Source organism: Ursus arctos, unplaced genomic scaffold (genome assembly GCF_023065955.2).
Source record: "Ursus arctos isolate Adak ecotype North America unplaced genomic scaffold, UrsArc2.0 scaffold_6, whole genome shotgun sequence".
Lineage (NCBI taxonomy): Eukaryota > Metazoa > Chordata > Mammalia > Carnivora > Ursidae > Ursus > Ursus arctos.
Window position 1 is genome coordinate 66,199,773 of NW_026623078.1, and position 1,153,433 is coordinate 67,353,205.

Here is a 1,153,433-nt window from a genome sequence, read left to right on the forward strand (position 1 = left end):
ATGATACTTTCTCTCATGCAGCAACATATTAGAGACAGAAGTTCAAGTGGACCTGCAAATTCGAAGTGGAAAACAATTTGCACTGGCAAAGTGGAATAATGAACTTGTCTTAACTTATGCTTGGTTATTTCTTGACACTGGGTGGAGTGACTTCTTGTGTCTTCCATGAAGTCTAAGCATTTGTAACCGCAGGAAACCCTGCATGACCAACGGCAATGATGTTTGTGGGAAGAAGAGTAGCAGCTTTGAAATACTCACAACCAACACAATTTTGATTAAAGAAAGAACTCTGGTTTTTAATAGTTTTGATCATTAAAAAAGTTTAAACCTGCATAGCAATCATTTCAAAAATAATTATTTAATGTTCCATAATTAAACTGTACACAACCTAGTCTTGGGACAGAGAAGCCAGTGAGGTGAGTTTGGAGCAGTCCTGTGCAGTCCCAGGAGCCAGGAGTCGAGTTTTCATTGGCCTTTTTTTTTCCTTTTTTCCTTTTTTTGTCATTCTGTTCATCTAAGATTATTTGGATGCTTGGCACAATCTGGCTCCGCTGCTGAGCAGATCTGCACTGGGAAGAGAGAGCAGCTTGACCCCGTCCCTTCTCGCTTCCCCTCCCCCACTTGGCTGGATTCCTCAAAGTCGCTCAATGTCTCGGTATTTCTTCCTCAGAATAGAGACCTGGTCTTTAAAGAGGACAGGGTCGAGCCTCATCTGCGAGTGGATCAGCGGCATGTAGCCAAACCAGCTGGCAAACGTATTCATGCAGCTCTGTCGCTGGGCAAAGTGGTCAGGGTCAGCCCAGCGGGAAGCCCGAGAAGTCTGGGGAAAGGGAGACAAACCAGGAAGACAGTGAGAGACGTGCAAGGTACGATGGGAACACTGCAGAAAACCAGAGTCAGGTTCAAGGGCAAGCAGCAGAGCTTGGGGTCTGGACGGGCCACCACACCTCCCCTGCGCCTGGGGAAGACGCAAGCACCAGTCCTGGCTTTCAGCTTTGCCAGAAGGTTATCCCCCCAAAACGCCGTGTTCCTTGATGTTAAAAACATACAAACAAAGCTCCACGTTGACTGATTCTCTGGTCTGGGAATGATTTATCAGTTGAGCCTCAACTAGTACGGTCAGTAAACATAAAACTTCTCTTTGTACTTGTGAACAAATACTAATGACTCACAATGTGTTTATGGTTTCGAAGACAGTTTTCTAAAACCTTCTGGTTGACTTGGTTGATTCTGGGTAAGCAGAAAAGACGGCTACCATCTCTTTAGCCCTCTGTGTTTGCCTGAAGGCTGGTTAAATATTTTTAGACCACGCAGAGGACACTGAATAAAAAGCAAGCCTTAAATGATGTAAGTGCTGAAATTTCAATAAGCACCATGTCATTAAAACCACATTTTTATGAAACAAAGAAAAAGGGAGCTACCGGATTATGGGGGAACCACTCCCCCCATTCATCCACAGGCAACCGAACAACGACGTATATACGCAAACATGTGTGTTCAATGTGTTTTTATGCTCATGCATTGTTGGAAAATGCTTTCACAGGAAGGTACATTTTACTGTGAGAGTCACTCAGAGTCACTTAAAAACCATAAGCGTCAACGTGCTTGAAAGGAACCACTGAAGGTCAATACAGATGTCAAGTTACCTCTGAGCAACAGAATAACAAACACAACACTACTTCTGAAGTGTTTCCATGAAGCTCATTGAGCCTCATCACTACAACCTGGTCAAGTTACCTCCCCAGTGGGGTGATACCAACCCCACTGGAGGAAGCAGGTTCCGGGAAGTTACACTTACTTGCTCAAGGCTAGAAAGGGGCAGAGCTCAGGTGCCACCCTTTACCATGTATACTATGAGAACTCGACTTGGTAAGCCAGAGAAAGTTTCTAATGAAGCTTACCAGATGAGTTCGTATCAGAGCACACGGTCCCAAAGGGACCTCATTTTGTTCCCAAGATGGCATGGGGCCAGGCTGCCTACCCCCGGGCAACTGCACGCATATGCAAATGGACTAGTGTTAAGAGCTCAAGCTTATTCTTTCTCTTTTTTTCACAAGTGCAAAAAAAAAAAAGGAATTCAGAATCATCCAAATATCATTTTTGCCTGTAGATTTTACCATTTATTTTGGGTCAACCAACATATTAGAGAAGATATATTTCCTGTGTAATAAAAACATAATCTTATTAGCACATAATATCCTTTTACTAGTCATGCATTCAATAAACTAAAATGCATGATGGGGGGGCATATACAGTACATGTCTAACTAGACACATCGAGTTATATCTAATGCTGAATTGACATTTGTCCCAAAATATGTGTAACATCATTTGAAATACTGGTTTGGTAGAATTAGGCAAACCTATGAAAAGAATATAAAACGAACTCCTAAGGAACCATGTGTTATCAGAGTTGCACTCCTAATGAGCGTATAACCTCAGGGAAGTTCACAGAACTCTCTGAGCAAACAATAGTAAAGGAATGTTGTGTCCTTAAATGACAAAGATAAAAATGCCTGGGCCCACAGTAGCCACTCAATACGTCTTGCTTGAATTGGAATAGTCTGTTAGTCTTAAAGATGAGAAATTCTTGCAAATCCTCTTGCTTGTTCTTTAGTAGTTAGAGGGAAATAAAATTTTCCACTAGACTCACTGCTCATTAAGGACAGCAGCTCTGCCATAACCAGTATCCAGACCAGTGCCCGATAATCTGTACATGTTCGTAAATACTGAATTATGAAATTCTATAAACTTAAGATCCTGCATGATTTTTGCTCTTACTAAATTTAGTGAACGAATCCATCACTTGTGTTAACATGAGGTCTGGTTAAGTTTTCCTTTGCAAAAGCTAGATCTGTATAGAATTTTCAATAATGACTGGAACAAGGCACATGGAAAACCCCGAACAACCGAACCGACGAACCCTCAAGTACGTCGTTCCGGGTTGACCAAATGCTGTTGGATTCTCCGTGATTTATCTTGGGTGGATCTAAATGGTCTATGGGTTTTTGATTTCTTCTGTATGGTTTTGGGCTCCGTCCAAGATGAATAAAGGTGGATGAGCCTCGGCATTTCCAGATCAGCCCGACACAGGAGCTGGAGGTATAAAATAAGGAGCAGCAGAAGGAACAGAGCCTGGGATTCAACTCCCACTTCTGCCTTTAACACTAGGTGACTTGTGGCAAAATGTTTAAATTCTCTGGGTCCTCATTTTCTTACTTGTAAAAAGAGAAAGTTGGATTGGATTTTCTTGCAAGTATCTTTAGTACTAAACGTGTGTGACTCAACAATACTTTACTTTCATAAAAGTTTTCATACATGTTACCTCAACCCTGTGAGGTCGATTTTTACCATTTCCATTTTAGAGATGAGCCGACTGAGTCTCAGAAGGTAACGGACTTGTGTAGAGCTTCTGGGTGCTAGTTCCAGGTGAAAATCAAGGACTGTGATTCCTGGTCTGTCACCACGATGCCCACCCAACTCAAGAGCCATCACCAGAAGGCTGTGCTGAGGACAATATCACTAGCTATTCACCAAACAAAGCACCTACAATAAACTTACATAAATTCTCTGTAGGTCTTTAACTCTGGAGAAGGTTGCTATTTCTCATGCCCAGTTTGTAGGTTATATGAGAGCTTTTACATTCTCGACAGAAAGATACCCTTGACTTACGTCTTCCCAATCATCCATGTACCAACCCTATACCCCCTTGGGGCTTTTAGATATTTTTTAAAAATTTCCTCATTATCCCTCCTAGAGGAACGATGAGTCCTCATTATCCCTCCTAGAGGAACGATGAGTCCTCGTTACCCCCAGGTGAACCACCAGCGAGCAAAGCAGAAGCGGAGAGTTCTAGTCTTACCTGCCCCATCATTGTCTCCTTATACTGCTTCTTCTGGGTGACTTTGATTGGAGGCAATTTTGTCACAGCAGACACCAGGAAATTCATGAGAATGTCCTCACAGTTGGCCAGTTGGTCCACCATGTTCTTCAGGCTGGCTGGCAGGTAATGGGTGTACAGGTAGTGATAATATCTGTAAAAGCCAGATAGGTTTCATTGGTGGCCGTCATTCTATAATCACAGGCGGTCTTCTTTGACAGGAAACCGATACTTTTGGTTGAATCCCTAACCATATCATGGATGATGATGATGATAGCCACCACTTATATGGTGCTTATTATATGCCAGATGATGTCCTAAAGTGCTTTATAACAAATTCCCCATATAATCCTCTTAAGGAGCCTATGATGCAGGTACTATTATTATCCTTGCTCTACAGATAAGGAAATAAGGTCCAAGAGATACACATAGATGCAGATATTGCTTGGTCCACCTGACTTTAATATCAGGGTGGTTGGTTAGAAACTGAATACTTGGATGGTAAGAGAAGTTACTTACACATAATCTGTATAGCCTTACAAACTGCTTTACAATTTTAATGACTGGCTTAATCAGAACTGTATTCAATGCTATTCTATAACTCTGAGTCCAACAATATACTATTCCATCTTTGTGGTCTATAAACCATTTATTTTGACACTGTTAGAGCAAAACCCTAATTAATCTGGTGGTCAATCATTATGGAGGACCCACAATTAAGTTGAATTCTTTCTCACTCTACTATTTTTTTTTAAGAGGGACAAAACAGCATATACTTATAGGAAAAATAACTTGAATGCATCAGATTCACTGAGTGTTAGTGGCAGGGAAGAAAGGGGAACAATGAACTTTTAAGAGGTAGGGTCTTAAGATAAAAATTCAGCCCACCTAAATGCTTATTCCTTATGCACTTCCAACTCTGTCCCTGAGATAGCAAGATTCTCTATTCTTTACTAAAAGAGCCGAGGCAGAAGAATGGATGAAAATGACTGAGTCAGTAACGTTAACCATCTACACTCACTGATTTGGCAATCTTACCCAAGTTCCCTGGCTTTAAAGACCAAATATATTCAAACAACTCCCAAATGTGTTATCTCCATCCCTGCTGTTTTTCCAACATACCCTTTTGGATGTCTTAACATGCCCAAGACTGAACTCCTTTATTTTCCCTAATACCTAATCCACCTATAAGAGCTCTCCCCATCTCTTGATGGCTTCTCTATCCTTCCAGTCCCTTAGATAAAAAAACGAAACGTAATCATCAAACCCTATATTCACTCTGTCTAGACATCATGCTAGAGCATCTTCAAAATATGCCCATAATCTGATCACTACTCACCACTTCTGGCTCCCAGGCTCTATCATCTTTTGCCTAGATGTCAGTCACCTCCTAATAGGTCTCCCTGCTTCTACCCTGGCTCCCATGGAGTCTGCTCTCAACACAGCACCCAGAGTGGATGCCTAAAATACAAAAAAGATGCCTCTTCTCTGCTCAAAGCCCTGCACTGGCTCCCATGTCAGTCAAAGGAGAGTGAAGTCCTCATGATGGGCAGCAAGTCCTGCATCTGAGCCCTCATGACCTCTCTCTCCTGCTTTCCACTCTGTCTACTCTCAGCACACTGGTCTTCCTGATATTCCTCCAACATTCTGGCTCAGCTGTTCCCTATACCAGAGCACTCTTCCTACAAAAATCCTCTTGGATGATTTCCTCTCCTTCTTTCAAGTCTTGGCTCTGATCTCACCTCTTCAATGGGGATCACTGGCCACCCTCGAACCTCCCCTCTACCTTCAGCATTCATGATCCTTGACCTGCTTGACTTTGCCTTTTTGCTGTATAACTCACCCCCTCAACCTATTATAGAATTATTATGAATACCGTGTCCTCCCTGTGTTGGAATAGAAAACCTACTTAGACAAGAAAAATTTTTTTTAACTCTATGGTAAATCCCAAGCACTTAGAACGATGCCTGAGGATGCACGATTGAGTACGTACTCTTGCTGCTGTTATTCTAAATGTCTGGCTACTCAAAACACGTGAGTGTGTCCTCCAACTCCAGACGACGTGAAGAGGTCACTCTACCACTATTTCTGGAAATGCAGTAAGCCAGGGGGTTGTACTGGTTTCAAAGACACATGCCGGCCACACTGACAGAACTTAAACAGCAATGCAAACTAATTTTTGTTAATGTTGTTAACGAGATTTGGCCCAAGTTCCTCTTTACGCAACAGCCGGTACCCACGATAGAAGGAGTTATGTAAAAATCTATACGTGAGATATCGAAATTCCTCACTTGTGGTAAATAGCAGCTCCTGTCAACACCATGGAGTAGTCGTTTGTCCACTTGGACGTGTACCCCCACCGCTCCTTAGAGTTATCCCAGAAATGGCTGCGCGCCGGGTACCCCACAATCCTCTCGGGGAAGCTCTGCCACACGGTGAAGGCAAAATCCACCTGCAGGCAGAACACAAGCCAAACAAGCAATCAAGAGTGTTAACAAATGTCAACAAAACGTTACCTCCCCCGCTAACTCACGACGCTAAATCCCAGGACTGTGGCGCAACATTAATTCCATGTATTCATCAGCAAATTAAACTGACTGCTTGACATTTTGCCCCGTAATTATGCACATTTTAATGTTTTCTGTTGAAGAAACTTCAGATTAGTGCCGAAATGAATGAAGAAGAGAAAATGCTGATATGTCCTTTAGAATCCCGTTTGTTCAAGCAAAAACACAAGTCAAAAAAGCAGTTGCGGTCTGCCCCTCCTCCCTCCCCGGTGCACGCGACCACTGATTCATGCGAGGCACAAATACATCTGTTTTTATAAACGGGAGATTTCCTACATACATCCAGAGTCTGAATATACAGCATGCATCACGACTAGCATAGAGCAAAGCCAAAGCGACTAAAATAAAAGCATCCTCTTAAGAGCCAGAGAAAAGATGTTTAAAAACCACACAAGTTCTAACAGGAATTCAGAGCAGGTATCACAGAGAAATGTAAGTCAGGCCTCTCAGGTTTGAAGAAGCTCAGTGAAAAGGAAATCTAGAAAAGGCATCCACAACGAGAAATCACTAAGAGTAAGTGGGGAAGAGGCCAAGCGAAGCCACACGATTATTTTAAAGAAAATGCAGGTAAACGACTGTCCGGTGCTTATCATAACCCAAAGCAGGTACTTCTCAACCTGCTAAAACCCGACATTTATAATTAGCAAATGGTCTATTTTCAAATGTGTGAGCTAACTTCTGACTTGCTATGATTGTTTGACAAACGATAAAGAAGTACACAAAGCAAAAAAAAATTAAAACAGTAACAGCAAATAATCACATAATGCTTCTTGTAATCATGTAATGCTTTGGTGAGAGTACTTACACATTTTCACTCATGGAATCCTCACAATATAACCCTGTGAAGTAGGTAATTTTAGAGTCTCAATTTACAGAGAGGGAAGCTAAGGTTTATGGAGGTGCAAGTCGTTTTCCTGAGCTAGTAAGTGGCAGAGTCAAGAGTTAAACCCAGCCATCTGGTTTTGAATTTGGTATGTACTGTTACCATAGCCTCCTTTTTATCTCTGTTGCTACAGTACTGAGACAATTTAACTCTTACACAGGTTACACATTCAGTCTACAACCTTTCTTTTTTTTTTTTTTTAAAGATTTTATTTATTTATTTGACAGAGAGAGACAGCCAGCAACAGAGGGAACACAGCAGGCAGAGTGGGAGAGGAAGAAGCAGGCTCATAGCAGAGGAGCCTGATGTGGGGCTCGATCCCATAACGCCGGGATCATGCCCTGAGCCAAAGGCAGACGCTTAACGACTGTGCCACCCAGGCGCCCCAGTCTACAACCTTTCTTATCTCTTCTCCATAAGCCATGCAAATGGAAGTTCTGTTGATTCCACAAATATTTCTGGTCACAGTGCTGGGATGGTGGCTGGGAACGGAGTGATGTTGCCAAGTCCAGTTCCTACGTCCCAAAGGTTGAAAAGCAATAACTATTTGCAACAGCCAACAGTGGAAACAACCCAGGTTCTATCAACTGACAACTACATAAACCAACCATGGTATATCCATACAACGGAATATTACTCAGTTCTAAGAAGCGACGAAATACTGCGAATACGGATGAGCCCTGCACACAGTGTGCTGAGTGAAAGAAGCCACCCACAAAAGGCCACATATTGTATGAAATGCCCAGAAGCAGTGAATCCACAGAGACAAAAAACAGGTGTGTGGTTCAAAAAGCTAGGGAGTGACAGATGAGTGGACACGGGGTCTCCTTTTCGGGTGATGTACATGTTTCTGAATAAGGCAGAACTGATGACTAACCAGAATCGTGAATGTAGTAAATGCCACTCAATTATTTGCTTTAAAATGGTTAACTTCATGTTGTGAATGTTACCTCCATTAAAAGAACAAAGCAAATCAGTCTAGATCAGTAGTTCCCAAGATTTTACCATATGCACAACATCATTCCCTTTTTGCCACATAACCACACGATACAAACACTTCTTTCCTATTGTTCTTTAAACTACCCATGCTTGCTTTTTCCTCCCCATTAGCCTCGTCCGAGGTAAACCTGTCAGTGAAACCCTAGGTTTGCTTGCTGGCTATATTGTTTTCTAACAAACAGTAAATATAATTGCTGAAATACACCTGCCATGAACCATGCAAAACTAAGTGCACATACCATCTTTCGAGAACACTGGCCTGAGGAATCTATGAGGGTCCTTTTATCTCTGAATCCTTTGGGCCTAGAAGTCACTATTTTTGTGAACAGCCGTATATTCAAATTTTTACGAAAATCTAGTTTGGCCCCCTAACTCAAGATAAGACAGCCTTAAGAATATAGCTTGCCCCCACCCCCTCCAAAATGAAAACATCCAGAAAAAAGGTAGGGTGTTGGAAAATACATTAAGAAAGTCTATTGGGACAGGGGGCATCTCAAAGCCAGTAGCAGGGGAGTGGACAGTATTTGCCCAAAGATGGCAATCGGGTTGTGATAACCGGCACGCCATCACTGGCGCTCGACACTAATGGTGACAATTGATGGGACTGTGTATTATGCAGCCCATCGTCAAAGATTCATGCCTGGCTGTCAGCGCTCTTTGGGGTTTTCCATTATTCTTTGAAAAGGAAACACACACCCTGGCAACTCCTACAGAACCCGATGGGGTTTTTTCATCACATGAATTTCTTACTATCTCAAAGCTGTTTCAAGTCATTTCAAAGGAACTCAAAAGTAAATTCAGATAAAACTATGATTCTTGTGATAGTTCTGCTTTCCGAAGATCATTAACACATCAAAGGAGGCAAAGGTCAGCATACGGCTTTTTCTCTTAAAAACCAACATCTGTTTTCTTTTGAGAATTTGCAGCAACTCAGATAAATGTAAATAACTGTAAACCAACTATATCTAATACCCTTTACAGAATGCTGTTTAAAAATCTAGCCTTAATACTACAGAGAGGCATTTACACAGGCGAAGACTCCTTAGAGAGGAAATAAAATGAACCACCATCTCTTCACTTAAAAAAAGAGAAGTCCTTTGTCCCTGACCATCTTGGGTGACAATCACTCCACGATCAGCAGGCAAAAGCAGACCAGACCACCGGTCTCTTACATTTACATATCACTTTCTATCCACACTGACTTCTAATTACTCCATGTAGGTCACACGTTCCTCCCCGCATGGACTGAGCGGCAAGAATTGCTGGTCTTTGAAAAGAAATTCACCAGCCCATGCAAACATCACAGAAGCTGAAAGAGATCTGACCATGGGACAGCAAAAAACAACACTAGAGTAGGACTGACTGCCTTCTTTCTGCCCAGGCGAAGGAAGACGTAAGCTGCATGAGTACTGCAGGTCAAAGGACAAGGATTTAAATATACGCCATCGCTGTCTTGACCACATGTTCTGGCGATGTGCCGTCTCCCTGTGTCTGCCCTCCAAGGTCCACTTTGGAGCGCTACGGATGGCACAGCCGGGTCTTCCTGACAGGCTGGTGGCCGACGGGGTTAGGTCAGTGGGAGTGGCCCGCAGGAAAACGGAGGTGGGACAGAGAGCGAGAGGTCAGAGTATTTCTTCCTGGCTCCCGCCTAGGTCTGGCATCAGAGCTTCGGGCAGTTGCCTCACCCCTCCGTGGTCAGAGCTCCCGTTGGGCAGGTCCTCTCCCCAGTTCCATCTCTCAGAGACTCTGAAACACTACCTCCTTCAGACCTGGGTTGGAGGGGCTGCTACTTATTCTTGCCACCCTCCAGGTACTCAGCGTCCTTAACCCCACCCACCTACGTCATCCCAGAGTCCTTCGCTGGAATCACCTGACTTGAACTCTGTTTGCTGCCCACACTCGGAGGGCTATAGGCAGGAACTGTGTGACCCAAGTACCCGGCACCAGAGGAGATCCCTCGATCGATCCTTGCGCAGTGAATGTGCGCCTCGGATGCCAGCTTCCCTTGCAGGAAGCAGCAGAAACGGTGAGCTCGAGCGTCGCATACCCTGTAGTCCATAGCTGCCGTTCCCCTTGAACATTAAACATACTTTCTCCTCCCCCACACTCCGTTTCTCCTGCTGACTTGCACAGGACACAGTTGGCTGTGTGTTCACACTTTAATCCCCTCAGCATGCACCCCTGCAATCATTCATTCACCGAGTATTTATAGAGCCCGGGCTGCAGAGAAGCATTTTACCAAGGTGAGGCCCAGGGCATTTTGTCCTGGGGTTGGTTTAGGCTGCACATAATGTCTGTTCAACTCCATCTGATGGCAATTGGAGGCATCCATGGAATTTCGAGAAGGAGACAGTGGGACTCCTAGCCTAGGTTAACCCAAGTGCCAGCGACGTGGGTGGCAGGCCATTAGAATCAGACTGGCGTCCAGGACCGTGCATGCTGGTAAGCGTCGATGTTTAAATTGCAAAGAAAATGATTATGAATAAGAGGGGAAAAGAAAGGGAAAGGTATCAGTAGCTCAGCCTCCACACTTTTTAGCAGCTTCCATTAATAATGCATTTCCGATACATGACATTTTTATAGAACTGTCTTTGGTCCCCTCGATGGTTGAAAGTAAGGTTTCTGGGATCAATACTCACTCGAGTTGTAAAAATTGGTTTTCTATCATATCTATCTCTCCTCCTCTCTCTCTCTTGCTCACACGTTCTTTGGGCAATCTTATTTTTGGCACAAATACCTGAACATCTGAAATAGCAAGGATCTCCCGTCTCAGTCTTAAAGTGAAACCGTTTGCTCTTGTGTGGGTGAGAGAAAATGAGCGCTTTAAACCGAGACAGAGAGGCCGCCTTCGGAACCCAGAACAGTGCTCCCTAACAAATGCAACACAGGCATTCGGATCGCTGGGGAAGGATGGGCTGTTTGCTCCGGACCGTGTGCTCTCACGATGGTGTTCAAGAGAAGCAGGTGCCCCCCCACCCCTTCTGGGTTCCGCACACCTGCCCTTAGCTGTGCTGTCAAAAACAAACGCAGGGCAGGCAGGAGGGGAGACGTGAGGCCCAGACGTGCAAATGAGGAGCCAATTAGCAGAGAAAACAAAGGGGAAAATGTCCTCTTCCTCTTCCTGGCGCCAAGTGGGGGCAAGGTGCTCACAGGAACTGGGCCGATTAAAACTGACGCTGCAGGAAGTTTTGAAAAAGGTTTCAAGTTGGCCACGGCAGCGTTGGGTTTGGGGCAACTGCCTGAAGAGCCCGCCGCCCGCTCCTCGGGTGGGGGTGCTTACCTCCGTGGTTGAAAGCACAGTGTCCTCATCGAGGCTGAGCACGGCGTCTGTGACGATGTTGTCATAGGGCAGAAAACGGCTGCTCATAACCTGGGAGTGGGTGGGAAGCAGACAGGAGGGAAGGAACGAAGGAAAAGAGAGGTAAATTTAGAGACCTGTTTTCAGGAAAATTCCCCCATCCTCACCTTCAAAAAGAATGTTCTGCCACCATGTCACCCCTCAACATTGAAGACTTCCATTTCCCATCAGTGTAGAGTGATTTGTTCAACAGTTATTGGGCGCCTGCTGTGTACCGACACCTCGCTGGTCAAAGGGAGTACACAAAGGTAAATAAGACATATTCTCTTGTCTCGGAGGAGTTCACAGTCCGCAGAGACATCAAGACGCACACGATCCGTCCTCGCCTGCTGTGGACAATGCCAGGAGAGCGGAGGATGCAGCCACCAGCCGCTCGGAAGGAAGGATGAAGGCCTCGTAGAGAAAGTGACACTGAAGTCGACTTGATGGATAGGAATTCACCAGGTATACACAGACGGGAGGCAGAACCAGGGCTCCGCGCAGGTGGAGGCACAGAGGAGAGAGCCAGCACCCTGAAGCCTGGCGAGAGTGGACGGATGGAGCTGTGACTCCAAGCGTGGGGTACACACCCCTGGAAGGCCACGCCGTTTTAGCAGGTGCACGGAAAAACATTTAAAAATTCTCCTCTTTACTGATGTTAGCATCGATTAGAAAAAAATACACACACCTGTATCAGCAACTACAGCAATAACAGGTAGTAGTAAAGTTACTTAAAGATCATCTCACTGACACGAAAAGTAAGCTGATTTACAGACAAATGTTAAATAAAAAATAGCACATGTGGCCTACGGACGTAGGCGAATTGTGAAAGTACTATATGAATAAAGTTTGGGCAGCTCCAGGATAAGGCACGGTGCAGCGTGTGCAGGTGTGTCTGGGGTGAGGGCTTTGGGGATGAGAGGACCAGCTGGAAAAATTAAGACTAGAAAGACTTAGGGGCGCCTGGATGGCGCAGTTGGTTAAGCGTCCAACTCTTGGTTTCGGCTCAGGTCATGATCTCGAGGTCTTGAGATCGAGCCCTGCCTCAGGCTCTGCACTCAGTGCAGAATTTGCTTCAGATGCTCTCTCTCTTCCTCAGCCCTTCCCCCTGCTCGTGCTCTCTCTCTCTCAAATAAATAAATCTTTAAAAAAAAAGAGAGATTTCTCTGTGACAGTCATACCTTAAACCTCTGTGTTGAATGTACCACAGAATAACTAACCATGAGAATGATAAGAATAACTAACATTGTAAGAATATTTACTATGTGCCAGAAAGGTTCCAAGTTCTTAATACACATCATCACGTTTCTTCTTTGTAATAACCCCATTTTATGGCCGAGAAAGCTAAGGCATGGGAAGATTAGGTGTCTTGCTCAGGATGGACCCACCAGCATTTCATCCCCCACGATGGGATTCTATAGGGCACCTCAGCCACTGTGCGACACTTGCCTCAGGTTTGAGAAGGACCTCAAAAGTGAATTGGGGGGCACATAAGGCAACCTCATATCCACCACCTTCCTCTGGAAGTTATAGCAACAGTTACGACATCCTCTCTAAATTCACACTTGGAGGCCAAGAGAAAAGACACACTTGCCATCAACTCTCAAGGCACAAAGGCCAGGGAATGCAACAGTTGGACATTGGAGATAAAGGGACAAGGGAGATCCTTAACCTGGCTGCCAAGGGTGTGCTCTCCACAAATCCGAGGACCCCCACCCTCAAGAAGCTCGAGCTTGTATTTACAACAAGAAGCCAGCTGATCTGTGAGATATGGTTTCCACACCTGTGAAGTTACTGGAGGGCTTCTGACATTAAAGGATGGGAAGTGCCCATTATTTTCCATCTCTGGGAGCTCAAGGGATGTATCTACAGCATAAATGGCTCCAGGGTCTGCTCCTATACATCTGTCAACTGGGTCAAGTTTTCTTTTTCTTTCTCAGGCTTTCAAAATAAAATAAAATATAAAGCGATCAGCAACCCCATATACACGGTGCTCAGAAATCTCAGCCTGAAGCAATTCTCCTGATACTGTTTACATGTCTACCGACTAACACAGAAACCATTAGCTGCCAGCTTAGCGATGCCCTGACCTTTCCCTTGTTAAGTCTATAGGGGAGAGCTGCACAGACAAGGCCTATAAATTCAAAATAGAATTTTGCAGCCAAAGCAGAGAACACATCAACTCTAAACTCAAGGCTAGATATGGAAATGTACAATGGGGAATGAGCAGGACCTATGACTTCCCCCCCATTACGTTCCCAGCCACTGGTTTTATAAAAGGATCCATTTCCTTTTTCTGAACTTGTTCATCTACAGAGGTTATGAGCCCGTCATCCAGCCACTTCGAATTCCAGTGTAGAAACTAGACTCTCTCTTCCAAATACCTTGCCTCAGCCACATTCCAAAATTTGAATGGTTTAACATGAAAGGGACTGGTGTACTTAGAAAGTCAATCCTGACTGAAATGGGTTCTTGCTTCTTAGTTCATGTAGGAAATATTTAGCTACCGTATACCAGCCCAACCCCTTCTGGAATTAGCAATCATGGATAGGAAATGACCAAGACTCAAGTTTATTGTCTAATAAGAAGATAAGGAATATCCCTAAGTAATTATACAAAGCTCAGTCCGAGTTAACATCTATCGAGCACCCACCACGTGCATCCACACTTCTGGGTGCATTTACAAGTCTAGGATTGTGCCATTTGATCTTCCAGCAACCCTGTCTTTAGGTATTATGATTGCTTCCATTTACTGGAGGAGGAATCGAGGCACAGAGACTTAAATAACTTGCTTTAAAACCCATAATACAAACTGTAACGTTCCAATGCCTCCCAGAAGAGTAGCTGACATTTAGTGGACCCTGGGTGCATCACAGGCCCAGGGCTAAGCACCTGTAATGCACTATCTCACTGACTCCTCCAAATGGGCCCAAGTCTTGGCTGAGGTTCCCCAGAATACAGAGCCTGAAGTGATACTTAATTAAGTAGAAATGCTTTACGAGGTGGTGCAATCCCAGGGCAGTGAGAGTGAGGGAAAAGGAACGGCCCACTGCAATCAGTGGCCGAGGTGGAGGCTAGGACTCAACAAATGGCCAGAAGCCCAGACACAGAAATGGCTGGGAGAATGTACGACACTCGATCTTAGCCAAAAGGCCAAGAAGCAACTGATACAGCTGGGAGAATGTGAAATATCTTATAAGCTACATCTGATCGAGCCACCATCTTGTACATAAAGAAACTGGGACTACTCACAGAGTGAAAATAAAAAAAATCAATCAATGAATCTACGTGTGGAATGCAATACTAGCCATAGAAGCCAGAATGGCTCCCAGTCAGTCCGAGTGGATCCTGTTTGAATATCCTGACACAGTCAAAGGAAGACTTATCTACCAGAAGGAGATCCGGACACCCATGGAAGCACAAACAATGAATTCCCAAGTCCAAAGCTGACAGCACCCACCTGAGCAGTGTTCAGGACCTTGGGCACTGGCACTGGGGAGACAGACATATGGGATCGTAGGCAGGAAATTTCTGTGCGCCAAGCCTTTTGTGAAACCACAGCTATGGTGAGATGGACTTCATAAGGGTAAGTAAGACCCATGCTGAGAGGCAGGTGATTTCCTAATTCCCCCCTTTACTCATTAAATGCTTACAAAGCAGCTCTTGGATAACCATGTTGCTTGACTCCAGCCCTGTGAATGCTGGGACTTTATCTGTCATACCGCGTCCTGTGTTCCAACATACTGCGTGACGCCCAGCACAGAGCAAGAGGTCATGTGCTGGAAATGAATAGATAATGCACTAATCATTGTGACCACGTGACAGCTGTAATTCTCACTGTATCACGTGGAATTACATGAAACTGCCACTTTGAGCAAGCCAAATGATGATTTTCAAATGGTTTGACCTAACTGATATCTTTTATCCTGGCTCAAAGATCTTTTACTTAGTATGAGACAATCTCCCGAGATCCGCCTTCTCGGGGACTGACAAAGATGTCTCCTTGATGACATGCTTCACCAATCTGTTCCGTTCAGTAGCAACTAATTTCTTCACAATGGATATGATCTACAAGGGAGCAACAAGCAGAAAAAAGAACTCACCCCTGGCTGCCAACAGCAGAAGAAACTCCAAAGAGGAGATAGCATGGGAACAGGGGCTTGAAGAATGCATGGAAATTTTGATAACAGAGATAAAGCACTGAGAAGGGATGGTCAAGACTTAGAGCAAAAGGGAAAGACAAGAATTAGAGGCAGGAGGGGACACAGTGCAATTTAGATAACCGTGAATGATCAAATTTGGTGAGAGGACAGGGCCTGGGTGGGGGAAGCAAAGAGAGAGAAGGCCGGCAAGGCTGGCCAAGGCCAGATTACACATGGCCTCAAATGTTAATTTCAAGCATTAGCAAACAGAGTCCCTTAAGGCTGAGAGATGATTAGAAGATCATTCAGTTCTAGGCAAAATGAATTGGAGAACGGAAGCAAGGGGCCAGCTAGGCAGCACGCGTGGGTCTCCAATGGAGACGCCCAAACGGAATTAAAATGCAAATGTCCTTTTCAAGATAAATGTGAGGACGAGCCACTATTCTGGAAGACACAACTGATCCAGATGAACCAGCTAAGCAAACCCCACGCGTGGCCACCATCAGCGTCGTCTTGACCCACATCATTTCCACGAGGGTCACTACCGCCAGGCCCCGCAGTCATTGTATCCTCATAGCCACCCTAGGAATGTGTGTTATTACTTCCAGTTTGTAGACGGGGAGGAAACTGATGGTCAGAGAAGGAAAGTTGATGCGGGGCCACAAATCTCCTAAAAGGTGGTGTTGGGTCCCGTGATTCCCCAGTTCAAGAACCGACAGCTCTCAAAGCTGAGGATATTCAGGGACAGGGATAATTTTAGAAGAAAGAGTCCAGAGCCAGAAGCTCCCCGGGGCAGGAAGAAGACGTCTAGGGCCAACGCCCACAGTGCCCCACGGAGAAACAAACACTCCACGGGGGTTCCCCGCTCAGGGTCCCTCCCCATCCTACCTTGCTTTCTCCTTCAATGACGATGACAGGCACAGCCGTGGCAGGCCAGCGGTGTTTGGCTGGTAGGGGCTTGTCACAATTCCATAGAACTATGATCTGAAAGGGACGGGGGGCATGAGACGGCTTGGTAAGGCTGGCTTTAGTGAGGTTTCCACCCCAGTTTCTTCTCAGAGACAGACAGAGGGGGAGGATGCAGAGGCCTAAGCGAGGCAGACAGGCTGACATCAAACTTGAATTCTGAAGGGTCTCCCTTCCCTCCCACATAATCTCCAGAACCTGGTCACCTCAACAACTAGAGACAGAGGACAAGAAGAGTAACCTAAAAAAATCTGAAAAAAAACTGCATCAAGGGGGCAGGAGAAAGCTGGGGAGAAAAGAAGTAAATTTCAGGGTTGCAGAATCTTAATAAAGCGGTTTCTTAAATTCTAATATTGTTCAATGAACGAGATAACAACACTGACCAAATGAAACCAAAATGGGTAGCGGGCTCCGGAACACTGGCTAGCAAGCAGTGCTACTCCAGACAGCGTGGGAGCGAGATGGAGCTGGCAGGGCGAGCTCATGATCTGGATTCTCCAGAATGGCTGCTGATTTATGTGACTTTATTATTTCCAATAAATGTGTTCGGTTCAGAAAGGCATACTTCAACATGATTTAATTCTTTCCAAGTTTGTAAGCCTCCTTGTACAACCTCATTTACAAATCAGAAAAGCCACTGTGAAAAGAGTACGGGAGTGACACTGATTTGGAAAATTTTGTTATCACAGATACAATCTCCTGCTCCCAGTTTTATAATGAAGTCATGGGTGCTCTGAAAGAAAAGCGGACACCTCCTGACACCAACAAGCGGGTTTCTTCTGTTGAAACTTCGTCTTCTGGGCCCTCCCATGGCATTTCTGAGGTTACTTTTACCCCTTTGACGTTTAAAAACAAAATAATGTCCTTACACGTTCTTTCAAGAATGTGTTGGTATATGTTCTAACCTTACCCCAGCGAAACATCTTTTTGTAACTCATCCCTTACCTGTGCTAAATTTCACTTCCAAGAACCGTTAGCTAAGCTGGTGAAAAGGGAGTAACAAGGCGTGACAAATGGAAGGGGAGTAACAGGGCATGACGTTGATGAGTCCAGGGAGCAGAGCACGGAGCAGGTAAGAGCACGGGTGGGGGTGAGGGGGTCTCCGGTCCTCGGAGCTGGAGGAGGCAGGTGCTGCGGTCCGCCCCCCACTCACCTGGGCACAGTACTGGGATTTGGCTGCAGCCACGACAAGCTTCAACACTGGCTGGGACTGAGAGACCAGGGGGGTCACTGCATGGATGACTGCAGTGAATTTGGAAGGGGGCTTTAAACCTGAAATAGAAACGGGAGAGGAGCCCAATGAAACACTGGAAAACAACACTTAGAAAATCATTCCTCCTCACTCCATTGCCTCGCCCTGAAGCTAATGTTCCCTCCTCGCATATTTTTCCTTTGCTCTTATGTCCTGACAGAACAGAAACAAGGTGAAAAGCTGCTAGTTAACTGCTGCCTGAGACCTTGATAATTTACAGCACCACGTCCACCTGTAGGTTCTTCCTCTGATAACCTCTTCCTCCCCCGCACCTTTGATCTCCCTTCGGCTTTTTAGGGACCCAAAGTCTGAACACACACCCCACCACTCACCACTCTCTACTCCAAGAAGAGTCCACGCCAGCCACTTATAACTTAACGTGCATTTAAGAAAACGTGCTCTCTCCCTGGGTATTTGAATAGCTCTTATTCTTCATAATGGACGTAAGGTGGGCTTTACTATTATTTTTTTTTTGGACCGATTAGTACTATTTCCAATAATGACCAGGAAGTGGTAAAGGTTCAAAGAACAGCATCCAGAGCCTCACTGTCCAGGTTTGAATTCCTGTGCTACCGGCATTGGTGGTGGGATCTTCCCCTCGGTGTTTCCGCAGCTGTGAAATGGGGCTGAGAGTCAGAGCATCAAACCTATGGGGCTGTGAGGAGCATGGAATGTAAGGACTGAAGGCATACGAAGCAGTTAGAACAGGCCTCGGCACACAGTAAGTGCTCAGTATGTGTTCATGGGGATCCCTCACCACCATCATCATTTCAGAGCAGAAGCCTCCATGCTCTCGAGAAGCTCTTTTTGTGCAGCACTGACATAAACTGAGGGAAAAAGTACGTGACCCAGACCTCTGCCGCTGTGTGCTCTGAAGCCTGGGGTGGAAATATAGAAAACAAGCAGGAGCCACCGAAGAGAAAGCAGCGAGATGGCTTCTCCCTTGGAAGGAAGTTTTCTGGAAGAATTCACTAAGAAACCGGAGACATGTTTACAACCTTTTAAAACGTCACTAGTTTAGACCCAGGAATTTCTCATTTTGGTAGCTTCAATGCAAACAAGACTGTGCAGTGACATTCAAGTTAAGCTTTGATGTTGATAGAATAAAGGTAGGAATCAGACAACATCTACTAAAGGATTCTGCGAGTGTTTTGTAGAGCAAATTAGATCATCCCATTGGTACTTTAATTGCATGTTAGAAAGAAGCTGACTTCTCCACTTTCTAGAGACACATGCAAAACTTTGCTGAGGAAGAAGAAGAAATAGGGAGGAGGGGTTTTCTTTCTCCTGGTGAGGACAAGTCCTTGCTTTTACATGTTCCTGTGCTAGTTTAGGAAGCATCACGTACACACTTCTAACGTGCTCACTCCACATGAAGATCTCTGCTCTGCTGGAAATAATGGAGGCCTTTTGCTGACTGTGGCCTTATTTCGAAAATTACCAAATTCTAAATACATTATCCATGTGGGCCATTCACTGACTTTAATACAGTCCCCGTAACACGTTTGGTTTGGCTTAAAGGGTTCTTTGTCACTGGTTGATAGTTCACGCCACAACTTCTTTTTAAGTTTCTTTTTATCAGTTTCAAATTAAACACACACAACTCAAAACGAAAGGTGAGACTGTTATGGAGAATGTCGGGACGGGGTGGAAAATCTAGAGTCTTTATCCCACATCGACTTGAAAGATGCTTCACTATGTCAGAGTTTCTCCATTCGGAACTGTGAATAAGGGGAATGCGTAAGATGTCACTAATGCTCGCACGAGTGGGGCTCCATGTACAGAACGTCGACAGCAGTAACAGGAGCCTTTTGGAGAGCTTTATCCCTCTGTCCTTTCCCTTTCCCCCACTATGATTAGACGAAAAGCTGCTTGAGAGCACAGATTGTATCTCAACCGACTTTCTGTTTCTACCACCAAGCATTGCATTAACGGAGCACCTAAGACTGAGCACAATAAATGTTAAGTGGGTGGACAGATTTGTCTCTTGTCTTCCATTCTTAAATCTGTCTTCTTCCCCTTTATTAATTCAATTTTTCTTTGGTAAGAGAGAGAGAAGTTGAGATTGCAGGAAAAAAAAGAAACTAGGGAGAGCTCTCCTGGTTCCATTTTATAAACGAGGAGACGTAAAATTATAGCAAACCCATTGTCATGTTCAAAATGATCTGTAATTTGGGGAGCCTATTTCTCAAAAAGGAATGAATCTACTGTATGTGAAGTCCAGCCGCTCAGACAAGAAAGGAGTTTTTCCATTTTGCAATGCACTGCTGGATTTACAATCCTTGATCCTGATACATCAGTCAGGACAGAGCTCTAGAAAGCCATCTCCAATGAAGGCTGGTAGGAAGACCCCTGCTCCCTGCTACAGAATGCAGAAATCAAGGGACTTTAAGTCTGGACAACATCTGGAGGGCAAACAAGGGGACAGCGCTCTGGAAGGAAATCACTTACCTAAATTAGCATAGTAGTAAGGAAAGTCTCCCAGGTAAGATGAATACTGTGGTAGTACGAACAATCCTCCAGGATGTTTGTTCCATATTAAACTGTTACGTGATATGTGCTTGAATATTCTGTCCTGAATAATCTAGAAGATAAAAACACAGTATATGGTGAGGCTGAGACCTTGACAGTATCTGATAAGGAGCATGTTCAAACCAAATGTGAGGAATGATGACCCTCAAAGTAGTGACTCTATCCCCAAATTCTCCACTGATAAAAGTGTCTGGGACACAGACAGTGTGACAGAGCAGTGGAAGAGTGGGAGAGAGAAAGAGATGAATTGTGGCTAATCCAATTTCCTAATTAAACTTCAGCTTTACCATAAATTAGACCTTGTCTTTCTATGATAGTAAGTATGTTCTCATTTCACAGCAGGGTGCATGGAACAGCTTCCTTGATGGCTGAGCATCTAACTGTGGTTCTAGATCCACACCAGGAAGATCTGAGATGTGCATGTGGAGACCGGGTTGGGAGTGTACAGAAGGCACGGAACATTCTAGAAACTGTTGACGTTCCAATCTGTTCTTTTCATTGAGGAAGCAGATTTAGCTGTCATATTTCGTTTTCCTTTCAAAGTCAATGGTAGGACTTTGGGGCACTGGTTAGCTGAAGTTTTTCTATATTTTATGTCAAAAAGCAGTGAGTTAACAATTGCTCAAAACATCCCACATAATAGGACAAGAACCATGGCATATGAAGACTAATAGCCACGCTAGTTCATTAGTTTCTTTGGACTTTGGGACCTCGCAGATCATTAAATGCTACATTTAGAGTCAACATTCTCCCATCCTGAATCATTTGTCAGATGAACGTGATTAGTCCACTTTACAGATTTCTCTCTGTGACTTTCAAACTCTTGTAATTATAGCATCCACTCATTAAGATATGATTTGACAAATAATTAACTTGATACAGGATTTCATGTTTGCAGCAATTTTTTTCTGTACTTAAAAAAAAAGAATAAGCCTGCCATGTCTCTCAAGAGATTTAAGACCTAAATCATTATTTTCCAGGCCCCCATTTAATGCAATGTGACTTTAAGTAAAGACCATTTTCAATGGAGCTTTACTACTGAAGGTTATTAACACAATCGTCTCATCCCACATAGTGATAGAGAAGTAATAAAGTGAGCTACATTTATTTCTGCAAACCTTATCATGTTTACATTCCTTAATGAGAGAGAAGAAAGGAAGCAAGGAGGCAATTTGGAAGAACTCAAATATTTTAGTTCAATGATTTCTGCATTTCTCCCTTTCCCCCAGATCAAAACTGCTAATTTTATATGGCTAGGTAGAAGTTTCCAATTTGGTGGAGAGTTTAGGAATCTAGCTAAAATATTAACATTTCCTTGTGGTGGTACAACAGAGATGTGTTAAAAGGCTGTTGTCTAGGTATTAATTATGAGAAACTTCTTATGGCTGTGAAGGGTTTTCACATGGAGAGCAATTTCACTTCATATACCATTTATCCTAGTTTTATATTATTTATATCTTCCAAATCTACTGTCTATTTTCCCTTACAGCTTTTCATTTAGATCCTCTTTTTTTTTTGCTTTCCGAATTTACGTACTTTTCAGCATGTGGTCACTTAAATGAACTCGGGTATCAAGACACAGAATAAATTGGAAGTAGACAGGATCATAAATCTGACACATATACAAATGACATGTATCTAAAGGATGCCACAAACGGGTCATCATCTTTCGGCAGTATGCTTTTCATCATCATACTCTTTCTGGTTCAGTATCACAACAGTGTTATTGTCTTGAATTCAAGGATACAAGAAGTTACAGTATTCTTCTGAGATGCCAATGAGCATGTCATACTCTCTTCAACTAAATCTTAATAGGAAGATATCAGCAAAGGTACAAGAGCAATAGCAAATATTTACTTTAACCTGGGTCAAGCAATTTGCTACTTTTATGTCTCCCTTTTCTCCTTTGTAAGAAAACAATAAAATACCACACAAATTATAATAACCTCTTAGAATTTGTTAGGAATAGCTAAGTTTTTACACTTAAGACTTGCCTTTTTTGCCTGCATTCATTTTCGAGGCATAGATTTTTCCATTTTTACACTGCGATACTATTTTTCCATATTATTAGTAGTATTAATGGGTTACTTAACCTAAATGGCCAACAATAGTGTAATTTTTTCATGCAAAGCAATGAATATATTTATGAATTAAAATTTTCCACATCTAGAACTGATTCTTGAGGAGTTTGTCAATGGGCATAAATACTTTTAAGACTGTTCGCACATATCGACAAACATTTTCTAAAGGGTTTGTAACAACTTGCCTTCTCAAAAGTCTGAAAGAGTATGGATCTCATTTCACCAAATAGAAAAGTCATTCTGTCCCTCTCCTAATGTTCAATTCTCCCTATTGCTACACTGGACAGCTCCCAGGATCCTTTCAGAGTGCTAGAGCTCACTCTTTATTGTTGTGGAAGAAGACATCACACTTAGAAGTTGGACATCTCTTCGGCTATGAAGAAAATCAACAACAAATACAGACAGACACATATACACACGTGACACAAAAGCTTTTCATGTAGGCGTAACTGGCACCCTTGAAAAGGATAATATTTCTCATTAATATGAATTCAAAGGTAAGAATGACAGGCTCCTTATTTTTCTTTTTTATGTGCCATCTGTTTTATGAATAATGGACTATTGGTTACAGGTTACTGTCATTCTGTGTGGCCCTGACTTGGTCTTTTGACCAATGCAAGACTGCCTCACACACGCGGTGCCTCCATATGCCACCTCACTTTGAGCCAAAGCATTCTATTTCCATTATCTCGCGGATTTTAATATTCCACTACACAACAGCATCAGCAAGACCATGGTTGGAGTGCGCATTGTTAGGTAACTGGAGAGAAAAAATGGAGCATACTTCGTAAAACTCCATTAAAAATGTGCTCTCCAAACTACCATTAGTTCTTTTCACACATTAGTACAATCTTGCGCACTTTTCCTTCACTCACCTTGATTCTGACTGAGCTCCCAAGGTTCAATCATTAGTGCCAGGTTACCGCTGTGTCATATTCTGACAAATAATGGGATCTATGAAGGAACACTGTCTTTGCAATATTTTATCCCTGTCCCTGTCATTATTCTCAATTGGCATACACGCACCAAAACTGAGCTCCAAAGAGCCTAGCTCTGATTCAATAGCTCCTAAATTCCAAGATGCAGAATTAGGAAGCTTCTATCAGACCAAGTCCAAGTATGACAGAGTGCAGGGCACTGTAAAGCACTAACAACTCGACCCTGGCATTGGAGAGAGGGGGTCCTGCTTCCAGTTGTGCCCAGGCATCACCTACAACATGAAGCTTACACTCAGCAAACACCGAGTCATCCCCCTTCCCATGGCCTACAGTACAGCAAGCAAGGAAGACAGACCCAGAGTTTTAGTCTTGAGTGTAGAACATCCTGAAAGCAAAAGATCCTCAAATCTATGTTGCCTAAGGGTAACGCCGAATTATCCTCCTCACTGAGGAGCTCCGCACAGACTGACTTACATCGTCTAAGTTCTAAGCCAAGTAGGCATTTTTGATATGTGGTACTTAAGTCGTTCTCAAAAACACGTTGGCTTTGTTGGTGTATGTGGATGGCATTTTCTGCCATGTTTTCTGCTTTTCTATTTACACTGAATTCTGGGGTAATCTGAGTTCTGAATTAAAAAGAGAAATTGGATGGTATCTTTCATGCAATTCGGTTGAGGGGTCAAACTGTGACACTCCAATCTTGGAACGATATAAGGAGATTTGACAGTTGCTATAAATTTGAATGAAGTCTATGGTTCGTAGTGTTTGCAAAACAACTGTGTCGCTAAAGAACTGCATGGCTTAAATCCAAGGGGAAGAAGGCCTTTCCAGCACACCGATGACAACAGCTTGACTTGAGATTCTATTCTGACGACTACAACACACCCACCTGTTCCTGCAGGATCACTGAGCACTGCTAACTGAAGAAGCAAGAGACCGGTTCTGTGCAATAAACCATACTCAAAAGAAATGTAATTAATGAGATACCATCTTTCATCTGGCAAATTTGCACACTTGTGTGTGTGTGTGTGTGTGTGTTTTAATGATGATCCTTAAGGCTAACAAGAGGGCCGCTAGAGAAGGTCTCCCCCCAGTCAGCTTATGAGAGTCCAGACTGATGCATTCTTCTTGAAGAGAAATTTGGCAAAGCAGATCACGAACCTAGACTCTCGCTTAGTAATAATCCCACTTTAAGGACTCCATGCTAGAGAAATAGAAATGTAGCCTAAGATACATGTAGAAACCCAATGCTTGGATAAAGACGTCTGTATCTAGAGCTATACAAAACAATTCGAAACAACATTAATAGCCAACAATTGTAGATTAGTTAAATAAATGGAGGTCTACCAAAGGAGGGCAAAAGGTAGGAAAAATGAAAATATGTGGCCTTTGTGTTTTAGAGTGGACAACTAATAGGGCAGAATCAAAAGGCCAGGAGCAGACCCCGAGGTGCATCAATGGGGCATGTGACAATATTGAGGCAAGGAAACTTTGTATGTTGGGACAAGCTACACAACAATCTGTCAAAAAAGAAAAAAAGTAGACTTTTCAATACAGATCATATACATAAAAGGAAACTGGGTTAAATAGCTAAATGTAAAAAGTTAACCACGGAAGTACCAGAAAAATATAAGGGAGTGTGTGCAGGTAAATTAAATTATGTGTCAAAAGGTCCTTTCTGAACAGTAGCAAATGGAAAAGCCACAGAAGAAAAGGTTGCCTCATTACAAACAAAATAGAAAGGGATGCCACAAGTTGGGGGAAATATTTGCAACAAAAGAGTCAAAGGGTTAATATTTTTAATATAATAAGCTCTTAAAAACTTATGAGAAAAAATGGGAAAAACGCTGTGGCCATTTCGATTTCTTCCTTTGTGAGTTGCCTAAGAAATATGAAAAAATTCATTCTTACTAATATCCTAAGAAATATAAATTAAGAAAATAATGATTTATCATTTTGAAAGATACAATGTCCAATATTGGTGAAAGTGAAAAATACCAGAACTAATAAAAACAGGTCCTCTCATATAAGCTGGAGGGAATATAAATTAATTTTATTCTACTGCAGGAAAATTGACAATTTATTAGAAATCTTAGCCTTTGACATATTCTTTGAACCAGGACTTTGACTTCAAGGAATTAATCGTAAGGAAGTAATCTTGGACCTGCACAACAATTCAGTGCTGAGGCTATTTGCTTCAACGATGTGTATAGTAATGAAAAAGCAGAAACAATGGCAATGGCTTCAAATTGAGGATAATGAAAGAAACTGATATCATGAATAGAATATGATATAGTCATTAAAATAATTGCAGAAAAATCTAACAGCATGAGAAAATGTTAACAATACATTATTAAAAGGAGAAAAAAACATATTATAAACTAAGTTTAGAAAGACTCCTCTTTATTGATTGATTTATTTTTAAGTAGGCTTCACACCCAACGTGGGGCTTGAACTCACTACCCTGAGGTTAAGAGTGGCATGCTCTGCTGACCCAGCCACCTAGATGCCCCTGAAAGATCCTCTTAAAAATGACAACATGTGCATAAATTGGCCTAGAAAAAACAAATATATATGTGTTTGTGTGTATATATATGTCAATAGTGATTTTATATGGGTAGATTATTTTGTTTTTATGCTTAAGTATTTTCCATTATTTTCTAAAACGAACACATACTCTTTTCATAAAAAGCACTCATTCCACAAAGAAAATAAATATTGACATTCAACTTTCCTTAAGAAGGGCCTAGGAAGGGTCTTGGATGGAAGACAGAAGAGAAGAGTAAAATCTATTACATATTCAAACCTGCTGCTATGAACAGATGAAAAAAATAACATCAATTTTAAGGAATCCTAGGTTTGCTTACAAGAAGGAAGCCCCTGGAGGCCATTCTGACCTTGTCCCCTTCATGGCGTGAGCCTGGCTCCTAAAGACCCCTTTTCACCCAGTTCCAGGATTAAAAAAAAATGTGCCCCATTCCTGAGAAGATGCTTGGACCAGAGCAGGAGCCCAGGCTCGGCTTGGGGTAGGGAAATGCGCCACTGTGCCCGGGGCATGACCAGCACGGGCTCTGCTACCCAGGACGGCAAGAGAAACAGTTGTGTGGACGAAACAGGGTGATTGTCAGTTTTCTTGGTATCACTCAGACACCTCCGTGTATGCTGCAAATTACATCAGCTTTCGGAGCAGTAAACACTTTTCCAAAGCAAATACTCCAAAGTGAGGCCACAGACGCCCCCGCTGCGTTATGCGAACACCTGAGAATCACCCCAATGGTGTGTCTTATCAGAGGATCTCTGCTCTCCTTCCTGCGAGGCTGTAACTCACGAGTGTGCAGTTCCCTAACTCTTTTCTCAGCTCTTTGTGCTACTGCGGTGTAGCCTCAGGCCATCACTATCTGTTCCACTTCCAAAGGTTTTAATCATCCGCATGCTTCCCTCTCCTTTTCCCCTCCTGCCTTAAAAAAAAAAAAAAAAAAAAGCAACTTACAAGGGACACCCATATGCCTAGAAGATTTTCTGCTTTCATAAAGTTTAACACTCTCTGCACCAGATAAGCGTAATCCTGATTTTCCTCGTAACGCATCCTTGCCACATTGACGCTGGTGCAACCGGTTGCACGTCTTGAGAACCGATTTTGTGGTACCCCAATGCCACTGGTGCCCAGTAAACTGTTCAGATTTTTAGAATGGTAGATTTTCCCCTACTCGGTCACTATCTGGTTTCTAAATGGGCTCCAGAAACAGGTCTTCAAAGGATGCCACTGAGTGTGAAGGACGGGAAGACAGTCCTTTGCTACGTATTGCTGAAACGATGGAAGACAGGCTGCTCTCTGTGTCAAGAAGTATAATTCCTCCTCGTGTCAGTTTCCCTCTGTGGAGTTTTGTTAGGACTGGAGGGATTTGCTTGGGCATGGCAGAGCAGGTAAACGAGGGTTCACTGACATATCCGAGTACAAAAAATTTGGTTTTGTCCCATTTGACCAATTACGCCTCACCAATAACAGAAGAGAAGGCCAATAGAAGTGTATGAAGACAGGACCATTATTCAAGACGAAGAGCCAAGGAGTCTCACTTACCTCTAGTGTAGTTAATACAATCTTCTCAACTGAAGAAAAATAAGCCTCCCACAAGAATTGCGTCTGCTGTCTAAGTGCTAGGATTTTATCCTGATGAATAGACCTGATTGTAGAAGGAATCTGTAACACAAGGTGAGCACATAATAACTATAACGGTAAAACAACGAGATGCCATTTGATTGAAATAACCCGCCTGGGTTAGGCTTTTATATTTCTTAGCATTCAGATTTTAGTGTACTGATCGGCTAAAAATCACCAACCCCTAAGTTGAAATGCCCTTAAGAGATGTCAGGTACAAACAATACTTACCGGGGATCAGCTCTAACGACCTTCAATTCATGGAAGTTAAAGTCCCCTCTAAGATTTGGTAACAGCTTATCGCTTAGGGTCCCCAAAATCCTCAATCTTGCACATGGACAATCACATTCTACATAGACAGGAGCTATCAGCTTTGGGGAAAGGCTGAAAGACATCATCCCCCAAACACTTCCAAGACATGCCATGCCAGGGCCTCCAAATGATCTATAAGGAGTTTTTAAGGGAACGTCTCTGAGCCTCTCCATTTAATTTGTATCTGGACAGTCATTTCTATATGCACACACCTGTGACCTTAGCTCTCCTGCTCCCTGACCTCTCTTTTTGGCTCCAGCACTTACCCAATCTACCACGATCTGTCAAACATCATACACGTCCAGCCATCACTATTCTCTACAGGCTACATGATTTTAAAGGAGAGATCTAAGTCCTGTCCATCCTGCCACCCGTTTAAAGGCTATAAGAATGGCTTTTATATAGTAGTTATTCAAGAAATAAGAGTTGAATTGAACATGGCCAGTTGCACCCACCATAGGGATATCATTATTTTTACCAGCAATATAACTTAATGGTTAAGCACAGGGACACAGGAATCAGACCAAGGTGGGAATTCTTGGTTCTACCATTTACTAGCTGTGCTTTCGTGGAGAAGTTCCTTGATCTCTCAAAGATTCCATCTCTTCATGGGGATACAGTACTAACATCAGAGGGTTGTAATGGAGATCATATAAGTGCTTAGCACAGTGCCTAGAACGTGGGAAACTTAATTAACACAGCAAATTATTACTACCACTATTATTATTATTGACACAAGGGTGATGATATTCAACATTGGACCAATTGCTTAATGTCTGCACATGAACTTGTCTGGATCTGGAGCTCTGACACGTACTTCCTGGGTTTCTGGTGAGTTTGCTGGGCTTGCTCCCTATCTTCACCTATGGTTCAAGGTCTATTTCATTTATGGAGTCTATACTCTTAGAGGACATTCCCTGTGATTAGCAACCGCCCCCTTGTGCTCACCTCTTTCTGCATGCTTGCTTCGCTAACGCGTAACTAATCAGACAGACATGGGGGCCTGGGCTGAAGCAGGAATGCTCTGTTAGCTGCTTCAGTAAGAAAGTTACTTATGGCATTGTGACTAAGACTATATCTGAATTTCCACTGGAGGGAAGGAGGTGGTAGCACATTTTTTTGACTCAAGACTATTCCGCAGAGGAGCAAGGAAATAGCTTTACAGTAAGAACGAAAGGACAAGCTCACTTGTTTTGGTAATATCCTAAAACAGATCCTAAATCTGTGGCCCAAAGTGTGTAGCTGGATGCCCAACACTGAAGAAGCATGGAGGCCACGGGTAAAGGAGAAGCACTGGCAGGCAAATGGTAGCCTGAAATTAGAACTCAAGGTCAACTGGAAGTAATATATCCTTGGGGAAGGTAGAGAAACTATCCGCGTCATGGATCCTTGGTAAGTCAAGGCCAATGTATTTTTATTTACTGCGAAAATTACCTAGATTGACAAAACAGACTAGAAAAACTTTGCTCAATTTTCATGATCATGCCTTCTTCTAAATGTCAGTGGCATATTCTAAGAGTCATATAGGTTGACTTCACTGTTTTGTCATCATCACAAGAAACTAGTCCATTAGAAAAATGCCAAAAGCTACTGTCACTACATAGTCTCCAGAAAACTAGGTAGGCTATGGTTATGAATGAATACAGGGAATATCACATATTTTCTAAAAAAGATTTTATTTATTTATTCTAGAGAGAGAGAGAGAGACAGAGAGAGAGCACGTGGGGGGAAGGGGCAGAGGGAGAAGAGAATCTCAAGCAGACTCCATGCTGCGCATGACCTGAGGCAAAACCAAGAGTGGGATGCCCATCTGACTGAGCCACCCAGGCGCCCCAAGGGAATATCACATATTAACCTACCAATACATTCCCCTTTTTATATAAGCCACAATTTGACGTGAGGACATCAAGTGAACTATATGCGGCCCATTTGTACGTACAATATAAATGAGAGCTCTTTGCCAAGTGCTCTGGAAGAGAATTCCAACTGACTGAAAAGACAGAGTTGCAGATTTTCATGGCATTTGGCTATTGGTTATTAATCTGCTTGTCCTGAGAGACAGGTATGCGAGAGTGATAAATTAATTCCAATTTGGTTGGATTGTTCAGCCTTGCAGAACTCAATGGAGTCTTAACAAAAGGTCATGTATGGTAACAAAACTAATGGAATCTACCAAAATAGATACAGGAAAGCAACATTCAGCTCTCTTGGTGACATAATGACAAGAATATATGCAAATAAAAACATCCGAGCTGTTCTAAAACAGGAAACGAAAAAATTGTAACAACAACAACATCTCCCAGAGCAGACATTTGGGCTCGGTGCCAGCTCTTTCCAGCGACTGTCAACGACAGTGCGGTCGCTGCTCAACAGGGAGGCAGCCGTGCAAAGACAGACCGCATACCAGAGGGGAAAACACGAGCAAGTTTGGGTGGGGGCAGAACCGAAAACAAAATCTTCAGACTCAAGCAACAACTGCTTCAGAAGGTGAAATCCACACCAGCTTTGGTGAAATGGCAGAAAGTGGACAAACACAATTAAGTATCCTGGAATGCTCTCCTCTCCAAGACAAACTCCCAAGTTATTCACATCAAATTCACAGGAGCGTTGGTGTATAACTGGAGAAATTATGGCTATTTTTTATTCCTTTTATTTCCCACGTTTCCTTTGATGATCATGCAATGTGTAAAAAAACTCGTAAAAGGAAGGAAAAAGGTAATATGGAAAAAGAACTATACCTAGCGCTTTTGTCTGGCCTTTCGTGAGTCAATGTTTTCGACATACACCATTTGGCCCAGGGAGGATCTTGCTAGGTCACGGATTCCTCTTTTGTTTTGGAGGTTCCCAGGGGCCACGGAGATCACATACCTGAGTACCAGAGGGAAGGAATGTTCTGGGGGCTGTGTTCAGCTTGGCGTGCCTAATTCATAGTTCTCTTACCTACAGGTATCTCACCCATTACTTTAGGAAGAGAACTGGGTTACTTCATCAGCCAGCTAGCAGACTGGCCGGCAGTACAAGCAGAATCAACAAGAGTTAGGAACTCGATTTTCTTGATATTAAAAAAAAAAAAAAAAAAAAAAGCCAGGACATTAAAAAAAAAAAAATCATTCTGCAATACTTGTGATAGTTCAAGATAAAGTATATAATGCCATCAAAGAAAAACATTAAAATATTCCATAATTTTAGAGAAAGGAGTATGGCAATTTATGTGGAACCTAAAACATTACTGCACAAAAGGGCTTTAGAAATCCTTAGTGGGGGCGCCTGGGTGGCTCGGCTGGTTAAGTGTCCGACTCTTGATTTTGGCTCAGGTCATGATCCCAGGGTTGTGAGCTCAAGTCCTGCATTGGGCCCCGGGCAAGTTGTACAGCTTGCTAAAGAATCTCTCCGTCCTTCTCCCTCTGCTCCCTACCCCACCTCACCCTCCCACCCATGCTCTCGTTCTCTAAACAAGAAACAAAAAACAAAACAAAAAGGAAAGAAAAACACAGAAAGAAAAGAAAAAAGAAATCTAGCGACTGACCATTGCTGCCCTTAGATTTCTCTGTACCACATTCCTCTTCCCAGGCAGCTCTTGAGAAGTTCGAACTGTTCTTAGGCATCCTCTTTGAAGATCAGTTGACCGTATATGGGTAGATTTATTTCTGGGCTTTTTATTTTGTTCTATTGGTCTGTCTGTCTCTATGGCGGTACAGTGTCATTCTGATGACTGTAGCTTTGTAATATATTCTGAAATCAGGAAACAATGCCTCCAGCTTTGTTCTTTCTCAAGACTGATTTGGCTATTTGGGGTCTTTTGTGGTTCTATATGAATTTTAGAATTATTTTTCTACTTCTGTAAACAATGCAATTAGGATTTTAATAGGGATTGCATTGACTCTAAGGATCAATTTGGGTAATATGGTCATTTTAATCATATTAAGTCTGACTTCTGCAATATAGGACAACAGGGATGAACCCTGAGGACATTACGCTAAGGGACACAAACCGTCACAGAAAGACAAATACTGCATGATTCCACGTACATGAGGTATCTAAAATAGTCAAATTCACAGAATTAAAGAGTTAGAGTTGAAAGAGAGTTGCAAGGGTTGGGGGTGGGGAAGAGATGGGGAGTCACTACATCAGTGGGCATAGAGTTTTAGTTAAATAAGATGAATAAGCTCCAGAGATGTCTAATACATTGAATCCACAGTCAACAATAATAATCCCACATTTAAAAATAAGAAGGTAAATCCCATGCTAAGTGTTCTTGATACAATAAAACAAAATAAAATAAAGAGATCCAAATGGCAAAAAGTACATTTAAAAAATCATTTTTATTAGAGCCTGCTCTTTTAAATATACACGTTACAGATATCACTGCTCAGTCTCCCAGATTGGATCATTTGAGCAATGATAACACGAATTATAAGAATCAACCCTAGAGACCTCCCTCTTTCTGAAAATTAATCTGAAGGCAATTACGGCAAGAGGGGATAGGAATATGAAGTGGCAGGATGGTACAAAAACTCTCTGGTACAATTTCTAAAAATTCTGGATACGGAAGAGGATGGATATACGCTTCTTCTCACCATCCAAGTTCATGTCCTTTACCTGCCACTCCTCCTTTGCCAGATACCTTCCCCGCACCGGGTGGGTTTTGTGTGGGAAAGTGAACAATGTCATATTAAATGACTTCATATTCACCATGACACAGGCAATTTTCTCCTGATAAAATTTCTTTTATAGAGCTGACCTTTTGGATTCGTCTTCTCTGAAAGTTTGGACGGGGGCAGCAATAAGCCGCTGATGTGCTGAAGGCCGGGGCCCCTTCCTTACCTGTAATAACAATCTCTCATCGCCTATGACGGCGGCTTGGTTCCAATTAATCACTTCAGAGAATGGCAACTCCCATCCGTTGCTAAGCATCACAGGGACACAGGCAGCCTGGGGGAAGAAGGGGGCTTCATGAATGGGAGGCAAGCGGCAGGGGGAGCCTTTCCAACGGGAGGTCACATCAGGACGAGCTCAACTACGGGCGTATCTTGCTCGGATCACTGCATGGATCCGGGCCGCTCAGCAGAAGAGTAAGCTCGGGTGAGTTACCAAGTCACGTGAAGGCTGTACGTATCCAGCCGAGATCTGAATGTTTGCAAGTCTTGCCCTCCAAGGCTAAAACCCCATTTCTATTCTAGTACATGGTTTGGCTTACCTTACTGCCACAGAGACGACCGGCCTCATTCGAGAAGTTTTATTGATGTAACAAAATCGTCCACCAACAACATCCTAGCATAAAACCAACCTTGAATATAAACGGTTTTGTCAATGTAACTGCCACACGTCTGCTCCTGGAGTGGTTTACCCCACCGTTAGGAGCAACAAAGGGCAGAATGGGGCTTGGCACTCCTGACGAAGCACGTTGCGGACTGAACTCTTACAGGGTGTTCACCTCTCCCTTGCAGTGCCAACATCTGAGCCGGAACCCCGCTCTGTTCACTGTGGAGGGATCCAAACCACTGTGGACCAAGGTACTGCCTGCACAGTGATCTGTCAGCCAAGAAACGCCAGGCAAAGGACCCAATTCTGGGTCTAAATAACTCATAATCCAAAGCGGAGAACTATTTGCTTCATGCTACATCCCACAGAGGCGACAAGAACATTAGTGACTGTATGCTTCGCAGAACACAGTGGAAAGGGCCTTAAGGAGAAGGAAGCTCTTCCTTTGGAGGACACGACAGAAGGACGTATGTTAGGAAGCACTGTGCATAAAAGCAGACTCTGGCAAGGGGCAGAACATAGAAGGGGAAAGAACAGAGGAGCCAGAGGCAAGAAGTGGAGGAGGAGAGAGTCTCAGCTGAGTACACTTCTCAGGATCACGGAGGGCTGAGCGCAACCCCCAGGTGCAGGAAATATGCACAAGTGTTTCAGCAGGTGAGGCCCCTCTGCAGAGTAAGGCTAATGAGCGGACCCCCCGCCCCCCAAGAGGCCCCAGAGCTGCAGAGCCTCGGGACAGGCGGGCCAAAGTGTGTAGCGTGACCCCCTGGGCATCAGTCTCAGAATTTAGAGGCACCAAGAGACAACTTAGTGGGGTGGGCAGAAAAGACAATTTGCTTCGGGGAAGCACCACCAAGAAGCCATTTTCTTAAGCCAGCGAGTGCTCCTGAGACCGGCTTCCAGGCAAGACAGCGTCTCTGCAGGAGCCCAGCGAGGCTGCTGCTGGGCAGTCAGATCTACCCTCCGTTTGCAAACATGTCCCTGAAGAACCCATCCTCCCTGGTGCTGAAACCATTTAATCTTCCCACTCCGAAAACGGAGTGAATCCTCTTCCTGCCAACCCCGCCCCCCGACTTATAAAAAGTGTTGCAGACTTTCTTGGGAACACAGACTTGAGGTGTTCAAGGCAAACTACGCATTCTGTTTAGATCCCAGCAGAAGGGCTAAGGTTCAACCCACCCCGTCTGACTTCAGTCCTCAGCCCTAGTTGGGGGAGGTTTCCGAGTCTCTTACCTGCAGAGCCTCCAGGAACCTGAAGGACCCAAGCCTGCGACCACGAGGAACCAGACAGAAAGTGGCATTGTGCAGCATTTCCCGATAATCATACCTAGAAGGAGAGGAGGAGCAATGAGCAAATGAGGCCCCGTGAGGAGTGGGGGAGTGGGGGATGAATGAACATCTGTGGGTGCACACCTGCATGAAATTACCCAGAACAACTCAAGAAACACGCTGGCTGGCGGGCAGTTCTCACTTTCCCTTTGTGGAGGTGGGGGTGTTGCGTGAGGGAGAACAAAGGTGAACTTTCATGGGGGACAAAGCAATTAGGGTCTTTTGCAAGCAGTACACAAAAGACAAGCCTGATGGTCCCAGGAACTATTTGGCTTGCCTAGGTTTGGCTTCCAAAAATCAGATTTTTGTGTCTTGATGAAATGTCTTGTTCCCATAAGCTTAAGAAAAAAAAGATCACAACACGTCGGGCTTGTTTAATGCCATGTCATTCAGCAAAACTAAGACGGTCCTTGTTCCCCACCCCACGCTATTAAAACCTACTCAGGAAACCTCCATCACAAGCACAAAACAACATTCACTTTCTCCCTCACACTGGAGTTTCTACATTTAACCAAGAATATTCAGCTACACCAGATAAATGCTGCTGTTATAAGAACGGTTGACACGACTTACAGGGGAAAGACAAAGGATACGGAAGGAGGTGGCCTAAGAAATGGGGAAATAAGAATAACAAGAGAAAAAAAACAGCAGGGGGTGCAGAAAACCGGGGTGCAGAAGAGAGGATTGTGGCTTTTACTCAAATACCACTTGGCGGTATCACATGGTTTTTGCACTTGAAAAAAGGCAAAATATAACATGAGCGTCAGCTGCTCTTTCTGCTGGTGAAGTGCAGGAAAAGCAAGGAGCATTTCATTTTGTTGAGGGCTATCACTTTAAAAGTGATATCCACAAACACATTCCTAAACACGCAGTTTCAGGTTCATTATGAGTTTAAGCAAACTTGGGAAGCCAGAAATGGCTCCTGTCCTGTGAAAGCGTGGATTCTGAGAGCTAAGATGAAATCACTCTCATTTTTCAAGAGCTTCCAGTGCTCGGCAGACAGGTGTGACTTTGACAGTAGCATATGTCACCAGCATTTTCTGACTCTAATAGTCTAATTTAATCATAGCCTCAAGGCATCGGATTGTTCCCTCCTCGTTTTGGGATACTGATATATACATTTATATTTTTAAAGTCCACATCTATTTTTATATTCTCATACAAACTAGGCATATGGGAGTAAGCCAATTTTCAATTATAAACCCGTCATTAAGAAGAGACATCATGCAAAGGACCATTTGCTTAAACAAGCTTGTACAACTAATTTGCACAAGAAAAGGTCACCGTGAATGGATTAAGATTATCTCCATTGAGAGTAAAATAAAAACCCTTGCTGCATTAATTAAACTGCAAAACAGACTTGAAAGTAGAAAAGATTTTTAAGAGGGCTCAAATTTGGCTAAATAAGAAATATTAAATTATGATGGTAATGGCTTCTTCTTTGCTCACCAAACATAGGGAAATAATTGATAAGTATCTTCAAATTCAACTGTTAAAAATGTTGGGATCTCTACGTAATGAATGAAGAGGGAAATATGTATACACACACACACACACACACATAAACTTTAAACTCAAATTGTTTTAATATAAAAAGGTCAAACATACTTCAGACTACAGGGAAGTTTAATAAATGCCCAGAATAGAAACCCCTGAGGGACTAGCACAGAAGGTCCTACATCCTCATCATTAGGCGGCTAAAAATGTAAAACCCTATTAATGTTCTGGATGGTAACAAGTTTCAAAGTTGCCAGTTGCAGAATTTACTTTAGGGAAGGAGTGGAGGTAGAGGGAAGGCAGAAAACTTACAGCAAAAATTCAAATGACAGTTATTCTAGGGTGTTGGTGGTAGAGAAGAAGGATTTGCTGATGCAGGGGATAAAGCTTACATGATTGAAGCTTGTGTTCATTCACGCAACAGGTAACGGGAGACGTGGGATGAACATTCTTGCCCCTAGGTAGCTGTGACATTGTGAATGAAACACATGAGCTCTCTGGGACTCAGTTTCCTCATCAGCAAAATGATGAGAGATTGTTTGAACATCCCATTATTCTTTATGTTACTTTTAGGTAAGAAAGAAGAATGTCCTTTTGGAATATCCCACTGCTCCAAAGGTTTCCATAACCCTTGTATAAATAAGGGTATGTGTATGTATACATAGGTCTCTGCTCATGTGTGTACAATGTATGTTTAACGTGTGTGTATCCCTACAGACACATAAAGACAAATACAGGACATGTACACATGAAACTTAAAACAATGATTTTCAGATTTCTAACCATGCTTAGCCCATGAACCCGCAAGGGGTCAGTCTTTCTAGGTGGGCCACACATGTATTTGGTACCCTTCCACTCAGCCCTTCTATGGACCCACCTCTCCACTTAAATGTGCTCACATACCCCACAACCACCTCTTTCTAGATGCTTAAATTCAGTCATTTTTTTTTCAGTCATTCTCTCCAGAAACACAATGTTCCAGACCCCGTTCTAGTCCTGCAGATGTTGTGCTGAGAAGACCCTCCTCTAGCTGCTAGACCTACCAGAGAATCGTCTTATGATAATTCAGAAAGAGGGTGTAAAATCTCCTGGGGGTGTCTGCATCATAAAGTACATTCGAGAAGGCTGGCCTTGCCCAGTGAGGCACTAAGGAACTCTGTGCACACTCTCCCTAGCAAAACAACAGTTTAACTGGTAAAAATTATAAAAACATTCATTTAAAGTTTCTGGAAATTGTCCTAAGGATATAATGACAAATGGAAAAACATTTGTTCAAGAAAACCTACCAGATCTTGGCAAGAACAGTGAGCGTCTGTGGCATTTGAGCCATGACCTGGTCCATTACCAACCCCTCCCAGCTCCACCTTCTAGAAGCTCCATGTCAGGCAAGTTCAGTCAAGAAGACGGGGCTCCCTCTCCTCCCAGTTGCCATCAAGAAAGTAAAAAGACAACCCACAGAAAAAAGAAAATATTTGCAAATCATCGACCTGATAAGAGACTTTTGTCCAGAATATGTAAAGAATTCTGCCATTCAACAATCAAAAGACAATCCAACTTGAACACACGCCACTGATGGACTAGATATTGTTCCAAAGAAATGATACCTAGTGCCAATAAGCACGTAAAAAGATACTCAACGTGATGAACCGTGAGGGAAGTGCAAATGTAGATCAGCCACAAGGACGGCTGCCCTCAGGAGGACAGGTGCTGGTGAGGCGGGAGAGAAACTGAAACCCTTGCATGCTGCTGGTACGAAGGTAAAACGGCGCGGTCACATTGGAAAAAAGTTTGGCAGTTTCCTTTTAAAACTAAAAATGGGATTAGCATATGACCCAACAATTGCACTCTTGGGCATTTATCCCAGAGAAAATGAAAACTTATTTTCACGCAGAAACTTGTCCATGAACATTCACAGCAGTTTTATCCTTAATAGCCCCAAACGGGAAACTATCCAAATGTCCTTCAATGGGTGAATGATTCAACAAACTGTGGCACATCTACAGCCTTGAATACTCGGCAATAAAATGAAATGAACTATTGATACACACAACATCCTCAAGGAAATTATGCTAAGTGAAAAAGCCAATCTCAAAAGGATATACACTGCATTATTTATTTATATAGATGCATGAAGTAACAATTTTAGGGATAGATAACAGATTAGTGGTTACCAGTGGTTAGAGATGCGGGAAGAAATACAGGGAGAAGACGGGTCAAGTGAGGGGGAGAGCCTTCTTAAAGGGACTCATTCTCCACGATTAAGTTTAGAAACGTAAATCACATCAAAATCATAAACTTCTTCAAAATACGAGGTAATTAACACATGATATCCTAAGCAAGAACATAAGTAGATAAGGCAGGCAACTCATCCCAGAGAACTTTCAGCTTTAATTAATAAATGGTTTTGTTACCCTTTTCAGATGGGCATTAAGCTCCCCATTGTGTAGGTGGCGATACAGAAGTTAGAACAGTTTTCATAAATGACTGCAAAGAAAAATGCAATAAAATGACATGACCTGAATTTAACCTAGAAACCAGGAACTACTCTATGGCCATAATAATCTTATCCTTAAAGTTGTACTGAATAATGGATGGGGTACACCCCATTTAAAATGGGCCACGTAATAATGCATAATTGAAGTCCTTACCCTCCAGATGAAACACATTTTTGCTGGCAGCGTTTCAGTGCACCTGGGGGGGGGGGAGTGTGGCAAGCGCAGGGGTTCTCCAAACGTGTTCTCCCAACCAGGAGCATCATCTGCCCCACCTGGGAACTTGGCAGAAATGGGAATTCCCAGTCTCACCAAGGCCCACTGAGGTAGAAACTCCAGGGGAAGGGCCCAGAATTCTGTTTCAACAAGGCCTGCTGGGTAATTAGGATGCATCCTAAATTTTGCACTAAGAGCTCAAAAAAAAATTTCAGCTAAGAGGTTAGGAATACAAAGCTTAGTGAAGAAGCAGATTTAGACAGAGTCAAAGCTGGGTTCAAATTTCATCTTTGCTATTTACAAGCCGAGTGATCTTGGGAAAGGTATTTGTCTAAATCTTGGCTTCCTGGTCGGCAAAATGGAGATACTTCTACTATGAGGCTTAGATGATACCACTTAACTCAAACATGGGCATATCATCAACAATCCATAAATGGTAGCTATTATCATTATGGCTCAAGGAAGGCAACAGAATATAATGGAAAACAGAGCCAACTTGCAAAGTTAGAAGACGTGGCTTGAGGACTTTGGGTTCTGGATCTACCACTTTCTATGGGGTCCTATGCAAATGGAGTTCTCTATGTGTCAAAGTCATGAAGGTCAAATGAGATCATGCCCTATAAACTGCCATGCACCGTGTAACTGCAAGTTATTGTAGTAAATGACATCAGGATGAGAGGAATAAAAACATTTAAAAAAAAGTAACAATGAAAAAAGAAAGAAAAGAAAGAACAAATCCCCAAAGACAGAGCCAGAGAGAAATGCGAAACAGACCCTTTAAAATAAAATGTAAACAGCAGCTGGGAATCACAACAGAACAGCAGCTTCTAATTGAAAGGATTTTGCCTTCTTATCAAAAGCTGCATAGACAAGGATGCTGCTGGTGCAGGGTGCCCACTGGTCTTCCTGTGCGGCCCACGATTCCTCAGTAGCGTGCACGGTTTCCATGAGAGCCTGCTTTTTGCTAATCAAAGAGGGTAGGCACGAAGCAAGTGATCCAGCCTCTCATCTCTGTAGTCATACAATTCTAGTCTCCCTGTGATGTTGCTATAGTTTGTCTCAAGTATTTACTTGTAAAGTATGTGCACATCTATGCTATCTGTTCCCTCCAGTCTCCAGCCTCATAAGTACTTAATCTTCTTTGCTTACACCCAGGTTTGAATCACGTCCCTTAAGAGAAAAAGAAAGAAAACAAAAACAATTTATGACTGCTGTAGTTCCATAAAGTACACGGGGAGAAGAGAATTAAAATAACTTCCTCAGCACCTCCTTTGTGCTCTTTTATTCAATCAACAAACATTAATTAGTTGAACGCTTACCACGCATCAAACACTACTCAAGAAACTGATGGACCAGTGAAAAGGCAGATGTGTTATTGTTATTCAGTGAGGGAATATGATGATCAATGATCGTTACTTAGCGGTAGGATGGAGGCATGAGGCGGATTATTCGAAGAGAAACAAGAGTGACAACCTGGCTCTGGTGGGGAGACTGAGAAGCAGGGGTGCCTCCAGGAGGAAGGGAAACTGAGCTAATTATTAAGTGAAGAGCAAGGATCATCTTGACAAGGCTGAGAGGAGACAGTGGGCATGGGGGAGCGTAGAAAGAGCACAGCAGGAACAAACACCAAGACAATAGAACCCACCACCGCTTGGGGGAGGGTGGGGCGATGGGGGGGGAGGGAAATAAACTGCTGCTAGAGGCGGGGTCCCACTGGGAGGACTATGTGTGGTATCTCCTGGAGATCAGACACAATCCCCTGCAGTGGTCCTGAGTCACCGAAGGGCCTAGCAAAAGAATGACTCGTCCCAGTGGCATTCTTCGGACTTGATAACCTTGCCAACAATGCAGATCACAGCTATGGAGCCATTAGGGCTCCAATTCTAGGCTTTCTGATTGTAAACGGCATCTGCCTTCCACCACGGTATGCTGCCTCTTTGGTCAGCTCGCACAGAAACTCGCAACCCCGAGATCAAGAGTTGCACGCCCCAGCGACTGAGCCAGCCAGTTGCCCCTGAAAATACACTTCTTATGGAGCAAAGTCCTAAGCAAGCAGTTCACCTAGTTTCCTGCGCTAGCCACAAACGGCTACCACTAGGAGGGCCTTTTCTCCCCGACTCATGTCACACCAGCTGTTCAGTCCAAGATGGTGCTCTGTTTTTTATTAACCATGTTGCCACAGACCCTTTCTTGGGCTTGAGCGACTTAACACATAAAATTTCAATTATTTTTGAGAAAGTCCAAAGTCCATAACATGTAATAACATGAAATTAGCCCAAGACATAAATGTGAACGGAGAAACATACCTTTTAGTTAGAAAATGGGTCCAGCTGGCTGCCACAGTATGGCTGCGTGATGTCTTTTAAGCATAGCTACAAAGAAGTACCTACAGAGAGGCACAGACCCCTGCAGTCTCTGAGAATTCATGGCACACACTAAGCCTCAGTTCCTTCACCACCTACTCACACAGCTTTTGTGCACACGGACGCGCTCCAGGTGCTCCGGGGTCGAGTAAATGCCGAGAGCTACACTCACGCGCAGTGCTGGACCTGGCTGACCGGACGGGCGGCAGTGGCGGGGACACTCAGTGGCCTGTGGTCAGAAGGCACTTGCTCTTTGGAGGTGATGTGATTTCTCACACCGGCAATGCTTGCCTTGAGCACTACCTGTGCTAGACCCTCCAGGGCACCCAGTCATGCCCCAGGTGAGGACTTTCTTTCTTTCTTTTTTTTTTTAAGATTTTATTTATTTGACAGAGACAGAGACAGCCAGCGAGAGAGGGAACACAAGCAGGGGGAGTGGGAGAGGAAGAAGCAGGCTTCCAGCGGAGGAGCCTGATGGGGGGCTCGATCCCAGAACACGGGATCACGCCCTGAGCCGAAGGCGGACGCTTAAGGACTGAGCCACCCAGGCGCCCCACGGACTTTCTTTCTTTATAATGCTCCTCAGAAGGCTGCCGCCGCTCCCGAGCTGTGTGCTGCAGAGAGCAGTGGCTGGCTATGATGAGGGACGGGTACCTACGCTCATCCTTTCACATTTCTTGGCTATCCACAGAAAACCATCTCCTTTTATTGCCCATTTAAAATCCACTTCAGTGTAGGGAAGGGAGGGAGGTAACCTTCTGCAGGCTCTGGCTGGGGCATGAGGCCCTATGGGAGGCGTGGACTCTTGCACACACATGATCTCACGGAAGCCTCGCAGCCACGCCGGGAGGTAGGTATGGTTATGCCAGCCTCCCACGGGGAAGAACAGAGAGTCAGAAGACACTTGGAAGCAAACACCCTATCGGAATACACTGGATCATGACCCCATAACAATTCCCCCACCCCATCTCTACCCTAAACATCTACCGACAGCCCAGAACTTGAAACTTGGGACTGCGTGGGAATCACCACCTATGTAAACTAACGAATCCAACCTGTACCAGGGGCACCTCTTCCTTCAACATGGGTAGAAGGCCATCTTGGTTCCCTCTCATTAAATAGCAGCTCAATGGTGAATATGTAAAATCAAGTGATAAAATATGACAGCCATTAAAGGTAACAATTATTTTTTTTAAAGATTTACTTTTTTATTTGGGGGGGGCAAAGGAGGAGGAGAGGGAGAGAGAATCCTAAGCAGACTCCCTGCCGAGCATGGAGCCTGATGTGGGGCTTGATCCCATGACCCTCAGATCATGACCTGAGCCGAGATCAAGACCATCCGACTTCACCAATGGGGCCACCCAGGTGCCCCTAAAGGTAACAGTTATAATGATACCCCTACCCCCCCACACTGATTACACGTTTCCTGTGGGCACGGCAACCACCTGTACTCATTACTGCACTTTATCTCTACAACCACATGGGAAACGGCCCCATTTTACAGATGAAGAAGCAGGGCAACAAAGGTTTTACGGGGCTCACACGAAAGTGCATAGTGTACAGAAGCCACAACGCACTCTCTCATCTCTCAGAGCTGCTGAGGAGGAAGGGGTGACATGGTGACAAAGGTGAAAACGAAAGATTTCCACCGCACTGGGCCAGCTGACGTTGACCTCAGAATGCGTCTGACGGAGGTGACCGGAGCCCCAGCTTCTGTGCTCAGCAACACCAGATTTCAAACTGCCCCCAGAGAGATGCAACTCCAGGACACGTGGGTCTCAACAATTCTCTGGTTGGAAAGAAAGCATTTCTGGAAATGCTACGTAAAGCGTTACCTGGGTACAGGAGGACAGGGTACTGGTTCACTGTCCTCCTCCCTAAATATCATACCTATACCATGAAAAAAGGAGCTTACCTGCTCTTATTCACCACTGTGACCTCAGGGAGGGACAATAAAAAAGCCAGCAGCAGCAATGACCTCAGGTGGATAACGTGGGTCTGTCAGAGGTGCACCAAGGTCTTGGCTGCGGGAGCTGAGTGTCTGTGACAGGCCCGAGGGCAAGCGGGAAGCCCGAGGTCATTATCTCACCATTAACTTTCACCAGGCTCTGCGCCAAGGAGCCTGGCCAAGGGGCGCGGGGCCAGGGAGTGTGGCCCAAAGCTGAGAACACCAGCACGGAGCATCTGTCCTACATGGCAGCTCCTCCTCAGGGACAGGACGAGCCTCAGGGAGCAGGGGCTCCTTTCCCCAACACACCCTCTTTCCTTCCTCTGCCTTCCCTGCACTCCTGGAGGAAGGCTCTTCAGATCCCTGAGTCTTGGCCAGAGACCCTCTCGCCACTCACACGGCGCCCCGGGACTGACCTGTCTATTGCTCATACTGTAGTAAGTCGCCCATTTTCCTGTTTTCTTTCCCTGGACTCCAGGAGACAGGGCCACGGTCCTACTTTCTGTTGAACCAGCCCCTCGAAAGATAGTTGGTAAATGGATGGCAAACACTCAGGTGCTCAGCGTCCACTGGTTCGCACTGAGAAGCGCACGGGCTGTGAGAGCAAGAGGAAGACCAAGAACGCACGCCCTCCTTCACGACATCGCCTCTATTTTGCCACAGCAACGTGTCCAGCTCCTGGTTACGCCTGACCTTCCTAGGATGCGCTTCACTTCTGTGCTTACGCTGGGCCCAGGTTAGAGAATGGAAAGCAGTGTCTTTCGTTTATTCATTTTTGTCTTCCTTTTGTACATTTTCTATCCCCTCTTCTCTGTCTTTAGTTGTAAAGGCCTGGCAGCTTGTTAAAAATTTCATTTTCTTTCTGCACACTGGTGAGGGTGGGAAATGTGCTTCACCGGCACATTATAGCATTATTTGCAAATCGAGTCAAATGTATGTGCAGTGCTATTCAGAGTGAACCCTCTCCTGGCTCTCCTCCACGTCTGAGCTGAAGAAAAGCAAACAAACGGTAGGACCTCCTCCTGGCTTCCTAAGGATAAACACTGCTTTGGTCCAAAGGCAATGGCTCCCCATCCCCCAAAGAAAACTGGGCTCAACCCAGTGTTCTGACCGCTTCCCCTCTTGAGCCAAGACATTCTTTCCTGCCCGGCCAGACTTGGTCAGCCCTGGGATTAGGAGGATGTCTGGAATTCCTGCTGGGCTGTTCTTGTCACCAAAGCAGGCACTACCCAGTGGTGAATCGGACATGCCCTGCATTCTTTGTCAGCGCGTAAGCCTTGCGTCTGGTCCTTGCACTTAAGTGATTAGAAAATACCTTGAGAATCCAATTAGAGTTAATGAAGTGACAGCTGGCTCGGCTAACCTCACCTTCCTAAGTCTGCTCCTACTTTTGCCATTCCTGAGGTCTACCTTCTGACTTGGACAATCTGGGACAGCTCACTTCTGGGCCCTTCGTGCTGACTCAGCAAATGAGGCCTCAGAAGTCTGCGGAGCTGAAGATGGTGTGTCCCCAAGAAATGATGGGCCACCAACATAATATGAAAGCTTCGTGAAGCTGGTTGACTATGAAAAGTTTATTCCTTCCCTTCCGGGTATGCGAATGTATAAATGCACAGGTGCGTATGTGTCCTTGGGACACAAAAATCTGTGTCATGGTTAACGACCTGATGGCACACATTGTTTATTTACCAGATCGCCCTCCCATAAGGGTTTGCTCAGTGGAGCTTGGAATGGCCCATAAATCCAGATTCTGCCATTTCCTTTGGCAGAAGGACCATAGTACCCTGGGGGAGAGAGTCTGAGCTCAGTGTCACCCTTCCCTCCTCCTCCAGCTGCCTCTGCTCAGCCCAGCTCCCCCTGAGAAGCAGCTAAGGAGCTAGCCAACTCCTAGGTGACCTCATTTTGGGAAGGGCCTAAGGGACAGAGAAAATTTAAGTACTTAATAGGGGAGGGGTAGAGCAGGTGGCCCTTAAGATGCCTTCTTGCTCTCGTATTCGTTCATTGGACAGGTAGCAAACTGAGCAGAGGGGAAACAAAGATGCAAACACCCAATGGTTTTTGTAATTACACTGGAACCCCAATCTCATCACGCCCCTCTTTCCTAGATCTCCTTAATTCTACTCCTTTGGGTCTCTAGGCAAAGAGAACAACGAGAAGTATACTCTGGTTCATATTAGTTTCAGGTCAGAGTAAGTTCAGTTTTATAGGTTCAATCCATTTTTCTCAAAGCAACCAGAGATACCCTTAAAATGTGAACTCCAAGGCTGAAAACCCCCCAGTGGCTCCTCATGGCACTTAGAATAATAGTCACACCCCTTGCCCTGGCCAGCAGGACTCCATGAGAACTGGCCTCTGCCCACAGCTCAGAATGCCTCTCTCCTCACTCACCGTCTACAGCTAGCAGCTTCTCTACACAGAACTGGCTCATTACCATCTCCCGGACTTGTACTTGCTATGCCCTCTGCCTGGAACATTCTCCCCAATCTGCCCCAAGATGCAAATTAGCATTCAGAGAAACAGGCCCTCCTCAGAGAGGCCCCCAAAGAGCAGGCTGTGTGCCCAGCACTCATTGTCCCATTGCCCTGTTTCCTGTCTGTCCGAGGATTTACCACTGTCTGAATTCACCCACCTCCTTAAATATCATACGTATACCATGAAAAAAGGAGCTTACCTGCTCTTATTCACCACTGTGACCTCAGCCCCTAGACCTGTGCCTGGACTGTGGTAATCTTAAGAAATACTTATTGTTGAATGCATATCAGATCTCCTCTCATTCCTCAGGGAATGATACCTATGACGTCACAAAGTGTCCAAGTTGCCGGCCATGTATGCCAGGGTAATTCGTAGGACTACTTTCTAAAAGAACACAGAAGAACACAAGAGAAATTCTCTTCTGTCTTTTTTTGTGTGTGTGTGCAATACCAGCCTCATTTCTCTGGTTAATGTTAAGATTCATCAAATGCGCTAAATGCCATCTGCTATGAAAGCAAAATCTCATTAAAAATGCCTTTGGAGAAAAAAAATGTAAAAAAGAATGCCTTTAAGAGAGGTTTATGTAGAGGATAGGATAAAACCTGCATGAACAAACATTAGAAACTATAGTTTCTGGTCTTGACTTCGTCATTAACGGTTTGATTTTAAGTAAGGTGTTTTGGTTCTAAATCCATCTCGTTTATAACATGGACCAATCATGCTAGTCTTGCCTACCCAACAAGGTCTACTGAGGATCTAAGGGACAGAGTACATGAGAACTTCATGTAAACAAAAGTACCCCTGAGAACTTTATATAAATGGAAGTGTGTAGGAATATCAGGGAGCACAAGGCAAGCGCTTTCGCGGAACAGTCTTTGTATATGAGGAGGTCATAATGTAGACAATGTCAAACGCTTGGCATTGCTTTGCTTCTTGTCCTTTTTTTTTTTTTTTTTAAGATTTTATTTATTTATTTGACAGACAGAGAGAGAACATAAGCTGGGAGAGCAGCAGAGGGAGAAGGAGAAGCAGGCTCTCTGCTTAGCAGGGAGCCCAGCACAGGGCTCTATCCCAGGACCCTGGGATTATGACCTGAGCCGAAGGAAGACACTTAACCGACTGAGCCACCCAGGTGCCCCTCTTGTCTTCTTTTTTGAGTCCCAAATTATTATGGCCTATACCCCAAACCCATCCAATGCTTCAGAAGTGCGGATCATTTTCCGAAAGAAGCATCTGGAATAGCTAATTTGTTACCAAAGCCAATGATGAAACACACGCAATCCTGGAAGGGTCTGGAAAGCCAGCCACGATTCCCAGGGCTCCACTGTGCTAGTTCTCAGCTATTAGCCCATTGGTCCGTTTTCAGGGTATGCATCTGTAATGAAGATGGCTCAGAGCTCTTGGCTACAGGGCCCATAAAGAGAGAGCAATTCTGTCACATGGAACGTCTTGTTGCTTAGTTTCCACTAAGGTATTCTGGCTTTTAAATAAACCGTCAAGTAAAACTTGGCATCAAAACACAAAGTGAGTAACTTCCTTTGTCGAGGAGCTGACAGCTCGGCTGTGTGTCAGATAGACAGCTGCTGAGAGTCAGCTCCAAAGGCGACCGCGTCCTCTCTGGAAGGGAGCTGGTACCACAGACCGCCTTCCTCGGGGTTAAGTCAAAGCGACATTAAGGGATGGTCTTTCAGGAAAGTTAACCCTGCAACGCCCATCGACCACATCCCTCTCCACGAGTGTTGGTTTTGGAATTATAAAAGTTTTGGAGGTGTGAAAACATAATTGGAAAACTTTTTTTTCCTGCTTAAAGGGCTAATTGATTTCACAGGTGTTTAATTATCATTTGCTGTGAGATAATACCTTGTAGCGCCATAAAAAATGGATTTAATTTTCGAGTGCTTGCAAAACCACTGCCAAAGCCAAGTGAGAGCTAAAGCTAGATAATTATTCTATAAATCAAATACACTGCCTCCTTTCTTTGAAATTTTTAATACTTGGAGATAATGATATCTGACAACCTTGAAACTAACATGAAAAGGATTTTCTTGCCAAGTGCCAAAAGGCAACCACTGGAGCATTTTAGGCAGTTTGGTTCATTAATAGTGACTCTGGCAGCCTTGAGGTCCTGCCTGTGGGCTCCCAAAACATGCCAAGGGTAAGGGCAGTGGTGTATGTCAAGACAGAGTATTCTCTACCAAGATCAAATGGCCACACATCCAATAAGGTCCACAGAAAAACAGGAATGAAACCCAAACTACCCTTAGCCCCAAACCTGCCCGAAAACAACTGTAACTCTCTGAGCCCACACTCAGAGTCCTGGAACGTGGAAAGTGGAGGTTTTTTCAACTTGATCAATGCTTCCTATCTCATGCTTACGGCACAACGCTCGTGCTTTCTGTAATAGCGAGAGTGAAATCATGAAATTAAAAAAAAAAATGTTAACAGCTAGAAGGCACTGCAAAGATCGTCCACTCCAAACATTCCAGATGAAAAAAGCAAAGCCAGGAGAGGTCAAGTAACTTGCCCAAGATACCACCACCAGGGGCAGAAGCAAGATAAAAAAGGTGAGTTCGGAGCAAGCAGAGAAAGAAAGAGACAGCTTGAAAATAGATTTGCAGTCCCAATCTCATCCAAACTCTAAAAATAAAAGAAGGAATTTTTTAAAGGAAAAAAAAATCATTCCGTAAAAGGAGTGGCTATTTCTTCAACAGAGCCCAGTTTCCGAGGAAGTGCTAGAAGCTGCCTTAAATAACCATAAGCGGGTTTTAGTTGGTGCCACGTTTAAGATTTTTTTCCTCCAACTTCTATTCAGAAGCTGCCGAAGTCATAATACGTTCCATTAGATTAAGTGTGCTTACGTGATTTCAGAAAGCAGGGCGATCCGGCGGGGCACACACTGTCAGCGCTATTTAATCTAATGCCTGTGCGGAGTGTGCAACACCCCACGAATTGCTAGATGGCATGGATTTTCACGTGGTTTGAGTTGGCCTTCACAGTCATGGTTAAGGTGTTAGAAGGCAAAATGCAGTATAAATGGCGCCATTCCTGGACACCATGCTTGGGTCCTCACAGTCAAAGTCCGAGCCCAACATGTGTGGGCAGAGCAGGCAGGGGTAAATGTGGGTCCCTGTGTAGACTAAAAGGGGTAGGATGGACTGGCATTCTCAGAGACTGGCTTGGAATTGCAATGGAAACTCTTGCTATCAGAAAGAATGATGATAATAGTTAGAACTAACATTTCTTGTGAGCTTATTCCCCGTCCAACCTCCTGCAAAGCATGTTCTAGCTGGCCATTTGATCCTCCAACAAGCCCGTGAGGTAGGTAACATTATGTCTCCTACTTTACAGAAGAAGAAATTGAGGATTCTATCTAAGTTGTCTACATTTGTTTACTAAGCAGGCAGGTGGGATCTGAACTCAGGCATTCTGAGTGTAGGGCCCTATTTATCATATAGCAGCACAATGCCTTGCTTCTAGAATGCTTCTTGGAGATGTCCCATGGACTAGCTAAGTGAGCTCTGTCTTGAGGGACACCATGGGAAGCCCTATAGAATCTCCTGGACTGATTCACGGTCTTTGGGCTGAAGATAGGCCTGGAATTGCGCCAGCTCTTTTCTCTGGCTCTGAATTAGAGAAGATGTCCTTCCGGGGGTCACCTCGCATCTCGAGTATTACTCCTAGATCCTGGGGAGTAGACAGAGCAGGTAAGAAACAAATGGCTGCTCATTTGCCATATTTTATCCCAGGCAGGGCCTCTTTTAAAACATAGAAACCTCAAGGCCTCTTTCTAAGAATTTATATAATTTTACATTCCCCATCCACCACAATGATTTAGTACTAAGACCTACAACCCACCTTTTTAGTTACCTAGAAAACCATGTGGCACCCCTCCTATGTGTGCAGATCCCTAAGCCATATGAACATGCCAGCAAAGAGACATAAAATAAACACTGCAGGAGACACTGATATCTCATTCATGCACTCACTGACTCATCCATCCACCCATCTACCAAGAACACTCATTGTGGGGGCGCCTGGATGGCTCAGTCGGTTAAGCGTCCGATTTATGATTTCAGCTCAGGTCATGATCTCAGGGTGGTGAGATCGAGCCCAGCATCGGGCTCCTTGCTGGGCGTGTAGCCTGCTTAAGGTTTTCTCTCCCTCCCCCCTGCTCCGCCCCCTTCCTTCTCTCCCTCTAAAAAAAAAATTAAAATTAAAAAAAAAAATGAATACTTATTATGAAGCTACCTAAGAACCAGGCATGCGGTTGTTAGGAGCAGGAAATACATGGCGAGCAAAAATGCACCATGGTCATCATCTCATTTCTTTACCTTATGGAATTTCCAGTCTTGTTGGGGAGAGTGATATTAAATAATTTTTAATGAGTGTTCGGAGGAGAGACTAATGGTACTCCAAGAGCACACAGAAGACAGTGACCTTGTCAGCACAACGGAATTGAGCTGAGACCTAAGGGAGACCTAAGGGTCAAGCAGGCCTGGGGTTGAGAGGAAGCACTGTGAGCAGCATTGACAGCAAACTGTCCAAAGCCACCAAGATGGCCTGGGTGCAAAGATCGTGGAGAACTTTAAAATACTTTTGGGCAAGTGAAATACATATACGACAACCAGTCATCTCAACAAGTCAAAAACATCTTGTGACAAAGACTAACTCTTAGGATGCTTATACAAAACAAAGGTTGGGGCTTCTCATTGCCTGGAACAGAAGTGTGGTGAAAGTTGGCCTGTCTGGATGGATAAGCACTTTCTGTTACACCTGTTGATTGCACAGAACATTCTAGATTTCACACACCTGTGAAGCAATAGCACCAGGTAGCAGGTCAGAACCCACGTTACAGACAGGAAAGCCGTGGCAGGAAAGAGCCTTCACATCTTGATGAGAGAGAATGAAAGCTCGTTTGACTGCTCCGTTCATTTCCCCTGCTCTCCCCCCCCAGGACCAGCCAATGTACCTACTGTAGCACTTATCTATGAGCCCCTTTTCCTGCTGCCACAAACTTCTACAAGCTCTGTAGGGATTGTGCTGAGTCCCTAAATAATCATATTTTCACAGTAATTAAAAGCCAAATTCCCCAACTCCCTAAATGCTACGAGCAGCTTGAATGCTTGTATTTTGCCCTAACATGGAACATCTCTAGGGTGAAGGAAATCATGAGAGAAAAGGCAGAGATGACATAATCCCGGAAAGAGGCGGCCCACAGGGCAGTGGAAGTGGGCCGAGAGGAGAAGCAAGCCAGGGCTCCCGCTGGGAGGGCACACTCGGGAGCAGCCCCTGGGCTGGCGTCTGCCCGGCCTCGAGTGCCGGCTGCTGTGGGGCCTGGCCCAGGGCCCGCAGCCGGGAGAGGTCCCTGCGAAGGCATCTCTCTGCCACCGTGAGGTGTCCTTCCTGCTGATTTAATAGTCCTTCAGGTGAGAAGGTGAAAGAGGGAATATCAGTTATTAAGGCATTAGTTTAGGTTGGAGGCGGGAACAAAAGAAAAGCCACAACTGGGCTTCACCCAACAAAGACATGGCTTTCATGCATCTGCCTCCTGGACTAATTTAGGGATTAAAGGACCTACCCGAGAACCTCCGACACAGCAAAATAAAGATCGTATTGTGAGGCCAGACCAGAGCAAACCACTGCCACTTGTATCTTTAAGGCTGCTAATCCCTTAGGGGGAAAAAAAAAGAACTGGAAGAAAAGATTGGGGGACAATCTATATATGTATTCCAGCATCACAAAACAAGCAAAGGCTCGCAGGAAGAACGAATGAATGAACAAATAAATAAATAAAATTCCCATGCAGGGACAACAATAATGCTCAGAGCAGAGCAGCTACCAGAACCCACAGCAGAGAGTATGCCGAGCACTGTGCGAAGGGCTCTCTGCACAGCGTATGACAACCTGTAGTACGATTATCCCCACCCTGCGACTGAGCACGGAGGCTGACCTAGGTTCAAAAATCTGCCCAGAATTATACAGGCAGTAGATAAAGACAACTGGAAATCAAATGTGGTCCGTCCAAAACTGAAGTATGAGAACCCGCTGGAACGTCAGCTGTATTTTGGACTGACAGTACCTGATGTCTTAAGAAGAAAGAGGCACCGGTGAGATCTTTCAAAGCATTAGCACTGAAAATATTTTGATGCTTGCTGCAACAGGTAATTCAAATGAAGTATTACCAAACCTTAACATACAGACCTGACGTGTATGCTGACATTAAAATGGCTTATTTCTAGGTTTTTCCCGATGGCTGCATTCTGGGTAAGTTAATGCATTTGTTGTCTGGCTTTCTCTCTCTCTCCCATCTCTGCTCTGATAGGGTGCTAGGCACTCTCTCACGTGTCTGAAATCATCCTGAACCGAGAAAAACCAAAGTAAGCTATTGGTCTGTAGGGTACTTGACATCATGAAATCCTTCTGTGCTAAATAACTCAGTGAGGAAACACATGGGCACAAAACCCAGCTAGCCTTCAAAACCTTCCCGTTTGTGGGCTCAGTGGAGACTACAGAATCATAGTGAGGAACAGGAAGTTAACAACTACTTTATAATTTTTGAAAGAAGAGAAAAAAACCCTATAATTGAGAGTAAGTAACCTTGAAACTTAAAATTAAGATGGCTTCATGTTTTTGCTACTTCTGAGGTGGAAATCTGGAGGCGGATGGTGTGAGGTATTCTGGATGGAGATGTTAGATAAATCCTCGTAATGGAGCATGAGTTATAAAAAGCTATAAAATACCCACCTGAGTTCACATACCTGCATGCCCAGCACAACAGCAGTGGAGAATCAGAAATGCTCCCCACTTCGCCCTCAGCCCACAGCCCCGCTGGGCATCCTTCCCTATGTCTACTTATGAGCTAATTCATAATTTACACATGGTATCCAGGCATGCAAGCTGCGACATAAAACATTTATTGACAAAGGGACCAGTTTGTCATTTTAAAATAATTATGTTTTTTTTAGCAAACCAGCAAATTCCACCTTCTCCAATTTATGTATTGAGCCTTATAAGCAGTTTAAGTCCTTCTGTGTGTGTGTGTGTGTGTGTGTGTGTGAGAGAGAGAGAGAGAGAGAGAGAGAGAGAGAGAAAGAAGAGCAAGGAGATTCTATTTTCTCCCTGCAACTTTTATCTTGTGAACTCATGAAGACGGAAAAAAGTGTGGTGACCCTGTCTCCTTGAGCTACCCTGCAGAGAAGGTACTCCGGAAACACTGCAGATCCGGTCAACATAAAGCCCGCAGGGAACGATGCAATGGTGCACATGGGGTGTTCAAGAACAGATGTTACCCTGTGGACACAAGCGGGAAACTCCAACCTCAACAGTGCAAACGCCACACAACAGAATGTGTGTGATTCTGATGAAAATCTAGGCACGAGAGATGCCAAAATGTGTGCTCCGTGAGCAAACCATGCTTTACCTTTCACTTTGCTGCCAGCAGGATAATGCATGGTCGAAACCCCAGCAGCGTCTCAGCAGCGTTTAAAGACGTGGACGGCCAGCATCATGAACACAGGGTAATGCCATCTGTGAAGGATGTAGCCGCCTGATTCTACCAGTAGATGGGGCACAGCCACACGCAAGTGTCCCCACTGCACTCGCCTGGTGAGAAAGGAGAACAGGGCCTGCTTCCTCCTCCCTAGCTCCCAAGAGTCAAGAGCAAACAGAGGGAGGGGGAGGACAGAGCTCATCTCTAGAAGAGGCATTCGATTATTTCCCAGACATCTCTTTCCCTCCTATTGCCGTGTACATAGAAAGGGGTAAAGCAGGACTGAGGGGAATGAGAATTGGCCAGCTTCGAAAGGAAGAAATGCTCTGCCCACACCGCTGTGAATGTATTCTAGGAAGCACACTGGTTACTCAGTCACTAACTTATTCTAACTTTGGACTAGTATTTTCTGAATGCCCACGATATGCTGGCACTGTACTGGATTGGAGGCTCAACCTACAGCAGGGACTCAAAAAGAAACGGGGCGTGCTCCGTCCTCTCCTGCAGGATACCAACCAACCCTGCTCAAATGCACACGCAGGTCATGGGTAGCTACGAATCCCAAAGATGCTCAAGACCGGGTGGGCATCAAAGCAGTTATGGCTGGGAGAGGGCACAGAAGTGGAGATGAGCTGATGGGGGAAGCCCTTTCCGAAGAAGCAACACTGGAACCAGGAGTAATGGTGCAAAGACAAGCCAGCGTTCCAGAAGGCATGTGGAAAGAACAGTTCAGCAAGTGGGAGCTGTTTGTACAGAGCCCTGCTTCGAACATTCCTGACACACTCAAGGAACAAGGGAGAGAGACCAAACCAGTCCGGGTGGTGGTGGAGGAGGTGAGGGCAGAAGGAGGACGGTCAGTCTGGCATCTGTCTGACAAGGCAGTGGGTGTCCCACACTTTGATGAACACTCATGCCCTCCAGGGAAAAAATTATATAGAGCTTTATTTGCCAGGTTTATTTCCAGCTTTATTGTAAATTCCTTACATATATAAACTTCATTTATTTCTCTAAAGAACCCTAAAAGGTAACTATTACTATCATTCCCGTTTTACAGGTGAGGAAACTAGAGCACAGAGAGGCTAAGTGACCTCCCCACAGTCACACAGCTCTATGTACAGCCTGCATTGGAACCCCTGTGGTCTGACTCCAAAGGACATGCTTTTAACTTCTACATTCTAAAGACTGTGAGAAGCATCAGTGTATTTCAACAATGCTGTGTATATTCTGATGTATGTCTGGGCCTTATTTTTCTTTGCATTTTTGTTTTTGTTTTTTGTTTTTTGGTGGCACAGATGACCGATGTGGCCCCAAATAAGAAATCTACAATTTGGGATTGAATACAAGACTAGACAGACTCATCACATGTCCTGATAATCAAGCACGATTGTGTACCCCGACTCTTGCCAGACGCCAGCTTCCTCCTGAGTCTGGGTTCTGTACACAGGCTCCCCAAAGGACTGTAAATCAGTGTGCTACACATCTCCACAAAGTCTCAAACAGATGTTCATCCTGTGCTTACTCTCCCAGGCTCCAGATGGCTCCAGATCCTGGCTCTTTGCTCCTGCAGACCCTCAAATCACACTTCAGACATGTCAGCAACGCAGGTTGAGGAAGAAGGCTGCAACGAGGAGCTCCAGTGCAGTTCTGGAAGCAACCCCGTGGAGCATGTATTTCATACATGCATACAAGAAGCAGAGAGCCGAGTCAGCATAAATCACTGTCAGCCTTTCCTACTTGGATACAATTTTCCAAAAGATGAAGTTGTTCAACATGTTGGGAAAACTTTTCTGCAGTCAGTTACTCTGGGTCAGCTACAATGTATTCCAACCTCTTACCTGGGCAACAAGTTGCATAGAATTTTACTACACTGACATGATAGCAAGACAATTCCACACCTACCCCATCCTCTCCAAAGGGTGAAGAATAATGCTGAAAAACAGATTACAGCAACATGTTTTTAAAAAGTTCTCAAGTACAGGTTCCAAACCAATTGCAAAAACACAAAGATCTGAAATTAAAAAAAAAAAAGCCATTCTTTCCCAAACCAAGGAACAGGTTCACCTGCTTTTCTTTCACCCTAAATTATAAGTATCTTTGTATCTAGTGATTTATGCACATGGGTGATAAGAAACCCCAGAGGCAGAGCTTGGTTACCAAGCCTTGCATGTTTTCTTTAGGGAAGTCTAGAGATTCCCTCCCTTACTCCCTTTTCTCCACAGATACACAGACTTAAAAAAAATAATAATAAAGCAGAAGCTGGGGTTTCTTTATGCATTCTTGCCTCTAGTATTCATTCATCTGCATAAGAGATGAATTGCCATGACAGAAGCCCAAAGAAGGTCTGCAGGCCAGAAGGAGCATTTGAGCTGTGCTGTGAACCCCATGCAAACATTTGTTGATTTTGTTAGCATTCATTGTAAATTTCACCTCCTATTTGACTTTTCAAGGAGGACTGGAGGCTGAGCCTATCAGGTCATCTTCCATTCAGTTGTATGTAGACCTTCAGATTATAGAGCGAGAAAGCATCAAATGGGCTTACTCTGAAATGACTTCCTTTTGTCTTATACTTCATGAAAACTTTGTTTCCTTCATCCCTCTTGGACCCTAGGGGGCTGGAGTGCTTCATACCCAGTCCCCCTATCTGCCACACTCCACAGACAGAGATAATTATGGGTAAGGTTATGTATTTCTGACTGTCAAAACTCACAGCAAGGCTTACTAGGAGCAGGTATTCGATAGATACTCATTCTACCTAGAGATGATGGCACTCACTGTATAAACTGTGTAAATAACCAGGTGTCTGTACACACTGACTCTCTAGAAAGGCATCTGGGCTGACAAATGTTTGCACTGAGTTATGCTGCTTTAATTTACCCTCAGCTGGGGGGAGAAAGGTGCGGGCAGTATCGCATTAATAAAGGAAGAAAGTATTACTGCTTATCATTACACGGAGGTTTACCTTCTTTAGGTAAAACCCAAATGTATAAAAAGTTAAGCCATTTAAAACTGAAGATTATTAAAAAGATGTTATTTAATTATAAGATAATTTCAATTAAGCAGAGACCTTATCTCAAGAATAGTTGATAAAAAAAAAACAACACAAAACCTGAAAACACAGGGAGGTTAAGTGGTTGCCCAAGGTCACACAGCTGGTAAGGAGCACCCCCAGGATTTAGCCCAGCTCCAGAGCTCCAATTTAGCTGCTACAAAGTACCATTGCTTTCCCAGCTAACCCACTGAACAGATCCTTTAACAAAATGGTGGGAACGTAATCAATCCCAGAATGCTATCAAACCCATAAATGCCCAGGCAATCAAATGAGCCCAGAGGTAGGCAGTGCTTTATAAAGCCAACTTTCAGGTGTAAAGGGTGATTATTTATTGAGGATTCAGCTATCAAAATTATATAAACCTACATGTTTATACTTTGGTGGTGGTGGGGTGTCTCTCAATAGTACATGATGAGCCATCCTTGGAGATGATTCTGTGGACTGGTAGTTTTTGTGGGTTGGTAGATCTTTCTGCAACTATTACTAGCATGCATGAATCTTTGTCTAGGAATTTGTTTCCTTGGCCGTCCAAACATGAAGTGCATTTTGCTTTGTTCACAGATAACGTCCCTTCTACTACCCTTGGCAATGAAACCAACACTGACGATACAAATGACCCTGAAAAGGTCTCAAGGACAGTCAGTCTACTTTCCTTCCTCTAATCCACTCCCTCCTTTAGAAAGAAAGCTTGGGGAAATTTACAGCCCAGGAAGATGGGTGGAAAAATGATGCTATTTAAATGCAAAAGCACTCTAGCAGATTGTGTATGTGTGTGTGCGTGCGTGTGTGTGTGTGTGTGGTGGGTGGTGCAGGTCAGCGAGAGGAGGAGAGTTGAAAGAAGGGAGTGGGTGGAAGGAGATGTCCATCTCCACAGGCAAGTCAATTTTGGCTGCTCCATGGAGACAAACCAATTAGTATGGATTGTCAAGGTGTTTTGTATGAATTGGCTACCTGCCCATTATGAATTGGAATGGGATTAACTAGCTATTCCAAACACCCCAACAAACAGCAAATGGTCATAAAATAATGATTTTCAGTCACCAACGCCCTGGCTGGATTGGAGGCTTCAAGGTAAAAAGGCTGGATGTAACAATCTTCAGAGAGACTTTGATTCCTTCAAACCTACTTTGTCTAAACATATCCTTTTCTTTTCCTTTCTTTTTTTTCTCTTTTCTCTACTAGCTTTTATTTTTTAAGAAGCTCTCCTGCTAACTGGGAGACTTTATATTCTTCTGAACATAACCATACCTAGCACCTATCAGACCCACAATAATCAATTTGTGTGCTCTAGCATCTAAGTTTGCTGGCCCCCTATCCTTGTAGTCTTCAGAACCCCACAGTGAAACACATGGCCACCAAATTTGCAATTTAATTCAACCCAAGGCTCTAGAACTAGTCCTTCCTCTGAGAGAGAAGCCCTGAGAAACCTGAGTTCAAGTTGAGGGATTCAGGACACAACCAGTGCATTAGCTCTTCTTAATCATTTGTCTCAACTACTTATAACTGGACTTTTCCTCCTTGTTCCAGACTCCAGGTCCATATTTTATATTCCAGGCTCAAGAAATTGGCTCCAGGAACCACCCATCACTAGCCAACAGCATCTTTGTCCACACCTCTGGTCCAGGGAGACAGAGCCTTCCACCAGGGTGAACAACCTTATGTGATCTAAGTATAAGCCACCAGCACAAAACCACATTCCCCAGGCCACGGTTTTCCAGGAATGGCGCTAGGAATCCTTCATGCCAGTACAGCTGCTTTCTCTGGTCGGGGTCTTCTAGTCAATATTGGTAGCATCCGCAATAGTGTAGGAATAAAATATCCTTCCACACATCCTCACTAACAAGTGGTATGTTACAATGAAAACACATCTCAGAACAAATTCTGGAGCCCTGCCAAAATCCTAGCCCAGGAAGTAGGGCCTGATACCGATGTCACACCACATTAAAGCTGACGGAAAGTAGCCAAGCGTTCTCTCCATACATCTGCTCCCAGACTTCCTCCACGCACCTGGAGCTCTCAGGACCTCCCCACTGCCAGGTGCCTGCCAAAAATCTCACCTTCCGCACAACTCTACGTTACCTGCTATGCACGTGCGCCAGCACCAGCAGATTCCCATTCTGCGTCTGCCCCACTCCGGTAGATAAGGCTTCCCTCCAAGTGCAGGTCTTCTGGTCTGCTCTGTGACCCTCCGCTAATCTGTCCACACCTGTTTTTACATCCAGAATGCGGTCCGTGCCTGCCTCCACATCCAGAATGGGAAACAACTTAATGAAAGAAACCCAATTTGCCAATCCATGGTATTCAAATGGAAATTCCAATAGGAAAAGAAGCTCCAGCTTGCCCATAAACAGCAGTCTATCTCTTCAACCCACTCAGGATTGGCTAAAAGGCAATTCTCGTTCCAGAGTTCAGGGTGCATGGGAATGTTGTGGTCTCAAGTGAATTCAATTACCAGAAATTTTTGAAATCTTCCGAAACATCTATCTCCCTCCCTCATAAACCGTGACTGGAAATTAAATAAAATAAAACATCTCAGTAAATTTCCTTTCTTTCTGGCCATGTTGTCTCTTGCTGAAGGATGGCATAGCAGGAACAAAGTCCATTTTCAATATAATATTTCATTTTTTGGTATTCCTATCTTAATGTCAAGTATAAAAACCACCAGCATATAGGTTTCTGATTTTAAAATAATCTTATTTGGTTAAACTACATTTTAATGGATTGTGTTTGGAAAAGGAAGAATGGAGTTTAAATTCTTTTGCCATAAATATTTATTGTCCCTCACATTTAAAAAAATATAGAGTATATAAATGTTGAAATTTTCTCCTTGAAATAAGTTTATGCTAGGTACTATTAATAATACAGCTCTGAGAAAATAAAATCATATATAACAGTACTTCTGGGTGCCTGGCTGGCTTATTCGGTGGAGTGTGTGACTCGATCTCAGGGTCATGAGTTCGAGCCCCACGTTGGGTACAGTGATAACTTAAATTTTTTTTAAATTAAAAAAATAAATACAATGGTACTTTAGACTATGAATTAATTTTCTATGGTTTAGGAACAAAATTAGTTACCATGGGACATAATGCAAGAAAATAGTAGGAGGTGACGTTACTCTGCCTATTGCAAGAAGCGATGGCTCCCAAAGCTTAAAGCATGACTGATTTCAAATGAGTATCATTTTTGTGTTTTCTTAAAGACTTATTTACTTAGAGAGAGAGAGAGAGCAAGGGAGAGAGAGGCAGAAAGGGAGGGAGGGAGGGAGGGAGAGAATCCCAAGCAGACCCCTTCTGAGTGCAGAGCCCAACATGGGGCTCAATCTCACGACCCTGAGATCATCACCTGCATTGAAGAGTCAGACATTTAAGTGACTGAACCACCCAGGTGCCCCCATTTTTGTGTTTTCAAGGCTATGCTTCTTAAAAAAATAAAAATCAGATTAAGGAAATGGAAAACTTCATTTAAAGATGACCCAATTATTTGTAAATTATTTCCACAATGACTCATTTTTTCTTAACACGTAAGCAAAACTAAAATTGAAGCAATTAACTATGACAATATGACATATCTCTAAAATCTTGGTAAAACTAGGGATGCGCGGTCCCATTAAAAATCCATCTTCGGTCCCTAATTTTCCCCTATGATTTTCCAGGTGTGGGTCTCCTTTATTCAAACGTCTGAGAATTGCTATGCCTGGGCATCTGTTCATATTCAATATTTGCTGCCAGTCTGTTCTTTGCTAGGGACTTTTCTAGGCACAGGTGACACAAAGTTGTCCTCTGGGAGCTGACACTCCATGTAACAAGTAGGCACCAAACAGAAAGAGGAAGGAAAGGCCCGACGTTGATGTCTGTATCTTGGATACACTATTTGTTGCCAATTTCTAGCACACTGCCCAACAGTCTATACTAGCTTCCATAGAGTGGCTCTGCTAACATTGAGTTCCAAATTGTGGACATGTGGCTCATTTATAAGCAATCTTTAGCTCTGCATTTTTTTCCCTGTTATGCAGCCTGCTCCAGTGGCTGCCTCTTCCCCCTGCAAGTGCTAGAAAATATAAACCAATTTTACCCTTCCAGGAAGCATCAAGAGATCAGAAGCCCATTGAAAGTAGGGACTGTGTCATTCTGTTTTGTGCCCAGCATCCCTCTCAGCACCCAGTAGGTGCCCCATAAATGCTTCACGAGAAAAAATAAAATAAAATGAAATTTACTCTAATGATTCACTTAGGAAAATCACATATTATAAACAGTACTCACAGGAATGTCAACTGAGTTTCCGATCTATAGTAAAGCAGTAGAGAAGAAAAAGAAAGTTAAAGGACAAATACTAGCTGATTTCTAGCTCCCAGGCCTGAGCTCAAGCTTTTGCTTTTTAATTGTATTTTCATAGGCATCGCCTATGTCTTACAGAATTACTTAAAAGCATCCTTCTTTAGTTGTAACGGGATCCCCATATGGTTTCCTGTCATAATCAAGAAAGAATCGACTCTACCAGTACGTTATTTCATAGTACAGTCGTTTGAAGAGTATGGTACCTTCTGAGCGTGTCCCTATAGCAATGAACTCCAGGGCAGAACTGTAGTCCCACTGCTATATGCATAAATGCAGATATTGGAATACTCTGGCACCAACAATGGGATCAAGTGATAGGAGAACTCTTCCTTCAGAAAGCTCGGCTAGAAGCCCTCATCCCCTGCTCTGTGAGGGGCTTTTGCGCACATCTGTTTCAGCTCTGTCCCCCAGAGATGTCTAAAATCTAATTAACCAATTAATTTGCAAATATATTCTAATTTATTCAAGGGAGATTTTCTTGGGTGTTAAATTATCTGACAGTGAACCATATGCAGTACACCAGAGCAGGACCTCGCTGAAATCTGCAGGTTACCCCAATGAAAAGAATGACTGTGCATACTCGGGTCCATGAAAATGTCTATCCCCTAATGAGAAAACGAGCTGGCACTTCTTCCATCCTGATGAAGCTGCGTATGCTTTGGTGAAGCACTGCTAAATGCAATGAGAGAGCAGAGGGGTGACCAAGCACGCCCACGCCTGTTTCCTAACAGTGCTTCCACAGTCTCCCCCAGGGTAGTGCCGGGATGGGCATGCTTGCCTGTGGCCAAGAAACTGGAGAAGAAGGATAATATGATGATGTGTTCGTCTGAACCCGTTTCCCTGGGGTGGGAGAAGAGAAATTTAAGGTATAGAGAAAGTATGCTCTGTCATCCTGGGAATTACTAACTGCTGTTAATTTGCATGCAGAACTCTGTTCTACAACAAAGCAGCCACAGCGGGCAACATTGTTTACTCAGACAATCAAGTCATAATTTACTGAACTTGTGGATTAAAGAAAAAATAAAAGATAGGATGTTCTTAATTGCTACATTGCAACACTTTATTCAGCTCAATGACTGTACAGCTACAGATAAGAATTGAGAATAACACCATCAAATGTTAAGGGGATTACCTAATTTACAAAATGAAGAGTATCTCAATGCACATTTAGTTACCTAAAAATACTGAGTGCGGATTTTAATATGTTTATCATGAGATGTTTGGATAGCTACTAATTGTGTAGCATTAAGAAAAAAATGTTGACTTTTTTCAACTTAATGGTATTTTATTCAAAAGATAAATTATTGTTTTTAATTATAAGCAATATGGAAAAGAAAGAAATGACAACATCATATGATGCAATTTGGTATCTAATTTCTGTAATATACATTCTTCTCCTATTCACTCAGTTTCCAAGACTTCTAAGCCCTTAAAATCAAACACTGAGGTAGAGAAAAAACAAAGGAAATACCCAGTTTAAGGCTGAGGAAGCCAAGATGAAATTTTACATAATAGGTTATGAATTTTGTACAAGGACTAGGGAGAAGCTAAAGAAAGAGGGTTTTAGAATTTTTACAGTAAATACTTGCGTTGGTCAGTTCAAAATAGTTCTCTAAAAGAGAAATCTCTGAACACAAAACTCCTTTTGAAGGTAATTATAATTTCCGCTGAAACTAGGAGAGGTTAAGGAACTGGAGAAAATTAGCAAGCACAGTTAAGACCAACACGGACCTCTCTCTCACTCGTAAAAAGAGAACCAAAGAGGTATCCATAGATGTGCATGCCCATAGGATCAGAGTGATTTTTGAGATCCATATACAGATAATAGTTCATCGGTACTTGAAAGGGATTCATTTGGCACTTCTGGTTTGCATTTCTGGTTTGTTTGTTTAGAATGCCAAGATAATACAACACCCTAAGCCTATCTCCCTCCATCCTGAAACACAGGTGGGAGCAAATGTGAGGTTACCAGTGGCCTGGGTGAGTCGAGTACCTCCTTTGCTCCAGACACTTCAGTCCTCTTCACCCTTGTTAACCTCAGCATTAATTGACGTGTTAATCGGTGGCTGAGTAAATCTGGAGTTGGTCCAATTTATTCTCTGAGAAATTCCCACATTTTAAATAATCATTATTTTCTAAAAGAAATGAATACAGAGGTGCAAAATGGTTTGGGTCGACTATTTCATAATGCATAATTATGAGTGGACACATACTGACAAGTTTGACAATTTTTCCAACTACATCTTTAAAATAAAAACCCTATCCCTTTCCCCCAATTATCCTGGGTCATTAGCTGAACGAGCTAGCATACATTCCCACCAACTTATCTTCTAACTCTCACTCATGTGTCCATAAAAATGGAGGTAACGCTTCACTGACAACACAAACCTCAAAAGGTCTCTCATCCAAACGGATTCCAATACTAATGATCACAGAAACTAGTAGATAATTCCTTTTCCATCTTCCTTAGTGTCCAGTCACAGATACAGGTGACTGACTGCATCTTAGAAATTACTTTATCCAGCTTCTAACACTGCTTTGTTTACTGAATTTCTTCTCTCCAGTGGTCCATTAGGAGATTCGACAATGGGGTTAGCCTTCTTTCTACATATAGAAGCTGCAAGAGGGAAAGATTTTAAACTGCAGCTTGCAGAAGAAATATTAAGACGTTGGTCAGGTTTTCCACAGATGAGACATCTAAGCAGACTATAAACAGAAATGGTGGTACTCCTCGCCACGCTTCGATATCTAGGCTGAGAATCACCTGCGTAGAATGGTCAGCTAAAGGTAAAGGACAAAGAAGGAAAAAGCCTCTGTCTGGGTCCCTTTCAGCCTCTTGTTTCTAAAGCAACAGCTGGGATTTCAGAGCCCTGGCTGCTAATTCCACATGCAAAACTGTTTTAGGCAACGTTCCAACTGTGTTTAGTGACTGGTCAGGGTCACTCTTTTATTTGCTGTATTTCCGTGACATTTAAGGGAGCAAAATAATCAGTTGTCAAGCCCCACCTTTAGGGGAGAGGAGTGGAGGGGAGGAGGAAAAACAAGGACAGGGAAGAATATAGTAGGAAACCGAGCAAACATGCTTCAGGACCCAGGATGTCAGGTTCCAAGTTCAGCAGATGTCTGCTTGGCCCTTCTTCCCACACAAGAAGTAGACAGGGGCTGTGGGCTCTGCAGCAGCAGTCAAGCCCCAAATTCAACCCCCCAGGCAGTGAGGAAGGCAGATGTTACAGATGATAAGCACCCAACTGAGGCTTTCTTCAGAAAATAAACAATTCAATTCATGCAACAAGTATTCTGAGCACCAAGAGGCACCAGGTACAATGCTAGATGCCCACCATCCGGAGATGAGTAATATTCAGGCCTTGACCTAGAGGAGCTAAGAGTCTAACCATCTAACTGTTAATCAAACAGCAACAATAAAAGGCGATAAATACTATATGCTGGAAGTGTACTCACAGTGTCTATCGGGGTACATTGAGAGTGAGAAGCCTCTAATTCCCAGGGGGCCGGATCCAGAGGAAGTGACACTTGAAATGAATCTTAAAAGGATAGGAATCTTAAAGGGATAGGACGATCAGGACCAGGAAAGGAGGAAATGCACTTGTGCAGTAGAGAGAATGCAAAAGAACACAAGAGAAGTGAGAACTCTGCAACAGAAACAGGCAGAAGCAGAGAGCGATTTATTTCAGAAACATTCAAATTCATTTTAAAAGACACTACACTCAAGACCCAGAGGCTGAAGAAGGATTCTTATAAAATCGCTTTTTAAAAATGCCCCACACGTGTGGTCCAGTGGGAGTTAAGAGAAATGTGTTCCATTCCTTGTCACTAAGGCAGAGCTCGGATCATTTGCCATTTTTTAAAAAGGATTTTCTACCTGCTGGTAGAGGTAGGGCATGGGGTAAATAATTACAGATGATGAGGATGATGATGAATGGGGATCATGGTGAAGCATCTCATTGCAAAAGATCTGAACAGTCGGAAATTTCTGTATGAGTCCCTTCCTGATACAGTCAGGAAACAGACTCAATAGCAAAATACTGAACACAGACCTAGAATTAAAACAATGACTGATCCCCACTAGTTGGAGATTCATTTATCTGTCTGCCATTCATTCTTCATTCAACACCTATTTATTGAGCATGTAATAAGTCCCAGGTACTGCTCTAAGGTAGCAGACCTGCGGCAAAAACACAAGGAAAACTGTAAGGCATAGACACTGGGCTCCTAGGCTGTGGTTAATGGGATGACATTAAAATAAGAAAACGATATGGCTGGTCACAGAGAGGCCCTGCAGGTGTCTCAAACTAACCAAGTCACGGAGGCTTGATTTAACCAGCCCTAGCGACTGAGCATACATACGTAGGATCCCGTATCTTAATTACAGTCTCTTCTGCACCCTATTCTCCTTTCAGTCCTTCAACTTTGCCCAGTGCTGATGTCAACGTCTGCAATAACCGGAGGCCAGTGTAGCCGACGTGGCGAGGTCTTCGCTGGCCTCATACGGGGAGGTCAGTGAATTAATGAGGAACTCGATGTAGGGCTTCAAAGTTGGACCCACTGCTCCAAGAAAAGCCCCAGGGAGAGGAGGGGAGGCAAGCCATGGCCAACTCAATACAAAACCACAGGAAGTAGAGAGCCTCGCTGGCCAGATTCTAGAAAATTGAGACTTGTTGTTCCCACTGCAGCGCAACTACAGCTAAGCTGAGGTGAGAAAAAATAATTAGGTCCCAAATCTGCATTAAAACATTTTTGCAGGATTTTGTTCTTGAAGTGGAAAACTGTTCCCACAAGGTCTATTTTTAACCATTTTATTTTAAAGAGATCAGAAAACCTCTTCGTGTTGAAATTTCTCAGTGGGAAATTTTACAGTAACGCTACTTAAAACCAGCCTTAACGATGACAAAGCAGAGGAAATGAGTGAATGCGCTAAGTCTGCAGAAATACACCCGCCCCTCACCCTTAGATGGGAGGCATGGCCTAGAGAGGCCATGAATACAGTATAAAGTATATTTCATTTCGGATCCAGTTCAGTTATCGGAATACCAAAGTCAAACAGAATCTCCTATTTTGGAAACGTACTCATTCAGAATCAACTTTTCCTTTAAGCTACCAGTTTTGTGTTTTTTTTTTTTTTTAACTTTTTCACCAAAATAAGGCAAAGGCAACATTTGAAGCAACTGATGATACCTTGGTTATCATAAACTAAGGTTTATGAATCTTGGTGAGTTAACCTTGTGGTGTCTATTAATTGACTGAGAAAAATGAATATTCAAGTTATTAACCAGAATCTGATTTGCTACTAGAGGCATAGTTAAGGAATGTGATTATTCTGGCTATATACTGCACTAAAACAAAAGAGAAACCCAAGGAAAGTAAATGACATAGTTCATTAATTCACCAAATGTTTGGTCAGCATCTACTGTATGCCAGGTACTTGAGATCCATCATTGAAAATAAACTCTTGGGCGCCTGGGTGGCTCAATCGGTTAAGCATCTGCCTTTGGCTCAGGTCATGATTTCAGGATCCTGGGATTGAGCCCCGCATCGGGCTCCCTGCTTGCCAGGGAGCCTGCTTCTCCCTCTCCCTCTACCTGCCACCCCCCTCTGCTTGTTCTCGCTCTCTGTCAAATAAATAAATAAAATCTTTTAAAAGAAAAAAAAAGAGAAGAAAGGCAACTCTTGCCCCCAGGGCGTTTTTATTCTCATCGTTACATATACAAAGAATCCTCTAGAAATCAGGTATCCTAGCACAAAGATGGCCAAGTTGCTTGTGATGCAGTTCAAACTCTTTCAAGGGCGAATTTAAGGAGAATCACGGAAAGGGAAAGAGGATTATAAAACCACCAATCACTGCACACAGAAACATCCACTGTTCTAAAGGCCATTGGCTCAAAGCCCTCCCTTGGTCCCACAATCACACAAGCCCAGGTTTATAATCTTTCCATGACTCCATTCTGGAACCGGATAAGTATGAACAGGCTCGACTGTGTGAGCGGGGCCAGCCAGGCAGCCTCGGTGGGGCTCCGCAGCTGCAGGGACAAATGACCTCGGCACCCAGATAACAGTTTTCTACAACGCGTCCCACACGGGTCAGCCGTGGGCTAGACCCCACATCTGCACCATGGGACCCAGGCTGGAGGCAGCCTGCCTCGAGGACATGACTGCCTCCTGGGAGAAGGAGCACAGAGACCAGCAGAGCCATTCGATGGCTCTTAAGCTTTTCCTCGTACGTGGGACAGGTGCCATTTCATTGGCCAAAGCAGCTAACACAGTATGAAGTCAACGGGGCAAGAACAGATTATTATCCCGGAGGCAGGAGTGGCAAAGGAAACAATCCATGATGGGTAGGTTGCAGCATTTATCGGAGTGAAGCCAACTACCAAAAAAGATGTAGAAAACATTTCCAACCCTTCAATTTTCCCAAACTTGTGATTACTATTAAATTGTGACCAAATCTTCTGAAGGGAAATAACTCCCTTTCACATCATAATTCCTCACCAGACCAGAGGCACACAGGATGGAGAATGAAACAAAAACAGAGCCCGGAGAAGTTTGAGGAGACTAATTTTTCCTTCTGTGGTTAGATGTCAAACAGTTTCTTTCCCCCCTCAATCATTCCCTTCCACATGAGGGAAGAGAGACTCAAGAAATTACAGTGTGGAAGACTGCGTTTTACTTTGCAGCTAGTAAATCCTTCCTGAGACCCACGTGACCCTTTACACCGCCAGGCGGAAGGAGCCGGGGCTGGCGTAACGAAAACCTCTTGAAGTTTCCTGCTGCAGTAATTAAATGGAGTTGTATTAGGGGAAAGACAGACGTTCACAATTCAAAAGGCCACCCTAGCCCTTCTGGTTTCTTTCTTTTCTTTTTTTTTTTAAGATTTTTTTTATTTATTTGACAGAGATAGAGACAGCCAGCGAGAGAGGGAACACAAGCAGGGGGAGTGGGAGAGGAAGAAGCAGGCTCATAGCGGAGGGGCCTGATGTGGGGCTCGATCCCAGAACGCCGGGATCACGCCCTGAGCTGAAGGCAGACGCTTAACCGCTGTGCCACCCAGGCGCCCCTAGCCCTTCTGGTTTCTTAGCAACGTGCTGAGGAATAAACTTCAGTATTCAGCCACACGGGCTCATACCCGGCATTAAAACTTTTGGTGATTTCAGTTACCGTAAGGCTTGGCAATGGTGATTCTGTGACACTTAAAGAAACCTAGCAGACACGACGTTTTCTAAAACTCTTTGAAAGTGACGGTGACCAAGTGCAACCTAAGGTGAAGGAATATTTCATGGTTTTTCCCAAGAAACACAAAGGAGAACCAGACATTGTTCAGGTCAGTCTCTGGTCCCTCCTGAAAAGATGTGGTCCTAAAAGATCTGCCCTGGTATTCTTTCAGCCACTTTGGAAATGGAGAGCCTATCACTTAGGATTAAAAATTCATGGGCGCCTGGCTGGCTCCGTCAGTAGAGCATGTGACTCTCGGTCTTGGGGTTGGGAGTTTGAGCCCCACGGTGGGTGTACAGATTACTTAAAAATAAGATCTCTAAAAATAAAAAAAATAAAAATTCATACCCATCCTTTCAATTTTTCTACATGTTTGAGAATTTGTAAATGTTAAATTTATAAAGAAAATGTTAGGGGGAAAATTTTAAGAAGCCCAGAACTGAATCAGCCTTTGAACTCCAGAAGCAAGCGCTTCCTGTACACAATGACGAATGAAATTTCCTTGTCATACAGGAATTTCTGATAAGCCCTATAACCTAAACAACGAATACCATGCTACTAGCAAGTCTGGTCCCATGCTGGTATTCATAATGGATTCATAAAGCCAAAGAGCATTTTAAGTCACATGTACCTAGAACTATGCTTATCTCTTCCAGGTTCACTTGCCAAAATCTACTTGCCAAAAGTCAACATGCCAAGCTACCAAATCAATGAATGGCCATTTCACCAAACAGCATGCTGAAGAACCAATGTGCTGAATTCACCAAATCTGTGAACATCTTGTTTCTTTAAACTACTTATGGAGTTTAGATGGAGTAGTCTTAAAAACTTCAGACGTCTGATGTTAATGATGAGTTTCCATCTTGTCTTCATAGCATTGAAGGAATGGCCAATTCATACAAAACTACAGATGACTTAGTCTTATGAATGTTTAATATCTAGGAAATATATTCCATAATTATTCATCATAATTAGTAATGAGTCAGCAGGATTTTTAAAAAAGATAATCGCTTTGTTTTGACTCTTCTGTGAGTCATTTTATTGGTTGGTTTTATTGACATTGTAATCTTTTCAGGAATCCTTTACCTTGTGAACCTAAGGTTTCAAGTTTTGAATTTTTCATCTTTTGAATTATGTGAGGTGTTTAGGAACAGATCTTCCCTATAAAATATAACCACCTAGTAGAAATCAAATGCAGGTTACTAGAATGTATGCTCATCAAGGGCAAAAATATTATGGTCTAGTTCAGAGGTGGGAAACTATGGGCCATGCACTGCCTGTTTTTATAAATCAAGTTTCATTAGAACACAAAGCCAATACTTGCTTGTACACTGCTATAGCTCTTATTGTGCAAGACATAGCAGAAATGCATGGCTGTAACAGAAACGGGAAAGCCTAAAGTACCGACCATCTGACACTTCTAAGAAAGAAAAAGTCTGCAACTGCTGGTCCAGTTCATTACTGTATCCACAGCTCCCCAAGCCATGCCTGGCTGATCTGGGGGGCTCCATATTAGTTGAATGGATGAATGAATGAATGAATGACTCTTGAATTTTAACCCAGGCTGGCCAACACTGTCCACTCTTTCAGTGTTCACTTTACAACTGCATGAGCTGGTAAGTGGTGCTGGTTTTTTATGGTGACACTGGAGTTAGGCGGCATGAGTCAACTGGTAGAGCAAACCACTTCTGTGGTTCCAGGACAGAGGCCAACCTTAGCGCCGACGACTGGTTTGTAGCAACGTGGAAACTAAGCCACATTTCTGCAAAGACTATATTGAGGAACTCCAAAGACAACTAAGCTGGCTGGTCTCTAAACACCCAAGTCACTGCTTGTCCTTAAAAAAAGGAAAGAAAATGTAGGTTGGCCAATATTTCTTTCCCCTTTTGAAGGTTGGCAGTGATTTTGCGGTTGAAGTGATGAGCTGCCCTGAAAAGAAGGAAACCACAAAACCACGCCCACCCCTCCTCCCAAACTAGAGTTGCCGAAGCATACAACAAAATACACGTCTTCTTCCAGAGAGTCTCTGGGATTGTCCTGGCATAGAGTAGCTTCCCCAAACATTATTCTCTTGAGAAATACGATTAAGAAAGGCAAACAGTGATAAACCTAACGGGAATTTTTTTGTCATTTAATAACTACCTCAAGACTGAAGCCTATAAGGAAACTATAACCGGAAAAAACCAAGTGAGTTGGATATTTATTACTGTTAGTTTATTTTAAGTAGGAAGTGGCAGGTTTGTTTCTTTGTTGGGCAGGGGGAGAGATGTTAGCAACCTGCCTTAATTTCCTATTGTCTATTAATGTCACTGCTATTAAGATCCTCCACCCCAGGGGCACTTGGGTGGCTCAGTCCCTTAAGTGTCTGCCTTTGGCTCAGATCATGATCCCAGGGTCCTGGGATTGCCTGTGTGGGAGCTCCCTGCTCAGTGGGGAGACTGCTTCTCCCTCTCCCCCACTGTTTGTGCTCTCTCTCTCTCTCTCTCTGAAATAAATAAATATAAAATTAAAAAAAAAAAAGATCCTCTACCCCAATCAATACTCGGTTCTACCAATTCCCAGTTAGCCTGTACAGTCTCCAGGACAGAATAAGGACAGCAATCATTACTTTGCAGCTTTAGAAATGCTGTAAGTCAACTCATTTCCTCTAAGGCAGGGTCACGCAATCAGTCCTTTGTGTTTGTCACCGTGCTAGGTGCTCTGGGTATAAAAATATGATATAGCATTATACTTTTGTTTAAAATGTTTTTTTCTGTCTGGGAGAAAGAGAGGCCTAAGCCCATGATATATCAGGGACTAAAAAGGAAAAAGAAAAAAAAGCAATGAAAACTAAATACTACAACACTCCATTTTCAGTGAAGGCTTCTAATCCAGTTAGCCTACCCTGGAGGTATGCATGTTGTCCTTGATCACACCTAAGAAATGGTCTCGAATTGCCTTTTAAATACTAGAACATTTAAAAAATGGTCCTGGGCTCCCAGCATTTGAAAAAAAAAAATCAGCTTTTAAGGTTCCATTTGTTTGGCATCATCTGGTCAACATCTACTTCCTTTATAAACTTCTTTCTGGACTCTGTGCTACCATTCCTGAGATTACAACCCACTTTCCAATAATTTCAGGAACTACAGTTCACCAGACAGAGCTTATATTCTTATTGCCTTCGGATGGCGCTGTCAGTGAAAGCAACAACGACACCCCATCAGAATAATCACAGCTATGAAACACCCACTGGTATGAAAGCCTCGAGCTAACTCTTGAGTCAACTCAGGCTCTCTTCCAAAGGCACTTCTCTCCATGCCACTTCTCTCTCTGGCTTTCTTAGATCCCTGCTACCTTCACAGCATACAACTAGACAAATCCGAACCAGAGCTATCCTTAGGAAAGTCCCCTGGCGAAGCACTGGCTACCACGGAGTGCACACCCTGAAGAAGTCTTTAGGAGGGCTAGGCTTTATGTGGCTGTCTTTCTGGGGACCACAGATCAGCTGGTTGAGGCCAGACATCACTGGGACAGCATTAGCAGGTAAACTGCAGTCAGTCTTGAACGTACATTTAAAATTTTGGATTACACGCGATAATTTCTCTGTAAGAAGACATCAAAGCGTTCATGCCATGAAGGTGCAAATCTGCTTCTGCCTTCATAACTCTGAGCTTTTAACCCTCTCAACCAGCTCTTAGTAGCACTGGTGATTTGGAGAAGGTTGGAGGGGTGGTAAATTTTTTCTCTGCGTGTTCAAAGAGACTCCAGAGCTTCTGTTTATGAAAGTGGAGGTTAATAAGTGACTCTAATTGAAAAAAAGACCACACACTTGAAACAAGATTCTGCTCTGAAAATTCCTTAAATCTGTTAAAGCATGAAAAGAATAAAAGTGAATATTATCATATGCCCGTCTCACTTCTCCACCCCATTCCCGGGCATCAGGTGCTCCATACTAGACAGCAGGAAGACAGGTGTCTGGCATTCCCAAGAGTCACCCTCCCCCGAAATTAAGGAAGAAAGGGATTAACAAGTATCTCCTTGGTGTCACTACTTGGTGAAGCGTGACATTAGCCACATGTTTACCACCCCCGCTCCCTCACCTCCACCTGTCCAGCTATTGGCATTTGCACCCACTTGGAGGTGGCAGAGGCAGACCAGTGATTTTCCTAGATGTGATCATCAATGCCAAATGCATGAGGTGGGCCATCCGTTTCACACCACCTGTATTAAACAAGTTGTTTTATTCCAATGCTTTTGACATCTGAGGTCTTACAGATACTAGAAGGAATGCCCCTTCCTATTGTCTGCCCCCTGCTAATTCCTAGAGATAGGAAATAGTTTGAGGGTGTCTTTCATATGCAAAGCAACCAGTCCAGAGCCCATACCCCCAAACACCTCCTCTATCAGGCTCCTATCCCTCATGCCTGCCACTATTCCCTTGACGTGATCACCTCAGGGTGGGATACCAGACAACTAGAGGTAGCCCTGTGTTCCAGAGTTTGCTGAAGTTATTCAAATTAGCCAATCCTAAACCTATTTAGTCTGCCTCACCCTTTCCTTCCAACAGAAACCACAAGAAAGGCTCTTGTCCAGGTTTTCCCCTCATTCCCTCTACCTCCTGCCCAAGTCCGGTGCTTCCCCAGGGGCCCTAGTGGCAGGGCGTGCCCCCTCCCCTTGGGAATGGTCAGTAACCAACTATCTTTTCAACAGCAACTGCAATCATCAGTAGGCCCCACCATACCTGAATAATAATGAAAGCTGCATTTTAAAACAGCACCTAAGGATGAACAGCTACTAATGACAGTAAACATAAGCACCAAATTCACAAACACATCATGCTTCAAATTACCATTGCGTCCTTAATATATAATGGTCCGCACACTTTCCTTAACAGCATGCTGGAAATGGCCCTTGCCTCCATTCTTTTCTATTCTCCCTGTTGTACTGAAATTAAACTACCTGAATCCCCACTAACACCTAAATATTCACCTGCTGGGTTACTTTATTAAACAAGCACTTAGGAGAGGGGTTTGTTGGGGAAGGGAGTGGGGCGCAGAACCATGCTGTATGTGCTTGATTAATAAAAAAGAAACTTACCACATTACATCCGTTCTTCTCTCTGGCTTTCCAAAGTAACAACATGGCTCAATTTCCCTTGATTAGCACAAGGATTTAGATTCACTTTTCAAAAAGTGCTAATCAGCTTTAGCTTAAATGGATCGAAATGCAACACAAAAGTGGCTTCCCAGTTAATACAGGTCTCCTGAGGGTTGTTTTTTTTTTTTTTTTTTTTTTTACCTCTGAGTGCTACATTAGAGATGAATCTAAAAAACCAGCTACAAATAATTTTTTATTTTGACAACATCCAGCTACCATACACTTTCAAAGTACAGAAAATGGTGTCAAGGCATGGCATCAATATACTCTTTGGGATGAAGAGTGAGCTGATATAATGACCCCCTTCTAACTCATTCCGATACAGACAGCATTATCTACTAAAGAACAAACCAAATAAATCAATACTCATCTTAAATGCATTCCTACCAAGTGTCGTGTATACGTATAAAAGCAAATATTTTAAGTAAATATTAAATGATGAGAACTTGCCTTAGAGATTTACATGTAAATTAAATAGTAAAATCAAATTGTTATATTAACTCAATGCCTCTTAATATCTATCATCTAAAGTTGTTCTAGCAATATTGACATGACTATTGGTGGAGGAGAGGAAAGGAACACCGCAATATTTTTTTTTCTGAAAATGAAAAACAGAAGAAAAAAATCTAGACTATCAACTCACACAGTGAGGAAGATGCACGTCAGTGCCTCCTACAGGTTTCAAAGGATGACACACCAGGAAGAGAGCAAACAATACATCTCCTGGCTCAAAAGTAGTGTTGGGATTCTCGACAGGACACTTTCCCAACTAACTGGTACCATCAAGACTTTCCTTCTCGTCTTGACTTTGTGTTTTTGATAACCATTCACATATTCAAAGAAATTCAGGCTTTTCTTTAGTGACTAAAATATGAACGAATTCACTCTTTTCTTTTTTTTTTTTTTACCCAGCTTCACACTTCACTCTAATCCCGTGTATATTTGGGGACTCCCAATTCCACAACCTCCCTAAAAGATGCAATTTCTACAGTCTTCTCAGGACACCGGCCTTCTGGTCCTCAATCTACCATTGGTAGGAGATGCCAAGGGAATGGTGGAATGAATTTAAAATGATGAGCCCATTGGACCCAGTTTCAAACACCAGTTCAAGATTGTGTAACTGTGTACAAATTCAACCGTGTGACCTCTGAGTCTCAATTTTCATGTTTATATGATGGATCTAATAATACACACCTCATAAGGTTGTTATTAGCCATGAATGAGATGATATATTTGTTAAATACCTGGCACATAATATAGAGAAGAAAAAAAATGGCAACTCCATTAAATGTAAAGCTACACCTTGTAAGTGAGCCTGCCTCCGAATGAAGTTCTCTCCGTGTTTCAGCAGTTGAATCCTCTTGGGTGTAGTGCACAACGTACCACCTTTACTACATTGCCATCACTAGGCGTTCTTCGGTGCTCGGTTCTCCCCAGAACCTATTAATGAGCTCCAACAGAAATGCCACCCAAGCGACCTGTCAATCTGATTCCACAAATATTTGGTAGCTACCTGTTGTGTGCTCCATACAAAAAGGAGTGTGAACATTCCTCCCCTCAAAGACAAAGTAGCTGGGTTGTTGACTCAGTAAACATTTACTAACCGGAACTGTCAGTGCTACTCAGCACAGGTGACTGATTCACCCGCAGACTGGCTGAGCAAAAAAATGTGACATTCCAAGGGAAAGTTACACCTCGGAGCTAGAAACCAGACGTTTCCCCAGTCACTGGGCAAGACCCTGCAGAAACGCCTAGGTCTCTGTTTTTCCCTCCGTCTTCTCTTTCCATGCTCAGGCTAACTGAGCCGATTATGTTCATCTCACTTAACGAAGTTTCAGAAAGTGAACTTACCTGCTCTGAGGTGGTGCTTAAATGGGCAAGATTATTCAAGGGCTTCCATCTGCCTAGTTGGAAAAAGTACTGGTTTGCAACTTACTAGTTTGTGACTTTGGGCGTGTTGATGAATCTCTCTGTGCCTCAACCACACGCCTGCTAAACAGGCATGAAGTAAATCATGGGAAGCATGCCATTGATAACACCACCTTCGCTCTACCGTTCCACCAAGAAAGCTTGCCTTTCATGACAAGTGGTCTCCCTTGTCTTACTTTTGTGAGGTGTAACAAATACTGTTATATTTTCCAGGCCAGACCTTAACATTCTAAGACAGCTACTGGCCAGCAATTCATTAGACAGAACTATGGGTTCATTCAGAAATGATACATATTTATATGACTCAGATGTTTCTCATTCTTCCTCTAACACAGACTATGCCATGGTCAATCTGCCAGAAATACTGTAAGGACTCAGCACCAAATGGAACATGTTTTCAGGATGTCACCAAACCCTTCCCTGTTCTTTTCATTCAACAATCTCTCTCTCACTGCTTATCTGACTTCTCTTTTTTATCAAAAATCCACAGTTTGAAGGACTATATTGTTCAAAAATGGGTAACAATAAGACTTTTATCTTTAAATACGATGCCACTCCTCTGAATACTTTTAAGAACGCATTAAAAGCAAACATTCTGCAGACTTGTGGTACCTGGACACACATGTGAAGTTAGTAGAAATACATGTCAAGCCATTTGCACGGAGGTTCTCATTTTATGCTGTAATGAACTGTCTTGAGATTATGGTGATAATAAAAATAATAGATAATATAATAATAGATTAAATAATATAGTTACATTCATATAGATTCATGATCCTTGTAGATGGAAACAGCATGAGTCTCAGACCTTCTAAATTGGTTGCTTAACAGCTTGGGAAATAGGCTGAATCAAGTAAAATGATATTTCTCATTCTGCAAATCCTGAAGGCCATCACCACATACAGTCTCTCTCTCTCTATAGAAAGAGCAATATGGGTTAGATAAGGGTCTTGTAAATGGTCTAGAAAAAAACAAATACTTGCTGGACCTCCAGGTACCTGCCCATTTTATATTCTTGGGTCTTAGCTAAATGCCCTTAAACTATGCTTCTAAAGAAACCAGAAGCTGGTATATGTCTTTTTAGTGTACTCTGTCTGGGTTCCCTCTTGGTCTGCTTATCCAAGCCCTGTCTTTCTATCAAGACCTGTTCAAGTCCCACCTCCTTGCCTTTGCCTTCCCTGACTGCCAAGGCCCTTGATCTCACACTTTGTTTAAATTCTGGTAACATCTGTTGTCAATCAGCACTTATTCTCTGTTCCCTTAACTAGTAAGTAATACAGACTACATTCAAATTTCAGCCTGCCCAAACCCATTCTCTTTCTACTATTAAAGAACCAATCTTCTTCCCTGAGGCAAAAACCTAATCTGATGATGTTTACTGGGTCAATCCAAACACATTACTAGCCTGGGTGGCTTGCCGGGAAGCCAGCTCCTATAGGCCCAAGGGAGACAGAACATGTTATTTCCTGGAAATGTTAAGGGAGGGGCCCTTCTCAATCCCTTTCCTTCTTTTCCAAGAGACGGAATACAGCTGTGATAGCTGGAGCTGGGGCAGCCATCTTGGATTGCAAGGTGAAAGCTATGTGTTTAATGAATAAGGTACAGAAACAAAACAGGAGCTTGGGTCCCTACTGATAATGCAGCCTGCTTACCGGTCCTGAGCTGCCTACATTTAGGTGATTGAGAGTCAAACATCTATCTTGCTTGAGGCACTGCTTCCTTGAGTTTTCTGTCATTCATAGCTATTTATCACCCTAATTAATACTGCAGCTGTCAAGCAGAACAGTGGGGTGGTTTGAACTTTCCTATGCAGTTTGACCGAAGGATGATTTCATATCTTTGGCACACTGAGTTCCTTCCATAATGAAGGACCACTGAATGCACAGTAATTTCCGCATACTTTTTTCTGGGGATAGATGGGGAGGTGGAACACATCTAATATGTCAGCAACACCAAAACAGGTCTACAGAGCACCTTTCCTATTTACAGCTATGGAGTTAGGGATTCAAAGTGGTTGCTGTCTTTTAGGAACTTGCATATCATCATGGAGATCAAAGACACATCCTTTGACATTCATCAAAGACTTATGGGGCTTTCCTGAGTCAGGCTCTGTATAAGCCCTCCAGGGATGTGAAATCATGTAAGAAAAACCCCAGCTTTTAAGCAAATTATGATCTAGTAGGTTATGGATTAAAATATGCAAATACCAGTACAGGCGACAGAACAGAGTGTCCCTGGGCCAAATCTATTGTACACATGTTTTTTCTACCTCACAGCGTATATTTTGAGTCTTTCGATTATTCAGCTAATAACAGTTCCTCATGTCCACGAGCAGAAGCTGAAGGTGGGAACAAGTTGAAAGTAACAGGTCCTCCAATATCTCATCTTGTCGCCTAAGATCCAAAGATTCTATCTGAGCATTCTTTTTACTTTTTTTTCTTTTTACAGACATTTTCTTGTTTCATTACAGCCCCTACTACAAAAACTGTCGCCTGTAACTTGAAAGAGAACCCAACATGAGAGGGCAGTTATTTTTCCTCTGTTACCCACAGCTCGCCTTCCTCCCAAGTAACTTCCAACCTCACACTGCAGACCCGTCCGACCTCCCGGCCCAACCCCTTCGATTCCCACAGGGTCAATCAAGTTTCTCAGGGGGACCGAGTTACCTGGAGCATATTTGTATGCAGCTTATTTAAAAGCAAAGTAAAACATTTCAATCACGTCCATCTTTCCTGAGCTCTGTGCACCAAGAACACCAAAAAGCCCTATACTTTCTTTGGAAAGTAGGCTGCCTCTCCTAATTAGAGGCAGCTTTGCTAATAAAGATTACAACAAGGCGTTACGAGCAACACTAAAGGCAGCTCTCAGGCGGGTCAGTGGCGGTTTTCCTCAACATTTTGATTACAACTTTAACTGCTCTAAAACACATGTGAAAGTCTTATCATTAAATTTAAACAGCCTGATGATATGCTGAACAAGACTATGAGAACGGCAAATAAATTGCTATAATCTGCCAGACTGTCACTTTCCCTGCTCTTCAGCAGCTGTAATTGACTAATAGGATAATAAGGTGGCAGTTTACAAATCTGAAAGCTATACTCCTTTGTTGGAAATGCCCTTGAGGAAAAAAAAAAAAAAAGGCTCCAAGTCAGGAAGACAGAGTGGGTGTGATCAACATTATGGCCCTGGATTCAATATATTTAAATATGCTTCTCATAGGAAGTCAAAAGAAGTCACCGAGCGCTCCTGGATGCAGAAGCAGCACCAAATGTCACAGTGTTTATTTTGCTTTTTATTACTCCAGACACAGAAAGTATTCAGAAGGGCTTTCCCCATCCTGGGGACATGGGCTGACAGTGCTGTCCTAAGCAGGAAATGCCTTCTTAGCACAAGTCTGCTGATGGCAGAGGCTGACCCCTGACAGTGGCTTCTGGTTCCAATTTAACCATCCCCTGAGCTTTGCACAAAGAAAGATTCCAGCTACCCCAAACTACATAGTCCACGCTAGGTGCTGCCTCAGGACTGGTCAGCAAGGTGTCAAATGCACCCACCTGGGGAAATGCCCAAAATGAATGATCTTACAAGGCTATTTTTGATGTGAGGATTCTAGCCAGCAAGAGTCAGCTTAAATCTGGTAAAAAAAAAAAATTACTCCCACTGCTACTATTACTACTAGTACTACTGTTTGAAGAACACCCATAAACTGGGAGACCGGTGAGGAAGAGAAGTGTCAGAAGATGACATCGAACTATAGCACCTTGCAGATCACAGGGAGACAGATCCCACTGTGAGATGGGAAGCCACTGAGGAGTGTGAGCAGAGGAGGGGTAAGAACCGACTTTGAAAAAAAGATTTATTTTAGAGAGAGAGCGTGTGAGCAGGGGTGGGGGGCTAGGGGGGTAGGGGCAGAAAGAGAGAATCTCAAGCAGAATCCCAAGCAGATTCCCCACTGAGCGTGGAGCCCGCCGCAAGGCTCCATCTTACCACCCTGAGATCACGACCTGAGCTGAAATCAAGAGCTGCTCAAGAGATTCTTAACTGACTGAGCCACACAGGCGCCCCACAACTCTCTGGTGGCTGCTGTGTGGAGAAGAATTTGTAGTGGGGCAAAGGTGGGAGGCAGGAGCACGGAAGGCCATTAGGGAGCTGCTATGGTCTGAATGTCTGTGTTCTCCTAAAACTCTTGTTGAAATGCTAATGCCCATTGTGATGGTATTAGGAGGTGGGGTCTTTGGGAGGTGAGTAGGTCCTGAATGAAATTCATGTTCTTACAAAAGACGCCCCTGAGAGATCCACAGCCCCCTCGACCATGTGAGGGCACAGTGAGAAGTCTGGGACCCACAAGAGGGCTCCTGCCTGACCATGCTGGCACCCTGATCTCAGGCTTCTGGCTTCCAGAACCGTGAGGAATAACTGTTGATAAACCATCCCATGCGTCGTGTTTTCTAGAGCAGCCTGAATGGACTCAAACGCTATTGCAATGATCAGGTGAGTGGTGACCACAGCGTCTGCATGGGAGAGAGCCACGGAGACAGTGAGTTGTTAATTCTACAACAAACAGGATGTTCCGGCGAGTTGGACATGGTTTATGAGGAAGGGAAGGAGGTCAAGGACAACACCAAGGCCTTAGACTGAGCAACCGAGAGAGAAAGGGCTTGCTTTTCACTGAGATGGGGTGACTACAGATACAGCACATTCAGGAGGGTGAACAGGGAGGAATTAAGAACTTGGTTTTGGACATATTATTCCAAAATGTATTACAATCTTCCACGTTTAAAACTGTGTTTGATGTTTCATTTCTGGACATTCTAACAACACTGTAACCACATTTATACACACACATGTATATACACGTATGTATGTGTAAACATATGTACACATATGTATGTATATATTTATATGTATGTCTATATGCATACATACATGTAGGTATATTGAAAATAAGAATGGACTGTGGATGGACGACACGCTCTCCTTTCCTCTTTTCTCGAGCTGGTCATTTCTTTCAGAACGAAAATGGCTGAAACGCTACCTTTCTTGTCTAAGTGAACCGTCTGCTAAATAAATAATTAAGAGTGTATGTATAATGAAGTCAAAGGAAAACTATTAGCATTTTCTAATCTTTCAAGAGGTGAGACACAGAAAAGCCATTTGGATCGAACCAAAGGTCTCTGAGAATAGCCAAAGCCATGCTGTGAATACCACAGGGTTAGATCAACCTGTCCCATGCCAAGGCCATATGGGAGGCTTACCGGGAGAATGGCACAAAGAAACAAAAGGTCTCTGGAATCCTCTGAGGATTGCCGGGTGAAAATGGAATTTGGGCAGTGAGGCAAGAAGTATCCAGGCTGACCTCTGTGGGGTATCGCACATAAATTCGAGATATTTGCACTCAAGCAGGAGGGTAAACCCCAAGCGGTGCCTAACAGCTGAGCCCGTCCCCAATCCCCGGTGCCTTCTGCTCTCACCCTGCATGGACCTCACTGCGCTTTGAACAGGTGGAACACGTGCCCCCTTGCGGCACTTCTGGTTGCTTGCAGAAACAAGACAGTGACCTGAGGTGCCGACACCCCCTGGGGTATTTCCCTCCATGCAGCCCTGGGGGAAGTATGAGTGAGGCTGGCGATAAGTTGAGCGAGGGGACTGGTCCCTGCACAAGGGTCCTGGTTCCATCTTTATCGCACAATGCTGTTAAAATGAACCGAATCAGTCCAGAGAGAAAACAAAGACAAGAGCCCCTTCCGTACTTATGTTCCTAAGATGGCTTGCTCCCTTCATCCCCACCTTGAACTCCTTTTTAAGTAATACAGGAAAAACATGTCCCTGCTGGCACTGAATTTAAAGTGACTATGAATTACTTACGCTACATCCTTCCCACCTCGTCCAGGGCCCTGTTTCAAAGCAGAGAATGGACCGTATCTGTGTCTCTACCCAGGACCACCACCTCTGTCCCCTGCAGTTAGAGACACCTCGGCTGATCATTGACAGTGGCAAACTGAATACAGAGTAAGAAACAGGCCCCCAGTGATGCTGCCTCCTTCATCAGGATCGTCCAGTTGAATCCTGGCACCGCATCTGGGGACGGGAGAGGACAGCAGAGAAAAATGAAAGGAAGCGATAAAGGAGCTAAAAATAAACGTGGGAGAGTGTGTAGATGTGAGTTTAACTGACTATAACCAGGCTGATTGGATCAGGCATCAACCGGTGAACACAAGGTTTGTAAGCTCCGTGCGCTTGCTGTATCAAACTGGCAAAACCTCTGGATGGGTGAACTAATCCACTGTCAATGGGAAATCTTAGATGACATGACGAGAATGGCTGTAAACCAAGGAAGGCCGTGAAGTTACAGAGAGGGATTTCATAACATCCCGGCTTGCTTGGGCTCAGCTCTAATAGAGTCTACATGGGGGTTTATCTGTGATTTGGGAAAAGCACTCTACAGTCTAAAAATATCACAAGGTGTCCACAGACACAAACCAGTCATGATGACAAGAGTTATAAAGATACTCCCATGTTTTGGTTAACAAATACAGTAAGAACTGCTATCATTTACCGAGCGCCCACCTTGGCCAGACTTTAGGCCAGTGCAGAAAGAATGGAGACAATCCGACTGGCAAGGCAAATGCAGTTTGTAAAATACAGCAGGTCCAGCAGAGTCCACTCTCAGCCAGAATCATGAGTAGTTTCAAGCACTTAAAAATCAAACAGTAAACAACTTCACGCAAGACTGAAGGGAAGTCATTAAGACCCATCCAGGTCTAAGTGTTATATGAACATGTTCATGTCGTTAATTACCTTCCAATCATAATGCAAATTATGGAAAATAATGAGAATGTTTACCCACCAAACTATCGGACTGGTATTTCAAAGTCTACCGGAATTAAGCCAGGTGACAAGAAATGTTCTTCTTCTCTGACATCTGACTGGCTTTGCTTTTCCTTCCTTTCCTGCTGACCCACTTCAAAGGTTTCAAGCTGGAAACACTAATCACATTCTTGTTGGCTGGAGTGAGTTCCACTCCTTTTGCTTCCTGTCTAGTGTCTCCATTCACACCCAGAGTAATGCTCATTACCTGGACACTCAGGTCTTCAGGAGCGCACAGCACACATCTCAGAACAGAGCCGTTTGCTTCTACGCTGGCCTCCCTGCCTTAAAGATGGAGTGGGTTTCCAGAAGACATATAAATGGGCACTCGAGTTAAGTAGTAAGATTTTTAAAATGTGAAGGAAGTTATGTTTATATTTTATCTGGAACACTGCCATACTTGATGACATTTGCTGGGTTTTATTTCGACTTACACAGAAAATACAAGATTTCAAGGGTATAAATGTAGAAACTCCCGTTCGTCGGTACATATGCATGAATGTATGTGCATGTGAGCACAATCAGTAAGAGTTTGTATTTTTTAAAACTTGTATCCCCGCACCCCCGAGATTACTTTATAATGCAAATAATCATCTCATTTTTTTATACAAGTCTTCGTGTTAGTGTATTAACTTCTAAGCATCTTTCGTGCAAATGATCATATACGAACAACTTTCTCTCATACATGCTTTGGCGCTAAAATTCACATAGAGAGAGGAGTTAAAAATCGCCAAAAAGAACATTAAAAAGAAGAAGAAGTAAAACACGGGGGATGGGGAGGGAGTGTACGTGGAGCGAAAGGACAGAGCCAGCTGGATAGCTGGCCTTTTAAAAGGTATCTGGGAATTAGGCTCAAGGCCATTAATCCTACAGTTTTCGCTCCTCTGCCAACTCACTGCTTACATTACCAAGCCATCATCCAGATTAAAAACGGGTTTCCACCAGGGTTTCTGCTTCCCCAGGAACCCTCCTCTTTACCCTCCCCACCTGCTGCCCCCTCAACACAGCAGCAAAGTGGAATCTAAAAGAACAATATTAAAATAAAACGAGGCTTTAGGGATTTGGGGAAGTGGACAGAGAGCGGGTTCTTATCTCGGCTTTAGCACAATATTGCTTCTTCAAAGTCTTCTTAATTACATTTAGAGAGAACAGGGGACAGACGAGCTGCCTCCAAAATTCACTGCCCTTAAACAAAGGGTTCGCTTTCACAGGTTTTATCCCCAAGGGAGAGCAGTGAACTTCTGTGCTGAACTTCTCTCCACTGGCCTCGACCCACCACCTCCTGTCCCCACCACCACTTTAAAGGACAGCATTCGGCATCCTCCCCACACCCGAGGGCCCCTACTCGCCAGCTCTCCATCCACAGAATTTCTCTGCTGGGCAACTGCATGATATTTTTCAACTGGAAAGAATATGTGGCTAATAAGGCTGTGTTTCAACGCTGCCAAAGCAGCAGCTAGTTAAAAACTGAATAATTCAACCAGAGCTCCTTCTCTTCATGCAGGACCAAGCCAGCTGTACGTGGCTTCTTCACCTGGCACGTGCGGCCTGTTGACAACCCCCCTAATATATACATGAGAATATTAAACTGTAGGCAGCAGGGCATAGACCATACACATTACCCACCTGAGTGGAGGTGATTTTTCAAAAGCCACTTTTGAAAAAGTGGCTGGTTGTCTCATCACAGAGGATGGCGATCTTAACTCTCAGGGGCAAACTAAGCGCCTGACTACTTTCCCCAAGGAGTGGAAGCTCCAGGTTCACCTCTACTGTGGGCCTACCAAGTGCCAGAATCCAATGCCGGGCACTGTTCAAACATTATGTCAATGAACACTTGTAACAATCTGGAAGGTCGTATTGGTTACGAACCTGAGCTCAGGAGGGGCGCCCGCGTGGCTCAGCTGGTTGAGCGTCTGACCCTGGATTTCGGCTCAGGTCATGATCTCAGGGTCGTGAGATGGAGCCCCCGCATCGGGCTCCGAGTGCTGGGCATGGAGCCTGTTTAAGATTCTCTCTCCCCCTCTCCCTTTCCTCCTCCCCCTGCACCCTCTCTCCCTCAAAAAAATAATAATAATAATAACAAAATGAAAGAAAGAAAGAACATGAGCTCTGGATCTGAAGCACACCTTGGTTTCAATCCCACATCCAACGCTTTCTAACAGTGTCATCTTGGCTGATCACCTGGCATTTTTAAGCCTCTAAGTTTGCTCCTTTTGAATGTAAGGTGGTTATAAGACTATCTATCTCATGAGGTGGTTATAAGACTAATATGGAGGTAACAGCCACTTTGGAGAACAGTGTGGAGGTCCCTTAAAAAGTTAAAAATTGAGCTACCCTATGATCCAGCCATTGCACTACTGGGTATTTACCCCAAAGATACAGACGTGGTGAAGAGAAGGGCCATATGCACCCCAATGCTCATAGCAGCATTGTCCACAATAGCTAAATTGTGGAAGGAACCGAGATGCCCTTCAACAGATGACTGGATTAAGAAGATGTGGTCCATATATACAATGGAATATTACTCAGCCATCAGAAAGAACGATTACCCAACATTTGCGGCAACATGGACAGGACTGGACGAGATTATGCTAAGTGAAATAAGTCAAACAGAGAAAGACAATTATCATATGGTTTCTCTCATTTGTGGAACATAAGAAATAGCAGGAAGATCGGTAGGAGAAGGAAGGGAAGAATGAAGGGGGGGTAAACAGAAGTGGAAAAGAACCATGAGAGACTATGGACTCTGGGAAACAAACTCAGGGCTTCAGAGGGGAGGGGGGTGGGGGACTGGGATAGGCCGGTGATGGGTATTAAGGAGGGCATGTATTGCATGATGCACTGGGTGTTATATGCAAGTAATGAATCATGGAACTTTACATCAAAAACTTGGGATGTACTGTATGGTAACTAACATAACATAATAAAAAATTATTATAAAAAAAATCAAGAGGTATGCGGGCCTTGGTCCAAGTCACACTACTGTTTTCCGCTCTCCCATCCATGGATGATGGCAGGCTAGGATATGAGAGGCTCACAGGTTGTTCTATAATAATAATTATTATTTTTAAGTAGGCTCCACATCCAGCGTGGAGGCTAACGTGAGGCTTGAACTCATGACCCTGAGATCAAGACCTGAGCTGAGATCAAGAGTTGGATAATTAACCTGAGCCACCCAGGCATCCCCTATAATTATTTTCAGAGGGGAGGGGGGTGGGGGATTGGGGTAGGCCGGTGATGGGTATTAAGGGGCACATATTGCATGGTGCACTGGGTGTTATATGCAAACAATAAATCATGGAACACTACATCAAAAACTAAGGATGTACTGTATGGTGACTAACATAACAGAACAAAAATATATTATTAAAAAAAAAAAGACTAATACGGAGCACACAGCTTGGCACATAGGAGGTGCTTCCTAGGTGGCTCTGGTTATTATAATACCCATTTTACATAGAGGCAAATCCAGGAATGGGTTCCTATTTTGCCTTGACTCGAAAGTGTGTGCTCTTTCTTTCTTTCTTTCTTTTTTTAAAGATTTTATTTATTTATCTGACAGAGAGATAGCCAGTGAACGAGGGAACACAAACAGGGGGAGTAGGAGAGGAAGAAGCAGGCTCCCAGCAGAGGAGCCCAATGCGGGGCTCGATCCCAGGACCCTGGGATCAGGCCCCAGCCGAAGGCACACACTTAACGACTGAGCCACCCAGGCGCCCCGTGTGTGTTCTTTCTACAACACCTTAGTATCTCCTCATGAATCCATACCATATGGCAAGACACCGAGATGTGGAGGTAGCCAGGCTCTTTTACAACCAAACCTTCAAATCAGCCATGCATGCTCTCGGGTCTTCCCTAATCCCACACTGGGGTCCCTGCACTGATTTCCTTTATCTCAGAGGTAACGTGTGGGGAGCCAGTTCTTCAGGGGAAAAGCCTCCCAGTGGGCTCCCAGGCGCAAGGTCCCAGACATGGCCATATTGGAGATGTTCCGAATATTCACTCTTTCCTAGTTTCAATCTTGCATGTTTGGTGGATATACGAGGTTGGGACCTTTCGCCACGGTAATGCTGAATGAGACAGAGGCAGCTCAGAAACGTGGCCTGTTTAACAGCATCGTGGTGTCCACACATTTTCAAGTGTGATTTTAATCACATCTTTTTCATTCCGCTATTGTTAACTTATACCTCCGAGACAAGCTGACTTCTAACCTTGTCCCCCACTGCCACCGCTGCGGGTGCCATGAAACGTGTGAACAGCTTAGGGCCACGTGAAGCTTCATAAGTTATAATGGTGAACATCCCAAAAGCACACTAATGGCCTTTCTAGGCAGAGCTGGGTAGAAGGGAGGAAAAGAAACAAACAAAAGCAAACCAGACAGACACATGCAAGCACTGATTCCAATTCTGTTTGTTATCTTGCAGCAATTTATTTATGGTAGACGGTTGCAACATTAGCTACTAAACTCAGTCTGCAGAAGGAAAATAAAAATGAATGAACACGGCTCTCCCAAGCTCAGAAAATGATACCAATCAGGTCAGTAAATAGGAGACTACGGTGCTGCCGATTCCTGATTTCTTTTGATTCAAAAAAAAAAAAAAACAAACAAAAAAAAAACCTGGCCCCCCAATGCTTTCTTTCTCTAACCTCCAAATCTGTAGGTGGAGAAAAAAATGAAGTGATTGATAATAAAGTGTTCACTATTTTAAAAAGATATATATGCAATTTGAGTAAAAGGCCATTTACTCTATTTGTTGAGTGCATTTGTTCCATACTGATAAATATGCATTTACACTAGAGAGAAGACTGTCTTTGGAATAGGCATCTACTAGGATTAAATTTACATTCTCTGTCTAAATACACACACACACACACACACACAAATACACATACTTTAAACTGCAGTGGAGCACATTGCTCTCACATTTGCAAACACAAGAAAGGAAAGTCTTTTAAAGAACAGTTTTACAACTTTAGAAGCTGGTAGAAATACAATTTTCTAACAGCAGATTTAAGATTTTGGAAAACGTAAGAGAAAAGTGACCTATTTTAATGACAAAGCATTCACAACGTGTCTTCCCGCCCTTAGGAGCCAGCTCAGTCTCAGCCTACCACTGGAAAGGAGAGAGATCTGGGTGTATAAATAATTAGGCAATCTCCAAATGAGTCTGCAGCTGCTCTGAGATGAGCCCGCTGACAAAGTCACAACGACAGCTTGCTAACGTGTTCACAGGACATCGGTTTCTCTTAAAAGTTGCTTTTGAAAGGATCAGCTGGGCTCCTACTGGGTTAAAACACCAGCGTTCTGAGACAGCTTGTGTTCAACAGCCACATAAATCTATTAATCCAATCTAGAGGGATGGGGGAGACCAAAGATTATGTCTCAAAGGCAACACAGGCCCGTGTTTCGAAGGCGCAGCGAGATAAACGCAACCAACGTAAAATCAACGCTTATCAGCTGCCCGGGTTTTGTACTCGATGCCACCTTTTGGGGCTAGAGAATCAGCAAAGTATATATGTCTGAGGAAAATGGCTCTTTATATGTGGCAATTTGAGCGAGGAACGCTCTAGGTCAAATTATCTTCCCTTGGACTCGACGCGTGCTCGTAAGTGTTGGTCTAAATTCAAACTGGAGTTAGGAGGGGAACAGAGCCCTCTGATGCATGGCAGGAGCTTTAGGCCAACCGCAGCAAAAACAGATCCAGCTCCCACTTCGTACGAGGTGTTGGGCTGAGAGACAGATTCACCACCGTGACTACAAGGAAGATCCTTGCCTTCACGGGGCTCGAGCCTTCTGGGCTAAGCCAACAGCTAAACAGTTCATTTCTACACATGTGGTGGGTGCTTTGAGAGAAGTGTTCCATGGGAGCACGAGGAGGACGAAGACCTACCTGGAAGTGAGGAAAGAGGGCCGGAGGGGACCTCTGAGTTGAGTGCGGTCTTGAGGCACTCAGCTAAGCAGAACCAGGCTAAGGCAGCAGGGGCACTGCCACTCTTCAAAGACGTGCGATTTTATAAATGTTACAGACTTTTTACATATAAAAAAACATGAGGAAGCTCATGTCTCTGTTTTTAAAAGCAAGCTGAAAACAACTGTACTGAACTCTTTAGTTCAAGATCTAGAATGTCTGGATAGCGGGCGGACGCCACGGAACTCACTGTTGGAGGCCGGCGTGCACCACAAGTCTAGTTTTGGAGCACAAACCCAGGCTACGCCGAATCACTGCGGTGACTGACAACTGGAAAAGCTACCACAGACGGCTGAGCGTCAGCCACCCCGGAGAGCGGACGCAACTCCTCTGGCTTGGAATCAGCAGGAGCCTAGAATGAGCCGGAGACCCAACCTCCAAAACACGGTCTACTGTCTCCAAACTCGGGATCCCACAACCCTCATGTGATTCACTTTCGGCAGTAAGAGATTCGATGGTTCCTGGAACTAGGGGAAATTTCGAGAAAGCAGAGGAAAAGGGAAAGTTGGTACCATTACTGGTAGTTACTTTTCCTCAAGTCATCATTACTTTTGGATGTAGGTGATACCATTCCTGGATCTACTGATGAAGTTCAGAGGTTAAGGAACATGCCCAGGGACAGAGAGTTAATGAGCGGAACACCCATGGTTCAGCACAGGGCTGCCTGACCCGAAAGCCCATGATACCGTTAAAAGAGTTCTCTGAATCCTACTGAAGTAGACACTGTGTAAACTCTGCAAAGACTCAGGCCTATGGAAGTAAAGGCCCCTGTAAGAAGTCCCAGTGAAGCCACAATTCTGATCTGCCAGAAAGGTCGAGTCCAGCAGTTTCCAAGGCACTACATGGCAAGATCAGAGCATTTTACAGTACTTGGCCAAGCATTGTTATGATAATGACCCCCCCAGCATTTACAGGGGAAACAAGGTGCCAAAGCAGGTGCATGGCAAAACATATGACGAAAACAACACAACGCCCTGCTCCAGCCTCCAGTCACTCTGTGCAAAGCCGGGCAACAGAGGGGGCTCCTGAGGGTGAACCAATCTATTCCCTGTCTTCTCCTGCTCATTTCTTCCTTTCTCCTCTATTAAGGCCAAGGAGCAGCTCGGGTGCTTGAGTTAGCTCACATCCCCATAAACAGACTCCCTGTCATCGTCAGACATGGGGAGGGATATCACAAATACATTCAACAATCCGGGAGCAAGAAATTTCTTTTTCTCGTCACTAAGGTGTTCCTTGATTTTCCTAGCAAATCTCTAACTTTATAAAGGGAAAAGTTTGTTTTTACTCCACAAATGAGGGAGAGAAAGCAGGATCTGTGTACATCACCACCGAACTACGCGATCTTTAGTATCGTCTGTCAGTCACTCACGCCACTAAGGGGATTCGTTGAACTCTTAATACGCACACGGCACAGTGTTTGTCTACAGCTATGCCTAGCACAAAGGAAGCATAGACCATGTGTTTTCCTTGTGGTATTCACCTATTTGAGGGGTGTTTTATTAAGTTTGGCTATATTCGAAGGCTCAAATTAAGAAGAGGAAGTAGGAAGCTGTCAAGGCAAAAACTCCAATACTCCCAGAAGATACTAAGGAAAGGAACAGGGGACGGAGACGGGTTCATTTAGTTACATGGATTCCCTAGACATCCACAGAACACACTCCACTGATGAGCCAAGACTCCCTGATGAGTGATGCGAGGGAAGAAAATACTCATTTTCCACTTTAAAAACCCTATGTTTATTATGAATCTATTGCAGCGTTTTAAAATTTCCCCAAGTGACGGATCACCCAAGTTAGAACTGACTCTTAAAAAACACAAATGTGTAGGGGCACCTGGATGGCATAGTAGGCTAACCATTTGACTTGCTTTTGGCTCAGGTCGTGATCTCAGGGTTGTGAGATGGAGCCCCGAGTCGGGCTCTGTGCTCAGCATGGAGTCTGTTTAAGACTCTCTCTCCCTCTGCCCCTTCCACCTGCTCTCTCTCTCTCAAAATGAATAAACCTTAAAAAAAAAACCCCACAAATGTGTAAAGATTTATCATGGATTCAACTGAACATGAATCAAAATGGTGTTCCTGAAAGGACAGTGTTAAAAATTATCGTCAATCTTTGATGACCTGTACTGAATCTCCCATTTCTTCCTCCTTGCACAGACAAATTAGTCTTACAGCTTGAGACAGTCTCTATCAAAACACCAAATGGAGGGCGCCTGGGTGGCTCAGTTGGTTAAGCAACTGCCTTCGGCTAGAGTCATGACCCAGCCCTGCATTGGACTCCCTGCCCAGCGGGGAGCCTGCTTCTCCCTCTTCTGCTCCCCCTGCTTGTGCTCACTCTCTCTCTCTCCATAGAATAAATAAATAAAATCTTAGGGGGAAAAAAAACCCATCCAATGGTACTTATAATCAGGAATCTAAGGACGACAGGCTTAGCCTCAACAGGTTGTTATTCCTGCATTTGCAATGACATGAGAAAGAACGAGAAATAATAAAGGTCACTCTCAGCCCACAAAACTCAATCTAATGATGGAAGATGGAAGGTGGAAACAATCACGTTCTCAGGTGTCCTTCTTTGGAACTTCATGTGTATCAATTCAAAGGGCGTGTAAAATATTTCCTCGGTTACTCAAGGGACAGTAATTGAACTTGAGTTCTTAAAATTTGTTTTTTTTCATTAACTACAAGGCAAAGAGATTGGATTTATCTCTTGTTGGCATCTCTTCAGGAACTTCTGGTCCTGCTAAGAAAATCAGTTGCAACAGCTTTAAAATAACAATGCTAGTAAACAAGGCTGCAAAGACCTGCTCTTACAGAGATCTGGAAATGTGAGAACAGCTCCTTAAAATATGGGACTTAGTCCTATTTCCAGGACTGCAATTATCTGGAATCAGAGTTCTTATTCTAAAAAAGAAAGAGAAGGAAAAAAAAGCAGGTCCTATAACGAACCTGGTGTCGATGTTCTTTGTTAATTCAGTTTTATTTTTAAGCATGCAAACTTATGTTTAGCAATGAGTGAAGGTAAAAGCAGGCAGCTATGGTGTATTTTAAGGAAAAATGGAGGCGTGTAAAGAAATTTCCCATTTACAAGGTAGTGTATAACTTTGCATAAGTCACTTAAGCTCTTTGAACTTCAGTTTCTTTGTATGAGTCTACTTGTGAAGAGTGAAATGAGTATACTCTTTAATATATTGCAGGTATTATGACAGAAGTAGAATGTGACTTCAAGTAGAATTAAATCAGCACTCACGATTCCTGTTACTTCTCATATTCATTCTCTAATAACTGATTCCCAGACAAGGGGCACCTCAGGGCACTGTCCCCTCTTCTCTCTCAGGTGGCTTCATGGAAGTCCTTGGGACAAAGTTCTGTGATCAAGAAGCCCAAGGGATTACACTTCAGCCTGGAGGAACCAGCGGGGGAGGGGGGGACTAGGAAAAAGAGAAAGAAGGGAGGAAGACGGAGAAAGAGAAAGGAAGTATGCAGAAAAAAAATCACTCTATGGATAATTTCCACTCCAAGTGAAATCAAAGCACATTCTTCCAGGTAGTGGTTACGAAGGGTGCGTTCACTTTGTGAAAACTGGTCAAGCTGTCGACTTACGATTTGTGGACTTTTTTTGTACATATATTATTCTTCAATAAAAATGCTTCCTTTCAATGTCTTTCAGAAAGAACTACAAGAACATTCTATCTCTAGCTCTGAGCAAAGGAGAATTTAAATCAAGGAGGCTCATAAATATACCACCTAATCCAAGTGTCCTTGTAAGAACTCCTGTGAAAAGAAGCCAGTATTCAAGTTCAAGAGATCTAGATTCAAATCTAGCTCTGCAGGCTGGCCATAGGCAAGTTAACATTGTGGGGCCCTGGTTTTCCCTTCTTTATAATGGTACTAACACTAAGTTCCTTGAAGAGACACATAGGTATGAATGGGTAGTAATTTCCTTCCTGATTCCTACTCTAATCTAAAAAGTTCTCAAGGTCAGTGTCTATACCAGGTAGTCCTGCCATCTTAATATGGTGCCTAGCATATGGTGAGCAGCTCAATAAATCTTTGCTGAATGAAAGAAGCTGACTGACAGCCAGGTTTGTTTGTTTGTTTGCTTGTTTACCTTCTAGGGACCTATAATCTAGAACAGAACAGCAAGAATAAGTCCATAAAAACCGTTCATTTCCAAGGCTCTCTACCAGCTTGGGGCTCCCATTTTCTCCCAATCACAGTTAATTTCTCCAAAGAGGCCCACGTCTTCACATTCCTCTGAAAAGATTATACTTCTTGCTAGTTGCCTTTGCTTACCTAAAACCGTCCCTCCCTGCAGGAGTGGCTTCCCCTTTGCCATTCCTTGGTGTCCCGAATTCCATGATTGTCCTGACTCTGGCCTGGTATTTGCTCCTTTCCAATTCCCACAGCAGTTGCTTTCAGACCGTTGCCCACCATTAGCTTACTTAATGCTTCGACCCTAAACTTTGCATATTTGTTTTCTTCACAGCAAGCAGCCCATGGTAAAGAGCTCAACAAATAATAGGTTTTCACTAACTAAATTCTTGGGACACTGGTACAGAACCCAGCTAAATACTGGTTTAGACAAGGTCACTGCTCGATCGGTCGATTGATGCCCTTAAGTAATGGATTTCTTTCCCATTGAATTCAGGAGCCCTCAGAATCCTTCTCAACACAGTAGTCCAGGAAGCCACTGCCAATTGTTCTGAGCTGCCATCAGTTGAAATCTATCAACTTACCCCATAAATAAATATCCTCCCAAATGACATCTCTCCAAGACCTTATAACCTCAGAGCGCATTTCCAGAATCTGCCCTAACACATGCACTAGTTCCTACGGAAGTCCTTAGAGCACAAAACATTCATGCTTTGTATGTTAAACTTCTTATACAGAACTGGTATACCTCAAAACCAAAACAACAAAAAGGTGGTGTACCATGGGCACCTGAAAAACTAATGAATGAAAAATATTCTACAGGGAAAACACTTGTCTCCTTGGGAAAGTATAGTGGATGTTTTACATCTATTTTAAGGAGAATGATGCTCACATGAACAGGTATGAGCTCTATGAGATCAAAAGGCAGAGGTCACGTCATACAGGTCTTATCCCATTCCATAAACCTATTCTTTGTTATTTGGCCGATATGGAACTATTATTTTTCAAAATTTGAAGAATTCCAAGTGCAGAAAACTAACAAGACAAGACAGATTGCTTGTTTTAACACATCTCCGGCAAACCTTGGTAATTAGGATGGCCCAGTCCATGTCTGACTCTACATATTCACCCCAAAACAGCCCCGAATTCTAGTAAAAGACAGCATTCTCCACAGAATTCCTTCTTGACACCCTCCTCCTCACACCCGTCCCAAATAATTCTCAGATCAAACAAGGCTACCTCAGCAAAGCAAATGTTTTCACGTAGGCAAGTCCACCAATAAATACCCAGATTCTTGCCCAAACACAAACAGGTGACAATGAATTGCCAGCACTTTCATAGTTACGACCATCAGCCCATCTAAGGGTCTAGCAATTTTCACCATTAACAAATCTGTTCCACCCTTACCCCCATTTTTCAGAGATTTTAAACACCGTAAAATGCTTATTAGTCTAGGTACCTACCAACAGAGTCCTGTGCAAAGGGTGGGGGAACAAATCCACAAAGCCTCTGTTTCAGGATGATGCATAAGTCACTTAAGCCCTGTTTCAGGATGATGCCCCTTTCTGATAGTGAGTGTGTTTCCTGCCCATCCTCAGACTTTTGTTGTTAGTGGAACACCATTACCTTAAAATAACACTCTGAAATTGCTTACTGCTGAGCACACCGGTGCTTTCAGTACTGACACTTAAAAATGAAAAGCTCTATTAATTATTAATTATGGAAAATGAGATACTCTGAATGAGAAATGTCCTCTTGCTTTGCTGTTTTTAGAAGCGACTAGTTCTGCCATACTACGTATGAATTAATAAAACGTGCTGTGAGGCTTACTGTCACCCACGCTTAGCTTGGTCTTCCTGATTAAATTGACATTTTTAAACAAAGGGACTGGTTGGTATTTATCCACGATTAGGAAGTTCTCACTTTTTTTTTTTTGATGGAAGTTTTCACTTTTTAGAGTAACCTATAAAGTTTGCTGATCAGCCTGTTAGTCAATTCAGGTATTTATATGCCTATAAAACACACCCAGCCACAAAGGGGGTTTGTTTGTTTGTTTTGAAACACACTCAGATAGTAAGATAGAGCATTATAAAACATTCTGGAAGAAGTCAAACACCGACTTCCTCATCATTTGTAACATCAAGGGACAATCTGTCAAAATGGACTGCATTTCTCTTTCTCAAATAAAGTATAAACTTCAAAGAAACACATTTCTGGCTCATTTTAGCCAGTATTACTTTTCCACTAATTTAGGCAATGTTTTTTTGTGATATCCACAAATAAGCCTAAATACCGTGTGCAGACAAAGTCTTTTTACACAGAGCAATGTTATCAAAAATATAGAATTATGGGTATTGGTATTTTTCCTCTAAGAGAACTCGGCTCCAAAACTGGGGTAAAATAAATGACCCGTAACACTGCTATATATCTCATACAAATCGGTTTCTAAAAAATTCATTTTACAATAGGCTCAGACAATGATTAAAAACTGAGGACCAGGGCGCCTGGGTGGCTCAGTCAGTTAAGCAAACTGCCTTTGGCTCAGGTCATGATCCTAGAGTCCTGGGATTGAGTCCCCCACAACGGGCTCCCTGCTCAGCGGGGAGGCTGCTTCTCCCTCTGCCCCTTCCCCCTCTCCGGCATGCACACGCGCTCTCTCTTTCACAGTCTCTCTCTCTCAAATAAATAAATAAAATCTTTTAAAAAAGTAAAAATAAAAATAAAAAAAACTGAGAAGCAGCTGTGGCCGAAGAGACACTTCCTGCCCTCCATTGACAAATGGCTTAGTTGGTGACAGTAAGGGAAGCAGGCACTACCCCTCGCTTCCTGGGTCCATAGCTGGTCCTTCTTCTCAAGGAGCTCGTGCTCAGCCTAAGTGTGGTGGTTTTGTGCACTTGAAACAAATACGAAACAAAATGGGAACAAAAACTGAAAACCTTTTTTAGAACTTATTCATCGTTCATACCGTTCAGCAAATAAACAAGGATAATGCCTGCTGGTCCATGAACATGATAGAATACGTACGTTTCTAATTTTTTAAAAGGGGCTTGGCTGGCTGGCTCAGTCAGAGGGGTATTAGACTCTTGATCTCAGGATTGTGAGTTCAAGTCCCACATTGGGCACAGAGATTACTTAAAAATAAAATCTTAAAAAAAATTTAAAAAGACAGGTTCATGTTTCATTGCCCACTATTGTCTGATCTCTTTGAACTCCAGTGTCCTCATCCATAAAATGGACTGGTAACATTAGCTAGAAATAAATTTTTTCCCTTGTAAGTGAAAAGGGTAGTCTCGCATTTCTAATCGCATCTCAATGGCCTCATTTGGCATTTCTTAATGCCTTCGTTGAGAATAGCTCACCATTACCTATGTTTTGTTCATTTCCAGCCTTGGCAGCAGGGTTATCTGCAGCAGCCCCAGTAAATCATGCCAAATGAGTTGGCGAAGTAAACTTCGTTAGAAGGGGAAAACATTAAATAATAAAAGCCTGCCCAGCTCTCAAATAAAACAGGTCTCCATCTAGATGTAACAATACAAAGTGTGGAGGTGGGGTGCGGGGGGGGGGGGGGGGGCTGCGGTACAGGCCTGAGGGAGGGAAGAGCTGCCCTTTTGTTTCAGGCTGTGAATCCCCAAGGAAGGCACTTCCGTTCTTTTGATCTGCTGCTAAAGGCCCTTTCAAGGCTCCTGGATTGCCACTCCTATGACAATGCAGTAATAATCCAGATGTCAAAAGTAATAGAAACGTGTTTAAACCATGGCATTTTATTATCCTTTAAAGATGCTAATTCTACTCCAAATGTTTGGGAAAGAGGTGTCCTAAAACACCTTTAAGGGAAGGGAAGGCTTCTCCATGAAAAGAACACACCAAAGGCCCAGGGCAGTGCTGACATTAATTTAAATGCCTTTGAAATGCTCATCATTTTTGCTGTCTATTCAAGTTAAACAGAAAAAAAAACAGAGGATGGGCAGCTTTAACAAAAGCGCTATTATGCTGCTAAGTACAGAGACCTCCAATAAATTCTTGGTGACTAGGACCCAGGAAACACTTCTCAAAGGCTCCAGAAGAGAGGTAAGGACAGAGCTCCTCTTCTTGTAACCGTTGCTCTCAGAAAATGTACTCACTTGATCGACTTACTTATTGAGCTACTTCTTAGATGCCCAGAGATGGGTTCTGCTTCCAGGGGTACAGTCTGGAGCATGAGAAGGTTCCTACTCTCATGGAGCTCCTGTTCTACTGGGGGACAGAGACAATAAACAAGCAAGAGGTCATCTGCAACAGTGAAAGGGGAAGGAAAGAAAGTAGTCAGGGGATAGCAAGTGAAAGTGACATGGGGGCACCCCCTATTAAAAAGGATGGCCAACAGAAGGCCTCTCTGAAGAGACGGTCTTTGAATATTGGAGAGGCCAAAATGGGCAGAAGGATGGAAGTAGCCCTGTGATGATTAGGCAGAAAGCTATGCTGGTCGAGGGAATGGTAAGTGCAAGGGCCCTGTGGTGGGAGGTAAGAATAAGCTTGGAATGTCTGAGGAAGAGAAACGGCCCCTGTGGCTAGAAACTCATGAGGGAGGTGAGGAAATAGTACTGATGTGGTAAGGAGGCAAGACAAGCCTAGGTCTCTGAGAACTTTGTAGATAAAAGGACTGGATTTAATTCCAAGTACAATGGGAAAACTTTGCAGGTCTTAAGGAAGGTTTTTAATAGAAGGACAATGTCATGCCTTCCTTCCCTTTAGAGCCCATCTCCAGCTTTGCGGATGGGAGCCATGCTTGTGATCACGCCGAGACAGACAAAGAAGGTCCCCACATACCAACGAACGGGGGCTGGGGGTCTCCATTAACCATCCAAGTCTGTGTGTATCCCTGGCATGTCCCCTCACTCCACCACCCTCCGTTTCTTTGCGGGCAAGACAGGGTGGAGAAGAAAACTACCAGTCCTGTTGCTCTCTCATTCTGTGATTATTAGGTTGTAAGAACTGAATCGCATTGACTGCAGATAGCAATTCTAGCCACTTACCATCCCACCCACTGGAAGTTTCTTACACTGGGATGTTAAATGGAAAAACAGAACTACAGTACAATAATGTTGACTAGAAAACAAATTAGAGAGAAGGACTGAAAAGGAGCATTAAAATGAATGAATGTCAATGCCATGAGAGCTACGACTGGGGACAGTCACAGACTTGGAGGAGTTGAAGGGGACATGAGGACTAACTGCAGTGTGGGATCTTGGATTGGATCCTGGAACAGAAAGAGAAGCAAGGAAAAATCTGATAGAATCCAAATAAAGTCTGTAGCTTAATTCATGGTATTGTACCAATGCTAATTTCTTAGTTTGGTTAGGGAAAGATGGGTGAAGGATAGGAAGGACTCTCTATACTACTTTCAGAACTTTCCTGCAAGTATAGCCTTACTTCAAAATAAAAAGTTAAAAACAGGAAAGGCTGATTTGTAGCATATAATTGCTGGTGATATATATCTCCTAAAAACTTACTATTTTTATTTCTTATGTCTATAACTTTATGCTATTAATAATTCCAAAAGGAAAAAAATCACAGTAGGAGGTTATATTCACTGTCACCATTTCTCAGTTCATTTTCCTTTCCTGGAAACTCCTGCTGGAGAAAATGTATAAATGAATTCATTCACAGGATGTCCAGGATGGGGCCTCATATGTTTTCCCTCGGACGAGTGCAATCTGCCTTCCAATTCCTCTTAGGAGGCTGTCTCCATAGTGGGTTAAATGGCTCGGCCAGACTGGCAACAGAAGGGCCCACACTTTCACAAGCCCCCGTTAGACTGCACGAGTCAAGCCTTGGGAGGTCAGGACGGACTGCTGAAGATGAAAGGCACACCCCGAACGGAGTGAGATCGGAACTGGAGTGTGTTCCAGCAGCAGGCTACCTCTTCCTGTGATGGCTGTGTCTGCCTGCAGGCTTGGCCTCTCCAGAGCTCTGGGACAGCCCGGCCGCCTGGTGCAGGGTCTGACCACGGCTAACCCACGCCTCCGACTCTCTCCCTGAGAGCTCAAGGCTGCTGGAGACACAGCCGGCTCAGCTTTCCTGTGACTAGATGCACTGAGCTGTTGTGACAGCAGGAGAGAACATCAGGCCACAGAGGCAGGAAGGAAGAAGAACCTATGGGGAAAGGAAAGGAAATGAACCAAGAACCAGTGACATGGGAGCCCGTCTCTGCTTCTCGTTCTAGAGCTTCAACCACCACCACGACCCCATCAGAGTGTCAGAGTCCTCATTTTACAGAGGAGTTGACCAAGGCTTAGAAAAGTCTAGCAATGCGACTGTTTTGACTCTACCTTGAGAACCCTTTCTACAAGATTGTGGCAAGATCCGTAAGGTCCTGGACAAGTGAAACAATACAATTAGTGCTCTGTGTGTGTGTGTGTGTGTGTGTGTGTGTGTGTGTCTGAGCAAGAGCTCTGCTGTTAGGTGCCACTGGTAGGTAGTGAACCACAGACACGCCCATGAGGTGTACATCTGAGATGTCAGGCTCCAGGGATGGATGACGCTTGCAAGGCATCTGGCAAAGAGCTTGGACTTGGGAGTCAAATACCCAAGGCTGATTTCTGGCTCCAAGGCTCGCTAGCTGAGTGACTCTGGCAAGTCACTTGTCCCCTCCAAACTTCATCTTCCTCATCTCTACAATGGGCATGATAGTACTTGTCTCGGGTACAAGCAGGTACTTAGTGCGGAGCCCGGCACACTGTGCGTTCTTTAGAATTACTAAGTAAGTTCTTCCGTGATGAATTTTCCCCAGTTATGTAATCAAACCAACGGCAGGAGAGGATCACAGATTAGATGATCCCCAAACAGGCCGCAGAGGCCAAGGCTTCCTCTCTCCTGGTATCTGGTGGGGCAGCCGGAAAACACATTCCACCAACCATCAGAAGAGAGCAGAGGCCCTGAAATGTGATTACTCCAACTGTAATCACCCTAGAGATGAAATCCACTCAGTCCGAATGGCCTGCTCACACTCCCCACCCAATGAGTAACTGAGTCTAAATACCATGAATGAGACGAGGCAAAAGCCTGCAACTGACAGTCAACAAAAAGCAACACACACTCAACAGCCAAACAGAAAGCAAATTGAGAGCCAAGAGCAAATGGGGAACCCTCTCAGGGAATCAGCCTTGGGAGAAGGCAAATGGTGGATCCAAATTTTACATTTCTCATATGCTTTTGGAGGAACTTGTAAAAAAGCATCATCGTTAACATCTGTCTCCTCTTTTCAACTCAGCAAAGAATGCCAGCTTTCAGGATACCCAGAACCTTCCCTCAGCTTTCATTTCCCTCTGAGCTGGCCAGCCACAGATTTGAGTTTAATACCACATAATCCCACCATTCTCTAGGACTCAGTTTGACATCTTATACAGAGCGAGCACTTTGTGGACTGGACCCATGGGATTAGTTTATTTTTTTAAAAAACACCAATAGTCTACAACACCAGCATTGTCTTTCACAGGGAGCTACCAACAAGTATTTAGTTATTTCTAGGACACCCTTTTAGAAATGCAGAAGAGGAAAGAAAAATGAAAGAGGGGAAGAAGAATGAGGGGAGCAGGAAGGAGGAAGAAGAGAAAGAAGATAAGAGAGGTACTTTTTAAACGTAAGAAGAAGAAACAAAGACTACTGGAGACAAGATGTCAGAAACAGAGACACGCCGGTCACTGGCCGTCCGTGGCACTAGTTGCAATGGTGAGACAAAGACAGAATGAGGAGCCCTTCCCTGGGAATGGTTCTGCCTGTGGTACCGCATGTTACAGGATACCTTAGAAAACCTGACAGGACTACACAACGCCATCTTTAGAGATGACCTCAAGAACTTTCAAGTCCAGCGATTTCCCCTTTTACACTTTGGGACCTAAGGAGGGGGTGCAACTTCTATTTTTCATTTGTTTCCTTTTGTACTCTTTTATTTCATTTATTTCTTTTAATGAGCAAGTACTAGTTTTGTGTTTAAAAAAATAATGAGAAAGAAAAAATAATCTTCCTTCGGGCCAAGAAGAGGTCTTGAAAACGATTAATTTCATTGGCCTCATTTACCGAGGAGAAAACTGGGGGCATAAGCAAGAGCACTTCAGGGCCAGGACACAGGCCTGCTAAGCCTAGCCTCAGGGTTCTTTGAGCTTCCTCCATGGACCATGTTGACACTCAGAGCCCTGGGTTGGAGAAGCCAAGTTGAGGCAGCAAAGTGTGTTAAGTTTATCCTGCTGAGACTGGACCCTGACCCCAACTAGTAAAATGTCCACCACTAAACAACATGGCCACCAGAAAGCATATAAATATAATGTCTCAAAGTCAAGACCAATGTTAAGAAAAATTCCCTCCCAGAATTTATATAAATATCTAGAAACCAGGATCTCTCTTGGTAGTAACAGTGGACAGGCTATCATGTGAAAACTGTGACAGGTTCCAGATTATTACAGCCCAATTCAGAGAGATCCTCATGGGGGTGGTAGAGCTCAAGATGATAATGGGACAACAGAGCATCTGTTAGAAGCTGTCAGGCAGTCCAAGGGAACCCCTGCCTATGTAAGGGTTTCAGACCCCCTTGTTTGCCTGTCCCCTCACCAGGAGTTACCCTCAAACCACAGGAATGACTCAGTAACGGTGACTGGGCTCACTTCCAGTCTTGGGGCCCCAACACAGGACGGCAGTTCAGGATCCCTCTTAGATGTTTTGACCATTCCAGGGACTCTGGGTACAATTTCCCCTTCATAAGCCACATGGAAGATCCTTCCAACTGTGACCATGAGTTGGGTATAAAATCAAGAGGGGAGACTTTCTTCACTCAACACGGCCCCTTTTCCAGAGAACACCCAGGAGATCTTATACCTGGTCTGGCCCTAAACTGGTTCCTAGCTAATTTACGTATCAAAGCCAAGAACACAGCAAATCACTATTTGAGATAAGACCTGAAATATTCCTTTGATGCTGAACGCAAAAACCTAAAACTATAGAGCAAGCAGCTGTGGGCTGTGTCAAAGCCAGTTTTATAGCAGGAAACCATTGTCTTCTGTGGATTTCTTTGACAGAATAGGCTTTTTTTAGCATTTCACTTTTTTCATGGAAGAGACATTATTCTGGAGGGACTGAATGATACTACGTCTTGACAAAGAAAAGTTATTTATACATAAATTACAGTAACTTTACCCATGTTAACGAGGTGTCATCCCCTCGTGTGATTTACTGCAATCTTGTAATAGAAAAGCTTCATTTCTTTGACACCTGGGTGGTAATGGGACCGATAATTCCACGCAGCAAATGTTTTCTACTCTCTTCTACTAGAGGTGTGTTAAAATCTAGAGTGCATTTTTAGGTCAACGTCATTCTGATACCAGTGTCCAGGGCATGAGCACGCATGCACACATGCACACGCCTGTGTGAACACGTGAACACACAGACAAACACACAAACACAGCCACAGCAATTTCTTGGAAACCCAGCTAGACATCTTCTTTTTCTTTCTTTAAGAGATTTAGTTATCAGGATGGAGGCCTTCATGTGTCCTGAAACTTCGTTTTCGGAATGACAATGTGTTCGTAATTAAAACGGCATGAGAAGGTAGAAAAGTTAAAAGTGACTGAGAATTAAAGTAGAAAATTATCACTTTTAACAAAGAATTCCAATTTCTGTCCAAATGTTATTAACGATACTAAGAGAAAGGATATCTCAGAGTATCATGAATAAGAGGGAATACACACATAATTCAAGAACACCTGTCAAAATCGATTACCTTCTCTCTGGACAATACCAAAATAGTAACCTTAGTAATAGTATCAATGGGAAGAAACACGAGGAGAGGAGGAAAAGGATTTTCAGAGGCTACAACAACGTAAAAGACATCTTTTCATCAGTAGCTACAGTCCTTTTTAAAAACCTTCATCCTAATGCTCACAGGAAAATCTAAGAACCCATTTACACTTCTCTAAGATTTCATTGTTAATCCGCTTCCATCAAATCCTCACCTGAATGTTTTGAGACGGATGGTCTAATACTCTTTTAACAGAGTGGATGGTACAGGAAGCAAGTGCTCCTCGGGCCTCACGGGATTAGCTCGGGAGCACAGCCGCAGATGTCCCCTCTATGTGTCCAGCAGAAGGGTCTCGGTCGGTAGGGGAGACAGACCAGAACACGAGGGTGTGCCAGGACAAGCAATCACACACTCCATCCCAGAAGTCTTCCTTGGTGCCAGGACTGGTACACAGGACCTACGTTCCCTCTTTTCTTTTCACTCACTCACCAACTTAGCGCGTATCGAGTGCCTAGCATGCGTCCTGTGCCTTTTTGGAGAGACGCAGATGACCAAGGCTTGGGCAGTCCCCTGTTGGGGGGCTGGCAGCAAGGATCCCCCCATAGAAGATGTTCATGTGGGGAGTCCTCTGTTCTTTCCAGGGATGCTACCGAAACCAACAGTTAGCACTGCTATCTGCCAAATGACTTCATTTCTGGGCTTCAAAGACTCCTGCAATGCAGCTTGCAGCAGCATGGGGGGACGGGGGACAAGAGACATCACTACACTAAGCGTTAACTTGGTACTTCCTATTCCTCAGCAATGGGACTTCTTAGCATTGATATCATACTCAACTTTCTAAAACTTCACGGCGTGTTCTTTCATTCAACAAGAGGGAGCTTTTGCCCTGCATGAGGCACACTGCCAGGTCCTGTGAGTGACACGGAGACTACTCTGGTTCCTGCTCCAGAGGAACTCCATCTATCAGTGGCACCCGGAAAGAGGGTCTGGTGTACATAGCAATGACCATGCCATCCGGTAGAATGCATGCACGCGCTCGTCGCCACTGATGGCCTCCATCCATTCCTCCCTTCCCTGAATGTGTTTGCTGCTTCTCCCATTGAGAAATGAAATCTCTTTCCTCTCTTCCAGAGTCTGGGCTGGTCCTGTGACTTGCTCCAAACAGCAGCACTGCCGCAGATGGGACACTATTTTGAGTGCAGCCCTTAAGCGGCCTCGCATTTCTGCTTTTGCTCTCTAGGAATCTGCTCTTGGGAGCTGCTATAGGGAAGTCCAAGTTCTCCTGCTGGGGAGAGGTTGCACGGAGGTGAACCACGGTGCCCCAGCTGAGCCACCCGCTGAACGCAGCTGCACGAATGACCCCAGCTGACACCCCATAGAGTGAACCAAAACCCCAGTCAATGTACGCGAGTCTGAGAAACTATAAATTGTCGTTTTAAGTTCCCGTGTTCGGGAGTATCTTATTACTCACGTGAATACTCACTGCCATAATGCATTAGACCCATTGCAGAATATGAGAACAATACCCATGCATCAGTGCCCCTAAATGAACGCTCTAAAATTCCTGAGAATAAAAAACCTACAGGTTTGCCACATTCAATACCCCTTTCTTCCACTGTGGAGGGACACTCTCGTGTTTGCCCCACAGCTCCTTGAAGAACCGAGAATGCCACTTTATAGAAAACTAATAAAAGAATTTCTCTTTACGTTCATGCTCATTAAAGTGAAAATTAAGGGGCACCTGGGTGGCTCAGTCTGTTAAACGTCTGCCTTCGACTCAGGTCATGATCCCAGAGTCCTGGGATTAAGCCTTGCATCAGGCTCCTTACTCAGTAGGGACCCTGCTTCTCCTTCTCCCTCTGCCTACTGCTCCCCCTTCTTTTGCTCTTTCTCTCTGTCAAATAAATAAACAAAATCTTTAAAAAAATAAAGTCTTTTTGACTTTTTGAAATAACTACTCTGTATTTCAAGTCCAAATTCAAAATCATGGCAAAATGACTTAGTCTATGTTATTTAGGTCAGCTAATATTTTATTTTACAAACAATGAATGTTGTAAAAAAATTGATTTACTGTGTGTCAAGAGTTTTTACAGTCTGGTTCGTTTTTCTCAGATTCCTATGGGGCAAGAGTGCTCCACAGTGTGGACGGCTGATGTGGTGGTGGTGATGAGGGAGAGAAAGAAGATGGGAGCGGCAGGAACAGAAGAGGGAAAAATCGAATTTTTATTTTTTAACAGCATCAGTGAGATTTTTTAACAGCAGAATTATTTACCAATTAGTAACACATTCCTGGACCCAGTCTAGAGTGTTTTTTCCCTGCATTATCTCCTAGGCAGGGGCAGCATTTTCACTTAGCAAAGAAAACACGAGGGAAAATCATCATCATACAACATCCCCTGGGAAGTAAGAGGGACTGCTGCTTTCTTATTAGTTAGTGCAGTTAGTGTTTACAGCATGCCTTTGTACATCCGAAATGCCTTTACAACCATTCCCTAGTTCCTCTTTCCAAGCACCTGGGGAAGTAGGTCAGCATTATCATCTTAGGGATTACTTGAGGGAGGATGAAACAGGCCTATGGCCTTAAGTAACTTATCCACGGCTGTCCTGTGATAATAGGAGTGGCTGGTGCACAACAGAGCCCAGTGTGCTACCAGTTTGCACCCCCCGAAATTTAGCATGACCCCACCCACAGCATGGGTCCATCGGTACCTCCTGGCCCTAAAGCCCGGGAGATACAAAATTCGGAACAAGCCTAGATCTTCAAATTCGTGGAATACAGGATCACAGTCACAGGCTGTCCTGCATCATTCTACATCAAAAAGATGATTTCTATTTTCCTTTCTCTGTTTTAAAAATGTACTTACAGCATATAAAGTAACATCCCGGTAGGGGTGCGTTTCCTGACAGTAATGACTAGTAAGGACTCCAGGCAAAGCCCAGGAACCGGCTGCTCCTCTGGCCAGCGTCATTAACGAGGCAGCGGCTCCTCGAGGGGCTCTGCTCTTCCCTAATAAATACTAACACGGGCTCCTCTTATCTGAGGATCCGGACGCACCTTGCAGATACTACTCATTAAGTCTCATGAGGCCGCTCGAGACAGACCCAACCGGAACATAAAAGGCCACCCGCTCACCAGAGGGAGAAAACAGCAAGCAGTTCATATTCTAGGAGTAACAACAGTGCTACTGGAGGCCGTCATTATAAACACTACCAACAAATCTCTCATCTGGATGCTTTCTTCTGAGCCTCCTTCCCTCCTTGGCAAAATGAGAATAATAACGTCGGATCGGCCGACTCCGCGGGGTTAGTGTGAAGATCACATCAAGGAACAGATATGTACAGGTGCTGAGTAAACTCTGAGGCCCTATGAAGAAAAGGCCTTAGTTCTGTGATCTAAGCCAAAACCTAGATTTGAAGCAGAAAATGCCAGCTCTAAACATTTTGCCCTAGACAGGGAGCCTGTCCTCCAAACAGCTTGGGCATTATTTATATAAATGCAAATTCTATTTCTATGTCTGTGATCATATCCCTATAGGGTACAGGAGATGAAAAAGAGAAAGCGAAATCAGAGTCAGAGCATACAGACACAACAATTATCCTTGATTGTAATGTTTGCATATATTCAACATTCAAAAAATTTTTTCCCCTCTGCCTGGAAAACATTCAGGATAGAAGGAATAGGACTGTACACGCCAACTCTGCATAGGATTATCTTGCCTTATTCAGATTTGTTTTCTTTTCCTCACCCCAGTTATAAAAATTGCAGCTTTAAAATTGCACTTAAATCCCTGTAAGAACTGCAAATGTTCAATCGCCAATTGGATTTGCTGCTGGAGGAAATAATCCACTTTGGTTCAGAGGCGGCGGCTCTTGGAAAGGAGACCTGTCTTCTCAACACTGTCGTGGGCTACCTGAACTACACAGCCCTTAGCACTTAGCCCAAAACGCCTTCCTCCAATTCCCACAGGTCTCCCTTCCTCAAGAAGAAAGGGACATGCCTCCATCCATTTGAAGAGGTCAATTGATTTTATCTCACAAGGTCTAATGCAAAAGAAACCTGGCAATTTGCTCTAACACACATACAGTGTTTTCCCAAGGGGTTGACAGCGTAGTGAGAAACTATCAGCAGCAGTCAGAATTCAAAAGAACAGAGGGCCAGGGTGCTGTGCCACTTGAGCTGGCTGGTGGCCAACTTAAGCTTCACTGAGAAACTTTTTGCTAAGTAACTGTCCATGAGCATAAAAGTGATGGGGGACATGTGGCATCTTTCTGACTTCCTAATAACCGATCCTGTCTTCTGTGATTGAGGAATTCTCCATGGGGAGAGGCTCTGGGAGGGGGCAGAGTTTGCTTGTCATTATGGAAGCAGGAAAAGGCCAGCTTCTCTCTCTCCTTGCCCAGGTGGGGTCAGACAAGGGGCTTCAGGGAGCCAGCCAGAGGCAGCATTTAGCAGTCAGCTGTGGCACCGACCAGGCTCTGCTGCATCTGGGATTTGCTGGGAAGGACCCAGTCAGGGCTCTCATCAGTAGTGCTAGCTTAGTCCTCACCATCCTGTCGATGCTATGAACTCGTCCAATATTTCTCACTAATTCCTTTTCCTGGTGAATTCGGCCAGAGTCAGTTTCTATTCTTTGTTGCAAGGAACCTTCAGTGGACTCATCATAGGCCAGAGGCAACACTGCCTAACACTAATGCTGGATGGGGCTGTGTAGTATCGATAAGTTTAACGGACCAACAGAAGAACCAGGGGGTACAGGATGATGTTCTTTGCCACCTCCCCCAAGTATGATCTGGAACAAAGCTCTACTCAACTGGTAGTTGGGGCATGAAGCACCCCATTCAGAATGATTATGACACTGCATTGTGGGGACTCAGTAGGAATGAGCTCACCAATCGACCAGGGTTAAGGGCTATTTGAGAGGGAGAAGGAAAACACAGGGGCATGCATTCACCATCGCTGACACAGGGGAAAGGACTCCCAGACGGGAAGTTGAAACAGCTGGGTTCTGGTCCCAGCGCTGCCCCGCTCGTACTCAAGGAGGCCCTTGGAGCAGAGGAACTGACACCACATGGTAGCAGGTAGGACATGTGGAATTTTAGCCTCTACCTTCCATCTACTGAATCACAACCTGCATTTTAAGAAATTAAATAGGTGATTCATGTAGCCAACGCTAAAACTGCCTGATTTGGAAACAATTCTTTTCTCTTTTTCTACTTTATTAGTGACATAGTTATTAAATGCCCTCTGTGTGCATGGCACTGGGTTAAAGCTATCGGAATTATTTACAAGGAACCGACTGATCTGATCCATAGCCCACATATTATTAAGAAATTTACTTTATATGTCATCAGCTACCCTCCAGAACAGTGCTGGGGGGCGGGAGGAGGAGAAGGGGAAGTATTTTTGGCTGCTATGAAAGCCAACGGTAGCAATGCTCACTGAGTGGAATCCCTTTAGGTTGTATTGCTAACAGAAGCTAAAAGAAAATGATCTGTTTACACCTTCATGCAGCATCTTTCCAAATCTGAGCACAAACGCAATCAACGACTGCCAGTAGTAATTACTGTGCGGTGTGGATACTACTGACCTCACACTGGCCTCCCCGGTCACATCAAACGTTTTAGAGAAAAACAATCATCACTACAGGCCAAAACAGGTAGAGCAAGTGGAAATCCAGGGAAACACTGCCTCCTACAGAACAGACTTAGAGAGAAGGGCAGGGGGAGGGCCTGGAAGGGGGTTGGCGGGTGGGGGACGGAATCTGGTCCAGTAAGGTTTAGAAAGACCGGGGAAAAATAACATCCCCTTATTCTGCATGTTGGCGTCTGCTGATTTAAACGCGACTTTATATCAGAGATAGAAGTTATTAATAAAGCATTTAAGTAAATGGCCCTTGAAATATGTATCATTTTTGATACACAATGGGCTTACTATAAGATGCCCCAAAGTGCAACCTATTTCCCTAATAATCTAAAAACTCCTAAGTATGTGTTCTGTTAATTTTGTCTCCTACATGATTTTTATTATAAATAGAGACATGTCTCCATGGAGGAAAATATCCCAAAAGATAGATCTGAAATCTTTTAGGTAGTTAGGGACTATATTAAAGCCACTTCAATTCTACAGTAGATATCTTTAGACTAGAAATAAGAATGTTTTTAAACTGTTTTTTTTTTTTAAGATTTTATTTATTTATTCGACAGAGAGAGACAGCCAGCGAGAGAGGGAACACAAGCAGGGGGAGTGGGAGAGGAAGAAGCAGGCTCACAGCGGAAGAACCTGATGTGGGACTCGATCCCGTAACGCCAGGATCACGCCCTGAGCGGAAGGCAGACGATTAACCGCTCTGCCACCCAGGTGCCCCTGTTTTTAAACTGTTTTATAAAAACAGTAGCTCCCCCTACCCCCACAACCTTATCCACAGGGGATACACTCCAAGACCCCCACTGGATACCTGAAACCACAGATAGTATATATAGGGTTTGGTAGTATGTTTTTTCCTCCACATACATACCTATGATAAAGTTTAATTTATAAATTAAGCACAGTAAGAGATTAACAATAACAAATAACAGAATTCTAACACTATACTGTCATAAAAGTTAAATGAATAGTCTCCCTTTCAAAATGTCCTTCTGTCCTGTACTCACCCTTTGTCTTGTGACAATGGGAGATGATGAAATGTCTCTGTGAGGGTTGACGTGAGGGGAATGGCGTAGGCATGTGACGTAGCCTTAAGCCGCTCCTGACCTTCTGACAGTGCGTCAGAAGGAGAATCATCAGCTTCTGGACCCCAGTCGGCCACAGGTCACTGAACCCGTGGCAATGGAAACCACGGAGAAGGGGAGCCTACCGTACCTGTCATGCTCCCTTACCCACGCTGTGTTCTAGAGCTTTCCTCACGTGATAGGGCAAGGCTGTAAGGGCCATCTGGACCAGAGCTGCGTGCGTCTCATTGGTCAGTTTTGCCACAGCACTGAATAGAGTCTTTGGCACAGAAGTGTTGAAAGAAGGAACGGATCAATTAAACAAAACAACAGCAGCAACCACAACAAGACTTATTATTACAGGGCTAAACATGGCAGCGTATTCCAGAGTCAGAATGGAAGTCTGCAGAGAGAAGTGTGTTGCTCTCAAAAAGCCTGCAGACAAATGGTACCGTGACCTCACAGCATGGCCTAAGCCTTCTCCAGTTACGGAAGGCACAGGAGTCCAGGTGTATGAGACTATATTGGGGTAGTTTGGGCGTAAAAACAAAAAATTGCTGGGGCACCTGGCTGGCTCAGTCAGTAGGACATGCAACACCTGATCTCAGGGTCTTGAGTTCAAGCCCCATGTTGGGTGGACAGATTACTTTAAAAAAAAAAAAAAAAAAACAACAACGAATAACTAACTGCTTTTATCGCTAGTCTCTTGCAATAGACATTTCACATGAGGTCTCTTTGAGTGGCTTCCTTTGCTTCCTTTCAAAGTTCGGAAAGCCCAGACGCTGAGGGTTAAGCACTCTACCTCAGGTGTGCACGAAGAGCCTGCACTAGATCCCAGGCGGGCCAGCTCCCGGCTCAGTCCAGCCTTCTCTTCCCTGGGGCCCACTGCTGCTCCTGCACTAAGGCGATCGGGGAGCCTCCCACAGGAACACAGGTCTGTAACCTCAGAACGGTCCCAGGGCAAGGGGCAGGTCACGGCAGACTTTGACCCTGTTCTTTAGATGGCTCACGTGGTAGAACTTCTCTGTTTCTCCAACTTTTGCCTTCTCTATAGTCACAATATTTCAGAAAGATTTACTGGTCCCCAAGTGGACCTAAAACGACCGCTGCTTCATGGCCTGTAATCCTCGGGGTGAGGGCTCAAGTGAGTTCCTTTTAAAATAGACCAGGTAAGAGGTAGGGCACCTGCTGGTTTAGTCGGTAGAGCATGGGACTCTTGATCTCGGGGTTGTAAATTAAAGCCCCACACTGGTGTAGAGATTACTTAAAAATAAAAATCTTTTTTTTTAAAGATTGTATTTATTTATTTGACAGAGACAGAGACAGCCAGAGAGAGAGGGAACACAAGCAGGGGGAGTGGGAGAGGAAGCAGCAGGCTCACAGCGGAGGAGCCTGATGTGGGGCTCGATCCCATAACACCAGGATCACGCCCTGAGCCGAAGGCAGACGCTTAACGACTGCGCCACCCAGGCGCCCCTAAAAATAAAAATCTTAAAAAAAAAAAAAAAAGTCACAGACTAGGTAAAACCTTAAATTAGGCGTCCTCATCAAACACTACTCTTTAGACATGGTCCCCTACTATCTTGTATATGCTGTTTCCTCCTCCAGGCTTCGTCATTGATGTGCATTGTCACTAGGCTAGGTGCAGGGACGCAGTGCTGGGGCCTGGTTACGGAACCCATAAAAAATCACTAATTGCCAAAATCCCTCAGTAAATCCAAAGGACCTAAATGCATTAGCTCCTAATGACAACCTGCTTCTAGGAAATTGGGGGGAGGCGTCACTGAAGCCAAAGCCACAACATAGGAGGCCAAATAGAACAAAGAAAACAGGGGGGACGGTTCAACTCTGTCTGTGTAGAAGATCCACACCCGACAAAAATGCTTTACAGAAAAGGCTTTGCCTATAAACGTCTTTATTTACCTTCTATTTGGACGGATTTCTAAATTTTCCTGGAGAGTCCAGGTTATTGAAAATAACTGCACTGCTGATGTCTCCTGGTTAAAGACCTGCCAAAAATTCTAAAAGAAAACTAGCAACTAAAGCCCCAAATGTCACAATGTATTTCATCAATCTCCGCTCAGAGGCTTTACCAACACTCAAAAGTCCAGCCGTTTCCATGTGCAATTTATAGCTCCTTCAGTGAGCCTTCTTTTGGGTTCTCTGCTATGTGGGATATACACGGTAATAACGATCCCCTACATAAGAAAACCATTTATTTAAAATAGCACGCAGAATAAATGCAGAATTACGAGCACTGCAAGCCTGTAAATTTCATTCGATGATTTTCTTAGCTCTGCCCCAGTGGGCTGCCATCTTTCACAAAGTCCCTACTAGCAACAAAAATACTGATTTGTATTGCACTGAAAGGGTTTTTTAAAAACACAGTGGAACAACTCACTGTGATAGGTCTCTTCCCTGTTACACTGCACTGGCCTGGTTTGATTTCAGAGCACTTCACCCAACAGCCCATCTCAGTTCCTACAAACACCTAACTCAACGTTACTCTGACTTCTTTCAACTGGATTTTTCAAACCCATTTCCCTGGGGGAAAAAAAAGGAGTCTCTGGCGGGGGGGGGGGGGGATCACAATTTCTCCTTACAACAAATGAACACTTCCCTCACTGCATTCCACACACACATCGCACTTGTCATCTGGCTGGAGGAAATCATAAATTACGTAGACTGCAGACCCTGTCTCAAGGAGTTTCTACTCTTGTAAGAGAAGATAGGCATGGGGGTGGTGCCATTTAAAATAATCCTAGTAAGAATAAAAAGAATAACACGTTGTAAAACAGTAACGTACCCACTTAGCCTGCTTCCAAAGTAATTAGAGCCTCCTGTCTCTAATTAGATTCCTGTGCAGGGAGGGCTGGCTTCACCAGTGTGCAGCCGAAGCAGGGACACAGGAACTCCGCATTTCCAGAACAATCCCGTGCTTGGTTTAATGCTCTGTGGGGTCTCAACATTCTTAACGATTTTTGAACAAGGGGCCCACGCTTTTCTTTTGTGTGAGACCCTGTAAATTGTGTAGCTGGTCCTGCTTGCAGGCTAAGACCTGCAAACATGAGTCTTGCTGGTTTATGAACAGCTTCCTTTCATATTAGCCACCGTGGTCAGAGGCGAAACCCCACCCCAGACAGAACAGGGAGTGTTATTTGTTCAGGAGAGAACTCCAGCTGCCCCGGGCAGCTTCCCCGTTGCACATGCCTGATACGAATGATGCCTGCTGATCTTCACTGGGTGGGCACATGCCTCCTCATAAATCCCTCAGACCTTGGAGCTGACAGAGAACATTGAGGCCAACAGCCTCATTGTGCAGGTGAAGAGCCTGGACATTTGGGTGACTCACCAAAGAAGAAACAGTTCATGGAAGATAGCATAAAACCAAGGCCACTGCTCTTTTGACTACCTGAAGCTCTATTTCATGAGCCCAGGGAGCCACGGCAGGAGTCTGTCTGTCTGGCTGGCTTGTGATTGTAAATCAGCACCTTGCACGGTGCCTGGCCCACGGTCGCTATGCAGTAAATAACCTGCTTGAATACACACGTGCATGTACGTACACATGAACAAACAAAAAAGGGTAATAAAATAAACTGTATCCCACGAGGCACAGGATCTAAAAATTCCCATGTTTTGTTTACTGAAATGTATCAAAACCTTCACTTTTTGTTTTGTTTTTTTGTTTTTGTTTATTTATTTGTTTTTATCTTCAAGGATGGAATGCCTCTCCAGAAAAATATCAAACAGGGCTCACAAAATAATAGTGATGATAATTACAGCAATAACATTTATTTAGAACACAGCAGAGAGGGAGGCCGAGACACCTCGCTGGCAACTGGCTCAGGCCTCACATCCAACAGAAATTAGCTATACCAACCCTCCCCACCTGGTAACCCTCGAATGTATGAAACCTCGGGCCAGGGCCTGAGTGTCTAGCACTGGAGATGAGCGCGCTCAGAGCCCACGGGGTCTTCTGGCGCATCAGTCCATATTCAGCCACACAAAGATTAGGCCTATGCATTACACAGTAGGAATTTTTTATTTTAAAGACTAAAGTAAAAGGGAGACTATTTCTTTATGGAGCAAGTACGTGTGACACATATTAAAGTGGGTGTGAAAAAGGCAAAGACTTTGAGTTACACTCCCATGAAAACAACCCAAAAGCCCAAGGCCAAAACAAACACGGAGATAACTGAGCCACTGGTTGATTAATTAAGCCTCCTTTATTTCAGCGGGTCACGTGAGCTAGGTCTGACTCCTTTCTGCTTGGCTTTGCCAGTTGGGGCGCTAACGGAGGCATATACCTCCTCAGTCACTGAGAGGAGGGAATGAGTGCAGACATATATATGCAGTGCACGGAAGCGTGCTGGGTATACAGTAAGTGCTCGATAAGTGTTGTCTGTTTATGGGTTAAGCCTGACCAGGTAGTGTTCTGTACTGTAGTGTGTGCGAGGCGAGGCTCAAGAGAGACCTATGCAAGGAAGGTGAAGTGAAGACACCGACATACCCTCAAAAAAGATGTTCTGCAGGCACGTACCCTAAATATAGGGAGCATCGCATTCTCTGAGCACTTCCCCAATGGCTCCACGCACAGATAGCAATATGAGCACCTACTTCATGCTATGTGATGTGAAAGACACAGGGGACACAATAGCAAGCAATGTACATTGCCCTCCTGTTGTCATGCTCACAGACCAGCCGGAAAAGCAATTAGTAGACATGGAGTCAGAGCTCAGTATTAGTTGAAGAAATGAACCGATGAAAACTAATGACAATAAATAAATAAATAAATAAATCAATCAATCAATCAATCAGAAGTAGGCTCAACAGATTTTTCTGGTAGGTCAGCATGTCAGAGTCCCTGGAACTGCTCCTATTAGGGTCACAGGGATGAGGTCAAAGCAATGCACCAAAGACGGAGATTTTCCCAGCAATTCCTAACTTCAAGGCTTGCACAGCCATTAATATGCTTCTCTCAATACGTGTTTGATAGGAACTTGGAGGAGCTGGGCAAATGGGCGATTTTTGTCATTAATCAAGAGGTGCGAGACTACCTGTCACTCACTGTCACCCTCACCAGTGGGTCCGTCGACATTTTTCTTGAGATGCGCACCCACTGCGAGGAAGAGATGAAGCACCAAATGAAACTGGGGGGGGGGGGGGAGAGTGACACCAAGTGACAAACTATCATTTCTCCCCAGGCTATGAAGACAGATTTAGGCAATTAAATGCAAATTAATTCTTTTATCCATACATCCAAAAGAGTAGAACGGTGACACACACAATCCAGGTGTCAAAGACCACAAAGACTTCTTCATTCGGAAAACTGGGAGATGTATCTCTGAATATCCACATCTGGTCTTTCCTCCACCCCCAAAAATCATTTCTAAAAATGGACCGGGCTAGAGGATGTGGGAGAGAGTAAGAGAATGTGATGGCAAAATGTCTATTGAGTTTTAAATATATATCTTCTATATTTATATAAGCAACATGACAAGTTGATAAAAGTTTTCTCCAACAGCCAAGCAGACTGATACATGGATATGTTTCCTGTACGTGAGCCGCAGAGGAGACATGCTTAGGAACAAGGTGGACAGACGTATTAGAAATGGATAAATCTTTATAAATTACAAACTACATTGATGTGTGCGTGTGTCAAGGAGGGAGGGAAGGAGAAACAGAAGAAGAGGAGGGTGGGAAGGGGAGAGGGAAAACCAAATACTCAGAGGAGTGGTTATTAGCTACATACTAAGATGACCGTTTCACCAAGTTTATCAGTCTTTCAGAAACCAAGTTAAGAGGCGCGGAGAGACTGAACACGGTGATTTTCAAAAACATGCTTCCAAAGGGGCCTAATTCCAGATACACCCGTGAACAGCAGCTGCATGCTGCAAAATCCCATTCCTCAATCACACCCATGCCTTTACTGGGACATCAGAGCAATAAAGCCTTGCATTCATCCCACTTGGGTCTTGGATTTTTGACCACCCAAAATGCTCTGCAGCTCGTCTGTAAACTGGGGCAGTGACTCTCAAGTAACTGCGGACCCCACTTGAGGAGGAAAATGCCCACATGGAGAATGCATTAAGTAAACGCATTTACTTAAATTATTTTTATTGAGACGTTCCTTCTTTCACACAAATACAAAATTTTAAAAACCAGAGAAATTTAAATTATTTTCATTGAAATCATGTTGTTTTGCTAAAACCCGCCGGTCCATATTGAGTTTTACCATAGAAAAATAGAGCTCTGGTTGGGTTCCGTACTTCAGGGTTGTTTTTGTTTGTTTTGTTTTGTTTTGGTGTTTTAACTTCCTTTTACAGAAGCAGATTGAACAAAAGGTTATTAGGAACTTCAAAGTTTTGTTTGCAGGTTTTCAAGATAATCAGACTTCATCTTAATGTAGACAAGACAGCAATCCTTTCATGCTGATTTTATTGAGCAGTCAAGAGGGTAAATTTGAAAAGTTGTTTTGTTCAAATGAAGATAAGGCTAATTTTGAGGCACTGAAAGCTGCGTTAAATGGTATCTAATCCAATTACAGACCCAGAGAGTGGGGGTGGGGGGGACGCTATGGCATGCAACTGCTAAGCCTGCTTCCAACTCCCGTGGCCAGCTCAGGTATGGAAGGGGAGTCCCACTCACCAGCACGCGCGTACTGACCACCCGGCCCGGGGTCTTCCGTGCGGCGTGCACACGCCTTGGTTTGTAGGATGGCTCACTTGCCCTGCCCCTTTTTTCTATTCAAACTACTGAGAAAATCTTCCTGCAGGAAGCATGCCCCAACTTCCTGGGCCTTCATTTGGCACAAGCCAACTGTGAAAACAAACACAAACAGTTGTGAAATCCACAACTTTGCTCACACCTGGGATCATCAAGATGACCCAAAAACCTCTTTTATGACTGTTCTTAAGATTATGATCAAAATGAACAACGAAAAGTGAAAGAGAACTTGGATTCCCATGTGTAGACACCCAAAATCTAGTCTTGAAGCCCCGAGTTGGCAGCAAGGGCACAGCAGCTAGGGAGGCCGAGTAATTTGCTCACCTAGGGTCTAAAACGAACACTCCGAACACTCTTTCCCTTGCTCTTCCCTGAACATACTACTCTTTCATCTACCTCAGGGCCTTTGCTCTGGCTTGTCTCACTCACTGATATGTTCTTCCTCAACCTTCGCAAAACTGACGTCATCCTATACTCACGTCTTACCTCAAAGTCCCCCTCAGACAGGCCTCCTGGTCTTAGTAGATCAGTCATTTCCTAGCATTACCATAAACCTATTTTAATTTTCTACGTAGCTTTCACCACTTGGGGATATTGTATTCTGAGCATTGTTTAATTTGGTTATTCTCAGTCTACCAGAACAGAAGTCCCATGAGAACTGGGTCCTTCTTGGTCTTATTTACAGCTGTGTCCCATGTGCCTGGACCATGTTTCCATTACAAGTTATTAATAATCACCTTTGAATGAACAAAAGAAGAAAGGAGGAAATGCATGGCCCAGGGCACAGAAAGAGGACATTGCTGCCCCTCTCTTTGACTCTGTCCACACCTGCCCATTCTCAGTGTTGTCACATCACACTCCTCTGCTTGCTTTATTTTCAAATGACCAAGTTCAGACTTGCTCCAGGCCTTGCTCACGAGGCCACCCCCTCCCCGTCCTTGCCCCACCTGAGCTGCCCTCTTTGTGGTGCCCTGACCCTCCCCCTCCGGGCCCAGCTCTGAGAACCTCTGCCATAGTCCTGCTGGCAGGACTTCCTCTCCCGTCGCAGACTCTGGACAAAGGTTATCTTCCCACCCAGAACAGCCTGTGCCTTCTCCAGCAGGCATGGCGACGGCGCCATGTTTCGCAACCCTTTCAGTCTGGGACACACCTGTAAATTTTCATTAACATCCTCCAAACGCACACGTACACACACACACGCACACACACGCACACACACGGGAGAGGCAGGGTCCAGAGAGCTTGTTTTGTTCTCTTCCATCCATTTCCCCACAGAGCTTACTGTCCTCCGTGGCAGACAAGGCCTGCTCCCTGCCTTCAGGAAGAGCACAGAGGGAGACAGAGCGGGCTGGGTAAGAGAACAGGGAGGCAGCAAACTTCTGGGTCTCTCTAGTGAGGAGAGACGGAGTCTGGGGAGTCAGCAGGGTGTGCGAAGAGGCCCCCAGGGCATCCGCAGACACTTCCCATTAAGCTTCAGTATGGAAGCTTTGGAGGCAATGCCCTCTGGGGAAATTCCCTCAGAGGAATGTCACACTCCATTTCTCTTCCTTCTCATCTTGATGGCCCTCTTTGCTTTCCTGGATCTCTTCAAAGGGCCCCTTCCTTTCAGCTTCCTACCGAAAACCAAGCTGGAAGGCAGTGACCTCACAGGGAGCCACCCAGCTGGGCTCCAGGAAAGCCAGGACCCCTCCATAACCACTGGGCAGCTGTTATAAGCCCCCTGACTGAGGACAGCCCGGCGGGAGCTCCCTTCCTTCCTTCTGTATCAAAGCACAGAATCTCTCCCTCCACAGAAGTGGGTATGTTGAAATTCAAGATATAAACCGATTATGAGCAGAGGTTGGGAGTCTCCGAGCCACTCCCGCCCCTTCACCCTGAATTGATTCTAGACATGCATCTGTCCTAGACCGTCTCTAGAATTCAGCAGAACACGGCCTGAAGAGCACCCTCAGGGAGAAAGCCCAGGAGCTTCGTTATCAAAACAGACCTGGGCTTGCAAATCCACTACTGCTTACTAAACTCAGCCTCAATTTATCTCTGACATGAGGACCCAAGAACTGCTCAGGATTGTGGTGATAATGAAGTGATAAGGGGGTAAGGAAGTGGGCTCTCAAGTGGGCAGGGGACACAGCCATTGCCACGGACAGGCTGCCCATTTCTACTCACCTGCTCAAACCTAGATCTGTTTTCTGCATAATACCATTTCGTCACCTATCACAATTACAAGCCTGCGCCATCCAAACTATTTTCCTATTTCCCAATGCAAATATGTAATTCTATAACTCATAGCCTTATTATTTTTTAAAATTTTTGGACCTCTGAATTAGTCTCAACACAGAAACTCAGTACAAAGAGAGCCAGGATTGTCAAAACACCTTACAGTCAGGTATGATATTTAATAAAAACCATCCTCTACGGTTCAGTGCTATGTTCTAAGTTCTCTGCTTCTGGTTTTCAGGAGAATACCAGGAAGAGGGGAATGAGCGAAGATGCTTTTATAAAATCTTGCCTGGGTCAACAGAAGGGCTAAGGAAAGAGTGGGGTTGTTCCTTTTTCAATTCAGCCCAACACCGCACAAAACTTTATTTGGAAAACCAGGCACCATATTTATTTAAGTCGAATGGCGGTCTGACTTGGCAACCTAATTCCACTGCGACTTATGTTAAGAAAACAAAACAGGTGGGTGGTGGGGGGAAAGGGGTTACCTCCATATCCATGTTCTCCTCAAACAAAAACCTCTGAGACTGGAATTTCCCTGCCTGGCATCTGGCAAGGTGAGGGCTGGAGCCTGGTCTTCCTCAGTGCCTCCAACGGGGGGTGTGGCTCTAGGATCTCCAAATCCCCGGGTCCCACACGCCTCACCGGATCTCTATGTGGGGTTTTTCACACCCTAGGCACCTCACTGGTCAATGAAATGTGCACGGGGCAAGAAGGACGGAGGCAGCTGCTATTTTTACTTCTCAACTTCAATGTCACCACATAGGACCCATGTAGAGAAAACCAAGAGAATCACAGAGATGCCAACTTGGAACCCTGATATTCGGGACTGCTGATTTACACAGAGAACTTTAGAACTGTCTAATGTTCTCAATTCTTTTTAGGTGAGATAATAAATTTCCTATTTTTAAACTACTTGGACTTGGACAGTCTCTTACGTGTGGCCCAAAGCATTCTGATACACTCACTCAATCCAACGGCTGCCATATGGGAGATCAATAAGCAGGGCCATTACTGGAGCTTTTCTTACTGTCTCCCTCCATCTCCTCATCCACCCCTTCCCCATTACAACCCGCACCCCCCTAATCCCCCCCCAACCCCATTTAGGTAATTCAAAAAACTTTTTTTTAACTTTATGCTTATTTGGCATTTTTTTCCAGAGCGGCTGTGTGTATTTAATATGATTAACAGCTTTAGTCATTAAACAGTGCTTTCTTTAAGAGGATTGCACGAGATTACCCTTAGGGTCTTGGGCTGAAGTCATTGCACAGACGACTCGAACACAGCCGAGGTAGGTAATGGAAGTTCATCATAATGTAACAACTTCACCCAGTACTTAATATAATCGACGACACAACCCATAAAAATATTCTTCCTAAACTAATCAAATCATTAAAATGTCAGCTTCCATGCAGACACTCCATGGCACTCCTGCCCCTGGCCCAGATTCAATTCAAATGGAATCTTGCTGAATCGTCCTGATTTATGAAGTCTGTGTTTCTTCATGCTGCCCCCTCCCCGTTGCTCAACTCTGCCTGCCTGAATATAGTCGTCCCAGCAAGCAAATAAACTGGCAGGAGGCCAGAAGCCAGGACACAAAGCACGCTCTTGTCAAACGCTTTCCTCATTAACTGTTCACGCACAATAAAGGCTGTAAGGTTTTCCCTGGTACTCAATGCGTTTCCGAGCATTTTCCCATTTGTTTAAAAGCTGCGGCTGGGTAGAAAAATAACTCTTGTGCCCTATGTGGCAGCGTGAGCACTGGATTGAGAGGGAGAGGAGAGGAGAGGATAGGAGAGGATAGGAGAGGAGAGGAGAGGAGAGGGGAGGGGAGGGGAGGGGAGAGGACGGGAGGGGAGGGGAAGGAAGGGGAGGGGAAGGGAGGGGAGGGGAAGGGAGGGGAGGAGAGAGAGAAAGAGGGAGAAAGAGAGGAGGGGTTGGGGGGAGAGAACACACATTGGCTTGTGGTCTGTAGTTTATTAACAGAGCCTGATTATGACAATTGCTTCCTGCAGCTCCCTAATCAGCCTGGTATTTCTCAAGGCACTCTGCTGAGCACTGCTTACCCTAGTCACAGATTGCAGGAATATTCTCCAGAACAATACGGATCAAAATAAACAGCCAGTTTTTGTGGCCTTTCCCTCTTAGAATGACAGCAGCAGAAGCCTCTACAGGAAACCTCTCCTTCTCCCACACCAATCCAAAACCAATGCTTCACGTCTGCCCATTCCCTCTATGGCTACCCTAAATAATTGTTACATGAGGTGCTGCGCATTACGGTAGCCCTTAGCCACGTGGGGCTACTTAAATTTAACTTCGTTAAAATTAAACAAAATTTAAAATCCAGTTTCTTTGTCATATGAGTCACACTTTGAGCGCTTACTAGCCCGATGTGACTTAGGGCTGGGGCACTGGACCGCCCAGATTAAGAAGCCTGCCAATCTCTGAAGATTCCCCACCTGTTGAAGGAGGTGTGCTCATAATTATTTTCATTTTGTAATAAGATAAATTTGGACCCAGTGCCCACTAGCATTCTTTAACATAAATGAATGTTAACACATGAACCAAAAAAAAGTAATTCAAGGTTCACAGATCAAAGAAATTGAGGAAGTATATATTGAGTATTCACCGTCTGGAGGGTACTGGACCCCAGCCTATCTTTACAGCCTCAGCACGCAGAGAAACCCACCAAACATTCATCAGTATATCCCAGATAGTCCAGACCACTTGCTAATTCCCTAATAAAGTACCCCCTCACTTTTTTTTTTTTTCCAGGCTGTTTCTTCTCCTTGGAAACCTCTCTTGCCTGTGCAAATTCAAGACTTCAAACGCCACTATTCTGTGGACCCCTCCCCTCTGTGAGAATTGGCCCATCGATAACATTCTTAATAATAGCTAACATTTATCAATTGTGCCGAGCTAAATACTTGACACAGATAATCTCATTTAATTCTCACAAACCCTGTGAGGTGGATACTACTGTTATTTCCATTTGACGGATGAAAAAAGTGAAGCCTCGAAAAATTACTTGCCCAAAGTCCCACAGCTAATAAATAACAGAGCTGGGATTTGACCTTGGGGCCCCCCAGCTTCAGAGACTAAATTCTTAACCAATGCCTTAGATGTTTCTTTTCTTGTGGTGCAGATCCTATTATTCCTTTGATTATTGTGAGTTATGTACCCATCTGTCTCAATCCCATCTCCTTCCTTGGATTAGAAATTCCTTGATTGCAGAGATCACACTTTATTCATTTCTCCCTCACCCAGCACACAATAAAAGCCAAGGAATAAAAGATAGAGTAAATGAGTGAACAAACGTTTCCATTTGACCCCCTTTCAGAATCTAGCTCTGCACCAAACTACAAAGTGGGAGCCCTTTTCAATCGCCAGAAATGGTGACTGCCAAAGGGGTATGCCAAGGAGGTCTCAACTGTCCTCTGAATGATTTTCACAGTTACACCAATAAGCCATGACATTCAATGACACAAGCCAGGATTTACCAACTGCCAGATTCTGAGTGGCAGCCAGTGTCATCCAAGAAGTGATGCTTGTTTCAACTCATCTCCCTTGGGGCCCAGCCCCTGCAGCCAGTAGACGACAGGAAGCTACTGGCCTGGGCTGATGGGTGATGAAGTAGGGCAACATGCAGGGACGCAGGTGGAAGAAAATGCTGGCCCAGAAAGAAAACGTAGATAGGGTGGAATTCTGCAGAGAAAAGAGCAGTGAGCTGAGCTAGCATTACTGGAAAAAACCCACGGACCCTAAACCGGACGGGCTTGGAGGAAGACTCCCTTGGAGACAAAGCCCTAGGCAGCCTGGAAGAATGTTCTAGCTCATTTAAATTCAAAGGACCTTTACTAAACAGCTACACAGGAACAGTCCTGGGGTCTGGAGAGCATCTATTTAAAGGTGAATTAAAACATGCTGTGCCCTCAAGAAATTCATTAGCCTAGCAGGGAATCGGACATTAAGCCAACCCACAGTGACACACAGGGGAAGGCTTGATGAGCAAAGGCAGAGACAAAAACATCATTAATTCAGGATGAGGATTTCCGGGCTGGGGCAAACTTTACACAGGTGGAATCTGTCTGGGTCTTGATGGATCAGTAGGAGTTTGAATGGTGAGTAGAGTGGAAGCTGCTGGCATCTTACCCAGATCCCCTTTATTTGACCAGTACAGTCTTCCCTATGCCATGTGTGTTGGCTCTTCAGAGAGCTGTCCTGGTAGCTGGCCTTGTCACCTCTAGTGGAAAGGGCTGGGTATTTACCTCCTCAGCCCGGAGGACAGCCTGAGCCAGTGACTGATTGATGTGGGCACTGAAAGGCTGTACAGCTCCCCAGGATGCAGTCAGACGAGAGCTGAGCCCACATCTTTGCCTCCCTTCTCGTCCTGCCCTATCCTGCTTCCCTCATGCCTTTACCGGTTTCCATAAAGAACACTATCTCAGGGGCGCCTGGGTGCCTCAGTTGGTTGAGCGACCAACTCTTGATTTTGGTTCAGGTCCTAGACTCGGGGTTGTGAGATCGAGCCCCGAGTCAGGCTCTGCGTGCGCTCAGTACGGAGTCTGCTTGAGACTTTCTCTCTCCCTCTGCCTTTGCCCCTCTCCCTGCTTGCTCGCAGGTGCTCTCTCTCAAAATAAATAGGTGAAAAATTAAAAAAAAAAACAAAAGAATACTATCTCAATCTTGATCACTTTGCAGGATAATCCCCATCTCAGGCCCTGCCTCTAAGGAACCCTACCCATGACAGTGGGCAAGAGGAGAAACAGCAGCCGAAAGAGAAGCTGTCGTGGGCAGGGGTGCAGGCGGGGGGGTGGCCAACTGATGAACACAGCCAGCCTATCGAACGCCATGGTAAGAAGCTTGGCATTTTGTTATGAAAGCCATACAAAGCCACTGGACAGTTTTAGAGGTGGAAAGGGCCATCAGGGTCTCTAAAGTGCAAAATCTGAAAGCTGCAACTTGGCTACTCTGATCTATGGAGGGAAGAAATCCCTTGGCCTAGGCTTGTCATTTAAAAAACTGGTGGTCTGGGCAAACTCCAGGGGGGCTGGATCTAGGGCTGTGGCAATGGGACTGAGAAGGGGGGTGGATGCAGCTGGGGCAGCTTGAGAAATAGCAGCCAACAAGCTTTGCCGACTAGCCAGCCGCTGGAGCAGCAAGCCTGGGCCTTCACCACGCGCCGTGTAGGAAGGGCTGGTCGTAAATGAACCTTGTGCAGCCAAACCCCACGCAGGCCTCCTAAAAGGGCTGGCACAGAAGGGCTCTGTTCTGACACATTTCACACCCTCGGACTAAACCCTCCGTTATTCCACAGCAGGTCCTTCAGAAAGCTGCAAACACAAAACTCACTGTCCCTTCTATTGAAACCACCAGTCATTCTGTCATGAAAGCACAGGGTAGACACCGCAACCATCCAATGCAGGACACAGTAAGAAACGTGAGAGACAGAGCACTCCGCGCCCCTCTCCTGCTGGGTCACTCCATATTGTTGATGCCACCACCATCACCCCTGCCATTTCTGCTTGCCATTTACTCTGCCAGGTACAGGGCTAATCCCACATCTGATTTCTACATGTTCAGTACATATTCTCATCCTATTTCCAGATGGGACAATTGAGGCTCAGAGAAAAGATAAACTGTTTAAGGCGCCAGACCTAACTGTTCATGTATTTAGGTCTGTCTCCAAAGCTCACAACCTCATTAATGTCCAAACTCATTAATTTTAACATGAAGGACACACTGATCGATTAAATCCCAATTCCTCATCCCCTTAAACTCAGCTTATGGTTTATGCCTAGTACTTTACCCCAAATGAACTACATCTTCCTCTGCATCCTCTCTGTACCCCTGTGCACAGACCATAATTATATGATCTGTACACTTGAGGTATTTATTTATTTACCACAGCTCTTCCGGATCTTTCCCCTAGGAGACTACAATGGCACAGGGCAGAGTCAGACCCAGCCCATGTCTTTTATATCCCCAGAGCCCAGCACAGTAGCTGGTATGAATACATGGTAAGAAAACTTCTAATCTCAGGGTGCCTGGGTGGCTCAGTCGGTTAGGCATCCAACTCTTGATTTTGGCTCAGGTCATGATCTCAGGGTAGTGAGATCGAGCCCTACATCAGGCTCCACACTCAGCATGGAGTCTGCTTGAAATTCTCCTTCTCCTTCTCCCTCTGCCCCTCCCCCAACTCATACTCTTTCTCTCTTTCAAATAAATCTTTTTAAAAAAAAAAGAAAGAAAAAAGAAAACTTCTAATCTCAAGAATCCACCAAGTTCTGCCGAACAATCTCATATAACAAGAATTACATATGATAAAGTCAGATGGTCTAGGGGTCTAACTTCTAGCGAGGAACATAGTAATCAAGTGACGGTGGGAAAATACGCAGTTTCCCCAGGCCCGTGGATCACAGGAACATGAGGCCACTGGGTTAGAAACTCTCCAGTGATTACACAGATCTTTTCCAATTTAATCGATATACACATTTATGCTAAAACAAGACAGTCCATATCTAATTTTCTAGCAGCTCTCTTAAGTGTGTATTTATGGAAAATACTCATGTGGAAGCTCTAAGCCATTTAACCAAAAGCCTAACTGACTTTCTCCTTTGCAGAGTATTTAAGGAAACATTTATTTAGGCAAATTTTAAAAGTGATTTTATAAAATCTTTACTGTAAACGTGTTATTTTGCCCTGAACCATCCAGATTTAAACTAAGAGTATCTCGACACTACCCCGTAACTGCTTTTGCAGGTGCAGTTTTGCTGACTCTGTCTTTAGTAAGAGGGAGAGGTAGAGAATCACTAGCTGCTCTTAATGGTCTAATACTAAAGTAGTCACTGGCCGTTTGTCTCAAGTACATACACCTCCTTCTTGTAGAAGCCTATCCCCTTTATGTAAAGCACCCAACCCCTACACAGTGTCCAAACTATGGCTTCCTATCTGTGAAGAACCAAGGACTCTGCTGTGCTTGGGTTTTCTTTTTCTTCTGCTTCCAGAGGATCCTACTGTCCCCAGGATATTCCCTTTCCTGGAAGATCATCTTCTTGTCATGAGAAAATTCTGCCAGGATTTATGATCAACAATGAGATGATAGCTTAAATATGTAAAGAGTTCTTACAAAATAAGAAAAAGAGAGCCATCATAATAGACAATTAGGAAGGGGCATCAGCAGGCACCTCACAAAAGAAAAAAAAATGCATATGGTCAATAAATACATGAAGAGATTTGCAAGCTGACCAGTAATCACAAACACAGAAATGAAAGCAAGGTACTGTTTTTCAGTCTAACAGACTGGCAAGGATTTTTTTTTTCCTTCAAGATAATTACCTGATGCCAGCAAGGGTGAGAATAAATAGACCCTTATAAGCTACTGGTAAAAAAGTGAACTGGGGGGTCTTTTGTGGAGGGCAACTTGACTATTTATCCTACAGAAATACCTAAGGAGGTATGTAAAAAAAAAAAAAAAAAGGTCTATGTTTATGATAATCACAGCACCAATTACAACAATGCATATGGCAAACAACCAAAGGACCAACAATAAGTATTTTGATAAATAAATTACAGTCCATCTATGCCAAGGAACACTACATGGCCACATACAAAAAAACTGTTTACAGAGGAATATTTGCTAGAGAGGAAAACTGCCTCTAGTGGACTGCTGGATGAAAAAAACATGTTAAGAAGCAACGGCGGTATTCTTGCAAAATAAAGTATGTATGTATGTATATATGCGCACACGTATGCACTGTAGATACTAACGTGGGCGCACAGGGCACAATGCACAGGAATATCTGAGGTGAGAATGATGAATAACCCTTAACACTGACATTTATTACAAGTGTACTGCTGTGCGGATTTGGTTTCTATTTTGCTGTGGGAAATAACCTCCAGATCTTGGGCCAGTGATGGGTGGCTCGGGCACGATAGTCCCATCACCTATGCTCCTCACCTGCTTCCTTACACCTCCTACTCCTGGTGTCATCCCTGCTCTTGTTTCCAGCACCCCCAGCAAACCTCACTGAACTACCGTGTATGACTTCATCCCCCGCCCCCACCCCACTCTCTGTTCCTTCCATGACTGTACCCTTCTCTACTGGCTGTTCAGTTCTAATTTCTCAGAAATGTTCTTCATTTCTGTGTAATGGGTATAAAGGAGATCAGGAAGGTGTGGTGGTTTTTAATCTGTTGACCTTTCCCCAATTCTACCTTTAACTATAGGAAAGGAAACGGGTATAGGGAGTATGATGCCCCAAAGGCTGTATGTGAACCCAGGGCTCAGTTACTTTTAACTGTTCTTTGCTACTCTTTAGAGCTATTGATTTGGTATTTCTTCCCCATGTGACGAATGTGAAGAAGGAAAATTTATCAGATAACAGCTTTGCCCTGCTACAACTAAACTGTGAACATAGGCTCCACTTAGACATCCATGATAGGTTTTAAGACAGAGAACCACTTCTTGACTTTTCAACTGGAAAAACGCGTATCATGGTTGGAATGCCTACTAAGAATACACCTATTACAAGAACAGGCAATGTTTATGACTGCTACCGTTTCTGTTTTCAAACCTACTCTTCCAAATTCAAAGTACAACTATTGATTTTTCATAAAAACAGATACACAATTGCCATAACTCCCTGAGCACTGCTATGGACCAGGCCTCTGTGCAGGGCTGTAAGACACAGGAGCCCACTGACTAGCCCCACTTTTTGATGAAGAAACTGAGACTTGAACAGGTTAAGGAACTAAGGGCACACAGTCAGCACGTTGGCACAGCTGGGAACTGATGTCCAAGGTCCCAGTCCCTGTGTGTTACCTTTCCCCAGTCATGTCGTAAGGCTCCACGAGGCTCCACTTCAGCACTCACACAGGCCCTAAGCTTTGACCACGTTGTCCTCCAGGGAGTCCCCTCAGAGGCCATTTGGACAGAGGGGGCTGAGTTTAATGGATCTGGGAGACCACCACTCTCCTGTTTTAGGTACTGGACTTTACCATGAGATTCTAGAATTGCGGAATATTTGACAAGTGTCGATATCTAAGATTCCTATGCTGGGCTCTATTTGAGGAAATGAATCGAATGTAAAAAAGTAGGACTGGGGTTTTGAGGGTGCCCATTTTAACCAGGACTTGTTTGTGGGGCACATTGGACTTGCCTATCTCAGTTTCCCCTTTGGCGTTAAAGCCTCAGTAATGATTTTTCACTTTACATCAATGCTCTTGAGTGAGAACCAATAAAAGGGAATGCAGAGCATTTAGCACAGAGGCAAGCCCCACGTTTAAGTGCTGCGTGGTGCTTCATCCTGGCCCCCTCCGGGGCCTGTTCCTGAAGCCAGTCACACAGAAGGAAGGTACCGACAGGCCAAGGCCTGCTGAGACACAACCAGGGAGTTGAACAACCCACAGGAGCCAGCACGTAGACTGGGATCATAAGAAAGCAGACAAAAGGCTTCATCAACAACGGGGCTTTGGCATGTGGACCAGGAGCAGGCTTGCAGCTAGCTTCAGCAAACAACAGGCCCTGATCCAGGTGGGAGGCCCATGGCTTCGTAATTATTAACGTCTCGAGCTCCCATGTGGACTTCACCACTGGCCCTCATGCCACCGGGAACTGTCCTGAGGGAGTTTCCACCCACCTCTTTGGGGAAAGTGAAACTTACATTGGGGAACAGAAAAGAAACTGACTTCTGGCTCCTCCTCGAGAATGCTTCTTCCTTCCTTCTTCCGCAACCGCTTCATCAGCATTTCACGGAGGAAACCATAGAGGACTCTGCAGCCAATTTCGTAACATTTATAGGACGTATTTGGGAGAAGTATATGGGTTACCTGAGCCAGGAACTGTTATAAAGGAACCTCCTAAGCTTTAAGCAGAGATCTGTTCTATCTTGTTGAAAAGGACCATAATAAGTTATTAATTCCACTTAGGATTTGAGGGAGAGGAAAAGGGCAGACATGATGATACACAGATGTGCTTAATCCACATAAACTAGGAAAAGAAGCCACTTTTCTGGGTAAATACACTTGCATCCCAGTTGCAGGGGGTAGAATGTTCTGTATTTCAGTGGCCTCAAGATCTAGCCTTTAGTTCAGGGCTCAAACACGTAAGTTATACTTGACATTTTTCTAAATTCACCCTTTTCTTTGAGATAATGTTTTCATGGAAAATACACAACTGCATCTTCTAATTTTCAGGGATCAGCTACTATGAGTTAAACTTGATCACCCCTATTTCAAAAGGAACGTTTCTCAGGGGCTGGCACAGTAAACTGTCCGGAGAAAGCACAGATCTTCACGACGTTCCGAAACTTTTGGGCAAGCTGATGACACTTTAACCACAAACAAGTCAAGGGGGCTCAAGTTAGGACCCTCCACAAAGCAGACAATGTTAGGCTCCGAGATAGGGAAGTCAAAGTTGATAACTCACATCGGTGAGAGATTAGCGTCTTGATCATTAACTTACATCACATTCTTGCCTACTTTGTGGAAAACAACTGATAAACAGGCAGGATAACCCTCATTGTTACGGAGCTCAAAGTCTACTGGGGGACACAAGGTCAACCAGCAACAGAAGGACACAGCCCCTGGGGAAGGCATAAAAAAAGTATAAGTAAGCGCATTTGAATAATTAGCCTACAGTAGTACTAGGAAGGCAGAAATTATCGTAGTTTCACTTCAAAGGTCAGCCAAAGTCCTAGTTCCTCCCTTCCGGGGCCTCTCATTTGAAGGGAACTTTTCCCAATTGCCATCAGGACAATCAGAGGATGTAGGTATTCCCTCAACCATCAAGAGGGACAGAAAAACAGCCTCCACCCTCCCTACTCCGTACTCAATCAAGCAGCACGCTGAGATCTTGGGGAGGCCTATCTGTTATTTACATTCACCTACTCCCAGAAAAGATTTACAGGGGCTTACAGTAAACACACATATGTCCAAAGCAATTAAAAAATAATAATAAAGTGAAATACCTAAATATGTATATGGTAAGAAGAGAGAGAGAAAGATGCTCTGAACTAGTAACAACTAGCCAGTCTTGCTAGAAAGCACCAAATTTGGTTGAAATCTTTCTAGCCCTCACAACAGGGTTGGGGGCCGGCAGGGAGCAGAAGAGTCATTTAACTCTGCTTGACTGAAAAAAAGAAGCTACAAGTTTATGAGAAGTCAACTTTCAGTTAATTTAAGTGACAGAGAACAAAGTTAACAGATGGCTGTACTGCTCATCAGCAGTTTTGACTCTTAATGTTTTAGAAGCATGGATTCCAGGGAGAATCTAAGGAAAGTTCTAGACCCTGTCCCCACATCAGCTTATAATCATATAGTTTTGCATAAACTCTCAGGGTTTATAGGCCGAGGCTGTATACTTGCATTGGGAATGCTCTGTGAAGTTTAAAATCACCTAGGAAATCCTCAATATTTATTCTTCACTGAACGCATACGAGGCCACTTACTGAAGCCAGATACCTTGGAGTAACCCTATGAATATGGTTTTTTCCACCTGCCATGTACAGCCAACAATGGCTTGTAATCATAAATCAGAATTGTTCCGCTTGAAAGGAGCTTTAGTAAAACCCTAGTAATTTGTCTTGACCTTGGTTTTTTTTTTTTTTTTTTTCTTTATCTTGGGACCTGCTTGCACTCGTATACGGAGATATTTTCCCTGTTTATCTACTTATGTTTTTGAGTTGTTGGTTTTGAATTCTTGGCTTTCACATATTCTGCATCTTAAATTCCCCTAATTTACTGTGTAATTAAAACACCCATGCACATTTGTTCTCAATTAATGGAGACAAATTATTCCCCAGTGGAAGACAACTCTATTCCAACTTGGAACTGGAAGGGCGGAGAGGACTGAATTTTAAATGTTGTCTAATGACGCTAATATTCTTTGTTGAGTGTGTTTAAGAGATAGGTTAATGGATCCTTAGGAGACAAATAACCCAAACACTCATTCTCACCCTCAGAGCCAGATGATTCTGCAAATTCCCATTCAATTTTCTAATCCTTATTATCTTAAATATGTCAACAATTTGTTAAGATCATTTTCAGAAGAAAAGATTAAGTCGGATAAGAGAAAAAGCAGTTGAACTGGCTGAATTGCATTTAGACCGAATAACAAATAGCCACTCGAAGTCAATGGATCCATTATAAGCCTACACATTTTTGCTTTGGAAATATATGAGAGCATGAGACAAAAATCACAGTGGACTGGAGAGAGAGCTTACATTTATCATCTGCAGGTCAAACTAATGAAAATACCTGTATTTTTAATATCATTATCTGTACTCCTATTATGAATATAAGTATATAGATATATGTATATATATATATGAATGACACAAATATCAAGGCAGAAAACACCAAACATCTGAAAGTTATTTCCTTGGGCTTCCTTGTGAGTTAATTGTGAAAAATAACAAAATAAATGAATTGAAATGAGAACTCAGCTCTTTTATACATAAGTAAAAATATGATAGAAAGTCCCCAACAATATAAAACAGGAACTGGGTTATATGGTAAAGATTTCAATGTGGTAAAAAAGAGATCTTTTACTAATTAAGACTTTTTTGGGGGAGTGTTCAGAAAAGGAAAGAGAGCAGTAGGTAACAGTCACTAAGTCTTGAGGACATGCTAATCTGAGAAACTGTGCTAAATACTTAAAAACACTTCTTTTAAGCCCAACTTCAATCCCATATGGGAAATGAAATTAAGTCTATTTTGTAGACAAGGTAACTGGGGCTCAGAGAAGGGAGACTAGGGGGCATCTGAGTGCTCTTCTAAAATTACTACCAAGGAAATCTCTAGTAGGCTGGCCATCATCAAATCTACAACATGACCTTGGAGAGGCCACAGACCTTTCAAGCAGCAGATAATTCATATCACTGATTCTAAGTCAGCGGGCTCTAAGGGCCAAATGGGGATTTATGCTGGGTACTTTGTTCAGGGTTCAACACACTTTAATTGCATCAGATAATGCTTGCTGTTCCCATTTTTTCCTGGAAATGGGGTATGAGTCCAATTCTTATTTAAGCTCCTGCCACAATGAATCTTTACTTTGTCAAAATAGGATAACACGACAGCTAAATGAAAGTAATCACACAAGGAAGAGATGCTATCTTGGGCTAGCATCATGGGCAGGTCCGAATCTTCCGTTTGGGGCTTACATAATCCTGACGTGAAAGAACAAGGATGAGCACATCAGGGCAAGAAACAGGCTGAAAAGATAGGCATTGAAAGAGGTTAAAAAAATCTGTGTACTGGACCATTACATGGATGCCCTATGAATTGTGCTCAAAGATAATATTCAAACTCACCTTGATCGTTTTAGTGGAAACCAGCCCAGAGCTTTAACTACACTGAGTATAACCCCTTATATGTTTAATAGGAGGATTTTACTGGCTGTCTACACTCTATCGACAAAGGAACAAAAATGTAAAAAGAAAAAAAATGTGGATTTTTTGACTTCAAACAAAAGGGGGCAATGTATATTTAGGGGGAGTGTTATTGAACTTTGGGCCTTAAGATAAGGGTTAAGTCACTGTCAGAAACTAAGAGTATCGGGGCGTCTGGGTGGCACAGCGGTTAAGCGTCTGCCTTTGGCTCAGGGCGTGATCCCAGCGTTATGGGATCGAGCCCCACATCAGGCTCCTCCGCTATGAGCCTGCTTCTTCCTCTCCCACTCCCCCTGCTTGTGTTCCCTCTCTCGCTGGCTGTCTCTCTCTCTGTTGAATAAATTAAAAAATCTTTAAAAAGAAAAAAAAGAAACTAAGAGTATCAATACATATAAAAAGATGGTTCCTAGTTAAAAAATTTAATCCTATTTGAGATCATTTGCTAATGCAAACCTTCCCTGAGGATTGCTTAATTAGTCCCTCCGTTTAAGTGGAAAGCTGGAGAAAAGGAAACATTTTAGAGTATCATTAATGACAGATCATTTTAGGGCAAGAACCGAAATACCTTAACAACCCTGAGTCAGTAGGAATGGAAATCTATTTAAAATGATTTGCATTTTTCCCAATTTATGCATCTCCCTTCACTGGTCACTCCTCCAGAGGTCCTACAAAGCCTATGTACGAAGGCGCAAAGTCTTCAGGCAAAAGGACAGCAATGCAGTGGGTCTCCTGTTTCTGTTTTTCCTCCAAAGAAATTTCATTCTTGGTAATTCAGGAATCAAAAGCACTCTTGTATATGTAAATCTGATTCTTTGATTCTTTTGCTCGTTCACTCATAAGCACTAGACCCTTGGACTACAGGGAAGAAAGAACCAGGACTGTTGGCCTCCCTGGGGATATCTGCTGCCTAAGGAAAAAGACAGATAGTAACAACCAGTGGAATTAGGACTGTGCTAGGGGCAGATGCAAATGGCTACATACAAGCCATTCTTCTGTCTACTCCCGATTTTTTTAATTAGGGCTTTGTTTTTGTTTTTTAATTTGAGAGAGAGAGGGGGGAGAGAGAATGAGCAGGGGGAAAGGAAGATGGAGAGGGAGAAGCAGACTCCCCACTGAGCAGGGAGCCCGATTTAGGGCTTGATCCCACGATCCCAGGATCATGACCTGAAACGAAGGCAGACACTCCACCATCTGAGCCACCCAGGGGCCCCACATTAGGTTTTTTTATACAGACTGCTTCCTCTGCTGACGGCACACTTAGTAAGTAGATGACTTCAGTCTACATCAGGGGTCTGCAAACTACAGCCCATGGCCAAATCTGATCTGTGGCCTGTTTTGGTATAGCCTGCAAACTCAGAATGATTTTCACATTTTTTTTTTTAAGTGGTTAGGAATAAAAAAAAAAGACAAGAAAGTCGAATATGTGAAATTCAAATTTCAATGTTCATAAATGGTTTTACTAGAACACCGCCATGCTCTCTCATTTAAGTATCATCTACGGCTATTTTCACGCTACAATGGCAGAAGTGAACAGTTACGATAGAGTCCAGATGGCTCACAAAACCAGAAGTATTTACTATTTGGCTTATCAAAGAAAAAAGTTTGCTGACCCCTGGTCTGGAAGGTTTGGACCTTATCAAAGGGTAAATGAAATCACTATCAGAAATTTTTAGTATCGGAAAACACAAAAACATGGCTCCTAAGTGGCTTCCGAAGCTCTTTTTGTGATCATCTGAGGACAATCCTAGGACCCACCCCAAGTCAGTCACAAAGAATCCTTTTTCTTTTTTAATACACATCACCACATTCTGTCTTTATTAAATACCATGTGCATTAGTAGTATATATAAGAAAGAGTGAAATATTAAAATGTTATCTGAATACAAAATTAGTGTCATATTTAAAAGATAGTTGGTTCACATGTTCAATGCCTCCTTGGCCAACACTGGCAGACTAAGGACTTCATTCCAGGTACTCTGCTCATGGAGACAAAAATTTGAGGATGGCACAGTTCCTTAAAGGAATCTGACATTTAGGGGCGCCTGGGTGGCACAGTCGTTAAGCGTCTGTCTTCAGCTCAGGGCGTGATCCCGGCGTTGTGGGATCGAGCCCCACATCAGGCTCCTCCACTAGGAGCCTGCTTCTTCCTCTCCCACTCCCCCTGCTTGTGTTCCCTCTCTCACTGCCTGTCTCTGTCTAATAAATAAATAAATATATTTTTTTAAAAAAGGAATCTGACATGTAGCAGGAAAACAAAATCAACTCTCAAAAATGTGGGTGAGAAGACATTTTCCAATGAAGCCTCAGGATCCTCCACATCCCCCCCCCCCCCGCCCCATTCAGTCTGCATTGGCTTAAATGAGGTTCAGCCTTGGAAGAACGGAATATGGATTCGTGTGCGTTGAAGGGGTTTGTCAACTTTATAGCAATATGTTATTAATTGACTGACCTATTTCCAAGCCATACTTGGTACAGGACTGAATAAGATAGTTAGAAAACCCAATATGTAATACCTTTTCATACTGGCAAGGATGTGTGCATTTTAATTAATTTGCTTTTCTTCTTTTTTACCCACTTCCCCACTGTGCCCCAAATAACAATTCCCTCGTTTGTTTCTTAAGCCTTCCAGGGATTTGTAGATTATTATCTTATTTTGAGCTTGAACCCAGCTGGCCCCTCAGCTGTCACTTAGCCAAGCTACACAAATATATGTATTGCTGCTTTAATCTTTCCTCATAAAACCATCCGGTCAGCGTAACTGTGCTTGGGTCCCCAGATTACGGGAGGAGTAGTCATTGTGCTCCCATGATTCTGAGAAGGGCTTTTCTACTCCCAGTACTGGAAACCCCAATAAAGCTTGCAGCCTAAATACTGGCCTGAGCTCCCGCTCGGCTGCTGTGCTCGGCTTCTGCGGCTCCTGTCCACCCGCCGGGCCACGCTTCTTCCAACAATGCCTTCCTGAAAGCCCCACACACCTGCGGCTCAATATGCCAAATGATGAGCGCCAAATTCTCAAGACCGAAGGATGCCTGTGCTTCTGGTCCACGCCGCAGTCCATTACGCAGCCTTGGAGTTGGGCCATCCCCACAACGGGTTCGTGCCTCTCCCATTTTTTAACTCCACGTTTATTAGGAGACCAAGGGATTATAAGGCTTTCAATACTGCAATAATCACAGCTACCATTTCCTGAATGTTCCTAAATGCACCTGGCACTCCCCCAGGTGCCTTACACGCACCAACTCACTGGATTCTCACAAGGGTCCGACTAAGCACTATTGTTATCCTTCTTTTGCCACTGAAGACACTGAGGCTGTGGTCAGCATCCTGATTATCACTCCCACAGCCACTTCTGTCCCGGACCCTCCTTTCTAGAACAATCCCCATTGCGTCTCTACTCCCTTCCAGGGCTATCTGCGTGGGGGAAGGCTAACCCCAGCTCCGGATGATTCAGACTAGGTCAGCCTGTCATGGGGCTGCGCGTCAGCTCCCCAGTGATGAAGTGGAGAGGGAGTCTGCTAAGGGGTTCCAGGAAAGGTCTCCTTACTCCCAAGAGGAGACTAAGGAGGAGACTGCCACTAGAAGTTGCCACGTCCTGAGGAGAGGAGAAAAATCCGCTTGTGACCCAAACTGGAGTGCTGACCTGGCAAAGAGGAAAGGTACAAAGTACCTGGAATCCCACGGATGTGGCCGAGCCGTGGGATGAACCAGTTCTGGGGCTCCCCACCCACCTCTGTGCTCCTCGTCAGGTACATTCACCCATAGCCTTGCTAAACGATGCAGTGAACGGAGTGGAGGTTCAAACACTGGCCGGAATCTGCAGCCTTACTTGAAATCCCGCCAGTGCCCAGCAGGCTTATAATTTAAAACTCCATTCTGCAAACTCTTTGCATCTGTGAATTATTTAAAACAAATGTGCTACCAAAAGCATACCACCACCCAACCCAGCCTCGCCTAGAACAATGTTCCATCCCAAGTGTACCCTAGGGCATGACTAGTTCTCTCATTATAAAAAAAACAATATTCAAAGAAGATGGAATCTTAAAGTAACAACAAAAGCAGCTCATTTAAAATGTATATCAGGGGCTCCTGGGCGGCTCAGTCCGTTAAGCGTCTGCCTTCAGCTCAGGTCATGATTCTGGGGTCCTAGGGATCGAGGCCCACATCCAGCTCCCTGCTCAGCAGGGAGTCTGCATCTCTCTCTCCTACTTTCCTGCTTGTGCTCTCTCTCTCTCTCTGTCAAATAAATTAAAAAAAAATAAAAGGTACATCAAAATGATTTTAGAACATCTGCTCTTTACAGATAATCTGAACCTCCTGCATCTCTTCTAAGTGTGGTTTTTAATAAATCATGACACCATTAGAAAAAGGTCCTGAAGTTGTAAGCATGGATTTTTTTTTTTTTCAAAAAGCAAAATGGAAAGTAAAACTAGTATTTCCTTACTACTTTTGGAAGACCCTAACTACCGCCCTAGGAGCAGGCACAAATGATTTCGAGAAAGTATTTTAAAACAGAGAAAAGAACCACCTTTGCTTTCTCAGCTTAAGATTCTCCCCTGTGGGGCCAAGGGCAGACCAGGCTAGGTTCCTCACCAATGCGCATATGTTCCCCATGGGGAAAGAGGAGAGTCTGGGGGTATGAATACACGGGAGAGCGGGCTCAGGACACCTGCCTCCGTGGGGAAGGCACCGCCGGCTGGGAAGTGGAAAGTGTTCTGCAGAATTCAATCCTACTATGACTGAGGCAATTTCTACCCTGATAGATGAAGTGGCAAGTCTGAAACATGCCGTTTTACTTTTCCCAGGCTGTAACAACACAGTCATGATTTCCTGTGTAACTTGAACCATCTGACAGTTCCAGAAGAGTGGCTCTCCTTGCTTTGTGTCTCGGCGACAACAGTGTGTTAGCAGTCACAAAGAGTTACACACACACCGAGGGCGAGAGGCTTGTAAGCGCCAAAGAACCGTAGCAGATATGAGAAGCAGAAAATCGCAAGCGTGAGTGTTTTAAGAGTATTCTGCATCACCTCGTTATAGCTGACGTTCTTCGAAGACTGCTAAGACACCAAGATAAAAGCAGGAAATTGGTTAAATCCATTACTTTTGACAAAGTTGCAAACTATTCAACCAGCAACACAGTGCCACTACATTAAATTGTCTAAAGAGACGCTGATAAACAGCCAATAATTCCTTGAATGCCAATGAGTCCGTGCTGCCCCTGCTCCGAACAGGACTGCTCTTGTCAGCTGCAGGTCTGACCAAGGTGGCTTGGAACAGTAGACAGACCCTGAGCTTGGAACCGAGAAAGCTCGGGCGCAATCCTGGCCCTGCCCTGAAGAAGTCCCTGCCACTCCCTGCCCAGAAGATCAGAAATCCAATACACTTTTCACCCATCCATGACTCTAGGATGGACTATAACCAAGGCTGTAGGCTAGAAAATCCACACTTTCATTGAAAGAAGAAAGGAGGCAAGTTCTTACTTGGTACCATGCATAAAACGTTTTAATCAGGAGGACTGTGTCTTACTGTAAAATTGGGCCTGTAAATCCTAATCTCGTCTGAAAGGATTAGGGATTTGAACGAGACAGTTTTCCGTGTGTGTGTGTGTGTGTGTGTGTGTGTGTGTGTGTGTGTGTAGGCAGGTGGTTATAGAAATGCAAACTCCTCAAGGTCCCCCTAGGTAAGTTTTCAAAACAACTACACCCTGTCCTGCGTATTATACACTCAGAGCAAACGTGTGAGACCTATTAATGGCTCACCGCAGACTTTCAAGGATGTGGACATATTTGTACTTGCTTTTTATTTTTTAATGGAGGGTCTGGAGTGGAAGGAGTGTAAAAAGTTCATTCTTTTCCTTCGCTCTTTGCCCAGTCTCTAAAGAAGATAAAAATGCTCATTCCCAGCTTAAAGTTGAAATCATATCTGCAGTTCAAGATACTTAACTATGTTTCTGTTGAAATGGGCTTCCGTAGAATATCACCACCAGGTATCAAAATGATCTTATCTTTACAGCCATTACAATCAGCTCATTCTAAAACTGAGACTAGTCAAAGCAGAACTCTGGTTACTCTGGAAAGGGAGGGAACAGGACGGCCTGTGATTCCTATGACAAAACCAAACACCACCTCAAGAGCTCCTGCTAACAAGTCTTCTGAATCGGTCTACTTTATTTTCAAAGGTTTAGAGGTTTATTGAAATGGGGACTCAGTTAAAGCAGAAGAGGGATCCTTCAAGGCTTTTCTCAAGTGCAGGGTGCTTTTGTGAACAAGATTCCAACCCCCCAGGAAAGCATCCAGACGCTAAAGCACACAGGAGGACAGAAGTTGAGGCGAAGTGAGAAACAGCGTCAGAGTGTGGACAGGGCCCAGAAAACGAAACCTACAGACACAGACGGTCACAGTTCCACAGATGACCCTAAATCTTCTAAAAAGATCGTGACTCCCAAAAAGAACCAACCCTGTGTCCAAAGTGTGTGCCTCACACTTGAGTTCAACACAAATCACTCCCCCTCCCGCCCCACTGTTCAGTAACGGAGAGACAGATGCAGAATGCACACAAAGTATGACAAAACCTGGTCATCAAAATATTCTCTGAATCAGATCTGGACTAAAAGCTCACCTTGCCTTCTACTGAAATTGCTACTTCTAACATAATTATTCGGCTGTTTATTTGCTTTCCAAATTAAAACAGCAACAATAAACTATACTCTAAAAATTTTATATCAGAGCAACACAATCATCTTTGATCCATGGGTTGGCAAATATTTATTGAGCGTTTAACGATGCCCCACAGGCACCAGTTTTAGTCCCTGCTAGTAGAACTGGACCCTTTCCTCAATTCACCCAGAAAAAGTAAGTGATCTACTAAAGTTTAAATTATTTAGTTAAATATAGATTCAAAGATCTTCCCCCCCTCCCAAACACACCATTTCCATCTAGAAGTCTTGCACTTCCCGTCTCTGGCTTCTCTATTAAGTGTCCCCATGTTATTCCACACGGAAGTCTCTTCACTGAAGCCACCGAGAGAACCAGCAGTAGGACAGATTTATCTGCGCTGTTTGATTTCCCATTACTGCCCTTTATCAAAGGGTCTGGTTCTTGCTAAAATCAGCTGGGGTCTATCAGCTGAAGAGAACCAGGGATGAACTCTGGGGTCTAATGTTCGACACCTCCTCCAACTAGCATCACTTCGCACCTGGGAAAATTGCAACACGTTGGTGCCTGGAGTGAGGGAAGGAGAACAGCTTGCGAAGGGCTAGTTTGGGGGGGAGCTGCACTCACTGGGGAAGCTGGCCTAGGGACAGGCCATCTTCCTGCAGGAGACACAGGACTCTCACAGCTGGCACACAGGGCCCTCCCTGCCTGCCTCGTGCCTCCCTCCCTGGGCTTGCTGCTGCCCATCACTGCCTTGTTACTGGTGTTTCCATCTCGCTGCTCTGCTTCCGGTTCCCCACACACCAAAGAGGTTTCACCCTTCTGTGTCAGAAGTGCCCTCAAGCTCTAAGCATGGTGGTGGGGGGCACTACCTCAGGAGGGGGACATGTCACTGAGGAAGTTACCTACCCCCCCATCACCTTTACCATGTCATTGTCATTGCCTGCTTGATGCAGGTACTGCTTGAACACCTTCGACTATCTTACTTAACCTCCCAACCCCTCTCCATGGAAACTATCCATTGTCCCCATTTCACAGATGCGAACACTAGAGGTCACAGAGAGTAGAAAAGAATGAGACCGAGCCCATGTTTGTCTGATGCCAGAGTCCAGGCTCATATGAATGCATTGCAATGTCTCCTCAAGATACAGCTGTCCAAGCCACATCGAACCAGACACTGGAGCCCGGGGTTAGAGGTTAGGAACCCAGGCTGAAGGAGGCTGGATGTTTAAGGGTATACCCTGCCTCTGCTCTAGATGCCCAATTTTGCCACTTTCTCTATAACCATGGTAAAGTTACTTAGAATCTCAAGGCTTCGATGTGACCTCATTGGGCTATGATGACAACTGACTAGAACACAAGATTTAGCACCGTGAGTACACATACCCAACACAATATAAAATGTAAGTTATGGACTTAACTGCAAATTGAATAAAATTTGCATTTTCCATGGTAAAACGTAATACTAGTTTGTATAAATAATCTAAATGCATCCCCCCACACATATCTTACCCCACTACACCTTTGCTTTCTTCAAAAACTTACAGAAAGCTCCAAACCTAATGGACTCTTCTGGTTTTTATTCACCTCAGTGAAAAATCATTCACCACCCCCTCATCTTAGAGGTACTCAACTGAGATTACTTAGAAAAGGAAGTCAGGGAAATGAATGTATCTTAGAAAACAGTTTCATTTCTTTCATACATAATTTTAAGTACCAGATCTGTGCAACGGGGAATTTTCACCACGCATAACAAATGGAGAAAATTGTGAAGGCAGGTGTGTAAAACTAAAAGGTTTTGTTGTTGTTGTTGTTAAAGATTTATTTATGAGAGAGAGCGAGCATGAGTGTGGGGAGGAACAGAGGGAACAGAGGGACAGAATCTCAAGCAGACTCCCCGCTGAGTGTGCAGCCCCATGTGGGGCTCGATGCCACGATCCTGAGATCATGACCTGAGCTGAAATAAAGAGTTGGACGCTCAACCACCTGAGCCACCCAGGCGCCTCAAAACTACAACAGTTTAATTACAATTTGGTTTTGACTGAGTCGACTGCCTAAGGCAGCCATCTTGGGGAAGTGATAATGAGCATCCTGGATACTGTGCCGACAAAGGATGTTTAAGAAGTGAAATTAGACATTTAATTTTGGCTACTGCTACTTATGAGAAGCCTGGGGCAAATCATGCAAGTGTTAGTGCACTGAAGGGCTACAAGGAATCCTTTGTTTTTCAAATAATAACGAGGAAGAATTCCACAGTGGTGAAATATGCTCGAGATGTTCTATGCTACGCCCTTACCCCGCGATTCTAGCGGCAAGAAAAGGAAACCAAATGAGGTACAATATGCTACTTAATGATCACAAACTTCTTTCTTTTTTTTTTTTTAAATGGGGGAATAATCTCAATACTATTTGCTTTGGTATTGAGAAGGCTCTAACCTGATGAAATTTCAGGGCATTTGCTAGTCCAAAGCATTTCTTGAGTTTGAAGATGTCAAAGGAGGAGCATATGGAAGGGGGGGGGATCCTCGATATAGGCCTGAGCATAAATAGGTATCTTTGACATTAATCATGACTTGAATATTCTTTGCAATTAAAATTTATAGTGAATTTAAGCAAACCCAGCATACAGAAATCTGGATGTACCAAAAGAATCATTATGAGGTGAGCTGACATTTTATGCCTCTATACAAGTGAATTTCTAAAAGCTCTTAAGTTTTTCAAATTGGATGCTATTTGCAAACGTGCAACTTACATGCACTTCATTTCAGAATTCACATATAAAGTGAGATTCAGCTGTATTCCGCTGAGGACAAATATTCTCGTAGAAAATAAGCATTGGCTTTGCACCTGAAAGACAGGTCTTTCTCAGGAGAGCATCCAAGAGAAACCGCAGGTCCTTACAACAAGATGCACCTGGGAAATGGCCCCTTACACAGCAGGCTGAGCTGCTGGGGCCCTGAAACATGGCCTTGAACAACTCTTTCCCCTGTGGTTGCCTTGCACAGAACTACAGATCTCACAGTTGAAAGGGTCTTAGAGGGGTGCTCGGCTGGCTCAGTTGGTAGCACGTGCAGTGCTTGATCTAAGGGTCATGAGTTTGAGCCCCACGTTGGGTGTAGAGCCTATTTTAAAAATGGGGGGGCCTTAGAGATCCCCCAACTGAGTGAACTATGAAGTCTTCACTCAGTATCCTCCATAAATTAGTGATTCAAAATCTGTTTTGTATGTGAGACCTCAGATTGTAATTAAGAGTGATCGATGCAGGGGGAAAAAGCCAACAAGGCAATTAATTCCTTCTTTCAGTTGCCTCAAATTTTGTGCATTTATACAGTGCTCATTTGTCGGTTCTGGTCACTGGTTTCTCCCTCATTCAGTTACCAGGTAATCTCAATCTTGGTCAGGGGCTCGGCCTCCTGAATTCAAAGCACCGCCACCTCCTGGTAGAAGAATGTACTGCAGGCTACACAACGGCTACAGAAAGCCGTTATCCATGTGGAATACTCTTCTTTCTAGGAATCTATGCCTTGAAAAGCAGAAACTGCTTATGTTGCAGCTACAAATGTGGCAAATCAAATTTAGGCCACTGCTAACTACTTTATTCCTGAGAGTATAACTTGTGTGGCTGTTTACCCCAAATATAAATTGATTTTATTACACGCAACCCACCTCCTCCTCCTACCCCTGAGGAGTCAGGTTCATTTGATGAAAGTCCCAATAATTCTGACTAAATGGTTATGCTGATTAAAGCTGGTGAAAGCTATAAAATATGGAATATTAATTTTAAGTACAAAACCATTGTGCATTCTCAAAGAAACTGCTTTGGGGAATTACAGTGCTTTTTATCATTTGTTTACTTATATACTTTAAATATTTCCCCCTCTATCCTCTTAATTTACATTATCTTTGAAGATAGCAATGTAAAGCAAAGATAAGCTTCAGTCTAGACAACCCTTCCAGTTGATCCCAACTCCAGAATTAGTAGAATTCCAATGAAGTGCTTACAATTCTTGTCTGCTGAGTTTTTATAAGGATCCCCTGAGGTCGGCCATCACATTGGCTTGTAGAGAACTTACTGCACGTGAAAGAGAAAGAAATAAAAACTGCCATAATCATAAATTTATGGAGAAGGTAGCTCTTTTGGTACCAGGAAACTGAGTAACTGTCTACTAAGGGCAACAAGGAGTGAGTCAATGCTGATTGTATAAAATACCAATTACTGAGACTAGAGACTGAGTTACATAGACCTTTGGTATAATCACAGCAAACACTGCCATGTACAGTGTACTTTAGCCTCCTCCCACCGTGTGTGTGTGTGTGTGTGTGTGTGTGTGTGTGTGTGTGTAAAAGTGTGGTAGTGGTGGGGGGGTTGTGGAAACAGAGGTTTGTTTACCAAAATATGATTTGTAGTGTATTTTGCCTTCTTGTCTAATTCTTCATTCCAAATACAACCACAGGAGGCAAAGGACACCTTGAAGAATCCCGACAACTTGCATTCAGGAGGAATGTGAATTTCACACAAACGGAAATCTTTGTTTTACTCACTGTTGCATTCCAGATGCCTGGAAGAGGAGGGCAAATTCAGTAAGTGTGTGTTGGCTTGACTAATGAAGCAAAAGGGAGAGTCAGAAAGGAATGACTTCACCATAATTTACTCTCCTTACCCTTCAGGTTGTGCTTGAAATAATGGAGTACTTGAGAATTAACCTGACCATGGAAAGATACAACCAGTATATGCCCTGGAAGTTGAGGACAGGGATAAAACACAGTCTAAATTATGTGTTGTTTTCTTCAGTTTTGAGTACAGAATGATTTCGTATTCAATTACCAAACGTCTGGTGTCCTGGGCATCAGTCAGCAGCATTAGAATATTAAAGATAACAAGGGCTGATTGCTCCTGTTCAATTAACAACCTGGAACGAAATCAGTCCTGCCAAGTGAGGACTCCCCCAGCGGCACAGCACCAAATATCTCCATTTCGTTTTTCAATGGTTACATGGAAAGCAAGGGGAAATTAGCTCCAAAGTCCACCAAAGATGACGCTGGCATTTTGGGGACAGAAGCCTCTGGTTACATAGTTTCAATCAATACGGTGCCTTTGAAAAGACCATTTATAAACCTCAGAACTTAAAGGGTACTTCCTGATACATACAGAGTAAGAATCTTTCTCTTCCTCTTCCCTTCTAGTTGTTCCTAAGTTAGAAGCTGTGAAAGCACTAGCCCACCGCCAGCTATGTAATAGCCTCAATAACTCTTAATCTCTTGAACTGTTCCCCTAATGATCAAAAAGAAGGAATACTTTCAGAAAAGAAAAAAAAAAAGACTTTCTGTAATTAGTTAATTTTTAACCCTAAGTATGTGTTAACTATTCACACAGGTGGTTCAGACCTGGGGAGTAAATAGAAACTCCTCCCACCATGAACAGCGGGACAATGTCCAAATTTCCCACTGGAAGGATAACCAAGAAAAGTATTTTTTCTTATTACAGGCAGGTCCATGACAAAAACAAAACAAACTTCACAGAAACCACCTATTTTGCTAGCCAAGTTATCGTGAATAGGTTGATTTCATAATTTAATTCTCCTTAAAAGGTAAAAAATCCAATTATCTAATGGGTGCAGAGTTGTAAACTCTGTATCGTCCTCCTCATGACCGGTCCACAAAGCAGCATCCAATTCCAACAGATAATGATAGTTCTACCTCCTGTGTACTGTATGACTGTTTAGGGTTCCAAGGTTCAAACTTTTTCCTCTTGCTCTCAGTCTACTTTTAATCAGCCACAGCCCTAGCTGACATGATATCAACATCTAATAGTAATTTATCACTACTATACAATGAACGTGTCTAAGTGCTTTATATACCTTGTCTCATTTAATCTTTCCAGCAAGGTCTGTTGTACTGACGCCCTCAGTTTGCCGATAAAGAAACTGAAGGACAGAGGTTAAGTAACATGGAGGAAGGAGGTCATGGAGCTAGTAAATCCGGGAGCGAGGCTTCGACTTTGGGATTTGTTTGAAGTCTGGCTTTTTACTCTTTCATACTAAGGCTAACAGGCCTTTCCTTTCTTACATGAGACATTTATTCCTTCCTGGATTTAATCAAATCTGAAATATACCAACTTCACTGCTATCTAAATGCAAACAAATCATTCTCCATTTTGATCAAGGGAAAGACTAAAACAATAATTTTTCCTTAACACAGAGGAGAAGATCCACGGATAATTTACATGAAAAAATTTTTTTCTTCTTTTCCCTATCTCTTTTCATTTTTCAATCTAATACAGTTCACTTTGTCCCTTAAATAAGGTGCTCTACTGCTATTGGGAAACCAATTTTCTCTCAAGACTTTATTGCAATATTATCAGGAAACTGGCTACTTAAACAGCAGGTAATCTTTTATTTCATGCATAATTACCATGCACTATATTTTGATTTGATCCTAATGGCCCTAAGTACATTTTAAACAAACCCTCAACCTGCCCAAATGAAAAACATTTTGCTTCCTCTGTTGCACTTGTGTGGCGATGATAATTAACACATCTTGGGAAATTCGAGCTACATCTGATTAAATCATAACACACCATAAAGGTCTTTACAAATAATCCTTTGAAGAATCCAGCTGAGAAAATCATGAAAAGAAGAATTATGAGAAAGGAAGCTCATTATAGTTTTGCGCCTGGCACTTAAAGGTGACCCTGCCAAGGTGAGTGTTTTGAATTCAGTTAACTTTCCCAGAATGCACCTGAATGTCTGAAGGAAGAGAGCCATTGAGATGACCAACTCTTCACTTGCAGACTACCCATCTCTATTCAGTTATTAGTTCCTATTATTATGTCTTTGTTTGGGCCCAAAGCCAAGGAAATGCTGCCCTTTCCTCAGACCGAAAACTTGAGAAGAAACAGTCATCAAACAACAACAAAAAATTCTTTCAGAGTAGCAGACATCCAGACTTCTATGCTTAGAAGTTCAGCTTGGTTAACTTGGGAGAGTATCTTTAAAATGGAAACATCATAAAATATGGATAAGAACTGAATACACCAAATTTTGAAGAAAAAAACAAAAACCCAAACCCAGAAATTAAATCTAGCTGTTCCTTCCAAAGGTCAAAAGTCAAATAAAATGAGCACCTAGATAATTCGGCGCCACCACTCCCTTCAAAAACGGGACCTGCTGGGGCACCAGGAGGGCTCAGTCGGAAAAGCATGTGACTCGGGGAAGTGCATTGATCTCGGGGTTGCGAGTTCAAAACCCATATTAGGCGTAGAGATTACTTACATAGATAAAACTTTAAAAAATATATTTAAATGACGAAACAAAAATGGACCTACTGCCATTGTTATTGTTCTTGCTAAAAACAATAATACTAGCCATTGCATTTATCATTTATTGAGTGCTTACTCATGCATTGTGCTCCTTAATTCTCATAACACCTCCGAGTTACTATTAACTCATGGAAAACGAAGGCAAAGTGGTGTTCAGCAACTTGCCCAAGATCATACAAGGGGCAGTAGGAATCATTGCTGGGGATCAGAAAGCTTGCCTCACCCCAAAGCGCATGTCTTAATTAAACCCTACCCATTCATTCCACCTTATGCAAAGCAATAAATATTTGACTATAAACTACCTATTGTAAACAGCTGTGTTCAGTAACCTGGATGGAGTGTAACTAAGGAAGGCACTCAAAAGTACCATGTTGAAAGAAAAAACAAATAGGTACCTCCTTTTGTGCCCCAAACTATTCAGCAAAAATAGGTTCTATGATGGCGTATAAATGAACAAACAAAAAAAATGCAAAAAGCAAACCTAGTCCAAAGGAGTTTATCACCTCCAATGGAAAGATCAGACTTACAAATGAAGGAAACAAAACGTAGCACCCATATGAATTACTGAAGGCCTGGGGGCAGGGTCCTAGCCTTCTCTGAGAAACCCCCCTTCCTGAATCCAAAGTGAAAATGCAAACAAACGAGACCTGGTGTCTTCCCCACAGCCTCCCACCCAACAAGTATCTTTCACACTAGTCATTCAATGAGAAATCATCAATAATACATATATTGTACTCAGGAATTTGTTTCTTAACTGAATTGAACAGTTTTGCAAAGCAATCTCTTTCTCATTTTGTTTCTCCAGGACTATACAGCAATCTATGTGTTCGGCCCTGTAAACTAAAATTGTCAACCACAGCATGAGACCCTCCGTGCAACAAAAAGTGAAATGCCTACGTTAAAATACACACGTGGATCCCAGAGATGCAAATTCTCTTACTTCTGAGGCCATGGTGAAATTCCAGCTTCATCTTTGTGGAACTGTTTCAAAGTATAGTTTAAGAAGTCATCTCCAAATACTGAAAAGTCCATGAAAATCTTGCATAAATTATGCACGTGTGCCAGTCCCTTCCCTCATGTTGTGACAGAACCAGCTGTGTGGTTGTGTGCACGCGTGCATGCGCCTGGGTCCGATGGAACCCCTTTTAGCTAGCTTATTGAATCTTTCCACCTCCTACAGAGAACTCTGAAGAAATGCACTTTTTTTTTTTTTTCCAACATTCAAATGAGTGTGAATCAGCACGGTGGTTCTCACAGGACTCATCTTTTATGTGGAGTGGAGGGTCACTGACAGGATTGAAATGGATCCAAGTTTCCTCGATTAGCTGATTTTTAAAAGGCTGGAGGCACAGAATTTCAGCGAGGAGAAAGGAAAACTGGTTCTAGTCCCCACTCTACCACAAATAAGCCATGAGAATTTTAACAAGTTACTTAAACCCTGTAAACCACAGCTTCCTTTTGTGTAAAAGGAGGAGATAAAACCAGATGCTCTTCAGGCAGACTTCACATCCTGGCAGCTTGCGGACATCCTCGGTTAGCCATCCCTATCCCCAAAGCCTTTGTGGGGGGTTGTGCGGGGGGGGAACGACACGACTCTATAAAAATGGTTGCATCGCACAGCTCTCACATGATAGTGCACACGCGAATCTCCCAGAGTGCTTATACCTGGGCCCCACCCCAGAACTTCTGATTTAGTTGGTCAGAGGCAGGGCCCAGGAATCAGCATTTTCAACACGCCCCTCCCCTCCTTCTTCCCAGGCCCCCCAAGTGATTTCAAGGTAAGTGGTCCACAACCACACTTGAGAAACTGGTTTAGATGAAATTCTTGGTGATCTGGACGTTCACATCATGACTTAGCAGTTATAAACTTGACTGAGACGGATCCAAAATTCCTTGCAAATCTGATTTAAATGAACTGAGAAGACATATGAAAGAGAATGTACATAGCGGATTCTACTTGAAAAACGAGGTTTCTAATTCAGCCACCTTCTGCTACTTCTAGGCAGAGTAATCACCGGTTATCTCAGTTTTTCCAGGAGGAAAAATAAAGGCTATAAGAATTACCTCACAGGATTATAGGAAGGATAGGGACCTTGAGGGATCGCCTAGTGTGGTCCTTCATACAGAGAAGGTCTTCAAACGCTGTGACGTCCTCTCCTGGCCCCAGGCCCAGCCCCCAGGTGTCCTCCCCCCAAGCAGGCTTGCCTTCGGCTTCCTGAAAGAGCAAAATGACCTTCATTTGTCTTGTTTGGAAAGGGAGTGGCCTTAACCACCTGCACTTATTTCAAACCAAACCGCTTCACTTGCTATAGAAAGTCAAAGGGAAATGTCTCTCTTGCACCCCCTTCCCCAATACTACTCCATTTCCCCCCATCCCCCGGAGCCCGAGTAATGGGCAGATTCCTGGAGTGGAAATTATGTGACAAACTCTGGCCAACCCACAAAACATAGCTGGAGCTAAAAGTCACAAAATAGTTATAGACACATGCTCCCTGATCAAAATCATTCCATGGCACTTCTTGGAGTTAAGGGGACCACTGAAACCTGAAGGGAGAAAGGCAGTTTGAAGGATAAATTAGAGAAACAGTCTCTAGTCAAAGGCTATTACTCTTTGAGTTCCACTTTTTAGTGAAGGTTGAATCCAAAGTTTATAGACTCTTCATGATTCTTAATGATCTAACTGCAAGGAAGAAAAGAAGCCATTGAAATTAATATCATGCTCAGCATCCCTCCTCTGCCCCGCAAAAACCCACTGAACGACAGGGCATGTAAATTCTAGATGCCTGATGATCATCTGGGTTGAGTCTTTCTGCAAATGCTACCCCATCTTGATTTTTTTCCAAAAAGACATTCTTGAGGTCTCTGCCAAGATGCTCAGGACCAAGAGGACCATTCATAACACAGGACAACCTGAGCAACAGAAAAAGTAAATCAAGTTTGGCATTAGAAGGGGCTGCTGGATTTCCAGAGAGCGGTTGAAGAATCTAGTGTGCGGTACACAATATTTTATAACCTCTGCCGATTTATTTTGGAGAGCAATAGAACACTGTAGAGGAATATTTACTGTTTTCTACTTGAAATGCAAATTTGTGGCAAGGGTGCTGGACACAAAATTAGTAACAGGCAGACCTAGGAAAGGTCAATTGCTGGAAGAGAGTATGAAACCACTCTCACTCAGATGGTAGGAAGAGGTGAAGAGCTGTCAGGGGACTCCAAGCACCTTCTTTCTGTTCCAGGGGAGAAAGGAGGCACGTGCGCACACAACACAACATGCGTGAGTACATGCTGGCAAACGCAAAGTCGAATACCAATGACTTTTCTTCGCTAGTTTTCAAGCATTTCACCAGAAGCCAAAGAAAGATCCCCAAAACCAAGAAAAGACCTGGTTTGACGCTGCCTTAGGGCTTAACGACATTTTTAGACACAAATTGTGGGGTGGTGGTGGTAGGAGAACTTGCATGAACCACTGGAAATACCCCATTTTTACAAGAAATTAAGTGTTGGTGCTCCTCCTTGATCTGATGTGGACATTCTCATGCCACAATGAATTGAAGGCCACGCATGATGCAAGGACAGGAGACAAAATGACAGGAGAGTAGAGATCGCCAGTAAGTCCCTCCCCTTCCACTACATCTGTTCTACTGGAAACCGTCTTGGCTCAGATGCCTTGGTTCATCATCAGGGTCATTCTAGAACCAAACTGTGTGAGAACGTGTAATGTGCGTGAAGAATAGATGAAAATTCTGGCAGCCCTCAGGATCTCCATCCCCAAATGTGTTGCTGGCTATTTGCAAATTAACAGTTGTTACGCTAGTTTAATATGCGGCCTTGACACCTTATAGAAAAAGTCTGTAAATACAGCTGAAAGAGAGATGCTAGCAAAAACTGATTTGGGAACCTAATTACTTGGAAGTACATGGTGTATATGTGTTTTTGTTTAAGCCACGTTAACGATAACAGCTCGAGTAAACTTCTGAATTAGTGGAAACAAGTAAGTGACAAACAGGACTCTACATAAGCTTGTAGACCAGTGTAGAGCAGCCCCGATGTTTAGTCCCTCATTGAATAAAGTCTTTACATAAGGTGAAAAATTTATCATTCTTCCCATCCCCTTTCACCTCACTGGGCCATAAAACAATCCCCATCTTCAAAAATAATTCAGGTTGATTAAAAACATGGAAAAATAACAGGTAAGACCTACATTGACAGTAGGAAGGCTTTTGGTTTATTTTTGTTTACATGTCATAGGAGCCAGTGAACTAAGACAAAGGCAACTCAAAATAATACGGCTAGAGGCAAGGCATTTAACTGCTGCTGCTGAGTGGGCCAGCTTCCATGACTCACCAGGCTCCCGGGCCCTCTGCTCTGCTCTATTACGCTCCTTCATCCTTCCCATGCTGTTCCATGGCCTCATGGATCTGCCTGCAGGCCTAAATCAGGCTGATACTCCCGATGGCCATCACCTGCAGTTTGCCTTTCTGCTTCTCAGTGTTGTCTCCCAGATGACCCGTGTTTCCATGGGTTACAAGCCAGTTTCACCAAGTTTAGGGCTAGTTATAATGTTACAAGAATAAAGTTCTTCTTCAAAAGGCACTTGGGCTTACGATAAGGCTCATCCACCACCTCTCGCCATATAAAATGATCCAATTTGACCAAGAAAAATCTCTAAAATAGAAACTTGGCTGGAAGCCAAGTCTTTGGGAAACCGAACCTCAACCTGAGGAGGTTATAGACTTATTCCAGTGATAAGTGTTTTTTGCACACAGGTGGCGCTTTGGAATTGATTCCTGAGTCCTGAGACACACAAGCTTTTGAATGTTCTTAATAGTGGTAAGTCTTAATACCTTCTTTAGACAGATGATATTTCTTTGGAATGAGCTGAAAGTGTTCAGGAGACAACTCCGGTGAGTATCCAGCTGGGGCATACCATTTGGGTCAAAGCTATAAAGTATCAACAATGATTTTCTGGTGTGGTTTGAAAATTAGCTCTGAAAGTCATTCCAAAAGAGGTATTTCAAAAACATATGTAGCAATAACACCATCAATGGAAGGAGAACTGTTTTTAAAAATGGCTACCAGATGGATAATACTATTTCATGCCTCCATTCCTTTAAATATGCTGTTTGGACCCTTTGCCTGGAGTACCAGTCCCTCATCCCCACCCTGTCTCCCAAAATATCTAAATTCTTCTCCTCCTTAAAAATCTCCTCCAGGAAGCCTTCCCTGAGTCCCTGGGCTGATGTGGATGGCTTCGATGCATGCTCCACACCCCCACCCTCCCCTCTCATGTGCACAGCAGTATGTAAAGGACATTAAAAACACTGGTTTCCTTTTCTGCACGCCCCCTCACCTCCCACTACCAAACTGTCAGCTCCTTACAAATAATGGCTATATTTTCTGGTCCTTGCAGAGTGATGGCTTCATATAATGCTCCATAAATGCTTGTTGCCCAAATAAATCCATTTGAAAAATTAACCTCCTCACTTTAGTTTTAGTTTGGCTTCATATAATTTGGCAAACTTGTCATCTGTAGTTCAATGTCAAACCAGGAGTAATTTTACACGAAAGACTCTGGCAGTGTTGACCCTGGCCCCATATGTTATTATTTTTTCAAAAAGACTCTGAATCCTGGAAGAGAAAGGAGGCTAATAGAGAAAAGAGTAACGTGAGCTAAAAGAAGTGAGCTAAGACTTACAGAAAACAAACAGACCTGAAATCGGGTTCAAAATGGCACTGGTAACGTGGAGAAATAGTTTCTCCAAAGGATCAAGCAAAAGGTTTTCAGACCTCGATTAGAACTATTTCCCAACTCATGGAAAAATAGACCCGACCAAGTTTACTATGAAGGATAATTCTCAATATCAAATTCCATTTCTCCCATGAAAAATCTTATATGAATGACCTTCTACTTAGCAATTCCACTCGGGCTATACAGTCAACATGTTTGATGTTTCCATCAAAAGATAATGTATAATAATGTTTATACAAGCTATATTCATAACGAGCCCCAAACTGGAAAAAAGTGGTATGTTCATCCTTAACAGTAATGGGTAAACACACTGTGGCATATTTGTACAATGGAATACTGCAAGAACAAAGAATGAACTGAGATAAACATAACCTCATGGATGAATCTCACAGACATAACGCCAAATTACAAAATTTAGAGTGAAAAGAGTCCATACGGTATGGTTCCATTTGTATGAAATCTAAAAATCATGCAAAAGAAAGTATCAACAGAATGCATGAGGGATGTACCATGTGCTGGAATGTTCTATATATTGAACCTGGTGATAATTACATGGGTACATACATGCACAACATTTCATAAGGTTTATACTTCAACGAAAGTTTAAATCAGTATATGTTTGTTTAACAACTCAACTGGGAGATTTAATCCTGAAATAGCACAGTAGGAGCAGAAGGGCTGGTGGTGGAGAGGGAGTTGATGTGGGGGAGAGAGGGATAGGGACTTTCTTGGATGAAATGAGGACTGATAACAAAAAAGCTGTCAGGGAATTCGTATCCCAGGTGAGACCCCTGGAGGAAGTGGTCCTGGATATTAAGGTTCTAGTATCTGCATCCCTGGATAGAGTGAGCAGTATCTTTTGGAACTGATCTCTCAGGGAACCCACTGTTACACAGTGCATTAAGGTTTATAAGGACCCTTAATCCTGAGATTTTTCACACACCCAGTGCCTCTTCAGTAGGGACATGACACAGTATGTCAAAGTAGTAAGAGAAAGTACTTGCAGGAAAAGAAATTGCCTGATGCCAGGATGAAATCAGAATGAGTTGATAAATTTGAGAGGCAAAGATGATGTGGGGCTCACAGTGGACCACAAGCTATTCTAAATCTGTAAACCTACGAAGAACACGTATAAAAGGAGCAAGGAACACAGATGGTAGAAGAGGTAGAGAAATTCTTTCATGAAATGAAGTACAGGTTAGTCCCTCAGTTGGGTTTTTGGGTCCTATCCAGCACAGCCTGGCCTCGGTCATAGGAAGGATCAGGTGAGAGAGTATGAGATCCATGTAAACATCTCTGTACTCAGTATCCAAGATTGGTGGCCTGGTAGGTATACAATAAAGGACTCAAATGTAAAACCCCAAACTCTGAAGTTAGCCACTAAGTTTTCTTTCCCTGCTGAGAGCTCCTGAAGACGAAGGATGCACAACCCAGGCATCTAACAAAAGAGTCAATGAGGAAACAGGCAGAGTGATGGGAGTTTCATTTCCAGGAAAAGACTTCCTGACCACAATAATTAACAGTGAAGTTGCTTTAACTCACTGTCTAGGACCTTATCTGTTTGGAAAAAGGTGGCGGAATGCATGCCCTCTCAATATCCACTTGGTCCCATGACGCGTGGGCACCTCTTTGCTGATGAAAGGTGTAGGTGCTACGGGATAAATGGAAATATTATCCCTCGCTTCAAGGGCAGTGCTGCCAGATTTAGTAAACAACAACAACAACGCAGGAAGCCGGTGAGATGGGAATGTCTGGCAACCCTTTGCTTCCTTATTTCTGAACAACCACATCTGGCCCTAACTAAAACCACATCATTACGCTCCTATTTTATACAGAGACTTACTCTAAGTGGTTACAAAATAAAAACTGAGTAATGAGTTAATGACTTGTTCCCATCCCCTCTGTGTCAGCTTCCTCAGCCAGCAGATCACCCCTTTGGAATTTTAATGCAAAGGCGAGGAGACATAAAAGAATCTGGAGGTCACATTCAACTACGTAAAAGTACTTCTTATCTGAAATGCTCTCCCTAAAAAAAAAATCACAATTTATCTAAACTAGCGAGGGGAAAAAAAAAGTCCGGTGACGTTTCTATAGGAGGCTGTGGTAGGGTGGAGTGGGGGGAGATCTCGAGAGGAACGAGTAACCAAACATTCCCATGGCAGTCCAGAGAGGTTTCTCTTTCTTCAAATGTGCTATATATTCACTCCCACTTTCAGTTTTGGCCCTAGGGGCTTGTTTGAAAGTGGTGATTACCACTAGAAGAAAGAGACTCTGGAAAGAGTGGGTTTGGTTTGGGGTACACCTAATATTCCCGCAACTAGTGGAGAGAGGGCACCAAGCACCACAGATGCTAAGAGTCTGTACAACCGACCAAGCCAACTCCCATGTTTGACTTTTCCCTCCCACTTGACTTTCACGCCAACCCTGTGATGGAGGCAGGACAGGAGTTATTACTACGTTACACATGAGGCAACAGAGCAGAGCTACAGGGTCATTTAAGCTCAGGTCCCACTGCTCGTGACCAGCACAGCTCAGCATGGACTCTGTGGAAAGGGCTCCAAGAGACACGCTTTCCCACCATCTCAGGCTGAGTCCCCCAGGCCCTGGTCCCAAGAGGGAGAGATTACTATGATGGGTTAAAAGACAAAGGGGATCACTTAGTCTCCAATCCCTGTCCGCCATTTACTTCTGCTTCATTACTGATTCCAAGGGCATATTTTGATGATAATTTGGGAGCTGGGAGGGCAGTCGTGGTAAAGCAGATAGCAAAAGTTCTAAAACTGAGTCCAATGCCTGAAAATATCAAAAGAGAAAAAAATGGGGGTGCCTGCATGGCTCAGTTGGTTAAGCGTCTGATTCTTAATTGATTTTGGCTCAGGTCATGATCTCAGCGTTGTGAGATCGAGCCCCACAGGCATGGAGCCTGCTTAAGAGTCTCTCTCCCACTCTGTCCCTCCCCCAATCCCCTCCCTGCCGCCAGCGCTCGTGCACACTCGCTCTCTTAAAAAAAAAAAAAAAAAGTGAGAGAGAGAAATGTACTCTAGACAATGGAAGACACCAGAGTATTATGGCAGACAGACAATGAAAAAGGGAATAACACAAAAACATGACAAAGACAGTTCCCCTCCACACTTTAGTAACTAGACCAGGCAACACGTAGTTAACAGTAAATGCATCATCTCCGCAACAAAATGTTCCCAATTTCCACCCCTAATTTCTACCTTTGAATGAGTAAAGTGACTCTTTTCATCTTTCCAAAGCTCTGTAATAAAAGAGAGTACCATGGGGAAACATACATACAAAACAACCTTTATTTGGACCACTGTACCTTTACTGAGTGACATACAAAAGCTAGAAAAATAAATTCCCACTTAACTAAATTGTTTCATTATATGTCTGCATCCCACTATTTCCCCCCAGAGTCCCACGGGTTACTGCAGGTGTTTTCAGTGATGCATTGGGACCAAAGTCTTTAATGTGAAGCTTGTAGACATGATGGACAAGGTAGCAAAGCAGTAATGACGAAGTGACTGTGGTTGCCTGTCTACGATAGCACGGATATGTTATTAATTCACATTGGTCAGTGCTCTCTATCAATGTCTAGAGGCCTTAGAAAGCCCTGCAGAGAATTCTAGATCACTGGATTCTGGCACTGACTGATCAACGCAATGATCTCATAAGCTCATTCTTATTTTTCCTGAGATGATAATAGATAGGAGAGGGGCAAGGTGAAAGGGAAAATAAATGGCCTGGGTGTCGTCATCCTGGCTCTTCCCCCCTTCATCCTCCATTCCCCACCTCCCGCACGTTATCCATCACCAAGTCCTGCTGAGCCTTCTGCCAGAGGATTGCTCCAATTCATCCCTTACCTGCCTCCACCGTCACCTCACTTCTCGCCTCTCTGCTTCCCCTCTATAGTCCCTTCTTCATAAAAGTAGGCAGAAAGGTTTTAAATGCACAGCACAACAGGGCACTCCCCTACTATATAACCTTCAATGACTCCCCTGCACTCTGACGCTAAAGCAAAACTTCCTTGAGGACCATGTGCGAGGAACCGCACCTTAACCTCTCCATCTCCATCTGGTGACTTCCTCCTGGTGATCAATGTTCCAGCCACACTGGCCCCTTTGGAGTTCTCTAACTATACCAAACTCCTTCCTGAGTCAGGCTCTGACTGTGGTTTTCCCCCCATCTGGAGGATTCTTCCCTAAGTCTTCAAGGGCTGATTCATCCCAAAATCCTGTCTGTGCTTAAATGCCACCTCCTTAAAGAGGCCTTCTCTGATGGCTGTGTCTTCCTGTCACTGTGTTCCCCACGGCCCGCCCCAGCACACTGTGTATCACTACATTCTGTGAGTTTCTTCCATTTCACAGCAAAATTTCTAATGATAAGGTTACACTGTACAATTATTATCTCTACATTCCAATTTAAAGTAATTGGTATTTTCTATCTCCCCCAGGAGAGCACACGCTCCAAGAAAGCAGAGATCGTGGTATATTTTCACCAGTCCTCCCCGGAGAACCTAAGCCTGATTCTGGAAACACAATGACTCCCCCTCTTCCCACCCCCCCCAAGTTAGAGGCCATACTCAGCCAGACACCCAGCGCCTACTTCACTTTGGGGAGACCGTCAGAGGTGGGGCTTCTTGAACCAGCAAGCACCATGAATCCCACTGCTAAAATCTTCACTACAAACCACATTTCAGTCAGTTTCCGGTTTCTCACCAATGGGCCCTCTGCCAACTTAATATATGGAAACCCCACTTGGAAAGTTTACTAAGGCACAGCTATTCTCATGACGTTTTCCTGTCACCTGGGTTCGAACCCGGAGGGCTTCTGAACGCAGATGGTCTTTCATTAAGAAAGGTTTGTTTGTTCGGGCAGGTTTTTTTCCAGGGTAATAAGTTCTTGAGTGGAAACTTCGCTCTGGTTTTCCAACCCTGTTTTTACAGCAGCTGGAGGACACAGGCTGCTGTCCTCTCTCTTGTAAACAAAAAGGCCAAACCACAGTCCCCAGCCAGCAGGACAAACACACACTCCTGCTGGGAGGGCAGCCCCGCACGGCGTGTACTCGGTGGCCGCTCGGTGGCCGCAGCGGCTCAGGGAGCAGCTGTGGGCCTTCCTGTTACTGCTCTGTCATTCATGAAAAGCCAGCCCACGAGCGCATCCGCGGCTTCCTTTCAAAAGGACTATTGGCATGAGTTTTTTGCCCACATGTATACAGCATCTTGTGCAAAGATGCTTTACCCAAGTCTTGGGAAGGGGCCTCATTTACTCAAACCCATCTGAAAACGTGCCCTGTGGCAAAATGCCTTTGAACATCACGATAGTCATCAAAGGCTATCTCTCTACGGGAAACCAGCAGCACTGGGAAGTTTATATGCTTTATTACCTTTTTTTTTTTTCTTCGAGACAATCAATTCCATCCCTACTAATTCAGGAACTACAGTATTCAGACGGGAGGAGAGCTGAAACGAATCTCTTACTGTCTCCGAAGAGAGACCTGCTAAATTATAATGCATGAATAAGGCTGTTCCAAGAATGGATAAACCACTTGGCTGAAACTATTTGAGGTCTTCTCTAGTACTTTGTAGCTACCCATTAGTTTATAAACAGTTGATCTACTAACTACAAAAACGTTTTATCTATTCATTCAACCAGGAACAAGGCAACTGACATGAACTTGATGCCACCCGCTGTGTGTGCTGGCTACCTGTACCTGAGAGAAGGACTTTCCTTCAGAAAGCAAAGAGCATTCTGTTTCTAAAAGTTTAGGGTTGGGTTTTTTTTTTTCAGATTTAATATGAATGAGATCTCCCTCCGTATTAGTTTTCTACTGTTGTTGTAATAAATTACTATCAACACAGTGGCTTAAAATAACACCAAGTCATTAGTGCACAGGTCTGTAGGTCAGAAGTCCCAGCACCGCAGGACTGGTTTCTCTCTGCTTGGGGGTCCCACAGAGTGTCAGACCTACATTCGGCTCTGGAGCCTGGGGTCTTCTTCCAAGCACAGATGGCTGTGGTGAAATTCAGTTCCTTGTGGTTGTAGGACTGAGGTCCACATCTCTTTGCGGGACATCTGTGGGGGGGAGGGGGCACTCCAGGGCCACAGCATGTTTTGCCCCACCCCCCACACCTCATGCCCCCCAATCTTCAAAGCCAGTGAAGGAGAAGCTCCCTCAGGAAGAATCCCTCTCACAGCCTGCATCTTATCTTAAGGAAGCGTCCAGTCCCTTTTTAAAGGCTCATCTGATTAGGTCAGATCCACTTAAGATAATTTCCTATCTTAAGGTCGACTACTTAGGGCCTTAATTACGTCTGCAATCATCTTTTCAGGGTGACACCCACATTAACATTTGATTAGACAGCTAGGATACGATGTGTGGACGGCAGGGCCTGGAAATCTTGCAGGTCATTTTAGTTTTCGGCCTACTCCCAGTCATTCAAAAATTAATGATGTTTTCATGAGACAAAAAAACAAATTTAAATGTGCTTCCCAGCCAGCAGCAGTCTCCTGCTCTTGACTTAATATGTTCTCGACACTTCATCAAGGCCCATATAAAATAGTTCTACTTTAAGACACCTCCCATCACGCAAGATTTGTAGTTTCCTTGAAGGCAGCTAATAATGCCTGTCTTTCTTTTCTTTTCTCCCACATAAGTTAACACCAGGCAGGGTAGGGGAGAAGGAGTAATGAATATCCGCCTTCAATATTACAATAAAAAAAATATCAGAAAACTGCAAATATCAACATGCAAAACTCAGTAATGGTAGCCCCCACTTCACTTGCATGTTCTAAACATCTACCAGCAGGTACAATACCCTCCCTTGCCCTCAAAAGACTAGAGGCAGTCCTACTTCAAACAAGGTCAACATTACAGACATTAAAAAAAAAATGTAATACCATTTTAATAGGGCCTTTTAGGGGAATCTAACGATTTAATATATGTGTGTTTATTGCAAAGGGCTACACAAAGAGATGTATTATTGTTTTTAGACCTAGCAATAATATTTAAGCAGAGGTATTTTTCTTAGTTATGATTACACATCCTGCCTGGTCCTCCATACTCCAAATTTATCTATCTTGCCTTCTTTTGTTTATGGTATCTGTCTTCTCTGGCTCCCCCTCCTATTGTAATTTTCAGAGAGTATGTAATTGAGAAATGGAGAACAAAACAAACAAAATACTATTCACCATGCAATAAATACTTCCTGAGCCCCTACAATGTGCCAGGCACTGTTCCTGGTGCTAAGGAGAGATTAATTAACAAAATAGAGAACTACCCTATGTTTATGGCACCCTACTTTATTCCAGGGGGAAAGACAAATAAGCAAGTGGTAATTAGGAAAAATAAGGTAGGGTGGTGGCAGCAGGGGCTGCAGACACTTTTAGATAGGGCAGTCAAGGAATGCCCCTGGATGACTTAGCACAAAGGGAAGGTGCAAAGAAGGATGTAGATGTCCTGGGGAAGAACGGTCCAGGAGGGAGTCCTGAAGCTGGGGTGTTGGAAGTGCGTCTGCAGAAAGTGTGCTGAGCAAACAGCACGGTGAGGAGGGAGGCCTCAGGGGCGGGAACCATATCTCCCAGATGAGAAGCCATTGACAGGTTTTAAACAGATGAACGCCATGATCTGGCTTAACACACAAAAAAGAACATTCTGATGTGATGCAGGGAGAGGCCAGACGGGATCTGAAAGAGGGTCTTGGTAAGAATCTGAAGGAGACATGGAGCTGATTAGAAACTGGCTGAGTAACTCTCTTCTGCAATCAAAAAAGAAAAAAAAAGTTTGTTTTAACTCCTTCCACCACCTCAAAAATGCCCTGAGAACCAGAAAAGCCTGGAACAGGTGGCGAAAAGCTACCAGAGAAGTTGTAAGACACTGAGGACACTAGGAGTGGGCGAGTCCCCACAACTCTGACTCCCCACTTGTGATTTCGGAGAAAGGTCCTCAAGATGGTTGCTTAAGAGAAAGAGGTGCCTTCTTGCCGGGCTACCCAAGAATCAAGAAGAAACTCTGAACCACTCTTGGGAACTCTGGAGCACTGAACCACTGAATGAAGGAATTAATAAAAAGAACCCATGTGTATCCAGTCAAAACCTCTGGGGGACAAGGAGTGGTCTGGTAATTTTGGAATATTCACCAAGCTTGTGCTTACTCATCCTGTCAGCTCTCAGAGACAAGCCATGTATCGCTCTGCATAACTTCTCTCAGGCTTTGCACGCAGCTGCCCTTTCGGTCCCCATGCCCTCCCCGCCAGGATAGCAGGGAGAAAGCCGCTAGGAAGCACTGACCCTGTAACCCAGTCCCTCAGTTAGGGAGACGTAGGTACGGAACAATGTTTGCAGATTTCTCTGTTCGTGGAGAGCTTTAGAATGGACCTCTGGGAGTAGAGAGTCTTCCCCATAAGGGAAAACAGGCTTTGAGTGTGCACCTTCAGGGTTCTCTCCGTACAAAGAGATCAGATCCTATGCCTTTGATGCAATGAGGAAACGGGACATAAATTAAGAGGTCATTTGAAGAAAAATACTAGAAGTACTTCAGCTGAAAATTTAAAGAAATAAACCGTCCATTTGAGCTACGTTTTCTAACTTTATAAACTATATATAGATGAAGTGATGGGATGGAGAGGGAACCACACCTTAATTACATCTGTATTATTTTAGTCAAAATTTATGCAAACGTGAGATGATGTCAATGGTTGGCTCCTTGGCTAATTTATCATTTTTATGATTTAAACAATTCTAAAATGTTACAGTCAGACCCCTTTTCTGTAATACTGCAATAAAGGACAGCTCTGGGTGTTTTCCTGCCGAGGCTTCCTCAGTTTGAACAACATAATGTGATGTTGTGTCCTCGTTTCAGTGATCTGGAGTGTACATTTCGTCTTCAACAGAAACCTACACTCTTATCTTGTTGAAAAAGGAAAGTGGTGGCTCCTGAGTGTTAGGCTATCCCTTTCATACGAGGTACTAAATATTTTATTGCCATTTGTGACCCTAAGTATTCTGAGTTAAAATAAAAAGGAACCAATTCACAGTCAATACCCCACAACCAGTTCAGGGGAAAAAAAGGGTATCAAGGTCTTTCTGTGATGTCTAAGATGAATCCTGCAATCAGGTATGTATGTACACACGTGCGTACACACACACACACACACACACACACACACAGACTCATGCTTTGCTCAAAGCCCCTCCTCTTTCTGCTCTTGATAGAACGCTAGAAACTGGTCTATCTCTTTGGCCTGCGCTACTCCTCTACGAAGTTCAAACTTTCTGCTGTCCCTGTCTCACCTCAAAAATGCCTTTATTTACCTCTTCCTTTCATAGAGAATAACTTTAAGACTAAAATTAAGACCCAAGCCCATTAATCCAGAACATAATGGAAATAAAGTCTCCACATGGCACTTCTCTGCAATACGCAGCCCTTTCAACAGAGGGAGGAAACTCAAAATAACAATGAGATACAAGCTCTAGAGAAGACTGTACATTGATCACAGGTTCATTTTCCAAAAACACGCCAGAAAATCTGAAGAGTTCTTATTATAAACAACTTGTAAAATGCATAGCAAGACACGGGGAACATCTGGCAAGTGGTTAACGGAGTGTTAAATCTTCACGTTGCCACAAAGAAACCTAACTTGCAAATGTTTAGGGTGAAAGACCATTCATTTAAAAATTCTTCTTATTTATTTTGACAGAGAGAGGGAGAGAGAGAGCATGTGCATGTGGCAGGTGGGGGTGCTGGTAAGGCAGAAGGAGAGAGAGAGAATCTTAAGCAGGTTCCATGCCCAGCTTGGGCTTGATTTCACGACCCTGAAATCATGACCTGAGCCGACTGAGCCCCTGACATTACTGTTAAATAAAGATCAGGCTTTGGATTTTCAGTGTGGTCACAGTGCTAGTGAAATTAAAGCCAACAAAACTTCTTTGTGAGAAATGTGATTGTGAGTCAGTGTGAGGCCCAAGTAGTACTTTTTTGGTGAAGGTTCAGAACCTGACATGCAAGGAGAACACGTTGGTAGAAACCTCCACCCACCCATCCTATCCTATCCTAAATAATATTCTCTAACAGACCTCAGGTCCACACATATTGAAAATCTCTCTCCACCTTAAGTTACGTGTGCGGTCGTTTATTTAGCGAATTCCTCCCTGGAGTTGGAAGCAACAAGAATCTGAAGAAAGTACTATGAATGGAATGATTGATTTTTATCTTCAAACCTGCTTGGGCTGGTCCTATTCTGATGCCCAACTTTTCTCAGACACTAACCTGGAATCATGAAGAAGAAAAATAAATACTTTCAGCGACCTCCAGACATTGGGGAAAACCCCAGATTCTCTGTCTCTTCGAACAGCCTCCCAGGAAGCAGAACAGGGGTCGGGGGGTGGGGAGGAGTGGGGCATTCAACCTGCACAGGTGCTGGCCCCTTAGCAGAGAACGCTCCAGGTGCTGGCCCGGGACGGCGAGAGCGTCTCAGGGCACACAAAGTAGCACAGCAGAGAAAGTTTACGAGAGAAGCAGAGCCACACAACAGGGTATGATTTACCAAAGTGAACGAGGGAGAATATCCCTTAAAGATAACCTATTCAGGATGGACACTGATGTCAAAACTCCAGCCAAATGCCAGGCTTTACTGTAAAGCTGAAGCTCGATTTTAAAATATTCTATGTTTAATTTGTTAGCTTTTACATAACAGGAGATCACCTTGCACTCAATTTAAACTTGGAAGATTCATTCATGCAATCTCACTACAGAAGAGAGGCAGAAGAGAAAGGGGGAAGGACAAGGGCTGGGGATCTGGGTTTAAATCCTGCCTCTTTAATCTGTGTTTGAGCAACTTGTTGAGATCCTTTATGCCTCAGTTTACCCACCGATAAGTATATTATGAGGATCTGTCCTACACGGTTATGACACGCAGAACACTGAGCAGGAACATATAATAAACCTACAACAAATGTGAGAGACTGTTCTTCCTCTAAAAACAAAATCAAATTTCCTGAAATGGAGAGGTTCCCAAAATTTAGAGTGCACAAGATTTGCACAGATAGCTCACCCAAACCTCAATTCTTGGGTCCAGCCTCAATGTTGCCAATTCAGGAGGTCAGGGGTGAGGCCGAGAGTTGCAGGTTTAACAATTACGTCAGGCGGTTCTGCTGCACCGGAAACACCAACCAAACGGCGAAAACCACAGCTCTAAGAGGTAAGCACTGTGTTATCAGGGAAGACCGTGGCAGCTGCTGGGAACTGAAAGAATATAGGGCTGACCACAAAGACGGACAAAGACAGCGCAGGGGGGCGGCTGCCCACCTCCCAACACCCAACCGCTCCACCCCCAACCCCCGACCGTGTCAGAAGCAGCCCTTTGGTAGGCCAGGCAATGGGAGGAGCTCCTGGCTGGTAAGGCCAAAGGCCAACCTGCTCGCTGTGGACAGAGCAGTCCGCATTCCTGCTGCTCCGACTCAGAGCCAGGCTAGTGGCCATGCGGAGAGAGGACACGGGCTGTCCCCTGAAAATCAGCTTGTTCTCATATCACTACTTAAAATAACAAGTAAAACACAGGTGCATTTTAAACTCTGTCTTCGCTGCCCACAATCTGGTTTCCTCGAGACTTCCAAAGCCGTGGGCATGTTCTCGTGCTTCATCACCTTACTTGCATGAGGCAGAACCTGTCCGATTTTCATCTCTTCTTTTGCAGGGAGCTGGGACTCCTGAGTAACTGTCCAGTTTGTGTTGTGCTGGGCACCATGAACATGGTGCATGGAGACAAAACTCTGAAAATCATATCAGAAGCCCTTTTCATTCAATCTGCAAAATGAGGGGGGTGGCCCCGCGGGTGTCAAAAGGCTTTTTAAGGTGATGACAGAAACAAAAACCACCGCTCCAGCACAAAGGTCCATCCCAGGCTAGGTGCTCGGCTTGAACTTTTTCTGATCTCCAGATCAAACATGTGCAAATGGTGTCTATTGTGCCTATGCCACAGATGGGAAAACTGAGGTACCAAGAAGTTCAACAACCTTCCCAAGTTCCATACACGGGATGGAAGGTTTCAAATTCAGTTCTTCCAGACCCACATGTCTCCAACATAGTTCTTCAAATATCATCTTATTCAAACTCACTAAATCTTGAGAATAACAAAGAGATGGGTGAGGCTTGTCACAGAGGAGGGACACAGCCAGAAGACCACCATCAAGGTCAATAGCCCCGTCTGACCCTGGCATGGGACTCTCGTCATTCAGAGTGGGAGGCACCTCTAATCCCTAGCTTGTCTGTGACTCCTCCTCAGAAATAAAAGTTTGTGACTGGCACAAAACTTCTGGCAAAGACAAGTGTCTTACCACCTATAAAACATGCTGGCAGCTGCCCAGAGGGGTTCTTCCCTTCTCTGGGGTTCCCTATTTCACTTCTTCTTTTTTTTTTTTTTTTTAAAGATTTTATGTATTTGTTTGACAGAGATAGAGACAGCCAGCGAGAGAGGGAACAGAAGCAGGCGGAGTGGGAGAGGAAGAAGCAGGCTCACAGTGGAGGAGCCTGATGTGGGGCTCGATCCCAGAACGCCTGGATCAGGCCCTGAGCCGAAGGCAGACACTTAACCGCTGTGCCACCCAGGCGCCCCTCCCTACTTCACTTCTGTGAACAGTGGCTAAAGTAAATCTGGCAGAGGTCTCTTAGGAAGAAAAGTCTTATATAAGTGCAAAGAAGAATTATTGCCCCGACTTCAGAAGCCTCCCAAACACATTATAAACTCTTCCTTATGCTATTGTAAATATTAAGGTTTGCATTAAACATTCAGGAGAGCTGCTCTGGGTACATAATTAGGGAGAGCAAATATTTGTTCAAATAAGCCTCAATGGGACCTCTCCTTTTCGACTAGGTATAAAAAAATTTTTTAAGCAGACGGACACAGGATACGAAGACTTGGCCCAAAATCTTCCCCTTGCCCTGATTACTCCACTCCTCAGAGACCCATGAATCTTCTTAACAAAGAAGAAGCTTCCAGGCCTCATGCATTACCCCCGCATTTCTCCCCAGGCCTTCCGAGTTCCTGCTCCCCACAGAGCCACTGTTGACACTCCTCGCAGGCACCTACTTTGCACAGCCTCTGTCTCCTGACAAGATAATCAGCGCTAGCCAGATAAGCACCCAGGCAGAGCGAGGAGCGAGGGCTCCTGCTCCACGGGGCAGTGTGCCCGTAGGAACCAAGACGTGGGGATGGACAGCTGTAGACCCCATGTCTTCGAGTCTCTTCTTTCCAGATTGCTTTCTTACCGGCGATGGTGACACTGTCAAGCAGAAAACCACCACTTTTTGCCACTTTATTGTCATCTCATCAGGCTCAATATTTCAGCTTCCCCGACAGCATCTGGCTGATTTCACTTGTGTCTCATGGCAGAAATTCTTCCTTCCAACCAGAGGGGGACATGCTGAGTTCAGAAATCAAATTAAATGGATTCTTTGGGAGACAGATGTTTTCTGCAGATAACTTGTTGAACAATTTTTAAAGAGAGTGGGGGAGAAAAGAAAGAGCAGAATGAGGGGAAAATAGTTCTCTTCCAGTTTTGCATTTCTTTCTTTTCCCCACCTTTAGTGATTTACTTGATTAAATGAACAGGGAGCTAGGCTCTACTGTGTTTGTCTCCTGCTGGCTCATCAAGTTTAAAAAAAAAAGGTGGAGAAGAAAGCATGCATTCCTACACATGTCTATATGAAGATCAAGAAAAAAGAGGGTGAGTGAGTAATTATGGATGGAGGAGATACCATCATCTCTCCAGTCCAAGAACGAAACCATTCAGAAAGGCAACAGCGAAGGCACAGAAGTGGCAGAGGCATAAAGTCCCACACTTTCCTACGTAGGGGCCAAAGGCAGGCCATCCCAAGATGGGCCACTTGGGCATGAAGACGATTTTGAGTTAAAAAGCAATCAAAACCCAGCAGATTCAGGAAAAGTTCTGTACTCCTCTCCCCACCCCCATCCAATTGCCTAAAAAGAATGTAGATGGAAGACATGCGCCAGGAAGCAAGCCATTACCATAGATAACCACATTATCCTATGAACTAGGTAGGGCAGACAGGAAGAAACTTAGCAAGGCCTGTTTGATCAAAGTCCTCTATGGCCCATTGTTTCTGAGTGGACCAGCAAACGTTTGTTTACCAAACGTCTACTCTTTTTGATCCTCCTGTGAATTACATTCCCAAACCCCTGACCCTTCTTGAGTTCAGAATGATATATATATCTCATTTTGCCTCACTATCATTGGAATGTGTATGTCTTGTGGATTCCCTGTGTGGATACCCTGTACCTACAAAATTAAATGTGATTTTTTTTTTCCTGTTAATCTGTCTCATGTCAGTTTGACTCTTAGTCCAGCTGGAAGGACTTTGAGGGAGCGGGATAGCCTTGCTTCCAGACACCTACAGGAAGGCCTTTTGTGCCAACACTGGTTGTTTCAGCCCTGGGTTGAAGGGAGAAGGCTGCTGTACAAAGAATATCTTTGTGTCCGGGGCCTTGCAGGGTATGCAACCGAGCCATGTCAGCCTGGATATTTATGGACTGGAAGAGTTAACCAACAATGCAAACACAGCGAAGGAATGATCAGACTGAAAACACAAAAGCTGATTTTAAACTCTGCAGAAATCCAGAAGAGGACAGATTGATTGCCTGTAACACACCTTAAGTTTATCATCTATTGTGGCAGTCATTGCTCAAATCCGTTTTCCCAAAGCAGGTTTCATAGAATCACACAAGAGAAAAGGGGTCTGTTCTGATCAAATATATTTGGTACTGATACATTTGGTACCCTCTGGAGATTCACAAGACATATTAGCATATTTAAGGTTGAGAAAAAGCTTCAGAAAGGAAACCTTTACATAACTGCAATTAACCAGGCCTTCCTCAAACTTTTTTGGCTATTGAACCCACTAGTAATACCCTGGTTATCTTGCAGAGAACGCTATAGCAAAAAAAGCATATCATGGCTGGCCTGGTGGTCCTTTCTCAATCCTGTTCCATTGCACCCCCGTCCCAGCCCTTGTCTAGCAATAACATCCCCAGCCATGCTTCTTCCAGAGACGGCTGCTGCAGGAAAGAAGTGACTCCTGAATTAAGACACCGCTAAGCAGTTGGAGAGTTGGCCAGTTGGAAGAGGGCACAACTCTTGATCTTGGGGTCATAAGTTTAAGACCCATGTTGGGTGTAGAGATTACTAAAAATAAATTTTAAAATGAATAAATAAATAAACTAAAAAAAAATGTTCTTATGCTCACCTCAGTATAAATACCAATTCTAAAAACAGATCCTAGAACTGTGTTGCCCAATGGGATAGTCCCAAGAGCCATATTGCTAAAATTAAACTAAATTTTATTTTTATTTTATTTTTATTTTTTTATTAAAGATTTTATTTATTTGACAGAGAGAGACACAGCCAGCGAGAGAGGGAACACAAGCAGGGGGAGTGGGAGAGGAAGAAGCAGGCTCCCAGCAGAGCAGGGAGCCTGATGCCGGGCTCGATCCCAGGACCCTGGGATCACGCCCTGGGCCGAAGGCAGATGCTTAACGACTGAGCCACCCAGGTGCCCCTAAATTAAATTAAATTTTAAACTTGAACTCCTCAGTTGTGCTAGCCACATTTCAAGTACTCAGTATCCACATGCAGTTAATGATTATCCTGAACGTTTAGAATATTTCATCACTGCAGAAAGTTCTATTGAGAATACAGCTCTAGAAAGGCAAACAAATCACAGGTTTCAAAGCAAAGAAAATCTTCATTGAAAGGACTCTAGATCAGACTTCTAAAGTCCTGTATTTAAAAGAAATGACTGAACCAAATCCAGACTTATCCTTTGAATAACAAGCTGTTTCCGTCAATCTAGATCCACGGAGCTAGCAAGTCTAATTTGCTAGAGAAAATGGTCCTTTTACAGTATCTTGTACATCTGGCAGTGAAGGAGATATTTCTAACTCAGTTGACAGTCAGATGTAATCAGATAGAGCCAGAGCATTTTTCTACCAGTTTATTAAGAACCCAGCAGACAGTCTGAATCCTAAATCTGAACACCACCGAACATCAGCTGTCTGGACGTTCTCGTTCAATTAAGTGGATTTCGCACAGCATTAAGAAATAGTGAGAGGTCCAGGAAAATGCTATGCAGAATAGGAGATAGAGAAGTGTGGTCCAAGTCCAGTGGCCAGGGTAACAGAGGCCAACAGGGAGAGAGGGCCTTTGGCCAGCTGTGGGCTCTCACCGTCACTTCTGCCCCTCTGCTCGTTTAAATATTTCACCCTCATTTTTGAGATCTTAAAAATAGACGGAGCTTTTCTTCTGGTCAATCAGCACAGTTAATGGTTTTCCACACCCCAGCACTTTTTGACATCAGACTTCTAACCCACTCTCGCTCAGCTCCCCAGCAGGGGCCAATCGATATTTGTTTTCAATGCTGACCATGTGTGTTCAGGCATCTTTGTTCCTCTCCCAGAGCCAGACCTTCTTTAGAAAAGCCAGCATGGTATGAGGATTCTCTAATCCAATCCATGTTTCCTGCTGACAGGCAACTTGTCTGTAATTCATCAATGATATCCCCTTGGGCTATGGATTTTTCTGGATTGGCAACCCGCTAGGGTTGTGGCTGGTTCTCAATATGCATGGTGTGGGTGGGCACACACGCGCAAAATGAGGGATGCGGTTGGCAGGCTAACTGTACAGGCTTATTTCTTGAACAAGCACTGTAGAATTGAGGCCTCCCCAGGAAAAGCTGTAGCTTTGCGCCTTTCCTCCTCTGGAATATGTTCAACCTTTTGCCTAAATTACTCATCTCTCTCTGGAAAACTTTTCAGTCAGCCTAGTCTGACTTTAAGATCCAGTTTTCATGTTGCTTCAAAGAGATTCCTATGCATCTGAGCGACTCATCTCTTCTCCACTTTCTACATGTTATCACAGCATGTACCGCACTACCTTGGAAATACTTCTATGGGCCCTCCCCACCCACCCCTTCTACTTCATGCTTTATCACTCTCAACTGCCATCCCCTAAATAACTTGATGCCGGCCACAGAGTAGGCTCTCTGTATCTGCTGAATGAATAAATGAATGAATGAACTGGTTACCTGAACAACTGGGGCAGATTGTATTTGCCAGAAATCACTAGAGCAGTATTTCTAGTGCTAATGCTCTTCCAGAACCTTGCCACTTGTCATCAGGAAATGGAGTCTATTGCCCCTCCTCTTAAACCTGGATGGGACTTTATAATTGCTTTGATGAATATAATATGGCGGAAGTAATATTATCTATTCCAATGCTAGATTCCTCAGCTCCTTCTCTCAAGAAGCTCACCCTGAGAACCCAACTACTGTATGATGAGGAAGAGCAGGCTACGTGGAGAGGTCACATAGAGGTGTTCCAATGAAGAGAGCCCAAACTAAATTCTCAACTAGTAGCTACTAGTTACCATCCTAGACAGTGCAAATCTATATTTAGCTAAGTGAATAAGGCTTCAGATTTGTACGTTCCAATATGGTAGTCACTAGTGGCTATTTATATTTGAAGTAATTAAAGTAAAAATTCAATTCCATAACTATAATAGCCATACTTCAATTGCTTCGTAGCCATGTGTGATTAGTGGCTGCCATATTGGACAGTGCAGATATAGAATATTTTCATCATCACAGAAAGTTTTATTAGACAACACAGTTTCAGATGATTCCAACCCCAGCCTTTGAGCTCTTCAGCTGAGGCCCCATTCATCACGGAGCAAAGACAAGTCATCTCTGCTCTGCCCTGTCTTAATGCTTGACCCACAGAATCCGTCAACATAATAAACGGCTGTTTATGCCAGTAAATTTCGGAGTAATTTGTGATACAGTCCCAGTAACTGGAAAAACGATCTTTCGCATTACAATTTCCAAGACCCTTTGCAAAACTACATTCTTCCTACATTCCTTAAAGCAGGACTGGAAAAAGGGGAGAGAAAAACAATAGGCAGAGGGCAGTCATTGTTAAAATAGCTTATTGTAACAACTGAACACTCAGTATCTGTCACTAATTGCTCTACCCAGAATGGGCTGAGAGTCATCATTTTAAAGGAGATGCAGCTAAAATTTCTACCAGTACTTTTTCGGAGTGCAGGCCAGTGGAACACCTCTTTCACTCTGGAACATGTCTCTATGGTCTTATTGTGCCCTTGCACACACCGAGAGGGAAGATGCCAAAATGCTGTCGGATCCCTCTCCATGTTCCTACTCACATTGCCTTTTGCAGTGGCAGTCTTGAAAGAGGGAAGGCCATCTGGAGCACATGGTGCCCGTCTCAGAATCCTCCACTGCGATGCAACTCAGTAGTTAGGAGAAGGGAGAGTTTCCTAGGAGAAGGGAGAGTTTCCTTCTGCTTGTCTGTGCGAGTTAAGTGGTGAACCTAGAAGTTAGGCATTGGCCTTCTCCATGTTTTGGTGGTCATTTTGTGTTCGTTTTTTCCAAATCGCCATTAACACACTGGGAAGGGATAATTGCTTTGGGAAAGAGATCAAGAAAAATTAAACCTTGAACTGGCTGAACTGACATACACATTGGGTATGTATGCATTGCTCACATTAGGCAATAATAAACAGCCCACTCTGGCCCTGGCCTGAAAGCATGAGCTCAGATGCAACTTACTCTGATTATTTGTTACAAGTTAATAAGCACAACGTCCGTTCCATTAATAGCCCAATACACATAAAGCCATAAAATTATAAAACCTTTTCCCCTCGTATGGCAAGTATCTACAAAGGGAAATTGTTTGTTTGGATGGTTCCTGGATTAATCAACTGTCCGGACCGCTCTCTTCTTATTGAGACAAAGGCAACAGATCATACAACCTTAGGTTTGGGTGAGCATTTCGACACTTTCCATCCCCACTTTACAGATGACAAAACCAGGAACACATGGTTTGTACCCCAAGGTACACACTGGCCAATCTGTGAACAGTGCCATCCCAGCCTGGTGCCGTTTCCATGACATCACAGTGTCCAAAGCAAATGAAGCAACATGAGCAACAAGTCCCAAAGCAAATGAGCAACAAGTACCAGGTAGCTCATATGCTTTTCCAGTTATTTCCCACAGTAAAGTTCATGCCCTCCACAGATGACTTTGGTCTCAAGACCCCAAATTTACATTTAAAAAACAAAAATTCAGGAACGGTGGTTCTCCTCCTTCCTCCTAAGAAACTCCACAAAATGTAGGCTCTCCTCAGTGACTATTCCCACATGGCATGGAATCTAACCTCTCAGGCCAGTTTTCCCTACCAAGCCTTCCACAGGCCATCTACATGCTGCCAAGGGAGAGCTCTTCCAGAAGACTCTTCAAATGACACATACATGCAGTCCTGAGATGTCCTCCTTGGTAAAGCATGCCCTTTATTTTACTGCAATTGGCCTCCTCAAATATCTCTTAACAAGAGCTAATAAGCAAGTCTCTTAGCAAGCTAATGAGCGTCTGTCACCCAGGATGCTTGCTTTCCACTCCCTCCTCATCTCCCATCCCCGTGCCCTATGGCTTTGGCTGCTTCACCTGGGGTTACCCCTGCTCCCCAAGGAGCTCCCATGACCGCCTGTCCCCAGGGCAGTCATGCTGACCATGCAGCCCTTCCCTGCAGTATTCTCTGTGACCGGCAGGGTGACGTTTTGCAAAGCATCTTCTTTGAAAGAGGGAACCTACTATCATTGATGCCCATGGGTAAATTCTGCATTTTGAGGGAGGGAGTTTGTTTCTGTTGGTAGGATATTGCTGATCTTGCAAACAAGAAAGCATGCATTTATATAAAAGTGGTCTGTGCCAATCACAGAGATACAAGAGAGCTGGAACACCAGTGAAGGCTCCTAGGCCCCTGGGACCAAACACTAACTGGTGAAACCCCTGGTGAGTCCAAATGAGCCCATTTTCATGAAAGTCAAACGATTCCAGGCACTGAAGTCAGGCACTGCCTTCCAATCCCAGCATGACTACGCCCTAACTAGGTGACCCGGCCCTAATGAAACTAATCTTGCTTCACTTGGGAAAGGAAGGGGATATCGCTAACACCCCAGGGTTCTGAGAAAGGAGAGAACGTATGTCTTGGATAACAATGCCTGGACCAACCAGGCCCTGGGTAAATGCTAATTCACCTTCTCCTCATCCTCTCAGAAATTCTGGAATAAGAGGCCAGCACACAGAAGATCAGTTAAATTTAAAGGAGAATGTGGAAAACCAACAGTAACTGAACAGCACCATCATCTATAAAGCTGGTTGCTCTAATTTAGTGTTTGACAGAATTATTTATAACTAACAGAATGCCTAACTATAGGGTTAAGAACAACCAGATTCTGCCCCCCACCCCCATTACCTGAAACAATGAAAAATTGACCAAAGAATGTCCAACTAACAAGTCAATATCTGATTCCAATTTTAAAGGAGGATGGCTCTGGTTAAATTGATAGGAAATGCTCCACAATTTAACTCCTATACTTCAATCGTGTAGAGACTAGCATTGTACAAAGAATGGGGTGGTCACAAAGATTATGTCCCCACCCTGACCCCCCCCCCCCCGCTTCCTAACTCAGACATACACCGTTCATCATCTTTGTAGATTCGTTAAATGTGATTAAACAAAGGAATAAAAAATGTATCTGTGCTTTAATTTCGGATACACTTTTTTCACTCCTAAAGCCAAGCTCATTGATCCCCCCCTAACACAGAGCCCCTAACGTGCTAAAAATTTCCACTGTAAGGCAATTGGTTAAAAAACCCCATGAATCGCAAACTTTTGCATAGCTTACACAAACCTAATCCTCGATGCTATTTCAATTCTAGGAACCAGAGTGAAATTATTATCTTACTTTGGGGTTGGGGGGATGAGTTGAGAAACACTAGTTGGGGCCTTGGAGTCTGGATCCTATTGTTTTCCCTGCTCTAGCTTCTCCTTCCTCCTTTGATAATTCACAAAATTAGTACTTCTTTTCATTTAAGAAAAAAAGAAGAAATATTCTTTTAAAACTTCATAAAAATTTTTTTATTTTTTCACAGCCAGAACATAAACCTGAAGAGCTGGGCTTCAGAACAGAACATAAAGTGAAAAGGAGATTTTCACTAAATATTTCTTTAGAAAATAGATACATATATATTTTTTATGTCATATATTATAATGTTATAATAATCATATATAATTATAGGTTAAATATACCATGCTATATTAAAAATATATAAATATATAGAGAATATAACATGGTATATTTAACCTATAATTATATATGATTATTGTTATACAATATATATTTTATTATTATAGCTTGATTTTTTTCCTGATTAATGCACCTCTGAGAGTCTTTATTCCTTGAGGCACAGGCAAAGTGTGCTTGGATTTCAGTAAATGTTATCCAAATCTCTTCTGTCCCTCCCTCATTTAATGCTGACTCATACTTTCAAAGGAAAGAAGATTACAAATAGGTTTGTGTGTTTAAAGAAGATAGTAGATAGAAGATAGGCAGGTAGTAGACAGATGGATCCATCAGCCTTAGGAAACATGAACCAGTACATCTCACCCAAGCAAAACCTTGCCGTGAACTTGTGTGTCACTACAGAGGTTTCAAAATGAACAATCCCTGTCAACCTTGAGGAAGGCTGAGTCAAAAAATGCATAGCATCATAGACATGTCTGCAAACCTTTCCACCATGACCCAATAAGCTGCAATTCTGACAGACACATGGGATGCCGAAAGCTGCAAGCCCTGTTTCCATTTGCACACCTGTTCATGTAAACGGAAGTGGCCTGAGGTGATCTCTTGTCTTTCTGGCTCCGAAGCAATGTCTTTGCTGCTGTTAGAAGGCACTGTTTAACTTCTTATTGGTCAATAACATGCCCCAGCAAGCAATAAATATGCCGTGACCCTGCAGCTGCCCTTTGGCACTGCACGCATCATTGATCTTATGGGTCCTTGGCAAGGAGCCAATCTGAATAAAGCTAAGCAGAGGCCAAGTGCCACTTCCCAAAGCCTTCTTAAAATTCCTTAGGAACCGTAACTAGGAACAGAGCACTTGGAAATCATCCTATCATGGATATTGGAGTTACATTATTATTTCTATGAAAGGGAGGGAGAGAGGGAGGAGACCATGGGAGGGGGAAGGAGGGAGGGAGGGAAGGCGATGCTACATGCTCTAAGAAGAAGGTAATCTGATCCATATATAGCAAAATCTCCCCATCTACGTAATTAAAACTGGGAGTTCCGCATATCCTAGAGAAGGGGATCTGAAAAGATGGATTAAGAAGGGAGAAATCTTTCCCCATTATCATGTATGTTTTTCTTCACTCGATAATAAAAATGCATGTCATTCATAAAATATCTACAATAAAACATACAATGAGCCTGTTCCTGGGAGGTCCTTGCCAGGTGAGTAACATACGAGACAGTTAAGTATTATTAACCCTTTGGCATTTATAGGATATCATTTCATATACTAGTTTTCTTAATTCCCTACTGTATACGCAGTGCTTCATTTAAAAAAAAAAAATCAAGCACGCAGCCCCTATAGACTGGTTTATTTTTAGGTAATATATGTGTTCTACTCTACCAATAAGAATACATATCATGAAATGAACAAAAATTAAAAGAACAAAATTAAGATACAATAATATTTTAAAATAAATTTTATTTTATTTATCAATAGTAAGAGCAAATTAAGTGAAAACTACAAGTGATAGAATATGCTTCATTATTTTTATACTGCTTATATTTTACAAGCCAATCATTCAAAGATCAGGTTTGAAATAAAGTTTTTCCCCAACACTTGGAATTAACGAGATTATCACTGCAATAAGAAAGCTCCCAAAGAGGGGTGCCTGGGTGGCTCAGTCAGTTAAGCATCTGACTCTGGATTTCAGCTCAGGTCATGATCTCAGAGTTGTGAGATTGAGCCCCTGCGCTGGGCTCTGCCTTCAGCGGCCAGTCTGCTTGAGATTCTCTCTCTCCCTCTCCCTCTGCCCTTCTGCCAGCTCTCCTACTCTCTCTCTTAAAAAACAAAACAAAACAAAACAAAAATCTATCAAAGAAATATAAATCTAAAGAGAAGAAGTGCATCTGGGGCTACATTTAAATAACCATGACTGAGATGATAAATCCTACCCAGCAAGTTAAAAGGGTCTACTGAAATTCACTATTATACTATTACTTTCCTAATGCTCTTGAAAACTTATCAAAAGAAATTGGATTTTTATATTTAAAAAAAAATGAATTTTAAAAAGAAAACCACTGAGATTCTTGCTGGAAGATTTTTAGACAAAGTAAAATAGTCATTTTCTAATGTTTTAAAATGAGAAGATAGGAAAGCTTTGGGGGGGGAACCTCCACTCTTTATAGCAACGAAATCAAACAATGGAAATACATCCATAAACTATTTTCAAAATCATTTTTTCCTTAGCATGAGTTCCATTCAAAAAGATGTCATTTTGACACACTGTTATCTTCGCATTAAAGAAACTTAAGTAAAAACTGTTTGTATGTTTTCTAAAATTCCAACCAGCCACTAAGGAATGAGATTTTTCTAATTCCCAGGCACCATTAGACCTTTATGCACAATGTTTATGGGAATCTGGACTCCTCAACTCCAGAGTCAAAAGCTAGAAACAAAGAAATGGAAAAGAAACCATTAGTTCCCTTATGGGCGAGCCAGATGAACGGTAAGCTCAGAGATTTTGCTGATTTTATCTAGAAGCTCAAATTGAAGTTTAATTTCATTGTCAGCAAATTTTACTTCCCTATAATCAGACACACATGTTTTGGTCACAATATAGATTTATTCTACTCTGATTTCAATTTAAATATTGCTCAACATATCAACCCACTAGTTATTAACTTTCTGAAGAAAAATCCCACAGAAAAACAGAATACATTGAAATTGACCTCCAGCATAGCTTAATAATATACTTCATTTCATATTTACTGACTTCACACAGGTATATTTTCATGTTTTGTGCGCTTATCTATACTTTTGCTTTTAGCACAACAACCAGAAAAGCAAGACTACCACCACATTCTAATATGTTAACAAAATTTTTGAATGAATTGTGGATCAAACCTTGCTTCCTGAAATCCTTTAGGGCTCTATAAGGAACAGTGGGAAGAGGTTTTGTGAACTTTGCACAGACTAGAAGTCCTTCAAAAAAGAGAAGTAGATGGGGCGCCTGGGTGGCACAGCGGTTGAGCGTCTGCCTTTGGCTCAGGGCGTGATCCCAGCGTTGTGGGATCGAGCCCCACATCGGGCTCCTCCGCTGTGGGCCTGCTTCTTCCTCTCCCACTCCCCCTGCTTGTGTTCCCTCTCTCGCTGGCTGTCTCTATCCTGTCGAATAAATAAATAAAAAATCTTAAAAAAAAAAAAAAAAAAAGAGAGAAGTAGAACACACAACCTCCCAAATAACAAAGGAAAAAAAAGTGCAGAGAAACCCACAACCACCCTGAGAAGAACAAACTGTATGTATCACCAAATTCTTGGGGCGGGGAAACTTTCTGTCCTCCTCAACTAGAATGGAAACTCTATAAAGGGAGGGATTCATGTGTGCACGTGTGTACGTGTACATATGTGCATATATGTACATGTATGTGTAAGCGTGTGTGTACATGTGCATGTGTGTACATATATGTAAGCGTGTGTGTTTTACTGTTGCACCTCATGACCTGGCACATAGTAGAAGCCAAATATTTATTTATTTATTTATTTATTTATTTATTTATATTTTTAAGGATTTTATTTTTAAGTAATCTCTACACCCAATGTGGGGCTCGAACCTACAACCCCAAGATCAAGAGTCGCATGCTCTTGAGCTAGCCGGGAGCTCCTGAAGCTCAACACTTACTGAATGAATCAGCAAACGCAGGCAAGAGAGTGTGGATGAAATACAGGAAAAAAATGAAACTGCTTTTGTCTGGGGAGGAAGGGTGCGGATACTTCCAATCTTTAAGCCACTGAAGGGAAGAAACTGGACCAGAGCACAGGGTAGATGTCCAAATGAACTCAGTCCATCGCTCAGTCTGTTACTTCTGCAACTGCTTGCGAGCATTAGCCTTGGTTTTGCTCACGGGGTTTCAGTTCGTCCGTATTCTAACCACCACTGTCACTGAGAACGTCCCTCACTTCACAGACCCAGCAAACTCTTTCTGATGTAATCTTAAGCACGTCACCCCTTGCCTGGCTGCAATTCGTTTACCCACATTCTTCAAGTAATACACAATCTGTATAATTTTAGGCAAAAAAATACTGCCTAAGGAGGTGGGTTAAAGTATTTTTGATTTCTGGGATCTGAGAGCAGAATTTTTCATTGATAGTAACACTGAGAGCCGCTGTCACTTACTGAGCATCTCCAAGGCCGCCGCACTCCCTGGGCATTTACCAAACATTATCTATTTATTCCCTACACGGACCCTGAAAGATGATACTTTTATCCCACTCTCAGATGAGGGTGAGGGAGACCAAGCCCTGAAATAAAAGTGAGTTGCAGGCGATCCTAGAGCTGGGGAGTGGGAGGGTCAGAACTCAAGGTCAAGTCTCATGCTCCTCCCAAGGTCAAGGGTCTTTTGACAGCCAGGGGTTTGTATGCAAGAGGCTGTCCCAGCTTCACAGATCATCGAGCACTTAATAATGTTTCTAGTGATAGAAGGGTATCCCAGACTTGTTTGCAGCTAGACAGACTACAGGGGATTCGTCTAACGTCCTCACATGAAGGCTCAGGGGAGGAAGCCCCAGTCGGGGCTCATTTACAGTGTCCGTGCCCGCCACTTTCCTGGCTCTAGATCCCAAGCTCTGTCTGCTACAACAGAGCAATTCAGAAGCAGGCATGTCTACAATGATCAAAAACAAAAACAAAAACAAACAAACAAAACCCAGCAGCAGCAGAATACCTATGTGCCATTCAGCGTGCGCCAGCCTCTGTCCTCAGTATTTTTCACGTGTAACTCGTTGAATTTCACAACTCTATGGCCCATGAATTTTTTATTTTCTCAGTTTTACAGAGGAGAAATAGGAGGTAACGAACGGTCAGATAAATGAATGATCTAAGGTCATACAACTGGTAAGTGACTGAGCCAGGATTTAAACCTGGCAGGCTGGTTCTGAGTCCAAGAGCTTCAGCGCGGTACCTACTGTCTTTGTGACACTGGGTCCCCTCTCTGCACCTTTTCTTCCCCATCACGTGTAAGTGAAGACTGTAGGCTGCCTGCCAACTCTTCATCAGGAAACCTCATCCAGGTAAATAGCACCCCCCATGTTTCTTCATTCCTGGCAGAGAACCTCCACCTTACAAATTTAGTGGCTGATACAGGCATTAATTAATGTGATCCAAATATCACTACACAGGGGTTTATAAGAGCTCTCCATCAAGCAGCCATCTCTAACTGATAACATATGGCACAACACTCCTTTCACTCTGGAAGTAAGAACATAGTTAAAATAACGTTAACATGTACTTCTTGAGGTGTAGTCTTTATAAGTCCTTCCAGGTGGATACACCTAGGTCCCCGTCAAAGTTTATAGGGCTCTAGAAAGCAATCTGTTATCCTTGTTCACATCTGACCCCAGGAACTTTCCACTCGTTCTAAAATAGCATCAACAATGAGGCTCCCTCCACCTTTCCTGGTTCTGTTTGGAATCGAGTATGTTAGAATCATTAACATCTCGGCTGCGACGAAGCTCGGAATTCATACAGATCTATGCAGTTTGTGGGTACCACTAAAAGGGTATGGTGCCTGGATTCAGAACACCTGGGACTGGATGCCAGCTCTGCCCTGTTGGCATGCCACCTTCCTTTTTCAGAGCAGAACCGAGTTTTGGTTTGGTCATCTGAAAAATGCAGAGAATACTTTACGTATCTCCACTAATGCTAGGAAGGTCAAATAAAAACATAATGGGAGACAACTGTGGTTTGGTGGAGAAAATATTTAAAGTCAGATGACCTGAGTTCAAGTTTCATATTATTCTAACCCACTTCACTGTGCAACATGGGCTGATGTCATTTAATATTTCAGAGTCTCTTTTCCATCTTCAGCAAAAAAAACGATGTGCATCATTGTAAGAGTTGCTTTAGGGAGAAAAGAAACCAGACCCCACTTCTCCTCAGGCCAAGCTGACGCCATTTAGACTGGAGCTGGGCTTGACTCACATGGAGTGTGATCCGACGCAAACTTGAGAACACAACCCCCACGTGGCTCTGGCGGGCTGGTGCCAAGTGCAAATGCAAGTCTAGCGCTGTCAGGCCTTCTGATTTTTCTTCCTAAGCACTGAATCCAGACATTTCTGTGAAACTTCCCAGTCGGTGGAGTTGGTAATGAATGCCATTTTTTTAACCATTTGATGGCCACAGAAAACACACCTGCAGACCTGTCACGTAAGAATCACTACACCCTCTGAGGGTAAATGAAGTTATAGCAGCCCTAACCAACTTGAGGGGAACCTAAACATCTGTTAACTTAGAACGAAACTACCTTTCATCCCCCCAAAATGCCCCCATACAAATCAATACACACAAAAGTCTGCCAATAGTTTCATGAAGGGGCACAAATCCTTGAAAGCCCATCCATTTCCCGCCCCCCCCCCACCCCCAGGATATCATTTTTCCCAGGATTCTGAATCTTGCCAAAACAATCCGGAGCAGAAAAAAGGACTCCCCAGTCTTATTCTTAAAAATAAGATCTCAAAGGAATAAAGAATAAAATAATTACAAAGAAGCACTCATTTTAGAAAAACATTATCAAGGGTCTCACATTCTGAGATTGACATTTTGAAGCACAACCAACTCATCACGGAGCCCTCAAATTAACCTAGTAAAACGTGGTTTTGTAATTTGATCAAATTAGTTGAACTTACTTTGTCCAGGTGCACTTTCAAATAGATGCAAAGGATCCACAAAGATGGAATAATCAAACCGCACTGGGCTTCAGAATTAGCCAGGCCTCCTGACAGAGGTGGGGCCTTTACCCGTCGGTTTCCTGTGAGCCTCACTGACCGGCCTGTGAACAGTGCTAATAACACGTATCATGCAAGGGGTGTTGGAATTAAACCGTGTATCGAAAATGCCTGGGTCAATAAACATTTGTGATAGCTGTCATTTTGTTGTTGTTTTAACTACAAAGTTAACTAGTTCATTTATGTTTTGTCCGTAATAGTTAGTGAGGCAGAGGTTTTTATTGTTATTATTTTACATTTATTTAGGTAATCATGGAGAGATAATATATTCACGTAGTTAAAAAAAATATATCAAAGTATGGTGAAAAAATTTCCTTTCTTCCCATGTCTCTGCCAATCCAGCCCCTTCCTACCAAAATCATTAGCATTTGTCTCATGGATATTATTTTTTTAAAAAAGTATCATCTTCCTTCCGACCAAACCCCCTAGACAATTATAGCACATTATATTCTATATAGAGACTCACTTGTTTTCATTTACTATATCATGGAGATTTTTACATATTAACACATGAAGATATTTAATACCATTCTTCTTTGGCTAAACAGTATTCCATGGCACGAATGAAGCATCTTATATTTAATTAGACATACACTGAATAGGTTGGTTACAATTTCCTGTTATTAAAAACAAAAGAGTAGTAAAAAAAAAAAATGTTAGTCAAGTTACTTAACTTCTTCCTGCTTCGATTACCTTATCTACAAGTAAAGACACGATTAGTCCTATCTCTCAGAGTTGTGAAATCCTTAGTTCCTGAAACCAGGTAAGTGCTTAGTAAGTGTTAGGTGTGATTATTAATTACACAGGTCATCTTTTATCCAGGTAAGTATATCTGTAGGATAAATTCCTAGTGGTAGAACTGCCAGGACATTTAAGAAGAAGTGGGGTTTATTGGTGGAAAGCCCATAGGGCTGGGGAAGCCAAATTGTGAAATGAGGTGTCCACTGGCTTCAGCCGAGGGGGATAGAAGCCGCAGAAGCCCCAAACCCACAGCGCAATGGCAACCTCAGAAGCTTGCAAGTCCTTTCTGGTGAAAGTGGCTTCTGAGCTGCTTTTAGGAAAATAACCACACCTCTCAGATTCTAATACTCTCCTCTGTTACTCTAAGGAACCACCAAAGTGTCCTGGAAATGCCAAATTCTTGGCAGCCAAACTACATTTCCCAGATTACCTCTCCAATCCAGGAAGAAACATCAAAAACTTGGCCAAGATCCCGTGTCCCTATTTTCAGTACTAGCGAATGAGGTCTTCAGTGATTCATGGCTCTGGTCCACAAGGGGCAGCTTGAGAAAAGGGTGTGGAGAAAGAGACTAGGTCAAAATGACCAGATACCAGCCAACGTTTGCAAGCTCCGGGATGGCAAGGAGTATCACGCACACACCAACAGCGGGGTCACCTCTGCTGCACCAGACGCACTTCCAGCACAAAACAAAGAGTGGAAGAGGCTGTGAAGTGTATCGAGAGGTAGCAGGTGGTCAAGAGCTAGGGATGGGCTTAAGAACCGGTGAGGGCAAATCCGCAGCGGGCACTGTATCACGTACGAGAGGGATGGGAAGTTAGAGTAGACTTTACCCCTTGGTGTCTTTATCTTCCTATAAAAAGATGGGTGTCGGGACTCTGAGTCGGCAGGATCCATGTATATTTCCACACTCATTGGCTTATTCACCCCCCACCCCCACCTCTACTTCTCCCCAGATCTGAGCAAAATCACAAGAAGAAAACAGCACTTTGACCACCAGCTGGGGAGACGTCCCACTGTGGCTGTTTACAAAGAAAACCAACATAAATTTTACTTGCATGTGTTCCACTGACCTCCTGGAATCCATCACACCTATATAAAAGGAGCAGCTTTAGAGCAGTTAGTGCTATTAGCTTTCAGGACCATCCAGGAGCGTATTTATAGAGCACCGCAGTTCGCAGAGAGCCCTCCATTAGCTTGGCTGAGGGATCAATTCTCTCGAGCAACACAGTGGGCCCCCAAGTGTTGTCACGGGTCTACAGAACCTCATGAAAGTTTTAAGCACTCTGTGAGCTCGCATCTCTCTTTTTCTCACTCTATCCCATCTCAGGCTTCAGGGTCTCCTTTTGCTAGAAGCTACTGTGGTGGTAGGCTCTCCGGGTGCTGTGGTTTCTGGTAACACTCCGACGCAAGAGCAACATTAACGAAAGCTTTCTGTGGGTAATTCTATTCTCTCCGGTAATGCAACGCTGGGAGGGCAACCGTAAACACAAGGGGTAAGAAAGACGCACGAAAGAAAAGTCAGTCTGCAGGAGGGATAGGTGTGTCTGAAAGCCATGGCTAGTGGTCAGCTCTAGCAAAGCAGCCACCTCCTCGGGGAAGCCCTCCCTGCCACCACAGCTAAATCCCCTCGTGCCCCTTTCCCTCACAATGATACCGGCCATGAAAAGCACACTCCATCCCTGATTTGTCTGTTAACCATCTCCCTACCTAGAATGGAGGCTGGAATCATGCCTGCCCCATTAATATTCTATCCCCAAGTGGCTTGAGGAGCACCTGGAATACAGGGAGGCTTTGACAAAATATTTCCATTATGAACACCAATGAGTGAATGCCTGGAATTATGCAATAGCTATTTTTTAAATTAAAAAGTGCCTATAAAATGAGATTTCTATAAATCAAAATCCATTTCCCACTACCATCTTATGATGCGGAGAAGGAAAAATATATTGAGCGAATCCTGGGTCTGAGTCCCTGTGACTGGTATTTTGTATATAATATTCAGCTGAATTCTTACGACTCTAAGAGGTTTGCATTCCCAGTGTTATTTCAGATTAGAAGACACGAGGTCCTGAGAAGCTAAGACAACTTACCCCAAATCACAGATGTGGAAGGTGGTCATTTCTGGTTTGTCTGACTCCAAAATTCCCTCGCCTTTTCTGATTCGGAAGTCTTTTGTAGTTGATTTTCATGCACCAGGTTTCGCTTGGCCCTGCCTCTGACACACAGTTAATATTACCTCCAAGACAAATCCCCAACTGCATCTTTGATCTATTTCAAGGAAGACTTTTAATTGCTTAGAACCAGGAAGAGCCTGTTTTTATCAATGGCTCTAGAAGGGAGGACATCTGCTGCCGTCAGAGGACCAGAGAGGACCAGAGAATGTCAGAAGCAGCTGGACCCAGGTGCAAAGGGAGAGATTCACACCTTCAGGGCAGGAGCACAAGGCCAGGGAACGTCTCAGTCCTACTCTCGGTCTTCACGCTTTTTCTTCACAACAGCACGCACTACTACCATGCATGTGTTTCTCTTCTTCAAAGTGCTTCGTTATCCTTTACTAATAAATGAAAACTCATAAATGTAGACTTTCAAAAGCTCTCGCCAAAAGCAGGGAAGCTTTGTTTCCCTATGTGCCAGAAGCCAATTTTAAGTCCAAAGCAAGTCTGCAATCATCCAGAGTAAAGAAACTTGCTGGAAGGTTCCGCTGAACACGGGACACATCTGACAGCACCCCCTAAATCCTGAGGAAGCCACACGGCCTCTCCGTTTGCCACAGCTGTCACAAGGCACTTCTGACGTGGCTCTCTTGCTGGGAAGCTGCTACGGCTAAGACTCCAGGAGCGAATGGCTGGTGGCCGCGTGCACGCCTCGCTTTCGTCACGAGCACGCTGGGCGGGGCTCCCCAAACCCTCCCGGGCTGCGGGTCTCTGGCGCCAGAGCACAGGTTACCACAAGGCCACGTGACAGCACAGGCTACCGTCAGGGGACTGCGCCCGGCAAGCGGGCTTCGTAGCACGGATGGTGGCACAGGACCGTGAAGACGGGGCTGCGGGCAGAGACACCGGGTTGACACCCCAGTCCTGCGCGTCGCTGCCATTACACCCGGCGCCTCGCACGTCACCTCTGACTATCAGCTTCCACATCTTCAAAAATGGGGCTGCTCCTAACGACCGCCTCACAGGGCAGCCCGTGAGAATGAGGTATGTAAACTGCCTGGCCCATAATAGGCACTCCTATTCCAGTAACGTTAACTGGAAAATAATGATTATCGGGCATTGGATCTAACGTTAACCAAAAAAAATTATTATTTTCCCTACAAAAATTTTATTGCAGGAAGTTTTTTTTTTTTCTAACTCACTTTATGGCTCTGACTCTAACCATACCCCAAATAAAAGCCTTTTCCTGTATGTGTTGTGGCTGAGTGGTGGCCTGACTCTTCCTATCATCGCTAAGAAAGTACCTGACTCTTGCTCTTATCTCTAAAATTAAGCAATGAAAATACCCTTGGTCATGGGTGAAGACGGTGTGAGCTATGTCCAGGTGTTCTGACTTGGGACAGAGCCTTCTGTTCTGACGTGAGACAGATGCTATTGTCCTGACTTGAGATGGATCCTATTCTTAGCTAAGCTATGATTTACCTACCTATGCCTAGAGGACCAAAGCAGACAGACCATTCATTTTAGCCCCAAAGAGGAGAAGGAAGAACATAAGATACTAGGGCAGAAGGCAGCACTTAGAAAGAAGGAGGGAATGGACTTGGAGTCAGAAGTCAGGAGGATCAACCTTATAAGGTGAAACCCACTAGCCAAATACAGGGTGACCAGACTTAACAAGTAAAACTAGAGGATACCCAGTTAAATGTGAATTTCAGATAAACAATGAATTTTTAAGTATAAGTATACCCCACTAATTCTGAAAAGTATAAGTATATCCCAAAAAGTTTTAGTAGCAGTATGTCCCAAATACTTGCTGGGCCATACTAAAAATATTCATTATTCATCTGAAATTCAGTTTAAACTGGGCATCCTGTATTTCATCTGACAATGATAGCCATGGAAAGATCTTAAATCTACCTACTGTCATAAAAAGACAACGGGGTTTTGGGAGTCAAATAGAGCTGTGTGTGAACCCCAACTCGACCACAAACTAAATGTATAATCCTTGCAAGTTACTTGAGCGACCTCTCTCTTTCCATACCTGTAAGCGGCATCTCACAGGGCTGTTCTACAGGGTGAATGAAATAAAGATAATGATAATAACAGTGAATATTGCTGCTGCTTCATTTCTAAGTGATCAACAAATGTTAGTTTTCATTGCTCTTTGAGCCTCGAGTATTTCCCATCTACAAAATGGGATTAAAGGGATTGATGATAGAATTCTAATGTATTTGTTGGTAAGAATGACACTTTAGCCTTCCTCCCACAGATCTCTGGGGAAATCTCCAGAATTTATTTCCTCTGGGGGCTGGGAAAATACCTCCTTCAACTCAAAAAAAAAAAAAAAAAAAAAAAAAGGCAATATTTGATCCATCTAGTTGTGATTAGTATATTTAAAGGGAAATCATCTTGAGTTCCCCCTCAAGAGTTCACATACTCTTCCTCTCACCTCCCCTAAACCAGTATGTCTTTTACATGTGGTCTAAGGACGTCAGCACTTTGCAACCAGTGGTTGCAAAGGACTTTCCTGGACCCAACCCCAGTCCTGCTGAATCAGAGTTTCTGGAGTGGGGCACAGAAAGTGTCTTCCTAACAAACTCCCTGGGTGACTTGTCAGCACACTGACGTCTGGACACCGTCACCCCAAACTCTCAACGCCAGGCCCACGAGCCACATTGGCAGACTCACCTTTCCTAAAGTTAACCTCCTCGAGGAGAATGAATGGGCCCTAACTATGCTGTGAGGGAGGGGAATGGCAAGTTCTACAGTGATACAGGAATGGAAGTTTCAAAGCGTTTATATGAAGAACAGTTCAGCTCATCTAATACTCTGTTTTGAAGCATTTGTGTCAAATTGACATTCCAATTTCAAGACCGTACATAAAACCCCATTCAATTATTTAGCACTGTACAGATTTTACATAACTCTTGAAGTTACTGACTCAATTCATTTTCCTTCGAACTACAAGACAGATTAATCTAAAATGAATTAAGACAGGCAACCAGAAGTAATGTTACCATGGCCAGTAAACGGTCTTTAAACGGCTGGATCAGTAAGCTGCTTACTCCAGAGTGCCTCCACATCTGTTCCACAACGTATGATCTCAAGCCAAGGATTTAGAAACTGCATTTGTCCACACTGACAAAAACTCAGGAGAGGGGTTAATGTTTCACTCGTGGTTTTGCTTTTACTGGTAAGTATCGCTTCTTTCCCCAAAAGAGACGATAAAGATGACTCTGTTACCAGTATCTTCAGTTACATCAAAATGCATCAAGTTCTCCACACTTTCAAGAATTCGAAAAAATATTTCTAAAATAATCCTAAATTATCTCTGACATCAGGGTGCTCAGGGTCTAACGGAGAGTAAAAACACAGAATCAATTAGGAGATATGCTAAAAAGTATTACAGCGAGGAAGTTCTGGTGTCAAAAGGGACATCAAAGGGAGAACTTGGAGAAACGAGTATCACAGACATGTAAACTAAGAATGACAGAAAACTAGATGTTCTGGCTTGACCTGTGTCCCCAAAACCTATGCGGACGCCACAGCCCCAGTACTTCAGAATGTGATCTTTTTTCAAATTAGGCTTGTGGGAAACAGAATGCATTAAGAGGAGATCATACTAGAGCAGGTTAGGTCCTCCCTCCAATATGACTGGAATCCTTCTAAGAAAAGGAAAGAGACAGAGAGAAGAACGCTTTGTGAAGAGGGAGACACACACAGACACAGGGAAGTGGGAGCAGAGACCGGAGCTATCCTGCCACAAACCAGGGGACATCTGCGGCTACCCAGAAGCTGGAAGAGGCATGGAAAAAAGTCTGGGGTCTGGAGAGAGAACACGGCCCTGGCAACACCTTAATTTGGGGCTTCTAGCCTCCAGATCTGTGAGAGAAGAAATTTCTGTCATTTAAAGCCACCCAGTTTGTGGGACTTGGTGACAGAAGCCTGGAACTAACAAACACAACAGCAGTGAGGCGAAGGGGACGAGATCCTGGCATGGGTGCACAAGCAGCCAAGAGGACCCCGTCCCTGCCGCCATCTTCATTTCTGTGTCCTGCCGGCCAGAAGCCACAACTCTAAGGGGTAAAACCCAACCTCCAGCAGGGTGGATGAGACGCAGGAAAACGTTCCCAGTCAAAATTAACCCACAACTGAACACCACGATGGAAGCAATGTTCTCAAAAACCATCAGTATTTCCTGCCAGTAGAAAACAAATCACGTTTTCAACACAATGGGAGCTCGGAGTTAGCGACCAGAAGCAGGGCAGGTCAACTCTGTGAAAAATCATCCAGCTGAGTCCCGGAACTTGTGAACTTGTCTGTCTGTGTGGGATGTTTATAAAACTTGCAAGGAAGGAGGTAAAAAGACGCAACATTTAGCATCTTGTTACCCCACCTGCACTGGCACCATCATATTTCTAAGGAGAAGATGTCCATCACCTTGACTTTAAAATACTTCTTTCTGTTGGTCTGCCTGGATCCGAATCTGATCACCTTAGGATGAATTTTAAAACTCCAACATCACTAAGTAAAATCTACCTCATTCTCCCCATGCATTCTCCTCTCTTTTGTATGCTAATGAAAGAGCAGGTCTTGGCTGGCCTGGGTTAATAATAGAATACTACTTCCATATTTAAACAACAGATCTCACTTTTGAAAGGTTTTGTCTATTGCGAAACCTCAGGTTTTATATGCAACAGAAGAGTTATCTGACGCTTGTTTTTACCCGAGTTGCTAAAGTAAGCAATAATAAAGGCACAATTGGGTCCTCAAAAAATCCGGGGTTGGGGACCAGACACAGAATCAGGATTCTGCCTCTGTATCCCCAACTCCCCTGGTTGGCATGCAAACACTCCTGCCGTTGGTTTTGAAAAAACACTTAAAATGGGCCTGCAGTCTCATGAACAAAACAGGTACTGACAGAAAACCTCCTAATTGGAAGATTATATTTCTAGTTATAACCCCAAAATGGCTTTTGCAAATTACCAAAGCATCTCAAATCTGCATGCTCTTAATGTGAAGCAGTGTAATTCGAGACTGTGAGGAACCTAACTGCCGGCTAAGCAGCTGTTTCCAACCGTAACTGGCTTCGCACAACCCTGCACACAGTCGTGTACACACATGCCTAAACCACTGGACGTGGAAGGCATCTGGACTGAACGCCCGGCTGCCAAAAGAAGCTTTGGAAGAATGCAACAAAAGGAATGAGCTCTCGCACAGGATTCTCCATGCATCGGCTCAGAGCAGTTTCACTTTCCAGAATGTTTCTCTGAAATGTCAAGAAGGAAATTAGTGCTGTTCATTGCACAGAATTTTTTTTTTCTTGCAGCTAATTCCCACGCTTCTTAGGAATTCTCAACAACCGATAGCAGAACATTGTGATACATATATATATATATATACACACACATACATATATATGCACACGCACCCAATAAAAACAAATCTACAGGTGTATGTTATTGGTTGAATTAATTCATATTTTGAAGCTCCGACCCTAGTACCTCAGAACGGGATCTTATTTGAAAACAGGGTTACTGCAGATATAATTAGTTAAGATGTGGTCATTGTGGAGTAGGATGGGCCCCTAATCCAATGAAGGGTATCCTTATAAAAAGGGGAAATTTGGAGGGATACACACACACACACACACACACACACAGTGAGAGAGAGAGAGAGAGAGAGAGAGAGAGGAGAGGGAGAGAGAGAGAGGAGAGGGAGAGAGAGGAGGAAAGAGGGAGGCCCATGTGAAGATAAAGGTAGAGTTTGGGGCCTTCTTTCTATAAGCCAAAATACACCAAAGACTGCCAGTAAACCACCAGTCGCTAGGGGAGGGGCATGGAACTGTCTCTAACAGCCCACAGAAGGAAGCCTGCCGACACCCGGATCGTGGGCTTCTAGCCTCCACAACTGTGAGGTTTGTGTTGCTGAAGCCATCAGTCTATAAACTGTGCTACGGCAGCCCTAGCAAACGAATACAGTGTAGACACACAAAATTTTTAACTAAGAACTTGTGTGCACGGTGTCCTATTTGTATAGAGTCAGTCTTCCAGCAGTGAATAACCTTAGATCACTAACCTCTTGGTCCTTAGATTTGCAATAGTTGTATGTATGTGAGGTTAATCACAGGACTGGGGAAGTGCTGACTCACAATCCCAAAAGGCTGGAGTTCCAAATTTTGTCATGCAGCCCTGAATTCACTTCAGCTCTGGGAAACCTCAAATCCCAGAGAGAAACATGATCTGGTTTTCTCTCTCTTCCTTCCAATACAGATGCAGGTATAATTTAATAATAGCGCCCCGCTTCCCAAGTGCAATTAAAAATGGCCTTCATTACTCCTCTGAATGAGTGTGTTTTATAATGCTGCAATCTATGGTTCAATAAAAAAGCAACTACTGCACCTATCATGGAAAAGCTGTAAAAAGTGATCAATGTGCTTTCGGGAGCTCCAGAGGCAGAGAGGGGGGGAAAGAACTTAAAGAAATATACACAAAATAACTTGGTACAATATGAGTGGCTTTAGAAATTCACAGTTCTTCATTTCTGAAACCTTTGATTGCTCTCCCTTTAATTGGTTCCTCTCCCCTTCACTTAGGAAACAGTTATGGTGAGGCAGTACAAAAAAAGAGGGGGACAGGAAAGGAAAGGGACTCAAAAAAGGGGGTGGACAAGAAAGGAAAGACTCAAACTTCCATACAGAGGAAGACTCAAGTCTTGAGCACATATAACCCTAAGTAGTCCTCTGAACTGCTACACTCTAAAAGAGGCTGTGTGTGTGCACTCGTGTGCGTGGAGAGAGAAAGAGAGAGACAGTGTGAGCGTGTGAATCAGACACCTGCTTGTCAGCACAGGAATAATGATTAATAATGAGTAGCCCAGCATTAAACTGCCAGCAAAGCCTCAGGTAAATGGTGGGTTCCGGCTCCGCTGCAGGAAAGATTCATTTCGCATGACTGTTCATCCCACCTCATCTGGACCCAGAAAGCAACCCCTAAATCTTCCATAGGAATGGTCTGCTACCATGCCTTAAAGGGGCCAGCGTGTTTATCTCGCTTTCCCCACCATGCCCAACCAGATCTGGTGATCTGAACAGAATGAGGATTCTTGTGGGCCACAAACTACTTTCAATATTGATTTAGATTATTGTCAGCATCGCTTTTTATAGTTGCAGAGGTTCAACAACTGCCCAAGTTACTCACTCCACTGGTTAAGTAGCAGAGTCAGGATTTGAACCCACCGGAGATCTGGACTCCAGGTCCCAGATTCTGCTTTGTTTGCCCCCACCCCCACCACTGCTTTCTAAGAAATGGTGGTTAAGTAACCAGAAGCAATACATCCAATGCATGAGGAATGCTTCTTCGGAGTCTCATGTCCAGAACCCTGATCACTGCAACGTTGGAAGCACACACCCAGCAACGTCGGCCGCTCAGTCAGCCCTGGTTACCGATTTGGGGGATTATTCACGGTCTCTGCTTCTCTCCCAGCTCTACTGGCAGTTATCATTCTGATCTTCTTCCAACAGCTTTGGGGGAAAAAAACAACTTGGTTTTGTTTTCATAAAAGAAGGGAACCTGAAATCTGTATTTTAGGTTTTATTAGTAATCCTTATAAAAACACTTGTCTGGAGAGAATTTTAATAAAATTTCATTTGGAAATGACTGACGGATGCAATCGACCCATCTGGTCTCAGTTCCTACAGCAACATAAAATGTAAACAGTCCACTCTGACACTCTTAAGAGTTCACTCTGACATTAGAGATTCTATTTATAAATCTCCCCCCTTGATAGAATGAAAGACAGCTCGTGGTCTGTCCTCTACACACCTTTGCCTGTAACGCTGGAGCCACGTTTCAATCCAGATCTAGCCATTGATGTATGTGTCCAAGGTGAGAGGTGGTTTTAGAGGCATCCCATAAAACCAGAGCTATTTTAATTGTGTTACCTAAAACACGCTACAGATGCTATGGTAATCCTCCATAAAACAATGCTTAGTGTATTATCTGATCAAAGATGCAAATATAGAGCTTTTTCAAACATGCAGCTACCCAGCATTAGACACAGGGACAAGGCAGCTAATCCTTGCTGTCATAGTCTTCTTTGATTAAAACACAGCATATGCCCTTCAGCATTAAGTACTGTCTGAGGTTATTTCAGGACTGTGCCTGATCAAATGGTATCGTATCATGGGTTCGCATGGCTGAAGGGAAAGAGGCCTGGATTTGTGAGTCACGGAGTCTGTGTGTGCTTCAGCCCTCACTTAGCTACTCGGTGACCTTCCAACAAGTTACTTAGCCTCTCGTGACCACAGCTCCCTTGGCTATAAAACCAGGATGGTAAGACCTACCCCTCCTGACTTTACAGGGTTGGTTACACAGATCAAATACAATGATATACATAAAAGGTAACTTGCGGACTGTTCGGCATCATACAAAGTTACTGCTAAGCCATGTGGGGAAGACAGAGTTAAACCAAATCTACATCCTTTAATGTGGCTTAACTTTTCGGTGATAAACTGTTGTACATTTTACGGCTTCCAGTATATTTTGTATGTTACAGCAATATTTACGAGTTCATTTCAAAGCTTTCTAATTTCAGTTAGACTCAGTGGAAAGCTTACACATTAAAATTTCTCTATAAATCATTTATTGTGCAAATATGAACTTTTATTAAAAAAAATTTTTTTAAAGAGGGAAGCTTTAATTGGTAAGAACTGCCTAACTATATACACTTTGGGTTGCTCTATGAACATATTTTTCATATGGCAGGCAGCTGATAATGTATTACACAGGTTGTGTTATGACCACTAAAATATGAGATCTTAAGGTATCTCTCCCCAAAGTCTTATGACACTACTTCTAACCTGAAAATCCTCACTCGGCTAAGTCATTTGGTAGCTAAGTTATAAGATATATGTATTTAATCTCTCTTTTGGACTAAACATTTAGCTAATAATTGTCAGAAAGGTTTTGACATTAAAAATTTATGACTCAAATAAAATTCTCTGCAGAAGTTCAGGTACTGAGATATAAGCACTGTAAAATGGAGACTTCTGGAAGATGGCCAATTTTAAGAACATAAAAACTGTCACCCTGGGTTGGACCAGAAGTTGACTTTCCACCAGACTTGATGTCTGACAAGGGCATCCAAACATAATCTGTGTAACAGACTCATCTGGCTCTGGATGGTGCACTCAGAGGTTAGAGGTGTGGTCGGGAGGCTGCCTGGACGTCGAGAAGCCATCATTGCACTTTGCCTAAATCATTCTCGAATACACGGCCCTGGCGTGCCAGACTACACAGGTGCTTGGGATAATGAGCTCGATATGTTTGCTATCCCCTAAGCAAAGACCTTCCATTTCCCTTTATTTGAACTAAAACTACCTCCTTTTAGCTCAGAGAGGTGCCCTTCTGTGCCAGCACTCTGAGGTTTGGTGAACTGCTCCAGGTTCCATCTGCCCAGACCCTACATGTCTTCCTTCATCTGCCAACTCTGGAGTCCTAATCTTTTTGCTCTTTGCTTTCTGGAACCCACACTATCCTCTTGATCATTTGAGTGGCCCCGATCAACCTATTTTAGTGAATGTGGAGCCAGATCCAGGTTTTCTACCTGCAGTGAAATAGAAAGTTGGCTGAAAACCAAGAATTTCAGTAAGCCTCCCGACTCATAAAATTCCAGGGAAACTGATCCATCCATGAAACCTCAGGTACAGCTTTCCTATTAGTTACAGATTATGTTACTGAAGAGCAGTAACTTGTTTGGTTATCTGTGAAGTTGACATATATGAATCTATAATAAGGGAAACAACAACAACAACAACACAAATAGAAGAATAGGGCGGGGAGTATATAAAAAAGGATAAATTCTCAGGATCCCCTAGGATTAGTTCCCAAGGTCAACCCAGCAACATCTATAATTGTTGCTCATTATTTCAATAATTTCAAAGATTTATTCCTTTCTGGAATGCAGCTGAGCAGATTAAAAGAAACAACCAATTACTTTTTATGACAATAAGAAAGTGTGTCCTATCACTGGCGGAGGTAAAAAAAAAAAAAAAAAAAAAAAAGCCTGGGGAAACCAGTGAGGGTCAAATATTTTGAAACCCGGCAACGTTCACAAGCAGGCTTGGCACCCAGGCATATTTTCATGTGTGAGAACTTTATCAAAAGTCAAAAGCCAAACGAATGAAGGGTAGGAAAGAAAGCCAAGTGGCTAGAGGATTTAAGTAAGTCAGCTGCTTCCCTCAGCTATGAGAAAGAACGAGTTCTCAACATTTGCTGCAACATGGACAGCACTGGAGGAGATAATGCTAAGTGAAATAAGTCAAGCAGAGAAAGACAATTATCATAGGATTTCTCTCATCTATGGAACATAAGAACTAGGAAGATCGGTAGGGGAAGAAAGGGATAAAGAAAGGGGGGGTAATCAGAAGGGGGAATGAAGCATGAGAGACTATGGTCTCTGAGAACCAAACTACGGGCTTCAGAGGGGAGGGGGTGGGGGACTGGGATAGACCGGTGATGGGTAGTAAGGAGGGCACGTATTGCATGGTGCACTGGGTGTTATACGCAACTAATGGATCATCGAACTTTATATCAGAAACCAGGGATGTACTGTATGGTGACTAACATAATATAATAAAAAAACATTAAAATAAAAAAAAAAATAAAGAGAGCAGTTGTTGTGACGAGCACTGAGTACTGTATGTAAAGTGATGAATCACTGAATTCTACTCCAGAAATCAATATTACACTGTATGTTAACTAACAAAATTTAAATTAAAAAAACTTTTAGCTCTTGAAAAAAAAAAAGTCAGCTGCTTCCGCCTAGTGACATAAACCAAGTCACAAAGCACACAAAATTTCAAGGTAAGGTCCCATCATTTCCTAGAAAATCACCCAGTGTGATACACGTACTCAAAATGTTCCATAAAAGAGCAAAAGTTTCATGACTTGGGATGAATTAGGGTAAAGTTAACTTTCCTGTTGGCTGAGAAAAGAGAAGTCTGCAGAGAATCAGGTAAACAAGGAGAAATCATTGCCTTCAGAGAGATTAAACTATTTTCAAGCCCTTGAAATACAGTAACATTACTGGTATACAAACAATGGGCTAATTATAAAAAAAGTCAAGAATTCTGATTAAGAAGGAATGTCCCTGACCATCAGCATTTAAACCTGGTGCGGCCCCACTCAACACAAAGGGAGAGAGAGCAGCAAATTCTCCTGCCTGGGCTCTGCTGGGAAGAAAGCTCACTCAACAGAGGTGGTAGCTTCAAAGCAGGAAGGGCTCCCCCGCACCCCACCCCCACTTTAGATGCATGAAGTGGATGGATGGAAATGTAAACTGACTCCCGGCTACAAGAAAAATGCGGTGATCATCAGCTAATCCTCAGCCTTCAAAACCGAATGAACACCAAGTCCAGACGCAGAGCTATTCCTATTCAGTGTCCTGCCCCAGCCCCAAACTCTCCCTGTATTCTCTTTCTTTTTTACAAAGATGAACACTGAGGAGTTAGATGAAAACACCAAACAGGAAAGAAGCGAAGGTCAATTTGGAAGGAAAAGTGACCACGGCACAGTAAGTAATGCAAAGCTCTAGAAGCTTATTAGGAGCAAGACTTGAGCAAAGAAACAGGGCTGCTCATTAATGTAACGTCAGTTCCAGAATTAGCAGTCCCATTTCTTTTTTTCTTCCAGCATATTTGTTCATTGTCACGCTTCTGCTCCACACCTCGCAGTAAGCACTTAATTTGTGCCAGATGCTGGGAACGCAGATCTGACGTGGCTCTTGCCTTCAGCAGACTGTAAGTCTAGCTGGCAGTCACTCGCTTTCCCCTTCTTCTTATCTCTGATCTTCCCCTTTTCAGATCCTAGATGCCTCCCTGAGAGATGCCAATGTGGGAGAAATTGCAAAATAAAAATAGGGGGTATTCATGTTTGAAAAAATAAACCACAGTTGAAACAAAATAGATCAAGAAAGGTGAGAGAGTGTAAGCACTGTGAGTTAATACCCAATATAACTGCCAAGGTTTTTCCTGACAGTGCTTTATGATCAAGCTTTCCAGGATGGCTGACTTCTTAGGAATTGGTTAAAAACAACAACAAGAAATGTCTAGAACCTAAAGATAAAAAATGTGTTTGGATACTGAAGCACAACTATTTCCCAAAAGACAGCATTTCCTTCCTACCCAATGGAAGCTTCTACATCATGTATTCATCCATCTATCCAGCTCCCCATTTGTTTTTTAGTCACTCATCCATCACTCAACTGTTATCTATGGAGAACCTGCTATATTCCAGGCAATGTACAGGCTCTAGGGATAAAAGGGCAAGAAAGAAAAGGAAGGGAAAGGAAAGAAAAGGTTTCTGTCTTCATGGAACTTGTAGTTTAATACAACGGAGGAAGTGCTATCGGAATTGCAGAAATATAGAATTTACAAACTGATAAGTGCTATAAACGAACAGTCCAGGAAACTATGCAGCACACAGCAGGGTAACTGGTATACTATGAGGAACCAAGGAAGACTTCTGTTTGGGAAACTAACAGAAGAGGGGACAGGCAAGGGAACTCAGAAAGAGAGGGAAAATAGAACTCGATGAGGCTAGAGAGTCAGAGACGAACCAGATCACATGAGGTCATCAGCACTGCAGGACTTACTGAGATTGTCTTTCATCCAAACAGCAGGAAAGAGATCCTAGATGTTGATGTAGATTTTTTAAAGATTTTATTTATTTGAGAGAGAGAGAGCACATGAGCTGGAGGTGGGAGCAGAGGGAGAGGGAGAAGCAGATTCCCCGCTGAGCAGGGAGCCTGATGTGGGCTCTATCCCAGGACCCCAGGATCACGACCTGAGCCAAAGGCAGACACTTAACCAACTGAGCCACCCAGGTGCCCCTAGACATTAAAAGTATTTTAAACAGTAGAATCAGAAGTCCAGATTTATGAGTTCAAGTCCTATCTTGAGTATTGTATGCATGTGTGTTTCTGTGTATGTGTGCGAGTGAATCTTTACATTCATGAAGTATTTCTAGAAGGATACAAAAAGAACTGATATTGGTTGCTTCTGGGGGAGGAAACCAAGAAACTACAAGTTAGAAGTAGAATCCAGACTTCATTATCACTGTACCCTGGGGAAAGAGGGGGAAGGAAAAGGAGTCAGTTGCTGTTAAAAAAACAAAAAACAAAAAACAAAACAACAACAACAACAAAAAACTGTCACTGAATTAGGAAGAACTGAGGTGAGCAAAATTAGAACAAATGCAACAACAACAAATCACTCTACCTATTAAAAAACCAGATCCATTCCGGACTGATCTTCACTGGCTTAACCGTGGGGAGAACTCCAAAGAGCAGGAACAGTTTTCTAGGTTATAAAAGCAGCCAAAGACCTGGAGAGTCTGCATTCCAGCCAAAGAATGTTGGCTTATGGAATAAAAACAAAAACAAAACAAACCACACCAGGTTTAAGATAACGGAAAGAGCTTGATACTATCAGGCAGGCCCCACTCAGATGTACATTAAAAGGCTCTTTTTCTTTTTTTTTTTTTTTACCTTGAAAGACTCTTAAAGAAGGCTTCATAACTTTCTCCAAAGTGCCACTTTCAACAGCTTTTACCATCTGGACTAGAAAAGGCCCCAACAAGCAAAATACAAGGCCCAGCAAATGTAGGCGCAAGACTGTAAAAGGAGAGTGAGGAGTCGTTTGCAAGGTCAGCAAGTCGCTGAGCGGCTAAATGATGGGGCCGGGAACCTCAGGCGAAGCAGTTTTGGGGACAGGGTTAAAAATGTGGTGAAGGAGCTTTATTGTTGTTGTTGTTTTTTTCCCTTCCATATTTTTTTTTCAGAACTACCACTTCAATCAAAGTTTTGACAATTATGAAACATGTCAGCTGATGGTGAGAATTCATCAAATGTGCCATAAATGACAAGAAATGAGAACCTGAATCTCGAAATTGGATGGGCTTCAAAAGTCCCTGACAATCACTGCCATAAATCACCCAGGCACATCAATCTTTGGCTGGAGGAGGGTTTGCAGACAGCAAAACTGCGAGACAAAGGCTCATGCAGAAAAGGGGTGCTGCATGTCAGGTGGCAAAGGATGGCTCTCTTTTGTCGGGACTGTCTCTTGAATTACAGGGGTTGGGGGTCAGTTATGCAGAGGTTATGATAAGAGATACTACCCACCAGCATCACCATAATGAAAATACATGGAGGTTTCCACCTGCACAACAAGAGACCAAGGGGCCAATGCCAAGCCCTACCACCTTGTTGGGATCCATATTGGCTCTAAGAGAATTCCAGCATCTAGCTTATACAGATAACATTCACCCACCCTGTCCACAACACCCTCAGGTGAGACGAGGACTGGGAGAGAAAACAATGCACCCACGGCGTTTATCTCATCAGAATCTCAAGATGAAAAGTTTGGGTTATTATTTTTTATTTACTCAGAGTCTGTGGCATAATCTTGATAATGATCTAAAAAGGTAACAACCTCTAGACTCTTTTCTCTTTCAGCTCCTCTACTTTTATTTCTTTTATTTTAATGGAACACAACAAACCTGCCTTCTACTTAACAGGTTTTTAATGTAAACCGTCAAGTTTTCAAAAGAATAAAACAAACTTCCCGCTCTCTCCTTGCGACCCTCAATATATTCAGCATCCTCCTCCTCTTGAGTATGACCCACGTTAAGCCACTAGGGAAAAAACCCCTGAAGCTGAGCAGTTAAGCTGATTTTCACTTGACTTCCAGCTCTGCCACAAATGCTGTTACAGTCAACTTCATTAGTTCTTGGGTCCTTTATCTTTGAAACAAACCTGGCGCTGGCTACTGAAGACAACAGTCACTGATTCACTGGATAGTTTGGGCCACGTCTAACACCTTCGGTGATCCATTAGTCACACACTCTGGACAGTGCTGTCTTTAAACCCAAGAGGGTTCACCGCGAACACAGAGAACAGGATCTTCTCGGGCATCAGACTGTCCAAACTAATGACTCAATGCACAGCCACAGGAATCAGGGTTACCGAAAAAGGTACTCCCAGCCCCAGGGAATGAGTCATGAACTGACTTTTTTAACAACAACAACAAAAAAAAAATCTTTTTTTTTCAAAGAGACTAACTACAAGCACTACTCAGCGTTGGTGTTTTAAAAGAAGCTCCAGTACAGAGAATGGTTTTCCAGTGATGCTTCCCCTGGGCCCATTTGTCTCGTCAGGAAATGAAGAAAGGGCAGGTGTCCAGGTTCCTCATGTTTAAAGAGTGCTTTCAAGTTTGCAAAGGCGTTTCCCATATATACGTTATCTCAGTTAACGCTCACCATAGCCCTAAAGCAAGAGCTACATTCTACACAGGTGCAAGACACTGAGGTCACTCAATCGAAGGGCTGTGGCTCAGGGGCATTCAGCTAAGGGACAGAGCCAGACTCCAGCCCCCTCCTTCAGATTATCCTCATCCCCTTCTCTCTCCGAGCGCTTGCTCAGAGTATCAGCTTACATGACATGTGGATCCAAGAGGCGAGCAGATCCCTTTCTGACCATACAAGGTCTATGCTGAGCAGCCATCTTCTGGAAGCACTATCCACTCACTCTGAGCTCTTAGCGATGATCTCAAGAAACCATCTGCCTCATCAGCGGTCACATCTCATGTCCCCACATGGACACAAAGTCTTCAATCTCCAATCACCCTTATTTAGTACCCCCCCCCCCAACTTCCCAACGCATTACCAGCACTCTGATCAGTTCCCACTAATTTAAATATAGCTAAGCGGGGCCCCTGGGTGACTCAGTCAGTTCAGTGTCTGCCTTTGGCTCAGGTCATGATCCCGGGATCCTGAAATGGAGCCCCGTCGGACTCCCTGCTCAGCGGGAAGTCTGCTTCTCCCTCTCCCACTGTCCCTCCTCCCCGCACTCGTGCTCTCCCTCTCTCTCTCAAATACATAAAATCAAATCTTAAAAAAAAGAAACAAAAACCGAAGCTAATCAAATGGCAAAAGGGCAAGGGCTGAATTTGCATCCACTCTCTAGTGCCCTTCCTGGTTGTCTTGGGAATTATTACCTTTTATGAGTGTAATCCAGGAGTTTATGGTTATCAACAATATGCAATTATCAACACATATGAGCCAGGCGGTTTGATGCGGGAGCTTACTTTTCCATTAATAAAAATGCTGCAGTTTTTAAATGAATTACAGTGGGAATTAATGGCTGCCAAAATGAGTTTTCACCTCCAGTGAAAGTTTTACAACCAATTATGCAGCTATAACTGAAGAGTCAGAGGGAGAGCTGTGGCCCCAACCCTCAAAGGCCCTTGTAGTGAGGACACCATCTAAAGCCATGAAAGCCTCTGACACTGGACAGATGGTGAAGGCCCCACGGCTTGGGCCCCTGAAGCAGTCACTCTCTTTCCAGAGCTACCCCCACTCCACTGGTGGCCCGGAGCCATGTCAGAGAAAGGGCAAGGACACATCTGGCCTCAAGGAAAAAGAAATGCTTTAGAAAAGCACACTTCCGGGTCAGCTGGGAGAGCACCGGATATCACCAGAAAACGGACGCACGCGAGAATTCTCAGTGGAAATTCCAACATGCTCCATTCACCAGACGCTGTGCTTTTTTACAGAATATTAAAATCTGCCTACTTTATTTAGGTGGGTGTATGAAAACCTGGTGTTTCCCAACTTTACTAAATGAAAGAAAGGAGATTAAAATATCTATTTCTTTATATATATAGGGCTGGCTAGTGGCTAAATTCACTACAAGAAGAAAAAAAAAGAAAAAGAAAGGTAAGGCATAAAGCAATGTGTTACGCAGTAAGATGTACTCATCATCATACATACATACATATGTAAATAAATATTCATTAAAAATCAAAATCTGTTCAGACACATCAAAAGACACCCAACATCGCTAATCATCGGGGGAAATGCAAATCAAAACCACAATGAGATTATTACCTCACAGGGTCAAAGTGGCGAGTATCCTTCAAAACTGTGATCCAGCCACACTGAACTACTACTTTTACTTCTAAAAGGTACCAAGTATTTTAGCCCTGGAATAATTTTCTTTTTTGTTACTCCTCCTGGCTATACGTCCGTCCTAGGTGCTCCATACATAACATCTTGGCCATCTCCTATCCCACAGAGAATCTTGTGGCGTAACTGCCTCTTTCCTGATCTGTACTCTCCTCCATCTCCCACTCTTAGTGTTTGTCAGCTTCAGGAAGGGAGAGACAGTTTGTCTCTGTTTTATGCCCTTTTCACCAAGACCCAGCAGTAGACTTTTGAATGAATGAACTGTGCCTTAAAGTCTTCTGCTTCATAATATGGTTAATTATGAAGTCTAGTAATTCTATTAGAAGGTCTCCTACATCCACCTCTTCCTTTCCATTTTCACGACAATGCCCAGGGCTGCCCTCCTGTTCAGGGTCTGTCTCAGAGTGGACTGGTTTTAAGAATTTCTTTGCTGCCTGGCTTCCTTAAGGTCTGTCCCTTCCATTCTATACTTCACACTTTTGTGATGTTCAGCTTTCTGAAGCACTATGAACACAAGCCTTTCATCCTTTCAACAGCTTTTCAAGGAATATGACCTATATATGTTGAAGATATTAATACCTTAATGATCATTAAATCCCCCCTAGCTATACACGAGAAATCTTGTAAATGTACTTCAGAAGATGGGTACAAGCTGACATGTAAAAGTTCTTAGGAGCACTGTTTGGAAGAACAAAACACTGCAAACAACCCAAAAGTCAGTCAACAGAAAAGTAAATAAATAATGTATTCATACAAAACAATTAAAACAAAGACAAAGTAGCTAGTATCAAAGAGACAGAAATAATATGTTTTAGAGAGAATGTGGAGAAAAGAGAACTCTAGGCACTGTTGGTGGGAAACTGGTGCAACCACTGTAGAAAACAGTATGGCGGTTGCTCAAAAAATAAAAACAGAAACACCATATGATCCAGAGACTCCACTATTGAGCACTTACCCAAAGAAAACAAAAACACTAATTCAGAAAGATATATGCACCCCTATGTTTACTGCAGCATTGTTCAGAATAACCAAGATCTCAAAGCAACCAAAGTGTCCATCAATAAATGAATGGACAAAAAAGATGGGGTATACATACAAGGGAATATTATTTGGCCAGAAAAAAGAATAAGATCTTGCCATTTGCAACAACATGGATGGAATTAGAGGGTATTACACTAAGTGAAATAAGTCAGACAGAGAAAAACAAATACCATATGATTTCACTGAAATGACAAATCTAAAAAACAAAATGAACAAACAAACAAAACAAAACAAACAGACTCTTTAACACAGAGAACTGGTGTTTGAAAGAGGGGTTGTGGGTGGGAAGATGGGCAAAATAGGTAAAGGGGATTAAGAAATATAAACTACCAGTCATAAAATAAGTAAGTCATGGAGAAGAAAGTACAGCATAGGCAATATAATCAAAACTACTGTAATAATGGTGTATAGTGACAGATGGTGACCTCACTTACCATGGTGAGCAATGAGTAATGCACAGATTTGTCAAATCACTATGTGGTACACCTGAAATATAACACTGATGTCAATGACACTTCAATAATAAATTTAAAAATTAAAAATAAAAATATGTTCAGGGCACTTGGGTGGCACAATCTGTTAAGCATCGGCTCTTGGTTTCGACTCAGGTCATGATCTCAAGGTCATAGGATCACGCTCTGTGTCAGGCTCTGTGCTCAACAGGGAGTCTGTTGAGACTCTCCCTCTGCCCCTCCCCCCAAACACACACATGCATGCATTCTCTCTGTCTCTCTTTATCTCTCAAATAAATTAATATATCTTTAAGAAAAAATAAAATTAAAATATGTTCATGCCTGGTTGGATAGAATGTGTATGCTAAGCAATATACAAAGAACTATATGGATCCAGTTTAAAATAACACAGAGATGGGGGCGCCTGGGTGGCACAGCAGTTAAGCGTCTGCCTTCGGCTCAGGGCGTGATCCCGGCGTTATGGGATCGAGCCCCACATCAGGCTCCTCTGCTATGAGCCTGCTTCTTCCTCTCCCACTCCCCCTGCTTGTGTTCCCTCTCTCGCTGGCTGTCTCTATCTCTGTCAAATAAAAATAATAATAATAATAACACAGAGATGAATTTATAGATTCAACATTTATGAATATAAAAAATAAAACTGTCAAGGAATCCTCTTCTAAGGACTATGACATGTACACATAATATGTGATTCAAAATGTGGAGTCAGACAGAGCTGGATTCAAACCCTAGCTCCTTTACACACATGTATGAGACCACTATAGAGTAACCAATTCTCAGTTTCCCTAGTTCCCCCATCTCAGAAGTGAGGATCTTGACAGTGTGATGGTGCTAAACTCCTGTGTTGTACCATGTGGCACAAAGAAAATGCTTAATGAATCTTACTGATCATTCATCTGTGACAAAACTTGATTTGTATGGGATAAGCCAAGCAGCCAGCAGCAGTGTTTCTCAGCAAGTCAATGTGCCTAACCAAGAGTCAACATCTTTGCTCTTCTCTGCTTGCTATTGATGAATGCCATCCATCACCAATCTCAACTGCAAACCAGTATTCCCAGAGTGCAGGCAACTTACTTGCACATTCCTTATTGATTCTGAGCACAAATATTTTCCCACAAGTATTTGTTTGCTCCCCCCCAGGTTAAATTACAAGTTCAACCAAACTCTTGAAACACATCATTTAGACTTCGCTGAACAGTTCTATGCCCCGTACAATGTGGGTGGCCTAAATTCTGCATGCTGTCAAAACTTAAGAATGATATTTATCCAGAAAATTCCCAGGCATATTTCCTCATGAAAGTTGCCAAAATATTTAGCTCTCAATCTGATAATGATCAGATTTAAATCCGTGGTTTTCTCTCTGAGAATCTTCCACCATCTCCCTCATTGCACCACACTCAAATAAAATAACCACAGAGTGGTTCAGGCAGGTAAAAGACTTTGTGAGAATTTTCTTTTGACCTGGGTTTTCCCATACTAACAAAAGCTAAGGATATAAAAGCCAACTTGGGCAGGGCAGACTCAAGATGCTGAGAGAAAAATGGGAAAAGAAACACTGGAATGACAAATAAATAACAGGATTCTGAAAAGTGTTTATACTACATAAACAATAATTAAACCACCTGGGAGCATGTGTTCTCTTATCAGGAATATCCTCATCTAGATTCCAGGTCTATATAGAAAGGGAAATAAGAGAGTTCTCTGGGTCTTGGCTTCTGTTTCTAGAAAGGGTAATTCCTCGTTCTTTCTTTCCCACTCCCAAAGTAAAAGGGGGGTGGGGATGGCATGGTGACATCACTGAAGAAGGAACAAAAAGAAATACCTTTCATTGTTAAATTTTTAAAGGTCCTCCAAGGTAATCAAATGCTTCCCTCCCTCCCCCCACTGGAATTTGCACCCAGAAAGAGCAATGCATATTTTCTTCAAATGATGCAGATGGCCAAGAGCAAGTACCAGTCAGTAGAGCTAGCTAAATGAAAGAAGTGGGTCCCACACAACGCCTAGCTGAGGGCCTGAGCAAAACCTGGGAAGCACCTGCCCAGTCTGAACCAGGTGCAGGGGGAGGAGGAAGCAGGTGCTACTCAGCTCCAACCAATGGTTGTTGAGAAAGAATCTGGGCCTTGAGTTGCCAAAACTTCTAATGTTTCAATCAACAAAAGATAGAAATTTAGGGTATTTTTTTGTAATGCAAAAAAATCTCAAAGTCAGCAACTAATTCAAAATGAAAAAGCCTCAGAGCCAATAAAATGCTTCTTTGGGCAGCCAGTCTTTGAGTTTTGAACTGCAATGTCTACTGTGTCTTGAGTATACTCAACTCCATCTAACACCCCAGGTGTAAACAAAGGTTTATTTTTCAGCCTTCTCCATACCTCACCCTCAAAGAGATGGTAAGACTCTGTCTCACAAGATTAAAGTAGTTTTCTTTCTTCACATAGTTACTTTTTTTTTTTTTGGTGGTGGTGGTGGTGGTGGTAAAAACACTTGAGATCTAGTCTCTTAGTAAATTCCAAATATGTAATAGAGTATTATTAATCACAGTCACCATGCTATACATGAGATCCCCAGGACTTATTCATCTTATAACTGAAAGTTTATACTCTTTGACTGACATCTCCCCTTTTCCCTATCCCCCAGCCCAGTCCTACTTTCTGTCTCTAGGAGTATGACTGTTTAAACTGAGATTTGAAGCTGACTGGATGTAACGACCACAAAGAAGGAAGAAGCAGAGGAATGAATAAGTGATACAGATGATAAAATTATGGAAAATAATAGAGCTGCACAAAAGAGGGAAAGTATGACTTTTCAGATACTGTATATAAGTGATTTTGTACAGTATTTGTCTTTCTCTGTCTGGTTCATTTCACTTAGCATAATAGCCTGAAGTTTCATCCATGCACCTGCAAATTACAGGATTTCCTCCTTTCTATGGCTGAAAAATATTCCATTATATATACATAACACATTTTCTTTGTCCTTTTATCTACTGACAGACACTGAGGTTATTTCTGTATCTTGGCTATTATGATTAATGATTCATTAAACATAAGAATGCAGATATCTCTTTGAGAAACTGATTTCATTTCCTATGGATATGTACCAAGAAGTGGGATTGTTGGATTATGTGCTATTTCTATTTTTCATTTTTTTAGGACCCTCTGTACTATTTTCCATAATGGCTGCACCAACTTACATTCCCATCAACAGTGCACATTCCTACCAACAGTGCACAAGGTTTCCCTTTTCTTAAGGTTACATTTCAGTGTGACCTTTGATACTTTCTGTGATTCGGTGGTGTGAAGACAGATAATGATTAAATTTCAGGAATTTTACACAAACTGGTGGATATGATGTCCAGTAGCTTTAAATGGGCCAAGATGGGAGTATTTACACCACAGAAACCAGCAACACTAAAATTATGTCTCCTCCTCAAACATAAAGCCGACTGTTAAATATTTACCAGCACGCTACTGCTTAATGATGTTCTAGCTGAGGTGCAAAGGCCTGCAGGTGACTGGGTAAGCAACTAGGTTGAGAATAAAAAGTGTCAAATTAAATAGAACACTTCTGGTACAAATGCTGATACATAACAAGTGTTCAATAAATGTTAGCTCTAAACAAACAAACCAACAAATAAATGGAACAGTCCTATTATATTAAGTAAATAGCTGGGTTTCCTTTAATTCAGTGGTCCTCACAGTGCTGTTCCTGGAATGGCGGCAGCAGCAGCAACATCTCCTGGGAACTCGTTAGAAAGGCAAATTCTCAGGCCCCATCCCAGACTCACTGAATCAGAAATTTGGGGGTGAAGGCCAGCAACCTGCAGTAGGGAGCCCTCCAGGTGATACTGGTGTGCACTGCACTCTGAGAACCAGTGCTTTAGGACAACATAGATTTGTTTCAAGAATTTTCATGCCTCTAATAATCTGGAATCTAAAATCCCTTCAAGGCTCTATGGTGTCTTTCACAGAGAGGGAGAATGTAAACCAAAATTTTAATCCCAGGAATATAACTTAACGAATAACCAGGCATCAGGTTTACAATGTGCTTTCAAGTGAAAATTCTACGTGCACTTTTTCTCATTTCAACCTCCTTAATTGTGAAACATATTCCTTAGAAAAATGCAGCACGATTTCAGTTTACAGCTTACTGCGAGGAAGTCTAAGGCAGGGGTTGCTACCCATCTGGCTGTCAAGGGTCCTTCCAGAGATTAAGTAACTTTAGGTACTTGTGCCCATTGCAATTCACCAAATACCTGCCCACTCACTGTCCTCTAACACCAGACCAGTCCGCAGCACTGTAAAGTCTGACCACTGTGGCCAGGATGCTGAGACCCTCGCATTCAGAAGAACTATCCTCCTCATCCTTTTGCAGTTTGTGAATTCTGTATTTCTTTCCTGCTGTCCAGTGCTCAGAAGTCTTTTAACATAAAGAAATGTTGAAATGGTGTCGGTAATCATACGATACAATCCATACCAATGCTCAGAGGTCTTTGTCAAGAACGTTACCAAAATTTATATTCAGATTCAAGGCACAGCCTCTGCCTCTAAGTAACTCTTCCTAAAGATTCAGTTTCTCATCTATTGAAAGAAAAGTTTGTATATGATTATCTTCTAAATCAACTCCAATTTCTAGGATTCTACACAAGATGCATGTATTAGCAAAATCCATATGCAAGCTGGGAAGCTGTTGAGCTGAACCATCACTATATAATTTTAATCACGGACTGTTACAAAAGGGGTAGGGAGAATCTAACGATCAATTGGGAATAGGAGGCAAACTAAGAATAACAATAATAATAATAATAATAATAATAATACAAATAATAAGGCAAGAGCAGAGGAAAGTTTTATTCAACATCCATTACAGTGGATGCAAGATTCGGATTATTCAGATGGTAGGGTATTATAACCACAATGCATTGGATCACTCTTGTGAACAGCGCATTTTTAAAGAGACGGTTCCTCATGTACTTTGTTAATTCTTAAGACAGTGGAAGTGACCCAGTTTAATTTCAAATCCCCTTAGAATCTTGTGGGTGAGTCCGAGACAATCCCCAAAAGGTACTATCTTTTTTTTTTCTAAAGGCAGCTTTGGATCGGGGGCACGTTTCCTTGGTTCCCAGAATCCCAAGCACGTGTGCCATTTCAAACACTTCCTTCCAGCTATCTTAAGACAACATTTCTGAAACAGGAGCAGAGCCTACCTTCTCCTCACAGAGAAAAGTGATACAGGCTGATAACATCTCTCAGAGTTGTGGACTATGGGCTGTGTGAGGTTACATTTTTAGACCCAGAAACAACAGCAGCCCTGACAATGATGGAAAAGCAAAATGACATTAGATCACACAGATAGTCACGTGACGGTGCCTCAGCCTCATGCACACGTGCAAAGTCACAGAGCTTCCGATGACCTACAGCACCTCTGAAAGGAGGAGCCCTGGAGAAGATTCGTGCTTGCTGCTTTCCTGATGTGGTCTATGTGTCCAGGCTGCTGTGATACTCAGAAGGACTACCAGTTCGAAGAGGGGCCTCTCTGATTCTACCCTTTCACATGCTGCAGAGGCAGGAGAAACCATTCCATCTGTGGCTGAAACATGGCACTCATCATGTTCTATCTGGACACAGGGGCTCAACTTGTTACTGGACAGCAGGGACTCAGTTGCCCCCAGGAAAGCAGACATAGAAATCCCCTGCCAGGTGTCAGCAGCAAAAAAAAAATGAGTTGATGAAACTAAAAAGCTTTAAATTTTTAATGAAAAATCCAAATTAGAAATTATAAAGTGCACTAGATGCATTGGGAAGCATGGTTTCTGACAACATAAGTACCGTGTTAAAATAGTGTTACAAAAGAGTCTTAACAGATGCAGCATGATTTTTTTTCAGAAAGGAGAGAATGGTGGGGCGCCTGAGTAGCTCAGTCAGTTAAGCTTTTGACTCTTGATTTCAGCTCAGGTCAGGATCTCAGGGTCCTGAGATGAAGCCCCGTGTCAGGCTCTGCAACTGGGCACAGAGTCTGCTTGAGATTCTCTCTCTCCCTCTCTCTCTGCCCTTCCCCCTCTCTCCCTCTGAAAGAAAGACAGAAAGGCAGGAAGGCAGGAAGGCAGGAAGGCAGAAAGGAAGGAAGGAAGGAAGGGAAAAAAGAGAAGAGAAGAGAAAGAAAAGAGAAAGAAAAGAGAAAGAAAAGAAAGGCAATGGACATTTTTTGAATACCGACCCCGGGCAGGTTTCAACTGCTCTTGAGCTTTTCATCCAGAGAGTAACCTCAAACTATCCTGAGCAATGCTGGTCTCTATCCTCATAAGCAAACAGGAGGCTGAAGCTCGGAGGCACCGAGTCACCTCCAGGGCAGTAAGGGGCAGTATCTGAAGCCACGGGAGGTCAGCATACTTTCCAAACCTGCATTTTTAGAATCCACCACAAATTCACGTACATGTAACACCATTATTTTAAATTTTAAAAATACATTTATGTATCTGCCCTTTTTTAAGTTCAAACTTTTTAAACTAAGATACAATCCTTGTTAATTCTTCCTAATCTAGAATAGTTAGAAAAGTAAACAGAAAAATAGTTTACAGAATTATTAAATAATGTCAACAAAATTTACCCCAGAAGACGAATGATTTCAAATGTAACTTCTGTGAACTCCATTCAAACACACACACACACACACACACACACACACACACACATCCAATATCAAAAATCCAAAGCTCACCACAGTCACGGTTTTCAGTGGTACATTTAAAAATGCATCCTCAAGAAACACGATTTCCCCCACCACATAGCACTGGAAATGACAACACTCAGAATCTAAATTGAACGTTTCTCTAAATTTGTAAATATTCTGTATTTGGACTTCTCCCAAGTTAAAAAACACGACATGCTGGCTCCTTTGGGACTTTTCAGCGTGAGAAATTACATTCGGTGAGTTTGTCTGGGAACGGCCTCTATCCCCTCTGACCTGTGCAGACACCCCACTCACCTCACTTCTGTGACCGCACTCTACGGGCGGGCCCTTCATCTCACGAAGCCTCGCAAACACAAATACTTCAGCAGTTATGCCCATTTTACTATTGTTTCTGCTGCCTCCACTGCTCTCTCTGTCATTTTTTCCCCCATGTATCTGTGTCTTCCCATTCCATACCTCTAAATAACTCACTCCTAAGTTGCACTTCGGTATTTCCAATGGGCTAACAGACATCTTCACACACACACCCCTGGACACCTCAAAGGTGACATGTCCCCAACCATATATTTCCCACTACATGCCCAAGTGTGCTCAATGACTCCTTCCATCTTTTCCGCTCCCCGATGCACCAACATCCCCCAGCTGCCTCCCCTGCCTCTGTTCAGAGCCTCATCTACCTCCTGCCTGGGACACTGAAGTTGTGTAATATCTCTCTTCCCCACTACATTCCATTTCGCCCACGACCAGAGCTATGATCCTAAATCACTCATCATGTGATTCACCAGACACTTCATGGTGGTAACTGCATTTGAGTTGGGCAGGGTAGAATGATGGGAAACTGTCTCCTTAGCGGGCAACTTAATTCCATAATGTTTCAATTTAATAAACAAACATCACTTCTGTGATCATCCATAAGGACAAAAAATATACACGGTGAATAAGGTCACAGTGCTGGGCCCACAATGAAGGTAAAACTCTTTAGCCTTGAATGCAAGGTCCTTCATCAAGTGCGTCAAGGCCTTCATAGGCTTCATCTTCCTCCCTCCACCACCCATACCCACAGGCACCCAGGACCACTTCCCTTTCTTCCGTACTCTGAACCTGCAAGACTTTGCCAGCTCTGTCCCTTATTCCTGCAGTATCCTTCCAAGTGAACTTGTATCTTATTCCCCTTTTCTCAGCTTCCTGTGTGTTCCAAATCTGCCTCATCACAAAAGTCACCAGAGGTCAGTGGTACACACCAGACCAAGTCAGTCAGCATCTCTAAGGCGAAAACCTTACAAACCAAATTTTGCTCCCCAGGTGCTGCTCGTATCCAAGCAAGAGCAGGAAACACTGGCCTCAAAAATGCTCAAGGGAAAAGGGCAAAGGGAATGTAAATTCCTATGCTGGCATCCTTCTACAAGTCACATCTTCTAATTTCATAATCAATGCATATGACTCTTCAGGATTTTCTCCAGGATAACCTGAGTAAAATAAAATGTCCACATGAAATAAACTAGCCCCCACTGACCTTGGAAAGTTAGGGGTGTGCAGTAGGTAAAGGCGGGACATGAGCTTGCACAGGCTTGCACACGTGAGCACATGCGTATCTGAAGACCCTGACGGCTGCCCTCAAGCACCTTACAGTTTTCAGATGAGGACTCTCTTGAAAGCATTCCCCTCTAAGGACAAACCATAAAAGAGAAATGCATGTTTCTTCTCTCTTACACACACACACACACACACACACACACACACACACTTCATGATTTGACGGCTTCTAGGCAGCGCGCACATACATTACTGACTGCGCTCTATCAGCTTTAGGCATTAGTTCAAGTCAAACAGGAGTTCTCCACTGAAAACGGAAAACATTCAAAATCTCTTCTTTTCTCTATTCCCAAACGGATAAGTATCATTGAATGAGTTAGTTTTCGGTCTTAAAATTTTCCTCCTACAAAACAATTCTAGATCTCTCCTTGCTTCAGGAAGAGATTTTGAAGGAAGTAAAAATAAGCCGGAGAAGAAGAATTTGAGTGCCAGGTCCCAGAAGTATTTTGTTCCGAAGCTGGAGAGGGAGAGACATCCTAACAGTATTTAAACATGCAACATGTGAAAAGAGAACATGTGGAATTAGAACAAATTCTAAAAACAGCAACTTCCACTGGAAGCTTATTTGCCCCCTGAATGGATTAAATATAATTCAATGGAAGTCAACAGCGGTTTGCAGACTGTAAGGGGCTGTGCTTGCTGTGTGCCAGGGATGTCGCAGGACAGCCTGGCCAGGGCCGAATAGGCATATCAGACAGGAGGGATGGAATTTCAAGGTCACTGCGTTCAGCCACCTTCTCTGCGTTTGGCCTTTGCTGACCGCCAAAAAAATCCGGAGGGTTTGATTTTAATTTAAAAACAGTTTCGATCAGCCACGTCCCCTTCTTTCAAAGCTGTAACTCACAGAGGACCTGTAAATAGGACATCCAGCGCTCATAACAGCCCTTCCTGTTTACTGAGCACGGACTGTGCCCTGGGACGCCGTGTTTGTCTTTGGTCCCTTTAACAGCCCTGCAGACAACTACTTCTCCTGTTTGCTGAGAGGAAATGCAAGAAGGTAAAGCTGAGACTTAGAGTCAGTACTGTCTCACTGTAGGTCATTAATTACTCTTTGACTTCATCCATCCGGGCCGCTCTAACAGAATGCCATAGGTTGGGTGGCTTCTAACACCTGAAATGTGGTTCCCACAGTCCTAGAGCCTGGAGAGTCCAAAGGCAAAGTTCTGGCAGGGTTCAGTGTCTGGTTCACTTCGTGGTTCATAGATGTTCCTTCTCGCTGTGTCCTCATGTGGTGGAAAGGGGCAAGGGAACTCTCTAGGGTCTCTTTTATAAGGGCACGAATCCCATTCATAAGGGCTTCACCCTCATGACCTAAGCACCTTGCAAAGGCCCCACCTCCAAGTACCAGCCCACTGAGGATCATCTTTCAACACGAATGGGGGGAGGGGCAGGACACAAATATTCATCCATCCGTATCCCTCACTAAACTATACCAAAAAGATCCTAATAAACCTGCCCCACTCACTGCTTCCATCTATTCAGAAAAGGATCCTTTGAACACTGACCATGAGCTTTCTCCTTCTCCTCCTCCTCCCTTTGGCATGGACCATTTACTTCTTTCACAGAACTTACTATATTCTCAAACAATCTTGTTAATTTATTAGATTATCTATCTTCTCTCTACACACGCACTCCAACAAGAAGAATGTAGGCCCCTTTAGGGCAGTGATTTTGAATTTCCCGTTCACTCCCCTGTAGCTAGCCATCTGGAACACTGAGCTCAATAAATATTTGTAGGGATGAATGAATAACTCAACAGCTTTTGTGCCATCTTCTAATTCCACATAGCAGAAGTTCATTTAAAAAAAAAAAAAGTATGTTGGGCTAGATAGGCCCAGATCATTTATTTGCTAATTTGTTCTTTTACACCAAGGTTAAGTCTATATTCGGCTTGAACATTAAGAACCAGGAAGCACACTGGGAAGATCGCCATCTGGTAAAATCAAGTCAAAATGATAGAAAAATGAGAATTTTTGAAGACAATGCTGATGAATTGTTTTCCTGGAACACCCAAGCAGGTACCAAAAGTTTACATAAATTATGAGTGAGGATGAAAGAGTCTGAAAGGGTCTGCCTTCGTTGGACTGGTGAGATCAGGGACTGAGCAGGCTGATGGGTTTTTTCCCAACACTAAATGAACACACAAACAAAACCAATCCACTAAGGCAGGAAGGCGGATAAAAGCACATCTACTGTGTCCACGTTGGCATTTTCACTTTGCATTTTCACCCTGAAGCGTGGCTACATTTCAAAAATTCTGTGAAAGCACAACAGCCCCCAAAACATATAGCCCTGCAATGTTGAAATTGCTGTTTAATGAAGAAGCTTTCTGGCTCATAAACATTTCAAATGAGAACTAGAAAAAGCCAATGTTTGACCTCTTGTACCTTCTTTCTCATTATGGTGAGAAACAAGATTTTGATGTATTTTTTTAAACATTATTTTTAACAAATTGCTCTATAGTTCAAAAAAAAAAAAAAAACCCAAAGAAACAAAAAAAACTGCTGGCCTAATTCCCAGTCCTCAAACCATAGATTCACGCTAACCCCACGTAGTGACTCTTCCCGAGACAGTCTTTGTTCCCCAGAGACAGGAATCCCAAGTGTCGTCAAAGTGTGGGAAGATTGTGGGGAACTCTCTTTATGAAACTATCTTGTGGTTACCTTGGGAGATGAGGGTGGGAGGAGATGCCAGACATCGTTGTTTGGGTTCCCGATGAGTTCAAACACCCTTCCCTTCATTTCCTCCTTCCCCTTTGTCTATCTTTTTGCTTTGCTTCCATAAGCTGGAGAGCAAGCCTACTGAATCAGTGCCATGTTCAGCTCTATTAATGGAAGTTTCCTTTATGCTTCCTTCAGGAACGCATGCTACAACTAGAACAAGACAGAAAATCGTGGCATTCATCCAGATCCAAGGACCACAGAGAAACCTGTGAGACAGTCTCCAATGTTCTTCTCTCCTCGTTTCTCCTGCCACAGTCAGCCCCATTTCCATTTTTATCTCCTCCAGCAGACTACAAGCTCCCTGGGGCAGAGAACTTTCCTACTTCTCCCCATGGGGAAGATGAGGCCTTAGAAAAGGTCTGTGAAGGGAATGAACTCCTTGTTTGAAAAGGGCCAGCAGCTAATTGTGCACAGGGGCTCTGTCAGCTGAGCCACTAAATTTCCAGCTCTGGGGTCAGCCCAGACTTAGGCCCAACCCAGATGCCAGGAGCAGAGTTCATGCCCTAAGCCACAAATTTCCCAATCTGTCAGTTTTGGAGGTGGGTTATTGCAGGGGACCCAGTTCTTGTACAAAGCAAGCATTGTCGGACGATGGGATTAGGACGCGTACACACACACACACGTGTTGTTGCTAATATATGAAATACAAAGCTGTTTCTAAACATCACCTCATTTATTGTAAATTTTTTATCCGTAACAAATTAGAGATTGACCAGAAGTATCCATGTGGGGCATTCCACAACTGGAACATTAAAAAGGAGTCCTCACAGGCACCTGGGTGGCTCAGTCGTTAAGGGTCTGCCTTCGGCTCAGGTCATGATCTCACAGTCCTGGGATCGAGCCCCGCATCAGTCTCCCTGCTCAGTGGGGAGCCTGCTTCTCCCTCTCCCACCCCCCACCCCCCGCTTGTGTTCCCTCTCTCATGGTCTCTCTCTCTCTCTGCCAAATAAATAAATAAAAATCTTTAAAAAAATTAAAAGGAGTCCTCAGGTCCAAAAAACAGGGGATCTCCTCCTATAAGCGCCAAGGAGGTGATACTGTAGGCAGAGAAGAATCCGTACTTCAAAATCATACATTTCTATCTCCAAATGCCACATGGAACCAGTCTAGCTTGATGAGATCATGTCTGCAGTTCACCAAACCTTTCAAAATCCAGCACCTACTATGTGCCAGGCACCTTTCCAGGCACGGGAGATACGGCAAGGAACAGCACAGATGTCTGCCTCAAAGCCACAGCAGCAGGGCTAACGGTACCAATCTCACAGGGATATTACGGAATTCCAAAACAAGGATTAGAGGTGAAGCCATTCGAACTGTATCCGGCACATGAATCACGCTCCTCAAGAAATTTTAACTGTTATTTAAAGGAGGAAATGTCACTTCCTTCCACTCCCTACCTACCATTCGTACCAAAAAGCAGCATGCAGGATACATTGGCTGACTACCACCTTTGTCCCCACCCCAGGCCCAGGGCTAGGTGAGGTGACCTGGCCAACTGCATGGATGAGGCACCCCTTCTCTCCTCGCTCCTGTGTTTGCTCTGCTGAAGAAGGTCCTTTCCACTTTCAGGGTGGGAACACCCATAAGGTCTTTGATACTCAGAATGCAAAGAAGGACCCCAAGAAATCTAACTGTTGTCCCTGCATCAAAGAACGTCAAGAAGTCAGCCGCAGTGGGGCTCCAGGTATGCGTATCAGTGACCCTTCTCATGAGCCTTTCCCCCCCAGGCATGGAGGGCTTGTGAGGACTCCCCGGATCTGTCTTGTCTTGAATTCCACCATGTCTCTGCCCAGCGATTCCCCTGCCAGGCAGGCCCTTCCCTGTCCTCCTTGCCCCGGTTCGCCTGGGATCATTCTACCCATCCTTAAAGGTCAAGTTCCTACAATACCACGACTGAAGCCTTCCTGAACTCTGAGAGGGACACCTGGCCCTCTCACCTCTGGCCACCCGAACACTTATCATAGCCCCCATCTGTGGAATAATTCTCCCTTGTTTTATGTCCATTCTGTCACTAGACCCCTCTGCTTGTAGGCCCCACACCAAATTTAGGGCAATATCGGATCTCAAGTATTTCTTTTGCTCACTTATTCAGAAAATATCAAGCACCAACTCTCGGGCACACTCCGTTTCAATACGCTGGGTTTATGGCAGTGAACCCAACAGCCCCAAATGCCTGCGCTAGGCAGCTGCCATCCCCACCTCTCCTCCCACCATCGTTCTCAGCAGATCAGCCTGGCCACCCACAACAAGACTTCAGGTGCAAGGAGCAGTTGTGTGCGGCATGTTTTCATGAATAAATAAATCACCCTTACTTTGGGGTTCTTTGAAGTGTGAAGGAAAACTACACGCCTAAAGCCATTACTGTCCCCATGGGCTGTCACCACGAAGTTCCACCCTCTATGTCACTGCACTGGTGATTCTGTGCCATTTTTAAAATGAGGAGACACGTTATCCACAAAAATCAACCTTGATTTCTGTGGGGAACAGGACTGAATTGTTTCCTAGGAATGTTATCTATGCAGCACTCACAAGGCCCCAAGAAATGTCCACCTGGGGTTAACACCATCTGATTGCACTCTTTTCCTCAGGCTGAATCTCCTCAGCATCCTTACACACACACACGCACACGTCACATGAGCCCTCACTTATTTATATACTATTACATATATTCACATTGTGCCTGGCTCTTTTGTGTATATATATACGTATTTCTCTTCCAACTCCACTACAAGCTCCAGGGTAACTGAAAACACCACACTCAATGTGAACATACAGCAGGCGCCCAATAAGTGCTTATTATGTTTCACTTCCAGAAATTATTCCTTATACCTGTGCTGTTGTGGGGGAGGAAAGGGGAGCCCGAATCTACCCCAAAAATTAGGTCAAAGTCTAACTCACTTCCAGAAAGAGAATGACACAGAATTTCCAAGAAGAAAAACCATCCGAAGAATAAACAGTACCGGCCATGTGGCACTTCCATGATCTCATCGACTTTTTCTGGTCTGTTAAGAGCCAATATATAACTAGCTTATAGCTGTTCACCGGGCAGAGCTGGGATCTTAAATGGTCCTTCAAAAATTTTGCTTCATGTTCTGTCTTACCTGAAAATGACTGCAATCAAACATCAGGGTTGTGTATAATGCAGACCAAAATGGAACATCAGTGTTTTGTTTTGTTTTTTTCCTTTAGCTAACCTTTCTATGCCCTTCCTACATTCTGGCCACTATGCAAACCGCCTTGTGTGATTTCATTTAATATCATAATAACCACTCTGAGGTTGGTTCTTCTCCTGATCCCATTTTACAGCTGATAAAATGGAGGGTCTGTCACACAGCTAAGAACTTGTATATCAGGGGCCCCTGGGTAGCGCAGTCGTTAAAGCGTCTGCCTTCGGCTCAGGGCGTGATCCCGGCGTTCCGGGATCGAGTCCCACATCGGGCTCCTCCGCTGGGAGACTGCTTCTTCCTCTCTCACTCGCCTGCTGTGTTCCCTCTCTCGCTGGCTGTCTCTCTGTCACATAAATAAATAAAATCTTAAAAAAAAAAAAAAAAAGAACTTGTATATCAAATCAAAAGCTCTGCCCCCACGGCCCATACACTATCCCAGGAGTCAGAAATGTGCAGCCCGAGGGCCGAGTCCGGTCTACCACATGTTTTCGTAAACAAAGTTTTACTGAAACACAGCAAAGCTCATTTGTTTGCATATTGTCTATGGCTGCACTCATGTTACCACAGCAGAGCTGAGTAGTCTCCTCAGAGACTGTGGGGCCCACAAAGCCTAAAATATTTACTGTCTGGCACTTTACAGAAAAAGTTTGCCAACCCCTGGTCCAGGCTATACTGGCAAAGATAAAATGTTTAAGTGTTAGCAATCGTTTAAAAGGCTCAACATATCATACACAAAGTACAGAGCTTGCAACAAAAACGGAAGCTTTCCAATGACCTTAAAAATCGTGAGTGGGAGCAGTCTTCCCGAGTCATCTGCCTTCTGTTTCTGAATTATAAGTTGAGCCTGGCATTAGGAAATGTCTCATTACTCTAACTCGCCTTTAGAAGTAAGTATACTCAGGATACCAGAAGTATTTACTGCTTGCAGAACTGTCTGGTAATAAAGAAAGTGCCCCATTGGTCAAACACCAATAGAAGATTTATCAATTTCCTGTGCCAAGTATCACACTTGCACCTAAACAGACAAGGGCAAGAAAGCCCAAGTTCAACATAAAGGACAGATAGGACAGTAATCGTGGCGTGGACCCTTCTTCATTCAAGCTCTGAAACCAGCAGAAGTTACAGAGACGCTACCTTATCCCCAAATGTGCAACCACGGCTTGTACATCGTAAGGCACTGCTTGGCTTGTGATGAAGGTTACAACAGAACTTTGCCCAGAACCTAATTCATCATCCTTTTCCCTTTAAGACTCAGCCTCTCCTCCCGTGTTGTCCGTCTGTGAATGTCACCATCAAGGCTGAAAGCTGTCACCCTCTCTCCCCCACTCACCATATGTAATATGCTTCTGTGTCCTTGTACCAAAAGCCTTCTCCCTTCCTACTTCTGCTGTGTTCAAGCTAGTGAAGGCCCCTATTCACTCTGGCTTAGAAATCCTTTTTTTTTTTTTTTTTTTTTTTAAGCCAACCTAGGGTCTCGGGGTGCCCTCCCACCGCACTCCAGTTCCTACTGGGAAGGAACTTATCTTCCAGTTGTATGTCTAGTTTCCCATTCATGCACCTTCCTGACTCCTCACCGCTACCAAATTCAGGAAAATTCTTGGCCCTGTGAATTCAAGGAACAATAGATAAATCTTAGTAACCTACTATTCATGCTTTAGCTGGGCAGTGTAAGCTAGGGCCTGCTGGAAAGCTTACAGCACGGAAGCTGGCAGCTGTATGGCCTGCGCCTTCCCCCTCCCCCGGGGCCCACGATGGCAGCGGCAGTGGTGTGCGCTCCACAGGTGTTGACTGACTCCGGCTCCCCATCAAAGGACCCGCATAGCCCCTGTGCCAAGGAGGGCATGGAGACGGAAAGGGCACAGGCTAAGTAGCAGAACAGGCATTCGAACCGGAGCTGCAGACAGCAGGGACCACTCTCCACACCACCTCTGAATTCCCTCATACTCTGTACTCCTCTGAAGTGACTTTAAGAAAATTAAACCTAGAATTACACTTATATACTTCCCTTCCAAAATTGAAAACTCCTGGAGGGTAGTGGTCTAGTTTTATTAATCTGTAAACCTCCTCAAATACCCAGCCTGGTACCCAGCTGGAGCTAAATGAAGAACAAAGGGATATTCCCTCCTCCAGGAAGTATAATGGGGGAATGAAAAAAGAAAAGATTGCTCAGAAAATCCATCAACAGAACACCCCCGAGAGGTCTTTCTTTGTGGTTTGTTTATACCCCAACATATATTCACCAGGACTTCCTGAAAATAATTTTGAGGAAACAAAGACCATGAAAAATTAGCTGCCAGATTTGGAATGGTGAGTTTCTGTGGAGGAGGGGTAGGAGCTAAAGGAATGGCCACATAGAGCGACTAGATTTCCTAAGGAGAGTAATTCATTTTACTCCAAAAATGGGGTAAAGCAGCTGGTCTCAACCCTGGCTGCACATTAAAATCGCCTGGGGAAGTTTTGAAAATCCTGAGAGCCAGGCCAATCTCAGACCAAGTAAATACAGCTCTCTGAGGGGGGGTGGGCCCAGGTATCTGTGACTTCTGATGCCCCCTCCCCACCCTCGGGGGAGTCCAATGTGCAGCCAAAGTAAAACTATGGGAAGGAAGGGTCCTGCATTGGAATCCTGGCTCCACTAATTCCTAACTATGCGACCCTGAGCAAGATACCCCTCATGCATCCTTTTTCTTCAACTCCAAACATTCCCTTACTAGTCACAAGACCTCAGCTCAGCTTCCTCTTTGTCCAGTGGGAATTCTAATAGTGCTCAACCCTCACAGGGTTATTTTCAGCACGGAATGAGGATACACTGAAGTTCCGTGAAGGCACTCAATACATGTTAGCTATTGTCATCCTCAAAGGTATAAAGGGTTTTTAACACCCATCTCACAAGCTGAGGACTAACTGCACAGGATTTAATATAAAAAATGCCTAATAAATGGTACTCTCTTTTCCCATTTTTTTAAGTTTTATTTTAAGTAATCTCTATACCGAACGTGGGGCGCGAACTTCCCGACCCCAAGATCAAGAGTCACACGCTCCTCTGACTGAGCCAGCTAGGTGCCCCTCTTCTCCCATTCTTACATCCCACTCACAATTATCTCTGTCTACCTGATCTAACTTGAGGGCCCTCAGGAAACCTAGCACCCTAACACTCCCTTAGAGCTGCCATATAAATACAGGGGCATATTCAGTATTAAAAAGTTATTCACTGTGCCTCTGAAATTCAAATTTATCCAGCCACCCTGTATGTTTATGAGTTAGATCTTGCAACCTTACATTCCCCTGTCCTTTAAGCTTAGGCTGAAATTGAACTAGGGAAACAGTCTGGTCCATGGAGGCATCAAAAAAAGAAAAAAGAAAAGAAAAACAAATCAGAACTGGGACCTTTACCACTTCACTCCCTGGTAGCCAGAAGACATGTTACTACAATTATAAGCAACTAGGCAGCTCCCCTACACAGGGCAAGTCAGCGCAGTGTTCAGATGAACAAAACGCATGGGGAAACCATTCAAAGGCAAAGGAGAGCAGAAAGAAGAAAGCTTTCCTAAACTGACCCCTCTATTTTCCAGTCACTCATCTGATACATAAATCAAGTGAACTGTAAATTTGAACAGAAACCCTTGCCTCCTGGTGTAACATGCTACAACCATCCCACAGGGCAAAGGCTTAACTATAAATTATTTAGCCCTATAAATGATGCACGACTAAAACCCAAAGCCAGGTTATGGGCTTTGAGAGTTCTATGCCATATAGGTCTCTCAGGTGTCACATGCTTTATGTTTTATTTTGTTTTAATCCTCCCTTTACAAAAAAAAAAAAAAAAAACTAAGTTTATTTTACTTTTTCAAAGCCATTTTTTTTTTCCATTAGAAGACAGACAGAAAAAACAGACCCATCAGAAAAACAATTTTCTTGATACCCACTCACAAGGTATTTATTTTGAATTCTCAGAGCAAAGGTCCCTGGGGAAATGTTAAGTTCTGAACTATGTCCACTATAATATTGGTGCATGTGTAAGAAACTGAAGATTAAAACACTGCCCAAGAAGTTAAGAAGCATTAAGAGCCAATGAGTCAGCTAGTCCTCTAAGAATTGAATTAAATCAGCCACTAGATTGTTCATTGAGTATCACAAACAGCAAAAGCTCTCCTGCAAAGGCATGTTTTCCAGTTCACTTGGCTAATCCCTTCTGAACAAGGATCCAAGGAATGAATATTATTTATCCAATGGCAAGCTGCACAAATTAATCACGCCCAAGCACCATGCAGGCAGCCAAACACAATCTATAAAATAATTCCAGACTATCAGCATAAGCCAATGACAAGAGCTAAAGCACCTCTGTTATTTACCTCCCCCCACCAGAAAACTCCCCAGTTATAAAAGATTTGAAATGACACTCTCCCACCCTGCATTACAGACAACTAATTGGGGCTGGTGGGTCACGTGAACATATTTTTTAAAAGAGGAGAAAGAGAGGAAGGTCAAAGTTATTATTATTTTTTTTAACAGCAAGAGAAGTAAAAGGTCAAATGGGCACACCATTCATCAATCTGGGCAAAATTCACATTAAAACCCAAACCGTAATGAGCACCTGGCATCAGCATTACGTCTAGCTTACTTAGGTGACTTAGCACATATACTAATAACCTAAAGGAGTGTGAGAAAATCCGATCAGATTTTTTTTTTCTACAAACGGTAGAAACGAACTCATCTTGCTGGACAAGCAGCAGATTTAGACTGCGACCCACGGCATCCAGAAACCAGTTGTTGGCAAAGTTCCGACTTCGCAAGGTGGCTAATAATACATGGTAGAGAGGGCACAAAGGGACAGGGGGCCAGGAGGACAAGAAATGCTCCTTTCATGACGCCCCGCATCCTTGGCTCAGTCTGCTTGAATACTGCTCTTATGAGGCTGCCAGCTTTGAAAGCAAAAAAGAGGGAAAAAATATGTGTAACTTAAGTCAGAAAGAAGGGAGTTCTCTGTTTGCTGCGCTCACGAAGCGACAGAGGAAGATACTGCCAAAGAACCTTCATCTTCACGCCGAGAAGCTTTTTATTTCTTTTTGGCCTGTGGATATGCAGTTTAGAAAGCAACCACGTGGGCTTAACGAGAAGCGTGGTAACAGAAAGAACGAGGTTGTGGAGGTGGAGGCGGCCACGTGACCGCAGCCCCCCTCCCCCCCCCCTCGGCCGGGGGCGCAGCGTCACGTGTGAAACTCTCCCCCCGAGGTCGATGCCCCCCGTTCCTCTCACCCAGCGGCTCCTCTGAAGTTCCACTGACTGGATGCTGCTTGACGGCGTTCTCTCCTGCAAGGTCACGACCCGTTCTATATACCCGTTCACCTCAAGGTAACACGACATTTCGCTGTCCTCTCGGGGCTGAGTGCTGGCAGTTTTGTGGAGGAAAGAAAGCCACTGAATAAAGGAAACAGGAGCGTGGGAGGGAAAGAGGAGTTCCTAACTCTTCAGCTACTTGGGAAAGGTATTTTCTGCTTTACTCTGAACAGGTGACGGAAGGTAAGGAAACGAACACTGAAAAGGAAAGACACAAACATTCAGTGCCCATGAGGTGTGTGTGTGTGTGTGTGTGTTATAGATACAATTATAGATTTTTCCGCTTCACATATATATATACACACACATATATATAAAATAAATCCATATAAAGTATGTATGTGTAGACACACGCGGGCACACACACACACACACACACACACACACACAGTTGACCCTTGAATGTTACGAGGGTTGGGTCACCCGACTCAGTTGAAAATCCATGTATAACTTTTGACTCCCCAGCAACTTAACTTCTAAAGCCTCCTGTTAACCTTACCAATACATAAACTATCCATTAACACCTATTTTGTGTATGTATTACATACTGAATCCTTACAATAAAGTCAGCTAGAGAAAATAAACTATTACTAAGGAAATCATAAGGAAGGGAAAACTATTACTAAGGAAATCATAAGGAAGGGAAAAAAATTGGTGTAAGTGCATCCACACACTTCAAACCCATGCTGTTCAAGAGCCAACTGTGTGTTTGTGTGTGTGTGTGTGTGTTCATACGTATATATATGTGTGTGTTCATACGTATATATGTGTGTGTATAAATATATATATATTTACATTACATTCACTATCTCATAATATCCTCACCAAAATCTTCGGAAGGAGAACAATCTGTAGCCATTTTACCTTTGAGGAAACCAAGGCATGGGCTCCAAGCACCCGATTCTAAAGCCTGTGCTCTTTTTCTTGCTGATGGCTCTCCATTTTCCAGCTGCGTCCATACCCGGGGTGGGCAGACTTTTCTTGAAGAGCCAGAGAGTAAACTCAGCTCTGCGGGCTGTAAGGTCTCTGCTACAGTGACTCAACTCTTCCACGACTGGGGAAACTCAGCCAGAGACAGTAAGTAATTGAATGAGCAAGACTCGTTTTTAATAAAACTTTATTTATGGATGCTGGCATTTGAATTTCATATAATTTTCACATCACAAAACATTTTTCTTCTCTTGATTATTTTAACCATTTAAAAATCTGAGAACCATTTTTAGCCCACAGGCCACAGTTTGCCAGCCCTGCACTACAGCATTCATAGATAAGATCCTGATTAATCTGGGGGTGGGGTGGGGGGCAGAAGGGAGATTATACTGTCCAAAGAATTAGATGGGAGAATCGGAGAAAGGTGTCCGTGTTGTTTAATGTCTAAGACCTCATTCCCACTTCATGAAAGGCCAAGTGTCTTCTCCATCACACCATACAGAATGTAAAAAAAAATCCCTGCTGTTGACACTAGCAGAGAAAGAAGAATCCATACATACAGATTCGGTGATGTTTCATTAAAATGAACTCAGTTCGCACATGAGCATACACTTCTGAAATTCGTCCTTTAAAAAAAAAAAATCACTAAAGCATCAGTTTGCTTCCTGGCAAAATTGCGCCTCAGGTATCCTGGAGGGAAAAGAAGTCTAAATAAAAGCAGTTGAAAATCAAAGAAGTGGAGATGATCTGATTGGACAAGCAAATTAGAGAGAAGGCGACCCTGGCCAGAGATTAGTAAGACACCGGATACTTGGAACATCTTTCCAAGTTAGCAATGACAGGCTGATTTCCTAACATTAGCGTGGAGTTAACTTAGCATCTAATCAATGTGTTTTCTCCCAGGATTTTCCCCAAACACCGAGTGCTGGCCGGTTGGGTAAACCCAGTCAGCTATAACCACTACACCAGCAGTAGCAATAAGATCAATCATGCACTAAATTGCTCCTGAAAATATACTGTCTCTTCTGGCTTTGTTTCTCCACATGGCTGGCCGGCTATTTTCTGCTATGCATTCCCAACATAAGTAACCACCTTTGAGAGTAGAAATGGCCTGGCCGTTGGCCTTTGGGAAGGGGGTTACCATACCACATGCTTCTGGGAAAGTAAATGTATGCCAGGGGTTTGGGAGCGTTGCTAAGTGTCAGAAACAGCGTTGAGGGGAATAAGCAGACTAGACTTAGAAGCTGGGAGTCTTTGCTCTCAATGTCCTTCTGCATCAAAGTCATATGTGAATCACGTCGACTAACCCTTACCATTGTCCAACCTTGAGCAATGGTAAAGAGACCTACAAGTGAACATGATTAGGGCGACTCCCTAAACTTCAGAGACTAAGGTACCACAAAACACTGGCCAGTGGATAATAGGATGGGTTCTTATCCTTTGTCAATCAGCTTGAAATGTTTAGGAAAGGCTGTCCAAAAAATAATCTTCAGAACATTTCCTCCTGATATTTGCATTCTAAGTTTTTAAATCTGTGCGCTTTCTTTTTTCGCAATCAATGGGTCTGAATGATAGGACATGGATAGACATTTTGCTTTTATTTCACTGTCTGCTTTACTAGTTTTTTTGTTTTGGGCTATTTGTATTTCTATTGTTTTTCACATCTGAATCAGCTCTAACCCTAATAAAGTTAAGCATGTCAAATGAATCTAAATTATTGGGAGGATTTTACATACTTTTAAGACAACTGGGCTAATGTAAACATTGTACTCACAGAATAATACATGTTAGGCCACAGAACAAGCTTCAGCTCTTTAAGGTGGAAAAAAAAATCTTTAAACCCTTTAACAGTCACCTTCTGCAAAGGAAGTACGGGGCCAAATGATTCTCAGTTTGTTTTGGAACATTTCAAATGATGTTCCAAAGCAGCTTAGATTCATGAAATTAGGCGAGTAAAGAAAGCCTGTGGTAAGAAGCAAGTATTGTTAAATACCCTTTATTTAGGATAGATGAAGCCCATCTTTCTGTAGCAAAAGCAACACAAGGGCTTAAAATAATCTGCCTTCCCCGGGCTGATTGCACTAGGGCACCTCCTTTGTGTGTGTGGGATCTGAGGAATGTGGGTGAGAATCCCGGCGTGTTGCAGTGTTGGGGAATCCTTCTTTGAATGTGGGACAATGGGGCCAGCTGCCACTCCTGACCTTGATAAGCCACTGCATCCGTCATTCTGCCAGGCTCTCCGCTGCTCCCGCCGGAGCTGGGGTGGCGGGGAGGAAATTCTCATTTGTTGAAGCCTGACATATCCCTAATAGCATTTCCTGAGCAGCCTCTAAAACGACCGTGTTGTAAAAGCAACAGAAGGCTTCAGTTGGAAATGGTCACAGAAGACAATCTGGCTACCACACGAGGTCTCCAGTGTCGCTGAAAAGTCCCATTGGAATGAAAGGCCCTTTCATGGTCTGCTTTTTGAGTCGGGGATGGTCTTCCTTCAGTGCCGAGAAGATGGAGATTTCTCTGGGGCCGAGGCTACCCTCAGAAGTTCCTTTACGGCACACAGCCACTCACTTCAATGACAGCCACTCACTTCAATGACAGCGACTTCATGCCCTATATATCATTTTCTGCTCTGCTCAAGGATACCTGGCTCTTACATAATCACACAAGGACCTCTCAGTGGGTCCACAGAAGAAGAATCAGCTTGGAGACAAAGTACCATTTTCCACACTTATCTTTCAATACCTTCATTTCAGGCTAATTTTTTAACAGGTCTTTTCAAGAGACGGGCATTTTAAAAATCAACTGAAGACTGCCAGAGACAGAAAGACTGCCTTTGTCTTCCCAGATGTGGCTTTCAAAGTCTTTTGAATAAAGGGACACATGGTAGGCTGCTTTCTTTAAGTAAATAATTAATGGTTTCGGTCACAATGTATTTATTCTTACAACAACCCTATTGGTAGGTACTATAATTGTCCCCCATTTCACAGATAAGTGAACTGAAGTACAAAGAGGTTGTTTAGCAAAGGCCATGTTTGTAATCGGCAGGACCGGGATCTCAACCAGTTTTGACTCTTGATCAATGCTGAAAACCACGCTACTTCTGCTAAACCTCTCCAACCAGAATGGTTTACTCCATTATTGTACGAGCTCCAACGTAGAAAAGAAAGTATTATCTTCAGTGAAGCCAGGTCTAAACGCCAGAGCATAGGCCCCTCAGTGGCTCCCCCAGGGGTCAGCTGGCAGTCTGGAAAGATTTTTGATTGACTGGCTAGGGCCGGGGGGTGCTGCCGTCATCTAATGGGTAGATGCCGGGGATGCCGCTGAACATCCTACAATATAAGGGAGCCCCCACAATAAAGAGCTGTCCAGAACAAAATGTCAATAATGACAATCAGTTAAGTCCTCCCAGCACGAAGATCTTCCCTCCATTCCTTTTCTCCACCACTGCCTTCAAGTCTATTGACTCTTTGCACCCAAAACTATTGAGGAGACCAACTTCCTTAAAGTTGGCTTCTTGTACTTCCCCGACGTGACCTCCTCCCTGCACCCCCCCAAAACTAACTGAGTTATGCAGTCTTATCTCTACACTTGTACTCAGCTCATTCTACTTCATCTAACTGCTGCCCAGGCCCCAGAAGCTATTTCAAGTGAAGTGCTGCCTGAGAAGACCAGCCAACAGTAAGGATTTCCTCCCTCTAGAACGTGTGTCTCCAGTCGCCAGTTAAAATGCACCACCGGCTTGCGCATTTGGCATGCGTGGTCACTGCCACTGTATTCCCACCGTGTGCTCCAGACTTTGGCCAAGCATTTGATATTTACTGATATCCTCCAGACAACCTCAAATAAAGACACTGTTCGCTCCATTTGCCCCCACGACAAATCTGAAGCTGAGAGAAATTAAAGGAATTCAATGGCTTCAGCCTGAGACGTGGGAGAGCCAGGGTTCAAGTCTGCATCCAGCTGACTACAAAGCTCAGGCTCCTTCTGAATGGGTCCCAATGCCAGGCACAGGCAAGCTCGTGTCTCACCCAAACCTCCAATTCTCTCAAAGTACCTTGGTAGGGTGTTCAATAAACACCCACTGGTAAGACTGATCTCACGGTAACAACCTCTCGGGGGTTCAGAGGTCACTCTGTGAATGAGGTTCCCACTGTACAAATTTCCCTTTATTACCCCCACACATAAACACATCCCTCTCCTTGCTTGCCCCCACTGCATACATAATTTAACAGCTTTATGAAGGTAAAATTGACATACCATAAACCGCACATATTTAAAATGTGCACTTTGGTAAGTCCAACATATATACATGATCGTGAAACCATCTCCAAAATCAAGTTAATGATATACCCATCACCCTGAAAAATTTCTTCATGGTCCTCTCCTTACCACCACCCCTATCTACCCTAATTATACCCAGCCAACGGCTGATCTGCTTTTTGTCACTATAAATTAATTTGCATCTCCCAGAATTTTACATAAATGGCATCATATAGCACATATACTCTTTTTTTCCTTTGGGTTCTTTCATTCAGCATAATTGTCTGAGACTCATCCCTGTTAGGGTGCTTCAACAGTTCATTCCCTCTTACTGCTGGATTTACTCTCTTGTATGGCTATGTCACAGTCTAGCCATCCAAATGGTGAGGGACATGTGTGTTGTGTCTAGTTGAGGGGGATTACAAGTTGCTATGAACATTCCTGTACAAGTCACCGTTCTCTTTTAAATACGGCCGCATCCAAAGAAAAATTCTGCCAGATCATAAAACTGAGTTAAATTCGAACCCTTCTTCTAGCACCGAGCATGCTCTCCTATCGAGCGCACGTGGCAGAAATGGCTAGGAGCACATTCTTCCAGGACAGATGGCTTGTCTTGTCATTTGGACTCTTCCCTTAGTAATAATTTAACCTTATTTCACTTTCCTTATGCGTAAAATCAAGATACCAGAACCTCCTTCACAGGGCTGCTGTAAAGTTTAAACGATGATGATAATCCATATACGATCATAACCCACCGCCCAACGTTTGGTAAGTGTTCAGTAACTATGCGATATGACTACTGTTAATATGAATATCTACTGCGAAAAATGACTAAGCTTCATTATGCCTTCAAACAGAAATTCCTATTATTTCTGCCAAATTCTTCTATAGTGATTTTTACCTAAAAGTAAACACACTACCACTTCGAAATCAGACAGCAAACAAAAGACGATCTAACACAGTGCTTCTTAAACTTTTTTAAAAACATGCCTCCTTTGGGAGAAAAAAAGCTTTTAATAAAAGTCCTAGAAGAACTGACACATTGTGCCTAAAAAACACATCAAATATAAGCTTTTCCCCCAGGTCTAAAAGGACAGAACTAGTGAGGACATGTTGCAACCTTCTAACCAGCAGCTCACTGTGAGTCACCTGATTATTCATTCATCAGAGAGAAGGAAATGAATGGATTCGGTGAAACCCGACTAGTTTCCAGGAAGAATGTGATAAATAATTCTTGCACATGGGTTTACTTACCCCCCGCCCCCCCCATCAGCCTGGCCCCTAACATCCACCCCTTGTACCTCCCTGCACGTGCGCAGGCAAGTCTGAAAAGGGAGTGTTCGGAAGGCAAGTAATCGGCCCCAGGTGGAGAAGAAACGTGCTCTGTAAGTTCAGCCTGGGGTGACATCTGTGAGGACGGCCAGGAAGGGATCCTGCACTGGGCGGCCTGACCTAGAACAGTAAACTCCCCGCAAAGAGATGATGGGAACAACCACATAGACACTGATGTAATTGGAAGACCGGTAGGACAGGGCCAAGTGTCAAGGAATTCTAGAGGAGGGAGCCTGGAGGGGAACTTCGTGTGTTTCCGACCCTGGCTGGGAATGAAGTGCCCAGTGGGTTTGGCAGGTGTAGCTGGAGAGCTCTGGAGGCGACTCGGTCAGCCTGGAGAATAGTTCCTCAGGGACAGAGCAGCTATGCCCTGCTACCAAAGAGCCCTGGGGGTGGGACTTAGGTTCCCAACACTGACCATGCAGAACAGGAACACCGTCATGGATGCTCTGCTTTCTAATGACAGTACGCAGAGTGCTGTAGGATAGCTCCATGCAGACATGGCGGGAAGGCCAGTCTCTCTTCTCACTGCACCTACTCCGCAAATCCCCGCCTTCTCTCGACAGCCTTTCCCAACACCCCCAGGACTAGGTTCCCAATGCATGTTCCCATCACACCTGTTAGGTCCCCTCAGACATTTACCACAGTAAATACACTTAGTTGTATGATCATCTGATTGTCTGTTCCCCAGCTACACCACAAGCTCTAACAGGGCTGCAATTTTGCTCACCACTCATAACCTTGGCACTGGGTCCAATGCCTAAGGCACATATTAGGTGCTCAATAAATGCATGCTAAATTAATGAATATAATGGGTTGAGTTCACGGATGTCTCATTTCCATTCTTTTGTTCTGCACCTGGGCATGACCAGTAGGCAATCCTCCTACTGAGTACCTACGATGGCCAAGCATCCAGGGCAGTGCCTGGCATGTGCAAGAACTCAGTAAATTCCTGTTCTCTTAAAAAATCTAAAACGATCTGCACCTGAGTAAAAGCAATCTCTACCCAGAATGTTTAGCTGCTTCAGGAGAACATTCCTTGAGGACCATATCTCCCTCAAAACTTCCATACCACGTAACTCCCCCACCCACACACATGTAGACATAAATACATACCAGAAACCTACAACATGAGGAAGAAACATGGAGTTTGGTCATTTGTGTGGCAGGGAAAACTTAACAAAGAAACATCTACCAAATTGGGAGTCAGGTGATAAGAAAGAGTTCAGTTGCTGCAATAGGAAATAAGAGGGGGAAACCAGATTCTGTGCTCGAGGACATCCAAAGCCATGTTCTGAAGCTTGAAAGTCATCTACCTTCTCTTGCTCAGCAGTCATACTACCTACCAGTCAGGAGGTACAAATATCCAGAATTTCAATAAAAAGTTGAAGTATCACTGAAGAGCAGCTCATACTTTGGCAAAAATTGCCAACTTCAGCCATAAACTTACAAAGATGTTTCCCTTCATATACTCTGGTTTCTCTTCAGATCGTATAAATCTTTCGCCTTTTACAAAGATGTTTCCCTTCAGCACCAAGATTTAACTAAGAACAACTGTGGAGTCAGGCAGAGGGTAGACCAAGTGGGGAGCAGGAGTTCTTATTTACCCTAGCATCTCTTCTTATGGAGAGAAACCAATGATCTCACTATATGGTTGAAAAGAGCAGACACCTAAGACTGCTTTATTTTGTGTGAGAATTTCTAGAATTAAAATTTCTTTCTAAAGAGGGTCATTATATTTACCTGATTCAGAATACTTTTAACATAAAAGTCAAAACCCATAAAATTTTCCATTGTAAAGCTTCTCATCTATGTGCATATAGCATGATATAGATTAGATAAAAATATGGTAGATAAATATGTGGATAGATAAATGTGTATGGATTGATAGGAATAGATACACATATATATGACTGATGGATGAATGGACTGACTGATAGATAAGCGGATGCACGAAATGATAAGATAGGAGATTTACATAGGCAAAACTGAATTTAGCTCCCCGCAACCCAGTCTCCAAAGTTTCTGTCTTCCTCCACTTTGCTTCTCTGCAGAGTGGTTCCCAATACCCCTCTTTCCTTCAACCCATCAGACCTAAATTTTCCAGGAAGAAAGACCTGATAAAATAATTACCCTTAATGTGCATGTAAATGGCTAATTCGGTGCAGAGGATTCTAAACAGAAAAACAACTACATTGGCTTGACCACGGCTGAGGTCCTAAACCCCATTATCCAAGTCCTGTGTTTCAGAGTGGAAAGAAGACTTTCAAGAGCAGGGGAGAGAATCCAGCAGCTCTCAGTACACGGTTCTAAGGATGTAATCATTCTTATTCATAGAGTACACTGATGATACTACTGTCAACTTGGTTAGCTGGGAACTCCACTTAACAGAATCCCCTTCCCCCCATGGTCTGGCCACAGCTAGCCACGTGAGGAGCTTGTGTGAGATTTCAAAGTAGAAGTGAAGTCCAGTCTATTACTCTCAGACAGCTGGTAAACAGGTGGAAGGTGCCTATGGGTCCCCTCTGCTCTCATCCCCTTGTCTTCTCAGTAAGGGCCCTGCCGACCAGCAGTGGCCTCAGCTTACCACCAGACACCTGGCTATACATGGCAGAGGTAGGAATGCCACAGACACAGAGGCAATGGCCTCAGACACCTCTCATGTGCTTCCCTTCGTGGTCCCTTTTGGATAGCCTCCAGATGGAACTTTCTTTCACCCTCTGACACCCCCCACTCCATCAAGACTTTCATTTCCCCAGCTCCTCTCATATTTGGGGAAGGGCCCATTTCTATAAATCTCTTAATCCTGTAACACTCACCATGGCTCTGCTTCTTTGAAACCTGGCCAATAAATAGGATAATACAGAGAAAAGACCTCATTCCCTATCCCCTGTGCATACTACCCATCCACCTGTGAATCACTTGGAATCTCATGCAACTAGACCCAAGGACCAGAAAACTGCCTGCCAACGGACTCGCATCTACAGTCCCACACATATGACCCACCTGCACACCAGAACCACATTGAACCCCTGCAGGTCTCGCGTCAAGTCTGACTATCACGGCACATAGCTCTCTACTGTGCACCAAGGGCCCCAAATGGCTAAGTTTCCAATATTCTGCTAGTTGAACAAACAACTCTTGAGTAATGATGAATAAGTGACTTCCTTCCTGTGAGTTTTGTTCTTACCCAAAAGATAAATCTTCCCAGATTCCATTTAGCCGAGTACCAATAAATTCATTTATCAACATGCATTAAACCAGTGGTCACCAACTGGGTTCCTGAAAGCTGATTCTGCCCACAGGCATGTTTGGTTTGGCCCTCAAACTTCTGCAAAGGTTTTAACCAGTTCCAGTGTTCGAAACACTGGGAGATTTCCCCTAAGATTCCACATTTCCACCTTCTCCTGAAAGATGGGCCAATCTTGCCCCCTTCCCTCTCCAGCCCCTGTCCCACGTGGCAACCATTTCCGTGTCCACCGCACACTCCATGCACTACCTGCTTAGGCCCTGAGAACATTCGAGGTTGCAACCACCAACTTGTATTCATTCTTAGGAAGTCTGTACTCGGGGGGCTCCAAGGCTCGAAGACATAGCCTTTGTGTGATGTCTCCATTCCCTCAACTATTTTAACATCCTGGGATGTTTCTCAGCTGGTAACTTGTGGTTTTCAGTAGTCCCTCCTGGTGAGGGCCACTGACGCCTGGGGTTGCCAGAAATGCCTACGTTTTCCAGGTCACAGTGTAGCACAGCTTGTATGTTCAAGCAGAGGTGATTAAGAAGAGGCACATACCTTAAGCAATTAAGGGGCTGTATCAACACGTCCAAGAGCAGGCTCTAACACCACCCAGCTCGGCAGCTCCAGGTAAAAATCACCCTGTCAGAGCCTGCGGAGCACGTCTTGTTACTCTCCCCGGAGGAGAGCAGTTTAAGCAAGATATATATATATCTGCTTTCTATTATTAAAAATACTGGCCAGTATTGTTTTCTCTTTCTTTACATCATGAGACAGCGAAAGGAAAAGCAGAAACAGCTCCACAAGGGATGTTCTTAACCGAAAGTGCTTTGTAGGCCAGATGCCCAAGCCTGAAAGAAGAAAGCAGGAGCGTCAGAAAGACACGCAGAAACTCCACGGAAAGTCCATTTCTGCAAACCGTGGCCGGGCACCTTGGTGAGCGACTTCTCTCCTCACTGCCCTGGTTTTCTGATCAAAAATCAGTCACCAGAAGGGCACTGCTGGGAGAAAGAAGTAGGCACTGCATGCAAAGCGCTCCGTAGAGGGGCTGGCACACACGTTCGATGAAGGCTCAAATTACCGTTATTGTTGTATTATTATCAGCAAAGACAATTCATGCCAAATTAAAAGCACATTCAACCCGAACAGGGAAAGGGATGCCTTTGGCAGCCACTGCAGGGGCTGTAAATCAAGACATTTGTAAATCAAGAGTCTTTAAGTTGGGGCTACTTGGGATGCAGTTTGGAGACTGTTTGTGTTTGGTTTGGTTCAAGAGTAACCAGCAAATACATTTGCTAGAAAATGTGGTAATAAAACTGTTCATCTGTGTAGAAACACGGTGTGGCTCATTAGACACCTAAAACCATTTCATAACCCACAAGGTTTAATACCCTAAACTTTCTACCCAAATGTTCAAACAGAAAATAAGATAAATTCCCCCATGACTTGCTTGGCATACCCTGGGATCAGGGGTAGGATTGGCTAGGTCTCTGGGGAAGTCTGAAAAGCGCTTTGTTCAACTTAAACCTCAAGATTCAACCACAAGTCATCTGAAATGGGGCAAGCTAAGTGAAATACTCATACGTTTAGTTGGTCAGCCAAGTAGGATTCCAAGATTTTAAAAGCACAGGCTGGTTTCTGGTACAGAGACCAATAAACTAAGAGTTGTTCCCCTCCAAAGATTTGCATTTCCATTCTGTACCCCTCAGGATAAATTAATAGCAAGGACACTATGCCCACTTTATAAAACAAGAATCCAAGTAACTAGGAAAATGAGAAAATGCTTTGATTGGATTTATAAATTTCAAAACTCCAAGGTATTATTACCTTCATAAGGAAAGAAATTCCACAAGAAACTTGGAGAGGGGGAAATGGTTTGTAATGGTAGAGCTTCAGTAACACAAATTTTTGTAAAAACGACACCCATAGTCAAGTAGCATACATTTGTTTTTAGAGGGTAACTGAAGGGACATCACACATTCAATGACTTTTTTCTAGCTTCTTGATCGTTATGAGCTCTGCGGCTCAACAATCCTTCCCCAATTAACACAGATTCTATGAAAAGATCATTTGGTGCCTGGTAACCTACAATGAAGGCTCATTCATTGACTTGCTCAATATTTAGGCAGAGGCCTGCGACATGTCAAGCCCTTGTTAGTCTAGAGGTCCAAAGACGAATAAGCCATAGCCCAGTGAGGGAGACAGAAGTGTAGACACAGACTTCTCAAGGCAGGGCACCGAAGCGCTACACGGAAGGATCGCTCAAGGGCGCAGGAAGCAGAGGAGGCACTGACCAGGCCAGCCTTCCCTGGGGCATTTAGCAAGACTCAACAAAGTGAGGGCATTCGATCTAAGTCTGTATAAATCAAGGACATGTTACCAGCTGGTAGAAGGAGGGGGTTTTCCAGGTAGTCAAAGCGGAAGCAGCATGTCATCAGCCCAGGGATGTGAGACTTTCATGAATAACAGAAGTGAGGATGAGCTGGGAAGAATGATGAGGGCCAGTTTAGGAAGAACTGTGTCTCGAAGCTTGACTGTTTTGCCCACAGCAAAGGGGCAGATATAAAAACCTTTTAAACAAGAAACGGGCCTAACTGGATCAGTGTTTCAGAAAGAGAAGTTCTAAATGTGGATTAAAGAAAGCAGGGAGCTGCATGCTCGAGTCTTCACCAAAGATAAGACCATACAATTTATTCCGCTTAACATTCTTCTGTTACTCACCCATGTCCTTCACCCCAACCACCTCGTAAGTATTACTAGGGTCATTATAAACTCAAAAGCTCAAAGTAACAGGGATGCCAAGCTTTCTGGAAACTCAAAGGTGCAAATGTGGAAAACGGAAGCAAAAATATGTCTCTCCTCTCCACCTGAAAGGAAAAATGAAATGCAAACTTTCTGACAGATGATGTCTTCTACAGAGCTCTTTTTAAAAAAAAAAAAACAAAAAACTTGAGTTACTTTTAAAACCTGACATCACTGACAAGCACAGATGAGGTGGGGAAAATTTTTTTGGAACATATTAAAGATGGTAGAGATGAAGCAACCGGCAGTTATAGTAAAAAAAAAAAATAAATAAATTCAAGTTCCCTTTTAAAACAAAGAAGCGCATATCTGCTTAGTAACTATAGTGCTAATCAAGGCAATCACACATCATTCAAAATGCTCACAAACCCGCAGTCCCCACTGCGGTTCATCTAGACGTGTTTGTATGAAAGGTGTACACTCGCACAAGGCCGGCACTGCTCACTGAAAGCAGCCACCGCGCCGTTTTTCTACCTCTCACAGAAGCCGATGAGGCATTTTCCTCAGCTTTCTGGCAGCCCTCATCACACGATCAGCGTGGACAGAGTTGAAACACGGCAACTGATGTGACCACCAAGTTTGCTCTGTTTGCGGGTATTCCCACCACGTGCAGATGTTTTGCTCTCTGGAGTCCTGGAAACAAACTGCTTTACTTCTCGGTGGGAAAATGGAGGAGTCTGTTGAACGGGGACAGACCAGATACCCTCTCCCAAACACCACTGCAGCATTCCTTGTGAGTGCTGGCCTGCAGTTTGCAAGCGGACCCACCTGGCCCATCACAAGCCCGATTCAGGAGACCGAAGGTTTTACCTGAAGTATTAACTTCTCAGGTCTTATGTTACTATTATTTACACGGAGACAAACATCACACACTTAGTAAGATTGGAGATACGTGCTTTTAAATATGCCTCCAGATGGAGTCTTTGAAAAGACTCAATTCCCCAGAAGCCAATGGATTACATTCCAGAAGCTCTCTAAAGTAAACACGAGGACAGATCAAGTGGTGAACAAAATGGTAGCAACAGACAGACCAGAAAGGCCAGGAACACCACGATTTCACAAAGCTACGTGAAAAAAAAGAATGTGTCAATTCTCTATTTCTTCTCCAGCTTCAAATCAGAAAAATGTTGAAGGTTTTAAATCAGAGGCTTCACCAAATCAATCTAAGAATCTCGTACGTGTTATAAAACTAAATACTAAAGCATTCCGGGAAAACAAACAAACAAACTAAAACCAAACAACTTTACATTTGAACTCACACCTTGGGAATTCGCTAAAGAAAGGGTGGTTCTAATCTCTCATTCTGCAAACCAAGTACAATCAAAGATGAGTTTTTAAGAATTTGAGCATATTTGGGGGGGTTAGAAAGATAAAATGTAGTACCTCAGCGTGCTTTCAATCTCCTCTTGTCCCGGTTCTTTTTTTTTTTTTTTTTTTTTTTAAGATTTTTTATTTATTTGACAGGCAGACAGCCAGCCAGAGAGGGAACACAAGCAGGGGGAGTGGGAGAGGAAGAAACAGGCTCCCAGCGGAGGAGCCTGATGCGGGGCTCGATCCCATAACGCCGGGATCACGCCCTGAGCCAAAGGCAGATGCTTAACGACTGAGCCACCCAGGCGCCCCCTCTTGTCCTGGTTCTTACAATGGGGCAGTGGGGCTGCAGAAAGGGGCTGCAGCCCTTGCTCTGTAGCTAAATACCTGCCTGACCTTGGACCTGGGTCTGCAATTGCTCTTGGTCTCAGCTGTCACATTTGGTGAAAAAGAGAGCTCATGAGAAGGGGCTGAGAAGAAACTGAACTCAAGAGTCTAAAGACCATTCTAGTTCTAATAAGGCTACTGTCCTGAACAGTCTTAGAAGTTCTTGCTTTGTCACCACACCTGTTTGAAATTTAGGGTTTCTAGATGTGCTAAACAATCAACTCCTTGCAGATGGAGTTCAACTTTCTGAAGAAAAAATTAAAAAACAAATCACTTAAAACCTAATACCAAGACACTCTGCCATCCAGTATTTGTGTGACAAATGTTTGCTCCTAAGTGATGAAGCTAAATGGGAAAAAGGTGCCATCTCTACGTCTCTGGTAGATTGTCTGCAACATGGCCACGGTAGTCCTCTCCCTATATGCCTGACATGACCAGCCCCCTCCCTCATGGACTCTGGGTTTAGTCAGGTGGCCTGCTTTGACCAAAAGAATGTGGTGGAAATGACAAGGCAAGGCTTTCAAAGCCTAACCTGTGAGAAGCCTGGCTGTTTCCACTTAGGCCTTCTTGGGACACTGCTGTCACATGAACAGGTCTGAGCTAACCCACCAGAGAGGCTTTCCCCCTGGCGTAGCTACCCTCTCCCCTACCCCCACAGAGTGTCTGGCTCCTAGCAACTGTTCACTACGTGGCAGTTCTTACTTGGACAAGCATAGCGTGCACCGACAGGAAGAGGCAAGCAGTGTGAAGTAACACAAAAGAATGAGAAAGGACACACGAACAAGATGGACGTGAGCTCTGCAGTGTTCACTGGCTGATGACTGTCTGGCTTGGGAGACCCGCTGGTTCTCTGTTCCTTGCCCAGTTCTCTCCAGTTTGAAGGCAGCACAAAACTGAACCCGTTTTAGGTGTGGACAATGCACACCACAGCTGAGGACATCAGACCGACACAAAGGGGCTTCATCCCAAAGCAGCAGTCAGATCAATACTAATTGGAAATTATGGGAATTATCCTCCCCCAATTACTAAAATTGCAAAGTAACTATCCAGAGATCTTATCTCAGCAGGGATAAGGCCAGTTAAATGCTGGCTGGTTTTTAGAAATTGCGTATTAAGTCAGAGACCTTATCTTGAGACGCGCCTACTTCTGCTAAACTCTCTCCCAGCTTGCTAACATTTGTGCTGATCTATGATTCACAGGCCCCATGCTGTCAGTATTGCAAGGCTGGAGCAACCGAGTGATCACTACGGAAGGGAAGGAAGTCATTTATTTCTTCACTGTGGAAGGTGAGCTTGTGTCACCATCTATAAGAAGTAGCCACCGACGCCTGGTGTCAGAGCATTTGCTGTAACACTAACCACTTACAACTATAATTTCTGACTACCTGAAATAGCCCCTCACTGCAATGTCTTCAGATGTTTAGAAATACACTTTCATTTCATTTTCGTATGGAGATATTACTATTCTCGTTTTGTCACTCAGTAAATCGGTTCAGCAAGGTGATGTGGCCACACAACTTATATATGCCACGGCTGGGCCAGGACCACAGGTCTGGTGGACTCCAAAGTCTGAGTTCTTAATAATTCCTAAAACAAAGTGGTCAGCCTCTTCTTGGCATCTTGAAAGAGAACTCAAAAATGTAGATAACACTTTCAAAATTTTGTCTTGAAGAAAAAGCACATTGTTTTTTGTATCCACACAGCTAATGCGGTAACATGATTGGCTCATGCAACAACATTACAGATAAAGAAACACTAAAAGTGATAAACTTGGGTAACACCTGTGTCTGAATAAATACTGCCTCTTTTTAGGTGGCAGAACATGTTACAAAAACACATTATTCCAGGTGCACGTGCCTGATGAACAACAAACGCTCGATTTTTAAAATAATCTTTAAGGGTGAATATTTCTGATGTTCAATGAACAAGAGATCTGTCTCCAATTTCCTAGGAGAGCTGTTTAGATTATTATTATTCCTGTTGTTGCTTTGCTGCTGTTGTGATTTGTTCAGAAGCCCTGTGGCTTCCGTTTCTGCCACGCTGGAACACTGGGCCACATGAGGGAGGTCAAGCTAACCTGCTGGAGAGGTCTTCCCCCTGAACACCCACCCTCCCCCACAGCACAATGCCTGGCTCATAGCAAGTGGTTGTTCAATGCCAGGTCCTGCTTGGATAAACACAGCTTGGACCGGCTGGAAGAAGCAAGTAGTGTGAGGTAACCCAAGACGATCAGAAAGGACACAGGAGGCTGAAAATAAGCCACTTAGATCTTTCTACTTGCCCATAACTTGTCTTTGTCGGTACTAAAAGGCAGAGTTCAGCTTCCCACCTGCAATACTTTGCACAAAGGGAGGCAACAACCTGTCATTTTTAGCTTAAGGTTTCTTCACATAGAACCAAAGGGTAGCCTCATAGCTGGCACTCTGGTGGTGGCAATCACAAATGGCTGCCTGCCCACGTGATCTATGACCCCGGCCCTGGCTGCTCCTGTTTTGTCGTTCTGATTCCATTTCCTCCTCTCTAGGCTGGTTGTCTCAGAACTCCTGCTGGAGGCCAATATTGCAGACCCAGCATTCTCTCCCTCTTGCAAATCACAGAATTCTCCCGTTTGGCTGAAAATAAAGCAAAAGGTGTTTTGGCAAGTGGCCAAGTGTGTATTTGGCAGGAGGAACAGATTTAGAGTTAGTGGAGATGGACAGGCTGAGAGGTGCTGCAGAAATCAAGTGAACACCAAGACAGGTCATCCGGGTGGCCAACTTTACCTCCAGGAAATAGCTTTCCGAGAAGAGTTGAAAAATACTTTGTAGGGATATCATGGGTATTTGCAAGGGTTTTTTTGTTTTGTTTTCATTTTTTTTAATCTGCCACTCTGTACCATGCACAGTACTATAAAATGATTCATGATAAGAGCCAGCATGAAGCCTACCTCTAGTAATGTAATAATTAATGATCCTTCTGCACAGGCTACCTGTCATCCAGACCCGCTAGAAAGGTTTGTGCTATATTAGCTTATTAATTCTGACAGGAACCTCATGAACAGGATGCTATCCTCACATACCCGTTTCACCCACGGGAATGAGATTTTAAGCAAAAAAAATGTGACCACTTTTATACTGTTACTATTATCAACAGATGTATCTGGTTATGTCCAAGTTTAAAGTAACCATAAAAAAATGTGGATTGTTTTTAAATTCCAGTAAATTTAATTTATATAGAAATGTAACACTGATGATATACTTTTACTCCAGGAATATATTTTCGAAAACTTTTATTTTACTCACGTTACTTTTGTCTGACAGACCCAAGATTCTAAAAGCACATCATAAATTTCCGTCTATGTGTTTGTGTGTATCATAAATGAATGCATGCACACACCTCCGATAAGCATGATGGCGATTTCAAAAAATCCCTCTAAAACACTGGAAGTTCTTTCTCTCTCGTAGGATATTTGTTTATGTAGTCAATCCACTCAAATCAATTAGAGTTTGGCATAAGGATCTTTTAAATTAATGTAAATTAAAGTGACTTTTCTTTCAAAATCTCAGAAGGAGGGATTAACTGGGGATTACCCAAGAGTTGAAAAATCAAAACTGAAAATAACTGATTTAAGAAAAATTGAAACTGATCTCTGAAGAAAGCCATACCATCTGGGAAAAGGTTCAATTTTTGGATTCCAGTATCAATATAAATATAAATAATCTCTGAAACTTCAGAGTCAAGTCCAAACTAATGCTTTTATAACTGCTATGTGCAAATTCTTACGAATTCTATTTTATCACATACAAATAACATACTAGAATAACCAGAACCGCACCTATCAATACAGTTAAGTGGAAAAGAAAGAGACAAGGATCAGAACTTTCTGGTAATCTCCCCTGCAGAAACTGAATTGAAATTACTTACTACAAATGGAGCCTAGTGTAACTTTCTCTCTGACCCAGCTAGAAAAGGGATCTCAAGAGGTGCGAGCACTAAAAAGGGAAAAAAGACTTTACATAAAATTTCCAATCTAAATACAAAACCATATAAAATATTAAGACTGTGATTTAGAATGTTCCTGAGACTGTTTTAAAGCCTCCATTTATGATCTGACCCTTTCAGCCTAAATGCTAATTTATTTGTTTTGAAGTAGCTTTTATGAACAAAACAGGCTCTCATTTTGGTCGTCTAAGTGGGTGTAGTAAACAGAGTTAGGCTGTGAAGGTAAGAATTTAAGTAAATAAAAATAGTGTCAGTAAAAAGCTACTTCAGTCTGCAAATGATTCCGTCATTCAATTATTGTAAATTGGTAGGTAGTGCATTTTGCAGTGTTTGTCAGCATTCCCTGCCTTCGGACTGAATAAATGATTGAAGAATAAGTAATTTTGCCTGCGCCTGGTCTCAGGAGCCATTTTTATAGATTGCTAATGATCGTACCTGCTATCGACAATGTATTAATATGGGGTGAAATTACATAGTTCTTTGTTTGTGTTGACACCGTGATGGTACAACATCCTTTACTATTCTCTGGAATACAAGGCAGGAGTAATGATGCAGTGGGTATTTACTATTCAAATCTCCATGACAGAAAGACACAGCTTTGTTTGCTTGCGTTTCCCAAAGAAAGTAAGTCAGGTGGTGACCATTACCATCACAAAATGGTGGAGGGTAAGGCTAAGAAAGGGACTGTTTCAATTAATAAATGACGAGTCAGGAGAAGAATAACCTACCTGGAAAATGATGGTACTTCTGCTTGCTCCAGGAACTCTCCTGGTCCCTGTCCTATTCTGTCTTTCCACCCATCCATTCCACAAATGTTCCACAAAGGACTAATGCTGCACTTGGTCCCGGGGTTTAAAAACTTGTCAAGACCGACAGGTTCCTTTTCTGTACAATTCCAACAGGTCTCTTTGGGTGGAGAATGTGATAATGATATTCTTATCATTACTTTTAATCAACAACGGTTCCCACTCCCTGAGCACCCATTGCACAGGAGGCACTTAAATCCTTACAACAATCCTGCTCCGTTTTACAGCTGAAAAGCTCTGACAGGTTAAGCAACTTGCCCAAGGTCCTGCCTACAGAGGGAAGTAGGTAAAAAGCCAGGACTCAAATCCAGGCTCTCTTCACAGAACGCAACTCTGGCTCTCCCTGGTTCTCCTCACTGCAGGCCCACCACAGCAAAAAGAAAAAGGAATTCACCCGAGCTCACTTTGAGGAAGGATGAGCCATCCCCACCTTAATTTCCTCATCTGCAAAATGGGGGGAAAATCACATCCACCTCACGGGTGTGCGGTGAGGGTCAAATAGTTCATATCAGGACAATTCTTAGTCCCCTGACATATTGTAGGTGCTCAGAATATATTAACAATTGTCGTTGCTTCAAGAAAGGGAAGTCTCAATGATAGTGAATAGCCTCAGAATAGAAAAGAGGGATTTGCATGAAACAATTTTGAAACTCGTTCAAGAGGCAAGAAATAGAAGTCATTTTTCCCATTCCATAATACCTATAATCTGTTCCACATAATTTAGCATTTCATTATACATTACCTTACATTGTTACCTAATTGTCTGACCCAGCAAGGCTCTGGCTTACCCCCGGGGACAGCCCCCTTTTGTTTCTCTCTGTCTTTCCTAATTCCCTGTGACCAGACCCTCAGCACTTGTTGACTTAACATCAATTAATATTTGCACTGAAAGTCTTACTTACAGGAAACATAATGGGATGAGATCAAAAGCAATGCAGAAATTGGTTTATTCGAGAAACGGATCTGGCTATCCGTGTTTTCTGTTCATCCAGCCTAATCATACCAACATCTGTTTACAAGTATGTCAGGATTTTTGTAAAACATTTAACAAGATCTTTCCAGTCAGCCTCATAGCATGATAAAGAAATGGAGAGGAAAATACTGTCAGTGGGAACTCTGACCCAAAGGGACCTACTAATGGGTCTAAGTCAACTCAAGGCAAGCAGGTCCACAGAGATGCACCAAAGGGTTCTTCCTGCTACTGGTATGTCAACAAAGCCATCACAGACACGGGGGGGGGGGGGGGGGGGCATGCTTACCAAGCCTGAAGCTGAGAAAGAATGATCTGACAGACTTCTGGGGGCAGAATGCAAAGCTATCTCATCAGCTGGAATTTGGGGCCAAATCCATTAACAAGAAATTTAATACAGGGGCGCCTGGGTGGCTCAGTCCCTTAAGGGTCTGCCTTTGGCTCACGTCCAGCCCCTCCTCAGCCTCCCTGCTCAGTGGGGAGTCTGCTTCCCCTCTCCTTCTGACCCTTCCAGCCCGGCTTGTGTGCGCTCTCTCTCTCAAATAAATAAATAAAATCTAAAAAAAAAAAAAGGAAAAGAAAAGAAAAAGAAAAGAAAAGAAATTTAACCTAGAAAGATGTAAAAGAAGTTGTGGTTAAGTCTACCAAAGAGGATAGAGGAGGAGATGTTTAATTTGTAGCCCATGTAGAAATCTTTCAGAGCTTTTCATTGATTGTAACTACACTATGAATTACTGAGATAAGGTTACCCACACGCTAACTAATTAATTTTAGGTAACCCAAAGAGAAATGAAACAACACTCCCATCAATTAAGCACACAGCAGTAGGCGTTCATCAGAGATAGATAAGCACTTAAGGATCTAGTAAAAATAATTCGTTCAGAGAGAGGGACCCACTCACTTCCAAGGCCTGTCATATGTTTTTATGGATTTGCAGATGAATAGGCTCCCAGAAGATAAATCTTACTCACATTCCCATTCAGTTCCTTCAACAGCCCTGTGCATTCCTATGGTTAGTGCACTGAACTCACCAGGTTAACAATTACTACTGGTATCCTCACTGGCAGGCAAACAGAGTGATTCTACTCTAGAAGCCTAAGGGTAGGCTAGCGCAGACTCCTATAAAATTTGTTTGGTGATTTTCCCCAAGCTGCAGCAATTTTTTTTCACTCTTTCCTATAAGAAATAGCCATTTGATATCCCAAAATAAACCTTAACACACAGGTCCGGTTCACTACTAGATTTACAGTACGATTCCCTGGGAAGTGTAATAGGGTTAGATATCACTTGGGACATGGTGTTTGCTGTGATGTTACAACATCTTTTAATAGCGTCTGCAATTAAAGGTAGGAGGAGACACAGTGCATTTTTACTGTTTTAAGCAGAGGAAGTGGGAGAGGGATGGAGACGGGCGGAAGTGCCAACACAACACCTTGCATTCTGGATCAGGAAGAGATATTACTTTTGAGGTTTTAGAAAATGTGCTTAGTGGGTAAAATCACACCAAAAGAAACTAAGATTAAAGTCCGATCCAACAGATAGAAGGAAGTAAAAGAGAGGCCCAGGATACATGGAAAAAGGGAAAATCTGAAGCCAATAAAGAAAAATACATGTTCATGTTCCTTAGCTGTGCATTTAACTGTGCAAAAAAGAAAGCTCCATTTGTACACATATAAAATTAAACAACAGAATCCAGCTCAGTTGCTCTGACATGTATTTAATGGGGGAGATTTAGAACTCTTATGAATTTCTGAGACCACAGTGAAGAATTTCAGAAAAAGGAGTAAATGTGTATAATATTAATTATAACCTACACACAACATTTAATGAGCAATTACTATAGCCAAATACTGGGCTAAACATTTTGTTTGGATTTCCTTGCCTCCTCTTTCAAGGAATCCCTCAGGGCAGGTACCTGGGGATCAGGCATTCAAACAAGCTTGACTTCAAAGGGGGAGGAGGCTTTCCTGTTCCCCTTCAGCTAAGGATTAGGCTCCTCAGGCCCCTCCCATCCCCACCTGTAGAATCCTCTAGCTCCCCGGGCCCAGGAGTACACCAGGCTCAAAGGAGAAAGGGAGAGCCCGGATGGGGGGTGAAGAGAGGTGGGACAGAGGTGGAGAAATTCCACAGTAAAGGCAGGGAGGGGGTGAGGGAGGAGGGAAAGGGGGGATCTAAGCTACCAATGGGAAAAGTGCATTTTTCTGAAATAACCACAAAAGTTCAGAGGTTGCTCTAGACACGGTAAATCTTTCAGTGTCTTCAAAAGTCATTTTCCGCCCCAGACATTCACCCTTCTTGCTGTTGCAAAGAGAAAGGGAGCAGCGACCCGTGAAGTGTCAGGAATGCATCTGAGGGAGCCCCGGCGAAGCTGCAGCGCCGCTATTGTGCTTCAGCGAAGTTCAAAGGAAAGGACGGTCCGGGGCTGCGTGGGGTGGCGGGGCTGCAGCTCGGGCGCTGGGCTCAGGAGACCCGGCGGAGGCAGGGCCTCCAGCAAGACTGTCCCCGCGCCACTGTGGGCCACCGCACCAGGGAACACCCAACTCCTGCAGGAAGAGGAACTGAAAGACAGGGAGGAGGGGAAACCGTGCAGAGAAAGGAAAAAAGAAAAAAAACCAACCTTGCCTCACGGGGTCAAGTCTTTGAATTGAGAGAGCCCAGCGCTGCTTTGGGACGCGGCCAGGGGTGCGGGCCTGAGATATTTACATTTCTCCTAGCTGCCTAAGGGGGGGGTGAGGGTGGGGGACCAGGCTGGGAAAGAAAGAAAAAAAAAACAAACTGCGCTCACCATTAAATATTCATGACAGCAGCTTTGCTAAGGCTAATGGAAAGCATATAAATCCCTTTGCAACTTTGTTAAATGCAAAAAAGATGGATGAGGGTCACAGCACGCTCTGGGGCAAATTGAGAAGAATATGAAAATCTGGACCACAGGAGGTTGGGATCCAGGAGAGCAGAGCTCGCCACGGATTTTATTTAGACCCATTCCAGTAGGTGTGGATACCAGTCCTATTCACTTCCAATAACGACAGAAAGTGGGTTTTCAATGACCCCACACTCTCAAAGCACATTTTTCTCATAAAAAATTTTTCCCCTCACATATTATGCCATGGCCAACATTTGACAGATGTTACTGTTTTAAAGTCATACTTAAACATAGGTCCTAATTCTTGACACAGATCATCTATCTTGACGAAGAAAATGGGAGGTCCAATTATCTTTGATCTGAGACATCTTTAAAGTGGTATCTGCAAGAGGATCTTTCAGAAAGCACCCAAAGTCTTAGGCTCTGAGAGGCCAGCTGGGTAATATTTGCCCCTGAAAAAGGACAGAGGCAGGGAATTCTAAGGTCAAGGCCTGGCTTGACCCAAGTCTCTGTACGTTTAGGAATCTTGGTTGTGCAGTGTCTCCACATCTCCTACTCCAGCTGTACAAATGGAAGAAGAGCTAATTTATTCATCTTAAGGAAGGGTCGGGAGGACAGTGGGAGGCACGGAAATGTTTGTAATAAGGGGACAATGTATACTAAATAATGTTACTAAGGACACAAGTTGCTCATTATTTAAACAAAGAAATAAGTGCCTTTGGAAGGAGGAGTTATTTGTACTGTGGGGGGGGGGGGACTTATACTGTTTTCTTTTACATTTTATATACTGAAAAGAGAAAATAAATACAACCAAGTTTATGCTTTCAGCTGGGGCAAGATCTAAATGTTCCCATTATTATAATTTAGGGGAGAGGGAAGCAAATCCCTGAAATGAAACATAAAGTAATTCTAAAAAAATCTTCAGAGAAAAGTCACCAGTTGATAATACAAGGATTATATGACCTCAAAGTCCATTAAACAGAAACTTGGCTACTTTTAAGTGTAAAAGCTATCCTGTCTGATAAGGTTTCCAGAACAAATTTCACTTTCCTTTTTACTTTCCCATTCTACAAGGGAAAGGGAATGGTGTCAACTGCGGAGTTTTGAACACTGTCCATTATAATCCTTGTGTACTTTCATTCCTGAGGATGTAGATACCACTGGCTGCTTTCCATGAGTTTTAACAACAAATGTAAACACTACAAAGTTTTCAGAATGTCTCTATGTCTCTGTTGTTCTCACCATCTCTGTGTGCACTTCCATTAACACTCAGTAAGTACTCCTTCCTTGCACCTGTCTGCCTTGGTCCCTCCCCCGCAATCACGCATCCTCCATCTCGGAGCTGTTGGAGGCCACGGGCTTTACTTAATTAACTACCCTGCTCAAGAACAGCGTGGGTACCTTGTAGATTCCTCAGGAGGCCCAATGCGTGGCAAAGAGCGAATGTTCAATAAACGTGAGCTGCTATTATACAAAAGTGTCTGCTGAATGAACACTTGATAGAACTTTTGGAGATAGAGATACTTCTTTTAGAAAAATCAGTTATTTCCTGAAATTATTTTTATCTTGTATTCAGATTCCAAAATTGTGTAACCTCACAGAAATTACACGCTAGTTTTTGTTTGACTTCATATAGGTAGTAAATAAAAAAATTATTAATAGGAAAATAAAAATAGAATAATAATAAAAATAATAAAAGACTACACAGATTTTACATTGGGGGGGGGGAATTGTGTCTGTTAAAATATTTAGAAAGCAATGTTCTAACAAAAACTAGAGAGAAGGGAAGGAGAACAAAAACCAGCTTCCAGATAGTATTTTCGATTAAGGAACCAACACATGGAAAAGTCCAAGCTGCTGCAGTGAAATAAATAGGTTCATTTTTCTTCCAAAAAGTGCGTTTTAGGTTTTATTTTGAAAAAGAACATCTTGCTCACAAAAATAAATAAATAAAATCTTTTTTAAAAAATAAATTAAAAAATTTAAAAAAGAAAAATAATGGACACAAATGATTCCCACGATGTCCAGAATTCCTAGGAGGCAGTGAACCGTCTTTCAGGGGCATACACCAGGAATGCCCAGGCTTCTGCAGTACATGGAAAACGTCACTGATGAGCAGTGAGCTTCTGGTTGCATGCATTCTCATGCCTTCCAGACCACCACGAGGCTTTGGACAACCCCCTAGGACCCAGCTCAGAAGCCTCCCTAATGATGATTCAAGGGACACCACCGTGAGCAAATAAATTCCCACAAAACAGGGTAAAATGTGTATTTTAACCCAAAAAGAAAAGCCATATACCCCAGTAATGAATGGCATTGTAGGATGGATCCCGACAAACTTTTTAGAGCAAAAATAATGAATCCTACTATTCAAGGCCCCATACTGGGAGATCCTTAAAAGCAGGGTTACCCTATGGTATTTACTCACTGTAGCCCCAGCACAACGCAAGGCAGAGTGAAAGTCACCAATAATATTTGTAGGATGAATGAACAAAGCAACAGAAGTCAGAAAATCAAGCAGAAGTCAGCAGATGATTTAGATCTTAATTATTCTGAAAAGCAATAAAACCAGAATTAACATAGGGACTCCAGTAACAAATATCAAATACAATGATAATAAATTTACTTCACAGTTAAAAAAAAAAAAAAAGAGCCACCTTTCTACTTAGTATTCCTGCTAGGCCCATACTTCAGAGACTATTCCTTATATTTTTATTAATAACTCAGAACTTCCACATTAGCTACAATTAACACCTGTGCCTATAGCCTATCATCTGATTTCATTTGTTGTTTCTTTAAAAATTAAAGAACACTTCCAAATACCAAAATGCTTCTGTCATAAATTACATGATCATTCTGTATACTACTGGCAACATATTTACAGACTTTTTTTTTTTTTTTTAAGATTTTATTTATTTATGTGACAGAGAGACAGCCAGCGAGAGAGGGAACACAAGCAGGGGGAGCGGGAGAGGAAGAAGCAGGCTCCCAGTGGAGGAGCCTGATGTGGGACTCGATCCCAGAACGCTGGGATCATGCCCTGAGCCGAAGGCAGATGCTTAAGGACTGCGCTACTCAGGCGCCCCTACAGACTACTTTTAATAATAATGTTTTGCATCTCTATTTAGTTTTATCACCCAGTGTGCCTCCCTAGACACTATGATTTAGTCTTGTCCATTTTTAAAACAAAATTTGTTCCCTTTCCAACCCTTTCTCTACAAAACTTACTATTTGTCTGTTAAAGAATGAGGGGCATTTGACTAGATTTTTAATTTTAAAATTTTAATCATCAGCCTTCCTAGATCAAGACCATTTTAGGGGGAAAAAAAAAAAGAAACAAAGAAATCTCAGTCCCAAAGGTCATTCTGAAAGACATATGTAAGTCATCTTTCTAAAAATGAAAGGTGAATGAAGAAATAAAGGAAAACAAATGGTGGCCTCCCGTTACAATACACATCACATAACACCATGCTGGCAAGATTTAAATCACTCTTATTCATAAATAGGGAAACACTGAGTAATGGATGTATTTAGTTAAAAAAAAATTAAGAATAGGAAGAAAACCAAACACGATACATCTACGTGTGCACAGAAAAAAGAAAACAAACAAAAACAAACAAACCCCACAACTCTCAGTGAAAAACTAAATGAAACACACTAGACCTTGAGAATACAAGGAATAGGAGATTCAGTTCAATATTAAGAACCTACTACGTGCAAAAATTTGCTACCAAGATGAGTTAAGATTTTAAATTCCATTAAAAGCACACACTTACGGATTCATGTTTTTACTATTAAGGGTGTCGTATACTATAAAAATGTTACTAAAAACATGCCCCTCATGAGCAAGCTTTTTCATGAGTAAAATTAACATAATGAGAGGTACTGGAGAATCACGGGAATGTTCAAGTCACCAAAAACAAAACAAAAAAAACCTCCCATCAAATTCAATTTTGCATAAGAAAAATTGGGTATTAAAGGGTATTAAAAACAACATACTGAAGGACTAGAGAAATGTGACCTTCCCATCTTAAAAAACAACAACAACAACAACAACTCTAGTCCAAATAAATTGAGCAAATGAAAGATACTAGTTTTTCCACCATCGCTCCACAAGTCTGCTGCTAACTTCTCTCTGTACCTTAAGAGTATTAATTCCTTGCATAAAAGGTTTTTGGTACAGCACAGAATTCTTTTTGATGTCAAAAACACAGAAAGTTCAAAGGTTAGCCTGCCACTCAACATTATGACTCATCAAAAACCTGAACAGGAAACCCAATTCTAAACTTACCCATACAAGGCACTGCCATCCCAAAGGGAGCACGGCCAGCCATTGTCTCGCCTGCTGGTGTTTTTGTACTTTGCTTAAGATTTATTCAGAAGGGTGACAATGCCTACCTCATCACCAAGGAGAAACATTCTTTCCCATACAAAGAACTGCAGCCATCTCTTCTAACACTTTCCTTCCCACTAATTACTTTTTCAACATTCTGGAAGGCTAAGGGTCTAGTCAAGTTGAATAGCCCTGGATTTAGCCCACATTATATATATTCTATCTTGTACTTCACACCTCTTCAAACATTTTTTTTTTTTTTAAAGAAAGGAAAAAGCATGAGCCACACTGGGCATAGGGGGTGGGGAGTGGGCACAACAAGATTTACGTGGAAAATAAAAAATTACTTCAGGAGAAAAGAAGAGCAGAAATGGCTAATTATACAGAAATGGTTTCACTTACAGAAGGTTACAGGGCATATAAACTCAGGGAAGCCAGGTTTTGGCACAAAGTGATTCATTCATTCACTCAATGAACATTCACTTCTGCCTCCAGGCACCCTGCTGGGCACTGGAGGAAAAGACAAAAGTGGTCCTTGTCCCCACAGAGCTCACAGAATAGCGGGAAAGAGAGACCAGTAAACAGAGGAGGACAATGCCCCTGTAATACCACACCACGAGGACCGGGAGAAACAGCAAAAGCAGGGTGCCACGGAATCCCCACGAGAGGGGCCCCTGGCCCGGGATGGACAGGAAGGCAAGAAGGTGCTGCAGCTGACTCTTCCAAGAGATGAAAGTGAGCAAGGAAGTCAGGCGAGGTGAGGCCAGAGGGAGCCAACGCACCAGGAAAAAGCAAATGCTGGAATTCGAGCTGGAAATATGGATGTCTGTGTCTATTCGGTAGAGAACTCTGATCATCACAAAAGCAGTGCAGAAAATCGTACGGGAGATGTGTCTCCAGCAGCTGGAATCATCTGTCTTCCTGAGTTGCTCAGCTGATAAATGCCACTTGCCTGTTATCAATGAGAACTTCATACCATACCGAAATCTGATCACACAGCTGCTTCCTGCAAGTATGAGCCGTGTCAGACATTTTTTAAGCACCTAAACTTCTTCTATTATCTAATGCCATTTTTTAGATTCACTCTATCAAGTCTGGAAGCTAATAAATGAATTAAGAAAATGATTGCCTTTTCTTTCACTTCCCGATAAATTGGACCTGACCATCAGCAGACACCGAAGTTCCCTTGAAGAAGGTCGGACGGAGACTGAGACATTAGTCTTTAAGGGAGATTGGTTTTAATCAAATACTTGCCCTTCTTTATCACTCATAGTTCAAATGGTGTGCTGCAGTCCTCAGACATAATCAAAAACTGTGAATTTTTCTCTGAAGGTAGTTCTTTGAAACTCAGACAATGATAATGCCTTCAAAAGTGCAGAAATTTTTGCCCGCCAAAAGAACCAGGGCAATGGGGGTTCTTCAATATATAAAAATTCACTCTTACATATATAAAAATCATACCTCATATGTAATAATAGGGGTGGAGAAGGTATTGAGGCCAAATGGGAAGGTTCATAGGACCCTACGAGCTGTGTGATGTCCAGGAAAACCAGGCAGAATCCTGAGGGGCTCACCCTCCTCTATGCAATGCAAACAGCCCCCCACTACGGGAAGCTCCATGCTCCAGGGAAAAGTCAGAAGATGTGGACCCTAATTCCGGCTCCACCACTAATTAACATATCACCTCTCTGGGCCTCAGCTTCCTTCATAGGCTTACCCTCCGGACACATAAGATTGCTTTTTTTTTTGGTTTGGTGGGGGAGTCATAGGCTTACCCTTCAACGGACAGATAAGATTGCTTTCTTTGGGTCTTGTGGGGGGGTTTTGGTCCTAAAATTAATTTGATAATAAAGCTAGTTAACATTTAGGGGGCACGTCCGTTGTGCCAAGCACGGTACTAAACGCTTTTCATCCGGTATCTCATCTAATCTCGCCGAGCAACGAGAATTAGACACAGACTCGAATCCTCATTTTCCTGATGAGGAAGTGAGGGCTTACACAGTTAAGTGACAGGGACAGAGATGCCAGGGCAGACTCCCCACCACACGGTCTGACATCAAACACGCTTACCCACTCAACTCAAGCCTTGAAGTTCTCACTCACTAAACGGGGCAGGCAGGTTCCAACTGATCTTGAAAACACCTTGTTTTCCTAAATGGAAACATTTTTTCAGTTTTTTACACAAACCTGCCAAATGTGAATTCGGTATTCTTGCAGAATAAAAAGTTTCTCATCCAAAATTTCCCACAAGACTCACTTGGTCCTACCCTCAAGCAGATTTCTCCTACCCTCGCACTTGCTTACAAGGTCATGAGTGTTTGTGAACACATTTGTGTTCCCAATGCCTACAGACGCAAATGGGTACTTGGGGGTCTTCCATAAAATCTTTTCATCAGAGAATCAGCCCCCAAAGAAGGGCTAACAGAGGGGGCATCTAAGTAACTGTGGCACCTCTGTGCTCCCTGAAAATACAGAGTCACAAGAGGACAAAGACCAAAGGGGCTCATAAAAGAATTGCCATTGTGACTTAATGAATTGACGCTGACATGCTTTTAATAGCCCCATTTAATTGTACCATCATATTTTCCGGAGAAGCCCTCCTACCACTAATGTATTAACAATCTCCTACCCTGTCCCTGGGGGGGTTACAACTGCTCCATTTTCTCCTCTTTCAACCCAGTCCCTCCACTACTTGCCTTCCTCTTAACACCATCACAAAAGCTGAGGACAAAACAAAATATCACAGGATTTGAGCCAGGCATTACTTAGGTCTATTAAGTGATGACATGTAACTTCTGGGGGAGGGGGGAGGGACAGGAGTTCTCGTAAAAGAGGAGTGTGCTTAATAGCATAAAAATGATAGAAGGCTGCAACCACTATTGTGTGGACAAGAAATGTTAATTTTCAGTTATTTTAAACCCATAACATCATCGAGTCCATTACAGAGAACTGACGGCTGCATATGACCTCAGACCAAGGCAAGTGGATGGTTTTTCTCACCCTAAGATAACACACCAGGCCAAAAATAGCAAAATGTATTAAAAATAGTAGATGTCTTAACTAAGACACTGTTGTGTCCAGGGGCGTGTTTATTTCTAAACCTTAACATCATGCGCCATTACACAAGGCGAGAAGGACAATTCTCGTGTAGGGACTCTTCCCGTTGTCCTAAGCAGCATTGTTACTCACACCTGGGGACAAAATGTGTTTCCGAAACTAGGTGCCAAGAGAGAGCATCTGAAGACTGCAACTGGAAACCTTCTGACTTCATCATTTGGCAAGTCCTACGTTCATTTTCCCATAAGATCTACCTGTGATTTCTCAATCATACCAATGTGAATAAGGCTCTCCAGAAATGAAACCATTATAAAGTCACAGTAAGAGCAACTATACTAAAATGAGGATCTTTTATCAGATGCCCGCAGTTTCTTTTAGCAAGAAAAGGATGAGCTAATTTAAGAAAATGTAGGGTACCAGTGTTCTCTACCAAAAAAAAAGTTCTGGACACAGATAACGTGACCCCAAACACCATCTCTGGCTAGAAGTCATTACATACTGAGCTGACCACATTTTTTAAAAAATTCAACTTCAAATAACTTTGTCACAAGTCACCCCATTCACACCACCAGTGACATCTTTGCTGGTCTTCCCAACTTCCTTTTAATTTCCCTCACTCATTCTAAAGTTCTTCTGAAAATGAAAACAGATGAAAGAATTAAGTCTGTGGTAAGAGAAAGAAACCTGAAATCTCAGAACAGTGAGGCCGACAGTAATGATTAAACTTCTCTTCTAATCGGCTTCTCAATCTCTGTTACCAGGAGATGCTGTGGAGTGTGGTACTTCTGGCTCAAGAAATTTTTATACCTCCTAAAACTGTTTGACAAGACCAATCAATAGCAGAACTGGGCGGGGGCGGGGGGATTAGGGGAATGGAGAGACAGAGTTTCCCCCTCATTTTAAGCATAATTTCATAAAATTCTTTTTTGAGATATAACAATATTTTTCACTAAGCCCTAAACTTAAGGGATCAAAGAACCACGTTCAAATTCAGACTTCGGAATGAGTCTGACATACAAAAAGCACTTAAAAAATGCATCCTCAATGCATGAATGAATATATCTACACAACAGTCCTCTTCACAATTAAAGAAAACTGATGGAGAACACCATATTATTTAATACCCTCCGTTGGGTCCCTACTGCTCCTATTAGCTGTTAGGAATATATCTTCTTATAAAGTGGCTGATCACGCAACAGTCACCGTAAGTGTTGAATGATCCTGACTGTCAAAGCCAGCCTGACCTTAATTCATATTCTGAATATAAAGAACTCAAGAACTAAATCCCAGTATCATTACATAGACAGGTCTTCTGCCTATGCCCTAGCTGATATCTCGACCCCAGTCTTCCTAACCCAGCCAAGTTTACTGGACTCCTCCAGAACCACTCTCTCACTGGTGTCCTCACTGCCCAGAGCAGAAGCAAGGAGCTCAACAGAGGTTTTCTAAACTCAGGAATCCAGCATTAGCTTTTGCTCAATGGGTCTCAAGAAGAAAAGGGTGAAAGAGAACACCATTACAGCCAAGACAGCTTAATCCGAGCTGACGCTTTACCCCTGCCCTGAGCACCCTATGAAGGTGACCCTAAGGAATCTACCCATTCGTGTGAGGAGAAAACTGAAGAAATAGACAAAGGAACGCTCTCATCACCCAAGCTGTCCCAGACAAACTGAATGCAGAAGATTCAAGATCCCTAACTGGGACCTTCACAAGAACCCGGACCAAGGCTCTCTGGGAATTCACTGTAGGGTTTACAGAGGAAAGATGCAACACCTCTTTGGAGCCGGAGTGAACAGCTCTTGCTGAAGTGACGAAGTTCTAGATGCTGCCTCGTCCGTCATAAGCCCTCTCATCAGAATTATTACAGAGCACAGTCTCCATTTCCTGCTATGGTCTGAATGTTCAACATATAACTCATATGCTGAAAGCTAACTCCCAAGATGATGCAATTAGGAGGTGGGGACCTTTGGGGAGTGATGAAAGCCTGGAGATAGAACCCGCTCGATGGGATCAGTGACTTTATAACAGAGGCTCCCCCTTCTGCTATGTGAGAACATGGGGAGAAGTAAGCAGGCTGCAGCCCCAAAGCAGCCCTTCACCAGAACCCGATCATGCTGGCACCCCGATCTTAGACACCCAGCCTCCAGCACTGTGAGAAAGTCATTTCTGGTGTTTATAAGCCACTGGTCTGCGGCATTGTCACAGCAGCCGGAGCAGATGAAGACAGCACCGCAGCACCCGTCCTAGGGCGTCTTGCTCAGGACTGGCTGTGTCCACAGGCATCTCCCTCACTGGCATGCGGCCTCGAAGACGGCGAGGACCAGACTGTTCAGCGGCTCAGCAACCCAGCAAGAAATGGAGCCGGGCATGTGACAGAGTTCAGCCACTGTCCAGCCTGCCTGACGGAGCATCGGGGTCACTTGCAAAACCTTCAAGACACAGATGCCCAGGGCCCAGCTCCTCAAGATGCTGAGTCTGTACTCATCAGTGTTTTGAAAAGTCCCAGATGACTCTGAAAACACAGCTCCCGCGGGGACCACGGCATTAGGGACGTGTCCGGGTTGCAGAGCCCAATCTGGCTCTGTCTCTTACTGTCTGAGTGACTGTAGGCACGTCATCTCGCAAGTCTGAGCCTCACTGTCCAATCTGGAAAATGGACACATGGAGCTTTTGAAAGGATGAGAAGACAGAGCTTGTGTTACGCACAGCACCTCAGACAATCCACATCGCCTCACAATAGCTGATAACTGGAAGAACTGGGAAAAGACTTCCTTGCTAAAGGGGTGTGGGTGTTTCCATTGTTGAGCATTAAATATCACAGCGAACGCTCCTCTTGCAAAGATACCGTAACAAATTGATGAAGAGTTAGGACAAAATGTTTAGAAAGAGGTTATTTTCAGCTTACATATTTAAGTTGACAAAACAAAACCTGGATGTCAGGTTTATACGGTATGGGGACAGGATGCTGAGACGATCACAATAACCTAACTTGGGAAAACCTTGCTGACTGTTCTCTCTCCCATGGGAACAACGGGAAGAAGGGTGAGGGAAGTGAGTACCACTTTCAGAGCTGTGATACTACTGCGTATTTGCCATTTTGTTACTAAAGTCATACACCCTAGCTTAACTACCACAGGCAATATTTGGGGTGTCATGAGAAGCTTTATCAGAAACTTAGTGTTTTCTTTATACTTATGGTATTTAAAGGGTTTTTCCTTCCTACTCCTTTTTCTTGGTAGTCTAACATGAGAACATACTACATTCACAGCCTAGTGGAAGATGGCGCTATTTTTACAGAAGTCACTAGGGAAAAATAATTCACTTAATAGACATTCACTTTATTAATGGAATGCATCTATTATCTAATTGGGAATTAAGAGCCCCACAGTCACGTACACTCACCAATCCTATGTTAGGTGCGCGTGTGCGTGAGTGACTTCACTTAGACAAAAAGCAGTGTTTCTACTTAAATAAAATGGACCTTTTTTGGGTTGTTGCAAAGCACTAAGAAAGGAAAGCTTTATCCATTCTGCATTTTCATAGCCAACAAATCTTGTGTCACTGTGTATCCTCCCCAATAATCTATTTTAAAGGAGCATTTCAAGCACCAGAAAAATAAAAGAATAGTACCCCTTAGAAGAATCTGACTTGTAAATAAGGAAAGCTGTTAAGTGCTTAGTGTTTTTGGTCTTTCTATCATAAACACTATAAATAATCTCAGAATATACAGCTCACCTGGCTCTACTCAGGAAGGCTTCGATTTTTAGTGAGGAACAGCACAATGTCTGGCAAATCCTCCGGCACCCAACCCTCATCTCTTGAAAAACATGAAATAAGATAAAAGGTGGGAGGAGGTTGCCAATGAAAAAAAACAGAGTCCGTGAACAGAAGCACTCTTGTATAATAAAGATGACCCGTCACCGATGTGGCTAGTTGTAGTTATCAATCACTGAAAATTTTATGAAAGCACACAACCGAATTTTTTTCACACCACCAGTACTTTTATGGAGTTGGGAGTCTCTTTAGGTAAACCATTTTAGGAGCAAGAGTACAGAAAGAATCCATCCTGAAAATGCCTTCTATTCTAAGCGCCTGGCATAAAGCTATTGTGCCCAGTGATTTCGGATTACAGCCGTCCACACGTTACAGAAACGCTCTGAATCCCAAGTACTAGCTGTACGTCCACAGACTTCCTCTTTCTACAGTGCTTTTTAATTGGGCACTTTAAGTGGCCAAGTATGTTCAAAAATGGTATTTCAAATAAAGCATGCAAAGTGACTACTGATCTAGAATTGGAATATTCAGCCTCCCTTTGGATGAGGAACCGATGCTCTTATTTTAAGTTATTCATTCTCCAAGGGATGACAACATGAAGGGAGAAATCAAGTAGCTATGTCTATTTAATTCAGCATGCATTCATAATAATACGAACATTTCGGTGTGATTTCAATGCAAAAGGATCATGTAAAAAAGGGTTAGAAATCTAAAATTAGAAATCACTAGTCAAACTGGATAGAAATATTACATATATGTACTTTCACTTCCTGTAAGCAGTTAGTATAATAGTAGACAGAATGGGGTAACTATGCAGGGGCTTAATTTTGTGTTCGGCTCCGTTATTTCTGAAGCCTCCCTTCTCCAGGAAAACTCTGTTCTTTGATTCAAAAGAAGGGGGTTGATATCACATACGAGACTCTGCAACATCGCACAACCACATAAAACCGTCATCGTGAAATACTGCGCTGCACGATTTTGTTACTGCTTCTTTTATTCCTGCAGCAACGGACACACAACCTTAGAGGATGAATTTGCCACTTCGAGGCTCGTGCCTGGTGCTGGAGAGAAACAATAAGAACAGTCTTGGGAACAGGAGCCCCCAGGGATGGAGGCACTGGCATCTAATCCGACAGCACATCCACCGCAGAATTAATAATTTTTATACTTCCCACATTCTGAATTATTTTTTTTCTCAGATGAGAAGATTCCTCCACTCCTAGAAAGGAGCCCGACCCTGAAATTAGATCCCATGTTACAAAACCAGATTTCTTTCATCAGATATTCATACACGAAAGCGAAAATCTTAGCTTCAGATGATAAGTACACTTTTAAAAATAATTAGCAGGTCCTTTAACCAAGGATCAGAATGCCTACAAACTTTATAAAAACATATGCAAAACTTGGATGGGTACTCTTCCGAAAGGTTTTAGAATCCACACTATGGTCTGAGACCTAAAGAATTCAATAAGGGGCTACAAAATTATTTAATTATAGGGAAAAATCAGAAGTAAAGCTATACCCATTGAACAGAATACAGAACCTTCCTTCGATCTAATGTGTTTGTGTAGAAGAAATGCGGTGACAAACTTTTACTGTGCACACTGTAACGGAAAAAAAAAACACCCTATTTGTTTAATAAAAGATAAGTTGAATTCACACATGTAATTGGGAAGCTTTTGTTGTTATTGCTGTCATGGATTAATGTACAAAGAGAGTCTTTATCGTATGAGTAGAATTTAAAAACCTGGTAGAAACAAGCCCATTCTCAGGCTTATAAAACAAGCCTTTACAGATAATTATGTTTTATTACTCTTCATTTTATGGGGATTGTGTTATACAAAACAAATACCAGATGCCTATTTGTTTTATTCATTTCAGGGGGAAAAAAACCCTACAAGTACCTCTGCGAATAGAACTGCTTTTAATTAAACACAATGCACAATGAGCACATAAAAATTAATACTGTTTGAAGCCAGCAGGTAGAAAGTAAATGTATTGAACACAATTGTGGAATACCCCTTCTTCTCCTGCTGAGCTGAGAAAGAGGACATTCCTGGGCTTATTACTTGGGAGTTGAAATCAGCAAGGGATACTCAAGGTCATCACAGACTTGTTTGGGGGGAAAATTAAGGCCAATGTTCATGGAAATATAAAACCTGGAGGTGAGGGGGAAAAAAAGCCCTACATGTCTTAATGGCACCATACTGAACCAGATCCCACATTAGCCCTCCTTTATGAAACCAGTCTGGTCCATTCTGAGCCCTTTGGGTAAAGCTGCTGGGATGGAATGAACCGGCTTCATTTCTGCTCCATCAGAAAAATGCAAAGTGATTTCTGGCATGGTGATCTCTGGCAGACTAGATCTGCAAACATTTTCCACAGAAGGATATGTCAGACAGTAGCCACCACCTGATTAATACAGCCATGCTTAAGAAAGAAAGAAAGAAAGAAAGAAAGAAAGAAAGAAAGAAAGAAAGAAAGAAAGAAAGAAGAAAGCAAGCGTGGGAGGAGACAGAGAAAAGAACAAACTACAATTTGACAGTTTCTTCCTGTATTATTCTTGCAGCAATGGACACACAACCTCAGAAATAAATCATATCTGTTCAACTGTCAGTTCTAATCGGAAAGTGAAAATTCAGCACCCAGCATTTGGGTCCCCAAATGAGGAAACCGTGGTCCTTCTTTTACTGTTCTCTCCCCTTTGCTTTTGTTTTCTTGTTGGCTTTGATGAAATCGGAGCGAGACCCACTGCCTGCCCCGGTGCTAGTCTCGATCTCGTCCCGCCAGTCCTGATTTGCACGCACTAGTGCCAAGAGAGACGATAAACAGACACTTTGAGAGCACTATAGCAAGTAATGCGAAACGGCTTGCAATGGTATCTCGCTACCAACTTTCCATGAAGAGTATCGACAAACCTTTTCCCAACCACGCTTACGGAAGGGGTCGCACCCCAACTTCCACGACCTGTGATTCGAATCTCCGAGTTGTCCTGATTGAGGAAAAGTTTTCGACTCTTCCTCTACAGGACGCTAAGTCTTTACTATTAGTGGACTTTGGTCTCTTGGTTAACTGGAAAAAAATAAACGGTATATGATTTTTATATTTAAAAAAGCAATTAAAATCCTAAGTCTTTTTGAGCCCTTAAAATAGATTTTTAAACAGGTATGAGAAACTGAGAAATGAAAGCACTTAAACTAGTTATCCCTCAAAAAAATTCATTTTGCTGAAAAGAAACAAACAAAAAACAACTTGGACTACCCCTCATTCTGACCAAGAATTGGGGGGTGAATATACAGGAAAACAGATTGTGGTCAGGAGTCAAATCCGTTTTACACTCTATTATAATCTAATCAAAGGATTATTTTCACCAGAGACTACTTTCAGCTGTTAAAGTGAGAGATCTATTATGTACAGACATGGATGCTTGATATATAGTGAATAAGAAATTAGAGAAGAGAATTATATATATGAATATAAAGGCAATAAATCGGGGACATACTATCGGGAACTTTCACTTTCTGTAATATTTGAACTTGGAACAATCCTCAAGTAGTACTGCTACAACCTGCAACCTGAATTCTGAGAGAAACTTTTTTCAAAACATCACCAGATTGTGGCTTATGCTGTAACCCTTGGGTGGCTCTATCTTCAAAGTTAAATGTAAAATTGAGTTTCCAAGATGAGAACTCTTAGAAGCTAGAACAGCTTGACTCGAATGGCAGGAGGAGGACTGAGGTAAGATAAGGGGAAGACGGGACAGGAAGAGAGAGAGAGAGAGAGCGTTGTGTGTGTGTGTGTGTGTGTGTGTGTGTGTGCACGCACAAGCGTTTGGGCATGCATGTAAGCACAAACCCTCACGGGAGGGAGGAAGAGTTTGTTATTGAAAAAAAAGTAACGAAAAGAAAGAAGCACAACATAGGTGGTGTGACTCCGGCTAGGGGGAGGGCTTTCAGAACAGCCACAAAGTGCCTCTGATGTTCCCTGATAACAGCCAGAGAGCAGCTAAGGGAAAAGAAAATTGGTAAAAAGAAAAAATCCCTCCTTGTGAGTGGCAGTGGGAGATGGCAGGTGCCGCTCCGCAGAGGAGTGTCATCTGAAGGCCTGTAGAGAAGAAGAATGAAGCGCCTAGGGATGAACTGTGAAAGCTCAAGCCAGCTTGTAGGAAGCCGTGCTGGATGGCTGTGGACAGTGGGTGAGGCCACAGAATTGCATCCCTGGGCCTCCTCGGTCAGGTTTATGCTACGGGATTAGAGTCCAGGAAAGACGATCGCACCACACATGGTTGGCTGCGCAAGGCAGGCTGGTGTGCCATTCAGCAGCGGCTGGTCCCTTCCTTGGAGGCGGCAGTCAGAGCACCAATGGCCGGTCCTTTCACGGTGGAGTCGCCCGGACCCACCACAATTCTCTGCAGTGACTTCACTCTCTCAGCCTGCTCCCCAAAAGGAAGAAGCTTCGAAGCAACAGAAACAATACCCGGCCAAGAACTGAGGCCTGTCCTAGACAATATAATGCACTTCAAGCTCCATAAAGCAGGCTTTGAGGGGTACTACAGAATTATGATCAGGGACCCACTCACAGCTCAAATGACAATCAAAAACATGGCTTATTTCAAAGCTGCAAATCATCATCTGATGTTCGTGAGTCTCTAATTTCACTCCTACTAGGTTGAACCTCAAGGTGGGGGGCGGAAAGGGCAAATGCTTCTAAACGTATTTTCCTATTTGACATCCCCTTTGAGTTGTTGATTCCAAACAAAATTAAAGAATTCGAAAAATTCAGTTCCAAAAGTCTTTTATTCTGCACTAACAGGCCACCATGACCAAAAGACACTCAGTCGACAAGTATTTCCTGAGGGTCGACTACATGCTCGGCATGGCGCTGATGCCAGGGAAGCAGATTAAAAAGAAATACACACCATCTCTGCTCTCCTGGAGCCGACTGGCATTCAGGATGATGACCTGATTTACAACTACTACCAACTTATTACTTACAGTGGACTTACAACTCGATTCGAACTGGCATTCAGGATGATGACCTGATTTACAACTACTACCAACTTATTACTTACAGTGGACTTACAACTCGATTCGAAGTAGAATATAAAGTGTGAGACACCCCAATATCTTTGTGATTAACAAACTGAGGGCTTCAGAGGGGAGGGGGGTGGGAGAATGGGATAGGCTGGTGATGGGTAGTGAGGAGGGCACGTATTGCATGGTGCACTGGGTGTTATACGCAACTAATGAATCATCGAGCCTTACATCAGAAACCAGGGATGTGCTGTATGGTGACTAACATAATACAATAAAAAAAATTAAAAAAAAAAGCTATTTAAAGGCAAATGGTAGAGAGAAAGAGCCTATCGGCTGCATTTTTCCACCACAAAAGGAGGTGCTGTACACTTTGATCCCAATTTTTTTGGGGGGGGGGGTCTAGCCCTCTTGATCTGTGTTTGAAAAAGACATATGCTAAAGAAAATGTTAAATGAAGATGAAGAATTCCAGGTTATAATGTTTCCTCCACCTGTTTTGGTTCAGTAATTTCTAGACTTAAAGGAGGATGACAAGCTAATCAAACACAGTGACATTTCCTAGGCACTGTCAAGCAAACCGCTACCATGGGGGGGACCTCTAGGGTACAGAGGAGAATGAGCCAGCGTTACCCTGGAAGGTACATAAAACTAGAGAGATAAAAACTAAGTAATTATAATGCAAGGGAGAATGACCTAAGGTTTAAAACTGCCCCAGTCTAAATTCTAGAATTTCTCCAGGCCCTGTCATGACAGGACAGAAGAAGGACCCTCAAAGCCTGCATGTCCAGACCCCTAAAATTATAAAGGGTGAGAGAATGGGGACGGGGGGAGGAGGACTTGAGAGAGTCCCTTAGATGGCCATCTCACCTGCCCCGTGTGGACAGAGAAATGCTTAATCGAGCCTTCTGCTGATGAGGTTGGGGACAACCAGAGAAAGCCCTGGACTGCAGGGCAGGCCAAATAGCCTGCTGATTTATGCTCTGCTATCTGAAAAATCACTAGACCATTTTTATACCCCCAAGGGGAACTCAAATGACAGCCTTCAAATGATAGGTCTTACACCAGGTCGTGCATAGGAGCGAAGTGACAAAGTGCCCAAGCCACCCTACCTGGGAAATCCAAAAGCAAGTATTTTAGACTTTCAGACATGTCAAAAAAACCCAATTAATTCACCTCATCTAATTAAATGAGTTAATTGGAAATACAATAGAGTATTTTTTATCTCTCTGCTACCTGCATCTACAAGCCAGCTTACTGGGAGAAAGAAAGGCAGTTTTTATTTTGTAGAGAAGAGATAAGAAGACACTGGAACAAGGAACGGGGGCACGAAAGAAGTAGTATTTTTAAAAATAGCACCGTGATTCTTGGCAGAAAATAATATTCAACACCTGACTCAAATGTTTCCAGGAAAAAAAATTTGGATTTTAAATATTTCTTCCATATACAAATACAGGCCTATGGTTACCATTGTGCATAAAACATATGCCTGCTCCTTGTCTGGGACTAAGCAATATCAAATTTGGGATGAGGGCAGGAAGGTCTTACTTTTACTTACACTTAGTGAACCATTTGCCAGAGCCCCTTTTTCAAAAGTTGCTGCTGGAGAACTCTCTATGTGATTCTGTGATTTTCAACAAGGATATAATACCATTCTAACAGGTTTGTTTGTTTGTTTGTTTTGATATGATGAAGTTCCGAGGGACAGGATGACACCCATGGTATATCCCAATCACAGCAAGGGCTGCTACCGTGCGGCGTCAGCAGGGATCAGATCCCGTCTGGATTTGGTGGCAAAAACGGTATCAATGGAAAAGCTCTTAGGATGTGTCTGCGCATCAACTACAGCTGTGTCCCCTGGCAGAAAGGATGAAAATAGAAGTTACACTGTGTCTGAACCCTCCCAGATCTTCAAAACATAGGCTACAGTTTCCTCCCTGACGTTCCCCCGGACCTCCGTGAGAAGTTTCTCATCAAAGATAGGCATTTCTGCTGCTGGTAATGCCGTCCTCGAGGAAGAGTCATCAACTGTTAATAGCCATGCAAACTGCGGGAAGTAGAAAGTTATTCACTGCTATCGTTTCCTGACTCGCGAGGTACCCCATCATGATGGGATCACTCCTCTGGCGACTTGAATTGCTGGAGAAGAAAAACCAGTTTTATCTTCTCTACCTCGCACAGGTTTATCTCAGAAAGCCATTTCAGGTGATCCCACTGGCACGTCTGCCACTGTTTTAATGCATTTTCAAGAGGCAGGGACAAGAAGACCCACGTGATCACTCAGCTCCACAGCACTAGTGGGAACAGAATACTTCTGTAAAAGGAGAAAGAATTTTTTTAAAGACACAAAGTCATACTAATGACTTGGACTCTTGGCTGAACACCTTCCCAGGAATGAAAATCTACAGTATGTTGGCAACAGTTACAACAGGTGGCTGGAGTTCTGGGCACTTGCCAAACCACCGTGAGCATCTCTGTGACTGGCAAGCTACTGTATCATATGCACTCTACCATTATAATGAGCTGTAAACAGGTCAAATAAAAGAAGTGAAATGCAAACAATGACAAACACACACAAATGCTAAGTCTGAAATGATACAAGTCTAACGTGTTTTAATGGATCAGATTAATGACAATGGTTAACAGTGGTTATTGATGGAGCACTTACTATGCACCAAGCACCATTCTGAACCCATTATGTATAATGTTACTCATGTAATCCTCACAGGAACAACACTATGAGGTGGGAATTATTACTATTCCCATTTTACCAGTGCAAAGACTGAGGCAGAGAAGAAAGTCACCCAAGGTTTCATAGTTAAGTGGCAGAGCCAACGATTGGAGATCAAGCCACTACTCTCCAGAGCCCACATGTAGAATCTCCATGTGATACTTGGCTGGAAGTCAAGAGATGTATGTTCCATCCCTGATTCTGTCACAACCGTCTACATGACCTTGGGCAAATTGCCCAAGTTCCGTGGATCTCTATTTCCTTATCTATATAATGCAAGAGTTACGCTCAATCTTTAAGGTCATTTCCATGATCTTATTGCTCCACCCTCCAGACAAAACTATCTGATACCATGACTGAACACCAAACTCGTCTCCTCAGACAAACATATGACAAACATGCAGACATAAACGTACGTGCCCAGTAGTCACAATCAGCAATGAGCTCACCTGCCTCTGTGCATGAAAACCGGATGAGGGAAACTGATGCCCAAGGAGGCTGAAACAATCACCAGTGCCCCCACAGAATATCTACTTCATACTTCAGATTTAAGGATGCTCATTTCTTAGCTTATTTTTATAGAAACTTAAGATTTATTCTGATAGCCTTATTTACAATAGTCAGGACATGGAAACAACCTAAGTGTCCATTGACACATGAATGGATAAAGAAAATGTGGCATAGATATACGAAGAATATCATTCAGCCTTAAAAAAGAAGACAATCTTGCCATTTGCAACAACACAGAAGGACCTTGAGAGCATTATGCTAAGAAGTGAGACAGAGAAAGACAAATACTGTATTATCTCACTTATATGTGGAATCTAAAAAAATAACAAACACAGATACAGAGAACAGATTGGTGGTCACCACAAACGGGGTGGGGGATGGGCAAAATGGGTGAAGGTGGTCTAAGGTAAAAACTTCCAGTTATAAGACCAATAAGTCCCGAGGATGCAATACACAGTATGTTGACTATCATTAACGATACCATATTATATTACTGTATCCTGGAAAGCTGCTGAGAAAGATCTTAAAAATTCTTATCACGAGGGGTGCCTGGGTGGCACAGTGGTTAGACGTCTGCCTTCGGCTCAGGGCGTGATCCTGGTGTTATGGGATCAAGCCCCACATCAGGCTCCTCCACTAGGAGCCTGCTTCTTCCTCTCCCACTCCCCCTGCTTGTGTTCCCTCTCTCGCTGGCTGTCTCTATCTCTGTCAAATAAATAAATAAAATCTTTAAAAAAAAATTCTTCTCATGAGAAAAAAAAAATTGCTAAATCATTATGCTGTACACCTAAAACTAATACAATGTTAAATGTCAATTATATCTCAACTTAAAAAAGGGATTTCTTTTGATATTTAATCCTTTTGGCCTCTTTTATCCCACTTGGGTTGCGTTTACATCTGGCTAGATCTAAAGTAAGTACAAGGAAATACTACTGTCTTTTAACTACACTAAACATTGAGGTACTTAAGTTTTATCTTAACATAAAATACTGTTCTTCGAAAAAAAAAAAAGTAATAGAACTCTACAACCTTAATACAGAAAATACTATACATCTCCACTCTTTGAATCAATAAAAGACTGCCCTTCATTCACCTGTATGCAACATTACACTTGCATACTTAAAAGTGCAGTTACCATGAAAGGTGTTGCTTAAAGGGAGCTTTTTTAATGCAATGTGAATTTTAAAGGAGCATGTAGCATATAAGGAATGGTGTTCTCAAGAAAAATGTACTCTCTGCCTCCCGGTAAAGCCAAAGCATTTCGGTTATCAGATTCCCTGTGATTAGATTTTCAGACTGGCGTACATATACAGACCTAGAAATAATTTTGGAGAATGACCTCACCGAGCTTTGCAAAAACATAAAACATAATTCATATTTAATCAAGTGCTGTATGATTGCCACCAAATCTGAATCAATTTTTAAGACCTATTAGAAGTACTTGTGATACAGTGTATCCTCCATTCTACTCATACACCTTGAGCACCTGTATGCGATCTCCCGAAGACAAGCTAACACAAACAAACCAGGAGATTTTAAACGCAGGAAATGGAGGCCAGTGGGAGAAACAATTGTACACCTTCCCTTTGCTTTTTTCCCCTTTGCTCTTTAATTAAATGATAAAGCTCGGTATGAATTCATTAGGAGACTGATAGCTCAATTAAGCACGATGTTATTATATACTCTGGGGCAACGCTTCAATAGCAGTTAACAGAATTTGATGTAACCTGAGCAAAAAAATGCAAGCCACAAGTTGTATTCGACTGACTACTTGGGAGAAAAATTGCAATGAAGGAGGGACAGAAAGTCCCAATATTCACAGACTGTTAAAATTAAATAATAAAAAGACCATTATGGTTTCTCCTATAGCAATAAAGTCTTTGGGTTCATATTATGCAGCAAACCCCCTCAGTTCATTTTAATTTGGTTTCACTGATGCTTTGATATCCAACAGAACAGTAAAAAGAAAGAAGAAAGGAAAAGAAAGGAAAAGAAAGAAAACGAAAGGAAGAGGAAAAGAGAACAAACTACCTTGGGGGGTTAAAAAGTTTATTGGAAGAAAATGAAAATGAAAGCAGCACCTGGCTCATTTGGCTGAGTGTGTGACTCTTGATCTCCGGGTCAGGAGTTTGAGCCCCACGTGGGGTGTAGAGATTACTTAAAAGAAAATATTTGTTTTTCTAAAAATTAAAAAAAACAAAAAAAGAAAACAAAAATTAAAAGAAACTCTGGATGAATCAGCAAATGACCCAAGGGCGCATGGGGAGGCCCGTGCTGTGCACCAGAGCGTTTCAGCTAGAGAATCCGTACTGTGAATACAGTCGGCTCTGGTAATATTTCTATCGGTTAAATAAATAGAAGTTGTTTTCACATACCCAGCAAAATCTGAGTGCCTGGTATGGGTGGGTCAGGCATGGTGCTCGGCTGTGAAGACACAAGAGCCACTGAGCTCAATGTCACTTTCCCAATGAGGCTTTCCTTCCCCTCCATATTTAACTCTCAAAACCCTCCCTCACCCCCACTCTCACAGTGCCCCCAAATCACCTGGTGAGCTTTTTAAAAACCTGGAACTTCAACTCTAGAGGGTCTGCCTGGCCACAAGAAGGGTCCAGGCCCCATTTCCAGAAACTCCCCAGGCTGAGATCCACTGCCTTACCCCTTTCCATGTGCTGCTTTTCTCCGCAGCATCTAGCACCTTCTAGCTCATGCCATTGCTGGTGGCACGAGACGGCGGGCATCTAGAGGGCAGGGATGATTTGTTCGCTGTTGAATCCCCCGCGCCTGCACACAGTAGGTGGTCAGTACGTAGTGGCTGAGGAAAGTAATGAAAAACCAACATGAATCCTCCCCTCAGGGCCTATACAATCTGCTAAGGAAAGAGAAAAATAAATAGTTGAATATAAAACCACAGCTGCAACCGAGGATCACGTGTTCTATTGGAACGCACTATCGGGAGAATCTGACCAAGACTGAGGCACTGGGAAGTAACTTTGGAAGAGGAAAAATGGAGCAGGGGGGTGGTTTTCCAAGACAGGCAGAAGAAGGTATGTGGGGAGAGGAAGGAGGAGGAATGGGGCCCTGCCAGGGGGCTGGGGATGGACAGGCAGGCGGACCTGGACCAATCCCACCTTGATCATCCAGTGAGTGAACGATGAGAAGCCTCGGAGGCGAGCTCGGCTAGGGTGGCGGCACGGTCACACTGTTTTGTCACTGGTGCCGTGGGTGATTTCCACCCATCTATCAGGATGCTAGACTGTATGAAGGAGCTGTGAAATCCACTTCATACCTCCCCCCATCAGTTCCCATCCTGGGCACCCCCAGAAGTGTGGAAAAAAGCAAAGCAAGCTAAGGTGAGATGCTCCAACATGTCTGCCAGGACGACCCCTAAACAACACCTTGATGCCCCCTCCCCTCTCCCGGGCCCCTCGCTTCTCCAGTCTCCACCCTCTGTGTGCCATGCCCAGGGCAAGCTGGCCAGCCCTGGCCCAGGGCCACCATCTCACCTGAGCCCACGGCCCAAGTCATTCTGGGTCTTAGTCAATCAGGAATAGCTTGCGTCACAGGCCCACACCACAATACCAGGAAACTTTTCATTTCTCATAACTTTGAAGTATTGATATGTGTCATGAAACCCAAGAAATCTGAGTTAGCAACAAACACCAGAAATCCCATGCTAACTCAGTGGACGCCCCGTGTATCTAGCACCCTTGGGGAACTTGCTGGGCATGGGAGACAAGTTTTCAAATGGAGAACTTATTCTTAGGAGCAGCAAACTATTTTTATTTTAACCATCAGGGTTAAAAAAAAAGTTCTAAAACACATTCCTCGTTCCTCTACTTTCTTTAACAAAGGGCAGGGCACACAAACGATGGCTCACGGTCAAGGCTGGACTGTGGTGCAGTTCATCAAATATTTACGGAAGCTCCGTGCCATCACAGGCAAGGCTCTAGGTGGTGGGGCTCACAGGCACACTCCCGAGGACTCTGTGGGACACACTCCCGGGCACTGGGCCAGCTGCTTGCAAACTGGAGTGCTTCTTTACTTCTTCTGGGCATTACACGTTATCATTTCCTGGCCTACTGCCTCCCATTCAGGTTGCCAGCTGTCCCTTCTTCCTAGATCTGTCTGCAGGAATCCCTCTCTTTTTAGATTTACTGCTGCTGATTTGCTGTGGGCTGAGAAACCAGATCACCAAACTGGGTGAACTGTCCCTCTACACATGGGACGCAATGAGCACTGGGTCTTCTACCCGACTGATACATCATGGAACGCTACATCTGAAACTACTGATGTACTCTAGCTTGGCTCATTGAAATGAAATTAAAAAAAAAAAAAAAAAAAGGATTGTCCCTCTACAGTGAGATTAAATAAAATCGAGGGGAGAAGTCCAAGTGCTCTTCAGTCAATCACACTACTGTCCGTGAGTGTGGGGTCGTCAGGACATCCGGTCCCGCTGCGCAGAGGTAGTTAGGGTGCCTGCCGTGGGGAAGAATGCAGGGCCAGCAGCCAGGTGGCCTGGTTCACATCCCAGCTGTGTGTGCTTACGTAAGTCACTTGCAAAGATCCTCTGTCTCGCTTACGCATCTGAAATGCGCATCTTCCCACTAGCGTGGACAGAAAGGAGGAGATCCTGCCCATTACCAGGCACACAGAACGCTCTTAAGAAATATTAGTTGCTTTTGCTATTATCGTCATCATCAACCGGGCTCAAATATGTCGTGCCAACAGGATATGGCTTCAACAGTGCCTGCCACAGCCAACTTCCCCTAACCACAGTCCCCTGTTCCAGGAAACAACTTTAGGCTGTTCTTTGCAAAAGGATGGCCAATTAAATCAAGAGTGGCAATGGGGCAGGGCAGTCTTTAAACTGATGAGATCACCACCATACCCAAGATGTGGTCTCCTATGAATGGCTCTCCCCAGAGGTGGTAACGACGGCCAGTAAGGTCAGTCAGGCTGGGTTCCTCCGGGGCCTGGACAGGAGTTTTCAGAAAAGATTGGGCAGTAGCTGCCAGACACCCATCGGCACAGTGGTACTAGCCAAGGGAGATAGGAAGGCCCAGAGTGGGAAGAAAGGTATTGTGCTGAGTTCTCAGAACCTACTGAAGCGGTTCCAGATTGGTGTCTGTTCCACGTCCCCTCAGATAAATCCTGTGACTTAAAATGACCTGAGTCATTTTCTGCTTTTTGCCACCTAAGGGCCTGCCGAACAGCCCAGGGAGGCTACCGAGGAGCTGAGCTCCATTCACATGACAGCCAAGTCCCTCCCAATGTCCCCCTCAACCATTGAGGGTGCACAAGTCCACTGCAAAAAAGGTAACCCGGATTCTTAGAGCAGCCAACCAGGGCTCATGGGGGATACGGAGTCAAGGAAGGAAGAACTGCCCCAGAGGCCACCCTCTCCCTGCCCCAGGCCACCTGCGAGCTCCAGCCCGAAGGCCCCTTGTAGGTCTCTCCGTGGCCCACGGACACCAGAGCCCTGCTTCCCGGGCACCGACCACAATGTCCGGGGATTAGGCACCAAGAAAGAGAGGAACAGCATTATTTCTGTGGCTTAGTTAAAAAGAGCCAAGTTATGAAACTAAGCAAACCACTGTGGTTGATTAGAAAAAAGCAGGAAGGCGGTTTTTAATAACACCACCACCCTGCAGAACACACTGGCATTTACAAGGAATTTCATACATGCCACCTCATCGCAACCCCTTCACGACCCTGTGAGGCGAGTGTCAGGATCTCCACTTGCGGATGTGGAAACTGAGGCGCAGGTTAAGCCCCTCGTCCAGGAATCTGTGGGGGTCACAGGCTGTCTTCTAATGTTTTTCCAAGAAGACTAGAGGGCACACAAAGTGAGGACGTGTATCCGCACACACGACCTAACTGCTCAAAGCAATGAGAGGTGAAGCAAGCCCTGAACGTAACGAGGCATAAACTGCTTGCTGTGGTTTCAGTCTCGGTTTGCAAATCCCTCAGAAGAGAGCCTCGTTTGCACTTGGAGTCCGGACCTTAACCGCGTGGCCAGAGCTAAAGTGACCTGGCCCAACTCACCTGCATGCGCCATGGAGTCCACAACCACAGGGAAAACAGAAGCAGGGCTTTGACGAACAGTTGGCTGAGGGAATGACGTCCACTCAGGGTCGGCCTGACTGAGGGAATGACACCTACCCAGGGTCGGCCTGCAGATTCCGAGGGGAAGGCTGCACGGTGTGAGGAGAAAGAAGGCTGAGGGGGCCTGCTCCAAAGGGACTCACCCACGTTTTTGGCTCCCGCAAAAACAAAACTTCAAAGGGAACAGAAGCTGTGGGAGCTTCAAAGACCCCCTGCAGGACCAATTAACACCTACAAATGTTTATCTAAGCAGTCATTTAATGATGGCTACTTCACTAAAGGGGTGCTCAGCCTCACCTCAAAAATAGCTGTTCCTCTCAGAAAGGCTGGGCTGGGGGGGCGGTGGGGGGAGTTCCACGTTGTTCTCTGAGAGACTCAACTCAGGGCCAAAGACAAACCCCCAATACTCAAGTGAGACTCATCACAGACTTACTTATAATAATTTAAAAAACAATAAAGAATTAGAATAAGAACACTAAATAAATCTTATTTATATAATAACAAAAATGAAAAATAAGAAACAAATCTCTTAAGAAAACGTAAATGGTTAAATAAACTATGGTACAAACTATGGGTTTGTAAAAAAAAAAACCTTGCAGCCATTAAAATCCTATTTTAATATTTTATTTTTTTTAAATCCCGTTTTAATATTTTAATAGGATTTTCCTATTTAGTATTAGTGGAAAATGTTCTCGGATAATGTTAAGAAAAAAGCAACGTGCAAAAATACGTTTGAAGTTTGACTTCAAACCCGACAGACGAGAATGGTAAGAAGGGTCAAGGGTGTGTTGTTCACTGCTACAGCCCCGGGTCCAATGCCCGCGTGTCTGACACAAACAAGGCACTTAAGGAAAATGTGTTGAATTCATTATTTACTTACTATTAATTAAATGATAATTATCATATCCATACAAGGTACTTGGATATGCAGAGATAGAATGATAAAGGCATGTATGTACGCTCTAACAGGCCAACGACACTGAAGCTTAATCATAGTGGTTAGTTCTTACAACAGGGAGCTTTTACCAAGGGGATTAGAGAAAAAATTTATTTTCACATTTGTACCTTCTCTATTTTCCCAATTTTCCACAGAGGCACTGTCTCTCTTCTACAATTTTCTAAGCACTGTTTTTCTTTAGGGAGCTGAAGATCTGGGAGCAGGGGTGTGGCACCTTCCATGAAACCTGGCCCATTCTGTCAGAAATGGAATCTTCCACGGGGTCTCCCATTTCTACTGGAACATGTTATTCACCTGTTTACGGGGGGCCAACAGTCACTCCTGTCCTGTCTCACAGTTCACTTGCAACCAGAGGGGGAAACCCTGCACACGAACCCATGACTGGGGAGGGTAGAGGTCACACACAGTCCTTTTCCTTGCTTGGCTCAGAAGAGCTCTCGGAAAGAATTAAAAGCTGAACCTGCACAAAGTTACGATGGGAAGAGTTTAAGTTCAGTGCATAAATGTCAAAATTAGGGGCCACCTTGATCACATCTCTGAGCTAAATTTTTTCCTTGGCAAACACGTTATTTAAAAAAGCAGTGGGAAAAAAATATGATCTACAAACACCTGAAATGCACTAAACTCACTAATAAATAACCTAAGAGCAGGTGGAAATGTCATTCGATGCTTTAAGGCAGTAACGTTTTGTAGAGGGAAAAAGAACGGACTCGGGCATCCAAGATCCCGTTAGGACGCCGCCATTTATTCGCCGGACACACGACCCTGCGCTCCCTACCTTACCCTCTCCAGGCTGCACTCTCATCCGTCAAAGTAACGGGCACTCAACAGATCTTCCAGTTTTGAGCGAGCCCCTGGTCAGTAAACGAACTTGGTGACAACGGGAAGAGCTTCTAAGTAAAGCGATTAGTACGGAGCTCACAGCAGCCTGAGCCCGCTCTTCCACGGCTGAACACGGACACGCTCGGGAGACTGCCGAAGCCAGGGACCACTTAGCCTGACCTGGTTCACTCTGGGGGTGGCAGGTCTCCGTGAGAACAAGAGAACTGGAGCCAAAAACCTTGGCTTGTGGCCTCAGTTCCGCCCCTTCCGAAGCTGCGCCGCCTTAGACACACCGCCTCGCCGCTGCTGGTCTCGGGGTCGACACCTGAACGGTGGCCTCGCAGGACAATCTTGCGGGATGGCTGTGAGCAAAGCAGTCTGGACGGATCATGTGCAAGCTTTGGGTGTGATATTCGTGCACTCAAGGTCATTTTCTAGCAGCGTTCCGGGGAGGCGGAGCTACAGGCCTTTGGACAAAGACAACAATCGCCACCTGAGGGGGACAGCTCCCCTCTGCGGAGAGTGTACCACCTAAAGCTGCCGGCACAGTCAGGGACACCGACGGTGGCCTCCCCGGGCAGCGCCTGCCTAAGCCTTATCAGCAAGCCGCTCGCTGCATGCCGAAATCCCAGCTCAGGTCAGGTTCCGCTCTAAACCAAGGCGTTTGTTGACCTGGACGCAACCAGTACATAAACGTCCCCAGAAGTAGCCCCCAGCACCCCTACCCTTATCTGGGGGATTCCTTGTAAATGAGGCCTCCAGGTCCTCCCCTGAAAGCAAGTTCAGATGGAGGTTAAGAAAGGGGTAGCAGAGAGAACTAGAACCTGGGTGCAAGAAGACACTCTTGCCAATTTCATAATTCTGCCTAATGTTCCCTATCTTTATTTTTAAACTGTGCTTGTATGGTTTATTTTAGAAATGCTTTTGTGCTATCATACAACTGTGGGGGGAGGGGCACTCATATTTTACAATTAAAACCTAAGAAGCACAATTTCCACCTTCCATTTTAGAGGAGGAAAACATTCACCTTAAGGTTCCCTGCTGGATCATGAACTTGCTCAAGGGGTCTGTTAATATAATTTGGGATGGTGGGAAATAAATAATCATTTATAATTACTCCTTGGGCGCGTTTTCTTTTTCTATGAACATATCTGTATTCAACTTATCATTCAGTTAATTCACAGTCTATTCCCTAAATCCCTCAGGGCCAAATTGAAAGGTCCAAAAACCTCCTACCTTGACTAAACAGCTCCAGGGACCAACAGCTTAGTTAGCAGTGAAAAGCAGAAGGTAGGCCCTTGAGCAAGAATTTGAAAGTCTGAGGATGGGACTGTGTATCAGCCCCCAAAATTCTATGACAAATGCTGCATGTATGTCTTTTGTTTTTGTTTTTTTTCTTTCAAAGTTTGTCCAAGGTCTTCCGCAGCTCCCCAGAGGATTCCAAGAGAAATCCCCCAAGAAACAGCATCAGTAAGGGTCTCCTAGTCGCTGGAGAGCTTTCAAGTGTATCTGTAATTGAAGATGAACACTGTATGTCAAGGGGGAAAATTCAGAGGGCCTGCATCCTCGGGCTACCCACCCTGCCACTAACCAGGTTTTCAACCTTAAGCAAGTCCCTAACACAGTCTATCCCTCCGTTTCCACATCTGTAAAATGAAGATCCCGGAAGCTGAATAATCACTTAGCTTCAGGACCCTTAAAAATCCCAAGACTGTGAGGTACGGCTTCAGCAAACACAGGAAAAGATATTAAAAAGGCCTGCACAAAATCCTGCCTTTTCCCAGAAGAGCTGCTTAAAATATTCACCGTTGCTTTCCTTGGAGGGGTCAAAGATAGAAGCCACCTCTCATTTCCTTCTCATTCTTCTATTTCAGAAAGCCAAATTTGAAGCTTCACAATAATGCCCCTTGAAGGGATTTGAGCTATGGAGTTCATGCAAAAAAAAATATATAGTTCTGTAAGGGTGCATAAGAAGCTCAAAGGGGTAAAACAGAATTTCTCTAAAGCCTCATTCCAAATCATGTCATCACTGCAGCAACTTATTTTAGCCAGTATCACCTGCATCTGTCAATATATGTAACTGATGAAAATTAATTATGGGTATCATGAAAATGGATGTTTCCATATAATCCTGGAAGTCTGGCTCAAAACTATTGCTGTTACAAGAGAAAAGTATTTCCCCTCATTCCATGCGGCTCTTTTATACTTTCAGTAATAAATGCCTGATTTTCACAAAAGTACAGGTGAAACGAAGTCCTCAAACCACTTAGCACCACATCTTCCTCACCACATAGGGCTAATTTCACAAAGGGCAGCTGTCTTTTTCCAGTTGGTCCACTTGTGTATATTCTGCAGTACCCCACCTAGGCCGTGGTACCATGAATCGTCGGACCTCCTAAGTCCAAAGCAAACTCATACGTGGGCTGCTGGCGGCAACAAACTAAAGTGAAGACAAGAAGAGAAGTGGACGAAAACTGATCGTGTTTTTACAAGCCATTACCAAATGGACGTGTACAGCGCCCTGAAGGACTCGAAACCCAGTCCACAAAAGGGTAAGCTGATGTCCAAGGTAACAAATTAAGTCACACGATGAGTCAGACATAGAGGTCAGACCTACATGACTTGTACAGACCTAACTTCAATATCACTTCCTTCTCGAAGACCCTGAAGAGAGAGACTGGTGCAGGACTGGAGTTGTGCATCTCATGGACTCAAGACTCACTCACAGAACACGACAAACAGGGTGAAAGGAGCTGCTGTTGGTTCTGAGCACAGGACGCAGTCGCTCGCTACGCGTGAGCATCGTCCTGTATCTCCAGGTTCAGCCTTCATCTTCACACGCTTCAAAGTCAACAGTACAAGGCCACCATGTTTGCAAGCACCGTTTCTCAAGGATCACGGGTTCTGATAACCCAATGAGAGGAACGGGTTACGACTCCAGGTAGACCAGGCTAATGAACGCAAACCTCCTACAGCACCATCCCATCCCATGGAACAAGGCTGGAGTCAGAAAGCATGCAAAGGGGGAACATGAAAAACATCCAGGAGTGACCCTGCTGAAGAAATCCCTGCTTGGGAGAAAGACCAAACTTGCTTTCCTAACTAAATGCCACTTTTCAGATAAGACCCAATCCTGAGGGCCTGACCCCTTGTGGTCTTTAAACCCAAGACAAGAGCGTGGGTGTCAGATCTCCTGGCCCAATCCCAAAGAGGTCAAAAATTAGTTAGATTTAATTGGTAAAATTAGAGGTTCTACGAAACCAGCCCCTCCTTCCTTCATTGCCAAGCTCTAGAAAGCGATTCAGCAGGGAATGTGGAGATTAAATATTTATTTGGGGAATAAGAGGGTAAAAAAAAAAAAAGATTGTTTTATGGGATCAAGGGTGGTTCCCAAATGTATCATTCAGATTTCCTAAGCTAAGAACTCAGCTCCAGCTCCTTTAGAAGAATGAGGACCACCGTGATTCTTCTACAAAATGAGGTGAGACTGCTTTAGAAGACACCAAAAGGTTAGACTTTATCTTCTCAAGTTACTCCAGCATAAGCCAGACAAAGGAATTCCTGAAAGGCTATAAGCATTTTTTTTCTTACAAGCACCCACAGGACTAGGTCAATGTAAATGCCATGTAAACAAAGCAGTTTATTACTAACCATAGTTTGTTTCCCTTGTGAGAAAATTTTAATCCATTACAACTGCACCCAACATTCACACATAACTGCCCCCGAAAAAGAGTAAAATATGGATTCATAATTGACCCTCGCCTCGGGTTTTCTTACGCTTGGAAGACAAGAGGTGTTGGGGGTTGGGGAATCCGAGTGTTTGATACTTTCTCCTTCAGTGTCTATGATCCAGTATAGGAGGACTTTAATTTCCCTTCTAATCACTCCTACACAGGCCTGAGTGTCTGAGGAAATCCACAGACAACAATCAAACCTTTCATTTTCAGGGTTGCCTTCCCACTACAGCCCTTCCTGTGCCAATCAGGTTTGCAAAGCATTTCCCCTATTCTGCATTTCATGAATCAATTGCAAAATCTGCCAACCTCTGCCAGTTCCTCTTGTACTCAGCTGAGAGGTTCTCCCTTCTTTCCCTGGGTAGCACAAGGCTGCTCTGGTTTTTAACTGGCGTAACGTGGAAATGCACTGTAGGAGCTCACTAACTCTTTCACAGCCAGATGTAAGTGAGAGCCTGGGGCTCCCACCCCATCTACTCAGAAACTGACCCGCCCAGCTCAGGTTAAAGCAGATCTGTAGAAGCTAGCTTTGACCCCAAATCCCCGTGTGTCAGTTACTGTCACTGGAAGGGAAAAGAAGAGAAAGAAAGGCTACAAAGTATCCGACTCAGTTACTTAGCAACTGGACAAAACTAGCCTCACTACAGAGGGTAAGGAGGCATCCCATGCCCATTCAAGGAGTAACAGTCTCCGATTGACATGCAAATAATAAAGACAAAAGGGAAAGGGAAATCTAAATTAGCAACTGGAGTTTACAGCAAGTGGGGCTGAGGCCCAGATTTTAAAAACAGCTTCTCCCTAGGAAGGAGATGAGATACAAACATACAAACACATACATATATATAAATGAATGAATGAATGAACGAACGAACGATCCATAGCCCTGGATCAGCTTAAGGTCTCCCTTCGCAAACGTCAATGCAATGGAGGGCAGGAGAAGACAGGCACTGAAAGTTTAGTAGCTTAAATTAAAACACTTCCACCGCTAACATAAATTTAAGGCTTACGGAAGTCTGACAATTGGAGGCTGGGAAATTCCCGGGAAAGCAGTACCCCTGCTCGTGAGAAAAGCAAATAAAGCATCAATCTTGGGGGGAAGGTCTCCAGACTGTGGGTGGATTCAGAGCCTCTTCGGGGTCCCTAGACCTCCTCACAGACACCCTCCTGTACCCACTGATGAAGCACGGTTTCTGAACTTGGCTCAAACCCACACCTTTCACAGAAGACACATGGCCCTGAAGGGTTTCCAAGCAAGAGGGAGAGACACTGTCGCCTATTTGGCCCAGGAAAGTGCTCCGGGCTTCTCTGTCCGCCCGAGGAGCTCAAACTCCCGGTCCCCAGCTCCTAGCCACACGCCTGAACCAGGCTGCTCAGTCCCAGGCTCCAAACCAGAGGGGAGAGGCCAGAGGGCCCCTGCGCCCCACCCCATCCCCCAACCTCACACCTGGCTGAGGTGGGCAGGGCCCAGGGCTGACCAGCAGAGGACTGACAGCGGAGCCACTTACTTCTCATACTCGGTGTTGTCTCGGTCACAGCGAGAATCCTTGTGCTTTTGCCAGTCTTTGCCATGCTTGCAGGTGGTGAGGAGCACCACGTCCTCTCCGTTATGGACGTGATATAAGGCATTCCTGGTGTCTGACCCTATCCCTGTCAGGTACCTCTTCCCCTTGAATACCAGCATATACTTCCTGAGAGGAGGGATGGTGTTAAACTTCAAAAACCCCCTCTCCCCTCCTGTCCTGGGATGATCCTTAGAAAAGAGGGGAATGGAAACATCAAAGTTGGGTCGGAAGTTTTCAGTACTGATGCTGGCTTTGGCCAGCATCGCCTGGCCGATGTCAAACCCCACGTCCTCGGTGTAGTCAGGCCAAGTGCCAGAATATAAATTAAAAATTAAATGATTCCTACCATTGTTCCACAAGTGGAGACTCTGCACTTTGGATCTCAAATTGTGCACATACTGAGGTGACAACTGGTCTCTGTCTAAAGTATCCAGACTCAGGACAAAGAGGCACGCCTGGCTTGGGTCCGAGGTGTAGAACCTGGAGCCCTCGATGGCCGCTAGAATGTTTTGGTAACTTTCGGCGATTTTCTCCCCTTTTTGCTGCGGGTACACGTAGACTTTGAAGCCGTTTTTCTTGCAAAGGGTGAAATCGAAGCAGGACTCCATGCGGCACTTCTTGCCTTTGTAGATGCTCGAGTTGGCGTCTCGCTTCTGCCGGGGGGATATGTGCACGCTGGAATCCTCGTTTTCCAATTGATCCCAAGGAACGAAGGGGCGCAGAGCGTCCGGGAAGCGGGGCCAGAAATGATCCGGACTTGGGTGGTGCAAGCCATTCCGACCGCTGTGCTCTTCTCTCCGGCTGTGGCTCCTTGATGCCCTAAACTGCAAGCCTCCGAAATAAAACAAAAGGGCGAGACAAGAGCCAGCTGAGAGCAGGATGAAATAGCGTTTTTTGGCCTGCATGTGTCCTGCCTGGGTCAAGAGGGTTGTAAATAAACACGAGGATCACCCAAGTTTCCCAATCAACACTTTCAGCTCCAGTCCGCCATCTTCCCGCCTGTAAAGACTTCAAACTCTCCGCTCCCACCTTCTCTGGATGCCTTTCCCCAAGCCGTGGACTGATCCAGCGCATGTGGGCGATTTCTTTAACTTTCTCCCCTTCGGTCTTTCATCTTTGGCTTGCACAATGGACGGGAGAAAGCGGGGCTGAATATTTCTCACCCAGGGCGGGCGAGCAGCGGACTGTAATTTTCTTGCATGCAACAAGACGGAGGAAAAGAAAGAGGGGGAGAAAAAAAAGCTCCCGATGCCCAATCAATGGCAAGGCGAAGTGATTTCCTTGCCTCTCGGCAGCGTGGAAAACGAGCCCCGGGAAAGCAACTTCAACTCATCCACACTCCCGTGCAGAGCACTCCGGTTCCAACAAGTCAGCCGATCCCCGGGTTCAGCCGGCTAGTGCATCTTGCAGCTGGGGCGCCGTAACCTCACAAATCCCTGCATCTCTCTTTATTCCCTTCTGCAGCGGCTCCAAGACTCTGGCGGTGTTTACTCCTGCGCTCGCGGGGCCGGCCCCCGGGACGCGCGGCGGCCCGGCTGGAGGCGGCGGCGGCGGCGGCGCTGGGTGACGGCGGCGGCGCGTCCTCCCCGCGGGCAGTGCCGGCCCCGAGCGGCGCTTCGCAGGCCCCCGCGCGATCGCCGCCGACCGCCGCGTTCGGTCGCCGAATGTTACCCGGTTCTGAATGTTACACTTACACATTCCATTCCCGACACGACAGCGCTGACCTCATCCATCCACGCAGCCCGCGCTGCCATTGGCCGAGCGTCACGTCCGGGGGGGGCGGTGCTTCCGCTGCGCCCATTCATAACCCCCGGCCGCCGGCTGAGGCGCCGGCGCGGCGCGGGGGCGCGAGGGCGCGGGGAGCCCGGGGCGTCTCAGCCGCGGCCGGCGGGCGGAGCGCGGGGTGGCTCGGTGCGAGCCCCCGCGGCCCAGAGGCTCGCCCGTACCCGGGCCTGGGCCGCACCGCCTGCAGCCGCTACGCCGGGAGCCAGCGCCGCCCAGAGGCGCCCGCGGGCGCGGGGCGGCCGGGGAAGCAGGGACCGGCTGGCGCGCCCCCGAGAATCCCGTCTTCGCCGCCGCCTGCCGGGAACGCCTCCCCGAGCAAGCGGCAGAGAGTGTGAGGGTTCTTGGGGAAAGATGCTCGAAAATGGAACGGAGTGGTGAGCCCGAGGGGTGGGGGAGAAAAGACTTCATAGAATGCGACCGCCGACCAGAAGGAAGCCTCTCCCCGCCCACCTTCGACCCTCTGAGGACCAGTATTTTAATTTCCTATCAAGCATTTAAAAAGGTCCTTTATTCCCTACAAAGGCAGTTTTGCTTTTTCTGCCCCCAAGGACACGCCCCAATCCCCCCAAATAAAGAGGAAATATTACAATCAAGAGGAATCGTTGCAATTCTTCGTGTCTCTGTGCTGAGAGAAGACATCTATTCTAAATCATTATCTACGTGCACATCCTTTCCTCGCTTCCTGAAGCCCCTTCGTCTATTCTGTAGAAATCTTCCAAGAGATCCAATCACAGCGAAAAAAAGATTTTCTAATGACTGGAGAGAAACAGGTTAATTTAAGCTGGTCCCAGTCCCTAAAGTGATGTTCTTCTCTTTTTGTAGTGGTGGGGTGGTGGTTTCTAAGGAGATGTCTCTTAGGAATGGATGACTAGTAGAACTGCCAACTGTCCCAGCTGTAGAAGGGAAACTTGAGGCAGGAAATGACCTTATTTCCAGTTAGTGCAAGACGGTTGGTCCTTCTTGCAACTGCCCTCCCACACTGCAGCCCCAAGCACCAGCTGCCCCCAGGGAACTTCATTAGACAGCTCTGATAAAGACCTGCAATCTCCCTAAAGGTGTCCTCCAGGCCCACAAAGATGTGCCAGCTTCCAAACAAGGTTCCTGGTCAAAGCCAAGCTCCCTGGCCTCAGAGCCTGTATTTTGCCTTACAGAGAACATCTCCCACCCTCTTCCCTAGCTGAAGTCCACAGGGTCTGGCCAAGCTGGACAAACAGTTGCCTAGGGCAGCAAGCTGTTTAGTGATTGTTTATTATGGGAGTGACTGAGACCTAGGGACAGACACTTCCCAGCTTCCCTCAGGCTGCAAAAAACTCCAGCAGGGCGTGGACGAAGGGCATGGTTATAACAAGGCAGGATGAAATGATCCAGTGGAAAATTTTAGACAATTGTTGTTTCAGATTTGTTTTAATAAAGGGGGGAAGGGGCACGGGTGAGACATTACTGTACATTCCTGAAGCCTCTCCCTATTTCTGAACTGCCAAAGATGAGGTAGCTTTTCCAGGTTTGATTTGTACCCCATGCACAATTTGGAGAGGCCTGGGACAGAAAGGAGGTTTCAGTCGTCTTCCAAATATGATGACAGTGCTGCAGATAAATGCAGTGATTGAAACCACATGTGACCCTGGGCTCTCCCCAGCCTGGGTTGCTGAGAGCAGGCAGCCAAGGCAGGGATCCTTCTGTTGAGATCAGGATGCTGATTGTCTGGGTCCTCTGGGAAGTTGGGCACGTGGGGAATGTTAGCCCCTCTACTTCCTATCAGTTGTCCTATGTGACCTTAGGGGGAGCCAGCTACCATCCTTATTCTTTCGCATTCTCTTCCCGCTTTGGCGCGTGTTTGTCTTGCCTACCATTGCGCATTCATTCCCTCATCCCAGGGCCCAGGGTTACCTGGCCCTACTGTCCGTTTCGTAATGGTCCACACTGTGAGAAAATGTTTTGGTACTGAAAATTAGAGAACAATCAGACTCAGATCCCAAATCTGCCATTTATTAGTGCCTTGGGCATGTGGCCTAATCTCACTGAACCTCAGCTTCTCATTTAAAAAGTCAGAATAATTAACACTTTTTTTTTTTGCCAGCCTCCTTGAATTTGTAAACTGTAAATTGTTCCACACGTGTTAACATTTTTTTGCCTAAGTTCCACATTTCAAAATCCAACTGATATCTAAAGTAGCCCCTATAACTGCATCATCGTTACATCTCCCTCTGTTTTATTTTCTTCCTAGCCCTTTTCATTAGCTGAAATCTTTTATTTGTTTGCCTGCTTACTGTCTGTATTTCCTCACTGTAGGAGAAGCTCCCTGAGAGCAGGGGCCCTGTCTGTCTGTCTCCGTCTTGAAGCCCCAAAGCCCAGGGTAGCTCCTGGCACTTAGGAGAAGCTCAATCACTGATCTGAATGATGAATGAATTACTAATATTCAACTTCACCACAGCACTTGAGCAGGACTGAGTCTCTTGTTCAAGGTAGAAATATTACTAACCAGGAATATCTTAACAGAGGGCCAATCAATGCATCATAAATCCTCCAAGATTGTGTGTCTAATCGCTGGTCAAAGTCCTTAAGGCATCCCTGTCTCTCTTAGAATAAGAACCAAAGCCCCCACAATGACCTGTAAGATCCTTCAGGATCTTTCCTTTCTTCCCTCTCCTTTCCGGATGCCTCTCACCTTATTTCCTGCCAATAACTCCCCCTCCATCCCAATCTACTCTTTCTTTTCCAGCCAGCTTGGTTTCCTTGCTGTTTCTCAGATGTACCAAACATGTTGCTGCCTCAAGGCCTTTGCACATCCTCATCTCTGCCAGCGTGCCCCCGGTATTCACAAGACACGCTCCCTCACTTCTTTTAAGTCTCTTTTCAAATGCCACTTTATAGTTGAGGCCACCTTTAACCTCCCTAAATAAAATAGCAATCGCTCTCCCATTTTCCCACCCCCTCCCCCTGCTTTAGTTTTTTTTTCCTTAACAGTAATCAACATCCACCATATATGTTGATTGGGAATTTATCATTTATCTGTTGTAAATGAGCTCCATGAGTCAAGGATGTGGGTTTTTTTGTTATCTGCTATATCCCCAGCACCCACAATAGTGCCCATCACTAAATAAGTATGTGTTGAACTGAATAATAAATTCGATCCCATTGTCTGTAGACCAAATAGAGAATGTTCAAGGCTTGAGTTCTATTATAAGACGTGCACGCACACGCACACACCCCTAAAGCTATCCCAATGCTCAAGTCTTGCTTAATTTCCTTTTCCAGGAATAATTCTTTCCCACAGCCGACTAAAGACCTGAAAACAGCATGGCACACAAGAAATCCAGATGTGGATTCTCATCTTGGCTCTGCCACTTACTCTATAACCTTGAATGAGTCCTTACAGTTCCCTAAGCTTTGGATTCTCCTTGGTAAAATCAGGAGTAACTGTAACATATGTCATGCTCAGTTCATTGGACCACTGTGGGGATCAAATGAGAACAAATGGATAATGTGTGAGCAAGCCCTTTGCAGTCCACAGTGCACGTAGCAAATGTGAGGTCTGGTCATCGCACTCTTAGACAAACATGGATACACGATCATGTTGCCAAGTTGACAGCATTAAATACATGAACTATCACCCACCAAACACACAACAGTTTCCAGATGCTTTATAGGAATGGTCACTGACTGTTGTAAGCAAACAGGGAAAGGGAAGAAGGAAAACCCACCAATGGACAAAAAGCAAAGAAGACTTTTTTAATGTTTAAAGCACCAAAGACACAAATGCTTGTCAAGGGCCTACAATTATATTTGCTATCAGAGAAAATAATTGACTCCAAAATGGGAAAACAAACCCAAATACTGAAATTAATACGTGTTTAAATTTTCTAAAACGTAACTTTAGGTTGACTGGTAAGGCAATCCAATCTTCATAAAGTTATATGCTTTATTTTTTTTATTTGATGTCAGCACATTTTCATGTTTTGGTGATGTGCAGTGGGGTCTCTGACAGTAAGTATTCCCGGCTCCTGAAAAGGCTAGAAACCCTGCTGGGTATATGCTGACTGCTTGTAGAAGGTGAGACAAGACAAGTAGGCCAAAAAGATTTGGGGCATCACGGAGGAGTGAAGAGATTCCCAACCAGGAATCAGGTGCCGGAACGTGGGCAAAGCTGGAGCATACTGTTTCTGAACACCAGGCCTTCAGGGTTCCATCCAGGAAACACAGGGTAGGACTTCAAGATACCTTTCCACCTGAAACGGTCAAAGATGCCCCGTGTAGATCAATACACAGTGTCTCTGCGATCCTCACAAGGTTCCCAGAGCACAAGTACTATCCTTCCTCTGTCACAAATGAGAAAACAAAAGCTCGATCTTGGGGAGGGGCTCCTGGCAATTCGTTCATTCATTCATTGAACAAATGCTTTCTGAGCATCTATTTTGAGTGCCAGACACTGAGGGTATTTGTCTACAGTCCTTTGTCATTTATAAAACACTTTCATGAGAAGAGTTTTCCTCAAGCATCATGAGCACCCCGTGGATTAGACAGAGAATAGGATCTCTGTTTTACTGATGAGAAGGGTGCAATGTAAGGCTCTCGTTCAGTCTTGCTTAGCCTGGGCACGGCTGGCGCTGTGCTCAGCGTAGTTCTTGGTTGCAGGGGGAGGCCTGTGCACTGTAGGATGCTTAGCCACACCCCCGGCCTCTACCCATCAGGGGCCACAGTGCACCGCACTCCACCTGCATCTCCAGTTGATACCGAAAACATCTCTAGACATCCCTAAATGTCCGTAGGAGGCAAGAACACCTCATCTAGTTCAATGACTTACCCAAGGTCAGCTGATTTTCAAGTGGAGAATTCAGAATTTGATTTTCATCTTCTGACTCCATCCCTGGGCTTTGCCACAACACTGCAGCTTCCTTTAGAGAATTTAATTTATCTCCCTTCTTCGAGACAGCCTGATCAAAAAAATCTCATAGACATTCATTTAAGAAACTTTTATTGAGAACTATGTCTGTGCAGGGCACGCTTCGAGACACTGGGGATCCAGGGGATAAAAGTAGATAAGGTGTCTGCTCTCCTTCTAATGGGGGAGATAATAAAATAGCAAATAAATAAATAGGCAAGATAATTTCAGAGAGTTCTAATTAAAGGATTATGGCATAGGGTGGGATGAGGAAGGGCAGGGAGGCGCACGTTGACTAGGTGGCTAGGGAGAGTCTCTCTGAGGAGCTAACATTTCAGCTGCTGTCTCAATGACGACGCAAGAGCCCTGGGAAGGGTGAGCCAGGTAAAGGGGCTCGCCAATACAAAGGTCTGGAGGCAGAAGTGAGTTTGAAAAATCAGAGGTGGTTTTCAAACCTCAGCAGTCATCAGAATCACAGATGGCTGGGGCCCGCCCCCAGAGTTTCTGATTCAGTAGATCTGCGGTATGACCCAGAATTTGCATTCCCAACCGCTTCCCAGGTGATGCTGATGCTGCAGACCCAGGGACCCCACTTTGAGAATCCCTGTGAGTTAGAGCATCAGCAGAAAAGGCTACCGTTTCTGGGCTGTGCTGAGTGCGGGTGGAAAGGGTCAGGAGACGAGATCAAGAAGTTGCAGAAAATTGAGCATGCCTTGGCCCTGCAGGTGGATGAAGTGTTGGGATTTTATTTTCTTCAGAGTGAGTAGGCCTTGGAGGATTTGAAGCAGGGGAAGAATATGATGTGATTTCCATTTTTCACAGCTCCCTCTAGCTGACAGGAAGGCGAAAGCAGAAGCAGGGAGTCAAGTTGATGTGTCTAGTACATATTTTTGAAAGTCTTTACTCTTTACAATAACTACTGTAAGCCAGGATAACGAGCCAGGAAGGGAAGAAACTACAACAGTCAGAGTCAAGCCTATAAGCCCTAGTTACTGGACAATTAGCCTGTGAGTGCTCATTAGGCAAGAGAGCTGTCTTAGTTAAATTTATCAAAACAGCACATTTAAATGGAGAGTTCTCTTTATGATGTTAACTCCAGTGCTTGATATAGTCCGACACATAGATATGTATGTTTAGCTGTGCCTTTTGTATGTGTTTAACAATTTGGAACTAACTGCTATTCCCAGTGATAGGACACCCTCTTGTTGGTGAATGTTTTCGGAGGGACAAAGAGTGACCAAGAGGTTGCCCTATGGAGGTTTGGATGCCATCCTAGGAGTCGTATGAAAGTTTTACTGACCCCTGGTGGAAGACACAGACATTCGGCCCTGCCCGCTGGTCTTGGTAGCTTCTGTTTCCTCCAAAGACTTCGATCCCTTTAGCAATCCATGTGCCACACAGCCCCTGCCCACTACAGACTCAAACTTCAGGGGGAGAAACAGACATGGACAGAAATGATCACACTAGAACTGGCCCCGTGGTGTCATTAACTAGAGGAAGAAGTGGCTAAATTTGTGTGGGTTCCTATTAACTGATCCGTTTATGGATGAGTAACCAAGAGAAAATGAGAAATGGAAATGTCAACCATGGAAGGTGATGAAATCAGGAAGTCACCCACGATTCCAGCCAATTTTTCCCATTAGACTGTAACGCGTTTTATTACGCAATAGACTGTCAGTACTCCCTTGACTCCTTTTTTTTTTTCTTTTTTAACTTCTGATACTCAGTAGCATCAAGTTTGTCTTACATTCTGTAGGCAGAATTTTTCTTTGTTAAATCATCTGGCGCTTCTAGGTTACTATGGAACGATAATTACTGATGCTCACAGTGATAACTGTGAGACCCTGTAGGATCTTAAGGTAACTGCCAACTCGCTGGAGGGAGGTTAAAGCATGTCCAGCCCTATTTCAGTGACTGAAGTGCATCTCGTGATTGTCAAAAATCGTTTAACGTTGGTGACCCATGTATAGTACATGGGGTAACTTGTTATTAGCACGGTGATAGGATGAGCTCTAAATGGTCCTTGCATACTCCAAGGTTGTCTGATCAAATTTCTTCTGTATCTATGAACCCTAGCTTCTTGAGGTCTTAAGGGGAAGTCTCCAGGCCAATTCCAGGGTGACTGTAGCCTTTCTAAATAAGTAAAAATGCACACATCTACAAAATTCTGCACGACTGGGGACTCTTTCTGAAAACTTGCAGATTGAACAAACAAAACCATTCCTTGAATTATAAACTCTACATAACTTTAGGTCCACCCTAAGACATCAACTTCCCAGCAATTCCGCTTCAACTTCTGTCTCTTTACACTCTTGTATTCTTCATTTCCCAGAGACTGATCGCGTTGTGGAAGTGCAGAGAGCTCAGGACCTATCAGAAAATGGTATGAAGAAGACTAGTATTTAAATATATTTTGATATATTTATATGGAAATTTCAGTGTAAGCTTTGTCTCTCTGAAAATCTGAATACTTAAATGTCACAAAAGCAGACTAAAAATATACATTCTGGCTTTGAGTAAGCTTTGAGAAGGGACTTGCCCACAGAAGCATAATTCACGATTTCTCTAATTATTCTCCCCTACTGGGGATTTTAGCCTGGGTTAGCCTACCTTAGCCGCTGGCCCAATAATTCCTTATCACGTGGGCAAAACGCAGACTTGAGTCCCATTTAAGCCTGGAGAAGCCTGGTTGCTTTCTTGTTCTTTTAGGCCTGTGGGGACTTGTTAATGGGAACCCCCAGCCAAAGACTGCTCCAGGCGCATTGCAGATGGGCCTCACTGCTTTGTAAATCTTCCTCTCCCGCTACCTCTTGTCCCCCGCCCCACCCCCAACAACCTCTCCATCTAAGCTCAGATCTGACCGGTCACCCCCCTTGGCTTGTCTGCTCTTGGAATTCCTAGCAACAGGAACTGCCAATTGCTATAAATTACATGCTGCTTTGACAAGGAGACTGCTAATCCCTTGGAGTCTAAGAAGAGACCACCAAACCTGTTTTTGAGGGTGAGGTCCCTCTCATCAGTTGGAGGTGGTGCAACCCTCTACTGCAGTCCTGACCCCTGGAGGGGGGAAGGGGCCACTGAGAGTGAGCTACTGCTTGGTCATAGCCCAGTTCCCATGCTCGTGGATACCGTCTCCTGGCTGTGACCTTGAGAATCTTTCTGATGTTTCCCCGTCTGGTCCCATGTTATAGTGTCAGTCTTACAGTTGTTCAACTGTATATACTTCTATTTGTGCAGAATATTTACTTAATAAGTTCCATTGGACGCAGGACAGTAGAGAAGTTGAACAAAAGAGCTTTGGAGTCTGACCACCTGGATTCAATCACGGTTCTACACCAGACTGGCTGTGACTCTAGGCAACTTAATTAAGGGCTCTAAGCCTCAGTTTCCCCATCCACCCCCCATGATAACTACTTCAGATATATACGAAATAATTTATATAAAACAATTCAGTGCCCAGCACCAAGGAGGAAGGACTTAGTGAATGTTAAATAGTATAATGGCCTCCCCTCCCCCCATCCCTTCCCAGTTCCCTAGCAGCCCCTTAGAGTAAGAGTGACTTGGTTTCACATTTTGTTTTTTTCAGCAGTTTTGTCTCCCAGAATTTGAATTAATGTCCTTCATGATTAAGATTGACATTTCAGCAAATCATGCTGAAGTGTTCCAGTGGCTGGGAAAGGACATGTTCATTCATTCATTTATCCACTCAGTAAATATTTATTGAATGCCTACTATGTCCCAGGGAGGGCGCTGGGCACGGGCACGCACCATGTGAGGAAAACAGACCATGCATTAGCCCTTCGAGTAAAGTCTACTAGGGGAGAGGATGGTGAACAGGAAAAGAAACAGACTGAGTAAGTGCCAAATTCTCATGCTGACCAGGAAATGAAAGGTGCCCTGAAATGGAGGCATTATTTAAACAGCGTCACCAGGAAGACTTCCTTGAGGAGGATTTAAGCAGATACATGAAGGACTTGCAAGCACTGGAGGGTGCAGAGGGAGGGGGTGGGGGGAGCAGCTTTCAGAGAGACGAAGAGCAGATGCCAACATCTGAAGGCCAGATCAACTAGGCTGCCTGATCCAGGCACAGGAAACAGGACGGAGGGGCTGTAACTGGTTAAGACTCCCAGGTCCTGCATTCAAGCAGCCCCTGTCGAAGGAAGCTGTTTGGGATGATAGCTTTGTCAGTTTTCCATATGAAAAGGAAGCTATGGAGACTCCGAAGAACGAAGGCGAGGTGTTGCAGGGAATGAAGCCTGCATCCTCGATTCTTTTCCGACCCTCCAAGCACTGCATTTAGTAAGTCTCTCCTTAATGCCTTCATCCACGATAGAATGGACATCTTCTGGGCTCCAGAAGTCAATCCCAGCATCTTTAAGCCATTATTGTGTTTATTCTTCTATATGCCTATCTCCCTTCTAGGACAAGGGTCCAGGAGAAGCAGACCATGTCTTATTACCTTTGTAACTCCAGCGTTTAGAATTATACCTGACCCTTAGTTGATGCCTTTACATGTTTGTTGAATGAATCTTCCTTAAGGTTATTGTTGCCAGGCAATATGCTAAGTGCCTTAAATATATTAACTCAACTAATCCTCTTTGTATTACCTAAAGATACGTACTATGGTTAACAACATTCTGCAGCAGAAATGGAGGCACGGAGAGGTTACGTAACCCACGTGAGCTCTTACAGCTGGAAGTAGTCAAGCTCGGATTTGAACCCAGGCAGGACAGTGCCAAAGCCCCGGCTCCTCACTGAGTCACAGCAGTGCTTCTCAGACCGCGGGGCATGAAAATCAACTGAAGAACGTGTCAAAATACGCATTCCAGGGCCCCCCTTACAGAGTCTCTGATTCGGTAGTTGTGCTGGTATCTATTGCTGCCTAACGAATTAGCCCAAAATAGAGGCTTAAAACAGCCCGTGTTTCTCATCTCCTGGTTTCTGTGAAGCGGTCGTCCAGGCACAGCTTAGCTGGGTTCTCTGGCTCAGAGCCTTTCACAAGGCTGCTGCTGTCGTTTCATGGTTTGACTGGGGAGGGTTCAATGCCACGAGCACTCACGTGGCTGTTGGTGGACCTCAGGTCTTCACAGGCTGTTGGCCGAAGATAGCAGTTGCTTGCCACATGGGCCTCCCCAAAGGGCTGTTCGCAACACGACAGCTGGCTTCTCTCAAAGTGAGTGAGTGAGAGAGTGCATCCAGGACCGTAGCCAAGTCTTCCTGTAATCTCCTCTAGGAAGTGACATCCCATCACTTTTGCCTCTCACAGTAGTATGGGGTGGGACCCAAGAATTGGTATTTCTACCAAGCTCCTAAGAGATGACGACACAGCCCATAGAGGACCACGCTTTGAGTCGTACCGGTAGCTATATGGGAAGGGAGGAAGGGAGGAGGGAATGAGCAAACCAAGGAATACCCATCCCTGATATTGCACCTGCATAAGGCCTCTCTCCACCCTGGCCAGTGCTCATTGCCACCTACACCCTCCTCACGGCCACCTGTACCCCCTAGGCTCTGTCAAAAAGCATCAAGACGTTGACTATGAACCTAGGAAACCAGGTGTCCAGGATGTCACTCTCACTCCTTGGTTAAGGATGGCCTGACCTGGAGTGGAGACATCCTGCCTTCCGCGTCCCATGGTCTTACTGCCAAGGAATAGAAAACATTTCCCCGGCAGCCAAATACCCGGCCTAGTGAGGTACAGTCTCACAGAGCAAGGAGCGGTGATTTTTCAGAGATTCTCCTTCCTGATCCCCGCTTTTAAGAAAGTGCAGCGAGAGGAGTGCCCTTTAACACCACGAGGGTTTTTAAGAGCCTGAACAAAGAGCGACCGCCAAATTGAAGCGGCCTTGCTCTTCCTGCCGAAGTGAAACTGGGCTCTTCAGTGGGTCCTTCCCTTGGAACAACTTCTCTCGCTTCTCACCCCAAGGCTGTGTTTGACCCCCTGCTGCCTGGAAGAGGCATGGCCTCGGCCTCAAGGTCTCCCACAACTCCAGAAACTTCATGCAGCACACTTCCCCTTCCCAGCCTGGAAGGAGGAGTGTTTGCTGGAGCTGAACAGCTGCTCGGGGTGCAGGGAGGCGAATGTTACTAAATATATGTTCTTATTGTACACTGGTGTGTCAAGAAAAATTATATCTCCTTGTTCTCCACTTGGGTGTTCCTTAAAAAAAATTCCTCACACAAGCACAGTGCACCTCTCAACTCCTGCCCCTGACTGAAGAATCCAATTGCAGCCTAATTTATTTTACTCCCCACACCCTTAAAATAAATGCCCTCTTGTCACATTCCGACAGCTTCTGGTGCATTCTACCACTCCCACCACGTACACGGCTTGGTCTCGGAGTCTCTTAGCCTTCCAGGCTTGTTTTCGACATCAGCCTTTCTCAGGGTGGCAGTTGGGGTAACGTGCCTGAGACTACCGGCCAGGGAGGGAGTCTGTTTAAAATGCAAGCAAGCTATCCCCAAGTTAGTGCCTTCTGTCATTTCTGCCTAAACCATAAATCCATTTCCAGAAAACTATAGAAATATTACATGTATTATATGTGTATGACATGTGTGTGTGTGCAGAAGTAGGGCCTTAAATCAGATCATCAACATGATGATGATTGGGATGTTTCTGTCAGGAAGCTCAGTTACTCGGTTCATTCCGCGGCCAAGATTGTGTAGGAATGCTGCTCCCATCTTATTTCAATTATTGATTTACACACCAGAAGCCTCAGAAGGCTGTTAACCTCATAAGGACAAGGATGATCTACTTTTCACCTCTGTCTCCTGGACACCCAGCACGGTGCCTGACACACTGTTCGGTGCTCCTTAAATTTTTGTTGAATGAATAAATGGAGTGAATCCCTAATTTAATGTAATGCCAATATACTAAGAGGTTTAGAAAGAGAAAACAACTTTTTTTAAAGATTTTATTTTTAAGTAATCTCTACGCCCAACGAGGGGCTCGAACCCACAACCCCAAGACCAAGAGTCACATGCTCTACCCACAGAGCCGGCCAGATATCCCAAGAAAAGACAATTTTTAAGTGAAGTTTTCAGAGGGTTGGAAACAAATAGCACATGAAAATTGATTCATCTGATAAGTCATCTTTGAAATGATACTCGCCAATAGAATGGGTTTTTCTTTATAGTAAGTTGATTTTTGCTCATTTTTCAGGGTTGCTTAGAATCAGTGGAAGGCGGCACACATTTAGAATTACTACATTATTTCTATTGTAAGCCCATTTACCTTATTCTCCCTAGGTTTACTACTGGCTAGGCCTTATTTTCAAGACTAAATCCTTCATCCCAGTGTTCAATTTATTTGGCTCTAAGGAGAGGTCATTAACAGTCCCAGAATGAGTGTGCCTACAGTAACAAAGTGGCCTCCTGGCCACGAAGTTCTGCATCCTGCCACCTTCTCGGCCCTGTTCCAGGTCTCCAGGGTGGCTGGGCTCAGAGGCAAGCTGCCAAGGCCCAAAGCTGTGTGTGCACGTGTGTCTCCTCTGGCTTCATGGCCAATATCATCAATAAACTGCTTTCTACTTTCAACCTTTTAAAGTAAAGGTTTCTCTTATTGGACAAGAAAAGATGAAATTTACTATGAAACTATACCGCCAAAGAAAACCAGCTTTACCCTTTAGAAGCTGAAATGATTTTTCCTCCAATAACTCTGACGTCTGAGAGTACTTTGGCAGCATTGACAGCCCCATGGTCAACAGAAAAGAGGGAGTCTTCTCCCACCCCCGGCCCCAGGCCCCCTCACAACTACAGGGGTGTCTAGCCAACCACAACATGAACACATCTTCACTGGTGGAAGGGATCTACATTTCTATATATTTCTTGTCCTCCGCAGAGACTACTTTCAGTGTCTTGCAAACAAACAATAAATGATATATTTTTTAAAGTTTGTAATTTCGTAGCTGAAATGATTTATAAAGAGCAAACTTTAAACAGACTAGGGGCGCCTCGGTGGCTCAGTAGTTAAGCATCTGCCTTCGGCTCAAGGTGTGATCCCAGCGTTCTGGGATCAAGCCCCACATCAGGCTCCTCCACTGGGAGCCTGCTTCTTCCTCTCCCACTCCCCCTGCTTGTGTTCCCTCTCTCACTGGCTGTCTCTCTGTCAAATAAATAAATAAAATCTTTTAAAAAAAAACAGACTAACAAAATATGATAGTAGTAGAGAATTACACTTTTTCATTCTCTGGCTAGTTTCTGATTCAAGTAACAGCACACTCAAACTCAAAGGGGCTTAAATGGAAGTCTTATCACTAGCTTCTCACTTAACAGGTGGTCTAGAAATTGGCATTGGTGGATGAAGCAGGGCAGCAGTACCAGTAAGAATCCAGGGGTTTTCCGGGTTCTCATTGTGCCATTTATTTTTTATTTTATTTTTTTTTAGGTAAACGCTACACCCAATGAGGGGCTCGAACTCACAACCCTGAGATCAAGAGTCACATGCTCTACCGACTGAGCCAGCCAGACACCGCCCTACTCACCCCCTCACCCCGCAGTCATTTTGCCATTTTTAATGTGTCAGTGAAATCTGCAATAATGCTACAGTATCTACACCAGCTCCAGGCATTTGGTCTTCACATAACCCCAACCAAAAGCAGGAAGCAAGGGGAACCACAGCAGCTTCCGTCTGTGCTGCTCTCTTTCTTAGTAAAGAGGAAAATTGTCCCAGAACATCCCACCCTTCCCAGCATTCGCTTTATATTTCATTGAGCAGAAACAGGTTACATGGTAACCAGTCACCAGCAAAACAGAATACCATGACCATGACTGGCTGTATTCATCCAAGTTCTGCAGAGAAACAGAACCAATAGAAGATATCTATAGATATAGATATATAGTTAATATTTAATATATATAATATACATAAATATATATTCTATAAATATATAAAAACAGATATAATATATACAAATAAATATATAAAAATATGTACATATATATTTATATTTTAAAATATGTATATATATTTACTTATAAAGCGATTTATTCTTACGTGATTATCGAGGCTGACAAGTCCCAAGCTCTGCAGTCAGCAAGCTGGAGACTCAGGAGAGCCAGTGGTGTATTTGTTCCAGTCACAGTCCAAGCCCGATTCTGAAGGCAAGGGAAGACAGTCAGGGAGAGAGAATTTGCTTTTACTGTGCCTCTGTGTTCTAGTCAGTCCTTCGATGGATTGGGTGAGGCCCACCCACACCAGGAAGACCAATGTGCTCTATTAAGTCAACTGATTCAAATGTTAATCTCATTCACAGACCCACCAAGTTTAGTCAACTATCTGGGCACCCCACAGCCCAGTCAAACTGACGCACACTTAACCATCACACTGACTCGGACTAAGAATAGCCCATCAGAGCTGAGCCTACTTTCCCTAGCATGTTACTGCTCAGTACCCAGACAAGATACGGACTGTTCGCAGGAAGAAGAAGGGATAAGGAACAGGCCGCAGATAGTTTCTTCTGTGGTTATTTATGTGTTTATGAAAAATTAAGGCCTTAAAGGTGGGTTAACAAAAAACCCAAAAGAAATGTGGGTCTACTGCCATCTCCCTGGGGCATCCTAGAATGAGAGTAAATGGTATTTGGGGGGGGAGGGGGGGTCACTTGGGTATGGACATGCTTGAGGTCTCCTGGAAGATCTGTTGGTTTGGGGACTAGTTGCTTTTCAGGGCTACTGTGTGTCTAGCTTTTTGAGTATACCCTATTCCACCCCATTTGTATATTTAAACTAAAATAGAGGTCTTTCTTTGCGAGCAATTTTAGTATTATCTGTATAATCTTCCATTTGCCTTCACTTAGAAAAAGCTGTTTGGCTGCAATAACTTGGACTCTGTGACCGGTATAAGCATATGCTTGTATCTATGTCTACAGTCACCACCTTTTTGATACCAGCATCCTCCTCGACCAATCTTCTTCCTAATTTTATTGCCTGTTTCCAAAATGGAGGCTCTGGGTGGAAGTCAGGAGGAGTTGAATTTCCAGATGACTGAGGCATGGTAGAAGAAACGTGATTCTACAATTAACAGCGATCCATTTGCTTTGTTGGGGGAACACCTCTTCTCATTAAAGAATGCCCTCAGAATGCCACTCTGAGGAGCAAATGACCTAACAAGAATAAAGCACTATGTACAATACTAAGCTTCTGAAAAATGTTATTTATTATTATCCTGATGCCAAGAAAAATAATACTTGTTCAGAAAAAACTTTATTTTTACATGTTATGTAAGATAGGAAATTCGGGAAATTAGATTAGCAAAGAGATGACCCAAATGGCCTGCAATTCCATCATCAAACACCCTTCCATTCATATTTATGCATTTTTGAATAGGAGTGAGATGATATTGAATAGTGCTACTTTGCAACAGAAATCCTCTCTTACAATAGATTTCACACATTACTTCATATTGATGCACACAGTTTTACTGCATGATTTTTTCTGTTCATATGGTTGCTCCACATTTTGCTCAAGCAATCCCCTATTGGACATTTAAGCTATGAAAATCTTTCTACATAAAAAGGAATCCTATGGTTCAGAACTTTGCAATATTCAGTTTCTCATACTCCAGTAAGCGCTCCCACTTACAGCAGTGTCCACAATTCCAGCAACTGAGGGATACACAGTCCTAGCGTGCTCTTTCGATTTCTTCCAATCCCTTCTTCCTTAGTGCTGAGTACTACTAATAGGGTGTTGAATTGCTCTTACCCTCAAATACGTTTCCAGAGCATTCAGAGGACTGGAAGACCTATTCCCACCACAGCTCCATAGTAACTCTGGAAGCTACTGCGGGGGGATCCTGGCAAAATGCCAACACTATTAGCGGTGTTTATAGGGAGTTTCTAGAACAAGTACTTCTAGAAACCTGGAGAGAGTCCCCCAGGCACAAAATTACAAATGGCTAGTCCAAAGTCAAAATAACGCTTGCTGCATTCAACAGCACTTAGGAGCCACTTCCTGGAGCCACCTTAGTCTCCCCTCCATCGCAACTACTGGAGCCAAACGTAGGTTTTAATCCAAGGAACCTCAGCACACAGATCTACCAGGTGTATTTTCAATACCAAGACTACAGCATATGTTTGGGTGATTTCAGAATGTGACCACTTATTAATCAACAAGTATTTACTGTGTCTTTTGGGGTGAGAGAGGATACCTCTAGCGCGTATCCCATTAATTAGCCCGAGTCATACAATTTATCTGGATAATTTCCTCACTGACGAAACTGGCATTTTTGTTACCCATTTATTGGTGTCTCTTTTTGAGTGTTTTTATTTTTCTTTCTAAGATTTCTTATGAATATGAAAATATGATTATATAGATCAAGCACCTGGCTCAGTGCCCCACGTAGAAGGAACTCAATAAATGGTATTTCTCTTCCCTTTTATGCTCTCGCGGCTTACAAGGCATTTTGATGTCCCTCACTCATTTGGTCTTCTCAAGCCTGCGAGGGAGGTGGCATGCTCTCTACCCATGCGACGTAGGCGCAAGTATTTAAATCTAGCTGTGTTAATCCTACGTCCTGTTTCAGATTATGAATTATTTCAAGACAAATGCCTTCCCTATGTTTGTCTGTATCAGATAGCTCAGCGTGTCAGAGTTCAATAAATAATACCCAGCAACAGTGAGCATTTTTTTCCTATTGAAATCCGCCTTAACTGGGGGTGGTGGTTGTTTTTTGCCTCCAGAAGTTTTGCTGCTGATAGAAAAAGACAAAGTACCCTTTCTAATGTGAATTTATGGAATGATTGTCTGCCCATAAAAAATTATTCTCCAGCTTGGAGCAATTAAAGTGGTCTCTCTCCTCTCCAAATTAATGCAATTAATACTATAGTCTTGGTTGTTTATCATGTCTTGATAATATCACAAGGGAATGAAAATATTGGCTCTTTTATCCCTTTAAATAGCTGAGATGGAACTGTTCGAGCTCTAATGTTACAACAGCTGTTTCTCATGTCCCAGAATATAATTGGTTGGTACTGAGGTTACTAAATTGTAAGAAATTGACTTTGGTTTTATATGCTTGCCTACTTTTGGTGGAAGGAAAGATGGGAAATGTTAGCTTTCTCTTGTAATGAAAAGGCAAAACCTTCCCCAATGAAATGGCAGCTTCCGGGTCGCATCTGTGTAATTTTCTTTACCAACCCACTGTCTCTGGGTTTGCTGGATAACACGGCTGGGAAAGCAGGACCATTCTAGCTAGCTTCCCTCCTAATTAGCTCTCAACCCAACACAGCTGGTCGAAATGCATCAGGGCTTTCCCACGAGGGCCTCTTTCTGGAAGTCATTGTAAAGTGGTCTGGTCTCCAATGGCAAATTCAATAGGGCATTTGAGACCAGAATTATCCCAAATAATTTGTAGAAGGGAGGTTCTTTTATCTGAGTATCTTTCTGGCTTAGGACACTTGTTCGGCAGGTGTTATCCCTGATCAGCACCATCGGCATCACCTAGGAATGGGCTAAACGTTCAGATTCTCAGGCCCACCCTTGAACGATTGAATCAGAAATGCTGGAAGAGGGAAGGAGGAACTAGCGATCTATGTTTTCACGAGCTCTCCATGTGATTCTGAGGCACACTGAACTTTCAGACCCACGGGCTTAGGCTCTTACCCGGTTTTCCCGGTTCGTGATGGACTGCCGCCTGCCCGTCTACCGCCGAGCCTCCGTTAGGCTCTCAAAGAGTAGAGCCTATGGCAAGTGCACAGTCCGTTATAGCAGCCTCCTGCTCCCAAACTCACTCTCTTTCCCTCATTCAGTTCTGGGCTTGCAGGCCACCGCCTCAATCTTTAATGCCCTTGAGAATCATATGGCAATCTGGTTACCATCGGGGTTCTGAGTTAGCGCGGCCAGAGTGGGGCCTGACAGTCTGCCTCTCTACCACGCTCCTAGGGGCTGCTGCTGGTCCAGAGACCACACAGAGACCAGAGGAGCTGGCATCTAATTGTGAAACCAAGGAGGCACAGGAAAAATACAAACAGTGCGAAAGGACTTGCCCGTTGGTCAGTGCAAAAATGAGAGACCTAAGTAATGAACAGGATAAGTGTTCATCAGGTCAGGATTTGAAGGGGCTTGGACAGGACCTTTCCACTGCAGAGATGTTCTTTATGTCTGCTTTCCTCCTCCCTGTGCTTCCTGGGACCCTCACTCTTCCTTCCCTCCCTCCTCCCACACAACCCCCTCTCCCTCCCTTCCTTCCACTCCCCACCCACACTTTGTTCACCTGCCTGCTTTTAGTCTGACGCTGGCTTCTTTGTTGATCCTCACACCAGTCCTCATGAACTGAAAAGCCGGACCCAATGCCCACACTCGGGAATGGATCTAGTGGGAAAACCATAAGATGGAAGTTAAGGAGACCGAACTTTGCACCCAAGAGAAGCTTTTCCAGTTGCAAACCCAGTTGCTCAGACTGAGTTCTGATTTCCCTGGTGTTCTCCATCCAGTGAACTACAGCTTCTCCATCCTTTAAGTCTCTCCCCTTAGATTGGAAAGAAATTAGGTGTAATGTTGGATTTTTCCAGCAGCTTCCAGATTGCCAAGTTTCCTTTAAAATTTGAAAACTTCGAAGCTTTCCGTTAAGGAAAACTGGTGGTATGCACAACTGATATCTTTGCTCCTGGATCACACTCCCCTAGCCTAGCTGCAGGTGTGTAAATTGTGGGGTGGGGGTGGGGGGCTCATTTTGATGTCTGCAGTGGAACAATGGCAGGAGACTTTAGAGACATGGAAAAATAAAGCAAAGGGGTGGGGCCCCTGGGTGGTGCAGTCAGTTGAACGTCTGACTCTTGGTTTCCGCTCAGGTCCTGATCTCAGGATCTCAGAATCTCAGAATCTCAGGATGGAGCCCCTGCAATTCTCTCTCCCTCCTGCTCGTGCACTCTCTCTCTCTAATTAAAAAAAAAAAAAAAAAAGCAAAGGGGTGATCTTTGCAAAGGTCAACGAGGAAGAAAACCCAGGGCTTGCTGTATGGGTAAATTCTTACATGGTTTCCTCCTGCCTCCTCTTCCTCCCTCATTTCTTTGGTGGTTCTTCTTCCACCAGAAACGTGCAACCCGTCTCCCATGAGTACTCATAATAATTACCCAAAAGTCTAATTGAATTATGAGGGTGTGAGAAGAAGCATCAGCTTAAATTTAGGAACAAAGGTTTCCCTTCTTTACTGTGATCTTATATTCTATAGGTTAACACAGTGCCACCCAACAAGTACGAAGAATACATATGAGCAGTGGTTGCAAAAGTACAGAAAGCATTTCTCTCAACCATAAAAGCTGACTTCTTTCTTCTCTTCTTGTGGACATAAGGTTAGAGGGGAAACGTAAATATCGATATTAGACAGAAGAAGCCAACAGGAAGAGGTATGGGATGGACATCTGCTTGGGATGCAGGAATCGGGGACAGACTGAATGGAAGGAACTTGATTTGGAACATAAACATTAAGGAAGGAGGTGGCATGGAGTAGTGGTGAGAGCCTGGGTCTTGGAATATGTACTGTGATCACCTGCGGGTGAGTGAGGGACTCCGGGCGGGCTGTCGTCGGTGCATATGCAAGTGAGAGAGGGTATAAAAGCAGGATAGGTTAGGAAATAAGCGCAGGCAGTAGAAACCACTCCAGGTATTTTAAGCAGAATAGGATTTAAAATAGGGAAATAAATGGTTACAAAGCTGTTGGAAGGCAGGCAGGAACTGAAAACTGGGGCCATTGCTAGGCTTCCCGGCTCCTCTGTAGCTGCCGCCCCCCCACCCCACCCCCCAGTCGAGGAAGCTGCAGGAAAACCACTTCACCAACACCACCGCTCCGCAGCGTCACATCTGGCTCCCAGACCAGCTGTCCTGGCCACTGGGAACGGTCCCACTCGATGAGACTGTGCCTCAGCCAACACCCACACCGAAGAGGACTGGTCCTCCTCCTTTCCACTGACCGGTCTCAGGAGAGTACATCTCATTGGCCAACCCTAAACTGCACCTCGATTTAACAGCGAGGACAGGCTAGGGGCTGAAGTTTTCGGCGGTCTGGTCCTCGAGGTTTAAGGAAAATGGGAGATGGAGGTGTGGCGATGGGCACTCTCGGTACCTAGCAGAGTACCAAGTGCAGAGCAGGGACTCGAGAAACCTCGTCCGCATGGGAGGAGCAAGTCATGGTGGGTGAGGTCAGCTTGGAGACTGGCATCAGAGTTCTGGCAGATAACTAAAAATATACATTTCCTTTAAGCTGAAGAGAACTCGAGTGAGAGAAAGAAAGGACTGTCACAAGGAACGGGCAGAGAAGGAAACGTAAGGGTGTGCCTCTCCCACTCACCCGAGGGAACTACCAACAGCTTCCGTCCTGCCCGCTCGGGGAGAGAAGACGCGACCCCAGCCCGCTCACACCCTGAAGCCAGACCCCCACGTCTTCCTCCTGCTTATCCACCAAAAGGGTGAGGCTCCTATTCCACTAGCTCTCATTCAGACTCTATCAGCTGGGACCGTCCCCTTCCTGCCCAGCCCCCTGGGGGGATAAGCACATTTTCCAGCAGCTCTGGAGTCACGGCCGCTTACAGAGACCGTGCCAATCCAAACAAGTCCAGCTGGAAGGCGCTGCCTCCCAGCCTTCCTTCCCTCTCTCCTCCTCCCCACTGAAACCACAGAGGCTTCTGAACCTCATGACAGACATGAGCTCAAGCAAGAGAAGCCGGTCCCTCTTCCCAGGGACGAGCGCCGATCTATGAGAATGGGCCCAGTCCCGTTCTCTTAAAAACTTGGACACTCTCGAACACAGCACAACTGAAGTAGAAGAATGGACAACTGGGGAGGAGGAATAGCTAGTACATGTTGCTGGAATACGAGAGCACAGCCAACGTGTTTCCACACTCCCATACTCCCAGCTCAGTATCCCCTCCACAGAATCTGGGAGTCTCTCTGCCTCGTGTATTGCGGTTTCCCTGTGCCGAGAACAGGATCTGGGATGGAGCAGGCAATGACTCATTGTGATGAGGGCACTGTGTCACAGAGAAGTCGGCACTCAGCATTTGCTCCCCTACATTCTGTAGCCTCTTCTGCAGTGTGGGTCCATCTGTATGATTAGTTCTGGCCAACAGGCTATGAGTGGAAATGCCACATGTCACTTCTAGGACAGGGCGGTGAAGAGCTCTGAGCTTTCTCCATCTTTCTCTTCCTTCCCTGCAGGAAACCTTGGAAACCACGTTTCAATTCACATACGGAAGGACTCTGGACCTCTGAGTCATCAGAGGCCTCGTCTTGCCCCACTGATCTGCATCCGCTTTCACAGGAGCTTTGCTGAGCTACCTCAGTGAGATGTCAGGGCTTAGCTGTCACTGCAGCACAGCCTAGACTCTCCTGACTAACAGACGCAGAGCCATTCATACATTAATTCAAGGGATGTTTATCAAGTTCTCCGGAGTGTTGGTCACAGGGGCAAGAATAAATTTAGAGACTGGCCTAAAAGATAAGAAGTTGTAGAATTCTAAGAGATTGTGAAACTCAAGAGATACTGTCAATATTTTCCTGATTCAGGTTTTATGAAAGTCTTGGGATTTCAGTAGCTATTTGTATAATGGAACAGAAATACTTAATAAATTGAGAGTGCCATAGTTTAGAGAAGACTCAAAAATGAAAACATCCTTAAATCTCATGTGTCTTAGATTTTGCAAAGGCTGTCAGGTATATGGTCTCATTAGATTCTTCTTCATAACTCTGTGAGGATGACAGGTCAGGTATTATTATTCCTGTATTACCAGGGTGGAAAATGAAGCCTAGGCAGGAGAGGGCCAGATAGCTCGTCAGTAACGGCATTAGTCTCAAACCAAGGTCTTCAGTTTTGAGCCAATGTCCTGTACACCAAGCTGCCTTCCAACAGATAACCTGATGTTTAACTTCCTATGAGGCAAAAATACAAGCACAGAAGCTGAGATGTAGGTTAAGGGGACAGGAATGAGATAGGCAAGAACTCTGGTAGTTTGGGCATGAGGAGTAAGAATGTTGGTTCCAATTCAGTGAGTAACAGAAGCCATATGGATCTCAGATGCAACATCATCATACCTAATTTATCTTTGTGATTCCACTTGACTCCATGAAAATTATTAGGATGTTAGCAAAGAAGAAACACCATATTTGGGCATTCAGATCTAGGGAACCATATCCAAGGAGAAGAATAAAGGAGGGCTAGGAAGAGTCATGGTCTTGAACATGGTACCTGTCATCCCTTACAACTATTGCTCGAAAACTTTGGAAAAAAGCCTCTCTTTGGGACAGTTCTCAATGGTGTATGTTCTAGAATGACAACCTCAGCTCATTGTACCACGGAACAAGACATTTTTAGGGGCAGCAGCAGAGAGCCATACCAATCTTGTCACCCAACTAAAGATTTTCACTATATATTCAGAGATTGTATGCATAAAAACCTTGGCACTTGATTAAGACAACTTTTGCAAGTCAGTCACGGTGGGAGGCCATGCATCTCTCCTAGGTCCTTGAACCTCCTGTTTCCACCACCCAAATTAACAAATGTTAGATGCAGACTCTGATAGAAGTCGTGAACTGAAATGACGCCAACCTTTGAAGGACGGATCTCAGCATTAACTCTGCAGCCAAATCCTACTGTTAGCTCTATGCAGGGTCTGCAACTTCGTTTCCATTCCTCTAGACGATCCCTCTTGCCTTATGTCATCTAACATCTCTTGAAGCTTCAAACCCTAACTCATTATTTTGGAATATTTCCCTGACCATCCCTACCCACTTCAGACCATACATTTACCATTCAATTCGCATCTATTGAGTGCTTACTTTATTGGGCAAACTGGGCTAGGCGCTAGGAACACAATGGTAAATTGGACAGCTTAGATCCATGGACTAGATTCCAGCGTAACAGAACAGAGTATTTGTTTCCTGTTTTCTGCTTCTACAACAAATTCAAGCACCCCTAGATTGGCCTTTACAATACAATGCTTGGCTACCTTTGCATAAGTAAACTCTCTGACGGCAAGGACCATACTTGCCTTGTACATTTCTGATCCCTGCAGAGTCAGGCAAAGAAGAGAACTGCTTGATGAATATCTATTGATATATGTAAGTGACTAATACTATCCTGTGTCATATACATTGTGTGTGGGGTGCAGAGAGGGAGTAGAGTGAGGGAAGAAGAGGCATGTTCAGACTTGGTGTGCCTAGAGCACAGACACAGAGATTTGTCGGAATGATGAATAATCCATAGCAGGCATGGACTAGGACCTGTTCATTACCAGTATCATTTAAGAAGTGTGATAAGGAATCTCTTCTGGTTGAATAACTTAGCTCATACTACTTGTTTTAGCTTACCCATGGGTACTACACAAGGAAACTCATGACATTAGGAACAAAAACCAGTGAATTCCCTAAGGTTGACTTTGAGTTATGTGTTTTGAGGGGACAGCCAAGACCTGTGATTACCTGTACATCTGATATTGGGAATCATTTGGGCTGGCTGAAACCAACAGACACCCAGTACCTTTCCTCTTGCTTTTAGATAATCTGTTTTACAGATTTTTCTTTCTTTCTTTCTTTCTTTCTTTCTTTCTTTCTTTCTTTCTTTCTTTCTTTCTTTCTTTCTTTCTTTTTCTTTCTTTCTTCTTTTTCTTTCTTTCTTTCTTTCTTTCCCTTTCTTTCTCTCTCTCTCTCCCCCTCCCTTTCTTTCTTTCTTTCTTTCTTTCTTTCTTTCTTTCTTTCTTTCTTTATCTCTCTTTCTCTTTCTTTCTTTCTTTCTTTCTCTTTCTTTCTTTCTTTCTTTCTTTCTTTCTTTCTTTCCCTTTCTTTCTCTCTCTCTCTCCCCCTCCCTCCTTCTTTCTTTCTTTTCTTTCTTTCTCTTTCTTTCTTTCTTTCTTTCTTTCTTTCTTTCTTTCTTTCTTTTTCTCTTCCTTCCTTCCTTCCTTCCTTTCTTTCTTTCTTTCTTTCTTTCTTTCTTTCTTTCTTTCTTTTTCTTTCTTTCTTTCTTTCCCTCCCTTCCTTCCTTCCTTCCTTCCTTCCTTCCTTCCTTCCTTCCTTCCTTCCTTCCTTCCTTTGAGAGAGAGCACCAGTGGGGGATGGGCAGGGGCAGAGAGAGAGAATATTAAGCAGGCTCCATGCTCAGCTGCAGAGCCCGACTCGGGGCTTGGTTTCAGGACCCTGGGATCATGAGCTGAGCTGAAATCAAGAGTTGAATGCTTAACTGACTGAGCCACCCTGGTGCCCCTTTGTAGACTTCTCATATACAGAATTAGTTTTGTAGGACTCCTAAGTCAATTTATTTTATTTTATTTTTTTTCCCCTAAGTCAATTAACATCATTTTTTCACAACTGTAAAAAGATCTGACTATGGAATTATGATTATTTTTAAAGCCAGAAGAGAAGTTTAGGGTTAAACCTCTCCCAAGCCCTCGTTTCACACACTGAAGCCTAAATAACCTGTCTCACCATACATCATACGATCAACTGGCATCAGAAGCTGAATTAAGATGTAGACCTCATGATGCATACCTGTGCCCCTTGCACCACATCACGGTGTGCCGAGTTGGGGAATAGCACCTGCTGGCAAAGCATACCATAGCAACTTCTGTCTGTGTGTGTTATAAATACCCAGGCTGAAGCAGTTCGGTGGTAATTTTCTAGAAACGTGGAGTACAGACCTCAGAGAATCTATTGCAAAGGTGGTTCAAATCAAACCTATAAGAATTAACCTCCAACTTTCTGGGCAAGAGAAAGTTGGGAGTGTGCCAACCAGAGAGGAAAGAACATCGATTCCAGAAAATGAGACTATATTCTAAAGCCCCTGCATTCTATGGAATGCAGAAGGCAGGAAGACATGAGCAGGACAAGGTCTATGCACAGTCTTTTCCTGAGCCCCCCAGCCTAGAGTAGAGCACTGTGGTTACGCATCCCCTGGTGTTTGTTTCCTGTGGCTGCCATAACAAATGATGACCAACTTACGGGCTTAAAACAATAGCAGGGAGTTTGCTCCCAGTTCTGGAGGGCGGACATCCAAAATCGAAATGTTGGCAGGGCCCCGTTTAGGGCTCACCCAGATAACCCAGTGTTGTCTCTCTCTCTCTCCCTCTCTCTCTCCCTTTTTTTTTTTTTCCAGTGTTGTCTCTTTATCTCAAGATCCTTAACTTAATCAAATCTGCAACGACCCCTTTTTCCAAATAAGGTCACATGCATAGGCTCCAGGGACGTACACGGATATCACTTGGGAGGGAGGCATCTTTTTGGCCCATTACACCCCTTCACTTCTAACTTTATTGCACATATTCGTTCTTTGGGTTATTATTTTTGATAGCCCCCTCCCTTACTGTGAGGGTCCAGGAGGACATAAGCCTCGTCTGCTTTATTCACTGCTGCTTCCAAAGTGCCTAGCATGGTGCCTGGGACATAGCAGTCATTTAAGAAATGCTTGAGGATTAAAAGGAGGGAGGGAGGGAAGGAAGGAAGGAAGGAAGGAAGGAAGGAAGGAAGGAAGGAAGGAAGGAAGGAAGGAAAACCAGGAAAAGAAGGGGTGAGCAAGGAAGGGAGGAGGGGAAGAAGGAAGGTGGGGGGAGAGAAGGAGGGACCGAGATGAGAGCAAAGACAGAGAACAGAGAGGAAAAATCTCCACATCTCACTACTAGTTCTTATGAGGGGGTAAAGGTGGGAGAAACAAGGATGAGTTTTAGAAGCTGAAGGTCACAATCAGCAAGTGATGGAGCTTGTATCTGAAATCCACTGCTATTCAGGACAAGCAGCTCTTGCAGATGCTGGGAGCTAGGTGAGGGTGGGAGGAGTGGGGTACAGAGAAGTGCACAGTATGCTTGCCCTCAAGGAGTTCACCATCTACTGGGGGAGCTAGCTAGCTACACGCTGCATACAGATGGTACTGTGACAAGTACCAAACGAATAGGGCCCAGATTTTGAAAGATTTTAATGCCTTTGGATTTTACTCCATACAACAACATTTAGATGAGATTTCCAGGCATAAGCAGTAATATTTAAATTTTGCTATTTTGATAGTAAATAACAATTTTATAGCTATTGTGTAATTTTAAGTACAAATATCTATTATGACTCATACTCTGCTACATTAGCCCATGGGATTATCCTAAAGGGTAAATTACATATTTGGCATAAATCCAACCAGTGGAAAATACCTACTTGAAAATGCACAATTATATCATTCCTGCAATGCATTTCATATATGAATCTGAGTCTTCAAATCAGAATATTCTTTTTTTGTTTGTTTGCGAGATTTTTTGTTTTGAGAGAGAGAGAGAGAGAAAGAGATTATGGGGGGCAGGGGGGGCAGGCGGGGCAGAGGGAGAGAGGAAGAGAGAATTTTAAGCAGGCTCCACACCCAGAGCAGAGCTGGATGCAGGGCTTGATCTCATGACCCTGAGATCATGACCTGAGCTGAAATCAAGAGTCGGACGCTTAACCAACTGAGCCACTCAGGCGCCCCTAAATCAGAATATTCTTGACTGTTGACTAGCATCTGTGAACTATACAGGATTAAGACATTCCTTTGTGTTGAACACTATCTTCAGCGTTCATTCAGTCATTCATTCGGTCATAGTTATTTATTGAGATCCTATTGTGTGTTGTTCTGGGAGCTGAAGATACAATTTGCATAAGAACATGGCCCTCACGTTCAGAGACCTTATGGTCTATGTTAATTGGATTAACCAGAGAGCAGATGCAGTGACAAAGTTAGGAGAGCAAGAGGTATTGGAGAGTAACGCCCTGGAACTGCAAGGGTGAGGAAACCCTTTCCCCCCAGATAGGACACCATGCAAGGAGAGAGGAGGGAGGAAGTACACGGAGGCAAATCCTCTCTGGCCAGTGGAAAATCTGCTTGCTGTATTATGAGTAAAGAGAACAGAGGGGCGCCTGGGTGGCTCAGTCAGTTAAGCGTCTGCCTTTGGCTCAGGTCATGATCCCAGGGTCCTGGGACGGAGCCCCAGGTCAGGCTCTCTGCTCAGCGGGGAGCCTGCTTCTTCCTCTCTCTCTGCCTGCTGCTCCCCCTGCTTGTGCTCTCTCTCACTCTCTTTCTGTCAACTGAATAAATAAAACTTTAAAAAAGAGAGAGAGAGAGAACAGATGAGACTCAAATTCGGGGTTTTTCTACCCCGTGAATGGGGAGAAGAAAGTTCAGAGAGTCTCGTACGATCGGTGCCTTTGAGCACAGGCTGAGAGAGAGAGCCTCAGACCACAATGCAGAGCTGACGAAGTCTCAGGCAGCCCACAGATTTCCCACCAGAAGCCCTGCGTTAGCCCCAGTACCCCCTTATGCTCAGTCATTGGCTGGGGCTGCCCCAAACGACCAAGGTCTCCACTTGAAAGTCGAGGTACAGCTCGAAGCATTAACAGCAGGAGGCTGTCCGCTAACTGCACTCCTCGCAGTTAAATAGCAAGTTCGTTCTTGAAGGGAGATCAAAGCGAGGCAACCCCACGGCTGCCACGTGATGTGATCAGGAAGAAGGCAAATAAACAGGCAATTTAAATCCAGTAAGGGTAATGACAGGGTGCCGCGGGAGCTTCAAGGTGGAGCACCAAACACAGACTTGGGGACAGGGAAACTTCCAAGACGACGGAGTATTTAGGATGGAGCCAGGATTACGAGGAGGAGTCAGTCGAACGAAGGGGGCAGGGATGACTAGCGAGGGCTCAGGACAAGGAAACACCATGAGCAAAGCCTGTGGGAGAGGAAACAGCACGTGTTGGGGCATGGCAGGGCCTATGGCTGGATTTTAGTATTCGGCGGGAGGGAGGTGGCAGCAAGAGACAGAGCTGGAGAAGTAAATAAGGGGTAAAGGATGAAAAGTCTTGTACACCACCCTAAGGAATTCGGGCCACATAACCACATGCAAAATAGTCTGTGACTGCAACATACAACGACCAGCCCTTCCTCCCAAGCAGTAGAGAATCCTAAGACCCCATGTTCCAAGTCTCTGTACTAATGAGACGCTAGTGATCCTTATGAAAAGGAGACTATGGTGCCTACGAGGAAGAATATAATTTATTATTGTCATTTGTCCAATATTTTTATCCGAGGTCACCAGTTTACCCCCACCAGGAGAGAAATCACAGGACTGATGGGTTTTGGTTGGAGAGACGGGGATGCTTGGAATCATGAACTCTCAGAAGCCTCACAGCAAGAATCTGAGGCACTCTTCATGGTTTCCAGTAACCCGGAGAAAGGGGCAGAGACAAGAATGTACTTGCCTACTTCTAATTTAGAGAGCGGTGCTTTTATTTATTTTAAAGATTTTTCTATTTTAGAGAGAAAGGGAGAGAAACAACACATGGGAGGGAGGGGCACGGGAGAGAGACAGAATCCTGAGCAGACTCGCACTGAGTGCAGAACCAGATGTGGGGCTCGAGCCGGGGCTCGATCTCAGGACCCTGAGATCACAACCTGAGCCAAAATCAAGAGGTGGACGCTTAACCAACAGTGCCACCAGGCGCCCCAAGGATAGTGCTTTTAAAAATGACCCCTGAGATTTCACTTCTATGATTCTATTCTGAAGAATAATCATAAATTTCAGGTTTTATGATTGCTAATGACAGTAATGATGGCTAACTTCTAGTTGGTGTTTGCCATTATCATGCTAAGTGCTTCATACCTGATTTTATACAATGTTTAGAATGACCATATTGTACCTAAGAAGTAGGAATAGTATTAATTATGCCCATTTTCCTATCAGAAAATTAAAGTTGAGAGAGGTTAACATATTTGAGGTCACACAGTTAATATGCACAAAGAAAATAAACAAAATATTACTTTAAAAAAGTATTAATAATTTAAAGGGAAAGTATTACATAAATTTTGGGTATGTGTATTAAAAATGGTGAGTAATTATTAGAAAGATAGTTCAAGAAATTGTCTTTAAATGGCATTAACAAATATTTATGGTATGGTTTTTAGTGAAAAGAATGGAATGCAAAGTTATATATACAATATCTTTTTTAAAGATAAATAGCTTCACTAATGTATAATTTACATACCATAAAATGTACCAATGTTAAATGTACAGTTCAATGATTTTTGGAAAATCTATGCAACCATTACCACAATCCAATTTTAGAATATTTCCATCATCCCCCTCCCACCAAAAAAAATCTCTCATGCCTGTTTGTGGTTAATTCCTATTCCAACTCCCAGCCATAGTCGACGCAAACAGATTTTTTTCTCTATAGATTTGCCTTTTCTGTACATTTTATATAGATGGAATCATGTGACCATTTGCGTATGGCTTCTTTCAATTAGTATAACATAATGTTTTTTGAAATTTGTCCGTGCTATAGCATATATCATAGTTTGTTGCTTTTATGTGCTGAAGAGTATTCCATTATATGGTTTTAACACATCTTGTTTACCTATTCATCAGTTGGTAGACATTTGGATTGTTTCTACTTTTTGGCTCTTATGAATGATGCTGCTGTGAACATTTGTGTGCAAATCTTTGTGTGGACATGTTTCTTTCCTTCCTTCCTTCCTTCCTTCCTTCCTTCCTTCCTTCCCCCTTCCCTCCTTTCTCTTCCTTCCTTCATTCCTTCCTGTCCTTCTCTCTCTCTCTGTTTCTTTTTTAGATGTCCCAGTGTGGAATTGCTGGGTAACATGGTAAATGTATGCTTAATTTTTCAAGAAATCACAAAACAGTTTAAAAAGTGGATGTCCCATTTTACATTCCCACCAGTAATTCACGAGAATTACCCTTTCTCCACATTCTCACCAACACCAGTGATTATGTGTATTTTATTATAGCCATTCTAGTAGACGTGAAGTGATAGCTCCTTGTGGTTTTAATTTGCATTTACCTGAAGACTAATGATCTTGAACATTTATCTGCCATCCATATGTCTTCAAATCTTCAAATTTCTACCGGGTTGTTTGTTTTCTTATAACTGAATGTTGAGAGTTCTTTATGTCTTGTGAGTACAAATCCTTTATCAGATATGTGATTTACAAATATTTTCTCTTGAGTTTCTGGCTTGATTTTTCCTTTTAGCAGAATCTTTCAAAGAGCAGAAGTTCTTAATTTCGATGAAGTACAATATAACAATATTTTCTTCTATGGATTGTGTTTTTGGTGCTTGTCTAAGGAAGCTCTGGCCAATCCAGGTTTCCAAAGATTATCTCCTGTTTTCTTTAAGAAGTTTCATAGTTTTCAGTTTTTCATTTAAGCCCACAATTCATTTTTAGTTATTTTTGTGTACAATGTAAAGTATGTATTGAAGTTCCTTATTTTTCATTTTTTTTTTTTTGCATATCGACAGCCACTTGTTTCAGCATCATTTGTTAAGTAGACTATCATTCTTTTTTTTTTATAAAGACTATTTATTTATTTGACAGAGAGAGAGACAGCCAGTGAGAGAGGAAACACAAGCAGGGGGAGTGGGAGAGGAAGAAGCAGGCTTCCAGCGGAGGAGCCCGACGTGGGGCTCGATACCAGAATACTGGGATCCCGCCCTGAGCCGAAGGCAGACGCTTAACGACTGAGCCACCCAGGTGCCCCTAGACTATCATTCTTAACTGAATCACCTTTGCCCCTTTGTTGAACATCGATTGGCCATCTGTGTATATATTTCTGGATTCTTTATTCTTTACCACTGATCTATTTGTCCATTTTGACACCAATACCACACCATCCTGATGACTTTATACCAGCAATTCTCAACTACAAGTGGTTTTGCTCCACAGTGGGATTTGCCTGAAATGGCATACTTACTTGACTTTTCTTCTCCGTCCTGCTGTCTTCTCTCCCTTCCTGCTTTGTCCAGGGAACATTAATCATTCACAGGAACTCCTTGTCTAGGAGTCTCGTTGTAGGAAACCGAACCTAAGATATGAAAACAATATAGTGCCTGGAACATTATTTGTAATTGATACCATGTTAGCTGTTTTTCTTATATACTATTGTTGCTATTACTTTTCCTCACCTCATTTTTTGGAGGGGCTCCCATTACAAAAGTGACCAATTATGTCAGTTTGCAGTTTTCCTCTGGGCAGGCTATGAAGTTATGGTAGTATTGAACTATCTTAGTATAATATTTCTACTTAGTACCTACCTTAATATTTATTCTTATGTATCTTAGTTACTTACACTTTGTGCTTACCTAGATATCTTTTAGTATTACAAGAATGGTGTGTGTTCATTCTAATTATTTAATGTGACTCTCTTTCTTTAACTTTTGAAATCCCAAATCTCGATTATGGATCCCGGTCTCAGCAGAAGGAATAAAAAATAAAAAAGAGCAATCATTAACAACTTGGAGTGATTATGGCAAGGACCAAATACAGATTAAGATTTTGAGGTATCAAACATCATTGCCAAAGGTACAAGTTGGGGACCACGAGGCGTGGCTGGAAAATGCATGGAGAGCGCAGACCCCCTACTACAACGCGGTGAGAGGGCGAGTTCCTGACATCTCTGACCTGGCACTGCCTCAAAGACCCCGGCGTAGACGTATTGTACTAAGCACTAATTCAGATGTAAAGACCGTGTCCAATTTTGGTCTTTATAACTTAGAAGAGATATAACGAAGTAGAAAAGGTTCAGAAAAGAGCAGAGAAACAGTCAAATAATCGGCAAATTGAACCTCTGAGGAAAGGTTAAATGAGTTTGGCCTGTTTACCCAGAGAAAGAAAGGCCAAAAGTTTACTTAATACTTCTCTTCAAGAACTTAAAGTTGGCATCTGACCAGATATTCTACATTTCTGGAAAACAAAACTAACCAAGCCCATGCTCCACCTCCCTACCCACCCCCTCCCCCACAAAATTACAGAATTTAAGGCTTGGAAGAGAATAAGAAGGTGAGAGTCAAACAAGGAAGAATTTCTTGATTGCAGGAGTAAGGTATGGAAAAGTCTAGTACTGGTGATGGAAGTTCTGTTCCTAGTGATCTGTGATATGCAAGCACAGTGCCATTCATTAGTAGAAGTGGACGCTCTTTAAATGGCTGAAAATCCATGAAAGGTCACAAAATCAATGTGAATAGATCTAACTTCAGTTGTCACCACTGCAGCTGCTGTTCAACCGTCTGACGTGCCAGGGGCTCTGCCAGACTCTCAACACAGCTGGCTGAAGAGTTGGGACAGGAGCTGAGAGGATCACCGCCCATAACCATATAGTTCACCCAATGGCTGTATCAGTTAGTTTTCACTGTGTAACAAAACACACCAAAACTCAGTGGCATAACATAATTTTTATGCGGGCTTAGGTGGTTTGGCTTCAAGCTGTGGCTGCTGGATTGGCTCTGTTTCTTGAATGTTTCTTGTAGAATCTGGGTAAAGGGGCAATATCTACCCAGGCGAAAGTGTTCCTAATGGTGAAAAGTAAAATGCAAAAGAGCGAGCAAGTCCCCCTTGCACAAGCACATTTCAGGTCTTTGCTTGGGTCCTATCTACTAACATCTCATTGATCAAACTCGAAGTCATGAGACAGGAAAGTACACTGAGTCTTCTGTAGGAGGCACTGCAAAGATACATGACAAAGGGTATGGAGACAGAAATGAGTGAAGAATTGGGGCCAGTATCTCCCTCCTTACGAGCGAAGAAAGGTCAATCTACTCAGGTAGCTGAGACCTGAAAGACCCCGTACTAAGGTGTTGCTTGTTACCAGATCGGTTCGTGCAGGCTTGCTTTGGCTGAACTATGCTTGATTCCCCATGTTGGCCATAGAAATGACCTTGCCTCTTGATACTGCTTTAGGAGGGTGATGCCCAAAGGCCAGCCATGAGCCAAGGATTATTCTAGCCAAGAGTGGCATCTCTACCTTTCCACTTCCTCCATATCCCCCCAAAGCAAAAATGTATGCACCCCCTATATTTTTAATATGAATTAATGATACAACAACCTACATAGTTATCTGATTCAGAAACCTGAACTTCACCCTTGGTTCTTCTTTTTTCTTTATCCCCTTATCCCATTTGTTGGAAATCTCTGCGATCTACACCTGAAATGACATACTCTTTCACTCTCTCTGCTACATTCTTCTTTGAGATCCTTCTTATTTCTCACATGGATTACTGCAGTGACCCTACCTGGTCTGCCTGCCACTGTCCCTCACCTCCCCAGTCCATCCACTACACTGCAGTCAATTTCCTCTGGAAAAAGCAAATTAGATTATGTCCAAACCCGCTTATGCAAAAGTCAAAGGGGAGGTGTTCATTTTGTTTTGTTTTGAGGACAAATCTCAAAATCTTTATCATGGCATTCAAGGACCTCTGAAGTCCTGCTCCCTTTTCAGCTTCATCTCATCTCAAATCCCCTGTACACCAACCAATCACACGGGGCTACACATTCTTTATACATTCCACTCACTTCAGTAAATGAATATATTTGTCCCTGCTATTCCATACATTTGGAATGCCCTTTCATATGTCCTCTGCCAGACCAAAATTTCTAATCGTTGTCCTCAAACATCACCATCCTTTCAGAATTAATCATTCTCTCCTCCGTGTTTCCATGGTGCTTTGTTTATCATGTTATCACAGTGCAGGCCTCACAATAATGTGCATGTATTGATTACTCACAGAAACCCCAGGAAGAAAAAAGAGCATCAATAAGTCCTGCACAATGCAGAAAACTCTTCAGAAAGCACTTAGCCTGGAAGCTGTTCTTTCCCTTCTTGAGGTCCAGGGTGTTCTCTAGAATCCTTCACACCACTACATTTCAGTAGGGGCAAGGAATCTATATGGCTGTAACAGACAGCAGTGCAGAGCGGGCATCAGAGGTTAGTGAGCATCCTACGGTCCAGCACTGCACACACGCGTGCAGTAGCAAATCAGGAACAGTAATAGCTTGGGGTATAGTGAACTATCTAGTGACGACTTAAAACATGAACCTTGAGAACAATGACAGAAAAAGACAATGGCAATTCTGTGTAATAATATGTCAGCCTTGGAATAAAAAAGTAAGCAAATGGTCTAGCATGGGACCAGTTCCAGTCACTAAAGGGACTGAGAAGCAGACCTAGAACCTGGAGATAAGCTGAGAAGAGCTAGACCCCACCATGATGGTGACGTCCCACTGGGTGACACCATTAGCAAGACTGCTCACACTATAAGTTTTAGTTAACTCTGTGTATTTGTTATGGCTTAGTTACTAAACTTTAATACTGTATATACATATATAACCAGCATGCATATATTTACTTATTAGTATTTATTTAGTGTATTATATCTAATCTATTTTTTAAAGATTTATTAATTTATTTGAGAGAGAGAGAATGTGTCCATGAGCAGGGGGTGTGCAGAGGGAGAGAGAGAGGGGAAGCCGACTCCCTGCTGAGAAGGGAGCCTGATGCAGGCTTGATCTCAGGACCCTGAGATCATGACCTGAACTGAAACTAAGAGTCAGATGCTTAACCAGCTGAGCCACCGAGGTTCCCCCTACACCTGATCTATTTTAAGGTATGGGTTCAATCAGGCTATTTAATTCTTTTCATTGTTTTCATCAAGTCCCGTGTAGAAAACACTATTGCATTTTACCGAAGTTAGAATGGACCCATCTTGGGACGCCTGGGTGGCTCAGTCGGTTAAGCATCTGCCTTCAGCTCAGGTCATGATCCCGGGGTCCTGGAATCGAGCCCCATGTTGGGTATCCTCCTCAGCGCAGAGTCTGCTTCTCCCTCTCCCTCTAACTCTCTCCACTGCTCATGCTCTCATTTTCTCTCTCTCAAATGAATTAAAAAAAAAAAGTATGGACCCAACTCTGAATTCAAATAACAATCGAATGGTCAGAACACAAGGTCCAGACACATCATTTCAGAACAGGGTGGCTGAAACAATTTTTCCTTCTTTGGGTGGGCCATGTGTAATGACAGTTCCCTCACAGATTATCTTGAAGTTCTTTATGGTTCTATTCAGTTGCGAAGGCTGCCAAAGCAGACATCATATTGTATTCACCGTAGAGCCCAGCACAGTAGGCTCCAGCACACCGTGGGTCTTCAGCCAGTGCTCACCGGTCTACACTGCCCTGGCACCAGGAGGATGCCGCCAATGCCCCCCAGTCTGGACTGAAAATGGATGTGCTTCCCGGAGCGTGAAGCTAGGCTATTCCTCGGACAAGGGCCTCAAGGCGGCTACCCCCAGTCAGTAGAGCACGGGATGGGCAGAGTGTCTATGGCAGAGAGTTCACTACTTTTTCACAACACGCCTTAGCACATTTCTAGTCCGTCCAGCTTCTAGGAGGATGAATAATGAAGAGGAAATGGTACATGTCCGAATCGGCAGTGTCCATGCACACAGAGTTGAATAAGGGGAAGTGATCTGGAATTTTTACTCTGGTTTTAGGTATTTGTTTCCTCCTCATTCTTTACTTGATCCACCTAGCTGAGTAAAATTACGTGTCACAAGCACAGAAGTAAATCCAAGCATTTCTTTCCAGCACCAAATTCTTTTTGTATCAAACAGCATCCTTTTCTCCCCATAATATGTAACATTTAATACAAGACTTATTTTCTGTCTTCTGTAATGAATAATCTCAAAGCCACTATCCCGTTTTGGTTGAAGGCAGGGGAACTATACAATGGGAATACACGTGCACGGAATTAGCTCGGGAATCCACTGTATCTGTTATTCCGGCTCAAACAGGTTTGCTCCACAGCTCGGTAAACATAAAAAGACCCATTGATGGCAACCCCTTTCATTTCAGTGGCCCTTTCCGTGGCAATGATGTTAACAACGTGCAGTCACTCAGGCCAGCTCAGAACAAAACACCTGTGGTATAAGATAACATCGCATCATACCAGTGTGGAAGTTTGGCTGGATCACTTGCTTGGATCCAAATGTCTTTGAGCCAACTTGCTTTAAGATGTTCATGCCATTTTCTGCGGGTGGAAGGACAGAGCTGGGATTTCCTTTTGTGTGTCAGAGGTTTTTTGCAGAAACACTGGATTCAAGGCTCCATGTGGGCCCAAACATTGGACGTTTAGAAAGGGTTCTGTGTACGTACCCACGTAAGAAAACTCTTGTACTATTTTTTTAAAGGTGAAAGTAAATTAAAAACATACGACTATATTTATCAATTCCTATATTTCCCAGGATATCCAGATTTTGAGTGTATAATTCAATTTAATAATTGGGCCCCTACTATGTACAGTGAGGCTCTATGATAGACATTCATGGTAATACAGAGATAAAGTTACAACATACAACAGGGAAGGGCATGTATACAAAATACTAACAGATATGGCAAAATGCTAGGGAAGAGATGAAAAATGCTTTGCTATAAGGTTCTCAATGGCGAAATACCCAGGTGAAGGGAAGGAGCAAAGACTCAAACAGCCACTGGTCATCTGCTCTCTGCAGTCATCGATATTGGATATGAATAAATGACTGGATCAATGTTTTTTGGTCAGATAAACTGTGAAGAAATCTGCATGGTTTTTGACCTTTGGAAATGGGGAGAGGAGAACATTCCAGGTGGAGGGGAAAAAATACAGATGACGATACAAGAAAATCCACTGTACTACTGGGGAAAATCAAATGGTTTTGTATGATTTGAAGAGGTTTACATGGAATCGGGGTGTTTCAGGGACAGGCGAGTCATGGCTTGTCAGGACTGTAAAGTCAAGATGAGAAACTTCTATTTAATGCAGGGATAGCAATCAAAATTGGGAACCGTTATGATTCAATAGGGCCTCAGGAAGATGAATGCACACCTGTGGGGAAGTACGTGGCTTTGGGCCAGAGTGACTTGAGCTCCAATATTAGCTCCTCCAGTTATACACTGAATGACCCTGTTCTTGTCCCTTAACCTCTCCACGCCTCAGATTCCTCAGCAGTGAATGGACATAGTAAGCCCACCTTGGATGTACAAATCCACGGACAGGAAGAATACGACTCCAGAACAGCGGCTACTTCAAAGGAGAGAAGGTCGGGAGTGGGTCAGGGAACAGGTCACAAAGGACACTTCACTTTTGCTGAAGCAAATACTGCAAAAGGTTAGCATTGTCACTTCTAGGGGGTGAGAGTATTCTTATCACTTCCAACTTTTCTAAATGTTTGGAATATTTTGTAAATAAAAAAAATAAGCCCAATGTGCAGTCATGGTTGCTGGGTATAATGTTTATCAAGTGTGTGATACAGGCCCTGGCACATAGCAGGTTTTCATAAAGGAAAGCTATTTCATTGTTGTTTTTACAATATAACAATGGGGGCAGTGGAATAGAAAATACAGGATAAAAGAGAAACACAATAAAATTAAAGGGCATAGAGGACTTCCACTTAGAGCCAAGATGGAATAACAGGGACTAGTTTGGTCTTCCCACTTAAAACAACTGAAAAAATGGACAAATATATGAAACAGTTTTTTAAGACAGTCGACATCAGACAATGAAGGGAAGTATTCTCAGAAAGCTGGAAAACAAATGAGGTGAGCTCTCTGATGGCCCCAAGTTATTGATCGGAAAGAGCCTCCAGGCCTTGGGGTAGGGAAGGGAACTCTGGTGGATCACAGTGGTCTCTGGGACTTGACGAGACAAAGACGGCAGTAAGGGGGCCAGTCTCCCAAGCCCCTAGAGTTGCATGGGAGAACAGAAAAGAAGAGCAGGCTGGATGGAGAGGACTCTACGTTCATAGAGGACCCCCCTCTTGTGTATCAAGCTGAGTAATGCCAGCACTTACATGTGAGGACGCTCCCTGCGGACAGGAAAAAACCATCTGGAAGGATTAGAAGAAACAGCTCTTAGGATCTCACTTAGGGCCAGGAAGATTGTGTGCTCACACGAGCAGGAATAGAAAATGTCATCATTCATAAGGCATAGAGTACTCAGAAGGGTTTTACTTCGCTGGTAGGGAAAAAATTGAATCTTGGACCGAGTGCTGCCCTGGTTCAGCTTAACAAAGCTTTATGGCAAACTCCAAAGGAATCAAACCATTTCCAATTTCCAAGTAACCTAACTATATTCCAGAACAAAGGTCCTAAATATTTATAGGAATATAAAAATATACAGAACCCAACGAGGTAAAATTTACAATGTTTAAGGATTAATCTAACAAAAGAGGAATAATACTTGTACACTGAAAACCACAAAATGTTGCCGAAGTCAATTTAAGCAGACTTGAAGAAGGGAGAGCTATGCTATGCCCGTGGATCTGAAGACTTGGTATTTTAATACACCGATTTTCTCCAAGTTGATTTATATATTCCGTGCAATCCCAGTCAAAAACCATACGATTTGTTTGGAAATACGATGGACCTAGAATAGCCAATCCAACTTTCAAAATGAAGAACATTACACTTCTTGATCTCAAGACTTACCATGAAGTCACAATGACATCAGTGTAGACGAATTGGTCAATGTTCCAAAACAGAGAGTCCAGACACCAAACAATGACACACACACACGTGGCCAAATGATAACAACAAAGACGAGAAAGATTTTCATTAGTTTCTAATAAATGGTGTGGAACAATTTGTTATCCATATGCCAAAGGAAAAAAATGGAATTTCAATCTATACCTTAAGCCATATACAAAAATTGACGGAAAATGAATCAGAGACCTAAATGTGAAGCCTGAAACTGTATAACTTCTGGAAGGAAACATCGGAGAAAATTTTGCTCATCTTTGATTAGGCAAAAAAATTTCAGATACACCAAAATCACGATCTATTAAAAAAATAAATTGGACTTCATCAAATTTTGAGCTTCTCCTCAAAAGACACTGTGAAGAGAATGAAAAGACAAGCACAAACTGAGGGGAAATATTTGCAGATCATGTATCTGGCCTACGGCTTGTATCCAGGATATATATAAAGAGGACTTAAAATTCCGTAACAACAATAATAAATTATTAATAATGATTATTGTCATTGATTCATTTAATACATTGTACTTTAGCAAAAGATTTAAACAAATGCTTCATAAAAGAACATAAATGGCAATAATCATAAGGTCAGTGTCACTCTAAAAAGTACAAAATAACCTTGTGATAGAAAGCAGATAGTGGTTCCCTGGGATGGGAAGGACAGGGACCGTTGAGAAAGGCAAGCCTGAGGCAACTTTTAGGACTTTTAAGGGTTGTGGTGATTTTCACTATCTAGGGTGTTCCATGGAGATACATACGTGTGTGTGTGTGTGTGTGTGTGTGTGTGCTAAAAATTTATCGAAGTACACACGTTAGGTGCCCTTATTGTTCGTCAACTGTACCTCAATAAAGGAGTTAGCATAGTCATAGGGAATGTGCTCTTACTGGCAGGAATGAAAGATATCAAGATATCAAGGTGACTTCCAACTTTGGGTGACTGATGACTATGTTGGCTCTACAGAAGGGGAGAGAGAGGAGGAACAGGCCTAGGAAACAAATGTCCCTCTTCTCCTGAGGATGGGGTAAGGGGGGAGGGAAGAACCCCTGCCCCCCTTCTTTGGTGTTTGTTATGGTCAGGAAACATTTTCTAGGGCTCTTACCCCCTCAGCTTCCACTTACCATTATCATTTGGGGTAAAGGTAAATGGGGGAAATGTGAGCCCTTCAAAGAGAAAATATAATTTTGAAGCATGTCGTCTTGTCCCTTCTCTGGACTTGGAAGGTCACGCCAGTCAGTTTCTGCTTCAGCTGTGACGCAGTGAGAGCAGTGAGGGAGGCCCAGCTACGTGCACCGCTGTCAAGGGTCACTCTAAGCAATAAAGCTGGGCCGCTCAACACCAGTCCCTTGTCTCCAGCCTGAAGAGGGGCAGGCTGGGTTGTCTTGTCTCAAAGACCCCAGGCTGCCGTGCATTTTGTGATCTTCCACGTGGCTTTGGCTGCTTTTCAAGCTCCTCTAATACTGAAAGCTGGTACTTTTTTGCTGTTAGCAGGTGTCTGCAGAGAGATGCAGAATGCGCTGGCAGAAACAACGCGGGCTGCGATTGAGACAGACCAGGGTTCAAGTCTGTATTCTGCCCCTTACATGCATGCCTATTCTTTATGTTTGCATAGACATAAAAATTAGAGACTTTCCCTTGGTCTCTGTCTTATCTATCATCTACCTACCTACCTATCTATCTACCTATCTATCATCTATCACCAGGAAGATCTGAAGCATGGTGGTATTGTGGGTACAGAGTAAACGCTAGCTGTTATCAGTATCCTCTTTCATGCTTTTAAATTTACTTACTATCTTTTAGACCAGTAAGTCTCAAAATGTGCTCCCCGTATCAGAAGGAGTGTATCACCTGGGAATATGCGACGAATGCAAATTATCCTGCCCAGACCTACTGGGTCAGAAACTCTGTGGGTGGGACCCATTGATCTGTGTTTTACCGAATTCTCCAGGTAATTCTGATGCACACTGAAGTACGAGAACCGCTGTTCTAGATTGTTAGGCTTGCTAAAGTAAATGGGTAATGAGGGAGACTTTTTCGTATGCTCTGTAATTGTCAGCTGTGTTTGAGACAGCTAAGGTTTCTGCCTTAGAGAACCAGCAATACAGCACACAATTCTTTGCTGTTTGAGTGCTTGTTTTAGGCCAGGCATAGGTTTTAACCAAATGTTTTTAATGCCTGTATTATTCTCTGACCATTTCATTTGCATCACCTGTATTTCTAAACCAGCTTCTATGCTCTCAGAGGGCAGGCACACAGGGTCTCACAGAGCCTTTGCATATGCCATTGTGCCAAATACATTACTGTCCCCGCTAAATCACTGATAGGGGCTGAAAGACTTTTCTTCTTTTTTAGAAACGGGAAAGTCCCAAAAAATGTTTTTTCCACTTTATATTTATGGTTTGAAACATGATAACAAGTGACAGAATCGAGTCCATTTTTATTTTAAACCTTTTATCCTACCTTCCCCTAAATCCTTGCTTTTTATTTACCTCTGGATTTGTCCTTGAAATATGTCCTCTTGTGCAGTATCCTGGCTTCTGAGTTTGTACGCTGGGTTTCTCAACTTCATCCGATTTCAGTTCCGTGCAATAAATAATAGCCATTTTAGCTAGAGTTTTAACTATGAATAGCTTCTCTCCTCCTAACTTCATCTTATATTTATTGCCTAAAATGATAGATTGAAAGTCATCACCTAGCAACTGGCACATTTTTCTCTTGTGGTCTAGTTACTTGTAATGATTGACTATGGCTGCGGCTTCACTTGCTCGTCCTGGTCAAAAATGGATATAACAAGTCTATAAATAGATGTCCATTTACATACTCTTAAGAGTATCGGTGCAACTTAACTGAAATGAGTTCATTTGTACAAAATACCTTGTCTATCAATTTATTTCTCACATTCTCAAAAGGAGTAGCCAATTCAAGCCTATCTAGGATTTTATACTTATAGTACTTTATTAGCTCTGCTATCTCAAACGCCAGATCTCCTGTTGGAGACTGGCTTTTGTGTCCCTATGAAGAAAGCAACTAAAAACTTAAAGCAAGAAAGAACACAAAATTTTTATATTGCTTCATGTTCGTTTCTTGTAGAGTGCTCTGTCACAAAAAATTAATGCTTTGTACTTTAAAAGAGCCTTTCATCCAAAAACCTCAAAGAACTTTATAAATAAGTAAGCAAGATTATTCACATTTACAGGTTGGGAATGATGCACAAAGCTGTTAAAAGTGCATTCTGCATCATTGCCAAACTCAAGAAGCAGCTCATTTTAATTAAATGCATATAAAATTAGTTTGCTTGGTGCTTAAAAATACGTATACGAGGCCCCTCTAGGCCTCACAAGCCCGTGGATACTAGCAGAGTTACGATAATGGTGAGTCTAGAATCCTCGGGTTCTGCCCTCCTACATAATTCCAGACCTTGGCTTCCTGCAAAGCCCCCCGTTTGCATCTGGGTGTCCCCAGGGGGTATTTCTTCTGCGCCTGTCGACCATCCATCCCTGTGGGCCTCCTCGGCTTCACTGAGCTTCCGTTTCCAATCATGTGCTGGAAAGCAGTTTCCCCTATTGCTCTGCGAGACACCTTCACAAAGGTACCTGTACCCTCCAAGTGCCTGGTTGCACCGTGCCCGGGGACCTGCAGGGGTGTGGGGGGAGGCCCTCTTCCCTTTGTGTCATGTTCTGACAGAAGACAATCCGAGGCAAACATTTGAAGCTCTAGTGTTCTGTAAGTGGCTTTTCTTTTCAAAAGTTTATCCCTTTGTACTTTTCCCCATGGAGAGCTGGGCTCAGAGATGTGTGCTGATGCCAAGTGCCACGGTGGACCCAGAAGTCTGCATCTTCAGTGGTCTTGACTGATGCCGAGGTCCTGTGCAAGTTTTGTGTTCAACAGGAGAACGCCAAGGCCAAGCCGATTGTATCAGGCCAGATCTTGGAGAACAGGGGCTGCCTGACTTGCTCACAAATTGGTCTCCCAGAGTACACAGCAGGGTGGATGCGGAGAGGCTGACTGTGGAACCCAGCATAGGACCCAACATCAGACAAGGCCACTCTGGGACCAGGATCCATCAAGACAGTGAGTCCACTCCGCAATCACATGGGAAAACAGACAAAAACTGAATATTGTGTAAGCCACAAAAATGGCCCACCATTTTAGTTAGAAGAGGGGGATACTGTCAGGAAGTGGGGATAACTCTATCATTGGGTATCTGAATAAATCTTATCTACAATTAGGAAGCAATGAGGGGAGGACAAAACTATAATTGGTAAATAAGTTGCTTTTGCCTTACTTTGCATCTAGCCCAGAGTAATGCCTCTTCCTTCTCCAGCCTTTTCCCAAATTACTATCAGCTGCTCCAATTCTAGAAATAAGTTCTAACATCCCATTACCAAGACTCAGCCGTGTCCTCCATGGTGTACATTCTTGTCCACTATAATAAGCAATAAACCCAATTAATTGCTCAACTGCAGATGTGTTCCTGGAAGTCTCTGGCTGGAGGGCGTCGACATCTAAGCGGACACAACAATGGGCTCCCTGGCCGTCTGGTATTTTGTTGGATTTGGCCAATGGGAAGAACCTGGAGAAGATGGAGGCTGAGAGGAGAATGAGGTCAGAGTATTTTTTCTCCCATCACTCCCCCACAACAATCCATGTCCTTTCTTTCCACATTCCAGTGACCGCACAGGCTCCCCTGTGCTGTTAGCCCTGAGACGCTGCACCGGGCCTTGTTGTTTTCCCTACATGCCGACGACACCTTTGTTAACAGTCACGTTATTAAAAGCTCTTCTACTCTCTAATTTGCCAGTACTGTCGGTTTATGGCTGGGCCCAGACTTTCTTACTGGATTCTCCTTATTACACTCTGACTCTTTCCTCTTAGGCTGTGTTCCTCCTAAGACACATTTCCGTCGTCTTCCAAATAGACTGTGGGCCTGTTTGCTTCACCAGCTTGCCAGCCGCATCCGAGGTCGGGGGGGGGGGGGCGGAATCCTGCTTCGACAAGTTATCCCTGTCGCTGCCCTATCAAGCTTAATTCATAGGTTTAGGAAAGACCTTCAGAAATTATTAAATTTCAAGATCAGCTGACTGGCAAGTCTTTCCTTTCCTCTTCTATGTCAGAAAAATGCATACCAGTTGTGGAAATGAAGTCCCAGAAAAAAGAATTTGGATTACGCAGACATATGTATGCAGAATAAACCCATTTTCACTATAGAGAAAATACACGGAATATTAAACGAACACATCAATGGCTCTAACCACGGATTATCTAAGGGGTCACTCTTAATTAATACATTCAAAAATGTTAAGCATTTTAACACCTTTTTTTTTTAAACCTTTTAAAACTAGTAACCGATTGATTAAACGCCCAATGAACAGAGCAGACAAATTTCCTTTTGTGGAAGCTACTCCAGGAGGAAATGCAGATGTTGGCCAGGAGTTTAAGTCTGAGCACACATTCGTTCTCCTTGAGACTTAGTTTGGCTTTATTATTATTTTTCAAAAATTATACGCTTTAAAAAAATATGTGATTTTGGAAAGCTTTTCTTGCAGATGCAATTGTTTCAGAATTACATGTTGCGGCTACATTTCTTTGTTCCTGTGGGAATACATCTTCACTGGTATAATGTAAGGCAGTATGAAAATAAGATTTGCGTAAAGGAAATTGTTTCATAGACATGCTTCAGGATGTCCGTCAGTCACAGCAGAAGACTGTGACCCTAAGGGCTCTTTCAGGGAGACCTAAGGATAGTTCTAGAGAGTTTCCGAAGATGGAATATGTACAGTCCCTGAAATATTTTGATTGTGATTAAAAAAAAAGGATGGGGCACCGACACAGGAATTCCCTACTTCTATATACTACCTTCAGGAGCCAGATTTATTCTAAATAAACACATATGTTATGTAGTCTAAATAAAAACACATATCATGGAGATGGAAAATGTAGCATGACTTTCAAGATTAAACAGAGGACCTTCAAGACATTTCAGGGCCGTAGTTAGCCGCTTTGGGTCTTTGCCCTAGACGCTGAGGGAACACTGAGACTTTTATTTCTGTCATTAGGCAATATTTACAAGTTATACCCATTATACAGAGGGTGGTCCGCTCACGTGAGATTTGGAAATGCAGAAGCAACTTCTTCGCTGTGTGAGGCAAAAACCCCGCAAGACCCCTTGAAGCCTCAGTTTTCTTGTCTGAGGAAATGAGCGTGCACTGGACTTGTAATCTTCTTAGGAAGATTAAACGCCAGAGATACTCAAAGAGCTCAGCACAATCCCAGGCCCAACATAGGCTGACTCTTATTATCTTGATAATTACCGCAGACATAGTCATTTAATATCCTGATAATTACTGCAGACATAGTAGTTTAATATCCTGATAATTACTGCAGACATAGTAGTTTAATATTGGGATTTGAAAATTAATATCCCCTATAAAATATGGAAGGGGTTTAAAGGGGTTTAAAGTCATCTTTAAGATATCATACTCTCTGGGTCAATGTATACTTTGCAAATTCTCCTTTCTAGAAACACATCAGATATTTCCCAGACGATAAAACCAGTTTAGTTGACTGGAACTTTTAGGGGAGTATGTAAGACACACTGATGTAAAAATAAACCCAGCCTTTACATTTCTGGTTAATTGATTTCAACACAGATGTCAAGACAATTCAATGGGAGAAAGTAATCTTTTCAGCAACTGGTTCTGAGACAACCAAATATCCACATGCAAGACAATGAAGTTGGACTCCTACCTCATATCATACACAAAGATGAACTAAAAACAGATCGGAGACCTGAGTTTAAGTGCTAAAACTATAAAATAACATAGGAGTAAATCTTCATGACCTTGGGTTAGGCAACATTTTCTTGTACGGGACAGCTATGAAAAAATAGGAAAAATATATATTGGTCTCTGCCTCCTATTCCTGGCACAGAGCTTCTAACACTTCTTGTAATTTGCTAAGTGATAAGAACACTAGGAGTATCTTCGGTTCTAATGTTTGGTCTCTGACCCTGGCTCCACACACAGAGCTCTTAAATCCCTTGGAATCTCCTGGGTGACAGGCGCATCTTTTGTTCTAATGAAGGAATGCTCGGTGGGCCCCTGGATGAGAGCTGGTCATCAGAGAAACCAAACCATGATTAGAAGCTTGGAACTTTCAGCCCCATCCCCTTTTCTCCGGGAAGAGGAGAGGGGGTGGGAATCGAATTAATGATCAGTCATGCCAACGTTAGGAAGCCTCCAGAAAAATCCCCAAAGCACAGGGTTTGGAGAGCTTCCAGGCTGGTTGGTGGACACACAGGTTGGTGGATACATCCATGTACCAGGAGTGTGACGCACTCCAACTCCACAGGACAGAAGCTCTCGCACTTGGGGTTCTCACAGACCTCACTTTATGCATCTCTTCATCTGGCTGTTGACCTGTATCCTTTATCATAATTTTTTTTTATAAAAGATTTTTAAAATTTATTTGAGAGAGAGACAGAGAAAGCACAAGCAGTGGGAGGGGCAGAGGGAGAGGGAAAGGGAGACGCAGACTCCCTTTTATCTCTAAAAAAGATAAATTAGACTACACCAAAATTTAAAACTTTTGTGCAGTTAACAACACCATCAAGAAAGTGTAAAGGCAACAGAGAGAATGAAAGAAAATATCTGCAAATCATATTTCTGATAAGGGACTTATATCCAAGATATATAAAGAACTCTTATAATTCAATGAGAAGACAAATAACCAAATTTAAAAAGTGGTCAGAGGATATGAAGAGACATTTCTCCAAAGAAGACATATGGGTGACCAACAGGCCCATGAAAAAATGCTTAGCATTATCAGTCACTAGGAAATGCAAATCAAAACCACACGAAGATACCGCTTCACACTGCCTAGGATGGCTGCAATCAGAAGTCACACAGCGACAAGTATGGATGAGGATGTGGGGAGATTGCAACTTTCATGCCCTGCAAATGGGGATGTAAAAAGCTTTAGCCACTTTGGAAAACAGTGTGGCAGGTCCTGAAAAAGTGGAACATACAGTTACCATACCAGCCAGCAATTTCAGTCCTTGGTGTATGCCCAGGAGAAGCAAAAGCATATGGCTGCACAACAACTTGTAGATGAATTCTTATAGCAGCGTTATTCTTAATGGTCAAAAGTGGAAATAACCTGTCTATCCCCTGGTGAATGGCTAGACACAATGTTCCATACCCTTACACTGGCATGGTGGCTGAGACTGAAAAAAGGAATGAAGTACTGAGACCCACTACAATATGGATGAGCCTTTAAAGCTTTATGTTAAGTGAAAGAAGCCAGTTACAAATGTCGCACATTGTGTAATTTCATACATACGAAGAGTCCAGAATAGGCAAACCTATAGAGTTAGAAAGTAGTGGTTACCAGAGCCTGGAGGAAGGGGAAGGCTAGGAGGGAATGGGGAGTGACAGAGCTCCTTTCTTGGTGATAAAACAAGTTCTAAAATGACACTGTGGTAGATGGTTGAACAGTCCAGTGAATGTATTCAAACAATACTGAATTGTGGACTTCAAATGGGTGAATGATGGTATATTAATTATATCTCAGTAAGGTTGCTTTAAACAAGAGAAAGAAAAACACCCCAAACAGATCTTAAATATAGACTTTATAATAAGTCAGTTTCCTCCACATAGGTTTCTAAAATATAAAATATGTATTTGATCACTGCATTGATTAAGCTTAACACTATTTTATAGCAAATTCTGCAAGTCTGTTTGAACTAATTGGAGACCCATGGAAATTTGGATGGGAATGTAATTACCTGAGTTGAACCATGATCAAAAGGCATTCTAGTCTAACTAGAACGTGCTACTGGATTTTTAATAAGTCCCGGCTCCTAGGAGTCAGGCTTTCCATTCCTTGAATAAGACAGAACAATGCTTTTAAGCAGCGCCCCCTCCCCCTTCCTATCAGGTAAGTGGGATAGACTGACTCACAGTTAAGAGTGCAACCTTCTCTCATGGTTCATCCCCCTTCTGTTTCTTCTCCTACTGACCTTCCTACTTCTTATGTTCCATAAATGAGTGAAACCATATGATAATTGTCTTTCTCTGTTAGACTTATTTCACTTAGCATTATCTCCTCCAGTGCCGTCCATGTTGCAGCAAATGTTGAGAAATCGTTCTTTTTGATGGATGAGTAATATTCCATTGTATATATGGACCACAACTTCTTAATCCAGTCATCTGTTGAAGGGCATCTTGGTTCCTTCCACGATTTAGCTATTGTGGACAATGCTGCTATGAACATTGGGGTGCATATGGCCCTTCTCTTCACTACGTCTGTATCTTTGGGGTAAATACCCAGTAGTGCAATGGCTGGGTCATAGGGTGGCTCAATTTTTAACTTTTTAAGGGACCTCCACACTGTTTTCCAAAGTGGCTGTACCAACTTGCATTCCCACCAACAACGTAAGAGGGATCCCCTTTCTCCACATTCTCTCCAACATTTGTTGTTTCCTGCCTTGTCCATTTTTGTCATTCTAACTGGCGTAAGGTGGTATCTCAGTGTGGTTTTGCTTTGAATTTCCCTGATGGCTAACGATTTTGAACATTTTTTCATGTGTCTGTTAGCCATTTGTATGTCTTCATTGGAAAAGTGTCTGTTCATATCTTCTGCCCATTTTTTGATTTGATTATTTATTTCTCGTGTATTGAGTTTGAGTAGTTCTTTGTAGATCTTGGATACCAGTCTTTTATCTGTACTGTCATTTGCAAATATCTTCTCCCATTCCGTGGGCTGCCTCTTAGTTTTTTTGACTGTTTCCTTGTCTGTGCAGAAGCTTTTTATCTTTCTATGGATTCTGGGAAACAAACTGAGGGCTTCAGAGGGGAAGGGGGTGGGGGAATGGGATAGGCCAGTGATGGGTATTAAGGAGGGCACGTATTGCATGGTGCACTGGGTGTTATACGCAACTAATGAATCATTGAACTTTACATCCAAAACTAGGGATGTACTGTATGGTGACTAACATAATATAATAAAAATTATTATAAAAAATATATATCTAAAAAAAAAGAGTGCAACCTTCTGAGTGAGCAGCACTATTCCTTGCAAAGCTTGAATTTTCTTTTCAGTATCTGCTTTCCATTCAAGTATTGATTGAGACAGAGCTCTGCGTAGCTTACAAGGCGTTAGGTGTTGTCCAGGTGTGATGTTAGAGCTCTGAGGCCACTACTGTAAAGGGCTGGCTGTCTTTATGGAGTTGAGAGTGCAGAAGGGCACGCTGGTGGATTAAGGAACTTAAGCACTTGCCTTAAAGGATGCAGGCTGAGCTCAAAACCAGGGCCCCTGTGCCCCGGAACCTCTGTGTCAATGACAAAATAAGCAGCTGTCATTGTACAGTGCGAGGGTCTACCTTTAAGACAAGCAATCTCTGTTTTCTTTTATGTGATAAACTCTTTTGGGATGTGCTTTTGACGTGTGTGTGTGTGTGTGTGTGTGTGTGTGCGCATGTATGTGACTCATTTGGCAATTAGAAATGCTACCTCTCAGTAACTGTAATATTTTCAGATGGTCTGACATATAGTGAAAAGGGCTAACTATTCTGAGTCAGGAGAGCAGGGTTCAAATCTTAGCTCTGCCAATGAAAACTGTCGGACCTTCAGCAAGTCATGAAAGCCCTTCTGTGCTCTGGTTCCCTATGAATGTCATGTGTCTTGTAGGATTTACCTGAGGGCTCAGTGGGGCAATGCTGTTAAAGTGCACTTGTGAAGTGAAAAGGGCCCTCTCGGTCATCTTTGTTGCATGTGGGCCTGTGTGATGTTCCCACTGGGACTGAAATCTCCCTGTTCTTGTAGCTCCACAGGTCAGATCTGCTGATGGCTTGGCTGTTTATGGGGGTCCTTGGGCTGTTGGGAGGCTGGAGGTGTTTAAGATACTTTCCCCTGACTCGTCCTCAAGGAGGTTGGGATATGGCACCGGTCAAGGGTATCTGGATGGGTCATTCATTCACTGATTTAACAACTATTAATTGAGCACTACTCTGGTCTAGGTGCTTGGAATAAACTGGGTTATCAGACTGACAAAAATCTGCCCCCAGAGGTTTACATTCTAGCGGAAGAAAAAGATCCAATAATTAATGAAATAAATAAGTACATAATTTCAGAGAGTCAGAGGTGCTCTGCAGAAAATACAGCGACAAAGGATAGAAAGTGGGAGTGGAGACTCTTGTTTTTTTCTTTTTCTTTTGAACAATTTCAGGTCTACAGAGAAGTTGAAACAACAATATGCAATGAACACCTTTTTTTTTTCATTGCCTAAGTCCACACTGTTAGGCCACATTTGCCTTCTTTCCCTCCTCTAGGTGTGTGCATGTCTTTATGTTTGCATACGCGTGTGTTTGTTCTTGTTGAAACCCTTAAAGTAAATTAAGATATCATGAAACTTTAGCTCTAGCTAGTCCAGCTAATACGTTCCAAGAACAGGATATTCACCTGCAGAACCACAATGCCATGATGACTGAAAAAATGTAATAATATACACTAACATTATTTAATATGGTGTGAAATTTGCCTCAATTGTCCCCCCTGAAATCCTATATAGCTGTTTTATTCTCGTTGTTGTTTGTGTGGGAGAGCAGTTACCTGGGTGATGAAAAAAGACTTCTCTACATATGTGACATTTCAGGAAAGAAAACGAATGTTGAGAAAGAGATACTTAGGTGATGATGTGGTACGAGAGCCTGCTAGGCGTGGGGAACAGCAAGGCAGGAAGGGCCCCCGCAGAAGCCCAGGTGGCAGATCCTCACAGGTTTACGTGCTCCCATCTGGTGTAACCACACTGCCAGACACTCTTCTCCAAACCCCTCAAGCCCTGGACCCATGCTGAATTGAAACTTTCAAACAAATCTGAAAACATAAAGCCATTGCATGGGGGCCCTTCTTGTTGACCAACAGTTTCGTTTGGGACAGGCAGGTACGTTCAGGAAATCCTACGCATATTTTATTTTTATCTTATTATTTTATACAAGTAAGTGGCAAGTGAACCAGCAAGTGTGCTGAGACGAGAGTGAAGATGTGTAAGCACTGTAAGTGTAATGTAGTTAATATCAGAACTGACATTATCATCAATGTCAAAAGAGGTACTTCTTCTTTTAAGCCAAATGACGCTGTGTTCCCTGGAGAAGGAAAAGAAGAAAACTGAAGTTCACATACACAGTGCTGGAAATAGGTAACAGAAGATTCCTGAGAAAGTGAGGGACAGGTAAGAATTACATACGAAGCATTAGCTCTTTCAGAACAAAGTACCTTCCAAAAGAGCTTACTGGATGGTTTTTTAAACATGAAGACTTTTTACGCATTTCTCCTATTGCATCAGGATAATGAATGCTAACTGCCACAGCAGACACAGCCTGGAATCTCAGCTTGCACAATCGGATTTTATTTCTTGCACGTGTAAAGGCTGATCACGTGGGGCATCTCTCCCCATCTGGCATATGCAGCCTCTGGAGGGTCCTCAGATGCCGGGAAGAGAAGGATGGAAGAAGACACTTGTTGTTCTTTGCTGTTCCCCAGGGGCCTAGGGAGTATCGTCACTTCTGTGGACACTTCATAGGTGCCAGCCGGTCTCACCGCTGCACAATGTCCGGGAGTGTTTGGGATAATCGGTGAGAGTCAGTAGTCTCTCCACAGGTACTGTATGTGAAAGTAGGAGGCACTCAATAATGAAGCCTCCGGGGACATTTCAGGTGGTGACCACGGGACTGGGGGTGGTGTTCACAGTAGGAGAAGCAAAGAAGTTAAAAGCATTGTTTTTTCTTAACACTGTCTTCTGGAACGCTTCCTTTTCTCTTTCCTCTTGACCTCAGCTTTCCTCCTGAACCTTCTGAAGACAAGTCCTTCCTAGGTGGGGTCTAGGTGAAAGAGGCCTCAGACCACCCAAACTCTTCAGTCAGATTCTGCTTGAGGCCAGAAGAGGCAAAGTGGGTGTTCATGGTTCACAGTCTGGCTCTCACAGATACGGGATTAAGTAGGTATTTCAGATCAAAACAGTGGGTACCAATAAGGCAAGGATTTATCTAGATTATTCCAGATTAATCCAGATGCCCTTGGATTCCTGCATCCACCACCACAGCCTGCTGTTGTCACTAAAGACAAGAATTCAAATCATGTAAAGAGCTAAATTCAGAAACACAACTGCAGCTTCAAAGCACAATGGCTTTGGAGGTTCGGGCCAGTACCTGGCAGCCTGAAGGAGGCTCTCTTGGCTGGACTGGCTCTGGGGAGTCCGGCAGAGCAATCACTTGCCACGCGAGCCTCTTCTCTGTGGCTCCTGAAGGAAAGGCAGGAGGTGAGCAGCCTTCAGAAGCCTGCTGTGTTCTCCATCCTTTCTCCTATGATCACATGAGGGTCTAGCATATCCATCCCTTTCTCATTCATGGCTGCCAGGGTGAGAGGCTGCCCAGAAATTCTTACTGCTCCCATTTGCTTCTGTGGCACTTGAGGAATATGTGAATGAGGTACAATAAGTGAGAGACAAAGGTTTGGAGTCAGACAGACCTAAATGGCAGAGACACTTACTTACTACTCACAAATACCCATGCACATACCGCCAGCCTTCCCATCCCCCCAGTTATTCCCTAACCATCTTGCTGTTAGGCAGAAGCATGTGGCTCCTTCTGGCAAGTGAGCAATGGATGTGAGTGTTTCATGCTTCTCTTTTCCTTTGCTGTATGAGCCTGGAATCCAGGTCTTCCAGATGCTAGAATCTTCACAGTTGTCTGGGTCCTTGAATACTGTGGGGAGCAGAGCCTCCCCCAAACTTCAATCTGAGTCAGGCCTGTATGCAGAGTAAGAACTCATGTTTTGATGCACTAGGCCATTAAATTTGGGGTTTTATTTCTGGTTACCACACCATAACCTGACCAATTATGCCTAAGGCAGGATTTATAATCTCATCTGGGCTCTGCCATTTGATGTTGGCCCCCCATTTTCTCATCTGTAAAGTGGGGATAATAACACCCACTGCAAAGTCTGTCTGGTATTTTTGTCTGCCCTGCATCCATTCTTTCTGGGCAATTCTCCTTCTCTACCTCTAGGAGATTCTTGTGGTGTTGTCAATGTAGGGACTCACCTTCCCTCCCACGGGCCAGTCAGAGGGCCACATCCTCGTGGACATGCTGACTGAGCCAAGGGACGGGCAAGAGAGCCCAAAACAGCGAATCAGAGTCTCCTTTCTAGACCAGCGTCGATGTTGTGTAAGAGAAACCTGGATCTGTGAGATGCCATTTTCCGCACTCAGACAAGAAAGCAGCACCTATGAATGCTGAGAGATTCACAGGCTGCACTAGCCCGGGGCTTTTAGGTATACCCTCTAATAAATCTCTCTCTCTCTTTTTCCTTAAGGTAGTTTGAGTTGGGCTTTAGTCACTTGCAACCCAAAGAGTCGTGACCACTGCCCATACCTTGGAGACTTACTGTAAAAATTACGTAAAACAATTCATTAAAGTGCCTGCCCCATGATAAGCATTCCAAACACGATGCTGTCATGACGGAGGCTGGTTGCTAGGGGCTCTAGCTTATTCCTTATTTTCAATCCTTTAGGTAGTCTTAAGATATCATGAGCTCATAAACGGAAACCACAGGATTTTGGGCCACAGAATTTTTTCCACCGGGTTGCACACAGTTGCTGTGTCCTTTGTTGACTTTGAGGGGCGTCCTAAGAAGCAACTATTTGAAAACCTTTATCGCATATGCTATAGGGACATCGTCTACTGCTTCACTCAGGGTACCAACTAGAAAAATACATTAAGAAATTTTTCTCAGACTTACGTGGGAAAGAAAATTTGACTTCCCCCAAGGTGGTACTTGACCAACTTTTTTCACCCTCATCATCAGAAAAGACTGCACTCATACTCCCAGGGGTTGGAGGCACAGCCCTAAGCAGTGAGTACAATTTCTTCTGTTTTATTTTAAAAATTCATGTACCTTTTGCATTCTTCTCCGCTCGACATCCATGTTTATTTTTATGGATGTTGTAAATCCTGCAACAGATCTCTTTGATTGCCTCCAAGGTTGACGTGAAATTTATGATTCCTCTTTAATAATGATGACAAGTATATAGACTACAGCCTACACCCTTGTCCTGATATTCTAATTGCTCCACAATGTCTCTGATCCTGATTGTAGTTTATCTATAGCTTTCTATTTTATGGTATATTTTCTTGTGAATTGCTTCAACTACTTTGTGGAAGCAAATGGGTCATGAATAAGTAAAAGCATTCATATAAACATAAAAAAAAGAATTGACAAGCTTGAAATGATACCATATGAGGACACAGGATGTGTACTTGGTTTCCTACTAATAGACATCTTACCCCCCAACCTCAGCTGAATCGAACAACACACTGAACGAAAAGGTGTTTAAAATTTTAACAGAAATGGCATGAAAAAGGCATAGCTAATATTCTTGTTATCCACAGAAAATAAAAAAAATCCTAATTTGAAGAGAATACATTAATACTGATTTTGGAGGACAGATGTTGGAATCAGCATTTGAAAGAGTGGGTCTATTTGCTTCCTTTTTTACCAAGAGCAATAATGAAAAATATTTTTGTTAACAGACGTGCTTATTACATTTTCAACTTCACACATTGGGACAGAAACTGGGCAATAGCAGTACCTTTCCTATGTACATCCAGAAGGGAGCTAGCTGGTCTTTTGGACACACGTGGAAGCATTGAGAAGCTTGAAAATGCAAAATGAGGGCCACGCATCTAATGTCTATTTACTCACGTGTCTCCCCTTCTGAACAACATTCTTCAAGGAAGGCAGTTCTTACAATGGGATGGGGTCCAGAAGATCCTTGAACCTACTGAAAATGAACGTACAGATTTGTGTGTTGGGTACATTTTTTGATGAGAGCCTCCATAGTTCTCAGCAGATTTTCGAAAACACTTGTGATCTTGAAGAGGTCAAGGACCACTGGCGCAAGGGACTGCCTACCATAGTGCCTTGTGTATACTACATGCTCAATACATGGGTGTATGTCTAACAGTTGGGACTCTGTGCTTCCCAGTCAGAAATAGCTAAGTTAGCTCTAGGGTCAGGTCTGAGAATTTAATCCCTTTAAACTTTAATTTCTTCACTGTTAAATTAAAAGGTCATAATAATAATACCTAACAGAATGTAGTAAGGATTAAATGAGGTAAACCAAAGAATGCCTGACCTATAGTGAGCACTCAGTCAATGCAGCTATTGTTTTTGTTATTGTCAATTAAACTGTATTTCAGACGCAATTATCACTTACTCGTCAGGACCTATTCTCATGATAACAATTTTTGTTTTTCAAAATAAAATATATTTAAAAACTTAAAAGATTAATCGAATGATTTTTGGAATGTAACAGAGACAAATGCGAAGGAAAAATAAAGGCAGGAATTTACCTGACTTGCCCAGGATTAGAGAGGAAGTCAATCTGACATAAGTAGAATCAGGCCTTCGTTGGAAACTCTCCTGACCTCTTCCTCCTTCCCGCCTCCTTCCCGCCTCCTTCCCACTGCCTGTCTACATCACGGACTACGTGGACACGCACACGTGCACGTGCGCACGTGCACGCGTATGCACGTGTACGCGCCCGCACGCACACGTCGGCACATACACGGAAGCGTTCAGAAATCTCCCTTGAGAGTTAGCGGGAGTCTTTCTGAATCCATCTTTAAAACAGAGTTCTGAATTCAGTCTCTCACTCCCCTAATTCAATTTCTGAATGGAGTGTCATAAGAGGAAGAATAACAAAAGGTGCCAAATTTGATACCATTTATTCTGTTTTCAAGTTCTTTGAAAGACTTTTTCCCCTCTAGTTCCATTGTGTCCAAGAATAATTTTAAAAGATTTTTTGCTTAACCAATCAAAATCAATACCTTTTTCGTGCTGGTGAAGTTGCCAACTGTGGGTCTGTGTGCTTGCCCAGTCGCTCAAATTGTGTTCCAAGCTTGTTTCCTTTGAAAATCTTGTATAATGCTTGTGAGACAAAACTATATAAAATAAAAAGTCTTTTTTAAAAATAGTTTTTCTTTTAATTTTATTTTTAAGTAATCCCTACACCCAACGTGGGGCTCAAACTCACAACCCTGAGATCAGGAGTCATAAGTTCCACTCACTGAACCAGCCGGGAGCCCCCTCTCCCAGCTGCAAAAAAGAAGTCTTTCTCAATCTTGAGAAGGAAAGTAAGCAAGAGTGGACTGGAGTGTCTAGATTTTTAAATGTATACTTACTTCTCTTTAAAAGAAAATTGGAGATAAGGTAGGGCAGAGTTATAGTTAGGCTTAAAATTTTGTGGTGTAGAAGTGACATTGGAGTCCACCTATTCCGAAACCCTAGTATTCCAAAACAGAATATTAAAATCAAGAGGTATGCGGGCCTTGGTCCAAGTCACACTACTGTTTTCCGCTCTCCCGTCCATGGACGATGGCAGGCTAGGATATGAGAGGCTCACAGGTTGTTCTATAATAATAATTATTATTTTTAAGTAGGCTCCACATCCAGCGTGGAGGCTAACATGAGGCTTGAACTCACAACCCTGAGATCAGGACCTGAGCTGAGATCAAGAGTTGGATAATTAACCTGAGCCACCAGGCATCCCCTATAATTATTTTTATTAATACACATTAGCAAGTTCGTTTTTAGGCCACTTTCTGGCCCTTTCACCACTCTCTTGGGACCCCATCTCTTGCACCATTTAGCTTTTGAGGGCCTTCACGCTCACCTGGTTGAAATAGCATATTGCCGTCAAGCTAATGATTGGCACAGATCAGCATTTCCAAAAGTGCTTATTCTATGGGTTGTTAGTATTCTCTGAGGGAAAATGTTGTTGCTTGAATGAATTTGGAAGATACTGCATTGAACAAAGGTATATGATTATTTCCTGCAAGACTTCTCAGAGCCTTTAATATGCTAATGTGTATCATATGTCTTTAGGAATGAAGTACATAAATCATGTTTTCGGAGCTTACTTGACTGGGGAACTTTCCATCTCTCCCCAATCCCAGCATCTGAGAATGAGTGGAGCTTAAGTTATCCTTCCAGAGATATTCGCATTTTAATAAGGGATTCTTGAAGAAGAAATTATATGTTGAGTTCCTTATTTCTCTTAGGATGTACAATCTTTAAGGGCAGGAAAAAATATCACTTATCTCTGAGTCACCAACACTTAGCCCAGCACCATGCACAGTTCCTGGCACATAGGACAAATAGCACAGGATCCATCTACATTTGTTAAAGGAATAAACAAAAAAAGACTTTAAGGATCATAGACTTACTTTCGGGAGGTAGAAATTGAGCCATCAATGGCAACTGCATGAACCTTCTGTTATCCTTCGTTTTCTGATCTAGTCTACAGTTCTGGGGCAAGACTTATTTTTAAAAACTGATAAAGAAAATTATGAAGAAAAAATACTGTATTATCACATTTTTCCCTCCCCTGCTTACTTAAAAAAAAAAAATCCAATGCTTACTAGCTTTTGTGAGGTGGAATCAGGGTAGTAGGTAGAGAAGAGCAGAGCTGGAGAGGCAAAAATGGGGAAATCACATGGAAAAGTCCTGCTATTTAGAAGAGAAGTATGGAAATAGAAGGAAAGAGGGTGTGGAAGGAGGTGAGAACCAGAAACGGCTGGTGGCTGGGAGAGTTCTTGGTTGGGAGTTGAGAGTGGCAATGAGAGAAAGATTTGGGGTAAGGAAGGGAAGCACTGCCTTTGGATGGATGATGAGGGCTGCATAGATGGGGAGAAGGACTTCTAAAAGCTTTTCTGTGTAACATACCTATACCAACACCCACACATTTCACTTTGCAAGTTTCACGAGGGACCAAGTAAAATCTGGAAATGCTTTCAGACATATTTGTATTCCCCTCTTGGAATTCCCAGCAGAAACTGGGCAGTGGGGGGCCTAAGAATATTCAGATTCCACTCTCAAAGGACAGAGATGCAAGAGAAAAATAGGAGCCCAGCAAGTTTTCCACGTCTCATGAGAGTATGGGGCGTGTTCGTTTGTGAAGCAGCGTACGCAGTTTTCGTCACCCACTCCCACCTTACATCTCCCCGGTGCCACACAAGGACGGACAATGTGCTTGCCTTTCTTAAAGCTTAGTTTTAGTTGATTTTTCAATATATGTACAAAATCGGGCAAGGTAATGGAAGGCTATTTTTCAGTGTACATATATCTACATGCCATAAAAATAGATCTATGTGAAGGGGAAAGTGCTAATAATCCTTGTGATTGCGTAGTCAGCATAAGAAACCACCTCAGCCGGGGACAACTTTCTCTGACACAGAGCATCTGGCTCTGCAGCACACATGTACTAGGTCTCATGGAGGGATTTTATAACATTCTGAATAATCGGGGCAATAAATAATTTGGGGGGCTTCAACTGAGCTTCTCATGACATCAGTGTACTTGATCCACATATGGCCACCATGTTTGCCCAGGCAAGTCATGAGTTCCCAGAACACTGAGGTGGCAGGAGAACTTTTCTTTGTACTGGCAAAATGGTATCTAGGGGAGTCTGCCTACGCCAGCTTGGGCTACTGAAAGCTGCCTAGGTGATCTGCTACCTAAAGCTTTCTCCCACCTCAGAAAAGCCACCTGGCTTTAGTCTTTATTACGCGGAGTTAAGTTGTTTTTTGGAGTGTTAGCACGGCTTGCTGGGCTCAGTAGGAAGGAGGGAAATAAGCTCGGAAGAACACGACACCAAGTTTAATTCACCGAAACCTAACCTTTGTGGAGCAAGTAGTATGTACCGAGAGATGGGGATACAAATATCAAGTAGAGGGATGCCCTACTTACAGGAAGAAAAAGAAGAAGGGTAAAATGGGCTGGAGGAGAGAGATGGCGATGGGATCGAAAAAGGGAACGAGAAGGAGATAAGAGGAAGGTAAAGCAGAAGAAAGACTCAAGGCAAGCACAAGGAAAGAGGGCAGGAAGTTACAGGCAGAGAAAAAGGACGGCAGTGGGAAGAGAGACAAATAGAAGAGAGGGAATGGTGAGCCAAGAGAGGTCAAGACAAAGAGAACATTCGGTTTGGAGGCTCTAGTTCTCCATCTTCTCAAGATGTTTAATGGCAAAAGGTTGCCCCATTTTCCATATTCTTCATCTGTGTGAATTAAGAGTGGCAGAAGATAGTGCTTTTAGAATTAGAGGGTTGGGAGATTAGAGGGTTGACACATTGAGTCACTAAGCCAACCTAAAAGGTTATCACAGGGTTTGCTTTTGGAAAACTTTTCTGGGGTGGGGTGGGGGGATGAAAACCCCCCAAACTAAATTCACAGTAAACATGTAATAAAAAGAGGCAATGGGTATTTCCTTTCTATTTCATGCAATTTAGAAGAAAGAAGTGTTTCCATAGTACAAGTTGAAGCAATTCATCATATTCAGTAAAGTCGCAGTGGCTATAAGTACTCATTAAGATGTCTCCTTGAGAAAAGGAAGGGTGAAAATGGTAGTTTAGAGCAGGTAAAACAGTCTGTTGTTTTTATTTGGTACATTGTATTATTTAGCGAATTTTTTTAATTTGAGAAAAAATGTTTGGCCTCCTTTCAATATGCTATCGAGACTGGAGTGTATCCAGATGTGAGTTGAAGTGGAGAACTGGTGTGCCACATCTGTCTTGGACCCCAGATCTCTTGGGCAGGTGTTATTTGAAGGTCAGTATCTCTACTGATAAAATACAGAGAGCTTCTAGTTGGTCACTCCCTGAGACAGAGCGCACCGGAGGTGCTGGGGAGCGCCATCAATCATGCCATTATGAGCACTTAAGACTCTCTGGGGTGAGAGCAAATTGGTGGGCCAAGATCTGTTGTCCCATCTCTTTCCAGGGTGTTACCATATCTGGAGATGAAGAGGATTGTGTCTCTTGCCTGGCTGTGCTCAACACTAAAGCCTTCAACAGTAACAGCAATCACGCTCGTGGGATTTGTTGCTGGGGGAATTCTGTGTGCTGGGAGCTGGAGGGAGGCCACCAATTCATTTCACATATATTATTTCTCCAGGAAACACAGCATAATTGAGGACAATTTTCCACCATGAATTGCATCATTAGCTAACACAGGGAAAGTGAAATGCTGTTAACTTTTCTTTTCCTTCTGCAAAGCTGATGAGCTGAAGAAAACAGAAATAAAAAGTTTAATGTAATTTTTTTCTAAGGATATATGTTGAAAATCAGAATCAAAACACTTTTACACGGTAATAGAAATCCCACATTTTAATACATTGCCATGCACATAAGGAATCAAGTAATGCTGAATACAAAATAGTCAAATATACAAAATGATAAAGCAGATTTTCAAGCCCGAAAGAGATCATGCTCACACATACAAGGGGGCAAAATTCTGTACAGTTTCATTTCTATCAATTTAAAAAGAAGCATGCCCCCAACTCTTTTTGACGACAACCCAAAACAGAAAGAAACATTATAAGAAAATATAAAGGAGACCCGGAGGGAATTGGCAAGTTGATAGCTGCTTAAGATATGGAAATCGTTGGTTCAAGATTGTGGTCCACAATAATTCTTATGTTTAGAGAAAAAAGTTTCTAAACATTGTATGCCCTGGGAACCCAGGGAACCGAAGAGAACATCCAACAGAAAAGGCACTCTAATTTTACCACGTAACTTACTTGAATCCTCCTAAGCCTAGTCCTGGGAGTTATTCTAGGGTGCATAGAGAAAAAAAAACCACAGATGTGGGCAATGGATAAGGAAAATACTTAATTAACCACTCTTAGGGGACTAAGAGAATTCAGACTGCTGGTTTAACTACTCAAGGAAGCTATAAAACTTCTACCCTCTATGTGGGCTTTTGTATTATGAAATGTGCTTTTATAGCCACGTTTGTTAGTGTTTGTAAAACTGTGAACCGGAATCGTGGTAACAGAGCCCTGGTCTTCCATTCAGTTCACATCGTGTGATTTTTTCCCCCTCTTTCTTGCCTAGGACAAATACTAAAATACAGGAGCTCGTCAACGAAGTTTGTTGTGGCTGCTTCCCGTGACCTTCAGTTTGTCAACTCACACTTTCACTGGTCTTCCCTGAGATTGGTGATTTTCCCCTGCACTAAGCCAAACCTGAGGCTCTCTCCCCTGGCTAGGTCAAAGGTAAGCCTTTTGGAGGCAGAGAAGTGGAGATACATGGGCGCTTAGGCCATGGGCCCTCAGACTAGTCCCCTGTATTAGAAAAAGCTTGTGTGTGTATATGCAAGATGCTGATTGTTACTTTCTTATCATTCTTTCTTTTCTTTTCTAATCCCAGGATGGACTCTCAGGAATACCAGGTACGAGGAGAAAACAAAAAGAGAAAGGGCTCACAGTGAAAGCCCAGGTCATTGTGCTTTAGATTAGTGGTTCGGGACACCTCCCCTTAGCTCATTTTAGCCTGCAACCACCCGGTCTGCTGAGGTGGGACAGAGGAGCAGAAGCCCGGGAGATGGGCAATTTCTATTGAATCCAAGTATTCCTGAATTCAAAACCCCTTCTTCCCCTTTCTCAGAGCAGTGCCAGATCCACAAAGGCCTAAGAATAACTCAAGTAAAGAGCACAACAGATCAATATTTTCTTTTCTCAGGTACATTTTACTGCTAATATGTAATTTTGTTACAATATTGATCTTTTCTAAAGTTTTGGGTACAGCTATTTAATTTAGTGGCTAATGATATTAAAGAGTTGGATTAATTGGAACTACAGTAATATGGTTTAATGGCACCAATTTTAGTGAAATTAGTTTCAAAACATTTGTGCTGGCTTGGCTTTTCAGCAGACTAGTTGCTTCTGTGCCAATCATGACTGAGACTTACAGTGCAAAGTCCAGAGCCTAACATGATTCAGCTCAATGCAATGTGAACTTGACTAGCCAAGCCACAGTCTCCTCAAACATGGCCTTGTAGGGATAGCATTTTTCTATTGGCGGAGGAAAGGTCATGGTGGACAAACCATTCTGAGCCCCAGAGAGCCTTCAAATTCCCTACATGTGAGTTTAAGCAAGTGGAACCCCAATGACCCCCCGAGGGACCAAACACTCACTGACAAGGCTAATGCTTCTCTTTCTGGTGACTGGAGGTAAGAGTTGCATTACAATGGACAAGACAAAGGTTCCAGTGTTCAAACATCACTATGTGCCCCCCCCCCAGGACCTCCCCACCTCCCAACCCGACCCAATTCTCTTTAAGTTTACCTCCTATAAACAGGGGCCTGTTGATGTGAAAAAGAACCTGGTCACACACTTCCAAACTTCTGCAGCTGGTGTGTGGGAGAACGTTCTCGGTCCTCTCCTGTATGGGAAATAGGTATGGGAACCGTTCAAAGCTGCCACAGTGTCAGTGGGCAGCTCCCAATGCAAACGTACTAAATGCAGTTGACGGTGGTCAGTAATAAACACTGGAGAGAGAGATACACATAGAATTCGAACTGATTTAGGGGTCACACATTCAAAGACCACGGCAGGGCTCAATCCAAATCATATGCTTGAATTATGCATGAATATGGAGGCTGCCCAGAGTTTCGAAAGTTGTCTTCATGATCATTGTGCTATTTTAGGGGGAGGCCAGGCCAACTGCCTCTGTGGAATGGGAGAAGGCCACCAGCAGCTTGTGGAACAGAGCAAACACCAGACGCTCGCATTTAATGGCAAGCAAGTATTTCTTCAAAGTTATGTCACAAAAATCAGTTTCCCCACCGCAGGAGAAATAATGACCTAAAAAGAATCTCGTTTTAAATTTTTTTTTTTTTTTTTTACATTGTAAAGCTCTTGAATACGTTTTTATAGAGTTTGGGGAGGATGGTATTTAAATACAATCACACAAAACAGACCTGTGAGCTCTTGCATATCAACCCAGCTTAGAATTATACACTTGATCGCCGTGTGTGTGTGTGTGTGTGTGTGTGTGTGTGTGTGTGTGTGCGCGCGCGCGCGCTAACGGGGCAAAGCCTCGTGGAGAACAGCCCTGTTCATTTTCCTTTGATCCAAACAACTGAAATTTCAAAGGTTCAAAGCAACACAGAAAGCAACCAGCAGAGTCTTCCGCGTCTTCACTGTTTTGGGTGTTAGCATCTCCAACTGGATTCACGTTGCATTCACGTCATTAGGGCTGTTTCTATCACTCTACACTGGAGGCAAAAAGGCCTGGGTGTAAGAGCCTTTCTAAGGCTCCTGGAAATGTGGGAGGTTTGGAACAACAACAACAAAACAAGCCATTAAAGAAATGAAATCCCTGAACCATTGGCTCCGAAATATGAAAAGAATATTGTATAATCACAAAGAATGCATCTACAATACTTAACATTATGTCAACCAGTCCACTGCGATTCGGTGCAAGTCATAGGGTTACTTTGAAATTTTATTAGGTGTATGTTGTTGGTGCCTTTTAGTGCTTGCTGTAATTGGAGAAGGGAGGTTCTGAAGTAAGAATGCTTGGGGCTCTTTGAGATTGTAAAATTGCCCTCCCTGGTGCTCAAAACTCCAATTTTACAAAGCCTTTTACACCCATTTTCTGCTGTTCTGGGGAAGTCATTTGTCAGTCTTTGTGCTGTTGGGCAGGAGTCTAAAACTGGTCCCATACTCACGGGCACTTCCCCTTTACGTTTCCCTTATGGGAGAACTTCATCTTCAAATTTTTAGATCTTAGCAATGGTGTTCTGCACCCCACGCACCCACCCAGAATTTTCCCTGCAGGGCCAAGATGATGGCCAGAAGAAAACCAGCACTGATACTGTCCTCCTAGCCACCTTCCCACACGAGAATCTCCAGGGAAGGATCTGTTTTGTTCTTTTTATCAAGGTGTGGCAGAACCTCCGTGTGCACAGGGCCAACTTTTCCTCAAGCTTCCCACAGCTGATTCGCTGTCAAAAGAATGTCCCTGACTCCCCATAGAGTAAGTCACCAGAGCAAAATAATGGAAATGGGGTTCTGTTTGACTTGAAGCTGGGCAGTGGTGCCAGGAATCATGCACATTGATAAAGCAGAATTCACGAGACAGTTCTCTGGCTACAGGCTGAGATGCAGATCTAAGGAAACAAAGGTGCAGGACCTTCTTGTCTTTGAGACAGAGCCCCCACTGCGCCCCGAGCGGGAGCATCTCCTGCTCTGTCCTCCCTCATAACCTCATGGGTTCTGTTTTGACTAGCAGCTTTGACCGGTCACTCCCTAGAGATGGGCATCCACATCCCACTGCTGTTTGGGCAGCAAGCCTTCACCAAGATCAAGCAGAAGAAGGAATTATTAGTCAGTATGGGGGAAAAAGGGGATGGCTAAGTTTTTCTGTTTGAGTTCTTTACAGAATACTCAAAATCTACCCAAGGAATTATGTTAAAAGAAGAGATTAAAAGGAAAAAAAACCCAACAAAGCAAAAGAGTGGGGTGGAGGGGGTTGTGGGAGAGGTGAATAAAAACAGCCTTTAAGGCATAAAAGAATTTATGTCATTTTCAAAGATTAGATTTTTAAAAAGAGTCTACCGCAATCTTAAGTCTAGTTGTCAAGTAACAAAATTACTCTAAAGAATGTAGAGGAAAACATCACAAAGAATGAAGCTACTAATGGCACAGGGAAGAGGAGGTTTGGGTAAAGCTAAAGTGCTAAGGGGGTCTTGAAAACTTTTCTTCTGAGAGACTTTTATTGTTCCTATCCAAAATCAATCACTTGACATTTGCAGACAAAGCCTTCGCAAGTAACACTGGGATAAATCCATTAGAGGATTCTATCCTTAGTTTATATTCTTCAGTACGGTTGATATTCCTTTTCTCCTTGAGTGTTAAACAATGGCAGAATTCCCTCAGAATAAGGACTGTTAACCTCTGAGCAACTGAGAAGTGACTTTGGAGAGAACTCGGGGTTGCTTCCCCTCTTCTGGAGGTAGAAGTCAAATGTGCAGTTACACAGCTCATAGAGCCCGAGCAGGGGGCTGAAGGGATGCCATTACCCGTAAGAAAGTTTATAGGATCTCTATCCCCTAGGTATGTCTTAAACTACTGAAGTGATTTGCTTTTCACCCTAGCAGAACCACCGATGCTCTGCATTTTAAATTCAGTTCTGAAGCTGGAACAAGCTAATCCCCTTGGCACCCCAGAGAGTCTGATAATTATTCATTTCTGTTCATTCCCAGGAGTGTCTTTCCTGCGCAAGTGTGGGTGTCAGCCTTTCAATAAAAGGTGTAGCAGAGGTTTAAGTAAAAGGAAAAGTTAAGCATCAACAGTTTCTAGCCCTTAGACATCAAAATATTTATCCCTTACCTCCTGGTCTCCTGCTGCCTCCTTAAACAAAACTCCCCACAGCCATTCCTGAACTTCTGGGAGGTAAAATTTCCTCCATACATCCTGGGAAGAAGGTACAGCACAGCAGGCAGTCATGATGGGGAAATTGTGGATCAACAGGAACGAAGAACCCAGAGGCTGCGAAGGAAGTCATTTCTCCATTTTGCTGGGTTAGGAAGTGACTGCTCAGATTTTTATGCCACCATGTTTCCAAAACCATACCCCCAAATGATTTCAAAACAAGGTGGACAGTTTGGAAAACAGTCGCAGCTCATACACAAATACCTGGTGTGCCAGGAATTAAGGCATTTATGGAGATGCCATCTTCAACGGGGCTCTTTCATGGTCTTCAAGTTTGCCTTTTCCCATCTCCACCCTTACCCATCACCTTTTAATAATCTGTCAGCACACTTTTGACTTAAAAAAAAATGCTAGGAAACTCTACTTATTTAATTGTTCAGAACATATTTTGCAAAAGCCAAAGGAAGGAAGGACAAACCACCATCATCTCATGACCATCCGTACCATAAGGCATGTCCAGTCTTCCAAGGTTGTTAGCCATAGTCTCAGAATGACCCTGAATTCACAAACCAATTAATTCCCACCTACAGTATCTCAGCACCTGACACTAGTTCTTTCGAACTCCAGAGGCCCTATTCTGGGTCCCCAGGACTTCGCTGAGAACTGGAGCTTCAGAGAATCTAGCATAATGACCAGCGGTTGTGCCTGCGTAAAAGAGGGCGACCAGATGACCAGGGTGAATATCCAGGAAAGCAACTGAAAGCTGTTTCGGGAGGCTCTTACCAGCTAAGTCTGGGCCCAGGAAGGGTTGGCTGTACACAAGGATGCAAATATGTGGCCTGATGCTACTACATCTTCCACCACTGTCTCCTTCCTCAGGCAAGGGAACTGCCTGCTGCCATGTGCATTTTGCGAGGTTACTCTGGCTGGGGGTGAATGCTGTCTGAATTCTGTTTTCATTGTGAAAAAGCTGGGATGGGGGGAGTGTTTGAGGGGAGGCAATATTTTTCCAGACGGGCATGGAGAGTTGGCCTTGTACTCTGCTGTTACCCCAACACAATGCTTGGCACATAGTAGGTGCAACAAATCCTTGCTAAATAAAAATAAAGAATGAAAGAGGAAGGAAGCCTCGCTGTCGGGATTGAAACTCAGGAGGTGGGCAGGAGAGACTGGAGTGTTATCTCCAGGGGCACTGGTGGCCAGGGTCTGGCTGCCTAATTCTGGATTTGTAAAGAATTATGGTCTGTGAGAGCCTGATGGTCCTGGTGCTGACCTGTCCAAAGGCCAGATCTTGGTGGTGACTGAACTCCTGAGCTCCCTCTTGGAAGCCCCCTTCTTTGGCAACACAGCCTGACAGGTTTGTGGTGAGTCACGAGGTGACTCACCCGCATCGCATTTGGATCTCTTTCCCTTCCCCTGTCAGCTTTCCAAATCTCAGGTGAGGGCATTTTCCGATGTGCTGTGCATTTCCTGAGACCCCCCTCCCCTGCTCGGCCAGGGGAGAGCAGACCATGAGTGCGTGTATGGAGACCCCATCTAAAATGTCAAACTTCCTTGTGCTGGCAGGGTCCCAGGATTGCTATGCATACGTAAAGAAGAGCCTCTGATACCTGTCAATCCCACATTGGGATTGCGGGTACACAGAACATATTTGCTGAATTTTTGATTCAGCCAAGTTCATATGTCCAGGGGGGAGAAAAAGCTAAAGCATTACGTAGGGTCAGTCAATATGGACATCTCTCTAATGCCCAAAGACAAGCAATAACTGGGTTGACCAGTTTCTCAGGACTGTGCTTTGTTTTAAGACATAGTAAAAAAAAAAAAAAAAAAAATTGTGGATATAATCCCAGAAAGGATTAAAGGGGACTAGTAGGTTCTCTACTGAGGTAGGAACCTAGTGTGGGTTGGGCCCTTTTCCTTCTTCAGGCATGCAGGGGGACCCTTGCTCTTTCTCCTCTTCAGAGAGCTGTGATTTCAACTTGACCTAGAAAGTTTTCTAAAATTGTAAAGTCAGACCACACAGGAAACCTGCATTCTGCTGCCCTTACCCTCAGCCCACCATAGTCTTTGATTAAAAAGCCACCCCCCTTTTGCTCTTTGAAAACACTCTTCTATAGAAGGAGAGAATATGTGCACTGGCCACCTAGAAGCCTCCTGTGTTTGTCTGTGTGTGGATGTGCTAAGTTGTGCCCCAGTACCAGGAACCAAGAGCTAAGACATTCCCACCACCAGCTCACCCCTCCTCCCCTTTGGCACTGCAAGAGATCCAGTTGGTTAAGTCTAACAGTACTGGGGCCATGTTTACATCAATCTACCACAGATGACTGGGGATATGCCGGGAGTGGAGTTTGTCTTGGACAGTCTGAGCCAGAAAGAGGACAAGATTTATAAAAGAAAAAAAAAAGAGAGAGAGAATACTTGTTTTCCCACGCGTACTTAACGTGCTGATTGGTTTTGGTGTCGTGTTCTCATGTAAAGTGCTTAAGAGCTGGACAGAATACCTTTGGACATCATAACTAACACAATCAAGGCATGTTTACATTCCTACCAGGGCAGAATATTGTGAACACTTCCACTGAGACTGCAGAACTGCTGTGGTTTTTTTTTTTCTTACACATCATGCCATCTGCACACATAATAAAATAATCCAGTAGTTGCCATGCTAAAATAGGACTTCTAGTGAAGGGCACAGACAGCTCCCCTAAGGGAGCTTGAGTTATGCACAGTGATGAAAACTGGAAGCAATTTTCCAGCTAATGGTCTGCCAACGACCACTTGGAACAACTTGGCACTGTATATTATGCACCTCATTTTAAAATCCACAGCAAACTAAGATTTTCCAAAGCCCATGATCTTGACTGAATGGGTGTTTTTTCAGTTAATCTGGTTAATCTGTCAATGCTCCATGGAGATCTTCTGGCATTGCCATGAGTTAATCTTTCTGTGAGGAACAGGCCACGTTCATATCAACTGGCAGGACAGCAGCTTGGAAGGCTAACCACGTTTATGGAGAACCCTCGGTTGAGGCTGTAGGAGGAAAAGGGAAAAGCACAGTGAGTCATTTCTTTATGTTCCCAGATACTGGTATGTAGCAATTACCCTACTCAACTCTAACATTCTCAGGTCAAAGAGAAATCTCTAACCGAGATAGTAGTTACTCAACTCCAGGACAAATTTATGGTGGTTTGTATTCTTGGAATGTCCTTCTACCATTTGGCAGAGCATGGAAGACATCCATCTCGGGGACTGTGCAGTTACCTGGAATTCCAGTGGGGCAAAATCAGATCTCTGGAACTAGCATTCATCCCTCACTGGTCTGTGATTTGGGAAACCATTTCATACATTATGAAGTTTCATGTATTTACCTGATCTGAAACAGGATCAGACTGGGAGTGGTGTGAAGGCTTTTGCTGTGTGTGTATGTGTGTGTGTGTTGGGGGTGGGTGGGTGGATGATAATGGTGGTTTCCTTTATCAGGCAGCTTTCCTGGGACAAAACTTAGAAGGAAATGTTGGAAGCAGTATGGCTGGAGCTCCTGAGTTTGCTCATTGAAAACTGAGAACGTGTGAGCAGCAGGTCAGGGGCAGAGAAAGTCATCAAAGTCTGACCAGAGATTGAACCACCTGCACTGCAACCTTACTTTTGACTTTGGGAATCTGCTGGTGCAGATATGTCTTCCTGGGTTTTGTAACTCTTTATTTTTTTAATTTTCCTGTTATTTTATCTGAGTCCTCCCTACAGTTCCTTATATATAGGTCCTCATTTATTAGTTAATATGGGAGTGCCACTGAATGTTTTGTTAGAAAAATATCAACATTAGCTTTATTTAATACACAAAATTATCAGGCAATGGGAGAGAAAGACAGCCAAGAGTTCTTGATGTTAAAAAAGGAAAAAAACCCTACCTAGCTTTTCAAAATATGAGAGAATGCAAAATTTATAAGTGACTGTTTGATTAAAACTTGCTATTTTTGAGAAAATGCAAAAACAAAGGTAAGGTGCTATTTAAGCATACTAAATATAAAATAATATTACTACTGATAAGGTTGTAATGAAAGTAGAATACTAATATATTGCTGATGGCATTGTATACTGGAAAAATAATGTCAATTTATTTAAAAACTATTAAAAATTCACATTCCTTGACTCACTGTTCCCATTCAAGGAGTGTATCCTAAGGAAATAATCTAAAAAAATGAGAGAAAATATATGCACAAATATATAACCTAGAGGTTATTTGTAATAGTGGAAAAATCGGAAAATGAGTCTCCTATTGTTGAACATGTAGGTTAAGTAAATGATGGCGCATTAACAAGATGGATGCCTGTGTGGCTATCAAAGTAATTATTATGATGATTATGTAGCTACGTGTAGCTACGTGGTAAATAGTTATGATACACTACAATGTAAAACTTACACATATGCATAGAAAAGTACTCTAAGTGAAATGATGAAGATGCTAGGATTTTTATTATCGTTGCCTTAAATATTCTGCAACACCACAAAAATCAGGTTCATAAGAATGCAGATGTGACCAATGAGTACTGACTAACCGAAGCATCCATACTAGTACTAATTCTACCTCAAAAATAACTACTTTGCGGTTCCATTAAGAGATAACACTCCAGTAATACTGAAGGGGGAATAGAAACCAAAGTGAATATAAATCTTCTATCCAGGTCAACCTGCAAGGGAACAGTGCAGCCTAGAAGAACCATAGGGGTTTCCGGGAACCAGACACAGTACAGCATTCTTTTGGGACTTTTGCTAAAATCAGTCCTGGAGTAGAGAACCCAGAAGTGGACCCACACTCTATGGTCAACTAATTTTCAACAAAGCAGGAAAGAATATCCAATGGAAAAAAGACAGTCTCTACAACAAATGGTGTTGGGAAAATTGGACAGTGACAGGCAAAAATAAACTCAAAATGGATGAAAGACCTAAATGTGAGACAAGAAACCATCAAAATCATCATAGAGGAGAACACAGTTAGCAACCTCTCTGACCTCGGCTGCAGCAACTTCTTGCTAGACACGTTTTCAAAAGCAAGGGAAACAAAAGCAAAAATGAACTATTGGGACTTCATCAAGATAAAAAGCTTTTGCACAGCAAAGGAAACAGTCGACAAAACTAAAAGACAACCTACAGAATGGGAGAAGATATTTGTAAATGTCTTATCAGAAAAAGGGCTAGTATTCAAGATCCATAAAGAATTTATCAAACTCAACACCCAAAGAACAAATAATCCAGTCAAAAAATGGGCAGAAGACATGAACAGACATTTCTCCAAAGAAGACATACAAATGGCCAACAGACATGTGAAAAAATGCTCAACGTCACTTGGCATTAGGGAAATACAAATAAAAACCACAGTGAGATACTAACTCATACAGGCAGAATGGCTAAAATTAACAACTCAGGAAACACCAGATGTTGGCGAGGACGTGGAGAAAGGGGAACCCTCTTACACTGTTGGTGGGACTGCAAACTGGTACAGCCACTCTGGAAAACAGAATGGAGGTTCCTAAAAAATAGAGCTACCCTATGACCCAGCAACTGCACTACTGGGTATTTACCCAAAGGATACGAACATAGTGATTCAAAAGGGCACCTGCATCCCAATGTTTATAGTAGCAATGTCCACAATAGCCAAATTATGGAAAGAGCCCAAGATGTCCATTGACAGATGAATGGTTAAAGAAGCTGTGGTGTGTATATATACACATATGTATATGTACACACACACACACACACACACACACACACTGGAATATTAGTCAGCCATCAAAAAGAATGAAATCTTGCCATTTGCAAAGATGTGGATGGAAATAGAGGGTATTATGTTGAGCAAAATAAGTCAGAGAAAGACAAATATCATATGATTTCACTCATATGTGGAATTTAAGAAACAAAACAGATGAACATAGGGGAAGGGATGGAAAAAAAAATAGGACAAAATCAGAGAGGGAGACAAACCATAAGAGACTCTTAATTCTAGGAAACAAACTGAGGGTTGCTGGAGGGGAGGCAAGTGGGGGGATGGGGCAACTGGGTGATGGACATTAAGGAGGGCACGTGATGTGATAAGCACTGGGTATTATATGTAACTGATGAATCACTGAACTCTACCTCTGAAACTAATTAGAAAAAAATCAGCTCTGGTAAAATGTGTGATCTTAGAAAAGTATTTTTAAGAATTACCATAAAATAAAATTTAAAAGTGAATAATGATAATAGTAAGCTCTAATTAATTATATTGGATCCCTATACATTGGATCCTGAATCAGGAGTTGATAACCAGGCCTATAGTTGTTGCTTTTTCAAATAACCATGTTTTTCACATGAACCTCTGATAGCTGATGGAAAGCAGATGTGTCTAGTTTTAGGGTATAATAACCTTACATGAACATAAGATGAGCCCACTGTATTTCAGAGCTCTTTCATCTGTGGTTCCCCCATACACTTCTTAGGATAGATAGGAATAGTCCCATTTTATGGAAAAGGAAATTGAGGCCCAGAGGTATTACTCACCCAAGATCACACAGCTTGTGAGGATGAAATCTGTACTCAGACTTAGCTATGTCCCATTCTAGTGACATGCAGGAGTGTCAGGGACACATATGTAAAGTATACATATTCAGAGCCTTTCCCATTCTCCTCTCTTCAAGTAGGAAGCTGTGTTTATCCATAAGCCCATTCAGCACAATAAAGGGCCCTGTTGGGCACGGAAGAAAATTGAAGACTTAATTTATATGACAAAGACAGAGATGATAGGAAGAACAGAGGCCTACTCCTACAAGACATTGATACACGCAGTAGCAGAAGCCACAGAGAGACAAACCGGGGGATTCAGGAGTGACACAGGGGACTCAGTGACGACTGCAGTGTGAGTCAGGCCTATGGAAAGGGGCCGGCCAACGAGAAGAGCGTGCTATGGCATAATGCCCCCTTGACCATCTTTCCATGGAACCAGTAAAGAATTCATTGCTCTTTGACGCTGCTATGGTTAGTTGTCTTTCATTTGAATGTGTCACACATAAAGTTGGGCTTTATGTGGGAGCAAGAGGCCTCTGTTTCTTCAGGTTGTATGTGTAAGGTGTTTGCTAGGGTAGGGCTTGAACCACTGTCTTCCTATCACAGGTACAGTGATGGGTTCTGCTGTCCTCCCTTTGCTTAAGAGTTCTGTTACCTGCAATTGGAATCATGTCTTCAGGTATAGGAAAGCTACCTGAGGTCAACATGCAAAGTGGCAGATTGCATTTGATGGTTCTGGCTCTTTAAAGGGAGAAATGGGTGCACTTTTTGGGTTCCATCCCCTGGGCTTCGGCCATCCCAGATTCCTTCCAGCTCCTTATATACACTGAGTTGTTCACAGCCTTTGCTCAACCTTTCCACCTGCCTAGAACGTCTCCTTTGCACACCCTCTAACACTAGTGAACGCCTACCCCTCCATTTTCCGAGACCACCTTACATGTCGCATTCTTTACCAAGCCTTCTTTCCCCTAGATGTAGCCGCCAACACCCCCCTATCAGCCAGCACGACATCTGAAACCTTTACCACCAAACCCACCAGGAACACTTTATTTTAATGTATCCATCCTTCCTAAATTTTTTGAGGTTGGTGCCATGTTTTTTGAGTGTGTGTCTTCCTAGTGCAAAGTGGCAGATGTACAGAAAGTGCTTAATGAATAGTGAAATTAATAAAGAAAGGAATGATGTTGGAGAAGAAGAGGTTTTTTTTTTTTTTCTTTTCTTTTTGTTCTTTTTGGCTTAATTCAATACCTAATTTTACAGGAGATTTAATCTTGTAGCTCAGGTCTGCATAATGGAAAGAGGGATCGCTTCAATTCCTTTCTTGCCATCTAAGGACTAAAGACACGTGTGCATGTCGGTACTGGCTATATATGGATTTGCAGCTAACACATAGTAAAGGGCTCTCTCTCAGATCTCTGTTTGATGGGTCAACATTACTATTCAGGCATTCTGGGAACTAATCACCTCCTAAATCCAATGGCTCCAGAGTCTGGGATGAGTAGAGAAGCATTTGAGTTCAGTGATTAAGGGCATGGGCTCTGGAATCAGGCAGATCTGGGATGACACCCCAGGCTCACCACTTACCAGCCATAAGATGTTGAAAACACGAATTCGTCCAACCCTCAATTTCTTCACCTTTAAAATGGTGATCAGAATCCCCACCTTACTGGGTTGCTGGAATGATAAAATGGGCTGATAGAAAAAACACTTTGCATGGTGTTTGGCAAATAGCAAATATCTGCTGAGTGATGGCTCCTATTTATTATAATTACCTTATTATTATTATTATATTATTATCAAAATTCCTTAGAGAAACAAGAAATACAAATAGGGCAATGTTCCAATGCCACGGCTGGGGGCCAGGACAAAGAAACACCATGATCAGGGGTGAAGTCTTTGTACCCTCCAGGAGAAGGATAATGCTCTTCTCGCCTGCCAAGACTGTAGTCAACACTCCCTGGCTTCCACTCTCCCCTAAATTAGTGCAGATGTTGACAGACAGTTCCACGATAAGGAGATTCACTTCAAAGGCAGGAAGGGGCCCAGGAGGCAACCGCCAGCCTGGCAGGGGATTCAAGAACAGATCTAGGACTGAGTGTATCCAGCCCCAGCTCTCCCTACTCCAGCAGCAAGAGGCTGATGGGATTAGTTTCTTCAGGGAGGAAGAAAAGATACTGTGTACAGGCAGCCTTACCTCTCAAGGGCTGAAGGAAAGAAATAAGACCATTTCTTAAAAGGTTGTTTAGTCATGAGAGACTATGGACTATGAGAAACAAACTGAGGCCCTCAGAGGGGAGGGGGGTGGGGGAATGGGATAGGCCGGTGATGGGTAGTAAGGAGGGCACGTATTGCATGGTGCACTGGGTGTTATACGCAACTAATGAATCATCGAGCCTTACATCGGAAACCGGGGATGTACTGTATGGTGACTAACATAATATAATTAAAAATCATTAAAAAAAAAAAGGTTGTTTAGTGTCTTCCGTTCAAAAAGAGGAGCCATGAAATAGGCAAACAAACAAAGAAAGAAAAGGGCCATATCCTCTACCTGAAAGTGTCTTTTATGTGACTCAAGTTAGAGGACTTTGGGAGTGGACCTGAATTGCATTTTGATGGGTGTCAGGTGTGAGAGGAACATTCCAAAGGACTGAGATCCACAGACACCCCTAGATAATGGCCAATAATTAGCAGAACTGACATTTGTTGAGCAGCTACAACGGGCCAACTAAAGTTCTACAGGCAGTCACTCATGGGATCTTCACCACCATCTTTGAGGCCTGAGTTACAAGATCTTTTTAACACACCTGGAAAAAATGAGGCCAGGTTCATTAACTCCTCACAGTCATAACGCGAGAAGCCTAGGGCTGAGACTAGAACTCAAATCTATTCTCACCACAATGCTTTCCTGACTCAATAAGAGACATGCATTAGGAAAGCAAATGCCTTCACTCCCAACAGGAGTGGAGGAGAGAAAGCAAGTAGCTGTGTTTGTATAAAATAATGCTCATCAAAAGTGAATCCTATACAGAAAGTGCCATAAATAAGAGGTTTGACCTAGGGAAAGCTAGTGCATTCCTATTCAACAGTCTGAAATCTTTCCTAGGTTTAGAGCAGTAATTCTCAACTGGGTGCAATCCCTCCTAACCCCCCAAAGGGAGATCTGCACTGTCAAGAGACACTTTTGGTTGTCACAACTAGGGGGGGTAACTACTGCATCTGGTGGGTAGAGGCCAGAGACCCTACTAAACATCCTAGAATTTGCCTTAAGACATACCTCCCCCGACCTGCCCACCCCCATCAAAGAATTATCCTGCTCAAAATGTCAATAGTGCTGAGGTTGGTTTAGAGGATACAGGTCCTTGTTTATCTTCTCTTCCTGGTTGTGAGCCAAATATATCACTCCCAAAATAGGCCAAGATAAAAACGAACTTAAGTGTGCCTGCTGTGTGTACAGGATGGAAGTCTGAGTTCAAACCTCACTCCTTCTATTCATCATTTGCTCATTTTATTTAATTTTATATTCAATGTAATCAAAACCTCTAATACTAAATCATTTCTAACTTTTAGAACCCTCACAGGCATACCATTATAAGAATCAAGATTGGATGATTTAAACAGGTATGCTCAATTAATTAGTAAGCAAGTAGGGGAGAAGTTAGGAGAGGAAAGGACAAAAGGGGGATTTATGTGGTGGTAAAGCTCAGCTCTGCCAGCAGTCCTTTGGTGGGAAAGCTCATATGCCTTCTCTGTTGCACTGGTTTCTTTCTGCCACTGCCTGCCCCACCCCCACCTCCAATACTTTGGGGGGGTGTTTGCCCCCTGAGAATATGATCAAGAAATTAACTCTACCCGCCTGACTGCATGAAGATTGAGGTCCGAATCTTGGGCAAAATGAGTTATCAGGCTGGCAGAGGGCTTTGGTTACGGGTGAGAAAACAGATGATGCATACAAACTAGCCTGTAACTTCTCAGAAACCCTAGTAACCTGGAAACTACAGGGATGCTGTAGGTGTCAGCCCCATGGTGCCACAGGGTGCCCTGATATCTGGTTAAAACATTATTCTGGCTGGGTTCTGCTGAGGGTGTTTCAGGATGAGATTAACATATGAATCAGTCAACGAAGCCCATAGACTGGTCTCCCTAATATGTGGGTGGTCCCCACCCAATCAATTCAAGGCCTGAGGAGAACAAAAGGCTGAGTAAAGCTCAGTGGTGAAAAAGAACGAGATCTTGCCATTTGCAGCAACATGGATGGATCTAGAGAGGATAATGCTAAGTGAATAAGACAAACACCATATGATTTCACTCATATGTGGAATTTTAGAAACAAAACAAATTAACAAATAAAAAAGAGACAAACCAAAAAACAGACTCTAAACTAGAGAGAACAGATGATTACCAGGGGTGGGGGGCGGGGAATGGGTGAAATAGGTGAAGGGGATTAAGAGCGCACATATCCTGAGGAGTACCAAGTCCTGTATAGAACTGCTCATCACTCTATCGTACACCTGAAACTAATATAACACTGTTAACTATACTGGAATTAAAAAAAATTCTTTTTTCTTTTAAAGATTTTATTTATTTGAGAGAAAGAGCACAAGAGCGAGAGAGATTGAGAGAACAAGTAGGGGGAGAGGCAGAGGGAGAAGCAGACTCCCTGCAGAGCAGGGAGTCCTATGTGGGACTCGATCCCAGGACCCTGGGATCATGACCTGAGCCAAAGGCAGACGCTTAACTGACTGAGCCATCCAGGTACCCGGAAAAAGAAAATCTTAAAAAAAAAAAAAAAAAAAAAAAAAGGCCAAGTAAGAGAGAATTCACCCTTTATGCCTTTCTGTCTTTGAGTTGGGACACTGGCCTTCTGACTTTGAACTCAGAGTCAGACGTAGACTGTAACTTACACCATCAGCTCTCCTGGGTGTCCAGCTTGCAGATCGTGGGTCTTCTCAGCCTCCATAATTGTGTGATTGTGGGAGCCAGTTCCTTACAACTCCTTTATCTATCTTTCTTTCTTTCTTTCTATCTACCTACACACCCACCTATCCATCCAACATATCTCTCCCCCACGTGCACTTTCTCTCTCTCTCTCTAGAGAGATTTATCTGTCTCTCAATAACTAGAGGGATAGATAGATTCAGATAGATTGATATATCTCTTGTTGAAGAACCAAGATCTCTTACTGGTTTGACTTCTCTGGAGAACACTAACACAGAGTCTGTAGACAACAGCGACCATAATAGGAAGCACTGTTGTTAACCAGCTACTCAGCACATGCCTAGCACCACGCTAAGAACCTGCGTCCACGGTGTAGCAGCTCAGCAGGTGGATACCGTGACGTCACTCCACAGATGAAGGAAGTTCGGCTTGGAGAGATGAATGAGCGAACACAGGCTGTGTGTTAGGTCAGGCTATGACCCTTGATCTGTTTATGACACGTCAGGGGCCTGTTGATTCTGGAAGTGCTAAGCAGAAAATGTGCAGTCGCAAGGCCCCAGGGGAACATTTTCAGGTAAGCATTTATACCTAGATGGGGTAGCAAGGCCTTGGTTTCCAACCCCCACCTTCTCAGCCCTTGGTTTTATTGTTTCAATTAGAATGTGATTGGCTCCAGATACTAAAAGAGGAGTCTTTCTGCAGTTGGCTTTGCAGTCCTCACTGGCTTGGACTGTCACCTCTCTCTGGGGTTTTAGAAGGCCCAAGAGATGAAGCTGGATCACTACACACACACACACACACACACACACACACACACACACACACACACACACGGTGAGTGAGAGAAAGAATGTACTTGGCTACAAGCTGTCCCTCTCCTTTTCCTCAGCCAAGGAAAGAAAACAAAGACACCGTATTTGTGTTCTGCTATAAGTAAAACTGCGAGTCTGCATTACAAGGCTCAAAACCTTACAGAAGTCAACTATGGTTCCTGTGGGTTAAATTGAGTCTCTGGATTCCAGGGTTTAGGAACTCTGGCATTTTGGCCATGGGTTCTCAAACTTGACTGCATTGGATTCATCTTAAGGAGCTTCTTAAAATTTTAATTTTGTCCAGCCTTTCCCCATTTCCATGGATTCAGAATGTCCAGGGGGAGGACTGCAAATCTCTATGTGATTCTAGTAAGGCCAGCTGTGCACAAGCCCATGGAAGCACTGCTGTCCTTTCCCCGGCACTTAAAGAGTAGTTACTTGTCCTTCAGACAGAGAAAAGTGTGTAGACTGTGGGGAAATTTGGTTTACAGTCTTGTTCAGTTCACATAATAAAATACCAAGCATCCTGGATAGAATCCAGTGCAGTGATCCAAATATTGGATTTTAGAATGGGACAAGACAAGAGCCGTGAGGCCTGAGCAAGCCATCCAGCCCACTCAAAGTCCCAGAACCTTAGGCATCCTCCACCATCCCAGTATTGTTTCGTTTGTACAGGTTGATTCATGCATCAATCAAGCAAGCAAGCAACATTTATTCCATTGAGTATTTACTAAAATGCCCAAACTGCCTTGGGGGCTTCAGGGCTGGCGGAGTTTCATATCTGTATCATTGTACTTAACATATTGTATTAGAATCACCTGATGATGTATCTGTCTATAAACTAATGCTTGCCACACTTTACTCTGCCTAAAAATCCCCTGGAGAGCTTGGTAAGGCAGAGATTTTGAGCCCCACATGGGAAGAATCTGATTCAGTAGGTCTGCAGTGTATCTGTGAATGTGCATTTCTAACAAGCTTGCAGGGACACCGATGTTGCTAGGACCACTCTCTAAGCACCCCTGTTCCTGACCCCAAGCTTCTTCAGGCAAAGAATATGTCTTCTTCTCCTTCTGCAGTGTGTGGAAGAATGCTTAGAATATCAAGGGCCTCCTGAAATGTTTGTTGAATGAATGTAATGTCTAAGCTACATGAGTAAGGTTAGTAGTTACTTAGAGTAGGGGCAGAATTTGTTTGGGGGCCATAGTACTGTTCTCTAATAAGAGATGGTTTAGAAATTTCAGTATAGGGGCGCCTGGGTGACTCAGTTAAGTGTAGGCTTTTGCCTCAGGTCATGATCCCAGGATCCAGGGATTGAGCCCCAAGTGGAGCTCCATGCTTGGTGGGGAGCCTGCTTCTCCCTCTCCTTCTGCCCCTCCCTTTGCTTGTGTTTTCTCTCCCTTTCTCTCTGTCAAATAAATAAATAAAATCTTAAAAAAAAAAGAAAAGAAATTTCAGTTTATATAAGCATCTGAGCTCCGGAAATTCTCTGTGATAATCCAGGACACCTATAACTTCAGTCTCAGGGCATGATTTCCCCAGGAAAATGGCAAAACCTCACCCAGACTTATGGCCATTTGGAAATAGAACTGCTGACACCAGTGGCTGCCATCTTGCACCACAGGGATACGATTTGATGCCTTTCTGGGAGAAAGTATCATCAGGCCAGATGCTCTCAGCAGGGGTGCGTTTGTACAGCCAATTAGTAGGAGGTAACCCAGTGCTTCCATTCTTTGCACCGGACAGAGGTAAGCATTTCAAGTTATTAAATTCCAACAGCACTCTAAAAGCCCACAGAACCTTCCAGAAGAAAGCTCTGTCCCCTGGCACAAACAAAAATGCATCTCATGCGAGAGCATGAAAATATGCCTTGAAGTTCAATCCAAGTTGCCACTGAAATTCCCCTCCATCTCCACAATGGCAGGACTGGCTGGCAGATTATATCCTGAGGGACTGTTTCCTAATTTCACCCATTGCTTCTGCTTCCCACCTCACTCACTCCCGGAGCAGGGTGTCCTTTGTGTTTGTCAACTGAGTAAGTCAAGTTCCTTTTCCTTCTTTTTTTTTGAAGTTCATCTATTTCCCTCTTTGTCTATTTAATCTTATTTTATTTATTTATTTATTTATTTATTTATTTATTTTTTAAAGATTTTATTTATTTATTCGACAGAGACAGAGACAGCCAGCGAGAGAGGAAACACAAGCAGGGGGATGGGAGAGGGAGAAGCAGGCTCCCAGCAGAGGAGCCTGATGTGGGGCTCGATCCCATAATGCCGGGATCACGCCCTGAGCCGAAGGCAGACGCTTAACCGCTGTGCCACCCAGGCGCCCCTAATCTTATTTTAATCTCAGAGGCTTCTCTGTTGACGAATCCAATAGCTTCTTCATTGGAAAAATGCTAAGATTCACTTCTTCAGAAAAAACATTCAAAAAAATTCTCCAGATCCTGCAGCTTTTCCAAGAGAAAGAGAAGAGCACACTCTAAAGGAGTATGCAAAGTATATTTAGTGTTTCTCCTTTTGCATGCCAAGTCTCAAGGGGCAAAAGTGTCTTTTTGAATTAAGGCCAGACAAGCTAAATAAATATTAACATGTAATGCTGATAACGATGATGGATTTCACCATACTGAATCTTAGCGTGGAAGGGTATTTTACAACAGTACGTCTCAAATTTTAATGTGCATATGAGTCACCTGGGTATCTTGTTAAAATGCCCATCATGCAGGTCTAACAAGCTCTCAGGTGATACCGGTGCTGCTGGTCTGTGGGCCACACTGTGAGTAGCAAGGCTACAGAGTTCTTAATGTGGAGCAGCACAGCCCAGTGGAGCTTTCTGCAACGATGGGGATGTTCTATGCCTGTTTTGTCCAATATGGCAGCCATTAGCCACATGTGGCTCTTGAGCACTTGACATGTGGCTAGTGCCTGGAGGAAACTAATTTTAAATTTTATTTCATTTTAATTCATTTAAATTTAAATGATCACATATGCCTATTGGCTACCATATTGGAAAGCAGCTTTGTAGCCTAGAAAACAGACTGAGAGATTTAGTAAAAATTCCAGAAAGAAAAAAACCTAAAAACCCAGGTGAAACCACAGATCCCCTCACCCATATGCTAAATTTATTCTGAACCTCACCTCCCCTTCCTGCTTTCTGTAGCAAGGGCTCAAGGCTTCCCCTCTGTTCTCCATCATTTTCCCAGAATCATTCTATAAACAAAATAGTGTAATTAGGAAAGACTTTATAAACATTCTGAAGTGCAGAAGATTACCTCGTTTACATAAACCCTTTTGAGTTGGCAAAACCAAGCAACAAGTCTTATAAGAAATAATTCTTTTGTTATAGGCCCTTTCACCTTGGGTATGCCTGGTAGGATTCTGAATATAGGCTCCCAGGTTATTTCTTTATTGTGGGTTTTGGACCTTTGGCCTGGAACACCAGAGTACATGCAAACAGTCCATATAGTCTAGAAAAGTTCAAGAGGAAAAAGAGCTCAGTTCAAGTTGAGTTCCCCCAAATGAGAAAATGCTGAGGGTGGGGAAACAGTAGGGTTTAGTTTTGTCTAAACTGGATTTGTCAGCTCTCAGCAGGTTACAGCCTATATTATAGCTAACGAGGTTGGAGGATCTTCCCTGGGCTAGTGAGTACTAATTTCCATTGAGGAAAAAGTTATGAGGCTTGGATGTCTTAATGATAACAGATAATTTCTCTGTGTTGGCAGAGCTACAAAGCACGTTGCTATGGAACTGCATGGATTGGGCTATTTCTTTTGTGTACACAGTTTCCACTTAAAGAATCCACTTGGCATGAGTTGCAAACCTGCTTGGGGACCCTTGTGATTAATTGCTTGAACTGGCTGGTGGCCATCAGCAGGATCTTGCAATTTACCAGGTTCTACACAGAATTATGAAACTGGAGGTTTAATGGGATTTCAGGTAATAGAGCCCAGATGTCCAAGACTATGGTGTTTGAAATTACACTGCTTGCAAGGCTTCGGGGCTTAAACCTTATTTATTTCTTGCTTAGTAAATTTTCCTGTTCCCATCTTTATGTCCTCTTGGACCAGTGAAATGCTCAGGCCTTCATGTTGGCATACTGCACCTGGAGAAGCCATTCACAAATACACACCTGTAGCCGACAGCCTGGGGAGACACGACCTGCCTACCTTCCTGCCCCTGGGATTACCTTTCAGCCAAGGCTGCGGTAATTAACAGCCCTTCCGCCACCTCGCCGCTACACAGCACTTAACTTCCAAGTTGCTTTCACACATTTAGTTGCATTTTATTCTAACAGGGTCTAGAAGAAATGGGCTGGGACAGGTATAATGATCTCCATTTGGATGAGGAAACCAAGGTACACAGAAAAGAAGGAACAGTAATATCTAACAGTTGTGGAACCCTTATGTGCCAAGAACTACCGTTCCCATGGGGTTTCTATGCCTCATTTCCTTTAAGCCTTCTAACAGCTTTGAGATAGATAGGATTATCAGCTACACTTCCAAACCCAGAAAACTAAGGCCCCCAGAGTTCGGGTCACCCTGCTAATAACTGATGGAGCCAAGCTGGAAGTACTCTGGCTCCCAGTTACAAGATGGTGTCGCCTCCTTAAGGAAGTGTCAGTTCGGTGGGGGGTGCCTGGGTGGCTCAGACTGCTAAGCAGCTGCCTTCAGCTCAGGTCACGATCCCAGGGTCCTGGGATCAAGCTCCGCATCGGGCTCCCTGCTCGGCGGGGACTCTGCTTCTCCCTCTCCCTCTACTGTTCCCCCTGCTTGTGCTCTTTCCCTCTGTCAAATAAATAAACCTTAAAAAACAAAAAGAAAGAGGAAGTTTCGGTGGCATCATGGAGGAGACTAGAGTCTGTTGTCGCTAAGGCAGCATTCATGGTACATCATGTGCAAGACAGAAGAGGAATCCCGGGCACATTTTGCTAACTCTGTACTCGTCCCTGGTCTCCTCCAGAGCAATGCCGCCTATGGCATCCCGTCTGAAAACAATACTGGGCCTGGTCTTCTGAGTCCTGTAGATCACCCTTCAGCCTATCCTTCCAGCCTTGTTCACTCTGCACTCCAGGCGCACGATTGGTGGGATTTGTCCCACACTGCCTGTCCTTTGTTTATACGGTCCCTCCTTCCTTCCTCATCCTCCTGCTCAAATTCTCCCCTTCCCACAAGGCCAGCTCACAGGCCACTTCAGGAAGGCTTCGCATATTCTCACAAAGCCTCTCTCTCTCTCTGTTCTGAACCTCTATATGATTTTGTCGAGTGAATGGATGGACAAACGGGAGACATAACATCACTTCCTGACCGCTGTACTTGGCACAATACGAAACTGCGGGTATACGCACACAGGCAAACCACGACCATAGGATGTCCTGCATGCTACCATAGATGGGCAAGATTCCAGGGCAGTAGGAAGGGGGGGTGTTCACTGCTGTTTGCAGATGTGGCTGGAAAATCTGCCCGAGCCTCATCTCCCCTCGTAGTTAGGGACACTTCATGTTCACAGGGCTTCTATTTTATGCATCTGTGTAAAGTGTCGAGCATTCAGCCGGAACCTGAGCAAATATATGACGAACAACGAAGGACTGGAGTAGAAGTGAGGGGGTTTCTGTCACTATGGTGGGGGCATAGCCTCCCCACCCCCGTCTCTCCAGCGGAAGTGCAAAAGAGGCAGGCAGGCCTTTGCGGCTGCCCACAGTGGCCCAGAGGGAGGGGAGAGGGTCAGTGGGCAGCAGCGGCCCAAACTGTAGTGCTCTTCACTAAGGGGTCCAGGGATGTTTAATGTACTGCCTGAACACCAGTGTTTGGGCAAGTCTTCCCGAAACCTACTCCTGTCTTCAAAGTTGGGAAATAGTTCTTGTTTTAAGTTGTTCTCATGTTAGAGCAGTTTCTCTCATTATTTAGCATTCTTTGGCCTCATAAAATTCTCTGTACAAATAAGCTATTTTTATTACTCACTCTTCTCAACAGGAGTGTGAGGGAATCCTGGGCAGTGGCCCAGCCCCACGAAAGCCCTCTCTCTAGAGAGTTCAAGTTTGGTTTTGAGGGACTGCAAATAGCATTTCATTCATATTTTGGAAGTTTGTTGGAGACAGGAGGTGGGATGGCTGTCACGGCCCAACATACCTATCTTTTCAGAATCACCAGCCTGTGTTGCCCAACAATTTTAAGGAGTCAGTGGAGGATAGCAAAAATAATGGTCTCTTCCACTTGCTAGTTTTGAGACGGGTCAAGTTACTGAACCTCTCCAAGCCACAGCTTTGGTTACCGAACCAAGCCACAGCCGCTTCATCTGTAAAGGAAGAGAATTCATGTGTTCCTCACGTGAGGAGTGAACTGCAGACTTTTTTTTGTGAGAACTACTACTTTTCACTGAATCCAAGATGCGTTTTTTTAAAGATTTATTTATTTGAGAGAGAGAGAGAGCGAGAGAGCGCGTGCACTCAAGCCAGCAAGGCTGCGTGCGGGTGTGTGAGGGGAGGGGCAGAGGGAGAGAATCCTCAAGCAGACTCCCCACTGAGCCCAATGTGGGGCTCCATCTCATGACCCATGAGATCATCACCTGAGCCCACACCAAGAGCTGGACACCCAATGAACTGAGCCATCCAGGTGCCCCAAGATGCAACCATTTTTAAAGCTTATTTATTTTTTTAGTCATCTCTGCACCTAATGTGGGCCTCAAACTCACAACTCCAACATCAAGAGTCACACGCTTTACTGACTGAGCCAGCCAGGCACCCTACAAAATGCAAATTTTTTTTTTTTTTTAAGATTTTATTTACTTGTCAGAGCGAGAGAGGGAAAAAGAATAAGCAGGCGGAGTGGCAGGCAGAGGGAAAAGCAGGCTCCCCGCTGAGCTAGGTGCCTGATGAGGGGCTCCATCCTAGGACCCTGGGATCAGGACCTGAGTCGAAGGCAGACACTTAACTGACTGAGCCACCCAGGCGTCCCAAGATGCAATTTTTAATGTACCACTAAGAAAGGACAAAACAAACAAACAAACAAAAAACCCACCCCCTGCTAATTAAATTATGACATAATGATTTTTTATAGTCCTGGACAAGGGACAATATTAGCCTTTTGCTGCTTTGAAATTCTTTCATTTATTCTGAAGAACCTGGTAATTTCTCTGCCTTCGGTTAGGAGCTTTGTGTATTGTAGGCAACCCTTCTGCATACATTCCGGTGATAAAACACAACACGCCTTCATCTGCTCGTGATACGCTCCGATCTCAGGTGGTTGTGTAAAGCGCACAATTGCTGCTTTGCAGAAATATATGAAATTGAGGCCATTTCTCTGATGTCAAACATTTGCCTCACTAATGGTACCCCATTTCAGTGACTTTCGGCATACAAGATAAATTTTCACTTCAGTGCCAAATTGTAGTGTAATATTTCCAAAGACATTTTCAAATAGCAATTAAACTCAACAGGTGAAGTACTAACGGTATATATAACTTGAGTGAAGTGATGAAAATGCGAACAATCAGAGCCAAATTCATGCATGTAAGACTGCCATTTGACCTATAATGATTATACGACTGCCTAGATTGTAAAATGTACAATTCAGAAATGTTAACATATGGAAAAAAAGTGCATTTCAGATGCAGCGAAACATGGTAAATGCAAGAGCATAGGGGTCTTGCGCCCAGTAGATGCCCAACAAATCTCAAATCCCTTCCCTTTTAAATAAAGAAGGAGAATGCGGTGAATCTCAAAGGTGCTGGGAGGCTGGACCTCATTTTGGGGGGGGGGGCAAAAAAATAAGATACTGGATTTAAATCTGATTCCTGTTAGATACAATTTACATTTCAGAAACACAAACTCATGAATGATCTCCAGAGAAATCGAAGTATTTTTCCTAAAACTAGGTGAGTGATGGCTGCAAATTCTTTGTTGCAGCCCTTCCTCCTACCTCCTCTTGAGAGGTGGGGTCTTTTTTCCTACTCTCTTGAATCTTGTCCAGGCCTATGACTGCTTTGTCCAATAGAATAGGACAGAAATGGCACTGGGCCCGTTAGGTGTAATATTTAGGACTGGAAACTTTTTTCCTCCTCCTTAAGACCTGCCACCATGCTATATGTAAGTCAAGGAGCTACATGGAGAGGCCCACAGGGAGGAGAATTGGGGCTCTCAGCTGACACTGCAGCTGTGCAACCAGCCAACTGCCTGGACTAACTTGCCAGCCATCTGAGTGCACCATCTTGGATGTGGATCTTCCGGCCCCAGCTGATAGCATGTGGGTGAAAACGGGGGGTCCCTGCTGAGTCTTGCCCAAATTGTGAAATCATAGCCAAATGATGACTATTAAGTTTTGAGCCTCTAAAATATGGAGAAGTTTGTTATAGAGCAATAGATAACTGAAATTCACTACCTTGTTAATTTTCACAGATGCTCTGAGCAAGACCTGTTTTAGAACCTCAAAGAGTAGGACATGGAAGTGAACCTAGATCTTCTGATCCTTGGTCTGAGGCCCTTGTATAATTATTCTGCACATTGAAGTTACTAGCGGCTAAACAGGGCTCATAAGGCTCTTACTGTCTTACTCCTTAACTCTCATCTGACTATATGATGAGAGCCAACTGGTTTAGGCCAATTCTGGTGGGTTCAAGAGAGATATAAAAATAAAGAATACTCAAGAGTGGAAAAGTTTCAATCTTTCAATCTCTTTCTCTCTGTCACACACACACACACACACACACACACACACACACACACACGATCTTAAAGCTTAGCTGGAATTTGAGAGTGGACTTTATGAATTAGATGCAAGTGTGCTTGTGATACTCCCAAGCTTTTTGACACATCTGGTGGTGACTTCAAGGAATAATATCCCAGTGGAAACAAGCTAGAGTCTCAGGGGATTCATTCATATCAGTCACAGATTATTCAGAATGGAATCCCAACTAGACATAGACTACCTTGTTGACAGGCTAAAACACAGGGAGTAGAATCAGTCATGTTCTTATGACAGAAAGGCTACACATAGGGATAGACATCTGGTTGACCACAACGTCACTTTAGACAGGAACTAACTGTATTTCACCCTGTTGCTCCCTTTTTCTTTAAATAATATTTTTTTATTATATTATGTTAGTCACCATACAGTACATCCCTAGTTTTTGATGTAAAGTTCCATGATTCATTACTTGTGTATAACACCCAGTGCACCATCCAATACGTGCGCTCCTTAATACCCATCACCGGCCTATCCCATTCCCCCACCCCCCTCCCTTCTGAAGCCCTCAGTTTGTTTCCCAGCTCCCTTTCTAAGCCAGGATATCAAGATCTTTTTTTTTTTTTTCCCCATCACTTGGTTCACGTAATTTTAAGTGTTCATCTTTTATTTATTTATTTTTTTTTTATGGTAAAATCTTTTTTTTTTTCTTTTAATAATTTTTTATTATATTATGTTAGTCACCATACAGTACATCCCCGGTAGGATATCAAGATCTTTTGCTTCCACATCCAGCAGCCTGTGTGGCGAGGCTACGGCTTGTGCAGCACATGAGAGCTCACGGTAAGAGTGCGTACAGCCCCTGGTGGAGACATCTACGTCTGAACAGGCCATGCTGTCAAGTATTTCATCTTGCAGTGCAACGTTCAGCTAAAGAGGCTTAAGAAGACAGATCTTCTTTGTGTCAGAGAAACTCCGAATATCACTGAAGCAGGAAGCCTTTTAATAGGCATGCATGTAGGATGCTATCTACCATGGGTTTGGATGTTAGAAACTTGGTGTTTCATTTATTTTGGAAATCAAGAGGGGAAGGGAACATAAACTTAGTGTTGAATTCAATACAAAGAGCTGTTGCTTATCTTTGCTTTAAAGCTAGAGCACTTCTGCAATTGTAATTCTTTCCCATGGCTCGCTGGCTGATGGCAAAGCTCCCATTTCTTAACAAAATCAGTGGCATAGGAGACAGCGCCCTGCGGCACATGGACATAATAGAGAGGGTGGAAAGTGCAGTGGAGCAATGGCGGAGGTGGAGGCAGAGGCTGGAGAGAACCACTATTCAGATGAGAGGTTAAACAGGGGGGGTCTGCGTGTTGCTGCACTTGTTCGATGTAAGGAGAATTTATTTGAGGCATTTAAACAATTCTGAGTAAAAACGATCAAGCTAGAAGAATAGAACTTCTCTACCCAGGAAAAGTTCTATTTCTGTCATTAAAAAAAAAAAAAAAAGACCAAGTTATAGCCAAGCTCCTCTATTTCAAAAGTTAAGCTCTGGCAATTTCAGTAATCTAGAACAAGGGCTGGCAAACTATAGCACCCACTCCCTGTTTTTGTAAATAAAGTTTTACTGAAACCAGCCACACCCATTCATGTATGTATTGTCTATAACTGCTTTCCAGTTGCAATGGAAGAGTTGAGTGGTTGCTCCTGAGAATATGATCTCAGACTCACAAGGTCTAAAATATTTACTGTGTAGTTCTTCATATAACTAACCAAACAAACTGATGTGCACAATGAGAGATTTAAAAATACATTTAGATGCTTGAAAGAGTAAACTTTGATAATCTGGAAAACTTTTAAGTATTGGAGCATATTCTAAATGTTTCTCAATGAAGTATCAGATGCACATGCATGTGGTGTGAGACTTCAGGACACCAATGCTATGGCTTCGTGTGCATTGCATGTATATATTCCTTCACTACCCACATCCCTACATTAGTTTGTCCTTTCTAGTTCCTGGCCTCAGCATTCCTCTTACGCCCCTGCAACAGTTTCTAATCTGGTTTCTAACTCTTTACTCTTCTGCACTAATCTATTCAAGACACTCTCCCCAGAAAAACTACCCATCTTGTTCATCAGCACATACCACACAAATATATCCGCTATGGGCAAGAGATTTTGCTAGATTCTGAAGGAGACTCTGAGCGGGGTAAGGGAGTTTTTGTTTCTAAAGTGCTTAAAATGTAAGGAAGGAAACATAATCTACTTACAGAAGGATAATTTATAGCATACAGTATTAAATAATGCAAAAAAGAAGGTTTATTGGATTTCATGTAAAGAAGTGTTGGCTGCTTCGTGGATTGGTCCTGGAGAGGGTAGAATTGGAGAGGAAATGGCACTCTAGGAAGTTAGTGCCTGACTCCGTTCAAAGCCACCTGTATTCCTCATCTGAAATGCTCTGTAGTCACTACCCATCCATCCCACCTTCCCCAACAACCCTCACAAATAACCTCTCCCCTGAAGACCATGGTACTTTCTGGACTCTGATTTTTGGGCATGCTATTATGCTATTTCTAACATCTAGAAAAGCTGTCTGTACCCTCGAGCTTATCCCAACTTGACCCATTATTTGAGGGCCAACTTCTCCTTCCATACAGGGGTCCGTTCCAGTGTGTGGTCCCCTGCGGTCCTACTGTGCATGCCTAGCACACAGCTCGCACCAAACACGGCTCGCAGCCCAAGATCTATAAGACCAGAGCTGGCCTGTGCCCAAGACAAGTGCCCCAACGACAGGCTTGGATGTTAAATTGCTCTGAGAGCCTAAATGCTTTTTCTCAACTTATTCCATTGTGGATCAGTGATAAACAGTCCACAGCCAGCCACGGGTCTGCAACCCACAGTAAACAGCCCTGCTCCAGTCTAACCTCATCTCTTATCTCAGCAAGTCGTCAAAGCACGTACTGTCCATTGCAGAGGCTAAAAACTGGTGGTACATAGGCCGAATCTGAATTAATTGCCAACAGGTAAAAATTGGGAGAGTTATACGTCCTTGAAAAATTGGCAGTTGTGGCCTCATAGTTCCATATTCTCAAATGACAGTCACTGGCTGGAGCTGAGCAGACCTGCCTCTTTAGATATAGCAAGAACTCTCCAGTTCTCTCCAGTTCCCATTACACCTCTTAGTATTCTCAGGACAGCTCACCTCTCTCTTTTTTGTGCTTACCTGAGCCCTGTAGGCATTTGTGTTGGCCACATTGTGCATTCTATGATGTGCCTTCTGCCACTTTAATTATATTATCATATCTCTAATTGCTTGCTGGGTGCTTGTTTTATGTTCCCATCGAGATGCTAAGTCCTAGAGGGAAGAGACTTCTCTGTCTTTCTTCTCAATCTCTCTCAGTAGATAGCACGGTGCTAAGCACATTAACAAGTGCTTAATACATTTTTAAAAAATATTTTGTTTATTTGAGAGAGAGAGCAAGAGTGAGAGAGCAAGGGAGTGAGAGAGCCAGCATGAGCAGGGGGAGGGGCAGAGGAAGATGGAGAGGGAGAAGAAAAGCAGGGAGCCACACGGGGCTCCATTCCAGGATCCTGAGATCATGACCGACTGAGCCACCCAGGTGCCCCAGTGCTTAATACTTCTTAAATAACCAAATGAACAGGGGCGTCTGGGAGGCTCAGTCGGTTAAGCATCTGCCTTTGGGTGAGGTCATGATCTCAGGGTCCTGGGATCGAGCCCCACATCAGGCTCTCCACTGAGCGGGGAGCCTGCTTCTCCCTCTGACTGCTGCTCCCGCTGCTTGTGCTCTCTCTCTCTCTGTCAAATAAATAAATAAAATCTTAAAAAAAGAAAAAAACGTTTAAAAAAAATAACTGAATGAACAAATGATCAATTTTGTTTAGGTTATAAATCTAAAGTATAAACCGTATGTCAAACACACACAGTAATTTCGTTAATACTGTCTGGTGGACTAGAGGCAGCTACAAATTCCCTGATGCTTCCTCCCAGCGACGGACGGGGGTCTATTTCCCCTCCCCTTGAATCTAGGTTGGCCCCTGACTGCCAGTTCTAGGACCAGCCTGAAAGAGGATGGGCAGCTTCTATGGGGTCTCTTGTGAAGTTTGACTACTCTCTGAAGAGACCATGTCGAAAACCTTGAGACTCTGTGGGGAGGGGGAGGGCCCAGGGAGCCAGGCTGTCCAGCCTTCCCCGCCAAAGCACCAGGAAAAGCGAGTAAAGCTGTCATGGACCAGCCCTGCCACCAGCAGCATATCACATAGGAACCACGTTCAAGGCCATGCGAGGCTGAAGAGCTGCCCAGCTGGGCCCTGAGCTGATCCCCAACGTTCCAAATTGTGAAATACAATAAAATGGTTGTTGGCTTAAGCTACTAAGTTGTGGATGCAGTTTGTTACTACACAGCGATGGATACATGAAACAGAGTATAGCCCGAGTTTCCACTGCTTACCAGAATAGCATCCTTATTAGCAACATGCAAGTCCTTACTTATCTTTTTAGTTATGGCATCCAATGAAAATGATACTGCTTGCCTGGTGTTCTAGGGAAGTGGCTGCGGCTGCTCAAGGGGGGAAGGGCTGAGCTGGGAGTTTCGCCGCTGAGAGAATTAGTGTCTCCGGGCATGCACACCGGAGCGCGGGAGCGCTTGCTGGGGCATAATTCCACCGTCACATCCTTCAGTAACGGAAAGATAAGTCACATCTTGGTCTCCACAGCAATTCTGCTGGGCTATTAATTTTTTTTTATTTTATATATTACAAAGATATCCATCCACGATTTTGATCTACATAAATAATCTGGCCATAATTCTGTATCTTATGATGTGTTTCTGTGACTGTTAGGTTGTGGAATATGAAGTTTTATAGTCTTTCAGAAATGGTTCATTTCAGTTGCCAGATGCTACAAATTTTTAGGTCTTTAAGAGAAGTGTACAGTTTTAATAAAGCTTACCTCCTTTCCAACAGTCTGTTTTTAGTTAATCACTACATTTTTCTTCTACCATTCTTATCACGTTGTAAAATCAGTTTCTCAAAGAACTGTTTTCAACTATTCTCACGTATTTCTCAATTTCCTGTTGCAAACCCTGGGAACCAAATGGCAACAATGGTGAGTCAAGCACAGAGAGACAAGATCTAGACTAGGTTAAGGTTGGAAAGGTAATGGAAACAGAGTTGACAGTTACTTCATCCATTCCTGATAATTTGCCCCCACGAAACAAAGAGCTCACAGTGTTCCCAAAGAACACTTTTTCAATATTTGGATATGGCCGCTTCGTAATCATGTAACCGATGATTATGAAAATCCTGCCCTTGCAATGCAAAACCTGTCCTTGGGCCAGAGGTTTAAAAAGCAGGAGGGGTAGGAGACTCACTGTGCATAGAGAAAACAGTAGAATATGATGATGTAAAAACCTCTGGAATTGGGGCGCCTGGGTGGCTAAGTTGGTTGAGCGGCCAACTTTTGATTTTGGCTTGGATAGTGATCTTGGGGTCGGGAGATGGAGCCCCACCACAGGGTCCGCACTTAGCATGGAGTCTGCTTGGGATTTCCTCTCTCTCGGCCTCTACCCCTCCCCCCTCTTGCACATACACTCTCTCGCTCACTCGCACTCTCTCTCTCTCAAATGAATAAAATCAATAAAAAAACCCTCTGGAATTATTTGCACATCATTTCTAAAAAAATCACCACATACACACAGTAATAAATAACAGGAGAGAAAACTTTTCAAAACTAAATTGGAGACAAAGGAGTGCTCAAGAGAAATTACAGACCCATAGTGAAGAGAGATAACAAATGAACAAAATATTTTTGTCTCCCCTATTATGTGTTTATGGTCTGGTTCACACAGTCACATAAACATAAATTCAAACGTACATTAATTAAAACAATCTCTGCCCACAAGTGGTTCACCATTTGGTGAGATGGGAGGTAGAGAGAGAAAGTAACTAACTATATTCCAATGGGCTAAGTGCTATATGAGTGGTATGGAAAATGTGCTAGAAGCATAAGCAATAATTAATTACATTGAGGGAGTGGGAAGGGGCATTTAAGCTGAGTCTGAAGGGTGAGTATGATATCTCTTTATATAGCTAGAGGAACAGCATTTCTGGAAGAGAGTTTTGCTTAAGACACGATGTGGAAGAATGAAGGAACAGAGTTGTTTCTGGAATGGCAAGATGCGAAAAAATATCAGATATGGCTTGATCACAGGATGAGTTAATTGAGTGAGGGGTGGGGGAGAAATGAGGGGGCAGTGGCTTGCAACCTAATCTAGAGTTCGGAGCCAGATCATGAAGAGACATGTAAACCTGGCTAATGTGTTTGGATTTTATCACATAGACAATGGGTAGTCAGGAACGTCTCAGAGCAGAGGGCATGCCGTGATCATGTGGATGGTTTAGAAAGATCACTTTGTCCTGGCACTGCCTGTAGCAGGATCACGGATTTGTCTGTGGAGCAATTGCCACAGTTGCCCTTTTATATATGTTGGAGTGATTATTTAATTACTACTAATTAGAGAACAGAACACCATGTAAACAAGGTTTATGTGTGCTCAGAACAGTTTCCCCATCACCAAGCATCGCGCCTGGTACACAGCACAGCCTCAGTGATGAGTCATTGAATGAATCAAACCATTCGATATTGGTGTAGGCCAACCAAGAGATGATGAAGGCCTGAATCAAGGCAAGGCCAGTGACAACAGGGAGGAGAGAAGAACTTTGATTAACATGTCTAAAATGAAAGTCCTGGGTTAACTCTAAAAGGTTAGGAGAAAGGATGGATATGAAAGGGGGACTCCAATGTTTCTAGGGTAAGTGAGTGAGGGAAGGGCAGTTGTTAAAGAATCAGGAGGAAGAAAAGTGGGTGTTGTTGAGAGGAGAAGAATTTGGTGGTTTCCACATATACCTGAGAAGCCTATAGGACATCCAGCTAAAAGTGTGATGTGGGGAGCAGGCAGAATGTCTTGGTAGAAAGAACTGAGAAGACAGCCTGGATTTGGACCCTGGATTTGGGCTTTGTCATTTACCAGCTCTGTGACCCAGGGCATGTTATTAGCCTAATTAACTTTAACTCAGATTTCTAACTTGTAAAATGGAAATAAGAATCTCTAGTATAACTAACTTAGGATGATTTTATCATAATCTGAACTTTAAAAACATTGCAGAAAGTGATTTCTGAAGTGTACAGAACTTTACGAGGACTCGTACTTACTATTATCATTACCCTAAAAGACTGCAGTGCGTCCCTGAATAGAGCGTGGTACTAATCAGTTCAAGGTCATAAATTTAATGCGCCTCAGCCCCCTGACTTGGTAAAAGTTCAGAGAAGTCCCTCCCTTCTGGCCAGCAGCCTTGTGAATGGGTATGACAGCAGAGAAGTCCAAGCACATCATAAGTAGAAAAATATCTCTACATATGTCTTCTATTGAGAGTGACATATTCCAGTTTTAACAGAACGAGGAGATACTAATATGAGGATTAGGATATATGGTGTCTTGCTGGTGATGAGAAAACAACTCATGCTCAAATGAATATATCCTCTGCTCAGGCTCTGGAGCCTCTCCTCTTTTCAGAAAGCCAAACACAAGTCTCTTTATTTTAACACACCCTTACTTCTAAAATTGTCACTTCCTTCTTCAGCTATCATCCAGGACCTCCCCGCTACTAGGCCCATAGACTCAATGCCTGACTCAGGTAAGGATGAGTCAGTCACTCCCATGTTACTTCTTCCAGCATCTGGATTTTCCCCAGAGGGCACCAATCTGCTCAGGATCCAAGAGCTGAAAACATCTCAGCATTGTGACTTGAGGTCTGTCCTAAGGTTCCATGGCTGGCAGATATGAACAGAAAAGGGCCCTCAATTCAGATGGCAGATTTCAAGATTCCTAAAGCCAAACTCGACAGCAACCCTGGCCTGACATGGAGGTGGAGGCGTTGGAGACAGTCTTCTGTGAGCGACTGGCTCCTGTCCTCAAAATGGGCCTCGAGCATGGATGCCGAGGAGGAAGGAAAAGTGAAGTTTCTGTGAAAAATCGATAGGGCTCTATCTTTTGCCTGTCTCAAGTTCTTTGATGTGATATAAAAGCAATAATGTGCCTGGGAATGAACTCATAAACAGTTATTCATTTTATAGCATAATAAAAGTGTGGCAAGATTGAATTGGGGTTTAGACAAAGCACTGGGCAGGCGGTAAGGAGACCTGGTCTTTCCTGACAATGTGCACACCATGTCCATCTTTAGTAAATCACACCGTGGCTCTGGACCTCAGTTTTTCCGTCAGTGAGACATGGGTAGGAGGCTTACTGTGTGCTAGGCTCTATTCTTGATCTTGGGGTACATCAATGAACAGAAGAGAAAAAAAAGATTTCTTTCATTCATAAAACTCACATTCTAGTGAGAGAAGAGACAATAAAAAATATACATCATAGGTACGTTATTTTATATTTCAGAAGTTGATAGGTGATGACACCCCTCATCCCTACCATGTAAATAATAATGTACACAGGTTATAGGCTGTAATGACTCAACAAAGTAGAAGAAGAAAAAGCATCTAGCACTCAAATGTGACTATTATTATATCTTCTAATTAAAATTTCTAATAATTACTATTATTATATTTTCTTTAAAATTTTTTTAGTACTCTCTACACCCAACATGGGGCTCGAACTCACAACCCAGAGACCAAGAGTCGCATGCTCTTCTGACTGAGTCAGCCAGGTGCCCCTTTTTAAAATGTTTTTATTATTATACTTGCTGATCTCAAATACTTTGACTCCAAAATCACGATTCTCAGCTAACAGGTGCTATGATGACAAAGGACAATATTTGAAAATCACAAAGAAAGCCAAAGATATAGTTTAGGATATAGGCCAGGTGGTTTGCTTCAAGACATGATCAATTACCGCAACAATGATGGATGCTTGCGGAAAGAGGAGTGCCTCTAAGGTTCACACAGGATGGACATCTGCAGGCTATGTCTTTAGTTCCAGGAGTTAAAAAAAAAAAAAGATTTATAAATTTTAAAACAAAGCTTTTTAATTTTATAACAGGCCTAATAAGGCTCCAGAGGCTGGCTCTTTGGAGAATGACACACCTGAACAATAATCAGGAAAGGCAAAATCACCTCCTCTGGGAATTGACGTTAACAGCTTTGACTTTTTCTTTTTCATGCCAGACACAGCGCCCGTCTGGCAGAGGTATGAATTTCAGGGCCTCGCTTACAGAAATGCTGACCTCTGTGGGAAATGTTTAAATCCTTTGATGTAACTTATTGTTGAGCAAACAGTATTTCTGGCACTAAAGACATTTTGGGTTTATATCTGTTTCCATCAATCTTTATGCAATGACATTATCATTGCTCACCTATTACAGATATTTCTCAACTGAGACTTCTTGAAAGGGCAGAGGGTTGGAGACAGTATATATTGAAATGACCAACAGATTTTGTTGCTCCCCTCCCCTGCCCTTTGCTTATAGAAGTCATAAAATCACTCATGGGACAAGACATTTTTTATTAGAAAACAGTAAAAGAAGCAGCTCTGGCTGGTCTTCTTCCTGTATTAGGTAAATGCTACACATTTTGAGGCTGATATTATCAAAAAACGATGCTTCATTCATTCATTCATTCATTCATTCATTCATTGTATGTGGAACATTTGTTATGTTCCGGGTGCTGTGCTAGGTAGGCATAGACATAAAAACTAAAGAGCTCACAACTCCAGGGAGAGCATTCTGTCTATGAACATGAGGCTGGATTGCCCAGAACCTAAAAGAAGGTCATTTCATTAACTTCAGAGAGAACTTGGCCTCACTTCCCAAATGTTGCTGGGAAAGCTGTGTTGCCAGGGCTTTCGGAGGCCGCTGGCTCCCAGAGAGATTCTGGGAGCGATCGGGGAGGGAGTGGGCTTGGTGCCATGCCGGGGGCAGTAGGATCATTAAGTTCATTAACTGCTTGCAGGGGAATAGGGGTAATGGGCCAGAACCTTTCTGGAGCTTGGTGTTCAGGAGTTTGATTAAGTCCCCAAAAGAGCATGTTAAGCGATTTAGGCAAGTTTCCTTCAACTAAGCAAAACTTTACGAAGGGACTCCAGGGGAGCAAGTTAGGCCCGGATGTGCAAGCATGAGGATTAAGCAGTCCCTGCCTTTAGGGGGCTTACAGTTCAAGTCATATCTCAGGATGGGCTAAGGGCAGGGGGAAGCTTGATCCGGAGCTCATGACAACATGGGAGCAACTCTGCAAGAACAGATGAAGGGACTGAGGTGCAGAGAAGGGCAGTAAATTGGATAAGGGTGCCATGAATTATAGATGGTGCAGTCCCCAAAGTAGCTTCAATCACCCCTTCAGGTCTTCTGGGTCTGCAGATATGGTCTTGACCCAGCCAACTTTCTGGGTCACAGGATCCGTATGCATGCAGCAGGAAAATAGAAGAGCTTGCACATACTGAGTGCTTACTCTGTGTCAGGTGCTGTCCAAAGTGCTGGTGCATATCAAGTATTTTATATTTATTATCTCATTTAATTCTCACAAGCTATTTGTACAGGTCAGGATGAGGGGGACCATGGCTGTCTCCATTTAACACAAGAGGCAACAGAGGTATAAGGAGGCTAAGTTACTAGCAAGAATCCATATACTCATTCAGGTCTCACCAGAGTCACACACACACACAAAAAAAATCCGTATACTCTATAACTTGATGAATCTGGATTCAAATTCTCGTTATCTAAAGACTCCTATTCCTACTACACTGTTGCCTGGAACAAGCTCTTTCCCTTTTGGGCATATTGAAGGCTAACATCAAATAAGTATTTTAGCAATGGGAATTTTGGCAGAATATGGATAAATAATTATGGTAGCAGATTCAAACCAAGAACATCAGAAGGATTCTATCTTTATCAGAAGGTCAAGAAAGCCTTCTGTGGACAGAAAGCTGGCTTCTCATATAGTTCTTTAAATTTCAACCTTGAAGGACCTTCTCTCCATCCATCTGTTAATCTACTCATCAAACATTAGGCAAACATTTGTGGACGGTCCACTATATGCTATGCATGTGTAAGATGCAGGGGATACAAAGGTAAGTATATACACTGTTCCTGCCCTCAAGAAAGTCATCATTGTGTGGTGTGGGGGGTCTTGCAAAAAAAAAAGATCCAATGATATCCATGTTCCATCTTAGGAAGAAGCAAATTTCTGGGTACACAAAGGAAGAAGCAAGTAGACCAGCTTGCAGGAGTCAAGAACTTCCAGAGGGGGCTGACATGTAAGCTGAGGATGAGAGCTGCTTAGAAAAACATGGCAGCTTTGAATGTGTGTGGAAAAATTGGGGAACAGTGAGAGGGTGAATGAGTGGAACATTCCAGAAGCCACTGGCAGCATTTGGAATGAAGGACACTGGAGTAGGAATTAGAAGACATGTGTTTTCTCCTCCTGGGCCTGGCACTAACATATGTACGACACTGGGTTAGTCACTTGCCTTTCTGAGACTTGCTTTTCTCTTTTATTAGACAAAGATATTGATATTTAGTTGACCTCTTATAGGGATGTAAGTGAACACTTCTGTACTTTACAAAGAACATTTTATTAATGCAAATTATTATGATTATAAATGAATTTCTCCTTTCCATTCCCCAACTGTATAAGGACAAGTTTATTATTATCATTATTATTATGTTCAGTTAGCCACTGTAAGGACAGGTTTTAACCACAAGAGGGAAAAAAAAAAAAAAGGAAAAAAAAATCCTCTACAATGTCCAGATTTTTTTCTCTCTGACTTCTGTCTTCCCAACGTCCACACCACACCTTGTCACCAACTAGTGGTCATTTTTGCTTTTTACATTTGGCCTGTTCTCCCCCTTGTTTCTAACTTCACACTGGACTTTTAGACCTGCCCTTCCCACTTTCCCAGGCACCATTTTCATACTTTGTTCCTGTGGTGTTGACTATGATGACTAATGTCTAAAAATCCACAACAAACTCTGGGAACTTCATGAGTTAACTTGGGCTAGGCTCTGACTCTCAACTAAGCACATCAGATGAAAGCATTCAGAAAACGAGCTCCCATTTCCTCTCTCTGGTTTCCCCCTTCATTACAGATGCTTGCCCATCTCGGGTTCCCCTATGGGAAGACTTCCCTGGAAGAAGAAAGAACGGACGGCTGCTTTATTATGACCAGTGGCGACTGCCATTTGAAGTTCGGAGCTGAAGCCCAATTATCACATTTATTGCATAAGATGCTTCAATCTCTGCTAATTCTGGGCTGCAGAAATACCACACTTCCTCCTGGGATGTAATCTGTCTGTGACAGAAGAGACATGGATCTGTCATGTGGGAAGGGATGAAAAAAAAAAAAAAAAGAAAAAAGAAAACGGAGGGTTAGTGGCCTGGAGAAGAAGTGTTCTGTACTGGTTACTTTGACAACCCTAAGAAGTTGCTAAGGAGGCAGAGCAGAAGTACAAGAAGCAGGAGGGGACAATCATAACGGGCATCTACGTCTAATGAGGGCCTACTATGGTCCAGGCACGATACTAATGGCTGTATTGGGAATGCTCATACGGTCCTCCCAACAACCCTGTAACACAGATACAATTCTTATCACAGTTTTAGGAAGGACAAATACAGAGGCTAAAAGATTTGTCCAAGGGACTACAGCTAGTCAGAGATGGAAGCAGGATTCTATCACAGAGAGAAACATCAGACACATGGTCTCCTAGACTGGCTACCCGTCAGGGTCATTTGGGGGAGTTACGCAGATTATTGATTCCTGAACAACACGGATGATGTACTGAATCAGAAATTCTAGGGATGTCATCTGGGACAATGTAGGTTCCTATAAGCTTCCCTGGTAGTTTTGATGTTCATCCAGGTTTGAGCACTTTGGAGGACACAGGCTTTGTATGATCTGAAGGGACAGATCCAGTGCCAACGTGGGGATAGTGCAGGGAGACAGGTTTCAGCTCAGTGAAGGAGAGAAGTTTCTAACAGTGAGTGATGACCTGAGGTGGTAGGTGCTGCTTTGGGAGCGAGAGGGCTTCCTATGCTGTGGGGCCTGGGAGCCAGTACAATATAGACATGGTGATACTTAAGTCACTTCTAATCTCAATAGTCTTTGAGTCCCAATCATTAATTCACTCAACTGGTGTTCACTGAGCATAAATTATATGCTGGGTACCGTACCCGTCACTTTTATTCTCCTAGTGAACATGGAACACCGCTAAGGCAATCGTAATTTCCACCGGCCTTCCTGACCAACGGTAGCGTGCGGTTTTTTTCATTTGAAGTAGCCATGACAGTGTGGTCCAAACCATAGCTCAGAATACGTGAGGGGTGTCTTTTGCCCTAGTGTTTTCACTCATTGGTTGGTTGATTTAGAAACTCTCTGTTGATTGGCTACTGTGTGTTAGATGACTACCTAATCACTAACACTTGTGCTCTGCCTTCCATATACCTTTCACAGGTGTCAAAGGTCCCTGCCTAGGGACGATATGTCCTAGCACCCTTTGCAATTAGGTGCCTCCATGTGACTGGGTTCTTGCCAACAGAATGTGAACAGTGATGTACATACTTCTAGACCTGGTCCATAAAAGCCTCCCATGAGGCACTTCTTCACACTCTTTTTCTTTTTGGCTGGATTAAACAGAGAAAACCTCTAGGGAGACTTTGAGAGCCACTTGTTGATGGTGGCAGAGCCTCTGCTGGCCTGGGTAGCTGAATGATTGCACAGAGGAGGGCCATCCTGGCCATATGTCAAACTGGCCGAACACCATGATCCATGCAAAAATAAGTCTATCACATTGGAGCTTTTATATGTGACATTGCGTGTTAAGGCAGTTAGCCTACTTTCATATAGGTCTACGAACAAGACAGACCTTGTCGGTGTCTCAGAGCTTAAAGCTGCACTGGAGAGAAAAATTACAATCAAGGTTGTGACAAGATGAACTTGCCATAGTAGCACACGACAGGGGCATCTAAACCATCACCCTAGGGGATCGCAGAAATGCCATCCAAGTTGAGACCTACAGGATAACTGGAATTCCTCAGAAGGGGAGAGAGGAAGGACATTTCCATCAGAGCACAGCCCGGAGCAAGAAAGTACATTGGGTGTTTGAGGGAATGAAACCAGTTCAGTAGGGCCAGAGTGAGGTCAGGGACAAAGTTGGGTTCGGATCATCTGCCAGATCAGCAGAAGGGAAAAAAGGGTCTCAAGTCCCTTATAGATTACTGGGCTCAGAGCCCCAACTTCATTGAGGAATACTTTTCAAGTCAGACTGTTCTATATAGTTCCCGTTCTCATTCAGGCCCAGTGTGACAGCACAAAGTGTAGGTGTGTATGTACGTGTGCCTGTGCATACACGTTGGTAAAAAAAGGGAGGGCAAAAAAAAAAAAAAGGAGGGAAGGAAGAAAGTTGATTTAGTCATTTTGAACTGAGTCATATCAGAGAGGCAACAGAGGGTGTTGGTTCCGGGGCGGGGGGGCGGTCGCCAGCCTATCCTGGATGAAGGCCACGGCCCCAGGAGATTTGTGTGGCGGGATCACCAGGCCCGGCAAGCTTAACAGAAATGAAGAGTACCAGCCCAATTCTAGTTTAAACAGACCATATTGAGACCCTGCCAGGAAGAATCTGAGCAATATTTTGCAAACTTTAATAACAGCTCAAGAGAAACCGATCAGAGCATTTGGCTTCGCCCTGCATTATTGCTTAGCTGGACCCATGTAATAGCAGAGAGAAATGAATCTATTTTTTTTTCCATTTGCAGAGAATAATATTTTTCTTCCTCCCAAATGGAAAGGAATTCGGTAAAGTCTAAATGTATTTGTTTTGTTCCTTATTTCAACTTCTCTATAAATCGTCCATAGGGTTTGGGCGCCCACTGTTAAGGCAGTTGGTTCACTGCTTGAAATATCTTCTTATTGGAAATTGTATTCCAGAAACTGGAATTTTATTTAGTTGAAACCTTAATTTGTAGCTTTGATATCCCACTTGCCAGGCAGTGGCTATGAGAATTAGGCAGCAGGCTTTTGGATAAGCCGAGTGGTGGGAGAGTTCCATACATCGTTTTCCTCTGGGACAAGGAAAATTGACAGCCTTTGGATCCACACAGTAGAAAGAACATGAGATGGTTTTGGAACCTGAAATGGGATCAAATCCCAGATCTACCCCTTATGACCTGGGTGACTTTGAAGACAGGGTTCAAGCACTCTGGGGTCCTCATGCTCCTAGGTAAGTTGGAAAGATAAGGTAAGTTTCATCAAAAGTCTGGGATAGTGGCTGCCTTTTAGGAGAATCCTATCAAATGGCATTTCCCTTCCTCTTCCTTTTCTTCCTTAAGGTGGAGAGAAGGGTCGTGAAGCCCTGGATAGCAGCACAAATACTGTTTCCACGTTGGCACGTGGATTCTTTACTCCCAGCCCCGTGAATGGGAAAGCTCCACAGATCATTATCAGTCCTGGCAAAATAGGCAGATAGGGGAGAATGTGGGCTGGTTAAATGGGAAGGTGCTTCCCACAAGGAGAAAGGTATCTGAAGAGTCCAAAGGACGAGGTGGACCCACCATGTAAGGGCCTTTAAAACAGGCTGCCACCTAGTTCTTAGAACTGGCTCCCTCAGCCGAGCTGCTCAGATTTGGCTCAGCTGCAGGACAAGTGAAATGCTCTGGCCTCACTTTGGGAAATAATGTAAGGAAAGATGAACTGAGATCTTTCCATCTTAGACAGATGAATATTTTCTGAAGAAAACAGAGTTAGAAGAAAAAAAAATGTCAGGGAAGAAGGTAGGAGAGATTGATTTTTCTTTAGGTAGGACTGGTGGTTCTCCAATTGTTTTTGGTGAGAAATCTGTACACGAAAGGGGTTGGAACATTCTTTCTCATTCATTAGTCTCTGCTGGCATGTTATCTCCATAAAAGGCTTTCCCTGGCTACCCCACTCCCCAAAGAAGGCACCTCCTTCCCTTGCGTTATGTTCATGACAATATTTATCATCATCCGAAATGACACATATTGATTTGGTTTTCTGTTCATAATTTGTCTTCCCCAGTGGAATGCACCTGTGATGGCAGGTTCTCATCCAGCGTGCCTACTGTATCCCTAGCGCATGATGCCTGATACAGAAATATGTATTGGAGGAAGCAATGAACAAAATAATATATATTGTGCATAGGGATTGCTGTTTTTAGTTTTAGAGGTTAGGGGGACAATGAAGTAAAAATAAAACTATTGCCACAAAATAAGACATTATAAATAGATACTTCTCCAGAAAATATAGCCAATTTTTTCTTGATAAATGCAGAATTGATTTTTATCCACTTTTTGTTACAGAAGTATCATCAAAAAGTTCAATGTTTGGCCAATGAATTCCAAGTTACGTTTAGATAAATATGCTTACATTTTAGAATTTCATCCCAGTTCTTGGTAATCAGAAGGTATTATCCAAATAAGCTGTCATTTGTACCATCATTCATCTTAGAATCGGCTCCATTGTCTCGAATGCATAAGCCTTATATTTTAGGGTCAGTATTATGTCACTCTCAGTCTATTAGCAGAAAACCGTACATATTATAAACATTTTAAATGAACACAATTACCAAAAATCTATTTTTTCACATGTGTGCTGGTGTCCACACAGTTTAAACATTTTGATAAAGGGAGAATGGGTTTTCATCAGGCAATCGAATGTGAGTCTCACTACAATGTGAAAGGGATCTAGGCAGCTGGAATTGATATTTCATAAAACACTTCACACTTCAGGGTAAAATTCATTCTGCTCTTGGATGTTGGGGTCATATTTAAAAAGTAGACTGGAGGCGGGGCACCTGGGTGGCTCAGTCAGTTGAGTGTCTGACTCTTGATTTCGGCTCGGGTCACGATCTCAGGGTCTTGGGATGGAGTGCTACGTGGGGCTCCATGCTCAGCGAGGGGTCTTCTTGAGATTCTCTCTCCCTCTGCCCCTCCCACCACACTGTGAATGCTCTGTCTCTCTCTCTCAAACAAATAAATCTTTTTTAAAAAAAAGTAGATTAGAGGGGACACACAGAAGTAAGGACAACCCTGATTGGCAGTTAGTGCTGCGAGAGCCCACCTAGAGAACCGGCAAATGAACGACTCACATTCACAACTCACAAGGGACCCTCCATTCCTCCTAAGGCATTATGGGTTGAGTTTTCCATCTCTGACCCTCTTTCCCTCCTCAAGTTCTGCAAAAAGAACAAAGTAGCATAGGCTGGGAAGACAACATAGCAGGAACTGTACACTTTGACTCTGGAGCAGATGTTGTTCCGGCCACAGATGATGTGACCAACTAGAAAGAATCCCTTCAAGCCTCTGTACCTGTGACAGGAATAGCATCTACCTTGTGGGCTTGCTGTGGCTTGAATCAGCTGATGGTACAGGGCTTACACTTAGTAAGTCCTCGACCAGTGAAAAGCTGTTTGGTGACTACTTCATGCCCTTCACTGGTCCACCCACAAATCCCGCACTGCAATGATATTTGTTTTATTAAAATATTGAAGCAGAAAAGCCCCATTGAGCAGCAGCAGCCCATGTGCAAGAGAGTCCTAGCAAAGACTAGGGAAGTCAGGCGGCCTTGTGCCTTCACAGCATTACAGCAATTATACCCTGCGTTATTAAACTCTGTGGTATCCAGTTCAACTTGCAAAATAATAAGAATTAAATGCAGCCCAAATAGTACCACTTTCCTTCATCCGTGAAAGACTGGTACTCAACAGTGAAGCTCTCTAGCTAAATTACCAAGTTCAGGGCCTAAATTTAGGATGGGACAATTTTGAAACAGTTGATTACTGCATCTAAGATTATGGGTGTTCTTGTGAACTGTGGAAACTGATGAAATAAATATAAAATGGTGGATTATTATGGGCACAATTATGGGAAAAACCTTGCCTGGGCTGCCTGGAGTGGTTCTGCATTACTATACGGAAAGATTATTGAAAAGCGATCACAACTCATGCCTATGAAAGTCACCACAAACAATATCTATCTTCTATGAGAAATTTGACAGAGCGACTGGATTAGAACAGTTTATTTCATTATCAAATCTGACCCTTAAGATGAAAAGACATGTCTTTGGAGATTGGAACCCTCCCCTATGCTTCACTTCGATGAACAATCAAAACTAAAAAGCATTGGTTCACAGCACAGAAAGCAGGCAAAGTGATATCACACAACACAGTCAGAAATTCACCTTCTTGGTTTCTAATCAGTGCCCAAGAAGGCCAGAGGACAGAATTTGCATTTGTGCTCTGCCATAAGGCAGACCCCCACTTTTGAGCCATGTATTTTCAGCCAGTTTCTTGCTTTCCATATTTCCCAATTGGTAATTGGATGGTAGACATAGGACCTTCTTCCTAGGGTTGCTGTAAGGCTCTGGGTGAAATGTTTACATGAATTATTCAACTACACTGTAAATGCTCCTTAAATGGTAGCCGCTCTCTGTAATTCCATTCTGCCTCTGCAACTTAGAAACTTTGTGACCTTGGGCAAATTATTTAATTTCTACATGCAGCTGTTTCCTCATATTTAAGATGCTGATTAATGATTATACCTACCTGACCGATTTGTTGGGAGGAATGAATGAGCTAGGTAATGTGCTTATCATGAGACATATGATAAACCTTCTATGTGTTAGCTGCTATTATTATTATTATTATTATTATTATTATTATTATTATTATGACTACTACAACTTATTAATTATTTTAATATTGCAGCTATTTTAAGAATCAATCAAGTCCACGGCAGGGGACTAGGGGGGAGCGACCCTTCCGGGGATGTGGTCCTGCTAGCTCTGTTTTGTCAAACTAATGATATGATGAATGCCTTTGACTTGCTGTTCCTCTCCAGCTGTGGGGTCCTAGAAGCCCCATCTCTAATCTATGGGTATGCCAAGATGAGCCCCCAGAAGCTACATCACAATGCCACTCAGAGCCTCTCTCCACAAGAAGAACTGGAGAGTGGGAAGAAAGAGTCAGGGGCTGGAAACTGCTCGGCCCTCCCAAATTCGTGGGGCCTAGATTGGGACTTCAGACACCATTGCTCAAAAAACTATGTTTGTTATCATTAGAATCATTCAAATATAACAGTTAAATGTCAACATTAAAAAAACAGAAAAATACTGGTAACTGTGCCTTCATTTAGTTTTTTCTTCTGATTCTTCCTTTTCCTCATTCCCTCCTCACCCTCTCTTCCAATATACTAGAGCTTCAAAGAAGAGAAGTAGCCAAGGCCTTTCTCAAACTCTGACATGGCTCGGTACTACCTTCTCTATTAAAGTTCTCCTTACCAGCATCTGAGCTGCCTGCATCTGTGATTGGTTCAAACCCCATTTCTGGAAACACTAGCTTGAGCTTGTGCTTTCCCATCTGTAAGATGGGGGTAATAATTCTACCTCGCTCACAGGACCACTCAAAGGGTTACATGAGATCATGCTTTTGACATTTGGGCAGCGCTAGGCACATAGGAAAGGATCATATATGCTAGCCAATACTATTGGTCTCAAGCTTTGGCTTGCCAATTTCAGAAAGTTAATACTCTAGCCAGCTAGGATTTCCCTCTTTTTTCTCTTTTTTTCATTTTATTATAAAATATACATAACATAAAATTTACCATCTTAACTGTTTTTAAATGTGTAGGTCAGGGGCATTAATAAGCACATTCACATTCAGCGCGGCCATCAATTCCTCCTGTTTTGTGGGTAAGTTCCATGAGATTCTGAATCAGACCTATGACTTGCCCAAAGTTACACTGAGTCCTGGGACCTGAATGTTCTGCTCCATCAGAATTCCCCAGAATTTGGTAGGATCTCTTCTTTCTCTCATGTAGACTCAAGTTTTGGAATAAGTAGTGAGGTTGGGAATAACATTACAGCATTCATTTAGTCAACACATTTATTCCATAAATACTTATTGGGCATCTACCTGTCATGGAAAGGATGCATGCAAGAAATCTGACAAAGAGAATCTCAGTTATTCCTCACAACAGCCATACTGGTATCTGGTTGGTTTTATCTTTTCATGTTATAAATGAGTCCGTGGAGGGCCAGAGAAGGTTGGTAACTTACCCAAGGCCACAGAGTAAACAGTGGAGACCAGATCCAATACCAGGGGAATATAACTCCAACATATGATGATAAATCTGGTGACAGGGCTTATTAAGGTTTCCTAGGGATTTGTTTTTTCTTTTGTTCTTGTTTTGCCTCGAGCCATAACAACATAATACCAATATGGCAGAGTACCTTTTTTGTTACCATGGGAAAAAGACACAGACTCCTCTGTGAATGAAGTGTCCCTGAAGCAAAAAGGAATTAAGTCTCATGTTCACAGACTGAGAACATTACTGAATTATCTTATGTCTTGGGGATGGGAGTGCTGACGGTGGTGATGATTATGATGGTATTGATGATGCTGCTGGTGATGATGAAAATGCTAATAACTATCAACCATGGAGTGCCTCCTACATGACAGGTTTGTGTTGGGTCCATGCATAGATGCTGGGAATACACTAGTAAGACAGACACACAAGATACACAAGATAGCTACTCTCATGGAGCTTATAATCTAATAAGCAATAGGATTTTTTTTTTTTACGATTTTATTTATTTATTTGAGAGAGATAGAGACAGCCAGTGAGAGAGGGAACACAAGCAGGGGGAGTGGGAGAGGAAGAAGCAGGCTCATAGCGGAGGAGCCTGATGTGGGGCTCGATCCCAGAACACCCGGATCATGCCCTGAGCCGAAGGCAGATGCTTAACGACTGCACCACCCAGGCGCCCCAGCAATAGGATATGTTATCTTGATCCTCAAAACAACCATATGAGATTAGGATGATAACAGTCATAATGAAAACTACCCCAACCCTCTTTTTAGAGCACACCCTATGTGCCAGCTGGTCTTCTAGGTGCTTTACTCACAAAGTATGTCATTCTGCAGATTACAGAACTTGAATGAGCATCAGTTTCCCCGTAACAGAAATGGGCACAAATGGGTCTGTCTTACACCAAAGACTTTCTACCACATTCTCCTCTGTTAGGCTAAGCTCTGGCTTCATTTTCTATCCAAACCATTTGTTACTTCCATCCTGGGTTTAAATCCAAATATCTTGGGCTAGAAAGCAAAAAAGGGTTCAGTGCTTACTGTCTAGCAGCTACCAGGTCTCTGTAATGAGAACACATTTTCCCCCCCCTTCTGTCCCTTATAAGGGAAAGCAGGGAATTCCAGCCAGACCACTGACTGTTAACTGCCTCATGGGGGCTTGTGTGCAGAAGCTTGACTTCCTTGTCTTCTTCACTCTAAAGTGTCCTGGATGAGATGTCCCCTTCATAGGGGCTGGGGTTTTTTTCCTAGGGCATGGAGTGAATTAGCCATGGTCTTGGTCATTCTTCTGCAGGAGTCAGGGATATCTCCACTTCCCTGGATACCCTATGCAAGATGGTGATAAATTCATATAATATTATTGCTGTTTCAGCTTCCTTAGCACTTTCTCATAGGTTGTCTCAGTTGATCCTCATAAAAACCCTGAGGATATCTTTATTTTATGGAGGAGACTCAGGTAGCTCTCCAGAGAGGCCCACATGGGGAGGAACTGGTTGACACCTTTACTGCAACCTCATGAGCAATTCTGAGCCGGAAATGCCCAACCAAGCCACTCTTAAATTTGTAACCCTCCTAAGAGATCATAACATTTGCTGTTTTAACAGCTAAATTTGGGGGGAAGATTGTTATGCAGAAATAATGAATACAAAATTTGAGAGCAAAGAAATTCATCTTCATGCAGTTCTAGATTTGCATTCCAGTTATTAGCTTTGTGACCTTGGGCTACTCATTCCATCTCCCTAAGCCTCAGTTTCCTCATCTGCAAAAGGGGGAAAGTAATAGTACTTATGCCCAAGTTCTTTCCCCCTAGAGTAAATAAAACGATGCTTCTTCAACACAGTGCTTGGTACACAGTAAGCAGTCAGTATTTGGAAATTATAATTATTATTGCTATTACAATCTTTTAGCTCATTTTGGCAAATATTTGAAATACTCATTCTTCTTAAAGTACCAACTAAAGTGCCAACTTAGCTTTGCTTAGCTGGATTATACAGAAGGAATCTTTTTATGAGGAAGACATGCTCAGTCAGAGAACATAGGTTTTGCCTGCTATTGCCTGTGGTGCTGAAGGACACGCCAAGATTAAAAAGCTCTAACCAACCAGCAGCCAACTCTTTCTTCTCCTTGTCCACAGAACGCTGATGAGCAGCATTTTGTAATATAATTAAGATCACACTGAAGAATGAGTCCTCCATCACCCCATCATTCAATCACCTTTTCCTTCACCGGCAGGAGCCCAGAGCTAGACTTTCTCTTCCCCTACGAACAATCACCTGATCTCCAGCTCATCAGTCCCATCCCTGGGACAGTATTCATTGATTTTAGGGGCCAGAGTCCAACATTTCTCTTGAATCTGTCTTTTTACGGTTTGCACTGAGGTCAAAATGAACTACATACTCATTTTCAGGGATGATAGTTTTTGATGTGACAGTGATTAGAAACTCTCCCTGCTTCCCATCTGCATATCCATGTTTAATGCTCTTCTTGCCCCTGTGATTCATTCCATCTCTAAGTTGAAGGCAGGTGTGGAAGACAGTTTCCCTTGAAAATCATGCTTTATCTGCAGTCGCCATCTTCAGAACAGGACTCAATAAGGCAACTTCTCTCCCACAACAGTGTTCAAAGAGATGAGTGATCCCTTCCTACACTGACACTTCTACTTTTTTTGAGAAGACCATTTTGCTAATTTTCTTAGACCAAAATGATAGGTCAATCCAGATTTATTAAAACATATGTTTTGATGTGACTATCTCATCAGGCAATGAATGACTTTCTCATGGAGAAGTTTAAGATGATTGTGCTTTGTTGGACACAATCCTAACTCTTAATAAGCTGCACAGGGATATTGCTCAGGGACCAGAGGTTTGACGATTGATCTTGGCTTGCTCACCAACTAGCTATGCGAACTTGGGCAGGTAACTACCTGTCTCTGAGTCAAATCAGTTTCCTCGTTCATGAAATGGGGAGAATAATATCTGTTTCACCTAGTTTTCAGGGTTTTTAGAAAGATCAAATTAGGTGATACCAATAAAAGTACTGTGAAAATAATAATTTAAATGCCTTCAATTTATATAAAAATTCCAGTTGTAACAAGGAACTCTACAATAAATTAACCAGGTTAAACAGCATCCTCCCAACCAACACAAAACAAGACATTTGAAAGATATGTGCCATATGTATAAATCAAGCTATATGGACAAAAAAGTAAGAATTTATGTTTGGCAAAAAACACTACAGAAAAAAACACAAAAATGACCGATTGTCAAATATAAGCAATGTCAAAAACCTTGGTACGTATTATCTTTTTAAAAAAGATTTATTTATTTGAGAGAGAGAAAGAGAGAGAACACACAAGAGTTGGGGGAGAGGCAGAGCATAAGGGAAAGAATCTCAAGCAGACCTCCCTCTGAGTGCAGAGCCCCACGCAGGGCTTGATCCCAAGACCCTGAGATCATGACCTGAGCCGAAATCAAGAGTCAGATGCTTAACTGACTGAGCCACCCAGGTGCCCCAAAGTAGGTATTATCTTAAATCTGCAAGAAAGTCAGGCAAGTAAACAGAACAAGAGGCAGGAAACCTCCCATCCTAAATAATCGAAGGCTTCAAACTCTAATCTTAGAATGGGGAAGTCTAACTGGTTAAGAAGTATGTTAGGCTATGCTCAAATTCCTTGATTATCAGAGAATGTAAGTTAAAACAGCCAGATACCAGTTTACACCCATCAGATTGGCCAAAATTAGAAGTCTGGATAATGACAACCACTCCAGAGTGAATACACACTGGTTCACCCTTAGGACCTGTAATCTGACACCACTTGGTGAAATCAGACACAAAGGTACCTTATGACTCAGGAATCTCCATCCCTGGTCCAGAGCAGATAAATTTTTCCCAGGTCTTTATATGAGGCAACCCAAGCATATGTAGGGTTGTGGCTAAATAAAACGTGATGGAATGCTAGGCAGCATTTAGGACTATGGAAGAGATATACATAAAACAACATGCAGAGATTTCAAAAATAGTATTGAATGGAAAAAAAAAAGAAACTAGGAGGTCTATAATGCAATATCATTTGTATGGATTATAAAGATTCACACAAAACAACAGTATATATCAATAATATGTCAAACACACTGGAGTTTTTGCTTAAGTAGGAGGGGCTAGGATTGGAAATGAAATTTGGAAAAACGGAGAGGTAAACCCCACAAGGGTCCCTTGAAAGACCTGAAAAAATTGTATGCCACGAACCAAGTAGGATGGTTAAATAATATAAAAATTATATACCCAGGTGAACACATACACCTGCAAAGTGAAAAGCATTTGCAACGAAATAATAACAGTGGTTATTTCTGTATACTTCTGGAATGGGATTCAACTATTATTTTCTTCTTTTGTGTATCTGCATATTCTACACTTTCCATAATGGACATACGTTCCTTTTTTTAAAGTTTCTATTTAAATCCCAGTTAACATACAGCATACTATTAGTTTCAGGTGTATAATATAGTGATTCAACACTTCCATACCACACCTGGTGCTCATCATGACAAGGATGATGACAAGGATGCCCATCATGCATTCCTTAATCTCCATCACCTATTTAACCCATCCCTCCACCCACCTCCCCTCTGGTGACCATCAGTTTATTCTCTATAGTCAAGAGTCTGTTTCTTGGTTTGCCTCCATCTCTCTCTCTCTCTTTTTCCCTATGCTCACTTTTGCTTTGTTTCTTAAATTCCACATATAAGTGAAACCATATGGTATATCTTTCTCTTATTTCACTTAGCATAATACTCTCTGTCTCCATCCATGTCATTGCAAATGGTAAGATTTTATTCTTTTTTAGGACTAATATTTCATTATATATAATGAAATACATATGTAATGAAATATATATATAATAAAAATAATATACACACACACACACACACCCCACATCTTCTTTATCCATTCATCAGTCTATGGATATTTATGCTGTTTCCATAATTTGGCCATTGTAGATAATGTTGTTATAAACATTGGGGTGCATGTATCCCTTTGAATAAGTATTTTTGTATTCTTTGGGTAAATACCTAGTAATGCAATTGCTAGATAGTAGGGTAGTCCTGTTCTTTAACTTTTGAGGGTGGACATACATTCCTTTTGTACAAAGGCAAATGACTTTACTTAAGAATCCTGAAGATAGGCGGGGGTGCCTGGCTGGCTCACTAGGTGGAGCATATTGACTCTTGATCTTGGGCTTGTGTATTTGAGCCCCATGCTGGATGTAGAGATTACCTAAAATTGTAAAAAGTTCTCATTTCTGGTTGTCCTCATAAAAATGGAGAGAGTGCAAAACTTCAAAGAGTTGAGCCTTGGCACTTATATTTACCAAAAGAAAGAATTCTGCAGGAAGAGAGAGAAAATGGCGCACTTGGGTAATGATTTTTTTTTTTATTGGCTCCCCCAAGAAACCCAAGTGTTAAAAGATATTGTCTTAGTCTAAGAGCTGCCAAGTCTTTTCTCCCTGTTAGAAGTCCATTGGCAAGTAACACATAAAATATCTGCCCTTCTCCTATTTGGGTGTCAAATAAAGCCATTGGCTTCTGTTTTGTAGTCACTGGAACTTTAGAACATTTGCAGTCCTTTCCATGGGGTGGCTCCTTCTGCATATTTTGCAGGAAAAAGAATCCACTCACATTTATATATGAGATGAATATGTTATTAATAATGACTATTAATAGCTGACATTAGAATTCTTCTGAGGAAGGGAACGATCCTTGTTCGATAAAATTTTTTGATGAGCTCTACAGGGAATGAGATTAGTAGTCAAAACCACAAAAATTGATGATAAAACACCCTGAACGAGATTTTGTTTTGTTCCCCAAAGGAAAGCGGAGAAAACACTGGGAAGAGATTATCTAGACAGGAACCAAGAGGTGGTAAGAAGGTCTGAAGGAATAACCAGGTAACAGCCCTGTGTGGGGTTCTAGAAACGGGATCTCTAACGATAAGTCTGATGTTGTCTGAGGTCGATAAAGAACTTCCCTGCCACAATTTAAATAAAGTTTATTTTTGGCACTAGGAGATGACGCTGAGTTTTATGTCAGGGAGACAGCATACGTAGGAGCCGGAGCCCAGAGATGGAGGAACTGTGGGGACACTTACAGCCCCACAGACTCCTGGGTGGTCCTGACTTTCACGCCATCCTATTTCTTCAGAGTGACCACAGCTGGCAAGCTCTTTTCTGCTTCACCAGGAAAACAAAACCAGGGTGTGCCAAAGTGGGCAGACACCAGCCTTTGGAGGGGGAACTGGAAAAGTTCTCAAAGTTTGCTATGGAGTCTCAAGTTCCCATGCTTAGACACCGGAAGAACAGACTAACCTTCAGTAACGATGAGCTTCTTCAATAGCCTGGATCACATGAGACTTGGAAAGAATTGGGGAACTGAAATTAGACGTACCAATACTACACTCTGGATGGCACAGAGAGAGGAGGGAAGTGACATCGACTGACCGTGTACTGTCCCAGCGACATGACACAGCTCCTCGGATTTAACCCTTATTACAATCCTGGGAGCTGAGTATTACTATCCCACTTTACACAGGAGGGGGCTGCGCTCAGGAAGATTAAATCACTTGCCCAACATTTCACAGAGTTAAGAAGTGATGGTACCAGCATTTGACCCAGGCCTGTTTGCAAACTCTAGTCTCTTTGTACTCTGTTATACTCTCTCTTTTGAAGAAACAATCAAAAGGTATATAGCAGCTACCTTCAGGGAATATTAAATAAAAAAGGACTGGCTGACAAATCATTCTCTTTTGATATTTCCATCCTTTGGGGTGATATGTTTGTGCATTTATCACAGAATCTTCAATTTGTAAGGGAAACTTTAGAGAGCCTCTAAACAGGAAGATCTTTTTGGAATTGGGATGGGTGTGGGTGCAGTTAAAGGTGATTTTGATTGAGAAAAAATAACCAGGATAAGAGAAGTGGGGACTCATTTTGAGCAGACTTTATATAGTGGAAGGGTGAGAAGTAGCTGCAGGAAGTAATCTGCACAGAGGTGGAATCTGCAGGGCTAAAGTGGGGAGCACGGATAAGGTGGGCATGGACACAGATGTGTTTTTCACCTCCAGGGAGGCTCAGTTTCCTTCAGCTAAGCAAATATGGATTGATGACCTACTCTGCTTAGAGCAAGCATTGTGCTACATATGGGGAACCCAAAGATGACTGTGGCAGGGAATGCAAGACCATTAGGAGCCTGGTCTAATTAGAAAACATAGTGAATATTGTTGATGGCCTCCAAAGTATCCTTTACCCCTTACCCTTTCCTACAAGCACCCGAACTTTTCAGCCACAGAGTCCTGGCCTGTGAGCAGACTCCCGTCTCTTTTTACCCATGATTGGTTGAAGGATGGGCACCAGTCTTTTCACTCACTCAGTGAAATCTCAGCTTTCATTGGCTGGTGAGGAGAAGAGAAACTCTTTCTTCTCATCTGGATATCAGTGAAAACATTGGCAATCACTTTGATACCATGAGGGACTAGCCTGAGGGTAAAGCCAGGAAGACAGGGCCAAAAGAGATACATAAAAATGAAGCCCAGTGACTCTACGAATCTCTGGATTCATTTATGTAGACCGATATATTCTAGTTTGAGCTGGATACTCTGTATCATGCAGCAAAACCACTATCATTTAAGGAAATATAAAAACAGATCATAAGGTGAATGCTATAATAGAAATATGAACAAAGTGACATGGGATTTTAGAGGAGAGGTGCTGACCCCAACTCTGGGATACAGGGAAGCATTTCTTTTTTAAAAAAGATTTATTTATTTACTCTATGCAGAGAAAAAGGGGAGGAAGGAAGGAGGGAAAGACAGAGAGAGAGAGAGAGTGCTGGGGGGGGAGGGGATGAGGGAGAGAAGCAGACTCCCTGCTGAGTGGGGCACCCTACATGGGGCTCTATCTCACGACCCTGAGATCATGACCTCAGCCAAAATCAAGAGTGGCTGGTGATGGGTAGTAAGGAGGGCACGTATTGCATGATGTACTGGGTGTTATATGCAACTAATGAATCAGCAAACTTTACATCAGAAACCAGGGATATACTGTATGGTGACTAACATAATATAATAAAAAAAACATTTAAAAAAAACGACATGTTACATCTATAATAGTTATCTAAAAAAAAAAAAAAGTTGGATATTCAACCGACTGAGCCACCCAGGCATCCCAAGGGAAGCATTTCTAAGGAAATGATGATTTAACTGAGCTTTGAAGGGTGAACTAGAGTTAGATGGGGAAGTAGTTTCAGGCAGAGGGAACCACAGGAGAAAAGACACAAAGGCATGAACTATATGATCTTTGCTGGGAACCTTAAAGTTTAGTCTTACCAAGATGATCGAGGACAATGCTTGGCTGGTTAGCAATGTGGCTGGACAGCAGTTTGGGTTTCACTCAGTGGGTGAAAATGAAATAAAGTTTTAGGCAGGAGAGTGATGTATCTAGATTTACATATAGCTGTAAGGTGGAGGATAAAATTAGAGGAGGCAGGGAGCTCAGTTGGGGGGATGAAATCATTCACACTCACTCACAATGCCAAATGGTGTTAGGCACTCACTACAATGAATGACAAGGCAAACAGACATGGTCCCTGCCCTTGACAAGCTTACTGTTGGCTGGGATTATTATAGAAGTTAAGGTAAGAGATGGTAAGTGGCAGACTGGGACAGGGTCTCTGCAGGTAGATGGTTAAGGACATTTCAACAGTGGAAGACATGAGGTCTATATACGGCAGGAACTGTGATTCCTTACCCTACCCTGACTCCAAACCATCAATTGTTTTCCTACACTGAAAGCTACTCTCCCACTTCTGATAATACAGGGATCACATGGTGTGATTTCCACAGTGACTATTTCAATCTTTATTATTCTACATGGAATCCTGTTCTTACTCTTGGCTACTCTTGTACGAACATTGGCTCCAACTACGGAAAGACAAAAGGACCGTTAGTCCAGGTTCAGACTGGTGGCCAACTACAATGGGTTGGTGGCTTTATGGGAGTGGTGTTGAGAAGAATGTTAAGATTGCTCAGATTGATTTTTTTAAACATTTTATTTATTGAGAGATAGAGCATGAGAGAGCATGAGAGAGGGGAAGGGCAGAGCGAGAGGGAGAAGCAGACTCTCCCACTGAGCAGGGAGCCCAAGTTGGGGCTCAATCCCAGGACCCTGGGATCATGACTTGAGCCAAAGGCAGACACTTAACTGACTGAGCCACCCAGGTGCCCGTTAGATTGCTCAGACTGATTTTTGATGTCTGCCATGGGCACAGGCAGGATGTGATGGCAATCAGACTGCATAATGGCCAACCTGGTCTTAGCCCACTGTTTTGACCACTATCTGATGAACCTATTAGTAAGTAGGTGACTTTGCTTTTTTAAACATCAGACGATATACACCTTCTTCTGAAATGTAAGTACAACAAATGGAAGCCAATTAAAATATGATCAGTACTAACAAAAAGCCCCCAGAAATCTTTCTTATTAAAACACTCTTTTAAGTTCTTAACATACACTTCTCCTTAAATTACGCAACTCACTAAAACAAATCCATTGTAAGATAAATACAGCTCTGAGCAACTCTTTATTCACGAGAATCTGTTCATGCTCAAGGACCATCCGTTGAATGGAACTGCTCTTATTGTCAAAATACTACTTGAACTGACAGTTATTTCATTTTATTAAAAAGAAATATACATATATATCCATACACACATATTTTTCTTCACCAGCAGTTTTCTGTTCTCATCAATCATTTTAGAAATCTTATACAACAGTAACTCCTAAAAGATTTTGTATTTTAGAAAGCAAGAAAGATCATTCTGATGGCAGCTAGCTTCTCCCTAGTAAAAGGCGTGCAGGAATTCCAGGATTTCTGTGCTGCCTATCCACTAGCAGGCCCCCTTCGCTCTTGCTTGAAGCAGCAGCTACAGTCCCTGAGAGTGATCACAGATGAAATGTAAACTTTAAATAGGATTATTTTTCAAGCACACTATGAACTTCTGATGGAGTCATGGGTGGAAGGCGTTTGAGGCCCAGCGTGCTGTTGGCCTCATCACTAATTGGGTGACCCAGAGGCTCTAAGCAAAGAGGCAATTCCACGCTCCAGGTGCTGGGGTGGGAGGCCTGATGGGAGGCTGCAGGATAAGCTCAGCAAATCTCCCCTGTGTCTTAATTTAAGTGGCGTGTCTGGCCTTTGGGGCAGGAGGGACAGGCAGTTAGGCTGACTAGGAATCTTCTCGATCACACAGGAGAGTGGTCTGCGTCAGCAGGCAGGGCATGCCAGGATGCCAGCGTGCCATGTGAGCAGCCAAGGCCTGGTCCGTGCAGGAGGCCGGGGAAGTGGGAATAGCGTGGAGCTGGAGTGCTCTGTTAGCTTCCTGGCTCATTATATACCTGCTAATCACCTTAAGCCTGCTGTTTGAACTCTGAATCTCACTTTCTTAATATTTAGATTGGGAAAAATAAGAGGGCTATGTAAGGATGAAGTAGAATATTTTATATCAAGGACCTGGAACAGCATGTGTTAGGCACACGATAAAAGGGAACAACTAAACTTGCTCAGTTTGCCGAGTGCCCCTCAACCGCCCCAGAACTTGAAGTGTGCATTGCTCGGCAGGTAAAACATTGAGATCAAAAGTCAGTCAATCAACTGTCTTTCCTGCTAAGCTGCGCTAAGCTCTAGAGTCAAAGGCAGGGTCTATCCTCCACAGCCCCGTGCTATTTACCTATGAGAGTTACTGCGTCTGCTAAGTACTGGTTTAAGTACTTCGCCCTCTATCCTCCTGACCCTATTATTATTATTATTATTATTATTATTATTTCCACTTAAAATACATAAAACTTAAGACACACAGAGGTTAAGTAACTTGTCTGAGGTTGCAGGGCTTAGGTGCGAGGCAACACCACCTCACATTCCGGCCGCTGTCACAGAGATGAGCATAGGGCCCGACTCAGGGCATCACAGGCTGGAACGGTCAGCTGGTGGTCGGCGAGTAGGAGAAACTAGGAAAGCCTTTATGGGGAAAGCGCTCTAGGATTAGTCTTTAAAACCTTTGAGTTCGGCCTTAAAATTACACCTTAAGGATGCAGGGCCGTCACATATAACATAGAGGGGCACCAGGTGTCTCAGATGACAACAGGGCCCCTGCTGCTGCAAGCAGGTTATCAACGCCAGCCCTGCTTTGGTTCTAGATAGGTAATTATCTGGTTTGAAAGGAGATGGCAGGGGTAATCTTGCACCTGAAGGTGTCTCCTCTGTCTAGTGCTCCCTAGATCTTTCTACACCCCCACCTTCTCTGTGAGCACCGAAAACCTTGGCTCTTTTGGTTACTCCTGCTTTAAAAGTTCTATCCGCAACTACTTCTTTTGTGGAATGGAAATTTAATCTTCAAAACTGTTCTGCACTGCTGGCCCCAGAATTAAAAGCAAGCACCTTCAATGGGGAAATTAAATTTATTTGATATACCTGTACATGTATAAAATTGGATCCAGCGTCCATCTGGTTTGCAGGCTCACACGAAATGCTTTTATCTATATTCTGTACCTAATACCTAATTCGAAGCTCAAAAGGGGCCGACCTCAAAGACCTTGTCTTGTACTGATCCTGAGCAAGGTGATCATTAGCCATGAGCAGGTGTCATTTTCTGTTAGAGTGTGTCCCCATGCGCACGATGTAATCGACAGCTGGGTCTTCCCTGGGGAACTAAATATTCAGTTGACTGAATTTTCATTAAAAAAGAGAGAGAGAGAGAGAGAGAGAGAGAGAGACAGAGAGATACCCAGGGGGAGAGATACTTCAATTATAAATATCTATATTTCATTTTACATTCTCCTTTCTGAAGCTTCTGAGTCGGGCTCTGCCTGGGTGACGCAGAGGGCGGGACCTGAGGTTTGCATTTGCATATATCTTGGCTTTAAAGAAGAGGCTAAAGTAAGATTTGTCCTCAAATTCTCTCCATGTGCTGCAGTTCAGCTCCTACGGAAACCGCAGTCGTGTTTCCTTCCCCATGTCGTTTATTTAGGGCACTTCTGCACCTAGTAAGAGATAAAGACTGGGGAGGATGAACAGAGAATGGGGCTGGATCAGAGCCCTGACTGCCAGGCAGCTTTTGCTGATCCATGGAGGACTAGCGTGGAGGCAGGGGTGCTCATGTAGAGAGGGGCTCTGGGATCTGGCCTGATCCCCTCCTGTCACACATTAAAGCCTTCCTCCATGGTCCACAAAGGCTGGTGACTTGTCCAAGGTCATTTCCCTTGGGCTCGGGCGTGCTCCTCTATCTGGATTAGCCTCTCACACCCTCCCTGTCCAGCCCCATAGCGCCCCCTTTTGCCACCTTGCTTGCTCTTTGGCCTCTTTCTCTTCTCTCCCCTCTGACTTTTCTCATTTCTCTATCTCCTTCCCTCTTCTTTCTCTTATCCATTCTCTTTTCCTTCACTTTTTCTACTCCCTTTTCTTTGTTTTTCTCCCTCTTGCACAATCTCTCCTTCCCCACGCCATCCTGCCTTCTCTTCCCCTCATCTAGCAAATATTGATCACCTAATAAGGGCTAGCAACTGTACCAGGCACTAGGAACACACAGGCGGCCCAAGCTGTCCCATCCCCACGCTGAGCTGGAAGCTGTGCCAAGCCTTCAGAGATAAGACAAGTCCCACCCTTTGTCCTCTGTGGGACCCCAGCTGCACTGCGAGTCCCAGGCCTGTGGGAACTGCTGCGGAATGTGGCCATGGGGTATGCAGACTGTGGTAGCACAGAGAAAGGAAGAGGGGCTCCATGCATTGAGAAGCTGAGCTGAGCGCAGGCACATCATGGGCAGCTCTGATGGGAGAGAGCTGGAAGCTCCCATCAGGGAGGTGCAAGAGCCCCTTAGCCAACGTAGCTGCTTTGGTGAGAGATGGGACCCTGGCTGGATATCTCTTTGTGAGCCAACTATAGATAATGCATATCCAAACATAGCCAGTCTTTTGTGTGTGCTTGGGAATGGTTGGTATTTCAATGAGAAACCTTGTGGAAGGGCAGTGTGATATTAGCACTCCGTCTTCATGGGAGTGCAATCTCGGGTAAGTCCCATACGATGGTTAATTTTACAAGTCAACTTGACTGGGCCGCAGGACCCTCAGATGTTTGGTTCAACATTCTTTCTGGGTATGTCAGTGAAGGTGTTCCTGGATGAGATTAACATTTGAATCAGTATGCTGAGTAAAGGAGACTGCCCTCCCCAGTGTGGGTGGGCCTCGTCCAATCCACTGAAAACCTAAGTAGAATATAAGGCTGAGTGGGAAAGATTCTCTCTTCCTAACTGTCTTTGAGTTGGGACATCAGTCTTCTCCTGCCTTCAGACTCTGTACTCGGACTAGAATTTATGCCATTGGACCTCCAGGGCTTCCAGCCGGCCCATGGCAGATTTTGGACTTCTCAGCTTTCATAATAGTGTGAGTTGATTTCTTATAGCAAATCAACTCCCCCCCTTCTCTCTCCTATAGGTTCTATTTCTCTGGACAAGCCAGACTAACACATCATGTTTCCAAGTTCTGAGTTACAGAACTCGGTTTTCTCAGTGCCAAAATGTGAATAATGACAGGACATATTTTGTAGCACTTTAGTGCAAATGGTTCAATAAATTATCTGTAGTAAAATATAATAAAGTTCTGTGCTATGTATTCTTATTTTAAAATAAAATGTCTTACATTCTTCTTGTACTTATGAGGATATCCTACATAGTCTTTGTATCTCATGGCCTAGCAAGTTGTCTTGCAAACAGTAGGTCCCCAGTTAGTCTTGGTGGTGACAGCAGGAGTTTGGGGATGTTTATGTTCCTGATGATGTTGCTGGCGCTGAGATGTGTGCACAGAGGGGTGATGCATTCTCCGTGCCCCACATAATCTCTGATGCTTAGCATGTGTTCAGTTAGTTGAATTAACAAATGAATGAACCAACTAACCTATCCCCCAACCAAGGCCAGGCCCCAGAAAAGGAAAAAAAATCTGACGAATGGATAGGGCACTAATAGGCAACAGAGAGGTGTATTATGTGAAATCAAAACCCACTATTCTTAATTCTAAAATATTTACCAAGTACCTGCTATGCACCAAGAAGGAAATACCCAGAATGGAAAATATAACACTTGGGCTTACAGTTTATAACTACCCCTTCTATTAAAAAGTTCTTACATTTCAATCTTGTTGAAAGATGCTATTGTATCCAAGAAAATTGTCTCACTTTCTAGAAATAGGTGAAGTTGAAATGACAATGACAACTACCACCATAACAATAACAAAGCTTAAACCATATTCTCTTGCAAGGAAAATAGATTCCATCTATGTGAAAATTGGCCACATCTGTTGTGGGCAAAAGATAAAAGATGTAGAGGAGGATGGTGGGAACAGGGGCCAGGAACCACTCATTTCAGAATATAACTTAAGTTTCGAAAAATCATTCAAGTCAATCCCCTATCTACCAAGTATTAGGTTGCAGCGAATGCCTCCACCCTGGGGTCCTTCAGGCTGGAGTTGACAGGAAGGTGAAGAACAGTTGCAAAAATGGCAGTGATGTAACACTCAATCTCCCCAATAGCCTTTATCAGTGCTGCATCCTCCTTGTTGGAAACAAGAAAGTTCCAGAGATGATGATTCATGCCACATGGAAAGAGACAGTGAGCTATGCTGGAAGGGATTTAAGTAATACCCTCTATGTCATCATCTGTCTCACCACACCAGGCTCTTTGGAGACAATAATTAATAACACGTATCTAAATTGTTTCCATTCCCTCTGTCCTGGGGGCCTTGCTCCTTCCTCCTACACAACCCCCCCCTCGCCCACCCCTTTTCTTCCCACGACAAATGAGTCATGAGAGTCCCTCTGCTTCCTACATGATCACACCACATGACGAGCCTTTCAAACACACCAGTGCCCAGTACATGTAGGTACCGTTCCTCAAACTTTCCACCACGCAGCTCGGGACTTGTCTTTTATTAGTCTCCTTGGCCTATGTTTTTCTATCTTTCTAGGGCCATTCTCTGAGATTTGCCCTTTGTTCCTCTCCCAGACTGACTTCAGAGGCTGTGACCGACAATTCTGGTGTTAGTTTCCCCTTGCTCATCCCCTCCCCCAAAATGATGCCTCTCGGTGAGGGTCTTATAGATCAGGCATTTCTATTCCTTCCCTTTGGTTTCTCATATTTCCCCTGCAGTGACTTCCCTGAATGTTTTTCAATCCTAATTATCACAATGGGCCCCAGTTATATTGAGTTGATGCTTTGGTAATCTTGATACCTGCTCAAACTTTAATAGAATCCCCTTCAAATTGATCACTTCTGCTCATCGTTGTGATGAAACCCATACTGATGGAGGAACAAACTACAGGAGGGAAAATCAAATACCTCTGAATGTAAAACGAGCCAGGTGTGTGCCTTCTTTATTTCTGGGCTCTAAGAAATATATTTTGTTCTCCACTCCCGTTACAGGAAAAAAATTTAGATTAGGAATAAACAAACACATAAATAAATAAAATGAAGTGACCCTAAATCCTATTTTCTGGAGACAGCTACTGTTAATGTTTTAATATCTATTCTTTCAGAATTTTTCTGGGTGTAGTGGGTACAGGATACATACATAAATAGGTAATTACATACATAAACACGTACACATGTATTTACTTACTATATACAGAGCTTATTCTTTATAAGGAGTGCAAACAAATGTGGTTAGCCTACAAGTCACAAATGGGCTACATGTTAACAACTTCCTTTTACATTTACTATGAGAAGACTTTTTTCCCCCCTCATTGAAACAGGGCTCTTCCTGGTGGTTAGTTTCCTAGACCAGAACTCAAAAACTAATTTAACCTACACAGGCTAAGAAGAACTTCGTCTAGTAGAAAATGGACAAAACAGAATCAGAAAACCACTTTTGCAATTTTAGTTCCACGCCTTCCAAATAAACCCTACTACACGTCAAGTTTCAGTCCAAAGCGTGTAAGACCAATGGGGAGGAAGCCCTCATCTATCCATCTTTAAAATAAAGATAATAATTCACATCTCAAAAGCTTGTAGAAATTCTCTGAAATCACAGATGGGAAATGGCGAGCACCCAGCAAGGACTCAATAAATGGTTACAAACTGGGCAGCAGGGTCTCTTCAACATCTCTGCATTTCTTTTGAGCCACAGACTCATTGTTCAAGTTTTTTTCAGGATAGTTTGGATTGGAGCAGATTGCAAGAATTCAACCTAGAATTTATCAACTGCACTGGTCCCACCTTTGCCTAAGCATCTCCCCTCAGCCCTCATTTCCTGATAGTTTACTAATCCTGAGCCCTGCCTCAGCTGCGAAATAAGTCTTTCACACCGCTCCCGTTTGCTCCCACTCTAGACACACTGGCCTCAAGACACCGCCACAGATTCAGTGTAATCCTTTCCTTAGAAAAGGCACTCAGAACCACTGACTGCTGCTCTTTGTTGTGAATGTAGACAAACAAAGCTAAGTTCCCACCATGTTCCAAAGTCACTCTGTGTAACCCCCCCCTCCCCCAGCCCGTAGTCTCTGGGGAGGCTAAATGCCACAGAAGCAGTATCTTTCACCCACAGCAGCCCATGATTTAATCAGGCCCCTTCTGCCAGAAAGATGGTCAGAAGTCACCATAATGAAAAGAACCATTAACCCAGCCCAATTAATCAGTGACCTATCTGAAATGTCGAGACTGCAGAACCCAAGGCACAGAGAGAGAGATGTTTGCTGACTACTGTTGCCTTTCTGAAAATGTAGATAGATGGTTACTCGGTTCTAAGAATTTATATTTTGAGGCCGGGCTATTTTCCTGACTTTGGCCGGGTCAGATCGTCTTGATGGCTTCAGTGGAACTCCTTACTGAAGTGATGGATACAATCTGCAAGTCACAGCATCCCTGGGTTCACTCATTCAGGAGGTGAGATACACTGGGGTTAGCACGGACTCTGGGACATGCTCTGAGGGTGATCTTGCTACCAGCGTGATATCAGGTTTCAAATTCCCCGGTGGAAACTGGGCAGTCTTGGCTTTCTTTCTCAAGGGTCTAGCTGGTCCAGAATCACCATCTGGAAACCTGTCACCCACGGGGACTGTTAAGATCAGTCATGACCTTGAGAAAATGCAGCAAATCGAATGCCATTCCTCCGCCAGTGTTTAGAGTCTTCTGGACAGCGATCCCTTTCTTGTTATGTACAGAACCATTTTTAAACAGGATGCTTTCCTCTGACCTTCCACAGCATTCAGGTACAAGTTCCCCCACAGCTTGCTTTATTCCGGCGTGAAGGATCATTCCTTGCTACAGGAGACAGAAATAGTCTAACAACGTGCACAAGTGCGCTGTGAGAGATAGCTGAGGTCCTACCCACGGGTGTCAGACAGACAGTGAGAGCCTTAACCTTTCCTCCTGCCCAGTGAAGAACACCAGCATCCACCACGGAGGAAATAAAGGGAGGCGGGTTGGTGCTGCAAGCTGGAATCTGCGGGGCCATCCCTGATCAGCACACTTTAAAGAGAGCTGCAGCAGAAGAGGAACCAGGCTGACGTTTAGTCATTTTATTTTCCCGTCCCTGGGCCTATTACAGCTCCCTCTTTATCTGTGACATGAGAGATTAGCCTGTGCTTTCGCGACAAACCACTTGCTTCATCTGGAGTTTTGAAGTCCTTATCTTCGGCTTGCCACACCTCACACGAGTTTTTTTTCCACTGACAACTGCAAAGTGAGGTTCTGTTCTTGTTCTTCACACATGTGGTTCCTCCACAAACAGGGCCTACTATGTGCCCGGCACCACCCCAGGAGACCAGGTGCTCAGATACTAGACTGACTTTGTTTCCGATATCACAGATGTCTTATTGGCTTATGTTATACCAGGCTCTGTGCAGCCTCAAAGATAACATGAATGATGTATTGCCCCTCCTAACAATTCTAGATGGAAGCAGGAGTGAGGAAGGTGGTGGGAAAAAAATCAAAGACTCATTGTTCTCCAAAGTGCTCATTTGCAACTGGCAGGAAGGTTTGAACTGTTATCAGACACCCACCCCCTTATTTCATCCTAAATCCAGGCTATGGGAAAGCTGATGTTCGAAACATCCTCCAGTCATATTCTAATCAGCAAGATGACACCGCGCTTACCTGGCAGATGTCCCTGACAGCAGAGGAGCTGGGAAGTGAGAACAGGAAGGCCTCTGCAAGGCTCCCACAGACCAAGTCCATCTGCCAGGCTCCTGCACACCCAAACTCAGGGACTGTTGATTCTCATTTTAGATGCGTTCTAGGAAAGCTGGCTCACTGCTTTTTAAATCCCAAGCAGATTAGAAATAGCAAATTAGTACACTTCGATGCTTACGGGAAAATGACAGCTGTCAGCCTCACGGGGAGAGAGGGAGGGAAGATAAAACGCATGAAATGCAGGCACAAGGTCTACAACATAGCAGACCAGGGGCGCGGGCAAATAATGCCGAGGCGTCTTAAAGATGTTATGATGGTGCAGCCAGTATTCTCACGTAGCAACTCAGGAGCCCACGTTTCATGGGCAGGGGTGTGATTAACATATTTTAGAAAGGTTTCCATCTAGAATGGTTAAGACCGAATAGGAATGTTCAATGCAGTGGTTCGCAACCAGGGAACAATTTTGCCCTCTAGGGGACATCTGGTAGTCTGGAGACATTTTTTGGTTATCACACCTGGTTGTGGGGGTGGAGGGCAGAGGTGGGTGCTGATGGCCAATGGGCAGAAGCCAGGGCTGCTGCCAGATACCCTGCGATGTGTAGGACAGCCCCCCCCCCCCCCCGGCCCAGAGGTATTCTGGCCCCAAATGCACACAGTGCTGAGAATGAGAAATTCTTGTTAACGGAACAACATTGCATTATTTGAAAAATTACCTTCTGTGGCTCATCTCAGAAGCTACGGATGCAGGAGGAGGAGGGATCACTGCATCTGATCTGTCAAGTTCTTTATACCTGTCAAGGCACCTTTGATCTATTTGATCTCCACGATAATCTTACGAGACAGCTGAGGCAGTGAGCACAACTTTCACTTTATAGACAGGACTGCTAAGGCACAGAAGGCTAAATGATGTTTCTAGTGAATAACAGATGTCCTCACTCCTCATCCCGTGCCTGCTCCAAAGCCACTGTTCTTTAGATCTACTTACTTCCAGAACGAAAAGGTAAGAGTCAATATAGTACTCACTTCCAATCAATATCGAATTTAATTGTAATAAATGAAAATGCAGTCCTGGGACTTAGGCTCACTTGTTCCTTCATTTTCTGAAGAGCTCGTGAGCAGGGGACGTGTGCCAAGTGCTCTCCTAGGCACTACATGCACCGACACCTCCTCTCTCAAAGCCTGCAGGTCCAAAGTCTCATCCTTGACATGTTGCAGGGATTCTGGATAAACTTCTCCACCGATCCAAACAAAGCCTTGCAGAATCTCAAATCCTTTCCCTGTGTCTCATACACCTCACGCTGGAGTCATGCTTGATTTCTAAACAGGCTTTGCACATTCGTGTGATTTACAGACTTGCCTTTCCCTCTGCCCCTTGTGCTATTCGTCCTTCTTCCTCTGTCATCTGGCAAACTTGTACTCATTTTTTGAGATCTGAATAAATGTGCCCTAGGACCAGAACTGGTAGCTTTGTCATCTGGGCTCTCTTATTATTCTGCAAATAGCAGTACCATGTTAATTACTATGGGTATTAAATTTATCTGCTTGTGCCTCAGTCTTCTACCGTTACACTGAGTCTCGATTGTGTCAATTTTTCCCTTTGCCCTTTCCAGATCCTTCTCCATTCTGTTCTGTGCTCTGGGAGGCTGACCTCTCTGAACTGCACCAGTGCGCTCCTTTCCCTCTGGCTACCAGGGGGCATCTGCCAACAGCCAGCACCGGCAGGAGCTTCAGGAGGCAGGAGAGGACTAATGGTGGAGTTTATTGCCTTCAGCTTCCTCCGGGGCAGGCCATTCGGGATTGCCTGCCATAGAGCTCCCTGCATGAGGCCTATGCATGTCCCAGAGGTGGCCAACTCCTACCGGCCTCTCTCCAGGCTCCAGGACTTACTCCTTCCCCTTGTTCACTGAGGTCAAGGGGTGGTCATGGCTCCCCACTATCATGATGCTTGGGATACAGCACCATCCTTTGTGACTTTATCTAAACCCAGTCCCTACATTTACAATGAGCTCCTTTTCAAAACTCTCCTAAAATTATAGAATTTAACTAAGCCACTTCTCTTCTTTTATAATAGTTTTAATTATTTTAACATCCCAGTATCTAACAATATACCTGGCCCACAGAAGATGTTCAATAAATGTTTGCTTAAAATGCAAATGCATGAATACAGATGGTACCAAAAAAATTTTTTATTGTCAGTCTTAGGATTTTTCATTTGTCAAAAGAGCTCCTCTCACCAAAGGCTTCGATTTCCTCAGAAGTAGTGAATTACATTTTTGAACTGGACTAGACACAGTACCACTTAGTAGCATTGCTGTTCTTTGTCATTTTCCACTTTCCGGAAACAGAAATACAGTGACGTCCGCGCCTTCCCTAGAGCATCTAACAATTCTCCTTCTGAATTCTTCATCACGAACCTCAAACACAAAACAAAATCAAAGCACGAAACTCCTGTCCTAACCAAGCCCTGGTCAGAAGACTTCCACCTCTGAGGATACACATAATGACAGCTGGGTAGACAAGAAAGGAAAAAAATAAATCCAATAAGCCTCTCACATTTCAGCAGAAGTTTTCACCCAAAGCGAATATGACACATTAAATGAGCATCAGCCTCGAAGACCTTCTTTTGGAGCCTCGTTGGTAGCTGTGTTTTCTAAGTTAGCGAATGCCTGCTGTTAATGTGAAAATTGGTTTCAACTTAATTTGGCAACCAAGAAAACACATTATTTTTTTTGTAGCTATTATGGTCCATAGTTAGCACTTTCCCATGCTGTCAGTGACTTGTAGAATTAATAGTAATTATAGCTACTGACCATTTCTGAAGTTTTTGCAATAGATGACGGGTCCTGTGCTGCGAACTTTTTAAAGCTGATCTTCATGACAATACTAAAGGGGGTATCATCACCCTGCTGCTCTACAGAGGACCAGCTAAGCCAGGGGAAGGCTACTTGCCGAGGTGGGATTTCGATCCAAGTATGCTGACTCAGAAGCCAAAAATTGGAAACTGCCCTTTCCTGATCGAGAGCTGCTCACCCGAGTATCAAATAGAGACATGTAGACCCATGGGGACCCTTGGATTTTCAGTCCATTATATACCAGTCCTTTTGGTGTGGAAGTGTTTGACTTTCAATCTGCCCAGGAAGACCAAGTTACTTAGTTCTGAGAGTGGGTTTGGGAAGAAGATAAAGAGAACAAGAATTTGGAAAGAATGAGAGAGAGAGAGAAAGAATTTTTAAAAAGCAGTTTCACAAAGTTTCAAAGGTAAAGTCATTTCCACCTGGTGGCAAAACACCATTTTTATTTCTGTTAAAATAGAAGAGACAGAGAGATGGAGAGAGAGAGAAAGCTCAAGGCTCATGCTCACTTGACTGTCTCTTTAAATGTTACCCAGCACCTAATATATTACAAAGAAACTACAATGTAGAACAGATGGAACAGCATAAAGCAGATGCAGATCTGAAGTCTAAATAGAGATGAACAATTCTTCAGTTAACAACAAGAAAATGAGGTGGCAGCACAGACTACATGGAAAAGGAGCAGTTTACACTGGAGAGAAGCTACAGGGAAATGTACACATTAGCACAACCGAACAGTGCAGAAACATTACTTCATGGCATTTGAAATGACATCCCCTCATGTCTTCCTGGGGTACAATACAGGCTTCCATGGAACACTTGGGAGGAAAGCTAAAGGAAATCTGAACAATTCAAGGCCATGGGCAGGTAATGATGGTTGGAAAAGAACGACCCAGGGTTTCAATGGACTTCTAGCAGAGAGCTCGACTATTACGAGTGTTTACCATAGCGTGGGGAGGGGGCACCCAAATCAACTTAACCATAGGTTAGATAAAGAAGAGATGTTTTTTTCCCCAAGGTTTAAATTTAATTAGTTGTATTTTTATAATTCTAACACTTTTACTTTACGGACCTTTCCAAACATATACAAAAGTAGCGAGCAGAGTGTTTTGAAACCACATTATAATCACAACCCCGTTTCCACAACCGTCACCGTCTGCTGCTCGTTTCATTTCTTTACTCTCTCTCTAGTTATTTTTCTTGGTAATTTTAAACGGGTCTGGATAAAATGCTTTGTCTTAGTTTCCCTGTTTGTACAATGTACCTACTTCCTCTAGTTGATGTTGGGGAAAAAGGCTGTAAGGTGTTACGCACAAAATCCTGCCAAAGGGAGGTATTCGATAAATGTTCATTTTAATTCTTATGTGTGGACACGTAAAAACAATGGCAGAGGGTATAGAAAGATGAGACTTTCATTGTCAAGTGTGGGGACAGAATAAAACAGGACAGGAATATTAGGTGCTTTTATGTTCTGGCATCATTTTAAGTGTTGGCTCTTGGAAAGTGTGAAACTCTTCAGACAAACGTTTCAGTGAAGTAACAGAATTCTGTTCCAAGGTGCAGAGACCTGTACCTCAGAAAAAAATCTATTAGTGGGTCAGTCCACACGTTTAAGGGCTGGCTTTTTATTTGTAGTATTGTCCTAAATGCCACCAAAAGATGGGGGGAAAATGGCTGCTAGCTTTGAGGAGGTAGGATGATGATGAAGCCAGAGCTGGAGCACTTCAGGAGAAAGGCCCCAGCAAAGAGAAAGGGGAACACATGTGAAAAGACACCAGAAGAATCTTCTGTGTAAATGCTTAGGCGATGCTGAGCAACGGGTCCCGCTCGGAGGCAGTGCTGGCAAGCGGAGAGCAGTTGGCCCAGCCTGTGAGGCGGTGGGGATGGAGGTGGTGTGCTCAGCAAGGCGCTGACAGTCAACGCATAAACACTCCTTAAAAGGCTTGCATAAAACGGCAATACACCGACCACTCCTCTCCTAATCCTCGAGAAGATGGTTTTAATCATGTAATTTGAGACTTCCTTTATTTTGTGAAAGCTAAAGCCAGATTCCGTGGCAATTGAAATAGTGCTACATTCTGTTGTTTCTTAACATAAGTTTCAGTTTTATTTTCGGGTTAAGTCCAATTTTCTTACTCCGTTTCTTAAGAACACCTGCAGAAATCAACACCATCTCCTAGTTAACTCGCTATCCGTAAGGCAAGTGGTTCCCAGGTGACCACCTCGGTGGCTTTTGTCCCATTGGCGCCTTCCCCACCCTCGGAGGGGTCTTGGTAATATCAGCACTGACACCACCTCGTCCACCTTCTGTCCCTCCTGAGATCCACTAAAGGATATGCTCACACCTGGGATTTCTGGCAATTTTTACAAAATTTTCCACCCTAAAACATGTCCTCATGTTTCAATTTTATGACATCAGTAATCATGTTTTGGAGTAGTCTTTTGGTTTTTATAACCAGAAAGGGAAGGCAAAATTGTTATTATAGAAAACATTCCAGTGCAGAGGACCATAAGGGAAGGGGGGGGAAAACTGAATGGGCAGAAATCAGAGAGGGAGACAAACCATGAGAAACTCTTACTTCTGGGAAACAAACTGAGGGTGGTTGGAGGGGAGGTGGGTGGGGGTACGGGGTAACTGGGTGATGGGCATTAAGGAGGACACATGATGTGACGAGCGCTGGGTGGTACACGCAACTGATGAAGTGCTGAACACTACAGCCGGCACTAATGGTGCACTGTGCATTGGCTAATTGAATTTAAATTAAAAAAAAAAAGAAGAAAACATTCTGCAAGCCTTGGTGACCCATCACAAAGTCTTCGGATACTCATAGCTGATTGTTTAGGATGACCACTAGCGTGAAAATAAGATTCTGGCCCTGTGCGCAGGGGGGAAACAGGGTGAAGGCAGAGGCCAGGGGAAGGAAATGAGCTGAATGGACTTGGAGTGGTCACGGGAATCTCTGGCAGTGTGACATGGGCGTCTGCCTGGGGTTCCATGTCTTCTCAAATCCAAGGCACACACAATTTACATTCCCCGCAGCTGCTCTTCCCTGGTTGGAGAACTAACTGATGGAGAAGGGAATGATGATGACATTTTGTGGAGCTGTCAGCACTGCAAGGTGAGGACTTAAATGGAGACACAACTGCCTTTTGGAGAACAGGAAGGACCACCAGCAGAATAAGGTTAATTCCTCAAGTACCTTCCTATGACCTCTACTATATTGCTCTTCACATGGCTATGGAAAGTTTTATTACCCCGCGCAGGGCAGGGCTCAGGTAATGCTGCCGTTCCTTCCAATGGTGATTACCTGAGGGAGTGGAAATGGACTGCAACGAGGCATTTTCCTAATGAGAACATCCGGAGCCCAGTTATCCCAGCACTATCATCACTACTCAACTTGCTAAGTATTCTCAACTCTCCTTAGGACTTGTACATCTTCAAAATGTCCACAATTGCCTAATTGATTAGGACTTGGCCAGACAGCTCCAGGTGGCTAATTGGTAAAGCAATGTCTCAAAGAGGATTTGTCTTTAATTATGGGCATTTGACATCTTTATGTAGGTTTTATGAGATATTAAATACATTTTCACTAGACATCCATTGGAGCCATATGGCAGCCTTGAATATGTGGAACAAATTGAGTATAATGCAGCTTTATTTATTGATTTACTTATTTATTTTAGAATAGCAACATGTACTGTTGAGGGTACTTTTTATAAGTTGAGGCTAGAAATTCAGGAGTCTAGGTAGTAGGCAGTGAAGACATTCTTTCTGTACTGCTTCAGGATAAATGGAGGAGGATACAAGGACCGACAGAGTCCAAAGAGCAAGGAGACAAAGAGATTCAAAACCATTTTTCCATATTCCAAGAGGAAAATCAAAGACATAAAATAAAACAGTGCATTGATTGTGTGTCCTTGTTTTCACCTAATAAGTCAGCTGGAACTAGAGTCCCTCTCTTTGGGTCCATTCATTCAATTTAACACTTATTTATAACCTATTAGTATAGCAAGTGATATGGATCAGACTCATAACAAGTTCATGAACACTGAAGTGATCCATGAATGGGCGTCGGGGGCTCTGTAATTCTCTGAAAGTGTATGTAAAATACGTCTACAGGAGTTTGTCTCAAGAGCCAGCCCACAGCTTTAATGAGATTAAAAGCCTCACAACTGAAAAAAGGTTAAGAGCCACAAAGCTCCACATCCAAGACTGTAAGACACACCAGGGTAAGTGAGCAGTGGCTGCTCCCTTCCCCACCCAGCCTTTTTAAGTAAAAGGCCTCTGTCCAGTTTATTCTGAAGGAAGTAGGTAAGTAGAATCCATAAGCCCCAGAGACTGTTTCAAGTCTAACGATGTTATGATTCTCAGAAAATAATTCTTACTATCTGTATGATCCAAAAATGTCCTAAAGAAATACAACCCAAAGTGGAAGAGAAATAAAAGCAGTTACAAATGAGATGTTTTGAGAAGGCTGAGGCCATCTGGTTCCCATTATCCTTAAGCTAGGGTACATCATATCATCCCCCCCAGACCAAGGCATCACTTGAATAGCACATGGACAGAGTGGGTTTGCTAGGAAAGACGTGAAGATGGAGAGAGTTCTCTGCTCCTCCTCACCTCTGGCTGTTGGAACAAACACTAAGCCGACTTTTCAGCACATACTTCCATCTAATTTTTATTAATTGGTTTGAAATCAGTAAATAATATATGGATTTGAAATCAAAGATATCTACTCCTAATTTTAAAGAACTGAATTGTTCTACAAGATTTGCCATAAAAGACACCCTATGGTGTTTTAAACATCCTCCCTCTCCCTAGCTCCCTCCTCCCACATCTGATTATTTTGCTATTTACTTTATCTCTAAAGAAACATACTTATATTGCTATTTTAAAAAAAAGTGTCCAACCTTAAGGGATGCCTGGCTGGCTTAGTCAGTAGGGCATGCGACTCTTGATCTCAGGGTCATGAGCTCAAGCCCCACACTGGGTGTGGAGCCTACTTAAAAAAAAAAAAAAGGATTGACTCATACGTGGAATTTAAGAAACAAAACAGATGAACATAGGGGAAGGGAAGGAAACATAAAATAAGATAAAAACAGAGAGAGAGAGAGGCAAACCATGAGACTCTTAACTATAGGGAGCAAACTGAGGGTTGCTGGAGGGGAGGTGGTGGGGGGATGGGGTAATTGGGTGATGGGCATCAAGGAGGGCACGTGATGTAATGAGCACTGGGTGTGATATGAAACTGATGAATCATTCAATTCCACCCCTGAAACTAATAATGCACTATATGTAAAATAAATTGAATTTAAATAAGAAATTAATAAGTGTCCTACTTTAAAAAAAATGATTTCACACTATGAACAGAGGACTTACCTCTCTCTCTTCCCTCCACTTCTACAGCACATGGTCTTCCCATCCCCTTTTCACCCCAATACAGTCATTTTCATTAAATCAAGATGCACTGTTTACATTATTATAGCATTCAGATGCTACCCAAAACTGAGCCATCACAATTCCTCCCCTGCATGACTACTCTTTTCCCGGGAGGTAAAATTATCTTGTTTCTTAATTTGTTTGGTTTTCTAAATACTTACGGCTCCCTCAGCCCCCAACTCCCACCACTTATGTAAATATCCTGTTAGGATGTCTCATACCAGGTATTCCATCAATTTCATCTTCCCGGAGAATCCTCTTCCAGAGCCTTGTGCTCATCTGTGCCTGGCGCACTCCATTCCCAGAGACTATTTTACCCTCTCCTGGAAATAAAGCTTCAGCCTTTGGCTGGGCTGGGAGCATGGCAGTCTCCTGAACTGAATATAAGGAGTAGGAGAGGAGGTCTGGGGATCTGGTTGTTTCTCAAACTTTTCAATGATCTTGATTTTAGCTCAGCTACTAATATCTTGGGTCTGCCAATGCATTTACCTTGGCCCGTCTGCTTTCCAGCCTCCAAAATATGCGTGCTGCCACCTTCCCATGTTTTGATAGATTTATGTCCTTAATGTTTTTCTTTGTTGTTGTTTTTCTGCGTTTTCTTTTTTTTAAGTAGACAACAAATGTAGAAGTGTGTATTCAATCTGCTGTCATTGTTTTTGACACTGTTTTAGAAATCAATATTAGCAAAAACCCAGGCACATACTTTACATAGGTATTTCATCAACAGCTCTTTATAAGACAATAACCAACACATGCTTATCTGTTAACTTCTAGGTAAAGAAAATGAAGCACATTCTGCTTCAAATATGTCACTTGATAGATTGATACAAATACAGAACACCTTATGCCCAAGTCCCCTTTTCGCTTCACTTTCCTAATTGTAGCCTTCTGTAGAGCATTGCCTTCCTGAGAGTCTATGGCTCCTTCAGGTCCCAAATACCTGAGAATTGCTTCAGTCAATCAATACTGCTGTCATGCTCTATTACAGCTGATCAATATGGACAAGGATGCAATGAGCTGGAAGCAAGATGTTTTATTCAATCAAGTTTTTGGTCTCTTTTATTGACCCTAATATAAAACTTCTCTGTTTACAAAACTTCTATACTCCTCTCATTTTATTCCAGCTAACAAAAATTGTTTGCATAAAAACACAGGCACATGCCTCCTTCCTCATGGTTTCAAACTGAGTCCATCATGTTGAACAGCTCTGGATCCTAGACTCACCTGTGCTCTTTGTGTGATTTGGGGTAAATCACTACCACTAGAGGTATCTCCCACCTGTGCCACGGGAGTTGTTAAAGCTCACAAACTGGTATTCCATGGGTCAGTTGGAGGCAGCAGACATGTTTAGTGTGGAGAGCACAATAAAGGAAGTTTTCGGATGTGACTGCCTTTAGCGAGAGTGGGGGAGGGGAAAGCACTCCAAAATTCTCTGCGGTAATAACTACTTCCTACTCTGGTAACATCACCAGGTTGCCTCGCAAAATCCTATGACTTTACCATTTCTTAAACATATTTGAGGTTTTTTTGCACAATGACTGTTCTGTCATATCCCCGTTAGCACTAACCTCCTTTGAGTTGATGGGCACTGCACACAGCGTTAGCCAAAATACCCCAGAACCCCGGGGGGGCAGCGGAGGTAGACCAGCTATGTAACCACCTAAAGTCAGAAGGAGAATTTTATAAAGTAAAGTGACCTTCCTCTCTTTCTATATGTGTTTTCTTTGATCAATGCCCAAGAACTAGCTGACTCTTCTTTCTATATATTTCCATTTCCTGAATAGACATTAGTGTCAGCAATATCATTACCACCCACTTTCTTTTCTCCTATCTCACTCTGTATGTATGTCATATTTAGATCGTGAATTCCCAGAGGGTAGAATGGTCTTGAGTTTTCATCTTTCTTTTCTAAATGTTTATTTGGATTACAATTTTTGCATTGTACACACAGCACACCGAATGGAAACATTCCTCATTTTTATTTGGTCTTTTTTTTTTGAGAGGTTAGGGAGTCACGGAACACACTGTGTGCTGAATTTTACTCCTTTTTGGAGCTTGGCTATTAAAAGGAAAATAAATGATACAGATATAAGGTAGTCTTTCCTAGCAATCTCCTCTGTACATCCTTGGCCATTCTCTAGATCATACACTTGGTCTTATAACCCAAAAGACAACAACAGTGACCTAAGTCCTGAATTATAGACAGAAAGGACACATAGCAAAAAAAGAAAAAAGAAAAAAACCGAGAAAACAAACAAGGATAAAGAAGAGATATTTATACCATGAGCAGGCCAACGAGTAACTGCATCAGTTGAATGTGATTACTGGGTAAGTGAGGGGGGTGTCACAGGTGTTGCAAGTCGAAGCCAAATGGAGCAGGGTTAAGTTATCACATCTCTCTTATTAGTCTGGGAAGCCATGATTCATTGTTGGAATCAACAACGCATCTATTACCAGCTCAAGATATGGAAAATTATCACGAGCCCTTCCTGGATCCTCTCCACCTTGTTCCCCGCCAATGTAATCAAGATTCTGAATTTTGTGTTAATCATTCCCTTATTTTTCTTTACAGTTTACATATATATTTTAAGACATACACTGAAATCTGCCTGCTTATGAACTTTATGTAAACTTCATGTAACTGGAATGATACTATATACATATTTTGTGATTGGCTTTTTTGCTCAATATTATTCATTCATGTGGACACACATAGATATGGTCCATTTGTTTTCCTGCTGTATAGAAGGCCATTGTATGAAGATGCCACAATTGATTTATCCATTCTAAGTCAAAGGATAATTGGGTAATTTCCAGTTTTCTGCTATTAAATTCAAAGCTGCTATGAACATGCTGGCTGCCTGTCTCCTCACATACAAAGTTATTCTCTAGGTCATGTGTCTTTAGAACTTCCAAAATTATGTGGAATAGAAGTCATGAGCTAGCATCCTCATTTTGATCCTGATTTTAAAGGGACTTTAAAAAATATTTCACCATCGAATATGATATTTGCCATAAGTCTTTTGTGGGTATCCTTTATCAGGTTAAGAAAGTGCCATTCTATTCCTAGTTTGCTAAGAATTTTTATCATGGATAAATTTATTGAATGATCATTTACTGAATGGTTCTCTTTTTGAGTATATACTGAGATGACAAATGGCTTCTTCCTCTAATTAGTTGATATGATGAGTTACATTAAATAATTTTCTAATAATGAACGAACCTTGCTTCCAGGGATAAACCCAAATTAATGGTATATCATTTTAAAACCCATTGCTTAATTTGGCTTGCTAATGTTCTTTTTACTTGTTGATGTTCTAGATATTTGAATGGTGTGTACTTTTATTTTCTTATACGCTGTCAAGTTTTGGATCCAAGGTTAATATTGGCCTTGTAGAGTAAGTTTGGGAATATTCCCACTTTTTCTGTTGTCTAAAAGACTTTATGTATTTTGGATTGAATATCTGGCATAACTCATATGCAAGACCTTCTGCTCTAGTGTTTTCCAGTAGGAAAAAAATTACCAATTTCATTTCTTTCATGGTTAAAGGATCATTCAGTTTTCTTCTCAAATTAGTTTTGATAATGAATATGTATTTTTAGAATGTCCACTGTGCACAAATATTCAAATTTATCTGTCTAGTTTATAATTTTGCCTTATTATCTAATTACCGTCATGTGCATGTGTAATTAAAGACCCGTGTACATCCTTAACGTTATTTGTGCAATTTCATTTTTTTCAATCTTTTTGATTCATTATTCTTTTCACAGAATGGACTTTTGATGTTGGCCATCCTCTATTTTTGTGTTCTACCTCATCGGTTTTTGTTATCTTAATTTTTCCTCCATTATCTTTGGGTTTACTCTGCTCTTTTTCTAAATTTTTCAGTTGATAGCTAATTTTTTTTCTAATATAAGCATTCAAGGCTATAAATTTCTCGTCATTACTTTAGCTTCATCTCACATATTTTGTTAAGTAGTACTTATCATTTGCATAGTTTCTATTACAATTTATTATTTGACCCATGGGTTATTTAAAAGTGGATTTTAAAATTTCCCTATGTATACATTTATCTTTTTATAACTGATTTGTTTATATTCTTATGATAAAATGGATTCCTTACCATTTGTTGAGACATGCTTTATGCCTTACAACATGATTAATTTTTATAAATTTTCTGTGTCTCCCTCAAAGGGATTTCCACTCCCTAAGTGTTGGAACAGTGTTTTACATATGTCCTTGAGGTCAAGCTTATTTTTTGTGCTGTTCTAGTTTTCTACATTTCACTGAAAACCGTTAAGTAAAAATGTCCTACTATGATGTGGAGTTGTTTTTTTTTTTCACTGTAATTCTGTTTATTTTTATTATTTGAAGCTATACTACTCATTACATATAAACTCAACACATTATATATTTCCTGAGAAGTGTTAACTTCCGAGAAAATTCACCTCTTTATCTCCAGTGCATTATTTTTTGCCTTTAATACTACATTTGTTTGATATTATTATTTTAACGAAGGCTTCCTTTAGGTTAATGGTTGCTTGGAAGACCTTTTTCAAACCTTTATTTTAACCATCCTATGCCTCTTATAAACAACACGTAGCTGGATTTTGTGTGACGGTGAGAGAGAGAGAGTGTGTGTGTGTGTTTTAATCTAGTTTGATAATCTTTGTCTTTTAACAGGGAAGGATAATAGAGTAGCATTGATTTTTGGTTACTGAAATATCTGGATTCATTTTTACAACTTTATTTTGTGGTATCTGCTCCACTTTTCGATATTTCTTTTCTTACCACTTTTCTTTCTTGACTTATTGAGGTTTTTTGTATTTGAAGTTTTTCTCTCTGTTTGTAGTTTTTCTTCTCCAAGCTTAGAAATTATAGACTACATGTACCCTCTATCACTTGGAGTCATGAACAGCAACTCTTCTGTGGTGTGGGTCCCCCCCCCCCCCCGCCAATTCACCTACTAAGAATGTCACCTTTTGGGGTCCTGGCTTTTTGTAAAGATGCAATCTCCCATTCTGCTCAGGGTCTGCTTTAACTCCTGCCCAACTCTCCCCCACACTGGTCATAGCTCTAACACCTAGACCACAAGATGACAGCTGCAGGACTTGCTAACCTCTATGAACTAGAGCTTTTTGGATGTTTCTTGACTTTGACTGTTCTCCTCTCAATCTCTGTATCTGTCCACTTATTTATCTATCATCTAGTGTATTTAAGTGCAAACTGAGAGAGTTTTCTTTCAACATTTGGTCAACCATCTTGCTAGAAATGGAAGACCACACTTTGGTTCTGATGCAATCATTTCCTTATGTAGTTTTGACAGGTTTGTGCAAGCCTGGGACAAAGGGGAAAAAGTACTATATTTGATTTGTATGTCTCCTGCAAATTTGCAGAAATAAACTCTCAGAGGATATTCTTTAGGGAATTAAGGAAACAAAAGGGATGAACCCTTTTAAAATGATTTCCTTCCACTACGCATATTATGTTCATATACTTACTTTATTTAATCCTTAGAACGACTTCATGTGATAGTTATTATTACCCTCATTTTATGGATGAGGTACCTGAGACCACATTTTAAGGTTATTAAATTACTGAATTGAGATTCAAACTCTTGCCTATCTAATTCCACAGTCTGTACCCTTTCCTGAATTATGCTGCCTTTCCCTGGAAGGCTCTGAGGGATTCTTTTTGGAGCTGGTAAAAACAATCCTGGTTAGTCTTTCCCTGGTAATTTTCATGGCAAACAATGCAGCTATTTACCCGGCATCGCTTAGAACTCTGCTAATTGCTAGCGCTCATTCTGTTAGCAAACATGGTATTTATGGACTCCTGAAAGAGTCCAGATTGTGGGAAAATGTAAACAGTGATAACACAAACAAATGCTTTCAAAGCAAGCCTTTGTTTGCGTCCTAGTGTCAAGCAATTTTTACTTTTAATTGTCATTTTTACTTTTGACCAAATATCTCCCATTTAACACTCTTTAAACCTCTGAGAGTAATTAAGCCCTCCATAAAATCTCCTGATGTCAGTTCATATACTCAATCTCATAAAAAATATATATCTGTTTATGCAAGAGACTATGCAGCCCTGCAGGCTAAGCCTAAACTGTTATTGAATGCCATGCTGCCAAGTCTAATGGATGACCCAAGAGTGCCATAGATAAGCTAATCTTATTTTATCTCTCTGCTTTATCACTGTGGAACTTACCACAGGCAAAGGGTTGAGGAAAAGGCTCTCTCTCCCTGTCTTTCTACACGTCGCCCTTTCTCTAGCTGAACTTGAAATGTCTAAAGTGGATCTAAGACAGCTCCAGCATTTGCGCAGCTTAGAGAAGAAACCATAAAGATGGCACATGGGCCCATTTCCACTGGTCACGTCACCAGACCATTCACTGGTCATGGGCTGCCTCGCCAGTGGCACATAACCATTTCTGCTCAAAACCAGGTTGGAAGCAACATACTCAGGCAAATCATGCTCAAGCCGTATGGGAAGGGGTTAGAGTTTGGATCACAATAATTTAGAGGTCAGTGGTCACAAATGCAAACCAAGCCAGGCAAGTTTTTTATTTCAAGGCTTCATACATGATCAAAGAGACCAACATGGCAGTGTAAAGTGAAGAGAAGTGAAGGTGCATTGTTTCCATTACATGTAGCCATATGTATCTGCAAAGTGGCTCATAAGATGTTGTCATTCCCTGGGTTATAAAAGGCTCTAAATCCTTCTTGTGCAAGGTTTGCCCCAAAATACAATTTCAAGGGGAAAAAAGTATTAGCATGCTCTCCCAGTGCATGTCCCTAGTTCTGTTATTAAAATGAAATGGGTGTGTTTACATAATCTGGGCATTCAGGGAAAAAATTACGCACTTCTGTGTAATTTTCCCTAGAGTTGAAATTGAACAAAAATCAATTGCACATCTGGGTCTGGGGCTGCTTCAGCCTCTGATGTAAAAATGAAGATGAATTCCAAGTGATCAAAATGTGCAGAAGTGCTCACCCCTGACAATTTTTTCCCTCCCTGGAATGGAAAGTATAACAACTGTTTTTCTGAAAGATAAATTACAATCAGCTGGTGTTAGTTTTATTATTTTTAAGACTTTTTACTGATCAGACTGATAGTCTTTTATTTTTGAGTACACATGAAAAGAAAAACATCCTAACACTTTCCCATGATTTTAACTGGAAGGAAATCTAGATCAAATTGGGTGTGCCTTGTGTATTTTAATATTAGGCAAGAATCATACACTATGTTTGTGATTAACATTAATTGGGAATGGTTACAGGAGAAGTGATGCAAACGCTATCTTTTTTTTTTTTTAACATTTAAGCAAATTTCCTCTTCGTATCCAGGTATTTTAAAGTACATAATTTCCAACTGAAGGTCACAAAACAGCTCAGAGAAAGAAGACAATTTAAAGACAGAAGACATTTCCATGGGCTAGAAAGACTTGGGAAAACCTTAAAGAAAAATCAAACACTGTTATCTTTTTAAGCTTGATTTTAATCACCCATTGCCACATTTGAATTATGCTTTGAACTATAGCAAAGACTACAGCTGTTAGATGCAGAACTGAAATAGTTAATTCCCCCACCATATCCTCATTCTGATAGTGTGGGGTGTATTGTCAGTGTTTTATATACATAAGAAGGAATACGTAAAGTCTATTTTAACATTGTAATCAAGACATGCATATTGCTAATTTCCATGTAGCACAACCCTGTTCCCTGTGTGTCTGAGATGTCTATGTTTCTTTGTGGGTCAGCTAAGGGGAGATGTACTGCTTGGCCCTGTGGGAATTCACTTTATCAAAGAGATAGTTGTGTAAGCAGACAACTTGAACCCAGATAGCAACACACATTCCAGCACATGGACACATGACTTACCCTGGCAAATTTCCCATCTGCAAATAATTCCCTTCTAAAGGATACTACTGAGATTCAGAGCTGACCCTTACACTTTCTCTCCACTCGCACACGGGACTGGGCCATTTTGCCATTTTAGTTGTGGTGATGGGGGGAGCACAATAAATGCTTGTAGGCTTTATTCTGTTGCAAGTGCAGAGATAAACCACAAAATCAACAGTCATAACATTTTCTTTAGCTCAACAAGGAATTCCAAAAACAAATCCCTGTGTAAATGATAGCACGATGTCTTCATTCTTAGTCAAAATACACTTTTGAGTCCAGTTGTTATGGTGTCAGAGCAAATGCAAAGCATTCTCCTAGTGCTGTCTTGTAGCCAAGCAACTCAGACAGGGGCATGGCCACTCAGAGAACATACGGCTTATCTTCAATCAGCTGCATTGCCCACTCTATGCTACAAGGGCAGGGTAAACTGGAGTTTGAAACAGAATCAAGGTCAAAATTATCATCATTGATACCTCTGGGGTGATTCTGTAATACAGTCCTCAATAGAAATATGGCAAAGGTGGCTTGAATGCTGTTGATGGTACTTAGTGACCTGGTAGGGGGAGGGCTATGCTTCTGGACTATCAAGCTTAGGAAAAATAAAGAAGTTGTAGGTTAGCTTTGAAAAAGCAAGCTCCAAACAGCAGCGAATGGAAGGAAAAGGTTCAAGGGTTCTTCAGGAATGAGAAGAAACTGGTTTGAGCCTAGCTTCTAAGGAACACACAGAAATGGTGGCAGGAGGTTATTTTCTCATTAGGCAAGAGACTTCTCTCAATTGTATTACTATAGAGGTACCGCGCCTCAAGCACTCTAAGTCCTCTGGATAAAAAGAAGAGCTTCTAATAACTGCAGGCTATGTCAGCCACCTGTACAGGGCAGGTATCTCCATGCTTTTAGTTTAAGTGGCAGATGTGTACCCTCTGGATTCCCAAGAAGAAATCACAAGGCTGCCCTTCTTCCTAGGTTAGTGATCTCATCCTAATAACAGTCTTCATAGCACCTTACATTTACCCACACACAGTTCAAACTCATTCACGTATTACCTAAATTCAGTTTCAGAAACAGCTAGGAGTTACAGTAGGGAGAATGTCAAAATTTCTCTTTAAGAAATACGGAAAACGGAGTACAGATTTTCCTAAGGTCAAACAATTAGCTTATTCTAGAACTGAAAGGGTCCTAAGAGAACTCATTTTGGCCTCCAGTTTCACAGACGAGGAAGTAGAGGATGAGAAAGAAAGGTCCCAATTAGTAAGAGAGAAAGAACTGACAGTCCATAAAGACTCGGAATCCAGTGCTCTTTTAAAACGTAGCATCACACATGTCTAGATGGGAGGCCCCTCTCATTCAAGGGCTTTGCTGTGTGCAGTGGATGTGAGTCTAGGAATGCAAATGCTGTGAGCCAGGGGCTCTTTCTATCTTGCTCACCATTTTATTCTTAATTCCTAGCACAGAAACCATCCTGTGATGTTAGGTGAATGAACAGATGTCTTCTAGTAGATACGAGGCATTTTAAAGAACAGATTGCTGACGTTTGGCACAAAGTAACAATCTCTTGACCAGAGATGATATGCCATCTATATGCCAATCATCTCTGTAAATGACACGAAACATCTAGAAGTACCTTAGAAATCTGCCTTGGATGGGGGAGGGGTTCTGAATCAGGCCCTGAGACAAGCTGGTGGAGTGCTCAGTATGACTCTCTTAGTATGACTCAGGAGACCCCCTACTGAGTAGGATTCCAGGGATGGTTAGAAATGGGTCCCAATTTCTAAACCCATATCTCCTCTACCCTCCCTAAAGTTTGCTCAGCATCCATTTTTCTACATTAAAGGCTATGATTCTCACCCAGGAGTCCTGTTATACTATATCTCCTATTCCACAATCTAGGTACAGAAAGCCACTGTTTCATACAGGAGTTGTATCCTTCAGTGCTTTCGGTAGAAATGAGGTCCATACACCCCTGAAGAAAGAGTTTAATGGTCTCTGTTTGAAGGCAAGTTATTTGGAGAAAGGGCTGAGCAACTAGGCTTGAGTGACACTGGGTGGTAATAGATTAATTTGCTGTGGTTATCGTTTGTCAAGTCCTCTGGCTTCCATTTTCTTATCTGGCCATCATGACCCTGTAGTGTAAGTAAAAATGACTATTCCCTTTTTTTCAGAGGGGAAATCAAGGTTTGGAGTGGCTCTGTCACATGCGCAAGATCAAACATCTGGGAGAAATTGAACTTAGGTCTTCTCATTCCAAGTCCATTGTCGTTTCCATTTTCCTAAGGACGTGCAGTCCAAGCCAGGTATAGGCTCCCCCTGCCTCTGCTCTCCCCAGAACGGCTGGTGCCAGCTATCCGCTCAGCAGTTGAAAGCTGGGCTCCGGCAGCTGCCCATTTCTCGTGTGATCTAAAGAACGTGACACTTCTGTGTAAACCCAACCTGTCCATCTTCTGCAATTTGTTTCTCTTGTTTTTCAAACATACATTTTGCTCTAAGCTTCCAGAAATCATTGAAGTTGAAATTCCAATTAACCCTGGCAGTAACTACTGTAACTATAGGGTTGTTTTTGTTTTTTATGAAATGAGAATGAACCTCAAATGTTACTGGAATTTGCTAAAAATGGACAGAGATCAGGATTCAGATGCTTCAGTGGACACCACCCAGTTGTTGCCTCTAGAAACTCAGGAAGAGGTGCAGGTTTTCAAAGCAAATATGACTATTTTTATCAGGCAGTCTGTTTTCATTAGCTCTGGTTCCTCGCCATATTTTCATTTTATTTTTTTCATCAGTCAGATATATTTTGTGTTTTTTTTCTCTTTTCCCTTGAAGCATATCATTTAAGTCCAAATCAAGCATCAGTTAGAAGGAGCTGGACAACTACTACCATGGATTAAATACACAAAATTAAAAATTCCAATGAGCCTAGACCTATTACAAATAAATCTAGTTCTAAGTGTGGTTGCATGTGGAGTTTCACTTTATATTTGGCTAGGACTCATGGAGAAAAATATCTAGTACTCCTTCTCTGGCACTTTACTTTTAGGGCAAGTGTTGTCTCTTGGTAAAAACAAGATATTGCTTTCCAGACTCATTTAGAACTTATTCCCTACTGTGTTGATGACAACTTTTGGGACATCGATCAACAAATACCATTTCAGTCCCTACCATGATGTCAGAACCACACTAGGCATGCAAAGGATATAAGCCAGAGTGAGAGATTCTTATTCCGTAGGTATTTATGGGCTAGTTTTGGAAGGGGAGATACATGACCCAAATGTTCTATTCCTCACTTGTATACCCAAGAAAGACGCTGTTAATCCACCACAGTATCCTTAGCCCAGATTTGGTAAACTGCCTTGGAATACTGATCTAATTAGCCATATCCAATCTGAATTGGCACAAGAACGAGAAGAAAAGCGTGCTGGCCATACCTGAGTGAGTCTGTGAGTAAAGCTAAAGACAAGAGTAAGAGAAACTAAGCACTGAATCCTAGGGAAGGCAGGTACATCCTAGACTCTGGTGATGAGCCTTCTGTAAAGACAGAGGGTTTCCATTGGGTCTTGTCAATATGGCTAGAACTTAGAGAGATGAAGGGGAACAGAAGTAACAGACTCCAAAGAGCAAATGTGTGGATAGAGGAGATGAATATATAATATGAATATGGAATAGGGGTTGCCTTGGGGTTGCAGAGCTGCATTCTGTTCTCATTATCCTGGAGTTTAATTCAGAAACTTCTCCTATTGTGGTTATGTTCCGATTCATAAATTCTAAGCATGGAGACATAGTGGTTGCTGATCTACAGATGCCCAGTGGCATCTGAAAGTATTATGTATCATATTCTGGAAGGTGTATTAGCTCATTTTCAAAGAACAAAGATGACTCTGAGTCATAGCTTTCATGTCAATAAAATGGGTAAAATAAAGGTGACTTTAAAAGTTTGCCAAATCTTCCATCTACCAATCTCTTTATTTTTTTCTACCAAGCTCTTTCAATGAAGCCTTTCCAAACATATATGCATTATAGTCAACCTCGATAGTCACTTTTTGCCCCCTTTATGATAAAATGAAGAAAGCACCAGCTTTCTTGCGCTGTTTAAAGGTAGATGAAACAACAAGCCAATCCCTCTGTCTTCTGCAGTTTGGGCGTGTACCTTGCTTGAGGCAGAACTGGCTAGGATGACCTCATAACTTCCCTTCAAGTGATAGAGTTCTATAAATTTTCCCACTGAATTGGACAAGAATCCGCATATCCTGTTTGGAACATCTGCACAATTAGATTGACAAGTGAATGATTGTGATTGCCCGACGTATCCGTGTTCCTTCCAACCTTCATCCATAAGAAGTGTATAATGGTTCCTCTTACCCTTTCTATCTAGACAAAAAAGAAATACCAAGACTGACTGGAAATGGTGGTGTAAAGTTCATTAAGTTCTCTTGCAATTATCAGAGGTGATGTATTGTATACTCAGCATCACTGTTTTCTAGAAAATGGGCATTAGCAGAATCTTGGAGAAGTAGTAGATAAAAATTCATCTGATGCTGAAACTACATGATTCCAGACTGATACATGACCTGGCTAAAGTTCCTTCTAATTTCCATGTGGGTTCAGAAGTCTGGGTTATGTGCTGCCTTATCCTCTTATACTCAGGTAGTATCCTCCTGCTTTCCTATTTGATTTCTCTGCTCTCAGTCATGTCCGTTCAGAAATGGTTGCAAGAAAGAGCCTGGACTGTTAGTTGCATGGGTAGACTTCTGGACTGCATCTCACAATTCTGAGTGGTTTCTAATCCATTTTGCCCAAATTGCACAGTGGGCATTCATGAGTCTTGAACCTTTCCATGGGAAATCTGATAGCACCCATGTAATAATGATCATATACACTTTGGGAGAACATAGGAATTTTTAAAAAGAAGTAGGTAAGCAGACAAAGCCAAACAATCCAAATAGCAGCTTGAAGTTTGTTGTATTTAATGAACTATGAATGCTGCCATTAAAAAATAAGAAACCAATGCTATTTTCTCAGGTTGCTGTGGCATCAACAAACTTCCCTAAAACCCTTTCCCTTTTCTACTTCTATCCTTCCAAAGGACCTACTAATCTAGAACGGCATGTTTGAAAATCTATCCTGCCATAGGTAATGTGGCATAGTGGAAGTGGACACAGGCTTTGGAGACAACATGGTGTCATTTCAACACCAGATCTGTTCCTTCCTAATTGTGTGATGGCAGGCAATTTGCTTACATTTGTTCAGCCTTGGATTTCTTGTCTGTAATCTGGGAACAATAATTCACCAATCTCACAGAGTTATTGCAGAGACTGAATGGGACCTAGTCCAGTACCTGGCATAGGGTGGGTGTACGATAATTGCTAGCAATTACTATTGTAAAAGTCTGACCCTGTGAGAACCCTTGTCTGACACTTGGATAAAGACACAGAATGGGTGGTTGTATAACAGTGATGCTTGAGTTTGGTGGGTGGGGACAAGCATATGTTAGAAAGATGTGTTGGGCTCTTCTGTCCAAGATGCAGTTAGGGATGGCAATTTTCTTGTCTTTGTTGGGGCCTGTTCATGTCTGAACAGGGTTTCCTGTTTCTCATCAATGTCTCTTCCTTCCCTCTTCTGAAAACCATCCAACCTTTTCCTTCCAGTATCTTTAAGAAAACTAATAAAGGCTAACACCACCACTCCCTTACTCTACAGAGATGAGAACATTTTCTTCTGTTACCCCTGAGGCGATGTGTCATAAGCTGGCAGGGTTCTCCTGCTCCATTTAACAAGGAATCCAGGGTGGTGGGACCAGGAGGCTGTGAGTAGGAAGGGGATGGATAAAGGGAGGAAAGGAAGAAAGCCTGAGTGTCAGCTGGATTTGTGACTCTTGATCAACCTACACACTAGAAGACCTGGGAAGATTCCAGTGAGAATGGTAAGAGAGGTTTGGATAAGTCAGATTAAGAATCCACAGTCTCAGGGTCCATCATAGCATCTACATTCAGAATCAAAATTTGGTTTCTCTGGTGGGTATTCCGTCTGAAATCACCAATCTGTGCCCACTACCATTCAGATTCCTGAATATGGCCAGGTGGGTAGCCTGGTTTCATGAATCTGAAATAACTCACTGAAACCATTGCTCTATCATTTACTATCTCTATGATCCTACATTTTCTTTTCTCAGCTTTAACATAGAGTTGTTTTAAAGACTAATTAAGATAATATATATGAAGCACCTTGTGCCTAGAATATAAGAAACAACCAGTAAACTCAGTACCTGCAACCAAGAAACGAAGGAAGAATGTTCTCTAAACTAACAACAAAATAAAAAATGAGCAGCCAGAGAAAAGAGCTAAGGACAGTACAAAGAAACAGTTTATCAATGAAAAGAGTTGGGATAATGCAGGGAGAGTCAGAGGGAAACCCTGACATTGACATTCATCATGCCCACCTCCCAAGAGAAACAGTTGATGCCCAGTTTTTACTCATCATATAACTCGTGATATTAGTTTGTAATAAATAAGAAAAAGGGGACTGGGGAAAAGGGTCACATATGAGGCATATCTGTAGGGGTTTTTCTTGTTGTTGTTCAATGTTCTGATTTACTATTACTGTTGTTTACCTTATATTTTCCTTGTTGTCCTAGGGAGATATTGGCAAAATGTGGACCTTCATGAAATTATGAATGGGTGGGGTTTTAAGAACTTGTTGGCTCATGGGAAAGCCCCTAATAGATTCACAGCCTGTACAGTCACACTTTCTACCCATGCTTATCCTGGCCTTGGATCACAAGGATAGGAAAATAACATGGAAAAATTCTGCTTTTCTGGATTGTTGAACTTAAATCCCTTGTTCTTGGTAGATCCAAGCTTGCCATTGAAAACAACACTGTCACAGGACGTCATGAACTGACTGTCCTGAAGACCAAGCTCTGGCCTCTGAGCAGTAGTACATTTTCCTTTCACAAAAATAACAATGGAAATGATGGTAAGCAATGATAGCAACAGTTACCATGGTGCCAACTTCTGTGCTAAAAATTTTATAGATTCTATCTTTAATCCTGAACACAAGGCTGCAAAGTAGATATTATCATTGCATTATTACAAATGCAAAAGTTGAGGGTTAGAGACATTAACTAACATGCCAGAGATCAGTTAGGTTCTAGTAGTGCTGGAATGAAATTCAGGTCCATGTGACAGGAAAGATATTTTAGGCCTTCACCCTGCACAGCTGTCCATAATGACCTTCAGAAAGTCATATATTTTCAAAGTTATGAAAATTCAGATTTTGATGGTCTTCGACCTTCTTTCCCATCATTTGCTTTTCCTTCGGAATTCAACTTGCAACTAGCGGGGACTGGGGCTCTAGGGCAGTGATTTCAGATTTCTTGTAGACTATCCTAAACTACAATTAGTTCGTAATAATTAGCAAGAAAGAAATGCTTCTTAAAAAAAATCCATTCACTTAAAATGATTTTTAATTTTATAATGACGAGTATATAATTATAGCAGAACAGAGCTATTTAGTTAGGAAAAAAAGAACTTCAAAGATGAGAGCTCATCTAGTGTTTATTTGTTCTTGGGTTCTAATTACTCTGAAAACTACCAAAACTTCGTATATGATTACTAACAGCATTCAATAGCAGCTTTGAGGGAAGCTGAACCAATCTTTTTCTTTCTTTCTTTCTTTCTTTCTTTCTTTCTTTCTTTCTTTCTTTCTCTTTTCTTTTCTTTTCTTTTCTTTTTTCTTTCTCTCTCTCTCCCTCTCTCTCTCTCTCTCTCTCTCTCCATTAACATGGTGGGAGTAAATGTCAAGTGCTAAATACCAGCCGTATGTATTCACTACGTCATGATTACTCTCCTGCTCTGTTGCCACTTCAGGTCTCCTGTGTTAAAAAAATAAAAAATAAAACCAAACACGTCTTCCTGGTCATTTTCAAGAGGAGACCAACCAAAGAAGACCAGCGAAGAACACTAAACATGATATTGTTTTTCTGTAATATATTAGCAAATCCTGGTAGGTTCAATTTGGCTTCATTACATTTCCAATATATGCATGCATCGATTCATCTTCTTTTTTCCCATAGTTAAGATTTATGCACTTTATTAATCACCTCGAGACAGCCATCTCAGCAGTTTCATTTAGCAGAGTACACCAGTCAAACCTCATCAGACTTCTGGGGATGTCACATGGCAAACTCTGGATTCCTGGCAACTTGAATTACTCTTGCCAATATGAGATTTTTCAGAGCGATCCATCTTAGGGCCATCTAATATATCACATCTGACTCTGCTCTTTTCCTAATTGATAGGCTGAGAGAGACACCCGCTAGATCTCGCAATTGTCCCCCTGAAGCCGCCTAGGGATAGAGATGCCTTGGCGGTAGCAGCTCAAAATGGCAGGCAGTTAAACATTCTATTTTCCAAATGTAACTTGACTGATGTGGGGGGCCTATGTGACATTCAGTGAGCCCACATCTTCCAAAGGGCTTTAATAAGCAATGGCAGTCTTCCACGCATTCACTGCATGCTCAGGTGGTCTAAAAATAGGATGTCACCAGGTGTGATGGACCAGCCATTCATTACGGCGTCCTAGCCTACAGTAGTGCTAACCAGATTCAGGGGCTGTGGATACTTCCCTAAGTTGCTGTCACCAATTTTAAGTCTTGGCTACATGGTATTTTTTTTTTTTTTAATGTGTTACGACTTTTCCAATGTCAACTCTACTCTCCCTAAAGTTCTAAAAGGACACAGTTCTAAACATCTTTAGTATGACTCAAATAATTTTCACATCATCTTTATTAAGTCCCCAACAGCACATGTGAGTTACTGGACAGCTTGCTTTGCGATACAGAGAGTATGGAATTGGATTCCAAATGTGGTTATAATCAGAAAGGAGCAATCTGAACACAATTAGTCACTTAAGAGAGAGGTCTTCCAAGCCCTTCCAGGTCTTACTTGATTATATGATCAAACGGAAGGGTTTGAGGGTGGCACTTTTTATACTGAAGGACTCAAATAAGGAAGATTCAATGATTTGCAAACTCTTACAGTGGATCAGCTGAGTAGAAATGATGACCCTTATGTAACAGTATGGCACATGAGACCAAAAATTACAAAAAAAAAAAAAAAAGGCCAATTTGATATTAAGAAAATCTAATGAGAAATCCCAAGAAGGAAATGGGTTAACACGGGGCTATTTCTATGGTCTTTCAAATGCAGTTGCACTTCTAAAATTGGAATTAACAGGACTCAAAACTCCTCAGCCTCACAAGTTTATAAAATGGCGATGTGGTTTAGCAAAGAAAGGGCTAGATGAAAAATTGGGAGCCCTGTATTTTCGCCTTGACCTTGTACAAAACTGCATGGTTTGAGGCTGAGCCATTAAACCCACGATGCAATAAAGGGGCTGGAAGACACAGTGGCTTCCAACCAGTCTCCCTCAAAGGTGGCAGTGGGCCTTCTTGCCCTATTTTTGCTTTTCAGAAAAAAGACTCACAGAAATCACACATATACCCATAATAAGATTACACGGGATAATCAAAATGTCACATTTATTTGCTTTTTGCTTAAATTATATTAACTGAAAGAGGTGACACTAGTTATTTCGTGCTAATCCATACTCTAATTGGAGGATCATGTTTTTACTTAGTGGGAAATCAAGTTAATTGGCACTTAATAAGTGCAAATTGTAAAGGGAATCTTTCAAAAAGTAAAACTCACAGGCAAAAGGAAGTTTTAAATGGGAACTTGGTGGTGGCCAGTTTAGAAATGGTTTCACAAAAATCCCTTTCAGCTCAGGATTTCTATTACTATGAATCTCTCTCTATATATATGTATATGTATATGTATATGTATATGTATATGTATATGTATATGTATATATATGTATATATATAATTATTTGGTCCTTTTCTGGTTGTCTTTTGACTTTTTGTGTAGGACAGTTTTTATCTATTAAACCCATGGCCTTACAACTTTTTCATTCAATTCTGTGTATACCTGCAGTGAGAGCGTTTTAACCAAACCTCACAATTTCCTTGGCTTACATGCTCCTCGCTTCACTGGCCTAATTATTTTAATAAGCAGCTTAACTGAAATGCTGGCTTATATTTATATTTCAATTTAATCGTGCACAGTTCCTCATATAATGAAAACCTTGAAAGTCTTTCCCCATTTGTGACAGTGTTTCACTGCATCTCTTTGTTAGAGATACTAACAAATTAAGTAACTTCAACTTTATCTCTAAACATACATCTTTTATTTCTTTTTCTTCCCCATCCTTTTTTCTTTTTTCAGATTAACGATGCAAAGAAAAGTTCCCCAAGTTCTACCCTTTTGGCTGCCTAGATGAAGAGAAAAGAGAGTCCCCATCCAGGCGTGCAGGAGAGCCTAGGTGTGCTGGATTGAAATGAAAAACCGGCAGCACAACCCTGGGTCAGCTGTCCAGCCCAGGGTACTTGGGTATTCCCACTCTACTCACTGCCATCATGAACAAACAATATTCTCAAAGGGGGAAAAAAAACCAGGAAGTGGAAAAAAGAATGACCTGGAAAGTCACCTACTAATCATAGTCTCTGGGGAATGGAAAACAGAATTCCCTTATGGTCTAATTATTCTTTGGTATCTTTAATGAAACCAAATCATGAGAGTTTCCAGTGTCCGGACGATGTTTCAGAGGCCTGATTTATTTTCACGTGTCCTGGGCTCAGAGAAAATAGTCACTAACTTCCTGAAGTTTCCTTATTATCCTCTATTTCCATTTAGTTCCCAGAAAAATGTTGGTCACTTTTCTCTAACGCAGAAGGAAAGAGCTGGAGGAACATAAAAGATGTTATGTCAACTGTCATGTGTTTCGCTTCTTGAAACCGCAACACTGTGACTTCAGAATTTGTCAACGGGGAGCAGGCAACACGGTCAGGCTGACACAGAGCACCTGACTCTCTGATGACAACTCCTTAGGCACATGTCAATGGACCCTAAGCATGCCCCTGCTTTACCAGGCAAAAGCGAGCATGCGCATCTCTATTCATCTCTGCTCCTGCACGTGGGCCTATAAAAAAAGAAAAATGCTACCGAGTGATGCTTTAGAAACCCAATTCTATTGCCTACTATAAACTGCGGCATGCCAGAATCAGGGGATTTTGGTAAATCTAATAAAACACATTCTGGAATCCTTGGATCAAAAGCAGTATTTACAGATTCACAGAAACAACAGCAACAGCACAATAATAGCTACCTCTGTTCTGCAATGCTGTTAGGCCAGGCTGGACTTTAATCTTCATTCCATTAAGAAACACAAAAACATAAACCCTTGCAAATTGGGCAATAGTTTGTTTTGTTTATGCAGGGTTCATGACTCAGAAATGTGAAGGGGCCTCAAGAACACACAGGTGCTAGTGGCCGAGGGCAGCAGAAGGTTTTCCACATACTTAAAGGGTTACCCAGACCCAATCCCCTGGTTTGACACACAAGACGCTGAAATTTAGAGCCAGAAGGTAATGAGACGAGGTAAAATAGTGGGTTTGAAGTTAAGGCTATGGATTTACACAGTCAACTCTGATGATTCACGGTAACTGAATGGAATGTTACTTTGACGGTGAGCTTCTTGTGGGCCAGAACAATGTCTGCTTTGCTCACCATTAGTGGTAGCACGCTCCAGGCATTTCATCAATATTTGTGAATGAAAAGCCAATATATAAAACTGAAAACAGAAAACATGGAAGTCAATTTACATCTGGTTTCCGAAATACGTGTTCTCTTCAGCAGATTTATCTTAGGAAATTATAGCCTTTTTAGGATTACCACAGCCAGTTTGCTTTTTTTTTTTTTTTTTTTTTAACACTTTGGTGAAAATCGGAGCCAGATGTGTGCTGCTAGAAACCAGCTGAAGATGTGAAATGCAAAACACCCCCAATATGCAGTCAGATCATAGGTGCCAGTTGATGCTTAGTTCCGACCCATGGGGCTCAGAGCCCGTTCCTTCAGGCAGTCCCAACTCCTGCTACCAACACCTGACCGGCACACTCAGGTCCCCAGCCACGTGTGAGGTGTAGCAGGGACAGGTGAGGGCTCGTGGGGTGAAAGGGCCGGCCCCTCCCTAGGTCTTCGGGCACAAGCCAGCTCTCTCCAAACACTCTCACCCTTGATTTCTTTGGCACTGAAGGCACCTCTCAAAGCTGGTCATAAACCCCACACCCAAGTAAGATTCAGCGCAACCTCCCCAGTTGAACAGAACTGGCCCCAGATTTGGGGCAGCCTAGCTTCCCAACCGGAGGGTAGCCTGCTTTTATGTCAGACACGTCTGCCTGTCAGGTTAGGTGGGGAAAATGCTCACTCAGCAATGAGGCGTGAGCTGACATTCGGGGACATGTGCAGGGCCTGCTGTGCAACGTTGGAGAGAAAAGCTCTTCCTTCCAGACTGACAGCCAGGAATGCCATTTTCTTGTTCGATGAGTGCAAATCTTTTCATTTCTACCCCAAATCTCTGGCGCCCAGCTACACATCTTGACTCTCCCCCTGAGCTGAGCAGGCTGAACGGACTGACACAGGCTTAACAAACATGCCCGACCTACGTGAGTGCCATTGTGGGCAAATGGAACATAAAGTTACTTGTTTCACTAGCAGAAAGAGCTTCATAGCCTTGCTTCACTGGGGGGCTGGGCGTGCTTCCGGTAGCCCGAAGCTCAGCTCAAATTACCAGTAGCTACATGTCGGGACGGCCTGTTTCAGAATGGTGTCTTACACTGTAAGATTAATAATTTACAAATAGTCCAGGACACAAATCTGTACTTGTATGAGGGACCAAGAGGTGGGGTAAACAGGAACTTCTTAATAAAGGAGGAAGGATGAAAAAGACAGCAACATAAGCCCTTGTAGGTAATATGGGAAGTAGAAATATTATCTTGTTTCTTCCATCAATAATTGGGGGGAACAAAGAAAAGACCCCAGTAGGCTCATGTAACAAAAGGTGACACTTTGTACCTTTCCCTCGGATCTGCTCTCTGAGCAACTGGGTTGGGTCTAAGTGCATGCATCTGATTCAAGGTAGTTTTTACATTTGTTCAGGTTCATGCACTTAAGGAAGACAGGGGTACATTCTATCCTGTCTTGTGTATTGTCACTAGAATTGTCAGCAAAGTGTGGAGGGAAGGAACTTTATTATGTGCTTATGGGAGAGAGAAAGAAGAACCAGCTTTACTTTGCAGTTTTGGCAGTTATAAAAAAGAAAATCTTGCCCCCCCCCCCACTTGAAAATTGGGAAAACAGGGCATACAAGTCATCTAGACACAAAAGAAATGGAGTCTGTCCAGGTCAATTTTTGGCATATCGATCCACTTAGACTTCTCCATCAATTAGATACAATATAACATGAAATAAAAAGAGAATTATATTCCTCTAATCAGCTGAATTACAAGGTCAGAGATCTAAATTATCGCTTTGTTGTTTGAGAGGCAAATTATTGATGAAAGGATATTTTTATTTTATGCATTCATTTAATCTCTGTATTTATACACTTTTCTAATAGCTATCAGAAAATGCTATGATGCAAATACATGTTGCAATTCAATATATATAGATTACATTTTTCATCATCCTAAATCTTACAGATGCTTTGAGGCTCTGAAATAACCAATACTCCACTTATTGGAAAATAAAACCATGTCCAAACCACACAAACCCCCAATATCAGTGGATAACAAAGATGCATAATTCCACATAGGAAAGTAGCAGATGCTAGAAACTCAATTTATTCCTATAAGTCCAAAGTAATTTTTATTAAGTAAAAACCCACGTAAGAAAATATATGTAAAATGCTGGCATACAAAGGACTGCTTAGCAATAATAATGGTAACCCAGCTGTCATGTACCGAGCATTTACCAAGCAGTTCACAGCCAGGACGGGCGCTAAGGGGATCCCCTGAAATATAAGACCAAATTCTTGCTCTTAATGAACTCAAGATACAGGTAATAAAAGGAAAGAATGAAAAAAAAGTGACCCTAACGGAGCATTTCCTAGGGTCAGACATTAAGCCAAGAGGTACACATACGTTTTATAGTCACAACAGACCTATCAGGCAGGTGCTACTAGGCCCATGCTGCTGGCAAAGGTCAGTGTATCTCTCCCTCATCACAGCAAAGGGCAGTAAAAATCTTCTCTCCAGCTTCATTGTTCAAAGCTCTCCACCCTCTCGCAGTGCTTCCCTATAATCATTTTTCCTCCGTTTCTCCAATGCACAGGGCTCTTATTTTTTGTCTTTGAACTTGTGTTTAAAATGTTCCCCCTGCCTCAGTATCTAGTTCAAATATCCCTTCCCCAGAGAAGGCAGCCTTCCCTGAGCTCTCGGTCCTGGCAAGCCTGTTCTATGCCAGGCACTTAACAGGGTCCGTTATTCCCTGCTTATCTAGGAACACTTGGGCTGTCCGTCTCTCGGTAGACGGTAAATTCCCTGGGGGCAGGGCCTGCGGGTCCCACTCCTGCTTCTCCAGCGGTCAGCCAGGCGCTCGGCAAGGCTGACATTAGCAAGATGGTGGACCAGCAGGCTCCAAGGTGCATCTCCCCAGCGAAAACAATAAACAAACAACTTCAAACGGATGAAAACAGCTCTGGGAGAGCAAAGGACTACAACGCAGAAGCAGCCAAAGGCCTGCGGAGCTCACTCACTGAAGGTGAGGACGGAGCCGTGTGCAGGAAGGACTTCACCCGTGTCACCCCATTCCCAGAACCAGAGCGGCTGCGCACCGGGAAGGAGTCCCTGGGGCAGGGAGGGGGATCGCACCCCACGAGGGCCAGGAGAAACCAGCTGATGGCGCTGCCTGGAGTCCTCCCCAGGCTGCAGCTGTCACTGAGGAGAGCCCTGCCTTCTGGGGCCCAAGTCGCCACTGTGCCCTGCTTTCAAGGACCGGGACGCTGTAGAACTTTGCCATCTATAGAGACCAGAGCTGTTGCTGCACCGCACCCCACCCCCTCAGTCTGGGTCCAGGGCTTTGAGCTGCCATCACCTGGCTGTGCGGCTGTTGCTCTGAGCCCCACTCCCTGGGTCCGGAGTCTGAGCTCTGATCCACCAGCACTGGCGTTGAGCTGCTGCCGCTGCTCTGCCGCCCGCAGCCCGGGTCCCGATTCGAGGCTTTGACATTCCATCACTGGGCCATTCTGCGGCCGCGTGCTGCTCTCTGGTTCCTGAGTCACAGATACCACTCACGATCACCAGAGCTGAGCTGCTACTGCTCTGCACCTCGTCCCCTGAAGCCTGAGGTCAGGACTCGGACTGCCATCCCGGGGTGCACTGTGGCTGTCCCCTGCCCCCGCAGCTTCCGGCCTCTGGTGGCCCCTGAGACCTCAAGAGCCCTACCTGCCGCTCCGACCATAGACACCTTGAGGATGCCTGCAGCTTTGGCCACTGAGTACCCCCCCCCCCAGTCTTTGCCAAAATTAACCTCAACTGATGGAGCTTCGTGGAGACTATGCCTCCGTGCTCTTCCTGACAGCAGAGACGCTATACCCCACCACAGCGGAGCACTGTTGGCAGGAATGTATTTAGTACAGTGATTATGGGAAAAAGTATGGCGGTTCCTCAAAAAAATCTAAAATAGAACTGCCATAGGATCCAGCATCCCTGCTCCTGGGAATATATCTGAAGGAAATGAAATCGGTATCTTAAAGAGATACCTGCACCCCATGCTCATTCCAGCACCATTCACAATCACTAAGATATAGAAAGGACCAAGTCTCTGCTGATGGATGAATGGATAAAGAAAGCATGGTATATAGACACAGTGGAATACTATTCAGCAGTAAAAAGAAGGAAATTTTGCTATTTGTGACAACACGGATGGATCGGTAGGGCACTGTGCTAAGTGAAATGAGCCAGCCAGAGAAAGACAAAAACGCACGGCATCACTTATGTGGATTCTAAACAAAAGCCCAACTCGTCTCATATATATAGTATAAGAGTGGATGCCAGTGACGAGGGGTGTGGAAATGGGAAGATGTAGATCAAAGGGTACAAACTTTCAATTACAAAAGGAATAATTTCTGAGGATTTAACGTACACCATGGTGATTATAGCTAATAATACTGTATTGTGCACTTGAAATTTGCTGAGAGGAGATCTTAAGAGTTGTCCCCCCGCCCCGCCGCTGCCCCAGAGAGTTACCTAGTGAAATGATGGATATGTTAATTATCCTCCTTTTGGCAATGTCTATCAAATTATCAGGTACAACTTTAAGTATAGGCAGTTATACCTGTCAGTTATTCCTCAATAAAGCTGAAGGAAAATAGTGCAGAGCACATAGTAGGTACTCAATAAACACTGATGGAGTGAGTGACTTAACAGCTACTCCCTGACAGGGCCAAGGTTAGAACTGAAGCTTGTCATCTTTCAGTACCGTTCAGCTTTCATCGTGTATTTCTCACCAGTATTATTCAGAAGAATTTGCCATCATGTGTTATCTTACAAAAGAAGGTAAACAAAGCTTGGATCTTGATGTCCAATTGTTGAGTGCTAGTTTGTTCATTCATCCATTTATACTTTCATCATGTATTCATTTATTCAAGAAATACTGGTTGTGGGGGGGTGCCTGAGTGGCTCAGTCGGTTGAGCGTCTGACTCAGTTTTGGCTCAGGTCATGATTTCACGGTCGTGAGCTCAAGCCCCGCATTAGGATCTGCGCTGAGCAGGGAATCTGTTTGAGAGTCTCTCTGTTTCTCTCTCTCCCTCTGCCCCTCCCCCACTCTCTGAGAGAGTGCACAGAGGGAGAGGGAGAGGGAGAAGCAGACGCCCCGCTGAGCAGAGAGCCAGATGCGGGGCTCAATCCCAGGACCCTGAGATCATGATCTGAGTTGAAGACAGACACTTAATCGACTGAGCCACCCAGGTGCCCCTAAAATAAATAAATCTTAAAAAAAAAAAGAAAAAGAAATACTGGTTGATCACCTGGTGTGTGCTAGGAACTCTCCTAGCTGTCTGGGATAGAACAGTGAATAAACCAGACAAAAGTTATTAGGACGAATGACATTCTAGTAAAAAATATGCTCAGTCCACAATCTTGATCCAATTTTTAAGTGTCTGCCATATATCAGGCTATGTGTATAAGGCTGCATGACACACTGACATACAGACTAACGGACAACTTTTGATTAATATATTAAATATGAAGTCTATGAAATGAGGTGGAGGTAGACAGTAGCCTTCAATAATAGACACTTCCAAATGACTGTGGCGCTTTACAAGAGCCAGGAGTTTATTCTGCTCATGTTCTCATGGCTCTAAGGACAGTTGTTTTCATGGATGGTTTAGCAGCACAAGGAAAACTGAGGTTATCATCACACAGTGGCTCTGCCATTTGTGGATAAAGGAACCTGACGATGTAACTGATCCTAAGGATATCCAGAAAAAGGTCACTCCGACTTTGATGGTCATTCAGTCAAAGAATTATCCAAATGTTGAAGCCATGGCCATGTCACTGGTACAAGGATACTGTGTTCTCAAGTGACTAATTTCACCGGGACAGCATACGTCGAATGCATGGGCTTTGGTATGTCCATTTTAAAGCCAAAAGAAGAAATCTAAACGGCCAGTAAATCAGATAGGAAAGCAATTCAACCTTATCAGTAAAATAAATGCAAATTTAAATTGCATGTCATTTAAAACCTAATTAGGAAATACTTAAATGGAAAAAGAAATATCTAGTTGTAGAGGCTTTTATAGGAAAGGAACTGTTTCACATTCTCGATGGGAGGGTAAATTGTTATAAATTTTCAGAAGGGCAGCCTGTTCATATGGGGATATTATATGAATTCTTTAAAATAGCCATACCCTTTTTTGAGGGTATAATTGTGCTTTACTTGGGAAGAAAAAATTTCATAATATGATATTTATTTTTAGTCATAATACAAAAGTAGAAAGAGTAAAATACAGTACTTATAATGGAAAACAGCATTAATCCGCCCATGTCCGCCCATCCTGGTAAACTTCTTGCCAAACATAATCACTTTTAACCATTTTAGCTCTTTCTTGTAGTATTTACCCCAACTGTTCATACACTTCTACCAAGGGCTTACTTTGCAGAGAATCTACCCTAGAGATACTGCCAGGAACGGCTACAAGATTTAGGTACAGGGATGTTCATACTCTTATTATTTATAATAAGAAAATCAGAAGAAACATTTGTTTGGATTATTTGAATAAATCATAGCCTAAACATACAACTGAATATTCAGTAGCCACTTATCTATAAATAGCATGGCAATAAATAAAAACACTTATAAATTACATAAATATATAACAGATTACTTTTGGGTAGAGGCTGAAATCAAAGATGAATTTTTTTGTGTGTACTTAATTTCTTTTCAATTCAAAATTCTCTTCAATAAATATGTGCTTTCTTATAATCAGAAAAATGGACACTGTTTTACTTTCTCTTAATTTTTTTAATATAAATTCAGTTAGCCAACATATAGTACATTGCTTTAAAATGTGAATCTTCTTTGTAATCCTGAGACTGATTTCATATCATGTAGTGTGGGGACAGTTTGTGAAAAAAGGGTTTGAAGGAAGTGCATGTTTTCATAAGACATATTTGGGAAAAATCATTGCTTTTGGTCCAATTCTCTGTGTGGGAAACATATTAACAAGGGCGATGACACAGCATCTGTATAACAGAAGGAAAAGAGTTTGATACAGTCTACTTTAGTCATGTAATGCTATGTATGTAGAGGTCTACACAGGAGAACTGACAGATGAACAGGGTACCAATGGCCAGCAGAAACCCAAGTAGGCAAGTGGTCAAATTCAGCAAGACTGGCAGGTGGAGGAAGGGCGACATGCACATCTAGGCAGGGTCCAAAGAAAGGGGGTGGGTCACATTCACCAAAAGTAGTACTAGCAATAGAATTAAGGAATAGGATTTTTTCTGGAGGGTCTCATGGTTTAGGGCTGTGGGTCCATGAAAGATGTGGGTCATTTGGGGCCCACTGGCCTGACTCTAAAGATGCCTAAGGGGAAAATCTGCTCCAATTAAGTTTGAGTTAGAAATTCTGAGATGATCTCCTTGGCAGAACTAGGTAGGGGAGGATGGAGGACAGAGTAAGGCAGAGCTGTCCTGTAATGGACTTTGAGTCTGCAATGGTCTCATCCAACCTGACGCAAAGGATTTTGGGGAGTATAACCATTTTGAGAAAGCAAGACTACAGGGGTTCCAGAAGCGGCAGGTAAAAAATTTCAGATGAAAGCTCACCCAAAATGTACTAAGGTAGATTTAGGAGATGTTCTGAAGGATTGGCAAAAATCTGTGGCCTACTGACATGTGGCTTTAGGTTAAGTATGTATAAACAAATTTAAACACATGTATTTTTTGGATGGGGAGAGTATGCGGTAGATTAATTTAATCTCCGCTCAAATTTACATAATAAAATTGTCCTCAGAGTTGGGCATCGTTCATCTCCTGATCACATGAAAGTCATGTATATTAGGGTAAATGAGGCAGTGCTGCCCCCCACCTCAGTGACTTACACAAAGGTGTATTCCTCTTTCACATGACACTTTTATGAGATAAGGCAGCTTTCCTCCATGCACAAACTCACAGATCCAGGTTCCTTCTACTTTGAAAGGCTGCCATCTTTAGTACATAGCTTCCACACAGCCTAGGAGAGGGGTGAGAGAGAGTGGAAGACTATGCAGGGGATTTTGTGGCTGGACTTGGAAGTGGTATACGCATGCCTCTGGCCTGGACACAGCCATTTGTTCCCACCTCACTACAGGTGCAGCAGGGAAAGGCAGTGTTTGTGTGTGCTCAGGGAGGGAAATGGGATAGCAATGGTTCTTGACATGCGGGCCTGGATCAACAGAATCAAAATCAACTGGGATCTTGTTAGAAAAGAAAATTCATAAGCCCCACCACAGACTGACTGAATCAGAGGTTCAGCAGTGTTTCCTCAAGCCCTTCAGGTGATTCTGATGCAATTAAAGTTGGAAAAAGCATGGGGGTAGGCATTCTTTTGTTTTTACAGATTACATCTAGATAGTGCATGTTCATAAAACTGTATATGCTTTTGAGCGTTTAGACACTTAGTCTACCGGGAAGTAAACAATGTGCCAACTTAAGCCTATCTTACCAATTATGAAATTAATACAATATACAAAGATATTCATAAGAACTGACTGCATTTTTGAGCATTCATAGATGGAGTCAAGTAATTTTATGCAGTTGGAAGCATTTATTTACTTAAAGGTTAAAAAGTTTAAAGATGTTTAACAACAGTTGAGCCATTTGCAGCAAGTCAAAACAAACAAGCCCGAGTAGAAATGCTAATGACAAATTAGAAGCAGGATCAAATAGACTGGCATGGGAATAAAACCCTGGGACAAAAATGACATAATCTTAAAGAGAAAGAAGAAAATTGGAAATGCAAAGAGTGCAATGTGGTGGGACCACTAGATGTGAATAATTACCAAGTTGTAATCATCATCGAGGACCCATACCATGTGAAATGTGTTACAACTGTGAACACGGCCAAGAGTAAAAACATGAAATAACAATATGAAATGCTTTGATGCAAGTGGTCCTCTTGAACCACTGACTCAAACACCTTCTATATTATTAAAATGCTCACTGGGGGCATGTCATTCAAAAGCTACAGATTCAAAAGCAGCTCAGCCATTGTCCACCCATAAATGGACCCCAGCCTGAAGCATGGGCCAGCACGTAATTACAGACACCTGTGAAATGCTTCAAAAGCTGGACTACTGGCTTAAGTATTGTATCTTAAAACAATGAAGCTCTTCATTTGTTTAAAATAAACATATAAACTGCATCAATATTTCATTAACACTTTTACCATCTGCTAGAATGGCATATGTCACGATGAATGTAGGTATTTTATTTCTAATTGGTTTATAAGTTATAAAAGTAACACAGGCTTGTGGAGAAAAATGATCCATACAGATGGTTACAGAATAAAAAGCAAACACCGTCCTCATCCACATTGCTACACTCCCCACACGTAACCACTGCCACTAGTTCCTTATGTTCTTCTTAGGGAAAACCTATCCAGGTAGACAGTCCCTGACCTGTATTTTAGGAATATCTCATTTAAAATAGGCATCTTAAAAAGCTGTCACAAATAAGGCAAAGACAACACACTTAAAATAACAGTGGAAATTGAGAGAACGAAAGAGCTCAAGCTAAGACCAAGAATAAAGCAAGCATACACACAGATGCTGGAATGTGGGTAACGCTCTTCACTATACTTTCTAGTAACACAGAGTTGAGTGTTTTTGCTGGGGTAGATTAAAAGGGCAAGGGATCAAAGGGAGAGAAATTAAACCTGTACATTATGCACGGAAGCCAGAGGAGGAAAATCTGGATGACTTCCAGGGAAGAATAGGGACTATCCTCACTTTGCACTGTTCTTCAATTTCTTAGGTCACATCTCAAATGTGAATGGTGGCATCTTGAATTCGGAGCCACATCTATTCCTTTGCTTGTTAATTTATTTATGGTATATTTATTGTCTATTGTGGGACATTAGCTCTGATCTCAAAGAGTTTGTAACAGAGATGGAGAAAACAAGATGAGCATACACGAAATATTTGGAGAACAAAGATGGTATATAAAAAGATAAACTGGATATAATTAAGTGCCAGCCTGCATGGTGCCACGAGCAACACTTAATTAAATTCAGGCCATAATCCATGTCCTAGTTCTAAGAAAAGAGCCTCCTACAATTTCATACTTTCCACTGTAACTAATACCTGGAGTTCAGTCCAGTAATGTGATTTAGCAATGACTATATTTCCATTCTCAAAAGGAAAATCTGTTGTTCTCAAAATGCGTATATGTTTATATGTGTGTGCATGTTTAAAAATACCTAGTTTCAGGGGGAGGCAGGGTGGATTTGATTGCATTTAGTGATTGATTGTTCAAATTTAGTACCTCTGGGAAAAGATGTCATAGGATCATAAAATCTAGAGAGAGAAGCCTGAGAAATCAACAAGGTCAATCCCTTGCCTCCAGGTGGGATGGAACTCCTGACTGATTGCCTAACCAAAAAGTTACAGTGACATTCTTTCATATATTTTCTTCTTGCATATATCGAATCAGAGTACAGCAAGGCACCTGGTATTGGAACATTATAAAGCCATATGTGAGGCTTACTAATAAAAAATGCCTGGAAGGAAACTAAGTTAATACATATGGCTTTACATTTACAAATGAAGACTCATCCATCATCAAAGACCCAGAATGATCACTGCTGAGACACACAAAAGAACTTAAGAGAGATATCTGTTTTCATTTGTGTATCATCCCTTCAACACAAGCAACTACGAGAAAGACATGTGTGCCTTTCCTGGACTTGATCTGGGGTATGCAACACATTTTACAAAGGGATTAAAGGGTCTGAAGTCTCTTAGACAAGACTATGTTATGCCAATTTCATATCAGAGGCAAGTGATGTTGTAGAGTCTGCAAAAGAATAATAGTTTTGCATTATGCTAAGGCCATAAACAGTATTGGAGGTGCTTAAAAAATTTTTAAGGGACAAAAGAGCAGACAGCTCTGGACTGGAACCCTGTGGCCACACTCCAAACGCTGCATCGTTTCCCTTTCCAGGAGAAAGAGCATGCAGCTCAGACTCCATCATCTCACATATCTGATCAGAGAAGACATAAACAAGAGAGCTTTTTAAAAATTCTACGATTAACAAAAGTGAAAGAGGAAACAGAACCTTCCCATGTTTTCAATGTTGGCAATATCTTCTTAGGATCTTAAAATCAAAGTTTCTTTCCCTTCTCATTTTGACCTTTTCTATTTGGCAGACGTTGATTTTTTTTTTTTCCAGCCTGTGTTTCTAATGGAGCTTGAAATTAACATGGCTTTTTGTTTACCTCCTAATTTGTGTGCCTCCATCATCAATGTTGTCAGCACAGTTCTGGGAATAGGGTTTGTTTACTGCTTCTGTTGAGCAAGCAAATAGAAAAATACAGAAAAGACTGTACTGCTCATCCCATCCCGGTTCAGATCCCCCTCCATTCACAGAAATGGCCTTCATCAAGCAGCCAATGACCTTCTCGGGTACAAGCGCCAACAACTATCTTCAAGTGCTTGTCCTCAATGACATTTCTGGGCTGTGTTGACATAGCTGAGTATACCCTGACCCCTTCCACCCCTTGGTAACAGGTGACCCAGAAATGGAGCCTTTCCCCAGTTATCTCCATTCTTCAAAGGATCCCTTGCAGGCTTTCTGGGTTCTTGCCTCTTCTCTTACTCTTTTGTGAGGTTACCTCTTTTTGAGTTTTCAGATGCATACTCTCTCTCTCTCTATAGGTGACATCCAATTCTACCTGGATAGATACTGCCTTTGCCATTCCCTTTGGACTTATGTCTGTGCTTCCTGACCACATCAAGTTCAGTTTGGGAAAGGGGGAAGTGATATTTCTCTCCCCTGAAAGTGCTATTAAAACTTCACAATGAATCCTGGAGACAGAGTTTTGGTTTTGTTTTTTAAATTCTTCATGGTCTTTTGATCCCACGCTTTTGTCCATTATTCAGCTTCTATGGCTTTATTGCCAACATTCACCTTTTCAGAAAGGGTTCTGCAATCAGTAAATATATTTGGGAAGCGGAAGGACCCTCTTTATTTTTGCTTTACCTCTGAAAAAGTTTTGCTTTTAAAAACTATTTTTCAGTGTAAAGTACAGTGCCACTAAGTATGTTGACAATATTGTGCAAATATCACCACTATGCATTTCCAGAATTTTTTCATCATCCCAAATAGAAACTCTGTACTCATTGAAAGATAGCCTCCATTGTCTCCAAACCCCCAGCTGCAGGTAACCTCTAGTCCATTTTTTGTCTCTGTGAATTTGCCTATTCAAAGTACCTCATATAAATGGAATCATATAGTATTTGCTCTTTTGCGTCTGGCTTGTTTCTACTGGCATAATGTTTTCAAGGGACATCCATGTTCTAGCCCTTGTCAGAATTACATTCCTTTCGATGGTTGAATAATATTCTATCACATATACATCACATTTTGTTTACCATTCATGTGTTGATACACGTCTGGGTTGTTTCTACCTTTCTGCTATTGTGAATAATGGTGTGAATATAAATGTACAAGCATCAGTGTGAGTCCCTGCTTTCCACAGAAGGACCCTCTTTTGCTTTGCAAACTTCTCAACTTCACCCAGGAATAATACCCAGCAAGGTCTCAATTATTCATTTATCCTGGTTCACAACTTGAGTTTGGGTGTTGCTCCAAGTCACCTGCTGGGATTTCAGATCCATGCTTGACTCTTTGCCTGCTCTGTTTGCATGGAACTACATTCCCCAGACTCTTATGCCCTCTAGCCTCCAGGCAGCCTTAACCAATGAGGCACTAAAAGGAGACGGAGGGACAGAAGAATGGAAAGGCCAGCATATCTCTTCCTCTATCGCTTTACTTCTGGTAGCATCTGGGCAAGGCTGCATCTTCTTCTGGCTCCAGCTCCCACCACAATCGCCTTCTGTTTCCAGCTCCCACCAGAAGAGGCCACTGGGGTTCCAAGTGCTGCCAGGCAACCCTGACTTGTAAGCTCTGCCTCCTCTTTTGTCCCTCCAGCCCCAGGGAAGATAGAAGCTTCCTCCTGTTGCTAATCTTTGTGTTGTCTCACTTTCACACTTGGGCTGCCAATTCCCTTCATGAAGTTCCCTCTTCTAAATATACATGGAGTAGTTTCTGGGTTCCTGAATGGAACTTGACTGATAACCATTCTGTTGGGGAAAGAAGATCTAAAATTTCTCAGGACGCAGAACCTGTAACAGTGACTCCACGCTGTCTTTGTGGTACCATTCCCTTAATAGAAGATTAGCTGCGATTCCATTTCTGTGTGGCCACGTGAGCAAGTTCTGGCCAAAGTGATGTGATCAGGTGTGTTGTGTGGCAAATTCTAAACCTTCTTTGTAAATGAGCGGCTCCATACTCTCGGGCCCATCGTTCTGTGGTTGGAGCATGGATACAACAACCAGAGTTCCATCCCTGGAACAAGAAGGCAGGGGCCCCTTCTGGGGAGAGCAGGACCCAAAGCTGGAAAGAGCCTGAGTCCTTGAGAACCCTGTAGGGTAAAACCACCACCACAGCCCTGCTCTGTCTACCTCTGTAATTTTACATGAGAAGCAAATAAAATTCTCTTTTGTCTCAGCTGCTGCTATTTTGAGTCTCTGTGTGTTTATTGCAGCCGATCTGAATCCTTACAGATTCAGAACCCATATCATGAGCCTGATTTCTGTCCCCCACTGCTGATGAATTTTCTTACTAGATTAAAGCAAGGTCCTTGATCCTTTGATCTTATTCTAAGTTTTAGACACCTCCTGTTTATACTTGGAATTGACCTATTCTAATTTACAAAGCTTTCGAAAAGCTTTATTCCCTTTAACAGCTTCTCCTTTGCTTATGAAATTTTCTCTGAAGGGGGGGGCGTAAACTCTAGCCCTTCACCAAGCTCATATCCAACCTAGAAAATGATTAGGGCCTTGGATGTTAGAGAATTTTTAATTAAAAGCTTGGGAACATTGTTCCTCAAGTATTAATAAAGCCAGTAAAATGGAGAATCAACACAGCCTAACACCACAAGACAGACCGTTAGTGTCCTGGTCTGATGGCCCCTCTTCATAGAGCTGATGGGCTGTAACTGTACCTAATGGCTGCCAAGCACAGATAAATCTCACCTATACTTTACCCAAGTGGGCGTCAATTAGAAATATGGACGTCTAGGATGATGGCTCTCAAACTTTATTGTGCATAAAAATCACTTGGGGAAACTTGTCTGAAATGAGGATCCCCACCCTTCTGCTTGTGATTTAGAGGGTCTGAAGAGGGGGCCACAAACCTTCCTGTTAAAAAGGACCCCAGGTGCCTCTAAAGCACATGGTCTATGGACCACACTATATGAGATGCTGCTCCCGAGGAACTCATGAAGGCTATAAAACAGCCACAAGTGGAGAGAGCTGTCATCAGCTGGGGGAGGGGCTGGAGAATATTAATTGACGTCTACTCTGTTCCAGGGGCTCTGCTAGGCATTTTCCAGACATCACCTTAGTTTATGCTTATGATAACCTGCATAACTATAACTATTAATAATGACTATTATTATTATCCTTGCTTTACAATAAGCAACCTGAGCCTCAGAGAAATTAAGCAACTTGCCTAAAGTTGCAAAGTGGCTTCAAAGCTGGGCATGTGTGTGCCCGGCACATCCTATCCATTCCTCTAGTTTTGCTTGGCATCTCTCCCTATCACACTCTGCACTCCTAGACACTGACCTGTAGTAACTACATCCCAGTGTCCTCTGCCCTCCAGTTGGGCTGGGTCCCGCCAATGGGAGGTGCTGGGAGAAGACTGCAGGGGGTGGGGGGTGTGGGGGGAGGAGACTGAGGTCAGGATATGGATCTCCCAGCCTCCCTCACTGCAGGTCATACCACAGCTCCTACCAGTGGCTCTGGCTACCTGACTGTCTCTTCCTAAGTTCCTGTAGCTGTTGCCTCTTCTTGCCCCTTCAGGTCTAGCACTGATAACTGGTGTCTTTCCTCTTCTAACTAGGATGAAGTAGGATACTGACCTTTCTCTTTCCCCACAGCCTGCCCATGGCTTTGTAAATACAATTATTTCTTTATTAAATTCACTTCCAAATCACCCCATTTGAGTGTTACATCTGTTTCCTGCCAGGAATCTGATATAGTTTGCTTGGCTCCAGAGTCTTCCTCTTTCCCCTGTTCTACATTGCCTACCTCACTCCCCTGGTGACGAGGATGACGATGGCGATGATGATGATGAAGCCGCTGATAATGGCAACAATGACCATAGGGGCTGGTTGCAAACATGCAAATTGTTGTGCTAAGTGCTTCCCATGGACATTCTTATTTAATTTCCACAAGTACCCTAGGTATTAGGTCCTGTTCTGCCTTCTCTGTACAGAGGAGGAAAATGAGGATCAGTATGATTAAGTAGTAGAACCCAGGGAAGCCAGGAAAGGGTGGTGCTGTGGAACATTGGCGGTATTTACTCCTTCTACTGGGTGTCAGAGCCATCGCGTTATCTCCCCAGCTAACTGTGCATGAATAACATTCATAAAAATAAAGCTGTTGAATGAAAAGCCTATGTCACTGATTTTTTAGACTTGAGTTTGAAAAAATGCATTTCACTCCAAAAGGGACTAAGGTGCTACGTGACCGTTTTCTTTCTTCTCTCTGAAGCACAACTCAGTTCAGACCCTTCCGCTGCACGTGTGGTGGGCTGTGATGGCCACCCCAACACCCTCCAGTATCGTACTCCTTGTATTCCTCAGCATCCCGCTTATCACGGCGCTAGATAAATGCACCTACAATTTATTCTGAGTATGGAAATTATCAACATAATTCAAAGATTACTGCTAAAATAAACCAGAATTCTAGGATAAGATCTTTCTTGATTCTGAAATTATTTTTCCAGCCTTAAATGCAACTACTCCCTTACATAACCAGAAGCCTAGAAAATCAAACTGTATTCATGATTAAGCCACACTCTTTGAATATGTCTTATGCTTACAACATACGGGCCTTCGCTTATGGATTTCTCTTTGCTTAGAATTCCACTCCCTCTCAAAAATTCCAGAGAGACATCCCCTATCACCTTTGTTTAGCTCTTGGGTCTCTGATGACATTACTTCCATATTTATTGTCTTGCTTTACTGCACTTTATGCTCATACTTAAACTAATTCTGCTCTTATCTGCAGAGCCCTGTCTCTGCTCCAGACACTCAGTATAGCTGCGCAACCATGGAACAAAACAGACTTACTCCCTGCACTCATAGAATTTACTTTCTGGTGGCAGGGACCACTGAAAGTACTTAAAGAATCATTTTTGAAGGAAAGAAATCTCTGACGCTTCTCCTGCCTTCCCTAAGGAAAAGTGAATCTTCATACTCCAGATGTTTGCTGTCACTTCCAGGGATGGGGATGGGAAGAAGCACTAACATTTTGCCTGGGCTGTTTCTTCTGCTCAGAAGTCTTGTCTTCTATCTATATGCCTCATCAGTTGCTTTTCATCCTTCCTCCCCAGCAACTGCCTCTCTAGTTTGAAAAGAAGCCCTCCCTCCTTTGTGGGCCCATTTCCTTTGTATAGTCTCCTTTAATTCCACTTATGCCTCAGTCCTAAAGATTGCTGGTTTATCTGCTGGTTTCTCCGGTGATGGGTATGAGGTATTCAGTATCTGTTCTACTTTGTTTCTAGCATGCTTCCTCCTACTGCAGAGGCTGTGAAGCTAAAGTACTATATTTTCCAGACTCCCTTGCAGCTAGATTATAAGTTTGACAAATTACTCTTTCACGAGATTTTGATGGAGAAAGTGAGTTGGAGGCTCCCAATGGTGGGGACACTGCATATTTCTGTGGCAGAGCTCCTAGGAACAGCCATTACTCCAAGGGTGTCCCGAAACAATTGCCATGATGGGTCTTCCTTATCCCTGAATAACAGCTAAGGTGATGTGCTCTTAATTTCAGTGATCTCCCTGATACTCTCCTGAATCCCTACCTTCATCACTGAGGCAGAGAGAGTAACTGACCTCATAAGGCCAGATGGGTGGTACTGTCTGGGAGTCATTTCTAGAATTCTCAGTGAACCTGGACCTTCTCTAGTCCATCCAACAATTTTAGAAGTATCTGCTTCCCTACATTAAATACTGTCTGCATAGAACAGTTAGAGCAGTTTTTATTTCCCACATTTGAGCCCTGACTGATATCCCTACCAGGCAGACAGCTGTTGATGGCAGGGTCCATGTCTTATCTTTGTATCTTCCGTGTCTGGAATAGTGCCTGCTGTCTAGTGGAAAGACTTTAAAGCATGTTGATGAGAATAAGCACTTTATGAGTCCAACAATGTGCTAAATATTCTCTAACTATGAACCCATTTAATTCTTATAACTGTTCTAAGGTGGGACTAATTTGTCTCATGTTACAAATAGGCTTAGAGAGATTTAGTAAATTGCTCAAAGACTCTGATACAGGACCTGGTATCTACTGCCAGATTTAAACCCAGCTTTTCAGTTTTTAAAATTCTTGTTCCTTCTACTACGCTGCTGCCTTCTTATAAGATAAAGGTATTTCACATGAAAAAAACAGAAAATATATGACTGATTGCCTTACTGATTCATTGAAAACTATCACAGAGCTGAAAAATTTGACTCTTGAGGGTGACGATTACATTCTTAAAATAGTCTGTTTCCCAATGTGTATATAAGATATTGTAGGAAGTGGTCTATAATGTCCCCTGGAATATTAACTCACCCTCATGCCTTTGCAGTTATAGTCACAAAGTGGTCAATAGAATGTTTGTGGGCAAACTAAGATGTTACTAAAGAAACAGATCTCAAAAGTTTAATTTTCCCTTTATTAAGAACCACTGGTACAAAACCATTCATGGAAGTATTTAAGAGATTCCTTCCTGTCACATGTCTTTTGTGGGATTTAAGGCAGACACTTTGTATCATGAACATTTATGCATCCAAATTAGAAAGCCCATAGAGAACATAAACCACTTTATGCCCCCATATTGACATATTAATTAGTTCCAAACACTGATGGCATGCAGGTGTGAGAACAGCAGGGAGGAAAATCAGATAATCTCCTGGTAATTTGCTAGTTTACAAGTTGAGAGAGGCATTCTGGCTCTTCTTCACTTGTATTTCTCCACTTGGCCAAATATAATACAACGATCGAGATGGTGATCATGGCATTCCTCCAAGATATTAAATGTGAGACCTGGTGATTTATTGGTAACCTGAAAGTGCCAATGTTTATCACGAAGTATGTGGAAATTAATGAAGTCCATCTTTTTCTACAGAAAGAATGTTATATTGAGACCATTTGGGAGAGCAGACAGGACGTATAATAAGTAATTTCTAAGAGCAATATGATTCCTCCACATGGAATGTGGTGCCCAGGGACGGGGTGAAGCAGAGAGGGTTAGCTTACACATCTTCTTCAGGAACATCTCCTGTGACGTCCTTTATTGCATTTTTCCCCCCTCAGTCTGAAAATATTCACTCCCAGTTTATATGATTAGATGGGAAGAACAAATCCTCTAATTTATAAAGCCAAGCCTAGGTGACTGAAAATAAGACATGAACTCCGAGGTTCCTGAGTACTTGGAATCGACGTAGGGGCTGCTCAGCCCTGATGAAGGCTCCCAGAAGACATTCTTCTTTTGGTTTCCTTAGTTGGCTGATCTCTCTTTTCCTCCCTCTGACTAGGACCCTCCCTCTGTGGAACCATGCTTTTCTTAGCTCTTATCTTATCTCTGTCCCTGGGAGAGCCACCTTTTCACCTGACTTCAAACAATCTCCTCCGCATTTTTAATCACAAGGTTTTTTCTCTGGTTCATTCCCTTTGACATCTACAACCAAATGCCCAACAGCGTGTCAGTCGTCTTTGCTTTTATATCTTACACTTAGTTCAAACTTATTATGTCCCAAAGGCAATTAATTATCTGTCTTCTCTTCAGTGTTTTGTCTTTAGTACCATCCTATGATGCTTCTTATATTTCAGCTTGAAATCAAGTGGCCTCCTCAATCTTACTTGTCTTAGAAAGGGCTTGCAATATGCTATTTCTTCTTCATTCTTGAAATCACTACTCCTTTACAAACATTCACCCTCTCATACCTGGATTATTATTATTTTTTAAAGATTTTATGTAGGTATGTATGTATGTATTTATGAGAGAGAGAGAGAGAGCATGCAGAGGGAGAGAGAGAATCCCAGGCAGATTCCACACTGACCATGGAGCCAACGTGGGGCTTGCTCCCATGACTCCAAGATCATGACCTGAGCTGAAACAGAGAGTTGGACGCTTAACTGACTGAGCCACCCAAGAGCCCCTGGATTATTCTTTTTAAGTAATCTCTACACCCAAAGCAGGGCTCGAACTCACAGCACCGAGATCAAGAGTCGCATGCTCTACCAACTAAGCCCAGCCAGGTGCCCCTCCAGATTATTTTAATAACCATTTAGAGTTCTCACAACAGTCCATGTTGTCAAAACTCCTGCTCTTCCCAGACTCCACTCCCAGATGACACACAGAATGAACACAGGGAAACTTAGTTACCTTAGTTTGTTATTAAATAATAATATTTCCATATTACTACTAAGGAATCTTGTCCTTTCTCAAGATGACTGAACAAAACTGAGAAACAACCATGAAATGAAATATTTAGAATTTGCAACTATAAAGAATAGACTATACCACACAGATCTTTACTCCTGGTAGTAATTTAGCAGTTATCTAGGATTCATATGTGGCATATTGTTCTTTGATACACACAGCCCAGCTATGGAGGAGGAGCTGACTAAGGGAGGCTTGCTACAGACCACATGTGAGCAGCCACCCCTGCCGGGACTGTCTGACACCCTTCGGGGGTCAACATCCACTGAGAGGCTCACCCTGAGAGCTGCAGGGCCAACACCAGAATGAAAAGGTCTAACTGCTTAGAGATTTCTGGTACCATCTTCTTTTTTTGTGTAATTTACCCTCAAAATACTGGCATAGGTGTGGAAGAGCCGAATTTCAAAATAAATAATAATAATAATAAAAAAAAAGATACTGGCATTGCCAACTTATTTTTCTGCTTCATGATGTAAAAAAACAAGTAAACAAACATTCTAGAACTAGTTAACATGATATTGGGATGAAATTTTCCATGAACACAACAGATGTCACAAACTTTGCACATATATAACGCAAGGTTTGCAACAGAGCTGTGAAAACCAGTTCCATTACCTTTACCTTTCGGTCAGATCAAGACGGTATAAAGGTTGGGAGCTTGTGTTTGAAAAATCAAGTGTCGGTGAGGATGTGGAACATTCAGAATTCTCGTACGCTCCTGGAGGGAATGTGTATTGGTACAACCACTTTGAGATGATGGAAGAATCAACTAAAGCTGAATATGTATGTACAGATACATACCCCACATTTGTATGTTGGAAGTTCAAACCATCATTACTTCACAATGTGACCATATTTGTTGATATGATCTTAAGGAGGTCACTACGGTAAAATGAAGTCATATGGGTGGGCCTAATCCAATATGACTGTATCCTTGTAAGAAGAGGAAATTTGGACACAGACACATACAGAAAGAAGACCATGTGAAGACACAGGGAGAAGACAGCCATCTACAAGCCAAGGAGAGAGGCTATTGAAGAAATCAACCCTACTGATGCTTTCATCTCAGACTTCCAGCTTCCAGAGCTGTGAGAATACAAGTTTCTGTTGTTTGTGCCAGGCAGTTTGTGGTACGTGGTTATGGCAGCCCTAGCAAACCAATGCATCACACCTCCCCAATGACTCAGCAGATCCACCTCTAGGATGCACCAGCTGACACATATACTTTTATCACTTGAAGCCATGTTTAATAATATTCAGAACATCCCTTTTCACAGAGCGGTCTCAAACTGGAAACTACCCAAATGCCTGTGAACTGCAGAACACATAAATACATTGTGATATGTTCACATGTTGAACAATTTAGAGCAATGAGAATAAACAACGTAAAACTGCAGACAACAATGTGGACAAATTTCAAGGATCATGTTGAATGAAAGAGGTCAGACACAAAGAGTACATAATGCATGATTCTATTTATACAACGAACAAAAACAGATGATGCTATTCTTTACTATCAGTATTTAGAATACTGTTCACCCTCTGGGGGGAAGCCACTGGAAGGAAGCAGCAAGGAGGGCTGCTTCTATTTCTCGGTCTGGGTGCTATTTCATGGGTGTGTTCCATTTGTGAAAATTCAGGGATCTATACAGTGTGTGTGTGTGTGTGTGTGTGTGTGTGTGTGTGTGTGTGTACATACACACACATACATGTAATTCAATGGAAAAGTTTTAGAAAGAGGTTTTCTATTAAGAAAGCTGGGCAGGAGTCCATGACAGCCTAACCTGCCTCTATTTGCTTGGGGGTAGAGGAGAGAGAGAGAGGAAGGGCTGCTTCCTGATCCCAAGTCTCACAAGGAGGTTTCAAAAGAACTCTTAACCTGGAGTGTGCTTCTGGGGGACGAAATGAGACATCCAAAGAGCCAGTGCCTGTGGCTCTGGTGGCAGACCAAACAAGAGATTCTGATGCTAGGGACAGTCTGCCCTTGTTTCTCAAGGCAAGGACTGCATAAGCTTTTCCCAGGGGCCAGATCTGGGCCATTCTGCAGGAGAGAGCTGGTGTGGAGGAGCTAAGACCTCTCCAAAAGGGCACTTAAAAGGAGAAAACACAACTCCAGCTGAAAGGCTGATGCATTGCTGAGATGCTGTTGGTTGAAGAAAAATAAACTTGTGGAAGAACACGGATGCATTTTCTCTTGTCAAGGGAACCACAAGTGAGCCATCCCTAGCAATGCGGATGGTGGGGTGGTGGTAGTGTCTGAAGAACCCATCAAAGACTAAACACCTGTCAGCTCTTAAGAGTGAGAGTTGGCTCACACCAGTATTTGTCAAATAAGAACTATCCTGATCCACATGCCTCCCTCACCTTGCTCTAATCAGGGAAAGGCCAGACACCCCTAGTCAGCAAGGGAAGGGGTTCTATGGGACACCAGGCAGAGGAACGTGACCTGTTTTTCCAACATGATCCACACTGAGAAAAACCACTACAATTTGAATTTTAAGTCATAGGTCAGTCATCAGGCTCCTTTCCAAAGACAGTTAAAATCACAGAGAAATTTTCAAGGGGTTGTACACTGATCTTATACTCATAAAACTTACACTTAGCATGTCTGCTTCTCTCCCAGAACTTAGCCCAGTACATCACTCTTGGGCTAAATCAACCCCACATCCTCAATAGAGTAGACCAGTGTTCAGCAGAGGTAGAAGTGGGGGAACGGACGACAGCCCTGAAGTGCTTCACTTGGGTGATCAGAAGATCTGATGTCAGTAATCAAAACACGGATGCAGGTGAAAAAAGCAGGCTGGGTGGTAGAGGCAATATGTGAGTTCAACTCGGATATGCCGTGTTGGTGATGTCTCTGGGCTATTAAGGTAAAAATTTTCCTTGTATAGCTGGGAATGGAGGAGGGAAGTTTGGAAGAATTAGCTCCGATTAGAATAATTGGTGTAGAGATTCAGTTCATGTCTGCGGGGTAGATGTGGTTTCCCAAGGAGAATATTTGGAACTTTATTGTATAAGGAGTGAAGAGTAGAGCAGCCCGTAAAGACAGAATGAAGTAGGTAAGGAAGGAAGAGTGATTTTCCTGAAGCTGAAGCAAGACAGAGTCCCCTGAAGAAAAACATGATCAACAGTGGCAGAATTCTACAGATGTCAGGGAAGAGAGACTGGGAAGTAGTCACTTAACACCAGAGGACTCCAGTGATCTTAAAGTGATCATCTGTGAAGAGAAGGTGGGGAGCAAGCCAGAAAACAGAGAACTACAGAATCAATGGGACATGAGAAAGTCTACACAATCCACAGACTATTCTAGAAATCTGGTGACACGGGAAAGGAGGGCAAAAGTTTAAACACACAGGGGTGCCTGGGTAGCTCAGTCATTAAGTGTCTGCCTTCGGCTCAGGGCTTGATCCCAGGACTCCAGGATCCCAGAGTCCTGGGATCAAGCCCCACATCAGGCTCCTCCGCTGGGAGCCTACTTCTTCCTCTCCCACTCCCCCTGCCTGTGTTCCCTCTCTCGCTGGCTGTCTCTCTCTCTCTGTCAAATAAATAAATAAAAATCTTAAAAAAAAAAAGTTTAAACACAGAAAAGGTTAAAGGGAAGGGACTCTTTTTGTGTGCTATGCACTTCTTTTCAACATGTTCCACACTAAGAAAGAGAGAAACACCATTAAAATTTGAATTTTAAGTTGTAAGTCAGCCTGATGGCTCTTGGTGGAAGCTGTGGCCTGGGGAAAGAGTTAAAATCACAGAGAAATTTTCAAGGGGTTATAAATTCATATATATTTGGCAGTCTGGGGAAGCCTATGGATTCCTTCTCAAGAATCTATTTAAATGCAAAAAGGAAAATATATAAGATTACAAAATAAACAACTTATATTGAAAACACCTACCAAAATAGTTTTAAAAATTTGTGGGTGGACCAATACACGTGTTTCTTTATCAATGCATTAAAGAATAAGATTTATTGACAAATAATAACTTTTATAATTTGATAGTAGTGATGAGTGCAAATGATGTTTCAAGAATTCTTCAACAAGTGTTATATGATTGAGAATTACTTGGGATTCTAGTGACAAAGTCACATAAACTGCTAAGAGTACTGAGGTTTTGTTGTATTTGTGGTAGAAAGAAATGTTAAATTTCAGTAAAAAGTTGACTAAAGTATGTCCTATATATAATATATATTCCTTACAATATTATCTATACATATATCCAAATTTATCAGTCCCACTAAATTCTGTTCATGGTTCCCTTGGAGGTGGGAGGGATCCAGAAATCTTAGGTTCAGAACATTTAGCCAAGAGAAAGAGGTGGTTTGTTGCTTTCCTTTTCTTTCTTTCTTTTTTTTTTTTTGTAAGATAGATTGATTGGTTGATTGATTTGAAAGAGAGAGAGAAAGAGTGAGCGAACACACGGGTCGGGGAGGGGTAGAGAGAGAGAGAGAAATCCTCAAGCAGATTCCCAGATGAGTGCAGAGCCCCACACAGGGCTCGATCTCATGACCCTGAGATCATGACCTGAGCCGAAATCAAGAGTCAATGCTCCACTGACTGAGCCACCCAGGTGGCTCTCTTTTAATTAAAAGAGAGAAAAACTGTTCATGGAGAGTGAAGCCTCAAAAACTTCCTCTGGCAGTGTGACAGTATGAGGCAATGGTACAGGTGTATACTTTGTAACTAGACTCCTTGAGTTTAAATCTTGGCCCTGTTTAACAGCTGTGTGACATTATGCAAGTGATTTAGCCATTTAACTTTTTTTTCTTTTTTTAAAATTTTATTTATTTATTTGACAGAGAGAGAGAGAGCACAAGTAGGGGGGGCAGCAGGCAGAGGGAGAAGCAGACTCCCTGCTGAGTAGGGAGCCCGATATGGGACTCGATCCCAGAATCCTGGGATCATGACCTGAGCCCAAGGCAGTCACTTAACCAACTAAGCCACCCAGGTGCCCTAGCCATTTAACTTCCTTATGACTCAGTTTCCTTATATGTAAAATGGGGTGACAGCAGTAACCCACCTGACAGGTGGGTTGTGAGGGTGAAATAAGCATACTTCAGCCATGATTATCTTGACCATTTTTTACTCACTCAATATCCCTAGCCGCAAGGGACATCTTCAGTTCTGTGAAGGTGCCACGTTCTTGCTCATACCACTGCTCATACTGTTTTTCTGTCTGAAAGTCTCTTCTCACCTGCTCTTCACATAGCTGACTCCTTCTCATCCTTTAAGACTCAGCTTAAATACTACCTCCTCAGAAATGCTTTCCCAGAAGCCATCTCTGAAAGAGGCCATCCGCCATTATTCTCTATGATGAGCTCCATAATGGCTGGACTTGTGTCTGTCTTGATCCTCTCTGTAGCCCTGTGCCGCCCACATAATTAGCTCTCCATAAATGGTCTTTGAATGAGCCACTGGATAGGGAGCATCTGAAGTGACCGGGCTCTGTTCTCGCCCGTGAACAGTGCTTCAACCTTCGGTGTGATATGGATTTTATTAAGACCGTTCTCAGACTTGTTTTGGAACTGTTGGAAAGCCAAACGCACTGCTTACGTTAAAATGTCTGCAAGGTAGCATTTATCCTTTTTTCAAACATTAGGAGGACTCCTCTTTCTGGTCTCGACTGCATACAGTAAGACAGGAAAGACAAATTCTGGGCTGAGCTATTCACAGTCACGTAGTCTGGAGGCAGTGCAGAGGAAGTCCACAGGTGGTGTGGCTACAAAGCCAGTATTCAGCCATCATTTCATTTCTAGGCAACACAAGTGATGGAAGAGATAGTCATCTAGTATTCAGGAACCTGACGTCTGATTCTGATTTTTCATGTTTAACTGAGTGATCTCAAGCAGGTCAACCTCTTTGAGCCTTAATTTTTTTCATCTTGTAAGTGACAATTTAAAAATATCTACTGTGACAGAGACCGCAGCTACCAAGCAAAATCCATTCTTTCCTCTCTCTGAATATAAGACTAGACTACAATTCCAAATTTCCCTCGAGGCTCCTGTGGTTATGTGATGAAGCTCTCGCCAACAGAAAGTAACCCCAGTGTTGCTTGTAACCTGTCTTTACTTGGTTCAGCCCTTTACTTCCAGGTTGGAATGGCAAGGACCAGAGCAACCTCAAAAATGGCTTATTGAAGGTGGCAGGGCTGCTGTCAGCCTGGGTCCCTAAATGACTGTGTAAAATAGTCATTCCCTGATCTGTAACCTTCGGCTAGGATTGTTACATAAGAGGGAATTAAGCCACTAGCTTTTCAGAATATATTTGTTACAGCAGCTAGTGTATTTGTGACTAATACACATGCCCTATCTACTTTATAAAATTGTGAGAGAGAGTAGTTCTTTTTTTTTTTTTTTTTAAGATTTTATTTATTTATTTGACAGAGATAGAGACAGCCAGCGAGAGAGGGAACACAAGCAGGGGGAGTGGGAGAGGAAGAAGCAGGCTCCTAGCGGAGGAGCCTGACGTGGGGCTCGATCCCAGAACGCCGGGATCACGCCCTGAGCCGAAGGTAGGCGCTTAACTGCTGTGCCACCCAGGCGCCCCGAGAGAGAGTAGTTCTAATGTATGGGAAAGAGCTTTGAGAGGTAGCAAGTACTCTGGAAGTTTGGCATCATTATTATTTTTTCTAGCTTTATTGAGATGTAGCTGACATATAACACTGTACATTTAAGGTATCCAATGTAATGATTTGATGCACGTATATATCGCAAATCATCATTACTGTTCATAGAGAAAGTGCATATTAGTGTGCCTGACACATAGTAGATATTTATTTGTTGAATGAATGAACATCTTGCTGATAAAAAGCCTGAGATGAAAAACAAATTCCATCTGCACAACAGCACTGGCAAAATATTTGTTTGGCCAGGGAAAACCTTTAATTGATTCACCTGAGCTCATACAATAAAGCAAAATTCCTAGATATGAGCTTCTTTCAAGAAGATTCTTGTTTTTCTTTTTAATACTTTTCCCATCACAATAAATTATAAAATGTTAAACATTTTGAAAAAAAGAAAAGAGACCCTTAATCTCACCATCCAAACACACTGTCTTCTAACTACACGCATGTCTATTTTTCACAGACGTAAACCTGTTTCTTATTATTTTTAAAATAAATTTTAATTTGTCCTTGGTAAGGAAAGCACAGACTTGGTAATTCTCCAGAAATGATTCCAACCAAAAAAAAAAAAAAGAAAGAAAGAAAGAAAGAAAGAAAGAAAGAAAGAAAGAAAGAAAGAAAGAAAAAACCCACCTAATATTTCTAACAGTTCCAATTTAATTTTGCCAAGGGGTTCCATTCTTATTAAAAAGTATACCAGGGAGAGGAGGTGATTTTCCTAAGAAAGTACATGGGGGTGTTAATTCTCACTACAATTAGGGTGATCAAGATTACAAATGTCACAATCTCTCCACTTGCAGATTTAAGAGCTATCTTGTGGGTCTTACAAGTTACATGGAGGGCGAATGAGTACATCTGGATCTTTTTCAAGGATATAAATGAATTCAATGATTAATCCAACAAATATTTATTGAGTTCCCACTCTGTGTTAAGCAGAATGTGGACCATAAAACATAGGCTCTTCCCTTGAAAAGGTTAAGGTAGGGATGAAAGACAAGTAAACAATACTGTGGTGAGCTCGGAGGATGGGTGAGGCCAGGGGCAGTAGCTGCAGGAAATGAGACACGACATCTGGCTGGGAGTTAGGGAGGTAAAGGGGCAGAACATGGTCCAGGCTCCCCAAGCACACAGACCAGGATGAATGGAAGCAAGAAAAAGCACGATACTCACAGGAATGCAAGTTATTCTACCTGACAGGATGTTAATAGAGCACACTGGCGGTAAATGGGTAAGAATGGAGACGTAAGCAGAGGTCAGATCAGGAGGCGTGGATAAGCTTCCTCGGGGTAGGGATGGTGTTTGTTCTGTGCCACCTAGGACAGCACCTGGCAAACAGGCACGCCATCTGTATTTGTGGCATGAATTAACCTACATCATGCTACACAGTTGACCCATTAGTGGTCATTGAGATTGGCCTCTGGTTACAAAGGAAGCTATTCCTTTCTCTCTAGAGACTGCATCTATGATGGTGCCTATCACCATGCTGGGTGAGCCACGTGACCACCACTTGCTCCAGGGATGCTGCTTTATTCCTGGTGGTCCTGAACTGCTAAATAGCGGGGTCAGACACACTGAACCCTAATCTGAGGCATGCCCCCTTAGCTCAATTTCATTTTGTAATGGCATCAAGGATGCCACACATGTAGCTTCTCGGGCCATGCTTGCAAAAGCAATATATTAATGCCACTTCCACTTCCTAATCCTAGAGCCAGAGAATTGGGGTGGGTGGGGAGAGATGCAGGGGAGCTGTGGAGGGAAGGGAGCTAAAAGGAAAGGCTGTGCATGCTTCTACTCGTTTCTCCATCCTTGATTCTAGTCTTCTCTATGTTTTGAAACTGCTTTTAGTTGAAACTGAGCATCAATGATGTAGAAGTACCAGAAGTCTTACCTTCTAGGGAGATTAATGGATTAATAAACCAGATCTAGCAATACTGAATAATTTGAAGGCAAAAACAGATTTGACTCACAGCAGCCCAGCAGGGTGGCTTACTTTGGAAACATTTTCCCACCGCTCTGCTGGGCATACTAAAAATGCACAGTGCAGGCTGACTCCATGGGGGTGGTGGTGCATGGATTCAGCTGCTTAAGAGTGATGTGAAATTAAAGAGAGAATGAAATGTGTGATCTTATTTAATCACACCTGGTGCTTCAGTTTCTCAATAACAGCACCCTGCTCCACTGTGTCAAATTGGTGTGTGTGTGTGTGTGTGTGTGTGTGTGTGTGTGTATGAATTACAGCTAGAGCACAGATTTACTCTCTGATGCCTGCCAATCCATTGCAGGGGCTCTAATATGCAAATGACAAATGAGGTTTCCTCATAAAGAATTTGAGAGCAATTATCCTTTGGCCTGGACTGGCATAAAACTACCATAACTGAGGGGTAAGCAGTGAAATGTCATCTCCTAAAAGAGGCTAAAACCTCAGGGTCCCAGGCTCAGGGTGCCTTGGGGAAGACGATGTATTTTAATACCTACAGTGTATTCTAGGTCATACACTTCTTCTGCCCTGATGGCTGAGTGCGTGACTTATGTTGCTTCAGATTTCCAGGAGGATGACAGGCACCAAGAAGAGGGAGAATGAACCATTTCAGCTTATTTAGGAATGTATGTTCATGAGTTTAAAAGTTCATAAATTTGCACTAGAACTGGTATTTAGGGAGATCACCTCTTCTCTGGCCCTTCACTAAGGAACTGCTACTTCATAGCTTTGGTGGGTTTATACTGAGTGTCAAACACAATGTATTTCTGTTGCGACCTGTGCCTGTTTCCCCTGCTAGTCAGATATTTTATGGCAAGGAGGTCCTAAAGGACAGCAATGTGCTTCCTTTACTGTAAAAATGGTTACTGTAATTAAATGTTCCATTTTATGCATTTTCTGCGGTGGGGGGGTTGTCTTCTGCACGATTCCATTTAGCAGCGGAAAATAAGTGCTTACGAATAATTAGCTTAACATTGTCAGCTTTACATCACATTTACGCTGAGGCAAATAAAAAATGACAACTAGACAATAGCTATTTTGACCCCTTCCAGGGAGTAACCACACGGTTGGCCTGCAAACCTGCACATCAGTGATCCCCAAATATTCCATGCTAGTTCAGAGAAGATTTATTTAAAGATCTTGATTCAGTGAAAGGAATTACATAGAGAATACATGAATGGACTGCTCAGAATTCTGACATAATCAATTTTCAGAACCATGGGCTTTCAATATATATTTTTAAAACAACCTTCTAAAAATAATTCTTTACTGCTGGAGACCCAAGTAACTGAAAGTCCCCCTTGTTTCTCTCTTGCTTCTGAAAATCCTGAGGTTGTTAGCCATCTTGATAGCCCTTAGATCACAGTCTGCTGTGATCCTCTGATGTTCTCTGAAACTGGAGGCCTCTTGAAGGTAGAAAACCTGGCTCATTCATCTTTGTCACTCATTTTCCATGTCTATGATTTAGAACCTCCATGCCATACGTATTCAATAAACAGGTGTGAAATGGACCATTCATCACTGTAGGTCACATTATTCTGGAAAGTAATTAGTTATTTCCCAGTATCTGAGGAAACAACGGGTAAATGTCAGAGGAAGTAAGGGTGGGAGGAGGGATGGCAGACAATCAAATGAAGTTATACTGAAATTAATTCTCTGATATTAAAAAAAGATCTACGGAATGGACCCTTTACAGTCACTGAATGAGAATCTATAAAAATAAAATGCTGATTTAGAATAAAGTCCCATCCATTTTGCTATGTGGTATATTTCCTTGGCCTCTTGAAGACCTAAAGCCATTTCCAGTTCATGGCCCCGACCTTTTATTGGCAGGAAGGCAGGCAAGTCTGACCAGCAGGGGTAGGCTGGGGCACTATCCATGGGACTTCACCTATTCAGAAGACACCTCTTCAACTTGAAAAACTGTGAACATGAGGGATATCTTTTAAGGTTGGCCAGATCTACGTTCAATTTTTTCTAAAGATTTTATTTATTTGAGAGAGAGAGAGCACGAGCGAACACAAGCAGGGGGAGCAGCAGAGGGAGAGGGAGAAGCAGGCTCCCTACTGAGCAGGGAGCCCGACGTGGGACTCGATCCCAGGACCCTGGGATCATGACCTGAGCCGAAGGCAGACGTTTAACTGACTAAGCCACCCAGGTGCCCCATGTTCAATTTTTAATATGTAGACCGAGAGTGGCATATTTTCATCCATTTAAAGAGTCTTTTAGATACCATATATTTATAAGCAAATCTACAATAATGTAATAGGTTATTAACCATTCCCAGAGATATTTTGGCTCCGGAATAAGCTGGTCGGATCTTTTCAGCCTCTTTTTAGTAGATAATACAATGGATATGACCATGTCCCCTCTCCACCTTTTAACCCCTGCAGAACTTGCCCTAACTTTAGCGTCACACCCAAACCCTGGTCATCATGGCTTACACAGCTCCGCAAAGTGTGTGGCCCTGTCATCTTTGGCCACCACCCATCTTCCTCACTGTGCCTTTATGCTGATTTCTTTAGTTCGCAAAGTTCTTCCTACTGGCTCTGACTCTATTGTATCGCTGTTCTCCTTGTTTCTTTGTTTAACTTGTTTATCAACTGGGGTTCTTATTATTGGTCACTTAAGAAATCCTTCCCCTGGTGCTAGTCTGGGTTCCCTCCTTTTTACTATTCTATGGTAACTTCTTTCCAACTGTCACTTAATACTTTTCATGCAATTCTTTAATGTCCATGTTCCATTCTATATTTTAAGTGTTATGACAGCAGTGAAAAGATATGTCTTGTTCATTGCTGTGTCTTTAGCACCTGGCCCAGCACATAACAAGTGCTCAATATATATTTGTTGAGTGACTGGACATATCTTTCAGCTTGAGTTGACTGTAGATTGAAGCATCAGGCATTGTGATGTACTGGACAGTGAGCTGACTCTGGACTCTGTTTAAAGTCAGCCTCTGTCTTTAACAGCAAGAGGGATAAGTCACAGTTCACCAAGCCTCACTGTCCTCATCACTGTAAGGGTACTGGCGCTAACGCTACTTCTGAAGAAAATGTATTCATGCACCCAGTGCTGCTTGCAAATGACACCGTCATGCTGCTGGGAATAATGCTCTGTGTACAAATCTAGCCATTCTTTCTGTGTTTCTGCGGAAAGAGTCTCTCATGAAAGCAAGCTCCCTCCCTTCCTCCTTTCAGGAATCCCAAGAGAAGCAGGGATAGGGAACAGCCTCTCCTTAGTCTGAACTAGGTCACCTAACAAAGCCATTGTACAAGCATCTAGAACCCCGCATCTGATACCTTGTAGATGGCCTCCAACTGAAGGAAGACATACAGTGCTCTTGGTGTCTTCCCCTTGACTCTTCGTTCAACTTTGTTTCTGACGTTTGTCTATATGTCAAAATAACACGTGGCTGCTCGAGTTTGCATTCCATGTACAGCTGCACAACTTATCATCCATAACTGCCGATGGCTATTGAGCTTACTTCCACGTTTTGGCTATTACTTGCCTTTTTCTGTGGACTTACTCTGACATCTAGGGGAGAGGTTCTTCCTATGGAGGGTTGAGATCTGAAGCCAACTGCAGTCTAGGAGGTAGAGGGACTCACTGATAAGGAACAACGTGGCACACGCAGTGGGGGCTAGAAACGTACATGGCTCAACCCGCAACTCCAGGGAAGGTGGGGCTTTGTCTCTAGTCCAACTGTCACCAATGTGGCCATTACTAAAAAAATAGGAAAGATACCTGGAGCTAGACGGGATACTGCCTCAACTCATGTAAGTTCTATCCAACTCAGATAGATAGACATTTCACGTGACATAATAGAGGTGGCCCTGCTCAGTGCACAGAATACTGGGCAGGTGAAGGGTACCCAGGATATGAAGAGGTCGGTCTTGATGCAAGAGCTCCCAGATGTGTAGGAAGTGCTGAGTAAGGCAAAATTCTACTGCTGGGTCTCTTCATAAAACTGGCTCCTCTCCGTACTCCTCAGGCTGGATAACAAGACTCATTATATGAAGACGTATCATGCAGCCCTCAAGGGAAGAGGGCCTGGGGATGCAGAGAAGTCACCTGTGGCACCCTGAAGAGTAAGCTACCAAACAGGCCCCAACATGGGATGAAAAATGCTCCACAACACAAATTATAAACATAATATAAACACCAGGAACTAAACATACGCATAAAGGAGAAAAGAATAGCACGCTCTAGAAAAGATGTGCCACGAGACAAAGACAAAAGTTTAATAGTAACTACTTTGTATTCTCGAGGTAATTACTCAACACTCCAAGTTGCTATAAGAGAGGTAATGAGGCAACAAACAGAGATAAAAAAGGGATTTTATGAAAAGAATACAAGCAAGCAGATAATTCCATTGCAGAATTTAAAACTGCATGAAAAACAGTAAAGAGCAGAGTCACTCCTGAATCAAATGGAATTAGATTAGTGAAATAGGACAGTGGTTCTCAAACCCAGCTAAATAAGGGGGGAGGGACACTTAAAATACACATTCCTAGGGTGAAATATAGCAGATTTTGAGTCAGTGGGCCTTGGGTGAAGCTATGAAATCTGTATTTAGAAAAAGCCCCTAAAGTGGATCCAAAACTCAATCTAGTTTAGAAACTATTATGGTGAGTGCAAATTTGAGACAATCACCCAGAGTTCAGAGGGAAAAAAACAACAAAAAAAACCCCCCAAAACCAAGCGGAATGAAGAAGAAGAAATAGACAGACTAGAATCACAGACAGAGGATCTGCAGCAGATGCCTAATGTGAGTAAACGAGGAAACACTCAGAAACAATGCAACAAAACCAATCAAAAATGCATATCGAGGGGTGCCTGCGTGGCTCAGTCGGTTAAGCATCCGACTCTTGATTTTGGCTCAGGTCATGATCTCACGGTTGTGAGACTGAGCCCTGGTGTCAGGCTCTGCACTGGGCGTGCAGTCTGCTTAAGATTCTCCTTTCTCCTCTCCTTCTGCTCCCCCGCCTACCCGCTCCCTTCTCTTAAAAAAAAAAAAAAAAGTATATTGAAGGAAATTTCCCTGAAATGAAAAAAATATCTCCAGTTTAAAAGGTTTTTACTGTGGACTTAATGAAAACTGATAAACATTTGGATCCACTGAATATTAAGTCTAAAAAAGAATCTTGCCCAAATCCAGGAAAAAGAAATAAATCCCCTCTAAAAGAAAAAAATGTCAGTGGAATTTGTCTATGTAGTTTTCAGGGAGAAAACTTAGGCTATGATTCCCTAATTCTATTATCAGCCCAAGCTGCTGTCAGTACTAAGTGAAAGCAACAAGAAGACATTTTCCACTGGGAAAGGGTTCTAGAACACTGATGTTCTCTATGGTAACTGAGATTAACCAGCAGCATGGAAACTGGGCAATGCAGACATTGCTAAATAGCAGCATTCCTATGAAGAATGTAAATACTGTCATTCTTGAAACAAGAGGTCCAATTACATGAGATTCAAGGATTTAGCTACTGCAGACGGGGATAACAATCTCGAAGAATAACACAAACCGGGTGGGAGGGGTATTGTGCGTGGGGAGCTGGAGGAAGGAGCCCATGGCCATCTTCCATTTCTATACAGCGGTGTGCCAACAGACACTGCTTCACTCTTGACATTAATAATTTGAGAAACACAGGTTTAGAACATGGGTGTTAAACATCACTATTATTTAAACATTCAATAGAAACTATCAGAGCGACTTAAGTACCATGCCTTCCAAATTCCTGGAGTGGGATGGGGAAGGGGAAATGAATCAAAGATAAACGCAGATCATACGGCAAAACTGGCCGCCACTTAAAAAAAAAAAAAAAAAGGAGGGGAACAAAAGAAAGAACAACAGAAAGTCCAATGTAAACTAAGACAACAGAAGAAATAACTAAATAATCAGTTTTCATAAATATACATATTTATGAACGTCTGAAAGTATATGCACCAAAATGTTGATGGTCATTTCTGCCTGGTAGGTTTAGAGTAACTTTTTTATTTTTGCATAACTAAATTTTAAAAAAATTTCTGGCAATGATTGCATATTACGTATGTGATTGAAAATAAAACATAAATCTAAAATTCCTCTTCGTTCATCTGAATGAGCACTGATCACGAAGCCACTCATTAAAACTAGAAATGACCGGCATAGCGGCAACGGCTGAGATTGGCATTTGCTGTGATTATGCAACTTGTTTCACTAATTTGACTCATTTCCCCAAACAGGATGCACAGGTGGTGTTCATTTATTTAGTCACAACACTAATTACTCTTTACAACTGTGCTCTTCTCTGGGTTTCTCAACATAACCATCGCAACGGTAGGAAAACGCCCTTGAATGATTGCCTGAGCGTGTGTGTGCAAAAGGTGGGGGACCTTGGCTTCCAGCTAGATGAGTCTGGGTCCTCTGTCCTGTGAGGGCTCGGAGGTGACATTCCGGTCCCTTAGCACCATACACTTTTATCTACACTGTGGTCTCAGCCCCCGCCACAAACAGCAAACTCCAGCCATAGCTGAGCACGTCATTTCTTGAAACTTGCTGCCATGCCTGGAACGCTCTGCCATGTTAGGGGGAGTTAGAGGCCCCTCGAAGGTCACAACATCCTCTGCTTATTGTCCTATTTATCTCATGTTGTATGGTGACTGCTTAGTCAACTGTTTTGCAAAGGAAATGTCTGCCCCAAAAGGAAAACCTGGGATGCCTGCTGGTCAGGAATGCATGGTATTTGCCTTCCAGCATTAGCAGGGTGCCTGAAAAGGAGAAAATACTCAGTAGATGGTCATGCAGGGAGGGCTAGTCTCAGAGCTGATTCACCTCAGCTTCCACCCCCCGCCCCCCCCCCCCCCCCCCCCCCGTTCTTCCCTCGCTCCCATCTCCTTTCTTGGTGGGAGAGATCGGAGGGTCTAAGAGGCAGCATTTTGCAGGAGCGTGTCCCCTGAGCTTCTGAGTTCTGCAGAGCCGCCCTCTTCCTGTGCACAGAGATGTTCCTACAAGAAGTTGGCAAGAGCTAAATGGCAAGTTCTCTGGGCTCTGTGGCTCCAACCTCACCGAGAATCCCAGCTAGCTTGTGCTTTCTTCGCATGTACCTCCTACATGAAGCCCCACCACTCTCTGAAAGAAGCCGATGCCAGGCCTGTTCAGCTCTCTGTACCACGATCACAAAACGTGTCACTACTGAGAAGGAATGTTCACAAATCCCAAGGCTGAGGTCAAATATTCCCAAAACGAAGGCTCACCTCGCTTATGTCTATTTTTAGAATGTGAGCCAGCAACGATTCTTTTGTTTTACAAATTTACAAATGAAGCTCAAAAAGTGCTTTCCTATTTTCAGGACAGGCCAGGAGAGTATTAAATAAGGTAGGACTTGACTTCTAGTAAATAAAGCATGAGAGTCATTAGGAGCTCAAGAGACACTGAAGAAATGGGGTTTGTGTACTTGATTCTACTCCCGCCTCCTCTCTGATGACTGGTCCTCTTGTCTCTACTATGTAACCTCTACTCCAATCACACTGTAACCAGTGTCCAGATAGCCCAGCGTCATGCCTGTGTGCGTCCCAACCTTTCGTGCCCACCTCGCAAACTAACAGTCCTCTTTCAAGATGCTCAAAGGCCAAGTCTTCTGCAAAGCACTACTTACTTTACCCATAGTTAGAAATATAATCTCAGTACTGGGATAGCTGTTAGTACTATGTCATTGTATTAGAATTGATCTATTTATACATCTCCATTTATGTATTTATTCAACAACTAGATACGGAGCGTGAAGCATGAGTCAATGAGCTCTATGAAGACCTGGCCTGTGTCCATCATCCCTATGGCCCTAGACCTCAGTACTACATCTGGCATGGCTTATGCACACAATATCTCTTTGGTGCATGAAAAAATGATGGGATCTTTGAAATCCAGGGATGACTACACTTGTCACAGAGAGACGAGTGTCTTCGTATCTAAGATATGTAGAGAAGATACCTTAATTTCTTTCTTTTTTAAACAGGTTACTTTACTAATGGGAATTTCTTCTCTGATCTGATTCACATCTCCTCTAATTCAAGCCTCCTCCTGATTCCCCCTTGCCTCGAAATTACAAAATGTTGTTCTTCATCCTCTTCATATATGTGAAAATTATTCTAAATGTTTCTCAGCTAGACTCAACTTCCAAAAATGTGGCACTAAGAATCTCAGTTCTCTTTATTCTTTTCATAGAGGCAAGTTTTCAGGCTAGAGTTCTTTTTATTTTTATATACGATTTATTTTTTTGAGAGAGTGTGTGTGCAAGCAGGGGGAGGGGCAGAGGAAGAGGGAGACAAGCAGACCCCCTGCTGATCATGGAGCCCAATTCAGGGCTCAATCTCAAGACCCTGAGATCATGACCTAAGCTGATCATGACCGACTGAGCCATCTAGGTGTTCCAAGTTGGTTTTTTTTTTTTAATTTTTTTAAAGATTTTATTTATTTGAGAGAGCAAGCATGAGCAGGGAGGAGGGGTAGAGGGCAGAGAGAGAAGCAGATGCCCTGCTGAGCAAGGAACCTGATGCGGGGCTCAATCCCAGGACTCTGAGATCATGACCTGAGCCAAAGGCAGATGCTAAACTGACTGAGTCACCCAGGTGCCCCAACCCAAACTCTTTTTAAAATATTTTCTCCTTGGACTGTTGAATGCCTTTGCAGCATGCTGCAGCTGTGGGGCCAAAAGCTTCTCAGCCCTGGTGGGGGCACGGCCCTGGCTAGAGGAAGAGAAACCTCCCAGATCTGAGCAGACTGCACAGCCCTTGCCTCAAAAGCTCTTTATCATGTAACATTCCTGATGAGGCTCAGCCAGGATCTCTATTGCTGTCTCACCCTTCTGCGTCCATGCTTTCTCTCTCCTCCATCTGCACAGGTGACTCTGGGATTCTCCACTAGGACGTTTCCCTGTTCTCCTCGCATGTGAGGGGCTTGAGATTGGTTTTCCAAAGAATGGTCTTCCTGCACTATTTGGGGGGCTGGCTGCAAAGCTACTTTGTCCTAAATACCAAATATAATATCAAATAGAGCCTGACAAAAGATTTTTAAGAACTACTATCTCACAACCTAGTGTGCCAAGTGAACTGTGTACCCCCAAAACCCCCAGTAAATCAGAATGTGATCTTATTTGGTGTTGTAGATGCCATTAGTTAAGATGAGGTCAAACTGGAGTAGTGTGGTCCCCAACTGCATATGACCAGTGTCCTCATAAAAATGGGGGCTCTGGGCACAAGACACACACACACAGGAGAATGATGCATGAAGACTAGAATTATGTAGCCATACAAGAAGCTACCAGAAGCTGGGAGAGGGGCCTGAAACAGACCCTTCCCTGATGCCTTCACATGGAACATGGCCCTGCTGGTATCTTGATCTCACATTACCAGCCTTCTGAACTGTGAGATGACACATTTCTGCTGTTCGAAGGTATCCAATTAGTGGCACTATATTATGGTGGCCCTAGTAAACAAATACATGGCGATACACTAAATGCTTTCTCACTCTATCTTGCTATCCAGAAAGTGGTAGCAAGCCAGCTTCCCTTGAAAGTTTGTGCCGAGTCTCCCGGTTATGTCATGCTATCTACTAGGTTGGGGAATGATTAGACATTTGACATTGTCTCTCCACATGGAACCAGAGGACACTAGGAACGCAACAGGAGTGCAGTTAGGTGAAAGAGGAACAGAGAAGTAACATGTGTTCTCTGTGCTGGGTACTGCATGTAGCTCTTTACTCCTAAAAACCGTCTTGTGATGCAAGTAGACTGTTATTTATTCCATGTTACAAATCAGATTTATCAAGATCAGTAATATGCTGACAGTCATACAGCCAGAGAGTGACAAACAATCCAGACATGTGAATCCAGTTGACTCTGAAGCTATTCCAGGATTTTCCTTCAGGGGAAGGTAATTAAGCGTCTTACCAAAGAAAGCGGACTACTGTCATTTTCCTGAATGCTTAAAAACAGGTGCATTGTTTTCCTTTATGGACAGGTTGTGCTTGGTTTCACCTGCAGTCAGGAGCATGGACAAGTACTCTTTCAAAGTTCCTTTTGGGTCTGTGATTTTTATGATTATAGAATAGTCTTCATGAATTGAGGAAGAACAAGCCTCATGCTTCAGAAATTTTATCCACGTAGTCCTCATTTAAAATGCTCGGCTCACTAGATTAAGGGGACAAGACTACACAACCAAGCAGGTCCCTCATAATTGCTGGCTTTGGGCCGGTAATCCATGTCACCTGCCATTTCTGCTTTTCCACATCAGTGAGCTTCCCTGCCCTGGGTCCCCAGGTACTAAGTGTTTGCAATCCCTTCAAGGCAGGGAGACCAAGCATGCTATCTTCACATTCTTTCTTTAACCTTATTTTACCTTCTAGTCACCTCCTACAGGTTAGGCAATAAAACTTTCATTCACTTAATAACGTACTGCCTATCAAAAGACAGGAATCTTGAGATGTGAGAGTCTAGATTTAAACGTACTGGAATCACCGGGGCTAGCGGGTCACACAGGAGACACCTGAAACAGCTAAGAGCAATGCACAACTGACCTACAGATCAAAGAGAGCGAGTGACACTTCAAAGAATGAAGTCAAAAATTAGCAAGCAAGGTCGGTTTTCAGGAAGATACAAAGTCCTTCCCCCTTTGAGAGTGGATCCCTTCAGGCAGAACTGGGTAAAGCTGACGGTCAGCATCATAGCCTATGTGAGCTAATCGCGACTTCCTGTCGATATTTCCCCCACTTGCTATTTAATTTTAATAATACCTTGATTTGTTTTGATAATTTTACCTAATTCCCAAGACAATGAGTTTATATTGACTCTGGATTACAATACTGAAACGATGAAAAAGCTACTTTTTAAAGAAGAAAATGACCCTTCATAATATTTTCTCCTTAGAATGTTAAGATGTTGACAGTTTTAAAAACTATAAGAAATTGGAGGGAAACCTAGGTCCCATGGTTCTGGCTTTTACCTTTCCTTCGACGATTTCTCCTTGGAGAAGCTCAGAGTCCACTGAACAAACACAGCAAATTAACTACTGGTGAAGTATTTCACCGGGTTCTACTTTACAAACAGAAAGTCACTTCCACCTGCGGGGTCTGGCCTCCCTGGGCGTGAACGTGGCTCTGCCACTTGGAAATCAGTGAGACAGCACCAGCCCTGATGACTTCCTGACATCCTCATGGCTGCTATTTAACATAAACAACAAGAAATCCTCCAAAACCCAAAAACATTTTATTTTCATTTATTTTTAAGATTTTATTCATTTAGACAGATAAAGATAGAGCAGAGGTAAGGGGCAGAGAGAGGCAGATATTCTCAAGCAGACTCCCCTCTGAGCTCAGAGCCCACAGCAGGGCTCAATCTCATGGCCCTGAGATCATGACCTGAGCTGACATCAAGAGCCGGATGCTTAAATGACTGAACCACCCAGGGGCCCCCAAAAAGCATTTTAATCAACACGCCATGCAATGTTGATCATATCAATATATTGACACTGATACTCAATCTCACTGGGAGAATGAAGAATAAGAAGACTTAATCTTTCATCTTTAAACAAATGCTTTTGTTTCCTCTCTGTCCAACTTCATAAAGTCCTCGACTAGAACGAAAGAAAGGGGGAAAATGCACAAGCTGACACTCTGCCCAACATACTTGGGAAGGAAAAAGAGAATTCCTCAAAGTGCATATGGGGCAGGCTGATCAAACCCAAGGCCTTCCTCCATCTCCTTTAAGAAAACAAACCAAAACTTTGGTGTTTGCCCTGAATCTTTCAGCTCACTGCAGCCTTGAGGAGTGGTGTTGGCCGTGCAGCCTCGCTGCTGTTTCTGCAGTCTTTGCAAGCAGAGCCTGATGGAATGACGCGTCAGTGATTCTGTTCTTTTCTGATGGGCCCCTGAGGGTGCTTCTGAGTGATTGTGCCCTGCTTCTCGCAGCTCTGATGGGACTGAGCTCCCTTCCTCCTTAAACTCAGCACGGGGAGGTTGTCTCTTCAGGGGAGGTGGCTTGCAGCCCCCGGGTCTCTTTCAGGGCTCCTCCGCCATATGTGGGTTTTTTTTCCTTTCACTGAGGTATAATTGACATATAACGCATTAGCTTCAGGTGCGCAGAGTAAGGATTTGATACTTGTATATCCTGCCAGACGAGCACCAGCACAAGTCTCCTTACCATCTGTCACCATACAAAGTTATCAATTTTTTTTTTCCACGTAGCTTATTGTTTCATCTGGCTATGGTGTGGACAGCCGAATAGCGGCTAGACACAGATGAAATGGTGTTTTTGAATAAAAGAATGTGCTACCCAGGAGGCATAACTAGTATTTAATTTGCTGCCTGTGTTCGATAGAATGTGAGCTCCTCAAGGGCAGGGACCGTGTCTCATTTCTCTTCGTATTCTTGGTGACTAACACACATTCATTTGTCCATTCATTTATTCAACAAATATTTACTGAGAGCCGGGAGTACGAGATGGGAAAGGCACAGCCTTCAACAAAGAACTAGACATTTCTTTTGCCCCGCAGGCTGGAATGCCATGGAATAAATATACTTTCTGATATATTATAAGATTCACAAATACACACTCAAAATAAATAATACGAAAGCTGAGCTATCCTACTCATTGAATCATCGAACGTCAAAGATGAATGGGACTTGCTTCTAAAGATACGGAAGCCAACTCTAAGAGAGGGCTGACAATCCTTGATCTTGTGCTCTTTTCACCTTGAGCAAGGTGGTTCATTGAAGTTAAATTTCTACTTCAAGTAGAAATTTCCATTTTTCTCTGTATCCCTCCTGCCTTCAGTACATAATTTTTCATATATATTTTTAATATTTTAATTTTCAAAAGTTCAAATAATTCAAGGGTCTCCAGACCATGGTTTAAATAAAGATTATGAACCCAAATTCTGAAGGGGGCCAGGATATACAGTAATTGAAGCAAGTGAAGCCAGGAGAAAGAATGGAGGTCAGAATAGAGCACACAAAACTCAAGCTCTTGTTCAGTTATCTACTCCACATTGATGGCTTAAAGCAATTATTTTATTTAGCTTATGCTTTTATGGGTCAAGAATTCATGAAGGGCTCAGCTGGGTGACTCATCTCTTATCCTCATGCTGGCCCCTCATGGGGGCGGAGGATGTACTTCCAAGGGGGCTGCCTTAGTCGTGTGTCTGGCACTTAGATGCTCTTCTGCCTTTGTCCATATGGTGCCTCTTCTTCCATGGCCTCTTCAAGTGGCTTGGGCTTCTGACAGCATGATGGTCTCAGGGTGGCTGCACTTGACATATGGCGGCTCATTTCCCTGAACCAGTATCTCAAGAGACAGGAAGTAAATGCTGCCAGTTTCTTAAAGCCTGGGTCCAAAAACTGTCCCAGTAGTACCTCTGCATATTTTACTGGTCAGAGCAGTCACCAAGCCTTCCCGGATTCAAGGGGAGGATACCTAGACCACACATCTCAATAGGAAGAGTGTTAAAGATTTTATAACATCTTTAATGCACCACAGTCTGTTACAGAGAGTAGCTACCAAGATACCAGGTTGTTGCTTCTTAGGACTGTAGTCTGGTATGAGAGATTAGGAATACTTAACATGAAGACAGAAATTTAAATTTTAAAAATGTGCAATCCCCTGACTTTTTAAAAAAGATTGTATTTATTTGAGAGAGAGAGAGAGAGAGAGAGACAGAGAGCACAAGCCAGGGGAAGGGCAGAGGGAGAGAGAGAAGCAGACTCCCTGCTGAGCAGGGAGCCCGCTGCGGGGCTCGATCCTTGGGACCCCGAGATCATGACCTGAGCTGATATCAAGAGCCGGATGCTTAACTGACTGAACCACCCAGGCGACCCTGTAATCTCTTGACTTTTCTTTTCTTTTTTTTTCTTTTAATTTAAATTGCAATCTCCTGACTTTTAAATGCTGGCAACAGATTCAAATTTTCTGAGAGACCGTGTCAGGCACACACATTTGCGGACACCACCCATGCCCATCAGCATGTCCCCTTTCCTTCAAGCAATAAACCAAATTCTTATAAAGGAGATTGAAGAAAGTACTGACATGCATTTGGAAATATTTTGCCTACAACTGAAAAATGAAGACCTAAAGAGCTTTTTTACTATCTTTGACAATAGACTTTTATTGAAAAAACACCAGTCGTTAAGTGAGGGATCTTTCTATATAACTACCATACGCCACACGGGAAAATTGAATGTCTCCTATGCTGAGAATTCCCTTCTCCCATTTCCATCTTAGCCAAATCACAGTTTGATGAAAAGTATCGTGACTTTTATTTCTTGAATTTGAGAACTAAAAATACAACATGATAGAGGCACTGACTTCATGCCCCAAAGGAAAGAAAACCGAAGAGGAGCCAAGAAACTAAATAAGAAGTCAAGACAGAAACCGTACAAACTCCACATTAGTGTCTCAACTTTAGTGACCAAACCATGTTCTGACTCAGAATAACCAGGTCATGTCCCAAGCCTCAGCATTACGAGTCAATACTTGAGAGGACCCTGACATGGGTGGTCTGTGAACCACATCGCTGGTACTCATGACAGGGGTGAGTTTTGAGGGAGAGCTACAGTACGAATCATGCCACATGTTGTGAGTTGGGGCTAGCTTTGGTAATAACGGAGCCAAGAGAAGAATGTATACAGTGGGTCCCACTCTCTGAGTCCATCTCAAAAGCATGTTAGGAGTAGGAGACTGGGTTCCTAGCTCTGATCTGCATGAGCTGGCTTATGGAGCTTAGGGAAGTCACTTCCCTTATGGCCTCAGTTTCTTCTTCTGTAAGATAAGGAGGGTTGGCTTGGATTCCAACAGTGGCAAGTACAACTGCCCATATTCTGTGCCTGATGGAGACCCTGTTGTTGGGAGAGGTCATTGAGAAGACATGACTGCTAGTTGACCTGCAAACCGGACCCAGGGAATCCAAGGCTCCGCATCTCCCCCTCCCCCCACCACTGTCCTTGGAATGTGGAATTTATGTTCTGCGCACTGTCTCCACAGTGGGAGCTGTTTCAAAGACCGAGCCTTAACAGAGTAAGGTGTTGTTGAGACCATCTGGATGAATATGACTGAAACCCATGAGGGCCTTTATATAGACTTTAAGAATTGGGAGGGTGGGTGTGGAGATCCACTCATCCTGCAGTTGCCCAACACAAGCCTTGTGTGTAAGTTCCCCTGCTTATTAACACTGCTACCTACCAATCTGGACTGGACTGCCTCTTTCTTTGGTCTCCCCATGCCCCCCTTGAGCAGAAAGGCTGGTTTGCAAACCAACATGCACTCACCCAGAGCACCATGCTCTCTGCAAAGCCCGGACCTGGCCTCACAGGCCTTCTCTCCCAGCCACTTCCAACAGACAGGAGTTAACATGGGAGTAGAAACCCACTCAGTAGCTGTGGTGGGGGATCTCTGAGTTTCTTCTGCTTGTGTGGCGTGTTACAGTTTTGCAGGGAAAGTCAGGCAAAAAGAAGTCACGAAAGGTAGTTTTGAAGGTGGGAAAAGAGTTTTAGGGCAGGAGCGATCCAGAAACAGAAACATGGGATCTGAAAAGGGTAGGAGTGCCGGTATGCCAGCCAATCTCGGCTATCTTGGCGATGGAGGTCTTGGTGTAGTTGCCTCCGGCAAATCCGAGCAGCTACATCCCGGGACAAGCAGTGGGAGGAGCAGGTCTGGGATCTGGCTGAGCAACACCGTGGGTCTGCACGTACACGAACCTGGCAGTGAGTGCCTCCTTACACTAGGCACCAGGCACCTTGCTTGCCTCAACCTGCCCCCAGCCCTGAGGAGGGGTATTACAACGATGGAGTTGGGGGCTTGCTGCGAAGCTGTCCTCTCTCCCACAGACCTGCTGAGCAGAGTGGGAGTGGGATGTGTAGAAGGGCCAGTGCAGATGGACCAGGCCAGATGAGGTCAGGAACCCCTTGGATCGAATTTCCCAAAGGGCATTTGATGGTAAGGGCAGAGGCTTCAGATCTTCGTTGGGTTAGCTGTGCAACTCTGTCAAGTTACTAAACCTCTTTACGTCTCAGTTTTCCAATCTGCGAAATGGAAATTAAGAACAGCTTCTTGCCAGAGATGCTGTGAAGTTGGGATCTGTGAATGGGGCACCTGGCACAGAGCCTTCAGTCACTGCATGACAATTTTTTTTTCTTTCTTTCTTTCCAGCCCCCATTCTGCCTTGAGTGAATGTCAGGAAATGAAGCAAGCTAGGGACAGCAAACTTCATGCCAAAAATGGATGTAGAAATCCACATCCTTGTGTAGAGGGAGCCTGGCGGGTCTTCACAGGCATTGCTGACTTTCTGACTCATAATTGCTTTCTCTTTTAAATCCACCCATTCTGCTTGGATTCGACCTTGTACAGGAAGGCTGTTGCTACAATGCAAGGATCTTGCCTACCAGGAAAAGTCTCCGGTGCTGCTTGGAGGCCAAAGTTCTAGGGGAAAAAAGTGACAAACCTTGTGTCACAGGCTTGCCTAGTAAGAATTATAGCTACCATCCACTTAAGCCATTAGTATGTGGTTGGCCCAGTGCTAGGCACTTACGAACATTATTTAAGTCAGCCCTTCCGGCATTATAAAGAAGTAGATACAACTAGTCCTAGTTTGCAGATGAGGAAATAAAGGCTAATATGGTTCATAAACTGTAGAAATGAATAGAAGCCAGACCTTTTCCTGAGTTCTTACCCACTATTTAGAAATGAACATTTGTCACTCTGGAAATGCAAAAAAAACCACAAGAGGGATTCATTGCTCTCAGAGAGTTTAGAGATGCAGAAAGGAATCAGGACCAGCATATGAGAAAGAACAGTACGGCATGCCACATGGCAGCTTAACCACACTAGGAGCTCTTTGCGGCGGGGCGGGGGGGGGGGGGGGGGCGGCTGTGTTTCATTCTTTTTTTTTTTTCTTTGCCTTTAATACCCCTATTTTCTAGGGCAATGGATGGCCCTTAGTAGGAGCTCAATCATTGGGTGCTAGGTGCATAGGCAAAATAAGGGCTAAGGTGTGTTCTACAGACCTGAAGATTAGTAGGGATTCAAGGTCCAGGGAGGTCCATGGGGGTACAAGGGAGAAGGCCAGCTTCATGGAGAACAGACTGGTGACCTGTGATGGGATTTAGATGGGTTGGAAAGAGCAAAGACAACAGAAGAAACACATGAACAATGGCATGAAGCAGCACAAGCATGGGGTGCTGCGTTGACACAGGAGGGCGAAGTGCTTAGAGAATTATCCGTGTGCTAGTTGCCTTGGCAAAGAGCCAGCCGAGTCATACCTGGCGGGGCCTTGGTGTAAGACTGGCCATTATCTGGAAACGGGTCCACAAGGGCTGAAAGAACAAGGTCAAAGGAAACACAGGGTAGGCCGGTCTAGACATACAAGGTAGGGAAGTAAGCTGGAGCGGGCTGGATTGCAGGAAGCGAGGTTCCCCACCCATGGTAGAGGATATGCAAATATAACTTTTGGCAGCTGTGAAAAGCATAAGAGGAGGACAAGTCAGCCCTGAAGAATGAGAAGGAGGAGGAGTACCAGGAAAGGCCTTGCAGGAACACACGCTGGGGCTGATCGCCCTCTCCAGTTGGATTTTCAGGCACCACAGCAGCCTCCCTGCTCTCTGGGAGACCCTCAGTGTCTCTGTGTATTCTGTAAAATGAACTCCGGGAAATCATGTTTACTAACTTGTAAGTCATGATCCATGGGGTTGAAAAAGCCATAAAATCCTTTTAGTAGGGTGGCCTAGATAAATAAAAAAGTCTCCTATACACATACATAATTTTATATAATTTAATACATTTTCACCTAAATGCTAATATAACTTTATATAAATTTATACAAGTAATTTTATCCTGGGCTAAAGAGCTAAGTCTAAAAATGGAAGAATGTAACAGATGGCTCTATCTCGAGGCTATTGGTTCCATCCTTACCCTTCCCACCCAATTGTTCCAAAAGAATGATGGAATTTTATCAGTCAGTTCTTCTCTGTCAGTACGTATTTAATCCATGTGTCCCAGCCAGGAAGAAAATCGTTATTTGGTAATGACCTCCACGTGGGCCTCAGGAACCCTAAAATTTTTCACCAGGAAGCCCAGGGTGGTGGTGTGGGGCGATCTCTGCCTCCGACTCGTGGGCCTGAGCAGCTCATCACCACCCACACTGTATGCTCTAGAACCCCAATGGCTGTGGGATGTTAAAAAACATCGTGAGCAAAAGGATTTTCTGGTTGTGACAGGGGGTCCCTAAGAACATCCCCAGGATTGCTGATTTGCTGGGAGAACCCACAGGACTCAGCAAATACTTGTACTCACAGCTAGGCTTTATTACAGCGAAAGGATGCAGAGCAGAGGAACAGAGAGAAAGAGAAAGAGAAAGACGCGCAGGGCGAAGCCTGGAGGAGAGCAGGCACGGCTTCTAAGAGTCCCTCCTGGGAGAGTCACACAGGATGCATTTAATTCCTCCAGCAATGAGTTGTGACAGTGTTGTGTGAAATGCTGTCTACCAGGGAAGCTCACGAGAGACTCACTGCCCAGGATTTTTATTGGAGGCTGTTCACATGCACATCCTCTGCGTCCATGTACCCAAACTCCAGACTCCCAGAAGGACAACAGGTGTTCAGCATCAATGAGACTGTTTGTACAGCCAAGTGCAGGCACATGGGCCATTATGATCAGGGACGCCGGGAACCTTCCTGAAATCCCAGTTCCCAGACACCAGCAAGAGCCAACCTTGCAAGCAGGAAAAGTCTCGGGCCTGCTTCATGAACTTTTTCCTCCACGATGGTCTAGTAAGTCCAGAGAACCCTGTATGCTGTGGTCACCTTTTGAAAATAAATAATGCACATTAGTATATTAAAGGATCTGAGAAGTATTGTGGTATAAAAGACTTTTTTTTAAAGGTTTTATTTATTTATTTGACACAGAGAGAGATAGAGCACAAGCAGGGGGAGCGGCAGAGGGAGAGGGAGAAGCAGGTTCCCTGTTAAGCAGGGAGCCCGACATGGGGCTCGATCCCAGAACCCTGGGATCACGATCTGAGCCGAAGGTAGATCTTAACTGAGCCACCCAGGTGCCCCTACAAGACTTTTTTTTACACCAACATTTCTCAAAACTTTTTGATCATTACACCTTTTTTTCTTTTTTTTTAATGGAAAACTTATTACATCCTCCGGACACTACCATTCTATGGAATATGGTTTGGGAAATCCTGGACTAATGTATAGACTTACATCACTTCTATGGCCTCAGCTTTTGCCCTTTATTAAACGTACAAATAACATAGACTGCTCTCAATGTACATTAGCAGCTTTTTAGGTAATAACTCATTTGACCAAGGAAGAGGCTGGCCGAGGTAGCCGGTGAGCCTGGAGAAGCAGCCCAGGAGGGGTTACAGGTGGAAACCCTGACCTAGGCAGCTGTGCTCCTTTCCTGGCTTTGCCAGTTATCGGCTGCAGGACCACTTTCCTAACCTTGGTGTGTCTCGGTTTCCTCATCTGTGAAGGGAGAAGAGGGCTTCATACACAGAAGAAGCTCCAAATGGGCTTGTTCCTTTATTTTTTTTTTAAATAAATGAAGTTCTTTATAGCTTGAGAAGTCTCGATCCTTTGCTCTATGCCATGAATCATGGCAGGTACAGAAACAGACTCCAGGGGCTTCAGAGATGACAGGATGGGATGTCAGGTGAGGGCAGCCTGGGGGACCCAGAGGGGCCCCAGGTGGAGTTTGCTCTGGGTCCCAGGAAGGCTTAACACCCAGGCCAATCAAAACCAGGGCCACTCCCGGGAGTAAATGCAGACTGTCACAGGCCAAGAGGCACTATGGGTTTCCTGGGAGTCTAGGACTGAGGCCAGCAACAGAAGTGATATGCTTTTGACTGTCAATAGAGCAAGACTCGAAACAAACTTCGACCAAACCTGGCAGTTTGATCCACCTGCTTGAAGAAAGGCACCTCGCAAGAAAACCCCCTCCGATTCAAGGCTCACACAGGTCTACATGGTAGAAACAAAGAATAGGGGAAGATGCCAAATTGAAAAATGACAAACTGCCACCAGGAAAAAGCCAGTTTTTAATATGCCTCAACACTGTTTCTTTATCCCTCCTCATGCTATCCGCAGTTAAGGAATGTTCTATGTAACTGAATAATCCTTCACCGAGATATATGAAGAATTAGCAGTGTCATCCTGGAAAACGAAGGACAGTGATATATTCTGTAATGCGCAGGGACAGGTGGGTGTAAAAGTGGGGGTGTGAGGGGAAGACCCCTCAGTGCGCTAGGCTGTGCTAAAGGATTCACTGGAATGAAGAATTTCTTAAGGGTTCCGTGAGAAATTAGTCTGATATCTCCTTGAGACAATCCTAGGCTTCTCATGTCCATAATGCTCTCACAGATGATTCCTTGTGGCCATTTCCCATTTTCATCTCTTTTTTGAAGTCAGGTTCTAGAATATTCCATATACTCTCTTAGCACCATATCTCTCTATCCCAAACTAATACTGAGCTGGGTGCTTGGCACATGTGTAGGCTCAATAAATGTGGGTTGAATAAATAAAGGCCTTTGCTCACAGATCCTTCCACTTTAAATGTGCAACATCTGCCTCCCGACCTGGCAACATCTGATATGTCACAGTCTGTTTCCTCTCTGAATCCTGGCTGACTCCTGCAGGCGGTAGCAATGCTCACAGGACACAGTACTCCGTGGACAGTAATATGAGCTACCATCGTGGGAGCACTTACTTTGCTCCTCCTACTGCTGTAGGACCTTTACATGAATCAGCTCTTGTAGTCCACATAATACCCACAAAGAAGTTCTTTTTACCCCCATCATTTTCATAGGTGCAAGACAGTGAAGCTCAGAGAAAAAAGAACTTGCCCATGGTCCCATAGCTAGCAAATGGCAGATGCCTCCTGTCTCGATGTCTCGGTCACAGTATTTACCACATCACGTTGTGACTTATCATGGTCTAACCATTCACCGGTGCACGTCAGTGCTAGCCTGGGAGCTACCTGTGACAGGGCAGGGGTGTTCCTCACGCCATTCTTCAAATAATCAATAGAACAGATTGAATAACGCCTGACAACACAACTCAAACACTCAGAAACTGAAACCAAGGATCTTGTAGTCAGACAGATCTGGCTTGAGCTCCAGCCTCTCCGAACCCTAACCTTGCGACCTTGACTATATTATTTTAGTCTTTCAGAGTATCAGTTTCCCCTCCATAAAATGGAAATTACAGAACCTACTTCATGGTATTTGTTGCAAGAATTAAATGAGTTAAAGAACACAAAGTGCATACCCCAGTGCCTAGCACACAGTTTATCTAATACTAACACTCGCGGAAAGGTTCGTTTGATAACCATACTGCCTCAGATTTGCCTGAGGCTTAGTGGGTGTTCCACAAACATCTTTCGGATGAACGAATACCTATCTGTCTCAATTTGGGGATGCAATGCAGGAGGATGCACATAGAACAGCTAATTGTATTTTGGTTGCCATAAAACAGATCTTTATTTTTTTCTTTCCAGGATGCAAGCTTCATAAAATATGCGTGGGTTGCTGTCTAGACAGAGCCTAGTGGATTCGTCTATGTGGCACCAAAGCAGCCATCTTCGCTCCGGCAAACCTGCCTGCCTCCTGTGGGACAGCTTTACTTTCCCGGTGTCGTTACTAGTTCTGATACTTTACTTCGGTTCCTTTGATCATATGCCATCATCTCTCTGACATTACTCAGTAACAATCCCTTCAGTTGAAAACACAAAACTGCTCTTTCTTGCTATGTAGGAAAGAAGTCTTGAGAACTCACTTTTTCCACAGCCCCACCTTCGTGAGCTATGTGCTGCTGCTTCTAAGTATGAATGCACACACGTTAATCTGGTAGACTTCTCTCTGTGTCATTAAGTGCAATAAAGGCATCACGTACATGATAACAGATCAACACACTGTAGGGTGCCTGACCGCCTCGCAGCGGCCACAGGGGCTGTCTCTGGGCAGCATTAGTCCCTGCGGCTGGTTGTTGCGGACTGCATCAATGCGGGGCCAGTCAGGGTTCCTCTGTCCAGGGATTAGGGACTTGGGATGAGGGGGGGCAGAAAGTAATTGGGAGCAGAAAGATGAGAGATTGAAAGAGCACTCGAGGGCCTTCTGAGCTCTCTAGCCATAGTCTGTAAACTCGAGAGGGGTAAGAAATCACCCACCATTCTGTGATTTGAGCCATAGAGATAATGTGTTATAAAGAACAAAGTAGGGAATGAGAGTGTCTGTTGTCTGGATTCTTGCTGGCTTTCACAGTTCTCCTTCTTCCTGAGCTGTTGCTGCCTCTTTGCTCTGAACCCTGTCAAAGACTTTTTTTTTTTTTTAAGATTTTATTTATTTATTCGACAGAGAGAGAGACAGCCAGCGAGAGAGGGAACACAAGCAGGGGGAGTGGGAGAGGAAGAAGCAGGCTCATAGTGGAGGAGCCTGATGTGGGGCTCGATCCCAGAACACCGGGATCACGCCCTGAGCCGAAGGCAGACACTTAACCGCTGTGCCACCCAAGCGCCCCTCTGTCAAAGACTTTTGTCTGGGTATTACGAATACCCCACCAAGCCCCATCGTTTGGCTGAAGCCATCTCCAGATTTCTGTTCCTTGCAACCACAAGAATCTCAACTTAGCCAACACAAAACTATGATTACAATTAGGGTTATCAACAATAATCCTTACAAGCATTTAACACCATGCACATTTACTAGCTGCTTATTATTATTAATATCTGCTACAAGCAAGTGCTAGAATAATGCTGCGGAAGCAGCCATCCAAGAAGTAATAATTGGGTAGCAGCTGGAGGTTAAAAAGCAAGCCACGGAGGGGGAGCGGATTTATGGAAATGATAACCAGTATGAGAAGTCATCAAATCACTGGCGACGCTTCTCCTTACAAGAGTCCATCAAGGTTGGATGATTGTAGATCAGTAAGACAGTGGAGGGAAATGTTTTTCTATCAGGAAAGAATGAAACAATGAAACAGATGGATCGCTGTTTTTAAGATGAAAATTACAAGAGCACAAAAAACTGGCTATGCTTACGTGGTTCTGAAAAAAAAAAGCCTGGCCACCGTCACCATGGCCCCAAAGAAATATGCTTCCATCTTACAGATGTCAATAAAGCATTACTCGAGTGTCAATTCAATAATGGAAGTGCCACCAAAGATTCATATTTAACAAAACCAAATGTAATAGATAATGAGGAAAGGTGGTTGGTGGGGATCTGAATTAACTAACCATGTTTGATGGAAGAAATAAATGAATGAAAGGATCAATAGGAAATCAGGCCATTCTGCAGGACGTAAGAGTTTCTTGGTGGAACATTTTAGAAGAAGAGCATTTTATTGAGTCATCCCAGTTTTTATTGCACTAAGAAATGCTCAGGTGCCTGTCATTCCTGCAGAAAGGGGTAGGCGATGAACTTTAAGCTAACTGAATGATAAAAAGGAACTTAGTCACATACCTCTCTCTACTGAGTATAGCCCTGCAGATCTACCCTGCAGATAGATCAAGAACAACAGAAACATTGTTCCAGATCAGAAATAGACAGTAATTATGTTGCTTTAGAAAGTCTGGAAAGCCCAGGAGGATGCAAAGAAGAAAATCCAAACCACCATGCAGATATACCACTGTTAAAATTTGGGTGCATTTCTTTTCAGTTTTTTTTTTCCTCCCATGAGTGTGAATAACATGCACTTGTATTTTACTGTGTAGACACTAAAAGTAACATTTGGGGGGCACCTGGCTAGCTCACACGGTGGAACCTGTGACTTTTGATCTCAGGGTTGTGAGTTCGAGCCCCATATTGGGTGTTGAGATTACTTAAAAAAATAAATAAATAAAATAAAAAAAAATAACATTTGGATCTTCCTGTATATGATCTTTTCATATTTGTCTTTTCACTTAATATCTAGTGAAGATTTTTTCTTGCCATTGTATATAATTTCATTGCTGCACACTTTCAATTGTACAAATTTGTCATAATTTAACCAACATATTAGATATTTATATGGTTTCCCTTTTACTATCAGCTACTGACTACATGTTTGTGTCTTCCCAAAATTCATATGCTGAAGCCCCAATCCCCAGGGTGATGGTATTAGGGGGAGGGGACATCTGGAAGGTAATTAGGTTATGAGGGTGGAGCCCTCAGGAATGAGATTAGAGTCCTTATGAGATGAGATTCAAGAGAGCTTGCTTCTCTCCCTCTGCCCACCATGTGAGGACACAGCAAAGAGGTAATCATCCACACACCCAGAAGAGAGTCCTCACCAGAAACTGAATCATCTGGCATTTTGATCTTAGACTTTCAGCACCCAGAACTGTGAGAAATAAATGGTGTGTTTAAGCCGCCCAGTCTATGGTGTTTTTGTTTTAGCAGCCCAAACTAAGACGCTATTCTTTCAACATCAGGAAAAAAAAAAAAAAAAAAAAAAAGAAGAAGAAAAAAAGAAAAAAAAAAAGAGCTGATTTATTCACACTTCCTTTCCCAGCCTTTTCCCACAATCCATTCTTGCCTTTTCTGTCCATCTGCGCCGTGGGAGGCTGACCCCCGAGGACTGTATCACCTGCGACCCCCTGCCCTCTCGTCTCTGGTTGTGTTTAGCTAGTGAGAGGCACCAGTGGGAGGTAGCAGGCAGGAGGTTTGACTTCCTTCCCTGCTTGGACCTGGTGCTTGTGGCAATGGCTGCACCTCTCCACAAGATTCTCTGGTCAGCTGACCCTCTTCACAGCTCCAGCGCTCTGGCCCCTCCGGCTTCTGCTGTTGCTCGTCCCTTGGTGACTCAACCCTTGAAGGTTCCTTTAAGCTCTGCTACATCAATGCTTTCTTGAATTATCTTTAGATGGCTTTCTCACAGGTATGGAAAGCGTCAACGACCAACTTGTACATTACATGGTATAACTCTGTGGACTTTACTCATTTATCAAAAGTATAACAAAATCAACACTATGTAATCCATCCCAAATAATGGGAGGCTTACCACAGCCAAAAAAACTCATACAAAGCTCATAAAATAGAGACATGGTCTAGATTCTAGAAACATCTTCCCTGACATTTCAGAAAGTCCTTCTCATCAAATTTCCTTCAATTTCCTTGCCTGTGTAATGTTCACAAACCACATGCTTTCCCCTTCCTCGCAGCCTTTGCTCATGCTGGTACTCTCGATGGAGCATCCTCCCTACTTCTAAGCTCTGCCTGAAGCCCTATTTCTTTCCTGAATTTTTGGAGCCCACAACCATCTCGCCTCAGAATTGCTGGAGCTGGGAGTCACAAATGGCTACTTCAATTTAAGTCAATTAAAATTAAATTATAAATTCAGTTCCTTAGCCACACTACCTACATTTCGAGTACTCAATGGCCACATGTGGCTGGTGGCTACTGGACTGAACAGTGCAGATCAAGACATTTCCATTTCAGAAAGTTCTATTGGATGGCATTGTTCTAGAGCACTTACTTATATGCGATTCCAAAGAGTATTGAATCATAAATCTCTGGTAGTGTTCTCTAGTTGTAGAGTCAGTATAAGGAATAACAAGGAAGAGTCTGCCTTCTTCATTCTCAGTCCCAGTAGTGCTGGGCATGTAAGAGATACTTAGTAAATACAGTTGCTGACTTGGGTAATGACCATGACTATTTCTCAGTACAACATTAAAACAATAGTATTAATAATTGAAGCAACAGTATAACATGGGTATCACTGGACGACTTGCAGGTAGTGGTGGTAGGGATTCTTCTAGTCCCATGAAAACACAGGTATCCTAGACAATGTCCTCTATGCACTCGCAAAGAACCTATCTACATTAGGGATGATTCTTCAACAAGCTACGTAGTCTGATCAAATGAAGTCATCAAAAGGACCCAAATGCACAGCTGTACACAGAAACTTCTATACCATCCTCCAGACTTGTTCACAGACAATGAGTAATTGTCTTCAGATATTGGTATACTTTTGACTGTGATTCTGGTTGACAAACTGGCCTCTGTCAAAAGCAATTTAATGGAAGTGATAAAGCTATCTATCCTACACAATGCCCTCTCTCATTTCTCTGCCTTGAGATGATTGCAGAATTTTAACAAAAATTCAGTGTTTGACTTACTGAAATAGCCTTATGAAATCCATATTTCAGCCTTAGCTAATCTCGAACGTCCTCTTAGATATGGATCCACTTCCGATCATTTATTCAGATCTGTGCTAATCATCACTTCACAAAAATCTCTTTTAACCCACATAGGAACTCTGAGCTAGGTATTTTTGTTCTGATTTTACGGTGCAGAAAACTTGCTTGCGGAAAGGATAGGTCATTTGCCTAAAGTTGAGTGGATAATGAGGGACAGAGCTGGGGTAACGACTTAGATTTTTTTCTACAAAGGTCATGCTCTGGGTGACTCTGTCATAGTTCCCCTGGACATCTGCAGAGGCGATGCTGCGAATGGGGAGCCTGGCCCAGGGCCGGGCACGGTGACACGTCACAACACCGTTTTGTGATGGCTCCCCTCGGGACAGCTTCTTGTCCCTCCCAAGGCCTTTTCTGATGTGCATTTGGACAAACCACCAGAAGACACTCAGGAAGTACACAAAAGCTGATGGGCAGCTCAGTGATGGAAGCATACACAGGGCCCTTGAAACTTGCCCCTCTAGCTCTCCTATTTGACATTAAACAAGACCTGCTGTGAATATAGGTCAGAAAGGCTTAGTGGTCAAGCAACTGAACCACCCCCATGGCATCTTTGACACATTTTTTGAGAATTCCTCAATTTCCTGTTCAGGACAGATCCCTCATGAGACTGTCATACCCAGGCATCTAACTGCTTTCTTCAATGTTTCAAAGGACTGCAGATATAACATGTTACAGACCCATCTCCTCATTTCTCTGCCTCACACTCCCCCTTCCAGGTTCCTCCTGAGCACAGACTGTTCTACCCTGTAGCAGTTCAGACCAGGAATCCTGACTGACTCTTGCTTCTCCCTCTCCTGGCTACATCTAATCCATCATCACACCCTGTGGATCCTACCGGCAAACAGATCTGGTCCTGTTCAGCTCAGTGGCCACCACCTTAGTTCTGATCATCACCTGTTCTCACCTGGGCTCTGGCAAAAGTCACTGGTGGGCCTCCCTGGTTCCATCTCTTGTCTAACCCATTCTCTAGACAGCTGCCAACATGATCTTTTAAAAACGTAAGTATGATCTCCTCACTTCTCTGCTTGAAATCCTCTAATGGCCTCTCACTGCACTTCTTGAGACCCTAATTCCAAACCCTCTATGTGACTTTGAGCCCCTATGGATCTGTCCCTTGCTGTATGCAGGCCACAGGGCTCTCTTTGGAGCTCTGAGGTCTCGCCTGTGGTCTGTGTTCAGTTCTTAGATAATGCTGAACTCTCTTGTGCCTCAGGACTTAGCACATACTTTCCCACCTGCCTGCTTGCTCTTCCTCTGTTTTCACCTGGGAACCCTCATTTCTTCTCATTACCATTAAATGTCACTGCTACCCCCAGTCTAAATTAGAGCATCTCCTTGCATTTTATATTCTTCCTTCACTGCCCTTAACACAATTTTGTGGGACACACACACATACACACCCCTCATCTCCTGTGGGTAGAACTCTAGAAAAGGATGTGCTAACTGAACAATTCTGCAGGGGCAGTACGACATAGCTCTCACAGAGTCACCTCCCTGACATCAGACAGTGGTGACAGCTCTTCCCAATGTCATGAGTGCATTCACAGAGTTACAGCAACAAACCTAGCTGGTGTCTAGAACCATGTGCTTTGGAGAAAACTGGGGCTCAAATCCTCACTCCATCACTTCTCAGACTGAGTGACCCTGTTCTAAAGTCACTTCAATTCTCTGTGTATCAGTACTTTGATCCAAACAGGGACACTAACAGCTCCTGTCTCACAGGTTGTTATAAGGATAAAATGACCCGATTACTGCTCTTGTCGCTGTTCACCCTGGCCGCATGTGGGACTAAGTATCCTGGGTCTTAGAACCGATTCTGATCAGATTTTGGTAAAAGTCTAAAGTTTTGGACTAATCATTGGAGTGAAGGCTCCTTGAAGGCAGGGGCTGTCTGGGGTCTTGTACGGTTGCCAGCATATAACAAATGCTTAATAAACATTTATCCAAATAGTCCGTCAGCTGCCCTTTGAGGGTCTGGGACGCGCTGCCATCCTCTCTCTGGAGATACCCATTACCTTATTCTCGCCACCTGGGCAGTGGGGTTTCGGCCAGAATGAACGTGCTCAGCATCCCCATCAAGAGACGAAGAAGTCAACTCTTTTTCAACCTGTTCTTTCTAAGCCCAGGGCTTGAATAGGATAGGTTCCCTGGAGTCTAAGTAATATTTATTTCAACTATCTTTACTGTCACAGCATTTAGAAGCTACCAGGAGCTATTTTAAGGATGAAGAAACTCAAGTACTGGCATTTCCTAACCCCAGTGCCAGGTTAACCCAGGAGACGGACTGACTCCCAGCACAACTGCTTCTCCCCACAGAAACTGCGAAGACATCATAATTTTAGCTCTTATTATGACACAGAGAAGAAAACGAAAGGATGACTTATTTAAAGATTAAAATTGTGCTTATTTTATGGAGTAACTCTTTAAGCTGCTGGAAACTCAACTTTCAAGCCCTTTGAACTCAATTTTGCCTCCAGATTATTTAAGGCAACAAACATACAGACAACCCACCATCACCACAAAACAGATGGAGTTAAAAACCTGCTTGAATCACAGGAGAGACAAGAGCAATGTGTATATGAGGTGCTCAGTTTTTTTATATAGTTTATTTCAGTTTTAAAAAGATTTATTTATTTATTATTTGAGAGAGAGAGAATGAGAGACCATACAAGAGCAGAGGGAGGGGCAGAGGGAGAGAGAGAGAATCAATCTCAAGCAGACTCCCCACTGAGTGTGGAGCCCCATGAGGGGCTGGATCTCACGACCCTGAGATCACGACCTGAGCCGAAACCAAGAGTCGAACACTTAACCACCTGGGTCACCCAGGCTCCCCAGGACCGAGGTTTTTTGGCACAGCACCTTAGAGATGCTCTTTGTACCCACAGGGATTTTGCCACAGGGTGGGTGATTAAAGAGTTCGTATCTGTGGCTGTGTGATCACCAGAAAGTCTAAACCAAAGTCTCCTCATGCCAGGCGGGCATCAGTGCCCATTTCCACCCTTCCACTAAGGTAGAGAATTGCTCTAACGGCCCTTGTTTTTTTCCTGGAAAGAATTCAAGGTAACATTTACACCTTTAAGTATGTGTCTGGAAAAGTGGAGTAGGAAGCCCTAGTGCCAGCCTTCTGGAAGTGGAACATAATTTGCTCGTGCCACAAAGACTTTGGCAGCTAGCCCATTTGTCAAGTTCAAGGATTATACTGTTCATCATAGAGTCCCAATGCCCAGCCTGACACACAGTAGGTACTCAAAAGTTGCTGAATGGGTGAATACGTATGTTTGTTCCATTTTAACATGCTATTACAGTGTTAGCTATGTAGACCATAGTCAATAAGTAATCCTTTAAAAAATATGAAGTGATGGATTAGGTAGCATTTAAACCTTGCACCCCCAATTAGCATTTTGAAAAGGCAAATAAAGACACACAGATGGTTCAAGGATGGCCTTTGACACTTTCTTAAATCAGAAGGGACTGGGGTGCTGGGTACTCCTCACTACCCTACATACATACTCCCCACTACATTCACATATCCTCAACTATGCACCCCTACATGCGCCTAGATAATGTCTACACAAGAAAACAACCATTCGCACATTTGTTAATCACAGTTTTGTTTACACAGTGCTTCTACTTGGAGGAGTAAACATTTGCGAGCTTTTTAAACTGCTGAAAGAGACATTTTTCAGTTCATTGTGTGAACAAATGTGATGAGCCCAAGTCCCTACTAAGAAATTCAAGCCTGGAGAACTGGATAAATAAATATAAATGAATTCATTTGACTGAATGACATTTTCATTTAATTAAAGCAGAAAATCGGCTCTAAAACAAATGATTATCCCTGACAAAGAAGCAGAAACTGGTCCTTAATTAATAAATTTCTAATAATTCTTCTGCGGGCTGAGCAGTCTTTAGTGGAGAAGTACACTGGGGAGAAAAAAAAGAGGGAAGTAGAGAGAGAGAAAACCCAGAAGATAATTCAAGTTTAAAGTTTTAGAAATAGAAAGGACATTAGAGGCCATTTATTTATGCTTGAATACATGTCAAATCCTGCTAGACCAGAAGTATTATTATAGTAAAACTCTTTGTATAACAAAACAAATATTCAAGTCTCAGGAGAGGATCAATGTTTTTAAAAAAAAATACAAATCCAGGTCAATGAAACTTGTTCTGTTACTATTTCATATCTTCCTCTTTTCCATGGCATGATCAAATGACAAAAGAAAAATCAAACTTCCTGATACTTAGATGGATAAATATCTATACCTATATCTATATAGTTTACAGTAGACATGAACCATCACAACCAACCAATGTGATAGAAATGGGATGAGCCAAAACATATACTCAAATGCTTCTTATACATTTTCAGAATCCCCATATACTACCTTCATCAATATTCAAAGTTTAATAGTTTTTAGTGCTCAACAACTGTGTTGTTTCTCTGATACAATATGGACAGAGTAAACCTTCAGATGTATACATCAGAGCCGCATACCCTCTTATATAGCAGACACATGAAACCTTTTAGGTCACTGTTTATAATTTTCTGTGCATTCATTTATGTTGAATCAATATCAATTAAATCAATTAAAATGGCAACTAGCAAAATTTCACATCACTGATCGAACAAGATTCCGACTACTCAGGGTATTTGGGGGCATCAGGAAATGCTAGGCTGGCATCTCTGGTTCATTATGTCGTCAAGTTGGGAGATAAATTTCTTGTGTCCCAATATCTCGGGTATGCAGGAGGGGCTTAGCAAAACCACACACCTACCACCATTCCCAGCAGCCCAGAATAACAGAAAATGGAGGATGGAGAGTGAAAACCACGTGTGAGAAGCAAGGTATTAAGAGAAAGCTTTTATGTAAATAGTCTTAAGCATTACTTTTTTTTTTTTTTTTTAGAGAGAGAAAAAGAGAGCATGTGCGAGTGGTGGAGGGGGGAGTGGCAGAAAGAGAGGAAGAGAGAGAGAATCTTAAGCAGGCTCTGTGTCTAATGGGGAGCCTGATGTAGGGCTCGATCTCACAACCTGGAGATCATGACCTGAGCCAAAACCAAGAGTCAGACTTGCAACTGACTGAGGTACCCAGGTACCCCCTCAAGCATTAATTTTTTAAAAAATACATTGGCGTCTTAACCATTTACGTCGACGTGAATGGAACTGGAGGGAATAATGCTGAGTGAAATAAGTCAATCAGAGAAAGACAATTACCGTATGGTTTCACTCATGTGAGGAATATAAGAAACAGCACAGAGGACCACAGGGGAAGGGAGGGAAAATGGAATGGGAAGAAATCAGAGAGGGAGACAAACCACGAGAGACTCTTCACTATGGGAAAAAAACTGAAGGCTGTTGCAGGGGAGGTGGGTGGGAGGACGTGGTAATTGGGTGATGGGCATTAAAGAGGGTGCTTGATGAGCACTAGGTGTGATATGCAACTGATGAATCACTGAACTCTACCTCTGAAACTAATGATACACTCTATGTTGGCTAACTAAGTTAAAGAAAGTACTTTCATGTCACCGTTTTTATATAAAAAAAAAATGTATCTTTGAAAGAAGAGAGACTTAACAGCAGGCAGGTAGGTCACCAGGAAAGAGCACTGGTTTTGAAGACAACTAGTTACTTGCCCACTGTGATAGTTTTATGTGTCAACTTGACCAGTCCATGGGGTACCCATATATTTGGTCAAACATTATTTTGAGTGTGTCTGTGATGGTGTTTTTGAAGGAGATTAACATTTGAAGGGGTGGCCAGAGAAAGCAGATTGTTCTCTCCAATGTGGGTGGGCCTCATATGATCAGTTGAAGGCCTGAAAAGAACAAAAAGGCTGACCCTCCTTCAAGTTAAAGGGGGATCCTTTCTGCCTGTTTCAAATGAGGGCATTGGTTTTTCCCTGCTTTTGGACTTGAACTTCTTGGGTTTTCGGCCTGCTGGTTTTCAAACTAGCCCACCGCTGGCTCTCCTGTGTCTTCAGCTCGTTGACAACAGATCCTAGGACTTCTCAGCCCCCATAATTGTGAGAGTCAATTCCTTACAATAAGTCTCTCTCTCTGCAAATATATTATAATTAAAATATTAAGTATCTATCCCCTAATGGTTCTGTGTTTCTGGAGAACCCTGATATTTGCACTTTTTTGCTGTGACCCTGAATGAGCACTGCAGTTCTCTGGGCCAAGTTTCTTCATCTATAGAATGGGGCTCATGATATCCATCGTGCAAAATTATTGTGGGAGCTAAATATGGAATTCAAAATGCCAAATGTGCAAATAGGTGTACAATCAACCTTAGCTCCAGGCTGCCCTTTTGTAATAAATTGAAGATTTGGTAACTTGTGCCTTTGTACGGAAATAAATATAGTATCTAATGCTGATGTTAGATATTAATGATTTTGAAATAGCAGCTAAACTTTACAAAACCTCCACAGTTTCAAATATGAATCCCAAACTGCTCCTTTTAGAGCTGAAGCAACCACTGTTCTTTCTCTTCTTCCCCCTTCTATCGTTGGAAGAGGTCCTATCATGACAGCCTCGCCTTTCCCCTGTCTTGCACAGGAAACGGTAGGGTTTCAGTATGAAGTACCTTCTTTATTGCCCTAGAGAACCTATTTCATGTTGCCTGGGGAAAGGGGAGAGGTGGGATTTCAGTGGCGGTCTCCTGGGAACTATGGGGGTAGGCCAATGTCTTGGAGCTTGAGGACATCACCGGCAAGGTAAGGTGAGAGTGTAGGACGGATTCCATTCCAATTTGGGTTTTATATGAGATATTCTCATTCACCACAACGGCTGAAGTCTTTGTCTGAGTTTACCTGGTCATGACAGGCAAACTCATTAAGCCAAGAGAGCCCTACTCACGCTGTGAAGGGGTGGAGTGCCCGGTACACTGTGCGTGTGAGGTCTGTAGAGTGTCAGGCAGTGACACACTTTCATCTGCTTAAGCATTATGTGGGGGTGAAGCTGTGGAAAATACAAATGCCTGGGCTGGAGAGCCTAATTCCATAGGTTCTGGGGTCAGGTCCAGGAATCTAGAGTTGTGAAGAAGCATGAAGAAAATTCTGCTGCAGCAAGCATGGATCTGGGGGAGGAGAATGTGGTATAGAGATGTGAAAGATGATCCTTTACCATCCTCCTCCTGACTGTTCCTCACTCTGTCATCATGGGTTGTCTCGTCTCTGGAGTTGACTTCTCTCCACTCCCACTGGCCACCACCCTCCTTCAGGCTGCCTTCATCTCCTGCACAGATTAATGCAAGAGCTTCCTCACTGGAGTCCTGCCTCCTGTCTTGTCCTTCTTCAATGTATCTGCCCTTCTTTTGTTATACAAAGCTGATCAGGGTGGTCTCTGGTTCAAACTCTTTAGTGGCCCCCCACTGTCTCTAAATTCCTTAGGAAAGCAAACACAGAAGGTGTTCACTTCACCCCTCCCTTACCCTTTCCCTTCTCACTTCCCAGCACTGTCTCCCCTCCCACTCACTCTCTCCACCTTCAACCAGTGAGCCTTCCTTCTGGCTTTCCCCATGTTCCTGGGATGCACCAACCTCCTTCTTCAATGTTGGCCACAGAACAGGCTGTTCCCTCCCTCTTTCCATAGTCCCTAAGCCCCACCTGCCCTACTCCTTGGCTACAGCTCCTGAGGGAGATTTTCCTGATCACTCAGAGTCAGGGGAAGTCCCTCTGCTTACTCACTCCCAAAGCGTCATTAACATCTCCTTTTGGATCATTCACCACGTTACAAAGATTATTTGCTTGGAAGTGTCTTCCCTATGGAAATGTGAAATCCCTATATCTGAGAGCCATGTCTCTCTTACTGAATTTCACCAACACCCAGTAAAGGTCAGGCACTCAGTAAATACAGATTTTTTTTTTTTTTTTTTTTTTTTTAGTAAATAGAAGTTTTACAGCATGGTATATCTCTCTGAAGCTGTGATCATCTTGGCAATTTTATATTTGCTTGATGACTAAATCAAAAATTAACAAACCCTGACTAAATATCTGGCTCAGTTTAGAGGTCACTGCCTCTTGGAACCTTTCCTGATGTATTCTTTCTGGTTTAGATGCACTTCCTAAGTGATCCTTGAATTCTATGTTTACCTCTGTTATGCCTCTTTCACTTGACTTCCACATCAAGGATTGTTATATTCATCCCTGTATCCCTAACACACAGCATCGAGTGCTGGATGCATGGTAGGATTTTAGTAAATGTTTTCTGGATGAATTCCTGAATGAACAGCTGTGTAATTGCTACTATATAAAGTGATCGAAAAAAAAGGGATACTAATAACAAAGGTGTTATTTCAGAGAAGGAGAGATTTTGTCTTGTGGCAGGGGCACATGGTTGGGGCAATCACAGTGTAGACTACGTACGCAATGGCTTCTGGAACTGGTGGGTAGATACATGGCTGCAATGAGAATCTTGAACATCTACCCTTTGTGAAATTTTACTCCAGGCACTGAGAATTGGTGGTCCCAAAGAAAAAGGCCACAGAGAAAGTAAGCAATAAATAATATTAGGGACCAAAATTCTAAAGCGTTCAGATGGTATATTTCTCTGTTTCTTCTTAGAAAAGCCAAAGCAGCTCAGTGCATCCCTGAAAATGGCTTTGATTTTCTCTCATCAGGTCCACATGCCATTGTCCTATTACAACTGCTTTTCTAAATGAAGCCTATAGGAGATTCAAACCAAAATTGCAGGGTCTAGCCTTACCCTGAAGAAAGGAACCCAGTGTCAGTTGTAGAAAACAAACGTCAATACAGTATCCGTCATTCAAGGTCTTTCAAATTCACAGTCAAGCCACAAGGTGAAATAAGAATGCAATCCCACGGCCATCTTGAATTGTCCAAACAACAGATATCAAATATATTTTTAATTTCACCTAGAACACTGAAATGCAAAGAGATGAAAAGTAAAGAATTCTGAGGTTGGTGGTTTCTGCAGAGGCAGACATGAACCATTTGGCGTCCCTAACAGTTACTTTTCAGCATGGAAAAATGCCATTAAGAAACAGAGTCGTGCAGAGGTAAGGACAAGGATAACTCCTGCAAGAACATTTCCAGATTAAAAAAACATTAATGTGTGGATACTTCTCCTTTATGCAGGCTAGAGGGACCACTGGCACAGTCGGAATAGATATATTCCTACCATGAAGAATGCAGCAGATAAGAAGGTCCATTTGAAGCCTCACTGCAAACACCTTCTTGAATGACCCAGCCATAATGGCCTCCCACAATGAAAACAAAATTGGAGTGGGTGCTAACTAGGGTATACGCAGCACAATGCTAACTACTGATATACTGATGTGTGAGCTCAATAATCCCCCAAATAGTCTATGTATTGGCCTTTAAATATAAAACTACACCAAAGAGAATTTCTCTGAAGGCTCAAATACTTGATAAAATTAGAACGATTCCTGGCCACACCACTTGTATAACAGGGTATGGAGATTATGAAACATGCTGGGGAAAAGCTCAAGAAGGTAGCAGATTGAGGAAATGCTATCTTGGATGCAACTTAGAAGTGACATGTGGTTGGCAGCTCCTAGTCAAATAGCACTGGATGCGGAAGTGGTAATGAAAGACCCCAATTATGGAAGAATAATCTCCACAAATTCCTCTAAGATTCCTGATCCAACATTCTCATCTACCATGAGCTACTAGGCAATTCACTGGGTCTTAGGAGAAAAGGCTCAATTTATAGTTGCTTGACAGTATCGCTCAGAACATTTAAAATAGAAAATAGTAGGAAAAACAACGCAATGAAGGAGTGGCTTATATATTTAAGAGCGCTTGTGAGAGGTGCATTTCTTTCAGAGCCAGCACCATCACCTTTACTAGTCAAAATAATACAAAAAGATCACAACAGGATGAAAGAGATTCTGCACAATTTTGCTCAATGGCTCTGTAGCTACTCTTATTTTTATTAGGAATCCAAAAAAATTGATATCGCATTTATTGCTTTGAGAAGATTGAGAATAGTTAGTAAATAAGAAAAAAAGGGAACAATTAATTTTAAATCAGTAAAAAGAAATGGAAGATCCACTCTCTGCTAAATAATATGCTAGGAGGTAGGAGAGCAAAAAAAATAAAAAATAAAAAAAAAATCAGAAGACAATGAGGTGTCCGTGTTCTACAGGGGAGATGGACAGACTTCTTGCTATCATGCCTTTGTATAGGCTCTTCCTTCTGCTTCATGCCAGCCCTTGGCCATCTGTCAAAACTTATATCATTCAAGATGTAGTTCATGTATTATACCTTTGGCAAGTCTTCCTTTATCCCATCGATTCCCAGGTGAGGCTAAGTTCCAGTTCTTTGGCATTACTATACATCCATGTATTTCTATGAGGGCATACACATTCTATCCTCATTGCTAGATTGGGTGTTCCTTCCATCCCTAACACCACAGAAACTGGTGCTCAGTGGATGAAAGAATAAATGGATACTAAAAAGATACTATGTAATCAATACATTATCAGTATGAACAAAGTACTTAGTAATGAAGAAGAGAGAATGATTGGTTCCGCTTGAGAGAGGAGGTAAGTCTTCTCAGAAGAGGTGATATCTCATCAAGCCTAGGTCCTTTCATGAGTTTTATTATACCGTATTCTTAACAACTCTGTGAAATAGGTCTTAGTCCCATTTTTACAACTGAGGAATCTTAATCTCTGACAAGTAACTTGCCCAAAGTTAATACATCTATGAAATGCCCAGAATGGCTTTCTGTGGAATGGTAAAAAGTTTGGGTTTTATTCTGTAGGCAGCTGGGAGCCATCAAAAGTTTCAAGGAGGGATATAATGTCATCAGAAATATATTTAAATTAAGTCTGGCAATAGAAGTAGGAAGTTAATTAAAGGTGAACGAATGCGACAGGGCAGAGATTAGAGATCAAATAACTACTATGTTATTCTTACGGCCTGGGAAGGAGCTTAAGAGGAATGGTTTAACACAGTGATTAGCATGGTCATGAGGCAAGAAAAGACTGGAAACCCATTCTACAAACAGAATTCAAAAGATATGGTCACTGATTACATATGGATGGTAAGGGAGAAGGAGTAACCACAGGTCAGGTGATTCGGAGCCTTCTACATTAGGTGATAAATGAGAAACGGCATTAACCTTGAGAAGAAACACAAGGGGAAGAATAGGCTGGGGAGATGGCGAGAAAGACAATGGAGTTACCTTAGAACATTTTTGAGATAACAGAATATTCAGAGTTCATGCTCTTTAGGGAGATTAAAGTAAAGATCTGAAGCTTCATAGTGATCTAAGATGTATTTAAGAGTCACTATGAAGGAGGGGATGGTTAAAACTATGGCAGTGCATGAGATTCTCCAGGGAGCATGCACAATGAGAAGAGCTAAGAGGACCCATTCCCCAGGTGGCATCAACATTCAGGGAGTGACAGAGGAAGGGGACTTGCTATCAAAGAGAAGGAGCCACTGGAAAAAGAGGAGGAGAACAAGAGGGTCATCACCATGCTCACGCAAACAGATGAGCACCAGGGAGGTAAACTCAATGTCAACCAATGATAAGGCGGAAGAGCTGAGTATGAAGAGAACATACATGTGAACAACAGATCTGTAACACCAGTGGCGCAACTAAATAAAAGACATGGAAAAGCCTGGAAATTCAAAGAGTATAATTTGGAAGATACTAGAAGGGGCCATCAGACATACCTCACGTATGCATAAAAGGGAATCTGATTGGTTCAAGTTTTCTTTCCCAGGAGCTGGAAATATTACTATAATTATCTTCCTCAGAGGAAAGACAAAGAAAGCATTTCTTTTCTTTTCTTTTCCTTTTTCTTTCCTTTTGTTTTTTAAAGATTTTATTTATTTATTTATTTGACAGAGAGGGAGAGAGGGGGAGAGGGGGAGAGAGGGGGAGAGACAGAAAACACAAGCAGGGGGAGTAGCAGGCAGAGGGAGAGGGAGAAGCAGGCCTCCCCACTGAGCAGAGCGCCAAACATGGGGCTTGATCCTAGGACCCCAAGAACATGACCTGAGCCGAAGGCAGATACTTAACCGAATGAGCCGCCCGGGTGCCCTGGCAAAGAAAGCATTTCTTAATGACAACTGAGATGCTAAGAAAATTTTAGTTAAATGAACAAGTGAACCATAAACATTTTTGACCTTGATTTATGTTGAGACAATTCACTAGAAACTCTCAGGAAAACAGGGGCTTCTTAAGATGGTGGTGGCTCAAGAAAGTGCTAGGTAAGACTTCTACGAAGATGGAATGATTTTCAGAAAACTTGTAATATTTTTGCATGTATGAAAGCCAGCCTCTAACACTGTTTTTCTTCTTTTATTATCTTAAGAATACTGGGCCGGCAGTTTCTTAATAATCATATAATTATGATACGACCCAGCAATTTCTAGATATTTAGCTAATGAAATGAAAACTCATGTTTATATGAAAACCAGTACATGAATCTTATAATAGTTTTATTAGTATTTACAAAACTGGAAACAACCCAGATGTCCCTCAGCTGGAGACTGTGGTATATCTAACTGTGGGATATCCACCCAGTGGAATACTAGGCAATTAAAATGAATGAACTGGTGATATACACCACAGCTCTGATAAGTCTCAGTGAATCACAGTTAAGTGAAAGAAGTCAGACTCTCTGATTCCACTTATGACACTCTGGAAAAGGCAAAACTAAAGGTACAGAAAACACAGCAGTGGTTGCCAGAGGGTGGGGGTAATGAGAGGAGCTGACAGCAAAGGGGCACCAGGGAGAATATTTTTTGGACTTACAGAACTTTTATTTAATATCTTGACTGTGGTGGGGGCTACACAACCATACGCATTTGTCAAAAGCTGCAGAGCTGTACACTAAAAATGGTGCATTTTACTGTATATAAATTAAACCTTAATCGAAAACAATAAGGAGAAAAGAACAGTGGTTTGGGAATTAGGAGAACAGGGATCTAGTTTCAGTTATGCTACTAACCAGCTGTGTAACCATGAACTATTCTCTAATCCTCTTTGGGTCTTGGAGCCCAAAACTGTAAAATGAGATTGGAAAAATTTTCTCAAAGAGTCTATTGCTATGTTCTACAAAGACTTCCTTCTTTAAGCAATGTGGTGGACCAGATGGCCTATTTCAGATCAGATGGCCTACTTCAGTTGCTGAAGTATCACTGTGGGGGTGACTGGACTAAAATACCCACTCTGTACACATGGTTCTGAAAAGTCTTCTTGGATTAGAAAGTAGTGTTTCTAATTTGTGTCATTCGAAAAGATGAAGCTCCAGGAAAGTCCTCTGGTCATGCAATTCTTAACTAAAATTTGCCACATATATTTGGACAATGTGGAAGAAGTCCTTCGGGAAACACTAATGTTTAATGAGCTCTAAGTGGCCTTGGTAAACAACCGTGGTCGTCTTTCTTTCACTCTGTAGGCACTCATTAAAAAGGCATTTGGAGATGGTGGCATTTACTGCCTTCATCTGCTTTATCCTCCAGTTTGGATACTGGTTTCTACTGCCCAAAGTAACCCCACCCTCACAGCTGTGATGACATTTTTACACTATCCATGTACTTGTAGCCAAGGAAGACATTGAAAAGGACACCCCAGGAGTGATATATATATACATCGCAAGATGAGGGAAGCATTTACAACTCAAAAGGGAAGATACTAAGAAAAAAATAATATTGATAATGCTATTAAAAGTTTACATTTTTGCCCCTGTAATGCAGGAGTCCACAAACTATGGCCCACCAACTATGTTTGTAAATAAAGTTTCATTGGTATACTGCTATTTTCAATCACTTAAGAGTATCTGTGGTTGCTTTTACATGATGTAGTAGTTACCATAGATACTGCATGGCCCTTAAAGACTAAAATACATACACGTGGCCCTTTCCAGAAAAAAAAAAAAAAAAGTCTGCCAACCCCTTTTCATAGAATATGCCATAAACTATGCTATATGGTTTCCACATAAAACTTCATTTAACCATCACAGCACCACCATGAAACAGGAATTATTACCACCATCTGACAGATCAGAGGTGCTGAAATGTAATGGATAGAAGTTTGCTGTTGAGTCGGACAGACCTGTACTGTGCTCTTTACTAGCTGTCTGACTTTGGGTCTATTACTTAAATTCTTCATCCTCTGTTTCCCCATATGTAAGTTGGGGCTAACAATAGCACGGATCATGGTAGGGTAACTCTCAGGACTGGATGTGACAATTAGTGCAGTGATTTGTATATTAGGCATACGAGAAACAGCTTTCAGTATCCCTGGGGTCTTTTTCTTCCTACAAATATTGTCCATTATTAAAAAAGCTAAAGATGCCCCTCATATATGCTTGGTTATGAATTAATTTGATACTCTGCACCACCGCTGTGTGCTACATAAGGAGCCTTTCTCCCATCTCTCATGAATCAAGCAGGAGAGAATGATGATGTTTCCAGCTCTGTACTGCATTCCCCCAAACAAGTGGAGATGCCGTAACATGGGTGAGTTTTCTGCAGGAATGAGCAAACTAGCAAGCCCACCAAACTGATGTCTTGGCCACCTCATGGACAGGACACACAGGACCAAAAGACCATATGGAGGAAGAAACCACCTCAACGGTCTCCAGGGGAATGCATTCAAAGGGCCAGACGTGGCTTATGTTTCTGGCAAATGTCAGGTAGTTACAGGGCCATGGTGAACAACAGAAGGGAAATCAGAGGCCAGCATTTTAGCTGAGGACAGTTCCAGCTTTAGATGATGAGCTGTTTTCTTTTTGCTTTTTTTTTTAAATAATATTTTTTTATTATGTTATGTTAGTCACCATACAGTACATCCCTAGTTTTTGATGTAAAGTTCCATGATTCATTACTTGATGATGAGCTGTTTTAAAAAATTGTTTGTTACGATTCATTGTTAGTGCCTATAAACTGATGTATTTACTACGACTCCACCATGCACGTTTTTAAAATACCTTATAGTTTCTGTCTCTGGGTCAGCATCCAGAAGGAGGAGGGTAAAAACTTCATGGCTCCTGTGTTCAGATGACCCACAGTAGTCAGCAGGAGCTTCCCCAGTCCTTTTGAGACCATCTTAGTCCTATTACTGTCAGGGGGCTCCTGGCCAACAATGTGAAAATGACTGGTACAGAATCAATAGCTTAAGACCCAGTTTTAAAATAGCCATCAGAAAGTTGGAAAAGTAGGCTTAGCTATTATTTCTTTTAGAAACACGTTCAGGGATTTTCAGAAGCTAAGTAGCATTCTAAAATCTTTGTTTGGACTTACTCAGCGTATTATTTCTACTGATTAATATTTGCAGCGATGGGGAATCAAATATTCAATACTGAACCACATATCAACCCCATGGTGAATTTCCCTATGATATACATGTTACGCCAGTCAGTTACTTGGGTAGAATAGCATTCCAATTTTTATTATAGCAAACCCAGACCCAAAATATTTTAAGCCTACCCCAGCTGTCTTTAGAACTTCTATTATCAGTCATAAAAACAACTTGTCAATTTTTTTGTTTCACTTTTTTTAAAAAAAGAAACCATCACTTTAATAAGGCTATAGATTTTTCTAAAGTCTGCCTGGCATGAAATGAGTTCGAACATTAACATGGAAAGGACAAGCAATAAAAAAGGTAATATGAGTGCAGACAGAATATCCAAGAGCTAGTGAACGTGATCTCTTCTAAAGGGAGTGGAATGAAAGAATGCAAAATGCACAGCTTTTCAAAGCTAAAGAAAGTGACAACAACTGAATTGAAAAGGCTGAACTTAGCATTACCTTCCCAGAACACAAACATATATTTAGCTTAATAGACTTGAGTACTATCTCAGGAAAAATCTTATATATTATGCATCTAGGGCAATGAAAGCTGTAGAAAATGATTTTGCAAAGCAAACACACTGCAGGCTGACAGTGGCGGGGGGCGGGGGGAAGAGTCTAAGGCACACAAGATGAGTTTAGGTCTCATTTTCTATATATCATCATAGGAAGAAAACAAAAGAGCAGAGAAAACCTCAAGACATAACCAGAACCTGGCAGGATGATGCATGTGATTGAAGCTTAAAAAATGTGCATGTATTTTCTGATTATAACCATAATACAGATTTAAACAAGAAAATTTGAAAAATATTAAAAAAAAAAGAAAGAAAACAATTAAAATCACCCCCAATCCCGCCACCTAGAGAGAACCATTATCAAAACATTGGCACATTCATTGGCACCCCTTTTTCTGTGTACATATAAAAACATGTCCTTTTTAAGAAATTTGGTTCATATTGTAAATAAAAATTTTTACATGCTCTTTCCCCCCACCCCCACTTCCTATTTTTTTCTCAAGTACTTCCCCATGTTGTTGTACATTCCTTGAAGATTTAATTTTAATGACAGCATTATATTGTATCTTACGAATATAAGCAGAATTATTTGTTTCTTTCCATATTGCTGAACCTCTAGGTTGTTCATAATTTTTCAGTTTTATAAATAGCACTAGGATGGACTTTCTTATAATAAATCTTTGAATCTCTATTTACTTCTTCAAAGAAACTAAAAAATATATCAGTATGTCAGATTCAAATTTAAATCACTCAGTGTACTTGTACCGATAAATTTACCACTGGAAGCCTCTGGAGACAAATGCAAATAATGCATATCAAATAAGCACACTATTTTCGTATCACTCGAAGTCTGTATACATCCTTATAGAGCAGTCATCTTTAGGCAGTACATCACTTCTCTAGGCAAATGGTCTATTACTGGGTTATAATCTAAATGCAATAACATGAAACTTGGCTGACCCAGATTTCTCCAATATCAGTATGCACGCAGTTACAATATTCTACAGATTGAAAAATACCCCAGGCTCTCAGAAATACGTATTTTATCATCCTTTCACTTAAAAGGGTGTGTAATGGACATTAAAATAAAATAAATAAAGGGTTACAGCCAGTAGAGATTGATAGCAACCAAATCTTATGTAGACACATGAGTTATACATAGTGCAACTTAAAGTTTTCTTCAAATTCCAGCTTTTTTCTGTCACTTCCTGGTATAGGTCCCTTAAGCGCTTCCAACATATCGAATTTATTAATGATTCTTGTTTGGAATTATATGGTCATAATATTCCAGGCTTAAATTCTTTACAATCTATTTTTTTTTAAATGATTCTATTTTCAGGATACTAAATAACGTTCTCAAAAATCTCTCAAGAGCATATGTGTTCATATGCTTATATATACAGACACATACCTTTAAAATGTTTTCCTCCCATTAATCAGTGAAAAGCAAAGTAAAATGAAACACAACACAAATCCCACTTGTATCATGACTGTATGAACTATGGAGTCATGCAAATTCCAAGGCTCCCTCAGAATTGGTGGCCAAACTAAGGCAGCTTGGGCCACACTGTACAACTCTAGGGGTGCAATTGTATCCATATCTCTGGAGTTGTGCAGTGCACAACCTATACAACTCTATGTGAGGTCCTTGATATTAGGTCATCAGATAATTCCATCTGCTCACCCATTACTTATTTGTGCATCCTTCCCCCAGTGACCGATGAAAAAGAGAAGCTTTAGGAGGGAAGTGGCCCTTAAATCTCTATATATATTTTTTTAAATAAAAGAAATTCTGCAAAAACACAGAAATGGTTTCTCCCTGGCTCCCCTTTGTTATGATGGTAAGGGTTTCTTTCTTCCCATCCTCCCCTTCCATCCACCCACTAGGTAGCAGCAGGATACCTTGTGTGAGTAACTGTAGGTTTCTGACTTCTTCGCGCACCTTCAGCTGGAGCACCTGTTGTAAGATATGCTGCCGGAGGTTCTCCTGGGCAATCCCCATTCGCTCGAGCTTTTTGTCAGTCAGTCTCAGCAGGGCTCGCCCTGCAGGGTTTCGAGAAATAAAAGAAAAAGCAAATGAACAATGGCTGGAAAGGATTTCCATCTTCGTTTTGGCTAATCCTGCTGGAACAGTACTTTCCTTCTAAACAGACACTTTAGGAGAGAGGGTCCTCAATTATTCTGACAAGAATATCATCAGGATAAAGAAAATGCACACATTGAGAAAAGAACCCCTCTTTTTAATCTAAATTTGGCCAGCCTCCACTGAAAACACACAGAGTCAAATAGAATAGCAGAATTTTAACCTGGGTATTTTGGACCCAGATTGCAGGTTTCCATAGAAACAATGCACTTTGGCGGGTGATGGGTCCTGAGGCTGGCCCATAGGAACTCATGTACTGACAGCCCAGCAGAAGACCGGAATGTGGTAGCTGTGGTTATAGAGAAGCTCACCAATGTCTAACCCAGGTTACAAGAATGTTTCTGTGAAACACACATGTAAAGTTCCCGTTGTCACCTGCAGGCATTTGCCTGCTGCCCCCTTCGTGCTAGGCTAGACTTCCATTTCCAGCTGGTGGGAGCTAAACCTTGATCCCAATCTCCGGCCTCAGGCAAGGGCTACAGCAGCGCTGTGGGCAAGGGGAGCAGGGTGAATGAGGGCATCTAAAGACTGCAAAACAATGAGTCTCCAGGAGCGAGTGCCTGCGGTGTGCAGACACCCCGGACCCCAGGCAGCCTGGCATGGCTTCCTTTTCCCCAGGACGTCTGCATGACTCCCTTTCTACCGTAGTTTCCATCAAATTCCCAAATTCTCTCCCACTCTGTGCTTGCCCTGAAAGAAGCAGACTTCCATTGCGAGGGCTTAGCACAAGAAATAGAGAGCATGATTGTGGTTAAATGCTGTAGCACCATCCTGTTCTCTCCGCCTAGTACCCCATCATCATACTTGCAGAGCTTTCTCATTTCAACTGATGTAGTCAACTATGTGTGATCAACGGTACACCTTTGGGTTTATTATCACATACACTTCAGAAAGTAAATTCTCTACCTCCTCAGAACAGAAACCCACCAGCCAGGAGATGGGGTTAATGGACATTTTCATCAGAGATATAGGGAAGTGTATGTGGCCTGTGAATAGAGACAGGCAGATAGAAAGGGTCAGGTAGGAGCGATCTCTGCTGTTTGCTCTTCTCTTTTACCTCCTGTTAACCCTTACTAAATGCATTAGTTGGGATAAGTAACATGTTACAGTAACAAATGATCCCCAAGTATCAGTGGCTACAGTAAGGTTTATTTCCTGCTTCCTGTACACATCAAATGTAAGTCCATCCACCTTGAACATTGCTGGAAAAGACAAGGACGTGGATTCTCTCTCCTACTCTCCCATCAGGAAGCATCTCTACCAACACCTTGATTTTCCATAAGACGCATTTTGGAATTCTGACCTCTACAACTATAACACAGTCCATTTGTGTGGTTTTATGCCACTAAGTTTGTGGTCATTTGAGAGAGCTAAGGGGTTGTGAGCCTGAGTTCCGGGCCAGGAATAGTCCTGCTTTCAAATGCTCTCCTCACCATCAGACCTTGGTGATGAAGTTTCATTCGGGAAATACAGAATGGGATCGGGTATCCTTTATGTGGATAATCTGCTTCCAAATAAGACATCCAGCTCATTATACCTGCTCTCAACTTACAAATACTGCATAAAAAACTCCCTAAGTTCAGATGATCTAAATTCCTCTCAACACCAAAATATAGATCACCCATCCTCCTTTCTGTTCCCCACGAATTGAGCTGTGGTTTCATAAGCTGTGACATTAGGGAGGCGGTGCTGCTGAGGTACTGGTAAGACACATGGGAGCTGGGTCATGGTAAGTCGGCTGGTCTGTCTCTAGAGCATGGTGCTAGTAAGTCAGGATGAGGATTTTGTTTGGTGTGCATGGTTCAGCTTTTCTGTTCGTGGCCCCCTGAGAACCTCTAGCCTCAGTCTTCCCAGTAATATACCTGACTGAGCAAAGTGTGGATCCATAAGCCCTATTAGAATGTTATCCCCTACTTGCGTGGGTTAATGGCTTCAGCTCTGAAAATGCAAGTTACAAAATTCTACTAGTTGTAAAAATCTGTGCATTTTAGACTATGCGGTGCAAACACTCGTGCCTATCAAACATTTCACATGCTAAATACTCAGCTGTTCAAAATGTTGTTATCCAAATCCTGAGAAAATAGATAATATTTCCATTTTGAAGAAAGGAAAATTGAGAAGTTGAAAAATACTCAAAACACAAGAGCCTTTCCTAATTCCTACTATACCTTCAGTTGTGCTTTATCTTCCGTGGGAGGAAAAGACAAGGCTCGGACTACAAGAAGAGAGATTATGGGGAAATTGTATAGAACTTCCTGATAAAACAACTTCTCGAAAAGATCATGATCTGCACACTGAGGATGTTATGAAGAAAATCTGATTCACCGTCTTCCTTGGATGGTTTCTACAGAGCCACTCAGGTCCATGGTTCTGAAAAATCTGCCCAATAATTAGATCATTTCCAGCAGCAAATGTCCCATTAATCTCCTGTCCCACCACCTACAGCTGACCACAAAATAGTGTCCAAATTAAGTGTGGTGCTGCTTTTGATGCTGGTGTCAGGGAAGTGGTAAGTAGTCAATCATCAATCACATTTTTTCTTTTTTTTATGTTGTCATTTTTTGTTGCTTAGCATAAAAATGCAATTGTTAATTCGACAAACACTTATTGAGTACCTACTCTGTCCCTGTCACTCTGTTATTCACCTTGAGTATAATGATGAACAGGACAGACAAGGTTCATTTTGGTGCCTTCAGAACGGCAAGGCAGGCAGCTAATGATAAATGTTGATGGGCTTGTGATGAGTGCTCACAAAGGCCAAAGATCGCAGAACTGCGTGACCTCACCTAGGCTGGGTAGCAGGAAACTGTCACTGAGTTAAGAACATTTAACCTAGGACTTCAGGAGTAAGTACGAGGTAGTCAGATCAAGACAACTGGGTAATGCAGAGACTTTTTTGAAAGTCCAGCAACCACGTGGATGAAGAGGGAGACCACTACTGCAGACAGAGACTAGAGGCATGCTCTGATGGCTTTTACACTCCCTGCCTTTTCTCCAGAGAGGGCCTTGGGCGCCTTGCTCTGCGCTCAGTAGTCCTCATAGGGAGAAATCAAGAAGAGAAAAATCAATTCAGTCTCCAAAGAGGAGCACCAACTAAATCTCCTAATACTCCAACCTAGTTATAAATGGCACTTCGTTAATCCAGGCTGCTAGGCCTTCACAGGCTCATAGATTCTTGGAGTTGGAAGAAGCTTAAAGTCCTCCACATTGATCATATGCTGACCTTTGACTTCTTTCCTTTATGAAGCATGTATTGAGCACCACTGTATGCCTGACACTATTCTGGGTACTGAGGCTGTGGAGAGGAGTAGTATTTTCAGTCTTCATGGAGCTTACCATTTAGTGCCAGAGATGGGTAATTTACAAACGAACTGATATGCAGAGGCCGACAGGGACCCCTACCGGAAGGATGACATGTTGTAGTTTGGGTGGTGAGACAAGGCCTCCCTCCACAGGTGACCCTGGAACATTCAGAAGTGTCAAAGCAATGAGGGGAATGGCAGGAAGGCTTGTGTCACAAGGGCGAGAAGACAAGAGAATGATAGGAAATGAGGTCTGAAAGAAGGCAGGTGCCAGACCACGCAGGGCCTGCTAGGCCTTGGTGAGGACTTTGGATTTTATTCTGAACATGGGAAATTTTAAGCAAGGGATGACGTGGGTGTGATCTTATGTATTAAAAGAATCCCTCTGGTCCCTATGCGAACGGTCTGGGGGTGTGGAGGTGGGAGGGTAAGGAGCAGTGGGAAGAGTCAGCACACAGCACGGTAGTCAAAACATGAGGGGCTGGTGCCTCGGACGCAGATGGAGGGGAAGAAGCAAGCAGCAGCTGAATTCTGAACTGCGATACCTCGAAGTGGGGGGGGGGGTGTGAAAAAAAGGCAGACCCCAGAGATGATGGGGTTTCCACCGGAGCCACCAAGGGTTGGGGGACCATTTCAGTGCAGGAAGCTGAGTCCCCATGCCACGTGAGGATGTGTTGGAGGTGGAGGAAATCCTGGCAGTGTGGGTGCTATTTTTTCTCTTGAGGTCACTTGGGATACAGAGAAGTAATGGAAAGAACAGAATTAAACGAAGGAAGATTCAAATATTTTTTTCTTCCCCATAGTGCTTTTAGTTCTTCAACATTCTTCTCAAATCCCAAAGTTCTGAGCTGACTGGGGTAAAGGGAGCACAGGGGCACATCCTGGTGGAATTTGGAGAAATACGCGGGACCAGTTATGACCCAAACTCCACACTGCTTCTCCCCCAACAATGTCCTCAGGGCTAAAAATGCTTTCCCAGGACCCTCTGCAGAAGCTCAAGCCAGGGAACAGGCAATGAGGAAGTTCACCCAGCAGAAACATGGGTCTGATGCTCTGCTAACGGGCCTGGAAAATTAGTACTTTGCTGCAATTTTGTAGACACAAAAGCTTTATCAAGTGTGGTCCTCCACAATGCTAGCTCCGTAAGAATAAGGATCTGTCCTGTCAGCTTCCCTACTGTCACTGTCCCTACGCTTGCACATAATGCTCAAATATTTATTGAATGAATACACTTAGTGATACTAAATGAATGTTCTCTTCTTTACTCACATACTGATGATCTCAAGGTCATTAACTGACTATCTTTCCTGATGCAAGAGACTTGGCTGGAAACCGACTCCCGGGATGAGGAGAAACTGAAAATAGCAGAGGGTGGAGGCTGTATTGTGTTGGTGGCGACCGCAGATGCCAAGTTGAAAGGAACAGAGAACTTGACGCTAAATGAGTACTTTGCCTTCCTGCAGGTTTAAAGAAGGACAAGTGTCTCGTTCTTCTTTTGAACAGGCACCAAGTGAGACTGCCAGGCTCAGTGGGCAGATGGGCAGCAAGAACGGACGAAGGCCCATGGACACAGAGGGCAGCGTATTCGTTTCCTACAGTTGCGGTAACAAACTGCAAACATGGGGACTTAAAACAACAGAAATGTATCCCACATACTTCTGGAAGCCAGAAGCTTCCCTGGGCTGAAATCAAGGTGTCGGCAGGGCCACACTCCCCCTGGAAGCTAAAGGGGAGAATCTGTTCTTGCAACTTGCTGCTTCTGCTGGCTGCCTGCATTCCCTTGCTGGTGGCCGCGTCACTCTACTCTGTGTATCTTTGTTTCACCTCCTCTTCTCTTCTGTGTGTGTACTCTCACTTGGCCTCTCTCTTGGAAGCACGCTTTGATGTGACTTAGGGCCCACTGAAATAATCCTGGATAATGTCTGTCTGTGAAGACCACATCTTTGAAGATCCTTCTTTATAAGGTAAGCATTTACCACTTCCTGTCTCTGGGTGGCCGTCATGCAGTCTACTCCAAGCTGGAAGGAATCTTCGAGATTTCAAGTGAGGCTCAGGTAGGGGAAGCTGACTAAAGCCACACAGGAAAGGGGGGAGGACTTAGGTCTAGACATGTGTTTCTGAGCTTCAGGCCCAATCCAGGCTTTGGATTGAACTACTCTCTAGTTCAGGTGTTCCCTACCTTCTGCTCAGAGAATTATAACAGAAGCCCTGTCACAGCTTCTCAAGATGGGTGACCGTATGCCATAAGGCACAAGGGGAAATTTCTGGCAGGAGTGCCAAGGATGTGGCTTCAGGCCCTACCCTACTGGGAAGTCTTCGTGCCACTCTAAGTGGTTGGGGACTGCCATTCTTCCCAGAGAAGAGGCTGGGCCACAGGGACTCTTTTTTTTTTTTGCTATAAACAGAGGTCACTTACAGTTCCCCCAAGAAAAAAACCATTTGTACCCTGGGCTAGCTCCAAATCTGCTCTTAGGAAAAGGCTTGTGCCATGCACCAGGTAGATGTTCCCGGCTCTACCCTACTCTTGGCTGGTTAAGAGCAACACAGTGATGAGTGCTGGACACACAGCCAGTGTCCCACAGCCTGACCCTGTATTTCCATCTCCTCATCATTCCAAAGTTGGAATATCTGGAGCAAAGAAATAGGGAGAGAGGTAGAATGGCAAAAGCTAAAAGGTTTAGATAAATGCCCAGGAAAGCATACGTGAGACTTAGCTTTCTCATCTCTGCAATGGGGATGAAAAAGACACTACTTCATAGGGTGACTGAGGATCAAATGACATAAAACAAGCACATGCCCTTTGCAAACTGGAACCACTAAGATCATGTAATATGGGTCTTATAGTTCTTTGGCTGGCTGAGAATGCTTCCTCCTCCTCATAGCAAGGATCATGACAGCAAACATTTATCAAACAGTCACTGAGTTAAGCACTGGAGAGTTTGACACGGATAACCTTACTCTCTGTAGATACTATCTATACCTGATGAGAGCGACTATACCCAGCTGAAGGTCACACATCCACTAAGCTTCAGATCTGGGACACCAATATACATAAAGACCATGCTCTTAACCACCCCCTAAACTGCCACCCAAGAATCCTTCTAATAGACTTTATGTGACCCCAAGCCCGTTTCTCCTGATTCCCGTGTAGGGAGCACCAACAGGGCAGGTGAGAGGCGGAGGGTCAGAAAGAGGTCATCATCCTTGACAACTTAAAGGCAAGCAGTGCAAACACTGGCATAGCTTCCTGATACACGAGGCCGGGATGGCCTTCATTCTTTGGTCTTCATCGGTAGAGTATCACAGCGGACTGAGTGGTCTTGGAGAGCAGCCGTTAAACAGATTCATCCTCCCTGCCATACCGATCTCTATGTCTGTACCATGAACTGAACAGACCACTAGGAGCTACAAAGGGAAAGATAAGATGATTTCCCTGCCAGAGAGACAAGCATAGGTTAAGAGCCCACAGGAGGGACACCTAACTTAGCTGGGGTCCTTGAACAGCAACAACAAAAAAAGCCAAGATGGTTTGAGGACGAGGGAGAAGGGCATTCAAGGCACAGGGAACAGCATAAGCTAAGACAGGGATCTGAGAACCAAAAGGTGTATTTAGGGAACTCCAAGAAACTTGACAGTGCTGCTTGTGAAGCAGGAGGCAGGAAGCACATCACGGCAGGGTCATGCCATTTCATGATGTTCGACCCTACAGAGGAGCCAGTCTTACTCTTTCTCTGTCCATCCCAAAGTAGCACATAGGAAACACTAAGGGATGATGTGCACAGTTCAAAACACTCCCATTTACAGGACTAATTTACGAATACCTCATTTTTGCCTACATTGTATCCCTGCCCATTTCTGGTAAAAGAATCTCTCTTGACTTTTGGGAGCTAGTCCTCCTCACCCGGTGGGCCTTTTAATAATAATAATAATAATAATAATAATAATAATAATAATAATAATAATAAAAGAAATTCCCATGGTACCTTTTACTTCTAAAGTACTATATGATGTTCTTGATTATGTTTATTTTTCATTTTCTGATTCCCTTCCACCTCCTCCCATACTGTAAGATCCACAACAGCAGGGTTTCATGGATGTTTCCAAGCACCTAGCTAGAAAGTAACTCAAAGTAGGCACTAAATATATTTTGGTTAGGGGCGCCTGGGTGGCTCAGTCAGTTAAGCGTTTGACTCTTGGTTTTGGCTCAGCTTATGATCTCATGGGTCATGAGTTTGAGTCTTCCATCAAGTCCCTCATTGGGCTCCACACTCAGTGGGGAGTCTGCTTGAAGATTCTTTCCCTCTGTCCTCTCCCCGATTCATGTGCGCGCACTCTCTCTCTCAAATGAATAAATGAAAAAAAATAAATATTGGTTAAATTAATGATGGGTGTTTACTAGAATTCATTAGAATTGCTAAATTTGCTAGAATCGCCATGGTTTCTAAGAGAGAAGTTCTTTTTCTTTCTTAGATCATGTCCCAAGGGACAATATGAGCCTAGACTTGCTGTCAGTCGCTATCTTTGCCAACATATGGAGAGAACTTGCTAGAGAATTAAGCCAACAGAGGGAGCAGAGCTGAGAGAAAAAGAAAAAAGGGGAGTGAGAAAGGAAGATGACAATATGGGATTTCCTGAATACAGCCTTGCCTGAAGTCAGATACCCCTGGGTTTCTCATTTATGTAACACAATATTGGGGGGGGGGGCAGGTTAGCAAGCTGAGCTCATTTACGCCATTTGCATCCAAGGGAATCTTGACTTACAGGTCCAAGCTCATGTGTGATGCTTAGTTAGAGGCACTGCACCATCTCTCTTTTTCCCATTTTCAAGAAAGCCCATCATGGTGTAGGTAAGAATGATATGAACCTATCCTATAATATTTGGCTTTCAATAAGTTAATCATCGGCAAAGTTTGGTATTTTAATTTTTATTCCTTACAAATGGTTTGGAATATATCTTAAATCTGACTGCATATTTCTATTTGATGCACCTGGGGCAAACCCTTACCCAGTTTACAACCGGAGGTCACAAGCTCAAATGCTGTCAAGTGTGTGAAGAGAACACTCTAAGGGACAACAGGGAGTAGGTGGACCACAGTGGATTGGACAGTTTGGTTTTTAAATTTTTCTAAAATGAGCAATTCCAACCCATTTTTGCTATGCTAGAATATAGGCTGAGTGTTGCTACTTCTACTATTTTTAAGTTAAGAACAACTTAATGCAGAAGTTTTATGAAGCCTCCCAATTTAAAATTTGCCCATTTCCCCCCCATACTATGAGAGCCAAGCAATTATTGCATATGGGTCCTATTTGGCTCACAAGTTGCCACTTGCAACATCTGACTTTTAACCTTCCCTCCCCCACGTCCCTCCCACTTGCAATGGAAAGTGATTCAGGAACCTCACCTTCAGCGTTTCCTCAGACTTTAGAAACAGACTCCAAGTTTGGGGATTTCATTCTCTACAGACTATTCCAAATTAACAGCCAACCCAGACCAAGGCGAGCTGAAGACTAGTGAACTGGCCCTCTGTTTTTTATAACTTGGATGTGCCTTGCAAATCCATCTTCTTAAATAACCCTTACCCCAGTGCTAGATTTCCTAAAGGTGACTGCGAACAACCAATACCAGAGTAACAAGGACTCTGAGGTCAGCCAACCTATTACCTCATTTGCTGGCAAGAATGGGTACAAAACCTTCCAAGACCAATAAATCTCTTCTCCCCTCTACCTGAGATCATAGCCCACTGCCACGCCTGGTCACTCACTTGGTTACGTTAAGAATGATTAGCCATTAATTGAAGGCTAAGAGAAGGATTCATGGACATTTATTTGGACTGTAGTTACTGTAAGCAATTTACCATACTGATGGGAACTGGACGCATTGGTTGTTTTGTTTGTTGTTGTTATGTTTTTAACCAGTCTGGGGTAAAAAAACTATTTTAGACAACCTAGTTTTTTTTATTTTTAATTTAACCTTATTTAAATTCAATTAATTAACATATAGTGTATTATTAGTTCCATAGGTAGAGTTCAGCGATTCATCAGTTGTATGTAATACCCAGTGCTCATTGCATTACATGCCCTCCTTAATGCCCATCACCCAGTTACCCCATCCTCCCAAACCCCTCCTGACGATCTAGTTTTTTGGTTGAGTATGTTCAGGTGCTTATGATGTTAGTAGGAAGAAACTGGAATAACGTTATTTCCCATCTGAAATATAAATTTAGAAAGAAATTATAACGCTTTTCCAACAGAGTGAAAAAGTGGCCTTGCACTATTCTTTAGCCCTCCAAGAAGGAATACAGATCTTCAAACAGTAAATTAAAGGTTAAATCCTTTTATGTTGTTGGTAGTACATAGAGTTACCAAATTCCCTCCAAAAATTAATTTAAGAAACCCCTAAAACATTTTGTTTGGGGATTCTGTTTTAGTCCCTGGTAAGACTCGGTAATTACTTCCCTTGTACCTCAGAGCAGATTTTTCAAGCAAAGAAACCTAGTACCAACATAACAGAGACTAGAGCTGAAGATTTATGATATCATAAACAACCTTCAAGGTCTTTTCTGTTTTTGGTAGGTAGACCCAACCTCTTGGTATGTTTGCTTTTATCTATTAGCATTTGTATGCATTGTTTTGGGATTCTCCGTTAATTGAGTGTCACTAGGAGAGCAACCCACCGTGCATTAGGCATCTTTTAAAATTAATTGCCAGGAAGCATGTGAGATGTCTATCGACAAGTGTCCTCCCAGCCCTTGATATTCCGCTGATGGCCATAACAGCCAAACATGTAGTGTTCATATGCTGAAAACAGGCACTAGGCATGCTGGCTTCTCCATGTGAATTAATTTGAACTAGTGACTCATAGCCAAAGTAATGTTTACAAAAAAGTTGTGAAGCTACTTTGACTCTCTCTTCCTGATGCTTAGGGATTTGTTTTTTCTTAAACTTTTAAATGCTTAACTTTATTAGCATCAGGGTTTTTTTTTTAGTAGACATATTAACAAGTGAGTTCTCTCTCCGGTCCAGATACAGTCAACAGAAGACATGGAAACAATACTCTTGCCTTCAGGGAGATGAAAAATTACCTGTGATGTAAGCTCAGCAAACATTAAAGAGCCTTAAAGCAATTATATGACAAAACCTGTAGCAATGACCATGAGGACCATAAGATCTTGAAAGTCAGGGTTGGATTAACCAGTTATTAGCTACCTGGTTATTGCTCTGTGATGATTAACATTTTTAGGCTTCAGTTTCTTTACTGGTACACTGGGGATGATGTAACACCCTCTCTGCCATGTTGTCCTGATGTAAGCAAATAGAAAGTAAGCAAATAGAACATAACGTTGCCACTTATAGAAAGAAAAGTAAGGAGACCACTCAAGATCCTATGGGGAGTGGTGTAGCTCGCTCCAGAACTGACGGGCTCCCTGAAAGGATGGGACCCTGATGGTGAGAGCGAGAATCCTTTACCAGGAATGAGGGGTAACAAGGAAAAGGAAATTCTACTTATGACATGCCTTAGACTATTTTGGCAGTATTGACATTCGAGCCCGGATCATTCTTTGTTGCGGGGGTAGGGGTGTCCTGTGCATTGTAGGATGTTTTGCACAGTCTCTGGCTTCTACTTGCCAGATGCCAGTAGCACCTGCTCCCAGCTGTGCCAATCAAAAATGTCTCTAGAGTTCTGCCAAATGTCTGCTGGAGGGCAAAATCCCCCTGGTTGACAATCATTTATCTGGATGTTTGCATCCAACGGAGTCTCAAAATGCTAATCTCCAAGAGACAGACTACTCCTCAGCATCGAAGGTTCCTGGGACTCAGGTGGTTGAGGAGGCAAATCAACCCAAAACTTACTTTTGGGAAGAGCACCAACTGTGTGTCAGATCTTTTCCCAATCATCGTCCCAGTTAATCCACAAAGCACCCTGGAAAGCATTCTTAACTCTATTTTAAGAAACTAACCCTCATGGAGGTAAAGCACCAAAGCACCCAAATAGCAGAACAGGGATTTCAACTCACTTCTACAAGTAAAAATTTCCATGCATTTGATTCTGAACTGTCTCAAACCCATAACCCTAGCACTTCAAATGAGGTTTGACTTAAGGGGCCTCATTAGTAATAAAAGTTGACTTTAGTTTCCCTGTTTGATAAGTAACCAAAATTTGAGGGAACCAAGACCATAAACATTGACACTGGGATTGCTTCAACACTGAAGAAACAATTAAAATACACATCCACATAATGTTCTCTTTTGTATTCCAAAAGGGAGTAAAAATAAGCTCATCAAGCTTGAAGTCCAAAATTTGAAGTCAACAGGTTACATCACTAAAAGTTATGTTATATCAAGATAAGCAACATGAACAGATTCTCAGTGTCTTGTTTATCCATGTCTCCATACATGCTTCCCCTTCTAATGCCTTCCCTCCCTTCCTTTCTGATGGGCTTCAAGGACTGGCTCAGGTCTGTCTTTCTCAGCAAGTTCCCCCTGATTCCCTCTGCAACCTTACCTGTGGGACAGGTAAGATGTAAGGTGGTAAGTGCTACCGCAAAGGTCCCTTACTTAAAGGTCCTTAAAGCAAAGGTGTATCCTTTCATTTATATATTGCCAACATTCAGGAAACTGCTTAATACTACTGAAATAATATTTGGACAACGTCACAATAAAGTTTGTCAAAGGAAACCCAAGTTAGAGAATGCGGCAGACTGTAAGGATAACAGCTCCATGTTGCATTGTCACATACATTTGAACTAACTGGCTTTACCATGTCTGTAACATCAATACCTTGACTTTGCAAAAAGACCTACAGGCTTGCAAGAGCCATCTAACAGTCCAGGCTGGTGATGGTGCTAAGGATTGTAGGTCTTGAGACAAAATGGATAACAGCTTTCTTCTCTTATTCTTTCATCTCGGAGATTATAATGCTAGAGCAGGAAGAAGATAGAAAGAACAGAATGAGAGAAGGGAGGGAACTCATGCCATGATGAATTTGATCACTCCTGTACAGTGCCAGCACAAGGGGAAGGGGCACTGGATGGCCCCGGCAGCATAGACAAATGGCTTTATGATGCCTAAGGGCATAACCCATGGAGTCAGATGCTTGGGTCCAAATCACATCTCTACCACTTACATGACATGCTACCTTAAGCAAATTACTTAACCTGATTTAAGTGTTCATTTTTCCATCTTATCAGTGATTATGATAAGAGTACCTCTGTCATAGAAATATTTCTAAAGAATAAATGAGATGATACATGAAAGCACTTAGCACAGTACCTGACACATAAGCAGCTTTCAGTAGAAGTTAGCAATGGATGATGATCTAGACTGAGGACTAGCCACAGGTGAGCCAATGATCAGCAGTGTGGCTCCTTTGTTCCCACAGATGAAATGTATGATAACCTCATGCTAATTACAAACACCAATGCTTAAGTAGCACACCTCTTTACTCACTGTTACTCTCAACCTCTGCTTAATGGCTCAGATCACTTAGCTGCCCTCAGTTTCCCTTTCTATAATTCTACTTTATATGATGTGTCTCAGATATTTAAAGTAATTTCAAATTGAAATTTTTTCTAAAGAACTCTAAGTTGCAATGAGACATTTCAAGAATTACTTGGAAAGAAAGCAAAACAAGGTCAACTTGGGTTTTCTCCAACAAGCGTGCTACAGCCAGTGTTCTGGAACCAAATGGCTACATATGAGGGTTCTCCAACCTCAAAAGGTTTCAAATTATCATTGTAAGTAACAGTTTGTTCACTGTGGGTACAAATAAAAACATGCCATAATCAATAATGAACTCTTTACAATCAGTTATAAATGATAATCAAAGAAACCCCGAATAAGTTGGAGAAACAGAGGAAGTTGAAGGAAATAGTGAGATTCTTTGGTATGATTTTTTTCCTTCTGACTTGGATTTGGTTATAAAATCTTCAGTTCATCGTTAAATAATGTAAATAATAACTTATATTTTAATCATGTTAATTTCTGGGGGAAGGGACCTGAACTTGTAGTAAGAACGCTTGGGTTTGAAGCTTGGTGCCTCCATACTGTGGGTGTTATGCACTTGGACAGCTTAATGCCACTTAGTCACAATTTCGTCATCTGTAAAATGGGAATGATGATTTTGGTCACTTGGAGTTTTCTATGTGAAAGCTAAATTAGGTAGTACATGTGCAAGTGCCTGGCACAGTATCTAACTCAACACATTTCTTTCAAATTAAACATATAAATTACATAAAGATGTGCCTCAGGTGGGCTTCTGTCATTACACTTACTATATTATAATATAATCATGAATTTGTTCACACACTTGTCTTCCCTTCTAAACTCTGGGCTCTTTAATGAAGAGAATATGGCTTTCATTTAACTGAGTAACTCCAGCACTCAGAAGTTGGTGATGTTCATTAAAGTGTTGCTAAATGAATGAATGGATTTCTCCTGTGAGAGAGGGAGAGCAATGACATCATCCCCATTTTAAAGAAAACAGGCCCAGAAAAGGGGAGTTGCTCAAGGTCACATGGCTAGTAATCAGCAGAGCAAAAACCAGAACCAAGACACCTGATTCAAATTCATGCTAACTCTATTTAGAAACATTCAGTGTTCATTTAATAGACAATTAGTGATCTTCTAATGTCAGCCATGAGGCTACATGCTGGGTATAAGCCTCGAATCCAGCCCATGTGGTTGCTGTGCTCATAGAATTGCAGTTTAGTGAGGAAGTACACATTAAAAAAAATTAATACCCAAATAAATACTTTCAATAAAGGAAAAGCCCCAAAATGTTCTTCATGAGAGAGACAGTGGAAACCCAAGTGAGACTGAGATATGGGGAAAGCAAATGTGAAGGAATCTTCTGGCTAAGAGATGAAGGATGAGAAAGACAAGAGTAGAAGAGTGAAAACACTCTGTGGTAGAGGAAAAACTATGCAATGTTCTGTGTAGAGTATTACTTCCAGAGAAGACAAGAAGGCCAATGAGGTGGGCTTGTGGGAAGGGTGGAGGCCAGCAGCTAGGGATGAAGACAGAGGGGCAGACAAGAGCAAGATCATTCATGGTCTTGGAGGCAAATCAAGGACCTCATTATTTACTGCAAGTGTGATAGGAAGTCAGCACAGAGTTTCAAGCAGGGCAGTGACATGATGCAATTTATATTTTAAAACTCTCCCTGATTCATTAGTTGCGTATAACAACTAACGAATCATCGAACTTTACATCAAAAACCAGGGATGTACTGTATGGTGACCAACATAATATAATAAAAAAATATTATTATAAAAAAATAAAATAAAATAAATAAAACTCTCCCTGTCTGCCTATAAAAATGGTCTCAGTTAAAGATCTAAGTGACACCTGGAAGTAGAGAAACTGGTCAGGAGACTGGAGCTTTTGTTGAACCCACAGATGGTGGTTACTTCTAGAAAGGCAGTGATGGAAAGATGTGCGTTTTGCATGTAGAATCAGAAGGATTTGGTGGTAGATTAGGTATGCGAGGCAGCAGAGAAGGGACTGTTAAGGATGATCCCAGTATTTCTGGTTTGGGTAATAAAAGAAAGTGCAGTTGCTGACATGGGGAATACTGAGTGAGCAAATTCAAGGGAAAAGATCAATGCCTCTGGTGAGGACATGCAATAAATCTGAACTATGAGATATTCAGTAGAAATGTGAAGTTGGCATGTAGATGTACACAATGGAGCTCCAAACAATACTCAGGTCTGGAGTTGAGCTTGGAGCTGCCATCATAGAGTTGACATGCAAATCCACAGTCAAAGAGAAAGGAAGCATGAACGGGGGAGTGACCCGAACACTGATCTTTTGAGGAACTCTAGCATTGAGTGGGTAAATCAGTGAGATAAGCCAATGGGGATGCTCCTAAGGAGTGGCTGGAGACATGGAAAGAAATGTGGGAGCATGAGGTGTCAGGGAGAGAGTAGTTCAAGAAAGAGAAGGGGCCATTTGTGCTGAATGCTGAGAAGACCAGCAAAGTGCACTCATTAGAACATACCATAGGATCTAAGGTCTTCGATACATACTAACCCTGGGTGTACACACTGTGTGAAAAGTGAAGAGTCTAATACTTCAGGCCGCTCAATAACTTTTCTCCCAGGTTAGATAGCTTTTGTTTGAACAAAAGACAAAGGTAAAGGAGTCACATGGAAATGGATCCATAAACCTCTGACACCATCATCAATAATAAACACACCATTATCAACAGTTTATTGCACAGTTATGATGGGCTGGATGTTAATGAACAATTCTTCATTCTTCAGTTTACTCTTTGGGACAGCCCTCTGGACAGGTTCAATTATTATCCCCACTTTGCCCGAGGTCACACCCCTCTTCCTGAGAGCAGCCTGCATCCAATGCCTGGGGGACAGGGGGTGGAGGGAGAAGGTATAGAGATCCAGGCCCCAAGGTAACTCAGCCCTAGCTTGGGACACCCCCAAAGGCCAATCCCACCTTCAGGGCTGGGGTTGACCGTGGTCTTATCATGACCGAATCACAATCTGACTTCTCCCCCTGCCCAGTCCTGCTTCTTTCACTTCCTCCACAGGTTTTGAACCTGAGGATACCACCCAACACACTTCCAACATACAGATCTCTGAGCCTGCCTTCTGGGGAACTGAAACTCTGACAGGGTTTCATTGGGCAAAGGGGTACCGGATCGATTCTCTGACATAAACATAACATCATGTGTTGCCTGTGGTGATTTTCAAACAGCCCGGGTGGTTTCACTGTACCATCCAGCATGCTTCGAGGTCACCTACCACCACTGTTGGCAGATGTGTGTGCAGGGAATGAAAATGAATTTTAATAGTGGCCTCTGCAATATATAATTAGTAAGACAATCTGCTAAAAATCCTCTGTGCACACCATCTATTGATTTTATAAGTGTGCCTCACTTTCCATAAAACACTAGTAGGGGCGCCTGGGTGGCACAGCGGTTAAGTGTCTGCCTTCGGCTCAGGGCGTGATCCCGGCGTTATGGGATCGAGCCCCACATCAGGCTCTTCTGCTGGGAGCCTGCTTCTTCCTCTCCCATTCCCCCTGCTTGTGTTCTCTCTCTCGCTGGCTGTCTCTGTCAAATAAATAAAATCTTTAAAAAAATAAAAAAATAAAACACTAGTAACACTGTATAATCATAATGTACACTGTATTTGAGCACTCCGTAAATCAAAATACACAGGTGCATGTGCCTACACATGCACTATATTTTCACACGTACATGAAAACCTATGTACAATCCATCTTACTGAGGGCTTGCTATATGCCAACCACTGTGATAAGTGCTGGACATGAATTAACTCACTGTATTTTCACAGGCAAGTACAGTTCTCTCATTTTCCAGATGAGGAAACTAAAGCCCAGAGAGATTAAGAATCCCAACAAAGACTCCCCAGCTCGAAGACCTCATCCCTTGAGTCACTTCTGGAATCACCAGATCTTTTCAAACTCTGTACTTTTTTTTTTTTTTAAAGATTTTTTATTTATTCAACAGAGACAGAGACAGCCAGCGAGAGAGGGAACACAAGCAGGGGGAGTGGGAGAGGAAGAAGCAGGCCCACAGCGGAGGAGCCTGATGTGGGCCTCGATCCCACAACGCCGGGATCACGGCCTGAGCCGAAGGCAGACGCTTAACCGCTGTGCCACCCAGGTGCCCCTCAAACTCTGTACTTTTAATCACTGTACCACACTGAACATTAATTTGAGCAAATTTCTTATAAAAATCTGTGAATGTGATAAAAGGATAACAGAAACAAAGTAAGACTCACTGATCCCTCATTGTGTAAAGCTGGGTTTTGTATGATGGGTTTCCTTAAACCGGGACACACCTAGATATACAAATAAGTCGAAGTCACAAACAACAAAGCCACAGGGAAATGCAGCATTGTCCTTTGCCCCTACATCTTCTCAACAATTGAAGTAAGCTTGCTTTTACAATCGAAATGTTTTCCTTTGCATGCAGAGTAATGGAGCATAGCAGAATACATGCCTTCAGCTACAAAACCCTGTAAATCAACACACACTCCACCATGTTGTGGCTGTGAGAACAGACACCCTCACAAGCCGGGAGACAGCCTCTGTCAAAGGAAGGGCTGACTCCAATGAATACTGAACAGCCACTAAAAACAGAAGTGAGATGGAAAAAACACCTTATAACTGATAAATGTATTGCTATCATAACATCAACAGCTTGAATTCAATGAAAACTATATTGGTTAAATTAAGTCTTCTACATAAACATGTCAAATGTTACAACTTCACTATTACAATGAAGAATAGCTTCAAAATGTGCCTAAACTGAAGAATTAGATGATACCATCCTTAGAAATGACTTTATGGAATTGTTAGGTCTAAAATCATAAATCTGTGCTCAAACATCAAATTTCTCTTGGTTTGGGTTGTATAATCCAAGCCACCCGGACCATTTTCGTATCTTGCTTCTAACAAAAATAACATACATGTTTCCTGAATGTTCCTCAAGTTCTCCCTTAATCACAGAGTGGACACTGGGCACATCTGAAAATTTGAATTTATTACCATTTCTTTCAGATTTTGATAGTGAAGCAATAGTCTTCCAGACTGCTTTTTTCCTAGGTCCCATATGTTTTCTGGATTAATTACAGCTTTGGGCTTTATTTAAAACACCAAAATGGGCACCTGGGTGGTGCAGTCAGTTAAGCATCCAACTCTTGGTTTCAGCTCAGGTCATGATCTCAGGGTCATGTGATTGAGCCCCGTGCTGGGCTCCACACTCAGCACGGAGTCTGCTTGAGATTCTCTCCCTCTCCTTCACCCCTTCCTGCTCATGCTCTCTCTCTAAAATAAATAGGTCTGAAAAAAAAATATAATACCCAAACATTAAAAACTCTTCAAGACACAGAAGTCAGAACCCATGAGAATTCACCTTTTAATGAGTCAGGAGATCCATTGCTGGGATCACAGACGCACACACAGAAGCAAAACTTTTAAAGATATTAGGATTGCTGAAATATATACTAAATATGCTTCCACATTTAACCTTGAGATTTTATTTTCGGAAAGTCTTTTCATCTCTTACAAACGTATCCACATGATTTTTCATTCCAACTTTTGAGATGAAAGTAAGCCTTTCTTGAGCATGATTTACATTTCCTTTATTTGTTCCTTATAAATTATATTTTAAGCTCAATATTCTGATTTATGAAGCTCCACTTCCTTGTCTTTCCATAAGAAAAAAGGCACACGTCTCCAAGATTAGATTCTAAACAATCCTCTGCATGTAATTATGAAAACCTGGGCAACACAGGAAAAAGTTGGAGAAGATAATCGTCTGCTCACAAAAAGAAATAATTCAGTATTACAAAATCACTGAAATTAGAGAGGAAAAAGGCTTATTCGGTCATTTATCAAAGGAGGTATATGCCTTCGACATCCGGATTTAATATGCCAGAGATGTCAGGTCACCCCAAGGTGCCTCCAATCTTTTGATAAAGTGGAGAAACTAAAACAGAACATTTAAGAATCAATCCTTAATCAAAGGCAAGTCCTCACAGATCAAAATATCAGAGAGAAATATGTAAGACGAAGACGAGCGGCAAATGGAGAAGTAACGCTGAAATGTCAAGGAGATGAAACTTTGAGATGCCAGTCCTGTAACATCCATGCTGACAAAGTGTCCAGGGATTGGGGCTTAAAGGGAATTTACAGCCAGAAAAGCCAGAGGGTCAAAGGCTAAAGGATATTATTGTGTCCAAAACCCCAATCTTTCATCTAAGGAATGTACCTTAACCCTCAGAAGTCTGCTCTGTTTTCCTTCTAGCAAAGAGCAAAGGCTAGTCATACACACTCTTCTGAGTGTGTTGGGGAGGGAAGTGATACAGGAGAAGGGGCTCTGGCCGATAAAACAAAAACATTAACAGAGCAGATGCTGGGATTTACCAAGATAATCAGATCAGAATCACCTCAAAATTTTAAGCATCTTCAGATTTCACCATATGACCTCTGATGACACAAATCTTTTGTAAGGTGCTATCTTGTTGATATTTTGTCTCTTCTTCTTTAAATCAAAAAACATATGGCACCACTAACTAGTTGCTGTAAGCCACTTAAAAGAAGTCTACCAGAAAGCGTAGGAAAATGAGGTACGAAGAGCTTGCTGGTGAGCAATCGCTGAAGTTTATCAGAATCTGCATCAAGAGTCCACCCACACACCCTACACCGGGGAGTGGGTACAAAGCTTCTCTCCTGAGGAGTCGCGTCTCTGCGCACAAACACTGAGGCCAGCATCTGCCTGTGTGGGGGGCGCTGCACCTTCATGCCAGCCCACCAATTCTTTTAAGGCAACTCTCAGAACTCAAGAGAGTTTGTTCCTTTCAAGCGGGTTGCTGTTGCAACTGGGCTAATGAAAACAAAGGGAAAGAGAAAAAATGTGCCCTAACCCGTTGAGCAAATTGGGATATAATTCTCAGTGGAAATGGGGAATAGAGTCTGCTCTAATTTTATAAATATTACATATAATATACAATCTCTCTGGTCGTGGTAGTATTTTTAAATTGAGATACAGTTATAGAATGGTTAAAAGTAGGGATTTTTCTTCTTATATCAAAACATGAAGTTATATACCTCGAATATATATAATTTTTATTTGCAATTATACCTCAATAAAGACAGAGGAGAAAGAAAATAGCATTTCTGGAGTCCAACTGCCTGGGTTTCAATACTAGCTGTTTTACTTATTTGCTTGGTAAATTTAAACGATATTTTAAGTTCCTTTATCTTCACTTTCTACATGTATCGAAAAAAAGAATAGTATCTTTTTAATAAGGCTGCCACGAGAATGAGGATACAATGAGATGATACACATATACAGTTAGTACCCGACCCTCAGGAAAGACCTAGCAAGAGACGCTATTATTAAATTAAAAACAACAAACAATAGTTTCTAAAAAATAAGTTGTGAACATTTGGAGAAAATGACCTTAAAGGGTCCACTTTAAAGACTGGCATCTGACAGGCGTATCATGGACGAATACTAAGTGCACCATGAGAAATAAATCCGAGGGAGGGGAAGTTCAGGTGAGGTAGCTGAATGACAGAAGAACCTATAAATGGAATTCGGAGGGCCATGGGGTGATCGATGATAAAAATGCTTCCATGACTTTGGAATACAGACAATATCTCTCATTCGGTCTTTAGCAAAAGGATAGGTCTCTGCATGATGTGCTTGCTTGATTGATTTTTGGTATTTATCTTACTTGGTGTTCTAGGACCTTCTTGGATGTCTGGTTTGGTGCCTGCACTAATTTTGGATAATCTCAGACTCCTGAAAAAAAATTTAAAAACTTCCTCGGCTTCATTCTCTCTTTCTTTTCTTTCTGGAATTCCAACAATTTGTATGTTAGAGCATCTGATACCAAGAGTGGCTGAAATTTTCTGAGACTGTCCTGATTTTAGATAACCTCAATTGTTGGAAGTGCAGTCAACATAGATTAAATTCAATGTTTCTCAGTTGCCTTTTGAGGTTCCTGCCATTCGAGTATATATGTAGTGTTGTACATGCAAACCTTAATGTCCCTAAGAGTTAACAAGGGGGCTTTGCTATACATGGAGAATTCTGGGAAAGGAAATCTGACTCAGTGGACCAGGGTTGAGGCCAGGAGTATGTATACTTACCAAGTGTCCTGAATGAGGCTGAGAAAAGTGATCTGGGTATTATATTTACAGAAATATCAGTTCAACAAATCCTTTGCTATTTCTTACTTGTGGTGCTCTAAGGAGCTCTAGAAGATTAATGGTCCTCTGCTTGAATCTAAACTTTCTTCTACGTACTTTAAAATTGCCTTGAGTTCAAGAATGAACCATTCTTAAAACTCTCCTAGACTGGCTAAAGTTAAAAGCACTAACAATAGCAAGTGTTGACAAGGATGTGGACGATATGAACTATCATGAACTGCTGGTCAAAGTGTAAATTGGAATAATCACTCTTAAAACCTTCATAGTATCTATTAAGCTTAATATACCGAAGACCCAGAAATTCCATTCCTGGGTATGGAAATGAATATTCGTTTCCACCAAGACACGTACATGAATGTTCACAACAGCCTTATTCAAAACAGTTCCAAACTGGAAATCATCTAATGTCTCTTAGCAATGGAATAGAGAAATTAGGAAATATTCACACTATGAAATATCATTCATCAACGAAAAACCAACCACATGCTACAGCTACATTTGACAACACGGATAAATCTCATTGAGAAAATATTAAGTGAAAAAAGCCAGACACAAAGAATTAAAAAAAAAAAACAACAAAGAAAAGAAATCTCATCTATGGCGGTAAATCAGAATTGTGGTTCACTCTGAAGACAGGCAGCTGGCAAGAGGCAAAAGGGACTACAGCAATGATAGAAATATTCCCCGTCGAGCTGAGTGAAGTTTACATGAGGTTACTGAGCTGTACATTTACAATTTGTATTCTTTACTGTATGTAAGTTACACCAGAAAAACAGAAAAGGAAGGAAGAGAGGAAGAAAGAATATAGAAGAGACAAACTGCTTTGTTCTAGAATTTGAAAATCTGGAAAATAAGTCTAGCTTGAAAGCCCTTTGGTCCTTGCCACTAATGACTTCACAGATTTTATGTTCCTTTTTAGCCATCATGTTCCTAGACTATAAAGGAAGTCTGGATGGAGAAAATACCTCTTGTTAATAATATTAACAATCGATGGAAATCATATGGGCACATAGATAACAAGGAAAATCTTGCTGACTTCTTTTTGGTTTTCTCTCCATGGTCAGTCATAAAAAAAAAAAAAAAAAGATTTCCCTGGATAAATACAAGGTTCAATACCTTCAGGAGGCTGGGGAATGTTGATTTAACTAAGTTATTACATAAACTGGATTGAACCAGATTTAAGTATTTCCCTCTGACCAGAAAAGAGTCTTACAGAGGAAAAATACACAAGGCTTTCCCTGAAATTCCTGGCTCCAACATTTCTTATGTGACAATTAGGTTAAAATAAATACTATGCATTCTTAAACTCAGCAGGGAAAATGTGAAGGTAAAAGACAGAGGTCAGTCCTCTATTTCTGCATTCATTAAACTAGAAAGGACAACACATGGATCGAAGTCTCCATTTTATTTTCCAATTTTTATTATTTTTAAAATAATCAACTAGGAACATCCTCCTTCTTGCCTCCTTGACCAATGTCACTGGAGAGGCAGTGAGGTGGGTTCAGGGTGATTGTTGGCAACAGCTTGCTCTTGCTGCTTCTAAATTACTACTAAATTACTACTCTCTTCTTTTAAAAGAGATTTTTTCCCTTTGATGTTTGCGCCATCCTCCAATTGCATTTTTAACTCTCTTGTCATTACCCACCTTCTCGTTCACCCACATCCCTAGAGGACTATGGCACCTGGATCCCAGACTCGGTTTTTACTTCAAACCCTACCCTCCACCATACGAACTAATCCATTATCCAAGTATTACCCTACTTCAGTCACCACCCTCACAGCCACACTCTACACTTTGTCATCACTGATTATTTGAAGAGTTCTTAAAGTTTAAACTTCATCACCAACCTCCTCTTTGCTCAGCTGCTCCCTCACTCCAGCTATTCCTGTCTTCCAACCCTTATGGACACTCAAGTTCTTTGTACCTTCCTTTTCCCCATGCCCATCAATTCCTGTGTCTATTCACTTTCACTCCAATGCTGCAATCAATTGCATACCAGACTCCCTTGACACTATCCTCAAATCCAGTGTCCCTGTACCTATGGTGCAAAAGACTGGCTACACTCAAAATCACACCAACCATCTGCCTTCCCAACTGACACATTACCAGAGAGACGCTGCACCAGTTTGTGGCCTCTTGCCACTACACGCTAAGTCATGTTCTCCATCCTCACCTGGACCCTCAGACCCATCCAACAGTTCTGGGAATCTGTTCTCAACTGTGCACCACTGCTATTCCACATTCTCCAGGATCCCAGCCTCCTATTTGAACAACTACCCAACATCACCATCAGAGGGAAGTTTTGCTTTGCATAGAAACCCGGGAGGGTAGCAGAACACTTTCACTTTTATACTCTAACATCTGCCAACAGATTTATTAAAAATTGAATAAATCTATAGTGGTAGAGGTCAGAAAACTGGGAGGGGGCACAAGAGACTCCACTGGAATGACAGAAATATTCTATGTCATGAGCTGAGTGAGGTTTACATGAATGTAGACAGATATGTAAAAATGTGGGACAGAGGTAGATACATTTTCATCTTCCACCTTCCTCAAAATGATTCTGAAAGCACCAAAACAGTCTGCTATCTTGGTTTTTCCAACTTAATAGGCTTGTCTTTTAGCAACTCCATTCCACAAAATATCATTCATATTGAATGTGCTTTACTAACTGCTTTTAGTTTTGAAAGCTCCATTATTTGCTGGTCTAAAATAAAGTCCACTTATTTAATCATCAAGAATTCCTTTATTTCAAGCAAAGATCAAAAAGCCACAGTGGCTCAGAGGAACCCAGGTAAAGTTTCTGAGCGAGAAACTTAAAAATTTAATCCCAGCATGGTTACTGATGCTCTGTGAGGCCTTCAGCAAGACATTTCAACCCAATATGCCTTAGTTCTTCCATTGTAAAGAAAAGGATATTAATACTAACTCAACTCTGCTAATTGTTGAAGGAAATTAAGTGATTTATGAGCCTGTTAGGAAATGTAAAACCCCAGACATCAAGATGAAGTTACAAATAGGAAGGGTGTGAAGGGGAGGAAAAATTCTTAATCTTCACTGATACAGAAGCTTAATTTTTCAAAGCGGCCTTCAGTGGGAATGTATTTCATAGGAAAATAAGTTCTCATCTTCCACAATGTTTTGACTAGCTCAAGGAGGAGGTGAGTTGTTGAGAACAAGGGAGATTTTTGCAATTTTCTTTTTTTTTCTTTTTGTTGCAGATACAAGACTATCATTCCACACTCAACAAATACTGAGTGCCTACTTCGTGTCAAACATTTTTTAAAATTAGTGCAACATATTTATTAAAGGTCCTCTATGTCAATTGCTTTCATCGTGGCATGTTTGGCTCGATCCCAGAACGCCAGGATCACGCCCTCAGCCAAAGGCAGACGCTTAATGACTGCGCCACCCAGGCGCCCCCAGCTTATAACAATTTTAACTAAACTGCCTTACCTAAAATATAAGACAAAAAGGTTAACATCATTCTGGAAAACCAATAAAACGGTGAAACTGGCACTTTTTACTCCAATGAAAAACATTTAATCAGCTGCACTCTGAGGTAAAAGCCAAAATAATATACCATTTAGACAAGAAAATGGCTCCTGAATTCCAAATTATTGAGAAAGACCAATTCGAATATATATGTATTTATATTCTCTATTGTTAACTATGAATGTCATTTTAAGTATATCTTTCTGCCTTGAAATATAATATGAAGTAATCATAATTAGCAAGATATTTAAGAATATTTTATATTTGACTTTACCAGGTCCATTTTAATTTTCTATTTTATAGTGAACATAATCTTTTTATAAAGTGTATATGTGAGAGTATTTACAAATATTGGGCATACATGTTCCAAAGTGTTTTACATTGGGACATGTGATAAAAAAAATTGGAACTGCAAGAAAGCAAGATTTGGGGAAATGAAGGTTGAAAGAGAGAGAGAGTCATGCTATGTCTAATTGAATACAAAGGAATATAGACAGTCCAAGCTCAAGTTCAAACCCTTCTGCAAGGGATATGAAAAATTTCTCATATGAAATATTACCTGTGTTAATGGTCCCTATGGTAGTTTGAAAAAATATGGACTTGAATCTTTTAACTCTCCTCTCATTGACAGGTAGGGACTATGTCCCTTCCTCTTGGATCTGTGTCTCTTCTGACCAGTAAAAGCCATTAATCATTTTCTTGGCACCTGAAATGCTTGCTCTTCTACAGAGGAAGCTACCTGTCACATAACAAGTTCAACTTCCCTAAGCTAGTCATGTTAGAGAGGCCATGTGTAGGTGAATGGTTCAGGTTGAGCCAAATCTTCTGAGCTGTACATGTAAGGGACACCATCTTGGACCTTCTGAATCAACCTATCTACGAGGTGAATACCAGTGAATGACCTCAACTGATATCACATGGTGCAGAACAATCACCTAGCAGAGCCTTGCCCATGTTCCTTAAACATAAAATCTCTGAGATATAATAAAATGGCTTTTTAAGGCCACAAAATATGGGGGTTGTAATACAGCAATAGATAACTCTAACAGAAACTGTTACCAGAAGTGAGGTGCTAAAGTAACAAAGTAAACAAATGGTCGTGACTTTGAGACTAGGTGGTGGGCAAGATAGAAAGTCCTGAAGGAAGTTCTCAGTGATGTAAGTGAGGAGGATATAGTTGGCAGGTGGAGGAAAGGAAACCATCATTCCACGGTGGTGAAAATCTTACTAACACCGTTGCCTGCAGTATTTTCGAAAACAAACTGTACTAATGAATTGAAGAACCCGGGTAAGGCAATTTCCAGCAGAACATCAAAGTTTCAATTGGTTTCTTTTAACTGTGTTTCAGAAGTTACAAAAATAGGGAGATGAACTAAAAAAGGAAATATGCTGTTTTAAGCAGAATTTAGAGAAAATATAAAGGAGTCAGGACTTGCTTAGTTCAAAAATGAAACTATTTCTCAGCCCCAGTGTCTCTAAGCAGAACGTTATCAAAGTAAGAAGGTAAGGAAAGGTATAAAAGCAAAGACCCAAACCAAAATGCTGTGGGGAAGATGTGGTCTCACGGTAAATATGAACAACAGGTGTGGCTATAAAACCACTTTTTAGCACCTCAAAAGATTTGAGATGCTGTATCCTAAATCATTTTAGTAAAACAAAAGAAGCATAACAACAAAAAAATCCAAGTTTTGGAAAGGTGTGCATTACACACTCTCTTTGATAAAGAAATCTTAAGGGCATTGTCCCTCAGTTGTCTCAGAGGACCCACAGTAGAAAAGGGCATATTTCAAAGACTTTTATGCATGTGACTTTTGTCTAATACAATGAATTCTAGTAAGATTCTAGAAAACCCACAAAGCTTTTAAAAGAATTGTATTGGCAGAATACATTGCCAGCTTGGACCTAAAAAGTCAGATAAAGAGAGTGCCCTGCACTGTCCAGAATTCTATGAGCTGGAAACGCACTGAAATAATTACTCAAATACAAACACAGGCTATTTCCTTTCTGTTGGAAAGGAAAAATGACTCAAGGGTAGAATCGTAAGTATACAGCACGGGTTGGCAAATTATGGCCTACAGGCCTGATTTTATATCTCCAGTTAGCTAAGACTGTTTTAAATTTTTTTTTTTTGAAGATTTGAGGAGGCAGGGAGTGCATGCACACATGTTGGTGGAGGGGCAGAGGGAGAGAGAAAATCTCAAGCAGACTCCCCAGTGAGCATGGAGCCCAATGTGGGGGCTCAATCCCATGATCCTGAGATCATGACCTAATCTGAAATCAAGAGCTGGATGCTTAACCAACTGAGTCACCCAGGCGCCCCAAATGTTTTTATATTTTTAAAGGATTGTTTTAAAAAAATACAATTAAACAAAGGCTATACATGCCAAGTGAAGACTATTTACTATGTGGCCCTTTACAGAAAATGTTTACCAACCTTTACCTAGAATTTGATGCCAAGAAATATGGAGGACCATTCCCAGGAAGCAATAATGGGCCCTGATCACAGAACTGGTAGTATGGTCCTGGCTATATTTTAGAACTGATAGGGATTGTGTTTGTTGAGGTTAACCATTCCTGTTCTACCATTTTACATTGGAGAGCAGATAACTAGCTTCTTGTGTTCACTTATCTTCAGATCAAAACGAATCATACCCAAAGAGTGGCACTTGAGGTAGGAGTTTCATCTGCACCTGATTTAGATAATAAGATTCTGGCTCATGCACCTGAGCCTTATATCATAATGGGTCGTGTCTTTGGGTATGTGGGTCTTATAAGGAGTTGAGTATGATTCACAACATGGTAAAAATGTATATAACTTGTTGCCTGCAGAAAGACCATGTGGTTTTGAAACATATCTGCAAATTCTTTTATATTTCCCATAAAGAGATGGGGTTTGTGTCCCATCTCCTGGAATTGGGGAGGGCTTGTGTCTGTTCAGTCCCACAGAGTAGAACAGTGCTTACTGCGTAAGTTCGAAGATTAAGTCAGAAAACGCCATGTTGTTTCTGCCTTGCTCCTTTGGGAGACTGGCTCTGGGAAAAGCCCCTGCCATGTAAGGACTTTGATTACCCTAAAACCTCACCAAATGGAGTGGAGTTCAGCCACTCTTGACAGTCCAGCTGAGCCTAGACTTCTGGCCAAGATATCAGTCACATAAGTGACGTGTTCTTGGACTGTCCATGTCAGTCCATCTACCAGCTGAGTACCACTAATGTCATGAGGATGAAAAGAGCTAACCTAAGCCCTTCCTGAGCTCCTGACACAGATTCTAGGAAGTATTATAAGTGGCCAATACTTTAAGCAACTAATATTTGGAGTACTTTGTTAAGCAGCGATAAATAACTGAAACAATTCACTATGTGTATGTGGGATCCACTCCACGAGGAAGTGACACTATGGACCCCGCCATGTGACTTGCTTTGGTCAGTGGAATGTTAATAAACGTGACATGAGCAGAAGACTGGAGTTCTCTTCTCTTGCACCTCCACCACTGCTATGAGAAGATATGCCTGGGCCAGTCCACTGGCAGGCAAGAGACATGGCGGCAGAGGTCCCAGTTGCTCCTGTCATCCTGGTCAAGTCTGTCCTACACAAATGAGTAGCCAGCTGGCTCACAGACAAGTGAATGAGCCCAGCCAAGAGCAGAAGGACCACTCATCAAATCTAGCCCAAATCACCAGGCCATAAACTTGTGAGCTAATGTATTGTTCTATGCCATTCATTTGGGGAGTGTGTACGCCTGTTGTTAGGTACCTTTAGTAGCAATAGATGACACAATAAGAATTTTCATTTCAAGGCACTTCTTTATTAAAAACACATTGTTTCTAATCATACACTTTTGTGTACGGTCCCTGAAACACTTGGCATATTCATTCTAGTCTTTTTTTCTTATTACTCTCCTTCCTTCCAGAATGCCTTCTGCCCTCTTTCTGCCTCTCCTAATCCTGCATATTCTTAACAGCCTGGCTTAAATTCTATAACCGTAGACTCAATCTACATCCCTTTATCCCACAATAGCTTTGCTTCTGAATTTGTGTAGAATTCACTTTCTGTACCATCTTTGCTTGACAATTAACTATGTTGCTTTGTGATGCTACTTACCTCATTTCTCCCTACCTATATTTTGAGATCTCTGAAGGAGTGATTATCTTGTGTCCTATTGCTTCTTACCATCCATCTCAACACCCTACACTGCACAGCCTAGTTTCATGCAAATAATAGGTTTTGAGTAGGAAGTAAAGAACACACCATAGATTTTGAAAGGGTCTTGCACAGGCAGAGACAACAGACTACACAGTTTGTAACACAGCTTATAACCATTTCCTACTGCAGGTATTCTCTGGCTTTTCGAAAGTTCCCATTAAACCACTTCACTTTTAAGAAAGACCTATGTTAACGTACCTGGTTTCCCTGACTCAAATCTGGAGAGGGTTTTCGCTTTACAGAAAAGAGGCAAAAAGCGAAAACAGCATTCAGTGTTGGTTTTGCAACAACCATTATAGAGCCCCCCCCCCCCCACCATCAGCTCCTTCCCCGAGACCTACACTCAGCATCTCAGCAACAAGCCGCCAGAGCTTGGATTTGTGTCCGTGAGCATCTGTGCTTTATCTAGATTTATTCTGTGCATCCATTAGGAAGAGGTGTCCTAAGGTATCAGAAAGCGTAAAAGAGATGATTTTTTTGGGTCTGAGAGTGTTCAGAAATTTTTCTGTATGAATTAATGGTACTGCTCTTCATTTTACATCATTTCAGCTTAGGAAAGATTTCTTAGGAACTTTCTACTTTCAGATAACAGGGGGAAACCTATACTTCAAATCTGAAAGAATAATAGAACACTTTATGGGAGATAATTGAGCAATTTGGTGCAGGGTCAGGGGGTGGGAGGGAAATATGCTGAAATCTTGAATGTTTTCAGTGAATCAGAGTCTTTAGGGGTAAAAAGGTATTAAACAATTGTTGTCAGGCTTGACTATCTGCCAAATGACTGATCATAATGGCACAGCCGTATTTCCTAACTTGGAGGTTTTGCAAGTCATTAATAGCCTGTGCAACATTTACCAGGTGTTTGGTTAAAGCATGCTTACATAAAGAGTTTGCAAATATTTATATCCCACAGAAATCCTCCCACTGTATTTAGCGTTAAAACAGAAGAATCATTTTCCTTTAAAAGACTGTATTTCTCATGAAAGAACATTATTTTTCTAAAAATTGTAAAGAGAAGTATTACTCAACTTTTCCCCCAGGGAAATTATCCCCCAGGATAATGGGGAGGCCAAATTAGGACAAAGAATCACCTGCCCAAAACCACATTTTAGTGACAATTTACCATATCTGAATTTTTTTCTTGAAAATAAAGCAATAGGAAATAATCTTTTAGCATTTGTGGGGAAAAACTAAAGTCTTCTTTGTACCGTCATTTCAACTACAATGAGAGGAAGCCCAATTATTATTTTTCCTCTTGGTTTTGCAAAAGAAGGCTTACAATGTCTTTTAATGTCTGTATGTAAGAGTCAGCTAAACAAGTCCTTACATTCAGACATTAAAAATGAGGATAAAGGGGCACCTGCGTGGCTCAGTTAAGCAAGCATCTGCCTTCGGCTCAGGTCATGATCTCAGGGTCCTGGGATCAAGCCCCACATCGGGCTCTCTGCTTGGCAGGGCGTCTACTTCTCCCTCCCTTCTTCTCTCTCTCCTCCTCTTCTCCCTCTCTCTCAAATAAATAAATATTTTTTTAAAAAATGAGGGTAAATAGACACTCTTCACTGAAATAGATTTATGTTCAAGGGACAGGATTTGGAGGTGGGATAGGGAATATCTCTTGAGGTCTATTAGAAGTGAGAGCAATCTCTTTTGTATCAACCATAAACTGGCACTGCTTATGTGGCTATATGAATAACCCTAGCCACAAAGAATGTTCTAATGAAAAGTATATGTCTAAGGCCCAGCTGTCACTGCTTTCATGTCCTAGTGGGGACACTGCCCAGACTGTCCACTCCCCTTACATACAGGACACCTAATAATGAAGCTGATTAATTCATATCCAAGTACAACTTGACATAATTATTTTAAAGATTGTAATTGGCTGGCTGTCATCTCCCTTCATGTCCATTAAGAGGGCAAAACTTGCATATCAAAGGGAGAATCCTTTTCAGACTAAGTGGATGGATAAGGAAGTACCCACTTAAAAGTCCAAGTCAGACCTGAGAGGTGAGTGCACTAATTAGCTTGTGGGAGAGCTCCCCCTTGAGGAGCTCAAAACAACTGCAAAACTCAACTGAGAAATTACATCGCCAGCTCCTGTCCTTCGGAAGAAAAGGCTAATAAGCACTTTAGGACAAAGAAAAAAAAATCCTTCACATATATGTCTGCCAAAGACTATTTTAGTAAAGGTCCCCCTCCCTCCATCCAAGACATTATTTAACTGGTTCCTCTAACATGAAATACGAAACATACAATGAACCATACCGCCATGTTTGTTCTGTCTCCAGCCAGGACTCACCTCCTTCAATAAACTTGGGGAAAAACCATTAAAAAAAAAAAAAAAAAAAAGGTAAAAGACAACCCTGTTCTAAGGTATTATTTTTTGTGTGTGCCGACTGCTACCAGTAATTAGTTGCTTTACGTTCTGAGAATAATGTGAGGGGTAAAAACAAAAAAACAAAACAAAAAAAAAAACCCCAAACACATCTTGACCAGAGATTGTAATTAATTGGAAAAAAAATTTGGCTGGCTGAGTATCTGAAGATTCTGCTTTATGTTCAAGATGAGCATAGCCCAGAGCTGACTCTACTGAGGTTTTGAAAGAGAGAGAAAGAATGAGGTGATGTTATAATGTCTTCAGTAACCAATCTCCTCCAGGGTAAACAGGCTCCTTTTCCAAGTATGTTTTAAGAATGAGCTATCCAATCTACCCACATAAGTCAAATATGCAAACCTCCAGGGCACATTCCACAGGCAGAAGGGGGGACTTACAAGTCCGGATCTGCTCAGTTAGTGCGAGGACTGAGGAGTGGGCTTTATCAGACCAACCTCCCCTGCGGCCTCCGATGACTTGAACAGATCTTCCGTAAAAGCTGTCTCAATATCCCCATTTATCTAGCGTGGCTTTACCCCTTGCCCTTTAAAGTTTCTGGAGACATTCCCCTCAGCACAATGAAGAATAGACACCAGTGCTCAGTGTTATAAAAGGAGAATAGGGTTTTCTCTCTATCAGATCAGGGCAGGTCAGTTCCAATAATAGTTTAAGTGTTCCCACTGAAGCAGAATCGAGGAGGAGTTTGCAATACTGTCCATCTAAGTCCCAGGACGACGGCGTTAAATGCTGGACGTACGGAAAGACAGAAAAATATCGTACAAAGTGAGAGAAGCTTCACAATTATATCAACTACATTAGCTGTTATTAGCTATAATGATAAGTTAATCAGAACAGGGAAAGAATTTAGGACAAGGGGCATTAATTTTTCCTCCCCAGGGCATACTCTTCAAATTCTGGCAAAGGATAATCGATGATACTACACTTCTACTTAGTATACCTCCGAAGTGCCCTCGGGAGTCAGCCGAAATCGAGGAAATCTTTAAACCTGGGCAAAATCAAATAACAAAGACTGGGTCTCATCTCAAATAACATTGAGCTTGTTGAACTGAATGTTGCAGCTGCCAAAATTCCAGATCAAAGGGAACGTCTTGTGTGAAAAATCAAACCATCTAGCGGTATAGAGTTTCATTGGTTTGGGCTTGATTAGCCTGACCCTGTTACTACCCATGATAACAAGCACAAAGATAACACAGGATAACACTTAAACCCCACTTAACTCTTTCAGGCTTGCCCCCCCCCCCATCTCCGTCCATCTCTCTTCCATCCCTCAAATACTTAACATCTATATTTATACTAATATATGTATAGTATTTGTGATAAATCTGATTTTCATGATTCCATTAACTTTGTGCATTTTGACTTTTCAAAGTGTTCCCAGATTATTAAAAGGTTTTTTCATTTGACCAATCTTGGGGGGAAAAATGCATCAAATAAAAGTTTCTAAATTTCACCTGTTTCTTTTCGGATTTTTTTTTTTTTTTATATGGAGCTAAACAGAATTAGGTTAATGAAGAGATGTGAATATATGGGCTTGTACTAAAGAAGATCCAGTTTCTCAGAAGTAACATGTAGTGAATTCCTTCTTTAAAGGAGCCCAGCTTCCTTCTCAAGCTTCTTCGTGTCTCCATTCTGGTAGTGTTGGCCATTTAGTGATTGCTCAGCAAATGTTTATTGAGTAAATTAATGAGCACTAATATAAAGATAATTGAACAATTAGTAGGTAATGAATGATCTGCAAATTGGCAATTTATAATAAATTACAAATTATTTAATCCATAAATAATTAAACTTCAATCGAGATAATGATAAATATTCAGTGAGTAAACAAATTACTGGAATGAAAAAGGAAGATTCTACTAAAAAATCTGAGGCCCAAACTACAGAATACTTGCAATAAAAAAGAAATGCCATTTTTTTTCAGACACTGTCAGCTGTGAATGGGCACTGAGACAAAATGAGATACACTGTGAGCAGGGCAAGTCACTAAGCCATCTTGCATCATCACCTGTTGTTAACAAAGATGTCTTTAATAGTCAACTGCTCAATGCCCAACAGAATCTCACTGCGAAAACATACTTGAGAGGTTTTCTATTCAAACTCCACCATTTTGCAGATGAGAAATCTGAGCCCCATTTTCAGATGTACGACCTGTACTTGGCTAGTACATTGCTGGCCTTCTTTCCAGTTGGTGCTTTTCTTTTCTTCTCTCCTACCTGCCATTAACTCCACCCCTATTTCTCCAGTGACTACCATGTGTCATTTCTCTGAACTAGTCCGACTTTTGAACTGAGAGGTAGTGGGTTGCAAATAAAGGAAGGTATATTTGTCACGCTTATCCTTTTAAACTACGAAGTTTCAAAGACAGGTACTATACTATTGATTACCTTGGTGACCTGGTTTTACCTGTAGTGGTGTATGCAACAGTTGTTTCTATTGCTGCTGCGCCCAGGAAGTGGAGTAGTCCTGCTGCAGATTCAATGTGTTTCTTAGTCTTTTTGAATGTACTAAGAAAATCCAACTCAAGTGTGTGCAGTCAGAGGTGATGAAGAGGGAGGGATACATACGACAAAAACTTCTAAAAGCAAGCCAGCCAGTTTCTTAAATAAAAAGCAGAAAAAACGGAAAAGGATAGTTTTCCAGCCAGGAAACAGGCTTTTGCCATTATAGCATCCAACATATGATCAAAGAGAAAACATCAGTAAAACATATGTTTTTCCATAGCTTCGAGTCCATCTGTCCCTGACATTTTGCTAATTATCTCAAAAATGGGTTTTGGTATAATTTTCCTTTCCCTTCTATTTCTAGTTAAAGGTAACGCTATCTCTTGGTGAATAACAGCTTCAGTATTAAATGATCTTGAACAACCGTGCCTGGCATATACCCACGCCATTCTGGAGTTCCTGATCTCCTAAGACAATCTTCTCCTCGGTGTCCAAATCTTCCCTTACAGTTTGCGTGTTCTGTAGCATAGAACACCACAGCACGTCTTATAATAGAGAAATATGACCGTACTGAGCATGCAACACGGGCAAAATGATGCGTAAAGAAGGCAAAACTTGCCTTGGACGGGAGCAAACACTACAGCCTTAGGTGTCAGGAGCTGAGTACTGCCATCTACTGGCCACGAGGTCTGGGTCGATTTTCCTCACTTCTCTGAGCTTCAGATTCCTCATCTGAAGAGAGACTCACACTTAGATCAACAGGGTTCTGAGGTTAGATAATGTGTTTGAAACATCACTTCATACATTTCAAGTGTGATACAAATGTCAGTGGGAAATTTCTTATGAGTAAAACAGTCTAAGATTCTAGGGACATCCACAGAATGGCTAACCACACACATTCAGGAAACTGCTTAGAGAAACAAAGCGGCTTTTCCCTTTCCCGTTCTACGGCAGTACTTTTTGTCAGCACCCAGCCATCACTGCATCCGTAACCCCGGAGCCGTCTCCATTTGCTGGGAGAGAGGCCAGTCTCTGACCTGAACTTCACGGGAGCATATTTTGCAAAAACAGAGGTAACTCTCTCTTGTCCCCCTTTTTCTATGGGCTCAACTGAACATCACTGTGAATTTACTGCCAAATGGCAGATGTGAGGCTAAGATCCTTCTGGAATGACTAGAGCAATCCCATCTTTCCCCCTCTAGATACACCTCACCGTCCTCTGAAAGATTTATAAAGAAGGACACTGTGGCAACACGCGACCTTTCGAAACTGCTCACACTATGTTCTCTCCCCGGAAGGAATTCTAATGTCCTCTTGTCTTGTGTTGCCTGCCGCGTACCAACCACAGGGGAAAGACACTGAAAATTTAATGAATTTAAGAAAAGCTGTGCAAGCTTCTCTTTTGGAGGAGCCTTGGGGAAGAGGGAAGCAGAAAGAAAGAAAACATTCAAAGAAATTACACTGCCCCCGAGGGCGGCATCTACAGAGGCTAGTGACAGGGATTTGGAGATGTATTATTTTTCTAGTGCCCATTTACCTACAGGGCTGGTTTCACTACCGTTGCTGGCTACCACCAGGGCAAAGGTGAAGGGATAAGATCAATATCAGAGGGAAAAACACTCGAGAAAGAAAACTGTGACTCCAGAGTACAACAAAGACTAGAGGACGGACATAGCCAGGGAGGGGAGGGTGGGTGTTAAAAACAGAAGCATATGGAACTAGATACACAATTTGTCTGAAAAGCATACATACATACAACACCCAGAGAATAACAGCAAAGAAAATGTTTCGCATTTAACTAATATAGAAACATATTTGCCATATATTTTTAAGTGGAAAAGAGAAGGCTATGCCACTCTCCAAGGTATGACACTGTTCTTATAAGTGTGCACGGACAACAACCTGAAAGGATACACATCGAAATCTTTGGGATTATTTCTGAATGTTGGAATCCGAGGGGGATTTTTTACATGTTTTCCTTTTTCATATATGTATACTTTCTTATTTTTTTCAACATTGAATATACAAAAAGGAAAAGTAATACATGCTTTTAAAAAATGAAGACTTCTAAATTTCTTTTATAACCATCACTGAGAAAACATATTTGGGTGTAGGGAGAAAGAGGTTAGAATAGGGATCTACAAACCATAGCCCATGGGCCATATCTGGCCTGCTGCCTATTTTTATAAATAAAGTTTTATTGGAACACAGACACCTCATCCATTTACATACACAGGCAGAGTCCAAGAGTTGGGACAAAGACCATATGGCCTGCAAAGCCAAATTGCTCTACTTGGCTCTTTACAAAAAAAGGTTGCCAACCCCTGGGCTAGAAGAATCCTTTCTCTGCTATTGAATATCCATTGCACACTATTAGCTGTGAGGAAGTCATAACCTCTGTGTCTCAGCTTCCCCATACATAAATAGAAGGATAATACGTCTTACAGTCATCTTGAGAATTAAATGAGTTAATGCATAAAAAGTACTTACTGCTGGGGCGCCTGGGTGGCACAGCGGTTAAGCGTCTGCTTTTGGCTCAGGGCGTGATCCCGGCGTTGTGGGATCGAGCCCCACATCAGGCTCCTCTGCTATGAGCCTGCTTCTTCCTCTCCCACTCCCCCTGCCTGTGTTCCCTCTCTCACTGGCTGTCTCTATCTCTGTCGAATAAATAAATAAAATCTTAAAAAAAAAAAAGGACTTACTGCTGTGCCTGGCCCATTAAGAAACTCTCAAAAACATTATTCTACTTATTACCTACTTCCTTTTTAAACAAGATACATTATTCCACTATTAGGTTAAACCTAATGAAATTGCCATTTTGTTGGTGAAATTGTTCAACATTGGCAATCTTATATGGTTCAATGTAACCATCCTTTCACCACTTGCTGTTCTCATTTCTCCTGTGTAAGTCATAATCTCTGAGACAGTGTCAACCTCATTAAGGCAGTTTGGGGTTAGCTAGTTTGCCATGAAGAACTGAGAATAAAAACCTAGCACTGTACCCAAATCCAGATGTCTGAAACAATAATGCTGCGTTTGTGTTATGCTTTGTTACTTGTGAAACACTGGCAATTGAGCACGAAAGGTATGTATGGTGTGACAGATTCCATGCTCCTGCCCTGCTGCCCTAAACAGAAGCTTTTCAGATAAAGGATAGTCCTCCCATCCTCCAAAATAACACCTGTCTCTTGATTTTCAGCAGGCCCGGGGAAGCTTCCACCACACTGTGACAATCACTCGTGGTGCTGAGCAGAAATCCAGACACATCCTGTTACAACATCCAGGAAGACCTGCCCCTGAAGGGAATAGGGGACTCTGGTTCCCACAAAATTTCAAGAGTCTGTCATTCAAGTGCACTTAAAGATGGCATTTTGGGGCTTGGTACAGATTCAGCATGGGAGTTCTTCAAAAAGAAAAAAAAAAATCAAATGGGGCTTCTCCAAGAATGAGACGGGAAGACAGATTGGAACATCGATGGAAGGGAATTCTCAGAAGCTGCAGATAGAAAAGTACAGGATGAGGTTCCTGAAAAGGAAGCAGATCAGAAAACTGAAGGACTGGGGCGCCTGGGTGGCACAGCGGTTAAGCGCCTGCCTTCGGCTCAGGGCGTGATCCTGGCGTTGTGGGATCGAGCCCCACATCGGGCTCCTCCACTGGGAGCCTGCTTCTTCCTCTCCCACTCCCCCTGCTTGTGTTCCCTCTCTCGCTGGCTGTCTATCTCTGTCAGATAAATAAATAAAATCTTAAAAAAAAAAAAAACAGTAAAAATGATTAATTTAAAAAAAAAAAAAAGAAAACTGAAGGACTAATCAAGTATTCTCGTCAACGTATATGAAGAAGGGCTTTAAGTTCAGTACTAAGCCTATCAAAGGAAGAACAAACTCAATTTAATCCAATCAACATTTATTAACCGCCTATTTTATGCCAGGCACTGAGTTAACGCAGCTAGAGCTAGTAAGATAAACCAGATGCTATTTCTACCCTACAGGAGTTTCTGGGCTGGTGGAAGGAAGATAAACACATAACCAAATAATGTTAATATAATGTGATCAGTGTTCTAACAATAATAGCAGTTATTCATTCACTGAAAAAATTGTGAAGGAAATACAGAATGGAAAAATTAATTTTGCTTGGAAAGGCCCAGGGAGGGTAAGGAAGAGAGAAACAATTGGAGGTGTGCCTCACAAATTACTTAAAGTTCACTAGGTGGACCCCGGGGCAAGAATGAGAGTGGTCTGCTGCAGTCTCAGGATAGGAGGGATACAAGGAATGGATGCAAATGAACCTGGGGAATGTTTATCAAGGGCCTCTTGTGCCAAGCTTAAGAATCTGGACTTGATCCAGTAGGCATTTAGTTTTTTTAAGCAGGAAGAGATCTGGTCAAGTCTGATTTAGAGAGACAAAAGAACAGATGCTTTCCCAGAGAACCATGAAGTAAGATCATAGGAGGCTGTTCAGGCCGAGACTAGGGAAACTTAGACCAGAAGGATTGCAGTAAGAGTAGGAAGGAGGGAACGTACACTGGATACAGCAGGGCTTCAAACTAGTATGCAAAAGTGGAGGCAGAAAGTCTGAAGACCCAGAAGGGAAAGAGACGAAAAGAATTCTGGCGTGGGAGGAGGGAGAGTCATGCAGGCAGGGAGAAGAGCACAGGTTAGGGGACTGGCCTTCGGGGAGATAATCTCTCTTTCTCAGGGACATAAAGGAAACCAATCAGAAGGGGGTAAAAATAGAGGTGATACTGCAGGGAGGAATGTTAAGAAAATTTATCACCATTGGTGCCTCCTCAGAATAATGAAAGGGGAGAGGGATGGGGGCTTGGTGGAAAGGGAGCTAGGAGTAGCACCGCTGTTGGGAGACTGGGAAAAAGGAAAAGCCAGACATCTGTAAAAACAATAATCCAACAGGATCCTGACTCAGGATCCACTTGGGCCAACGACTCACACATTGGTGGCCTCTATCATCCACACACTCCATTTTTTCCAAGACTGTTCTGAGTTTGTCAGTCCACTCACCACTGGTGATGCTATTATCACTGATGGGTGGTGAATGACATCCGAGAGAGGAAAATTAAGTGTCCTTAATCCCAGAGAGGAGAATTTAGTTTCCTTAGCCTGACACTCAAAACCTCTTCTCATGTAGCCCTCAGACTACTCTTCTGATCTATCTTGACCTCCATCACTCATCCCTCCTCAGGTTCAGAAACCCCAATGCTTTCAGGCTCAGGCACGTAATGCCCGTGTGGGAAGAGGCAAGTGTCTGATGCAAGAGGGGTTGGTGAGGCCTATGGCTTAAAAGCTGTAACATTTTCTTGTTCTCTAGGGTCAGACAAAATTCATAAATACAACTTGGTATTTCGGGGACTTTCTCTTTTAAAATCCTACATAGGACAAATCCAGCCTCCTCCAAGCAGACTTCCCAATTGACCAGGCTCCTAGATAGGAGTTCTTTCTCAAGTCTTCTTTGGTGGTTTCCCTCGTGTTTTCTTTCTTTCATCACTTGCTTGTGCTTATAAGATGGTATCTTTCATAGCACAGAGGTCAGAATGTGAGCTTTGGATTCAGATAGCCCTAGGTTAAAACCTTGACTTTGCCATTTTTGGGTTTTTATGACAGAGACAAGAAACCTGTTTTCTGAGAGTCATTTTCTTCATTTGTAAATTGGAAATAATATTACATTATGGGTTATTGTGACAATAAATTAAATAACTATGCAAAGTACTTACTGGAGTGCCTTGCATGCAAACACTAAAATATTTTTTAAAATAGTTTTCTCCAGCCATATATTTTTATTTATATTTAACAATAAAACAAAACTACACATGTGTGTATATATATATATATATAACATACACATTTATTATCTTTATCTTTCTCCCATCCTTAAGAGCCCCAGGGTACATGTGCAGAACCTCTGTCATGACACTCAGTGGGGGGGATTGGGAACCATGCCCTTTAGAGGCAATCCAAGGGGCGTATATTTATGTTTATTAAACAATGAAATAAAACTATACGTGTGTGTATATACATATATACGCATATATATGTACCCACATTTACATAATTCTTCCCCATTTGAAAAGTGATTTCTATACTCTCCTTTGCTTCTGATAAACCCATGTATGGAGTCTATATAATTACAGACCGACCAGTAATAACTAGTAGCAACTTTGTAAGGTACACTTTATAATATTTTTGAGAAAGGGGAAACTGAGGCTCAGGGAGGTGAAACAGACTTTGCCAAGGCCACACACAGTCAATAAGAAGTCTCCACAGTCCAGGCTTTCTCTAATCTTTATAACTATCCAAGACAGGAAGACTGTCAAGAGCAATTAAACACTTAACAGTCACATTACCCCAAAGTTAGTATGGAAATTGAAAAATATATTTAATGAGACTCTGAAGGAGGAACATGAAAGCCCAAACACAATGGCCTAGAATGATATTGGCCAAGACCTCCTGAGGACAATCGTATTTCATCATAACATTGCCATGGAATCTTAAATATAACCAATCCCACATGTGTGGACTGCTATTTCCTCCATCAACAAATATGGCACCACAATCACCATAAGTGATGCCATTTGAAGGAAGGGCCATTGCTCCACAAAGCAGATTGCCTCTAAAGGGCAAGATTCCCAACCCCTTCATTGAGTGTCATGACAGAGGTTCTGCCCATGCACCCCAGGGCTGTTAAGGATGGGAAATTTGACTTGACAGGATGAGTCCACAGTGTATTAATGTTCAAACAGGGATTGGGAGCAAAATCAAGGGAAGGGTATCTCCAATTTTGTAATCTGACTTCAGTACTTCCCCAAACTACATAAAACAAAAAGCAAAACAAAGCAAAACAGAGAGTAAAGTTATCAATAAAAGGGGCGCCTGGGTGGCTCAGTCGATAAGCATCTGCCTTTGGCTCAGGGCATGATCCCAGGGTCCTGGGATCGAGCCCCGCATCGGGCTCCTCTGCTGGGAGCCTGCTTCTTCCTTTCCCACTCCTCCTGCTTGTGTTCCCTCTCTCTCTGGCTGTCTCTCTCTCTGTCAAATAAATAAATAAAATCTTTAGAAAAAAAGTTATCAATAAAAAAAGGAATGAAACAGACACAGAAGCTAAAAAGCAAACAGATTTATCCAAACAAATCATGTTTCATCAACTTCATTTCTGTGACAGAGCAAAAAGCTCAGTGTTCAGAGTAAGCAGCAAAGGAAGCTGGACTTTTGGTCATATTGAGTAAAATGTGACAGTCTCATAGGGGACTAGAAAGGTTGAATTAAGAGGGAGAAAAGGAAGAAAAGATGGATCTGGTTAAAAGAAAGAATGAAATTGAGTTTGTGGCTATAAAACCTTCATTGTGCTTCTGGAATTTGGACTGAGAAAATAAGCTAGAAGGGTGTGTTTTAAAAAAAATAAAAGGGTGTATCTTGCCCATTTTTGGCCTCCCACTTCTATCTGTGAGGCAACCTGCTGGACTTCCCTAAGAACAGTCTCCTGTTCTCCCATAGTAATGTGATAGTGATAGGTAACGGTTACTGAGCCCCTGCCATGTGTCAGGCACCATTTTAAGTATTTTCTAGGTGTTCCCTCCTCTCACCTGCCAACAGCCTGTGTGGTAGGTCCTGCTGATGTGAAGTACTCAGCAACTGTACTGACCCGGACTCATCCAGTACGCTCTGAACCGCGCTTCCTCCTATCTGTAACGGCTTGCAAGAGAAGCCCCATGCAGATAGAAAGCCTCTAAGACACAGCAAGTATGATTAAAACTGTCAGGGGTTTTCTAAAGCAGGAAGGTCCCATAAGTTACAACTTTGATAAGAACACCTGGCTGGCACTGGCATTTCTCAGGTCCCAGAAGCCTTTGGCTTGGGTCTGTTAACAGGTGCTGGCTGGGAGAAGGAGCAGGATATCTGGCAGGCGAGGGGAGTACTGGATAAGGGTGCAGAAAGCTAGCTCCTGACCCCAGCCCTGCTTTCCCTGGCTGTGAGAACCTGGTCAAACCTTTCACGTTTCATTTCCCAAACTACAGAACCTATAATAGTGAGGGGCTGGGGGAGAGGGGGAGATCACCGAATGAAAAACGGAATCAGGTAGCAAGTAAAATCCTCCCCCCTGTAAGAGTAGTCTTAGTTATTTAAGTCTAGGCAATTGGTTAAAAAAAGAAAATCCTCTAGTTCTTTGATGGATGAAACAAATAGTTCATTTGTGACAAACCCCACTCTTATTTTTTCAAGTAGAATATTAAATAAATGCTATATTTAGAATATCAATGTCCCCTTAAGAGCAGTAGTTTCTTTACAAAAGCCAACAAAGTGGCACTGTTCTGTGATGAAAATGGGAGACATGTTTTTCTTAATGTAAAATTTATAGTATTTTTACATGAGATTTTGGGTGTTAAAATTCCTTTGGTTTATAAAGTGTGGCGAGGGTAATTTTTAATTTAAAAGTATGAATGAGTAAAATACGAAGGTGGCAACTAGATGCTACTGCAAAAATATCTTCTGAAATTGAACTCATCTGTGAAACCCAAAAGCCTTGGCTGCATGAGCACAGCTCAGACAAGCAGAATTGCAGTCAGGCAAGAGCTGCTCTTTTGTCAGCTGTCATCTTCCACCAGTTGGTAAAACCATACCTTTCTTTATAAGAATGTTCTGCTCTCTTCAGATTATCCTTTCAGTGAAAAATGCATAAAGTGGATTTTCAAACTCAATTTCTTTAAGTATAACATATACATTTCCTTATATTTATGTTATGCTATATTAGATTGTTATATATTTATACCTATATATTTATAATATAGATGAATATAAAACCTATCTCCTATCCATCACTTTTTAAAAAATTATTTGAGAGAGAGAGTGAGAGAGAGAGAGCATGTGCGTATGGGTGGAGAAGAGGGAGAGGGAGAATCTCAAGCAGACTCCACACTGAGCCCAGAGCCCAACTCAGGCTCCATCTCACGACCCTGAGATCATGACCTGAGCCAAAACCAAGAGTCGGCTGCTTAACCACGCTACCCAGGTGCCCCTCTTCAACATCTTTAATAGAAATGATCCTACAGCCCGTATGGAAAGACACAGGATGACATTTTCATTTTTTCCTTTTAAAAACACTTTGCCATTTTAGAAAATTTGGAAAGCACACAAGTCTCCCCAAACCAACTCTGAGATATAATTTACATACAACACATTTCACACATCTGAGGTGCCAAGTAGAGAACTTCTGACAAAGATATAAAGCATTTTCATAACCAAAGAAAGTTCCTTTGCTTCTTTTTACCATCTCCCCTCCACACTCCAACCCAAGCAACCCCTGACTGGACTGCCATCACTGCCAATTTTGTGTTTTAGAATTTCATATGATGGAGTCACACCATAGGTACTCTTTGTGTCTGACTTCTGTCACTGAGCAAAACGCGAGGTCCTTTCATGTTACATGCACCAGGAGTCGGTTCCTCTCCATTGTCGAGTAGCACTCTTGGTGTGAATACAGCACCGGTTCCTTTCCATTGTCGAGTAGCGCTCTTGGTGTGAATTCAGCACCATCTGTTCAGCCACGCTACTCTGGAGGGACCTGAGGATTGTTTAGAATTTTAACGCTCCTTCGGATATTACCAGACTGGAATTTTTATGAATATATGTTTCCAATTCTCTTGTGTAAATACCCCAGAGTAGAACTGCAGTATCATTGAATAGTTGTGTGATTAACCACATAAAAACTTCACAGTTTCTGAATCGGGTGGCACCACTGCGCCCAATAACAACATATGAGAGATCTCATTGCCGCGCACATTCAGCAACCCTGAGGACTGCCAGTCATTTGAATTTTAGCCATTTTACGGAGTATGAAGTGGTATCTCACTGTGGTTTTACTTGCATTTTCTGGGTGACTTAACGTTGCTTAGCGTCTTTTCACGCACTTATTGTCCATGCTTTTATCTTCCCTGTAAAGTGTCCAAATCTTCCGTCCATTGTTATTGGACACACCTACTCTTCTAGATTTCAGGGTGATGATCTGCCTTGTGAAATCAGTTTTTGGATGGGTCCCAGCAAAATCATTTTTATTTTGTCCAGCTTATTCCTGTTGTAAAGATTGCAGTGATGACGTCATGCTCTTCACCTATCAGAGCTGAAATCCTAAGCTTTCTGCATCTAGGGAGATGATCATACGACTTTCTGCATTTATTCTATTAATGTAGTGAATCAAGCTGAATTTTCAAAAACTTAACCTTGAATTCCTATGCACACATGATCATGATATAGTATCATTTTTGTCTATTGCTAGATTCAATTTATTTGTATTTTGTCAAGGTTGATGAAGGACAATGGTCTATAGTATACCATTCTTGTAGTATCTTTGTCAGGTTTTAATGTTATGGTTATTCTGACCTTACGCTTTGGAAGTGTTCCCCTTTCCCTCTCTTTTCTGAAAGAATCTGCATAGGTTCAGTTATTGATTACTTCAATTTATTATAAAAGCCTTCAGGGCTTAGGTTGTGTGTGTGTGTGTGTGTGTGTGTGTGTGTGTAGTTCTAATTTAAAATTTATTAGGAGATATGTGGCTATTTAAATTTTCTAGCTTTGAGTTGGTGCTAAATTAAGATTTTTAAGGAATTTGTCCATTTAACCTAAGTATATTGTCATAACTCATTCATACTATTTTATTATTTTTTAGTGTACATAGAAAATTTAATGATACCCCCAACTTTCTTTCCTGACATTGTCTATTTTCCTGGTTCAGTCTAGGTAGATGTTTACCAATTTTGTTATCTCTTCAAAGAATCAACTTCATTAGTTTTCTTTATTGCTTGTATGTTTATCTCATCAATTTCAGCTCTTACTTTCAGATTATGTGTTCTTTTCTAATGTCTTAAGGTAAACATTTAATTTACTGATCTCGAGTCTTCTTTTAATAAAGGCATTTAGTGAAACAATTTTCCTCTCAGTTGTACTGTAGCTGCACACCACCAATGTTTGGAATATTCATGTTGCTATTATTATTCCGTTCAAAATATTTTCTCATTTCTGTTGTGATTTTTTTTCTTCACCCATGTGGTTCTCGGTTGTGTGTTAAGTTTCTAAATATTTGGGATTTTCTGGATATCTTGTTAATGATTTCTAATCTAATGCTGTTGTGGTCAGAGAATATGTCCTGTAAGACCTCAGTGTTTTGAAATTTCTTGGATTTATTTATACCCTTACGTGCAGTGTATCACGGCGGATTATTCTCTGGAACTTGAAAAGAGTGTGTGTCCTGAAGGTTTTGGGCGTAGTGTTCTGTTTGGCATGTGGTAGTGGCTATATAAATTTTTTCAAATACATGAATTAACTGTGATTTAACAATTCAGAGAAAGGGACTGGTCTAGAAAGGGACTCTTTAGAGAAAAAGGAGGGAGCCGGTATAGCCAGATTGAAGAGGAGAGGATGGCTGTAACAGGGAGCGAGTACCCAGGCGTAACAAGGGATGACTGGTTCAAGCAGAGGCAGAAAAGGTTATTTGCAGAAGAGAACAGAGGCATGTCTTCTGGAAGAAGAGGAAGCAGCAGATGAAGATGGGGTGGAGGGGAAAAATATTCAGGGAAATCCCATCAGATAGTCTATACCTTCTCAGTGTAGCAGAAGGAGGACATCTACTAAAGATGAAGGAACTTGGCAGCAGACTTTTTGAGGTCTCCAAACAACAGTCTGCTGGGCTGAAGGAAAGGATGGGGGGGCTATGCCAGGGCTCCACTGGGGTCCAGCAGCAACAATCTGTCTTGGGGGCAGCAGCCATCAAGGGCTTTTCTCAGCAAAGGTTTCTAACCTAGGAACCTAAACAGGACCTACGGGTGGGTTTTAGTTAAACCTCAGCAGAACTTCCTAATAATTACATTTTCACCTATCAATGTGAAAAGTCCTATAATAGGGCTTACCATGGGTAGCAAACCAGTTTGTCTGCAGACCTAAATGACATTCTCCAAAAAGCTTTATTAGAAATGAAGCTGACATTCTGGTCTCCATTTACTCTTTTCATTCAAAGGGGTATTCTTTTTATTGACCTCATAAAACCTGGGATGACACTGAAAGCCCTTTCCAACATTTAGAAGTCTATTATCCTGAATCATCAAAGATGATCAAATTCAGCACCCCTGGTTTAAGAAAGCTGAGGAGTGTCAAGGTGATGTTAGTAAGCTTTCCATCAAAAGGGGTTAAAAACAACAAATTCTGTTGTTGGAAAATTAACTTATGGGAAACAGGCCCTGATGATGTCGGAAACTTTACTGTGCACATCTAGGCTGCTAGAGGTTTAATAAAAAATGTAGAGCAGTTCATACAAAAGAGAAATGTAACAAAACACAAAGACATAGAAAAGGAAACCAACATCCAGAGGGAAACCAATAATGACAAGAAAAGGCACAGACGCAGTGCTGTGATTGTTACGTATGCCCAGCTTTATTTGGCTACACTGGATTCTAATAAGTAGCATACTCACAGTAGATCACATAAAGTAACGAGCTATTCCACTTCTTCTGGTAACTTGTTAACTACATACCCCACTGGTCTCTATGGGTAACATAATAAAGACATGGAAGACAATAGCAGAAGGGTAAAGGGGTGGAACAGCTCAGAGATCAGCACTGAAGGGAATAATGTTAGCAAACACACAGATCCTACAATCCAAAGGTCCAAAAGAGAGAGGTTTCCCTTTTATTCAATAACATAAACAGAACTGCCAAATTTCAGGGTGCTACATCTCAGCAGAATATTTTGAAAACGGGAAAGAGGTGGGGGGGGTTGAAGTACAAAAAGAACCAGAAATATATTCATTTATTTTTCAGGAGACCAGTGGGAAATACTACAAATCAATACTGACCATTTGCAGGGGATATTCGTATGATAACTATTTATTCCTGCAGACTTCTGGACATCTGAAGAATTCCCATTGCTGTGCCACAAAGCAAACTACGTGGAAACCTTTTCCACATTCAAAATGGCTTTTAAAAATATTTTATATTCTGGGGAACTCTGAGTGCTTCACCCATAAAAATAAGTCTTTCAAGTTGGCAGGGGAAAGAACCCTTTCCAGATGGAGAACTTGATGCCGAAGGAGGTAAACTCACTTTAGCAGCCACGGAAACAACACAAGGCACAGCCAGGGGCTGAAACTGCCTCCAACCTGAAAATATTCTTAAATGTGCATAAAAGAGAATCTGAAAGTTGCCTGTGAGCTTACACCTGGCCCCAGTAGAGCTTCCTCATCAACATTCCAAGCCGGCCTCAGAAAGCTGAAGAGAATCTTGCAAGCACAGGAAAATAGACAAATTTCTTTCCTTCAAGCCTAATCTGATGATTTAAATCTATCTATCCTAATGCCTCTCAGGTGTTCTAACCATCTTATGCCTTTTAAGAGCCCTTCTGCGGGGAGGTAACACCAGTAGCTTCTCTTCTGATTAAACACATCTGCCACAAAATAGCAGGTGCCGTCTGGACACAATGAAATTCTCAGAAATTCCAACAGGAAACTTGCAAAAGGTTTTGAATGCTTGTATATGGTAACATATCCTAACGTTTCTCAGACTTTGGAGAAAATGGGGGGAATGTTTGTGTAGAATTTTAGTCCTTCAAACAAAGGCATCAAAATGTTAATAGAGCGGACTTGCTGGCCAAAACATTAAAAAAAAAAAAAATTTAAACTACTGAAGTTAAAACAGGGTGATTTTCAAAAAAGGTTAAAATCAGGACTCTCATCAAATACAAAAATGAACATGTTTAAGATTTTTTTTTAACTTGTTAGTGAAGAAACCAGTAAGATGTAACAACCAGGAGAAAAATACTACAAAGGAGAATCCAAAGAGCACACGCCCACAGATCAGGGAGAGTAACATTAATGTAAAAATGTCAGGCAAACCTCACCTTTTCCGCAGTGGCTAGCAAAGCCAACTGAACCTCCATGGGACAGAATTTACACATCCACGCCAGGATTATTTTGTATTGCTTTAAGTTACCTACAACCTACTGAGCTGTAAAAACAGCGCTATGGAATTAGACAGCCCCAAATGGTGTGCTATTGACGATGCATAGTTTCTCACGGAAGCACAGATTTTCCCTGCACAGATCGCTGACCGTCTTATTTATTGCTGTATTCCCAAACCCGGTATAGGGTAGATGCTCCATAAATACTTGCTAAATGCATAAATGTCTACTACGTATCAGGCATTAAGCTAGGCCCTTCATGGGCATCCTTCCATTTAATTCTCCCAACAACACCCTTTAAAATAATTATTCTCATTTCACCGATGAAAAACTAACTTGTGTAATGTTATACAGCTATTACTTGTCAAAGGTTGGAAGTGGAGGATAAGCAGGGAGGATCCGACCCAGGTCTGTGAAAGCCCTATTTCCCTTCTTCTTTCCACTTAATATACGTCCTTTTTATTTGTCATCACTGTATCATCTGCCTCTAAATAAAGGGATTGTTTATAGGTTACACTGGCATAACAAACACACTTGCTTGATGAACACGAATCGGAGATCCACGCATTGAAAAAAATAAATGGACAACAACACTCAAGAGAATCTAAGCATAAGGAAGAGACACATGAACATCTCTGTTGCAGCCTTGCAGGTAAACACAGGATATCTACCAGCCCAGACACCCCCCTGCCCCACTCCACTCCACCTGGGTGCTCATTTCCCAATTTTCAGAATAATAAAGATAGATGAATTCAATACTGTTTATATGTGGTGTTTGTTTTCATAGAGATCAGAACAGCACTTAGGAGATCGGCAGCAGCTCACATTCGATGCATGCTTCCTAGGACCACGGACCACTCTCACAGTAACACTAGGCAGCAGGTACCATCTCCTTTCTGCAGATCAAGCTGAAGGGCATGAAATCACACAGCAAAGTTGAAGCTCTGGGCTTTAGCCTGGCCCTTGTCACCACCCTCAGCACTCCACTGTTTATCAGGGCTGGTGAAGTGGGCTTTGTCACTGCAGGTCTTAATTTTTCACAAACCTCTTTGCCCTGTTTTTCACAGCCTAGCCTCTAAGGGCACGGCAAGCCCCCACCCCAGTTTCCAGCATCCTGGGGCTGGTAACTGCAGGCTGACTGAAGTCCTATTCTCTGGCCACTTGTGACCACCTGGGAATTTCACTTTCACTCTTGGAGAGGCAAGGGCCAGAGAACAGGGGAACAGAGTGGTTTTCTAAGGTCTCAGTGGAAGGTCAAAAAGATGTAGGCCAAATGTTCATGTGAAATCCTCCTCTGTTCCCTAAGCCCCCAATACTTTTCTGATTTCTTTTCTTGCCTGAAAACAGGCTGCCCTTAGAATGAATAATATGTTTTTAGACACCTCCAGATGAGTCTTGACAAGAATAATAGCAAAATGCTGACAGGTAGAAGGGGCCAATAAATGGCTAACTTAACGGGTCACTTAATATTATTTCATTTTAATCTTCACAACAACTCCTGGAGATAGGTAATTATTATCTTTATTTTGGAGATGAAGAGTGAGGTTGAGTAATTCATCTAGCTTAAGCAGCTTGCCCAAGATTCCAAGAAATTTGTGGTTGACCTGAATCAGTGGTGTTGCCTGAAGACCAAATGGGCCACCAAAAGCAATAGGATAGCTGTTCAAAACCTGTTATCTCAGGCCCACGCCCTCTTTCTTCACGTCCCTTGGCAGAAAGCCTTCGTAAGCGGTATACCATGGACTCCAAGCCAGGAAGCATGAGACTTCATCCTCTACAAACCAGTATAAATAAATGCCTACCCTGCCCTCAAGGGCATCTCACAATTCCTGCCCATAATAAAAGATAACACTACTTTCAAGTAAGATCACGAAAAAGCCTTTGCCATTATTCTATCACACAAGCATTAAGAAACATTAAGCACACATTATCAGATGAAGGCGACCATGATCAGCCAAATGGTGACTGACTGACGGATTGCTTTTAGGGCTGGAATAACTGACCCCGTATGGGATTTCCTCATATTCTTAAGGGAGGGGCTAAGAAAAAAAAATTAGACACCTGGAATCTAAACAAAGTTCTGACACTGCCTTCACAACTTTAGGAATTTCATCTAAAAAGCCATTATTCCAGTTGGTGGTGGGGGAAGCAAAGTGCATTAAGGACAATTTTAATAAGTTAGGAGATTTTCATTCCCTGTTAATTCATCTCGAGCTACACTTGTGTTTCTTACATTTTAAAACGTGTAGGATTTGGTCAGCAGGAATCTAGGATAACCTAGCTCCCCATTCGTTTGTATTACAACCCTTTTTTCCAAATGAAGTTTTTTGTACAATTTGAATATGTCAAACAGATATATAGGGAGCTGCTTTACTTGACACACCCATCTCAACCCAAAGCACACCCCTGTCCCTTTGGCAATCTTTAGCGTACCCAAGGGCTCCGAGGAACACACTTGGGAAACGACCCAGTTGGGGAAGAGGCTTGGCATCCACAGAGCTGGGCTACTCAAGCACAAGTCACTTTCCCACTAGAGGAATAGTTTTCTCCTAGAAAAAGGGAAGACTCTGGACTCGAATCAGGACTTCTCAACATGGGTTCCCTCTGGAGCACAGTGCTGCTGTACAGAGCACGTTGTTCAGTCCGGTCGTTCACATGGTGCTTGTGAAGGGGGAGGGGGGCGGGGGAGGTCTGGAGAAGATCTCCTGACTCTGATGGGCTCCCCAGGTGGCCCCATCCGCTCCTTCTCGCCTACCCTGTTCTCCAATGGAGAGACATGATCCTAAGGGCATTTGCAGTTCATTATACTGTCATAGTTTCTGCTTCCAAGTGCTTCTTGACCTCCACATATAATACTCAAAGCCCCTTGCATCTGAATGGAATCCTCATTTTTGTGTTGAAGGTATTCATCTTAGGAGAAGTTAGTATTATCATGCTCACTTCAGAATTTTCCTATTTTGAAATCTTCCCTACTTAGAACATCTAATCCTGATCCTGTAACCCAGCTAATTTGAAAGACTTCCTTCCTTTCTTTTCTCTAGGATTGGTACACACTCATTTTCTCTAGAGTTCCCCCAACCCCTTACCCTGATTCCCACATACTTGTCCTGGATACTTGGAATCCATGCTTCTCTGTTTAGGCTTATTAAGTAGCATAGCTTGCATGGATCTGGAATCCATCCCCCCTTTTAAAGTAAATCCACGCCAGAAAACTTCAGCAGGGAGATGCATTTCATTGTAAGGGTATGGGAAAGGCCACCGTGGTGGGGAGAGGAAGAGGGAATAAAATAGTTTGGATGCCGCATACTTTACCAGTAATGTCATGCTGTTTGAATGACTCACTGTAGATCTGATACTGATTCGGACAATGTTTCTTCAACCACTTGCAGACATCCTGCTGAGTCCACAGAGCCACTGGTTTTGACAGCTTCACCGTAGCCGACTATGAAGCAAGCAGGAAAAGGTCTGTTAATGCCAGCCCCATGTCTAGAAAGGCACTATTGTTAGAAGTCCTAGCGTGTGTGGCAAGGCTGCAGGCTGGAATTCCTGAAGATAAGTCTCTGGCTGTTTTCCTCCTAACCTCTACAGACCTTTCTCCATACCCGTGAAAACCAGAAGAAAAGATTCAGGTGGAAAAGACCATGAAAACTATACTTATTCTCATGTGATCATCTCTACTGGAAAAAAAGTCCCCAGGAAGTAGTGTTTTCTGACAAATACTTCAACAAGACAATGCTATTGCTAAGCAATTAATTAAATTTTAGGGGTTGGATAGCTGCCCCCCAGTGGCCTTTCTCTGTACTCCAAGAAAGTGTCCATTTCTCATTACCCTCTGAGACCTCTAAGCGTCTAGTGCAAATTAGCCCTGGTGGGTGCTAATAATTATTTTTGGAACACACGTTATTGGATTTAGATACCTACATACTAAAGAGTGCAAGTTGGCCTGGGGGTGGTCCCTTAAAGTCTAGGAATTATGCCACAGTGGGGAAGCAAAAAGTCAATTTCGACAGCACGTGGAGAATGGTAAAAAGGAAACGGGGTGGCTACACCTGATGGAGAAGCCAACCCATCAAGGCCTTTTACTGCTTTCTAGATCTTTCAGGGAGGGGTTTATGTAACAACATAAAACAGAGGTGAAGGGGACCCAGCCTTTGACAGATGGCAGGTTACAAATTCATTCATTCATTAACATGCATCAGCTCTGTGCCAGATGCTGGTCTTCCTCACGGATCCCAGCAACTTGGACGATGCAAGATGAAAGCTTAGCTACTTATAATTTTTTTTTTCATTCCGGATCAGTATTTCTCAACAGAATAGGATTATGATATCAAAAACTCTTTAAAGGATGTTAGGCACCACACAGACCTGGCCTTAAATATCACTGACCTTCTCACTAGGGATCATTTGCTTTTATTTCTCTTTCCATCTTTCAGATTAAGGCCAGGGGAGAGCCTCAATTTTGAAGGACTGTGATTTAATATATTTCAAACACCTGCTAACATTTTTGACAAGGAGGGCTTGCTCCAGCCTCACAATCTTCATCGGAAAGCAACATACCTAACAACAACTGTTTGATTTTATTTTGATTACATTTAAGGTTACTTTTGTTTTATGGCAAATAAATTATGGTAAAAAATAAAATTTCCAGTAGTAATGTCTAGTTTGCTTTTAAAACAAATGTGAGTTTAAAAACAGTTGGTCAATTAAAAAAAATGAAGAGAACAGTAATACAGCTGGTAACAGGATAATAAGTGACATGCACAATTCACATGTGTGAAACACTGCTCAGGTGTTTCTTTGCTTTATTAGTAAATTTCCAGTTGTAGGATTCTTTGGGACATAACTTACAGAACCATCACAAACAATATTTTTTCTTCATGCTGTGATAATGTTTTTCACTCTTACTGTGACAGATAATTTTATACATATACATATATACACATTCATATATATATATCTGCTTTTCATTCACTGTGATTGACATTCCTACACTGATATTTGGGGTTGATGTTCCCTCTCCTCGAATTTCGGCAAGGTCTGTGATGGTCCTGGCCAATGGAGCACAGCGGGATCGATGTTATCTATGTGACTTCCAAGGCAAGGTCATGAAGAGACAGCTTCTGCCTGGCTCATACTCTTTGGCACTCAGCTTTGGAACCCAACCACATGCTGTGAGGAAACTCAGACCACATGAAGACACAAATGCAGGAATTTTGGCCCATTCCCCAACTGATGTTTCAGCTGACAGCCACCCCCAACCCTCAGACAAATGAGTAAACAAGTTGCAGATGATTCCAGCCACCAGTCTTTGAATCTTCCAACCGAGGCTCCTAGACACCATGATGCAGAGACAAGCCAACCCTGCTGTCCCGAGTGAATTCCACTGAATGTAATCCACGAGCATCAAAAATTGTTGTCTTTCACCACTAAGTCCAGGATAATTTATTCTTCAACCCTAGTCACAATTGGAACACTAAGTTACATGCTGGTAAGGACGGATCTATTGTAACTGTGGTCCCAGAATGCCTTGCATTTAAGAGGTGCCACAGAGCCACAATGAATAAGTCCACGTATTAATGAAATGAACCCAGCAGGGAATTTCACGTGTAGCCCTTTGCTGCTCTCCACCCACCCTGTTGTGCTCATGTGGCTCCTAGTCGAATGTGTCAGCCTCCTCCTTCCACCTCAAATCCCTGAGTCACAGGCTGCCAGCCACGTCCCCTGTAAACTCTGTATGCAACCATATCAAATCTTTCCTAATTTTGATGAGCGAGGAGGACCTCGGGTGTGGATGGTGCAAATGAGTGAATGTTGTGTTGTTCAGTTTCTTCCTTTTTGCTCATCATTACCTCCTTTCCTTTACATGATTAGGAGACTAGAATTTTGGCTCTTCTAGCTAGAAATGCACTCACCGTCGTGTTTCACAAGTCAGCACCACTGAATCTGGCTCCTTCCTGCTCTAAAAACTTTTCTTCACATTAGCTGAATGAGTTCACAGCTGACACATCATTACCCTGAAACCCTTTACAAGCTTCCTGCAAGTAAAGCTAATCACATCTTTTGAAAACTCCTATAAACCAGTCATAGATGGCTGTAAATTAGGAAGGCAAAGACAAGAGGATGAAGTTGCTTGTATATCAATATACTAAACTTCCTGGAAGATCATCTTTAACGTGTTCATCTCCTAGGAAACAGAGGACCCTCACTCAGCACCAAGTCAAGCCCCCTCAACCGGGCTTCAGGTAGAGATCAACCCATACATGCCAAGTCAACTCGAGGGGCACCCTCATCAGCCCATCAAATATGCTTTTGTTACAGATTTTCCCTTCGTCATAAATTCGGGTGTTCCGAGGCCAATACTCAAGAAGGTGCCTTGCCTTGCCTTCAGAGTATACTCTTGCTAAGCGTAATTCGGTATCACTTGCTTGGACAGCAATTAACTCAAAGCTGTAGGCATAGATTTTTCAGACTGCAGGAACCTACAGGGATCTGCCCCCATGTAAACTGGCATAAATAAAATGGGGAGGGATAAAGAGTCCTATCATTAAGCACTGCTTGTCTCTTCTTAATCAGAGAGTGATAAAAGTACTGGCCCCATTCAGTAGCTGATTCTTAGCCTTGGCTTTATTATGAAATCGTTATTAGTTTGCTACACATTAATTGTTAAGAGCCATACTGACTCCACTTGCCCCAGTCTGCGGCTGCTTATGGATTCTCAGAGCCGACTTTATTTTTTCTGCCTGAACTGCTCTTTGTGTAGCACGCAGGTGAACCTCAGTTACTTCTCCTCTCACGACTGCCCCATCTCCCCCCATCTCCGACAGCAGCCTAATTGGGGGAGTGAGGGCCATAACCTGATCCTTTTAAAGAGCTTACACCTCCATGTGCAGTTTGGAACAACAAGGAGCCTATGCTAAACTCAAGTCAATCCACGCATCATTGTCCCACTGGGAGGGGCAGAACTGTCAAACTCAGAAGCTCCACAGTGTTATTTCAACCACCCTCCCTTCCTCTGCTCTCCTCACAGCTCTCTTTACACACAACTCCAGCTAAAAATTTTCTGATACGCTCTGTTTCCCCCACCCACCCCCAGTGGGAGCCAAACCCGAAACAGTTCACAAAACAAGCAGTATTTCATATTTATTAGTAATAGTAAACTAGTAAAAAACAACAACAAAAAACAAAAACCCACCCTGCCCGCAAGCAAACATTAAAAAATATTTGCCCCAGTTCCCTTTCTCCTGGCTCAGGTCTACCAAACCATTCTCTGGATTTACAACCCTGGAGACAGTTTGAGTTTGTTGCCCTGAAAGAAGCCAGAGGCAGTTTGTTATCTTAACCCCATGCTTTGTGACACCGAACAGAATCCCAGGCATTTCCTCTCTGAACTGGGCCCGGCCTTTCTCCAGACAAGCTGGAAAGGCACCACGGAAGCTTTCAGGGTCTGTTTTACAAGGAGACCTCCCTTGATGTGGAAGACACATCCCTGAGGGAAAGCTTGTTTTTTTTTTTTTTCTCCCCCAAATGATTCCTTACCCTAATTCCACATTTTCAGCCATGTTTTATAGTAATTTTTGATTTGTATTTAAACGGAGAGAACTCTTAAGTTTTGAGTTCTTTGATGTGAACTTGGAGCTTTTCCAAGTTATAAAGTAACTAAATGCTTTAAAGAAGTTTGATAGTGAACGAACATATTACAAAAAATTTTTCAAGTTAAATTTTATCTTGTCAATTATTCCTTATTTGTTTTGCAATATAAAATCTCTTTAATTTACTAGGTTTTGATTTATAAGAGAACACTGCAATTCTAAGCTCCCAGTGCCTTTATCAACTCAACTAGGTAAGCTTACACGAGGCCCAGTGGGCTGACTGGGGAAAAGCAGGGAACTCAGAGATCATTTATTCCACTGGCAGGTCAAAGTGAGCTTTGTGCCCAAATATCAGAAATTGGCAAACACATTTGCAGCCTCTCATTATATGCAGGTGTTTGCAAGCTTTCCCTTACCATCCTGCAATGTATTTCCCGTTAGCTCACAGTCTTCTCTTCCATTGGTTGAACCATTGCGTAATCTTACTCAAGACTTGGGGGGGAGGATGAGGAGAGTGGAGGAGGAGAAGGACAAACATGCATTCATGTCTCCTTTAACAGCTTTTGAAGCTTATTTACTAACACCCCTCCTCCCCCAAATGGAAGGATGGGCTAGTTCATAGAATCTTTGGCTTTGAACTCATTGATTTTCAAGTAGTAACAATGCCCTCTTCTGCCACCTTAACTATTTCAGGAGTTGAGGAGGTGGTTAGAAAATTTTAATGATTATCTCTCCTGTCTTAGTCTGTTCCCAGGGTAGCTTATGAGTTCTACTTGATCATTCTTGGGTTTAAACAAAAATAGGATGAATGAAGCTCTTAAACTTCATGCCTCTCAAAGAGAAGACATCTCACTGGTAGAAAGTTTACAGATAAAAGTAAAATCTCCTCTTAGATGAGTGGAAGATACATATATGTAGTGCTATTTTACATTCTTCTGTCTTTAAGCATTGCTTTAACATGACCAGGGCTCTCCATGCTTCCTCAGTTGCGGTGTTCATCTCTTCTATGCAGTGTAGCAATAATGGGTAAGCAACTTCAGGAATTTTTCCAAGTAAACAGTGTGGCATTACGAGTTTCTTCAACTATTCGTCACATGGCATCTGTTTTAGACCTTTAAATTTCTAGTCTCCTCCACAGGCCGCTATAGCTTGTTAGTATTGACTTTCAAAGGCAGGATCTTGAATGGATGGACTACAAAAAGAAATGTATTCTTGAAACCCAAACCTCCCTTCCTCCCGTTTTTTGTTTTTTTTTTTTTAAAGTCACATCATTGGCTTACACTGAACTTAGAGGAAATCTACAATCATGAGTCTTCTTCAAAGGAACTTCTGTCAAAGTAGGGGGTTCTCTTTTCCTGAAAGTAAATTTTTAAGAACTTCAACTTTAGTTTGCAGGTTTCAGTGCATCATCTGGAATTTTAGTGATGGCCTTTTTTATTCCTAAATGCTCAGAACCACAGTCTCACAGAAACTCAAATTTTAGAGGACTCTAAACAGTCAGTAGGTTCCAGTTTAAACCTAAGGCAAGACTCGAATCCACCTTACGACATCTAAAATAGTGGTAAGCCAGGACGATGACAAATACGTCAAGGTATGTGAGTGTGTGAACTACCTGGATAAAGACCAACGTTAACCCCCTAATGGAAAATAATTACTATTCTTCTCTTTTTGAGCTGTATAAAATTTGGAAAAACAATGATCTAGGTTCAAGATTCTCCCTGAAAATTTGTAGCATCAAAAAATGTATCCCGAGAAATGGGCTATTCCATTGCTAATAAGCTCTAAGAGCTTAAAATGGTATTTTTTGTATTGAAGCCAAAGTCAGACTTCTATCCTCTTTCTCATGGATTCTGAGTCCTGCCTTAGAAGCAATGCAAGACAAAGCTCCTCACCACCCAGTGCACTGATTTCCATTTTACACGTTGTACTGGTGCTCTTCATTGGGTCTCATGCTTTATTTTTTTCTTTAACCGGAGTATTTGTTGATAAATCCCAAATTGTATCTCCAGCCCAGTCTTCTCCCCAAACTAAAGACTCATATACAACTGAGGATTTCACAGTTCCATTTGAAGATCTAGTAAACATTTCAAATTCAACATGTCCAAAACTGACCTTCTATCCTTCCCCTCAAAACAGCTCACCTCATCTAAGGTAAACTCTATACTTTGAGTTGCTGAAGCCGCCAATCTTAAATTCACCATAGACTCTTCTCTTTCTCTTGTATTCCACATCTAAGCTATTGGCAAAACCTGAGGGTGTCTACCTTTAAACACATCCAGACTCCAATCTCTTTTCATCACCAACGTTGCTATAATCCTGATCAAAAACGCTATCACGCCCCACCTACTTCATCTGGAAACCTAATGCACCTAATGGGTCAGTCTGTTTTTCTCTTACTTTAAATCTTTGAAATGGCTTACAAAGCCTCAAGCAGTCTGGTGACCCAGTGTCTCTGATGTCCAGCATTACTACCTTCCCCTAGTCCTTACTGCTCCTTCTACCTCAGCCTTCTTGCTCTTGCTCACGAAGGCCAACTATACCCACGTCCTATCTAGCCTGAGAGGCTCCTCTCCCAGACACCGACAATGCTAATTCCCTCACTTCTCCCACACCTTTGCTCAAGTTCTTCCTCCTCGGTAAATCCTACCCTGATCTCCTTATTTAAAAATGCAACCCTTCTCCCTCTGACACTTCTGATGCTCATTACCTTGCTTCAGTGTTTTCTTCTCGAGAGCAAGTACCCTCTACCATACTATACAGTTCACTTATTTTGTCTATTATCATCCTCATCTGTCTCTTCCCTCTGGCCTGCCATCTCCACAAAGGCAGGGATCTTTCTTACTCCGTGAAGAGTCCCAAACTTTAGAACAGTACCTGGCACATAGCAGGCACTCAATAATTATTTGTTGAACGAATGAAGAACTGTCTGGTCCGTCATCATATATCACAGCTCCTATATCCTTGAGTGTCAGAAAGATGATTCAAGTTCCAGCTGTGCTCTTGACATTCCCAGGTTAGAACTACAACAGCCTTTTCTCCAATTAGATTTCTCTTATACTGAGCCAAATATGCAGAGACATCCTAGCACTATAATTCTTAGCAAGACAGCTCACATTTCTGATCCTCGATTTTTCTTTACCAATTGACACAGAGAGTGATGTAATGAAGCAAGCTTGGCATTTGGAATCATGCAGACCTAGACTGAAAGCTGGCTCTGGCATTCACTAGCACTGTGACCTTGGGCAGGTCACCGAACCTTTCTAAACATGTCCCTCAGCACCCTGAAGATAAAACGAATCTTGTCACTTGTGGAGATTAGAAATGGTTTATCCAGAGCACTTCAAGAGTGCCTGCCACATACTATGTGTTCAGGAAAGTAGATCTTCCTAGCTTGTGAATGTCAGCGATGGGCTCTCCTGCTGGATTCTCAAGCCTGATCTAGGGAAGAGCAGTGTATTACAGCAGACACAGGTGGTCTTTGCAGTCCAGCTGCCTCGAGCTGAGTTGCAGGCCCTGGGAGGTGGTGTTAAGATTAGTGAACTCAAAGACAGACAGCTGAAGGAAAGGGGAGTATTCAAAGGGACTGGTAAAAAAGGCAAGCATAGGAACAAGAAATGAGAAAATATAGGAAAAAAGAAGTATGGAGAGGAAAAGACACCAACCTAGGAGAGTCAAAGGGATGGTCCCGTTACTCGAACCCACTTGGCTGCAACTACACAAATATCACCTTGTGTTCTCGCATGATAGGTCATGCCATTGGTTTCTCTGAGACTCAGAATCAGCTCTTCCCTGTCTTCAGGGACAGTCATGCACAAAGTGTCCCAATCCTATGCCAAAGATACAGCCTGGACTCACCAGGCCCCGGAAGAAACTATAAAGGTGCACCATCCGGATGCATGGACTGGACTCCTACTCACGGGCTGTGGCGGATGCCTGCATGTCATGCTGGTGAGGATCTGCTGGCTTCCAAACGCATGCTGCTGGGCATAAAAGTGTCTCACATTAAAACCTCAAGGAGGGAGTAAACACATGCATCGGCAGGCAACAGAAACACGATGTCTGTGGCATTCTGAATGGCTCTGTTTATCAAGGCCTGCTCCTCCTGTAAGCCCGGATCGTTGTGCTGGTCAAGAGAAATATGGAGGGAGAGGATCACACTACACTTTGTGTCTGCTCCATTTGGGCACAGCAGGAAAGCCCATTACTCATCTGCCCAATAAGCACACCTTATGGGAGGTACTGTGTGGCACAGTACAAAGACACATGGTCTGCGCAAACCCCTGGGTGAACGCTGGATGAGTGAAAACACGCTACAGCAAAAATGAAAACAAATATGAACCAGAAAATGGTTCTGATCATTTCATAGTTCTATGACAATTCCTTTGGAATAACAGTGTGGGAGACCGATAACAAAAATGTCCCAAGTACAAAATGATTCTCTGAATACAGCTGGAGGTCCCTCAGGCACAAGGTGGCGTCTATTTCTCCCTGTCTTGACTCTACGGGATGGGGAGAGAGGGAAAGGGAGCCCTATGATCTGCTTTGACCAGAAGAACAAGGCAGAGGTGATGATGAGCCAGGTCTGAGGGGAGTTCTCAAGAGGCCTTTTGGGCTTGTGCACTTTTGCTTGTTCCTCTGAAATTATTATGAGAACATGCCTGGTCAAGTCTGACCACTGCAGGTTTGGAAACATGGCAGAAGAACTTATTAATGCCATTCCAGACAGAGCATTAGATCCAATTTCATAACACAGCATAGAGGAAGAATTGTTCTAAGCACTTAGATAAATCATCTTTAATCATCCCCACAACCTACAATGCAGTTATTACTTTCAGTTGTCAGAGGAACAGGCATAGGCAGTTGAAGTAACTCATGCAAGGTCACTCTGCTAGTGAATTTCAAAGCTGCATTCAGTCCAGGTCTGCAATAATTCCAAGGTCCATGCTTACACCGTGACATCACTCTAGCTTGATGAACGTGCAAGAAAAAAATGAGGCTCGTGATATCACTCTGGCTTGAGGGCCATGGGGAAAAAAAAAAGACAAGCTATCTTACTGAAGTTCCTCATGCTGGTTTGCTACCTTGACTGAATCAACTGAGATAAATCTGTCAAAAACAACCCTACCTTTGTCCTAACCCGGGCATGCTCAGGGTGGAGCTGAGATCACCACCAGTCACCTGTCCCTTAGACCAGTGCTCTTTCCACTCTCTTCATGATGGGAGGCAGCACATTTTCTGTTCTACACAGAAAGGCAGAACTAACCAGAGTCTTTCAATGACATCACCAACAAAATGTGAGCAGAAACAACTTCTCAGTCCATCTTACAAAGTTGTTGTTAAGGTACAATGAAAATCAAAAGGCTGAGCAGTTGCTTTGGATTATTTTATAGAAAATAGAGGGCAGATGTATCTTGGGAGGTTGGGGCTACCATACTTTTGGCACACAGAGAAAACAAAGGCACTAAGAAAATGTTTTAGTTGTATTTAACAGGTCACGGTGGAGACCCTGGGGTTTGGAGAGCCTAACAACTCTAGACTGTGAGGGTGGGAGTCAGTCTGTCCAAGGCTTCCAATATTAGCATGTTTGCATTTTAAAAAGTTAAACCCATATGAAGGACAGCTACTCTCCCATTTCAGTGACTTTCTGGTGGCAAAATAATGTGTCCCTATATTCAATTCAGCCAAATAACAATTCAATGGGAGTTGTTATACACTGAAAGTTCATAACCCCCAAAATACGTATGTTGAAGCCCTAACCCCCCATGTGACTCTATTTGGGGATAGGGCCTTTATGAAAGTAATTAAGGTTAAATGAGGTCATAAAGGGGGTCTCTCTCTCTCTCCACCACGTGAGCACATGGCAAGAAGGCAGCTATCTGTAAGCCAGGAAAAGAGTGCACACCAGAATTTGACCTTGTTGGCACCCTGATCTTGAGATTCCAGCCTCCAAAACTTTGAGAAAATAAATTTCTGTTAAGACCTCCAGTTTATGTATTTTTTCATGGCAACCCAAGCTAATACAGGACCAAATTCTGGTTCAGATAAACTCGTCAATTTGTAAAACAGTCTGACAATCTATAATTGATAGAACTTGGAAAATCTTACTACATATGTTTAATAAGAAAATAAAATGGAGGGGAGATGAAGTACCAGACAGCAGAAAAAGCAAATTTTTCTTATACATTTTAAAATAGTTTTATGAATTTGAGACAGAGAGAGAGAGCATGTGAACACTGGAGCAGGGGGAGCGGCAGAGGAAGAGGGAGGAGGAGACTCCCCACTAAGCAGGGAGCCTGACAACCAGGACCCCTAAGATCTTGACCTGAGCCAAAGGCAGATGCTTAACTGATGAGCCACTCAGGTGCCCCTACATTTACTTTTGAAATACGGACTTTTATACAATTAAAGAAAATCTTAACCTAGGATTTATCTCATTAACGCAATTACATTTTTTATAAACTGTTTTCCTAGAATCCATGTCCCTGCACATGTCTTTATGGCCACCTGCCCCTTGAAACAAAAAAATTCTATATCCTTATTTAATAATTTAAGTAATTTTTATGCTTCTATAATCATCCTGTCCATCCATAATCATCTTCTTGCTAACAAAGAAAGCATGCACATGGTTTAAAAAAATAATTTAAACAAAAGGGTGTATAGTGAAAAACACTAGTCCCCTGTCCCATGTGTTCCCACTGGAAGCTGTTATTTCTTCAAAGTAGCATGCACATATGAGCGAACTCAAATATCTCCCTTCTCCAACCTGAGTTGCATTCTCCAAGGGCAATCTCATAATGGTTTCTCTTCTCACTCTCTTTAATTGATCAGACTTAGAGGATTAATTATCTTTGGATATTCTTAAGAGAACGATCAGGAGTTAGCACATGCATGCGAGCTTCCTCTTCTCTTTCCCTTGGCTTGCTGTTAGGATTATTGGTTTCCATTCCTAATTGGTTGTTTTTCCAATCTTAAGTAATATATTTAAATCTGTATGACTTTCCAAATAAGGATTCCTCTTTTGTAATCATCCATCTCCTTCCATGCCCCACCTCTGTCACCTGCAGCATTATTTTTATATTGTCAAGGATAACAGCATATATTTTCTCTCCTACATCTCTATCGGATCTATGTTATGTGCACTGATTTGAAGTTAAAAAATCAATAAGCAGTTGGGGTGCCTGAGCGGCTCTTGGTTTCAGCTCAGGTTCTAATCTCAGGATCATGAGATTGAGCCCTATGTTGGGTTATAAGCTAGGCACGGAGCCTAGTTAAGGTTCTCTCTCTCTCTCTCTCCATCTGTCCCTCCCTGTCCCACATGTATGTGCTCTCAAATATATATATATATATCAATAAGTAGCTTTTACTATACTGTGACTGTGTAAAAATACTGTTCAAATGCTGGGCCAGTTACTCTGATTTCCACTATTTTTCTTGTATCACATTCTCAGCTGTCCAATGTCACATCTGCTCAGAATCTCAAAGAAGTTTCCCAAGACAAAAATCAAATAGAATTTTTCTTCTATTCCATCAATTGCATAAACTCATGCCACAATTTAGTTTGCTTTTCCCGCCACGTCATCCATACCTTTCTTCTACATTAGAGGTCAGTAAACCATGGCTCCAAGGACCAAATACAGCCCACTGCATATTCTTTATTTATATATATATATATATGCAAGCTAATTAATAATGGTGTTTATATTTTAAAAGGCTAAAAAAATCCAAAGAACAGTATTTTATAATGTGTAAAAATCATGTGCAACTCAAAGGTCAGTGTTCATAAAGTTTTACTGGGGCACAACCACGCCTACTTGCTTTTATGCTACAGAGCTGGCATGAAGGATTGTGACCGAGACCAAACAGCTTGCAACACTAAAAATATTTACTATCTGGTTCTGTACAGAAAAAGTTTGCTAACCCCTCTTCTGCACGGTGGGAGATTTTTCTCAATTTCATCTGTCAAATCCTCTACTAAATTTTAAAATTTATTTTTCAAAATCACATTTTAATGTCCAAGGGCCATCTTGTTCTCTGATGTGTTCCTTTCTCAAAGCATGTGGGAATTTTTATTTTCAGTGGATACAATATTATTTTGAATTGCTTTGAGGATACTAATTAAAGTTTTTAAGAGGAGGGTTGGTATTTCTCAAATGTTCTCGATGTGCATATTTAATTTTATCTGTAAGTTAAATATTTGGGTTAATAGATTTGTCTATTAAAAACAATTAGGCAATGGAGACTAGACTTGGATTTCTGTGTATTTGCACTGGGCTTGTTGCCTGAGTGGCCCATTACTCAGAAGGTTCCCCAAATGCCACAGTGAAGATGACCTCACTCCAGGGAGCTGATACATCGAATATGCTCAAATTCAATCTAGACACTTAAAAAAAAATACTTTTAAGAAACAGACTTTTTTTGCCTGAAGCATAATCATCTGGCCATTGTTCCTACAGGAGAGAGCAAGGCAAAGACTGTTTAATATTTCTTTACTTGCCCCCTATATTAGATACTGTTTCTCACTCCCATCCCCAAGTCTAGACCCTCTCTGAGATTTTACCTGCAAAGCTACTGATGTCTCCCCTTCTGTTCTCCTTGTTACTCCCATCTTACGTTCATCTTTCTTTACTAATTTGCAAATGACGTTCAGTTGAATGAGGAAATGGATACCCACATTGTTTGTCATCTTGTATGTCTCCACATCTTCAAAATTATCATGATGTATCTCATCCATATGAAAGAATGTATGTCCATATATCTGCACACAAATAGTTGTATTCCACTGAAAAGCTAGTATTTTACTCATTCCCCTCTTAGTAGATGTCTATGTTGTTTCTAGTTTTTTGCCACTATTTATTTTGAAAACCCTAACCTCCTGGTCCCTATTTCTGCCTCCAGGTAGTGTCTCATTTCTCTGTTCTCTTCACAGAAACACATTTTGGAAGAATTGTCTGAGGTAATCTGTTTCAGCACCGTGGGCTGTCACTCTAGCTGGGCTTCCCTCCCTACTCTTCACCCAACATACTCTTGCCACAGCCGTGCTGAAGCATCATGGTGGCTAATTCTGGGATCACTTCTTCCAATAGCACAGCTCCCATCCTATGGCATCTGACACAAGAAGACACACCTTGTTCTTGAAGTTCTTTCTTCTCCTGGCTTCCATATACCTCACTCTGGTGATTTTATTTCTTCCTCATTAGCTACTCCTCTTTGGTGCCAGTTCTCTGCCTCTGGAGACTCTAAACAGGATGCTTTCGGGTTTGGCCCTGGTACCACTACTACTCTCTATATTCCCTCTTGTGGTAATTTCAAGTCCTGTTGGCTTTAGATCTTGTCGATAAGTCAATGATGTTCAAGTTTATACTGTTTCCTTAATATATCTCTGTAACTTAACTCATTTATACAGCTACCTAGACAGAAAATAACTACTCTTTAATGAAGGAACTATAAAGCGAACACAGTAAATCTCCATCGTCTGGACTGATTTCTTGATGATAGGATATATAAATTCTAGAAGATGACAGAATCATTTTTCGCCTTATGCTTTTCCATAGCTTAAAAAAATGTTCTAGGGTCACAGCAACATTCAACGGGAGGTACAGAGATTTATGTACTTCTGCCTCACACATGCATAGTCTCCCTCATTATCAACATCCCCCACCAGAGAGGTACATTTCTTACAAGTGATGAATCTACACTGACGCATCATTATTACCCGAACTTCATGGTTTACAGTAGGGTTCACACTTAGTGTTGCACATTCTAATGATTTGGACAAATGCATATGACAGGTATCCACTATTATAGTATCATAAAGAGTAATTTCACTGCTGTAAAAATCCTCTATGCTCAGGCAATTCATCCCTCCTTCCTTCCTAACCCCTGACAACCACTGATATTTTTACTGTCTGCATAATTTTGCCTTTTCCAGAATGCCATACAGTTAGAATTACACAGTATGGAGCCTTTTCGGATTGGCTTCTTTCCCTTAGTGATATGTATTTAAGTTTCCTCCACGTCTTTTCATGGCTTGATAGCTCATTTCTTTTTAGTGCTGAATCATACTCCATTGCCTGCATGTACCACAGTTTATTATTTTTTTAATTTTTTTCAGTATAGTTGATACGTTACATTAGTTTCAGGTGTACAACATAGTGATTAGACAAGTTTATACATTATGCTGTGCTCACCACAAGGGTAGCTCTGTCCTGATACATTGCTATTATAATATCATTGACTATATTCCTTTTGCTGTGCCTTTTATCCCTGTGACTTACTCATTCCATAACTGGAAGCCTGTATCTCCCTCTCCCCTTCACCCATTTCCCCCCCTCCCTCTGGCAACCATCAGTTTGGTATCCGTATTTATAAGTATAATTCTGTTTTTTGGTTTATTCTTTTTTTTTTTTTTTTAGATTCCACTTATAAGTGAAATCATAGGTATTTGTCTTTCTCAGTCTGACTTATTTCCCTTAGCATAATACCCTCTAGGTCTATCCATGTTCTCACGTTTTCTCAAGTGGAATGAGCTCATCCTTTTTTATGGCTACATAATAGTCCGCCATATATACATACATGTATATATATGTGTGTAGATATATATATACACACACATACACAAATATATATATTTACATACACACATATACATATATATATACATATATATGTATATGGAGGATGTGGTGCATAATATTCCACTGTGTGTGTACATAGACACACACACACACACACACAAACCTTCCTTATCCATTTACCTATGGAACACTTAGGTTGCTTCCATATCTTAGATCTTAGCTATTACAAATAATGCTGTAATAAACATTTAGTTCTCTTTGGATAAAAATGCAATAGTGGAATTATAGGATATGGCATTTCTATTTGCAATTTTTTGAGGAACTTCCATAATGTTTTCCACAGTGACTGTACAAATTTACATTCCCATCAATGTTGCATGATGGTTCCTTTTTCTCCACACCCTTGTTATTTCTTGTCTGATTTTAGCCATTCTGACAGGTGTAAGGTAATATCTCGTCATGGTTTTGATTTGCATTGCCCTAATGATGAGTGATGTTGAGCATCTTTTCATGTGTCTGTGGGCCATCTGTAGATCATTGAAAAAATGTCTATTCAGGTCCCCTACACATTTTTTAACTGCGTGTGTGTGTTGAGTTGTGAAAGTTCTTTATATATTTTGGATAGTACCCCCCTAATTGGATATATCATTTGCAAATATCTTCTCCCACTCATTAGACTTCATTTTTGTTTTGTTGATGGTTTCCTTTGCTGTGCAAAATCTTTTCATTTTGATAGAGTTCCAATAGCTTAATTTTGCTTTTGTTTCCTTTGCTTTAGGAGACATATCTAGAAAATGCTACTATGGTTGATATTGGAGAAATTACTGCCTGTGTTCTCCAGGGTTTTTATGGTACCTCAGTTTTTAAAAATCCATTTACATTCTAAAGGACGTATTGCTTGCTTCCAAATTTTGGCAAGTATTAATAAAGCTGCTAGAAACATCCATGTGGAGGTTTCGGTGTGGACAGAAGTTTCCAACTCTTTTGGGAAAACACCAACAATGGTGATCGCTGAATAACACAGGAGTATTTTTAGTTTTGTAAGAAATTGCCCAACAGTCTTCCACACTAGCTGTACCATTTTGCATTTCCATGAACAATGAATCAGAGTTCCTGTTTCTCCACATTCTCACCAGCATTTGGTGTTATCAGTTCAAAATTTTGCCCATTCTAATGGATACATAGTGGTATCTTGTTTTAATTTTTACTTCTCTGATGGCATAATGTGGAACATCCTTTCATATGCTTATTTGCCATCTGTATATCTGCTTTCCTGAGGTGTCTGTTCACATCTTTGGTCCATTTTTTGATTGGGTTGTTTTCTTATTGTTGAATTTTAACAGTTCTTTGTATATTTTGAATAACTGCATTTTATTAGAAAAGTCTTTCACAAATATTTTTTCCCAGATGGTGGCGTGTTTTCATCCTACTGACAGTGTATTGCACAGAAATTTTTAATGAAATCTAGCTTATCAATTACTGCTCACACGGATCATGCCTTTAGTGTGTCCTACCTAAAAAGCCATGGGCAAACACAAGACCATATAGCTATTCTATTATCTTCTAGGCATTTTATGATTTTGAATTTTATATTTAGGTCTGTGGTCCATTTTGAGTTAATTTTTGTGAAGGATGTAAAGTTGAAGTCTAGGGTTTTTTGGATTTTGTTTTTTTTTTTTTTTTTTGCACGTGGATGCTCAGTTGTTCCAGCACCATTTGTTGAATAGACTACCTTTTCTCCATTGTATTGCCCTTGCCTCTTTATGATCAATTATATTTATGTAGTTCTATTTCTGGGCTCACCATTCTGTTGTATTGATCTATTTGTCTATTCTTTCACCAATACCACTCTGCCTTCATAACTGAAGCTTTACAATAAATCTTGGATTTGGGTAGGGTCTGTTCTCCACCTCTGCTGTTCTTCAATATTGCATTGGCTATTCTGGGTCTTTTGCCTCTCCATATAAACTTTAAAATCTGTTTGTCAATCCACTAAATAACCTGCTGGGATTTTGACTGCCATTACATTGAATATATACATCAAAGTTGGAAAGAACTAACGTCTTGACCATACTGAGTCTTCTTATGCATGAATATGGACTATCTCTCTGCTTGCTTAGTCTTGATTTCATTGAGCAGAGTTTTGTAGTTTTCCTCCTAGAGATTTTGTACATATTTTGTCAGATTTATACCTAAGCATTTCATTTGGGGGGGGGTGCTAAGATAAATAGTATAATGTTTTTTATTTCAAACTCCACTTACTTATTGCTGGTATAAAGGAAATTGATTGACTTTTGTGTATTTACCTTATATCCTGCAACCTTGTTATAATGCCTTACCAGTCCCAGATTTTTTTTTTTGTCAATTATATTAATTTTCTACACACACAATTATGGTATCTGCAAATAAAGACAGTTGTATTTCTTCCTTTCCAATCTGAATCCCTTTTATTTCCTTTTGTCTTATTTCATTAGCTAAGGCTTCCAGCATGATGTTGAAAAATAGTGGTGAAGAAGACATCCTTGTCTTTTTCCTCATCTTAGTGGGAAAGCTTTGAGTTTCTCACTATTAAGTATATTAGATGTAGGGTTGTTTGTTTTTGTTTTTGTTTTTTTTTGTAGATATTCTTTATCAAGTTGAGGCAGTCCCCCTTTTTTGAAAGTTTACTGAGAGGTTTTATCATAAATGGGTGTTGGATTTTGTAAAATGCTTTTTCTACATCTATTGATATGATCATGTGATTTTTTCTTCTTTAGCCTGTGATGTAGATTACAGTCATTGATTTTCAAATGTTGAACCAGCCTTGCATACATGAGATAAATCCCATTTGGTCATGGTGTATAATTCTTTTTACACACTGTTGGATTTGATTTATTTTGTTGAGGCTTTTTGCACCTATGTTTGTGAGTGATATCAGTCTGTAGATTTCTTTCTTTGTAATGTCTATGTGTTTTGTTATTAGGGTAATGCTTGCCTCATAGAATGAGTCAGGAAGTATTCCCTCAGCTTTTATGCTCTGAAAGAGATTGTAGGGAACTAGCATAATTTCTTCTTAAATGTTTGATAGAATTCACAGTGAAACCCTCTGGTCCTTGCGCTTTGTTTTGAAAAGTCACTAATGACTCAATTTTTAAGTAGATATAAGCCTGCTCAGATTACTTATTTCTTATTGTATGAGTTGAGTCTTGGTAGATTGTCTTCTAAGGAATTAGTCCATTTCATCTAGGTTATCAAATTTATGGGCATAGAGTTATTCATAGTAATCCTTTATTATCCTATTAATGTCCAGGGATTTGGTAGCCATGACTGCTTTCATTTCTGATATTAGTAATTTGTGTCCTTTTTTTATTAGCCTGGTTAAATGATTATCGATTTCATTGATCTTTTAAATGAACCAGTATTTGGTGTTCTTGATTTTCTCTCCTGACTTCCTGTTTTCAGTTTCATTGATTACTAATTTTTATTATTTCTTTTCTTCTGCTTACTTTGGATTTAACTTGCTCTTCTTTTCCTAGTTTCCTGAGGTGGTAGTTTAGATGATTGATTTTAGATCTTATTTTCTAATATATGCACATTCAATGTTATCAGTTTTCCTCTAAGAACGATTTTCATTTCATACAAATTTTGTGATAAATTACTTTCACTTTTAGTCCAAAACATTTAGTTTATCTCAAGATTTCTTCCTTGACCCATCTGTTCTTTAGAAGTGTGTCACTTAATGTCCAAATATTTTGTGATTTTACAGATGTTATTAATTCTATATAAATTTAAATTTAATTCCAATAGTTTAATTCTGTGGTGGTCTAAGAGCAGACACTGTATGATTTCTGTTCTTCTAATTTTCTTAAGGTATGTATTATGGACTGTGTGGTCTATCTTGGTGAATGTTCCATGTGAGCTTGAGCAGAGTGTGCGTTCTGCTGTTCTTGAATGAAGTTATCTATAGATGCTCATTATATCTAGTTGATTGACAGCATTGTTGAGTTCAACTCTATCCTTACTGATTTTCTGCCTGATGGATCTGCCCATTTCTGCAGACAGCTGTTGAAGTCTCCAATTCTAATAGTGGATTCATCCATTTCTCCTTGTGGTTCTATCAGTTTTTCCTCATGTTCTGATACTCTGTTCTCAGATGCATACACATTAAGAATTACTATGTTTTCTTAGAAAATTGACTTCTTTTCAGTTACGTAATGTCCGTTTTTTTCTGTTTGCTTTGAAAACTGCTCTGAAATTAACACTACTCCTGCCTTCTTTTAATTAGTGTATGATTTATCTTTCTCTATTCATTTACTTTTAATCTATGTGTCCTTATATATAATGTGGGTTTTCTTGTAAACAACAAATATTAGGGTCTTGTTTATTGATCCACCCTGAGAATCTGTGTTTTAATTGATGCATTTAAACCACTGATATCCAAAATGATTATTGACATAGCTGGATTTATACCATATTTGCTACTGTTTTCTATTTATTGCCCTCGTTCTTTGTTTCTATTTGTCTTCCATTTCTTCTTTTTTGATTTTAATTGAGCATTTTATATGACTTTCTTTTCTCACCTTTATTAGCATATCAGCTATACTTCTTTAAAAAATATTTTTTACTGGTTCTTTTAGAGTTTGCAATATATATTTATAACTAATCCAAGTCCACTTTCAAATAACACTATCCTGGCTCACAGGGAATATAAGTACTTCATCCTAACAAAATAATTCCTCCCTTCCCTCCCTTGTATCACTGCTGTCATTCATTTCCCTTACACATAGGCATATATATGAATAGGTATAATTTTTTAACATATTGTGGCTATTATTTTGAACACATTTGCTAGATTAAGAGTAAGAAAAATGTTTTTCTTTTACCTTCACTTATTAAGTTTCTGAAATTTGTCCTTTCTTTACGTAGATCTGAGTTTCTGATCCATGTCATTTTTCTCCCTAAGGAACTTCTTTTAACATTTCCTACAAGACAGGACTACTGGCAACAAACCCCCTCAGTTTTATTTCTTGTTCACTTTTGAAGGATAATTCTGCAGGGTATGAAATTCTAGCTTGGTGATCCCCCCCCCCCACAATGTTCTAAATATTTCATTCCACTCTCTTGCTTGCATGGTTTCTCAGAAGTCAATGTAATTCTTGTATTTGTTCCTCTACAGGTAAGGTGTTTTTTCCCTGTGGCTTTTCTCAGGATTTTATCTTTGATTTTCTGTAGTTTGAATACAGATATATGCAGGTACATATATTTTTGATATTTATCTTGCTTAGTGTTCCCTGAACTTCCTGGATCTGTGGTTTGGTATATCTGACATTAATTTGGGGAAATGCTCATTCATCACAGTTTCAAATATTTCTTTCTGTTTTTTTCTTCTTTCTTCTTCTGCTATTACATGTATGTTTCATCTTTTATAGTTGTCCCATACTTCCTGGATATCTTCTGTTCCCCCCAGCCCCCCCCCCCTTTTTCTGTTTGCTTTTCACTTTTTAAGATTTCTATTGAGATAGCCTCAAACATAGAGATTCTTTACTCAGGTCTGTCTAGTCTAATAAGTTCATCAAAGGCATCCTTCATTTTTATTGGAATGTTCTTTATCTTTAGCATTTCTTTTTGATTCTTAGAATTCTCATATACTTACATTGCCCATCTATTGCACATTATCTATCCATTAAAGCTCTTAGCATTACAATTATATCAAGTTTAAAATTTTTTTTTTAAGATTTTATTTATTTTTTGACAGAAAGAGAGAGGGGGAACACTAGCAGGGGGAGTGGGAGAGGAAGAAGCAGGCTCCCAGCGGAGCAGGGAGCCCGATGCAGGGCTCGATCCCAGGACCCTGGGATCACGCCCTGAACCAAAGGCAGACGCTTAACAACTGAGCCACCCAGGCACCCCTCAAGTTTTAAATTTCTGATAATTCCAATATTCCTTCCCTGAGTCTGAGTCTGATGGTTTTTCAATCTTTAGTAGGTCTTGTAGTTTTTTCTTGATAGCCAAACATGATGCACCAGGCAAAAGTAACTGTTATAAACAGGTCTTTAGTAATGTGATGGTAAGTTGTGGTGGGAAGATAAAGATTTCTAGAGTTCCCTGATTAGAGCTCAGTGTTTTAGTAAGTCTGTGCCTCTGCACTGTGAATTTTATACATGTTTCTCAGTCCCCCCCCCCTCCCCCTCGCCTTTAGGTAGAACAGGATCATCAGAATGGGCTGGGGTTGAGTATTTCTTCTCCCAGGCCTGTTAGGCCCTGGTTAAACAGTTTTTCATGAGAGCAACACTTATTAAAAACAGAATACTCTCTTGTATTTCAAAATGGATCCTCTTCCCTCCTCTCTGCCAGACGCACAAGGGGATTCATCTCTAATATTCACTGTGAGAGCCTAGTAGAGCTCCAAAAGGTAAAATTCACAAAAGTATAATATCCCCCAATGACTGAGTCCTCCTGGAGTCTCTCTCTCAGAGTTATGCATGCTGCGCTTCCAGCAATTCATCAATTACAGTTCATGTTTTCCCACCCTGGCACTGATCCTATGGAGGTTTCTGCACCAGTAAGTTGTGATTCTCTATACTCACCTGTTGGTCTCTCCAATTTGGGGGACAGCAATTTTCTCTGATACCTCACTTCTCTTATGAATCTAAGAAGAGTTACTGATTTTTCAGTTTCTTCCGTTTTTTTTACTTGTTAGGACAGAGGGGCAACTTCCAAGCTTCTCTAAAACTCGACCAGAAACCAGAAACCCTCCTTGTGTCTTTTCCTGTCCCAGTGGGATAGTAGAGCAAGGCTTTGGGGTAAGACAACGGAAGCAATGAAGCAACCTGCAAAACCTAGGAGCAGTATTGTGCATTTGAATTTGAAGAGTGAGGGTTCTTCCCTTCTCATTCATTCAAATATACTTACTGGATACTTATTTAATGCCTACTATATTACATGTGGGGTATTGAATAACTTTGTGCCCACAAATATAAGCTTGACAAACCAAGAGATTAAATAGGGGAGACTGCATGACATTGTAAATGGGCACTCAGCCTAACTTTGCTAAAATGGAATTCCAGGGATCTAGGTTGTATCTTGATTTTTCTACTGACTAGCCATTTAATTTTAAGTAGGTGACTTGATTTCTCCAAGTCTCTGCTTCACCACGAAGGAAATGGAGAGATAATACATTGTCTCATAGGTTTTCTATGATGATTTGATTAGAAAATAAACACAAAACATGTCATTTAGTCCTTGGCACTAATGATAATTAATAAATGGTAGTCTCTCCTATTGTTATTGTATTATTACTTCAGCTGCTGCTACAGTCACTACTCCCATTACTCCTCCTCCGACTTGTTATTGAAGAAGTGTGGGTCAGGCGGAAATCAGGGTTAAAACATATTTTTGGACATATTCATTGGCAGGTATATAATAAACCACATTAGTTATTTTCCAGTGGCATAATTTATCCAGACCCATAGGACGGCAAAAATGCAAAGGATTTGATGGCTTCCATTTTATTGTTCTTTTCCAGAAAACAGCATGAAAGGAAACATGCCATCATATTCTGGTTATTTCTAAGATCCAGGCATGCAGCTTGCACTTATTATTTGTGAACAAAATCTCTACATTCTCTCTGGCCACAGATACCCAATTGAACATGAATCACAGCTCTCAATCAGTACACACACACCTTGGCCAAGAGAAGCATTTTCATTTGCTCAGTCTTTCTTCCACTATGTCTTGCCTTTTGGGTCTGTGTAGCTTCCGACCTTTTCCAGCGAGGATCACTGGGGGCCATAAACAGACATTTGGATTCTCACTGAGCAATGCCTACTCGGCTCATGAATGTTATTTGTGGAAATGAAATCTGGTTTCCTATGGAAGTGCTGAACAAATCCAAAACCAGAAAAACTCTCCCGCTCAACAAGCATCATCCAGAGTCTGTGGGAATGAATAATGACACTAAACGATATGGCACAAATACAGTTTCCCAACTGAACTAAAACTGCATTTCCCCATAAATCATCATTGAAAATCCTCTTTCAGGTTTCCATTTTTTCCCCTATCTCCTGTTTGTTCCTTTTTAATAAGCTCTCCTTTTCATTTTTCATTCCATTTTTCCTTGAATTTACACAGCTTTTTAAATTAAAAAACTTCATTCTCTGCCTTCGCATGCACAATATTTTCCCATTTCTATTCTGGGGCCTAATTCTGAATGTTTAGCCATTTGGCATTCTCAGCAGGTGCAAAAAGAGGCTGGAGGTTCAAAGGTATCTTCTGCATTTCTTGACCTCTTTGATTCAAAAGCACGTTACCTTAATAATAAAAATATCTGGGTTACACACTTGATATACAGACCAGAGAGAATTGAGTGCAGGACATTTTTATGATCCTTTAAAGAAAAGCCCAGAAGAGGATTCCAAACTAATTTTCCACTGATTCTCTGTTCCTCCATTACATTATTTTTCTGTACCTTTTATACATCAGTGGAGCCCTTCAGAGTCATTTGGGATTATTGATTATGAAGCAGCAGAAATCCTTCATACTGCAAGCAGGGCGATTCCAGCCTCTTTCTCAGCTACCCTTTCAATCATATTATTTCTTCTCATCAAATGTATTTTATTCCATAATTCTTTTTAGAGTCAAACTAGTTTTCAAGTTACTATTACTCATTGAAAAGTGACCATATAAAAAGTTTAAAATCTGTAGATTTAATGTGCCCAACACTTAATTTCATGCTCTGTTTGCCCCATTGTTCAAAGCAAATAGTATTTAAGTCCCCAGCTGTGTGTGTGTGTGTGTGTGTGTGTGTGTGTGTGTGTGTGAGTATTCAGTTCATGGCTCTAGTTTTTACAGTATTAATATATTGCTCTTTAAAAAAATCTGCTACACAGGAAAGGTGTCAAATAATAATTTATAATTTATCCCATTAGCTTTGCAGGTCCTATTTGCAAAGTGTCCTGATTTTTATGGTTAACGTATTTAGTAGCACTTCTACATTTTTCTTTATTTTCCACCTTAAACAAGCCAACTGTACACCCAGATGATGAAGGACTGGACAGAAGGGCAGCACTAAGAGCAGGGAAATGCCTCTGCATATTGTAATTCAAATTATTTAAGAGCCACTTTAAACAAGCAAACAATTATTAATAACTACGGATGACTATTTCATGTCAGGTGCATGCAAAGGTTTTTAAATCTACGGAATAAGTGGCCTCTGCTAAGTCCCAGAAATCTGAAAGAAGAAAACTTAAATATGATGAATTTTTAATATCAGGCAGATGGTTAGATAGCTTTTTCTATAGAATAATTAGAAGAATCATCCATTAGTGAAATATTCGATCAAGTATCCACTACACGCAAGGCACTTTGAGATGTACTGGTAAGGAAGGACGAAAAGACATCTGCGCGCACATGGCTTATGTTCTAGCACAGCAGACAGACACTAAGTAAGTCAACCAATGGTGGCGAGTGCCATGAATAAAGCTGGGCGAGGAGGGCTTGGGACCAGGACAAAGGAGATGGGAACCGTGGGTAGCGCTTTTTCAGATGTGGTAGGCAGGTTTATTTCATATGACAATGAGTCTGTAAAATAACTCTGATACAAGGTGGAGTTTTTTTGTTTTTTTTTGTTTTTTTTTTTTTACAAAATTAACATAAGTGAACCTCAGCATGAGAATATGAAAATTAAAAATTGTTTTACAACATTGATTTTATTGAAAACCTTCCACTTTACAAAAGAAATGTGTTTTCCAGTAATATCATGGCCTCCAATCTGCTTGGAATTCTCAAAAGATATGGTGCCTCCCAAAAGCTCCATCTTCATTACTCTTTTTCTTCCCCGAATTACGATTTACATCATCCTATAACCACGGAATTACACTGTCCAACAAGCACACAGGACATACTGTTTTATAGGCCAGGTATAGAAATACACACTAACCATCAACAACCCACCATTAAATGAAGATTCATTTATTCAACATGTATTAGGCACTTACTATATGCCAGGCACTGAGCTATCTGCTGCAGACAGAAAGATGAAAAATCAGGGCTGAAGCCAAGGGTTTCAAAAGAGAACAGAGAGAAAGAGAATTAGGTCAGAGCAGTTTGTGGTAGAAGCCCAGGACAGACACATGCAGGGGGTGATTCGGGCACCCGCCGGAAGGACCCGGGCGGCTGCCTGCAGGAATGAAGGTGACATGGAGGTAGAGAGGAGGCAGAACCAACAGGGGGCGTTTTTAGGAGAGAACCACATGAAGATATTAATGTGATGAAAAAAAGAAACCAGCCAACTGAGAAATTCTATTGAAAAAGAAATGTACAGGATGGAAGAACAGCTGGGATAGCCTAGGGATTATGATGCCATGAACACTGATGCAGTGCTGTTCCCATACGTAGTAGGGACGCCTGTCTGCACACACTCACGCGGTCTCTCCAACAGCACTAGGCAGGCTGCTGGTGAAGCAAGGGGAAAGAGACCCATTTCTACAGACCCATCTGGCAAACCTGACAGGACTGGTACCCAGCATAGCTTCATCACTCATCATCTCCCCAGAGCTGTCTCTCCAGCCATAGCAATACTTGCCCCTTTCACACTTCTGTGCCCTTGCACATCATGTTATCTTGCTATCTTGCTAGGATGTCACTTCCACTATCTTTACCTGGAGAATTTTTTTTTCCTTTGCAAGCCCCAAATCAAACAAACAAACAAAACCCCAAAACAAACAAACCAACCTCACTGGAGGATTTCCCCAATTTCCTCCTACCTTATTCCTATAGTTCCTGGCAACATCCTCCAATGAGAGTCCCTTTCCCAGTGAGGCTTAATTATCTGTCTAAATATCTGCTCCCACACAGAACTATGAGCATTTCAAGGGTACTGACAGTTCTATCCATCATTTCTACCCTTCACAGCTTCAATACAAGGTCTGCCATATAGTGGGTGTTGATTATATAAATGTTTCCTTTTATATAATTTATTATTCCAGCAGTCACTTAACAAAGGCTCAGATGCTCAGAGACAGAAAATATTATACTATGCATGTCTTAATTTTTAAAAACTATACACAGTAATTCATGAATGCATTCTCACTGTAACAATTCAAACAATACAAATGTATAATAATAAAGAGCCACATATACTCTTTAGTGCTATTTTTCCCAATTTCATTCTCAGCAGGGGTAGAAACTCTCACCACTTTGAGGGACAGCATACTTTGTGCACATTTTCTTTTCAATGTAGTTTACACATGTATATATGTAAAATAGGAATATATAGTTTTCTATGAGCCCCACCCTCTCCTACATATGGGACAGCACCATATGCATTGTTTTTCAACTTGTTTTTACTTAATAGGTTTAGAGATATTTGCCACCCTAAAATATATAAAGTCACCCCATTTTCAACCATTGTATAGTATTCCCTAGGAAAAAGATGTGCAAAGGAAAACCATAATTGAGTTTTCACTCAAGAAATACACAAGCATGGAGAAGACGGATAATATTCAGTGGGAAATTTGCCCTTAGACTAGTTTTGCCTTTTCGAAGTACAAATTAATGTTTTTCTAGAAGTTTATAATGTGTAACTTACTTCAAGGTCTCTATCCTGAAAACACACATCCATATGTATAAGAGAGCATAAACAGGTGTGCACTGCTATGGGATTTGCAATTGTGGACACTTGGAAATATCTTCGGCATCTGTAAGGATTTAAAAAATTGTGGAATACCTGCATTTATTCTGCCAGTTTTGGGTATATGGGATTAAATGAACCCAACTTTACTCCAGCCCCATGTCTGTCCCTTCCTAAGGCTGCTTTATTTCAAGTCTCTCTCATTTTTAATATTTTCAAATACTGCAATTCAGACTATGTGTACATCTGATAATGGGATTCCCTTAGAGACATTACTTATTTTCAGAGATTTTAATAGCCTTGTCTTGCTTCTCTTCCTACACAAAGTGAAGGCTATGGTTATTCTGGTAAACCTGTACAAGGCTCTCCTTCATTCTGACACCAAACCTGAATCTGACAATAGTTTTTGCTTTATTATTAATAATAGGCATGTATTGAATGTTCACCACATTTAAGGGATGGTGGAGGGACAGTGACAAAAGACAAAGACACATCACTCTGTTTCACACGTACCAGATACTGAGTGTGGCAGCCATATGGTATTAAAAAGGAAGTGAGCGGAAAGTTTGCGTGTTTGTTTGTCCATCTACCCATCTGTCCATCTATCCATCTAACTGCTGGCTAGATCGATGCAGTGAAAAGGTAAATCAAACAGAACCCTCCATGAAATCGAATAAGAAAGAAGAACAAAAAGAAACCAAATCTTACACCATGCTGAAAATAAGGAAATGAGAAATGAGGACAATTTACAAAATCAAAAGCAGAGAGGTCTAACGTCACTTGGAAATGCAATAGGCAATTTCTGGCTACCCACAGAGGCCAGAATAAAAGGTTAAGTCCTACAAGAAATAAATGAAAAGTAGAGGAAAGTGCTGAGTCGAAACAGAATCTTCAATCGGTATAGGGAATATATGGCTCCTTTCCAGGCCAAGAAACTGGAACTTCACAGGTGGTGGGATAAGACTGGAACCCTGAACGTAGACAGACGCACAGATCAAGGCAGGGCTAGCTGTAGGCAGTAGGGAGACGCCCAAGGCAGGCAGGGGCAGCACAGATCCTGGCCATACAGTGAGACACACTGGCTCAGGCGGGCAGCATTAACAGACCAGGAGGTCTGGAATAAAGGTAAGGATTTATCCAGGAGTCACAGGGAGGAATGGCACACGTGTATGCCAGGGTCACATGGGAAGGCGAGCAGGTGGTGAGTGGGCAGGAAAAGGCAGGGCTCCCACCTCTTGGCGGAGGCTCACAGGAAGAAGATGGACTATGGGAAGGTAGGCCAGGCTCCCAGACAGGGCATCCTAGTCTTACAGGGATTGAAGGACAAACAGGACAATCCAACCAAGAGGAACAGAACAGGCATCCTATTTATTACCAGGACCAGGTTTCAACATGGGGCTGTGTCACTGCCACAAAGGTCAAGCCCAAAGAAACCCCAGTAGCAAAACCTGACTCCTAAAGAGGGTTCCTCAAATTCCCTCTGATTAACAACCACTAATCATCCTACACCCTTGGCCTGGGGTAGAACCCTTAAATGTGGTTAGATGGCTTCAGCTGTGGCCATCAGAGGGATTCCGGGGCAAGGGGCCAGGCAAGTCATCATACTCAATTACTGGGTTTGGCAGGAGGAGGAGGGAAAAGTGTGGTTTTGGCAACACTGCTGGAATTATAAGGCCTTAATTAGATTACTGGATCAACCTCTGCCTAGCAATGAATGTCCTTGGGGAGGTCGTTTAATCTCTCTAGGAGACTATGTCTGAGTTTCCACATCTAAAAAAAATGAAAATATTTCAGAGGCAGCTTACAGGAGAAGCCCTAAAGAGCAACAGTATTGCTAAAAGGATTAGGATTTCAGCTGATCCTTCAATTATATACTGCCCTTCACCCTCTGGCCTTGCAAAAAAAGTAAAGGAAAGCTGGAAGAAGTGGCCTCAAATAACCATTGCAAAGAATGCACTTGCTTTGTATTTATGACAGATCATGGAGTTAACTTTGCTGAACCTACACTGGTTGTGCTGTAAAATAGTATAATATGACTAGAACCATTTACCTTGAAGAAACCTGCAGATGAAAAAAAGCAAGGACAAAGCGACTTTGTATTTCCACCAGCCCATGAAAGTTGGATCAGAACCACTACAGAGAACACTTCAGAGAAAGGGTATTAGAGGTTGACTGTAGTAAGAACCAGGGAAAGAATCAGATTAAGTAAAGGACTATTTATATTTGGGAAAATGGTACTAATTTGGAGTCTAACCAGGGGAATGTTAACTATTTTGCTAAGAATAAAAGCTTCTCCCAAAAGCTTCCAAAGTCAAGAAGGAACAAAGAAAGTCTTTTGAAAGTGCAGTAAAGGATACACATGAAAAATTTTATTTGGTATTATTTTTGTTTCTTTATTTTGAGTTAATACTGTGCCTCTTAAAGCCTCCCAGTGGGCTGCCCGTCTAAGCTTTGGGGGAAAGATTTGCAAATGGCACTATCTAAAACTGGAGCTAATATTAATCAATTTAAATGGACACTCAAAAATTTATCCCACCATGAGAAATAGTTTGGAAACACCCTCCAGTCCCGTTGAGATAATGTGAAGTCTCCCCTAGGAAATTACAAACAGAAAGTCATGGGTGTTATGGTTTGCTGTGTTGTCTCAACAGAATGGTTTGATCTTTATGGAGTTATAGCAGAGGCCAAGGACATGATTTTCCATGTCTTTGGTACTACCCACTATCGAGAGGGTCCCATATATCGCCTGAGGACAAAGTTCCCTACATCCTTCGTTGCAACCCCAGATAAAAATTAGGATAACCTGGAGAGTTGTTTTGTTTTTGTTTTTTTAAAAGTAATGTCTGAGATCTACTCCAATCAAGTTAAATTGGAATCTTGGAGGGGTGGGGGGCAGACCTAGGAAGTAATTATTATACTTCATAGACAGGGTTGAGAATTGACATATGCTTTCAGATGGGGGAGTGGAACTCATAAAACTTGATGGTTTTCTAATATGATTACTCAACTTCCTTTGTTCTGGTACGATGATTAATAAGCAACCTTCTTACAGTTATTTGATTTTCTAGGCTGACTTTTTTTTTTTTTAATAAGGGCTTCCAAAGGGTGATCAGCTGACCCAAAGAATCTGCCTGCTTGCTAGTTATCGTTCTTACTTTAAATCAATAAGAGACTTCTCATTTATTGTCCTGTTATTCTGACAAGTCTTCCAGAATCTGTTCAACCAGAAAGGAAGAAATATGCATGGCTTCAAATACATACAAAACGGAGGATAAGATCTGTATCTTTCATGACTCTGTCAGGTGCTGCCCTTAGGAGAGGTAGGTAATAAACAGCTTCATCTCTGTGAAAGAACTTGGAAGGCAGTCATTGTATTTCAAAGGGAATAATTCAATTCCAGTTTTAATTATGGCAAAATAATTATATACAAATAAGATGTGAGGTATGCATTCTTGACTGCCTTGGTCTTCCGCACCTAAGGTAAATAACATCTGCTTGCCTGGAACCAAGGAGGTTCCTGGAAGCTGGGATTTTCAGTTTTAAAACTGAGGCCGCCCTGGGGCGCCTGGGTAGCGCAGTCGTTAAGCGTCTGCCTTCGGCTCAGGGCGTGATCCTGGCGTTCCAGGATCGAGTCCCACATCCGGCTCCTCAGCTGGGAGCCTGCTTCTTCCTCTCCCTCTCCCCTGCTGTGTTCCCTCTCTCGCTGGCTGTCTCTCTGTCACATAAATAAATAAAATCTTTAAAAAAATAAAATAAAAAAAATAAAACCGAGGCCGTCCTGGGGGTGGGGGTGGGGGAATAATCCCTTGGGTGGGGTGGGGTGGGTAAGTATTTCCTGGAACTCAAGACTTTCAAAGTTAAATACTGGATGATGAGTTGGTCACCCCCATGCACACCCCTAGTTTCCTAGGATGGATCTACTTTACACAAGAGGTTTCACTGATCACTTAATGATAACTAAAGGGAAACAAGCAGACTGGAGGAGGAATTAAAGAGGTTCCCCATCTCACATCACAATTCTTCAACACTAAGAATGAGAAAGCAGCAAACACTCCAATGCACAGCTCAGAGTTAAGACCTGGCACAGTCACAGTCCAGATATTGGCAACATGAAAAGAGTAGCCAAGAGTCTCAACACAGGTGTGATAGCTCAGCAATCAACGGGAGGTCTCGGACCAGGGCAGTCAGCTGGCCCCAACTCCCAGAATCAAAAGCCAAGACAACCTTGAAGCCTTGTGGTCTTAACTAACATTTGTTGAGTACTTAGACTAAGACATTACAAATATGTAATTTAATCAGACCTCTAGGAAATAAATCTATTGTCTTCTTTTTTATATACAACAAAACTGAAGCTGTATGAATTTTATCACCTTTGTATTTCCAGTCCATAATATACATATAGCAGGTCACACAAAAATACTAGCCACATACACACACGCACACACGCACAGACACTCAGAAACACAATTACAGCGTGGGAAGCATAAATATTTTAAAAGTCAGTTTAATAAAAATCTTGTTTTCAGATATTCTGCAAAATGGCTGACATCCATTTAAGCAGGCCTGTAACTGGTCATCCTTTACAAATTACTTAGAGATAAGAAGGGAGAAGGATCCAGATTAATATTATTAACCCAACACTCAAGTAAAGTGAAACTACAAATGATGTGTTCTGGCTAGCAGTAATAGGGAGAAAGAAAAAAAAAAAAGAATGGAATGTGTGTGTCAGGAAGGAAAATTAAACTGAAAATTAGATTCCCTGCCCACAAATTTTGACAAAACTTAAAGGAAATTAATCAACCACTTTATACTTGCTTTGCTGATCACAGAAGGGCTCTGACTCCACTTGACATAAGCAAATAAAGATGGTAACACTTGACATGTAATTCTTGGCTCACTTAATTGGATTGCTTCACAAACCATTTTCAGTAATCAATGATTCCTAGTAGGAATCACAAAAGAAGACACCAGGCTGCTGGGAACAGACATGACAGGACTGCATTTTCTCCAGTCATCTATTCAGAGACAAAGGGCCAGTCATCACATGCTTCTGTCCCCTGTCTACACTTCTTTGTCCACATGGCTACATCTGGGCCACATTGAACCCTTGTCAATAATTATAGCCTGGGGATCCTAAATTCAGACTGCCTGGGCTCAAATCATCACTCAGCAGCTGGATGACCCAGGGCATCACCTTAGCATGTCTCCGGCTCCCTGTTGGTAAAGTGCAAGTAACTGTACGTACACCTCACAGGACTGTTGAAGGCTTAAGTGGTATAATTCATGTAGAGTGCTTGGAGTAGTGTCTACTCCTTGGAAAAATTTGTATGAAGGTTTATTTCTATTTTCATTCTCATTTTTGTTCTTCTATATTTCAAAAGCTATGCTACCTCTACTTAGGATCTCTGCTCCAAGTTCAGATAGAAAAGTGGGAGAACCACCTGTGTGCTCCCCTGCAGAAGAACATACAGCTGGGATCTTTGCTGCAATGTAGACTCCGGGAAAAAGCAGACAGTATCAGGACATCTAGGCAGCAGCAACTCACCTTAGAGTCTTCTTGGGCATCCAACCTAGGACAGCCCTGGGCTCAAGCAGCTCCTAACCAGTTTGGCATAGGCCAAACATGCTAGTTGGTAAGGATCTGTCTGAGAACCACCTAATCTGCATTTTTGTCTCAGACCATAATTCATGGGGCAGGATTCAATTTATTAATGACAGGGCCAATGTATTTATGACTCACTGTTGCTATTTAGACTAGACATTCAAATCACCAAGACATCTTTTCCAATTCAAAACCCCAAAAGGCTTTGAGAAGATCACAAGACTTGTGGCTTTCTGAGCCCCGCCAGCGTCTGAGGACAGAGGCCAGGGTGACACCATGCTGGTTCAGTAGGAGATTGAGTCCTGCTATAAGGCACCACCTCTTTCTCCTTTGGAAATCCCATTCCCTGTAAGCCTCAGCTCTCACACGATAATGTGTCCATAGTACAAATGTGGCCATCAATGAATGATAACATACAGCAGTGGACCCTAGCCCAGGAAGTGTACACATGCACGCACGCACCCAGCCCCAATTCCAACAGTATGTCATGGTAAGTGACAACAGCCACAGCAAGCAGCCCAAAAAGTACATCATCATGATCTTGGGCAGATTTACCAGGTGGTAACATGAACTACAAGGACGGATACGTTATTGCCAACTACCAACTGCCTCTGAAGACCAACCCATCCTCACATGCCCACAAAAAATCCACTCCTGGTGACAGAAGCATCCTCTTTAAAAATGCTAACATGTGGGGCACCTGGATGGCTCGGCTGGTTGAGTGTCTGACTCTTGGTTTTGGCTCAGGTCATGATCTCAGGGTCATGAGATTGAGCCCCAAGTGTCGGGCTCCGTGCTCTGTGCAGAGACTGTTTAGATTCTTCTTTCCTCCTCCCTCTCCCTCACCTTCTGCTACTCCCCCCACTTGTGTTTTCTCTCTCTTAAATAAAATAAAATCTTTTAAACAAATGCCAACATGTCCTTCAACTACCCTGATATTATTTCCATTGGCTCAGAGATGCCTTCAGAAAATAACCCACTGCAAAGGGAGACCAGGTGAGGTACTTGGTACTTTACAGGGCTTTGTTGATATGAAACAACATTCTCTTTCTAAAATGAAAGCTTTAGTTTCATGGGTTCAGAGTTTCATAACCTTCTCGTCCCCTCTTCTCTCTCTCCTTGCCTCAGAAGTGCCTGGCGGAATGCTAGGCATCGAACAGTTCAGGTGAGTTTGAACTGAAATGTAGCTTCATAATAGCAATAAACAAGATTTTTTTCCTCTAGTTCCGACTCTATCACTAGAATTTTTATGAACACTATTCCCTACTAGAGAAATATGCAGGACTTTTGGTAGCCTACCTGTCGGTGTATAATTCTTGCAACTTTGCAGAGAAGTGGGGTACAAAGTGCAATGGCCAACCTGGGGAGACAAAGCGAAGTGGCTTATCTTGTTGCATGTCCAGTGACACACAAAGCACTAGTTTTAATCTGGCAAGAGGCAGAGACTCCATTCTGCCAGACAGGATTCTTCTGGACTTTGACAATCACCTGCTAACACTCCTCTCCTCTCTCTGCCTCTGTCCACACTGCTCTTTCTGCCCAGAATGCTGCAGTCTGGTGCTTTCTACCCACCCAGCAAGTGGGCTACAACTCACTCTTCTGTCTTCCCACCCCATGGCAGCCAGAAGTCCTCTTGTCTTTCTCTGACCTTTAAAACTGTCCGTGTCATCCAGATGCCCTCAAAATTTACTGTCACCTTGTGTACTTTTCTGTGGATCTATCTTACCCAAGAAAGAGGGTGAAATCCTGCAGGGTGGCTATCATTACTTTGCTCCAACTCTTACTCCATAGGATTTCCAGTAGAACCTATGTGGTTTGTTATTTCCTCCCTTTTGTAAATGAAAAAGAAATAGATAAGTTCATGGAGACTCAGTCTCCTCACTCTGACACACTACTGTTTCAGCTTCCTTTGTGGGCAGTTAGGCAAAATCAACTAAAATATAAGTATCCCCATCGTCTAGCCTTCCATGTAGGGAATTAGCCCACAAGTGCTCACACTTCACAAACTGGTATGTGCTAGGATTATTCTATTTTTATTCTAGCATTAATTGTAATTGAAATCACACCGGAAACAAGTCCAATTGTCTAGAGACAAGGAAATGCTTTAAGAAATTATGGTAAATACATAGAATGGGATGTTCTTTCTCAGTTAAAAAAAAGAAAGAGATACAAGTACATATACTGACATGAGAATTTCTCAGTGCTGAGAACAGTAAATATTTGTTGAATGAATAAATCTCTAAGATGTACTGTAAGAGGGGCGCCTGGGTGGCACAGTGGTTAAGCGTCTGCCTTTGGCTCAGGGCGTGATCTTGGTGTTATGGGATCGAGCCCCACATCAGGCTCTTCTGCTATGAGCCTGCTTCTTCCTCTCCCACTCCCCCTGCTTGTGTTCCCTCTCTCGCTGGCTGTCTCTATCTCTGTCAAATAAATAAATAAAATCTTAAAAAAAAAAAAGATGTACTGTAAGAAAAGAAAATCACAAAACACTACATATAGAACTCCAATTATTCTAAAAAGCTATTTACATACACAGAGTATATGCTAGAAAAGGGACTGTGGTTTGAGGGTACATCACTTTTTACTCCATGTTTTACTTATTTTTTTTAAACAGTGAGTTTATGTTTATGTATTACTTATGCAATTAAGAAGTTAGCACAAGAAAAGAGGTTGCCTAGATGCTGAAACATGAGAGAAAAAAACCCCCAGGTTACCAAGATGTTGGAGTGCAGGGCAGGAGCTAGACACAGGCCTGGCTGCTTCAAAGCCCCTGATCTCAAGGATGGCCTTGGAGTGGAGAGCCCCAGGTTCTGGCTCTGTCAACAGTGACCTAGATAATCTTAGTGGAATCACCCAACCTTTAGAAGATTTGTCGCTGATTCTTTAGCCTGAAAGTAGAAATGATGTCTATCTTCTATGGTAACTCTGAGAATAAATAAGATGATGATTTCAACAGCCCCTTTAAAATTATAAAGCACTATTCAAATGCAGAAGATACTATTTTTCATTGCGATTATTACTACCATGAAGTACCAATGCAGCGTCTCACACAGATTAGGCACATGATATAAATCAGAAAAATGACTATTAGAATCTGTGAATTTAGTCTTTGGCATTAGCCCCTTCTAAAGGGTGTTTTGGTCTTTCAGGGATATCTCATTGAGAAAACAAAAATAAGAAGGTCTGAATCCCTATTTTATTGGATCTAAGATGCCACTGATTTTAAGATGTGCGTTTATTTTATGTACCACTATGACAGAAAAAGAAAGATGCAAAGAAACTATGTCACAAGAGGATGCCAGATTCTGGAAATGTGAAAATGTGCATTTAAGAATCTGTGAAATACAGTATTTAAATGAAAGGCTTCGGGCAAATTAGCTGATCAATTATACATTGTGTCTCTCAAATGAAATTACTAATTTAATAAAGCATGGCTCTCTCATACCAGGGATGTTTTACAGTGCCTTTTCCCCTTTGGATGTGCTGGCCACAGCATTTTTTTCATGTTTTAAAAATTATAGAGAATAGATAATTACTAGTGAATGCTGACCTTTTCCATATTATGAGTAATTATGCTATTAAAAGCATCATTTGGACCTTAATTTGGTATACAAATTATTCAATTACCTAGTCTGCAGTTGTAAGGACTTTTAGCCACCACCATGTTGGATGGGAGCAGAAGGACAGTCCCAAACTCGGAGCAATTTATTCTTACACTATGCTGCACAAATTTTAGCTGCATCAAAATAGTATTAAAGTCATGGCTAAACCAATAATTTCACTAAAACACTTCATGGCACTAAATTATAACCAATATGTCACCACTGAAAGCATTTGCAAGAAAAATCTCATAGAAATCCCGTTACAAAGCCAACATTGAAACAGACAAAAATAACTCTTCCTTAAGATGCTCAGGCTTAGCGTCCATCAAGCTTGTCCCTGGTTCTGCATATCTGTTGCTTCTGTTTTGTTGTTAGTGATGATGATGGCAGAGGCCCAGGTACCCAGTATCTTCTGCAAAGTAGGGCGCTAGATCTGTCTAAAGGACCTCTACTGCCTAAAGACTGGGGGTATAAATTAAAAAAACCCAAATTGCGTTTGAATCCCAAATTCATTACTTACAGCTGTAGTATCATTGGAAAATCACTGCCTCAATTTCCTTATCTGTAAAGTCTGAATAATACAAAGCATCTTCCAGATCGTTGTAAGGATGGGTGATAAGTCTCAAGAGTCTGTTGCACAGATGAGTTCCAATAAATAGAGAGGAGGTGGAATTATTGTACTCATTCTGTGGTTTCCCATTAGAATGCTCTAACAGAAGAAAGTAGCTGATTATAGTTAAAGCCTTGTACGACTTTCTGACTCAGAATAGGAAGGTGGTTTGAAAAATTTCACGAATTCCAATCTTAGGTATCCACAGCTATTGTCTTACAGTGGATTTTGACAGAAGGAAGGAAGGAAGGAAGGAAGGAAGGAAGGAAGGAAGGAAGGAAGGAAGGAAAGAGAGAGAGAGAGAGAGAACGAACGAACAGACTTACTATTGTCTCAAAGGGTCTGTCCTGAGAGGAGTGTTGGTTATTTCCCATTTTCCGGACCTCTACACACCACTCTCTTGCTTCCAGTGGGGGTGAGTGATGGGGGGCCACCAGTAGGAGATGAGTGTGTGGGAAAGGGCATCTTGCTCCCCACCTGTTCCAGAAGTCCTGGCAGTGACTCTGCCCTCCTCTCTGCCCTCTATCAGCAGCCCCTCATCCAGGGCTTCAGCTCTCAACCAGACTCAGTCACACTGTTGCCTCATGTCCCTCAGGCTCTCTTCTATGGCGACCCCTCACCATGCCCTGTTGGTTTGTTAAACTCCACCCATACTTCTAAGTAGCCTTGTCCTTTACATTAATTTTCATATATATTTTCCTACGTGAGCATGCCATCTATTTCCTGCCTTACTGATGGAGAATCCAAAAAGAGAATATTCTGTCCACTCATTCTGTACTGAACACCCAGCAGTCCCACAGTCCCTGATTTTACAGATGAGGAAACTCAAAATGCTTTAAGAGTTCCTGATGTTTTCACCTGTTTTCAATTTCTTCATTTGCTGGCTCTGTCACTCCCCCTGCTTCAGACCTTCCAGATGAAACCCAGTGCCTAGGAGATCCTTTGTGATCTGGCTCCTACTTCTCTCCACTTCAATCTCTCATCCCTCCCACAACTGTACCCTATGTGCTCACTAACCATATCAAACTAGCTGGGATGCTCAAACTTGGTTGCATACGGGTGGTTCTCCCACTGGAAGGCATTGCTCACCTCCTTGCTAACCCCTATTTATTGCTAAAGATGTGGCCGGAACATCGAATTCTCTGGCATTACTTCCATCACCTCATACCAAGTCTCCTCTATGCTTCTATCCAAACACAGCACCAATCTGTGATGAAATTGTTGACTCTCTTGGCTGTACCCCCACCCAAGATCACTAGCCACTCGATAACAGAAATGTGTTTTCACTGTCAGGCTCACAGCAACAGTACCATCACCATCATCACCACCATCATCCAACAAACTCCTGAACAGTGTTTATCACATGCCAAACATTGTTTTTAATGCTTTTGATATATTTACTGCTCCCATCAACCCAATGATACAGATGCTAACTTCACCTACAGCTTCCAGATGTGGATCCTAAGGCAGAGAATGATTAATTGACCACAGCATGTAAGTAGCTCGGTGCAGAGCCAGGTCTGAGACCCAGGCAGCCTAGCTCTGCTCTGTGCTCTTAACCTCTATGCTCTACTACCTCTCAGGGGCACTTCATTAACGTTTGTTGGATTAATTAACGAATGCTAATGGGCTTACTAGATGTCAAACTGGATATCAGGGAAGCAAAAAGAGGAAGACACAGTTAAGTCTGGTTATAGAAGACTTTGGGGAAAATCCCAATTTCTGAGGTCCATTAACATTACCACGTGATTTCCCCTTTTCAGGAGAAGCAGATGTGGTTGACCAATTCATGAGTTATTCAATGCTCTCCAGCAAGGCACTGCTTGGAGCTTCCCTTCCTAGCAGCCTCTTCCCAGAAGATTAACTGAATCTGCAACAAGGTGGGCAGAGACAATATAATGCTTAAAAGTCTACTGTGAAAAGTCCTTCCCCTTTGTAGAAATAATTCAGGTATAAAACATTCACCACCTGATATTCCAGATGGTATGCAAAGGCTCTGCCTTGGTGTCCCATTACACCTGCTCTCAAAGCATCAAGACAACTGTGCTTTGTCACCAGTGGTCCACACTTCCTGACCTGAGGAGAGTGAAAAGTAGACTCAAAACACGTCCCCACACTGGAAGGACCACCCACGGGGGATGGCATGGTCTCAGCTTCATGTTGGAGGTGTGCCCTCTGCCACCCTCCCCAAAGCCTGGGTAAAAAGACCCCATTCTCATGTCCTGGACCATGCAGATAAAGGAAGACTCTCACCTTGACACAGAGGCCAGCAACAATTGGGGTAACTTCTGCGTTTTGCTGGAAACTCTACTTTTTTGGGAAATAAAGGAAGAATGAGTATGTTTTGGATGTTTTCTGTCCCTTGGTGCCTGAATTTTTCATTTTACAGTGATAAAGGATCTAAGTTGAGTCTAGCCCAGAAAGGCAAGAAACCTTTAATTTTGCCAGGCCCTCCAACAATTCCAAAGCTCCCAGACTGCAGTTCAACCCACATGGCTGATATTACCATCACACAAGTGCACAAGGAATGGATGGAAATCACATGGAGGGGTTTCCAAGTGATAGGGAAGGAAACCAAAGAGGCTTGACATTATTTCTCTCCCCATTCACCAAATCTGAACAGGTGGCTCTAGGAACAAGGCAATACTAGGCATGTTCTTAAAATTACTAAAAATAAATACTAAAATTATTTTGTACCCTCATCCCCATTCTGGCAGCATCAAATATCAAAGATTTCTGCCAGGAAACCTTAGTGCTCAGAAATGGCATTTGTTCCTCTAGCTCAAGTGGTTCTCTGCCAGCTCTTGAGCAATGCTCCATTCTTCTGCCCAACTGCTGGCAACAATACGAATGCAAGTCTCCTAGAGACCCTGTCATCAACTGGTTCCCACCTAGACACATCACTTTCTGTACCTGCACACTTCAGCAGGCCTCTCTTCTCACCTGGGTGAGTTCTAGACCCAAGGCGGAACACGGTCTGATTCTGTGGTTTGTCTGATGCCCAGTTCATGACGGCTGCTTCATAATCCTCAAATGGCAACCTCTGCTCCTCCTCTGAGAGGCAGCCATGCAAAGTTAGCAGCTGATAAAAGATTCTTTGTAGAAACATAACCCAGAGATATTTAACTCAAATTATTTATTTTTTCCATTTCTCTATTTTGAGCTAGTGTCTTTGTCATTTCTCTCATCTTTCACCTTTATATGAATGGCTAAGACCTTCACAGGAATGGCTGAGATGATCCTTTGGTTTGAATATCAGTTGAAAGTCTGTAAGTCCCAATGAACACTGGTAACAGGATATACCCAGAGACTTATTTGCAGGGCAGTTCTACAAAGCTGGCTATAGGATCGAACATTCTGATGGGGAAACAATGTTACCAAGATAGAAGAGATCAAGTCCTTTGACTTCTAATGCCCAATAGTGACCTACCAAGGAAGGAAAGAAAGAAGAAAGGAGAGGAGAAGAAAGAATGGGGTCTTGGGAAATAAACAGTTCTGAAAACTGGCTCTGCCACTCGTAGCTGTGAACCTCTTAGCTTTGGTTTTCTCAAATTGTGAGTTAGAGGTGAAACTGCTGACCTCGCCAAATGAGGAGTAAAGGAGATAGATTTTAAAAAGGACCTGGAATAGAACAGTACTCAGTACTTTGTCACATTATCTCTCAATAATTATTTGATTCTAGAGTAAAAAAGAACCAGACACTCTTCTCAGCATGGCATCCATCACATAGTACCAATCCTTCAAAACCCTGAGAACCTAGGAAGAATTAATATATGTTCAATACTATTGCCCGCTGACCCTGTACCCTCTAGTTCTCAATATGCCTTCATTCTTATTCTAGGCACTATCCAATTACTTACATATAAATCCTCTTATATCACATTATTTTAATAAACTATTTTTTTTATAAAGGCAGTAAGCTCCACGACTACCAGAAAATTAATTCCTTTGAGCCTTAGATAATTAGCATGATGACTTGGCCAACATATTTTCTTCTAACAGGGTGTTCGCCTTAAAGGAAGCTTACTGTTCTACTTTCAGTCAGGACTGGAGGAGAGCCCTGAACGATCAGGCTTAACTGCAGAGCTATCAACCTTCGAAAGACAGAGAGGAAAACACAGGAAGCCAGGGAAGAGCTCACAGGGCTTTGCAGAGAGCAATCTCATTTCCTTAAGCCACGAGGTAAGGAAACTGATACCTAAAACCCCCAAGAAAGCAGGAGTCCGCGTGGATTTTACATAGAACACCTACAAAGCACATAGTAACTAGTCCTCATGGTCACTCTAAGAGGTACCACAATCATTGCCGTTTCATGGTTGTGGCAACCGAGGCACAAAGAAGTTAACTTACCTAATATCACACAGCTTGCAAGGGGCAGAACAACTGGATTCCACGCCAGGCAGCCTGGCCCAAGGATCCTGCTGCTAACCCACCCCCCTGGCTGCCCCTCACTTCAGTGATGTGAGAGTCTCTTCCTAATGGCCAGCTGCTCGGGGCCGTATCTGTCACCATCGGTCTCTGCTGCACAGACCTACTCCTCAGGAGCCCGACTGCCTCTCTCTAGAAGGGACTAGGAACGCCAGGACCTCATTAGAGAAGAGCTGACACTCCATTATTTGATATTAAGCTACCCAGGCAATGACAATATGTCATAGTTATTCAAGGCCAGTGTCAGCAAATTCTTCTGCCACACCTGGAACACCAATTTTAAGACAAATGGATGTGGTAGATTGTTTTCTCTCTGTCATTTAATGAGCAGTTAACAGTCAATACACTTGTAATTCCTTTAGTCGAGTCTGTGCCCTGGCTCCCTATTTCCTTCCAAGTAAAAACCAAGTCCTTCTAGTGGCCTTTCCCCAACTGTCTCTCCACTGCATCACATCTACCAATCACCTTAGCTCATGCCTCTCCCTGCCCTTCTAACTTGCCAGGCATACTATATCTCCGGACCTTTGCACTAGCTTCTCTCTTTATCTAGAATGCTCTTCCCTAATATCCTCATGGCTCATTCTTCAAGTATTTGCTCAAATGGCACCTTCTCAATGAAACCTTCCATGACCGTGACCCCAGCCACCGGATTCCTTGCCTTACTACCCCACCCCATCTTAATACTCACCATCTTCTTATACAATTGCTCGTAGAAAATAAGTGCTCTAAGAGCAAGTATTTTTGGCATTTGTGTTCACTGCTTCATCCCAGCACACTATCACAGCACATCTCATTCTGAGGTTGTGCAAATTATCTCCTGAAAGCAGTATAAATGAGAAAGTAGAGAGACCAGAGTCATATTTGTGTTTACTAGGCAAGGTCCTTAAAGAACATGAATCCCGCCAACACTCTAGGTAAGGAGAGGCAAGTGATTTTCTCTCCCAGGCCCACTTCAGTAGCAGGGGATGTTATACTTGATTACTGGTGCCTGTGGAGTCAGGCAGCGCACATGCCACGTGTCCTAAGCAGGAGACAGCAGCGGATGACCACGGCATCGGGAGCACTTTAGACAATCAGACAAGAGAAGAAATTCCCCTGGACTACACGAACGGGGGTTTTTGAATCAGGCATTCATCCCCCCACAACGCTTTCTGACATATCTTACTGTATGTCAGGCAGGACATTAGGACCCTGTGATGCAAACATGAAGAACCACATAAATCAGTCTTTGAAACAACCCAATGGTGTCAAACATGGTAACAGAAGTATGGACTTTGCAATAGCCTCTAGATCCCCTCACATTGCCAAGAGCCCCCTCCAAAGCAAGAGCCACAGTAGCAACCAGAAACATTTTTAAATGGAAATCAGAGAGTGTAACCCTTCAGCCACCCAACTGACTTCCATGACATGTCAGATCTAGACCCCCGGGGCTGGGCTGCAAGGCTCTGTGGGACTGCCACCATCCACCACTGAGGTGTCAGCCTCCAGGCTCGCAGGGCTTCAGCGGCACTGGCCCTCTTCAGTCCCACGGAGGCCTCTTTGTCTCCCTACATACAGTTCTGTTGAGGCTTTCCTCACCTTCTTTCTCCCCATTATCTTAGCACGATGGTTTCGATGGTTTCTTCTCAACTTACACGTCTCAGTTTCAACATCACTTCCTCAGAGTGGCCTCACCCACACAATTTAAAGTAGGTCCCTGTTGTTATTCATTCATAGCATTCCGTTCCCTCCACGCTTTCTAGCCTTTCAAGTAATTTGTAATTAAGTATTCAACTATTTGTTTATAATACACTATAAGTTTCATGAAAACATGGGCTAACTCTAGGTTGGCCATTTGTATACTTAATACCTAGCATTGTTTTTGGCCCATGGCAACAGGTTAAAAACAAAATTGTTGAATAGCTGGCTACGTGGTTGGCTTGGGTGGAAGGAAAGAAGGAAAAGAGGGAAGAAATATATAGGTTTTAGGTGATAAAGAAATGTTAAAAAAAATAAAATAAAAACATAACAAACCCCAAACCAAACTCCACTAATTCTCCATAGGGATGGGAAAATAAGACCCCAACAGCCTTTGCAGAGGAGAGTTATTTTGATTTTCTTTAAATTTTTAATTAATTTTGTTATTATGTTCAGTTAGCCAACATATAGTACATCATTAGTTTTTGATGTAGTGTCCAACGATTCATTAGTTGTGTATAGCACCCAGTGCTGATCACAACATGTGCCCTCCTTAATACTCATCACCCTGTTGGTTTTTTTTTTTTTTTTTTTTTTTTTAAAACAAAGATCTGAAGTCAAAGACTAAGCCAGCCCTGTGCGGGCTAAGGGGCACAGGAGGGATTTAAAAATGTTTGATCACTATCCCTGCCTTTAATAATCTTATAAATGTGTGGGCAAGACTGACAAATGGGGGAAAAATAAAGATCAAGAAACGGTTACATTAAATATCACAAAGCTCCAAAATAAATGGCTCAGACATGAAGTCACACAGGCAGCCAGAAAGAGCCGAGGCACGAGAAGGCTCCGTACAGAACGCAGGATCTGCAGTGTGCCTTGGAAGACACTTAATAGATGTGCTTACACAGAACCAGGCAACGTTCCAAGAGCCTTAGATATATTAACTCATTTAATTCCCCCAACAACCCCATGAGGTAGATTACAGTTATTATATCCATTTTACCAAAGAGGCAAGATCATATAGCTAATTACTGAAAGAGCAGGGGGTCCAGGCAGTCTTGCCCCTCAAAGGATGTCCAATGACATTTGTTAAATGACCATGATTTTTATTCCCTAAAATTGATCATGAGTAGACCTTCTTAATTCAATAGATGAAGGATCCCACAGCTTCAAAGACATGAAATGAACATTTAATACAGCAAGTCAGACCCTTGATAAAAGAGGATACCCACCCTCCAAAAACAAGCACGTCAATCATTTCAATCTTCTCCCTAGACTAATGGAGACTTTTAAAAGCAAAGTACATTTTAACTTGTCACAGCTCACCCCACTTTGTAACACTGCAGCTCCAACTTTTACTGAATGGCTACCAAATGAAAGATAGGTAAAACAGGTATATGTTTTATTATTTGCTTGAAAGCTGTCCAAGGATCAATAATTTAGGACACCCACAGAGATCACCCTATAATAAAGACCTTCTGATACTTTTGCAACAAAACTCTTTTGGAAGGGGTCCAAGAAGGACCCACCTGAAAGCCTGCTCTGTAGTGAACAGGGTTTTCATTGACTTTTTGAGTATTAGTCCCAGGAAAGCCACAATGAAGAGAAAGAAATACATTTCACATTGAATAAAACTGGCTATCAGAGGGCAGTACAGCAAAGTATTTTTTAAAGTATCTGATCTTTGCCATCCATCTCAATCTAAAAAAATTTCAGGTGCAAATATAATCATGCTAGTTTTATGCAGAATATGATGAGTCTCATGAATAAATTATTACAGAGACATGGAAGAGGTATAAGGTCATTAAACAAAATTATTTAATAAAGTAATAATCATGTCAGAAAGCATACCTGCTATTTGTAACAATCAAGACAATAACTAGGAGTGTTTGAGGTTAAAACACAAACCATCAGCCACATCTTAGCAATTCACTGCACTTGACTTTTTAAGGAGACACTATCTTGCATTAACTTATACTTTTTATGGAGAAACATACCCCTTTGATTTGTAAATCGAAAAAGACTGACATTATAAGAACTAGTCTTAAATCACTTTCTACATTTATTGCTCTGCTTGTGTCATCTAATGTGGTCATTTACAATTTGCTTTAACAAATAAGAACTTCTGTCAATCACTCAACTCTTGCCATACCAGCCGGAGATTGCCATCTAGCGAATTTCATTATACTGTTTTATTTAATGGTCAGTGGTCAACTCTGATTTTGTCTCAATGATAAAATTTGATGACTACCACTCATATCTAGATCATTAATATTAACAAGTTTCTTAAATAATATCTATATATAACGAACAGAAATCACTTATACCCCTGAAGAACATACACAATTAAAACAGACAACATTTAAGAAGCTCCCATTTTTTAGGGCTTTTTAAGGGCCAGGTCCTGTGCCAGGATCTATCACACACTATTTTTAAAATAATTCTATCTTGTAATTTTAACCCCCCATTTCTTTTTTTTTTTTTTTTAAAGATTTTATTTATTTATTTGACAGAGACAGCCAGCGAGAGAGGGAACACAAGCAGGGGGAGTGGGAGAGGAAGAAGCAGGCTCTTAGTGGAAAAGCCTGATGTGGGGCTCAATCCCAGGACCCTGGGATCAGGCCCTGAGCCAAAGGCAGACGCTTAACGACTGCGCCACCCAGGTGCCCCACCCCCCACCCCCCATTTCATAACTGGGGAAACTGATGCTCAGGGAGATGGGCCAATGGAAGGTCACCAGATAGAGTCAAAATTAGATTCATGCATTTGGCAAATATACACTGAATGCCAACTCTGTATCAAGTATTGTTCTCAGCACTGGAAAAGGAAACTAAACAGAGTCTAGCTGCATGGAAGTTCACTCTGGTGGGGATAAACAGACAATAAAAAGTTATCATATGATGTCATATTATGATGAGTGCCAGGAGGAAAAACTGATCAAGGTAAGGTGGGAGTGGGGCTGGGAGGACCATATCTGAGAAGGGAACTTGTGACTAGAGACCTCAATGAAGTAAGCCACGTGGACGAAGTAGTTGTGTGAATATCTAAATGGGTTTAGATGTGTTAGCCAAGCAGACTTCCTAACTGATCTAGGATATTCTTTCTATTACAAGTAAATTATATATGTATTATTGATATAGCTTTAAGGTTCAAACACCACTGTGCCCTTATAATGCAGCATAACATCTTAGTTAAAATTCCCTGGCAAAATCAACAGCTAATATCTCCAGAGGAGCCTTGCCTCCCTCTGGCTGTCAACATACATGTCCACCCTTAAGTGTTCTACTCTCAGAGGGGCAAAAGATGGCCGGAGAAAAACAGCCTTTGTCTTTTAAAGGGTGGTTACAAACCCTGAAATGTCACTTCTTTCTCTCCTCTTCCTTGAGTCTTTCATTTAACAAAGATCTATAGAACATTTGCTCTGGGTATTGGGAAAATGGAGAACAAACAATCTAGACAATGCTCCCTAGTCCTAAAAGAATTTCATGCTCATAAATCTACTCAATGATGCTTTTGGTGGCCCTGGCCTCCCTGCCTGGAATCTGCTCTTGGTGTGTCTACAAATGCACCATCACGACCTGTAGACCCAAGCTGTGGCTATTCACTTGTACTGTTCCTCTGCTATACTGTCTTTCACCAGCATGATTTCTATATTACATTGGTTAACCTAGCACATAGGATTAGCAGTAAGAAGATGGAGTTCCTCCCTACCAGATAGGACTGAAAGACTCATGAGCCCAAGATACCTACTAACATTAAAAAAACAGACCAGATGGCTGGGTTTGCAAACACCTCCTTGCCCTGGGATCTCCTCTTTCACATCAATTCTCTTGAGAGGTAACACATTAAACCAATTCACACCAAAGCTGCGATATCTTATTAAACACACTTTTCTCCTGCAAATGGCAGAGGTGAGGTTGGAGGTGGAGAAAGGAGGAAGAAAAAACTAAGTTGACTGACTGGATGCCTTGAGCTAGCCAATTGGAATTATGGAATTTTATGGGCAGTTCTAGCAGCAAGCAGGCATAAATAACTTTGGATTTTCTGATTTTTAAAACTAACCAGTATCATTAAAATTACCTAATACTGGTATAATAAATATGAACACAGTTGGCTGTTTTCCATCTTCAATTTTCTCATCTGTGGAAACAATATCTACATCACAGAGTCTCTATGGAATGGAATTAAACAATGCTTTGTCAGTCACTGTCCTGCCAGGAAGCAGATGACACAAAAAGGTAATTGGAGAGAATTTAACAAAGGTAGTTGTGGTAGGCAGAATGATGACCCACAAGGATGTCCACATTTTAAACACTGGAACCAATGAATGTGTTACTTTACACACCAATAGGAACTTTGCTGTCTTAAGGTTAAGGACTTTGAGATAAAGAAATTATCCTAAATTATCTGAGTGCACCCAATCTTAAAAGTTGAAGAGAGTGGTAGGAGAGGGAGTCAGAAAGAAGTGACATGAGGATTCCACCCCTACTATTGGCTTTGAACAGGGAAGAAGGGGCCATGAGCTAAGGAATGCAGGTGACCTCTGGAAGCTAGAAAAGACAAGTAAACAGTTTTGTTTTAAGATTTTATTTGAGAGAGAGAGAGAGAGAACATAAGCAGGGGAAGCAGCAGAGGGAGAGGGAGAAGCAGACTCCCCGCTGAGCAGGGAGCCCGACCTAGGGCTTGATCCCAGGACCCTGAGTTCATGACCTAAGCCGAAGACAGATGCTTAATCGACTGAATGACCTAGTTGCCCTAAACAGATTCTTTCCTAGGGCTTCCAGAAAGAAATGCAGCCCTGCCAACACCCTGCTGTAAGCCCACTGGCATGTATGTCAGACTTCTAATATACAGAACTGTAATATAATAAATTTGTATTAAGTCCCAGAATCTGTAGTAATTCATTATGGAAGCAACAGAAAATGGACATACTAGTTGTCCTGACAAATGTACAGGAAGGTTTAATGGAACCAAAAGGGAAGGTGAAGCAGCTCTGAGCAGCAATGGTGCAAGGTGAATACCCCTCAAAGCCTGAAGGGGAGGGGGAGAGCTGCAGCCCTAAGAGAGATGCCGCCAGGCAGTGAGCCTTGGCTGCAGGCAGCAGAATGAGCCACTGTCAAACCATCACCAGTAGGGGGAGAGTGGAGAAATACCCATTTCACTTTGTTTTCCTCCTGCTGGCATTTCCTTACTAGAAATCAGAGGGCAAAGGGGCCTGGGTGATGTGGTCCTACCAGGGTCTAAGTAGAACAAAGACGGGCAAAAGTGGATCTACAGGGGCAAACGGAATACCCAGCACAAGTGTATATACAGGATCTGGTACATGGTATGCTTTCCTACCTAGATAACCCATTCCACCATCTTGGGATGTCAGTGGCTCTAGGTTTTTGTTATTGTTGTTTCCCAGCTATTTTATACAGCTGAAGCAGATATTACTGGTTTAAGAGAGAAAAAAAATGAAATGTAGAGATGAAAAATAACTTGGTTGAGCTGTTGGGCAACAGAACTGGGATTTGACCCCAGTCCTTCCTATCCCAAGTCCATCTTCCCGTCCACTGTGACATAGTCTAGCATGGCCCCAAATCCCGGCTTCATGATTTGAGACACAGACCTCTCAAATGCAGCATGGTTTTCTATTCCTGCATCAGATTGATTTCACCAATGGGCTATACTTAATGTAATCCATTTTACCCTGCAACAGCAAGATATTCACTGTGAAGTTAAGTAAGAATGCTTACTTCCATTAATAATCATAGTTAGGGTTGGTGTCTGGCATCAAAGCCATTAAGTCAGCACAGAAATAAAAAATATCAAGATGACTATCAAATGTGGATTCACAATCATTCTCTGTAAAGATGACCCTTATATCAAACACATTTTGTTCCATGGGACACAGTTAACAACACATGCATTGTGTACATGTTCAACTCATTCATCCCACAATTCCCTTTTTATACCATTCCTTTTTTAAAGATTTATTGAGAGAGAGAGAGAGCACGTGCACTCTCGAGCCTGTGAGTGTGGGGTGGGGAGGGGCAGAGGGAGAGGAACGGCAAGGGAGAATCCAAGCAGACCTCCGCACTGAGCGCAACGACGTGGGGCTCAATCTCAGGGGCCTGAGATCACGACCTGAGCCAAAACTAAGTCAGACGCTTAACGGACTGTGTCACCCAGGCGACCCCCACAATTACTTTTTTAAAATGACAGTATAAATGGACTAAAGTGCTTGAAGACAGGTGCTTTACATAATATATCCAATGGAAATACTGGACAACACTCCAACGGGATTCAGAATCACAATACAGAACATATTTTATTATTATTTTTACTTTTTTTATTGAAGTACACAAACAGTAAGCTACACTGATCTCAAGTGTACAACACAGTGATTTTTTACATACGTATATACTATGCAATTACAACCTAGATCAAGACACTGGAAATTTCCATCACAACAGAAGGTTTCTACTCACATTCCTTGCTAACCTGCCACACAATCCCTTGGCCCCAGCCACCAGCCCCCAGGGAGCTGCCGTGCTGGTGTCTCCCTCCATCTCTTAACTTTGCCTTCTTGTAAGCTGCACATGAATGAGATGACCTTATATGCATCCCTTCGTGCCCGGCTTCTTGTGCTCAGTGCTAAGATTTATCTGTATTGCTACGTGTATCTATAGTTCATTCTTCTTCAGTACCATATAGAGACTATACCATCCTTGGTTTTAGTATTTCCCCTCCCTTTTCCTATTGGTGGGCACTTCGTTTCCAGTTTGTAGCTATTCTGAGTAAAGCTGCTATGGCATTTTTGTACAAGTCTTTGTTTGGACATATTTTCATTTTTCTTGAGAAAATACCTAGGACTGGCTCTGCAGAATCACAGGGTATTTAACTTTACCAAAAAAAAATAAAAAACAAAACAAAAAACCGCCTAATAGTTTTCTGAAGAGGTGGTATCAATTTATACGTAGCTACAATATGTCAGCCTTCCAGTTGCTCAACGTCCTGGCCAAACCCTGGCCTTGGCAGGTTCAACTGGCAGACGTTCTGGTGAGGATGCCATGGTATCTCATTTTGTTGTTAATTTGCATTTCTTAGATTAGCAGTGATGCTGAACTGTTTCATGTGTTTATTGCCATTTCGATATCCCTTTCTGCGAAGTGCCCATTCAAATCTTTTGACCATCTGTAATTGGGGTCTTTGTCTCCTTTCTCACTACTTTATAGCACTTCTTTATAGACTCTGGATACAAGCCCTTTGCTGGAATTATGTATTGCAAATATGTTCACCTAATCTGCGGCTTACCTTTTCATTCTACTGTATCTTTTGATGCTCAGAAGTTCTTAATTTTAATGACATCCAGTTTATCATTTTTTTCAGATAGTTAGTGCTTTTTGTGTCTTGTTTCTGAAATCTTTGCCTTCCCCAAGGTCATGAAGACATTCCATCTGCGTAGAATTTTAAAAATACTCTTATAGAAGAGCCCTTCAAATGCCAGCAATTTCAGCCTCTCGCCTCCTACCAAGTTTCCTCTAGACCAACTAAGACAGACGAGCTTCTTCCCCTTTAAAGATCTCTAGAGAAACCACCTTGACAAATCTCCTTCAGTAATCTGTTCCGGTGCTTTAAAACCCTTCCTATCAGGATGTTTTTTTCCTCTATATTGACTGGAAATTACAATCCTGTTCATGTGATGGATTTATAATGCCTTTAATTTTCACATTAAAAACTAATTTAAAACATTTTTAGCCCATACTATCCTTCTGTTCTAAGGATATTCTAAGTACAGTTGTTGTAATGGCTTTTGTTTTATAGTGTTTTTATGTTAGCTTTGCCTTTGATGCACTGAAAGTAATGTGATTTAATTGTTCAAAACAACTATGCAGATTGCTGGTCATTAGGATATTGGGGTCTTGGTGGACACTGGGATACGGGGAGGGGAGGGGAAAAAGGCAGTTCTATTGTCCAGAAGCCTCCTAGAGAACTCAGTTTAAGCCAGAGGAGTGATGGTTTCTACCAGTGCACAGTCCCTATGTTTCCTCCTTGCAGAGAGAGAAAGTCTTTATTGAGTAAAATGCAGTAAGTCCTTATGAGCTGAGCATTTTTAAAATAAGGGGTCTGATACTGTTGATGTAGCAAATTATTATCATATGTTACCATTTTGCAGCTACTCAGATATGAGAGTCATGTAACTTTCCTATTTAAGATGCTAATCAACTTTGCTCAATACAAACTGGAGTGGGGGAACCTATTTACTGAGATTCAGTTCCCATGTTCTTAGCAATTAGTTTATAATTGTGTATTACGTCTATCATTTTCCTATACCTTAAACCAGCCACTCGAAGAAATTAAGAAATTGAAAGCAAAAACCACAAAATGTTACTCATGTTGAGGAAAGACTGCTTCCTTTTCATCATCTTCATCCCTAAGGGACAAGAAAACAAAAGAGAAAGCAAGATATCATAGGAATATGAATGCAACTTTGCGTTTAAGAATCACAATGAAGCCAGGATGATCTTCTAAAAATGTCAAAGAGACTGTGTTAGTTAGGATTAGATTCACCTCACAGGAGCAAAATTCCAAAGATACTTTTCCCTTCTGTCTTCCACACTCACTCCCTGCAAAAAGTCTAGAGGTTTGCAACTAAGGAGAGCTGGGTAAGCTCTTCTCCATGAAGTCCTCAGGATCTGACCCTAGGATGGAGCCAGCATCCTCCAGGTCCTAAGCTATATCTAACTTTCTGGAAGCAGGAAACAGCAGGAAATGAAGGAGGGCATATTCCAGCTCTCTCCCAGAGAAGCCTCCCGGAACTGAAAAAGAACGCTTCCATTTGCATCCCCTTGGCCAGAACTCAGCCACATAACCACAGAGAGCTGCAAGTTAGGCAAGAAAACAAAGCCTTTACTTTGGGCATCCATGCCCAGCTAACATTTTTGTTACTATTAAAGAGAGGGAGAACGAATACAGGGAAAAACCTGGTAGGGTCTGCTATACCAATGATGTCATTCTGCAAAGTAACACCAAACACCACCCTCCCATTACCCCTGGGTAATTATCAAAGCCCTTAATATCATCTGCAAGATAGTATATTGTCCAGCTCCTGGCCACCTCTCCAGTGCCTCATCTTCTGTCACTCCCCTCATCCTTCTCCATGCTCCAGTCCCTTGAGAAACAGTTCTTTTTCACTTTACATGAAGAGGAAACTCTTCATCTTTGCCTCTTTGGCTTCACTCAAGTCATTCTTCCTCATCCTTTAAAAGTGGCTTAAAGGTCATTTCCCTTGGGACATTAGCCTTTCCTGAGTGTCCTCCCTTGCTTTATGCTCCCAGAGCACCATATTATAAGGCTTATCCCGCAAGTAATTTCTTCTTTAATGTTTTTCTCACTCATTTGACTGAAAAACCCATGAAGGTAGGGACCTCATCTATTCTGTTCATCATTGCATTACTGGTACCTAAGCACCGTATTTTCATTTTTTAGGTAAAATTTACATAGAGTAAAATGCATATACCTTAAGCATACAGTTTGAGGAGTTCTGACAAGTGTGTTCACCCATATAACCAATACCTCAATCAAATCTAGAACATTCCCATCCCCCCAAAATCCCTGCATGTTCTCTTCCAATCAATCCCCACCTCTTTAGCAACTTACACTATTTTCTATCATCATAGGTTGGTTTTGCCTGTTTTTGTACTTCATCTGAATGGAATCATACAGAATATATGCTTTTTGGGTATGACTTCTTTTACTTAACATAATGTCTGTAAGATTCAATCATATTGCTGGGTATACAAGTTATTTATTTTATTTTAATGCTGCAGAGAACTCCTTACGTAAGTATACTACAATTTGTTGACCCATTCCTTTGTTGGACATTTGAGTTGTGTACACTATGGGAGTATTATGTATAAAACTGTTATGAATATTCATGTATAAGTATTTGTGTGGCTACATATTTTCATTTCTCTTGGAAATACCTAGGTAGAATTTCTGAGTCACATTCACATGCACACACATGTAACACATTTTCTGTATCCATTCACATCTATCAACAGACACTTAAGTTGTTTCCCTATCTTTGCTACTGTGAATAATGCTGCAATGAACATGGGAATGCAGATGTCTCATTGAGACAATGATTTTATGTCCTTTGGATAAATACTCAGAAGTGGGACTGCTAAATTAAAGGTTACTTTCTTAAACGTGTCAAGAGATGGAAGAAAGAATGATGTGTGTCAAGCCTTAAAATACATTAAAAGCTCCAATCATAGGCTAATTTAGGAAATTATACTAAAATGCAATGTAATGAAGATAAGAGTATACCATCATATTAAAGAACGGGCTAGTAAAGACAAGGAAAGAGGAAAGAATAGGTAAGAAAGAGATAAAAACAGAAGATCTGAATATCTTCAGGTAGAAGCCTAACACCAGTGATTTGTTAAAAGTCAATGCAGCTAATGTTGTACTGCTCTAAATATTTATGCTGACGCTGAATAGTTCAGAAAATATCATTTTAAGAAGAAAATTAAGAACATTTGCTAACCAGCTGACCAAGTGAGAACCTCTGGGTCATCTTTGAATTTTCCCTCTCCTTCATCCACGTATCCAGTTAACCTCCAAGTACCTTGAATATTAAATTTCTCTGAAATTGATTACTCTTTTCCTCTCCCAATGATACTGCCTTACTTCAGACCTCATCAGCTCTCACCAGCAAAAGCTTCTAAATATTTTCCCCTAGCCTCTTTTAGCTCCTATTAAACAAAGCTCAGATCCTAGAATGTCAAATGAGGCTCTTTATCATTTACCTCTACTGCAAAACTATAGGCCCTCAAAGGTGTCCATGTCTTAATCCTTGAAACCTGTGAAGGTTTAACCTTCCATGGCAAAAGGGACTTTGCAAACATTCTGTGATTAAGGGAAGATTAGCCTGGATTATCCAGGTGGGTCTAATGTAATCACAGGGTCCATTTAAGAAGGCAGGAGCATCAGAGTAGGAAAGATTTGAAGATGCTATCCATTGAAAATGGGGAAGGGGTCATGAGTCAAGGAATATAGGTGTCCTTTGGATGCTGAAAAGGCAAGGAAATGGATTCCTCCCTAAGCCTACAGAAAGAACACAGCTTTGGGGAAGTGTACCATCATGACATTCATGTTCTCTCCCAGTCTAAAAAACGGGTCTAAATATACCGACTCTGTGAAGCACTTTTCTTTCAAATTCAGTTGGGTGGGATTTTTAAATGATCACTTCAGCTGATTAATATGTGCATAATGACCAGCTGAAAACTGATTCATCAATTCTGACACTGATAGGAAGATAATTACTCTTCAAAGACATTGCAGGTATTTCTGACCAGTTATTTATCTAATCTCTCCATCTCTCTACAATGGCTAAAAGAATGGGACGTGAATCTAGCTGCCTGGTTGAAACTCAGAATTTCCTCCTCTGTAACATGGGGATAACAAAAGCTCTCACCTCTTAGGGGTTCGGTAAGGATTTTGTGAGATAATATAAAGCATTTAAGGAAAGTGTCTGACACATGCAGGTGCTCATGAAATGTTAGCTATTCCTATTCTGTTTGAAATACAATCTGCAATAGCAAGGGTAGACATCATACGGACCATCTGCTTTGGACTTAATAGAACAATGTTTATAAGAATCATAAGCATTTGGGAATATTTACGCAAAAAAGAGATGATGTTTTCAGGACTGATATATTTAATCAAGGGTTTAAAAGTTGTTAGAGATGTCAAAATGGCTAAACCAAATATAAGAAATCTGATAAGAAATGTTAATGAACTATGAAATGTTAGAGGAGACATCAATTAAACTTAAAGACCAAAATGAAATTTTCAGAGACAGAAACAGATGGAGAATAGGAAAGAAATGAAAAAAAAAAAAAGTCAGAAAGACTGAAGCAACATAGGACTCATCGAACAGAAAAACTGGAAGCCAATAATTAATGAACTGAAATAAGGCGGCGTTAACAGAATAATCACAGATTTGGTTCTCAGGCCTAACCCACTTCTGGTGCCACAAAGGTACTTCGGCTTTTAACGAAAGGTGTTTTGCAATCCCTTGAATGTTTCAATGACCACCAGTTCTGGAAACAGTCTAAAGACCCTGCTTACGCAGCTATATGCTGTTCCTTTGAATACAGGCTCATTAGTACATAAAAGATGAAGAAGATCGTGTTTTCAATGAAACATAAACAAGTAACACCCTGATCTATTTAAGATCTGCTAGACCGGGATGTTATGTCTCTAACCTTTATTACCTCACAACGCTCCTAGAGGTACTTGGATCACTCCAGGCATATAACCAAATCAAGCTGCAGAATTCCTGCTCTGAATTTCTAATAACATCATAACTTCATCCCTTTCTTCTTCCAAAACCTCAGAGGCTAGCAGTTTGGTGGCAATATAGATATCCTACCCAAACTAAATTCCTGGATAAAGGTTGGCATTGGCAACCAGGATTCCCATGGCTTCTGGTGGGTAACATGGAAAATATGAGAACAGGAATGACATTGCTAAGGCATGTCTTGATAGAAAGGACATATCCACAGGGTTTACTTTAAAGTAGAAGTATATGTTTAGTCATTCAACAAATATAGACAGGTCACGAGAGGTATGAGGTACCTAGTAGCAATGATAATACAACTGGGGAGAGGTAGACACAGCATCTCTCTCTGCGAGTATAGTCTTGTACTAGGAAGGATTTGAAGTATAAGCTTTATCACCTTGCTAAGTTCGTTTTATATGCCCTCACTCTCCCATGGATACATGGTTTGATGTCGTGGCTGGACCCATCAGGACAGTCTAAGTTATGCTATAGTAACTCCCAAATCTGAGTGATTCAACAGTGGAAGTTTATTTCCTGCCTACACTACATGCCCAATACAGGAGTGGAAACTGGAAAGTTCACTCTTCCACACGCCCAGAAGGAGAGGAGGACAAATACTATTAACTAGAACCAGTGATGACCATGGTGGTTTATGACAAGGTATAAGGGAAAGTGTGGAAATATAGAATGAACAATCTATTCCCAGCTCCAAGATTTATCAGCCAAATGCCTGCAAAGTCACTTAACCTTCCCAAGTCAAAGTTAGATGGCAAAAATATCTCTCCTGCCCACCTTGGATGGTGGATCTAAAGCTTCAATGATACAACGGCATATGAAGATTCTCTGGAGGCCTAAACATGCTCTAAAAATGTACTGAATATGAGTTGCATGTGTTCAAGGGCACAGTTGGCCGGTGCTAGAGAAAAAGTGACGGACATCAGAAGCTGCCAAAAGATCAGTGTGGATAAAAACACAAATAATTTATGAATCTTGACCACAGGCTCCAAGATGACCCAACTGAAGGCCAAGAACTTCAAGCATTTATTCCCTTAGGTAATGAGAGAGAGAGAGAGAGAGAGGAAAAAAAAAGGGGGGGGGGTTGAACTCCTTGATCTCGGAGTCTCCTTAGAGACTCAATAAGGTTGTAGCCAGCATCCAGAGAAGACTGTCCTTAATATGTCTCCATGGTCCTCCATGTTAGTTCAACCAAGTGCCCTTTTAGGGTGTCTCTTGCCATATGCCCCCTCCTCTCCACCCACATCAGAGTAGATGCTGATCTGGACCCCGGGAGACCTTTTACAACTGCATTTTGTTCTCTCCTTGAATCCCTTCCTCCAGCTTTTCTTTCCATGTCAGTGTTTCTCACATGCGATTAGAATTATGCTTGGAAGTCTCCCTGCAAAAGGTCATTCCTGATTCTTTTAGCTAAAACCGATCGTTCCTTCCTCTATGGTGAGAAGGCAATTATTTCACCTTGTTTTCATATTTCTTCTCGCTTGGATTAGAGTTATTGATATTCTTGTCTCCCCCACTCTATTAGAGAGTGCTAGAGGGCAGAGAGAGTGTCTAATTACTTACCTCACTGTCCATCACTGTCCAGCATGGTGGTCTGCATAAAACAGACACCAACAGGCGTGGGATGGATGGAATGCCTCTCTAGCCACTTTTTCTGTCCTCTCCATCTTCTCGTCCTTCTCAAATGGCCCCTGACTATTTAGGACTTGGCACTTTAGAGCCAATGCGGTATGATCTCTCTCAATGTAAGCATTCCCAATTCGTTCAAATTTAAAAAACTCAGTTTTAAAGCCTATCCTTCAATGCCTTGCTTTCTACAAAACTAGCTGTTTGTCACAATTGGCTGGGAAGATTTCTAAAATATATATAGATTTCTTGTCCCCATGAAACCTATTAAAGCATCATTTTGTGGACGTGGCTTGGGAATCTATCCAGCTTGGACACTGGCTCTCTGAGCGACATCTGGAAAGAACCTTTACAGAAAGTATTCATGGCTGATAACATGTTACTCCCGTGGACAACAAGTTTCTTAGCCGACACATCTGTTGTCTTGTCCAGTGCAATGCTGGCTGACATGCATATGAATCACCTGGGGGTCTCATTAAAGTGAAGACTCTCATTGAGCAGGCCTGGGGTGGGATCCAAGCTTATGCATTTCTAACAAACCCCCAAGCTTTTGGTGTATAGACCACACTTCGAGCAGCAAGACCACATTTTGTTTTGTTAGTTTGATTAGGAAACTTTTTAAAAAAACACCTTCCAAGGAATCTTATAACAGACAAAAGTGATATTCTATTAGCTTCAACATAGAAATTCAAATTTGTAACAACTGTTCTTTTAAAGTCAGTCCATTCGAAAGACCAGTCAGGCTGTTTTGATGAATGCAAAATTTGAAATCATGGGTTACATAAGGCAAATGCACATTAGCATTAGTAGTTTAATTCTGCATGTTGTTTCCTGATAAATGTCCTGATGCACAGAGACAATAATAATAATAATTTATAACTATTTAGCAGCATGTCTTACAATCTCAGGGTAGGTGTTAATGAAACAGAAATGACAGGAAAAGTTGCTAATATCTGTGTAAAAGTCAGGGCAAGTTAAAATACTCATGATTTCTAGTATATTCAAATCTGGAATACTTTAAAGGGTTAATTTTCATTACAATTTTCAGTAAGTAAGAGTGTATGTAAAATTAAATTCAAAGCAAACGTCTGTTCAATTCCTGAGCAACCTCTGCAATTTTGAGGAAGACGTTTTAAAAACCACACCTTGATCCTACTAAGTAGATTTTGTGGGTTTTTCCAGCATTGAGTTATGGCCTATGCAGAGGATGATTTTTGAAAACAGGGGGAGTGCTAAGAATAGCATCACTTAAGGGTCTCTCAAATGATAAAGTACGAGTAGCACCTCTGTCTAATTCTCTAAGGCCAGCCAAGTACAAAGGCTTGGTTTCCAGAAAGCTTCAGGATAAAGGACCCCTACCCTACCCCCACCTCCTACTGAAGTTCACACCAAAACAATACATTTATCAGAATAAACCACTAATGTGACAAGCACTATAAATAACTACGCAGGGCACGGAATGCCTGTGTGTGTGTGTGTGTGTGTGTGTGTGTGTGTGTGAGGCAGAGATATTCAAAGCATCAAGGTAACAATTTTTTAAGTTCAATGGATGGTTCTGCCTCAATATTAAAGAGCTCAGTGGCTTTTAATGATGAAAAAATTATGCAAACATTAAAAAACAATTTTATATAATTATTTGGAGTTTGCTTTCATTTTACAAACAACAATTTAAAATAAATCCATTAATGCTGTCTGTGGGGATTTCTTGCAAGTCAAAGGAAATGTATCATGCACTGTGGTTTGGCTGAATACTAGAAAACAAGCTCTCCTACCAGTAGTGCTTATGAAAGGAAATTAAGAAACTTAAGTGATTATTGCTGTGGCTGGGACTGGGCCTTTAATGGGGAAGGTTCCTTCATGGAAAGGTATTAAAGTCATCTATTCATTTACATGTTTATGAAGAGGGTAACTGCTCAGGGCTCCCTTCCCACTAGCTAAAAGCATTTTGAAGGCTCATCCCACCAAGCCCTCCTTATGACCCTATAGAGAACTTCCAATAAGGCTGAAATTTATCCTCAAGGTAAAAAGAATCCATGAAGAGTCACCTATTTGTTTCAAAATGAAGTTGCCTCACATCATTTCTAAGGAAATTGAGGAGAAAGACAATGTTCTAAGGCTAAACATTCAGAAACCAAGCGCCACCTGGTGGTAGGAAGGGAATCACCACCACCACCACCACCACATCCTACCTCTCGTTCTTTCCTGTCAATCCTCTACAACCACCACCTCTTTCTGTTCCCTGTAAAATCCAATTAAAATAAACACCTAAAGCAGAACTAAAAGAAAAATTAATCTTACCATCAAATGGTTGCTTGAGGTGATTCTGTAGAGTCTGAGAGGGGCAGGGACACTAATTTGGCAAGTTGGCCATGCTGGGTGGAGGGCATACCCAACCTCCTATTGAACTGTCTTTTGTGGTGTCTCAAAGCCTATAGTCTCAAAAACAGTTTCTTAGATTAACCATACCCTAGAAATAACCCACGTCACATGGTTTCCTTGGTTTACGTCCATCCTCGGTTACCATTTAAATCACCGTGGTTCCCCCATCTTTCCGGTCAGCATATTGTGCAATTCATATTCACTGTGCCTTCATCTATATCCTAAGACCATAGCTGAGTGGGAAAGAAAGGTCAGTATCTACAACACAGTTCTGCACCAAGCTCTATAACCCAGAGCAAAACAACATACTCCTGTGATTGGCTTCTCCTAGACATTACAGCAAAGCCCAGATAAAACCAACACAGTAATAATGGATTGATTCTGTTTACTGAATACCATGCCATGTCCATCTAGTCCTCAAGACAACCCTATAAGGTCTACTCATAAGTGGAAGGTGACCTGGCTGTTAATCATTCTCTCTGTTCTCTCTCTATATATACACAGCTGGTGAGATCATACGGTGGATGGGTCTTTGAGTTGCTATTTCTAAAAGGTTTAGGCTGACCTGGGAAAACTCAGGGCTTAGCAGAGGGTGTAGTGGGTTGAACAGTGTCCCCCATGTCCTGATTCCTGGAACCTGTGAATGGGATCTTACTTGGAAAAAAAAAATCTTTGCAGATCTAATTAAGGTTCTTGAGACGATGAGACCATCCTGATCGTCCCGGTGGGCTATGAAGCCAATGGCGAGTTCCCTTAGAGGAGAAAAGCATAGGGAGATTGGAGATAGAAGAGAAGATACAGATTCATGGAAGGCAACATGAAGATGGGGGAGAGAGAGAGAGAGAGAGATGGTCACAAGTCAAGGACTTACAGGTGCCAGAAATTAGAATGAGGAGGAAGAGAATCTTCCCTAGAGCCTTCTGAGGAAATTTAGTTTAAGATTTCAGACTTCTGGCCTCTAGAAATGTGAGAAAGTAAGTTCTCATTGTTATAAGGTACCCAAATTGTGGTAATTTGTTACAGTAGGAACAGGAAATGAATACAGAACATACACATGAGCTTCCTCTTTCTATTTCTGCTTCCAACGCCTGCCCTACCTGGCACTATTAGAACAGAGTGGCATAGCAATGAAATCTGAGATTGGGTTCTGATGAGCAATAACAGGGGCTGAGCAAGTCTCAGAATCCACTTCATTCTCAAGCTTTTCAGACTTAACTGACCTTGGCAATTAGTGCTACGACTGGCTTTTGTAATATTCATTTTCTCCTTTCTTATGAACACAATTCTAATTTTTTTTTTCAGGGCAGCAATGTGTAAACTACACTTCCCAGGATCCTTTGCAGCTAGCCATGTGATTGAGTTCGAGTTTGAGAGATAAATGTCAGTGGTTAGGTTGGCCTCCAGGAAAACCATTTTTAAAGGGGGGTAGACTCTTCTGGCACTCACATTTGGCCCTTGGGTCTTAACCCCCTTCCTTCCTGGCAGGCAAATATAATAATGAAAATGGAAAAGGCTTATGAGAAGAGAACAAGGCAGAAGAGAACAAGCCTGTGACACTGAAGATATTGTACATCTGAAAGCCAGTTATGCATCGCATACTCCGGAGTTCATATCATGTGAGAAATTCAACCATATATTTGAGCTACAGTTTAACTGGGCTTTCTGTAACAGTCAGATCCTGATATGTCCACCAGCTTAAAACAGCAATGTTCTTTGTGAACACACTCAATGACTAGAGCTGTCTACATCAAGATTTAAGGTGAGGTCCGAGCCCAAAATGATGCATTATTTGCCTCCCGTTTTGCAGTCACTGGAATATCTTAGGCCCTCCAACAGTGTTTGAGTATTCTTTGGTGCTTTGGCCACAATACCATCCATTAACACCTCAATCTCATTGTTATCTCTAAAAAGAACATCTCAGTAGATGTTAGCTCTCTTGCTTACGGCACCAGTCACTAATAGAACTCCGTACCCATACCCATGGTCACTCCTACAGCCTAGGTACAGGACACTGCACACCAGAACACTGGTCCCTATAAAGTAGCAGGACAGATCAGAGGTGGCACCAACCCAAGGAAGACCAAGCTCCAGCTTTGAAGGTGAACCCTTTCTTGCCTAGAGTTTTCCTAAACTCGTAATTCTTTATCTACGCCTGATTCCATCTACCCACTAATCAATGGCTCTGCTTTGTTATCTTCAGTTTTTCAGTATCTTGATTATTCATGAAGCTTCATAACTTACTCATTTTCCTATGGCTTAATGTTGAAATCCACCTTGTATTAAATTAAAACCACATGAATATATGTCCCATCTTAACTACCAGATTGTAAACTCCTTAAAGGTATATAAAACACAGACAATGTCTACCCTGAAACACATATTGAGGGCTATTATGTCTGATGCCAAGCATGGTGCCATCATCTTATTTTCTCCCTATTACTCCTATTTTGTAGATGGAAAAACTGAGGCTTAGGGGGCTTGGTGATTTGCTCAAGGCCCAAAACTAACTGGGATTTGAATTCTGAACTCAATACCAATAGTAAGAGTCAATTACACATTATTTTATGGCATATAGAGCTAGACCCAAAAACAAGTGGAAAACAACTCAAACTTCCAATTTATGAGAGAAGGATTCTCCAAGGCCAGATCTTATTTTCCTTGAAAACCAAGATAAGACCTATTTAGTTGAACAAACTCCCAGACAATACAATTTTTAAAAATTAATGAATCAAAGACTAAAGCTTAAAGCTGCCTTCTCAAAGGTTTTTCCCATCTATAAAGTTACCATTTTCACAATAAACTTTAACTCATTAATAACATTTCAATTGAGCTATGATTGCACGTCAAGTAAGATAAAGACTCATATCTCCAAGTCATCTTACATTCTTGCTTCAACATCACTGGTACAATCACCAGTTACCTGTACTTGTTTTTCTTATGTTGGGTAGGGAGTTATTTTCATTATTGTTGAACACGGGGCAGTTCTGGGCACACAGCAAGTGCTCAATCAATTCACACTGTCTTATTTTCAATCAAATTCCTGTGAGCAGTCAAAAAGGTAGGCAGAACATAGCATGACAGAGGTGGAGGTATGAATGAAAAGGATGAATGCGTTTTCTCCAAACTCATTTTATTCAACTTCAAACATAATTCCAGGCCTAGGCAACATTAAAAATGGAACTTTAATGTTATAACATGATTGAAAGTCTGGTATCATACTGAAGAAGTGATGGATCAAATTTCTTATGAAATCTGCTCTGTAATAACATTTCATATTCTTAATAACACTCTGGTCTAAATATTGACAGTGAGTCGCCACTTGGGAAGCAAGTGGATGATAAAAAATATACCAAGAATATTAGCCTTCTTCCCTTAAGGTTCAATTTTTTCTGGCAGAAGAAAAGCATTACTTTCTTGGGTGATTCTGAACTGGTCTTCAATGAAGGCGCAAAAAGATCACAAATCCAGTGAAATGTTCATCTGTGTGTGTTTGTATCCCATAAGTGCCAAATAATTATACTAAAACTTTTTAAAAGTTCTCATGTGAGTGGATTTGGCCAACTATCCAAAGTTTAATAATATTTAACCCCCCAAGCATTGACTGACAGCCAAAAATGCACCTTGTCTATCCTGATTGAACCCATAGGCTAGACCAAGTAGTGGTTGAGCAAAGGATGAGAGTGGGTCTGACTGGCTGGCACTTGAATTGCAGCCAAATAGCCTAAGAGTTTCAGAAAGCACTTCCCCAAAGAACAGAAATGTTATTGTGTCTTCATGAAACTGGCTTGGACTCTGAGGGCAGGAATGAACATATTTGTAGGTTTTCTTTCTGAAATGGTTTTATTTCTGAAACGTACAAGTGCGTGATTTGGGGACAGTGCTAGACACAGGTTCCCCCAAACTCAAAATTGAACATTACATACACACCCATCCCTTCTGAAACCTTTTAAATCATGAAGTCCAGATTATGTTTACTTTTAAATTAATATGTAACAGCTTTAATTTATATGTAATTTAAATATATATATATATATAAATTTCTGTCCTTAATATGTGTCCTAAGTATCCAACAGTGACTACTGTCTATTTAGGTTATAAATCTTGTTGGAAATGTGATGTCTGTATAATAACGCACTACTGTACCCTAAAGTGTAACATTATATGTAGGTAATAGTGCTACAATTACTTTAGTGAATAATATTGATATTTAAAGGTGGTAATATTGAGGGTGAGAGTTACTGTAAGCTAAAGTAGTTACACACACATATAAATACATATAATTCTCTCCTTTTCACGCTCCCTTCATTTTAGCAGGCAAGCCACTCTCCTAGTACTTTACAATCTTTTATAACCAATGGTTCTCATTTTTTATTTTATAGAAGAATCCCCTGGGAAGCTTGGTAATCACTACTCTCCCCACCAAAAAAAATTCTGCCTGAGCAGGCTTAGGGTGGGGCCCAAGAGCCTTTGCCCACAAGCATGTCATGGGATTCTGACGCAGATCACACTACAACAAGGAGATGGCTCACAGAGTTGTTAATACCACAACCATTTTTCTTAAAACAGGAAAGGGAACTACACGTATTCATGAAAATTTATTTTATAATATTCTAGTATTGCCTATAAAATAGAGTGATAATTTCAGTTATATAACTCAATCTTGATATTTGAGGAAAAGGTTTGGCAAGTCAATTCTAGGAAGAGTCATTCATATGGCAAATCAAATGAAAGCACCCCTTCCTCCCCACTCTGCAGTGTGCACTTTGGCTGGCCATAGTCAGTGGACAGGGGACATTATATGCTGGAGAATGGCACCCACTAGTCAAGGTTAGAGATCACAGCCTAGCTCTCGTAGGTACTCAATGCCCAAACCCTCTCCAGCAACCTCTCTCCTCCCCCCCAAAAAAGCACTAGTTATTCATTTTACAATTCTTCAGGGTTCCTCTATCAAAAACTTTAGTTAATAGTTAAAAATGCTAATAACTCACATATTCAGTAGATAGAATACATTTCCTTCAAGCAAAGAAGTGTGAATGTGGTTACTTTTCTACTGATTTTAAAACTATTAAAGCTTGAAGTTCCTCAGGAAATTTAAGTTAAAAGGTATTAACAATACCTCTGTCATTTCAAAAATAAACTGACTGTGACAGTCTGGCATATTATATTTTTCTTCACAAAGAACCTACTAGAATTCAAATATTACTTTGCTTATCATTGACAACTCATCTAGAACGGTAGAAGGAAACTGAACTGTTAACAAAAGGGACGTCTTAGGGCAAAAGATTCACCAAATTAGAAAAGAATAAATAAATAAATACAAAAACTCAAAGCTGCAGAGATTAATTTAATTTGGTTACTTCCCTGGAAAGCATTCAGGATGACGGGGATAGGAAAGAGGGAAAAAAGATCGATTCTTATTTAGAGGAACTGACAGCAATTGAAAACGAAATGTTCATATGAAAGAGGAAACCATTAAAACCATAGGTGATTTCACAATTCTACTTTTTTTTTTAAAACAGTTTATGGCGTTATTTTAGGGAACATAATATGCAATGTCTAGCAGGTCAATTGATAAATTTAGAAATCCCTCGATGCTTTAAACGAAGTGCTTGAATAGACATTTTGTGGATTGGAAAATCTGGGTAGATTTGATAATGCAAACTTCAGAGCAATGTTTGCTGAACCTCTGCTGTGTCAATTATCATGGCGGGGCCCTAGCAACTCTATAGTTCCGGTTGAAAAGGCACTTTCTTTCTTAAAGCCCTACATTCAAGCTTCTATAGCAGCTCTAAAGTAAAGGGGGAAAAAAGACAATTTAAAGTATCTCTCAACACAATGCAACACAAAATCAACAGAATGAAGGTTTGCATTGCACTCTACGATGTCGTGTAGATCAGTTAGTAGAAAATTAAACAGACACAATTTGGTTGCAGTTAAATCATTTCCCATTGTGAGGACTTTAAGAAGTATCCATTTATTTTGTAAAAGCACATAACAAGGACACATCCACAACTGCGCTGAACAAAGCATTGGCCTTTTGCAAGCACTTGTTGCTACTTTTATCAGAACAAATCAAACTTGCCTTTTCTGTTTATCAATGAAACCTGGGCCTCCAATCTGAAAAAGTGAATTAGTAAATGAATAAATCAGTAGTTGGACATGAGAGAAGAGCAGAGCATCGTAGTGGACATTTTCTGCCTTCCCATCTGATCCATTCCCTTTCCTCTGGAAATAGGAGCTACTTTCTTTAGAGCCACTTCTCTAATGTTAGCCCACATTTCAGTTGGGCAAGTGAATACAATCAGAGTGACTCCTTAATTCTGAAGACTCTGGCAGGAACTTGCAATAAAGAGACACTTGTCTACTGGACTTGAGGCTGGGAACTGCTGCATGCAGATACTGTGCCAGACAGATGCCACAGACCTAAAAGATGGGATTCATGATTCTGTGTGAGCCCTGAATCCACCATGCTTGAGCTATGATTGACCTTTCTGGTGTTGTGAGACAATAAATCTTTACCCCATTATCTGACTGATTGCATAAAATAGTTTGCTACTCTTCCATCACCTATAGTTGAACAAATCCTAGAGAATGCAAACATCCATGAGCTTGTGCTGAAACAGGGTCATATCAGATACTCAAACTATATTTTAATGAGCCCACAACAAAGGGAAATAAGATCACTAGCATGTCGTCAGAAACACTGCTTTTCATTTCAGTGCCGAAATCCTTAGCACGGCATTCACAGTTCCTTATGGTCCAGTCCTTATTACTTTTGCAGTGAATCGCCTAGGACACTGTTCCCTGATTTCTAAGATCCATCTATGCTGTTCTACTAATCATAGCCAAACATACCTTACACTTTTGTGCCTTTTTAATATCGCTTATGTCATTCTCTTGGCTTGAATGCACCCCACCAACCTCTTCTCCGTTGTGCAGACTATAGACTATCTTACAAAACCAAGTACAAATATCATCCCCATGAAGCTCCTCCCAAATCGTCCCATCAGTTCTAATTACTCTTTTCTCTGCAAAGCTTTTGCTTCTATCAATACACGTGAAGGACGTTTTGCGCACTAGTGGGAGCTAAACAAAGGTCAGTTATTTATACTACTGAGCACCTGTATCATTTTCTTGTACTTACGTTGTATATGTGCATCACCTTCACTAGACTGAACACCTGGAAGGCAGGGACCAGTTCTTATTTCTCCACAGCCTAGTCAGTTGTCTTGGCGTAATAAATATTAGAATATTCGTGTGTTCCAGACATGCACTAGTCATTTGATTTTTCTCTTGCAAAATCAGAGCCCATAAAAATTTTAAAATCTGCCAATTCCAAATGCAGTTAGCCCAAGGAGAGGGAAATTTAAATACTATTTTACAAATAAAATAAATAACTCAGTAAATATGAACAGAGTTGAAAATCTTAAAGAAAAAGGAATTTGAATATATCTATTAAGAAATACTATAAGTCTGGGGATGCAGGAAAGGCTGTGGGGACAGAGGATGCTTCTCCAAACAGCTGCCCCCTACAAACACACACACACACACACACACACACACACACACACACACACACACCCCAAATCACACTATATAATTATTCCTACACACATGTTAGAATAAAGACCAGGTCCAACAGCAGAGTCAACTGTAAGAAGGAGTCAACTGTTAGAATTTGGTTGCTACAGAGAGAAAAGAAGAAAATGCCTCTAAGGCAAATAATTCAGGTGTAGGGGTGTAGGGAGAAGACGGGGGGGTGTCATATGTAGGGGGTGACAGAGCCTCTTGACAAAGGTCACAAACTTAACAACCTAAGGGGCTAGCTGGTAATGAAAATGAATACAGAAGGTCAAAAGGGAGGGAAAAGAAAGCTCTATTATCAACAGCAAATAACATTTACCTTCAGTTTTGGGGGGAAATGGGCAATACCGGGGATCAGAGCTGACCAAAAAGCAATGGCTCTCCTATAGGGAGCCCCCATTACCCCATTCCCACCCATTCCTTCTATGTGGGAATTCAGGTCCAAAGTTTCCAGAATATCCATTTTTCCAAGGACCTCCTAAAATTCATTTAAGTGTAATTTGCCATTATTAAATGCTGACAACTAATTTGATGAAACTTTTCAAGCCCTGGGCAGACCAGCTAAATGCACGTGTTAGCTGAACTTCAAGTCTGTACCCTCTCTGGCAGAAAATAAGTATGTGAGGCCAGCAAGCTTCCCTGGTCACCCAGCATTTATTTTTTTGCAATCGCATGACACTTTCTAATTTTTGACCATGGAGTACCCTAAAATGAACGATGGGGCCAAAGTAGGAATTCTGAACACATGTTTAGTGCTCTATGTTTACAAAGTGCTTCCTTCCTTAGGCATTCTCCCAATTCATCCTTGGAGCACCTGTGGAGAAAGAGATTATGCCCATTTTCAGACCAATGTGCCAGCAGGCTCTGGAGAAGGCAGAAGGGAGTCCCCTGAGGCATTAGTTTCCTCACTGCCATTTGTTCACGGCACATATTTACTGAGCTCATCGAGGAGCCAGGCATTCCCATTCCATCTCTCTTCACAGCCACAGAATGAGGAAGGCCAACTGTCAGAGATGTATCCATTCTTCCTTGTCTGTCATGTAAAGCGGCTCACAAAGCTTGCAGGTTGTAGACCCTCTGCGAGTCCTTGTGCTCTTTGCACATGAAATACTCATTGAGTCAATGTAATTAAATATGGCAACAGCAGGTTATGAGAACCTCTGGTAGTCACTGTTCTGTTGTTGCTTAGGAATTTGACTTTTTTTTTTTTAAGAATTCTGCATATAAGATCATGTGATATTAGTCTTTCTGGCTTATTTCACTTAGCATAATGTCCCCCAGGTTCATCCATGTTATTTCATACAGCGGGATTTCCTTAAGACTGAATACTCTTCCACCATATGCATATTTTGCCACTAACTTCTCCAACCTTTTCTCATCTCTAATCGCATAGTTAGTTCTCCTCTATCTTATGAGTGTTACTTATGCAGTTTATAACCTAGTATTGTGTACTGGTTTAAATACCACTTTACAATTGCTTCTGAGTTGTTTCATTTAGGGGTTGTTGCAAAGACATCTCAATTCTGTATAAATTGTGGACAGAAGTTTTAGATTTTTTACAACATGCTGCTCATATTAGACACATATAGCTGTTTAGTGTAGGGAACCCTAGGAGTTCTGGGTATATAGAAGGCTATCCTTGGTACAAAAGGGCAGCTTAATTCCTACGAGAGCTCAAAAGTGTCCGTTTCTCCTTTGTTGGACTAAAATGTTCTGGTTCCAATTATCATATCCTGTTGCCTTTTTCCTTATATCTAACCTATAGCTCTCTGCTATTGTTGACATTTTTATTTCAGACAAGCTATTGATATTGTAACATGACTGTGCACAGGCTGTATTTCTAACAAGTTCCATATTTCAGGAACTTTCAAGAAAATCTAGAACCTTCTTTTTAGGCCGACTCTTATTTCCCTTAAATGAGCGAATACCTCTTCCACAAATAATCACCGGAGGAGAAACCATTTTAATTTCTGAATAGTTCCAAGCTCAAAGGTGGTACTAGACATATTAGCCACCTAGGGGAACAATGGAGCTAGGAAGAAAAGGGCAAGATTGTGTAAAGTGAGTTCAAATAAGCATAAACCAAAACCATGTCAGGTGCATAGTACTCTGGAGTCAGGCTCAAAGGTCAATCACAGTTTTAGCACTTACTCACTTGCTTGACTGTTCTATTCCCTAACTGCTCTACACCTTAATTTCCTCATTTGTAAAATGGAAATAGTAATAGTACCATCCCCTCCAGGGTATAGAGTAAAGGTTATAATGCTAATGTCTAACAGTTCTTGCTACATGGTAAGTGACTAAGAAAGGTTTAAAACAAATAGAAGGACGGTATATCATACCGTTAAGGGCAACCTGTAGATATTCCAGACAATGTATTGTCCAGGTGCGTAATTACAGAGTATAGGATTATTAACAAAACTACCAGTAACCATGGTGTCTGCTGGTGCCTGCCCATCACAAGGATGGGGCAAGATCAGAATCAGTCACACACACACATTAGGTGGTTCCCAAAGGCAATATGGCCTCAAGATTGGTAGATCGTAATAAAATTAACCAGCATTTATTGGTTATGTCTTAGTTTTTGAATGTATGAGTTCGTAAGAATAATTTTGGTTGCAACTCAATTAACTCTAAGTTAGCTATATCTGACCACCTGCCTGCAGAATGGGCTGGGAGAAGGGGGTGATTAGCTCGCACACGCAGTTGGGAAAGCCTATCTTCACTCATGATTGAATCTGGGCCTCAGTGCCATTCAGACTGTTTCTCTCCAACACGCAAAGCAGATGGTCAGCAGGAGCCCCAAAGTCACTCCCTACCAGCTTAGCAACCTAAGGAAACAGAAAACTGCTGTCTTTCATTAGCTTTGGCAAAAATGTCCTATATGGATTTCTAAATGACCTAGTTTGGGCATGTCTGCCTCTGAACCAATCACTGTGGCCAAAGAAATGAGGAATGACCAAGCATAAATCGTACACCCACCACTAGGAGTGGGGCAGCTGCTCCACCAAACCTCAGCATTGGGTTTCTTTATAAAACTGAGGGCCTGGTTTAGTACAGGAATGGGAGAAGGGTAAAGCAGAGATAAGACAAGGGAAGTCCCTTCCATGAAAATCTAATCCTGTTAGCTATGGGGTCAATACTTGTACCTTGATAAGATAAAAATAGCCTCTTTGCCCCATCCTTTCCAATACATCCCCAATGCCCCCATGCCCAAAAGATTATAGAATAATCAAGACTACTGGCATTTTGTTTCAAGCACTTAGCATGGTGCTTGCCTGACATTTTCCAAGTTATCCATAAACTTTTGTTGTGCTAAACTGGGATTAAAGGGAAATCACTCGGTACCACAGGAGCCTCAGTCACCCTTCTCAGCCCTTACTACGTAACATATATAGAATGGTCCTTGGAAGGTAATACTTTTCATACCCTACTGTACCACCATCACACTGAGTGCCTCTGACCTCTTGAAGAAAGGCATGAGGAAGTGTATTCCACTCATCATTAAGTACCACCAAGTCTTTGTCAGGCTTCTGAGCTGGAATGCATGTTCCTGGAAAGCACAGCTGTGTTGTTTGATTTCCGTATCCCCAATGTCAGACACAGGGCCTGGTACATAGCATGTGTCCAATTAGTGTTTGTAAACAGAAAAGTATGAGCTCTTAGGGAAGGGGGACATGGAAACCATGGGCATAAGATGACCAGCTTCATCCAATGGAGCCAGATTTAAGAGGTGGGAGATATGGGGGGCGCCTGGGTGGCGCAGTCGTTAAGCCTCTGCCTGCGGCTCAGGGCATGATCCCAGCGTTCTAGGATCGAGCCCCACATCAGGCTCCTCCGCGGGGAGCCTGCTTCTTCCTCTCCCACTCCCCCTGCTTGTGTCCCCTCTCTCGCTGGCTGTCTCTATGTCAAATAAATAAATAAAATCTTAAAAAAAAAAAAAAAGAGGTGGGAGATATGGGAATGCAGAAAACTATCAGCACAGGAGGACAAAAGTCAACAGTTCTTGGGACTAAGGTCCAACCTGATTTAGACTAACAAACAAGTAAGCCCATCACATGTGAATTAAAGAAACCCAAGCTCAGGATAGCACCAGTCTCCTCCTCAGTTAGACTCTCGGCCTTCTCAGAGACCTGTTGTCTGAGAGTTAGGAGAACTGTGTTTCTCTGCAACCCGTAACTTAATTTCTCCATCCCCACCAAACTCTAGGGAACTCCTCCAGCCTTACTCTACACATAATGTGAGCTACCTGTGAACTACTGAGCACCTGCTACATGCCAGGCATTTTGCCAGGCACTCGACATCTTTAGTTTTATTCATCATTAATAAAGAAGGGTCTAAAGCTTAGGAACTAAAGGTTAAGAACAAGCCTCAATTATACCCAAATTTCAGTGCAAGTCTGGCTGACATTCTTTTATTCCCCCTTCAGAGAAATCTAAAGCCCTTTGGGGCTATTTTCCTAATCAGTGTGGTGCAATATATTTGTGTCCATTCTAAAGTGCACGGAGCACAGTTTTATCCCTTTTGGTGATTTACAGAGGTGCAGTGGCTGTACCTTTGCTTTCAAGTGACATACAATGTTTGGTGATTGTATCTCTGAGTTGAGGGTTACTGATGCAAATCGGGTATGCATTTCAGATAATACAATTCTGCCTAAAGATGATCTGATTGTCAGTATTAAGGTATGGCCTTAATGAACACGTTATAATTACAAAAGGAGAAAGAGGTCCACAGATTGTCTAAAGCTGTACACTTTTAAAATTAGGACTTGCCCTCACTGGTCACAACTAAAGTGACTTAACATGTAATCTGTGTATTCTATGTAATTTGACTAATAAAGCCACAGCAACATCGTTTGTGCTCAAGCTATCAGAGTACATTTAAGTTTAGAGCACTGAAAGGATGAAATAATTATGTTGGTGCTTCTATGAGTTATAATTGCCTCTTGTATGATTACTGATAATTTCAGGTAATTGTCAGGAATATGAAAGAGCTTTTTGTGGTCCCACACTAGGCATTACTCTAGGGAAGGCATTACAGAGCTGAGAGGCGAGTTGAGGAAGCGGGGTGGTTTGTGAGTATTCATAGTATAATTTGCTTGGTTTATTCTCTAAAATAAGTACATTGCTAGAATCTAATGATTTAATTACCTTATATGACAACCATATGCTGCAACATAATATCAGCTCTTAGCAAAGACAAACTATATAAAAATATCTTTCCCTCTTCAAATTCCTGACTTTTCAAAAAAGTCAATTTAAATCATTTGGAAGCCTACCTGAAGATTTTTACATCCGAAATATCTGAACTGGCAGGCGTGGTGAGAGATCACACTGCGCGGGTGTGAGATGCTTCAAAACATGGCCGTTATTACCATCACGGAAAGAAAAAGCACCCTAACACAATGCAAGCTGCTTTCCCTCTATGCTGTGAGGAGGAGAGTAAAGGAAATAGAAAAAGATCATTTTAAAATATAAATGCTTGGTGGAATCTATATGCTGACACTTAGTCCAGCATAATTCACTTACGTGAATTCACTGTTTCTGAAAACGTATACCCTACTTGTGAAGATACAGCCTCTCCATGGCAAGATGTGAGGACATAAAGGACCAGATACTAAGGAAAAGTCATCAGAAAACCAGGTGGCTTATGTTTCTCTCCTGGAAGTCTCCTCAAGAAGATGTCTAAAGACAATCACTTACATTTTTGCTTTATCCAAATATCAAAAGGTCAGAGTGGCTCAATTTATTGTTTCTTATACAAACTTTTTTCCATTGATTTAGAAAGAAGAGCAAAAAGATAGTAAAACTCCAATCAGCCTGAGAGAAAGGTTAAAGCCATTCTTTTTTATATCCATTCTGAGTAGTGATCCATAAAAAATAATTAGGACAAGGGTAAACCTATTACGTAGCAGAGATTCACCATCAGTCTCGTCAATCTGTATTTGCTCAGGCACGGAAGGTTTGTGGGACTCCATGTATATGATTAAAATATATATTAAATGCATATGTATAAATTTCTCCTCCTTCATGTCTTCTAGTCCAAGGAAGGATGCTCGATTCTTTCTTTTTAGTCTCAACCAGCATCATTGTGCATACTGATCTAAAAATGGTCACGTCTGCCCCCTCTCCATTTTATTTATTGCATTGTCCAATTTTTCACACATTTCTAAACATCCATCATGCAGCTGTTATCTCTCCCCAGCACTCACTGTCTGTCACATTTCCCTTGATCCTCCCTTTGAGCTAAGCTCCTTTCCCACCGGCTGCCATGTCGATCTCCTTCATCCCTCTGCTGAGCAGAGGTGGTGAGCATGGGGTCCGTAACTCTCGGATGCAGGCTACGTTAGGCGCAGGATTTCGTATTAGAGGCCTGTCAGAGCTGGCCTGAAGGAGGGCACGCTGGAAATCATTTCTCTTATTGAGAGATAAGTGTTCACTGCCATTTATTCCTCCATTCTCGCTTTTACCTTTCACACGGCTTCCATATTTATCCTCCAGCCGCCTGCATATTTGACAATGTTATTGCTGATACTGTTATGCCACGAGATAGGCCCACGTATGGCTGAAGTGACTGATGCGTGACCTTCAGCGTTTGCTCTGCTTAATACCCACATTCGGGCTCCATCCAAGATTGTCTGGGCTCTCCTGATGATCTCCAGCCAGGTCCTTGTTTTCCTTAATGGTAATAACAATGCTAAGTGATAAGGCCACGAATTTATTAGGCTTCTTTCTTCCCAGGTAATTAACTGTCATATCCTTGTGACCACCTCATTTTGTTGGCCTTTGGCCAAAATCAGAAGCTGTAGAACACATGCAGAAGAACAGCTTTCCCCTCCACGGAGTGGGGGGGGGGGGGGCAGGGGGAAGGGGAAGGGGGAGAATTTTGCCTCGTTTTCATTCACTTTGGATTACTCAACAGGGAATCTGGAAGTGATGCATGGCACACCTTTGTCGATAGAAAAAGCACTGTCCCAAGAAGTATTGGTTAGCTGACTACAGGGTAATAAGCATACCACCGGTACTCCCCCAATTGTGAGCTCTCAGGGGTAAGAGTTGTGTCTTCCCGTAACTCTGGCATGTTTACAGAATCCAATACTGTGTTTACTTAGTAAACAACTATTGTCTGAGGGAGGGAGAGGGAGAAGGGGGGAGAGAGAGTGAGCGAGACAGCGAGCACAAGCAAGCCTGTGGGCACACACACAAGTGAGAGCAAGAGGTAGGTGGGAAGCACTAGAGAGAACCCAGCACCTTGCAGGACAATTTCAGTTCACGGTGTAGAAACCATTCCTAACGGCTTGGTGGACGTAGACGTTTCTCACAGTATTTCAGGGAGAAGTCAGCATACTAGTGCTAGGTTTACAGCAACTTAAAAACTCCTGTACCAAACAAGTGAATGCCCACGCCCTGAGACGGGTGCAAAGTTCAGTACTGAATAATCATCTTCCCTTAGCAAACATGAGCTTTATTGAAGTTTCCGTCAAAGAGAAACAATCATTTCAAATGACCCTTTTTCACAAGGCGGCTGTGAACTTTTACTCTATTTGTCACAATTCCAGATTAAAGAATTTAATATCCAGTTTAACTGTAAGCTTTGTCACCAGGGCTCTCGAGTTGTTACATTGAAAAGCGAATGTATCAGACACTGAACAAAACTGGCCCAGCTTAATAGAATGAACACCTTTTAAAGGTTTTTTTTATTTACACGAATTAAACAAAATCAAGATATCATACTGCCCCCAAGGGCATAGGCAAGTAGCCAGGAGGAGGCCATCCTAAGATTATTCTGGTGTAAATACATTTTATACATACCCACACGACAGATTTTGTTTTTATCTCTCTACTTAATAAAATATACAATGTTCCTGGCTGTTTTGGTTCTTGGAAGTCATTCTGATATTTGATATTTCCCTAGCTGAAAATGCAATTTTATCTGGCTTTACAAAATGTACTTTTAGATATGTATCTAACTCATAAACTATATTTTGTACCTGAAAGTAGTTGGCCCAGTTGAGCCAAAAGGGTGGCAACAACACATGTGCACTTTGATGTACAGAAGTTTTAAAGTTAGCTCTGGGAGCCACAAACCTTTTAGAGACTGCTGACTCGGTGCATGGCTTCCTGAAGACTGGGGTGGGGACGAAGAGGGCAGGAGGGGTGCTCCCTCAACTTCCCATGCAAATGGAAGGTATAATAGGATGAAGAGATCCAAGTTTGGACCTGTCTCTAGAATTGTAACAGACCATCAAACTGAAAGCAAGCACCGGTGTTGTCAGGGTGGCCAAAAATGGAATCAATTAAGAATCAACTCTCATCATCTGGAAGAACTATGCAGATTCTCCCCTTTTCATTGCTTTCAGACTTACCCTCGTGAACACGTACGTGATTGTAGAGGACTCCCAGGGCTTTGAAAATAAAACTTCTTACATGGCACATTTTGCCTTTCTTTCATTTGGCCAATACACCTGCCTGGCAAAACTCCACCCTTAGATAAATCCTGCTCTATCTACTTAATAGTGGCACGTGCCCCAGCTGCATAAGGCTAGAGAATAATACACAACCGTCCCTAATCCAACCGCTTGCCCACGCCCTCCAACATACATTCTCTGTCCTCACTGTTGAGTGGAAGCTCCATTCTTATTTCTGAGAAAAGAGGAGCCAGCAGAACAGAGCTCCCCAACCCTCCCCATCATCCTACCGTCCCCCTGTCCTATCTCTGTGCCCCTTCCAGCTCCCTCTCCATTTCTCTTTATGTCTTTTAGAGTAAAAAGCCTTAGAACTGCTGTCCTTGCTCTTGTTCTCCAGATCCTTTGGGCCCATTCTCTCCTGAACCCATGCATCCTGGGCTTTTTGCCCCCACCACTCCACGGAGACAGCTCTTCAGGGTCACTAATGACAGAGTCCACATTGCCAAATCCAGTGGCCAGCTGTCAGCCACCACCCAGATCAGGAACATCTGCTTCTGCCGTGCCCCCCTCCCCCTTTAGAAACAACCTCTTTTTGTAGCGCCCAGGACAAGACTCCCCTCCCCCCTTCCTTCCAACCTCACAGGTTGCTCCTTCTTGGACTCCCTGATTCCTTCTAGTCTCCCCAATGTCTAAATATTGGGTTGCCCAGCATTCAGTCCCTGTAGCTCTTCTCATTCTCCTCTCTTCAAGACCAAGGGAATTTACCCAACCTCAAGACATAAATACCACTATACACTAATGCTTCCCAAATTCCCACCCACAGACAGGACTACTCCCTTGAACTTCAGCTCCTCTACCTAAACATCTCCAACTAAAAATGTCTAGAAAAGATTTCCTGATTTCTGTTCTCACAGTTAAAACTGTCACCTTCCAACTGCTTAGGCCAAAAACCCTGAGTTACTGGTAACTGCTCCCTATCTCTTGGGCAGACACCCACACGTGATCCATCACTGAAACATGTTGGCTGTATCTTCAAATACACCAAGAATCTGACTGCTTGTCACCATTGCCCCTGCTCCCACGCTGGCCCACCACGCTCTTCCCTGATTATGACAGTTTCTTCGTGGTATCCCTGCTTCCCTCTTGTCCCCTACACTCCACTCTCAACACAGAAGCCAGCGTTATGCTTTGTAAATAAGTCAGATGTTCTCAAAACCCAAGGATGCTTTCCTACCTCACTCAGAGTGAAAGTGAAATTGCTCACAATCCCCAATCAACCCTTATGTGAGCTACGACCGCCATCAGGTCCTCTGATCTTGTTTCTTGTCACTCTTCTCATTTTCTGCCTACCCAAGCCACCCAGGCTCCGCGCTGTTTCTCACGCACATCAAGCACACTGTACGCAATGTCCTTGTATCGCGCTCCCCCGTCCGAGGTTTTCCTCCAGATACCCACTTGCTCAGTTCCTGCATCCCCTTCAGGTTCGTTTATTAGAAAGGCCTTACCTGGTCATCCTGTATTATCATCTGCTCCCACCCCCTGTTCACCCACCTGCCCCACATATCCTTTTCCCTCTATCCTGCTTTAATGCTTTTCTATAGCAGTTGTCATCACTTCACATTATATATGCACACTTTTTTGTGCATCAACTAAAACTCTTACTAGAAGATAAGCTCCACCAGCATAATGACTATCTATACTCCTCTGTACCCCCGGCACCCACAGCAGGGCTTGGCCCAGAGCAGAAGTTCAAGAATTAGTTGAGTGAAATAATGGCTGCAGGGTTCATCAGCTGCTCCTAACACTGTGTTCCTGCCATACCCAACTGTGCTTCTCCCAGCGATCCCACACTTTCACACATTCCGTGACCTCCACATGCTAGTCCCCGGAACACTTGCCCTGCTTCCTTGGCCAATGGATGGATAGCTTGACATGTCTGTGACATTTCACAAATGTCTCTGAAACCTGCCCTGCTTCTTCTAACTCCTGTACTCCCCAAACCACTCATTACAAAACATCTCTATGGAATCACGTCCATAAACCCATAACCCTACCCCACAGAAGCAGGACAGAGTATGCAAATATCTGCTCTGGACCACAGCTTCGTGGATATCGGTGAAAGTTCCTAGATTACAAGTTTACAAATATTGAAGCCTCTAATGGTATTTATTTTACTTCTGTGTCATTCACAAGGCTGAACCCAGGGACCAAGTCTTATTTGCCCTCAAACTAGCAAAAGGAGCGTGTGAAGATTAAATAGACCAGCTCTATGGTAACACCAGAAGCTGATTAGTATCCTGCTGCTTTACAGGGATTACCTCATTTAAGCCTCTGAACAGTAAGATGAGGTAGCAACCATGAACTCCCTCACAATCGTGGAATCCAAAGCTTAGACAGATGAAAATGTTGCCCAAGGTCACACAAGGGCAATGGCAGAGACTGGGACTGAATTCTTTAACCTCAACCATCTGGCTCATGATCCTATGCTGTCTTGGAAGGACTGCCAAGAAGACTAGGGAAGGTTCCCTAATCTGGCTATAGATCAGAATCACTTGATAAATTGCAGAGTTTTTGGTTTCACTCCTAGAAACTGTTTTGTGATGGAGTCCAGAGATCCTTATTTTTAACAGGCAGCCCAGCTGATTTTGATGTAGCCAATTCACTGGCCAGGTGCAGTGAGGAAGCAGCAAAAAGCACATCAAATGGGTGGTTAGGGGGAATTTAACGAAGGGACTATTTATAAAGGTGTGGGCAGGGTTAAGGTAGGGTAGAACACCAGCAGAGAGCTGTTCGTTAATAGCTCTAGGCTGAAAGGGACAAGGTAATGGAACAGCTGCCAGAAGGCTGCAGAGCTGCTCCATAGCTCAGGAGAAGACAGCCTGGCAGGGGCTCCAACATTCAGTCAAGACCAAAGGCAATCAGAAGCCAGAGAGCAAGAAAGGCTTGATGCATGATGCAGTCCATACTGCGCAGCCTGCTGAGGTGTGCGGCACAGTGGAGAATTGGACAGGTATAGTGATCTGTGGGGGCTGAAAGGAAAACATTCTGTATGCCATGCGTTTGAGAATCAGTTTCCTATGGAAAGAAACACTGATCTAGTAATCACATCAAGGATATCAGACCAATCTGCTGTTGACACTCAGTGTCTTCCTCGAATGCTTCCTTCACTCTCGGCTCCAAACCCATATAACCACCTGCCTGCTGAAAACTTCTAGAGCCCTCAGCCACAACAGGCCCAAACTAAACATGTCCCTACACCCCCAGCACATGGAACCTGCTCGCCCTCCTGTATTCCTTCTCACTGAACAGCACCCATTCCTTCCCCCAGGCTCCCAGCCAGAATCTAGGGATTCATCTGTAACTCTTCCCTCTCCCCCCCAGTCAGTTGATTGGAAATCTTTATTCTCTCTACTGGATAGCTCAGGTCCTTTCCCTCCTCTTCTCCCTCCCTGCCATTGTCACTGCTTGAGGCCATGTCTTCTCTGCCTGGATCACTGCAGGAACCTCATAATTGGTCTCCCTGCTTCAAACCAGTCTCTTCAGAGCTGAAGCTTTCTTTTCAAAATGCAAGCCTGTTCATACTTCTCCCAGGCTTAGTAGCCCACATAGTTCCCCACAGCACGCAGGTAACTGTAGCACCAACTGTGCATGCAGTATTTTCCTATTTCTATTTCTAGATCATTTTTGCTAATGAAGAAAAAAAAGACACTGACTTTTATACATTTACTATGGCCCAAGTCTTTAATTTTAGTACTTTGTCTGCATATTACATTTTCTAGGCATACTATTTTATAAGCAAAGATGATATAATTGTATTTTCTCTTTTCCCATTTTTTATATTTTCTTTCCTTAGTAGAGTCTTCAAAATGATGAATAATGGCAGCAGTAGCCATCCTTGTCTAGTTCCTGATTTTAACTGAAATTATTCGAATGTTTTGCCATTTAAGATATTAGCCATTGTTTGTTTTTTGGAAACAGACTATTATATTCATGAAGAGCCCCCCTATTCCTACTTAAACCTAAGTTTAAGGAGCTGCCTTTTAATATTTTTTTCTTTGTTATAGGTAACGAATTATACACATAGATTTCCTGACACTGGGTAGCTTTCTATTCCTGAAAAAAAGCCTAGTCATAACACATCGACACAATGTTTATTTGATATAACCATATAATATGGGGCTATAGATTTTGTTCCTTATTTTTTAATCATGTTTTGCTATTAATGTTATGCTGTCTTCCTTTATAGTCTGGAATTCTGTAGTCTTATTAGGATCAAATGATTTCTGATATGTAGAGAACATAGTTGTATAATGGTTTGGTTCTTGTGACTTTTTAAAATGGTACGTCTTTAGTCATGTTTCAAGTATTTTCTATGGTAATTCATGCAAACCTTCTCAAATGAATGAACATATAACTTTTTGGGTTTAAATTTACTTTTGAATTTATACTCGGTATAGTTCATTATTTTTGGCATTCAGATCTATAAATTTGACCACTGCATAGTCATACCAACCATGACAAGAGCTTGTCTTCCCATTTTCTCTAGCTAGAAAGGTAGGGCTGAGTTTTCGACACCCCACTGTCCACACGTATTCACGACTGGAGCTGCACTTGGGCAAAGTGGTCAGAGACAGGAGAAAAATTAATGGGATACCTTCCCGCATCACACTTCGGACCACAGAGTTACCTTTTTTTAAAAATTCTTCTGGCCAGAGACCATTTTCTCTCCAGGTTTTAGATGCCTGCACTTCTACTGTGGTCCACGCAGTGCTGCAGAGAGGCCACCCTTGGGGTGAGGCTGAGACAGAAAAACAAAAAACAGAAGGAAAAAAGATTCCTCCCATACTCTGCAGCTTGCGGTAGGCCCCCTTTCCCTGGTCTTCTGGCCAGAATTAGGAGTTGGTTAACTTGTGGCCGCGGTGGACACCTTCTGCACAGTTCCCTAATAGGGCCACCCTCAGGTTCCAGCCAGGGATGAAAGGGGGAAAAACCAGGAGCCTCACCACTGTATAATTCTTCTGCCTTCCCTCCCAACTGGTCTGTTAGGTTTACTTTCCAGAGGCCACAGGTGGTTGGCTTTTGGTGTTCTGTCCACAATGGAGGCTTCATGGGGCTTTTCCATCTTGGCCCGCACCAGAAAGGACTTTGAATTTGTGTCCTAAATATTTCCTTTGGGCTTTCAAATTTATCTTCACAAGCATTTATGCTGTATTCCTTTAGAAGTCTTTGATTTGTTCCCTATGGCTTTATTTTTGTTTTATTTTTTGATCTTTGTTTTTAATTATATACATTTTTGCTGTCTTATTCTTAACTACAACTGAGAAGAGGTTATCAGTTTTATTGGCCTTTTCAAAGACCCAGATTTTGTCTTATCAAACTTTTCTACATTTTCTACTTCAATAATTTCAGTCTATCTTTAATACCTCTCTTTTTCTACATTTTTTGGGTTTTGTTCTTTTTCTAAATTCTTAAGATATATCTTAAGTTCCTTTATTTTACTTTTCAAATATTGATGTTCAAGACCATATATTTCCTGACTTTAGCTTTTGGTATATCCCATGGATTTTGGTATAAGATTTTCTCCTGTTAATTGCTTTTTAGATAGAAATCAAAATTTGAATTATAAACTGTTTTTGATCTAAAGATAACAGAATTTTATTAACACAAAGACTTTTTTGGTCATCACAGTAGTACTGATTTCTTAAAAAAAATTTTTTTATTAGCTTATGATTAGAAAACATGGCCTATGAAAATCTGAGGCTGAGAACATAACCAATTCTTGGAACTATTTCACAGGCATACAAAAATACACATACCTTTCCCTTCATAAAATCCCAAGTTAAATATATTCAATTTTATTTATTATAACACTTAGTTTGCCTGGATCTGGGTGATCCTGAAAGTTACACAGCAAGGTCACATTCTAGAATTTTACTAATATCAAGTTCCCTCTGCATTTTAATAAGTTTTGCTTTATATTTTAGTCTCACTTGGTACATTTATGCTTATGACTAATGCATCTTCTTTTACATTGTGCCTATTCTAATTAATGTCCTTATTCATCCTGTTCAGTGCTTTTAACTTTATGCTACCGCAAGTTTGAGATTAAAATTATAACCTATTTTTCTTAGTATCTCTTTGCACATTCCTGTAATTTATACCATCTTTCCTCTCTTTGGTTTAAAAGTGCTTCATGTGTCTGGATTTAACTGAATCTGTAGAAAATAAGGGAATTTGTTACATTCATGATAATAAGCAACAGAGTTCATTTTATTTTTTGTATCTTTCATTCTTTCCTATTTAGTTTGTCCCCCCCCCCCCTTTTTCTTTTCCTTGTTTTTCTTGGCTTCATTAAGTTACTGCTCACTGCCTCCCCTCAATTGTGCCCCATTAAGTTCTAAGTTCTGCTTTTCTGGAGACAATTAGGAAAAGCTAAACACAGACATAGTAGTAACTTTAAGGTATTATTAATTATTTTTTAAGGTATTATAATGGTATTGTGGCTATGCATTTAAAAAAAAAAAAAGTCCTCCATTATACCTACTGGAATATCTTCCAGTGAAAAGTCACAATGCCTTTGTTTACAATACCCCAGTATCTGGGAAGAGCTGGGGCCACATGTGAAGCTAGACATCTATTAAAACTGAGTGTTGGGCACCTAGGAATCCATTCCACCACTCTTTTTTGTGTATGTTTGAAAATTTCACATTAAAAAAGTTAAGGGAAAATCATTTATTCACACAAAAGCATTTAATATTGTTACTGAGCTTCCTCAATGTTCATATCATTGTTTTCGTTAATATTACTGGCAGTCTCCTCCTGCTTTCACAGCACCAGTTCAGGGGTGAGCAAGCTGTTTCTGTAGGGAGTCAGACGGTAAGTGTTTCAGGCTTTAAGGGCCAGGAGGCAAAACTGAGGATATTATGTATATACATACCTAACAAGAAGGAATCAATTTCCACAAGCTTCCTCATTGGCTAAATGCAAAATATAATGGCAATAGTTGAGTATAATTTTTGTAATACAAGTCTAAGGTCTGCCAATGAAAAGAATGGAAATTTTTTTTGGATAAGGTTCTTAGTTTTGCCTAACTGGGGTTCAAAGTTAGGGCTCCCCACCATCATGGTAGAAACATGGCCCCATTCTCTTACAGAGCCCTGTTTTTTGGCTTTGTTTTGTTTTTTTGTTTGTTTGTTTGTTTTTGCTTCTGTGAAATAGAGTGATCACCTCTCCTGGGAACTCACCAGAATGTATTACACCTTCATCTTTCCTTCCTTCAAGTGTTAAAGAACTCTTCATTTAGGGAAGCAAATTAAGAGTATCACAGGCTCTGGGATGAAACCTTCTGGATTTGAACTCAGCTGAATGACTCATCAGCTCTACTTGCCTACTTAACCTATCTAGAAACTTCAGTTGCCTCTTCTACAAAATGACTCCAGTACCTTTTCCACAGGATTGGCAGAAAGCTTCACTGAGCTAATAAATGCAAAGATTTTGAAGAGTACACGACACCCTGCAAAATATTTGGTATGTGTTATTTTTCTTTCAATTTTTTCCCGGCCATTTAAAATTGTATGGTCATTCTTAGCTTGCAGACCACACAAAAACAGTCAGGCCAGATTTGGTCCATAGGCTAACGTGTGCCAAGCCCTGCAGGGGTTGCTACCTGTTTTGGGTATTCTACATATCTTCCCACTTTCCAGCTTTTGGGCCTCGTCTACCTTATTTTCCTTTACCCATACATAACTCCATTGACTCCTGAGGCTCAGGTCCAATGGTGGAGACCCTTTAAGCCGTGATCTGGAAAGAGGCAGGAGGCACAATGGGCCCACAGACTAGCAATGGCTAGGTTGGCAGCTGTCATTCCCAAATGCAGCAGGCATTTCTACTGTTCATCAATAGACAGTTTTCTCTATCTCTGGGATAGGAATGATTCCATTCCCCCAACGCCCAAAGTTATGTGTACCTATGACTTGTTTGTCCAATGAATTGGAGAAAAAGTGATATGCGTCCTTCTGGGTGAAAACATTTAAAGGTCAGTATGCAATCACTCATCTTTCCTCCTTCCAGCCATGGTGACCATTGACTTTCCAGATAGTGGAGCTTCAACCAGCCCAGGTTCCAGATGGCAGAGACCTCAGATCATGGACTACTGACATGTAATAGGACAAAGGAAAAAAAATGTTTGCTATATTTTTGTCACTGAAGTTTAGGGGATTTTTGTTTCCACAGATTAAACTGCGCCTACTAGGAGTAATAAGCCATAACAAGTTATTAAATTTCCTCCTTAGATCCTTCAGCTGAAAAAGCTGGCATTCTCCTGCTCACACGGGAAGGAAATATTCAACCTGTGTGTGTTTTCATTCCTTGTCATGGCTCTTTGGGGGTCAGGGCTTCTCTAGAAGCCACTTTCAGGGATGGCACTGCCCTTAATCCCAGGGTCTCCACAGCACTCTGCAGATCAAGCTCTCCAGGAGGGGAGGTGTCCTGATATTCCCGGAAGGCTCCCCACCACTGTACCCCAGGCTTGAGTTGGTTCCCAGCTGGGCCCTCTGGTTCCAGATTCCATCAAATCACCAGGTGCTCCTGCCTAACCCCTAACCGTTCCACTCAGGACAGATGGAAGGCAACTAGGTTGGAATTAGGAAGGAGGGCAGCAGGGACCTGATTCTGTGCCACCATTTTCCCAGGAAAATTCCAAGGGAGAAATTACAAAGTCCTTCTGATCTGGCCGCTGCTGTCTTCTCTCTAGCATCTTCTCTCTCATCGTTTCATTTATTTCACTTCGGGCTTTTGATGCACAGTCTGCTACACATTATCTGTCTTCCTTATGATAGCAAGGCTGTTACTGTACTCTTTGTACCTACTTACCTTCAGTCCCCTGGCACCAGCCCAAAGTATCATTTTCAGTTCCACAACCTTCCTAAGTACTCCTATACCACTGTATACCTTCAACATGTGAGTGTTCATGCTATGCTCTACTCAACTTTTGCTCTTATGCCCCGGACCTGCATGGTGTCTAGCCCATGAAGGAACACACATGGTCTTTCTTCCCTTTGGAACTCTCAGAGCTAGCCATAAAGAACCAGGAAAATGAGACATGCTCTAGCAGATGGATATGCAGAAAGGAAGAACGAGCATGCATGAAAAGATGCATTTGTCCTGCTTGGAAGGGGAGGAATGATAAATGATCAGAAATGAAGCTAACTAAGGGTTCCTCGGTGGCTCAGTTTGTTGAGGGTCGGTCCCTTGATTTCAGCTCAGGTCCTGATCTCAGGGTCATGAGTTCAAGCCCTGAACTGAACTTAAAAAAAAAAAAAATGTAGCTAACTCAAGAAAACAAACAATTTAATTGTAACAAGGGATACAGTGGTGATGGTAGAAGCTTGTGGTAACACAGAGGTAATACATATTTATTGCATGCTTGTCTTCTTAAAAAAAAAGTTAAGGCAGCTTGAAAAAAGAGGCACATGTGCAACAAAACTTAGGGGGTGAAAAGACAAGAGTTAACTCATAAAAGGGAGTGGGGATACTGAGGGGATTGATTATACCAGAAACCTCTGAGTAAGGTATAAGATGTATAAGGTAAGGTATAAGAACACTAACAAAAGTGAGTTGGGTATAAAGAATATCACTTTGCACTGAGTGCTGATATGACAACAGGAAAAGGACACTCGGGTTCTAGTAAGTGGTCCAGAGTCTGGGGATAAACATTACTGGAGTGAAGAAATCAATTCAAATTGCTGTTGGGTGTATCTGTGAACAGGTCTTCTCTTCAAAGGTACATTGGAATGTCCTCACAGATAAATCCTTCCCAGGACATATAATAGGCGCTAATTTAATATTTCTTAATTCATACAATTCCTATTCTTTTCAGGTAAAAGAAAAAAAAACACTAATATGTATCAAGAACCTATTATATGCCAAGCATTGTCTTAAGTATATTTCATTTACTATTTTACCCTTATATTATCACCATTGAAAATATACTTTGTTATTTTGGTTTCAGAAGAAACAAATTAATAAGAGCTTCACCTAAAATAGTTAAATAATATAATAACAAAGTGTGACTATCGTCCTTTACTCCATACATCCCAACATTCTTCCAAGGCCACCAGTGTCCAATTGGATGTGACTCTTCCTGTCTCTTTTCCATATGTTTACATACAAAATGTAAGTACCTTTCATATAGATTGGATTGTACTATACTATTCCATGATTCATTTTCTTCATTTAGCAATAGGTCTTGGAGAGCTATTTTCATATTATTTGCAGATCTACCTCATTCTTTAAAATCTCTGTATAATATTTCACAGAATGAATATACCGAGATTGATTTGGCAACCCCCTTATTGATAGATGGTAATTTGTTTATAGTTTTTCTAATAGGTACACCATAATTTAACTACTCTATTAGTAAAGGTTGTTTCTAAGTTTTTCTCTACAACAAAACATTCTGAAGTAAGAATCCCTGTATATACGTTATTGTGCACAATTTAAGAATTCTTGATAGATTCCTGGAAGTGCAATTGCTGGGTCAAAGGGTATACACATTTCATATCTCACTTAGAAGCTCTGCTAAGAATATTTCCACTAACAGTGTATGTAAGTGCTCATTGTTTCCCATTACTTCCTAGTACCAGACAGTTTAATATGTTTTCATTTGTGCTAATCCTATGCAAAGCAATCTCATTTTTAAAAAGTGATTTTTTTTCACTTATGATGAATTGAGTCTTTACATTTATGGTCATTTAAAAATTTCTTCTCTCAATTGCCTGTTTATTCCTTTAGCCTATTTATTCAATAGCTTTACTGATTTTTTTTTTGTGGATATTTGTTTTACTCAACAAGTATGGATATTAATTCAAGGTCTGCAATATGCATATGTTGCAAATCTCTCCCATGCTGTGTTTAACTGTGTTCACAGTGACTTTGTATTTAGAAATAGGCTTATGATGCTTAAGAAAGCCTTTCTCCTATAACGTCCTCTGAAACTTGGAACCCTTTCTTTTTATCATATTAACTCTTTAACCTACCTGGAATTTATTTTTTTGCACATGGTATAAGGTAAGGTGTCTATTTCTTTCTCTTGAAATGTCAGCATCTCTATTTTCCAAATGACAAAACTAAAACTCAGAAAGGTTAAAGAACTTGCCTGATAATTCCGAGGTAGCAAGTGGCCTAATTGGGATATAAACCTATTTGACCCTTCCTACCAAACCAAGCTGTTTCCTAAGAGTAACACAGGATACATTCCACATTAAAACATTATTACACTCAGAACAAACAACCTAAAAATGTCACTCACGTCTGCTGCACTGCGTTAGCAGCGAGAGGTGCCTTGGCATTCCTGATCATATATAGTTATACCTGCCAAGATCTGCTTTGCATTTGCTCAGAGATGGAATCACGAAGTCCAGGAATAGAACTGCATTATTATTCAACACTAACTAGCTGCGATCATGAAAATGAGGATGCCTCCAATTGACACTTTCTCAAGAGACAATTCTGTGTTCTCTTGTCTGGTATGGACCCTAAGAGATAATAATCATAGAAGAAAAACAGGGGTGGGGCACCTGGGTGGCTCAGTCAGTTGGGTGTCTGACTCTTGATTTCAGTTCAAGTCATGATCTCAGGGTCCCAGGATAGAGTGCTGTGTCGGGCTCCACGCTCACTGGGGAGTCAGCCTGAGATTCTCTCTCTTCCTCTCCCTCTGCCCCTCCCCCTGCTAGTGCACACACTCTCTAATAAATGGATAAATCTTTAAAGAAAAAAAAAAAAAGGCAGGGGTGACATTCTATCCGAGACCAGGAGGCTGAACTATTCTGCCTCCAGCTGCAATCACCAACCCTTAGCAAATCCTGTTCTGCTGTGAGCTGCATGGAAAGTTAGCTTTCGCACTTTTTAACTGATCTATTCAATGGGGCACATAGTAGATATCCCTGGGACTGTTACCAGTCTATCATGAATTTGTGCCTTGGAATGTTTTCCACATCACCCAAACTAGAGCCACAGGATCCTGGAGACAATGCTACTGGCCACCATGTTTATGTCACACTAATTTACCAAGGGTGGACCACTAACTCACACTGGGCCAATCAGATTCCTTGCTACCAGACTAAAGAGCTGGGAATATGGCGCAAGAGTTACCACATGGCTGAAGCTGGACAGCATCAACCCAGGAGAGGTGTGTGGCCATGTGCTGCCACATGCACTGGGAAGTAGAGAAACACGCTGTAGGTGAGAGGAGAATCAGGTATTATGCACCAAGACACAGAGAGAAGACCTGGAGACTGAATACTGTCTGGTTCATTAGAATGATTTACTGGTTGGGATCATTCATCCATTTAAATATTTACTGAGCACTTACTCTATGTCACACATCATTTTAAGTTTTTTTTTTTTTTTAATTTTAGAGAGAGAGAGCATGCACGAGTAGGGGGAGGGGGAGAGAGAGAATCTCAAGCAGACTTCCTGCTGAGCCTGGAGTCCCACACGGGGCTCAATCTCATGACCCTGAGATCATGACCTGAGCTGAAACCAAGAGTTGGACTCTTAACCAACTGAGCCACCCAGGCACCCTATCAGACATCATTTTAAATGATCGAAGACTAGAAGATATATTTCATCGTTACAATAAATTCTCCTTTTTTGTTTAAGCTAATGGCAGGGGATTTATTTTTTATAACCAGAGACCTGTAACTAACACAGGTCCACAAATGCAAAAATCCTTTATCTGTCGGATGTTTCACACCCTCAACTATTCCAGATGCCAGCTCCATTTATTAGGCGCTCAATCTATCTACCTTGTATCATGACTCACTTTATAAGCCATCACCCTAAGGTGACTCCAAGTTCTTCTAGGGTAGTCGTTCTCAACTAGCATGACACAGGTCCCCAGTGCATTGCGATCAGTGATGAGGCTTGTCATTAGTAATTTTTAAAGTATAACGCAGTGCTAGAGCTGCCTAGTGCTTTATGATTGTTTCTCCACCCTCCCAGCAGATCCAAGGTCACCTGTAATAATGTCAGCCTCACTTGCATTGCCATATGCTTTCTTAGTGGAAGAGAAATTTGATATAACCAGCATGCAGAGAATTGCACATAACCCTGGGTGTGTCCTAGGAGCTTCATAAACTGCTGTTGTTGCTACTGCTGATGCTGCAGTAAAGAAGCAGGCTTCGAGAAGCCTGCACCATTGCTATTAGCCACAAAACAAATGCCCACTTGCGCTCTAGGCCTTCATCCTTAAACAGATGATCTCAAGCTGGAATATATGCAAAAGTTGGGTAAAGTCAAATAAGGAGGTCAGCACAGGTAAAGGCAAGTAGTTAACATATTACTTTTAGGTTGCATCCCTTTCTGGTAAGAAATGCTTCTCCTTTAGGCCACAGGATCCTGGTAGCACAATGATTGACCTAGAGGTGGACATGTGACTGGAGTGGACCAATCAGGAACCTTTCTCATAAGTTGAAATTAGAGAACAAGGGAGTCCTCTTAACTGTCAAGTAGCAGAATCCTGTAAGCCTGGAGCCAGGAGGGCCAGTCTTTCCCAGGGAAACTACCACATAACCATGTTAGGTACTATATATGTGTTAGGTCATCAAATTCTTACAACCCAGGAAAGTAGATAGCTACTAAGTCCACTTTTTTTTTTTTTTTTTTTTTTTAAGAGCGAGCATGTGCGCTAGAGGGAGTTGAGGGTAGGGCAGAGGAGAGGGAGAGAGAATCTTAAGCAGGCTCCAGGCTCAGTGTGGAGCCCGACACAGGGGCTTGATCCTAAGACCCTGAGATCATGACCAGAGGACAAAATCAAGAGTTCAATGCTTAACTGAGCCACCCACGTGCCCCCTAAGCCCATTTTTCTGACAAGGAAACTAGGACTCTGGGTTTATGTACCCCTGTCCAAAATCATACACTCAGCCAAGAACACAGGTTTCAGTCTGTGTCTTTCTCTTCCAAGTAGGTATACAATGTTTTATATGAATTTGCAGCCAATCTGAAAATGCCTATCCATGAGACCTTGGGCAAGCCTCTGGGCATCAGTTGACTTACACTTCAGTGCTTTTAAGCTTGGAATCAAGAGAACTTCATCTCGAAAGGACCTAATAAATATTTTAGGCTTTGTGGGCCATATAATCTGTCAAAACCATTCAAATCTGCCACAGTGATTTGAAAGCAATCCTAGATAATATGTAAGCAAATGTGTGTGGCTATGTTCCAATAAAACTTTATTTACAAAAATAGGCAGGAGGAGAGGGTAGGATTTGCCCTATGGGTAATAGTTTGCTATTCTAAGCTATTACTCATCATACAACTAGATTGTAAATTCCTTATAGACAAATTCCATGTATCAAATATTTTTTATGTTGCTTTATAATTTACTCATGACTAAACACACACATACACACTTTAGGAACTGAAAAGCTGCAGACACATACAAAGTACACAAATAAACTAATTAAATTGATAAATGTTATATCATGATTTTAAATATTTTGATTCTTTCTTGTTTGTTTTTTAAGTAAGCGCTATGCCCAACATGGGGCTTAAACTCACAACCTGAGATCAAAAGTCATGTGCTCTACCAACTGAGCCAGCCAGACACCCCCCAGTATTTTGATTCCTAAAGATGAGTGTGCCAAATATCTTACTGGAGATAAACCAAAGAAAAGTCAAGGTGAGAAGGCAATGCTAGGGGGTGCACATAGGTCTTAGAAGACAGCAGTCCATTTACTCCATGCAAAGATGAAGGAACTATTAAGCTAGTGAGAAGTGGGCTACTGTGGCTGCATGGAGAATATGCTTGGGACTTGGAAACAACAGCAAGATAAAGAGTGATATCAAAAAGCTATTCTCTCTGAGATGCGTAACTATGATAGATCATCTCATTCTCAGTGGGAAAGTACATCTATTTCCATTACTTTCCAAACAGCATTTGTTTTTAAAATCAAGTCACTTTGTGAATAATATTTAGATAGAAATTAAAGTATTTAGATATAAATTCAACATCAACATATAAAATTAAGATTATTATATGTATAAAAATTTGGATATAAATTAAAATATCCCTGAGACAATATTTGCTATGAATATAAATTAATACTTAAAACACTGTACCAATGAAACTACAATACAATCTTTGATATATATTTTAAAGTCTGATTTCTATGGGAATACAGTTCTATGCATATTTGGAGGAGGCAGCATTCTGATTTCAACTTCCAATGCCACTATATAGTAATACAAGGGAGCTGTCCCAGGTCTCCCAGAATTAGGAAACCAGAGAACAAAAAAGGCAATTTTATGACAATCACTTTTATGAGGTTGCTTATAACTAGATCCTACTGAAAGTTAATTTCTGAATCTATACACACTGAGGCAATAACAGGCTACCTGTAAATACCGTGTAACATAATGCCTTTTATTTCTATAAAGAGGAATAATTTGCCCTTGAGAGACAAAGTAGTCTTGTAATATGTAAAACAGAACTGTGAACTTCCCAAGACTGTCTACATTTTCCTTTCTGTTTGTACTGCTCTTGCATCCAAGATTGTCCCTAGCCTACCTAAATACTCAGGCATCTTTGCACTACATTAGGGAAATGGGAACCAAAGACTGAAAAAAGTGAAGAAGTGAAGGAGTGAGGGAGGGGCAAAAGAAGGGAAAGGACAGACAAGAGGGAAGGCAATATAAGGGAGAGCCCAGGGACTATAATTTCTGGGGATCTAACGCATAGCATGGTGGTCACAGCGAACCAATACTGTGCAATATACCTAAAAGTTGCCAAGAGAGTGGATCCTAAATGTTGTCACCACAAAAAAGAAATGGTAATTATGTGACATGATGGGAGCGTAGCGTTAGCTAACCCTAAGGTGATAATCAATTTGCAATATATAAATGTATCCAATCAGCACATCGTACACCTTAAACTTCTACAATGACATATGTCAATTACATCTCAAAGTTGGGGAAAAATACTGTATTGCATACTTGAAAGTTGCTAACAGAACAGATCTTAAATGTTATCACCAAACACACAAAAAAATGGTAACCATCTGAGGTAATGGATATGTTAACTAACCTTAGTGTGGTCAAAATTTCACAATGTATATGTATATCAAATCATCACAGTGTACATCTTAAGTTTACAATGTTACATGTAAATTATATATCATTAAAGCTGGAAAGATAAAATGTAAGAAATTCTTTTTTATTTAAATTCAATTAGCCAACATATAGTACATCATTTTTTCAAAAAAAAAAAAAAAAAAAAGGAAGGCAGATCCAAGAGAGAGATGAGAGAAAAAAAGAATTAAAGAGTCTAAGAATGAAGAAAAAAGGGCCATCCTGTAGTCCTAGCACTGCCCCCCTACCCCCTTAAAAAAAAGAAAAAAAGTTGCTGAGAAGACAGAGACTCTGGAACGGACTATTCCATGCATAGGGCCCTGCAGATTTCCTGCTTTGGCCCCTGTCTTCACTTCGGGTCTTACCAGAGTCTGTGCGTTTACAGTCCTCAGCTCGGTTTTCCACACTCATGATGCCAACTGCACCTCTATGTGTACAACTTTCAAATCTCTTATCTCCATCACTGATCCACCTCTGGGTCTGTCTTTGTTAGCTGGACCCCTCCCTTTAGAAGAGCTACCTTCATTTCAAACCCTAATGAAATCAAAGAAAGTAATAGCCTTTTTCTTTTCCTCTAGCTAGCTCCCTTTTCCACACCCTATTTCAGTCTGCAGTGGAAACCCCAGGGATCGTGACCCCACATTCCTCAACACTAAAGATTCTTCCTTCACAACATATTTTTGGAGCCATTCCTTCTGATAACATAAGCCATTCCTTCCGAAGCACACAAGCAAATCGCTGGCACTCAGGAATTTCTAGAATAGTCTTCATCTTCCTGTTCCATCACTTTACCTCCAACATCTCACAGTTCCAAACCACTGGAGCTAAATGAATCTTATCAACATATTTTTACAACATTAGTCTCCTGTTCAGAAAAATTTGGGGGGCCTCTCTGTGTACAGAATAGCCTAAGCTCTTGGGTCTGGGGTCATAGGTCCTTCACCATCTGTTCCTAACCTACCTTTCCCTTCTCCCCAAGACTGAAGACTGAAATTCTCCATGACCTAAGCTGGTCTAGCAGTTGTTCTCAGATGGTAATGCTCATTCCACTTTTTCCCACTTGCATATGCACATTTAATTAGTTATATGTGCTGGATATATAGGGGGCACAGTAGGTCATACTCCACTTTTATAATTATACTACGATACTTCGAGTGGAAGCTATTAGCTATACAAAGTTTACAGGTATTTTTAACCAGAGACAAAGTAGATCTAAAGGTGGGAAGACCTAAGGGGAGCACAGAGACGAAGAGGAATCCATTCGGTCTTTGAGGCCTTGGTTAAGCGGCAGAGTGTTCCATAAAAACCCTCAGGGAAGGGCGCTGGAAGACCCAAGGATGCACTATAGAGCCAAAAGGAGCAGTAGCTTGGAAGTGGGGGAGAACACTTCCAGCAAGAACGGGCAAATCACAAGGCCTTCCTATAGTTTGGGTTTTCTTAGGTACATGTTATTTAGGTTGGTCAGGACTCTAAGTCAGCCAAACAGGGTAGACAGTTCCTCTAGGGATTTCACCCCAGGCCACATGCCATGAAAAACCAAGTAAGAACTAAAGTGTTTGATGTACCAAAGTGACAAGAACAGCGTGATACGGAGAGAGCCCAGAAGCACACAAGCAAGGTGTCTGGCCTTTTCCACATCTCTAATCCTCATTTCCTGTGAACAGCATGGAGAGAGGCTAGTCAGTCAGTAGCTCTCTCCCCTCTACTCCACTGCTTCCTACACACACCCTGCCAACTCTGTCCCCTGCATGTCCTATTCACTCACTGATTCTGAAAATATGAAGGAGAAAGGATGAGGAGAAAAGTTAGATATATTGAGAACATGCTTTGTGCCCAGTGTTGTTCTAGATGCTTCCATATATAAAGAGAGAAGGAAGAAAGCCAATAGAAAAAGGCAGACAGTCGTGCTCAGAAGTAGACTCAGGCCAAGGGGAGATAAATGAGGGCACTGGTTCTCAAACTGGTTCCTGCTAGCTGTGATGAGCCTCCAGGGCAACTGCGGGAATGCAGACGCCCAGGCCTCAGTCATACAAAGCACTAGACCTAGGAGGAGCCCCAAGCTGCATAAATTCATATACGCATTTGTGTGTATGTGCATGGGTGTGTACATCTATAAACGCACATTAAAAAAATAAGGAGCCCAGGCAAGTCTAAATGCCACGCAGGTACTGTATGCTGAAGCAGAGGGGTCAGACGCCTGTTCTTCGCCGAGAGGGAGCTACCATCCTTTATAAATCCCGACGCACCCAAGACTCATCATTATTTTTATGTGTCACTGAGAAAGAAAATACAATGACAATTAAACCAGGATACGCAAGCAATTTTAAGAGGCCTCTTAATTTCAGCAACGTTGACAGGTTTACAAAATGTGTATCTCAGAAATGGCAAAATAAGCTAACATGTGTCCGGTGCCCACTGCAGTCGAGGTCAATCTGTGGTTAGATGCCTGGCAAGTGAAGTGAAGTCCCCCAGTTACACAGCTCATAAGAGACCAAGGTAAGATCATTTCTAACTTGAAAGCCAGGGCACTTGATTATCCGGTCTCCAAACTCAGCTCAAGCGCTGCCTTCTTTCACCAACGCCCCCCCTCCGAGCTTCCATGAGCAGCGCGGCTCCGGGACTAGCACTCAACCTGCACTACAGACCCAGGAAACGTTGAGAAAGGGGACTGCCTGGCATTTGTGCACCATCTTGAGAAATGCCACCTTTCCTGCCTTCCCACAGCTTGTGGTGCAGTGAGGGAATAGCAAAGGAACTGCCACCAGGTGTGTTGAGGGAGAAGCACAGGGTGCTGTCAGAGAATGTAACAAGGGAAAATTCCTGGTCCGAGTGATGTGTAAGACGGGGCTCTACCAGTAATCAGTAGCTTTTAGCTATCAACACAAAGGGGTGGAATGGGGCAAGGTTCCCGTAAACCCCAGCCCTGGTAGGGAAAGAAGTAGCCTGTGCTCCTCTGCTCTCAACCAGAGTAACCCTGCATCAAACCATTCTTCCCAGCAGCCCACACCCATTTTGTCGGTACGATTCGCACCAGCTCCCAAGGTGTCCAGATGAGGCCCACTGGGAGGGAAAGCAAACTTCAAGCCGGCAGGCTGCCAAGAGAACAGATGAACAGATCCGCTCGCAGGGCAGACAGCAATGGAGCAACAAATTAGCCCTGTAAAATACTTCAAATTTAAACGTGTAATTGCTCTTATTTCTACAGAGGACTTTTTTTTTTTTCCTTAAAGAAGGCAAATGAAATTACCATGTTGAGCTAATTGGTAAGCCCCTCTACACCCCCACCTCCATGCCTCCTTGAGGCAGTGCGACTTGTAACACATTTGGGAATGGCTTTATTATCCAAGGTGATGATGTCAGCCTCGGCAGATCTGCAATATGGGGTGGGACAGAAGGAATGCATTACACAGACTCAGTGGGAACCCAGCCCAGCAAGCTCTTGGCACCTGGAACAGAACAGAAGGCCACATCGGTTTGCTTTACAGTAGGCTTCCAGCAAACACAAAACCAAGCTCAGGCATTTCATCAGGGATACAAAGTTTTCCTTCATCCAAGATCACTATCATTTTCCTTCTCTTGCCCCCCTCCTTTTTTTTTTTTAAATGACAGAAACCATATTGAAAAATCATGTTTTATAGGATATGCAGACGTTTCCTTGAGACTTGTTCGGGGGTAAAGAAACAGAAGCCTCAAGTCAGGTAACAGGTAAGCAAGAGACGGCAAATATTCCAGAATCTAATCCACGAATACTGAAAGATTAGCTCAAGCTTGCTGCCTGGAACTAGGGAGCACATTCGAAAAGAACATCTTCTACAGACACTTCCTATCTGAAAATAGGTATCTCAAAACACTGAACAGTCTCCTGAAGGCCTCTGGACACCCCATTCTTTGTACCTAGAGTGCTCATCCCCAATTTGTCAGCCATGTCAAGAATGACTACACTGAGGCTTTACCTGGTTTCCCCAAGGCAGTTACCCCAAAACTGGTCCCTCGTACGTACTTCTATCACTGTGGATATGATCCTGGGTTATAACTAATCATCAACACTCCTGATGCCCCACGAGAGTGTAAGATACTAAGGGCCAAAGTCAACCACATTCCGTTTCCCCAAGGATCCCTGCACCTGGCCAGTACTTGGCACATGGCTGTACTCAATGCAGGTTGAGCAAAATGTTAAATGAACAACTATCTACACCGCTTTCTGCTAAGAGAACAGTAGTCTTCACAGATCTCTTGAAAAGCAGCATGAAAACACATCAAGTGCAGTTAGGTTCAAGGATCAATACAGTATAGAGCCCAAACTTCATTTGTTCGTAATGTTTTTCCGTATCGGCCTAAAACATGTGTTTTCTTAATTTTTTTCTTTAAAACGATCCCCCTTTGTTAGTTTCCACCCTGCCCTAAGCAACAATGCGGAAACCATGATTTTGTGTGCTAGTTTTAGTTCAACTACATAATGAAACATTGGTTAGTAAGCACTGTTCATCTGTATATTACCTCCAACTCTCCCTCATAGAGTAAGAGAGTGGTAACAACTCCACTCTAAGAAATCCTGGATTAATAAAATATTCAAGCTGAAAATGTCATTAGAGATTGCCAAGTCCAAACTGTTAATAAACAGATAAGGAAACCAAGGCTTAGGAGGATTCTCTTTCTCAACTGATGAAATGAGCGAGGGGCAGGGATTGGAGAGGGATGCCGAGCCCCAGCTCCCATTCTAGTGTTTTTGCTCTGACAACTGAAGCAAATACGAGAAAGAAATAAAAGCTTTCAAACATCTAAAATATTTTTGCAAGAATTTTCAAGATACTTTAAAATACACCCTTTTATTAAAAAGACAATGAAAATAAAACAAGATATGGTGGGGTAATGGATATATTACTTTTTCTCCTTCCTAGGTTCCTAATATCTTTTTATAATGCAAAAAATTAAAAATAGACCATATGTGATGATTAATTTTATGTGTCAATGAGGCTATGGTGCCCAATCATTTGGTCAAATACTAGTCTACATGTTCTCGTGAATTTTTCCCTTTTTTTTTAAACAATCAGTTGACTTTAAGTAGATTATCCTCCGTGATGGTTAATTTTATGTGTCAACCTGACTGGGCATGGGTGCTCAGATATTTGGTCAATTATCATTCCAGGTGTTTCCATGAGAGTTTTTTTGTTTTGTTTTGTTTTGTTTGATGAGAGTAACTTTTGAATCCATAGACTGAGTAGAGCAGACTGCCTTCCCTAATGCGGGCGATCAGTTGAAGACCTGAACAAAAAAGCTGATTTCCTCATGAGCAAAAGGGAATCTTTTCCGCTTGACTGCTTTGAGCTGAGACATCAGATTTTTGTTTTGTTTTGTTTTCCTGCCTTTGGACTCAAAGTAAAATACTGGCTCTTCTTGGGTGCTGAGCCTGCTGGCTTTCGGACTGGCACTATACCATCAGCTCTCTGGTCTCCAGTTTGTTGCTGACTACTAATATTTTCAGACTTCTCAGCATCCACAATCTTATTAGTCAATTCCTTATAATAAATCCCACACACACGTGTGTGTGCACACCTTATTGGTTCTGTTTCTTTGGAGAACCCTAATAAAACACCCTCCACAATGCAGGTGGGCCTCGTCCAATCAGTTAAAGGCCTCAGGAGCAAAGACAGACTTCTCAAAGAAGGAATTTTGCCTCAAAACTGCAACCTCTAAAGCCTGAGTTTCCAGCCTGCCCCCTGCCCTGTGGATTTCAAACTTGCCAGCCCCTACAATCACATGAGCTACTTTCTTAACCAGTCAGCCTCTTGACACATAGCCAAGACACAGACACGGATCTGTCTATATATCCTTTTGGCTCTATTGCTCCGGAAAACTCTAACACACCCCATTTTTCCGTGTCTGTGCATGTGCAGGAGCGGGGTGCATACCTTAAGATGACCAATCAGGAATTTGGGAGAAAAATAATTAGTAACACAACCACAAAAGAGCTAACATTCATCCGTTGTCTGTTAACACAGCAAATGTGAGAATAAAGCAAAACAAGCAACACAAAGTAGCTCCACAAATCAAATAATTATAAATTAGTTTCCATTACAACTTTCTCGGGGTACATACTGAAGGATTCCGTTCCTGATGTTGTTTATCTTTACACTTGGTTTCCGTTCTTTGTTTTGTTTAAATCACTGATAAAACAACTAAGATATTCTTACCCAAGTTTCACAGTTTGAGTGGATGCCAGAAGGAATATACTGAATTCATTTCCCCAAAACAGTGCTCCTCCTCTTCCTTCCCTCACCCACAATGAAGCCACCCAGATTTCTTGTCGCTTTGTGTTATTGATATACACACAACAAACTTGTCTTCCTCTACACGATCACAGAGATACTAGATATAAAGCCTTTTGTTAATGAATCAAACAGCTGAATGAATTCTACAGCCCGCGTTGACAACCAAATTAATATTCAAAAATATTAACACCATAAAGTTTAAGTAAGAGGTCTCTTCTACTCTGTAAATCAGCACATTGTACATCTCCCCATTTCCACTAAATAACAGAGTGCCAATGAAGTGCAGACCAGCTCCTGGCTCTGCCATGTGTTTATCACTACTTCTCCTGAACAGAAACAAACCATAAGAAAATGTTAATTCTGCTGTAAGTGACCTAATCACAACCAGTGAAGCTGCTTTCTCACTGCAACATGAAATTGGGTAACAGGCGTGACTAGATCCTGGAGCACTGTGTCAACTCACTATTGTAGCAAGGAGATTTGTAAATGGTTCTGGGGCACAATTACCAATCCTGTATTGGGTGATTTTCAGTGAGTACCCTAGTCATTAGTTATTTTACTACACTGGCTTAGAAGAAAGAAAAGGAAGAAACCACACCCTGAGAATGGGGACCTAGAAAATGTCAGGGTAAAATAATTATGGACAGAGCACTGAGCAAAAGGTACAGAATTTAGATTTGGAGTCCTTGCTGGTGAGGGTATCTGTATCCTCATCTTTAAAATGGGGAGCAGGGTAAAATCACTCTTACAAGGAAAGGTTAAAGATTTAAATGGGAAAGAATTCCAATTGGAGGGTTTTTGGGGGGGGTAATATTCTCAAAGATCCAACATTTGTCCCTTTACATTCTGTAGCTGAAAATGTCACTCCCATGCCCCCAAACATGGTCTTCTAGAATTGCTAATAAGGTCATGATGAGAGTAAAGGAGTTTCAGATGTTACATGACATTCTTCAGGACTCATGGGGCAGAAATGACTAAGACTCCCTAACCAATACTATCCATGTGTCACAGTATTTGGGTATCCCAATAACCTACCTTTGCCAACTGGTGAGGGACATGGATGTGTGGGTCTCTCTGGCTATCACCAAAGATTATAAGAATCTTTGAATTGAAACCGTCAAACTGGTTATTTTCAGAACCTAATAAGTATAAAGATGCTAATAGTTAGGGATAATCTAGACACAAAGTTTGTCCTCAAGAAACTCACAGTCTACTGTCAGAAACACACATGCAACCATGTTAACTATGACATAAGGGATGTAATAGAGGAAGAGCAAAATGCTGAGGGAACACTTAGGAGGGTTAATATTGGGGCAGATCAATCAGAGCAGCTTTCAGGGAGAATATATCAGAGAGAGACAGTATCTGAAATTAGTCTTTATTCAGAAGCACACTACAGTTGGTAGGAAAGGGCACCATAGTCCAAGGACACATGATGATCAAAATTACAGAGTATCTCCACACATAATTGGAGTCCCAATGGCGCACAGACTTTGTCACATAGCTGATTTGTCTATGTGTCTCTTCGTGGTTTCACTTAGATTTGTAAAATCTTGAAATTATGTTTAATTGTACTCCAGAGCTTTTAGAAACAAAACTTCAAACACAGTTAAAGCCCTGTGGTAAAACTTGTTCTCTCGTTTCTCCAAGTTTACCCCATCTGTAAAAATGATATCCTAACATCCTAATACTGTTGTGAAGTGTTAAATCACTATATTGCACATCTGAAACTAATACTACACTGTATGTTAGCTGGAATTTAAATAAAAACTTCATAAAAAATGAACAGGAAAAAATACCCTAATACTTTATAAAATCTAGAATGTTCTATTTTTATTATATATCCATAAACAGGATCTTTTGTCCCACATTTTTAAGCTTCACAAAAATCTCACTATGCCATAGATTATTCTACAATTGTTTAGATTATTCTACAATTTGGTTGTCATTCACCTTTATGAGACCTCCCCATTTTGAGTCAGGTAACTCAAGTCCAGTCATTTTAAGTAATGTTTAGTATTCCTTGTATGAACACAACAAAACTTACCTGGTCTTCTTCTCATGGATATTTAGGTTCTTATTTTTGTGTTATAAACAGTCCTATAACATTTCTGTAAATGTCTTCTTTTGCACATTTGAGACCTTCCCTATGCAAGGATGTAAGACATAATCTCCAGGTTATAGTACATGTACTTTAATTTCCACCTGTAGCTTATTGGCTTGTATGTACCAATAGAACCTGAGTTTTTTGATTATTGGTATAAGTTTCTAACTCGGTCTACAAGAGCAAGATTATTGTGTTGTTTGTGTCCTTTGTAACAGTGGTCCAACTTAGGGTATCAATTACTAAGAAGTGGAAGTTAAAGCTGTCTTCTATGATTGTGAATTTGTCAATTTCCCATGTAATTTTTAAATACATTGAGGCATTTTATCAAATGCATGAAACTTTAGAATGGTTCTATCTTACTAGTGAATTGTCCCTTCTACCATTACACAGTGACACGGATAACTGCTAGGCCATACGCAATCTTTGGGGGATTGATATAAATGGTCTATCCCATGTGGGTGACCTGCAACTGTGAAGTTGAACTCAATGAAGATGCTGATCAGGTCAGACGGTAAAGTACGTACTGTACCTTGTCCAAACAGATTCATAGGAATAGAGGTGAAATTCTAACAGCTGCCTGACTCAATAATTTAGTCAGGTCCCAGTTTAGGAAGAGAAGGAGAGCTATTTATTGATTTCCTAATATCTCAAAAAGACTCCCTTCAGAGTAGATTTTTGTTCTGGGACTTGTCCCAGGGCTATTACTAGCACAAAAACTAATTTGGGAATTAATCTTTCAGCCTTTGGCTCATGGAACGTGGGAATTTTAAGTCCTAAACTCACAGGAAATCAGGCACATGAACTCAAGTTTTAGTTTCTAGGAAGACCTTTTCTCCCCCCTACCTAGAACCCAAATTAAGACAGATACAATTTTCCTTTTGCTTTCTTATACTATTGGGCAGACTCTTTAGACCACTCACTCCCAAAGAACACAAAATACTCCCCTTTTGAAAGTTCTTATTTTATGCAGGGGTGGCCATTCCAACTCTCTCACTTCTAACCCCACATGAATATTAAAACCCTAATGTCAACTGTCTACAAAGGTATTGCAGTGCCCTCCCATATTCTCACCTCCTGGTTTTCAGTCCCCTCATTTTTAGCTAGACTTCCTTTACTGCCTTACAAGTTCTGCCATGCATTTATTAAGATTTTTATTTTATCTAGCATTTCTTGAGATTTGTAATGGGAGGGCTTTTAGTTTCTCCACTGTGCAATTCTGCCAGAACTAGAAATGGTGACATAGGAAATGCACTTGGAGCAGCACCTGCCATGTGACAAGTGCTACACAAGGGTTTGCTGTAATTAAGAACATTCTCTCCTTCAACCTCCTTTGCATAGAAGTAATGCACATAGCAAGTTCAGTGTGTCATGCTTACCGAATGATTACACAAAGCTATGCCCTTTAAGTACATTTCTCTAAGGTAAATCTGGTGGGGGGGGCTGTTTATTCAATTTTAAATTGAGGGAAATGGCTCTCTCCCCATACATCTTTATTTTAAAACACAAATTTAAAAATAAAATCTCAGTAAGTGCCATATCACACACACAGTTAAAGGAGTTAGGATTCAGAAAGCTAATGCTTTTTAGGGATCATCATATACATTTAAGGCTAAATAGGGGTAATATAATAGAACTCAAGCTGGGGAAGCTTCCAGACTCATTTTCTCAGGGCCAGGAAAGGGCCTTACCGACTGAATCACATAATCATCTGTTTTGTTAAAAACTGTGAGATTTGCTAAGATAAGGTATCTCATCCACAGTTACTCAAGGAAACTGTCTCTTTCTAATCTCTGTCACACGTTCTTCATGTTGGATAGGGCTGGAGTACCCACACACATTTCGGGGATCCAGCTATGGAGAAATTTAAGTAGGATCACATTTTGTTTGGGTTTAGCCCGATGTATTTATATAGTCTCTACAGTATCGTATGGTTAATTTACTTCCATGTATAGTTATTAGCTGCCTCACACACCGGCTTCTGAGAATATTTCCAGCTCACTCCAACCTGTGCGGACTCAGTCGTGACACCACAGCATTTGGTACAGGAAGTACCCGTGCAGTGAAGGAAGCGAGCTTTGGGACATAATGAACCACGGCGTTACTCTTTGGAAAGTTCTTGTAATATTTAGATATGGAAACCTGCAAGCTCAGAATCTAGTTCTCATGGACGCCAAGTCAAAAGGTAACTAAGGCATAGACAATATGACAAATACAATTCTAAAAAGAGAAAAAAAATAAGCTGTGTTTATAGGAATTACAGGAAACAGAATTTATCATTATTCTTGTTTTAGGACTCAAACCGATAACATCATTGCAACCAGAAAGTACGTTTGTATGAAAAGTCACATGGTATGAACTCTAATATCAACACCACCAATAAATCTTGGTCAAACACACTACAGGAAAGATGGAATTATCTTCTTAGTCTTGCTACAGAAATTGTTATAAAATCGATGACTTAGGGAAAGGCAATCCTTCAGCAAGCAGTCAAAATATAAAGGTAAGAAAGTATTCTAGAGGTAGATCAGTTAATAAAAATGGGAGTTTGGGGGATTTTGCGATGTTTGTGGTATTTGCCAGCTCCTTCAGATTTGTTATTTTTGTGTTTTTTTTCTCCTAACATTCATACTAATTTTTGTATTTGAAATTTTGTAGCAAAATTACCAAAACTAAGGTTCAGACCCACAAAACCTGTACCTACTGCAGGGACAAAAACAAAAAAAGCATCAACTAGAGTAAAAGTGAAGCAATAAGAACACATTTAGTGTAAAAATGAATAATGAGGCTTTGAGCCCAGTATTTTAAAAATTTAAACTTTGGATAATGCATAGCAAATAAATCCTTTTATTTATCCATTTGGTAAGAAAAAATTTAAGGAAATTTTAAGTTATTTCTGTATTTTAAGTTGTATCTGCATTGTTCCTCTACAGGGTTAATTTAAAATGGGAATTAAAACCACTTATAAACATCCCAAACTTTAACTCAGGGGTTACAATCAAAGTCTTCAAACTGTCTTCTGCAATGTAAGCAGCCAAATGTTAAACTGCAAGTTTCAACCTGACTTGAAGTCAAAGAAGTTAGTGTACTAAAGGTTATGGTTCATGGGATTATCTGATAAATTCTGTTCCGAAAGCTATAAAATATTTATTCCTCCTCAGTCTACAAATACAGAAATTGATACCCATAATTCAGTATGAAAGAAAACAGCTTAGAGAAGCAATGTTAATCAAATAACATAGGTGTACAGCATTTCTAAAAAGAAATAACCTTCCTTGAAAACTATGAAATGAATGAGTAATGGGCTTGACTGCCATCATATATACATTAGGTTTTTCCTCCTGGATTTTTGTGTCAAAGGACTACATGTTCTCAGAAGAGGGATGAACCTTCTGTTCCATCTCTCCCGCTCCGCCCATGCACACTCACTCTCAAATAAACCTTAAGAAAGAAAGAAAGAAAGAAAGAAAGAAAGAAAGAAAGAAAGAAAGAAAGAAAGAAAGAAAGAAAGAAAAAAGAAAAGAAAAAGGTAAGCAGACTTCCCTAAACGTGGTGGTGGGTTCACCAGTGTTATTTTTACCATGAGTCAGACATACATATTTTATATGCTATTGTATGTATCAATTGTTGGTTTTTTTGTTTTGTTTTGTTTCGTTTTTGTTTTTTAAGACTGAGTGGAAAAGATGCATGAACTTGGGAGTCACTCAGCAGTAGCTGGAGATGCGGGTCCTTCCCATTCCCCTCGCAGCAGCAGTCCTCACCATCCATGCCCACAGCACAAAACTCAAGGCAACTGGCTGCTCTAATTGGGTGATGGCTCCGAGGAGAGTATCTCTAGGAGGGAAGGGGGAGCAACCCTTAAAATGCTGGGGGGGGGGGGGGAGGGACCCAAACACAACCTGAATTTCCTTATTTTTCTCCTGAGTGATGACCTATGATGAAGCCATGATCTATGATCCAAGAAAGCTGCTTCTCTGCAAACATCCTGGATAAATATTGAATAAAGTCCCAAGTAAGAAATGCCAGGATGAGAAAAAAAAAATGTGACTCCTTCTCATGTCTCTAACTTATTTCTTGCAGGTGTCTGCAAGTCATTTCACTTCTTCGCCCATCAGTCTCTCATCAGTAAAGTGAGAGGGTGGGATTACAAGATTCCTAATGTCCATTCTAATTGTAACCTTCCCTTTCCCCCAGATCCTCTGACTTTTCATCAAGGCACACAAGTCTTCTACTTCCTGAAAAATAGCTGCTAATCTCAGGGTTCCACAGGGGGCCATCCTCAACAAAATGGTGGAGCTGGCGAGAAACTCCCACGACTCACAAAAGTGCGCTAATAAGCACTGCTGTAAATAACTTCCTCGCGCTAAACCCCAGATGCTGCCGATAAATATTAGCCATGGAAGCCCGAGAGAGAAAGGGGTCATTCAAGGAGAAGCACTTGTGTCTCAGAAAGTCAGTGTGTAAACAGTACGAGATGCACAGATCTGCATTCAGGAGGGAAAAATAGGTCAGCTTTTCCAAAACAGAGTAATTGCTTAAGCAGATTAACCCCCCCACCCCTGCCCCAATGACAAAAGGAAAAAACATTCACCTCTAACTTTCAAGCCCAACAGTTTAGACCCATTACAAGTACTGAGCACTTGGTGGCACATGCCAGAAGAAAGCACAAACCATATGAAAGGAAATCACGGCATCAAAATGAGGAGGACATGGTGGCTAATTGTTGTCAATTACACACAAACACAAAATAGGGCAGTGGGGTTACACATGCAACAGAAGGTCTCAACACTGGTAATTCTCACTGGGACCCAGAAGAAGTGCTTTAAAATCTTCAAATAGTGATTTAATTTTAGTTCAGTAATTGACAGTAAAAACAGCACTGATAATCTCCATCCGTTAAAAAAAAAAAAGTTATGATCGATACTGACTTCTAATTGTTAAATATACCCGTCTTTTGGGGGGTTGTATTTGACCTGAGGTTCAGCAAGACGCCTGCCTGTGAAAAGCTTACTTTTTGAGCTAGCATCACTGCATTGTTTCCAGACATCACCTGGGTTGATCTAGTTAGGTTAGGCTTATGCTGCAGTAACAAACATCCCTCAAACGCTCAGGACACAAGTTTATTTCTTACTTCTACATAAAGTCAGCTACAAGTTAGCATCCTCCATGGAATGACTTGGTGATCAATGTTCCTTTGACTTGGTGCTCTGTGATCTGAACATGTTGCCATCATAATCTCCAAAATGAAAGAGGGAGCTAGAAGTTTGCACCAGGGTTTTGCTGCGGTTAGTACATGCTGCTTTCTCTCAAGAGACCAGTGTCTAGAACTAGTCAGTTTAAGAGACTGGGAAGTGCAGACTTCCATGAGCACAGGAAGAGAGAAGTGGATACTGGTGAACGAGCACAAGTGTCATCTCCCATGAAACGCACTGGTAAAAGCAGATACACACATCCCTATGCAAGGTTAATAAGCCTTAAAGCCTAAAAACTGTATCAGCTGCTCATCCCCAACCACTCTATTCTTCCCCCAAACCTGTTTCAGCTGCTCATCCCCAACAATCCTATTCCTCCCCTTTTCTGAATGCTGATATGCACTGGCCTCTTCACTATAGATGTAAACTCGTTAACAGCAGGCAAGTATGGCTGTGGGTGAGAGAAGTCAAAATTCGACCAGAAAAAGGCAGGATTAGCTATTTCTACCCAAGTGCTTTCATGCTGTTAGCAATATCCTCCAAACTAAACAGCCTAGCTCTTAGGCTCAAAGGCCAATGATGACAAGTCAAGAATAACAAGAATCAAAGAAGCAGCAAGACAGGCAGAGAAACCAAAGGGATACCACCTCTTAGAGGTAAGAACCAATGGAAAACCCCTTGGTTCCTACACACACACACACTCTTACTCATACACAATGTGACAGATATGGCCTTTGGTCTATCTGCAACTAAGACCTCCCTTGTAAACCTAGATTCGCAAGTCTAACAACCTAGTTGATATCTTCTCCTGTACGTAACTCAAATTTTAAAAGTAACATGGTCAAAATGAAACCTCTGATTCCCGCCCCCCCACCCAAAGCTTCCCCTTTAAACACCCTCCCTTGCCAATTTACCTATCTTATTAAATAACACCAATACCTAGTTAACTGCTCCAACCAGTAACATAGGAGTCACCCTTGGTTCCTCCCTTTGCCTCATGGGTTATACCTAATCATGTCTCCCCAATTCTATCTTCAAAATGAACTTAAATTTGCTTACTTCTCCCCATTTCTACTGACTCCACCCTGGACCAACACACCACCATCTCTCAACACCATAAACTCCAATAGTCACTTCCCAGCCTCCCCATTTCTATTCTTGCTTGCTTCTAATCAACTCCCTGAAGAGCAGCTCAAGTCTTCTCTTTTTAAGTCCCTCCCCTATCTAAAGCCCTTCAACGATTTCCATTGAACTAAGTATAAAATTCAGACAAAACCACACGATCTCTCCTCCAGTATCCTCTTGAGCCATTTGTAAACTTGCCACATTGGTCTTCTTTTCTAAGCAGGATATAGTCTTCTGTACTTGAGGGTCTTTGCACAAGCTGACCCAGTTCCACGAAGTGTTCTTGCTTCTTTTGGCACGGCTGTATTTTTAACATTTTTAACAGTTTCTCAGACCTCAGTTGGTTTCCTTCCAAATATATATTAGAATTTGCATCACAGTACATGTTTGAGATCCAGTTTCCACTTCTGTCTTGCTCAATATAGTATCACCAAAAAAGGGGTCTAATAGATACTTTGCATATAGAATGACATGCACATGTTTTAAGGATACAGGAGCCATTCTCATGGAATAAGAGAAGGTTAACTATACCTTTTATACTATGTCAGGGTCCTGTTTGCCAAGGGTCACAAACTAAATGGCCTGTAGGAGCCTAGCTGGAAACACAAGGAGTAAAGCGGGCCAGGCACGGACAGAACCAAACTAAAAGGGGCAACTGGTGACAGCTGCAGCTGGTATAAATTTAGGCTTATCATTTCCAGGTTTTTTAAGTTGATGTGGGAAATCTGGAGCTTTTAAATTAAGAATTTCTGGGTTTTTCCACTGTTGAATCAGTGAACTTTGTGTGGGCAAACAAAACTTGCTGATAAACCCAATATGGCTGTAGGCACCCAATTCGAAACCCACTGCTTAAAAAAAAAAGGGGGGGGGGCACCTGGGTGGCACAGCTGTTAAGCGCCTGCCTTCGGCTCAGGGCGTAATCCCGGCATTATGGGATCGAGCCCCACATCAGGCTCCTCTGCTGGGAGCCTGCTCTTCCTCTCCCACTCCCCCTGCTTGTGTTCCCTCTCTCGCTGGCTGTCTCTATCTCTGTCAAATAAATAAATAAAATCTTAAAAAAAAAAGTATATTCTCTAATCCATCTGGCCAAAATATTTTGAGGATAACGATAATAAGAATAACAATAGTAGCAAACTTACATCATGCTTACAATATGCCAGGAGCTGTTTTAAGCACTGTATGTATAAACTGCAGTGATTCTAACCACCACATAGTGAGGTAAAGACGAGGATAATCCCTACTGGATAGATGAAGACACTGAAGCCAAAAGGAGGTCAAGAAGTTAGCCCCAGGTGGTACAGCTATTAAGTAGCAGGGCAGGGATCAGACCAAGGCCCCAGAGCCTCTGGGTTTTACTATGTAATTTGAAGATAAATCAAAATAGTAAAGTCACATATTCTCTATAAAAATGCCTACATGTAACAAATCCAAGTTTTGATGTCTTCCTCTCTTCTGGCCTGTACTGACCAACTTCCAGTAGTTACTATTTTCTGGGCCTTTGTAGGGTTAACCCTTGTCTATTTACTAGAACATGAGAGAAGGCTAGTATCAGATCTCCCCTCAAAAAACAGGTTACATAGTATGTAAGGTAGACATGTGAACAATTATATTAAGAACGAGGAGATGCCAGAGTCCGGCTTTGGTTGTGGCATTTGGCCAAAAATCTGCTATTAGGATTTGGCTTTGACCTTGGTTCTTGGCAAACCAAGTAGCCGAATGCCATTTCAAGTGTGTTTCTGGCAGCCCCAAACTTGTGTGCAATTAATGATCATTTGATCATACAAGTTATTTACATATCTGATCACCATAGCATCACGAGTAACATAAGTAGGGGTGTGGGGTGCCTGGGTGGCTCAGTAGGTGAAATGTCTGCCTTCGGCTCAGGCCATGATCCCAGGGTCCTGGGACTGAGCCCCACTTTGGGCTCCCTGCTCAGCGGGGAGCCTGCTTCTCCCTCTGCCTGCCGCTCCCCTGCTTGTGTGCTCTGTCAAATAAATAAATAAAATCTTTAAAAAAAATAACAATGGGGTGTATTTCAGGTTTATGGTTGCTATGAGAAAATTCCCTTTCCAGTAAAACAAGGCATGTAACTTAGAGTAAGATTCTCCTGGTTTGCTTCATACAAGATATAAAGTTTATCAGCCAAGTGATAAATGTATACTTCATATGTGATTAAAAAATTCACATAAACAAAAAAAATAGCTGCACCCCTAGGACACACACGAGGCATGGCTCTAAGTCATAGGGATCTATCGCTGAACAAAACAGGTCCCGGCCCTCAGAGTTTACACTCTGGTGGATGAAGTTGTAAGATAAACATGCTCAGAATACGGAAGCGATACATTGTTCTAGCAAGTGATGAGTACACTGGAGCTGGGGAGGGGATCAGGAGCACTGGGGAAGGGGTCACTATAACAGAAGAGCCCATGTCAACCTCACGGAGAAGGTGAAGCAGCGATGGAAAGGAAAAGCGATGGAGCAGCAGAGCGTGCGCATCCCGAGGAAAGGAACTGCGGGTGGAGGGGACCAGCCAGTACAAGGCTCTGAGCTGGGAGACGCCTGGCTTAATCTAGAAGCCGCCTAAGCGAGCAAGAGTGTAGCTGCAGATGACGTGAGTGACTTGCCACAGGACAGGTCACGCAGGGCCCGGGAGGGCATCTACAGGACGCTGGCTTTTGAGGAAAATGGGGCCATTAGATGAACAACAGGATCTGAGTTGAGAATCGTGTTTTACAATGCGTACTGTGAAAACACTGCTTTAAAAAAGGAAAACCACAAGGGATAGCAACAAAATTGAGCTTCATTTTGAGATTTTTTTTTTTAAAGCAACTTTTTCAAATACTAAAAGAACTAAAACTTTAGTTTATGGGATTGTTTCAATGAAGTTGCCTCATGACATTCAACCACGATGGCAAGCCCAAGAGTAGAAGTCTTCAGTAGTCATTGTTGGAGGAGAAAACTTAATGACTGGGGGTGGGGGGAAGGTGGGGGTGCAATATCACCATTAGCATGACCCTGTAAGTGACAGAGTTGGACAAAAATGTAGGTTGCTCCATTACTAACCTCAGCTGAAAGAGAGCACATTTTCAGCATCATAGATGTGCGATGTAAAAACCACAAGAGCTGACAGCTCAGAGAAGTTATTACCACTGCATTACAATGCCAATTTTAAACAAAATCTCCTTGGTATAATTTTTAAGTTGTAATAAATAGACATTCTTATTAATATTTCAGGTTTATTCTTGTATGCCAGACATTCATTCTATGATGGTGAAATTCAACTTCAGCTAAACCATGATTTAACACTCAGCTATTTGGCTTCTGGCCAAAATTCACGTTTGGTATGTTATGGACCAAATGCTTGTGTCCCCTCCCAAATTCCTAACTTGAAGCCCTAACCTTCAGTGTAATGGCATTTGGTAATGGGGGCCTTTAGGAGATAGTTTTGGGTGAGATCGTGAGGGTGGGGCTCCATAGAATTAATGTCCTTTCAGGAAGAGGAAGAAACACAAGAGCTCACTCTCTCCCTACCATGTGAAACCACAGCCAGAAGGTTACCCATCTGCAAGACAGGTAGAAGGCTCTCACCAGGAGTTAATTAGCTGGTACCTTGATCTTGGGACTGCTCAGCCTCCAGAACTGTGAGAGGCATAAGTCTATTGTTTGAGCTACCAAGTCTATAGTATTTCATTACAGCAACCCAAGCCGACTGTGATAGTATAGATCTAAGGTTACCTGCGAAAGCAACATTTGAAAGCTATTTCTGATTCATAAAGAACTGGGAATAATGTTTTAGGTATTGATTGGTACCTGGTGGTCTGATTTTCAATTTAAGTCAGAAGTTCTTAATCATTTAAGGAGAAGCTGTTGCTTTCCATTTCCTTCAAGTTTGACTTCAGGGAAATGGGGTAGCAATCAGGGGAGTCAGGTGATCTTACAATGAGGACCCTGCAGAGAGCTACAGATGGGGGGTGAAGGAAACTTGCCATCTGAAATCTTGGCCAACCCTGGAGGTAGCAGAGATCACTGGGTCCTGACACGGAGGTTGGAGAGTCTTTAAGTTTGGAATGCTTGCCATAGACTGCAAAACAGCTATTTGCCCTGGCATAGGGACAATCTAGACTTTGTGAGGATGAAGGATAATAGATTGGCTATGGAAGTATTCCTTGCTCGCCCTGTGTAGGATGTCTCACTTGCACTCACCATTCAGAAAAGTATTCTCCTGACCTGGTCCACCATTACAGGAAGCAGCAAGATTTATCTTTCTGCTCACTTGTAGAGAAGGTACAGATAATAAAACTACAGGGCAAAAGAGAGGAAGACTCAGCGGCAAGAGACTTCTTTCTCACATCAACTGATTCATTCACCAAAAATGTTCTTTATTATGTTCTGGACACTGTACCTGGTGATGATGTTATAACAGTGAAGAAGACAGACAAGATGACTGCTCTCAAGGAGGTTCAATTTTACTGGAAACACAGAAAATCAACAGATTTCAGACAGGAAGAAGTTCTATGAAGGAAAAACCGTGACGTCAGAATGTGCCTAGGGGACTAATTCAGTTAGGGTGGTCAGGCTTTTCTAGAGGCACATTTGAGCTAGGACCTAAATGACAAGGAATCAGCTGTGCAATGATCAAGCGGGGGGGAAAGGTGGAAGGGATGGCAAGTACCAATGCTCTCAAGACAGAATGACCTTGGTATATTCAAGAAACAAAGACAAGTATGTCTGGAGCTTAGACAACCAGAAGGGAGCCCACTATGTAGTGAAGTTGAGAAGGCAAGTGTGGCCCAAAAGTCTTAGGGTCTTATCACTCACGATAAAGTAAAGATTTAGATTCATTAAGTGCTATGAAAACTATTAAGGATGCCTAGCAGATGCATGGTTTCCTCTGATTCAATACTGCTGTGTGGAGAATGATCGCAGGAGGACGAGTGAAATGGAAGCCAGTTAAGAAGCTACTGATGTGGTCCATGGAAGAAGAGATGGTGAGGTGGATCCATGGGATGGCAGTGCAGATGTGACATGCATGGATTTCAGAATGGATAGTTGGGACAGATGGAATACTCATCGGCATATCACGTTCATTCGTCTCTATACAACAGAAGTGCCTATGCCATTTGCATTTTGTTTCTTTTACATAGTGGAATACATTTTTCCAATTCAATTATTACAAAATCTTTCTCAACATGGGAGTAATATCAGGGCAGTTTTAAGTGATTACTTATTACAATTTTTTTTTCCTTTCCAACTATAAACTTTTGACATTTTTATATCCAAACAGAACATACGCCATGCTCATTTATATGTTTACAGAGAAGAGAAAGTGTTTCTTTAAAATGATTTGAAGTACCCCTTCTACCTCCCACCCACTCCCCACAGTTCGCTATAATATTGGGTGTGCAGCAACAGAAGCTGAGCTATCTAGTGTCCCCTATCGGCTGAGGCACAGCCAAGGTGATATGGAGCAGTGAGGACATGCAGATGTGTATCTAAGCCACAGGTCCACCACTTAGCGAAATGCATCCACTTACTCAAAGTCATGTGGAGATAGCAACACCCCCTCCCCTCCACCCCACGCAGAGCCATTTACCATCTGGCTCTTTATAATAAAGTTTGCAAACCCCTGTTCTAAATGGTCACCTGAGTTCAAATGTTCATAGTTGAACAACTACAGTATAGGCTAACAAGGAAAGCAGACATTTACTTAAAAATCTTCCTAAACATGCATTTTATAAAGAAGGTATTTCAGCATGTGTATGTGTAGAGAGAGAGGGTACGGGCTCAGAGAAGATGTGTGTGTTAATCTATAATGCCCCTCCCTAGGAACTAGCATCAGCCCTCTAGCTATGGGTGTAGGCAAAGGCTAACCCCTGCTTTCTTCTACTACCCTCTGATGTTCATCTTACATTTTCTCACATTTGAATGTGTGGCTCTGCTTTACCTGCTTCTTGAGTTCTTTACTCAGCTGGGTTGACCAGGGCTCTTAGATACGTCTACGCTTTTCCAATCTCACTCATCAAGGACTAGCATCTTCATCACAATTACAGAAGAGGCTCACTGCTGTCCTAAGTCCCACCTACGTTTGTCTCTTTCTCAGGTACAAGATGTACATTTGGCTTTATGTAGAGGCACAGTATTCTGAAGTATCTCAATGCTGACTGTTATGGACTCTAACTGCTCCCTTGGTTGGATATTGATCTTCAGAGTTTCAAAATGGAAAGGAAAAGCATTTGGGCAGAGTGCTTCCAGACAAGCCCTCCCTAGAACTCAAATGCCCTCTCCTCCAGAGGCCTGTCTTTGCTCTGTCAAAACTGTCAATGAAACCGTAACTGGGTTCTGATCCACCTGCTGTCAGGAGCTCTATCTTCCCTGAACATCACCTTTCATTTTGCGGCTTCACACGGCACACACTATAGTCTTAATACACCAGAAAAGTACCATTAACCAAACAGCTCTGAAACTCGTGTCATATAAATTTGTCAGCATACTAGACTGGAAAGCACTGGCCATGGATTAGAACTATGTTTCAGGCTAGACTGGGCCACTACTGGCCTCAAAATTTTGGAGAAGCTCAGAGTCTCAGTTCCCTTACCTATAAATTGGGTGGGGAGATGCTCCCTAAGGTTCCTTCTTTGTTGAGCATACCATGAATCTATGGCTCAAATACATCCTACTTATTACACTTTCCAGAGCTCAACACTTCAGTAATGAATGCTTACCTCTTCAAATAAGGGTTGGCTATAGTTTTTCCTGAGATCTTTCCAAGTGCCCAGTATATATGTGTTGGGGCCCTGGAACTCACACAGCATGAAGTCATTCTGGCTTGTCTCTCTTGTTCTGACCCTTCTGACAATTCTTAAAGTGTGTGCTCATCATGTTTCCCATGCATTATGTCCCTTCATATCATTGATAACATTATATTGGATTGGCCGCTTTTGGAGACATGCTTGCTCCCTGAGCCAAGAAATACAGATAGCCAAGAATTAGATCATTCTATCCCCAAATTGCCATAGACCTTCTCAGAGGCAGCTGAGCAATGTAATTTGATCAAGGTTAAGTACGATCCACCCATCGCCTTTTAACCCAAGTCAAAATTCTTTTAGTTTTCTGTTTTAATCCTAGATGAATGCTTCCTGCTCATAGTTACAAACGTCCACCAGCCACCTCCAATCAACTCTCATTTATCGGCCTGTGGCTTATCCAAAGCACCAGGCTTTCTCCTCTTCCTGCCTCAGCACCAAGTTCTAGGCCAGCTCCTTTAACTCTGTGCCAAAGAAATACAAACTAAATCTAATATTAGCCTAATGAGAAAAGGCTATCTGCTGCCAAAGATTCACAGAATGCATCCCAAAGCCAAATGCAGCCAATTATTCACTGTTTTGGATGCTGGCATTGCTTCTGTCTTATATAAAACAGAGATCAAGATTTTTGGTGTTTCTCTCTGAGGAATACAGATGACATGTAGTGTCTTTTAACCTCTTCTTCTGCCTAGTTGGCCAGATTCTCAGTATAACAGATTCTATTTTCTTTTCAAATAAATAAGTCATTTGTACATTTAGCATCAAGGGAATAAAAAACCCTGGGTTTGCAGTCATTCGACTTACATTTGAATGCCAACTTCCTCTAGTTGTTAGCCAGAAACTAAGTTCTGACAAGTCATTTGAACACTTTGTTTTCTTAGCTACAAAATGGGGATATACATTAAAAAAATATATACGCCGGCCCCTGGGTGGCTCAGTGTCCAATTAAGTGTCCAATTCCTGATTTCAGCTGGCTCAGGTCATGATCTCAGGGTTGTAAGATCTAGTACCACATCTCCACACACACACAATACTGGGTAGTCAAGCATATACAAGGGACATTCAAAAAACTGTCTTCAAAAAGCCACCATGACTCCTGATTATCACTGTGCCTTACCACTTTATAGGTTCTAGTGAATTACCACTGTTGGCCAAAAAAAAAAAAAAAAAAAAAAAAAAAAAGGATTTACTATAGGAAACCCTTATCCTGTAGGCATAAGAACACAAAGGGAGCAGCATTTCCTTGTGAGCACTTAGAAAATCAAGTCTAGAAGGCAAAAGTTTAGGCCACTGGTGAACATACATCCCAGAATTTCAATGGGGAATGGCCAGGATCCTGCCTGCTGATAGGCTGATTCATTCCACAGCCGTAGTTGTCATGGGAACTGAAATCCCAACCATCAGAGCATCTGGGATCATTTTCAAAACAGACCCCTATTTCAAAATTTCTTATGACTGATGCACCTATGCTCCAAGGCCCAAGGACAAGAGTCAGAGAGAATGTTAGTACTACTTTTTTGTCTTATTCCTATAACCCAGAGAACTTCAGTAGTTTTCTATAGATCAGAGCACTGCTGTCCCACAGAACTTTCTGTGATGTTCAAGGTCTGTGCTATCCAAAATAGTTGTCCCTAGATACATGTGGCAGCTGACCATTTGAAATTTGGTCAGTAGGACCAGGGAAGTGAATCTACTGTATTCAATTTTAATAAATTTAAGTAGCCACATATGCCTAGTGGCTACCATTTTGGACAGTGCAGGTAGAAAATAGATCCTTGCTCTTCACTGCAGCACTCACAGCCCATAAACTTGGCTCTGCTATACTGTTCTAACCTGTTTCCAAACCATGAATCTTGACTCCAAGGAGACTGCTGCTGAGCACACCTGAGGACATCTGCTGCCAAACCTTGGCTCAAACCTTGGCTCGAGGTTCTTCAACTTCACTGCTTCCATTCTTACTGCTGCATATTTCCCAACACAGGTCCAGTTTTATTCTGTTGGTGCATACTCTCTGGCTGTCCCATCCCTACTGCTTGTGAGAAAAGGGTTAATGAACCTCAGGGCTGGGCCTGTCCAGGAAGGACCTCAGCCTCTCATAGGACTATTTCCTTGGAAACTGCTCTGTGGAACTACACGTGGTCTGTAGGACTGGGAGTTGGCCTTGGGCCTCCAGGACTGAAATGGTAAAAAGAATAAAAATAAATCAATGGGAAACAGAGGCTGTGCCTCCTCTGTGTTAAGACCACTTTGGTTCTCATCTGTGGTAGTTGTACACGCCCCTCTATGGGGGAGGGGCCCAGAGGCCCTGTACCTTTACAATTTCTGCACCTCCCTAGGAGATGAAAATGCTCTACTTCTTATCTCTTGCTCTGTATCCAACTGTAAAACTAAGTTAACAGTTAACATAGGGTGTGTGTGTGTGTGTGTGTATTTTTTTTCACCTTGAACTTGAACTTGCATGTGTACTCTGAGTCCCAAGTGTCCAGAAATATTTAGAATTTACATTGATAAATATCTTTTGCAGATCCACATTTCAGTTGGCTCCACTTTTTTTTTTCCAACTAGACTCAATGCTGCCCAATCATAAGGCTTAATTAAAAGGGAGTTTGGTTCTCCATTGGTTTCTCTTTGGTCTGTAAGAGCTACAGGCATCTCCTGGCACAGACCCCCTCTTTCTGGAACTAGAGTTCTAGTCTTTTGAGGATTAGAGCCAACGGCTCTAAAATCACATTCTAAGAGAAGCAAAAAAGATAATTTTTCCAAGAATAGAGATGAGAGAGAAAGAGAGGGAGGAAAGAGATATATATTTTTAGATTATGAAAGCAATACAAATTTCAGAGTCAAGATGGTATATTAAAAGCTCATGCTACAATCCCCCCTTCCTCAGGCTCTAGAAACGTAGAGGTACTAGAAAGTACATTTTTAAGTTGATATAAAGCCAAGCTTGAAATCACAGAAAAGAAATCTTTAGGTGTCAGAAAACCACAGCAGAGAGGAGGCATTAAGCTCACTATGCTTGCTGGGGATCTGGAACAGGTGACATGGGGAGGGATTGGTTTCATGGCTGGACTCCAAGTGGCGAGGCCACAGGCATGATGGGGAAATGGAACCAGGTTCCCTGTGTGAAGCCTGCAAACAGGAAAGTGCATATGGGAAGGGGGTGGGGGGGGGCACTTGATTTGCATAATCAGTAGCAAAGGGATAGAAAGTCAAACTGAACTGTACCATAACACTTGGTCAGAGCTGTGACATTCCAAAAAGTTCAAAAAGAGGCAAACACAAAAGCACCTTACAAAATGGTCTCCACAACAGAAGGCATGTGAAGGCAAGGAGTCTCCAAGAGAACTCACTGCCTTGGCAAATAACCTACTAGCAACAATGAGAAGGTGTGGAAGGAAATACAGCACCTTAAAAGGCAGAATATTGACTCAAACAGAAAAAGTCACAGCTGAGCTATTCAAGTTAATGGGGCAATCTGAAAAAGGATTTGAAGTCAATACACTTAAAAACATGCATATCTTTAAAAAAAAAAAAAAACCACAAAAAACCTCAAAACAGAAGAGAACATTTTCCCCAAAAGCTCAACTCCAGATATCGCTGTTCCAATTGTGGAATAAACTTTTCCAGAATCAGCAATGCCCCCCCCCCCCACCTCTCCTTTCTTTTTTTTTTTTTTTCCAGAAAAAGACCTTTTTACACAAATGGGAACATGTTATATACACTGTGCCTTTCTCCTCCTCTCCCTCGCTTTAAAATATTATCACACTAATGTTCCCACATAGACATTCAATCTATAGCAGTGTCTATGTTCTGTTAAAATTCATGGTTGACCCCCAATGTGCTGGTCTTAGTGGAGCCTTTTGTGGGCGCTTAGGTCATGAGAGTGGAGCCCTCATGAATGCAATGAGTGCTCTAAAGGAGGCTCCAGAGAGCACCCTTGTCCCTTTCCAACCTGTCACACAGTGCCAGGATGGCCATCTAGGAACAGGAGGTGGGCCCTCTTCAGACCAAATCTGGTGGCACTTTGATCTTGAACTTCCCAGCCTCCAGAACTGTAAGAAATACATTCCTATGGTTTAGGGGACCTGGGACCTGGGTGGCTTAATCAGTTAAGCGTCTGCCTTTGGCTCAGGTCATGATCCCAGGGTCCTGGAAATAAGCCCCTCATCAGGCTCCCTGCTCAGCAAGGTGTCTACTTCTCCCTCTCCCTCTGCCTCTGCTGCTCCCCTTACCTGTGCTCCCTCATTTTCTATCAAATAAATAAAATCTGAAAAAAAATTTCTATTGTTTATAAGCCACCTAGTCAGTGGTATTTTGTTATAGGAGCCCGAGAAGACGAAGATAAATACATAGGTCTCCTTTACCCTCATACAGGAAGAATTCTAAACCATGGCATGAACAGATGTAGTTCCTTTAGCCAGCATCCTAGGAATGGGCATAGGGGCTGTTTCCAACATTTTCATATTACAAACCACACCAGAGTGATCATTGTCCTGCAGTCATTTTTGCACATCTGGATGATTATTTCTTAGGACAAATTTCTAGAGAGGGAATTATGGACTCAAAAATTACACATATTTAAAATTTTAATAACTACTATCAGACTGTCCTCCAGAAAAACTGTACCAATTTATACTACCGAGTGGCTTTAAATGCATATATTTCTAGCCAGAATTTTTTTTTTTTTTAATTAAGTTTAGAGTAGGTCAAGTTACCCGAGATTCACTTCACTTACAAGGAAAAAAGAAAACTCACAACTCCATAACCCTCTTAAGGCAACAAAAACATTTAAGTGTGTTTGTACACGCACGTAACAAGTTCATACCGTGGCAAAGAAGGTTCGTGTAGGTAAGACTGCAGGTCTGCAGTAATCACACTCTGGTCCTTACTTTTAATTCTGCACCCCACCCCCCATCGCCCCCCAGCAATCACCACTGTCATCAGGTCCTCTGTGAAGAAAAGCAATAAATACTTTGTCTAAGCTCTACTAAAGCTTTCGGTCTGTTCACTCCTAAATATGATGTCAATGTGAAAACACTCAATTTCCTTAACCTCTTCCACTGTCGATGACCTGGATAATTCAAGTGAGTCTGGTTTCTAATACGTGGTCTGCTCTACTCCCGAGGAAAGGCTCATTACAGACTACTACATTCTCAGAGAAGTACGTTTTCAGCAAAGCAACCATAAACTGACCTAGAGGCAAAGGAAAATGCTACCAACATGAAATTCAGAAATTACTACAGTATCACATATTCCAAATAATTCACATCGCATCACAAGTAATCACACCATGTCAGATTTAAATAAAGCTTTGTATTACTGGTCTATTTTCAAATAAGAGATAATCTTAAAATGTTTAAAATTGAATTAAAATCAGACGAATAACAGCTTTTCTTGCATCCTTTTGAAAAGATCCTACTCAAGCTATTTATCTTCCTAGTTAAAGATCCTTAATACTTTTTTCTCCCCCTTGCTCTTTCAAGATGCCCACGTAGCATCAGAGATTGAGGACGTTTAAATCTAACAGGATATAACAGGGTTCACCTATTTCCAACTCTGCTCACAAACCAAACTTCAACCATCAACCAATTTCCTATGAGATGCAATTTCTCTCCACTAAAACACTCAGTGCAAAATATGTGCGATATCCTGGCTAATCATTTCCCATGCTCTACGACACGCACAAGCATACACTTCAGGTCATCAGTTTTAATTACCCACCATCGAGAAAGGAAGTAACAATAGTAATTATTCCAAATTGTGGATAAAGCAGAGAAATTCACATTTAATTTTGGAAGGCATTTGGAGTGTGGAGGGAGTTGGTTATTATAGGACAGTAAAGTGACCTTTCTAACTTCAAGTTTTTCTTGGGTGATCGTAACTTTTGCTTTCCAAGGCTCGCACAGATTCATTCACACACACATCTGAAAGGAAATTCCTTTGCAGAGAACGCATAAGGGAGAAACCAAATACCCTATGAAAAAAAGTTTAATTTCCAAGGGGCAAACTCATAGGAACATCTTCAACTGTGCCCCAAATATGGGCATCTTCACTGATTTCCAACAAAAACCCATCTACTGCCAGTTCCATTATGGAAAACCTTTATTTTTTTTTTATTTTATTAGATTTTATTTATTTATTTGACAGAGAAAGAGACAGCCAGTGAGAGAGGGAACACAGCAGGGGGAGTGGGAGAGGAAGCAGGCTCCCAGCAGAGGAGCCTGATGCGGGGCTCGATCCCAGAACGCTGGGATCACGCCCTAAGTCAAAGGCAGACACTTAACGACTGAGCCACCCAGGAGCCCCCCATTAAGGAAAACCTTTAGAACACGTGGTCCTTACTAAAGAATCATCTACCCTGCCCCGTCCCATCTTATTGGTGTGTTATGTGCCTACATCCAAGACTAAAAAGAACTAAGTATCCAAAAACAAAACAGAAATGGTCATCTCTTTCACTGATTCGAGTCCTGTTTATGATTGTCTACTTCACAGAATTGTTACAGGGACACACTAGGCCATACATGAAGAGTCTTGGAAACAGTACCTGCATCACGGGCATATATTTAATAAAAACACCAGTGATTAACTGTGTGTGTCAGCAAAAGTCCCTCATACATGTGGCACTGGGCCTTTACAAAATCCTTCCAGTGCATGATGGTATTTCATCTCCTCAGCCCAATGGTGAAGGGAGGGAGTTTTTATGATCTCCATAGAAGAAGAATCTGAGGCCTGGAGAGTCACATGACATGCCTAATGTCATAAAACCATAAATCTGAGCCTGGCAAACAAATCTTTCACCTTTAAGTCCAATGCATTCTTCTTGATAGCCCATTCTACACCACACTCAGCCTCACTGACAGGACATGGCTCCCAAATGTGTTTAAGTTTCATTCCAAAAGGGATGCAGTCAACATTTTCATTTATTGTTGCCTAGAACCAAGCAGCAGTCAGTGTTCATTTAACTGAAGATACAACAGTGAGTAGTGAAAAAGCTCCCTCAGTTCTCTGTGGCTGGACCACAAAATATTGAAGCTATAACCTCAGAATCTCTGTAATTTAGTGGATTATGACCTACCTTAGCCGTCTCAGCTTCTGCTGGTAGTCGCTTGGGGGTTCCTTTTTGGTCAAGCACCTTCTGAAAATTTTTGTTTTTAATGGATTGAGATTCAACACCTTCCCCTTCAATCTGCAGCTTGATGCCTTCCGCCCGGGCAGAGTGATCAATACCCCGTGGATTCAAGCCACAGTGGAGAGCTAGGAGAGAGGGAAAAATTTAACTCCAAACAAGTCCGACAAAGAAGGTGCCCACGACAGGCAGTATTTCATCTGACCTAAGCGGGAAGAAACAAGGCAGCAGCAAGTTCAGAGGCAGCGTTATAACTATGGGAAATCCTCTGGGAAGAAGGGAGCGTGGCGTGGGGGGCACCCTGGGCTCTTCAGTCAGAAAGACTTCAGTTCAAACCCAGAAACCATCACTTCCACGTTGTTTGACCTTGAGCAAGTTACTAATCCCCCGTCACAGATGAGAATACTGGATCAGACAACTTCGTTACTGCCTCCCACACACGAGACTCGTTCAACCCCTGCAGTTTAGCTTCTCGTCTCTGCCTCCATCTGGAGGAGCAGGCCTTCCACCACCCGCCCCCCTCCCCCGGACTCTATTCAAGCATCCGCTCCAGTGCACCCTCTTGTGTTCACTGCACAACTATTTGCTGAGCACTTACTATGTGCTATTCCTGGATTAGATCCTGGAAACATGGGAAACATGAAGTTCCCTTCAAAGATGTTACAGTCCAAAAGAAGAGGCAGAAAAAAGACAAAAGGACAAGTCATTTTGAACGAGTTATTACTACATGAAAGAGAAGGAAAGACCGAAGTGGAGGATTCCGGGGAGCTAAGCCTAGAGACTTCTGACTTTTCTTGTCTTACCCTCTCCATATGCTCTAACGTGGATACCCCCACAAATAAAATCTATAGCCAACTTTCTGAGCATGTTTATTCATTTAACAAATACTTACTGAGCCCCTCCAATGTACCTAGGATCCTCAAAGAAATAGCAATGAATGTTATGGGAACCATACAGTTCCCCCCTGATGACCTCCATGAATCACCAGGGGCGTGTGGAGCTGGGTCGGTCACACACACACACACACACACACACACACACACGTGCAGTAAATTATCTCACCTCCCTGGGACCCCACCCCTTCAAATTTAATGTACTTGATCCTTTTGGCCTCAGGGCAAGAACCTTCCCTCCCTCCATCCCCCTTAGGACTCTACCTCACTGATAACCTTTCACTCAATATCTTTGGTACCCCCCCCTTTCTCAGCATTCTTCCCTTTTAGCCAACTGCTGCGATTCTACAATTCTTCCCTTACTCGGCACCCCATTCAGGTCAGGGTTTCCTCCTACCTGGCTTCCGAGAGAGTATGTGACACCCAAGAGATGAGGGTAGGCTTCCCAGAAGCGAAGCAGGGGCTCCCTCCCCACTCTCCATGCTCTCCTTAACAGGAACCATCCATTCCCACACTCCAATGGCATCAACCTGCCGTTGACACCCAAATGTTAACTGCAGCCCAGACAGATCCGTTAGGAGCTTCAGACGTAAGTGAAACTTGGAACTCAAGATCCCAATTCCAGTGTATCAACAATACCTCAAATTTAACATGTTCAAAACTGATTCTTGGCTTTTCTACCACTCCCTCCAAAAATGTCTTTTCCAGTCCTCTCCAGTTACACAGAAACCAAAGAGTCATCCTTGGCAGGGCTCTCTCCACGATTCACCACAGCCTTTCCATCCCTCGCCAGGTCCAGTAAGCTTTACGCCCACAGTGCTGCTCCAATCCCTCCACGTGGTTCCATCTGCACTGCCCTCACCCTGGTCTGAGCCACCCACGTCTCATCCACATGGCTGACTAGCCCAACTGCTCTTCCTCGCTTGAGCCCCCGAAACCCCATCTTTAAAAAAACATACAGGTCAGATCATGAGACCCTTCGCCTTAGAACTTTCTAATGGCTTCATTTTACACTTACATCGTTCAACAAGCTGTAGTATGGCCAACAAGGCCCTGAATTATTTGTCCCTTTTCCACCTTTCCAACTTCATCCCCCACATATCCCGCATTCACTCTACTCTGACCACACACTTCCTTTTCACACTTCCTACTTCTTGAACACATCAAGTTCTTTCACACTTCCAGGTTTTTATACATCATGTTTCTTTGCCTAAAATGTTCTCCCCATTCCTCACCTAACTCCTACTCATCTGTCAGGTTTTGGCTTAAAGAACACTTCTTCAGATAGGCCTTTCCTTAATCCCCTTCCTCATCCACTGCCCCACCCCATGTTGGATCATTGTGCCTAGAACAGTAAGTAACCAAATACTGAATGATCTTAAGCTACTTGTACAAAGGTCCATGTGCATGTGGTTTTATTTATATCCTTCAATATGAAAATCATCTGTGAATTTCTCTTCTAGCTAAGCTTCCTAGAGCCAAGAACCAGCCTATTTCATAGTGCACAGTAGACATTCAACATATATTAGTTCACGCCTCCCCCTTAGGCTTCGTGCTGGATCTCAAATGATTTTAATAAAAACTCGGTGAGATGAATTACATTCCTTTCACAGACAAGGGAAATGAGACTCAAGACGTAGAGTCACAAAAAGTGATGCAGGTATCTTCTGAGGACCACAAAGATCAAGCGTCATTTAGGACATGGATGATTTCAAGTTTTGGATGAGCAAAACCAAAATAGATTAAACAGTAAGGAAAATTATTAGCTTTCAGAACAGGAAGTCCAATAATGGTAAAAGTTCAGTGTTTGTGGATTTACCAGCTCAATAGGGTCATCGAGGATTCTGATTTTTCTTCCTTCATCTCTCCATTTTGCTATCCAGAACATCACCTATGTATGTCCTAAGCCTGGGTCCCCTCATGGCACCTAGAGTTACAAGCTTCTAGTTCTCATCTAGCAACAGTGACAGTGTGGTTGACCTTGTTCTCTTTCCCCTAATCCTCTTCCAAACTTTTGTTTTTTCTTATCAGCCCAAAGTGAATCACATGCCCATTAATGAACTAAAACCCTGGCAGTGAAGATTGGGTTACCCTTAAACCAGCTGACCTTTCAGCTAGAGTCAATTCCTCAAACCACACTGCAGTTATTTAAGAAGGCTGGGACAGTATAGATGTTGGAGAACCAATCACAACACCCAACTGAGGCAGTGGTAGAAAGAATTTAGTAGTGAAAATCTGTAAGAGCAGGAGGCTAATTACTGTTAATATCAAATCAGCTTCTCCATCTCCAAAGAATGGCCTATTTGTAACAAACATTCAATATGTTAAAATCATGATTATATAAAAAAAAAAAACAGTTTGCTTGTGATGGGAGATGAAAGATTAACATGGGATAGATTGGGACATTAAAGGAAGAGCAACATATAGCTTCGATCTTTCTCTCCAGCATGATGCCTGGCTCCTTCCGCCTTGAAATTCACAGCCTCGGAATACCACTGACTTGCTGGTAGCTTCTGGTACCTCCCGTTCTCCTTCCCCACAATATCAGACTCTCCTATTTCCTTCACCTTTGCTCAGGCTGTCCCTCCTCCTAGAGAGAGGTTCTACCCCACCCCAGTCTTACTTGCTCCTTTGGGGGGGCTAAAAGTCCACACACCGCATGTATCTGCTCAGACCCTCCGAAAGCCGCCTAGGGAGTTTCTGGCTACCAGAGCAAAAACCATTGGGCTATGCTTCTTCCCTGCCCACAGTACCCTGGTGCTTCATCTCTCTCACTGATCTGTACACCTCTCCTCCCACAACTACAAGTTCCTCAAGGCAGGCCCCACCCTGGGGTCACCTCCATGACCTCCACTCCCCAGTCTAGAATGTCGCACGTAATAGGCCTTTAAGAAACATTGGTTCAGCTGCTGAATGAACTAGCAATCTCTTCTCTTTCTACAACCATGCCTTAAATCAAAAGGAAACTTCTCTCTGCTGGTAAATTCCTAGCGTTTAAAATGTAAGGTAACTATAAACATGAAGCAGAATACGATGTTTTGACTTTCTACACACGTAGCCACCTTCCTCACACAAATATTTTAATCCTCCATAGCTGTTCCCTCCTTGCCTGCAAACCCAGTAGTTGATTTAGGTTTTGTGCTTGGGTTTATTTATTTAAAACCATTTCTGACAGGCTTTGCTTTGTTTTCCCTGAAATTTCATGTTCCTAATATTTACAAATCAAGCAACTTTCAAATGGCCTCTTTACAAGCTGTGACCTCCATTTCTTTGTTCATCATGTAAAAGGTGCCCCGTCTGAGTTCTCTTTTCTGTCCTCATCATTGCCCTTTCTTGTTTTCACTGAAGTTATTTACTCAATTTGATGGGCTCAGCAGCTCACAGGTCGGCTTTGAGACCCTCTTCATGCTCCCCTGGTCTTCCTGACCCCTCTGTGCTTTCCTGATTTCTAGTTACTGAATGGGCACTGCAAGCTGTCGGTGAGTGGTCTTTCCCTCAAGGGCTGCCCTCATCATTTTCATGTTAAAGTTGCTAATACTAAGCTCTTCAAAATCAAGAATTAAAAACCAAAGTAGATTTCATAAAAATTTCTTTAAAAAATAGGGACTTTTTAAAAATTTTTGATTTTTTTACTGCAAATGTACAAGCTTTTGCATTGTTTTTGAGATGCCACAGCAAAGCTACCATCTCTTTTTCATGTGTACAATCCCATCCCCTTGTGCTCTGCTACTGGGAATGTACAACGGTGCAGCTGCTGTAACAATATATAGTGATTCCTTAAAAAAAAAAAAAAATCAATCATAGAGATGCCTGGGTGGCTCAGTTGGTTAAGTGTCTGCCTTTGGCTCAGGTCATGATCCCAGGGTCCTGGGATCGAGTCCTACATTGGGCTCCCTGGTCAGCAGAGAGCCTGCTTCTCCTTCTGCCTGCTGCTCCCTCTGCTTGTGCTCTGACAAATAAATAAAATCTTTTAAAAAATTAATCATAGAATTACCATCTGATCTGGCAATTCAACCAAAGAATTGGAGGTAGGGACCTGAATAAGTATTTGTATGTTCATGTTCACAGCAGCATTATTCACAATAGCCAATAGGTGGAAACAACCCCAATGTCCCCTAATGAATGGATTAAAAAAACTGTGGTACATACAACAGAATATTCAGTCCTGAGAAGAAATGAAATTCTGATAGATGCTATAGCAGGGATGAACCTTGAAGACATTGTGCTAAGTGAAATAAGCTGGTCACAAAAGGACAAATATTGTATGATTCCACTTACATGAGGTACTTAGAGTAGTCAAATTCACAGAGACCAAGTACAACAGCGGTTACCAGGGGCTGGAGGAGTGGGGGATGGGGAGTTCCTGCTTAGTACAGTTTGCTTGAGATGGAAAAGTCCTGGAGATGGATAGGGGGATAGTTGTACAACAATGTGAACACACCTAATGCTACTAAATCATATGCTTAAAGAGGGTTAAACTGATAAATTTTATATTATGTATAATCTATAGTAAACAGAATTTAAAAACAAAAACAACCCACCCCCTCTCATTTCATCCCCCCATACTGCCTCCATAAGCAGAAAGAGAAGTTCCAAAGATACTTTATTCAAAAGTCTGAGAGTTTTCTTCAACAAGCTCATTGTGATTTTCAAATAGAACATGTTTTCTTTAAAAAAAAAAAAAAAAAAAAAAGAATAGCTCAACCATACCATATTACTTTAGAATTTTCCTGGCTAGGGCATATTTTCCAAAAAGGGGCCCCAGTCTGACTGGCAGAAGAGGTGCTCATTGTTGGAAGTGAGCCCGGATCCTCCTGGACCTGACCTTGGAGAGATCCCATTCCCATGTGCCTGAGCTCACAGTAACAGACTATGAGGAAGTGCCAGGCATTCTGTCTGAAGATGAGGAGAGGACCAGGGGATGTGCTGGCGATGCATCCCACTTGCCAAGAAGCCATCCGGCTTCCAGTTCTTCTAATCCCCACCCACACCATGCTCTCCCTGCAGTGAAACAAGGCACTGAGCCTCATTCAAGCTGGAAGTTCCTTCATTTGGAGCTTTGCTGTTAACAGAGATTCTTTACAAACACTCCCAAGGTCCATTAGGTCGCTCCAGATCCTGCACCAAGAGTTTCTACCATTACACAGAAGCTGCTGGCAGCGGACGGGTTTTTTGTCTATGACTAGGAACCCCTTGAAGCAAGTGACTTCTCATTAAAGCTTTACAAACCTAGTGCCTAGCCAAGTGACTAAACTACTCTAAGTGCTCAATCATTGTTTATAGAATAAGCAGAGGTATGGTGGAAAGATACCAATTCAATCCTACTCACTGCCATTCCCTTCTTAAGAGAACTTACAGCTTTTACTTTTCAAAAAAGCAGATAAAAGTTGTTTCCTATCTAATTGTAGAATTCAAAGATATATTAAGCCATAGAACCACAAAACTGTTCTGAAAGGGAGTTACCTGACTGCCTTCTGCCGAAACCATCTTACTCATCTATGTGCCTTCAGAGACTAAACAGCTGGACATATTTGGCACCCAATAAATGCTGCTAAATAAACACAGGACCTTAGAAACAAAGGTACTTCAATCCTCATCATTATCTATTGAAACTGAGATAGTTTATAATTTTATGTATTGGTCTTGCTTCTAGTTAAAAGTTCCTGGAAAGCACAGCCCTTGTTATATAATATACAAATAGTAGACACTCTCCAGATACCTGCTTAATTAATGGAAGTGCCTTATTATACTCTGGATTCAAATTCAGCAGAATATTACCCTCTAGAAGTAATCTGGGCATCACAAGAGACCTCTCACTGTAGCAGCCACTTGCCAATGCTTTTCTCCTTACCCACAAAGTCACTCACTTTCCCAGCCTCCCTTGCAGCTACATGTGGCTGTGAACAGATCCCTGCCTATGGGACCTAAGCAGAAGGTTGATGTGTAAAGATGCAGTTCTGGAACTGATAGAAGAGAATGGATTTTGGTATCACCCTCCTCACCACCTCACGCCTTGAATGCAGAGGTAATATCCAGAGCTGCTTTAGATCACAAGGCTATAGACATGAAAGCCAAGAGGCTAACAGCCACATTGGCTCTACCATCACCGAGGTACTCAAACTGGTTCTTAATTACCTACATCTGGACCTGATGCTGCACAAGAAAAGAAATCCTTTGCCAATGACGCCACTAAGTCAGGTCTTCTGTGACTTAAGATGAACCATTCCAAACTGACACGATTCCACCTTAACTAACAACATATAATTACTTAGCTCTTCCTTAAGGATAAAAAAACCCTGAAATCCTAGCAAAATATTCTGCTCAGGGTTTCATCACTCCCATTATGACTTAGAAAGCTGAGTAAGTATGGTAATACCTTAGCAAGGAAGCTGTACATTACAAATACATGTTATCACAGGTAGGATCAATCCAGATGATACAGTAAAGACCTGATGGAAAACTTACTCATTGAGGAGACTCTGGTGCCCAGAAAAGTGCCCAGATCACTCATAAAAACTTATGCATGAATGAATGAGGATGTGTCCATGAGCATCATATCACTAATGTTTTAACATGAAAGTATACCTAGTGTTTCAGAAATGTAGGTCTCAGAAACACAAGCTTGGGTTAAGCTAACGGACAGGGCACAAGGTCTCTTTGGGCAAAGAAACCTATCCAGCAGACATCTGCTAAGGCAGAGTCAGCAAACTATGGCCCAGAGGCCAAATCCAGCCCATTGCCCGTTTATGATGACATAAACAGTTTTACATTTTTAAGTGGTTGGGGAGGGGAAAACTAAAAAGATATTTTGTGATCTTCAAAAATAATATGAAATTCACATATCAATGTTTCTAAGTTTTATTGGAACACAGCCATATATGTTGTCTATGGCCACCATTATGCTACAATGGCAGAAGTGAGTAGTTGAGGACGGCAAAAACTAAATATTCACTAGCTGCTCCTTTAAAAAAGGGTTTGCCAAGCCCTGTTCTAGGGCTCCATGTACATCCTTGTCCTGGAGGATACTGGGATCTGAGAACTGTAGCCCCCTTCACCATAACAAGGAAGAACTCCTGCATCTCTGAGGGACTCATCTTCTACTTATTCTACATGCCCCCACTCCCAGGCAATTTAAGTAAGTTCAATTATATTTGATTTTATCATTTGGGTCAGGCTATGAGGAGACCAAATAGGATTTCCAGACCTCTCCTTGGTCAGCTAAATGTGGTATTTTATATATATATATATAAAATATATATATATATAAAATATATATACACACACACACACATCATATATATATATGGTATATATATATAAAATATATATATATAAAATATATATATACACACACACACATCATATATATATATGGTATAATATATTGTATATATAAATATATACACACACACGAATTAAATGTGGTATTCCATATATATGTATATATACACCAGCTAAATATGGTATTCCATATATATATGTGTGTGTATATATATATATATGTATGTATATGGAATACCATAAATATGGTATTCCATATATATATGTATGTATGTATATACATACACACACACCATATATATATGGTATAATATATTGTATATATAAATATATACACACACACACAAGAATTAAATGTGGTATTCCATATATATGTATATATACACCAGCTAAATATGGTATTCCATATATATAATATTATATATTGTCTATATAAATATACATATACACACAAGTTAAATGTGGTATTCCATATATATGTATATATACACCAGCTAAATGTGGTATTATATATATAGAAGCTTAACACTTTCAAATACAGGTTGGAGTCCTTTCCTACTACCAAAAAGAATAGGGGTAACATACAAATTTCCAATAAGTCAGAGGCATTAAAAAAAAGGACATGTCTGTTCTCAACAAGTCTGTAACTGACCAGTAATAGATGGCTCTCCATCTGTCACTAAGAAGGGGGTGGACAGAAAGGCATTCTTATCATGAGGAGAGAAGGAAGCAGATATCATGAGACATGATGGGTTGAACCCCCAAAATACTCTGTCTTCAAGTCTGCCCAGTGGTAACCCTGGTAGCTACTGTGTGGCCACTGGAGCTGGGGCAGGATGACTGTCCATCCCAGCCAGATATTCCCACCACATGCAGCTGTGTCAAGACATTGCTCCCCTTAGCCCCATGAAGCACCTTCACCATGGCTCACTCATCCGGAGATGATTTCAACTTGTAAAACAGTTTGGTATAAGGGAACTTTGCTCCCCAAAGATGAAGAGTGATAACCACAGCAAACATTCACCCTTCCTACTCACGATATAGGGACTAGACAACCTAAATACAGCAGAATTAAAAATAATGCTTAACCTACGTCACCGTCAGAATGGGGAAAGGCTCTGGCCCAGCTCTAAGGCACCAACGTTAACTCCTCTCTTTCATGAGAATACAACCACAGATACAGTCAGAGGTTCTATGAAGCTTTAGACAGAGGATTCAGGTATCAGACAGGGAGAAACAGGTCGTCTACACTGGTGACTCAAACATTTTTAATCACAATACACAAGAAACGGATTCATACTGTGAATCCATGCCCAAACACATCTATGTAAATAGATGAACTGAGCCAAGTTTCATAAAACTTTATTTTTCTTTACTCTATGTGATCTATTCTGATTTTTCCTTAGGTCTTTATATTTTTAAATAAAGTAGTGCCTCTTAGATGTTTCTAAAAGATGGAATAGACATAGTTCTCTTGATTTGTCCCACTAAGAAAAAATAAAAACCCCAGACATTATATAACACAAACATAGGACAGCTTTGAAAGGCAGGGAGAAGGCAGTCCATTGAGGGACTCTAGAACTCAAGGAATGACATGATGTCCGTTCCTTGGATTTTGTTTTCATCTACATTCCAGACTTGGAACTGATGAAGTCTACAACCTAGAAATCTCAAAGGCACAAACAAAAAATAAGACAAAAGTCTGCTTTCTCTAGCCAAATTACCACAATAGGGACAGCCTAGCAAGACAAAGTTTTAGACAATAACTGCTCTACTCAAACATCACATAAAAAAAAAAAAGTAACCCAACCATCCATACCAACAAAGATTGAGTGAGAGCCTAGACTTCCACCCTCACCAGGCTGTACGAAGGTACTCCAAAACCCCCAAGAGGGTGGTGTCATACAAAGTCACATAGGGAGCCCAGACTTTCATATCTGTCAACAATTATCAAGGCCACCTCCTCACCCCTGCAGTGTCAGTCGAGCAGATGTGAGGAGGCTGGACTTCCACCTCCAGCAAGCAATGAGGTGGCCCCTCCTTTTTGGGATGGTGTCAGAGGAAGCCTGGTGGAAACAGGACTTTTCACCACCACCCAATGATAATGAGGAGGCCCTAACTCTCAGGTAACATCTGGCCAAAATGGTCTTAAAGCCAGTTAAAACAAAGTTTAAATATGATTAAGTCTCATAAAATGAAAATGTCCAAATTTTGATTAAAAAAACCACACACACACACACACACACACACAACCTCATAACCAAGAACCAGGAAGATCTCATACTTAATGAGAAGATGCCAACACCAAGGTGACAGAGATCTCAGAACTGTCGACAAAGATTTGAAAGCAGCCATGATAAAAACCTTCAATGAGCAATTACACCTGCCACAAATGAGAAAATAGAAAGCTTCAGCCAAGAAACAAAGTTACATTATTTGCGTCATGGAACATTACATCAAAAACTAAGGATATACTGTATGGTGACTAACATAACATAATAAAAAATTATTAAAAAAAAGAAACAAAGTTGCAAAGACATAGAAGACATAAAGAACCACCAAATGGAAATGTTAGGACTAAAAAATGTAATAACCAAAATGAAAAGCTCAATGGATGGGATCAATAGCCAAATGGAAAAGACAAAGATTTCATTGCAAAAAGTAGAAGGAACTTTATCGTAAGTGGAAATGTTCTGTATCTTGCTTTGGTTACATAATACAAGAATCAAAACTCAGAACTCAACACTTAAGATTATTCAATATAAAATAGCAAGCATGTATCTTAAGAATGTAACAAAACACAATACAAACATTAGATATACTTTACTTTTAGACAGAGTTGAGAAAGGATTTTTGAATCCTGTTTTCATTCATATCCCTCCCTCCCACCCAACACAACTAACCACTGAGTCAAGTCCAAGTTCTACTTTTTTGCTGGATGTTGATTGAAATAACCTATAGAACACCGACCATATGTTCAATGAACATCAATCTCCATTTTTATCTTACTGCCCTCCTCCATCACAATGGAGGAATATTCGGCATTAACATTTTTAACAACTGTTAAGTCAACAAATGGTAGTAATGTAACTTTATTAAAGGACAAACATAGTACAGACTTAAAAAGTGACAATCATGAACGAAAAGGGCAAATTGAAGTGAAATTTGTGGGGGGAAAGTGGATCAGAAGGCAGAGAAGAACAGCTTTTCAAATATACAAACAACCTTGGTGAGAGAGTTAAGGAATGAGGTTATGAATAAAGATAAAAGCCAGTACTTGCAGCTTGTAACACACTTTCTGCTGGTGAGCTGACAGCAATCCCTGTCAAACAATACTAATGGAAAGAAGTAACTAATCATTTAGGAAGTCTACATATTACAGTCTGGTATTTCAGGGACGCCTGGGTGGCTCAGTCAGTTGAGCATCTGCCTTTGGCTGGGGTCATGATCCCAGAGTTCTGGGATGGAGTCCCACACTGAGTTCCTTGCTCAGCAGGGAGCCTGCTTCTCCCTCTGCCTGCCACTCCCCCTGCTTGTGCTCTGACAAAAAAAATCTTTAAAAACCAACCAACCAACCAACCAACCAACCAACAAACAACAAATCTGGTATTTCAGGAAGGGAAGAGGAGGGGATGGTACAAAGTTAACATATGCAGAGGACTTTCCATCCCTTATCACTAAGGTATTAGAAATCAGAAGGGAGGCTTTCACCGGTCTCTGGTTAGTATATCCTTCGCTGTCAGTAACTGCCTAACCATGATGCCTTAACATGTGGAACGTGTGCTGCGGGGACCGTCATAACCTCTAACCCCCCATGTCTGCAGGAGCATGTGTACATACCTGCCCCCATCCGCAATCCCTGTGGCCCAGGGAAGTGTGTGGGCTGTGCCGTTGCTGCGCCCTTGCCTGCCAGGGCCTAGCCAGCCCCCTCTCCCAGCCAGGGCTGTGGGGATGGCTCCAGCGGCTGGGGAAAGCCAAACGGCCAAAACTGAAGTTGCCTCCATTCCCATCTGGGAAGACAGGTGTCCTCACCTCTGGCTTCTTTGTCCGGTGGGCAGTGCTGGAGCCCACAGCCCCAGCAGACAGCCCTTGCCCAACAAAGCTAGAGGCCAAGCCTTGTTTGTCCCATGTGGGCCTGGAGTCGAGTGCCTGGTGTATCAGTATTTATTGCCTCCACATGTGCTGTACTCTGGACCCACTGGCCTACCACTTCTGCGCCTGGGGCTCGATACCACCATCCTCAGCAGGCCCTCCCTGGACCTAGACAGGAGAACAGTGGGACCAAAACACATAGAGCCTTCCCCTGTTAGGCTCTGGCCTAGAATGCTCAGGAACCGGAATCTGACCCTGACTGAGAGGGTGGGAGTGGGGGGAGGCGTGGGGAGGGGGAAAAAAAAAGGAAAGACAGAGATGCTAAGCAACTTGGTTAAGGAAACCAAGAAAATGGAAAAAGGGGAAATGAAAACAAGACCTCTTACATCACACACAACATTGTTCCCACCACAGCATGATATTCTGGGGAATAAGAGCTATTTTTAACCTCCTCTACATCTTAATGATTGCTTAGTTGGTAAAACCATGGGCATTGGAGTTGAATAAATCTGGCTCTATCACTGTCTAGCTGGCCTTGGGCAAATTACTTGAGCTTAGGTTAAGTTTATCTTAACTATAAAATTGGAATAATCCTAATTTTTTTTTCAAAGATTTTATTTATTTATTTGACAGAGAGAGAGAGGCGCAGCGAGAAAGGGAACACAAGCGGGGGGGGTGGAAGAGGGAGAAGTGGGCTCCCTGAGGAGCAGGGAGCCCTATGCAGGGATGGATCCCAGAATGCTGTGATCATGACCTGAGCCAAAGGCAGATGCTTAATGACTGAGCCACCCAGGCGCCCCTAAAGATTTTTTATTTATTTATTTTGACAGAGAGAGAGAGAGCACAAGCAGGGGGAGCAGCAGAGGAAGAGGGAGAAGCAGGCCGAGTACAGAGCCTGATGTAGGACTCGATCCCAGAACCCTGGCATCATGACCTGAGCCGAAGGCAGACGCTTAACCGACTGAGCCACCCAGGCGTCCCTAATCCTAACTTCTTTATGACGTTTTAGAAGAATTAAATGTATGTAAAGTGCTCAATGCTTGGCAAGTTGAGTGCATGCTCAACGAATAACTATTGCTTTAATTATTACTGCCTTTGCTCTTGTTAATATATTAATGATCTTGACTTCATCAGAAGCAACTATCTTTACCCTTCGTATACACATCTGCATGTATACACACACAACAGCTCCACAAAGGAAAAAACAAAGAGGTGAGTGATCAGGAGGACAAGGGGTCATATAAAGACTTCAGAGAAGAGATGCTTACAATTCTCCTGAAAGAGTAATCCTGGCAACTAAGAACAAATGAATATTTCAGGCAAAAATAAGTATGTGTCAAATCACAGAAACATGCAAAAGGCTTGATAGGTTCCAGTAGGACTTGATGAATGGGAGCGCTTCCCTTCCCCGAGGGGCTGGAGTTGAGAGCCGAGGCAACCTTGTTTGCTCACACTTTCTATTTAGAGTAACTTGCAGGAATGCTCAAGCTTAACCAGCCCCACTACTGTTTCACTTCATCTTCATAAATGTTGGTGTGTGTGTGTGTGTGTGTGTGTGTGTGTGTGTGTGAATGCACAGATACGCATAAGTCAAAGATCATAGTAGCTAAAAGGAGAGCCATAATGGAGGAAATAGATGGATCTTTATTTATGAATTGAGAATCCGCGGCTTTCAAACTTGTGACCAGAGGACGAAAAGTAGCTCAAAAGGTCAACAGGCCATTAATACATACATAACCTGCCAAAGATTAATAAAAAATGCTCCTTTGAAGTTTCTCAAGTTTACTAAGAAAACTGATAAAATGCCATCCAAGTTGGCATTACGAATTGCAGCTCAAAATTCTTTAAAAGTCAATCTTTAAAGCCACACTGTCCAATAAGGGAGCTCAATAGTAGCATGTGGTTCTTTTAGTTTAATTGCATTTAGATGGAATTAATTTAGTTCCTCAGTTACACCAGTCACATTTCAATAGGCATTCATGGCTGTGAACACCATATTGGACAGTACAGATTACTGAACATTTCCATCACAAAGTTCTACTGGGTAGTGCAAATTTAGAAGATCAGTGTCTTTGTTCCCAATGTTAAAAATCAATTTGTCCTGTTCTGTAAATGTTACTTGGAAAAAAAAACCAAACTGAGATTGATGAAAATAATTTGACTTTTCTCTATTTTTTAAATTGTTTTTAGTCATTTAAATAACCATATGTACAGTTTGGGCATAAGGAAAAAAGATAAAATGCCATTTTAGGGGTTTTATAAAATTTTTGCTCTTTTAGAATGAACAGCACTTTCAACCTATTGCTCTTTTATGTAAGTAGATCTGAAATGTGTATAGAAGTGACTTCTTGCTTAGTTATTTCAGACAACAGTCAGATCTTTATTACCCAACCTGGTTGCTTCTGTGTTGCAGACCAGTGCTATTTTTGTTATGATTCTAGAGACCCAAGATTTTCATGGAGGGATGGAGAGATAAATCGGGAATCAGAGAAATCAGTTCTGGCAAAGCTCATAGTCTATTCAAAGAATGGCTCCCAAATGTCTACCCAGAGAGGACAGATAGAGGATGAACATTTTATTGGTCCTCAGTGAAATGGAAAACAAAAAACCAGATAGCCTCAGGAGTTTTCCACTGGCCACAGTTTTCAGTATAAAGCCCTGTCCTCTGATACTGTCTTCCCTGTATTTGTGTGTGTGTGTGTGTGTGTGTGTGTGTGTGTGTGTTAAATGCTTATCTTTTATGAAATTAGATAAGATGTATGTGCTTCTGTGCACATGAGTTTTGATGTTAGCAAAAGTTATATAAACTGTGAGCGTCCCCATTTAAAACAAATTTTTTTACTTGTCTATAAAAGCTACAGGTTTGAATACTTCTAGGTTAATGACCAAAAATAAGCAGACCAAGAGTTACATGCAGATGGCATGAGAGCAAAGGAGGCTGGGCGTAAGAGCTGCAGAGAAAGTAATGAGAGGGTTCAAAAATTGAGAAAAGGATTACTTCCAAGGATTAAGGGAAAAAAAACAAAAACCGAATAGGCAAGACTCCACAGAACTTGGTAATTCAGATAAATTCTGAAGAAAAGGCCAGGTTTGTATCCATAGATCAGGGAAGGTAGCCAAGCAGAGGGACCAATTTAAGAGAAGGTACAGATTAGGCAAGTTTGGAGCACTTACAAGGAAGAGTAAGTCATTTGAACAAAATTATGGAGATAAGACAGGAAGATAATCAGGAAGCATATTATGAGTATACGGGTTTTTGGTATTAGGATCAGAAGTCTGGGATTTTCACCGAACAACTGGAAAATGAAGAAATGTTTTGAGCAGAGGGAAACAGCCAGTGTTCTATTTCAGTAATACGGATGAATAAATATGTGACAATATTCATCTGTTGAGGTGAACTGCATCTTAAAAGATGCTCATAAGTCTCATTAAAACCTTCTCCCCATTCCCACACATACTTAATATTCCTTAATCCTAACTCCTAAAGCATTTATCCGCACTACAAAAGGCAGTACGTGGCCACTTCAAGTCACTACTGCAAAATTAGGCATCCGATAAATCATGTGATTGTTAATGATCAACTTCATTACCTGTGTCCTTTTAAATACCGGGCCCATAATGGGGACTAAGTGATGACTGCTGGTACAAGCCAACATATCCCACAGTCCTTATGTTCCCACCCATGAGTCCTACAGTTGAACACTGGTGGGCGGGTGTGCATCCTGTGGACATTTTAATCGTGTATATATATATATATATAAACACTGCCCTAAGAGACAACTAAAGAAACAACAACACAAGTAAATGTCAGAAAGCATGACTGTGTATTTGAGAAAGGATTTATATTCCTACTTAGCTTTGCAAATCAGATGATGCTTCTAAAATATTTTACCAGGTTCCTATTGGTCTAGATCTCCTTGGCTGGTATACAAAAAACAAAAACAATTCTAAAGAATATACTCTGAAAGATTAGCAATTCATTTTATGGTGGTGTAAATTATTTCTAAAGATGCTTCTAGTCAGTTCTCAATATGATAAGACATTAAAACATTGTAAACACCAACTGTTACAATCTAAATCTCTCCTTTAAGATTAAAGAGAAGGGGGAAAAATCAAATACAAAGAGCTCAGATCAGAGAAAAATCTATCAATCCAACCACTTGCCTCCTTGGCTGCTGCTAACAAAAAGCCATGAGGAAGATGGCACCCCACTTCATGTTTCCAAATTTCAGCTGAATCTTCAAGCTCTGCCCTATCTTCCATCTTCAACCCACTCATTCCTCACATAAGGCTATTAACATGCTCAAGTCTTGCCCTACATAATAATCTTCCCCCAACTCCATTGTTTACCTATTAACAAACTATTCCCTTCTTTGTCCCTTCCCCAAAGTAAGACTATTAAAAGTACATTATTGTTTCTACTTTAGGCAGATCTAGATGGGCACTGTTCTAAGCACATTACATGCTACAGTAGATCAACTTACTGCTTGATAAATATTCACCCCTCTTCCTTTAGAACAGACTGTGTATCCCTATCTAATGACTTTGGCCTTGGACATGTCAGTTAACTTGGCCAATGGCTAGAAGTGGACAAGATGTGAGCAGTGGAGTTAAACATGCTTACAGGGGTGCCTGGGTGGCACAGTCGGTTAATCGTCCAACTCTTTTTCAGCTTAGGTCCTGATCTCACAGTTGGGAGATCGAGCCCCTAGTCAGGGTCTACTCTGAGCATGGAGTCTGCTTGAGACTCTCTTTCCCTCTCCTTCTGCCCCTCCCCACTGCATGTGCTCGCTCACATGCTCTCTAAAAAAATCTAAAAAAAAAAAAAAAAAAAAAAAAAAGCTTAAAAAAGAGCATCAAAAACTAATGATGTACTTACTGTATGGTGACTAACATAACATTATAAAAAAAAAAAAAAAAAAGGTATGCCCAAGGGGCTACTGCCCCTTCAACCTGGACCCCAGAATGAGACACAGAGCAGAACTGACCCCAATCTAAAGTAAGGAACCAAGTCCGGCCTCTCTCGGCAGAGAGGTGGAGAGAACTGGAAAGGGTGGCAGGTACCAGACCCACAGGGGCCTACAATTCAACAGGACTTTGCTCTTTATCCTAAGGCCAGTGGAGAACCTTTAGGACACAGCTTCTAGAAGTCTTCTCCATTCCATCCAGATGTTGTTTGGGGTCCCTCTAGAGCCTTCAGAGCCACAGCATACTATTAGAGAAACATGCAGTACAATACAATTATTGTTTATGCATTTACCACATCACTAGTGCTGACTGCTCCTCCCACAATGGTTACTCTATTTCATACTGAAGTCACAACAGTGACTGAACTCTGGTAATGTCAATGAGAATTCACAGGAACAGATGTTTGAATTGACGGGTCCTATCCCTTCAAGTACATGACCTTAACATTTCAGAGATAGGAAAAGAGAAAGACCTCCAAAGGCAGAGGAGCAATCCACGATAGCTATGCCTATCTCAGAGCAGATCCTGAATTCTTGCTCTACAGGCAGAACCCAAGCAGGGGAGCAGCTGCTGAGAGAGGAGGTGGTTCTGCCAGCTGATACTAAAATAAACCAGAGAATAACAGGCACTTCATCAGCCATAAGCCCTTTACTCCCATGTGCATGGGTGACTCCTTGTTGTGCAAGTCTCCACTTAATCATCTCAGTGAAGACAGTCCTAACCACATAATCTAAGTAGCTCCCCAGGCAAACGCCATCCCATCATTTTCGTTTTGATTCTCTACATGGCACTCGGTACTGATACTGAATGGTGTTATGTGTTTACTGCCCGTGTGCAACAAAAGTTTTAAGTGGTAAGAGAAGGAATCTTGCCTGTGTCATTCATTGTTATAACCTTATAACCATGCCTGACACATGCACAGCACTCGGTGAATAGCTGTTAAATGAATGGACTAAGGAGAATGACATGACTTCTTTCATACACATCCTTCTCTCTGGTATGTGTTTTCTTCTGCGAGGCTGTTTCAGACGTTCCTGTTTAACTGGGATCTTTGAAGCCCTATAAACACAGGTAAAGTCTGATGTACATGTGTGTCTGCATTTTTCTGCATAAAGGAACCCTAGCTATCAGAGAATCATAGGACCCATATCTCTTATAGACTGAATTATGTCCCTCCCAAATTCATATGCAGTCTTAATCCCAATGTGACTATATTTGGAGACAGGACATTTAAGGAGGTAATTAAGGTTAAATAGGCCTAATCCAATAGGAGTGGTATCCTTATAAAAAGAGGAAGAGACAGCAGGGATGTGTATGCACAAAAGAAAAAGAAAAGAAAGAAAAGGGAAAAAAAAGAAAAGGCAATTTGCAAGCCTAGGTGAAATGTCTCAAGAGAAACCAAACCTGCCAACACCTTGATCTTGGGCTTCTGGCTTCCAGAAATGGGGGAAACTCTGCTGTTTAATTCACCCAGGCTGTGATATTTTGGACGGCAGTCTTAGGGAACTAATACAGTATCTCTGTAAGGTTAAGAACCACGGATAAGAAACTACCATTTACTTGAGCACCTAAGTAGGCTGTATTCCTTATACACATCAATATACAACAATCCTGCTGGAATAGGATTGTTCCCATTCCACAGACCTAAACCCAGTCAATAGTTCAGTTTGAATCACCTGGAGAACACAAAGTCACTCATACCCAGTAAACCGGAAGAGAATCCAAGTTAATTTGTCCTCAAGGAGCCCAGGAATCAGGTACTTCAAATGACTGGCCGGAATTAAGACCCACTGAGTGAGGCAACCATAATCTCCAAACCTTGGAACACTGATTACTGGCCTCCCCAGGTACGCAAGTGCTTCCGCTTCTAACCGTCAATGCAATCCTGCTCGTGGCATGCTCAGTGAATCTTGGTTATTCTGTCTCAGTTAACCTCCATTCACCCTGTTTCCACCACAGCCCAGTGTTTGCTAGGGAATAATGCCCCCTTCCTTCCCAGTTTTTATGACTCAGGTGGGAATCTTACCCCCCCCCCCAGGGTTTAAATATGTGAACTGGCAGTAAGCCAATCAGCACACACCGTATCTCTGACCACATGACCTATGCCGTCCAATCAGAGAGACTTCTGCAGTGGCACGGGAATTACCTGGAAGAGACTTGTTTTCTGTCCTGCCGGACGCGTAGGATGCGAAGGATCAGAGACAGAAACTGTCACAGCAGTCCTGACCTCTCAAGAAGAAACCCTCTGGGTGAATAGGGCCACACACAAGAGGAGCCAACAGGAAATGCAGTCCAGGTGAAACAACCAGAAATCTGGATTAAACGTTTACCCCAGGCCAGTTCTACAGCCAGGCTCTCAATGAGGTGAGCTAACACAGCCTCTTCTACTTAAGGCTGGTTGGGTTTTCCAATTTCTACAGCGTCGGTCATGTCAAACTACACCTAGTCTCTTGTGACTAGAAAGGCCTTCAGCTGTCAGTAAGGTCCTGTGGCTTTCTAACATTGTGTGCTAGATAAGGAATTTGAATTTTATCCTGAGTTCAGCAGCTTGCCCATGAAGGGTTTTAAGCAAGCTGGTGTTAAGGTTTTGTTTGTTTTAGTTTTTTTTAAATTACACTGTTGCCATACAGTACCTTTGGGATGCTCAAAACTGGGGTCAGAAAAACTCATTTTAGAGGCTCTTGGATTCACTAGGTGAGAAGAGATGAAGACCTAAGTTAGGGCAAAGGTAGTGAGGATGAGAGGTCTGTCAAAGTTTTGATCAGGGGCTGACCAACGTTTTCTATAAGGGCCAGATGGTAAATATTTAAAGCTTTGTGAAACACACAGTGGCAACTACCCCATTCTGCCACTGTAGTTCAAAAGCTGCAAGATATAATACGTCAACTAATGATCATAACTGTGTTCCAATAAAACTTTAAGAAAACAGGTCGTTATTTACCAACCCCGACTTAGAGAATAAAATGGGTCAAACTTGGTAATTTACTGGATATGAGGGAGGAGGGAAATGAGTCAAGGTAGCTGCTAGGTTTTTTGGATCTTTATGTTCTCCGTGTTTGGTCCCAGAATCATAAATTCGTTGAGTCACTGAATGTCAGAGGAGGATAGAAACTCATTAAAATTATATAGCCAACAGCCTCATTTTATTGGTGATAATATTGAAGGCAGGTGCCTCTGAGGTAGCAGCTAGTCAGCAGTGCAAGCAGGACCAACATTTCTAACTCCGGTTTCAGTCGTACCTCTGTTACACGACATTCCTCTCTTCTATGCCTCTAGATAAAGATTTCTATTTTTCTTGAGACTGCAGTGTTGCATGTAATTATTGTATATTTAATAAATATTACTAGACGTCTACGATGACTCTCTCTGTGGTCCTAGGACAGTCTGTCCCTCAGGAGCCTTAGTCTTATCTTTGTTATACATATTTCCCCCAAGCCATTTTTGTGCTTTTGATTTTTTTCGATTTGACATTTTTTAAGTGGTTGTAAAACATACATCATACTTCTTTGCTCTAAGGATTATTCACTTTCTAATCTGAACAATGTTTTATGTTAAAAGCACAGAGAATTTATTCAAGCCAAGAACTGAAGAACTGCTTATTCAGCCTCCTGACAAGAAAAGAATAAATCCCATACATGCATTATCAGAACATAACCACAGTCAACTCCAATTGAAGGCCAAAAAGTCCTCCTAAAAGGCAAGCAAAATGCCTTATGATGGCTATGCAAAACTAAAAACTATACGAAGAGAAAAGGGCTAGAAAAAAATATGCCAAATACTAGCAATACCTGTCTTTTGAAGGTGGGTCTATGGATCATTTTTCTATTTACTTTCCAAAGAGTATATATAATAAGCACATAATCACAATTATTTTAAAAGGTTTATTTAAGAGGTAGGGAAATGTTGCTATGTTGCTTTTTTTTTTTTTTAATTCTTGAATTTCTAATAGCATCTTGCTCTAGGACATTAACAGAATATACTAAATTATGTAAAAATTAAACCTTCAGGTTTACAACAAACTATGCTTTTAGGTCTAAATAGCTGATGCAGCTTTATAACCACATAAGTTATTTTTCTCTTCGAGCCCAGTGCATGACTCTTCCTTAAGGATTTCCAGACACCATAACCTCTTCACTATTATCCAATTTTCCAGTACAGCTCCTTTTTTTCCCTCATCTCCTGACAAATCCAACATGGCTGGCCAACCGAGTATTATAAATTCAAGTATTTTCTGGGCAATTATCTTTAAACAGGTTGCCTCACATTCTTATCAGAAGAGAATTCTTAGTGCTGTGGTCTCACTCTGCTTTCTTCCTTCATGGAATGTGGACTCCACTGTCCCTGCCTGAGACTGGGAGCCCAGATTCAAAATGGAGGACAAGTAGCCATGCCAGTAGCCAAGTCCTTTTGGTTTGACAGCCGGCTCTTCTAAAAAGGGTGGCTCAGCATTATCAAGCCCTCAACCCCATTCCCACTCAAATGAGGAGGGACCAGTGGAGATACTGAGGGAAAGAGAAGAGAAAAAGCTAGCCGGGATGGAAAAAGGCAGGTGTGGGTGGCCCTTGGGGACAGCTCTCTATTCTAAGTTCAAAAAGACCCAGTCAGCAGAAAGCAGATGGGACAGTCTCTAGAAGCCGTCTGCAGAATGCATGCTTAAATTAACGTCTGAAATGCCGTATAACCTGAACGCAGAGGTATTTGCCCAATTACTAAGAGCCCTGTCAGGCCTTTCTTTCTTTCCCCCTTGCCCTTTCCAGGCCAAAACATGACTCATGCCACCACAGTACTAACTTCTGATCCCAAATATAAAGGAACACTCTTGCCCCAAGAACTCCCATGAACAGGACGCCTCTCTTGAGGTTGGATCTATTTGTGTTTGCTTGAGCACCTTTGTCACATCTGAGTATGTGCACATGCACTACAGCGCTAGGGTGGGAGTTAGGGAACTCGGGTTTTTCTACGTCCTATTACATGTTGTCCTGAAGGCCTGATGCACTGAACAAAATATCAATTCATTACACAGTTTTCTGAGCACATACCATGTACCATATTTTTTTTTGTAGTGAAGGGAAATTTCTGGTTAAATCATCTTTAGAAATGATCATGTCTAGGGGTGCCTAGGTGGCTCAGTTGGTTAAGTGTCTGCCTTTGGCTCAGGATCAGGTCATGATCTCAGGATCCTGGGTTGGAGCCCAGATGTCAGGCTCCCTGCTCAGCGGGGAGTCTGCCTCTCCCAGCCCTCTTCCCCTCCCCCTCCCCCTCCCCCAGCTTGTGCACACATGCTCTCAAATAAGTAAAATCTTTAAAAAAAAAAAAAAAGAAAGAAAGAAAGAAAGAAAGAAAGAAAGAAAAAAGAAACCATAACACTTATGAAATCTACATTTAGATTGCTAACTTTCTTAGAAACAAATATACCCAGACATTGAACCTTATTTGGAAATTAAGAAAATAAGTGAATAAGGGCATAGACTTTAGAATCAGATTTTGGAGTTTGAATATTGGGTCTTCTGAGTGATTAAGCACTCCAATAAAAAAGACCTAACATTCTGATAGAAGACAATCTCCTCCTTGGTCCTAAAAATCCAGCCAATACATCTCATAATGAAGACCAGGATTGACAGGTCCCATCCATTGAGAACTTGAAAAAAAGTAAGTGGGTCACTCAAGTATGAGCAGAGAGCCTAATATCCACACACACACACTTAAATATCTAACAAGAAAACAGACCAGAATGGGGGGAAAAAGCAACGTGGAAGAAACATGGAGAGCAAAGTAAACTTCAATTGAACAAAAATGTTAGCATTAATATCCTCAATGAAGTATGGAAAGATACTACATCCACAAAGATTAGAAGGCTATAAAAATTTCAGGAAAAAAATCCTAGAAAAATTAAAAATGATAGATGCTTGAAAGAAAGATAAAAAAGTACAAACAAAAACAACAGATGAGAAATAGGAAACAGACAAACTAAAAACTAGTCCAATAACTTTGTCATCTTAAAGATAGCAGGTAGAGAAATAAAGAACAGAATTGGATAAAAGGAAATGAAATAATTCAAAAGAAATTCCCTGCAATGAATGAGTTTCCACTTTGAAAGGCCACTAAATACACAATATAACAGATAACAATAGACTCACAACAAGGCATAGTCTCATGAAATTTCTCAACATTAGGGAAAAAGATTAGATAATTACAAGAAAAATGTATTATTTCATACAAATGATCAAGAATTAGAATGGCTTCAGATTTCTCAAAATCAAGACTGGAAACCAGATGATATTAGAAGCCTCAAAATTGTAAGGGAAAATAGTTTAACTTTTTAAAATTTAATCAAGTTATCAACTAAGTACAAGGATAGAATATTTTCACATATGCAAATTCTCAAAAGCATGCTTCCTATGTGCTTTTTCTCAGGAGTAACTGTAGGATGTGTCTGTCAAAACCAGGTGAGAACAAGATAGGATGAAGACCCAGGGTCCGAAAAGAGGGAATCTAACACAGATATCAAAAAATGCATCTGAAGGACTGAGGTGAAAGGCAGTCCAAACACAACAGCTCTGAATCAAGTCTAGAGACCTTTTTGAAACAAGTCAGAATTTGGCGGGGGCAGGGGGGAGGAATTGCTTCAGTGAGCGGAAACTGACAGAATAGCTAGTGCATGAATGTACTGAAAAGAGATTTAACAGAGAAACTTCTGGTTCAAATTAGTGGTAAGTTTACAGAACACTAAGCCAACAGTAATAACAATATTATAAAGCAATTTTTTAAAGACATTGATGTTTATATTATGTTCACATAATAAAATCTAAATTTTAAGTTTATAAAGTACTTGTCATATTCCCTGGCATATAGTACAAACTCAATAAATTTAGCCACTATTAGGATAACTTCAACTCTACATATATACACAAGCTCCATTCAACTTCTTTTACTAAGTAGCCTCAGGAGATTTACTGCCCCCAGCCTATTACCTCATATGCAAAATGCGAATAAATACAGTGTAGCAGGCATTACACAGAATGTTTAGAAATAACAGTCCTTGGTATACAGCAAACATTTACTAAATGGTAAAGGATATTTATCTGTCTATGCTAGTGTATACAATATCTGTGTATGTTTTGTCACTGAAAAATGAAACCCTAATTTAAAAATATTAACACGAAGAGGTCAAAAATAAATATTAGCTGAATATAAGAACTGCAGGGTTTCTGAATGTTAACTTAAAGATTTTTAAACACTAATAAAGGTGGCTGAAGACTCCACATACTAATAAGAAAAAGATCAAGGACACAGTACGGAATGACTAGATAGACCAGGAAGCCAAAAAGAAACTCCAAAAAAAAAAAAAAAAGTAGGTAGAAAACCTTGTTAGAATATATTGAAAAATCAGAATAGAAGGTCATAGCAATAATCAAAAGTAGTTCACATGAATAACAATCTGTAATAAAGGTAGAGGAACATAGCTTAAGAAATGTGTGACAGGGGGCGCCTGGGTGGCTCAGTCGTTAAGCGTCTGCCTTCGGCCCAGGGCATGATCCCAGAGTGCTGGGATCGAGCCCCACATCAGGCTCCTCCGCTGGGAGCCTGCTTCTTCCTCTCCCACTCCCCCTGCTTGTGTTCCTTCTCTCGCTGGCTGCCTATCTCTCTGTCAAATAAATAAATAAAATCTTTAAAAAAAAAAAATGTGTGACAGATGTGAGTTCTACAACTAACTTGGATCCTGTCCCCATCTTGCACAGACCTCTCATTCCATTCAACAGACACATCTTTTCTTACAAAAGGTAGGCATTTTCTATGGCTCTAACCTTGACAAAGACCATCAAGTCACAGGGACAGAACGGACAGAAACTCAGTTATTTGTTGCCCTCCCAAGAGCTTCCGTCATGGCCTCATTAAATGCTGTATCTACAGAGAATGAGATTGTTCATTATGCTTACATAGTGACCAAAAACAAAACGAAAACACATTAATATTTTATCAACACCCAATGAGATTTGCTGGAATGACAAGTTACACCAGCTATAATGAGTTGCTTAATATAAAGCCCAGAAGGAAATACGAACTTTCCCTGGGGTGGTCTATGGGTTGACTTTGTTAGTAGAAACAGAGTGGGCACTGAAGTCACCTGAACTTGGGTTTGAATTCTTACTCTATCATTTACCAGCTGGTGACCTTGAGGAAATTATTTAAGCTCTCTGGGTCTCAACTGTTTCATGTAGGAAATGGAGATAATATTAAGAACCATCTCATGGGATTGTGAACAGGTAGGATATTCAAAACAACCAACCAGTATGGTCCGGACCACAACCCATCAAAAGTCATAGGCTATCAACAACCAATGTAGCTGTACCAGGGTATACTGGCTGAAGACCAACCCTGGCTGTTAATATTATTAAGTGCCTAATAAATGTTAGCTATTATTATCCCTAGTTTCTCCCCCCCCCCAATTTTTTTTTTTGTATATGGTGACTATGAAGGATTTTCATACCCAGGAAAAAAAAATGTTTAAATATTACTTGAATATAACTATTTAGAAGATAGAGCTATGGTAAATCAACAAAATAATGGGAGAGGGAAAAAAATGAATTTAACTTCCTACTCTTTGAGCTAAGGATTGGGTGTCTCCAGAGAACTCTAGGACCTCTGGCCCCACTCTGGCTGCTGTCATCTATAATTTCAGAAAAATTCTCGATCCCTTGTAGAACATCCCACTTGCAAACCCCTTCAAAGTAGGCACTGTGCCATCCCTTCCATCATGGCAGCAGTAACAGAAGCCATAAAAGACTCAAGACACCAAGTTCTAAATCTAAGCTTTGCCACTAATATGTTATGTGACCTTGGGTGAGGGAACTTTCACATCCTTATTTATGAAATGGGAACAAGAGCGTCTGTTCCAGCTGCCAATGGGTCAGCTGTGGTTCAGATGAGAAACTGTACTTTGGAAAGCACAGAGTGCTGTGTGAAGCCAAGGCAGTCTGATTTCAATGATGATGGCCTTGGGGTGAGCCCCAGCAAACACGTGGGTGCCAAAAGCTACCAGCTACTGAGTTTCAATTAAGAAACTCTGGCCAGGCAAAGCAGGTCAGAGGGAGGCAGGAGTTTCATGGGGTTGTACAGAGGCACTTAGCAAGCAATAGAACCGAGCATCAGCCAGAAAATCACTCTCCATTACCATTAGAATCAGGGACAATGGCATCAGCACCCTGGAAACCTAAATCTTAAAGCTTTAAAAGCAGGAAGGGGGCAGGAGATAGAAGGAAATAGGGAGCCTGTTCGTATCTGGGCAAAACTGTGAAACTGGCCAAGTTTATTTTCAGTACCTTTTTCACTTTTCCTGACATTACCCGTACTGTTTTCCTGAAACCCCAAACCTAAGTTGTAGGATCAGAGTGCCCTCAGGGGCACCTCCTGGCTGGCCTGCACACCCAACCCCTGCTCCACAGACAAACACCCACCAAGGCCTAACCTTTCCAGAAAATGACTCCTGTTCTGAAAATTATACCCTCCTCTGACATTTCTGAATTCCAAGTCCTATTCCATACGTGTCTGACCTGGAATTATTACAAAGCAAATTCACCAGAAAACGGCAATGACCCATAGGTTCTTAAAGGTCATCCTTTAATGGCCTCATTTTTAAAGAGAATTCTAAGGATAATATCTTAATCCAGTATTCCTCCTAGTTTCCTAACTAGGAAAATAGTTAGACATCTTGTTTTTATCAAATTCCAGCTCCACCACTTACCATCTGAATGACCATGGGCAAGTTACTTAACCTCTCTGTGCCCCTTTCATTATTTATAAATAGAGAGGACACTGGTACCTACCACACAAGACTGATGTGAAGGTGAGTTAGTATAGGATAAGCATTTAGGGCAGTGCCTCGCATATACAATAGGTGTTAGTATTTCTTGATATTTTGATATTTTAGTTATAACCCTCACTTGCCCCAGGCACCACCCATCCCTTCCAGAAAAAGTAATACCTTCCCCAAGAAGTAATACATCTAAACTCTTGATGCTCCTTGCTCTACCAGTTTTCCCTTCTTTGTATCTTCAAATTCTCTCTCTCCACAGGGTCAGTTCACACACATCATCTACAAACTCAAATATCCCTAGCTTTAAAAAAACAAAAAAGAAAAGAAAAAAGCTTCCTTTGAATTTGTTTCCCATCTAAGTCAAGGCCTCCACCTTCCTCCTTACGTCTTCTCACTATGTTGACAACTCCTTTAATCTCGATCGCTCTCTTGATAGAACTATTTCTCCCTTCACTCCACTTCGATAATTTGCATCAAGAATAGTGCCCTCATCACCCATTAAATCCTTGAATCATTATAATATGGATTTGCTTCCCTATTTCATTCGAATAGCTTTCACGACTTGCCAAACCCATGGATACTTTCCAGCGGACACCGTGCAGGCAGTCTTTGACCATCAGGCGATGCTGGCACAGTCCATTCTGACACGGTTTCCTACTACCACTGGCTGCTTCTTCCTGTCTCCTTCAGCCTCCTCGTCCTACCCCTTCAACACTGTAATTGCCTGGCAGACACACTCTTCTCACACAGGGAGATCTCCATCTCTCACCCATCTATCCTCTTGCCGTAGATATGTGCACAGAAGGATGGGAGAAGGACACCACACGAACCCATGGGAGAAAGGCATCTGAGGTGGAAGAAGAACATAATGATGGGGGAGGGGGAGGATTCAAGATGCACAACAGGCCAGCAAACAGCTGATCCCTGGGCTCCAGGGACTAACAAGGCAGATTCCTAAGGGAAAAGGGGAAATCGGCCTGGAGCAGGAAGCCCACAGCAGTCTGGAAAGGGCTCTGGCTGCTAAGGAGTTCGGACTTTATTTTATTGCAGTGGTGAAGAGTCGGGCGCAATTATGTGTCTGCCACACCCTAGTAGGAAACAAACCCAAACCCTATCTTCCTTTCCCCCTGTGAAATATTTCTCACATCTCTTCCTTTTCTCATATTACTTCAGCTTGTTTCTTCAATTTCTCCAGGTGTTGACCAAGCTTTCTGCAGCAGTTCATTCACTCTTTTCTCTAAAACTATGATGACGTCTCCTGGGGAGTCCAGGGCAGTGGCTGGGCCCTTGCTGTGGGTGTGGCAGCTCCCCCGATTAAGAGCTCAGAGCCCCACACAGCCTACCCTGCCCACGTCTGCACCCCTTCTACTGGGATACCTTCAAAATACGGATCTTGAATCTCTGACCTGACTTTAAGTCTCACGATGGGAAGGTTCACAGCCTTAGATTCTTTAATATTGCCCAGTGCCAGTCATAGTGTTGAGCCTATCACAGGAGCACAAGTAGAAATGTATACTAATTTGCATGCAAGTGAACTTGGAAGGCAGCATGGGAAAACAGCAACAATAAAAACCTGAAGACCTGGGGCTCCTTACAAGGAAAGAAGCAAAACTGTGCAGAGCAATAAAGATAAACACCTTATTACTGATTCTAACCCAAAAACCTGAGTTTTCCCTATTGTAGAGCCCAAATAAGCAAAGATTTCTTTTACTACAATGTTGTTTTTCTTAAATTACCAACATTTCATGAGAGAGCTAGTAAACTAGAATGAACCTGCCGAACTAGGACAAAACCAGAAAGCAACATAGTACAGTGAGAAAGGACTCGAATATGGCAAACTTGGTAACAAAGCCTGGTTCTACCCCAAGTTAGCGTGTGGCCTGGGGGAAATCACTTACCTCTCTGGACCTAAATTCCCTCAACTATTGGATGGGAAAACCACCCATCCCACTGCATTATGAAAACCAATGTTTAGAATGGACACCAAGAACCTGGCTCTGAGTAGGCACAAAATAACATTAGTTATCTTGTTTTCTCAATAATTGTGTGCCTTCACTGTGTCAGACACAGCTGTAGGCACTGAAGACGTATCAGAAAAAAGTCAAACGCGTGTTCTCATAGGGCTCATATTACCCATCCCTAGCCTCTGTGAGAACAGAAGCCCCAGTCTTTTTCCTAGTGAAAAATACACATAATGTCCATACACAAATTGTACCTACAGTTGTAAAGGGATTAATAATCTAAGATCCTAAGAGGAAATCAAGAACCCTGCCCTTCCATCAGTGTCTTCCAAATGTGTGTAGTAAGAATGACTCAGGGCACATGTTAGACCCAGGGCCCCACGTCTGTTTTACCAAAACAACAACAATACACCAAGAGAGAGGATTAGGAATGTGGGTGTCATGAAGTGTCCCAGGAAAATGTCATCATTAAAGAAAGACCTAAAAAAAGGTCAAGGTCCAGCATACCTGCTTTTGGTAGGCTTACCCAGCCATATATTAGGACGGTTAAACTCAACTATTAGGAAGCGCTTGATAAATATTTGTGAATGTAGAAAATATTCTAAGCTACTGAAGTAAATACTATACCTACACAAACTTCCTCAATGACTCCAACACAGCTGTCAACCCCAGCTTATCCACAAGGAAGTATTTATTAAGGACCCCGACATAAAAAGCTAACTTTTCTCAGAAAACAGAAAAGAGAAAGAGAAAGCAAGAGCTCGGGCATCACAAGGCCCTGACACATATCTACTGACTCAGCCAAGGCCAAGAGCTGGGCTGCCCTACCTCCACTTCTTGGTGACTGGTTGCTCTCTCCTACACCTATAAATAACTGGTCATCAAGGGGGCACTACAAACTTGAGACAAAAATCAAGTGCGAAGTCCACCTACTGAAGTTGGGTTAATAACATTTTTACCTCCATGTAATGCACACGCCTATAGGGATTCTGTAACAATCCCAGATTCAAGTATTCTACACCATAGTTATACGGATCAGTGGAAAAATCCTAGTGGAAATCCTAGTGCGTTAGCATCCAAATTACCTCCAAAACTGTGCTTGGAAACAATTCTGCCATCAGGACTTATACCCAGTTTGAGGCCAGGTAAAATGGGGTCTTTGCAAGTGAAACAAGCATTGCTCCCACTACAGAAAGGAACAGCTGATGAAAGACCCAATTCTAAATCAGAATGACACACAGCTGCAAAACCAGCCCCTGGCCCCTGCCATCCTCAAAATTTAAATCACACTACAAACAGTCAACTAACCTATGGTTTCACAAAATGGAGTTCATGACCCCCCTGGGCAAATGGCCAACTCCTTTCAGGGACAAGTAAGTTTGTTCCCCACTTAAGTTCAGCTCCTCTTCTGTGGACTCAAACATGGTCTTCCCTTTCCTGTCCTCAGGCTCTCGCCTGTCTTTCTCCAAGGTAAGCCTTTCCTCATCTGGGTTTCTTTCCTTATTTGACAACAATGACTCAAAATCCAGAGCTTGACAAAAGTCCCTTTTATAGTAAGTAACTTAAGAATTTGTTAACAGCTTTCTCTTGGATGCAAACCAGCGGCATTTCTAGGCTATATCCATGCTTGAGATCTGGACCAACGTCGAAACCAAGGGGGTATATTTGCCATAGCCATACTCTATTCTTGTATAATGCAGCACAGAGAGCCCATCTCTGGAAAGCTACTCCCTCCTAATCCTATCCAAATGCCTAAACTCTACCCCTTAATGTAATTCCCTCATTTTTGTGAGATCCTCATTATCAATGATTTGTCAATACAGAGAAAATCCAAACTGAGGAAAATTTGGCACCATATTACATGGAGGCATAGTAACTCTAAAGTACAGTTTGGCAGTTTCTTATAAAGTTAAAACACATTTACTATAGGAGTCAAAAACTTCTTTCCTACCTCTTTATACAAGAGAAACTCATGTTCACACAAAAACTATTTATAGTAGTTATTCACATTTACCAAAAACAGGAAACAACCCAAATGTACTTCAACTGGTGAATGGATAAACAGTGGTATGTCCATTCAGTGGATACTACTCAATAACGAAAAGGACTGAGTGGATACATACAACAACATGGGTGAACCCCAAGTGTATTACACTAAGTGAAAGAAGCCACACTTGAATGGTAACATAGTATATCATTCATATGACACTCTGAAAAAGGCAGGAGTGCAAGGACCAAACTCAGTAGTGGTTGTCAGGCTGTGGGTGAAGGGTAACTACAAAGAGACACAAGGAAACATTTCGGGGTGTAGGTATTAAATTTGAGGGTAGTGGTGATTATAAGACTGAATATATTATATTTGTCAAAACTCAAAGAACTACAGAAGGTGCATTTTATGGTATGTAAATGACCTAAATAACTCAAATTTTAAATTTCTTAACCTACTAATATAGAACAAAGAGAACACAGGAAATAGGGACTCAAGTTTCAAAACCATGAAATAGTTTAAATATTTTATCTCAGGAGAAACTGAAGGTTTTTTAACCTATTTAACCAATTTAGATTATGACTGTAAATGTGTGTTAATTCTTAGATAAAAAGAATCTTTTTGTTATGTAACTTCTACAAGACTTATATCAGGACAAAACATTTTTCATTTTACATTTGACTCTTTATAGCCTATTTATATAGAGCTCCCCTTTTTCCCCCAAAAAAATACATTAGGGCATCAATTTTCACCAAAGACTTCCTAATCCTTAGATGATCCTAATGTTGATCTTTGGTGCCTATCAAGCCACCATCTTAGGTTGACTATGATCTTCTTTAATGGTCTGGCCTAACTCAGCCATATCTTCTCTGGAAAACTAATGGAATTATACAGCTCTGACCTAATGTCAATTTCATAGAGTGCCTGAAATTTCTCTTTTGCAAGATCTGAAATTTTGCTTTGCAATCAATTTACATACTGTATGGCTGGGGAATTATTAGACCATTAGACAGCCCCGTCAATAAAATAGCAGGTATTAAGTGGCAAGTAAATTTTGGGTGGGTTGGGGGAGTGATCATTTAAGTGATGGGCCTTTAGTGAATATACCCCTGTTACAACTTTTACTTCCCTCTTCTGCCTCATAACTGCAGGGAATCAGATAATCAAATAATACATGAAAAGTGAAGATGCCTCATATTTTACCAATCACATTTCCTTGTCTTACCCCAACTCTGAGCACCTACATTCCTTCCCTGAGCACCTACTACTACACCAGACACTACATCAAGAGGCCATAAAAATGGCTCAGATGCTTTCTTAGGTATGGCAGGAAGGAGATGTCATTGCCATCATGTTGCCTAACATTTACTAAGTGTTTATCGAGCAACTACCAGAATCGGCCCTCTAATTTAATGCTATGTGCCTATGAGGTCACTACTATTAATATTCTCATTTGCTAAATAAGTAAAGAAGTGTCAGAGCTGTTCAGTGAGTTACCCAGGCCCACACAGCAGGTCCTCGGCAGAGCTGGGGTTCACACCCGGTCTAGCTGCAGAGCTGATACACTGAAGGACAGCTACAGCCCTCACAGTGAGACACAAGTAGGCTTGAGCACGTTCTGGTCCTAACTCTCCAGGTGAACTATAGCTGTGGTTTCACACCCCGTGATCAGTCCACAAACATCTGTCAAATCACTGAAGACTCGGGAGTTTCCAAGTGGACAGAATACCACCAAACACAGCAGCCAGGGCAGCCGAGGAGCAAAGAGCTGAACTTGGCAGCTGGCTCCTCCCAGCCTCAGTGCCCTTGGAAAAAGTCTGAAGGCAGTGAGGCGGCCGCCCCTGTCACCCAACAGCTGCCACCCCTTCGTGCTCTTCACTCGGGGAGGCAAGCTGTGCCTGCAGCTTCTTGCACCCACACTTTAGAAAAACCAGACTAAATATAGCCAAGTTTGCTCTCATGAGCCAGCTCAGAGCTGGTAGTGCTGCTAGATTCCACTTCAGAAAATTGGGGAGAAATCAGCTTGATTTACAAGAGAGCAGCTTTCGTTGCTTGCTCCTGTGGTTTCAAAAGGACTGTATGCAAGATCCAACTGGGCTGTGGGGAATGCTGAAGGTTTGGCCAAGCAGATAATAGAGCCCACAGGAAAAGGAATGTACCAGACATGACTTAGTAGCATCCTCATTCACTTTCCTGCCCATAAAGGGCTAAACAACCACAACACCAGGACTTTGGGGGGAAAAATCCATTAGGTAAAACATACTCTACATACACCACGGTTTTATGCCCTTTCCACCATTCCCCACCCATCAATATCCTGGTCCAAAGCTCATGTGAATGCTACTCCCTTGGTTAGCCTATCCCATCCAGCTCAGAACTAAATGCTCCATTTGTTCTCAGACCTCCCACATTATGTTGCTTGTACTTTTACTTAGCACTTATATCATTCCATCTAATCTGCCTCTTGGTCTCCTTCAGCAAAGTGATGATGGGGAGGTACAGAACGGGCTAAGCTCCCTTCCTTATTAAACTCCACCACCAAATCTAGTAGAGTTCCCTGCACACAGGCTGTGCTCTATTGCCTATGAACAGAAAATGCAAAACTTGTATGAACGCCAGTAAAAGAGTTTGCAATTCCCTGCCCTTCTCCTAATTAAATGCACAACATGTGACACTCCCTGGAGTTCAAGCAGCAGCTTCAAATCCCGGGCTGCCCCTCCCGTAGGTCATCACAGCATCTACCGTGACTCAGCATACCAGAACACGGTTACAGCTGCAAAGTTCTACGCAATCTCCCCTTAGAAGCACCAGCCCTTGTTTCTTCTGGCTTAAGAGTACATACGGCAAGACAGAAGAAAGAAAGGGCTGGACCAGGCAATACAAGAGGAGGATTAAACTGAAGCCCTGTCTGAACTGGCTGAGAGGTCCCTAAGAAGTGATGGGAGTGGCAGGAATGACTGCCCCAGCAAGCATGGAGGCAGGATTTGAGGCCCTGCTTCTCACACTGGACAGGGATTTTCGATGATGGGTTTCTAGTCACCACACTCAGGTCTTAAAGTGATTCACAGAAGCTGCCGGTACAGGAAACTCAAATCGTATGTGCTAGAGAACAAAATTAAGTTTAGGGGGGGGAAAAGGGGGGGGGGGTAAGACCTCTTGGTGATAAGTGAAGTGGAAGAGCAGGGGGCAGCAGCTAGTTAAACAATAACATAATGCACAGACAAGGTCGCGTTAGGGCAACTGGACTACACTCCCACTGCTTCTATGGCTCCTACTCTATAGGTGAACATAGGTGGGAGTTCTCTCAGGGGTCTAAGGGGCTACTGGAGGAATCAGGAGCATCCATAATCTACCCATGAATTGTCTTGTCATTCATTCAACAAGCTTCATGAAGGGTCTACCACAGGCCTGGCCTAAGACACAGTGGCTACCCGCACACAGCACCACCAAGTGGAAGAGGTGATTACACACAATGTTCTCAAGAATGGAATCTAGTTAGAAGAATGTCGGTGGGCTAGCTCTGAGAGCCCTCCTTGCTTCAGGCTTCATATGAGGGGAAATCCGTGAGGACACTTCCAGTCTCTCTCCATTCTCTCATGGGTAATTAAATTCAGAAGAGGCAACAACTACTGACATGCAAGTCTAGGAAAGGGAACAAAGCACAAGTGTCTCCGGCCTCTCTCCTTCCCTTGGGAGTCTCACCTGCCTGCTGCAGGAGCCCATGTTCTTCCTGATCCCCAGGCTGTTAGAGAAGCAGCAACTCCTAGCAGGGGCAAGTGCTAGGCTTGGGTCCAATATCAGCAAGTCTACCTTATCATCCAACCCAAAGCCAAACAAACAAAAACAAAAACCCATGGAGTCTTGTAATAAAGAGGACACTTTTATCTCCCATCATGAGTCTCTGTGACTCAGTTCTGAATTCAAGTGGAGTAGAGAGCCTTCACTGACAACTCCTTCCCTTTGCTATGCGTCATTTGCCTTTTCCCCCAGTTCCATTATGTATCCTTACAATATCTTGGTGATGGGCAGTTTTTTTTCTCTTTTACAGGAGAAACACCATAAAACCTGAGCCTTGAATGACTTTGAGGCCATTTGATAGTCAATGTGTTCATTTAGGATGCAAAGTTCAGATTCGTTAACACAGATATGTCACAGAACATACTGCCTTCCATTTGAAATCTTCAGGGCGGGGGAGTGCTGAATGTTGGAAATCATTTTTATGCCACATAAGAGAGACTGGTCTATTAGATCTGGAATAAAAACACTTTGCACAAATGTTTCTCCACTCCACTTTGCTTATGCAGCTCTGAGGATGAAGAAGGGAAGGAAATGGGAACAAGGAGTAGGGCATTTATACTCCATTCATGAAACAATTACTGCAGTCCTTTAAGTGCCAAGCACCAATCCTGGAATACAGAGATGAATACAACTGTCCCTGATGAGTTCACTTTTTTTTCCCCTCTTCCTCTATAATGATGCAATCCATTTCTGTTAAATATCACCTCATGGGCACAATCATCTACACAGTCTGTCCGTGGAGAATGGATTACTTTGTGGTTTCTGCATGCTACCTCCTCTCTAGTGGCCCTAATTTTTCCAGCTATTTGGGGTTTAGTAAAATACAATGTTTTTAAAAGGCAATGGATGTAAACGTAATCCCAACCTGAATGCAGACCATGTGCTCTATGGCTGAAAAGCACAACTCTAAGTGCCCAGCTGCCCATCAATGTGAGGCATGGGTCTCCACTATGCTAGGGAATAGAAGGAAGATACTGTAACTAAATTCAGAGAAGAAAACATAACTCAGGCTAGCCATAAAACAAAGTGCACCTCTTTCTCATCTTAGACTCAAGGCTACAGGTTCAGCAACATGAATGAGCTCCCTGTTTGTTCTTAACACTTTTACTACTCTTAACACTTTACACTTAACACGAGGTCAAGCTTACTTAAACAGGTTAAACATGATTTAAAAAAAAAAACCTTCTAATTTGCTACTAATTAGGCTTGTATGAATAACTGAAAATTCAGGATACAAAACATGCCAAAGAGTAAAGTTTTTTTTTTTTTCTTTAACTTTTGTTGAGAAGGATGGGAGTACAAAACATTTACTGAGGATCTATGTTCTAAGCACCGCCCATAAGCCCTCTCCTTTATTACATCCTCCCAACTTTCCTGGGAAGTAAACAGTAGTGTGCCCTTTTCCCCAGATGTAGAAACTAAAGTTCAGACAAGATTGGGCACGTTCAGGGCAGTATGGCCGTAGACGGAAACTAAAGTTCAGATGTTAAGTAACACGTACCTGATTTCCTATTCCAGGCCAAATTCCTTCTCCGAATCAGTGTTTCTTAATGAACTTAGGGACACTGGCTGTTACTTGGTTTTGGGTTGTGAACTTTGTGTGGGATGGCCATGCACTGAGGGACATACAGCGTCCTTGGCCCATGGACAAAAAAATACCAGTAGCAGCCCCAATATATTCTAATCACACACTTGGAGGACTGTTACCCCTCGGATGAGAACCACTGCTCTAAAAGATTCTTCGAGCATCCAGGACAAAAGACTGAAGAGACGGGCACTTCCTTTAAAAATCTCCCCTACCTTCAAATCTCTCAGAAGTCCCTTATTTTATGGCACTTGGGCTCCTAAGAAAGCCCCGTGCACACTTACAGAGTCAATTACAAAAGTGCGCATGAATTTATTTCCCATACATTCCGTAAGCATTTACTGAGAACCTACTATGGGTCAGGTACCGTGCTATGGGCTGGGAATATAAAGTCAAAAACTACAAGGTCCCGACCCTGAAGGGGTTACAATCTAATAGTGTAGTGAGAGATTAAGTACTGAAACGTTACAATAGGTGTAAGCACAGGTACAGGGAAGCTTAGTGCAGAAGGCACCTCCCACAGACCAGGGCAGAGAGCAGGGAAGGCAGAGGAACAAAGGACTGAGACAGATTCCCAGAGGAAGTGAAGATTTCCCTGAGCCTTTTGAAAGATCAGGTGAGAGTAGCCAAGAAGCACCCTAGGCTGAGCAAACTGCCTTTGCAAAAACAGAGCTAGGGAATCCTCTTTGCAGCCAAAGTTCAAATGACTTCCTTCAGTCCTCAAGTTGAGACCTCATTATGATTCAAACTCAGGATCTCCTGTTTACTAGACAAGCACTTGAACCAAAAAATCTCTAGAAAATAAGCCCCTGCAGTCTACGTGTACTTCATTCCAAATCTCTTGTTTTTGTAAGGTCTGCCTTTGCTGGTATAATAACCCATCAGACAAGAAATATGACTAATTTTATACTTCTTACAGTGAACAGGAAATTGTTTTCAAATACACCGCGGACTGGCAAACCAGTGGGAGTGTCCCTCAATTGGGAACACAGAAAAGTGCAGAGAAAAAGAGGATAATCAAGGTCATCTGAAGGGTGAGGCAGAAGGGGTGCCAGCAGGTCAACCTAACCTTGGCCTGAAGCTCAGGATGAGCTTTATCTTTCTGCCTTCATCTGAAGTCTTGTTTCACTTACCATCAACTGTAACGATGCAGAAAGCCAGATTCTCACATTATTACATTTGCACAATAGAGAAAACTTAGAAACATCTTTGGCTATTTTTTTTTTCCAAAGCCATGTATGTTATAAATGTAATATAAAAACCAAAGATGTGAATATAATATAGATAACTAAAAGCAGCCAGATGGGGCACTCTGAACCTCAGCCCAAAGGGAGTAGTTTTTTGAGTTAAGGTACTGAGCAGAAGAACTGGGTTGTTGCTACTTCAGATGGTTAAGTAATTATAATGAGAGCACAAGTCAGAGTAGTTCAGTTGCTCTCTCCTGGGGCAGGGAGGGGAGAGGGAAGCAAGCCCTGTGGTTCCCTCTTGCCTCCAGCCTACAAGGAACAGGCTCATTTCCCCTTGGCAAGGAGCCAGATGCACTGGTAGGCATGCCCTCTTTTTCCTACCCCAGTTCCCCTCTTACTGGAGCCACGCTCAGGAGCCATAACTCTGCGGGGAACTGTAACCTCTCCTTCAGTCCCATGATTATTACATTTTATCATTCAGGCACAGTTTGACCTCTAATTTGACACCGCAAACACATCTGGTCCACATATTTTTCCCTATAAACTACCCTCCAGAAAAAAAAAAAAAAGTCTGTGTTCCAAGGGAAGAGAATCTGAAACGAAAACTCGGGATCCCTCACAAAACTCCTGCCCCTGCTTTCAAACAGGAGGTTCAGAGGAGACAGTATTGTAGAGCCAAAACTGCAAAGCCAGAGGCCAAAATTATACTAGAAAAGAGGAAGGTGGTCTTCGAAGAAAAGGATTCACCCACGTGGAAGAGACTGGTTGTTCTTTTTTATTCCCGGCTGATTCCACTTCTTTTCTGTAAACTTTGCTAACCCCGGGTTGGTCATATAAACAGAGACAGGTGTAGGGACACCTCCACCTCCTGAGTACATCTGCTGCCACTGCTGCCCGGTGCGCACGATAGGGGCCCTGGACCCAATCGAAGACCATGCTTCCCGATGACGCACCTGGCCAGGGTCCTCTCCCACGTGTGGGGGGCAAAACGAGCATCTCCAGCCCCGTGGCCACCCAGCCCGCCCCGGTGAAAGGGGACAGAGAAAGGGGCACCTCGGGGCTGAGATCTCATGCCGGTCTCTCCGGCTTTCCCCCCATTTCCAGTACACCGTGTCGCATTAGGGGTACTCTTCGCCTCCAACCCCAAAGTCCCGCGCACCTACATGTCTTTCCAAAGCAACTGAAGAAAGCGCCTACTGGCCTTCCATGGCTCAGGTGAGTGCCAAGAGGTGTAGGAGGAAAGGGCCCGCTCGCCACCACCCTCTTTCCTCTCCTCCCCACGTTCCCCAAGATTCATCAGGGATGTGTGTATTGGGGTGCGCGGGTTAAGAGGGAGCTTAAAATGCCCAAGCGTCCCTTACCTTCCACAGCCATTCTCTCAGAGCTTCCCTAACGCATGCATAATTTTCTCGGCCGAGATACTCCTCCTGCCCCGCGCGCTCCCCCCTCCTCGCGCTTTCGCCTAAATATTCTGCGCTCATCTGCTCTAGGACCAACCTGCCGCGGTCACGCAAAGCGAGGCTGCCGGCTCCGGCTCCGCGCAGGGCAGCCTGGGAAGTGTAGTTCCCTTACTTCTCTCCGATCGGAGAGGGCACCCCGAATCCTCCTCGGGGGACGGCCCCGCCTCCACACTCGGACCGCAACTCTGGTTGCAGCCGGACCAGGCAGAATAATCTCTCCCGGGGGGGGGGGGGGGTGTCTGGTGAGTGGAGCCGGCGACCCCTGGACGTGGCCGGGACTACATTTCCCAAGATGCTCTGCGCCTGGGTTTCGTTCGGCGCTGAGTAGCGACCCGGGATTGAGCTCTTCGTTGACAATTGGAAGTGGTAAGCACCTGGCAGGGGTCGGGCGGAGGGCTGGAGGCGGCGGGGTCTGTGGTGGGATCTTCTGGGCTTGTTCGCCGGCCTGTTTGGGTAACCATTTAGTGAGGAGAGCAGAGCCACCAGTTGGGCCAGAAAGCCGCTGTACAGGGAGCCGTTGAAAGTTGTTCCTCTGAGCCCTGGGATTCTCGGGGTTCTGGAGAATCCCGCCAGGTGATACAGCTGGTCGTCTGATCCTCCAGGTGGTGCAGGTGGATAAACACTTAACATGAGATGGGGGATGGCTTAAAAATCGCGAACAGGCATCATCCTTAAGGGGTTATTAGGAACCAAATCTAGGAACCAGGAACCCACCTGAGGATGTCTGATGATGGAAGGCTGTCTTGCTTCCCAACTAGGAGGCTTTCAGCCTGCTTGGCCAGGAAGCCTACTAGCGGTCTGTGATAGGGCCTAAAAATTCGTGTTCTTTCAACTTCTGACCCTGTGTCCTGACTCCATGCGTTGGGGGTGCTGTAAGCAGATGGGAGAAAGAATCACGTGGAGGGCGATAGAATTCCAGAGCTGGTAAATACTGATAAAAATGAAGTTCCCAAACCTTTTTTTTTTTTTCCCCTTGCACGTGGAAATGCAGATATAGTTATGGCTAGTAGAGAGGTAAGGGAATGGTCTTGGGGAAACCATTTGACTCAGGACTGTAGTAAGTCTTTTAAAGGCCTTCAGCTTGGAAATTTGAATGGTGCCACTTCCAGTCAGCATCCAGCTCTTCTACCCCCTTGCCTCTGTGTGTGTGTGTGTGTGTGTGTGTGTGTGTGTATTTCTAAAACCTACTCTGGAAAATAAGGAAGTACAAAGATTCAGTTCTTCCCATAAAGATTTCTCAAATTTCTTTGTCTTGGTCATAAAAAAATTTTTTTAAATAATTTTGTTTCTGATGTGTACATGCAGCACTGTTTTTCTGATCACTCAGTATTGCCTAGTCCTACTATTAGGTAATATGGCTGTGTGTGGTACTTGTAAAAATACCTGTGTGTAACTATTAAATGCCATTGGTGATACTTTGTGTGTTCATAGAGCTGTGTGCAAATCAAACCCAAGGCTTCCATCCTTGGTATGGTAGCCAGAGACCTGTTCAGTGAGACACAATGGGTATTTGCCATGGTTAAAATAATTTTTCCAACCTAATTCGTAACCACGCATTTCAAAATCTGGAAGGAACTGAAATCCGGGTGCTTTCTCTCCACTCTCGTGTCTTTCCTTAGGTAGAACGTTTGTAAAAGAAAGCTATGGGACCGGCAGTATCGATGGTTCTCGACCTTGTCAGTGCACTAGCCTTTTATAAACACACATTCTTAAACCTCATCTTAATCTCACAGAATCTGGATTTCTGAGTGTTTGGATAGGGACACCTAAGTTTTAAAAACCCACAGGTGATTCTCATGTGCAATGGCAATGAAAACCATTGGTGTGTTTTCAAACTTTTAAGGATCTGGGGTGATACTAAAATGTAAAAGTCACTGAAATCCATTTTTAATTTAAAAACATTATTTCAGCTCAAATCTTTAAGATCTTTCCCAATTGATGTGCATTCTAGTTTGAGTTTCATTCTTAGTATAAGTAAATAAGATTTGAAGGAAATATTAGTTTAACCATAAGAAATAGCCAATATTGAATTTTCTTAAAACCTGGAAATAGAGCAGTATCACGTGGCTTAACCTAATAAAGGATAAGCAGAAGTTAAGCTGGGGCTTTCAATTCTGGCTGATCACCTGTGGGGATAGGATGAAACAGTTCTCACTAGAATGGCCAAAAGGAAAAGACAGAAAATACCAACTCTTGGCAAGACTGTGGAGCAGTATGGACTCATGAATACTGCTGGTGTTGTGCAAATTGATTCAACCACATTTTGGAAGACCATTTGGCATATTAAGCTATGCTTATCCTGTGACCCAGCAGTTCCCTTGTAAGTGTATAGCAGGCAGATATGCATACACATCTCCAAAAGACATATACAGGAATGTTCATGGCTACATTATTAGTAAGATCTACAAACTGGAAGCAGCCCAAATGTTCATCAACAATAGATTAATGAATTGTGGTATAAACCAACCATCCCATATTGCAGGGGTTAGCAAACTATGGCCTATGGGCCAAAGATGGCCTACTGCCTCTCTCTGTCTTGTTCATGAACTAAATATGGTTTTTAGATGTTTACATGGTTGGGGAATAAAAGAATATGTTATGACGTGAAAATTCTATAGAAGCACCTACATATTACCTTCAGTTTTGCCTTTTGGCCTGGAACACCCAAAATATTTCCTGTCTGTCCCTTACAGAGAAAAGTTTTACCAAATCCTACTATAAAGTAATGAAAATGAATGAATGAACAACTGCATACAACAACACAGATAAACCGTATACATTAGGTATCTATTGATGGTAACAAATCACCCCAAAATTGAGGCTTAAATGAACACCCATTTACTATCTCAACTTCTGTGGGACAGAGATTTGGGCACAGCTTAGCTGGGATTTCTCCTTCATGGTCTTTTACAGGCTGCAGTCAAGGTGTTGGCAGTCATCTGAAGTCTCAACTTGGAAAAGATAAGCTTCAAAGTTCGCGTGGTAGTTGGCAGAATTCACCTCCTCACTGGCTGTTGGACAGAGGGCCTCAGTTCTTTGCTGGCTATTGGCCAGACACCATCCTTAGTACTTTGCCACAAGAACCTCTCCAACATGGCACCCTGCTTCATCAAAGCACACACGCTAAGAAGGCTAAATAGAGTTTGCTAGCAAGATGGAAGTCACAACCTTTTGTTACCTAATCATAGAAGTGCCATCCCTTCAATGTTGTCATATTCTATTAGTTAGATGCAAGTTACTCAAGGGGAGGTCATGACTATCAGGAGGTTGGATCGTTGTACTTCCTACCACAACACACAGGCAGAATGTTGAACAAAAAAGCCAGACAAAAAGAAGTACATATTGTGTGATTCCATTTATATAAAATTCAAAAACCAGGCAAGATGAATCTATGGCATTAGAAGTCAGGATAGGGGTCCCCCTAAGTGTATGAAGAGGGGAATATAAGAGCAAGGAGTGATTAGTAACTGGAAGGAAACCCCATGAGGGCATCTGGGATGCTCGGATGTTGTGATTCTTGAGCTGCATGCTGTTTGCACATATGTATATTGTTTGTGAAAATGTATTGAGCCATATGCATCTGATTGGTGGAAGCGTGTGTTTGTGTGTGTGTGTGTGAGAGAGATACTCCAATAAAAATTTTTAAAAAGTAATGTATGCTTAGATTCAATTAAACATGATATATGACCCATTTATCAGCCACTCTTTGATTATCTATGCCTTCTCTTTCTTTGCCACAGTAAAGTGACAGTTGATAGTTGATTCCATTCCATTTAACAAGTATTCTTTGAAGACCTACCAAGTGCCAAGCACTTATCTAGATGATTGTAATATAGGGTAGGCTGAATTTCTAGAAATGACCCTCAAGATTCCCTACCAGAATCCCCTGAACCTGTGAATGTAATGAGTCATTCCTCCTGTGGTTGTATTATGTTAAAAGGCACGGTTGACCTTAAAAATGGGAGACTATCCAGGTGGGCCCAATATAATCAATCAAGGAATAATTTTCTCCTACTGGTAGTGAAAGGGGAGGGCAGAAGAGGAGTTCAAAGAGATTCTAGGCATGAAGAAGACTCAACACACAGGTTACTCCTTTGAAGAGAGAGGCATGTGAGTAGGGATACAGGTGGCCCCTGGCAGTCAGCCAGCAAGGAAAAGGGGGCCTCAGTCCTATAGCTATAAGGAACTGGATTCTACTAACAACTTGAATGAGCTTGGAAATGGATTCTTCCCCAGAGACTTCAGCTAAGCGTTCAACCCACATGACACCTTGATTTAGGTCTTGTAAAACCTGAAGAGAGAACACAAGTAAGCCCACACATTCCTCTGAGCTACAGAACTGTGAGTTAGTAAATCAATATTGTTTTAAGCTGCTAAATTTGCTCATTTTCTATTTGTTAATTTGTTTCGTTTGTTATGCAGTGATAGAAACCAATACAGGATGTATTAGCCAAATAACAGACAACTGTTCTGGACCTATGTTTGTGGGTGGGGACAGTTAAAAAATAATGATTTTTAATGCTAACAAAGTAGATCAGAATATCTGGAGATATCTGGAGGTAGGACTCCCACCTCTAGCGTTTTTTTTTTTTTTTTCTCTTTTCAAGTTTTTCCAGTACTTCAAGAGATTCTAATCAGAAGTTTCTATTGAGCAATCTTATTAAACGGATAGAGACCAAAATGCCTGGGTGAGAAGAGATTTTTGGCATTCCTCTCTGTTACATGTTCTATTAACCTGTCACTGAGCCTCGTCATGGCTTCTTGCAACATACCCCTTGAATGTGGGCTTCCTCTCCACTCCCTCTGCTACCCTGCCAGAGGACTCAGACCTGGGTTTCATTGAAGTAATGTGAGTGCTTCCACTGGCTCCATGAGGACAGGGTTGGACTCTGGCTTTGCTCACCTTTGATATTTGGGCCACTACTACTGTTTGCCATGTAATAAGTACGTAATACATATATCACGTGTTTATAAATGATGACTCATTGAAGGAGCACATGACTAAACTACCCAGTCATGATTAGGTCTGCATTCTTTCCAATGAAACTTCAAGTTAATATTTTGTTTTTGTTTGTTTTAATGTTCCATGCTGTTAGAGGTAGATATTTCTACACCTAGAATCAATTAAAAAATGACTCAGAGACAAGTTAATCTGAGCCTTCTCATTTCACAGTTGGGGCAGAGAAAAGGCATGCCCAGGTCACAGCATGGCAGAACAATGTCTAGAACCCAGGTCCAGGCCAAGGCTTTTTTTAGGGGGTTGAGGGTGGTGGGATGGGAAGGTTTCTGTTGCTCCAGGCTTGCCTTAGTTTGGTGGCTTAGCTTTAAGTGGAAGAGACTGGGGCAGCTGTACTTGCTTCAGATACGTGGATAGGTTGGGGGTAGCTCTACCTTGGGTCGAAGGGGCAGTGGCTGCGGGAGGGACAGCCATTCTCATGGTGATGGCAGAGGAATAAGAGGGCAAAAGGAAGCATGTGAGACTTTTTTTTAAAGATTTATTTTTATTTTAGACAGCACTCTTGCATAGGAGGGGTGGGGGGAAGGCAGAGAGGGAGAGGGAGAGAGAGAATCGCAGACTCCCCACTGAGCAGGGAGCCTGATGTGGGACCTGATCTCACCACCCTGAGATCATGACCTGAGTCAAAATCAAGAATCAGCCATTTAACCCACTGAGCCACCCAGGCACCCCAGCATGCAACACTTTAAGGCCTGGCTGGGAGTTGGGGCGTGTTCACTTCTTCCCCTTTGTCATTTTTCAATGTAAGTCACATGGCCAATCTAATAGTCAAGGCATGAGGAAATACACTATGCCCATGGAGAAGCCATGGCGAGGATGTGTACAGGGAAGGATGAAAAATTGGGTTAATTACTCAATCTCCACCATGGCTGTGTATTAATCTCCTATGGTTGCCATAGCAAGGTGCCACCAGCTGAGTGGTTTGAAACAACAGAAATTTATCCTTTCACATCCTGGAGGCTGGAAGTCTGACATCAAAGTGTTGGCAAGGCCATACTTCCTCTGAAGTCTGTAGGAAAGAGTCCCCTCTTGCTTCTTCCTGGTTTCTAGTGGTTGCTGGCAGTCTTCAGGGTTCTTTGCTGTGTTGCTCTCTCACTCTGATCTTGGCCTTCATCATCATGTGGTCTTGTTCCTCATGCGATGTCTCAGATTTTCAATCTCTTTTCCTTATAAGAGCACCAGTCATTAGATTCAGGGCTCGCCCTAACCCAGTATTACTTCACCTTAATTGGAAATTTCCAGATAAGGTCACATTCATAAATATGTAGGGTTAGGAATCCTACACATTTATTTTAGGGTCACAACTCAGCCCACAAAGACCAGAATCCTGTACCATCTTTTGTAAACTAGAGCAGTTTTTCCTAAAATCTGGGTCCTGGACCCACAGCATGAGCATCACGTGGGAGCTGGTTAAAAGTTAAAATTCATGGGTCCCAACCAGACCTACTGAATCAGAAGCTAGAGGGGTAGGACCCAGCAATCTGTGGTGTAACAAGTTCTCCAGGTGATTTTCATTCATGCTGGAGTTCGAGAATCACTATCGTAGAAAACAGTAGAAGCTAGGCTTTGCAAAAAGGTAAATTTGGCCATTGTTGTTAAGAAGTGAGGGGTAGGAACCAATTCCATTCGGGTATCTGTGTGTGTGTCATAAGAAGGCAGGTGTTAGAAGTAGAGTGGGTTTAACTAATCACTTGAGTGATAAGAATATTATTCTAAGGAATCCAGGTACCACTTGCCTCATGGATCAGTGGACTTGACAAACCACTGTTCTTATATTCAAAAGTCATCACTGAATTTTCATTTTCTGTGGGTGTGAGAAAGATGGGAGGAGTCATCAGAGCTGGTTCCTGAGTCTGCAGCATGAGCTACACTACGTAGAATCAATGAAGAAAGTAGCCAAGGTCTGGGGCACCTGGATGACTCAGTCGGGTAAGCACTGGAGTCTTGATTTTGGTTCAGGTCATGATCTCAGGGTCATGCGGTTGGACTCCATGCTTGGCGGGGAGTCTGCTTGGGATTCTCTCTCTCCCTCTCCCCCCACCCTCTCTAAAATAAATAAATCTTTTTAAAAAAAATGTAGCCAAGGTGCTTTGCACAGTGTTCAGTGCATTTGTGGAAATGATTATTACCAAAGACCTATTGCTGACTCCACACTTCTGTCTTCAACCAGTTCTGGAAAAGAATGACCCTTGTAACCCCCCCCCCCCCAACACACACACACCCATGGCTGTATATGCAGAGCTAAGAAATAAAACGTGTCAGTTTGTTACAGCCCTTCAGGCATGGGACGTAGGAAGTTAGTTTACTAGTGAAGTCACATCTAACGCACAACTAAATTTAACAAAGGGAGTCAGCACTTAGGGTTAGATTCACAAGTAAAAATATAGAATAAAAATCAGGAATGGGCAGCTTTGTGCTTGAAAATACTTTAGGTTGTTCCTTGAAATACAGGTCATGTGTAAGTCCTGTCAACTAATCCCATGTCAAACCTAGAGAACATAAAGGAAAGACTACAAGGAAGAACTTTATGCAGATGTCTGCATATTCAAAACATTCTGCCTTTAAAACAAATTCCTAGTTCTGAATGTGGGAGTTGGAGAGACTGTTCTAAATGTTTTCTTTTGGACTCTAATACCTTAATATGCTGGGGTTTTGTTTGGTTTTGTTTTTTAATGAGGAAATTAAAACTCCCATCTGAGCATAGAGGTAGATCTCTAAAGAAATGGGAGTTTGTTCAATAGATGTAACCTTCCCTATATGAATCTAACATTATGGAGTGGCTGCGAGTCACCAGAAATTCTTCTAAGTACTTTAAAAATGTGCATTCTGGCTCTGGAGGCCATGTGTTTCACTATTGTACTATGCCACCTTTCTAATATTGCACATATTGTGTTTCCGCTCTACACAGTTTTGGGGGGTGGCAGACCAAAATCAAAACATGGAGCTGGATACATTCATACCAGGTGTGGGCCCAAAGAAGCACCCCCTCCCCATCCTGCCCACGCCCCGTGCCTCTCTCCTTGAAGGGCAGCAAGTAATATGATAAAACTTCTGCAGTCTTTTCTTTTTATGCTTTCTTCTTTTCCCAGGGGGAGAAAAAAATAGCATATTGTGTTGTCGCAAAAGAAAAGAATGGAGTTGAGCCTTCGTGGTTAGAGATGAGAAAAGCCCATCAGTTGTCAGAAAGTAAGAGTCAGGGGAATTTGTGCAGCCAGAGCCCGATAAAAGGCACAGCAGGGGCTGATGACAGATTACTGTCCTCATAAACCCAAAGGCATGATCTAGGGCTCAATCCTAATGTCTGCCAAACTCAAAGAAGTTAAAGAAAAATGGGACAGAGGCGATGATTTAGATTGCACCTGGGAGAGAAGGAATGTAGCACACCCAAGTTGTGCCTTGTGAGATCAGGCAAGCATCCGCAGAGTGCAGCCCCAGATTTGCCTGCCGCTTGCTTTCTCCAGGCTGTGGGAACTGTTAGAGAAAAAGTTGGCATTTAAAAGTTGGTTCTGGGAGGTCTGATTTTGTTCAGGAATCTTAAAAGCTGCAAATGTGGGTCTTATGAGAGCAACGGAGATTATCAGCTCATTTTTGCCCCATGGTTTTAAATGCTAATGGTATAGTATCTGTTGGGTGTTGTAAGTGATACAGTGTGTGTTTGTTAGGGTGATTTCTGCTTTCCTCGTACAACCCTTCTTGGGTTGTATGGACGCTTGGGTTGATGCGTGTGTGTGTGTGTGTGTGTGTGTGTGTGTGTGTGTGTGTTGGGGTGGGGGGGATGGTCCTTCTTTCTCATTCCCCGGGCTGGTCTTAGGAAGAAAACAAACCCAACCACAAAGCCTCCCAGAGGCTCTGGGTCCTTATGGTGCTGCCCTCCATGTGCTGTGTGTATTGTTGACTTTGCCTTTGGAGGCACAGTGATAGAGCGGGAATGCCCTGGACCCTGGAAACTATAGATCTGAGTTTGAAATCTGCCTCTCACCACACACCAGCTGGGTGAATTGAAACAAAGTAACCTCTCTGCCCTTGATTTGCTCATCTATAAAATGGGTAACAATGTATCTGTCTCAGGGGCTTTTTGAGGATCAGTTGTCTAACAAATTAACCCCCCAAATCTAGTGGCTTAAAATTATTTATCATCTCAGAATTTCTATGGTTCAGAGAATCTGAGAGCAGCTTAATCTGGGTGGTTCCAGCTCAGTGTCTCTCATGAGGTTGCCATCAAGATGTGGGCCAGGGCTGCCTTCATCCAAAGGCTTGACTGGGGATGGAGGACTTGCTTCCATGGTGGCTCCCTCACACGACTGGCAAGTTAGAGCTGACTATGGGTGGGAGGCCTCAGAGCCTTGCAACATGGACGTCTTCATGAGACTGCTGGGTTGCTCCTCACAAAATGAGAGCTGGCTTCCCCAGGGAGTGAGTGATCCAGGAAAGTCAGGAAAGGCCACATGCCTTTTGTGTCCTGGTCTCGAAAATCACAGATCATCACTCCTGCCTCTTCTGCTTGTTGAAAGTGAGCTACTTGTCCAGGCTTCCCTCAAGAGGAGGAGAATCAGGCTCTGTTTTTTGAAGAGAATGTCTAAGAATTTATGATCATACTTTATTTTTTTAACCATGATTTACTTTTATTTTATTTAAATTCAATTAATTAACATATAATGTATTATTGGTTTTAGAGGTGGAGGTCAGTGATTCATCAGTCTTATATAATACCCAGTGCTCATTACATCATGTGCCCTCCTTAATCCGTCACCCAATTACCACATCCCCCACTCCCCCCTCCAGCAATCCTCAGTTTGTTTCCTATGATTGAGAGTCTTTTATGATTTGTCTCCCTACCTGATTTTTGTCTGGTTTTATTTTTTCCTCTCTTCCCCTATGATCCTCTGTTTTGTTTCTTAAATTCCACATATGAGTGAGGTCATATGGTAATCGTCTTTCTCTGATCGACTTATTTTACTTAGCATAATACCCTCTAGTTCCATCCATGTCATTGCAAATGGCAAAATTTCATTTTTTTGATGGCTGAGTAGTATTCCATTGTGTGTGTGTGTGTGTGTGTGTGTGTGTGTGTGTGTATCTCACATTTTCTTTATCCATTCATCTGTGATGGACATCTGGGCTCTTTCCATAGATTGGCTATTGTGGACATTGCTGCTATAAACATTGGGGTGCAGGTGCCCCTTTGGATTACTACATTTGTATCTTTGGGGTAAATACCCATTAGTGCAATTGCTGGGTCATAGGTAGCTCTATTTTCTACTTTTTGAGGAAGCTCCATACTGTTTTCCAGAGTGGCTGCACCAACTTTGCATTCCCACCAGCAGTGTATTAGGGTTATCCTTTGTTCTCATCCTTACCAATACCTGTCCTTCCCTGACTTGTTAATTTTAGCCATTCTGACTGATGTGAGGTGGTATCTCATTGTGGTTTTGATTTGTATTTCCCCGATGCTGAGGGATGTTGAGCATTTTTTCATGTGTCTGTTGGCCATTTGGATGTCTTCTTTGGAGAAATGTCTGTTCTTGTCTTCTGCCCATTTCTTGATTGGATTATTTGTTCTTTGGCTGTTGAGTTTGATAAGTTCTTTATAGATTTTGGATATTGTCCCTTTATCTGATATGTCATTTGAAAATATCTTCTCCCATTCTGCCAATTGTCTTTTGGTTTTGTTGACTGTTTCCTTTGCTGTGCAAAAGCTTTTTATCTTGATGAAATCCCATTAGTTCAGTTTTGCCTATGTTTCCATTGCCTTTAGAGACGTGTCTAGCAAGAAGTTGCTGTGGCCAAGATCACAAAGGATGCTGCCTGTGTTCTCCTCTAGGATTTTGATGGATTCCTGTCTCACTTTTAGGTCTTTTATCTGTTTTGAATCTATTTTTGTGTATGGTGTAAGGAAATGGTCCAGTTTCATTCTTCTGCATGTGGCTATCCAGTTAACCCAATACCATTTGTTGAAGTGACTATATTTTTTCCATTGGATATTCTTTTGTGCTTTGTCAAAGATTAGTTGACTATAGAGTTGAGGGTCCATTTCTGGGTTCTCTATTCTGTTTCATTGATCTATGTGTCTGTTTTTGGGCCAGTACCATACTGCCTTGATGATTACAGCTTTGTAATACAGCTTGAAGTCAGGGACTGTGATGCTACCAGTTTTGGTTTTCTTTTTTAGTGTTCCTTTGGCTATTCAGGGTCTTTTTTGGTTCCATACAAATTTTAGGATAATTTGTTCCAGATCTGTGAAAAATGTTGATAGTATTTTGATAGCGATTGCATTGAATATATAGATTGCTCTAGGTAGCATAGACATTTTAACAATATTTGTTCTTCCAATCCATTAGCATGGAAAATTTTTCCATTTCCTTGTGTCTTCCTCAATTTCTTTCATGAGTGTTCTAAGTTTTCTGAGTACAGATCTTTTGCCTCTTTGGTTAGATTTATTCCTAAGTATCTTATGATTTTCGGTACAATTGTAGATGGGATTGACTCCTTAATTTCTCTTTTTTCTGTCTCATTGTTAGTGTATAGAAATGCAACTGATTTCTATGCATTGACTTTATATCCTGCCACTGTGCTGGGTTCCTGTATGAGTTCTAACAATTTTGGAGTGAAGTCTTTTGGGTTTTCCACAGAGTATCATGTCATCTGCAAAGAGTGAGAGTTTGACGTCTTCTTTGCCGATTTGGATGTCTTTTATTTCTTTTTGTTGTCTGATTGCTGAGGCTAGGACTTCTAATACTATGTTGAACAGCAGTCGTGACTGCTGCCCCCAACTCCCTGCCATGTTCCTGACCTTAGGGGAAAAGCTCTAAGTTTTTCACCATTGAGAATGATATTTGCTGTGGGCTTTTTATATATGACTTTTATGATATTGATGTATGTTCCCTCTATTCTTACACTGTGAAGAGTTTTAATCAAGAAAGGATGCTGTACTTTGTCAAATGTGTTTTCTGCATCTATTGAGAGGATCATATGGGTCTTGTCCTTTCATTTATTAATGTAGTGTATCACATTGATTGATTTCAGATATTGAATCACTTTTGCAGCCCAGGAATAAATCCCACTTGGTCATGGTGAATAATCTTGTTAATGTACTGTTGGATCCTATTGGCTAGTATTTTGGTAGAATTTTTATATCCACATGCATCAAAGATATTGGTTGTCTGTAATTCTCCTTTTTGGTGGGGTCTTTGTCTGGTTTGGGGATCAAGGTAATGCTGGCCTCATAGAAAGAGTTTGGAAGTTTTCCTTCCATTTCGATTTTTTGAAACAACTTCAGAAGAATAGGTATTAATTCTTCTTTAAGTGTTTTGTAGAATTCCCCGGGGAAGCCCTCTGGCCCTGGACTCTTGTTTTCTGGGGGATTTTTGATTACTGCTTCAATTTCCTTGCTGGTTATGGGTCTGTTCAGGTTTTCTCTTTCTTCCTGTTTCAATTTTGGCAGTTATGCATCTCTAGGAATGCATCCATTACTTCCATATTGCCTAATTTGTTGGCATATACTTGCTCATAATATGTTCTTAAAATTGTTTGTATTTCTTCCATGTTATTTGTGGGCTCTCCTCTTTCATTCATGATTTTATTTATTTGGATCCTTTCTCTTTTCTTTTTGATAAGTCCAGCCAGGGGTTTATAAATCTTATTGATTCTTTCAAAGAACCAGCTCTTAGTTTTGTTGATCTGTTTTACTGTTCTTTTGGTTTAGAAGTTTAGATATGTATTTGAGACCTTTCTTGTTTCTTGAGAAAGGCTTGTATTGCTATATACTTCCCTTTTAGGACTGCCTTTACTGTATGGCTTTGAACAGTTGTGCTTTCATTTTTATTTGTTTCCATGAATTTTTTAAAGTCTTCTTTAATTTCCTGGTTGACCCATTCATTCTTTAATAGGATGCTCTTTAGCCTCCCTGTGTTTGAGTTCTTTCCAAATTTCCTGTTGTGATTGAGTTCCAGTTTCAAAGCACTGTGGTCTGAAAATATACAGGGAATTCTCCCAGTCTTTTGGTACCAGTTGATACCTGATTTGTGACTGAGTAAGTGATGTATTCTGGAGAGTGTTCCATGTGCACTGCATGTGCAGGAAGAATGTGTATTCTGCTGCTTTAGGATGGAATGCTGTGTATGTATCTGTGAAGTCCATCTGGTCCAGTGTGTCATTCAAAGACCTTATTTCCTTGTTGTTCTTCTTAGATGATCCTTCCATTGTGGTAAGGGGGGGAGGTGTTAAAGTTCCCTACTATTATTGTATTATTATTGATGTGTTTCCTTGATTTTGTAATTAATTGGCTTATATAATTGGCTGCTCCCATGTTAAGGCATAAATATTTACAATTGTTAGATCTTCTTGTTGGATCGACTCTTTAATTATGATATAGTGTCCTTCCTCATCTCTTATTACAGTCTTTGGTTTAAAATCGAATTTGTCTGATATGATTGTCACCCCAGCTTTCTTTTGGTGTCCATTAACATGATAAATGTCTTCCTACCCCCCTCACTTTCAATCTGGAGGTGTCTTTGGGTCTAAAATGAGTCTCTTGCAGACAGCATATCGATAGGTCTTGCTTTTTTACCCAAGCTGATACCCTGTGTCATTGATTGGGGCATTTAGCCCATTTACATTCAGAGTAACTATTGAAAGATATGAATTTAGTGCCATTGTATTACCTGTAAAGTCACTGTTTCTGTATATTGTCTCCATTCCTGTCTGGTCTATATTACTTTTGGGCTCTCTCTTTGTTTAAAGGATCCTTTTTAATAGTTCTTGTAGGGTTGGTTTGGTGATCACAAATTCTTTTAGTTTCTGTTTGTCCTGAAAGCTTTCTATCTCTCCTTCTATTTTGAATGACATCCTAGCTAGATAAAGTATTCTTGGCTGCATATTTTTTCTCATTTAACACCCTGAATATATCATGCCAGTCCTTTCTGACTTGTCAGGTCTCTGTGGATAGGTTTGCTGACAGTCTAATGTTTTTACCCTTGTGGGTTATGGACCTCTCGTCCCACGCTGCTTTCAGGATTTCCTCTTTGTCTCTGAGATTTGCAAGTTTCACTATTATATGTCAGGGTGTTGACCTATTTTTATTGATTTTGAGGGCGTATTCTCTGTCCCTCCTGGACTTGGATGCCTGTTTCCTTCCCCAGATTAGGAAGGTTCTCCAGTATAATTTGCTCTAATATACCTTCTGCCTCCCTTCTCTTTCCTCTTCTTCTGGGATCCCAATTATTCTAATATTGTTTCACTTTATGGTATCATTTATCTCTAGAATTCTCCCCTCATGATCCAGGAGTTGTTTATCTCTTTTTTTTCCAGTTTCTTTATTCTCCATCATATTGTCTTCTATATCACTAATTCTCTCTTCTGCCTTATTTGTCCTAGCAGTTAACGCCTCCATTTTTTATTGCATCTCATTAATAGCCTTTTTTATTTTGACTTAATTAGATTTTAGTTCTTTTATTTCTCCAGAAAGAGCTCCTCTAGTGTCTTCTGTGCTTTTCAAGCCCACCTAGTATCTTTATAATTGCTACTCTGAACTCTATTTCCAACATCTCACTTATGTCCATACCGATTAGGTCCCTGGCAGTCAGTACTTCCTCTTGTTCTCTTTTTTGAGGTGAGTTTTTTTTGTCTTATCCTTCTGTCCAGAGAAGAACAGGTAAACAAGAGACAAAATACTAAAATGGCAACAACGACCCCAGAGAAATATGTACTAAACAAATCAGAAGAGACCCAAATCGGAAAAAAAAAAATTAAAAAGAAAAAGAATATAATCAGACAGGTGAACAGAATAGAGCAATACACTGAATTCTCTGTGTATTTTGCTGTGCTTGTTAGAAAACTAGATCCCAAAATTGTAAAGAAAGAAAAACTTATATATGTACACAAATAAAATTAAATACAATGAAGAATAGAATGTAACTATAAAAATGAAAATTAAAAGACAAAAAAAAGAGAGAGAGAAGCAAAAAGAAGGAACATAAACAGGCAGGTGAACAATGTAGAGCAATACACTATATCCTGGGTGCATTTTGGTCAGTTTGTTAGAAGAAACTGCATCTCAAAATTGTAAAGAAAGAAAAACTTATATATGTAAAAATAAAATTAAATACATTGAAAAGATAGAATGTAACTATAAAGATGAAAATTTAAAAAGATTTTAACAAAATAACAACAAAAAAAGAAGAAAAAAACAGAATATACAGAAAGGTGAAGGGAACAGAGCCACTTAGCACAACACCTGACACAAAGCAAACAAAAAATTCACACAGTTAGTATTTGAAGGCTTTAAAAGAACGTTGTTCCACTCCATCTCTCTAGAACTTAGCGCTGTGCTTGGTGTGCGGCAGCCATCTTAAATAATGATTATGCTAATTTAAAATGAGCTGTATTTGTTGTCATAAATCAAGGCCCCTAAAATTATTTATGTGAAATATTCCTGCCTCTGAAACCTATTATCCTGAAATATTTTGAGAGTGGGAGAAAAGTAATACTTGAATCATGAGGTCTGTATGTTGAGGCACTTCTCTCAGATCTGGAATGTTCAAAAAATTCCCAGCCAAACTTTCACAATGGAAAGCATGGGAATTCCTCGCCCACACTCTTCCTTCCTCCACTATTTTATAAAACACACCCACAGCCTCTCCTTTCTTCTGTTCCGTACTTTAGGTTTCTCCTTGAAACTTGGGTGTTTGGAGGTCCTAAGGCTGAGTACAAGTAGATAAAGGTCATTTCCTGCACTAACATTTTGTGATTACAGGAGTCCTCCTTCTCCCTGCTTCTCATAGAAATTAGCGAACAGGTCTGGTCAATTCGTCCTCAACAATGATGCTCTTGACACTCCCTTTCCTGTCCCTTAGCCACTGTCTTCGTTCTACACCAGGTAAGACTGGGATGGAAACACTGTCACATGGTCTTAACAGGGCCAACATCTCCAGTCATTCTTACATCCCCTGATCACATAACTCTCCAAGAATATCCCTTTTGCTTATACCACACTATTGTTAAAATAAAATCCATGAATTGGCTCTGTAGCAGTCCTCATGTGGGTGCCACGGATTTAGCAGGTATCAATAGATAGTTTTTGGAGAATTCGGTCTTAAAAGAAGTTAGGAAGTTTTCTTTACTAATGGAATTTCCTGAAGAATTTGATATGCTGATGTGTAATGTGAATCTTTCTGAGGGAGAGTTAATGTAATCCAAGAAACTTCCTCTCTTGGGTTTGTTGTGGGCAAGTACAGGTTTCTTGTCATAAACTGTCTTGAATCACTACTTGAGAATATCAAGATGTGTGTATACATGTATAAATATGCATAACCTTTCCTGAAGGACTGGGTAATTCCAAAAAGGAATTGATCCACCGAAGTTTTTAGGGTGTAGAAAGTACCCTGTATGATACTCTAATGGAAGATAAATGTTATTATACATTTGTTCAAACCCATAGAATATACAACACCAAGAATGAACCCAATGTAAACTATGGACTTTGGGTGGTAATAAGGTGTCAAGGTAGGTTCATCAGTCATAACAAATGCACACTCTGGTGGGGGATGTTGCTAATGAGGCTGTGCATGTGTGGGGACAGGAGGTATATGGGGATTCTCTGTACCCTCTGCTCGATTTTGCTGTAAACCTGAAACTGCTCTAAAAAAGTAAAGTCTATTAAAAAGAAAAAAGAAGGGGCGCCTGGGTGGCACAGCGGTTAAGCGTCTGCCTTCAGCTCAGGGCGTGATCCCGGCATTCTGGGATTGAGCCCCACATCAGGCTCCTCCGCTATGAGCCTGCTTCTTCCTCTCCTATTCCCCCTGCTTGTGTTCCTTCTCTCACTGGCTGTCTCTATCTCTGTCGAATAAATAAATAAAATCTTTAAAAAAAAAAAAAAGAAAAAGAAGAAAGAAGAAAAAATAGAGCCAAGTACTAAATATAACTTTCCCAGGGTCCAAATGTGTGTGTGTTGACTAAGAAGTCAACCCTTTCCTAGAAGGGTCCTCTTTAAATACATCCATAGTTTCTATTCTGACTTCCCTATCCCTGGTTTGCCCCTCTATCCTAAAGAGCCTTATCTCCTGGATTTCCCCATTGAAACTCTATTCTGGAAAACCCCAACCCTTATCCGTTGGGTCCTTCCAGGACTCATTGTGATTTCCCTCATTATTTCCCCAAGTACAAGTCCTTGAGTTCAGGGTAGAACCCTGGAGTTTTTATTTGGCAAATCAGTGATTTCTTCTGATAATCCAAAGAGCTGCAAAGTGGTTCCACTCAAGGGGGTCTTGGTGCTTCAAGTCTGACAGCATCATTCAGTTTGGGCATGTACCCTTCAAGGCAGGTCTATTAGGGGATTTTCCTAAAGATATCACTTTTTATTTTATTTTATTTTTTTATTTTATTTATTTTTTTTTTAAAGATTTTTTTTATTTATTTGACAGAGATAGAGACAGCCAGCGAGAGAGGGAACACAAGCAGGGGGAGTGGGAATGGAAGAAGCAGGCTCCCAGCGGCGGAGCCTGATGTGGGGCTCGATCCCAGAACGCCGGGATCACGCCCTGAGCCGAAGGCAGACACTTAACCGCTGTGCCACCCAGGCGCCCCTAGATATCACTTTTTAAAAAGCCCTTTTAGATCTGTTAGAACAGTACATAGCTCACCCTTAAGTTATTTTAATTCTTGGGAAGAACACAGGCCCTCTAAACCCTAATGAAAAACAGTGTTTTCTAACTGCTTTGTAATTGCCATATACCTTTTCTTCCTTCAAAGGCAGTAAATTTCATTATTATGCAGAGTAATGTAATGTTACATTCCTTTGATGCTTTTAGCTTTTATCACTTTGGACCTAATGGATAAAGAAAGGAGCCATATGCCTCCAGAAGACTGCTCCCTTGGTCATAAGAGAGAACATCTGAAGGACCGTCTAAGTAAGTAAGTAGTCAGGCCCTGTGCCGGGCTCTAGAAATGGAAACATACATGATACAAATTTTCTTCTCTGAGACTTGGCATTAAAAAGGCATTTATCCATTTATTAGTCCATACGTCAACTACATTTTGGGCCAGGTACTACATTGGATATAAGGACTATTTTTGACTGGGTTGCCTGGGAATATACTGAATATTGTGAGTTGTGTGCACATGGTTTCCTGGGGAATATCTGGGGAGATACACCTGAACGAAAGTGAGGATGACAGGATGGGGCAGGGAGAGAGGCATGTGCTCCATGTGGTTGCAGCTAAGACCCCGCCCAGTCTTACTGCGAGTGCTGGAGCTAACCCTATAGAGTTGTCCCAAAGAGGAAAGGAGGCCAGGCCTTTGCATGCCAATGTCCCTGGGTCACTGGTGGCCCAGTGTCCCTGAAGAGGGGCTATAACTGTAGGGAAGGCAGTTTTTTTGCAGCCTGGGGCAATGCCCAGCAAAGGACATGGCTTTGAGCCATGAGTTATCAGTATCCCCAGGAGCTAGGAGATGGGAAGAAATCTGCGTGAGAATGCAACACCTGCTATTGGGATATACCAGGAACAAGGATCCGTTCGTGCTCTGGGGGAGTTGATAGTCTAGCTGATGAACCATAGCAGCTAATAGATAAGTAACAGTGGAAAGAGGTAAGTTCAAGGAGATGGTGAGTGCTCTGAAGATGCAGAGCAAGGGCTCTTAGCCCGGTCGTAGGGGTCCGCAGAAGGATTCCCAAAGGAGGTGATGGCAATGAGGAGGTAAGGAATTAGGTGTGTGAAGGCAGAGCCGGGACACCTGGTCCGGCAGCTAGGGGTTTTATCCTGATGACGCTAACGTGCACAGGTTCCAGCCGCAGTGCCATGAGAAAATTTGCACTTCAGGAAGATCCTTCTGGCTGCAGTATGGAGAAAGGAATGGAGATAAAAGAGCAACATGAGGGACCCCTAGGAGTGACCGTGTGGGCTGCGATTTCATTAGTTTCCAATGAGAAATGATAGTGACTTAAAATAGAGGCTTGTCAGGTGGGATGGAGAGAAATGGATGGATTTGAGAGATATTAAGGAGGCAGAATCCCTAAGACTTGACTGATTGGATATGGGTCTTTAGGGAAAAAGAGGAGTCAACCTCAGATTTGTCTTGGAGCCATAGCAGGCTGGCAGTGGTGTGAAGGATGAATCTGGGAGACTGTCAGGCTGAAACAAGGGAACCAATTAGAGCCATGATAAACAATGTCATTTTGTACAGGGACCCATTCAGGGACCAAAACAAACAAACAAAAAAAAGTGTTTATGATCATATTCATTTCAATCAAATGAAAATAATGTTATAGAATTCTATTAAAATAATATGTATAATCTTAAAATTACCTTTCTTAGAAGAATGTCAGTAAGAAAACCGGCCCTGCTTCTAGCCACTTAAATATTAATATCTGGGCCAAGTGTAGACAGCACCATAGAGGCAACCTGTCATTTTTTGGTTCCTATTCATGTGACACTTTGGGCCTCACAGTGAGTCTTCTAGAATATGCTCCTTTTTTATCCTTGATGCGACCTTGCAGGTAGGAATTACTATGTTTCCAACGCGCAGAAGCAGAAACGGAGAAGGAAGTGAAATGGCTTCATTGCCACGTGGCAAAGTTGAGTCTAGAATGTTCATTCCATTCAGTGCCATGTCTCCCAAGGTTGCAGCCACTACATGCTGGGCATCATACAGATGAAATCATTGTGCTGGCTCCCTGCTTCTTTTAACATCCTGGGCCTCTCTGTGCTGGCTGTAGGATTGTCTGTCTGCTTAGGGGCAGAGGCTGAGATGGCAGGGACGGCCCCGTTACCAGGAAGCTGCGACAATGCCTGTTTCTCCTGAGAGGGGCTGGCCACCTGAGCGTTCTGGGGGCCCCTGCCCTGGGTCATCCTGTCAGGCAGGCTTTGACTTTCAGTTACTTGGAGCCCAGGGCTTGGGCAAGGCAGAGGTGGTTTCTCCAGATATGGATCCCATGCTTTATAGAGTCTGAAAACCTTCCCATCAGGTTGAACTTGGTCTCTGAGATGTATGTTGTAGTCAAATGAACTAGATATAGCCAAAAGAACCTCTCTTCCCAGTCAGTGAATTTGTAACCTCCAGGGTCAGATGACTCTGCCCTTAGCTAGAGCAGGGGTGAGGAGAAGAGGCAAGGAGAGGGAAGAGAGAGGAGGGGCAGAGAGGACTCTGTTCTGAACCTGCCCTTTCAGGCTGCAGTTGCTGGCCACACAACAGCCTCCTTTTTCTCAGTATCAATGAGAAGGGAGCTTGTGTTTTAATCTGGCAATTTAGAAATTAAAGATGCAATTAAATGTGATTACGGATAAGCTTGAAATAGATTTTCTGAATATAAACACTCACATGTACAGATGCACGTATTTATTCACTAGTCTCTCCACAAGCACTCTGTAGTCTTTTTTTCCAGCTTTATTGAGCTATAATTGATGGGTAACATTGTATAAATTTGATGTACAATGTGTTGATTTCATACACTTATAAATTGCAGAATGATTACTACCAGAGTGTTAGCTAACACCTCCATCACATTCCAGAGTTACCATTTTTTGTGTGTGAGGTAAGAACATTTAAGATCTGCCCTCTTGGTAACTTTCACGAATATAATACGGCATTATTAAGTATAGTCGCCATGCTATACATTAAATCCCCTGAACTTATTTCTTGTAACTGAAAGTTTGTACCCTTTGACCAAATCTCCTCTCTTTCCCCCTATCTCCCAGCCCCTGATAATGACCACTCCACTCCCTGTTTCTATGAGTTTAGCTTTTTAAGATTCCATATATAAGTGATATCATTCAGTGTTTGTCTTCCTCTGACTTATTTCACTAAGCATAATGCCCTCAGCATCCATCACTGTTGTCACAAATGGCAGGATTTTCTTCTTTTACTTGGCTGAATAATATTCCAGTGTGTGTGTGTGTGTGTGTGTGTGTGTGTGTGTGTGCATATCTCCACACCTATGATGGACACTGAGTTGTTTCCCTATCTTGGCTATCGCAGTGGATATGGGAAAAGCAGTGTGTAGTTTTGATTGCCATGGGTAGTTAGTACAAGGTTTTAGTGTTTTGCATCTTTATTAACCTTTACCTCTGAAGCCCACCTCTATCCTGAACTGCCTTTTCTATTTTCAGGGTCTCATAATAATTATCTTTGAAATGACCATCAGATTGAGCAGGGAACTGCTCTTAGCATTACAAATACTCGTTGTAGACAGTCGTGGAACACCTCTCCTCTGAGTTGCAAAAGTAGTAGTGATAGTATGAACAACTACCATCTATGGAACATTCACTATTAACCAAACTCTGAGCGAAGTGCTTTACACACACTAAATCAATAATATGTTGTAATTCAATTATAGTACAATATTAGGATTTTACGACTTTTATGGCAATAAGTTAGTCATTGCCACACCTCTTTTTTTCACTAACTTTATCCAGTTCTTTGAATTGTATGCTCTGTGCAGGACTCAAAATGCCAATTTTGCCAATTTTATCTATACCCTCTGTGAAGTAGGGAAGATGCCTCTTCTTACCTTTTTATAGTTTTCACATGGACATGTCAAAATACATTGCCTTCTGGTTTGTTTTTTCTCATGCTGCTCCTGCTCTTGAGGACCACGTCTGACTCCCTAGAATCTTCCTTAAGGACATGTCTTGGGCCAAGCAATCCTGCAAAGGCAGCGATTCTCAATGATTTCCCCCCTCTGACACAGCTCTATAGGTATATGCACATTTTGACAAAAACCCCAGCTGAAAGACCATCTCATAAGGCTGTAGAAGAGGTAAGGGAGGCTGCAGATGACCTGTGATTCCCAGCACGGCCCAATGACACCTCTCTCACTCTGCCCTTTAGGCATATGCAACATGATAATATAACTGGAATAATTTTGAGTGCATTCTAATTTGTTTAATTTAAAATCAGGTTGCTTTGAATTTTATTGCTTAAACACACGATGCAAGAAACAACAACAACAGCAACAAAGTCACACTTGTATGTATAAAGTCCTATGGAGACCTCCAGGAAAAATCTACTGGAAATAAGTGAGTTCATCAAGGTCACAGGATATAAGATCGACTTATAAAAATCAATTGTAATTTTATATACTGGCAATGAGCGATCTGAAAATGAGATTTAGAAAACAATTCCATTCACAATAGCACCAAGAAGAATAAAATACTTAGGAATAAATTTAACAAAAGGAGAGTGAGACTTATACACTGAAAATTATAAAACAGTGGTGGCAAAAATTAAAGAGGATCTAAATGAATGGAAAAATATTCCATGATCATGAGCAGGAAGATGTTAATTCTCCTTAGTTGCTGTCAGAATCCTGAGGGATTTTGCTGCATCTGTGCTGCCCCTGTCCTGGGCCATCCTGTTAGCCAGAAGCTGGGCTCGAGTTGGTTTCTCCAGTTGCAGATCTTGGTGCTTTGTAAAGATTGAGAAGTTTCGGTTGAAATTGGTTTCCCAGTCATATGTAGTAGTCAAATGAACTAATTGCAGGTAAGTGAGGCCCCTGTTACCATCCATGGTCATAAGGGCTCAAAAAACATCATTATTTTTTTTTTTTAAAGATTTTATTTATTTGACAGAGATAGAGACAGCCAGCGAGAGAGGGAACGCAAGCAGGAGGAGTGGGAGAGGAAGAAGCAGGCTCATAGCGGAAGAGCCTGATGTGGGGCTCGATCCCATAACGTCAGGATCACGCCCTGAGCCGAAGGCAGACGCTTAACCGCTGTGCCACCCAGGCGCCCCCCAAAAACATCATTAATCTAATGAAAGGACAAGCCACAGGCTAGCTTGAGAAAAATTTTGCAATTCATATATTTCATAAAGGACTTATGTCCAAAATGTACATTGCACCTCAATAATAAGGTAGACAACCCACTTAATACATGGGCGCAGTATTTGAATAGACTTTTTGCTAGAGAAGATATGTAAAGGGCTCACAAGTACATGAAAAGATGCTCAACATCATTAGACATTAGGGATATGAAAATTAAAAGCACAATGAGATACCACTTCCAATACACTGGAATGGCTATAATAAAAAAGAGACAAAAATAAGTGTTGGGGAGGATGTGGAGAAACTGGAACTTTCACACATTGCTGGTGGAAGGTAAAATGGTGCAACCGCTTTGGATGACAGGTTCTCAGGTTCTTAGAAAGCACTGTATGACTCAGCAGTTCCACACTTATGTATCCAGCCAAGAAAAATAAAAATATAATACACAAAATTTTTAAGTGAACGTTCATAGTATTACTATAATGCAAAAACCTCAGACTAGATCCAAATGTCCATCAACATGTAATGCATAAACAAAATGTGTTATCATCATACATTGGAATACTCTCCAGTAATAAAGGGAATGGAACTACTTATATACTCTACAGTATGGAGGAAAGAGCATGATGCTAACTGAAGGAATCCAGAAATAAATATTCTGTATCATGTAATTCTCTCTATATGCTTGAAGTATCTGGAAGAGGCAATCTCTAGAGACTAAAGCAGATCAGCAGTTGCTGGGGCTGGCCTGGGAACTGACTGTAAAAAGGTACGGGAGTCTGAGGGGAGGAGGGAGTCCAGGGGTCATTAGGGTGATAAAAATGTTTTAGAAATAGATTGTGGTGATATTTGCATGTGTATACTTTTACTAGAAATTATTGACTTGTATCTTTATAGTGGGTGAATACTATGAATATTATACCTCTGTATAGCTATTAAAAATTAAATAAAAATAACCAGAATGGAGGGTAGGAGATACACATAAAACAAGTTTAACAATAAATCGATATTTCTTGAGGCTAGATGATAGGTAATGAAGGTTCATTATATATTTCTCCTTTTGGCGCTGTGTGTCCATTTAAAATGTTCATAATAAAAAATTAAAAGGAAATGATGATCAAGGGAAATGTCACACTTCTTTATTTCTTTATGTGAAATGAAGTCTGACTCAGTCTTTACATCACAAGGCTGAAAGAAAATTAAATCTCAGTCGTCACAGAGGTCCCTTGCTAGGATCACTCAGCAATCTGGGAGGCTCATGTGATGCCCCAAATCTTCAGGCTATCGGGGTCATGGTGGTATGACCACTATCTGATATGAATGATTCTTAGAAGTCAATAAAGTGCATTTATGTCAAGGAAGGGGAAGAGTCTCTGTAGTCTGTGGTACCCATGTTTAGAGCCAGACTCCCCAGATCCCTTCTGGTTCAGGATCCCGGGCTGCCCTTCCCTTCTGAGTCTTGATCCATTTGTGCCCAAGTCGGAGCGTGACTTTTTGACAGTGGGGTGAACCATAGACCTACGTCCTCTTTTCAGCTGTGAGAGTAACTTCTCCGGGCTTATTCCAGCCCTTTTACCTTAACCTCTCTCCTGGATTTTGGCTTTCACAACAGCCAGAAAAAAAGTTCACCTTGTAGCTACTTCTGTTTCGGTTGTGCTCAGGCACCTGAAGTATGGGTTCAAAAAAATATTCTTCGACTTTAATATGTGTGTGTGTGTGCACACACGTGTGTGTATGTGTGTAGAATACAAAGAGTATAGTACACCAGTCCCTTCTCTTTTCAAATCCCTCTTCAGCACCTAAGGCTCAGTGCATTCACTTATTTAAGCATTGACAGAACAAATATTTATTGAGCCCCTCCAAGTAGTGCCAGGCAGTGTTTGCATCACTAGAAGTGTAGCGCTGAACAGAGCCAACAAAGGCTCGGCTTCTATGCAGCTTAGACTCTAGGGCTGATGTTTTCAAACTTTAATGTGCCTAAGAATCACGGCAATACTGTTAAGATGCAGTGACTGATTCCCTACGACTGGATGCTGCTCGAGCTCTGCATTTTTCACAAGCTCCCATGCAATGGCAATGCTGCTGGTGTACAGAACACACTCTCAACTGCCAGGTTCTGGGGTGGAATGCAGGGAAGTTTCGGAGAACACAAAAGTTAATCCTTCCGGCGTTTCCATACTGAATTATTTGCAACAGGCTCCTTGTCTGTGGGGAGGGAGGGTCACTGACGGGCTCTGCCCTGAGGGACCCCACACCTGTCACTTGGCCTCCAAGTAAATTATTTCTCTCTTTTGTCATGCACACCACCCTGGAGAAGCGGCCTTCACCCAGACCACACCCTGTTCTGCACCCTACCGGGCACCATTGTCTGTTCACATCCAGAGGCTTCTCTGATTAATTCACAGGTTGGGACTTGTGTGTCAGCCTTCCCTGAGGGAACTGATCCTGTTTTACACTTCAAAGGCCCATCTGGCAGGTATCAAAGGTGTGTGGATCTTTGGAGCTGAGTTTGAACTATTTCTGGTCTAACATTTTAACTCATTCCTGTTCCCCACTTCTGTTTTATAATGTTAATAAGAAGGACAAATAAGAAAAAGGCACCCTTGTTTTTGCTTACTTTTTACAGGCCCTGTTTCCCCTGGAAAACAATCTCTTTGTGTTCGTGTGATTGTTCCGCAGAGTGGGTTAATTCTTTGTAGGCCCTGTGGCTATACTCAACATAGCAGACTTCTAAGCAGCCAGGTTGCTCAGGCATTTACCCAGCCACAGCTGGCCAGGTTGTATGGTGGTGCAAGCTTACTGGAATCCTGCCTCTAGGAAACTATTCTAATGAAATCACTGGAAAGGCAGACTAAAATACCTGTAAAATGAAGTTCTTTACAACATCATGACAGTAATAAATACTTTTTTTTCTCTTAGGGAGAAAAAAAAAAAAACACCTAAATGTCTGTATTTGTTTCCTATTGCTGCTATTACAAATTGCTTTAAAACACATGACCTCTCTGAAAGTTCTGGAGGTCACAAGTCTGCAATTGCTTTTGCTGGGCTAAAGTCAAGGTGTGTGTGGGGTGACTCGATTGGGTGGAGGCCAGTGGCATGGGCGGTGAAAGAATTCACTCAAGGTGGGACAAAGAAGATGGAAGTTTATTGAATACATTGCAAGGGAGCAGTGGGGAGGACAGCAAAGGAGAGACTGCGCAAGGTGGGGGGGCTGCCATGAAAGGGGGAAGGTGAGAAGGTATGCGAATGTATGCAGTTGTCCTTTTTTGGCACCTGTGTCCAGGTGTAAGTAGCCCACGGGTCAGCTAGGGCTTATGGATATTTTGAGATGGGTCACCTGTGGGCCTGCTTGTATTCAGCCAGGGGATAGGGGGTCACCATGGGCCCTTCTGCCTTACTCGGGTTTTCATTGTTCAAGTTGGTTGCTTAAAAGGGGCTTCTGCAGTGTGAAGGCTGGTTCGTTGTGGGGTCTCCAAGGGCATCTTGTTTCCTTGTCTTTTTCAGCTCTATTGGCCCCCCATATTCTTTGGCTTATGACCCCCTCCCTCCCTCCATGTTCAAAGTTCATCATTTCAATCTCTGATTCTGACCACACGTTGCCTTCTCCTCCAACTTTAACTCCTCCTGCATCCCTTTTATGAGGACTGTGGTGATTACATCAGGTCCGTGAAGATCATCCAAGGTAATATCCCTGTTTTTTAAGCTTAATCTCTTAAAATTAAGATCCTTAATTTATTCACATCTGCAAAGTCGGTTTCACCGTATCCGGTAACATTTTCCAGTTCCAGAGATTATGATGTGTACATTTGGGGGACCATTATTGAGTTTACTCTAGTAGCAAACCGTAGGAAGTAGTTAATAGTGTTATATTTGTCCAGTAGAATATTTTACAGCTGTTAAATCTCTTAAATAGCATTTAATGAAAACAGAAAGTATTGTAATGCATTTGGCATTTGTTCACCGAATCTAACACTTCCTGTGTTCTGGACTCTGTTCTGAGCACTGGGGATGCAGTCGGGAGTGAAGGCCTAGCTCTCTTGCATCTTATGTCCTGGTCAAAGAGACAGACAATAAACAAATACATTAATAAACAGAGTAATTTCAACTAACGATAAGTGCTATGAAGTCAGTTGGGTGGGGGGCGATGAGGGGTGACTTTGCACAGGGAATCAAGGAAGACTCCCTGGAGAGATTACGTTTCCACTAAGGCCTGGTGAAGAGAAGGAGCCAGCCACATGCCAACCACTATGCAGAACCTTCTAGGCAGAAGGGAAAGCAAGGCTAATGACCTTTCCTGAGGCAGGCAGGGGTTTGGTGCATACTAAGGACTAAGGCTGGTGTGGCTGGGCATGGTGTCAGGGGGAGAGGTGGGGCAGGTAGGCGTGAGGAAGGATGTTGCAGACTACCAGCTGGCAGATACTGCTGGGTGCTTACCCTAACTTCCCACCTCTCTTCTTTCCTGCAGAGGCAACCAGTTTAGTGTCAAGCATCGATGTGTATAATTAAACTACTGGCTTTCCTGATGTCTCTTGCTCCTGAAGTAGGGATTAGGGGCTTTTTGGCACGTCCCTGCCAATAAAGATGTCCAATGAAATCAGTGTGTGGAAGGAGGACTTTCACTTTTGCTGCCTTACAACCATGAGCCTGAGAGCTTTGGGCCAACAATTTTGGAGCATAAAAGGTGCCTGTGTGCTTGAGGGGGCTGTGTGGCTATTACTCTCATCCCAGAATACCTGCCTGCAGATTCCTGTTTGGTTGGGCTACATGAACCAGGGTTCTAGGACATGATTGGAAATCTGATCCCTCAATGATAAATAGAGTAAGAAATTTATATTTTGTTCTATCTATAACTGGAAATTACTGTTGGAAGGGTTTAAGCAGGAGAGCAATATGGTCTGATTTATATTTGTGACAAATGATCCTATCTACTCTTTGGGGACTAGCTGGTAGGTCCTACTGGGGACATCAAGTAAATGATCATTGCAGTAATTCAAGAGAGGGATGATGCTAGCTTAGACTAGGGTTATAGCAGTGAAGGTGGGGAGACAGTTTGTATTGTATTAAGTTAGAAAATGGGAACCAGTAAGATATCTTTACTGTATATACAATGAGATAATAGTAGCCAACATTTATTGAGAATCCATTATGGCCAGACAAGGTTTTAAACATTTACATAAACTAACTCACTCATTTTATTGTTACACTAGTTGTGTGAAGCAGTCATTATTTTTATCCACAGTTTGTAGATAAGAAAACTAAGAAGCAAAAGGGCTAAATAATTTTCTAGTAAGTGATGGAGGATGCCTTCCTCCCTGTGTGTGTGTGTGTGTGTGTGTGTGTGTGTGTGTGTGTGTCTGTGTCTGTGTTTTGGATGGGGAGGTCCTCTATGTGGCTGTGGGTATGTAGATAGGGAGATACAGATGGGGACACCCTAGAAAAAAAGGCTAAAAGGAAATATTCCAAATATTTTAGAAGTTTCCTGTCTGAGCAAGAGCATATCGTGCAATTTTTCTTCTTTATACTCTTCTTATTTTCCAGCATTTTTACAGTGAACATGTGCTGTTTTTATTTATAGGAGAATAATTAACATGTAAAAGATACCGTAGTTTAGAACTGTGGTGTTAATATATTTTATATCATGTCAGCTGTTTTGAGGCACAGAGAGAAAGGGTCATAGTGTAGTTACCACGGCCAGATAGGAAGCTGAGCTGTGGAAATGAAATCATGGACCAGGTGAATGGAGTTCCTAGATCTTTAGGGCGCAGTGATGGCTTCTTCATCCTAGTCCCATCATCTGTCCACTCACTGGTAATGTCTTCTGGAAATAGTCCTATTCAAACACCCAAACTTTTCAGCTTTTCCACACTCTGGCATTGTAAGTAGAGGGCAGCTTGTCCGCACACGGTCTGCCTAATCAGACGTGCTCCCGATATCTGGACTCTGTATACCAAGCTGGCTTTCTCTGAAGAATTTCGCTTGTCTGACATGGCATCATTTAGTTTATTGATGTTGGAGAACCCTCAGGGAAATACTACACCTGTGTTATATATGTGAATGTGTGGTTAAGAATTGCAGAACAGCAAATCATTAGAAGGTGAATTCACTTATCACCTTCCTAGGAGCTGTTCAAAGGTAAGCCACATAAACTGCTTACTTCTGTGTATCCTTTGCCAGAGCCAGCAAATGAAAAGAGGGAGTCAAAATCCAATTTAGAGGTATGGGACCCCAAAACAACCTTTTAGACTCCAAATCCTGAAATTGTCAGAAAACCTTCTTTAACCTCTCTGCAGACACAGAACATTTATTCCATCTCTTAGAATCCCCCAGTCTCCGTATCCTGAGACTCCTCTGCGTGTCTACTGTTGGCTCAGTTCTTAGCACTAAGCCTGGCACATCAATACTGCGACTGTATTAGAAGAAAAAAAGTGCAGCCCTAAATGTATCAAAAATAGAAAACAAGAGATAGTAAAATAATGGACTCAAAAATCAGAGAATGAACAAAATGCTAATATTTTGCATTAATATGCACATATCTTTTTTCTTAAGGATTTGAGAACATTGGAGTATGTGCTCCTTGTTTTTATATAGACAATCTAAAGGACATAAAATCCATGATGTATTGAAAAGCTTATGCTAAGAACTGAGGACAAAAGTCTAAATATACCACACTTTACTCTTTAAAAATAGCTCTCTGTTTCATTATGTTTTCTGCCACCTCTAAGATTTGACCAATTCATAAGTGAAGGTAGCCTCCAGATTATGTAGTCAAGTTACATGGAATGTCAGTGGGGAAAGAGAATGATGAGGAAGAAACAGTGTTCATTATACAATCAAGAAGTGTGAAAAAGATTAGAATAGAGAGGCTTTAGGAGAAGAATTGTTTTGTTTTGTTTTTTTACTTTAAAATAGATACAGGAGCTTAGTTGAAGCTACCTGACAATACCAGGGTTTGGATAAAATAAAGAGAATGGGTTTCAGTTGAGCAAGGCACTCCTTCCTAAATGGACTAATTCTGATAAATCACCAAGACATGGGGCTGTCAGATTCCAGACAATGAATTTATACAGAAGGAAACAAAGCCCCATAGATGTTTTTATTGTAGATGTTCTTACTATGGCAGTACCAAGCTATAAAACAGGCAAAGAACTGAGCATAATTACAGCCTCTCTCAACAAAGTGAAGAGAACTGGTTTGAGAAAAGCCCCATTGAAGCTCATTGCACCGGGGGGGGGGGGGGGGTGTTCCTCTCAGCAGGACCATAAATCAGGTTCAAGGGCAGGAACTAGATCTGTGCTGTGCAAAGCCATGAGTCCGATTCATAGACAGTAAATTGACTTACCTTATGTAGGCAATGGAAGAATGAGCCTAAGTCCTGAGACCAGGGGTTTGGGACTTGGTCTTAGCCCACATATGATGCAGGGTTGCCTTGGGGAAGGCAGCAGCTTCTCTGAGCCAGTTTTCCCATTCATAATATATAGTGTTGTGACTATGTGAACTGTACGGACTGTTCCAACTTGAGCATTCTTTCTCTATAGAATCTTAGCTTGTTTTCTTTACTCCAAAGACAGGGTAGTATTGTAAAGTTTAATTGCCAACAAATGAAAAGGGAAAAATCCAAATGTCAGAGAAGAGGCTTGCAGCCTGCTGACCCCTGATGTGAAGGATTATATTATTGTATATAAAATATTTCACTTTCCCACTTCTTCCTTGAAGAACCCCTTCTTGTGTGAGGTTTAGGTCTCTGCCCTGTTGAAGTCGGGAATGGCCATGTGAATATGCTTTATTTAATGGAATACAGATGGAAGTCACATGTGTCCCTTCCAAGATGAGCATGTTAGGTTTGTGATGTCTCTTCTCTCTACGATGGCCGTAGATAGATCAGAGATAGAGGATGTTCTCTCAGCCCAAGTCTGGAGTAATGGTCATGCATTGTAAGAAATAAACCTTTATTTTAAGCCACTGAAATGTTGGGGATCATTTGTTATCACAGCAAAATAATATTCTAGGAATGGCCAGCTATGAAAAGCAGTTCTGACTTCTTGACTATGATTCCAACAGAAAATCAGAATTCTAAACATTTTTTAAAGAACTGTCTCTCTTTTTTCTAATCTACATTAAAGTACTATCATATATATGGTATATATATGTGTGTGTGTATATGGATATGTACATATGTATATATGATATATATATATATATACATATATATACACATATATTATATATAATTTAGACATATATAAATTCTCTGCTAATGTCTTTGTCACATACCCCAGTACAGGCACTAGGCTATGGAAGATTTGAGTAATTTTGTTTCCATTTAGTCTATGATGCCTTTAATATTCTTCCATGAACAAGGTTGCCTCTGTGCCTTTTATCTATTTATCCAACAAATAGTTTTTGATCACCTACTAAGTAACCGGTAATCCCTGGAGATGGAAGAGTGAAAAGATAAACCTGGTCCCTTAAGTCGGTTGTATTATATCTTGCAGTAGCCTCAAGGAGACAGGTACCAGACACAGTGATAAATGCTATGCTGGTAATGCATACACTGTTACAGGAGCACCTACAGTAAGCATTTTAAATCAGAGCTTTGGCACCGAGGGAGGCTTTCTGGCGGAAGTGATGTCTAATCCAAGACCTGAAGAGTAAATAGTAATTAGAAAGGAGAAGCACATGCGTGTGTGTGTGTGTGTGTGTGTGTGTGTGTGTGTGTGTAAAGATAGGTTGGGGAATTAAGTGTGGTAACCGTATGCTGGTAAAGAATGTTCCAGGAGAGGAAACCACATATGTGAAAGACCAGTGATGAATCCAGACTGCACATATTAAGGGGGGAGGGGGCATTGTCTGGAAAAGAAGGAGAATCCCTATCATATAGGAACTTCTAAGTCATATTCGGGCCTTGGATTTTATCTTAAGAGTCCATGGGGAGCCCCTGAAGGGTTTTAAGGAAGATGTTTCCTCTGCCTCCAATGCTCTCCCCACCCAATCCCCCCCTCATCTAATCCACTCAAGAACCTCTTCCTCTTCAGAGTCAGATTGAACTCTCAGGAACCTTCCCAGGGAGATACAGCTCCTTCCTCTCTAACATGTCATTTGTGTGTGTGTATATATATATATACACATATATATATTTCCCTGAACACATGTCTATCTACTTTCATCCCTTTCCCACGATTTAAGATCTAAAACTCTTGGGGGCAGGGCCTTGTCTTTTCATCTGTGTATCCTCAGTGACTCTCAGTTCTTGGCTCTTAGCAGACACTCTGTGAATGTGGCAAAAAGAATAAGCAGAAAGAAGAGAGCCTTGGGAGGATCCAACCTGTAAGTAAATGTCACCACTGAGGCAGGGCAGTCAGATGCCTCCCGATGATCCCGGGCCTTTACCACAGAGAATGTTTGTTTTTGAGGAATCTCAGAATGATCTCATTCGGAGGTGACACTTAGCCAGGAAACAGACACTAGATCTTGCCACCACCCTTCCCTCTGAGAATCTCAGGCCAGCTGGGGCTTCACTGGTCTTTTCTAATTCTCTGAGCCAGTTGCCGCCATTGGGAATATCTGTCTAGGCTCCTGCTTCAGCCCAGACTGGCTCAGGCATGTAGGTAGCTCCATGGCTTAGGTGGTGAACAGACATGAAGTCATGCCTTACTTAGGTCTGACATTGACTGGCTTTACATGGCAGGTGGAATTCTAAGGTGACCGTCCGTGTCCCACACCCTGTCCGAGCTCCCCGCCCCTCCACTTGAGTATGGGTGGAAACTGTGAATATGATTGGATAGCATTCCTGTTGTTTGGTCACTAACCAGTTGACTTTGAGTGAATCAAATGGGAAATAATCCTGGGGGCCGGGTGGCGGGGAGCCTGACTGGTCTGGGAGCAAATAGCCAAGTTGTAAACTGCCTAGTGGAGTCATATGCACAGGGGACTATGTGACCTCTACTGCTTGACACAAATTCTGCCAATAAACAGTGAGCTTGGATGAGGGCTGCAAACCTCAGGTAAGCCTCACAGCCCTGGCCCACACCTTGATTTCAGCTTGGAGAAACCTGAGCAGGGGCCCCAGCTAACCTGATACCTGGACTCCTGACCCATGAGAACTACGAGATAATATAGTTGGGTGTGTTTTGTAAGCTGCCAAGATTGTGGTGATGTTTTATGCAGCAAGGACATGTCAACGGAACACTAATACGCTATGTGACTGTGTGACTTTGGGAAAGTTACCTTCCTCCTCTGAACTTCATTTTCATCATCTGTGAAGTGAGCATGATAATCTTACCCCCTCAATGAGGAGTCAGTTGTTGAAACTAATTCAGATAATATATGCAGAGTACCTAGTATCCTCAACATGGATTAAGTACCCCCCCCCCCCCGTTGCCTCCCCCACACTGGCACCACCATCTATGCCTATGACTTTTTTGGAACATTCTGCCCTGGTTGCCCCTTCAAAGAGCCCGTCCAGGGGTTCAGGCTGTGGTAGGTGTCATTTGCCTAGCAGCCCATCCTAGGGCTGGTGTTCTGATGAAAATTCCTATTGTAATGCATAACCATGAGGAGTCCAGAATGAAATTGCTTTGGGAGCCTTTGTGTGATTAACATTTCAGCTGTTTATGGAGTCTTTGCCCTATCATTTCCTGTTTTAAAAAATTAATGTGCTGGTTTATTATTAAAACCCAAGGAGGGGGGAAGTTCAGCTGGTGCACGGAGAAATAGTTCTAGATGATCCAAATAAAAGTGTCTGAGTAGGGAGACTATTTGGAAGACCCCCTTTTTACTTAGATGCTCTTTTAATCCCTATAACTTTTTCTTTTGATGTCACTCCCCCTCTACCCCAGCTCCTTGCCTTCTGTCATCCTGCCGCTAAATTTGAGTGGGATAAAAGACATTTGAGTCAAGAGCATTGTGACTTTTTAATTATGCCAATGGTGGTGTATATGACGATGTTGTGTGTGACCCATTGCGTCAGAGTGTATTTGAGTCAGAAGGGGCTTTGCAGCCCCATTTCACAGATAAGAAAAACTGAGGTATGTAGGTATAATTGTCCAAGGAAACACAGCTAATTAGTGACTCATTTTCTCTGAAGGAAACCAGATCTCCTAACACGCTTTCCTCAAGTAATCTGAATCAATTGCTTTTGTGTGTTTCAAAGTTTAAAGCCTACCATGGTGATCTGAGGACCACATGGTCACTTCTTCCTGATACAACTCAGGGCAAACATCATCGTGGATGCCAGCGATCTGTAAGGCTGCTAACTGCGCCCGCACAGGGAATAGAAGGCTTTCTTAAGCCAGGTAGAAAAACCCAGTTCAATAAGAAGGAAAGATTTAGGTTGGATTCAAGGGGCAGAAATAGCTCAGTTGCCAGTACTAACTCTCAAGTGGTTCTGAGAAATAATGTTCTTTAGGGACCATCAGTGAGACTAGAGATTTATGTATCCATCAGATGGATTTAGTCATTAGCTACTTGGCTTTACTCTGTCCTCTGTCTGCTATCCCAATATATTTCTGATGCCTGGTATTTATTTACTGGAACAGACTGGGCTCCCTTTTTCTAAGAGGAAGAAAGAAATTCTGTTCTAGGGGCGCCTGGGTGGCTCAGTCGTTAAGCATCTGCCTTTGGCTCAAGGTGTAATCCCAGTGTTCTGGGATCGAGCCCCGCATCGGGCTCCTCTGCTTGGAGCCTGCTTCTTCCTCTCCCACTCCCCCTCTTGTGTTCCCTCTCTCGCTGGCTGTCTCTCTCTCTGTCACATAAATAAATAAAATCTTAAAAAAAAAAAAAGAAATTCTGTTCTAGAGCCTAATCAACCTGGGATCGTAGTAAAGATTGACGGAGCATTTACTGTGCGTGCAGGCATGTTAACGTGCAGGCCTGAGACCGCTATCCTTAGGAGGTCTTGCTTGCAACATTGGCCTTGGCTGGCATCTGGGCACGTGAATGGTGAAAAGTTCCTTGCAGTGATCTGAAATGGCCCCTCCCTGATAGGAGTGGCTCAGTGTGCCTAAACCCTTTGTCCAAACAGCATCATTCTTGCTGAATACCTGCTGTCTTTCTAGGATTCTGGAATATTGGTACGTGTCAGGCAGTAGGTGCTTATATGCCCAGTTACCAATAAAAGCTGAGGTCACAGTCTCCAGTGAGCTTCTGGAGGAGACAGTATTTCCGATGTGCTGCAACAGCCCACTGCTGAAGGAACTGAGTGTGTCCTGTGTGACAGCAGCAGGATAGGCCCCTTCGAAGCTTGCATTTGGTTTCCTTTGGGTTTTGTTCTATGAGCCTTTACCTTTTTGATTTTGCTTTATATCCTCTTCACTGCAATAAATCTGAACTGTGAGCACAACTGCATACTAAGTCATGTAATTCCTTGTAGCAAGTCACCAAGCCTGGGGCTGGTCCTCATACTTCTTCACTTCCATAGGGAGAAAATATTTATTTTATTTTGTGGGAAGCTTCCCCAGCACCACAAAAGCAGCAGGCTCTAACTTCAGGGAGCTCAAGTTCAAGAGCCAATATGAAGGGGCACCTGGATGGCCCAGTCTGCTGAGCGTCGGACTCTTGATTTCACCTCAGGTCGTAATCTCAGGAGAGTGATCTCGGGGTCCTGGGATGGAGCCCTGTGTCAGGCTCTGTGCTCAGCATGAAGTCAAGTTGAGATTCTCTCTCTCTTCCTCTGCCCCTCCCCCCACTCTCTCTCTAAATAAATAAATAAAATCTTTTTTAAAAACAAAAAATAGTCAATGTGAAGAAAGACAGTCCGCTCTAAAATACTCAAATATAATGTCATACCTCTTTTATACCCATTTTTTCCCCTTTGGTTTGCCCATCTGCCCCTCTTCACATCCCATGTTTTTATTCTTTTTTATTTTTTTACTTTATTATTTCCTTGCTGTTCATTTGCAGTTCTTCCATCTGTCTTACATCTTGGGCTGTGAATTTCATGATACCAAAGACTCTATAAATAGCAGATTTAGCAGAAAGCAACAAAATATTAATGTGTGGGGACTCCATTTTTATGCTCAAAAATTTTATTGTCTTCTAATTAAAAGAATTCACTTAATATTTTTGTCCCTTTGTTTTCTAACCTGATAAATGGGGCTAGTTTTCTCTGTCAACCTCATGAAGTTACAGAAGGGATCAAATGAGATGATTTTTATGTAAGAATTTCAAAAATCTGAGCCATAGGGAATTGTTGAACCTTACTATTCTCCTGGGACAATCACAAGTGGATTACATGAGAAATGCATGCCCTTGAGATGTAGGCATTCTCTCTCTGTCTGTTCATAAAATGACAAACAAGAGAAAATAAAGATTCTCAGTGAGAAAGGACCATAGAAACAGCCCTGAGTAAAAGAAGATTAAAAGAAGGGTTTGATTACTGACTTCAAGTATGCAAAGGACTGCCATGAAGACAAAACAAGAGAACAATTCTGTTTGACTTCACAAGATAGAATCAAGACTAATGGGGGAAAAAAAAACGGAGGAAGAAGAAGAAAGATCTGGTGGAGGCACAGGGAAAGGAAGAGCGAGAGAAACTGGTGTTTGGAGCTGTTCAAGGTCAGGCTGAACCACAGCATCTTGCATGTTGCACAAGGAATTAAATAGCAGATTTATGAATGAGCTGCTTTTGTGAACCACCCCCACAATTTTTGCTGAAGGGTTCTCTGTGCTATTATTTATTGAATCTTTAAATAATTTATTCTTTTTTTTTTTTTTAGATAAACTTATTTTAAAACTATAGTTTGCACATTTGCTGTTTCGGTTATTTTTTTTATAATGTACATTAAAATGCAAAGGTAACTATAAAAAAACATACATCTGTTAGTAAACCCAAAACTAGATGCCTTCCAAACCTGATACTCCATGGAAATTCTTAAGCTAAATGAAAGATAAGAACAAAAACAAAACTACAACTCCAGGGCCCTGATTTCTACTTCTGAGAACCTCTTGGTCACTTGGCACCAAGGAGTCTTCCTTGAAGAAAAACATGGTGCTTCATTCATGGAGCTGAGCGTATCACTTGGTCTCTCATCATGGTAGATCGATCACAAGGCCCTCCTTCTCCACATCTGCATTGCTAATCCCTCTCTCACAACCCACCAGGACAATGGGTGCAAAGTGCGACTAAAGCAAACTGGGACTTATGCTAGCCTACCTTTCCTCACTCTTGCTGCCCTGGTTTTGCACTTTCCACAGAGAGTACTGGCACTTAATTCTTGACTCCTGCTCCATTATTTAGGGATGCAGGCTAAGACTTTCCCCCCCTTTGTCTCATATGCATACTGGGTCTACATACAGCCCTCCCCCGTGCCCAGAGTTGGTTAGAGCAGAGAAAGGCACCTGGCCCAAGATGGATCAGTTTCTTCTTGCCAGAATTTGGAATATCAGCCTAGAGACAATGTATATTTTGCTAAGGCTGTTTTTAAACAAACTCCCACAAACTGGGTGGCCAGTGAGGAGGAGCAGTGAATAGTTTGTTCCAGGGTCTGAGTAAAAACCAGGTGGAAACTATATATTCAATGGAGACTAAACAATGACTAACGTAAAGGAAACCATACTGCAAACACCCCAAATAATATAGTCAGCTGAAGTGAATGCCTGAAGCAACTGACCTTTATTACAGAGGCTGTAGATGATGTAAAAATTTTATAATACTTGTTGATATCTTAAATATACCTTCGGTATGTTATGGATGTTACTTAATGGGGAAAGGAAAGCCATGCTTAACAGAGGAGTGCTTGAAAACAGCTTGATCAGACAGAAGTACCTCTTCAAACTCAGGATCAATTTAAGATCTTTGTAGGTCATAGGTTCTGTTGTTTTTAGAGGCCCGTATCATTATCAAATATATATTAATAAGGGAAGTGGTACATTTTAACCTATATATAACTGTCTTAAGATTTAATTGTCTTTGGATAGTTAGCAAAATGTTGCATTCTATAGGGACAACAATAGCATTCATTAATTCCTATTTTTCAATTTTCTTATTTTAGAGCTAATACGTGTTGTTGCATTTTGTGTGTGGGTGGGTTTTGAAAATTTTATAGGCTTGGGATGCCTGGGTGGCTCAGTTGGTTAAGTGTCTCCTTTCAGCTGAGGTCATGATCCCAAGGTCCTGGGATCGAATCCTGCATGGGGTTCCTTGCTTAGCAGGGAGCCTGCTTCTCCCTCTGCCTGCCACTCCTCTTGCTTGTTCTCTCTCTCTCTCTCTGACTTTCTCTGACAAATAAATAAATAAAATCTTTAAAAAAAAGAAAAGAACATTTTATAGGCTTTATGCATTGTGTTTTTGGTGCCCAATGGAAGAAATTGAATGTGTTTATATCTTGATGGCTTAAAAACAATTTTTTAAAGATTTTATTTACTTGAAAGAGAGAGAGTGCCTGTGTGCAAGCATGCGCACGAAAGAGCACACATGAAGAGAGGGGAATGACAGAGGGAGAGGGATAAGCAGACTCCCCACTGAGCAGGGAGCCTGATGGGGCTCAATCCCAGGACTCTGGAATCATGACGTGAGCTGAAGGGCAGATGCTTAACCAACCTGAGGCACTCAGGCACCCCTGTTTTAAAACTTTTTAATAAATTTATAATTACATTTTTCTTAACAACTGAAAAACATAATTCTTAGTATAGTATTTAAACTGCTGCTGTATTTGTTTTCAAGAAGTGTCTGGAAGTAAGCCCAGGTTTCCAGAAGCATGAGAAATAGTTCTGTATTTAAGAAGGCACTATTAATAGCCTCTGCAACAAAAAATAAGTCCTCATTTTAAAGAACACGTTATTAAAAGCTAAACGAGACAAGCCACCTTTCATAATTAGGTGACTTACATGTGCATCAGTATATCTGATTCAAACTCAGTCTGTGTTTAGAAGCACAGCGTACAATCAGCCTAGTTATGTAGTTGCTACATTTTTGACATAAAACAAAGCAAAATGAACCACTTCTAGGAAAATGAAATAAAAAGAAAATGACTAGGTATAGTTATAGGTATTACATTTCCTGCTTAAAAATAAAAGGCAATTAAGGGTGCCTGGGTGGCTCAGTTGGTTAAGTGTCCGACTCTTGGTTCCGGCTCAGGTCATGATCTCAGGGTCATGAGATCAACGCTCCTGTCAAGCTCCACGCTCAGCATGGAATCTGCTTGGGATTCTCTCTCTCCCTCTCCCTCTGCTCCTCCCCTCCTTTCTCTCTGTCTCTCAAATAAATCAATAGATAATAAATAAATAAAATCTTAAAATAAAATAAAAGGCAATTAAAAATATTGCCATTTGCATGTGTTGTAATGAGCACTGGGTATTATATAAGACTGATGAATCACAGACCTGTACCCCTTAAACAAATAATACAATACACGTTAATTAATTGAATTTGAATTTAAAAAAATTAAAAAGGAAAATATTGCCATTTGCACACATTTCTACTTTTCCTGAATTAGGTTTCATCTGGAAGAGTGGGCTCACTATTGCTCAAAAAGACGTGCTCAACCAATTCAGCACAATTACAGAAGACAGATGTCACAGCATTTGTTGGGGTTCTAGCCTTTGCAAGTTTTCTCCCCTCTTAGATCTACTCTAACATTTCTGGGTCACTTAACTCGTGCTTGGATACCATCTTGTATCATTTTCCAGCTGCTTTCTGTCTGACCCTTCAGGACTGGTAAGCTTTTCGAAGGGTCATCTATCAGCTTGTGCCTGAGTTGGGAAAGGGACTCCCTGAGTGGAAACATGGAGTTTTCCGTGAGTTTTTTCTGTACACACTAACAGATATTTGCCTTGTCTCTACTAGCTCAGATGACCACACTGTTCTTTCAAGCCTGCTAGCATGTATTCAAGTAGTCCAAATCAGTACTTACTGATAGCAACTTGAATTATCTTTTTTCTCAATCTATCAATTAATCAACAAATATGGCTTGAGCTCCAATTACGTTCAAAGTACTATTTTATCGAAGAGCAAAAATACATATATATTTCAGGGAAAAGGGGACTGAGTTGAATCAATGTGATTTTAAAATCTAAAATTTTGGGACAGACACTAAAAACAATGATACACTGTGTTGGTGGATTTAAGGTGATGTGAGGTGAAGTGTGTGTTCTTAGAGATAACTGCAGTTTATGGCATCTTTGTAAAAATTGACAATATTTATCAAAAGTCTTGCAACTTTTCCCAAAACACATCTGGAAACAGTGTTTAGGAACATTTACCTGCATTCAAAGCTCAGTTCCTCTACAGTGTGACTTTGGGAAATTACTTAATCTTGCTGCCTCAGCTTCCTCATCTGTAAATAAGGATAGTAATAGTACCTGCCCATTATAAGTATGAAATAAGCCAATATTACTAAAATTAAGGACTAGTGTCTAGCAGACAATATATGCCACATAGCCTTCTACAATATCTTTGGACACAACATTTGCACCTGTAGAAACTGAGTAATTAATCAGAGATGAGAGTATGGATATGAGTATAAGTATGAAAATTTAAATACATCTTCAGTGTCCTACTTGATGGAAATGGTTCATTTCATTAAGGCATATCCACATTAGAGTGTATTATACAACTATTAAAAAATTAGGTTCTCAAAGAATATGGAGATGGAGAAATTCTCAGGCATCATGTTACATTTTGAAAGCAATATGTAAAGTTACCTATACATATTATGATCCTAGTGCTGTTAGAAGGTGCATGGGAAAAGTTTTTATAGAAAGAAGTATCAAGATATTAATGGTAATTATCTCAGGGTATTGAAATTAGGAATTTTTAATTATTTTCTTCTTTATCTTTTCTATAATTTCAAATTTTTCCACAAACGTGGAAAAAAGGTAACACAGTGAGAGGAGAGGTGGTGATCAAAGATTTATATTCCCTAACTTTTTCCCCCAGACTGCTAAACAGACATATGTAATAAATCTTGAATATCTTCAAAGAATAGCAATTTTTAAAGCAAGATATTGTTAAAGATCTAATTAACTAGAGAGTATCCTTTTAATAAATAGCAATATCTATATCTACATCTATCTATGCACATATATTTTCTCTTTAAAATATATGCACATACGTTCTCTCTTTAAAAAAAGAAGCTTAAAATGGTGAATCATGCCCTGGCCAAGAGGTGATGAAGCAAAAGCTGATGAGTTTTGGATAAACTCAGCAATAATTCAAGTCAGTAGACTAGTAGGAACCAAAGCCAAGTTTCAAGGGGGAAAAAACTACAGACTGATGATCTTGGGAGTTGGTAAAGTAATTTGTAAAGACTAAATATTATTGCAAATCTGACAACTGGAGGTATCAGAACTCACTCCATCATCCACCAGCTAAGTGAGAGAGTCCCCTTGTAGACCTTAAGGGGGGGGGGAGTCACTTATTCCATCCAACAAATTCCCTTTCCTGAAGGGGTGAGTTATGAGCTCAAATCCCCAAGTTTCTTAATGAAAATGTACCTTCAAATGTTTAAAAAATTTTTCTCTTCTCATTTCCGGGCTTGGAAGAAGTATACCTTCATGGTGGTTGTCCAGCGAATATTTCCTGCCTAGGCAATTCCTACCTGGATTTTCTTAAAATAATAAGAAAGGGGGAAAAAAGTGCTCTGAACATTTGTAAACCTGCTCACTGAATCAAACATGTAGAAGCAGTTTGGTAGCAATCACAGTAATTACCAATTATGATGACTGAGGTGTATTTCATTCTCATTTTTACAGTAGCCGTGTTCTTGCAATCCAGGACCCTGAGAGAAAGTTACATAGGCAAATGTTAAGGTTAAGGATATATCCTTTAAATAGGAGTTAGACACAGGATACATGCTCAGCCACTTTTAAAAAGAAAGTGATAATTGTAATTCATTCTAAAGGAAGCATTCTTAATTTATAACCTTTAAAAGAAACTGTCTTTATTATACTGCAGAGTATTCTAAGTGTGTATCACGGCTAATATTTTATGCATACATTTTTTCAGTCGAAGGCATTTGCCATAATTCAGCTTTAACAAACTCTGTTCTCAGCTGTAACTCAGAGCATGACATATATCTGTTGTCCAGCTATAAATCTGTGGTTGTTATTATACTTTTATGAATCTGATTCATGCAGAAAGCATTATCCCTGCAACTTTAATTAAGGAGTTAGGAATTTCCCCATTTGAATTCCTAACATTCTGTGCACTTTATTGCATCTTCCCCCGTGAGCCTTAAATGAGATATTTGGATTACAGATCCTTAGAAGAATAAAATCCATAAGCTCTAAATCAGGGATGTTGGTAAGTGGATTTGATCCAGCTTTAGAACTGACTTTGATGGCTCAAATTGCACTGAGTCTCTTAAGGATTGGATCAATCATTAATATCTAACTTTTTAAAGCTGTAATTTTTGGTATTTGTTGGTATCAGGATATTAAGATGTGGTCTCTTGTTGTTCAGTTTCTTATTTCTGGGCAGCCCTCCAGTGTCTTACTTGGGTTGTACTAAAGCCAAGATTCTATGACTCAAGATTAATAGGACAAAATCAGGTATGAAGCAGAGAGAAATCTATGTATGACCTATTACATTAGATGTTGTTACTTTAATATAATGAGGGTGTGACTATTTGTGCATAGGTGCAGGTTTGATTTTACACAAATACATAGAAACTATACATCTCTAACTGCCACTGCATCTTTAGGTAGGCTGCATATTTAGACATCTCACATTCCCACCTCGGTTCTGATTTCCCATTCTGATGCTACAAAAACACAGAGCATAATAGTAACTGTACCAGCTCTTAGTTAAATATCAGCTCTGGTGTAAGGGCTTTACGCATTGAATGCCCGTAACTAACCAGTGAGGTCATTACTATAATTATCCGCACTTTACAGATGAGAAAACTGAGGCAATGAGAGGTTAAGTAACTTGCCCAAGATTAAAAAGTCAGTAAATGGAAGAGCTACATGTATGAGCCCAGGCGCCTCTGGCTCTGGAATTCACGATCTGAATGAAGCATTCTGCTATGCTGCCTGGACTAGTATAGCTCTGTCGGCGCACCGACACTGAGCTTTTTAAACCAGCACCATCCTAGCCTATCAGGGTAGAGAAAATGTTTAAGACTACGTCCTTGACCCCAAGAAGCTTGCAATTGGGCAAGAAGACAAGAAGTACACACAGGGCCAATTATGGCGGAGTACATGTCATGATAATAACTCTGTGTCAGCTGCCATGCTAATAACTAAATCTGTGTAACCACCGAAGGGACTATTTTTATCTCAGTTTTATGCGAGAGGAAGCCGAAGGTAAGTAATGAAGTCACAAAGTCAGTGAGTAGCAGAGCTGAGATTTGAGCGTTGGCAGTCTGACCAGCGCCCCAGCTCTTAGCCGTCGTTTTCTACTGGATGTGAACACATTTTCAGATGTGTGTGGCAGATAGCAGAAAAGTGCTATAAGAGCTTAGTGAGGATAGGAAGGGTGGAGAGTCCAGTTAACCAATTAGTTAGCTAATTGGTTAGTAGTATTGGTTATCTTCATTGTCTTGAGCCATACTGAAACGCTTAGGCTCTCTGAACTCAGTATGTTCTCTTTTGTGTCTCGATTACTGCACATTTCCAGCCAAGAATATCCTTCATACCCTGCCTCCCCTAGCACCAACCCACCCACCAAACCTTATCACCTCTACCATCTCCCCGCCACCATTGTGTGACTAATTACTATTCACCCGTCATGTCTCAGCTTGAATCCCATTTCTGCCCCTGCAAGACTTGAGTGGGTCTAGTCACCTGTAATCCCGAACCCCATTATAGCACCTACCACACTGTGGCATGATGACAGCTTTTCTTGTCTATCCATGCCTGCTGTCTGCCACCTTTCCCCAACCAACAGTCCCTCATCCACCCCAATAATAGTCTTGGAGCTTTTTGAATGCTGGAACTGGGTCTTACTTCCTCCATTGAACTGCAAGCTCCCGGTACAATGCCCAACATATATTAAATGTTTTATAAATATTTTTTGATGACTTACTGAGTTCTATGTACCAGACACGGTGCCCATAAAACACTTGTTATGTGATAGCACTGAGTGAACATTTGTTTCCATGATCTCATTGCATTCTTATAATAATCCTCTCAGATACTATTATTTTCACTTTACAGATCAGGGTACTGAGGCTCAAGAACATTAAACAGCATCCTTAAGGTCACATAGTTGTAAATGGGGAGTTGGAAGTAGAAATCAGTTCTGTCTGATCCTAACCTGTCCTGCAGATGAACCAGCAGTGGCAATGCAGATTCTAGAAGGCATGATGCAATTCTAATAAGGCACACAGATGAGGCAGAGGAGTCAGAAATCATCTCTACTTGTGGTTGGTGGGGAGGACAGCAGGCTTTTCACAGGGATGTGATGCACAGGCTGGATCTTGATGGGCAAATCTGAGTTGGTTTGGGTGAAAACAAATAGAAGGATCAGTGGGTGATAGCACAGCCTCTTTCTTCAGGGACGAGTGAGGAGTGTTCTATAACCAGAGCACACGGTGCAGGGGGGAAGCAGTCAAGGGTACTTGGATTGGAGTGTAATGAGTAGAGCCAACCTAGGACAAGGGAGGAACTGGAAGGATTGGAGCCATGACAAAGGGTGTACCGACCTTACTTCTAAGAGGTTGAGCTTCGTAGGGAAAGAGTGGCCTTATCCAACTCTGGGAGCGATGTTAAATTAGTGTGAAGTCAGGTGGGAAATCAGTTGGAAAATAGAGGGAAATGATTCCCCCTCCACACTAGGGAGTCCAAGCCTTCTCTTTTGTTAGCAACTCTTCAAATCCCCTGCCAGGGGTCATTGAGTAGAGACTTGAAAGAATGGAAGAATAACCACAACATCCTTTAGGTACTCCTCTTTCTTCTTGATCTCTTCCTACAATGTCTGCTATTTTATCTATTGTTCCTATTATAAATGTCATTACTACTTATATATTAGATGCTACACTATATGTATTCCCTTATTTGCATATTTCATTTAGTCCTTCCATTTTGAAGGGTGTTATCATGTCCACTTTTGAGATAAGAGCATGAAAGATCCAAGATGCTAAGTAGCTGGTCCAATTCCACAGGGAGTAAGTGGCAGCTAAGAATTAACCCTCGTGGATCTGACATCAAACTCTATGACCATAACCAATATCGCAGAGAATAAAATAATAACTACTAAGTACTCAGTGCCTCCTCTGAGCTTTATGTAGATAATGCGTAAAAAATAGGATAAGATATTTGCTGTGTCTAATCATTTAGTCCATTTATTCTGAAAGAGTGAGATTTGTCTAAAATTCACTTGCTGTATTCTCTGCAGTAATCTCTTCCCTCTGTTTTCTACTGCCACCTTTTCTAATTCCACACTAAGAAGGGATGGGATATTTTGAGGATTTTCTAAGTTATTAGAAATTCTCGTTTAGCATCTTGTATTTCTCCTTCACATCCACAGTGAGTCTATAAGAACAACTTCACAAAAGAGCTTTAGAAATAAATGTGTGGTGCCTGTGCACTCTCAGGCTCCTTTTAATGAGAAATGGATAGGTGATTATGCCATTACGTAGTTCATCCTATTCCTGGAAGCCATCTTAAGCTGTTCAGGATAATGTATCTCTAACACTGCATCAGCCTCTTTGTTCCATAGATGCTATTTTTTAGAGTTTTATGAACAGCAAATGGCTCCTTAGGAGAACATTGTCATCGCTCAATCTGGATTTTCCAGCAGTTTTGGGGTAAGGATGATAAAATGCCCATAGGGCAGTGCCAATTTGAAAAGGATGATTAACTCCAGATTTCCCATCCTTGGGACATTGTGAATGCCTGGATCAAGGTCTGATGTGTTCCAGATGATGTACAAAGATGTACAAACATGGAGGCTTCCATTACAAGGGAGACTAGAAACAAAAGAGTACATTATTCATTCATTTAATCACCCAACAAATACATAGTGAGTGCCTGCTCTGCATCAGGCCCTGTTCAATGCTGAGAATACTGAGTCCCTACCCTCAGGGCATTTATATCCTCCGAGAGAGGACAGGCACTAAATAAATAATGACGTGCTGTTGGGAAAAATAAGGCAGGGTAAGGCATTAAGGAGTGATATGGGTGTGGCATGCTATTTTATATAGAAGAGGTTTCCTTAAGGTTACACTCAGCAGAGACCTACAGGAACTGATGGCTCAAGATTCACAGATGTCAAGGAAGAGTGTTCCAGACAATCATGGCAAAGTCCCAGGAATAGCAGTGTGTTTAGGGTGTAGCAGCATGGATGCCCTTGTGGCTGGAAAAGAGTAGGTAAGGGGGAGAGTGATAGGAGGCATCAGCAGGAAGATGGAGGTGAAGGATAGAGGAAGGTTGAGATGTAGACCAGCTAGCCTTATATAAGCCTTGGTGAAGAGTTTAGATTTTACTCTGTATGGATTGAGAAACCACTGCAAGGGTTTGAGCAGAGGAGTGGGATGATCTGACTTATCCTTTTAAAGGCTTCCTCTGCCTGTTCTGTGTAGGATACATGTAGGAGCAAAAGTGGGAGGACGAAAGCCATAGGTAGGAGGCTGTGTTAGTTCAGGCAAGACATGGTGCTGCCTGGAGCAGAGTTGTTGTGGTAGAGAAGGTGAGTGGGGATCACATTCTGGATATTTAAAAAGTTGAGAGGATTTGCTAATAAATTGAATGTGGGAGAAAGAGAGAAATCAAGATTTATACCTGAAAACCTGGAAGAATGGAGGTGTTATTTAGTGAGAAAGATTTCAGGACCAACAGACTGAGGAAGGGGGAGCATCATCTCCATTTTGGACATGTTCATTGTGAGATGCTTGGTCAACGTCCATGCGGAGTTACAGAGAAGGCAGTTGGGTGGTGAGTCTGGAGGTCAGGGAACAGGTTTGGGCTCAAGGTTTAAATGTTGGAGTCATGAGCTTGTAATTAATCCATGAGATTGGGGCGCCTGGGTGGCTCAGTCATTAAGCGTCTGCCTTCGGCTCAGGGCGTGATCCCAACGTCTTGGGATTGAGCCCCACATCAGGCTCCTCCGCTGGAAGCCTGTTTCTTCCTCTCCCACTCCCCTTGCTTGTGTTCCCTCTCTCACTGGCTGTCTCTATCTCTGTCAAATAAATGAATAAAAACTTAAAAAAAAAATCCATGAGATGAGATAAAATCATCCAGGCAAGAGTTGGCAGGAAAGTAAATTCTCAATTGGTCTTTTCAAGGGGTTCAGTTATGTCATCAACTTGGTATAATAATTCCCCACATGTGTTGCTTTCAGCCCTTCTGAGAGCATGATGCTTCCCTGCTTTTCCTAAAATGACTTGGTTCAAAATAAGCTAGTTCAAGCTAACTCCAAATTTTGTTTCTGAAGTTCTTAGAGACTTAGCAGACAGCAGCAAATCAGGTGGTGTACTTTTGTACATCAACAGAGCAATTCTGAGCAGTTTTCGTGCTCTACCTGTTATGAAATAAATTAGTGTGGCCCAACCACATGATATTGCATGCAAAATAACCATTTCTCCCAAATATCTACCAGTGTCACAAGTGTGTTTCTGGATTCTTCTCAATGGTAATGGTAGCTACTGGTCAACGTCCCAGAGTCATTTTGCCCTTTAGCATATGGCTTCATCCTAAATATTTTTAATAAAGCAGAGACTTGAAAGGAGAGCTATGGATACTCCAGCTAGGGGTACCCACTAGTATCCCATACTGGGAAAGGCCAGTAAGGGAATGCAGAGTAAACCACACTTCTGAAAGCGAATGCTGGCTACATGCCCATTTCACTGTACCTCTTTTACCTGAAGAAAAGATGTTGCAGTGATTGTGAAAGGGAACACGTGAACTCTTTTTACGCCAAGTTCCATGAATGGAATGTCTTGTGGCATGGATGAGATTCAGAGTGTTAGGTTCAATGGGATGGGGAGATAGAAAACCCCAAAAAAGAGTTTCGTGTGTTTGCACATACGTGCATGTACCTCTGCATGTCTGTATTACTTTTCAAATATGTGGGAGCTTCTGTCTTTCTTAAGCACAAGGACAGTGTTGGGTCCCAGCCACAGAACGACTGGCTTCCTGACCTGGTTTTCAAACAAGTGATCAGGTGTAGAAGAACAAGGCAGGAATCATTGGTCAGGACAGAAAGGAAAGATGGGGGTCTTAGTCAAACGGTCGTGTTATCAGAACTGGGCAAAGAACCAAAGTCAGGCCATAGTTAAGTTGACTAAAGTTTATTATTGAGTCCTGAAATGGGACCCTTGAAATGCTCTCTGATGGAGGATCAAATTAGTTACAGGCCCTAGAGAATAGAGCTGCGTCTGTGGGAGGGGACCAACTGGCTCTGAGTATAGGTGAGAGAAAGGATAAGGACTGAAGAATGAAGCAAGTGCTTGCAGAAGCAATTAGTGTCACTACCCTTTTTTTTCCCAAGGGTAGCTGCTTTTAGCTATTTGCTCACCTGTATATATGGTGCTATCCCTGTAGGAAGAGAATCATATTTTTCTTAATGGCACGCTTGTTTACTTGGCCTGATTCCAAAATTGCAATTTCCTAAAACAACAAATTGAATTGCACGCTGAGGAAGTCTGGTGGAAACTAGAAATTTTATTTGAAAGCTGAATCATCCACTACAATGATTTCCAGAAGGTTCAAATAATCTTGAAAGTATGGCTCTTGAATTCCACTGTAAGGCCTTCTGCGATATCTTTAACTTTCCATCACAATATTTAAATGAAGACAGCTGTGATTTTAAATTAGAGTACTTAGATGGTAGGTACACAGCAAATATTATGGATTTTTTCATAAGTTTTCTGGCATGATATTAGCAGGGTGCCCCAGAATAAATCATATTTTTTTTCTCTGAATTTGTACCATGTGGTTATTGCCTTAATTTTTTTTTAAAGATTTTATTTATTTATTTGATAGAGACAGCCAGCGAGAGAGGGAACACAAGTAGGGGGAGTGGGAGAGGAAGAAGCAGGCTCTTAGTGGAGGAGCCTGATGTGGGGCTAGATCCCATAACGCCGGGATCACGCCCTGAGCTGAAGGCAGATGCTTAACCACTGCGCTACCCAGGCGCCCCTTCCTTAATTTTGACGATAAGGCTGTAACTTGGTAAAATGCTTAATTTTACCATAATTAAATCTTGCTACTTTTTCACCCCCGTAATTAGTGTAGCTGTTGGAATTATAACGCTAAATAATGATCAACAATGATTTAATTTTAAACTAAAATACTATAAAATTTAAAATATCCCTTAGTACACAATTGTAAAATATACTAAGACAGTGCTCTCTCACTTTCAGTAAAGTATGTCTAGAATGCTGATTTTATTAATTTGTATCTGCTTTCAGATGATGGAATACATAGGCTGTTTCTGCACTGCAAAATTAAAGGACAAATTTAGATAATTGAATTTAAGTTCTTAAACTTTTTTTTTTTTAACAGAGATTCTAGACAATTAAGGTCAAAGGGAGGCTTTGATGAAGAATTATCTAAGTGTCTCAGTTTTTAACTTTGTTCTGTGAATGTACACATGTAGTTAAAACATACTTATAATATCTTACCGAAGTTTATTATTTCTCAATTAAACATGACCTTTTTAAGAAAACAAATATATTAATGTAAACAAGAAGAAGAAAAAATCATTAAAAATCTAGGGATAGCAACTATAAGCATGTAGGTATCTAACAGTTCATAGTTTTTAGTTTGCAATATCAAAAAAGACCATTCTTGTACAGATTTTCCCCCCAAAGTGACTATATATAGAAAAATGTGACAGTGCTTGTACAGATTTTTAATAGAGGGTGATTTAATTACAAAAATTTGTGTCTCTCAATGTTGCACCTTTGGTTAAAAGTTTCATTTTCGATTGATTTTGATTTCTGGTATTTCAAATGATTCATTTAAATTCCTTGGTTTTTTTAAGATTGTTTTTATTTTTTTATTTATTTGAGAGAGAGAGATAGAGCACGTGAGCACAAGCAGGGGGAGTGGCAGAGGCAGAGGGAGAAGCAGGCTCCCCACTGAACAGGGAGCTGGATGTGGGGCTCCATCCCAGGACTCCGGGATCATGACCTGAGCCCAAGGCAGATGCTTAACTGACTGAGCCACCCAGGTGCCCCTAAATTCCTTGATTTTTAATATTTTCCAATTAACTGTAATTAATCTCAGAAAATTCTAGGACCTCGGGGTAGAACCAAACTTTGAAGGGAATCCTGCTGACTCCTGATACCAGACTTCTTCTTCATTATTTCTGCCTGGGTTTTTCAAGCCTGGACTTGATTGCTTTTATTAATAAAAGACTCACTTCCTTTGGGGGATTTTCCATTCTTGAAGTAATTTCGACTGCTTGGAAAGATTTCCTTGTGTTGTTTTACAGCCTATCTCCATTTGTTCTCTAGCCTTAGACGCTTCAGAGAAAGTCTAGTCCCACTTCTATGTGACAGCAGTCCGACCACAAAATGAAACATGGCCATCCATTCTGGCATCCTCTCAGCTGCTTTCCCAAAGTTCCCTCTTTTTTAGCATAAGTGCTACACACTCCCTGAGGCCCTCTTTATATTTCAGTTTTAAAACACCTAATAAGCAGGGGCCCCCGGGTGGCTCAGGCGATTAAGCAGCCGACTCTTGATTTTGGCTTAGGTAATGATCTCAGGGTCGTGAGATTGAGCCCTCAGCACAGAGTCTGCTTTTCCCTCTCCTTGCCCCTAAGTCTCTTTCTCAAATAAATAAATAAATAAAATCTTTAAAACACCTAATAAGCCGTGTTGAAAACAGCGGATAACTTTACCCCATTATTACAGAAACTCTCAGGTTCACAAAGGAGTATCATTTACATTAGGTACAAATTTGTCATGAAAAATAATGGTAATATTTACTTTTTTGGTAGAGAGATAAAATTCAATGAATTACTGTGTTGAAATTGGGTAACGTAATTTTCAATATTTATCTTTCAGTGATTTTTTATTGGGCTATTAAAACTCATACTTTATTCAATAAATTGGATTTTCTAAAGGCCTACTTAGATTCATTTGGTATATTTATGCCACCAGCTATTGGACGTGAGTTAGTCCTGAAATTTTAGCTCCTTAACTATTCCAGAACGTTACTAATGCAATATAATTTCACAAATTATCTAGTACCAAGATCTGGCTCTTCCAATACACTGCATTTAAAGGCAAAAAGCTCCAAGTCTGCATACTTAATTATACAGCATTATCATTTCTATCCCTAATTCTTTAATCAAAACAGTCATTAGCAATGCAAATAATAAAGGAAATTGGATTATGAGGGAAATAAAGATTAGTGGCTCTAAGATCAGATAGCTGGTTTTAGCAAGTCAGGTTGATATTGGGCTTTATTTTATTATTCAAATAAATAATAGGAACTACCTTGTCATACACCTTTTCAGTTTTCAGGATAAATCGCTAGGTATTTCTGTTTTCTTTGATGCAAATTTTGCACGAAATCCGTGGGAAGGAAGGGAATAAAATATTACACATTTTAACAGAATAACCTGTCACATAACAATCCCTATGGGAAGGGACAAATTGGAGACAGTGCTTTTTGGGGTGTCATTTTTGAAAATGGTTTTTGCTCAGTTCTCTCAAAGGCATATCATTTTAGGTTCCAAGTTTTGTGTGGTTGTTGGTGTGGCTGGAGTCCCTTGAGGTCAAGTATTTTTATTTTAACTTTTCGACTGAAAGCAGCGTCTGACAACTAAACATGCGTTCCAAGTAATTCAATGAGAAGAAGCAGAGCAGTACTTGGTAGAACTATAAATAAAATTCATTAAGGTTCTTACCAAGGCCAAGTTTGGCAAAGAAGCCTGTGTTAGCGCCTACCTCCAAGATAGTCTAACTCTGTGCCCTGGAGGCTGGAGAGATTCACTGGGCCTGTGTCTGCATAATGCAGAAAGCATCTCTGCTATTTAGATTTCTCGATTGTACATATTAGGTATATAAATATTAATAAAAAATTTCTGCCCTTAAATATTACATGTCACAGTTAATATTCTGTACTCTCTGTCTGGATATCAGCTTTTCAATATTTGCTGTTAGAACTTTATTAATAAATTTGAGGCTTGTTTTTTCCCTTTGTGGGAATTTTTTGTGGAACACTATGTTCCAACTACTAAGGGGGAAAAATGGGCCATTCATTTATTGATGGAAGATAGGAATGTAGCACGTGCCCTACAGTTTTAGCAATATAAGGTGTTACTGAGATAAACGTCATCTCAGACACAGCGGGTTTCATCTTGTGTTTGACATAGCGGAGGAATGTTTCGCTGTGTCCTGCGGCCACAGGGGTCCCCCCTATTGAAAAGTTAGCTCACCAAGACATCAAGGATGCTGAAGAAGAGCATCTGCCTTGGTCAGAGACTCGATGGTGGTGGCTCTCAACTTGGCTGCCCGTTGTAACCCCCTCAGAGCTTTCCAGAATACTGATGCCTTGGTCCTAGCCCCAAGGATCCTGATTTGACTGATTCGGATAAGGGTTGGGCATTGGGAATTTTTAAAAGTTTCTCAGGTGGTTTTAATGGGCAGACACAATTGAGAACAGCTGTTCTAAAATCACTCCAGAACTGAGATTAGAGATCTAATCTGATGCTATCATTTTAAAATATAATCTGGTACTATGATTAAATTTTAAAGTATGCTCCCTGAGAAAACCCTAGCCCTGCAAAATAATCTGCATCAAGAGACTGTGTGGTCACATAAACTTGGGGGATGTTACATATCTTATCATCTTCTAAGAGAAACTCAATTCACTGTGACATGTTAAAGACAATGATGAAGAAACTTGTCTGATCTAGTGTTTCCCAGAATTTTTAACTAGGATCCTCATTTTTTATAACAGCTAGTATGATCCCAGGAAAGTAGCATCCTGTGGTCCACACATGGGTTATGCTGCTTTAGGTTTTGAATCATTTCTGAACTCTGTGTTTAAAAAAAAGAAATTTAAAATTTCCCACATTAATTGCTTATTTATACATTTTACCACAAAACACGTTAAGCTCCTATTGGTCACGTGGTCTTCTATTGGTAACGATTTTATCTGTGTGGCTGTTGAATGAAGTGCACGTTGCTATGAACCTCACTGGAGATACTTCTTACCTGGGGCTGTTCCCGTTGGACCTGGTATTTATTAATGCAAAGGGCCTGTATTAAGGTAATTCATCTTTTGTGCCCTGCGTGACAGTAAGCAGAGAAGAGCTACAGGGATCTTGTTTGAAAGTTACCATCTTACCAGTTACTTAATTGTTTGAATTGACCCTCTGTGTAGCTTCAGTCATGAATCCCCTGTCCTAAAATGCTTTTCCCTGTCTTAAAATTAAAAACATTATGAAATGTGTTTCTTGGGCAAGGAAGAGAGCTAAAAGATTTGGGGATGTGGAAAGAGTGGAGAATGGAATGATCAGAGTTGTGGAGCTATAACCAAGGGGTGGGGGATATTTACTGACAAAGTCAGGTGGAGGGGCTGGTAAATTGGCCTTAAGGCTGGAGAAGGCAGTAGACATGTCATTTATCATTTCCCCTTGGGTAGAAATGAAGATGTGACTAGAATACACACCAAGAAGCAAAGCTCCCCATGCTATCTGTTCACTTCACCTCTCAGGTGTTGTCTTATTTGGTTCCTTGGCAGCATGCCAACTTGGCCTCCTCCTTCGCTCATTTTCTTTCCTTGGCTTCTATAACTGTCCACTCGCTGCTTTTTCCTTATGGCTTTACCTCCTCCTTCTGGTCTCCCCCAGATCTCTCCCACTCTTGCTTTTTGCTCCCATGGTGGGGTGGTCTGTGCCCATTTACTCCCATCAGGAAGGTTTCTTTAGTTTTACCCCAACTGTATTATCTTTATATTAAAAACATAACTTTATATTTACCATAATATTTTCTTTAAGATTTTATTTATTTATTTAACAGAGAGAGACAGCCAGCGAGAGAGGGAACACAAGCAGGGGGAGTGGGAGAGGAAGAAGCAGGCTCTTAGCGGAGGAGCCTGATGTGGAGCTTGATCCCAGAACCCTGGGATCATGCCCTGAGCCGAAGGCAGACGCTTAACCACTGCGCTACCCAGGCACCCCAATATTTACCATAATATTTTTAAAAGTAGGAATTGTACTGTCGATTCATGTCTCCCCAGATCATGGAAGACACCTAAAAGAACATCAGCAAATGTTTTTTAAATTCAACTAATTGACTGATCCCATAAGCACTCAAGAGATCCAATAGAGAGAGAGAGAGAGTTAAGGCCAGCAAGAAACACCACCAAAAGGCATGGTGATTTATGTTTCTAGCATACACTTAAAAAGATCACTCTGATTATAGAACTGGTAAATATTTATTGTGGAAGATTTTTGAAATAAAAAATATAACAACGATGTATAAACCCACCACCCCAAAATAACCATTTTAAACAATTCTGAGTATTTCAGATCTTTTTCTATGCATAGGCACTGGTCTGTCTATCTGTCTACCTATCCATCCATCCATCCATCCATCCATCCATCTATCCATCCAAATTATGCTTATAAGAGAATGCGGATTATAGTGAAAAAGTGATTTTGTACCCTCTTCCATTTAATGATATATTCTTTCATTTGACAAATACTTAGCGGGCTTAATATCATGTACCAGGCACTATTTTAAGTTCTAGGGCTATGTTAGTATCTTGAATGTTTTCCTGAAAACTTGATTTTTTAATGACATTAATATTTCATATTTTAGGTTAACTATAATTCATTTGACAAATTCCTGGCTGTTGTAATTACCATTTCACACTGTTAGTAATTCTGCCACAAGTACCTCATTCATGAATCTTTGTGTTCTTCTCTGATCACTCACTTAGGATAGAAGGGAAGTTATATCAGATTATAAAGCATAAACTGTTCACAAAGTTGTTCTGAGATGTTCTACAAAAGCAGATTACACAAATAATAATACACAAGTATTTTATAATAAGAATAATATACAATAATATTTATAATAATTTATAAACCCAGCTCCCCAGTAGTGCTTGAGAGTATCCATCCTGCCACCCCCACCGACATTAACTTGTATTTCGTTGTTAAATATCTTTGTCTGCCTGGGTATTGCCTCATATTAGAATCTGTTTATTCTAGTAGGTCTAATGTTCACACTTGTATTTAATAGGTAATCTTTGTTTTTCCATTAATTTTTGTTGATTTTCACTCACTGTGACCATTCAGAAAATACAGACTTTAAAGGAAACCCCTGAAACCTATTTTCAAGAATTTTCTTTTGAGGATGCAAGTTGTATTGTAGCCTGTTGGCAAAGTCCTCGGGCTTTCAGAATGGTTTCTTGCTCCTTGCTTTCCTTGGTTAACGTATTCAGTTCAGGTGCGCACATTTAGTGGAGGTACATTAAACAAGGCAGATGTTCGGTGAAAGTCAAGTGTCCTTCAAAGAGTAATAACAGCATCCCAGGGGCTCCCTTTGAGTGTGAAACCTTCTCTGAGATTCAGCATAATAATTTGTTGGGAGAATCTCCATGAAAAAAAAAATCCAGCTTAACGTAGATCAGCATATGACAGTACTGTCCATTGTGGAATGCTGTCTCTGTTTTTAGACACATGAATGGAAAAGGTCCAGGTGTTGTCGTAAAAAACAATTTTAATCCCAATCACTAACAAAATGCTCAAATTCGAAGGCAAATTATCAACTTACTGAAAGGAATTCACGTCCAAGGACAAGAAATGCCATTCATCAAGAATTTCTAAGTGTTAATGTGGTCTAAATGGAATGCTATTTAGTTTAATTAAAGGAAACTAAAAAACATAAATAAATAACTGTGTATTCTCCATCTAGGATGGTCACCATGTAGACAATGTAATAAGAAATTAAGGGGAAGTCAGCTGGTCTCAAAAGCAAAGCATTGTTGCTTTTCGTACAAAAGGTGGGGCTAGTGGATGACTGTGTTTGGAGTACTGATGACTCTGAGTCTAGCTTTACAGTTTCTTGTAATTGGCTCCTTTTACCCCATAGTTTGCTTCTTTGCTTCCCATGAACACACGTGCCTTTTAATTTATGTAACTTGTTTTTTCTGTTGCTTCTGTCATGCAATCTGGAAGTCAAAGGGCCGATCTGCGTAGCGTAAATCAGGGTTTCCCAACCTTGGTACCATTGGATGTGTAGTTGTCTGTTGAGAAGGGTGTCCTGTCCATTGTAAGAGGTTTAGCAGCATCCTGGGCTTCTGCCCACTAGCAGCCCTCTTTTCTAGTTGTGACAAATAAGGACATTTCCAGATACTGCCAGATGTCCTTTGGGAGGCAAAATTGCCCCTGGTTGCGAACCATTAGGGTGAAATAGAGTAAATGTAGCCCAATTTTCCTAAGGAATCTTCTGCTTCACCTCTTGGCAGAGCACATTCCATAGTGGTCCTTCCTAAAATAAGATCTTGTCTCCTCCCAATTTACAACATTCTAATGCTTCTTTTGTCATTCTAATAAAATCTCAACTCCTTGCAGCATTTTTAAAGACCTTCCATCATCTTACCCCAGCCTGCTCTCTGACCTCATAGGTTACCCCACTTCCTTCCCTTAGTCTGCTTCAGTTATCCTGGTCAAAGTAACTACCTCAAAGAGGCCTTTTCTGCCCATCTGTGAACATAGCCCCTCCCTCCTTCTAGCCACACTGTTACATCATCTGGTTTATTTTCTCTGTAAGTGCTTATTACAACCTGGGTTTGCTTGGTATCTCTATTTTACTATTATTTTTTCCCAAGTACAGTTGAAGATAAAGTCTGTGGATGCAAAGCGCATTTCTGTTTATTCAGTACTCCTTGCCCAATGCCTAGGATAAGCCCAATACTTTATAGGTGCTCAAAAAAATATACTGTGAAAGAATTAATAAATAAATGGGTGCAAATAGGCAGGGGTAGTAACTCAGTATATATATTTTCTCTTTTTCCATATTCAGATTTGACAATTTAGTAATATTTCTAGTAGTCAAACCAGTACAGAGAACAATGTAAACATCCTCATGTATCTACTATCCAGACAATGTAATCTTGAGATGCAAAGGAGGAAGCGTGCCGTTATGAATTTGATGGAATCAGTGTGCATATGTAAACAATACTTTACAAATTCATCATCAAGACTTTTTCCATCTCCCTAAAGCAACATTGATATGTTAAGTATTCAAGTGTGGAATGCTGAAAAGAATAACATTCATTTCCCACCATCGAGGGGCTCACAGTTTGACGGGTGGGCAGGCACAGAGAAGGAGACCATTAGAGAGAATCTGATGAGTGCTTCAATGTGAAATGAAGCATCAGGGGCTAGGAAAACACTTCAGAGAAACTCTATGGAAGACAGGAGCTGGAGTGTATGTGTTGAAAATTAGGGAAGCCTGACCAGAGTTCTAATTCGCCAAGAGTACTCTGATGTATTTTGGTTAAGAATCCCTCCACATGGTTAGTGAGAGGAGGGTGCCTCATTAAGTCAGGAGTAGCTGTTGGAAATTGGCTATGCTCCGTGGCCCCTGGAGCCTCCAGATTTGGAAGGCTTTCGGTTTCTTCGCCTCTTTTGCTTTCCATTTTGCCTTGAGATATGTGCAACTCCCAGAGTTTCCAACTTCCAAAAAACCTTCTGAACCAGTAAGAAAAGGAATTTGCTTTAGGGAACTTCCAAACATTTGTAGATTGCCTTTTCACTACAACAGCTAGGCAAATCTGTACCACCTCATAGTGATTTACTACTGATACTCTGCCCTCAATGATAGGTCCAGTAGAAATATTGTGCCCACATGTTTCCTCTCATTTTTGAGTATGGTGCTATTTACGTAGGAGCAGTGGTATTTTCAGGTGTTTTCCATAAATTCCAGAAAAAGTAACGAATCATGGAACTTTACATCAAAAACTAGGGATGTACTGTATGGTGACTAACATAATATAATAAAAAAATATTATTTAAAAAAAATAAAATGAAAGGCCTTACAAAAGCAGTAAGGGAAACCACCAAAAAAAAAAAAAAGTTTTGGGGAGACAGTTTATGACATAGTAAGTCCCACTTACTATTAGTTCTGCAGTTGGGTTTGATCAATAGCGTTCTTCACAGAACAGCAACCAGGCCAGTGAAGATTCTTGTAGGTATTACATTGCAATATGACAAAAGAATGCAAAAGGCAAATGCCTCTCAGATTAATGTCATCTATGAGAGGCAGTTCATGCTCTTCTTGATTTTGGGGGTGAGCAGAAGCTATGTAAACTTTCCCCAGTTATGTTTTCCTTGTGCTTTGTGCTTTCAAGTGTGTCAAAGTCATTCAGATATTGTTAATTTGGGAGGACATATACAGAGGGTGTCAAGTGGGAAGCAGTTGAGAATTTTCTGCTCCTTATTTGAAGATGACTGAGTAATCATCCTGAGAATAAGACTCTTTCCTTTCCAATTATTCTGCTTATAGTCTAACGATTCAAAGTTGAGTATGAGAGTGATTTGCTCATTACTCTTGGGTTCCTCTCCCTCCCCGCACTTTTTTTTTTTTTTTTTTTTGGCAACTTCTGTGACTCTAGTTGTGTAATGAGATGGTTTTTTGTGGTCTTCACTTTTGTTGTTGTTAGTTGAATTTATGCAGGGTTTTCTTAAACTGTTTTTATGATACTCTGTCTCCCCCACAAGCAAAATGGCCACATACTCTCAGCAAGGCTCTGGTAGGCAGTCAGCAATAAGGAACTTCTCTTCTTCCTCAAGGATTAACGATACTTACTTTCTAGTCTATTCCTGCCCCTGTGGACACAAATGTCAGAATCCGTATTGCTGGTGGCATTTGAAATGGAGTATGCACAGTTCAAGAAGCATAACTGTTTACCCATTAATCACTCTGGGCCACCAGTCAAAATATTTTCTCTGCAAAAATGCCTTTCCTATTTTGTACCAATTAATACTGGATGGAACTCAAGAGTCACAGTTAATATGTGGCAAAGCTTTTATTTGCTGTCAGGCATGCAGACATGAAAAATGCTCAATGCAATATTTTAATTAATAAAAATATGCTGAGAAGTGTATTTTTCTGAAGTAGATTTTTATTACACTTCATTACATTTCCAAGTTTAATGGACACATATATTATGTCCTGTCACCATGGGAACCGCATCAAGAGAGGCTTTTTATAGGCTATTGGGTGTAGTTATAAAACTCTCACAAAGACAAAATTGTTTCTTGTAACTTTAAAAGAAGTGGTGCTCATTTACAGTATGTATAATTTATTGCAGTGCTTGAGGCAATAGAGAAGGTCTTTATTTGATTTAGAGACTAACTCTTCTTTTTATGAAGCTCTTAAGTTTTCATTATTTCAGGTCTATGTTCATGAAGCTAGAACTTGGCTTGTTATAAAAGTAAATAAAAAACATGCAAACTTTGTAGAACACAAGAAAGATGAAATTATTTCTTTTACAACTGTTTAAAAAGCAAACCATGTCTGAAAACAAAAAATTCCCAAACACACATGAAAGGAGAAACTGCAATGAACCCCAATATCCAGCTTCACCCGCCGCCCATGTTATCTGTCCTCATTCATCCCCTCGCCCCCGCCACTTTTTATGCTTGAGGCTTTTTAAAGAGAATCTCAGACATTGTATCATTTTACTACCCAGTACTTTAGTGTGTGTCTTAAGAAGAGGAGGGGGCAAGAGAAAGGATCACACAGTGAACAACTTTCTTTATTCAACACAAAATATCATAAGACAATATGACAGAACAGCGACCAGACATGTAGATTGTATCAACAAACGTAATGGGCTTCCCTCACTTTTTAAAAAGGGAAAAATGAGTTTTGGACCGTCCATAAAAGCAAAACAGTGCTCTCCACTGTTTAAAAGAGGTGTGCCTAAAATTGAATGTTTTAAAGGTTAAAAATCAAAGAATAGGCAACTGCAATGAAAAAAAAAAAAAAAGCAAAGGTCTTGACATAGGCAAGATAGAATTAAGCCCCCAATAGGTAAATGAGGATATTTTGTAACACTAAAGGCTGAAAATCACAAGAAGATGCAAAAGTCATTATCACCTGTGCCTCCAATAACACAGTAACAATTTTCAAAAAGCAGAAACTACTGGAGATGAGAAATACACACCCTAATAAAAGGAGATTTTAACGTACTTAATTTCAATCCTGGGAAAATCAGAGGGCAAAACACCACTAAGAATAGAGAAACCTCAGCTAACATAATCAATATAGTAGAGCTAATAAATCTGTATTGAAATCTGAACCTGATAATAGAGGTTATGCCTTCCTTTCATGTGAGTCTTTGAAAATACAATTAATGAAAGCTGATGGGGGGGGGGGAAGTCATAGAGTTTGAACCCTGGTTTAACATTCTGTAGCAATTTCAAAGTTAGAAAACGTGTTCACTTTTCTCCTCAAAATTATTTATGCGTTTTCCGTGTTCCGTTCACATGGCCTGCCTCATCCGAAACAGGGATTTATTCCAGCAATTTATGATTTTCCATATTAAAAGTAAGCTCTGGTGCTGATTTTTCCATCAGACAGAACTTGAAATATTTTCCTCAAAGGTTTCCAACTTTAACCTGCAAGGAACTATCCAGTTTAGCCTCCTGTGAGCTTTCTGCCTTTTTAAAAATGCCAGAAGGGCAGCGTGAGATTTTACAAATCTCAGTGTGAAATGGCTCGTCCATCAGTCACAGCCCCTGCCTGACAAGTGCACAGGGCTTCTTAGTTAAACAGACAGGTAAATGCAGATCTGTTTAAACAAAATGAAGGTTTAACCTGTTTCTTCAGGGTACTACTTCCCTGATTTGTCCTAAGACTCTCCCCCTCACTCCACCGCCCCCCCAAGAGAAAAGACATTTAGGATGGACCTTTTGTGGCCTGGTTTTCCTAGGAATACAGCATTGTGAAAAAGTACTACCTTTAGGATTTTTTCTGGTCCCTAAGGTATAGCATTTTCCCCCTTCCCAGTTTTCATGAGCTTAATTGAATGTAAGTAAGTGATAGGAGCCAGTATTGTTTATAATGGGATCAGAACTAGGGACTCACACTCTATAAAATGGTAAAAAGCTGTTGTGGGAAATGCATAAGGAATTCAAAGCCAGTTTACTTGATTGGCTGGCTGCTCTGCTGGCTTGGCATTTACTCATTTGTTTACTCTTGTGCTTTTTTGTTTGTTTTATTTTGTTTTAATACCTGGAGGTTGTGAACTGCTGTAAGTGAAATTTGCAAATATAGCAAAGTAGGTGTGAATGTGGATTTTTGGAGTCCAATTGCTCTGGAAATTAGAACCCCTTACTAGCAACGCGATCACGGCAATTTGCTTAAATCCTCTGAGCTTCATATTTACCACCCATAACACGGGAAACATACTAATACCCACCTAATGGAGTTGGTATAAGAATTCAATTGAAGGATTTTTGTGAAATGCTTAGCACAGTGCCTACGCACAGCAAATATTGTATTGATGCTAGAAGTTACACTAATAATTATAATGTTGCAATAATTAATATGTAATGTTAAAAGCAATTGAAGAGAGTGAGAACTCCTGACTATGTGGCTAAAAGTGAAAATGAATCTTTAAGAATTTTTAAAATTTTTAATTGTGGTGAAAAATGCATAATATAAAATTAACCATCCTAAATATTTTTTTAAAAAGATTTTATTTGAGAGAGAGAGAGGGTGAGAGGAAGAGCAATAAACAGAGCAAGCATAAGGTGGGGGAGGGCAGAGGGAGAGGGAGAAGCAGACTCCCCATAGAGCAGTAGGGAGCCCTACACTGGGCTCTCTCCCAGTATTCTGGGATCATGACCTGAGCCAAAGGCAGATGCTTAACTGACTGAGCCACCCAGGCACCCCCATCCTAAACATTTTTAAGTGTAAAGTGAATTGGGTTAAGTATATTCACATTGTTGTACGACAGAATTCCAGAAATCTTTCATTTGGCAAAAGTGAAACTCATTCCCGTTAAACAAGGCTTTTAAAAATAATAATAATGAAATTGTTTTAAGAACAACTGTAGATTTACAGAAAAATTGCAAAGATGGTACAGGGAACTCCCATATACCCTGTATCCAATTTCAATTGCTATTAACATTAAACATTAATATGGTACATTTCAATTAATTCAATAAATGATATTGAAACATTATTATTAACTGAAGTCCATACTTTACGCAAATTTTTTTTTAGTTTTAACCTAATGTTCCTTTTTCTGTCCCTGGATCCCATCCAAGTTTCAACATTTAGTTGTCATGTCTCCTTAGCTTCTTCTTGGATGTGACAGTTTCTCAGACTTTCCTTGTTTTTGATGACTTTGATAGTTTTCAGGAGTACTCACTGAGCATTTGGTAGAATGTACTTTATTTGAGACTTGGCTGATGTTTTGCTAATGACTAGACTCAGGTGAGAGTACATACTATCAATAACATTCTTGCTAATGTTGACATAGCTCAGCTGGCTAAGATAGTGTTTGCTAGGATTTTCCACTGTAAAGTTACACGTTTTAATTTGCAACCCCCAATGACAAATGATGTTGAGAATCTTTTCTTAAAGATTTTTCTTTTATTTGAGAGAGAGAGAGAGTGAGCACACAAGAAGGGGGAGAGTCAGGGAGAGGGACAAGAAGACTCCACTCTGAGCATGGAGCCCCAAGCCTGGCTCAGTCTCATGTCCCTGAGATCATGACTTGAGGGGAAATCAAGAGTCAGCCACTTTACCAACTGAACCACCCAGGCGCCCAGAGAATCTTTTCACATGCTTATTCATTTTCTGATTATCTTTTTTTGGTGAAATTTCTATTCAGATCTTTTGGTTTTTTTAAGATTTTATTTATTTATTTGAGAGAGAGAGAGAAAGAGAGAGCATGAGCAAGGGAAAGGGCAGAGGAAGAGGGAGAAGCAGACTCCGCACTGATCAGGGAGCCCGACAAGGGGCTCCATCCCAGGGACCCGGGATCATGAACTGAACAGAAGGCAGATGCTTAACCAACTGCGCCACCCAAACACCCTCTATTCAGATCTTTTTTTTTTTTTTTAAGATTTTATTTATTTATCTGACAGAGAGAGAGACAGCCAGCGAGAGAGGGAACACAGGCAGAGGGAGTGGGAGAGGAAGAAGCAGGCTCTCAGCGGAGGAGCCTAATGTGGGGCTCAATCCCAGAACTCCGGGATCATGCCCTGAGCCGAAGGCAGACGCTTAATGACTGAGCCACCCAGGTGCCCCTCAGATCTTTTTTTTTTTTTTTTTCAACATTGGGTTTGTTTTCTTATTGATGAGTTTTAAGAATTCTTTGTATATTTTGGATACAAGTTCTTTATCAGATATGTGTTTTCCAAATATTTTCTCTCAGTATTTAACTTACCTTTTTAGTCTCTTAAGAATGTCTTATACACGGCAGAAGGTTTTAATTTCAGTAAAGTCCAACTTACCAATTTTTTCTTTTATGGATCATGCTTTCAGTGCTGTATCTAAAAACTCCCCACCAAATTGGTTCACATAGATTTTCTGCTTTGCTCCTTTCTAGGAGTTTTACAGTTTTATATTTTATATTTAAGTCTACAATCCATTTTGAGTTAAGTTAATGTGAAAGGTGTAAGGGTGTAGAGGTTCTTTTTTTTTTTTTTTTTGCATATGGACATCGAATTGTTCTAGCACCCTTTTTGAAAAGACTGTCTTTTCTCCATTACATTGACTTTGCTTCTTTTTCAAAGATCAATTGACTATATTCCTGTGAGTCTCCTGAGCTCTTTTATTCTATTGATCTATGAATCTGTTCTTTATTCAATATCACAACTGTCTTGATTACCGTAGCTTTATTTGAAATCAGTAGTGTGAGTCCTTCAACTTTGTTCTTTTTCAGTACTGTGTTGGCTGTTCTAGGGCTTTTGCATTTTCATATACACTTTAGAATCCGGTTGTTAAGGTCTACAAAAAGCTTGCTGGGATTTTGACTAGAATTACATTGAATCTATAAATCAATTTGCGAAATATTGCCATTTTTTAAAGATTTTCTTTATTTATTTGACAGAGAGAGAGAGAGCACAAGCAGGGGGAGCTGCAGGCAGAGGGAGAGGGAGAGGGAGAAGCAGGCTCCCCGCTGAGCAAGGAGCCTGATGTGGGACTCGATCCCGGGATCCTGGGATCCTGACGCTTAACTTACTGAGCCATGCATGTGCCCCAAAGTATTGCCATCTTAATAATACTGAATTTTCCAATCCATGAACCTGGATTTGGTTTCCATTTTCCAAGATCTTCCTTAGATTTATTTCATCAGAATTTTGTACTTTTTTTCATAGAGACCCTGTACCTGTTATATTAAGTTTATACCTAAGTATTTAATTTTTTATGCTATGGTAAATGGTATTGTTTTTTAAAATTCAAATTCCAGTTGTTCAATACTGATACATAGGAAAGCAATTGACCTTTATATATTGACCTTGTGTCCAGTGACCTTGCTAAACTTGCTTATTAGTTCCAAGAGTCTTCTTACTGATACTGTGGCATTTTCTACATAGGCAATCATGTCACTTGAGAATAAGAATTTTAATCCTTTCAAACCTATTTCTAATCTACTGTTTGTCTCTTTTACTTGTCTTATAGCACTAGCTAGGACTTCCAGGATGATGTTAAATAGGATTGGTAAATAGAGGATATCATTACCTTGTTCCCCATCTTAGGGAGAAAGAGTTCAGTATATCACCATTGAGTATGATAATACTGTCAAGGAGCAAGAATGACCTGTTCCCTTCTAGATCCTTCTAGCCAGACTAAGAATCAAATTAATGAGACAGATTAATAGGAGAAAATAAAATTTAATAGTGTACATATGAGAACCCACACAAACATGGAAATTCCAAAGACAGTCAAATAAAATGAGATATATTTGTCATCCTGAACTAAGGAGAAAGGGATAGGAGTCTGGGACTTTCAAGGGAAGGAGTGCAGTCCTTAAAAAGAGTGAAAAAGTAGGGGTGCCTGGGTAGTTCAGACGGTTAAGCATCTGCCTTTGGCTCAGGTCATGATCCCAGCATCCTGGGATGGAGTCCCACATCGGGCTCCTGGCTCAGTGGAGAGTCTGTTTCTCCCTCTCCCTCTGCCTCTCCCCCTGCTCATGCTCTCTCTCTCTCTGTATCTCTGTCTCCAATAAATAAATAAAATCCTTAAATAAAAGAAGTGTGAAAAAGTAAATGTTTGGTAAACAAATGTTTGCTGGGCCACTGAAAAGAATTGGGGGAAAAGAGAAAACTGATTAAACAGGCCTTCCTAGGTTTCTCCCTATCCCCATACCTAGTTCATATCATAATTTAGTACTCTGTGGTGATAGCACTCCTCCTGGAGCAAGTCCTCTATCTAAATTCTTTTTAGGCTGTTTAGGGGGAAGTAAAGAGCTTTTCCTGAATCTGCTGGATTTTGATTGCTTTTTTTTTTTTTAAAGATTTTATTTATTTATTTGACAGAGAGAGAGACAGCCAGCGAGAGAGGGAACACAAGCAGGAGGAGTGGGAGAGGAAGAAGCAGGCTCCCAGCAGAGCAGGGAGCCTGATGTGGGGCTCGATCCCAGGACCCTGGGGTCAGGCCCTGAGCCGAAGGCAGACGCTTAAGGACTGAACCACCCAGGCGCCTGGATTTTGATTGCTTTTTAACTGAAAATAGTCTTCATGCCAAAATGCCCCATCCTGTGGTGGCCTGCTATTGGCTCCTACATTACCTATAGATTTTTTTGGACATTTTCTTCATTTAGATGGGAAAGTTCTTTTCTATTCCTAGTTTGCTGAGGGTTTTAATCGTGAATGAGTGTTGGATTTACCAAATTCTGGGTCTACATATACCCGATATGATCATATTATTTGTTTTACTTTTGCCTGTTGTGTGGATTATATTGATTTTTTTAATATTGAACCAGCTTTGCATATTTGGAATAAATCATGGTGTAATTATTTTTATACATCATCACATATATATTTGCTAATATTTTATGAAAGATTTTACATCTATATTCATGAGAGATAATGGTTTGTAACTTTTCTTTTTTGTAATGCCTTCATCTGGTTTTGGTATTAGGTTAATGCTGATTTCATAGAATAAGTTGGAAAGTATTCCATCTACTTTTATTTTCTGAAAGAGATTGTAGAGAACTCGTGTCATATTTTCATTAAATTTTTGGTAGCATTCACCAGTGAAATTATCAGGATTTTGTGCTGTTTTTATAAAGTTTTTATTTAATAATATAGGGCTATTCAGATTATCTATTTCTCCTTTGTCAGTTTTAGTATTTTGTGTCTTTCAAGGAATTGGTCCATTTCACCTAAGTATTCATGTTAATGGACATCAAGTTGGTCATAATATTCCTTTATTATCCTTTTAATATCCCTGGTATCAGTAGTGGTGACCCTTTTTCCATTTCTGAGATTGATAAATTTGTGCCTTTCTTCCTTTTTTCCTGGTTAACCTTTCTAGAAGCTTATCAATTTTATTGATCTTTTCAAAGAACCAACTTTCGGTTTTGATGATTTTCTCTATTGTTTTCCTGTTTTCAATTTTATTGATTCTTGCTTTTTATTATATCTTCTCTTCTGCTTGCTTTCAGCTTAAATTCTTTTTTCTCTGTTTTCCTAAGGTGGAAGTTTAGGTTACTAATTTTTTACCTTTCTTCAGTTTTAATGTATGCATTCAATGCTGTAAATTTCCTTCTAGGCTGTGTTTTCGCAGAATCCCACAGTTTTTTATTAAGTTGTGTTTTCATTTTTATTTATTTCAAAATACTTTTTCATTTGTCTTAGGCCTTTTTCTTTGATCCATATTATTTGGAAGTGTGTTGTTTAATCTCCAGATATTTGAGGGATTTTCCAGCTATTTTTTGGTTATTGACGTCTCATTTAATTCCATTGTGGGATGAGAACATACCTTAAAAAGTTTCTATTTTTTAAAAAATATTTTAAGATATATTGTGGCCCAGAATCTGGTATATCTTGATGAATATGAAAGTTTTTGATGCTTTTATTTAACTAGTTTGTTGTTTTTTTATCTCCCATTAGAATAATATACTTATAGAGCACTTTTGCTATAGAAACACTTGTTAGGGAAAAAAAAAATCTCTTTATCAGTCTGAAACCTCTGACCAGTGTCTCCCTTCTTCAAATGGAACAACTGGCTTTGTAACATGAGTTTTGAAAGTGGAATTAATAATTTTAGTAGAAGCAGCAGCATTTTTTTGAACATCTGTGTTCCAAGTACTGTACTTTACCTATATAATCTCAGTTCTTTTAACAACCCCCTAGGATGGATGCCAGTAATAGAGACGCCTCAGAGATGAGGAAGTCAAGACTTAGAGAGCCATGTCACTTGCCTGGTTACCCATCAGACAAGTAGCAGAGACAGAATGTGAACCCTGGAAATGATTCATCCTTTTTCTAAACTTTTTGCCTTTAAACACACTTTGATAGATTTCCTTTCTTATCCAAAAAAAGTGTCCTTGGCACATTGCAGAAGTTTTAATTTGGAAATTTTGATGGAGAAAATTTTAGATTTAAATCAATTAGAAAAAATAATACAGAGAGTCCATGTACTCTTTCCTCAGTTTCCCCAATGATGATATTATACAAAACTATAGCACAGTATCAAGACCAAGATATTGACGTTAATACAATCTACTGACCTTATTTCATAGTTCCCCGATTTTACCCGTGTTCACTTGTGTGTGAATGTGTGTGTGTATATTTAGTTCTATAGAATTTTATCACATGTGTAAGTTTATGTATGTACTACTGCAGTCAAGATACTGAACAGTGTCATCAATATAGAGATCCCTCATGCCACCATTTTGTAACAACATCCACCTTTGTCTCTAATTTCTGGAAACCATAACTCTATTCTCTATTTCTAAAATTTCACCATTTCAAATGTTATATAAATGGAATCATACAATGTGTAAGTTTTTCGGATTGACCTTTTTACAGTCACAATTTTCTTGAGATTCGTCCAAATTGTTGTATGTATCAATAGTTTGTTCCTTTGTGGGCATCTGGTTGGCTTAGTCGATTAAGCATCTGACTCTTTGTGTTGGCTTGGGTCATGATCTCAGGGTCATGAGATGGAGCCCAGCAACGGGCTGCATGCTGAGCGTGGAGCCTGCTTAGGATTTTCTCTCTCCCTCTGCCTCCGTGTCCTGCCCCCATTTGTGTGCACGCTCTCTCTCTCTTGAAAAAAAAAAAAAATAATAATATATATGTGTGTGTGTGTATATGTGTATATATATATGTATGTGTGTGTAAGTATATATGTATAGTTCCTTTTTATTAGCAAGTAGTATTTCATGGTGTGGATGTGGATGTGTTGAACCAATCACCTATTGAAGATGGGTAGCCTGTTTCTAGTTTTTGTATATTATGAATAAAACTGGAATAAACATTTATGTACTGGCTTTTGTGTGGACATAATTTTCATTTCTCTGAGATAAGTGCCCAAGAGTGCAATGACTGGATTGTATGGTAATTGCACATTTAGTTTTTTAAGAAACTGCCGTATTAGATTAGCTGTACAATTCTATGTTCCCATCAACAAAGTATGAGTGATTAGTTTCTTGTTATTCTTGCCAGCATTTAATGTATTTTATATTTTCGCCATTCTGATATGTATGTAGTGATAGTTCTCTGTGGTCTTAGTTTGCATGTGCATTTTTCTGATGTCTAATAATGTTGAATGCAATTGGAGTTCAGAAAGTGAGGGTGTGTCAAGAGCTGTGATGGGTTCGAGATTTTACATGTACACAAACAAGTTACCATATCACCATTTTATGGATGTTAGTAAAAGATACAAGGCTCTGTGATCAGAGACAAAAGACTCCATTACTTATGACACAGCAAATAACAAGGACTTCACATTTGCATTATCCACCTCCACCATCCATCCTCCTCCACCACTGCCGCCGCTACTGCCATAGTCTCACTTAGGCAACGTGGAGAGACCAAGGTGGAGCTGAGCACACAGTGAATTTGTCTTACCATTGAGGAATCCTGAGCTTGGGAACCTGAATCTTTTAAAATGGGATGTAGGCCTGTTTGAGCTTTGGTCTGAGGGAGATGTTTTTATCATACTGGACAGTAAGCAAATGGCCTTCTGCTCAAGAGGGAGACACTATCTCTTAATTCCAGGGCAGTTGCCTATATAATCATGCTTGGAAAGATAGTCTGGAACAAAAGGGCAGTTAATACTTCTCCTTGCAAGAAGTGCAGAAACACAAACGACCCATGGAGAATTGTCTCCCAACAGGATACAGCAAGATGAAGCAGCAGAGTTAGATATGGGCCAGATCATGTAGGTCTCAAGGCCATAATAGGGATCTCCTACCCACCTGACTATCCTATGCACAATAGAGCATTACTAAAAGTTTTAAGTGGTGGTGGCATGGTGGCAGGGTGTAGAGTCATTCTAACAACAGATTACCTGCAGCTGCTCTGAATTTCAGAGAATTGCTTCTGTATCTTTGCATGTAAGTTTCTTTCTGCCTGGAACATTCTCTCCCCTGCTTTTCTTTCCTAAATCCCAGATCTCCTGCTTGTCCTTTAACACTCAGTTCAAGCCTTCCTCTCTGCCACTTTGCTTATCCATTTCCATGGTTTTTCCTACCTTCTGTATCAGATTAGGTGATCTAGTTTTTAGGCATCTTACAAAATCCTGTTTGTTCATTGCTTTTGTCCCAGTGACTAAAAGACCCCCATTCACACCCTGAGATCCTGCCAGATAAAATTTGTCCCTTACTGGTTTCCACTTGTCAGGTGAGAGAGGATCAGCAAGTTCTAGGCTCTACTTGTTAGCTGGCTTGTGTGTGCAGGACTCTTACCTTAGTTGTCACACAAAGTATGTCTTTGAGAAGCTTCCTGACAGCTCTTTTTCCATTGACAAGGAGGATTTTTGGGTGGGAGGGTAGGAAGAGTAGCTGGGGGAATCATTCAAGGCTCAAGGATCATCCAAGGATCAAGAAAGGGGATCATTCAATGGTTAAGTTCTTAGTTATACTCCAGCTATTTTTAATCCAGAATGTGTGCAGATGATAACTGAACCAAAGTAAAGCAAAACAACAACAACAACAACAACACACACACACAAAAACACAAAAAACAAAGACAAAAACCCTCCAAACCCCCAAAAAACAAAACCCCCAAAAAAGCCCTACCTCTATTTGTTTACATAGACATGATCAGAAACAGCCAACATTTTGTACTTTATGCCTTTATCAGAAATATTCCATTTTACTCCATTCTTTCATTTCCTTCTACATCTGTGTTCCTCAAATGGATGCACTACCATTTAGCTAGCTAAAAATATAAAAGTTAATGTCTGCATATGGGTAGTGCCTGAATGTGTAACTTCACTCTCATTTTCATCAAGGCCTTGAAAGGAAGAAGGAAAATCTAGGAGCACTGAAAAATATAAATACTCATCCTTGTCAGAGCCTTCTAGGCATATTCCTTCAACGAAGCAACCAATTTTCAGTCCAGATGACTATATTCATCTCTAAGCCAATTCAAATCAATTTAACAAATAGAATTTTATGAGATTTTGTCACAAGCTTCACCAAAGGCCAATTATGAAACATCTACTTCATTTCCTTTGGTCATTGATTTTCTAATTTGTTGGCAAAAATCTATGACTTCAGTCTAACATGATATTTTCTTTGTAAGCCCATCTTATCTTTTGCTTTCAGTCCCATTGTGTTCTAACTGTTTAAAGATTTTTCATCTTATTATATTTGTTCATGATATTGCTAAAGTAGAGTTTCTGAATTATAATAGCGGGCTCAGCCATTCTTACCTGCTCTGTGGAATGATATCACATCTGTTTTCCCCCAATCTTACGGTGTCTTGAGTGCTTTGTTTAAAGACAAGTAGAAGCAATTCAATAGAGGTTTGCTAATTTTCTTATTATGCTAGAATGCATATCATCCAGACCAAATGTTTATGTGCACAGTTACTGTAAATACTCCCCACCTGCATTTTGCTAGAACTTATTCTCTGGTGTCTCCATTATTCTTATTGTGCAAGTTTATTTTTCTAATTTGACTTGGTAAACAGGAATTGAAAAATGACTACAATCATTCAGCTAAGTTTAGAGTCATAATAATTTAGTACTCTATCTTTTTATTAGCCGCCTGTCTTCTGTAGAGTTTATATTTCTCCCCTGGTGTATTTGTTTAATGCTTTTTTTATTCCACCCTTTTCTTTGCCTCTTAGCAGCATTAATTTTATTCTGGGTGTTCACTGACATGATCAATTCTGGCCACACTCTCTAACAGAGCAGGTATTTTCCCTCTTTCTTTTGCTGTCCCTCTCTGTGGGAGCATAAAGCAAATTATAGACATTAATTTTTATGACATGGAGACCGAAGTTAAAGAAAACTGTCAACAAGAATTACACAAATGACTATAATCATTTGCCTTGATAAGAACTTAAGCTTTTAAATGCTGGCACTTTTAAGTCCTGTCTGCAAGTATGAAAAATCTTCACGTGGCACAAATTGGGCATTGTAGGAAATTGCTACGGCATTTATTATGTTAAGGGAAGTGAGAGAAAAATGAAAGGGAGGAAATCCATATGTAGATATCATGACTGACACAGTTAGATCCTACGATCTAAAAGTTAGAAAGTATGCTGCATGAAAAGGGCCCTGAGAATTGGTTTCTAACAAAAATAGTAATTAAGGCAGTCTCAATATATAGAGTGTTTCTCTGAAAAAAAAAATCTCTTTATTTACACACATGAAGTCATGCTTTTCAAAATGAGACTGATAAGGTGGAGATTTATCCAAAGAGAACACACAAATGCCACCATACAAATAAGTTAATCGTGGCTAACAGGGATGATTGGCTAGGGCTTCTCATCTGGTGGTGGTCGGACGTGGCCTTCCTCCCACACCATTGCATTTTGGGTGTGTGAAGACCCCGCCTGTGTCAGAGAGCTTGCCAGCAGTCCAGTGTGGCTTCAGTACAGAGTATAAGTATGGACCTAGGGGCTTTAAACACCTGGATACTTAATAATGAAAGCCATTAAATATATTGAATAGGAGCATTACGTGGTCAGAGATGCCAAACCTTTCTTGAACCATGTTCCCATATCCCAGACAATTAGGATTTGGGTCCCTGTATTGATCACAATTCAATCAGAGAGGCAGAATCACTAATGTGTACACATACACACATGTATTTGTTTCAGGGGTTTGGCCATATGCAATGATGGGAGCTGGTTAAGTATTCTCTCTAAGCTGTCTTTGTACTTACTGCTAGAACTCAAGTCCACACAGTTCAGGCACTTCGGAAGGGAAGATGGATGTAAAGTGGGGGAGACTAAGTACAGGCTGGAACCCACAAGCATGAGGTAGAGCCCACGAGGATACACTGAAACCTGTGTCCCTTCTTATTGCCTCTGATCTTGGTGGTGAGAGTGAGTGCTCTACAAAAGGCAAGGCCCTTACTCAGAGGGTAACACACACACACGTGGTCCAGGAATCCAAGAAGCTTCTATTAAGAGATTGACTCCATTTTTTGTTGTTTGACTGCTAAACAGTGTTTGAACTTTACTACTCTCCCTTCCCCTTCTGTCTTATACCTGGCAGGATGGTAAGAAAGAATGAATACTCCTGCCTTAGGTACATGTGGGAAGTTCAAACCACATGAAAACCGGCACATGCGTGGGAGCTAGCCCCCCAGCCCCACCTTCTGACCACCATAAAACCCCAAGTGAATATCTTTTCTCTGCCCTCTGAAGCCATTTTCCAACCTGCTTGACAGCCTGCCTTGCTCTCCCCAGAAAATCTCATTATGTAAGTAATAGACCTCTTCCTTCTCTCCTGCTGCATGTATAGTCACAGTGTCTGAACCAAATTCGTATGGGAGGATCCATCCCACCACGGGGGGGTGACCACAAGAAAGATGGAGGATTCAGGGAAAGGTGGACTCATTGAAGGCTCAGCCACTGGCTCATACTAACAAGATGACCAGCAACAGTGTATCTGAGTTAAGGAAGTACTGCCCTCCCAATCTCTCACAAGAATCTCCTTGGTTGTCTAACCTAACCTGAAACATACAGGAAAGGGCATTTTGGGAAATGTTCAGCTGAGCCAACTTAACATGTTGCAAAACCCCTATAGCTCCTCTTTGATTTCTTCCTTTTTTTTTTTTTGATACTCTTAATCATTTAATAGCTGTGATAACCCAACACATGATTTAGAATTCTCAGCATCTCTTCTTTCTTTCCCTTAAATGAGATGTTATTAAAGCATTTAGCACAGTGCCTTAAAAGTTAGCGATTGTTATTCTGTTATTACAGGATATGACATGATTTCATTATCATTTTGCAGGATTGACCTTTCCTATCAGTCACTGAAGAGGGCTCTTGACTACTCTGGCTTTGACATCCTCCGAGGGTAGAGCTCAGATAGTGTGGAGGGAACTTGCACCCATGACAAATCTGGTGTGGTCCTGTGATGCTGCCACAGAGGAAAAGTATTCTGATCCCTAACAGAAGCGGATTTCTAGTGCAGGAAGTCCTTGAGACCAGACATCCACTTTCCATTTTAAGTGCGTTTTCCATTGTGTGTGTAAAGCTGTGAGTTTATTACACTCTCCCTCATTCCCCCCTCTCTTTCCCCCTAAAGTTAAAAACAAATTTTATTATATGTATAGGTCTTCTACCTATTTTTCTTAAGTCCTCATTCCTTTTTCGCTCGGACCTTTGTTCTCCTTTTTGCTCTCTACTCTGATTTTCTGGTAGAAGACTTAGTGTGCTTTGGGTTTTATTTTAAAATATCCAGGTCTATTAATGTTCTCAAGTCCATTTCAAGAGTAAAACTAGAAACTTGGGAAGGGAAGCTAATGTGCAGAGAGTTTAATGAAATATTAGCAGGAAAATATAAAGGCACGGTGAACAACATAGAGAAATACAAGTGTTTATTTGTTAGGGGTTCTCTGTGATACAGGTTCCCAGGAAAGCGGACTCTGGAATGGAGACCAGCATTTGGGGGCTTTTATTAGAGAGAGTTATTGGGATCAACCTGTGAAAGGGAAGAGACATAAGCAGGATCGTACAGAGGGAGAAGTCAGGCTGAGATACAGTGTCAGTGGAAGCCTCAGCCATCCCTAGGAGGAGTCCTAAAAATGCATGACCCTTCCAAACTGTCCCTAGTTGGGGTCAGGGGGCTGGTCCTTTATAAGCCTGTGTTAATCAGTCATAGGATGTGAGCTGTTCAGTTACTGGGAAGAGGCACATGGCCTTGGGGAGTGACTGTATTAGGGCTAAGACAATCCCTGGAGGGGACTGACACCTGAGAACTGCCTGTTACTGGCATTTCCAGCACCTGGGGGGTTAAGACCTTCATTCCTGGTGAGGAATCTGGATGGTGCATCACTGTGTCCTACATAATCTAAGGGAGGCTGATGGAGGGAGAATTTTCTAGAAATGCTGTTTTGCTATCCTATTATGAAGTATTCCCTACTAACCCAATATCTAATAGCTACACCAGTGGTGGTTAAGGGACTAAAACCATAATAAAAGGTGCCTTTAATATTTTTATATGCATCTCATGGTCAAGTTCACATTTTTCCTATCACGATTTTATATCATAGTCTTCTAGCCATGTCAGTATGTTACCTTGAAAAGTATTGAAAAAACACTGCTTTTGTATGCTCTGTCCAGTGGTAGTGACCATTTTCTACTCTCTCTTAGCCATACTTCTTTCTGATCTCACTCAGGTTCAAATGAACTAAGTGGATCTCTAGAGACTGAACAGAGGAGGCAATAAAAATAACTAAAATAATCTCCCCTCTGCCCATCACCTCATCTTGTACTTCTCTGCTCTGCACCCTTCAAGTCTGATCCACAGGGACTATGTTTCCCCACCTCCCTTTCTGGTGGCTTCTCATTGGCTTCAGCCAATGGGAACAAGAAGAAGGAAGTGAGTCTGTGAAAGGAGAAAGAGGTTGGGGAATTTTGTGTCTGGTGCCTGTGCAAGTCAGTGCCGCTTTCTTGGCAGTAGCAGTATCCCGTGATAGCAACCCAACCAGGCAGTCCCTTCTTCAAGTTCAAACTCTCCCTACTTTGGACTCTAAACATGGGCCATCATAGTACATGGCTCAAGGAGCAATTATTTTCCTCATTTTTTAAAAAACATCAATAGCTTTGTTATGTATTTCTTAGGAGATCTGTCCCTAGAAGTCTGGTCAATTAGATGTCAATGTCACTTAGGATCAAAACAACACCTGTGAGTTTTTATACTATCCCACACTCATATTTCCTAATTACTATCTGTTGTTTGAGAGTGATAGTGATAAACACATAGGCAGTGCAAAAGGTTGGCTGTGGACCCGGAGGCAACAGTTTATCATCATTAGCAGAGCTGAAAAGGCAGCTACCAAAAAAATTTGGAAGGTCTCCTACAAAATTAGCAAGGATGCTTGCCAAGCTCAGGCACTCTGACTTCTGCACACCTTTTTCAAGGCTGCCTGTGGCCAGTTCTCTCATAGTCTGTACAGATCTTACCCTTCCTCCCTGCCCCCCAACAATTTTTGTCACCACTATTTGTCTCCTTATAACAGCTGTTATTATTTAGTGACAGAGTGAATGATTAAGAAGAACTATACTATATATAGGTGATACTAGTGACTCCTTTATCCTCTCCTAATCTATGACGGAGAAGCCAGGACTATGTTTCTAAATTTCTGAGTTCTTTTAAACTAGAAGAATTAGGAGCTTTTAAGATTTGGGTCTGTTCACAAGGATTACCTTTGAATTCCTTGTGGAGACGGGGCAGGAGGCCAGTGCGTGGATGGGCAGAGTTAGGGTGACCTCTGAGACTGAAGACATTGTCAAGGTCCTGCTGTGTCCCAGTGGGGTGAGTAGGTATAGAAACAGAGTCTGAGGGGACAACTAGGAGATGCACTCCTGAGCTTGTCCAAGTCAGACAAGATGCAACAGCGAATGAGCCAAAAATGCCTGAACAGCAGTGATAATGTAGGAGGATTGTAGGGACGTATTTACTTATTTATTTTAATGCATAGAGGAAAAATATATAATTTGCACATTAAAACTGTGGTTTATGGCCATTAATTTTTTATATACTGAATAGACTGACTTAAAGAACATATCAAGAAAATAATAATATAGGTAGTCCCTGGACCCTCTCCCAGTATTTCTGCCACAAATTCCTAGCATTCTTCTATAATCTCAGGGAGGAGTTGAAAGGGACCTGACATTTACTGAAATGGAATTTCTTTCCCACCAGGTGGATGGAGACTTGGAGCAGATACAGTTTGATTTTAAAAAATTAAGCAGGTGCATTGGGTATTCTACATGTTCTATTTATTTGCTCTGCATTCTCTCAGCCTTGTTCTATGGCCTGCATGGCTGCATCAACAGGCTGTCTTGCTCTCTGGCTTTAATTAGATTCACCCTGGGCTGGATTTAGGGTGAAAGGAGCAATGTCCTTAGAGAATTGTGATGGCCTCCTTACAATGTTGTACCTAGCCCCAGCCCTGTACTCACAAACGGGAGTCAGGAGAGAGGAGAGTGAGGCTGGGGTATTAATTCCCCAGCTCTTGCTGCTGGGTTGCTGAGGGTCGGTTGCACCCCTCCAGTGGGACAACGGTTCCTATCAGGCCGACCCCTCCATGCAGTTCTTCTTCTAGGTGCCCCAAAGCATGGCTCTACTCCTATAAGTGTGTATGTGGGGTTGGGGGTGGGGGGAAAAGAGAAGGACCTGGGGGTAATAGCTGACTCCCTGCCATTGCTAGACCTGGGGCACTATACCATTTCTTGATATTACTCTGGAGGATTCCACTATTCCTTGTTCCTACCCTGAAATACTGTACAATTCCTTTTAGGGACCTGAATTCTGCTCACACCTGTATAAATAGTGCCTTTATTAAAGCCTCCCATTTACCTATGTAAATGTGCCTCTGTGTTTTGCTGGGACCCACAGCAATATAGCATGTAGCTTGTCTTGATTCCTAGAGCTATGATAAAAAAAATTCAAGTCTTTCACATTTACTAAATGAAATAATTTCCTTGGTATTTGTCTTCCCCACTAGTTCTCTGGCTCCCTTAGTAGATGGGGCTGCATTCTGAGTTGTCACCAGTGTGTCTGCAGGGTCCAGCAGTGGGCTCAGCATATAATAGATACTCAATAAATACTTGCCGACTGATTTACTATCTTGACAAAATCTAGGTCACAATTTCCCCATGTAAGAAAACAAATCAAGGATTATTGGATACCTGTCTGTTAGAATAAAAATCTTGCAACAGAGGAATAGACTGAAAAAGGAGAGGTGAGTTTGTCCTCTGTCCCTGCCTCTACAATATATCATAGATTTCCCCGAGCTCTTTAATTTTTTCTTTGTCATTTCTTGGCTGTAAACACCCCTGACCGGTGAATATAGCAAAACAGCTTTCAGTAAGCAAACTTCAGGGGGAAAAAAGCATGGTAAGTACAGCACATGCTCATTTCTCTGTAATTGCTTGATCTTCCAGCTGTTGGTCTGGGATTATATTGATAAAGGAATTAAAGATAGCACACCATCTCCTGAATCAAATGAGAACAGTCATTCTCAAATTACAGAGTATGACATTTTTATGTTTTGCAACATGAAGAGGAAAGAGCATTTAAATTATTTTAATGTGGTTAATTTGCAGCTAGATTAGATCATCTAGTTAACTCATAGGTTCTTGACTTTTAAGACCAAACATTGTGTAGCATCTCATTTTCACAGTGGTGGTTGCTGCTGTTAATATTGGCTTACATCTAATCAACTAGGGAGTTAACCCTGAATACCAAACACAAAATCTATAAACTGAAAGCTAGAACTAACATGATTTGGAGAAAGAGAGTCAATCTTAAATAAGAGGCAGCTTCACATTGCTTCAAAATAAACATAGCTTTGATGTTTGAATATTTTGGTTCATTTTCGTATAAGGAAAATGTTTGTTATTTTAAAACCTAGTCACTTTGTCATAGAGAAGTGTAGATGGGATGATGGAAAAGTTCCAAGTAAAAGCAACCCTAGTGGCCAGTACCTGAGATCATGTCTATGGTGCCTACAGTAATGGAGTTGCCACTCTTAATCACAAGATAAGACAAAGTTTTCATTTGGGCCTGGATGAGTTCTCAGGTAGAATGTCTTGCTTCTCCAGGGAGGGGATTCTCTGAGCCACCAAACCAAATTTTAGCCATAACAAACAATGGCAATTTTCCAGCTTAGTTCAGTCTGTATGACTGGGAATGAAATTGGGCAGGTAAAGTGGCTTAAAATTTTGAGACTCCTGGCGACTTCAGTATTTGAAGATAAGGGTAGTAAGATGTGAAGTTCAGTTGTTTTTTTTTTTTTTTTTTAAGTGGTCATGGGAGCTCTTAAAAAAGATACTTTAGCCAGTCACTGAGTGGACATTTGATTTTAAATGTGCTCACAACAATTCTGTTAACTAAATGCAGGCGTCACTTGAATACTGGCAGATCATTTGCAGAAGGTCCGAGTTCTGAGGTCTACATTCTCTTCCTGGGTAACTTTTATTCCCCCAACCCCATCTTTCCACTCCGCACCACTGCTTTTAATTTTATTTTGAAATTATTCGTTTTCTTCTGAGGACACTAGTGAAGAGTATTATTTAACCGAGTCCAGACTAATCATGGAAGGAGTACTTAGTACATTTTAGTTCATCTTGCCCATCTTCTAGGTACCCTCAGAAGATTATTCTGGACTATTTGTGTTTTCTGTAGGCTAATTTTTCTGTAGACTACTTTTTGCTTATTTTATTATTATTTGATTAGTACTATTATTTTGATTATTTATTAGTATTTTGATTATTGCATGCTTTAAAAATGTGCTGAAATCTTTCCTTTAAAAAAAAAAAACTATTTTAACATACTCTTCATTTTCGAGCCCAATCATTTGAATGCTTTGTGATCCACCTTTTACAGATCAGGAAAAGTGAGATTTTTAAGTTGAATCTGTAAGCCCATCAGTTCTGGGACAGGAACTAGTTAAAGAATTTCAGTGTGAAGAGCTTTTTCAGCTGAGAAGCAGAAATCTGAATGTGAACATCCATATTTCTACTTGAAATATGGCAGATTATAAGGGTTATTTGGCTCTGGAACAGGAGAAAAACTTTAAAAAGATGAATTGGATGAGATAACGCAGAGGACTTTTTTTCTGTAGAAGTATGTGTGTATTACACTTGGCCCAGAAGCTCTTCTTTCTTGCTAAAACCATGGACTCAAAATCAATTGCCACTCCTACTGTTTTCATAAAAGGGACATCTTAAGAGTAAGACAGACCAACACCATCTCTAAGTCCTAAGAGTCACAGCACATTGATAAGATGATGATCAGGGTTATGGTATATTCAATAATATCTTCTGAAAGTCAGCCTGGCTACTCATTAAAGATCCCACAATGGATGAGTAAGCCCATTGAGAAGGAACCAGAGAGATTCTGGGTTGGTGGGTATGTAGTCAAGGGCATGGTTCTATGGAAAAATATGAAACCTAAAACCTGTTCCCAAGGAAAAAATAGCCAAAGAGAAAGCCCTAACTTAAAATATGGAAGGAGATTGATTGACACAAAGGAAAGATACTCAGGTTACGGTGGAGTGAAAGAAATTTAGCCTAGCTGAGATCAATGTATTTCAATGCAAATTAGATAAAAGGAAGGTTTGCAGTGGCTTGTACTACAAAGAAAAGGTAGCCTTCACTTGGCAAAAATACAAGAAGATAGGTATTTGAAAGGTACAAGTAGTGGGCACAGGTTTGGGGTTGGAAATTGCATTTATCTTAACTGTAGTCAAGAGACACAGGGGAAATTTCAGGCAAATAACAACAAACTCTGTAAAGACAATCCTTCAGTAAGAGAAGAGGACAGAAACAGGGAAGATGAGGCTAGAGGTTTCCAGGCTGAAGGGCATTCCTCATCCCTGGCAGGGAGAAATTAAAGAAGAAAATTGTGTGGTTGAAGGACCTGGTGATTTGTATACCTAACTGAAAGATTTCACATAGGTCAAGATTTTTAGATTCTAAAAAATGAGAAGGTCTGGCCAATCGTTACACAAATTTCTGCAGAGCCGCAAGAATGTGCCGCGGAGTAGGCAGCTGCCCTCTAGAGAAAGTAGCCTTCACCAGTTCATCAAATGCCGCACCCCTCACCTGTTTTATTCAGGCTTCTGCCTTAGCTGCTTGGCCTCTTTCGACACTGGAGTTGGTGCAGAACCACTGATTTAAGGATTTAAGAACTTCGAACACGTGGTGGTTAATATAGGAACACCTGATCCTGGGTAAACTCCCCTGGTGCTGTGATCCCCAGGAAAGACCATTCTTGACTGAGTAGGTTTGAAATCTAGTTGCAAAGTGCTTCAGTTGACCCTGACTTCGACATACACATCTGCACACACAATAGTAATGTCACTAGACTTGCTGAGTGGCCGTTACTCTTCTACATCCTTTTAATGAACTGCTTTATAGAGTTTGTTTCACATCCTTTTGCAAGCCAGTAAGAGACTTGCTTTGAGTGGGAGAACGAGCTTCCTTCCTTGATCAAATGTGAGGTCACGTTCTTTACCAATGTTAGCAGTAGTCGAATATATCAATTGTTTTTGCTTTGTCAGTGACAACTAGGGAAAAACCCATGCGACCACAGTAGGTTTGATTCAAAGCCATGCTGAGGTCACTTTCTCTAGTCCCCCTCAGTCTCATCTCTCAACTCAGTATTTTCTTTTGCCCTTCTCTTTTTTCATAATCAGGTGTGGGTTTGAGAGACATGTGATATAGTGAGATAGGTGTTGTGCATAAGCCAGAATCGCAGACAATCCTACTTCCTATCACCGTATTTTAAAATCATTTTGTAGTAACAGGATTGTTTTTCCTGCTTCTGTTTGCATTGGGGCAATTTTAAAATAAGCTCACACTTCAGAACATATCTGAGTTTAGGGAGGGCACATAACAACTCCGCTCCCTTCTCCTCTGCCTGGTAGATGTAGTCACACTGAACCCCCCATTCAGCCTCAGAGCCCCTGAACAGGGCACTTCAGCAACGATCAGAGGGAGCCCCCCCCCCCCCCCACCAGCTCCACATAAAGCTGCTTGTCTTTTCTGATGGAGGGTGATGCAGTCAGGGAGTGGCAGGAACTCTGGGTAGGGTCATTTATTGAATACACCATGTGTCACGCTCTTGCTGGGCATCTCACCCAGATTCTCCCTTAATCCCTTCCCATTATCATTTTTATTTTAGAGATTACACACACTGGTTGCTAAGCCAAGCTGAATGGCTGGAGTCTGGGGGCAGGGAAAAAGATTTATCTCATTCCTCATAGGCATTAACAGAAAATCATTGAACTGCAGAGAGCTCCAAAGCCCCCCTCCCTGCTCCCGCCTTTAACCTCCTCGCTGGGTGTGGGGAACTCCTCTCCATTCCAGCTGCGGTGGCACAGTGCAGTTTTGTCATTTATTTCAGCTGACTCTGAGTCAGGCACTGAGATCAGACCCTGTCTCCCCAGTGTCCACCGAGGTGCCTGACACACAGCAGGTCTTCAGTTGACATCTGTTCCATGGCTTGAGTGAAGTGATGCTTCTCCTCTTTTCATGGCGAGGGGATGTTTGCCGAGAGTCACCCTCTCTCTCTTTCCAATGCGGTGGACTCCTCTCCTGAAAAAAATGTTTATAAATTTTCTGTTCCTAAAAGCAATGTATGCTCATTGTGGAATTATTGAACAGGAAGGAAAGACTGAAATCATGAAAGAATCAAATAAAAAAAAAGGAAACTAAGAAATTTAGCTTGCTATTAAAAAATAACCAAGCATTCCTATAGGCACATTCATGGAAGATATCCATGATATATTTTTGAGTGGTAAAAAGCAAGTTTTAGAACTAAATATGCTCTGAATGTGACTCTAATGTGACTCCATTTTCCTAAAATACAGTAAATACAAATTTGGCTAGGAAACTTCTGAAGGGCACACATCAGTACATTCTTGGGTTGAGTTAGTCTGTGATGAAGAGTGAAGTGTATCAGAGGACTTTCCCTGTTGCTTTATATGCTCCTAGATTGTTTTAATTTTAACTATCACATTCTACTTCTATAGTTACAATTTTATTTTATTTATTATTTATTTATTTATTTTGAGAGAGGAAGAGATGGGGGAGGGCAGAGGGAGAGAGAATTTTTTTTTTAAACATTTATTTATTTATTTATTTATTTATTTATTTATTTGAAAGAGAGAGAGAGAGAAAGAGAGCACACCGGGACAGAGGGGCAGAGGGAGAAGGAGAGAGATTCTTAGCAGACTCTGTGCAGAGCATGGAGCCCGACGTGGGGGTGGGATTCATGGCCCTGAGATGATGACCTGAGCCAAAACCAAGAGTCAGACGGTTAACCGACTGAGCCACCCAGGCACCCCACAAATTTTTTTTTAATTGTAATTTTATAGTTAAACAAAGCAACATAAATCTCTTGTATCAGAGATAACCCATTTTAACATTTTGTTGTCATTTCTTCTGGTCCTTTTTTAAAAATTTGGATCGCACTGTAGAAATATTATTGTTTCAACTTTTTTCACTTACAGTATCTGGAGTTCTTTCACATGCCATTAAATATTCCTTAAAAGCAGTATTTTAAATTATTTAGTGTTTCATTACTTGAGTTTTTCATAATTTATTCTTCAGGTATAGAACATTAAGACTGTTCCCAAGTTTTCTCAATAATAAAAAGTGTCTCCATCAGTATCCCTGGGACAGACTTTTTTGTTTGCGTCTCTGTTTCATTAAGTTAGAGTTCTGAAAGTGGACTTAATAGGTCAACAAACACGAGAACTGTTGATAGGTATTGGTGTAGACCTTGGTGGCTGGGCATACCAAGCTTAATGGCCCAGATACTGTGTCCTAGTAGTATAGGGAAGGACAGAGTTTTCTTCAAATCTCTTAGGGTTCTTGGCTGGATCTGAAAATTAAACTGACAAAGACAGATCAACAGGAGAAAAGCATATAAATTTTATTAAAATTTTAAATGTAAATGAGAGCCTTGACAAGAGGATGAAGACCCAAAGAAATGATCAAAGTAGGGAGCTTTTATACCTTTTGGCAATAAATGTGTGAGGAATTGACAAAACAAAGGGGTTTGGGTTAGGCACACATTTGACCTGTGCACAGTACAGGGGTCAGGGGTGCCAAACCCCTGTGCACTTGAAAAGCCATGCATAACTTTCGATTCCCCCAAAACTTAACTACTAATAGCCTACGGTTGACCAGAAGCCTTAATGATAACAAAACAGTTGATTAACATATTTTGTATGCTATATTTATTATATACTGTATCCTTACAATAAAGTAAACTAGAGAAAAGAAAATGTTATTAAGACTACCATAAGGAAGAAAAAACACGTTTATAGTACCGTGCTGTAGAATGTCCACATGTAAGCGGACCTATGTAGTTAAAACTCACGTTGTTCAAGGGACAACCATAGTAAATGGTGAAGAAGTAACTAAAAAGATAAGGGTCTGTTTAACAAGGTTTGTTTATACAGATTTCTTGGCCCCTGAATTCTCTGTCTTTGGTGATAACAGTGTCTTCCCTTCTCCTGTTATAGGGAGGGCACCTTTCACATGGGAGATGTATCTCCTGCTTTCAAGAGGACAAAGGAGGGTCAGGGTGTCCTTCTTGCACCAGCTGTTTTTTTTTTTTTTTAATGCCTTTAATTCAAAATAATCAATATGCCAAAGTGGCATATTTTGGGGTTACATATTCTGCTACCCTTCAGTAGACATGTGAGATGGTGTGCCTGCAGGCTGGCTCTCATTATATACTTCCCATAGGATGGGGCGTGCGTGAGGTCCAACCACTGCTACATGATCTGGCCCCAAGCAACAATACCACGCTTGTGGTGAAAGGAAAGTTCACATCAGGAACCCAGAAGTCTGTGCTTAATGGCAGCGTGGTCATGATGCTGGAGGTACAAAGACAGAAAGTTTCACCTTTGGTCTTCCCATGACCGGGCGGGGCCCATTTTCCCCAATCTCCCAACTAGTCTTCTGTTAGACTATAAATTCTTCAGGTTTACTTTCCTCCACATTTACTTGTCATTACCTCTTTTTCAAAATCTTCATCAGCATGGAGTTTGTCATTTAAAGAAACAACTTTGCCATCTGGTGAGAATAGTATTTGTTATTTCGATACTTTTCGAAGTATATATGCAATGGATGTTTTGTTCATATGCTTATTGACAATTCGTATTTCTCAGAGTTGACTCTTTAAGTCCTCTGTCTATTTTTTTCACTGGAGGTTTCTCTTATTGAGGTGTAAGAACTAATTATATATCATAAATACTAATCTTTTGTGTATCTTAAGCATTGCAAGTATTTTCTGTTAGTTATCCATGGTTTTATTTACAATGTTTCATAGATATTTATGTGACAAATTCTATTAAAATGCTTCTTTGTACTTTCTGCTTTTATGCTTATAAACTCTTTCTCTACCACTATTCCCTACATGATCTATTTTCTCTGGGTCTTGCTTATTTTTTACATTTCATTCTTTAATTCCACTTGGATTTCATTTTGATGCATGTGTGAGATGAGTATCTAACCTGACGTATTTTCTCCCAAATGATCCATCTTCTAACTTCCAGACCTCTACCCTATTGCCCAGGAAGCTAGATCACAGGTGTAGATAAGTCATTCAAAAGAGGGAAACAATCCAAGAAGACCACCTTTCCTAGTGCCCACCCTGCAAGAGAAGGGGTGCCCACCTCGGTTTTGTCCTTCAGAGAGTCACTTAATATACCATTCAGTTTTCTAAAAAGAAAGTTTTTCAGGTTGCCCTGAGTCCTCATTAATTCTAAACCAAAAGTAGTGGTACTTATCTCCTTTATGCTATTGAATATTATTTTTCCTAGTGTAAGATGTGATTTTTTTCCCTTTTGTTTTAAATCCCGTAGTCACCCATGATACTCTTTTCAAAAGAGTTGGATAAAATTGACTTCTACCTTCCCCTCTGCCCTCGAATAGAAGCCATGCTTTCATGATAAATTGCACAGAAAAAAAAAAAAAAAAGAAAGGAAAGGAAAAGAACAAGGCAGCAGGAGAGTTGCTTGTACCAAAATGAGAGTGGCTTCTGCCTCTGCTTCAGTAACTTTGTTCCACATTTCTTTCTGAACTCTCAGACAAAAGTGATAATGAGAGTTTAATCTCTAGACTTGTGCCCTCAGCTGTTTATTTTCCTTAGACTATTTGAATTCCTACGGGGCCTCAATTTCAGCCACTAGAAACAGGACTTTCATGGTAGTTCTTCCCCTGGGGTGGAAATAATCAGAGGGTAAAAATCGAAGGTTTACCGTGTTTTCCAGCTGTGATCCAATGTATTTTCACCATTTTGAAAAGACTGAGGGTCCAAGGCAAGCTTAATGGGAGTGAGATGAAAGATAGAAAGAAGGTATTCTTCAATTTACGGGAACTCAGCTATCCTTGTGGCATGATATTCAGTATCCTTGTGGATGCTGCTACTCTGATCTTGCTCTGCTCTGGGCTTTCCTCTCTCTTCCATTCTAGAGGCTTGGCATGAGCATCGTGGTATCTGCTGTCAGACGTTAACAAAGTCATGTGTATGTTGCCCAGGTGTGTGAACCCATAAGAACTAAGGATTCTTTCAGTGGAATCCTTCCTTGAAGTAGGTAAAGAGTAGTGTGGTCAGGAGTGGTAAGGCCCAACAATAGTGCTTTTCTAACTTTTTTTTTTAAGCATTAAAATCATTTTTCCAAAGTCTTACGAAAATAGCACTCTTAATTACATGATGCTTAGGATACAGATAATGTCATATTTACATATTTGTTTAAACCAAATCAGATCTTTCTCCCAGGCTCTTCTTGCCAATATTGATAGAAATCTACCCTTTTTCCTGCTTTCTCTGGCTCTCTTGTGTTTGATAAGGCTCTGGGACTAATATGGCCCCAGTCATCCCTCCACAGTGGTTAATGCTGCCCTGGATCCCCACCATGATCCCATCATCCCCACATGGCACCATGATCCATCAGGGGAGGATGGTTTCTACCCACTTCACTTCCTTTTTTTTCCATCTCAACCACAAAGCATCTTTGCTGAGGTTTCTGAGGCCATGTGCTTCACACCAAGCTTGATAAGCACCCACATTGCCATCCCCTGATGAGGACTGGGTTGCCTCAGAGGGACTGTGCTTTGAGAAGCACTTCTACCTTCTTTATTGTATTCAAGTCCAGTAGATTCAATATCTTGCAGGAGCCTGGGAGCTTCGCTTATCAATCTCCAAGACATAAAGCTTCCATCTCTCTCCTTGGTGATTCCACGTAGTTTCAGCATTGCCTAGAATTTTGAACTGTGGATGTCTCTGCAGGAGGTATCATTAGGACAATCTCCTGTTCTTGGATCTTGTTTGGGGGCATGGAGAAAGGGATAGTAAAAGGCCCTTCCCCACCTGTACCCCCAACAATCTGGAGGACTAGGGAGTATAGACCTAGCAAATAGGGCCTGGCCACTCTCCTAAGATATGTGACTAATAAATTTTTGGTTCCTTTATAATAGATTAGCTGAGAAAAAAACACAGCCTAATTTAGTTTTGAAATAGGTAATACTATTATATTAAATTTTCGGCAAATTACCATGCTCAACTATTACGACATGTGGACTGTCAATGTGCAAAACAGACATAATTGTAGATGCTTTGGTGTAAGTGGGATTTGGCTTGAAGCCCTTCCCACTCAGCATCCTCCCAATGTCTCGAGTGTTCCTGAGCTACCTTGAGGAGCCGCGGAAGGTCCATGATCTCAATTTAAAAACCATTACTGTGATTTGAGGATAACCTCTCTTTAAATCCACACACACCTGTTATGACATTTTCACCTCAGGGTGTAAGAATGGCTGAAAAGGGACAGATCCAACCCCAGGCTAACCACCTTGGGTGCCCTTTGTAATGTGGAACTCTGGGACATTCTAGAGAATGGAAAGATGTGTCTGCCTAGGACATGTAGCCTCTATGTGCCTCGGGAAGATGAGGAGAATCAGAAATTAGCTCTGGTGGGGCGCCTGGGTGGCGCAGTCGTTAAGCGTCTGCCTTCGGCTCAGGGCGTGATCTCGGCGTTCCGGGATCGAGTCCCACATCGGGCTCCTCCGCTGGGAGCCTGCTTCTTCCTCTCCCACTCCCCCCTGCTGTGTTCCCTCTCTCGCTGGCTGTCTCTCTGTCAAATAAATAAATAAAATCTTTAAAAAAAAAAAAAAAAAGAAATTAGCTCTGGTAACGTCTCCCACATGGCGGTTCTGCTGTGTGAATGTACTATCATTAATTTAACTAATCCTCTCTTGACAGATGTTTAGGTAGTTACCATTGTTTCTCTATTATAAATAATGCCATGATGAATGGATTTGCATATGCATCATGTAGTCAGATTGATTAATTCAGTATAAATTCCTAGAGGAGGAATCACTGAGTCAATGATGGAAACATCTAAAATATTTAATCATAAATGCTAGATACCACCTATCCTTACCTTTCTAAGTTCAACTATGTAACATAGGGGCTTAAAGCCCAGAAAGCATATTTCCCAGATTCTCTTGGCTTAGGGCTTTGTCTAGAATCTACCAATGAGAGACATTCACATGAAGGAGAAGCCGTTCTCTAAACCAGCAGTGGAGTTTTGCCTATGACTTTCAGACACCCTAAGGGAAGTCGTCAGTCTCAAGGTATCTTCCTGAGAACTACCTATTTCTTTGTTTCAGGGAACTGGGATATCAGTGGTGACTCCTTTATGGTCCTATACTTCTGGTTTCCTGAAAAGAGCCTTTCTGATCTACACTGCCACAGAATCCTAGGTGTGGTCTAAGCCTCAGTACAGGTGCCTTCTCTTCCAATTGCACCCAGAGGAATGCGGCACCTATTGCGAAATTGCTTTTCAGGAAGTGTGTACCAAAGAAACTTCCAGCATCAGCAGTACATCAGAGTGGCATGTCTGCACACTCATGCACTAGCAACTGTCAGTATTTTTCAACGTTGGCAAAGTCATAGGCAACACAAAAAATTAATGGTGGTTTATACTCACATTTCTTGAGTTGAAAATATTATATCTTATTGGCCATTGTTTCTTCCTTTGTGAGTTGTGTGTTATCTTTGGTTGTTCTGCCTCTTCTTTTAATTAACAAACTTTCTTAAAAGCTCTCCTCTTTAACATAATACTTCTATTTGTCACTGCTTTTTTATTTTTACTTCAAGGAGGAATCATTTGTTTCATTATATTAGATTCAGAGAAGAAAGATCATATGCATGTGAGCAAATTACTAAATCTCCAAGTTGGAGAGTTGGCTCGACCTTTCCATCAAAACAAATGGGAGGGCAGGGCGCCTGGGTGGTTCAGTTGGTTAAGCGCCCTACTCTTGCTTTTGGCTCAACTCATGATCCCAGGGTTGTGAGATCGAGCTCTGCATCAGGCTCTACACTGGGTATGGAGCATGTTTAAAATTCTCTCTCTCCCTCTGCCCTTCCCTTCCCTCTCTCTAAAAACAAAAAAACAATGACAAAAACCCCCAAACAAACAAATTTAAAAAAAGACAAAGCGGGGGAACAGAACAACCTGTCAGGGTGGTTCCTTCTTCTGCACCCAGGAAGATAAGCACTATTAAATGTTAAAAGTGTGTTAGAATTGGAGGTATTTTGCATAAAAGTAACTTTTAGAACTTTCTAAGGAATTTGGTTGTCATTTCCCCTTTCTTATCTTCTTTCGCCAACTGCCCTCTTTTGGTCCAGGACTGTGGCACATCACAACCTTGGGAAGGAAAAAAGGAGGGAAAGCCCTGCAGATGAAAGGAGTTAGGGGTGTAGGTTTACACTATACTGCTTCTGAAATACCGAAAGAAAGATGACCATCAGAAAGGGTTATATTTTTCTTTAGATCCTGAGGTGGAGAACAAGCAGCATAATCAAGGTAGACTTTAAGCAAAGGAATTGAGGCGAAACACCAGCTAACTATGGCCAGATGGTCATGATTTGATGAGAATGAAAAACTGGAAGGGACAATACACAGGTTGAGAGAGGTGTCGACCTAGGAATGGAAATGAGGATGCATCTTGTATGATCCATCTGTTTGATTGGGAATGACAGATTCTGAGACAAACACACACTTAATAAGGAGTGGTGTGAGGGGCCCCTGGGGGCTCAGTCGTTTAAGCATCTGCCTTTGGCTCAGTCATGATTCCAGGGTCCTGGGATCGAGCTCCACGTTGAGCTCCCTGCTCAGTGGGGAGCCTGCTTCTCCCTCTTCCTCTGCTGCTCCCCCTGCTTGTGCTTTCTCTCTCTGTGTGTCAAATAAATAAAAATAAAATCTTAAAAAAAAAAAAAAGAAAAAGAAAAGAAAGATTGTGTGATCACTTACGGTGATGACCAAGGTTTTAGAAGGTGAGGGCAGTAAAAATGATGCCACAAACTTGCCATTATCAGGTTTAGGATGTGGCTTCTTATAGGAGCAAGGAAAGGACCTTTTCTGAGATGAGATGGAATAATGATATATTGTCTTAGGGTGGAACACGACTTTTTTTTGTTTTGTTTTGTTTTTGTTTTTAAAGATTTTATTTATTTATTTGAGAGAGAGAAACATAGCCAGCGAGAGAGGGAACACAAGCAGGGGGAGTGGGAGAGGAAGAAGCAGGCTCCCAGTGGAGGAGCTCGATGCGGGGCTCGATCCCAGGAGTCTGGGACCACACCCTGAGCTGAAGGCAAACACTTAATGACTGAGCCACCCAGGCGCCCCCAGAACTTGGCTTTGTAATGCAGGCTCTTCTCACCCTAAATTCCTAACATCTGTCTGGTTGGCAAACAGTAGTTGAAGATGGGAATAAAATTGTTTTAATTTATCTGACATAGAAACTTACTTGGTAGCATTATTTTCAATTATATGAAGTCCATAGGCTGATGTCCTGTGAGTTCACACACACAGAAGCAGAAACACAAGCTCTTCTTGAAGGAGACTTGCTTATTGCTGAAAGATATTGGTGAGTAACGGCTGTAAGTTGCATGGTTCATAAATTACTCTCTGTTTGTAGACAACAGCCTTGGGAAGTTGCATTCATTCTTTCACCTCACTCCTGCACTGTTTATTATTTCTAGATATCTCAATAAAGAGTAACTAACATATTAATTTTTTAAATTAATTTTACATATAATTTTAGTTACTACTATGTGTAAAGAACTGTTGTTTGGTATGTCTGTAAAGCTGTAAGACTTGGTTTACACGTATGAGGAGCTTGCACTCTTGTTGGGGAATCAAGGTTACACAAAATGGAAACCCAAATGATATAAGCAACAATATAAAAAAGTTGCCCTTTAGGTAACTCTCCTGTGGGACTTGGGTGCTCAGGAAATTCTTCACATTGGAGAGATAAATGAAACATGAGTAAGAATGCAATACAGAGAAATAAGGAAAATAAGTTTTGGTTTGAATAGGGGTGGGAAGAGGTGTAACAACTTAAGAATGAGCACATTACAAACCTGCCTCACTAGAGGGGAAGGTTTTATGTTGGGAAATAGTGGAAGAGTTGGAAAGACTCATCTGGTACCTTCCAGTTCTTTTTGGATGCATCCTGGGCTAAGTAGAGTACACAGCTCTGTCGAACTTCCAGCCTTTTCTGATGCCCTTAGGCTAACTTTGGGGATCTTATGTCTGTCCACTGAGGCACATTCTTAATGGATGTTCTGATGGCGGCTCCATTTGGGATTTCCCCAAATCAGCATTTTTCAACCTGTTTTAAAGTATGCTATTACTTTAGAGATAAGCCATATTTTTCTCTTTAATACTCATTATAAATAGGTCAGAAAGAAAATACTGATATATACACACCAGTATATACACACGTGCAGTTTTCATTTTGATGTAACAGTGTGTATTCATACACAGAACGTCAGAGAGTTGAGACAAGACCATCTGATGCGTGAATGCATGATGTTCCATTTTCTTATGGATTGCATTTGCCAATTTGAGAGTTGTGTTGATGAATGTTGTCTGTCTAGTAGTCACTGGACTGGTAGGTATCTTGTCTTAGAATGTAAATACACACTTGTGATAGTTGTTGCTTATTAACTATTAAACATTTACACTGTACAAACTTGTTCCATGCATCTGTTGCTAATAGGTGATTTTATATGAAAGTAAGAATATAATCATTCTCAAACTGTTTTAAATTGGACTAGCAAAACGGCAGAATGCTTCGAAGTGAGCATAGAAATTAGTATCTTCAATTTCTTTAAAAAAAAAAAAAAAAGGAACTGGACTTCCTGAGTCCAGGTTAGCCATTTTGGAGCATTCTTCTTCAAGAATACTAGCATGTGGGGTGCCTGGGTGGCACAGCGGTTAAGCGTTTGCCTTCGGCTCAGGGCGTGATCCCGGCGTTGTGGGATCGAGCCCCACGTCAGGCTCCTCCGCTATGAGCCTGCTTCTTCCCCTCCCACTCCCCCTGCTTGTGTTCCCTTTCTCGCTGGCTGTCTCTGTCGAATAAATGAATAAAAAATCTTTAAGAAAAAAAAAAGAATACTAGCATGTTTTAGAACATACTATTCTTCCCTTTAGAATTCACCGGCACAGAATAAACTTTTCATTCTGTGTGTCAGTAAAAGTAAAATATAGGAATAGACTTGGTGCTACTCCTGATACCAGAATCTGACCTATGAGAAGTTGTCCTCATTTTTAAAAAGTATATCATCTGTAGTGGGTTAAATTGTGCCCCCCTCTACATAAACCTGGAATCTGTGAATTGAACTCAGTTGAAAAAGTATCTTAACTAGGGTGTCTAGATGGCTCAGTCAGTTCAGCATCCAACTCTTGATTTTTAGCTTAAATCATGATCTCCCCATTATGAAATTGAGCCCACCTCCTACTCCCCACTCAGGTGTGAAGTCTGCTTAAGATTATCTCCCTCTCCCTCTGCCCCTCCCTGCCTTCTCACATGCATGCGCACTCTCTTAAAAAAAAAAAAAAAACTTAAAAATTCCATTTATTTATTTATTTTGAGAGGGAGAGAGCACACCTACATGAGCAGGGGGTGGGGCAGAGGCAAAGGGAGAGAGAGAATCTGAAGCAGACTCCACACTGAGCACAGAGCTGGAGGTGGGGCTCAATCTCAAAATGGGGAGATCATGATCTAAGCCAAAACCAAGTCAGAGGCTTAACCAACTGAGCCACCCAGGCGCTGCCCTCCTCCAAAAAAAATCTTAAAAAAAGAAAGAAAAATTATCTTAAGGAGTGTGGCAGACCCAGCGCTCTGTAAAGTGTCGGCCATGTTATGTTGCTGAGGTTGAGGATTGACTTAGGTTCTGAGAGACTCCATATTTCCTGGGATTAGAGCATATATTTATTGACCTGGCTATTGTTTGTCTCCTGACCTAGAATATGGGTTTCAGGAAGAGAGGGACTTCATCTGTTGCATTCCCAGCCCCTGGAGCTGCATCTGGCACATAGTAGGCATTCAGGAAATATTTGCGAAGGAAGGAAGGAAGGAAGGAAGGAAGGAAGGAAGGAAGGAAGGGAGGGAGGGAGGGAGGGAGGAAGAGCAGGCTAATATGATGAAACAATGAAATCCCAGGATACTGGTTGCATAGTTGCATACTTGGTACCATAGTTGCATTGCATCTCCTGGTGACTTGTTCTTAAGGCATATCATAATTAGCATTTACGGTTTGCAAAGCATTTTCAAAAGTCCAAGTATCATATTGCTCAAAACAACCTCCATTTTTATAGCCAAGGAAATTGAGATTCAGTGAGGCCAAGAGACTTAGTAGCTAAGGGCACACAACTTGTTAATGACAGAGCTGGAATTCAACCTTTGGTTTCCAGATTTCAAATCCAGGGCTTTAAAGGCAATAACCACCACAACAGCAAACAACAAAAAGCCTCTACAGTGATAATCTCTCTCGAAGGGAAGAATTTCCTACATTGTGCATGCATATGGGGGTTAGGGGTGGCTTTTCATGTGACAGTGGTCTGCTTGTCACTAAGTCCAACCATATAGGGCATCAGTCATTTATTTCTTCAGGGCTCTAATGATCAGCCAAAAATGTTGTCACTTGCTGGGGTTGATGATGTCACTGCATCTTCCATGAGCATATTTACATCCTGAAGCACCGTGGCACTGTCTTGCTCATGGACTACAGCAGCAATAACATGAATGGTGACAACAGCTAACATCCATTGACCACCTGCCATGGCACGCACTTTACATCCATTACTTCTAATCCTTACAACCACCCTGACATATTACTTTCTGCATCTTATAAGTGAGAAAGAAAGAGCTGGAGAGAGAAGATAATTTTTCCCAAGTCACAGTAACAAAGCAACGTTGCTAATATTTTAATCTTAGGCTGACTCTAAGGCCAGAGTTCCAACCATCATGTTAAAGTTTCAGTCCTTTAGAAATGGACTTAGTGCTGGTCACTGCAGATGCTTGTACAATATAAATATTCATACCAATAATTCCTGATAAACTACAACTTTATAGTCAATGGTAAAATTTTTCACAGTACATAGTGGACATGTATACTTCAAATTTCATGAGTATTTCTTTTTTTTAAGATTTATTTATTTATTTTAGAGAGAGAATGCATGTGCACGCAAGCTGGGGGAGGGACAGAGGGAGAGCATCTTCAAAGCAGACTCCCCACTGAGTGCGGAGTCCAACACGAGGCTCGATCTCACGACCCATGAGATCATGACCCATGAGATCATGAGCTGAGCTGAAACCAAGAGTTGGTCACTCAACCAACTGAGCCACCCAGGCCACCCCTTCATGAGTATTTCTTAAAGTTCTTCTTGTCTTTAAAATTTGAGGAGTTGGGCTGCAAAAAGGCAGAGCATATGTCATTTTCTAAATTAAAATTCTCCTTTTTTTTCCCCAATTGCAAAGAAAGGTGAAATCTTGCTGAATATAAGTAGGTTGCAGAGAATGAATATATCTTGGCCTAAAATACATCATGGTTCAATAAAACTCATCCTGAGAAATGTTTTAATTTTTACTCTTGCTCATACTCTGGCTGTTCAAATCAGATAGGGCACTTAAGCCATTTATAATTAGATCTTCAGTCCTGTTACTTGGCAAACTTAGATGAGGCAGTGAAAAATAGGCTTTCCTTTGTGATGTAACAGTCGCTGTGTAAATGGGGAAGAGGAGCCTGGTTAAACAGAATCTGAGAGCATCATAGAGGGGTTCAACAAAGAGGAGCTGGGGGCGCAGCAAATGCATCTTGTTTATTTGGTAGTATTTATATATTCCATTCCCAAAACAAAGCAACAAGACCTGAAGCCTGACCAGTTGCCAAATCATGTTTTCAGGGGCCATGGTCATCATCATTTTGCTCATCAAATATGCCAGTCTTGAGGAACAATGCACAGATTATGTGACTATCATATGTGAGGAAGAGCAGAATGGGTGCTTCTTCATCATCAACTCTTGGTCCTCACAACCCACACTATCCACCTCTTTATTTTTATTGAGTGGTGTAAAATGTTCTTAATTTCAGGGAAGGAGGCATTTGAGTGAGTCAACAGAAAATCAAAATAAATTATCATGTATTACTTATGATTCTTGACCTAGACTTTCTATAATATTTTCACAGAAAAAAAAACAAAAAATAAAAAAGCCAAGCAAATTTTATACCAATTTCTTTTTTAGGCTAAATTTTATCCTGGAGCTATGAAGTACAGGGATAGTAGAAATGAGACAAGTCAATAGGGTTTCTGATATCCTGCTTTCCTTTTCGGATAATCTTGAATTTGAACTGTTTTTTGTATTGCTGTAGGTACCCTGTGCAACTGAGGTGCAAGGTATATCAAACCAAGGAGAGAAATCAAAGCAAAACCAGCTATTTGTGTTCCAACCCTAGAGACAGACTGTTAGGGCATTCTAGCCAGGACTTTCTATTTATTTCTTTAAGATCTTGGAGGTCGGCTTACTCTTCTGAAAGTATGGCTTTAGGAAATGGGGAGCATTCAGCTATTTCCAGAAACAAAAGACCTGTCCAGTGAAACTTTCTGCAATGATGGAAATGTTCGATATCTGTGCTGTTCCAATACAATAGCCACTAAGTACACATGCCCATCAAGTACTCGAAATGTGGCTAGTATAACTGAGGAACTGAATTTTTAATTTAATGTAATATAATTTTAATTTATTTAAGTGTAAGTGTAGAGTTATATTTGTGGCTACTGGTTAGTGCGGATTTAGATTTTTATCATTTTCATGAGCGCGTATGCTCTAAGACTAATAATTGGAATTCTCATCCCTAAATTAGGTGAAATGGTCAAATCCAGTTTTTGCAAATAAAGACACAGTATCATGGAGGCATATTGTTCAAAACTATAGGTCTGGTTCTTTGCAGGACTCTTAGGTCTGATACTCTGGGTTGTCTTCATTTTCATCTCTGTGGGGGGGGGAGGGTGCGTATGTAAGTGTCCGTGTGAGGGTGCTTTCTAGAATACTATGGCAGTTTCCTATTAGAAACCCTCCTAGACTGAAATTTACTTGCATCTGGGGGTTTTACTCAATATGCTACATACTTACCTGAATTTGAAATCCTTTAACACAGCGTTTATATCCTGTGACTTACGACCAGAACTTTCCACAGGAAGTAAGTAAACAACCTTCTCAAAGTTATGGTTTTTCAAATAAAACTATTGCTGTTTGGAATAAAATAGAATTTCTATGTGTAGTCATCAGGCCCAAGTATTCTCAGTTTATTCCCTTCTAGTTAAGTAGTATTTCCAAGCGCTGTTGTGTTTAGATGGGGCCATGTGACCGTTCTGGCCAGTGAATTCTGAGAAGAAGCCATGCATGCCACTGTGGGCCAGGGGGTCAGGCATTTAACTGCTGAAGCAAAACACTGCAGAGCTCTCTCTCTGCTGGCACAGCATCTAGCAGTAGGCAATATGGCGCCTGCTCTATCGACTTGGGACCCTGAATTCTAGGATGAGCAGAACCCTCCTGGCAACTTGCAATAGACATATACTATGGAAAAGAAATAAATCTTTGATTTTTCAAGTCTAAGTATGGAGCTAAAGCAAGGATGGTGAATAGAGGACAGGAGTCAAGGTAGCAACTGAAATAGGAGAAAGATGAATTATCTGAAGTTGAATTCAAGTGATCTCATGTTTGTCAACAACCTGCATGACACTGAATGAGGACATGGCGGAAGCTTGGAAACCCTCCTGAATTAGGCAATTTGTAGAGCCCTGAATGAAATGCTTTCAAAACAAATATCCGTGCAGCTTTATTTGTAGAGTGAAAAAAAGGTGTTGAGTGTCCATGGTGGGACCCAACAGCTTCAGAATAAATTGTTCCCGCATTAAAGGGCCCTATAGAGAGCGCCTTGAGCTGTGGCCGCATCCGTTGAAGATGTTGGATAGGCAGAGTCTTGTTTTCATGCACATTTCTTAGCTTTGAAGAGGAACCTGAGTGATGGAAAGAAGATAAACAGCTAGAGAAAGGATGTTGGCAAAAATATACACTGAATTTCATACACTTAGCATTTCTCATCCGGAAACCTAGGCTTGAGACTCGTGTAACAATTCTTACATTGGGAAATCTAATGGACTCCAGGGCATATAGTGATAACATCAGGTTCTTTTTATATTAAACCCTAATTTCATTAATATGACCTTTTAAAGGAATCACATGAATTATTATAGGAAAACTTCTAAAAGTTGTTTTGTACCACATTTGGTTCTTCAGGTCCAACATATTCTTAATGATTAATTACTATCAACAATACTAATTAATAATAATTTTATTAGTGTTAATTATTATAACACCCTTACTAATAGTGCCAATCATAACAACAACAATGGTGGTGATTTACGGTTTCTATTTTAGTGCTCTTTCTATTCTCCTGGCGCTGTAGTAAATGTTATATATATCTATATATGAATTATCTCATTTAATCCTAACAACACTCTGATTTATAATGTAAGGAAAAGAAACCATCTCTGTGAGTTTGGGAAACTTGGTGTAGGCCCATTGGCTGGCAAGTGGTAGGGCTTCTACCTGAAGTTGAGACTAAATGAATCCAAAGACTGTGTTCTTAATGTTAGGCACTCTACCGCTTTTCTTAGGGCTGACGTTTAGAATATCAACTTTAATATGACTTGTGTCTTGGTTGTATTTAGCCAAGCCTTTTACACAGGGGCCTCACAAATGAGAAATAATTGAAAAGAAGAACTGAAGAGGTATTAATTGAAGAGGTAATTTTAAAGAAAAATTCAAATGTCTGTACTTGATTGTCAGATGAATTCGCTGATGGCCCATTATCATAAAAGGTATAATGTTTAAAGAAACCGTGAATGCCAAAATAAAAATTACGAACAGAGGTTATGCAATGATTTTTTTTTTTAAATGAGAAAGAATACCGACGTCATAGTTAATTACATGTTCACCCATGCAGCCTTCAAGGCGGCCTGCGTGTGTTAGATTAGGGGCAGGCCCACCTGGGAATTTCTGCAGCTTCCTATGCCTTTCTCGGTTCACATACGATGGATTAGCAGACAGGTAAACCGCTTTCTTGCATTGCCCCTGGGCAAGTTTCTTCTCTCCCTTCGTGGATCTTTCATTTTACTCATTTGTAAAATGGGAGGGTCCTTGGGGATGACTCTCCGCTCATTCCAGTACTGATGTTCTCTTGTGTCTCTCCTTGATATCCTGACACCACAAAACTTCTTCTAACCAGTAGCTGGGTTCATAAATATGCCAGCCAAGAATTTTCCTGGGGTACCAAGTCGTAAGGGTGTCTGGTAGATTTAATGTGTCAGTTTGGCCAATCTGGAGCTAGAACCCCCGCCCTTCCCTTCTGCGCGTAGCTCCAGGCTGAGGTGAGTCACAAAAGACTTCTGCGCAAGATTTGGGAGGTGGAAGCAAAGCAGCAGCAATACCCCTTTCATGCCCAGGAGGTCAGTGCCCGGCATGAAGGGCTGGCACAGCTCATCAGTGTTGTCATCCACCCGTGGACAAACCTTGTTGACATCGGCCAGACTCCCTCTTTCAGTTTTTCTGACCCCTGCGTCAGTTAGTGATTTAGCCCCATGACAGAGGGCACCAGCTTCTCCTTCACCTTATTCCCATCCTCAAGGTTGGAGGCTCAGAGACGGTGAGAGTCTGATACGGATTCTTGTCCATCCTCCTTGGTTCCAGTCCATTCCTACAGGGTTTCTTTTGAGCTTGCTTTACCCACTTCATATCCCTTTCCCATTCCAGACTCCAGACCAGCTGACTTCCCTTGCCAAGAAGTCGTAGCTCAGTAGATGCTTTAACCCACAATCATCTAAGATCAAATCCCTCTAATAAATCCCTTATTATATAAATCTAGTGGCTGCACTTCTCTGATCTAACGGTGACTAATACAGGTTGCTAAAACAGCTCAGGGAAGATAATTACATGGAGAAAATAGAATCTAGCAGAATTCTTGTCAGAGAAATAATGAATGTGATTGGAAGGATTTTTCTTAAGCCATTTGGGGGGGGGGGGCTGTTTAATGGGAGAACCAGGGTAACAATCTGTATTTACTAAGTTGCCTTTGAAGAAGGGGGCTATCTAGTTCAGTTCAAGGCTTTTATGTTTCTTCTGAATGAGGATGCAGCCAGGCAGGTAGGACTAGATGCTTGGAGGCAACAGAGAATGGGGACATTACTTCTGGGATATCCAGTACCCTCCTTCCTCATGCAGAGCTCAGCGCCATCTCTAAACACATATCAAAACCTATTTTCGGTTTTAATGTCAGTTTTAACATTAGCCAGTTATTCTCCCTTCTAAGAGAAAACTCTGTTACAAGCAAGTGTAATGAGATGCATGGTATGTACACACATTCATTCATTCATTTATCAAGTATTCAACGTATGCCAGGTCTGATCTAGGTCCTAGGGATACATGTCAAACAAGATATCAAGGTCCCTGTTTGCCTGGATTTACCTTCCAATAATAGAATCAAAGTGATGATTTTTTCAAAGGAGAAAAAAAAGAACAAGGTAATTGTTGAAAATGGTAAGTGATATGAAGCAGATACAACAAGGGGAGGGTGTGATTTTGACGCGGTGGTCAGGGAAGGAGAGCTGAAATGGGAGACCTGAGTGAAAGGACGGAGCTGACCATGTGGAAATCTGGCACGCTGCAGAAGAAAAGCAAATCCAAACTTTTAAGTGGGAGCAAGTATAGAAAGTTCCAAGAGCAGAAGGAAAGCCAGAATGGCTGGAGTATAGTGAATGGGGCAAGAGAAGAAGACAAAGAGAATAAAGAGTATGTAGAAACAAAGCCATGGAAGGGCTTGTAAATCGTGGTGTGCAGTGTGGGTTTTATTCCTGGGTCACCCCTAGAGGTTTAGATTTCAGAAGAGCATTCTAGCCGCACTGCTGAGAATTGAAGAGCGGAAATAGGGTCCAGTTAGTGTGTGATTGGTGTTGCAGGCTGGACTCAGCTGGGCACTGTGGATATGGAGAAATGTCAACAGACTTGGGTTCTGAGGCAGGGCTGCCAACACCTGGAGATGGATCGGATGTGGGGAGTGAGGGCTCAGAGCTCACAAAGATGGCTCCCTGCATTTGAGGGTCAAGCCGCTAAGCCAATGTTTGGCATTTTCTAAGATGGGGAAGGCTGGGGGGGGGGGGGGGAGAAACAGATTTTGGGGATGGCTAAATCATATTTATATGAGTATAAAAATACACTATTTATTACATCATTCTAGTTTTATAAAATTTGCAATTTGTTTCTGTTCCCATGGCCTTTCCCAAAGAAATAAATATATGCTGATGAGCAGCAGACAGTGCCTTCACTGTTGGTTGTGTTGTTTCTGTGAAGAATAAGGTCCTTTCAAGAAGTTAAGTTTTATTCCACCATCAGGGGTGTTCTCTCCGGGAAGTTCTTCCCTGTGGTTGTCTATTCACAATTGTACAAGTTTCCGTTCTTTGACATGGAAATACGTGGCAACGCCCACTGGAGTCAGCGATAGGAATTTGGCTTTCATTGCCAAATTGTGCACTTTCACAAATCCTGAAGGGCTGGAAAGAAAGAGTCAGGCCTGAGCAAAAGTGGCTGACTCTGATTTCAAGGGTGAGCTTGTGTAAACATTTCTGAAGCATGATTCTTATTCTTAAACATTGGAGAATGGCTTTTAGAATGGGGGGGGGGATTCTCTCCCTCCCCCAAACGCCAGTGCTTATGTTTCACTCATTTGGGTTCTAAGAAACAAAATCTTTTCCTCTAAAGGGCTTCACGGGGGAGGACCTGATTGCCAGAGTCGATGAGGTTTGCCCTCCAGGTTTCGGGGAATGGATTCTACCATGATGAAGAGGTTAGTAGCTGATAACCCCATTTCTTCACTATATTTAGCGCTTGGAAACCTGCCATAAACGAATTTTCTACTGTTCTTCAGCTTTTACAGTGTAAAAATTTATTTTTTGGTGTTGAAGATGGGCAAGGTTTATGAAGAAACTTGTTTTTCATTTCTTCAGAGAAAGCTTTTGTTTTTCAAACAAGTGTTACCTGATTATTTTGCCTTGGAGTGCGCCATGGTCCATATTGTAATGTCAACTCCACGCCAGCAGATGGCAGTCACATTACACTGCACCTTGGCATTAAGCAAAGTTTTAGAACACCAGGAATTTGTCCTGTTCACAGAGGGGGGGTCTCATGAACTCTGTGGACGGGTGGGAGGGGTAACTTGTATGGAGACTAATTCCAGGGAATCCACTACATAAATATATGAATTTGGCCTTGAATCTAGAGATATTTTTAATTGGAAAAAGGACACAAAACTGAGTAAAAAACAAAACAAAGCAAAAAACCAATAAACCCAGGAACAGCAACAACAACAACAAAAAACCCTCCTTAAATAAATCTGTCAAAATGAGGTATGAGGTGAACATCCCAAGGTTGTGGGCTTATTCCGGGCTTTGTTTCACTGATACATGGATCAATATAATCATGGTTGAGGAGCTGGCGTGAAAACATAATGGCTAAGAGAAAAAGGCTGGGCACAATTGCAAAAGTATTTTATTTTCAGGAGGATTAACTGAGCTCTGGGTGGCTAGACAGGGTAGGGGAAAATAGAAGAAACTCAGAAGTGAAATTAGAAATCTTAGAACTTTTCTTTCTTCCATAGACCTGATCCAAAGGAATGCTTTGTAGGAAAAATAAGGATTTTTCTCCAGCAAAAAGGGACATTACATATGTTGCTGTCATTCCAGCTTCTGTTTCGTTATGTTTTCCTGTATTTCTGCCACTGCAACTCAGCTGGGTTTGGCCTCTCTTCTTTACCACTAAAGTTAAGTGGTTGCCTTGCTTTTTGGAGAAGGTGTGCCGGCTTTCAGACAGGTGCAGGGGTTATTTGGCATTAAAAAGACATTCCTATTTCTCCACCCGCAATGTGGTTTCTGTGTCTGAGCAAAAGGCACATTTTATCTGTTGATGCTGGGTTTGGTTTTTTGAGTGCATCTCACTAGAAATGTGTGGGAACAGGGCTCTGTTTAAGGAAATTGCCGCAATCTGTTGTTAGGGAGAAGCCTTGAATCCCGTGGAAATGGACTGCACAGGTCAGGAATTTCTGCAAATGTTTCTTTTCCCCAGAAACTATTGAAACTAGGACTACTGTTTCTCACTCAACTTTTTAAGGAGATCCTGGAATACAGGGTGATAAAACTCTATCCACATCATCATGATGGAAAACTTTACAGATCTAAGCATAAACACATCGAGAGAGGCATTCGCCGCAATCTGATTCTATCGCGCTTGCTGTATCTGACGAGGGTTCGCTTATTTTCCATTCCAGTATGCGGATACTTACATGATCACGCATCTGTATTTGAGCAGGGGTTGGGTGTTCAGTCCACCTGGGGTACGCACAATCAGGGGGTGCATTACTTGTAGAGAATTTAAAGACATAATGAAACTGACAGTTTGGTCTGCTTTTAAATTATCACCATGCCCAGAAATTCTTAAGCACTTCCAGTGGGGAAAAAAAAATCTTTTTCTGGTCTAATTTCTAAATATTTGCCATGCTGGCAGCTGAGTTTCAATAACATATATGTATGCTTTAAATTAGCACAGTTAATTCATCTCTTAAATAAACATTCCAGGGACACCTGGGTGGTTCAGTTGGGTTAAGAGTCTGCCTTGGGCTCAGGCCACATTCCAGGGTCATGGGATCCATCCCTGCTCGGGGCTCCCTGCAGGGAGCTCAGCCAGGAGCTTGCTTCTCCTTCTCCTACCCACTCGTGCCCTCTCTCGCTATCTCTCTCTCAAATAAATAAATAAAATCTTTTAAAAAAATTCTATATGGTAGCGAATTCAGAGAACTCCCAGCTATGCCGTAGGCCTCCAACACACTGTGGACTTGGCTACCAAGTTCATTTCCAGAAGAAGTTCATAATTGTTCAGACTCTTTCCAGCTTGCCTCTGGTGTAGTTTATATTTCCAATTCCTGTGGTATTATATATTCTTACTTTTGAATGGTACATTGGAAATAAAGATATCAGTACGTGATTTTTCTTTTCTGAATATTTTTTTCTGGTGTGTGTGCCAAAGACCTCAAAATATTTGCAAACAGCCAGGATCAGTTTAATGATGTAGTGAAAACAGCAAGCTTCAAACTTGTTTCTTGAAGACTGATGCACAAAAATAGGGGAAAGGCTATTAAATATGCAAAACGTAAGGAATTGAACATTTACATAGGAAAAGGAATCAAATTAGAAGAAAAATACCCAGAAAAATAACACAAGATACTGGTCTTACATTGTTGGAGAAATAACAAGGGAATGTTTGAATATCCTGATCATTTTCATCAAGATCTGGGACTCGTTCTAAATAAGAAGAAAAAACTTAGTTTTTACTAAATGTAACAGAAGTTTAAGATGAATTTCTGGTGAAAGTGTTTTGTGGAACTTTTTTGACTGTGAAAACATGCAGAAGGAACCAGAATTGATATGAAAGAAACAAAGACACGGACAGTATGCCGTTTCTGGAATTTATTATGAAATGAGACTTTTATGGAACTTTGCTAGGCTTACACTTAAAAGATTGTCTTAGCTGTTTGTATATCTATTCTTTCATGTGAAAGTAATGAAGGGTAGTTGGAAGAAAGGCAGGAAGAGACAAGGAGCCCCCATCCTAAAAAGGAAACCACCCTTAAAAGGATTTTACATCACCCTAGAAGGAGCCTTCCACCCTTTCCCACATGATAGATAGATGACAAAAATCTCTTTGGATGACAGGTGCATAGAGGGTTAATCTGATTAAAACAGCCTGCCAACAAGCCCATAAAAACCTCTAGATTTAAATGCCAAATCGGCAACCCTCTTGGGTCCCCTCCCTCTTTGGGAGCTTTGTACTATTACTCAATAAACTTTACTAGCGCTCAATAAACTTGGCTTTGCTGCCCACCACTCTTCCTCTCATCTACCTCTTCATTCTTCCAAGTGGCATGACCAAGAACTGCGGGCACTGAAGGAAAAGAAATTCTGTAATGAAAGAGATTTTATGACATTAAAATTAATGTAAAAGGTATTCTTCCATCAACTGTCCATCAACTAGAGAACACAGATTGACCCAAAAAAAAGTGTATATTGTCTACTGAACAGAAATATGTAAAGAAAATTAATTTTGACAAAATCATGGATAAGTTTGTAGAATGTTAAAGTTAGAAAAACTATAATTTTGTTGTTCATTACTACAATCGATCAATATGTAGGTATAAATTTTCCCCTTTAAAAAATACAGCAATGCAATTAAGTAACCTATTACCTTTTTTCCTTATGTTGTCATATTTAATTTATTTTCTATTAAAAAACTTAAGGGACATCTGAGTGGTGTAGTCAGTTAAGCACCTGACTCTTGGTTTCAGTTCAGGTTGTGATCTGGGGGTCCTGAGATCGAGCCCTGTGTTGGGTTCCAATCTCAGTGCTTGAGATTCTCTCTCCCTCTTCCTCCGCCCCTCCCCCTTGTGCACGCTCGTGCTCGTGCTCTCTCTCTCTCTCTTGAATACATAAGTATATCTTTTTTTAAAAAACTTAAGATATATAAAATTTTTATTAAATAAAAATTCATTGTTTCTATTTTCTGACTTTTTTTCATTTCCTGTGATAAGTATTACTCAATGGTTTTTTAAAAAATTTTTTTGAGAGAGAGAGAGAATGGGAGGGTGAGGGGCAGAGGGAGAGAGAGAATCTTACGCAGGCTCCACACCCAACACAGAGCCCCACTCAGACCTCAATCTCATGACCTGAGCCAAAATCAAGAATAGGGCACTTAACTGACTTAGCCACCCTGGCACCCCATCAAAATGTTAAAAATGATCCTTTGATGCCAAATATGCTAGGCCGAACAGGCTGGTCTTTCACCGAATTTATAGGTCATAGTGGGCTATGTTATAGTAACATTGAGACTGCGCAATCTCTGTGGTTTAGCGCAGTTAACATTTGCAGCTTGCTAGCACAAAGTCCAATATGGAAGTTCCTGACTGATGGCAGCCCTTGGTGGTGGAGACCCTGGGAACCACCATCTTGAGCCTGTATCAGGTTGCTACCTCTGCCAGGTTCAGAGTTGCTCTGGCTACCATTCAGCTAACAGATGGTGAAGGAGATACAGAAGATCAGAGAATGCTGAAGATGAGGCAAAATATTTTATGAACAGGCCTGGAAATAGCACATATCACTTCCATCTGCATCCAGTTGGCCAAGTCCAGCTAAGAGCAGAAAAGGCAGGGTAATAGAGTCTTCCTATGTGACAGGGAGGAGAGAACAGGACTGGTGAGCATCTAGGCAGGTCAGTCACTCCATCTGTGATCAAGTTGCTATTCCTGCACCTTTCCACCATTGCAATTGTTTACTAAATGTCGTCTTTGTGTCTCATTCCCTGTTACTAACATGCAGTAGATAGAGTAGCACTGAACGGTCAATGGTTTCAAACCAAGTAAGTGAATTGCTTTTTGTCCAATGAAACATGCTATGCAAATTTTAATATATTAAAAAGAGACAAATATAGGGACTCCGGGGTGGCTGAGTTGGTGAGGCATCTGCCTTTGGCTCAGGTCATGATCCCAGGGTCCTGGGATTGAGTTCCCCATTGGGTTCCTTGCTCATTGCGGAGCCTGCTTCTCCCTGCTTGGGCTCTCTCTCTTCCTCTCTGACAAATAAATATATAAAATCTTAAAAAAAGAGAGAGAGAGAGAGATGAATATATAGCTGTTCTCTCTGGAGTAGGAATAAACAGTCAGAAATACTATTTCAACAGTCTTGTCATTAACTTACATACGTTCCCTCCCTACCCACCCCAACCATTACTGAGATCCTCAGTCACCTTGTGTAATTCCTGGGTTGTGATTAACAGAAGTTGGAAAGCATTTTCAAGAGGCAACGTGGGACCATTGAAGCTTTTGAACTGGGAGTGTTGTTTTCAGAGATTAAAGTTTAAACTCTGGCATGTAAGCCACCACGCCCTACCCAGTGCTTTTCAACTTTATCTTATTCAACTGGACTTAATGTTCCTTAAGAGTTTTCAACTCATTTCAACCTTGTGTCCATATATTTAAGCTTTTAACATTGTTTTTAATGTTGAACTTGCTTTTATTCAAATGCCAGGCATCAGGAAAACCGTAATAGGACTCTGGCCTCAAGGGAAAGAATTCTCATAATATAAAATTAAACGAAAAAATTCTAAATAAAAGGTTGAATGTACAGTATGGTATTAATAATGTAGAAGAACCCCTTTCTTTATACATAAAGACATATGTTGAGTTTCTTGTTTATTTATCTGACACCCTCAGTGGGGTCAGGGTCCACCAAGAGCAGTTAAGCCAAAAAACTGCCTTACTTTCCAGGAACCCAAGCCAATCTGCAAAAGCCACCATACCCGGGGAAGGAGCTTTCTTCTAGTTTCCGGATTTCCTCCCATGCAAAAAAGGCCACGAGGGATAGCAGCCATGGCAACATGGACGTTAGAATATTTTGTTTCTTTGTGCTGATTAAGGCAGACCTCTATACTGTGCTTCCTTATTTATAACCCGAAACTAAACCTCTGATCTTACATTTGTGAGTTCCTCAACATTTCTCCTGAACCTCTCCACCACCACCACCATTAGGTAGAACCAGACCTAATTTACTATTCTCCTTATTTGCATGGGGCTTTTCTTTTCATGTCACTGACATGGGACAGAGGTTTATAACCACCCTGCTAATTGCAGAGCAGACAAAGTGTCACCTTTTTAGAGACCTTTGCCTCATGTGGCCTGAACCAAAACATTCCTGTCTTATCATATTCTTAGGATTCCAGGAATGTAAGTCTAGCTCCCCAAAGAATTTACACACATCACAGTGAAACTGTGTCCAATTTTGCATTTTTATTTGCTTGAAATTATTTTCTCCTGGAACTAATCTGAAATTGCTAATTTATTTACTGCATATACTTCAGATCACTTTATACACACTAGGAACCAGCCATTCATACTGTGGTCTGTATTAGGTACAGGCAAAACATCCTTGTGCAAACAGGAGTTTCACCACATGCTTTTTTTCTACATGTGATAAAATCATATCATTCTTCCTATTAATGTGTAAGTAACATCATCTGATTCTCAAAATGTTAAACTAACCTCCCGTTGCTACAATAAACCCAGCTTTGTTGTGTTGTATAATCCTTATGGTTCATATTTCTTTTGTACTACTTTAATAAGTAAAGTGACCAGATTTGTTTATTTTTACTGTAATGTTCTCTCTGGTTTGTTATCAAGTTTATGCCGGTTGCATAAAATGAATTGGGAAGTGTTTGCTTGCTTTTCTGTTTTTTGTTAGATTTTTATGTAAGATTGGTGTAATTTCTTGCTTAAATGTTTGATATAATTCTCAATGATTCCAACTAGACCTGGAGTCTTTCTGAGTTGGTGTGGAAACATTTTTAATTATGGTTTCAATTTCTTTAAGGATATAAAATTATTCTGATCTATTTCAGATAAACCATATTTGAAACATGCTTATACTAAAAAACTATCTGTTGTTTATCTGAAATTCAGATTTAACCACATCCTATATTTTTCTGGCAACCCTATAATGTCCTCATTATATTTTGAATGTCTGAACGGGTAATGATTGTCCGCTTTCATCTCTGTGAGTAGTTATTTGTGCCTTTTCTTTCTCTTTTTTCCTTGATTAGTTTCACTAGAGGTTTATCAGTTTAATTAGTCTTTTCAAAGAACTAACCTTTGGGTTGTTTATTGTCTTGACTGTATGTTTTCATTCCCATTAATTTTTACTTGCATTTTTTTTTTCCTTTTTCTTGTTTAGCCTTTATTTGCACCTCTAACTTCTTGGGATGAGTAATTTGATCTTTGAGGGTTATTTTTTTCCTTTTTTATTCTACAAATATAAATTACCCTCTGTTGATGATTTTAACCAGTGCACACAGAGTCATTCTCAGGGGCTTGGATTTTAGTTTGTAGGTGATCAGAAACCCATTAGTTTTATGCACAGGAGCGACCACGTCATATTTGCTCTCTTGATGGATGCCATTTGCCATGTTGTGAAAGAGGCAGTTTAGAAGAGCAAAAGACTAGAAGTGAGAGAGCGCAGGGCTGAGGACAGAATATCGAAGGGCAGCCTTAAGGAAAGGGGCAGTCATAGGATAGTCACCATTATTGGAGAGAAGGGACAGTCAGAAAAGAAAAATCCCCTGGTTCATACTGGATCATAAAGTTGAGGTCACAGAGACTAGGTGAAAAAAACTCCTTGAAGTTGTATATTTTATAGTTGTGTTTCTGCTTAAGATTATCCACTAAGATTTTGCATATTGGAATATGTAATATTCTATTGAAATATAGAGAGTTAAAATATACATAGTTAAAAAATATATATATATATTTTTAAAATACATATATATATATTTTAAAATACATATAAGTATATAGATTGTTAAGAAACAAAATTAAACTGAGTAAATTTCAAGACCTAATTGGCTTTACTACGCAATTCATGAATCAGATAGTATTCCATCCAGCAAGTAGAGGGGAGCTCCAAGGAGTTTTTGTAGGAAGGAGGATGGGGCAAGAAGTTAGTAGCAAAAGAAAAGAAAAGATATTTCTGGAAAGGTCACTTTCCCTGAGGGGGAAGGGCAGGAGGCCTTATCATGCAGATTACTTCATCTCCTTTGGGGGATACAGAGGGCCCCCGTGATAGATTACTTTACTGGTAAAGAAAAATTCCAGACTGATTGCTTTAAAATCCCATTCTTCTCAAGAGATTAAAATTGCAATTAAGTCTTGGTTTGCTGTCCGGAGGGCAACTGACTCCACCTTGGGCCTATGGTTTTCTTTTTAACTCTCTTTCTCTATAGATTTAGGATATATAGCAAACTTATAAAACAAAGAACACATTTAATAACTGTTTATACCTGGTTACACAGCACACCAATACTTTGGTTTCTCAAATATAGCTAAACTCCACCTGCAACCCTCAGGCCAACGATTTCCTTGACCTGGGACTCTCCAGGATAGGGCTTCACACATCGGCCATTCTGAAGTCTTCCTGGGTTGGCCCCCCGCCTAAAGTCATGAACTTGAAACCACTCCACTCCTGGACCTATCACTTTCTTTTTTATTCATCTGACTTAGTGAGGTTGATGCTATCTAAAATGTTCTTGGGAATTTGGTAAAAGATAGATTATAAATAAAAGTTTTCATTTTAGTTGTAGATAATAAAGGATAAACTATCTCTCTATTTTAAGAAAGAATAGTTGAATTGAATTCAGAGCAAGTCAGATTCTATATTGATTTTTTTCATTGAAAGAGAAAAAATTGGCCGGGAATAAAACTTTAGTGGTTTGTTCATGGATAAAGCATTCCATCTTTATTTGGGATAGACCAAAAAAAAATTTTCACGCCAAGTGAATAATGACTAAATGTATTTTTTTTGAATGGCCATCTTTAGAAACCAGCAAAGTTGAAGATAATGGTGCAGGATTTCTTCTCCTTTAGTGCCTATGGTTCTTAGTCACACCGCTTCGAAGAATGAAGGAGTAGACTAGACAGAATGGTGGGCAGCAAAGCAAAGTTTACTGAGTGAAAATACTAGGCTCCCAAAGAGGGAGGGGACGCAAGAGGGTTACTGCTGGCATTTTTTTTTTTTTTAAGATTTTATTTATTTGACAGAGAGAGAGCACAAGTAGGGGGAGCAGCAAGCAGGGGAGAGGAAAAAGCAGGCTCCCTACGGAGCAGGGAGCCCGATGTGGGGATGGAGCAGGGCTCCATCCCAGGACTCTGGGATCATGACCTGAGCTGAAGACAGATGCTTAACGACTGAGCCACCCAGGCACCCACCACTGGCATTTCTAAGTCTAGGAGTTTTTATGGGCTTGTTGGTGGGCTGATTTAATCTGATTAACCCTCCATGCACATGTCATCCAATCAGGTTTTTGTCATCTTTCTATCATGTGGGAAAAGGTAGAGGGATCCTTGTAAAATCCTTTTAAGGATGGTTTCCTCCTAGGACTGTGGCAGGGGGAAGACTCAGGGCTCCTTGTCCCTGCTTGCCTTTCTTCCAACTATCCTTCATCAATATCAAGAGGAGTAGAACCTCGTGATTCTCCAAGAATGAACTGAGATTTATAAATGGGCCATTGTTTTACCAAATTCCAATGTTCTAAAAGTTTTGCCACTGTCTCTCTCCTGGCATGTTGGGAAGCCCATGGTTTGTTCCCTTTTTCCACTGTTTCTCCAGGCTCACCATGTGCAGAGCTGCTCAGCTGACATGTCTGTGGGAAGAAGAAAAAAATGTTCTCTTCAAAGGAATCAATTTTTGTGGTTACACATTTGGGTGTTTGGGTTGACATTGGCCAGTTCCTTCTGAAACCTGAAAACTTCTTTAAGTTCCCCCCATCATGTTAATTCGTAGGAAGTTGACATCTTTAAAAAGCTGTGGGGGGAAAACATCACTTATAAAACCACATAACACTATCCTATGTACACACACTATATGACATCATGGTTTAAGTTCTAAATACAGGGAATAGCTCTTTTAGATTTAATGCTAAGATGTGGGTTTGGGTGTGATTATAGGATAGAGAAATAGATACTTTCCTTGTCCATAATTAGTTGCAATTCCTTATTGTGTTTAAAATCAACACAAACAAACTTATGTTCCATTGACTGCCCTTTTGTGTTAATTGTAAAGTTTCTAGCTGAGGACTTGTAGAAGAAATCAGATGAGGAGTGGTAGAATTACTGAGATGCCTATGATGGTTTCACTGTATTGATTTGCTTTTTCATTTTTCATTGATCCATCTCTCTGTCCATCGGTGGCTGGGATGAAACCTTAGAGATTTGTTCATGAATAAACTATCCTGCTGATGGGGAAGGATTTGCAACTTTCTGTCCATTCATCTAAAATGTATTGACTTTCAGATGGAGGTAGAGATGAATAAGATGAACTGTCTGCTTTTACAAAGCCCCTGACTAGTAACAGTCAGGAAATGATGTCATATGTGCTAATAATAGAGCCATGAATGGAATGTGGTGGGTTCAAGGGAATAGAAAGGGAGGAGATATGTAGCTCAGGTGATATAAAGAGGGTCTGGATCAAGGGAGTAACGGTGATGGAGAAGAAAATCATAGAAGTTAAGTGCCTGGTTTTGAGTCCTGTCTCCTGGCAGCACTTCTTTGTAGCATACTACTTGGGCTGAATCTTGGTTTCTTAATTGGTAAAATGGGATAATAGTACCTACCTCAAATGGTTGTTGTGTGGATTAAATGAGGTAATTTCTGAAAATTTTTTAGTATCCAGTACTTCAAATGCAGTAATTCTGTATATATTGGCTGTAGTACAAGTAGGAGTTCTCCAGAGAAGCAGAATCAGTGGTATATAAGTATGTATTATCCTATTTATTATAAGGAATTGGCTCACACAATTATGGAGGCTGAGTAATCACACGGTCTAATGTCTATAAGCTGGAGACCCAGGGGGAGCTGGTGGTATTATTCCAGTTTGGGTCTGAAGACCTGAGAACCAGGAGAACTCATTGTGTAAATTTCAGTTTGAGTGCAGGAGAAGACCTATGTCCTAACTTGAAAACAGTCAGAGAGAGCAAATTCTCCCTTACCCCATCTTTTTTTTCTATTCAGGTCTCCAATAGATTAGAGGTGCTCCATCCACTTTGGGGAAGACAGTCTGCCTTATTAATGTCAATCTCATCCAGAAACACCTCCACAGACATACCTAGCATAATGTTAAACAAAATATCTGTGTATCCCATGGCCCAGTCAAGTTGGTATATAAAATTAACCATCACAGCTTTATAATTATAATCAGGGCTGGAACTTGAGTGAGATGTCACATAATGTAGCTGAACTTTTTTTAATCCTTTTATTTAAATCCCATCACTGCCTTGTACTATCTGCAAGATGTTGGTCAAGTTGCTTAATATCTCTAAGCCTCAGTTCCATCATCTGTGGAGTTGGGAATATACTAGCTATTTTGTGGGGCCCTTTTCAATGAAATGGATCAATGCATGAAAAGAACATGGCCCCACATCAAAACTCAATAAATGCTTGCTACCATTTTGGGGGGACTTAGAGAGAAGGAGATGTTAGAATGACATCGTTAAATTTTCAAGTGAATACTAGCTGGATAGTCATGATATGCAGAAGATATGGAGGAAGAACAGGCTTATTTAAAGAAAAAAAGGTGAGTTTTATTTTAATCATGGATGAGTATATCTGGTGCCTCTGTTAGGTAGTTGGCTATAAGAATATGGTTCTCAGAAGTGCTCCAGGCCTTGGGATTAACTTTGTGTATTGGCAGCAAATAAATTGTATCTGATTCCATAGATATCCAATCCATGGATTGGATTTTCCAGGAAGGGAGAAAATATGCAAGTTTAGAACCTTTGAGGGCAATGATGGAGAAAAAGAAGTCCATGATTGAGATTGGGCTAAAACAGTGGTGTTAGAGGAAGCCAGGGAAGAGGGTTATCATTCAGAGCAAAATGTGATAATTGTGTTCACAAAGGCATACAGAAACCACATGTCAAAAAGGAGAAAACAGAAAATGGTTCTTGCTGGATTTGGCCACATGGAAGGTACCCAGTGATCGTCACCTTAGCAATTTCTGTGGAGCAATGTGGGCAGGAGGCAGATTGTAGGGGATTGAGAAGAGAATGGGCTGAGGAAGTTAGGATGTAGGCAGTATGGGCCAGGCTCAAACATAACTCCCAACAGTCCCTACCACAGAGGCATTTATATGGTTGGATGGACTGGACATTCTAGGAAGTTTGTGAGTGTTTATAATACAGTGGGTGGTGATATCAAAGGAATTGAACTTAGCACTTAGAAAAGCACCTGGCACACTGCAGGCACTCAATCAATGTTAGCTACTGTTAGCTACCAATGGAAATGACACTGCCATTAGACACACACTCTGCTGCCTCATATGTCTACTCTGAGGCACTGCAGGGAACAATTGGCTGCGCAGCTTGACAACAAATGGGAAAAATGAGGAACTGGCCAAATGATTCATCTACGTACATCAAATCAGAGCAATTTGCTTGAGGGTTGCCTGTCAATAACACCATCCTCCCTCTTTCCACCTCCCCCTGAAAGCTACATTCATTCTTTCTAAAGTGGCCACCTCTACCTTTACACTCTAAAAAGGATTGTTGGTGCTATTTTTTTTTCTTTTAAGTGGGCTCCTCATCCAATGTGAGGAAAAGACCTCAGGACCCTGAAATCAAGAGCTGCACGTTCTACCTATTGAGTCAGCCAGGTGTCCCTATTGTTAGTTTTAAATAATTTTAATCTATGCAAAATCTTGAAAGATGGCCCCTTTCCTTCCGCCTCAGGCCCCTCGTTTTAGAGGTCTCGCTATTTTATTTATTTTTAATTTAATTTATTTATTTGAGAGAGAGACAAAGACAGCATGAGTAGGGGGAGGGGCAAAGGGAGAGTGACAAGCAGATTCCCTGCTGATCGAGGAGCCAGACAGAGGGCTCCATCCCAGGACCCTGAGATCATGACCTGAGCTGAAGTCAGATGCTTAACCAACTGAGCCACCCAGGTGCCACACATCTTACTATTTTAGACAAGCTCACATAAACCTATTGTTTGCTTATAACTCATATAATATTTTTATCAAAAATTATAAATCTGCTAAGGAACAGACATCTCAGACATTGTTCATGGACACGTGAATTGCTCTAATCAATCTTTTCCAGAAAAATAATGTATGTAATTTTTGACCTAGGCAATCCCATTTTGGGAAATATATCCTACAGATAAAAATAGCCACTAAAATGCAAAACTGTGGTCAATGATATTTCCTGTATTATTATTTGTAGTGGAAATAGAACCGGAAACAGCCTGAATATCTTATCGATAGGGGAAAAGTTGACTAAATTATAGTACTCCATAATATAAAGGCCAAGGGGATGTCCATGATATATTATTAAGAATAAAAGCAAGCAGGGAATCCATATGCATAAGATGATCCCATATTTGGAACATAAATAAAACGTTTTATTTATATGTGTTTTTATTTTTGTGTGAACATATGTATTTATTTTGAATATAATTTTTCAAATCATAGAGAAAGGGACAGAAGGATTCACACCAAACTCTTAACATTGGTTACTTTGGAGTTGAGTTGAAACAAAGTAGAGTGAAATTGTTAATGGTTTCCTTCTCTCCCTCCATATTTTTGGACTTGATATCAAAACAAGCTTGCATTACTTTTTCAATTAAAAAATAAACCCTGTAAATGAAAGGGAAAGTAAAGCTTTTACTACTGTCTCATGAAATTATAAACCATCTATTTGGGAACAAGCATCATGGACAAATGAAGAATGAAATGGAAATTAGCAAGACTTGGATGAATAATCTTAACTTTGAAGTTAAAGGATGCTGGCAGTGATTTGTCTTTATAATGTGATTTGAGAAAGTATAGGAGTGCCTGGCTGGCTGAGTTGGTAGACCACACAACTCTTAATCTTGGGGTTGTGAGTTTAAGCCCCACATTGGGTGTAGAGCTTACTTAAAAATAAAAAAACAAGTAAATAAAAAGGGGCACCTGGCTGGCTTAGTCAGAAGAGCATGTGGCTCTTAATCTAAGGTCGTGAGTTCAAGGGCTGCATTAAGTGTGGAGCCTACTTAAAATAAAAATTTTAAAAAATAATGAAAAATAAAAAATAATTAAAAGAAAGAAATCAGTATTGCTACCTGTCTTTAAATGTAGTTACTCCTAGAAGGTCTTTTGTATTCTCTCCTATGCTTTTGAATTCATTACCATGTGAGGTAACATATCAGGAAGTTCACACATTGGCAGAGATTGGTTTATTGATTTTATTTAACCAACATTTATTTAATGAAAATAATAATAAATGTGAATATTAACAAGAGCATTGCTATTAATAGATCATTAATGTTATTAATTATTAACTAATATTAATAGCGACATTAAGAGCTAATTTCATTAACCACCTGAAAGAGTAGAACCTGAAGGAATGGTATTCAGACAGCCGAGTGTTGATAAGGTAGTAGTCATGGAAAACGTGTATTGGAAAGATCCCAGGACTACGGCAATACCCCATTCTGGTGGAGTTCTTCTATAGGGAGTGGGCTGAAGGAGGTATTGGAGGGTCACAAGTGGTCTCAGAATGTAGGAAAAAGGACAGGAGAAAGTGTGGGAATAAAGGATGGAGTTCCTCAAAACCTGAGGAAAATGATCCAGCTTAGGGAAGGAGAGCTGTTGGGGAGAGGAAGAGAGAGGGCGATGGACGTGAGAAAGAAAGAAGTTGGCGCAGGGTGTGCTTGGGCAACCAAAGAGCGGATGATGGATGAGCAGTGAAGAAGATGAATGCTAGGAGGTGAGGGAAGAGTAGAAAGAACATGGGAAGTCATCCAAAACAAATATGCCTAATTTGAAGTTGGCCTAGCTTTGGCCTGACTTGTATTTAGTTTCATGCACCGGCCAAGTGAATTCCTACGGGTAATTTATAAAGTGAGAAAGTGTGAATTAACATCTTCATTTACATAATCATCTTTCATAACCAAGATGTCTTAAGCATCCAAAAGGTTTAATGTATCCAGTCTGTGCATAATAGCGTCAAATGATATATTTGGACAAAGCCCTCTGAGGTGTCTCATTCTCCTTTGCCAAAAACAAAGCTTCTTAAGTGAGGAAAAAGAAATACTGATCATCAGAAAAATCACGGTAAAGATATAAAGGGCACAAGAATCCGGCGTTGTAGCAAGAATAATTGACCAACAGGAAGGCAAGAAAACCTAATTTTGACTTGAGATGGCATGAGGTAGCTTTGACATCTTACGTGAGTCATTTAAATTCTTCAGATCTTCGTTATATCATCAGTAAGATGAGGAAATCTGTGATTTCTGTGGTCTTACATGATACCCAGTTCTCTTAGGCAAGGGATGTTTATGGAACTGATGAACATGGTCAGAATTGGAGGGAGTTACATGTAATGAAGACACACTTGAAGATCAGAGAAGATTAGTAGTGTGAGTTAAAGTGTGGAGTCCCACTGACTTGGGTTCAAATTCTGTCTTTCCATATATTAGCAGATGATGTTGGGAAAGTTTCTCTATGCTTATTTCCCCATAAATAAAACTGAGGATAATAACATGTATCTAGCTACTGGTGTGTTGAATGTAAACAGATATGTGTTAAATGCTTAATGATACCTGATACCATGAAAGTGCTCAAAATGTGGTAGAGAATAAAATGAAACATTTCTGTTAATGTAAAAGCCAGATTCCTTTTTTCCTTTTCTCTTTTCTTTTCTTTCCTCTTCTCTTTCCTCTTCTCTTTTCTTTTCTCTTTTTCTTTCTTTCTTTCTTTCTTTCTTTCTTTCTTTCTTTCTTTCTTTCCATCTTTCTTTTTTAAGTTATGGTTTTTCCTTCCAGATTGGGGGAAAAAAAGCGTTGTGAATGTCTTGGCAATAAAAACACAAGTAAATATGGTAGTGATTTAGCAATACACAGTAAACATACCATTTCACAGCAGGAAGGAAGGAAGGAAGAATCAAGAGTTGAGTAAACAAAAGAGGAATATTATTCAGACAAGGAACTGACCAGCTCAATGGCTAAAAATATTCTGGGATCGTCAAAGAAATTAAGTTGTTCCTTGGGTCAGGAACCCTGTGATTTATAAAACACAGCACATTTCTCTTCATGACTATTCTGTCGTGACCTCATGGTTCCTCCAATTCCAGGACTACCCAGCTTTTCTAGCCTCATAGGGGCCACTGATTGAGCCCTGTGGGTTTTTTTCTATGAGTATCTTGAGTGAGAAATAACCTAGATCATCATTACCACCACATGATGCCTCAAGTTCAAAATCCTGTTAAGTGCTAACCCTGCACCTTCATAGCCCTCTCATGGGCTGATACCAAGAGATAGTTCAATCCCTCTATCTGCAGTATTTAACTTAATGGGAGAAAAATGAAGGTTTCAGAAAAGAGCAACAGTGTTTTTGCATGCAAACTTTGGACATGGCAGTATGTGACCAATGTTTTGGCCAAATTAGACAAGCAAATAATACACATTCATTGACTTCTATGTGTTGAAATAAGCCATGATCCCTGCCCATGATGAGCTTACAGTCCTGCAGTGACGCACAGGAAAGGGTGTTTAGAAGGAGAATGACCTAATTGTGACAGGTTAAGATAACTGGTATAAATTCCTATCCTCCAAAAGTTCACCACAAGAGGGACAGAAGTGGAAGGGGAATGATTCTGTGGTGGAAGAGTTATAAGTATTGGGCAGAATGGAGGAAGTAGATATATAGAAGAAACCTACTAGAAGGTTTGCTGTGTGTCCATGGGAAGCAGGTGGAGAATGCCTGGGCAAGTTTGCAAATTTTACTGGAATATGGGGAGAAGAGATTGGATATCAATCTCTTGGATTGCATATCAAAGAAATCAAAAGTCAGATTTCTTTCTCCTATTTCACCATCCAATTTATATTTTAATTAGAAGATAGGCCATGCTTTTTTTTTTTTTTTTTCTTATTTTGCCTAATTCTCCTGGTAGCATTTTTGGCTAAAATTAGTTAACATGACTGAAATTATGAAGGCATGGAACAAAAGTATCCAAAAGTTGTCTGGGCTTAAAATGTATCTTGGAAAAATTCTATTCAAAATGGTTTTCATGGTCACATTAGTCTATCATCATTAGCTGTCTTAGACTAGCAGGTCTGGCCTTCTACCTTGACCTTGTATCCTCTAATTCTGCATAAAGGATGATAGGCACAGAGTGGAGGTAGCTCCGTGTCAGATCCCCAGGAGTGTCCCTGTGTAAGCATGTGGGTTCACATGAAGGAACAGGGAGGAGAGGAAAGCCGTGCCTTTCGGTAAAAGGCATATTTGATCTTTCCCAACCGCAGCAGAGGACAAGGCAGGTTTCCTGGAAGAAGCTCAGGGGAGGGAAAAGGAAAATTAGAAGGCTTCATCTGAAACGTTGGGGCTAAGCTTGAATTCCTAATCGCCACAGGTCTTTTCCAAGAAGCATGCTCATCTGCGGTGTACCAGCCATCAGCTGGGTGGCTCCCGGATCGTGTCTCCTTAGGCAACTCAGCTGATGGCACCAGTACCATCAGCTCCTTCCAGGAATGCTGTGCCCATCCTCTCTGGTTTTCTGTTGAGTTGGTCTGGCCCTACTTAAGAAGAAAATAATTGGTATTCTTTACGCCTGTGTCGGGCAGTAATTTCCCTTTGAGCCACCCTTCACATCAGAGCCAGCCCTCCGCACAATTATGCAGTAGACAGTTTGTTTTTAAGCATTTTCCTCCCCTCTGGTGCCTATCAGTCACCCTGTCCTATTCTCCTTGGCCCAAATTTTTAGGACTCTTCCATTTTCTTACGACTGTCAGAAATAACTACATCCTCATCACTGTATGATATCTGCACACAGCCAGCAAACACTCCTTCCTTTGGGAATTGTCAACTTGATTTGAAAATGACCAGTCTTTTTGTCTCATTCTACCATGTGGCAGACATGATGTCAAATGTCATGGCTGTCACAGTGAAGAAGACATGGTCCCCATGCTTATGGAGGACACAGTTTCATGAGACATATAGGAAAGAATATCCAGCATTACAACAAAAATGTAAAGGCATGAGATAGCATAAAACACTAGAAGAAATGTCACAGTGGCAGAGCATGTCACTAAAGCCATGCTGGAATTTGTTCTGCAAAGGCTATGAAGCAAGTGTACTGTAAAGATGGAGATGAGAGTGAGCTTTATCCTGAAGGCTGTGGGAGACCCACAGGCAAGTTATGCAAGAAGGTGACAAGATCAGATCTGCAAATTAGAAAGGTCTCCTAAGAAAGTTAGTGAATAGGATCCTAGTTTATAGAGGAAATCCAGATGAGAGATGAGGTGACCTTGACTGAGGTAGTAGCAGTATAGATACAAAGGAAGGGGCAGATTTGAGAGATATGTAGGAAATAGAAATTGCACATTTAATGATTGCTTAGGCCGTTGTTTGGGGGAGATAAAGAATTTTTTAGGATTCTGCTGAAGGCTAGGGCATGATGGTGTCTTCCCAGATATGTGTGAGATGCACAAAGTGGAATTGTTTGAAGACTCTTGTTTTGACGGTGGTGGGTATAGGCTTAACCCAACCTCAGAATCAGCTTGGTACTTTCTTACCAAAATGGTGTCAGATTGGTTTCATTAAGCTAAAATACATATCTCTTTGATTATACCCTTAAAGAATTTTTATAATGCTGGCAGTTTTATCAGAGACCATAGTAAATCAATTGAAGAAATGTCTGTCTTTTGGTTGAATGATGGGGTGGAACATGTTACGGAGCTACTTAGAATCACTTTGTGTGATCTGGACCACTGGTCATTGTGTTTACATGTGATCCTGCCCTCACTGCACATTTGGTTTTTGTGCACTTTTTAAAAAGCTCTTGATTTCTGTCTCCTTTAGCATTTAATTCATTCTTTTATCTGTCGTCATTCCTGCATTGCCCAAACCCTCCCTCTCTGTACAAAGTGAACTGGTGTCAGCACAGAGACCTCCCAGTTCTGTATATTTGTAATCTAAAAGGAAAGGAATGGAGGCTTCTTTCCCATGGACCCAGAATTCAGAGAATCTCTACTGCTGCCATAGAAGACATTTGGGAGAGGTGTGATTACTGAACCAAGTAAGCATTCCCAAATCCTTGCTATTTCCCCAGACTCATAAGCTCAACAGTATTGATAGAGCTTGGGGAAGCCAGATACTGGGGACATGAGAAAAATATTTTGATGTTAAAAAGCTCCATGTCCCTGGTTCCTTTGTTTCTATCAGTGCAGCTCTTAAATATTTATTCTCTTTTTCCTCTGTTTCTTGATCTATGGGTATTAAGTGAAAGCCTTAAATTCCCCATTCCACCCATCCCACAGAGTTTTGTTAGGGTGTAAAGGAAGAGAGAGAGCAATAGACTCTTCTCTGGAATCAAAGAAGGAGTAGCAATGGTTATGAATAGAAAAAATGTTTGATAAATAGCATGGAACCAGAAATCAGTTTTTGTAGCCTAAACCTAATAGACAAATACTTTCACCATTCACATGATTAGGCATCTAGCTACCTAGTGTCCTTCATCATGTGGTGGGAAAGAACATATCCACTTGTTATGCAATGTGGACCTAGGAAGTGGTTTTGGATTGGTTTTGGCTTCTTTGAGATGGTTTTGGACAAGATTTTGTTATGAAAGCTAAGCACAAGTTATGATTGCATGCTACAAGAATGCCCCATAGTCATTGGTTGTTCAGTCTCTTAAACCCACATTGAAATCCTGTAGGGCTATTGATGTCAGAGGCAATTTAGAAAGAAAAGGGTAAGAGTTAGCTACTGAAAAATATGGAAATGGCTTTGGGTCTTGATTCTGTGTATGAGCAATGCAATTACAATGATAATAGACAATGCTCAGTTTCACTTGGCAGAGACACATGCCTTGGATGACTTTATTCAAGTGGTATGCTAGGACCCCAACAAATTAAACAACATAATAGGGGTGAAGCATAGTGAGGGAGAGGTCACAAGACATTCCAGGTGCAGGAGAGAGGTCACATTTTTTAACTCCCATTTTCCATCCTAGACTGAAAAGCAATGAATTACTTAACAGTTATATATATGTAATTACTTAACAGTTATATAGAAATATAAAATTCAGTAACCAATAAAAACTGGAAATTGAGTGGGACAAAGAGGCAGGCGTATTCATTTGAAGGAGAATTTTATAGAAACCCTCCATTCTTCTTAAATTCTACCAGAATTACCACAGCAATAAAATAATAAGACGGTTTTTTGTAAGAGCAAAGGCCATATATTTTCAGCTTTATATCCTCAGTAACCAAGGTAGTTTCTGGTGCTCAATAAATGTGTGTTGCTGAAGGTATATGTAATCAAATGGCTACATTTATATACAGATGTCCATATATCACATTATAATATTTACATTATGATACCTATAGTAATGTAAATTTTGTCTATCCCTTATCTATTATCAAAAGTTAGCAAAGTTTTTCTATAATAAAACTTTTAAACTTTTTAGGCTAAAGATAAAACTGAGACTATTATGTAACATGAGGGAAAACAAATTTCCACTGTATTTCACTGATGAAATTAAAAACATAATGATCATTGAGTACACTTTTTTTGTAATGGAACGAGAAAAATAGAATTCTTTCGAAGGGGATAAATTTGCATTTAATTGAGTTTGATGTTCCCATCATCAAAATATTTTGTAAATGTTCATCTATTAATGATGATATGCAATGAAACTTTAATTATTTCCTTTAGTTTGAGTTTTATATAATTTTTGCATATCACTAAATATTATTTGTCTTTTGATTTTTTTTCCATTTACACATGTAATAGGTGTTCTTAGCTCTCAAGCTGTACACATGTGGTGGACTAGATTTGGCCCATGAGCTGCACTTTGCTGACCCCTGATCTATACTGACTGGTTTTGAAAAGTGTTCAATTTATTTATTTATTACCTGTCATGGAAAATTGAATTTGAAAATGTGTATCTAAATACATAATTTGCAATATCTCACAAAACAGAAAAGTCTCTACATTTGAGAGTTTTCCTCCATTTTTTAAAAACTACTTTCACGTGGGTATTGGTCTGAGAGCCATCCCACTCCCCCTGCCCACCCACACCCCCAAATAAAATTTACTGCAGTATGCTCTTATCAGGTTAAGATAACCTTACTTCCAAACTGAGTATGATTCTTAGCAAGGCTGGGATAGAGGACAAGGACTTCAAAAGAACTTTCTCTCCCTGGGATAAAAATACAATGACAAGGACAGAACCCTAAGGAACTGCCAAGCCCACTGGATGCCCAAATTTGAAGTTGTTTTTTCATGTTGTACTTTTGGTCGGAAATGCTTGAAATGCTTCTATGTCTCGTAAGCCTTACTCCCCGCTGTCACTTCTAGCCTGTCTCTCCTCTTTCCTCTTTCAAAACCCCAGATTCTTTGAGTGCATGTCATTGACTTCATTATCCATGACCCTTCCTTGTGGCTGTCATATCCACCACCAGATTGTGTCCTCACTTCCTGGCCTCATCAATTCCTCTGTAAATCACAACATAGAATGGTGGTAAAGGGCAGAGAATCTGGAATCAGATTGACTTGGTTCAAAGCCTGTCTCTCTCACTTACTTGCTGTTCTCTGTCTCTTAAACTATGAAATGGGTATAAAAATAATACCTCCCTTGTAAGGGCATTGTGAGGACTAAATGAAATTTTTTTTTTTTAAAGAAGTGCTTAGAACAGTACCTGTCATATAGTAAACACTTAATATCTTCAGAGCCTTCACCATCTTTGAAAAATAAGGCAATAAATATGTAATACAAATACAGATAGTACTAACCGCTAATACTACTGTATGCTTACTGTGTGCTAGGCATTGTAGAAAGTACTTTATATATGTGAACCCACTTAGGGTTCACAACAGCTCTGTGAAGTAGTGTATACTCTTGTCTTCTTTTTTTAAATGAAGAAACAGAGGCATATGAATGTAGGGTAGACTGCCTAAGTCACCTGCCAATGATTGCAGGAGCCAAGATGAGGATGGTCCATCCTACACCCTAGTCTCCCAACACCTTGACCCTTTAGCTCCAGCTGTTTTGTTTTCCATTCCAGTTCAGCCATCTTGTCATCCATGATAGTTATACCACTTCCCAGATTTCAATTCCAAACCTCCCCTTCTCTGACCATCTTCTGCTCACCTCCTACATTTTTACTTTACTTCCTGTGTATTCCCACAGCAAACATTTTCTGACCTCATTCAAACTTTGAACATATTGACCCTACTTTCTCAGCCTAGAAAATTCAAGATGTAGTACTGGGATACTCCCTCGAAAACACTCTTTACCCCTTTGCTCCATCCTCCCCTCCACTATCCTACTTATCTGGCAAAATCCCAACCCCAATTAGACCAAATTATCCACTAATTCTATGCCAGCACCGTAACGTAGAAGCGGTGTTAACAATCTGAGCTCTGCTACCTGCCCCATAATATACTTCCTCACTCTCAGAGACCCTTACTTCTTATCCTCTCTCCCCATATTTCAAATATTCCTTCTGTATCTGCCTACTGACTTCATACCAGTGAAGCTTCCTCTATCAAAAAACTAGATACAACTGGTTGTGAACTACCTTGTCTTTTAACAGATCAATCATCCTTTCAGCAATTGTACTCAACTACTGAATTACCCATCCTGTTAAAAGGTTAGGGTTATTTTTGTTACTAAGTCTAAACCTGTTAATGTCTTGGATTCCTTTCCACCTCATTTTCTCAAGGAGTTGGCCCCTGCACATTTCCTACATCAAAATTTTTCCTGTTTTAGGATCATTCATACTGACGTACAAAATGCCACAAAATCACCCGTCCTAAAATAAATCTGAAACCAGCCCCAAACTTCTTTGACCCTATATCCTTCTTTGGAAACTATCACATTTGTCTTCTCCACTGTATAAAAACCTTTTTAAAATATCATCTGTGTTTACTGTTTTTTTTTTTTAAGATTTTATTTATTTGACAGAGAGAGAGACAGCCAGCGAGAGAGGGAACACAAGCAGGGGGAGTGGGAGAGGAAGAAGCAGGCTCCCAGTGGAGCAGGGAGCCCGATGCAGGGCTCGATCCCAGGACTCTGGGATCACGCCCTGAGCCGAAGGCAGACGTTTAATGACTGCGCCACCCAGGTGCCCCTGTGTTTACTGTTTTGTCTTCTTTACCTCCCTTTCTCTCGGCAATTGCTTTATTTATTTTTTATTTTATTTTATATTTAGAGAAAGAGTGAGAGAGAGTGCATAAGTGGAGGAGGGGCAGAGGGAGAGGAAGAGAAAGAATCTTAAGCAGGCTCCACACAAAGTGTGGAGCCCAACACGGGGCTTGATCTCATGACTCTGAGATCATGACCTGAGCTGAAATCAAGAGTCAAACATTTAACTGGCTGAGCCACCCAGGCACCCCTCTGCAATTGCTTTAATAGAACCCTCCACTGAAATTTTCTTTATAAAACTGTAGTACTGGATATTGTTGATTGTATATATCCCAAAGATATTTCCATCCTCCTTTTTTTCTTGTAGTCCACTTCCTCCCCTTCCTTTCTTCCTTCTTCTTTATCTTAACTCCCTCTTTTTTTTTTTTTTTTTTTTGCCTTCATCTTCTTATTTTAGTTAAGTCTTTTATAACATTTGGGGATTTTTCTCATGTGATGAAGAAAGATAACCAGACCCCTTCCCAGTCCTTGAGATGGGACTTATAATTGATCTAAGTAAAAAAGAGTAAGTAATTCTATTTTTCTAGCCAATGGCTGGTGTAGACTTTGACTTAAGACTAACGTAGGCCAGTGAATTTTTAGTAAAAGTGTGGTGGGGTTCTTACTAAAAAGAGAAGGCTAGAAGAAGAAACCGCCTTTCTTGGATGTGGTTATGTCTATAAATTTTTGAAGATGTATAGTCATCTTTCTAGCACATAGGAAGACATTGTCCACACCCTGAGAAAACAAGATGGAGACTATCTGGTTCTTGGTAATGTTGTTGATCCTTTGAATTAAGAAACCCTAGAATAGCCCAAGGTCCAGGCATATTGATATGTGAAATAACTAACCCCATATTGTTTAAGATAATCTGAGCTGGGGCCTTGTAGCTTTCAGCAGAAATAATTCTGATACAGATTTCTCTATCCTCATTAACTTAATCCCTTGCATTTTGTAGCATTTGCCATTGTTGACCTCTCCATCCTTCCTGAAACATGCTCAGTCCCTTTCTTTTTCTTCTACCTGACACACTACACCTTGGGTAACTTGCTAGTCCACAGTTCCACTGGGACTCTAAATTTTGATATGACATAGGGCACTTCCTTATCTCTCTTGGTTTCTTCATCTATAGTATCTCCTTAGGGAATTCACCCATTCCAATAGAATCTATAAACTAAAAACTCTCGTCTACAGCCCCAGTCTCCTTTCTGAATGGCAAACTCATGTACTTAACTACCTACATGACATCTCCACTTGCATGTCCACTAACCATACTAGTTATAACATGGCCAAAATGGAAGTGTCCACCTACTACATCAGCTCTCCTGTAAGGTTTTGCTGTCTCAGTAAATGTCCTTACCACATAACCTGTTGTACAGGTCAAAAATCTAGGATTTGGGGACTTTTATTACTTTATTTTCTTTATACTCTGCACCCAGACATGCAGGCTTTTTCTCCAGAATGTGTCCTGAGTGCAACACTACTCACAAATCTTACTGCTAAAACTTGAGCTCAAGCCTCCAACGTTGCCCGCTCTGCAGTGGCCTCCAGTCTCTCTGATCTCTTGCCTTCACACAATGATGTGCCCTTCCTTCCCACAGTTCCATCTTCAGAGTCATCATTCTAAAATACAAGACAGATTAAATCACTTCTCTCTTAAAACTATTCAATGACTTCCCATTAAAATGTCAAGCTCCTGGCTTTAGCATAGGAAGCCCTACAGGATCCAGGTCTTGCTCCCCTCTCCTTTTTTCCCTTTCTGCTCTGTGAGTGAGTTAAGCTTTTTCCCTTCTCAGGATCTTTGCATGTGATTTTTCTTTTCTTTGGAACAATCTTCCCCATTTCTTTCCCCCCCCCCCTAATCTCCCACTCCACCCAGATTTCTTCACAGCTGTCTTTGTCTTGTAATTCAGGACTAAATACATACATCTAAGAGAGATCTTCTCTGACAACACTAGATAGCCGAGCATCCACATTTACTCACTGTCACATTCCTATTTTAACTTCTTCATAGTGAATATTAATAACATAAGTTATCTGTTTATTTGTTTTCTATAAAATTATGATCTATTTTCCCTATGACAATGTAAGCTCTTCAGGTGGAGAACCCTGTCTTGTTTAAGTGTGTCCCTGATGTCAATTTATATTTGGAGTCTTTCCATCAGATTAAAGACCTCACTCTCAGTTGCCAGAGTTCTAGCTCTGCTGAGACCATAAGTGTCCATTGTACTGTACTCTTTGCCTCCAGGGATCACTCATGTAGTTGAGATCATAGCAAGTACTGGTGCTAATGTACTTAACCGTTTTTATTTGGGAGAATCTTTATACATCCTGTTCTACCTTCTTCTCTTTTAAAGTAGATGTTTGGAAAGCACACAACTTTGAATATATGCTTGAATATCAACTGTGGTGTTAGGTAAAATCTCCACTCCTCATAATCTCAATTTCCTTTATATAAAATAGTGATAATTTTACTTACTTTTTAGTTTTATTTGCTGTGATTAAGAAGCAGATTTCATTGCATGAAGGTAGTGGTCAATCAATATCATTGCTATTATTCTTTATTAATTTGTTGTAACTCTAATTTTCTTAAGAAGGTAGATGCCAGAGGAATTGAGCTTTGATCCAGTCTGTGGACTTCCAGTTCCACTGGCATAAGCTAGTCCTGTGAGATGCCGTGTATGACCCCTTTATCAATACCTTTCTTTGAGCCACTTTTTCTTCTTAGGTTTGGAAGGTAAAAACACAGTGAACTTAGAGAGGCCTGAGTATAGCCCCATCAACTTGTTTATTAGGTTGCGTTGGGCAAGACAGTTAAATTTTAATTTATTCTCATCACTCAGCTTTTATTTTCCTCAACTGCATAGTGAGAATAATTCTTGCAGGCCCTACATCATGGTTTTTGTGGTGAACGTCTCTGACTTTGTATTTTGGGGGTCGTCTCCAGTTCTCCTGGATCTTTCTCCCAATTCTGCTTCATTTCCTTTTTTTAATTTTTTAAAAAAATTTTTTAAAGATTTTATTTATTCATTCGACAGAGACAGCCAGTGAGAGAGGGAACACAAGCAAGGGGAGTGGGAGAGGAAGAAGCAGGCTCCCAGCGGAGGAGCCTGATGTGGGGCTCGATCCCAGAACGCCAGGATCCTGCCCTGAGCTGAAGGCAGACGCGTAAGGACTGAGCCACCCAGGTGCCCCTCTGCTTCCATTTCTTGTCATCCTTATGGTGTGTCTTCAGGAATGGAGAGAGTTCATTAGCCCAGCAGGGGAGGCAGGATCAACAGAACATTTTTTTGTCAGGAGTTTTCGAATTGATAAGTGCAAAGACAGTATCTCTGCAGGGCCAGACATTTTAAGATATAAGTCTTTGGAGCTGTTGGTAGCACAGTTTCCTGCCAAAGGGAGAAAACTTTTTGTCTGCAATGAGAGGAAATAAAAGGCATGTACAGAGAAGGCCAGGGAGAAGGGATACCAAAAGAGAAAGATTTGGTAGACTTTGAGTTGCTGGTTCTAAACATTACTAAGGCCCTGCTATATCTGTGACCCTCGTTTGGTCTGCTTGTTTAAACTTACTTGGAATTTTTTTAGTCATACTTTATCCTTTTTTGCCTAAATGAGTTGGAGTCCTGTTTGGAGTCCTGTTTCTGACAGGGTATCCAGAAACCAGTCCAGCCTTGTGGTCTTTTGTAAGTTATGTACCCTTCCTCTCTGAGCCTTAGTTTCCTTCACTATAAAGGACACAGTACTTACATTTAAACACCTAGATGGTGTCTGATACATGCTTGTGATTCCTAGTAAGTAGCTGTTCTCATCATTAACAACGTAGTCCTGTTAATGATAGACTCTCTTTGACCCACTCACTGTCTGTCCCATTGTGCCTTGTGAACAGACCTGAGGAAAAGCAGAATGAATGGTGTGCCAGAAGTGCTATGAAGCAGGAAGTATTTCTGACAGAGACTTCTGGAAAGCTCTCATCATAGTCAGGCTAAGGCATTAATGGAATTTGGAATTGATGTGTAATGAGTAGAGAGATTAGCAAAGCTGACATGATCAGAATCTCTTCAAGAGTCCTAACATGTCAGTCGCCAGGGTACCAATTTAAATAATCTTGGTCACATTTCAAATAAAACTTTCGATTGCTACCTCCTTTTTCCTTACCTAACATATGCTGTTGGCAGAAGTGATAGGAGACAGAACATGAGGGAAACGATAGAAAATAGAGCAAGAGTTATAAGGCAGACGTTCTAGAGGTGAAGAATATAAACATAGAGCCATTCCTTTTCCCCCTAAATAAGAGGAAGAAAGCAAGGTAGGGTAAAATATTAGTTTCAAAGTAACATAGACAATCAATTTACGCTTTTTATAAACTTCATTTTTTGCAGTGGTTTTATGTTCACAGCAAAATTGAGCAGAAAGTACAGAGTTGCCATATCTTCTCCCATTATCAACATCCAGAGTGGTATATTTATTACAGTATTCCTTCACTTAGTATTATGCCTTTCAGTTTCCTCAGTTTCCTTGCTTGGCTTGATAGCTCATTTCGTTTTAGCAGTGAATCATATTCCACTGTTTGGATATGCCACAGTTTATCTCTTATTGAAGAAAATCTTATTTGTGTTCAAAGTTTCCCACATTTTGCCAATTATGAATAAAACTACTGTAATCATATATGTGTAGGTTTGTGCAGACATAAGTTTTTGATTCATTTGGGTAAATACCAAGAAGCATGATTATTGGATCATATGATAAGAAGGTGTTTAGTTGTTTTTTTTTTAAGATTTATTTATTTATTAGAAAGAGAGAGAGACAGAGAGAGCAAGCAGAGGGAGAGGGAAAGAAGCAGACTCCCCATTGAGTAGAGAGTCTAATGTGGGCTCTATCCCAAAACCCTGAGATCATGACCCAAGCTGAAATCAAGAGTCAGATGCTCAACTGACTGAGCCACCTAGACCCCTGAGGATGTTTAGTTTTGTAAGAAGTTGCCAAAGTATCCCCCAAGGTGATTGTACCATTTTCCACTCCTACCAGCAATGAATGAGAGCTCCTATTGCTCCTCAGCACTACCAGCCTTTTCTGTTGTCAGGGTTTTGGATTTTGGCCATTATAATACGGACTTAGAAGTATCTCATCATAGTTTTGTTCTTTTTTTAAAGATTTTATTTATGTATTTGTCAGAGAGAGAGAAAGCGTACACACAAGCAGGGGAAGCAGCAGGCAGAGGGAGAAGCAGGCTTCCCACCAAGCAGGTAGCCTGATGCAGGATTTGATCCCAGGACCCTGGGATCATGACCTGAGCTGAAAGCAGGTGCTTAACCAGCTCAGACACCCAGGGGTCCCTCATCATAGTTATAATTTGCCTTTTTCTGATGACATATAATGTGGAACATCTTTTCATATACATATTTGTCATCTTCTTTGGTTAAGTGTCTGTTCAGATATTTGGCCCATTTAAAAAATTTCTGTGTAATTAGTTTCAGAAGTAGAATTTAGTGACTCATCAGTTGCATATAACACCAATGCTCATTACATCAAGTGCCCTCCTTAATGCCCATCAGCCAGTAACCCCATCCTCCCACCCCCTCCCTTCTAGCAACCCTTAGTTTGTTTCCTAGAGTTCAGTGTCTCTTATGGTTTGCCTCCCTTTCTATTTTCATCTTGTTTTAGTTTTCCTTCCCTTCCCCTATGTTCATCTGTTTCATTTCTTAAATTCCACATATGAGTGAAATCATATGGTATTTGTCTTTCTCTGACTGACTTATTTCACTTAGTATGATACCTTCTAGTTCCATCTACATCATTGCAGATGGCAAGATTTCATTCTTTTTTATGGCTGAGTAATATTCCATCTTCTTAATCCATTCATCTGTTGATGGACATCTGGGCTCTTTCCATAGTTCAACTATTGTGGAATTGCTACTATAAACATTGGGGTGCATGTGCCCCTTTGAATCACTATGTTTGTACCCTTTAAATGAATACCTAGTAGTGCAATTGCTGGGTCATAGGGTAACTCTATTTTTAACTTTCTGAGGAACCTCCATACTGTTTTCCAGAGTTGGCCCATTTTTTAGTCAGTGTTTGTTTTCTCATTGTTAGGTTTTAAGAGTTCTTTGTATGTTTTGGAGAACAGTCCTTTATCAGATATATCCTATACAAATATTTTCTTCTAGTCTGTGGCTTGTCTTCTTATTTTCTTAAGACTGTCTTTATAATCTCAAGATTTTTTTGAAATTGAAAATAGAACCATTTCTTTTGATGGGCTTGCACTGATATACCTCAGATTTAAGAACACCTCAAGGCCATGTATAAACTTCATCACTTGTCCATCATCCACCTCCGATTCTATGGACAGCAGTTGTCTAAGGGCCAACTCATGCATTCCAGACAGTCACCTCAACTCTTACTGCCTCTTTCATTAAACATATTGCCAAAATTAGCATAAGCAGAGAGAGATGAAATGCAATACAGACTTAAGTGATGTCAAACAAGAGTAAGTTCAGCACTTATTTTTTAAATCTTTATCAAACTAGTACAAGTATGAAATGAATTGACTTTATTTCCTCCTGCTCCAACAAAGAAAAATGCATTGTCCTTCTTTATGCTGATAACCTTGTTGTAGTCTCTAAGAGTGAATTTAAGAAGCAGTGTGAGTCCATTGTCATCTGACTTCCATAAGGAACAACTCAGCATAAAATTCTGCAAAACAACAAGAAAAAAATCATTGTATTTGGTAGGTATTCAATTTTAAATGCCCTCAGGCAACAAGTCAATTTATTATGTCTTTTGTAGGGATTCAGTCACTCTGGCCCCACAAATGGATCTATTCTCTTATTCAGGCATTTTGCTCCTAATTCATTCTGATGGCTCCTGGGGATATCTAGTTCTTAAAATGAGATATTTGCTAGTTTACGTATTGATGTTCTTTTATAGATGAGGCCAATAGCTGGTTATACACACACACACACACACACACACGCAGACGCTGCTATGAGATAAAAGTTAAGCAGGACTAAATCTTTTTATTTGGTAGGTTCTGAACTTTAGAGTTTCAGACAAATACACACGCTAAAAAGCATTAAACCTCTGCTCTGAAAAAAAATATTAACTTTATCTTTAGACGTCCCTGCTGTTCTCCATGAACTATTATAGTTAAATTTTAATGCATTGCATATTTCCATTTTTGCCCCAGCTTCTAGGAAACAGAATATCATTCACTCTCGATGGAAATTGACTGTTTTACTTGGCCCTAGCCTGGTAAGCCTCAATTCTTTTGGAAAATTTTTATTGTTATTTATTGTATTCAGAAGTATGTTTCATTTTTAAGCAATTTAAATGATTTTTGAAGAAATTCCAGTACATTTCAATAACTTCTTTCAGAGATATTTATGGAGTACTATGCCATTAAGTTATTGTCTCTCAGCTCCAAACCTACCCTCTACACTCAGCTTTGTGATGTTGGCTGGGGCTGTCAGGCTTCATTGTGGCTCCATGTTAGACTGGCTTCATGTTGGGCATTGTCAATAGGGGGCCACAGAGGGAGACCTCCAGTCTTGAAGAGGAAGAAGGGATATTCTCCTTCCTCCAGCTTCCCGTGGACTGACTACCTTTCAGCTTTCTGTTCCCAGCATATCACCCAAGCAATACTTCTTTATCCCTTAGCAGTTGTTCTTTCCCATAGTAACTGCTGGATCCAATGTGCAGTTAGTTCTTCCAGTGTGAGCAAAGCCCATTTCATCTCACTTACCATCTTGCCAGCCCGAACCTGTCACAGTTTCTCTTTGAAGATCTGGGTGCCAAGCCCACTATTAGGAGTTAGTTGGACAGTTCCGTAGTCAGGGACAGAAAATATGGAGTCAGGACAGTAAGATAAACAGCACTAACATCCTGTTTTGCAGCTTAGACAGGACCACACTAGCATTCTATTTTGTAGCCTTTGCAGAAATGACTTCTGCAAAACATCCCAAAATAAGACAGTTAACCACAGAGCATCTGTCACTATCATAGGCAAGGGACAGTTAAGACATAAGCCCCCAGATGTCAGCAAAAAGGACCATCAGTATGTAGACATTAACCTAATAGGTAGAAATATGTGTGACCAAAGCCCTGATTGGCACAACTCAGCACACCTGATTGCTTAAGATAGTTCTGTAAAAGGGCTCATAAAAACCCCTAAGCTTAGAAACTCCAAGGGCAACCCTCTTGGATCCCCTAAACTTTGCTTGGCTGCCCACCACCCTTCGTCTGTTCTACCTCTTCATTCTTCGAAGTGGCGTGATCAAGAGGCATGGGCACTAAAGGCTGGGGAATCCTGCAACACCACCCCATTACTCCTCAAAGCTCAGAGACACCAGCCATGGAGAGCTCCCTCCACAGAGCCCAGAGTTTCAACTCTGCAAGGACCCTCTCTAGGTCTCTAGGATTTATTAATTCCAACATCCCCTTTGCACCCCCCCCCCCCAGCCTGAGAGGTGGTAACTGCTCCCTGCAGTTGCCACTTCTGAGATACTTGAGAGTTCTCTTTGTATTCTTTTAGGTACCTAGTTAACTTTATAGTAGTTACTACTTTTTTATATTAAATTCCCTCTCATCAAACTGGTATAATTTCTGATGCCCAGCTGATGCCTCACTAATGCAGGCGCTTAACATGAATTAGGCATAGTTCTAAGGGCCAGGGAATGGTCCTGACCCAGATAAATCCATTGCTTTCATAGAATTGATCTTCTTGTAGGGCTGGACAGGTAACACACATAAATATGAATTGTGATAAATGGTACTTTTCCATTACTAGGAAAAAAAAATAATAAAGCCAGGTAAGGGAGAAGAGAGTGCCCCAAGTGGCAGGAAGAGGCTGCTGTTGCATGGGGATGGTAGAGAGAAGCCCTCTCTGGGCAGGCCTGACATTTCAACATTTTTGAAGGAAGTGTAGGACCAAATTATGTAACTATGTGGAGCAAGAGTGTTTGAGGCAGAGAGAATAACAAATGCAAAGGTCCTGGGGGTAAAGCAGGCTTTTGTGGCCAGGGAATGGAAAGGCCAGTATGTCTCTAGCAAAGGGAGCAAATGGGAAAGTGGTAGGAGATGGAAGCAGAGAGGAAGATGGAAGGCCAGATCCTGTGGCTCTGGGAGCCATAGTAAGAAGTATAACTTTTCTTTTCATTTTTAAAGATTTTATTTATTTATTTGAGAGAGAGAGAGAGAGAGAAAGTGTGTGTGGGGGGGGGGGAGGGGCAGAGGGAGAAGCAGGCTCCCTGCTCAGGGCTCAATCCCAGGACGCTGAGATCATGACCTGAGCCCAAGTCAGATGCTTAACTGAGTGAGCCACCCAGGTGCCCCCCCCCCATTTTTTAAAAAAGATTTTATCTAACTTTTCATCAAAGTGAAATAGTCACAGAAGCCTTACCTGTCTTCTGAAGATGAGGTTATGTGTCTCTCCTATGAGCCTCACCTCAAGGCCGATTTGGTCTTCTATAGCTAATCAGACATCCAGACACCTGCGCACTCTCTTCTTGTAATCACAGTTCTCAGTTTGTTTAGTCACATCATTAACTCTGTTTTGGCTTCAGAGTTCTTGATTGAGGGAAAAGTTGAGGAAGGGTCCCTTTGGACCACAAACACAAAGCTTCAGTAGAGCTGCTTGGTGGTCATCATACCATCCAACGAATACTTGGTGTAGACATTTCTCAATGTGTTCATATTTAGAAACAACTTGATACTAATGAAGAATTGGATGAGTCACTGAAGTTTTTGTTTTGGGACCAATGTTTTGCTGTTGTGGCCTTAAAATAACCTCATTTACTCAAGATTTTAATTTATTATGTTGACTTATTTTAATGCTTTGTTTTTACTTCTTGGTTGTGAACATACAACTGCTTTTAATCACCGACTCACAGCACCCATAGAGTAATGCTTTTTCTATTAAGACTACATGAGCAAAATATATCACATGCTCATTTCCTGAAATATGAAGTGAGTATCTTCAAATCTTGGAAACACTTCAGTTCCATGAAATAAATCTCCCCACACTGGTAAATTCCCAGAGATTATCATAACAGACTTGCTAAGTCGAACTGAGGAGGGATTTCTATTTTGAGAGAATACTTCTTTTGGCAGCCAGGACAGTCTTCTGTAGATATCTTTTGGAGAATGGGATAACTCATCTGAATTCATCATTGCCAGAAATAAATATTCTTGGTGCCTGATGTAGGTGCATTACCGGAAGGATGGTAGTCTGGCTTGGTATCGCTTGCAAAAATTATTCATGGTTGGCACTCTCAGCGTGTTTAAAAAAAAACTCTTTTCACATGTGGTTAAATGTGTCTGTCTTGCTTTTCACTATTTATTTGAAGTCTACCTTCAAAATGTTCAAAATAAGATTGTTGTTGGACAGACCTCTATCTGAAATCCAGGAAATAGTATTCATTTTGGCCCCAGTTAGAGCCCACATCATGTATATTAATGCAATTTTCTCATTTTAAACTACTTTTTGTTTCTCAGTTGCAGCCAGGCTTTATTAACATGCTTAAACCAACAAATCTTCATCTTTACTGGAGTGAGCTAATTGTGTCCTCTAATGAAGAGGTCTGAACTTCGTTTGTCAAATTTGTGTTTATACACAGGCCAGCTCATTGAAAGCAGACCAGCTTAAAGAATGTCTTGTCAGAAAGTACACCGAATGAGTACTTTAAAAAAAAAATCTTTCCTTCTAATGACATTTTAAAAACTTAATTCTAGAGATATTATTTTTGCTGGAAGTATGCAAACTCTTCCTACTAATGTTCACAAATCTACTTCATGATATGCTATTTTCTATTGGTTAGAATGTGCATCTTACCCATAATACTCTTTCTTATATGAAAATATGTAGTCATTAACTTGTTTTATTACTTCCCTTAGAATGACCTCTCTGTTCTTCTCTGCTTAGCTAAATCCTCTGTCCCTTTTAGTCTAGGTGAAATCTCACGTTATAGCTTAACCTAATTTTGGCAGAATATTCTGTAGATCATGGAGATGCCACTAGTAACTGTATTGTGTGTTCTAAGTGGGGTCAGTACCAGCCAATATTTTCTGCATGTCAAAGATTTGCCCACTTACAAAAATTCATGTACTATTATCTTAACAGAAATTAGAGGTACTGGGATAAGTTTTGGTTTTTTTGCTTGCTTTTACAACAACTCTGAGATGCATTATAGGAGACATTGTTTTGGCCTTTCCAGAAGCCAGTTACCTTTATCCAGGTAATAACACTCTAGTATATCTTGGGATTTCTGCCAATGTTACCTACAGTGTGGACCTATAACTATTCAGAGTAAACGAGGTTCAGTACCTGAGAAGTCTTCATTGCCTTGGCCTTGGGCTGTGAGGATATTATCTTGAGTTCTGAGGGCCATTGTGATGGGAAAGCATACTGGAAAATTAAGCCATTTCAGAAGAAAGAAGGCATGTGGGAGAGATCACTTCCTGGGAGTATGGAGCACCTGAATCCAGGTGTGCCAGAAGCTAAAGACTCCTGGGTTTTTCAATTACGTAGTCAATACATTTATTTTATTTTTACATGTATTTTTATTTTTTTGCTTGGGTTGAGTTTTTGATTTCTGCAATTGAAAGAGCTCTGAGTAACTCTATTAGTCCCAGCTCTATAAATGAGGAAATTAAGCTGAGAGAAGTTTAGGACACTGCAGAGCTAGTAACAAATGAAACTGGAATCAGCAGTCAGGTAAATATGCCTCCATGGTCCATTCCCTCTGCTCTATTGTAGTGCATGCAGTTTTCTAGTATGCTTTGCCTGATATGTTTTGGCTCCTTCAAAAATTAATTAATTAGTTAATTAATTATTTTAGGGGGTGGATAAAAGCCTTGCTTTGCGGTGATATCATTTTCTACTTGTATTTTGGAGGAAGAAAATATGAGGGACACAGAAACATTTGTGTTCTGAGTACTTGTATTAGAAGTTCCATTAATACTCATTGAATTTTCCAGGGATTGATATTCAGCACATGTGGTCTTTCCTGGTTTAAAGCACCTTGGTTGAAGTCAACACCATTCTTATTCATAGAGGGACCTGCTCGTCTTTGAGTCCATGTTACTCCAGTGTCTCATGTCCGTAATCCCTATCTCCATCAATTTACATTATTTTCAGAAACACAAACAAGGGTTGAGTGAGATCTTCCCAAGGACATTTGTATTGAGAAATACTGGGAAAATTATGCCTACTCCCTGGCTGGATCAGAGACAGGGTTGCAAGAAACATCTGAGTTTCATTCCTGGAATTGTCACTGCATTTCAGGGTGGCCTTGGACATAGTAGTTTTCCTCTGTTTCTCCTAAGGGAAGATAACAGAAGGGGGAGAGGAATGAACAAACAGCCTGGGATGAATAAATTTATTCTTTGTAGTGCTAAGTATTACATTCCCATTTTCCTGAAATTACTATGAACTCACAGGCCAGATCTCAAAGAGAGCCTTTGAAATTTCAGAAATAGCCCTTTTCATTTATAGCTAGAAGAACAAAAACAAAAACCAAACAAACAGAAAACAAGCTTGGTGCACACACAAAGCTCCAGGCAGGTGGGCCATTCTGGTCAGTTGGTGTCACTAAGACCTAATTAGGTAAGCTGCCTTGGTGGCATTTTCAGAAAGGAAGCTGGACTCCTCTGCCTGTAAATGTCTTTATTAGCTCAGTGTGTATGTTTTCATTGGCCTTTGGAGAAGACTCTCGGTCTATTATGGTTTTGTTGATGGCTAACAGTGTTCTTGGCGCTGAGTGAGATATAGAAGAAGGTGCAGGATCCGCCCAAGGCGCTGCAACCTAAGTTAGTAAAACAAATACCTCGCTATTAGTCTTGACCTTGCTGGAAATTGGGCTTAAATATCAGTGGTGCTAAATTCAGAATAGTTCTATTTGTGCCCCTTTGGGATGGGCAGGAATGACATTGTGGAGCAACCGTATTGCTTGGTATGCTTCGTTTCTTCCATTTTTAGCATGTCGATCTGTCTTCCATACTCCAGGGATTTTTCTGTGCCTGAGTTAACCACATACATAGTGTCTCAGCATCCACTTGTTTTGATGTAATATTTGCCCTCATTTTAGTTCATTATAGTCGAATCTCATTTATCTCCACCCATTGTGGTTGTAGAAAAAAGTGTTGGCTCAGATCAACCCTAAATAATTTCTTGTATGTGTGGGAACAAATTTTTTTCTTATATATAATTGCGTGGATGCCATGGCACTTCAAATAAAATTGTGAATCTGAAGTGTGAAGACCCAGCTGGACAGAGATTGAAAATTAGCCAACCTCCTCTGCCCATGTAGTTTTTTTTCCATATAAGTAAGGAAGGAAAATATTATACTTCAGACTCTCTGATGTTCATACATTTGGGAAGAGTGGGTGAAGTAGGGGAGCTGGTCAGGGGAGGTCAAGGATGACCAGTGGGACAGAACCTGGTAAATGGAGGCAAGAAATACATAATTCGAAAGCCCATTTTTATGGCTGGTGTCAGGCTATTGCCAAATGGAAGCCATTTGAGAAAGGAAAAATAGAGCTGTTTACAAGTTAAGCAAGTTGTTGATCTTACCTCTAATCCATACATAGTTCCTGCTTCTGAGGGCTCAGAAGTGTGCTAGGTTTGAGACAGAAAGCCCTGAAGTCTGTTGGTAAGGTCTGTCAGTATCAATGAAAATGTGATGGATTATTACCACATGCAATAGCATGGATGAACCTTGTGACCATATGTTGAGCAGAAGAAGCCAAGCACAAGAGACTAGGGATTGAGTCACTTCATTTCAATAAAGTTAACGAACAGACAAATTAGTTTATGTTGTTAGAACTCTGCAAAGTGTGACCCTCGGCAGGGGGTGGTGATCAAAAGGAGGGAGACGGGGTGCTCTGGGCTGTTTGAAATGCGGTCTCTTTTTTTTTTTTTCTTTAAGATTTTATTTATTTATTTGACAGAAGGATAGCCAGCGAGAGAGGGAACACAAGCAGGGGGAGTGGGAGAGGAAGAAGCAGGCTTCCCAGTGGAGGAGCCCGATGTGGGGCTCGATCCCAGGACTCCGGGACCACGCCCTGAGCCGAAGGCAGATGCTTAACAACTGAGCCACCCAGGCGCCCCTGAAATGCTGTTTCTTGGTCAGGGTGCTGGCTCTATGGGCATATCCCCTGTGTGAAAAGTATCAAGCTGGATACTAATAATTTGTGTATTATTCTGTAAATTTTTATGTTTAATTTTAAAAGATTATTTATAATTGCTAATGTCTATTAGAGAGATGTTTGCTTGCATATATATCATTATGGAGCTATTAAAAACTAAAGAACTGTATCTAGTTGTTTTTTCAAATTAGTAGATGACTGACATTTGATTTCTGGGAGATACTTGTTGTCAGTAATTTCTGGTTACAAAAAAGGAGCCAGTGTGTCTTGGACAGTAGCCTGATGGATACCTAGGTATTATGGGTTGACATGTGCCCTCATCACAATCAAAGGCAGTTGAGCCAAGAACTGAGTCCTCTTAGTGTACTGACTATGAGCTCCAGAGGAGGGAGGGAGGACTAGATTATGGCAATTCCGTGGTAGATAAAGAAAAATGATATTTACTTCTTTGCTTCTCAGATCCTGAAATGTGTGGCAGCTACTGTCACCAGAGCCTGTCATCCTCCTTCATTCCATGGCTCACTTCTAACCAGCAATATCCAGGAGGAAAACTTGCCTATTCCCTTCTCCAGCAGGAACATTCTCTCTCTCTCTTTCTCGCTCTCTCTCTCTCATACACACACACACACACACACACACACACACACATACATACATACATACATATATACGGTGGGGGGTAGGCATTTGGAAGACTATGGTTGACCTGGTATATAAGAGATCAGAGAAAAGAAATAGGACAGGAATGAGAAGGAGGACAAGGCAGGAAAGAAAAGGGAAAAGTGAGTAGGTCAAGAGAAATGTGTCGAGGTATTTGGAGGTTGTAAACTTCAAGCAAAGACCAACTAATAATGACAAAAGGGTAAGGTCTTCACACTGTCCTATTTTTAAAAAATGTTTAAAATATACTTACTATATGCTAGGAACTGCCTTTGTGCTCTACACCCTGTATCATTCTATTTAATTTGAATCTTACAGATGATAAAAATTGGGGAATCAGAAGGATGAACACAGTATGACTGACTCCAGTCTAATCCCTCCTTATTCACTAAGCTAAACCCTCTTAGTCAGAGCTCACTGACTATTAGGATTTTAATGCCATGTGTTGAATGCCTACGACATCCCAAGCACCACTCTTCCACCTTTTATTTTCTTTTAACTTTATCATGGTAAGAACACTCAACATGAGATCTGCCCTTCCAACAATATTGTAAGTATAGAGCATATTATTACTGACTGTAGGTACAATGTTGTACTGCACGTATCTAGAACTCACTCATTCTGCTTAACTAAAACTTTATGCCCTCTGATGAGTAACTCCCTATTTCCCTCCCCCTTCCAGCCCTTGGTAATCACCAGTCCATACTTTCATTCTATGAATTTGACTATTTTAGTATTTCACATCAATGGAGTGATTCAACTTATCTTTTTGCAACTAGCTTATTTCACTTAGCATAATGTCTTTAAGGTTCATCCATGTTGTCACATACAGCAGAATTTCATTTTTAAAGGATGAATGATATTCCATTGTGTGTAAATACCACATTTTCCTTATCCATTCATCTGTCAAGGGACATTTGGGTTGTTTCCCTATCTTGGTTTTTGTGAACAATGCTGCAATAAACACAGTTGTGCTAAAAGCCTCTTTGAGATCCTGATTTCGGGTTTTTGGGATCAATACCCAGAAGTGATATTGCTGGATCACGTAGTAGCTCTATTTTTAACTTTTTGAGGAGCCACCATACTGTTTTCCATAGTGGCTGCACCATTTTACATTCCTGCAACTGTGCACAAGGGTGCCAGTTTGTCCACCTATACATTTGTTCTCACTCAACATAGTTCACTTAAAATAATTTGTTTTTGCTCATGCTGAGCAACATGTGCATATGGCTAAGTCTGTGCCCATTTGTATTGTGTATCTGTGCCCATTTGTATTGGCTACTTGTTACTGGCTGTGACCTTATCCTTTGGGGTTCCAGCTGGAGCTGGGTGGGACTGCTTGGAGCCACTCCAGGCCACATGGCCCTCTGGTCACTCTGGTCTGGACTCATTCCTCCTTGCCATCCGTCCTTCCCACCAGGGCTTATCTGGAACTTAACCAGCTCCCAAAGGGAAAGATAGGTCACTGGGCAGATGACCATGTGCCTTTAACTGCTGACCCTGATTTGTGTGTACTGGCCTTGAGGGAGGATTCTTGTGGCTTCTTTTCACTCCGAGTTTATATTTAAGCAAAGATTAGATTTGCTACACACTTCTCACTGACACATGAAGGTTTTGGGTGTGCATCATTGGAGAGCATCCCACAAAACCAATGGGCTATAGAAGTCAATTGTGCCATGTATAAGTGATCAACGTGGAAATTCACATTTGAATGACTAAAATGACTCAAAAATGTTGTGGAGATTAGTTACAGAATTATTACAAGTATTTGAGTATCCATGACCTGCAAGTATTAAGCCAGGTAATTGTGTAGATTCAGAGGTGTGATGTCAGAGGCCAGAATGAAGAAACAACTGAGATCGGGCTGCCAAATACTGTAGTAAAAACCAAGCCTGTGCTGAATGAAGGTAATTAGCAATAGCAGTGCAAATGGGCACATGGTAAGATGAGAGAGATGGTCACTTGACAGTGTAGGTAAAATGATCTTTCCTTACATCTAAATAAGTGATCATTTCTATATATTTACAAATTAGATACAGTGATAATTGGTGGTTTGGTAAAATGTGTCTTCAGTGGTCAATAAGTTAGGAAATGCTAGTTATAGAAAATATAAACAGATTTCTCTACAGTAGGATCTTCCCAAGTTTTTTTTTGTGCTAATTTCAAAGCTCCAACAGAGACGTAAATTTTCTGGTACCCCACGTTTTGCACCTTGAGAACATTTTTATATGCAATGTCTTCTGGAACCAGTCTTTAGAAAGGCTAGAAACAGTGCTTTAACCTTTTCCAAATCATCTGCCTGTCATTTCATGTTCTCCTTTCTTTTAGGTCTGGAGGAGAAAATCTAGGCCGCATAAATGTAGTGGAAAATTGATCAGAGAGTAGCCCAAGACCTAGGCTCATGACTCAGGGCTGTTTTGATTTCACCTTCTATGAAAATAAATCTACTGTCCTACTGTCCTCAACAAAGGAGTCTACTTGAGACTCAATGACACAGAGATTTCAGGTTTCCTTAACCAGGGAACACATCCAGCCGTAAACCGTTTAGATGCATTCCCAACAAGCATTTTCCTTTTAGTTTCTAAGTACTCAACTCTGAGCCCTTACCTTGTGGCTTATTTTGTGTTTGCCCAGGGCAACGCCAGGAAATGAAGTAGATTAGAGCTAGAAAGGTCCTAAAGAGGACACATGTGTTCAAATCTCCTAGTTTACAGATGAAGGATGTAAATGTTCTTTGGAGTTTGACTTTCCCTTGGATTATAGTGCTGGTTAGTGTGAGGGACAGTGGGGGATGGATTAAGGTCATCTGATTCGGTCTGTACTGCTTCTTTCCTGTGGTGGCATACAGAGCCTCTGGGATCACCCTGAGGTTTGAGTCCCTTGACACAGGGCTGATGGGTGGGAATGCGCAGGAAAAATGCCTGACTTTCACCCAGATCCTCTTACTCTTGTCAGACATGGTAACACTCAACTGAAATATAGTTGGTTTCATCTCTTGGGGAAAAATATTCAACACAAGCAATTCGGGTTCAAAAACTCCATCAGCCTCTTAGAGATGTATCTAACTCTGTCCCAGAGCTATTTAAAAAAATGCCAAAAACCAAATTTTAACAAAGCCCTCTTAACAGACCCTAGGTGTTGTTACATCAAGGATCTCAGGAAATGATTGAGTTTAACACTCAACGGTTACAGAGTAAGGGCCAGGGAAAATGCTTGGTGTCTCTAAACCTCAGGCAATTTAACTGTGGCTGCTAAGGCATCCACAGAAAGAGTTTGTCAATTGGTATATTTATACTTTCTTTACTTAGTATTGATTCTAAATAAGGATAAAACCCATCCTTGATGGGAAGCCCTATGAGTAAGAACAGATGAATTAAAGTTTGTTTTATCTTCCCACTTTCCTTTCACTGTAGCCAAAAAAAGCCTTCCCTGTAGAGGCATGGGATGTATTCTAGAGGAAGCCACCGCTGCTTTCAGAACAACTAATGATGAAGTGGGGGTGTTGGTTCTGGTGCAGGTCCAGGTCTCCCTAACCTTTTGTTTAGAACGTTGGGGGAAATCAACTAGCTTAAAGGTCCACAGTTCTCCAAACTTCCCCCACCCATCCTGTATATGGATGCCCAGGTCTATCATTCTCCAAACCCCGTATTCCTCTTAAAACACCTGCTTTGAGCCACTTACAAAGCAAGCACTCTCTCTCTTTTAAGTCTCACAACAGATTGATTTCATCATACGTATTTGCTCATTGATTATTTGTGGAACTGAGAAGAATCTCTGGTATTTCGCCTTATGGCAGAAAATGAATAGAGAGAATGATCAAGGTAGGATTATTTAGGCATTGGCTGCTCATCGTGTGTGTGTGTGTGTGTGTGTGTGTGTGTGTGTGTGCGCGCACGCGCGTGTGCATTACGTACAAACATCATTAACTCAGACTTGCTCAAACAGAAATTGCTGTGGTTCTCCAAACCTAAGGTAGGGCCCAGGTTTATCTTTACTTCAGCTATGCAGCAAGGTGTGTGACTATGCAGGGAGATTGTGTCTGTACTTTAAAGAACAATCTTTCCCAACACTCTGGAAATTCCATCCCCACCTACACGTAATCCACCATAACTTGCAGCTGATTTTCTATATCCTGGTACACAGGCTACTCCCCCCTGCAAATGGATACTGCTGGGCTTTGGTTGATACGTTTTCATTTCCTGGAGCCCCTTCTTCCTCTTCTTTCTCCTCTGTTGTCCTGCTTACCTTGTATGGTTCTTGTAAGTGCCCTCATCCTGCACCATCCAAGTTCACTGTTCTCCCGGAGTTCCAGAGTTCCAGAGCGATTTACTCATGCCTCCAACAGAGTGCTTATTTCATTCTGCCTGACATTATAGTGAGATGTTAAAAGAGGGGTAGTGAGAGAGTAGAAAATGAACAGGCTTTGGAAACACAGCGGAGGTTTTAGCTGTAAAACCCGGACAATTTTAGCTGTAAAATGTTAAGCAAGGTTATTGAGTCTGTTTGAATCTTAAGTTTTCTTCTCTCTAAAATGGACATAATAATCACCCTGCCAATTTTTGTCAGCGTAAAATGAGCTAATATATGTAAAGAGCCTAATACAATGCTTATTATGAGGTGGATAATACATCTCAGCTGTTATTATCAGTTACAGTAATTTAGGCATTTTATCTTTGTGTCATTTTCTTAGTGTTTTCACAGTGTCTGGAAAACTATCTGTTTCAAAATTGTTGAATAAAGAGATAACTCCCTTGATATATGTAAGTTCCTTATACCTTTGGAGCTGCTACAAAATTTCATATACTGCTACTAAATAAATAAGGAAAAGACTTGTTTGATAAGGTAAGCAGAGGTGAGAGAATATGATGATACCGTTGTTCTGGACTATTTAATTTATTCACCAAAGTAGCAATTCCATGGGGCAACCTTGGGAATTTATTTACTGAATCATGTCTATCTTGAGGATTTTCAGTGCATCGGGCTCTGTACTTGGAGGACAGAGATGGTCAGCAGTAAGAACTGATAATTATTGATCCTTAGTGATTCTTCCTGTGCATGCGTGTGGTGGTTGAACACAGGCAATACCAACAGTAATTTTTTGAGGCACATAGTCATGTTGTCTTCATTTTACAAAAATGAAGATGAAGCCCACAGAAATGGAATGACCAGTCCAAATTTATTGAGATGTGAGCAGCGGACACTGTACTCAAACCCAGGCACTCGGGCTCGCCACATCCACTGTGACCACCACGCCCTGTGTGATTGCATCCTTGGGCAGTTCACACTCTAATTAAACAGAGTCAGTCAATGCAGAGAGATACATGCTCCAATCCGAGGAACTCGGGCGATTTGAAGCACAGAGAGGGTGCCATCTGAGAAGCAATGATTTGCTAGGCTTTCTTTTTTCCCCAGCTACTTACTCAGTTATACTTTAAAGTTTCTTGACTTGTGATTGATGGGTCTTCCCCTCACTTTCTCATAGAGCTACTATGATTCATTTAGCTGGAGGTTTCAACTGGGAGAGAAAGTAGTAGCCTTTGGTTGTGTTTACTCATTGGCTGTCCATAGGGGTTGCATGTGGTCAAGCAAAGAAGTCAAATACTTGGTTGTATTCAGAACAGTGCTGCAGCTGGCCTCCAACTAGATGGCTCTTCCACTCTCTCCGGGTTCTCCGATAGAGTTCTGCAAACAGTGCAGGGGCTACTCTCACAATACCTTCTCTACGAACTTTGATTCTTTCAAGGCTGACTCTGGAGAGAAGATGGAATTGGTATAGCAGCAGTGGGGCGGCCAGACTTATTCAGATCCTCTAGGTACATTTCTTAGAGCCACTTCAAGAAGCCATTAGACAAAGAAAGGAGAAAGGAAAATCACATAGGTATCTTTCTCTCACTCGTCCAATATAGAACTTGACACTGCGCGATTAACAGTGACCCATATTAGATTCTTTGTAGAGAAGAGCTTTCCCTGAATTAAGGAATTTGGTTTTCTATTACATCGATTTATTAGTACCTTGTTTTAGAGCACTAACACATTCACACTTGATTGCCATTTGGCAGAGAGAGACAGACAGAGAGAGAGAGAGTTTTGATAGAGAGATGGGGGAAGGAATCCAAAGCATGGTGGAGACGAGCTAAGGCATTGTTGAATCAAGGAGAAGAACATCTTTCACAGCTGGGAATGAAGAGATGGGGAAACAAGGTAAATCCTCTTTTATCTTAGGCTGGTCAATTGTCTTGCTTACAAATCTCCCTCCCTCCCTTCCTTTCTTTTCTAGACACAGTACAAGGCAAATCACCAAAAGAAATACAAAGAGAAAGGAAACTTGCTTCCTCCTCCTTCAGGTTCACAGTCTAGCAAAGGACACATGTGTGCACAATTAGGTCTGCAGAGGGCCTGGTTTTAGAAGGAAGGCATACACACAGAGGCATGAAGCCATGGCACTTATTTTCTTTTTATCTGGATCGCGAGAAAGTGAAATAGAACATAGAGAGGCAGGCATGGCTCGTACTCAGGGTGGAACTTCTCCCGTTCACCTTCTTGTTGATGGAGTTGCTGCCAGTGTGGTGTGCATGCCCACAGCCTGGGAAAACTGCAAGCAGTGCCTTGGCCTTGTGGGAATTGGTGTGACCCGTTTTGCTGAGTAAGTCTGACCAAGGCAGGGGTGTGCAGGCTGATAATGAGAATGCCAGCAGTGACAGCTCACTTGCCTTTGCACTTTTATGTGCCAGGCACCATACTAGTCTATTTAATGATCTCGGCAATCCTGCAAGTACTTTTATTATTCCCGTTTTACAGATAAGGAAACTGATGCTAAGGGAAGTTCAGTAATATGCTCAAGGACACACAAGTTAAGTGGCAGAGCTGGGATCGCCTTCAGGAATCCAACTCTACATGCTAAGCCTTAACCATCATGTTCCTGAATATCCACTACTTCATAGCACAAGTAGGTAGAGACACACCCCCTTGCAAGTAACTCAAAGAGCATACCGTGCTAGGGATCCAGAAGGGTCTGCCGGAGTACTAATCATTAGAAAGGGAAGCATGGGAAGTAGTGGCCTTTTGGTTTTAGGGGAGAGGACTATCAGTAGTGGTTGGGAGCAGGTGTGGTCAGAACAACTGGAATGTTGTCTTTCCAGTGGTCCAAGAATATCCTACTTTTTTTGAAGAGGAGATGTGGTGATGTTCTCTGGGCCTAAAATCTCTGTCATCATTTTAATGTTCAGATCCAACATTGGTATCAATTAAATAGGAAAGCAATAGTGATTTTTGTGTTCAATAGGTAAGTTTAAGCAAATATTTTTATTTTGTCTGTGGGAAACGATAATAAAACAGAACTAGCCTTCCAAACACAGGTTGCACTATATAATTAGGGAAATAAACATGGCTGTAGAAGTTGGAACTGCACGAACCTTTAACAAAAATCAGGGAAAAGAATAGTCTAGTCATCTTTTGGTGAGGCTATAAGACCATGGCCAAAGGAACAATGTTTCCTTGATGATAGTTTTATCCCTAAGCTTTAGCAAATATGTGACTTTGTATACTGCCATGAAAGAGTGTTATCAGATGAAGATGGCCAGCATGCATTTGACTTCTGACATTAGTACCAGAAGGCACCGACATAAAACCTCTTACTCATTTAATTTTTCTGAAGTATTGAGCACTGGGTGTTATATCCAACTGATGACTCACTAAATTCTACCCCTGAAACTAATACTATACTATATGTGAACTAACTTGAATTTAAATAAAATCTTGAAAAAATAAAAAGTAAAATTATAATGGTCAAAATATAAAAAATAAAGTATTGCCTTGATTTTAGACAAAAAAGAAACTCAAGTTGGGGTACAAAACGGAAGTCCGATTAAATGTTTTGTACACAGGGTTTGGTCTTTTTTGAAAAGGAGGGATTATCTGAAAAAATACCATTCCTTTTCACGTTGCATCTCCTCCAACCTTTTTAGTGAACTGAGTTGTAGAGAGTCTACTCAAGCCAGGTTTCTCCCTCACGAGCCTTCCAATCATCCTGTCAATTATTTTATGTTGTTACGGAGTTGGTGTGCGCTACACAGGTAACTATGAAAATAATGCTGCAGTAACACCCTTGCCCATATACCTAAGCATCAATGAGTAGTCCTGTGGGAGAGAAACTGAAAAAGTATAATTGCATTTGAATCTGATGAACATTACAAAATTATACCACAAAAAGGCTGTTGTCCTCCTGCATAGGGTGCATGAAAGTGTCCATTTCTTGCCCTTGCACTTTTGCTAACACAGCTACCATCTTTTTAATTTTTATAAATCTTTAATTTTTGTAAATCTGGTGAAAAAGGGCATCTTGGTGTTGTATTAATTATTTCTAGGGTTTGCCTGGGTGGTGCAGTCGGTTAAGCATCCAACTCTTGGTTTTGGCTCAGGTCATGATCTCAGGGTCATGAGATCAAGCCCTATGTTGGGCTCTGCGTTCAGCATGGAGTCTGCTTGAGATTCTCTCTCCCTATTCCTCTGCCGTCCTGCTTGTACTCTCTCTTTCTCTAAAAAAAAAAAAGTCTAAAAAAATTATTTCTAGTTCCTCAATTACCATAAATTATCTTTTAATGTTTATTGGTGATTTGCCCTCTTCTTTTTTGAACTATCTGTTCAGATGTTTTGTGCATTTCCCTAGTGGTCTTGTTACATTATTCTTAGAGCTTTGTAAGAGCTTTTAATATTATGAGTATTGATTTATTTTGAAAATATTTTCTCCCACTGTTTCTTGTTTTCTAAGGATCTTTATGATGTCTTGCAAACTATCTAAGTTGAAAGATTTAGGTAGTAAAGTCTACCAGTATTTGTATTTATGTCCTTTGAGTTTTGTGTGTTGCTTAGAAAGACTTTCCTATGTGTATATAGTAAATATATATATATATACATTAGGTATTTATATATCCTGTAGTTTTTTCTGGTGCTGTATGTTCATAATTCAAGTCACAATTTATTAATTGTCTTATTAGCATGTTTCCTACTAATACTTTTCAAATCTTTCTTTTATACATTTCAGTCTTTCTGTTGTGTATGTAATGAAATATTTAGCTTATTTTTTCCAAATAGAATCTAATTTTTCCAACTACATTTTGAGTAACACATAATTTTACCTCCAAATTGAAGTGTCACCTTTATCACATAATAAAGTCTTATAGATGTTCATTTCCAAACTTTTATATTCTGTTCCAATTTATTTGTCTATTCCTGACACAGTCACCACAGCGTTTTAATAACTATAACTTTATATTTTGATTTGATCCATTGTTTTGTTTTGTTTGTTTCAAAATTTCCTGACTGTTCTTAGATAGGTACTCTTTTGGTTAACTTTATGAATAGCTTATAAATGTCCATTTGAAGAATCTCAATGGAGTTTTGATTGAAACCACATAGTGTATGTAGACCCCCTGGAGAAAAGAGAGTAATCTTGCCAAGCAAGCGTGTCCCCTCACACCGGATGTCTGCCAGAATGTTATCAAGAACTGGTACCTCTAAAATGTTTGAGTTGCTCAACACACTCCCCAAGTCAACACTGAAGAAAAATATTTCTTTTCCCTCTCTTAATGAATGTTAAATCCAGAGCCTGTCTCATTTTATCTATGAAATGAAACTAAGATCCTGCGATGTCTGCCTGGTTAGGTTCTGGGCATATCCTTTCAGAAGCTTTGCTGTCTGGCTGTAGAAGTGGTTCACAATGGGATATCTACATGATGTCAAAGTACGAGAATAATTCTGGAAACCAAGGACTAGATTCATTAGATTAGATTCATCACATTTTCAATGAAGACCAATTCTGTAGTTTTTGTCTAAGGCTATACAAACATGGCTCCCAAGAGTGCCACCCAATCCAGTTAATTCTCATTCGGGAAAATTACCAGTAAGATCAACAACAACAGCAAAAATCTCACAAATATGTTAACATTACACACATCAGATTATTAGATAAAGTAATAAACTTTTCACTTTTTCTTTCCTTCTTTCCAACAATACCTTAATTTATTTTTAAAAGATTGAAGAAAATAGGTACCATTCTCCAAAGTACAGTTTTTACTTACAGTAGCATTGTGATTCTTACAAATTGCAAGCAATCTAAATGTTCAAGCGGCTGGGTAAATACTTTCTGTATATCCATATAGAATTATATTATGCAGCATGTTAAAACAATGAGAGATTGTTTGTGATATGTGATGGCATGAAAGGTGTAGGATATGTTATTGAACAGAGCTGAATCAATCTGTAGGACAGCATATGTGACATGATCCATTTTTGTTTAAAATAATTTGTTTATTAAACACACAGAGACATACCTAAAAACATACAAAAATAATCATTGAATCTTGGAGTTGGAAAGGATAAAATTATAATTCTACCTTATACATATTTATATCATTTAAAAATTTTATAGTGAACATATGTAAGTTTTATAGTGAAAAACAAAGATTTTAATTTTGAAAATGATATTTTAGATTATTTATTAATGATCTTACTCCTACAATAACCTTTTCTCATTATTATAGATTATTGAGAGTTGACTGTGCCTAGAAATCATGTTTTCTTCCATTACAACCCTGTCCGTAGATTCATTTCAGGAGTATTACCTGTATCATAATTCCTTGAACTATCACTAAGTGCCTCTCACAGAACTAGATATATAAATTGCCTCAGTTAATCCTCAGAACTGGGCTGGATATTATAACTATTTTATAGATAAACAAACTGAATTTTAGAGAGATTAAGTTACTTGCCGAAGTCCTTCAACCAATTAATCAGCATAGGAGGGAATCAAACTCTGATTCCAATCACGGCTTTTCCCAGTATCCTACAAAACAATTTCCATATGGAAATTAATAAACACAAACCAGAGATACTTTTTAAAATTCAAGGCCACAACCTTCCCATATTTCTTTTGTAGATACACTTGGTAGGGGCGCCAAAGTATCAGGATGAGTAAAGGGCAGATCCACTGAATGAAAACTTTATGATATGACGTGAGCCCCTTAGAGGATTGTAATTCAAATCCCAGGTTAGGAACGACCACTGTGTCACACCATGCTACCCATGAGAGACAGGGCTACATATTTACATATACACGCACAGGCACACACATATGCCTGTATAATACACTAACTATTGTGCTAGGCTTCTTTTAGTTTCCCCTGCTTTCTTCTCGGGTTTCAGCCTGTAGGCTTATGTCCTACAGATAGAATGTTGTAAAACACAGTCTAGGCCTTATTGAATGTGGCCATGAAATATTGCCAGTAAAAGTTTTATTTCTACTTTCCCACCATTCAACTTCTTAATCCACCGATCATGAGAAGTTACTTTACTTGATCAGAATTTGAGTTGAAATTTTGTCAAAAAAAAAAGAAAATCCCTGAAGGGTAAGCTTTCTATTACTGTCGTGAACCTTCTAAATTATAGAACATTCAGAGAAAGTGTAATAACCTTGTGAAATTGGCTATTAGGCTATGTTTTATTCATCTTTGAATTCTAAATGCTTACATGACATGAACTTGATGCTCAGTATCTCCTTTGAAATGGACTATTTCTGTTTGTCGTGAGGGGATACTTCAGGCGGTCTTTCAAGTAATCTCCCCCACAACCTGCCTCCTCCCCAAATTAAGTGACTTGCACAAGGTCTCTTGCCTTTTTAGTTGGAGAGCTGAAGCTAGAATCAGGGTCTTGCTTCTCCAGAACTTTTATCTTCTTTCAAACTATCACAACCCAGAATTGTTAAAGCAATGTTTTATTTAATTGCAAAAAGTGCTGTCAGATCATGGACATCCCTGATGACAAACCAGATCGTAAGTTTGGAAGTTCATGTGAATAGAAGTTCAAGAACGGAACTATATTTCAGTAGTTTGTGGCTTAGAATTGAGTATTTTTATGTTGACTTCTTTATATTAACTGGATTTCCATGACTCTGTCCCCTTGGATTGCAGTTGTAATTATGTAGCAGTTAACATATTCTCTGGGCCCAGCACATCCCATAATTAGCTGTGTTCTCTCCACAGCATATGACTCAACCCCATGTGGTTCTTCTATATCAAAGGCCGGGTGGCCAGAGTTTTTTAACCACAATACTTGAGCATGTAGTGGCAGATGGCTGCACAACCCAAGTGCATCGGGTCCTTTTGAAGAGCAACCTCACCAAAAACAAGCAAACAAACAAACAAAACCAGACCTTGCGATTTATTTTTGAAAAAAGGAAAGAACCTTCTTAGGGATGTTTCCAAACACTGCATCATTTTAAAAGAAAAGCATGTCTTTTTTTTTTTTTTTTTTTTAAGAACTAAAATAGAAATAAATGAGTTAGAACTTTGAGGTCAGCCTTGATCAGGAAGGAGGGCACTTCCTGGTCTCTAATCAGAGGTCTACAGAGGTTTATTTAGTTGAGCTAAGGCACTGGGTATAATGTAGTATGGAGTGGGAAGACCATATAACTAGGGGTCTGGAGACCCGATTTCTGGTCTTTGCTCTGCTGCTAATTAGGTTTCTAAAGCTTCCTGAGCTTTGGTGAATCCAGCTCCTTCTATCTGAGATCATTAATGAAAACCCCTATTATAAATGCAAGATCTTATATTATGAGACATGATGAAACATTGAGCATGTCAGGCTCCCTCCTACACAAACACATTAATCGAGATCTACTTGTGAAGAACCCCAAAGAAGGAAAAGACTCAGTAGCTGCCCTGGTAAACTTATTATAGGCTTAGCGAAACACACCATCAGGAAGTTCCTTATTATATTAGTGATAACGTATCAGAATGGAGAATGTTTCACCAGAATTCCATTTGTTGGGAAAAGCGCTTAGAATGAAAGGCTGTACCCAGTTGGCGTAAATATGGGCTTTACTGCCTGGTACTGCTTAAGGGAACAGATTTTCTTGCCACTTTCCAGGGTGGAAGAAAATAGGAAAAGGGAGAGAGGAGATGGGACTAGTGTGATGGTAGGAGTGCTACATGGTCTGCAAGGTGACACTGCCCCATGACCCTCAAATACTGAATTTTCTCAAAACGCATAAATGCTGGTGTATGTGTGTGTGAAGATGGGAAGAAGTAGTTAGAGAAGTTATGAAGGGACCCTGTGTTGCACTCATGTTAATTCTGAGTGGCATCAAATTCGTGTACAAGAATGAGGAGGTGGAGAGAGAAAAGAGAAAACCAATCTTGGGGACTGGCAGGAATATAATGAGAGCTCTCAATTTCCAATCTATGGAATTGTACTTCAGATCAAAGTCAAGATCCCAAAAAAGTATTTGCAACATAAACACAGCAGCTGACGCTGATGATTTATGCACTTTCCAGATTCCAGGTACTATGCCAAGTGTTTTACATGCATTTCATATATACATACCTACATGCAAAGAATATTCCTTTTAATCTTTACACGGGGCCTATGAAGTGGATATTATTATCTCAGTTTCACACTTAGAGAAATTAAGACTCAGAGAGATTACGTAAATTGTCCAAGGACATACAGGTATAAACGTAATGCGGATTCCAAATATATTGGAATATTAATTTATTAATTATTCATTTATATAAAAATCTATCAAGTATTACATCTGCTAGACATCAGAGGATGTACGAAGATGCTTCTAAAGTAAATCTTGCCTTGGCATATTTATTTTGTCATCTAACAGGAGCTATAGGATGAGGACAGAGACATGTTATCAAGACAATATAAGGCATGAGGCGCGTGAGAGGTTTAAATGCTATCAACTTCAGAGGAATCAAAAGATCTAATTCTCCCCACCCCGTGGGTATAGTGTGAGTCCTTTTCCCTAGTGGTGTTGGAAATTAGCTAATATATTCTGGATGTAACCCAAAGTCAAATGTTCTCTCGTCCAGTGTCATCAATCATGACAAGGAAGCTACCTCTTCATTAGTTTCAATACTTTTGGCAGCCTCTACTGAAAATCCTAGAGATTATGGGCTGTGGTCGCCTCAGGAAGCACACTGCATTTCATCCTGCACATTCTCCGAATGACATTTTTTTTTCTTCAAGCTCCCTCCCCAGATTCCTGTTTTTCCTCTCATCTACCACATTCTTCCTCCTTATCTCTCCCTCCTTTGGCTACCACTTCTGCACATTCCCTTCCCAATCCTGCCCTGAAGAGACTTTAAGGCAATATTTTCCCAGTGAAGCAGATCTCTTTAAGGGAGGGATTTCTTATTTTGTTGCAAGCAAACAAATTCTTCCTCATGTAGAAATTTCTTCCATGTATATAAAAACCTGCTAGAGCCTTCCCTTTCTCAGTGGTCCCCTGTCTTCTGAGGCTTCTCCAAGATCTCCATTCTCTAACCCTCTTCCTTGACCTCAGCTATTTGATATTTGAAAGCTCACCATTTTCCCTACAGATAAGATAGGGACTTATGGATGGTATGGGAAACTCAAATCAGCCATATGATTTATGTGCAACTTTCATAAAAGATTTGGAGGGAGAAACTACAATGGCAATTAGAGGTGGCCTGGAGGTTGTCATTTATTTGATTTTCCTATTTCATCAATTCTAAAATAAAGTTCACTTCCCAGAGGAAAAGAGGACACTTTCTTAATATATTGGTGTGATATTATAAAAGCAATTTTGTATGCTGGAGTCAGTACTGACCCCGAAGTCACAAAGACTGTATAAATCTCAGCTCTACCAGTTCACACGTTTCTAATCCGGGCAAAATTATACCTAACCCCTCTGAATTTCAGTTTTCTCATCTGTAAATTGGCATGATAAAACTGTACATACTTCATAAAGTTATTATGTATTGAGAATACAGTAGGTGCTTAATAAATGGAGGCAATCAATTACACTAGGGATCTCAAGCATGTCCATTAAGGAAAATGGTTCTTGCAAAAACATAAAACTTCTCCAATTCCCACATTCTCTGTGACCTTCTAATATTAGAAGGTGGTACATGGATTGGCTATCCTTTGATTTAATCCAGTTACAATTCCGTAGATACATAGTAGGAATGTTACAATTGAATTACAAATTCTGCCAATTTAGAGAAGCCTAGGATTGGCATTCACAGTTGGAAAAAAATCCCACCCCTGGGTCTCAGTTTCATATCCTTGCAATTCATTTCCTGAGAAGCTTTCCAACTATGTGATTTTCCATAGCTTCAGGCTTTGTTATTAGTTAAGGGCCCTGTTGGTCTTATCACCAGTTCTAGCAGCTGCTGGCACAGGTGACTGTACAGAGTTAGGGTGGGGACAGAATGTAGGTGGGGGCTTTCCAGTTCCAGGGGAGAAGATTATAAGATGCTTTGTATAAGAGCTCTGTGTGGAAGTAAGTAGGGGTCCACAAAGAAAGTGTGCTGACAAACTAAAGAGTAATGATTGAATTTAATAAAAACTTCCATGTAAAGTGAAACTCCACATTCATCTTTGTGTTTTCCATGGGAGATTACAAGGTAAAAGCCTTTGAACCAACTTTTCTATCTTGTATTGACTGGAGATACCTGGTATCTTATATGAAAAGCGTAAGAAAAAGTGATCAAGGAATAATAAGTAACTGCCATTATTTATTAAACAATTATTATGTTCCTTCTAAATTATATAAAGCAGGTATTCTTAATTTTCATTTTACAGATGAGGGTTATGAGATTTAGTGATATTACATGATTAATCAGCAACTAAGAAGTTATTCCCAAGAATCCTTCACTTCAACAATTTCCTCCCATCTAAAAATATACACTAAGAATTAGTCAGTGATATCACTTGCCTTTATTTTGTCCTAATCATTTCAGAAGACATTTTACCAGTGACTTATAATTAGGACTGCTTACCTAGAGAAGAATCCAGTTTGAAAGGCGTGAAGATTACTTAACTGTTTCTATATAACCAAGTAGCTGGTCAAGACAGCTTCTAATATCCCTTTCTAGGAAAAAACATTCTTTTTTTTTATTCCTCAAAACCCAATACCTCTTAAAAGCATAAAGACAATACTAATGAAATATATTCAGTCCCAGAATACAGGGAAGTCTTAAACAGATTCAAGAAAAAGATAACATCATCCAAAGAAAATGTGATCTGATCCTTTCTAGAATGTAGCTTCCTTTGAGGTGTGAAATCTTGTCTTTGTGTACTTCAAAGCACCCATCACAGTTTTAGCAGAGAGTGTGCCTTTGATGAAGTTTTATTAAATAAATAGCATTTAACCACCTCAACATCTCAGAATGTCTTCATTTCTCCTTGTGTTTGAAGCATTTTGTCCCAAGATAAATAAACAGACATGAGACAGAACATGAATCAACTCCCCTCCAAACATACAACGTAGGTCAGTTAATTAGGGAAAGTGAGATTATGATTGAGATTTTACTCTATTAAAAGATGGGAACTCACATTATTGACTGATGGCCAGTTAGCAAGATTTTCTCTAGGTTAACTCCTTTCCCACAATGGTTATTTCCATTTTATCAGCAAAGAAACAGAGGCTGAGAGACATGTAGGAGAGCACCTAAACATATGTAACAAGTTGAGCAGATAGGCAAGACTTAAATCTTGCTACTTAACCCACTAGAGTGACCCAGAACTCGGTTCCTTCCACTACATCATACTCTCTCCTAGTACTGAAAATCAGTCCTGAAGTTCAGGATAACTTCATCTTACAGATTGCTCATAGATGAAGAATGATCCCCTTGACGTATCTGGACCAGCAGCAGCAGCCGCATACAGGAGCTTTTTAGAATTCAGCGTCTTGGAACTCCCTCCCTTCCTTCTGCATCAGAATCTACTTTAAACATTCTCTGTCTGTGATTTGTACGTAGATTAGTGTTTTAGAAGCACTGTCCTAAAAGTTACGCACCCCCGCCCCAGCATCTCACACGGTGTTTTTTTAGAAGATAAAACAGGATTGCGCTTTTTCAAATAGGTCTTTCCATTCTTGGTCGTGAAAAATAGTTTGACTGTTATGATTTCTGTCAGGAGTATGGCAGAAGATCAAAAATGTGTGCTTTGGAATCATCCACTAATTTATTCTGCCAGATTGCGTTTATGTTATCAGTGCTGAGGAAATTAAGCCTCAACAGGACAGTTTCTCACTGGAGGCACTGACATTCACAATCTTTCCTCTAGAAGGAGAAGCAGATGGGCCTGGACATAGATATTATGCATTCTGTTAGCGAAGAGGCAATCTTTCATGAGCTGCCCTGGAGCAAAGTGGGAAGAGTTCTGTGTTAATTTTTTAATGTCTTTTTAATTAAAAGTGTCAAGCGGTAGTCCCTGAGTTTCACTGAGAGAACTGGATTCTTCTCTGTTATCATCTTTGAAATGAAAGCCAATTCAAGGAGCCATTTATTTTTCTTAGTCTTTGTTTCTGGTTTCCTTGTTTCCGGTCATCCTATTTTTGGTACATTTCAAGGTGAAACTCAGTTTTCATTATCTGCTAACTTTCAAGTTTGCATTTGAAGTTATCTTGAAACAAAAAACAGATGCCCCCTGGTGTCAGTCAACCCTGGCCACAGTATTGCCGCATAATAGCACAAAATGTCCCTGGCTTCCAACAATAAGCATTTATTTCTCACACTGTGTCTGCAGAGGCGGGGGATTTGGCTCACCTAGAAGGAGCCCGGTTAGGACGGCTGCCTGCTGTGGCTGTGATCCACAAGTCTTTCATCTTCCTCCTGGGATCTGCAGGTAGAGCCTGCTTTTCTCATGGAGATGGCAGAGGTCAAGAAAGAAAGCACAACCAAACAAGGCCTCGGATTGCCTCGTCTCGGAACATGACTGTCACCACTGCTTCATCCTGTTGACCAAAGCAAGCCATGAGGCCAAACCCAAAGTCAGAGGGCAAGGAAATGTACTCTACTCCCTTTATGGGTAGAAGTACTAATCACATGTGGGTAGAGGGAGAGGTGAAGAACCGGGGCCATTACTACAATTTTTACAATCTACCACACTGCCTGTTTTTGTTTTCCTGGGATTTCTATTATTCAAAGATTCCTAGCCTTGTATTTCTGATGACAGTAGGCTTTGTGATGTGTGCAACATGATGGATAGTGCGTGGTTTCCTTCCCAGTGCTGGAAAGGGGTCTACTTAACACCTCGAGCTCGATTTATTCCAGTCTTTTTTCATGCTCTCAGTTAATGTGACATTATAGGAAACCATGTCATGCTAATTACAAAATCATTTTTGCTGCCCGATATTATGGATTTTTTTCCTTGCCTGATAATATAGCCTTTCAGAGATGGCCAGATCATACTGGGGAGAATTAATTGCTCAATGTAAATAGTGGTGAATAATTCAAACTCCAGTCATGAATCTGTCGAGAAATAAGTTCAAGATAGGGAATCCAAGACATTTTTCTATGTATTAATAGTATTGAAACATGACTTCCCAACAACTCTTTCCGATTATAAAACAAACTCTCTTAATTTTCTGCCTGAAGTACCACATGAAGAAAACGTTTTCCATAGTTTTGGAAAACGACAGGAAGACTACCTTAAAGGTAAAGCAGGCTGATTGTCGTAGGCACTATGGTTTGAAGATCCCTTACCCCTTACCCCAATAGCTCTGTCCCTGCTCCCTGTGTCTAAAATGTCATCCTTAGAGAGTTACTCTCTGGGCTAAGATTTTATTGATTTTTAAGACATTTACCATATATCCATGTAGTCTGTCCCCCAATTCATGCACAAGAGACCAAAAAAAAAAAATCAGTTATCAAAACATCAGCCTCCAAAGAAGACAACCTTTTACATCATCTTTCACTTTAGCTACCTTTGTTTTATCCTCTTCACTGCAGATTGGGCTGCGGTCTTGTGTTGTATAACCAAAGGCCTCATTAAAAATGACAGCTAAATGAAAGAACAATTGCTCCTTAGGATGATTTGTGTTCTTTTCCTAGAATCATACTTCATGGGATTGCTGTGAGGACTAAGTGAATTAACACATGCAAACCACTTAGGGGAGTGCCAGGCAAAAAGAGTATCGTTACTAATGATATTTTGCCATAGCATCTGCATCACTTTATTGCATTTATTTTTGAGGTTATCTCTCTTTTCGTGTTAAATATGAGTTTTTTGATATACCTGGAAAAATCCATGGCTAAGAGTATGTGCTACATATTTATTAATGGCATGAGTTTGTTGAGTATTCATTATGTGTAAGAACCATGCAAAGCACTGGATATGCAAAAATAACATAGCTAATACCTGCCCTGGAGGAGGGCATAGTCTATGAGAAAAGACACTTATCTATGGATCATAGAATTAATATGAATAGAGGAATATAAAAAATGGTATGGGGGACTAGAAGCAAGAAGGACACTCAGATGACCCAACAGCTTTGTCCTGGTTGGAAGGAATATTGTCTAGGAAATTAAGAAAGTGAGTTAGAGCAGTGCTTTGTCAAGTTTAAGCATGAATACGGATCACCTAGACAGGTTGTTAAAACACAGATTGCTGGGCCCCATGCCCAGAGTTTCATGGGCCTCAGAATTTATATTTCTAGTAAGTTCTCAGATAATGCTGATGATGCTGGTCTAGGGAACACACTTTGAGAAGCATGAAGGAATGGGCAGGTAACACTATAAATAAAGTCAGTTCTTGAAACTCTTGTCATCAAGTAGGGAACAAGGAAGTGCGAACACTGAAAGAGGTAGATAAGGCCCCTCTCATATAAGGTGATTCACATTTATTTTCATATATTCTTCCAGCAAGGTTATGAGGTAGGTTTATTAGGCTGGGTAGTGTCTAAGCAGTGCTGCTATGCCAAATTAGCCATGAAATCTCAGGATTAAACATGCACACACACACGCACTGATTTCTTTTATTTGTATAGTACAGATAGACGGAACTCTACTCTACAAGGTCACTCGGCGTGTAATGGATGCTGTGGACCTCCACCTATAGGGCTTAGATGCTCAATCCTTTCACCTGTTGGGACTTGTTAACAGCTGAAGAAAGATGCCATGCCCAAAGGCACATTCACCCACAGGCAGCAGTTGGGCAATGTGGGCAATACAGATCTGGTCCACTTGCCTTGCCAGAAGGCATGGCAAGGAAGTCACAACTCTGAAGAGCCATTTCAGCTCTAGAACTTGATTGAATTGGACTAATTTAAACCTGGACCCCAGTGGATTCCTGTCTTAGGCCAGATTCCCCGGGAAACAGACTAACATTTTTTGCTCAGGAATTTTACTGGGGGAGTGCTCTAGGTGTCCATATCTGGAGGGAGTGAAGAAAACAGCACTGGGCAGAAGGTGTGATTGGATTTAGATTCTGGAGCTGACATGGGTGCCTACACCCAGCAGGGATGCTTAGCTCAGAAGTGGTGACAGGACTCCAGGGGTAGAGGCTCATTGCTGTCACGCAAGAGCAGCAGTGGGTGAGAATAATGGGCTCTGCTTTGGCTGGCTGAGTCTTAGGAGAGTCATCTTGGCATTCTTCATAGGTTCCACTGTTCTTTTCACTGATCATAAATTAATTAGAGCTTCAGTATCATCTGGGGGAAGTTTTATGAAACACAAAATCTAGACTCTGTCCAATAAATCAATCTATGTCTCGGACTCACCAGACTTGAGTATTGCATTTCATTCTAGGCAACACATGGTTCAGATGACCACTGAGAAATGTAGAAAGAGCCTGACTGGGATAATAAAGAAGTCTGTAAAGCACTGGAAATGAAGATATATAGCCTAGAAAAGAGACACAATTGGAGGGAACCTCATCACCATCTCAAATGTTGCAACTGTCCTGTGGGAGAGGGTATCACTCTGGCTCACTTCAAGAACAGTCCTTAGCTAGATGTTAATCTCCAGTAGATTAGGGATAGCGTCTGCCACAATTGCATTGTATCTCCCTGGCCTGGCATAGTACCTGCCACAAAGTAAGTACTCAAGAAATATTTGATTAGGGGCACCTGGGTGGCACAGTCGTTAAGTGTCTGCCTTCGGCTCAGGGCGTGATCCTGGCGTTCCGGGATTGAGCCCCACATCAGGCTCCTCCGCTGGGAGCCTGCTTCTTCCTCTCTCACTCCCCCTGCTTGTGTTCCCTCTCTCGCTGGCTGTCTCTAATAAATAAATAAATAAATCTTTAAAAAAAAAAAATTTGATTAAATAAAAAAAACCGAATAAATGTTACATGGGTTCAGATTGTAACTCAACAGAATGAAGATCTGCACACTTTGGACTCTCTTTAAAATAATGGAATAGGCTGCCTTAAAAGCCAAGTCAAGACCTTATCACTGAGGGGGCCCAGATGTAGGTGGGATGACCCTACCAGCAAGATTGATCAAATTCCTGATCTGGAGAGGAATTTTGATGTTTAAGGTTTCCTCAATTTTAATATACTTAATATTTTAAGGATAGAAAAATGACTGTTTTGTAGGGGAAAGAACTGCCAGAAGGCATGGTTGCTGCTGTATACAGGAATTTTTAAATTTTCTACTTCTACTGAATTCCCACAGAGATTACAAAAACAAGTTGAAGGAAGTCACATTCACTCAATCACATTCAGCTTAAAACATCAATTATAAATAGGCCTGTTCTCTTCCTGCACTCAGAGATGGCTTCTTGATGAAGACCATGGGCTCTCCAGAACTTTTGGACATGTAGTGATAGAAAGTATAAATCCAAGGACGCTTCCTGTCCTCATTCACCCAGTACCCTGAGCTAGTATTAAGGAGTGAAATCCTTTATACTGTAATTCAGAACAATGGAATAGGAGCAGAAATTATGGGACAAGGTCTGTAGTATAGGAGAGAGTATGATTTCTAAATTCAGGAACCACAGTTACCTTTGAGGATTTGAAGGAAGTTTTCACCAATTCTGTGAAGAAATGCATACTTGTATGAAATTGTACAAACATGGACCTCTTGAAATCCATTAATGAATTAAGAACCTATGGGATAAAGATAGAGATTTTTAGAGACCCCTGTGCCTTCTAGGTATTACCATTTGAGCACAGAAACCACTTTCATCCTTCATGCCCTATAAGAAAATAGTGTATAGAGATTTGACTCATTGCATTTATGAAGTTGAAGGAGAAGAGAGTGACCTGATTCAGAGTCAAACAAGATGAGTGGGGAACTGATGCCCCATTTATGAGCTGGATATATTAAAGAAGGTCAGGCTTTAGCTTATGATTACAATACATTATCATAAATACTATTGATTGGCAGTTGGTCTTAGGAAGACTTGTCTACTTGAATTATGTTTCGAAATCCTTCTAGATATGATACTCTGCATAGGTTGTTGAATGTCATGCCTACTTGACCTGATTAATGACGGACCTGGCCCCTGGAAAATGTGTCAAGGCAAAATGGGTGTATGTCTGTAATTATTACCAATATGATGAGCCCTTCAGGGATTTCTGGATGCATGCACCAGTTCATAGGGAGAAAGCAAAATGTGACCTGGGAAGGTATGTGGTAAAGTGAAAAGAGCATGCATGGCTTTGGGAACAGAAAGATCTGGGTTTGAACTCACATTCACTGCTGGTTAACCATCTGATCTTAGGTAAGTTACTTAGTTGTACGGCGCCTCAGGTACTTCACCATAGAATAAGGCTGAGAGTACCTGTCTCGTTGTATTGTGATAGTACGCATAAGCACTTAGCTTCAGGTTTGGGCAAAAACCTACCCCATCTTGGTTCTTGTCCTCCTTTCACAAGGATGCATTCTGAACAAGTATTATCCAATAGAGGATTGGTTTCCTTGACTGAAAGAGCATTGAGGAGATCGATACTAGGTAGCCTGTGCAAGTGAGATGCTAGGAGGAAGAAGCAGCCAGATAAAAGGAACTTGGGTCAGATGGAGGGGATAGAGACACAAAGTTCACCATTTTCTCTAGGGCCAATCCTGTGTTCTCCCCATATTTATTCAAGACCTATCTAATTCCAACCCTTCATTTTCCCCGCTGGACACTTCACATCAGCCCAGAAGAAACGAAGTTGAAACATGACTGAGTCTCACCACCACCACCCCCACCACCATTTTTCACTTGATTTGCAGTAATCCTTCCCTGAACCAGGAAAAAGAGTGAGAGTACAGAGTTGGTCACACACAGAGGAGAGGTGTGTAAGTCTCTTTTTGGAGGAGTTTTAGAGAATTGGAATATAATTGTGGGAAGGAATACATTTTTCTAGGCTAGGATTGATGGTATAGGTTGGAGAATTCTTTGAGGCTGTCCTGTGCATCCTATGGGAGCATATTTAGTTGCATCACTGTTCTCTACCCACTAGATGCCAGCAGTCCCCCCTGCTCTTGAGTTGTAACAACCAAAACTGTCTCCAGACATTGTCAGATGGTCCCTGGGGAGCAGTATTGCCCCCGTTGTGAATCGCTGTAATAGCCCAACCTTTTATCTGATAAATGGCCAATCCTCTTGTGGCTTTTTACTTTTAAATCAACCCCTGACTCAATATCCAGACATTTTCATCTTTATGTTGCATAGATGTTTAACTAGAAACAGGATGAGGAAATCCACATTTAAATTGTAGTCAACTGGAATTTTAGTGAAGTAAGACTTTGAGCTAGAAGACTTAAGAGAATCCAGTATTTTCTTTTCGTGATGGATTTTGGAGTTAAAATCTGAGTCATTAAGGGAAATTTTGATCTCCTGTTGGCTAAAGATACAAGAAATTAGACAATGAATCTTTGATTCCCCTGCCCCTTTTAATTAGATGTTTGACAAGTTAACTTTGGCCTCTGAGAGTGAGGACAATCTGTGGACAGGCATTTATGAGCTCTGAAAGGTGCCTGAATGCCACTTGATGGAGACTGAGTCACATTGTTTTCTGAATCATGCCTGCAGGAGCATTTCAGACAGGGATTAAATAAGAAAATGCATGCGGAGCATCTTGCACTATGTCTCTCATGATACTTGTTAATGAATATTGTTATCATCATCATTATTGTTATCGCCATCACTATGATGCAGGCGGGTCACATCTGAGTACCCAGAGAGGGTCCTGCAGGACCATTCAAGAGGGTCATTGGCTTCGCCCAGGGTGGAAATCAGATGCAAGCCAGCAGAAAGTGAGAGCAGAGTTTACTGAAGGTATAGGGAGAGAGCAGATATAGACGGAGGATCTGGAAGACTTGGAAAGGAATGGAGCATGAGTCCCATCCTTGCTTGGAGACTGGGGTTTTTATTGTGTCTGGTGCATGTGTCCTATTAGGCATCTAGGAACTGGTCAGAACAAGTTCATAGTCCAGGTGTCATCATAAGTCACTCATTCCCTGGAGCCAGGGAGTCTTGGTGTTGACATGTCTAGTGAGCACCAGTGATCTGGAATATGAACATGTGGCTTTGCCCATTCATTCCCGAGATGAGCTGTGCTGGAAGACTCGAGAGAAATCATTAACTCCTTGTCCTTACAAGGAGGACATACATTAAGGCATGTGTAGGGCAGGGGTGCATGTCCTAGGGAGAATAGAAGCAGGAAAGGGAGCAGAGGAAAAAAACAGCTTTTTCTCTCCTCGGGATCTTTGGTCTCCCTGTCTCAACTGCCCCCGTTAAGCTGCTAACCCACTTATAGTTGAACTGTAAGTCTTTGTTTGCTGGTTTGTTTTGTTTTTTATCTCTTTGAATAAGTTCATACCTTACATCAGGTTATAATGGTGAATTTATTTTGAGTAACTCAGTAATGCAAATGTGAAAGCTTGATGTGGTTCCATCTAGTCACAAAAAGTGCAGGACCACACTGAATAAGCATTTGGAAATGAGATAGTCTGGACCAAAAGGTATTTCTTCTGCCTTGTCAATGGCTTCCAAGGACAAGTAGCAGATTTTAGTGGGGGCAAGGAGATAGAAAATAGAAAGTCATTGTTGCTCATTTGCTGAAATAATCCTGGGTGTCCTTGTGAACATCAGGGCAAAAATAATTTCTTTGAAAGCAGCCCAGAGGGAAGTTCATAGGCTATGATAGCCGGATTTCAACCAAATCCATGTTTTGCTTCTCAAAAATGGTTCTTTCTTTTTTTAAATCCCTGGATTACTCTGTTAGATGCCCAGGCCTTGTTCTGGAGAATTAGGGTGTTGGATGAGAGGTGAGGAAATCTGGATGCTAAGGTCTTTATCTCTGGAGTTGATGAAGCGAAGAAGTGAGTTGTGGATAGGGAAAAGGGAAGGGGGAGGAGATTACATAAAACTGGTCACATACAGTTATCCAGGACTCAAGTAGGATTTGCCTGAGGTGGTAACTGGTGGCAGATTAGCGCTTTAGCTAGGGCAGTGCTGGTGATAAAAAATAACAATAATCATAATTATAGCCAAGTTCCTTAGCAAGTACCAGGCTTGACACAGTGCCCAAGGCTGGACATGCATTCTCTCATTCCACCTTCACAGAAATCCTATGAGGACCATTACTGACTTTCATTTTGCAGGTGAGGAAACAGAAAGATAGGAGCTTGAAGGAGTGCATCCAAGTAATGGCACGGAGTTTCAAATCCAAGAGCAAAGTCATTGCTCTTAACCATTTCTCTCCATTGCATGTCTCAAGATGTGGAGCCTTGTTCAACCTGGTCTAGAATCAGGATGGGGGTCAAAAGGCCAAAATGGCCAGGATCAATACCCACAAATGAGTGTCGTGGAATTGCTCACCAGACACTTGTAGCAAGTTGTTTCTAAGGACACCAGAACAAATAGTGTTTTTATTCTGTTCTGTGGAATAACACAGGAACTCTGTATTCTCAAGAGTAGCAGAATGCATGTGCTGTTGTCCATAGAAACATGTCTAGTAACCTGATATTGTAAGATTTAGCCAGTCTTGTTTATATAGGATACTATTTAACACCAGGTTCAAACCTACCCCTCATGGAAATGTTCCATGGCCCGGTTTCCTCCATACCTAAACACATCTATTTTCCCTCACATCTTCTATCTGGAGCTGTGAGAATGGTTCATGGGATCGTGTCTGTAAGAAATTCTTTGATTTACTTTGGGAAAATTATGCAAATATACAATGTAATAATCTGATTTATACTACCTAGAGAGAGTTAACTGAAGAGGAAAATTAAATGATTATGGGCCTAAGTAGGTGATTTATGAGTAAGGGGTACAAAGTATAAAAGTTCTAACAACAGAAGTCCCTTCGAAGGTTGAGATGGGAGAAAAATGATGTGGGTTGGTACAAAGCCTTCTAGGTAAGATTAACTGGCTGAAATTGAAAAGAAAACAATTTTGTTCCTTATGACAAGTATCAAAACATTCAGATTAATGTTATACTGAGTACTTTTGTAGAGAACCTTATACCCTCCAATCCTAGGGGGCCTGGAAACAAAATATGGCAACATACAATGTATTTGGGAGTGAGGAGACCCAGTGGTGGAATATGATTGATGCTTCGGGGACCTTTAGAGACAAGAACATTGATGGCTAAGGTTACTGGCAAATACAGTTTCTTTGACTCAACTGCTCAGACTTAGAATATACTAAAACATACATTAAGAGTTAGAATGCTTCTTTCCAACCATCTATGATTTATAGACTCACATGTTAACAATATATAATCTTAGACAGATGAGATAAAATATTTCCATAATAAAAATTCTACTGAGTGTTGGACAATTCTGTGCAATTGTTCAGAGAAAGTATAAACTGTGCCACTCTTTTCAGGAAAAATAGTAAAGCAATACTAGGCAGAAACTCTTGAGTTGGGTCATGTTATAGCAAGTAGACAAGATGCCCAGAGTCTTGAATAGTATGTCTGCCCTATATGTGATTTGATGCCAAAACTTACAGGGAATAATGACTTTAGAAAAAAGGTGAATGTTGAATATGGAAGCAATAGGTTGTCATTGTGGCAAGGTGAAAGGGATCGTCATAAAATAAATAAAAACAAGTATCAGCTCTTTGGGGTCATCTTGAGGTGATTCATTTCATTTCAACAACTATCTATTAAGAAGTGACTCTGTACAGTGTACTCTAGAAACTGAAAGGGAGCAGAATGAATATCACCTGGTGCTCACAGTCTAGTGAAAAAGACAGAAATCAACACTGAAAATAATCCTTGAATATAAGAGACTAAAACAGTGGTATAAAGGGGAGATATAAATGGGAGGAGGGAATAAGAAAAAATTCATATGAAAGGAGATAATTCAGGATTAGTCTTCAAATCCCTCAGGTGGTGAGAGACAGCACGCAAAAAGGGATTTATGATAAATTTTTTTCCAAAATTAATTTGCAAGATAAGTAGAGCTGCCTTGTTTTAGCAACTACCATAAGAGAAATATTCTTTTCTTTCTTTCTTTTTTTTTTTTAAGATTTTATTTATTTATTTGACAGGGAGTGAGGCAGCGAGAGAGGGAGCACAAGCAGGGGGAGTGGGAGAGGGAGAAGCAGACTCCCCGCTGAGCAGGGAGCCTGATGCAGGGCTCAATCCCAGAATGCCAGGATCATGACCTGAGCCGAAGGCAAACGCTTAACGACTGAGCCACCCAGGCGCCCCAAAAGAAATATTCTTTTCTAACTTATTTTTGTGTGTGTGTTTCAGCCTAGGTATAAGACACAAATGCACAAGTTTATCTAGATATATGCAATGTTTTTCATACCAGAATAGTGAGTGGTTAAGAACATTTTTGTGTAAATCATGCACACATATGTGTAGACTTGGAGCTAAAAAGCGTTGAGTTTGAGCTTCAGATATGCTACTTTCTAGCTGTATAACTTTGGACGTTTAATGCTTCTAAATATCACTTCTCTTATCTGTGAAATGGAGACAGTCATGAGGTGAGTAGGCACCATGCTAGATGGTGCAGCATGTAAAAGAAATAATTGGGTAAGATTTGGTGTGTAAGGATTACGGTATCAGCAGTGGTATGCTGGTAAAGATTTAACAATTGGCTCTTTGGGGAAAAAAGCGCTGATGTGTAATGTTTGCCAATTCCCATGGTGTAACTACTTCTACCACGATCCATTTCAAACTAATAACATGATGTCAGTGAATATAGAATTGGAAAATGATGTGCATAATTGGCTTTTGTTCACTGGTGCAAACCAGTTTCAACAAACCACTGGATGTCAGTGTTTCAGTGCAATGGAATTTAAAACTAAGTAAGCCTGATGGGAAAAGAAATTGTTGACAGTTGAGATTGCCTTGTCTGGATCATTGTGCCAGAATACACCCTGAAGGAACTGTTAGTTCTCCTGGGAAGAGGTTAATTCAGTAACAGGAAGTAACTTAGGCCAGGTACCATGGGAAGGAAAAACCTCCTCCTCTCTGGGGCTGGTGAGCAGGTAGACTTAGACTCTAAACTGGGATGTGGCAGGGAACATTCCAGATGGTGTGAGTAAGCTAATCTTTGCAGTATGGAGGCAGACTGACAGCAGGCAGGAAATTGTGTCAGTTGATCTCAGGTCTCTGAGACTGTTTAGTGCCTACGAACTTTTAATAAGAGTAGAGATTTCCTAGGATCAGTTGTAAATTATGCAGTTGTATTTCTGTTTTCTGCTCTGCTAAATTGTAGTGTAAAGTTATAGTCGGGTGACGGTTGTGAAATAAGGAACTAGGGAGACTAGGAGCTCCTTTCCTTAGTGGGCGGAGCTCTGGCTCCTGGAAACTTCCAAATCAAATGTTAACACTCATTTCCTGAATCCATCTTATCCCATGTTCAAGATATAAGGGCCACACCATCTTGAATATCAGATTCTCTTAAGCTAGCTCCATGGCTTCCACTTGCCTTTCAAAGGACCCGTAGCCCCAAGAGATTAAGAACCACTTATGCATACATTATATATCTTGTGATTTTTTACTACACTGATTTTTAAAAATAACTGTTATATTGTACATCTCTTTACTCTGAACATCTCAAATTTTCTTTGGCAAGAAGGTTATAAATGATACATGACAGTGGACAAATAGTGCTGAATGATATATTTCATGGACTTAAAATTATATTCTAGTTCCTCAAAAATTAAACATAGTGCTACTCGGTGACCCAGAAATTCCACTAGTCGGTATATGCCCAAGAGAGTACATGTGCACAAAAAAAACCTGCACAAAAATGTTCATAGCAGTGTTTTTCAAAGTAGCTCAAAAGTAGAGATAACATAAATGTCCACTGGAAGCTGAGTGGATAAACAAAATATGATACATCCATACAATAGAATATTACTGAGTCATAAAAAAGAAGGAAGTTCTGATACATGGTACAATATGGGTGAACCTGGAAAACATTATGCTAAGTAAAAGAAGTTAGACACAAAAGGCTACATTTTGTTTGCTTCCATTTATATAAAATTTCCAGAATAGGCAAACCCATAGATTACTGGTTGCCAGGGGCTGGGGGAAGGGAGAATATTGGCTTGTCAATAGTTATGGGATTTATTTTGGGGGCTAATGGAATGTTCTGGAATTAGAGGTGATGGTTGCACAATCGAGTGAATATAGTAAAAACTACTCGTGGTAAATTTTGCTATGTGAATTATATCTCAATAAAAATGCATATGTTAACTCAAAAAAAACTAAAGTAAGCATCTATGGTAGTATTCAAAAGAAGCCTGGGAACCAACTGAATAGCTCCTAATGGCCAAAGCTACAACAATTTGGAAAGAAAAAAAAAAAAAGATAAATAATTTATTTGGATTATAACCCGAAGTAAAAAATAAATATCTGTAAGTCCATGAAGGTATAAAGAAATGATTGAATTAGTAAATAAATGGGGGCAATAAGCACTTTCACACTTTAAAGCATTTTAAATGTACAGCATTTTAAAAATGTAGCTGAATAAAAAATCTTTTAGCTTTATTGCTATTTTTCTAATTATAAAAGTCATACACTTCTTGGTTTCTTGCTCAAATCTATTTTATTGGGCCATTGTACCTACCTTCCAGCTGCTGGGAGTGCTAGTTGCTAATGGCTCCAGCAGCTGCTTATTCCTACCGCAACACTCGGGAGGTTTCTGAGCAATGACTGATACTGCCTCAGACTAAGGGCCCAACTCTCTGGGAAAGTAGGTGTGGCTACGGATACATAACCATGGGGTCTTTGCCTTGGTCCCACCACCTATCTTACGATCTAGTTGCTGTGAGCCTGATAGAGAAGACAGAACAGACCCCTGAAGCAGTGGTTGAGTTGCCAGCTTGGAGATAACACCATTGTTCTGGTACGTTCTTTAAAATAATGGATATTAAAAGATTTTGATAAGTAGTGAGCAGGAAGCAGAAGTATGAAGTAGAAAGAGGAATGTCACTGTCTTTCTCAACGTCCCCCTAGAGCAATCTGCCGCAACTTTAGGCTCTGTAGGTTTGACACTTCCACCAGGGGTACAAGAGTCCCACTAAACTTCAAACTATGGCAGCTGTTGGTCACTTAGGATTTTTATGCCAGCAGGCCAGTAGTCAAAGCAAGTAGTCACCATAAAGGCCAGGCTATTGACTCTGATCGTTTTGGGGAAGTTGGGCTGCTGCTACATAATGGGGGCAAGGAAGGAATATGTTTGGCAGCCAGATGACCCACTGGGCATCAAGTACTCTCAGGGTAGTTTGAGGGGAAGGGAAATAACTTTGTCCTGATAAGGGCATGCTAACCATGGGATCAGGCTCCTTGGAAATAGGTCAGACCAGTAGGCAAGACATCTGCACCACCAGAAATAAGTACTGTCAGAGGAAGAGGAAGATCTAATAAGGATGATGGATGAGGAAGATGAGGAGTCTCAGTTATGGTCTTGGAATCAACTGCAGTGGGGGGGGATGTAGTTCCCACTCATGTGCTCTCGTAACCAATCAGAATTACGGAGAAGCTGTGCCTGGGTGGAGTGGATTTAATACAAGAAAGCAAAAGGTTCTCTGCCGTGCAAAGTATGGACTGCAGAAGATATTGTTGGTGTCCCACCCAGATCTCCTTTTCAGGCTGGTACCTTTCCCCACAGTTGCTGTGAATGTTGGTTTCTCCTGGCACAGCTGCTCCCCTCTCCCGTGAAGTGCCCTCAGCCCAAGGGAGCCCCTCTGCTCAGGAGGTTATTTATCACTCCTAGGAGTGGCTTACGACCAAGGGCTGGCTCTGTCGTGTACAAAGGACTGGCTCCCTGATGTGGAGGTAGGGCTCACTCCGTGTTGCTCCAAATCTTCCCATGCGATGAGGCTGAAGCTAGACATTCTGGCTTGGCTTCTTCCTCTGTGCTATTTTGCTTCCTTTTTCCTTCCAAGTTCTTTCTGAGAGCTCTCCTTCAATAAAGTATTTGCACGCGAATCTCTGCTTCTTGGAAATTCAAAACAAGATACATGTTCACTACAAAAAAGTTAAATGATAGAGAAAAATATTTTTAAGCCACCCATAGCTCTGCTTTATATTTACCATTGATGACAGTATATAGTCTTCCAGATGCTTCCATATTTATTTAAATATTTATGTGGAGTGGAATCATATATGTGGTATATGTTTATGTACATGCATACACATATGTATGTAGTATGTGGGTTTTTTAAAGATTTTATTTATTTATTTGAGAGAGAGGGAGAGAGAGAATGAGCTGGGGGGAGGAGCAGAGGAAGAGGGAGAAGCAGACTCCCTGCTGAGCAGGGAGCCCGATGTGATGCGGGCCTAGCTCAGGACCTGGAGATCATGACCTGACCTGAAGGCAGCCACTTAACCCACTCAGCCCCCCAGGCGTCCCTGCAGTGTGTGTTTTTATGTGGGCATGTACAGATACACACTGTGTGGTGGTTATTTTTTTCAAGTCAGTAAATAGAACTACATCATTCTTCTATACGTACACTCTGGGTGAATATACAATTATTTAACGAATTCCCTATTTGTCCTAATATTTAGCTGTCTAAGTGCTATGATAGAAGTATTTATACATACATTTTTGCACACACTTATGCAATTATTTTTCTGGAATAAATTTTGAAAAGGGTAGCTGTTAGGTTAAAGTACACATAATTTAAGGATTTTATTTCCTTCTGGTAAACTGTCTTTCAGTGAGCTATGTATGAGACCTACAGTTCTCTGCATCTTTGCCAATACCTGATCAATGACAATTTAGTACTTAATCAACCTATATATTAGAACTGACAATTCAGAGCAGAAGTTTTAGAATGGCCAGTTGAATTGAATAGTAAGATTATCAACTAATTTAATATTTTAAATCAATGCTTAAAATACAAAAAAAAGTACTATTAATTTGCTACATACTCAGTGCTTAAGATAACTTCGCAAACCATTTGTGAGAAAGACTATATCGCTTATATTCACACAGCTAGTTAAAGACAACTTGGTCTGCCTGACTCCTAAGCTCTGCTTTTTCTACAGAGCCCACTCTCTCCCATAGGCTGTTGTAAACCTCAAAGTATTATAGTATGAAAATAAAGTCAACACAAGACTTGATGAATGTTAAGTAGGAGGCTGCTGGTATCTGAGATTTCAGTGGAGAATACCTGTATGCCTTCCTTGTATGACCTGCTAACCCTTTCTTCATCTTACTGGTTAGCCCTTTCCCCAGAGGTCATCTCTGCTTTTGCAGACATACACTGTCAAGGACAAAAATGCCAGACCCTAAGTAGATAGGGCCAAAAGGATATCACTCCTAATGTGACATTAGACTAGTATAAAGGGGAAAAAGAGTTGGGTTTTTTTTTGTTTTTTTTTTTTTGCCCTACCCCAGGTGAGATTTAAAAAGAGGTTGCAGCACTCCTTCCTTCCTTCCTTCCTTCCTTCCTTCCTTCCTTCCTTCCTTCCTTTCCTTCCTTTCCTTCCTTTCCTTCCTTTCCTTCCTTTCCTTCTTTCTTTCTAGAGAAGAGCATGCATGTGCATGAGTTGGCAGGGGTACTGGCAGAGGGAGAGGGAGAGAGAGAATCTTAACCAGGTTCCATGCCCAGTGTGGAGTCCTACATGGGGCTCGATCCCAGGGCCCTGAGATCATGACCTGAGCCAAAATCAAGAGTCGGATGCTCAATCGACTGAGCCCCCCAGGTGCCCCATGCTGGGAGTATTTCTTTGACAGGTCTCTCCAAGCAGGGGTTTGGAGGGGTGGCAGCCTGGCCTTTCTTTGCTGGAGTGTACCAGGCTGCTGCCCAGGTGTGCAGTAGGAGGGGAGTGACACAGGAGTAGGAGGTCTCCAGGTAGGACATGACACAGGTTGCCCTCCATTCCCATGGCCTGCACATTGCCATGGAAGAAATCCAGATAAGGGAGCTCAAAATTGGTAACTAGGTTGACTGCAGAGTGTCAGTCTCCCCCAGAAAGTTTGGGGAGGAGCAGTAGCAATAGCAGCAGGGTGGGCAGCCAGGTTGGGAGTCTCCTCCACTGGGGAAAAGGGATCAGTCCACGTGGAATCCAAAGAAAGCATGCATCAATATTAGCATTTTCAAGACCCTCACCTAAGTTGTCTTTTCTATCCCTTCCTGCTCCAGCCAGTCAAAGGGAGGGGCTGAAGAACTGCCCTGCAAACTTAAAGCATTGTCACTCTTCTAAATTGACTGATAAATCACATGACAGCACTGAACTTGATGAAGGGGATGTAGGCGTAGGTGCAGTAATACGGGATGTGTGTGAGTGTAGTAAAGGGGAGTGCACTCAAGAGCAAATGATTTCATTTATAGTAGTTTCACCTCTGTACATTACAACTTGTCTGCTACCCTAACTCTAAAAGATCTGATTGGTTACAGGTGCAGTAGTTACATCTCAATTCTAAATATAGTCAAAGCGAAGCAACCCCATGTTATTTTATGCAGAACATTGAAGTAGGTGGTTGGGGAGTAATTGAAGATATGAGTCGAATCTTGGTTAGGCCACGTGAATTTTCTTTTAGAATTGGCTTTGTGATTCAGATGCTAGCTTGAAAATGTTCTTTTTCCAACAGCTTCATCATTGTAGCAATTGTTGTATTGTAATAGAAGCTTTGCGGGAATAACAGAGGCCCCAAATCGTATAGCAGTGATTGGGATAGAACTTTATTGAACAAGCATCAGCTGAAACCATAACTTTACCCACAATACAATATTTGAAGAATGACAGGAAGTTTCATAATCTTCCACTCCACAGCACACACAAAATTTGAGTCTATTCATAGATGAGGTAGAAAAATAGAGAGGAAGATGTACTATTTATGGAATCCTAACAAGGAGAGGATTCCTGTCTAAAGAGAGGCAGTTTGGTTTAGCAAATTTACAGACAAGCTTCAACATGTAATATTCTCAGGTCATCTAAAGCCTGTGCTACTTGTCCAACTCATCCAATAAGTTATAAGAAAGTGTGTGTATTTCCATGTGTTTTTACAGATATGAGTTCATTGTAACATTTGGGTACGAGAGATGTCCATTTTTTTCTCCAATTGAATTAAACCTAGGTACAAATTCTTGTTCATCAGAGCAAAGGGAAACTCCATTGCATTGTTTTTGCAGGAGGGAGGAGTAGGTGAGATGTGAATAGAGGGTATTTCCTACTTTTGGGTATATAATAGTTCCAGAGAAGTACAACTAGCTCCAGAAGTGGCAGGAAGGCCTGGTCCTTATTTCATGATGCCTGATATAAGGCGATATGGTCACTGTTATCACCTTGCACATAAGGCAGAATGGAGCAAGCACTCTGCTCTTGGCACTTGCGGGGCTTAGAGTCCCACCTAGGAAAGTGAGATTCACATACATGTGGCTAGATAATGTGAAAGTAATTAATTACATAATCCAGAATAGAAGGGCTTTAAGAGTACAAAAGAGAACTGCTTCTAGATGGGCTGTTTAGATTGGATTGGGCAAGAGAGGCTGGGGAAAGTTTAGTGTTAGTTTTGAAGCAGGATAACGTGATATATTACTTGTTCTCCTTAAGTGAATGAGAGGCACCTTTTTTCCCATCCCTATCCCAAGGATGCAAACAGACTTTCCTATTCTGACGGAGGCTGGGCCTCCTTGCCTTGGAAGTTCTCTTGCAGCTTTGGCCTCAAATCATGAAATAGAATTTTCCAGGCCTCCACAAGCAATTAACTCCTCCTTCCTAATCTTCTTTTATTAGGGATGTGGAGACTCATCAAAAGAAAGAGGAGAGAGGCTGGTACTGGGAGTTGAAAAGGTCCAGGGACAGATAGAGTTAGCTTCTCAAGACCAGGAAGATATTAGGGTTTTGAGCTGAAGGCCTGGGCCTGGCTTGTATGCAGTGATCTGCATGGGGGGTACCTGCAGATAAGGCAAAGGGTGGCTCTGCACCCTGAGTCCCTGGAGGCAACAGTAGGGCTGGTGAAGACAACTGCTGTGCAGGGCACTTGGCACCTTTGATCTTGTCTTTCTTCCTCAGTGCCTGTCCCTGACTCGGCACGTGTTGGAAGCAGCCCATCTGAACTTCTGCCTGCACGTATCTGGGTATGCAATGCGTTTCCATTGCAAAATGGGAAGACCAGAGCCCATCATCTCACATGCTTTTGCTGGAGGGCTCTACTATGGAGAGTGGACTATTATTGCTAACAAAGAAGCAAGAAGAAAGTCCTGCCCACATCCCACTTAATCGAAATTTTACCACTTACATCCCAATAGTCTCTCAAAGTCCAAATTTCAAAGAAACTAAAAACTGTTGGGATTCAGATCCGAGACTTCTATGCTGCCAACTAACTGGGCATAGCCAAAGCAGGTAGATCTGGATTTGAAAAAGGTGAGGGGTAGATATAAAAATTCTCAGAACAATAAAACAGGAGTCCGTTTTAAATGGAGCCTCTGGGGATTATGCATAAAAGGCTTTAGAAATCCAGAGGATTTTAGACACAAGTGGAGATGTAAAGGGCATCTGGACTGTCCTCTTTCCATTTTCCTTAACTGCTGCCTCGTTTATAAATGGAAAACTGTAAGGCGGCAGATGTCAGTGAGAGATAGTCAGGCAATAAATAGTGTATTCGCAATTGCAAGGCTCCAAAGAGAATTGTTAAAACCTAAGCCATCCCTTCATTCAGGAAGAACGTTTTCAGGATGAAATGGAAAATCAAAACTCTATTTGAAGAAATTAGCTTTGAGGATTGAAAGTAAAAGTGGACCAGCTGTTTGTTGGAGCTGAAAGAATGGCTTACATTTAGCACCCTGTGACTGAGTCCAGGGCACCACAGTGATATGATCTGATGACCACAGCCCCAAGAGTAGGGACTGGCTTGTACCTCACCTTCTACTTTTATACACGCTAACCTCATTGGGCTCTGAGCTGACAGAAAACTCCAGACTGGATGAAAGAAGCACCTTTAACCATGTCTAATCTTTCCTGGTTTGGTTGATCATAACTCTGTCTCCTTGTTCTTAAATGTTGACGTACTTAGAATCATCTGGACACCTTTCAATTTTGCATTCCAGATCAATCAATCTCTGGTGTTGGGACCTAGGTATCCAGGTTGGGGCACTCCAATGGGAGGCTGAAGTTGAGACCAAATACTACCTTGTCCCATCTTTCTCCAATGTCATCATTTGCACCTTCTAGAATCCCAGCCCAGCATGACTACCAACTATTCAAATGATAATTTTTAGCAGGCATCAACATTATATTTTTACAACCACTTTGGAAAACAGAGTGGAGGTCCCTTAAAAAGTTAAAAATTGAGCTACCCCTATGATCCAGCAATTGCATTACTGGGTATTTACCCCAAAGATACAGACGTAGTGAAGAGAAGGGCCATATGCAACCCAATGTTCATAGCAGCATTGTCCACAATAGCCAAATTGTGGAAGGAGCTGAGATGTCCTTCAACAGATGACTGGATTAAGAAGATGTGGTCCATATATGCAATGGAATATTACTCAGCCATCAAAAAGAACGATTTCACAACATTTGCAGCAACATGGACGAGACTGGAGGAGATAATGCTAAGCGAAATAAGTCAAGCAGAGAAAGACAATTATCATATGGTTTCACTCATTTATGGAACATAAGAAGTAGGAAGATTGGTAGGAGAAGAAAGGGAGGAAGGAAGGGGGGGTAAACAGAAGGGGGAATGAACCATGAGAGACTATGGACTCTGGGAAACAAACTGAGGGCTTCAGAGGGGAGGGGGGTGGGGGATTGGGATAGGCCGGTAATGGGTATGAAGGAGGGCACGTATTGCATGGTGCACTGGGTGTTATATGCAAGTAATGAATCATGGAACATTACATCAAAAACTGGTAATGTACTGTATGGTGACTAATATAACAAAATAAAAATTAAAAAAGGAAAAAAAAATCTTGGAAACTTTGGTAGTCAGTTTGGGCACTATAACAGAAAGACCATAGACACGGTGGATTATAAACAACACAATGTATTTCTCACAATTCTGGAGGCTGGGAGGCCCATCATCAAGGCATTGACAGGTTTGGTGTCTGGTGGGAGCCTGCTACCTGGACAGCCTCCTATCTATGGTAACTTCACACAGCAGAAAGGGTGAAGGATCTCTCTGGGGTCTCTTTTATAAGGACTCCACCCTTGTGACCCTCTCACTTCCCATAGGCCCCACCTCCTAATGCCGTAGGGATTAGGATTTCAATATGTGAATGTTGGGTGAGGGGGGGCATAACTATTCAGTCTGTTGCATTCTACCCCTGGCCCCCCAAATTCATGTTCTCGTCACATGCAAAACACATTCAATAGCTCCTAAATTGCCTTCTGGCATCAACTCTGAAGTCTAAGGTTTAAAGTCTCATCTAAGTATCATCTAAATCAGAGACAGGTGAGACTCCAGGTATGATTCATCCTAATGCAAATTTCCCTCCATCTGTGAGGCTGTGATTTCAAATTACAGTGGTGAGACAGGCACAGGGCACACAATCCCATTCCAAGAGGTACAGTAGAAAAGAAGAAATGAGTGACAGATTCCTAGCCAATCCAAAACCTTAAAGTTCAAGAATAATCTCTGGCTTGATGCTCTGCCTTCCAGGCCAAGCAGATTTGGAAGGCCCCACGGCATAGCTGGGACAGGTGGTTGTCCATGCTTGTGGCTCCCCCAGCTGGCTCTACTTTTCTGGGGTCTAAGAGATGTTTTCTGCCTGTGTGCCATGCTGGTGGCTCTAAGTAGCCCCATCCTTCCAAATCTTGGTAGAGGTAGCCAAGTCCCCAGGTTTCTACACCATGCACACCCACAGACAGAGTGTGAAATGCCAAGGTCTGCTGCCTATGCCCTCCAGAGGGCTGGCTGCCATGGTCCCTGCCTCCCTGCAGCCATGAGAGCCACACCTCTGCCTGGGTGGCCCTGGAGCCGGGCACTAGAGTGTGGGAAGCAGAACCTGAGGTGTGAGGGACACCTACGCAGGGCAAGGTGCATGAAGGTAGCCCAAGGCGCAGGTGGCCCCTCCCTTGAAGTTGTTCTGATGAGCCCTGGATCACCTTGAGGAGAAGGGGGGGCATTCTTCCATTGTTTTGAACCATAGCCCTTGGCCCTGTTGAGAAGGCTGACTAATCTCCTTATCAGATAGTCGTTTGGCTACACCCTGAAAGTCCTCTCTCAAACAGGACTTCTCATTCTTTACAGCGTGGACAGGTTGAAATATTCCATGCCTTCAAGTTTCACTTCCCTCCTGATTAACAATGTCATCTTTCCATCCCGTCTCCTCCCATTTCACTAAAAGCCGACAAGAGGAACCAGGCCGCTCCTTCACACTTTGCTTATATTCTCAGCCAAATACCCAATTTCCTTGCTCACCTGCTTTGATTATGGAAGTTCTGCCTTCCTGGAAACACTAGGACACAAACACCAGTCCCTGGCGGGGGGATGGGGGGGTGGGCAGAGCTTTGCTGCTTTATCATGAGGAACACCTTTCCTCCAGTTTCCAGTAACAGGTTCCTCGTTTCCATCCGAGACCTCCTCAGAACTCCCCTTACCATCCTCCCGCATTTCTACTAACACTCTGTTTGGGATTCCTTAAGTGTTCTCTAAGAGGATGGAGACCTCCTCTCCACTCTCTTTTCTTTCTGGATGCTGACCAGACTCTCCCTTCATGGGCCACGCATGACAATCTCAAAACTCTCCTAGCCTCTCTTCATTACCCACTTCCAAAGCTGTTTCCACATTTTTGGGTATTTGAGATAGCAGTGCCCAACTCTCACCACCAATTTTTGCGTTGGTCAGTTCTGGTGCTAGAAAAGAAATAGCATGGCCACTCTCGTGACCTCATCACCTCCCCATGGCTCTACCTCTTCACACCATCACCTTGTGGGTTGGGATTCAAACTAATATAAATTGTAGGGGGATATAAGCTTTCAGTTCATTGCAGAAACCAATAAAAAGACATAGAAATGAATGGGTTTACTAATGTTAATCTTGCGTCAGCATGTGTTAGCGGCACAGCTCAAGGGAAATCAGCCATGTGTCTGCCAACCGGCTCAGTGGCATCTCTTCATCCATCCTCCTCATTTCACCTCAAGTTTATTTACCAGCCAGCTCACATTAGTTCTGTGTACTGGATGAATAAACTTAGCCTCCCCACAACCTAACTGTTAGCAGCCTGCATGTGCCTTCTCACTTCTGGAAATAGGGTCCTTCTCCCTTTGCAGCATCTGTAATTCTGTCGTGTGCCACCCATTCAGTCCTCCCTCCCAAATAAGCTCCCAGCTTCATTTGCTAAGCTCAGACGCCTTGCTTACCATCAGGCCAGAGGGCCAGCTCACCTTACCAGGACCAGGTTAATAGTTCCACCAACTTCGATGTGCTTAAGTGCTCCAAAACGGTTCATTCCTGTCACCTAACCACAAGCATGAAATATGACCGTTACAGCTGCTCATAAAGTAAGAAATTCTGCCCATGTTTGAGAAATCACTGGGAGCCGGTGTATGGTATATGCTTAGCATATTCAACTCTGTGGCTGCACTGAATGTCAGAATATTTCAATATGGAAGTCTGACTTTTGCTTTTTATTTTTATTTTTTTCCCTCCTTTGCTGTGTTAGAAGGATTTCAGGGAAAGCTTAAACTTGAAGCTCTTCCTGCCTTCAAGGAAAAAAAGGAACCCAGATTTTTCATTTGCTAATGATTCTGACTTTGGGTTTCATGAGCCATGAAGGTTTAATGTGGAAAAAAAAAATGACAACAGAGGAGAATGAGTGGGACAAGAAGAAGAGAGAGAAAAGTGCCTCTTAAGAAACTTAGAAAAAGGGCTTCTCCCTAGATTAAAATATGTGAAAGCACAGAGGGGAAGTAGACAAGGGAATGGAGCCAGGTTAGCTAAGGGGCATCTTGCTAGAGCTTCATGACACCAAGGAGCCCCCACAGTGAAGGGAAGGGCTGAGGGCAGTGGGGTTGGGGAATAAATCCTTGCCAAGTGGAAATATAGCTGACTTAACCCCTGAGCCGGGCCCATTTATGAGAGACACAGTTTGGCATTTCACATTTGTCAGTTCGGTCAACGGTAGCCTTTGGTGATTAAAAGTAAATGGAGACCAGAATCTTCTGTCCCCCGGCTCCCTACTTCTTCCCTATCAGGTGTCATAATGAAAGCAAGACTTAAGAACAATGAACAAGAGCAATCGCTTTGCTGGAGATTTCATCCAAGATGGACAAATGAGGCTCTGATGGCAAAATAAGTGCATCTTTTGGTCCATAATTGGAGAGAGGGTCTTTACAGAGGTAACTAAATTAAATGAGGCCACTAGGGTGGGCCCTAATCCAACCTGATTGATTTCCCTCTAAGAAGAGATTAGGGCATGCAAAGAGACGTTAGCACAGAGAACAAAAGGCCATGTGAGGACTCGGTGAAAAGGCAGCCATCTGCAAGCCAAGGAGAGAGGTCTGGAGAAACCGAACCTGACAATTCTTTAATCTTGGACATCCATGCTCCCTCCAGGACTGTGAGAAAATAAATTTCTGTTGTTTAAATTTCCGTTGTTTACCACATCCAGTCTGCGGTATTTAGTTATGGCAGCCCTAGCAAACTAGTACAATTACAAAATTCTCAGGCAGCTTTTTCAACTTACAATGAGCTCTTTTTCTTGAAGCGCATGTACCCAAGTATGGGGCCTGCGGCACGTACAGTATTACTCAGAACCACCACTCCTCCTCACATTTGCTTGGATACGTCTTGCTGGGGCAGTATCCTTTTCCTTTGCGGTATCGGGGACCCTTGATGGGGGAATATTTCTTCTCTACCCATTCCTTTCTATGAGAAGAGTGTTTTGCTAAAAATTCCTGGTATCTTAGTCTGCCTCATTTCCTTTCTCTCTCCCCCAGAAGTGGAATGAGTTATCGGACTGGTGAGTTTGGGAGGGGTACAGGGTGGGAGATCTCAGCCCCTTCCTTCCTCATTGTCATGGAAGGCAGTCTGCCTTCAGAAGACATGTGTTCTAGTCTACTCCTTTGTACCCTTCATTATATTGGGGCATCCCTGCTTGGAGAGGCTGTGATTATCCATGTTGTCTGTGACAGGAAGAGTAGCAGGATGCTCACTGTTACTACACACCTTTCCCAGTTACCTAGTGCTATATGGCAAACTATCCTAAAACTTAGTGATACAAAACAACAATCATTTTATTAAGTTCATAATTTTGTGGGTCAGAAATTTGGGCAGGATTCAGTCAGGTTGACCTGTATCTGCCCTGTAATGACAAGAGCCTTCAGTTAGGTTGGCTCAAATAGCTAGACTTGGCTCAAATAGCTGGTTTGACTGGAGCCATATATCTTGGGCTTTGATTCTACCCATCAGCTGGATTTCTCATTTTTTCTCCACATCGCATCTACCAAGGCCAGGATGTCCAAGGTTTTCACTAAAATTTCTTTGCCTGGGCAAGGCTGGCTGAAACAATTAGGGCTAGCTGGGCATGTCTGCCTCTCCATATGGACACTCTACGAGGCTAGCATGGGCTTCCTCACATTATGGTGGCTGCAGAGTAGTTGGACTTCTTATATTGTGGCTGGGTTTTCCCAGAATGAACAGGTGACCAAAGTGAAGCTGGAGGCTTCTTCTGACCTAGTCTTGAGAGTGACACAGCAACACTTCTGATGTATTCTATTGATTACAACTGAGTCACAGGGCCAGCCAAGATTTAATAGATTAGGGATGGCAACACAGGGATGTTCATACTAGGCAGGGGTTCAAAGAGGTGTGTGTGGGGAAGTGTCTTTTTAGAAACGAGCTCCCAAAATGTGTAAGGCATGTTCTTAAATCAGTAATTAAGTTGCTACTGGTATCTCCATCTGTCTTACTCTTTTGTTTTACTTTCCATTTGATTCAAAACTGAGGCCAGGAAAAGTGAAATGTTTTTTATTGATCTTCCCATATATCGGCAACAGCTATCATCTGTCCTTGCAATATGGCTTATATCAGAAATATCCTAATTATAGGCAACATTCAAAAATGGTCTGCTTGCATGCAGAAAAGAGGCTGTAAATAGATACTTGGGGGTCGGGATGTTAGACACAGATTAGCATCACAACTTAGTTAAGGAATAAGTTCTAAAGACAGGAAGGAATTCTGAAAACATGATGGCTAAGCCATCTGCTGAATTCCCAAATTCAACTTTAATTCTTTCTCCTCATGAGCCAAATGGCTGTTGGGGCTAGACGGGAGCCAGACCCTGGAGGATGGGAATGAGAGGATTTTGCAGGGCTTGCCATGCGTTGGATGTGACGAGAGCGGGGGACCAGGACAGATGAGCACTGGGGTGAAGATTTGAACCAGGCCCAGATCCTGGGATGGGTCAGTATTGATCCGTCATTTGTGATCACCTGAGGAAAAACTGAGCAAATGAGCTGATCCCACTCCACCTCTGAGACTGGAAAGCTTGAAGAGACCAAGGAGCAGATAGTCTTCCTCAGGTGATCAGACAGGAGTCAGAAAATATGCTTGCTACATCCATGTATAGTCTCAGGGGGAGCAGAAGCCACCATGCTACTTGGGGTCCAGCAGCTGGTCCCAAATAAGCAGACGTGGAACATTCCCAATGCCCAGAGAGAGAAGAGCAAGCACAACAGGAGAAGCAGCCCCGGCCCACGGTAGAGCTGGTAGACGATGTGAGCAGCAACTGAAATAAAACAAGAGCAGATAAGGAGATTCATTATAGCACAGAAGTGACTTGGGGAACTAGGTCACATTATTTTTTAAGTAAAATATCAGCAGATAAATTGAAGGAGAAAACAGTCCTTACTGAGATTCAAATTAGAAGCTGGGAAGATACGTGAAGGAACTCTTCAGAGACTATCTAGTCAAACTGAAAAGAGATTGATGTCAAGAGGGAAAGGTGAGAATTAGAGTCACAGGAGACCTAACATGCAAATAATAATAGTTCCAAAAGGAAAAACAAGGAGATTTGGAAGAAAGGTAAAAATTAAGCAAATAACAGAAGAAAAACTTCCTAAACTGAAGGAAGACCTGAGATACTGAGGCACACTGGAGTGAGTCCTGATAAAATTCCTTAAGTCCAAGGATAAAGAAAAAAAATGTAGAGGCTTCCAGGTAGAAAGAACAGGTTATTTTGAAGGTTAATTAAAAAATTCAGGTTGGCATTGGACTTCTCATCTGTAGAGTGAGGAGTTGCTGAGTACAAAATGATGTCCACAGACTACTTAGAAAGAAGTGCCATGGACCCCATAAGCAGCCGAAATACCATTCCACTAGCGTGATGAAAGAAAAATATCTGTAGATACGAAAGGATTTAAAGCATGCATCATCTGATTATTTTATAAGAGGAAAATTCTGGAGAGTGGACCACAGCTAACAACAAGTAAATCCTAAGAGATGGAAATGAGGTGCTTGAGGGGTGGCAGGGTAGACACAGAATCTGTGAGTGGGGGTAGGAAGAATGGGGAATCTAAAGTCTTATCCTAAGGGATGCATGGGCGATGGAGGGAAGTAGTAGAAGAATAGATCACTTGGTAACGGTTTTTGGAGCTAAAATTAATATTAATAGAGAAATAATGGGCTTGGTTGTAACTGCCAGGATAAAGAAGGGAACCATTAGTACATTAGAAAAGTAGAGTACGGGGGTGCCTGGGTGGCACAGCGGTTAAGCGTCTGCCTTCAGCTCAGGGCGTGATCCCGGCGTTATGGGATCAAGCCCCACATCAGGCTCCTCCGCTATGAGCCTGCTTCTTCCTCTCCCACTCCCCCTGCTTGTGCTCCCTCTCTCTCTGGCTGTCTCTATCTCTGTCAAATAAATAAATAAAATCTTAAAAAAAAAAAAAAAGAAAAAAAGAAAAGTAGAGTACGTGTCCCAAATTAATAAGCAGTTCTACTTGTAAACAAGCTACAAATATAAAAACACCAAATTAAAATGAATTAACATAGAGTAAGATGGAACATATTTTAAAAAGTATATTATATATGTTGTGTTAGTGATCTACAGCTGCATGAAAAGTTAACCCAAAACTTGGGGGCCTAAAACAACAAACATATTATCTCATCGTTTATGTGGGTCAGGAATTTTAGAGAAATTTAGCATGATGGTTAATCCTCAGGGTCTCTCATGACGTAAGGGTATTGTCAGGAACCAGTCATCCGAAGGCTTGAACAGGGCCAGAGGATCCAGTTTCAAATGGTTCGTTCACGTAGCTGTTGGTTGGAGCCTTAGTTCTTCGCCTACCCTCATCAGAGCAGCCCTCTATATTTACAATGCCATCTGAGCCTCTGTTTTCTGCCTAATCTGACTAGAGGATTAGTGGATCCCAACCTTCAGAATATTTGTTCTATTTGTGAAGGGGTAAAGTTTCCAAGCCAAGTATCCTTTGGAGTGCCTACAAGTTGAAGAGCTGCTGGGCTTCACTGAGTTTAGAAATACAGAGTGTGTGACTATTTTGGTTCCTGATTGCTAATAAATGATTGTATAATTATTTTTATTTTAACATACAATCTGTGGCAAAGTAGACTTTCAGTCCTTATTCATCTTTAATTGTCAGAGGTTATTAATATTGATTTTTTAAAAAGGCTTTTTTTTTTTTTTCAGAGAGGGGCAAAAGGAGAAAATCTTCAAGCAGACTCCCCACTGAGCGCTGAGCCCACAACCCATTGAGATCATGACCTGAGCTGAAACCAAGAGTTGGACGGTTAACCGTCTGAACCACCCAGGTGCCCCGAGATTATTAACATTGATTTTTAAAACCCAGATAATTGTAAGTGGTAAAATGAATATGAATGGTAAAAGTGAATATGAAATAATTGTTTACACTCAGCACCCCAAATAATTATAAATATCCTAAATGGTCAAATATGAAAAACAGTTCAATTAAAACAAAACAAGATTTTGTAAAAAAAGTTAATAAACATATTTGTTTTTACTGGTGAAAAACTCTGTAAGTAGAAAAATCAATAAATACATTATATATAGAACATTAATAAGAATTAATAGGAAAATTAGGTCAAAGGAAGTCATTTATATAAGAAAGGTATATATTATCTTATATGTTAATATAAGATAAAGATTACGTAAGATAAAGACATAAAAAGCAGTGGATTTCCTCCATAATAATGGTAACTAAAAATAAAAGTAGAAAAATATTTCATTCTTAATGGTGGCAAAAATGATAAAATACTTAGGAATGAATTTAAGAAGAAAAGCATCAGAATTTAATGGGAAAATTTAATAGTAAACTTATAGAAAAAAATTAAGTTCTTATTGAAAGGCATAAAAGGATATTCATGCAATTAGAAAGACATGCCATGTTTTTACATGATAATTTTAATAAATAAAAATGTCAATTCTAATTGTAAGAAGAATTTTTGGGAATTTCATAAAGGATGTTCTTATGAAGACTAAATAACAAAAACAGCCAAGAGAAGTGTAAAAAAGAAATATCACGATAAGGATATTGCTTTGACAGACATTAAAAGGTGCTATAGAACTCTGGCGTTTAAATGGATAAATAGATCATTGGAACAAAATAGGGAATCAAAAAATAAGTTCTAATATTTATGAATTTTGAAGATATAATAAACTTGGCCCTGAATTTCATTAAGAAAAAAGATAGTTTATTTAAGCACAGGTGACATTTTAGTTCATCTGGAAGAAAACGAAGTAGGAGTCTCATCTTGTACCATATATGAAAATAAATTCCGGCTGGATTAAAGACTTAAATATAAATATTTTTTAAAGGAAGTAAATAAGAATCTTCGAAGAAAATCTAGGAGGTTACATTTGCTACCTATAGATGAGAGAGAACTTTTAAACCTGGACAAGAAATCCAGAGAGTAGGGGGCGGGCCTGTGTAGCTTGGTCGATTAAGCGTCCAACTTTCGATTTCAGTTCAGGTCGTTCATGACCTCAGGGTCATGAGATTGAGCCTCCTAAGATTCTCTCTCTCTCCCTCTCCCTCTGCCCCTACTCCCCACCCCCTCTCCCACCCACTCTCTCTCTCTCTCTAAAAAAAAAAGAAAGAAAAAAGAAAGAAAGGGGAGAAAGAAAGAAAGAAAGAAAGAAAGAAAGAAAGAAAGAAAGAAAGGGAGGGAGGGAGGGAGGGAGGAAGGAAAGAAGGAAGGAAGGAAGGAAGGAAGGAAGGAAGGAAGGAAGGAAGGAAGGAAGAAAGAAAGAAAGAAAGAAAGAAAGAAAGAAAGAAAGAAAGAAAGAAAGGGAGAAAGAAAGAAAGAAATCCGGAAAGTATAAAAGACAGACATTATTTACATATATATATATGACAGAATATACCAAAGTCAATGGATGACAGACCATAGATTTGCAAAATGTATTTGTAACACAAATGTAGACAACATTTTAAAATCTATGGAATACAAAGAATATATAGGCCTCAAACTGACATGAAAACATAGTTCAGAATTGTGAACAAAGGATGTAAATAGGACAGTCTTAGAAACACAAAACCATATGGTAAAATCCTTAAACTTATGACTAGTAGATTGAATATGAAGATAGGAAAGGAGAAGAAAGGTGTGGAGAAATAAAAAATAAAATTAGGAGAAAAAGACAACAAAATGTTTCTTAAAATATTTGATATGAACCTGTGTGTACAAAATACTCAATATATGTGAATGTGTGCATAAAATCTAGAAAATAGGTCAAGTTAGAGCTATATCTACTACTGGGCATTTTTAATCTATATAAGTAAGTGTAAAAAGTCCACATTGCCCAGTAATATGTATACTGTAATTATATTTTGTTAATAGCAACAACATAAATCCTATGAATGTGTACATATGTATGTATAAATTTGATGGAGAGAATGGTTTGAAAGGTTACACAACAAGCTGTGTGTGCATATGTGTGCGGGTGTGTGTGCATGTGGGTTGGTGGGGAGTAGTTGAGAGTGGTGGCAGCCCGCAGATTTGCTTATCTGTTCTTTTATAGTGTTTTTACACATTGTAAGAATATATTACTATGGATATTTAAAAAACATGAAATACTGAAAAGCTAGAATATTTATATTTCAGTTGCTTGTGCTATGTAAAAATAATAGGATAAAGATTTACTAAAAAAATGGAATTCTAAATCATTGTATAAGGTAAATTGAGTACAGTCAGAATTACTCCAAAAATTCCCTTTATAACCCACAGAGTACCTAATACTTGATTTTTGGTGTATAAACCTATAAAATACTTTGCACGTTAAAGTTTACAAAGGAAACTTCCTAAGGAGGAACAAAGGAAAATCCCTTTGCAGACGTCTGGGCATGGAGCCACTGTGCTCTAATATAACCATCTGAACATTGGGGGTGAGGGGGTTTGAATATGCAATTCTAAAGTATTCCTTCTTGCCTGTAGACTATACTCCATTCAGATTTAATGAATCTGAATTAATTTATTAATTCACATTAATTTATTGTGAAGATAAAAATAGTGAATTGCATTTTTAGTATAGTTTAAGTTCTCAGGTTCTCTTCAGTTCTCCAAAAGTTATATGACCTCAATGGGTTTCTGTAATTATATTAAGTGACCGTCTCCAACTTAGCCGGCAATCGAATGAAACCTGCCTGCATATCAGCTCATTGGATTAAAATCTGCATTTTACAGAAGGAAAACCAGTTCAAAGGCTTTAAGTAACTTATACAGGACTCACAGGTATGAGCACAAGGGAGTTTGAACCCATACCTGGCCCAAACCTAAGCCCATTCGGTATGGTTCTCCATCTGCGCCAACCACAGGGGAAAGTTGGGAGAAAAGTAGCAAAGCAACTCACAGTGTCCCACTCCAGCACGTCAAAGAACAGAAGAGCGAGAAGCAGGGAAGGCAGAGGGCTTACGTTTTGTGCTTCTGGGGCTGCGTGTGGATCGGGGGTGGTGTGCTCTTGTAGGATTAGCAGACGGAAGAGGAGGGAGGAAATTGACGTGGCCCAGGGAAATCTAAGTGGCTTGGGAATGAGAATTGTGGGTGACAAAAACTGCAGTGGCTGCCAACCAGTAATTTGCACTTCATGCTACCTTTATTTCTTGTCCAAAGTGAGAAAAAAGGCCTTGAAGCACCAGAGTAGGAGGGAGAAGAAAGGAAGAGCTGGTGGGGGCTGAAGCCAGGTTGGTTTCCTTCCTGACCTCACCCACGCTCTCCCACTCTTCCTGTCTGTGCTCAGCTGCAGCCCAGCCAGAGGCTGCTAAGGAGAGCGAGCTGGCTTCAAGGAGGCTTTATAGCAAACTGGAAGCTGAAGATGGGGTACGAGCTCCTGGGGGACTCTTGAGGAATCGGTGGCTGCGATCCCTGAGAAGCCCGTTGTCCCCTCCTTGGCATCCCATTGAGTTATAGGGGCAGCAACGAGAGACTCTGATGTGGTAGGTGTCCCTTAAAGGGTAAGTGAATGAGTGAGTAGTAATATGGCCATAATCTTCTTATTTGCCCTCAAGGACATACATGTTTGTGACTTTACAGTTTTCCAGTTCTCCAAACATCAGCTGGGTTTCTGACAATTTCACTGGAGCCTGCTAGTGACTACCTGGGGTTAACATCAGGCTCTGCAGGGTTAGAGCTCCGTCCCAAACTGTTCCCGCCTCAGACTCAGTTGCAAATGTCAGGTAGCAGGTTACCCACACTTCTGGCTGACTTGGTACAAAATCAGGGGTTCCGGCAGCTTCCTCCTTAGGTTTGTTAATTCCCTAGAATGTCTCACAGAATCCAGGAAGGCACTTTACATACTATTTTGGGTTTATTATAAAGGATACAGGTTAGGAAGAGCCAAAGGGAAGAGTCTCACAGGGCAAGGTGTGGGGGAAGGGGCATACATCTTCCATGCCCTTCGCCGGCATGCCGCTGTCCTAGCACCTGGATGCTGTTTGAATCCCATTGTTTGGGAGTTTTTATGGAGGTTTCTTTACGTAGGCATGATTGATTAAGTGACTGGCCACTGGTGCTTAAACTCAATCTCTAACCCCTCTTATGTCCCTAGAGGTCAGGAGTGGGGCTGAAAGTCCTGACCCTCTAGTCATGCCTTGTTCTCTTTGAAGAGCAGCCCCCATCCTGATGCTATCTTGGGGTCCGCGAGAGTCACCTTATTAACATAAACTGGGGTATGGTTGAGAGATACTCATTATGAATATCAAAAGGCACTCCTGTTACTCAGGAAATTCCAAGGGTTTCAGGATCCATGTACAGGAACTGGGAACAAAGGCCAAATATGTATTTCCTATTATACTATAAGGACACATTTTGATATTACAAATTGAATTCTTTGGGGGAGGGGCATGACTTTTTTTATTACATTGGAATAAATCATTTGGCTCATTGTAGGGATAATCTTACATTTCCTGCCCCCTCAAAGAAACAGGAATTGTAGTTCTGAATAAAAGCCCTCTCACCCTAAAGGAAAGGCCAGTAGCCTCTGTATTAGTTTTCTAGGGCTGATATAACAAAGTACCACAAACTGGGTATCTTACACAACAAAAAAATTTTTTTTCACAATTCTGGAGGCTGGAAGTTCAAAATCAAGGGAATGGCAGGGTTGGCTCCCTTTGAGGGCTGTGAGGGAGAGATCTGTTCCAGCTTCTCTGAGCGGCTGGTACCTGGCACTGTACTTTGTCTCCTATCTTTGTCTTCCATCCATGCTTATCTCTGTGTCTAAATCTCCCCTTATGATAAGGCCAATAGTCATATTGGACAGCCCACTCTAATAGGACCTCACTTCTACTTGAATAACTCCATAAAGCACCCATCTCCAAATCAGGTTACATTCTGAGATACCACATGTTAGAACTTTAACATATGAACTTTGGGTTCAGCCCACAACACCATCTTTGGTGGTTTGTCTCTAAACGTGAGATGGTCACTTTCTGAATCAGTCACAAAAGACTATTATGGGGGATTTTGGGTGGAGACATAAGTAGGGCTTGTTATGAAGTAAATATTTCTGTGCACATAGAGTGTGGACACTCTAAGGAGAAAGCACCATAAATTATCTCTTTCACTGGAAAGTCCCTACTCGGACACACCAAACTGCCTGGCCGTGTTGTCCTATTCTCAGCACTATGCCCCTTTCATCCAACCTGCAGTTTGAGACTTCATCCTCCCACACCCCCTTTTATTCACAGACATTGATTTGGCCCTAGTGTTTTTCGTCAATCCCACCCACATTTCCAGGACGTATTTCCAGGATGTATTGGAACAGAGGCATTCTCAGAGCTGTATTTCCCAAATTCTAATTTCTTACAGTCTAGAACACAGATATGTCTTATTTCTCTGTTCTGTTTAGAAACAATGGCCTGTTTCTCCCCAGTGCCCAGGCCATATTCCAGCCCAGCCAAATCAGAATTTCTAATTGTGAGACCCGGATTCTACAACACAAAGTTAAGAAGCACTGAACTAGAAAAGCAACGTGGGGAAGGGCAGGAGGGGTGCTGGTGTGAACACCCTGAGTACAAGTTGCACATACATTTCCCAAAAGCAAACACTAAGTCTCAGAGACAGGGCAATCTAAATACATGCCGTGACAAAGAAATATTTTCCTAATTGTAAAATAATTTAAGCAAGTGTCTCTTCCCACAGCGCGTGTAACATCTTCCCTCGTTATGAAAGGAAGTTCTAGTTTCTGTTTGTGAATTGGATGCCTGATTGCAGAGTGTACCTTGGTGGCTTTTGGTACATGAGGGAAAAAAAAAAAAAAAACAAGTTCAAATGTAGCTACCCTTAATTCTACCCTTAGCTGCACAAATGTTTGCTTGAGTTTTAAAATTAAAATCTTTTTACTACTTTCTTTTTTGGCTGTTTAAAGTTTACTTTTGAAATAAATTATACATTTATGTAATTTAAAGGGATAAATCATCCTAGAATTATGTATTAAGAGAACAGCACCTTCATACCCCTCATCTTATTTCCTTCTCTCACAGTAAAACCTTTTTTATCATTTGCTGCCGCCTTATAAACTCCAGCTCCTTATGTCCATCTTGCCCTCCCCTGAGCCCCGGGGTTTCTACATTGGGCTCCGCAGATTTATTACATTGAGTAACTTGGTACCAAATTTTGATCATAGTTTTCATTCTTTGTGATGCATTGTTTTTCTTGTGGGTGTCCTTACATAAACTTTTCCTTTTATCTTCCTATTTTTCCTCCTAATTTCTTTGTCTTGTCCTGCTTCCTTTTTAAAAAATATTTAGGGAAAATTCACAGACACAAAATCAACCACTTTGAAGTTTACAATTCAGTGTCATTTAGTACATTCACAATGTTGTGTCCCCATTACCCCCGGAACATTTTCATCATCCCAAAGGAAACCCCTTACCCACTAAGCAGTCTCATTACTTTTGGTAAGACCAAATACTTATTATATTAGTTATCTATTATGGTGTAGGATATGGCTTTGAAACATAGCAGCTTACACTAGTAGTCATTTATTATCTTATAGTTTCTGGGGATCAGGAATCAAGACACAGCTTAGACTCAAGCTCGGGGTTTCTCGTGGGCTGTAATCAAAGCATTAGGGGCTGTGGTGTTGTCAACACTTGATTGGGGAAGGGTCCATTTCCAAGCTCACTCACATGGCTATTGTTCAGATTCAGTTCCCTCTAGGCTGTTAGACTGAGGGCCTCCGTTACTTGCTGGTTTTAGCTGGAGGTGAGCCTCAGTTACTTGCCACGTGGGCTTCTCCACAGGGAAGTTCACATCATGACAGCTGGCTCCATCGGGGCAAGAATGTGAGAGAGTAATAGAGGACTCAGAGAGGGGGTAAGGAGAGAGAGAAAAACGGAGATCTAGCAAGGTGGAAGTCAGTCTTTGTGTAACCAACCTTGGAAGTGACATCCCATCGCTTGTGCTGTGTTCTAGTTATTAGAAGCAGTCATTAGGTCCAGGCCACAGTCAGGGAAGGTGTTACGTACGCAAAGGCATGAGTTACCACTATGCCAAGAGGTGGGGTTCAGTGAAGGCCATCTCAGAGGCTACCAACCATGCTTGGGTATGGCCTTCTTCAGTTATTTTCTCTCTGAAAATGGTTGTGATTTGAGGATCTTTTATCCAATTTTGAGTCATCTTTAGTAATTAAAGGATGATTTTGCTTTTTCCATCACACATCTAAAAGAATTTACATGAATTTAGAGGAGAGAAAACTTACACAGAATTCATGAAAATTAAGACAGAACAAAATAAAATTTTGAATATATGTGCCTTGCACATGAAAAATACAGGCAGATGGGGTGTCTGGGTGGCTCAGTCAGTTTAAGTGTCAGACTCTTGATCTCAGCTCAGGTCTCAATCTCACAGTCATGAGTTCAAGCACCACATTAAAAAAAAGAAAGAAAGAAAAAGACAGACAGAGAGAATTGAATAATTATTATAATCCTGTGCCCAAATGCCTATATTCATAAATCCATATTCTCCATACTACGTATGGAGAAAAATTATATTGATATAATTTGATATAATTGATAGATGGAAAGAGATTAGTGTTGGCTGAAGCTATTAAGTGGGGGAACAAACTTGAAAAAGACCTTACTTAAAGGGAAATGAACACCATGGTGAGATTTAAAACTATATTATTTAAGCAGTAGGAATTAGACAATATTTACCATGAAGAGGAGAATATTTTGTGAGCTTTGACAGCTGTTGCAAGAACTGCCAAAAGAGGAGTCTGATGTCTTTGTGCTTCCCTGGGGGGCTGAGGTAAGACATCAGGGTGGAAGGAGTTTCTTGAAGCTCTAGGTGTTGTATCCTGAATACCCCCTGTAATGAGCTGTGTAACTTAGAGCAAGTTCTAAGTCTCCACTTCCCTGTCTGTAAAATGGGATAATCATAGTATGTATGTATCCCATAAAGTTGACAGAATAAGCTAAGTAGAAGTTCAAGGATAGATTGTATTATATTTTCTTATACTGAACTAGGACTAAGGGATGGAAACATTGAGGGGGCAGATTTGGGCTTAATACTGAGAAGAATCCATGCTCCCTACTCGGTGGAGTGCCTGCTTCTCTCTCTCCCTGTGCCTCTCCCCCCTAACTTGTGCTCTCTCTCTCACTCTATTTCAAATAAATAAATAACATCTTTAAAAGAAAAAGGGTGGGGGGGTGCCTGGGTGGCTCAATTGGTTAAGTGTCTGCCTTTGGCTCAGGTCATGATCTCAGGGTCCTGGGATTGAGCCCCGCGTTGGGCTCCCTGCTCACTGGAGAGCCTGCTTCTCCCTCTCCCTTTGCCCCTCCCCCCCAACTTGTGCTCTCTCTCTCGCTCTCACTCTATCTCAAATAAATAAATAAAATATTTTTTAAAAAATACTGAGAAGAATCATCACATTTTAGAACAGGAGCTGGCAAACAATGGCAAGTAGGATTTTTGCCCATGGCGTGGTTTTGTTTTTGTTTTGTTTTGTTTTTTCTCCAGATTTATTGAGAAATAATTGACAAAAATCACTATATATGTTTACGGTATACAGCATGATGGTTTGATTTATACATATTGTGAAATGATGACCACAACAGGTTTAGATAACATCCATAATCTCATATAGAGACAATAAAAAGAAGAAAAAAAATCTCCTTGTGATGAGAACTCTTAGATCTACTTTCTTTGTTTTGTGTGTGTGTGTGTGTGTGTGTGTGTGTTTTAGATTGTATTTATTCATTTGCGAGAGAGAGAGAGAGAGAGAGAGCGCACAGAGGCAGAGGGAGAGGGGGAAGCAAGCTCCCCACAGAGCAGGGAGCCAGACCAGGGGCTCAATCCCAGGATCCGAAGATCATGACCTGAGCTGAAGGCAGACACTCAACCGTCTGAGCCACCCAGGCACCCCTCTTAGATCTACTTTCGTTATAATTTTTCCTAGATATCATGCAGGAGCACTAACTAAAATCATCATGTTGTACATTACATCCCTAGTACTTACCTGTAACTGGAAATTTGTACCTTTAGAACACCTTCCTTCAATTCCTCCTCTCCCTACCCCCTGCCTTTGATAACCACAAATCTGATCCTGGTGTGTGTATATGTGTGTGTGTGTGTGTGTGTGTGTGTTTGGATTCCACGTATAAGAGAAATCATACAGTATTTGTCTTCCTCTGCCTGACTTACTTCACTTAGCACAATGCCTTCAAACTTTATCCATATTGTTGCAAATGATAAGATGTTCTTGTTTTTCAATCACTGAATAACATTCCATTCCACATACTTCAACTTCTTTATCCATTCATTCACAGATATAAACTTAAGTTGTTTCCCTTTTGCACAGCAAAGGAAACAGTCAACAAAATCAGAAGACAACTGACAAAATGAGAGAAGATATTTGCAAATGTCTTAGATAAAGGCCGAGTATCCAAAATCTATAAAGAACTTATCAAACACAATACCCAAAGAACAAATAATCTAATCAAGAAATGGGCAGAAGACATGAACAGACATATCTCCAAAGAAGATGTACAAATGGCCAACAGACACATAAAAAAATGTTCAACCTCCCTCAGCATCAGGGAAATACAAATCAAAAACCACAATGAGATACCACCTCACAGTGGTCAGAATGGCTAAAATTAACAAGTCAGGAAACAACAGATGTTGGCAAAGATGAGGAGAAAGGGGAACCCTCATGCACTGTTGGTAGGAATTCGAACTGGTACAGCCACTCTGGAAAACAGTATGGAGCTTCCTCAAAAAGTTGAAAATAGAGCTACCCTATGACTGAGCAATTATACTACTAGGTATTTACCCCAAAGATACAAATGTAGTGATCCGAAGGGGCACCTGCACCCCAATGTTTATAGCAGCAATGTCCACAATAGCAAGACTATGGAAAGAGCCCAGATGTCCATCAACAGATGAATGGATAAAGAAGATGTGATATATATCACACACACACACACACACACACACACACACACACACAATGGGATACCACTGAGCCATCAAAAAAAAAAAATGAAATCTTGCCATTTGCTATGACATGGATGGAACTAGAGGGTATTATGCTAAGCGAAATGAGTCAATCAGAGAGGACGGTTATATGATCTCACTCATATGTGGAATTTAAGAAACAAAGCAGAGGATCATAGGGGTGGGAGGGAAAGATAAAACAGGATGAGATCAGAGAAGGAGATAAACCATAAGAGACTCTTAATCATAGGAAGCAAACTGAGGGTTGCTGGAGGGGAAAGGGTGGGGGATTGGGGTAACTGGGTGATGGACACTGAGGAGGGCACGTAATGAACACTGGGTATTATGTAAGACTGATGAATCACTGACCTCTACCTCTGAAACTAATAATACACTATATGTTAATTAATTGAATTTATTTAAAAAAATATTTCATTAAAAAAAAGACGCTCAAATTGTTTCCATGTCTTGGCTATTGTAAGCAAGGCTGCCATGAACGTGGTGGTGGGATGGGGAAGATATCTTTTCAAGTTAGTGTTTATATATCCTTTGGATATATTCCCAGAGATGGAATTGCTGGATCATATGGTAGTGCTACTCTACCCCCACTTCGGGGCTGGAATAGGGCTCAGATTTTTTTTTTAAGATATTTATTTATTTATTTATTTATTTATTTATTTATTTATTTGACAGAGAGAGAGACAGCCAGCGAGAGAGGGAACACAAGCAGGGGGAGTGGGAGAGGAAGAAGCAGGCTTCCAGGGGAGCAGGGAGCCTGATGCGGGGCTTGATCCCAGGACTTTGGGATCATGCCCTGAGCCGAAGGCAGATGCTTAATGACTGAGCCACCCAGGCGCCCCAGTAGTGCTACTTTTAATATTTTGAGGACACTCCATACTGTTTTCATGGCCTGTTTTTGTATGGGCTGCGTCTTAGTCACTTTGGGCAGCTATGGCAGAAGACCACAGATGGGGCATCTTAAATGATAAACCTTTATTTGTTACAGTTCTGGAGTCTGGAAAGTCCAAAATGAGGGTGCTGACGGACCTGTTGTCTGGTAAGGACCCACTTCCTGGTTTATAGATGGCCGTCTCTCCCCCTCGTCAACTCACATGCCTGAGGGAGAGAGAAGCAGCAAACTTTTTCATGCCTTCTCTTATAAGGGCACTAATCCCATTCACTGGGGCTCCACCCTCACACCCCATCAAATACTGTTGCATTGGAGGTTATGGTTTCAACACATAAATTTTGGGGAGACACAAACTTTCGAGTCATAACTGATTGTGAGTGAAGAATGGTTTTTATACTTTCAAAGGGTTATTGGGGAAGCAGCAGACGCAGCAATGGAGACTATTCATGGCCCACAAAGCCAAAAGTATTTAGTGTCTGCTCCTTTAGTGAAAAAAAAAGTTTGCTGACCCCTGGAAAAGTTTTCTCAAAGTGGGATGTCATTCTTGGGGAGTAAGTGAGTTTCCTGTGCTTAAGCATTTCTCAGAGGTGCTAAAGAAGGAAACATCGAGTATCTCATCAGTGATAGTATAGAAAGAATTCAAACCGAGACAACTGAGAAATAGCCTCTGAAGTCCCTTTAAACCATAAGAATCTATCAGGTTTTGGATGCCCATTCTGTATTTTAGCAGCCTTGGTTGTTAGAAAATTCTTCCTTATATCAAACAAACCGTGTTTTTGTTCTTGTTTTTCATAAATTCTATCCATGCCTGCTGTGTTTTCTGTCCTCCATTCTTTGTTGCTCTGTGTTTTAGAGGAGTCGTCAGAAGGTTGTTTGGAGAATGGAGGCCAAGGCCACTTCTGATGTCTCAATACTAGATTAGTTCATCTTTTATTGCAAAGTGTTGGAAAGCCATAGTATTGATAGAAGGGACAAAGGAAAATAAGAAGCCAATCTTCCTGTTAATGGTAAGAAAAATAACTTAAGAAAGGCAGTATTGGCTTGGAGTTATTTAGATGTTCGACCTGATATACGGCGCCCAAACATATTGTAATCACAGTAACAAATATTTGTTGACCTTGTAGGTACAAGTATATGTATATATTATCTCATTTAATCCTCACAAAAACGCTATGAGGTACCAGTTGTTACCACAACAGTAACTGACTACAACAACCAAAGCAACAAAAAATTCCTCTACAAAGTATTATTATCTCCACTTTACAAAGAGGAAAATGCAGTTTAGAAAGATTAAGAAACTTGTCTGAAGGCAAGTGAATAGGAGGTTCGAGACTCAAACCTGGGTGTGCCCAGCTCCAAAGCCTGTTCTCTTACCTGCCATAGTACCCAACATATGATACCTTCTGTTTGTGGCAATTGTAGGTAATGTGGATACCACTTGTCCAAACCTCGTCCTTCCAGCCCCTAATAATAATAATATAAAATCCAATTGTCTTTTTTTTTTTAATTTATTTTCCCCCTTTTCAGCTGTAGAGTTCCTTACGCATTACCTTTTCTGGGTACCTAAAACATGATGGGTATTTTTTAATGTTTATTTTGGTTATCTAGTATTATGTGCATAGGGAAATGGGTTGTATGAAATCCAACATTCTTCCTCTGATTTGTTTGGCCAAACAACAATGGTTTTTGGTTCTCCAGGCGAGTATAATGAATATTTTTAAAAGAAAATATTATCCTTGAGCTACCTGAATCTATTATTTGTGGTAAGATTCCACATTCCTTCCTGCATGTTTTCCTACTTCTCCAAGAATATGGCTCTTCTGCATTTCTTTGTTCCTCAGAAGAAAGACTAGGTCTTACTTTCTTTGTTTCCTTTATCTTAAAAGTCCACTTAAAAGAAGCTGGGTACCATGTGCTGGGGATGATTGTTAATTCTTTTAAAAAGATGGATGCATCTTTCAGAATCATCGTGCAAAATGACCCCAATGTAGTTGTACATACAACAATGACTTTTCCTTTTTTATTTTTTTTAACCAGTAGATATAAATTTGACTAACGAACAGAGAAATTATTGGTTTCGGTTTAAGGTCATGGAGGGAGGTTGAGATGGAGGTGATTTTTAATTTTTGCAAGAGTTGGTGGTAAAGGTACAGAGGGGTACAGAGTTACTGGGACCTTAGTGGGACCATTTCTCTAGCATTGAATGTAACCCTACATGGTCTCTGTAGGTTTGAATAAACTAGGATATGAATAGTCAAGAGAGGTTGCATGTAATCCCAAGTCAGCCTGTTAACTTAGCCCTCCCCAAAGATTGAGTCCTAAAAGCAAATATAATGATACTGAATCATTCCAAAGATGCCCTGAGAAAGGCAGTCCTTTAGTTCGCAAGAAATTCCTGGATCTGGGTGGCAGAGCCAACTGAGCTCATCTTTGCATGCTTTGGCCTGAGGATGGGGAAAGTCTTGATGGATGGAACAAGCAAAACTATAGGAAATGAAGGGAGTATAGGCAGATTGAAGTTACCAAAGGAAAAGGGTGTGTTGCACAGGCAAGAAGCCACATTAAATCCTGAAACAAGTACTGGTCACACTTGCTTAGTTTTGTTACTAATCGTCATCCTTGCCTAGACTAAGAATTATCACATTATTTACTGTTTTTTTTTATTAAAAGGAAAGATATCTACCTCACCATCTTTCCCATATGCTTGATTTTACTTTGCTTGTGAGAAATAGTGACACTGCATTATGATTCAATGCAATGTCTTCTATGTGCCTCTGCCTTGAAGGAGATAATATCTGCTTGTGGCAGCCAGAAATAAAATGTGAATAAAGAAGATTATGAGCCAGAAAATCCTCAGTATTAAAATGTGTGTGAATTAATAAGAATGACTGAAGATTTTGAGAGAGATGAGATCTGATTTGAGTGAAAGACTGGCCCCAGTGATCATGGCGATGACATGGAGGTTTGCTGTAGTGAATTCTTCCAGTGTTACCATCCCTATTTCTAACCCCGCATGGCCCATGGCCTTGCCTCCGAGTTACTATTCACTTAGTGGCCTGTTAAGCTGCCAATTTGCTTGAAGCATTTCAAGGTGTCTTTTTCAATATATACATATTTTTTCATCTTGCATAGCTTTCCTTTCTTTTCCCTAAGACCACTTTGCTTTATTAACGTTTCTTAATCCATTAATACAGAAACCTGGTATCACCTCTATGAAATGCCTATGAGGCTGCTCATTTGGGATAATTGCATTCCTCCCAAACAATATCTATCATTGCATTTACCATATGTTATTATAATTTCCTATTTGTGTGTTTACCTCTTCCAGCTACTCTGTGTAGAGAAAAATAAATGGTTTTGAAAGGCCACAGACTGAAATAAATCCCTTTTCTGAACAGGACTGGTTTCAGATAAACTAGCAGATGATCACATAACTGACTCATGCTAAATCATCTAAGAAGCCAGACACAGAAGGCCACATATTGTGTGATTGCATTTATATGAAATATCCAGAAAAGGCAAAATCTGTAGAGACAGAAAACAGATTAGTGGTTATGAAAGGCTGAGAGGAGAGGGAAATGGGGAATGATTGCTTCATGAATATGGGGTTTCCATGTAGGGTGATGAAAAATTCTGTTAACTGAGTAGTGGTAAGAGCTGCACAACACTGCAAATACTCTTTTTTATTAATTTTTTAAGTAGGCTCCCCACCCAGCGTGGAGCCCAATGCAGGGCTTGAATTCATGACCCTGAGATGAAAACCTGAGTGGAAATCAAGGGTTGAACACTCAACCAACTGAGCCACCCAGGCAGCCCTATAAATATTCTTAATGCCCATGAATTGCACGCTTAAAAGTGGTTACACTAGTAAATTTTGTTATGTGTATTTTGCCACAATAAGAAATAAAATAAAAAAGAGAAGTAAACAAAAATACAAACAGCCAAAAAGAAAAAAAAAATAGTAAGTCCAGTTCCCATATGTCCCTGTATGTTCCTCGAACTTCTGTCTAGAATGTCCTGATTTCCTTTACCTCCCAGATTTTGAATGCTTGAACTTTAAGATGTTATGGGGTGAATCTATAACCTACAGACACTCCACTGTAATTTCCCTCTCTATCAAAGGCCTCATGATGGAGAAAAAAGAGGATTTTCATACAAGGAAAATGGAATTAAATATTATGAGAACCAGGTAAAATTACTTATCAGGAATGACCAGGGACTCTTTCCCCCACTTTTTTTACATAACTGTTCTAATTTACAAAGTAATAATAGTTATTTGCAAAAAAAATTTTTAAAAATAGGACAAATGTATAAAGAAGAAAAATCTTTTTGGGGGTGATTTTATTTTTATTGTGGTAAAATATACATAATATAAAATTTGCCATCTTAACTATTTTATTTTTTTTTCATCATGATAAGTATACTTTGTAATCCCCATCGCCTATTCCCCCATCCTCCCACCCACCTCTGCTCTGGTGACCATCAGTTTGTTCTTTATAGTTAAGAGTCTGTTTCTTGTTTTATCTCTCTTTTTATTTCCTTTGCTCATTTGTTTTGCTTCTTAAATTCCACCTATGAGTGAGATCATATGGAATTTGTCTTTCTCTAAATGACTTATTTCACTTAGCATTCTACTCTCCAGCTCCATCCATGTTGTTGCAAAAGGCAAGATTTCATTTTTTATGGCTGGGTAATATTCCATCACACACATACACACACGCGTGTGCACGCACACACACACACACACAGAGTCCACATCTTCTTTATAGTACATCTTCTTTATCCATTCATCTATCAGTGGGCACTTTGGCTGCTTCCATAGTTTGGCTCTTATAAATAATGCTGCGATAAACAGGGGTACTTGTATCCCTTTGGATTAATTTTTTTTTTTTTTTTTTGTATTTTTGGGGTAAATACCCAGTAGTGTGATTACTGAATTTTAGGGTAGTTCTACGTTCAGTTTTTTGAAGAACTGCTATACTGTTTTCCACAGTGGTGAAAAATCATTTTTAAAAAGTCCCCTCTGATGGAGACAAAGCTATATATAACCAAACTGGGATTTTGTTTTCCTTTTCTGAGCACACAAACTACCTTCCCCAGCCTCTCTTGCAATTAGGGGAAGGACTGTGTGTTCTGGCCAATGGGGTATTAAAGGAAATAATGTAATCCACTCCCAAGGCTGGTTATGAAATCCCTGTGCATCATCATACTCTCTTTAACTTCTGCAGCAACTTTAGAGGTGATGTGTTTGAGATTAAGTAGGACCACAAGTTAGAAGCAATCTACATCCTTATGTCACTTGGAAAGTGAGTGGCCAAGGAGAGCCAGATGACTTGAACAAGACTGTGACTTGAATGAAAGGAAACCTATAGTGTTATTGCATTAACCTTTTGAAATTCGGGGCCTATCTATTATCACAACATAACCTTTCCTGTTCTGATTCATTTACCTCTCAATCTCACTCAATGGAGGTAACTAACTGTATAAGCAGTTTTTCAGTCAAAGTATAGAATTTCTCCCTGTCATTCTCTGTCCTATTCTTTTAAAGTAGGTCCCAAATGTAGTTTTGGTGACCCACTTACCCACTTAAGAAAGTTGTGTTCTTTCTTAAACCAAGTAAGGGAATCCCATTCTCTTTGCTAGCTAAGCATTTCCTTAGGAATGGATGTATGATATGATTCTGGCCAAAGAGAAATAAGAGGGTGTTTAAACAGAAAGCTTTTTGGAAAGACATTTCCTTTTTTTTTTTTTTTTTAAGATTTTATTTATTAATTTGACACAGAGAGAGACAGCCAGCGAGAGAGGGAACACAGGCAGGGGGAGTGGGAGAGGAAGAAGTAGGCTCCCAGCGGAGGAGCCTGATGTGGGGCTCGATCCCAGGACCCTGGGATCATGCCCTGAGCCAAAGGCAGATGCTTAACTACTGAGCCACCCAGGTGCCCCTGGAAAGACATTTCCATAGATTACAAAAAGATGGCTGTTCATCTTTTGTTCAGTGTTGGTATAAAGCAGGGATTGGTGGTACCATATGTTAGCAAGTGCAGTCATTGTGAGAACAAAGTTTACATGCCAAGCAGAGAAAAAGATGGTGGTAACCATCGTTCTTCATGATATCCCTGAGCCAATAAATTAACCAACACTCAAGATGTCCTTTCATATCTTTTGGCACATGAGTTAATAAAACTTTCTTATTTTTTAGCTGCTTTGAAATTTTTACTGTTACTTGCAGCTGAACACATCCTAAGTATTGATATTTGTTTCCAATGATTTGGATATTTCAAATAATAGTGCAGCAAATACCTTTGTACACTTATCATTGATTATGTCCGTAATTCTTTCTCTAGTTGTATTGCTGGGTCAAAGAGTATAAGCATCTAAATGTTTTATAAGTAATACCATATTTTCCTCCAAAAATATTGCCTTCTCATTGGCTTTTAAATCTGGTTATCTGGATATTATCTATCAATTTATTTAATTTTGCTAATCTGATAAGCAAAATAATAACTCTATGTTTTATTTTGTATTTTTTTCTTATTAAGAGTTGAGAATGTTGGGGGCACCTGGGTGGCACAGCGGTTAAGCGTCTGCCTTCGGCTCAGGGCGTGATCCCGGCGTTCTGGGATCGAGCCCCACGTCAGGCTCCTCCGCTATGAGCCTGCTTCTTCCTCTCCCACTCCCCTGCTTGTGTTCCCTTTCTCTCTGGCTGTCTCTCTCTCTGTCAAATAAATAAATAAAATCTTTAAAAAAAAAAAAAGAGTTGAGAATGTTTTTATATGCCTAATGACAATTTGTAGAGTTTTTGTAAGTTGTCCATTCAAATATTTTGACCATTTTTCCACTGACATTTGTATTTTTAATTAGTAGGAGCTCTTAATAAAAATAGGACTATTAACTCTTGCATTGCAAACATTGTCTTCCGGTCTGTTGTTTATCTTTGACTTTGCTTATAACCCCTATTCCTACTCAGGAATTCAACATTTTTATCTCATCACTTTCATCAATCTTAAATTGAAAGCCTTCCAGTTTTTTCTCTTAAAATCCCAAGTGTTGTTCTTCTCGATGGTATTTTCAAGGACCAAGAAATCTTAAAAATGTAAACAGCCAAAATTTTAAATAATTGACAAGATATTTAGAGGGCTAGGATATATGAACAAATACTTCTTATATTATTTTATATAGATAATTGTTTTTCCTATGAGAGCACCTGAAGGAAAGAGAATATATTTTTGTCAAATGCTTACTTTATGCTGGGCATTATGCTAGGTGCTTCACATGTGATTTTTTTTTTTTTCAATTTCAGTCCTCATGACAATTCTCTTAAGTTGGTTTTTATTATTACTATTTCAAGAGGAGTAAGGTTAATATCTTGCTCATGGTCACATAGTCAGTAAGGACTAGGTCTGTATTGAGTCCAGGTCTTAGCTCCTTAACATTGACCTTAACCAAGGTGCTCTATGATACTAAATAGATACGCAAAACAAGTAAAATTCATAGCTTCTCCTTTCGTATTTCTATTTGATACTCTTTCTTTTATCCTGGAACCAGGAATAAAAAATCATATCTATGCAATTCAAACATTATTTTCTTTTCATTGTACCATGGTGTCTTCCCTTGAGCTGGAAAAAAAAAAAGTAGGACATGTTTTATTTTTTAGGTGTTTTTATCAAGCACTATTTGTGTACAAAATTGAATCAATCACCAACATTATCAGGAAAACATTTCATGATGTTTGTGGGCTAGATCCGTATGTTTTTGGAGACATTGATAAATTGGGTGATGGCTTTGTGTCATTTATCACCAGAGCTTATTTGTTAGGGACTTACCTTGCTGAATCCCTCCCTGTTTGAACAGTCACTTCCTCCTGTCTCAGCTGGCTGTCTTTGATGTCTAGTACTGTCTGGTATTATTTTTAAGATGAGAGTGTGGGAAGAAAAGAGGAAATGTGTCTGCATATTGCACCAACCTGTGATCCAGGAGAACTTTTCTACTTCTGAATTTCGAGATATACTCTACCAAGGATTTAAATTTCTTTGCATGCTAATCCCAGTTTGAGCCCTGTCTAATAGCTTTTTCTTGAATAAACACTCAGAATAGCCAAAATAAAAGAACCTTTAATTCAGAGACTGAAAGCCTTGAAAATAGGATCTGGAAAAACCCTAACCAAAGATCCTAATCTTGAGAGCTACCGATTTTTTTTTTTTTTTTAATTTTAACTTAGCAAAACAGGTGTGGGAGTCAGGAATCTAGATTTCTAATTGTTATTCTGTCACTTAATGAGTGACATTGAGTAACTCAGATGTCCCAGACAGTGTTTTCTCTACACACAAAGTGGAGGAATTGAAACAGGGTATCTCCAAGGTCACTTCTGTTGTTAAGTCTCGTTCTAGAGCACCAGAGCAACCCACACCACATTGGGGAGTTGCCTGAGTTGGTCTTAAGTGCTCTTATCTGCCCTTCATGTTCCTTTTCTCCTCTGAGCTCTGTACCCAGTAGATAGGTGTTTTTATCTTGGTCCGTGAAAGTCTCAGGGTCTCTGATCATGGGTTCCTTTGTTCTAGTTCTCTCAAACATTACTTATTGTTCCAAAACCTTTCATATTTAGAGTCTCCTAAGGCTTTTCTCCTTGGTTTGAAAATGATATATCAATCCATGCTAATCAGTTCCTTGCTTGCATTCTAACAAGGACTTGCAATACACAGAATATATTGATTCTAAAGAAGTGACTCAAAAAGTGGAAATTACAGGCACATAGTGTTGGGCCAGTGGGAAAGGTTAAGGGTGGGGGTGGGTACAGGGGTCTTCTCAGAAATCACCAGAAAACAGCCACTTGGTCTGCCTTGTTGAACAGAACATAAATGCATTATGTTCCTGATCTCCTTGAAAAGACTAGTGACCTTGACATCCTTTTTCTATTTGTAAGGCCAAATATGATTATTTTTTAAAGCAAAGAGTTTATACACCTTGAAGGGGGAAATGAGTACCAAAGCTGCTTATTAATTCAGAGAAGCCTGAAGCCCAATCAGATGTCAACTGATTCCAGTAGCCCCATTAAGGAGTAGAGCCTAAGAGACCTGGCAAAATCCCTCTCTTAATTTTAAGACCCTTAGGCTCTAGTCATTGCTTGCGGAGACTTACTCTTTTCCTGAAGAGAATTTTGAGTTCTCTGTAGTCAGAGCTCAGGCATGTTACTTCTTCTTATGCTCCATGGAGCCTTACACAGGCTGGGAACATACAATTGCTTAATGAATACTTGCTGACATATCATCCTTCTAGAAAAGAGACCAAAATAGCTATACATGTTTTACCTCCTTTTTCTGGGATAAAGCAGCTTTTGAAAATATCAATAGAATTGGAATCTTTATTTTGCAGAGAGAGGAAAACAAAGAAGTTAAAATGACTTGTCTTATGTTACTAGAAAGTGTGACAGAGGTTGGATTAAAATTAAATTTTGACAAGTAGCTGAAGGAGAAAGCACGAGAAGAATCACCTCTTCTGTGACCACTCTCTTGGCCCTTCCGTTCTCATGAGGAGGTTTGAGCAAAAGGAGAGAAAAGAGAAATGTCTGAGAGTGTGAGCTGGTTTCATAGGAGAGTTGAAACCAGAGAGTTTCTAGGTTTGCTGGATGCTGGTGTGGTTGAGGACAAAATGGTGGAGCTTTGTGGTGGTACTTGGAGCTGCCATCCAGGGTCTTATCTGCTTGCCTAGAAAGCCCTTTCTATGTGTCACCGTCTTAGATTTTGAATCAGAAGACTCAAAGTCATGCCTCAGAACTCTACTTAGTAGCTGAGAGCTTTTTGATGATATTCACAGTAAAGATTCCAAGGTTTTTCCCACTGCCTACAAGGCCCTACATTGTAGGGCTCCTGGCTACCTCTGCTCCAGCCCCATGCTCATTCTTGCTATTTCCTCACCACACCAAGCATGCCCATCTTAGGGCCTTTTCACCTGCTAGTCCCTCTCCTTGCAATGCTCTTCTTTTAGAGAGCTGCATGGGTGGTCCCTCACTTCACTTGGGTCTCTGCTCACGCCGCCTCATCAGCGGCATTGCACTTGCCTCGTAATCCAATCTAAAATACTGTCTCTGTGTTATTATATGTAAAACAAGAATGATAACCCTACAACCCTTTTTTCCATTTTCTCTATTAGATAGAGAGTATATTATGAGAGGACTTGGCATACGACCCTTTTTTCCATTTTCTCTATTAGATACTTAGATTAGAAATCAGAAAAATCTTGGTAAACTCTAAAGTACTATAGAGATAAAGAATTTTAGTTGTCTATAGAAATCTAAGACTTGGAAGTAATTTATTAAGGACTTTAAGTATTGATTTAAAAAATTTCTAAATTGGATTGACCTTTTGAAAAGCTTTTAATTTTTTTTCTTCCCATTTTAGGGATTACTGTCATGATATAAATGGGATGACTAATAGTGATGACCAGATTATCTATGTGTATACATGGTTCTGTTTTTCACTTTTCTTAGCCTGTAATTGAATCAAATCAAATTTATGACTCTAGCTATCTTTAAGAACAAAGGGATTTTTCCAGTTTAACAACAGTTGGTGAATTACAAGGACTCTTTTTAGGTGGAAGATGATAAGTCTGACTTCAGACATAGCAACTTTGATGTGCAAGTGTAACTTCCACCTGAAAAATCCCTAATGGGCCGTTGGAAGTTATCAGCTGGTGGTACAGGAAGAAGTTAGCAAAGTCTTATTTATTGGTTTTCACCTAAATGGAGATAGTATGGTTAAATGTGAGAACTGGCCATACCCCAGTACAAGTTCGATATTAAAACAGCAACTTGAATGACACAGTATTGCCAAATGCTTACTATGTGCTACACACCATGCTTTGCATTTTTCATGCATTATTTCATTTAATTCTTATAATTACCTTATAAGTAGGTGCTAACATTATCCCCATTTTTAGTTGAAATGACCAAACTTTAATGAAATAAATTAATTTGCAGAAGCTCTTAGAGCTGGTGAGAGTAGGAGCTAGCATTCAAAGCCTGGTTTATTTAACTTGAAAGTCAAAGCTTTTAATCACTATATTAGATTGTATAGTGTGTAATTTATGTAATACAAATTAAACATATTCTCAGCAGGAAGGTTGTCCCCTTGTAATGCATTACCTAAGAGGCCCACACAGTTCCTGAAATGACTTGTTTTCGAGTTTCTTGGCTGTCTCAGAGTAAAGCCCAATATGAAATACAAAGGGAGATTTCCTATTTCCTACTTATACATTGAATATTTATAACATGTCCTTTAGGAAACCACCATCCCTCTTTTTTTAAAGTGTCAGTGCAATTGCATGTGACATAGGCTTTTGTGTCGAGTTCACTCTTATTTCTGTAAGGATTGAGATATGTATCATATGAGTTTTTGTATCTCCTTGAAATAAATATAATGTGCATATTATAACTAAGCTGAAATAGTTCCTGGCATGAAAGCAAAGAATGATGAATGAAACCTAGTGTGATTTGCCTATAATTGTGCTCCTCTGTGTCTGTCTTACGTCCTTTCTTTCATTTCATTCCAAACAGGTCTAACACAGAACAAACAGCCATGCTAAATCATACTAAATAATTCAATGCAGCACTTGCAGACGTTTGCAAGGTGTGTATATTAAAGATGACGGTAATCTTCCTAGGGAGGAGAAAGACCAGAGAGTTTCCATATATTCAGGAAATGTGTTTAGACATGCATTTATATTCTTTGCTTTGTTTCTTTTAAAGATTTAGTTTCTTTCAAGCTTTTGTGAGTATATTATGGGAGGACTTGGCATACGACCCTTTTTTCCATTTTCTCTGTTACTTAGGGGACAGATACCATACCAAAGAGTTTAGCAATACAGGCAAGTAGTGTGGGTAGGCAGTGGCATTGGGGGGTTTAAAGCAAACACTCACCCTCCCCCCCACCCAGGAAGTGTCCAGAGAACAGAGGAATTCACAGACTGATGCTAGAATCCTTATAGGCCAGCCGCAACAAGCAAGGCAGTCAGCTGGCACTGGGGACCAAGTCTCCAGTTCCTGGCAGCTAGGACTGCTAAGAATAAAGCAGTTTTGAATCAGTGTGTAGATTATCATGGTGGAGATGGAGACCCAGAGAGAAGCAGAAAGAAGTACAGTTTTCAAAACAGGGCAGAAGGGCAGGGCTAGGACCTGGAGGTTCTTCTCAATTCCCAGTATTTAGCAAGAGTGGTTGAAGTATCTCCTGTCCTCTGTTAGGCTGAGTGCAGAAGATCAATGAGGCCATTTCTGTAAGTGGGCTCAAATGATCCAGGCACAAAGCAGGGTCTTTTACTCTGCAGTTTACACTTTACTGCACCTCCGTTGAACAAATCATAGACTATGATACTGATTTGGACTAGCAACACAATTGATGAATACTGGGCAATGGAGCGATTCTGTGTGAGCTGCTGAGTTAATAATATATACAAATGCTCTGAGAAACAAACTGAGGGCCTCAGAGGGGAGGGGGTGGGGGAATGGGATAGGCTAGTGATGGGTAGTAAGGAGGGCACGTATTGCATGGTGCACTGGGTGTTATACGCAACTAATGAATCATCGAACTTCACATCAAAAACCAGGGATGTACTGTATGGTGACTAACATAATATAATAAAAAAATGAAAAAAATAATAATATATACGAATGAATAAATGTTTATCTTTTTTATTTAAATTCAATTAGCCGACATATTAGTTTCAGACGTAGAGTTCAGTAATTCATCAGTTTCATATAACTCCCAGTGCTCATCACATCACATGCCCTTCTTAATGCCCATCAACCAGTTACCCCATCCCCCTACCCATCTCCCCTCCAGCAACCCTCAGTTTGTTTCCTATAGTTAAGAGTCTCTCATGGTTTATCAAAGAAATGTTTATCTAACTCATAATTATCTTTATCAGTTAGGGTCCCAATAGGCAATAGATGGTGCATTCAAATGGGGTAATTGAAAAAAGTTTAATAGATTATTGACAAGGGTGTAGGCAGGAAAGGAAGACCAACCACAAGCTGATGAATGACCCTGTAAGCTACTCAGGGTGGGGAGCTGTTGCCATCCCTAGTCCCAAAAGGATGGGAGCTGAGAACAGAAACCACCTATACCCCCAAGGGTGTCCAGTCTGCACTGACATGACTTTGCTATTTCAGGCAGCTCATGCCCGGGAAGATGACGTTCCAAATAACTTTGTTGCTGTTTCAGGAACTTTCTGAAAGTCCATTCATCTCAACTCTCTACTAATCAACATATCCTCATTTGAGTAAATATCCCCTACTCAGGATAACAGCTCAAACAAGCTTATCAAGCAACTGTTTATTTTTTAACTCACCTGGAAACCCTCTCTTGCTGTATCCACCAGTCCTAAACTATTATATCATGAACTCTGTGCAGTCCTAAGCAAGCACTCCCTTTGAAAAATCTACCTTTAACCAGACTTTCAAAACCACATATATATCCTGACTTTGCTCTTTCTCTTGCAAGTTCCTGCTAAGATTGTCAAGGTGCTGATCTGTCTTCCTGTGATAAGCAGCTTTGCTTTATCAAGAGATAATTTTGGTAATGGTTTTGGGAGCCAGCATTTGACAGAGCTGTGACTAAAAACTAGAGCAAGAGCTGGCCAACGGGGAGCTGTGGCCTCTAGGGGAATGAAGCCTTTATTGGCCGGGTCAGGGGAAGGCCTGGAGATACACACCCCATGTCACTTGGCTCTCACCCTCTGATCTCCTGCCTACATCTCTCCATGTTGACATCCAACTGGAAACCAGAGGGCATGGAAGCTCGGCATGCAGCCCCCTCTCTTCAGAGCAGGTGGCAAAGGGTGAAGTACACATGGGGAGAGGAAAGAATGTCCATCACACTGCAGAAATAAAAATTAACACGAACCCCTAAATGTAGGTATAAACTGCATCTTTAAAAACTGAGACCTGCAAAAATTGACCTAGAAAAAAGTGGACTTTCTAGAAATGTACTGAAGTAACACTTTATAAAAACTGGTTTTAAGTTTTAAAATAAGTTGAAAGTCATGTATAGTAAAAAACGACCCTGGAAAAGCTCTGAATTGCCCATAAATATAGAGTACAAACATTTTTGGTAAATAGCCCTGTACAGTAATATGTATGTATAACTGGATAATATATACAGTATGCAGTGCCATGATGGACTATAATCAACAAGTAAATAATTCAAGTATTTTGCAACACTTCCACAATTTAGTGAAAATTCCAAATTGCCCGCTCTAGCATTATCATTATGCTCTACATTCAATTTTCACAGTCCTCCCAGTTTTGGTCAGTGTCTCTCTAAGGGCTTAAAGTAATTATTTTTAAAAAAGCTTTATTTTGGAATCATTTCCAATTTAAAGAGAAGTCTCATGAAATTATGAAGAATACTTGCACGCCCTTTCTAGAGAGTCACTAGTATTGACTGTTTTGCCACATTTTCTTTTTATTCTCTCACATACACACACATGTTTTTGCAGACCCATTTGAGAGTAGGTTGACTGCATCATGACTTTTTGTCACTTAATACTTCAGGGTGTATTTCCCAAAAACAAGAGTGTTTTCTTCCCTAACCACAGTCTAGTTAGCAAATTCAGGAAATTTAACATGGCTACGCTTAATATTTATATAATAGTCCACTTCCAGTTTTTTTCAATTATCCCAATTATATCATTCATGGTGGTTTTTCTCCAGAATCTAGTCTATGATCGTGCATTACACTCAGTTACCATTCTTACTTAATTTGGAATAATTCCTAGCTTATATTGTCTTTGAAGATTATAGGCCAGTGGTTTTACAGACTTTTTTTTTTAAGATTTTATTTATTTATTAGAGAGAGAGAGTGTGTGTTTGTGTGTGATTGGGGGGAGGAGCAGAGGGAGAGGAAAAAGCAGGGAGCTCGATGTGGGGCTCAGTTCCAAGACCCTGGGATCATGACCTGAGCCGAAGGCAGACGCTTAACTGACTGAGGCACCCAGGCATCTCTACAGATTGTCTTTGAGGGTGGTTTACCTATGTTTCTGCCTCATGTGATTCTGGTTATGTATTTTTTGGCAGGATTGCTAAATTAAGTGATGCTGTGTCCTTCTTAGGCTATCACACCGGTAGGCACATCGTGCCTGTCCTGTATTCATGATGCTAATTTCCATCAGTTGGTTAAGGTGCTGTTTTGTTTCTCCACTGTGTAGCAAATTATAGCTTTTGTAAATTGTAATTTGTAGGGAGATATTTTGAGATTATGTTAATAAGCTGTTTCTCATCAACACCCTCCTCCACCCTCCCCAAGTTAATTCCTTAATTTTTTTTTTTTTGAAGGAATCACTACTCAATTCTGTCCTCACCATGTATGAAACTTTTTAATGTTTGAGAATCCCTTGGGGGTGGATGTGGGAAATCACTGAAACTCTTAGATTTATTTTAATTTTTGGCCAAGCTGATTGAATTCATGTAAATTAAATGTGGGTCTGTTGAAGCTCTATTATAATAACCATAAAAGAAAAGTACTATGAGTAGAAGCTATAATCAGTCACATTTTATATGGACAAAATGACTGGCCAATAAATCAGATGTTCAGTGTACAGTTTACAGAAAAACGATCCTGATGAATATAATTTCAATAAAGTAAACATAAAAATGTTTTAACTGTGCTGAATAGAAAATTCAATAATAAATTAAACTGGCCTAATGATATTTGCTCTGTAAAGTGCTTGCTTGACAAAAATTTGTCAGTGGTGTTATAATTCTAAATTAAATGTTTGTATTCATCAAGATGGACCCCGGATATCCATGGCATCAAAAAATGGGGTAGAAATCACAAGGTGAGGCAGTATAGCTGGGTGCTTTAGCACATGGGTGGGTGCAGGAGCCTTGGCCCCAGGGTTTGAACATCCCTTCTGCCACTTACTAGGTGTGACCATGGGCAAGTTCTTTAATCTTTGCCTCATTTGCTCTTTTTATAAAATGAGAAAATAATGATATATACTATCTGACTGTTATGAGGATTGAAAGATTTAATATGTGTCAAATGCTTAGAATAGTGTGTGCTATCATATTGTTAGTCTCAGTAAGAATGAATCTCAGGAATTAATCTCAGGAAGAGTTACCATCATCCTTCCCAACATCTCTCTCATCTTCCCCTCCGTGCTGTATCTTTTGAGCTTGGAGGAGGGGATATTTCAAGTCTCAAATAACATAAAAGCTATGTTAAAACTGATAAAATAATAACCCAGGATATTGCCTCTTATTCTTTGGTAGCAATAATGCCCCGGCCGTTTGAAAACCGAGTAAAGTAGCACTATGGAATTTCCTTAGCATAGGTCATTAAGAGTCATCTTTAAAGTGTTTAGATTATACCTCTCAGTTGAGTTTTCATCCCTGGAAACATCATTTTAAAACCATTGTTACTATCACAGCCGCCAGGCTATGAGTTTTAATGCCAATGGCAGGCTATGAGTTTAAACCAAATTATCTCATTGAATCTTTGCAACCATTTTATGAGAGAGATATTATTATTAGTCTCATCTTATTAGGAAAGAAACAGGTTTTGAGAAACTGTAAGATTTGTTCATGTTCATGGATCTAACAAGAGGCAGAACCAGATTTTGAACCCTGGTATGAAAAGTCAGGTGCTGCTCCACTGCACCGTACTGCTTTCTGTAAATACTCCCCCTCGTCTGTGCGATTACTGTCATTGCCCTTTGCACTGACTTTGCTTGTAATAGATTGGTGTTTCTTCAGATTTGATGTTGTAGTAAATGATATTTCTTTGCTAACTTTATTAACCAGAGTTCTGGAAGAAAAGGAGATGTTGCACATAGAAGAATAATTTAAGAAAATAAAAGAGTAATTTAAGAGAATGCAATAAAGAGGCTCTGTACCAAGGTGTGGCAGGGTTAAGGGATTCAAAAAGGGATGACAAAGCCCTTTAAGACTAGCAGTGACAGGAAGCTACTCCCACCTTCAGGCCAACACAAACACGGTCAAAGAGACTACCTCCGGAATCTAGAGAGAGCTATAGCCACCTGACAGGGACCATCTGAGATGCTCACTCAAGGGGAACACAGTCCCTACTAAACCACCACCTAGTTGAAAGAGAGTGAGGGTAAAATACCCCAACCTTTCTTTTCTCCCATTATCTGATCTCAGGTCTATACTTCTTACGGGTCAAACCCAACTAGAAGCCAGAGGGCAGGGGAGCTCAGGTAACACAGTTGGGGGAGGTCATTCTCCCTGGGCACAGGTTAAGGCTGAGATAGATGGAAAGTAAACTTGGAGGGGAAAAGGGAGACTTTCTACCACACTAAGACGCCTGATGTATTATTCTAAATCATGATCACTTACTATGATACCAGAAAAGAAAATGGAGCAATTCAAGAAAAAAAGATACAATATACATAAATGACAGAGAGCATATTCTTCTAAGTGTGAGAGGGGGAAAAAGGACATCCTGAAGGTAATGTTCTTGTGTAGTAGATAGAATGTAAAATGTTCACATGTGATCAGGAGTCTTCTCCAGGTTGTTTAGATGTTAAACCTGTCCTTTGATCAGTGGCTCTAATTGTGTTTTTATAGAGTCCAGCAAACTTGCACGTGTGTGTCTTTGCTTTCAAACTGGCCCTCTGTCTTGTGCCAGTAGACTTTACCAGGTAGTATGAGCTCAGTTCTGGTTTCCGAATAGCTCACAGTTCTGTGGTCCCCTCCCGATGTTTCCCAGACACCCTGTGTACTGTTGCTCTATGCGCTCATTGCGAAGAATCACACTGTCATCCATTCTCTTCGTGTCCTGTCCTGTGCTTCTGTGTGAGAAACCCCATGCCCTGAGCCTGCTGGGCAGGCTTTGATTTATGAGTAAGAACAGATGTTGTTCCCTTGCTCATCTAGAAGATAATTCATATGCCTTCAGTTTGGTATGGCATCTGCTACCCTTGGTTTTAGTTTCCTACTCTTTTCTCCAGCTTCTGAATTGAGACTTTTGTGCTCTTGGCTAGCAGCACACAGTGCAACAGATGTAGCCCCTGCCCCACCAGGCCGCTAGGCTGAGCCTCACCCAGAGAAAGTCTCCCTGGTAGAAGAGAGCTGAACACCAAAATCCGTTACTTTATTTTCAAGCCCCGTCTTTTCTCATCCCAGGCAGAGTAGCATAGTTTAGGCACTATTGTAAATCCTTTCCAGGATTGCTCCAACATATGTCATAAGTCCAAGAGGGGAGGAATTCTCGGAGCTAATCAAGAAGAATGGGAATTTATGAATTTAAAAATTAAAAAGATGCTGCTAAATCTGTGTTAAAGAGAGAAAAGGAAAGGCCGGGGGTTTTCTTTCTGTTACAATATACTTTGTCAAAATTTCCCATTTTCAATTCCCCTTAATTCTTCCAATGATTGAAACACTTTGTTTAGGGCAAAGAAATATAAATCGATAGAGAATTACTTAACTAGGAATTACAAATCAATAGCGACTTCCTTATGCAGGAGCTTTTTGGTCTGAAATGTTTAGCAATATGCTATTTGTTCTAAAAAAAGTGACTCTAATAAGCTTGTAATTATGCTATTTACATATCAAAGCACTGTATAATAATCTTTCATTTATCACAGGGCATAACCAATGAGCAATTTTTCATCTATTCTATATCAATAATAAAGTGATAAGTAAACAAATCACATCAGAATGCAGTAAAAAGGAAATTTCTAGTATGAGTTAAAAGATAATACGTGCTTAACCTAAATGTCCTGTTTCCTTAATAAATCTCTAATGAGAATTGATGTATATAATAGTCATTCAGAAGAACTCTAAATTGACTGAAAAAACTAAGATTATTTTGAGTTGGGTCTTGTTTTTGTTTGCATATTCTGATAATTTTCTATGCCAAGAAAACAAAAATTCTGAGCCAGGAAAATTCATTTCTTTAGTATCTTGCTGTAACATTTAGAGAAAAAAATTTGTGCTAAAATGAACCCTTAGTTAATGATTCTGAGTATACCACATATTAGCTGTTCAGTATTGAGCCAATGATTTATGGAGGATTGTTTTGTCTTTCCAGATTCTTCTTGGCACAGATCCTTTTCTATACTGACATGAGCTCATGATTGCCCCCATGTTTTTATAAGACTCAGCACCACTGACAGCAGTTAACTTGGACCCGACTAGATCAACTAAGGTCCTTCCCTAGATTTGGTTTGTCCCAGAGAGCATCTCAGCATCTCAGTGGTTAAACTCTATGATATATAACTTAAGAACTACCAGCAGCCATGTTTTCCTGCTTCTGAAGAGTACTGGTTCACAGTAAGAAGGAATAAAGCCAACCTGCAGAGAGAAACAGAGATGGAAACGATCCGGTGAGGTTCATGTCTCTGGTTCCAGTTGTTCCTGATGCCCCTTGGGATCCCTGCACTTCCAGGGACCGGGTTTTTCAACTTACTTGGCTTTTGCCTTTTCAAGTTGGATTTTACCTCACTCAGTTCTGGTCAGAATTTAAACCCACACTTTCACGAGCCACACCCAGAGTCCTGTATGCGATTTTGTATTTGTAATTTTATTTTTTAAAAATTACTCACAGAATTGTGTCAGTTTAATGCACCCAGAAACCGGAACTCACTTTTGAATTTAATTAATAAAACTTCACTTCTCTGATTTTCAGTTAACTCATTTGTAAAAGATAAGAAATCATTCTTAAATGCTGCTAAAATTCTGTGACTGGACTACAGTATAAAGGGTACATTCCTTTCATGTCCCATTTATTTTTACAACCGTTGGGAAATGGCTCCTTTTGTTCCAACTTTCACTGAGATCGTAAGGAGGTGCCATTGATTAGGAACACAGAAATTTGAGAAGGAAGTGACCAAGAGAACTGGGAACTTGAGGGGATTTCAGGTAAAATTCTACCTGTCATTACCCCTCTGGAACAGACAAAGGGTCTCAATATTGAAGGGACAATTGCTGAAATGAAAATTCTAGGTAGTATACGTTGGGGATTTCTTTCATTAAAATACACACTTCCTCCCTAGTCATTAGATGATACTGGGAGGTTTTGTGGTCTAGTGTTTGATTCCTGCTTGGGCAATTTTTTCCATTTTATTCATTTTTACATCTTAAAAATGTAACAGCTTTCAGATGTATTAAATTTACTGTAAAGAGTTTGCTGTGAGCCAAGCTTCTTATCAAGAGATAAAAATCTTTATCACTGTAGTTTGTTGCTGTGCCCAGCTGTCAGACACTGAATCCTTGTTATGTGCTCTGGTTGCTTCTTATCTTCTTACTCTTCTTAGTGCATAGCACCTCACCATTTTCTGGTTCTAAAGGTTATTGCAGCTTTTCTGTTGGCATGATTACAGTTTCGCTCACTTTTAAGGAAAAACAGGGTTTTGTTAGGTGTGGGATGTTGAACAGGACACTTTAATTCTCTGATTCTCAGTCCCCCAACTGAAAAATAGGAGTAAGAAACTAACCATAAAGGTTTTGTGAAAATTCATTGAAATTAGAAGGTGCAAATGTGACAGCCTGGGCTTCGGCAACGTTCGTCCTCTCCCTGTATGACAAATCCCAATCCTTACTGGCTCTTTTCTGACCTCTCAGAATTCTTTTGAGAAAAAAGGCAGGTTGCAGATAAAAATTCACATCAAAAGTGGTGTACGAAGCAAAAAATTTTAAATACTGAACATCAGCTACTAAGAATGGTGGTATCACCTAGATAATGTCAAACACTGAGTATATTTGAAACATAAGCCATAAGTGTAAACTATCGTGTGTGATTTAAAAGCATGCGACTAACAACTTTAATAACATGGATAAAGTTGTGTGAAGGTACTGAAGGTCTTAAATAGCATTGATTGACCTTTGTTGAGAGTCATGAAAAACTTTACAACAATAGCTTAGTGAAAGGTATTGCCTTTCTTCTGAAAAGTTACAGATGATTTATCCAATTATCTTCCCAATGTTTCCTCACTCTAATAATGTCTCCCTGTGTTTAAGTCAGAGTGTGATCAGAGAAACACAAAATCTCTGGAATATACATTAATATCTAAATAGGGCATCTATAATAGTGGCTTGGCCTCACCCAGTTGCGGGACATGGTTAAACTGTTATGTGAGATGTTTCCTTCTGGATCTGGTGGTGGAGACAGACATCCACAGGGCAGGCAGTTGAAAAGGAGGATGGATATGAGGGGAAGAGAGCACAAACAGGAAGCTGCAATGCTGCCTGGAGCCATGAGGACAGTTTTAAAATCCTTGACAGTCTCTCTCTGCCTTTTCACCTGCCACATGGGAAATGGGGGTATCCTGCAGGGGAAGCTAGTGCCCTTCATCATGGAACTCAATCTGCACCTAGCCCAGGAGCCAGAGAAGCCAAATGAGGATTTGGTAGGAGGTACAGGAACTGGAGGAGAGGATGCTATCCCAAGGTGAGAAGCCAGCAACAACGAACAATGTGTATAAGCTACCAGGAGCCTCATTGCCTGTCTTCACCTTCTGCATGCAAAAGAGTGTGGCTGATACTTCATGGCAACCAGGAGCTGTGCAGGCAAGGGAATTTTTTGAAATTCTGTTCCAGTTGAACTAAATTGACATAATATAAATCTACCGCACTCTGAATAATTGTGTAAAATTCCATCTCTGTACCTTTTACTTTTCGTAACAGAACTTGTTCTCACCAGCATCCTTGGAAGAACATGCTTTCCCCTTTTCATCCTACTCTTCCTGCCAAAATTGAGCTCTATTTGTTGTTCAGTAGGTAATGAATTCAACTCACTTGTATCAATTTTCCAGGGCAATGTTTAAATTTTATTTGTTTCATAACAGGTTCCTAGAACTAGTAATCACGCTCAATCCATACTGTCTAGCAGAAACTAGCTTAAAATGAATTCTGGTTTAATGGCTTTTGCATGTTACTCCAAAATGCAGGCCTAGCTTTTCTCTTCCTTTCTCTTGCAGCTCAGTCTTCTGTTTACAAATGCAGACAGATCCATATTATACTAAAAACCTGAAATGGTGAGGTATCCTGGATAATGCAAAAAACGAATTTGTTGTTTAAAATGAAAATAATTTCCTGGTTCAGCTTTGAAGAAGAGTTCAGAAAGTCATGCCATTAGCAATAATTTACTCATTTGTATACTTTATACAGATTTAATAAGTCTTTGCTTTAAACTTGGCTTTTATATGGAGATTATAAAGTGCTTTGTCAGTTTTGCAAATATAACTTGGAAGCTTAAACTTGGCTAATACACCACATTGCTGTTTCCCCTTCTTCCTACTTTCACTGGTAGAAGCAAGAGCTGAACACACAGGAGCTGGTGCCTTAAGGGAGTGGAGGTCATGAAAAGTTGATGAGATGGAGGGCCAAGGATAAGGTAGATCTCAAGCCCTAAAATCATCACAGTGCAACATCTCTAGCAAGTAAGTACTATAGCATCCTACAGCAGTTAAGAATCTCCAGCAAAGCAGTGTCCTAAAACCGAGGGGCAGCTGTCGGAGAGAAGATGGGACAACTCTCTGGAGCCTTGCTAGAAACACCGCAAAGAAAAGGAGAAAACACAGAGAGAGCACCAAGAAAACTCTGGGAAAAGGGGAAAGGGAATAGGTCAGATGCAGCATCTGAGAAACTCTGGCCCTTAGAGAAGAAAAGTAAGAGTCAGGCCAGCACCTGCCAAGTGGCGAGCTGTGTTCCCAAAGGACGTCAGACTCATCTATATACACTCATTTCGTAGCAGTCATAAGTCCTTTCATCATCACCAAGGCAAAGCCTGGGAAGGTAACCTGTAACCATCTTGTACTGGTAATCATCAGGCTAATCTTTACACCTCTAATTCACCCTTGATACTCATTTTGTCCAGGCCTCAATGGCATGAAGACTCTTCGGTTGGCATTAAGAGGAACTTGAGTGGTAGAGAGATGATATGGCATGAGATGTTGCCAATTTCATTGAAATACTGCAAATAGAATTTTATTTATTTCCAAAATGATATTGTGGATACTGCCATTTATAAAACCAAGTCAAGAATTTCTTCCAAGGTTGCTCATGCCACAAATATTTATTGAGCACGTACTATGTGCAAACACCAAGGAGATACAAGGGAGAAAAATTCCTTGACCTCATGAAGCCTGCATTCTAGTCACCCTATCACCTTTTGGTCCTTTCTCCCATTCCCCAAGACGGAGAATCCAAACCCATTTAACCTCTACTAGTTTCTGTCTCCCCATCTTTGTCTCACATCCTGCACTCACAGTAGATACTTCATATACCACGTCACAAAGAGAAGAGAGGATGGCAGCCCATTTTTCTCCCCACCTTCCTCCAGATGGAACCCGGCCACACTCACTTTCTGACTCAGGAGACTGGGCATCATTTCTGAACTTCCCCTTGGCTTTGGAAGCCATGGAGTCATGAACATGCCTGTGTCTGCTGTGGGCTTTGTCCACAAAATTGAGGGTACCTGGGATCGCCTTCATTTGTCTTCATTTGCTGACAGATTCCAAAGCTAAAACATGCCCTCAAAGCATCCACTGCATTTTACTAACTCATTTTGATAACTTTAAGGAAGATGGCATCCACCCTTCGGGTAGAGAATTGCTTCTTAGAACAAACCATGTATTAGTTGTTAGCTAGTAAGTAATATATCAAAAGGGTAACAGGCTTGTAAATGCTGGTGTCATAAAGAAAGAGAGTGTCCACGGAAGTGTCTTTTTTTTCCCCTGAGTCACAGAGATGCCGATATTTAAGAGCTCAGTGAAAAATAAATCCTTAGTGAATACTAGCTAACCTGATAAAGAGTGTTGAAGTCAAAAGATGATGGGCTGTGGAACAGATAGTCCCTGGTTTGAATTCTGTGCTACTTAGTAGCCATGTGACTTGTAAAAGCTATCTGGTATCTGGAAAGCCAACTGTTATCACTTGTAAAATGAAGATAAAAATCCAGGGTTATAGTAAAGAATAGATGAGATAACACAATGTCTCCAGCCCCACACTTGGGTGAAATGGCAGCCGGTTCAATATTAAAGGCCAGTTTTCTTTAGAATTCCCGGGCCTCTCTCATGCCTCCCCTGCACCACCTCATCTCATTTGTTTTGTCCGCAGCTCTGTAATTGCAATACAGTTGATGGCTGGAGGTTTCCAGAAGAGCTGACCAAATACCAGGGTTCCCAAACAGTGAATCTGCTTAGAGATGGTATTTGAGTAATTTTTTTGTCATTGTGTTAAGAATCAGATCTTGTCTATTTGACGCAAGTTTGAGTAATAGAAACCTAATGAGCCTTTTCTCATCGGAAAGCTATGTCTACCTCAAAACAAAATGTATTTGTGAAGACTCAATTATTTTTATGCTTTCTTGGCCAAACTTTGAGGCAGTCTGTTAGTAACAGGAATTATAATTAGAACGTTGAAAGTATCGTTCTATTTTCTGCCCGCAGAGATCCTATTTTATTAGTAAGACGTAGGCCTGAGCAGCCGCACTGATGGAGAAACTTGTGCCTTCGGATTAATTTAGATATAGGTACATGCTTCTGATTAATGTTGGTGTTCTTGTCCTCTGGATGACCTTAATTCATTTGGTGGAGTCTAATCTGTCTTCCGTAGTGAGGAGAAATAGGATTATTTCCAAGGGCTACAGTAGAGACCAGAGCCCCATATTTGTTCTAATCTCTGCTGTTATACTGTGTTGCGACCGAGAAAACACAACTGAGAAAATCTTTATTTCCTAGAGTTGGCTTAGATATTTACCCACGTAATGCTGATTTAATATGGGAGAAAGATAAAAGTAAGGAATGGAAAAAATATTTTCAGGGGAAGCTAAAAAAGAAAACAAAAGAAAGTCCTGTTTGATATATGGCCATTAGCTACTGATAACGAATCTATTCAATTGACGAGGTACCACTGTTTCATTACCTACATTACTGTAGGATAGAATTGGGGGGAGGGGTGTCTTTACCCCCCTTACTTAGAGTTTACTACTTCTCCCCACAATTCATATTCATTCGGTCTTAGAGAAAGGTTGGTTTGAAATGATAATGGCAATGATAATCCTTAAACCCATGTCTTGCTTTTCCTAGGATTTATCTATTCAGTCTAAGAAGAGAATAAGGAATGAGGTAAATATACTCACATATTAATTCAAATTTACAAACTTTTTTTTTGAATGTTTACTGTCAGGCACTGAATTAGGTACTGGATATGAAGAGATGAATAAGTCATCTTTTCTCTTCTTGTGGATCTCAGAGTTTAATAGGAAAAACAGACCATTTGTCCCAGCAATCAATGCACTTAGAGGTGTCTTAGGTCAGATTCCCTAAAAGCACAGCCCGACGTGGGGGTTTGTGTGTGAGTGATTAGCTGATGGAGTGTTTCCAGGAGAAACCTATAAGGAAATGAAGGAAACATATCTGGGCCGGGGAAGAAGCTAAGCAGAGATGTGAATTCAGCTGAGGGGAGCTGCAGAGCGTGAAGACCACACACTGGTCCCACCTGGAGTCGAGAGGCTGAGCCTGTGTACCCTTCAGTCATCCAGTCATTTGATGAGAGCTCTCCTCGTGGGCATTTCTGGGCTCCTGGTGGTCAAAGAGAATTCTCTGGAGGAGGATTGCTGTGGGCCACCAGCAGCCAAGACTCCTAGCAGCTGAGAGATTAGCGCACTGGCTTGGTGAAGGTGCCTGGTTCAGGCAGTTATCTGCCATTGGATACAAAAATGAGTATAACATGGCTTTTTGCCCAGTAAGGCAGAGTCCCACTGTGCAGACTGGCATCAAACAAACTACATGCAGTGTGACAAGTATAACCACGAGAGTTTGTTCAAGATGGCAGGCACGAGACAGCGATGATCTGATCGTATGTTCACTGGCACGCAACCTCATTGCACAAAATACTGGTGGCATTTTTAAAAATAGTTCTGTCTTTCTGGTGGTAAAGAGTATGGACATGGAAGTCTCTTCAGAGAATCTAATCGAGGTAGATTCACAAGGAATAGGCTTTGTAAATGGGATACTGGTGAATGGGGAATTATTAAGACTGCAAAGTCTAATCCCCGACCCTGAATTAAATCTCAGTGAGAATTCTTTTTCAACTCTATTTCTATCCTATAATGGTATAATTAAGCATGTATATATAGATAATAATATAATATTTAATATATATTTTAATGTATCATAACTATATATTAGGTGAGTAATATAGATTACATTGTTATATTACATTATATATTTCATAAATTATAAATACAAGTATAAATATTATATGTAAATAAATATATAAATAATAGTAAATATAATCTAAATAATAATATAAATATAAACATATTACATTGTGTTTATATATAATATACATAATAGATTATATTTCTATTACATTATATTATACCGAGACTTTAAGAAAGGAATAAGGCTGGATTTTAAGGAAGAAGGCCACTTGTAATACAACGTTAAGAGCCTTTCTGTTATAGTAAGCACATGGTGATAGTATTCTCTTTTGGAACTAGGAAGGATGCTACCAATATGAGTCAAGATTTGTTGAAAGATACAGATACACTTTTAATAATGCAGGTGGCCTGTCAAGTTAAATGATTGAGGTATGTTTTCATAAGATGCTTTTCCCAAGGTAGTCTACACTATCCAGTGATATTTTCATTGAGTGATACCATTGTTCTATTTGATACATCTTGGAAGTGATGTTGGCTGTAGGCTTACAGAACCTCCAGGGAAAACAGGCCCAACCCAGAACTGGGAACATCTCTAATTGGTTCCAGGTCTTCACTTCTTGTGTGATGTACTTCGGCAGAGTTGGTCGTACTACATAAAATGATGTTTCAGTTGTACTTATCTGATGCCCTACCCACACAACTATCCGTGTTTTAAGAACACGATAGAATGCAGTGAGATTTCTTTGTCTGTGTGGCTCAGTATCGGTTTCTATGGTCTTCTCATTCCCTTCAAATCCTGGAATATAATGCTTGGCCTGGAAGTTGACGAACTGGCAGGCCATTTATTTGTGTTCATTATTTATTACTTGAGCTTTTCATATTTCATATCCTTTTTTAATGGCCATCCCAATATTTTCTCAGAATTTTCTTTCAATTTGAAAATGTACATTTCATTTAAAAACAAAAGGAGGGGCACCTGGGTGGCACAGCGGTTAAGCCTCTGCCTTCGGCTCAGGGCGTGATCCCGGCGATCTGGGATCGAGCCCCACATCAGGCTCTTCTGCTGTGAGCCTGCTTCTTCCTCTCCCACTCCCCCTGCTTGTGTTCCCTATCTCGCTGGCTGTCTCTATCTCTGTCGAATAAATAAATAAAATCTTTAAATAAAATAAAATAAAATAAAATAAAAATAAAAACAAAAGGAAAAAAGAAACTTTCTGTGACCTCCATAATTACCCTCTACATTTGCTTGTTTTTCTTTTCATGCGAAAATATTAAAAAATTGCTTGTATATCTGATGAAAGTCCCATTGTTTAGGTATTGTGTTCATTCCTCCATGTTTGATGGCTTGAGTGGTAAGATGACCATTGAGAGGAGAAATTTCTCATGAGGAGAAATGTGAGGGAAGAGAATAAAGGAAACACAAATACAGGTACACTCAAACATACACACATACACCACCACCACTGAAACACACACATGCACACATACACACACCACCAATCACCACTACCACCACCCAGAGGTAAATGACTCTAGGACAAAATGGCCTGATGTAAGTACTATTTGGAACTTGGTGTCAATATGACTTTTACAAAAGTTTCTGGAACAAAAAGCTACATTAGGAAGTATTGGCAATTTATGTCTGAATTTTGTTACTCTAACTTATTCTTTCCTGAGACAAGGGACTACATGTGGTCGTGTTAAGCTATAACAAGGACAGACGTACACAGAGGAAAATCGATTCTTTCATTTGCACAATTCTGTCCTTTTATTTGCCTACTTCCTATTGGGGTAAGTGACTAGCTTGAATTTGGGAAGTTATGCCTTTCATTGGGAGAAAGCAGGCATGTGAAGATGCTTTCATTTCTCTTGGTTAGTAAGATCATCCTACATTGGTTATCCCTGGTTGGTTTAGTCCTGTAGGGATTTCAGAGCAGCTCTTTCTGCTCTGATTTTCCTTTAGTGATTGCCTCCTCTCTCACTCATTCCATGTGGTTTGGGTAAGACAGCACTCCCCCTCCCACCCCTCAACCATGCCAGACCCCAGAGGAGGCCCCAATACCCAGGTCAGCAACCAAAGCACTCACTCTCATTGCCAAGATGGGCACAAGATCTAAAGCTGGGCCAAACCATGGATATTCCTGTCCTTGCAACCAGACTACTCAATGCTTTTTTAGGAGGATAAAGGGGATTTCTCTTTTCTCTTGGTTTCAATCCATAAGTACTTATAAACCAGACAGCCAAATAAAAAATTTCTTACTTGAATTCTACTATTAAAATAATAAGTGTTAGGAGCCATGCTCACTGCATTTGGTCCATCATCTCATGTAATTTCTACAGTAATCCTCTGAGGTAAGTACTTATATTATTCCCATCTATGCACGAGAAGCTGAAACTTAGACATACTGTTTTTTGAAGGTCACGTGCTAATAAATAAATGATAGTTAGGCTTGAAGCTATTTAGTCTGACCTGAAACTCACGCTCTTAACCTCTGCATATTATCTGTAGGCATTCTTCTGAGCAGAAGGAAAGCCTACATTTAACATTTTTGCAAACGTCAAAGCAACACGTATATTTGGAACAGAGGAATGAAGAAGAAGTGGGGGAAAGTATGCCCTAGAGAATCACAGAGTCAGAGTCTCTCAGTGACTGCAGATCAAGATTGGAGCTTCTTGAATGGTGGTGGGACAGAGGTGGGTACCACTCAACTAAGCTGAGTCCTGTACTTGCCAAGCTAAATGTACAACTCAAGGCAGCCTGAAGGCATTACATCACCTTCAGTGTGAGTGCCATATTCTAGACTATTCCAAAGTTTGCTAGAGCTAGGTAATAAGTTTGGCTTTGTACCCTGTTGTTTCATGTCTGTTTATTAATGAATTCATTTGTTTATTCAGTCATTCATTCCCTTAACTTTTATTCAGCATCTGCTAAGTGCCAGTTATTAGATGCCTCGGATATATCACGGTATCTGCCCCCAAGGAGCTCCTACTCTAGAACAGGAGATGGATGAGTTAGAAAACAAATTATAATGAAGCAATAATGTTCAACAATTTTAGTAGGAAGAAAAAAGAAGGAAAAGAAATGATAATAGAGTAGATTTGGTGAACTGTACTGGAGCATACAGTTGAGCCAAGAAAGATGCCTCTAATATTTACTCTTATTAATTTAATTTATTTAATTATAGATGAATTCAATTCTGGAAATGTTCCCAGATGCCTTTCCCTGCTGGGGAACACAACAGTTTTATAAATAGCTACCTTCCTCTCATGAGCTGGAAGCCATCTAAATTCTTCAGTGCTTCTGCTAGCAGCTTTTAAAGAATTTTATGCTGAAGGATTTTGATGTAATTGGGAAAAATACATTGAATCAGATCCACTCAGATTCTAGCTCAACTTAGCTGCTTACTAAGTGTATGATATTGTATAAATTATTGAACAACTCTGAGCCCAAGTTTTTTTAAAACTGTAACATGGTAATGCATATGTAAAATGTAAATGAATGTATAAACATGAAGTGTACCTCATGCTAGTATTCACTTGCTCAACAAATGTTACCTTTCTTTCCATGTTTTCTTAGTTTCTGTGTTCTCATTTATCATATTGGGACAACAGTACTTATTTGTAGAACTGATCGATCAGTGAAAGTATGTACATCAAAAAATGGTTGACACATAGGAGATGCTCAATAAATGTCAAATCCCCTTCCCTTTACTCTTACGTTTTTGAAAAATGTAAATGGCTTCTTACCTTAATTGGCAAAAGGAACTTCTCTGGTAAATTCTAAGAAGAAAAGAAAATCCTACATATCTGAATAATTACATTCTTGACTCAGAGTCAATTACAGTTCTCCACTTTGCCTGGAAAGACACAATAAAAACAAAGACAAAGTAGGAAGCAGATCACAAAGACATATAATGTATAAGGGAACTAGTTCCAACTTCCAGGAAGATTTTCCTTTCTCCCTCTCTCCCTCTCAATCTCTCTCTCTCTCTCTCTCTCCCTCTCTCTTTATATATATATATATATATATATATATATATATATATATATACACACACATATATATATATATATATACACACATATATATATATATATATATATATACACACACACACAGTGGCTTAATAATTAATATTCTAATGTTATAAAAATGAAAGCAGTGCTTTCGAATCATAGACAGTACAAAGAAAAACAGTTGCCTTATTTGTACTATGGAAAAGGTGACTTAAAAAATAACATTTTTATTCATTTGTCAGATATATTTTTGTAATATGGGACCCAAACCTTAATCCTTGTGGTTGATAGTCTGATTATGTAGAAACACTCTCCCTGCTGAAAAGTAGTTTTCTACTCCAAATCCATTCTATGTTCATTTATGCTAGAATGATGAATAATGCAATGTTGAATTTTTTTTTTTTCTGATTTACTACTGGCATAGGAACTCTTCTCTAGAATAATATCAATTAAAATTCTCTGTGGCAGATGTGGGTTGTAGACCTGGTCAAAAGGCATAAACTCCCAACCCACCTTGTGATTGTTTTGGTAGAGGATTTCCAAGCATTACTGCGAATGATCTCAGCCATGCATTGCAGGTAATGAGGGAGACACAATTTCATACCCAGCTTCTTAACTCCTTGGCTGCTGTTGAAGGTAGCTTTATTTTTCATTTGGTGGACTGGAACATCCCCTCAGATTAGAGAGAAGGAAGCCCTTTGAATTTATAAGCACAGCTCTGTCAGGAGTGAGTAATAATAGCATGGACTCCCAGTTTTATAGTCAGTTTTATTTCTGTTTAAGGAACAAGTTCTTCTTCATTACATTTGTAAGGAGAAGCAGAATGTCTCCTGGTAAAAGTTAATGCATGAACAATATCAGGAAAGATAATTGAAATCTATACATTTAAATCTAATTCTATTTGATTTCTTTCCAAATAAGTATTCAGTCCCTACTATTTACAAAAGAGTATGTTCAATGCATATGTGTTGATTTAAGTTTGTCAATATCCATTATCCAGATTGGTCCACAATTATTGAATATACTCTCCCAGTTTTCTGCAATTCAACTAGTCATGAATAACTTCGATTTCCTTCTTGTCTTCTTATTGTTACCCAGAAAGTTTTAGAGCCATCTTACATTCTTAGAATATATTTGCTTAAGGAAAAGCTAATTTCATGAAGGAAATCTCCTGTTAAGATTCCAAGAGTACCTCAAAGAAATGAAAAAGGACTTTTTTTCTGAAAGACCTTGGCTCTTTCCTATCAGAATGATCTAAAATTGACTAGCATAACAGGTATATTGCAATATGACTTCCAAAGGTCCCTGCCTCCTGGCAGTCACACCCTCATTCGATCCCTTCCCATTGAATGTGGGCTCATCCTTTGACTTGCTTCTAACCATTAGAATAAGGGCAAGATGATGGGATGTCACTTCTGTAATTGGGTTACATAAAATTATGACTTCCATCTTGCTAGCAGATTCTCTCTATTGCCTTCTCAATTTGCATGCTGCCATATTAGGAACCAAAAAACACTTTTAGCCAACAGCCAGCTGGAAACAGGCCCTCAGTCCAATAACTGCTGGAAAACTGAATTTTTCTAACAAGCCTGTGTGTATGGAATTGATCCTCTCCTAGCCAAGTCTTCAGATGAGACCACAGCCCTGACCAACACCTTGATTAAAGTCATGTTCCCTGTAGCACTAGTCACAATAGTCAAGATGTGGAAACAACCCAAATGTCTATTGACATATGAATGGGTAAAGAATAAATGGTATATATACAATATATTATTCAGCCTTAAAAAATAAGAAAATCTTGCAATATGGAACAACACAGATGGACCTAGAGGATTGTATGCTAAGTGAAATGAGCCACCCATAGAAGAATAAATACTTCATAATTCTACTTACATGAGATATCTAAAATAGCCAAGCCCATGGAAGCAAAGAGTAGAGTGATGATTGCTAAGGGTTTAGGGAAGGGGGAAATAAGTTGTTCAATGGGTATAAAGTTTCTGTTATACATGATGAATAAATTCTAGAGATCTGCTATACAACATCATGTCTATAGTTAACAATACTGTACTGTACCCTCAAAAAATTCATTGAAAGAGTAGATCTCATGTTAAATGTTCTGACTACAAAAAGTGTATATTGTCAAGGGAATTACTCTGAGGATAAATGGAAATTAATACTGCTGGGGAACAATGGGAAATTGAATAGAACAAGCATATCAGTCATTTTGCCCAGGGGCTGAGGTAGCTCAGTGACTTTCTGTGCACTTCCCAGTTATTCATTGATTAAGGGCTGTTGGAGGAAGGTAGAAGGCATTAATTCCTCCAGAACTTCCAGACTTTCCCACTTATGAATAGAAGGGGTTTCCTGGTCAGAGGAAAACCTCAGGCAACGAATCAGTGGTGCTGGCAGTTGGAAGATGACTAAGCATGTACGGGTGTGGTTAAGTGCTGGAGGATATAGGCAGGGTATCAAAGGTATCTGGCTCATTTTCTGCAAAACTCTTAGGACTCTTATTCCATCTTACGAAACAGGAAATTGAGTGAGGAGGGGTGAAATCCTTGCCAAGTCCCGCAGTTTTTCTGGATCAGAGCTGGGATTAAAAACCCGTGAGACTATGAAATAAAATGTATCATATAGGATTGTTGTAAAGGTTAACTACACATAAATGTACCTAGCGAGTAGTGAGCACACAGGAGTTAACAAGGCATTCCATAATTGTCATACTCTCATACGCCTGGAGTTTCCAGCAAGAGACTGGACAGCATGGCATATAAAGGACCTGGGGTTGTGAAACTGTGTCCTGATCTCAGCAATACCAACAAATAACAATGATCTGAACACTGGAATTAATCTACTCTTTTTTGTGTGTGCAGTAGTGAACAGAAAAATTTACTGTTCTTCCTCTGTAAATACAATTTTAATGATAGTAGAAAATAGTAACCTTACTTAGAAATCTCAAAATTAACAAAAAATTAAGTCACGCAAATTCTTTCGCGTGATTATTAACATTTTTGTACCGTCTCTTTTATTCTCTTTCACACACACACACACACACACACACACACACACAAGCACCTCCTTTTACCTGGTTGTTATCATAGTTTATGTATATTGCTATATGCAGTATTTTAATACAAGTTAGAATGATGTAGGAAAGCATCTGTCTCTATACACGTTTGCCAATCCAGTGTGTTAGCAAATTTTTGAAACCTTTTCTGTCTGACTGATGGAAAGGGTACTTTGGTGTAATTTCTCTTACTCATAAGATTGAATATCTTTGCATATGTTTAGTAGTCATTGCTATTTTCTTTCTTTAATAATATGCATTTTCCATGAGGGAGGCAGAATTCTAAGATGAGAACTCAGCTCACCTGACAATTTGATTTCAACCTTGTGAAGCCCTGAGCAGAGAACCCAGCTTTACCACGTGAGACTTCTGGTCTACACAACTATGAGAGAACAAATGATGTTTTATGCCAATAAGTTTGTATTAATTTATTACACAGTAATAGAAAAGTAGCATATCCATGTTTCTACATAACTTCCATATTTATTCTTCATATCATTGCAGAATATGCCATCAGTGACACTTGATATAATTAACTGTTTCCTTACAGTTGAACATTTGGGTCACTTTTAATTTTTTGCTCTGATAAATATTGCAGCAACAAATAGGTTCACACACATAGCTTTACCCATTTTTTTAATCATTTAATGTTTATCTTATCTGCTTTTATATTGAACAAATAATATATTACTGGTTTCAAATTTCAAATATACAAAATGATAAAAACTGAAGAATTTTCTTCTCTCTTCCATGCCTTGGCTATTCACTTTTCTAAGCTCCAAATGGTCCAAGTATTAAATTATTTTGAATACTTCTAGAGATATTTTATGCCCAAATGATAGCATACAGTGTCCACTGTTCTGTACACTGCTTTTTCACTAAACAATATATTTTAAAGATTGGTGTATATCAGCACCTAAAAAATAGCTTCTCTGTAGCCAAATAGCATTCTATTATATAAATGTACCATTATTTATTTAACGTTTTTGTTATTTTTTTTTTTTAAGATTTTATTTATTTATTCGACAGAGATAGAGACAGCCAGCGAGAGAGGGAACACAAGCAGGGGGAGTGGGAGAGGAAGAAGCAGGCTCATAGCAGAGGAACCTGATGTGGGGCTCGATCCCATAACGCTGGGATCACGCCCTGAGCCGAAGGCAGCCGCTTAACCGCTGTGCCACCCAGGCGCCCCTTAACGTTTTTGTTATTTAACCATAAATACACAATAATTTATTCTGTTGAATAAATGGATCATAATTTATTGATTAATGAACATGTAGGGTTTTTCGGAATTTTGTTCCTGGTCATCACACAAGATAATCTGGGCTAAGTCCCATGAGGACAACCAGAAAAGCTAGATATATACAAACATATCTACCTGAAGGTGGTAGAGGGTTAAACAGAGAGAAGGAATTATTTGGTTAGGAGCTGAGGGGAGTGGAAACCCAGGACTGTGAGCCCAGCCTCTGAGGGTATTTTAGACCTGGGCGAGGAGAATGCTGAGGACTTTGTGACAACCTCATGGGACCACAAGGAGTTATGGACACTCCAAGGTGACCCCTCAACTTTGGGCTGGGGCTCCAAGGGAATAAACCCCAAAATTAAATGAATCCCAAGTGGCAAGCCCTCACAGGCACTGATCACCACCTCTTAATTCCTGAAATTGGATTGAGAGGATTCAAGATTGCTAATAGCTCTGGGCGGAAGGAAAGGTGCATCTCTGTGGAATGTAGCCACTGTCGACTTCACATTATTTTTAGAAACAATTTTACAAATAGAAAGTCCCAGCCACCAAAACCAGCCAACCAAACAATAGGCACAGTAGGGAGTCGTGACAACCTGAAGAAAAATTAACAGAAACAAAAGGAAATAAACACAGATCCACAGGGGTCCCAGGAATTCAGAGACTAACTTGAAACTCAGCATTGTTACTATGCCCAAGGCAATAAAGGAAAACAGTTTCAGTGGCGGGTTGGAAACAATAGTTTGCAATCTTTGCTCTTACAAATAGGGTAGCAGTGAATATACTTGTGCAAGTGTTTTTGTAGAAGGAATATGTAGATGTGGTATTTCTGTGTCAAAAATATTTGCAATTGTAATTTTGATAGCTGCTGATGAATTGTTTTCCCTAGAGGTGCTGCCAATTTACATTCTTACCAGCAGTGCAGGAAAATGGCTGTTTCCCTACCTTCTTGACAACCCGTGTATTAATAGATGTTTAAAGTGTTTCCTAATATGTTGGGGGGGGGTATCTTACCGTAATTTTTATTTTCATTTATCTTCTAAAAAGTTTGATCATAGTTATATATGTTTAAGGGCTATTATTTTTTCTCAAAATACCCCTTTAATTTTTCTGTTGGATTGTTGATCTTTTTCTTAATGTTTATGGAAGTTTTTTATATATCAGGGAGATATGTATAAACAAGATATATCTTGTTTTCTAAGATATAAATTGCAAATCTCTTTCTCATTTTGCCCTTGAGAATTTTGACTTTGGTTACTATGAATTTTGCTATGCTCCAATTTTTTATTGTCAATTTTTCACTTTTTTTTTGTTTCATTACTTCTGGTTTTTATGTCATGTTTACGAAGACCTTTGCCACTTAGAGATTATGTATCAAAAATCACTATAATGTTTTCTTGCACTTTTATGGTTTAATTTTTAAATTATTGATCCAACTGGACTTCTCTTTCAGTGGCCGTCTAGTTATTTTGTACCATTTATTGAATAATCCTTCTATTCCTCACTGATTTGAAATGCCACCTTTATCCTATACTTAATCCCTGTGTACATCTGGGACCATTTTTTGAGTTGTTTTCTGTTTCCTGGGTCTTTCTATTCATCTACCTTTGATATACTTTGCAAATTATTTGGCTTTGTACAATATGTTAACATCTATTAAAGGTTGTCCCTTTTCAATATTCTTCTTTTTTAGAATTGCCCTGGATATCCTTATTTATTCTTTTGTATTGGCTTTGGAATTTGCTCTTTGTTTCCCAAATAAACCTGTTGGTATATTTAGTAAAATGACACTACATTTATAGAGTGAGTTTGAAAGAATTGACATCTATTCTTTCTATTCACAATTATGGTATGCCTTGTCATTTGGTTAAGTCTTCATTTTGTCTCTCAGAAGAATCTTACAGTTTTCTATGGTGCCTAAATGGGGTGTCTCTTGATTGGATGGGGGCCCCCAAGTGTGGGGTGACAATTGGGTAGAAGCTGTGGCATGGGCGGTGAAAGAATTCACCCAAGGCAAGAACAGAGGGGGTAAAAGTTTATTGAATACACCCCAAGGGAGCAGTGGACAGGACAGCAGTGGAGAGGCTGCCTGCCATGACGAGGTGGGTGGGGGCTGTTTTTAAAGGGGGAAGATGAGGAGGTATGGGGACATATGGAATCTTCCCTTTTGGGGGAACTGTGCCTAGTTGTAAGTAGCCCATTGGTTAGTTAGGGCCTGTGGATATTTCGAGGTGGGTCTCCCCATAGGCCTGTGTGTGTTCAGTCAGGTGGTCACTGTGGCCCTTTCTGCATTCTGTTGCTCAAGCCTGTTTGCCTAAATGTGACCTCTATATTTTCATTCTCTAGATCTTAAACACTAATGGTAAATTTGTTTTTGTTGTTGTTCCATTGTGGTTGGAGTCTTTTTTCTTTACACCTACAAACTAGTTTTGATCCTATCTGAAGGGCTACTAATTTGAAAGTTTGAAATGTGTGCCCTGTCTTAGCAAATCTGCTTATTCTTTGTAATATAAAAAATTACAAAAAAAAAAAACCTACAAAAAATTTTAAAAATCTTTTTCAGTTGATTCTCTTTGGTTTTTCAAATATACAGTAAAATAATAAATAGTACTTTTTAAAAATTTTTACACCTTTAATTTTTTTCTTTTGCTTAACTATATTGGATTATACCTATGGAATTAAAGTTAAATAGCAGTGCTGATCATTATTTATTTATCCTGGGTAAATGACAAAAATGGGGTTATTGATTCAAGTAAAATACATCTTTTATTATTTTGGTAAGTGTATGGTTTTAATTTACATTAATTTTATTACTAGCAAGTTTTAACATTTTTTTTTCTTTTCATATAATTTTTTCCTTGGGACCTCCAGTACTGGGCTTGAGTTGATCAGATTGCTTAGTTCATGGAACATTTTCATCTGTGGGCCATATGGCCTCCCTCTTATTTTGAAATTATTTATTCCCAGTTGTCCTATATTCCTAACCCCTTCCCATTATAGATTACCATCATCATGTATTTAAAGTGGGTTGTTTTGTTTTGGGTTGTATATGTTATTGCAAAATATCTTTTGCTTTGTGTATATGTATTATTCATTTACATAAATGGTCTTGTGTCTCAATAAGTACTGTTGCTATGTGAAAATCTGATTTGTAGCTTGTACTGCCATACTAAATTTCCTGGGATGTGTGCATCATATTTTATCTATCATTCTCCAATTGATGGATGCTCAGATTGCCTCTGACTCCTTGTCAAATTCTCTGAGTTGCTCCGATGTTATGTGAGAATTTCTTTGGGGTATTCACTCAGGATCTTGGGTTATGTGCATATAAAGCCAGTAATGCCAGTTGGCTCTTCAGAGTGGTAGCACCAGTCTGTATTCCTATGAGTAGAGCATGATAGCTCTTAGACCCCCCACACTCCCTACCAATATCTGTGGGAAAGATTTTCTATATGCTTATCCCTTGTGTTTTAATTTCTCCTATGTATTGTTGTTCATGTTTTTTCTAAGTATTCGTTTTTTATATAGCATACATAGTCTTATAAAACAGATATACCAATTTCACTTTATTGCTAGGTAGGTTTCAATATATTATTTATGTTTGAAAGATTTCTGATGTTCCTTCAAGCATTACGATTTTGTGATTTAAAAGACATTTAAAAATTATTTCTATCAGGAGTTTCTACTTTTTGTAAGAAGGATTTACTTTTAATTTTCCCACAAGCTGCTTGTCTAAATACAACAGAGAAGTAGCTGAGAATTCTAAAAAAAAACTAGGATAGGGACAAGGAGGGGCCAGGAAGTCAATGTAGGCACAGCAATCATTTTAGAAATATATTTACTCACTCATTTAATAAACAACTACTAAACTTATTATGAGCTGAGCACTGTAATAAATGTGGATGATACAGAGATGAGTAAGACAGTCACCTCCCTTAAAAAACACATGTCCAGTGGAGGAGAGAGGCATGTAAAAACAGATGAATTACAAGTATAACTCCAGAAACATTAGCAAAGCCCTGGGGACACAGGTTTCTTCCATTATGTGACTCAGGTTTTCCAGTGTTAAATTAATGTGTTTATTATATTGATGACACATTTTCAGAGTCATATTAGGGGAAAGAAAAGTAGAAGAAATAGAGATGAATCCATTGATTGTAGGATTTAGTCAACAAATATTTACCGAATGACTCGTTTTGTCACTATGCCGTACGTCAGGGACACAAAAGTGAGCAAATGTTAAATGATAACCTTCAAAGGACAAAAAATTATTGTCTGATTTTAAAGCTCCCAGGAGCAGTCATTCACTATGATTCATATAGCGCGGTGAGCCAGAATATTTAACATATCCCCTAGTCATCTGTGTTGCATGTCGGAGATCATAATATGCGTGTATTCTTGGGAGTAAGCACTTCAGTTTTGTTGGTTGTGGCTATGTAATGCTAATTCCATCTTGTTTTACTGAGGATGAGCAAAAGCATATTCCAAAGAAGAAATGTTTCCATCAGACAGGTGATTCTGCTTGCATGGAGAGTGACCTGATCTCTTCAGGATGTCCTCGGGCAGAGATGTAATGCATAAAGTCAGTCCTCTTCAGTGATTTTCCACCAGTACTCCAGGCAGAGGGACATCTTCCATGTGAGGGAGCTGGGTGCGTGCGGATTTAATGGTATGTGATGGCAGAGGTTGGTAGTGAAAAGTGTGTAAAAGCTAGAGGTGATGGAGATTTTTTAACTAGATACAGTCATTTTATTTCTTTTTTTTTTTTTAAAGATTTTATTTATTTATTTGACAGAGACAGAGACAGCCAGCGAGAGAGGGAACACAAGCAGGGGGAGTGGGAGAGGAAGAAGCAGGCTCATAGCAGAGGAGCCTGATGTGGGGCTCGATCCCGGAACGCCAGGATCACGCCCTGAGCCAAAGGCAGACGCTTAACCGCTGTGCCACCCAGGCGCCCCACAGTCATTTTATTTCTAAGGTGATACTGGGGTCCTTTAAAGCCCAGAGATTCTAGGGAGAGCAATTTTGGACTCTTCTTTAAATCCCCTTGAGGAAATATATTGGACCCTGAGGTTGCCTCCCATCATCCATTCCCTAATTATGGAGCAGCCCAAGGTTTAGATGTGACTGACTCCATCGGTAAATCAACTGCAATAATCCCATCCTCCTTTCCATGTTGCCTGGTTCATTGGCAGCCAGAGAAGCCTTCGTGCAAGAGGGGAATCAGGTTAGACTTTGAAGACAGAGTAGAATTTTGGTAAGTGGAGAGCAAATTATGGGCAAAAGTGAAGAAACAAGAATATGCAAGGTTTGTTCAGGGATGGTGAGCAAACCTTTTTTAACTAGAACAAAATGTTATACTGTCTTTATGTCCCAGAGCTGCCCAGTTGATTAAACTCAATTCTTTCATTTAGCAAGCAATCACTGAAAGGTGCGTAGTGTGGTACTAAGTAATAGGCTTCAAAGGAAGTTGCCTCAAGGTTGAGAAACCCCACAGCAAAGGTAAACCCATTGATTTTAGAACCAAAAAGACTTGAGATGTAATCTAACACAATCCATTCATTTTCAAGTTATGGAAATGGAGGCCCAGATAGCTTAAGTGAATGGAAGCAGCGAAGTATGCAGGGAAAAGAACAAGTTGTCAGAGTCATTTAAACTCTTTTACTTTCTCTCCATCAGCAGAAAGGTGACAGTAATAGCATAAGAAGCTACCACTGCTATCCGGGGAGATAGTGCAAAGCACCAGGCACAAAATATATACTAAGTAAATATTCCCTTTCATTTTCTTTCTTCCCTTTGTTGATAGAAACATAGAAATTCAATGACAGAGTTAGGAATAACTCTACTTGACTCTCAGGACAGCTCCCTCCTGCACAGTACAGCAGTCCACTCTTAGAATCCCATGGAAAGGAACCACAAAGGTCTCCAACTTTCTCCAAAGTGGAGGAGCTATCTTCAAAAACTCATATCTAGTTGTCTTATGCATGTACCAATCTCATTCTCTTCTTAGACCTGTGAACACCTTGATTCTGAATCCCCACTCCTGTAGGAATGTTTTTCTTCCTCCTTTGCATCTATCCAATGCCTCTCATTCACTCATTTATTCATTCAGACATTTGGTCTGAGTGGAGTTAAGGAGTCATCAAACCTTTATTGGGCACTTATTATGTGGCAGGCACTGGGATCTGAGTCGAGATCATGGCACCAAAGAGAATAGCCCTTCCTTCAGGGAGTCTGGCAGGGGCAGTGTAGTTTAAGCACAGATATTCTCACCCCAGGAAAGTTAAGGGATGATGTTGTAGAGGTATGGGCATGATATCTTGGGAATATTGGACAGGGAAGAGGAGGTGTGCCTGAAAGGTCTCTGCCATTATTCTACTGCAATTACACACCCATCATATTCTTCTCTGCCTCCTATTATACATAGAGAACCACACACAACAACTGAGCCCATAAGTACATATACTTCTTACTATCAGTGCATTGATATCAGGATGTGGATAGGTATAAGGTGTGCATCTAGCCAGAAAGGACCAGGGCAATCCAATCAAGGTACCTCAGGTTTATCTAGAAAAGCAGTGGTTTATGCCCAGGTGTAGAGGATGGATAATTCCATCACTAACAAACTTTAGTAAGGGTCTCCTGCAGTGTTTCTAAATCTTGGTTGCAGATCAGAATTATCTGGAGAGCATTTGAAAAATAGAGATACCCGAATGCAGTATTAGGCTTATAGAAGCAGGATCTTTTGGGATGAAGCACAGGAATATGGATTTTCAAGTGACATGTGGTTGATTCTGATGATTAATTAGCAGGGGTTAGGAAACACTGTTCTATTTTCTGCCAGATATGCAGAACCCTAAGAATACGCGAGCAGTCCTATTCGTGCCTTAGGAGATAAGTCTCTGTCCTAGAAAAACTGAGTCAGGTGGGAGAGACAGGCAAGCAAAGATACACAATCAACCAGATAATTTCTCAGATACAAAGTGATGTTGGAACTGGGATGAGAAGGACCAACATACTTCCAGGAAGCAGGGGAAGCTTCCTAGGTAATGTTGTATTTGAGACGAGATGTAAAGGATGAGCAGGAGTGTCCCAAATGCAGGAGGTGTGGAGGGGTATCCCAGGAGGACGGAGCCTCTGGCTCCCTCAGGACTAGCCAGTAGGTCAGATCATCTGCAGGGAAGTCGGGGAGAAGGATCAGGGCACTTTTGTCCTGGGACTGGGCTCTAGGTGTGTTTGAGGTGGAGAGCAATGTGATGGACTGCATTACTGATTTATAGCTGTTTCATAGACCATTTTTACTTCTTTTGACCAGACCTTATACCTAGAAGACAGTCAAAAACAGAACTTGCAATGGGAATGTGTGAAAAGGGCAACAATTCCCTCAAATTTGAAGCCAAAGGAAAGCTTTCTTTGGTACGCCTACAGAATCCAATGGAGGGATCATAAGGACGGGAAGGGCCGGAAGGGGCAGGGTCATGCTGCAAGGGCAACGCATGGAGATGGGAGCAAGGTCTGCACATCCTAGGACCGTCAGGGTCAGTATGGCTGTGGCAAAGCACTGAGGGAAAGGCAGTGGCCATGGATAAGATCGGGGAGGAAGGTGTGCTCCAGGCTCTTGAAAGGCTTCTGATGTTCTGCGGCAGTAGAACGGGACTTCATCCCGTTGGCATCGGCAAATCCTGGTTATTTTATGCAGAGCAGTGACAGGGTCATTCTGAGCATATTTATTTTTTTTCTCCAACAGAACTATAGGCTTGCTGTCGACAGGCATCATATCTTGACTTTTTTTTTGTATCACCAACAGTGCTTAGCCGAGCAAGAGCAAGGGACACATGTTGAGATGTCAGTAGTCAGTGGATTTATTAATTATTTGAGCAGAACAAACCCATACTCAAGTTAATGTTGTAATACAGATATTACATCCCGTGTGGTACCTGATATTTAGAGATCTCAGGCAATCTGAAGCTATGCTTCTTAATGTAACATGCACACAAATCGCCTGGGGGTCTTGTTAAACGAGGATTCGGATTTCTTAAGTCTTTGGTGGGGCCTGAGATCTTGCATTTCTAACAAGCTTCCAGATGCTGCTGCTGTTGATAATGATGACTTCGATTTCTACATTTTGAGTGATAGGAATCTTGGATGCGGCTCCCTTATTTGGAATAGTTCCTGTGGGGGGGTCATCTATGAACTGTGGAACGTTCTGTGGAGGTTATGGAAGTGGAGAGGCTTCACCTTGAGAAGCTAAGACTCCAGACAGCCTCCTGGGGACTGGGTTGGAAGGCAACCACATGTCTTTGAGGCCCTGTGGGTAGATATTAATGTTATTTGCCTTTAAAGATTCTTCTGGTGCTGCGGCCAGTTTCTTCCTTGCACTGCTAGTATTGAGTTCCAAAGAAAATCCATTAGTAACAGTGGAGTTGATAATAGGACAGCAGATTAAGTCAGAGGGCTCTAAAACCAGCACGCTATCAGCGTGTCATTCGTTTAAATCTATGTAGAATTGAGTTTTTCTCAGGAATTTTCAGGTTTGAAATTTGATTATGGGCCACTTTGTAATTTCTTGATATTTTCCTCTTTTCTCCTCTGTGAAAACAATGCTCATGACCATGTGATGGCAAGCTGGAAGTCCTTCAGGCCTCGCCAGCTGGTAGGCATAAAGATGGCCACATTGGGTAGGCTGAAGTCCAGCAGCTTGTTGCCACTCATCACTCTGAACGGGGGCTTAGTCTTCACTTTGAGGTTTCCTGACCTTTCTTCTGGCTCTCAGAGAAGCCCCAGGGCCCATCTCCCACCGTCCCAATGTCACTGTGCATTGTTGCCTGCACTGGCATCTTTCAGCCGTGGACCCCCCAAGGCTGCTCCATCTCAGACAGCTCCCCATGATACTGTCAGGCTCCTTTGTTTCCACTCCATGCATGGCTATGGCCGTTGCTCTCTTGGACCAAAGCTGGGAGAGACAGTCCAGGGTGGCAGCAAGCAGAATTGTCTTTGGAGACAGAATGCTGCATATCAGCCGTGTGATTTGGGCACATTCTCTAACCACTCTAAACCTTAGATTTCTTACCTGCAAAATGAGGTTAACTGCAGTTCTCTAATCTCAAGGTTGTTTAGATAATAAAGTAATCCGCCTAAACTCCTAACTCTATTCCTGCCTCAATAAACATTGACCATTATCCTCACTGCTTTTCTCTATCACTGTGGTTCCGGCCTGGGCCAGCTTCATTCTTCTTTCGGCACAGCTGAGACCAGTTAAGTTTTCATGACAGGACCAATGGCTCTGGGATAAGAGAAGGCTCTTAAATCAGGGGGAAATACAACTGCTATTTGATGTGGAGACACTTAGGCATGAGAGACCCAAGGGCATTCTCCTGGGGTCCCTCTCAGGGGCCTCCTGGCCTGCCTCCAGGGCTATCTTTCTATGTCAGAAGACATTTGTCCTGCAAAAGAACGTCTTTGAACTTATCTAGACACCTTTGAGTCCAGGTTCAGAGATGAGTTTTGTCATCCTGGGCTCCGTTTGTTTTCCAGCATCAGCTCCTTCTCGAGCTTACTGACAGTAGGAATCTCCACTCCCTAGAAAGAGAGCCTTTATCCTACTCTGGGGCATCACCTTACCTTGGAACAAAGGCCAATGTCTCTTCCCCTTCCCAGTCTTGCCCCAGGGTTCACTCTCTTTCCTTCATGCGGAGGATAATTGAACTCTTGACTCAACTCATACTTAATCTCTATTCAGGCTCACATGAGAGATAATCTTTTATAATACTAATAATGATAACAACAACAACTAATTTTTCTCTTGTTTTCCTTGCCCCACTGTCTCTAAAATAATCTTTCTTAAACATGCTTCTTATTATTCCACTCTCTGCTTAAAGCCATTGTGCCTTCACTGGCACTTAGGTGACAGGATTTATGTTAGCATAAGCAGCTCTTTATATGTGCTGGTCTTTGGTCCTGAGATACTCTTTGTTCCTTTGTTTTCTCAGAGAATGCCCATTCAGCCATCATGGCCACCTTAAATCTGACTTCCTCTGTGGATTCTTCCTGGAGCTTGGCTGCATCCCCTATCCCAGACATCAGCCAGGATCCCTCCTCCAGGCCCCCTTGACTCTCTGCACTTTATGCCATCGCATGACAACATACGATAATTCCCTTCAATTCCGCCTCTCCTCTGTCAAAGGGAGCTCCGTGAGACAGTTTGCAGTCATGGGAGTGGCAGTAATGCTTCCCTCACATTTTCCTGGGTTCTTTTTTGTCTCCTCTTGCTTCTGATCCTTACTATAGGTCTGTGAGATAAGTAGGACACATATTACTGTGATCTCTGCTTTATATATGACAAAAGGAGTTTCCAACAAGTAGGTGACTAGTCGCCGGTGACCTCGTCAGCTGAGTAAGGGAAGGGGAAGTAAATAAACCCAGACTGACTTCTTTAGACTGTTATTCCAATTCCCCCTCTCACTACTTTTTATTGCTTTCATTTTGACAGAAACTAAACCCTGGTAGGAAAAGGGTCTCAAGGAAGACAAGGCCTGGGGCCAAGGAAGACTGAGGGAGATGGCGACCAGCTGAGGAACCAGAGCTACAGAGTCACTGGGACTCACGGGTAAGGCAGTTCGGTGCGGTGAGAACCGTGGGGTGTACAGATGGCTGAATTTAGGACTTGGGGGGAAATGCTCTTTGATTAAGACAAGGTAGATGGGAATGGAGATATAGAGAAACACCATGAAGACGAGTTTTATGCAAAACCAGATCACACTCAAAATCCAGTCTCAGGCACCGCCTCGCAGAGGGTCATTCCTTTCCGGCAGCCCTCTGGATGGCTCTAAGCGACCATGGATTAATTTTATGAAAGTCTTGAACTGCTGCTAAGAGTCCTTTTTAAACCTGAAAGCAAAACAAACAAACATGAAGGCCTACAGAGCCGAGAATAAGCTCCAAGAGAGAGTGAGAGCATTGGAAATAGTTACTGGGATGAAGAAGGGGATCAGGGTGTACCTGGTTTCCAACCCCACCAGCACTGTCAGCTCACCCACCTGCAAGTCCTGTGGGCAGTCTGAGCTTGGCTGGGGGGACTAGGGGGCGTTGCAGGGAAGATGCCAGGATGGGAGGGCTCAGAGCTATTTCAGACTCAAGGCTAACATTCACGGAGACCTTGAGTTACGTCATGAAAACTGTCTGGACTTTAGGCCCCCTTATGCCAAATGCGGTTTCCAGAAAAAGGATCTGCCGCATATTTGGAAGCCCATCAACCAAAAGTCATCTCGTCACTTTCGTGCATGAGATCTTTTCATTTGTGAAGAGCATATTATTTTGCTTAATTATGGGCTTAGAGGAGATGGCATAGAGCAGCGGAAAAAGCATGAGCTGGGAGTCAGAGCGACCTGGGTCTGAATCATGGCCCTGCCATCCGCCAGCTGTGGGGCCCTGGCCTGATGGGCCTCAGTCTCTTTGTACATGAATGGAGAATAATCTTGTAATAATGACCTATATAATAGGGCAGTTGTTAGGATTGGATTGTTAATGCATGTCAAGAATCTTGTCTTATTCTTCTATTTAGATATTTAATAATCAGTAACTAGTATCAGTAAAATGTCTGACCTGTAACATAGTAACATTTGGTAAATGAGGTTTCATGATCACTCTGGAAATATATGTGTAGTGGTCTGTTATATATAATCTTCTTTTGCTGGTAAAATACACTGTTTATATTAAATTTCCATTTCCCAGTGGAACTTGCTGTTATTTCATATCAAAACACCTCCCCGGGCTCACCTTTCCTTCTGAGAGGAGCCTCACTGGTGCCCCACTGGTGCTGATTTTCAACACCTTGATAATTGGTTGGTTTTAAATACTTACAGTTTATTTGTAATCATCTATGTCGTGATTAATTATGCTTTCCTTAGGGAAGGATACATCCAGAAAGAAGAGAGGGTTATCTCTATCAGTCACTCACTGCCCAAGAATTGAGTCTTCATCTCCAGTATGGGGATAATATTTAACCCATGTATCTTACAAAGGTGTTTTTCCCCCCTGGGGGGGAAAATCAGATAAGATCATAAGTGCGAAAGAATTTTCTACATGATAATAGATATGTCAATGCAAGTTGTGATACGGTTTTTGCTACAGATCCTTTTGCAGGAGTGAGGAACCTTTTTTGTGCTCTGGCCACCTGCCTGGGAGTCACCTTGAGGTTACTGAGAGCCTCTTGGCACCACCGGATGTTAGGAGATTGGGCAACTTTCTTGAGTAATTGTCTCCTCTGACTCACGTTCCTTGCCGTCCTCATAGTGACCTGTGTACTACCCAGGATGAGCAAGGAATTTCTTCTCTGGGGTTGTTTAAGGAATAGCCCCAAACTTTCAGCTTAAGTCTTTTTTTACACAACTGCCAGCACTACCTATCTCAGTGGCCACAGAACAGATCTGTGCAGCTGTTGGGGTCGGGTTTGCTGAAACAGATTTTGAGTACATTCTGTGGGAAGGACATAGAATCTCCACTCTAATGAGATTCTTTACATGGTTACCCATCTCTCCTGAAGGCCCAGTTGGGGTGGAAGAACATAGTTAATTCGTAGCATGAGTACCAACAAGTCATCAAGAGATAACTTTCAAGTGTACTTGACCATCTTTCTTTCCTTACTTTCTCTGTTTCTGGTCTCTCTCTCCCTCTCCATCTCTCCCTTCCTTCTTCCCTTCCTCTTACTCTTTTTAAATCCCTTCCCTTTCCTACTTCCCTTTTACTACACTCTTTCCCAGTCATTTCCCACACTCTTTCCCAGTCATTTCCCACCATGGCATCCCCAGGGATAAGTCATTACCTTTGTTAGATGTACTCAGAGTGCAACAGTTGTAGACATCTAGTCCAGGTCTGAGATTGGAATCCCTTGCTCTGTATTATAATTACCTGAAGGGTTAAAAGATACTGATGTCTGGGCTCCAGCTGAGTTAATATCTCAGGGAGGAGGGGGGAGCTGGACCCTGACCCTGATACTTTTAAAAGCTTCCAAAAAGATTCTAATGTACATTCAGCTTACACTGGTTGAAGATATTTGGAGAGTAAAGATATGACAAAACTATCCTAAAAATAAACTAAAATAAGATTTATGGCTCAAAGAGCTGCAATCATGTGGTTTGGCCACACTTGCTTGTTTTCTATCCATCAAATAACAAGTATTTTTTGAGAACCACAGAAAGAGCAGTTGGTCATGCCCAGGCAGAGCTTCTAGGTGAGTTTCAAAGATAAGGCATGTGCCCCACTAAACACGTTTATGTACAGTCTGTCATTCAACCTTCTCAACAAAGCTGAGGGGCCTTTTTATCCCTCCCAGTTTGCAAATGAAAAACAGAGGCACCAAGGGATTGCTTAAAGAGCTCAAGGTTTGACCGCTAGTTAAGAGTGGAGCCAAGAGGTATGAATACAGGCATTTTGCAGTCTTCCTTTTAATTATCCTTTGATCCCTCCTCTCTACATTGGCAGATAAGATGAAAACACAGACATTTGCTGGGGCAGTAGTTCTCAACCTTGGCTGCATATTAGAATCACTGAGAGAGCTTTGTAAAAATGTCTTTCACTCAGGTCACACCTGGGACCAATTTAACCCCCCAGTCTCAAGAATGGGAGCCAGACATCAATATTTTTTGAAGTGTCACAGGTGACAAAATTGAAAACTACTGAATTAGAGGAAAGAGAGCAATACAAATGAGAGACATGAGGATAAGCTTCCTAGGTAATATTTCACCTGAACTTGGCATGAGACTTGCCCTCCCTTTGCCAAAGATGCCCATTTCCCAATCTCAGGGATCTCTGTATATGTTGCCTTATTTGATAAAGGGAAAGTAAGGGTGTGGCTATGTTAAGGTTGTTAATTAGCTGATGTTAAAATGGGGAATTAGCCCGGAATATTCAGGTGGACCCAGTATAGTCACGTGGGTCCTTCACGGTGGAAGAAACAGGCAGAGGAAAGAGAAGCAGGGAGATGGTAGCCTGAGAAGGACTTGGCCTGATTTAGCTGGCTTTGAAGATGGAGAACGGATGTAAGGAATGCAGGTAGCCTTGAGCTGGAAACGATAGGGAGACAGGTGCTACCCCAGAGCGTCCAGGATGAACACAGCCTTGCCAACATCTTGCGTTTATTCTGGTGAAACTCGTTCCGGACTTCTGACTTCCAAAACTATAATAAAATTAACTCATATTGTTCAAACCCCTGTTCATGGTAATTTGTTTCAGCAGCAATAGGAAATTAGCATAGTGCCTTAAAAAGGAAGGGTTTAGAGAAATGTGTGGTGAGTGTGAAAAATACCCATTTAGCTGCAGATTCGATTTTCTGTGTATAAGTGTCTATGTACTGCACACCTCACATCTCTGCCCTGTGCAGTGCCTCTACAATGGTAGGCATCTGTAGCCTGCAGTTGAGTTGGATTCAAACCCAAATATTTTGGACTCTAGAATCAGTGCTCATTCCAGTTACCATACTGTGTACTTTTCCTCAAGACTATTTGGCACACTGGTGATTTTCTTGGTCTCCACTTTGAGCAAAAGTCAAGGAAGTGCAGCATAGAGAAAACAGATTCTCATTCAAACTACTTAGAGGAACAAATCACCTCTAATTACTTGGGTGTTTAAGGAAGATTGATCTGATAGTTGTGTGCAAGAAGGATTGAAGTAAATGAAAGTGGGCAGACAAAACAGTCAAGAAGTTCACAACAACTTAGGCTCCTGAGGGTTTGAGTTCTGAATGGCAGTGGTAATGGTGGCAGTAGAAGTTGAGAGGAGAGGATGAATCCAGGAAACTTGGACAACTCCGGGTTTTCAGCTGTGACAGGCTTAAAGGGTGGTTGGCAGTGCGCCTCACAGAACTGAAGGTGCTAGAAAACAGAACAAATTTGGGGAGTGGGATGGAATAGAGCAATGGTGTAGAATAAAGAATTTGATTGGCATTTGTTCCTGGGAGGGAGACTCTAATCCTTGGACTATCCTAAGTGATAAAGAATATCATTTTTATGCTAATGAAATGGCTCAAGGTAGGCCCCTGGATGATTTTAGTGTGGGGGCTGGCACAAGAAAGACCAACCATGGGGTGCTTGGGTGGCTCACTTGGTTAAGTGTCTGCCTTCGGCTCAGGTCGTGATCTCAGGGTCCTGGGATCGAGCCCTGCATCAGACTCTCTGCTCAGCGAAGTCTGCTTCTCCCTCTCCCTCTGTGTTCTCTCTCTCTCTCTCAAACAAATAAACAAAAATCTTGGAAGGAAGGATGGAAAGAAGGAAGGAAGGATGGAAAGAAAGAAAGAAAGAAAGAAAGAAAGAAAGAAAGAAAGAAAGAAAGAAAGAAAGAAAGAAAGAGAAAAGAGGGAGGGAGGAAGAAAGAAGATTAGAGAGTTTGGACTTTGAGCTATCTTGACACCTGTGGCATGGAGGAGGGCTGGAAATTTGAGTTCAATCAATCATGCTCATGTAATGAAACCCCAATAAAAACTCCAGACAGTGGACTTTTCTGGTTAGTAAGCACATTATTGCTGTGCTGGGAGGGTGATGCATCTGGTTGTCCCGGGAAAGGGCATAGAAGCTCCCTATCTGGGACCCTCCTGGATCTTAGCCCTAGGAGTATCCTTTATAAAAAGTATAATCAAAATTATGGTGCTTTCCTGAGTTCTGAGAGTCATTCCAGCAAATCATTGAATCTGGGGGCATAGGGAACCCCTTTTTTATAGCCATTCTGTCAGAAGTTTCCATGGTGTAAAGTCTTGTGGCTGGTGGCTAACCTCTGAAATGGAGGCAGTCTTGTGGAGGACTTTGCCCTTAACCTAGAAGGTCTGTGTCAGAATTGAATTTCTAGTCACCTACTTGGGATGGATAAAGAATAGGTAGCTAGTGCATGAGATCAATGTCTGTGGGCAAAACGCAGAATTGTGTGAAACTAGTTTCCTCTCAACACTTAAGGCCAAAAGGAAATGCTGAGAACATTAAATACAACATAAAAAACACTCCTTGATTCTTCATTGACCATTCTGACTTCCCCAAGGTCTTTGAGCCAGTGTGATAGAATGAAATATCAAGGTTGAAAAGAAAAAATGGAGTTTCTGTGACTCACTTGCAATGAAATGGGGGGCATGTAACGTATTCTCTTTTGGTGATAGTCCTTTATCTTTAAAACGGGAATATTAAGGCCTAATTTGAAAGATGTTAAGAGAATGAGCATGAAAAGGTAAGATCTTGGCACGTGACAGGTGTTCAGTGACTTATTTTCAGCTGTCCTTTAAGATCATTTCCCATTGGAATGGTTCTTTCTGAGCGAGATTTTCTTTTATCCAGTTCATCAAAAGGAAGTCAAAGTGATTGATGTGGCTTCACTGAACACTCAGTGAGCTATCTGACTTTGGGGGGATATGCTGACTCAACCTCTCAAATGTCAGTGACTGGTAGAGAGTTTTGTCTTAAAGAGGGTCTTTACTGTAATTGAAAAATTCACAACATCTGCTTTGCATGTGAAGGGAGGACACCCCTTCAATGCCTGCATCTGCTGTCGCTATGACGCCTGCAACAGCTTGCTGCCACATTTGTCAGAACCCATCTTGCCTGCGGGTGCACCGTGTCTATACTCTGAACAGACCATTGCCATCGGCAGTGACTTGCCCAGGGAGGCCCAGCACGGCTGGGGCCCAAAATGAAAGCCAGGCCTGTGCGTGCCTCCTTGTCCCCTCAGCTGTCTCCTCCTGACTTGCCTCTCTTCCATTTTGTGGTGAAGTGGTTACAGCTCCGAACCAAATAACCAGCATAGTTTCCTGGAGGAACGCCTGTTTATCATTTCCCTCCAATGATCACACAGTGGTTGGGTGTCATCCCTCATGTGAATTTCTGTCTTGTGAAGAATACATTTAAAAAAACACTTGTTTATTATGCCAAGTGCTGGGATAGAAACTTACCTGGGATGTCCAGATAAGCTTCTGAGGTTTTATTCTATCAATTGTGCAGACAGGAAGGCCGAGCTCCAAAGCAATCACACTATTTAGGAGAGGAGACAGGATTTAAAATAAGGTGTGTCTCGCTCCTAATCCTTTTTTCCTTTACTGAAGTTTTATTACCCCACGTGGGCCCGCTTCCGAGAAAGACAGCTGCTTATTTCTAGGTAGAATCTGCTCTTATTTTTCTTTTATTCCCAGACCCCATCACATTTTATTTTTCTAGAAACTTTACTCTGACATTCCCTATTCTTTAAATGTGGCTTAGTCAACAGAGCGTATTTTCAAATAATTAGGGGAAGATACAGCGCCAGCTATACCCAAGTGCCAGTCTGTTGGCTTGAAGTTTTTTTAATACCCCGTCTCGACTCCATGGTTTGGGTTTAAACAGAAATTTATTCTGGAGGCTTTAGCAAAGCTTACTTCTTTTGCCATTCCCTCTTAGTAAGCCAATCCTGGATGCTTTCCTTGCCACGGGTACTTAATGGCAGAGTACATCTTGTCACCATCCAAGGCAGATCCTTTTGAGTGGCATATTCTCGTGGCTGGAGGGAAAAATCTGATTCAGATCCCACAAAAAACAGATGGAGTTTTCCATGCAAAACCCTTACTCTTGTATTCCTGGCTAGTGGATTTCTGTTTTTCAAAATTGTGGGTTTTTTTTTTTCCCTTCTTGACTCTTACTGTCTTTTATCTCAGGAGAAATATTTGATATCTCAAGCTTAAATCCCAAGGTGTAATTGGGATAGATCATTGGAAGGATGTATAAGACTTGAGACAGCTGTGACTAGATCAGGCATATATTATACCCAGTCCAAGTACTATATAAAAGAATGTACCAAATAAAGTACCAAGTACCAAATAAAAGAATGGTGGATGTCAGGGGAAGTAAGCTGAAGGCTATTGGCTTTTAGGAAAATGATGATGATTTGATAACTGGGTTGTTCAGCCTTAATGAGATGATGTCTATAATGGTCTTAAGTGTAGGGCTTTGTTCCTCTCAAGTTCTCAGTAAATGTCCTTTACTGTGAGTGCCAGAGTCAATGTAGAAAAATGGGAAATCAGATGAAATCAGTGATTTCCTAGCTTTTGCCTTTATAGAACATTGTTTTCTAAGAACCTAAATGGACCCAGATCTAACAGGAAAGCATTTAATAAATTATAGTGATTATTATTATTGCTGTTGATATTATTATCATAACATCAGCATCAAGGGAGACAGTTAAACTGTCAGGTGCTAAATGCAATGATTGTTACATGCACAGTGGGATTAAATGCACCCCAAGGGAGAAATCTGGGTGTTTCCCATCTTTGTTAAGAGAAGTACAAAGTTAAACAAGAGTCTTGATAGTACTGAGTATCTCTGAGTTCTGATAGCAGCTGTGCAATTTAATTTCTTGCAGCCTCATTTGGTCCTCAAGGATTAGATATAATAATATTTCCCCAAATTGCCCAATAGGAAGTCTCGCACCTGAGTCCTGACCCATGACTCAAAATCATCCCAGGAGGATGCTAGGAAATGTACAGTTTGAACAAACATCCCAAGTGATACTTATAATTAGGTAAGTTTGGTAAACACTAAGTTGGAACAATCTATAAAGGCCACCTGCTCTAAAATTCCGAGAAAGTAAGAGTTTCTATTAAAGAAACCATTTTTGCCCAATCTCAATGACAGAGTAAGAGCTAGTAAGTCCTGAAATTGGGTTCCATTGGATCTGTGTATGTGTGCATGTATGTATTGTATGTGTTCACATGTGTGCTTTGCTTGTGTACATATATGTGCGCACACGTGCGTGTGTGTGTGTGTGTGTGTGTGTGTGTGTGTTGGGGGCATCACTATAACAATAAGACGCTTTAAAAATGCTTAAATCCGAGGTCATCACTCTCTAGGCTGGTTTAGGAATGGCTGGACCAAGGAAGGAGAGATGAACAGATGACTTCATGTTGTCTCTCAGAAACCTATGATTCCATGAGAACGACACAGGTTTTATGCATGATCTGTCCTGTTTACCTCCTCTTGCCTGAAGTCAGTGAGTCATGAAAAACCAAAATTGCTATTGAAATGTCAATTTGGAAGATGTCTTTGTTTTAGTTAGAAGGATTTTTGTGGAAATATGACTTAAGCTTTTGTGTCTCAAAAGATGAGGTGGATTTCCCTGGGAAAAGACTCAAGAAAACCCAAGGAAATGGGAGACTTATTTTATATTAAATATTTGGAAAAAGACAGGAATCTCAATCCATTAGTCATAACCAAATGCCCAGTGATGGTGCTCCTTCTCTGATGAGTCTCCTGGAAAGATTAATGGTTCTTTACTGTGACCTTTCCTTTCCACTCTGGGCTCCCACCTGCAGTCTGAGTTGCCTATTTACCTCATGGCTGAACTATTCTAGTAGTCAGCTCTTCTGGTTTAATAATCTCTAACCTATTCCCACTCCAATCCATTCTATACGCTCCTGCCAGAATAATCTTGAAATTCTACTTTGCAAACATCAATACCTTTCTTAAAACTTCAATGGTTCCTATTGTGTTTATAGGTAAAGATTATAAAATTAAAGATTCTCAGATGGATAGAACCTCACAATCATCACAGTTAGCTCCTCAAATCCAAACACCTTTGTCCGGCATTCAAGGACCTCTTATTTACTCTATATGTTAGTCAGGACTCCTGTTTATGAATTACAGAAACTGGCTTCGGGGAGAAGGGAAAGTCAATGGTTCACAAAACTAAATAACAGGAACAAAAAATGTGGCTAGAACCAGGGGCTTGAACATTATCAGGATTCCTTGCTTGTCTCTTCTTCCTTGTTCTCTCTGATAGTTCCTTTTCTCTGCAGCCTCTGGCAACTTTAGACTCATACTTTTATACATTTTCATTGGACAGAAAAAATTTTTCTTTGAGTAATTCCAAATACACATTTGGAAGGTCTCTCACTGAATGCCTTGAGGGTAGCTAAAGGAAGAGTTGGGTGTACTGAAAGAGAGGCTGTTATTGTCAGGCCCCATTGGAACTACGTGGTTGAGTTGGGGGCTGGGTGGGAGAGAGTAGTTACCTAAAAGAAGGAAGTGCTGACTAGACTAAACTGAAGTGTTCTGGGTAGAAAAAGCAGTTAGTTTCACAACTCACAATAAACTTCTGTGTTACTAATAAACTTCTTCAAGCTTATTTTATAGTACTCCTTGAATTTTTGTATAAGCTGCATGAGTCTAGAGAGTGCTTCCTCAACATGTTATGCACATTTTAGCCTCTGTGCTTTTCCAATACAATTCCTTATATCTACACCCCACCTCATTCTCTCTGCCTGAATGTGCCTACAAGACCGAGCTGAAGTTACTGCTTCTTGGCTGCGCTGGGCTTCAGAGACGACAGTTGATGAATGCACCATGTTCATGCAATTCAGCTGGTACTAAGTATATACTGTCCACTCTTAGCAATTACTCTGCCATGTGAATATCCTGTCTCTCCAACTCGATTGTAGCCATCTTCAGGACAGATGTATTTAAACTCAGTTGCAGAGATAATTGCTGCTTGTTATTATTACTGTTAAATCCCTGTTTTATAGTTTCCTAGATTTGAGGGGAGAGAAATTTGTAAAACAGCAGCAAGAAAGTCAAAGAATTAGAGCATATAGTTGTATTCAATATCAACAATCATAATTATACTAATTGAACTGATAGCAGCCGCTATTTTGAACTTTGATCAAGAGAAGACAATAATAAAAGTTTGTCCCTCAGATCGAGTTTGGGCGTCAGTTTAGGAAACATCTCCAGAGGTGTTAAGCATTTTGAAAAGGAGCTACTCCTAGGGCTATCGGTCTCTGCATTGGCAAAGAAGAGCGTAGAGTTCTCTTTTCTCAGAGCTCTCCCTTTCTCTCACACCTATTTCTACACCTGAGCATAAACACCTTTGTGTTTGACAGGGATAGTTTCACAAATAGCAGATTAGAGCAACACAAGACTATGCTCCTGGGAGTAGTGGTAGTTTGCCACTGTATCTCTTGCTTAGAACTAGGTGTAAAGTGCACTGTATTTAGTACAATAATTTGGCACTCAAAAGTATTATTTTTGATGGAACAAATTAGATTTTCAATATATGCATAAAATACTGAAGATATCCCATTGAATAAGATACTAAACAAAATAGGTAGAATAGAAAATCATGGTTAATAAGTTAAAACTTATTGGAATATTTCATATGACTGGTCTGGAATAAGGATTTCAAAATTATTTCTTGGTCTGTATTCTTTCATCCATATTCCATCAAAAATACTTCCCAACTTGTGTAAGGTTCTGGATGAACAACAGGACACAGGGGGTCTGGGCTCATGAGGATAGTTTAAACTCCCATCCAGTCTTTCACAATCAAGTTTTTAAACAACAGAATTGACCAGGTTCTAACTTCCTCCTGGGAAGGATGCAGAGAACTGGAATTAGTGATGTTCTCAAACTTATGACAAAAACCAAACGAAATTCACCTTCATGACTTAAAAAAAAAAAAAAAAACCCATTGGATGTACAGCAGCAAGAGTGAACCCCAATGTAAACTGTGGGCTTTGGGTGATAATGGTGTGTCCGTGTAGGTTCATCAGTTGTAACAAATGCACTGTGGGGATGGGGGATGTTGAGAGTAAAGGAGGCTATGCATGTGCAAGGGCAGGAAGTATGTGGGATCTCTCTGTACCTTCCTCTCAATTCTTCTGTGAACCCCAAACTTCTCTTAAAAAATAGTCTTAATTTAAAACAAACAAGCCAAGCAAACACTCATTAGAGACCTGACGTCACAGAATAAATAACTGGCCCAAAATCTAAAAAGAGATAGTGATTCCAGGGAGAGAGTCCCTACCAATACGTGCTTACCTAGGGTAGATGCCACTGGACACAAATAAGAAGAGCTCAGCTAAGATAGCCGAAAAGTTGGTGGAGGCTGTATGCAGGCCGCTGGAATTGTGTGGAACAGGGTGCTGCACACACTGGAGGGGTCCGCTCCCTTTCTGTTGCTTTACAACCTTGGCAGCTTCTCAGGTAAAATCTGAAATTAGTCCGCATATACAGAGGGCAAGGGGAGACTGAAGAAAGACATAGAACACTCTAGGTGGTAGGGAGCAGTCTTAATAAGCAAGGGGATCACATTCAAGGCTTGTCTTGGGCAGCTGCAAGATGAGTAGATCTCTGCACCTGCCTGCCAGATTCTTAAAGTTTAGGAGACCTTAATGGGGTTCTGTCATGTATTCAGTCCATGTGGTCCCAATAACACATTGCTGTCTTGGGGCTACATCCTAGAAATGGCTCCCACTGTGGGAATGTGGAAAGAATTTATGTTCCAAGGACAGGGGACTAGGTAAGGAGTCTCTGATTATGTCCAGTTCTCAGGTCAACCAGTGATCACGTGCACTTGATGACCTCCTCCAACGCTTTTGCAGGTTCTTTGAGTATTCACAGAACAGATCAGAAAGAACCATAAGATCTTGGAGGGAGGAGCAGTAGCCCTGTGTGTGTGTGTGGGGGGGGGTAAGACCCCTCACCCAGGAGAATAAAAACATTAATATAGCAGGGCAAAGGGAAAACCCACTGGCTCTAGAACATTAGTGAACACTCATTACAGCTGAGGAAAGGGAACAGAATGTGGGGAAAAGTCAATTCTTGGGACAAGGGGCAGGATTAACTGCTGAACCCACAACTGGCAGACTTCAAATGACAAGTGACAGCAAAATGCTGCTGGGCAAGGGATGGGAAAGGAACAAGAATGTGTAGACAGAAGCTTTTTGAGAAGCAGCTCAAGGGGAAGATCTAAAACTCAAACAGGCATTGATCTGATACATATCCACCACCCTAGAAACAAGCTATCTATAGGAATTTGAAACCTCTGTTGCACCGAGTATAACCATTGCAAAAAGAAAAGAGAGGTGAGGAGAGGAGAGGAGAGGAGAGGAGAGGAGAGGAGAGGAGAGGAGAGGAGAGGAGATAGATTTATAGATAAATGGAACAGAATAGAGAATCCAGAAACAGACCCACAGAAGTATAACCATATGTAAAGAAGTTGGGGGGCTTCCTTATATATCTCACATCTTATATAGAAATTAACTCAGTTACAAAGGTTAATATCAACAGTAATTAGTCATGCCGATATCACTGGCCCCTGATATGATGTGAGAAGGACCATTACCTACATGATATTCTTCCCCCAGATCCTTAACATCAGTCTATTCATGAAAAATACATCAGAAAGACTGAAACTGAGTCACATTTTACAAAACAGCTCACTAAGGAAACTTTACACTGTCTTTTTAATGATTCCATAAATCTGAAGTTGTTTTAAAATTATAAGTTTAAAAAAAAGAAAGGGACGTGAAGTCACATACCCTATTTTCCTTGGAGGAGAAGGTTGAGGTAGAGTGAACCCAAAGTAGTAACCAGGGAAGCCAATGAAATTGGCATTTTGGTGATTTATACTTGATGCCACTAACTTTCAAATGTTTCTCGAGTCTAGTTGTGAGAGGAGGCCATTTCATTTTCTGTAAATCGGAGCTCTGCTGGAAGAACTAGAGCTTCTGAAAGGGAAGTATGGGCTCCTTGTTAACTCCTGTCTGCCGCTTATGCCCTCTGCACTTAATTCCCACAAAGTTTTTCACTTCAAGTATTGCCATGTTGGGATTCTGATTTTCTGGGTTTGAGCCTCTTGACTTCACCTCTGCTTTTTATTTCCCCAGATTTATGAGTTTGTGAGGCATTTACCTGGATCTGTCCTTCTGTCTAAGTGGCCATAACCGATGTGATTTCATGCAGGCAGGGTTGATCAGCACCAACGTTATACCTTTGTAGCCTACACAACTGGGGGATGGAACAGACCCTGTTCACAATGATATCCCCTTCTTGGTCTTTACACCAGTCCCAGTCTAGGGCAACCAGAGTCTCTATCCCAGGAGTGTGAAATTTTGAACTGAAAGATACAGCAATGAAAGACTGAGGAGAAAGTGTAGGAACTTCTGCCCCCAAGGGCCCCACAGTTATTTTAATTATGTTATTTCTGAGGCTTGGATACAACCAGTATTAGTTTTCTATAGTTGTTTTGGCAAATGACCACACACTGAGTGGCTGAAAACATTCATTCTTTCCTTAATAAACATTAATAAAATACTAATTCTGTCATAGCTCTGGAGGCCAGAAGTCCAAGATCGAGTTGTCAGCAGTGCTGTAGTCACTGCAGAGGCTCTGGGGGAGAATTTGTTCCTTGTCTTCCCTGGTTCCTTGGCTTATGGCCTCATCACTCCCATCTCTGCTTCTGTCTGCACTTCTTCTCTGTCTTTCCAGTTTGTGTGCCTCTTATAAGGACACTTGCCGTTGGATTTAGGGCCCACCAGGATGATTTCCTCATCTCAAGATCCCTAATTACATCTATAAAGACCCTTTTTCTAAATAAGGTGATGTTCACAGGTGATGATTTGAAGATATTTGGGGGGAACAACATCATTCAACCCAATACTGCACCCTTCCAATTATTTTCTTAAACTAAGTAGTACCAGTTTCCATTACTTGCAACCAAAAAAAACCTAGTTTGGTCTCTTGATGCTGGCCATGCAGTTGTAAGTGGTTTGCACTACCCGTATACTAAGCTTGACTTCAGAAATTCTCCAATTTCAATGTAGTAAGAGTTACTTTGGAATTTATTAAAAATGGAAGTTTCTGCCCTCCTCCTAAGTTTCTCAATAAATTGGTCTAGGAATCTGCATTTTTAACAATTTTCAGGTGGTTCTGATGATAAAAGAACAGGAAAAATTGTGAAAGCTCAGACCCATTAACATCCCGTTCAAATAAAAGCAAGAGGAAAAGCAATGAAAAATAATTTGAAAACTTTAATGATGTTGTTTAGATAGTAAAAACATAAAATCTTTTAAATAAAGTACATTCAATTTCTCAGAGCATCTAATATTCAGATAATTTATAGTTCATAACTTTCCAACATTAAACAATTGACTAAATAATGCATTTTCTATAAAATGATATTACAGCTTATACAGGTAAAAGTATATTACAAAAACACTCCACACAGGAAGAATGGCAGTACCTATTAAGAAATGCTATAAACTTTCCATTAAAAAATATATTTTATCTCTCATTTGTCATAATAATAAACAGAATATATATTTTTCTTTCTAAAATTGTCTTACACAATTTCCCTTTAGGATGATAATATGTACAAACCTTATATCTGAATGAATATAAATAGAAATACTGTAATAGTGTTACAGATATATTAGTAACTTTTACAGGAAAAAAATATGGCTTTCTAATAAAAGCCTCTAGCACAGCTGAAATCTCAAAGCTATTTAAGTTAGACATTCCCATATTTAGTAAGGCACAATGGATCTAGTTTCTTATTTCCAGTTGAATTACTGCAAGCAGTAATAAGGGAAAAAACAGTCAGTAGATATGGGACCAGATCTATCAGTTGGATAAACCATTTGGGGTTTGTTGAACTTTTGGGGGAGACGTTAGTTCTTTCTCCACACCATTATTTCTTTTTGTGCCCTGTGACCAAGTCTAGTCCTTGGCGATGAGAAAGAAATCACTGTACCCCCCTCAAGTGCCTGAGAAGCAGTTTACTCATTCATTGGATCTGGTCTGTTGTGAGGAAATAGCCCAGTGACCATTTCCGGTTATAAGCAGCTTATTTTTACTGATTGGACCTGGTTCCCTATCATTTCTAAAAATAGCTTCTGATATAATCTGTACATGGTGAAGCTGTGAAGGAACCTGATGGTCTTCTTCAGGCTCTGAGTGACAGTTTTGGGGAAGTGGTATGTTTTCAAGTGCTTCAGCGCATGCATTAAGCCCTTCAGGGTGTCTTGGTCGCCATTTTTTATTCTCCACAGGCTGAGCAGTTTCAGAATCTGCTCACTTGATTTGCATGCCTTCACCGTCTTCTCAATGTCTTCCGTGGTCACTTTCTTCCCTGGCAAGCTTTCCATCAGGCTGCGGAGCTGCTCAAAGGTGAGGTTTGCGTGTCCAATGTGCCGCTGTACGCTGTTTTCACACAGGTCGATATCTGCATCAAGCAAAAGCCAGAAGACACGGTCACATAACGTATATTCTAAAGCCACCACCACAAAATGACCACTAGGCAGAAGGAGGTTCTCCTAGAATTTCATAAATTTGTTTTAAAGATAACCTTCTCCTTCCTTTTTATGGGGGGGGGGGGCTATGTGATGCTAGTTATTTGTGAGGACTGAGTTGAATATTACTTCGTGTTAGAAAGGGTAATATGCTTTATGTATTCTAGACATCCAACAGAGCTTTATGAAAAGCCCTAATTTTGGAAATGAACAGTAGAAAACTATAGACACATCACTCTCAGTTTTCTAAGAAAAAATGGAAAAATTAAAACCATAACATTTCAGAAAAATAGAAATAAAGTATTCAACTTAGCCATTTTGTAATATAAACTTTCATTAGTGGATATCTGATATATACCCCATTGGAAGAGTTAGGTGTGACAAATGGTCTTTAATAAATAGCACCAGAGGATTACTATGGAGGAGGAGATCTGAAAAACCCAATAGAATGAGGACAAAGAATGGTAGGATTCATATGGCCTAGAGAATATTTCAGTAATGAGCTGGAACATAAACGTAAGAAGGAGTATCTAACATTTCCATTAATGACAGGAGTCATTTACTGTCTGTGAGCCCTCAGGCAAGGCACTTCATCTTTTTGGGCTGAAATGTCCTTGTTTATAAAATAGAGAATTTGGCCCCTTCCAATTCTAACAGTCTCTGATTTTGTATCCCACCCCTTCCCTCCTTTCTTTTCCTGCTTCAGGGCTAATTATAGTTTCAAAGAATACATTTTTCTTTGCCAAAACAGAAGAAAACTTTGCACAAGTGAAAGTCAAAAATCTTAGTCTCCTAAAATAGCAGGCCTCAGTTTCAGATGTTTGAGGCTTTTGGGGAAGTGTAGGGCTCTTTGGTCATCTAACTACAGGTAAAGAGCAGATGGGTTTCTCCCTGACATTGTCTGCATTATGAAAATCTTCCTCCTCCTTTCTGGCAGGTGCTCCCAGTGCCCAGCTGAAGTCAGAACTCTTTGCACTGCATATCCTAAAGCTTATAGTCCACACTGGATGAAGCTTCCTTTTCCCTTTTGGATTCTTTCCCATCATAATACACACACACACACACACACACACACACACACACACACATTTCTAAAGGAGATTTTTTTTTATATATAAAACTCTAAAACATGAGAGTACTTGGTTTTAACTAGCCCTTTTCTCTAAGAGGCTCAAACACTTTACAGACCTCATCTCATTAATCCTCACAACATATGCTATTAAAATGGTAATTTTAAAATAGGCTATGTTGTGAGGATTAATGAGAGGACATCTGTAAGACACTTGGAGGCTCTCTGGAGAGAATTACCAAATAAATACAAATAAATACAACATAGCTTCTTGGAGGAAATGCAAGATAAGATCCCAAAGTATTTAAAGAACATCTAGGTAAGCCAGAGGGGACACTAATAAAACTGCTAAGGGATCCAGAGGTAGAATTGCTGAGGTCCAGCCCTGTAATTGAAATGGATTGCCTCTTGTTTTAGAGTGTTCAATATAGTTTAAAAAGCAGTTGGGATGTGGAGGAGGTGAGAATAAAACCTTGCATGACCGCTCTAGGGGGAGCTTCTACGCGATCACTTGGTGAAAACATTTTAGTCCAATAATAATTCCCAAAGGGAAACATCGTCCATACAACTACACAGGTGCATAGTCTTATTGCTTATGATCAAGGGGTGTCTTTGATTTCTGCTTGATTTGTTTATTTCAGGTTACCATACCTTGGAAGATCTTCTTGACTATATCTTGATCTTTGTTTTGGTGCTTCCATAACTTCAGGAGCTGAAAAGTTTGTTCTTGTGAGCTGTATCTCCGTTTTATCCTCTCTACGCTCTCTGCGTTTACCTTGGTGCCCGGCAAATTGTCAACCAGGACGCTGAGCCAATTAGGGGTAAACTTTGTAGGAACGGCAAACCTGAAGAATGCCTCCTCACACAGGGTGACATCTAAAGGTGGGAAAACCAGAAAGATTTACTTAGCAACTGGATTCCTGGAAGTCTAGTGGGCAATAAATAAATAAGCCAACACAATAGGGTTTTTTCAAAATCGAATGTGTTAAAATGTGAAGTTTGGGTAAAATCAGCCCTCTGTTGGCTAGTTTCACTGGCAGATTGTCCACCCAGCTGGGCATATGTGCTTTCTAATGTTCTTTTAGGGCATTTAGGGGAGAAAATTTAACAAATGTCTAATGAAAATATTGTTATAAATAAATTGCAGCAAAAAATTCTATGACTCGATATACACATTTACGTATTTTAATGTAAATATTAAATATCCATTAAAGGGTTAGCTAGCATCCACAGGTTACTTCAAGATCAATGTCAAAACAAATATAATTACTGTCTTTAGAGGAACATGAAAAGTAATCTGGGGTAGCATACTGGTTTTGGCACACACATAAACACATAGTTTACCTTTGAGAACACGGACGGATATAGACGTATAAGCATACATTAAGTGGGAAAATAATCAACACAAAAAATATGCCATTTAGAAAAGAGGTACAATGGCCTGAGTGTCTGGGTAGAGTCTGTTTATCCCAGGGATTCACAGTTTGTCTTCAGATTCATCAGAACTGGATTTGAATTCTGACTCTGCCCCTTCACCACCTATCCTGAACCTTAGCAAACTTCACAGTGTTTTTGTAAAAGGTTAAATCTCATATAGCAGAAGTTCCTAGCATATAGTAAATGCTCAGTGAATGATAAAAATAAAATTTAAAATGAGTTAAAGAGAATGTTAAAGTTAGAAGTCACTCCTCTTATCACTCCTTCCCTCATTCCATTGTTTGACTAGGACAGCAGAAAGGCTAAATGACTTGTCGAAGATTCAGATTACAGGGTGAAAAAATGTTGGAACTGGGTTTGAATCTTAAATATCTCAGCCCACATTCCTATGTTTCACGTTCTTCTATGTCATATGAAAAGATGCCTGGGGGAGTCAAGCTGGTTAAATGACAAAAGGCAGGTCATCGACAGTGTGATGCATCGTTGATAGAAGGTCTGAGATTAGTCTACTGGTAGGAATGACACCACTTTGGGAGGCGTTCACATAATAAGCGTGGAGCTAGTGACCCTTCCTGAATACAGAGTTGAGGACCACCAGAGGAACTGATTACTTAGAGGCAGTGAGACCATAGGTAACAAAGCAAGTTTTCATTGTCTGATTTGTTACCGGTTTATGTCATGATGCTTCTTAGTTGCCAGTTTTTATTCTTAAAAGTGATAAAAATGTATAATTTACCAAAAACTCTACAACTTGGATTGACAATTTGGCCTTAGACATAATCTTTACACCACCCCTTCCCCATGAGTAAGATTTGATTCAAGTATAAAAGGGAGAAAGTCAAGTTTGGGAGCACGATCATGACAAGGTGAGACCTCCGGAGGGATTTGACTTGTGGCGTTAACAGCCACACAGAGAACAGTCTTAGCTGGTTAACATTTAAGAATGGAAAAACTAGGAGTTTCACTGAGAAGGTAGCCAGAGGGTCTTGCGTTCAATTCAGAGGTGGTACAAAGGCTGACATTTTGAAATATAATTACCTATTCCACATTTTTGAGTCGATTCACTGTTTCCAGAACATACATTGTCATGAGTTGCATTTCCTTTCTGAGTTAGAAGGAGACCAAATGCACTGCAGTTTGTGTGTTTTCTACAGGGTGCTTTAGATGACGTCTCATTCGAGAAGAACCCATCTGGACATCTTTTGCAAACTGTATTTCGCTCTGGGGTTCCTACAGAAAATACCAAGCAATTTAGCACCTTCTTGTCAACCACTTGCACTGCAGACATCCTATTAAGACAGTTTTAGAAAGACTTTTCACTTGGTTTTTACTGCTACTATTACGGTGCACAAAACTTCAGGCATTTTTCACTTCATTAGACCAAGAACGAAACCTCTACGCTTAGTAGCCCCTCAGGCAGTTCTCCCTTCCCTGTAATACAAACACAAACGTGATGCTGTTACCTACAAAACACGAAATGAGAGGGAAAGAAAGAGTAAGGGTGTTCATTTGTCCTGCCTGGGTTCAAGCATCGGTGAGGCCTTGTTGTCAGCCAGATTCTTCACACTTTTTTTTCCTGGAAAATCATGAAGATAACTGCTGTGTGTCTGCTGTAATATCATTCTTTGAAATCAGTCCCCACTGAAGGCTGGGTTGTTCAATTCCAGTTGGTGCCTCCTGAAGTCCTGTCTTTTCCTGAAGCCTAATTGTGAAGCAACTCATAAGTATGCTAACCTTGAGAAGTAAAAATTTACAACATTCTAATAAACTTTTGAAGGTGGCAGTAAAGTTGGTCACTGACTCAGAAGCGTAAGCCTGCAGTTAAGCTACACAGTAAATGGGAGATGATATACCATTTGCTTAAACTATTGAGTTTTAAAAGAGCACAGTCGTTAAAATTTCAGGGAAGGGTGATTGCAAGGGTATTTTATTTTGTGGTGGAAAGATAACTTGGTAAGTTTGGAGAACTCCACTGGTTAGAAACACTTGAACCAGTCAACAACTAAAGATAAACGCCCTCAAACCCTTGACTCTATTATGTGTGGGTTGATTATACATTACAGTGTATTTGCATATGAAAATACCTCCATCTAGTGTAAGCTAGTTGAACAGAGGCCGACTTCAATATTCAAATGTAGCTTTTCCAGGCCAAATCTGGCTCAGGCAAGAGAACAAATGCAAAAGGGACAAATGAAAGCTACAGAAAGTTAATAAACTTCATTTATTAAAAATTCAAACCTCCCACCTCATTGTATCAAGACCAGAAGAGAAAGAAAGAAAGAAAGAAAGAAAGAAAGAAAGAAAGAAAGAAAGAAAGAAAAAGAAAAATGGTTTGGTTCTAGTTTCAGCTCCCGCTTCTTCTAAAGCGATGGATGATGCATTCGTCAGTGACAATGACAAAGGGCTGGCAGAAAAAAAAGAAGGGGCAAACCACGGGCCTGAATCTTTCCCATGCCATTGCCAGCACTGCAGTGACATCGTGTTAGGGAAACTTTACACAGAAGTCTAATTTTTTGTCTTGTTTTGTTTAATACTTTCTTACTACACCTCTCTCCTTAGATGGGATCCGACTCCACACCAGTCCCTGCACTATCATAAGCAGAGTATTTGGCGAGGACTCCATAGTACTCTCTCATTGAGAACACACTGGGCATCAGTGGACTTGGCCATCTGGACCCAAGTCTCCCTCTGCCAACTGCCACATGTTCGGAAAGCCAACGGCACAAAGAAGAATCTTATCATTCTTCAAATACATGCCGAAGGCTCGGGCCTCGCCATGCATCCCGATGAGAAGGTCAACGATACAAGGCATTCTTTCAGGTAATGGAGCTTGTAAAGTTCTTTTACTTTAAGAATAATGGAAGGTAAAGTTTCTTTAAAAATTTGGGAGGCTTTCTACAATGACCTTTTTGAGCAGGACTTCCCTCTTTTAGCATTTTTAGAACTTTCTGTAAAAAAAAGTTTTACCTATCTAAGTAAATGACGTTACCTTATTAATATCAGTGAAAATGTAAATGGCATAACCTGACAGGCAAAATGTGAGATACCATAATGAGGAGAGGCGCTCTGCTTTCCCATTGAGGATGTCATCATGGCAGCCGAACGGAAGGACCTCGGAATCACAGGATGCAGAGACAGAATGGAGTAGGTAAAACATAGAGTGGAGACAATCTGACTTCAAAATGACAGCAGCAAGGAATGGTTAATACTTTCTTGGAATAACACTGCACAGTCCTTCCTTCTCTTTGGACTGGAAACCTCTTATTTTCCATGAGGAACTGCTCTGTGGGTTTTTAGGGAGGGAGAGGTAAGTAAGCCCACGGTGGCAGCACAAAATAAAATGTGTCTCTTTGTCTCAGTCTTCTGGCTGCCTGCTTGCTTCATTCCCCAAACAAATTTTCATGCTGGTGTGAGAAAATTCCTTGCTGTTTCCATTTTTTTCCCCAAATTTTTCTAGTTTCCAAGCTGTAGAGTCTCTGCTTAATTAATTTTTCTGCATATACAACTGAACTGCACTGAATTAAATGGATTTGGTTTTGTTGGGTGAGTTGGACCCCCTACAATTTGGTTTAGCTTTTGAATCCCAAAGCAGCATCCAATAAAAGCTAGGAAGTGTACCCCATTTCTCCCTCAAATACTCACGCTAGAGACATGTTGAGGCATACTCATGCAATTTGCACCTCCTGTAATTTTTATACAATCCGCAACTTAGGAAACTAAATAGATTTCAACTTTTGAATGTTTCCTCGGTATGCCTTTAAACCTAAAGTATTTGTCATCAAATAATTTAGGCTCTGTGTATCACAACTTCTGAACGTTAAAATAATTACAAATAATTAGCATCCTCTAAATCAGTGGTTCTCAACTAGGGGCGATTTTGGCATCCAGGGGACAACTGGCAATGTCTGGAGATGTTTTTGGTCATCACGACTCGGGGAGGAGTGCTCTTGGCATCTAGTGGCTAGAGACCAGGGATGTTGCCCAACATTCTACAATGCACAGGACAGCTGCCCACGAAAAGAATTATCCAGTCCCAAATGTCAGTGGCACTGGGGGTGAGAAACACTGCTTCAGACTGAGTAATCAGAATCTGTACTGATTACCACTTCCTCCAGAAAAGTGACAAAAGAAAATAAAAGGAAAGGGAAAAAAAAAAAAAAAAGGAAAGGAAGGAATATTCTTAATTTTCCCAAGCCACGAGAAGACACAGACTACGTTGAAGCTTCATGAATATGGTAGGAAAAAAATGTGGGTTGCAGCTTTAAAAGATTCAGTGCACACTGGCCTTAACCTATGCTGTTCGAAATGCAAAAAGAGAAAGTACTTTGTAGACAAGTACTGACTCTTGGCTTGACAATCTGTTTTGTCTAAGATAAAGAAAAAGCTCATTTTAGAGATGCTGCCGGTCTTTATCCTCACAGACACTCGACGCCCATGCCAAGGGAAGAACTAGCTTCATTTTTAATAATGAAATGCATTTCCCCTAACCATTCTCATTTTTTACATAATTAATTATAACTGCTCATTGTTAGCACTCCAGAGCCTCATTAATATCAGCCTAATTACTCTCTTGGTATCAATTATCGTTTCTGATGTTTGTCAAAAAGCACTGCAGTTTGAAGCTGTCCGTGCTGAAAGGAAACAGAGAGGTATAGCTCAACTATAAACAGTGCGACTCAGAGTGGGTCCCTTTAAAAAAGAGCACTCCATCACGCATCTCATTAGAGAGCCATTTGCCACATTGGAGATTTGTCACTAAATTGCCCCGGAGTGGCAAAGTATTCCTCTGAGAAATGGCCCTTTGGCAGCAAGCCAGCCACATAGGACGTACCTGGCAGGTTCTATTACCTTTGCAATTTGCTATCCTATAATATCATCAGGACAAAAGCGTTCCCTTAAACTTTCAGTACTACCTGACTCTGTATGATCTCATTAATTTTGCCGCGGGTTGAAAGCCGATGCGTACCAGCGAGGACTACTCCAAACCCGGGGAGACAGCTCCTGTGCTTCAGGCAGAACTCAAGCTCCAGGTAGCGCCCTTCCTCACACTCGCACACACGGTTGTGGGTGCGATTGCACTCCTGCTTGACGTACTGGAGCTCCTTGCACACCGGGGTGCAGTACAGACACTCGTCGCTGGTGTGCCAGCGGTCTGTGTAGTAGTGGTTGGGACAAGGGACGCACACGGTCTTCCGTCTCGCTGTGCAGTGCTGCTTTAGGGAGGTGCCGGGAGGACATTTGTCACACATCAGCTGACGAGAGGTTTCTGGGTCATAATGAAGGTACTTGGGAGGAAAGGTTTCCTGGGTGGTCCATTTAATGGAGATGTCCAGGAACTAGGAGAGACGGAAACGGTGAACACGTTAGCATGGAGGTAGGGTGACTTTTCTGCACAAAAGCATCGTTCGACTCAAAAAGTCCTTTACTACCTGAAGCCTCGTTACCTTCCTGCCTACAGGGCTGCCCCACAGAAGGAAAGTTCAGAGGCCATAATTCTTGCCTCTAGTAGCTTAATCTCAAAGACCAAGATGGGGGTGGCTACACACATTTTATTAAGTAGACCCAGGCTCATAGATGCTTTATTTCCCTAGGTTTCAGGATTATGTCCTGATTAATGAGTTGGGTGAATTAGTGGTTCTCAGAATAGCTATACCAGAATCTCCTAGACTCCCTGATAAAAATGCAGATTCCTGGGATTCAGACCTCTACCCATTCCAATTCCACAGGTGTGGAGCTGGGATTAGGGATTTAAAGAAAACTCCTGCAGTGACTCCAGTGCGTGAAATCCATACTGAGTAACTATTCTTTGGTTCATTCGCTTCACAAATAGCTATTGAGCCCTTAATATGTGCCAAGCTTGTGCTGGGCAATTAGAATGCAGCAGTAAGTAAAGCAGTCAAGAAACCCTGCTCTGCAGGAGTGTACAATCCACTTGGGTGGTGGGTAAGAGAATAAATAACAAATTACAGATAAATTACATGTTAGAAGGTAAGTGTTGTAAAAAAAAAAAAATCAGCAAGTCAAAGAGATTGGAAACCTGGAGGTGGGGGGGACTAACAACATTTAAATGGGGAGGTCACCATAGCTATAGTTAGGACTAGATGATATCTGTCTTTCAATTTTCCCATTCTAAGACTTGATGTATAGTGGGGAAAAAAAGAGCTGGTGACGTGTGAAGACTGCATGATTATAGCAACAGTCATCCTGATCATTGATTCATTCACTCAATCATGCAGCAGCTAGGCACTGAATGCCTACCAGGAATGCACCAGGAATGTACTGGTAAGTGAGACGTATGCCCTGTCCTCATGGAGCCTGCAATTCATGGAAAGATTCCTAGCATTTTAAGACTGATATTTCTTCCAGAACATCATATGGCCCAGCCTTGACTCTTATAGGTAAATGATGTCAAGAAAATTAAAGGACCACCTCTTTCCAGGTTAATTGGGAAAAACCTCAGGGAACAGGCAGGGTTTCAGAAGTTTCTATATATAAAGTCAGGAAGAGGTCCAGCGCAGCAGGAGAGAAAATTTCACGGGTGAGGGTGCTTCTTGGGAGGGCAGCTCCAACTGGGTGCTCTGTCTTGTATTCTAGATCTTCAAGGGAACATGGAATTAGTTCTTCACACTAATTGCAGAAATCACACACTCAGAAGAAACAGTGTTGTTTGTATGTAGGGGGTGGTTTATTTGGTTTTAATTGTTTGCTTATGGTACAGGGATCAACACTGACTATTTTCAGGCTGTGGGGAGGTGGCAGACCAAGCACAATAATTTTTTCCAAACTTCTCTTCTTTATAGAACACAGGAAATCCCACAGAAGCCCCTTGGCCTGGGAAAAGCATGCCGAGCTAGGGAAACAGCACTCCCTTTTGAACTCAAACTGACAAAGGTAAAAAATGGCCCTTTTCATAAGCATTTGGGCATTTTCATCTAATTAACAACACATTCACTTCTTACTGGAACATGGCAAACATCAGGGCTGACTAGACCTTATATGAGCTGATAAACCAGAGGAAAAGAACAAAATATCTCACCTCAGGCCATGGACCTTGGAACCAAGAGCAATTTTCAGAGTCCTGTGAGGTAAAGGACTCCTAACCAACAAAAAGAATACAATGCAAAATCAGGGCTGCTCTGGGGTCTTCTCAAGACACCCTCATGACCTGAGGGTTTCTAGGGAAAATATGTTCTTGAATTTCCCTGGGGCTTTCTATTGGCTGAGACGAAGTTCATCAACATTACGAGAAAGAAGAAAGGAACCAGTAGTGGGTGGAAACTCTGGTTTGCTCTGAATCTTTCAGAAATATGAAATCTATTTATTCATTCAACACACATTTGGTGAGCACCCACTGTGTACCAGGCATCGTAGAAGGAACTTAGCATATAGTGGTGCACAAAGATGGTTGCTGCCTTCAAAGAGCTCACAGTCTAGCGAGGGGTAGATGGCAAAGAAATGAAGATATAAATAACTACAAGTAGCAATCAATGTTTCGAAGGAAAAAGAGCAAGATGGAAAAGTTTTGTGGCTACTTGGTCATTTCAATGGATTATGTGACCTTTCTTAAGGCCCCTTGCATGGATTTGGCTTAAATATTTCTAAAATCTTCAATGCTAAGGAATGAAGCTTTCCCAATGCAACTTGCAGACATACGGAAGCAAGGAGAAATGTTTTTTTCTCTTGCTATTCACCTTTGATTTCCTGAAAGACCATTTTTAAAGGTTATGTCACTTTCAAGAGCCTTGACTCTGAGGTGCAAAGGGACACCTTTGTCCTCTGTGCTACTGCTGAGTGAGCCCCATCTTGGTAGGACTGGAATTCCTAAGACTTCCTCCAGCCTGACTCCCCATCAGTCCCCCTTTCCCATTTCAACGTGGCTCAGTTGTGCCCATTTACTCATCAGCTGACTCTTACCTCCCTTACCAAGAAGTGATGAGGATGGGATGGGAACCACCCACCCCACAGATGGTGCTTGTGTTCCTCAACAGAAGGAGCCACACAAATTGAAGATCTGACCAGGAAAGCTGATGCAATTTATATTTTTCTAGGCAATTGGACATGACACTGTTGGTTTCCAGAAACCATGCTTTGGAAATTAGTTGCCATTTCTTCAAAATACAGGGAAGTTGAGGTGAAAGGAATCCACAGAGAAATAAATAAATAAGGTTGACTTAAGGATTAGAGGGCAATTATATTAGTGAAAGTAATTTCTCCAAGGCCACCGCATGGGATTATCATATATATTTTTAAAAATCAAAAAACCTTGAGGAACTGCAAAATAACTTGTTTTTAGCAACTTCTATTGGGCCTCTGTGTTTTATTTGAAAATTTTCCACTTTGGTAAAAAGACAGAACTGTGTGGCCAAAACTGGATGGTTAGGTCTCAATCTCTGGTTAGCCCCAGTTCCCGCACAGAATTTCTGGAACCAGTTACTGGACAGAGGATGGGCAAGATCAATAGAGCTCTTCATCTCAGTCCTGTCTTTGACTTTCTTCATCATTTCCTGGAAAAGCAATGAAAAAGATGCCATAGGATGACACATCATCTTAACATTGGCTCCATCTCCTTTGTCAGTTGATAGTATTTAAAATCCATGGGAGTTCAAAAATAAATTTCTGCATAACCAGTGATGAACATCTGCAAAAGCTAGGACACATGCACAGGTGTGTCTGCAGAAGCATAAAGTGCTTTTTGTAGAAGAGGCCGCTTTGCTTTGGGTGTTTTATGTTTGGCTTTTAGAGAAAAATGGGATTTTTCTCTTTATTTTTCCTTTCTTCCTCCTCCCATTCCCTGTGTGTCCATCCTTTGGTGTAGACCACTTGTGCTTGAGGGAATCTGGGAGTCCTCCAATCTTGTGCTTCCCCTCTGATTTTCCGGAAGCCCCAGTGCACCTTTCCTTGAAAGTATGCTTAAAGCGCCATTTCTGATGGCTTTGTCCTTCTTCCATTTTTAATGGTGGACAGTGGTTAAAGAATCTTCTATTTCAACCCAACCATCTTTCCTCATCTATCAAATGTTAGTAGAGGATGGTGGTGATTGGATAGAATGAGTTGTTCTCTAAAGTCTTTTCTAGCTACCATTATAATATTCTGTGGTTTGCGGCACCTGGGTAGCTCAGTCCGTTAAGCGTCTGCCTTTATCTCAGGTCATGATCCCGGGGTCCAGGGATCAAGTCTCACATCAGGCTCCCTGCTCAGTGGGGAGTCTGCTTCTCCCTCTGCCCCACCCCCTGCTCCTGCTCTCTTTTTCTCTCTCTCTCTGACAAATAAATAAATAAAATCTTTTAAAAAAAAATTCTGTGATTTGACAGCAGTTGATTAGCTAATAGGCTTGGAAACAAATGTCTTGCTTTAACCCCCTTCCTACTTCTTGCTCCACCGTTTAATTTGTGAAACCACTTTGGGCAGCAGAACCCTCTTTTCCAATCTCCACTTTTCACACTCACCCGTGCCTTCTACTCCCTCTGTAAAACCAACGGATGCCCCAGTGACCTGAATTCCCAGCTACCCCTCCTCCTCTGGCATGCCATCTTTTATCTGCTCTTGCCATGGAGGTGGTCCTTCACGGAAGTCGGTTGTGTTTGTTGCTGAATCTGTTTATCTCATTTGATATATGTATCTGTATATGCTGCAGTCATAACTATCCTTAGGTAATTCTGTTAAACATTATGTAAATTAATCAACATGGGTGTGAAAAAATTATTATTTTTCTAGGAAATTGCTTTGGGAATGACTTGATAAAGATGAGCCACAATGAAACAAAAAAACCAAAAATGTACTATAGAATTTGGAGTAGCTGAGACAACTGTGAAAACAAAATGGGGTAAACATCTAGAATAATCAGTTTGTTTCATAAATGTCTTTAAGTGCCAAAACTGAAATGGATGGGTAATACATTATAGAACAGGGTTTTGTAAGAAAGACAGCAAGGACTTCAGTTAGCAAACACAGATTCCAGGAAAAGTCTTGGCCAACTCTCAAAATACAAGTAAATGGATGTTTATTTAAATGTTTTAGTTTATGATACATGTGTATAATTTTTATTATTAAATGTTTTAATTGATTTTCTTGTTAATCATCTAACTCTTAATCCCAAATATACAAAATTTCTAATTAAAATTCTCAATATGTAAGAGGTGGAGTGGTATGGTAATGGTATGTGCAGGTAACAAAAGACGGACAATATGAAGATGGAATTCTGTTTTGTCTATTCCACTCTAACATACGTGCATCAAATCTCTACTCTGTGATAGGCAGTAGAATTAAAAGTAACCTTTATAATATTTTGGTTTTTACCTACATTAGAATGTTTTATCATTATTATTGTTAAGTTTCTACCAGTTAAAAAATGAGTCTTAGAATGAGTAAATAACTGTCCTAGGCCACAGTCATTAGTGGAAACAGAATTCAAACCCAGAGCATGTGCCATATAATACTGTTTTTTGGTCAAATTGTTTAACATTTACCAAATGCTCTCACTATGCTATAGCTTTCATGCATAGTCTAAAAGTAAGACCTGATGAGCTTGTTTTTCATTTAGACCCAGGAGCATAGAGTTAGGAAATCATGAAAGATCAACCGAAGCCTTCCTGAAGTCCAGAGGAACTGACGTTGACTTTTTTTCTTTGTACTAAGACTAGCACTTACTGGTCCAAAGCTACAGAGATAGAATTTCTCCAATGTTGATTTGACCAGAGCACTCTACTGGTGTATACTTTGTTCTAAAGGGCAAAAGAAGTATACACTTTGTCTAACAAGTTTATTTTTGCATTATGCAATGCAGCCAATTCCGTACTACTGGGCTTTCTCTCTGATATACAGAACCATGAGTGACCCAGTGGGTTTCCGTTTATGGAAAATTCATTAAAAGGAGCCCACGCATAGCTTGAAATAGCTACTTGGTTTGGGAGTTCCTTTTGTGATCTCTCGTCATGATCTTTGCCACAGAGAACTATTTGAGGACTATCCAGAGTTAGCTAAACTTCTGGTCAGTTTAGAAACCATGCCATTTTACGGTTCATCTTAGCCAAGAAGGGAGACATTCAGGATACATATCATGGTGAATTTTTCCTGAAGATCTCTTATAGTATAAACTATAAAGCTTATTTTTAAACTATTTTCCTATGAAGTTAAGTGTATTTGATTTTCTATAGTCTTATAGTGTAGTAGCCCATTCGCTTTTTCCTCCGTTCCTTAAATAATTCATTTATTCATTCAGCAAACACTTCCTGAAACAATTCCTATGCTCCAGAAATACTGCTAAATGATGGAGTTGAGTAAGTTAATGTTCCTGTTTCATAGGAACATTCATCTAAAAGCCCAGCCTGATGTAAAATACTCATAAATCACTGCAAAACAATTGGAAGCAGAAGAGAGGAGAAAGAGGATCAAGAAAAGATGCAGCAGAGAAACAGGTCAGAAATTATGATGGGCTGAAGTTAGGCACTGATGTTGGAGGAGAGGAAGGGATAGATATGATATGTTGGCTGATTGCATGGGGAGGGTGTCCTAGAAAAAGCAACTAAAGAACATTCCCATGAATTTGAACTATTAGGTATGTAGTATTGCCATTAATTACTGACACCAGGAGAAGACAGTTATAGAGAAAGAAAATGAATTTAGCTTGGAACATCTTCCATCCATGAGACTCAAGTGATGTCTACCAGATAACTGGGTATGTGTATTAGGAATTTAGGAAAGAAAGGCAGCTAAAGACACAGGTTTCAGGGTTAAGAGCACATAAATGGCTCTAGAAGCAGAAAGATCAGGTGGCATTACCCAGGGGTATTGCATATAAGCATAAAAGGACAAAAAGTTAACCCTGGAACTCATAAACATATGCAAGATGCAATGAAAAAAGAGAAGGTAAAAAAGGTAGGAATATCACAGTGTTTCAGAAAAAAAATGCTAAATGGATAACTTAATAAATTCTTAAAAGTATCTAGCTTGGCCATTAGATCAATGTTAATTAAGAAGAGCACTTTTAGCTGGAAACTTGCATTTAGACTATGTATACCAGGGTTCCAAACTCAGTTTGATCACAAGGTTTAGTAATCTTGAGCCACTATCTTACCTCTAAAAGGAGAATAATCCTTATTTTAACTATCCCTGTACAGTTGTTTTATTTCAAATGAATAAAAGGAGGGACACAAATAAACTTGGTAAAGAATAAGCTTCCAGACAAGTAGGAGGCATTATTACGTGTGCTAATTATATAGAAGGTGGGCACGTGTTGCATGGTGCACTGGGTGTTATACGCAACTAATGAATCATCGAACTTTACATCGGAAACCGGGGATGTACTGTATGGTGACTAACATAATATAATAAAAAATCAATAAAAAAAAAATAAGGTGGGAAATGGGAGATATTTTGAACCAGACTTATTTCTGAAGACACTTTGAAGTTTCTTGTTCAGTAGGAAGTAACACACCTATGATACGCCAGAAGTTGACTATCTGCCCTATTCTTAATTATCTCTAGAGAAAGTGTCTCTGATTTTTTTTTAATTAGTTTCAGTATCTTCCCAACTTGTATCATTTTCTTGGTCTATATTAAATGTTTCCGAGGCAATTTCATGGGTTTGCTTAGAGGGGCCGGATAGAAAGGTATTTGTCTCCATCCTCCTTATATGCTTAACATGGTATCTTATACATGTCAAGTATTCATTATATCTCATTTAATTTTATTCAACTCAACAGATACATCGAATGCTTACTATGTGTAATTACTGGAGATGATATATGCACACAGACAAATATCCAACATGTAAATTTGCAAGAACAAGCAAAAAAATCTGCAGTTTTCTCATCTGTAAAATGATACTGATGACAGAATGGGCCTCAAGGAAAAAAAAATTTAAAGCACCTTTCATCACACGTGGCATTTTGCAGGTACTGTTTCATTTGCATTTAGTTTCCATCCTCAAGGTGAATGTAGAAACAAAGCAGGTAGTTCACTTGAGAGGTTTATCTGCCGCTGCCAGGTCCCCACCTAAGGGTCTCCCACAGCTTAATAATTTTCACAATAGCTAGTTGTTTGGCTGAGGATGATGTCTCTAAGTAAGAAGTAAGAGCAAAGGCATTAAATCTGTTCAACTCTTCTGCCAACAGCTACTGCAAGGCAAACAGCAAAGGAAACACAAGGAATTATGATTTATTAGCTGAATCGCTGAGCCAGATTCTACACTATTTTGCTTCCCTTGGGGCTGAAGAACTGTCTCAGGTAAACTTCAGCTTTAAATGCAATTTTTTGTTCTTGTCAGAAGTTTCCTTTAGCTGTTTGAAGCCCTTTAAGTTAATTAGCAGTACCTTGTTTATGTTTGGAATCATCCAGAATTACCAGGACAGATTTGCTTATGATGCTTTTGGTGCTTTGGAGTTTTACAGACAACTGAGTTCAATAGATTAACAAATGAAAAGAAAATGAAATGAAAATGAGTAGAAATGAAAAGAACAAAATGAAAAGATAACAAATGAAAAAAAAAAAAACCTCGGAGGAAAAAGAACTAGCAATACAGGTATACGTAAAACTTTCCAAGAAAGATATGTAGAAACCGCACAGGTTTGGGCCACCGGATCTTAATATTTCTTCTCTTGCCCTTCTGTTAATCACCAGATTTGAGATTGACCATTAATTCTGAAAAGCTCAACTCAACAGTTGAGTTGAACTCAACTCAACAGCAGAGCCGGTTGCAATTTTCTCTATAATTATGTCCATTGAGGTCCATTTAATAAGCATCACTTCAGAGAATTCCAACTATAGTCCCTGGCATTTGGGGCTCAGAATTGGCAATACATTTTAGACTGTTGATAATTTTGAACATCAATTTTTTAAATTCCTTTTTATTTCTACAGTGCTTTTCTTTGAAGGTACTATGTTACATCATTTTCTTAATCTCTTTTGGTTGTTAATGATCTGGATTGAGGTCCAATCAACTTATGGTTAAGGGCAGCTGGTGAGAAGAAGTTAGGATTGAGAAGCTGTAGCCATTATAAAATGGAACAGAAGCTACAAGTAGAAATGGAACAAAACAGGGTGTGAGTTAAACATGGAGGGATTTATCATGTGCCTCCAACATGTGAAATTCTAGAAGCCCCAGGTGATACAGGAATAATAATAGCTTAGTGCCTTATATTAGGATATACCAAGCTCTATACTAAGCTCTTTCTTCACGTGCTATTGTCATCCTTCCCCTTCACCAACCTCTGACGAGATAGGATGATCCCTATTTTATAGATGAAGAAATAGAGTCTCAGAGAAGTTTAGTGATGTGTCAGCGGTCACAGAACCAGTACACATGTGAGCTGGGATTTAATCCAATCCTGTCTGAATCTAAGCCTTTAACAACTGACTCTTTCCTCTGGAAACTTGCAGTCTTATGCAGGAGATAGTCATATAAATAATCAACTACAACACAATATAAAGTTCAATAAGATCTATCTTTTACCTATCCATCTTATCTCTGTATCCATCTTGCCTGTCTATCTATCTATCATCTATCTGTCTATCTATCTATCTATCTATCTATCTATCTATCTATCTATCTATCTATCTATCCAGCCATCCCTCTACCTAGCCATCCAGCCATCTATCTATCCTTGTCCCTCCCTTGTCTAGAAATGCAGTAGATCACACGGCCTCTCTGGACAATGGTTCTGTGAAACTGAGCGGTCCTTTACACTAAGCAGTAGCTTCCTGGTAGTGCACCCTCTTGAATGTGCTCTTCGTCCTTTTCTGCCTTACTCTTCTTTCACGCACTCCACCTCCCTAGGATTGCACTTTCTAGTAAGGTACTAAAACATGTGTTTGCCTCATGCTGTGTTTCCTAAGGCATCTGGGCTTTGAACTCACATCCAGTAAGGAGGCCAAGGCATTTAATTTCAAAAGAAAAAGACATGATGTCCTCCCTGGAGCCAAAAGAGGAGCTGAAAGAGGATGAAAAATACATTGAAATCACTTTGCCCAAAGATTTGACCCTCGTGAGCCCCACCTGGGTTCTCTTCACCTCAGCAGAGATCTCTGGGTTTGAAGGCACCCACAGAAGCTTGGCTCTGACTTACGGATATTTTGATTCCCACCGGATTCTGCTACTAGATGTACGTTCCATTAGGACAAAAAAACTCAGCTAGGTCATCTTAGGGGAATTTACTTCACCTCTCTGAACCTCAGTTTCTTTGTCTATAAAATAGAGACTAATCTGGACATCATAGCATTTTTATGAAAATTAAGTGAAATATTGTGTGTGACTTCCATATACTAAACATACCCTAAGAATCATTAGTGTCTTTCTATTTTATGATTTCCTTCTTTGGCTCAGCTTCCATGGGTGGAAGTTTTCTGGATGAAAGATGGCAGTGGACCTCTATGAAGGAAGGGTCAGTTGGAAGCAATGAACAGAAAAAACATGATCCTTGTTTGCTTACTCTCACATAATAGAGTGTCGGGTAAGTTAAGTATCTTTTGACCTTTCCATTTTGCAGCCCAGCTACGCTTTTACGTAAATTTAGATCCCTGAATTTTGAATTTCAGCAACAGAAGAAAGAAGAGGTCCTTCCTCATTAACACTTCTAACAATATCTTTGATAAAGGAGGAGTTTCAACTAATGGTTCCACTAATAATCTAATAGTTTCAACTAAAAGTTTCAACTAATAATCTAAAGTCACAGGTCAGGCACTATGATTAAATGCTCCTACCGCTCAACGATCAAATATACCTGAGGTTTGGCTACTGTGTCATCGGCACTGGCTGGGTTTTATGCTGCTAATAAACAACTTCAAAATCTCAGTGGCTTAAAAATAACAAAGGTTTATTTCTCACTCATGCTATATTCCTAGCAAGTCCACTGAAGCCTAATTAGCATTGCCCTATGTGCAGGACCTAGAATGATAACATAGCTAATATCTAGAACATGGCTGGTTTGCTGTGGAGGAGGAAAAGAGAAAAAAAATAGTTGGGGGAGGGGTCATATGTCCACAGGTAAGTGCTCTAATTTGGAGTGACATATCACGTTTTAACTCATGAGTCAGTGGCCAGAACTATTCATTCATGTCCTCTCCCCACCCCCCACCCTCACCAGGAGACTGAAAAGCAGTCTTACCTTGTTTCTGGAAGGGAGAACTGAGAGCAATTTACAAGCAGCACTAACAACCACATCTTTGCTCAATAAACATCACTCATAGACCTTTATTTTAGCACAGTTCAGTCAATTTTCTCTTGTTTTTCCTCAATATTAAAAGAAGGGACAGGGGGCACCCATCTGGCTCAGCAGGTTAGCACATACAACTCTTGATCTCGGGGCTGTGGGTTCGAGCCCCACTTTGGGTGTAGAGATTACTTAAAAATAAGATCATAAAAATAAAAAAAGGGACAGAAAACAAAGTGTGGGAGCAGAGATTTCTTTCTATCAGCCTGGTGTAGTACTCAAGGGAAGTATTTAACCCATTACCAAGCTTATTCTGCCCGAAGGTTTGACATTTATTCCAAAAAGCCACGTGCAGTTGTCAAGTACTTCCTTATGAAGACAAATGCAAAGAAAATTCTGCAATGAGTCTAGGGAGATTGCTAGCAACCACAATTATACCTCTTTGCTAGTCCTAAGGGAGTGTCTTGGACCCGGCTTCTAACTAAATGGAATATGAAAAATACTCACATTAACAACTTCTATGCACACTAGCTAATGACAAGAAGGACTTGTTTCCAAATGAGAAAATGTTTTATGGTTTAAAAGAATAATCTGTGATCTTAAAACAAATAAGTCTTACTACTTAAAAGTAGATGACATTTCAAAAGCTGCTTCCCCTGGGATCTCACTGACTTAAACAGAATTTCTTATATGGGAAACCACGTGGGCAGAAGAAACTGACAAGTGCAACAAAATAGATTATTAAGAAACACTCGTTTAAGATAATTTTTTTCATAGGGGCGCCTGGGTGGCTCAGCCGGTTAAGGGTCTGCCTCTGGCTCAGGTCATGATCCCAGGGTCCTGGGATGAAGCCCCACATTGAGCCCCCTGCTCAGCGAGGAGCCTGCTTCTCCCTCTCCCTGCGTCCCGCTAGTACTCACTCTCTCTATCTCTCTCTTTCAAATAAAATCTTAAAAAAAAAGATAAATTTTTTTCATAGATAAATAAGTCCTTTTGATTTTTGCATGTTTGGAGTATTAAATCATGTATCATCAATTTGTTACTATTATTTTTTAATGACAAGCTCAAAACTAAAACAGACCTCCCACATATTACCTGGTCCAATACCGCTATTTTATTTATTTTTATGATTATGATTTTTTATTCAAGCATAATTAATATCCAGTGTTATGTTAGTTTCAGGTGTACAGTATAATGATTCAACAATTTTTAGAGATGGGTAAAGTTAAGACCCACAGTGCTGGCGTCACCAACTGGACCTCAGACTGTAACAGAACCTTGCCCTCCTGCCACGGCAGCAATCTCACCGTCACTATGTCCTACTGAATTTCTAAATTACATTTTTGTTGTTGTTGTTGGTGGTGGTGGTGGTAGTGCAAATTGATGGTGGGGGGAACTTTTTAAAGAATAGGTTTCTGATATCCGTATTTTCTACGAATAAAAGAAATCAGTTTTTTGAACAAGAAAGTAACATTACATGGGAAGGTAATTGAGGTTTTTGAGTCAAAGACCAGGGAAGAAAATTGAATTTACCAAAGGCAGTCAGGAGGTTTAGATGAATTACAGCCTTGTTTTAAATCTAAATCCATCTTGACACCCATTTTCCTATTTTATAGTTGATTATTTAAGAAGTTCTTACAGAAAATGCCTCCAAGGTACAGACCAAATTGAAGTGAAAATCCTAAGGCTATTCTTTTTATTTTTATAGAAGATGCTTCAACGAAATTAAACAATGTCTTCACAGTATTAAAACATAATTTTAGAGAGGCATTTTTTTAAAAAAATCCAAATAAAGTAATAAATCAAGGCCATTAGGAGCACATTACTTGGGTTTTTTTGTTTCTTTGGGGGTTTTTTTGGCAGGGCTGTAGGAAAGATACTTCATTTCCTCCTGCATCGCCTACCCATTATGGTCCGGCTGATTCAGGTGTTTCTCAGAAATTGGGGTGAAAACGACCTACCCAGGCCATACCTGGGAAGTTATGTCACCTTGAGTTGGGAGGAACCATTTTAGTGTGTCTGCAGACTGTTCTGGCCTTCGGGACTTTAATTTAGAGAGGCCAGGTAAATGTGAGAGGGAGTGGGGACCACACAGCTTCGTACCTAATGTCTTGTAACACTATTCTTATCCCTTACAACTGTCTAAAAGAATTCTTTTTTTAGACTTTCTATGCTAGTCACCCCAAAATATTCTGTGGTAGTGAGTTCCAAAAACTAATTACATGTCACATAAAAATGCTGTCCTTGTATCTATTTCAAGTTGGCCATACCTCAGTCTTTCTTCTTGCACAGATAGTTTACAGATGTTGCTAGGATTTCCGATTCACTAGTTCCTGCTATTGTGGGTTGCTCAGTTTTATTTTGATTTTTGTTTTCTTTTCTAAACATGGCTGCTATTACTGTTCATATTAGCATTTTGTTTACCGGACTATTGGTATCACAAATGCGCTCTAGGGCTGCCTCCCTCTCTCCTCTCTGGCTGTGTGCAATCAATCACCCTTCCCTGCTGCTTTAAAAACCCGCTGTATGCTGATGACCAGACATTTTTTCTTCAGCCCAGGCTTCTCCTACACTCTGAAATTTTGAATCCAAATGTCTACCTGACTTCTCCATCGGCGCATTTTACAAACACGTAAAATTGATCAAACCAAACATGAATACTGGATGCACGAGCCAACCAGATGTGGAGGTCAGGAAGTGGGTTCAACCGAGCTTGGGTAGCCCCTCCATGGGTTGCTATAAGAATCTAGTTCCTTTCTGTTGCTCACTTAAGAATGAGTCTTCATGAAGATATGGATAAGAACCTTCATAGTAGAAATGCACAAAAGAATATCTAAAAAATTGGTCAGGTAGATAGGGTGTCATATCTGTATTTTGAAAGCGATCTAAGCCAACATTAGAATGTTAAATCTCTGGCAGTAAGGGAACTGTTGGGAGATGATATAACACGCTACCATATCTCACTATAGTTCCTTGGACTCTGCAAACATACTTCAGTGTCAGCCACTGTGGAGACCTGGGTGCCACAAATATGAAGAAAATGGAAATCTGTGTGGTGGTGCTACCCCCTCTAAGTTCTGGAAAAATTTGTGGGGGATTTCTGTTGTCACCATGACTTCGAGATGTCCTGGGCCATTGAGAATAATCTCGTGTCCCACACACTTCAGGATGTCCTCTTGACAAAAAAATCTATTTCTCATTATCCTGGGCTAGATTCAGATTCCATTTTATAGATACACAAAGTGGTTTTTGCATGATTTTTATATATACTGAACTTTCTAGGAATTTAACAACATAAACTTGGATAGAAGGTTGTACTTTGCTTTGTTTAAAACTTTGCAAAGTTTGTTCACCATTTCAGAAAAGCAGTACGCAAAAGCCAACACTGATCACGGTTTTGAACCCCAGCAGATCGCATGGGCTTTGGCCTTTGCTCCTAGTGGTGTGTTCGCGGCAATTTCACATAAAGACGCTAGCATCACTACTTCGTTATGTCTACGGTGGAGTCTTATTTTATTATTAGCTACTTTCCTTTTATTTCTCCTCTATAGTATCGTTATGCTAGTATATTGACTTTAAAAATTATGTATGTAGGTAAAATATAGGTACTCTAAACTTCATTTCAGGGGAGCAAGAGTTGTTAAAAAGGATTTACTTTCAAAGTGCATGGAAGAAGTGATATGATTGAGAATTACTGCCCTACAGGGCACAACATACAAATACACTGATAATTTTGGCACTTTTCCTCCATCGTAGCAACATAAGGGACAGCCTAGCGTCCTTAGTCAAGGCCTTGAATAATGCAAACATAAATTTTTATAAAATTACTCTTTCTCTGCAATCTCCTTCCCAGTCCTCTTTTTCCAGCTGCAAAGGAGAAACTCCAGCTAAAGAAAATGCTACTGGTTAATGAGATGCTGAAGGAAATAATGCACAAAAAGCTTTCAGAATAGGGAACATGCAGGCAGGAGGGCTGAGGGTTGCTCAGGGCAAACCCAGCAGGCAAGTTAGTGGATAAGAGAGCAAGAATAGTTGAGTGTGTATTTAGTGCCCCTCTGACAGACACTGCCATAGCTCTCCTTCTAGAACTAAGAGGAAAAAACCTCTGGCACAGAATGCTTTCTTTCCCCCAGCCCATGGAATTTGATAACTGTGGTTTAAGCCTAAGAAGTAAAATTAAAGATCAGATTAAAATTGGGGCACTGTGCTGAAGGTTGCTAGGGGCAGGGATCAGGACTGTTTGGGACTGAATATATGTCAAATTCTCCTACAAACTTCAGAATGATCATTCTCTTAAAATAAGTAAAGAATCCAACAAATAAAAGCGAGAAAAATACTCTCAATCACTGGGCGAGGGGAAGGAAACCAAAATAAAGAACAAAACAACAGAACAGACCAGAAAAGGCATTATCCTAATGGACAGGGGGTCAAGCAGTGGTCTTGAGGAAAAAAAAAAAATCACCTACTTGCCCCCAGCCCCTTCACCCCCACACTCCACCCCAAGTCTCTGCACCATGACATGCATTAGCTTGGGGGTCAGTGGATGGTTCGGGCACTACATAATGGGAAGTTTCACCCACCAGGTAAAATCTAGGCGTAGGCCAGGATGTTGCCAGAGTATCGGGTGGCCCCTGAGCACCCATTAATGGAGCGGCCTGGGGACACAGCTATCTCACCTTGCATTGCAGGCTTCCCCTTGATACATTCGTGAGCATTCCAGAGAGCCAGTGACTGTGGCCTTAGTCTTGGTGGCCATGCCCCTGCACTGCTTGCCTCCTGTCATATCCTCTGCTCTCCCAGAAAGAATCTAGAATTCTGCTTTGCCACACGATTATACCTTTCTCCTGCTTCTTACGTTTAGGACACCTGGATTTTATCTGCAACAATGAAAACATTCTAGTCCTCCTTCAAGGTAATAGGTAGTGGCCTTCTCTTCGTCCTCTGAGCATCATCAGCATTTCGTTGGCAAAATTCACTTGGGTCTAGATTTACCCATAGTGATCTGGGAACATAATGCTAGAAGCTGCTGTTAATACGGAGCAAGAGATATATGTGGTTATCTTGCATGTCTGCATAACATCTCTATTTTATAGAAGAGGAAACAAAAACTCAAGATGTAAGTTGCCCATGGTCATTTATCAAGTAGGTGGTGCTGCTGGATTTGAATTTTGGTCCAATTGATAATTACTACACTGTGGCTTCCTTTATAAGGACTTGGAAGGCCGAATCTTTCATATGCCTAGATCACCCAGCTCCTGCCCTTTTGTTACTCTCAGTAGACATAGAATTAATAGTCCAGTGTCTATCTTCTCCATTAGACTGTAAGACTCATGGGGGCAGGAATGGGGTCCATCTTGTTTTCTACTCTGTCCCTAGTGCCTAGGGGCATGCCCACCATAGGACAATTTCCTATGATGCTTCTACTTCTTAAAACTGCGCCAAGGTGCTTACAAAAAGACATCTGGACTCCTTGTTGTATAAGTACAAAGTATCCATCTCCAATCATTATCAAAGAAAGTCAATCTCAGAAACTACTGAAAGGGAAAGGGAAGTCTTTCCCATTGAAAGTATTTACTAGGTCCAAAATACATAGAAAGTCTTCTCTTTTGATAATGCTGCATCACCCACAATTAGTTTTATCTCTACACATATCTATCTCCCTAGAGAGACGACATATCAAAACGTTCATTTACTTATTGCTTAGGAGCACTTATTACTAGGTACATACATTATTTAGTGGAAATTCTGAAATTTAAAAGTCATTGGTAATATGCTTATTATTAATTAAATCTTTGGCAGAATACAAAGGCAAGGAAGAATAAAATGTCCCCATATTAGCAGCAGAATTATGTAAACTAGCCAAACCCTAGAATGATTAAATTACTCATGGTACATCCATACAGTGGAATACCACACAGTGGAAATGAATGAACTAGTGTGCATCCAACGGTAAAAAAATGATCTCATGAATGGAACTTTGGTCAAAGTAGCCAGACATAGAAAAGCGATAAAGTTCATTTATAGAAAGTCCAACTACAAACAAAGCTCATCTATGATGTTAGAAGTCAGAATATTGAGGACTCTGGTTATGGACGTAGTATGACAGGGATGGAGCCCAGGGAGTTTCTGAGGTGCTGGTAATGTTGTATTTCTTCATCTGGCTGCTAGCTCACCAGGGGTCACTTTGAGAAACTTTATTACGCACTCACGGGTTGTGCCATTCTCTGTGTGTGTTATGCTATAATAAAGGTTTACCTTATAAAAAGTTCTCCATAGTGACCATGTTCGCGGAGCTATTTCATATGTTCTATCTTACATTATTTAGAGGTACATGAGATTAGCATACTTACCTGTGCACTCCTGTCCAACCTACGTTTTCTTTAGTGACTTTGCTATTTATTTACTTATTTACGCTTTTGTGTCCTGGAGACTAACTGGACTTCCTAGCCTTCTACTCACTATTTGTGGGTTGGATGTTGAAACTCAAGCATTTACTCCAACATGTTCGAAACACATAGGTGGCTTTATGGGTTTTCCTATCCTTTCATGACTGTCTGATTCACATCTTAATGTATTCTACACTCTGGTGACATAAAAGAAATAAGTCATTAGCCATAGAATAATCTATAAAGAAATCTTATTAACTTGATTGGTCAAAATCTAAAAAATAAAAAGAGGTAAGCTAAGTCACAAAGACGCCTTTCTTTCCGAACAGTACATTAAAAATAACTTATAGCCCTATTTAATGCTGAACTTCAATTATTTAAATCTATTTTAGAACATAATTAACATTAGCCCACCAATATCTTCCACATTACATTGAAGATGAGAACTGGATTAAACCATTTTAATAATAAAATCGTATCCGGATGTTAAATTGCACAGTTACGAAATCTGTGTACCTATGTGTGTACATGCATGTGTGTGTATGATCTTTTCTCTGGTGCCAAGTATGCAAAATTTCCTATAACATTTGCTTAAGAGGGGAATGAGCCTCATGATGTATCCTGTCATGTTCACTGCATCCAAATTTTATGCTAGTTGTAATAGTTTTAAGAGGACTGACATCTCCCAACTTAGTCTGCTTCTAAGGGGCCACTTTAAATAATAATAATAGTAATAATATCCATCTAAGCAAAGATTGTATGAACTCCTTGAGGTCGTCAAATAATCTGCAAAGAAGGAAGTAAATAAAATAGATACAAATCATTCAAACGAAAAAGGTTTAAAGCTCCTCTCTCGTTTCCATAAACCCAGCAGGAACTTTCCAGGGCCAAGGGATACCCTAGCAGCGGCGCGATGAGCTCTCGGAAGAGGTCTCCTGTTCCAACCTGCCCCAGCTCTCTCCTGGGACGGGGAGCGCGCTGAGCTCGGTCCCCAGCGGGCCGCGGCCGGGCAGGCTCCCAGGCGCCCGCGTCCCGGGCGGGCACTTACCACGAGCGCGCAGCACAGCAGCTGGTTCATTGCGGTCCCCGGGAAACCTCAGGCGCTGGGCGGCGGCGGCGGCGGCGGCTGGGCGAGCGCTCCGGTGCGTCTCCGCAGCCCGTGCACTCATCACGTTATATATAGCGTCCGGGCGACAGGAAGTATCGGCTTGGCTTTGATCATTCATTCTCTATCTGGACCAAACTTTGCACCTTTCTTTTTTAGGAACTTGGGCGGGAGCGGTGGGGGGGGTGTGCAAAGCTCCGGGGTTAACGCTTTCAGAGCCGTGGCGGAAAGAACCGCCGGGAGAGGTGGGGGCTGGGGGCGGGGCGGGGATGTCTGGCCCTCCCGGCGCGGGGGGTGGGGGGGAGGGTAGAGAAGCCACCAGGCTGCGGAACAAGGAGGCTACTGTCTGTGCGCGGCCCTGAGGTTTCCTGGCCGCTTCCCGCCAGCGGGCGGCCTCCTGGCAGCGGCCGCCGGCGGTGGGAGGGCCGGGCGCACGCTGGGGAGCTGCGGTGCCGGTCTCCTCCGCCCTGCGCGGCCGCTGCAGCCAAGATCGGGGCGCAGCCGGGCGTGCGTCCCACACCCTTTATCCGCTCGTGTCTGACCCCTTCTCGGCGGGTTCTGAGAGCTCCAATAACAAGGCCTCGCCTTTCTGCACCACATTGTCTCGGAGCCCTGTTGGGAGCAATCCCGAATCTCCAAGGTTACGGAGACCGTGCCAAAGGAACTTCTCTCACTTCTGTCTGGTTCCAGAGCCAGGGCTTTCCCCCCATTCACTTCTCCTTGTCTGGGGTGGTGAGAGCCAGAGAGAATCGGCCCAGGAAAAACTTCCTGCCTCGGACAGGAAAAAAAGCTGCAGGCTGTGGGATATCTTGGCCCCTGTTTTCCTCATCGGCGCCCTCATCATCAAAGGGCTCTTGGGAACCTTAGGGCCTTACATCCTGAATGACCTCTTCAAGGTTGGTCATTCCAGGGCCGCGGACTGTTGACTGAAGTTTGGTGGTTGCATAAAGGGCTCTTGTCTTCCTCCCTCATTCCCACAAGCTGCTCCTCTGAAAGTTGGACCCGCGAATTTCTCAAGTGTTCATCTGGTCCTGAGGTCCTGAGAGGTCCTGTGTTCACCTATTAGTTCTCAGATTTTCACCAGATGCTGAAACTGTCACTGCAGAGCTGGCTTCCCCCGCAGGGCCGAGTGTTCAGTTATCATCAGAGTTCAAGGATGGAAGGTGATACATCAGCAGAGGGTCCCCCCCCCGGGGGGGGGGGTATTGCCCACAGGGATCAGAGCATCTACCCCTTCAAATGGACAGGCTTCCACCAGGAGTTCAAAGGGGATCGACAGACAGAGAAGGACATATTTAGAGGAGAAGAATGTCAGCTCTTCTGTTCTGTGAATCACAAAAGACAGAGGGTCTTATTCACTGTTGCCTCCCCGGGGGGCTAGAGCTTAGCAGCATGACGGTTTCTCAAGTGAACTATGAATGAATGAAGGCCAGTGAGTGAGGACAAAGCTGCGGGACTCCAGACCTGCCCCTCGACCTCTGAACTTTGGTGTTAACTTCTACAGCCTGAGCCGCTAACACAGACTTATCCTGGGACTCAAGTCAACTCCAGTGTTAGTAGTAAAGTGCTCTATAAATGACAGTAGTATTGTTTTTATTAGGGTGATGTGTGTCTAGGAGATTATTTGAAGGCACTTTTCTTGGGATGTAATAGAATGCCAAAATGCAGGAGCCAAAGCTTGGAGAAAACAGGCACCGAGTGCTGCAGTGTTCACGGGAAATTCCGTGTCTCTCTAAGCCTCAGTTCCCTCACTTGTAAGAGAAAAATAATACCGATATTACAGAAATGTGAGAGGGAACAAATGAAAGCATTTCACAAGTATTTTACATAAATGCGGGTCATCACAAGTGGTCAGCATTACACAGATTAGCACATGAAGATAACTCAGCAAAATGCCCGGCTTCTAGGAAATACTGACTGCATCGTGGCTATGATTGTTCTAGAGATACCTAGACACTGGTCTTTGCAGCCAGACACCTAGCTTTGAACCCCAGATCTGCTACATCCCGGCTCTGTGACCTCAGGCAAGTTTTCCCTAACCTATTTGCGTTTCTGTTTTGTTTCCTTATCCGTATAATGGGGATAAAAGTTACACCTCCCTCAGCGGATTATAAAGGTTATTAATGAGGGTTAAATTGAATAAAACAGGTAAAGCACCCCAAATGGTGTCTAGCACATAGAAAACGCTCCTTACCTGCTAGCTATTATTATTATTCTTATCTGAGGTTCTCATAGGGACATTTGTATAAGCACAAGGTGAGTCGAGATTATAAACTCCCAAGGACAGAAATCCCGTATCTTCCCGTGGTATTCCTTGAAGCTTTTAGGCTCAGTGTCTGGCTCTCTATAACTATTGGAGTTACTATAAACAGTAATAGGAGTGGTAGTGTGTGGTTGGTCTGTGTGTGGTGGGGGGAGGTGTAATTACCTGTAATCTTGAGAAAAGCCAGGGCAGCATTTTTCTAGAATCACAAGATCGACTGTCTATTGACTGTGTATTTCAGGGCCTGAGTGTGGGTCATTTATTAATCACTGACTGACAGGAAGCAGACAGACACTGTGAGTTATCGGTCACGTCATTTGTTTTATTCCTGGGGCAATCTGGCTGATGCCCCTGGGTCCTCCCATGTGACCCACCACTACGGGCAGCAGGCCCAGCACACTCCGAAGCTTGAATTAGAATGGACCCAGGGATCTGGGACTGAACCCAAAGGGGGTGTTCTAACACTACCTTGGCAGACTCCATTCATCTTCCTGTGACAGAGACCGCTGGTGACATTAAAAGGAGTGTCCCGTAAATTAACCTGTTCCTGGTCACCAGATATGCGTGACGCTGACTTTCTCGGCGACATCTCATCAGATAAGTCTCATCTTCTCTTGCCTGAACCCTTTCGACTTGGGCCCTGTGTCGAATTCACTCCCTGTATTTCTGATCGTCCCTGCCTCCATTTTTGCCCCTCCCAAGGCTGAGAAAAACAGGGCCCGAGTAGTGGGAGCTCCCGTGGGAAAAGCACTCCATCTCTTTAGCACGGCAGCCAAGGCTACTTCAGCCCTCATTGGGATGGACATGCCTGAAACTCAGGACAGGAATAGGTTTAGGTCATTTGGGAGACAAGGCAGGTCCTGGGCTCTGAAGCGACTGATCAAGTGTCTGGATCATCTTGCCCCTAAGTCCTCTCACCTGAAAATTGGAAATTGGAAATACTAGTTCTGAAATTATGTAAATGAAAGGTTCTAACTTGAAGAATAAAAACATACTCCTTGTTATTTCATTGTTATTAAAAGGAAGCCTTTCCTGGGGTACCTGGGTGGCTCAGTCAGTTAAGCGTCTGCCTTCGGCTCAGGTCACGATCCCAGGGTCCTAGGATCGAGCCCTGCATCAGGCTCCCTGCTCGTCAGGGAGCCTGCTTCTCCCTTCCCCCCACCACCCCACTTGTGCTCTCTTACTCTCTAGTTCTCACTCTCTCTCAAATAAATAAATAAAATCTTAAAAAAAAAAAAAAAGGAAGACTTTTCTGATTTCATAGGAGAAAGAACAGAGAAAGGAGAAATACCACGCAGCCAGCCTATTGATTTTCTCTTATTTTATTCATTGTTGCCAATTTCTTCACTAACAAACACGATTTTTTGACAATATCAGTAGTCTAGACAAAAGCTATTTGACTCATACGGTGTTACCGACTACAGGCAGGAGTGGATGTGTCCTGGCTTTACCCCAATAACCTGCAGAAAGGCAAGGTCGTAGAGCTGAAGCACTTTCTGATTAAGTCATCAGTGGCATCAGGGTCTGCTTGACAGTGTCAGACCAGGTGTCAGTGGGCATAGCTACGCCCCCCTCAGTGGTGACACCAGCATCATCACTCATGCAATTATAACAACTGTTTCATTGGCAGCTGGCAATCCAGCAATCACACAACTACGTAAATACAAATAGAACAGGTGCTACGTGGAAAAAAAAAATTAGAGGAGGAGCACCTGACCCCGCGGACTTTCAACAGTGGTGAGAAGGCCGTGTAGGAGGGAGAACATTTGAGCAGGGAGGACAGGCAGGAAGCAAGGTGTGATTGGAATGAACCTGAAGCAGCTGAGGATGGCTGGTGCGTGGAGAGCAGGGCGCCGCGTGGACTGCAAGAGGTTGGAGAGGTGAGTGGACAGTGGTCAGGCTGCAAAGTGTCATCGAGTCTCGTCTTTTTTCCAGAGGACCACAGGAAGCACTGGAGGGTGTTAAGCCCGAGAGTGACTTGATCAGTATGGCTGCCATGAAGTGGGATTCTTTGAACTTCACCCTGCCAGCTTCTTAGGGTTATGGGTCCAAGCCAAGGCATGCAGGGAAAGGCCCTGTGAAACTAAAAATCACAGCATAAATGCAAGAGTGTTTGTATTAGTTTAATGGTAAAAATTCAAATAGTGTGGATACCTATAGAATGAAGGGTCAGTCTGCATTTCACTTCAGACGTCCCCCCCCTTGACAAAAGCTGCTTTCGAGAGGTGCTAAATGATTTCCCAAAGACGTAATTATTCTTAATATTAATCATACCACTTTCGGAGGGGGCGGGGATCAGTAAAACCAGTTAATATTATTCCCTGGAACCCCTGTCTCTGGCATGGGAAAGAGCCCTGCACATTTTAAGTGCGAAGCCTGGTCTTTCAAAATGAGATCTATAAGGAGAGCTGCCTCGTTTACAATGCAGCCCTCAGCAACTTCTATGGGCATATCAAGAAGTGGAGGGGAGAAATATGTCTTAGTCCAGTCCGGCTGCCGCGGTATCAGGACACCATATAGACTGGGGGGCTTCAACAACAGATGTTTATTTTCTTACAGTTCTGGAGGCCAGGAGTCCAAGATCAGGGTGTCAGCCTCCGGTGAGTCCTCGCTTCCTAGCTTGTATGTGGCCACCATCTCCCTGTGTGCTCACATAACCTCTCCTTTGTGCCTTTTGCGAGAGAGAGATCTGTCTTCCTCTTCTTAAAAGGCCACCCATCTTATTGAACTAAGGTTCCACCCTCATGAGCTCTTTTATTCTTAATTTCCTCCTAGAAGCCCTTTCTCCAAATTCAGGCCCATCGGTGGCTAGGGCTTCAACCTATGAACTGTAGCGGGGAGGGAAAGAGGGGTGCAACTCGATCCGATCCTTAGCAGCACAGTTCTACCCTTGTCTCTCTAGACTCATAATCCCGTGCTTAAATTTCCAGGAAAGTTATGCTTTCGCCACATAGAGCTCCCTGAACGTTATAGATGTAAAACTGTAAGGTCAGTCTTTTTCTCTCCCTCCAATTTCTTTTTTCCTCCTTTTTTGTACTTTCTTTCCCCCTCTTCCATCTAATGAATAGCTTCCGTGGTTCTGGCAGTTCTGATTAATGCCTACATCACTTTCTAGAATGCATGACCCACTTACGGATTCTGGTTTCTCTGACTGTATGAGGTCGGGAAGCTACTCACTAGGAGGAAGTCTTGTGCATTCTTTGATAAAGGCTGTTAATAGAAGAGCTCCATATGTCAAGCCTTTCTAGACATGCAACGCGCAAATTTCCTCTTTGAAATTTCTGTCAAAGTTTGTGACAAATTCCTGATACCCTGGGTGGGGAAGTTGGGAAAAAGGAACAAAAGTCTCAACAGACCATAATAGAGTATCTGTGTTCTCAGCAGCCCAAGGAGGGGACATAACCCCCTGCTTATAAACACTTTGACCTTGTCTGCCAATCGCTCTTGTCACTTCAACTAGGGTTTCCTTAAACTCAGATATCAATCTAGTGCCTACCCATTCCCAAGAAATTTGGTTCCTTCACTAAGCAGGGATGCATATCCCAAACCACTACTCACCCAGAGGCTTCTGAGCAAATAAATGTTTATATCCGAAGAGCGTTAGGGAATACTGCATACACACTCAGAGTTCCTCTTCAAAAATCCGCCAGGAAATTTGGTCACCTCTACTGTCAATGCAAAGATTCTCCCCCTTCCCTGGCCCCTCTGTTACTTGTCTGCACCTGGTTCATACAAATACAATAGATAAGAACCCTCAGAACTATTCTCTTGATAGTCAATTAGGTGCTTCTATCTGGGAAACTCCCCTCCTCTAACTAAAACAAACCTTTAGAAACAAAGCTTTTGATGAGATAGTCTTCAGAGAAACTAGCCCTCAAGAGAGAATTGCTTCCTGAAATAGGAGTTTGCCTATAAAAGGCTTAGCCCAATGGAGCCTCTCATGGTGAAGATAAACTAAAGAGGGGAATATAGTTATTTAACATTCAGCTGAAGGAACATCATTAACAAAACCGGGAAAGAAAGTCTGTTTCACTACAAATAAAGTAACGTATCATTCATTTATTCAACAAATATTTACTTAGTACCTAGTAGCTGCCAGACATTGTACCCCTGACACAGGCAGAAATAGTTCCAACACATTTGAAGCTTCTGGTCAGGTTAGGGCAAGAGAGTAATGAGGTAAACCTGGAAATAAACTCTTCAGACGGTGGATAAGTTAACTGCAGATGGTGGTTAAGAGAGTTGAAGTCCATACTAGTTAGTATAATGGTGTATAGCTAAGAAGGAGCCCCTTTAGCTGAGCTTCTCAGGGAAGAGCTCTCTGAAGAAGCAACTTCTGATCGGACAGTGGAATGATGAGGCCTATTGTAGGAGGTGGCGTCAAAGTCTTCCAGATGAAGCCAAGAATAAGTGGGGTACCCCAGATGAGAGATGTCTGTGGGTAGAGCTAAGGGAACAAGAGAGAGATTTAAACCACTGGTGGCCAGAGGGGTGGTCAGGACAAAACCATGCAGTGTCAAGAGGGTCAGAGTAAAGACTGAGCACTCTAGTTGAAGGGCAGGGAAGCCACTGGCCTATCTTAAGATGCGGGTGAAGTGATTTGACGTACATGCAAAAGATGGTGTTTTGATGGTGGTAATGCAGCCTGAACGGTAGCAGGAGGACCACAAGAAGTGGGAAGGTAGTTGTCACCAGGATAATCATCATCAAACCCTTAGGTCTTGAGATGTGTATTTTTTGATAAAGTCTTTTAATAAAAGAGCTCAATTACATTAAATAGTATATCTTGAGCAGAGGAAAACATATGTCAAGCCTTTCTGCACATGCGACACACACTACAATTTCCTCGTTGAAATGTCTGTCAAAGGTTGTGCCAAATTCCTGATGTCTCTGGGTGGGGAAGTTGGGAAAAAGGAACAAAAGTCTCAACAGACCATAACAGAGTGTTGTTCTCAGCAGCCCGAGGAGAGGACATAACTCCTTAGCTCCGCCATTTATATCCAAGTGTTTTTGGTCAAATCACTTAGTTTCTCTGAGCCTATGATTTCATCGCCTATACCATGAATATTCTAGTTACCTAAAGAAGCTGTACATACTTCCTAAGGATACCAGGAGAATCAGATAATGTATGTGAAAGAGCTCATTAGTCCTAAAGTGCTATATAAATTTCCAATACTACTAATAAAGGATCTTTCCTTGGATCCTATGTTTGGAGTGACTAACATGTCAGAAGAGTACAAGCGAGCTAAATGGCAAAATAAGCAAATAGGCAAAAAAGAAGCATTTATGCTAAGAGTACATAAACTTTTACATTTTTTTAAAGTTTCTACATATTTTTCTAGATACTTGAGGTTTAATTGTTCCAAAGTAATGGTAATATAATTAATAAATAATAATAATGACATTTTTGAATGCCTACAATTTCTTTTCTTTTTTTTAATGATTTTTTATTATATTATGTTAGTCACCATACAGTACATCCCCGGTTTCCGATGTAAGGCTCGATGATTCATTAGTTGCGTATAACACCCATTGCACCATGCAATACGTGCCCTCCTTACTACCCATCACCGGTCTATCCCAGTCCCCCACCCCCTCCCCTCTGAAGTCCTCAGTTTGTTTCTCATAGTCCATAGTCTCATGTTTCATTCCCCCTTCTGATTACCCCCCTTTCTTTATCCCTTTCTTCCCCTACCGATCATCCTAGTTCTTATGTTCCATAGATGAGAGAAATCATATGATAGTTGTCTTTCTCTGCTTAACTTATTTCACTTAGCATTATCTCCTCCAGTGCTGACCATGTTGCAGCAAATGTTGAGAACTCGTTCTTTCTGATAGCTGAGTAATATTCCATTGTATATATGGACCATAACGTCTTAATCCAGTCATCTGTTGAAGGGCATCTCGGCTCCTTCCACGATTTAGCTATTGTGGACATTGCTGCTATGAGCATTGGGGTGCATATGGCCCTTCTCTTTACTACGTCTGTATCTTTGGGGTAAACACCCAGTAGTGCAATGGCTGGGTCATAGGGTAGCTCCATTTTTAACTTTTTAAGGGACATCCACACTGTTTTCCAGAGTGGCTGTACCAACTTGCATTCCCACCAACAATTGAATGCCTACAATTTCTAAGACACTGTGCTAAGTGTCTTATATTTATTGGCTTCCATGATATAGAACTATTCTTCCCATTTTACTAAAAGGAGGACTGAGGCTCTGAGAAGTTAAGTAACTTGCACAAGATCAAGAGCTAATGAATGGATTTGAGTCCAGAGAGTCTAATTCCAAAGCCTTAACTACTAGCTCTGCTGCTTATAATAAATTTGAGGATTTTCTGAAGTTGAAAGTAAACTCTGTCCTGCAGAATAATTAGATATTTGGTATATGTTGGGAACAGCCAACAGTTAAAAGTAGATAAAGTTTAGCTTCTCTTCTTAGATCAAAATCTGCTATATGTACAAATATATTTATTAACAAGAAAACCCCCAGTGCTCACACAATATGAATTTATACTTTGACGAAGTCTCAGCTCTCATCAGATTTTTAGTTTTCTTTTTTTTTTTTTTTTAAGATTTTATGTATTTATTTGACAGAGAGATAGACAGCCAGCGAGAGAGGGAACACAAGCAGGGGGAGTGGGAGAGGAAGAAGCAGGCTCATAGCAGAGGAGCCTGATGTGGGGCTCAATCCCAGAACGCCGGGATCACGCCCTGAGCCGAAGGCAGACACCTAACAACTGCGCCACCCAGGTGCCCCAGATTTTTAGTTTTCTAACCACAGTTTGTGTTATAGGTTGACCTGAAACAACTGTGACAATATTCAGTGGGAGGAAGCAGCCACAAGAATACAGCACAGTTCAGGAATCAAACCTAGGGCACATATCCTAAAAATATTTTACTCCTAAATATCTTACTGTTTTGGATACTATCGAAAAGATCGCTATTGTAATTTCTCTTTCAGATAGTTCATTGTTTGTGATAGAAATGCAATTGATTTTCGTATGTTTTTTTTGTACCCTGCACCTTTACTGAATTTGTTCTAATGGATTTTTGGTGGACTCTTTAGGGTTTTCTGTATATAAGACCATAACATCTGTAAACAGAGATCATTTTATTTCTTCCTTTCCAATTTAGAACCAATTTTTTCCTTTTCTTAATTGTTGTAGCTAGAACTTTCAGTACTATGTTGAATAGAAGTGGTGAGACTGAGGATCTCCTTTTCCTGCTCCTACAGAAAAGTCAAACCACTGACTATGATAACTGGTACCAAGGAAACACAAAGGATCATAGGAGTGTACATCCCAACAAACTGGACAACCTAGAAGAAATGGGAAAATTCTTAGAAACATACAACCTGCTAAGACTGAATCAGGAAGAAAATGAAAGTCTAAACATATCAGTTGCTAGTAAGAAGATCAAATCAGTAATAAAAAATCTCCCAACAAATACAAGCCTAGGACCAGATGGCTTCACGGGTAAGTTATATCAAACATGAAAAGAAGAATTAATGCCAATCCTTCTCAAATTCTTCCAAAAAATTTAAGAGAAAGGAACACTTCCAAACTCATTATCTGAGGTCAGCCTGATACCAAAACCAAGCAAGGATGCTACAAGAAAAGAAAGGTACAGGCCAATATCCCAGATAAGAATTGATGCAAAAATCCTCAACAAAATATTAGCAAACTGAATTCAACAGCATATTAAAAGGATCCTACACCATGATCAAGTGGGATTTATCCCTGGGATGCCAGAATGTCTCAACTTAGGCAAATCAATAAGCTACATTAACAGAGAGGAGAATAAAAACCATAATATCATTCAATAGATGCAGAAAAAGCATTTGACAAAATTCAGCATCTTTTCATGATTAAAAAAAAAACACCTCTCCACAAACTGGGTACAGAAGGAAAGGATTTCAGCATAATAAAGGCCATGTATAGACCAGCCCACAGCTGTCATCACACTCGCCAATTCTAAAAAGAAAGGGCAATGAACTGGCTATATTCTGTATTCCTTCAAGGGGAGAGAGGGTGTTAAAATACTTTAGTCCAGTGTTTCTCCACTTATCTTTTCATTATTCCCCCCAAGGAGAAAACTAAGTTAATTTAATTCAATTTAAAGAGAGAAATTACATATTAAAGCATAAGATTTTTTCAAGTAGGGTTGTGCTTTTGAGAAACATAAAACCCTTGCAATAGCTCAGACTTTTTTCACCCCACCCCTTGTAACAAATTGTGCCCCCTGTGGAATATATTGCTCCCACCAAGAATGCATGCGTTAGCCAACCCAGTTCCTCGAATACCTATAATTTCACCATAAATAAGAGCACATTATACCACCATCATGTTAAATAAGAGAGTCTGGTGGTGCCAGGAGATGGATAGGGCTGAATCCTTGGAATATGGACCTTCACATGAAATGCTGATTTACCTCCTGAAAGTGGGGATCCTGGTTAAGTCAACTGTCTATCTGTAGAGACTAGATTAACCTGACTAATGTGTATATAACATCATACTGGGCGGATATATTTTAAAATAAATTACAGACATAACAACAAGAACCCAGAGCAAGGGAGTGGACAGAAGGAAGAGTCATGTGCAAGGAGTAGCTCAGAATACAAGAGAGAACACATAGGATTTGGCTCTGGAGGAATATAAGCAGTGCGTGAACAAAAAATAACCCAAATCCTGTCACTAACGTTTGTCCACAGATTCATGAAATGGACTTTGAAGGTTCCTGTTTCTGTAGGTGCCACATGGCAGTCAGTGAGAATTAGGCAGGTGGGAGCTGTGGAACCCGAGAACAGTTAGGGTCACCCTCAGGGTTCCAGTAGGAAGGACATTATCTGTGCTATGATTTCTTCTCTCAAGAGGCATATTGCTTCTGCTGGGAGGAGTTCCAGTAGAGGCCAAGGCACCCTTGCACTTCGAAACCAGACCAACTGGGAGGACTTTGCACAGTGGGACCAAAGGCCAGACCTAGACATGATGGCTTAGTGGTTCTAACTCCGGTCAGTGCCCAGCAGGGATGCTCTTGTCATGAGCAAGCCTCATGGCTGGGGCTTTCAAATTCATGAAAGCTGTGGGGCTTCTGGCCAAAAAAGTGTACAGCAACTCACATAAATTTTGCATTGAATTTCAGAAGCTTCCTGGCCTCTGACTCTAGGACAGAGTTTGATTGGGAATATGATGAAACTCTTTTCTGCTAAGTTTTAAAGAGATGTTTGTACCTTGGTTACTCATCATATTGTTGTATTATCATTTGTTGTATTTCAATATCTATATTTCCTGGGTTCTTGTCTAAGTACCGATCCTGAATTTTCAACGTTAAATATATGAGGGTTGTTTTCTCCTCCCTGGGGCATCATTTTACTGACCGAGACTATAAATGGGCTCGCCCTTGGAAATTGTGTACACTCAGAACAGCTTGGATCTCAGGGCAGCTGACTCTGCTTGGCAGGTGCGGGATGTGTGGTTGAGTCATCCTAGAATCTCAAAGAGATATTTGTTAGAGGGAGCGGCAAACAGTGACTGATTCAGTAGCCCCTTGGTTTCCAAACAACCTGGTACTTACCACAGTTTACATCTGAAGGAAACTCGGCTGTTCCTTTCGTGGTTGTTAGACGTAGGGGAGAAGAAAGGAACGCGAAAGCAGAAGTCCCAAGGGGCAAGCGCAGTGAGAAGTGTGGAGGAGGGGGTTTTGGTCACCTTTAAAAAAAAACAAAAAAACCCATGTAAGATAAGTTTCGGATAGCATAGGATGAAGATCTGGCAGTTTAGTAGCGAATGTGGTCAAGTCAGCTGGGGCCCTTGGAGATGAAAAGCAATATAGCCAAGTGTCGCTCTGGCTTTGAAACTGGACTGCCTGTGTTTGAGAACCTGCTGCCTTGCTCTTCGTGCTTCCGTTTCTCTGAAATCTCGGTTTCTCTATCTGTATGATGGGGAGGCTAATAACATTATTTATTTCTTAAAATTGTTCCGAGTATTAAGTGGGCAATTATCTGCAAGGTGTTTAGAACAATGCCTGGCAAGCAGGGAGCTCTCCGCAAACATCAGCACTTACCTCTAATCAAATCCATTGATGTATTGCTTTAGAATGATGGTGCCTTAGGCTGGGGGTCATGACTGTCTAGGCCATTGAATGGAGAGATTTTATAGTTTCGAAGACTGTTGGTGCTACCTGTTTAAAAGTATAAATATTCAAAATAGAAAGTCTTATGGCAGCCTCTGGAACACGTGTCCCCAAGTGCCTACGGTGTGTTCAGCCCTGCACGAAGCACGTGAAAACCGACCAGCAGCAGATGTCCATGTGTCTTCCTTGTCTTCCGGGAGTTGATGACTCGGTCTCTTAATCAGAGCTTGGCTACACATGCTCTTTAAAAAGTTACAGGAGGGACATGGTGCCGGAGGTCAGAAGGCATAGTGATATAAACATGGAATGAAGTCTTTAGGGGTTTAGGGCATCTGAAAGATGCACTTGAAATGGGATTGCGTGTGTGTGTTGCAGGGACGCCTGGAACAGCTTCCTGAAAGAGAGGGGCTTTGAAAGATTAGCAGGCCTTTGAGAGGCAGAGGAGAGAAGGAAGTGGATTCCAGGCAGGAAACACCAGGCTCTTGAAGACCCAGGGACAGGCAGGGGTGTTGTGTGGCAGTGGTGGGATGAAGCCGCACCACCTGCTGCTTGGTCCCTGCAGAGGGAGGGCGAGCAGCACCGCTGGGAGAGGACCTTGTCATGGGTGGAGCTGCGGGGAAGGAAGAAGCCGAAGGAGTGCGGAGGATTCTGAATGCCAGCTGCTACTCTTGCTTTATGAGCAGTGGAGGCTCACGTTTTTGAGATACCAGTGAAGACACCATTTGCAAACCACGTCATTCTTTTTAAAGCACTTTACATCATCCTTTATTTCATTTAGTACTTAACGCAAGACAGTGCAGTAGATAAGGGAGCCATTATTTGCCTCGTATCTGCCTACCCATGCCACACACATTGCAAACACAGCAGAAAATCCAGAGATTGTCCTGTTCACACCCAGATAAAAGTTAGGGGGAAGACGACAGGACGATGAGGACCACACGGGACCACTCTGCAAAGTTCCTCGTTTGGGAACAGAGTCTGCTCTTCTTTCAAACTGTGTCAAAAGTTGAAATAGGAATGATGTTCTTATTCATAAAGTATATCTGCATGGGCACAGCACCTTTAAATATACCCTATCGTTTTATCATTTAAGCCAGGAGACCAAATCTGACATGTGCACAGTGTTTTTAAGTAAATAAAATATCAGTAGATCATTTAATCATTTAATCCTCCCAATAACTGACAGGTAGATTGGCTAAAATATGACGGTATTTCTATGATGAGGAAAGTAGCACTGAGAGGACCAGTGACCAGTCCAGGGTGGTACAGTTAGCAAGAAATGGGCTAAAAATTAAATCAAGAGCTCCCCTGCTTGTGCTCTCTCTTGCTCACATGCTCTCACTCTCAAATAAATAAATAAATAAATAAAAATCTTTAAAAAAAAAAAAAGAGTTTGAACTGTTTCAAAACTGTCATACTCCATCATATTTTTATTACTTTTTAATTGAAGAGTAATTGATATGCAATAATGTATTTGTTTCAGGTATACAACATAATGATTTGATATTTATATACATTACATTATTTTTTTAAAGATTTTATTTATTTGAGAGAGACAGAGAGCAAGTGAGCACAAGCAGGGGCAGTGGGCAGAAGGAGAGAGAGAAGCAGACTCCCCACTGAGCAGGGAGCCTGACGCGGGGCTTGGTCCCAGGAACCTGAGATCATGACCTTGAGCCGAAGGCAACCGCTTAACCAACTGAGCCACCCAGGCGCCCCTACATTATGTTCTTTTGCAAGCTGTTTCTGTTTAACTCAATTCCATCATTCGATAGTAATCTTCTGTAGACTAAGGTGATTTTCAACTCTTATTAGAATTCTTTCTTTCCTGTGTTTTTGAGGCCTGTGGGCAGGTGCCAGGATGGAAGACTACAGGTGGCTCATCTGATACGGGGCTGGCTCTCTGCGTGGCGCAAAAACTGGTTAATAGCTAAAGGACTCTGCCCACCGACTTGACTGTGAGACGTGTTGCACTTTGTTGATTCTTTGGCCCACATTCCTCTCCTCCCATCTTCCACTCCTTTCACTCCCAGGCTGGAGCAGCAGACAGAGTCTGACCCTGGAACTCTAACTTCTCTGGCTAAATACCCATCTGCGTCAAAGTGGTGTTGGCTTTGGCGCCTGGGTGGCTGGACTTGAGACTGTCCTCGGGCAGCTGAGATGATTTCTTTCTAATGGTTTCTTGACCTGTGAAACCAAAAGAAAGTTATTTTTGCTTAGAGACCTCAACATGTCAATGGGGAATTTGGTTTTAGACATTTTCTAATGCGCTATTCACTTCTTCAGAAATGAGAAAAGCTAAATCGTTTTCAAAGAAGTGACGTGACAGGTTGGCACATGGGCTTATGGGCCGACAGCTGAGTCCATGCTGTCCAGGGCATAGTTGTCTAAATGACACAGGGAAACCAATCCTCCCCTGGTGTTTTGCATTACCTATAAGGCGAGCCTCCCACGGAGCAGTGGTGGATGTAAATTCTGGCACCCATACAAAAATGTTGAGGAACATTTGCAATCTCTTTAGAACGTTGTAAAGTTAACAGCTTACCTTGGGAAGGAACTGCTAGAAGAGCTCATCCAAATCAAACTGAAAGGAGTAACTGCCTTTGGTAGAGATTAACTAGTGTGGTGGGGAAAGCCGTAGATGGGTACTCACCAAATGGTCCATGAGAGATTCCTATGTAGTCCAAGGAGTAGTATTCTCCTCTGAAACTATTGCTAGTTAGCACTCAAAATTACGTTTTGTTGAGTGATGGATGGGTGCCCATTGCATTCATCACCAGGGCATTATCGAAAACTTTCTTTTTGTGTGGAAGGCCCATTACCCAACGCATTTGTTCCTATGTTCAGTCAAGAAATATTATAAGAACCTTCTAGGTGCCAAGCACTATACTCTAGATATCACAGATATGAATAAGTCAGGGTTCACATGTTCAAGGAATTTATAATCTAGTGGGGAAGACAGATAAGGAACAAGTTGAAACAGAAGGTGTAAAGACAAACACAGTGTTAATAGAGGGGGGAAAGCCCAGACCTGCAAGTCAAGGTGAGGGTCCAACAGTTAAAACAAACAAATAAATAACAAACAAACAGGAAATCAACTAGAATTCAATTCAGGAGTTACTGAATAAAATGATAAAAGTACTAAAAACTACAATCTTTTAAATATCCATGAAGTTCAGGTTCTTTTACATACGTTAGCTCAAATATCACATTTTAAAATACGCATTTTCCAAATTAGGAACCGAGACTCAAAAATGTACTCAAGCCCACAGAACGAACAATTGCCAGGACTCTCGGGTCAAGATATATCTGCCACTGAAGTTACTACCTACCGTGTACCATGTATGAGGTTGGTTCTTCATTAATGTATCAATTCTTTACGACTGCCTGCTCCTCTGATTGCCCACTGTCCCTGTGTCTCTGATTCCAACCTAATTCATGCATCACTTCAGGACACTCGACACATCCTGCATGCCTTTATTTTTTCACTGCGACCCTTGTCATCATCTACCATGCAATATACTCTATTTCATCATTTATAAGATTCCCCTTCATTCATATTTTTATATCTCTGAAGTTATTATACATCAAAATATCAATAGCATGGCAAAGTTTCTGATGTCTTCTTCTTTGTTTAGACATAAAAGTAACAGTGCATCTTCACGTTGATGGCATCTGAAATTCCTTAAATATGCAGTATTGTGCATATGTTATATTGCTTATTTTCTGTCTTCCTCCAGTAGAATATAAGCTCTAAGAGCGCAGGACTTTTGTCTGCCTTTTATATCTTGGTACTCCCATCTCCTGGAATGTTGTTGAATAAATTAATTACCGATTAGATACTGAGTGTCCACCCTGTATCCTGAGCTGTGTGAGGCGCTGGATATAGAGTGGGGAATAAAGTAGACATGGCCCTTACCCTCCTGGAAGAGATTCAAATGAAACAAACATAAATAAATGTGCAGTGTGAAGTGGGGGGTTGACAGAAGTGAAAATGTTGAAAGTGCTTAGAGGGAAAAAATGGGGTGCTTTCCAAATTTAGACTGGGAAGTCAGAGAGGCCCTCTCCAAGTTGATGTCAGAAGGGTGAAGGCAATGAAATCAAGAATCCAGACCACTGTGCTACCTGGCATATATAATAGCCAATCTTGACCAGCCCAGCCCAAAACATTTTCTCCCCTCTTGCAACAATGGATGGCACGCGGTGTATCTGCACGCACTCGTAGTTATATTTTTGCAGGTATCCTTTCTGTTCACCTAGGTTACAAATATATTCATCTTCTAGTTGAATAGAGAGGACACTGGATTAAGAGACAGCAAGCCTTGGTGGTAGTTCTAGCTTTGCTCCTACTTGACCATCAGAGAAGTTACGTAAACTCTCCAGGCTTCAGTACCTTTACCTGTAAAACTAAGAGTTTACATTGGTTTACTAACACTTTAGAGATCCAACTCTAAAGTGCTACTGAGCTGTAACTTCTAAATTGTAGAATTTAATGGACTGTTATCAGTCCATTTTAATAAATAGTTATTGAGGACTTACTATGCTGGGCTGCTAACCTCTCTGCAGGGCACTGGAGGAATTGAGATGAAAAGAAGGGAAAAGGAACAATCCATTCATTTGACGGGTTTATGACCTTGAAGAGACTGATACATTGATGACTTCAGCATAATGTAGCATAGAATTTCCTCAGTTTCTGAACTTTAAACTACTATTCTTGCCTTTCCAGGTGTGAACAAAGTCCCCCTCTTAGTAAAGGCACTTAACTTGTCTGTCACCAACAGATGGGGTAAGTGGTCACATCACCTAGACACTGTTGCATTGGATTTGAGAGCTGTTAGATGAGAGGGAGCTTTGAGAACTCAAATTGTTTGTAGGAAAATAAGTGGCTGTATGCCAGGGTAACATGGGAATTGAAAGTAAAGTTTGCTTTGTTCCACCTGGCAGAGGGTGAGAGTGGGAGTGCTGGTCTGGGGGTTGTCAAAGATGCTATTGAGGGAAGTTTGAAAGAAATTAACGTCTAAGGTTTTGAAGGAAGAATAGTAATTAAGGAGGCATATCAGTTGGCTAATCACCTTATATATTAGCCTTCGGTTGCAAAATAGACTACCCAACTAAAGATGGATTTGATAAGAAGTGCCATCTCTATTCCACATGATATAAAATACAGAGGTAGGGAAATTCCAGGTTTAGTTCAATGGCTTAAAATGTCATTGAAGACTGAAGCTCTTCTATCTTCTGCTCTGTCTTCCTCAGAATGTTAGTTTTTGTTCTTAAGCTTTTCTCCCTCATGATTGCAAGATGGCTGCCAAATCACTAAGCCTATGATTTTAAACGACTGTACAAAAAAGGCTGAAAGGGAAAACTGTACTCCAAATCCTTTTTATTAAAGAGAAGAACCATGTTCTTCTTGCCCTATTTCTCACCCCAGTCTCAGTAGAGTTCCTTCAGGCCCCAGTGACCATGGTGGACCTCGTGTCCATGCACCAAAAGTATATACTTGACATTTGCAGTCTCTATATTGGATGGCAGATTCTGTCTGCTAGGAAGAGGTGTATGTGTGAAGTGGGGAGGTGATAAATGGTGCTGGGTTAGACTCCAACACCATCTTCAAAACAGGAAAAGAAAGAGTGGAAAGTTCACGCTCAGGCCCTGGCACAGTCCTTTGCTTTCTGAATTACAGGCATTCAATTGATATTTGTTGATTGTGGAATCATTGTCATGGGAATGGAAAATCAATGTCAGGTCAAGAAGTGAATAGTAAAATCAGTTTTTCTTTCCAGTCCATACCTGGATGAGGAAATTTTTAATTTTGTCACTTGAATGGGTGACTGTTGATATTTCTCCTGGGTGAATAAACTAAAATATTAATTCAACATCAGGAGAGGTAGTGGTGGTTTTATAAACCATGTCGAATTTGGCAACAGTTATATAATCTAAAAGCAAATCAGGGAAAAGCCTGAGTTAAATGGAAAAAGACCAGATCCTAGGAAATAAAAGTTTACTGAAAACACCATTTGTGAAGTCCTAATGAAAAAAACAGAGTGCGAGATGGCCCCAGGGCTATGGAAAAAAATTCGTACTATCCTAATAAATTACTTAATGTCTATTGATTACACATGGAAACTCACAACAAGGAAGAAGAGGGCACGAAATTAGTCCATTTAAAAAAAATAGACTGTACAAACAAGCAGACATTAACATGTTTTAAAAACTTCCTTTGCCTTTCTCATAAGTACAAACAAAGCAGAAAGCCAAAAAGTTGTCTTCAGACTACAACAACAACAAGAAGGAGTACTACATAGAGACTGGAAGAAGGCATGAGTCATCGTGTTAAAGGAGTGTGAATTATTTTAAATAATTCGTACGAAGACATACAGAGAGACTTCAAAATTAGTATGAGCATGCGACAGCGCACTGATCCTTTGAAATGACTTCTCGCATTTCTTTTTAAGTCGGTTAAACCCTTTTGCAGAATAGTGAGAGCTTGCCTGGAGACTGGAAAGCATTAGAAATGAATAAAAGGTATGGGGTTTTTTCCCATTGCTCTTTCTTGGAAGAGATTGCTCCGTTTTTAAATGACGAAGGCTATTTAACTCTAACCACAGTACATTTTCCGTGTGTTGTTTTGTTATCATCTGGAGTTCTAGTCTTCTCCTCGGCTCCACCCCAGCCTCTCACGAAGCAAAGGCATATCCTAACACAGGGAAAGGGGCCACACGGGACCCCAGGCAGTTGCCTCATCTTCAAATGTTTCTCATTCCCCAGTGTTTGCCATGATATGTCAGGTCGGGTACCACATTTCTGCTGTAACTTTTCTTCCCACCTAGACCGGTTCACAGTCTTCCTGGAGTCGCGCTATGCTGTTTGTTGATCAACTATCTGCCATCACCTGGATTCCCTAGATTCCTCCAGGTCCTTGAAGGGGTGAAGCAATTTCTGCACTTCTTTCAGCATCTAAAAAACCCTGGTGTGGTGTTCTTCCTCAGGAGTCCATGCTAGAGTTACACAGGGAGCTTTTCCCTCCACACAGGTGTCTACTTCCCGGGCACACCGAATCAGAATCTCTAGGGCTGGGCCTCGCAAACATATCTGGAAACAATTCTTTGAGTTATTCTGTTGTACAGGCCTGGCTCAAATCATTAGCAGTTCAAATCATAAATTGACCCCCCAAAAAGAAAGGAAAAGAAACAAAAAGAAAAAACATGGAAGAAATAGAAAGAAAAACGAAGTTTGCATAGCCAGCTCTTGCCTCTGATTACCATGACACCTAACCACTATGGCAGTCGTGGGAGTTCAAGGGCCCAGAGACCAGCTCCCTGGATTCAAATTTCTGCTCTGCTGTGTGACCTGCATCAAATTAAGTAGTCTCTCTATGCCTTCATTCACTCATCTTACAATGAGTCTAATAATGATACTGGCAGTAATTTGGGGTTTAAATTATGTATTACATATAAGATGAAAACTGATAAAGTATTTGCTGATAGGCTGGCATAAAGTGTTTGTTCAAACAATGTCAACTAATATTATCTCAGGCTGCTCAGTGGCTCAGCCTGGAAGTTAAATAGTATGTCTGATCTAAAAAAATGAAAACATGAATGATTATAAATAAAGGTGTTTTGTTTCATAGATAGAACATTAAAAACCTGAGACCCAAAGCGGGATTTTGTTTTAGGACCATGGTATTATAAATGTTGAGCCCATATTTTAATTAAGTAATTATATTAGCATTGAGAATGCCAGAGTCTCTTTTAATGGCATGAATAAAACCCTAAGGTACCATAAAATGACATCCAGAAATTACTGGCTTGGATAATTAAGGATGGTGTTATTTCTTTCAGGCCCAGAGAGCTTGGTCATTCATTTATTCACTGATTCAACAACAATTTGTTGAGTTGCTAACATCTGCCAGACACGGTTAACGGGAAGCATATAATCTACACCATGCCTTTCAGAACCTTTCCCCGGACCCTGGGAATTAGAATGTGCAGTGCAGAGACCACTCCCCCCAACCCCCCAGAAGAAAGATATTTGAAGCTGATGAATTCTGATGTGGTTCACCTGATCCCCAGCGATGTACTGTTTTGATCCTTTCCAGAGGTTTGGTAATTTGCTTTTCTTTTGAATTTTTGAACCACCCTGGTCCTTATGATAAATTCCTTTATTTATGCAAGTTGGCAAGAATGTTCCTCTGGCTATTATGCTCACTCCAGTAAATTATCTAAATAGTCAATTGGTAGTGTCCTCTGATCACATCCAAGTTTTGTGATGGTGTTTTAGACCAACAATTTATTTTTAGCAAGCTCATTTTACTCCACAGAAATAGTCTGCAGGTCATTAGCCAAGTGATGTTTTGTCCCCAACAAGCTAAGTCCACATCCTGATCTCAGCATTCGGGAAATATTTTTCTCTGTCTATGTGGAAAGAAAAATGTGAGCCACAGATTGCATTTGCAATCTTCTGATGTCTGAACTACTAAAATTTGTTATGGAAAGAATAGTTTTGTTATAAATATAAATTTCATAATAATTTCCATGAGTATTATCTACCATAGGCAAATAAGGAAATTTGCCTTTGCTGGTTAGCTTTTAAAAATAGCCACGGACAGGACGGTGACAGCTGTACGATGCCTTGAATCAGTAGCTATCACCCTGCTCAAGGAATAGCAAGTTCTTCCACTAGAGAGAAAGGGTAAACTGGAGAGCAGAAGCACTGCCTGCATGTGCTCAGCTTTATGAGGTTTGCATGATGATTTCAAGCCCAGAATCTGGTCCTAGACACCCTTGTGACTTCACTGTGTCTCCCCTTACAGAACTTACCAGACTCTGACAATAGCAGTATTGAACAGATTGGTCAGGTGACTCGAGTTCAGGCTCTACTGTCTGATTTCCTTGATCAACTCAGTTAATAACAGTAAGCCTCAAGATCTTTTAATGGGATCCCTAAAGTGGGACCAATAGGAATGTCTACGTTCTAGTTGAATAAGGTTTAAATGAACTAACACATGGATGACAGTCATAGAGACATTCAAAATATTGTCATTCTCTTCCCCTTTTAGGTAGGATTTAGGACTGAAATTTCTCACCCCTTTTGGAGTGCAAGTGACTGACTTTGGCCAATGAAATACGAACATGTGTTGCTTCTGGGAGGAAGCCTTAAGAGCTGTTGTCATATTTACCTTCTCGTTGTCTGCTTCAGTAACATCAGTATTCCACATGGTAGCCTCTCTATCCACTGGGGTCCTAAAGTGAGGGTGGTGTGATGCTGAGACCCCCACTCATCTGAAATAAACCTTTGTTGTTTTAAACCACTGATATGTTTGGGGGATTATTTATATCTACTGCATAAGCTGGTCTGGACCTGAATATAAAGCACTTAACACATAGTAAGCTGTCAGTTTGGATGAGAGGTGAAATTACAGGGGCGATTAGTTTACTCATTTAACAAAAGTTTACTGATGACTTTCAATATGCCATACATGGTGAATTCCATGGTGAGGGACAGATAGAGTCCCTACATCCATGAACTTCTCAACTGTGCTGGGCCCATTACCATTCTAAAACTGAGGAAAGCAATTAGAAAATTTCACATCCCTATGGGAGAGGAAAAGCTATGACATTGGGCTGGCCAGAACTCTTCGCACAAGGACATAAGGGCAAATAATAGTTAACCCCGACGAAGATCTGAGGTGTACAATGGAGGTAACCTGGCTGGTACCGATGCTGGGCATGCCTAAAGGTATCATCCTGTCTAGCGATGGTGCCGTTACTGATGCTTCTGCTCTGAGTTCCCTGACCCAACACATCACTACCCAAAATGGCCCTGCTTTAGAGAAGTCATGCCTAGTTCATCCATATAAATTCTCATTCTGCCTAGCCCCTGCTACCCCACCAGACCAAAATAAAACAAAACGTTGACCATCCTGATCTGCCATCCATCGTTAGACCCACATGAGCTAGAGTCTTAGGAAAGCTTTCTGAAGAAGCTAAGAAGCAACAAATCAAAGGGCAATTTACTCCACCCCCTTTCTGGAAACAGTTGGCATTTGGTGAGGCATGGTGATAATCCTTACGGGTTCCTGGGTTCCTCATTGCATTGAGGTGGGAAAGCAGAGATCCATGTTGTACTTTGCCTGCTCCCACATGAGAAGGAGGTTTGAAGCTCAAGGCGGAACACCCTTTCGGATTGAGTCCAGCAGGGAGAAACCTGGGCTAGGCAGAGAAGCCACAGCCCCGGCTGCTACCTAGCGGAGTGCGCTGTGGTTTCCCGGGTTTCTTCTTGGCACCTCACGGAGGACAGGCAGATGGTGATCAGCTTCTTCTTCAAGCCCAGGCGAACTCTGAAATGAGATCTACAGTTTTTCTGTGTTCTTGGTGTAGCTTTAGGTAGGCTTGATGACGTGGAGGAAAAAACAAACATGATACATTGGATTGAGATTCACATTGCTTCAGTATGAATCCCGGCCTTGCTGCTTACAAGATGTGTGATCTAGAACGAACTATTTGATGTCTCTGAGCCTCAGTTTTCTTACCTACAAAAGAGTAACATTAACATCAATTTTATAGCTGGTGTTCAAAGAATTGAGATAATATATTCTAAGCATTTACTAATGTCTGAGGCACAGTAGACTCTATATGTTTGTGCCTTTTCCTTTTTCCTCCTAAAGCAGGTGTAACTAAACACTTTTGATCTTATATCTCTCAGAGCTTATAGAAAGCACTATGGCTCTCTGCATATTATAATGTTCTTTCACATATATATTTTTTCATTCTCCCAATAATTTTATAAGTACTATAATCATTCTAATTTTATAGATAAATGGAGGCAAAGAGATTAAGCAACTTTGTCAATGATCACAAAGATAATATTTGTCACAGGGATGACATACACTTGAGTCATTGGATGTAGACCCCTTCCCTTTATGCTCCTCATTACTTCTTCAGAACTGCATGGAGCCTGACTTTGTAGCAGCCAAAGATCAAGCCAGATTAGCACTGTCTCTGCCTCCTACCTTTCCTGTTTCCGCTGTCATTAGAAATACCTTGATCTAAGGTCAACTCTAGACATATTGGGCCTTCACTGGGGAAGGAAGAGTTCTGTGTTAGGTTGAGTGTGGCCCCTTTATTCTGTAGACTGGAACATACATTTTAATCTTGGTAGGGCCTCAGACAGGCAATCTAAAGGAGGAAAGAAAAAAGATATTTTTGTTATCCCTGACTCCCAAACCCCACCCCAAACCTAGGGATGCCGATCCGCATGGAGTACATCCCTCTTTATGGTTGGATTCCTCTAGACGGTTGGGTTCCTCTCCTGAAGTCACAGCTTGTCTCAAGGTATGACTTTCTTCTTCTGAGTTCCATTAATCATGCCATCTTCTCATTTTAGGGGGCCTGGGAGAGGTAAAAATCTCAGGGTGCTGCACATTAAGGTAAATAATGCCTTACTGAACCTTCCTATATTTAGCCTAATTTCCCGATAGGAACTTGAATGGCACAACAGATAGCTCCAAATAGTATTAGGGAAACGTACCCCAGGTAGATAATGACTGTCAATATCAGTTTCTTTACCCATTACCAAAACGAAGTTTCCTATTGCACAGTGTCCTTTTAGGATTCTTTTTCTCTTTTAAGGGTCTCCTAAGCAGTAATTTTAATTTGGTTTCTCCTATCTATAAAAAAGTGTTGGGATCTGGTGATGTGGACACAGTAATTTATAATAGAGCTTAATCTCAAAAAAACTGCCTAGCCGAACTTCAGAAGTAGTAGAATATAATGGTTTTAGTCTGCTTGGGTATCCAAACAAAATATCATAGACTGGATGGCTTAAACAACCAAGATGGTGCCATCAGGGTTGAGTTCTGGTGAGGTCTCCCTTCCTGTATTATAGATGGTCACTCTATTGCTGTGGCTCTCATAGCAGAGAGAACAAGTTCTGGGGTCTTTTTCCTCTTCTTATAAGGGCACTAATTTCATTATAGAAGGTCCACCTTCATGGCTTTGTCTGAGCCCAATTACCTCCCAAATACCATGATATTTGGGATTAAGGTTTCCACAAAGGAATCTGGGGGTGGGAGAGACACAAACATTCAGTCTATTACAATAATGTAGTGAGAGCAATGGAGTCATATCTCCTGGGTTAAACATTTCGGTAGTAGCACTTGCTAACCATTTGACCCCAGTTTACTTAACCTCTCTGTACCTCAATTTTATCTATTAAAAAATAAATCTTGCTTAGTGGAGTAATAAGAATTAAATGAACTAATATATGCCCATTAGCTATTACTGAAGATGGTTGTGTGTGAGGTGTCTCAGTAATACATGTGAAAGTAAAAAAAAAATTGGAATGCTCTGAGTGATTGGAAGGACCGCACAGCATTCCTGTAAAATGACGTGGAAACTGTAGACGCTTTGTTAATATGCTAAGAATTGTGCGAGATTGCTTCATAAAACAGAGAACATGTTCCATAAATTGTCCTGGAATTATTTCAGGTGTATGTGTCCTTATCTCATTTCCTAGTGACTTCTGCCAGAGAAATGTAACACTCTCCAGGGAAGCTCTTGGTGCTTTATTCAGTAATGTTGGAATGTTACCCATTTGTTACGATAGAAACTCCCAGAGGGGATTGCATCAAAATCTTTCAGATACTTCTGCCTCACACTGCCACCTGAAACCAGACTTCCGACCTCTGTTAACTTAGAATGAATTCCTACTTTACTGCCTCCCACCCCGACTCCCACCTCATCCACTTATTATCTCAAGAACTGGTTAAATTGAATGTATGAATCTTCCTTGACTTATGATGGGATTATGTCCCTATAAACCCAGAGTAAGTTGAAAATATCCTTAAGTCAAAAATGCTTTTCCTTCCTTCCTTCCTTCTTTTTTTTTTTTTTTTTTAAAGTAAGCTCCATACCCATGTGGGGCTTGAACTCATGACCCTGAGAACAAGAGTCACAGGCTCTACTGACTCAGCCAGCCAGGCACCCCTTGAAAATGCGTTTAATACACTTAGCTTACTGAGCATCATAGCTTAGCCTAGCCAACCTTAAACATGCTCATAGACTTACATTAGCCTAGAGTTGAACAAAATCACGTAACATGATACATATTTCATAACAAAGTGTTGAATATCTCATGTAATTTATTAAATATTGTACTGAAAGTGAAAAGCAGAATGGTTGCATGGGTGCAGATAGGTTGTCATTATATTTACCCTCATGATCAGGTGGCTGACCGGGAGCTGCACTCCACTGCTGCTGCCCAGCATCATGGGAGAGGCTCGTACCCCATACTGCTAGCCCAGGAAAAGATCCCCATTCAACATTTGAAGTATGGTTCCTACTGAATGTGTGTCATCTTTGCACCATGGTAATGTTGAAAGACTGCAGGTTGAACCACAGTAACTCAGAAACCACTTGCATTTCTCAATACCATTTGCGTGCCTCTCACCTAATCCCTCCTTACAAAGTGTCACCTGATTGGTGGTTTGAAACTTTTTATTTATCACTTGGTGGCCATATTTTCTTGAGTAGAAAGAATTATTTTGGGCTTATCACCAATTTTTTTTTTTTTACTGTGCTGCTCATTTGTTTATCTCATTTCCCACCCAGGCCCCCACCCGCAAACTGGAAGAAACCAGAGACTCTCAGTGTTGGAATCTGAGGCTTCTCTGTAGCTTCTCCTGATTACACTCAATCCTTGACCCTCAGAGAATCAAGTAAAGAGCTATTTTCATGCTCTACTTTCTTCTGTCCTCTCTGGGGCTTTCTTTCTTTACTGTTTCCCAAGGAAAATGTGAGGGTGATTTGCATGGCTTCCAAATTTGTATACCCCAGCCGGCCTTCCCCTCACTCTACACTTAACATCTACTCAGAAGTGTCTAAGAGACTCTAAAACTCGGCACATCTAAGCTAAAAACCTTTATTTCTAACATGTACCTCTTCACCTCCCCAAAAAAGGTCAAATTTAAGACAGATTTAAAAAAAAAAAAAAACCTTTTCTTCTCATCTTCCTTAGATCAGTGAACAGTAACTTGAATTGCTCTGGCTAAAAAGGTTGGCATTAGCCTGGACTCCTCTCTTTCTCTCATAGTTCACATTTGAAACATCAGCAAAACTATGAGCTCTGCCTTCTAAGTCCCTCTCCTTCCCAGCACAGCCACTATAGTAGCCCTACCCCCGGTCACTGAGGCCTCTCACTTAGCTATTCTCCTAGCTTCCGTATTATCTCCTATATTAGTTAGCTGTTGATGGATAACAAATCTCCACAGTATCTACTGGCTTAAAACCATGTATTATCTAATAGTTTCTGTGGGCCAAGAGTCTGGGCACAGCTTATGTGGGTCCCCTGCTTCAGGGGATCCAACAAAACTGCAGCCAAGCTGTGATCCAGGGCAAAGGTCTCAGCTGAGGATACGACTGGGAAGAGCTCACATGATAAAGTTCAGTTCCTCAGGGGCCGATGGACAGAGGGTCTCAGTTCTTGGTGGTTGCTGGCCAGAGGCCACCCTCATCTGCCCTTCTTTGTCACATGGACTTCTCCAACATGGTTTCCTTCTTCATCAAAGTGTGTAAGTCAAGAAAGCAAGAGAGAATGTGCTAGCCAGATGGAAGTTATAATTTTATCTAATCTAATCTAATCTAGAAGCAATTTCCCCATCATATTTACCGTATTATATTGGCTAATACAAGTCACAGATCCTGCCCACGCTCAAGGGAAGGGGATTATACAGGGCATGAAGGAGGCAGGAATCATTTGGTGTTATCTGAGAAGTTGCTTACTACATTCTTCTGGTGTATTCTTTTAGCAGTGGTCAGAGAGACCCTTTAAGGCATGAATCAGGTTATGTCATATCTCTCTTCCAAACCTTCCAGGTGTTTCCTATTTAACTCATAATAGACTCTAAATTCTTCATCATGACCTTGCCCTATCCACATCTCATCTTAAACCACTCCCTCTGAATTCTCTCTTGTCCAGATGTCCTGACTACCTTCTGGTTCCTCAAACCCAAACAGCACTGTCACATTTTGGGACCTTTGTATTGTAAATCACTCTGTCTGGAGCCTTCTTACCCCAGACACACATATGGCCTGCCCCTCACTTAAGTCAGTCTTTTGTTTCAATGTCATGTTTTTAGAGAGGCCTTTCTAAACCATGCTGTTTAAAACAGTAATCTTTCATTGCTCTGTGCCTCCTTTTCCTTCTTCATTTTTATTCTCAATATTGTTTTTAACCACATAAAATATTATATACCACATTTAAATGTCGGTTTTCACCATTAAAATTAAAGATCCATGGGGGAAAGACTAGTTTGTTCATGCAATATCCATAAGATGACCTATTTGGTGACATAAAGGGGCAGTTTGTTAGGACAAATGCGGGCACTACAGAAGGGAAAAAAGAAAGTACAAATTTCTTCTAATAATTATCCTGTAATCATCCAAAAGAGTAGACCAGCATACTATGTTCTGATCACTAGAGAGAGGTGTATCTTTCTTTAATTAAGATGAGAATTCCTTCAAGGACATTCAGTTCCCTTTACTGCTGTCTCATCAAACAGCCTTCTATCACTAATTCAGTTTCGTAATTGCCTTGTTCCAAGAAAAGACTCTGAATAGAGGTCTAGTTGTTCATTCTTATTGTTCTCAGTAGCTCCCTCAGTAATTAGTAAAGTGACATTCCTGTTTATAAGGTAGTATCCGAGCTAAAATTTAGGTAAACTCACAGAATCAAGTTTATGAGCTCAGAAGCCAAGGACTCAACTCTTCACTGTAATCTTCCTCCAATGGGAGGCAGCCATGACTGAATACATCTGGAAAAGTCATCCAATCTTATCTACTGCTGTTATGTGGTATTCCAGAGAGACATGTACATTTTGAGAATGGTTAGAGTTCATATTTGTCTAGATGCAGCAATTGCAGATCTTCAGAATTAACCTAAACGAGCTGAAGGTTTATGGTTTGTTACTGGGAGAAAAGGGAGACGTTTCTGTGTCATTGACCACAAAGTTTACTTTTAATGGACGGATTTTCATTTAGTGTACTGCAACAAACAAAACAAAAATGCTGCAGACATTTTTCTCTCAGTAGCTACCTAATAAAACCTAAACTGGCCAACTTCCATGCCCTTCAGGGTTCCAGAAATACAAACAGGAAGTTAACATTTCCATAGCAATAACAATTCTGTAATAAAAGCTGAGGAGAAACAATAAAACAGAAGGTCAGGATAAAAGCAATTTACATTTTATTAACATCCTAACACTACATCAAAATAGATTTTACATATTAAAATGGAGTCAGAGTATAATTAGAAAAACATTTGTAATCAAATAACTTTTTTTTTTTTTTCATTTTTAGGCATGACTTTGCTCTGGTCATGCAAAAGTACAAAGGTGCAAAAGTACATAGCATTTCTAGATTCCCCCAACGTGTAAATTCTGCTGTGTCATCTCAAGGATTATTTTGCCGAAGTAAGTTTCTCTATCTCAAATAAAAGCTGTGTGATTCATTGTGTTGTCTGTATTCATTCCATTACTCTGAGACACCCTACACTCTAATAAATGTAATGAAGATAGTGATCTGAAGCAAGTCAATGCATCCTTTCAGACATCCGAGGAAGCCAACAGGGTGACAGATTGTCCTATGGGCACGGACACAACTGGTAACTGGTAAAGTTTCCTCAATTTCCCGGTACTTGGATCTCTCTTTCCCAATTATTAAACATTCTTTTCCTATAACTATGGAAGATGGAGGTGATTTCCTAAGAGAATGAGAAGGTACTTCAGCAATATATAGAAGGATGAACTGAATGCCAAGGAGAGGGAAAAGGGGACATTCCAACCCCCAGCTTGAAATGAGTGACCAGGAAATAATAAGCTTCTGTGTTGAGAACAGAAGAAAGAGAAGAGAGTATTTAGTTCTGTAAACCCTGAGTTTGTTATTGTAACCTTGAGCTCAGCAAGCCTCCATGGCCTTCTGTCCTTGTCAGATGGTGGGCTTATGAGGCAAATAACTAACTACTGGGACGCTGATTCAAAAAATTGGAATCCCTCTCATTGTAAGAGAATCAATCTTTCATCGATGACCTTTTGTTGTCAAATCCTGTATTTTTAGTGTACTGAGCACTTACAGAAAATTGTGTAAGAAATTGTGTAAATGGAATGCTGCCCTCTTATGGTTCCACAAATCCTTCTAGGGCCAAACATAAAATCCTGATCTCTAGTTAGGGCAACTAGTAGAGGGATTTAAGAACTGGAGGGACCTAGAAATTTAGCACATACTTTGATTTTATAAGTTAAAAAGGTGTTGCATGGAGGCCACTCATTTCAAGTTCATGTATCTAGATAGCATAGTGCCAAGGATGGAACATGGTCCATTACTTTTCCCATTCTAATGCATATTTTAATGTAATTTTAATTTCTAGCTTCATAATTCAGATATTTCAAGGGAAATCACAAAACATCAATTTTATCAAAGGAAGCTGTACTAAGATTAATTATACTAAGTCAATATGATGTCAAAACTTCAAATGTTAGAGAACTTCTGCATTTTATCAATTCAGAAAATTTGAAAAGTTCTCAAATAGCAAACTCACAAATTTCTAGTTTTCAGGACATTTTACTTGTATTCCCCCAAGGCAGTTCTTATTCTTATTATCATCTGAGGAGCCACAGAACTAGTTGAATACTTATAAAACACATGTTAGTCTGTCAAACATTACATAAAAGCGAATTTTTTCCTAAAACCTTCTATCTCTTCCAAGATAACCATTTGCATTTTTATTTGTTCCCATGCTGTTGTTTTTATTTAAATCAGCTTTATCGAGGTATAATTTACATACAACAAGATGCATACATTTTAGTGGACAGTTGAATGAGTTTTGATAAATATCTACACTTATATAATCACCATCAAAATCAAGATATAGAACAAATATGTCATGTAAGAAAGTTTCATTGTGCCTGATCTCGGTCAGTCTCTACCCTGGCCCCAGGCAACCATTTGTCTGTTTTCTGTCATGAGGGATTAATTTTGCTTCAATATAAGAAATTAAAAAGGAGACACTCTTTCATGTCTGGCTCCTTTCATTCAGCATAATTATTTTGAGATTCATCATTGTTTTTTTGTATTTGTATCAGTAGCTTGCTCTTGTTTATTTCTGTGTAGGATTCCATAGTATGTACTTACTGCAATATTTATCTTCTCACTAGCTATTGTACGTTGTTCCCAGTTTTTTTATTGTTATGAAAATGCTGCTGTGAAAATTTATGTAAAAGTCATTGTGTGGCCATGTTTTCATCTCCCTTAGGTAAACACCTAGAAATGCAATTGCTGGGCCATATAGTAAGTAGATATTTAACTTTATAAGACATGGTTAGACTGTTGTTGTTTTTTTTAAAGATTTTATTTATTTATTTATTTATTTGACAGAGACAGCCAGCGAGAGAGGGAACACAAGCAGGGGGAGTGGGAGAGGAAGAAGCAGGCTTCCAACAGAGGAGCCTGACGTGGGGCTTGATCCCATAACGCCGGGATCACGCCCTGAGCCGAAGGCAGACGCTTAAGGACTGTGCTACCCAGACGCCCCTAGACTGTCTTTTAAAGCAGCTGTATGTTTTACATTTTCACCAAAAATGTATAGAGTTACTATTGCTTCAAATTCTTGCCACCGCTTGGTTGTCAGTATTTTTTATATAAGCTGTTCTAGTGGTTGGTAAGGACATCTCCTTTAAGTAGGGGTTTTATTTGCATTTATCTGATGATTAATGATATTGAGCCTCTTTTCACATGCCTGTTAACCATTCAAATATCTCTCTTTTTTTTTTAATGATGTGTCTGGCCAAATCTTTTACTCTTTTTAAAAAATCTTGATTTGCAACTTACAGTTGAGTTGGAAGTGTTCTTTATAGATTCTAGATGCCAATTCTTTGCCCACTATAGGTATTGCTAGAGCTAACATTTTCTTTCAGCTCCTAGCTTGTCTTTTCATTTAAATGATGGTTTTGAAGAATGTTTAATTGAATGTTTATGTCTTCTCTCCAATTCATATGTTGAAATCATAACCCACAAGATGATAATATTAATAGGTTGTACCTTTGGGAGCAGAGGGCAGAGCCTTTTATAAGGGATTAGTGCTCTTAAAAAAAGAGGCCCAAGAAAGCTCTCTTGCCCCTTCCAGTATGTAAAGACAGTGAAAAGATGCCATTTACATTCAAGTCCAGGAGTCACAGACAACCCCCTTCGAAATCAATAAAAATAGTGCAACACCTTGACATTAAATAGTGAAGCTTGCAAATCTCAGAGGCAAAGAGAAAATCCTGAAAGCAGCTTGAGACAATAGGTCTGTAACCTATAAGGGTAGAAACATTAGACTGGCAGAAGTCCTATCCACAGAGACCTGACAAGTCAGAAAGGACTGACATGATATATTCAGGGTTCTAAATGAGAAAAATATGCAGCCAAGAATACTTTATCCAGTAAGGTTGTCATTCAAAATAGAATGAGATATAAAAATCTTCCAGGACAAACAGAAACTAAAAGAACTTGTGATTCCTAAACCAGCCCTGCAAGAAATATTAAAGGGGATCCTTTAAGGGAAGAGAGAGCCCAAAAGTAACATAGACCAGAAAGGAACAGAGACAATATAAAGAAACAGTGACTTTACAGGTAGTACAGCAGCACTAAATTCATATCTTTCAATAGTTACTCTGAATGTAAATGGGCTAACTGGCCCAATTAAAAGACACAGGGTATCAGATTGGATAAAAAAGCAAGACCCATCCATGTGCTATCTGCCAGAGACTCATTTTAGACCCAAAGACACCTCCAGATTAAAAGTGAGGGGGTGGAAAACCATTTAACATGCTAATAGACATTGAAAGAAATCTGGGGTAGCAATCCTTGTATCAGACAATTTAGATTTTAAACCAAAGACTGTAATAAGAGATGAGGAAAGACACTGTATCATAATTAAAGGGTCTATCCAGCAAGAAGATCTAACAATTATAAATATTTATGCCCCTAATGTAGGAGCAGCCAATTATATAAACCAATTAATAACAAAATTAAGGAAACACATTGATAATAATACAGAAATAGTAAGGGGTTTTAACACCCCACTTGCTGCAATGCACAGACCCTCTAAGCAGAAGATCAACAAGGAAACAAGGGCTGTGAATGACACACTGGACTAGACGGACTTCACAGATATATTCAGAACATTCCAACCAAAAGCAACAGCATACACATTCTTCTCGAGTGCACGTGGAACTTTCTCCAGAACAGATCACATACTGGGTCACAAATCAGGTCTCAACCAGTACCAACAGATTGGGATCATTCCCTGCATATTTTCAGACCACAATGTTTTGAAACTGGAACTTAATCACAAGAGGAAATTTGGAAAGAACTCAAATACATGGAGGCTAAAGAGCATCCTATTAAAGAATGAATGGGTCAGCCAGGAAATTAAAGAAGAATTTTTAAAATTCATGAAAACAAATGAAAATGAAAATACAACAATTCAAAACCTTTGGGATGCAGCAAAGGCAGTCCTAAGAGGGAAGTACGTAGCAATGCAAGCATTTTCAAGAAACAAGAATGATCTCAAATACACAGCCTAACCTTTCACCTATAGGAGCTGAAGAAAGAACAGCAAATAAAACCTAAACCCAGCAGGAGAAGAGAATTGATAAAGATTAGAGCAGAAATCAATGAAATAGAAACCAAAAGAACAGTAGAATAGATCAATGAAACTAGGAGCTGGTTCTTTGAAAGAATTAGTAAGAACAACAAACCCCTGGCCAGGCATATCAAAAATAAAAGTGAAAGGACCCAAATAAAAAAAATCATGAGTGAAAAAGGAGAGATCACAAATAACACTGAAGAAATACAAACAATTATAAGAACATACTATGAGCAACTATATGCCAACAAATTGGGCAATCTGGAAGAAAAGGATCCATTTCTAGCGATGTATAAACTACCAAAAGTGAAACAGGAAGAAATAGGAAACCTGAGCAGACCCATAACCAGTAAGGAAATTGAAGCAGTCATCAAAAATCTCCCAACAAACAAGAGCCCACGGCTGGAGGGCTTCCCAGGGGAATTCTACTAAACATGTAAAGAATTAATATCTATTCTTCTGAAGCTGGTTCAAAAAATAGAAAACGGAAAGAAAACTTACAAACTCTTTCTGTGAGGCCAGCATTACCTTGATCCCCAAACCAGACAAAGACCCCACCAGAAAGGAGAATTATAGACCAACATTCCTGATGAATATGGATGCAAAAATTCTCACCAAAATACTAGCCAATAGGATCCAACAGTGCATTAAAAGGATTATTCACCCCAACCACGTGGGATTTATTTCTGGGCTGCGAGGGTGGTTCAACATCCATAAATCAATGTGTTACACTGCATTCATAAATGAAAGAACAAGACCCATATGATCCTCTCAACAGATGCAGGAAAAGCATTTGACTAAGTACAGCATCCTTTCTTGATGAAAACTCTTCACAGGGTAGGGATAGAGGGAACATACATCAATATCGTAAAAGCCATATACAAGAAGCCCACAGCAAATATCATCCTCAATGGGGAAAAACTGAGAGCTTTCCCCCTAAGGTCAGGAACACAGTAGGGATGCCCACTCTCAGCACTGTTGTTCAACATAGTACTAGAAGTCCTAGCCTCAACAATCAGACAACAAAAAGAAATAAAAAGCATGCAAATCACCAAAGAAGAGGTCAAACTCTCACTCTTTGCGGATGACATGATACTCTATATGGAAAACCCAAAAGGCTCCACCCCCAAATTGCTAGAGCTCATACAGAAATTCAGCAAAGTGGCAGGAAAAGTTGAAAATAGAGGTGTCCTATGACCCAGCAATTGCACTACTAGGTATCTACCCCAAAGATACAAAAGTAGTAATATGAAGGGGCACCTGAACCCCAATGTTTATAGCAGCAATGTCCACAATAGCCGAACTATGGAAAGAGCCCAGATGTCCATCAGCAATGAAGGGATAAAGACAATGTGGTATATAGACACAATGGAATTCCACTCAGACAACAAAAAAATGAAATCTTGCAAATGGCAAGATTTCTTGCCATTTGCAATAATGTGGGTAGAACTAGAGTGCATTATGTTAAGCAAAATAAGTCAATCAGAGAAAGACAATTATCATATGATCTCACTCATATGTGGAATTTAAGAAACAAAACAGAGGATCATAGAGGAAGGGAAGGAAAAATAAAACAAGATGAAATCAGAGAGAAAAATAAACCAGGAGAGACTCGAAATCATAGGAAACAAACAAGTTTGCTGGAGGGGAGGGAGGTGCGGGTTGGGGTAACTGGGTGATTGACATTAAGGACGGCATGTGATATAATGAAAACTGGGTATTGTATAAGACTGATGAGTCACTGACTTCTACCTCTGAAACTAATAATACACTATATGTTAATTATATGAATTTACATTTTAAAAAAAGTATTGTAAAAAAAAGAAAAAGATGCATCTAGAGGAAGAGGGTCCCCAGTAGACACTACCTCTGACAGTGCCATCATCTTGGACTTCCCAGTCTCCAGAACTGTGAAAAATTAATGTTTGTTGTTTATAAGCCACCCAGGTTATGCTATTTTTGTTACAGCATATCCTGAATGGAGTAAGGCACCATGCTATTGTTTTCAGTACTATTGTGCCCTCCTCTCACATATCAGTAACCTGTTTAAATATCATTTGGTTATTGACCCTTTCAAAATGTGACTCTCATAAGTGACCACAATCCTAGTAGTTATTTCTTTTATTTTTAAGTGCCATAAATATATTACTTCATTATAAAAATATGTACATAAAACTTGAGAATAGAGGCTGACCGCTTAATGAGTATTGGATTTTTTTGACAGTGATGGAAATGTCTGGAACTAACTAGAAGGTGTGGATGCACGATACAGTGAATACACTAAATAGCACTGAATTGTACATTTGGAAGTGGTGACTTTTATGTTATGTAAATTTCACTTTAATTTTCAAATAGAAAATACATAGGGGTGGGGGTGTACCTCATCCTGTGTCTGAGAGAAACATAGGGCGGCTTGTGGAACTGTTCCCAGGGAGTGAGAAAAAAGACCCATACGTCTCTGTATTCTAAGTAGAACTTTAGAACTCATGTATAAGGAGAAACTCTAAAAGCTTCCAGAGAGAAAAACAGGTAACTTACAAAGGAACAAGAAAGATTGGTAAGAGACGCATTTTAAAAACTGGTTCAAGAAAACATATAAGCAACATCTTCAAAATGCTGGGAAAAGTTTATGAGCCTTGAATTTTATGCCCGGACCAACTATCATTCGTGTGAATGGCAAGATAAAGACAGATGTAGACATGCTAAGACGCTTATTACCCCAACCTCTATCTGAAAGGTTTATTAAAGTTATACTTCAATGAAAAGTTTTTTAAACTTAGAAGATGTGTTTTTTTTTTTTTTTAATAGACCACGGCTTGGATCCGACTCTGCAACTCACTAAACGCGGGATGTTGGGAATTTCATTTAACTGCCCTGAATCTGCAAAACAAATGGGAGGACAAGCCCCTGCCTGCGGCGAGAGGATGCTTTCCAGAGCCCCTTGCACAGGACCGGGTGGGTTCTTGGCAGAGGGAATCAGCAATAGAGAGCTCTATTTCTCTCTTTTCTACTTCTTCAAGGGACATCACAGACATCTTAGTGCCAGGAAAGCAAGAAAAAAAGGTGAGAGGAAAAAGGAGGAAATGGGATTCTGAATTTTTTTGGCGATAGATCTTTTAATTAGGTAGGATTTGTCTCTTTATTAGGTAGTAATCTTAGGATTACTAGGCCCAAAACTGTAAGAAGTATTTTCAGAAAGGAGCTAAGTGAAAGTAAAGTTACAAAAACACCTGCTCATCTGATTCCTTTATTTACGGGGAAACCGAACATTTCAGATGTGGTTTCCAGCAGTTTATGGGATGCCTTTATTGATGGCGACTTTGACATTGTTTGAAATTTCTCTATTTGCTGTTGCAGCTGGTGAGTGTTAGGATCACATCTTGCTTGCAGGGTGGTCATTGGTTAATTTTAAGTTAAGGTAGTTAAACATATCACCAGCTCTACAAAGCATTTTATCTTTCCTTGCGTGTTTCCCATCCCTCCAGAGCAGGTCCGTCCTTCTGTGGCTTCCATAGCTAATCCTCACTGAGAAATGACAATGTGTCAGACTCTCTTCAAAACACTTAACACATGTTAGCTCTTTTCATCCTCAAAATATCCCTGGAGGTGAGTGCCATTATTATGCACTCTATAGGTGAGAAAAATGAATGACAGATTCAGTTGTTGGCTTGAAATGCCACAGCTTGTGAGTGGCAGGGTCAAAACCTAGACCCAGGCAACTTTAATCTAGACCTGTGTGATTATACAGTCTCTTCAAGAACTCAAAATAATTTGCAAAACCTAAAACAATACACATCATGATGCCTGGAAACAAGAAAAAAAACAAAAACTGTAAACAGAAGACTATATAGGGAAAGTCAAGTAAAAAGGATAAAGATAAATGGATGGAGGGAAGGTTGAAACTTGACAGTAGAAGATGTGGGCTTAATGCAAGATCCCGAAGTTGAGCCAAAATTGTACTTCTGAATTTCTTGGCAGTCAAGGAGAAAGGAAAGTAAGATAGGCGGCATGGCTCTCATTATATGGCAAAAGGATGACTACAAGTTTTTGAGGAGAAGCAAACTGTGTCAGACTGTATTCCCAGCCCTTCAATTAATTTCCCAGTTTTGAGCTTGAGAAAGTAGAGAGGTCTCATCAATGATTAGTTCCTGAGACTAATTGCTTTAATTTTGCTGCACAGAGATGTAACTCCGACAAATGCCAACATTTCAATATGCCCTTATGCCAATATGCCAATATTTTCTTGAATAAGGTTTTTCTAAAATTCAATTTTTTATAGCTAAAAAAACCCAAAACACTTCACCCAATTTTCTCCACCTTTGTCTCTGGCAAGCACAGACCTGTTCGTCGTATTCATGAAATTGGTGGGTTGTTTTTTTTTTAATATAAGAGAGAGCCACACATAGCAGAGCTCATATACTGTTCGTCTTTCACTTTCTGGCTTATTTCACTTAGCAAAATGCCCTCGATTTCATTCTTTTATGGCCGAGTAATATCCATACACACACACACACGTACACACACACACACGTACACACACACACGTACACACACAAACACATACACACACACGTACACACACACACACGTACACACACACGTACACACACGTACACACACACGTACACACACGTACACACACGTACACACACAAACACGTACACACACACGTACACACACACGTACACACACAAACACGTACACACACACACACACGCGTACACACCCCGCAATTTCCTTATCCATTCATCCACTGATGGACACTCAGGTTGTTTCCACAACTTGGCTAATATAAATAAGGCTTCGACGAACAGGGGGGTGCATATACCTATTTGAATTATTTTAGTTTCCTTCAGATAAATACCCAGAAATATAATTGCTGAATCATAGAGCTCTATTTTGGATTTTTTGAGGAAACTCCATACTGTTTTCCATAAGGGCTGCACCTTTATACACACCAAGAGCACACAAGGATTCCCTTTCTCTCCACATTCTCGCCCACACTTGTTATTTGTGTCTTTTTGGCAATAGTCATTCTAATAGCCATCTCGTGGGTGTGAGAGAGATCTCATTGTGGTTTTGATTTGCATTTCCTTTATAATTAATGATGTAGAGCATCTTTTCATGTACCTGTTGGAGAAATCTCTATTCAGATATGCCTATTTTTAAATCAGGTTATTATTATTATTATTATTATTATTATTATTTTGCTATTGAGCTGTATGAGTTCTTTTTATATTTTGGGGATTAGCTCATCAGATACATAATTTGCACATATTTTCTCCCACTCAGTAAGTTGCCTTTTCATTTTGTTGATCGCTACCTTTGCTGTGCAGAAGCTTCTTAGTGTGATGTAGCCTCACTTGTTTATTTTTGCTTTTGTTGCTTTGCTTTTGGTGTGAGATTCAAAAATCATTACCGAGACCTATGGCAGGGAGCTTGCCACCTGTGTTTTCTTGAAGGGGTCTTATGATTGCAGGTCTTACATTCAAGTGCTTACGCCGTTTTGAGTTAATTTTTGTGCGTGGTGTAAGATAGTGGTTCAATTTCATCCTTTTGCAAGAAGCTGTCTAATTTACCCAACACCATTTTTTGAGACTGTCTTTTCCCATTGCATATTCTTGGCTCCTTTATTATAAACTAGCTGACCATATATGCTTGGATTTCTTTCTGGGCTCTTTATTATATTCCGTTGATCTATGTGTCTATTTTTATGCCAATATGACACTATTTTATTTACTATAGCTTTGTAATATAATTTGGAATCAGGGAGTGTAAAATCTCCAGCTTTGTTCTTTTTAAGATTATTTCAGCTATTTGAAGTATTTTATAGTTCCATACAAATTTTAGGACTGTTCTATTTCTGTGAAATGTCATTGGAATTTCAATAAGGATTGCATTGAATCTGTATATTGCCTTGGGTAGTATGGGCATTTTAATGATACTAATTCATTTAATCCATGAGCATAGAATGGGTTTCAGTTTATTTGTGTCTTCTTCAGTTTCTTTTTTTAATGTCTTAGAGTTTTCAATATAAAAACTACAAGCCTCTCTGAATCAATCCTGTCTTAATATTGAAGAAAGGAGGATGGTCTGAATTTCTCCTTCTTCACTGTAAATTGAAGGCTAAAGTTAACATGGACAAATATGTAAAAATACAAATTATTTCTCTCCACAAAACCTTCAAATGTCATGTTAGGAGATATAGCTTCAAAGGGAAATAATTTGTGCACGGAACACAATTTTTCATTTAAACACAATCTTCATTTTGAAGAGAAAACAAATGGATGTAATATGACCCTGCTGGCCTTATGCCCACTCATGTACCACATATGCCGTATGAAACCATGAAAGGAACCACATCAAGGCAGATTAGACCACGGAGAACTTCAAGGAAATCGTGTCAGCCACACATGATTTATCTGTGGACCTTTGTTAGAGAAAGCAAGCTGAGTGGCCCAGGGCTAATGGGAAAAGTCATCAAGTTAGAAGTCATCTTTTGAAATGATACGAGGAAGCAAAAATCTAAAGAGGCTGGAAATGTCATCAATTTGATATACTTGGGGTTTTCTCTCTTTTAGGCAACAAAACACAGAACGTAATGCTGTTTGGTGTGCTTACAGCGTTATCATCTTCACAGATGGGACAACATTTGATTCCCTCCTTGCAGCTTAAGGAAAAACTTTTTAATTATTGCGCTTTTACTTTTGCACATTGATGATATAATAAATATTCCTTTTTTGCATTTAAATATTTGTGGATCTCACATACATCATTTATAATCTATAAGGCGGTGTTGCATAGTGTGTGAAGAGACTGGGCCATGTAGCCACACTGCCTGGGACAGTATCCCAACTGCACCACTTACTGGCCATGTGACATTTGCCAAATATTTACTTTCCTGTGTCTTGGTGACCTCAACTTGAGAATGGTGGACTAGAACACATTTCATCAAGTCATTGTGAGGACTGAATGAGATATAATACTCTAATTTCTCACAACCCTCCTTGGTACAAATTAACACCAATGAAGAATAGCTATGAAAATCCTCATGTCAACCCCATGAAGTAGAGCCTCATTCTAGGGATAAGGACTTTGAAAGGGAAAGTAACCGGCCCAAGAACTTACAAATGGTGGAAAGAAGTGGTGGAGACAGCAATGCAAATCCAGTGGAGCCTGGCTACAAAATGCCCTCTCCAGGCACTCATTAACATAGATTATTTTGTCCCCTCTCATATCACAGTCTTTTGAATTTACATTTGGATACAAACTCTAGGAAGGCAAGAGCAACTGTGCCTTCGACTTGTTATAGGTTTTCTGGTGTGACCTAGTTTTGTGTCCTGGAAATACATCACAAAAATTGCTGAAAGAGAGGAAATTGACGTTTATAAAGCACTTAAGAAATATCTGCTGAGAACTTTGTCCAGATACTAGGATAAATTACATTTATATTTAATCTTTACAATACTCTCAAGAGGCAGGTGTTAATATCCCTGTTTTACAGATGTTTTACAGATGTTGCCTAGAGGATGATTTTTTTCTTTCCTCAGACTATGTTTTCTCCTTATGGAATGAAAACAGTAATTGAGAGCACGATTTTACAGCCAAATCAAACTTGGTGAAAAATTTGGGTTTGCAAACTGACAGCTGCCAGAGGGGAAAGGGGATGGGGGATGGGCAAAATGGATGAAAGAGAGTGAGAGAGATAGGCTTCCAATTATGGAATAAATAAGTCACAGGGATAAAAGACACAACATAGGACGTATAGTCAGTAGTATGATAACAGCATTGTGTGGTGACAGATGGTAGCTACACTTGTGGTGAGCACAGCATAAAATAAAGGGAACTTGAATCACTGCACCTGAAACTAATGGAACATTGTGTGTCAACTATACTCAAACACAAACATTAAAAAGAAAGAGAAAGAAAGAAAGAAAGAAAGAAAGAAAGAAAGAAAGAAAGAAAAAAGGAAGAAAGAAAGAAAGAAAGAAAGAAGAAAGAAAGAAAGAAAGAAAGAAAGAAAGAAAGAAAGAAAGAAAGAAAGAAAGAAAAGGAAGGAAGGAAGGAAGGAAGGAAGGAAGGAAGGAAGGAAGGAAGGAAGGAAGGAAGAAACTTGGGGCAACGGAGGCCTGGATGGGCTCAGTCGGTTAAGTGTCCAACTCTTGATTTCGGCTCAGGTCATGATCTCAGGGTTGTGAGCTCAAGCCCCACGTCAGGATCCACAGTGGGCATGGAACCTGCTTAAGATTCTCTCTTTCTCCCTCTCCCTCTGCTCCCTCTGCCTCTCCTGCTCCCCCTAAAAAAACAAAAAAAGAAAGAAGCTTGGTTCTGCTACTTACTGAAGTGCGTGATTTTGAATTATTAAACGTCTCTGAGTTTCATCTATAAAATGCACGTAGTAAATAAGCCCTCATCAAAGGGTAATTATATGCAATGAGACAATACATTTGAAGTCCTTTGCTTCAACCACAGTAAGCAGTCAATAAATATTAGTTATTATTGTTGTTCTTATCTTGTTATCACGATTAATATGAGTTTTAATACAGTCAGCTGAAGTGAAAGGAACTTTATTAAATTTTAGCCTGTCAGTGTCTGCCTTAAAATGAAAAATAGCCCCTGTAAAATGGAGAGGTTTTGGGGGTCAATTATACAGGTAATTAGTTTCTACAACTCCACAGGATAGTACCTGTCCAAAATAATCATTGTTTTAGTAAAAAAGTCACTAGAACTGTTTGAAATAAAACAGTAAAAATATAACTTCCTAACAGGAGTGTTGCCTAAGTTTATAGGAATAGGTGGGATATGATGTGAAGATAGAAATCTGTATGCGAGGAATGTTTCTTCTCAAACGAAAAGATCTGACCTCAAAAGGGACTGTGAAGCTAAACCTATGGAGATTTTATCATCATTTGGTGATTACACTTCAGAAGTTCAAAATCCCTAGGGGAAGAAAACTTCACACATAATATTTTAATCTCCTTCTGCTTTAGAAATTATGATAAATCACTTTTTATCCAGAATGATCAGTAAATTGAAAGTGCTACTTATAACCAAATAGTATTTGCCAAATGTCCTAAATTAAAGTCTAGAATATTCATATCAAACATACCGTGAAGAGTATATATAGCATTGGAATTTCACTGAGCCAAATGTTTTCTTTGACCATTCTGAAACCACTTTAGATTCTTAGAGTGTCTCAGTGTTATCATTATGAACCTTAATTATGATAACATAAATTCCAGCATAAAGTAAAGAAGATTTTCACACGGAGAGAGCTGTTCTAATTTGGACTGGGCCATGCTAGAATTTTATGGATTCCCTTCGCAGGGCGATTCAAACAAAGGCTGCAGGATTGCTGGCCTGGAAGGTTGCAAAACAGATGTTAGCATAGGATGAGGAATCCCAGAATTGATGTTTCCCAAAGTTGATTACACGTATTTCCTAGGGCTGCCATAACAAAGACCACAGACTGGGTGGCTTAAAACAACAGAAATGTATTTTCTCCAGTTTCAGGTCAAGATATCGCGAGGGCTGCTTTCTTCGGCAGCCTCTGTCTTTGGCTTGTAGATGGCCCCTTCTCCCCGTGTTTTCATATGGTCTTCCTTCCCTGCGTGTCTGTGTGCTAATCTCCTCTTCTCATAAAGACACCAGTCACATTGAATTAGGGCCCACCCTAATGACTAATTTTAACCTAATAACTTCTTTCAAGATCCTATCTCCACTAGGGACGTACTGTATGGTGACTAACATAATATAATAAAAATATATTATTGTTTTTTAAAAAACATCCTATCTCCAAATATAGTCACATTCTGAGGTACGGGGAGTTAGGACTTCAACATAGGTCCTGGGTTTGGTGGGGGAGGGGCTGGGGGGGATATGGGGCACAATTCCATCCACGACACTGGTTTTGCAGGAGAAGCACTTGGGGCCCTGGTTAAAGACTCAGAATCCCTCAGCTCCATTTCTGAAGAGCGACTCATTAAGTCAAGGGAACTGCAGTGTTTTATAGGAGTTGTCTTTTGCAAATGGCATAAGATCTGTCTCAGGCTGCATCGATCAAAAGAAATAAATGAATATTTGAAGAGTAAAGTTTTAGATTGGACCAAGAGCCTAAAGGATACTATAACATGATTCTATAGTATAAATGGTGCCGTAATAGCCTCGCTTCTCTTTTTACATTTCTTCCATCTGTTTTCTCAGTGTTGCCTCCATTTCTCAGTCCCCTTGTGGTTGGAAGATGGCTTGACTCAGCCCCCTAGATCTTCAGAGTTCATATTTAGTGGGGCTGAAGGTAAATCTGATTAACTTTTTCCCTGTAAAGTGGCAAAAACGGACCCTAAATGCCAAAATAGAGAGGGGATAAGAGTAGGTGATTTTGCATGTTCTGGAAGTGACCTAACACAAAAGATACAAAATATACGATTATACAAAGTGTATTTACAAGTTTACTTTAGCAATAGTTAATCATACTAGTGTTTACTTAACTTAGCTCTTAGTGTGTATTAGCCTCCACCCCGAGTGCTTCACATGTATGTTGACACTCACATTAGGTGAAATTATTAGCAACCTTGTACAGATGGGGAAACTGAGTCTCCCAGAGGCTAGACGTGCCCAAGGTAGCAGAGCTAATAAAGCAAGCAGAATGGGGACTTGTGTCTCAGTACTTTGGGGTTTCGAAGTTCCTGTTTTGAGGGGTCACTTTTTGCTGCCTAATAACATACTAGCTATCAGAGTTAACTCCCTCTCTTTTCAAAAACAACTAATTAAAAAGTCTTTTCCTTGTAATTTTTTTCAGTTTCATTGCGATATCGTTGACATACAGCGCCTGATGTTTAAGATGTGCGGCGTGATGACATGACAAAGGTACCGTGAAAAGATGGCCACAATAAGTGCAGTGACCATCCATCAGCTTCTATAGACACTAGGATAAACGTTTTTTTCCCTTGGGATGAGAACTTTTAGGATCGATTCTCTTAGCAGCTTCCAATATGCCACACAGCAGTGTCCACTGCTGTCGTCCTGTTGTACGTTACGTTGGAGTTAGCTCTCCTGAGCAGGGCTGCACTGCCTCAAATTTCAGTGGTCTTTATATGACAGCAACGTTGGGAAAGAACAGGAAGCACTATTATTTATTCTAATTATCAACATGCACTAGAGAGACCACTTATCTGACTTTACTTTGCCAAGTTGCCTTCTCAACTCAATAAATAATGGTCCTATATCTTGTAAGCACTGGCCACGGGAGTCCCCACAAGGCAACAACTTATTAATTCAATTCAATGTAGGCAAAAGGGGGGGGGGAAGGAGTCCAAAAATGATTCTTCATTCTGTACTAAAGCTATGCGTCCTACCATATGACTAGGTCACTTGATGACCTTGCAGACTAGCAGACGGAGAAACCTACCAGATACGATACAAAGCCAGCATTCAGGGGGTGTTGCTCTTAGTCAGTTAAGCACATTCATTTTACTACTGAATTGCACCAGAGTGTAGGTAGGTCTTTCCCCGGAATTTGAGCAGGAGGTTTGTGTCTTTTTGCTGAGAAAATGCATATAAATGCCTGAACCAGCTTAGTGGTCTTTACCAAAAATAGCTTGGCCTTTTGACTCACCCAGGCTGCCAGTAAACTGTTTTTTTTTTTCCCCTCTCCACAGATAGGCTAAATCTAGTAACATCACGTCAGTGCATTCCGAATCGGCTGCAGCGTCGAATGTGTTTTAGTTTGGGAATCCTTATTATCAATTCATATATTGTATCAGAGAATGTTGGGATAGAAGGGTCTGGCAGATGTTCAATATTCAGCCCGGCCTCGTAGATTTCTAGATAAGGATACAGAAGCCCAGAAAGGTCAAGTGACCCACACAAGGCCACATTGCTGGTAAGTGGCAGCCCCAAAATAGCCCTGGGCTGCTGATGTGTGAAGCAATCTGTTTTTTTGTTCGAGTCTCAGCAGGAGGTCTCCTGGGTGGGATATGACAGGTCCCCCTCCAAAGTCCTTTGAGACAGTGACAGCAAGGTATGAATCCTGGCTGCTGCTGTGTTTACAGAATTTCTAAGAAGTAATGTTTGAGAATCGAATGATACAAAACCCAGGAAAACAAATAGATATTTTAATGCTTGAACTTGGCCGTGGGTGGCCCTCTTAATGGGGCCCGGGGAAGCAGCGAATTCACATCAGCAAGTTACTCTGCGATCTTTCACAGCACCTGAGTCATTCCTGTGGCTTGCTGGCTTGTGGAAGGCCTCACGCCTCCCTCGGTGGCCCGAGCGTACCACTTTGTGCAAGGAAACAGAACCAGCGGCCTGCCCTCCCCCAGCAATCAAAACCTCTGGGTTTCTCCCCTACTTTTACCGCTGGGCCAAGGTTTCATTTGCATACAGATCTTTTCTGTCTCTCGGGTCCTGTCATCGCTTGGGCTTCAGGAGAGGTTTTGTTGCGTTTTGTTTTTATTTTTTATTTTTATTTTTTTAAAAGATTTTATTTATTTATTCGACAGAGATAGAGACAGCCAGCGAGAGAGGGAACACAAGCAGGGGGAGTGGGAGAGGAAGAAGCAGGCTCATAGCGGAGGAGCCTGATGTGGGGCTCGATCCCAGAACGCCGGGATCACGCCCTGAGCCAAAGGCAGACACTTAATGACTGAGCCACCCAGGCGCCCCGCGTTTTGTTTTTAACTGAGAAGGACATAAATTCTTTTTGAATTCAATTTGATATGGCTGTCTATCACGTAAAGATGGAACTTGCAGTTAAAAAATGAAACTTTGTCACACTCAAGAAAGCAAATATGCCTTTGCTGAGTATATATGAAATGTCTCTTTAAACAAATATCCTGAATGGAATGAAAACCTGTGTAGAGTCATTTCAATTTTTTTGAAAAAGGAAACCAGGGACAAGATCCTGGAGCAACATTTACTGTGTGCGCCGATTTTGCAGGTGAGAAAACAGCCTCAGTAAAGAAGGCTCTTGGGTTGGGTTGCCAAGCCAGGAAGGCAAAAGCAGGAGCTTGGACCTAGATCTGAGGCTGCCCAGTGCTCATGCTCTTTCCATTTTGTTAGACAATCAACTTCTCCTGACTGGACTGTCAAAGGTTTGACTTCAGGAAGAGGAAAATAAAAATCTTATGTCCAGTGTCCTCACAGTCACTATATTCTTTGCTCTTTCCAAAACCTTAGGAGGAAACTAGATGTCATTGTCCCTATCTTAAGAAAAGATATCTGAAAAGAAAATAAAAGATATCTGAGCATCAGAGAAGTTAGTTGAAGTTGCCTGCCCAGAAGTAATTGATGTGGGACTCAAATCAAGGTCTTCTACGGTTAAAGGAAGGTGGACTGTGAAAGACATTGGGTATGTGGGTCAAGAGACTCAGGCTCAAGTTCTTGCTATTCATTCCATTTATTTGAAGTGTATCTAGACAGATTAGATTGCTTTTCGAAAGTTCAAGTTACACCACTTTGCTTTTACGAAAGACCTACATTAGTACATACCTGTTTTCACTAACCAAAAGAAGTATGAAGAGTTATAAGGGTGAGTGGCATAAGTCATTAAAGATAGCTATGAACATCATTTCAAAACCCTGGCTTTTGAAATCATCTGAATCTGGCTTCGATTCCCTGCTCTGCCACTTAGTAACTGAGTGAACTTGGCCAAGTTAGGATAGAAAAGTTCTTTACATAATCATATTTATTTAATTCTCTCTTCACTGACTTAGTTCCAATTGAATTTGTACTTTGCAAAGAGAAATACTCTGACTGAATATCATAACTAGTTTCAGGAACTGAAATGTATAGGTAGGGGCGCCTGGGTGGCACAGCGGTTAAGCGTCTGCCTTCGGCTCAGGGCGTGATCCCGGCGTTATGGGATCAAGCCCCACATCAGGCTCCTCTGCTATGAGCCTGCTTCTTCCCCTCCCACTCCCCCTGCTTGTGTTCCCTCTCTCGCTGGCTGTCTCTATCTCTGTCAAATAAATAAATAAAATCTTTGAAATGTATAGGTAAATATTTAGGAAAAACTTGTGTGACCAGTTACAACAGAGAACTCTTAAGTCTTTATCAATTATATTTTTTCAACTACTTTTCGTAAATCTCCCGAGTCGGACGACTTTAAGAGTGGGCTTGACAAGAAAGCTGCAGTTCAATATTACTTGGAGATTCAAAGTCAGGAACCACATAAATGGAAATTGTGTACAGAATAAATTATACTCTGTATCAAGTTCTAGTTCACTGGCTTTAAGGCTCTTCTGAAATATTTCATTGGGCCCCAAATGGCAAAACTGTTTCCAAAAACAACTTCTCTTTTCGATATATTCTTAAAAGGTGACGTTGTAATGTCATCATCACAAACTGATTTCGCCATACAGAGAATGAATGATTGGTATCACTGAGCATAGGCTGAATTAACTGGATGTCCTTTTTATAGAGGATGCTTGGAAAGCAGTGTGGATCATTTAGAGAGATCTGGAAATTTAATCTTCTCTCTTCTTGTTTGATCATGTTGTACCATTTACTCTATCTCCTTATCTCTAGTTGAGATAATAATACCAAGCAAGTTGCCTACATTCTCCATCTTTTCCACATCTTAGCACACACAGGAAATTGTAATATTCGCCTAGCACACTGAAGGAAATGGATGAGGCCAGAGGAAACTTGCTTGAGGTTCTCAACTATGCTAAGTTGGTTAGCCTTCTTGAGGAGATCAAGAATTCATCACATTGATAACTAGGAGAATCATATAATTTATCACACAGATACAGATGCTTCCAAGAGTTGAATTATGCATATTAATAATAACATGAAGGTTGGTGCATTAGGGATTTTACTGCACAAACCGAGGCATGTCTCACCTAACTATAACCCATCTACAGCAAGCAGCATTGTTTTGGGGGAGCGCTAGACTCAAACAATACATGATACATTCTCATGAGGATAAAAGGCACAGCATAGGGAATACAGTCAATAATATTATAATAGTGTCATAGGGTGGTACGCGTGTGGTGAGCATGGCATAACCTATAGACTTGTAGAATCACTATGTTGTTTACCTGAAACTAATGTGACATTGTGGTCAGCTACACTTCAGTTTTTAAAAAGTGGTTAGCCGCTGTTATTTATAGGAAATCTAAGTGGGGAGAATTGTTTTGACCCCTAGGAAAACAATTTCCTCCAAATGAGGTACTCATTCTGCCATAATGCCTACTATCATAGCAACTCCCACCATAGGATCAAGGGAGGAAAACCAACAACTATGATCCCAAGAATCCTAAGTTACCTTTTCTGGTGTTATGGACTTGTTGCTTCAAATTCAGTCTTTCCCCTTTTCCTTATAGCTGCCAAGAGCTACCCTTGAGGGAACCCCATGATGAGTAGTAATCTTTCTGAGGCTGTTGTTTTTAGCCCCCTCAGCATTCTACCTGTATGCTATTAATCCCACTGTAGTCCAGGTCTCTCTGTGGACTTCCATACTCTTATTCCAATTGTCTTTTACATATATACATCTAATTTTCCATCCCACTCTTTAAACTCTACATACCCAAAGGGAACCCTATATTTCCACTTTCACCCATACCAGCCAACCTTTTCCTGGTCTATGTTTCTAACTTGTGTATGACACAATTAATCACCCAATTTCTCACCTAGATTCCTCTCTCTTATACTCTTCTTGGTCAAACTCAGCTCACTGACTCTTCCCCCAGAATAGCTTTCAAGTGGGTATTTCATCTATATTCTTACTGTCCAGATTTTGAGTATCATCATATATCACCTCTTTGCTGAAAAGCCTTATTTGTTGGTCTTTGTACCTCTAGTTCCAACACTGTTCACACTGCCCACACACTTGTTTAAACGTGCAGATATCAGCATATTTTTTTTCATGCTCAAAATCCTCCAGTGATATGGGCCAAAGGGTGAAACGTGAAATAATTTTCATCTCATAGAAATATCCTTGGGATCAGTTCTCTGTCTAAGTGTCAAGCCTAATTTTTCTCAATTTTTTTCACTTTATACTGCATCAGATACTTCTTGTGCACTTTGTCAAAGCTTCTCAATCCTCACCTCTTATTTCAGTCATGGTCATGTTACCATGATTAGTTTTATATGGAACTTGACTAATTTCATTCAGGTGCATTCAGAAAATGTCTCACTTTGTACTCAAGTCACATAGTTCTTCCTTTTCTGAGGCATATCTGTCATCAAAACATGGTGCTCTCTGAGGAAGCCTCCCACTATCAGGGAAAGGCAACCCCAAAGTGTGGGATATTCATACACATGGAGCCACCTTTATGTACAGGGGCTAAAAGCTTGGACCAAAAGTTCAGAGAGAGATTTTTATAAACTTTTTCTACTGCAGGTCATGAAGGCTTGAGCATGTGTCACCTGGGCCAATGGCCAATGTGACAATTGACATTACTTTATTTTTCTCTCTTTTCATTTTTTAGTCCCCCTTTCCATAATTCTTGATGCATAAGATTACTTCCAAATAGATGACCTTGGCGTAAGTCTTCAACTGAGGCTTTATTTTAAAAAAATGTGAAAGACTCTAGTTACTAGGAATGTTCATATAAAAGAAACCCCTGTGATGAGATTCTGAAGCTGGATTACTCATAGATCAGAAATTAATAAAACTCTGATTACTTATGGGAAGTGGGTGGTGATAATCTTTGACATGCAGTAGCATCATAATTATTAAGACTATCACATATAGTCGATTGAGATGAAGTATGGGTAGAAGGAACACTGGGTTACATGGGAGCTTAAACATTTGATTGGCATAGAGCTCTCTAAGTCATAAAGATTTTCATCGTATCAGATGCTTTTGTGCAATTGGACCTTGAGATCATGAAGTTGCCAGAAATAAAACTACTCCTATAGGAGACATTTAAGCCAGAACCACAGGACGAGAAATGAACTCCACAAAGATTCAGAGCACTGCCATATTAATGAATATTTTGGTCTTGGTACATTATATGGACCATAGTTTAAAGAGACTGCTGCCACACCACAGACCCAGTCATGGGTATTCCTAAATGTGACAGGTGGCGGAAAATATTCCTAAGGGTCAGTTTGTGAGTAAAACACTTGGTTTCTTCACTTTGTATGGATGGAGAAGTGGCTTGAGGAATGGATATGTATTAATTCATGGCTATTAGAAAATACCTTGTCTATTGGTCATAAACATAGAATGAGTAAGACAGAAAGAAGGACAAAAAGGGAGTCTGCATAAGATTCATAAGGATAGACCTCTGGTAATAGACACAAGCCCTGGGAAGAACATGAAACAAAGAAGAGACACCCAATAATTGGAGAGGATGACAGCCAGCTCGACTTTCTGCTTGGCACTGGCACAATGAGCTCATGAATTAAGTGGCTGTGACAACAGAGATCGAGTCTGTATGCACAGACTAAGTAACATGAGATGCCTCTCCCCAAGGCTGGTCTAGATACTTCTGTGGCCAAATACCCAATCTGTAAGCATCGGAGACCAATGCTGAGCCCTTGTAGTGGTACTCTTTTTTTTTTTTTTTTAAAGATTTTATTTATTTATTTGACAGAGATAGAGATAGCCAGCGAGAAAGGGAACACAAGCAGGGGGAGTGGGAGAGGAAGAAGCAGGCTCATAGCGGAGGAGCCTGATGTGGGGCTCGATCCCACAAAGCCGGGATCACACCCTGAGCCAAAGGCAGATGCTTAACCGCTGTGCCACCCAGGCGCCTCTGTAGTGGTACTCTTGCTCAGTGAAGCCAGTCAGTGGTTTGGTGATTGGCTGATTACACCAAACCTCATTCTGATGATTTTTCCTTGCTGGAATTGTTATATGGAAACATATGGGTTTGCCTTTTCTGCCTTCAGTGCTATAAACAGCACCACAATTTGGAGGCGTATAGAATGCCTGAAACATCACCATAACTATGAGACCTACTTGACCTATTATATGCCCAGTCATCACGAAGCAATTGTCCTAATAGAATAGTAGAAAGGCCTATTAAAAACTCAAGTAATGTGCCAGATTAGTAATATTAACCTTAGGATTGTACATGTATTGGGTCAATGGTCAGAAGATGATGCTAGGTCCCCAGTAGGTAGAAAACATGGATCCAGGAACCAAGGGGTTCACAGAAAATTAGACACTCTTATCATGATTCTCTGTGACCAACCTATAAAATTTGCGCTTAAGCTCTGCTGGACCGGAGACCCTGTTTTCCTGAAGAGTTTACCTCCCCAAGAAGGGCTGCACTCTATTTGAAGCTATAACTATCACTTTGCCACTCTGGATTCTTCATATTAGTGGACTAGCAAGCAAGGAATGATTGCAGTACTAGTGTGAGTAATTGATCACGATTGCCATGAAGAGCTAAAGTTGCTGTTGTAAGTTGGAGTATAGCCAGGGAATTCGCTTGGAAATGTCTTGCTTGTTCTGTACCCATGAAAATGGTGACTGGGCAAATGCACCAGCAGTGACCTTAGAAGGGCATGAGTCCTAAGCCCTCAGCATGGACGATGTAGACCCTCTCACTAGGTTAGGAGCCTAGACAGCTAGGAAAGACGATGAAACCAGCCAAAGTGCTGGCTAAGGATGAGAAAAGTATAAATAAATAGTGTATTGGTCTTCTCAGGCTGCCATAGCAAAATACCATAGACCGGGTAGCTTAAATAACAGAAGTTTATTTCTCACGGTTCTGGAAACTCGAAGTCCAAGAGGAAGGTGTTGGCCCCTTTGGTCCCTTGTGAGAGCTCTCCTCCTGGCTTGCAGATGGCATCCTTCTTACTGTGTGTTCATGTGGCCTTTCCCTTAATTACTTTCTAAAGGCCTTAACTCCAAATACCATTATACTGGGGCTTAAGGCTTCAATGTGTGGATTTTGGGGGGACCCAAACATTCAGCCTATAACAGATAGTGTAGGAGTCAGAGAATGAACGATGTGCCTCAGGGTGAGTTACAGCAGCAGGGACTGAGGCTGATTCCACTAATCCACTTTCAATCACTGGCTACTACTTTAAAGGGGGCTTTATGATGGATGACTAGTGGAAGGCACAAGTGTAACAGGTGGATGGCACATTGGAAGTGGCCTGGTTCCTGGTTCATCACTTGGAGGAGAGTTGTCTAGACATATTCCCACTCTGTGTTAGACTTTACTTGGGTGAAAAATAAACTTTTGTTATAGTAAGCCACTGAGATGTCAGGCTTTATTTTTCCTTCAGGATAGCCTAACATATCATAACTAACATACCCGAGACAGACATAGAGGATTCCTCTAAATGTATATTAAATACATATTTAATTCTAATCGCTTCATCTCATTTCCATCTATTTGACGTTACCTCTTTGGATTCCCTAAAGCTGGTACTATACAACATACTTACTGGTTGGATGAATGGATGCGGAAGGATGTATAGATTTATTCTGTAGGATTCCGGGAGGAAAATGTTTAGAAATTATTGAGAGACATATTTTGATTGACTAGGAAAAAGAAACTTTCTAAAAACTATAGCCATGGAATAATGGTATAGGGCTGCTGTAGAGGTGATGAGAAATTTATCACCAGAGGGCTTAGTTGGCCTGGAATTTCAAGACCAATTGTCCAAACTGCTCAACTTCTTAGTGAAGTAATTAAGTCAAGGGAAGTCTAAGGACTTGCCCAAAGCATGCTTGTAACAGAACTGGAAGTGAAATTGAATATCCTGTCTCTGATGCCAATATTTTATTAAATCAAAATTCAGAGAGACTGAGTAACTAGAACATCAAATATATACCAGATCTGAGTTCAAATTCTGACAATTTACTAATAATATGTGCCTTTAAGTCAATTACTTATTCTGGCTTAGGAAATTCTCATTTATAAAAATGGGACATGATACCTTGATAGAGTTTTATGAGATTTTTATAGTATAGGTTAAAATGGTTATTATTACATTTATTTTAATTTTAGTAATTACAAAAAAAAATACTTCTTATTCAAATCTATTATTTACATTTTACCAGCATGGTACTAAGTAAACTTCAGTTATATTACAGACCAGAGAATTTTTGGTCACTAAGTTGAGAACATGAATCCTATGGAAAAATGTGGTTCAGGACTCAAACAACTGAATTTGAAGTGAGTTGTGGAACACAATGATTTTTTTCAAACCGGAAACTCTCTGAAAAGACATTATAACATGTGTGACTCCAATTCATTGCAAGCAGTGAGTGGAAGAGGGATAGCAAAAAGTAATCTGGGAACTCAGACCATGGTGAAGGCTGGAAAGTCCCAGAATACCATGCCCCTCCTTACATTCTTAGTTCCCATATTGTGGAGTAATATCATGATTCCCATGAAAATGAGTAATTTTTTTACGTGTAATACTACAGGATCAGGGAAGGACTAACTTAATAAAATCGTTATCCAAAGAGTTGGTTTTTGGGTTTGGTTTTTTTTTTGTTTTGTTTTTTGTTTTTCTGGCATTAGGATTCAGTTTGTGCTTGTTTTGGGTCCATAATAGCTCAAAGGTTTACGTTTATTCAGGGAAATGCTTCTAGAGAATAGTCCGTGGGATGATCAGTCCAGGAAGCTGGCCTCCTAGAGCTGCTCATTACCCTGGTGAGTGTCTGTTGGGAGGCAGTAAGCCGGGTGTGTGATGACCTACGTGCTGGCGCATCTAGATAATGAATCCTGGCTATGCCTCCTAACATCTTCGTAAACTTGAGAAAGTTACTTAAATCTTCAGAGCTTCAGTTTCCTCATGTGTAAAATAGGGATGATGATACCCACCACTGTCAAATTGTTGTCATGATTAAATGGGAATAAATATGCATATATCATCTAGCACTGTACCTGGCACTTAATTGGTACTCAATAACAATTCCTCCCTCCTCCCTCTCTCCTTCCCTTCCTTCATTCCTCTCCTTCCTCCCTTCCTCCCTCCCTTCCTTCCTTTGTTCCTTCCTTCTTTCCTTTCCATTAGAACTCTAATTAAGCAAGAGTAAAAAGAGATGGTCTCAACAAGCAAATCCAATTAAAAGTGCATTGAGTACCAACTTTAAATTCTTGAACACAAAATACATACACTGCTCCAGCTTCCTCCTTTAGGCAGGCAGTGACTTTCATACCCTGCTACATGCTCCTGCCGACATTTACCCATAAAATTCGCCTTTGAGATTCTTTTTGATAAAACCCTACAGATACAGACAGGTGAGTGAGGGAGGACAGGACCACTGACTCAGATCCCCTGCACAAATCCCCTCCCCATGGGGGAGGATTCTGTGGGAAGTTAGAATAAATCCTACAGAAGTGACAGATTCATGTGGCACAGTACAAACTGGGGTCTGGTTTTTCTTTCCTCCTCTAATTCTCTGGGAAGCTGGGTAAATCACCTTTGATCTGCTAATCTGTGGATTAAGGATTAAACTCACTTCAAGAAGACTGCTTGGCTTCTGATGGTTGTAACTGCTTTTCATGCTGTCTTTCTTAAAGTTAATAATGATGACGAGTCCTAGGACACATAGTATGTGCCCAGGAGTTACCTAATCCTCACATCACTTAGGATACAGGCGGACTATCATTCTCTCTTTTACAGATGAAGAAACTGAGGCACAAAAAAGCCTAAGTGACATGTCCAAGATCACACTACTAGGGAGTGGTGGAGTCAGAATCTGAATCCAGGAGAGGTGGCCCCAGCAACTATGAGTGTAGCCATGATGTCCTACTGCTGAGTTCATTTAGCAGCTCTTAATTAAAAGTCAATATCTCTCAAGAAAATGTGTTGCATTCTTTTGAAGAATTCTTGCCACAGATTTTACTTCCAGTGAAGTCCTCTTTGGCTTGACAGAGAGTAAAAGTTGCCAATTATGTCACAAGACGCTGGCTTTATTCTAATAACACATTTCTCTTCAATTTATAGCTAGATATTTTTCTTCTACAGGATTTTTTTTTAAAACCTATATTAATCCCAAAGAAGACGGCCTCTACATGGGGTATGAGAGTCACAGGGGTCTGCACAGGGCAATCCATGAAGAAGAAATACTTGAACACCTGGTCATTCTATCTCATTTGTTTAAATGTTCCAGCGTTGGTGCCTTTTAGTAAATAATGTATTATTTATTGTTACAGTAGCTCTCTGTAATTTATAAACTAATATTCACCTCTATTGGAGATTAATCCTCAAAAATGTTTTTGATAAAGGTGACTATTCAAACAAGTTTGGAGATCACTATTTTAGAGGTCCTAGAATTTAGGAAACTAACCTTTAATGCTTTATTGCAATGAATCGATTTCATCCCTTTCATAGGACAATTTAAGTTGCCTTCTAAAGACTCACTGGATTTATGGGCAATATAAAGCTACATCTATTTCTGAGGGATCCACTGTAACACAAAATTGTGAGATTTCTAGCATAGCATCCAATGCATAATGAACTCTCAAAGAATATCGTTGGAAGGAAGGAGGGAGGGAAGCAGCAGGGAAGGGTGGAAGGAAGGAAGGGAGGAAGGAGAGAAAGAAAGAAGGAAGCTTGACATCTTTTTTACACAGTATTAAGACATCTTTACGATCACAGACTTTGTACACAGTCTGGATCTTTTCCCTAGAGTTGGGAAAATTCCTAGGTAAGAAGCACAGACTGTTCTTGGGTTTAGCATATCAGGGTGCTCGTCCTGAACTGAGCAAATCCAGGGTCTGATGGGGGTCGGGGGAGTTTCACAACACTATTGTGAAACAGATTCTGCTATTAACCTCATTTTACAGACAAGGAAACTGAGGCCAGAGAGATTAAGTAATTTGCCCAAGGTCACAGAACTAGTGACAGATGGAAGATTTAAACCCTCATAATCTGGCCCCCGAGGCCTTGCTCCGACCCACTACGCTATTACACTGGAACTCTCCGTCTCTTCCTTCTTTCACATTTTTAAACTTCTTTTCCCTTTTAAGGATAACTTTGATTTTCATTGGAACACATTTATCCTGGATTTTGCAAGGTGGGGGCTGGGGGGCATGCAAGGGAGAATTCCCAGCATACTATAGAAAGATTAGTTAAAACCATAATACCAAGAGTGTAACAAACATTACAATAACCCACATTTTGTGTTGGTTCAGTTTTCAAAGTACCCGCATATATAACACTTCTATATTTAACACTTCCAGACTCTTCTCGGGGGAGGCAATATTTTCCCATTTCTGATAAGAAAAGAAGTTGGCATATAAAAGGTTTAGTCACAGTCACAAACTAGCTAGAATTTGGATCATCTGATTCCTGGTCCTAAGCCCTTTAAACAATTTGTCCAACTTATACCCTTTGACAATGGGCACTGTAGTGGGCAATTGTTCTTAAAGCTCTCTAATAACAGTTCCTTACATTTGTAGAGGGATCAGCTGGTAGGTTCCGTACCAGCTCTTAGTTATTGGTGGTGATCAGTTGTGTTAAGAAGGATTCTGAGGCTCAAACTCAGCTCTGTGGGAGTGAGTGCAATGAGTCTTGTCTTTCACTGGTACATGTGCTATGATTGAGGGAGCACCTCCAGCATATTCACTGAACCTCTTATTGAGATTTATGTTCCGGAAATTGATGTCTTATATATTGCTTCCTCTGGCTAGAGTTATCCCCTTAGGGACCCTACAGCACTATATTCATACTTCTATGGTTTTATATTAATAACTACATAAATATCTAATGACATTTTTCTCACTCTCACTCTTAAGTCAGAGACCTCATCTATCTGGATATTTCTTCAGCCTGACACGAATCCTGGCATACAGCAGGACTCAATAAGTAGTTGTTGAACATTTTACAGCTAAAAGTAATTTTGTGAGATGAGCATTTTCAGCTGTCAGTTTAAGAAGGCTGAGAATTCTGTGAAAGCCATCTTGAGTTGACACAGAGCTAATGAGCTTTTTCTCTGCACTGGGTCTTATCCCTAAGATGCAAATAGCTTTCCTCATGACCACTGGGACTTTTCAAAACCATTAGTATTCTAGGAGGGGACAAAAGATTTCTAAAGTTGCTCTCTCCAGCTGACCTACTGCACTTTGTTTGAAATTACACTGCCCGTGTTTCCTGTAAACTTCATTGGTTCCCTACAGACATGAAAAGGAATCGTTTCCACTGAGCCATCTTGCTAGGAGACCTTTACTAAAATTGTCCTGAAGAAGAAATTATTCTTCACCCCTGGGGTCACTTGGTAGCTAAAACAGACTCTCCTTTTTCTTCTAATCTCCTCTACTTCACTGCCTCCCTTTACGTGTGTTCTTAAAGGTCTTGCCTTATTTACTTTGATGGTTTCTCAACTAATTGAATACAGCAGTAAGTTCCTTCTTCCTTGACTCCTTTGAATGTTTCTACTACCCCAAGGGGAAGGGTCCCTATCGGACAGCTTGACTTTGAGATACTTGCTTATTGAAATCACATTAAAAACCAACGTTATTTATGATGCTGTTAAAAGTTTGCACATTTGACTAAAACATAGAGAATGCAGTGACACCAGCCTTAGCCTGTGGTGGCAACATTCCTAATTTATGGATAGGGGAGTGACTTCTGAAAACAAAAGGATGGATAAATCTTGTAGCTTGATCTTAGGTCCATGTATATTGCCACCAAAGGGTCCTAAAAGATTAAAAAAAAAACCACACAACTAAGGAATGATCTGTATATGAAGATAAGGAGCACAAACTGTGAAGTCCAAATCACACTGAAACATTACTTAGGAGAAAGAAGGAATTGTTTTATTTTATTTTATTATTTTTTTAAGATTTTATTTATTTATTTGACAGAGAGAGAGGCAGAGAGAGAGGGAACACCAGCAGGGGGAATGGGTGAGGGCAAAGCAGGCTCCCCACTGAGCAGGGAGCCGGATCCGGGGCTCCATCCCAGAACCCTGGGATCATGACCTGAGCCAAAGGCAGACGCTTAATGACTGAGGCACCCAGGCGCCCCAAAGGAATTGTTCTAGAACTGGATCCATCCTTCTGACATGGAGATGACTTCTTTCTGACTTAGCAAATACTTTCTGACTCCCTAACACAGGTGCATACCTGTGCACACAGGCACACACACTCCACAGAAAAGGGAAATATCCCTAACTGGTCACGGTGATACGTATCTTGTCACTTCCTTTCTCCATCCTTTTGAACCAAAACCATGTTATGAAATGCTTTCAAACCCATTTTCACTAAGGTAAGGATTTGATGTGAAAAGCCCTAAAACTCTAAGCAAAGATTCCTACTACCTTCCCCTTCTGCACACTGGCCCATACCCAGCAACTCCGCAGAGCCCAGGATTTTCCAAGCTTCTATCTTTAGTGAGCTGTATGTGTAATGAATCATAGTGTCCACCTGTAAGTGTCATAAACAGATGGTATAAATATGCTTGCATAATGTGACTCAAAACACATCTCCAGTTTTAGCTGGAGTTCAAACAATATTTGCAGTTCCAAGAAACCTGTGGCTTGCAGCTCCAGGGTCAGTGGGAGGAGAATACCGGAAAACTGAAGCCCGTGTCCCCTGCTGCCTGTCAATGCAGGCTCCAGGGCAGGGGCTGAGGAGAAGGCGGAGTGGAGGAGGAGTGACAGGAAAACCTGTTTTCCACTGGCTCTTGAAGCCATTCATTTTAAAGGCTCCCAAGAAATTGGTCTTTGGATCCTATGGGAGTGGGTGTTTCACACACTGGCCTTCCCTCTTCCTGGAATGTCCTTCCCTCCCGAGGACCCCTCCCATTTTCCCTGTTTGTCTCTGCTCTGCTTATCAGATCTCAGCTTCCTTGTGCTTTCCTGTGGGAGAGGAGGCCTTCCCAGCCCCCACCAGGGGAAGGGGCCTGCGCTCTGGGCTCACGACACACCAGAGCAGGAATCCTCTAGAGCAGGGGTTGTGCCACCTCCTACGTGGATAGAGGCCCAACGTGGCGCACAGACAGTGCTGGGCAATGAATACACGTTCATTCGAAGGCCTATCCCAATAAACAATGAATCGAGGGAAACAGCCTAGTTGAAATTTCAGGATGATGTGATCTGGCTTCTTAAAGAATGACGAGGATTGACTTTTAAAGAAAAAGGTAAACAGATTCATCATTCTTGAGGTTTCATTCATTCTTCAGTATGTGTTCCCCAGGAGATCCAGACCAAGCATCCCATCCTCTCGGAGATCCTGTCCGGGCCCTCCAGGCAGGCAGTAGCTTTCTCTTCTGTGACCACACAGTGCTTACTCATAGCCTGCGTTTCTTTTCGTCTCTTTTTGTCCTTCCCTACCAGGTCACCAGCTATTTAAGGCAGTGAACTGGGTCTCTGGTTCTTCTGCCTCAGTCTACTTTTCCTAGCAACCAAGCACACTGCTGGACACTGGATAAACACTCACATTTGCTGAAATGATTGAGGTGCTGGTGAGAACAATAGAACATCTACTCATTTAACCAGCATTCAATAAATATTTATTGAGAGCTCCGCTGTTGGAATATATCAATAAAATATTCCCTGTTCAAATAAGCATTGTGGAAGTGTTAAACTTTTTCCATAAACTAGAGCAAGTGTTTCCAGGTTTGTTCTGTAACTCTGTTTACCTAAGAGAGGCACACGGCTAGTACAAGTTGCTAAGTACGAGGTGTTGAATCCTAAGGCAGTGATTGAGAGTCATGCTTCGTGGTATTTCTTCTTCTTCTTCTTCTTCTTTAAAGATTTTATTTACTTATTTGAGAGAGAAAGAGAGTGAGTGAGAGAGAGAATGCACACGAGCCAAGGCAGGGGCAGTGAAGCAGGCTCCCTGCTCAGGAGCCTGAAGTGGGACTCGATCCCAGGACTCTGGGATCATGACCTGGACCGGAGGCAGATGCTTAGCCGACTGAGCCACCCAGGCACCCATGGTGTATCTTCTTAATGGTCTCCTTACTGGATGAACTTAATACCCTGAAGACATGTAATCAGTAACAGAAATACAAGAAGGAGCTAAGTCAGCAATCATTTCTATGCTTATCAGTGTTACCAACAGGCACAAATACCAGTGTAATGGTGAATTTTCTTTACACTTTTTTCATTATAAGCACCCTAAAATGTCAGAAGGCTAAGAGTATGGCAATCTCGAACCAGTTTCTAAAATTGTACTCAATTAAATTTCATTTTTTAAAAAGTGCCCAGTCCTTCTTCAGTAAATAATCCTCTTTATTGTGTTTGAATTAAATTCACCTAGAAATAGATTTTTCATAGTTTGTTTTAAGCTAACATCATTAAAAGTGCACAAGAATTTCATGCCGTGTGGTCTCTATCTTTTCTAATGATGTTCCTTTAGCTGAAGAGTGTTGAAACAATTAGGACTTCTCACTATCAGTCATTTTGACATTGAAGATGATGTATGGGATAGAGCAATTCATGTCAATTATTATCCACTGGCACACTTCATTTCTGAGCCAGTAAGCAAAATTTGGGGAGCAAACCTTCAATGTTAATTGAAAAATCAATAAACTTCTGATGGAGTGAGTTTTGTGCTTCCTATTTCCCTAATTTAAGAAGCCGCCTCAATTTAAAGCCGTGGTGTTAGCCCCATTAATATTATTTTGTGGAAAGGCAGATGGTGACTTTTCATTCTTCCAGCCCATAATGGAGACATGTATCAAATTATTTCTAGATTTATACTAACAGGATTTAACATTTCTTAAAGGGCTTTGTGGCACTGCAGACTTCATAAACAGGTCCTCTCATTCATCATAGGTCTTTACTCCCCGTGGAAGTACCACAGCAGCAATTATATCTGGGACAGGGACTCTCGCACGCAGTTTAGGGGCAGGGAATAAACGTCTTCTACATTCGAAGCATAGGAGCTGGCAAGAATTATTCTCGCTGGAGTTGGTAGAGGCTGACTGCGTCTGCATCTCAGGTCAAAGCCTCAGGAACCCTAGAAACTTACTGAACATCATCACCTTTTGTTCCTGGAAAGACCAATTCTCAGCAAGACTGTGAAATACAACAACGTTCACTTATGGTCCACCTTCTCTTCACAGAGCCATCAGCTGCAGCTCCTCCTAGGAGGAACATTCCTAGGCCCCAGAGTAGAAATATGACTAGAATTAAATTCTGAACCCAGTGTTGAGCCTGGCTCAGTCATTTCCCAGTGATATGACCTGGGGAAATCAACTCACCTTCTTGAGACAAAAGGCTCCCCTGTATGATGCAGCTGACAACACATATCTCCCAGGTTTCTTTCGAGGATTACATGGGTTAATGTGTGTGAAACAGCTCAGTCAACTGAGAAGCAATCGACACACGTGGTAGGCAAGACCATCGTTACCCATAAAGCTGGCTCTGGCACAGAAATTGGCAAGACCATTTCATGGCTGCTGTTCCTCCCCTGGCATTCAGCTTGTTCAGAGGCCAAGATTCCTCATACCTCTCTCCTGGCAACCTCCAAATATAAGGTCTTGATGTTTCAGAGGAAAAAATAAAAGCTGTAACTGTCAGAACTCTGATGGAATTTTTTTTTTAAGATTTGTTTATTTTAGAGAGTGAGAGAGCAGGCAAGCAGGGGGAGGCACAGAGGGAGAGGGAAACAAGCAGACTCCCTTTGGAGTGGGAGCCCAATGCGAGGCTCGATTCCAGGACCCTGAGATCATGACCTGAGCTGAAATCAAGAGTGGGACACTTAACGGACTGAGCCACCCAGGGACCCCTCTGATGGAATTAAATTAAATCAGTTACATAAATTGTGAAACACGTATGGGTTCTTTTTGCTCTGTGACAGTTTAAACACTGCCAGTTTTTTTAAGGGGAGTAAATGAGAAACAGGCTATGGGCACCCCCTTTTAGAGAGGCAGGCTGCTCCCATTGTCAAGCAGTCGTGTTCCTTAAACCTTTCTTTCCCTGCTAAGTCTGTGATGGATGAAACAGCAAAGATACAAAAATATTGGCAGAACGTTAGCATTACATAAAAAGGATTGCAATATTAAGCAGAAGAAACTGCACAAACTGCGAAAGATAGAAGTGTTCGTCATTCATGCGGCATCACACACTGGGGAAGGCCAGCCGGTTCCTCCCTCACACCCATGTCCAATCGCTCAGGAAATCCTGTTGGCTTTTCCTTCCAAATAGATCTAGAAAGTGCCTTGCCTGGTTCGGTGCAGTAGCCTCCCTACTAGTCTCCCCCAACTGTGTTTGTCTCCTTGTAATCTTTTTAAAAGAAAAAAGGGCGTGTCATTCTTCTGTTAAAAACCCTTCCAGGGCTTACATCTCACTCGCAGTGAATGCCAAAATCCTGAAGATGTCCACAAGGCCCTCCTTACCCCACTCTATCTCTCTGACATCAGCCCTTGTGAGTCTTCTGTTGCTCACTCCGAATGCCTGCATCTTCCTCCTTGTCCACAGGCATCTCCTGCCTGAGGGCCTTTGCACTGGCCACTTGCTCTGCCAGAGGCGGCTGCAGTAATCCATGCTCTTTCCCAAACACCCACCTGGCTGTACTTGCACCTGCTTCAATTCTTTGCCTAAGTAGCACCATCTCAAGTCCACCCTGAACGACAATCCGCCCACCCACTCCCAGCTCCCGATATTGCTGACCCTGCTGTATTTTTTCTATAACACTTGTCACCATGTGATATACCATATAATTTATTTATTATGTTTATTATTGATCGCCATCTTCCATCCATTTCCCCTAATACAATTTCCAAGAACACAAGGATATAAGTCTACATGTTTCATATATGTGCCCAATCTGTGGAAGGAGTAAATGGATGGTATTCCTGACCATATATTTTGAAGAAGGTATTTTTCAAGGGAAACTTTGGAGAGAAACACAGAGCCTGGAGGATAGTACTTTGTCATTGGGGCGGGGGGCCCAACAAAAACAGAGGGCAAGTTATAGAAAGACAAATGATGCAATTGAATTTAAGGAACAGAAGTAAAACTGAGATTATAAAAGTTCCAAAGCCTTGTTTCAAGCCTCCAGTTTCTTTCTTTATTTTTAAAAAATATTTAATTTATTTATTTGGTTTAGAAAGAGAGAGAAAGTGCAGGAGCCAACAGGCCAAGCAAGGGGGGGTAGGGGTAGAGGGAGCGCAAGAGGGATAAGAAGACTGTGCTGGCTGAGCACGAGCCCATCACGGAGCTCAATCTCATGACCCTGAGATCATGACCTGAGCTGAAATCGCTTAACTAACTGAGCCACCCAGGCGCCCCATTAAACCTCCAATTTCTAAACATATTAATTATTCAGCTTAGTTCTCCCTTTGTGCTTTCTATGAAAATTGGGAAACATTCTGGTTTCAAATTTTTATTATGTCGAAAGAGTGGGTAACATCTAGTGAAACAGAACAATGATATTCCTGCTAGAACTTATACCTCAAGCACTATATCCTACCACAAAAGCCCAGCCCATTCCATATGTATCTTCAGTCAATGTACTGGATGTCAATACATTCGAGGAAAGCTGTAATTATGCACCATCATTTGAAATCAGAAGAATAGTTTTTGAATAGGCAGAAATAGGATTTTGTTGCTGCTTTTGTCTTAAGACTGACAGTCCTGCATTCCAGCCAGCTGCTTTCGTCCAGAACGAGGCACAGCAGGTCAAAACCTCACATGAATGCCTCTTCCTTCTGGACAGTCTCATTTGTCAGAAACATGTTCACACGCCAACATGATAAGGGCTGGAAGGTGGAGAGGCTACAGTGCAGTTTCGATATGAAACTCGCTTCATATTCACCATTCTTCCGCACTTCATTCCGAGGAAGTGTTTTAAACTTTGTGTTTCCATGCCTCTGCTTGGGAAGGGGGTGGCTGTATTAGCTGTTGACAAAAGACAAAGTTGATGGGTACCCAGAAGTTATCTGTCACCCATTCCTAGGATATTCCTTGGGACTGTTTGGTCTCACCTTTTATAACGAAAAATTTCAAGGATTGGGAATGTTGGAAGTAAAATGAACTAGGAAAGATATTTTTATTATTTTTAGAGCTTCCCCAGAGATTGGGCCAGATTAAGTTTTCTCATAATGGGACCCCTTGTATGGCCTAGATTGTGTGTGACCTCAAATGGGGACGGCTGCATGGAGCATCTTGGGATGTTGGACACTGATGGCCAAGGCCCAGTCCTCAGGGTAAAAACCCTTCCCCCCCACCCCATGCAAGTACAGACAGACGCACAAGCATACACATGTGCACACACACTGAACACACACACATCTGTGATGATGTGTGGCCACCTGCCTCAGGAATAGCGGGCAGAGGGTCCTTCACTGAATGTTCTAGATAGCATGAGGCCTCAACGCTTCTTATATGACACTGAGGAGAAGGTGTCATATTGAAGCCTGGATACATTTGTTCACTTTTGCCAGAAACGTGAAGGCTCAGAACAGACCATCCAATTTCCTGAAATAAAGTAACATGAAGTTCCTTGCTTCCAAGTTTTGTGGAATAAAAGTTATACCTGGTACAATAGTTCAAAAGGGAAACTGAAGGAGGAGTTATAATTTATGAATTAAGAGTTCTCACACCACTCTTTTTTAAAAACCACAAGAGGTTTGGGCAAGACCATTGACATGTAATGTCTCAACCCAGCTACAGCGAACTGGGAATTTACATGGATTATTATAACAACAGAAAGACCCCGTTTTCTGTGAGATATTTACACAATTGCAATAACACGTTATTGCATCTGCATTGTGCCATTTTTCAGAGCTTGGTCTCCAGCTCAAATCTACGGAGTCTATTCCTTCCAGAATGTGGAAATTGACTGCAAGGTCATGCATTTGATCTCTGCTTTCCAAAGCTAAACGGACTGAAAGTGATACTGAAGTATCTGGCAATTCAGTCCACTGAGTGGAAAATCTGAACTGTTCCAGTCTTCAACATTCACTTTCAAATTTACCACAGAGATTATTTTTTAAAGTTTTCGCTGCTCTTGCCTCTATTACATAATGCTTGGTACTGCACCCTGCTGAGAAGAGACAAGCAGAGAAACACAGGCATTTCAGACACGGATTCTGTGCTCTGTGGGTTCGTGGGAAACACTTTCTGTGGTTAATTCCCCCGGGCCACCCACCCCTGTGGCCTTAGGTCAGGAACTTCTTACCTGAAACAGCGCCCGGCATTCTTCATCGTGTAATGGCAGGGCAAGCCCATAAGGAAAACTCTGGCTTCCAAAAAATCGACAGTGTGGACACCGGGCATGAAGTGACTAAGCACGCGGCTTGACCACATCACAGTGTGGGATTTGAGAATTCACTTTTAGGAACCTCCAGTTCTTGAGAAAGGAGAGGACGTGATGTGAATGGGTGTTCCCAGAGTCTTGGATGTTTGGTCCAGATTTGTTGCAAACCTTACTCCTCTGGATTCCCTGTGCGCGTGCAGCAGTCATGGACCCCACTCACCCTTGACAGAGGGCAATGTTGGAAACATCGAGACTCTGTTCTGGCTTCCTTGAAAGCTGGGCTCCTTGATAGCATGGTTTACAATCATCTTCACATTTCCCCTCTGTTCTCTCTGGAATGTAGCAATATGGGGGTGCCTGCATTATGTCATGCCAACAGAAGTCAGGTCGCTCAAACTTCCATTGCCAAAGCCATTGGACAATTTTTCGCCCTTCTCCCGTTTAATCTTCCCTCAGTATTTGATGCGTTTGACTAGTTCCTTCTTTAAATGTTCTCCTTATTCGATTTTGACAGTGCCTGGTTCAATATCTTCTCAGTTCTCTCCTTTTCATTTCAAGTAAAATTTTATTGAGTGACCGTTCTGCATCATGAACTAATATAAAAAGAAGCCATCATTTGTCCATTTATGAATCATTTTTGCAGTACTGGGCGTTGCCCCTAGGGTCTTTGATTTTGTGAAGCTATATAGGAACGTGTTTAATACCGTGGCTGTCGCAAGCGATCTATTGGAGTTCAAGTGCTAGCTCTGCCACTTGGTGGCTGCTCAGCAGGGAGTCCTCAGAGAGCAGATTCTGAAATGATTAGTTCGTAGGATGTTTATTAAGGCGTGCTCTTGAGACCAGCACTGTGGACAGGAAGCGAGATTGGGCAAAAAGAAAGGTAGAGCTCTGTGTACTCTCTCATCCAAGGTAATCGCATGGGGATCTAAAGCTGGAATAAGCTTCCAGAGTTATCTGAAGCTGGGGAGAAGAGGCTTTGCCTTTGTAACCCCGTATTTGCCAGTCATCGGTTATAGGTTGCCCCCTGGAAGGGGTTTTATGACTTTGGGCAATGTGGCTCTCCTAATGGGGCTGAGAGCTGAGGGCTGCCAGGCAGCACAGCCTGACCATTAGGGGAATTTGCCCTGGTCCTAAAGAGAACCATTACCATTGTTCTATATCCTTAGAAGTCATCTTTCTGTGCTTCACTTCCACAGCTACAAAATAGGAATAATGAGAGGCACCTGGGTAGCTCAGGCTTCAGCTCAGGTCATGATCCTGGGGTCCTAGGATCGAACCCTGCATGTGGCTTTTTGCTCAGTGGGGTGTCTGCTTGTCCCTCTCCCTCTGCCCCTTCTCCCTCTCTGTGTGTCTCTCTCCCTCTTTTTCAAATAAATAAATAAAAATCTTTTAAAAACCCAAAACAGAATAGGAGTAATGATAGTACATAGCACGCGGGTTTGTTGTGATTGCTTAAAATTGTATCTGACGCTTCCTCGTGCCGGCAAAACCAGTTGTTATTTTATTCCATAGCTACTCACGGCAGCATGTAGTAGAGGGCTGAACTCAGCAGACTGCCAAACTATAACCTGGACTCATCCTAGACGCCTGCCCACATTCAGTTCATCAATTCTATTGATTCATCTTTTTTTTTTAAAGACTTTATTTATTTATTTGAGAGAGAGAGAGAGAGAGAGACAGAAAGCACAAGGGGCGAGGGGAGGAGGAAAGGGAGAGGGAGAAGCAGGCTCCATCCCAGGACTCCAGAATCATGACCCGAGCGGAAGGTAGATGCTTAACCAACTGAGCCACCCAAGCGCCCCCTATTGATTCTTTCTTTTAAACATTTTTCTTATTAGTGACCTCTTCTCCAGCTCCAACAATACTTCCCTACTTCAAATCCTTATTAGCTGTTGTGTGGACCATGTCTTTGCTTCCAGTCTTTCTCTCTTCAAATAATCCTTTGTAAATAGCTAATGATCTTTAACACAAATTCAAATCCAACCATCCTTTTCCTACTTAAAATACGATTGCCAGTAAGACAAAGTACAAGTTTCTTAGCAGAGAGACAACCGTTCCATTTCTTGCCACTCCCTTGTATGTAGCGAATTCTCCAGCAACAGCTAATTATTTTTAACTTATACCTTACGAGGCTCTGGCATTGCTCTGCAACCTTAACCAATTTTTTTGTGAGTTTTTCTTTCCACAGCTATCATATCTTTCCTTCTATGAAGCCTTCTTCAACTTGTATATGTGAGTGCACAAATGCACACAGACCTTCCTTTCTCTGCCTGTGGGAAAATTCCTATCTCCTCTCTGTTACCCTGCCTCCTCTGTTCAGGTCTGGATTTAGAGCACCTAACCTATATTATAATGTGATATGCTGAGCTCTGGAATTGAACGGTCCTAGACTTAAATCCTAACTCAGCTCTTATTGGAGTGGCCTTGGACCAATTGCACCCTTGATGTTCTCAATTTACCCTGGGAGGTCCATGTAAGGGTTAAGTGAGGACGTGTATACCAAATGCACAAAGTACTATAGTAGACATAAGTATTATTGTGTTTAGCTGCCTGTCTCCTTTATTCAGTACAAGCTCCTTGCAGAAGAAGCCTTATCTTCTACATCTTGGTTTCTTTGACATCTAGGAGAATGTCTGGCATATTAAATGAATCGTTGCAGGATACATGGCTAAAGAAAGGTTTGATATGTATCATGTATCATATTGAAATTGCACAGTAGTGTCAAGGACAGACTTTTTTGGGGAAAAAAAGTAAAATGTCAAGTGTATGACACAGAAACTTAAGGAGTTATGAGCTCTACCTTAAAATGAGAATGCTTCCTAATCTCCCTTTTGAAAGAGTGAAAGCTGTTCCAAAGGTTAACTCCTGTGTGGTTGTGTCATCTCAGATAGACAAATAGTATTTTCTCCTGCTGACGGGAATCAGAGTCATCCGGGCCAGTTCATGGCAGTGTGGTGTTTGTACAGTCATTCATCCAGCAATTATTTGTTGAGCACCTGCTACATGTTAACCGTACTAGGTGCAAGTCATAAGAAGATGAACAAAGGCCAATATGCTTCCTGCCCTCATGAAGCTTGCAGTCTAGCTGGGGGGGTGGCTGTTAGAGCAGCAAGGAATAGTCAATGTACAAGACGTCTCACATGTACAGAATCCCATGGTACCATGTAACAGACCGCCTAACTCGTCCGGAGGTAGCCGGGGGAGGGAAGAGTGCAGAGCGCAGAGTTCCTAAGGGCCTTTGTAGTCCTTATTAAGCTTTTAGACTTTATGCAAGGGTAGGCTGTGGAATTAAACAAGGGGAAAAATAATCATATTTCTGTTTTATGAAGACCAGTCTGACTTCCATATGGAGATTAGATTGAAAAAGCGAAAATTAAAGCCAGAAAGATCTTCTGGGAGGCCACCAGCCATCTGGACAATCAAGTCTTCAGCCTCAGAATCTGATTGCCATTTACAATTTCTTTGTCTTCCAAGGAATGAGTATTACGGTATTAGGATAATAAAGAGTAGGTACCATAAGTGTAAAGACAATAAGGACTCTGTGATTACACAAGAAAAAATAATACTTCCACGTAAAGGAGCATTTAGAAACCATCTTCTCTATGACTCTATCTTTCAGATGGAGAAATTTTGTCACACGAAGGGAGATATCTCACCTAAGTCCCACTCACCACGTGCAGTCTGTGTGCTTCACATCGTGCCATGTGCTGAAGGCAAGAGAAAAGTAAGAGAAGGCAAGTTCCCTAATTCCAAGGAACTTTTAATCTGGTTGAAGAAAACAAATAGTTCTACTTACGTGAATTGCAAACAAAAATAAAGAATGAATTTGAGGCTAATTTTGTTCCCACTCCTCTAGCTAAGGATTTTCCACATCCTCGATGATGAATGGGAAATCTTTATGGGACCTTCAGCTCTGTACAAACCTATACAAGTTCAGAGCCGGCAGCAGAGTTGCTTCAAAAGGCCTACTACTGCGTTGTCTGAAGGAATTCTAAACTTCCTCTTCTCTATAGGAGTAGTTTGCAGAAATCGGGACAGAGTAGGAATATATCCCCGTCCATCCTCCTTTAACCTATCCCCGCGTGTGTGTCTGGGGCCCCGTTCAGGTGATTGCTGGCTTAGAGCCACATATTTACCTCCTTGTCCCCAGAGTAAACAACGAATATGACCGTGCAAAGGGCTTGAAGACACGTAGTCGGATACTATGGAAATACTGTAATTGCAGAACAAGACTTTGAAGAGTATCAGATATGTAGTCATTGGACATCATGTATTTTTAAAGCTTAGGCAGTTTTGAATTTTTAGCATATCACTAATAATTTAATATTTATAATGCAACTTAAATGTTTCTAGAAAAGAAAATACAGCTTAAAATATAAAAGTGTGTCAGGACTTTACAGTGGTTTGCTCTGGAGTTTGAACCCTGGTTCAACTCTGACTAATCATATGAACATAAACAGAGTACTTAGCACCTATGTCCCCCAATTCCCACCACTAAGGTAGAGGTAATTTGGGGAGTCACCTCACTGATGTTGTCAGGTGGATTAAATGAGTCAGTCCATGTAATGAGCTTAGACTAATGCTTGGCACAGAAACATTATTTATTACTATGTTGTTATTTTGAAGATTTTGGGAACATGTGGTCCTATCCACCAATAAATTTCCATAACGCTATGAACATGTGAATGTTTGCTTGTGGAACTAACCATATTTCATGGTAAAGACAACTACTACCCTACCCCTCACCTACAAGTCTGAGTTATGTGGAAAAGTATTTACAATTATTCATCCTGTATTTTACATGAAGATTTTTTTTTTTTTTAAGATTTCAAAATTCCACTGATGACTCTGGGATGGAGAAATGGAAGTTGAGAGAGCATCACATCATGTTGGGCTCTAATCATCTCACATAGAAACCATATCTAAAGGTCCAACATATTCTTTGAAAAGAAAGATGTAGGGTGGTGCCAGGCCAGATTAAAGGTCTCTGGAGTTGTGGTTGTGCACACCCTGTTTTACGGTTGTGAGAACCCACTTCACAACCAGGGACACATGGAACTTCCTTCAAAGTTCCATCTCTGAAAATTGTAGGCCATATGAAATATCGTGTGGCAGCAAATGATTATCAGTCCTAAGAGTGTGGCAGGTTCTTACTCATTAAAATAAATCTTCTGAGTATCTAGGCTTTGCCAGGTATCTGGATAGACATGAGGCTTCCTAAGGAGAAAACTTTAACCCTCTGGCCAAGAAAGTTCCAATTAATGGAGACAAGAGAAAAGTAAAAATTTCCCATACAGTGTGATAATGGAGGTATGTAAAATTCAAGACAAGGAGACAAGGGGAGTGAGGACAGGGTGCTGTTGGAGGAGGCTGTCCTCAGAGAGGCAGAACCTGAGCTGAATTGTGAAGGACAAATAGAAGTCAGTCATTAAATGAGAAGAGCACTTTAGTTAGAAAGAACAAAGGCCAGAAATGTGGCATGTTTGGGAAACTGCAAGTATCTCAGTATGTCCAGGACACACAACCTGGGGTAAGTATTGGTGGGAGTTGAGGCTGGAGAAGGCTTTTGTCTTGAATATCTTGCCGAGCAGCTTAGACTTTATTCTGTGGATAGTTAGGGCCTCTGAGTGATTTTTTTTTAAAGATTTTATTTATTTATTTGACAGAGAGAGAGACAGCCAGAGAGAGAGGGAACACAAGCAGGGGGAGTGGGAGAGGAAGAAGCAGGCTCCCAGCGGAGCAGGGAGCCCGATGTGGGGCTCAATCCCAGGACTCTGGGATCACGCCCTGAGCCAAAGGCAGACACTTAACGACTGAGCCACCCAGGCGCCCCCTCTGAGTTATTTTTGACAAGATAGTAACACAATCTTATTTTTTGTTTTAGAAAGATTCCTCCAGTTGCAGTGTAGAAAATGGGGTGGGGGTAGGGAGGCCTACGGAGATTCTTGTATAATTAAAATGACAGGTGATGAGGGTTAGCATTTATCACTGTGGGAATGAAGATAAGGGAGAGATCAGACACAGAGTACAGTGATAAAACTTATAGGACCAAGTCACTGATTAGCTAGAAGTGTTGGGAAAAAAGAGAGAAAGTAGGATTCAAAGAAAATCATCATATTCCTCATATAAGTAAGTAAATTAGCAAATAGAGATGTTGATGATTGACATGGGGCACACAATTGAAACAGATGGTAGATCGAGGGATGGGCTAGACCATTGCCAGAGTGCCTTCCCACACCCCTGTGACCTACGGCAAATACTTCTGGCTATCCAGAATTCTTTCTCCTGATCACTTTACACATTAATTCATAAGAAGGGCAAATAAGAGAAAGAATCAAATGTAGATTTCTATTATGTTATATTTGACCTTAATTCACTTGCAATGAAAATTGAACATTTATAGAGAGTAAATGCAATTTTTAAAGCCCATGTATGTCACATCTTGGAGAATAAGACCCTGATTTAGAAAGCATTGCATCAATAACGATAATAATAATAACTGGTGTTAAATTGACAGTTACTATGTATCAAGCACTATGTTAAGCTTTTCACAGGCATCATTTCATTTAAGACTCATAATAAAACCCATGAGGCAAGTACCAGTATTCTTCCCATTTTATAAATGGGGAAATTTGAGGCTTAAGAGTTTGATCACCCACCTTTAAAAAGTTAGCCAGGATTCAAAGTGAAGTCCTCTGATGTTGTGATATGAGAAAAGGACTGGGGATTCAGAAACCAGGTTTATAGTCCTAATATCACCATTTATGGACAAGACAACAGTCACATTGTCCTTCTTCATCTGTAAAATATAAGTCGAAGGTTGAGTTGCTAGGGCAGGGAGATTTGAAAACGTTGGAATCAAGACCTCTGTAGCCCCTTCAAGTGTTGGCATTCTATGATTCTGATGTGCATGATGGAGTGTTCACTCTGATAGTGACTCTGAGTTCCAAGGGATATGGTGACTGGTCCATACCATATGCCGAGGGGACAGGCATGTCATTGAAAGGAAGGCAGAACATTTTCCAAGAAATGTGATCACTGGTTTAATTCCGACATTTATGAAAGCCCCTCTGCATTTCTCCTGGCTATGGTTTTGTACTCAGCCTAAGGAATTGTTTGGATTGTTGCCCTTTCCTTTATAGGAAGAAGAGTGAGAACAGTTTCTCCAGAGGAGAAAAATCTTGTTCTCCCATAAACAAAGATCTCGGTCATTGTCTGTGTTTTAAAACAATTCAGAAAGGGACTTTTTGTGAAGTTCAGTTCTCTTGAATTTTGTCATCTCTCTTTTACCTTGTAGTTATACTGCCCAAATACAGTAGAATAAAAGCCCTTCTCAGTAGAGATTTGGAGAGTATAAATATTTCCAGGAAAACCCACAAAAAGGTTTCAAGCTGCAGATAGGGACAGCAAAGTAATAGATGAAAATATTAGCTGTTTCTAACTTTGGTCTTTTACACTGGGCCTTGAACTGCTGCTTTATTTTGGCCATAGGGAAGTTATTGGGGCTTTTTAGTAATTCTTTTTCTTAGGAGATAAAACTAAATGGCCACTTTGGACATTCAAAGCTCTGTGATGCTAGTCCTACTCTTGGAGTTGAGAAGAAAATATGTAAACACTGAAGTCACAATACTTATTAGCTGCGTGACTCCAGATAATATTCTTAAACCTCAATTTTTCATCTGTAAAATTGAATCAACCTCCTTATTTCAAAGGTTGTCATGCAGTTTAAATGCAATAACATATGTAAAGTACTAAGACCAGTGCCTGGCTGAAGTTCAATAGATGAGAACTAATCGCATTGTTCAAAAAGAGCAGACCAGTACTCTCAGTTCGCAGAAGTAAGACTAATAGCACAGTGTGCCCTATCCATTGGGCATGACCATCGACGAGTCATTCCTCCACCTGGCGTATTGAGCCTCTCTTTAGCACACAGGAGTAACCACAGCCAACAGACGTCGCATCAATAAACACATAGAAAATAATTAGAATAGAAAATAATTAACACAATATCTTGCATGCACAGAAGTTTCTATCAGAAATTACAATGCTTAGGATCTGAATTCTTCTTGACAGCAATTTGATCTCAAAATAACTTTGTATGTGCATGAGCTATTATTTTGTGTACTTTCAGGAATATCTCCTATCTATGGTTGATTGTGATTATATGTGAAAAGCAGACACAGGAAGAAGAGAAATTGTGCTGGATTAATAAGGGTGTCTGAGGCATAGAAAGATTATTAATATACTTTGTGCAAAAATGGGCTGAGCCAGCTGAGCTCGGATATCAAACCTATCTGTGTATATGAGGATGCTAATTTTCAATGAAAAATCCTGGATGAATACCAATACTTTCTGGGAAAAGGAGGTCATATTATACAGATTCCTTCTCAGAGAACTTTGCTGTCCACAAAGAAACCTTTCCTGAAAAGACAATTATTTTCTTCTTTGGCTCATCTTTGAAGATTGCTCGAGGTAGGTCATTTTGCACCCAAAGACCACCACAAAGTTCAGAGAAGGTAGGAGGGGCCTTCCCTTTAAATTCTTGGTCAACCGTTCACATTTTCCAAAAGTTAGTTGACAATTACAAGGTTTGGGGACTTCCAGTTATAATTGTATTGCAAAAATAATAAGAGAGAAAAGAAGCAGAGGTTATGTTAACAGGCCCCCAGTGGCTGTCAAAGACATGTGGTTCAGCCTTTGAAGTCAGTTTCAATAGATTTTCATGAGAAATAAGTAGAGTAATATGCTCTCATTTTAGGTTTTACAAGTCATATTGTTTAATGTCCTGATGTTGTTTCTTGTAAATTTGTTCTAGGGACTTACCTTATTTCCTCTGAATTACTACTATTTTGGAAGTCAGAACTACTGTATTAAGCCAAACAAAATAGGAGGCTGAGGTTTCATCTCTATTCCTATTTTGATGTTGCTTAATAAATTAATTCAAGCACATAGTTTTTAAAAGATAAAAGAGATACTGAAAGCTAAAAGAATGTGAGGTAGCAATTTCCCTTCCTTGGCATTGCTTCCCCAAAGTCTCCCTTTCAAAATTTCTTTTTCTATATGTCCAAAAAAAAAAACAAAAAAACAAAACAAAACAAAACAAAAACGACCCACCCCAAAACCCAACCCGAAAACCAAAGCCAAAAAAAAATTTTACGTGTAGATCTACTCCTATGTATTTTGTTTTCAACAAATAGTATATAACATACTGTCAAGTACTTTGATTTTTCACTTAATATATCTTGGAGACTTTTCAATATTAACACATACAGATCCATTACATTCTTTTTAACATATGCATATCATTCCATTGTTTAGATGTACCATAATGTATCTAACCAGTGATTTCTGTATCTTGTTATTACAAATAATGCTGTAATGAACAGGGTAAATTTTTTTCATGGTATATCTGGGGCAACAGGAAAGTACATTTTAAATTTTGACAAACATATTAATTAAGCTCCTACTAAAAGTATGTGAGAGTGCTTGTTTTAGGCAGGCCTTATTTGTCTCTATCTGTGTGTCCTTCTCTACACCTGGTTGAGGGTGTGGTGTCAATTAATGTTAGCAGAATAGGTAAATGAAAGATAGAAACTTCAGAGACAACAAAGGGGCTATTTTAATCAGGGTCCCAAAGGGGAACAGAAAACACACTCAAATTAGGAAAATTTAAGGATGAGTCATTTACAAAGGGACTATTTACAAAGATGCAGGTGGAAATAGGGGAAACCCATGGAAATGTGCAATAACCTGGAGCTAGTAAATAATGGCTGAGTTGTTACCCCTAAGCCATCATGGAAAGAGCAGGAAGCTGATATTGGATCTTAAAAAGAGTCCTGTACATACATTCACCTTGAAAAGAGCAACAGCCTTACATTAAAAGGTCAAGGCATCATGAGGGTCCCTTTCCCTGCAATGCTGCTGTGGCCTCCCATTGGCTTAGCCAAGAGGAAGCCAAAACACATGCCCTTTAATGGAATCCATACTGGTCAATTTCACAAGGCAAAGAGGAGTGTTGCCAAGGGTGAAGAGTAGATCTGAAGGGGCAAAAAATTCAAGTCACCCAACACAGAGGTGATTTCTACTATCAATGAGCTTAAGAATAACCATCCCAAGTCAGATAAGGACCCATACAACTTTTATAAACATTAAGGAGCAACGTCTGTAAATTTTTTTTTTTTGGTAAAATATTATCCTGCCCATTATCTTCTTATTTTGTTAGTTGTCTGAGGGGAGGGACCATGTCTAACTTATTCATAATACTTTTGTCAGAACCTAGAATAGTGTCTGACACAGATAAAGCTTTTAATAATTAGTTGTTGAATAGACGTGTGAATAAATGCCAGAAAAAATATTTCTTTCTGAACTTCACATTTTATATTGTTATTTAAGCCCATTTCTTCATTGTTAATGAACTTTTTAGTGTTGGTGGTGAATAATCTCCTTGTGGAGAATGGCTGGGCTTCTAAAATCTGAAATTAGTTCTGTTCCTCCAATGTGTTCACCTACATGGCGAGTCCCAGGTGTATGGGATTTTACCCACACAGAGAGTGTAAATGATGGGAATAATTATAGATGTATAAATGGCACTCTAGGTGATGGGAGCTTTCCATTCCTTCTCTCTCCAAAGTGCTTTATTTTCCTCCAGCTTTACTGAGAATTGACAAAGTCGTGTATATTTAGAGTGTATAGTGTGATGATGTTATATGGTTACTACAATCAAGTTAATTAACACAGCCGTCACCTGCCATAGTTACTGTAGTCCAAGCTGTGCATTAGATCCTCAGTCTCCAAAGTTTTCTGAAACTTAAATTAGTCATCTCAAGCACCTGTATATGTTATCTACTTCCTTGGTGGAGACTTTTCTTCTTTTGTTCACAGAAATCTAGACTATTATTCTTGGAAGCTTTCTCTGGACTTGGCTGATACTCATTCCATAATTGTATTTTTTCCTCTAATGGCTGTATTAAATATAAAATGTTGTTGTTTACCTGCCTGAGGGATTGGACTCCATCTTTTTCATGATGGCTCCACAAACATGGAGCTCAACCCGTAATAGAGGCTCAGCAAATAGAACGGCATTTTTCAAGAGTACGATATTCTCCTTCTCTTCTCTAGGCCCTTCCTGACATGTTCCTAGACTTTAGAGATGCAGCAAGAAACTCGATTCTCATTCTTCGCTGCTGCTGAAGAGAAGGCATAAAAATCAACATGCACGATAGAGTAAACTTGGGCTTTGATATGAAACATACCTGGGCTCACATCACAGTTTTGCCATTTCTAGCTTGATAACCTTGAGCATTATTTGACTTCTCCGAGTTGCTGGGGGGATGTAATAGGATTATATACATAGGAAATTCACTGACATGATAAAATATTAGCCGCCCTTCCTCTATCACCTTCCTCTTAAGGATATCAAGAACTGTTCTCTGGTTAAAGTCAAAGGAGGGAACAGCAGATTAAAATAGGGGAAAAAGGTATTTTTAAGTTAGAAAAAGGGCATGACATAATGGGAATTAGCATTCTCTTAAACCTCCTTATCCTTTGGGCTGGGGAAAATTAATGTTAGTATTATTTTATCTAAATAAACCACTTGAAAAAATACCATAGAGGTTTATGTACGTTCACACCCCCTTTTTCTTTATAAGCTGTTATTTAAGCTTGTTTTAGGAATGTATTTGAATCAATGGATGTTGGGGTCGAACAGTGACATAATACCCTCACTCTTATCCATATGTGAATCTTTACGTCCATCATCAGTATTTTATTCTTGAGCTAACCTCTCCACATGACTTACTAAACACCTCCAGGATGTAGAAACAGCTTCCCAACCTTATCAAACTCGGCCTTGTTCAACTCTGCCATCTCACCAGCCCCTCCAAACCCCACCCCCCCGCCCCGTCACCTCCGGCCACATTAGTTTTCTGTGAGTTCTTTGCAATTTTGCATGACCATCTAATTAGTATTATGCACCAAATTACAATATGAATGATCAAATATATGTAATAGCAACCATCTTACTGGTTGTGTTACATTATAAAACCAAAATTCTGTCCCTAAAGGCTCAGGGGTCCGAGAGTGTGGCGTTTGTAGCATGGTCCCTTTGCCCTACTCACACTGACAGCTTCATCTCTCCCCATACTCTCATCAGCCTTAGCCACAGCCACGTAGACCCTGCTTTTGAAGGCACTAAGACCTTCTTTTTTATTCTGGAACAAGCGCTTCCTTCTGCTTGGATCTCTTGTGCCCCAAATCCCAATCCCACTCATGTTCCCAGCGTCAGTTCATTTCTGCTCACCCCGCAGTTTTCAACTTGAAACGGCTGCTTCTACAGAAGATTCAAGGTGGTAAGTTGAAAACCGTGCTTTCTTCCAAACCACGAAAAATTCAGGATATGAGGGAAGAGATGCACCTATCACAAAGGGAAGGGGGAAAGCCCATTCCTTCTGGTGCAGTGGCACACAGGGAGAGAGAGGAATCGAAGGGAAACATGTAGAAAGAGGGGCACGTGGTGGCTCTCCTCTCTGCTGAAATCCACAATGAGAGTAGTCTCTCAGATACGGGATACACTAGTCCGGTCCTTAGCAGGAAGATGTACACTCAAGGCTTTGAGCGAAGAAAAGTTAATAAAAGGACCATTAACAAAGAGGCATGGGTAGCATTCAAGGAATCTGGCGAGGCACCAGGAACTGTCGAAGGAAGAAGAGGACACGGAGGGGAGCTGGGTTATCGGGGTTCCACAACAGTGAGAGCATGCACTATACGTAAGAGGACCATTCAAGAGCAGCTGTGGCCATTGACAGACGACAGGGTCACTGTGGGGCTCTGGCCCTCAGGGAGAGTGTGGCGGGGAGACCTCACCTCCCTCTCTCCCTACCTTGTGATCTCCAACCAGTGCTACTTCCCCATTGAACAAATTCAAATCTGGAAGCCGCAAGGCAAATGAGGCTGTGACATCGCCTAAAAAGTTCAGCCCCTCAGGATAAAAGAACAGAGACAAATGAAGAATCAGTAACCTAGAATGAGTCCCAAACTGACGAAATTACGGTTTGTGTGCCTGGACGTAACTGCAGTGAAACTTCCCATTTAGTTTGGCACGATGCCAGAGGCACACGGATCCCGGTCTAAGGGTCTGCTTGTGGCTAACTTGGCCAGAAACAGAGACGGGGCTGTCTCTCTCTCCGAGCTTTGCTTGCTCCAAGGCCCGTGTTATCCACTGCCTGATGTCGGCTCTTGTCAGATGCTCGGCCGAGAATCTGTTCAAGCAGCATTTTTTTTTTCTCTCCTGGTCTGATCCCTAAATGATTGAGTACCATTTAATTCTGGTAGAAAAACCCGAAGGTCTTTTTTTTTTTTTTAATGGTTTTCAATCTAGTACATCAATTCAGTAGCAAAACACTATGGGAATGCACTTTCAATATTTTTATGAAAAGAATCAGAGGCTAAAAGAATATTCCCCAACAGAATTGCTAAGCGACGATAAGTTAGAAATCTTAATTTTTCTAAACTGTACTAACTGGGTTCAAGTTCTCACCTTGCCTCTTACATGCCTCTTACTGGCAAACTACTTGAATTCTTTGTACTTCATGTTTTGTACCTGTGAGATTGGGGTAAAAGAACATAGCTATTAGGATTAAATATTTTAATACACCTAAAGTACTTACAAAGTTCCTGGCATATATTACTGATTATGGACTTAATAAATGTTATTATTTCATGTCTTAGCAAAAATACCTTCTGCTTTTAGTCAACAAACTTTTAGTGAGCACCCACTCGTTGGAAAGACCTATAAAAAATGATTTCTGTACTCAACACCAGGATTTAGTAGGAAAACCGGACTAGTCAACGTAAGCTGGTATATCATAAGACAGGGAGTCCTAGAGGTTTGGGTTATATTAACCACCATTACTTGGCTTGTCACAAATTCAGACCGGCCAGCCATTGGCTGGGATGTGAACTAGGCAAGAGAGGGGAAAGAAGCATCTGTTAAATGCACCTCCAGGGATGCCTGGGTGGCTCAGTTGGTTAAGCGTCTGCCTTTGGCTCACGTCCTGATCCCTGGAGGGGGGATCTTGGGATCTTGGGATCTTGGGATCGAGTCCCACATTGGGCTCCTTGCTCAGCAGGGAGCCTGCTTCTCCCTCTGCCACTCCCCCTGCTTGTGTGCTCTTTCTCTCTCTCTCTGGCGAATAAATAAAGTATTTTAAAAAATGGTACCTCCAGCATTTGTGATTAATATGACAATTGTTCCTTAATTAAGATTGATTAATTATGCTTTCAGATTTTTGTTTCTTTAAGGTTTTATTTACCCCCCCCCCCTTTTTTTTAGTTTTTTGAGGAAATAACTCTGGTTTTAGGGATTTTGGCACCAGGGAAGCTGCCCAAAGACACAGCCAGGGCTTGCTGGCTTTGGGACACTGGCTCACCCTCTCCGGACACTGATTCCTCATCTATGAAATGAACCCTTTTTGCTGCCCTCATAGAGCATCTTGAGGACCAAATATGCTAAATGGATGTGCCAGTAGGGGTTTTTAAGACTTTGTTCAAATGTAAGGAACAGAGTTGTTACCCTATGGATTCCCGCAGATAACACTCTACAGCAGTTAAGGACACAGGTTTTGGATTTCAGATATGCATGGGTTTGAATCCTGGCTTTGCCACTTACTAACTGTGCGGGCTTGGCTGAGTAATTGACATTCTGAGCCTCGTTTGTTTCATCTGTGTAATGAATGGATCATATTGAGGATTGATTGAGATTATTTGTATATAATGCTTAGTACATTGTCAAGCTCACAGCTTGATAAATTCTTTTTTAAAAAGCTATTCCTTATGCTGCCAGTTGGGTAGGAATGGATTGCAGTAATTGAATGAAGAAGCAATCTTTTTTTTTTAAATAATATTTTTTTATTATATTGTGTTAGTCACCATACAGTACATCCCTGGTTTTTGATGTAAAGTTCCATGATTCATTAGTTGTGTATAACACCCAGTGCACCATGCAATACGTGCCCTCCTTACTACCCATCACCGGTCTATCCCATTCCCCCACGCCCCTCCCCTCTGAAGCCCTCAGTTTGTTTCTCAGAGTCCATAGTCTCTCATGCTTGAATGAAGAAGCAATCTTGCACCTGACCTTTACAACAAAGAGTCATAGCAGGGGCACCTGGCTGGCTCAGTCTGTAGAGTGTGTGACTCTTGATCTCAGCATTTTAAGTTCAAGCCCCATGTTGGGTGTAGAGATCACTTAAAAAAAAAAAAAGGAAAAAAGGATAAAAATCTTAAAAAAAAAAAAAAAGAGTCATAGCCGAAGGGAGAAATCACGCATATTTGCACTTGTCTCCCTGGCTCAGCAAGATTCCTTGAGGAAGTTTTGAAAAGTTAGCATTCAGACAATATGGAAAGACAAAACGCTGCCCTAGATTGTGCCTGTGACATATGTGGAAAGCAGATAAGCCCGATCGCTTATAATTTAAAAGGGGGGATTTATTAAACTGGATAAGGATCTAGAATTTATGATGAATTCTGTTTCTGTTTCTTATCTAACCACGTTTATGTTTTTAATAATTCACACCTCTAAAGTTACATGGGCCATGAAAAAGCTCTTTTATCACCCACCCAGTCTTTCCTTTCAGTAGACACATGAAAGATAGCCAAGGCTTGCAGACACCCAGAAACAAGAGCAGGAAGCTAGAGAATTTGCCTAAAAATTGAAGGTGAGTCAAATAGGAAAAGCCTTCGTAACCAAGAGCAACCAGACAGCGTCTAATGTGACTTTGCCACATAAAAGACTTTGTATAACAAAAAAACCACCTGGATCCCAACCTGTAGAGTCTTGCCAAAAACACACATGAAAAAACATTTCCTGTCTGTCACTGAGCTACCAAGTTGCTATAACATTATGTCTCTAGGTGTGACTTTCAATATAGATAAACAATTTTGCTTTCTTTTCAAAGATACCATTACCAACAGTATACTCCAGACTCAAAGTCTGGTTATTTTCTTATTTAATATTTATTGAAACTTTATATTCTTTTCATAATTGACCTCTATTTTTTGTACATGCATGTGGAACGTGTAGATGTATGCATGTATGTATGCATACACACATAAAAATACATACATGATAAATGGAAATTTGGAGGGCATGAAAATCCTAGACCTTAGGGTTAGAAGAAAAGTTAATGATGACTTAGGCCATCCCTGTCTTTTAATTGAGGCAAATACTGAATCCAAGAGAGAACAATGATTTGCTGAAAGTTTCACAGTTAGAAGTAAGGCTTGGACCACCAGATCTTTTTCTATTTCTTTTTATCTTTCCACGACATAATGCTGCCTTTCAAAATAAAAAAAAACAAAGAAAACCATCAAATACCTACAAAGCAGACAGAGACAAATGTCTGAATGGACGGGGGCTTTTCACTGTTACGGAAGTTGGAATCACTAACCTTAGGGAGATCACATGTCCTAGTTTGCCAAGAATAGTTCAAGTCTGCACGCTTGTCCTTTTGTAATAATGAATAGCACTCCATCCACTCCCTCAAATGTGTGATTTGGAAGATAATTTATATGATCTCCTTAATTAGAACACAATGTAAAGATTCACATTTTACTTGCCAAAAATCTGAAGAGACATTCTAAATCTTGGCTTTCTGTAAAGAAATATACAGAAAACATCAAAAGAGCTTGGGATGTAAAGGGGGGGCAGGGACTACTACGTACTTGAAAATGATCACGATCACATGCCAAGGCCATAGCAGGGTTAACCCTTGCCAGGAAGATCGAAGCGTGTATGTGTGGCTTTGCAAGATGTCTTCAATGAGCATTTTGGTTCTCTTTTTCATTTCTGTTTATCTTTAACAAACAAAATGAAAATACATGAAAGAGTAGTAAAGCCATGTTGTGACCAAAAAAAAACCACAGCTGGGGTTGAGACCCAAATACACGTCTTAGCAAAGTGTGACTTGAGGCTAGTTGCTCTCTGTCTCTGGGTCTTATCATTTCTATCATCTGTGAAATAAGGGGATTTAAGGACACTATCTCTGGTTCTTTCCAGCTCCAATTTTAGACTCCCATAGACTTATTAATTTCCATAATTTTATCCTTTCCCGAGAAAATGTATTATCCATCTCTCCTTCTGCCAACAATTTGCCCCAAGTTCTCTATGATACAAGTTTTTTCCCAGAACTTTCAGAAGGTGAGGAAATTTCTCCTTCTGGAATTTAGCTTAGGCATCAACACAAGCTAAAGACATAAGGTTGATACCACAAGAGCCCATCTCTCCATCCCAGTGTCCGGGCTGGTTCAGATGTTACTTATTTGTCTCACATTTTTGTTCTATTCGCTTCTCGGCAAACCAAGACTCTGTCTGTAGGTGTGGATGGATAAATGTGGCATGGCCAATTGGCTCGACTCTGCTTTTTCCCCTGGTTGGTTCAGACCACGGCCCAGCAACTTGTGTTGACAATAGAGGAAGCTGGAAAAGATAGGATTAGATATGCTATAACCCTATTTGATGGCATGAATAGACCCAGCTTCATTTTTCCGGCCTCAATTGCTGAGTTTTAATGAGAAGTCCAAAGGTCAATTACTTTTTGACCGACTGTATGAAGAGAAAACTGATAGCTGGGGGAAGTTGATTGTATTATTCGCTCTGCGCACACATGGCAAATTGGGTTTCTATTTATGGAGAATGTTTTTAATTAGTGCTCGAATTGTGCATTAAAATTGGGCATCTATAAATAGTTCACAGATGTGATATTTTATACCTTAAAATTCAAAACTTTTTCTTCCCCTCATTTGATGAATTCTAACCCATAGCTCTCTGTTTACATGTTTGCTATTTTGGTTCTGTGTAATTCTAGAAATAACTAGTTTCAGACAGTTATGGTTTAGTGAACGCAGGGAATTGCTTTAGCTAAAATTATTGTTGCTTGTTTCTAAAACTCCTACAGAATAAATCTACGGTCTTCGGAAAAGCAGAAGTTATTTCCAATGACACATAGTATTTGCTGAAAATTTACGGTAGATTGACTCATGCATCTTTGCATTGTACTTAGATTAAAATACTATAGCTTTGGTTGAGGGGTAGATGTGTCAGTGGCCTCGCTGTGGCTTAACAGTTTGTTTTGATAGGACAGAGAAAGTTTACCTAATTATAGGAGGCTCATTATTGGTTCTGAAGGAGGAAAAAAGTCCCCTCAACATTGATTTCTTCTGGAAATGAATCATGCAGTTGTATAACTTTTCGCACCACCGTCTGTCTCCATCTATAAACTTTTTTTTCTCTTTTAGTTAATGTGAAGTTTGTCATTTCAAATAATGTCTGATGTCTGGCCCCAGGCTATTTGTAGATTTATTCTACCCAACATGTGTCACTCATCTCTGTTTAGAATCTGCAACCTTCAGCCTAGCAACCTCTTTTTATTTTATCCTTGCTTCTGCTTCATTGGTGGCTCCGCACAGATGATAATAGGCTCTCCCAGTAAAAGTATGATTAATGGTGGGTATCCTAAGTCCATAGCTGTACAGTAAATTGGAATTCCTGACATGAATTTATCATCCAGATAAATATTGGCTGCATCTTATTTTAGCAGTGGCTTCGCTCGTATTTTATAATGGCCAACCCATCCTTTTAGTGGCGCCTCTTGAAAAACCAATAGAAAGTTCAAACGATTCACCCTACACATCCCATCTCTAAATCGAAGCTGGAGATGTCAGACTTCTTCCAAAAAGGAAAAAAAAAAAAAAAAAAGGCTTGATTTTCAAACCATTGTAATTTTTATCCTCTTCTTTCATGATTTTTACGTGACGTCTGCCTTGTCTCCCTGCTCACAAGCACACAAATACAAAATGGATTTCGGCACGTTGTTGCCTATGTAGGAGTCAAGCTTCTCTTTATTTAAGCCTGATTCTGAGCCATATGCTATCTTCCTATGGCCTCATGTGCTTGTCAGTGGCCCCAAAACACATGGAACCATAGAATTTTCTACTTCATCTTTAGCTTTCAGTGTGCAGGAACTGGCATGAACTTGCACATCCAGAACTCAGCTAAGAATGTGACAAGATGTTGGGAAACCCCTCAAGGGTGATTTAGCTCTCCTAAGTCATCAAGCACTCTGACCTTGGACTTTACTCAAAAATGTATTTTGTTTTTGAAATATATGTTATTCCAAAAAACAACAGATGTTAATGGGTACCATCTCAAAAGAGACAGTACAGCATTTTCACAAAGTAACAACTGCCCTCAGATAAAAGAGTCTATGGATCAGCGTACAAGGTAAACATTTGGGGTACATCTGAGCCTTGGTGAAACTGGTTTACCACTTTGGCTCTCTTGTCACATGGGTAATGGATCAGGCAGCCAGAAAATCATGGACTCATTTCAACTGTGGAAGTTCAGGGCGCAACTCCAAGCCAAAAGCGTGGCCATGGCCAGCCATCTCTAGCCTCTGTGTGTACTCAGTAACCAATAGTATGTTACAACATACGCTGTGTCAAATCCAGCCGCTAGCCTTCTACATCAAGTTAGGGGAGTCTTTCTCGCATTTGGTACACCAGCAGGAAGCTTCAACTGAGTTATAGGGATCAGGAAGTAGAAAGGCAGGGAAACTAAAGATCAAAATGCAATTTGGACTTTTACTTTCTGTAAAAAGACAAAAGCCTATCCATGTTTGTCTTCTTACGGAACTAACCTAGATGTATCACGTAGATGCGGGTTTTCCAACACGTCTCCTATCAGTTGCAATGTTGAAGAGTTTCTTCTCCGAAAAATGTGCAAAAAAACATATATGCACTCTATTAAGCACAAACCCCATTGGCATACGGTTTAGGTTCATTTCTGTACTAACTCTCCAGTTTGCTACATTTTTTTTTCTGTAGGAATATGATTGCCTAATATAAAGAAAACTAATAGGATAAAACAAATGGCTTTGAGTGTCCAATGTCAAAGGTGTCATGCCAATTACAGTAAAAAACCAATTAATAAAAAGCACAGCTCTCAGCAATGATGCAAATAAGCAGGAGGTCTGAATTGCCTTCTTTTATTAAAAAAAAAAAGAGAGAGAAATGTCAGGCAAAAAGTTTATCTTATAGATGTTACAAAAAGATTATTTTTAATGTAAATTCTAGAGTTTGAACAAATCTAATGTTATCTACATACCTAACACTCACCTACTATAGAATAAGGGCCATCATTCTACATGAGAGCCCCCAGTCCTCAGACTCAATCATCAAAGAGAGAAAGTAATTTTTAGCATACTTATTTACCAAGGCACAAGAAGAGCATGCTAGTATTTTCAAAGTTTGGTTTCTTTTTTTAAATTGTTTTTTAACAAAAAGGGATTCTCAAGTTCAAAGACTAAGTCTTACTCATTGTACTATCTCCACTGACTAGGTAAGTACGTGGCAGAAGAGGTACTCGTAAATTTCTGATGAACCAAAGGAATCTTCTTTTAACATCAATTGCAGAAGCTGTATAATTGGCTCTGAAGAAGAAACGAAAAGTCATCTCAGCACCGACTGACCCTGGAAAAGAGCCATGCTATAACTTCCAGCACTCCTGGCTGTCTCCATCAAAGATCTGAGAATTCAATTTTCTAAAAATTAAATTTCATCCATTTTCCAGGAATGCACGATTGGTATGGTTGAACCAGCTTTTGGTAGGCTTTCAAGGCTGAAGCTGATGACTTGGCTTTTTGTGAGAATCTAGTTCATATATGTGAAGAACTTATACAATGGGATGTTTCCCTAGCACTTCATAGGTCTTAGCTATGGTATTCTTGATGAGATTACTAAAAGTAAACATTCAGGGGCGCCTGGGTGGCTCAGTCATTAGGCGTCTGCCTTCGGCTCAGGGCATGATCCCGGTGTTCTGGGATCAAGCCCCACATCAGGCTCCTCCGCTGTGAGCCTGCTTCTTCCTCTCCCACTCCCCCTGCTTGTGTTCCCTCTCTCGCTAGCTGTCTCTCTCTGTCAAATAAATAAATAAAATCTTCTAAAAAAATAAATAAAAGTAAACATTCAATTTAAAGCGCATGTCATTTATAATTTCTAAGAATTTCCACAGTAACCAGAGAATAACTGAGTTTCCTTTTAATATATTCCTGGATGTCAAGGAAAAAAAATAAATAAGAAAGTTCATTTTCTCTTAAAATTTTAGTTATAAACCCATAGTTACCTATGGAAATCATCTTATGGTAGCCTTAAAGTGATATAGTTTCTTGGAAGTTGGTCAGTAAAGAGGTTTTCTATCCAAAAAAATCTTATAAATTATTAGCTAGTATCTGGAAGAAACAGTATAGACACATTTATAGTCTGATTAAATGTCTGGGTGGATATTTTTTTTAGGAAAAAATTTTCATCTTGTTTGGCTTGGTAATTTATTTTACTTTAATAAAGCTACCACCTTTTAAGACAACACAAAATTAAATAAATGACTGCATGATTCTAAGACCCATGTGAAAAAAATATATGTATTTTTGGAGATAAAAAGGTCAATAAACCAGTCCACATTCTGGTCACTAATACAAAGGAATTCTCTGCCACTCTGGAAGCATATTGGAATGGTTCTGTCCTGGGTATACTGACTTGTTTTTAGAACGGAAACAAGGCCAAAGTCGTATTTTTGTTGCGTGTGTTAGGCAGGTTGCTGTTTCGTGCCCATCACTCCTACAGTGCTCCATATGCAATTCAGCCAATTAATTTTTCATACATCTAAAAATTTCTGAGAAGTTTCCTCACCAGCAAGAAAGACCAAAGTATCAATAAATACTTGGGCCAAGGATAAAAGAGAGCAAAAGAGAAAACAAAGTGCTTTTAGAAAAGGAATAAACCCTTACTTCCATGCTTCTTCCCCGAGCCAAGCGTTTAAGGGAAACACATGTGTCTTTCAGAGCTATTGACTAAAGCTCGTTTCCAGGTTGGAAGAGTAAGAGCTGCGCATTTCAAAACATACCTGCATTTACTTATGGACATTAAGAGTCTGTAATAAAATAAAATTTTAAAATGTAACCAATTGTGGGAATCGGAGTATCAGTAAAAGCATGAATTACAAGTAACGTACCCATTCTTGGCTCTTTCCAGATAACTTTGAGGCAGAACTTGGAAGACTACAACTTTTTTCCTTTTTAGGGCTGCAGGGAGATAAGCACAAGATAGCAAAGCAGAAGATCTGGACTCAAGTGCCTACTATTTCCTAACCATCTGGCCAAAGGCAAGTCTCTTGACCTTCCTGAACCTGAGTTATTGTATTTATAAAAGCAGGTTTTTATGAGGAAGGTGGAGATCATGTATCTAAAGAAAACATTACTGGTGTTTGACAATAGCAACAAAAACACTACTCGGGAAGTCTGGGCCTTCATCACAAACGAGAGAGCCTGGCACATAGATGGAACCAAATAAGTGTTCGTTGAACGTCCATCAAGGCGTGAGTGATTGGACGAGTGTACACTAGATAAAGGTTTGTCACGTTGATCTTAGCATGAAGAAACAAGTTAGAAAGGCATCTCATATTAACAGAGGCAGAGACACCCCCCTCATGTGGGGCCGAGAGTCATTATGTAAGTTGTCTGTTTCCCCAGTGCATCACGTGCGCGTTGCTAAGGACGCTGAAGCAATGTGGCACTCCATCACCGCAGAGATTCTGAATCTAGTGGCAGAGCACGGAGATTCTCAGGCTCAGCCCCATCCAGTACAGGCTCAGTCCCCTCTCTGCACCTCAGTTGCTGTGTGATATGAAGCCACTCTCTCTCGCTTTTCTCTCATGTACAATGGAAAAGATAGCAGTTTTATTTATTATAGATTTTTAACATCATAGAGCATCAAAAAAGATAGTTGAGGTACTCAGTACTCAGCAAAATATGACCTTTCCGGGGTCACGTGGTCAGCCCCTGCAGAGCTCATAGAAAACACATCAGGCTGGTAAAGTCGCTGTAATGATCCTCACCTACAAGATTATTGGCGTGTCTCGGGCAGTCATTTGGAGTGGGGATCGCCAAGCATTTTATTCAATATGGTTCCACCAACATCCTGTAGTTTTAGCTAGAGCTTGCAAAACACATGCTTTTTTTTTTTTTTTTTTAAATGGCAGATGCTAGCCAAGTCATGGGGAATAGTAGCAATGCCAAGTCTGTGCAAATACTGATCTCTCACAAAAATCATGCTAACACCACGTAGGCGTAACACTAGGAGCTACTTACAAGTCTTGCCTGCTGGGTAAGTATTCTAAGATAGAAATGACAGCTCCTTCCGTTATCTGTGGCATTGTCTCATTTAATTTTTAAGGCTCCTACAGCTATCATTACTGACCTCAATTTTTTTCTGACATTTTATTTATTTTACTTTATTACTTTTTTAATTGAAGTACAGTTGACATATGTCACGTTAGTTTCAGGTATACGACACAGCGATTCGACAGTTCTGTACATTCTGCAATTCTCACAATAAGTGTACTTATCATTTGTCACCATGCACCATTATTACAATATTATTGACCATATTCCCTGTGCTATACTTTTCATCCCATGACTTATTTATTTTTTAACTGGAAGTTTGTACCTGTTAATCCCCTTTACCTTTTTTGCCCATCTTCCCACTCTCCTCCCCTCTAGCAACCACCAGTTTGTTCTCTGTTTCTATGAGTTGGTTTCTGTTTGTTTGTTTGCTTGTTTGTTCATTCATTTTGTTTTGTTTTGTTTTTAGATTCCACATGAGTGAAACAATATAATATTTGTCTTTTTCTGCCTGACTTTTTACTTAGGTCCCTCCATATTGTTGCGAACGGCAAGATTTTATTCTTTTGTATGGCTGACTGATAGTCCATTATCTATCTATCATCTATCTATGTATCTATGTATCTATCTATCTACCTACATATCTCAATTTCTAAGTTCTGAACTCAAGCTCTGTTTGTGGCACTTATTAATTATACAAATTTATTATGTCCCTTAAAGTCCCTGAATCTCCATTTCTTCACAGTTAATCAGATTCTCAGATTAAAATAATATCTGTGGAAAAAATTATAAATAGTACAGCAAGCCAATGTTCTCTTCCCATTAGCTGGTGGTGTTGCTTTTGTGCCCATTCCATTTTTAGAGGAGAGAAAAATAAGCATTTTCACATTTTAATTGAATTGAGAGAAATGTTGGTGGTGGCCATTCATACCACGAAAAAGGCATTTTATTTTAGAAATTATTGGGCAAATTTCGTGGCAGGCACACAGTGAGAAGGCAAAAGTACCTGCAACATGAAAACAAAACAAACAATGGCTTGGGAGCTTCTTTGGCAGCCCCAGGAAGATGGAAAAGGAGAGTACTGGGAACCAAGGAGAGAGGAACAGGGGTAAAATTGCCAAGAAAAATGTCGAGAAGAAAAGCCAGAGAGAAGATGGCAAAGAGGAAATTCCTAGTGTGTTATTGGCTCCACGACTTTGAAGAAGAGGAACGCCTGCTACTGAGATTTAAGTTGCTTGCTGCTCTCTGAAGTAGTCAGCCCCTGGTATCCCCAGCACTTCAGTAGAAAGACGCCATGTGTAACTACCTTGTGATGGTGACGCTTCAGGAAAATCAAAGAAAAGGATCCACCTACCTGTGCGTGAAACAGGGTGGAGCGCTGAGATGAGTTGCATGTGACAGACGAGGAGCCACTGAGCAGAAACACCATGGATCTGAGACTGAAGAACAGAACACAAAACCCAAATTGAGTAGAGCTCAGTGGTATGACCCCGATAGCCTAACACATGAACCTATACACATGGCCTCATGGCATCCAGAAACATAAGCAAAATTATTTCTGGAAGGCCCTAAATTCTGGCTTGCATTTTCTACAATGTATTCTTGCCTCTTAAGTGAACATGTTTAAAAAATTATTTTTGGTCACAAAATGATCCTTTTTAAGCAAACTTGTCCTTTGGTGTTGCATACATTGTGACATGTCCTTGTGAGCTTTTGGACCCTTTGAATGAAAAAGTATTTACATGAGTAAAAGATTTCAGGATCTCTGCATGTTATCAAATAGACATTTCACAGTAATTTATGGGAATTTAGGAAATGAAGGATAGTTGCCTAATTATTAAGTTCAGATCTTCTCAAAAGTATTTCATGAAAATATGTTTTGAGAATTACATATGATGTCAACGACCAAGATTTGTGATGTGAAATCCTTAAAACATAAACAGGCCATTAAAAAAAAAAAAAAAAAGAGCATGTCATTTATTAGTTACATGCTTCCCAGCACAGCTGAAATAAATATTTATCTCCATAATGCAGGAAATATTTTCCCAGAAATGGGTTATATTCTGCATTTCCTCAGTTCAACAAATGCCTGATAGTATCTTTTAACTTCTCTGTGTTGAATGTCAAACAGATACGGCAGGTCAACCACGTACTCTCTGTCAGTGTGGAAACCCTGCCGCTTCAGGCTTTTCAGAAGCAAGGCGTAGGGCAAGAGAGCTCAGTAGCAATTACCCTGAAGAGTACACATCCCTGACCTCTGTGTACAGGGAGGACAGAGGCAAAGTTGTCCTTTAGTTACTCAATCTCTGTCTGTTTGGTGCCTATCTCCTGGAGCTCAGGTACCGTGAACCTTTATTTGACCCCTCTCCACAAGCAGAGCCCGGATGTGGGTCTCCATATGTGCAAAATAGAGAAGTGAGATGTAGAACAAGTAAATAATCTTCCCAGAGGCAAAATTTGTGATGGAATTGAAAGTTGGGCTCAGGCCTCTTAAATGCCAAGTCATGACTACTGTTTAACAGAGTTCCTACTAAATGTGTTCAGTTTAATCATCTATTTGTCCTGGAGAGCATAAAGCAATTCAGAAGAGATCATGAATTTGAGCTTACTGCAAACAATAAAAATGCCTTGTCAAAAGGAAAAAGAAAAGTGCCATAAAGAATAATTCCCTTTTTGTGCTGCCAAAAGCACCCAAGCATCTCCCAGTTAAAAATGTAAACTTACTTCAACACAGATTTGACAACTTACCAAACTCTATTGATACTTCCTTTAAAATACCATGACAGTCTTGTCTTCTCACTTTTTATTCTCTCAAGATCTCATGCACTCCCATGGCTTTAATTACAGTCCATATGGTGATGACTTTCTAATCTGTACCTCTGGCTGAGATATCTTTTGGGCCATCAGATGTGTCCCCTTGAATATTACAGAAGGATGTTGAACAAATTTAATTCAGCATCTTTTCACCCAAATTTGCATTCCTTGTACCAGTAAATGGCACCACATCCACAACTGTGCAAGTTAGGAACCTGGGAATCCCCCAGACTCCTGTCCTTCTTCTCCCTTCCATTTCTGAAAAATCAGCAAGTCTTGCTATAGCCACTTTGTTTTTAAAATCCATTCGCTTCTCTGTATTCCCATTGCCACTGCTAAAGTTCAGGGCATTCAGAGAGTCAGGCACTACTGGTTACCTACTTAAGATCCATTCTTGCTTCCAAAGTCCTGGTTTACCTACTTGAAGTATTTGATCACTTAGCCTCCTTTGCTGCTACCATAGGACCTAATCCTGGCTGATGAGATGTAAATTAATTTCACCCCAGAAATTTTCCAGGAAGCTTCTTTAAAAACGAGACTAAGTTAGCAGTCTTGTTGTCTTCGCCCTTTGTCACAACCATTCCTTTCATCCTGCATGTAGGTGCAATGTGTGAACGGTAGCAGCCCTTTTGTGACTATGAGGAGAGAAGCCACAAATAAAATGGGAAAGACAGAAAGTAGAAGTGATGGTCCCCGGTGATAGCATGGTAATGCTCGGTTTCTCTGCCTCGAGATTCCTTATTATCTGAAAAACAATAACAAAACCAAACCAAACAAAAGCAAACAATCATGTCTCATTTCACTAAGCCAATAAGTTCCCATTGCTGAGTTTCTATTACAGGAAGCTGCTGAAGTTTTACCTCCGACACATCACTCATATTCTGAGTACCCGTTCCAATAGTGACATCCCCTTTCTTAACATCCTTCATGTGCTCCCACTGCCCCTGGGATATTTTTCAAACTCTTGAGCAGCACCTACAATACCCTGAGGGGGTCTAGTTTTTATTGTTAGCTTGAGCCTTATCTCCCCATCAAGTTCCAAACTCTAGCCCCGGTGAACTACTTTTACTTCCCACAGACTTGCATATGCTAGTCTGTTTACGTGGAATATCTTCTCTTTATTCCTTTTCAAGTTTGTTTGGCTGATTCTGATAGGTTTTCCAAAACCCCGCCTAGGAAACATCCCCTAAAGGAAACCTTTCCTAATCCACCAAGCCCAGGCTAGGCCTCTCTCTTCTAGGTCTCCTTGAAAACCAGATACCTGCCATTTATCTCTATCCAAATGGAAAAAAAAAAAAAAAAGTAATGGCAACTACTTTAAATTTTTCTGTCTTCTCAACAAGACAAAGATAAATTCCATGACAAAGAGACTGTGTCTTATGGACTATCGTAACTCCAGATATTGTACCACAACATCTTTTTTTTATACTAATATTTTTTATTATATTATGTTAGTCACCATACAGTACATCCCTGGTTTTTGATGTAAAGTTCGATGATTCATTAGTTGCGTATAACACCCAGTGCACCATGCAATACGTGCCCTCCTTACTACCCATCACCAGCCTACAATATCTGATAAATAATACATAGTTGTTGAATGAGTAGGTGAATTAATGCACCCTCATCTCATTTCTATCACTCAAACTCCCATCATTATGTGCCTGTATAATTATCCATTCTCATTCATCCAATATTATTCAAGAAATTACTATATATAATTAATCACCGAACAAAAATAATGAAAATCAAGAATTTGCCCCTTGCTCCCTTAGGGCCAGAAGAAGGTATTGATCCCTTCGTAAGTGAAAAAGATTGGGGATACCTGTGCTCTTTAATGTAATTAATTTTTGTAATTAACTTTATACTTAGATGTATTTAAATAATATAATTTAGTTGTGTATCTATAGTTAATATTTTTTCTTTTCTCTGATAATTTTCTATTGATGGTTCAACTGAAAAAAAAAAAGTCTCACATAAAGATACTCTGTAGGTGTGCTAAACCAATATGCACTGGACTGGAAGCAATCTTAAGATTGATGACTTACTGAATCCATAAGGACTGCTTACTAAAGTAGAGCGAAACCAACTTTGTCTCATTCATGATTTCCAGGCTTATAAACACTTTTTGAGCATTAAAACATTCCAAGAGTTTTGAATGCAATTTTATTAATTTTTTACAGTTTTATGGAAGTATACATTGCATACCATACGAGTAACCAGTTGTAGTGAAGAGTGGGATTCTTCAGTGTATTTATATATGTTGCCCTGTAATTCAGTTTTACAACGTAGCTATCACTTGCAGAAGTGCCGTTGTGCCAATATGCGATCGATCCCTGCTTACACCCCCAGTTCTAGGCAATCACTCATCTACTTTCTATCTTTAAAATCTTGCTTTTTTAGGGGTGCTTGGGTGGTGCAGGCAGTTAAATGTCCAACTCAATTTTGGTTCAGGTCATGATCTTAGGGTCGTGAGATTGAGCCCCACGTCAGGAGGGGAGTCTGCTTGAGATTCTCTCTCCCTTTCCCTCTGCCCCTCCCCCTGTGCTCTTTCTCTCTCTTTCTAAAATAAATAAATCCTTAAAAAAAATCTTGCTTTTTTTAGAAATTTCATTTAAAAAGAATTCTATGATGTGCAGTCATTTGTTTCTCATTTCTTTCCCTTAGCATAATTTGGAGAGGAGGTGTCCATGCTGCTATATCTAACAGTAGTGTGATCCTTTACTATTGAATAGTATTCCATTGTATGGACATACTACTTGATAGACAAAGTACATTCACTGCTGGATGGACACTTGTATCATTTCCAATTTTTTACTTTCATGAATAATACTATTATGAACATTCACGTACAAGTGTTTGTGTGGACACGTTTTAATTTCTCTTGGGTAGATATCTAAGAGTTGAATTGCTGAGTTATATTAAAAGTTTATATTTAACTTTTCAAGAAACTTCCAAACTCTTTTCCAAAGTAACTGTACCATTTTACATCAGTACCAACAGTATATCGAGTTCCACTTTATTATATCCCAGTCAACACTTACTCCCGTCACATTTTTTATTATCATGACTAGTCTTGTCTGTGTATAGTGGTATCTCATTGTGATTTAATAAATAATGACATAAGCATCTTTTCATACATATATTAGCTCTTTGTTTTCTTTGTAGATATGTCCGTTCAAGTATTTAGCTCATTTTTTAGTCATTAGTATTCTTATTATTAAATTGGATATAAGTTCTTTATTAGATTTATAATTTATAAATATTTTCTTCCAGTCTGTGACTTGTCTGGTTTTTTGCTTAAAGATGTGTGTGTGGGGGCGCCTGGGTGGCACAGCGGTTGGGCGTCTGCCTTTGGCTCGGGGCGTGATCCCGGCGTTATGGGATCGAGCCCCACATCAGGCTCCTCTGCTATGAGCCTGCTTCTTCCTCTCCCACTCCCCCTGCTTGTGTTCCCTCTCTCGCTGGCTGTCTCTATCTCTGTCAAATAAATAAATAAAATCTTTAAAAAAAAAAAAAGGTGTGTGTGTGTGTGTGTGTGTTTGAAGCACAAATGTTTTAAATTTTGAATTAGTATGGTTTATCAAATTTTCTTATGAACCATGGCTTTGGTGCAATATCCAAGAAATTTTTACCTAATCCAATTTTACAAAGATCTTAAGTTTTCTTCTATAAGTTTTATACTTGTATTTAATTGCTTATGTTAAATACAAGTATATATAAATATATAAAAATAAATATAATATAGACTTACTTATATGTATATAACTTTTGTGCAATTACTTTTTAAAAATACCTACATTAATCTCTTATATTTAAAGCTTTGATCTATTTTGAGTTAATTTTTGCTTACAATGTGAGGTATGGTTCTAAGTTCATTTCTTTTCATGTGGCTATCTAATTTTCCATGTGACATTGTTTGTTGACTATCATTTCCTTCACCAAATTGCCTTGGTCCTTTTGTCAACCAATTAGCCATCAATGTTAGGATTTATTTCTGTACTCACTAGTTGCTTACGTTAACATATAACTGTGTTTTCACACTCCATTCCATATTGAGTCTGCCTGTGGCAGCAAAGTTGCTGGATTTTTTGATTATCCTTGTGCTGATAAAACTGCTATTCTCACCATCAGAGGTGGGGGAAGGATGGAGTTGACTCTGTGCATGAAAGCCTCATACTTCTACTATTTTTATACAACGCTATGGCATCTTTTCAAGAATAAATGTTTCTAAGCTTTGGTCAATTTTCAGAAACCCTAAAGGCTATTTTTTTTAAAATTGTCTAGTTTCATATATGTTATATGAAAAGCATGCTCTGATCTCTTCACGTGATCAAGTTGGAACTCCCTCTCCAAGACTGATTTTTAGGGGGAGGACTATCCTTGTTGAACCTCACCCATAGGAATTGCTTGAAACTGTATTATAAGGTAATTGAAATATCTGAATCTATATAGCATATTGAATTTACATGTTTATGTTCTGCTCCCTACAAAATGTCACCAAAATAGCAGTAACGGAATAAAAAAAATAATAATCTACAATGACAGAGAGAAGAGAAGAAGCAACAGAAAAGTGACTATAGATAACCCAGTGCAGTAAATGCAAAGAGACCCATATTAAGGACATGTTACCAAAATTTCAAAATCTAGCATATAAAGTTTCCAGAGAGAGGGAAAGGGTATTGTGCACAAAGTATAGAGAAATTGAATGACATCAAACTTCTTAACAACAACACAAGAAGCTAGAAGAAAATAGAACACTTTTACACCTCAGGTTGAAAACTACAGTCAACCTGGGATTCTATACCCAGCCAAAATATTACATAATTTGGAGGTAGAATTATTATGTTTTCAGATGTTTAGCATCTCATATCTACAACTCGATGCTCTGTAGGAAATTACTAGAGAACATGCTACAATAAAATGAGAAGTGAAAACCAAGAAAAAAACCAACAATGAAACCAAGAAAAATTAAAAAGATGTGGATACAGAAGAAGGGCTTATAACGCAGATTGCTAGTCAGTGGTGAAGACACATCCCAGTTGAATAGCTCTATCAGAAGCCTAAGGAATATCCAAACCAGATGCAGCAAGAAGCATGAGGGCTCCAGAAGAGATAATTCTCAGAAAAGCAATGAAAACAAATTGAACATTTTACATTTTCCACAGAACTGACAAATCTCAAAGAATTAGTAGTTATTGTAGGATTGGTACATAGAAAACTATGCTAAAGAAAATAACCCAATTACTAAATCTTGTGAAAACAAAATTAGTACAAGCAACAGAACGTAATCATAATGCCACGATTCAGCCGTGAATAACTGTTACAGAGTCATCATGATATAAACATTGAATATTGTATTAAATGATAATATTATTAAATTATAAAGAGAAAGGAAATGTGTGTCAAGCGGGATGTAGGGCTAAGAATGAAAGAGAAAGAAATCTCTGTCTTCCATGTTAAGAAGAAAATGAGTATCCAAACAGAGTCAAATAAAATCAAGAACATTAGCATAAATTTATTTTAAAATACAGAAGAGATAAAAGAAGCAGCACTAAAATTATTAAAATAATTTCCTTCCAGAAGGAAGAATCGGGAATGGGGCAGGAACAACAGGAGGCGCCTATTTAATCTCAGAAGCTTGTTCAAATCATTTTTTTAAAATATGCTTTTATAAATATGAAATTTCAAAAGCAAACAATAATAAAATAATTTTATGAGTGTGTTTGCTAGCATGTTGCTTTCTAACTATATGTCATTTTAAAAGCTGTTCTATTAATTCCCATTTTTTTACAAACTGCATTCAATTAAATTAACTCACAAGAGAGAACTTTAATCCAATAAGATACTTATGCGAATGGACAAATGCAAAACCAAGTCCAAAGCTGAGGTTTATCAATTTGTCAGGAAATTCCTTCAGGAGAGGAGGCTGTCATTTTGTTGCTATCCTGTTTTAACTAGTAAATCACTTCTGCCTTAGGATGTGCTGGTTTCATATCCTGTATTTTATCTCCCTCCAGATATCATGTAAGCTGGATGCATGATAATTGAAAGGCACAAGAACAGATGTTGTTCAGTCTCTGTCAAGCACTGAGTAAATGTTTTGATGTGTCATTCCTTCCAGTAACTGTGGATGAATATCACAAGCCTGGTGCGTTAATTTCCTAGGCTTGCTGTAACAAATTACCACAACGGGGTGGGTTAAAACAAGAAACATTTATTAACACAGTTCTGAAGGCCAGAAGTAGGAAATCAAAGTGGCAGGAGAGCTGAGTTCCTTGTGAAGACTCTAGAGGAGGACCCCCCTTGTCCCTGCTAGTTTCTGGCAGCTCCAGAGGTCCCTTAGCTTGTGGCTCAGAACTTCAACCTCTTCCTGCCTTCACATGGCCTTCACCTTTTGTCCCTGTGTCTCTCCTTTGAGTGTCTGCTAAGGACACTTGTTCCTGTCACCCAGATAATCGAGATTATTTCATCTTGAGATCTTAAGCTTAATTACAACTGCAAAGACTCTTTTGTCAAAGAAGATCACATTTACAGGCTCTGGGGATTAGGATGGGGACCTATCTTTTATGGGCCCACCATTCAGCCCATGAAAAATGGGTAAAAGAATAACAGGGGGGAAATATCATGTATTATTCACTTCAGTGGCATGTCATATTTAGACGAGCACAAAACTGAGCCTGAAATTTCAATGCCTTGGGAAATGGAAGACAAAAACATTCAGGAAAATGTGGAATCACAAAAATAGTTTCATAAGCTAGTCACTGATTTCTGTCTTGTTAGAATTACCATTAACTTCTTCCGATTTTATACCTGATGAAAACTTGATTGGCTCATTGTCTATTTCCAAACCATGTTTTAAAGAAAAAGCAGTGTCACTTGTAGTTCTCAATGACTTTATTTTCTAAATAACTGAGAGTGGGTTGTTTTAAAATCTCAATAGAAATCTTTCAGGGCATTAGATATTACCACACTATAAGAAGAATACACTTAACATAATTCAACCCCTTCCTTCCATTTGTCCAATCATCTGTCCTATTTTAAAACTTATGCCATTATTTACTCTACCACGTATGTATTGGGTTTTCAAGGAACGTGTACAAAGTTCTTAAATAATGGCATCAGGCTCATGATTTTGATCCATATACACCACACCCTCAATGATTCAGATAGGGTTCTACTAATATTTTCTTTACATTTTTTTCCCCTCCATCAGCAAGTTTTGGAAACTTCTCTAGATTCCATTGCCTCACATGCCACACCATTCAATTTTCACTGCATTCTTGTTTAAACATTGTTTAGAACCATGGGACTCTGTCACTCCTTTCCTTTCATCTTTATGAAATCTCTCCACTGAATGATCTCTTTCATTTATAAGGTTCTATTTGTATATTATTGACCCCTAAATCCCGTGCTTTGTTGTCAAACTTCATCTCATGGTTCCATGCATTAATTGCCACCAATTATATGTTTAAAATTTCTTGTCCTTTGGCTTCCATGACATTTTGCTCCCTCTCTGATTTATTTGTTAGCTTCTCCTTCTCCTCTGACCCCTGAATATAGACTCTGACATTTATACTCTTAAACTTCTTTACTCACCCAACATTCTACTTCCATCTATAATCTCCATACCTTGTGACCCTAAAACGGAAATCTCAAATTCTAGATTTTTTCTTAGCATCAAGACCTGCATTCCAAACTGCCTGACTATTATCTCCATCCTGTTATTTTCTTGACCCTTAAACCCACCCAGCTTCATTATTGTCTTCTCGAAACTAGTTCTTATCTTAACCAAGATTTCTTAGTGACAATAGTGTTTTTCCAGTCATCCAGATTGTAGCTGAAAAGAGATTTTTAAGATCACATTTCTTAGGAAATCTTAGCTAAAAGTAGGGCAGTCCTCTCTGGTTTATGAATGTACTTTTCTTTGAATGTCCACCTAGTTATAAGCTCTTAATATTAACAGTCGGAAAAAAGGGAACTATAATTTCTAAGTTAGATAAGAAAAAAATCAACTGTGGGGTCCATAGTCTCCAGAGAAAGGAGAAAAAATATAACTACAATATATGAGTTATTGTTTAAAAGTTTCTCCTTTTATGTTGTTCTCAACATTCAGTGAGTTACGAAGCCATATACATTTGTCTTCTTCAATGTTCAAAAGGAATAGGCACATAGATTGAGCTCTATGGGATGCCTGGGTGGCTCAGTCAGCTAAGTGTCCGACTCTTGATTTGTGTTCAGTTTATGATCTCAGAATCCCGAGACTGAGCCCCACTCAGCACAGAGTCTGCTTGAGATTCCCTCTCCCTCCGCCCTTCTTCCCCCTCACATGCTCTCTCCCTCCCTCTCAGATACATAAATAAAATCTTTAAAGATGTTCCTTACAGTGTTACTTATATTAATAATATTAGAAATGTTAAATTTCCAACAAAAGAGCATTGGTTGAATAAGTAATATTTTACATGCAAAATATGTGATGAATAATCTGTAGAAATTTAAATTGCGGTATAATAGTCTATTCATTCATATAGAAAGATATTTATATGCACTTTTAAAGTTTTTATTTAAATTCCAGTTAGTTGACATATGATGTAATATTAGTTTCAGGTGTACAATATAGTGATTCAACACTTCCATACATCACCTGGTGCTCATCACAACAAGTGCATACCTTAATCCCCATCACCCATTTAACCCATCCCCCTTGCTACCTCCCCTTTTCTTTTCAGTTTGTTCTCTATAATTAAGAGTCTATTTCTTGATTTGCCTCTCTCTCTTTTTTTTCTCCTTTTTGCTCATTTGTTTTGTTTCTTAAATTCCACATATAAGTGAAATCATATGATACTTATCTTTCTCTGACTTATTTCACATAGCATTATATCCTCTCGATCCATGTTGTTGCAAATGGCAAGAGCTCATATATATATAATATATATTATTTTGATGTAGTCTCAATAGTTTATTTTTGCTTTTATTTCCTTTGCCTCAGGAGCTATATCTAGAAAAATGTTGCTATGGCCTATGTCAGAGAAATTATTGCCTGTGTTCTCTTCTAGGATTTTTATGGTTTCAAGTCTCACATGTAGGTCCTTAATCCATTTTGAGTTTATTTTTGTGTATAGCGTAAGAAAGCTGTCCAGTTTCAATCTTTTGCATGTAGCTGTCCAGTGTTCCCAACATCATTTATTGAAGAGATTGTATTTTTCCCATTGCATATTCTTGCCTCCTTTGTCAAAGAGTAATTGACCATGTAACTATGGATTTATTTCTGGGCTCTCATTCTGTTCCATTGATCTATAGGATTATAGTGGGTACCTGGGTGGCTCAGTCGGTGAAGCACCTGCCTTCGGCTCAGGTCATGGTCTCAGGGTCCTGGGATACAGTCCCATGTTGGGCTCTCTACTCAGGAGGGAGTCTGCTTCTCTTTCTCCCTCTGCCCCTCCCCCACACCTGTGGATGCATGTTCTCTCTCTTGCTCACTCTCTCAAATAAATAGATAAAATCTTTTTTTAAAAAAGCAAGCTTTATCTACATGCTGCCTACAAGAAACGCATTTCAGACACAGATTGAAAGTGAAGGGATGGAAAAACATTTATCATACAAATGGAAGTGCAAAGCAGGCTGATGTAGAAATACTTCTATCAGACAAAATAGACTCTAAAATGAAAACTGTAACAAGAGACAAAGAAGGACACTACATAATCATAAAGAGAACAATCCAACAAGAATGTATAACAATTATAAATATTTATGTACCCAACGTGGGAGCACCCAAACAAATAAAACAGCTAATAACAATCATAAAGGAAGTAATTGATAGCAATGCAATAATAGTAGGGGATTGTAACACTCAACTTAATCAATGGATAAATCAAACAGAAAATTAACAAGGAAACAGTAGCTTTGAATTATATATTGAACCAGATGGATCTAAAAGATATATTCAGAATACTCCAGCCTAAAATATTAGGCCACAAAATAAGTCTCAACAAGAGTATAAACCAAGCATCTTTTCCAACCACAATGGTATGAAGTGAAAAATCAACCACAAGAAAAAAATCTGGAAAGAACACAAATACATGGAGGTTAAATAACATGCTCCTAACCAATGGATGGGTCAACCAAGAAATGAGAGAGGAAATCCAAAAATACAGAGAAACATATGAAAATAAAAACACAATAGTGCAAAATCTCTGGGATGCGGCAAAAACTATTCCAAGAGGGAGGTTTATAGCAATACAGACCTACCTCAAGAAGCAAGAAAAATCTCAAATAAACAAACGAAATTTGTTTGTTGAGAACAAACTGAGCCACCCAGGAAAGAAGTTAATAATAAGGTTCAGAGAAGAAATAAATGACACAGAATCTAAAAAACTTAAAATTAAAAAAGCTAAAAAAAAAAATAGGACCAATCAATGAAACCAAGAGCTGGTTCTCTGAAAAGATGAACAAATTAATAAATCTTTACCTGGACTCATCAAAAAAGAGAGAGAGAGAGGACTCAAGGAAAATCAGAAGTGAAAGAGGAGACATAACAACCGATACCACAGAAGTAAAGATTATAAGAGAATATTATGAAAAATTATATGTTGACAAATTGGACAACCTAAATGAAATGGATAAATGCCTAGAAACATATAACCTCCCAAACTGAATCACAAAGAAATAGAAAATTTGAACAGATTGATTACCAGCAATGCAATTGAACCAGTTCTCAAAAAACCCCCACCAAATTCCAGAACCATATGACTTCACAAGTGAATTCTACTAAACACTGCTTTCCATTACTCTGTCCTCCAGGTTGCCAATCTGTTCTTTGTCTTCCTCTAGTCTGCTATTTATTCCATCTGGTGTATTTTTAATTTCAGTTATTGTGTTCTTAATTTCTGATTGGTTCTTTTTCATGTTTTCTATCTGTTAAGGTTCTCACTGAGGTCCTCCACTTTTTTCTTGAGTCCAAAGAGTTTCTTATAACCATTACTTTAAGTTCTCTATCAGGCATATTACTTATCTTCATTTCATTTAGGTCTCTTGCTCTGATTTTGTCCTGTTCTTCATTTGGGACATATTCCTGTCTTCTTATTTTGTTTAACTCTGTGTGTCTATTTCTATGTGTTAAGAAAGTCAGCCACATCTCCTGCTTTTGAAAGCAGCGGCCTTATGAAAAGGAGCTCCTATGGTGCCCTGCACTGCAGTGTGCCCTGTTCTTCAGAACCTGGCACTTCAGGGATGTCTCCTATGTGTGTTGCATGTGCCCTATTATCGTGGCTATGCCATGTTTACCTTCAGTCCTGTCATCTGCAATGGCTCTCTTTGCTGGTTGTGGGCAGGGTTTGGTCCCAGGATTGTTAGCAGGCCAGTCTGGGGCCACCTTGTGCCTGAGTTGAGTTAGACCAGGCATTTGCCAGAGATGTGGTAGCACCAAACTGCTAAGCACTTTCCCTGTGTTTTCCCCTGAGAAGCTCTCATTGTGGGCAGGGCCTGCAGTCAACCAGATGTCTGTCCCCACCCCGTTGCTGGGGCTGCAGTCACACTGGAGTGTGACTGGGGTAGGAGCCACTTTGAAGTGTTACTGGCCCCTGTCAGGGCTGCTTGCACCCTGCCAGGCTTGTGGCACCAATTTGTCTTGGCTCCAGCCAAGGGTACTTGGGAGGGGGCAGGTGCATAGCGTTAGCAAGGTTTGCACAGATTTGCTGTGGGAGGGATCCTGGATCAGAGGCCTGGCTGGAGGGGTTGTGTCTGCAGGAGAACAAGGGGGTGCAGTGGGGACTGTTAGCAAGTTAAGTAAGGAGTGTTTATGCCCTGCTGCTTCCTGCAGGTGTCTGTATCTAGGCAAGGGGGCAGGGGAGGAAAATGGTGCCTACCAGCTCCTTTGTTCTTGGGGAATTCTCCCAAGGATCCCTGCCCCTGCAGCACGTACTCTAAGATTAGTGAACACATCTCCCTCCCGTATAGCCCAGGCATTTTTGAACTGCTGCTTCTATGCTGTATTTCTGTGGGGCTGTTAGTTGTGCTGTCTCCTTAAGGGTAGACAACTCAGTTTCCTCTCACCCTCCTGGCTCTCCCAGAGCCTACACTGCTGATTTTTAAAGTTCCAGATGTTAAACCCTGATGACACTAAGAACTCATGAAATTATGTCCCTCTGGTTTTCATGCCGGTTCCCCATGCCTGGGGTGCCTGGGGTGGGGTCTGGTCCTTTCCTCTCTCCACACCTGCGGTGTCCCTCGCTCCCATGGATAGTTCCAAGGGTCTGTTTGACTCCTGACTACATCTTCTCCCTTCCTACCCTCTTCAATGTGGCCTCTTCTCTACACTTAGCTGGAGAGTCTGTTCTGCTAGTCTTTGGGTCACTTTCTGGGTTATTTTCACTGACGTGTTTTCTAGGTGTATCTGTGGAACAAGTGAGTTTAAAGTCCTCCTACTCTGCTATCTTCCCTGGAAGTCTCCATACTTTGTTGAACTGAAAAAGAAAGAGAGGGAGAGAGAGAGAGGGAGAAGTTGGAAAGAACAGGCATAGCATATGCCAAGGAAAAATACTAAGGACTATTATTTGCTTCAAATTGTTACCAATGTGTTTCTACATATAAATGTAATCAATGTACTTCACTATGTGCCAGGGAATGCTTGTCAAAGAAATGAAAGAAACAAAATAGATTTAGAATGATCTAAACAACTTAAAGAACAGCTATTTTTCAAAGAATCTTAGCATTCAGAAAGTACATTAAACATCTAGTCTAAACTCACTTTAAATGCCTTATGGCAATTGAAGTTGAGTGATTTGCTCTTATGTCATTTATCTAGTAATGATAGATGTAGAATTTGAGTTTCTCACACCATTCTTTGGATTCCCACTATTTTCCTATCCCTGTTAATATGGCAAATGCAACCATTTTGATGTTTTAAGAATGTGTGAAAATTAATGCATCTTCAAAGCTTGAGCCTATTCACCTTTATGGAATACAAGTAGCATTTTAAAGCAGGAATTTAGGAAATAATTTATTTGAATTTTTGGGGGTCCCTTTTTCAATTGGTGACTTTTAATCAGGGTTCTCCTGCAAAACAGATATATCTATATCGATATCGATATCTGGTATTTATATATAGATCTATATCAAGAGAGAGAAAGATTTGTTAGGAGAAATTGGTTCACATGATTATGAGGGCTGAGAAGTCCCATAATCTGCCATCTACAAGCTGGAGGCCGGAAAAAGCTGGTGGCATAGTTTCAGTCCAAGCCCAAAGGCCCAAGAATCAGGGACATAATGGTGTTAAGTTCAGTCCAAGTCCAAAGACCCAAGAACCAGGGAGATGATGCCATAAGCTCCCCAGTCTAAGTGCAGGAAAAGACCAAAATCTCAGCACCACCAAAGAGGCAGAGGCAGAACTCTTCTCTCCTCTACCTCTTTGTTCTAATAAGGCTCTCCATGATTTGGATAGGGCCCACCTAGACTGAGGAGGAAAATCTGCTTTACACAGTCTACAGATTCAAAAGCTAATCTCATCTGGAAACACGCTCATAAGCATGCCCAGAAATAATGTTTGGCCAAATATTTGGAGACCCCATAATCCGGTCAAGTTAATACTTAAAATTAACCTTCACACTGATGTTAAATAAATTACTTAATTTTTCTGAGCCTCAAGTCATTTATCTGCAAAATGGGGGAGTAACTATCCATTTCAAGGGTTATTTTAAGGCTTAGATAAGATACACTTAAGACATCAACCCTATTTTGCTCATAATGACTATTCAATTAATGCCTGTTCCTTTTGCTCCCTCACCCTGTATTGCTAATAAAGAGATCCAGTTACGTCATACTATAAGTCTATTATGGGTTGAATTGTGTCTTCCCAGACCAAAAAAAAAAAAAAAAAAAAATCATATGTTGAAGTCCTAACTCTCAATACCTCATAATGTAACTGTATTTTGAGATAGGTTGTTAGGTTTTCAAGTTAAAATGAGATCGTTGTTGGGGGGGGGGCTAATCCATTATGATGGTATGCTTATAAAAAGGGAAACATTTTGACGCAGAGAGACACACACAGATACACACGGGGAGAATGCTGTGTGAAGATTAGAGCTGTGCTGCCATAAGCCAAGCAAATACCAGAAATTAGGAGAGGGGCCTAGAACAGATCCTTTCCTGGTATCTTCAGAACAAGCATAGCTTTGTACCTTGATCTTAGACTTCCAGCCTCCAGAACTGTGAGACAATACATTTTTGTTATTTAAGCCACTTGATTTGTGGTACTTTATGACAGCGGCCCTAGGAAACTAATGCCCCGTATTTCTTAGATTGACAATTACTTGTCATCTCATAGAAACAATTCTTCATTAGCCCTTATGAGGATATGTAAGGTCCTTCTTTTCCAATTTCAAGGAATGTAGGTCTAAAACCCCTTCTGGCCTAACTCTTAGTTAACATGCTTCTCAAGAGTAGAGAAGGTAAGGCATCTCCCTATTATATGTGATCTTTTTTTAAAGATTTTATTTATTTATTTGAAAAAGAGCGTGAGAAAGAGAGAAAGAGGTCGTGAGCAGGGGGGAGGGGTAGAGGGAGAAGCAAACTCCCTGCTGAGCAGGGAGCCTGATCTGGGACTCAATCCCAGGACCCTGGGATCATGACCTGAGCCAAAGGCAGTCGCTTCACCGAGTGAGCCACCCAGGTGCCCTATAAATGATTCTAATTCTAGTTTTTTAATATCTCACTAAGCCTAGGCTATTCATACAGGCCATGGGTTGATGGAAAGGTAGGTGGATGGAAGGATGGCTGGCTGGATGGTTGGATAGATGGAGAGAGAGAGGTGATAGATAGATGATAGATAGATGATAGATAGATAGATAGATAGATAGATAGATAGATAGATGATAGGATATAGAGAAAGGAAGAACTATCTGTATTTGTCTCTGTATTATGCCTATATCTGTATCTCTATTATCTATATCTATGCTGCTTTTTAAGAAACATAATAATGGCATAAGCTCCCCCCCCCCATTTTATCAAAAACTTGCTACGAACATGTCGTACTCTCTCATACGCTTGTATTTACTATGATCTGCCAGCCATAATGTATTGTTAGGCAACTGGTGCTCCTTCCTCTTTTTGCCCATATTTTCTCAAATAAAACTTTGTCCATATTTCAGAATATTTTCTTAAATAATGTACCAGAAAGACAATTACTAGACCAAGGCTATAAACATTTTTTATATTCTGGATACTTATTGCCAAATTGCTTTGCAGAAAAGTTGGTGTTCTTTCCTCGCGGGTTTAATCCCAAGACAATTCTTTGTAACAAGAGAAGGAAACAAGGTCACGAAGAGCAGTTCAACCGCTAGCATTCAGCTGCCACAAACAGTTAATGACTATTTCCTTACAAAAAAAGCTCAAAGCCCTGCATGGTGTATCCGTCACAGGCAGGTAATTCTAGCAATCTCTGGCTCCATCTTTCTGGAACCCAGCATATAAATGCGAAGTGGGATATTAAGTTGTCAGCTCGTGTACTGAGCGGAAGTCATCTCTAGCCTCTCCATTCTCTGGATTATTTCTTCTCGAGTGTTTAGTTCAGAGATAACTTTCAGTAAACTGTTGTCACTTGAAAATAAACAGTCTGGACAATGTATGCTTCATTTGGAATACTGAGAAAATAAACAACCCAGGATATGCTTCCTTCTTGTCTTTGTAGCCCTTTCTGGAATGTGTACTCCAGATATTTTACTTTCTTCCCTAAAGCAGAAGCTTTTATTTAAAATAAAGCTATTTCTTTGGCACTTCTGGGCAATCCTTTGTTGAAGGACCGCAGCAATGGGCAGCTTTGGAGCCCTGCTTCGAAGAAACCAGTCTGTCCTTCTGGTGCTCTTTCTTTTGCAAATTCAGAGTCTGGGTCTGGACATGGATAGTCGTCCTACCACGGAAGTCTGTGCCACACACACAATTGCACCAGGACCCAAAGGTGAGGAAAGAAAAACAAAATGTTCATATATAATAAGTGAACTCTCTTCCCTCCTCCCTCAACCCTCCTGTAACTCTCAAGGACTTTCTCTTCTCCCTAGCATACTCCTTCTTTTCCTTCTATTTCGGAAAACCAATGGCCTGTTATTTATGTAAAAATCTTCCTTGATGTTAGGTAAGAGAATGTTGGGAGGGGGCAGACCTCACCCAGGGCACGGGAAAATTCCCTCCTCCATGCTGTTCCAGGGGGAAAGTACGCAAGCCAAGATGTTAGTCTTTCAGTAATGCTTTCCTTAAGACCCTCTATTCTTTGGCTGTTTTTATTCCAATGCCTTTCTCAGCACTGATTTTGGTAAAGTTACCAGGCAAAACCTAAGTAAAGAGAAAATGAAATCTTTCATATCTTTCATCAATTAGTGGGCTTCCTATGAAGAGGAAAATTTTTGTCAAGGATTGCAGGTAGTGTATAAATGAAATTTCTTTATTGAAAGTGGAGTCTTTGGGGCCAAGTGCCTTCAGCTGAAGGATGATGGACTATTGCAGAATTTTTTCAAGTAGAGCCAAGGTCTAAATGTGCTTCAAGCAACTGGTTGATAAAAAATGCTGCTGTTTTCCTGGTTTCAGTTCTGACCCTTTTGTTCTGAAAGTGGTCACTGCAGTGCAAATTGATGCTCCCTTATTAGTAATTCATGCTATGTTTCTCCAGGCTATAGGGTGGAAGAATTGCAGCTGCTTAAAATTTTAAGTAGAAAAAAAGGGTCTTTTAGAAAAAGCAGAAATACATCGCCCTATGCTTGTCAGTTATTTAAATGTGTATTGCTTAAAGTGCATTTTTCTTAATCAGTGAATTAATTTCCTCCTAAGATTGCAATCCAAGCTTTAACCTTTGATACCATAAAATAAACGCAGGGAGGAACAATGAGACCTTGGGGCTTCCAAATAATTTCTTGGGTGAATGAATGAATAATGTGAGGGCAAATGTTCAGAAAAGAAAGTTTTGATTAGAAATAAAAGTATTGACTTAAAACTATTACTGGACTTTGCAATATTGTACAGGGAACTTCGTGTTATTCCCGGGGTATCAAGGAAAATGCTGAAAATTAAAGTTTTCCTTGTCCCTGCAAATGGGAGAGTCCATTAACAATTTTCCTTGCAGAGAAACTACAACTTTCAAGCTAGAAGACGAATGGACAAAGTGTTGCCAAAATTACATCCCAAATATCATGCATTCCAATACAACAATTCTGTTTATTCCAATTCAGCCAACTAATATATTAAATACCTATTAAGCACCAAGCATTATTTTGGGCACAAGAGATGCATTAAATCACATATGCTAATGTCATGAGCAATAGCGAGAGAAAACATTTAGGAGGGAGGAGCAGGCAATTAATTTTTTTTGTGTACCAGCAGTCTGTCCACCATGGTCTTCCAGCCTTCATTTCTTAATGCAAAACTCCCCCCTTCCCACTGCAAACCTTACTAAGATCTCAAACAATGTAGATCTTTCACTCTTTTCCTGAGCCCCTGTCCTCTAGAAGCTGGGGGTTCCAGAACGCAGTCTGCTAGGAGCCTGGCATGATTTCTTCCCCTAGAGTCTGAGGACTTTGCATCAAAATGAATTCTAAGTTCCCTTCTTATTAGAGATGCCACAATTCTGGAACGGAATGTCCTGAAAACCTCCTGCATCTCAGGCCCATGTCAGGTGCTAAAGGTTTCAAATTAAAGCCCTTGTCCTAGAATACGTCTGCATTTCCACCTGAGTACTAGATTGCAAACTCTTAGACTCAGGGCTCAGTTAACTCGGTTTTCTCTTTGCAAATTGCCTGTATGCGTGCTTGGAGGCGCATGCGTATGCTCACGACCACCCTGGGCACCGTGCTCGATGCTGTGCTTACAAATGAAAAACAAGGCTTAGTCTTGTCTGCTCTGAAGATATAAACTGCCATCTACCTTACCTCATTTCTTCATGAACATGGTAATAGCTCCTCCCTACCCCCCCCAACAAGGCAGATTTGCATATTTATTTCTATAAAAAAATACTAATAATAAAGAAAAGCTTGATGGCTTAAGAAACATTTTAAACGACGAAATTATCTTCTGTTCAACGTATTTTTCCTAAGAGCAGGCTGGTGTATAATCATCTCAATACCGAAGTTACCAGCACTGTGCTCAGAAACTTCTAGATACTCTGAGAAACAATAAAAGGAGTTTTCCCTAAATTCATTTGGGAGACTGGGAACTAAATAAACTATCTAGAGTTGCAGGTGGAAAACAAGTAATGTTAACCTGTCATATAATATGTTGTCCAAGACAGACTCACCGATTTTTTTACTGCATTATTTCCCAAGCATGACTTGGTAGGAAGAAAGATATTGAATTAATTCTGTTTGATCTTCAGTATGCTATTACATCTATTTATGCTTCGGTTCCTTTATTTGTAAAGTGAGCTTCATTAGAGAACTGTTTTAAGAATAATATAAGCTAACAAATGTAAACTTTAAGCCGTGTAGACATCATAAATAGATAATTAAATTCTATTTATCTTTCCTTCCTCTCCCTATTTATCTAAGTCAGCTAACAATTTTGGGAATAAGCAGTGCTCCAATTATCAAAACTTCTTTGTTGAAAGCCATCTTTATTTTTCTCTCTATGCCTAAAATTTATTATTTTATGTTTGGTAGAAACTGTTTTTTCCCACCTGCATCGTTTCTTGAAACAATTGGTGTAAAATTCTGACCCCTAGTGGTTTTCCTTGAAAACAGCAGTGGCAAGAAATTTTAACAAGAAATGTTAAAAAGAAATGTTAAGAGCAATAAGAAATATTTGAGTGATGATTCACAATTTCCAAAGTATTTGCAAGTAGATTATCTTGTTTAATTTTCACAATTGCCCTATGTGGTAGCAATTACTTTAAACTTAAAAGGTAAGGAAACAATCTCAACAAGGCCAAGGGGAGCTCTCAAGGTCTCTCACATACTTACAGAACAGATATGCACCTTGAACTTTATCCCTGGCTTTCTGGCTGCGGGTCCAGTGCCATTCCATGACATCCACCGGTTTCTCTTAGAATCAGGTTTGAAAATATAGTCCACTGACCCCTATGTGATGAGAAATGCATGCCACAATGTCTAAGAATGTAGCATTCATGCAACCTCACAGCTCAACATTGTACTGGATACTAAAATATGCTGAAAGTAATGATATGCCTCCTCTTTGATAATCAACTCCGTTACTTCATTAGTTTGTTTGGAAATTAAAGCTATTTTGCCTTATTGCTTATGTTGGCTTCCATTAGCTTTTGTGTTTAGGAGCTTTTTATTTTTTTGCAATGACTTCTGTGTGTGTGGCCTAAAAGTTCCTTTGCAATCCATCTGGCTTCTCCCTACTGCTCCCACATCAATCTGCTTTTCCACTTGTAGTCTGATTCAGGATCCTTGCTTTGTCTGTCAATCCTGGCCCAGGATCTCTGTACTTGATGCTCCTTCTGTCTGGCCTAAACTTACCCCAGCCCAGATCTTCCCAAAGGTCGTTCCTTCTCTTCATTTAGGTTTTAGCTCAAATGCCATTTGCACAGTAGGTCCTACCAGATACCCCCTCACTCTCTGGATCCTAGCAATTGGCACAACTCGAGTTATTTCCAGGAATCTTCTCAGCCTCTAGTGCAAAGAAGTCTTCTTGTGACTTTCCCAAACAGATGGCCACATGAGCCCAGGAATGTCTGGATCATTTTCACAGCCAAATTGGAAGTCTCACTACCTGTAATGTAACTGTCAGAGGTAAATTGGTCTAATCCCAGTTATTTTTGCATTTGTTAAAGCTGAAGCAACTTGTTCTAGGTCACGCAGTGATTCACTGGCGGCAGGACTAGAACTGGAACTCCTTTTCCAATGGCCAGGCCAGTCATTGTTCCATTCTGCCATGTTATATCATCATCCTCATGTTTCATCATTCTCATTAAGCATGAAATGATCCTTCCTTTAGTTTTCTAAATTAACGTTAGAAAAGGAGATCTGTGAGGTCAATGCATAAACGTCGTACGGAATTGTTTTAGCTCGGTCACCTTGATATAAATTAAGTTGCTAATTTCTTTTTGGCGGCTTTATCAGAGAGGTTAAGCAAATAGGTATTTTCCCAAAACCTTTATATTAACTGTATTAATTCACTATATTCTTTCATTGAGAGTTTTAATATGTATTTTGTGCATAAAGATGGACCAAAATTTTAAGTGGCTTGGCCAGGGTATTCCGAACCATTTTTTCCTCTCCTTTTCTCTTTGGGTAGATGCCAAGAAAGCATCTGAAGGTTAGACCAGAAAGGGAAGAGTAAAACTCCTGTCAATCAAGGTGTGGGCAAAGATGAGTCAGGAGGTATTGAATGATAATGATAAAAAGAATTAGCGTGTTTCATTGTAATAAGGATGTATCCTTTCCCCAGGCCATCCCTTTCCTCCGCTCCCTTGCCCAATAACTTGGCTATCCATCCATCACTGCTAGGGTAGGTGCTAGTAGTCGTAGGTACTTGGATGTTGGCGAAGATCATGGACTTTGAACTTGAGCTCTGCCACTTACCTGTCTGAGACCTTAAGCCTCAGTGTCTTCATTTTTTGAATGGAGAGAATGTCATTATCCATCTCAAATGCTGAATTTGAAAATTAAAACATGTGTGGCATATACCTTAGCCATCCTTATTTCCCCTGAACTTCCACTGTCCATTACCATAAGCTCCTTCTCTCCCCACATCCCTACTGAAAGGCTCACAAACCGTGAAGTCGGCTCCTCAAATAGAAATCCACCAGGGAAATGACACCACCTTCGGCTCCTGGCTGCCATTTCCTGCCGACTGTGGTCCCACTGCAGTCAACTCTTGTCAGTAGTTCACAAACTTGAGATCACCCTTTCTCTTCACTCACGTTGCCTTCTTCCCCTTGTTCTCCAACTGAGTCTGGGGTTCTTGATCAATTAAATAGGAATAAAAATAGTGTAAATACCCCTAGGGCTGTAATGGGATTGAATGAGTTAAAACCCACAAAACCAAACCTCAGTTGTCTTTTCAGTAAGAAAAGATGGGACGGTAAGTGTGAGTACTTCATAGGGTCGTGGTGAGGAGAAATGAGTTAAGCCACACACAGCACTTAGTACTGTCATATGGCCAAGGACGTTTTAAATATTCAAAAACCATGGATTCGCAAAACTCAAGAGAAAATGAGAATGCTTTTTCCTGCTTTTTGGTCTTTTTTTTCTTCCTTTAAGGAATATTTTCCTCTTATTTCAGGTCTCTTGTGGCCACTTGAGAATACTTGTATCTGTTAAACAGATTATATGAGTATGAGTATGCGTCCTTAAAATTTACAAAGGGTTTATCAATTATTTTTCTCTAGCTCCACTGACATACTATAGGAATCATTATCCTTATTTCAAGAGAGGGATGAATAAAAAAATAAAGTGAAGGAACTAAAGCACATTGCTTCTGAGGGTCATTCATCTGACATCAGCCAGGGATGGGTGTATGTGCAAGACATTACAGTACGGAGCACGGTCAAAAACAGTTTGCACGATGTGGTTCTTCTCGCTTGAGATGAGCAAAAATCTAGAAAAGGCTTATGACATTCAGAGCCCAAGTACTGCGCCCCCTCAGGCTACATGCTGAGTGACCAAAGAGGCCCTTATGGCAGGTAATGTGATGCCACGAGTGTGACAATATGCTGCAGACCAAAGTGAAAGTCCCCAAAGAGACAGAGGGACTTGGATAGATTACAAAAGAAGGTCTCTAGAATAGATTTATCCCAGCACTTGAAGAGCAAGTCTAGACCATGCACCAGTGATCCTGGGGCCAAGCCACTACTGGCCCATAGACACAAACCCAATACACTGACATAATGCTCACATGGAGTGTCCAAAGGTAAGGGATATGACCTTCTTTCCTAGCTTAGAGGACCCCGAAGGGACGCAGTATCATGTTGGGTTTATTCTAAGGTGACCTAACCATGCTAACGTGGAACTTTCTCCTCCTCTCTCTTCCTCTTTTTCTTAACATTTTAGCTCTGCACGGATGAGAATATGCAAAATTAAAATGCTCAGCATTCACTGATGCCAGGGTTTTCCTGCACCTGCCTGCAAGTCTTCACCATTAAGAATTGCATCTCCCCAAACGCATCATTTTACAGCCTGCTTTCCTGTATTCCTTCCTATCTTACTTTTTGGAATTAGAAAAACGAATGGGTGTGGGAGGTTAGGGCACAGTACTCTGCCATGCCAAAATGCATCACTAATGCAACAAAGTTATTGATTTTATTTTCAGGTCTGTGGAGACCTATTCTTGGAACAGGGGTGTCCAATGGAGGAGAAACTAAGTGTTATTCTACCTCCTTTTAGGTAAATAAATCAATCTTTTAATAAGGTGGAGCACAGAATGTTTTCCCTATTCTAGCTCCAATGGCTTCATTGTAAATGGAAACTTACCACACTTTTTAAACCTAATTTTCATTATACCTTGGGTTTTCTTTCTTCTTCTTTTTCTCTTTTTTTGGTTTTCACAGCTATTCTGTAGAAGTTTTAAGATTGTATCAGGTCTGACTAGCCAAATGATAGTTTAAACCAGAAGAGCCAATGGAAATCTGAGTAGTAGAATGAAGCAACTTAGATTTTTTTTTTTTCAGGTAGACAAATCTCTTGGCAGGGCTGAAGATAGCCTGAAGGACTGAAAGGATGTGAGAAGCTCTTGGTGGGACATGAACTAAAACCAAGAGATGAATTAGGGCTGTTGGGATAGGGAGAAAGAGGGGAGATTAGAGAGAGATTTCAGAAGCAAAACTGGCAGATGATAATGAGTTCTAAACAGTTTGAGCTGCCTCTGGACATCCATATGGAAAAGTCCAGTAAGCAGTTGAAAATAGATATCGTAAATAGTTTTTAGGCATTTCTTCTCTACAAAAACAAATCACACTATTTGTCTTGACTCATAGTTTTTGTAACTTGTCTCATTTAGTGGAATCATCAGGGAAGACACTGCTATTCTCACAGATGGGTGGGATGTCCATGGGTTGGGATGTTGGGATATAATCGCATAGCTATTACTTACAATGCTATTCTTTTTCTTTATATTAGCTTCTCCCCCACTTTGTAGTGAAAGGAATTTTAGACAGAATATTGTATGTTACATCTACAGAGTGCTGTAAATGTTTCAATGCCAGAGGCATGAACTCTGGAAGCAAAAATACACATCAACCAGGGAGTTGCAAATCTGCACAGCCAAGGTATGGGCTAAAGAGGCATTGCCTGCCCTTGGCCTCTTCTTTGTATCCCTCTAATTTCTAGTGGCTAGAAATTCTGGGTGGGCTATTGGATGATACTGTCATATCATAAATTTCCTGAGCACTCACTGCATTCCAGGCACCGTTTGACCCTTCATATGCAAGATCACATTTACTCCTCTCAAAAACCCCGTGAGGGAGATATTTCACTATTCTGGTTTACTAATAAGGAGACTTAGACTTATAGAATTTAAGTGGGTTGCCAGTGAGCCAATGATGGAACCAGGACTTGAACTAAGCCCTCAGATCCCGGGTCTTCCACTCTCATCTACTGCATTGTGTTGCAGAAGCACGTCCCTTAGTCCTGGGTGGATGGGGTTCCTCCTTGCATTTGTTTCTACTGACTTGGCTCTGAATGCATTTTAATAATGAAAGATATGGGCAGGAGGAAGAAAACCTGTCCAACAAACCTTAATATTGTATTTTTCATTAAGTACAATGTTAGTTGTTTTCTTTTTTTCTCCCTGTTACTCACACAGGCAATGACTACAAAAGACTTGCAGGTTCCAAGTAATAATTCTTCGTAAACCAAATAAACCTGAAAACAAAGAGGAGGTGATTTATAATGCAAGTAGGAAACATTGCAGGATCCTTGAAATCCTCACTTTTCTTTGCTAGGTTATACAAGAACTAGCTGAAGTGGGAATAAATTTCATGGGTCTCTGACATTGATGGGGCACAAGAGAAGGACTGGTTGACATCATAGTCATGCATATCAACAACTGGGTTGGATCATAAGAAGCACCTAGTAAACATATTTGTTGTCAATATTGTCATCGATATCGTTAATAGATAAATTAATCACAATATACGCACTTACATATTTCCTCACATTGTTTAGCGTATTAATATAGAAAAAGCATTTCCATTCTATTTCCTTATTTGATACATTATCGTATCATCTGAGGAGAGGACATATAGATGAATAAAAGCCAAATCTTCTTCCCAGGGAAAAGAAAAAAGATCATTGATCTTTTAAAAAGCTCACCTTGTTAGATGCCATCAACACACATGACAATTTCTCTTTCATAATACTCATGACATTTATAAGACCTTGTTTGGTGTCTCCTTCCCACCAAACTTTTAGGCTTAGATCATGTCTGGTCTGAGACCGCGCTGTATGCCTGGTACTCAACGCAAGACTTAGTAGCTAGTGGAGACTCAACAAATATTTGTTCAAGGAATGAATGAGCGAGTGAGCAAATTGTGAAGTTTTGAGCAGCTCTTGAGAACAAAGTGTAAAATATCTGCCCTCAAAACAAGGAACTTACACTCTAAGTAGTTGACATTAATACAAAAAGTTAAACAACAGTGCGTTTTAAAATAATACTCTAAGGCAGCAATTAGAGTAGTAACAGGGAACCAGATGGTGAATTACCAAGGAAATAATTCTATCAATAAATTCAGAGAATTTCGAATTTGAGACAAGACTAATGGGTAAAATTTACAAAAGGATAGAAAGTCCGCAGTTTCTTTACATTTTTTATGATTTATTTTTCAAATTGCAAGGGTATTTCATGCTTTTTGAAACATGTAGCATGTATACTACGCTAAGCGAAGTAAGTCATTCAGAGAAAGACAAATGCCTTATGATTTTACTCATATGTGGGATGTAAGAACCAAAACAGATGAACATAGGGGAAGGGAAAGAAAAAATAACATAAGATTAAAATTAAGAGGGAGGTAAACCATAAGAGACGCTGAACTCTAAGAAACAAACTGAGGGTTGCTGGAGGGGAGGTGGGTGGAGGGAAGGGTAACTGGGTGATGGGCATTAAGGAGGGCACTTGATGTAATGAGCACTGGGTGTTGCATGCAACTGATGAATCACTAAATTCTACCCCTGAAACTAATAATACAGTATACGTTAACTAAATTGAATTTAAATAAACAATATAATTTAAAAAACCATACAGCATGTGTAAATACGTGCAGAATAAAGATGTGTAAAGAAAAAGCTAATGCTCTCACTTTTCACTGTTACTCTTCCCTTTCCCAGGATTAATGATGTAACCATCATTAATAGCTTGGTATTAACATGTTTCTCTATATTCTTTCTGCTTATTTATTCTTTCTTCTAAATAGGATCATATGCATGACTCTCCAAGAGACATTCTTTATATAATATAACATGGAGATCATACTTTCTTCAGAGGTCTTTCTTGAACTCATTATTTTTAGCAACTGCGTGATATTTCTCCCGGTATTTTCATCAGTTTCATGATGATACACTTTCAGATTGTTTATGGTTTTTGTTTTTGCCACTACAAACATTCTCATATATATAAATACACACACATGTATATACATTAGTTCTTACAGTTATTCTCATAAAATGGGTTCCCTAAGGTAAAATGGAATGTGTGGATTCTTCATGTTAATCCTTACTGACAGACTAGCTTCCAGAAATGCTGTAGCAATTCATGTTGCCAAAAGCAATGACCGAGTGCTTTCTGCATCCATGGTATCTTTGAGTGCTGTTAGTCTTTTTAGTTTATTACTAAATCTGATGGCAACATATGATAATAGACATTTCCATACATACCTTTCTGACTAATAGTGAGTATGGACATTGTTCATCTATCATTAATATTTATATTTTTAGATCATCTTTTTATTTCACTTACTGTCTTTCTGCAAAAGCTTTCCACATGTTAAGAACATTCATCATCTTGTATGTCTTAGTGCTTGATTTTTTTCCTTGTCTGTTATATATTTGTAAACTCAATATAGTTATGTGACTTCTTTTATCATACAAGAACTTCTAAATTCTGATATGGTCATATATATCTTTCTTCTCTTTTATGACTTCTACTTTTTTCTTCTGGAGAGATCAACTTTAAACAGAGAGAAAAGCCTTTCGATGGGGGCATGAATTGAAAGACCTTTTAATGAAAAATGAATAAACAAGTTGAACAGGCATAGAAGGTTGTGCAAGTCAATGTCAGAAAATAACACCAGAAGGTTCCGTTGATGCCAGTTTGTGAAAATCCAAATACTAGACTAACTAGTTTGGGTTTGGCCTATAAACACAGAGAAACTGCTGAAACGTTTTGAATGGGGCAGTTTTGTAATGAAAATGTGATTTTATAAAGATCCGTCTAAAGAAACCAATATTTCAACAATTATTCATTGAACAGACACTATTCCAGGCACTTGGAGTCACCAGTGAATAAAACACCATGAAGACCAGTTAGGGACCACCTGCAGGGAATGGGGGTTAGAGTATGAGGACAGGGAGAGGTAGACAATGGCAGCAGGGGTGGGAGGAAAAGAAAGGACGCAGGTGAGGAAAAGTAAGAATCAAAGTGGGAGTTTGGAAGGAGGAACAGCCAAAACCAATTCGGGGACTGAGCCTGGGAGATAAGAGCACGGTGGGGACATTGGGAAACAAGGGCAAATAAGAGAAGAAAACAAAAGTATGGGGTGGAGGGAAGAGTACAGCCCGGCCGGCTGCCCTCCTAGGTTACGAGCCATCACACAGACCTCTTGGCCAGCTGGCTCAAGTCCATTCATTAATCAGCCATTTGTGGGAATAACATATTAATCAATGACTCATTTATTTGACTGTATTGTCATCAAGCTCACATTTATCGATCTTTAAGGGTGTTATTCCATTCCTTTTGAACCTTCATCCAGGAAGCACCTGTCGCATCTGAGTGGCTGTGCAAGTGCTAGGGATTCAAAGGCAATAATAGGGCATCCTCCCTGACCTGTCCCATCGTCTGACACGGCGTGGTGGGTGCTATGAAGTACGAGGGCTGTTCCCTTCAGGGAATGAGACTACTCCTGACGGTTGAGGAGGGAGATGGCAGCAGGAAAGCGCACTGAGCGGACTCTCGGGAAGAGGAGGTAACACGTGTGCCAAACCTGGAGGATGCAAGGTTTGGATGGAAGATAAAAATCCACACGAACTTTTATTGATGAGAACGTGTTAGTACCAGCCTGCCCTCATCTAATGACAAATTTGTATTTTAGCTTATTTTCTTTTTCACTTACCTGAAGATATAAATTTCCTCCGGTGGAGCCCAATGCGAAGGATCCCACTGACTTCTTCCTGAGAAAGACCAGGGAAGAGCTGCAGGTGTGAGCAGGTAGAGGCAGGTGTTCCCTCCTTTATGCTCCCAGAACAGCTGCTGTCCCAGCACTTACCACAGTAATTGCACGCTTCCGGCACGCCCGTCCTCTCCTGAGGTTTTGATCCCCTCAGAGGAAGGCCCTTATTTTCCTGATCTGTGTCTAGTAGTTACATTAGTAAGGAAACTTGTGTTTGCAAGTGAAAGAAACCAGATACAAACCAAGCTTAAACTGGTTAAACAAGCAAACCGAGCAGAGAAGGGGGATGTACAGTCTCATAGAGCAGGGAGGGGTTCAAGCTGCGCTACATCCGGTCTGGAGGAAGGTGCTTAGGACAGAGTCTTCGTACCTTGGTTCCGCTTTCCTCGATGATGACTTCATTCTAAAGAAGGTTCTCCCTTCATGGTGGTAAAATAGATTCAGACACTTCAATACTAGTCTGTCCCCTCTGCAACCCCTGCAGAAAAAGCAAGTCTCCATTTTTGAAAGTTGTTACTACTTGAGTTATGAGGACGCTTATCTACAAATTGAGACTCACTGGCTCCTACTGGGTCACGTGCCCACTGCTGAACCAATCACTGTGGGTTAGGTTCAAACCACAGGCACTAAGAATAAACAAGTGTTTCCTATGGAGATTTGCGGGGCTGTTACCAGAAGCACAGATCGAGGGTACCAGGAAGGTGAAACCTGTAGGTTCCCCCTCTGCACTTAATATTTAGTGGATCGATAAGGGCACACTCAATGCACAGGGATCTCTGTGAGCTCTGCCATCCATAATATCATTTAATCTTCAAGCAATCCCATAAGAAAAGTGTAACTACCTCAATTTTCTGGTTCAGGAAATGGAAGCAGAGAGAGTACTTCTGTAGTATAACATTAAAGAGCTGTTCACCGGAGATGTAGGATTTGAGCCCAGGTCTCTGTGACTATGAATTAGTTTGCTGGAGCTGCCGTAACAAAATACCACAACCTGGGTGGCTGCAACAACAGGAAGTGGTTGTCTTCCAGTTCTGGAGGCTGCAAGTCCAAGGTTAAGAAGTAACAGATTTGGTCTCTTTCCGCTAAGCCCTCTCTCCTTGGCTTGCACATGGCTGCCTTCTCACTGTGTCCTCGCGTGGCCTTTTCAGGGATTAGTGCATTCATTCCTTGTGTCTTTTTGTGTGTCCAAATTTCTTCCTCTCATAAGAACACGAGTCAGATTGGATTAGGATTGTCTGAACAGCCAGAATTTAACTTAATCACCTCTTTAAAGGCCTTATGTCTAAATACAGTTACATTCTGAAGTACTGGGAGTAGGGCTTCAACATACCAATTCTGGGGGTGAGGAAACAATCCAGCCCATGACAGACTATAAAACTCCTGTTCTGTCCATAGCACCAGGTTTCCAAAGACCTGGGTTTCCAAAGGCTGAAACCCTTGGCAAATTGCATCATGGTTAAGAGCTGCTTTCTTCCACATAAGATTCTCCCTTGGACAGCTTTTCTCCTTAGAGGCAGGCAGTTGCCTACGGACTAAAATGAACTTAGTTCTTTTGTAACCATATCCCTGCTGTAGGACCAAAATAAACATTTTGCAAACGCTTTAAATGTATCCGGGAAGGTGTTAATTGTTTTATAAGGATCATTTTATTTCATGCACACTCATCGGAACTGGGTGAGGTGGTGTTAGGGAAAAGCCTCAGAAAATCTCTTAGAGGACCCCTGCCCTACTGTCATGGAAAGATTTTTTTCTATTCATAGAACATAGTGTTTGTTATTATCATGTTGTTGTTGTTGTTGTTGTTGTTGTTGTTAAGCCAGGTTAGCCAAGGTCTGTGTCTCCCTTGACCACAGATAAGTCGTTGCATGACAATGAAGATGCGAAGTAATGTCTACAAATCATTCTTCTTTTAGAAACCATGCTTGCTCATGTTTTATGCTTTCATTAAAAGAAATATGAAGAAAAACCCCTTAGTGTCTCGAATGAGGAAAGCGAGCTGTGATGCAATGTCACCGTGGGCCTATAGTCTGTCCACAGTTTATGACCACTGCTCTCTTTGAGGGTCATTGAGCCATGCTTGCAGAGGCCTGGTTTTAAATGACAGATCAGCTTCTCCTGCTGGTTCCTGTTAACCAAAGCTTGGCACCAGTTCTGGGGTATAAGACCTTTGAAGGGCTGAAAAATCCTGCCTTCAGGGAATGGGCAGGAGCAGTCCAGGTAACGCTCCACATTACCTGGCAATGCATTTGATGGGGAGAAAAGGAACTATGAAAGCTTTTTATTGATTTCTTCCTCTACCAGCAATATCCACCACAAAGCTATCAAAATGAATCAAAGTACCACGTGTCTCAGAGTAAGCAAACAGCCCTGAATTTGGGAGACTAAACAGGTAGGTACTCTATTTCCATTTACAGATAAAACAGAGACTTTGGGGTGCCTGGGTGGCTCAGTCGTTAAGCGTCTGCCTCCGGCTCAGGTCATGACCCCAGGGTCCTGGGATCGAGCCCCGCATCGGGCTCCTTGCTCTGCTGGGAGCTGCTTCTTCCTCTCCCACCCCTCCTGTTTGTGTTCCCTCTCTCGCTGGCTGTCTCTCTCTCTGTCAAATAAATTTAAAAAATCTTAAAAAAAAAAAACAGATTACATCGAAAACTGGGGATGTACTGTATGGTGACTAACATAATATAATAAAAAATCATTATAAAAAAAAAAAAACAGAGACTTTGAACGGTTAAATACCACACCTAAGGTCACAAAGCTAGAAGGGATACAATGAGGAATCGAATTCAAGATCTGTAAGAGCGAAGCCCCTGGATTGCACCAATGTCTTACCCCAGTGTCACAGGAACTGCAGTCTTCCGTGAATGACCAATGGGCATGTGTCTTCTTCTAGCCACTCTGGTCAAGGCAGTTTCTTGATTTACTAGTAGTCCTTTCAGAAGAAAGAAAAAATGGAGTTTTTGTCATGATTTGTTTTCACCGAACCCAGGTTTACTCCTCTGAATGTCTGTCTGCTCCTCTTTCTAAGTGCTCACCTCTTTTCTATTGGTTTTTATACAGAACAGGAGTACGGGCTCAAGATGAACAAGGTCACAGATCTCTATAAAAGTGACTTTAGCAAATCCCTGAAGCCAAACCAAACTCAAGATTGACATAACGCTCTTCTGTGTACATAGGAGAATGTTCTTACCTTTCAGAGATTTGCTGAAGTATTTAAGGAAGATATGTCATGAAGTCTGTAATGTACTTTAAAAAAATCAGTAAAAATACATAGATGAAACAATGGTAACATGTTAATTGTTAAATCTCAGTAATGGGTATATATTTATTTCTATGTATCTTTAATTGCGTGAAAATTTACTTAGTATACATGGTCAAGAACAAAAGTAAGTGATGATCGCTGGGTAAGGATGGAGGTGGTGAATGCAAGGGGAGGTTTAAAAGAGATGTGATTTCTAGTGATGATGATGACGATGGTAATCCTTCTTATGCCTCCCCTCTGTTCTCATTCAAAGAAGAACAGATAACCTTACCACGCACCAGGCACTGTGTGGAACACTTTTCATGTATTGTCCCCATTAGGCCACAACAATCCTATGAAGTAATGATTATTTTTCTCAACTTAATGGATGAAATGGAGACTCAGAAAAATGATATAACTTGCTCCAGAGCCTTTTTCACCAAAGGAGAGCACTCCTTTTGCCTTAGGGAGAGCTGTGTGGGAATAACTGAGCTGAAAGAATTCAGGACACATAGGGAGGTAGGTAAAGGCACAGAGGGACAGATAAAGTAGTGAATGGACAGAAGGCAAACATAGTAGGTCCCGAGGATGGCTGAATATTTCAGTGAAAGGATGACGTTGTGATCAAGGAAGTCGAAGCACTGGGAGATAGTCCATTTTATGACCATACTGATATACCTGGTATGTATGAGAGGTGCAGGGAATAATCGATAGGACTACAGAGCTTTCCAAGAGTGAGAATGCATTCAGCAAGAAGGGGTAGCTAGAGATGGGAAGGATTTATCGTAGGGAAGAGTCCTGGCCCCATGAATCAAGCACACCATACCACCTCCACTCAATTCTAAGACTAATCAGGAAAAGGATTGCTAACAACATTCCCGTAGTCCATAAGGTTATTTTGGCAGTGGGTAAAGTACAGCTTCTAGTGAATTTTCTTTAGCATTTCCAAAACCAATTCACTAATTTTTAATAATTGCTTCCTTTGAGCAGGGGGTACTGACCTAGGTTTAGCTATTTCATTTTAAACTAGAATTTAATTGTAAAAGACTTTTTGCTTTTTGGGGAAAAAAAGAAAAAAAAAATTCACCTAAGAAAAATTGGTCAACTGTGTGCTCTGCTGGAATGCTGCTGGAGAGATTATCACAGCAAGGTGGTGGCCTAGGGGGGGGCGAAACAAATCATTTTTGTAAAATTGAGATTAGTTCATTTCAATTGATAACTTTTCATTTAATTTTAAAATGTAAGTAGCTATTTTTAAAAGAAAAAAAAGAAAGTCTAAATTGCACTACTAATCCAATGAAATATTGCCAAGAGGATGAAAGCAGACAACTGTGAGCCATGTGGGGGATCCTTTCCAAAGCTTGCTTTTATACCTCTCTTCTGTTCTCATTAAAGCAAGTCCCAAAGATCAGATGATCCCAGGATACAAGCTGAAGGCAAGGGCACAAGTTGTTTACTTCATCTCTGCCCCCAGCCTGCTCACCACCAGGCTGGGACGCAGGCACCCAGGTCAGAAGAGGGATTTTTCTATTTTCACCCTCCCAGGTCTCCATCAGGAGCCACCAGGGAGCAGTAGATGACTAAGTCACTCATCTGGCTGCTTTTAGTTAAGATACTTTCTTGAAAATGAATGGGAAAGCTCATAGGAGGGGGAGAGGAGAAATAATAACAGCACCAATCGTTCACATCCATGTGGTTTCCTGATTCACAAAGGGCTTCACGCACATGCCTGCGTTTGATCTTGCCTTTTAGTGAGCAGGACATGCATCTTTGGTCCCATCGTACAGAAGAGCAATCCCAAACCCAAAAATGAATGTTCCCAATCCTAGAGTTTGTTCAGAGCATGGGCTTTTGAAGGCAAATGCCCTGGTTTGAATCTTGGCTTTATTACTTGCAAGCTATGTGACCCTGGGAAGTTACTTCACCTTTCTTTTTCCCAGTTCCTCATCTGTAAATGGAGCTAAGAATAATATCCATCTATCCAAAGGTTGCTGTAGAGACCAAATAATAGGATGCATATCAAGGACTAGGAGCCCCTTCGGCACATAGTATTCAATAAACACTACCATCACATTTGTAAAATGTTTTCTAGCTCACAAGATATACCCAGTTGAACTATATTTACTAAGCGTCAGAGCCAAACACTGTGTCAAATGATGGGGATGCCAGAATAAATCAGCCATGACCGCAGCCATCCCACAGGTCACAGATGAGTGTAAGGAACAGCGCAGAAAAATGGGCTCACTCAGGATAAAGTTCATTATTTTCAGCAATGAAGGTAATTAAAGGAGAATTTAGCACAGCCTGAAAGTGTTAGAGAGGGCTTCTTAAGGGGAAATACTTTTCTAATTTTACCTTTCGTAAAGCCCTCTGAAGAAGATAGTGTTTTGTTCATTCTACAAATGAGTGAATCAGGACCTAAGGTCAAGGACTTCCCAAGTTCCCTCAGCGAGTGAGTGGCAAAGCCAGGTCTCAGTGATACCAAACTCTCTCAAGGATACCTTCCCTGTGAATTAAGTCATTGAGATACTAGGCTATTTTTTTTTCTTCTGCATCATTTTTCTTTTTTAAAAAGGAACAAAAGCAATCATTCTTTCTGGATCTCCCTTTTTTCCCCCTGAAAAATGTGGTACAATGTCAAATTATCTAAACTCCAAAATCCGCTAAGGGTCACAAAGTCCTAGATCGGAAGGGACAATTGCTTATTGGTAGGGATCTGGCGGCACAGAGATACACGTGATAAACCCTAGTTCCACCGTCCATAAGCTCTATGACAATAGGCAAGCAATTAATCTAGTTGAGCCTGTTTTTCCATTCACAAAATGGCACAATAATAGTTTCCACCTCCTAGAATTGGTATGATGAGGAACAGTGTTGGCACATGTTATAATTACCCGATAAACATTTGCTACTAACTTTATCTAAAGAAATGCCACTTAATCCGCCCACTTCACCCCTCCGGGCTGATCACACAAATCTTCTGTGTGTTCTTTTTTGAAAGGCTTCCCCAGAAGGAGATTTTAGAGCGTCACATGTGAAGTGTTTTAATGCTTGACCAATCTTGCGACCTGGAAATCCAACTCTTCCACACTTGGCTTATGCTTTCATTTAAAATATTAACATTCTGCTCTCAGAAAAAATAGAGAATGGCTGATTATGCTTTCTTCTGGATGAATAAATGACATCTCCACTTTCTTTCTCCCAAACTGTCTTATTCAAGGAGCTTCACTTTTGTCTTTAGAAGTCTTCTATCTACTTCTTTCCACTGGTGACGGACAGGACTCCTTCATATCCTGAGACTGGTGTGTGGTCATGCAGGTAGCTGGTCAGAATATTGTGCGTGTTGTGCTCTTTGTTTTCGAAGCATGTTCACATACTCACCTTGTTGATCCTAAAACGGCTGAGAGAGGTAGGAGGGCAGGTATGAAGTCCACATTAAGGATGAGGAAACTGAAGTATTAAATAACGAATAACAATAGCCTCCACTGCATGATTACGTTCTGTATCTCTTACGCATTTCATCTTATTAAACTTCTTACAGGGGCCCTCCTTTGGTAGGTGTTATTAGTTCAATTTGCAGGAGGGGAAAATGAGACTCAAAAAGGGATGTCACATATCCAACCTTCTCCAGTTAATGAGTGGTCAAGCTGAGAAAGGCCAGATCTGTCTCACTTCAAAGCCAATAAGCTCTATCACTGACTTTTGAAGGTTCGCTCAACCCATCAGTGACTAATATGAAGTGAGGATCCAGGGCTCCTGATTTACAGTCCAGGACACTTCTCTTTTCTTTTTTTCCTTTTTTAAAGATTTATTTATTTTAGAGAGACAGTGTGAGCCGGGGCAGGGGTGAAGGGAGACGGAGAGAAAAGATCCCAAGCAGACTCGTCGCTGAGAATGGAGCCCACCTTGGGGCTCAGTCTCACAACCTGGAGATCATGACCAGAGCAGAAATCAAGAGTTGGACGCTTAACTGACTGAGCCCCTCAGGCCTCCGCAGGACACTTTTCATTAAGGCGCTCACTCAGTCCTTGATTGGGCAGCGTGACGGTCGCTGCTCACGCAGAACTGCTTTGTATCCCCATTCCTAGTTGTCTTCTGTTCTTAGCTTCCTGGTCTATTCATACCATGTGGGGGCTCCCAAGCATGCAGTCAGAGAGTAGTCACTTACAAAGTACAAATTATCATTTATATATTTTTATGTATTTAGATAATTATATATAATATATATTTATATTATTTACATATGTATCACACATCAATATACACGTTTATACACATACAAGCTTCTAGAACTGGCCAATTTCTCCAGCAAAAATAAAGATTTGTCACACCAGATGTTATACACACACACACACGTATATATATACACACACATAAGGTATATGTATATACACACATATAATGTATATGCATATATATGTATACACACACAATGGAATATTACTCAGCAAAAAAAAAAAAAATTAGATCTCACCATTTGCAACAGCGTGGATGGACCTAGAGTGTATTATGTTAAATAAAATAAGTCAGACAAAGACAAATACCATATGATTTTGCTTGTACGTAGAATCTAAAAAACAAACGAACAAACAAACAAAAAGTAGAAACAGACCCATAAATACAGAGAACTTGCTGGTGGTTGCCAGAGGGGTGGGAGGAGGGGAGATAGGCAAAATAGGTGAAGGGGATTAGGAGGTACAGGCTTCCAGTTATGAAATGAATAAATCACAGAGATGAAAGACACAGCATGGGGAATCTAGTCAATGCTATTGTAATAGTGTTGTATGATGACGGACGGTGACTACACTTGTGGTGAGCATAGCAAATCTATAGACTTGTCAAATCAGTATGTTGTACACCTGCAGCTAATGTAATATTGTCAACTACACTTCAATTAAAAAAAAAACAGACTTGTCAAACCAAGCAAAGTTCTCAGGAAATCACCAGCAAAGATATTTCTTTAAATATGAAGTTAGTAGGTTTGCAAATTTGAGAATTTCTTGCAGAAAATTTGAAACTGCTTCCCCCAACACCCGATACACTGAGGGCAAGGGGAGACCAAAGAAAGAGGCAGACCAATCCAGATTAGTAGGTGGTGGTGTTAACAAGCAAGAGAAGTTGCATATGGGGCTTGTCTTCCGTGGTGGGAAGACAAGATTTCCACACCTGGCTGCCAGAATCTCATAAGTTTATATAGAACTTATTGGGATTCAGTCACATATACTAGCCACATGGTCTCAACAATACCTCACTCTCTCAAGGCTGCACCCTTGAAATGGCTCCCACTATGGGAATGGTGGACACCTCAGACATTTCAAGACAGGGGAAGGGGATGAGGAGATTTGATTGACTGCCCAGGTCTAGTTCACAGGTCAATGGCAGTCACATCCCCTTAATGACCTCCCCCAACAATGTGGAAAAAAGTGAAAGACAAAAGATACTAGAAGTGTCCTCTCTTTCCCTGCGTGTGCAGTCCATGTGAGCCCATACACATAGTCACATCGGAGTTACAAGGCAAGAACTGGGCTGAGGAAGGGATTCCAACCATGTTCACCACCATACCCTGGGGAGGATGTGCTATATTACTATTGAGCTGCTCCACTCTTTCATTTTCCATTTCAAAAGGAGATGATGGTGAAAAGGGAGATCCAGGAGAGGAGGGGAAACATGGCAAAGTGGGACGCATGGGGCCAAAAGGTAAGTGCAATGACATGAATTTGACACTCTGATATTAGAATTGCTTTCCTCTTTCTATTGGCTTCGCCCTGGAAATTGGCAGCTTTCGTAACACTCTCTGCTCCAAAGATGAATGAAATGTATTTCAGACATGAATTTACTCACCACCAGAGAGCTCCTATGACACTGACTGTCCCCAGGACTCGACGCATTTCTCAAGCTGCCTACTTAGGGTGGGCAGGAGTGGGACACTCCAGGAACTCTAGGAGTAGCGGTCTCCAGAAATATCTAAGAAACCGTGAGTTTTAGAAACACGGCTGGGTTGATAGCTGTGTCTCTTCTCAGAAGCCACTACTAAGCAACTCATTTTGGCTTGCCTAGAGTGTAAGGAGAACAATAAGAAGGAACAGAAGGAGTTGTCTGATCCATTGACTTACTCACCTATTTCCAAGATCTGTCAGCAAATGGCGCGGTGTGGGAGGAGCAGAGCAAAAAAGATGAGAATGACAGAAAGGCTATAAGGGAGTGTTTTTACTCCCAAAGCCAAGAGCAACTTCCCCAAAGTATAGCTTTAGATTGTGATGTGTAAGCGTGTGTCTTCTAAGCGCTGGACATATTTCCTGCCAGCTGCTACAAGCCCTAGACCACTGGTTTCAGAATCTTTAGTATGTTAAAGAGAAAAAAAGACTCACAGGCCTTTGAGACCTCAATTTGAGAAGCGCTGACTTAAACTCTTCTTATTCTATAAATATGTACAACATTCTATAATTACATACAATCATTTGTAAAATTATTATCACAGGGATGCAGCTTTATAACTGGTAAATGTCTTTTAGGTCATCATAGAAAAAAACAGAATTGATAACAATTGATTGTTAACAATTTTGGAGGAACTCAGTGATCCCAGACTATATATATTTGTGGATAAAAACTTGGTGGAACAATCTCTGATGTCCCTTTGATCACTAGGTTTTATAATACATCCCCTCCCCTTTTTAAAAATGTCTAATATAGTCAAATCTAGGAAATAGAATCTCAGAGCGAAGCCAAATGGATCTACAGAGGAAGAGAATTAGAATAAAATGCAAGAATTCTTCCACTCAGCCCCTTATTTGACCTTTAGATTAAACATCTTCTGCTATAGACCTTTTAGAAATATTGTGTTGGTAAGCATTCCAACATCACCGGGTCCAGGATTTTCATACTTACCCACATTTAGCTTTAATATATACACTATAAGACTATTAAAGTAAATAAGGAAGGACAGGATATATGTCACATACCACAGAAAGAAGAGTGCACTTTTTGGTACTTCCTTCAAGTGAATATCATGCATTAGCCACATCTTCAAAGGGAATATAAAACCTTAGGATATAAAGATGAAATGCTTTGCTTTTCAGGAATTAAGGGGGAGCTGGGTGATGCAGGAGACCAGGGCAACATTGGCAAGACTGGGCCCATTGGTAAGAAGGGTAAGCTGCATTTTCCTTTTCTCCAGTGGCAATTTGAAGCAAATCGAGCATACCCTTGATATATTCTGAAAGGTTCTGTATCATGAGAATGATCCTTTTTCTTTCTTTTAACATAAGAATTTTCCTCTTTCTTTGTGTCTAAGCTGTTCCTTTCATACATAAACAATGTGTCTAAAAGAATAAATAAAGGCCTTGAACAATATTAAACAGAAATTCAGGGACAGAATCAAACATAAAGTTTTGGTACTTTCTGTACAGAACTATGTCCTACAATCTGCTGGTTGTAATCCTTGATACACTTAAAATGCGTATCATGACCACGAAGCACATTCAGTGGTAGAAAACAATTATTCATAAAACTCAAGGCAGTAAAGGACAGTAGAGTTTTCTTTTCTTTCTTTCTTTCTTTCTTTCTTTCTTTCTTCTTTCTTTCTTTCTTTCATTCAAGATTTTATTTATTTGAGAGAGAGAGACAGAGCAGGAAGGATGGGCAGAAAAGGAGAGGGAGAGAAAGAATCTTAAGCAGATTCCCTGCTGAGCATGGAGCCCAACCTGGGGCTTGATCTTATGACCCTACAACCATGACATGAGTTGAAATCAAGAGCCAGTCACTCAATGGACTGAGCCACTCAGGTACCCCAGTATAATTTTCTTTCTTAAACTGAGTGAAATAGTAATGATTCTGCATCTGGGATTTATTAACAGATGAGAAACTTTAAGTATATATATTCATACTCTTTTGTATTCTGTCCTGTCCGAATCCTGCACAAAATTACTGCTTTCCCATTATAAAACAGAGATGGCCTCTTTATTATCTAAGTATTCCTGCATATCATCTTCTCATAAAAACGCTCAATCATAGCCAGTTCCAACGGCTCCTGATGGTCAGCAGTTCATACTGGCATAGTTCCTCTTGGTTTGAAGATACAAAGCCGAATGAGAATCACAATATTTTTGCAAGGAGCTCATAGACTATTTAGAAGAATTCTGCAGCCTTGATGTGTACCCTGCAGCCTTCCTTCCATGCATGCTGAGCAGCGGCAGGATCAGTCATATGCCTCCCAGTCACCCACAACGTGTGTGGGCAGGTCGATTGGTGCAGTGTAAGCCGACGCTATGGCCCCCCTTTCTTCTCATCCCGTAGCTTGGTACCTCCTCTCTCCCTGTCCTTTTCCAACTCATTCCTTTGAGAATTTTCCTTCTGCCTGCATTTGAGGGCAGGGACAGAGTGTAGTACCACTGAAAAGAAGTTGCTATGCTTATTTCTGATTCAGTGGCCTGTAGCGTACGTTCACCTGGGATTGAAATTCTCACAGCTGGGGAAGAGCCAGACGGACTCCTCCTACGTGACGACTCTTTCCATAGTATGGATTTGGGGTGGTTTTACTATGAAGCTAATGAAGCTTTGGCTTCAGAGCCCCACACTTACTTGGGTCCTTCCCAAGACCCTGAGAGGAGCCTTATCAATGCACATGGCCATATGTCTTGGTAGCGTTTGTAAAGTAAGGCATTTTATCCTCAACTGGTGAAAAGAGTGCCTCTCAACATTAAAAAACAAACAAACAAACAATTTCCTCCTTAAGCAGCCTTTTTAGACATTATTTTTTTCTAATTGTCTTCCCCTATGAAATTTTAATACCATCCATTGACTATATATCTGTTATGTACTGTGTGTATATTTTTGAAATGTATAAAAGAAAGATTTTTCACCCCCTAGAACAGACTTTTATGTCCTTGAGTGGATACTGTCTGCATTGAGAATGCAGGCGTAGCACTACTGTCTCCTTCTGCTCCAGCTTCCCTCCGTCAGACTTCTCTGTGTATCACCTGGTTACGGGAGTGCCACAAGTATTTTGGGAGCTCACTGAAAGGAACTTGAGTGGGAGAAACGTTTAGTTTGGACTTCATGGGATAGGCTTACATAGTTGCAGTTACTTCCATGTACAGTTGTTGCTAGTAATTCCAATCGAGGGATAGCTTCCAAGAATATTCTTACCACTTACTGTGCAGATCTCTCCAAAGTCATGGTTAAAAAGTGCAGGGGCAGAGATCAGATCGTCAAAGGAATGTGTCTTGCAGCATCCAGCACAAGAAATGTGTGAGTTGTGGGAAAGAAACAACATTTGAAATGTACAGGACCAGAGTTAAGCTGCGGGAAATGTTTCCAAATCCAACAGCTCATATATGAAAAAGACATTAGAGAGGTATTCTCAAATTTGACAATATTCTTAATGTGCATAAATCATCAATACTAAGCCGTAGAGGTGAAAGAAATTTCTTACACTATTAATAATGAAACAAAATTCAGATTTCTGCATATAAGCTATGAGAAATTCACTTGTATTACTCCTTCTGCTAAGAATGACTACCCAAGTCAAAAAAAAAAAAAAAAAAAAAAGCAAAGCACAAATACAAATTTGGAGGCCCGGAAGAGCTAGCAAGTTGAATAAGACTCTAGGGGCCTGATCTGGAGGAGAAGAGAACCACACTGAGGCAAGCTATGCATTCTGTACTATTTTGCAAGTCATTCCCCATAAGCGAGGCAGCGCTATGAGACTGAGAAGCTCCAGCAGGAAGTTGCTCAAACTGAACTGGTACTCGAGGCCTGCCCGGGAAGAGTGGCCCGGGAAAATGCCACTCTTTTTCACTTCAAAAATAAACATTTTCTGTTAGGACTCCACAAATTCTGAAAAACATTTAATTAAACATACACCCATTCATGTTTCAAAACATATTAACAAGCTAGACATAGAGGGTACCATATTTAATATGAAAGGGGATATCAGCAACAGCAACAGAAACTTATTAAAAATCATACTCAGTAATGAAACCTTGACCACTTTTCTCCTGAGATTGGGAATGAGATGAGCACAGCCCTCGTCACCAGTTTTAACTAACATCATAGCAGAGGTTCTAGCTAGAGAAAAATTGCAAGAACAGGAGATAAGAATCACAATAATTGGAAACAAAGTAATAAAAGGGACATTGTGTGCAGCTGGTGTGAGTGCATATCCAGAAAATACAAATGAATCTACAGATTAACTATCTGTATTAAGTTTTTTACACTTTAGCCGTACAAAAATCAATTTTGTTTCTATATACCAGAAATCATTGAAAACGAAATTAAAAAGATGCCACTTATTACAGCATCAAAATTATTAAGTATCTAGGAACAAAGCTAAAAAAGAAGATATCTAAGCCTTCTACAACAAACATGACACAATGATGATGAGAGAAATTAAAGAATGTTTAAGAAACATTCATACATTGGGAGGCTCAATATGGTTAAGATGACCACTATGGTTAAGATGGCCCCAAATTTATGTGTAGATCAATGCTATCTCAATCAAAATCCCAGAAGTAGCTCTCTTGGAATTTAATAAGTCAATTCAAAATTTATATGGAAATGAAAGGAACCCAGAATACCCAAAGACAACCTTAAAAAAGAAAAACAAAGCTAGAAGGCTGAATTTAAACATTTGTTTTAAAGCTACAACCATTAAGATAGTGTTAATTTATGCAGAGACAGATAAATACACCAATGAAAGGAAATGGAACATGCAAGAAGACACTTAAATTTGGTTTATGCAAAGTTGATGTTACTTCGCAATGAGAAATGATGTACTTATCAATAAGTAGTGCTAGGTCAATTGCATATTCATGAATGCAGCCAAACATATGCAGCGCATAAGTATGAAAAAAGAACTATAGAGGCACAAATTTATTAATTAAAATGTTATGATTCTTAGTGAATTTTGTAATGTGGTGTCTACTTTTAAAATTTAGTGATTTATTTCTTTTAAGTATTCATTTTTCTATCACTTTTCCATTTGTAATTGGAATACTTTTTCTTAAAGAGGGCTTCTCAAATTGTATAAGTTCAGATAAAATGAATCACGGATCTGCCCCTGTCTGTATCAGCTTCGTGTAACAACTGGTTAAGGGATGGAAAGATGTGGCCGGAAAGTGGGATGCTGGACTTTTAAGATTTCTGAGATGTAGCCATGTTCCATGTAGTTGAGATCCCAAGTATCACCCTGGAGATGAGCAGAGGTAGAGGGGGAAAAGGAGTCACTCTCATGAACATTCCAGAATTCAAGAAGTTCGTTTTCCAATGAGTCATTCTAGATGGTACACTTGCCTGGATTTAGATGTGTCAAATACAGATGAGGCTCCAGCTAAGAGAGTTGGAGGTCATGATCTTGAGTCAAGTCTTAAACCTTTCATAGAATAAGTCAAGGTGTCTTGGGAGGGTGGTAGATGACAGAGACAGGGAGAGTAGAGTTCAGTATGATTTTCTGAGCCTCATAGTGGATGAACTTCCACAAATGTTGAAAAGGTAACAGTCTGGAAATGATAGGGTTAATTAACCGTATCTTTTTCAAGCCAATTCCATATTTGCACACCTCTATCATTTTACTCATTGCCATGGCTTATTAGCTTGTCTTTTTCCCCCTATAGACTGAGAACTTCTGGAGGAATAAATGAATGAAAGATTTATCATGTCTTTTTGCTTAAATAAATAAAAGCTCTATGTGGGGACCCTACTTTTTAATCATTTTACCCTAATGCCTAATATACAGTGGAAACTTTCTAAACGTTTATTGCATGAAGAATGAAAAAGTGAATGATAAAATATTTTATTTCCTATGATGTGGCCCTATTTCTGCCCTTTATTTCTATAAGTACTACTGTCCCTTAACATCAATTTCCACCATTCACTAAGATTTCTTTCTCCTCCGGAGATATGCCATCAAAATTTATGAGCATGTCCTGGAATTTCAAAAAAAATTGAGAGTTAGTGTTCTGGCTCACCTGGATTAATTTCATTTTTAATCTGTACTTTGAAATTTATTGTCCTGGTTTTGTCAGTGGCCCTTCTAAATTTTTCACTGACTCAGATTAATCTCAACTTTCTGGGCTGACCTTAATGTTGTCACTTGCATGGACAAGGTAGCTTTCTGGATGTCAATATTTCATTTTAGGAAGAAGAGAGAATGATTTAGTACAGGCAAATTCAATCTCATAGCAAAATAAATGTTTTTACTTAAGGTCAATAATCCTTTTACAGTGGAAGCGTTGTGATTTTGTTTGTTTGTTTGCTTAAATACAACCTCTAATTCTTCAGCCTTAAGACAGTTATTACTGACATGTTCCCGCTCAAGAGCCAAAATAAGTTTTCGTGTATGACTTTAAACCAGAATTCATTTTTGGGAAATAGTGCCTATTTCACATGCTCCTTAAACCAGCTAAGTACGTGGCATGCTTTCCGGCTAAGTATGTGACAGAAGCTAACATTGGTTGACCATTCTTTATGACTCAAGCACAGAGTTAATCCCATGAGAAGATGACATTATCTAATTTATCTTCTTTAACAATCTTCTGATTCTAGGCGCCATTATTTCCACTGGAAAAAAATGAAGAAATAGAGTCTTAAAGAAATTATGTAACCTGTCCACGTTTAGCAAATAAGTGGCAAAGGCAGGATTCAAGCCGTGGTTTTTCGGACTGCCATGGTTGTTCACTCTACCACAGTGCTTTGACTTTCCCATCTGTTGAAAAAGGAATGAAATTCATGTGAAAATACTGGAAAGTAGTCACAGTGCTTACATCTTGTCAGACAAAAAAAGCCATGTATCCATTCAAAAATCTGTTTTCCACACTATTAAGTTCTAGCTGAAGGCTCTTGCTTCAGTGAATGTCTTCTCTACTCTGTTCCACAGCCATTTTTGCCAAATACCTGGCAGGCACTTCCTTTATTTCACTCTGTGAGTAGGTAAGAGTGAGTGTCCCATTTCCTTGGTCTCTGATGTGTACTTAAAACCCCCATTATTTTTATAAAATAAATACTCCATTTAGGCTTCTTTGATGTCGCCATTGGGTCTAGCCCAGAACTAGGATCATAGCAGGACTAGAATCAACTTTTAGCCCACATGGAATTGAAAGGGATCCACATTTAAAGAAAACACACTATTTTCAAAAGATAAAATATTCAACTATATTCATATGATCTTTTAAGTCCATATTGTTTCTGGCGGTGACAAGGACTTGACATTCCTTTCAACTACTGATAACATTTTTTGAATACTTTGATTTCATTCACTAAATCATTGGTTCACTCATTTGGGAAACACCATGAACTGAGGAGCCAGAAATGGTTGGGTTTCAACACCAACACTGCCACTGAATTGCTAGATGTCCTTGAAGAAGTTATGTTGCCCCCACGATCCTCCATTCTTTCCATTGTAGAATAAAGATAATGATAATACCTAACTCATAGGATTTAATTTGATACTATCTATAAATAATATGATAATATCTATAAAGTATCTGGAACAGTACTTAGGAAATGTATATTCCCTTTCTTCCATTAATATATTCTCAAAATCTATTTTTATCTTTAACAAATTACATATAAGAGAAATTGAGGAATTTGCAGGACACAACTTGGGTGTGAGCAGAACAATCTTCCTCATCATGGTGCATGGCATATTTCCATGCTTTCCCAGTTGTACCTCTGTTGTGCACTGTCCCCTACCTTGCTCCTATCTTCATCTGCTGAAGTTTTTCAGAACTGAGCTCCAGGGCTAGCTTCCCAGGAGAGCCTTCCTTCATCCTTCCAGCTGAAGCACTATGTCATCTACCTCCCTCCCAGAGTGTATTATCTCTGTTCAGTGTCTCTCTTGCAGTATTTACCACATTCTATTGTCATGGATTTCACCATTGTCTTATTTCATTCAAGTGCAAGTTGTGAGACTTCCTCCTACATGTTTAAAATGCATTCTGGATTTCAAGGACCTCTCCTTCTGTTTGGGGAGCTCATGAACGTTCACTAGCACTGTAAAGAGAAGTGTCTACATGGGTCAATTTGGAAAGGCTCAGCAAATTTTTGCGGCCCAGGCAAGCAGGCTTTCCTGAAAGATCTACAGTCAGTATGTACAGGACTCTTAATGAAAAGCACTCAGCAGACACTAATGAAAAGAATAGGTAATGAGCAGGCAACATGGGCTACCTTATGGGTTTTAGAGTGGCTCCCATTTTTTTCCCTTTTGCTGGTAAAGGATGGGGTTAGGCAGAACCTCAATCCTGACTCCGTTTCCCCTCACATTGCCCCCTTGGGGCATATCACTAATTCCCTGGCCTCCCTGAACTCCCACGAAGGTAAGCAAGCCCCTATAGTCTTCTAGCCTGGGTGACCTTCATCCTATATTCATTCCTCCCAAATTCTTTCTTTTTCTTCTTCCAGTTCACCATTGAAGCATAAACTCTATTTTACTTCCATCAGGATCTTCTCTTTTGCTTCTCAAGAACTTCAGCCAAACATTTCCTTTTGGAAATCAAAAGCTTTTGCTTTCAATTATTGTGTCTGATGTAGGCTTCAAGGGCTTATTTTGAAGTCGAAAAAAAAAACACATTTTTTTTCTCTCTGCTTTAATAATCCTGATTCTCTGAGAATTATTTTGTGGATGCCTCTGACTGAATAAGAAAATGGCCACATAAAAAGAAGAGCAGAAGGGAAAATTATCAAGGTTGATATTTCAGCATAATCTGTTTGACACAACTTTATATTACCGATATTTGCATACATCACATCTTTTCAGAAAGTGTAAACCCCTTCAAGTCAGTTTAATCTTGTCTCCCTTTATATCCTCTCAAAGTACCAAACCTTTTGTCTTGCATAGAGTAATAAATAGTAAATATTTGAATTAAATTGAAAAAGCGCAATATATGTTTTTGAAAATCCAAGGGTAAAGCCATATGGAAGAACTTGGGGGCATAATAAATACACAGGCACTGCAATGTGCTAATCAATTAATTCAGATCTACAAAACAGTGGTACTTTGAAAGTTAAAAACATGCAGAGAATTGTATTAGCCTTTCTCAGAAGGCCATGTTAGTAGGACAGGTGATACAAATTTAACTGCTTCTTTGCCCCCCCATCGGAATTCTACATTCGATCTAAATAACGACTTGCTTGATTAGTTGTACTTGTGCAGCCAATTCAAAATCAAATTATTTGTGTAAAACCAAAGAGTATTAGTTGGAGATGTTGCAAATGAAATTTAAAAACTCTTCCCTATGTTTTTAGATACATAAGCTATTGTCTGCCAGAAATCATTCACCATTTTAGTTAATTGTTCTTTTCATGGCTGTTGGTTTTATTCAGGTGACAAAGGGGAAAAGGGTTTGCCCGGGATTCCAGGAGGAAAAGGCAAAGCAGGTACGACACGCTCATTTTTCTCTTGAATTTCTAGCATCATTCCACATGGATTTCATCTTTAAAAATAAATACATTTTTATGAAAAAGCAACAGTCCTCTCAATGCTTAACCTTACTTTACTTGGGCTAGAGGGAAGGAAAGAAGGGAACTTTCCTCTCTATCTGCTGAGTTTCCAAGCCCTGGGGAAGCTAATGATGGCACATTCCATCCTAGTCATGCTTAGGGGGAGGAAGCAGCTCTCATTGTCCTAGAGCAGAGGAAGGTCCACCATGGCCTCAGCAGTAGGACTGCACCACGTTGCCCTACGTTCCACCAGCATCTCGACCAAAATGGAGCCAGCGGCTTGCCCGCAGCAAATTGGCCCGATCCCCAAAGACCCCATGGATACAGAACATGCCTTCAGCGGTCAGGAAGAGTCTCCCTGAGGCCTGAAAGAGTTGTATGTCCAGTGCTATGTGCAGGGAAAGAAAATAGATTGCTCTGGGGGAGGTCACAGAGGTGTAGTGAAGGCTAATTTTAAGAACTGTGTTAAATTCCTGATATTTAACTGTGATTGCAGATAAATAAAGCCACGGAGTTTTTCCTCCTTTGGCTAATAAAATTCTTTTTGCTTTTCAACTGCCAAAGAAGAAAGCAAAAGGGACTGATTAAATGATGCAGCCATTAAATAGAAAAAGGGAATTATTTGAATTTCACATCATTTTCCTTATACTTCTTTCTCTGTCACAGTATCAGCAGGTAGCTGAAAAGGTAAATGAGCAAAGAGGGAATGAATGGCAGAAATTAAAATCAGAGTTAATCCACAAATGGGACAACCGGCTCTTGAAATTATATGTTGAATCTATTCACAAGACTTCAACTTAGTCCTTGAAACATTCGAGGATCATTCAAGTTGTACTTGAAATGGATAATCAGAATTATCATTTGGTTTCATCATGAAAGTTTTCTCCTTTCTTGGGAGAGTTGTGTGAGCCAGGGAGCAATGCAGTTAACAGAAAAGAAGACTGGGCTAGAAATTTGTCTTTAAAAAGCTGTAAAGATTTTATTTTGAGATTGGATGGGCACATTCTGTGTTCAACAAAAATGCCAAACGGTCCACAGTATGTGTTCAGGGGTTGGCCATATTTACTCTTCTCCTTAAAAATCTGGTGTAGAGCTGTGTTTTCACTCATCCAAAATACTTAAAAAGATATTTTGTAAATTCCTGAAGACAATGTAATGTAGAAGCCTTGTTTAAAGTAAAAGACCAAAAGTATAGCCATTCACAGAAAGATATAGCCACTCTAGGAAAAGGGAGTAAAGATTAAGAAGACGGCAATTGCCCTTTCCAACTGATGTAGGCTTCAGGGGCTTATTTTGAGCCCTTGTTTGTGCTCCAACATGAATTCACAGTTTTTGTTATTTAAAAGGCACCGTCTGTGATTGTGGAAGGTACCGGAAAGTTGTTGGACAACTGGATATTAGTGTTGCTCGCCTCAAGACATCTATGAAGTTTGTCAAGAATGGTGAGTCTCTCCTCTTTTGCTTTGTGCTATCTACCGATTTAATCCCTTTCGACGTTACAATTCCAGTATTCCTCGTGGGAAATACTTAGGCTCGGGCAATGGCCTACTGAGATAGTGTCACCACCGTACAGGTCTCTCAAAATGCTAATTATCCGCTCAGACTCTAGGACACTCCGGGACCACTACCTACATATATTCACATGTATTGCATTGTCTGTGGATAGAAAAAGATACTTTCTGGAGAGAGGGGAATGGAGAAAAGGGCAGAGTTTGGTAAGCTACACCTTAAGAATAAAAAGGGACAGGAAGAGTCAAACAGAGCTAGCATCTCAGGAAAGAGAAGTAGTAAAACAATAGCTATTTTCTTGAGTACTTAAAATAACACCTAGGGTGTGGGTATTATGATTACCCTGAAGCTTAGAGAAATTACCTTGCCTGTAGATACAGAGCTAATTAACAGGGGATCAGGGATTCGAATCCTGGTTTCACCGATGCTTCTAGCCTCAATACACATCAACAGAACATTATGTGTTTCTCTGAATTGTGCAACTTCCCACATTAGCCATTTTTGTTACCCCTTGCCATTTCATTGTAGTCAGCAGAGAAGCCCTTAAGGTGGGGCTATGTGTTCTCTTCTGAGACAGCATGAATGAGGAAGCTATTGTAGCTAAGTTGAAATCGGTCTTTTGTTGTACTTTTATTTATTGTAACCCAGCTATGTTTGTTGTGCATTATTAGAAACACACATGCCATCTTGTGTTAATCTTCATTTTGTAATACTCTTAATTATGACGCTGGTTATAATTAGTACTGAGACGCTGTCTCTGACATGACTTGGATTCTCATGAAAAAACCAGACCATAGAGGTTCCACATAGAGCAATAGTTTTTGACATTTATTGGCGTGGTCACAGATTTCTTGGTAAATTTTGAGTTATAGACCCAAAGAAATACACGTAGATGCTCCCAAAGCCTAAAACATCTTTAACATATTATGAGCTTGGGATGATTCGGAGTCCCCAGTTCTGTCCTGAAGCTTACTCAGTAACTCAGTACTTCATGTGCCTGGAGTCAACAGGGACAACTCAGGCTATATACATGTTCATTGCCCAGGAACTCGGCCCAAAGGGGACAAACTTCTATATTATTCTGATGTTCGTTCGATAAGCTTTTACCATCCCATGCACTCTTGTGGGCTCTGAGGCTACAGAGTGGTAAAGACATGGTCACTGTCCTCAAGACATTCAGAATTTAGTACATGAGGCATGCAGACAAACAGACTAGATTGTGTTGAGTGACACAAAAGAAGAAGAGGAAGGAGCTATGGAAACTGGGGGAGTGTGCACAAGAGCCTCATGCCTGTCCAGAGACATTGGAAAGGTTCCTGTAAGAGAAAATACTTCCATTGGCATCTAAATGACAAGTAGGTGTTTTCCAGGTAAAGCAGTGAGAAGACTTTCCAGGCACAAAAGTCATGGAAATGGAAGAGAGAAGGGCATGCTCTTGGGACTCTAAGTATGGCAAAGCATAAAGTAGTCTGAGAGGAGCTGAGTGGCAACTCATTTAACAAACCTTTGTCAAAACAGTCTCTTCTTCACAGTTGTGTGGGGAGTTAAGGAGGAAGGACGGGGAGGACAAATGGTAGGACTTTGTTCTCCATTAGACAACTACAAAGGTGATAAAAATATTTAACCAGTGCCTAACTCATACTAGGGACTTCAAAATAATTGTTGAACATCAAATCAGTGAACTTAAATCCAGCAATACTGTATACTTGCCTTTTCTCCTTTTGAGATGTCTAATCACGAGCATCTTTTCCTCTCTGCAAAGTCATAGCAGGGATTAGGGAAACTGAGGAGAAATTCTACTACCTCGTGCAGGAGGAGAAGAACTATAGGGAATCCCTGACCCACTGCCGGATCCGGGGCGGGATGCTGGCCATGCCAAAGGACGAAGCTGCCAACACACTCATCGCTGACTACGTTGCCAAGAGTGGCTTTTTCCGGGTGTTCATCGGGGTGAATGACCTTGAGAAGGAGGGACAGTATGTGTTCACAGACAACACTCCTCTGCAGAACTATAGCAACTGGAAAGAGGGGGAGCCCAGTGACCCCTACGGGCACGAGGACTGTGTGGAAATGCTGAGCTCAGGCAGATGGAATGACACAGAGTGCCATCTTACCATGTACTTTGTCTGTGAGTTTGTCAAGAAGAAAAAGTAATTCTGCTCACGCCGCACGCACTCGTTACTTCTCTGCGGCTATCACTGCAGTAATTTTTATGCGTCTTTTTCTTTCTAATTACGCCAGATTCATTCTGACTCAAGACAAGTAGAAAATGCTGAACCGAGGTTTGGCATTCCCATTGCCATGATCTTCTTTGATGATTTTGAACATTTTCCTACACAGTAGATATTGGACCCATAGTTCACCAAGTTACATGGATCCTCAGAGAGAGTTTGGATTACTAGTTGTGCAGGATGTGGTTGTCTATGTGTCAAATGAAATGTTCTCTTGGCATTTGCTCTGCTGCCTCTCCCTAGACCCCTAAAGCAGTGTCTATTTAGCCCAGTGGATAATTGGACAGTTGGTTGGTGATGATTAGGCTAACATGCCCTTGCTCAAAGCCAGACTTATGGGAAGGCCTTCTGCGAGGAATGCAGAGATGTTATCTGTCTTTGAGGCCAAGATCCCTTATTCTTTGACTGGTCACTCACCATGGCTATAGCCACACTCGAAAGGTCCTCCTGTCTGTGCAGATATAAAAATACTTCAGCCCCAAACTTCTATATGAGAAACTTCTAGCCTGTGACCTGTTCCAGACCATCTGGAATCACACAGACAACTTCTGTGCTTTGGATTGATGGCCTTCACTGAGGTCTACCAACCAGTGGCCTTGGTCTTTTTCTATAGGCCCACAACTGAATCCCAGGTCTCCAGGTTTTAACTCTGATTTGAGGAAAGGGGAACTTTAGAAATTGAAAAGAAAAGAGAGAGAGAGAGAGAGAGGATTTTTTCCAAAGAATATTAATTGTCCCTTGTTACTAATATGGCCCCATTTTTCCTTGTTTTGGGTTCAGCCATATCAACTTTTCTCCCCTTAGGCATGGGGAATGAAGGAAGGCATTTGTGAAGCTTTCAGAAAACTCCAGAGGCTTCAAGGTGCTACCAATGTCAAGTCGCTAAGCCCTCTGCTCCTTGCCTCTAATATATCACTTATGGGGACATTTCATAAGAGGCCTTTTACTTTCTGTAACCATATGTGGTAACAACCCCATACCAGGGATGTCCTTTGTAGTACTCTGACATCACAGGAATGTGGCAGGTGTGGAGATTGGAACATGCCTATGACTCACATTTTTCGAGCTGGTAACATTCTACTTTGAACTGCCAATCAAAACTCAAAGCGGCTTTCATTTCAAATTTGAAAATAATACAGTTCAACAAAGCTCTAGATTTTCCCCTTATAAACTGCTGCTCCAGTTATAGTTTGTGACATAGGATTAGACTGTTTAAAATGCTGGCAAATGGTTAATGAAATAAGAGAAACTGATCAACAACATATGTTCACCTTAAACCATCTGTCCATGATTTCACCCATGACTAACTGGTTATGAGATAAGATTTAATTAGGTTATTTCTGTGGGTTTACCGAGAGTCACAAACTCAGGTCCTATAGGGGCCACACAAGGTGACATAAATAAATCAAGTGGAATGGGTGGGGCTCCTAGTACTGAACACAACTTGTTCTTCTAACGGAACCAGCTTCCCCCTGCACCGGTGTGTTTGCTGTGGCGGATCCGATATCACTACACGCTCTGATATTTCAAGAGAAGTCAAAAAGCTGGAACTTCATGATATATACTCACATTTTAAAATATTGGCAACCAGTCAATTTTTAGCCCAAGTTTTAAGTTACATAAAACAGTCTGCTAGTCAAAAAAAAAAAAAAAAGTGAACTTTTCACTTCTCATCTCTGGAGAAAATTTCTGAAGGTTCTAACCATGTCAAATGTCATTAGGATACAGTGATATCAAAGTCAAGGTCTCCCATTTATACTTCAGTCAATTCAGTTCAATTACAGGAATTTGTTCAATGTTTGCCATTCATCAGGTTAATAAACTAGTTCCGTATTCCGAGTTTTGAGAATGTGGCATATGATATTTTGAAGGCAGTCGGTTTAATAAAAATTACAAAGCAGGGCATTATATCAAAGCTGGTAACCTTGGGGGGAATGCGAACCAGTCAAGAGCATGAAGAACAAGAACCTAGGAACGTTTGGAGGAAAAGAAAGGGATAAGAGGAAAGGAGAGAGGGGATGGACAGCCAGCATTGCTTAGAGGCAAGTGGCAGTGGGATCCATGTGCTGATTTGTTCTAGGTGGCCAAAGTATGAATATTTATTGTGTGTACTGTAAGTACTATTATTATTATTGTTATTATTATTAAAGCATTTCTTTTACTGACTCATCTTTGCTACCAATGCTTCAGCAGAAGAGAACAGAGTATCTAGGGCATCACACGCCTAATTAGATTTGCTATAAAACGTACTTAAATTTTGTGAAGCCCTTTGTGCTTTAGAAACACCCTCACACGTCATTTCTCCTTTGATCCTGATAAACTTTGTGTGGTAGGGAGGGGAGATGCTTTTACTGCCATTTTCTCAATGAGAATACTGAGGCCTAAGGAAGCTTAGCAATTTACCAAAGTTGACTCATATGGGAGAAAAGTAGATTCCAGCCTGCTGATCAAAACTGCCAAGCCAGTGTTCTTTCCAGCCTGTTTACTGCTCATATTAAGTGGGAGCACATCCACGATTCTCTCATGATAGCAGGAACTCAACTGATCTCCAAAGCTACACATTAGAGTCAATTAGCAGAGATACCGGGGATTTGGAAACTTACCTTACAACTCTGGTGTTCGCTGGCTTATTTTTGAGTTCACGGATGTCTACACCTGGCATGAGTGTTGGGAGGTGACTTAGTAGGGCCTCACTCGAGTTCTCCAGATAGCTACAGGTATAGGGAAAGCCAAACAGATACACGAAAATCAAGATGTGCTCAACAGAAAAACGAGCACATAATTTATTTGCCCCATGAAATTCACGAGAATTCCCTTAAACAATTAGCATTTAAAATCAATTTTATTCTCAAAAAGTTAAATTTATACTCAACTTTTCAGGGATACATCTGTGTACCTCTGAGGGACTACATAAAGTTTCCATGGGAAGAAAATAAAAATATACACTTACAACCTCATAGCCCTGCCTTCCCAAAGCAACACATTCCATAACTAGGTAAGAAGAAATATCTTATGTCCAGAGTTATTGCCCAAACACTCTGAAAAGGTGTATACCTAGTGTTGAGACAGATATAATAGACATCGATTACACTTTGGACAACTCACCCATAAAAACTGTTGGCTCTAAAATTACATATATATGGTGCTGCTTAGATCTATGTTAACCATATGTGGGCTGATTTGTTATTAACCAACTAATTTTCACCTTTCTGGATGGCATAATTTGAGACAAGAAGATATTTATTGACTAGGAAAGATTGATTAAATAGCAGTACCCACTGCGTCGTGAACAGATTGAGACTGAATGTCTGCAGGTATTCTCTCTAATAAGAAAATCATGATAGATTCCATGTAGCGCCCTGCAACTTTAAATGTATCACTTGAAAAATCTAGATCTGGTGTCTTGATGTCATGAATTCCAATGCTAATTGTGCCACTTATTAGCCCTATTAGGGGAAAATTTCCACCCTCTAAACGTTGTTTTCCTAATCTGTATAGTTCCTCCCCACAGAATACAGTGACAATGAAAGAGTTAACGTGTAATGAGGTAAGAAACAGGGTACCAGCGGGACACGTTACATGGGGTACAATAAAACTTAACCATTACCACCAGCTACGTTTTGTAAAGAAACAAGTCATATTGTAAGATACAGGGTTCCCCCTCCCTCCAAAAGTAGAGCGTTCCAATGAAAACTTTCGTAAACTGAAACGGTGTGAAGCAGAGACACGATTACCATTAATTCGTATGGAACATGTTTGAGCGTTCCCCATCCCCACACCCTAAAAACATAATCACCTCTCTTCGGCTTTTCTGACACCTTAGGGCACAGCTTGATAGTGATGCTCAAGGTAAACGGAGGTAACGCACAGATGCTCACAGACACAGGTCGGGGCGGCTCTGGCGGTGGATGCTGGGATGCTGAGCGTAGGTCCTGGGGAAGGAGCTCGGCGGGGCGACTGTCGCTGCTCTGCGTGCGGCCGCTCTATCACGGCTGCTGTGCCACACCGACACTGAACCCTGTGTTCACTTTCGGGCTTTTTTCCCATAAAAGTGAAAATTCTCTTCGGCTGTCTTTCAGTTAGTGAAAGCAAGTACCAAGGCAGGACTTTCGTAAAAGCAAAGTGGCGTGATGCGAATTTCCTGACAGTGGAGGAGACCTATTTACATTTTACATGCTAAAGTGAGAAACTATGCATATCTAGTATATACACTCTATGTATGTATATACGAGTAGACTGTATACGTGTGTGTGTGTGTGTGTGTGTGTGTGTGTATACATAGACAGGTCACTTTTCTTACCCTCCTTTCTAGATAAAATGTTCATCTTCAGGGCAGTGAATAAATCTGCCAAAAGTTGTGCCACTGGTTAGAATTAGCGTTGAGATTGATTCTAAAACCATTTCTATTCCTTTTTTTTTTTTTTAAGATTTTATTTATTTATTTGACAGAGAGACAGCAAGAGAGGGAACACAAGCAGGGGGAGTGGGAGAGGGAGAAGCAGGCTCCCAGCGGAGCAGGGAGCCTGATGCGGGGCTCAATCCCAGAACCCTGGGATCAGGCCCTGAGTTGAAGGCAGACGCTTAATGACTGAGCCACCCAGGCACCCCTAAAACCATTTCTACTTTTTATTGATTCTAAAACCATTCCTACTTTTTCTAAGATGCGGTTCATCTGAACTCATGCTTATCACATAAAAAGTAACTATTTTTTAAACTTAAAAATGAAACCATCAACTTGCACCACCTTGAGGCGGTAAGACCTTCATAATCAAGCCAGTAAAATTTGAGGGCAAAAAAGAAGGAAGATGGAAGGAGAGGAACCATTTGCCACAGATATTGTATACACACATCTTTTTATGAATATAGGAATTTTTTTTCACTGCACTCCTCATAGATAGTCATGCAATTTATATTTGAACGTTTTTGGTAATTTGCTAACCCCCTTAGAGAAATTTTCCTGATGGTGAACTAAAATATGCTTCCCTCTAATTTCCACCCATTGTCCTTGCTCTGCTCTCTGCTGTTTATGACTCTGAGAGCTCTGGCCCGGAGACAAGCTGGAGCAGGCTCTTAATGAAAGTACAGATCAGGGCATGGAGAACTGTCCTCACTATGGCACTGACTACTAAACAGGATATCCAGTTTTGTTTGTTTGTTTTGTTTTGTTTTTTGCTTTTTTAAAAATATTTTATTTATTTATTTGTCAGAGAGAGAGAGCACAAGCAGGGGGAGCAGCAGGCAGAGGGAGAAGCAGGCTCCCCGCTGAGCAAGGAGCCTGATGTGGGACTCAGTCCTGGGACCCTGAGATCATGACCTGAGCTGGAGGCAGATGCTTAACTGAATGAGCACCCAGGCGTCCCAGATATCCAGTTTTATACATTTCTCTAAACCTAGATGGTATGCCCCACATCCAATGAATTCAAGTTTTGTTGGCATGAGAGTCACAGATGTAGAGTATGAATGGTATGCAAAGTCATCTGGGGCATCTCAATAAAAAAAAAAAATCTTCTTATTAGGAAGGTATATGGTGGACAGGGTTCAACCCCCAGAGAGGAGGCTGTTAAAAGGTAGATAGTTTGATAAGGCCTCATTGAGAGAACTCAGGGCAGGTGTCCAGTGTTAGTGGGAGAACAAAGTCAAAATCAGAGTCCAAGTGCATAAAGCCTGCACGACGAGCAGTTGGCTTGGGTGGATAGTAGAGTTCATTCATTTATTAAATACATTTCTGGAGCACTGAGTATGTGTTAAGTGAGACCATGATAAGGGCTGGAGAAACAATGGAAAAGAAGACAAATCAGGTTTCTAGACTCATGGACAGAACTCCCCTCAGTCTCACTGAACATCAAGCCTACCACACTGAGGCCTAGGATTTATTCCATTATCAGGGATGGAATAAATAAACCTGTCCTATTTTTATATGTCCTTCCTCTTCAACATAACACCTCTTCAAAGATATATTAAGATAAGTTGGACAAGGAAAATTTTTTGTAACAGTACCACATTACCCTTTCTCAAAGAGCAACATAGACACATCTCCTTGAATACATTTACACATTGACTCATTTTGATGTGAACAAAATTTCTTATATCAGTGTGTATACTCACCCACACCTCTTTCTAACAAAGATAGACTGTATCCTTGTGGTTGTGCATAAATGAGCATTGACACCTGTTCAATGTTCCCTTGCCTTATTTATTCCTGGCGACCTATATCAGACATTCAGTGAAACCCAGATTTGCCATAGATTGTCACTTTCATAGTAAAATAAGAACAGACAGGAGGAAGGGAGGAGAAGTGAGTCAGCCATTTTACCATTTATTAAAATGTGAGTACAGCAACCCCAAATTAATCACCATGTTGGCCTCTGCATTTGGGAGATAATGGAGATTTATGTGTGCCCATACAATTTTAAAGCTATATAACCCTTTGGCATATGTATTTTTCACTTTATACCCCTTAAGCAGACTAATTTATCAATAGTTAACACTTATTCTTTGTGTAAACCTGGTTGGTGGGCCTTTGGGCGAGGGGAAGGAGGTGAGGACCTGACGACTGTCTACAGTCAACTCCTGCACACTTTGATAGAATGTCGGCCCCAGGGAAGGGTACTCGTAAGCTTTCCCATGATGTGTGAAAAGTCCAGGCAGGCACAGGAAAATTTTCTATGTCTTGAGAAAATAAGGTAAGAAGAGATGTAATTGCAAACACATTTAACTCAAATCCATTAAAGTCTAGATGGATATTTTTACTAAGTACAGTCTGCATAACATAGAATTATGAGAGACTCTTCCCATAGCAGATCACAATCTCACATGGATATTTCCAAAATCAACTTGGAGAAGGTGATCCTGGAGAAGACTATCAGGAGAAATTATGTGTTTTATAAGTGGGTGCTTTCTGGCAATGTTTATGTTTTAAAAACATTTTTCCCCCAATTCCCTGTTTTGTATGATCTTATCTTTGAACTTGTCGATCTTGGTGCTTTTCTGGGACATAACCTCCAGGATGAATGAGGATTTCTGTACCGGCACTTAAAAGCAACATAATTCTCTCTTCCACAGAATAGGGATATTCTCTTTGCCCTAAAGGACCTTAGGACTTAAAGAATAGAGTGAACAAACACAAGAGGCTATTTCCAATTTTGGTCTCTACATCTGAGAAAAAGGAGGTAAGTTGATAAATCCAAAAATACATATTGAGACACTAAAATAAAGGAGCAAAAAGCACAGTTTTTAAAGAAGCTTGAAAATATTCTTTCTGTGTTTCCTAACACCAAACACCTATGCATAGAGAGATTTTATAGAAAGAGTAAGGAAGGAGGTATGTATATATGCTTGAATCCCCACCTTTGAAAGGGCAAAAGAAAAAATAGCTAAGCTCTTCTTTTTTCAGATACTCCCCTATTGGGAACAGGCTGGGACATGATACTACTGCTTCTCTTTCAAAATGTTGTGTTACAAGTTTCCCTCATTCGTACATTTCCAAAAACTCAGTAGCTTGATATGCACTAATGCTCTGCCTCACTGATTCATCCCACTACAAAATATCACGATAATACTTACAGGGTGAAATGATACACAGTAAGGAATGTGGTCCTCTGATCAACACAAAGAAGCCCTCAGATCCATATGGACAAAAATTACATGATATTTGGGTCCTAGTATGCAAACTCCTCATACTAGGAACACTTATTTTTTTTTAAAGATTTTATTTATTTATTTGACAGACAGACAGACAGACAGTGAGAGAGGGAACACAAGCAGGGGGAGTGGGAGAGGGAGAAGCAGTCTCCCAGGGAGGAGCCTGACGTGGGGCTCGATCCCAGGACTCCGGGATCACGCCCTGAGCCGAAGGCAGATACTTAACAACTGAGCCACCCAGGCGCCCCTAGGAACACTTATTTTTAAATTATCTTCAAATTTTCCTAATTTGCTATGGTTGGGATTCTAAAACATCCCTGCATTTACCATAATCCTTATGGCCCATTATTTCCTGGGAATTCTTAGCCATGGTTGTTGGCTTTGCTAAAATATAATGACCACAAAGCTATGGGGATTATAGGTCCTTAGTTCCTTTACGCTTACTATGGTTTCTTCCTTTGGCACCCAATGATGATGAATTGGTCACCATGAAGCCATACAGGAGCTCAGCAGGGGTCTCAGGAGTATGATGGAGGCAGAAGTCAAAGTACAGTTGGGTTGATGGAGAAATGGGCCATTAAGAAGGTAGAGATGGCATATACAGAAAATATCCCAATATACAGAATTCCAGGAAATAGATAATTTTTTGAAGTGCCATGTGAGAGGCATGTTTCCATTTAAAACCATGGGATTTAACAGAAAAGGAAAGTCATACCTTGTGATGGAAAGTATTTTTAGGAAGCTTGCCTGTAAAGGAGAGTTGAAGCAACAAGATCGAGTGGTGGTTGGACATTGTCAATCAAAATAACGGTAATAACTGATATAACTTGAGTGTAATGCTAAGCATTTGGCATGTGGTTTTAATTTAATCCACAGATCAACCCAATATGTGGTACATATTATTATTATTATTATTATCTCTGTTTTGCCTATGAGTGAATTGGGGCACAAAGATTAAGTAACATTCCTCAGTTCATCCTGCTGGGCTTTCCAGGCAGGCAGTCCAGTCCAGTGTTTGCGTTATTAATCACCGCGCTCTTCAGTCTCACGTAGGATAATGGGCATATTTGGAAGGTCCAGAGTTTCTGTCTTGCTACTCAAGTTCTATGTGACTGCTCACAACTCACTCAACTTTTCTGAGCTTGTTATCTCTGTGTACAACGCACATCTTGATGGATGTATGGGAAAGAGGGAAAAGGTACAAACACATAACTGTTTCATAACACCTCCATCCGTCATGAATAGGTAGGAAACTTAGGAACGCTTTATCCATTCTCCAAAAGGAATAAATAGATATTTCAAGAATTCTGAAGACAGCCCTTCTTTATTTTCTGTCCCTTAGAAGGCAAGGAAAAATACCGCCTCACATAAAGGAGGAGATTCTAATGGAGATAGAGTGTTCCAGGGGGATCTGGTTGAAAACACTTGAAGTCAAACATGAAGTTTCTGAAAAGAATCTTGAGATGCAATTGTTCTGACAGAGAGAAGGAAAAATGACATAATTGGGGCCCCCTGGGCTGCAGTGATGTGATCCTGGGACAGAGCATGACAGGAAGATGGAGAGCGCGGGCTCCTCCTACAGGACACCGCCAGTCCCTCTGGAGGCAAGCATGGCCTGTGGGGCCCAGGTGGAAGGACGTCAAGTCCTCTGTTTAGGCCTATGACACGTCAGTTCCCTCTGTGGTAGAGGTCATATTCTAGACTAGACGGACAACTCCCTAGAACTTTTAAATGAGTCTTATTTTCCTCTGTTATTATTGCGAAGTTTGTAACAGGATATGTTGTTTTTATTTAATTTTAGGAATGAAATACCACATTCCATGATCGCAACAATTTTTTACCTTTTTCAGGTATACAGTCACTTAAGTCTTGTGTCCAATCCTATCTCCTACCCTATAGTCCTAGAGAATGGAGCCACAAATTCATAATATAATCTATTATCCAATGTAGATATTTGATGAATGAATATGCACTCTTTGCATTATGACTTCTGCCCACCTTTTTAAACCCTTCCCTTTGTTACCCACTTTGAGGTGCATACCTCCAAATCTACACATGTGCTGGAAGTTTCCACAACAGGTTCCTCTCTCTGATTTGTGTATTTTGCCCATATGTATCATTCCCTGTTGTCTATGCAGCAACCTCTGATTCATCCGATGAAATGCGGTTCACAATCTCAGCTTCCCAGAGGCCCTCAGGACTTCTGCTCTGTTCCGTAGGCACACTCTCCATGTTCCTGTCATGGCATTTTCTGTTGAGGACAGGGATTAAAGGCGAAGGCAAAGTGTCCAGGATATAAGAAGTAACCCGTGCACGCTTGTTCAAAACTACCTTGTAAGTGGTGAATCCGGGAATGGAATTCAAGGTGTCCTGGTGTCCCCTGGTCCCACTATGTTCAGGGCAGCATTCTAGGAACCAGAGGTGTTTTAATCAAGGTCCTTATAGGAGAGAGATGGCCCATAAATGAGGTAATTGAGAAGATTTGAAAGGGAAACCTTATACAAAGGTGTAGGCGGAATTAAGGGAAACCGTCAAGGGGTCATGACACATGTAGGGTAGCAAGTGCAGGGCCTGTAGGGCCGGTGTGAGGGACAGGTGACCAAACCCGGAGAGAGCCACATGTGAGAACTACCTGACAGGACCTGTGGCCTTAGCAGTGAGGGGACAACCTGCTACTGTGACCCCAGGGAAGCCAGGGGGTCGTTAGCTGACTCGTGTCTCCCATCGCTCTCTGTTCTCCTGCAAGTGCTTCCCACTGGCCAATCCCAAATAGAAGCCAGAGGGTAAAGGATCCAGTTGTTGCAAGCTGTAAAATTCAGCCTCCTGAGGCTTCCAACATGGTAGAGCCAGACAGAGATGGAACTGAAGGTCAAACAAAGATATTCAGCACAGAGCGTTGAGTCCAAACTCTCTTCCTCAGCAAGCAGAGTCTGATGATGGCTTCTTACAGATTCTGGGAATGAGGATGAGATGACGAATTTGGAAGAGCTTCAGTCTTAGAAAGGCAACAAACAGCAGACAGCCAGGATTAATATGAGCGGTCCTCATAAAGCATCAGAGTAAAGAGCCAGGCAGAATGGTGGAAACCAGATGTGAGGCAATGGGACAGGAACCCAGAATTGAACAGGAGAGTTTTAATGAGAAATAGAAGGTGTGGCCAGGAGAAATTCTCTAAAACAACACAGTGGGTTGTAGCACCTTTTTTCAAAGTATATACAGATTTTTTCACAGGTGAAGAAGGAGCTGGAAGGTCTGCAGAGCTGGTTTTGGCAGATACAAAGAGGACTAAGACATGACTCCTAAGTTTAGGAATTCTCTGAATTACTAAAGCCTAAGGGGCCAGACATAATCCAAGAGTGCTGTCCACCGCTTGGCATATCCTGGCATCTCAGTCCTATTTGGTCTCTCCTATGACCCAAATCCTTCAGAACTATTTTTGAAGATTTCCACAAGACTCTGAAATTCTTTGACATCAAGCCATCATGCATATAAAATGGAGCTCTATATGGATATGTACATATATAATAAGACATAATATAATATTATAATAAATTATTAATATTGTATATCACTTATTAATCACAACACAATCATTAATTAATATTATTAATTATACATCAATTATAATAATATATGTTTATATGCTATAATTATAAATATAAAATAAGTATAATTATAATTAAATACATGATTAAATATAATTATAACATACATAACTATATTCTTATATACTTCAAAAAAATTACCAGTAAGTTGGGTTTTTTTGAAGTCTATTTGAATTCTAGTAAAATCTCAATACTTAGGACATAACTCAAGATTTTACTTTCAATCACAATCAGCTCAACCAAGAAAAAGGCCATCTGGAAAAGTAATCGTTACTTTAGAACTACCTCTCCCTGTTCCCTTTGCACCACCAGTTCTTGTAGACCCCCTGTTGGGCGGCTTCAGCCCAGAATCTTTTAATGGGAAGAAACAGAAACTCGACTCAGACTAACTGAAGCAGGGAAAGAAAGGGAGAAACTCAGGGCTGCGCTGGACTGTGGCTCGTCTGGATCTGGGCCCTGAAAAGGCTCAGCCTTCCCTGGGTTCTCTTTGCTGGACGTCTTTCTCCAGACTCATCCCAGGATAAGAAAGATGGTCACCCGTAAACTCAGATCCCCATTCTTCCACTTTCCCAACTCCAGAAAAACTCTGGTGTGCCCCGCTGAGGTACAATGTGCTGTTGTTGTCCCCAAGTAGCTCCGTCTTGGTCTGGTACCACCACCTGTGGCAGGAGAAAGGGCACGATGGGCGCAGGTGGAGGGGGAGTAATGATTTCATGAACTCATGGACTCTCTGTGTTCTCTGTGACTCTCTTTTTCTTTCTACCTCTCTATCCATACACCCACCCATTTACCTCCCTGTAAATAAATATACCTTTGTTGGAGTGGTAGCATTTTGAATTATGCTAATTTGAATTGAACTGAAGAGCTTAATGAGAGAAATAAATGAAAAGGGAAAAAGAGCGTAGGCGTGCTGTTTCTCCGCCTTCATTCTGCCAGGAGACATTATACATCATAATTACTTGGAACATTCATCCCTTAGAAATTCTCAGCCTGAAGTTTGCTCTTCTTTCCAGTGGCCTAAGACCACCAGGATTTTAGATCTAAATATCAAGCACCAAAAAACCCATGTTGTTAAATTGCAAGATACCTCCTACACCCCTTCTTCCCTTCTGTTCCCCCTCACCTCCCAGCTTCTCGGCTAACTCAGACTCGCAAACTCGTCCCTGCCAAGTGATTCAGCCCTGGGGAAGTGACGCCTGTCGATGAGGCAAAAATAAATTCATTTGTAGTTCTATATCTTACCTCAAAAATTCATCTAACTGTTACAGTCTAATCCAGAGTACAGTGTGTTGATTTTAATGTGAAACAGTGTATCCACCAGTCATCGAAGTAAAACTGGTAGTAGAGAAATGCTCCCCATATTTCTTGTCCCTGTCCCTGGGACACTGCTCTGAATACCTAAATCCAACCAATCCCGCCCAAAGAAACCAAACTTGGGTAAGCCCATGGGGATATAACTGCCAGTCAGAAATCAATCCTATTGTTGCAGTGTCACTTTCGTATTCACTGAAATTTCAGTTTCCCTAAGTGTTTTGACAATTACTAGAAATTTCCCAAATGAGGAAACAGCGATTACATTTTTTCAAAAAGGAAAGGCTTTTTGAAATTATTGTAATGTCCATGGTGATCTCATTGTCTGTTACTTTTTAAAATCAGGTTGGCATTTTTGAGGTGAAAAGGGCTTTTTAAAAAATGATTTAAAGCGAGATATTGCTGCGAAATTGACACACTGTACCTGGCAATAGGACAGGGCCACCAGCCAATTGAAGGACATGAAGTTGTTCAGGCTGCAAGAGTAAGTGTGTGCTCTTTATTCTGCTAACCCACCACTCTCGTTCTGCTCTTATGAGGAATGGATTTGACCATTGTTCTCTACCACCCCTGCTTCTCTCTGCAGGGAAGTTCCTCCCTGTTCCTTATGCTCCTGGGACACAATCTGATGTGGGTGTTAAGAGACCACGCCTTCTTTTGGGATTTTATAACCTTTGAAGCCTGATTCTTTTCTTGAGCGTCTTCTAAAATCTCATCTTTAATTATTTGGCATCTTCTAACGTAGCAAGACCCCAATTTCCAGAATCTATTCTCTTTCAGTTCTACTTCCATGCTATCCTGTTATTTTCTGACTTTTTTTTTTTTTTTTGGTAATAACCTTGCCAAGGAAGCCAATAATAGCCAGTAGACACTAGTTCTCTTATCCTATCACTCACTTCTAAAAGTACAAGTTTAAGATACTTACTCTGTCTCCCAAGTTACTAAAGGCAACAGTTTTTCCAGCTGCTCTTCCATAGTATAAAACGGATAGCTAGTTTCTTATATATCCTCATCTCTCATATTGACCTTACTGCTGCTTAACAATGAGGCCAATGCCATATATTATTGTTTTACTTTAAAGCAGTCTGACTCAAAAGACCAATTTCTTTGTTAGCACACACTAAACTACATCTGAATAAATGTACCCTTAAATCATAATAGTTTAATGCCATCAAAATTTCTTATTCATATCACAGTTGAAAACAGGTTGGGCAGCGCTTTTGCATCCCATAGTGGTCCCCTGTGGAGCCCCTGGCTTCCTAGGTTGTCAGAGAAGAGCTGGACATAGGGTGATTTCAAAGGCCAAGCCTGGAAGGGGGTTATATCATTACTGCCTACATTCCTCTGGTCGGAACTCAGTTATTGGAACGTATCGAATTGCAGGACAGTCTAGGAAATGCAGGCTTTCTGTGTGATCTGAAAGAGGAATTGTAGTAAACCCATGGCCTTTGCTCTGCTATCGGTGACTACAGGGTCTGCCGTCAACATGTATTGGCCATCGAGCAAGTTACTTAACCTCTGTGTGCTTCAGTTTCCTCCTCTTTAAAATGAGGATAATAAAAGGATAACTACATGAGGGGGGTCATAAGTTTGTATATATATATATATATATCTATATATATATATGTAATCTGAATAAGCCTGGTACATGGTTAGTGCTGTATAAGGTTATATAAGTGTTACATAGCCAGTTGTTAATATCTCAGTACAGACACACCGGGATAATTAGCAAATGTGTCATTTTATAGGAAGTCTGTTTGATTAGCAAGTCAGACATTTTAAAATCCTAGCCGTCGTGGCTCTGAGGCCAAAATAGTGCATACCTTCATGACTCATTTTGTGTCTTTTTACATTTGCTCATTTCAGTTTTGCAGGCTTATTTTAGACTGTGTTCTATACCAATGGGATGACATAATAGTGAAAGTTCTCACTCAAGGGATATTCTTCCTAAACATTCTACGGGAATTACCTGATTAACGACAGCCAAATTTACCAAGAAGTGACTCTGTATGAGAAAAATTGTCTTTCATTCATAAAATAATTTATTCATGTATCAGAACTTAATACACATTCAGTATGTGCCAGACATCGAGTTCAACAAAAAAGCTATAAATAATGGATTCTCGCGATGGCAGAAGAAGGTGATTGTTTGTCTACGGAGTAGCATTTATTACTATCTACATTTTTATAAAGAAGAATGTGGAGTTTGAAAAGGAACCACTGATGCTCTCCATTCTCCACTTACTATAGGAAAAGAGTTAAGATTTGCATCCAGGACTGTCCCAAGTCAGTAGCCATACTCTTATCACTCCTCCAGCATGTCGGCCAGAATGCTAGCAGGGAACAGCCCATACATTCAAAATGGGTAAGTCAAGGTCAGTTCTAAAAAGGGACTACAAGTAAGAATGTGGGCCAAGTATGAAGAGACACCAGGGACAATGTAGTACGATAGGGCTGGTAAGATCTGATGACACTTCCTACCTGGAGGTGTGAAAGGAAAAGAGAAGGAGTAGTTACCAGGAGCCAGAGAGAGAAGGCTACCTGTCAGAAAAAGAGAATTTCAGTCCAGGAGTGTAGCCAACCTAATGTGACCCCACCGGGAAGGAACGAGGGCAAAAAATACTCAATACTTCCCTCTCTTTGAACTCCTGCCAATGTTTCTCACTTACCGAAACAAGCAGAAGTCAGAGATTGGGGGTGGGGGTCCATTGATGAATAAGTCCTTATGGGTCAGCCTCCCAAAGAACCAAAGAAGATGGGAAAAAGAAATAAGAGTGAATTTGGGGGGAGGGCATCAGAAAGTATCACAGGTGAAAAATGGAAGAAAACGAGTGAGTGGAAAACAAGATGGCCATCGTAACCACTTTAAAATCTGTGCACACACTGAATTCTACAGCATTTAAAAAAATTGTATTAGGCAAGATTTTACAATGGATTTAACTTAATTTTCACATCCACAACTCTCCTTTACTATGAATATCACCTCAGTTTATTAATATTTAATTATTTTATTATAGCAATAGATGAACTGGCAAAACCAGGTCCGGGAACAAACACATTACACATTTGACTCTTAGCAAGCACGCATTATCAACGGCTAATAGCTGAAGCATGCAGACATAACACAGAGGCTTAGTCTCTGCAGGAATTCAGTGGCCAGAGGAATGGGGGGTTGTGACTTACCAAGTGAGGAAGTACATCTGTAAAACCAGCCAATCAGAGTTAAACGGCAGAAAAGAGAGCTCCCAGTGAAGTTCTATGCTGAGCATCTATTTTGCTTAGAATCTTAATAGGGAAATATGTGTCCACCTAAAACATTCTAGAAGTCATTTTTCCCAATCTTTTCTTCCTGGTCGTATCAAAGATCTTCAGGTTCTTATTGAAGCTGTTATTGGTAGTTAACATCTGTGCAGTCTTCATGGCTGAAAAGTTCGTGGATCAACATCTCCCTCACTGCATGCACCGTCCATTTTAACAGACCAGTTTTGCAGGCAACATAAATGATTAATGAATCCTGGGTGGTGAACTAGCAGCGTGCTTGGTGTTTCTGACCCAGGTGCTTTAAAACTCATTACTGGTACCTACTGAAGCTTTTCTAATGGATTTAAAATAGATTTCACTACAGTTAACATGATTCTGCTCTTCTGTGATCCTGATTTTCATGTTCCTTGTTTATGTGTTGTTACTTGTCATTGTTAGGCACTATCAACAGGCTTACATTTTTTGAAAAGTCAACCTGCATTCAAGGTGACAATTTACCATGTTCCATTTAGAAAAGAAAAGCATTTACTACGAAGTTGCAGGTCTAAACAATGGACGTTTGACACAAGACAGCACTTTTTAAATGTAGAATTTGCGAGTTTAATATTACAAACAAAGCCAGGCCTATACTAAAATAGTGCCCTGGAATATTCCCGATAATGGACATCAGTAATTTGCTCAACACTTCTATGTGGTTGCGATCCAGAGGGCAAATATTAATCAGCCTCTTTCTCGCCATGGAGGGGCACAGGCGCTAAACCGGTCAATCAGATCAACTTCTTTCTCCAACTACTGTGATTGGTTCAGAAATGGGCATGTGACTCCAGCACAAGGCCAACTAATTTTTTTTTTGAAGGTTTAATATATGGACGATGGGAGAGATTATGCATTTATCTTCTCTGGGATTACAAACAATAAAGGTTATAGAAACAAGAGCTATCACAGAAATCTTTCCTTCTTGCATGAAGGAAGCCATCTGCCCTACGGAAGAACGGGAATAACCCATAAAAGATAATCAACTAATTGGCACATTAAAAAAAAAATTACCAATCCTTTCCCTTGTGGAGAGTATAAAATCTGTATCTTCTGCATTCCTATGTGACTCCTTTATGCAAATTTACATTTCAGTCTTTGAGGTTTCAGACCCCCTCTAAGCTAAGGAAGGCCAAGGAACCCTAATGGACACCCCACCACCGTTGCCCTTACTGCAGGTTGTACTAAGGGCAATTGGGGTTAACAGCAGAAGGAGAAATGGATGTCAATGACCAGGAGAAAAAAAAAAGTAGAAGAAAGGAAAAAAAATTTTTTTGAAGAAATGTAAGCAATAAGCTGTCAAATCTGGATTGAAAATCAAATTATAATCAGATTTGTATAAAGAATTAAAATAAACAAAACAGATAAGAGATAATTTTAAAAAAAAAGATGTATAAAGTCTTGTGCTTTTAAATTTCAGGGTTCCAGAAGGACTGGTGGTATCACTAGCCAAGAAATGTAGTAGTCAGAGAAATTGGATACATTAACAAAAAGCCTCGAGTAACCGGAATTGCACACCACAGATGGAAGATTATATGATCTACTCATATTCTTGACTGTGGAGTAACTTTCAAAATACAATGTGTATGATAAGAACGTCTAAAGACTTTGTTATTGACAAAGTATGGCAAACTTAAAGTGACACCCCCTTGTACAGCAGAGGCAAATCTTTCTGTTTACTGATGCTTAGGACACTGCATTTGTTTAAAGAAATCTCATTACCAAGATCCAGAAAGAAAGAGATGTGTAGGATTAGTGCCCAGGAAAAGTGAGTGACTGTTCTATTTACACAGACATTAGGGAATAAAGTATTTCACAGAAGGGTGTCTAGATTGATAGAACTTCCCTATGCAACAATCAAACTCTTAAACAATGTTAACTATTTTGGAGGACAACTTTATACACTGAATTATTGTAATTGCTTTCTTCTTCAAAAGACCACATGAAATGTAAAAACATTTTTGATAGTTGAAGTGATTATTATGAATATAAATTATGGTAATATTATAAAATAAGAATGTCTTGAGGACTTCTAAAGTATTTGGATCTTTTCCCTAATCCAGATGACTATGCTTTCAGAATTTTTGTATCTGGATATTATTATTATTATTATCGTCATCATCATCACCATAATCCTTAGCCTTCTTCATGTTGAGTTACCAGTTATCCCTTTCTGTTATTGGTTTAGTGACTTTACAACCTCACTGGTTGGTTAGTACACTTTCATGCCCTTATTTTCTAGGGAAGAGGAAGTGTGTGTAAGCTGGAGTTAATGACTGAAAGCTTAAAGCCACCCTGTAGTCAAGCTCATTGGCCTTCTAAATTGTGCTATTCGTCAGCTTAATCTATGTTCTCAGTAAATCTAACTGTCTCTCAGTCTGTCTCTCTCTCTCTCACTTGTTTGCTCGTACTCATTTTCATGCATTTCACTGTGCCCTGTGCATAGAGGCGGCCTCATATCTGATGTGCAAATATATTTGCACCCTGTGTGTGTGTGTGCGCGTGCATGTGCGTGTGTGTGTGTGTACTGCGTGCATACACACCTAGTACAAGGTATAAAGCATATATTAAAAAGAAGGGAAAGGGCAGTATTAATGATTTAATAATAGACAATTATAACTATATTTATATACTTGAACATATAGTAAAGTGAGTGAGATTAAGAAAGAAATCAAGAAAAGACTTTGATAGAGAAATATTAGACTGATAGCAGTACGAAAATTCAAATTCTGATATTTCAACTATAAAAAAATTGCAATGAAGGGGCGCCTGGGTGGCTCAGTCCTTAAGCGTCTGCCTTCGGCTCAGGGCATGATACCAGAGTCCTGGGATCAAGCCCCGCATCGGGCTCCCTGCTCTCCTGGGAGCCTACTTCTCCCTCTCCCACTCCCCCTGCTTGTGTTCCCTCTCTTGCTGGCTGTCTCTCTCTCTGTCAAATAAATAAATAAGTAAATAATCTAAAAAAAATTTGCGATGTAAAAATTGAAAATTATTTGAAGAAATATTTGGCCCACACTATTGTATAGTAGTCTGATTACATGAGTGACATGGTTTCAGCCATGAAAATTTAGTGCCTTCGAACGAACAAATGAGTCACATAATTTATGATATTTAGAGAATGATCTTAATTGTGATAATAATTGATAATAATTGTAAACCGCTTGAAGCCAGGGACCAATCTTGTTCATCGTTGCCTCTCTGTCCACACCTAGCCTAGCACTGCATACAGCTGATGCTCGAAAAGGCCTTCTGAAAGAATGGCTGTCAACTCTGTGTAAACTCCAAACACATGGCTGGCTGGCTGGCTGTCTAGATGAACATATATGCACACATGTATACATAAGTACACGAGGAAAAACTCCTTCAGTAGTTATTTAATTAACTATAAATAAAATCACTTCATTCCTTACAAAGATATTTATTTATTGTCTCTAAGTTAAATGGATCAATAAGACAGTCTCTGCCTTAAAGAGGATTGTAATTCCTTTGAAGAATATAATATATATTACAATATCTAAGGATTGTTTATTTCTGCAATATTTGGCCGCGTAGCTATTTCAAATGTCAAGTAAAACTGAAATTCATAAAATTTCATAATTTTATTTCTCACATTTATTAGCTAATTTCATTCAAAAGAGTTGATGTAGTCTGTAAACTTTAAGTTACACAATTTTACTTCTAATTTTTTCTGTTTTGAAAGAGCAAAATCTTAGTAAAAGAGATAAAATATGACTTGCCAAAGATTATAAAGTCAGTATGTGACAAATCTAAAATTAAAGAATGTATTTCAGGATTGTGCACTCATAATTAAACTTCTCTTCTGCATACTGAATTCATCTATTCGTTCATTAAGTGCACTGATCTCTCCAGAGTATTACTCAGTGGTGAGAAATTTGTGCCTGAATTTTTTTTTTTTTTAGATTTTATTTATTCATTTGAGAGAGAGAGACAGCCAGCGAGAGAGGGAACACAAGCAGGAGGAGTGGGAGAGGAAGAAGCAGGCTCCCAGTGGAAGAGCCTGACGTGGGGCTCGACCCCAGAACTCCAGGATCACGCCCTGAGCCGAAGGCAGACGCTTAACGACTGAGCCACCCAGGCGCCCCTGTGCCTGAATTTCTTGCATTTACTTTGTACATTCTCATTGTGTGAGTAACTTGGTACAAAGCCTTTGTTCTTTTATCCTAAGCTTTTAAATGTCTGATTACCAGGGTAAGCCCACTGCTCAAACGTTTTGTTTTTAAAATAACACAGGCAAAGAGTGCAAAAGTTTCCGTGTTTAGGAGACACGATCTGAGAAACTATTATCAAAATGAATTAAATAACTCCGTTTACGCATTGCCTGGAAACTCATAAACCCAAGGATGACGGCTGCACCTTCCCACAGTAACATTCATTTCCCCAAACATAACATTAATCAAACTTGTAATCTCTTGTTTAATATTTATATTCACAGTTAGACTCTAAACCCCATAAGAGCAGGGATGTGTTAATACCATTTGCCATTTGGTGCCCATTACCACACAAAAGTGTCTGACGCAGAATATCAGTTAAATGGAACAAAACTGAATAGCTGAGGCGGTATGAAAGTCCTTTCAATCAATCATCTACTGGAAATATGAGAAATTCCTTCTGCAAAGGAAATTAAAACCACATCAAAGAAAATCAAAATCATTAATATATGCTTATGTGTTATGTATGGATATATACAGATCTTGCTGTCTAAATGTGTGTGCATGTGTCCATGTTGATGCTATCTCAAGATTGCCATAGAGTTTGAATGAGTTGAGGATGTAATAATAATAAGATAAGGAACAATAAATAATATAGATGAACATTTATTGAGTTCTTACTATGTGCCAGAAACTATGTGCTTTACATGAATCAAATCATTTGATTCTCACAACTGCACTACTAGGTAATTACGGTTTTATCCCTATTTTACAGAGAAAGAAACAGCCTAATTCTATAGGTACCATAAAATAAATGGAAAGCAATGTCACCTTTACTGTCTGATAAGCTTCTTGTATGACTACAGGAAAAAAAAAAGAAGGAAGGAAGGAAAGAAGGAAGGAAGGAAGGAAGGAAGGAAGGAAGGAAGGAAGGAAGGAAGGAAGGAAAGGGAAAGAGAAAATCCTGGCCAGAACTTGTGAAATACACATCGGTACAGATGATTAAGTTAGAGATTACTCAATGCCAACTGTTGCAGAAAGAGAAGAGAGCTATTTGGGTGTGGTTCTGTAGCATATACACGGCAGTACATTTCATTGATCCCGGATTCTTTTTAACTTCAGCCTTGCTTTTTATATTGTATAGAGTGGACAGAAATGACTCAGTAAACAGAAACAGCGAACGGTAGTATGTTATTCTGAGATTTCAGATATGCTAAAGAAGTCCACAGGATCGAGCTAAGTTTAGGAATACCAGGTGAAAACATAAAATCTATTGATCTCTTCAATTGAGCTAGGCACCATGTAGAACACTTTTTATTGACTGATTCATGTAAGGCTCCTCCTCACTGCACTTTGATGGTAAGCATTATTTCCTCACCGTGTCGATGAGGAAGTCAGAGTGAATAACCGATCCCAGGTCGCACATCGTAAGGGGCCGACTCTAGCTCCCACACTGTTTTACTGCTTTATGTCCTCTTTGGAAGCCAAGTTGCATTGATAAGAGCATCCTGGCAGGGGCCCAAACACAATAACTATCAAAGTTGAGGTGGAAACAGAAACATAAGGCAGCGGGTTACTGACATTGGTCAGACTTGAGCTTATGAGACCCAACAGTGGCTCTGTGTGACAACGGGAGAAAAAGCAGGAGGCAGACTGAATGGCCAGAACTTAGCACCCAAGAGATGCACAGTGGAGGTAAAGGGGGAAAACAAGGGGAACCCTTCAGTTCCTGGCTAAGTGATGAGCAAGTGTGCACCCTAAAAATGCATGAGAAGTTAGGGAAGTGGTTTGTTAATTATTTCCAGCAGGAAAATGTTGAATTTGAGGTCATTGCCATTCAGTTGGAAATACCCAGAAGGCAGATAAATATGTAGGCATGAAACTCACGAGAGAGGTTAGCCCTATAGAAAAAGATATTGGAAGCTGTTAGCTGGGTGCTGAGGCAGTTACTGAACATGACTAAGGTCACTTGAAAGTGTACATAGAGTGGATAAAAAGGTAAGGAACCAAGGACAGGAACCCTGGAACTAATGAACATTTAAAGAGCTCTGCTGTGCTTCCCAGGATCAAGGCTTGATTTCTTTAAGACATTCTTTACTGCTTGGTTTTAATTTTTTAAACAGCATTTATACTGATAAATTATGTTTGACTTCCAATAAATATAATTTGGATAAAAGGATACAATAAATAAAATAAAAATAGTATATAAATGTAACATAAAATAAATATATATACACAACTAAATATAATGAAATAAGCAACATAATATATTATAAATGTATAAATACAAAATAAAATAAGTAAATAAATTTAATATAATAAATACTATTAATAAATAACATGTAAGTTAAATAAATATAAAATAGGATATGAAAAATTACAAATACTTTTGTCATAGACCTGACGTGTGTGATAGTGGTATTTATTAAGTGACTTCATTATAAACTATGAATTGCAGAAAATACTGACAGGGTAAAGAGACACAAGCACCAATGATTTTTTTAAAGGTTTTATATATTTGGGAGAGAGAGAGCAGGAGCAAGGGGAGAAGCAGGGGGAGGGGCAGAGAAGGGGGAG

At 41.5% G+C, this 1,153,433-nt stretch overlaps 4 protein-coding genes and 3 long non-coding RNA genes across 14 annotated transcripts; 3 read left to right on the plus strand and 4 right to left on the minus strand.

Moving 5' to 3' along the window:
• Window positions 1-269: 269 nt before the first annotated feature.
• Window positions 270-276,240, minus strand: EXT1 (exostosin glycosyltransferase 1). The gene is made up of 11 exons (XM_026495530.4): window positions 274,603-276,240; window positions 34,537-34,630; window positions 32,869-32,976; window positions 27,655-27,774; window positions 20,477-20,609; window positions 17,927-18,045; window positions 16,696-16,791; window positions 11,609-11,698; window positions 6,171-6,331; window positions 3,862-4,033; window positions 270-820 (listed from the first exon to the last, which is right to left on the minus strand). The coding sequence occupies exons 1-11, from the start codon at window positions 275,562-275,564 to the stop codon at window positions 635-637; spliced, it is 2,241 nt and encodes a 746-aa protein (XP_026351315.1). The 5' UTR covers window positions 275,565-276,240; the 3' UTR covers window positions 270-634.
• Window positions 276,241-341,267: 65,027 nt separating this feature from the next.
• Window positions 341,268-709,617, minus strand: SAMD12 (sterile alpha motif domain containing 12). Of its 2 annotated transcripts, none has more exons than XM_026495527.4 (5): window positions 709,446-709,617; window positions 670,468-670,646; window positions 551,046-551,175; window positions 500,004-500,144; window positions 341,268-343,898 (listed from the first exon to the last, which is right to left on the minus strand). In XM_026495527.4, the coding sequence occupies exons 1-5, from the start codon at window positions 709,456-709,458 to the stop codon at window positions 343,876-343,878; spliced, it is 486 nt and encodes a 161-aa protein (XP_026351312.1). In that variant the 5' UTR covers window positions 709,459-709,617; the 3' UTR covers window positions 341,268-343,875. The 2 variants fall into 2 exon arrangements, with proteins under 2 accessions (XP_026351312.1, XP_057163794.1); XM_057307811.1 differs by having other exon boundaries at window positions 551,076-551,175; window positions 709,446-709,591.
• Window positions 709,618-709,845: 228 nt separating this feature from the next.
• On the plus strand, window positions 709,846-907,494 carry LOC113252786 (uncharacterized). Of its 6 annotated transcripts, XR_008957795.1 has the most exons (7): window positions 709,846-709,910; window positions 727,365-727,463; window positions 809,475-809,559; window positions 839,707-839,771; window positions 892,085-892,206; window positions 895,652-895,847; window positions 903,356-907,494. It is a non-coding gene; the product is annotated as an uncharacterized LOC113252786 (long non-coding RNA). The 6 variants fall into 6 exon arrangements; XR_008957794.1 differs by lacking the exon at window positions 839,707-839,771 and having other exon boundaries at window positions 903,356-903,669; XR_008957800.1 differs by lacking the exon at window positions 903,356-907,494 and having other exon boundaries at window positions 895,652-898,149.
• A 17,974-nt stretch (window positions 907,495-925,468) lies between these two features.
• On the plus strand, window positions 925,469-952,944 carry LOC125281067 (uncharacterized). The gene is made up of 5 exons (XR_007188085.2): window positions 925,469-925,651; window positions 928,301-928,339; window positions 931,889-932,073; window positions 942,215-942,375; window positions 948,196-952,944. It is a non-coding gene; the product is annotated as an uncharacterized LOC125281067 (long non-coding RNA).
• A 9,547-nt stretch (window positions 952,945-962,491) lies between these two features.
• On the minus strand, window positions 962,492-990,147 carry TNFRSF11B (TNF receptor superfamily member 11b). The gene is made up of 5 exons (XM_026495525.4): window positions 989,857-990,147; window positions 971,244-971,613; window positions 967,316-967,507; window positions 965,492-965,716; window positions 962,492-963,704 (listed from the first exon to the last, which is right to left on the minus strand). The coding sequence occupies exons 1-5, from the start codon at window positions 989,884-989,886 to the stop codon at window positions 963,316-963,318; spliced, it is 1,206 nt and encodes a 401-aa protein (XP_026351310.1). The 5' UTR covers window positions 989,887-990,147; the 3' UTR covers window positions 962,492-963,315.
• Window positions 990,148-1,096,659: 106,512 nt separating this feature from the next.
• Window positions 1,096,660-1,133,005, plus strand: COLEC10 (collectin subfamily member 10). 2 transcript variants are annotated; one of them, XM_026495524.4, is made up of 6 exons: window positions 1,096,660-1,097,059; window positions 1,117,290-1,117,361; window positions 1,118,741-1,118,812; window positions 1,126,980-1,127,033; window positions 1,128,443-1,128,538; window positions 1,130,368-1,133,005. In XM_026495524.4, exons 1-6 carry the CDS (start codon window positions 1,096,912-1,096,914, stop codon window positions 1,130,757-1,130,759), a joined length of 834 nt encoding a protein of 277 aa, XP_026351309.1. In that variant the 5' UTR covers window positions 1,096,660-1,096,911; the 3' UTR covers window positions 1,130,760-1,133,005. The 2 variants fall into 2 exon arrangements, with proteins under 2 accessions (XP_026351309.1, XP_044238562.1); XM_044382627.3 differs by lacking the exons at window positions 1,117,290-1,117,361; window positions 1,118,741-1,118,812 and having other exon boundaries at window positions 1,096,756-1,097,059.
• On the minus strand, window positions 1,122,602-1,146,877 carry LOC130542909 (uncharacterized). Its single transcript, XR_008957784.1, has 3 exons — window positions 1,146,577-1,146,877; window positions 1,133,440-1,133,547; window positions 1,122,602-1,124,364 (listed from the first exon to the last, which is right to left on the minus strand). It is a non-coding gene; the product is annotated as an uncharacterized LOC130542909 (long non-coding RNA).
• Window positions 1,146,878-1,153,433: the final 6,556 nt, after the last annotated feature.

Excerpts from the sequence above, each read along its gene's own strand:
- EXT1 (XM_026495530.4), bottom strand. The coding sequence starts at position 275,564 with ATGCAGGCCAAAAAACGCTATTTCATCCTGCTCTCAGCTGGCTCTTGT. Across the intron at positions 16,792-17,926 it reads AATCCCAGTACTGTGCCCAG|ATCATAGTTCTATGGAATTG; the intron begins GTGAGTGGGGGG and ends CGTCCCTTTCAG. Across the intron at positions 821-3,861 it reads AGGAGACAATGATGGGGCAG|ACTTCTCGGGCTTCCCGCTG; the intron begins GTAAGACTAGAA and ends CCCTTTCCCCAG.
- SAMD12 (XM_026495527.4), bottom strand. Across the intron at positions 500,145-551,045 it reads CAAACAGCATGACATTACTG|GGCGAGCCCTGCTGAGACTG; the intron begins GTAAAGTATGCG and ends GAAACCCTGCAG. Across the intron at positions 343,899-500,003 it reads CCTACAGTTACTCACACAAG|CCTCAACCGAGGGTTCTCCA; the intron begins GTATCCTGCTGC and ends TTCCTCCTACAG.
- TNFRSF11B (XM_026495525.4), bottom strand. The coding sequence starts at position 989,886 with ATGAACCAGCTGCTGTGCTGCGCGCTCGTG. Across the intron at positions 971,614-989,856 it reads TGCTGTGCTGCGCGCTCGTG|TTCCTGGACATCTCCATTAA; the intron begins GTAAGTGCCCGC and ends CGTCTCTCCTAG. Across the intron at positions 967,508-971,243 it reads GTTTGGAGTAGTCCTCGCTG|GAACCCCAGAGCGAAATACA; the intron begins GTACGCATCGGC and ends TATTTTCTGTAG.
- COLEC10 (XM_026495524.4), top strand. The coding sequence starts at position 1,096,912 with ATGGGCAGCTTTGGAGCCCTGCTTCGAAGAAACCAGTCTGTCCTTCTG. Across the intron at positions 1,097,060-1,117,289 it reads AATTGCACCAGGACCCAAAG|GAGATGATGGTGAAAAGGGA; the intron begins GTGAGGAAAGAA and ends CCATTTCAAAAG. Across the intron at positions 1,118,813-1,126,979 it reads TGGGCCCATTGGTAAGAAGG|GTGACAAAGGGGAAAAGGGT; the intron begins GTAAGCTGCATT and ends GGTTTTATTCAG.